General features: G+C 46.0%; 1 protein-coding gene and 1 long non-coding RNA gene across 4 annotated transcripts; one reads left to right on the top strand and one right to left on the bottom strand.

The window, feature by feature from the left end:
• The first annotated feature begins 294,783 nt into the window (after nucleotides 1–294,783).
• Nucleotides 294,784–1,004,723, top strand: LOC146820763 (MFS-type transporter SLC18B1-like). 2 transcript variants are annotated; one of them, XM_085611552.1, is made up of 14 exons: nucleotides 294,784–295,031; nucleotides 385,003–385,142; nucleotides 385,273–385,368; nucleotides 421,461–421,534; nucleotides 532,533–532,680; nucleotides 565,798–565,954; nucleotides 684,119–684,255; nucleotides 709,095–709,196; nucleotides 791,819–791,910; nucleotides 856,417–856,512; nucleotides 880,078–880,152; nucleotides 933,243–933,336; nucleotides 968,460–968,509; nucleotides 1,003,325–1,004,723. In XM_085611552.1, exons 1-14 carry the CDS (start codon nucleotides 294,986–294,988, stop codon nucleotides 1,003,368–1,003,370), a joined length of 1,353 nt encoding a protein of 450 aa, XP_085467678.1. In that variant the 5' UTR covers nucleotides 294,784–294,985; the 3' UTR covers nucleotides 1,003,371–1,004,723. The 2 variants fall into 2 exon arrangements, with proteins under 2 accessions (XP_085467678.1, XP_085467679.1); XM_085611553.1 differs by lacking the exons at nucleotides 294,784–295,031; nucleotides 385,003–385,142 and adding an exon at nucleotides 295,256–295,360.
• LOC146820762 (uncharacterized) lies at nucleotides 915,021–1,047,687 on the bottom strand. Of its 2 annotated transcripts, none has more exons than XR_014963049.1 (5): nucleotides 1,047,420–1,047,687; nucleotides 1,043,362–1,043,559; nucleotides 1,019,045–1,019,128; nucleotides 1,017,777–1,017,826; nucleotides 915,021–915,173 (listed from the first exon to the last, which is right to left on the bottom strand). It is a non-coding gene; the product is annotated as an uncharacterized LOC146820762 (long non-coding RNA). The 2 variants fall into 2 exon arrangements; XR_014963048.1 differs by lacking the exon at nucleotides 915,021–915,173 and adding an exon at nucleotides 952,525–952,640.
• Nucleotides 1,047,688–1,126,849: the final 79,162 nt, after the last annotated feature.

Genomic DNA, 1,126,849 nt, shown 5'->3' with positions numbered 1-1,126,849 from the left:
AGTGCAAACAGTGGCTTTTCAGGCCTCCAAATACAGTGCATGTGCGTCGGCCGGGCGCGCGCACCATTTGGAGGCCTGAAAGCACTCGTTTGCTTTCACTTTCGCGGGCCGCACGGCCGCTTTGATGTGACCCCTTCCTCTCAGCTACCAAACACCACCCCTCCACCCCCCCCACACACCCCCCCATCAGCAGCCAACAGACGCTCATTGGCCTGTTTATTATGCATGCAGAGAAAACTCACTTTTCTTCCCCCTTAAATCCGCCATTACAATTAACAAAACACAGAGCCCTGCTACCACATGTGGCGCCCTCGAACGTCTCATCAGGCCGCCCACACCCAATGCCTTAGAACTTCACGCCAGTTTTGTGTCCAGAACTCTCAAACGGGAACTTTGTCTACACTAAGAATCGAAAGCTCCTTGTTAAATTAAAGTTCTTAAATTGCGCTATCCTCAAAAGCGCTCCGCGCTGAAGGACGAGGAGTTCTCAATGCTCACCTGACAGACGACCCAGAGAACATTCTGCTGCTGTCTGTACTTCTATCGGCGACGTTAGCATGAGATGGAGGAGGTAAAAAAATGCTGCCTGTAACGCAGCACTCTCAGACACAGGGCATGCCTAATGAAGCATGAACAATGTGTGCCCGCTTTCAGCTACTTTTTGTGTATCCATCGCCACGCTGCAGCTGCGTTCAGTGTGACAGGAGCACCGCCACAGTCTGTGAACGTCTTCAGCACTCTTGCGGACTGCAAGCCTCAATGTTCTTCGCAAGTGCACAATATTTCTTTCAAATCTAGACTGCTTGCACTGTCTGTTAGGCTTGACCTAAACCGAGCCCTTTCTATAACCATCCGTCCTAGCTGCGCAGACTCACCCAGAGTCCAGGCACAGGCTGTACAATGCTAGGATTAATGTGGCCACTGTGCTAGAATAAAATGATCTTCGGAGTTAACACCTACAACTTGTTGGATGAAAAACATGGACTTGCCTCAGTGAATGTGCATATTTTTACTTCCTGATTGTGTCTCAACTCTGAGCTGAAAACCTCTGACTGGATTACATGGACAGTAAGCATAAGTGAGTAGATTACAATGATTACCAGTCCTATCCCTAGGATGCTCGCCATCTTTATTTACAACATTTCCCTGATCTCCTTTCTCCTTCAGTGCACTAAAACAGTACCCTTTCCATCTTTTCGGTGCCCTCCCGCTGTATTCTCCCACACTCTACATTTTCACGTCCACCCATTGCCCCCACTCTTGCTCTCCGGTGCTGAAGTGCATGGGAACGTACTCTGACTCCTTCTCCTTAGTGCCAATGTTTTTTAAGCAAATCACCGTCAGCTGAGATGTCTGCCTAAAGAGACCACCATATACAGGCACTAATTTAAAACTGTTGCTGCAGGAATAAGACAGCACAGCAGAAAAACATAGATTGCGTGGCAAATGTGCCTAACAGTTTACAACACTAATAATGTGTTTATTAATTGTACTTTTTACTGCAATAATACAATTTCTAGGCGCTTTAAAATTAGTTGTTCCTATTGCACAGTTTAAGGACAACAGAAAAATGGAAGGTTCAATTGACCCTGCTGGAAATCGACCGTGTGAACCCATATCTCAGCGGATGTTAATGGCAAGCTTTAAGCTCAATGAGCCACCCTGCTGGCAAGTACAATACGTTGCACAATTCCACTTCAGCAATTCTTACTAGCCTCTCTTGGCTAAAAGCGAACGCAGAGTGGCATTAGTTATCTAAAAAATGAATGTATCATAGGAATGGACTGCGTCGTGTGCAAATATTCATAATTATCAATGGTTCATCCTCAGGAGTGACTATATAGATGTATAAAATACTACATTCTGAACGTGTTTAATAGGATTTTCTATATTCTGTGGCAAACGTGCAAATGTTACATCTTCATTTAGTCCCGCGAGTGCAGGTTCACTAGAAGTTGCAAAATCCATCTAGTGCCGAGCTACTAGTCTGAATTGTAAACAGAACAAGGTTTGTGCAAAGCCTCAAGCTCTTACTGCAAAATTTCAGAATACAATTTTAAAGAAAGGACTAGGGATATATGTGGTATGGAAACACATTTTTAGGGCTTACATTTGCAGCAGTTGTGTCAATCTGTACACTGCTGAGAAGAGCTTGTGTGTTCTGGGCATTCACTTGAAACCACGTGTTACTGCATTTAAGATAAAGCACATAGCCCAAAGTTAGTCGTAAGATAAACGACTGCAGCACTGGTTCCCAGTATGCGCAAATCTGCTGAACCATAGAGCGGGAACGGAAAGGGAACTTCAAAACAACATTCTGGTCTCAGTTGGAAACTTCCCACCTTGTTGTTTCCATCAATATGTACAAGTTGATGAAAGCCGCATATACAGCTCCTACCAGTGATAACGATCTTAACCAGGAGGCGGCGTTTCTCTTTATTGTACCACTGCAGACTACACATCAAACACATCTACAAACTATTCAAACGTTTCACACCACTCCAGACTTCTTGGCGCATCATTCGGTCTTCTTCCGATACCAAGGTGTGAACGCTTTTCAAACACATCCAGCTGAAAGGCTGCCACGGCAACACTGATAACTATCTAAATTAGGAGGCTAACTTTCAGTTTATTGTAGGATTGCTGTTTCCTTTCACAGCAGATTCCTAAACAATTTAAAGCTGTTAGGCCACTCCAGACTTAGTGGCACACTGTTTTTTTTATCCTTTATTTTTTATAAAACAACGTCCAAAGTTAATTCAATGCCTTTGCTAGCTTTCTTTTTACATTTTGCTTACACAAACATTTACATGTAAAAATGCAAGTGCAGAATGCTTTACTCACTATTTTGCTCGCATAGTAAACATGAACTCACCATAAAAAGCAGGAACGGAACTGTCTGTTATATTTATTTAAAGTGCATGGGAGTTAGCCTTAATCACTCGAAATGTTATTACTTATTTTGGGAGGTTGCTGTATTGCACCATTAATAATATGCTGAGATTGTGACATGCTCTGATATAGGTACAAATTTAGGATGCTGCTGTATTTTACTATTAGCAATAGGTAGGGCCGGCTTTAGCACTGGTGGTGCCCGGTGCGACAATTATTTTTGGCGCCCCCACCAAACTCCTTCTCGGATTTACTCATTGACACCCGGCAAAAGTACCCCTCATCGCTTCAATCAGAAGTTATTGCTAAACACAGCACACACCCTCCACATGTCAGCGCCCAGTGCAGCAGCACCAGTCGCACTGCCCTAAAGCCGGCCCTGGCAATAGGCAGTGAAAATGTAGCTTAAGGGAAACATCTGCAGACTTTGTCCCTGGGAGCAAAGTTCGAGTCTTGGCTCGGAAATACTTCTTGTGGGTATAAGCACATTACTTAATCACTATCTGCCTAATAACAAAATATTTCTTTTATCCCTCTGTAACGTAACTCGTGCTCATATAAACAGCTGCATTGCGTTTGGGCCCAATCTTGCGCTTTAACCAAAAATCGTTAGCTTAAATTCACAATGGAATTTTTAAAAATTACATTAATGCATATATAGGGAAATCACAAGCAAAACAGCACTATCCATATAGCAAATTGACTTTTTGCTACTTGCACACACAGCATTCTAGTGAAACATGTACTAATGAGTGCAAGGAGCCCCTTAAGCATATCTTCCACGGGGCCCCCTCACGTTTTCTGATGCTCCCTACTGTTGTCACATTAGCAGCACCTGTCCTACAGTAATACACATGCTAGTCCCCGACGCTACCCTGCTAGGTCATTCAGGAGCATCAGACCACTGAAAGCTGTACTGTACTTCCTGGAATACATCATATGCTAGGGATGTAGGCAAACTTCCCATTTATTGAGGTGGAGTTAGCTGGCCTTAATATTAGGCATGCTACAGCAACCACAAAATATTTCTTTTATCCCTCTGTAACGTAACTCGTGCTCATATAAACATCTGCATTGCGTTTGGCCCAAATATTGCGCTTTAAAAAACCAAAAATCATTAGCTTAAATTCACACTTAAATTAAACGCACACTGATGCACGCCGCACACTGCTGCACACCGCACAATGCTGCACGCCACACACTGCTGCACGCCACACACTGCTGCATTACTCACTGCTGCATGCTGCACGACACTGCTGCACGCCGCACACTGCTGCACGCCGCACACTGCTGCACGCCGCACACTGCTGCACGCCGCTACACGCCACAGTGCTGCATGCCTCACACTGCTGCATGCCACACACTGCTGCACGCCGCACACTGCTGCACGCCGCACACTGCTGCACACTGCACACTGCTGCACGCCGCACACTGCTACACGAAACACTGCTGCACTGGTGCACGCCACACACTGGTGCATGCCGCACAATGCTACACGAAACACTGCTGCACGCCACACACTGCTGCACGCCACACACTGCTGCACGCTGCACACTGCTGCACGCCGCACACTGCTGCACGCCGCACACTGCTGCACGCCGCTACACGCCACAGTGCTGAATGCCTCACACTGCTGCATGCCACACACTGCTGCACGCCGCACACTGCTGCACGCCACACACTGCTGCACACTGCACACTGCTGCACGCCGCACACTGCTGCACGCACGCCGCACACTGCGGCACGCCACAAACTGCTGCACGCCACACACTGCTGCACGCCACACACTGCTGCACGCCACACACTGCTACACGAAACACAGCTGCACGCCGCACACTGCTGCACGTCGCACAATGCTGCACGCCACACACTGCTGCACGCCACACACTGCTGCATTACTCACTGCTGCATGCTGCACGACACTGCTGCACGCCGCACACTGCTGCACGCCGCACACTGCTGCACGCCGCACACTGCTGCACGCCGCTACACGCCACAGTGCTGCATGCCTCACACTGCTGCATGCCACACACTGCTGCATGCCGCACACTGCTGCACGCCGCACACTGCTGCACACTGCACACCGCTGCACGCCGCACACTGCTACACGAAACACTGCTGCACGCCACACACTGGTGCACGCCACACACTGGTGCATGCCGCACAATGCTACACGAAACACTGCTGCACGCCACACACTGCTGCACGCCACACACTGCTGCACGCTGCACACTGCTGCACGCCGCACACTGCTGCACGCCGCACACTGCTGCACGCCGCTACACGCCACAGTGCTGCATGCCTCACACTGCTGCATGCCACACACTGCTGCACGCCGCACACTGCTGCACGCCACACACTGCTGCACACTGCACACTGCTGCACGCCGCACACTGCTGCATGCACGCCGCACACTGCTGCATGCCACAAACTGCTGCACGCCACACACTGCTGCACGCCACACACTGCTGCACGCCACACACTGCTACACGAAACACAGCTGCACGCCGCACACTGCTGCACGCCGCACACTGCTGCACGCCGCACACTGCTGCATGCCGCTGCACGCCACACACTGCTGCACGCTGCACACTGCTGCAAGCCACACACTGCTGCACGCCGCACACTGCTGCACGCCGCACACTGCTGCACGCCGCACACTGCTGCACACTGTACACTGCTGCACGCCGCACACTGCTACACGAAACACTGCTGCACGCCACACACTGGTGCACGCCACACACTGGTGCACGCCGCACAATGCTACACGAAACACTGCTGCACGCCATACACTGCTGCACGCCACACACTGCTGCACGCCACACACTGCTGCACGAAACACTGCTGCACGCCACACACTGCTGCACGCCACACACTGCTGCATGCCGCACACTGCTGCATGCCGCACACTGCTGCATGCCGCACACTGCTGCATGCCACACACTGCTGCATTACTCACTGGTGCATGCTGCACGACACTACTGCACGCAGCACACTGCAGCACGCAGCACACTGCTGCACGCCGCACACTGCTGCACGCCGCTGCACGCCACACAGTGCTGCATGCCTCACACTGCTACACGAAACACTGCTGCACACCACACACTGCTGCACGCCACACACTGCTGCATGCCACACACTGCTGCACGCCTCACACTGCTGCACACTGCTGCACTCCACACACTGCTTTTATGCAAGTTTATGCTACTGACATTGTAAATGACAATGCCTTTTATTTGTTTTAAAACAAAAACATAAATAAAAGGCATTGTAATTTTACAATGCCAATAGCTCAAACTCTTATAAATGCGAGACCTATTGCATTGCAAATGCTTGTTTAGGTTGAGCCTGGGCAGCACATGCGCTACTCTGTGGCATGATGTATTGGAGTATGGAATAGAAGCCCTGCCCACTCTCTTCCCAAATTTTCCATTGGCTTGTGCCATTGTCCTTTGAAAATGCTGACTTCTGATTCGTAATAGGCTTGTTAGTCCCTCCTTAGTACCACCTTGTCTTCATTTGTAACCTCCCATGAGGACTGGGCCTTTTACTTCAGTTGTTACACAGTACGTAATTTTTAGTCTGTAAGCACTATTTTCTTTAATGAGTGTCTCCTACTGCAGGCACAACATGCTTTCCTGCAACATTCAGTGTGCCACGCATGCTTTCACTTTCAGAGCAGCCCGGGATAATGGCAGCCGCTTCTTTGAATAGGTCTCGTATTTACAAGAGTTTGAGCTATTGGCATTGTAAATGATGATGCCTTCTATTTATGTGTTAATTAGCAAAACAGATAAATAAGTCATTGGCATTTACAATGCCAATAGTTTAAACTCTTGCAGATGCGACACCTGTTGCATTGCAAATGCTTGTCATACATGGCTCCTGGTGCACCCTGGAGGCACACATTTTGATGTTCGTTTCTCACATTGCTGGCTTTTGTACGCAGATACTGGTGCACGCTCGTGTGTCAGGCTGCACAGCACACATTCTGGGACTAGTTCCCTTACTGCCTTTGTTCGTACACGGATCCTGGTGCATCCTAGTGGCTCACGGCATACATTCTGGTGCTGGTTTCCTACGTGGCAGGTTTTTGTACAGGAATTCTGGTCACTCACTGCACAGCACACTTTAATGCTGTTTTTCCACATAGCAGGGCAGGTTTTCCTACACAAATCCTGGTGAGCGCTTGTGTCATATGCTGCACAGCACATTCTAATGCTACTTTTCCACATGTCTGGTTGTCATGCACAGATTCTGGTGCACACTCATGTCTCATGCTGCACAGTACACTCTAATGCTTGTTTTCCACAGGGGTATTTTTCATGTACTTATCCTGGTGCATGCTCGTGTCTCACGTGGCACTGCACACATTTTGATGCTGGTTTCCATACACGGATCCTGGTGCATGCTTGTGTCTCACGCTTCACAGCACATTCTAATGCTGGTTTCCCATATGGCTGGTTTTCACACACGGATCCTAGTGCACGCTCATGCCTCATGCTGCACAGCAAACTCTAATGCTGGTTTCCCACATGGCTGGTTTTCGCGCACAGATCCTGGTGCTCGGTCATGCCTCATACTGCAAAGCACACACTAATTATAGTTTTCATACATGGACCCTGGTGCACGCTCGTGTCTCACGTAGCACAGCACACTCTAATGCTGGTTTTCCATAATGCTGTTTTAATGCACAAGTCCTTGTGCACACTTGTGTCTCATGCTGCACAGCACACTTTAATGCTGGTTTCCCACATGGCTGGTTTTCACGCACGGAACCTGGTGCACGCTTATGCCTCATGCTCGACAGCACAATCTAATGCTCATTTTCAAATGAGTTTCTCCTACTGTAGGCAGAACAGGCTTTCCTGCAACATTCAGCGTGCGAATGTTCGCTTTCACTTTCCAAGCAGCCCGGGACAATAGCGGTTGCTTCTTTGCAAGGAAATAGGTCTCGTGTTTACAAGAGTTTGAGCTATTAGCATTGTAAATGACAATGCCTTTTATTTATGTGTTGATTACAAAACAGATAAATAAAAGGCATTGTCATTTACAATGCCATTAGCTTAAACTCTCGCATATGCGAGACCTATTGCATTGCAAATGCTTGTTTTTTGTTTGCAGTGGAGTGATCAGTTAGAAAACGAGATTTATAGCTATTGGCGTTGTAAATGTAAATATTTATGTGTTATAGAGTAGAGTCGGTGTATGTGGTGTGTAGTGGCTACCATCCAGATAATGTGAGCATTTAAGAAGCAGAGGTGCAGTTAGGATGGATGGGTTGGTGGAATGATAGCTATTTGTATGAATGCTTGAATGGATGGATAGCTGTATGAGTACATGCATGGCTGTCTGGGTGATCAGTTGAATGAAAAGATGGTAGGTGATGCGTGGTTAGGAAAGTTACAGATGGTTGGTATTTATAACAAGCATTTGCAATGCAATAGGTCTCGCATTTACGCGAGTTTGAGCTATTGGCATTATAAATGACAATGCCTTTTATTTATGTTTTAAAAAACGAAAAAAAGGCATTGTCATTTACAATGTCAATAGCTAAAACTAGCGTAAATGCGAGACCTATTGCATTGCAAATGCTTGTTTGGCTTTGCCCTGCTTTTATCGCATGCTCTTGAGAGAAAATCTCTGGAAGACCCACAAAAGTCAAGAAAACTGTGAAACCCAGTCTCGCACTCTGACAACTTCGCTTTCAGTATAGGCCGTAGTAGGTCACTTCTGCAGACAACGCATTCAACTGTCTTCCCTCCTAAAACAACACAACAAAAAACACTAGTAGATATAGTGGCCTTTTTCGGATGAAGGGTGGGTAACGCCGGACGTTTCTAACAGTAAATTTGGAGCTCAGTAAATAATAATCTGAAAACAAGCCACTGATGTCTGTAAATGGCTTTGTGGCTTGGGACCTCTGTATTTCCATAGCATTAGGCCTCCTTTTAAGTCTACATGAATTAACAGAACAAAATACCTGAATGATAATGCCAGAGAATGTGGTTTTGATTTAACAAAATGCGACCTAATTTGGCTTCTGTTACCGCAGAATTAATTCAACGACTGAGTACAATTTGGTCCTCTATTGCCATATAACTGGGTCCTCCGTTGCCGTATAACTCCAGTGGCTTTTACAAACACATACACATTTGTTCGCACACTGGCACAAGCCGGTGATGTGATGGTTAAGTTTAAGTTTGATAGGCTAACGTAAAAAGCAGCTGTCTGGCACTTCTCTCAAGCATGATTGCAGCTGGTTTTATTTTCGGTGTTCTATTTCCTTTCAGTTTTAATACCATTTAAAACAAGCACTGTGGCATGTTTTTAGCGATTTATACAGAAGTAGCGATTATGATTTTGTTAGCCTTTCATGCAATCACAAGGTCCTCGGATTTTCCAATGACGATCCAAAGTCCCTCACTGCTTATGGTTATTGTACCTAATAAAGAAATAAAACTTTATTGCGCTGAAAAGCTGGCTTCTTCCTTTCAAGTCACCTTCAAAGGACATTCAATCACCATTAAGAAACAATCTCTCGGCATGCTGTGGCGGGTGCGGGGGAGCGCATTCCAGGAAGGAGAGCGGACCCTTTGAAGTATGATGCTGAGGCTGTGGCTACACGTGCACGCGCCAGTGGGCTGAAGCGCTTCCCCAAACGGATTGCATGGCGGCACGATGCACGTGATTGTGCGCGTGCTCGCCATGCAATCCACTTTTGGGAGCACTTTGAAATGCCCCTCTTACTAGAGTCTCGCCTAGCGATTCCGTAAACGCAATAGCTAGGCGAGACCTAACAAGGAAAGTTTTGTACTTTATTGGACCTTTGGTCAAGACTGGATGATATATCAGGCTACATGGTGGCCCAGATCTCAATAAATATAAAATCCCATTTACAATTCAGAAGTTGGTGGTGGTTTTGTGCCCTTACCCCGAAACTATGCTTCGTTGTCAGCTGCTTGGATGACTGCCTAATCTGCAGTCTTCCAACACAGTATTACACTTGGACGCTGGTTTAACCCATTGAATTCTTAAATGATGTGTTCCATCAAACCTTACAAGAGACAGTTACTAGTTATGACTGATTAAGGAAAAGTCTGATGACTGGCCCCATTTATAGCACTTGCATGTGGTGTTCTGCACGTTGCAAGGACACGTTGACAATGCCCTGTTGATGAACACAATTATGCCACTCTGTGGCATTGAGACTGCCAAATATAGGCCTATTTGTAAACTCTATGGTGCATGTCATGCACACAAAAGGCATGTTACATGTTTCCTGAGCCTTGCGACTTGTAATCGTGTGAAGGCAAGGAAGGGATTGCATGACTGGCCCAGCAGGGGCAGCATTACCGTCTTTTTGTTCTGAGGACTGCAACACTTCACAGCAGCAGCTTCCCAGTATCTCTGTTGCTTACTTGATTGGAAGACCAAACAAATGATATCATATTCTGGGGCCGTATTACAGATGACTGCGCCAGCGCTAATTGTCACTGTGCGCCAGATTATGCGCCCAACGGCATTACAGAGGATCAGTCTATAATGCGCTGTGATGTTGGTGAAATCTTTGAACTCTGTGTTTATAAGCGTTTGTGTCTGTGCGCATATTGCATTAGCGCACAGACGCAAATGCAAATAAGCACAGACATACTCTGGTGCACAGCGACAATTAGCGCTGGCACGCTCATCTGTAGTACGGCCCCAGAATGTTTAATGTGCTGCTTTAGTTGATGGGTAGGTGAAAGTCCTTATTCTCTCACCAAACACCTGTCCCATACACTCACTAAAGCACTACGAAGAATAAATATGGCTGCACTGTGTTCTGAAAAAACAATAGTCTAGGCTCACAAATTAGAAGTATAACTATACCCAAAGCACGCACCAGAAACATTTTGTATTCCTTGCAAAGATGCAGATAACAGGTTCAGGTGTTCAGCATGTATTGCATTAAAAAGCACTCCTGCCGAACTTGTGATGCTGTACTAGCCTGGACAGCCCACCACCCCTGCCCTACTTGAACAAATGGAGCTCCAAGGCCATGGGCGTTACCTATTCCTGCTTCGCCAGGCCCAGTTTCACCTGCTGCTGCTGCAGCAGCGTAGACCCCATGAGCTCGTTGCTGCCTTCCAGGGCCTCCAGCAGCTCAGCCAGCACCGGAGGCAGAAGGAAGGCAAAAACTGGATTATTTTGACCAGTGCAGCACCCGTACATTGTCACCCTAAGGGCGCCATATTAGTTAAGGTACTATCAACGCTGAAGGTTAGGATGCGCCATCTTGGTTAAGGGATCGCAAACTGCATAATCATGGTTGAGGGCTCGCGAACCTAATACAGTGGCAGAAACACAAAACAAGTACTAGCGAAAGAAGCGAGACAGCTCTTACCAGAGGCACTGTCACACGGAGGGCAGACTTCATGCATTTAAGTTCACAGCATCCAGGCGAGCCTCCACTATTTTATTCTCACCACTGACTGCTGAGAGAAATGGGGGTTGTGGGCTGGGAATGAGAGAAATGCAGGAGTGGGCAGCTGTACATACGAGCTGGGCTTTACATATGTTGCACAGTGATAAAGCATGGCGTGCCGCGCTGCAACAATAAGAAAAAATTGTTCTCCCCAACAACAGATGACGAATGCAAGGGAAATAAACTGTATTTAGGCGGTGCTCTTCTAAGGAAAACTGAAGTGAGGTATCGCTGCATGAACCACTTAGGAGGCAACAAAGAAGAGCGACACTGGATTGAACCAATGGTAAGCAGCAGGCATGAGCAAACTCCTTTATCAATATAATAGGTCATCCAGACAGCACATGTGCGTTCCCTAGGCTCAACCTAAAAAGCAATACAACTACACCTAAAACAAGAAGCACACAAAGCAGTCCTTTAAAAATATGCATTTCTTCTATTATTGCAAGAAATTGGATTCATATTTGGGGTGGACAACTATACATCTCAAGGAATAATCACAACTCGAGACAGCGTGGGCCTTCAAAGTCACTAATTAACCTAAGCTCCACCCGCTGATAGGGATGGTGTAGCTAAGACAGGCTTAATTTAGGGAAATGTGTGACGTACTTATCCGCTGTCAGAACAGTAATAAAGTAAAAAACACCAAGCAATAAAAATACCAAACCGAATTATAAAAATAGAGTAAAATTTAATAAGCAAAATGACACCAAAACAAGACTAATCCATTAAGGGATACAACAGATATGAATTTTAAAGATTAAAATGATAATAGCACTGAAAAGCATTACACACTATTGATAGTCAATGGCCACAGTAGAGTTTTTCCTTGGGACTCAGTCTCTGAAATTGAAGTCAAAATCCTTTATTAGGTCAAGCCACCAGGCTATATCCGACGGTGAGTTCCATGAGGCCGGGTACCTTATTGATCAGGGCCTACTGATTTGCTACAGCAGAGAAGGTCCAAGTGGGAGAAACCACTTTCTTCAAACCAGCGTGGCTATGCCTTGGGTGGATAGAATGGGTTTGTGTGTTCCGGTCCTCCTGAGAACTGGAAATCTAAAACCTTGTAGGTCCCAACTTTTCCGAGGTTGTATGACAAGTGCACTTAGACACAGCTCAGGTTTCCAGGACCTGGGAAACTACTGTTGGGAGTCAAGACTCACTCCAGAAGAGGCCATCAGCAGGTTCCAAGTCAGGTCCAGTTGTTATTGGTCAGCTGGGCACTTCATGGAAAAGAACTCTTGCAGTTTGTTGTGGCCCTATAGCTACACAGGTCAATAGGCGTCTACTTTTTTGTCTGGGTTACAAAGGGATGCAAGTCCAATCCTTCAAGACTCTGCTCTAGTTACAGAAATCAGGTCCGGTCCTCTTCTCTTCTTCCACAGGTCCATAAAGTGTGATTAAAAAGGGTGCCTGAGCTTCCATATTAATGCTTGGCACCAACTAGTGTATTGCTCCTAATGGCGCCCAAAGCGAATGGGTAAAAGTTCCTAGGGGTAACCCTGCCCACTTTTGAAACAGTTCCTGTTTGCCCTTCTGTAAACAATCCCACAGTGCCCCCTCTCTCTCAAAATGCAAGATGGAGAAATCCTTTTCTCTTTATGCAGAGCCTGTGTGCACTGCCCTCCCAGATGTATGACCAGTGAAATTAACACTCTCCTTCTCTGAGTTCACCCTACACCAGTTCTGGAGTTAGCATTTGGGGCCAGCCTAATAAGAAGGACATAAGCCCGGACATCTCCAAGTGTTACCAAACATTTGCCCGGTTAGCTTTTAGCCACTGACCAATACAAGTTACCTTTTATATGATAGTAGATTACACTAATTCTTTGCATTTTTCATTTGATTCCACAAGCTTTCACATCTGGTTTCTTTTGGGGATACCAAATATAACGCTTTGTTTGGGCTATAATATTTGGTATCCCTTATATTTCTTGGGTTAGAGCTTGCCAGGATTCAATTTGACAAGGCATTCTGTGGACAAAGTATTTTCCTGCCAAATAGCACCCTTCCCTGTGTTTTCCATAATATTTTACTGTGGGGATACCACATATTGCGGCTTCTGCAGTGTTGTAATATCTAGAATCCCCAACTTTTCAAGCGTTACCTTTTAGTCACATATCAACTTAAGTTGCCTTTTATTTGCTCGCAGACTTCTATATCTTTTCACATTTTTGATTTCATTGCGCATGCTTTCACATCTAGTTCCTTTGGAGGATACCAAATATAATGTCTCATAAGGGCTATAATATTTGGTATCCCCTATGTTTCTCGGGATAGACCGTACCAGGATTCAATTGTACATGACATTCTGTTGTCTGGGTGAACAAAGTATTTTCCTGCCAAATGGAATCCTTCCCTCCGTTTTCAATAATATTGTACTATGAGGATACCACATATTACAGCTTCTGCATTGCTATAATATCTGGTACCATATATTATGGACTCTACCACCTATAAAATTTGGTATCCCTTGTGTTTCTCGGGTAAGAATTTACAAAGATTCAATTTGACGTGGTCTAATGTTGGATAGCTTAGCACAGTATTCATTTGCCAATAAGGACCCTTCCTTTTCCTTTAAAACATCATATACTATGGGGATACCAAATATTTGGGCTCACGCATTGCTGTAATATCTCGTATCCCCTACGTTCCATGGGTCACCCTTTAGACATTGACAACTTGAAGATGCCTTTTTAATTGATAGCAGATTACAGTATCTTTTCACATTTTGTACCTCATTTCATAGGAATTTACATCCAGTATGCTTAGGGGATAACAAATATAATAGCCTATATGGCCTATAATATTTAGCATCCCCAGTGTTTCTCGGGTGATAACTTATCAGGATTCAATTTGACGTCGCCTTATGTTGGATGTGGGAGCAAGGTATTTCTACACCAAAGAGCACTCTTCCTTTTGCATTCCAACATCATTGACTGAGGGGACACCAAATATTATGGCTCACGCATTGCCATAATATCTCGTATCCCCTATGTCTCATGGGTTACCATTTAGCCATTGACCAATTGAATTTGCCTTTTATTTGATAGCAGACTACAGTATCTTTTCACATTTTGAACATCATTCCACAAGATTTTGCATCCGATACCCTTAGGGGATACCAATCACAATAGCATTTAAGGCCTAAAATATTTGGTATCCCCAGCGCTTCTCGGGTTAGAAGTTACCAAGATTGAATTTGACATCGCCTTATGTTGGATGGAGGAGCACAGTATTTCTATGCCAAATAGCACCCTTCCTTTTGCTTTCCAACATCATACAATATGGGGATACCAAATATTATGACTCACGCATTACTGTAATATCTTGTGTCCCCTATGTTTCATGGGTTATCCTTGAGACATTGAAAAGTTGAAATTGCCTTTTGTTTGATAGCAGACTACAGTATCTTTTCACAGTTTGTACGTCAGTCCACAAGATGTTGCATCCGTACCCTTAGGGGATATCAACTATAATAGCCTATAGGCCTATAATATTTGGTATCCCCAGTGTTTCTCGGGTTAGAAGTTAACAGTATTCAATTTGAATTTGCCTTATGTTGGATGCTGGAGCAAAGTATTTCTATAGCAAATAGCACCCTTCTTTTTGCTTTCCAACATCATTTACTAAGGGGATACCAAATATTATGGCTCACGCATTGCCGTAATATCTCGTATCCCCTATGTTTCAGGGTTACCCTTTAGCCATTGACCAATTGAATTAGCCTTTTATTTGATAGCACACTATAGTATCTTTTACATTTTGTACATCATTCCACAAGATTTTGCTTCCGGTACCCTTAGGGGATACCACTTTTAACAGCTTATAAGGCCTATAATATTTGGAATCACCAGCATTTCTTGGGTTAGAAGTTACCAGGATTCAATTTGACATCGCCTTATGTTGGATGGAGGAGCACAGTATTTCTATACCAAATAGCACACTTCCTTTTGCTTTCCAACATCATTTACTAGGGGGAAACCAAATATTATGGTTCACGCATTGCTGTAATATCTTGTATCCCTTATGTTTCATGGGTTACCCTTTAGCCATTGACCAATTGATTTTGCCTTTCATTTGATAGCAGACTACAGTATCTTTTCACATTTTGTACAGCATTCCATAAGATTTTGCATCCGTACCCTTAGGGGATACCAAATTTAACAGCCTATACGGCCTATAATATTTAGTATCCCCAGTGTTTCTCGGGTTAGAAGTTACCAGGATTCAATTTGACTTCGCCTTAGGTTGTATGGGGGAGAACAGTATTCCTATACCAAGGAGCACCCTTCCTTTTGCCTTCCAACATCATTTACTATGAGGATACCAAATGGTATGGCTCAATCATTGCTGTAATATCTCGTATCCCCTGTTTCATGGGTTTCCCTTGAGCCATTGAATAGTTGAAATTGCCTTTTGTTTGATAGCAGACTAAAGTATCTTTTCACATTTTTTACATCATTCCACAAAATTTTGCATCCTGTACCCTTGGGGGATACCAATTATAATAGCATATATGGCCTATAATATTTGGTATCCCCAACGTTTCTCGGGTTCGAAGTTACCAGGATTCAATTTGACTTCGCCTTATGTTAGATTGTGGAGAACAATATTCCTATACCAAACAGCACCCTTCCTTCTGCTTTCCAACATCATTAACTATGGGGATACCAAATCTTATGGCTCACGCATTGCTGTAATATCTCTTATCCCCTGTTTCATGGGTTTCCCTTGAGCCATTGAATAGTTGAAATTGCCTTTTGTTTAATAGCAGACTACAGTATCTTTTCACATTTTATACATCAGTCCACAAGATTTTGCATCCGTGCCCTTAGGGGATACCAACTATCCTAGCTTAAACAGCCTATAATAGTTGGTATCCCCAGCGTTTTCCGGGTTAGAAATTACCAGGATCCAATTTCCCCTCGCCTTATGTTGGATGGAGGAGCACAGTATTTCTATACCAAATAGCACTCTTCTTTTGCTTTCCAACATCATTTACTTAGGGGATACCAAATATTATGGCTCATGCATTGACATAATATCTCGTATCCCCTATGTTTCGTGGGTTACCCTTTAGCAATTGACTAATTGAATTTGCCTTTTATTTGATAGCAGACTACAGTATCTTTTCACATTTTGTACATCATTGCACAAAATTTGGATCCGGTGCCCTTAGGGGATACCAAATATAATAGACTATAGGGCCTATAATATTTGGTATCCCCAGCGTTTCTCGGGTTAGAAGTTACCAGGATTCAGTTTGACATTGACATATGTTGGATGGAGGAGCACAGTATTTCTAAACCAAATAGCACCCTTCCTTTTGCTTTCCAACATCATTTTCTATGGGGATACCAAATATTATGGCTCACGCATTGCTGTAATATCTTGTATCCCTTATGTTTCATGGGTTACCCTTTAGCCATTGACCAATTGATTTTGCCTTTCATTTGATAGCAGACTACAGTATCTTTTCACATTTTGTACAGCATTCCATAAGATTTTGCATCCGTACCCTTAGGGGATACCAAATTTAACAGCCTATACGGCCTATAATATTTAGTATCCCCAGTGTTTCTCGGGTTAGAAGTTACCAGGATTCAATTTGACTTCGCCTTAGGTTGGATGGGGAGAACAGTATTCCTATACCAAGGAGCACCCTTCCTTTTGCCTTCCAACATCATTTACTATGAGGATACCAAATGGTATGGCTCAATCATTGCTGTATGATCTCGTATCCCCTGTTTCATGGGTTTCCCTTGAGCCATTGAATAGTTGAAATTGCCTTTTGTTTGATAGCAGACTAAAGTATCTTTTCACATTTTTTACATCATTCCACAAAATTTTGCATCCTGTACCCTTGGGGGATACCAATTATAAAAGCATATATGGCCTATAATATTTGGTATCCCCAACGTTTCTCGGGTTCGAAGTTACCAGGATTCAATTTGACTTTGCCTTATGTTAGATTGTGGAGAACAATATTCCTATACCAAACAGCACCCTTCCTTTTGCTTTCCAACATCATTAACTATGGGGATACCAAATCTTATGGCTCACGCATTGCTGTAATATCTCTTATCCCCTGTTTCATGGGTTTCCCCTGAGCCATTGAATAGTTGAAATTGCCTTTTGTTTAATAGCAGACTACAGTATCTTTTCACATTTTATACATCAGTCCACAAGATTTTGCATCCGTACCCTTAGGGGATACCAACTAACCTAGCTTAAACAGCCTATAATAGTTGGTATCCCCAGCGTTTTCCGGGTTAGAAGTTACCAGGATCCAATTTCCCCTCGCCTTATGTTGGATGGAGGAGCACAGTATTTCTATACCAAATAGCACTCTTCTTTTGCTTTCCAACATCATTTACTTAGGGGATACCAAATATTATGGCTCATGCATTGACATAATATCTCATATCCCCTATGTTTCGTGGGTTACCCTTTAGCAATTGACTAATTGAATTTGCCTTTTATTTGATAGCAGACTACAGTATCTTTCCACATTTTGTACATCATTGCACAAAATTTGGATCCGGTGCCCTTAGGGGATACCAAATATAATAGACTATAGGGCCTATAATATTTGGTATCCCCAGCGTTTCTCGGGTTAGAAGTTACCAGGATTCAGTTTGACATTGACTTATGTTGGATGGAGGAGCACAGTATTTCTAAACCAAATAGCACCCTTCCTTTTGCTTTCCAACATCATTTCCCATGGGGATACCAAATATAGCTCATGCATTGTTGTAATATCTTGTATCCCCTATGTTTCATGGGTTACCTTTTGAGCCATTGAATAGTTAAAATTGCCTTTTGTTTGATTGCAGACTACAGTATCTTTTCACATTTTGTACATCATTCCACAAGATTTTGCATTCGTACCCTTAGGGGATACCAACTATAATAGCCTATATGGCCTATAATATTTGGTATCCTCAGTGTTTCTCGGGTTAGAAGTTACCTGGATTCAATTTGACTTTGCCTTATGTTGGATGCGGGATCACAGTATTTCTATGCTAAATAGCACCCTTCGTTTTGCTTTCAAACATCATTTACAATGGGGATACCAAATATTATGGCACATGCATTGCTGTAATATCTCGTATCCCCTATGTTTCAATTGTTATCCTTTACCTATTGACCAGTTGAAATTGCCTTTTGTTTGATAGCAGACTACAGTGTCGTTTCACATTTTGTACATCATTTCACAAGATTTTGCATCTGGTACCCTTAGTGGATACCAAATACAATAGCCTATATGGCCTATAATAGTTGGTATCCCCAGCGTTTTCCGGGTTAGAAGTTACCAGGATTCAATTTGATCTCGCCTTATGTTGGACAGAGGAGCACAGTATTTCTTTATCAAACAGTACCCTTCCTTTTGCTTTGCAACATCATTTACTAAAGGGATACGAAATATTATGGCTCATGCATTGACATAATATCTCGTATCCCCTATGTTTCGTGGGTTACCCTTTAGGCATTGACTAATTGAATTTGCCTTTTATTTGATATCATACTACAGTATCTTTTCACATTTTGTACATCATTGCACAAGATTTTACATCCGGTACCCTTAGGGGATACCAAATATAATAGACTATAGGGCCTATAATATTTGGTATCCCCAGGGTTTCTCGGGTTAGAAGTTACCAGGATTCAATTTCACATTGACTTATGTTGGATGGAGGAGCACAGTATTTCTAAACCAAATAGCACCATTCCTTTTGCTTTCCAACATCATTTACTATGGGGATACCAAATATTATGGCTCACGCATTGTTGTAATATCTTGTATCCCCTATGTTTCATGGGTTACCTTTTGAGCTATTGAATAGTTCAAATTGCCTTTTGTTTGATAGCAGACTACAGTATGTTTTCACATTTTGTACATCATTCCACAAGATTTTGCATTCGTACCCTTAGGGGATACCAACTATAATAGCCTATACGACCGATTATATTTGGTATCCTCAGTGTTTCTCGGGTTAGAAGTTACCAGGATTCAATTTTACTTCGCCTTATGTTGAATGCTGTGATCACAGTATTTCTATACCAAATAGCACCCTTCCTTTTGCTTTCAAACATCATTTACAATGGGGATACCAAATATTATGGCTCACGCATTGCTGTAATATCTGGTATCCCCTATGTTTCAATTGTTATCCTTTACCTCTTGACCAGTTGAAATTGCCTTTTGTTTGATAGCAGACTACAGTATCTTTTCACATTTTGTACATCATTCCACATGATTTTGCATCCGTACCCTTAGGGGATACCAACTATAATAGCCTATATGGCCTATAATATTTAGTATCCCCAGTGTTTCTCGGGTTAGAAGTTACCAGGATTCAATTTGACTTTGCCTTATGTTAGATGCTGTGGCACAGTATATCTATACAAAATAGCACCCTTCCTTTTGCTTTCCAACATCATTTACTATGGGGAAACCAAATATTATGGCTCAAGTATTGCTGTAATATCTCGTAACCCCTATGTTTCATTTGTTACCCTTTACCCACTGACCAGTTGAAATTGCCTTTCGTTTGATAGCAGACGACAGTATCTTTTCACATTTTGTACTTCATTCCACAAGATTTTGCATCCGTACTCTAAGGGGATATCAACTATAATAGCCTATACGGCCTATATTATTTGGTATCCCCAGTGTTTCTCGGGTTAGAAGTTACCAGGATTCGCCTTGTGTTGGATGGAGGAGCGCAGTATTTCTATAACAAAAAGCACCCTTCCTTTTGCTTTACAACATCATTTACTATGGGGATTCCAAATATTATGGCTCACGCATTACAGTAATATCTCGTATCCCCTATGTGTCATGGGTTACCCTTTAGCCAGTGAGTAGTTGAAATTGCCTTTTGTTTGATAGCAGACTTCAGTATCTTTTCACATTTTTGTACATTATTCCACAGGATTTTGCATCTGTACCCTTAGGGGATACCAACTATAATAGCCTATACGGCCTATAATATGTAGTATCCCAAGTGTTTCTCGGGAGAAGTTATCAGGATTCAATTTGACTGCGCCTTATGTTGGTTGGGTGAGCACAGTATTTCTATGCCAAATAGCACCATTTGCTTTCCAACATTGGTTACTATGGGGATACCAAATATTGTGGCTCACAAATTGCTGTAATATCTCCTATCCCCTACATTTCTTGGGCTACCATTCAGCCTATGACCAGTTGAGGTTGACATTCATTTGATAGCAGACTACAGTAGCTGTTCACATTTTATATATTATTCCACAACATTTTGCATACGTTTCCTTTAGGGGATACCATATATAATGGGCTATACCAGCTATAATATTTGGTATCCCCTGTGTTTCTTGGGTTAGAACTTACCAGGATTCATTTTGATATGATCTTATGAGGGACGGGTGAGCACAATATTTGTATGCCAAATAGCCCCCTTCCTTTTGCTTTCCAACATCGGTTACTATGGGGATACTGTAGGAGAGTAGGATCTGCTTACTATGGTTACCTCCCCTTTTTGCTGATGTTTCACTGTTTTTCGACTTTAGTCTGGCTGGGGCCCTGCTATCCTGGACCCGAACCTAGCTGCTTCCTCTCTAAATTGATTACATGTACTATAGGTACACTCCAGTTTGGTTACTGGGGTACCCTTGTGAGTCCCTAGTATATGGTACACTAGGTACTAAGGAATAGGTACACCAGAGGCCTACCAGGGGCTGCAGCATGTATTATGCCACCCCTGGGAAGCCTTGCAAAATGACACCACAGGACTGCTACTGCAGCCTGGGTAAGGTAGTGCATGCACCCCTTACTGAGATATAGGCTACCTATATCTACCTTAAATCACTACACATAGAGACCTATCAGTCACCCCTATGGCAGGACTTATCAATCCTGAGGCAGGGTGCTTGGTTTCGTGTGAGAGGGTGCCCATGCATGAGCATGGCCCCTCTGCAGCCTTCGGAACCTATTCTGTGATGCAGCCTGATCATATACTCTTAAGTGCATTATATTCTCGCGGTAAATGCTACCTTTGGGATGGCTGCATGGAAACATGTCGTGTTTGGTGTCAAACACTTTGGAATCCTACACCCCACCAGTACTGGCAGCGAGGGTAGAATTCCACACTTCTAGAGGGAGAGACATGTACACACCGGTCTACCCGGTAACAGTTTAAAAGAGCCCTGGCATTACAAAATTGATGCTGCAGCCACAGACACGAGTCTGTCCTCATGCTGCTGACCGAAACTCCGGCAGGGGAGGTCTGGACAATAGGCATCCTATAACAGGGAGGTGTAACCACCTCCCAGACAGGCTTAGGTGTATTGGGGCTGGGTGGATGCACTCTGAGAGTGCTTTGAAGTCTGCACTGGGTTCACATTTGGTGTCCCTGTGCATAGTCCAGTTCAAACCGGTTGCAGGGGCTACCAGCCCCTGCTCTGGCATGAAACTGGACAAAGGAAATGGGTGTATCCACCCCTCTTTCCAAACCCTCCCATAGGTGGATCCCCAGAGTAAGTCCAACCCCTTTCTTAGGTATAAGTAAGGAACCCTTGGCAACAGGACTTTAGATATCCCTGGACGAAACTCTGCAACTGAATCTTCGACGCTCTACTCAAGACTAGAGGACAAAAGAAATCTCCCTTGGGGTCAAGGAGTGACTCCCTTGCTTGGCAGGCACCAACGAAGCATTTGCCGGTCTGCATCTCCGAAGCTCCCGACGGACTCCGAAGTATCTGCAGCCCAGAAAGAGGATTTCCAGACTTCTCAGAGGCCAACCCGAGTCCCCAGCAAAGCTGAGACCCGCAGCCCTTGTGAGTGACGTGGAACTGGAACTCCTGGACACAGTGCACATTTGCAAGTGCATTGACTTCTCGACGTCTCTTGAAGGTGTGCTTTGGGTGACTTGTAGCCCAAGCCCCGAACACCATCTGCACCGAAGATTGTGGGCCTACACTCCACGAGTGTTCGGTTAGCCTGCTTCTTGCATTTCCGCTCGAGGCTCCTCCGCAATCCCTGGTCCGTCGACTGGTGGGTCCCTGTGAAGGCAACCCTCCCGATGTGCCCTGACTCCCCACCGCATGGTGATTCCCTCAGACCTTGCTGATTCGCACCAAAGCATCTTTCTCCTTTCTGCGTGGGTTGCTATTGCCAAGGCTTGTTGGGTCCAATCCGGGCACCGACACCACAGCACTCGACATCCTTCGTGGGACAGCTCAAATCCAGCTCCTGGTCATCGTCAACACCTCCTGGTCCTCATGGCTGAAGAGTTAAGCTTCACCTCTTTCACCTGAAACATCCGACACCGGTGGGCATTTGTCTATCGTGCCCCCTGGTCACTGGCTAGTGACCCAGACTCTGTCCCCTCTGGTTTCAGGTTCTTCCCATCTTCGATCTAGGCTTGGATCACCCCGAACACTTTCCACTTCGACGGCAGAAGCACTTTGAAGCAGATCGCCATTGAAAACGACGACAATTCCCGACACCAAAAGACACCTATGCACCCAGCTTCACTGGGTGAGGTAACTCGAGTACTCCAGTGCTCCCGTGGGTGTTGGCCCTAGAACCCCTTAAGTCTAAAGGGGTTTGCTAAAAGTCCTTCTACAAGTGTCCTTTATCTTTAAATTTCCAACCGCGACTTTCCCCATTGAAGTTAACAGCGATCCGCGGCTGGGTTCAGACACTGCACGCGTCCCCTGTGGGTCCCCTGTGTCACTACCTTGGGTGGTTCCTTGTGGCCCCAGCACTTCTACAGGCTCTTGGCCTTGTGTCTAGCAAAGTCGTGGTTCTTATACCACTTTATTGATATATGGTTTGGTACACCCCTAGGTCTCGACATATATTGTGCTAATTTACTGTGTGCTATTAAGTGTTATGTATGTACTTTTACCTCTAGCCTCATAAAGAGACTAGTATGGTGTGTTTAGAATAAATACATATATTTTATATATATTCCTGGTGTGGTTCTCCTTTCATTTGGTCATTCACAAGATTATAGACTGATAAAATAAGCTGCTTTACGTTCCTTCAAGACTTAGCCTGAAGGCTGCTCTCCATAGCTACCACTAAGATAGCTTTCAATGAAGGTTGTCTTTAACCTATCACCTCTAAGGGGCTGTTTGGACTGGTGCAAGGTGCCCACTACCACTAGTGGACAGCATATACCAGACCAACTTCTCACAGATACCAAATATTATTGCTCATGTATTGCTGTAATATCTTGTATCCCCTATGTTTCATTGGCTACCCCTGAGATATTCACCAGTTGAAGTTGCCTTTTATTTGTTAACAGACTACAGCATCTTTTCACATTTTATACATCGTTCCACAACATTTTACATACGGTTCCTTTAGGGGATACCTGATATAATGGGCTATACCATCTATAATATTTGGTATCCCCTGTGTTTCTCGGGTTAGAACTTATCAGTATTCAATTTGGCATGGTCTTATGTTAGACAGGTGAGCACAATATTTCTATGCCAAATAGCACCCTTCCTAATGCTTTCCTTTTTTTTTTATTTTTTTTTTTTTTTTTATTTGTGCTTGTGATTACAACAAAGAATAAAAACGAAAGAAAGAGCAAATGAAAAAGTACAAGATAATTGTAGGCATGTATAATCCTGACACAGACACTTAATAAGCAATAGAACAGAAAGAAAAGAACAGGTTAATAAGAATGCTTCCATCATTTATCATAACAATGTAATTCAACATTAGTGGGCGTTTATATTACATCTTACAATAGTACTAGGTGCCTGACTGCTTAGCCTAAGTAGGATAGGTATTAACCTATCCATGCCTCAAGTGGGGCCCAAATCTTTCTACCAAACTCACGCCTGGCTCTACCCCACCTAGCCCAGACACCGGACTCCAGGTTATATAGTGCTAGAATCCTCCTTCTCCAATCAAAGAAGGTAGGTGACCCAGGACTTATCCACTCTGAGGTGATACAAAGACGGACCATTGCCATAGCTATTAACAGGAAGGCTGACGAGTAACGGGGCCGTATATGCTCACTATTGCTTTGATACCCACAGATAACTAACTCGGGTGAGAGAACAGCTGGGATGCCTAGATTGACTTTGAGGAACTGCTCTACGTCCTTCAAAAAAGGCTTCAGCTTATGACATCCGAAGAACATATGGACATCGTCGGCCGCCATTAACCCACACCTTGGGCAACTATGCCCCACACAGCCCGCCCACTTAGATATCTTGGCTGGCGTATAATACAAGTCAAATAAAGCCATGTAGCACTGAGATCGTAGACTGCCAGAAATGAGGACCCTACCGGCCAATTCCAAAGAGGTGGCTATATCTATTCCTGTTACACCAAATTTGGCTTCTAATTTTAATGTGGACGCAGAAATATCGTCAGGAAGCTGTGTTAGTAAATGGCGATAGATTACCCCTATTTTAGATCGCCTGGCAATAAGCTCAATCAGCATTATCTTCGCGAATAGTCCTTCAGTCTCCAATTTGCTTTTTTCTATAAAACTACGGAGCTGTAAATATTTAAAGAAATCAGGTGTGTTGAGCTGATACCTCTCCTTAAGGTGTGCAAAAGAGGCCAGCCTCCCTTCATACCCTAAGTTGCCAAGCACAGTTAGTCCTAAAGCTGACCAATTAAGAGTGACTTGATCCTGAAAGACTGCTGGCAATAGCCGGGATGCAGAAAAGGGTGTATAGAAATTAATGTTGGGAACTGAAAATTTACGACGGACCTTACGCCATACCGAAAACATGGACCAAATGACCTTAAACCTAGTTCTTTTATAATAGCTTGGTTCTATCACCCGAACCAGAACTCGTTTAACATCTTCACCCAGCCCAATTTCAAAAATTGAGGGCCTACAGGCCAGAGAGGGGCCGGCGGCGTCTCCCAATAGTGGTAACCCAAAGTATTGAATCATTGAGGACCAGAAATAAACTAACAGACTAGGGACCCCCCAACCACCACGTGAACGAGACTGGAGCATCCATTTAGCTGCCCTTCTGGGCTGCTTGTACCCCCAAAGAAACCTGCTGCAAATCCTATCTGCCAAAGCTAAGCTGGAATGAGGCATCTCCAAGGGTATTGTTCTAAAAATATATAAAAATTTAGGCAAAATCAGCATCTTGAGGACGTTGCATCGGCCATAAAGGGAAAGATGGAGATTATCCAGCCTTGCCAATATTGTTTTTACCGAGTTAATTATAGGCAGAATGTTTAAATCTGGGATAGTGCCTACATGTGCTGTAATATATACGCCCAAATATTTTGCAGACTGCACTATTGGGGCATCTGAGGGACCCATAGCTGTAGATTGAATTACTTGGGTCTTAGCAGCATTGAGCTTGTAACCTGAGAAGGCTCCATACTGATCTGCTATGCTTTTGACAGCCGTAAAGGCAGACGAGACCTCTGAGGTCAGAACTACAATATCATCGGCATAGGCTAGTACCTTATAATCCGTTGAGTGAATCGTAACTGGTCGGATGTCCTGCGCTTTCAATATTTCTATGCCAAATAGCACCCTTCCTAATGCTTTCCAAACATCGTTTATTATGGGGATACCAAATATTATGGTTTATGTATTGCTGTAATATCTCGTATCCCCCAAATTTCATGGGCTACCCTTTAGACATTCACCAGTTGAAGTTGCCTTTTATTTGTTAGCAGACTACAGTATCTATTCACATTTTTTACTTCACTACACAAGATTTTACATCTGGTTCCCTAAGGGGATACCAAATATAATGACCTCTACCGTCTATAATATTTGGTGTCCTTTGTGTTACTCGGGTTATAACATACCAAGATTCAATTTGACATGGTCCTATGTTGGATAGGTGTGCACAGTGTTTCTATTGCAAATAGCACCCTTCCTTTTGCTTTCCAACATCATACACTATGGGGATACCAAATATTATGGCTCACGTATTTCTGTAATTTCTCGTATCCCCTATGTTTCATGGGTAACACTTTAGCCATTGACCACTAGAAGTTGTCTTTTATTTGATAGCAGACTACAGTATCTTTTCACATTTTGTACATTATTCTACAAGATTGTGCGTACCGTTCCCTTAGGTGATATCATATATTATGGCCTATACCGACTATTATATTTGGTATCCCCTATGTTTTTTAGGTTAGAACATACCAGTATTCACTTTGACATGGTCTTATGTTGGATGGGTGAGCACAGTATTTCAAGGCCAAATATCATCCTCCCTTTGGCTTCCCAACATCGTTTACTATGGGATACCAAATATTATGGCCTAAGCATTGCTGTAATATCTCGTATCCCCCACGTTTGACGGGTTACCCTTTAGTAATTGGCCACTTGAAGATGTCTTTTATTTGATGGCAGACTACAGCAGCTTTTCACATTTTTTACATCACTCCACAAGATTGTACGTCCGGTTCCCTTAGGGGATACCATATAAAATTGCGTATACCGCCTATAATATTTGGTATCCCCTGTGTCTCTTGGGTTAGAACCAGGATTCAATTTGACATTCTCTTATGTTGGATGATTTGAGCACAGTATTTATATGCTGATTATAACCCTTCCCTTTGTTTTCCAGCATCATTTACTATGGGGATACCAAATATTATGGCTCACACATTGCTGTAATATCTCTTATCCCCTATGTTTCATAGGTTACCTTTTAACCATTCACCAGTTGAAGTTACCTTTTATTATATAGCAGATTACAGTATCTTTTCCGATTTTGTACATGAATCCCAGAAGATTTTACATCCAGTACTCTTAAGGGATACCCCATATAATGGACTATACCGGATATAATATCTGGTATCCCCTGTGTTTCTGGGGTTAGAATTTACCAGTATTCAATTTCACATAGTCTTATGTTTGATGGCTTAGCACAGTATTCCCAAGGCAAATAGCACCTTTCCTTTTGCTTTCCAACATCGCTTACAATGGGGATACCAAGTATAGTGGCCTATACCGGCTATAATATGTGGTATCCCCCGTGTTTCTTGGTTTAGAACTTACCAGGATTAAATTAGACATGGTGTTAAATTGGATGGGTGAGCGCAGTATTCCTATGCCAAATAGCACCCTTCCTTTTGCTTTCCAACATCGTTTAGCATGGGGATACCAAATATTATGAATCATTGCTGTAATATCTCGTATCCCCTATGTTTCATGGGTTACACTTTAGCCATTGAGCACTTGAAATTGTCTATTATTTGATAGCAGACTACAGTATCTTTTCACATTTTGTACATCATTCCACAAGATTGTGCGTACGGTTCCCTTAGGTGATATTATATATTATGGCCTATACCGACTATTATATTTGGTATCCCCTATGTTTTTTAGGTTAGAACATACCAGTATTCAATTTGACATGGTCTTATGTTGGATGGGTGAGCACAGTATTTCTATGCCAAATATCACCCTCCCTTTTGCTTTCCAACATCGTTTACTATGGGGATACCAAATATTATAACTCATGCATTGCTGTAATATCTCGGATCCACATACGTTTCATGGGTTACGCTTTAGCCATTGACCACCTGAAGTTGTCTTTCATTTGATAGCAAGCTACAGTATCTTTTCAGATGTTTTACATCATTCCACAAGATTTTACATACGATTCCCTTAGGGGATACTAAATATTATGGCTCATGCATTGCTGTAATATCTTGTATCCCCTGCGTTTCATGGGTTACCCTTTAGCTATTGGCCACTTGAAGTTGCCTTTTACTTGATAGCAGACTAGATTAACTTTTCACAGTTTGTACATCATTCCACAAGATTGTACGTCCGTTCCCTTAGGGGATATCGTATATAATGGCCCAAACCGCCTATAATATTCGGTATCTCTTGTGTTTCTGGGATAGAACTTAGCAGGATTCAGTTTGACATAGTCTTTTGTTGGATGGGTGAGCACAGTACTTCCATGCCAAATAGCGGCGTTCCTTTTGCTTTCCAACATCGTTTACTATGGGGATACCAAATATTATGGCTCACGCATTGCTGTAATATCTCGCATCCCCTACATTTCATAGGTTACCCTTCAGCCATTGACCACTTGAAGTCGCATTTTACTTGATAACAGACTACAGTAACCTTTCGCATTTTTTCCATCATTCCACAAGATTGTACGTCCGGTTCCCTTAGGGGATACCATATATAATGGCCTATACTGGCTAAAATATTTGGTATTCCCTGTGTTTCTGGGGTTAGAACTTACCAGCATTCAATTTGACATGGTCTTATGTTGGATGGATGAGCACAGTATTTCTATGCTGATTATAACCCTTCCTTTTGCTTTCCATCATCGTTTATCATGGATATACCAAATATAATGGCTCACGCACTGCTGTAATATCTCTTATCCCCTACGTTTCATAGGTTACCCTTTAACCATTCACCAGTTGAAGTTACCTTTTATTATATAGTAGATTACAGTATCTTTTCCGATTTTGTACGTGAATCCCAGAAGATTTTACATCCGGAACCCTTAAGGGATACCCCATATAATGGCCTATACTGGCTATAATATCTGGTATCCCCTGTGTTTTTGGGGTTAGAACTTACCAGTATTTAATTTGACATGGTCTTATGTTGGATGGGGGAGCACAGTATTTCCATGCCAAATATCAGCCTCCATTTTGCTTTCCAACATCGTTTACTATGGGGATACCAAATATTATAGCTCATGCATTGCTGTAATATCTCGGATCCACATATGTTTCATGGGTTACGCTTTAGCCATTGACCACCTGAAGTTGTCTTTTATTTGATAGCAAGCTACAGTATCTTTTCAGATGTTTTACATCATTCCACAAGATTTTACATCCGGTTCCCTTAGGGAATACTAAATATTATGGCTCACGCATTGCTGTAATATCTTGTATCCCCCTCGTTTCATGGGTTACCCTTTAGCTATTGACCACTTGATGTCGCCTTTTACTTGATAACAGACTACAGTAACCTTTCGCATTTTTTCCATCATTCCACAAGATTGTACGTCCGGTTCCCTTAGGGGATACCATATATAATGGCCTATACTGGCTAAAATATTTGGTATTCCCTGTGTTTCTGGGGTTAGAACTTACCAGCATTCAATTTGACATGGTCTTATGTTGGATGGATGAGCACAGTATTTTTATGCTGATTATAACCCTTCCTTTTACTTTCCATCATCGTTTATCATGGGGATACCAAATATAATGGCTCACGCACTGCTGTAATATCTCGTATCCCCTATGTTTCATTGGTTACCCATTAGCCGTTCACCAGTTGAAGTTGCCTTTTATTGTATAGCAGATTACAGTATCTTCTCAGATTTCTTACATGAATCCCACAAGATTTTACATCCAGTTCCCTTAGGGGATACCATATATAATGGCCATTACCGGCTATAATATGTGGTATTCCCTGTGTTTTTGGCGTTAGAACTTACTAGTATTCAATTTCACATGGTCTTATGTTGGATGGATGAGCACAGTATTTCTATGCTGATTATAACCCTTCCTTTTGCTTTCCATCATCGTTTATCATGGATATACCAAATATAATGGCTCACGCACTGCTGCAATATCTCTTATCCCCTACGTTTCATAGGTTACCCTTTAACCATTCACCAGTTGAAGTTACCTTTTATTAAATAGTAGATTACAGTATCTTTTCCGATTTTGTACATGAATCCCAGAAGATTTTACATCCGGAACCCTTAAGGGATACCCCATATAATGGCCTATACCGGCTATAATATCTGGTATCCCCTGTGTTTTTGGGGTTAGAACATACCAGTATTTAATTTGACATGGTCTTATGTTGGATGGGTGAGCACAGTATTTCTATGCCAAATATCAGCCTCCATTTTGCTTTCCAACATCGTTTACTATGGGGATACCAAATATTATAGCTCATGCATTGCTGTAATATCTCGGATCCACATACGTTTCATGGGTTACGCTTTAGCCATTGACCACCTGAAGTTGTCTTTTATTTGATAGCAAGCTACAGTATCTTTTCAGATGTTTTACATCATTCCACAAGATTTTACATCCGGTTCCCTTAGGGAATACTAAATATTATGGCTCACGCATTGCTGTAATATCTTGTATCCCCTGCGTTTCATGGGTTACCCTTTAGCTATTGACCACTTGAAGTCGCGTTTTACTTGATAGCAGACTACATTAACTTTTCACACTTTTTACATCAGTCCACAAGATTATACATCCGGTTCCCTTAGGGGATACCGTATATGATGGCCTATACCGGCTATAAAATCCGGTATCCCCAGTGATTCTGGGGTTAGAACTTACCAGTATTCAAATTGACATGGTCTTATGTTGGATGTGTGAGCACAGTACCTCTATGCCAAATAGCTCCCTTCCCTTTGCTTTCCAACATCGTTTACTATGGGGATACCAAATATTATGGCTCACGCATTGCTGTAATATCTTGTATTCCCTCCGTTTCATGGGTTACCCTTTAGCCATCGGCCACTTGAAATTGTCTTTTATTTGATCGCAGACGACAGTATCTTTTCAAATGTTTTACATCATTCCACAAGATTGTACGTCCGGTTCCCTTAGGGGATACCATATAGAATGGCCCATACCTCCAATAATAATCGGTATCCCCTGTGTTTCTTGGGTTAGAACTTAGCAGGATTCAATTTGACATAGTCTTATGTTGGATGGGTGAGTACAATACTTCCATGCCAAATAGCGGCGTTCCTTTTGCTTTCCAACATCGTTTACAATGGGGATACCAAATATTATGGCTCATGCATTGCTGCAATATCTCGGATCCACATACATTTCATGGGTTACGCTTTAGCCATTGACCACCTGAAGTTGTCTTTTATTTGATAGCAAGCTACAGTATCTTTTCAGATGTTTTACATCATTCCACAAGATTTTAAATCCGGTTCCCTTAGGGTATACTAAATATTATTGCTCACTCATTGACACTGTAGTGCAGGGTTGTACAGTGGAGTAGCATACAGTGGAGTAATCTTTGGTAGAGTGGAGGGGCATAGAGTGTCAAAGTGGCTTACAGCAGCATAGACTAAACTACTGTGATATACACTGGTTTAGACTGGAGGACAGTGTTGTACAGTGGAGTAGCATAGAGTTGAGTTGAGTTTGTACATTGGTTGGCAGACTCACACCCTTTTTTTTCTACTTTTTATTGAGCATTTCAAATTAATATCAACAATGCATGCACATCACACTTGTCAAATAATATATGAAAAAATAAAGTTCGACCATCCTATTTGAACATGTAACATTCCATTTGGACATGTAACATTCCATTTACAAATATTTCACAGTATTAACTATGCTTCAGCCGGATGGCACTAGTCATTGGGATACTCTAGGCATCAGATAGCGCAGAGACATGTATAAAGTGACGTGAATGCTGAGCTGTATTTCATTCCGCTCTATAGATGACAGGTAGGCCTGGAAAGGGGCCCAGAAGTTTTTGGGATGTGAGATCAGGGGTTGCATCTGTGCATAATCCTCCCCTACTTTCTAGCAATGACACATACTCTCCAGCCATCCCGAAGCTGTGGGGGAACAAGCACTACCCCATCGCAGTGCTACCTCTCTTTTAGCCAGTAGCTGCGCCATGGACACCAACCTCTGGGCGCTGCATGGCACCTTGAGGGTATATCCCAATAATGCCATTAGTGGACAAGGTGCAAGCCCTGCACCCGTCATACCTGAGATCCGTTCGAACACTGTCACCCAGTAAGCCTGTACTTTAGAGCTGGTCCAGGCGAGGTGTGCAAAGTCAGCTCCCGCATCTTGGCACTTAGCACAGGCATCAGATCTGGTATAGTCAAACTTAGCAATATCGGATGGGGATATATAATATTGATGTAAAAATTTAAAGTGTAACAATTTGTGGTGTTGATAGATAGAAATGTTTTGCATCTGTGTGCAGCAGTATGCCCACATTTTGTCATTGATTTTAATCCGGAGTTCTTTCGCCCAAACTTTACGCACTCTATTGGTAGTGTTGGGTTTTAGTTCAAGACCGGATCCATATACTCCAATAATAATGCGTCCACTCTCGGTAGTCGAGATTGTCAGGAGGGAGTGGATAGGAAGGGTGGAGCAATCGTAACTTGTTGCGCAGTCTCCTGAAAATAAATTGGTCCATGTACGGAATATCCCTATCCCATGGTCCATCCAAAAGGGGAGTAACATGCCCATCAGGGAACAAGTCCCCCATAGTGTGAAGGTCATACCGATGAAGGGTGCCTTGGACTAGTTTCTCCCTAGCGAGAGGGAGCCATGGGTTGTCATGCAGAGGGATGGCGTTGGACTAGAGGGGGCCACCTCCCAATGTGCCGTGCATGCGGTGCCATGCCCAACAGGTAAAGGACACAGTTTGTATGTCCATATCGTCGAGTGGGATTCCCTTGGGTAGAATCTGGGTGTGCCTGATTCTTTGAAGAACCACTCTTTCAGGGCCTCAATAGGGTATTCGAGTGTCAGGATGGCACGAACGGTATGTGTAATGGCATTGAGCTGCTAGATAATATAAATGTAGGTCAGGGATACATAGACCCCTGCGCTCATAAGGGAGTGTAAGTGCTGTCCCAATGAATACGGGGACAGTTTCCTGCCCATATTAATCGCAAAAGGGTTCCTCCTAGTGTGTTGAAAAAGTACTGTGTTAAGGGAATAGGGATGTTCAATCAATCAATCAACATTTGTAGAGCGCACTACATACCCGTGAGAGTCTCAAGACGCTGGGGGGGGGGGGGCGCTAATGATCGAACAGCCAGGTCTTGAGTAGCCTCCTGAAGGTCAGCAGGTCTTGGGTCTGTCGTAGGCTCAGTGGGAGGGTGTTCCAGGTCTTGGCGGCGAGGTGGGAGAAGGATATCCCACCGGTGGTTGTTCTTCGGATGCACGGGACGGTGGCGAGTGCAAGGTTGGCGGAGCGGAGCTGGCGGTTGGGGATGTAGAGGGAAAGTCGTCTGTTGAGGTAGGCTGGGCCGGTCTTGTGAAGTGCCTTGTGTGTGCGGATGAGGAGCTTGAAGGATATCCTCTTGTTGACGGGCAGACAGTGCAGGTTTCTCAGGTGGGGGTGATGGGGCCGTGGCGTGGTACGTCGAGGATCAGTCATGCCGAGGCGTTTTGGATGCCTTGCAGTCGTTTGATGAGCTTGGTCGGGGCTCCCACGTAGAGGGCGTTTCCGTAGTCGAGTCTGCTGCTGACGAGGGCCTAGGTGACTGTTCTTCTTGTATCTGTCGGGATCCACCTGTAGATCTTGCGGAGCATGCGGAGGGTGTTGAAGCAGGAGGAGGAGACGGCATTGACTTGCTTGGTCGTGGAGAGCGTTGAGTCGAGGCTGATTCCCAGGTTGCGTGCGTGGTCGGTGGGTGTTGGGGCTGCCCCCAGTGCCGTCGGCCACCAGGAGTCGTCCCAGGCTGAAGGGTTGGAGCCGAGGATGAGGACCTCCGTTTTGTTCGTGTTCAGCTTCAGTCGGCTGATCTTCATCCAGTCGGCGACGGCCTTCATTCCTTCATGGAGGTTGGCTTTGGCGGTGATGGGGTCATTGGTGAGGGAGAGGATCAGTTGTGTGTCGTCGGCGTAGGAGATTATGTTGAGGTCGTGCTGTCGGGCGATGTGTGCGAGCGGGGCCATGTAAATGTTGAACAGTGTCGGGCTGAGGGAGGATCCCTGGGGTACGCCGCAGATGATCTCGGAGGCTTCGGATCGGAATGGGGAGAGGCAGACGCTCAGGGTTCTGCCAGAGAGGAAGGAGGTGGTCCATTCCAGGTCTTTGTCTTGGATCCCTACGGAGTGGAGGCGTGCGCGTAGTGTGCGGTGGCAGACGGTGTCAAAGGCAGCGGAGAGGTCCAGGAGGATGAGGACTGCGGTCTCACCGTTGCCCAGCAGGGTCTTGATGTCATCGGTGGCGGCGATGAGGGCGGTCTCGGTGCTGTGGTTGCTGTGGAACCCTGACTGGGAAGGGTCGAGGATTCTGTTTTCTTCGAGGTATCGGGCTAGCTGTCTGTTGAAGATCTTCTCGATGACCTTGGCCAGGAACGGGAGCAGAGAGATGGGCCGGAAGTTCTTGAGGTCTCTAGGGTCTGCCTTGGGTTTTTGAGTAGGGCGTTGATCTCGGTGTGTTTCCAGCTCTCTGGGAAGATCGCAGTCTCGAGAGAGAGATCGATGACGTTGCGCAGGTGGGGTGCGATGGAGCTGCTTGCTTTGTTGAAGATATGGTGCGGGAATGAGTCTGACGGGGAGCCGGAGTGGATTGTGCTCATGGTCTTGATGGTGTCATCGATGCTCATGCTGGTCCAGGCTAGCATGGTGTGCGGAGAGTCTGTTGTGTTGCTGTCTGTTGGGGCTGTCTGGGTGTTGAAGCTGTCGTGGATGACTGCTATCTTGCGGTGGAAAAAAGTGGCGAGGGAGTCCCACAGGGCTTGCGACGGCGGGATGTCGTTGGTGTTGGAGCTAGTGTTGAAGAGTTCCTTCATGATATTGAAGAGCTCCTTGCGATTGTGTGCGTTGTTGTCGAGCCGGTCTTTGAAGGAGGTCCTCTTGGCAGTCCTGATGAGGTGATGGAGGTTGCGGGTGGCGTCCTTGTGGGCTGCGTGGCTGTCCGGAGTCTGTTCGCTGTGCCATCTAGTTTCCGGCAGGCTCGCTTGGAGGCTAGGAGTTCTGGGGTGAACCAGCTGACCCTCTTGCTGGTGTCTCTGTGGGGGGGTTTCTTCAACGGGGCGAGGGTGTTGGCGCCGTCGTCGATCCAGCGTCTGAGGCTGTGTGCAGCGTCGTCGGTGTTGGAAGGTTCGGTGGTTGGGCTGAGAGCGAGGTTTGTGTGTAGTTGGTTTTCGGTGATTTTTCTCCAGCAGCAATGAGGGATCTGTTGGGTGCGGTGGTGTGTGGTGGGTTTCTGGAAGGAGAAGTGGATGCAGCGGTGGTCAGTCCAGAGGAGTTCAGTGGTGTGGCTGAAGGCAACGTGGGGGCTTGCGGAGAAGATGGGGTCAAGCGTGTGGCCGGCGGAGTGGGTAGGCGTTGTGACGAGTTGCCTCAGTCCAAGGTTGGTGAGGTTATCGATCAGGGTTGTCGAGTTGCTGCCGTTGTTCTCAAGGTGAAATTTCAGGTCTCCGAGGAGGATGTAGTTGGTGGAGGTCAGGGCGTGCGTGCCGATGAAGTCGGCGATGGAGTCACTGAACTGTGGTCGGGGTCCGAGTGGTCTGTAGATGAGGGTGCCTCTGAGGGTGGAGTTGGGGTCTGTGTGGATCTGGAAATGCATGTGTTCGGCGGTGCTGAGAGTGTCGTCGGTGCTGGTCGAGACCCTGATGCTGTTCTTGTGGACAATGGTGATTCCTCCTCCGACTCCGTTGGTGCGGTCTCTGCGGGTGATCTTGTAGCTGTCTGGGATGGCTATGGCGATGTCGGGTGCAGAGGAGTCGTTTATCCAGGTCTCTGTCAGGAAGGCGATGTCCGGGGATGATGTGTCGAGCAGGTCCCAGAGCTCGACGGCGTATCTGCGTGCAGAGCAGGTGTTCAGTAGGATGCATCGGAGGTGGTTGAGGTCTTTCTTGGCAGGTTGTTCAGCGGCTCTGAGGCTGGTGTAGCTGCAGTTCAGGCAGGTGAAGGGACCGTGTGTGCGTTTCAGGGCGGCCTTGAAGCAGGTGTGGGTCCGTCCGGGGTTGAGAGCGTGGAGTGTGCTGGCATCGTAGCGGTGGTGGTCGTCGTGGCGTGTGCAGTGACCAGGGCTTCTGTCGCTGAGAGCGGTCCGGGCTCGGACGGGCGCAGACAGGCTTGCCTTCGCCGCGCCTTTGGTGCACCGGTGGCGCGCCAGCTGCGCGTGGCTGCGCAGCGGCTGCCATATATGGGGATGTGGGAGGGAGGAGCAGCTGGGAGGAGGGAGGCGGGAGGCAGGGGCAGCGAATGGGCAGTGAGGGGGGCGGGGCCGCAGGGGACGCAGCGGCGGGCATGGGAGCGGCAAGGACACCGAAGGCAACCGGGCACAATCAGGGGCAGCGAGGGGGAACAGAAGGCAAGAGGGTGCAGAAATGAAGGGGCAACGAGGGGGACAGAAGGCAAGCAAAACGGGCACAAATCAGTGGCAGCGAGGGGGAACAGAAGGCAAAGCGGGCACAGATAAGAATGCAGGCACAGGAGGGAGACAGGCAACAGCGGTCACAGACACCAGAAGACAGTATGGGCAGTACAGGGAAGACAGACAGACAGCGACAGAGATACAAACCTAAGGCCTACCAATGGCCACCAGGGATGAGGCGCAGGTGGTAGCCTGCGTGTGGAGGAGGGCCTCAACTTCTCCAGCAGCGGCAGCTGGGGCAGTGTCAGGACACACAGGCGGAGCTGTGTGGTGGGGGAGCGACCTACCAACAAGGTCAAAGGTCGGATGTTAGTGAAGAGGTATAGAAAGCGAGGCAGGACAACCATTTTTATAATTGCAATTCGCCCAGCTATTGACAAAGGTAGTTTTATCCAACGCTCCACCTGTGCATTGAGATCTGACAGAGCTGGCCTGTAATTTTGTTGTAGTACCTGCTCCTGTTCTCTATGGATGTTGATGCCCGAGTATTTAGTTCCATCAGGTGCCCATTTAACGGGGAGCTCAGCCTGGGGAGGAGCTGTTGCGTCCGTTAACGGGAACAGCTCTGACTAGGCCCAATTTATACAAAGGCCTGAGAAGACACTGAATCTGACTATCTCCTGCTTAAGAAGGGGGAGATTGAGGTGGGGGTTGCAGATAAACAGTAAAATGTTGTCTGCATACAGTGATATTAGTAAAGGCCCATGGGTGAGTTGGAACCCGCGATGAAAGTGGCGCTCCTGCATGACCTGGACCAGAGCATCCATTGCCATTATAAATAAAAGAGGGTGTAATGAGCACCCTTGCCGAAAACAACGCAGAATCAGGAACGCATCTGATATAGCACCGTTCACTCTAATGTGGGCCGTCGGATTGGAATATAGTAGCATAATTAGCGATATGAACTGGGGGTAAAGCCCAGTTTGCCTAACACAGCCCAGAGAAAAGGCCACTCGAGGGAGTTGAAGGCCTTCTCTGCATCGAGAAATGCCACTACAGCGGTCATGGCGGGAGACATTTTATTAAGCATGGCAAATCCTCCATCCTCAAGCCATACCATGGCAGCATCCGCTAGGTATGCTGATAGTGTCTCAGGGTCATTAGTTAGTTACCTGAGAATAGTACAATTTTTGGTAGTAAGTACAGAGCGTGGCCATGATACGTTCTGTGCTTGTAATGACCCCTACATTCATCGCTCGGAGTTCTGTGGCATAATTAACCGATCTGTTGGGGCGTAGAATGCGAGCAAGGGTGCGACCAGGTCTCTTGCCCTCACAATAGCGACGAGCTTGGGAGTGTTTACTCTGATATGCCGTTTCCCCTTCTGCCAACTCGCGATATTCAGCCAGTAGTTCTGCCCATAAAGTCAGGCCAGGCGCTCGATCAGTCTCCTCGCTATGCTCCATCTCCTGCAGTTTTGTTTCAATCCAGCTTAATTATGTGCGTATATCTCTAAGAATACCCACCTGCTTGGATATACACATCCCTCTGCTGAAGGCCTTAAAAGCCTCCCACAAGGTCACCTGTGAGGGCACAGTACCTGCATTGTGCTAAAAATATTAAAGAATGGACCTATGAATCTCACTACAGAACACTTGGTCCCAGGGAGAATCGCTGTTGAAACACAAGCTGAACTCGAGGCCACTTCCATATGTAATCTGAAGTTTCAATAATACTGGATTGTGATCTGAGAGTGTTCTAGGGAGCACTGTTACCTCGGATATCCACTAGTGAGATGTGGCCGACAATAGCCAATAGCCTAATGGAGTCCAGACCGAATGGGGCGCTGAACAGAAGGTGTATTTGGATAGCATAGGGTGATGGGTACGCCATGCATCATGCAGCATATAAGTCTCGGGCCCTAGGTTTGTCAAATGGAAGCGTGCTAGCGGAATCGGTGTCCAAACAAAGTGGTAAATTAAGATCCCCACCAATAATAAAATGGTACACCACAATCTGTCCTGTTGGGAAATGAGGTTTAAAAAAAATCAGGGTCGTCAGTGTTAGGGGCATATATATATACTAATAATGTACTTTTGTCTCCCAGCGTTCAACGTACTAGCAGATATCGGCCTGCCATGCCAGAGTGGTTGGAGTGATAAAGAAAAGCTACAGTTTATGAAGTAAGACATAGGTACCACGCGAGTAGGAACTGTAACATAAGAAATATCGATGTGTTCCCCAGTTCCTAGCAAACACATGGTCAGCACATGGGGAGAAATAGGTCTCCTGAAGAAAACCAATGTTATCAGAATATCTATTAAGATATGTCGGTACCTGTTTCTCTTTGCGGGCATTGTTAATACCGCGTAGATTCCAGGTAACTACACCTAGGTCGATGGACGTGACCATGTTGTGGAGTTAGTATGAAGTGATCATACATCGGACCGTGGGCCTTGTGCCATACAACAGTGTAGGTGGTGAATGCTAAGATACGATGTGCAACATCAAAAAACATTTCAACTCTAGTAAAAGAGTACCACTCCCCACCCACACTAGATCCAACATTATCCTGTGAATCCCATTTAGTCCCTCAAGAAAGAAAGAAAAACATAAACCTCAACAATCTAAAATGGTGTTCACCATGGGGGCATGGGAGCAACTCAGTCTCCGGCGGTCCCTACAAAGTAAAGAGTCAAAGCTGGAATGCGGTGCTTGCCCCCATGAATTCGGATACCCAAGCGTGGAGATATTCAATATGAGTAATTTGCTGATGTTTATACAAGCAAGGAGGCAAGGGTATCAAACATCAGACCCAGCAGCCAACCACCTCCCCATTCTCATTTCGAGATGTGGTGGGCGGGCTCCTGTGTCCCAGTGTCCCATTAGCATCTGGGGGCGCATGGTCATTCATGGAGATCCAGCATGGATAGTTTTATAGTAGGCCTTCGCGTCTAAAGGGGTATTTCCGCCGAGCTTCCTGTACTATTGGGGTGAAATCAGGGAACATGGGGATATTCGAACCTTGGTATTGAAGAGGACCCTTTTCCTGGGCCAACCGCAGCGCTGTGTCTCTGTCCCTATAATTGAGCAAACATGCTATAAGAAATCGTGGTGGAGCACCTTCTGGAGGTCAGGGGCCAAATGAGCAGTGTGCAGGTTGGACTGCAGAAGTATTGGAGAAACTAGGGCGGTCAAAGAAGGCCAGTAGCAATTGTTCAACAAAGTTCTCAGGACGCCCCATGTCCTTATTTTCTACAATTCCCAAGATACGAATGTTATTTCTACGAGATCTGGCATCCAGGTCCTCGTTCTTGATTGCCATTTGTTTTAAAAGGCGCTCCATTTTATCTATGCACTTCTGCGTTGTTGGAAAGGCGTTCGCCGGAGGGGGGTTCGATACACGTCCTGCCCACCCCTTTGACCCACCTCTCCCAAGTAGGCCGAACCAGGCGCGCACACCCTGAGGTACACTACGAACAGAGAGACACCACACGTATTCTTCGTAGGACGATAGGTTCTTTTATCGATGATTTCAAGGGATCTTTATGATCCAAGATGCAAGCAGTACAGCCGTGGCACAACGTACCACAATCGGTCGTGGGGAATGGGGGTAGCGGGACAGTCTTTCAAGATAGTGTCTCTGCGAAATACCCTGCGGATAGCTCACAATCCTCGAGCTGGAGGGTGTCGTGTCTCTGGGCGATCTCTTACCGAGTCGTCCTCAAGGGGAGCGCCGCGAGTCTCTCAGCAGGCACAGGTGGTCGGAGTTCGGGAGCCGCGATTCCGTCAGCAGGGCTCAGATGGTTCAATAGCTGGGGGCCGCGAGTCACTCAGCAGGCCTAGGTGGTTCAGTGTTCGGGAGCCGCGACCTCGTCCGCAGGGCTCAGATGGTTCAATAGCTAGAGGCCGCGAGTCACTCAGTAGGCCCAGGTGACTTCAGCGTTCAGGAGCCGCGACAGCGTCAGTAGGCTCAGATGGTTCCAGGTCTTCTCTACCCTCGTTTCTCCGGCACCCCTTGTTATACTCCGCTGGCTCTTTGAAGTCCGGAGTCCTCGCAGAGGGGGGACTGGGGTGATGGAGGGGGTTCGGCGGGATTTCCTGCCGCTCACTTCTTTGGTCTTTTCAGGTGGGTCTGGGAGGGACCCCAGACGCTCGGCAGGGGAGGCGCCTGCTCCCCAGGGGCCTGGTGGCCGATCGAGTCCTCCCGGGGAAGGCGACCCGAGGTGTGACTGGGCTGGCGCCTCTGGGTCTGGCTCGAGGGTTCCCGCTCCCTCGGTTGGACATGCGTGGTAGGGTATCGAGTCTGTTAGGCCTCTGGCCGGCCCTCGGATCTGGGTGGCTGGGGCGGCCGGAGTCGGAGATGTCGTGTCTTGAGGGTGGTTGCAGGTTGGCTGGATGATGGAGAGGGCAACGCAGTGAGGCCGGTCTCACACGCGTCCCCCCCAGCTGACAGGCGCGGAGAACTACCCATCCACTGGGGGGTTCTCCTCGCTGAAGCGGAAGAACCGGGACAGGCCGTCGGCGTTGGCATGATCCGTCCCGGGGCGATGTTCGACAGTGAAATCCATCCCTTGGAGAGAGATGGACCATCGTAGTAGCTTGAGGTTCTCCCCCCTCATCTGCATTAGCCACCGCAAGGGCCGGTGGTCCGTCTGTACTCGGAAATGGGTTCCGAACAAGTAGGGCCGTAGTTTCTTGAGGGCCCAGACTACGGCAAAGGTCTCTCGTTCTATAGTACTCCAACGCTGCTCTCGCGGCAGCAGCCTTCGGCTGATGAAGGCTATGGGCTGATCAATGCCCGTGTCGTCGAACTGCGAGAGCACGGCCCCGATGCCGTGTTCGGATGCGTCGGTCTGGACCACAAACTCTTGGGAGTATTCGGGGGCCTTGAGTACGGGGGCGGTGCACATGGCGGTTTTCAAGGCGTCGAACGCCTGCTGGCACGGGGTGGTCCACTGCACCTTCTTCGGGAGTTTTTTGGAGGTCAACTCCGTGAGGGGCCCCGCGATGCTACCATAATTTTTAATGAACCTCCGGTAGTACCCCGTAAGGCCCAGGAAGGCCCGGACCTCCGTCTGTGTGGTGGGGGGTTCCCAGGACTTGATGGCGTCGATCTTCGGCTGGAGGGGGGCGACCTGGCCGCTGCCCACCTGATGCCCCAGGTAGACCACGGAGCCTTGCCCGAGCTGGCATTTGCTGGCTTTCACTGTTAGGCCGGCTTGGCGCAGGGCCATTAGTACTTGTCGGAGGTGCTGGAGATGCTCGTGCCATTGAGAGCTGAATACGGCGATGTCGTCCAGGTACGCTGCGCTGAACTCCTCGAGTCCGGCCAGGACCTTGTTCACCAACCGCTGGAACGTGGCTGGGGCGTTTTTCATCCCGAACGGCATGACCCTGAAGCGGTAGTGGCCATCTGGCGTGGAGAAGGCAGAGCGTTCCTTCGCTCCCTCCGTGAGAGCAATCTGCCAGTATCCGCAGGTCAGGTCGAAAGTGCTGAGGAACCTGGCGGCCCCCAGGCGGTCGATGAGCTCGTCGGCGCGGGGAATAGGGTGAGCGTCTGCGCGGGTGACCGCATTGAGCCCCCGGTAGTCCACACAGAATCTTAGTTCGGGGGCGACCCCTGGGGAAGCCGCCTTCGGGACCAGAACCACTGGGCTGGCCCAGGGGCTGTCTGAGGGTTCGATTACTCCCAGGGTGAGCATCTTCTGTACCTCGGTCTTGATGCAGGTGCGGACCCGGTCAGGCACCCGGTAGGCTCGGTATCTCACAGGCGGGCTGTCGCCGGTGTCCACGTCGTGGACACACCAGTCGGTGACCCTTGGAATGAGGGAGAAGAGGTCTGCGAATTGTCTGAGCCGCTGGCGGCAGTCGTCGGACTGTTGGGGAGTGAGGGTGGTTGAAAGTCTCACTCCCTCCACGGAACCATCCAGGTCTTTAGCGCATAGGGGGTCGGGCAGGGGCTCGGTGTCTTCTTCCGCCCCATCATCGGTGGCCAGTAGCAAACTTAATTCCGTCCTCACAAAGTGGGGCTTGAGACGGTTCACGTGGAGGACCCGGAGGGGGTTCTGTGGGGACTGTACGTCGACCAGGTACGTGACCTGGCTCTTTCGCTCGACCACCTTGAAGGGACCAGTCCATTTGTCTTGCAGGGCACAGGGCCTCACCGGGGCCATGACCCAAACCTGCTGGCCCGGCTGGAACTCGACCAGGGTTGCGTTCTGGTCGTACCAGCGCTTCATTTCTTCTTGGCTGGCCTCGAGGTTAGCCTCTGCGAGTTCTCTGAACTTCCTCGTCTGGTTGCGGAGCGCCAGGATGTAGCGGAACACATCAGGGGGTGTCCCCCGGGGGCTTGTCTCCCAGCCCTCTTTGACCAGGCTCAGGGGCCCTCGGACGGGATGTCCGTACAGCAGTTCGAAGGGGCTGAACCCCAGAGACTTTTGGGGGACTTCCCGGTATGCGAACAGGAGGCAAGGGAGGAGGACGTCTCATTTCCGGCGCAGGGGCTCTTCGAGGCCCAGGATCATTCCCTTCAGGGTTCGGTTGAAGCGTTCCACCAGGCCGTTGCCCTGGGGGTGGTAGAGGGTCGTGAACTTATACGTGACTCCGCACTGCTGCCACAGGGACTTCATGTAGCGGGATATAAAGTTAGTGCCGCGATCACTCACAACCTCGCGGGGAAATCCGACACGGGAGAAGATCCCCATGAGAGCCCGGCCCACCACGGGAGCCTTCACGGTGCGGAGGGGGATGGCCTCGGGGTAGCGGGTGGCATGGTCCACCAGGACAAGGATGAATCTGTGGCCCTGGGCGGTCTTCGGATCCAGGGGTCTCACGATGTCGATGCCGACCCGCTCGAACGGGGTACTCACAACGGGGAACGGTTGTAAGGGAGCTTTGCGTTTTCCGCCACTCTTCCCACTGCCCTGGCACGTGAGGCAGGATTTGCAGTGTACTTCTACATTCGCTCGCATCTTGGGCCAATAGAAGTGGGTAACCAATCGCTGATATGTCTTGTCTTGGCCTAAGTGTCCTGCCAAGGGTACATCGTGGGCCAGGCCCAGGAGGAGGCTCCGGAACCGCAGGGGTACCACCAGTACCCGGGCTGCGCCTAGCTCTGCGGACTTTTGCTCGATGTATAGGAGGCCATTGTCCCAATAGATCCAATGGGTCCCGGTTCGGTCCCCGGCGGCCTGGGCTTCAGCTTGTTGTCTAAGTCCCACGAGGGAGGGGCAGGTGGCTTGTTCCTGGCAGAACTCTTCACGGGAGGGCCCCCCCTCACAGCGCCACTGGGCCATCTCGGGCAGTTCTTCGAGCTCCGTCAGGGCCTCCGGGGCGGAAGGTTCCGGTCCTTCCCCCGGGTCAGTGTCTTCTTCTCCCTCTGAAGGAGGGCTGTCTGCTTCTGGTAGGATGTCCCGGCTCTCGGGGATAGTGTTCGGTAAGAGGGCTTCACCGCCCTCGGAGAGAGGCAGTCGCGCGGTCATGGAGCGCGTGGTGGCGCAGACCCATTCTGGTAGGCCCATCATTTCTAGGTGGGCTCTTCGTTCTACTTGCCCCCACGGGGAACTCTCCAGGTCTTTGCCCAGGAGGCAGTCTACGGGCTGCGATGTCCGGACCGCTACCTTCAGTTCTCCGGAGACCCCTCCCCACTCGAAGGGCACCAGCGCCATCTGGCAGAGGCTCTCAGAATTGTCGGAGGATACGACCGGACAGAGGGCCCCGGTTAGGATCTGGTCTTCTGAAATTAGGCTGCGGTGGACCGCGGTGACACTCGCCCCGGTGTCGCGGAGGCCCTCGACTCGGTGGCCGTTGATGGTCACCTGCTGTCGGTATTTTTCTGTGTTGGAGGGATAGGGTGTCCCGGGGACCATTTCTCGATCACCAAGGGAGACCAGGGCCATGGCCGCCGGTTCCCATTCTTCGGAGTCTTCCATCTCTTCCCCCAGAGCCACGGAGGCCATCTGCCGGGCCGTGGGGTTGGTCGTTGTGGTTCGCTGATACTGGGGACACTGGGGGTCATTGGCGTAGTGTCCGGGCCGTTGGCAGCGGAAGCAGGTGATCCTAGCTCGTGGAACTGGCCGTCCTGGGGCTCCGGTGCTTGCTGGGGACGGGGCTGAACCCGCCGCTGGTGGGCTGCCGGGGGGGCTGGTTGAGGACCCCCCGGGGAAGTCTCTTGGTCGGCCGTGGTTCCCTCCGCCCCTCTGGCGGGGGGGCCTTGACTGTGGCGGCCGTAGTCCCCCACGGGGCCCCGGGTGGTTCTGGTATTCACCCAACGATCAGCCTCAGCGGCCAGCTTCCGAGGGTCAGTGAGTTTATTGTCCAGGAGATGCTGGCGCAGTTCTATAAAGCAATTGGCCGCTAAATGTTCCCAGGCAATCAGATCGAATAGTTCTTCGAAGGTGGAGACCTTGCTGCCCTTGATCCACCCGTCCAAGGCTCGGCTGTAAAAGTTCACGTATTCTACCCACGTGGTGCCCGGTATCTTTTTGCAATCTCGGAACCGTTGTCGGTACATTTCGGGGGTGAGTCCGTACCGGCCCACGAGGGCTTCCTTCATGTGGCTGTAGGAGTTCATGACCGTGGAGGGCAGATCCAGCAGAGTGTCTCTTCCTTCGCTTAAGAACCGGCCCCATAGGCCAGCCCCCCAATCCTTCTGCGGGACTCGGTGAGAGGTCATGGCGACTTCGTAGGCCTTAAACCACTGCTGGATATCATCGTTCTTGTAATACTCCTTTACCATATCCTTGGGGATGTGAACTTTGGTTTCCCCGGTGGGGGCGGACGGTGGATTCCCAGGTGGCTGTGACCTCTCGTTTCTAGCCCGCCACTCAATCTCCTTTAGGCCGCGTTCATGTTCTAGCTGTAGTTTCTTTTCGTCGTGCTCTCTTTGGAGTCTCTTCTCTTCGAGTTCCCCTTGTAGCCGTAACTGCTCGACGGCCAACTTCTTCTCTGCCAGTTTTATTTCTCCCTCGATTTTTAGTTTTGCCAGTTCAAGTTCGTGGTTGCGGCTTCTCTCTCGGTCCGCTAGCTCCTCGGGGGACAGGTTCCCCTCTGGCCCGTTGTTTCTCGCCAGGATGCTTGGTGGTTCATGGGCAGAGTCTCCTTCCGTTTGGGTCGGGGGCGCCCCCGTCTCGACCCAGGTTTTCAGTACTTTCTGGAAGTCTTCCTTTGTGCTTAGTCCGGTGGTAGCGATGCCAAGGTCTTTGCAAAACTGTTTTAATTCTCTATGCGTGTAATAGTCCAATTGATCCTCTCGGAACGGTGAGCTTATTTCGGTACCTGCGGCACCCAGGGAGGTTTCTCCTTCCATCTCTGTTTGGTAGTGCGTCAGTCGTTCACTGCACGCTCTCTTTCGGTGTTGGCTCGGATCCCGTCGTCTGCCACCAAATGTTGGAAAGGCGTTCGCCGGAGGGGGGTTCGATACACGTCCTGCCCACCCCTTTGACCCACCTCTCCCAAGTAGGCCGAACCAGGCGCGCACACCCTGAGGTACACTACGAACAGAGAGACACCACACGTATTCTTCGTAGGACAATAGGTTCTTTTATCGATGATTTCAAGGGATCTTTATGATCCAAGATGCAAGCAGTACACCCGTGGCACAACGTACCACAATCGGTCGTGGGGAATGGGGGTAGCGGGACAGTCTTTCAAGATAGTGTCTCTGCGAAATACCCTGCGGATAGCTCACAATCCTCGAGCTGGAGGGTGTCGTGTCTCTGGGCGATCTCTTACCGAGTCGTCCTCAAGGGGAGCGCCGCGAGTCTCTCAGCAGGCACAGGTGGTCGGAGTTCGGGAGCCGCGATTCCGTCAGCAGGGCTCAGATGGTTCAATAGCTGGGGGCCGCGAGTCACTCAGCAGGCCTAGGTGGTTCAGTGTTTGGGAGCCGCGACCTTGTCCGCAGGGCTCAGATGGTTCAATAGCGAGAGGCCGCGAGTCACTCAGCAGGCCCAGGTGACTTCAGCGTTCAGGAGCCGCGACAGCGTCAGCAGGCTCAGATGGTTCCAGGTCTTCTCTACCCTCGTTTCTCCGGCACCCCTTGTTATACTCCGCTGGCTCTTTGAAGTCCGGAGTCCTCGCAGAGGGGGGACTGGGGTGACGGAGGGGGTTCGGCGGGATTTCCTGCCGCTCACTTCTTTGGTCTTTTCAGGTGGGTCTGGGAGGGACCCCAGACGCTCGGCAGGGGAGGCGCCTGCTCCCCAGGGGCCTGGTGGCCGATCGAGTCCTCCCGGGGAAGGCGACCCGAGGTGTGACTGGGCTGGCGCCTCTGGGTCTGGCTCGAGGGTTCCCGCTCCCTCGGTTGGACATGCGTGGTAGGGTATCGAGTCTGTTAGGCCTCTGGCCGGCCCTCGGATCTGGGTGGCTGGGGCGGCCGGAGTCGGAGATGTCGTGTCTTGAGGGTGGTTGCAGGTTGGCTGGATGATGGCGAGGGCAACGCCGTGAGGCCGGTCTCACATGCGTTGTCACAGAGTTAACCTCCAGGCTGGAGATCCTTTCTTCAGCGCCATCAATCCAGGCTCACTGTCTGTTCACGAAGCATGCATCCATGGCTCTGAAGCCCACCTTGAGTTTGACCATCACAGCCGAGATTTCACATGGGGGGGCTGCGGCACTACCTTGTCCAGAGGGCTCTTCTGAATCTGACTGGTAGCCGCGGTGACCAGTCAGAACGACTCATGTCATGTCTTCAGTAAGCGAATACCGCGGGTACAGGGTGAGGGTGCGCACTCAGCATCTTCAAATCTCCCCCCCCCAGCCCGGCCTGCCCCACAATTGTTGTACAGGCTTTAGTCAACATCGTGGAGTTTCTGGACGCGCGGGGAGCTACCACCCAGGGTGGGTACCCCTATTACGGGGGAATCTCCAAAATCTAGCAAGGGGGGTTGCATGAAGTGTCACATGTGGGGCCCCCAGCGTTGTGTCTATATGCGTAGAGATGTCCGTGGGTCACAACTTCTGTCACGCAGTGTGTCAGTAGGCAGGGATCCTATCCCCAGCTGGTGTAAGCAGGCAGTGCGGCAGAGCAGCTCCCAGAATCTGCTCACAAGAATCCAGAGGATCAATATGTAAACAGTGGGGAGTCCGGGCCAGTGGGGGGCAATGTACTCAACATTCCCTGTCTCTTCGTAGCCCCATACCGGCCGGAGTCCAGACGATGGTCTATATCTCAAGCACCCCCTGCTATGGAGCAGATTATTTAGGCTACTGACTCTGGGGAGGCTGCCAAGTAGACGGGTGAGCGCAGCACCTCCCTTTTGCACAGCTTCACATGTGCCAGGAGTTCGGCTTGGTTAAACAAGGTCAAAGCTCACAGACTGGACTCAACATTCTTCACCCGCAGCAGCCTTCCATGAGCGTTGTATAAGGGCATTTGCAGGGCTCCAGCCACGCACTGCAGGCAGTCGCCAGGGGGAGGCGCAGCCTGCGGCACTCAGACAGCCACTCAGGCCGCACTTTGCCCACACTCCAGACTCGCAGCAGCCCACTGCCTCACAGCTCTGGGATCAGGAGCAGGGCCGCGGGCCAAGTCTGAAGGAGCCAACCGCTCCGTAGCCCACACATGAAGGAGGAGGGAGGGGGCGTGTCGGCAACCGACAAGATCGAGCGATCTCGGTCTGTTGAAGCAGGGCCTCCGAGGCAATGTCGGCTGCACCGCAACCCTCCTGATTCCCCTCAGCTTTAGGTAACAGTGGTGCATGAGGGCATCGCCCCCGCGTCTCCTCGAGCCACAACACTCCCAGTATGCAGTGGGGACACCAGCGTTAATATAACGCAGTGGCGAGCAGCATATCCGAGACCGCCGGATCCTGAGCCTCACTAAGATGCAGCCATCTTGTTGGTGGTCTTTGCCACGCCCCCGGACTCACACCTCCATAAGGCCACTCAAATGAGCAGCATGATAACCCGGGTTGGTGAATATATGGCTTTAGCAGTTTCAGACTCCATGTACCACTACAGCAGCGATGATGGCTCTCATAGGATGTACCACAAATTCAGCAGCACCTGGACAAGCACCTCAGGCACGCTGCAAGAGTGCTGGATAGCACACTGTTGGCTGTCTTGCAGTTTCTTGATGTGATTTCACACATTAATCGCAGCGGGAAACAGTTGACATCACACAACTTCGGAAAGTACAGGCTTGGCTTCCAGTGTCATTCGGCCTCTTTTGGACACTCCACAGCTGGGAACATAGCAGGTCTTCTGCTCCTGGACAGCCGCTCCTCCAGTATGGCTAGGCCTAGGCTCTCTCCTTCCCTCCCTGAGCAGTCATACAGTCTTCTTGGTGCTAGGCAGAACCACAGCTTCTCCAGCTAGTTTTAAAGACTTTGGGTGATATACACTCACCTCTGCGAAACTGGCTGACAAGCAGATACCAGCCCTGCATCACAGTACCTCTGAGTACCCTGCAAAATATTCTCTTTCTTGGTCAAGAGGAACTGGAAACTGCATAAACGTTATGTGGACACAACCATTATACTAATTTTCCAGACAGGACGCGGATGTACTATCTAAAGTCCTGGCACTGGTTAGAGTTGTTCCTTTTTTGGTGTCTTCTTTGGCTGCAGTGCAGGCAAAAATGCAAATACCACATGGTCAAGCCTTTCTTAAAGGTAATAACTCTCACAACACATAGTTATGATCATCCATCATCCACTTTTATGACATAGTAATAAGGACATACAAAAAGGCAGGCCGTGCCTTGAAACATCCTCACCATTAACAATAGAATCTCCGGGCAGACTTCTTCCCTACTAACTATCAAATAGTAGTGTCCAGGAAGAACAACCCCTTAGTAAAAGGTTCTCATAAAATTTCCAAGGGTATCCTAGTCTCCATCCTCCCACATGCCATTGTGTGGGTCTGCACCCTACAGCCTCAGGAATGCAGGCAATACCCTGAAGGAAGGTACATTTTGCCCCAAACCGTTTCTGTGAACTCCCCTTCCGTTACTCTGTGCCCTATAACCTGGAAGTACAACTAACTAGTTGCCATGAATAAGTACCCAATTAGATACACGTTCTATACAGGTATTGAATACTGGTCTGCAGCTGAAAGATGAGTGCAGATTGAAGAGAGAAGACGGGATTATTGCCCCAGGTTTCTGGAAAAACATGGCCAACGTAACAGGTCAGGAAAACAATGCCTCACCAGCTTACTTCATATCCAAAACACCTGTTTAATTTCACCTTCCTCCATACATTCGCAACATAAAAGCCGTGTCATGCAATAATTTTTATGCTGTATTCTGAAAATATAATTTCCATTTATGTTATACATTTTGCATGTCATACACTACATTTTTCCTTTATCATTTATGGGCATTTTCTTGACAAGACTCTGATAAATCAAATGCAATACAATTTAAATTGAAATTCAGTGAAATATGCTTCCACCTTATGCGCCCACAGTTGCCACGTGTACCCATGTCATGGATTTTACTTCGAAAAACAAAGTATTCCAGGGGCCATATTATACAAAGTGCCCTGGGGGAGCAACGTGTGTTTGCGCCAGGGCACTTTTGTATTACAGAAGGGGCAGCAGACAAGTGTGCAGCCCCTTCTGTACTACAGATAGCGCTGGTGCACATTTAGCGCCAGCGCTAGCATCGGAGGGGAGGGGAGGGGAGGAAGGGTACAACCCAGTGCTATTTTGTGAAACATGGTTGGCACAAACAGGGGTGCCCATGATGAAACTATAAGCTCAATACCTTGTGGCAAATGCAAAAAGAACAATTGATGGACAGAATGCAGAACAATGTCATACATTCACCCTAGTACGCAGATCTGGGCCTAAATCCATCATTTTCTTGCTCCCCATGCCATTCCAGTTTGAACCTAGCCATATGCAAACCAGTCTTCACCCTGCGCCCAATGGGAACAGTCCAGCCAAACTTGCCAGGCCAGCTCCTCCCTGGACTGGAAACAAGCATCCTATGACCGGTTTCGGGCTTTCAGCCCTTATCAGCCAGGATATTTTGACTCCAGTGGCATGGAGAGTACAAGACACACATCTGGGCATACCCGTCCCACTCGGGGTGACAAATGCAAAAAAACCAATTGATGGACAGAGTGCAGAACAATGTCATACATTCACCCCAGTACAGAGATCTGGGCCTTGTGGAGCATCCCCATCGAGTGCCGGCGCCGCGACTGCCACCATGAGCTGCTCCCAGGCCAGTGGTGGCCTGTCTTAAGAACTACAGGGATAAAAAGGCCAGTCCAGTAGCAGTAGGACCACGGAGCCAATACTCTATGACAATGTGCGTATATTCCTATTCCCAGATTACACTCTGGCCATCTAGTGACGTAGGGCCTCCTTCCTGGGAGTAAAGAAATGCTTGAGGCAGGCAGGACTGACTTATTCGATACTCTCCCCAGTAAAATTGAAGGTTATGGTGAACAACACCAGCTATTTCTTCACTGAGACAGCCGATGCCTGGGACTGGGTGAGCAGATTCTTATATTCCTGACTATCACTAAACCGCAATGGGTCAGTGACCCACCTTGATGGCGAACTGATTTTGGGACTTACTGTATCTGGTGACGGTTTGCCAACCGCCCCCCAGACCCTCTCCTTAGGCGTAGTTTTGCATTAAAATTTGCCGCTGGGATAATCCCACCTATGGGTCGGTTTGTTGATTGTTTGGACAGTTGGAGTTTTCTTGACCTCCCTGGGTTGGGAGTTAGTGGTTCTAGTTTACTAGTTGACAAGGTCACATAATATGCATTTGCTCAGGCCTGTGTATTGCCTGTCTCACATGCTACCACCAACCAGAATTATGAGGGGCCCCTCCCTCCACTGGTGGGTGTCACCCCTCCTTTGCCTACACATTGTGCTATGGCCAGGCTGCATATCTTAACGTGGAATGTCCAAAGTATGGGGACAGCAAACAAGCTTCACACAGTACAAAAATATATTGGAAGGCATGAAGCCCAGATAGCCTTTCTCTAAGATACCCGTAATGCAGGAGAGGAAGACGCGCGTGTCCAGGAACGTTGGTGTGGTCAATGTTACAGCACTACTTATTCAGGCTTTATATGGGTTAGGCCTGCATTTCCCTTTCGATGCATGGCCATGGAAATAGACCCTGAAGGGCAAAATGTTCTGGTGGAGTGACAGTTAGATGGCAGGCCCCTTTTATTAGCCCATATGTATGCGCTGAATGGAGCACAGCAAGCCTTCTTGGCCCATCTCACTGTCATGTTTACCAGATTTGCGCATATGCCTTTGATTATTAAAGGGGATTTTAAATGTGTCTTAAACCCGCAATTAGATCCCTCCAAACAAAACAAAAGGGTAATTCTTTAGTTATAACTGCATACCAAATGTTGCGCTGGAAAATTGGAAGTTGTTGCACACCCACGGGGGCGGCATTCCGTAGCTCCTCGTAGCTTCTGAGACTCCTTTGCCTAGCGTGTTAAGTTTCATGCACTATGTACATGAGAGGTCCGAATGAGGTCCAGTTTTAAACACAATGGACATGAGGGATTAAAAGCTTTTGGGTACAAATAATGCCTTATGTGAATATCTAAATGGTTCACGCTATGGGCATTAGGTCTCATGAAATTATGAGCAAGTGCAGTAGGCAGACGCCACCGGACATGTCAGCATGAATTAGGAGTTGCCATTTCTTCATATCACAAGATTGATTAATGTTTAATTTGCATTTATAGTATTTATTGTGAGATGTCACTCAAAATGGTATTTATTTTCTAATCGAAACGCAATGGGCAGATTGCATTCTTTTCATTATGTTATGGCTTTGATCACTCTTATGTGGAAATGGTGCCCATGCTTGCAGACCCTCTATAATGTATTATGAGCACTGTGACATCTATCTCTGTGAATTCCAAATCAGTGAAAGGAATAAGTGACAAGCATAGTGTCGGCTTCCTGACCCATGTGCAAGGAGCCTGATGTCTCCGAAACATGTATGGATATTTGCGTATATCCTGATTAAACTATTGAACAGCAGAGGAGACCTGTGGATTATTGTTGAGTGATGCAGCACTAAGGACTGGTTTAATATATGTATAAACATATGTAAATATATATAAATTGTGGTGTAAATGTAGTGATTATACACATTTATTTTATTGAAGTTATATATTGAGTTATATTTTCCTGGGTTTAATTATATTTATTTTGTAATGTAATGTGAATATTCTATTGTTAAAATATGTGTATATGTTGTTTATTGTTTGGTTTAATGTTTTCTTTAATGTATAATGTCATTATTTTTATGATGAGTAATTAAAAATGTACTTATTTTAGCAATCTTGCTGTTGTCATTCTGTGATGCGATATTTTCGACAATTTATATGTTTGTTTAAAGGGAATGATATTTTTGTAACTAATATTTTTGTATTCAATATTAGTAAAAGACTATATTGTTTACAGCGATATTTTTGCTCTTTATAATTGTTGTTTTGTTAGATAAGTATAGAAAGGCCATATTTTTGTTCCCAAGATTTATTTTTGAATATTTTTGTGTATCGATATTTTGTGCCTCGATATTCCGTCATTGAACCCTCTAACCCTGTAGCAGTCTGTGTCTCATTCATTAAAAATTTCTTCACTGAATTTAGCACACACCTTACGGCTTCATGCAAAGAGGCCTTCAGACTGACTTGTGCTGCGCCCATAATGCTGCAGAGGAGAAGGACTTCCTACATCTTACTTGATCCTGCCCTCCCATAATGAATATTGGGAAAATGTTACTCCTGCTATTGTTAATATGACTGAGAAAAAAGTAGCAACTGGGTCCAAACCAGTGCTTAATTTGTGTCAGTGGCTTCCAGTGCTCAGCATCAGCACTTATTTCACAGGGCCATGTCTACTGAATTTTCCGTCCCTGGGCATTGGGTCCAGTAATTATTAAAAATGAATGTATCTGTTCTTCTTTTGATGTCTGCCTGGTATGGCTGACCCACCCAGACCCAGAAATGATGACTGCATCACAATATTAATGTCAGCAGTGCATACCTGCCTTTCAGCAAGGCACATCATCATTTTCTAATTCCATTGTTAAATTGTTATGGAGGGCAGCTGATGGCTGTGCTAAGAGGGAGCAGGCTGGCAAAGTTCTGTACAAACTTTAGAATGTCGTGGAGCAATTTAAAAGTGCATAGCATACTGTTTGTATCAGTTAGCACTGAACTGAAACCAGTTGAAGCGGTCTTTAATACTGCCTTTGCGTGCTTGTGGTCTGGGCCCACCAAAACCTGCAGTCACTGTCAGAACTCAGTGCGCATGTGCTGCTCTGCACTGACACTGTATAAAAACTGCTACCACTCTAATTGCTCAGCGGCGTGAGCATGGCAGTGGCAGCTTTGCAGAGAACAAGCACGGTAGGCCAAGTAGAACTGTAGGCACTGGCACCTGCCTGCCTGGCCTCCACTGATTAGAGCATGACGGTGACCTGCTGTGACCAGCCATCACCACATCATCGCTCCTCGCTGAGCCAGTACGTGGAGGTGGATAGGTCATTGGGGGGATGGTGTGTGTGTGTGTATGTGTAAATCACCGATTCTGTGGGGCGGGGCATGTATGTGTGTATCCTCACCCTAGCCTGACATTAGCAAAGTTCATTAACCCTTGGTAGTGTCTGCCAGGTACTTTTTTCTGTTATGTTTGTATTTATTATCTTTAAAACACCTTTTGTTATGCATTTTTGCAAAGTTACTACCCATTTATAACTTTATATCAAAGTTGGCCCATTTTTGTAGCTTATAGAGCCACAAAAAATAAAAAGACTATGTGAGTGCTTTGAAGCCTGCCAGGCATGTGCTAGAATACGTACTAAAGCAACTGGCTCTCGTCCAGCACGGGCACCGAAAAGAGCCTTTACAGCATGGCCATTAAAGCAACATCTTGTCAAGCAACTGAGAAGCCCAAGGCACTGCCAACCACTCTCAGTACATCTCGCCTGCAAAGGATGTGTCTTCAATCATGAGGAACTATAATAAGGTCATCGAGGTGTCCCCTTTCATGCTGCACAGTAATTCTCCCAACCAACCTCCCCCTCCTGGCCAAATCATGGACAAATGGATGCTGGCTCATTTAAAAAACCACTTTGAAAAATACCACCTGCACAACACCTTCCAATCAGGGTTTAGGAAAGGCTGCAGCACAGAGACTGCAATACTGAACATTGTAGATGACCTACACAGATCTCTGGACGAAGGCCAGGCCTGCCTAATAGTCCAAGTCCTCCTGGACCTCTCAGTGGCCTTTGACACTGTCAACCATGACATCCTCATTAACATCCTCGCACTACGTGCAGGTATCAATGACGCTGTCCTTCAGTGGTTTGCTTCCTTCCTGAATGAATGCTCATAGTTAATCAAATTAAACCACTCCATCTCAAAAGTAACACCAGAATTACAAGGAGGTCCGCAAGGGTCTCCTGCCGTATTCAACCACTATATGAAACCCCTTGCAATGATCCTGAAACAAGCCAGAATTGCCTATCACATGACACTCAAATCTACATAAAAGTTTCATCAGCTAAAAACATTTAAACAGCACTCCCTCCATGGTTCAATCCTGGCTGTCTAAAAACCATTGTAAGCTTAATCCTTGGAAAACCGAACTCCTATTCATCCAACCAAAAAAAAAAGTCCTTCCCTGTTGATATTTGGCTTGCCGGCCTCACTGCATTAAACTGCAAATTATCCATCTCTAACTCTGTAAAATCTCTGAGGATTACACTAGACAAAAACCTGACTATGAAAGAGTATATTAATGCCTCAGCTAAACTTGCCTTCTACACGTTATAAACATCTTAAAAAAATAAAAAACCTTTCATCCCCATCGAAGACCTAAGGACAGTGTTACAAGTCTTCGTCCTCTCCATACTGAACTATGGTAACGCAATGATCACGGGCGCCTCAAATACACACTTAGCCCCTTTGAAATCTACCCTCCTGCTGGGAAAGAGCCGCTTCGACCACATCACTCCCACTCTCAGTACCTCAACAGGCTACCAATCTGATCAAGATGTATATTAAAAAGTGCTTGAATAACACTTAAAGCGCTCTACATGAAAAAAACAGTTTACCTTGCAAACAATCTATCAAACGCCAGCCAAAAGAGACCTGTTTGAAGCTCCAAGAGTCTATTCCTGATTCCGCCATAATTCTAGAAAGAAAAATAGTACACCTGCTCCTTCGCTGGGAACGCTCTCAGAATCTGGAGCTCATTGCCTCAGGATTTACGTGACAAGAAGAAACTTAAACTTCTTCTTATTAATAAATACCTAAACCCTCCCCGCTAAATGACCAGATTGGCCTAATGCTCCTACCCCACAACCTCCATTGAAATGTCAGTACCATTGCCCTTGACAAAAACTGTTTCTCTATTCTCACAATCTTCGCAACACCCAACCGTAACTACCTCAGAACTATATAATTTGCATATCCTACTGTCTGGTATTTACTTCTTTTTTATACGTTACTATGTACTTCTACTTACTCTTTTTATGTACTTTGTGTAATTGTTGCTATATCATTCACATATCTTGCTGTCTATCGTATGCTACTTTTTATACGGTTACTATGTACTTTAATTTGCCCTTTATGTAACTTGTGTAATTGCTGCTGTGATAACTCTGTAAAGCATTCTGATGCCTTCAGGTCTAGTTCATGCTATACAAAACTCAATAGATAAATAATAAATTCTAAAGTTGGACTCGTAGTATTTTGCATCCATTTTAGCGCTATACCATCAAAGTCCCTGCTGTGAATGAAGTTCCATGAAGCCACCTGAGCAAGAATTGTTTAGAGCAGCTGGTTCTGGCCAGGGTAAAGGACGAGCTCTAGGGAGTTGGCAATTGAGTGAGGCTGTGCTGTGTGTTTGACAATAAATGAGTGTGTGCACAGTATCAAACTGTTAAGTAAAGTGAAAAGTCAAACACAGATCTAGCTCAGCCAGGGCATATAAATGTTGTTCCATTGGGATATTTTTTTTACAAACGTTTAGCCCCAAAACCCAGGAGACTCAATGAAATACAACCACACAGCCACTACCAACACAGTGCTCAGCTGCCACATGGGAATAGGTTTCAGGTTCTATTTAGCCTGGAAGATAACAATTGACAACTGATGGGGAAGTGTGACCTGCCTACAGTTCAGATTAGTGGGGGCTTCGTACGACAATCTTGGACTCCCCCTAGTTTCCCCCTTGTCTCAAGTCCCCCAGCAAGTATTAATAATATAGGGCTACCCCAAGAAGTGCTGAATCTTTCACCTACAGTCGACCTTTTCAGAGGCTCTCAAGCATCATGATACACTATTGGGCCCCTGCTCACCCATGTTTAGTTTGGATACTCAGTTTGATGGTTATTCACGCCCAGATACCATCTTTCCTTACTGGGTCAGCTTGAATACTCATGACTTATCTACCCACTCCCAAATTTACAATGTTGTCATACCTTGGTTATTGTGCACTGGTAATGATTCTCCAGTTCTTGAAGTCTCAAATAGCACACTAACTGAATCCAAAGGCAGTTTGTCCCCTCCCAAAGTGATCCATTAAAAATCATGATTTACCATTGATCTTTGTGGTTTCTAGTAATGTGGCTGGCCTCAAAGCCAGGATGATGCAGCCACCATGGGGTGAATTTGTCGACAAGCATGACATATGCCACTTCCCAGAAACTTGGTCAATAGAATCTCTACATAAAGTGGGGTACTGGTGAAGGAAGGTAGGATCCTTCTGCATGTGTAGCCCCACTTTTTGCCTGGTGCTAAGCTGTTTTTCGACGAGTCTGACTGGGATCCTGCTAATCAGGACCCCAGACTATCTGCTTTCTCCTTAAACTGTTATGTTATGTACTTCGGTACACTCCAGATTGGATACTGGTGTACCCTGGTCAGTCCCTAGTATATGGTACCCATGTGCCCAGGGCATAGGTACCCCAGAGGCCTCCCATTAAGCATGTATTATGCCACCCATAAGAGGCCATTCAAAATGGAACTACAGGTCTGCCACTGCAGCCTGTGTAAGTCGGTGCATGCACCACTTACTTCAGACATAGGTTTACTATATCTAATGGTCAGTGCACTTAAAATCTATCAGTCACCCCTATAGCAGGCCTTTACAATCCTGAAGGCAGGGTGCTTGGTTCTAAGTGAGAGGCTGCCACTGTATTAGCGGGATACCACTGCAGCCTACGGAGTCCATTCTACCGGGTTGTCAGTGAGGCAGCCATATACGATATATATAGGGGCATTACGCGACTGCGTGATGACCAACTCTAAAATGGCTAAAACTAACCCTATTTTGTTTAGTATCAAACATGTTGGAATCATACCCCCACCCTGGTAACCGGTGTGGGAGGTATGATTCCACCCCTTAGAAGCGAGCTTCGTGGGGTCCCTGGTGTTCCCGGTACCCGCCTTTTAGTCCTGGACAGCACAAAATGGTTGCTGCCGACCAGAGACACATTTCTGCCCTCCTGCTGCTGAGCCAAGCTCGAACAGAGGAAGGCAGAACAATAGGCATCCTGTCACAGGGAGGTGTGACTACCTCCCAGACACGATTTAGTGTATTAGGGCTGGGTGGGTGCGCTTGCCAGTGACCGAAAGTCTGCATGAGGGGCACATTTGGTGTTCCTGTGCATAGTCCAGTTCAAACCAGTCCTGTGTGCTGTGGGCTCCCGCTCTGGCACAAAACTGGACAAAGGACATGGAAGTAACCTCCCCACTGTCCAGACCATCCCCTGGGATGGTCCCCTGAATCTTGCCAACCCTCTTCCATGGGTACATAAGAGCTTACCTGGCTGTAGGACCTTTGATTCGACATGGACAAGATTCTGAACCAAAAGCCACTGAACTTTTACCGTCTGGACACTCTGGACTTCGCTGGACTTCGTTTGGGACGACTTTGTCTCCCACTCAGTCTGCTGCATAGTCTGTGCCTGTGCACCATACAGGATACATGCAGGACCTGTGGAGCATCAAGGACAACCAAAAACATCTACCTTGGAGTGAAGGAGTCACTCCCCTGCATTCACAGGCACCTCATCCCTGCTGACCAGTCAGCTGATCCCAAACTCCTACGTACTCTGAAGGGTCCAGCAACACAGGAGGTGGGTTTCTATGTCCCTCGAGGCCCAAGCTGCCCTCTCACCAATTTTGAGGCTAGTATCTCTCATGGGGGCTGCAATACCCGAACCCCTGTGCACTGTGTTCATTTGCAAGTGAATGTACTTGTTGACATTCCTTTAACAAGTACATTGGGCTCCGAGTAGTCCCAACCTCTGGCACTATTTCCTACCAAGAGCTTTGACCTCCTCACACCGAAAGCTCTGTGGGCTGTTGTTTGGTGAAACGCTCGAGATCCTCTTGCGACTCCTGTGCCGTCAGCCTGTGGGTCCACTTGAGGGTCAACTTTGCTTTTCTTGGGGTTCCCTGGTTGCTCCAGGCCTGCCAGGACTCCTCTTGCTGTGGTGAGTCTCCTGGATCTTGCTGGTCTGAGCTGTATCCATCCTTGACCTTCTGCGTGGGTTGCCGTTGCCAAGGCTTGTTGGTCCTCCTACCAGACACCGACCCCTCAGCACTCTACATCCTTCATGGGACAGCTCGTACCAAGCTCCCGGTTGTCCTTGATGTCTCCTGGTCCCCGTAGCTACAGAGTCAAGGTCTCCATCCACTCACCTGAAGCACCCAACATTGGTGAGCATTCGTCTACCAAGGCCCTGGTCACTCACAAGTGACCCAGACTCTATCCCCTCTGCTTTCACATACATCTCAACAAGAGTCCACCTTTGGATTCCAACTGACACTTTTCTTCCTTCCAGCAGCAGCTCTTCTTCCAAGTCCTCCATTGGGTTCGACTGCGGTTTCCGACACCACTTCAGACCTATGCACCCGGCTTCCCTGGGATAGGTAACTTGGTTATCTCGGTATCCACGGGTGGGGTGGCTCTCCAACCTTCTGTCTTCCACTGGGTTTCTTCGAAGTCCACTGGGAAGGATCCTCAAACTCTAAAACTTCAACCGCGACTTTCCCGTAGAATTGTGCAGAGCACGCGGTCGTGTTCCCACACTGCACCCGTCCTCAGTGGTGTCCCTATCTACTCACCTCGGGTGGTTCCTTGGGGTCCCAGAGATTCTACGTCCTCTCAACACTGTCTTGACTCGAGTTGTGGTTCTTATACCACTCACTTAGTATATGGTTTGGTCCCCCACTGGGGCCCACTGTGTATTAGTGCTATTTACTGTCATTTCTGTGCTTAAGTAGTGTGTGCTTTGTGATTATCTCCATATAGGAGATACTGTGTCATACTAAATAGTGTTATATTAATAAATACATATTTCTATAACTACTGTGTGGTTCTCCTTTCCTTTAACCAATACTATAAGATTGCATTCTGGTAAAATAAGCTGCTTAACATTCCTTCAAACTAAGACTGAAGGCTGCTCTCCACAGCTACTACTTGGAAAGCTTTCTAAGGTCATCTTTGGCCTCTTAAATCACCATAAAGGTTGTTTGGACTGGTGCAAGGTGCCCACTTTAATTAGTGGACAGCATATACCAGGCCAACTTCGCACAACTTGTCTTTTCAGCTAAGCCTAATACGTTTGTAAGACCTATGGGTGGTCTAACAATATGGGTAAATTCCTTCCCAAATTGTAAGATTAACAATTGACTGTACTGACATACTAGGCATTGAAGTAAGTAGGGCGAGGGACCATAGTGTGATGATCCTCAACATATATGCACATGTGGTTAAGAGTAGACACACTTCGGTGGCAATTCAAGCCCTGGAGGTTCATCTGGCTAAGTCTTGTTCAAGTTTATATATGATCATTGCAGGGGACTTAATTCTTCATTTGAGCCCTTAGTCATGGATGATATTGAAATCCCTGCTGAGGAGGAAAAATCTTGGGCTATCCCCCAGCTGGAGCCTCACTCAATCAAAACATGGACCAAAGCCATCCTTCAGTTGATAGCGCTCTCGATTGAATTGGGGGTCGGGCTACTTATGGTCGTACTAATTCTAATACCAAGGGAGCATACACTTTAACAACCATTTGTCCAAAATCCTAATTGATCATTGACTTAAGATTGTGGTCCAGAGTGGGTGACATGGTAGTACAGGTAGTAGGAAAGAGTGGAGAGAGACTATGACCCTCTATGTCTTAGGCTCCTAGCTTTGTTTGATAAGTATACAATTGACCCAGCTAGGCCATCTAGTACTCACAATGTTGTACATGTATCTGATAGATGTCTCCTCAAATGGCATCAGGTTATGGAAAGCCAGTAATCTTGTCAAACGTCAACAAATATGTTCAGGCAATTCGGAGTACCATTGCAAAAAGTATGGAAAAGGAAGGAGACCACCTAGACTTTAGTGTGTTGCAAAAAGACGTTTAGCAAGGATTGCAGCTTATTTTATGATTTAAGAAGAAGCCCCTCAAATAAAAGACAATGGATGGTCTAACAAGGGTGTGGGCACCTGAGGCGCTCTCTGGCTAGGGCGATCAAGTTGAAAAAGCCATCTGTGATTGCAGCCATCAGAAAGTATAACAAACTTAGCATATTGAATGCAAAGAAGAAGTGTGACAATAATGGATCGCAGGAGTTAGCGGAAGCATGTCCATCCTGAGGATGTTCGCACTTCACTTGGTTGCCAGTGGTACAAATCCCTTGGGGGAGGGAACCGCAAAACCATGTTCCACCCTCACAATAGGTTAATCATTTTGCTGCACTGTACTATGAGAAGGTAGTCCCTGTCACCAAAGTTACTCTGTTGTATAGTAGCCTCCAGAATGTTAACTCTTCCCCCATTCACTAGAGAGGAAGTTCTAGACTCACTGTCTACATTTGCGAGGAGAAGGGTCCAGGCCCAGTTGCCATTCCTTTTTATTTGTTTGCTCATAATGCTGATGACTGGGCTGGCTATATAGTAGCTCTAACAAATGTGATTGCTATGGGAAACATCTATTCCAGAATTTTGGCTCGGTGCCTTAAGTTATACCAGTACTTTGAAGGGCGAAGTTATACCAGGATATATATACATCTATTCCAGAATCTTGGCAGGGCGCCAAAGTTATACCAGTATATATGAATTATAGGTTCATTAGTCTTATTGTTGAGTTCAAAAAGTCTATTCTCATTTTGTTCTGGTATGAAATCAAACGTGGATATGTTATGCTATGTTAATTAATTTGTAAAGCGCAATGGTTACCCTGGGGTGTCCTGGCGCTAGTTACCTTCCTACTGGCCGTTATCAAGAAGAGTCAGACTATTTCCGTGGTTCCCAAACTGTGCGCCGCGGCACCCCGGTGCGCCTTTATGAGTTGCCAGGGGCGCCGCGGCACGATGTGGGAAATTGCAGCCGCAGCGCCGCTAGAAATGTAAAAATGCCACCTGCATAATCTTGGAAAATGGTTTGGCGCAAAAGCGCACTGCCGCCATACGTGCGTACGTACGCACGCGTCGTATGTGCTTTCAGAGGTGTAGTCTCCGTATTAATGGCATACATACGCCATACGCCGCTCCGACCATTGTTTGAGGAGCGTTATTGCATACTTGCCAACATTTCAGAAGAGCAAAGTGGGAGATTTAAAAAAAAAAAAAAAAGGGAGAATGGGGCCTTGAATCGGGTCACTGTCATGTATGGGCTTTGGAAGTGTGCTGCTGCAGGATCGAACATTTGAAACGCAAATGCACGTTTTTGTCTTACATTTGAGAAGCATGGAGCGCAATGGCAGGCAGAGAGAGGGTGATGCGGACTGGCCTGGCAGGTTGCTGGCAGTGCATACACACCCCCCCCCCCCCGTGTGTGGCATCCCGGGCTTAAACAGCTTCCCGGGCACATTCGCTTGTTAATGGGGCTTTGTTGGTTTTTCACCCCTTCTAGAACCCCTGCATCCCCACTCAGACTATTCCTGAGAGAATTAGCACGTTACACAATACCAAGCCCTGTCAGCTGAAACCCCCGAGGAATCTGGTTTGTGCCTGCAGGAATCGGGAGGCGGGAGAACAGCCTTGAAATTGGTAGTCTCCCGCCTGAATCAGGAGGGTTGGCATGTCTGTTATTGCTGCTGTACCTCGTGGGGCCCTCTTCGCAAGTAAATAGGTAAGTAACAAAGTGAAGTCCGTTTTAAGTAACACTAGGGCCGCTGGAGTGTTGGTACTGGGATGGGAGGGATTCCTGTGTGTGTGTGGGGGGGGGGTATTCCTGTGTGGTCAATAAAACAGTACGGGAGTAGAATGTTGGGAGCCCCGGCATAAAAGCAAGAAGGCCAAGATCGAAGCTCAGGCCACTTACTGAGCAGTGTTCAGCTCCTCGACCTCGGCGATGATGCATTCATACGACCGCTTTAGTCTGTGACTGTGTACTTGCTGAGTTGCAATCCGCCGCTTTAAATTAATAATATTGGGAGCACGTTATTCATTTTTGAATGTTCCAGATACATGGCGTTTTTATTTTATGAGTCTGAAATAATTATTAGTGCTGCTTTAAATTCAGCTGCTGCACAGTTCTTGATGGCGCTAAACAAGCTGAGGCAACTTTCATAGCTACAATGCTCGGACACAATTTTGAAGAATTTTGGTGAAAGTCATTCGGGGCCAGCCCACAACCACAAGCATTTGCGAGAGTTTAATGGGGTGTATTACATGAATTTCAGCGTGCGTGTTTGCCTGTTGGGTGCATTTTTCCTCCAGTATGCAATGATAACACCAAGTGGCTCCGTCTTAACTAGGTGGAATTTAACTCCAGTTTAACCGAGAGTTCTACTGGGTATGGTCTAGAATAGATCAGAAAAATGACGATGGCTGTCTGTAAACGCACATTTGAAGATGTTTTTTAAACAAAATACACTTTTTTTTAAATTTCATTGTAAATGCATATTCCATATATTCAATCTGGAATATGCATTTACAATTAAATTAAAAAAAAGCGTATTTTGATTAAACAACATCTTCAAATGTGCGTTTACAGACAGGGCCATCTTCATTTTTCTAATCTATTCTTGACCAAACCCAGTAGAACTCTCGGATGGTCCCTGAAAGGGGAATACATTCAAATATTACTGAAACATCAGTATGGTCACCGGCTTCAATACAGCCTTCCACACCTGAGTTCACGCCGCATTTACATTATCGATGAGAGAAAACGTATCAGCACATAAAACAAAAGTTTGTTTTTCCCCTTTTACAAAAAAGCTAGTACCGATTACAAATACATCTGTGTGCCCTTCAGCCACAAAATAAATCGGGGCTTCAGCATGCAAGGGGAGTGGGTGGTCAGAGCTCTGTGCCCCATATGGTTTGTTAGGAAACTAGTGCAAAACAGGAAAAGTGATGCAATTCACTCGCAAATATGATTAAATACCGTAATTGCATCCCAATTAATTTAAGGAACACAACAGGAAGTACTCCCGAGGTCAGGCTTACATCCCCCCCCACCCGCCCACCGGTAAAAAAAATGGTGGGGAGCCACGGCCAACTGCCAATTAGGTCAAGGGAGCCACGGGTCAAAAAAGTTTGGGAACCACTGGACTATTTAATGGCAGTGGAGAAATTCTAATGGATAAACAACCAAGTCTTGAGTGCCCTTCTAAAAGACAACAGATCAGGTGCATTTCTAAGCTGAACCGGAAGATCATTCCACGCCTTAGCCGCTCCGAATACAAATCTTCGGCCTCCCCAGGAGACCTTTTTTATCTTCGGGACAGTCACCAATTTAGCATCTGAGGAGCGTAAATTTCTTGTGGGTGTGTACCACTTAAATTGATTCTGTAGATATTCTGGACCAATCCCATGAAGGTCTTTAAAAACGGTGCTCAAAGTTTTAAAAAGTACCCTCTTTCTGACTGGGAGCCAGTGCAACTTCTGAATTTCCTTGGAGATAGCTGCAAACTTAGGGCCCCCGGTAAGTAATCTGGCGGCTGCATTTTGAAGCCTTTGTAATTTATTCAGGAAACGTTCCTGAATATTTAGGTAGAGGCTATTACAGTAGTCAAGCTTTGACAGCACCAGGGCAGTGACCACTGTTTTCTGACTCCCTGCTGGCAAGAAAGGCAGAATTTTTTCACCGTCCTGAAGACAAAAGCTGTAGAGGAAGACACCGAATTAATTTGGGCACCCAGATTCAACTTATCATCGATAATTACTCCCAAATGTTTTACTTTTTGAACCGGGGCAGGGAGTTTCCCCATAAAATCAGGCCACCAATTTTCATTCCAAAAATTGGGGACATTTCCGAAAATCATCACCTCTGTTTTATCAGAATTCAGCTTCAAGCAGTTTTCTGCCATCCAACGACTCACTGCCATCATGCATTCATGAAAGCAGTTATCCATGCCCCCCTCCAATCCTGGCCGCAGAGATACCACAATTTGGGTATCATCGGTATAAGATGTCAGATCAAAACCCAAGAACTTAATAATAGGGGCCAGAGATGAGACATAGACATTAAACAGGGTTGGGCTCAAAGAAGATCCCTGAGGAACCCCACAGGGCAACACAGATGGCCTTGAACAGTGCTCACCCATGGCGACCACTTGGGATCTGTCAGTAAGGAAGGATTTTATAAGATTCAAGGCCTTTCCCTGAAGTCCGCATGACCTGGTCCGGTCCAACAAAAGTTCATGGTGGACCGTGTCAAAGGCAGCGGACAGATCTAATAATATCAGGGCGGCCCCTCCACCCAGATCAACCACCTTCCTGATCTCATCCGTGGTCTTCAAAAGGGCTGACTCCGTGCTATGGCCACTTCTGAAGCCATATTGGGTTGCATCCAATGCCTGGGTTCTATGAAAAAAGCCCCCAATTGAGTATTTAATGCCTTTTCAATCATTTTAGCTGGTAGAGGGAGCCTGGATATTGGGCGAAAATGTGAGGGGTCAGCTGGGTCTAAATTGGGCTTTTTTAGAAGGGGTAAAATTGACCCCTTTTTCCAAAGCCCAGGAAAGCACCCAGTCCCAATCATGGAATTAAACACTGGAGTAAGTGCCATACTAAGTGGTTCTACTGCAAGTTTAGCAATGGCCACCGGACAGGGATCATAAGGTGATCCAGATCTAGCCATTTCCAGAAGACAGCGTACTTGTTCTAAAGGCAGGTACTCGAATTTCTCGAGGACTACGATAGAGGCATTTCTCCGCCCCAGATCATCCTTATCCCGGTCGCTTCCTAATGCCATAGGTCCATTTAAAGCCGAAAAGATCACTTCAACTTTATTCAGAAAAAATGTGGCGATCTTTTCACAAAGTTCCTGACTGGGCTGTAATGGAACCGGACGCGGGGAGGAGAGATCAAGAACAGTTTTAAATAATACTTTAGTTGAATCTTTTGCCAGCTCGATTTTATTCACAAAGAATTTTTTTAGTAGCAAACAACAGTTGTTTATAGTTTGCTAATCTCTTTCTATAGGCCAGCTTATCTGCTTCCTTGTATTCTCTCCTCCATAAACGTTCTAGACGTTTACACATGGGTTTTCCCTGTTTCAGTTCCTCTGAAAACCAGGTGGCAGACGGAGTCAATCTCTTGGGTACAATGCTCCTAACTGGGGCTAACTTATTACAAGCATTTTCTACCCATTTAGTGTACGTGATCGCCCCTTCCTCTGCTCCTAAACTTGAGTGAGTAGATGTAGAGGTAAGGAGTTCCTGAGAGCTCCATTGTCCATTTTATTCCAGGATCGGATCCCAATCCGTTTCTTGACCTTTGCCCCACCTGGGTGATGTCCCTTACTGGTTAGATCAAACAGGATGGCTGAATGATCTGTCCAGGCCATGGGAATAACTCCTATAACCTGGAGGCCTGGACGATTTGTAAAAATGCCATCCAGCGTATGTCCAGCCAAATGAGTTGGACCAGTGACCTGTTGTGTGAGGTCAACACTGTTCATGATATCTATAAGAGTGGCTGTATCTGGATTCAAAAGCGCCTCCAGGTGATAATTAAAATCTCTCAAAATAGTATAAAACTTTTGACAAATGCTGTCTTCCAGCAAATGTCCAATAGCGGTGATAAAAGCCTGTTTGTTATTGGGAAGTCTATATATTAAGATACCTTTAAAGGTATGATGAGTGGATGTATTAAAATTGAAGGCCAGCGCCTCGCAGCCTACATTAGATATAGGTTGGAATACTGCTTTAAATGAGCTAGGATATATCAGTGCAAGCCCTCCCCCTTTTTTCCGCTGCCCCTGTTCAAAGACTGGCGCACAAAGCCTGGAGGAGTTGCTTTTAGCAAATCGGGCCCGAGGAATCATCAGTCCACGACTCGGTGATAAAAGTCAATTGTATGTCATTTTCCTCAATTAGTTGTGCACATTCAGTGCTATGTTTGACCAAAGATCTAGCGTTTATCAGCAAGCATTTACAGGCCGAGACTTTGTGGCCTCCGGGCCTAGACTCCCTCAACTTGTAGGGTGCTAGGTATAACATTTCCGGTAATAAAGTTTTACAAAGAGAACATTTCGTCATCTGGGGAGGTTGCCCTTAATTAAAAGACAGACAGTCACAGTTAGCGTCTCTTTCCCTACCATTTAGTCCCAGTAATACTGATCTTGAATAAGCAATCCGGAAAGGTATACCTACAATTTGTGGTGCAGGGGTCGTGGCACTCGGCACGGGCCAGGCGCGGACGGGCGCAGACGGGCTTGCCTTTGGCGCGCCCGCTTCTCGCGCCTGCTGCGCACTCGTGCCATTCGCTCTAAATATAGCGTGGGGAAGCCAGTCACTAGACCGCTCCCCTCGCTACTACCAAGATGGCGGTCGCGCTAGGTTCGTGTCCCCAGTCAGGTAATCCTCCAAATTCCAGGGGTTTTAGTGACTTAAATGATTTAAAAAGACCGATACGTCTATCAGGTGAATAAAACTTTAAATACTTCCCTAAAATGTCACAAGATAATCAGTGCAAAAAACGAAGCCAATAACAGTGCAAATGAGCTATAAAATAGTTAAAAGTATACCGTATCACAAGGACCACTTCTATCTCCCGGCTCAAGCCTCAGGAGAGGTAACAGATTGGGATATTATAAGCCCACTTCAAGTGGGATTCAGAGCCAAAACCTCTACGAAAAAGCAGGAATTTAGGTTTATCCTAATTGTTTTGGAAGATTGATCTGATCAGCAAGGGCAACTTATTTTTTGCTTCTGTCAATCTAAAATCTGTCTTTGACCTGGTTCCATGCTTGAGGCTGTGGCAAGTTTTTGAAGGCGATGGGTATGCCTCACAATATTCCGTCAATACTGATTAAGCTACATGAGAATACCTTCGCCTGTGTCAGATGGGGGTAACAGGGTCAACTGATCGACAAGATCCCAGTGCTGAAAGGTATTCTGCAAGGGTGTGTACTAGTTCCCACTCTCTTCACTTTGTATCTAAATGGATTGGGCGACTATCTTTTTGACTGCCAAGTGGATGTCCCTGTTACATCTAACACCACGATCCCTATATTTATATTTGCAGATTACACTCTTTTAATATTGAAAACTGTGAGTGGCCAGAACATTCTTCTTAAAAAATGTGCTGCCTTTTGTCAAGTTTGTGGCTTAGAAATCAACGCAGCCAAAACAAAATTTATGTTGATTAGCAACCATAAAAAAAGTTAAGGAAAAACTGCTGCTAGGCGATAAGGCCCTAGAGAGGGTTGATTTGTTTAATTACCTAGGGATCAAATTGTCAGCCAATATGTCATGGTGTCCACATATCAATACTGCTTACTTGAAGCACAGACAGACCATTGGTGCAGTCCTGAAAGAACACCAGGCTTCTTTCACTAAGCCAATAGTGCCAGCTCCACAGGTGTATGAGCCCGAGGCCCTTGACTCAGCACTACATGGTGCTGAGCTGTGGGGCTTTGGTGACGTCTCGGTTTTGGAGCAATTGGGGAACATTTTTTAAGATCACTGACCTCCCTTCCACGAAGTACACCATTGCACCTTCTATTTTTGGAAATGGGAGATAAAAAGGTAGCCCTTAATGTCCCCATACGGTCCATGCTATTCTGACGAAGATGATGGGCTACCCCTGAGCTCGCTCAATATGCTGCTGCCTTACAAGTCATCATTAAGTTTGATAGAATTTAAAACATTCTCTGGTTGACCGCAACTAAAAAATTGACAGTTTTTTTAGCCTTTAGGGATGATTGGCACAACCCTACTGAACCCCAAATACCTTCCAAGGTAACACTATAAAAACAGAATTGGGCATTTATGCTGCAGAGGGGAGAGCAAAATGTTGCAGGCACTTCAATGACGGGAGAATTTAAGTTTAAATCGGTTTATGGCTTAGAGAAGTACTAGGACTTAATTATGGGGCCTTTAGACACAATCAATGTAAAGTAGGGACGCTCCATCTGAAATCATTCACTGCAAAATGGTTGGAATTTGTCTCTCGGATTTACCCTTTCAGTCTTGATCAAAAAGAGTCTTTGCCACATGTGCTGTTTGCATGCCCAGCTTATGTCCAGTCACACTCTGCACGGCTGTCTCCCATTTGCAGACAATTGGACACATCTAGCCACTGCATTGCTTTGAGGCTATTGAGATCGGACCCTTCCATACTGTATACCTGTGCAGTAGCAACAATTTAAGGGCGGATGTGGGCAAAGAGAAGAACTGTCATAAAATGATTGTCTTTTATATTGATTTTAGGATAGTGATGCACTGGTATTGGTGTTATCAATTTTTGAATGTTCTGTTATTTTTAACAGTTTGTGGGTTCCAATGCTGATTGAAACTTGGAATTGTGACAACTTCCTCATTAACAATGTAATAATGTGTTGCACTTTTCTTTTCCCTATATATTTATTGTATTTTATCAAACTTTTATGGCTTTGCTGAAATAGAATTATATTTGACGTGAAAATTCAGGATTAAAACTAAGGTGATCTCTCACAAAGAAGGTACAGTTAACCTTATTACTGACAGAAATTATGTCATACCGTGGATTATTTGAAATTTTGTAGTGAGTGTTGATCACTTTGTATTTCTTGTTTGATGAAAAAATCAGAGCAAAGGGAGAGGATCTGGCAATACATCATAGCGCTGACTTTGCAACTGAGAATCAGCTGTGAGTCTCGGCGTCAGGGCTCACCATCCTGAGATTCTCAGCAAATCTCTTAATCTCCCTGTGCGACCCCCCTCCTCCCCCCAAAATATATTGCGTAATACAGCTAGTGCTCATATGAAGGACTTGTATGCCTTTGGGTGGAGTTTACGCTACATAACTATACCAGAATAACAATTTAAAAAATACGGCGTTGGAAGCTGTTTACAACTGTGCTATATCAGAAATTGATGACTGGCTGTAACATAAGAGTAAATAAAATACATTGGAATACCCTTAGGTACCAGATGTTTTTCATGTCTGAGCATCATCTCAAGTCTCTTGTTTTATGTGTTTTGTCTTTGGCATTATGAAGTTTTCAGGATAATGATTTGCATAGAAACGTACATCATTTTTTCTACGGAGGTAGGTTTGTTTTTGCCCAAATATAAAGGTTCTAAACTACAATATGGGCAGTTTTAACAACAGTACTTCTTGGTTGATGGGAGATGGGCCATGCAGCACCTGGATATCTTTAGTGAGTCTATTGCTCGCAGAAGGTGACTAGTTATAATACTAAAGAAAGAACTACTCGAGGACATGGTGAATCTATTTTCTCAAATGCCTGATGACCACAAATGAAAGTTGCAATAATGTATATTGTAGGTGGTACCAATTGCACATTGCAACTCAGAAAAGAAAAGACAATTAAACATAGTGAAAGCTGTTTAATATTTAACAGTTTGAAGACTCTCTCTTTTGATATCTCAGGATGAGAAAGCGAAGGGCAGGGAAAGCACGGTGCATGCCCCTGTGTGAGAGTCAGGCCCTGACTGAGTTCCAGTCTGTCTTAAGCAATGCCTGCTTTTTCAGCCTTCCACTCTCTAGTTCCTCGCTCCCCAGCAGTGGTTGCTCTCACTCTTTATATTCCCTTCCAGCCTGGACATTCTTTCCTGAGCAGTCATTGCTCTCCCTCTTCCTGCAAAGATTCTCGCCTACAAATCTCCTGCTCTAATGCGTTTCCTCCTTTGGCCCCTTCTCCGCGCACCAGCGCATGCTCTCTCACTGTCCCTTCCCCTGCCTGCTCTGTTCTCAGTATTGCCTTCTCTTATTCCCTCCCTCTCCTTGGCCACTCTCCTCTCAGCAGTGCCTTCTTTCTATCCTGTCCCTTCTCCTGGGAACTACTCTCTCTGAAATTTTGCTCTGCTTTGAAAAAGAAGGTGCTCCACTTTTCCTGGTGAGACTGACCACATCCACATTCCAGATCTTTGTGTCACTTATGTACAAAATTAAAGTTATAAGGCTGTTGTGGGAAATTGGGTTGTTGGTTGAGGGGAAGGGAGGTGAGCCCTTCTGAAGCAACAGTCACAATACCTGTCAGAGAAAACCTTAAAAGTTACTAAATTAATCTGCTTTAACCTTCTGGTAGCTTGGCACAAAAGCAGTCAGACTTAACTTAGAGGCAATGTGTAAAGTATTTATGCAGCATATAAACAGTAATAAAGTGAAACACAAGACAAGAAAAATTCCAACCCAATGTAGAAAAATTAGATACATTTTAATAAATGTAATTACACCAAAACAAATCCAATCAGTACAACTGAAGTTATGATTTTTAAAAGTCTTCAGTAAAATCTAGAGCCTAAAAGATCAAAGTGACAACCACGGTTATTTGGTTGCGCAAGACCGGTATAAAGTCAAAATGTAGTGTTTACTGCAATGGAGCACAAGTCAGATACACAAGGTGGTTTGGACCTGGTCTTGGCTTACCTTTGGGCTTGCGAAGAAAGTTTGAAGAAAAGAAGAAGGAAAAGGTAGAGTTCAATGGGGCAAGGAAGCAGGCTGTGCCCAAAGAGGATTCGTCATCGCTGGGGAGTGCTGGATAAAGTCTTGGTGTAGCAAATGACAATGGCAGGAAATAGCTCTGAGCAGAAAAAGCTGAATTTCCAGGCTGAGGAGTTTGTCATTGTTGATGAAGAGGTGATCGACATTGAGCCCGGTGAAGACTATTTCCTTTCAGCTTAGACAACTTTTTGGGAGTTGAAAACCTCCAGCAGGACAAAGCTACAAGATGTAGCCAAAGAGAGCTCCACAAGACCAGATGCCATCACTGAGAAATCCCTGTGAACAGGATTTGCTGCTGTGGTGAAGAAATTAGCTGGAGCTACTGCAAAGTCAAACCGACTGGCAATGTACCTTGGGTGGCTCGACTGGCAGGCAGGTTTCAGTCTTCTGTTGGTTCTTCTGGCATTTTATGGTGAAAGGTTTTTGAAGTCAAAAGATTTAATGGTAGGTGGGAGCCGCACATCTAACACCACATCTAAAGGTGCAGGATGGGGGAGGGGGCAGCATTTAGAGGCTGTAAGGACTAACTCTAGCAGAGTGACCAGGAGAGGGTTCACGGTCTCTGGAGCTTGTTATGCCCCTGTAGCTCAAACAGGAGGCCCAATTAAACCATAGAGTCACATCTAGCTGTCCTGCTTTCAAGTAGATGGTGCAGTTCTCTTCTAGCAGAAAGGTTGGGCTCTAGAAGCAGGGAAATCTTCTGGGAAGCAAGGTGGGTCTCAACCAGCAGTGCAGTATTTTGGTAGCAGCATGGCAGTCCTCTGGGGACCACGGCAGGCCTCAAGCAGCAGGGCAGTAATCTGGCAGTCCATGAAATCCTTCTGAAGTCTTCCACAGGTTCAGAAACATACTGAAAAGATGATCAAAGGTTCCGATAGCTATACCTGGTGCCGGCCTTTGCAGTGTAGGCATTTTTTATGCTACCCCCACATCTGGTTCTAAGGCTCTAAGAATTCTGGGGTGAAAAAGACTAGTGCCAGGTTTGATTGGGTGTATATGCTAAAGGCAGCCCTTTTGAAGTGTAGGTGTGGCAGAGAACAGCTCCACCCCCATCTATCCCGGCAGCATGGCACAACCTGACATCACCTAATCCCCTTGTGTCTCACTTGGAGGAACATACAAAGCCAAACAGCTAAATTACTCACAGTCTTGTGACCCAGAACACTGGCAGAAGGCACCAAATGGCCAGGACACGAAAAAGTCATCTTTCTAAAAGTGGCAGTCTCTGAATTTTAACTTAAAATCAAACTGTACCATTAACCCCTTCGATGCTCATGACGGAGCGGTTACGTCATGAGCATCGGTTGGGCTGTGCTCATGACGGAACCGCTCCGTCATGAGGACAGCCCCTGGGGGAAGCGCTGGCGCTCCCCCCCTGGGGCATCGATCGTGCCCCCACAGACGGGGATGGCAGCGGAAGAGTTTCCGCTGCCACCCCCGAGCCCCCCCCACGCTTCCTGGTGACGTCAGCGCGCGCCGACGTCATCAGGAAGCGCTGGGACGCCTGGAAGCCATTTGTTTCCGGGCGTCCCAGCAGCAGCATCAGGTCAGTGGAGTTCTCCGGTGGGGACGCGGGGGCCACGGCGGTGATTTTGAAAGTATTGAGGCATCGGGGGAGAGGAAAGAGTATTTCCTCTCCCCTGATGTCTCAATACAGGGCTTTCCTGCAGCACGATCGCGCACAGCGTCGCGATCGTGCTGCAGGAATGCCACCACTAGGCACCAGGGATGCGTTTTAGCAATGAAGGAAGCGACCCCTTGGGCAAGGGTCGCTTCCTGGGCCCCCAATATTTTTGGAAGACTTTTCTACCCCCTCTGGGGGCAGATCGGTTGAATTTTCGTGCCGTTTCCGCTCCCAGGGGGGGGGCAGAAGAGCCCACTAGACACCAGGGATCATTGTGATGTTGTAGGAAGCGACCCCTTGGGAAAGGGTCGCTTCCTGGGCCCCCAATATTTTTGGAAGACTTTTCTGCCCCCTCTGGGGGCAGATCGGTTGAATTTTCGTGCCGTTTCCGCTCCCAGGGGGGGCAGAAGAGCCCACTAGACACCAGGGATCATTGTGATGTTGTAGGAAGCGACCCCTTGGGCAAGGGTCGCTTCCTGGGCCCCCAATATTTTTGGAAGACTTTTCTGCCACCTCTGGGGGCAGATCGGTTGAAATTTCGTGCCGTTTCCGCTCCCAGGGGGGGCAGAAGAGCCCACTAGACACCAGGGATCATTGTGATGTTGTAGGAAGCGACCCCTTGGGCAAGGGTCGCTTCCTGGGCCCCCAATATTTTTGGAAGACTTTTCTGCCCCCTCTGGGGGCAGATCGGTTGAATTTTCGTGCTGTTTCCGCTCCCAGGGGGGGGGGGCAGAAGAGACCACTAGACACCAGGGATCATTGTGATGTTGTAGGAAGCGACCCCTTGGGCAAGGGTCGCTTCCTGGGCCCCCAATATTTTCGGAAGACTTTTCTGCCCCCTCTGGGGGCAGATCGGTTTAATTTTTTTGACGTTTCTGCTCCCAGGGGGGGCAGAAGAGCCCACTAGACACCAGGGATCTGTTAGATAATTTAGGAAGCGACCCCTTGGGCAAGGGTTGCTTCCTGGGGGCTCAAATATTTTTCAAGACTTTTCTGCCCCCTCCTGGGGGCAGATCGGTCTTTTGTGTAGCCGTTTCTGGTCCCAGGGGGGGCAGAAAAGCCCACTAGACACCAGGGAATTAGTGTAAATAAAAATCGAATTGACCCCTTGCTTCCAGGGTGCAATTTTTTATAATATGTATTTGGCCCACCCGCCCCGGGACAGAGTAGCCTTTATTTATCTGCTGTTTTCTGCCCCACCTGGCACACAACCCGATTGACCATTTGGGTAGTGACTTAGCATGTTATAATGTTTATTGTTATATGTTTTGTGAATTGCAATTGTAATGGTTTTTTTTTTACTTTTTAGTTCTAGGTGAAGGCGTTTGCTCTTTTCATTGTGCCGTTTTGTTACTGGTGGTTCTGCTGTTTGTGTAGTTTGGTAAGAGACTTTTTTTTTGTACAATGTAAATGTGTTTGATTTCTCTGCATGAATTTTTTTTGCCAATGGTGTAATAATAGCAGTATGTTTGTTTTTTGAGTGTCAAAAACTTTTTGCATTGGTGCTCGATGTGTATTTTGTTGTCTTGTGAGTAATTTGGTTTTTTTCTTCTTTCTAGTTGGATATCGTTGGTTTTTGCTGTGTCACTGCAGAGTTGGTTTCTGGTGAGTGCAGCTGTCTCTTGTAATTGAATTGTATAGTTTTTGAGTACATTGATCTTTGTGATAAAGGTACACATTTCTTTACTTACTTGGTTTGCACATTGTTGGTTGTTGTTGACTTGTTTGTGCAGTCTTCTATCTTAGTAAGTATAATGGCTAGCCGCAGGATTACTGCTCAGCAGGTTGTTGGTTTGCTGTTTGAGTCTTCCTCTGACCATGGTTCAGAGACTGACTCTGCATCTGAGGGAGAGGAGGCAGGGGACGATTCTGGCAGTGAGTTGTCTCTCCGTATGGAGTCATCGCATGATGAAGATACTCTTAGTGCGGATGAAGTGCCTGTGTTAGAGGAGGAGACTGATGTGCCGATAGTGCGGCAAGAGGCATCTGGGCTGCAGCCTGGGACTGCAAGGCTTCCCGTTGGTGTAGTGCGGCAAGAGGCTTCTGGGCTGCAGCCTGCGGCTGCAAGGCTTCCCGTTGGTGTAGTGCGGCAAGAGGCATCTGGGCTGCAGGCTGGGGCTGCAAGGCTTCCCTTTGAAAGTGATGACCTCTGGGTTGCCCCTGGCATGGTGCAGCCGGCATTGCCAGAGTTTACTGGTGTTCCAGGGTCTAGAGTGAATACTGAAAACTTTTTGCCGGTAAATTTTTTTCAGTTGTTTATGGACGATGTGTTTTTGGCAGAGATTGTTGAGCAGACTAATTTGTATGCCGAACAGTTTTTGAGGGACAACAGTGCCAGTCTTAAGCCACACTCTAGAGCTACCCGGTGGACTCCCACAAATGTTGAAGAGATGAAGAAGTTCTTGGGTTTAACTTTTTTGATGGGCTTGCTAAGGAAGCCATCAATGTCTTCATATTGGTCTAGCAGTCCCTTGATGGCAACGTCTATTTTTCCGGCAGTCATGAGTCGTGACAGGTATTTGCTTCTGCTTCGGATGATGCATTTTGTTGATAATGGTTTAGCGTTGCCACGAGATCACCCTGACTGTGACCATCTTTTTAAGATTAGGCCTGTCCTTGATCACTTTGTTGATCGATTTTCTGAGATTTATGCCCCTGGGAAAGAAATTGCAGTGGATGAGTCTTTGGTGTTGTTCAAGGGCCGCTTGGTTTTTAGGCAATACATTCCTAGTAAGAGGGCACGCTATGGAATAAAGCTGTATATGCTGTGTGACAGTAGGACTGGATATGTCTCTAATTTCAGGGTGTACACCGGTAAGGAATCTAGGTTTAACCTCCCTGGTTGTCCGTCCACTTTTGGAGTGACTGAGAAAATTGTTTGGGAACTTGGAAGAGGATTTTTTAACAAAGGCCACCATTTATATGTAGATAACTTCTACACTGGTGTGCGGTTGTTCAGGGAATTGGCCAAAGTGGACACTCTTGCTTGTGGGACAATCCGCTCTAACCGTAAAGGTTTCCCGAAAGAACTTGTTTGTCAAAAGCTTGTGCGAGGACAGTGCAGTGCGTTGCGTTGCCAGGAGCTTCTTGCTGTGAAGTTTACAGACAGGAGAGATGTCTACATGCTGACTACCATCCATGATGAAAGCACTGCACCTGTGACTGTTTGGGGTCAGGTCGCTGAAGCGCGCAAACCTGTGTGCATTTTAGACTATAATAGGCACATGGGTGGTGTTGACAGAGTAGATCAGAGGTTGGAACCTTACACTGCTCTTCGTAAGGCTTACATTTGGTACAAGAAGTTGGCTATCCATCTTTTCCACTTGGCAATGTTTAATGCTTTTGTTGTGTTCCAGGATTCTTGCCCTGAGTCAAAGATGACTTTTGCTAAGTTTCAGGAGTCTGTAATAGGCAGCCTTGTTGTAGTGGAACAGGCAAGTGTTCCTAGAGTTGGAGTGGTGGAGGATGTTGCTAGATTGAAAGAACGCCACTTTCCAGATCACATTCCTCCCACACCCGCAAAAGATTTTCCCAGTAGGAGATGTAGAGTCTGTTGGCGAAGAGGTTCGCGGAAGGAGAGTCGTATGTACTGCCCCGACTGTCCCTCTCATCCTGCACTGTGTCTCCCTGCTTGTTTCAGAGCGTACCACACGCGAAATAATTTTTGGGAGCATTCATGAGTGGTAAAGTGAACTGCCTGGTCTGCATTCTTTGGAAAATTTGATTCTGTTTCAAGGTTGGTGTTAGTGCAATGTATTTAGTTACTGATTTTCTGTTAGAAGATTTGTATCTATTTGCAATTTGTTTGTGTTTTTATTTTTTTCTAAAAAAATCCTAAATGTGCTGGCGGTGTTTGTAGGCTTGCGCTTGGCTGTTGGTGTGTTTGGACTGGCACTTGGTTGGTGGTGTGCGTGGAATGGTGCTTGGCTGGCAGTGTGCGTGGACTGGCGGTGTGCATGGACTGGCGGTGTGCGTGGACTGGTGCGTGGCTCGTGGTGTGCGTGGACTGGAGCTTGGCTGGCGGTGTGCGTGGAATGGTGCTTGGCTGGCGGTGTGCGTGGACTGGTACTTGGCTGGCGGTGTGCGTGGACTGGTGGTGTGTGCGGACTGGTGTTTGGCTGGTGGTGTCCATGGACTGGAGCTTGGCTGGTGGTGTGCGTGGACTGGAGCTTGGCTGGCGGTGTGCCTGGAATGGTGCTTGGCTGGCGGTGTGCGTGGACTGGTACTTGGCTGGCGGTGTGCGTGGACTGGTGGTGTGTGCGGACTGGTGCTTGGCTGGTGGTGTCCGTGGACTGGAGCTTGGCTGGCGGTGTAGGTGGATTGGCGATTGGCTGCCGGTGTGCCTGGACTGGCGATTGGCTGGCGGTGTGCCTGGACTGGCGATTGGCTGGCGGTGTGCCTGGACTGGCGCTTGGCTAGCGGTGTGCGTGGACTGGCGCTTGGCTAGCGGTGTGTGTGGACTGGTGCTCGGCTGGCTGTGTGTGATTAGTGACTTTCTGCTGGTCACTACACACACTGCTAGCTGAGTGCCACTCCACGCAATCCATCAGCCTGTGTAGTTGCTGTGTCTGGATTGTGGGCGCGTGAAAGTGATGGGCCCTTGAATGGCGCTGTGTGCTGGTGTGAGTTTTGTTATGTGATGGGCCCGCGGCTGGCGGTGTGAATGGTTTTGTATGTCTCACACATATGAAAGGTGTATGAATGGCCTGTAAAGAGGTTGGTGCCTTGTCGTGGCTTTACAGCTCACGAGCTGTGAGTCAATGGTTCAGTTTCTCGCCCTTTCAATTATTGCCAGTGCATTTCATTTCTGTGAAATCACTTGCTAATACAATTGTATCTACTGAACCATCACTCACCCTCGTGCCAAACCCAACCAGTATGTGTGTGTGCTTGCGGATTAGATGGCTGTGCAGTAATATTTGTCTGTCTGAAGCAGGGTGTACCTTGTCCCTTTTTGGTGAATTATGAAATGTGTTGCTTTTGTGCCTGGTGGTGCGAATGGTCTTGTTTGTATCACGTATGAAAGGTGTGTGAATGGCCTGTAAAGTGGTTGGTGCCTTGACGTGGCTTTACAGCTCACGAGCTGCGAGTCATTGGTTTGGTTTTTTGTGAATTTAATTATTGACAGTGCATTTCATTTTTGTGAAATCTCTTGTTAATAAAATTTAATACACTGAACCATGACTCGCCCTCGTGCCAAATCCAACCAGTATGTGTGTGTGTTTGAGGAATAGATGGTTGTGCAGGAATCTTTGTCTTTAGTTTCTCTGCCAAGGTTCACTTTCCATGCAAGAATAACCCACCAACTGTAGATATTGTCGAAAACCCATGGGAGTTCATGGTGATGTCTCTCTTGTGAATTGAAAAAGATTTTTTATCCCCAATGTCCTGTAAACCTCAAAATGTCTGCCACATTTTCTTTGCAATATTATTCCAAAATTCTCACGCTGTAATAACAATAGTTAATCTGGTTTTGCAAGGGGGGTCACTTTGGTTTTTGACCCGGTGCTCGGCGGCCATCTAGGGAAAAGTACCAAACCCACGCATTTCTGAAAACTAGACACCCGGCGGCTTCCAGGGAGGTATGGCTTGCATGGATCCCCCAACGTTTCCTTACCCAGAATCCCCTGCAAACCTCAATTTTTATTGAAAAAAATCACTTTTTTCACACATTTTGGGGTGGGAAAGTTGTAGCATCACCGGGCTCACACAAATTTACCACCACCCAGCGTTCCCCCAGGTCTCCCGGTAAAAATGGTGCCTCACTTGTGTGGGAGGCCCAAGTACCCGCGGCAGGCAAGGGCCCAAAACGTAGTGAGGCGACATCAAAATGGCCTATCGCAAAACCACCTGGTTTTGCAAGGGGGGTCACTTTGGTTTTTGACCCGGTGCTCGGCGGCCATCTAGGGAAACCTACCAAACCCACGCATTTCTGAAAACTAGACACCCGGCGGCTTCCAGGGAGGTATGGCTTGCGTGGATCCCCCAACGTTTCCTTACCCAGAATCCCCTGCAAACCTCAATTTTTGCTGAAAAAATCACTTTTTTCACACATTTTGGGGTGGGAAAGTTGTGGCATCACCGGGCTCACACAAATTTACCACCACCCAGCGTTCCCCCAGGTCTCCCGGTAAAAATGGTGCCTTACTTGTGTGGGAGGCTCAAGTACCCGCGGCAGGCAAGGGCCCAAAACGTAGTGAGGCGACATCAAAATGGCCTATACCAAAACCACCTGGTTTTGCAAGGGGGGTCACTTTGGTTTTTGACCCGGTGGACGGCGGCCATCTAGGGAAACCTACCAAACCCACGCATTTCTGAAAACTAGACACCCGGTGGCTTCCAGGGAGGTATGGCTTGCGTGGATCCCCCAACGTTTCCTTACCCAGAATCCCCTGCAAACCTCAATTTTTGTTGAAAAAATCACTTTTTTCACACATTTTGGGGTGGGAAAGTTGTGGCATCACCGGGCTCACACAAATTTACCACCACCCAGCGTTCCCCCAGGTCTCCCGGTAAAAATGGTGCCTCACTTGTGTGGGAGGCCCAAGTACCCGCGGCAGGCAAGGGCCCAAAACGTAGTGAGGCGACATCAAAATGGCCTATCGCAAAACCACCTGGTTTTGCAAGGGGGGTCACTTTGGTTTTCGACCCGGTGCTCGGCGGCCATCTAGGGAAACCTACCAAACCCATGCATTTCTGAAAACTAGACACCCGGCGGCTTCCAGGGAGGTATGGCTTGTGTGGATCCCCCAAAGTTTCCTTACCCAGAATCCCCTGCAAACCTCAATTTTTGCTGAAAAAATCACTTTTTTCACACATTTTGGGGTGGGAAAGTTGTGGCATCACCGGGCTCACACAAATTTACCACCACCCAGCGTTCCCCCAGGTCTCCCGGTAAAAATGGTGCCTCACTTGTGTGGGAGGCCCAAGTACCCGCGGCAGGCAAGGGCCCAAAACGTAGTGAGGCGGCATCAAAATGGCCTACCGCAAAACCACCTGGTTTTGCAAGGAGGGTCACTTTGGTTTTTGACCCGGTGCTCGGCGGCCATCTAGGGAAACCTACCAAACCCATGCATTTCTGAAAACTAGACACCCGGCGGCTTCCAGGGAGGTATGGCTTGCGTGGATCCCCCAACGTTTCCTTACCCAGAATCCCCTGCAAACCTCAATTTTTGTTGAAAAAATCACTTTTTTCACACATTTTGGGGTGGGAAAGTTGTGGCATCACCGGGCTCACACAAATTTACCACCACCCAGCGTTCCCCCAGGTCTCCCGGTAAAAATGGTGCCTCACTTGTGTGGGAGGCCCAAGTACCCGCGGCAGGCAAGGGCCCAAAATATAGTGAGGCGACATCAAAATGGCCTATCGCAAAACCACCTGGTTTTGCAAGGGGGGTCACTTTGGTTTTTGACCCGGTGCTCGGCGGCCATCTAGGGAAACCTACCAAACCCATGCATTTCTGAAAACTAGACACCCGGCGGCTTCCAGGGAGGTATGGCTTGCGTGGATCTCCCAACGTTTCCTTACCCAGAATCCCCTGCAAACCTCAATTTTTGCTGAAAAAAATCACTTTTTTCACACATTTTGGGGTGGGAAAGTTGTGGCATCACCGGGCTCACACAAATTTACCACCACCCAGCGTTCCCCCAGGTCTCCCGGTAAAAATGGTGCCTCACTTGTGTGGGAGGCTCAAGTACCCGCGGCAGGCAAGGGCCCAAAACGTAGTGAGGCGACATCAAAATGGCCTATCGCAAAACCACCTGGTTTTGCAAGGGGGGTCACTTTGGTTTTTGACCCGGTGCTCGGCGGCCATCTAGGGAAACCTACCAAACCCACGCATTTCTGAAAACTAGACACCCAGCGGCTTCCAGGGAGGTATGGCTTGCGTGGATCCCCCAACGTTTCCTTAACCAGAATCCCCTGCAAACCTCAATTTTTGTTGAAAAAATCACTTTTTTCACAAATTTTGGGGTGGGAAAGTTGTGGCATCACCGGGCTCACACAAATTTACCACCACCCAGCGTTCCCCCAGGTCTCCCGGTAAAAATGGTGCCTCACTTGTGTGGGAGGCCCAAGTACCCGCGGCAGGCAAGGGCCCAATACGTAGTGAGGCGACATCAAAATGGCCTATCGCAAAACCACCTGGTTTTGCAAGGGGGGTCACTTTGGTTTTTGACCCGGTGCTCGGCGGCCATCTAGGGAAACCTACCAAACCCATGCATTTCTGAAAACTAGACACCCGGCGGCTTCCAGGGAGGTATGGCTTGCGTGGATCCCCCAACGTTTCCTTACCCAGAATCCCCTGCAAACCTCAATTTTTGCTGAAAAAATCACTTTTTTCACACATTTTGGGGTGGGAAAGTTGTGGCATCACCGGGCTCACACAAATTTACCACCACCCAGCGTTCCCCCAGGTCTCCCGGTAAAAATGGTGCCTCACTTGTGTGGGAGGCCCAAGTACCCGCGGCAGGCAAGGGCCCAAAACGTAGTGAGGCGACATCAAAATGGCCTATCGCAAAACCACCTGGTTTTGCAAGGGGGGTCACTTTGGTTTTTGACCCGGTGGTCGGCGGCCATCTAGGGAAACCTACCAAACCCACGCATTTCTGAAAACTAGACACCCGGCGGCTTCCAGGGAGGTATGGCTTGCGTGGATCTCCCAACGTTTCCTTACCCAGAATCCCCTGCAAACCTCAATTTTTGCTGAAAAAATAATTTTATTCACACATTTTGGGGTGGGAAAGTTGTGGCATCACCGGGCTCACACAAATTTACCACCACCCAGCGTTCCCCCAGGTCTCCCGGTAAAAATGGTGCCTCACTTGTGTGGGAGGCCCAAGTACCCGCGGCAGGCAAGGGCCCAAAACGTAGTGAGGCGACATCAAAATGGCCTATCGCAAAACCACCTGGTTTTGCAAAGGGGGTCACTTTGGTTTTTGACCCGGTGCTCGGCGGCCATCTAGGGAAACCCACCAAACCCATGCATTTCTGAAAACTAGACACCCGGCGGCTTCCAGGGAGGTATGGCTTGAGTGGATCCCCCAACGTTTCCTTACCCAGAATCCCCTGCAAACCTCAATTTTTGCTGAAAAAAATCACTTTTTTCACACATTTTGGGGTGGGAAAGTTGTGGCATCACCGGGCTCACACAAATTTACCACCACCCAGCGTTCCCCGAGGTCTCCCGGTAAAAATGGTGCCTCACTTGTGTGGGAGGCCCAAGTACCCGCGGCAGGCAAGGGCCCCAAACCTAGTGAGGCGACATTTGGGATAGGCAATGTTGATGTCGCCTCACTACGTTTTTGGCCCTTGCCTGCCGCGGGTACTTGGGCCTCCCACACAAGTGAGGCACCATTTTTAACGGGAGACCTGGGGGAACGCTGGGTGGTGGTAAATTTGTGTGAGCCCAGTGATGCCACAACTTTCCCACCCCAAAATGTGTGAAAAAAGTGATTTTTTCGGCAAAAATTGAGGTTTGCAGGGGATTCTGGGTAAGGAAACGTTGGGGGATCCACCCAAGCCATACCTCCCTGGAAGCCGCCGGGTGTCTAGTTTTCAGAAATGCATGGGTTTGGTAGGTTTCCCTTGATGACCGCCGAGCACCGGGTCAAAAACCAAAGTGACCCCCCTTGCAAAACCAGGTGGTTTTGCGATAGGCCATTTTGATGTCGCCTCACTACGTTTTGGGCCCTTGCCTGCCGCGGGTACTTGGGCCTCCCACACAAGTGAGGCACCATTTTTACCGGGAGACCTGGGGGAACGCTGGGTGGTGGTAAATTTGTGTGAGCCCGGTGATGCCACAACTTTCCCACCCCAAAGTGTGTGAAAAAAGTGATTTTTTCAGCAAAAATTGAGGTTTGTAGGGGATTCTGGGTAAGGAAACTTTGGGGGATCCACGCAAGCCATACCTCCCTGGAAGCCGCCGGGTGTCTAGTTTTCAGAAATGCGTGGGTTTGGTAGGTTTCCCTAGATGGCCGCCGAGCACCGGGTCAAAAACCAAAGTGACCCCCCTTGCAAAACCAGGTGGTTTTGCGATAGGCCATTTTGATGTCGCCTCACTACGTTTTGGGCCCTTGCCTGCCGCGGGTACTTGGGCCTCCCACACAAGTGAGGCACCATTTTTACCGGGAGACCTGGGGGAACGCTGGGTGGTGGTAAATTTGTGTGAGCCCGGTGATGCCACAACTTTCCCACCCCAAAATGTGTGAAAAAAGTGATTTTTTTCAGCAAAAATTGAGATTTGCAGGGGATTCTGGGTAAGGAAACGTTGGGGGATCCACGCAAGCCATACCTCCCTGGAAGCCGCCGGGTGTCTAGTTTTCAGAAATGCGTGGGTTTGGTAGGTTTCCCTAGATGGCCGCCGAGCACCGGGTCAAAAACCAAAGTGACCCCCCTTGCAAAACCAGGTGGTTTTGCGATAGGCCATTTTGATGTCGCCTCACTACGTTTTGGGCCCTTGCCTGCCGCGGGTACTTGGGCCTCCCACACAAGTGAGGCACCATTTGTACCAGGAGACCTGGGGGAACGCTGGGTGGTGGTAAATTTGTGTGAGCCCGGTGATGCCACAACTTTCCCACCCCCAAAATGTGTGAAAAAAGTGATTTTTTCAATAAAAATTGAGGTTTGCAGGGGATTCTGGGTAAGGAAACGTTGGGGGATCCACGCAAGCCATACCTCCCTGGAAGCCGCCGGGTGTCTAATTTTCAGAAATGTGTGGGTTTGGTAGGTTTCCCTAGGTGCCGGCATGGCTAGGGTTCAAAAACTACAGCTAGTCACTTTGCCAAAAAAGGATCATTTTTCACTGCAAAATTGAGGTGTGACCACGTTGCGTTTTGCGCCGTTTCCTGTCGCGGGCACTAGGCCGACCCGCACAAGTGAGGTACCATTTTTCTCGTAGGACTTTGGGGAACGCTGGGTGGGTGGAAATTTGTGGATCCACGCAGATTCCAGAACTTTCCATCCCAGAAATGTGGGGAAAATGTGGTTTTTTTGTCATTTTTTTACGTTTGCAAGGGATTCTGGGTAACAGACCATGGTGGGAGGCAGTCAAGTCACCCCATCCTGGATTCCCCTGGGTGTCTAGTTTTCAAAAATGTATAGGTTTGCTAGGTTTCCCTAGGTGCCGGCAGGGCTAGGGTTCAAAAACTACAGCTAGTCACTTTGCCAAAAAAGGGTCATTTTTCACCGCAAAATTGAGGTGTGACCACGTTGCGTTTTGCGCCGTTTCCTGTCGCGGGCACTAGGCCGACCCGCACAAGTGAGGTACCATTTTTCTCGTAGGACTTTGGGGAACGCGGGGTGGGTGGAAATTTGTGGATCCACGCAGATTCCAGAACTTTCCATCCCAGAAATGTCGGGAAAATGTGTTTTTTTTGTCATTTATTTACGTTTGCAAGGGATTCTGGGTAACAGACCATGGTGGGAGGCAGTCAACTCACCCCATCCTGGATTCCCCTGGGTGTCTAGTTTTCAGAAATGTATAGGTTTGCTAGGTTTCCCTAGGTGCCGGCAGGGCTAGGGTTCAAAAACTACAGCTAGTCACTTTGCCAAAAAAGGGTAATTTTTCACTGCAAAATTGAGGTGTGACCACGTTGCGTTTTGCGCCGTTTCCTGTCGCGGGCACTAGGCCGACCCGCACAAGTGTGGTACCATTTTTCTCGTAGGACTTTGGGGAACGCGGGGTGGGTGGAAATTTGTGGATCCACGCAGATTCCAGATCTTTCCATCCCAGAAATGTGGGGAAAATGTGGTTTTTTTTGTCATTTTTTTACGTTTGCAAGGGATTCTGGGTAACAGACCATGGTGGGAGGCAGTCAAGTCACCCCATCATGGATTCCCCTGGGTGTCTAGTTTTCAAAAATGTATAGGTTTGCTAGGTTTCCTGTTAGAAATGAGGGGGCTCTGGTTGACGCAGGTGTGAACCCACAACAAGCAGGGACCCTTTACTTCTTGTCAGGGCGAAGGATGACTCCCCAGAATAACCCCTGCTCACCCTCTAGGTGCGTGGCGCGAGCAGTCTAGGCTAAGTCTCAGGCGTACACGGTTAAGCAAATGCAATTACACATACAGTAAACCCCCTGCATGCACCACAAATGGACACCAATCCGGTAGTATATAAAAATAAGCTTTTATGTAGTTTCAGCAGAGTTAAATACAAGGCCCAGTAACGTTGAACTGATGGGGCCACAATTCTTAGGAATACGGTAAAGTTCTCTTTGTACGGAAAGTTCTTTAGGCGGGCACAAGGTGACTGTAGGCCTCAGCGCACTCCGTGCTGAAGCGGTGACCGGGAAGCACACGGCAGATGACAGGGAAATCAGAACGTTGCGGACCCTGGATCCGATGCGAGCTCGCGGTCGAGTTCGTAAGTACAGGACCTTGTTTCTTGACGCAAAGGTGGGTGCGGGATTTCAGCGGCTCTTCCACAGAAGAGCGAGGCGGCGTCCGGGGCTCCCACACTTCACGAGGGGTGTCTGATCTTCAGGCTCACGACCAGAGCGGGGTGTTGCAGGTGGCGGGTGAACAAAGCGGGGCAGCCGGGCACGCAGGTACGTCCGGGCCGTCCGAGGCTTGGAGATGCTCACCAACGCCGATTCCGGCGGGAGGGTGAAGGTGCACAGCGAGCCTCCAGCGAGCGAGGTGACAGGGGCAGCCCAGCACAGCGTAGGGGGAGCGGCTCTGATCGAGCGAGGCTCTTCCCAAGGCGGGGGCGGCTAAGCAGTCCTGGTCACGGCTCAGGGAGGGACTGCGGCACGAGGGTCCCAGCTCCGGCGAGGGAAAGGACACCACGGTCTAGCAGCAGGCGAGTGAAGGTCAGGTAGAGCCCAATGGTCCTGGGGCTCAGTTCAGGGGGCAAGCTCAGTTCCAAGCCCTTGGAGATCATTTTGGAAAAGCACAAGTCTTGAAAGTAAAAATAAAGCAAAGTCTTCAGCAACAGTTTCTCTTCTCCCCTTCGGCAGCAAGGTCACCACTGCAGGCCAATCCCCCAGGATAGGGACAGTCTTCCTCCTACAGCTTTCCCGGTGCCTCCTCCTCAGGCAGAGATTCTTCTTGGTCAAAAGCGGATCTAGTTTCTTAGGAGCAGGGCTCCTCCATTTATACCACAAATCTTTTGTTCTCCCAGGCCAGGGGGGCCCTTGCCTAGTTCAGTCCGGTTTCTGAGCACTTTGTTTTCGTGATGCAGGCTTCTTCTTTCAGAGTGCAGGGCAGAGTCATCAGACGCTCCACAGGGGGTGGAGCCGGCATCGAGGTAGTGGAGCACTGTCCTATTCAGAGCCTAGGAGCACTCCTCCCACCCATCTACCTGTCGATCGTCCTATTCATACCAGGCTACCTAGCCCTGCCCATCTGGGTTCCCCCAGCCCTGTCACTCACACCAGCCAGACATCAGATACACATCACGCAGAGGCGGCTGAAATGGTTAGGCAAGCAAAGGCCAACTTTCTAAAAGTGACATTTGCAAACCCGGAATATTAAAATAAACCTTGCGAAAAGATGTACCTTAACATTCCGAGTTCAGGCATACTAAACTCGATCTCCTACCATGTTCCCTGGGTCGGTTAGGATCATAGGGTGTAATAATCCAGGCCGCCCATACTGGCCTATGAGAACAGGGTAGCCTTACAGTAGTGAACAACAAAATGGCGGTCATTCACTACCAGGACATGCCACGCATCTAGGCTTGTCCTACCTCAGGCTCACAATGCACCCTGCCCGTGGGCCTACCAGAGGGGTGACTAACATGCAGCTAAGGGAAGGTTTCGGGGACCGGCAAGTGTGGGCACTTGTCGGTCGGCGCGTCAGTACCCGACTGCGCGCAGGTTCTGCGATGGCAGACCTTAGACATATTTTACCGGCCGCTTCTGTGGGTGGCACAACCCGTGCTGCAAGCCCACCAGCGGTGTTTGCATTTACATGCCCTGGCGCTCCTGGCGCACTTTACTGGGGTCTGATAGTAAATCAAACAATCCAATCATGGAATCCAACCAACATATACAATTTACAAAGGGAGCACTCGCACCGCGACACTGGTTGGCAGTGGCACAGCGCGCTGAGCGGCCAACACCATAAAATCACATGAGGCACAGCGACAAAAAGAGGGAGGGAGACTCACGCCAAGGTGCCAGGTCTAACACGTGTCCCCTCCAGCTGAAAAGTGGGGAGAACTACCCTACCCCAGGGAGTTCCTCATCACTAAGGCGGAAAAATCTGGACAGACCGTCAGCATTGGCGTGATCCGTACCAGGGCGATGTTCCACCGTGAAATCCATCCCCTGTAGGGAAATGGACCACCTCAACAGCTTTGGATTCTCACCCCTCATATGCATCAACCATCTGAGGGGCCTGTGGTCCGTCTGAACCCGGAAGTGAGACCCAAACAAGTAGGGTCTTAGCTTCTTCAGCGCCCAGACCACAGCAAATGCCTCACGCTCAATAGCACTCCACCTCTGTTCCCGTGGAAGTAACCTCCTGCTAAGAAAGGCTACGGGTTGATCTAGGCCCTCCTCATTAATCTGTGAAAGAACAGCCCCCACACCATGCTCTGAAGCGTCTGTCTGAACGATAAACTCTTTGGAGAAGTTGGGAGCCAAGAGCACGGGCGCCGTGCACATAGCAGTCTTCAAGGCCTCAAAAGCTCTCTGACAGGTGTCAGTCCAGATCACCTTCCTGGGCTGCTTCTTCGAAGTCAGCGCTGTCAAGGGGGCAACCATGTTGCCATACCCCTTGACAAACCTCCTGTAGTACCCGGTGAGACCTAGGAAGGCTCTCACCTCGGTCTGGGTTTTGGGCGCCTCCCAATTCAGGATGGTTTCTATCTTGGGCTGAAGGGGTGCCACCTGGCCACTCCCAACTTGGTGTCCCAAGTACACCACGGAACCCTGCCCGATCTGGCACTTACTCGCCTTGATCGTGAGGCCTGCCTTGCGCAGCGCCATCAACACTTCCCAGAGGTGACGCAAGTGTTCCTCCCACGTGGAGCTGAACACGGCGATGTCATCCAGGTAGGCTGCACTGAACGAATCCAGCCCAGCCAACACCTGGTTGACCAATCTCTGGAAGGTGGCAGGGGCATTCTTCATCCCAAATGGCATAACCCGGAACTGGTAGTGCCCATCTGGGGTGGAGAATGCTGACCTCTCTTTGGCCCCCTCGGTCAAGGCGATCTGCCAATACCCAGACGTTAGATCAAACGTGCTGAGGTAGTTGGCAGCCCCTAGCCGATCGATGAGCTCATCAGCTCTGGGGATGGGGTGTGCGTCAGTCCTAGTGACTGAATTGAGTCCTCTGTAGTCCACACAGAACCGGAGTTCGGGTGTGGCTCCCGGCGCGGCAGCCTTTGGGACCAAGACCACGGGGCTGGCCCAAGGACTGCTAGAAGACTCAATGACCCCGAGTGCAAACATCTTGGAGACCTCCTCCTTGATGCATGTCCTCACCCTGTCAGTCACCCTGTAGGCCTTGTGCCGTACAGGAGGGCTATCCCCAGTGTCCACATCATGGACGCACCAATCAGTGACACCAGGGACCAGGGAAAACAGGTCAGAAAATTGTCCCAGCAACTGGCGACAATCATTCTGTTGCTCAGGGGTCAGGGTGGAAGAGAGGATGACACCATCCACTGACCCATCTTGCTCCTTGGCTGACAGGAGGTCCGGGAGAGGTTCTGTCTCCTCTTCCATCCCCGCATCTGTTGCCAAGAGCATGCCCACTTGGGACCTCTCCAAGTGGGGCTTGAGGCGGTTGACATGTAGGACCCGTAAGGGGTTCCTGGGAGTCTTCAGGTCCACCACGTAGGTAACAGGACTCTTGCGCTCCACCACCTCAAAGGGACCGGTCCACTTATCCTGGAGCGCACATGGCTCCACGGGGGCCAAGACCCATACTTTCTGCCCAGGCTGAAGCTCTACCAGAGTGGCATTCTGGTCGTACCATCGCTTCATCTCCTCCTGGCTGGCTTCCAGATTTGCCTCAGCAAGTTGCCTGAAACGCCTAGTCTGATTCCTGAAGGCCAGCATGTAGCTATATACATTCTGGGGAGGTTTCCTGGGAGATTGCTCCCAGCCTTCCTTGACCAGACTTAGAGGTCCTCTGACGGGGTGACCATACAGCAGCTCAAAGGGACTGAACCCCAGAGACTTCTGTGGCACCTCACGGTAAGCGAAGAGAAGGCATGGTAAGAGGACGTCCCACTTGCGCCTCATGGGTCCTTCTAGGCCCATTATCATGCCTTTGAGGGTTCGGTTGAATCTCTCAACCAACCCGTTTCCTTGGGGGTGGTAAGGTGTGGTGAACTTGTAGGTTACACCACACTCTTGCCAAAGAGATTTCATGTACTTGGACATGAAATTGGTACCTCGGTCAGACACCACCTCTAGAGGGAATCCCACTCGGGAGAAAATCCCCATCAGTGCACGTCCCACCACGGGGGCCGTCACTGTCCTCAGAGGAATGGCTTCCGGGTACCGGGTGGCATGGTCCACCAGGACCAGGATGAACCTATTGCCCATCGCTGTCTTGGGGTCCAGTGGCCCTACAATGTCAATCCCCACTCGCTGGAATGGAGTACCGACCACAGGGAATGGCTGGAGTGGAGCCTTCTGCTTCCTCCCACTCTTTCCACTTGCCTGGCAAGTCTGGCATGTCCTGCAGTGAGTATCCGAACTCCTGCGCATTTGAGGCCAATAAAAGTGGGTGACAAGCCTTTCAAAGGTCTTGTCCTGCCCCAAATGCCCTGCCAATGGCACATCGTGAGCCAGCCCCAGTAGGAAGGCTCTGAAGTCCTGGGGTACCACCAGCGCACGGGCTGACCCAGGCTCAGCAACCTTAGGCTCTGTATATAGGAGGTCGTTCTCCCAGTAAATGAAATGTGATCCTGACTGATCACCTGCGGCCTGGTCTGCAGCCTGCTGCCGCATACCCACGAGAGAAGGGCACTCCCTCTGTGCCTTGCAAAAGTCCTCCCTGGTGGGACCCCCTTCCTGCTGCCAATGGGTCAGCTCCGGCAGGTCTCCCAGTTCAGCTATTTGTTCCCCTGTAGGCTCCAGGGCATCCCCCTCAAGGTCTGCTTCCTCCTGGGCCGTGGGAACTTCAGGGGCCGGCTTCCCGCGCCCCTTGCTCCTTCTCTCTGAGGCCGGTTCCTGGGCCTCCCTCTCAGGCTCCAGGACCTCTTGAGTACCTCTACTGGCTGCCATGGACCGTGTGGTGACACACGCCCAATCCGGCATACCCAACATCTCCAGGTGAGCACTCCGCTCCACCTGAGCCCAAGGTGAGCTCTCCAAATCGTTCCCTAACAAACAGTCTACAGGCATGGCGGGCCTCACAGCTACCTGAAGAGTACCAGAGACCCCCCCCCACTCGAAGGGAACCTGAGCCACCTTGCAGTGCCTCTCTGTGTTGTCAGCGGCAACAACTGGATAGAATGCATTGGGGACCACCTGCTCCTGAGACACCAGGTGACACTTGACAGCTGTCACACTGGCTCCTGTATCTCTAAGAGCTTCCACCCTATGGCCATTTATGGTCACCCACTGCCTGTACTTCTTAGTGTTCTCAGGCAGCTGGGTTGGAGGGACCACTTCACGGTCTCCTAGCGAGACCAGGGACATCTCTGCGGGACCCCACCCACCTTGGACATCCCTCTCCTCCCCCAAGGCTACACTAGTCACCTGCCGGGGTGGAGCACCAGTGGGTGCTGGTTTACCAAACATCGGACACTTCACATCAGAGGCAAAATGCCCCAAATTGTTACACCTGTAACATCTCACGGGCCCCTTCTGAACAGGAGGACCTGTCGGGGCCCCGGTCGGTTTCTGGGGTGGGGGAGGCTGAGAACCCTTCCCTAGGTTCCCTTGGGGATTATTTTGGGGCCCTTTTTGGAACTGCTTCTGCTTACCCCTGTCCCCCCCACTCTTCTGCTGGGGACCCTGCCCACCTTTGGCGGAATCTCCCACGGTACCCTTGTGGACCCTGGTACTGACCCAGCGGTCCGCCTCCTCAGCAAGCTTCCTCGGGTTAGTCAGCTTACTATCGATCAGGTGCTGGCGTAGCTCAGGAAAACAATTACTGGACAAGTGCTCCCATGCCATTAGATCAAGCAGCCCTTGATAATCATTCACCTTACTACCCTTTACCCAACCATCCAGCGCTCTGCAAAAGAAAGTCACATACTCCACATACGTACTATTGGGAATCTTAGTGCAACCCCTGAACCTCTGTCTATATAACTCAGGGGTCAACCCATACCTAGCCATCAATGCTTCCTTCATATGGGAATAAGAATTACGAACATCAACAGGCAAATCTAGCAGTGTGTCCCGCCCTTCACTCAGGAACCTTCCCCACAACCCCGCTCCCCAATCTTTCTCAGGGACCCGGTGGGAAGACATGGCTACCTCGTAGGCTCTGAACCACTGCCCGATGTCGTCATTCCTGAAGAACTCCTTCACTACATCCTTAGGAATATAAACTCTTGGTTCCGCCGATCCTGGCGGTGTGCTGCCACCAGAGGGATTAAGCTCCAAACTTTTGGCTTTCAGCTCCAGCTCCCTCAGCTTCATGTCATGCTCTAATTGTAGTTTCTTTTCTTCCATGGCTAATCTTTGTTTTTCCATATCCATCTGCCCATGAAGTTTTGCCATTTCCACCTCGTGTGCCCGGGTTGCTGCCCTGTCCGCCAACTCTTCTGGCGACAGGCATCTGCCAAACTCATGGACACTTTCTGGTGGAACCACTTCCACCTGATTCTCTGGTGCCTTTGACTCATACCAGGCCCTCAGCGCCTTTACGAGTTGCTCTTTCTTTTTCAATCCAGTTTGGGCGATCCTGAACTTGGAGCAAAGACCTTTCAAGTCTTCATTGGTACGATCATGAAGTGCGCCTTCCTCCCAATCTACGTCTTCAAATCCAGAGATTATGGAAGCCGCCCTTCCGGCGGAGTGGGAACCAGGCATGGCTCTAACAACGGAGATACTTGGCAAAACAAAAACAAATGCTAGCCTTGTGGCTGTGTTACTGGTCTGCTCTCACTACGTGGTGATCAGTGATTCACTATACGCAAACCACAAATGCAAATCCGTAAATCCCACCGCTGCCACCAATGTTAGAAATGAGGGGGCTCTGGTTGACGCAGGTGTGAACCCACAACAAGCAGGGACCCTTTACTTCTTGTCAGGGCGAAGGATGACTCCCCAGAATAACCCCTGCTCACCCTCTAGGTGCGTGGCGCGAGCAGTCTAGGCTAAGTCTCAGGCGTACACGGTTAAGCAAATGCAATTACACATACAGTAAACCCCCTGCATGCACCACAAATGGACACCAATCCGGTAGTATATAAAAATAAGCTTTTATGTAGTTTCAGCAGAGTTAAATACAAGGCCCAGTAACGTTGAACTGATGGGGCCACAATTCTTAGGAATACGGTAAAGTTCTCTTTGTACGGAAAGTTCTTTAGGCGGGCACAAGGTGACTGTAGGCCTCAGCGCACTCCGTGCTGAAGCGGTGACCGGGAAGCACACGGCAGATGACAGGGAAATCAGAACGTTGCGGACCCTGGATCCGATGCGAGCTCGCGGTCGAGTTCGTAAGTACAGTACCTTGTTTCTTGACGCAAAGGTGGGTGCGGGATTTCAGCGGCTCTTCCACAGAAGAGCGAGGCGGCGTCCGGGGCTCCCACACTTCACGAGGGGTGTCTGATCTTCAGGCTCACGACCAGAGCGGGGTGTTGCAGGTGGCGGGTGAACAAAGCGGGGCAGCCGGGCACGCAGGTACGTCCGGGCCGTCCGAGGCTTGGAGATGCTCACCAACGCCGATTCCGGCGGGAGGGTGAAGGTGCACAGCGAGCCTCCAGCGAGCGAGGTGACAGGGGCAGCCCTGCACAGCGTAGGGGGAGCGGCTCCGATCGAGCGAGGCTCTTCCCAAGGCGGGGGCGGCTAAGCAGTCCTGGTCACGGCTCAGGGAGGGACTGCGGCACGAGGGTCCCAGCTCCGGCGAGGGAAAGGACACCACGGTCTAGCAGCAGGCGAGTGAAGGTCAGGTAGAGCCCAATGGTCCTGGGGCTCAGTTCAGGGGGCAAGCTCAGTTCCAAGCCCTTGGAGATCGTTTTGGAAAAGCACAAGTCTTGAAAGTAAAAATAAAGCAAAGTCTTCAGCAACAGTTTCTCTTCTCCCCTTCGGCAGCAAGGTCACCACTGCAGGCCAATCCCCCAGGATAGGGACAGTCTTCCTCCTACAGCTTTCCCGGTGCCTCCTCCTCAGGCAGAGATTCTTCTTGGTCAAAAGCGGATCTAGTTTCTTAGGAGCAGGGCTCCTCCATTTATACCACAAATCTTTTGTTCTACCAGGCCAGGGGGGCCCTTGCCTAGTTCAGTCCGGTTTCTGAGCACTTTGTTTTCGTGATGCAGGCTTCTTCTTTCAGAGTGCAGGGCAGAGTCATCAGACGCTCCACAGGGGGTGGAGCCGGCATCGAGGTAGTGGAGCACTGTCCTATTCAGAGCCTAGGAGCACTCCTCCCACCCATCTACCTGTCGATCGTCCTATTCATACCAGGCTACCTAGCCCTGCCCATCTTGGTTCCCCCAGCCCTGTCACTCACACCAGCCAGACATCAGATACACATCACGCAGAGGCGGCTGAAATGGTTAGGCAAGCAAAGGCCAACTTTCTAAAAGTGACATTTGCAAACCCGGAATATTAAAATAAACCTTGCGAAAAGATGTACCTTAACATTCCGAGTTCAGGCATACTAAACTCGATCTCCTACCATGTTCCCTGGGTCGGTTAGGATCATAGGGTGTAATAATCCAGGCCGCCCATACTGGCCTATGAGAACAGGGTAGCCTTACAGTAGTGAACAACAAAATGGCGGTCATTCACTACCAGGACATGCCACGCATCTAGGCTTGTCCTACCTCAGGCTCACAATGCACCCTGCCCGTGGGCCTACCAGAGGGGTGACTAACATGCAGCTAAGGGAAGGTTTCGGGGACCGGCAAGTGTGGGCACTTGTCGGTCGGCGCGTCAGTACCCGACTGCGCGCAGGTTCTGCGATGGCAGACCTTAGACATATTTTACCGGCCGCTTCTGTGGGTGGCACAACCCGTGCTGCAAGCCCACCAGCGGTGTTTGCATTTACATGCCCTGGCGCTCCTGGCGCACTTTACTGGGGTCTGATAGTAAATCAAACAATCCAATCATGGAATCCAACCAACATATACAATTTACAAAGGGAGCACTCGCACCGCGACACTGGTTGGCAGTGGCACAGCGCGCTGAGCGGCCAACACCATAAAATCACATGAGGCACAGCGACAAAAAGAGGGAGGGAGACTCACGCCAAGGTGCCAGGTCTAACATTTCCCTAGGTGCCGGCAGGGCTAGGGTTCAAAAACTACAGCTAGTCACTTTGCCAAAAAAGGGTCATTTTTCACTGCAAAATTGAGGTGTGACCACGTTGCGTTTCGCGCCGTTTCCTGTCGCGGGCACTAGGCCGACCCGCACAAGTGAGGTACCATTTTTCTCGTAGGACTTTGGGGAACGCGGGCTGGGTGGAAATTTGTGGATCCACGCAGATTCCAGAACTTTCCATCCCAGAAATGTGGGGAAAATGTGGTTTTTTTTGTGATTTTTTTACGTTTGCAAGGGATTCTGGGTAACAGACCATGGTGGGAGGCAGTCAAGTCACCCCATCCTGGAATCCCCTGGGTGTCTAGTTTTCAAAAATGTATAGGTTTGCTAGGTTTCCCTAGGTGCCGGCAGGGCTAGGGTTCAAAAACTACAGCTAGTCACTTTGCCAAAAAAGGGTCATTTTTCACTGCAAAATTGAGGTGTGACCACGTTGCGTTTTGCGCCGTTTCCTGTTGCGGGCACTAGGCCGACCCGCACAAGTGAGGTACCATTTTTCTCGTAGGACTTTGGGGAACGCGGGGTGGGTGGAAATTTGTGGATCCACGCAGATTCCAGAACTTTCCATCCCAGAAATGTGGGGAAAATGTGTTTTTTTGTGATTTTTTTACGTTTGCAAGGGATTCTGGGTAACAGACCATGGTGGGAGGCAGTCAAGTCACCCCATCCTGGATTCCCCTGGGTGTCTAGTTTTCAAAAATGTATAGGTTTGCTAGGTTTCCCTAGGTGCCGGCAGGGCTAGGGTTCAAAAACTACAGCTAGTCACTTTGCCAAAAAAGGGTCATTTTGCACTGCAAAATTGAGGTGTGACCACGTTGCGTTTTGCGCCGTTTCCTGTCGCGGGCACTAGGCCGACCCGCACAAGTGAGGTACCATTTTTCTCGTAGGACTTTGGGGAACGCGGGGTGGGTGGAAATTTGTGGATCCACGCAGATTCCAGAACTTTCCATCCCAGAAATGTGGGGAAAATGTGTTTTTTTTGTCATTTTTTTACGTTTGCAAGGGATTCTGGGTAACAGACCATGGTGGGAGGCAGTCAAGTCACCCCATCCTGGATTCCCCTGGGTGTCTAGTTTTCAAAAATGTATAGGTTTGCTAGGTTTCCCTAGGTGCCGGCAGGGCTAGGGTTCAAAAACTACAGCTAGTCACTTTGCCAAAAAGGGGTCATTTTTCACTGCAAAATTGAGGTGTGACCACGTTGCGTTTTGCGCCGTTTGCAAGGGATTCTGGGTAACAGACCATGGTGGGAGGCAGTCAAGTCACCCCATCCTGGATTCCCCTGGGTGTCTAGTTTTCAAAAATGTATAGGTTTGCTAGGTTTCCCTAGGTGCCGGCAGGGCTAGGGTTCAAAAACTACAGCTAGACTCTTCGCAAAAAAAGTGTACATTTTCAGTGTGAAAAAGTGGTGCGTTCACCTTAGGTTTTGAGCCACTTCCTGTCGTGGGCACCATGCCTGCTGTTAGACCTGGCACCTTGGCGTGAGTCTCCCTTCCTCTTTTTGTCGCTGTGCCTCATGTGTTTTTATGGTGTTGGCCGCTCAGCGCGCTGTGCCTCTGCCAACCAGTGTCGCGGTGCGAGTGCTCCCTATGTAAATTGTATATGTTGGTTGGATTCCATGATTGGATTGTTTGATTTACTATCAGACCCCAGTAAAGTGCGCCAGGAGCGCCAGGGCATGTAAATGCAAACACCGCTGGTGGGCTTGCAGCACGGGTTGTGCCACCCACAGAAGCGGCCGGTAAAATACGTCTAAAGTCTGCCATCGCAGAACCTGCGTGCAGTCTGGTACTGACATGCTGACTGGCAAGTGCCCACACTTGCCGGTCCCTAAAACCTTCCCTTAACTTCATGTTAGTCACCCCTCTGGTAGGCCCACGGGCAGGATGCGTTGCAAGCATAAGGTAGGACAAGCCTGGATGCGTGGCATGTCCTGGTAGTGAATGACCGCCATTTTGTTGTTCACTACTGTAAGGCTACCCTGTTCTCATAGGCCAGTATGGGCGGCTTGGATTGTTACACCCTATGATCCTAACCGACCCAGGGAACATGGTAGAAGATCGAGTTTAGTATGCCTGAACTCGGAATAATAAGGTACATCTTGTCGCAAGGTTTATTTTAATATTCCGGCTTTGCAAATGCCGCTTTTAGAAAGTTGGCCTTTGCTTGCCTAAACATTTCAGCCCGCCTCTGCGTGATGTGTATCTGATGTCTGGCTGGTATGAGTGACAGGGCTGGGGGAACCCAGATGGGCGGGGCTAGGTAGCCTGGTGATGAATAGGACGATCGACAGGTAGATGGGTGGGAGGAGTGCTCCTAGGCTCTGAATAGGACAGTGCTCTGCCACCTCAATGCCGGCTCCGCCCCCTGTGGAGCGTCTGATGACTCTGCCCTGCACTCTGAAAGAAGAAGCCTGCATCGCGTAAACAAAGTGCTCAGAAACCGGACTGGACTATGCAAGGGCCTCCCTGGCCTGGGAGAACAAAAGATTTGCTGTATAAATATAGGAGCCCTGCTCCTGAGAAACTAGATCCGCTTTTGACCAAGAAGAATATCTGCCTGACGAGGAGGCACCGGGAAAGCTGTAGGAGGAAGACTGTCCCTGTCCTGGGGGATTGGCCTGCAGTGGTGACCTTGCTGCCAAAGGGGAGAAGAGAAACTGTTGCTGAAAACTTTGCTTTATTTCTACTTTCAAGACTTGTGCTTTTCCAAAACGATCTCCAAGGGCTTGGAACTGAGCTTGCCCCCTGAACGGAGCCCCAGGACCATTGGGCTCTACCTGATCTTCACTCGCCTGCCGCTGGACTGTGGTGTCCTTTCCCTCGCCGGAGCTGTGACCCTCGTGCCCCAGTCCCTCCCCGAGCCGTGACCAGGACTGCTTAGCCGCCCCCGCCTTGGGAAGAGTCTCGCTCGATCGGAACCGCTCCCCCTACGCTGTGCTGGGCTGCCCCTGTCACCTCGCTCGCCGGAGGCTCGCTGTGCACCTTCACCCTCCCGCCGGAATCGGCGTTGTGAGCATCGCCAAGCCTCGGACGGCCCGGACGTAACCTGCGTGCCCGGCTGCCCCGCTTTGTTCACCCGCCACCTGCAACACCCCGCTCTTGTCGTGATCCTGAAGATCAGACCCCCATCGTGAAGTGTGGGAGCCTCGGACGCCGCCTCGCCCTTCTGTCGAAGAGCCGCTGAAATCCCGCACCCGCCTTCGCGTCAAGAAACAAGGTACTGTACTTACGAACTCGACCGCGAGCTCGCATCGGATCCAGGGTCCGCAACGTTCTGATTTCCCTGTCATCTGCCGTGTGCTTCCCGGTCGCCGCCTCAGCACGAAGTGCGCTGAGGCCCACAGTTACCTTGGGCCGCCTAAGAACTTTCCGTAACAAAGAGAACTTTATCGTATTCCTAAAGAATTGTGGCCCCATCAGTTTAACGTTACTGGGCCTTGTATTTGAATCTGCTGAACCTACATAAAAGCTTATTTTTATATACTTCCGGATTGGTGTCCGTTTGTGGTGCATGCAAGGGGTTTACTGTATGTGTAATTGCATTTGCTTAACCGTGTACGCCTGAGACTTAGCCTAGACTGCTCGCGCCACGCACCTAGAGGGTGAGCAGGGGTTATTCTGGGGAGTCATCCTTCGCCCTGACAAGAAGTAAAGGGTCCCTGCTTGTTGTGGGTTCACACCTGCGTCAACCAGAGCCCCCTCATTTCTAACATTGGTGGCAGCGGTGGGATTTACGGATTTGCATTTGCGGTTTGCGTATAGTGAACCACTGATCACCACGTAGTGAGGGCAGACCAGTAACACAGCCACAAGACTAGCAATTGTTTTTGTTTTGCCAAGAATCTCCGTTGTTAGAGCCATGCCTGGTTCGCTTCCCGCCGGAAGGGCAGCTTCTATAATCTCTGGATTTGAGGACATAGATTGGGAGGAAAGCGCACTTCAGGATCGTACCAATGAAGAATTGAAAGGTTTTTGCTCCAAGTTCAGAATTGCCCAAACTGGATTGAGAAACAAGACCCAACTCGTGAAGGCGCTGAGGGCCTGGTATGAATCAAAGGCACCAGAGAATCAGGTGGAAGTGGTTCCACCAGAAAGTGTCCATGAGTTTGGCCTGTCGCCAGAAGAGTTGGCAGACAGGGCAGCAACCCGGGCACATGAAGTAGAGATGGCAAAACTGCATGGGCAGATGGATATGGAAAAACAAAGATTAGCCATGGAAGAAAAGAAACTACAATTAGAGCATGACATGAAGCTGAGGGAGCTGGAGCTGAAAGCAAAAAGTTTGGAGCTTAATCCCTCTGGTGGCAGCACACCGCCAGTACCGGCGGAACCAAGAGTTTATATTCCCAAGGATGTAGTGAAGGAGTTCTTCAAGAATGACGACATCGGGCAGTGGTTCAGAGCCTACGAGGTAGCCATGTCTTCCCACCGGGTCCCTGAGAGAGATTGGGGAGCGGGGTTGTGGGGACGGTTCCTGAGTGAAGGGCGGGACACACTGTTAGATTTACCTGCTGATGTTCATAATTCTTACGCCCATATGAAGGAAGCATTGATGACTAGGTATGGGTTGACCCCTGAGTTATATAGACAGAGGTTCAGGGGTTGCACTAAGATTCCCAATAGTACGTATGTGGAGTATGTGACTTTCTTTTGCAGAGCGCTGGATGGTTGGGTAAAGGGTAGTAAGGTAAATGATTATCAAGGGCTTCTTGACTTAATGGCATGGGAGCACTTGTCCAGTAATTGTTTTCCTGAGCTACGCCAGCACCTGATAGATAGTAGGCTGACTAACCCTAGGAAGCTTGCTGAAGAGGCGGACCGCTGGGTCAGTACCAGGGTCCACAAGGGTCCCGTGGGAGATTCCGCCAAAGATGGGCAGGGTCCCCAGCAGAAGAGGGGGGGGACAGGGGTAAACAGAAGCAGTTCCAAAAAGGGCCCCAAAATAGTCCCCAAGGGAACCAAGGGAAGGGTTCTCAGCCTCCCCCACCCCAGAAACCGACCGGGGCCCTGACAGGTCCTCCTGTTCAGAAGGGGCCCGTCAGATGCTACAGGTGTAACAATTTGGGGCATTTTGCCTCTGATGTAAAGTGTCCATTGTTTGGTAAACCAGCACCCACTGGTGCTCCACCCCGGCAGGTGACTAGTGTAGCCTTGGGGGAGGAGAGGGGTATCCAAGGTGGGTGGGGTCCCACAGAGATGTCCCTTGTCTCGCTAGGAGACCGTGAAGTGGTCCCCCCAACCCAGCTGCCTGAGAACACTAAGAAGTACAGGCAGTGGGTGACCATAAATGGCCATAGGGTGGAAGCTCTTAGAGATACAGGAGCCAGTGTGACAGCTGTCAGGTGTCACCTGGTGTCTCAAGAGCAGGTGGTCCCCAATGCATTCTATCCCGTTGTTGCCGCTGACAACACAGAGAGGCACTGCAAGGTGGCTCAGGTTCCCTTTGAGTGGGGGGGGGTCTCTGGTACTCTTCAGGTAGCTGTGAGGCCCGCCATGCCTGTAGACTGTTTGTTAGGGAACGATTTGGAGAGCTCACCTTGGGCTAAGGTGGAGCGGAGTGCTCACCTGGAGATGTTGGGTATGCCGGATTGGGCGTGTGTCACCACCCAGTCCATGGCAGCCAGTAGAGGTACTCAAGAGGTCCTGGAGCCTGAGAGGGAGGCCCAGGAACCGGCCTCAGAGAGAAGGAGCAAGGGGCGCGGGAAGCCGGCCCCTGAAGTTCCCACGGTCCAGGAGGAAGCAGACCTTGAGGGGGATGCCCTGGAGCCTACAGGGGGGCAGATAGCTGAACTGGGAGACCTGCCGGAGCTGACCCATTGGCAGCAGGAAGGGGGTCCCACCAAGGAGGACTTTTGCAAGGCACAGAAGGAGTGCCCTTCTCTCGTGGGTATGCGGCAGCAGGCTGCAGACCAGGCCGCAGGTGATCAGTCAGGATCACATTTCGTTTACTGGGAGAACGACCTCCTATATACAGAGCCTAAGGTTGCTGAGCCTGGGTCAGCCCGTGCGCTGGTGGTACCCCAGGACTTCAGAGCCTTCCTACTGGGGCTGGCTCACGATGTGCCATTGGCAGGGCATTTGGGGCAGGACAAGACCTTTGAAAGGCTTGTCACCCACTTTTATTGGCCTCAAATGCGCAGGAGTTCAGATACTCACTGCAGGACATGCCAGACTTGCCAGGCAAGTGGAAAGAGTGGAAGGAAGCAGAAGGCTCCACTCCAGCCATTCCCTGTGGTCGGTACCCCATTCCAGCGAGTGGGGATTGACATTGTAGGGCCACTGGACCCCAGGACAGCGATGGGCAATAGGTTCATCCTGGTCCTGGTGGACCATGCCACCCGGTACCCGGAAGCCATTCCTCTGAGGACAGTGACGGCCCCCGTGGTGGGACGTGCACTGATGGGAATTTTCTCCCGAGTGGGATTCCCTCTAGAGGTGGTGTCTGACCGAGGTACCAATTTCATGTCCAAGTACATGAAATCTCTTTGGCAAGAGTGTGGTGTAACCTACAAGTTCACCACACCTTACCACCCCCAAGGAAACGGGTTGGTTGAGAGATTCAACCGAACCCTCAAAGGCATGATAATGGGCCTAGAAGGACCCATGAGGCGTAAGTGGGACGTCCTCTTACCATGCCTTCTCTTCGCTTACCGTGAGGTGCCACAGAAGTCTCTGGGGTTCAGTCCCTTTGAGCTTCTGTATGGTCACCCAGTCAGAGGACCTCTAAGTCTGGTCAAGGAAGGCTGGGAGCAATCTCCCAGGAAACCTCCCCAGAATGTATATAGCTACATGCTGGCCTTCAGGAATCAGACTAGGCGATTCAGGCAACTTGCTGAGGCAAATCTGGAAGCCAGCCAGGGGGAGATGAAGCGGTGGTACGACCAGAATGCCACTCTGGTAGAGCTTCAGCCTGGACAAAAAGTATGGGTCTTGGCCCCCGTGGAGCCGTGTGCGCTCCAGGATAAGTGGACCGGTCCCTTCGAGGTGGTGGAGCGCAAGAGTCCTGTTACCTACGTGGTGGACCTGAAGTCTCCTAGGAACCCCTTAAGGGTCCTACATGTCAACCGCCTCAAGCCCCACTTGGAGAGGTCCCAAGTGGGCATGCTCTTGGCAACAGATGCTGGAATGGAAGAGGAGACAGAACCTCTTCCTGACCTCCTGTCAGCCAAGGAGCTAGATGGGTCAGTGGATGGTGTCATCCTCTCTTCCACCCTGACCCCTGAGCAACAGAATGATTGTCGCCAGTTGCTGGGACAATTTTCTGACCGGTTTTCCCTGGTCCCTGGTGTCACTGATTGGTGTGTCCATGATGTGGACACTGGGGATAGTCCACCTGTGCGGCACAAGGCCTACAGGGTGACTGACAGGGTGAGGACATGCATCAAGGAGGAGGTCTCCAAGATGTTTGCACTCGGGGTAATTGAGTCTTCTAGCAGTCCTTGGGCCAGCCCCGTGGTCTTGGTCCCAAAGGCTGCAGCGCCGGGAGCCACACCCGAACTCCGGTTCTGTGTGGACTACAGAGGACTCAATTCAGTCACTAGGACTGACGCACACCCCATCCCCAGAGCTGATGAGCTCATCGATCGGCTAGGGGCTGCCAACTACCTCAGCACGTTTGATTTAACGTCTGGGTATTGGCAGATCGCCTTGACCGAGGGGGCCAAAGAGAGGTCAGCATTTTCCACCCCAGATGGGCACTACCAGTTCCTGGTTATGCCATTTGGGATGAAGAATGCCCCTGCCACCTTCCAGAGATTGGTCAACCAGGTGTTGGCTGGGCTGGATTCGTTCAGTGCAGCCTACCTGGATGACATTGCGGTGTTCAGCTCCACTTGGGAAGAACACCTGCGACACCTCTGGGAAGTGTTGATGGCGCTGCGCAAGGCAGGCCTCACGATCAAGGCGAGTAAGTGCCAGATCGGGCAGGGTTCCGTGGTGTACTTGGGACACCAAGTTGGGAGTGGCCAGGTGGCACCCCTTCAGCCCAAGATAGAAACCATCCTGAATTGGGAGGCGCCCAAAACCCAGACAGAGGTGAGAGCCTTCCTAGGTCTCACTGGGTACTACAGGAGGTTTGTCAAGGGGTATGGCAACATGGTTGCCCCCTTGACAGCGCTGACTTCGAAGAAGCAGCCCAGGAAAGTGATTTGGACTGACACCTGTCAGAAAGCTTTTGAGGCCTTGAAAACTGTTATGTGCACGGCGCCCGTGCTCTTGGCTCCCAACTTCTCCAAAGAGTTTATCGTTCAGACAGACGCTTCAGAGCATGGTGTGGGGGCTGTTCTTTCACAGATTAATGAGGAGGGCCTAGATCAACCCGTAGCCTTTCTTAGCAGGAGGTTACTTCCACGGGAACAGAGGTGGAGTGCTATTGAGCGTGAGGCATTTGCTGTGGTCTGGGCGCTGAAGAAGCTAAGACCCTACCTGTTTGGGTCTCACTTCCGGGTTCAGACGGACCACAGGCCCCTCAGATGGTTGATGCATATGAGGGGTGAGAATCCAAAGCTGTTGAGGTGGTCCATTTCCCTACAGGGTATGGATTTCACGGTGGAACATCGCCCTGGTACAGATCACGCCAATGCTGACGGTCTGTCCAGATTTTTCCGCCTTAGTGATGAGGAACTCCCTGGGGTAGGGTAGTTCTCCCCACTTTTCAGCTGGAGGGGACACGTGTTAGACCTGGCACCTTGGCATGAGTCTCCCTTCCTCTTTTTGTCGCTGTGCCTCATGTGTTTTTATGGTGTTGGCCGCTCAGCGCGCTGTGCCACTGCCAACCAGTGTCGCGGTGCGAGTGCTCCCTATGTAAATTGTATATGTTGGTTGGATTCCATGATTGGATTGTTTGATTTACTATCAGACCCCAGTAAAGTGCGCCAGGAGCGCCAGGGCATGTAAATGCAAACACCGCTGGTGGGCTTGCAGCACGGGTTGTGCCACCCACAGAAGCGGCCGGTAAAATACGTCTAAGGTCTGCCATCGCAGAACCTGCGTGCAGTCTGGTACTGACATGCTGACTGGCAAGTGCCCACACTTGCCGGTCCCTAAAACCTTCCATTAACTTCATGTTAGTCACCCCTCTGGTAGGCCCACGGGCAGGGTGCTTTGCAAGCATAAGGTAGGACAAACCTGGATGCGTGGCATGTCCTGGTAGTGAATGACCGCCATTTTGTTGTTCACTACTGTAAGGCTACCCTGTTCTCATAGGCCAGTATGGGCGGCTTGGATTGTTACACCCTATGATCCTAACCGACTCAGGGAACATGGTAGAAGATCGAGTTTAGTATGCCTGAACTCGGAATAATAAGGTACATCTTGTCGCAAGGTTTATTTTAATATTCCGGCTTTGCAAATGCCGCTTTTAGAAAGTTGGCCTTTGCTTGCCTAAACATTTCAGCCCGCCTCTGCGTGATGTGTATCTGATGTCTGGCTGGTATGAGTGACAGGGCTGGGGGAACCCAGATGGGCGGGGCTAGGTAGCCTGGTGATGAATAGGATAATCGACAGGTAGATGGGTGGGAGGAGTGCTCCTAGGCTCTGAATAGGACAGTGCTCTGCCACCTCAATGCCGGCTCCGCCCCCTGTGGAGCGTCTGATGACTCTGCCCTGCACTCTGAAAGAAGAAGCCTGCATCGCGTAAACAAAGTGCTCAGAAACCGGACTGGACTAGGCAAGGGCCCCCCTGGCCTGGGAGAACAAAAGATTTGCTGTATAAATATAGGAGCCCTGCTCCTGAGAAACTAGATCCGCTTTTGACCAAGAAGAATCTCTGCCTGAGGAGGAGGCACCGGGAAAGCTGTAGGAGGAAGACTGTCCCTGTCCTGGGGGATTGGCCTGCAGTGGTGACCTTGCTGCCAAAGGGGAGAAGAGAAACTGTTGCTGAAAACTTTGCTTTATTTCTACTTTCAAGACTTGTGCTTTTCCAAAACGATCTCCAAGGGCTTGGAACTGAGCTTGCCCCCTGAACGGAGCCCCAGGACCATTGGGCTCTACCTGATCTTCACTCGCCTGCCGCTGGACTGTGGTGTCCTTTCCCTCGCCGGAGCTGTGACCCTCGTGCCCCAGTCCCTCCCTGAGCCGTGACCAGGACTGCTTAGCCGCCCCCGCCTTGGGAAGAGCCTCGCTCGATCGGAGCCGCTCCCCCTACGCTGTGCTGGGCTGCCCCTGTCACCTCGCTCGCCGGAGGCTCGCTGTGCACCTTCACCCTCCCGCCGGAATCGGCGTTGTGAGCATCTCCAAGCATCGGACGGCCCGGACGTAACCTGCGTGCCCGGCTGCCCCGCTTTGTTCACCCGCCACCTGCAACACCCCGCTCTTGTCGTGAGCCTGAAGATCAGACCCCCATCGTGAAGTGTGGGAGCCTCGGACGCTGCCTCGCCCTTCTGTCGAAGAGCCGCTGAAATCCCGCACCCGCCTTCGCGTCAAGAAACAAGGTACTGTACTTACGAACTCGACCGCGAGCTCGCATCGGATCCAGGGTCCGCAACGTTCTGATTTCCCTGTCATCTGCCGTGTGCTTTCCGGTCGCCGCCTCAGCACGAAGTGCGCTGAGGCCCACAGTTACCTTGGGCCGCCTAAGAACTTTCCGTAACAAAGAGAACTTTACCGTATTCCTAAAGAATTGTGGCCCCATCAGTTTAACGTTACTGGGCCTTGTATTTGAATCTGCTGAACCTACATAAAAGCTTATTTTTATATACTTCCGGATTGGTGTCCGTTTGTGCTGCATGCAAGGGGTTTACTGTATGTGTAATTGCATTTGCTTAACTGTGTACGCCTGAGACTTAGCCTAGACTGCTCGCGCCACGCACCTAGAGGGTGAGCAGGGGTTATTCTGGGGAGTCATCCTTCGCCCTGACAAGAAGTAAAGGGTCCCTGCTTGTTGTGGGTTCACACCTGCGTCAACCAGAGCCCCCTCATTTCTAACACCTACCCACACAAGTGAGGTACCATTTTTATCGGGAGACTTAGGGTAGTTCAGATTTGTAAAGCAACTGTTATTACCTATTGATTTTTGATGCATTTCTCCCTTCCAAATGAAAGACATTGTGTAAAAAAAAAGTCATTTTGAAAAATGACCAATAATTGTCATGCAAGTATGAGTATTCCCAATTTTGAAAATGTGCAAATATGCACTGTTTCTAAACTCTGTAATTTGTTCTCATTTCAGAAATACATAGGTGTCTTTCATACCGATTTTTCCATGTATACATTTTCCCACAATAATTGCTATATACCCGGAACAAAAAAAAAAAACATTACAAAATGCTGCTCAGTTTTTTACTCTGGGTTCGTTGGGCTCTTGGTGAACCTACAAGTCCTATATATCCCCACAAACAGGAAGGTCCACCGGATGTAACGGTACATTGCTTTCAAAGAGATGTCATAATTCGAAGAAGTTACAGGTGAAAACGTTGACTCAAAAGGCTGCTTTTTTCAACAAATTTTAATTTTTCCTATATTTACCTGTAAAATTCTATAAAGAAACCTTGATGGATCTACACAAATGACCCCTTGCTGAATTCAGAGTTTTGTCTACTTTTCAAAAATGTATAGCTTTCCAGGATCCATTATTGCTTTTCTACCCATTTCTACCATTATCTGGAAGGAGGTTCAAAGCACAAAAAATAGCAAAAATAGGGTATGTCCCAGAAAAATGTCAAAACTGTGTAAAAAATGTTGGATTTCTGACAAAAAACTGTCATTCCCTAAAAGCTGGAGAAATTGTGATTTCAGCCCCACAAACCCTTTTTTGATATCATTTGCAGAGAAAAACCCAGATGCTTTCATTTGCAGCCACTTTTCCCCATTTTTCACAAAAAAACCAAAGTTTTGCTGTATTTTGACTAATTTCTGGGAACCCTCTAGGAGAATCCACAAACCCTGGGTACCTTTAGAATCCCCATGATGTTGGAAGAAAAGGACGCAAATTTGGCGTGGATGCCTAATGTGGTCAAAAAGTTACAGGGGCCTAAGCGCGCACTACCCCAAATAGCCCAAAAAAGGCTTAGCACAGGAGGGGAAAAGGCCTAGCAGCGAAGGGGTTAAAGAGGATTTTAAGTTCCAATTCTTTTGAGTCCAAATTTGACATCCTTACCTGTTCCCCATCAAAAAGCACATTTTAAATGTACTAGTTTTTTCATTACCAGGACATGCAAACTTAAAAACACATGCCCTACTTTGTATTTACAATGCACCATGCCCTGTGATCTTTTTAGGGCCTACACAAGGAATGCCATATGTATTAAAAAGAAGGTTTAGGCCTGGCAAAAAGTTATCCAGGTCGGATTGGCAGTTTAAAACTGCGATGGCAGGTTTGATTTGTGTTTTAAAGTGACACTTTAGTGGGTTGCACAATCCATGCTGCAAGCCCACTAACAGCATCGCAGGTCAGATTTCGCACAATGTCACGCAACACAGTGGAGCAAGACACCTTGCAGTGCTGCGTGACAGGTAGACAGACTGAATGCACCATATTTACTATTACATTGCGCCTTCCTGTTCTTTGCTTGCGCTGGTGCACTTGTGGCTGCCTACCGCCAAATGCAGATACCCTTGCACAATTGGAGCAAATGGGCCTGCGAGGCAAGCAAGATTGTTTTTGTGCAGGAGGGGACATCTTCCTGCACGAATACAATATTGTGAGGCTTGTCCCTCTTTATATGTGTGCTGCATTCTGCAGCACACATTGATAGAGGAACAAACAAGTAGAAATATAGATATTTCGCCTTATTATGCCTCCCCTGGATTTTGACGCATTCCCAGGCCTACCACTCATGGTAAATCTGGGAAGGCACCCAAATTCATGGGTGGGTTCGCAGGAACATCCATGCTCCACCCATGGAATTCCTCCCGGGGACAGAGTAATGCAAGACAGCGACTTGCGCTGCGTTGCGTTACTGCAGATTTACCAAGTCACTCAGGGTAATGTAAGCTGACCTTGCTTGGCCTCGTAAATCTCAGTCTAGGTTTTGCATCCCTTTGTGTCCCCTTGCGTGGCTCTAGAATGACGCAAAACCTTTGCTAAATATGTACCTTAATTTACAGGTCATTGGTATATGTAGTACCATATACTCAGGGCCGGACTGGCCGTAGCGGGCACCAGGCTTTCCCCCAATAGACCGCCAGGGTGGGGGCCGGATTTGGACCCCGGGGGGGCGGTTTTTGTTACCGGGGCCGGTTTTGCAGCATAGCTGCAATATCAGTCCCCTGTAACAAAAGCGGCCAAAACTGACCCTGACAAACAGCTCCTCCGTCCCCCCCTCCCCCCTGGTATGCCAGCCAAGCTAGTTGCCAGGGCCGGTTTTGGTTCCCAGTCCGGCCGTGCATATACTAGGGACTTACAAAAATAAATTAAATGTACCAATCAGATGTATCATGTTTTAAGGAGAAATCACAAGCATTTAAACACTGGTTGGAAGTAGTAAAGTTGGTAGTCCTAACGCCAACAAAAACTAATTAAGAAACATAAGAGATAAAAGCAAAAAGGTTTAGGAGTGACCCTACAAAGAGGGCTAGGCCCAACAGGTACCTTGATTAAGAGAGGACTTTAGTGAAGTCATTAGGCGGCTAACCTGAATTGCTTTCTCAATGTGGAAGGGCAAAGGTCTAGCAGAGGACCAGATTTAATTCTCAAAGAACATTTGGTTAGAGTTTCAAAGCCAACTGGATGAAATTCTGATCTTAATGTAACATAGGACAGATCAAGCTTTGAATTCACTTTTAAAAACATCTTTATGGGGGGGCGTGGCCAAGATGGCACTCGCTAGGTCGTGTCTCTCTGTCTCTTCGCTCCTGCCCGACTCAGCCTCGACTTTTGACGGCGGAAGGGGAACCTTCGAAAATCGCTTCCCCCAGCAAAATGCTTCCTGAGTGCTGGGGAAGCAAGAGAGAGCCTTCCGGATCACTAAGCCCTGTAAGATCCAGGCGGGCACTTGGTGAGAGGTGGCCGCACAGGTGCCTGTGGCGGCAGCGGAGGCAGCCCGCCGTGGCGAGAAACAGATGGCGAGGACCCAGCATTAAAGATACTGTGTGGCCCCGAGAACCAGTCCACGAGGGGCCGGGGGAGCGGCAGCGTGACTGAGAGAGGCCCAGTATAATGCCGCACCAGCTATTAAGCAACACAGACCGCAGAAGGAAGAGCCGTGCTGAGTTCGGGGGCTGCGGCCTCCAGTGAGCCGGGTGCACAGGCAGCTGTGGAAGAGAAGCTGTGCCAGGAGAGTCAGTGCCGGGGTTTTGGAGGTGCCGGGTGTGAGAAGTTGGCCTGATATGTAGTGCTCACTATTCTAGTGATCACTGTGTATCATTCCAAACAACCCTTATTGATGATTGGTTGTAAGTCAACCTTTTAGACCAGCTATCCTAGTAGCGTGGATACGAGCAGTCTTAGGCTAAACTCTAGAGGGCGTGTTAAGCCAGCTGTTTACCATCACATATACCCCTTGAACACCAAGTGAAAGGACACCACACAAGTTGTTATGAAAATAAAAGGATATTTATTTATAACAGGACTACCCTGGCTCTTTATGAGTCAGGGAGCTAAGCACACTACAAAACTCTTAGGAAAATACTTCAGTTGCACAATTTACACAAATGCCCGAGGGGCACGAGAAACCACCTACACTAACAGTGAAATGCGAATGGTTAGAGTCTGGAGATACTGATCCCGGAGTGATCCGATCAGTGGGACTAAACGAAAAAGGAACTGGACACTTGTAGAGCGAACCTGCGATGGAGCACCGAGATGCTCGAGTTACCTAGCCCGGAGGCTGCGGCTGCGTGAAGTTCGTCAAGATGTCGGGAGTCCTCGTGTAGTCTCAGGAGCCTGAAAGAAGAAGTTGCTGGCAGGCGACCAGTGACGATGTTCAGAGCGATCCAAGCCTGGATCGGTGGTGAAGGAAAACCTGAAAGCAGAGGGGACTCGGTTCTCAACCGCTAGCCAGCGATCGTGTGGGTACCAGGAGGGTACCGGCGGAAGTCACCTCGACCAGGTGAGTGGGTGACGTCGGACTCGGCTGTTCCTCGGACCAGGAGGCGCGGCGGCGACCAGGATGGAGGGCGAGCTGTCCCACGAAGGTGTCTGCTGTCGATGATGCTGGGCCCAGGAAGGGGCAGCGGATCTTGGCAGTGGCCACCCAAGCGGGGGAGTCAAGATGGCGTCGGGAGTGGACCAGGAGGGTCCGGGGTACTCCTCTGTTGAAGGGGAGCAAGAGCCAGTCTGGAGCAACCAGACTAGTGATGAAACAAAACGTGGTGCGTCGTGAAGCGGGCCACAAGCCGGTCGGCAAGTGGTCGGACAACGCGGTGAACAGCAAGGAGCGGAAGGGCCCCCCACGCAGATCTCGTGGATGCTGGGGAGACAGACTTCGATGCTGGAGCTGCTCAGGGTTTAGGGTTTCTCAAACCCTAGGTGCACTCACTCGAGGGTCCCTCGGTGGGCGTGCTAGATAAGCGTCGTGCGGGTCCTGAAGATAGCCGGTCCCGCAGGTCTCGTCACACCTACGACTCTCAGCTGAGCTGATGAGGGAGGTAAAAGGTCAGAGATGGCAGGGAACTCGGGTCTCGTCGAGCTGGGCAGTCTTGATCCGTAGGAGAGACTTACAGCAAACCGCAAGCGCTTAGGTGGTGCCTGCTGGTGCAGGGTGGCTACTCCTTAGCCACAAGGGAGAGTCTTCAGAAATAGTCAAGAGTTCCTTTCGTGGAAAGTGGTTCGTGATTCGGAGGTATCCGATTATCTGATTATCCAATTTGGGAAGGGGGCTCGCTCCTACCTTTATTCTAAGAAAAGGGGCTGGCCCGTGACTAGGTTCTACCTATGGGTGGAGCCAGGAGGGGGGTGGTTACACCCCTATCCTTTGTCCGGCTTCGCGCCAGCTCAGGGGCCGGTGTGCCCCCGAAACTGGTTTGAGCCGGGCTATGCACAGTGAGCACCGGGGTGCCACTTGCAGTCACCTTCCTTTCAGCCCTGCCCACCTGGGATACACAAACCCTGTCTGGGACGGTGCTAACACCGCCCTCGACAGGAAACCCTTTGTCCAAGCTCCCTTTGCTGGAAGGTCCCCCAGCAGCGGGAGGTCAGACTTGTGTCTGGTGGCAGCATCCATTTTGTGATGCTGAGGCTTGAGTCAACTTTAACCGGGGTTCAAGGTTACTTCCATGTCGTGTCCCTCTAAAAGGGGGGGAATGCCAACCCCGTCACCCGGACTGGCGAGGGGTTCGTATTCCCATTCGTATGACACCTTACTCGACATGTGTAGGTGATGCGAGGCCAAAGTTAGCAAATAACCGCTAGGATTATAAGGCATTAAAAGTAGTTGGCCCGCGTCACCATGGAACGGCTATTAGGACTTGGTTCCACAAGCCGTCGACGGGCTCAGCTTGCGCCAGAGCACCGTCCCACATGATCCCCCGCACTCTGCCTTCAGGATTGATAAGGCCTGCCATAGGAGTGACTGATAGGAACCCATGTGTCCATGTTAGGGTTTAGGTGTAGGAATACTACACCTACAGCAACGGGTGATTACACCACGTGGCCCCAGCTGTCGTGCAGCCAGTTGTGTCAGATTTGGGCGGCCATTCCAGGGGTGGCATAATACATGCTTCAGCCCCTGGTAGGCCCTGGGTACACCGATGCCCTGGATACCTGTGGTATGCTGAGACAGGGACTGACAAGGCGGCCCAGTTCCAATTAGTGGATGCACCTAACGTACATGTGTGTTAATTTCGAGAGAGAACAGCTAGGCTGTGGGTCTGATTGGCAGGCCCACAGCCGGAGAAAGTCGTAAACCAATGAAGCAAAAGCAAAAAATCTGGGTGATCATAGGATTGCAGACCCTACTCTCCTACATGACCCCCCCCCAAACTTTGGGACAATAAGCTAACCTTGACCAGGTGAGTCTTCTTGCTCTAAGTGGAAATACCTGGAGAGCCCATCTGCATTGCCATGATCAGTGCCAGGTCTATGCTCCACTGTGAAGTCCATCCCCTGTAGGGAAATGGACCACCTAAGTAGTTTGGGGTTTTCACCCTTCATTTGATTTAGCCACAAGAGGGGCTTATGGTCGGTCTGAATCTTGAAGTGAGTGCCAAACAAGTATGGCCTCAACTTCTTCAGGGCCCAAACCACAGCAAAGGCCTCCCTCTCAATAGCTGACCAATTCTTCTCTCTGGGGGTCAGCCTCCTGCTAATAAAAGCTATGGGCTGGTCATGACCATCAAAATTCAGTTGCGATAGAACAGCTCCCACACCCAGCTCCGAAGCGTCTGTTTGGACAATGAATGGTTTGGAGTAGTCTGGACTCTTTAGGATAGGTGCTGTGCACATGGCCTGCTTTAGGTCATCGAATGCCTTCTGACAGCTTGCTGTCCACTGAACTTTTTTTGGCATCTTTTTACTTGTCAGGTCGTTTAGCGGGGTCACAATGGATCCATAATTTCTGACAAATTTCCGGTAATAACCAGTCAGGCCCAAGAAAGCTCGAACCTGAGTCTGGGTGGTTGGAGGAGCCCAGTCCTGGATGGCCTGTATTTTGCTCTCCAATGGTTGAACCTGGCCTCCACCTACAAGGTGGCCCAGGTATACAACCTGTGTCTGCCCTATCTGGCACTTGGTGGCCTTGATAGTGAGGCCTGCCTTCTGCATGGCCTCTAACACTTTCCTCAGGTGGACCAGGTGATCCTCCCAGGTGGAGCTAAAGACAGCGATATCGTCCAGATACGCCGCACAGAAGTCGTCCAACCCAGTGAGAACTCGATTCACCAGCCTTTGGAAGGTGGCAGGTGCATTTTTCAACCCAAAGGGCATTACCACGAACTGATAGTGGCCACCCGGGGTAGAAAATGCTGTTTTGGGCTTGGCCTCCTCAGCTAACCTGATTTGCCAATACCCAGCTGTCAGGTCAAACGTACTTAAGTAGCTGGCCGAGGCCAACCGGTCGATAAGTTCGTCTGCTCTTGGTATCGGGTGGGCGTCAGTCTTAGTGACTGCATTGAGACCTCTGTAGTCCACGCAGAACCTCATCTCTTTCTTACCGCCCTGGGTGTGAGGTTTCGGCACGAGCACTACGGGACTAGCCCAGGGGCTGTCCGAGGGTTCAATGACTCCCAGCTCCAACATTTTCTGCACCTCTGTCTTGATGCAGTCTCTGACATGATCAGGTTGCCGATAGATTTTACTCTTGACGGGCAGACTGTCCCCAGTGTCGACCTCATGGGTACACCACTTGGTCTGACTGGGTGTCAGAGAGAACATATGTCGAAAGGATTGAAGAACCTGTTTACAATCCTCTTGTTGATGTCCAGAGAGGCTGCCACAAAAGACAACACCATCTACTGATCCATCGTCAGGGTTCTGAGAGAGCAGGTCTGGGAGAGGGTCACTCTCCTCCTCCTGTCCCTCATCTGTGGCCATGAGCAAGCCCATGCCCTCCCTGTCGACATATGCCTTGAGCCTTGTTAGAAAAGGTAGACGGACCGGGAGGGCCGGCCGGGGTCAGGGGGAGAGGTCTCCGGGGAGAGCCGTCTCCAGCGATCGTACAGACAAGTAACTTCCCCCCCACAGACAGATATCACACACGGATAAGGTTCAGTGTTCTTTATAGGTACTTAGTTATGATACGGTAGAATGGTACAAGGAGGTCTGGACGCAGGGGTCCCCTCGATTAGAGTCTCGTAAGGTAGGGAAGGGGGTAGCGGGTCAGTCTATTTACCAATCAGGTAGTTCGGATGAGATGATGAGGAGCTCACAATCCTCGAGCTTGGTGGTTGGGTGGTACGGTCCGCGGCAGCGCCAGCAGGTCCCGGTAAGGATGGTTGATACAACGGGCCGCGGCAGCGCCAGCAGGTCCCCGGAAGATGTACGGTCCGCGGCAGCGCCAGCAGGTCCCGGTGAGGATGGTCGTTACAACGGGCCGCGGCAGCGCCAGCAGGTCCCAGGAAGATGACGGTCCGCGGCAGCGCCAGCAGGTCCCGGTGAGGATGGTCGTTACAACGGGCCGCGGCAGCGCCAGCAGGTCCCAGGAAGATGAAGGTTGCAGAAGGCCGCGGCAGCGCCAGCAGGCAGGACGATGGTTCACAAGAGCGGGCTACGGCAGCGCCAGTAGACCGTCAGGGTTGAGTTCACTCGGTGTCTCTCGACTCCAGGATACAACTGCCTTCCTGCTCCGGAGCTGCCTCAGTTATAGGGCTGGGGCCCTTTGATGTCCGGACCCTCGCACTTGGAGGTCGGAGGGTCCGGGATGAAGGTGTCCAGACACCCAGCAGGGGGTGGAGCCAGCGCCTGGGGGAACTGGAGGCGATCGGCACCTGGCGGGGGAAGAGCTCTTGACGCTTCGTTCTCCCATTGACCTGCCAAGTGGTCCGCTCACCTCCTGGGTGGATGGTGGTGCCGGGATGTCGGGGCCGGCCAGGCCCGGGGTTAGGGTCGAGGTGAGGCCACGCGGCCGCGTGGTGCAGGGCCCAAGATGGCGGCTCGACCCGGCCGGGGAAGCCGGTGGGGCTGGACCCCGTGATGAGTAGGGGTCCGAGGGCAGAGGGTCCGTCGGGAGACGGAGTACAGGGGCTTGTCACGGGGGTATGCCTGGTGGGCCGGAGCTCGGGCCCTGTCGTGCGGGGAGGGAGCAAGCCCTCTGTGTGGCCTGTCCAACATGCGTCCCCCCCAGCTGAAGGCGGGGAGAGTCACCCATCTCCTTGGGGACTCTCTTCGTCGAGGCGGAAAAAGCGGGACAGGCCATCCGCGTTGGCGTGGTCTTGGCCTGGCCGGTGCTCCACAGTGAAGTCCATTCCCTGCAGGGAAATGGACCAGCGCAAGAGTTTTGGGTTCTCCCCCCGCATCTGCATCAGCCATTGCAGGGGTCGATGGTCGGTTTGTACCCGGAAGTGGGTACCGAAGAGATAGGGTCGGAGCTTTTTGAGGGCCCACACTACTGCAAATGCCTCCCTCTCGATTGTGCTCCAACGCTGTTCTCGGGCCAGGAGACGTCGACTGATGAAGGCCACCGGCTGGTCATGACCTTCGGGGTTCAGCTGAGAGAGGACGGCCCCGATGCCGTGGTCGGAGGCGTCGGTCTGCACCACAAATTCCCGACTGTAATCGGGGGCCTGGAGCACCGGGGCGGTGCACAGGGCGGCCTTCAGCTCCTCGAAGGCCGCTTGACAATCAGGAGTCCAGTGGACCCGCTTCGGTTGATTCTTGGATGTGAGTCCCGTGAGGGGCCCCACGATGCTGCCGTAGTCCTTCACGAACCGCCGGTAGTAGCCGGTGAGCCCCAAGAAGGCTCGGACCTCGGTCTGGGTGACGGGGGGCTGCCAGGACTGGATGGCAGCAATCTTAAGTTGTAGTGGGGCCACCAGCCCGCTTCCCACTTGGTGCCCAAGGTAGGTCACCGACCCCTGGCCAATTTGGCACTTGCCGGCCTTAATGGTGAGGCCGGCCCGCTGGAGGGCTTGGAGGACCTCTTGGAGGTGACGGAGGTGGTCGGACCAGTGGCGGCTGTATACAGCGATATCGTCCAGGTAGGCAGCGCTGAATTCTTCGAGCCCTGCCAAGACCTGGTTCACAAGACGTTGGAATGTGGCGGGGGCATTCTTCATGCCAAAGGGCATGACCTTAAATTGATAGTGGCCATCGGGGGTGGAGAAGGCTGACCGTTCCTGAGCCCTGGGTGTGAGGCCGATCTGCCAGTAGCCCGCCGTTAGGTCGAAGATACTAAGGTAGCGGGCGGCCCCCAGCCGGTCGATCAGCTCGTCTGCTCGGGGGATGGGATGAGCGTCGGTCCGGGTGACAGCGTTCAAGCCCCGGTAGTCGACGCAGAATCTCAGTTCAGGGGCGGTGCCGGGGGCAGCGGCCTTGGGAACTAATACAACCGGACTGGCCCAGGGACTGTCCGAGGGCTCGATGACCCCGATCGTGAGCATCTTGGCCACTTCCTCCTGTATGCAGGCCCGTACCCGATCTGGTACGCGGTAGGCCCGGTGCCGGACAGGGGGACTGTCCCCGGTGTCTACGTCGTGCAAACACCAAGGGGTGACCCCGGGGGTGAGGGAGAACAGGGCAGCGAACTGCAGCAGGAGGTCCCGGCAGTCCTGGCGTTGCTCCGAAGTGAGGGCGTCAGAGAGCCGGACCCCATCCACGGAGCCGTCCTTCTCCTGAGTCTTTACGAGATCCGGGAGGGGCTCGGAGTCTTCTTCTGTACCACTGTCTGTCGCCATCAGGAGGCTTAGTTCGGAGCGCACAAAGTGTGGTTTGAGCCGGTTGGTGTGGAGGACCCGCAGGGGGTTCCGGGTGGACCCCATGTCGATGAGGTAAGTGACGGGGCTTTTACGCTCGACCACTTTGAAGGGCCCCGTCCACTTGTCTTGCAGGGCACAGGGTTCGGTGGGGGACATCACCCATACTTGCTGCCCAGGCTCGAATTCAACGGAGGAGGCATTGTGATCATACCACCTCTTCATGTCCTCCTGACTGGCCTCGAGGTTCGCCTTGGCCATCCCCCTGAAGCGCCGGGTCTGGTTTCGTAGGGCCAGGATGTATTTGAAGACGTCGGGAGGGGTCGTTAAGGGGGCCATCTCCCAACCTTCCTTGACTAGGCTGAGGGGCCCTCGCACAGGGTGCCCGTACAAGAGTTCGAAAGGGCTAAAGCCGAGGGACTTCTGGGGGACTTCTCGGTAGGCGAAGAGGAGGCACGGGAGCAGCACATCCCACTGGCGACGGAGAGGCTCTTCCAATCCCCCAATCATCCCCTTGAGAGTGCGGTTAAAACGCTCCACTAGTCCGTTCCCTTGGGGGTGATAGGGGGTCGTGAATCTGTAGGTGACCCCGCATTGTTGCCAGAGGGACTTCATGTATTTAGATATGAAATTCGTACCTCGGTCGCTGACGACTTCTCGGGGGAAGCCTACCCTGGAGAAGATCCCCATCAGGGCCCGGCCAACCACCGGAGCTGTCACTGTCCGTAGGGGCACCGCCTCGGGGTAGCGGGTGGCATGGTCCACCAGTACCAAGATGAACCTGTGTCCTTGTGCCGTGCGGGGGTCCAGAGGCCCCACAATGTCTATCCCCACCCTCTCGAACGGGGTGGTGACCACAGGGAAGGGTTGCAGAGGGGCCTTCAGCTTCCGACCACTCTTCCCGCTGGCTTGGCACGTGGGGCAAGATCGGCAGTGGTTCAGGACGTCATTCCTCATTTTTGGCCAGAAAAAGTGGGTCACCAGGCGACTGTATGTTTTGTCCTGGCCCAGGTGTCCAGCCAGGGGGACATCGTGGGCCAGGTTGAGCAGAAAGTCTCGGAAGCGGAGTGGTACCACCAGAACTCGACCGGCCCCCAGCTCGGCAATTCTTTGCTCGCTGTAGAGCAGGTCGTTGTCCCAGTAGACCCAGTGGGTTCCGGTGGTGTCCCCTGCGTTTTGGGTATCGGCTTGTTGGCGGAGTCCCTCGAGGGAGGGACAGGTCTTTTGTTCCTGGCGGAACTGTTCTTGGGTGGGCCCCCCCTCTTGACGCCACTGAGCCAGATCCGGAAGGTCCTGGTGTTGCGCGTCTGCTTCGATAGTCGGGCCCGGGAGGTCGGACTCGCCGTTGTCCTCGACGGGGGCAACCGGGGGCGGAGGTGCTGGCCATTCGGTTTCTTCTGATCGGGGGGTGGCACGGGCGGCCATGGATCGGGTGGTTATGCAGGCCCAGTCCGGGAGGCCCAGCATCCCCAGGTGCTCTCTTTTCTCGACGGTGGCCCACGGGGAACTCTCGAGGTCATTCCCCAGGAGGCAGTCCACGGGGGCATCGTCCCGGACCGTCACCTTCAGTAGGCCGGAGACCCCTCCCCATTCAAACGGGACGCAGGCCATCTTACACATACTCTCAGAGTTATCTGCCGAGCGGACGGGGCAGAGAATGTTCGGCAGGATCTGCTCGGGCTTCACCAGATGACAGCGGACGGCCGTCACGCTGGCGCCGGTGTCACGCAAGGCCTCGGCTCTCTGTCGATTAATGGTCACCCACTGACCGTATTTTCTGGTGTTGGCGGGTAGGGGAGCCCGCGGAACCATGTCTCTTCCCCCTAGGCATGCCAGGACCATGGCGGCCGGTTCCCACCCTTGCTGGGCCGGCTCGTACTCTTCGGGTCCCTCCGATGATTGCTCTTCCCCTAGGGCAGCGGCCGCTACCTGGCGGGGCTTGGGTGTTTGATTTAGCGGGCAGTTCGGGTCATTGGCGTAGTGGCCTAGTCGCTGGCACCGGTGGCACGTGACGTTGGCTCGGTACCCAGGCCGCAACGGGGGGTTGCCCCGGCCGGCCGGAGGCGGGGTGCTGGCCACGGGTGTTGTCGGTAAGGCGTCTCTCCCTCGCCCCTGGCCCCCTCCTCCTCCCCGAGGACGGTGCTGGCCTTGGTTGCCTCTGTTCTGGTCGTGGGGCCCTCTCCGGCCCACTCGGGTGCTTTCCCACCGGTCAGCTTCGGCGGCGAGCTGCCGGGGGTCGGTCAGCTTACTGTCGAGTAGGTGCTGCCTGAGCTCGACGAAACAGTTGTTTGACAGGTGCTCCCATACCATAAGGTTGAAGAGTTGTTCGTAAGTGGTGACCTGACTTCCCTTGATCCAACCTTCGAATGCCCGGCTGAAATAGTTCACGTATTCTACCCAAGTTGTACCTGGGATCCTGGTGCAATCTCTGAACCTCTGGCGGTACATCTCGGGCGTGAGGCCGTAGCGGGTGAGGAGGGCAGCCTTCATGTGGTCGTAGGACGACATTTGGTGATCGGGGAGCTGCAGCAGGCCATCGCGACCCTCGTTGATAAATCTCCCCCAAAGTCCGGCTCCCCAATCACTCCGGTCGATTCGGTGGGAGGTCATTGCGATCTCATAGGCTTTAAACCACTGTTGTATGTCGTCTTCTCGGACATATTCGCGGACAACATCCTTGGGGATGTGAACTTTTTTCTCACTTGGCCCCGGGGTGTGTGGTCGCTCAGGCACCCCCAATTCCTTATTCTGTTTGCGCAGTTCTATTTCCGCTAGTCGGCGCTCGTGCTCGAGCGTTATTTTTTTCTCTTCCAGCTCTCTCTGTCTCTGCTTTTCTTCTCGTTCCTCTCGAAGCCGCATATGCTCGAGGTTGAGTTTCTGTTCAGCTAACTTGAGTTCCCCATCCATCTTGAGTCGTGCCATCTCCAACTCGTGTAATCTGACTCTGTCTCTTTCTCGGATCTCCTCTTGCGGGAGGCCCGTTCCCCGCTCCTCGGGAGCCGTGGCGTTCCCCTCTGGTGTGATGCTGGTTTGGTCTGGTGTGACGCTGCTTTGGTCGGGGGGTCCTGTGACCCCCGTTTCTGTCCATGACTCCAGAGCGCGCTTTAGATCATCCTTGGTACTCAGGCCGGTGGTAGCAATGCCAAGTTCTATGCAAAATTGTCTCAGTTCGCGGTGGTTGTATTCTTCTAATTTCTCCATTTGGAATTTCTCGGTGGAGCTGCTATCTTTGGTCGACATCGTGTTTTTGTCGTGGGGTGAGCTACTCTCTGTACGATTACGCGTTGATTCGGATCGCGCCGCTGGCCACCAATGTTAGAAAAGGTAGACGGACCGGGAGGGCCGGCCGGGGTCAGGGGGAGAGGTCTCCGGGGAGAGCCGTCTCCAGCGATCGTACAGACAAGTAACTTCCCCCCCACAGACAGATATCACACACGGATAAGGTTCAGTGTTCTTTATAGGTACTTAGTTATGATACGGTAGAATGGTACAAGGAGGTCTGGACGCAGGGGTCCCCTCGATTAGAGTCTCGTAAGGTAGGGAAGGGGGTAGCGGGTCAGTCTATTTACCAATCAGGTAGTTCGGATGAGATGATGAGGAGCTCACAATCCTCGAGCTTGGTGGTTGGGTGGTACGGTCCGCGGCAGCGCCAGCAGGTCCCGGTAAGGATGGTTGATACAACGGGCCGCGGCAGCGCCAGCAGGTCCCCGGAAGATGTACGGTCCGCGGCAGCGGCAGCAGGTCCCGGTGAGGATGGTCGTTACAACGGGCCGCGGCAGCGCCAGCAGGTCCCAGGAAGATGACGGTCCGCGGCAGCGCCAGCAGGTCCCGGTGAGGATGGTCGTTACAACGGGCCGCGGCAGCGCCAGCAGGTCCCAGGAAGATGAAGGTTGCAGAAGGCCGCGGCAGCGCCAGCAGGCAGGACGATGGTTCACAAGAGCGGGCTACGGCAGCGCCAGTAGACCGTCAGGGTTGAGTTCACTCGGTGTCTCTCGACTCCAGGATACAACTGCCTTCCTGCTCCGGAGCTGCCTCAGTTATAGGGCTGGGGCCCTTTGATGTCCGGACCCTCGCACTTGGAGGTCGGAGGGTCCGGGATGAAGGTGTCCAGACACCCAGCAGGGGGTGGAGCCAGCGCCTGGGGGAACTGGAGGCGATCGGCACCTGGCGGGGGAAGAGCTCTTGACGCTTCGTTCTCCCATTGACCTGCCAAGTGGTCCGCTCACCTCCTGGGTGGATGGTGGTGCCGGGATGTCGGGGCCGGCCAGGCCCGGGGTTAGGGTCGAGGTGAGGCCACGCGGCCGCGTGGTGCAGGGCCCAAGATGGCGGCTCGACCCGGCCGGGGAAGCCGGTGGGGCTGGACCCCGTGATGAGTAGGGGTCCGAGGGCAGAGGGTCCGTCGGGAGACGGAGTACAGGGGCTTGTCACGGGGGTATGCCTGGTGGGCCGGAGCTCGGGCCCTGTCGTGCGGGGAGGGAGCAAGCCCTCTGTGTGGCCTGTCCAACATGCCTGTTTACATGGAGCACCCTGTGGGGGCTCCGAGGAGTTCCCAGGTCTACCAAGTAGGTGACCTCTCCCTTTTGCTCAATGATCGTGTGGGGCCCAGACCATTTGTCTTTGAGGGCTGCTGGGGCCACTGGCTCCAGCACCCACACCTTCTGTCCAGGCTGGTACACAGTCAGGACAGCCTTTTGGTCGTGCCAAGCTTTCTGTAATTCTTGGCTCGCCTCCAGGTTTTTAGACGCCTTTTCCATGTACTCCGCCATCCGCGAGCGGAGACCGAGCACATAGTCCACAATGTTTGATGCCGGCTTTCTGAGAGGTCTCTCCCATCCTTCCTTTACCAAACAAAGGGGTCCCCTTACAGGATGTCCGAACAGAAGCTCGAAAGGGCTGTAGCCAACCCCCTTCTGTGGGACCTCTCTGTAGGCGAACAAGAGGCAGGGTATCAGGACATCCCATCTCCGCCGAAGCTTTTCAGGTAGTCCGTGAATCATCCCTTTTAGGGTCCGGTTGAATCTCTCAACCAGCCCATTGCATTGTGGGTGATAGGCTGTGGTGAACTTGTAGTTGACACCACATTCCTTCCACATAGCAGTCAGATATCCCGACATGAAGTTTGCACCTCTGTCTGAGACGACCTCCTTAGGGAAGCCCACTCTGGAGAACACTCCAAGTAGGGCCCGTGCCACCACAGGTGCTGTAGTGGTCCTAAGGGGAATAGCTTCAGGATACCTGGTGGCGTGGTCCACCACCACCAGTATGAACTTGTGCCCTGATGCTGTCTGGGGTTCCATTGGTCCGACAATGTCGATCCCCACTCGTTCAAAGGGTACCCCCACCACTGGCAGTGGTATGAGGGGGGCCTTTGTCGTGCCACCTGACTTACCACTGGCTTGGCAAGTGACACAGGAGCGGCAAAACTCCTTCGTATCTTCGGACATGTGGGGCCAGTGAAAGTGTGGAACAATTCTGTCCCAAGTCTTATTCTGGCCTAAGTGACCTGCAAGGGGAATCTCGTGGGCCAAGGTGAGAAGGAAACCTCTCAGAGACAAGGGGATGACCAACCTCCTGGTCGCACCAGGTTTGGGGTCTCTTGCCTCGGAGTACAGGAGTCCATCGTCCCAGTACACTTTGTGGGTACCTGTGGCGTTCCCTGCAGCCTCAGCAGCGGCCTGCTGTCTGAGGGGTTCAAGGGAGGGGCAGTCTAACTGTACCTTCCCCAGGTCTTCCCTGGAGGGTCCCCCTGAGCCCAGAAACTCAACCTGACCAGGTTCAAGCTCTCGCGGCTCAGTTTCCCTCAGTTCTTTAAGGTCAGCCTCCTCGGAGACTTGATCCACGACCTGGGGCAAGGGGGAAGGCGAAGCCTTACCCTTACTGCTCCTTTTCTTGGAAGGTGCCTGGTCCGTTCTTCCAGGATCCAGCACCTGTTCAGTGGGGCATCTTTTGGCCTGTGACCTGGTCACAGCAAGGACATGTGCTGGCAAGCCTAACATCTCCATGTGAGTCCTCTGCTCCACCTCTGACCATTGTGACGTTTCCAAATCATTGCCCAACAGACATTCTACGGGGAGGTCTGAACTAACCACAACCTTTTTCGGGCCACTTACCCCTCCCCAGGAGAAATCAACAACTGCCATACTGTGATTGGTAGTGACGTTGCTGGCATTGGTCACTAGGTAACTGGTACCTAGCATGATCTGTCCAGGGTCCACGAAGTTAGGCGTCACCATGGTGACACTGGCACACGTGTCCCTGTAGGCCTGAGCCACTCTTCCATTTATCAAAGGTGTCTGTCTGTATTTGCCCAAAGTATTGGGACTGGCGTCAGGGGACATATCCATATCCCCTGTACAGACAAGGACGGCCTGAGTGAGCGTGCCGACTAAGTCGTCACTCCCCTCGGTTCCCAAGGTTAACCCAACTAATGCCTTGGGAGGCGCACTACCACTGCTGACTGTACTAGGGGGTGCAGGTGCCTTAGGGGCTGCAGTGGCAGGAGTTTGCCCTCCTTTCTTGGTGCACTCACTAAACCAGTGAGTCTTACTTTTACAGTATTGGCACCACCTTTTTGACTGGCCTTCTTGAGTCTTCTTCTTCTGCGAAGCCTGACCCCCACCCTCTTTGGTTTGTTGGGGACCTGTCGAAGACTTCTGGTCATTTTGTTCGTTCTTGTTACCCTTCTGGTCTGCTTTCTTCTGACCACCCTGGTTCTGATTCTGGTTCTGCTTGACCCTTGTTCTGACCCATCTGTCCGCCTTCTTTCCCAATTCTTGGGGAGAGGTCAGATCCGAGTCGACAAGGTGCTGATGCAACAATTGGTTCTGACAGTTGTTTAAAATCTGTTCTCGCATGATAAGATTGTACAATCCTGTGTAATCAGTAACCTTGCTACCCAGCAACCAGCCTTCCAAAGCCTTAGTGGCACAATCGACAAAGTCAGCCCAATCCTGAGACTGAATTTTCTGGGTGTCCCGGAACAGCACCCGGTACTGTTCCGTGGTTAAGCCGAACCCATCAATCAGTGTGTTCTTCAGGACCTGGTAGTTGTTAGCATCCTCAGCTCTTGTAGTGAGGAGCTTGTCCCTTCCTTTACCTTCAAAGGAAAGCCACAGTATAGCTGCCCACTGACTTGGGGGGACGCACTGGACAGTGCAGGCCCTCTCCAAGGCAGTTATCCACTTGTGGATGTCGTCCCCTTGTTTAAAGGGGGGCACGATTTTACTCAGGTGTCTAGTGTCTATACCCCTGTCTTTCTCTCTAAGGAGAATGCTGCCACCAGTGGGATCTAACCCACTTAATTTCTGTTCTCGGGCCAAGGCTAGTCTTTCTTTGGCGAGGGCAAGTTCTTCCCGCTCGATCCTCAGATTGACCTCCCGCATCTTCGCTTCATGCTCCCTCCTCTGAGGGGAAGTCATTCCTCTCTGAGAGGATGCCTGAGAGACATGTGTATGAACCGATCTGCCAGAGCCTCTGGAGAGAGACCTAGCTCGTCCGTTCCCAAGGTTAAGCCTGCTTGAGCGTGGGCCCGGGGCTCCCCCAGTTCCATTCTCATGCCTGCTTAAGTTGGTCCTTGTAAGCCTGCCGACTACCGCTGGACCTTTGTCTGCCTCGTCTCCCGATAACTCGTCCTCGTCCTCCTCCTCTGTGTGAGGGTCGAGGTCCGGGTCACCGAGGGTTCCCTCTAAGGGCGGCATGTTCCCATCTGCACTGGGGGGACCTGTGTTAGAGGACCTCCTAGCATCGTACGCCTCTAAGAGACCTATCAGTATTGCGATGGTAGGGTTAGAACCCTGGTTTAGCTTCCTGGAGGCACACAGTTGTCGCATCTCCTTGAAGCTAAGAGTTGCATATCGTGACACGACCTGTGGAGGGTCACTGACCACTAAGGGAGTCTGCGAAGACTCTCCGTGGATCGACATGCTTTTCTAGTGAGGTGTAAGTGTTGCACCTACCTACACTATGGGTTTACCTACTGATCCCTTGCTAGGAGTTGTAGTCAGGGTGTGCTAAGCCCTGTTACACTACAACAGCCGGTTCAGTAGAACTCGGAGTATTCTAAGTTAAGTTATATGTACCTGGGTACTTATGTGATCTTTCACTGCGATATTCTTAGGATACGTGTGTGGTAAAACAACAGCAAGCTCAAATCCCACCGCTGCCACCAATGTGAGAAGTTGGCCTGATATGTAGTGCTCACTATTCTAGTGATCACTGTGTATCATTCCAAACGACCCTTATTGATGATTGGTTGTAAGTCAACCTTTTAGACCAGCTATCCTAGTAGCGTGGATACGAGCAGTCTTAGGCTAAACTCTAGAGGGCGTGTTAAGCCAGCTGTTTACCATCACATATACCCCTTGAACACCAAGTGAAAGGACACCACACAAGTTGTTATGAAAATAAAAGGATATTTATTTATAACAGGACTACCCTGGCTCTTTATGAGTCAGGGAGCTAAGCACACTACAAAACTCTTAGGAAAATACTTCAGTTGCACAATTTACACAAATGCCCGAGGGGCACGAGAAACCACCTACACTAACAGTGAAATGCGAATGGTTAGAGTCTGGAGATACTGATCCCGGAGTGATCCGATCAGTGGGACTAAACGAAAAAGGAACTGGACACTTGTAGAGCGAACCTGCGATGGAGCACCGAGATGCTCGAGTTACCTAGCCCGGAGGCTGCGGCTGCGTGAAGTTCGTCAAGATGTCGGGAGTCCTCGTGTAGTCTCAGGAGCCTGAAAGAAGAAGTTGCTGGCAGGCGACCAGTGACGATGTTCAGAGCGATCCAAGCCTGGATCGGTGGTGAAGGAAAACCTGAAAGCAGAGGGGACTCGGTTCTCAACCGCTAGCCAGCGATCGTGTGGGTACCAGGAGGGTACCGGCGGAAGTCACCTCGACCAGGTGAGTGGGTGACGTCGGACTCGGCTGTTCCTCGGACCAGGAGGCGCGGCGGCGACCAGGATGGAGGGCGAGCTGTCCCACGAAGGTGTCTGCTGTCGATGATGCTGGGCCCAGGAAGGGGCAGCGGATCTTGGCAGTGGCCACCCAAGCGGGGGAGTCAAGATGGCGTCGGGAGTGGACCAGGAGGGTCCGGGGTACTCCTCTGTTGAAGGGGAGCAAGAGCCAGTCTGGAGCAACCAGACTAGTGATGAAACAAAACGTGGTGCGTCGTGAAGCGGGCCACAAGCCGGTCGGCAAGTGGTCGGACAACGCGGTGAACAGCAAGGAGCGGAAGGGCCCCCCACGCAGATCTCGTGGATGCTGGGGAGACAGACTTCGATGCTGGAGCTGCTCAGGGTTTAGGGTTTCTCAAACCCTAGGTGCACTCACTCGAGGGTCCCTCGGTGGGCGTGCTAGATAAGCGTCGTGCGGGTCCTGAAGATAGCCGGTCCCGCAGGTCTCGTCACACCTACGACTCTCAGCTGAGCTGATGAGGGAGGTAAAAGGTCAGAGATGGCAGGGAACTCGGGTCTCGTCGAGCTGGGCAGTCTTGATCCGTAGGAGAGACTTACAGCAAACCGCAAGCGCTTAGGTGGTGCCTGCTGGTGCAGGGTGGCTACTCCTTAGCCACAAGGGAGAGTCTTCAGAAATAGTCAAGAGTTCCTTTCGTGGAAAGTGGTTCGTGATTCGGAGGTATCCGATTATCTGATTATCCAATTTGGGAAGGGGGCTCGCTCCTACCTTTATTCTAAGAAAAGGGGCTGGCCCGTGACTAGGTTCTACCTATGGGTGGAGCCAGGAGGGGGGTGGTTACACCCCTATCCTTTGTCCGGCTTCGCGCCAGCTCAGGGGCCGGTGTGCCCCCGAAACTGGTTTGAGCCGGGCTATGCACAGTGAGCACCGGGGTGCCACTTGCAGTCACCTTCCTTTCAGCCCTGCCCACCTGGGATACACAAACCCTGTCTGGGACGGTGCTAACACCGCCCTCGACAGGAAACCCTTTGTCCAAGCTCCCTTTGCTGGAAGGTCCCCCAGCAGCGGGAGGTCAGACTTGTGTCTGGTGGCAGCATCCATTTTGTGATGCTGAGGCTTGAGTCAACTTTAACCGGGGTTCAAGGTTACTTCCATGTCGTGTCCCTCTAAAAGGGGGGGAATGCCAACCCCGTCACCCGGACTGGCGAGGGGTTCGTATTCCCATTCGTATGACACCTTACTCGACATGTGTAGGTGATGCGAGGCCAAAGTTAGCAAATAACCGCTAGGATTATAAGGCATTAAAAGTAGTTGGCCCGCGTCACCATGGAACGGCTATTAGGACTTGGTTCCACAAGCCGTCGACGGGCTCAGCTCGCGCCAGAGCACCGTCCCACATGATCCCCCGCACTCTGCCTTCAGGATTGATAAGGCCTGCCATAGGAGTGACTGATAGGAACCCATGTGTCCATGTTAGGGTTTAGGTGTAGGAATACTACACCTACAGCAACGGGTGATTACACCACGTGGCCCCAGCTGTCGTGCAGCCAGTTGTGTCAGATTTGGGCGGCCATTCCAGGGGTGGCATAATACATGCTTCAGCCCCTGGTAGGCCCTGGGTACACCGATGCCCTGGATACCTGTGGTATGCTGAGATAGGGACTGACAAGGCGGCCCAGTTCCAATTAGTGGATGCACCTAACGTACATGTGTGTTAATTTCGAGAGAGAACAGCTAGGCTGTGGGTCTGATTGGCAGGCCCACAGCCGGAGAAAGTCGTAAACCAATGAAGCAAAAGCAAAAAATCTGGGTGATCATAGGATTGCAGACCCTACTCTCCTACACCGGGTCGCTGAAACCTTGGGGCTGTCCGGCAATGAGGCCAGGGCCAATGAGCACCCACAACGGGCCATTTGCATCGATGAGGAGCACTACAAGCTGTGGGGCAGTGCCACCATTGCCTGGGGAGGAACTCTGGCCAGCATCCAGGCCAAGCTGGCGGCCAGAAAACCTTGAGCCACAGGACAGGGGTAAAACAAGGCCTGAAGAGGAACGCAGATGGTGCAGTGGACTTTGGCGGCTGAGGGAAGCGGCAGAATGGCTGAGGCCTCGTGCCGTGAATTCCGGGAGAAGCAGGCGACACAAGGCCAAGGAGGTGAGCGGCTGTGGGGGACTGAAATAAGGAGCAGAGAGATGGCAGCGGCCTGAAAAACCTTGCCCCGCCCCCCCCAACCCAACTCAAAGTGAAGTCCTTCCATGGACAAGTTCCTCTCAAGAGCACTTTGCAGGGCTGGGATCCCCCACCATAACTAGGGGGGCTGTAACACCTTCAGGTGTGCGCAACAAGTGGGGAGTGCCATAGGGGAGAGCGGAGGCAGCAGAAGGAGGACAGACCCATGCCTGGACCCCACTGCACGGTCTAGAGGACTGCCTTATCCCCCCTTAGGGCCCGCTTGATTACTGGCGATTCCGCACCAAGCTGAAGCCCTGGGAAGGACATTGCTGCTCCCCTAACTCAAGCTCCTCGACCCCCATGGCAATCTATTTAACATGCAGAGTGCTATAAACTACCAAGGAGCCTGTGGTTTGGCCAATCTTCTAACTACACGCATACCAAGAAGAGGTGGACTACAGCCTGCAAGACGGTGCGTGAACCTGGACATGGCCTCCGGTAGAGTCAAAAAAGGACCGATCAGTAAAGGACATGCTTCTCAAGACGCCCCAATCGCAATCTGTGAATCCCCCGCCCATGCAGTGCACAACAGAAGTGGAGGGAGCTGAGGACGCGGAGACCCGGTCAGCCGCCCCTTTCTGGAATCCCTTTTTGCTTCCCTTCAAGAAGACCTCACCTCTGTGAAGCGTGACTTACCAGGAGACCTCAGGGAGGTGCGCCGGGACTTAGATTCACTAGGGAAGAGAGTCAACTCCCTGTAAGATCATGAATCCAGCAAGGTTAAGGAGTTAGAGGGCCTGCAACAAGAGGTTCTTTGCCTGTGAGAACCAAACCTTGACCTCCAGGCGCATACAGAGGACCTCAAAAATAGGTCCCGGTGCAACAACCTACATAGCAGAGGTATTGCGTCCGGGACAGAGGATGCAAACATCGAGCCCATGGTGACAGACATTTCCACATTAAACTCGATCGTACACATAGAGTGGGTCCTCTGAGGCACGCCGACCCCCTCCCGGCCTATATCCTACTTATGTACACGATTTGCAGCATAAAGAGCAGATCTTACGTGCTGCCTGAGATGATACCACATTTAAATACAAGGGCCAGAAACCTGCTCTATACCAAGACCTGGCTGCCTCAACCCTGCTGAAACACAAAGCTTTCAGGCCCGTTACCATGCATCTCAGATCAGCTGGCATCTCTTACTACTGGGGCCATCCATTTAGATTAGACTCCTGCGTATCGAGGTCCAGTCGAAGGAAGAACCGCAACAAAGCAAGACAAACAGAAACCAATGTAGCAGCCATGGATGAGCTACAATTAAAGCCCCAGCAATCAAACTGTGCCCTGACCAAGACATCATGGCCAAGGAACGGAAGCAGTACTGGCAACACTCGCAGGGGACCCCTCTAGTGAATGAAGGCTGGCGTAAGCGGGAGGAAATAGTGGACATTCCGCAGATACCTTCTCCTGATCCTTTTTTTTATGGCTGTTGGGGCTGGGTTTGGGTGGGGGCAAGGTGAAATTGGTCACAAGTACCCGTTCATTGTTTCTTCTTTGGAGCACACTGCTCCAGACTGAGGTTCACTCCATGATGATGGACTTTTGCCTCATGGGTTCAATTGTTGATGTTCATTATGCTTCTTATTTTTACTTTGTTTGTCCCCTCTCCCGAGTCCCACGAATCTCTAGCATTACCTATAGGCACTGCTTCCCACAGAGTGAGACTCCTAGATCTCAAGGGAAGGCTCACGGGGGGGGGGGGCGCCTGGAGGACACTGGCTTCCCGCATGGCTTTCAATTGACATCATAGTTGCATGCTGGCGAACATTAAAATCCTCACGCTAAATGTAAAAGGGCTGAATAACCCGATAAAGCAGAAAACTATTCTAACTTACTTAGAACATTCAAGCCCACAAATATGCTCATTACAGGAAACTCACCTCCTGGCCGGGGTCACGCACAGACTTAGATCGAGGGCTTTCCCACAACAATATTTCTCTTCACACTCAGCTAAACCAGCCACAGTTGCTATCCTCATCTCATACATGTTTAGGGGCAAAATAGGCACGAAACAGGCTGAAATTAAGGGGAGGCTACTGGCCCTCTTGGTTACCATTAATGCGCATACTTATACCCTAGGCACTATTTACGCCCCTACAAGGGGCAGGAGGCATTCCTAAGACGGGCAGTGATGGAACTATCAGCTTCGCCAGACTGGCAACTTATACTAAGGTGAGATATTAGCTCCATTTTCGACAATCAGTTAGATTGTTCAGCACAACGACATGGGCAGGCCGGGGCTCTCTCACAGACGGGGGAGGAGTGGCTGCAGGATCTAGGACTAGTTGACATCTGGCACACTATACATCCCCAGGTGACAGATTACACATTCTACTCGCATGCACATAAAACCTATGCCAGAATTGATTATTTTATCTGGTCCAGTTTGCTACTTCAGCACACGCTGACCTCAGATATTGAACCTCGTTCCCACTCTGACCAAGCCGCGTTGACACTCACGCTTCGATTCCCTCCCCAGACAGACCATCATACACATGGCAGCTGCCCGTCACACTTTCACACGTCCAGGGGTGATCACACGCCTCAATTAGGCACTGAAGGAATTCCTGATTTTTAACGATATCCCCGGCACCTCCATCACTACGCCTTTGGAAACACTCAAAGTATTCGCTAGAGGGGAACTCATCGCTATATCCACAGCGGACAATCAAATTAGACGGGACAATAGAGAGGGCCTCAACAGGCAAGTGCAGGAGCTAGAATGCATTCATAAATGAACCGTGCCCCCCCGGGTATGGCGACAATTAGAGGCAGTGCGCCTGCAACTCACTCACCTAGATTTGGATAAGGCGGTGTTTCCAGTCCTTAGGCTGCGACATTCTTTCTAAATGGGGGAGATAAAGGCGGGCGCCTTTTGTCTAATAAGCTCCGCGCCCAACGCCAAGCAGCCTCCATGCATACAGTATGCAACGAGTCTGGCCATCAGTTCTCAGATGACACAGCCATAACGCGAGCATTCCATGATTTTAATCCAAAACTATACACAGGCAAACACCTTTCAGAACAAGATTCTCTCACCTACACACAGGGGGCAATTCTCCCCAGATTAACGCCGGATCAGCCAACCAGCATGGAGAGCCCTATTCGCATAGAGGAGGTGATAACAGCTATAGCCCCTTAAGTCCCCAGGCCCTGATGGGTACCCCATCATCTTCTACAAGACCTTTTGCACAACATTGGCGCCTATTTTCACCAAGCTGTTCAACGAGGTAGGCGATACCTCGGACATTCCTCCCACGATGCTAATGGCCTCGGTCGTAGTGATTCCAAAACCTGGCAAGGATGTTCAACTCTGTGCCTCTTACAGACCAATATCCCTTTTAAACACTGATTTAAAGCTCTTTATGGGGATATTGGTGGCCAGGCTAGATCCAATGATGCCGGGGTTGCTGGATCCCGAGCAGTCTGGCTTTGTGGCCACCCGACAGTGCAGTGACAACACACGGAGGCTACTTCACCTTCTTGACAAGGCTCAACACCAGAAAGAGGAATGTGTGGTGCTATCGGTCGATGCTGATAAAGCATTCGACCGAGTAGACTGGAAGTATCTGGAGACCACCCTCGCGAGGTTTGGGATGGGCGACCGTTTTCGTAAATGGTGGTTCAGCTGCTGTAGCCATCCCAATGCAACGGTGCGGGTGAATGGCCGCTCCACCGACTCTTTCCCGATCGCCCGCGGCACGAGGCAGGGGTGACCACTCTCTCCCCTGCTCTTCACTCTTTACATGGAGCCCGTGGCCTAGAGGGTGCAGGAGAACCCGCTGTTCTCTGAGGTTAGAATCAGGGGGGGGACCTTCACACTATCAGTCTTTAAGCAGACGACACAGAAGCTACACTGGAGAAACCCCAGACTTCCATGCCCGTGTTTTTTGCTTAACTCGAGAGCTTTGCAGAGGGCTCTGGGTTCCGGGTCAACGTTACGAAATCGCGGGTCCTAGGGATTTCCCTACGGCCTTCCACCCTGGAGACCCTTGCGCATTCTGTTCCACTTCAGTGGGAGATGGAATCGATTCCATATCTAGGGATCATGTTGATGGTGTCCATGTGTGCTACAGTTACCCTGAACTATAAGCATCTTCTCTCCCAGATTTGGAAAGATCTGCGCCTCTGGAAGCCATTCGGCCTGTCCTTGCTTAGCCGAGTGGCAGCACTCATGAGGAACATGTTACCCAAGATATTAAACATCTTTCAAATGCTCCCAATGGAGCCTCCCCCTGGTATTATTAAATCGCTTCAGCTGGAATTCTGTTCGTTCGTGTGGGCTGACAAAAAAGCCTAGAATGAGCAAGGAATTGAGCCATAGGGGAGTCCCAAATATAGCTCATTACTACCAAGCTACCCAATTGCGTGTTTTGCTGGAATGGTCCCGTAGTAAGTCGGAGAAACATTGGCTGTTATGGAAAGAGCGATCTCAGGTCAGGCGCTGTGGGGGATCCCTTTCCTTCACAAGACTCAATGCTCAGCTGATTTATATGGATCACCAATCACTCACATGACTTTGAGGGTATGGGACTACACTGCAACAAGATATGGCTTATCCTCCTTCCCATCACCCCTCACACCTATAGTCAAAAAGGAGGAATTCACCCCAGGTCTAGATCAGAGGGCTTTCCAATGCTGATATAGAGAAGGGTGTAGGTCAATAGGACACCTTTTTGACTTGGAACTCACTCTGCCATGGTCCGAGCTGTACCACTTCCATCAGGTACGACACTGGGAGATGCACCCCTCGATGCGACTAGGGGCTCAAAGACCACTAACCCCATATGAAAAATGGCTCCACACCAAAAAGACCAACTCACACCTTATCACTGAACTTTATCACTTTCTGCGCCCCCCAGAAATGGTGACCTCCTCAGCAGGGCAATGGTGTTGTGAAGTAGAATTGGGGCGAACACTTTTGCAGAATGAATGGGGCGACATTTACTATTGTATACGCCACACTGCGCTGAACATTTCCAGCATTGAAACAGCAACCAAGTAGTGACCTATTGGTACTTTACGCCCCCAGACTACACAGACACAATCCCAATCGCTCGTCGCAATACTGGAGGGAATGTGGAGCAGAGGGCACACTGACACACTTACTATGGGACTGCCCTGTCATTTCACCCAACTGGGACCACATTTTAGGTGACGTAGACAACCATTTCAACACACAGATACCGTGTTTCCTGGTGGATGTCGTCTTGGGCCTACCCAACGCACTTACGTTTCCCCTCAGGTTGCGCAAGGGTAGACAAATGGGAATGGCCCTTGGGGCAGCATTGCAAAACATAATATCCCACTGGGGCACAGATAGAATAACCACATACCAGGGGTGGTTGCACAAATGATGGCACGTTCTGGGCATGGAACGCATAACTCTTTCACTACAGGGAGATGGGGCCTCTTTTGCAGACCTTTGGCGCCCGTTCCTTTCCCTACTTGGCACTGGGCTGAGGGGACTCACCTGCCCTAAGTACTTGCGCCTTTTGCGGCTCTCGTAGCCCCCACAAGAATCCACTCCACTGGCACCACCAGGCACAACAGCCTAGTGAACTTGTATGGGTTACAGTGACATGACATTCAACTGGCCCTGATGGGGATGAGACAGGTGTAGGGGGTCGGGAACATGCAGGGAGGGACTTGGAGGGGTGGGGGGTTGGGAAGGGAGTTGGTTTTGTTTCTTTTTTATGTAGTCTGCCATCCCGCGACTCATTGCTCTCTATGACAATAAAAAAAATGGAACCTAAAAACATCTTTTTCAATCCCCCTTCTGATGCCATTGATTTTTCATCCAGTCATTTGCTAGGCACCCTAGAAAGAGCTTGTAAGAAATTGGGTTACTGATTGAGTGGTGGTGAAACCCTTCTTAAGCAGCAACCACAATTCTTCTCGGGGTAAAGTCACAAACAAACCCTAAATTATCCTGTGCTAAACCCTTGGATAGATTGCACAGAGCAGTCAGGCTTACCTCAGAGGCAATGTGTAAAGTATTTGTGCACCACTTCAAACAGTAATAGAGTGAAAACACTCCACAAAAGGATTCCACACCAGTTTAGAAAAATACAGTACATTTTTATAAATAAAATATAAAATCAACAAAAATCCAATCAATAGAACCAGAGATATGCAGGTTTTAAGATTTCAGCAAAAATAGCATCTAAGTGTCAACTATGGATACCTGTTTGCACCAGACCGAGACAAAGTAACAAGTTCAGGCCAACCAGGATGGAGCTTGGGCCAGCTACAGGGAACCAGTTAGGCCTGCTGAACAAGGTACCTTCAATCCTGGTTTGCACAGCATTGTGTGGTTCTGAGTCAAAGATGCATCGCCCAACTGAAGGGATGTGTCAGTTCTGAGGTGCAGCAAGGCTGCAGTGCAAGATCCTGTGGAGTTGTTGACATTACCATTGATGGGTGCTTGCATGCAAATTCCATCCTCAAGATAGCGTTGCACAGTCTGGGCAATGCATCGGTTTTGAGAAGCTAAGAGGCTGCGATGCTCCACTCGGTATCGTATTCGAGGCTGCCGTCGATGAGGGATGAGAAGCCCTACACCAAGAATGCATCGCACAATGGCAGTTCCAATGCGTCAATGGGCTGAGACGCAATACAGCTCTTTGTCCTTGTACTGATCCATGCAGCAGTGGCAAACATTGGTTCTGCTCAGCGTTGTGCTTGGAAGCAGTGGAGATGCATCCATTCCACTGGATTCACAAAACCTGGCAGAGCACCTTAGGCCCATTTACAAGGGTTCGGGACTGAGGTGGCACCACTTTAGAGGGTAATCTCACAAATGGCACAGTCCAGGCGCTGAGTTCAAGATGACTGGAGGCTACTGTCCCTGAGGCCCAAGTCAGGATGACCACCAACTAGCCCATTCAGGTCACTTTGTGGTCCTGGGTTCAACAGGTGCAGATCCAGTCCTTCTCACTCAGGCAAGATGACAGCAGGTCAGCACAGCAGGGCAGTGGTCCGTCTTCCTGGCAGAGTATCTACAGGTCCAGAAGTGTACTGAAGAGTTAGTGTCTGAGGTCCAGTATTTATATCAAGCTGTGCATTTGAAGTGGGGAGGAGCTTCTACACGTTTCCCTTTGAAGTCCTCAGTGATCCTGCCTTCCCTGCCTTAGCTCCAGACTAACTACAGGGGGTATGCAGCTCTTTGTGTGGAGTCAGGAAATAACCTATTCAAGTGTAACTAGGGCTGGGTCCAGCCCCACCCTCCCATCCTGCCAGTGATGGAAACTACTAGGCACACCGCAACTCTCTATTGTGTGTGCTTGTCTAGGAGGAACACACAAAGCCCATCTGTCAGCTACACCAAGTCATGTGACCAAGAGAAATTTTACAGGCACTAAATGGCTAAGGCAGAAAAATGCCATCTTTCCAAAAGTGGTATTTTCAAAATTGTAACCTAAAATCTGACTTCATCGTAAGTTAGGATTTTTCAATTCAATTCCAAAGCCATCATATATAAACTGGTTACCTGCTCCCATTTAGAAATTACAGCTTATTAAATGTAATAAAGTAACACCAATGCTATCCTGTGGAAGAGGTATGCCTTGCAGTAGAAACAAAATGAATTTAAGAGTTTTTGACTACCAGGACATGTAAACACTGCACCCTGCCCTCATGGCTGTCCAAGGTGTACCCTGGGGGTGTCTTATATGTATTAAACAGGAAGGTTTGGACCTACATAAAAGGTTTATTTTGCCAGGTTCAGATGGAAGTTTAAATGAGCTTACACATTCTGTAATGACAGGGCTTAGAAATGTTCAGAGGGCTACTTCAGTAGGTGTCACAATCAGTGCTGTAGTCCTATGAGTGTTACAACAAACAAATGATGGACGGAATGCTGACAATGCAGACATTCTCCCCCAGTCAAGAGATCTGGGTTAAATCCATCGTTCTTTTGCCCACTACGCCACCCCAGTTCAGACATGGCCATATACAAATCAGTCTTGACCCTGTGCCTCATGGGAACAGTCCAGCCCGAACTGCCAAGCCATGTCTTCCCTGGACCGGAATCAAGCATCCTAGGACCGGTTTCTGGCTATCAGCCGTCATCAGCCAGGATAGCTTGACTCCAGTGGCGTAGTGAGCACGGGTCCCACGTCTGGGAATACCCATCCCACTTAGGGCGAAAAGCGTTACAACAAACAAATGATGGACGGAATGCTGACAATGCAGACATTCTCCCCCAGTCAAGAGATCTGGGTTAAATCCATCGTTCTTTTGCCCACTACGCCACCCCAGTTCAGACATGGCCATATGCAAATCAGTCTTGACCCTGTGCCTCATGGGAACAGTCCAGCCCGAACTGCCAAGCCATGTCTTCCCTGGACCAGAATCAAGCATCCTAGGACCGGTTTCTGGCTATCAGCCGTCATCAGCCAGGATAGCTTGACTCCAGTGGCGTAGTGAGCACGGGTCCCACGTCTGGGAATACCCATCCCACTTAGGGCGAAAAGCGTTACAACAAACAAATGATGGACGGAATGCTGACAATGCAGACATTCTCCCCCAGTCAAGAGATCTGGGTTAAATCCATCGTTCTTTTGCCCACTACGCCACCCCAGTGCAGACATAGCCATATGCAAATCAGTCTTGACCCTGTGCCTCATGGGAACAGTCCAGCCCGAACTGCCAAGCCATGTCTTCCCTGGACCGGAATCAAGCATCCTAGGACCGGTTTCTGGCTATCAGCCGTCATCAGCCAGGATAGCTTGACTCCAGTGGCGTAGTGAGCACGGGTCCCACGTCTGGGAATACCCATCCCACTTAGGGCGAAAAGCGTTACAACAAACAAATGATGGACGGAATGCTGACAATGCAGACATTCTCCCCCAGTCAAGAGATCTGGGTTAAATCCATCGTTCTTTTGCCCACTACGCCACCCCAGTTCAGACATGGCCATATGCAAATCAGTCTTGACTCTGTGCCTCATGGGAACAGTCCAGCCCGAACTGCCAAGCCATGTCTTCCCTGGACCGGAATCAAGCATCCTAGGACCGGTTTCTGGCTATCAGCCGTCATCAGCCAGGATAGCTTGACTCCAGTGGCGTAGTGAGCACGGGTCCCACGTCTGGGAATACCCATCCCACTTAAGGCGAAAAGCGTTACAACAAACAAATGATGGACGGAATGCTGACAATGCAGACATTCTCCCCCAGTCAAGAGATCTGGGTTAAATCCATCGTTCTTTTGCCCACTACGCCACCCCAGTTCAGACATGGCCATATGCAAATCAGTCTTGACCCTGTGCCTCATGGGAACAGTCCAGCCCGAACTGCCAAGCCATGTCTTCCCTGGACCGGAATCAAGCATCCTAGGACCGGTTTCTGGCTATCAGCCGTCATCAGCCAGGATAGCTTGACTCCAGTGGCGTAGTGAGCCCGGGTCCCACGTCTGGGAATACCCATCCCACTTAGGGCGAAAAGCGTTACAACAAACAAATGATGGACGGAATGCTGACAATGCAGACATTCTCCCCCAGTCAAGAGATCTGGGTTAAATCCATCGTTCTTTTGCCCACTACGCCACCCCAGTTCAGACATGGCCATATGCAAATCAGTCTTGACCCTGTGCCTCATGGGAACAGTCCAGCCCGAACTGCCAAGCCATGTCTTCCCTGGCTGGGTTCAAACTGGAATGGCATGGTGAGCAAAAAAACGATGGATTTAGGCCCAGATCTCTGTACTGGGGTGAATGTATGACATTGTTCTGCATTCTGTCCATCAATTGTTGTTTTTGCATTTGTCACCCCGAGTGGGAAGGGTATGCTCAGACGTGAGTCCCTTGCTCTCCATGCCACTGGAATCAAGCTATCCTGGCTGACGAGGGCTGAAAGCCCGAAACCGGTCCTAGGATGCTTGTTTCCAGTCCAGGGAGGACCTGGCTTGGCAGTTCGGGCTGGACTGTTCCCATGGGGCACAGGGTCAAGACTGATTTGCATATGGCTGGGTTCAAACTGGAATGGCATGGTGAGCAAAAAAACGATGGATTTAGGCCCAGATCTCTGTACTGGGGTGAATGTATGACATTGTTCTGCATTCTGTCCATCAATTGTTGTTTTTGCATTTGTCACCCCGAGTGGGAAGGGTATGCTCAGACGTGAGTCCCTTGCTCTCCATGCCACTGGAATCAAGCTATCCTGGCTGACGAGGGCTGAAAGCCCGAAACCGGTCCTAGGATGCTTGTTTCCAGTCCAGGGAGGACCTGGCTTGGCAGTTCGGGCTGGACTGTTCCCATGGGGCACAGGGTCAAGACTGATTTGCATATGGCTGGGTTCAAACTGGAATGGCATGGTGAGCAAAAAAACGATGGATTTAGGCCCAGATCTCTGTACTGGGGTGAATGTATGACATTGTTCTGCATTCTGTCCATCAATTGTTGTTTTTGCATTTGTCACCCCGAGTGGGAAGGGTATGCTCAGACGTGAGTCCCTTGCTCTCCATGCCACTGGAATCAAGCTATCCTGGCTGACGAGGGCTGAAAGCCCGAAACCGGTCCTAGGATGCTTGTTTCCAGTCCAGGGAGGACCTGGCTTGGCAGTTCGGGCTGGACTGTTCCCATGGGGCACAGGGTCAAGACTGATTTGCATATGGCTGGGTTCAAACTGGAATGGCATGGTGAGCAAAAAAACGATGGATTTAGGCCCAGATCTCTGTACTGGGGTGAATGTATGACATTGTTCTGCATTCTGTCCATCAATTGTTGTTTTTGCATTAGTCCTATGAGTAGCATTTAATTTACAGACCCTGAGCAAAGGTAGTGCCACTTTACTAGGGACTTAAAGGTTATTAAAAATGCCAATTGGGGATAAGCCAATGTGACCATGTTTAAAGGATTGAGCACATGCACTTTAGCACTGGTTAGCAGAGGTAAAGTGTGCATAATCCATGGAGGAGGAAAGCCAAATCTTGGGGGGAATTCCACCCGATGGCTGGCAGATCTATCAGAGCTTGTCACTTCATAAGTACTCAAGAGGTAAACTAGGGTAGATGTTTCATGGTGGAGGGGTAAGATGTTTGACCCATCCATCATTTGGTGTGATGTTTGATATTTCTAAACTAAGACTTATGTAAGATTTATTAGAATGTCATAGGCATCTTTCTGAGTCATTATTAGGATGCACTTACTAATACAAGGATCACCACACAAAAAAGTAATAACCCACTGAGATGTCCACTTAAAACACAAAGCTATCACACAATAATACATACTTGAATGTTACACACTGTACTTTGCAACAGGCATATTAACCCTTAATGAGATTTAAAAAAAAAATCTTTTATTGTTTATTTAAAATGAAAAATACAATGAATACACAATAATGCATTTGGGTCACAATTCAGTATACAACGCAGTATACTTATCAAGGTGTAAACAGCTTGGGGGGGTCATGCCTTCTACTGGTAGTGTTGGAGCAAGATCTGGTGAGAAGTCTATGCTATTTTATGATAAATTAAACATGTAACTAGACTGTACACAGATCTGTTCGGCAAGCGCATTAACCTTCATAGATATCTCATCACTGTTATACCTAGGAATTTGCTTACACAGTGATCTCAACAGCAAGTGCCTTATTGAGAGGTAATATAAAATGTAGGTTATTTTTGACCGAAAAAGTACACATTTACTGTAATCTTTGGGATCTGATTATATATATATATATACATATATATATATATATATATATATCTCTAACAGGCCACTCCTCAAAGTAAACCACAAGGACACAGCGGGGAATACTTTGGAAGCTCTTTATTCACCGGTACAGCAGTGCACAATGCATTTCGGTTTTTCCGCCTTCCTCAGGTGTTGCTAATACCCCGCAATCACCTACTCCCGCCTTTTGAATTTACTCAGGCACTCCCATTGGCGAGAGATCAGCTGACCCAGCTGCACTGGGAACGCAGCAGTCTAATGGGAGACTACTACTCCCAGCATGCGTCACGAAGGTAAGTGTGGCAGCTGGATCGATGTAACTTTAATAAGCGCTGTGTTGTGCCAAGCAAAAGGAGGGGGCTGTATGCCAACTGGCGATTGCGTGCTGAATGGTGCTAGGAGCTCCCTCTGGTCCCCAACGCCCCAGCCCCAACTTGGAAACAAACCGGGCTGTGAGGCAAGCAGTAATCTCACCCGCCTCCCCGTGCAGTCACAGGCTGCCAAGGCAGCAGCCCCAGGCTTGGTTCCTTGTCGAGGCGGTCCTGGAAAATGCGATCCCTCAAAAAATACAGTCCATTGCCAACTATCTCCAGGACACTTTATATATATATTTATGTGTGTGTGTGTGTGTTGAATACTAACCCCTGCTCCTCTTATCTCTTCCACTTGTGACTCTAGCATTTCTGCCAAGTTTCCCTGATCAATGCATGATGTGCTGTTCTAGCCAGGTTTTTCTTTGAATTCTCAGATTTGGACTACAAGTCCCAGAATTTTAAAAACAAATCTGGACTGGGGACATGGGAAACTTGGCAGGGCTCGTCCAGTCCATTCATCTACGTCGTCAGCCCCAATTTATGGGATCCTTTAGCCATTTTTACCACACCCAGCACCGGTTAAAAGCAAAGTCTTCAAGTGCCACAATGCAGCTTGTAGCAGGTTGAATTAACAAGATAAAGAAGTACACTTCTTTGAATTTTGATCAGACTTTATCATATTTTACACAATGTTTGTTGGATGATTTTCGTTAGCTCTGAGTTTAATAGGGAGCCAGAGTCATATGAGATATCATCACAAGGCACGTCTACATGCAATAATGGAAGGCCTTTGCGGATCTGTCCCTGTAGCATCTTTAAAGATTTTAATACGTTTTATTATTAAAAACCAAAAGGTTTTCTTTCTCAATTTTTCTCTCGTGCTTTCTCTCTGTCTTTTTAGTGCTGTAAATATCTGTTGTTTCCTTCTTTCTCAATTTTTCTTTGCTTTTTTCTATTAATGTGATGGTTCCCCTCCCTTATTATCATCTTTTCCTCATGTTAATTTTGTTTCATTTCCTTTAACGAATCTTTTCGTTTAGCATTCGAGATCTACGTTTATTTTCTCCTTTGTTTTACATGTAGTGCATTTTAGTTCAAACAGTCAGAGGTCAAGGCAAGATAAACAAACAGTTAAGCACTTTAATAGGACCCTTTCTTAGTGTCCCCATAAACAGAGCGACTGGGGCAACAGCTTTGCTTGGAGCGCTGCTGCTTCTGCCTGCTAAAGCCGAGGTTCGCCTCACCTGAGGTGGACGGGGCTGCTGTGGGCCAGCCCGAGATTTCCAATAGGCAGGACCTCGTAGTCTCCCGAAGAGCAGGGGATACACGATCCCAAGAGGATACCAAATATTACATAGCACCTTTCTGCTCGTGCATCAGTATCTCTGAGTCAGAGACGTGTTTGCTGTCAGTACATTGAGGTTCCAGTGTCATGTAGCAGGGTGACTGTGATCCTGCAGCAGTTTAATCACCAAAAGATGCCTGGGCCATCGAACCCCTCCCCCGTTCCCAAAAGAGATTCAATTGAGTTGTTTCTGAATCACAGTAGCCAGTGTGCACGCCTCAAGCACAGATTGCGGCTGAGGTGATCACAGAGTCACCAGATACACTTGCACCACATGCAGTGTACTAGGAATCATCAGCGTACTTACAACTGCCAGACTATCTGCAGAAGAGGTGAAGGACCAAGTCAGCATGCGTTCCTTCCGAGCAGGATATAGTACGCATCAGAGTGCTGGCACGAGGGTCCTAATTAGCATCTTATCCTTCCGAGCTGGATATGGTACGCAAATGAGTGCTGGCATAGCAGGCCTAGTCAGCATCTTATCCTTTCAACCTTGATATAGTATGCATCGGAGTGCTGGCACGAGGGACCTAATCAGCATCTTATCCTTCCAAGCTCGATAGAGTGTGCATCAGAGTACTGGCACGAGGGGCCTAATTAACATCTTATCCTTCTGAGCTCGATATAGTATGCACCAGAGTGCTGGCACGAGTGGCCTAGTCAGCATCTTATCCTTTGGAGCTGGATGTAGTATGCATTAGAGTGCTGATACGACGGGCCTAGTCAGCCCTCTGTCTTTCCAAGGTCGATACAGTGTGCTTCTGATTGCTGGCACGAGGGGCCAAGTCAGCATCTTATCCTTCCCAGCTGGATATAGTGTGCATCAGAATGCTGGCACGAGGGGCCTAGTCAGAAACTCATCCTTCCAACCTTGATATAGTATGCCTGGCAGTGATGGCTCGAGGGACCAATTCAGCATCTTATCCTCCCGAGCGTAATAGAGTGTACATCAGAGTGCTGGAACGAGGGGCCTAATCAGCATCTTATCCTTCCGAGCTCGATGTAGTAAGCATCAGAGTGCTGGCGCGAGTGGCCTAGTCAGCATCTTATCCTTTGGAGCTGGATATAGTATACATCAGAGTGCTGGTACGACGGGCCTAGTCAGCCCTGTGTCTTTCCAAGGTTGATATAGTGTGCTTCAGATGGCTGGGACGATGGGGCCTAGTCAGCATATTATCCTTCTTAGCTGAATGTAGTATGCATCAGAGTGCTGGCACGAGAGGCATAGTCAGAATCTTATCATTCAGAGCTGGATATACTATGAATCAGAGTGCTGGCACAATGGCCTAATCAGCATCTTAACCTTCCGAGCTGGATATAGTACGTGTCAGAGTGCTGGCACGAGGGGCCTAATCAGCAAATTATCCCTCCGAGCTGGATCTAGTACGGATCAGAGTGCTGGCACGAGGGGCCTAATTGGCATCTTATACTTCCGAGCTGTTTATAGTATGTATCAGAGTGCTGGCACAAGGGCCTAATCAGCATCTTATCCTTCTGAGTTGGATATAGTACACATCAGAGTGCTGACACGAATGGCCTAGTCAGCACCCCGTCCTTCCAGTGCGCTTCAGAATGCTGAGACGAGGGTCATAGTCAGCATCTTATCCTTCAGAGCTGAATGTAGTACGCATCAGAGTGCTGGCACAAGGGGTCTAGTCAGCATCTTATCCTTCTGAGTTGAATGTAGTACACATCAGAGTGCTGGCACGAGGGGCCTAGTCAGCATCTTATCCTTCCCAGCTGGATATAGTATGCATCGAAGAGCTGACATGAGGGGAATTTTCAGCATCTTATCTTTCTGAGCTCAATAGAGTGTGCATCAGAGTGCTGGCATGAGGGGCCTAGTCAAAATCTTATCCTTCCGAGCTGTATTAGGTATGCATCAGAGTGCTGGCACGAAAGTGCCTAATCAACATCTTATCCTTCTGAGCTGGATATAGTACGCATCAGAGTTCTGGCTCGAGGTGCCTAATCAGCATCTTATCCTTCCGAGCTGAATATAGTACGCATCAGAGTGCTGGCATGAGGGGCCTAATTAGCATTTTATCCTTCTGAGCTGAATTTAGTATGCATCAGAGTGCTGGCACGAAGGGCCTAGTCAGCCCTCTGTCCTTCCAAAGTTGAAAGAGTGTGTTTCAGAGTACTGGCATGAGGAGCCTAGTCAGCATCTTATCCTTCTGAGCTGAATGTAGTATGCATCAGAGTGCTAGGATGAGGGGCCTAGTCAGCATCTTATCCTTCTGAGTTCGATAGAGTGTAGATCAGAGTGCTAGCAATGAGGGGCCTAGTCAGCATCTTACCCTTCTGAGCTGAATGTAGTATGCATCAGAGTGCTAGGATGAGGGGCCTAGTCAGCATCTTATCCTTCTGAGTTCGATAGAGTGTAGATCAGAGTGCTAGCAATGAGGGGCCTAGTCAGCATTGTATCCTTCTGAGCTCGATAGAGTGTGCATCAGAGTGCTGGTACGAGGGGCCTAGTAAGCATCTTATCCTTTAGAGCTCGATATAGTATGCATAAGAGTGCTGGCATGAGGGGCCTAGTCAGCATCTTATCCTTTGGAGCTGAATATAGTATACATCAGAGTGCTGGTACGACGGGCCTAGTTAGCGGTCTGTCCTTCCAAGGTCGATAGTGTGCTTCAGATTCCTGGGATGAGGGGCCTAGTCAGCATATTATCCTTCTGAGCTTAATGTAGTATGCATCAAAGTGCTGGCATGAGGGGTCTAGTCATCATCTTGTCATTCGGAGCTGGATATAGTAAACATCAGAGTGCTGGCACGAGGGGCCTAGTCAGCATCTTATCCTTCGGAGCTGGATATAGTATACAGCGGAGTGCTGGTACGATGGGCCTAGTAAGAAGTCCATCCTTCCAAGGTCGATACAATGTGCTTTAGATTGCTGGGACGAGGGGCCTAGTCAGCATTTTATCCTTCCAAGCTCAATAGAGTGTGCATCAGAGTGCTGACATGAGGGGCTTGATCAGCATCTTATCCTTCTGAGCTGGATACAGTATGCATCAGTGTGCTGGCACGAGGGGCCTAATCAGCATCTTATACTTTGGAGCTGGAAATAGCATGCATCAGAGTGCCCGCAATAGGGGCCTGATCAGCATCTTATCCTTCCAAGCTGGATATAGTATGCATCAGAGTGCTGGCACGAGGTGCCTAGTCAGCATCTTATCCTTCTGAGCTCAATAGAGTGTGCATCAGAGTGCTGGCACGAGGGGACTAGTCAGTATCTTATCCTTCCAAGCTGGATAGAATATGGATCACACTGCTGGCATGAGGGGCCTAATTAGCATCTTATCTTTTGGAGCTGGATATAGTATGCATCACAGTGCCCACAAGAGGGGCCTGATCAGCATCTTATCCTTCCAAGCTGGATATAGTATGCATCAGAGTGCTGGCACGAGGGGCCATGTTAGCATCTTATACTTCGGAGCTGGATATAGTACGCATCAGAGTGCTGGCACGATGGGCCTAGTCAGCCCTTCGTCCTTCCAAGATTGATACAGTTTGCATCAAAGTGCTGGCACAAGGGCTTAGTCAGCATCTTATCTTCCCAAGCTGGATATAGTATGCATCAGAGTGCTGGCACAATGGCCTAATCAGCATCTTAATCTTCCGAGCTGGATATAGTACGCGTCAGAGTGCTGGCACGAGGTGCCTAATCAGCAAATTATCCCTCCGAGCTGGATCTAGTACGGATCAGAGTGCTGGCACGAGGGGCCTAATTGGCATCTTATACTTCCGAGCTGTTTATAGTATGTATCAGAGTGCTGGCACAAGGGCCTAATCAGCATCTTATCCTTCTGAGCTGGATATAGTACACATCAGAGTGCTGACACGAATGGCCTAGTCAGCACCCCGTCCTTCCAGTGCGCTTCAGAGTGCTGAGACGAGGGTCATAGTCAGCATCTTATCGTTCAAAGCTGAATGTAGTACGCATCAGAGTGCTGGCACAAGGGGCCTAGTCAGCATCTTATCCTTCCCAGCTGGATATAGTATGCATCGAAGAGCTGACATGAGGGGAATTTTCAGCATCTTATCTTTCTGAGCTCAATAGAGTGTGCATCAGAGTGCTGGCATGAGGGGCCTAATCAGCATCTTATCCTTCTGAGCTGGATATAGTATGCATCAGAGTTGTGGCTCGAGGTGCCTAATCAGCATCTTATCCTTCCGAGCTGAATATAGTACGCATCAGAGTGCTGGCATGAGGGGCCTAATTAGCATTTTATCCTTCTGAGCTGAATTTAGTATGCATCAGAGTGCTGGCACGAAGGGCCTAGTCAGCCCTCTGTCCTTCCAAAGTTGAAAGAGTGTGTTTCAGAGTACTGGCATGAGGAGCCTAGTCAGCATCTTATCCTTCTGAGCTGAATGTAGTATGCATCAGAGTGCTAGGATGAGGGGCCTAGTCAGCATCTTATCCTTCTGAGTTCGATAGAGTGTAGATCAGAGTGCTAGCAATGAGGGGCCTAGTCAGCATCGTATCCTTCTGAGCTCGATAGAGTGTGCATCAGAGTGCTGGCATGAGGGGCCTAGTCAGCATCTTATCCTTTAGAGCTCGATATAGTATGCATCAGAGTGCTGGCATGAGGGGCCTAGTCAGCATCTTATCCTTTGGAGCTGAATATAGTATACATCAGAGTGCTGGTACGACCGGCCTAGTCAGCGGTCTGTCCTTCCAAGGTCGATAGTGTGCTTCAGATTGCTGGGATGAGGGGCCTAGTCAGCATATTATCCTTCTGAGCTTAATGTAGTATGCATCAGAGTGCTGGCATGAGGGGTCTAGTCATCATCTTGTCATTCTGAGCTGGATATAGTACACATCAGAGTGCTGGCACGAGGGGCCTAGTCAGCATCTTATCCTTCGGAGCTGGATATAATATAGAGCGGAGTGCTGGTATGATGGGCCTAGTAAGCCGTCCATCCTTCCAAGGTCGATACAATGTGCTTTAAATTGCTGGGACGAGGGGCCTAGTCAGCATTTTATCCTTCCAAGCTCAATAGAGTGTGCATCAGAGTGCTGAAGTGAGGGGCTTGATCAGCATCTTATCCTTCTGAGCTGGATACAGTATGCATCAGAGTGCTGGCACGAGGGGCCTAATCAGCATCTTATACTTTGGAGCTGGAAATAGCATGCATCAGAGTGCCCGCAAGAGGGGCCTGATCAGCATCTTATCCTTCCAAGCTGGATATAGTATGCATCAGAGTGCTGGCACGAGGTGCCTAGTCAGCATCTTATCCTTCCAAGCTGGATAGAATATGGATCAGACTGCTGGCACGAGGGGCCTATTCAGCATCTTATCTTTTGGTGCTGGATATAGTATGCATCACAGTGCCCACAAGAGGGGCCTAATCAGCAGCTTATCCTTCCAAGCTGGATATAGTATGCATCAGAGTGCTGGCACGGAGGGCCTTGTTAGCATCTTATCCTTCGGAGCTGGATATAGTACGCATCAGAGTGCTGGCACGATGGGCCTAGTCAGCCCTTCGTCCTTCCAAGGTTGATTCAGTTTGCATCAAAGTGCTGGCACAAGGGCTTAGTCAGCATCTTATCTTCCCAAGCTGGATATAGTACGCATCAGAGTGCTGGCACAAAGGGCCTAGTCAGCATTTTATCCTTCTGAGATGGTTATAGTATGCATCAGAGTGCTGGCATGAGGTGCCTGATCAGCATCTTATCCTTCCGTGCTGGATATAGTACGCATCAGAGTGCTGACACAAGGGGCCTAATCAGGATCTTATCCTTCCAAGCCAAATATAGCATGCATAAGAGTGCTGGTACGAAGTGCCTAATCAGCATCTTATCCTTCTGAGCTCAATAGACTGTGCATCAGAGTGCTGGCACGATGGGCCTAGTCAGCCCGTCGTCCTTCTAAAGTTGACACAGTTTGCATCAGAGTGCTGGCACGAGGGGCATAGTCAGCATCTTATACTTCTGAGCTCGATAGAGTGTGCTTCAGAGTGCTGGCACAAGGGGCCTAGTCAGCAACTTATCCTCCTGAGCTCGATAGAGTATGCACCAGGGTGCTGGCACGACAGGCCTAGTCAGCCCTTCGTCTTTTCAAGGTTGATAGAGTATGCATCAGAGTGTGCTGGCACAACGGGCCTAGTCAGCATCTTAACATTCCGAGCTCAATAGAGTGTGCATCAGTGTGCTGGCACAAGGGCTAGTCATTCCGAGGTACAGTGTGCATGGGTGTTCTGGAAATCTTCTGCATGCTTACAACAGCCAGATTGTCTGAAGAAGGGATGACAGGACTAGCTAGCCTCCCACCCTTCCGAGCTTGATACATTGTGCCTCAAAGTACCAGCACAATGGGCCTGGTGAGCCTCCCATCTTTCCGAGCTCAATACAGTGTTCCGTGCCCTGATGACTAGACAGACAGACAGACAGACAGACAGACAGACAGACAGACAGACAGATAGATAGATAGATAGATAGATAGATACTGCGCACCTTAGATACACCACCTCAGTTTTTTTAAATCTTCATAACTTTGCAAAGGAAAAATGGTTCTAAAGTACTGGCAGCATTTTGACTTGTTGTCTTCCAATAAACATCAGGGACTTGGTTCTTCATGGCTTTGGAATGTTATCTTCCTTGAGAATCCCTTACCGCATAGTCTACCTGCGTCTCATGAAAGTGCTCATCCTTAGGACTGCTTATTTTGTACATGCCAAGTGCGCAGCGCCCATAGGGCTGAAAGGGCTTCAGCCCCTCCCGTTGTGTGTCCCAGCCCGTGCTGCTGCAGCTCGAGCTGCTGTGGGCTAGGCTAGGCAGTGTCTGGAGTTTCCGGCATGCCAGAGTTTTTCACAGGTCTTTAAAGACCATTTGCATATTTACATACCTTTGTATACTGGTCACCGAGGCTTAGTTTTTTTCTGGGCCCCCTACACTTGTATTTTTCACATTTACTGTCGTAGTGTAAGAATGCATTTCATGAAAAGGAATGCAATGTAGGGTTGCCGAAAGAAAAATGCCAGCTATGTGTTGTTTAAAGAGCCTGCAAAGACCTTGTCTTGACCCTAAATAGGGTTATAAATAGAAAAGTATGTGTTCATTTGTAATGTGGTACAAAAGGGGGTGGTGATGGACGGAGCATCAGAACCAATCAAACACTCACACCCAGTCAACAGATCTGGGTTTGATCCATCACCGTTCTTTAGCCCACTCTGCCACCCCAGTTCAGACATGGCCATATGCAAATCAGTCTGACCCTGTGCCTCATGGGAACAGTCCAGCCCGAACTGCCAAGCCATGCCTTCCCAGGACCAGAAACAAGCTTCCTAGGACCAGTTTCTGGTATTCCAGCCGTCTTCAGCAAGGCTTGCTTGAATCCAGTGGCAAAGTGAGCAAGGGACTCACGTCTGAGCATACCCTGCCAACTTATGGCGAACAAAGCGGTAAAAAAGGGGGTGGTGATGGACGGAGCATCAGAACCAATCAAACACTCACAGCCAGTCAACAGATCTGGGTTTGATCCATCCCCGTTGTTTAGCCCACTCTGCCACCCCAGTTCAGACATGGCCATATGCAAATCAGTCTGACCCTGTGCCTCATGGGAACAGTCCAGCCCGAACTGCCAAGCCATGCCTTCCCTGGACCGGAAACAAGCTTCCTAGGACCAGTTTCTGGCATTTCAGCCATCTTCAGCCAGGCTTGCTTGAATCCAGTGGCAAAGTGAGCAAGGGACTCACGTCTGAGCATACCCTGCCAACTTATGGCGAACAAAGCGGTACAAAAGGGGGTGGTGATGGACGGAGCATCAGAACCAATCAAACACTCACACCCAGTCAACAGATCTGGGTTTGATCCATCACCGTTCTTTAGCCCACTCTGCCACCCCAGTGCAGAGATGGCCATATGCAAATCCGTCTGACCCTGTGCCTCATGGGAACAGTCCAGCCCGAACTGCCAAGCCATGCCTTCCCTGGACCGGAAAGAAGCTTCCTAGGACCAGTTTCTGGTATTTCAGCCGTCTTCAGCCAGGCTTGCTTGAATCCAGTGGCAAAGTGAGCAAGGGACTCACGTCTGAGCATACCCTGCCAACTTATGGCGAACAAAGCGGTACAAAAGGGGGTGGAGATGGACGGAGCATCAGAACCAATCAAACACTCAAACCCAGTCAACAGATCTGGGTTTGATCCATCACCCTTCTTTAGCCCATTCTACCACCCCAGTTCAGACATGGCCATATGCAAATCAGTCTGACCCTGTGCCTCATGGGAAAAGTCCAGCCCGAACTGCCAAGCCATGCCTTGCCTGTACCGGAAACAAGCTTCCTAGGACCAGTTTCTGACATTTCAGCCGTCTTCAGCCAGGCTTGCTTGAATCCAGTGGCAAAGTGAGCAAGGGACTCACGTCTGAGCATATCCTGCCAACTTATGGCGAACAAAGCGGTACAAAAGGGGGTGGTGATGGACGGAGCATCAGAACCAATCAAACACTCACACCCAGTCAACAGATCTGGGTTTGATCCATCACCGTTCTTTAGCCCACTCTGCCACCCCAGTTCAGACATGGCCATATGCAAATCAGTCTGACCCTGTGCCTCATGGGAACAGTCCAGCCCGAACTGCCAAGCCATGCCTTCCCTGGACCAGAAACAAGCTTCCTAGGACCAGTTTCTGGCATTTCAGCCGTCTTCAGCCAGGCTTGCTTGAATCCAGTGGCAAAGTGAGCAAGGGACTCACGTCTGAGCATACCCTGCCAACTTATGGCGAACAAAGCGGTACAAAAGGGGGTGGTGATGGACGGAGCATCAGAACCAATCAAACACTCACACCCAGTCAACAGATCTGGGTTTGATCCATCACCGTTCTTTAGCCCACTCTGCCACCCCAGTTCAGACATGGCCATATGCAAATCAGTCTGACCCTGTGCCTCATGGGAACAGTCCAGCCCGAACTGCCAAGCCATGCCTTCCCTGGACCGGAAACAAGCTTCCTAGGACCAGTTTCTGGCATTTCAGCCGTCTTCAGCCAGGCTTGCTTGAATCCAGTGGCAAAGTGAGCAAGGGACTCACGTCTGAGCATACCCTGCCAACTTATGGTGAACAAAGCGGTACAAAAGGGGATGGTGATGGACGGAGCATCAGAACCAATCAAACACTCACACCCAGTCACCAGATCTGGGTTTGATCCATCACCGTTCTTTAGCCCACTCTGCCACCCCAGTTCAGACATGGCCATATGCAAATCAGTCTGACCCTGTGCCTCATGGGAACAGTCCAGCCCGAACTGCCAAGCCATGCCTTCCCTGGACCGGAAACAAGCTTCCTAGGACCAGTTTCTGGCATTTCAGCCGTCTTCAGTCAGGCTTGCTTGAATCCAGTGGCAAAGTGAGCAAGGGACTCACGTCTGAGCATACCCTGCCAACTTATGGCGTACAAAGCGGTACAAAAGGGGGTGGTCATGGACGGAGCATCAGAACCAATCAAACACTCACACCCAGTCACCAGATCTGGGTTTGATCCATCACCATTCTTTAGCCCACTCTGCCACCCCAGTTCAGACATGGCCATATGCAAATCAGTCTGACCCTGTGCCTCATGGGAACAGTCCAGCCCGAACTGCCAAGCCATGCCTTCCCTGGATCGGAAACAAGCTTCCTAGGACCAGTTTCTGGCATTTCAGCCGTCTTCAGCCAGGCTTGCTTGAATCCAGTGGCAAAGTGAGCAAGGGACTCACGTCTGAGCATACCCTGCCAACTTATGGCGAACAAAGCGGTACAAAAGGGGGTGGTGATGGACGGAGCATCAGAACCAATCAAACACTCACACCCAGTCAACAGATCTGGGTTTGATCCATCACCGTTCTTTAGCCCACTCTGCCACCCCAGTTCAGACATGGCCATATGCAAATCAGTCTGACCCTGTGCCTCATGGGAACAGTCCAGCCCGAACTACCAAGCCATGCCTTCTCTGGACCAGAAACAAGCTTCCTAGGACCAGTTTCTGGCATTTCAGCCGTCTTCAGCCAGGCTTGCTTGAATCCAGTGGCAAAGTGAACAAGGGACTCACGTCTGAACATACCCTGCCAACTTATGGCGAACAAAGCGGTACAAAAGGGGGTGGTGATGGACGGAGCATCAGAACCAATCAAACACTCACACCCAGTCAACAGATCTGGGTTTGAAATGTGACTTCTCTGTCTTTGTTCCCTTTAATTATCAGTCATGGATCATTCAGGCAGCCCTAGAACACAATTAAAAGTGCTTTATATATATATTTGCTGTTTGAAGTATGCACAGATAAATGGTGAAAATACGGCTTTATGTGCCTGATCATTTTTGTACCATCTGGGACATCAAAATAATGAGCTGGCAACCCTAATCATAATACTGGAAGTTTGTTGCAGGATCAGCACATTATTTATTTCCTCCTCCCTTGATCCCTGATTAATGCCAGAATAGCAGGGCTTTCAGTGGGCCGGGTCCTGCCAGTGCTCAGCACGGCAGTTCTTAAAAGCAGGTGCTGAGACGGGTCCCTATCGGGCTCTACATTTTCACCTTCATACTCAGAATGGAAAAAAACCTTAACTCTGCAGCAGTTCACTGTTTTGATGTAACTTTTATTTTTTTGCTGTTCTGTATTGCCAAACTCAAAGTGCTTTACATCAACACCAACAAAGACGTCTTTATTTATTTTTTGGTAGGCACGGACGATTAAGTGATTTGCCCTTATAACACAGGATGTTGAGCCGAAGCTGAGACTGAAACCTGCTTATTCAGCACCAAAGTTGGCAGCTCTAGCCATTACGCCACACCCGCTTGCACAAGAACTAAAACATTTTCTATTATAATATACCACAAAGCCATAGATGTATGTATGCATGAAGTATATTTATCTTATGCAACTAACAACCTTTGACAAAGCCAATAGTCCTGGCTTGTTGTAGGTGCAATGTTACTTATCTGGAGGCAATAACAGAAGCAGCGAAATACCAGTCGGGCAGCACATTATGCTGAGCACAGATTTTTTGCATAAATGTTTTAATTATATCGGCCACGCCCCTTTGAGAGACCCCCCGTTTTTTTTATCCCACTCAAAGCCCTGCATATTAGCAATAGTTTAACTTATATTTGAAACCCTACAGCGCCGTCAATAACATGCTGAGTTACTCCAAGTGTCTGGTAATGCACCCTGCATTCAGACAACTCTCTCCTCATTCTTGCCCTTCACTTTCATGCTCACCCTGCACTCACAGCGATCACATTGCACTCACACTGATCACCATGCACTCACACCATTCACCCACTCAGCCTGCACTCACAGTGATCACTCTGCACTCACAATGCACTTACGCTGTTCACCCTGTCATTCACCCTGCAGCCACACGAACACACTACTCACCCTGCACTTATGTGACACTTCACTCACCTGTTGCCCTCAATCCTCACTCTGCAATCTCAGTCAAACAAGCCCATCACTAACCATGCATTCATTAGTCCCACTCTGCACTAACATGCACGCCCAAATTCATATGGTTACCTCACTCACCCTACTCTCACACGGTTGCATCGCTCACCGTGCACTCACATGGGCACTCCTGCCACCCACGCAGTGCAGAGGATTGATGTGCCTGCTACCAAGAAAGTGTACCATGCAGATCACAGAACTGAGTGTAAGCAAACTATGAGTAGTACTATAAAAAATTAAATGTTTGTCTGAAAGGTGCTACAGCAACATGAGGTGCATTGTTGGTGAGTGGTAGTGAGAGAATTCATGAAGGAGGCAATGGGGCAGGGGGCTCCCAAAAAGACTGTTACACTGTGTGCAACCAGTGCTAGGGCCAGCCCTGGCTGGGAGTGTTAGCCAACTCCCCCCCCCCCCTTCCGAAGTTCGGGTCTTGTGCCCCTGGTACATGTCCACACCCAAAGCGCACTGGGGCATGGATCTTGTGTCTAGTAGTGCTTTACCAAAGCCCTTATTATTAAAATAAACTAAAAAATGATCATTGTACATATGACAATAGCGCTGTTCTTACACAGATGTAAACCCCTCAATTAATTAAAAAACGAATGTCTGCCAGAGAGTTTCAAAATTGGAGCAAGTACTAATGTGGCATTTCCTCTGTTGCTTTTTAGATGAGTGAAAGGTGTCCTAAATACAAGTTAGAGGGAAAACAACTTGTATAACAAGGGCTCATAGTAAAATAATACGAACATGGAAGACATGCCACCAAGCCTTTCATGTCATGTGCACTGTTTTAATCATCCTGGTTACGGACTGCCACTTCCAATCATACGATTTCTCATCATTTGTAAACTGGTGATTTCCTTTAAAAATTGCCATGAGGGAATCAACATATGGCGTCTTAACCCTGTATGAATGAGATGGCTCCTCGGCTTTAACCCCTTGCATGCCCGCCCCTTTCCCCGCCCAGTGCCGCGCCTTTCATTAGCGGGCGGAGTTCATGACGAGCTGGACTCATCATGGGCACAGCGCCACCGCAGCCCATGACGAGTCCAGCTCGTCATGGGCACTGAAGGGGTTAAAGCAGAAAGGTGCAGTTCCAACGCAGCTTTGCTCGGAGTGCTGCTGCTTCTGCCTGCTAGAGCCGAGGCTCGCCTCTCCAGCGGTGGGCGGGGCTTCCCTGGGCTCGTCCGAGGTGTCCAATAGACAGGACCTCCGGATTCTGCCGAAGGCAAGGGGATACACAATCCCAGGGGGATACCAGATATTACACAACACCGGCCGCCATCTCAAATTGCACTCTGTGAGGAAATCAAATTTTACCGCGCATTGTACTCGGAGTTTTTGCATGCTGTGGCCCTGCCATGTCCCTCAGCTGACTGTCAAAGCTTATTACTGCTACAGTGGAGCACATGGTTTCACCTTTATTGGGTTTCTTCTGCATTGTATGCGCTTTGACTACCACAATGAGGCTGACTCCCTCATGCAGCTTGCTTTCTTTGATGCTCTGCAATATTTTTCACAGCCTTCAGGAACCTATTATTTGATCTTATTTACCCTGCTTACAAGTGTTCTGCTGCCATCTACTGACCAATCGCCTCAGTGCATCAGAAAATAATTCATTTAAGCTGAGAATATGGTTCTTTTTAACATGATCCCTTCCTGCAATGTTAATTTTTCAGCTATTTTTCACTTTGCTGTGAGCCACAGTTAACAATTGGTGATTGCCTGATGCTTGAATTGTTCGCAATCTCTCCTTTTTACGCCTGAATACAGCTAACATTGGGTCATATCAGTGGTGCTTCCACACACTTTGACTCTTCGGTCATATGAGGCTGCCTTGCATTGCTGGATTCTGTTTTCTTTTACGCCAACTGTGTATTGTTTGCTAACATATATTTGGTGAATCTCTCCCCACTGCATGCGACATTTTTCAGCGAGTGAAGGCTATATCAGCGTTATTTTTCAGTCTGCCTTTCTCCTCGTAATCTAGTTGGCCCTATGCAATTGTTGTCAACTTTATTTGGTTATCTTAATGGTATTTGGGTTCTTTGACTCTTATTTACTGTTTTTGCACCACTAGATGAACTATGTCATTGTAATCATTTTTTCTGGCTGTACCTCTCCTGCTTAGCTCTGTCTATTTATTCAATTATATCTAATTGAAGGGCCAAATATTCAGGCTTTGCACACGGACAATTCACTGTTACTGGTCTTCCAATTATCAGATTGTTTCTATTTATGGGACGATTAACTAGAAACTCCTTTCAGCCAAAGTCTTCAACGAGTACATTTTTAATTCGTACCAGCTCTCGTTATAGTTGTCTCTCCATGGAGGACTCTACCAACGGCTCACTTAAAGGTGTGTTGACATCTGCTACCACCTCATCCTCAGGCGCTACTAAAGCACCGAGTAAGAGGCTGAAGAAAGATCCTCCTAAACAATCTACTCCAGCCACAATGGACTTACTGCTCGAAGAAATCCAGGCCTTGCGTCCGTTTATAGAAGAAACTAATTCTAAGTTGCAGCTTCTTACTGATAGATGGTCAAACGTGGAAGAACGTGTTAATGCACTGGAACAAAATGTTGACTCTTTGAATTCTTCTGTTTCCAAAATGGATTCCTTGTGTTCTCAGGTGTCAGCGCTGCACAAGCACATTGAAAATTTGGAAAATAGAAATAGGAGAAACAACCTTCGCATTTATGGTTTGCCGGAGGGAACGGAAGGTACGGACCCAATTGTCTTCTTTAAATCCTTCATTCCAAAGCTCCTTAAGCTGCCGGAAGGTACTCTTCTCAACATTCAGAGAGCTCATCGGTTGGGCCCGATATCGCCTTTGACGTCTTCTTCTACAGTTAGAAAACCGAGGGGAGTGATCTTATACCTTCTGGAATACACTGACTTGTTAAAAATTCTATCTGCGGCTAGGGCAATGAATCGCATTACTTGGTCAGGGAACTCCTTATTTTTCTCTCAGGACTATGCCAAACCAACTGCAGACCGACGGAAGGAGTTCCTAGCAGTGAGACCGCAGCTTCGCTCAATAGGTACACGAGATGGCCTTTTTCATCCCTGTCTATTCAAAGTGACCATCAATAACAAGACCAGCACCTATGAGGATCCAGTAAAGTTGAAGAGTTTCCTCTACTCTTATCACGCTGACTCTATGGACACTTCTACATCACATGTCAAATAGTTGTCTTGACTCCTGAAATGCTTTTACTTATGTTACATGTTCTTTGGATCTGTTCACGGTTTGCTTGTGTGTTGATTAATAGCAAAATGCAGGGAGTTTTTTTTATTAGCATTTCTTCGATTATAAAAGTAATCTCCTTTTTCCTCTTCACAGATTATGTCTTCGTGTCACATCTCCCCTTGTGTTCCATCATTCGTCGGTTTGTTCTTTCCCCCGTTTTCCCGCATGGGCTTTGGACGCGTCATTGTTCCGTGTGGCCTCACACCCCTCCACCTTTCATATGTCCTGGATTATATGTAAGTCTTTCACTGTTTTAAGCTTCTTTTTCTTTCGTTTCGTACTCTTTTTCTTTGATCTTTTCTTCCCTTTGAGGGCTTTATCTCGATTCCTTTTCAGTGTAACATTACTCCCCTTTTCACCTTTCTCTTTCACATTTCAAATGTTATTTACTCGCCTTACTTTTCTTTCCTTTCTATTCTCTTCTCCTTTTTATTTGACTCATTTATATGTAGTTGGTTTGGTATTTGGTATTGTTTGAATGGTTCAGAGAATTGTTGCAATCGGTGCGTATTACTCATTTGCAGTTTTGTTCTATGTCTTTAAAACTTATGTCGTGGAATGTCAGAGGTTTGCACTCACCTATTAAAAGACAGAGGGTTTTGACCCATTTAGCTAAGTTGGGGGCAGATATCTCATGTTTACAGGAATCTCATTTGATGGCTGAAGAATCTGTAAAGTTAAAAAGAGTTTGGGTGGGGGGATGTCTTTTTTTCCCCGGGCGATGGCAAACGTAATGGAGTTCTCATTCTTTGTCGCAAATCTCTTCCTATCAAAATGTTATCGCAATGTACAGATAAGGATGGTAGGTGGCTATTTGTTAAATTAATGGTGGGAAATGTTCCGATCTCTTTGTTAAATATTTATGCGCCCACAGTTGGAGATACCTCTTTCTGGTCTACCCTAGACCAACTAATCACACAATGTTTTGATAATAATTTTATCCTTACAGGAGACTGTAATGAAATTCTTGACCCTTTTTTGGATCGCAATTCGTCTGTCCCCTTTGTCCCTCATAAATCTCATAAACTTTTCAGACAAACAATTGAACAACATAAGCTTATAGACGCTTGGAGGCTTTGTAACCCCACATTAAGAGAATACTCTTACTACTCCCCAACACACCACACGCAATCACGTTTAGACTATATTTTTGTGTCCCACAACATTTCTCAATCATTGGTGGCAGCAGATATTGGTTCTATCTTAATATCCGATCACGCCCCTGTCACTATCCAACTTGATGTTTTACAGAAACCCAATTTATCTCGAAAATGGCGTTTCAAAAATGCCCTACTTCTTGATTCAACATTTACATATTCCTTTGTTTCTTTTTTTAAGGAATATTTCCTCTTTAATCAATCAGCTACTTTGCCTTTTCATGTGGTTTGGGACGCTTTCAAAGCATCCACTAGAGATTTTATTATTGGATATATCTCGAAAATACGGAAGAAGGCACGAGAAACAACCAACGGCCTCTGGGCCAAAATAAAGAGATTGGAGCATTCTTACTACTCTTCCAAATCGAAATCTTGTTTGTCCGAACTTATAAATGCTAAATTTCAGTTTAACAAAGATACAACTAGTAATGCTTCTAACTTTTTGCTGAAGTCTAGTGCAAAATTTTATAGGGATCAGAATAAAGCTGGAAAATTGCTAGCTAATTATTTGAAAGTTAAACAAAACAAACTTAATATAGACTCTATTTATGATCATAACCATACATTGAAATTCAAAGATGAAGATATCCTAAAAGAATTTCTCCAGTATTACAAAAAATTGTACACGTCTGAAACTCTTTCCTCTGATCATTCTATTTCTCAATTTTTCTCTAAAATTCAACGCACTTCTGACACGTGCTTGGATCTTTCACTTTTAGAATCTGACCCCACACAAAAGGAGCTTCTTGCCGCCTTGCAAACTCTCAAAAAAGACAAAGCACCTGGACCAGATGGTTTCACTGTCGAATTTTTTACCCACTTCGCACATTTACTTATTCCCAAATTACATATACTCATAAATGCCTTTTTAGAATCAGGTGAATCTTCTGGCTCTATTTCAGATGCCCTAATTTGTCTTATACCTAAAGATGGTAAGGATCCACAACATTGTAAAAACTATCGACCCATTTCTTTGGTTAACATTGATTATAACATTTTTTCAAAGGCCTTAGCCTCGCGTTTAGAATCTCATTTGTCTGACCTATTAGGAACAGAACTATCTGGTTTCGTCAAAGGACGTCTCATTACAGATAATACTCGTTTATTTTTTGATGTTCTTTCTAAAGTTTCCAATCTTTCCCACTCTTTAAAGCAATAGCCCTGGATGCAGAGAAAGCATTTGATAGAGTTGAATGGCCCTACCTTTTCCATACACTTAAATGGTTTGGCTTTGGCCCAAAAATAATTGCTCTGATTTCTATTTTGTAATCTAACCCGGGAGCGGCTGTTTGTGCAAATGGGGGTATTACTTCCTATTTTCCACTTGGCAGAGGTGTTCGACAAGGTTGTCCACTTTCTCCGTTTCTTTGTAATCTTGCCTTAGAAATTTTTTTGTTGAAAATCCGCCAAAATGATAATATTCATGGTTTTACTTTTAAAGAGACCAACATCAAAATGGCAGCTTATGCTGACGATGTTCTTTTATTTCTCTCACAACCCCAACTCTCTCTTCCCGCCTTTTTGGGGGAGGTTGATTCCTTTGCATTTATATCTGGATATAAATTAAACAGAGATAAATGCGAAATTCTACCTTTAACAAAATACACTTTTAAGGCTGACTTTTCCACTTCAGGTTTCGCATGGAGCCCCCAATTCATTAAATATTTGGGTCTCCATTTTACCCCTCAGTTTCAGGAACAATAACACGATGTATGGAGAATTGTACACAGAGATTGTCTTTGTTAACAACAAAATGGCATCCTTTGTATTTATCTTGGTGGGGTCACCTGGATACTATAAAGATGATGCTATCTCCTATAATTTTATATACAATTTCTAATATTCCACTATCTATTCCCTTAAAGTATTTTAAGAAATTCAACTCCATTTTATCCTCCTTTCTATGGAATAATAAGAAATCACGTATGTCTCTATCAAAATTGATTTTTCCAAAATCAGAGGGTGGGGTGAATTTCCCTGATTTTCCCATTTACCATAAATCCTTTCTACTACATCAGGCTTCAAGATGGCTCTCTGAACCTTCTATAAACTGCCCTCTTTGGACCACGCTTGAACAGTCCTTCATTTCCCCATTCTCATTTCAAGAATATTTGTCTTTTACACGTAAGCCGCAATCTGTATCCACTCCTGTAAATGCCAGAAACCGGTCCTAGGAAGCTTGTTTCTGGTCCAGGGAAGGCATGGCTTGGCAGTTCGGGCTGGACTGTTCCCATGAGGCACAGGGTCAGACTGATTTGCATATGGCCATGTCTGAACTGGGGTGGCAGAGTGGGCTAAAGAACGGTGATGGATCAAACCCAGATCTGTTGACTGGGTGTGAGTGTTTGATTGGTTCTGATGCTCCGTCCATCACCACCCCCTTTTGTACCACTCCTGTAATTAAGCATACCTCTAAGATTCTACTATCTATTTCCACCTCGAACTCTAATGTCTGGACATCATTTCTCAACTCCCCCATATGGCACAATGTTTTTATTTTAATAAATAATAAACCTCTATTTTGGAAATCTTGGAGAAAGCGAGGTCTGGTCTGGGTACAGCAATTGTATGTTCAGGATGAGATTATGTCCTTTTCACAAGCTAGCGGATTTTTTGATTTGCCTGCATCTTTCCACTCGAAATACTCCCTTTTATCACAAGCCATCCAAAATGCCCATCTTCATTATAAAACTCCGTCTCTTTCTGCTTCGCGTGAACCTTCTTCCGCAGATAAGCTACACACTCTTCTAATTCACAACTCTAGGGCCTCTGTCATATATAAATTCTTACACAGTTCACTCACTCCAAGAGAAAAAACTAAAGTAGAGTTATCTTGGGAAAAGGATTTAAACGCTTCTTGGTCTGTGGAACTTTGGGATAAAATTTGGCTTCAACTTCGGAAGTCCTCTAGAGCTGCAAACACTACACAGACACTCTTTTTTATTTACAATAGGCTCCTCCTCTCCCCCTTCAATCTCAATGCAAGACATAATGCACTCTCAGATGTATGTTGGACTTGTTTCTCGCCCCTTGCGGATTTATATCATTTACTTTTTACATGTACACTCGTTCATAGTTTTTGGGATAAAGTGTGGTCTCAAATTAATTCGATCTTTGGCTCCCGTCATCCTTTCTCTGTTTCACATATCTTTTTGGGTAGTTTATCCCCTATTTGGACAAGTTTTGGTTCCAATGTAAAAATTATAGATTTGTTGTTAGCAGTTGCCTTCCAGCAAATAACTAAGAATTGGAAAGACTTTACTAAATTGTCGTATCAAGCATGGTGGTATGCTGTCTGCTACAATCACAGATTGGACACAACTTTTGTATACCCATTGCATATGGCGTCCAAACGTTTGGACCTATGGTCGCCTGTTACACTGTTTATTGATGCTAGTGCTCAACGCTCTCTGTCTCTCACTCGCCTCCAGCAAGAAGTGACTAAACCTCCATGACTCCCTTCATATTGCTATTCTATGGTTTAACTATGTTTTATCTCGTAGTGCGCATATTCACGTAGATTGTAATACTCATACGTTCACCGATTCTTTATGATATTGTTCTTTTTCTTACAGTTGGTATGTTTACTTGACTTACATTTTTTGATCTTTTATGCTTCTCAACACTGAATTGCTTATTATGTGTAATTTTTCTTTTATTATTATTATTATCCTTATACTTTTTGTGCTAGTATTTTCTTTTATCTCAAAAAACTTCCTTTTGAACTTAAAAAAAGATAACATTCAGTGTGTGTGTGTGTGTGTGTGTGTCCAGCTCTTTTGTGACAGAAAAACGAGTCACACACAATTCAGGAAATAATCTGTGTTTATTGCATCAAACAGTGTCAGCAGATTTAACGCACCCAAGCGTTTTGGTCCGTCAGGACCTTGATCATGGGTTGATGCCAGAGAGTCCTGCATCACTGTTTATAGCCTTGTGAACATTTCTTTCATTTCTACTTCCCACTCATTGGGATTTGTATTTTCGAGTGTTTGAAAATGCTGTATCGTGAAAGATTAAACATGTGCAATTTAAATTTAAATGAAAGTACAAAAACGTGCAAAGTTCTTTCTAGAGGCACGCTTGGTTCAATGCATTTTCTTATTTGAATGTGTTAATGTTAGTTCCAATCCTTAAATTCATATCGGTTTCGAACAAAACCAATATTATGTTTTTTGTTATATTTGTCCAATCTTTATTGTTTAATTATTTTTGAACCATACAAGATTTGCCGCTCGCAAGGGCATCAGATTTAGTTATTTCGGCCTTCGTATGTCATCCAGATGCATGCCAGTGATAGAGCCCGATTGTGCATTATAATTACGAATAGTTTGCACATATTCTTTTGTCATGTTAACATTTGGTTATTAGAATGTGAAATGTAATAACGTGTAAACTAATGTGATAGAGGGATTTCATGTAACATGGAGAAATTAACACTGTAATCGTGTTCTACATGGTGGAATCTTAATGTTCATTTCATAAATGACTAATGAGAAATTAATTTATTGACTGTGTAACACACTGATTTAAACGTGCATAGTAATAATGTTCATGTATATGTGTAATTAATGAATCTTCATATTGATTCTTATGTTAGCCGATTTTCTGTAGGCCTCATGTGTATTTTTCCCTGGCTATCGAAATTGAATTTTTCTTAATGTTCATGTCTTTGCAGAATCTTTTCTTTCTCATGTTTCTGTTGCAGGTGAAGAAACTCATCTGTGTTAGTTAGAATAATGCTTTTGTTTTAGGAGTTAGGCTTAGGGAGGAGAGGATACATTTGAACAAGTGGTGCTGATAATGTGGGACGGTGTTCTTTCTCACTTGAGAAGGCCTGGGAAGGAGTAGTTTCTTACCTGTAACTCCAGTTCTGTAGTAGGGGTATCTCTGTGATAGTCATAATCATGTGAATAGTCGCGCCCATGTGCGTGGACCCCGGAGCACTTCAATAGATATAGTCTCTTAAGTTGTCTTCTTCTGCAGTCCTGAATAGACATTTAAGAGATAAGAAAAGACAATAATGCAGCCTGAAAACACTAGGCTACTCTGGCCATTACTTCATCCTGAATAGAAAAGGATAGCCAGGTAACAGTTAATTTAACTATTTTACTAAGTTTCACACATAGAGAAACTCCCCTTCACAAAAATCCCTTTTTCATGATAGAGATGAAAGGTTGGACAGAAAAGCCCCATAGGCTGCCATTATATGTCTGTAAATGGATACCGTGCCTTTAAGAATCCTTCCAGAGACCCTCGGTATCCCATGATGCACAGCCAAAGGCCATTTACTTTCAGTTCTTTTTGAAGGCGTATAAAGTAAGGCCTGTTGCATTCAGGATATCACTGTTTCATCCACCGGGGAGGAGGGCAGGTTGCTTATGACTATCACAGAGATACTCCTACTACAGATCTGGAGTTACAGGTAAGAAACTACTCCTTCTGTAGTAGGGGATCTCTGTGTATAGTCATAATCATGTGAATAGAATAGCAAGCCCATCCCCCAAAAACAACCCCAGCGGTGGAAGAAACAACACACCCACTATTGTGCAAATAAATTGCTCAGCGAAGCCTGCCCAACCTGAGCATCCGCCCTAGCATCAGTGTCTAGGCTGTAGTGCTCAGTAAATGTATGGACTGACTTCCAAGTGGCAGCCTTACAGAATTCCGAAATAGGTACGTCACAAAGTAAAGCCACAGCAGCTGCTTTACCTCTGGTAAAGTGAGCTTTAGGCTTACTAATCCAAAGCTTGTTAGCATTCTGATAACACAGCTGAAAGCAGGAAAACAATCCACCCAGAAATAGATTGTTCGGAGATAGCTATACCTGTTGCGTCCTCATAACTACCGTAGAGGAACGAAATGCCATATAAGGTTCTTTACAACATAAATCTGAAGAATGCTGACCCTATGGGCAGAAGTTTTGGCCACAAGGAAAGCCATCTTCTAGGGCAGATGCTGAAGAAAAACCCTATGGAAGGGTTCAAATGGTTCCTTCATCAGTCGTGACAGGACTACATGCAACTCCAAGGGAGGCGAAGAACGCCGAATGGAAGGAAACACTTACGTCCATCCCTCAAGAAAATCTCCGATGACTGGGATTTTTAAAAGAAAACAAATTTGTAAAGGACATTCCCTACAAGCAGTCAAAGCTGCCAGATGAACATCGATGGAATGGTATCGAAGACCAGAGCGAGCCAAGAGCAGGAAGTAAGGAAGGAGGACATCTTCCGTACAGCAAGTAGGAACCAGGTCCTTAAAAACACACTAGAAGGAAAATCTCGGCTATTATGCGCATAGGACATGCGTGTAGATGGAAGTTTGACCTTTTTTTATTTTTATTTTTTATATATACCTCCAGAAGTCCTGAAGAAGATTCAAACATCTGCACGATACTATTTCAGGAGCCATGCCGCTAAATGCAACGACAAGAGGCTGGAGTGCACCATCTGTCTTCCGAACTTCTTCAGCACGAAAGACGGAGAAAGTGGCAGAAGAGACGGGTGGAGTGGGTCTGTGAACCACCACTGATGGGGCCACTCCGGAGCAACGAGGCTCACAGCACCGTCGGAATCAGGAAAAATTGGCAGAAAAGCGTAGAGAAAAAAATCGCCTGACCAACCAACCTGCAGAGCCTTCCCCAGAGTCCCTGGGTGGCAGAACCTGAAGGCAAGTCGAGGCCTCTGCTGTTTACTGCGATAGAGAACAGATAGACTTCCGTAGTACCCCATCTTTCGAATATGTCTTGCCCCATTCAGTCAGGCAAGACCCATGTGTGGTGCACGTGAATGAGTCTGCAGAGAGCATCTGCCTTAGCATTCTGAACCTGAGAAGGTGAGTTGCCATGCTGGTCAGGTTCCTGGCTAACAGCCAAAACCAGATTGTCTGGGATCCCAGAGACAACACTCGAGATCTGGATGCCCCAGCTTGTTGGGGCAGAACACTGTCGTTGTATGGACCATCTGGACAAGCATGAAACAGGTGTGAAATGACAGCTAGAAGGCTTTCAGCACCACATTGACTGCTCGAAGATCCTGGAAGACGATATAGTACCCAGACTCTTTCGGGAACCATGTGCCCTGTATCTGAAGATGGCCAGAATGCGCACCCCAGCCATGAAGAGAAGCAACCATCACTATGGTATGCGTGAGCATCTATGTGCTGGAAGGGAATCCCCCGGAGGAGATTTCGTGGAGAACACCACCAGCGGATGAGCCATAGAGCTTTTCGTGACAGCTGAATCCTGTCTTCTCAAACCCCCAGCGTCTGGTCCACTGATCCTCCAGACATTCCTGCAGGGGTCCCGTATGGAGGCGTGCATCTGGAGAGAGGAAGACGCATAAAGCCATAAAGCCCAGGAGAGACGATGCCGTCCCCACCGTGGGGGAGGGCATAATCCTGAGAGCTTGAGCCTTCCAAAGGATCGATGAGCATCTCTCCTCCGAAGGACACACATTTGCTGTGCGTGCGTCAAATAGTGGCACCAAGGTGCTGTAGACAGGGTACAGGAGCTGAGACAGACGTCGTGAGGTTGCTGTGGAGTCCCAAACAAAGTAAGAGATTGGAAGTCCGATTAAAATGCAGGTGCGCATCCCGAAAGTACCTTCCTTGATCAACCAGTCGTCCAGATACGGGTAGACGAACACTCTAATCCTTCTCAGATGCGCAGCCACTACGGTCTCGTGCTTGAAATATGTCCGAGGTGTTGACTTCAGGCCGAAAGGCAGCACGAAGTACTGATAATGGTTGTTGCCCACTGTGAAACGCAGGAACATGCGACATTGTCCCCACTACGGGTACGTGAAAATCAGTGTCCTGCAGATCTATTGCGCATAGCCAGTCTCCCTGATGAAGTCGAGGGTAAATCTGATGCAGGGACAACAACCAGAGTTTTTTTACTTTCGAACCCCAGTGTTGGCTTGTCGCAAGTCGAGAATGGGTCCAAACTCGTTCATGTCTGTCTTGCACACGAGAAGGATCAGTGAATACAGTGCTGTTCGATCCTTCCCCAGAGGAACCGGTTCTAACACCCTTTCCTGTAAGAGGGTGTTGGCCTCCCTCTACAACTCGCGTATGTAATGTAATCGAGTTGGAGGGATTGATGTAGGAGAACCTGTAAAACGTATCGAGTATCCACTGTGCACAATATTCAGCACCCAATGTCCTGAATTATTTTCTGCCACTCTGCCAAATGTTCTCAGACACAGCCCCCCCACCGGAGTGGATAACGGACAAGGGGAAGGAAACCCTTCAGGGCTTGGAACCAGCAGGGGCCTTGGTCCCTTGTCCAGGCTGCTGGTTGTATCCTCCTCTGTTCGTAATGGAGGCCCGAGAGCGCTGAAAAATCCGAGAGGTATAACGCCGCTGGAAAGGGCGGAAGGTCTTAAGCTGCTCTAGGTTTCTCCAAACCTACAGCCTTCAAAGTCTCCACTTCGGGCCTCATGCGGGCTACCTCGTCATCTGCATGGGAGCCAAAGAGTTGCGCCAGAGAACGGGAGAATGGAAATACACTGCTGTGCCGCAGGCGTCAGAGGTGTCAGACGAATCCAAGCATGCTGCCGCAGAGTAATACTATGAAGATACCCGGGGGCCGCCAGGAGCGAATTATCCGCTACCGCGCCGATGATTGGATTCGAGACCATCAGGCCCTCACTGACTATCTCCTGTAAGTCTTTCCTCCTGTCTCGGGGCAGGAGATCCACAAAATTGTTGAAGGAACTCCCACTTGCAAGTCTTCCTACCCGCCGAATCCCTCTTACGGCTCTCCTTATCCGGTGGCACCAGGGAAGTCCGAGCCGTAACATGCTGTTTTCGTGCCGCCACCCCTATGACAAAGTCAGGAGTGAGGTCCACCCGAAGGAAGGCATCCGACTCCGGGGGGCAATAGTACTCCCATAACCTGGAAGGTGTCCAAACCCGGCACCAACGGAAGCAGTGGACGACATTTTTGTCTCTTCCGTAGAGTTTCAAACATCACTGATGTCGACTGTACAGGGAGCTTTGAAGCCAGAACCTCCTGGTAGGTGGAAATACCGCCAACCAGTGAAAAACCCTCTATGGGGGAAATTCGTGAGAGTAGGAGAGAACCTCCCCGTACTCGCAGAAGATGTATCCCTGGCATGCCGGAACCGAGACCTTCCGTAACGGTGACGACGGGATCTTATGGAAGACAGCGGAGCCCATGCGACCGATGTCTCAAACGAGACCTTGTTCTTGGTCATCAAGGTTCTACGGGGGTTGTAGGCCGCAGAGCCACGGGCCCCTGAGGCTGAGGCGGTGGGTGGGAGAGGAGCCGGAGAGAATTCTGAGGTATCCCCGATAGTACCACCAGTGGAGGCGGAGCAGGAGGCGACCTAGATGATGAGTAGGTACGCAAATACTCCGAACTAGGTGAAGAAACCAACGTCCCTCGCTTACGAGCTGGCCAAGTAAAGTAGCCCCAGACTCCCCATCAGAAGTTCTCCTCGACGTCGATCCACTGCTCGACGTCGAGAGTCGACGTTGCCTGGAACACGAAGTCCCCGCCGACGATGATAGGTTCCCCACGGAGCGAGGCCCGGAAACGGGACCTAGACGTCAAGCGTCGGTATTGACCCCTCGACGTCTACCTTCTCATCGATGCGGACCTCGACGTCTACCATCCGTGACGTCGACCATCCATGACGTCGACCATCCATGACGTCGACCATCCATGACGTCGACCATCCACGACTCTCCATGATGTCGACGTCGACCATACATGACGTCGACCATCCATGACGTCGACATCGACCATCCATGACGGTGACTCTCCATGACGTCGACATTGACTCCATGATGTTTATGTCGACTTTCCATGACGTCGACACTCCATGACATCGATGGCGACTCTCCATGCTGTCGACTCTCCATGACGTCGACGTCGACTCTCCATGATGTCGACCATCCATGATGTCGACTCTCCATGCCATCGACTCTCCATGACGTCGACCACCCATGACGTCGACCATCCATGATGTCGACATCGACCATCCATGACATTGACTCTCCATGACGTCTACGTCGACTCTCCATGACGTCGACACTCCATGACATCGATGGCGACTCTCCATGCCGTTGACTCTCCATGACGTCAACGTCGACTCTCCATTACGTCGACCATCCATAACATCGACCATCCATGACGTCGACCATCCATGACGTCGACTCTCCATGACGTCGACCATCCATGACGTCGACCATCCATGACGTCGGCCATCCATGACGTCGACTCTCCATGACGTCGACTCTCCATGACGTCGACTCTCCATGACGTCAACACTCAATGACGTCGATGTCGACTCTCCATGACGTCGACTCTCCATGACGTCGACGTCGAAGCTCCATGACATCGACGTCGAAGCTCCATGACGTCGACTCTCCATGACGTCGACGCTCCATGACATCGACGTCGAAGTTCCATGACGTCGACTCTCCATGACGTCGGCTCTCCATGACGTCGACTCTCTCGACGTCGACCGGGACCGTTGACGTTTTTCAGTCGTTATCCTGCTGGGGAGCACCCCAGAGGTCGCAGCATGGGACTTGGTAGCGGATTTACCCTCTCCTTTCCCAGAGGCTGAAGAAGATGCCTACCGTCTTCCCAGCTCCAACCCAGGGAGCCAAATCTTCTCCCTGTCCGCAAGGTGCGCCTGGAAAAGATGTTACAGAGAAGACAGGTGTCAAATAATACATAAGACACAGGCAAACACAGAAAACAGACTCTGTGAGCTCCAGACTTGGCCTTTTTCCTACTGCAGTCAAGACACTTGCCAAATAGAGATAACATTTTGCCAAGAAAACTGCAGAAATTCTGCCAAAAAACCACAGTAGAATGTAGACAAGGGCCAAAGACGTGGAGTGAAACTACAAAAATTCAGACTTAATCACTAAAAGTGAATGAAAAACCAAAAAGGGAAGAGCTAGATGCTCCAGGGTCCTGCTAGCAGGAGCCGGAAAAAAGAACTGACAGTAACTGGCCTTTGGCTGTGCATCATGAGATACCGAGGGTCTCTGGAAGGATTCTTAAAGGCACGGTATCCATTTACAGACATATAATTGCAGCCTGTGGGGCTTGTCTGTCCAACCCTTCATCTCTATCATGAAAAAGGGATTTTTGTGAAGGGGAGTTTCTCTATGTGTGAAACTTAGTAAAATAGTTAAATTTAACTGTTACCTGGCTATCCTTTTCTATTCAGGATGAAGTAATGGCCAGAGTAGCCTAGTGTTTTCAGGCTGCATTATTGTCTTTTCTGATCTCTTAAGTGTCTATGCAGGACTGCAGAAGAAGACAACTTAAGAGACTATATCTATTGAAGTGCTCCGGGGTCCACGCACATGGACGCGACTATTCACATGATTATGACTATACACAGAGATCCCCTACTACAGAATCAAGGTCATCAAGCCTGAGGCTGGGAGTATCGAAACCGACTGGAAAGTTACCTACAAGTCGGTGTCTAGCTGGATGGGATGATCGCGTGATGGGAAGATGAGTGTGTCCTAGGATTTTGATGTTAGGATTAGGGACAGTGCCCTGGCTATTGAGTTTGGAGAGGAAATCAGATGGAGAGAGATGGAGCATCTTAGAAAGAGCTTTGTAGCTTTATGCTACTTAACCTATTCAACATGAGTGCACTTCTTAGGAAGTCTTCACGTGCTGACACCTTTTTCTGAACTTGCCTAGGGAATGCTAAGTAGGGATGTCACGTTAGTGGTAGTGTAGGGACAGACTAATGCTTTTTACTTACAATCCTCCAATGAAGAATAATCTTGATGTAGGCTTAGTCATTGCCTGCGCCCTGATCCTAGAATTAGTTACCCTTTGTATGCTTCATTGATCAAACTTTGCTTGTAGGTTTAGCTTTGTATTAGTTCCAGTGTATTTCTACACCCTCATCCTGAGTTGTTTGTCCATTTGTTCTTGGCTTTGTAATAAACGAACTAAACTTAGAACCTGGAGTCAGTGATTCTTCGGAGACATACTTGATTGGGATTGTGAAATCGAATTGATCAGGATATGTCTCCCCTCCACACTTTTCAGTAGGAACCAACGATCCATCGACCAGGGGTTCCAGAGTTAATCTAGAATGTGGAACCCGGCCCCATTACCGGTTATTGTAGTTGTTACTTTAATTGTTGAGCATGTTGCCCCTTATGGATTTCCTCAGTTTTTTTGTATGTGTGTTTGAGAAATACTTTTGTATATTTCATCCTTAGTTTCCATGCAATGCATTTCATTTCTTGTATTTGCTCTTCCCGTTTTGAGAGGAACTCAAGTTGTTTTGTTATTATAAAGGAACAGTGGTCCCATTCAATTCGAGTAAATTAAAGTGCCACAATTAGTTCAATGAAAAATTGGGTTTTATGTTTAAAGACAATGCAAAAATAACTAAAAAATTACTGTAAATAGTGAGAAAATTAATAAAACAGTGAGTGAGTTGGTGGCAGGGTAATAGGAAATCAGCCGATTTCCGGTACCCAGGCAAGTGATTTTAAAAGGTGACTTTTTGGTGCTCAAAGGTAATTGTTATCAAAAAGTCAATAAAACATTTCATACTCCGACATTTCAATTTTGTAATACACTGGAGTTTAGAAATGATTGTCGACGACGTTTCGATCCCTTAACACGTAGTGGGATCTCTTCAGGACAAGGAAATGATAAATAATTGCCTGGGAGAAAGCCTAGTGGGGAGGGGGAGAAAAAATAAAAGGTGATCAGCGTTATCACACAGTCCACAAGGAACATGAACATTGCATCTGTCCTCAACAAAGAGGAACTCAAATGGATAATTCGCTGTGATAGCCATCACTCTGGACTGAACCGACTTGAGGACTGGTCTAATCTACTCTAATCCATGAATATCTCCTTGTGTACACGTTACCATGCGTAAAATTACTGAAATGTGTTTTCTCTCTAAATCTATGTACCAAGTACCGAGCAATTCTTTGGCCTTTCCATGCCCTCTAACCCCTTTCCTTCCACTCCCTTGTTATAACTGAAGTATTTTAACATTATACTAACTTATCCCCCCTTCCTCCTTTCCCTACTGCTCCTCGCCCCTCATCCTGAGGCGCTACTTTCCTTACTACTAATTTCCTATCTGGGTTACCTTCGCAATCCTTGTTTCTATTGGCTTCCTTGACCATTCCATCATGGCCGCCCTCTTTTTCCACCACACCTTGGCCCTCTTCGCTTTCGGTTACTGGGCGTTTCCATTTCACCAGTGCACTTCCGTCCCACTGAGGCTCCATTCACACAGCCCGCACCCTGACGCTTAGCCTGATCCTCGCGAGCTCCCCAGGTAAGACACACTCGCTCGCTCACTTCTCACCTCCCCCACATTACTCGCCCTTTCTCACTCGATTCCCTCCCTCCCTTTCACAGGTCCTCGTGGGTTATGCGGCTTGCATCGTAACTATTTAACTAATTCCTTCGCTTATTTCCCGGACTACCGCCCCACGGTGAGTTTTATTCCTCTTGTCCCGTAACTACAATACCAACCCCCACCACCTCCGAGTTCACTATTCCTTCCTTCTCCCCGCAGAATGTAGGTTTTCGAACCCATCGACAAGCCCGACCGGGCTGCCTCGGAATTCCTATCGTGTACAACACAGACCTGACTCGCCCTTTTGGACCAATCCTCCCTATTCTTCGCCGCTCCCCTGGTAAGCCGTAACCCGCTTGTCTCCCCTTACTCACACATTCAGTCACTCCCTCACCCCCTCCTAACCCTCCTATTCTTCTCCAGGCTCACCTATCAGCCCACACGGAATTTTGACATCCGTCGAGCCCAGGCTGTGACGGTTTTTGACGGGGCGCTTCATCCTAATTGTTTCCCGCTTTTTATCGCTGGTAAGCCCTTGCACAACCTTCCTCCACCTGCACCCTACGTTCCCTCACTCCTCCCCCGCATTGACTCTCCCTCTTCCCCACAGGCTCTATTTCTTGCCTATACCTCATTCCGGACTACAACACTAGGATCGTCTAGTTTTGGCTGGCGCGGCTGCGCAACAGTTACTAATTGATTGGGTCATCCTCTCACTGTAAGTTCCGACCCCCCCTTTATTAATTTTTAATTCTTGTACCACCCCCTCAACATCCCTCCCTTCTCGCATATTACCCTCTAGCTATTCTCGCCCCTCTTTACTCTTCCTATGCTCTCTTCCTAACTTTGCATATTTTTATTTTTTCTCCCCCTCCCCACTAGGCTTTCTCCCAGGCAATTATTTATCATTTCCTTGTCCTGAAGAGATCCCACTACGTGTTAAGGGATCGAAACGTCGTCGACAATCATTTCTAAACTCCAGTGTATTACAAAATTGAAATGTCGGAGTATGAAATGTTTTATTGACTTTTTGATAACAATTACCTTTGAGCACCAAAAAGTCACCTTTTAAAATCACTTGCCTGGGTACCGGAAATCGGCTGATTTCCTATTACCCTGCCACCAAATCACTCACTGTTTTATTAATTTTCTCACTATTTACAGTAATTTTTTAGTTATTTTTGCATTGTCTTTAAACATAAAACCCAATTTTTCATTGAACTAATTGTGGCACTTTAATTTACTCGAATTGAATGGGACCACTGTTCCTTTATAATAATATTTACACCCTTGGTCCCTTCTGACTCCTAGGGTCTCCTTGTTCCTTATAAACGTCAAGTTGTTTTGTAGCAACCAACACATTACATTTTATTGCATGCTGGTAAATGTCATCCATTCTTTCACTGTTAGGCGGTTTGTAGGTTGGCATTTTCTTGATTTTTTTACAATGTACTTTCTGGATTTTATCCTGTTTGTCTATATGGTTATTGTTAACTTTATTGTGTTTGTTTTGTAAAAGTGGTCTACTTTTATTCACATCACTTGCCACCCGCCATAGGATATTGTTCTTCCTCTACCAGACTACCCACAGTTTTTGGAACAGTTCTAGTTGCTCAATTAAAATTTCATTTCAAACAAGTTGTCAATAGAATCATTAATTATTTCTGTAATTTGGCAGATGGCAATAACTATAATTGGTGAATTTCAGGTTTTTTTTGTTTAAAAGGTTATGTTGTCACTGAAATTTTCACGTAAGTATAACGCTACTTTAACCTTTGTTTTTTTCAGTGAATTTCTAAGATTTTTTTAACGTAAAGAAATATTTTATTACCATACGTAAAGCCAACCTCCAGCCATGCACGACCAAAGCAACCAGGCCCTGTGGCGAACCCCTCACAGGCAAGCAACCCCAAGCCAAGCACAGCCCACACCAGTAGGCAGCGTGGGGTGCAGCTGCGTCCAGGCCCTGCAACCAACCCCTTGTGAGCGGCCAATCCCATGTCAGGGATGCCCTTGTTGCATGCACAGCATGTAGTTGGTCTTGCAGGGCGTGGCCGCACTCAGGCAGACTTACTGACTTTGTCAAACAGTTGCAATTCCAAAATATAAAATGTGAGCATATTGGCTTTCTCAAGGGGTGGGCAAGTGGTTATATTTAAGACAAATCATCCTTCTTCAAAAATTTCCATTATTTTTATTATAATGTATATATCAGTAATTCACACAACCAAATATGTAATATTAGTAATTTAAAAAAAATATTTAACAAAGTATTAATAAAAACAGTATGTGTCTTTCTTTTCAACATATACGTTTAATATTGGATTTTGTGGGCTGAAAAATGGTAAAATATATAGTCAGAGGCCTATTGTTAAAATAATAGTGTGTTGGTGAATCTTTCTTTTAACATTTTGCGGCCTATAAAATGCAATAATAAAAACAATCATTGAGGGCCCTTCATCCCAGCTAAAGAGGATAGAGCTCCAGCTAGGAGCACTTAAAAATGATTAGTTCTCCTGGGATGTTGACCTAGGAGACTTAATCTTTGTTATTGTTTTGCTGGGGAGCTGCAGGACTCCCTGCAGCCCCCAACAACATAAAAAAGGCTTGGTTGTGCACCTCCATTTGCTAGGGGCACCACAAGCTCAAGCAAATATAAACAAAAAAGCCCTTGCAGGGCTTTGTGAGGTACTCCTTCAAGGAACAGTGAATGATAAATCAGTCGCTCCTGCTGCTCATTTATTATTCCTTTTGGTGTCCTAGTGCCGATTTGGGACACCCTGTTTTCACATTTATTAGGGACCCTATTCACTGGGACCATTATCTTCAATTAAGGTGAAGTGCGGCCCTACTCCCCAAACCTTTAGGGCCCCTGGGACCCATCCTTTGGGGTATTTTTTAAAGGGGAGGGGGTCACACAGCTCCCCTACCCGAGCCAATAGTGGCCCTGGCACCCAATCCTCTGGTGCCACAACATACATTTAAAGGGGAGGGTGCTGAGCGCCCCCCTCCCTAAGACATTTGGGCCCTAGGGACCCCATTCCCAGGACCTTATATGGGGGCCCCAGTGCCTTCCTAGGGCACTCACAAAACTTTGTGTTGGGTGTCCAAGGGGAGTTACAGGGCCCCGTGTCCCCACCATCTCACATGCACCCATACTGGGTGCATAAGAAGGCAGCATTGCTCCCTCCCAGAGTGACCAGGTGTTTTTGCATGCTCCAACTGGGCAGTAGCAATTCAAGCTTCCTTGGCTGAAAGTGCCTGGGCCTTGAAGCATGTCTGCTCCCACCTGACAGGAGCATTTGTAAAGCTCATGGTGGGTGGGAGCAGACATGCTTTCCTTGCCCATGCTCCTGCGGGCAGGGAAACTGTGTCCTGGGGTGGGCTCCCTGAGACACAGTCATTGACCTGGCCTGAGGGATGGGGTCCCAAAGACCTTAACACCTTGGGGAGGGGAGCTGTATGCACCCCTCCAATTCAATGATTTGGCTGGCCCCAGAGGAATGGGGTCCCCGAGGCAGAAAACAGCTCAGGGAGGAACAGCACGCAGCCTCCCCCCCCCCTTTTTGTAAATATTAGCCCATGAGAATGGAGTCCCAAGGGGCTTCACAGGCTTGGTAGGGGTGCAAGCACATCCACCCCATTCAATTAGTAATTGGCCTCAGGACTGGCTCAGGGAGGAGGGCCCTACTCTCGCCCCTCTCCCCAACATTTAAAAAAAGTAATTCTGGAAATTCCACAGGATCACAGCAAATATCCTATTATTTTTGTTTCATTTTCCATGGGATCCCTCTGAGACACCCTCATAAGGGCTAGGGGAGCAGTGTATCCGTGCCCCCTTTTCTCTTTTTGCTATTTTCAGGACCGGGACTAAGTACCCGGTGTCCTGTAATGACTGCTGTAAACCTTTTCCTTCATGTTTTTTTTTTTTACAGAGTTTTATATAGCGCAAACTTGACCTGAATCGGGTATCAGAGCGCCTTACATTGCACCAGTTGCATTACGTGAGGACACATTCATTTTTGTTAGGCACGGGGAGATTACGTGATTTGCCCAGAATCACAGCATGTTCAGCGTCATTGCCGAGACTCGAACCCAGTTCCCCAGATTCAAAGTCGACCGCCCTAGCCGTTAGGCCAACTCCTCTCCTCTCTGTTGCAGCCAGCCAATCAAGTGCTCTCCCTCAAACCCAATTGTCCAGATATGGAAATGTTTTTGAACCTAAATTCTCAAAAACGTCTGAATGGGTTTACACCAAATCACTAATAGCACGTTTTTTGGACCAAAATCTAGCTTCCTACCAAATTTGATTTAATTCCATTCAGCATTTTTGGCAATATTTTTTCCTAAAAATATTCTATTGCAAAATGCTTAGAGAAATCTGGTTTTAAGGTCCCTCATTTTTCTATGCCCCCATTTGGTAGATCACCCTGGAATTTCCAGGAAGAAGTTGATGTGGATACACATTTGTTTTAAAGTTTCTTGAAGATTCGTGAAACTGCCCCAATGGTATAAGCAAACCAAAAAACGCTCTTGCTTCGCCAGTAGGTAGTTATAGTTAGGACCTAGTTTCCATAGGAAAATAAATATTTGACTTGGCTATAACTTTGGCGTCGTTTGACCAATCTGTATAAAATTTCCCCCAAAAGGTATCACAGTGGGTACTATTAGTATGGAAAGTTTGGTGGTGATCCGTGCAGGGGGAATGATAATTTGGGGCACTAAATAAGGGTGCGTTTGTAATGTTAATTCCCATTGAACCTTTAGCCACACCTACAGCCCGAACCGCTGAATGGAGTTACACCAAATTTGGCAGGGAGGTGGATATTGGGCCAAGGAAGTACCTTTTCCTTACTTGGTGTAAATCCGTTCAGTAGTTGTTGGGAAATTTAAGTTTAAAATTTTAGTAAAATCTCTGGCAGCGGATATTTCACGGTGGTTATATGATTAATTGCGATTGCACGTGCCAAAGGGAATGCTCTGATTGGCTGGACCCGACCTGAACAGAAAGTTGGGACTGCCATTTTACTGCTCAGGAACGGTTCTCAGCGCTGAAAATATGTGTGAAAGGCCACATAAGGGGTCAGGGTGGAGATACTCTGACCCCATGGTTGAGAAATGTTGGTGTTAGTGACACAGGTTATGTGTCCAAAATAGTTTTTTTTTATTGCGCATGATATTCGCGATGACGCTGGGACTGCCAGCGCAACCCCTGAGTATCATTGCGGGGACATCACAATTTCCGACGTCGTCATGAAGATTGGTGGAAATATAAAAATATATATCAGTGAATCATTAATACACATTGTATTATATTGAGATTCTGATAAATGTTTTTATACATTTATTTATATAATGATGGTTAGAATTATGTATATAGTTATAATTTTTGTATGTAGTGGTGGCTATAGAATTCCTCCTTTTGCTTTCTGCTTTTGCGACGTGTCCGGGGGTATAGCGTTTACTGACATGATAGCACTCTCCGGCCTCACCGCGAAAACAGAAAATAGGTTTGAGAGATGGTTGTTCTAGAAATACACTAGAAAAACATGAGTTTGAAGTGTACAGTACTAAACCCCTAGGGCCTCATTTATACAAAGTGTTGTATCGCTGCATGAAAACGGCGATGGAACACTTTTTAGTGGGCCCTCCTTGCGACACCGTATATACTGTATGGCGTTCCATGTCGCAAGGATTTACTGATACGTCAGTATTCCTGATGTAACTGTAGGCGCAAAAGTGACGCATCGCTGGGGTGTGTCTGAAAACAGATGGAACTCCAGCAATGTGTCCTTTCACATGGGGCAAGCCCTATGTGAAAGGGCCTGCGTAAGTCTTATGCCTGCTGTGAGGCAGGCGTAATGATATGATGCAGTAGCATCCTAGAAGTGTTGCAGTGAAATATCATATCACTTCTTTTTGCCCACCCTGCATACATTATAGTGTGTAAAATACTATAATATGTGTGGATTTATGTGTTTTAGACTTTATGGAAAAGGTGCGTTCGTTGTGGTTAGCGATGTCATTGCGATGTCCCGAATAACTGCAAAAACAAAACTAGGTCTGAAAGATAGCTTTTAACGAAACTTAGTGCCAAAATATGAGTTTAAACATGCTTTGAAAGAAGTATGTATATAGTAATATGTGCAGTGTAATGTTCAGAATGGATTTTCTTACATATTATTTTGGTGTTGGAAGGCGTTCCCCGGGGAGGTTGCGGAATGCGTTCCCGACCACCCTGAGGCCCACCTTTCCCAGAATTAGGCCGAGCAAGAGCAGGGAGGCCCTTCCTGGAAGGGTCTCGCACCTAGGATCGCACGCGCTGCGCTTACTCTCTCTTCGGATAGAGGGACACCACACAGTAGGTCGTTATAAGGCAATAAGCTTTTATCGGTAGTTGTCAGGGATCTTTATGATCCGGCAGGCAGGTGCAAAATTAATGCCACAAGCGGCAGCGATCTCGTGATGGAGGGAAAAGGGGTAGCGGGACAGTCTTTCAATCAGTGTCTCTGCGAGGTATCCGGCGCACAGCTCTCAATCCTCGAGCTGAGGGGATGTTGCTTCTCTTGGCAATCTCTGCCGTTTCTCTTGGAGGAGCGGGCCGCGAGTCACTCAGCAGGCACCGGAGGTTCGTAGTTCGGGGAGCCGCGACGGCGTCAGCAGGGCTCAGATGGTTCAGAGTTCGGGGAGCCGCGACGGCGTCAGCAGGGCTCAGATGGTTCAGCGTTCGGGGAGCTGCGACGGCGTCAGCAGGGCTCAGATGGTTCAGCGTTCGGGGAGCCGCGACGGCGTCAGCAGGGCTCAGATGGTTCAGAGTTCGGGGAGCCGCGACAGCGTCAGCAGGGCTCGGGTGGTTCAGAGTTCGGGTAGCGTTCTTCTGTTCGGTGAGCGATCGAGCCGCGACCAGGTCAGCAGGCTCTCGTCAGTCCAGGTCTTCTCTGCCTCTCGTCCCTTCAGCACCCTTTGTTATACTCCCCCTCCTCTTTGAAGTCCGGAGTCCTCACGGAGAGGAGTCTGGTGCCTGGGGGGCGGTGTGTCGGGGTTTCCTGTCGCTCAGCCCCTTGATCTGTTCAGAGGTGTCCGGGAGGGACTCCAGACGCCCAGCAGGAGAGGCGCCCACTCACCGGGGGCCTGGTGGCCGATCGAAACCTCCCTCGGGGAAGAGACCAGAGGTGTGACAGAGTCGGCGCCTCTCGGTCTGGTTTGGGGGGGAGTTTCGTTCTCCCTCGGCCGGGCATGCGTGTTGGGGATCTGGTCGGCCCTCGGGATGTTGGTCCACGGAAGCCGGAAGGCCGTGCCCACGAGGTTCGGCGTGTTTGCAGTGTGACTTGCTGGTCGGGAGGGCCCACGCCACGAGGCCGGTCTCACACGTGCCCCCCCCAGCTGAAAGGCGGGGAGAACTACCCATCCACTTGGGAGTTCTCCTCGCTGAAGCGGAAGAATCGGGACAGGCCGTCCGCGTTGGCGTGGTCAGTCCCGGGGCGGTGTTCCACAGTGAAATCCATCCCCTGGAGAGAGATGGACCAGCGTAGCAGCTTGGGGTTTTCCCCTCGCATCTGCATCAACCACCGCAGGGGTCGATGATCTGTTTGCACTCGGAAGTGTGTTCCGAACAGGTAGGGCCGTAGCTTTTTGAGGGCCCAGACTACGGCGAACGTCTCTCGTTCAATTGTGCTCACCGCTGTTCCCGGGGCAGTAACCTTCGGCTGATGAAGGCTATGGGCTGATCTATGCCTTTGTCGTCGTATTGTGAGAGGACTGTCCCGATGCCGTGTTCCGAGGCGTCCGTCTGGACCACAATCTCCTGGGCGTAGTCGGGTGCTTTGAGTACTGGAGCCGCGCACATTGCGGCCTTTAGGGTGTCGAACGCCTTCTGGCAGGCGGGAGTCCAGTGTATTTTCTGGGGTGTTTTTTGGAGGTTAGTTCTGTGAGAGGGCCTGCGATGCTGCCATAGTTTTTAATAAACCTGCGGTAGTAGCCGGTGAGGCCCAGGAAGGCTCGGACTTCCGTTTGGGTTGCAGGGGGTTCCCAGGACAAGATGGCGTCGATCTTCGGCTGGAGGGGGGCGACCTGCCCACTCCCCACCTGGTGCCCCAGATAAGTTACGGAGCCGTGCCCAATTTGACATTTGCTAGCTTTGATGGTGAGGCCGGCCCGGCGTAGAGCCAGCAGGACTTGACGGAGGTGCTGGAGGTGCTCGGTCCATTGGGAGCTGAAGACTGCTATGTCGTCAAGGTATGCTGCGCTGAACCCCTCTAGTCCGGCCAGGACTCTGTTCACCAGCCGCTGGAAGGTGGCCGGGGCATTTTTCATTCCGAATGGCATCACCCTAAAGCGGTAGTGCCCATCCGGGGTGGAGAAGGCGGAGCGCTCCTTGGCTCCCTCGGTGAGGGCAATCTGCCAGTACCCACTGGTCAGGTCGAAGGTGCTGAGATAGCAGGCGGCCCCAAGGCGGTCAATGAGTTCGTCGGCACGGGGGATAGGGTGAGCGTCTGCTCGGGTGACCGCATTGAGGCCTCGGTAGTCCACGCAGAATCTCAGCTCGGGGGCAACACCCGGGGTAGTCGCTTTCGGAACCAGGACTACCGGGCTGGCCCAGGGGCTGTTGGAGGGTTCAATCACCCCAAGGTCTAACATCTTTGCCACTTCGGTCTGGATGCAGGTCCGGACCCGATCAGGGACCCGGTAGGCCCGATGTCTCACTGGCAGGCTGTCTCCGGTGTCCACGTCGTGGACACACCAGCTGGTGACCCCGGGGGTCAGGGAGAAGAGATCCGCGAACTGCCCTAGTAGCTGGCGGCAGTCGTCGGTCTGTTGGGCTGTGAGGGCGGTCGACAGTCTCACTCCCTCCACGGATCCATCGGTTTCCTTCGCCCCCAGGGGGTCAGGGAGGGGCTCGGTGTCTTCTTCGGCCCCATCGTCGGTGGCCAGGAGTAGACTTAATTCGGTCCGCACAAAGTGGGGCTTGAGGCGGTTCACGTGGAGAACCCGGAGGGGGTTCCGCGGGGACTGCACATCGATGAGATAGGTGACTTGGCTCTTCCGCTCGATCACCTTGAAGGGCCCAGTCCATTTATCTTGGAGAGCGCAGGGTCTCACCGGGGCCATGACCCAGACTTGTTGGCCTGGCTGAAACTCGACCAGCGTAGCATTCTGGTCATACCAGCGCTTCATCTCTTCTTGACTGGCCTCGAGGTTTGCTTCTGCGAGTTCCCTGAATTTTCGGGTCTGGTTGCGGAGCGCCAAGATATATCGGAACACGTCCGGAGGGGTCCCCCGGGGGGTGGCTTCCCACCCCTCCTTGACCAGGCTCAGGGGTCCTCGGATGGGGTGTCCATATAACAGTTCGAATGGGCTGAATCCCAGGAATTTTTGGGGAACCTCCCGGTAGGCGAACAGGAGACATGGGAGGAGGACGTCCCACCTCCGGCGTAGGGGTTCCTCGAGGCCCATGATCATCCCTTTCAGTGTCTTGTTAAAGCGCTCGACTAGGCCGTTTCCTTGGGGGTGGTACGGGGTGGTGAATTTGTACGATACTCCGCACTGCTGCCAGAGGGACTTCATATATCTGGAGATAAAGTTCGTACCCCGGTCACTCACGACTTCGCGGGCGAACCCCATGCGGGAGAAGATCCCCATCAAGGCCCGGCCCACCACGGGGGCCGTCACGGTGCGGAGAGGGATGGCTTCGGGGTAACGGGTGGCATGGTCCACCAGGGCGAGGATGAACCGGTGGCCCTGGGCGGTCTTAGGGTCCAGTGGTCCGACAATGTCGATTCCTACCCACTCAAAAGGGGTACTGACGACGGGGAAGGGTTGGAGCGGAGCCTTGCGTTTGCCCCCACTCTTTCCGCTGGCCTGGCACGTGGGGAAGGACTTGCAGTGGGCCTCCACATTTGCTCGCATCTTGGGCCAATAGAAGTGGGTGACGAGTCGCTGGTAGGTCTTATCCTGGCCTAAGTGTCCGGCCAGGGGTACATCATGGGCCAGGCCCAGGAGAAGACTTCGGAAGCGTAGGGGTACTACTAGTACTCGGGCCGATCCCAACTCGGCCAACTTCTGTTCACTGTACAGCAGTCCGTTCTCCCAGTATACCCAGTGGGTGCCAGTCCGGTCGCCTGCTGCTTGGGCCTCGGCCTGTTGTCAGGGTCCAATGAGGGACGGGCAGGTGGATTGTTCTTGGCAGAACTCTTCACGGGAGGGGCCCCCTTCACAGGGCCACGAGGCCAGTTCTGGCAAGTCCCCAAGTTTGGTCAGGTTTTCAGGGTCGGAAGGCCCGGATTCTTCGCCGGGAGCGGTTGGTTCGTCCAGAAGGGGGTCGTTGGCCTCTGGTGGTGTATCCTGGCTCTCGGGGATGGTGGCGGTGTTCAGGGGCATGGCCTCTCCCCCCTCGGAGGAAGGCGCCCGGAGAGTCATCGAGCGTGTGGTGGCGCATACCCACTCGGGTAGGCCCATCATCTCGAGGTGGGCCCTTCGTTCCACTTGTCCCCACGAGGAGTTCTCCAGGTCGTTGCCCAGGAGGCAGTCCACGGGCTGGGAGGTTCGGACCGCTACTTTTAACTTGCCGGTGACTCCCCCCCATTCGAAGGGGACTAGGGCCATTCGGCAGAGGCTCTCGGAATTGTCTGATGATATGACGGGGCAAAAGGCGCCAGGCAGGGTCTGATCCTCGGAAATCAGGTGACAATGGACCGCCGTGACACTCGCCCCCGTGTCCCGGAGCCCCTCGATGCGGTGACCGTTGACCGTTACCTGCTGTCGGTACTTCTTCGTGTTGGCGGGCAGGGGCGTTCCGGGGACCATCTCTCGGTCCCCTAGGGAGACCAAGGCCATGGCGGCTGGTTCCCATTCTTCGGAGTCTTCCATCTCTTCCCCCAGGGCTACAGAGGCCATCTGTCGAGCCGGCGGGGTGGTGGTGGCGGTCCGCTGGTACAGGGGACACTGGGGGTCGCTGGCATAGTGTCCGGTCTGTTGGCAGCGGAAGCAGGTGATCCTCACTCGGGACCCCGGCCTCCCTGGTGGCCCGGTGCTGGCTGGAGGCGGAGCTGGAAAGGGCGGAGATTGTCCTCTGGGAGGGCTGAGCGGGGATCCCCCCAGGAGCTCCCTTTGCCGGCCTTGGTTCCCTCCGCCCCTATGGCGGGGGGGTCCCTGACTGTGGCGACCGTAGTCTCCCACGGGGCCCCGGGAGGTCCGGGTGTTCACCCACCGGTCAGCCTCGACGGCTAGTTTCCGAGGGTCTGTGAGTTTGCTGTCCAGGAGGTGCTGGCGCAGCTCTACGAAGCAATTAGCGGCCAAGTGTTCCCATGCGATTAGGTCGAACAGCTCCTCAAAGGTGGAGACCTTGCTGCCCTTGATCCATCCGTCCAAGGCCCGGCTGTAAAAGTTCACGTACTCCACCCAGGTGGTACCGGGTATCTTTTTGCAGTCTCTAAACCATTGCCGGTACATTTCAGGGGTGAGCCCATATCTGGCTACCAGGGCCTCTTTCATGTGACTATAGGAGTTCACCACGGTGGAGGGCAGGTCCAGCAGGGTATCTCTCCCCTCACTCAGGAACCGGCCCCACAGCCCAGCCCCCAGTCTTTCTGAGGGACTCGGTGGGAGGTCATGGCGACTTCGTAGGCCTTGAACCATTGCTGAATGTCGTCGTTCTTATAGTACTCTTTCACCACATCTTTGGGGATGTGGACCTTCGGTTCCACGGTGGAGGAGATGGATTGGGTTTCTGAGGGTCGGGCCTCCGCCCTCTTGGCCTTGAGCTCGATTTCTTTTAGGCTACGTTCGTGCTCTAGTTGGAGTTTCTTTTCTTCGTGTTCTCTCTGTCGTTTCTTTTCCTCTAGTTCTCCTTGTAGGCGTAATTGTTCCACCGCCAGTTTTTTCTCAACCAGTTTTATCTCTCCTTCGATTTTTAATTTTGCTAGTTCCAGTTCGTGGTTGCGACCTCTTTCTCGGTCCGCTAGTTCCTCTGGGGATAGGCCCCCCTCGGGGGCGCCGTTCCTCCCCGGGCTGCTTCGTGGTTCGTTGGGGTGCTCCCCTTTTGTTTGTGTCCGGGGAGCTTCTGCCTCGACCCAGGTTTTTAATGCCCCCTGGAAGTCCTCTTTCGTGTTTAGTCCGGTGGTAGCGATTCCAAAGTCTTTGCAAAATTGTTTCAGTTCTCGGTGCGTATAAGATTCTAACTGGTCTTTTTGAAATGCCGTGCTTGGGTTGGTGCCTGCGGCACCTAGGGAAGTTTCTCCTTCCATTTCTTCTTGGTAGTGCGTAAGCCGTCTACTGCACGATCTCTAGGTGTTGGCTCGGATCCCGTCGCCTGCCACCAAATGTTGGAAGGCGTTCCCTGGGGAGGTTGAGGAATGCGTTCCCGACCACCCTGAGGCCCACCTTTCCCAGAATTAGGCCGAGCAAGAGCAGGGAGGCCCTTCCTGGAAGGGTCTCGCACCTAGGATCGCACGCGCTGCGCTTACTCTCTCTTCGGATAGAGGGACACCACACAGTAGGTCATTATAAGGCAATAAGCTTTTATCGGTAGTTGTCAGGGATCTTTATGATCCGGCAGGCAGGTGCAAAATTAATGCCACAAGCGGCAGCAATCTCGTGATGGAGGGAAAAGGGGTAGCGGGACAGTCTTTCAATCAGTGTCTCTGCGAGGTATCCGGCGCACAGCTCTCAATCCTCGAGCTGAGGGGATGTTGCTTCTCTTGGCAATCTCTGCCGTTTCTCTTGGAGGAGCGGGCCGCGAGTCACTCAGCAGGCACCGGAGGTTCGTAGTTCGGGGAGCCGCGACGGCGTCAGCAGGGCTCAGATGGTTCAGAGTTCGGGGAGCCGCGACGGCGTCAGCAGGGCACAGATGGTTCAGGGTTCAGGGAGCCGCGACGGCGTCAGTAGGGCTCAGATGGTTCAGCGTTCGGGGAGCCGCGACGGCGTCAGCAGGGCTCAGATGGTTCAGAGTTCGGGGAGCCGCGACAGCGTCAGCAGGGCTCGGGTGGTTCAGAGTTCGGGTAGCGTTCTTCTGTTCGGTGAGCGATCGAGCCGCGACCAGGTCAGCAGGCTCTCGTCAGTCCAGGTCTTCTCTGCCTCTCGTCCCTTCAGCACCCTTTGTTATACTCCCCCTCCTCTTTGAAGTCCGGAGTCCTCACGGAGAGGGGTCTGGTGCCTGGGGGGCGGTGTGTCGGGGTTTCCTGTCGCTCAGCCCCTTGATCTGTTCAGAGGTGTCCGGGAGGGACTCCAGACGCCCAGCAGGAGAGGCGCCCGCTCACCGGGGGCCTGGTGGCCGATCGAAACCTCCCTCGGGGAAGAGACCAGAGGTGTGACAGAGTCGGCGCCTCTCGGTCTGGTTTGGGGGGGGGTTTCGTTCTCCCTCGGCCGGGCATGCGTGTTGGGGATCTGGTCGGCCCTCGGGATGTTGGTCCACGGAAGCCGGAAGGCCGTGCCCACGAGGTTCGGCGTGTTTGCAGTGTGACTTGCTGGTCGGGAGGGCCCACGCCACGAGGCCGGTCTCACATTTGGGATGTGTTGGTGGCAATTGAATGTCTGCTTTTATTTTCCGTTCTTGCAATGTATTCGCCTAGTTCATTGCCACCACGGTGCACAATCATGAGGTGAGGAGCTTAGTAGCAGTTAAAATGGAGGTGTTTTAAAAAATATACATGTATATATTTAATTGGATGCTGTTAGCATGAAAGTGAGTAACATTAGGTAGTATTTTGGATGACTTAGCAGTAAGTCTTATTATTGGCTGTTGTTTAAGAAAAGAAATGGAAAACAGACATGGATATGCTTTCGAATCTGTGGAATAAAGCACACCTGCTGTATCTTATTTGGAAGTAGCATGTTCCTTCTAGAATGTGCTGTGAACTTGTGACCTACTGGTTCCATTGGGTTGCTAGGTATACTGAGCTAAGAGTGTATTCGGTGAAAGGGTGTTAAAGAGACAGAACATTTTTTTAAATGTTGAGGAGTGATGACACAATGTAAGTAATGGCAAGTTTTAATTTCCAGCTCAGGACTATGTAATAAACTGTTGTGAAGAATGAAAATTTCAGAAAAATGGGGTTAGATATAGGTTTGAACTCCATTTTTTTCACGATGATTCCACGTTGATCGTGAAAACACACCAACAGGAATCATGTTTTGAAAGAGAGGGAAAGGGTTAACAGATGCTAACCATTCACAACTGGAGATGCAGCAGTCTAAAATAAAAGACACTTCTAAAATAACCCCTGCTCACCCATGTGTAAGTGTGTAAAGCATTTGTGAACACATGCAGTAATACAGTGAAAACACTACAAAAGGACACCACACCAGTTTAGAAAAATAGGTAATCTTTATCTAAACCAAAACAAGAGCAAAACGACTGGGGAACATGGCAGCTAGCTAGAGAGCCGGCTGTGAGCTCCGCGCGTCGCCGGTTTGTTTACTTTTACTCACCGAAGGCATATGTGGCTTCGTGTATCACGACAATGATCGGGTGAAAACAGGCATTGTTGTCAGGTTGATTTGCGCTCCAGTGCTCCTGGGGAGGTCGGATAGAGAAGGGAAAAACCAGCAGAGACATCATGACCCTCAGGTGCCTAACGGCTCCCTCGAAGATCTGACGGGATCACCGAGTAGCAGCCCGAGTTTGTTTCCCCCTATCGGGCTTGGAACCTGCAAGGATAAGGAATGAGGTGAGGGGTTGGAACTCACCTCCAACACTTATGACACCAAAGAAAATTAAAGTACGTTCGGGGAGGAAACTGAAGGTTTTTTCCCAGAGGATTCCAGAAGTTGCCACAGGAGAGGTGGGGGCAACGATTAATAATCAGAAGACAACGGATAGTCCAGAGGAGGTACTGGGAGATTACGAAGTGCCTACGACCAGAGCAGGTAAAAATAGAAATAAGCTAAGAAATACTGATCTGGGATTAGGAGAAGTAGCCTCGTCACGTAACTGCAAGGGGAAAAGTCAAAAGAGCACAATAGTAGCTATGGCTTCCCCAACTGACATCAAACAGGGAGTGCACTATAACCAACCACCCTTACAGACAAGTACCAAAAAAATCCTCAAACGGGGGGCAAAAATCGCGCAGCAGCCGGAAAATAGCACAAATAGCAGAGTTAAAATCACCCCATCCCTGAGGTCCTACTTTAAATTTAAAAGACACCAAGAAACAGACTAGCTGTCTGGGCGGTACAGGTAGAACAGAGAAGAACTTAGCTCTAGTAGAGATGGAACAAGTAACTGCAACTGGGAGGTCCCAAGAGATACAGGTCTCAAACCAGTTCGCACCACTGGCCATTGTCGACCCTGTTAATAACCCCTCGGAGGAAAATACATCTAGAAATGTCGAGAGGGAGGGGAAAGACGGCCTGAACACTCATGAAGAATATGGAAGGAAAGTCGGGGAGAACAAAATCCAGGAGAGAGGGAGTCCTCTTTAGTAAATAAGACTCGAAGCACTGAAATTAGCCACATTCTAATTACTCTGTTAAATGAGATAAAGGAGAAATTTGCAGTATCTGAATGTAATCAAGCAAAAATTCAAGGTGCATGTGAGTGTTTAGAAGAGAGTCTAGCAGACATCATAGAAAGGTTGCTGGTTATGGAAGGCTCTCTTGGGACTCTGCAAGAAAACGTGAGGAGTAACCAAAAGGAGATCGTTGCCCAGAACGCAGCAGAAAAGGAACTAAGGAGTAAATTGGAAGTGCTAGAAAATAACTGGCAAAAAAAGGAAGCTCTGTATGCCGACGATGTAATCATTTTTACGAGCAATTTGTAGGTATCTTTACCAATAACGTTAGATACAATGGGAAGGTTTGGGAGAATCTCCGGATACCTGGTGAATAAAGATAAAACAGAGACGATGACATGGAACAGGTCAGTTCCAGTACACCTTAAACATTTAAATAAATCAGAAATTAGGTATTCAGGAATCAGAGTTACGAAGGAAGTGGAAAAAATGGCTCTGACAAATTTCAATGAGCTAATGCAGGAGACGAAGAAATTATTACAAAGATGGACCTCGCTTCCAATATCGATTTTAGGGAGGGCCTACTTAGTTAAGATGATGATCCTTCCAAAGTTTACCTTCTTGTTTAACTCTCTCCCTCTTTGTTTTAAGGAAACCTGGTTTAAAATATTGCAAGGACATCTCAGTAGTTTTATTTGGGAGTCCAAATCTGTGAGAACAGCATGGAGAAAACTCAGGACAAAGAGGACCGAGGGAGAAATTACGCTCCCTGATTTCCAGCTTTATTATTGGGCTTTCTTTTGAAAAAAATTCCAGATGCTTGTTGATGGACGTAAAAGATATGCCGTTAGGGTACAGAGCCTTGGTTTGGAATCTAGCAGGAGAGGCTAATCACTTTTTATTCAAGTTTGGCCACCCAAAGTTTTTTTTTAAAAGATAAAATGTAAGATGTTAGTAGCAGCATGCAAAATTTTGATACAAATCAGGAGAACTCTAGAGATCCCTTATTATAGTTATATGGCACCAATTCGGAGACCCCCAGGAACCCCGATATGTTTAAAGGATAGTTTTGTGATCCCTATGCTAAATGCTGATTTAGTAATATGGGGCCAACTCGCTGATCAAGGGGGCCTGATGTCCTGGTCTACGTTATCCCAGGTTGTTAACCACAAGTTATCCAGATTCAAATATTATCAGTTGGCAAGTTGGGCACGGTTACAGCCAAATTTGGGGCTTGGAATGGAGATCGAGAAGGAGCTAGAGAATAACCATAAATATACGAATGAAATATCTAAATAATACTGGGCATCAGTACAGGGGGTAAACGCTAATCTGATCCCAACGGAAGAGATCTGGAAGCTGGACATGCCAGGATGCGATGTGGCATATTTATGGCAAGTGTCTGCTACTACATTATGGGCATCAGTAAAATCGGCTGCACTTAGGAGGAACCATTTGTTCACACTATACAGGGTTTACTGGTCCCCAAAGAAGCTGGCGAAGTTGGGCGGAAACAAGAAAAGAAGCTGTCCAAAGAGCGACTTGGAGAATGCGGACGATGTACATCTTTTTTCACAGTGTCCAGCTATCCAGGCCTTCTAGCAAGAGGTGGGAGAAGTCTTGAAAAAAGTTCTGGGGGTCAATATAGAGGTAAGCCTATCTCTAATTATCTTTGGGGTATTAAATGAAACTACATCTGGTTTGGGAAAATCTAAAGCTTGTCTGCTTTTCATATTAATTGATTCCGCACACAGGAAATATGTAAAAATTGGATTTCGGAACATCCACTGACAAGTCATGGGTGGTTAAGCTTTGTCAAGCAGGTGGCAAAGTTGGATTGTCAATCCGGTTCGCCTAAAAGGGAGAAATCTGGGACAGTCCTTTAATGCTAGATTCCCAGAGCTAATGTGGGTGGTCAGAGGTGGATAGTCGAAACAAGCAAATATAAAGTCCCAGGATTAAGAAAAAATTCAACTGGATGAGGTGTTTGGTGGGAATACCACTAAGATCTGCCTCAGGCATAAGTTGAAAAGGGCGGTTTATGGAAGGCGGGAGTAAGGAGGTATGTGGCGCCCACAACAAGAGAACTAGGTTTCCTATCCCAAGCTGTGGCCAAGCCTTTGTCATATATGAGGACTAAAAACAAAAAAAAGGAAATAGCAAAACGACAAAAATCCAAAATACAGTAATAAAAATATGACTTTCAAATGGTAGAAAAAGTTCTGTTCTAAGAAAATTGCAGATGCAACACTTTTCACAAAAAGTGCCTTGAATGAATCGCACACACAAACAACAAGCATTTGCAATGCAATAGGTCTCGCATTTATAAGAGTTTGAGCTATTGGCATTGTAAAATTACAATGCCTTTTATTTATGTTTTGGTTTTAAAACAAATAAAAGGCATTGTCATTTACAATGTCAGTAGCATAAACTCGCATAAAAGCAGTGTGTAGAGTGCAGCAGCGTGCGGCGTGCAGCAGTGTGCGGCATGCAGCAGTGTGAGGCCTGCAGCAGTGTGAGGCGAGCAGCAGTGTGTGGCATGCAGCAGTGTGCGGCGTACAGCAGTGTTTCGTGTAGCAATGTGAGGCATGCAGCACTGAGTGGCATGCAGCGGCGTGCAGCGGCATGCAGCAGTGTGCGGTGTGCAGCAGTGTGTGGCGTGCAGCAGTGTGCGGCGTGCAGCAGTGTGTGCCGTGCAGCAGTGTGTGGCGTGCAGCAGTGTTTCGTGTAGCATTGTGCGGTGTGCAGCAGTGTGTGGCGTGCAGCAGTGTGTGGCACGCAGCATTGTGCGGCGTGCAGCTGTGTGTGGCATGTAGCAGTGTGTGGCGCGCAGCAGTGTGCAGCGTGCAGCAGTGTGCGGCGTGCAGCAGTGTGCTGCGTGCAGCAGTGTGCTGCGTGCAGCAGTGTGTGGTGTGCAGCAGTGTGTGGCGTGCAGCGGCATGCAGCAGTGTGCGGTGTGCAGCAGTGTGTGGTGTGCAGCAGTGTGCGGTGTGCAGCAGTGTGAGGCGTGCAGCAGTATGTGGCGTGCAGCAGTGTATGGCGTGCAGCAGTGTGTGGCGTGCAGCAGTGTGTGGCGTGCAGCAGTGTGAGCCGTGCAGCAGTGTTTCGTGTAGCAGTGTGAGGCGTGCAGCAGTATGCGGCGTGCAGCAGTGTGCGGTGTGCAGCAGTGTGTAATGCAGCAGTGTGTAATGCAGCAGTGTGTAATGCAGCAGTGTGCGCAGCAGTGTGTGGCGTGCAGTAGTGTGTGGCGTGCAGCAGTGTGCGGCGTGCAGCAGTGTGTGGCGTGCAGCAGTGTGTGGCGTGCAGCAGTGTGCGGCGTGCAGCAGTGTGTGGCGTGCAGCAGTGTTTCGTGTAGCAGTGTGAGGCATGCAGCAAAGTGGCGTGCAGCGGCGTGCAGCAGTGTGTGGCATGCAGCAGTGTGCGGTGTGCAGCAGTGTGCGGCGTGCAGCAGTGTCGTGCAGCATGCAGCAGTGAGTAACGCCGCACTGTGCAGCAGTGTGTGACATGCAGCAGTGTGCGGCGTGCAGCAGTGTGTGCCATGCAGCAGTGTGTGGCGTGCAGCAGTGTTTCGTGTAGCATTGTGCGGCGTGCAGTAGTGTGTGGCGTGCAGCATTGTGCGGCGTGCAGTAGTGTGTGGCGTGCAGCAGTGTGTGGCGTGCAGCAGTGTTTCGTGTAGCAGTGTGCGGCGTGCAGCAGTGTGTGGCGTGCAGCAGTGTGTGGCGTGCAGCAGTGTGCTGTGTGCAGCAGTGTGTGGCGTGCAGCAGTGTGCTGTGTGCAGCAGTGTGTGGTGTGCAGCAGTGTGTGGTGTGCAGCAGTGTGTGATGTGCAGCAGTGTGAGTTGTGCAGCAGTGTGAGGCGTGCAGCAGTGTTTCGTGTAGCAGTGTGAGGCGTGCAGCAGTGTGTGGCATGCAGCAGTGTGTGGCATGCAGCAGTGTGCGGCGTGCAGCAGTGTGCGGTGTGCAGCAGTGTGAGGCGTGCAGCAGTGTGCGGCGTGCAGCAGTGTGAGGCGTGCAGCAGTGTGAGGCTTGCAGCAGTGTGTGGTGTGCAGCAGTGTATGATGTGCAGCAGTGTGAGTTGTGCAGCAGTGTGAGGCGTGCAGCAGTGTTTCGTGTAGCAGTGTGAGGCGTGCAGCAGTGTGCGGCGTGCAGCAGTGTGTAATGCAGCAGTGTGCGCAGCAGTGTGTGGTGTGTGGTAGTGTGCGGCATGCAGCAGTGTGAGGCGTGCAGCAGTGTGAGGCGTGCAGCAGTGTGCGGCGTGCAGCAGTGTACGGCGTGCAGCAGTGTACGGCGTGCAGCAGTGTGTGGCGTGCAGCAGTGTGTGGCGTGCAGCAGATTCGTGTAGCAGTGTGAGGCATGCAGCACTGTGTGGCGTGCAGTGGCGTGCAGCAGTGTGCAGCGTGCAGCAGTGTTTGGTATGCAGCAGTGTGCGGCATGCAGCAGTGTGTGGCGTGCAGCATGCAGCAGTGAGTAATGCAGCAGTGTGTGGCGTGCAGCAGTGGCCGGCGTGCAGCAGTGTGTGCTGTGCAGAAGTGTGTGGCGTGCAGCAGTGTTTCGTGTAGCAGGGTGCGGCGTGCAGCAGTGTGCGGCGTGCAGCAGTATGTGGCGTGCAGCAGTGTGTGGCGTGCAGCGGCATGCAGCAGTGTGTGGCGTGCAGCAGTGTGTGGCATGCAGCAGTGTGTGGCGTGCAGCAGTGTGAGGCGTGCAGCAGTGTGAGGCATCCAGCAGTGTGCGGCGTGCAGCAGTGTGAGGCGTGCAGCAGTGTGAGGCATGCAGCAGTGTGTGGTGTGCAGCAGTGTGTGGCGTGCAGCAGTGTGAGGCTGTTAGAAAAGGTAGACGGACCGGGAGGGTCGGCCGGGGTCAGGAGGAGAGGTCTCCGGGGAGAGCCGTCTCCAGCGATCGTACAGACAAGTAACTTCCCCCCCACAGACAGATACCACACACGGATAAGGTTCAGTGTTCTTTATAAGCACTTATTAAGGTACGGTTGAATGGTACAAGGAGGTCTGGACTCAGGGGTCCCCTCGATTAGAGTCTCGCAAGGTAGGGAAGGGGGTAGCGGGACAGTCTGTTTACCAGTCAGGTAGTTCGGATGAGATGATGATGAGCTCACAATCCTCGAGCTTGGTGGTTAGGTGGTACGGGCCGCGGCAGCGCCAGCAGGTCCCAGAAAGATGGACGATGTACGGTCCGCGGCAGCGCCAGCAGGTCCCGGTGAGGATGGTCGGTACAACGGGCCGCGGCAGCGCCAGCAGGTCCCAGGAAGATGTGCGGTCCGCGGCAGCGCCAGCAGGTCCCGGTGAGGATGGTCGGTACAACGGGCCGCGGCAGCGCCAGCAGGTCCCAGGAAGATGTACGGTCCGCGGCAGCGCCAGCAGGTCCCGGTGAGGATGGTCGTTACAACGGGCCGCGGCAGCGCCAGCAGGTCCCAGGAAGATGGTCGATGTACGGTCCGCGGCAGCGCCAGCAGGTCCCGGTGAGGATGGAGGTTGCAGAAGGCCGCGGCAGCGCCAGCAGGCAGGACGATGGTTCACAAGAGCGGGCTACGGCAGCGCCAGTAGTCCGTCAGGGCTGAGTTCACTCGGTGTCTCTCGACTCCAGGATACAACTGCCTTCCTGCTCCGGAGCTGCCCCAGTTATAGGGCTGTTGCCCTTTGATGTCCGGACCCTCGCACTTGGAGGTCGGAGGGTCCGGGATGAAGGTGTCCAGACACCCAGCAGGGGGTGGAGCCAGTGCCTGGGGGAGCTGGGGGCGATCGGCACCTGGCGGGGGAGAGCCCTTGACACTTCGTTCTCCCATTGACCTGCCAAGTGGTCCGCTCACCTCCTGGGTGGATGGTGGTGCCGGGATGTCGGGGCCGGCCAGGCCCGGGGTTAGGGTCGGGGTGAGGCCACGCGGCCGCGTGGTGCAGGGCCCAAGATGGCGGCTTGACCCGGCCGGGGAAGCCGGTGGGGCTGGAACCCGTGATGAGTAGAGGTCCGAGGGCAGAAGATCCGTCGGGAAACGGGGTACAGGTGCTTGTCGCGGGGATATGCCTGGTGGGCCGGAGCTCGGGCCCTGTCGTGCGGGGAGGGAGCAAGCCATCTGTGTGGCCTGTCCAACATGCGTCCCCCCCAGCTGAAGGCGGGGAGAGTCACCCATCTCCTTGGGGACTCTCTTCGTCGAGGCGGAAAAAGCGGGACAGGCCATCCGCGTTGGCGTGGTCTTGGCCTGGGCGGTGCTCCACGGTGAAGTCCATTCCCTGCAGGGAAATGGACCAGCGCAAGAGTTTTGGGTTCTCCCCCCGCATCTGCATCAGCCATTGCAGGGGTCGATGGTCGGTTTGTACCCGGAAGTGGGTACCGAAGAGATAGGGTCGGAGCTTTTTGAGGGCCCATACTACTGCAAATGCCTCCCTCTCGATGGTGCTCCAACGCTGTTCTCGGGCCAGGAGACGTCGACTGATGAAGGCCACCGGCTGGTCATGACCTTCGTGGTTCAACTGAGAGAGGACGGCTCCGATGCCGTGGTCGGAGGCGTCGGTCTGCACCACAAATTCCCGACTGTAATCGGGGGCCTGGAGCACAGGGGCGGTGCACAGGGCGGCCTTCAGCTTCTCGAAGGCCGCTTGACAATCGGGGGTCCAGTTAATCCGCTTCGGTTGGTTCTTGGACGTGAGACCCGTGAGGGGCCCCACGATGCTGCCGTAGTCCTTCACGAACCGCCGGTAGTAGCCGGTGAGCCCCAAGAAGGCTCGGACCTCGGTCTGGGTGACGGAGGGCTGCCAGGACTGGATGGCAGCAATCTTAAGTTGTAGTGGGGCCACCAGCCCGCTTCCCACTTGGTGCCCAAGGTAGGTCACAGACCCTTGGCCAATTTGGCACTTGCCGGCCTTAATGGTGAGGCCGGCCCGCTGGAGGGCTTGTAGGACCTCTTGGAGGTGACGGAGGGGGTCGGACCAGTGGCGACTGTATACAGCGATATCGTCCAGGTAGGCAGCGCTGAACTCTTCGAGCCCCGCCAAGACCTGGTTCACAAGGCGTTGGAACGTGGCGGGGGCATTCTTCATGCCAAAGGGCATGACCTTGAATTGATAGTGGCCATCGGGGGTAGAGAAGGCTGACCGTTCCTGAGCCCTGGGTGTGAGGCCGATCTGCCAGTAGCCCGCCGTTAGGTCGAAGATACTAAGGTAGCGGGCGGCCCCCAGCCGGTCGATCAGCTCGTCTGCTCGGGGGATGGGATGAGCGTCGGTCCGGGTGACAGCGTTCAAGCCCCGGTAGTCGACGCAGAATCTCAGTTCAGGTGCGGTGCCGGGGGCAGCGGCCTTGGGAACTAATACAACCGGACTGGCCCAGGGACTGTCCGAGGGCTCGATGACCCCGATCGTGAGCATCTTGGCCACTTCCTCCTGTATGCAGGCCCGTACCCGATCTGGTACGCGGTAGGCCCGGTGCCGGACAGGGGGACTGTCCCCGGTGTCTACGTCGTGCAAACACCAAGGGGTGACCCCGGGGGTGAGGGAGAACAGGGCAGCGAACTGCAGCAGGAGGTTCCGGCAGTCCTGGCGTTGCTCCGAAGTGAGGGCGTCAGAGAGCCGGACCCCGTCCACGGAGCCGTCATTCTCCTGAGTCTTCAGGAGATCCGGGAGGGGCTCGGAGTCTTCTTCTGCACCACTGTCCGTAGCCATCAAGAGGCTAAGTTCTGAGTGCACAAAGTGTGGTTTGAGCCGGTTGGTGTGGAGGACCCGAAGGGGGTTCCGGGAGGACCCCATGTCGATGAGGTAAGTGACGGGGCTTTTGCGCTCGACCACTTTGAAGGGCCCCGTCCACTTATCTTGCAGGGCACATGGTTCGGTGGGGGACATCACCCATACTTGCTGCCCAGGCTCGAATTCAACGGAGGAGGCATTGTGATCATACCACCTCTTCATGTCCTCCTGGCTGGCCTCGAGGTTCGCCTTGGCCATCTCCCTGAAGCGCCGGGTCTGGTTTCGTAAGGCCAGGATGTATTTGAAGACGTCTGGAGGGGTCGTTAGGGGGGCCATCTCCCAACCTTCCTTGACTAGGCTGAGGGGCCCTCGCACAGGGTGCCCGTACAGGAGTTCGAAAGGGCTAAAACCGAGGGACTTCTGGGGAACTTCCCGGTAGGCGAAGAGGAGGCACGGGAGTAGTACATCCCACTGGCGACGGAGGGGCTCTTCCAATCCCCCAATCATCCCCTTGAGAGTGCGGTTAAAACGCTCCACTAGTCCGTTCCCTTGGGGGTGATAGGGGGTCGTGAATCTGTAGGTGACCCCGCATTGTTGCCAGAGGGACTTCATGTATTTGGATATGAAATTCGTGCCCCGGTCGCTGACGACTTCTCGGGGGAAGCCTACCCGGGAGAAGATCCCCATTAGGGCCCGGCCAACCACCGGAGCTGTCACTGTCCGTAGGGGCACCGCCTCGGGGTAGCGGGTGGCATGGTCCACTAGTACCAAGATGAACCTGTGTCCTTGTGCCGTGCGGGGGTCCAGAGGCCCCACAATGTCTATCCCCACCCTCTCGAACGGGGTGGTGACCACAGGGAAGGGTTGCAGAGGGGCTTTCAGCTTCCGACCACTCTTCCCGCTGGCTTGGCATGTGGGGCAAGATCGGCAGTGGTTCAGGACGTCATTCCTCATTTTTGGCCAGAAAAAGTGGGTCACTAGGCGACTGTACGTTTTGTCCTGGCCCAGGTGTCCAGCCAGGGGGACATCGTGGGCTAAGTTGAGCAGAAAGTCTCTGAAGCGGAGAGGTACCACCAGAGGTCGGCCTCGCCGTTGTCCTCTACGGGGGCAACCGGGGGCGGAGGTGCTGGCCATTCGGGTTCTTCTGATCGGGGGGCGGCACGGGCGGCCATGGACCGGGTGGTTATGCAGGCCCAGTCCGGGAGGCCCAGCATCCCCAGGTGCTCTCTTCTCTCGACGGTGGCCCACGGGGAACTCTCGAGGTCATTCCCCAGGAGGCAGTCCACGGGGGCATCGTCCCTGACCGTCACCTTCAGCAGGCCGGAGACCCCTCCCCATTCAAATGGGACGCAGGCCATCTTACACATACTCTCAGAGTTATCTGCCGAGCGGACGGGGCAGAGAATGTTCGGCAGGATCTGCTCGGGCTTCACCAGGTGACAGCGGACGGCCGTCACACTGGCGCCGGTGTCACGCAAGGCCTCGGCTCTCTGTCCATTAATGGTCACCCACTGACCGTATTTCCTGGTGTTGGCGGGTAGGGGAGCCCGCGGGACCATGTCTCTTCCCCCTAAGCACGCCAGGACCATGGCGGCCGGTTCCCACCCTTGCTGGGCCGGCTCATACTCTTCGGGTTCCTCCGATAATTGCTCTTCCCCTAGGGCAGCGGCAGCTACCTGGTGGGGCTTGGGTGTTTGGTTTAGCGGGCAGCTCGGGTCATTGGCGTAGTGGCCTAGTCGCTGGCACCGGTGGCACGTGACGTTGGCTCGGAACCCAGGCCGCAACGGGGGGTTGCCCCGGCCGGCCGGAGGCGGGGTGCTGGCCACGGGTGTTGCTGGCAAGGCGTCTCTCCCTCGACCCTGGCCCCCTCCTCCTCCCCAAGGACGGTGCTGGCCTTGGCTGCTTCTGTTCTGGTCGTGTGGCCCTTTCCGGCCCACTCGGGTGCTTTCCCATCGGTCAGCTTCGGCGGCGAGCTGCCGGGGGTCAGTCAGCTTACTGTCGAGGAGGTGCTGCCTGAGCTCGACGAAACAGTTGTTTGACAGGTGCTCCCATACCATAAGGTTGAAGAGTTGTTCGTAGGTGGTGACCTGACTTCCCTTGATCCAACCCTCGAAGGCACGGCTGAAATAGTTCACGTATTCTACCCAAGTTGTACCTGGGATCCGGGTGCAATCTCTGAACCTCTGGCGGTACATCTCGGGCGTGAGGCCGTAGCGGGTGAGGAGGGCAGCCTTCATGTGGTCGTAGGACGACATTTGGTGATCGGGGAGCTGCAGCAGGGCATCGCGACCCTCGTTGATAAATCTCCCCCAAAGTCCGGCTCCCCAATCACTCCGGTCGATCCGGTGGGAGGTCATGGCGATCTCATAGGCTTTAAACCACTGTTGTATGTCGTCTTCTCGGACATACTCGCGGACAACATCCTTGGGGATATGGACTTTTTTCTCAATTGGCCCCGGGGTGTGTGGTCGCTCAGGCACCCCCAGTTCCTTATTCTGTTTTCGCAGTTCTATTTCCGCTAGTCGGCGCTCGTGCTCGAGCGTTATTTTTTTCTCTTCCAGCTCTCTCTGTCTCTGCTTTTCTTCTCGTTCCTCTCGAAGCCGCATATGCTCGAGGTTGAGTTTCTGTTCAGCTAACTTGAGTTCCCCATCCATCTTGAGTCGTGCCATCTCCAACTCGTGTAATCTGATTCTGTCTCTTTCTCGGATCTCCTCCTGCGAGAGGCCCGTTCCCCGCTCCTCGGGAGCCGTGGCGTTCCCCTCTGGTGTGATGCTGTTTTGGTCTGGTGTGACGCTGCTTTGGTCGGAGGGTCCTGCGACCCCAGTTTCTGTCCATGACTCAAGAGCGCGCTTTAGATCATCCTTGGTACTCAGGCCGGTGGTAGCAATGCCAAGTTCTATGCAAAATTGTCTCAGTTCGCGGTGGTTGTATTCTTCTAATTTCTCCATTTGGAATTTCTCGGTGGGGCTGCTATCTTTGGTCGACATCGTGTTTTTGTCGTGGGGTGAGCTACTCTCTGTACGATTACGCGTTGATTCGGATCGCGCCGCTGGCCACCAATGTTAGAAAAGGTAGACGGACCGGGAGGGTCGGCCGGGGTCGGGAGGAGAGGTCTCCGGGGAGAGCCGTCTCCAGCGATCGTACAGACAAGTAACTTCCCCCCCACAGACAGATACCACACACGGATAAGGTTCAGTGTTCTTTATAAGCACTTATTAAGGTACGGCTGAATGGTACAAGGAGGTCTGGACTAAGGGGTCCCCTCGATTAGAGTCTCGCAAGGTAGGGAAGGGGGTAGCGGGACAGTCTGTTTACCAGTCAGGTGCACGCCTCCAACAGAGGCGTGCACCAGTGTTTCGTGTAGCAGTGTGAGGCGTGCAGCAGTGTGTAATTGTTGGAAAGGCGTTCGCCGGAGGGGGGTTCGATACACGTCGTGCCCACCCCATTGACCCACCTCTCCCAAGTAGGCCGAACCAGGCGCGCACACCCTGAGCTTACACTACGAACAGAGTGACACCACACGTATTCTTTGTAGGACGATAGGTTCTTTTATCGAAGGTTTCAAGGGATCTTTATGATCCAAGGTGTAAGTAGTACATCAGCGGCACAAGATACTACAAATCGGTGGTAGGGGAATGGGGGTAGCGGGACAGTCTTTGAAGGTAGTGTCTCTGCAAAGTACCCTGCGGATAGCTCACAATCCTCGAGCTGGAGGGTGTCGTTTCTCTGGGCGATCTCTTGCCAATTCGTCCTCGAGGGGAGCGCCACGAGTCACTCAGCAGGCACAGGTAGTCGGAGTTCGGGAGCCGCGATCTCGTCAGCAGGGCTCAGATGGTTCAATGGCTGGGGGCCGCGAGTCACTCAGCAGGCCCAGGTGGTTCGGAGTTCGGGAGCCGCGATCTCGTCAGCAGGGCTCAGATGGTTCAATGGCTGGGGGCCGCGAGTCACTCAGCAGGCCCAGGTGGTTCGGTATTCGGGAGCCGCGACAGCGTCAGCAGGCTTCGATGGTTCCAGGTCTTCTCTGCCATTCGTTCCTCCGGCACCCCCTATTATACTCCCCCTGCCCTTTGAAGTCCGGAGTCCTCGCAGAGGGGGGCCTTTGGTGACTGAGGGGGTTCGGCGGGATTTCCTGCCGCTCGTTTCTTTGGTCTTTTCAGGTGGGTCTGGGAGGGTCCCCAGACGCACGGCAGGCGAGGCGCCTGCTCCCCAGGGGCCTGGTGGCCGATCGAGTCCTCCCGGGGGAAGGCGATCCGAGGTGTGACTGGGCTGGCGCCTCTTGGTCTGGCTCGGGGGTTCCCGCTCCCTCGGTCGGACATGCGTGGTAGGTGTTGGACAGGCCACATGAAGGGCTTGCTCCCTCCCCGCATGACAGGGCCCGAGCCCCGGCCCTCCAGGTGTTACCCACAGAAGCAACACGCACCCCATCTCATACGGGACTCCTGCCCCCGGACATCTCTATATCATGGGGCCGAACCACTACCGGCTCCCTCGGCCGGCCCGGCCGCCATCTTGGACACTGCACCACGAGGCCGCGTGGCCTCAACTCGACCCTAACCCTGGGCCTGGCCAGGCCCCGACATCCCGGCACCACCATCCACCCAGGAGGTGAACGGACCACTTGGCAGGTCAATGGGAGAAAGAAGTGTCGGATGGCTCTCCCCCGCCAGGTGCTGATCGCCCCAGCTCCCCCGGGCGCTGGCTCCAACCCCCCGCTGGGTGTCTGGACTCCCCCATCCCGGACCTCCCGACCTCCAAGTGCGAGGGTCCGGACATCAAAGGGGGCCAGACCTATAACTGGGGCAGCCCCAGAGCAGGAAGGCAGTTGTATCCTGGAGTCGAGAGACACCGTGAAGAACTCATCCTTGACGGACTACTGGCGCTGCCGTAGCCCTGCCTTGTGAACTATCGTCCTGCCTGCTGGCGCTGCCGCAACCTTCTGCATCCTTCATCCTCGTCGGGACCTGCTGGCGCTGCCGCGGACCGTTGTAACTACCACCTTCACCGGGCCCTGCTGGCACCGCCGCGGACCGTCGCTACCACGATCAGCTCGGGACCTGCTGGCGCTGCCGCGGACCGTTGTAACTACCACCTTCGCCGGGACCTGCTGGCGCTGCCGCGGCCCGTCCATCTAGAACGCCGAGCTCGAGGATTGTGAGCTATCCAACATATCACCGCATCTACCCGATTGGTAACAAGACTGTCCCGCTACCCCCTTTCCCAACCAAGAGACTAGAAGCGAGGGGACCCCTGAGTCCAGACCTCCTTGTACCATACTATCGTACCCAAAGATTGCTTATAAAGAACGTTGAACCTTATTTTTGTGTGGTGGGGAAGTTACTCGTCTGTACGATCGCTGGAGACGGCTCTCCCCGGAGACATCTCCCCTTGTCCTCGGCCGACCCTCCCGGTCCATCTAACAGTAGGGTGTCGAGTCTGTCGGGGACTCTGGCCGGCCCTCGGGTCTGTGTGGCTGGGGCGGCCGGAGTCGGAGATGCCTTGTCTTGGGGGTGGTTGCAGGTTGGCTGGATGATCGGGAGGCCGGTCTCACACGCGTCCCCCCCAGCTGAAAGGCGTGGAGAACTACCCATCCACTGGGGGGTTCTCCTCGCCGAAGCGGAAGAACCGGGACAGGCCGTCGGCGTTGGCATGATCCGTCCCGGGGCGATGCTCGACAGTGAAGTCCATCCCTTGGAGGGAGATTGACCATCGTAATAGCTTGGGGTTGTCTCCCCTCATCTGCATCAGCCACCGCAAGGGCCGGTGGTCCGTCTGTACTCGGAATTGGGGTTCCGAACAAGTAGGGCCGTAGTTTCTTGAGGGCCCAGACTACGGCGAAGGTCTCTCGTTCTATGGTACTCCAACGCTGTTCTCGAGGCAGCAGCCTTCGGCTGATGAAGGCTATGGGCTGATCTATGCCCTTGTCGTTGAACTGCGAGAGGACGGCTCCGATGCCGTGTTTGGATGCGTCGGTCTGGACCACAAACTCTTGGGAGTAGTCGGGGGCCTTGAGTACTGGGGCGGTGCACATGGGGGTATTCAAGGCGTCGAACGCCTGTTGGCACGGAGGGGTCCACTGCACCTTCTTCGGGAGCTTTTTGGAGGTCAACTCCGTGAGAGGCCCTGCGAGGCTACCATAGTTTTTAATGAACCGCAGGTAGTATCCTGTGAGGCCCAGGAAGGCCCGGACTTCCGTCTGAGTGGTGGGGGGCTCCCAGGACTTGATGGCGTCGATCTTCGGTTGGAGGGGGGCGACCTGCCCGCTGCCCACCTGATGCCCCAGGTAGACCACGGAGCCTTGCCCGAGCTGGCATTTTCTGGCCTTCACTGTTAGTCCGGCTTGGCGCAGGGCCAGCAGTACTTGCCGGAGGTGCTGGAGATGCTCGTGCCATTGAGAGCTGAATACGGCTATGTCGTCAAGGTACGCTGCGCTGAACTCCTCGAGTCCGGCCAGGACCTTGTTTACCAACCGCTGGAAAGTGGCCGGGGCATTTTTCATCCCGAACGGCATGACCCTGAAGCGGTAGTGTCCATCGGGTGTGGAGAAGGCGGAGCGTTCTTTTGCTCCCTCTGTGAGCGCAATCTGCCAGTAACCGCAGGTCAGGTTGAAGGTGCTGAGGAAACGTGCGGCCCCAAGGCGGTCGATGAGCTCGTCGGCGCGGGGAATAGGGTGAGCGTCCGCTCGGGTGACCGCATTGAGCCCCCGGTAGTCCACACAGAATCTTAGCTCGGGGGCGACCCCAGGGGTGGCCGCTTTCGGGACCAGGACTACCGGGCTGGCCCAGGGGCTATCGGAGGGTTCGATCACTCCAAGGGTTAACATCTTCTGTACCTTGGTCTTGATGCAGGTGCGGACCCAGTCAGGCACCCGGTAGGCTCGGTGTCTCACAGGGGGGCTGTCGCCGGTGTCCACGTCGTGGACACACCAGTCGGTGACCCTTGGGATGAGGGAGAAGAGGTCCGCAAATTGTCTGAGCAGCTGGCGACAGTCGTCGGACTGTTGGGGAGTGAGGGTGGTTGACAGTTTCACTCCCTCCACGGAACCATCCAGGTCTTTAGCGCACAGGGGGTCGGGCAGGGGTTCAGTGTCTTCTTCCGCCCCATCATCGGTGGCCAGTAGCAAACTCAACTCCGTTCTCACAAAGTGGGGCTTGAGGCGGTTCACGTGGAGAACCCGGAGGGGGTTCCGTGGGGACTGTACATCGATCAGGTACGTGACCTGACTCTTCCGCTCGATCACCTTGAAGGGGCCAGTCCATTTGTCCTGTAGGGCGCAGGGTTTCACCGGGGCCATGACCCAAACCTGCTGGCCCGGCTGGAACTCGACCAGAGTTGCGTTCTGGTCATACCAGCGCTTCATTTCTTCTTGGCTGGCCTCGAGGTTAGCCTCTGCGAGTTCTCTGAACTTCCGTGTCTGGTTGCGGAGCGCCAGGATGTAGCGGAACACATCAGGGGTGTCCCCCGGGGGCTTGTCTCCCAGCCCTCTTTGACCAGGCTCAGGGGCCCCCGGACGGGGTGTCCGTATAGTAGTTCGAATGGGCTGAACCCCAGGGACTTTTGGGGAACTTCCCGGTACGCGAACAGGAGGCAAGGGAGGAGGACGTCCCATCTTCGGCGCAGGGGCTCCTCGAGGCCCAGGATCATCCCCTTCAGGGTTTGGTTGAAGCGTTCCACCAGGCCGTTGCCCTGGGGGTGGTAGGGGGTCGTGAACTTATATGTTACTCCGCACTGCTGCCACAGGGACTTCATATAGCGGGATATGAAGTTAGTGCCGCGGTCACTCACAACCTCGCGAGGGAATCCGACACGGGAGAAGATCCCCATGAGAGCCCGGCCCACCACGGGAGCCATCACGGTGCGGAGGGGAATGGCCTCGGGGTAGCGGGTGGCATGGTCCACGAGGACGAGGATGAATCTGTGGCCCTGGGCGGTCTTCGGATCCAGGGGTCCCATGATGTCGATGCCGACCCGCTCAAACGGGGTACTCACAACGGGAAAGGGTTGTAATGGAGCCTTGCGCTTTCCGCCACTTTTCCCACTGCCCTGGCACGTGAGGCAGGATTTACAGTGGACTTCTACATTTGCTCGCATCTTGGGCCAATAGAAGTGGGTAACTAATCGCTGATATGTTTTGTCTTGGCCTAAGTGTCCTGCCAAGGGTACATCGTGGGCCAGGCCCAGGAGGAGGCTTCTGAAGCGCAGGGGTACCACCAGTACTCGGGCTGCGCCTAGCTCGGCTGACTTTTGTTCGCTGTATAGGAGGCCATTGTCCCAGTGGGTTCCGGTCCGGTCACCGGCGGTCTGGGCTTCGGCTTGTTGTCGGAGTACCACGAGGGAAGGGCAGGTGGCCTGTTCCTGGCAGAACTCTTCACAGGAGGGCCCTCCCTCACAGCGCCACTGGGCCATCTCGGGCAGTTCTCCGAGCTCAGTCAGTGCCTCAGGGGCGGAAGGTTCCGGGTTAGTGTCTTCTTCTCCCTCCGAAGGAGGGTTGTCCGTTTCTGGTAGGGTGTCCCAGTTCTCGGGGACAGTGTTCGGTAAGAGGGCTTCACTGCCCTTGGAGAGAGGCAATCGTGCGGTCATGGAGCGCGTGGTGGCGCAGACCCATTCGGGTAGGCCCATCATCCCGAGATGGGCTCTTTGTTCCACTTGCCCCCACGGGGAACTCTCAAGGTCGTTGCCCAGGAGGCAGTCTACGGGCTGTGATGTTCGGACGGCTACCTTCAATTCTCCGGAGACTCCTCCCCACTCGAAAGGCACCAGAGCCATCTGGCAGAGGCTCTCGGAATTGTCGGAGGATATGACCGGACAGAGGGCACCGGGTAGGATCTGGTCTTCAGAGATTAGGTTGCGGTGGACCGCGGTGACACTTGCCCCGGTATCGCGGAGGCCCTCGACTCGGTGGCCGTTGATGGTCACCTGCTGTCGGTACTTCTTCGTGTTGGCGGGCAAGGGTGTCCCGGGGACCATTTCTCAATCACCAAGGGAGACCAGGGCCATGGCAGCTGGTTCCCACTCTTCGGAGTCCTCTATCTCTTCCCCTAGGGCCACGGAGGCCATCTGCCGGGCTGGGGGGTTGGTCGTTGCGGTTCGTTGATACTGGGGACACTGGGGGTCATTGGCGTAGTGTCCGGGCTGTTGGCAGCGGAAGCAGGTGATCCTGGTTCGAGGCCCTAGCCGCCCCGGGGCTCCGGTGCTGGCTGGGGACGGGGCTAGACCCGCCGCTGGTGGGCTGCTGGGAGGGCTGTGCGGGGGCCCCCCTGGGAAGTCTCTCGGTCGGCCGTGGTTTTCTCCGCCCCTCTGGCGGGGGGGTCCTTGACTGTGGTGACCGTAGTTTCCCACGGGGCCTCGGGTGGCCCGGGTGTTCACCCAACGGTCAGCCTCGGCGGCCAGCTTTCGAGGGTCGGTTAGTTTACTGTCCAGGAGATGTTGGCGCAGTTCTACAAAGCAATTGGCCGCTAAATGTTCCCAGGCGATCAGATCAAACAGCTCTTCGAAGGTGGAGACCTTGCTGCCCTTGATCCACCCGTCCAAGGCCCGGCTGTAAAAGTTCACGTATTCTACCCACGTGGTGCCCGGTATCTTTTTGCAATCTCGGAACCGTTGCCGGTACATCTCGTGGGGGAGCCCATACCGGCCCACGAGGGCTTCTTTCATGTGGCTGTAGGAGTTCATGACCGTGGAGGGCAGATCCAGCAGGGTATCTCTTCCTTCGCTTAAGAACCGGCCCCATAGGCCAGCCCCCCAATCCTTCTGCGGGACTCGGTGAGAGGTCATGGCGACTTCGTAGGCCTTAAACCACTGCTGGATATCGTCGTTTTTGTAATACTCCTTTACCACATCCTTGGGGATGTGGACTTTGGCTTCCACGGTGGGAGCGGATGGTAGATTCCCGGAAGGTTGTGACTTTTCGCTTTTAGCCCTCAACTCGATCTCTTTCAGGCTGCGTTCATGTTCCAGCTGGAGTTTCTTTTCGTCGTGCTCTCTTTGGCGTCTCTTTTCCTCGAGTTCCCCTTGTAGCCGTAACTGCTCGACGGCTAACTTTTTCTCGGCCAGTTTTATTTCTCCCTCGATTTTCAGCTTGGCCAGTTCAAGTTCGTGGTTGCGGCTTCTCTCTCGGTCTGCTAGTTCCTCGGGGGACAGGTTCCCCTCTGGCCCGTTGTTTCTCACCGGGATGCTTTGTGGTCCATGGGCGGAGTCTCCTTCCGTTTGGGTCGGGGGCGCCCCCGTCTCGACCCAGGTCTTCAATACTTTCTGGAAGTCTTCCTTTGTGCTTAATTCGGTGGTAGCGATTCCAAGGTCTTTGCAAAATTGTTTTAATTCTCTATGCGTATAATAGTCCAATTGATCCTCTCGGAACGGTGAGCTCATTTTGGTACCTGCGGCACCCAGGGAGGTTTCTCCTTCCATCTCTGTTTGGTAGTGCGTCAGTCGTTCACTGCACGCTCTCTTTCGGTGTCGGCTCGGATCCCGTCGTCTGCCACCAAATGTTGGAAAGGCGTTCGATGGAGGGGGGTTCGATACACGTCGTGCCCACCCCTTTGACCCACCTCTCCCAAGTAGGCCGAACCAGGCGCGCACACCCTGAGCTTACACTACGAACAGAGTGACACCACACGTATTCTTTGTAGGACGATAGGTTCTTTTATCGAAGGTTTCAAGGGATCTTTATGATCCAAGGTGTAAGTAGTACATCAGCGGCACAAGATACTACAAATCGGTGGTAGGGGAATGGGGGTAGCGGGACAGTCTTTGAAGGTAGTGTCTCTGCAAAGTACCCTGCGGATAGCTCACAATCCTCGAGCTGGAGGGTGTCGTTTCTCTGGGCGATCTCTTGCCAATTCGTCCTCGAGGGGAGCGCCGCGAGTCACTCAGCAGGCACAGGTAGTCGGAGTTCGGGAGCCGCGATCTCGTCAGCAGGGCTCAGATGGTTCAATGGCTGCGGGCCGCGAGTCACTCAGCAGGCCCAGGTGGTTCGGAGTTCGGGAGCCGCGATCTCGTCAGCAGGGCTCAGATGGTTCAATGGCTGGGGGCCGCGAGTCACTCAGCAGGCCCAGGTGGTTCGGTATTCGGGAGCCGCGACAGCGTCAGCAGGCTTCGATGGTTCCAGGTCTTCTCTGCCATTCGTTCCTCCGGCACCCCCTATTATACTCCCTCTGCCCTTTGAAGTCCGGAGTCCTCGCAGAGGGGGGCCTTTGGTGACTGAGGGGGTTCGGCGGGATTTCCTGCCGCTCGTCTCTTTGGTCTTTTCAGGTGGGTCTGGGAGGGTCCCCAGACGCTCGGCAGGCGAGGCGCCTGCTCCCCAGGGGCCTGGTGGCCGATCGAGTCCTCCCGGGGGAAGGCGATCCGAGGTGTGACTGGGCTGGCGCCTCTTGGTCTGTCTCGGGGGTTCCGGCTCCCTCGGTCGGACATGCGTGGTAGGGTGTCGAGTCTGTCGGGGACTCTGGCCGGCCCTCGGGTCTGTGTGGCTGGGGCGGCCGGAGTCGGAGATGCCGTGTCTTGGTGGTGGTTGCAGGTTGGCTGGATGATCGGGAGGGCATACGCCGTGAGGCCGGTCTCACAGTAATGCAGCAGTGTGTAATGCAGCAGTGTGCGCAGCAGTGTGTGGCGTGCGGTAGTGTGTGGCGTGCAGCAGTGTGCGGCGTGCAGCAGTGTGCGGTGTGCAGCAGTGTGTGGCATGCAGCAGTGTGCGGCATGCAGCAGTGTGTGGCATGCAGCAGTGTTTCATGTAGCAGTGTGAGGCATGCAGCACTGTGTGGCGTGCAGCGGCGTGCAGCATTGTGCGGCGTGCAGCAGTGTCGTGCAGCATGCAGCAGTGAGTAAAGCAGCAGTGTGCAGCAGTGTGTGGCATGCAGCAGTGTGCGGCGTGCAGCAGTGTGTGGCGTGCAGCAGTGTGTGGTGTGCAGCAGTGTGCAGCATGCAGCAGTGTGAGGCGTGCAGCAGTGTGCGGCGTGCAGCAGTGTGTAATGCAGCAGTGTGTAATGCAGCAGTGTGTGGCGTGCGGTAGTGTTCGGCGTGCAGCAGTGTGCGGCGTGCAGCAGTGTGTGGCGTGCAGCAGTGTGTGGCGTGCAGCAGTGTGTGGCGTGCAGCAGTGTTTCGTGTAGCAGTGTGAGGCATGCAGCACTGTGGCATGCAGCGGCGTGCAGCAGTGTGCGGCGTGCAGCAGTGTGCGGCATGCAGCAGTGTGTGGCGTGCAGCAGCAGTGTCATGCAGCATCCAGCAGTGAGTAATGCAGCAGTGTGCAGCAGTGTGTGGCGTGCAGCAGTGTGCGGCGTGCAGCAGTGTGTGCCGTGCAGCAGTGTTTCATGTAGCATTGTGCGGCGTGCAGCAGTGTGCGGCGTGCAGCAGTGTGTTGTGTGCAGCAGTGTTTCGTGTAGCATTGTGCGGCATGCAGCAGTGTTTCGTGTAGCATTGTGCGGCGTGCAGCAGTGTGCGATATGCAGCAGTGTGAGGCGTGCAGCTGTGTGAGGCGTGCAGCAGTGTTTCGTGTAGCAGTGTGAGGCGTGCAGCAGTGTGCGGTGTGCAGTGTATAATGCAGCAGTGTGCGCAGCAGTGTGTGGCGTGCGGTAGTGTGCGGCGTGCAGCAGTGTGTTGCGTGCAGCAGTGTGTGTGGCGTGCAGCAGTGTGTGGCGTGGTTTGTAAACAACAAGAAAAGCGAACATCAAAGGAAGCGTGGGAGGGAACGAGCATATGGGGTGTGAGTTATCACAAAAGTTCTGGTGAAAGCAGTCTGCTGCTTTCAAGTCTGATGCCAGATGCCAGCTTCGCGCGTGCAGCAGTGTGCTGTGTGCAGCAGTGTGTGGTGTGCAGCAGTGTGTGGTGTGCAGCAGTGTGTGATGTGCAGCAGTGTGAGTTGTGCAGCAGTGTGAGGCGTGCAGCAGTGTTTCGTGTAGCAGTGTGAGGCGTGCAGCAGTGTGTGGCATGCAGCAGTGTGTGGCATGCAGCAGTGTGCGGCATGCAGCAGTGTGCGGCGTGCAGCAGTGTGCGATGTGCAGCAGTGTGAGGCGTGCAGCAGTGTGCGGCGTGCAGCAGTGTGAGGCGTGCAGCAGTGTGAGGCGTGCAGCAGTGTGTGGTGTGCAGCAGTGTATGATGTGCAGCAGTGTGAGTTGTGCAGCAGTGTGAGGCGTGCAGCAGTGTGCGGCGTGCAGCAGTGTGCGGCGTGCAGCAGTGTGTAATGCAACAGTGTGCGCAGCAGTGTGTGGTGTGTGGTAGTGTGCGGCATGCAGCAGTGTGAGGCGTGCAGCAGTGTGAGGCATGCAGCAGTGTGAGGCGTGCAGCAGTGTACGGCGTGCAGCAGTGTACGGCGTGCAGCAGTGTGCGGCGTGCAGCAGTGTGTGGCGTGCAGCAGTTTCGTGTAGCAGTGTGAGGCATGCAGCACTGTGTGGCGTGCAGTGGCGTGCAGCAGTGTGCGGCGTGCAGCAGTGTTCGGTATGCAGCAGTGTGCGGCATGCAGCAGTGTGCGGCGTGCAGCATGCAGCAGTGAGTAATGCAGCAGTGTGCAGCAGTGTGTGGCGTGCAGCAGTGTGCGGCGTGCAGCAGTGTGTGCTGTGCAACAGTGTGTGGTGTGCAGCAGTGTTTCGTGTAGCAGGGTGCGGCGTGCAGCAGTGTGCGGCGTGCAGCAGTATGTGGCGTGCAGCAGTGTGTGGCGTGCAGCGGCATGCAGCAGTGTGTGGCGTGCAGCAGTGTGTGGCGTGCAGCAGTGTGTGGCGTGCAGCAGTGTGAGGTGTGCAGCAGTGTGAGGCGTCCAGCAGTGTGCGGCGTGCAGCAGTGTGAGGCGTGCAGCAGTGTGAGGCGTGCAGCAGTGTGTGGTGTGCAGCAGTGTGTGGCGTGCAGCAGTGTGAGGCGTGCACTAGTGTTTCGTGTAGCAGTGTGAGGCGTGCAGCAGTGTGTAATGCAGCAGTGTGTAATGCAGCAGTGTGCGCAGCAGTGTGTGGCGTGTGGTAGTGTGCGGCGTGCAGCAGTGTGCGGCGTGCAGCAGTGTGCGGTGTGCAGCAGTGTGTGGCGTTCAGCAGTGTGCGGCGTGCAGCAGTGTGTGGCGTGCAGCAGTGTTTCGTGTAGCAGTGTGAGGCATGCAGCACTGTGTGGCGTGCAGCGGCGTGCAGCATTGTGCGGCGTGCAGCAGTATGCTGCATGCAGCAGTGTGCTGCGTGCAGCAGTGTTGTGCAGCATGCAGCAGTGAGTAATGCAGCAGTGTGCAGCAGTGTGTGGCATGCAGCAGTGTGCGGCGTGCAGCAGTGTGTGGCGTGCAGCAGTGTGTGGCGTGCAGCAGTGTGTGGCGTGCAGCAGTGTGCGGCATGCATCAGTGTGCGGTGTGCAGCAGTGTGCGGCATGCAGCAGTGTGAGGCGTGCAGCAGTGTGCGGCGTGCAGCAGTGTGTAATGCAGCAGTGTGTAATGCAGCAGTGTGTGGCGTGCGGTAGTGTTCGGCGTGCAGCAGTGTGAGGCGTGCAGCAGTGTGCGGCGTGCAGCAGTGTGTGGTGTGCAGCAGTATGTGGCGTGCAGCAGTGTGTGGCGTGCAGCAGTGGAGGTGTGCAGCAGTGTGCGGCGTGCAGCAGTGTGTGGCGTGCAGCAGTGTGTGGCGTGCAGCAGTGTGTGGCGTGCAGCAGTGTGCGGCGTGCAGCAGTGTGTGGCGTGCAGCAGTGTTTCGTGTAGCAGTGTGAGGCATGCAGCACTGTGGCATGCAGCGGCGTGCAGCAGTGTGCGGCATGCAGCAGTGTGCGGCGTGCAGCAGCAGTGTCATGCAGCATCCAGCAGTGAGTAATGCAGCAGTGTGCAGCAGTGTGTGGCGTGCAGCAGTGTGCGGCGTGCAGCAGTGTGTGCCGTGCAGCAGTGTTTCATGTAGCATTGTGCGGCGTGCAGCAGTGTGTTGTGTGCAGCAGTGTTTCGTGTAGCATTGTGCGGCATGCAGCAGTGTTTCGTGTAGCATTGTGCGGCGTGCAGCAGTGTGTGGCGTGCAGCAGTGTGTGGCGTGCAGCAGTGTGCGGCGTGCAGCAGTGTGCGGCGTGCAGCAGTGTGAGGCGTGCAGCTGTGTGAGGCGTGCAGCAGTGTTTCGTGTAGCAGTGTGAGGCGTGCAGCAGTGTGCGGTGTGCAGTGTGTAATGCAGCAGTGTGCGCAGCAGTGTGTGGCGTGCGGTAGTGTGCGGCGTGCAGCAGTGTGTTGCGTGCAGCAGTGTGTGTGGCGTGCAGCAGTGTGTGGCGTGCAGCAGTGTGTGGCGTGGTTTGTAAACAACAAGAAAAGCGAACATCAAAGGAAGGGTGGGAGGGAACGAGCATATGGGGTGTGAGTTATAACAAAAGTTCTGGTGAAAGCAGTCTGCTGCTTTCAAGTCTGATGCCAGATGCCAGCTTCGCGCTTGAATCCTCACATGCACTGGCCATAGACCGCATTCCTAAGGTCTTTTGCCCCTTACTAAATCTCTCTGAATGCGTGAGGCGGCGCACGCGCAGGAAGTAGCTGGTGGCAAATGGAATGCGCGTGGTTGTGCGCGTAACCGCCACCCGATCCGCCTGGGGAGCCTTTGGGAGCATTTTCGGAAGCCCCTACATAAGTCTCGCTGTGCGATCGCTTACGCGATAGCCAGGCGAGACTTTAAAATCGTACTTTAAAATTTGGGACCGCGTAGGAGGCAGGGCCCTACCCCTGTCTATCACGGTATTAGCGAACCGCGAATGGTCAATGCGGTATGTACAAGTGCTTTGTGTAACGTTTTAGCTATGAATGCACTATGTATACGTTATTATACATTGACTCCGTGGGTTCCATCTTGGAGCGGTGGCCATCTTATAGTTGCCCTCACATAGGCTACACTTTACTTTGACTTCTCTGTGACCTGTGCAAACTGACTCCACTGCCCGAGGTCAGCCCTGTCCGGCCGGTTCCTTTTACTGCGGCCAAATGGGATTAGCATCAGGGCCCGAGGCATCATAAATTCCTTCTTCCCACACGAACCCTGACTAATCTCTTTCACACCTGACTCTTCCTGCTTTATGGCTTGTTTTACAAACAGGAGGTGCCCTTGTTTATTGGGGCCTGCTGATATCTGATGAGGGATCTGAGCCTTGCTGGGTAAATAATTGCGGGCTGGCTGAACTGAAATGTGGGATTGTAATCATGACTCTGCTTGTTCTTTGAAGTAAAATATGTCAATGACCAACTGCAAGAGAAGGGCGGTGTTGCCCAGAGCGTAATATTCTCCATAAAAGAGAAGACTGGTTTCTGTTCTGGAGGCTGCCTCATTCAGTTGCTAAGGCTTCTGTGTGACGTAGTCTCACTCATTTGAGTTTAATAAAGATGTCTTTTCATATTTCAGCTTCTGTTGCCAAGTTCTTTGTTATATTATCAAGATATGCAGAATTTTATAATACCACATCAGGAAGTACTCGAAGTCATAGGGTGCTACCCCTAGCACCTCTGGGGTCTAAAAAATTGGAGTACTTCAGTTGGCGCCCAATGTTGGGCCTCATCAGAGAAGTGACTTTCTGTGGGAGTGATCTTGTCAGGAGACTGAAATCTACTGAGGAGGACAGAACGGGATTCTACCAAGAAGGTACTCTGTGCACAGGGATTCTGGAGATTCTTTGATAATGTAGCCCGGTATATTTCTGCTCTTCCTGATTTTGATCCTCCACATGATGTCACTCAAAAGGTGAGAAAAAGAACCCTTTTGGCGTGAGTATTATAGAAGACATTTGGTCATGTAGAACTTGACAATTAGAATTTGGATAACCTTTTGATTATTAAGAATAAGAATTAAGTATAATTGGGTCGCTCCCAGTCCTTTGGTTCTTTGGGTCTTTAATTTGGTTATCGCAATTACCAAAGCCGAGGGATTGGTTTCTTGGTTTCTGATTTGGTCATTGCAATTACCAAAACCGAGGGTCTCGCATATTTGCGAGTGTATTGATAGAGATAACCCCTTGAAGTTTGAAGCTAGATTAGTGAGCTATAAGATGCCTGATCTTAGCAAATTTGGAAATGTAGCTTTTGGTTTGTATAGGTTTGGATATGCGAATTGCAATTTGTGTAGGCAGGTAATGAGGAGATATTTCTCCATTTGGTTTTGATTATAATACTTGCGTTTTCCGCAGTATTTTTGGCATGCCTGTTTGTAAGCTCACATGGAAAAATTTGTTGCTTTTTGTTTTGAAAGGTACCATAGTGTGGGAAATATCTAAATAGGTTAAATGTAAAAATATATTTCTTCCTTGGTGATTTTGTATCCCCAGGGAATTAAAATATGACATAATACAAAACAAGGATCCTTCGTTCTGCGCAGTTTCATGAATGAAGATATGCAGAACGATTTTGTGTGGTGTTCTGCTAGGCAAAGCTAGTGAATTGAGTGCATTCACTACTTCTTGGACATGCATCTGTCTGTGGGGCTGTTTATGCAGCCTTTTGGAACACTATTGAAAAGCGTTGCTTGTAAATATGACCTACAACTAGTATTTGCAAATGGTTTGTTTCAAGTATAGTTTGTGAGCTGTTCTTTCTTTCTGTCATGCTATTGATTTGTAAGTCAACTGTGTGTTTAAATGTCTGTGTTTTTTTTTCATTAGTGCAACTTCTGTAAGTAAATTGCGACGGCGCTATTTATGAAAAATGGCTAAAGCGCGCTGTATTGTCTGTTTAACCCCTTTCTGTTTATGTCTGAAATGAGCTCAATATGTGTTTGTGGGTCTTCTGATGTGTCCAGTCTGTTAAGTAAATTGTTGGTTAATTAATATCAAGTAGAAACTTCAAAAAGAAATCCAGAAACGAACCATGTGACGTGCTAAAATAGCTATATGGTGCTCTTTAATTTATAGAATGAGCAATTGTGCACATATACAAAACTGCTGTTAAATGCTTAAAGGATAAAATTAGAAACACATTCAATAGATATAAATCAGGCCCCAAAAACGAAATTATCTATTTTTGCAAAAGTAAATAAATTTACAGCATTTTCCTTAGATGCATTGTATTAGATGTTCACAGGCAAACTTTTCAGCTGCAGTATATTTGATAGAAATGTTCATTCAGCTAGCACCTTCCCAGTTGAACACGGGTGGAATTTTGCAGAACCGTCCTTTTAAATGAAAGTGGCGCAAAAATGTGACGCGTTTCAAGTTGGGCTTATGCGCTTAGGCGTGCGAGTTAATGTGTCCAAAATGATAGGCAAGAGATGCAGCTTGTTCTTTATACATGGAATTATCACAAAAACGAATAATTGGGATTTTTTTAAAAGAAAATTATTAATCATGGAAAAATTATTTAAAAGTGCTTTTCAAAATCGTTTTTTGATATTTATAAAGCTTAATACTCACACTATGACCTCCTAGCATTAAAATTTGATTTAAGTTGTGTTGCATCACTAAAATGACAAGCATTCGCGTGTACAATTTTCCCTTGGCGCAGGCGCAAACAAGCTCATTTTTATAAAGTATAAGTTATTATTTCCAATGCCTGACTCATGGGTTATGTAATAAACATTCTGGTAATGCATATTATGCAAAAAAATTGTAGGATATTCATTTTTTAATGCCAAAAAAATGAAAGTCGAATTTGGGTAGAAAACACATGTTTAAACTGCATTTTCTTCCATTCAGAGTACTTTTTAAAGTGTCTCAGACTTCAGTAAATGCATACGTTTAGGTTTGATATATATTTACAGGTTGTGCCTTCTTATGATTCAATGAGTCAATGTGCCAGTACAAAGGCTTGTTTTAATATCAGGGTTGAAGGTTCAAACTTTAGCTGTGTCTGTCACGATACTACTGAACACGCTATGAAAAACAGGACCTTTTTAAAACTTAGAGAAATTAAATAAAATATGGTGTCGCAACCCGCAACTATTTGATGTTAATAAAAAACGGCCTTAATGGAGTTAGCACCCACATAGAGAAAGAGAAATGGAGAATTCTTTTTTGATGAAGGAAAAAGAGGATGTTTGTGAGCAGGTACGTGATGAAGTCAGTAATGATAGAGGGGTGGAGAAATGTAGAATTGCGGTTATAGGAACTAGGTAATACGTAGGAAGGAGAAGAACAATTGGGAAAATAGAATGCCGTGGAGGGAAGAGAGATGATGAAGGGGAGTAATAAAGACATGAAGAGTAGCGTGAGGAAGGTTGTATTGACGAAGGGAATAAAGAGGAATGTGGTATCGGTTTGAGTAAGTGGGAGGGGAAAGATGAGATTGCAAGTTCTAGCAGTAGGGGTGAAAATATTGTAATTACCTAATGGGAGGCACTGAGTTTCATATGCTAATATGAAAGCGACGAACAGAGCTTGAATAAAGGCAAGTGACTAAATGATGAAGAAAATATCAAAACTCATTGCGAATGCAATTCGCAGTGCCAGTGGACTGGGGCAGAAAGCGGTCCCAATTGCTGGAGTTCAGTCTAACTTTAGCTGGGCCTACTGAGACGTTCATTCATTTAAGGTTGTTGAAATGTGTACCATTACATAGGATTGTAACAAGGATTTATTCTAAAAAAAAGGTATGTGTGTTATTAAGTTTCGTGAATTATTCACAGTAAATGTAGTTTAATAATCTGGGAATAGAGATTATTTTTTTTTTAGCGCCTAAAAAGGAGAAATTATTTTTCAAAATAGAGTGAATTATTGCAAGTTAGGAGGAATAGGGAAGGCCTTCTGGCTTTGACAAATTCAGAGTGGCAGAAGCGGGGGCTAAGGAGAGCTGCAGAGGCTGGCTCAAGTTACGCTGCTGAGATGCTATCTTTAGTTTTCCCGTAGGCTGCCACGTTGACATTTATGACCGTTTAAATTAGGGCCTTGCCTCTGTGGAATGCAGAATGACCTTGCTACACGGGCCTCTGAAGGTGGGGTTTCTGGTTTCTCCACAAGAACATCAATAAAACTAAAGAACTTAATTCCAAAGGGAAAATATAGAAAAAGGGGTTTCTTTAAAAGCCCAAACATCTTGTTAAATACTTTGCAGAACTGATACATTTGTGTCTTGCTCTAAAATAAATGAAAATAAAATAATGTCTGCTAGTTACTGTTATTTAACAGAAAACGAAGTGTTGCATTAAGTCTTAGACAGACAATAAAATGCAGCCCCTTTTCTAAACATTTTGAAAGCTACATGCCTCAGTTAGAGCGATTTTACTAATCAAGGATTATTTTTCACAGTGGAAATTGTAGGTGCCAAATTAATATGAAGTGTCAGTGTAAAGATTTTTACTTTTAGAAAGGTAAAACTTAAGTGGCTGGATGTTGTAAGGACTGACAAGGGGGTACAGTTAAGTAATGGCAATTTATTTTTGTGTATTTGGTCCTATCATGAATTGTTCTTGCTGGTCCTGTATGTTAGAAGAGAGACAGTAACCTTATATTTGACAGCAGATTTCCATTGCCTGGTGATCTACTGTCAAAAAGGAGGGTAAGGATTTTAAACCTGACAAATTAAACAGGCCCGTATATTGGGTTTTGGGCTGCAGGTTTACAGTGCATAAAAGTACATGACACGGTGTTGTGTGTCACCGCTTATTTACATATGCTATTGTTTTGTCTATGCTCTTTGTGCTGGATATACAGCAAGTATATCTGATGGCTTGACGTTTTGTGCGTTTTTATTATTTTTTGCATGTTTTCGTTGTTTTTGTTGCTGCTTTTGATACTATTACAAGTTTACCTGTGTTGTGAGGGGATGGTCATGACGATGCCCATCGCTACGCAACAGTTGGTTGAACTTGTTCTGGTTACTAAATTCCACAGCTAATGATATTTCATGCTGTGAACATGAGAGGCAGCACTTTACCAGTGCATGTCTAAATTGGCTATAATGGTATTACAGAAAACTAAAAGAGATCTACAGGATCAAAGTGTGTCACCTGCAGTTAGTGACTATCTGCCCCTTCCTTTAAAGGAACAGGCAGCCCTACGTTTATGTATCCTTGATTGGACCTAAGGATGAAATTATAGATCTGTGACTCAAGGTGGCCTAATTTCTATATTACATTAGTTAATGGTGTCCTGTCTCCTAAGTAGCATATGGCCTTTGCTTCTTAAAAGGAAACTAGGTTTTCATTTTTCCCTGCAGAAGGAACTGGAACATTAGCTAAGATTACCGTATATGGTGTAGTCGCCAGCGGTAGAGTTAAAATGTATGTAACTTTGGCCTTTTGTGTACCACCCGTACTCTTGGTGTAGTGTCACATGCCTGACTATCACCCAAGTAAATTCTTGTCCTTCCTATAGATTTTTATTTTTAATTGCTTTTGTTGTTTCTCCCCTGACCGATGTCGCATCATGCTTAGTTATTGGGGATTTTAGTTGTGTCCCAGTTCCAATTCCCTTTTCTGTATTCCTTTCACCAGTCAGCCCATTTATTATTGTAGGTGTATTGTTCAGGTACACACTTCCAGACTGCAGTGATGTACCAGGGACCCTCCATATTATGTATAATCCCCTCTTGTATGACCAGACTGGTTTTCAAGAATTGTCCCTAGGCCTGCTTCAATGTTTTCCAGCCTGACTGTCAAGTATATTATATTATAGTAAGACAAGTTTTCCATCCCGATAGGAGATAACTCACGTTTACCTCTTTTGAACATGACGAATTTTCAATGTCTATTTTTTAATGTGGTTTTTACCCTTTTGTTCCTGCTGCTTTAATTTTTGGTGGGATCAGATGTGTTCTAATCGGGGAACAACCTTTACAACGCAACTTTTACAACGAACTACAATTACAACGCATTTTTTACAACGCAACATCAACTACAACGCATTCCATTACATCGCATGACACTACAACGCATTTTTAAAAACTACCTTTACAACGCATTCCATTACATCGCATACTACCTTTACAACGCATACCATTACAACGCATAATATTACATTGCATTTAAGGTAAGTATGCACCCCCTGGAGTTAGAATAGTAATTTTTACCCCTATACTATCCAACACTTACCCTACTGTTGCACCCCCTGGAGTTAGAATAGTAATTTTTACCCCTACACTATCCAACACTTACCCTACTGTTGCACCCCCTGGAGTTAGTATAGTAATTTTTACCCCTATACTATCCAACACTTACCCTACTGTTGCACCCCCTGGAGTTAGAATAGTAATTTTTACCCCCACACTATCCAACACTTACCCTACTGTTGCACCCCCTGGAGTTAGAATAGTAATTTTTACCCCTATACTATCCAACACTTACCCTACTGTTGCACCACCTGGAGTTAGAATAGTAATTGTTACCCCTACACTATCCAACACTTACCCTACTGTTGCACCCCCTGGAGTTAGAATAGTAATTTTTACCCCTATACTATCCAACACTTACCCTACTGTTGCACCCCCTGGAGTGAGAATAGTAATTTTTACCCCTATACTATCCAAGACTTACCTTAAATGCAATGTAATATAATGCGTTGTAATGGTATGCGTTGTAAAGGTAGTATGCGATGTAATGGAATGCGTTGTAAAGGTAGTTTTCAAAAATGCGTTGTAGTGTCATGCGATGTAATGGAATGCGTTGTAGTGGATGTTGCGTTGTAAAAATTGCGTTGTAAGTGCATGCGTTGTAAAAGTATGCGTTGTAACGTCATACATCCGTTCTAATCATGCAAATATCAGGACCCTCTAGTTCTTGTCTTTTGTTTGCATATTTGACTATTAGCCTGTGTATTGCATATTGCGCCTGATGTGAAAGTTTTCTACATGCCCATGATAATTTGTACCATGTGATTTCTCTATTGAGATGTTCTGGATAAGGAATTTAGGAACACCTAGATGTAATCATTCAGAAAAAAAATGTGTTTGCCCCGTTAGACAATGCCACCATATGTGAAGACATCCATTTAGATAGAATTCTCGTGTAGTTATCTACCTTTAGATGATGGAGGCTCTCACACGGAAACCAAATTGAAAAGATTAGAGACACTGTTTTATTGCTTTTTGAGAATGACAGTATTTTCTAGACCAAAATTGTCCCATGGCGTGTGGCCACTCCTTTGAAACTCGCAGACCACCTGTTTGCAGTCCCCTTGTTATACAATGAACTGTTTAAAGCATCGCACTTGCTTCATCAGAAGGCGTTCAACATCAGAAAAGAAGGAAGAGCTGGTTTTGCCACAGAATCAGAATTTCAGTGCACAAGAGCGCCTGTCATGTGCTGGTAACCTCTGACAGTGTGCAGTCCCTTGAGCCCCTTGGCCTGAGATTTTGGCCACACACACCCCCTCTTTTCCTTTGCTCCAATGGAAGTGCAGTGCACCGGCGGATCCAAGATTGGCAAAAGGCACTACATTCTGGTGCCCATGAAAAAGCAGCCTGAGCGTCCTCTGACACTGAATGATGAGTGTTGGAGCCTGAGAATGGTCCCGGGTCTGCACGAGATGACATATGCCCTTGATCAATGGAGAGCACACTACCTGTAGTGCCTGCCGCAAAGGAAAGATACTGGCGCACTGCCTTGAGACATTGAGACTCTCGAGTGAGCTGTGGGTGTTTGCCAGGACGGCACTCCAACTAAGCAGTACTTTTCCCATGTAAGGCTTGAATGAAGAGGCCCATGCAAAAGAAAACAACAGAAGAAGATTTGATGGACAATAGAAGCCTGCCAGAGAGGCTTTTTGAACGGACTCTGGGCATAGGTGGTTTCACAAGAGGATTCCGTGTGATTGTATAGAGTAGGTGTTAAGGAGACTGATTGTTTTGCTGGCATTGTTTTAAAGTACTATTCTGTTTAGTAAAAGCAGAATAAAGTCAATTGTCTGTGGAAAGAGTATTTTCACCTCAGAGCATTGATGAGGGTCACCACTGTTTCACTTGAACATAAAAATTATTATTTCATTTGTAATAGTGGTCACTACTTTCTCCCGTTGTCTATATGTTTTTAATAACGAGTTTTCCAGTGTCTTTTTAAACATGACGTTGTCATTTATGGATGGGATTGTTTTTTTCTACCCAATTGACTTCTGCACCCGCTTCCCAACCTATGTCCTTTCCTACTACTGCTTCTTTGCATTCTTTTCACCCTTTTCCTGAACATGAGCAGGTTAAAAGACCAGAATTCGTAAGCAATTCTTTTGTACAGCTTCTGCATCAACACTAGTTAGTAATGACCATCACTAATTATTGGGTGTGTGATCTTATGCCGCCTACTACAGATAGAGGTATTCCTTATTTTGTCCTGCCATATGTGGCCTTTGTGCTACTACATGTGTAAGGAGACGTGTCCCGTGAGAGTCGCTAAGTAATAGGATGATGCTACAGCAACATCTCTGTGAGACCGGCCTCACGGCGTTGCCCTCTCTATCATCCAGCCACCTGCAACCATCCTCAAGACACGACATCTCCGACTCCGGCCGCCCCAGCCACCCCCGATCCGCGGGCCGGCCAGAGGCCTGACAGACTCAACACCCTACCACGCATGTCCAACCGAGGGAGCGGGAACCCTCGAGCCAGACCTAGAGGCGCCAGCCCAGTCACACCTCGGGTCGCCTTCCCCGGGAGGACTCAATCGGCCACCAGGCCCCTGAGGAGCAGGCGCCTCCCCTGCAGAGCGTCTGGGGTCCCTCCCAGACCCACCTGAAAAGACCAAAGAAGTGAGCGGCAGGAAATCCCACCGGACCCCCTCCGTCACCCCAGTCCCCCCTCTGCGAGCACTCCGGACTTCAAAGAACCAGCGGAGTATAACAAGGGGTGCCGGAGAAACGAGGGCAGAGAAGACCTGGAACCATCCGAGCCTGCAGACGCTGTCGCGGCTCCTGAATGCTGAAGTCACCTGGGCCTGCTGAGTGACTCGCGGCCTCCTGCTATTGAACCATCTGAGCCCTGCGGACGAGGTCGCGGCTCCCGAACACTGAACAACCTAGGCCTGCTGAGTGACTCGCGGCCCCCAGCTATTGAACCATCTGAGCCCTGCTGACGGAATCGCGGCTCCCGAACTCTGACCACCTGTGCCTGCTGAGAGACTCGCGGCGCTCCCCTTGAGGACAACTCGGTAAGAGGTCGCCCAGAGACACGACACCCTCCAGCACGAGTATTGTGAGCTTTCCGCAGGGTATTTCGCAGAGACACTATCTTGAAAGACTGTCCCGCTACCCCCATTCCCAACGACTGATTTGTGGTACGTTGTATCACTGCTGTACTACTTGCATCTTGGATCATAAAGATCCCTTGAAATTATCGATAAAAGAACCTATCGTCCTACATAGAATACGTGTGGAGTCACTCTGTTCGTAGTGTATCTCAGGGTGTGCGCGCCTGGTTCGGCCTACTTGGGAGAGGTGGGTCAAAGGGGTGGGCAAGACATGTATCGAACCCCCCTCCGGCGAACGCCTTTCCAACATTTGGTGGCAGACGACGGGATCCGAGCCGACACCGAAAGAGAGCGTGCAGTAAACGACTGACGCACTACCAAACAGAGATGGAAGGAGAAACCTCCCTGGGTGCCGCAGGTACCGAAATAAGCTCACCGTTCCGAGAGGATCAATTGAACTATTACACGCATAGAGAATTGAAACAGTTTTGCAAAGACCTTGGCATCGCTACCACCGGACTAAGCACAAAGGAAGACTTCCAGAAAGTACTGAAAGCCTGGGTCGAGACGGGGCGCCCCCGACCCAAACGGAAGGAGACTCTACCCATGAACCACCAAGCATCCCGGCGAGAAACAACGGGCCAGAGGGGAACCTGTCCCCCGAGGAACTAGCGGACCGAGAGAGAAGCCGCAACCACGAACTTGAACTGGCAAAACTAAAAATCGAGGGAGAAATAAAACTGGCAGAGAAGAAGTTGGCCGTCGAGCAGTTACTGCTACAAGGGGAACTCGAAGAGAAGAGACTCCAAAGGGAGCACGACGAAAAGAAACTCCAGCTAGAACATGAACGCGGCCTGAAAGAGATTGAGTGGCGGGCTAGAAACGAAAAGTCACAGCCACCCGGGAATCCACCGTCCGCTCCCACCGGGGAAACCAAAGTTCACATCCCCAAGGATGTGGTAAAGGAATATTACAAGAACGATGATATCCAGCAGTGGTTTAAGGCCTATGAAGTCGCCATGACCTCTTACCGAGTCCCGCAGAAGGATTGGGGGGCTGGCCTATGGGGCCGGTTCTTAAGCGAAGGAAGAGACACTCTGCTAGATCTGCCCTCCACGGTCATGAACTCCTACAGCCACATGAAGGAAGCCCTCGTGGGCCGGTACGGACTCACCCCCGAAATGTACCGACAACGGTTCCGAGATTGCAAGAAGATACCGGGCACCACGTGGGTAGAATACGTGAACTTTTACAGCCGAGCCTTGGATGGGTGGATCAAGGGCAGCAAGGTCTCCACCTTCGAAGAACTGTTCGATCTGATTGCCTGGGAACATTTAGCAGCCAATTACTTTATAGAACTGCGCCAGCATCTCCTGGACAGTAAACTCACCGACCCTCGGAAGCTGGCCGCGGAGGCTGATCGTTGGGTGAACACCCGGGCCACCCGGGGCCCCGTGGGGGACTACGGCCACCACAGTCAAGGCCCCCCCCGCCAGAGGGGCAGAGGGAACCACGGCCGACCAAGAGACTTCCCCGGGGGGTCCTCAACCAGCCCCCCCAGCAGCCCACCAGTGGCGGGTTTGGCACAGTCCCCAGCAAGCACCGGAGCCCCAGGACGACCAGGTCCACGAGCTAGGATCACCTGCTTCCGCTGCCAACAACCCGGACACTACGCCAATGACCCACAGTGTCCCCAGTATCAGCGACCCACAACGACCAGCCCCACGGCCCGGCAGATGGCCTCCGTGGCTCTGGGGGAAGAGATGGAAGACCCCGAGGAATGGGAACCGGCGGCCATGGCCCTGGTCTCCCTTGGTGATCGAGAAATGGTCCCCGGGACACCCTTGCCCGCCAACACAGAAAAATACCGACAGCAGGTGACCATCAACGGCCACCGAGTCGAGGGCCTTCGCGACACCGGGGCGAGTGTCACCGCGGTCCACCGCAGCCTAATTTCAGAAGACCAGATCCTAACCGGGGCCCTCTGCCCGGTCGTATCCTCCGACAATTCGGAGAGCCTCTGCCAGATGGCGTTGGTGCCCTTCGAGTGGGGAGGGGTCTCCGGAGAATTGAAGGTAGCGGTCCGGACCTCGCAGCCCGTAGACTGCCTCCTGGGCAACGACCTGGAGAGTTCCCCGTGGGGGCAAGTAGAACGAAGAGCCCACCTGGAGATGATGGGCCTACCAGAATGGGTCTGCGCCACCACGCGCTCCATGACCGCACGATTGCCTCTCTCCAAGGGCAGTGAAGCCCTCTTACCGAACACTATCCCCGAGAGCCGGGACCCCATACCCGAAGCAGACAACCCTCCTTCCGAGGGAGAAGAAGACACTAACCCGGGGGAAGGACCGGAACCTTCCGCCCCAGAGGCCCTGACGGAGCTCGAAGAACTGCCCGAGATGGCCCAGTGGCGCTGTGAAGGGGGGCCCTCCCGCGAAGAGTTCTGCCAGGAACAGGCCACCTGCCCCTCCCTCGAGGGACTTAGACAACAAGCCGAAGCCCAGGCCGCCGGTGACCGAACCGGAACCCATTGGATCTATTGGGACAATGGCCTCCTATACAGCGAGCAAAAGTCCGCCGAGCTAGGCGCAGCATGGGTACTGGTGGTACCCCTGCGGTTCCGGAGCCTCCTCCTGGGCCTGGCCCACGACGTACCCTTGGCAGGACACTTAGGCCAAGACAAGACATATCAGCGATTGGTTACCCACTTCTATTGGCCCAAGATGCGAGCGAATGTAGAAGTACACTGCAAATCCTGCCTCACGTGCCAGGGCAGTGGAAAGAGTGGTGGGAAGAGCCAGGTCACATATCTGGTCGACGTACAGTCCCCACGGAACCCCCTCCGGGTCCTCCACGTGAACCGTCTCAAGCCCCACTTTGTGAGGACAGAATTAAGTTTGCTGCTGGCCACCGATGATGGGGCGGAAGAAGACACCGAACCCCTGCCCGACCTCCTGTGCGCTAAGGAACTGGATGGTTCCGTGGAGGGAGTGAAACTGTCGACCACCCCCACTCCCCAGCAGGCCGACGACTGCCGCCAGCTGCTCAGACAATTCGCAGACCTCTTCTCCCTCATTCCAAGGGTTACCGACTGGTGTGTCCACGATGTGGACACCGGCGACAGGCCGCCTGTGAGACACCGAGCCTACCGGGTGCCTGACCGGGTCCACACCTGCATCAAGACTGAGGTACAAAAGATGCTCACCCTGGGGGTCATCGAACCCTCCGACAGCCCCTGGGCCAGCCCGGTGGTTCTGGTCCCGAAGGCGGCTTCCCCAGGGGTCGCCCCCGAACTACGATTCTGTGTGGACTATCGGGGGCTCAATGCGGTCACCCGTGCGGACGCTCACCCTATCCCCCGAGCCGACGAGATCATCGACCGCCTGGGGGCCGCCCGGTTCCTCAGTACTTTCGACCTGACCTGCGGATACTGGCAGATTGCTCTCACGGAGGGAGCGAAAGAGCGCTCTGCCTTCTCCACGCCCGATGGCCACTACCGCTTCAGGGTCATGCCGTTCGGGATGAAGAACGCCCCAGCCACGTTCCAGCGGTTGGTGAACAAGGTCCTGGCCGGACTCGAGGAGTTCAGCGCAGCGTACCTTGACGACATCGCCATATTCAGCTCTCCATGGCACGAGCATCTCCAGCACCTCCGACAAGTACTAATGGCCCTGCGCCAAGCAGGCCTAACAGTGAAAGCCAGCAAATGCCAGCTCGGGCAAGGCTCCGTGGTCTACCTGGGGCATCAGGTGGGCAGCGGCCAGGTCGCCCCTCTCCAACCGAAGATCGACGCCATCAAGTCCTGGGAGCCCCCCACCACGCAGACAGAGGTTCGGGCCTTCCTGGGCCTTACGGGGTACTACCGGAGGTTCATCAAAAATTATGGTAGTATCGCGGGGCCCCTCACAGAGTTAACCTCCAAAAAGCTCCCGAAGAAGGTGCAGTGGACCACCCCGTGCCAGCAGGCGTTCGACGCCTTGAAAACCGCCATGTGCACCGCCCCCGTACTCAAGGCCCCCGACTACTCCCAAGAGTTTGTGGTCCAGACCGACGCATCCGAACACGGCATCGGAGCTGTGCTCTCGCAGTTCGACGACACGGGCATCGATCAGCCCATCGCCTCCATCAGCCGAAGGCTGCTGCCGCGAGAGCAGCGTTGGAGTACGATAGAACGAGAGACCTTTGCCGTAGTCTGGGCCCTCAAGAAACGACGGCCCTACTTGTTCGGAACCCATTTTCGAGTACAGACGGACCACCGGCCCTTGCGGTGGCTAATGCAGATGAGGGGGGAGAACCCCAAGCTACTACGATGGTCCATCTCTCTCCAAGGGATGGATTTCACTGTCGAACATCGCCCCGGGACGGATCATGCCAACGCCGACGGCCTGTCCCGGTTCTTCCGCTTCGGCGAGGAGAACCCCCCAGTGGATGGGTAGTTCTCCACGCCTTTCAGCTGGGGGGACGCGTGTGAGACCGGCCTCACGGCGTTGCCCTCTCTATCATCCAGCCACCTGCAACCATCCTCAACACACGACATCTCCGACTCCGGCCGCCCCAGCCACCCCCGATCCGCGGGCCGGCCAGAGGCCTGACAGACTCAACACCCTACCACGCATGCCCAACCGAGGGAGCGGGAACCCTCGAGCCAGACCTAGAGGCGCCAGCCCAGTCACACCTCGGGTCGCCTTCCCCGGGAGGACTCAATCGGCCACCAGGCCCCTGAGGAGCAGGCGCCTCCCCTGCAGAGCGTCTGGGGTCCCTCCCAGACCCACCTGAAAAGACCAAAGAAGTGAGCGGCAGGAAATCCCACCGGACCCCCTCCGTCACCCCAGTCCCCCCTCTGCGAGCACTCCGGACTTCAAAGAACCAGCGGAGTATAACAAGGGGTGCCGGAGAAACGAGGGCAGGGAAGACCTGGAACCATCCGAGCCTGCAGACGCTGTCGCGGTTCCTGAATGCTGAAGTCACCTGGGCCTGCTGAGTGACTCGCGGCCTCCTGCTATTGAACCATCTGAGCCCTGCGGACGAGGTCGCGGCTCCCGAACACTGAACAACCTAGGCCTGCTGAGTGACTCGCGGCCCCCAGCTATTGAACCATCTGAGCCCTGCTGACGGAATCGCGGCTCCCGAACTCCGACCACCTGTGCCTGCTGAGAGACTCGCGGCGCTCCCCTTGAGGACGACTCGGTAAGAGGTCGCCCAGAGACACGACACCCTCCAGCTCGAGGATTGTGAGCTTTCCGCAGGGTATTTCGCAGAGACACTATCTTGAAAGACTGTCCCGCTACCCCCATTCCCAACGACTGATTTGTGGTACGTTGTATCACTGCTGTACTACTTGCATCTTGGATCATAAAGATCCCTTGAAATTATCGATAAAAGAACCTATCGTCCTACATAGAATACGTGTGGAGTCACTCTGTTCGTAGTGTATCTCAGGGTGTGCGCGCCTGGTTCGGCCTACTTGGGAGAGGTGGGTCAAAGGGGTGGGCAAGACGTGTATCGAACCCCCCTCCGGCGAACGCCTTTCCAACAATCTCCATGACTTCATGTCTGTAGACCTGGACTCGGATTGATGAAGAGTATAGTTATTGCCTATGTAAGGGCAAAAGGAGGGTCTGTCGTACTTTAAAATTTGGGACCGCGTATGAGGCAGGGCCCTACCCCTGTCTATCACGGTATTAGTGAACCGCGAATGGTCAATGCGGTATGTACAAGTGCTTTGTGTAACGTTTTAGCTATGAATGCACTATGTATACGTTTTTATACATTGACTCCGTGGGTTCCATCTTGGAGCGGTGGCCATCTTATAGTTGCCCTCACATAGGCTACACTTTACTTTGACTTCTCTGTGACCTGTGCAAACTGACTCCACTGCCCGAGGTCAGCCCTGTCCGGCCGGTTCCTTTTACTGCGGCCAAATGGGATTAGCATCAGGGCCCGAGGCATCATAAATTCCTTCTTCCCACACAAACCCTGACTAATCTCTTTCACACCTCACTCTTCCTGCTTTATGGCTTGTTTTACAAACAGGAGGTGCCCTTGTTTATTGGGGCCTGCTGATATCTGATGAGGGATCTGAGCCTTGCTGGGTAAATAATTGCGGGCTGGCTGAACTGAAATGTGGGATTGTAATCATGACTCTGCTTGTTCTTTGAAGTAAAATATGTGAATAACCAACTGCAAGAGAAGGGCGGTGTTGCCCAGAGCGTAATATTCTCCATAAAAGAGAAGACTGGTTTCTGTTCTGGAGGCTGCCTCATTCAGTTGCTAAGGCTTCTGTGCGACGTAGTCTCACTCATTTGAGTTTAATAAAGATGTCTTTTCATATTTCAGCTTCTGTTGCCAAGTTCTTTGTTATATTATCAAGATATGCAGAATTTTATAATACCACATCAGGAAGTACTCGAAGTCATAGGGTGCTACCCCTAGCACCTCTGGGGTCTCAAATATTGGAGTACTTCAAGACCTAAAACAAAAAGGGTCGCATGGAAGGTGATGTGTCAGTTCCTTACAGGCAGGGAACATGATGTGTTGGTTCCTTGCTTCGGGGAAGTGATGCGTCAGTTCCTTACAGCTGCGCAAGGGAAGTGATGCATTGGTTCCTTACCGGAGAGGAGGTAATGCGTCGGTTTCTTTCTGTGTGGGGAGGTGAAGTATTCAGTCAAGAAGGCTTTATTTCGATATAAATATATCTTAAAAAGCAGAAAAACAGTAAAATACATTAAAATAGTAAAAAGGAACCAGAGCATGGAGAGGTAAACAACATTTCATACTGCTACAGGTGCCAATAAATTAACTAAAAAGCCATATGTATTTTGTTAAAAAAAAGATTAAACAAGATACAGGAGCCTAGATGATACGATACGCCAGGCCCATCCTAAGAACTTGGCTAAACCACAAGCAAAGAGGGGACGTGGATCGTTTTTTAAGATTCGTAGAGCCTCAAGATAGTGTCTAGTTCCCAAGACTCTGCATAGTGGCTTAAGCCATCTACTCCGGGGGGCTGCATAGGCCGGACATTCGAACAGGAAATGGGCAACGGACTCAGAGCTTTCTACACAAAAAGGACAAGAGGAAATTGTCTGGGATGGAACCTTCCACTTGGAAGTCAATTCACCGACAGGAAGTAAGCCTATTCTAAATTGAAAGTAAAGTGCTCTATCCTTACGGTTTGAGATTATATGCAAGTAAGGTTCACAGAAGTGGACATCCTTAATCAGAAGAAAGTCCATGGCGGACCTACACAGATTGGCATTACTACTTCTGGTGTCGGCTACCCAGCTCCAATAGATCTTTTTCAACTCAGACTTGGGGGGTGCAGTTCTATTGTACCAGTCCTCACCACGTCCGAGGCTAAGAAGAAGACGCTTGACTTCCCTCAACCAAGGGATCTTGGCCCAGCCTGGTGACCCCAACACGTCGGTTAGGCCGTCCGCATAACTGGATAGTTCTGATTTTCTCCTGATTCTTGCCCATAAAAGAAGAGGGCAGAGCCTAGCCTGGTCACTAATTGACCGGGTTCCCGTGTCTAATAGCAAAGGAAGGGTTGGGGTACTGTACGGGAGCCCCATTAAATCTTTAAGGAATTTGCTTTCAGAGCGGGATAAATAGACCATCTTATGTGCCCCCCACAGTTCAGCCCCATATAGAGCAGCGCTAACACCCCTTGCCCTATAGATGTCTAAAACGGGAGCGATGGGTTTCAGGGATGAAGCACGATGTTCCTTAAGGAGGGCGCCCACCACCCTCTTGTAAATCAACAACAACTTTTGGTGGTGGCATTTCCAGGTCATGGAGTCACAGAGACGGATACCGAGGTAATCGAACTCTGAGACTCTCTCAAGGGCGACGGAATCCAGAGTCGGAGGTTTGGCCAACTTTTTTGGGGGATTAAGGACCAGGTACTTTGTCTTCGCTGTGTTGATGACTAACCCTCTTTTATCGCAAAAAGACTTAAAGTTAGCTAATAAACTCTGCAAGCCAGCCGGAGTTTTAGAAATCAGGAGGGTATCATCTGCAAATAGAAGGGAAGGTATTTTTCTGCCAGCCAGGGATGGTGCATCTGCAGGATGTTGTAGCAGGTGCTCCACCACTCCATTAACATACAATGAGAACAGAGTGGGAGCAAGAACACATCCCTGGCGGACCCCTCTATTTACAGGTATGCGTGCTGTTTTTTGTCCCTGATTACCCCACCTGATTTGTGCGAAGCTATCAGCATGGAGGTTTATCAACAAACCCAACAAATAGGGTGGAATACCCTGATCATCAAGCACACTCCATAGTTGGCTACGGGGAACTAGGTCAAAGGCAGTCCGCAAGTCTATAAAAGCGAGATACAGACTGCCCTTGCCCAGTAGAACTACTTTCCAGTATATCATCAAAAGTCGAAAGGATTGCTCTATTGTCCCCGTGCCCGATCTAAATCCTGCCTGGAAGTCTGAAAGAATACCCTTTTCCTCTACCCACTGCAATATCCTAGTCAAGATCACTTTCCCAGCCACCTTTTGTGAAGTATCTAAAAGGCTTATTGGACGGTAGTTGGCTGGGTCATTCCGACAGCCTTTCTTAAAAATTGGGACGACCTCAGCACCCTTCCATGAGGTCGGGAATATTGCCCCTTTAAGACAGGAGTTCAATAGGGCAGAGATAAGTTTTCCCCATTCTTCCGAGTTGAAGCGAAGCAAATCTCCAGGTATACCGTCCGGACCTGCTGCTTTGTTGGGCACCAGACTATTAATCGCCCCTACCACTTCCTTAGATGTAAACAGGAGCTCGTCCTTAGGCTGGGAGGAAACATGAGGGTGTCGTGCTCTCGAACTATCCCCCTCTTCCTGAACCATTAGATAAAGTTGGGAGAAGTGGTCAACCCACGCACTCTCTGGTACGTTACATGTAATCATTGAGTCCACTGGTTTTTCCCTAGATCTTAATAGGTTCCAAAAGCCCTTTGCATCTTTCCTAGAGCTTGCAGCCTTCAAGTCCCACCAAAACTGATCTTCCCAGTCAACCTTAGCCTTTAATAAGGCTCTCCTATAGTTGCCCCTTGCGGTACACACCAGGGCACTATTCTTGGATTTAACTGCCTTTAGTAGTTCCGATTTAGCTGCTCGACATGCAGCTGAGAACCACCCAGCAGGAGCATTCCTACAACCTCTCTCATTAGCCCCCTTTCCCATATTGTTGGCTATAAATAACTCGCCTATGGCCTGTGTAGTTTGTACAAAAACTGCAGGTACCTCCAGCGAACTGAAAGAGGGAGAATCCAGGCGAGGTATGAATTTAGCTAGTATGGATTGTACCTCCCGCATCTTACCCTCATTGCCGATGAAATTCTTCCATTTCAGGCGCCTGCCACAATTAGATGGGGACACTTCATGTGTTGATTTCCACACATGGAGAATTAAGAGAGGGGGGCTGCCCTTCCACAGAGGGGACAAAGATAGAGCTAAGGGGTTATGGTCACTATCAATGGATGGACGGACCTCCATATCCACCAGAAAAGACCACAAACGAAAGTTCAACATAATATAGTCAATCCTGGAGGAATGGCCTATTCTATTAAACGTGTGAGCCCCCAATTGGTCTGATTTGGATCTACCATTGGTTGCTCTAAGACCGTGCTCCAGACAGAGGGCATTGAGGTCAATTGCGTTTTGAGACCACCTTTTAATTGGGGCAATTGAGAGCGGCGGGATGCCTCTCCTTACATCATCGTCACTAATACCCAACATGTCGTCCACATCAAGAAGTTCAAATGTACAGTTAAAATCCCCAGCTAGTAAAACAAGAGAATCTGGGCCACAGTTCTTGAGTTCCTCGTCAATGCCCATTGAGGAAAGAGTAGGTAAACCACCCCTAGTGCCTCTGACATAGATATTAAATATTTCGAGCCCTCCTCCTCCACACGGGCCTCTAACTGAGAGTCTCTGGAGGTCTGGGGAAGAAGTGTCTATGCATTTGATAGAATACCGCAGGGAGATGCTTGCCCAAATTATTAGACCACCGGAGGGTCGCCCCTTACCTCTGTTCGGGCGAACAGCTGGTACAAAATAGGTGGTATAACCCAGCTTGTGCTGTGGTTCCAGGCACCAAGTTTCCTGGAACAAGCAAATCCCGAAGGATTCGATAAATGTATTCCAGTCTGGGGTATTTATTTTCCGAACTAGACCGGCGATGTTCCAGCTAACTACCTCCAGGGGCAACCCTCCATGCCATGAATCTAATGTTCTTAAAGTAGGGGTAATGACAAAGGTTGTGTGTCTATTTCGCCAACAGGTAGAGCCACGGCATGAGGGGTTTGAGAGTCTTCGACGGGCGACTCCCTACAACGCTGGGGCACCACCTGTATTTCTCCCCAAGGAATAGGTAAAGGGGAGAGAGTAACAATGGAAGGGCTCACCTGCCGCTCTTCGTTGGGTAAACAATCAATTTGTAACACCCTGGAAACTTCAGTATACAGTTCCCGTGTAGGGGAGATTACCTGTCAATAATTCTGCCAAAATCGGCCCTGCGCTTGGCTGAGGCTATTGTTAAATAGACTAAATTTAGAGGTACAGCCACGGGATTGTCTGCTCTCCCAGCCCTCCCACATATGGAGTCCAGTTTGCCTCACGGGCAAAGTTGGGGGATTAAAATAACTAAGGTCGCAAGTGCCGATTGTGCCCGTGCTCCCTACTATGCTGACTTCGTTCGTAGGTCCCCTGCAAATATAGTTAACAATCCTTGGGTCTTCAAAGTTCACTATGATACAATCCCCATTTATCAATTTTTTCCTAGTGCCAATCCATCCTACTCTATGTACATGGATGATCCGGCCCTCCCAGAAGTCGGGCAAGGGTCTATTCTCTTTGAGCCAGAATAAGGTCTTGTCAAATAATTCAGTGTAAGGCTCGCGCTTATCCGGGCTAAGCACCGGTACCCCGGTCAGCACAACTACGTAGGGCTGGCAGTCGGGGGGGATATTTATATTAAGATGCTTCCCACAAGAAGGGCCCTCACTTGGCTGCAGCACCTGACCCTTTACCATTTCGAGTGGATTAACAATTGGGGTCTCAAGAACATTGTGAACTACTGGAGAAGTAACTACAATAGCAGAATTTTCCTTGCCTGTGCAAACTAGGGCTGGAGGGCGTGCCGTCTTTTTGCCTGGAGTAATAGTTGTAACCCTAGAGGACTTGAGTTTCTCTGCAGACTTAGAGAGAGAATGACCAGGGTTACTGGAAGTATCTACCGTCAACACAGAGGGGCACAAAATACGATTAGTCGCTTCCAAAGCAACTGCTAAATTATCAACTATGGTGCCTGAGCTAGGTTGAACAGTGGACAGTACCTGGTTGTCAAGACCCCCCCCTAGGCCATCATCCCTTATTCTTAACTGCAGTTTTAAAAATGATTTTAGTGAAAAAAAGTTATCTAGGGTTGTCTGCTCCATTTTATCTATTCGCTCAGTTAGCCCTCTAATTTTATCAAATACTGGAAGGAGTTGGGATTTCATTATTTCCTCCATTTTTGTGATCAGGGGAGAATCTAGAGGGAAAGTCGCTATACTACCAGCAGTCTGGTTTTTGGGAGCAATAGTTGCAAGCCCCTCAAAAGTGCCCTCTTCGATCTCCTCTTGTAAAGGACTTGAGGCCCCCCTTACTACATTATTGGGAACACCCCTCCTGACGCTTGCTCGCCTCTGGTTCTTACTTGTTTTGGTCGGTCTGCTTTTTAGTGGGGAGTCAAATTTTCTCCTCTTAGTGGAGACTGGATGTATTTCTGACTGCACCCCAATAGCCGCCGGGGGAGGTGACATTGGAAGAGCGGTGGGGTCAGCCGGATGTGAAAAAGAAATGGCAGACTTAATTGCTGCTAAGGCAGGGGCCACATGGTCTTGGACATTAAGTACTGTGTCCGTCAGATTTTCGAGCCCTTCTATGTTGGCTCTCAAGGCCGCCACTCGAGGATGGTCCAAAGGAGGGGGGACAAAAAGGAGAGGGTCCACTGTTCGCTCTGGAGAAGGTATCCGAGCTATCGGGCCAATCGAAGATCGTCTATCACAAAACGGGCTTCGAGAAAGCCGCCGCTCGGCCATGGTGATTTCTTTGTCGATGACGTTGGCCACCCGGATGATAAACTGGTCCATGGTGCCCACCATGCCCCCCTCGCTCCCCCTCAAACTTTTACCTGAACGTGTTGACATTACTAGTATAAGAACAGTCCGTAAATGAGTTCAAAACAAAACCCTGTCAAAAGTTTAGACAGTTTAGACAGTAGATTGCAGTGGGGAATACATGAGGATAACAGTCAAGTATCAAAGCGAAGGGTCCCAGTCACTAACAAGCCAAGAATACGTGGGAGAGCTTCCTCAAATAATGTCCAGCAGACACCACCCCAATCCGAGTCCACAGCTTTAGGCAAATAACGACACAAAACTGTAACAGTACCTGGAGTGGAACAAGAGCGCTAAGTCCAGGATTAAGAAGGTGGGCCCGGCCCGGCCTCCAGCAGCCCCGGACGGCCACAGACGGCCCGCCCTTTGCCCGGGCTTCGCCCGGCGCGTCCCGCATGCGTCCCGCGAAGCGGGCCTCTGGGCGATTTGTAGGCGCCTCCTGGCGCTGGTGCCGCGTCAGATCGGCGCGCCGCCGCTGGGGCTGCCGGGAGTTGGAGTCCCGGAGCGGCGACGCGAGAGATGGTACATGCTGGCGCGGTAATGGCACCCCTGGACTCTTGGCGGTGGCGGTGGCGGTGGCGGTGGCGGTAGTGGCGTGGTTCAACGAGTCTCCACAGGTGAGTGTAGCAGTGTAGCAGCTTCCCCCCGCTCCGCCGGCCTCTGGGCGATTTGTAGGCGCCTCCTGGCGCTGGCGCCGCGTCAGATCGGCGCGCCGCCACTGGGGCTGCCGGGAGTTGGAGTCCCGGGGCGGCGACGCGAGAGATGGTACTTGCTGGCGCGGTAATGGCACCCCTGGACTCTTGGCGGTGGCGGTAGTGGCGTGGTTCAACGAGTCTCCACAGGTGAGTGTAGCAGTGTAGCAGCTTCCCCCCGCTCCGCCGGCCTCTGGGCGATTTGTAGGCGCCTCCTGGCGCTGGCGCCGCGTCAGATCGGCGCGCCGCCGCTGGGGCTGCCGGGAGTTGGAGTCCCGGAGCGGCGACGCGAGAGATGGTACATGCTGGCGCGGTAATGGCACCCCTGGACTCTTGGCGGTGGCGGTGGCGGTGGCGGTGGCGGTAGTGGCGTGGTTCAACGAGTCTCCACAGGTGAGTGTAGCAGTGTAGCAGCAAGTATTGATTTCTTACTGTGTCCCCCAACAATGCCACAGACCTGGTGCCTCGATGCGATGCAATAATCCAAGACGATGTGTGGATTCTTGCAGCTGAGCAGCAGGGCTTAAATCTGAATGACTGCTGTGATCTCGGACTTAGGAGATCGGTGCACCCGATGCAGCTTGCAGCGATTTCTTAAGCCGTGGGGAGGCACTGTGTTGGTTTCTTCGGTGATACGTCAGAAACAGGTAGGGATGCATTGAGTGTCTCGTTGTTGCATTGCTTTTGCAACTCCCACAGCAAGAACACCTCTAGAGGCCCAGAACAGCTACAGGCACCTCTTGGCAAGTCAGAACTCCCATCAAGGAAGTTCAGGGGAGCTGGGGGTGAAGTCTTTGTGTCCCTTAGACTTCAGAACAGGAGGCAAGCTCTTCTTCAAGCCCTTGGAGATCTTCCTCAAGCAGGGGACACAGCACACAGCAAAGTCCTTTTCCCTTTCCTTGGCAGAAAGTAGCCAGTGCAGCCCAACCCCAGACAGCAAACGGCACAGGGGCAGTATTCCTCCTCAGTTTTTCCAGCTCTTCTACTTGGCAAAGGTTCCTCTTGATTCCCAGAGGTGATCTAAAATCTGGGGTCTGGGCCCCTCTTTTTATAATACAAAATATTTTGTTCGCTGTGGTAGAGAAGCTCTTTGCCGAGCCAAAACCAGTTATGTCCTCTCTGGTACAGCATCCTGGCAGGAGGTGGAGACAAAATTGTCCTTGGCAGACCAGGCCCATTCAGGTGTGAAATAAATCTCCTCCCCCTACTCTGAATGCTGCCCAGATCTATTCAGCCCAGCCCTGACACACCCTGGAAAGGCAGGACACACCTGAAACCCTCCAAGTGGCTGTCTGGACAGCACATCCCAAGCCCCTGTCACTCCAAAGCCAGACAGTTAATACACAACCTAGCAGTTGCACCCTGGATAGTTAGGCGAGAAAATACCTACTTTCTAAAAGTGGTATTTTCAAATCCAGAATGTAAAAATCACCCTCACTAAAAGATGCATCTTAACATTGCAGGCATATCAAACTTTATGTTCCCATCTTGATACCATGGGCAGTAATGCTCTTAAGATGTTATGAGCAAACTGCCCATTCTATCCGATGGGAGCAGATACCCTTACAATGACGCAAAACGAAAATGGCAGTTTTTCACTATCAGGACATGCCACACATATCAGGGCATGTACTACCTTTCACATACACTGCACCCTGCCCACAGGGGTACCTTGGGCCTACCTTAGGGGTGACTAAAATGTAAGAAAAGCGAAGGGTTGGGCCTGGCTAGTGGGTGCACTAGCCAGGTCGACATGCAGTACCAGACTGCACACAGGCACTGCAATGGGAGGCCTGAGTTACATTTATTGGCTGCTTATGTGGGTGCCATAATCAATGCTGCAGGCCCACTAGCAGTATTTGATTTACAGGCACTGGGCATCCATGGTGCACTGTACTAGGGATTGACTAGTAAATCAAATATGCCAATCATGGAATCACCAATCCATAACAACAATTTACAGGGAGCACTTGCACTTTGGCACTGAACAGCAGTGGCAAAGTGCCCAAAGCATCTAGACCCACCAAAACAAAGTCCAACACACAGTACACAGCAAAACAACAGAAGGCAAAGGAAAAAAACACAGGGGAAACCCACGCCAATGATGCCAGGTCTAACAGTCCAAAAACAACCAAAAACAAAAAATCAACATGTATTTTTCTTTGCAGCATTGCGAAGGGCCATTATGGACTGCTCTCCAGCACTCACTACAACTCCACAATCCATGTAGGTCTAACACGCAGCAAAATAACAAGAGGCAAAGACAAGGGCGGTGTTCCACCGTGAAGTCCATCCCTGTAGGGAAATGGACCACCTCAACAACTTTGGGTTCTCACCCCTCATCTGCATCAACCATCTGAGGGGTCTGTGGTCGGTCTTAACCCAGGAGTGAGTCCCAAACAAGTAGGGCCTCTGCTTCTTCAGTGCCCAGACCACAGCAAAAGCCTCACACTCAATCGCACTCCTCCTCTGTTCCCATGGAAGTTACCTCCAACTAATGAAGGCTACAGGTTGGTCTAGGCCCTCCTCATTTAGCAGTGAGAGCTCAGCCCCCACACCACACTCTGAAGCATCTGTCTACACCATGAATTCCTGTGAGAAGTTCGGTGCCCTGGGCAAGGGCACCCTGGACATGGCAGATTTCAGGGCATCAAAAGCTTTTTGGCAGGTGTCAGCCAAGTTCACCTTCCTGGGCTACTTCCTGGAAGTCAGCTCTGTCAAAGTGGCAACAATGGTGCCATACTCCTTGACAAATCGCCTGTAACCTCCAGTGAGGCCAAAAAAGGCTCTCACCTCTGTCTGGGTCATGGGGGGTTCCCAAACCAGCATAATGTCGATCTTAGGCTGTAGGGGTGCCATCCTGCCGCCTTCTATCTGGTGTCCTAAGTACACCACTGAACCCTGCCCGATCTGGCACTTGCTTGCCTTGATCATGAGGCCTGCTCTCTGCAGAGCCTTCAACACTTCCCACAGGTGGTGCAGATGTTCCTGCCAAGTGGCACTGAACACCGCAATGTCATCCAGGTAGGCGGCACTGAAATCCTCCAGTCCAGCAAACTCCTGGCTGACCAAACTCTGAAAGGTGGCAGGAGCATTCTTCAACCCGGTATTGGTAGTGCCTGTCTGGGGTGGAAAATGCAGACCTCTCTTTGGCCCCATCGTTTAAGGCAATCTGCCAGTACCCAGGCGTTAAGTCAAACGTGCTGAGGAACTTGGCAGCTACCAACCGATCTATGAGCTCATCAGCTTTGGGGATGGGGTGTGCATCAGTCCTGGTTACTGAATTGAGCCCTCAGTAGTCCACACAGAGCTGGAATTCTGGTGTGGCACCGGGTGTGGCAGCCTTTAGGACCAAGACCACTGGGCAGGCCTGTGAGAAGGCGGCCTGATATATGCTGTCCACTAGTTCTAGTGGGCACCTTGTATCAGTCCAAACAACCCCTTATGGTGAATGGTTAAAGACAACCTTATATGAAAGCTATCCTAGTGGTATCTATGGAGAGCAGCCTTCAGGCTAAGTCATGAAGGAATGTAGAGCAGTTTGTTTCACCAGTCTATAATCTCTTGAATGATCAAATGAAAAGACAACCACCCCAGGTATATATTTAAAATATATGTATTTAGGTTAATAAACACCCCTCTAGTCTCTTTATGACAATGGAGTTCCAAGTACTTAAGTTACAAGTGATCAAGCATCAGTAACAGCACAAATACACATTTGGGCTGTAGGGGCGTACCAAACCATAAACCAAAAAAGTGGTATAAGAACCACGACCGGAACAGGCACTAGGCCTATTGCCTCTAGAATCACTAGGACCCCAATGAACCACCCAAGGTAGTGACACAGGGGACCCATGGGAGCTGCATACAGTGTGAAAACACAACCGCGGGTTACTATTATCTTCTATGGGCGATGTCGCAGTTGGAAATTTAAAGATTAGGGACACTTCTAACCGAGTCTGGACCAAACCCTTTTGGACTTAAGAAGTTCTAGGGCTAGCACCCACGAGATCACCGGAGTACTCGAGTTACCTCACCCAGGAAAGCCGGGTGCATAGGTGTCTTTTGGTGTCGGGTCGCGTCGTCAATTTCAATGGAAGCCTGCAAAGAACTGCTGCTGCCGTGAACAGGAGAAGTGTCCGAAGAGATCCAAGCCTGGATCTAGGATGTAAGTGACCTGAAAGCAGAGGGGACAGAGTCTGGGTCACTAGCCAGTGACCGAGGGCAGGATGGACCAATGCCCACAGATGTCGGGTGCTTCAGGTGAGTTGATGGGTCTCTTGACTCTTCAGCCACGAGGTCCAGGAGGCGTCAACGAAGTCCACGTGCCGGATTCAAGCTGTCCCACAAAGTCTGTCGAGTGCTGCGGTGTCGGCGACCATAAAGGACCCAACAAGCCTTGGCAATGGCAAGTCACTGGAAATCAGAGAAAGGACTGCGGTGCAGACCAGCAAGGTCTGAGGGACTCACCCAGCGAGGGTAAGTCAGGGAACGTCTGGAGCCACCAGGTAAGCCCAATCAGAAAAGGTTCCACGTCACCCACGATAGCCACGGGCCTCAGCTTTGCTGTGGACTCAGGGTAGCCTTGGGGAAGTCTGGAAATCCACCTCTGGGGATGCAGAGACTTCGGCGTCCGGCGGGAGCTTCAGAATTGCAGACCGGTCAGTTGCTTCTTTGGTGCCTGCCAAGCATGGGAGTCACTCCTTGACCCCAAGGGAGATTTCTTCAGTCTTCTTGTCAGGATAGAACGTCGAAGGTCCAGGATGTACATTGCAGAGTTTCGTCCAGGGTAATCTCAAGTCCTAGGGACTGAATTCCTATACTTATACTAAGTTTAGGGGATGGACTAACTCTAAGGCCCCACCTATGGGTGGGCCAGGAAAGAGGAGTGGTTACACCCATTTCCTTTGTGCAGTTTCGCACCAGAGCAGGGGCAGGTAGCCCCTGCAACCGTTTTGAACTTGAGTATGCAAAGGGACACCAAGTGTGCCCCCAGTGCAGGACTTCAAAGCACCAGAGAGTGCTCCCGCTCAGCCCCAATACACATCAGCCTGTCTGGGGAGGTGGGGAAACCTCCCCTCGACAGGAAACCTATTGTCCAGGCCTCCCCTGCTGGAGTTTCGGTCAGCAGCAGGAGGCCAGACCCGTGTCTGTGGCAGAGGCATCCATTTTGTGATGCTAGGGCTCAGGAAAGTCCTACCGGGTTTAGCCAGTGTGAACATGTTTCTCCCTCTAGACGGGTGGAATGCTACCCCCGCCACCAGAACTGGCAGGGGGGGGGGTAGTATTCCAAAGAGTTTGACACCAAACACAACATGTTTTGATGCAGCCATCCCAAAGTTAGCATTTACCACAAGGTTATAATGCACTTAAGAGTATATGGTATGGCTGTATCACAAAACAGCCATAAGGAAGTATTTGCGAAAGCTGCAGAGGGGCTCAGCTCATGCTTGGGCACCCTATCACATAAAACCAAGCACTCTGCCTTCAGGATTCTCAAGGCCTGCCATAGGAGTGGCTTATAGGTTTATATGTGTCTGTATAGGGTAGTGATATAGGTAGCCTATACCACATTAAGGGGTGCAAGCACGCCCTTACCCAGGTTGCAGTAGCAGACCTGTGGTGTCATTTTGGAGTGCTTCCCAGGGGTGGCATAATACATGCTGCAGCCTCTGGTAGGTCTCTGGGGAACCTATGCCCTAGGTACATAGTATACCATTTACTAGGGGCTCATACGGCACTCCAGAATCCAATTAGATATGTACCTAATATACATGGAAACCATTTTACAGAGAAAGCAGATAGACTGGGGCCCTGATAGCAGGATCCCAGTCCAAGTAAGTCATAAATCAGCAAAACACCAGGAAAAAAGTGGGGGCAACCATATAGTCAGACTTCACCTTCCTACATGGCCCATGGACTGTTTGAGGGCTCAATCACCCTTAGCGCTAACATCTTGGAGACCTCCTCCCTGATGCAAGCTTTGACCCTGTCAGTCACTCTGTAAATTTTTGCTTCACAGGAGGACTGTCTCAAGTGTCAACATCATGGACACACCACTGAGCGACCCAGGGGTCAGGAAGAACAGAGCAGCAAACTGTCCCACCAGTTGACAGCAGCCACTCTTCTGTTCAGGAGTCAGGGCGGGAGAGAGGGTTACACCGTCCACTGACCCATCATGTTCATTAGCAGACAGAAAGTCAGGAAAATGCTCGGTCTCCTCCTCCATTCCAGCATCTGTTACTAGGAGCATGCCCACTTCGGGGCTTAAGGAGGTTCACATGCAGGACCCGCAAAGGGTTCCTTGGAGACTGCAAGTCCACCAGATAGGTGACTTTACTCTTACGCTCCAGCACCTCAAATGACCCAATCCACTTATCCTGGAGCGCACAAGGCTCCACATGGGCCATGGCGCATAATTTCTGGCCAGGCTGAATCTCGATCAGAGTGGCATTCTGATCATACCACTGTTTCATCTCTTCCTGGCTGGCTTCCAGATTCACCTGAGCTAGTTGCCTAAAGCGCTTAGGGGCATATCAGCAACAACCGGCAATAATTACCGCTAAGTGCACTTAGCGCTAGGATAATTATCGCCGGCTAGCGTGGATTTTTATCGCTGAGATAGCGTGCTATTAGAAATGCTCATCTCGAAAGCGATAACAACTAGCGCTAACTGCCTAACGTGAGATTATCGCTGGAAACCCAGCGATAATCTCACGAAGTTTGGCGTTAGCTTGTTGATAGGGACTCACAAACTTAGCCATGATATCCACCTTCTATAGGATATCATGGCTAAGTCAGTCCTGAAGCAGGCGTAAGGAAAGTAGCGATAACAGGGGTTATCGCCACTTTTCCTGCCGCTATGTTTCATAGCCTGGGGCTTGATGATAGGAGGAATGTCGCTTAGCGACATTTCTCCTGTCATGTCAGGTCAGGAACGCCCAATTTGCATCTCATTAGAGATGCAAAGCTGGGTGTTAGGAGTCCGCACGCTAATGCAAGGTTTCATGCGTTAGCGTGGCCTTGCTAATTAGGCGATAAAATTATCGCCGAAAACGGCCGCAAAAGCGGCAATCATTTTTTATCTCTAGCTTGATAATATGCCCCTTAGTGTGGTTCCTGAAGGCCAGCATATAGCTATATACATCCTGGGGAGGTTTACTGGGACCTTTCTCCCAGTCTTCTTTGACCAGACTTGGAGGTCCTCTTACAGGAAGCCCATACAGGAGCTCAAAGGAACCGAACCCTAAGGACTTCTGTGGTACCTTTCTGTAAGCAAACAACAGGCGTGGTAAGAGGATGTCCTACTTATGCCAAATAGGTTCACCAAGACCCATAATCATGCCCTTCAGGAATAATATACACTATAGTTTTTGCATAGGACTAAGGTCAGTATGCTCCTATCGAGTACATTAAACTTAATTATTTGTATGTGCCAGCCAACTCAGAGGTCACTAGAAACTTCTCGAATGAACAAGAAGGGATTCGTTTCTGACAACCGCATAAACATGATAACTTTGTTTCCCTTAGAATCGGAACGTGTCTCAGAATCGTGGAAACAATAGATAACAGTTTCACTCAGTCAATCGTGCATGCTTAGTTTCCCCAGAATTACACAGAAATAGAAAGACGGGCGTTTCAATAAAAGGGTTTATTGAACAGTCTCTTTTCTCGTGTAAGAGATATGAGCTGTTAAATCATTATACAGTAAGCAAGATATAATACACACAGCGTAAGCAGTAAGAAGAAATAATACTGCAATAGCATTATCTTTTAGCTATGACATAAAATCATATATACATACATAAATAACACAGGCTAAAAAGTGAATACTCGTCTGATGCTTCTAAAATAGTCCTACCCCGGTGTACCTAACCTAAGTGTAGTGTGAGGTAAAAGTAGTTGCTGTTTTCTATAGTATGGTATATACTAAGTTTAGTATGCCAGGAGTCCCTCTAGGTTCTAGTCGGCTCCATACCTTTTGAATGAGCGAGGTGGGAATCTCTATCCGGGTCTCAAACTCAAACACCCCGCGAAGGGAGTCAGAACACTGGAAGCTGGATTTTCTGCAAGCAGGAATGACTGCGTCTGGTCAGTGCATCAGGCCGGGATATGGTCTCTTCCGAACTTGCCGTGGCGAACCGTGCAGTCAAGTCGTGCTGAGTCGTACCATGGTTTGCCATGGTAAGGGAAGGCATATTTATACCTGGAAGGTGCTAAGGAATAGTAGTTCATGCATAATAGATGAGTTCTTAGAAAGATGAATAATCCTAGCTAGGGAAAGTCCCATTCAGCTTAAGGGTCTGGTTTCTAAGAACTCGTTGTGACATGGGATGGACGGATGTAGGTAACCATGTCTGTAATTGGTTAGCATGGCTAATGCCTAAATAAGGACTGGAATTCTATGCCTAAATAAGGGCAATGCGAATTGTGCCTATATAAGGACATGATTCAGGGAAACCTATATACGGGTATCTAAATCGAAACACAACAGGATATGAAGTTGGTACCCCGGTCCGACACCACCTGACTGTGGAACCCCACATGGGAGAAGATCCCCATCAACGCTCCACCCACCATGTGGGCCATCACAGTCTGGAGAGGGATGGCCCTGGGGTACCGGGTGGCATGGTTCACCAAGACCAGGGTGAACCTGTTGCCCATGGTTGTCTTGTGATCCAGAGGCCCCATAATGTCAATACCCACCCTCTCAAAGGGGGTGCTGACTACAGGGAAAGGTTGGAGGGGAGCCTTGCACTTCCTCCCACTCTTATCAGTTGCCCGGCAAGTCTGGCAAGACCTACAATGTGTGTCAGAGTTCTTACGCATTTGAGGCCAGTAGAAGTGGGTGACAAGCCTTTCTAAGGTCTTGTCTTGCCCCAAATGCCCCGCCAAAGGCACATCATGGGCCAGACCCAGTAGGAAGGCTCTGAAGCGCTGGGGTACCACCAGCATATGGGCTGACCCAGGCTCAGCAACCTTAGGCTCACTATACAGGAGACCTTTCTCCCAGTAAACCCAATGTGATCCAGACTGATCGCTTGCTGCCTCAAACCAACAAGAGAAGGGCATTTCTGCTGATCGTGGCAGAATTCCTCCCTGGAGGGGCCACCTTCCTGCTGCCAATGGGTCAGCTCAGGCAGGTCCCCCAGTTCAGCCACTTGCTCCCCTGAAGGTTTTCTTCCTCCAGGACCATGGGAACTTCAATTTCAGGGGCCGGTTTCCTGTGACCCCCGCCTCTTCTCTTTCTGGCAGACACCTGGGCCACTGTTGAGGCCCCAGGTGCTCTTGAATGCCCTTAACGGCTGCCATAGACCGAGTGGTCAAATATGCTCACTCAGGCAGACCCAACATCTCCAAATGAGACTTAAGCTCCATCTTCTCCCAAGAGGAACTCTCCAAATCGTTGCCTAGCAGTCAACAGGCATGGCTGGCCTCACAACTACTTTTAAGGTACCTGAGACCCTCAACTCAAAGGGAACCTGTGCCACTTTGCAGAGGCACTCAGAGTTGTCAATTGCAACTACTGGGTAGAATGTGTTGGGGACCACCGCTCCTCAGACACTAGCCGACAACTGATAGCTGTCACAATGGCTCCAGTGTCTCTCAGAGCTTCCACACTATGGCCATTGATGGTCACCCACTGCCTGTACTTAGTGTTATCAGGCAGGTGACCTCTTGGGACCATTTCCCTGTCTTCTAAAGAGACTAGGGTCATTTCCAAGGACCCCCTCCCTCTTGGGCACCCGACTCCTCCCTCAAGGCTACACTAGTTATATCCTGGGGCGGTGCACCAGTGGGGGCAGTGGTAATCTTTTTGGGACACCTAGGGTCCCCCTGGAAGTGACCCACCTGACCACAACCATAACACGCCCTAGGGCCCTTCTGAAAAGGCTTACCTGTAGGGACCCATGGCTTCTTTTCAGTCGGAGCCTGGGAGCCTTTCCCTTAGTTCTCTCAGGGATTACTTTGGGGCCCTTTTTCGAACTCCTTCTGTTTACCCTTGTCCCCTCCACTCTTCTGCTGGGGACCCTGCCCACCTTTGGCAGAGTCTCCCACACAACCTTTTTGGACCCTGGTACCTACCCAGTGGTCTGCCTTTACATCAAGCATCCTGGGGTCAGTCAGCCTACTGTCAATCAAGTGCTCTCGTAGCTCTGGAAAACAATTATCTGACAAGTGCTCCCATGCAACCGAATCATAGAGCCTTTGAAAATCATTTACCTGGCTACCGTTCATCCATCCATCCAGTGCTCTGCAAAAATAGGAGACATACTCCACCCAGGTGCTTGACTCCAGCTTCTTACAAGCTCTCAACTTCTGCTAGTATAGCTCTGGGGTCAAACCATACCTCCTTATCAATTCTTCCTTAATGGGAACATAAGACATCTGATTCTCAGTGGGCAATGCTAGCAACGTTTCCTTCCCCTCAGTTAGGAAGCGGCTCCAAAACCCCGCTCCTAAGTCTCTCTCAGAAACTCTGTAGCACCTCATTGCTACTTCCTATGCTTTAAACCACTGACCAATGTCCTCCTGCTGCATAAAATCCTTAATAATCTCCTTGGGGATGTATATCTTCCCATCTCCAGGCACTGATGGTGTGCTACCACCATTGGGATTGGACTCTATACTTTTTGCTTTTAAATCCAGTTCCCTCAAACCTCATTCATGCTCCAAGAGGATCTATTTCTCTTCTAAGGCTAGTTTCTCCCTCTGTAATGCAAACTTCCTATCCTCTTTTCCCAGCTTGAGATTTGTGAGCTCCAATTCATGCACCCTGGTTTTCTCCCTGTCCTCCAGCTCTTCTGATGGAGACAGCCCCTGTGAAGAGACACTGCTGCCCCCCGGAAGGTAACCTCCCCCCAGGCAGACCCAATAGCCTATCCTGCTATCCATCTAAATTCTCCACCTCCTTCCTAGTCTGGTCGTCATGCTCACAGGCATCACTTGACTCCAAACAGGCCCTCAGCGCCTTTTGGAATTCCTCCTTTCTGGAGATGTCTCTTACAGAGATTTTAAACTTTTTGCAGATAACTTGCAATTGTAGTACAGTGTAGATTTCAACCCTATACTCTTCAAATTCATTATCCACAGCTGCAAGTAATGCTGGCTTTGACATGATGAAGACTGGCAGTTCTCAGTTACAAAGTAAAAATAGTCCCAAAAAAGCTCCATAAATTGTATGTTGTTCTGTGATGGCCTGCAGTCTACTAGTAGTGTACACCAATCACTGCATGTAAGACAGAAATGCAAGTCCAGATCATCACAGCTGACCATCAATGTTAGAAATGGTGGTCTCTAGTTGGAAATGGTTTGCACCTTTGTCCAAGTAGGGACCCTTCTTCCTAGTCAGGGTAAGGGGGACACACTTCTAAAATAACCCCTGCTCCCCTCCTTGGTAGCTTGGCACAAACAGACAGGCTTAGCTCATAGGCAGTGTGTAAACCAATTGTGAACACATACAGTAATACAGTGCAAACACTACAAATGGACACCACACCAGTTTAGAAAAATAGGTTATCTTTATCTGAGCCAAAACTACAAAAATCCACAATACAGCAATAAAAATATGACTTTTAAATGGTAGAAATAGTTCTGTCCAAAGCAAATTGCAGATGCGACACTTTTCACACAAAGTACCTTGGATGCGTCACGCACACAAACAAAAAAGGTAGCAGGGAAGGTGATGCGTTGGTTCCTTACATGCAGGGAAGGTGATGCGTTGGTTCCTTGCTTCGGGGAGGTGATGCATTGGTTCCTTACTGCTGCGCAGGGAAGTTGATGTGGTCAGTTCCTTACCGGAGAGGAGGTGATGCGTCAGTTTCTTACTGTGTGGGGAGGTGATGCGTCGGTTTCTTACTGCATCCCCCAACGACGCGACAGACCTGGCGCCTCAATGCGATGCGATGATCCTCGAAATGCGTGGATTCTTGCAGCCACACAGTAGGACTTGCATCAGAATCAGTGGGGTGATCTCGGACTTCGGAGATCGGTGCACTCGATACGGCGTGCAGTGATTTCTCGAGCTGCGGACAGGCGTTGCGTCGATTTCTTCAGTGATGAGTCGGTAGTTGCGTTGCTTTTCCAGCTCCCACAGCCAGAACAACCTCCAGAGGCCCCGAACAGCTACAGGCACCTCTTGGCAGGTCAGAACCCCTGCAAGGAAGTTCAGGGGAGCTGGGGGTAAAGTCTTTGTGTCCATGAGACTTCAGAACAGGAGGCAAGCTCTTCTTCAAGCCCTTGGTGATCTTCCTCAAGCAAGGGACACAGCACACAGCAAAGTCCTTTTCCCTTTCCATGGCAGAAAGCCACTGCAGGTCAACCCCAGACAGCAAACAACATAGGGTCAGTATTCCTCCTCAGGTTCTCCAGTCTTTTTCCTTGGCAGAGGCTCCTCTTGATTTCCAGAAGTGATTTAAAAGTCTGGGGTTTTGGCCCCTCTTCTTATAATACAAAATCCTTTGTTCTCTGTGGCAAAGAAGCTCTTTTCCCAGCCAAAACCAGTTACGTCCTCTCTGGTGCAGCTTCCTGGCAGGAGGTGGAGACAGCATTTTCCTTGGCAGACCAGGCCTATTCAGGTGTGAAAGAAATCCCATCCTCCTACTTTGAATGCAGCCCACGTCTATTCTGCCCAGCACTGACTCACCCTGGAAAGGCAGGACACACCTCAATCCCTCATGTGGCTGTCTGAACAGAATGCACATCCCCGGCCCCTTTCACTCCAAAGCCAGACAGTCAATACACAACCTAGCAGATGCACACTGGAGGATTAGGCAAGAAAATATCTACTTTCTATAAGTGTTTTTTTCAAACCCAGAATATAAAAATTACCCTCACTAAAAGATGCATCTCAACATTCTTTCAGGCATATCAAACGTTATTTTCCTATCTTGTTACCATGGGCAGTAATGCTCATAAGATGTTATGAGCAAAGTACCCATTCTATCCTATGGGGTCAGATAGCCTTACAATAGTGAAAACAAAATTGCCACTATTTCACTATCAGGACATGCCACACTCATCACAGCATTTCCTACATTTCACATACACTGCACCCTGCCCACATGGGTACCTTGGGCCTACCTTAGGAGTGACTAACATGTAAGAAAAGAAAAGGTTACGGCCTGGCAAGGGGGTGTACTGGCCAGGTCGACATGGCAGTACCAGACTGAACACAGGCACTGCAAAGGCAGGCTTGAGTTACATTTACAGGCTGCTTATGTGGGTGGCACAACCAGTGCTGCAGGCCCACTAGCAGCACTTGATTTACAGGCCCTTGGCACCCATGGTGCACTGTACTAGGGACTGACTAGTAAATCAAAAATGGCAATCATGGAATCACCAATCCATAACAACAATTTACAGGGAGCCCTTGTACTTTGACACTTAACAGCAGTGGCAAAGTGCCCAAAGCATCTAGACCAGCCAAAACAAAGTCCACCACACAGTACACAGCAAAACAACAGGAGGAAGGCAAAATCACAGGGGAAACCCACGCCAATGATGCATGGTCTAACAGTCAAAAAAAAAAAAATCAACATTGATTTTTCTTTGCAGCATTGCGAAGGGCCGATATGGACTGCTCTCAAGCACACACTACAACTCAACAATACATGCAGTATGATGCCCTCGGGGAAAACTGTGGAGCCAAATCTTAAAGTTGAGATTGTTTTTTTAATGGACTTCGGTGTTGTTGTGCTGCTGTTAAAGTCGAGGGTCCTTCAGCTTTGTGTTGTCTTCTTGCTGCTCACTATGAACTCCTCTAATGATATGTGCAAAAAATATAAAAGGGGGAAATAATTACATGTATGATTTTTGGCAGCTTTGAAAATAGATGTAACACCCTGCTCACCATAACAACACCACAGTCCATGTAAAATGGGGCCATTCTTGAAAACTCTGGAGCCATATCTGTTGTAGTAGTCTGTACCTCTGAAGGGACTTTCTGGCCAGGAATTATTACTGCTGCCACTGATGTAGATGGTACTCCAACTTCCTTCTGCTTCAGCAGCAGTTGGAGACGTTTTATATGATAAGTTTTAAGATGAAATAACATGAACATCATCCCACATGAGTTCAAAATAAGTCTCCAGCCAAAATCTACCACCTGCTCACAATAAACTTCTGGAAAAGAAGATTCAAGAAGGAGGAGTGGATGTATACTTCCGATTCATTTTAATGAACAGTATATTATCCAATGATATTCCTTATTTTCACGATCATGTGATGTTTTCAGATTGTGCATTGCACTAGATTAGCAACAGTTTTTAATTCCCCATGAGTTTGGGTAACAGTGGTTAGTTTGAGTAGGTGTTTGGTAGGTATGTTCTATTTGTGAGTTCAGATGTTGAGTTATATTTTGAAACTGTTCTTTTTTATAAATGTGCTGTTAATATAAAGTTAAACCAATAGGTTACTAAATAGCTAGACTCAAACTTTGTGTAAAATATGTCTATATATCTGTTTTTCACTTTGTAATTTAAATTTGTGACTACTGATGTCTTTGCAACCTCCGGTATTGCTGTGAAGAAGGAAAATACATTTTTGATTTAGATTGTTCAAAAAATGAATACAAAGGGGAAAGTTAAATTAGTATCTTTCTAAATCGCTACACTGAAACCTTATGTAAAATATGTCTATATATGAGTTTTATACTATGTTAGAAACACCCGGTATTCACAGTTTGTCCTTGGCATTGGCACTCATAGAATCATACAGGCACTACCTGTGCAATCATCAAGGATGCCCTTTCTCTACCACTCTGTAAACACGCCTCCTGGCATAGTAGTAGTTGGAGGCTCAAGTACCGTTGGCTATTGAGGATATTTGGGGACCAACTATCCCTCCTGAAACCTCCAGCAAGTCCCACACAGTCAGTTTGCTAAGTGGTCTTTGAAGGCCATGCCCCCTTTCTGCACCATTCTGCAAACACGCCTCCTGGCACACTACTAGTTGATGAATAAAGTTGCTAAAGGACTTTGGGGGCCAAGAAGCCCCCCTGGTACTTTCTATAGGTCCTACGCAGCAGGATTCCTGAGAGCTGGTCAGAGGCCCCACCCCCTTTCCACATCATTCTGAAAACACCATTGCTACTTAAAAAATCATGGAAATTCACAGAAAAAAACAAAGGTTACAGGGCTGTTATAGTTAGGAAACATAATTTAAAAACCTTAGATAGTCACTAAAAAACCAAAGTTACAGGGACGTTAGAGTTAGGCTCAGATTTCACATGCATAAAACCAGAGAAATTCAGCAGTTATATTTAGCTGAGCTAACTATAACTCATGCCCCCGCAATGCACTGCTTATGACCTCATATATTACATCACTCATGACATCACTGATGGCATCTCAAATGACATCACTGATTACATCACTGATCACATCATCCACAGAATCTCTGATGTAGCCACTCACACCCCATATAACCTTTCATACACCCACTGCAACTTCCACACTACCATTCTTGAAATCATTGACACACCCATACCAGTACTTACATACCCACTCACTGATTCATAGGTCTACACACACTTCCACTCAGTCACCCATACAGCTACTCATACACCAACTCACTCACTAATACAACCACTGATCTATCCACTCATACAGCCATACACCCAACCATAGAGCTACTCACACACCTACTCACTCACCTATAAAGTCAATCAGACAGTGATTTACTCACCTATAAAGGTATACACACACCCACTCACTTATTCATACATATACTAACATATAATCACTCACCGATACAGACCCTCACACACACACACACACACACACACACACACACACACACTCACTAACCTATACAGCCACTATCACAATCCCTCACTCACACATACAGTCACTGATATACTCCAACACTCACCTATACTGCCTTTCACATATCCACTTAGTTACCCATATACTACTGACACATCATTCACTCACCAACACAGCCATAGACACACTCAGTCATGTATACAACCCTTCTCTTACACTCACTAACCCATACACCCACTGACTCACATACTCACTCATCCATGCAGTCACACACCCTCTCACCCACCCTCATAGATACTCATACACCTATATAGGTACTCAGACAACCAAGCAATCACTCGTATACCCACACATGTACCCACTACCCAACCCATACAGCCACTTCAACACCAACTGACAGACTGATACAGACATTCAGGCAACTTAGTCAGTGGCCTATACATTCACTGAGACACCTAATCACTCACTTATACAGTCAGTCACACACCTACTGAATCATTGATACAGTCTTACAACGACTGATTCATCAATACACCTAGGTATATATACATATTTAATACTCATTGTAAAAACACTCAAACTCACTGGATGATGTCCTCAGTGATGTCATTTGAGATGCCATGAGTGATGTCATCAGTGATGTCACTGACCATGTCATGAGTGATGTAATATGTGAGGTCATTAGCAGTGCATTGCGGGGGCGCGAGTTATGGTTAGCTCAACTAACTATAACTGCTGCATTTCTCTGGTTTTGTGCATGTGAAATCTGAGCCTAACTATTATGTCCCTGTAACCTTTGTTTTTTTAGTGAATATATATAGATCAGTACAGCAGCTCTTTCCTCACACCTTGCAAGGGAGACCACTCGACAGGGATCACCACTGGATCTTGATCCCTCCAAAGCTCTCCTCTCCTCACAAGGCACACTGGTCTTGGCAAACAGATTGGCACCGGTGATCCAGGGCAGATGGTCTTGGATTCCCTTGGTGATATCCCCTCACCCAGCAGGGAGGCTAGCAGGCCTTGTCCCTCAGTTCTGGTCACAGGCAGATGTCTTTCATATCTTCCCCTCCTAACATATGAAATCAGGCTGCTTGGCAGATGAAATTTTTGAAGGACTCAAACTCCCTTTCTTATAATCCGTTTCCAGGCACCAAATGTGATTTAGCATGAGTCCTTATAGTTTTACATTGGGGTTCTGAATCTTTTGAAGTGTCCACTCCTATGCTCCCTCTCTCTCTTGAAAAGCAGTCTGTCACAGCAAGAGTGTCTCCAAAGGTGACAGTCCCACAACACAGGTCCTGGGAGTGAACAGAGTTAACACCTGGATGTAATCCACAGTGATATGTGCATCAAAACGTTAGCCCAGGTCCCCCTGCCCGATTCTTTATGATTCTCTTTTCAGCCTATTCTCCTTCCTGAGATATGCGCTGCCCCATTTCTTGTGAACTCTCAATAAATCAAATAATACCATTTGAATTGTATAGGGGAAATCTGCTTATTTCCTCCCTAGTGTGTGTCCCACCCAGCTTAGAGGAATGAAACAATACACAAATGTGTCTTGAGGAATCTATGCCTGTTCTCCATGTTTCACAATGCAGGCCTGGGTTTCTCAAAATAGAACCCAGGGTCCTCCATGTATTCTTCCACCAACACGAGTTAATACAATAGGGCATTTCTACAGTTCTGTATTCTCCATGTACTGTACCACTCATAAGAACACATACATCCAGCACCGACATTTAACATGCATACACTGCCAAAGAGACTATCTTTTCTGTACTGTACCACTCATAGGCACACATATATTCAGCATATGCATTTAACATGGATGTACTGCGCCCTTCATGTATTGTACCACTCACAATCACATATATACCTAGCACATGCCTTTATCCTGCACGCACCTCACAACAACACATCCTTCTAGAACTGTACCACTCTAGGCACACATACATCCAGAACATGCATTCACCATGCACACACTGATCAGTACTGCATCTTCCCTGAATTGTACTATTCCCAGGCACACAAAATCCAGTGTAGATATAGTACTCCTGAGCTATGCAGCACTTCACACTAAACCAATGCAGGCCACAGGTGAGTTAAGTACACAGCAAAGAAACTTTAAAAAGGTGAGTGAACCTTTAGGCCTCACTCCAGTGACACAGGTTAAAAAGCACATGTTCACTCCTACTGATCACTACACGGTATGCTGCCACCACCATGCTCATGCTGATTAACTCCTGGTGAAGGCAGCAGCCTTCCACCACTATGGAGGTAGTGCTTTGGGCACCCCTCCCAGTCCAACAAGACCGCAATCTGTGAGACAGGCCTATGTCATGTCGTATAATTATGATCTTATTTGCCTATCGCAACGAAAATCAGGAGTAAGGATCCAGCCATCAGTACAATAGGGCACTCAGGACTGGGGTGCATGTCTGTTACCATGCAGAACACTTTTCCGTATATATATTACCCATTGGCTGTCGCTGCTTGGGTAGGAATATGAGTTGTTACAACGCGTACAAATACAACGTGTTCCATTACAACGCGTGTATTAGTACTCATTGACAAAACAACGAGATACCATTACTACGCAAAACATTTACCACGACTATGCCTCTACCACGCATGCCATTACAAAGCAAAAACATGCGTGGTAAAGGTATAGTCGTAAAATTTTCTAAGGTAAGTGACAGTACTCACTACATTTACACTACCCAGCACGACCCCCCTACACTACCCTAAAACACTACCCTACACTACACTACCCTAAACCCTAAAACATGACCCCCTACCCTACGCAAACACCACAACCCTACCCTAAACCCCAAAACACTACCCCCAGCACGCACCCCTACACTACACACACACCACTACACTACCCTAAACCCTAAAACATTACCCCCAGCACAACCCCCCGACCCCCAGTCCTGTCCCTACAATCAAACACTACCCATCACGATCCCCCTACACTACCCTATACCCTAAAACACTACCCTACACTACACATGCACCACAATACTACCCTAAACCCTAAAACACTACCCCCAGCACGACCCCCTACACTACACAAACACCACAACACTACCCTAAACCCTAAAACACTACCCCAGGCACGACCCCCTACACTACACAAATACCACTACACTACCCAAAACCCTAAAACACTACCCAAGCATGACCCGACCCCCATTCCTGGCCCTACACTCAAACACTACCCAGCACGACCCCCCCTACACTAGCCTAAACCACAAAACACTACCCTACACTACACATACATCGCAACACTACCCTAAACCCTAAAACACTACACCAGCACAACCCCCTACACTACACAAACACCACTACACTACCCTAAACCCTAAAAGAAAGAAAGCCCCACCCACGCCCAATCCCCCACCCCACAACCCCCCACACTACCCTAAACCATTGAAAAATAAACCCCCACCCCAGACCCAATCCCCCTTAAATCTCTCTGCTCGTGGTTCCTCTCTCCTCCTTAGACCTTTTTCACGTCGTCTCCAAGGGGCGGTGCACGACGGTGTGAGAAAACAGCCTCAGTTTCCTCACAATGACATGGATCATTTTTTTTGTTTTTAGTTCACATGTGAATACCTTTACAATGAAATTTGTTGTATAAGTATACCATACATGCCTTTACAACGAATTTCTTTGTAAAGACATGCGTGGCATTTGCACATGTGAAGTAAAAATAAAGCGTAGTAATTACTTTGCATTGTACAAGGCATGCGTGGTAATGCATGCGTTGTAATGGTATGCAAAGTAATGACTACGAACTAATGGCTGTTTACCCTTGGGTAGTTCTAGTTAGGACCACATTTCTATAGGAAATGGATTCATTGGTTTGTTAATAACTTTGGTGCTGTTTGATGAACCTTAAAGGAAATTCCTCCCAAAAAAGTCTCATCCACCTTAGCTCCAACCTTGAAAGTTTAGAGGTGATCTCTCAAGTGGGGGCTAAGAAAAAAAGGGTCCCAAAAAGTGTTTTCCTCATAAAGTTTCCTGTACAAACAAAATGCCTGAAAGAATTATACCACATTTTGTCCGAAAGCTAGAGCTTTACACAGAAAGTGTACGTTTTTTGATTTGGAGTGAATCCGTTCAACATTTTTTGTGAAACTAATGTTCAAAATGTATGTATATATCACACCATGCAGGATCCACAGCACTGACAGATCAAAAGATAAGCTCTGATTTGCTGTCACAATATCAACAAAGATGTTGCGGCAGCCATTTTAGGATTCCCCCTTTCCTTGAAGGAAAGTAGTGATAACAAAGGTTAGCGCTACTTTTCTTATCGCTATGCTTGTTCGCGTGCCCATTGATAATTGGAGAAATGTCGGTTAGCGACATTTCTCCAGTTATTTTGAGCTGGAACGCCCACTTTGCATCCCATTAAAGATGCAAAGGTGGGCATTACGGGAAAGGGCGCTAAGGCAAGGATTCACGCAATGGCGTGACCTTGCCGATATAGCGATAAATTTATCGCCGCTTTTTGGCCGAAAACGGCAGTTTGGCCCTTTTTTTTAACCAATTTCTCCCCTGGGTGTGGGGGGGGGGGAGGCAGAAAACAGCCACAATCAATGAGTCCAGTGATTATTTTTTGTTTTTTGAATGGAAGCAACCCCTTGGGCAAGGGTCGCTTACAAGGGGGAGGGTAAACATTTTCTATGTATTTTCTGCCCCCCCCCCCCCGAGACAGATCAGCCTGTTTTTTTTGGCCTTTCTGTCAGTGGGGCAGAACGTCCCAGTAGAGGCAGGCATTTCTTTATATTGGGCATGGGGGCGATCCCTCTGGCAAGGATCGGCCTCCATTTTTTTGGGGCACTTGTGGCTATTTACTGCTCTTCCTGGGGCCAATTTGTCCCATTTCCTAGGCCTAAAATAGCCACAATCACTGAATCACGTTACTTTTGTTTTGGTTTTTGTAAATGGAAGCGACCCCTTGGTCAAGAGTCGCTTCCTAGGGGCATATTTTCTGTGTATGTTTTTTCTGCCCCCCCCAGGACAGATCAGCCCATTCTTCTGGCCTTTTTGTCCCCAGGGGGGGCAGAAAACCCCACTAAAGCCAGGGATTTGTTTTTATAGTGCATGGAGGCGATCCCTTAGTGAAGGATTGCCCCCTTCATTTTTTTTTATACTTGGGGCCAGTTTCTGGCCCTACAAACCCCACCGGGGGCGGGTCAGCCCTATTTGAAGACCCATCTTCCCGGGGGGGGTGAGAGAAGTAGAAAACCCACTTGCACCAGGGATGTGTATATATTTATGTTTCGGCATGGCCCCTTGGGTAAGAGTTGCCCCAATGGGATGGGGCATCAGTTATTATTTACTTTTGGCTGTTTTTCTGACCCCCTTGATGGCAGATTGGCCATTTGAGAAGTGACATAGCTTGTTATATTGGTAATTGTTTTATTTCTTGTGAATTGTGATTGTAATGTTTTACGTCTCCTTTTTATTCTCATTCGACGCTTTTGACTGATGTTCCAGGTTGCGGTCTCATCACCGGTGGTTCTGCAGTTTGTGTAGTTGCATGTGTTTGGTAAGAAAATGTTTTTTGTACTGTTTACTCTAAATGAGTTTCATTTTCCCTGCATGAATGTCTTTTTGCAAATGGCGTAATAATAATGTTTAGCTTCTGTTTTATTGAGTGTGAAAAACTTTTTGCATTTGTGTTTGATGTGTATTTTGTTTGTCTTGTGAGTAATTGTTTTTTTTTCTTCTTCCTAGTGGTAAATCTTTGGTTTTTGCTGTGTCTCTGTAGAGTAGGTGCTGGTGAGTGTAGCTGTCTCTCGTATAGTTTTGAGTGTATAGATCTTTGTGATAAAGCCACACTTTGTTTACTTACTTATTTTGCACAGTGTTGGTTGTTGTTGACTTGTTTGTGAAGTCTCCTTTCTTAGTAAGGATTATGGCTAGCCACAGGATTAATGATCAGCATATTGTTGGTATGCTTTTTGAGTCTTCCTCTGACCATGGTTCAGAGACTGACTTTGCATCCGAGGCAGAGGAGGGAGTGGAAGATTCAGGCAGTGAGCTTTTTGTCCACGTGGAATCATCGAATGATGAAGCTACTCTCAGTGCGCATAAAGCTACTCTTAGTGCGGTTGAAGTGCCTGTTTTAGAGGAGGACATTGATGTGCCGATAGTGCAGCAAGAGGCATCTGGGCTGCAGCCAGGGGCTGCAAGGCTTCCCGTTGGAAGTGCTGACCTCTGGGTTGCCCCAGGCAAGGTGCAGCCAGCGTTGGCAGACTTTACTGGTGTTCCAGGGTGTAGAGTGGATACTGAAAACGTTTTGCTGATAAATATTTTTCAGTTGTTTATGGATAATGTATTTTTGGCAGAGATTGTTGAGCAGATTCATTTGTATGCTGAACAGTATTTGAGAGATAACAGTACCAGCCTTAGTCTCCACTCTATAGCTACCCGGTGGACTCCCACAAATCTGGATGAGTTGAAGAAGTTCTTGGATTTAACTTTTTTGATGGGCTTGCTAAGGAAGCCATCAATGTCTTCATATTGGTATACTAGTCCCTTAATGGTAACGGCTATATTTCCGGCAGTTATGAGTCGTTATAGGTATTTGCTTCTGCTTCGGATGCTGCATTTTGTCTATAACGATTTAGCATTGCCACAAGATCACCCTGATTGTGACCGTCTTTTTAAAATTCGGCCTGTCATTGATCACTTTGTAGATCGAATTTCTGAGATCTATGCTTCAGGGAAATAAATAGCAGTGGATGAGTCTTTGGTCTTGTTCAAGGGCCGCTTGGTTTTTAGACAATACATTCCTAGTAAGAGGGCACACTATGGAATTAACATGTATATGCTGTGTGACAGTAGGACTGGGTATGTCTCTAATTTCAGGGTGTACCCCAGTAGGAATTTCAGGATTGACCCCCCTGGTTGTCCATCCACTTTTGAAGTGACTGAGAAAATTGTGTGGGATCTTGGTAGAGGACTTTTTAACAAAGGTCACCATTTATATGTAGATAACTTCTACACTGGTGTGCATTTGTTCAGGGAATCGGCCAAAGTGGACATTGTTGCTTGTGGCACAATCCGCTCTAACCATAAAGGTTTCCCAAAATAACTTGTTTGTCAAAAGCTTGTGCTGGGACAGTGCAGTGCTTTTCATAGCGAGGAACTTCTAGCTGTGAAGTTTTCAGACAGGAGAGATGTCTACTTGCTGACTACCATCCATGATGAAAGCACTCTACCTGTGACTGTTTGGGGTCAGGTCGCTGAAGCGGGCAAATCTGTGTGCATTTTAGACTATAATAGGCACATGGGTGGTGTTGATAGAGTATATCAGAGGCTGGAACCTTATACTGCTCTTCGTAAGGCTTACATTTGGTATAAGAAGTTGGCTATCTATCTTTTCCACTTGGCAAACTTTAATGCTTTTGTTGTATTTAAAGATTATTGTCCTGAGTCAAAATTGACTTTTGCTAAGTTCTAGGAGTCTGTAATAGACAGCCTTGTTGTAGTGGAACAGGCAAGTGTTCGTAGAGTTGGAGTGGTGCAGGATGTAGCTAGAGATCACATTCCTCTCATGCCCTCAAAAGACTTTCACAGTCAGAGATGTAGAGTCTGTTGGCGAAGAGGAACGCGGAAAGAGACTTGTATGTACTGCTCCGAGTGTCCTTCTAACCCTGCGCTGTGTTAGAATGTACCACATGCTTAGGAATTTATGGGAGCATCCATGAGTGGTAAAGTGAACTGCCTGGTCCGTATTGTTTCATATTTTTTGTTCAGTTTCGAGGTTGACATTTGTTCAATGTATTTAGTTTCATATTTTGTGTTAGTAGATTTGTATCTATTTACAATTTGTTTGTGTTTTCTTTTTGGTATAAAAAAACCTAAATGAGATGGCGGTGTGTGTAGGCTGCCGCTTGGCTGGTGGTGTGCATGGACTGGCGCTTGGCTGGCGGTGTGCGAGTGGTGACTTGCTGCTGGTCACTACACACACTGGTAGCCGAACACCAGTCCACTCAATCCGTCAGCTGGTGTGGCTGCTGTGTCAGGCATGTGGGCGTGTGAAAGTGATGGAACCTTGAGTGGCGCTGTCTGCTGACGTGAGTGTTGTAATGTGATGGTGTGAATGGTTTTGTATTTGTCACACATATGAAAGGTGTATGAATGGCCTGTAAAGAGGTTGGTGCCTTTTCTTGGCTTTACAACTCACGAGCTGTGAGTCAATGGTTCAGTTTCTTGTCCTTTCAATTATTAACAGTGCATTTCATTTTTGTGAAATCTCTTGTTAATACAATTGTATATACTGAACCATCATTCACCCTCGTGCCAATTCTAACCAGTATGTATGTGTGTTTCAGGAATAGATGGTTGTACAGTAATATTTGTCTTTTCTGTCTTTCTCAAGCAGGGTGTACCTTTTCCCTTTTTGTGAATGTTGTAATGTGTTGGTTCCGTGCCTGGTGGTGTGAATGGTCTTGTGTGTACCACGTACGAAAGGTGTGTGAATTTCATGTAAAGCGGTTGGGGCCTTGACGCGGCTTTACAGCTCACAAGCTGTAAGTCACAGGTTCCGTTTTTTGTCCTTTCAATTATTGACAGTGCATTTCATTTTTGTGAAATTTCTTGTTAATAAAATTTTATATACTGAACAATCACTCGCCCTCATGCCAAATCCAACCAGTATGTGTGTGTGCTTGAGGAATAGATGGTTGTGCAGTAACATTTGTCTTTTTTGTCTCTCTGCAAAGGTGTACATTCCATCTAAGAAAAACCTACCACCTGTAGATATTGTTGTGTACATGGTGATGTCTCTCTTGTGGATCCCAACAAGTTATCTTACCCACAATGTCCTGCAAACCTCAAAATGTGACTGTCACATTTTCCTTGCATTACTGTGCCAAAATGGTTAGGCTTCAGAAAGAAACAACAAATTTCCTACCACCCAGCATTTCCCCAAGTCTCCCAATAGAAATGGTACCTCACTTGTGTGGGTGGGCCAAGCACCCGCGGCAGGGAAGGGCCCAAAACGTATTGTGGATACATCAAAATTACCTATTTTGAAAGGACCTGGTTTTGCAAGGGGGGTCACCTGACTTTTTGGCCCCAGGCTCGGCGGCCATCTTGGGAAACCTACCAAACCCACACATTTCTGAAAACTTGAAACCCTGGGGAGTCCAATGAGATATGGCTTGTGTGTATCCCCCAACATTTCCCTACCCACAATTAGGGCCAAAGGCCAGTGACTGGAAAGAGCCCAAAACATAGGGATTAAGGGTATAGCACCAAGAAATCTAAGCGCTACATTTTTTAAAAAATAACATTTTTAGCTGATTCTGCATTGGACAACCACACAGGTGAGGTATAATTTTACTCGGGAGACCAAAGAGAACGCTAGGTGGTAGGACATTGGTGCCGGCACGGTGATCCCACGGAAAAATGTATGGAAAAAGTGATTTTTTTAGCTAAATTTGAGTTTGCAGGGGATTCTGGGTAGGGAAATGTTGGGGGATCCACTCAGGCCATACCTCGTTGGACTCCCCAGGGTGTCTAGATTACAGAAATGTGTGGGTTTGGTAGGTTTCTGTGAGGGATGGGCGGAAAATAAATCTGGGAGGCCGTATGTGTTTCTTAATCTTGGCGTTTTTATTTTGAGAAGTCAATGTAACAAGAGGAATTTGAGTAAAACACAAAGAAAAATATGTCTTGGTTCTGATAATTGTTCTTGGTTTGTCAGGAGTTCTTCATTCCTTAGTGAAACTCTTTTCTTCTTGCCCTTTTCTTAGGTCCCAGCTCCAGTCCCCAGTGATGTGTCGTCCCAGGGTACCAGCAAAGAACACAAGGAAGAAGGAAGTTGAGGTAAGTAAAATGGTCTGTCAATTAGGTTCAATGATGATAGAGACCACACCCAGGTGGACATACAAAAAAAAAACGCTTTTCTTGAGTTATTACCCCTTAAGACTTTATAGCATCTAACCCTCTAATAAAGGGGTGGGGAAAGATGGGAAGATATTGTGCACAAAGGAGAGAAAGAGAAAATAAACACATGCATATGACTAAATCTATTTTGCTTTATTCTCTTGTTTTTGCCAACTAATTACATAGACTTTTCTTTCAGTCTTCTTGAATCCTTTCTGACTTCCCTTAAGCTACTGCCTTAATCCTTTCTTCTTATACTCCTTGTATATATAATGGTCTTTTGCTTTTATTCCTTTAAGTATGCCTGTTTCTTTTAAGTTCAATCATTAACATTGGTATTGAATCAGGGACTCTCTTTTTGATCCCTACACACCACTCGTCATGAGTACAAACCCAAGGCAACTGTCATCCCCCTCCTTTTCACGTAGCAGATAAAGCCACAACTTTCCCCTGAGTTGCGGCAGGAGCTTCAGATTTCCCAGGGTGACCACCACTCTTCACTCCACCCTTCTGGAGCCTCGTGGTCCTCTTGTGCTGTTCTCCAGTTTTCGGCTGCTGAACCTGGACATCCGTCTTCTTCCTCTACCCCGGCGTCTTCGTCCTCCCCCCCTTTAAAACCTTGAGTCCATACTCCTCCTTCCTTTCTAGAGTCTTCCGAATTCTGCCTTCCTCCACCTTCTGCCCCAGGTCAGAGTGTCTGTCCCTCCAGGTCCGTGCTCATTGCTGATTTGTCTTCTATGTTCCTGGCTCTGCCTTCCTTCTTTGTCCACGCCTCTCCGTTGTATGCCTTGACCTTTTTTTTTTTATCATAGACACCGGGTCCCCGGGACATGTCGGTCTGGAGATGGAAAGGTAAGTCTGAATGGGTTACGGGTGTTGTGTTGGGATCCGGGTGATTCTTAAGAGGAGGGTGGTGGGTGGCTCATCCTTACAGTTTCCCAAGATGGCCCTCTGAGCCCGGGGCCAAAAACCCATGTAACCCCCCACCCCCTTGCAAAAGCAGATAGTTTTGTGATAAGGTCATTTTGAAGTCTCTGTTCCAGGGTCGGTCTGATTGAGAATCAACCCAGACCGTACCTCAACAGAGAGAAAGTAAAGAGAAGGATCTATATGATAGAGGTCTAGGGTGGGGTACTTAGGATGGGGGGAGACAGCATGAGTGTCTCGTGTTGCCCTCACACATCCCGAGGGATGTCATGCTTCATCATCGGGCGGTGCTCCTCGTCGGGCCGGCGGTGCAATGCCCTACGGGTCCCCCGAAGGGTCTCTTTAGCGGAGATCTTTTAAGAGCGCTGCCGTTTGGTGCATGCGGGTATGTGGAGGGGAAGTACCAAGGTCAGTGGTGCTAGTGGTGTGTGCAGGAATAAAAATACCTAAGGGTTACCAGGGAAGCTAGTTTAATAAGAAGGTACCCTTGGTACATTAAAATACGTGGCAAAAGTGTTACTAATTAAAACGTGATGTGTTTAGTAGTAACTAAAGGTACAGGTCAATTGGTCGACATGTTTCGCGCCTAGTGGTGGTCAAAATGATCCGGGGCGCTTCATCAGGACCAGTAGAGGTGAATAGTGTGGGGAGAGGTGCCCAGACTATGTGTAGTGGCGGGGGGTAAAATGTCGCCCTCCCACTCGGCAATAAAGGGGGGGGTTTAGTGTCTCCTAAACAGGTGGTGTCTGCAGGGAGAGGTAAGTTATGCCCCCTTTGAATTAGACCTAAAGTAGGAGCTGGAGTCGCTCCTTGAGTTTAAAAAGCGGCGTAGGAGGCCCACACCATCTAGGGGGGTTGCTCAGGTGACGGCACTGGAAACCTGCCCGGTCCTGACGCCTACTCGAAGTAGATGGTGTGGGCCTCCTACGCCGCTTTTTAAACTCAAGGAGCGACTCCAGCTCCTACTTTAGGTCTAATTCAAAGGGGGCATAACTTACCTCTCCCTGCAGACACCACCTGTTTAGGAGACACTAAACCCCCCCCTTTATTGCCGAGTGGGAGGGCGACATTTTACCCCCCGCCACTACACATAGTCTGGGCACCTCTCCCCACACTATTCACCTCTACTGGTCCTGATGAAGCGCCCCGGATCATTTTGACCACCACTAGGCGCGAAACATGTCGACCAATTGACCTGTACCTTTAGTTACTACTAAACACATCACGTTTTAATTAGTAACACTTTTGCCACGTATTTTAATGTACCAAGGGTACCTTCTTATTAAACTAGCTTCCCTGGTAACCCTTAGGTATTTTTATTCCTGCACACACCACTAGCACCACTGACCTTGGTACTTCCCCTCCACATACCCGCATGCACCAAACGGCAGCGCTCTTAAAAGATCTCCGCTAAAGAGACCCTTCGGGGGACCCGTAGGGCATTGCACCGCCGGCCCGACGAGGAGCACCGCCCGATGATGAAGCATGACATCCCTCGGGATGTGTGAGGGCAACACGAGACACTCATGCTGTCTCCCCCCATCCTAAGTACCCCACCCTAGACCTCTATCATATAGATCCTTCTCTTTACTTTCTCTCTGTTGAGGTACGGTCTGGGTTGATTCTCAATCAGACCGACCCTGGAACAGTGCCTTACAGTAATTACCCAATTGACTTTTCGGAGCACAGGCACTGGACCACTAACCTGCTCCTGGTCCCCCCCTCCCTCTTTTTCGGATACAACATTTTGAAGTCTCCACAGTACGATTCGGGCTATTTCCTGTTGTATCCACTATGCCTACCCACACAAGTGAGGTACCATTTTTATCGGGAGCCCTGGGGGAATGCTGGGTGGTAGGAAATTTGTGTCCGCCCAGTGATTCTACAACTTTCCCACACAGACATTTGAGAACATTTTTATTTTTTCAGCAAAAATTGAGGTTTACAGAGGATTCTAAGTAATGAAATGTTGGGGGATCCACGCCAGTCATACCTCCCTGTACTCCCTCAGGTGTCTAGCTTTCAGAAATGTGTGGGTTTGGTGGGTTTCCCAAGATGGTCACTGAGCCTGGGGTCAAAAACTCATGGGACCCCCTTGCAAAAGCAGATAGTTTTGTGATAGGTACCTCGGTGCTGCAGGGGGGACTTCAGCCCCCAGACTGTCCTCCTTCTCATCGCATCCGGAGGCGCCGTCATTCACCTTCGCACCAGGAGGCGCATAAAGGCACACGCAGCTCCCGCTTTGTGGGACACGCGCGCGTGGGCAAAGCCCGGGCCAAGGGCATGCCTGTCTGTGCCCGTCCATGGCTGGGAGAGGCTGGGCTAGGCCAGGTCCCTTGATCCCTGTGGCCCGCACTTTGTTACACCAGGATACGGCTCAGTGGATTAAAGCCTGCAAGGTACCTGCATGACCCTTACTTATTGTGGTGACTGTGCCCCATCTAGCCATAACTAGCTATAACTTTATTATCTAATTTGTAGCGCTTTGTAGCCCCCGGGTTCTCAGTCTAAGAAGTGCCTCTTGTCGTGTTTATTCTGAAGCAGGGGGTGTTCGGTCTTTGGTACTGTGGGCTATATCAGGTGTACACCAACTTAAAGCGCTCCCTGATTAGCTGGAAATTGGTAAAAGGAAATTATATGTTGGGGGACCCCCAGGGACAAATGCTGTAGGCCCAGTTGGAACGATAGACTCTTTCTTAACCAGGGCAGCTGATGCCATAACAAAGGAGATAGCCTTAATTGAGAAAAGACTCTCCCTGGAGACTGAGAAAATAGCACTGGGCAATGTTGGGTGCGGCTTATAGTGTCCCAACAGAAGAAATATGTTCTACCATACCCTCAATCACATTGATGGAAGGCCAAAGGGGTGATAAGGACTTACTGACTGGTATCCCTGTAGCCACTCTAACAGTAGGTGATGATTTTGATTGCCGCCCGACCAAGAGAAAACAAACTGGTGGAAGCAAAACTCTGAGAAAGTCTCCACGGACAAAAACAACTCCGCTACCAGCACCGGCTGAACTAAACCTGGAATTGCTGCTGGATAGCCTCTTCTCAAGACTAGAGACTATGACCAAAGCCTTGTTAGTACCTGTAATCTCCAAGCTAGAAGGCATCAAGTCAAAACTTGACCCTTTTGTTTCCATACATAAGAATTGTTATTCGGGGGATGATATAGTAGCCGGATGGAGGGGAGGGCTTGTCAAGTCCCCACTGGTCTGGAACACACACCCCAGGTCGGTAGCACCCAAGCACATCAGGCAACCTGTACTCAAGCCCAATTGGGTATGTCTCATCCTAGTAATACAATTACTGACTGTGCCCTAGGGGGGGTGGTCACTGAATCCCGGGTAGCCCGTCAGGAAGCCCGGGAAAGTGTTAACGAGGACCCGCTATCTACACACACTTTAGTTCATCAAAATGCTAATGTCTGCAAACAAATGCATACTTGATCTCCCACCCCAATCAGCGCCCTTGGTAGCTGTGCTTTTGGGGGTTCCTCCACTTGCATCTGGAATTAAGGAAACCTCATTAGATCTGATACACAAGACCATTCACTGGTGTAATAACAATGTGACAAATGGCTCAAATATAACTCCAGACATCATCATGGCCAGAAGGGTTGGTTGGATCGGCCATGGGACTAGGAAAAATATCGAGGGGGATTGTATAATTGTCAACTTTAAGCTTCCCATGCAAGGCAAAGCATTAGTAGATTGTCAACACAAAAATGGTATCAAATCTAAAATTAAAATAGTCCCATTGCAAACTTTTTATCCTCCCAAACATTCCTTAGTAAATTGTGACTGGCAGATGCCTGGTTGGCAGAGGCCATTTAAGCTGGTCACACGCCCCCAAGAAAGCAGCTTAAACACTATATTACCACTAACAAATCGGTTTTTACCACTAGCTAACCCGCAGGGACTCGATGCAAATGATTGACTGGCTATGGTAGCGGGGACAACCCAGGGCAAGAATTTACAACCGAAAGCTTACATTGAACCGTTAACAGTTGCCTCCACACCCCATCGTTTGTTGGATAATCCTCCTAACTCTACCTCTATCCCAGATATTTCCAATGATGCCTCGATGAAGGTATTGTCTTGGAATATAGCCGGGCTTAGGCCAAAGAAGGGTGATACTTCTTGGGTACACTTCCTTGCCAAACACCGCATTATTGCTCTACAAGAGACCTGGGAACCCAATGATTGTTTTTATCTTGATGGCTTCATCTCATTTTGCAAACACACAATCCCATCTAATATGGGTAGAGCCAAGGGTGGTCTCCTTTTAATGTTCAGTCTCAAACTTTGTTATAGGGCCAAACTGATTGATTCCCCATCACCCCACGTGTTAGCAGTGGAATTGTCAGGAAAGAACCTTACCACCCTGTTAGTGGTGATTTTTTATAATTCCTTTTCCAGGACTCATGAGACCAAACACCTCTTGGCCTTAGAAGATTTAGTAAAACATTATGGGGAAGGCAGCCAAGCTTATTATGACACGCTAATTCTGGGGGATTTTAACACTTGAAAATGTTGCTTTAACTGTCCCTCAATGTTGGAGGAGGAAGACGATTCATAGGGGTCAAATCACTTTGAGCATGCACCATCAGGAACTTCCTTAGAAGGCCTGCTTTCTGTGTTTAATCTGAATTGTTTACAACAATCTGATAAGTCTGCCCCGGTTCCCACCTATGCAGGTAACGGTAGGTCTAGTATAATTGATCATATTTTTTTATCTGCCTTATTACCTTTGCCTGTACAGACTTTTAACGTTGTCTGTAATTGTTTTAGTGACCATAACCCCTTAATCTTGGTTCTCCTCCTCTCTTCTGTCTTAAAAGGGGGGGCTGCAAACCATATTACTAATACAAATATCAGTACCAAAGACCAGGCGCGAAGGTTGAGGTGGGAAAAAATCACTCCAGAGAGCTTCCTGGCGAACTTGTATACCCTTGCTCACTTTGCCACTGGATTCAAGCAAGCCTGGCTGAAGACGGCTGAAATGCCAGAAACTAGTCCTAGGAAGCTTGTTTCCGGTCCAGGGAAGACATGGCTTGGCAGTTCGGGCTGGACTGATCCCATGAGGCACAGGGTCAGACTGATTTGCATATGGCCATGTCTGAACTGGGTTGGCAGAGTGGGCTAAAGAACGGTGATGGATTAAACCCAGATCAGTTGACTGGGGGTGAGTGCTTGCAGTGTTCAACACTCCGTCCATCATTTCCTTTGGTTTTTGCTTTGTTCGCCATAAGTTGGCAGGGTATGCTCAGACGTGAGTCCCTTGCTCACTTTGCCACTGGATTCAAGCAAGCCTGGCTGAAGACGGCTGAAATGCCAGAAACTAGTCCTAGGAAGCTTGTTTCCGGTCCAGGGAAGACATGGCTTGGCAGTTCGGGCTGGACTGATCCCATGAGGCACAGGGTCAGACTGATTTGCATATGGCCATGTCTGAACTGGGGTGGCAGAAGGGGCTAAAGAACGGTGATAGATTAAACCCAGATCAGTTGACTGGGGGTGAGTGCTTGCAGTGTTCAACACTCCGTCCATCATTTCCTTTGGTTTTTGCTTTGTTCGCCATAAGTTGGCAGGGTATGCTCAGACGTGAGTCCCTTGCTCACTTTGCCACTGGATTCAAGCAAGCCTGGCTGAAGACGGCTGAAATGCCAGAAACTAGTCCTAGGAAGCTTGTTTCCGGTCCAGGGAAGACAAGGCTTGGCAGTTCGGGCTGGACTGATCCCATGAGGCACAGGGTCAGACTGATTTGTATATGGCCATGTCTGAACTGGGGTGGCAGAGTGGGCTAAAGAAAGGTGATGGATTAAACCCAGATCAGTTGACTGGGGGTGAGTGCTTGCAGTGTTCAACACTCCGTCCATCATTTCCTTTGGTTTTTGCTTTGTTCGCCATAAGTTGGCAGGGTATGCTCAGACATGAGTCCCTTGCTCACTTTGCCACTGGATTCAAGCAAGCCTGGCTGAAGACGGCTGAAATGCCAGAAACTAGTCCTAGGAAGCTTGTTTCCGGTCCAGGGAAGACATGGCTTGGCAGTTCGGGCTGGACTGATCCCATGAGGCACAGGGTCAGACTGATTTGCATATGGCCATGTCTGAACTGGGGTGGCAGAGTGGGCTAAAGAACGGTGATGGATTAAACCCAGATCAGTTGACTGGGGGTGAGTGCTTGCAGTGTTCAACACTCCGTCCATCATTTCCTTTGGTTTTTGCTTTGTTCGCCATAAGTTGGCAGGGTATGCTCAGACGTGAGTCCCTTGCTCACTTTGCCACTGGATTCAAGCAAGCCTGGCTGAAGACGGCTGAAATGCCAGAAACTAGTCCTAGGAAACGTGTTTCCGGTCCAGGGAAGACATGGCTTGGAAGTTCGGGCTGGACTGATCCCATGAGGCACAGGGTCAGACTGATTTGCATATGGCCATGTCTGAACTGGGGTGGCAGAGTGGGCTAAAGAACGGTGATGGATTAAACCCAGATCAGTTGACTGGGGGTGAGTGCTTGCAGTGTTCAACACTCCGTCCATCATTTCCTTTGGTTTTTGCTTTGTTCGCCATAAGTTGGCAGGGTATGCTCAGACGTAAGTCCCTTGCTCACTTTGCCACTGGATTCAAGCAAGCCTGGCTGAAGACGGCTGAAATGCCAGAAACTAGTCCTAGGAAGCTTGTTTCCGGTCCAGGGAAGACATGGCTTGGCAGTTCGGGCTGGACTGATCCCATGAGGCACAGGGTCAGACTGATTTGCATATGGCCATGTCTGAACTGGGGTGGCAGAGTGGGCTAAAGAACGGTGATGGATTAAACCCAGATCAGTTGACTGGGGGTGAGTGCTTGCAGTGTTCAACACTCCGTCCATCATTTCCTTTGGTTTTTGCTTTATTCGCCATAAGTTGGCAGGGTATGCTCAGACGTGAGTCCCTTGCTCACTTTGCCACTGGATTCAAGCAAGCCTGGCTGAAGACGGCTGAAATGCCAGAAACTAGTCCTAGGAAGCTTGTTTCCAGTCCAGGGAAGACATGGCTTGGCAGTTCGGGCTGGACTGATCCCATGAGGCACAGGGTCAGACTGATATGCATATGGCCATGTGTGAACTGGGGTGGCAGAGTGGGCTAAAGAACGGTGATGGATTAAACCCAGATCAGTTGACTGGGGGTGAGTGCTTGCAGTGTTCAACACTCCGTCCATCATTTCCTTTGGTTTTTGCTTTGTTCGCCATAAGTTGGCAGGGTATGCTCAGACGTGAGTCCCTTGCTCACTTTGCCACTGGATTCAAGCAAGCCTGGCTGAAGACGGCTGAAATGCCAGAAACTAGTCCTAGGAAGCTTGTTTCGGTCCAGGGAAGACATGGCTTGGCAGTTCGGGCTGGACTGATCCCATGAGGCACAGGGTCAGACTGATTTGCATATGGCCATGTCTGAACTGGGGTGGCAGAGTGGGCTAAAGAACGGTGATGGATTAAACCCAGATCAGTTGACTGGGGGTGAGTGCTTGCAGTGTTCAACACTCCGTCCATCATTTCCTTTGGTTTTTGCTTTGTTCGCCATAAGTTGGCAGGGTATGCTCAGACGTGAGTCCCTTGCTCACTTTGCCACTGGATTCAAGCAAGCCTGGCTGAAGACGGCTGAAATGCCAGAAACTAGTCCTAGGAAGCTTGTTTCCGGTCCAGGGAAGACATGGCTTGGCAGTTCGGGCTGGACTGATCCCATGAGGCACAGGGTCAGACTGATTTGCATATGGCCATGTCTGAACTGGGGTGGCAGAGTGGGCTAAAGAACGGTGATGGATTAAACCCAGATCAGTTGACTGGGGGTGAGTGCTTGCAGTGTTCAACACTCCGTCCATCATTTCCTTTGGTTTTTGCTTTGTTCGCCATAAGTTGGCAGGGTATGCTCAGACGTGAGTCCCTTGCTCACTTTGCCACTGGATTCAAGCAAGCCTGGCTGAAGACGGCTGAAATGCCAGAAACTAGTCCTAGGAAACGTGTTTCCGGTCCAGGGAAGACATGGCTTGGCAGTTCGGGCTGGACTGATCCCATGAGGCACAGGGTCAGACTGATTTGCATATGGCCATGTCTGAACTGGGGTGGCAGAGTGGGCTAAAGAACGGTGATGGATTAAACCCAGATCAGTTGACTGGGGGTGAGTGCTTGCAGTGTTCAACACTCCGTCCATCATTTCCTTTGGTTTTTGCTTTGTTCGCCATAAGTTGGCAGGGTATGCTCAGACGTAAGTCCCTTGCTCACTTTGCCACTGGATTCAAGCAAGCCTGGCTGAAGACGGCTGAAATGCCAGAAACTAGTCCTAGGAAGCTTGTTTCCGGTCCAGGGAAGACATGGCTTGGCAGTTCGGGCTGGACTGATCCCATGAGGCACAGGGTCAGACTGATTTGCATATGGCCATGTCTGAACTGGGGTGGCAGAGTGGGCTAAAGAACGGTGATGGATTAAACCCAGATCAGTTGACTGGGGGTGAGTGCTTGCAGTGTTCAACACTCCGTCCATCATTTCCTTTGGTTTTTGCTTTATTCGCCATAAGTTGGCAGGGTATGCTCAGACGTGAGTCCCTTGCTCACTTTGCCACTGGATTCAAGCAAGCCTGGCTGAAGACGGCTGAAATGCCAGAAACTAGTCCTAGGAAGCTTGTTTCCAGTCCAGGGAAGACATGGCTTGGCAGTTCGGGCTGGACTGATCCCATGAGGCACAGGGTCAGACTGATATGCATATGGCCATGTGTGAACTGGGGTGGCAGAGTGGGCTAAAGAACGGTGATGGATTAAACCCAGATCAGTTGACTGGGGGTGAGTGCTTGCAGTGTTCAACACTCCGTCCATCATTTCCTTTGGTTTTTGCTTTGTTCGCCATAAGTTGGCAGGGTATGCTCAGACGTGAGTCCCTTGCTCACTTTGCCACTGGATTCAAGCAAGCCTGGCTGAAGACGGCTGAAATGCCAGAAACTAGTCCTAGGAAGCTTGTTTCCGGTCCAGGGAAGACATGGCTTGGCAGTTCGGGCTGGACTGATCCCATGAGGCACAGGGTCAGACTGATTTGCATATGGCCATGTCTGAACTGGGGTGACAGAGTGGGCTAAAGAACGGTGATGGATTAAACCCAGATCAGTTGACTGGGGGTGAGTGCTTGCAGTGTTCAACACTCCGTCCATCATTTCCTTTGGTTTTTGCTTTGTTCGCCATAAGTTGGCAGGGTATGCTCAGACGTGAGTCCCTTGCTCACTTTTCCACTGGATTCAAGCAAGCCTGGCTGAAGACGGCTGAAATGCCAGAAACTAGTCCTAGGAAGCTTGTTTCCGGTCCAGGGAAGACATGGCTTGGCAGTTCGGGCTGGACTGATCCCATGAGGCACAGGGTCAGACTGATTTGCATATGGCCATGTCTGAACTGGGGTGGCAGAGTGGGCTAAAGAACGGTGATGGATTAAACCCAGATCAGTTGACTGGGGGTGAGTGCTTGCAGTGTTCAACACTCCGTCCATGATTTCCTTTGGTTTTTGCTTTGTTCGCCATAAGTTGGCAGGGTATGCTCAGACGTGAGTCCCTTGCTCACTTTGCCACTGGATTCAAGCAAGCCTGGCTGAAGATGGCTGAAATGCCAGAAACTAGTCCTAGGAAGCTTGTTTCCGGTCCAGGGAAGACATGGCTTGGCAGTTCGGGCTGGACTGATCCCATGAGGCACAGGGTCAGACTGATTTGCATATGGCCATGTCTGAACTGGGGTGGCAGAGTGGGCTAAAGAACGGTGATGGATTAAACCCAGATCAGTTGACTGGGGGTGAGTGCTTGCAGTGTTCAACACTCCGTCCATCATTTCCTTTGGTTTTTGCTTTGTTCGCCATAAGTTGGCAGGGTATGCTCAGACGTGAGTCCCTTGCTCACTTTGCCACTGGATTCAAGCAAGCCTGGCTGAAGACGGCTGAAATGCCAGAAACTAGTCCTAGGAAGCTTGTTTCCGGTCCAGGGAAGACATGGCTTGGCAGTTCGGGCTGGACTGATCCCATGAGGCACAGGGTCAGACTGATTTGCATATGGCCATGTCTGAACTGGGGTGGCAGAGTGGGCTAAAGAACGGTGATGGATTAAACCCAGATCAGTTGACTGGGGGTGAGTGCTTGCAGTGTTCAACACTCCGTCCATCATTTCCTTTGGTTTTTGCTTTGGTCGCCATAAGTTGGCAGGGTATGCTCAGACGTGAGTCCCTTGCTCACTTTGCCACTGGATTCAAGCAAGCCTGGCTGAAGACGGCTGAAATGCCAGACACTAGTCCTAGGAAGCTTGTTTCCGGTCCAGGGAAGACATGGCTTGGCAGTTCGGGCTGGACTGTTCCCATGAGGCACAGGGTCAGACTGATTTGCATATGGCCATGTCTGAACTGGGGTGGCAGAGTGGGCTAAAGAACGGTGATGGATTAAACCCAGATCAGTTGACTGGGGGTGAGTGCTTGCAGTGTTCAACACTCCGTCCATCATTTCCTTTTGTTTTTGAACTTGTATACCACCTGTGCTTTGGAGCTCCAAGTATGTATGGACCCAGCACTACAGGATAGAGTTACCTTAGATGCCTTTTATATCATTATTAAACAGGCGGGCTCTAATTTAGTGACTAAAACTAAAGTGAAATCCCCAAAACTAAAAAAAGTTGTTTGATGGTACTTGCTCAGCCACCCATAAGGTGTTAATGAAGGCTCTCAAGCAAAAAACGAGGGACCCAATATTAACCAGGAGCTGCAGGAAGGCGTACAAATTAGCAGTTTATGAGAGGAAAAACAACTAAGAGAGCATGCCTGGGAGGAGCTTGGCCAAGCTAGCGTCCTGTCTGATAGCTCTAGATTTTGGTCTATAGTTAACAGTCCCCTTTTTTCAGATGTATCAAACTCCAGCAAGGATTGCATAATACCTGCAGAGAAATGGGTTCAGCACTTTGGCAATATTTATAGTAACACCAATCTAGTAGAAGCCGCGGGGCACACAGTTCCCGGACTAATTAGTTCCCCTCTCCATCTCAGAACAGATGAGGTCTATAAAGCCATCATTTCAACATCAGGGGAAAGGCCCCTGGCTCTGATGGGGTACCAGCTGACCTTTACAATGCAGACCCCAAAGCCTGGGCCAAGATTTTAACACATGTTTTTAATGCCATATGTGCTTACGGCTTCCCCCCGTCATGGGCAAAGGCAGCCATTGTCCCTATTTTTAGAAAGGGCCCCCGTGACGATCCAGCATGTTATAGGCCAATTTCCCTTTTAGATTCTGGGTCTAAAATTATGGGTAAGGTAGTTCTGGATCGCCTCACAGCCTGGCTTGATCACGCAAATGTTATTTCCGATCTCTAATATGGATTCAGGCAGGGGACAGGGACTCTATATCAATGCCTGAATCTCCATTTGGTGATCGGGAAGTACACTGTTGCCAAGGGAGGCGTTCTGCATCTGGCCTTCATGGATCTAACCTCAGCTTTTGACCTTGTTAATAAGTCTAAGCTGTGGTTGATCCTTCGTGATATAGGGCTAGATGCAGAACTGATCTCCTTCCTGCATACTGCACATGCTATGGTTTAATGAGGACGGCAGCCTGACAGATTCTTGGCCAGTAGGAAGGGGGGGTCCGGCAGGGGTGCATTCTGGCTCCCCTGCTATTTACCTTATACATTAATAAATTGGGGGACACCCTAAAATCATGCTGCAAGGACATACCTAGGGCCGGCACCAAAATGATCCCCGCATTGCTGTACGCCAACGACGCAGTCTAATTGTCTAGAACTGCAAGGGGCTTGCAACAACTTCTAAATTGTTTTATAGATTTTATGAATTCACTAGATTTATCACGAATTTTAAGAAATCCCATGCAATGTGCATAGGCCCTCAAAAAGCAGCCAAGGCCAAATTTTATTGTAATGGGGACGAATTAACTAAGGTACCCACGTTCCCATACTTATGGGTACTCTTTGATGACCAAGGTACATGGTGTGCGCAACAAACACTTAAAAAGAATGTTCTAGCTAGAGCGACTGGGGCCACTCTGGACTTTGCAAAAAGACTAGGGTCAAAACCCCTCCATGCACTTTTGAAAGTCTATAACGCAAAATGTATTCCTATGGCTACATATGGATGTGATATCTGGGGCTACAAGGACGTGAAGAGCATACAAGTGGCGTAAAATAATTTTATGCGCAAACTTATTGGGGTCCCTGTAGCTACTCCTGTTTACTGTTTGCATAAAGAATTGGAGATGGGGTATATTTCGGACCAGATCGCCGTTGCCCCATTGTTACGATGGCTCAGAATCTGGGCACAACCTTCCCCAAATTTAAACCAACTTATAATTTCGGATTGTACTGCGCTAGAGAGAACCCTACACATCCCTTGGCTGAAATGCATAAAGGAAAAGACAAAATGTCTTGGTTGTCCAGAATTGTTTTCGACCCCGAGGCCCCTGGGCAAGACTGCGATCATAGGCCTTAAACGGCAGTTTGTGGATAGGCAGAAATAGCTCAGGGAGGAGGCGGGGTTAGTTAAACCTTGGGTGAGAAGGTGCGTTACTTTAAGCCTAGGCCCGCAGCTACAACCATATTTATCTTATGTCAACAAACCATACCATCGCTTTGTTTTGACAAGATTCTACTTAAATATGGTTCCCTGGCTGCTGGCGTTCCCAAGAGGATATTTAAAACCTGAATCATTAAAACCTTGCCCTTGTGATTACTTCTCGGAACAGGATACCTTGCACCTAATGTTCTTCTGTGCTTATTATGATTCTCTGTGCAGGCAGCACATTCGTCCTTTACTTAGAGATTGTCAGTTTGCCCAAGAGAGGCCAGCCCTGCTCTGTCTACAAATGTTAGCCTCACCTATGGTTTGCTTTGGGGTCGCAAGCTTTTTAGTTGGGGCCATTAGATATAGGACCAGACTATTGCTGTAATAGCAATCCTGTGTTGCTTGCTGGTTCAAATATGTCTTCTTTTTTTAACCAATACCTTGCATTTTTAAATGTGATATTAACTATGGACTTGGTTTACTATTCTAGCACAGTGCACTTTATATGATATGGTTTTTTAAAGGTTTTTAATATGAATACTGTGATTGTAATGCGGCACGACTCGATTGTAATGTATTTTGATGGATTGTGTATTTTTTATAATATTGTACGCTTTTATGACTCTTGGCTGTCGAATAAAGTACTTTTGACTGACTGACTGACTGATAGGTAATTTTGAAGTCTCCACAATACTATTTGGGCCATTCCCTGTTGCAGCCACTATGCCTACCCACACAAGCAAGGTACCATTTGTATCAGGAGACCTGGGGGAACGCTGGGTGGTAGGAAATTTGTGTCAGCCCGGTGATACTACACCTTTCCCACACAGAAATATGAGAAAAATTGGATTTTTTCAGCAAAATTTGAGGTTTGAAGGGGATTCTGGGTAGGGAAGTTTTAGGGGATCCATGGAAGCTATACCTCCCTGGACTCCCCCGGGTGTCTAGTTGTCAGAAATGTATAGGTTTGGTAGGTTTCCAAAGATGGCCGCTGAGCCCAGGCCATAACCTCATGTGACCCCCCTTGCAAAACCAGGTTGTATTGTGATAGGTAATTTTGATGTCTCCTCAATACGTTTTTGGCCCTTGCCTGTCGTGGGTACTTGACCCACCCAAGCGAGTGAGGTACCAATTTTATTGGAAGACTTTGGGGAATGCGAGTTGGGTGGAATTTTGTGGATCCACGCAGATTCCAGAACTTTCCACCACAGAAATGTGAGGAAAATTCGTTTTTTTTTAACAAAGTTTGAGGTTTGCAGGGGATTCTGGGTAGGAAAACTTTGGAGTGTCCACGCAAACCATACCTCGCTGGATTTCCCCGGGTGTCTAGTTTTAGAAATGTGTGGGGTGGTAGGTTTCCCAAGATGGTCGCCGAGCCTGGGGCCAAAAACCCAGGTGACCCCCCTTGCAAAACCAGGTGGTAATTTTGATGTCTCTTCGACATGTTTTGGGCCCTTGCCTGTCGTGGGTACTTGACCCGCCCAGGCAAGTGAGGTACCATTTTTATCAGAAGACTCTGGGGAATGCAAGGTGGGTAGAATTTTGTGGATCCACGCAGATTCCAGAACTTTCAACCACAGAAATGTGAGGAAAATGTTTTTTTTAATAACGTTTGAGGTTTGCAAGGGATTCTAGGTAACAGAACCTGTTGAGAGCCAGAGAAGTCACCCCATCATGAATTCCCCTAGACGTCTAGTTTTCAAAAATTTATAGTTTTACTAGGTTTCCCTAGGTGCCGGCAGAGCTAGGGTTTAAAATCTACAGCTAGGCACTTTGCAAAAAAAGGGTCAGTTTTCACTGTAAAAATGTGGTGTGTCCACGTTGTGTTTTTGGCCGTTTCCTGTTGTGAGCACTGGGCCTATCTACAAAGTGAGGTGCCATTTTTGTTGGAAGACTGTGGGGAATGCAGGGTGGGTGGAATTTTGTGGATCCATGCATATTCAAGAACTTTCCACCACAGAAATGTGAGGAAAATGTGTTTTTGACATAGTTTGAGGTTTGCAAGGGATTCTGGGTAACAGAACATGGTGATAACCGGACAATTCACCCCATCCTGGATTTCCGTGGGTGTCTAGTTTTAAAAAATGTATAGGTTTGCTATGTTTCCCTAGGTGCCGGCCGAGGTAGGGTTCAAAATCTACAGCTAGGCACTTTGCAAAAAAATGGTCAGTTTTCACTGTGAAAATGTGGTGTGTCCACCTTGCGTTTTGGGCCGTTTCCTGGCGCGGATACTAGGCCTACCCACACAAGTGAGGTACCATGTTTCTCTGAAAACATTGGGGAATGTGGGGTGGGTGGAATTTGTGGATCCACGCAGATTCCGGATCTTTCCACCACAGAAATGTGAGGAAAATGTGGTTTTTTTGGACAAAGTTTGAGGTTTGCAAGGGATTCTGGCCAACAGAACCTGGTGAGAGCCAGACAAGTCACCCCATCCTGGATTTCCCTGGGTGTCTAGTTTTAAAACATGCATAGGTTTGCTATGTTTTCCTAGGTGCCGGCAGAGCTAGGGTTCAAAATCTACAGCTAGGCACTTTGCAAAAAAAGGGTCCGTTTTCACCGTGGAAATGTGGTGTGTCCACGTTGCGTTTTGGGCCATTTCCTGTCGCAGACACTAGGCCTACCCACACAAGTGAGGTACAATTTTTCTCGGAAGACTTTGGGGAATGCGGGGTTGCATGGAATTTTGTGGATCCACCCAGATTCCAGAACTTTACACCACAGAAATGTGAGGAAAAGGTGTTTTTTTTAACAAAGTTTAAGGTTTGTAAGGGATTCTGGGTAATAGAACCTGGTGAAAGCCAGACAAGTAACCCCATCCTGGATTACCCTTGGTGTCTAGTTTTAAAAAATGTATAGGTTTGCTACGTTTCCCTAAGTGCCGGCAGAGCTAGGATTCAAAATCTACAGCTAGGCACTTTGCAAAAAAAGGGTCCGTTTTCACTGTGAAAATGTGGTGTGTCCACATTGCGTTTTGGGCCGTTTCCAGTAGAAGGCACTAGGCCTACCCACACAAGTGAGGTACCATTTTTCTCTGAAGACATCGGAGAATGTGGGGTTTGTGGAATTTTGTGGATCCATGCAGATTTCGGAGCTTTCCACCACAGAAATGTGAGGAAAATGTGGGTTTTTTGGACAAAGTTTGAGGTCTGCAAGGGATTCTGGCTAACAGAACCCGGTGAGAGCCAGACAAGTCACCATATCCTGGATTTCCCTGGGTGTCTAGTTTTAAAAAATGTAAAAGTTTGGTAGGTTTCCCTAGGTGCCGGCAGAACTATGGTTAGAAATATACAGCTAGGCAATTTAAAAAAAAGGGTCAGTTTTCACTGTGAACATGTGGTGTGTCCACGTTGCATTTTTGGACATTTCCCGTTCGTGGGCACTGGGCCTACCCACACAAGTGAGGTGCCATTTTTCTCAGAAGACTTTGGGGAATGCGGGTGGGTGGAATTTTGTGGATCCACGAAGATTCCAGAACTTTTCACCACAATAATATGAGGAAAACGTGGTTGTTTTTACAAAGTTTGAGGCTTGCAAGGGATTCTGGGTAACAGAACCTGGTGAGAGCCAGACAAGTCACCCCATCCTGGATTTCCCTGGGTGTCTAATTTTCAACAATGTATAGGTTAGCTATGTTTCCTGTTAGATCTGGGGGTCTCTAGTTGGCAGAGTTAAGTACCTTTGTCCAATTAGGGACCATTGCTTCTAGTCAGGGTAAGGGGGATACACACTGTTGATAACCCCTGCTCACCCCCTTGGTAGCTTGGCACGAGCAGACAGGCTTATCCGCAAGGCAATGTGTAAAGTATTTGTACCACCACTCACAGTAATATAATGAAACACCACAAATGGACGCTACACCAGTTGTTTTATAAAAAATATAAATTACTTTATATAGATTGGGCAGATCAAAATGACATCAAAATCATATACACAATCAATCTTGTCTTAGCAAAAGTTCACTTTGGTAATGTTCTCTGTGGCAAAAGTTCACTTTATAAAACGTATGGGAAATAGTCAAAACACTGGTAGGCTCAGTATGGCTGTGAGCACCTCTTTCTGGTGTGTGGAAACTCACAACAGGCAAATAAGATGTTCCTCCTTAATGGCGCTCCTCAACAATAAAATTGTCCCCATTGTAGCACGGAATGTGCTGTGCTCGTGCGCTAGTCACCAAGAGGACACTGTCTTTTTAAAATGCCCCTGCTGCACTTAAAATCAAAAGGGGCGCCGTTCTCTTAAATGCCCCCGCTGCATCTTAAATCAAAGGGGTCGCCGTTCTCTTAAATGCCCCTGCTGCACTTGGGATCGCCGCAAGGACGCTGTCCTTCAATCTTGCCTTTGCCGCTTTTCAACCAGCGTTACACACCAGCTCACTCACAGCCCCCACCGGCTCTTCACCCCCTCCCGGCCTCGCACTAACAAAGCGCGGTTGGGTGCGTTTTACCTGGGGAGTTGCTTGTGGTGATGCTTCTTCCTTTGCGGGCTTCCGACGAGACCGGAGCCCTTCTCCTCCCGTATGGAGTCAGTGGAGACAGGGCCTCTTGCAGCACAGTGTCAGTGGAGCCGGGACTTCCTTCCTCCCCTCTGCGTTGCGATGAAGTGATGGTGACAGTCCCGGTTGCCAGGCAACCCTCCGGCTTCGCTCGGTTGCAGCGCGGCTCTTCTCAGATTACGGACCCAGCCTCGGGCAGGACACGGCGGTGGTTTTCCAGGTGCCACGCAATAAACTTGGAGGTCGGGCCGGTGGTGACGCAATACCGGCCCTCAGTACTGCATTTTTTACCACGGGTCGGCGGCGGTGATTTCGGCCCCCTTCAAGGATTCACACAGCACAGCTCCTCTTCAAGTAAGGGGGACACAGCACGCACCAGACAGTCCCTTGGTCCTCTTCCTCAGCAATCACAGCAACTGCAGGTCAGCTCCCAGACACTCAGCAATGGCAGCACTATTCCTCAGTCTTCCTGGCTGTTCTTCTTTGGCAGGGATTCCTTCTTGATCACGAAGTTTCCTAATCTAATTTTACAGGGGTCTCAGCTCTACTTTTATACCCCCAAAGTCTTTGTTCTTCCTGTGTGAGGGGTCCTGGATCCAGTCCAATCCAGTTTTGGGTGCACTCTGCCAGGGCACATCTTCCTTTGTGAGTGTGGGCAAGGGACATCAGACGCACTGCAGGAGGTGGAGCCAGCATTGTGGAAGCAAGGCACAGCCCTATTCAGACCCAGGTGCTACTCCTCCCCACCACTCTACATGCAGATGGATCTATTCAGCCTAGTGCTGACTCACCCTGTCTCCTGGAGCCACCGCAGCCCCTGTCACTCACAAACCAGACAGTCAATCCACAAACAGGCAGAGGCACACAGAAAGGCTGAACCAGAAAACAGCCACTTTCTAAAAGTGTTATTTCCAAACCTAGAATTTAAAAACCATCTTCACTAAGAGATGTGTTATAAAATTCTGTGTTCAGGGATGCCAGATTCCATATGTCTATCTTGTCGTTATGGGAAGATATGCAGGTAAACATGTTACACAGCATTCCCCATGTTATCCTATGGGCAAGATAGCCTTTCAAAAGTGAAAAACTAAATTGGCAGTATTTCACTATCAGGACATGTTACCCACACTAGTACATGTCCTACTTTTCACATAGACTGCACCCTGCCCAGGGGGGGTACCTTGGGCATACCAAAGGGGTGTCCAACGTGTAAGAAAAGGGAGGGGTCAGGCCTGGCAAGCGTGTACACTGGCCAGGACAACATGGCAGATCACAGTCTGCACACAGGCACTGCAGTGGCAGGCCTGAGACACCATTTTAGGGCTACTAATGTGGGTGGCACAATCAGTGCTGCAGGCCCACTAGTAGCATTTGAATCACCAGCCCTAGCACACTCAGTGCACTTTACTAGGGACCTACTGGTAAAACAAATATGCCAATCATGGATAACCAATTACTATAACAATTTACACAGAGAGCATATGCACTTTAGCACTGATCAGCAGTGGTAAAGTGTCCAGAGTCCTAAAGCTAACAACCACGAGTCAAGAAAAATAGGAGGAATAAGCAAAAAGTTTGGGGATAACCCTGCAAAAAGGGACGTTTCCAACATTTCCCTAGGTGCCGGCAGAGCTAGGGTTCAAAATCTACAGCTAGGCACTTTGCAAAAAAGGGTCAGTTTTCACTGTGAAAATGTGGTGTGTCCACGTTGCTTTTTGGGCCATTTCCTGTCGCGGGCACTAAGCCTATCTACACAAGTGAGTTACCATTTTTCTCAGAAAACTTTGGGGAATGTGAGGTGGGTGGAATGTTGTGGATCCACGCAGATTCTAGAACTTTCCACCACAGAAATGGGAGGAAAATGTGTTTTTTTGGGACAAAGTTTGAGGTTTGCAAGGGATTCTGGGTAACAGAACCTGGTGAGAGCCAGAAAAGTCACCCCATCCTAGATTCCCCTGGGTGTCTAGTTTTAAAAAATGTATACGTCTGCTAGGTTTTGCAAGGTGCCGGCAGAGCTATGGTTCAAAATCTACATCTAGGCATTTTGCAAAAAAATTGTCAGTTTTCACTGTGAAAATATGGTGTGTCCACGTTGAGTTTTGGGCCGTTACCTGTCACGGGCACTACACCTACCCACACAAGTGAGGTACCATTTTTATTGGGAGACTTAGGGGAACACAGAAGCGTAGAGCAAATGTTATTACTTATTGACTTCTAATGAATTTCTGGCTGCCAAATGTAAGACAATGTGTCACTTTGAAACATTTCCTATAATTCACATGCTGATATGGGTACCCGCAATTTTGGAGATGTGCAAATAGCTACTGTTTCTAAACTTTATATTTTGTTCCCATTTCAGAAATACATAGGTGACTTTCATACCGATTTTTCCCTGTTTATATTTTCCCAAACTAAATGCTGCATACCCGAGACACAATAAAAAATCATTGCAAGATGCTGCTTAGTTATTGGCTATGGGTTCCTTGGCTTTTTGGTGAACCTACAAGTCCTATATATCCCCACAACCAGAAGGGTCCAGCAAATGTAACAGTATATTGCTTTTAAACATTTGTCATACTTAGTAGGAGTTACAGGTGAAAACGTTGGCACAAATGGCTGGTTTTTTAACTCATTTTCAATATTTTCTATTTTCAACAGTTAGTTTCTATATGAAAACCTTGAAGGATCTACATAAATAACCCCTTGATTAATTTGAAATGTTGTCTACTTTTCAGAAATGTATAGCTTTCCAGGTCCCATCATTGCTTTCATACCCATTTATACCATTAACTGGAGGAAGGTTGGAAGCACAACAAATAGCAAAAATAGGCTATGTCCCACAAAAATACCAAAAATGTGTGCAAATTTGGGTTTTCTGACAAAAGTCTGCTTTTCCCTCAAAGCTAGAAAGATGGTGATTTCAGCACCACAACCCCTTTGTTGATTCCATTTGCAGGGAAAAAACAGATGCTTTCATCTGTAGCCCTTTTGCCATTTTCCCTATAAAAACAATTTAGCTGTTATTTGGCTAATTTCTGGGTCCCCTCCATTGGAATCAACAAACCCTGGGTACCTTTAAAATCCCCATGATGTTGGAAGAAAAGGACGCAATGGATACCTTATGTGGTCAAAACGTTACAGGGGCCTAAGCGGAAACTACCCCAAATAGCTAAAAAAGGCTTAGCATGGCGGGGGAGGCCTAGCAGCGAAGGGGTTAACACAATCAGAGGCCAAGTCTGTTATTTTTAAAAAGAGAACTAAAGCATCTAAAAGGGCAGGCACCCTCCCATTTTTCAATTAAGAAGATATGCCATTTTGAGTCAAGTGTGAAATGGTCACTGTAGGAGATGTTAATGGGGTAGCAAGGAAAATAGCACTGCTTCATGTTTGGACCAGGCAAGGTCAGCTGTAGCAGCAGTGATAGCTGAAGGTATTTGAAAGTTGTGCTGCAAATGCCAAAAAGTGAAAAAAGCAAAGAGCCTTCTAGTAGGGGGTTTCAGCTGAGTGCCTACGCTCCTACCCTGAGAATAAAATAGTGCATTTCAAGGCATTTGAATATACAATGTATACAAACACTTAGTCAAAAGTCATTAATGTGCCAAGCCAATCATGTGTCGTGCTTACCCTAATATAACTGGGGTCGCAGTCAGTAGATCTCCTTGATCACACAGGAAATATATTTTTGGGGGAGAAAAAAAGAACTGACAGGTGTCTCTCACTTCTCTATTGAGCTATGCTATCGTTGGTGGAGATTATTGGGAGTCAGATAAACCTGTCAGGTAATTTCTTATCTACAGGTGAAAAAAATCTAAATTCATGGGGAAAGGCTGCAGGAGATGTCTAAAGAGGGAGCGTCATTGTCGGATATCATTGGATCGAAGCTGCGGTGAAGTATTCTATGTTTGGATTAGTCTCTGAAATGGAAGTCAAAAATCCCCGGCGGGATGAGGTAGAGGGCTGTAGCTGAAGACACTTCCATGAGGCCCCTTTGATAAAGGACCACTGAAAAGAATTTGGAGAATTTGGAGAAGAACTTAGCGGACGAAGCCAGAAAGTTATTCTGACCGGCTATGCAAATGAGGCATATAGGTGAGCAGGTTTGCCTTATTCTTCTCTTGGTTTTCAGAGCAGTTTTTGGCCCAAAGTGCTCTAAGTCATCAGTTTTCAGATTTAACTGTCTGGGCACCTTTACCACCACAACCAAGGGTCCAGGACTGGTGGGACTTCTCTTTGGGGTTCAGGACACACTCAGGCTGGGTGCAGGGGTGGGTTCAAGAGGGTGAGAGCCTTTTGTGTCCCAGTGGCTCTTAAAAAGAGGCCAGCAAACTAGCTCTTGGAGTCACTCTGGTAGTCCTGGGTTCAGATAAAGATGCAGGGCTCAACAGCAGGGCTAACTTCTGAGGGTTCAAGGCAGGCTCCAGACAGTAAGGAAGTCCTTTCAGGGACAGCAGCAGTCTAGCACAGTGCACATCAGGTCACAGCAGCAGGCAATCCCCTGAGAGTTCTCCCGCAGGTCTAGTAGTGAGCTGAAGGGTGGGTCTGAAGGTCCTATATTTATACCCTGGTGCCCTTCCCCTGGAAGGTAGGAGAAGCTTCTGGAAATGTTGTTTGAAGTGCATGGAATTTCCTGCCTCCCTTGCACTTGCTACAAGCTGGTTTCAAAGACAATAGGGAGGTGTTAGGTCCTTTGTATGAAGGCAGAGCACACCCTTTTCAGTTGTAAGTGGGACAGGGGCGTAACAAACACCCCCGCAGCCCCCGCAGTGCGGGGGGGCCCCCAGGTGAAGGGGGCCCCCTCAGCTCTTCGGTAAAGAGCTGGGAGAGAAAGGCTTGCTGTAGAAAGCAGGTGCAGTCTGCAGCCGGCTCTGAGCTCCTCGCACTGACCCAGGGCAGGACTGAAGAGAAACAAAGTAACAAGTTACATTGTTTCTCTTCAGTCAGAGCTCCGCCGGAAAAGGGATGGGGGTGGGGGCCCCAGAGAGAGCATTCCCCACAAGGCACAGCCTCTGAGAAGGGTGTAGGCAGCACAGAGCTGACAGGGCCAGGAGAAGGACTGCAGCTCCAGGAACAGGACTCTGCTGGGAGCATTGGAAGGTAAGCAAGCACTGGAAATGCAATTGGCTTCGGAGTCTCCCTGGATGGCACGGAGTGTTTCCTCGTGGCCTGCAGTGTCCCCGATGCGGATAGTGAACATGGAAACGTTCCCAGATTTCCACAGAAGAGATTAAAAAAAACAATGGCTCAAGAATGTTTGAAAATGGATGTACGTGTACAAAATGACAGAGAGTACTTTTTTTAATAGTTCAATATAGCGCAAGCTCGTCCCCAAGGTATTGGAGCGCTTTACACGACCACCAGTTACATTACACAAGGCCACAGTTATTTTTAAGCACGGGGATTTTAAGTGATTTGCCCAGAATCACAGGATGTTGAACCAACGCTGAGACTCGAGCATGATCCCCCAGTTACAAAGCCAGCATCTCTGGCTGTTATGCCACATTCCATTTGTGTCAGTGGTCTTCCCAGTTGCAAAGGAAGGGAGAACATGTCTGTGGTTGTTGCACATTTTTGAGCGACATTTGAGACCAAGTGCAAAACTATCTGGAGCCTTCAGCAAAATTCTATTTTTTCTGTTTTTTGCTCCCTCCTTGGAATTATTTGGTAATATTTGATGCTTTTGGTGTCAATTTGGCACTGTCTGGTGCTGGCACCCTCGGCACCTGCCTAGTATTATTGACTCGCTTTATCATCAGCCCTTTTATGTACTTTTTAGACTCTGGCCATGGGCGTACGTACCAATGGTGCCGCATGTGCAGTGGCATCGAGCCTAGGAATGGGAGGGGCACACTGACTACAGCTGTCTTTCAGTACCCAACCAGGAGCCAGGGGGCACTTTCACCTCCTTAAATGAGGGCGCGTGAGGCTCGTGCTACGCAACTGACTCCAGCTTAACTGAAAAACTCACATTTTAGGGCCTCTGGAGTACTATAGAGTTGGGGAAAGTCATTCCCAGGTTCCACAGCACAGAACCTTCATTTTCTTTTTTTAAATACATTTTAGGTATTCAGTTTCCGCCCATGCTGTGCACTTTTTATTTTATGTTTGTTTTCCTATGATTTCTATTTCTTGCTATTCACATTGGTAATATTTTTTATTGAACAATCCAATAAAGAGCAGGTTATAAATTGATACTTAAAGTATAATGAAACATAGAACGAGCCCAGAACAGCAACGAAATGCTAAAACTAATAGAGATATATTCAGGTAAATAAATGGGACTGGAGTGTAGCAAACAATCACCAGTCATATGGGAGAGAGTAAGACACACATAAGAAGGGAAGGACATTATGGGTGGAAGGGGAGAATCCATGTAAAATGTCATATCTAATAAGTATTGGCAAAGCTAATAGGTCTGACGTTGGTTGCAGGACTATTGGCTGTACCAATGTATGTTTCTTTTGCTGTAGTTTATTATGACTTTATTGTTCCAAGATGGCTAATGGATGCTGAGAGAAGAAAGACATGAAGAAATCATTGAAATACGAAAGGGTGTAAATACAGTGGGTGGACAGTGGTGTATGAGAGACAATGAAATATAGGGTGTAAATACTGCAGGTGGACAGTGGTGTATGAGAGACAATGAAATACTAAAGGGTGTAAATACAGTGGGTGGACAGTGGTCTATGAGAGACAATGAAATACTAAAGGGTGTAAATACAGTGGGTGGACAGTGGTGAATGAGAGAATGAAATACTACAGGGTGTAAATACAGTGGGTGGACAGTTATGTATGAGAGACAATGAAATACTACAGGGTGTAAATACAGTAGGTGGACAGTGGTGTATGAGAGACAATGAAATACGAAAGGGTGTAAATACAGTGGGTGGACATTGGTGTATGAGAGACAATGAAATAATAAAGGGTGTAAACACAGTAGGTGGACAGTGGTGTATGAGAGACAATGAAATACGAAAGGGTGTAAATACAGTGGGTGGACCGTGGTGTATGAGAGACAATGAAATACAAAAGGGTGTAAATACAGTGGGTGGACAGCGATGTATGAGAGACAATGAAATACAGGGTGTAAATACAGTGGGTGGACAGCAGTGTATGAGAGACAATGAAATGCAGGGTGTAAATACAGTGGGTAGACAGTGGTGTATGAGAGATAATGAAATGTAAATACAGTGGGTGGACAGCGGAGTATGAGAGACAATGAAATACAGGGTGTAAGTACAGTGGGTGAACAGTGGTGTATGAGAGACAAATAAATACTACAGGGTGTAATTACGGCGGGTGGATAGTTGTGTATAAGAGACAATGAAATACTACAGGGTGTAAATACAGTGGGTGGACAGCGGTGTATGAGAGACAATGAAATACTACACAGTGTAAATACAGTGGGTGGATAGAGATGTATGAGCGACAATGAAATACAGGGTGTAAGTACTGTAGGTGGACAGTGGTGAATAAGAGACAATGAAATACTACAGGGCGTAAATACAGTAGGTGGACAGTGGTGTATGAGAGACAATGAAATGCGAAAGGATGTAAATACTGTAAGTGGACAGCGGTGTATGAGAGACAATGAAATACTACACAGTGTAAATACAGTGGGTGGATAGAGATGTATGAGCGACAATGAAATACAGGGTGTAAGTACTGTAGGTGGACAGTGGTGAATAAGAGACAATGAAATACAGGGTGTAAATTCAGTGGGTGGACAGCGGTGTATGAGAGACAATGAAATACAGGGTGTAAATACAGTGGGTGGACAGTGGTGTATGAGAGACAATGAAATATTACAGGGTGTAAATAAAATGGGTGGACAGCGGTGTATGAGAGACTATGAAATACAGGGTGTAAATACAGTGGGTGGACAGTGGTGAATGAGAACAAATTAAATACTAAAGGTTGTAAATACAGTGGGTGGACAGCAGTGTATGAATGACAATGAAATACAGGGTGTAAATACAGTGGGTGCGACTCGGAGTATGAGAGACAATGAATTACAGGGTGTAAATACAGTAGGTGAACAGTGGTGAATGAGAGACAATGAAATACTACAGGGTGTAAATACAGCGGGTGGACAGTTGTGTATGAGAGACAATGAAATACTACAGGGTGTAAATACAGTAGGTGGACAGTGGTGAATGAGAGACAATTAAATACTAAAGGGTGTAAATACAGTAGGTGGACAGTGGTGATTGAGAGACAATGAATTACTACAGGGTGTAAATACAGTAGCTGGACAGCGGTGAATAAGAGACAATGAAATACTGGGTGTAAATACAGAAGGTGGACAGTGGTGAATAGGACAATGAAATACGACAGGGCGTAAATACAGTAGGTGGACAGTGGTGAATGAGAGACAATGAAATACTACAGGGTGTAAATACAGCGGGTGGACAGTTGTGTATGAGAGACAATGAAATACTACAGGGTGTAAATACAGTAGGTGGACAGTGGTGAATGAGAGAAAATGAAATACTACAGGCTGTAAATACAGTAGGTGGACAGTGGTGAATAAGACAATGAAATACTACAGGGTGTAAATACAGTAGGTGGACAGTGGTGAATGAGAGACAATTAAATACTAAAGGGTGTAAGTACAGTAGGTGGACAGTGGTGAATGAGAGACAATGAAATACTACAGGGTGTAAATACAGTAGCTGGACAGCGGTGAATAAGAGACAATGAAATTCTGGGTGTAAATACAGAAGGTGGACAGTGGTGAATAGGACAATGAAATACTACAGGGCGTAAATACAGTAGGTGGACAGTGGTGAATGAGAGACAATGAAATACTACAGGGTGTAAACACAGCGGGTGGACAGTTGTGTATGAGAGACAATGGAATACTACAGGGTGTAAATACAGTAGGTGGACAGTGGTGAATGAGAGACAATGAAATACTACAGGGTGTAAATACAGTAGGTGGACAGTGGTGAATAAGACAATGAAATACTACAGGGTGTAAATAAGGTTGCACGACATAGACCATGAATGAAGACAGAGCAGGGAGTAAACACAGTGGGCTCTGAAGTCGTGACCCGCAGCTGTCCTGCAGAGAACTGTACGCCAGTGCCCCATAGCCAATTACAGACCCCGCATCACGCATAAAGGTCAAGCTATTTTTAGTCTCTAAAATTTCTCCCCATACTTTCCTAAATAAGTAACCATTCCAGGATGGTTGATATGCATTTGACCTGTGGAAGGGTACACGGGACAGATGGGTGTCCTTGTGTACTGTGGGAAAGGCTGTGACGAGAGTGGGTGGACTGTTAAAGAGACAAACAAGGAAGCCGTTAATATCTTGTTCTCTCTTTTCCATAGTTGCCTTTGTGTAGAAAAAACAATCACTAGGTAAAGAGGGGAGCTTGTCACGGCCACTAGTGAGATTCTACAGAGCTACCCCATTTCAACACCAGCAATGTTCCATGATTGTGTACTTAATAAATAAAATAACCTGACATAATGTTGGCCCTGCTATAATGGTGGCACATATCGGCCCAATGTGCTCACCCATGGTATAATGGAGCCCAAACCGCTTAAAATGCGGGCACTGGTATAATAGTGGTAATTACTGTCTGATTGCGTGGTGCACAGCCCTCATGCTTGCTTCGGCATAATGGCGGTAATTCTTGGCATAAGATTGGCGCATATGACATGCAACTATGACACATAGATATTCAAGGCGGAATCTATCATGTGTTTTAGTGGTTCATACAATAATTGAACGTTTTCACAAAAAAGATAACTTCTTTATTTAGGGAATTTTAATTATTTTTCAAGAAGGCAAAGCTGGTATTTAATAGCAAAACGTGTCTGCTTTCATAAACTGACAAGCTGATATTTTGGAGACAAATGACTGAATTTATTTAAAGCTGAAATTTGAGTGGTTAAAGGGCCCACTTGGGAAGGCCAACCCCGAACACACCTCTTTCACTTTGGTGTGCTTGCTGTACTCACTTGCTCCTTCAACTTGGTTCTCAGCTTTTCGTTACACCACTTTTAGGATCCACCAGCCGCCACTGGTGCATGGGCGGCTGGCCCCTGACCTGAGAGCTCCTGGCTGAATCCGTGAGCGTGGGGGGCCCCCTCCATATTCTTTGCAGGGGGGCCCCCTCAAGTTTCGTTACGCCACTAAAGTGGGACTGTGCTCAGTTGCCCCCCACATCCTGCTAGTAGATGGCTCACTGAGGCACACCTAATGCCTCTCTTATGTGACTGTTTGGGAGGAATTTATAAAGTCTGTCAGCTACACAAATTCCGCAAATATAAGGTGGAGGGCCAAGGCAAAATAATTGAGGATTACCCTGCAGTGAGGGCCAGCTCCAACGCCTATGTCATCCCAAGTAATGTATAGTTTCTTGCATCCCTTAGCCTGCCCTTGGACCTACAGTTGAACCTTGGTCATGCCGCACCTTCCCTCAGCAAACAGTCTGTGTGCCCTATCCCACTCCTTCACCTGTACCTTTTAATGGTTATTGCATATGAACAGTAATCATACTAACACACATTCAAACCGGTCTTGTAAATAAAATGCATAATATTACATGAAAAGTCTTTCCACACAAACAGAAGCCTGAAAGTCCACAGGGGTTGACCCCATTTTCTTCAAAATGTAAAATATGCAGTGGATGCCCCCATGTAAAGTAATAAATAACTCCATTGTGCCAGGGCTGTCATTTTTTCATAGATGCCCCCCTCACATATGCCATTGGTGGCCCATTGTGCTGAGAACCAATAGTGACCCATATATGAATAATCATCTCTAGTATGATAGAACCAGCATTTTGTCATTGTTGCTACCCCAATGCACCACAGCTGCCCTCCCTAACACCAAGAATTGCCATTGGTGTACCATATGTCAAAGCTTACCTCTAGTGTACCAGCACAAGCATCATGCCACACTATGGGTAAACCTTATGTCAAGAATTACCTCCACTATGTTAGGCCCAGACAGACTCACAAGAGCTACCCGCACATACACTCTCATTTACTCATGTTGTCTAACATTCACTCATTCTCGTGCTTTCTCTCACTCACTCACTCACTCACACTCACAGTCACAGTCCCTCACTCTCACACTTCCTCACACTCAATTCTTCTTGCTGTCTCTTTTACTCACTCATTTTCACTTACTCTCGATCCCTTTCTTATTCTCACTCAATCTCACGTAATCCTTCCGCCTCACTCATTTTCACTCAGTTACACTAACTCTCATTTACTTTCATTTATTCTCACTTACTCCCTCGTCACTCATTCTCACTCACTTACTCTCTTGCATACACAAACACACAATCTTTCTCTCACCTGTATTTATACATTTGACCAATTTCTTTTTCACTTACCTTCAGCTGCTGGTGCTTGATAGACCCTTGGGACGTGAACACACTCCCTGTAGCATAGAGCACTGAAGCAGGAAGCTGAAAGCTGGTCCCAGTGCAATAAAGCACAGGGACCTGCTTTCTGCCTCTTGTGTTTTTTACCTCAATTTATCACAGTGTGGGGAGGGATCAGTGAGTCCCCAGACACCACCCCACCCTGTGATGAGGTCGGTAAAGTGACAGAATGATTGATTGTTAGTCCTGGGCACTTCAGGGCTTAAGTGTAAAGTGTCTAGGGCTTCCTGTATGGGTTACAATGAACCATGCAACTAATGGGGTGGCACTGAGGCATATAATCTGTTAAGAGAATGTTTAGTCTCTATCCAATCTTAGTGGAATAAGTGATAGTTTGTTAAGTGATAATGATTGTGTTTCTTATGAATATGATTCAATCACCATCTCCATATCAACATTTTATCATTGGGATTCTTACAATTATTATTATTTTTTTCACCACAATGTGGATTCCTTTGGAAATCACACACTAGCACTGTCTTAGGTTTTTGGGCTGATTATATATGAAACACCATGTCAGAATTCCCTCACAGCTCTGGCATATGCTGGGGAGGCATGATTTGTTGTGAAAAAGCCTGCAATTTGTGGAATGGGTTGTAATTCAAGAGTCTGAGAGAATATGGAATGTGTGGGAGCAGTGCCACAGTAAAAAAGAACGTGTTATTTGTTTTTAATGCACGAAGAACACTTTTGAATTTGTGGCACTTAAAGGAAAATCAGCATGGTAATAAAAGAAAGACTAATGTACCATTTATATGCTAATAATATATTTAGCCGCATTACTTACAAAACAGTTTAGTTGGGGAAGTGGTAGATACTGTGAGTTAGATATCATTGTTGACTATGGTTCAAATCCCACCTGCAGATATTTGTTTTTTATACTTTTTTTTTTAAAAATAATTATTCTTATTTTACCCAACTGAGATAAGATGATTTGGAAATCAACTACTAGTAATGTCTGAGAGATTTGTGGCATAATTAGTCAAACTTCAGTATCAGCCCTGCCAAGTTTCCCAGGTATATGTGTGATATGCTACCCCAGTCCAGCTTTTTCTTTGAATTCTGCGACTTGTAGACTTGTTTATTCCATTATAAAACATGACTACAAGACCCAGAATTCAAAAGAAAATACCTGGCCTGGAGCAGCACATCATGCATGTTCATGTGAAACTTGACAGCCATGCAGCATGTCAGAAATCTGTGACATGCTGTAACATGTGGCAGGGTAACATGGTGTTCTGTGAAAGAAAACCCTTAATTTTGGAAATGATTTCTAAAGAAAGAGTCTAGAAGATAAGAAATGTGTGGGGCCAATGCCACAATGAAAAAGAGCAAGGGCTATTTATTTTTAAGGAATGGAAAACAATTATGAATATGTGGCATCTAACAGAGAATCCACATTATAACAGAAGAAGGACAACAGCAATATCAGAATGTTAACAATCATGTAGAGCAGGCTTCTCCAAAGAGTAGCTTGTGAGCTACTGGTAGCTCTCCAGCTACCTTTAAGTAGCTCTCCTGTGTGCAGCCCAGCCTACTAAATTAGAAGCTTTTGCTTGGGTGAATTAATATACATATACAAAAATTTTAAAGTATATATTTGAGATGAAATGTGCCTATTTTTAGAACTACTAAACTGAGGTTCGTAGAAAAAATGGTTGGATTTCAAAAGTTATGTAAAGCTATTATTTGAGTGATAAATCCTAGACTTATAGCTACTAGATTTACCTTAGTGCCAGGGGCATTGCAGTTATGACCTTTGTGTTTTTCTCATGTAAAGGCATTCCAAACTGACAAATCCTTTGTTATGTTACTGCTAGCAACCTTGCCTGATGCACAGAGGTGACCACTTGTGCTAATCTTGCATAAGGTGGGGTGGGCACTAAAGTAATCTGGTCTGTGGTGACTATCACAACAAGAAATACTAATGATATTTATTAGTAGTTTAGGATGATTTTCATTGAAACCAAGTTCTTAATAAAGAAAAGGTGGGAAATCATTGTTGTAGCTAAACTTACAAGTTGAAGAAAACCATGGTTTCTTAAAGCTTTTGGACAGGGTTATAGCTGCACTCACATCATTTTTAGGTCGAGACTATAGCGGCAGCGGCCATGCGCTGCTCACTTTGCGAGGCATGCAGTATTCGGGTATGGAGTGGAAGCTCAGTGGAAGCTCCGCCCACTCTCCACCCATGTTTTTAATTGGTTCGTGCCATTGTCTTTCGTAAATGCTGCCACCTGATTGAATGTGAGGCTTGTTAGTCCCTCCTTATTTTGGCCATGTCGTCATTAGTACCCTCCCATGGTTACTGGCCCCTTTACTTCAAGTGTTAAACAGTACTTAGCAACAACATGATTCAGAGAATGAAAGATGACTAATAAAACCAGGGGAGGAATAGAATGTTATACTGACCTTCATTAAGAGACAGATATAGCCATGGCTACTGGAATCCTGTGGCACAGTTCGAGTTTGCGCTGTATACAAAAAGGGGGCCTTCTACTATGTGTCATCACGTTTACAAGAGCCAAACATCACGGCAAGAAGGACGTTTGGCTCTTGGAGACTTGATGACAGTCTAATATCGGCTGTCGACATTTGATCTTGCACACACAGCTTGCATTTGAACTGACATAGTTTGGGTCTGCTGCATACGGTATTGGGGCTAATGATATGGTGCTTATGTGATTTAACCGGGTGATTACAAGCAGGCTTGCAAAATCTAAGTTCATATGTGTGCCTTTGCTTTGGGGTTCCATCTGTATTATTGATACTTTTCCCCTTTTATAAGGAATCTGCAAACTGATTGATACTTAAACTCAGTATCGACCAATCCAGGTGTAATCCCCTCTCGTTTTCGCATTACTCTGCGTAACCGACGGTGCCCCCTCATTGGACCCAACCGACATCCTTGCTTTCTGTATCTCTTTAATATCTATGATTTTGAGGAACGTTGCTTCTACGTTTGATATTGAGTATTTCAGATAACCGTGACTTAGATGGGATACGACATATAGGCAGTTGCTCTGGTTATTCATTTGACTCTTCCTCTTTGCTGTGATTGACCTTTTCAAGTTATCACTGCCCTGAAGAAGTCCTCTAGTAGGACGAAATGCGCCGACTGTATCATTGTGAAAACTGATGTTTATGACCACGTTTTAAAAGCAATAGAAAATTGGAATAAAAGGAAAATTTGGGGGGGCGTGGCCAAGATGGCGGCGAGATAGGACATGCTTCCCTATCCCTCCAGCGCCGCCTGCCATATGCCTTGTTATATCTCCCCTACTGATGCCCATCTGCGCTGGACATCACGCGTGGGGGTGCCTGCTGATATCCTAGCACTGGCGGTGTGCTTATCTGTGAGATCTGCAGCGGCTTTTGGAGTCTGCCTGGGTTGTCCGGCCCCGGCCTTGCTGCGGCCCGGCGTGCCTAGCGGAGCACGCTGCTGCTGTGGGCCTTCACGCTGCAGTGACCCCGGATGCATGGAGAGGTGGCCTGTAGCATACCCAGGGCAGCGATATGGCCAGATAAGTGGAGGCACGAAACGCAGCGAGTACAGGTGGGTGGTTGGAGTGAGACCCGCGCAGCGGCCGCCATTTTGCTGAGCTGGAGGAGGCGGCCTGTCTGCGGCACGCTGGATCCCTGACAACGGAGGGGCCCTGCGGTGAATGACCCAGGCCGACCTCTACTCAAGCATGGATGTGAGAGGACCCCCAGTGAGCTTCTGAATACACCCGCGCCGTCGCTGATCAGGGCCGAGGTGACTGGGGCCCAGGAGTGCTGAGGTGAAGAGCGGAGGGGTGACAGACCGGCGCCTGGCCTCTAGCTGCGTGAATCGGTCCATGTGTCAGTGAACAGCGTGGCATCGATAGCGGTGGCGAGTAGCCTCTGCTGACTGTGCAGGGTAGGCGATTTTGAACTCAGCGAACCCCTCGCCCCCCTTGCTGACTGTGGGGCCTAGTGCTGTGGAAGGCTCTTGTCCGACGCTGGAATCGTGGTGCCTGGCGGTGGGGCCTGGAAGCGGGGGAGAGGCTTGGGCCCTTGAACTGCTTGATGGGAGCTTGGCCCAGGTGTAGAGGAAGCGCTACGTGATCTCCCTGTAGTGGTATGGCCTGGGAGGCTGTAGCAGGCGTGAGTACCCCCCACTGGGCGACCATTTTCAGGGCCTTATTGTGGAGCTGGGGGCCTCATGGACTGAGCTGCTGGGAGTGGTAGGCCTGCCCTCGGCCCGCGGGTCAGCGGGTGGCGGCTCTTTGCCCCTGCCCTTAACATCGCCTGCGCGACCCGGCGTGGCCTCTAATACTGCGCAATTCTCCAAGAGGGGTTTGCAGCCCCGTTGGGGGCTTCACTGTGAACTTTGCAGGGAGGAGACCGGTGGCGGAGGACCGTCGCCTGGCTTCAAGTTGTGTGGCTCGGTCCGCTTGTCGGCGGACTGTGCGGCGGTGCAGCAGCGGCAGCGGTAGTGGGGGGGTTCTGCCTCATTCATCTGTGAGCCCCCCCCCCTTCTGCAGTCTGAGGGGTTGTATTCTCTGTGATGGACTCTGGCTGATGCGTGGGCTGCTTCATGTGGTGACTGAGGGGAGACCTTGGATCGGCAGAGCAGCGGACGACCTAGACTGGCTAGTGGAGGCCTGCCCCGGCTGTAGCCAGCACGCAAGGTGCTATTCTGGTGGTGAGGAGCGGGGGAGCGGAGACGAGCATGGGGATCCCCCCTCTTTCTATGTGCCCCCTTTTGAGCCATGGACTCCGGTCTTCCCTTGCTAGACAGATCATACATGAGGGGCTGCAGGCTTGCGGTTCGCTGCCTGGGTTCCACGACCTGGACCCACCACAGTTAGGCTTAAACTGTATTGCCTCATGTAGTTCGTCACTGTCCGCCCTCTCTTTTATGCGCCAGCCCGGATTGCCCTGTGGGGGTCGGTCTCCTAACCATCTCTGACATCTCTTACTGCTGCCCTGCTTTGGTTGCGCTAGGCCGTGCATAGACCCCTGCCTGTGGCGCCATGTCTTCCTCCAGGAGTAGAAAGGACAAACCCTTCAAAGATCTTCTGCAAAAATCGTCGAGCCACTCTGCTTCTCAGCCGGAATCCAAGTCGCCGCAACTCGATGACGATGATGCGCCAGCAACCAAAGCTTTTATGGTGAGCTGTTCACGCCCATAAAAGAGGACATTATGGAGCTCCACTCCCAGCTTTCTTCAGACCTAAGAGAAGTTCGGCGTGATGTGGACGCCATAGGGGAGCGGGTGGCGACCTTGGAAGAACACAACTTAGGAAGAGAAGATGATCTCCACCAGCTCCAGCAGGATGTGATTCACCTTAAGGAACAGAATCTTGATCTCCAGGCCCACGCTGAGGACTTGTAAAACCGTTCCAGGCATAATAACATCAGAATTCGGGCGGTTCCTTGGAAAGGAGAAGGCGATAACTTCCGTGCTTACGTCTGTGATCTCTTTCACCAGATCTTGGGTGCAGACGGGGATCAGGAAATACAGATGGATCGTGTTCATCGTGTAGGTCTGCCACGTGGTGCTAAAGCTCCCCTACCGGACATACTTGTCTGTGTCCACGATTTCCAACTTAAGGAGCGAATCCTTCGTAAAGCCCGAGATCTCAACCCAGTGCAGTTCCGGGGTCATCAGCCCACACTTTACCTAGACTTGGCGACCTCCATGCTGGTCAAACGTAGGGACTTTAAAGCCATTAATAATCATCTTCGGGAACAAGGTATCCCCTACTCTTGGGGCCCTCCGTTTCGCCTCATCTTCAAGCACCACGGCAAACTCCTGCAGATTCACACTTTGGAGGTCGCTTTTGACATATTGGGGTTGGAGCAGCCCCTGGGAACAACGGGTCTCCTTCACGGCGGCGCAGGCGTTCCTCTGAGTGGCAGCGTGCTGGGAGATCGCCCCCCCTCAAAGCCGGACATGTCCACTAGAATGCTGGAGAGAGAGGCAGCCCTTACATCAGTGGCACAGGTGACGGATAATGCAGTTGTCCCTTGATCTTCAAAAGTTTGGCATCCAGTTGGGCTTATCTATTGGCGCCGGAGGTGGGGTGCAGTCTGGTGAGGAGCAGTGTCATCACTCCCCTTTATACAGTGGGATTGTTCTGTACCCCGTACGTGACTCGATCTAGGATGGCGCCATGTCCCCCTAAACATCTGACTTACGAGCCAGACTGTTGTCACTACATTAGACTCTCAGGTTTCCTTCTTTCTTATGTTTTGCTGTATTACTTGTTACGGAAGTGGGTCTTGCAGGATTTTTTGCGTTGTTTTTGGGGCTCCGCATCAGTTCTCCGGCAGGCATGGCAGGTACCTGGTCCAAGGAATTTGACTCATACTGGTCCTAGTACTGTTGGATTTGGGCAGCTAGCTGTTTTTTTTTCCTCCATTAGATACTATGGGTAGGGATTTAAAAATTGTAAGCTTGAATGTCAGAGGGTTAAACAACCCGGTTAAACGCTCTGCAATACTTTCTCTCTTAGAAAACACTGAGGGTGATGTATGTCTGCTTCAGGAAACCCATCTGTTACCCAAAGATACAAAGCGGATGAAGTATAAACGCTTCCCGCTGCAACTGTGGTCCTCAGGTACGGCTAAGAAAAATGGGGTTGCAATCCTTTTTAGCATGCGCTCACACTGCAAAGTACTCTACTGTGGTAGATATCAAAGGCAGGTTCCTGGCTGTCTGCATACAATGGGGGGACACACAAATGACGGTAGGGTCTTTATATGCCCCGAACGAACATCAAGAACCCTTCCTGCAACTATGAATGTAGTGATGGACCCAGGGTTGGATAGATCAGAGCAGCGTTCACATCAGACAGGAGCACTGTCGCAGGGAGGGAAGCAATGGTTGATTGAGTGTGGATTGAGCGATGTGTGACGCACCCAGCGCCCTAACGAACGCGACTACACTTACTGCTCCATAGCGCACAAAACCTATGCCCGCTTAGATCACTTTTTGCCCACCCCCCTCTCCTCTCACACTTACACACAGCAGCTATCACTCCCCGTTCCCTGTTGGACCATGCCCTCATCTCAGAGCTGCTCACATCCCATGGCAGGCGTTCCCCACCGCAGGGCTGGCGCCTCCGTGATTCCCTTCGGCACTCGGAGGAAGTCACTACTCGAATTCGGAATACTATAGTACACTACCTCGCAGACAAAGATCAAGAGTGCACTCCTCTTGCGGCAGTATGGGAAGCTTTGAAACTAGTAGTTGGGTGAATTCATCGCGATTGCAGCATCCTTTGCACGGTTACACAAAGAAAAGCGTGCAGAGTTGGAGAGGTAGGTGGGAGCCCTCGAAGCAGTGCACAAGCGGACCGGAGCCCCGAGAGTTTGGAGGGAATTGGAAACAAGGCGACGCATGCTGAAACACTTAGACTTGGACAGGGCAGAACATGGCCTCCTGCGTCTACGACATAAGTTTTATCTCAGCGGGGACAAGGGAGGGAAGATGTTGGCACATAGGCTACGGGCACGAACACAAATGTCAGCTATCCAATCCATCCGGGATCTAAAAGCGGAGGAGCATAACACCGACACCCTTATTGTCGACACCTTTTGCCAGTTCTACTAATGCCTTTACACAGGGTGGAATACTCGCCCACAGGGAATGTAATGGTATGCGTTGTAAAAGTAGTATGCGATGTAATGGAATGCGTTGTAAAGGTAGTTTTTAAAAATGCGTTGTAGTATCCTGCGATGTAATGGCATGCGTTGTAATGGATGTTGCGTTGTAAAAAATGCGTTGTAAGTGTAGTGCGTTGTAAAAGTTGCGTTGTAAAGGTTGTTCCCCCTCACAACTTGCACACTGGGTGACCCAACCCTCCAAATTCGCTCTTATGTCCCGCCCCTTGACTACCTTTGAAAAGTGGCTGGTCTGCAAAAAGGACGACCGTATGCTCATATCTGAACTTTACGCGATGATTATTGCACGCCCCAAGAAGCAACATACAAAGGCGCAGGTCCGTTGGGAGACTGAATTAGGGCGGCCTTTCACGCAAAAAGAATGGGAACACATCTTTTCCCGGGCCCACCACACTGCTTCCAACTCTGCGGGCGCGGAATCTGCCTATAAGGTAATCACTTATTGGTACTATACCCCAGCGAGCATCAAATCATGGGATGAAACTAAGTCAGACCTCTGCTGGCGGGGGTGTGGTCTTACTGGCATCTTGGTACATTTACTGTGGCACTGTCCGAAACTAGTGTGGTATTGGACAACAGTTCTCGATGACCTTGATACTGCATTTCAGATTACATTCCCACGAGCACCTGAGCACACGTTACTGGGACTCCCCCATTCTAAGTCCTTCCCTTTACAGTCGCTGAGGGGTAAGCAGATAGCCCTAGCATTGCTTGCAGCGAGGCAGGTTCTACTGGCGCACTGGGGTTCCTCGACAACCCCAGACCCTCGAGATTGGATTCAGAGGCTCTGGCACCTCTTGGCAATGGAGCGCCTCTCGCTCAGCATTGATGGGAAGGGCTCGGAATATGCGAAACTATGGGCCCCATTCCTGCAACTCCTTACCAAAGACATGAGGGAAGTTACGTGCCTGAAATACCTGCAAATCCTACAACTCATTCCACTGGAACCTACAGGGGCTGCCAAAACTTAATCTGAAAGATACTAGCCTGGGACCGGCTGTTAGGGAAAGGTAGAAATGATGGTTAAGAACTGATGCGGAGAGGGGTGGGGGTGGGGGTGGGGGGTTTAGTTGTTTGTCTATTTCTCTGTTTCTTTTGTTCTATAAAAGTGGTATCTTAGCCAGGTGCCTTATCTTTACGCTGTGGTCTGAATTTTATCGCGGGGTCGGCTTCTGGGATGTAGACCTAAACGCTGTGTATTGACCATAAGATTACGCTCTGCCGGCGCCTTGATGTAGGCAGCTAAGCTGTGTATAATGATTCTCTACCACGCAATAAAACATGATTGATTCTAAAAGGAAAATTTTGAATAATATCTGCGTTGTACACAGATTATACATTTGTTCTCTTCGTTTTTGTATTGATGTGTGGTGCACCTGTGCTTATGTTTTAAATTGTTATGATCCCATGAGGATTTGCACTGTGATGGTGGGTGCGTTTCAGTGTGCACACAAACCCCAAGAAGTATAGAGGGGTCAGAATATTAGAGGGATAGCAGTTCAGGTGCTGTGGTTCTGAGGGTTCCACTGTCAGGCTTTTCGTGTATCCACAAAATACCACTCCACCACAAAAATGCCATTCCACATAATTACACTCTGACACAAAATCCCACTCCACAAAATTACATTGCACTCTATAGCACATAATTACTATCCACATACTTCCATTACATACTATGCCACATAATTCCACTACACAAATCCACGCCATACAATTCCATCACACACAATTCCACAGTCACATAAATCCACTCTACACCACATACATTTGCTCCAATCAAAAACACATGGGTAAAAGACATTCTCATTTACACCGCCAATACCTCTAACTCTCACCACTGCGAGACCAATTTGCATTGCAAATGCTTGTTAAATATATTCTTACTTTACTCAAGTAAATAAAAGGATCCTCTGTAGACTCCCACTGTCACTGCTTGGAGGGGTTCACATGCTCCAACGCACTCTGACCTGTCAAACCAGCCGTTCCTGTACATTTGCGCATAGTCCCAGTGCGACCCTCGAGGTATGCTGCGCAGCTGGAAGGGAGCGAAAAGGGGTTTTATGGTCACACGCACGGCTTTCTGAACACTCAGGGCCGTCAGTGAAAGCCTATTGCTATGGGTGGCGCGGAAGAAGATTCCAAAATGGGCATCGGTCTGACAGGTAAATGAAACCAGCAGATACCCTCTGCGAGCGACCCCCGCTTAGCTTAACTCTTCCCCCACTCTCAGAGATGGGTTTGCGCGCAGCCGCGATAGTGCTCTAAGGGCGAGTCGAGATCTGGGGAAATGTTAACACCTGTGTGTCATGGCGAATCGCGCTGCACCTGTGTATATGAAACATTGGCGCCAGGGGACATCGAAGAAAGTACTCGCATGATCGACAGACTACATGTCACGGGCTACCCTGTTCTTTCACTCTGGTGTGCGTTCCCGTACCATTTGCACGCTGCCTTGGACCGGAAAGTCGCTTAGAATATGAATATTTCAAAGGTAATCTAAATATTGTGTCATTTAAAAAAACGCTTTTTTGCTATAGCTGACTTTTTATTTGCCATAGCTTTTTACTGTTGAAACCCCTCGACAAAAGGTCTCTACTACAGACTATATTTTTTTGAAAATATAGGAGTTTATTAATTTGCAAGCCCCGTGCGGCGCCGTTATGTCACTTTTTTTCCCCAATATTAACATTGAAGCGCCGGCGACGCAAGGGGCTTGTAAATAAGCTCCATAATTGTTTACGTTTTTAAACAATTACATCACAGGAAATAGAAAAGTTCATTGTAATCTACTCATTATATTGTGTTCTTGCCAATATACTCCTTATTAAGCACAGTTCTGTACAGCAACTCACGTAAATGACTTCATGATATGTACAGCATTCTGACATAAACATGGACTAATACGAGATATTTAAAACTATAAGGGGGTCAATGGAATATGTGGCAACAGGGGTTCCAAATTATGTGGCAGGTTGTCAAGATTGTGTAACAAGACAAATAATGCTGCACTTTCTTTAATAGTATTCACTAGTATGGCATGTCAACATAGTATTGTCTGGGCAAAGAGTCCACCCCATTAGTAGCAGTTTCGCACCTGAATGAAGCAGTCCGCTTGACAAACTACCCTTTCCAAAGTGTCTGCTTCTGAGACGCATCATATGCTGCTACATTTAATCCGTTTTACCAATGAAAGCATTGTTCAGGATGGATTAATTAGCATTTGTGACAAATTCATAATTACGCCGAAAATCCAGCAGCAGCTAATTTGCATTAGTCCAGTGGCACTGACTATAAATAAGCATATCATTTGTATCGAATGGGCGCTGGTGCAAATGATTTGCCACACAATTGTTTGGTTTTAAGGAGAAATAAGTGATGTAATTGCAGTAAAATGTCGTTTTATCTGCAAATAATCACAAATATCTCAATGTCTCAGACATTTGCCATTGGATTTTTCACCTCCATATCAAATAAAAACTATGGGGTATATGTACAAGCCCCTATTGCCATGGGACCGTCACTTTTTGTGACGTTCCCGTGGCGATATGGGCCTTGCCTTATGCACAAGGCAGCGTCAAGCCACTTACTATGGCTTAACGCTGCCTTGTACATAAGGCACCCTTTCATACTATGGTTAGCGTGAAAGGGGCGTGCAGTGGTTGTTGTGGTGGGTGTTCCACCGCAACACCCATTGTATTTGACGCTGCCCCCTATGTACAAGGATGGCGTACATAGGAGGCAGTGCCAAAATTAACACCAGGACAATCCTGGTCTTAAGTTGGCAAAACGAGGAGAAATGCATTATTTCTCCTCGTTTTTGCTTTTTCCATGTGTGTGGCCTTGTGCAGCACACATGGAAAAAGTAAAATGCCAAGGTTTGTTTATGTACAGGAACGTGTCCCTTCCTGTACATAAACAAACCTTTAAAAAAAAATGCCATTTTGTAACTTCCATGTGTGCTGCATGAAGCAGCACACATGAAAGTTACAAAATGGCAGTTTAGTATTGTTTATGTGCAGGAAGGGACACCTTCCTACACATAACCAATCCTCCCCTGAACACAGACCACCCTTGCACTCTGGTGCAAGGGTGCCTGCGTTGGCCCTAAGTTGTTAAACTTAGGGCCATCGCAGGGGGAAACCCAATGCTGCACCACATTCTTGTAAATATGGAGCAGCCTTGTGTTTCAGAAGTGGCGGAGCATGTCGTTAAGCCAAGAAGGCTAACAACACTCTCCGCCACTTCCTTGTAAACATGCCCCTCAGTATAACCCCTTTAGAACAAGCATCCAGCAGGGGTTGACTTGTAGTTATTCCTAAAAGGATTTTGCCCGGATGGCAGTGCAGACAAAGGTTTAGGGTTGACTCCTGCTTGTGATAACAACCCTTTTTGTTAACATTACTAAAGATGCACGTCTCTGATGTATGGTAAAGCTGACCTTGTACCGGAAATTCCTGCTTGAGATTTTGATGATTCTGCACCTCTTCTCGAGACCATTTTGATATTCCTTCTTCGTATGGCTTTTAGGATATCTTATACGTGTAAACATGGGTATTCATCGTCTCTATAGTCCCCCTGCAAGGTGGAATTTTGTTGACTCTTTCCAAACTGTAACACAAAATCTGAGTGGCTGATATGAATGGCACTCAATGCCACAGCATTTGGATGGCAGCATGTTTTGTGGGTTAGACTATAAGGTCACCTTTGGAGTTCAGTTAAGCACTGTGCACAAGGAAGAGGGCAAACGTTTGGACATGGGGCAGTATTATATCTTTCCATATTGTTTACCATGCATTACAAATCCATAAAACATACAGTAAAATATGAAAGCTAGCTCATAGTGACAGTAATAGCAAAATACACATTCCAACATTTAAAAATAATCAAATGACTACAGTTATTAAACACAATCACACCATAAAATCAGCAATACAGCACATTTCTTATTATATTCAGGTTTTTTCAATTCCTTTTCTTGACAATTCTTTATCCAATATTTAAGATTCCAATTTAATAAAGTAATATCCAGCGGCTGGAAAAAAAATGAAGCAAAGCCCACAAATATGTGTAGTCCTCCTTCTTTAGACTCGAGCAGGGACATAGGTAATTCTCCTAGCCACTTATGGATAAGCCAAGTGACCTGTAAGAATTTGGCCATGCCAACCATGATCACTTCTCTAGTTTAAGTAAGTAGGTAAAACTTTATTGTTAGATTAATTAAAATAGTTACAATATAAAATACAGTGATAAATACATTTCATTAAAACAATAAAAACTTCTTGGTGTGTGGCATCGGAAGGGTCTAAATGCTCGGAAGTCAGTGTCCTGGCTGTAAAATTGAGTCCTATTTTGAGCAAGTAAGCAAGAGGTGGCATAAACATGTATGAGAAGTTTGGCACTTAGCTCTACCAAAGACAATTAGGATTCATGTTGTCTGGGTGGAAAAAGTGCTTTGTGCAAGGGAGAACCATGTGCAAATGGTGACTGGAGTATGAGTACTGTGAGCAAGCCGGGGATTCAAGTCCAGTGCAGTGTTTAGTGGGCATAGTGCTTTGGCCCTATCCATGGTGGAGACCAAAGAACACTGCTGAGTGCGCTGTGCAGACTGGTAAAGTGTTTTCTTCAAGGCCTGGTCAACTCCCTGTAGATATTTTACTGTTTGTGAGATTGCTCGAGGGTCCCCAGAGTTTAAACATGCTCTTATGGCTTGGCTGCAGGAGACGACCCCAGCCTGATTCCAGAAGGTCCTGAGACAGCAGTGATGCAGATTTAAACTAGACCTGAAGAGGCAGACAGTGTGAATTGCGTCTTGTTTTGGTTGGCCGGACAACCTACAGGGAGCTTCTCCTGCTGCCCTTAGCCTGCATGCGCATTGGTAGGGAGGACCCCAATGTGATGTTTTCAGAAGGTTCCCATGATCCTGCTGCTGAAGTTTTTGCACAAATATGGTTGTGGTTTGAGCACTGTGTAACTATTTAGCACCATCCATGCATGGTTGCAGTACTCGAGAGTAGCCTTGTCCTCTAGCGACAAGATTAGTTTTGATATTTTTCTAGTTGTCCTTTGAAACAACTCAATAGTGGGCATTGGGGACCAAAGCTGAGCTAATACAAGATGATCGATGGAATCTGTGAGGTATTTTATAGCTGCTGAGTAGGGTTTGTTGATTTCAAGTCAGATGTTGTGATTTATGGTATTCCTTTCAGTGGACTGGAACCTATAGCACATGTTCAGGAATGCTGAGCTTCTAGCTATTGTTTGTTTGGATAGACCAAGTTCCAGCCTGATATGTGCGGCCAAGATGTATCTGGGTAGGTGAAATGTTTCCCTGTAGATTTTAATGACAGTATTGTCCAGAGTGGTTAAGGCCCTCCCTAGAAAGGCTTCACTTCCATACGCCAGATTTGGGACTATCTTCGCCCCACCTATTCCCAAAATGGGGCTGTACGATATCCCATTCAGGTTCCTGAAAAGTACAGAGACCTGCTGCCAGGGCAAGCCCTTCCCTCTTTATTTCCTTCCTATACAGTTTGAAGTTTCCTTTATTGTCGAATGTTAGACCGAGATATTTGTATTCGGTGACTTCTTCAACCTTAGTGGAGTCGAGGAACCAGCTGATTTTACAGGCCATTTTTTTGCAGCAAATTATTATTTTTGTTTTCTTGGTGTTGCTAGTCAGGCCATTTCTTAACAAGTAGTCATGGGTGGCATTCAGAAGGGGCTGCATCCCCACCTTGGTCCTGCTGAACAAAACCAAGTCATTGGCTTACAGAAAGTTTGTAAGAAGGATAGTGCCAAACTTCAGAGCTTGAGAATTAACCAAAGCCAAGGATGAGGAGCGGTCTGCCAAGAATACATTAAAAAGCATTGGTGCCACGACACACCCCTGCTTAAGGCCCTAGGATGTTGGGATAGCCCTGGAAAGGTTAGCTCCGTTGGCCCGCTTTATTCTGACCCAAGTGTCAGTATATAGGTTTTCAGTTGCTCTTAAAAGCATTGGAGGGGCATCCCAGTTCTTTAACTTGCTTCAGAGCAGATCTCGTGAGACACCATCGAAGGCTGATTTCTAACAGGGCCGGACTGGCCATAGCCGGCACCGGTCAAGCCGGTTTTGGGCCCCTGGGGTCCGTTTTTGTTACAGGGCCATTTTTGCAGCATAGCTGCAAAATCGGCCCTATAACAAAATCGTCCGAAAACCGGCCCTGGCAAAGAGCTCGGCGGCACGGGGGGTGAGGGCGGCCGAGCACTTTGCCAGGGCCGGTTGTTGTTCCCAGTCCGGCCCTGCTTTCTAATCCATGTAACATAGATAAAGTGGTTCCCTAGTTATTTGTGAGGCTTTAGACAGCACGGTCAGTGACACGATTTTTGTCAGAGTCCCAGTTTTATTGATGAACTCTGTCTGATCGATTCGGATGATTGAAGTGACTTTAGCCCAGTTTAGGAGCTGTTCCAATAGAACGCCTGCAAAGTACTTTGCCACATTATCAATGAGAGCTATCATTCAGTCGTTTTTGGGTTTTGACTTGTTGCCCTTTTAGATTGGTGAGATGATAGACCCTTTCCAGGAGGCTGGATTGTGGCACCTGACAGAGCATTGATGAATGAAGGGGCCATATACCAGACCCATTTTGCTGGGTTGGTCTTATAGATGGCCTGGAGGATTCCGTTCATGCCAGCAGTGCCTGTAAGAATGCCTTTAGTTATCTGTTGTTTACCGTGTCCTCATCTAGGGTTCACTCCTCCTCTGCGACAATGGGCGGCGGTGGATCTGGGGTGTAGTGTCCTGAGAGATGGGGCACGAGGGCACTAGGACCTCGGAGGAGGTCAGAGTGCCGGACAGGTCACCGGACACCAGTTCCGGTCAGGGGGGAAACAGGACACACACACAGGAAGCAGGGGACGAGGCAGGACGTGCAGCATGCTGGCTGCACATCACACACAATAAAGAATCGACAACTTACTTGGTGTCGCTGTGATTACTGTGACCGACGCGACGCGACAACTGGCGACGAGGCGGGATCGAAATCCACGCGTCGCGGCGACTGTCGGAGCCCACCCGGTCGCGGAAAGAAGATCGGAGCCAGGAGCCCACCCTGGTCCGAAGTGCCCAGCAAGAAAAGAACATCGTTGCGGGAGTCCACCCCGGCGCTGCTAAGAGAAGTAAGAGCAGCGCGAGACTGAAACTGATCAAGCAACTGAAGGAAAGATTAAAATCCCTCTCGCGCGTGAGTTTCAACAAACTCTCGCGAGAGGTGGCAGCCATTTTGAAGTCAGGCGAATTGAGCCAATCAGCGTCCAAGATAGACGGCGGCCATTTTGAAAGGTCAGGCAAAGTCCCGAACAGCGCGAAATCGCGCGAGAGTGCGGCGGCCATTTTGAAGTCAGGCAATTTGGGCCAATAGCAGCACAGGAAGGCCGGGAGGCCATTTTAAGGTCAAGCAAAAAGGAAAATTGACAAAAAAAGGTCTAAATAAAAGAGAAACGACAAGAAAAAGGTGCCAAAGAAGGAAAATAGCACCAGAGGGACAAGAAGGAAGTAAAAAGGAACTAATAAATAAATTAGCAAAATAACAGAAAGGAAGGATATGGGTGACGAAGAGACAAGGAGCACACAAGCTGTGTTCCGCAGGCCACTGCCATTCAACATATCGGAACCGCAAGCAGGCATCAGATGGGAGAGATGGCTACGACAATTTGAACGATACATGCGCGCAACAGACGTCGTAGAGAGCAAACAACTAGATTTGCTGGTCAACCTTGCGGGAGACGAAATAGAAGACCTAATGATGACACTACCGAGTGAAAAAACGGCAGATTATAAAGGCGCGAAAGTGTGCCTCACGGAGAAATTCGACCCCCAACGCAACATTGATTTCGAAAGATACACGTTCCACACAGCATGCCAGCAACCAGAAGAGAGCATGGACGACTTCGCGACAAGGTTGCGGAAGTTGGTGACGTACTGCGAATTTGATAAGTTTGACAATGAAGAAGCAATACGAACGCGCCTCATCGTAGGGTGTTTGTCGGTAGAGTTCAGAGCACGCATCCTAAAGGAACCAACGACACTTGAAAAAATACTGACGATGGCCCGCACAGAAGCACGGGCCACGGACCATGCCAAACAGATACAAATTGGCAAAGAAAAAGGAACAGCGATGGCGCATCGGATGACGGAATATTTCAAAAGGAACGACAACAGGGAGCAACAACATCCCAGGAAACAAGCGGTCACATGTTACAGATGCGGCCTTGACTTCCCACACGTTGGCACCTGCCCAGCAATGGGCCAGAAATGCAGAAAATGCAACGGGAACAACCACTTCGCAAGCACCTGCATGAGCCGGCAATTTAGGAATGAGAGGGGACGAACAGCTAGACCAAGGACAACAGGCACCAGGCATGCCAGACACATGGAGACAGAAGAGAGAGGATCGTCGGATGAGTCGGACGGACAGACGACGGCTGGGAGAGAAGCACGGCTATACCTCATGTCCGACACACCAAAGGAAGGAAGACAGCAGGAACACATCCAGCTGGTGGAGAAAGAGCAAATAAAAAAGACGGCCACAGTAGACATCGACGTCGGGCGCCACAGAACAAAATTTGTGCTAGACAGTGGTGCCACATGCAACATAATGTGCATGTCAGAATACATGAAGATGAGAACAAAGCCAAAGTTATCGCCATCAAAAGTAGATGTGTTCACGTGGGGTTCAAAGACACCCGTAGAAAACATGGGCAAGTTCACTGAAACATTAACATATCAGGACATGACATATCAAGAAGAAATACACGTCCTGAAAGGGGACATCCCTGCACCCTGCCTGCTGAGCAACGTCACGGCACAAGTCATGGGACTATTGGCTATGACATATCACATGACAGAAAAAGAGAACATACTGCAAGAATACCCAGAAATACTGCAAGGACTGGGGAAGCTAAAAGACAAACAGGTTACCCTACACATCAACGAAGCAGTGAGACCAGTGGCACAGCATCACAGGAGAGTGCCAATTCACCTACAACCGCAAGTGGAAGAAGAAATAAACAACTTACTGCAGCAAGACATAATTGAGCCTGCAGACGGGCCGACACCGTGGGTATCACCGATTGTGGCAGTCCCGAAGAAAAATACGTCCAAAATACGGATCTGTGTGGACATGAGAATACCGAACACTGCAATATCGAGGGAACGTCATCCAGGACTTCATCTGAATGACATGATCAGCCGGTTGACAGGGGCGTGCCGATTCTCAAAGCTAGATCTGTGCAAAGGGTATCACCAACTAGAGCTGGACCAACAATCAAGGTACATAACGAGATTCTCCACCCACCTAGGACTATTCAGGTACAAACGGCTCAGTTTTGGTATCTCGTCAGCGGCCGAAATATTTCAGGAGACAATAAGACAGGTGATACGACCAGTACATAACAGTTTCAACTACAGCGACGACATCCTAGTGTTTGGGAAATCGGATGGAGAACATGATAGTGCCCTAAGGCAAGTGTGCAAACAACTAAAGCAGGCTGGATTAACACTGAATGGAGAAAAGTGCGAGCTAGGGAGGAGAGAGCTGATCTTCTTCGGACACATATTCTCGGAAAAAGGGATGAGGCCTGATCCCAGCAAAGTGGAGACGCTGAAGAATACAAAGCCACCGTCAGATGTGGCAGAAATAAGATCATTCCTAGGCCTGGCAAGCTACTGTGCCAGATACATACAAGACTTTGCCACGGTGAGCACGCCGCTGAGAGAACTAACGAAACAAGGCCAGAAATTTGTCTGGTCTCAACAATGCAATGAATCGTTCAAAGAGATCAGGAAGGCCGTGATGACTGTGGAGCACCTCGCATACTTCGACCCGCTGCTCTGCACCGAGCTGACGGTCGATGCCAGCCCAGTGGGTTTAGGTGCAATATTAGCACAACACCTGCCGGGAAAGGAGTCACCAAGGAAGATTGTCTCATACGCCAGCAAAAGCCTGACAGACATTGAGAAGGCGTACTCTCAGCCGGAAAAAGAAAGCTTGGCGGTGGTATGGGCATGCGAGCATTACCACATGTTTGTGTACGGGAAGCCGTTCACCATCATCACAGACCACCAAGCACTAGTAACAATTTACGGCAACCCAGCAGCAAAGATGCCGCCCCGCATCGAGCGCTGGGGCATCCGATTAATGGATTACGATTTCAAAATTGTCCACAAACCAGGGAAAGAACATAATCCAGCAGACTACATGTCGCGACATCCCCTGCCGCACGCTGAAAACAAGGCCTCAATGGCAGAGGAATACTTGAACTTCGTGTTAAAGCAAAGCACGCCGGCACCGGTAACTCTAACTGAAATAGAGAGAGAAACGGCAAAAGATGACACTCTTCGAGCGGCCAGAGAAACGATGAGACAGCAAAGGTGGAGGCACGTAAATAACAACTGCGCTTGGAAGGCAGGAGTAAAGAAGGAGGAGATGCTGGCTCTACAGAAAATAAGCGGGGAACTGTCGGAGACCAACAGTGGAATTGTAATGCGGGGCACCAGGATAGTCATTCCAAGCTCACTACGACGACAAGTGGTCAACATTGCACACGAGTCACACAGAGGCATAGTAGCGACGAAGAAGTTGCTGAGAGAAAAAGTGTGGTTCCCTGGATTAGATCGTCTAGTAGAAGATACTATTGCGGCCTGTCACCTCTGTCAAACGACAGGTCCACCTGCAAGACAAGAACCACTACAGATGTCGGAACTGCCAAGGGCTGTATGGACAACAATGGCGGCCGATTTCTATGGACCTCTAGACGCGGGAACGTACCTACTGGTCATCATAGACGAATACTCCAGATTCCCCATTGTGAGATCGGTCCCCTCAACGTCAGCAGCCGCAACATTACCGGTTCTGGACGACATATTTGCAGCATGGGGCTCGCCAGAGACACTGAAAACGGATAATGGTCCTCCGTTCTCAGGAGAGGAATTTCGAAGGTTCATGGCCTACCTTGGAATACAGCACAGAAAGATAACACCACTATGGCCGCAAGCAAATGGCATGGTCGAAAGGTTCATGGGAAATATCAAGAAGGCAGTTCAGAGGGCGAAGTTGTCACAGATTTCCCTGGGCCAAGCACTATGCCAAATACTGAGAGACTACAGAAACACGCCTCATGGGTCTACAGGGAAATGCCCGGCGGAGCTAGTACTAGGGAGAACAAGCAGAACGAGGCTGCACTGCTTGTCTTCCAATGCCACCCTGGGACGGCACAATGTATCTACTATATTTGTTGAGTTATTGAAGTGAGCGGTAAGGAAGGAGGCCCAAGCTTCTTCTGACAGATTTGATCCTGGGTGTGGCGGCGCTTTATCTTTTAGGGTGTTAACAGATCACCAGAAGGCATTTGCGTTGTGGTGCTTTGTTTCCTAGAAGAGCTTGGCCCAGAAGCTGTCTGCAATTTCCCTCTTTCGGGTCCAGACGGCCCTTTTTAGTTCCTTTTTCTTGAGCCTGAGATCAAATGTAAAAGTTTAATTTTGTGAGAGCTGTTGTACTGCTCTCAGGGCTCTGTTGACCTCCCTTTTAAGTGTTTTTATATCTCTGCTCATGCACTTGTTGCAACTTTGTGCTTGATGACCTGTTGATGCTTGAGCTGTGTTGGGGTTGCCTTTTAAGGCATGTTGTTGGAAGAAGTATGTTGTGAACATTCCCCAGTTGATTTTTGGAGAGTTCCTAACGCTGCGAGCCTGCTTGGAGTAGTTTTCAGCTTCCTGTTCCAGAGAGTCTATGTTGGTTTCTGACCATTTTACCCTCCTTAGGACGTGAAGGTAGGTTGATCCAGACGAGTCTGCACTAGTGTCAGATTTCAGGATCCTAAGAGCTATCTTTGGTGTCGCAAGGCCTAGTAGTTGGCACAGTGGGATTATCCATTTCATGCGTGGTGCTCGATAAGCAGCACAGAAGAATAAAAAATGCAAAATAGATTTGGAAGCGTTGTTGCATGCTTGACAAGATTCAATAGATCTTTTTATGTTTTCCCATCTAGAAGTAAACTGTGATAATGGGAGAGTCCCATACCTAAACTTCAGATAAAGCTGCCTTGGGAGAAAGTCTTGAATGGAATCCAGCGAGGCTCCATAAGATCGCATGATCTTATGATCAAGAAAGTGATTTGCGTGGGTTGCCTTGCGGGTGTGTGTTTATTTATGTTGTTGTGTTGTATAAAATGAAACCGTATTGTGGGCTCAGAGCCATATGGCCCGCGTTGTTGATACCTCCTGCCTTAGTGTCTATGCAAAGCCAAGTGCCTCATTGTATGTATGTCATTTGTTATCGTCACTTTAGCGGCCGGCCGGAAGGTTGTAGGCCCATACCTGTATATATTTGAGATTGCAATAAACGGTTTCAAAAAAAAAAAAAAAAAAGAAAGTGATTTGCCAAGCTACCTGACTTGCAATTTGTGATCTTTTCACCCCAAAGATAATCCCTACACCAGCCCTTAATCAATTGTTGTGGGAGCTTGGAGGCCTCTCCTGGGCTGTCCCAGGGAGTTTTGAGGGCTAAAGTGTAGAACAGTTTCTTTAAGTAGGACAACCAAGAGATTCCTAAATGGCCCGTTGCTTTGAAAAGCTCCTTCATTAGCTGCCTCTAAGCTTCTAGCTCAGGGGTTGACCAAAGTCTGTGCCAAAAAAATAGAGGGCTCAACTGAATTGTAAAAGAGATCGGATTCAAGCCCATGTCCTGAAGCATGGGAAGGGTAGAGGTGTTATGTGGGAGGTTAGTAAGACGCCTGAGAAATCTATTCTCAACCAGACTCAACTTGTTAGCACCTGAGTGCTAAAACTAAATTAGCAGAGATTAACACTGAAATTGCAGATAATAGGGAGTACCTAAGGAAGCAAAAAATCTCTAAACTCCAGAAAGATATACAGAAGTTCTCAACAGAAAAAGTATACCCTTACCTAAGAGCTGATTACACAACATCAGCAACAGGTTACTCATCGGATGAAAGTTCGGGCCTCTCTAGACGGGGGCCTCATCAAACAGTAACTCTAGCACAGGCAGTTGGAACAACAACAAAAACGAGACCTTACCAACCTCCAGTGTACCCACCTTACAACATGCCCTCGTACCAGGGACCACAGTTCTGGCAATACCCGATGTACCATCAAGGCCCCCCACCCTTCTTCCAACATGGTACTGAGCCACCTTTTTTAGACAGAGTTTGGAGCAGAGTAAGAGGGCGCAGGAGAGGGCAAAAAAGAGTACAATGGCAGGAACAGCCTGCACGATCAGTGGAAACCAGGAGTCAGACCAGGGGGAAGAGAGATTAATTATCAACCTCTCCCCCAGAGTCCTCACACCGGTCGAAGAGAGGGTACTCCAAAAAGGTTTGGGTTATGTTCCCACACCGAGGACAGATACATTTCGTGACATTTGTGAGGTCCAGAGCTTCTTCCGAAAGATCAGAGTGCAAGCATTTTTTCAGGCTCGTCTGCCACCACCTATGATGACTCTGGTTTACATAGACCATCCACTTTCACACCAAACAGCAGCGTGGTCCCCCATGAAGTACTGACATTTGAGCAGGCAGTATCAAAGAACTAAATAGAAAGACCACTCCTGCTCCTTATCATAATTTATCAGCTAGTGAGACTGCTGCCATCAGAGACTTGGCAAACGATGTGAACATCACCATCAAACAGGCTGATAATGGCGGCACAACTGTAATCATGTCCTTTACAAATTACGATACTGAATGCCGCAGACAGATGAGTGACAGGAGGTGCTATACACCCATCAAAGAAGATCCAACCCCCAGACTATGGTCTTTGCTGCAGAAGTAGAAGGTTGGATTACCAAGAAAGAAGCCACCTTCCTAGTAGCAAAAGAACCTAAAATTCCCTACTTCTACTGCCTACCCAAGATCCACAAGGGGATCAACCCGGTGTCCGGACGCCCCATAGTGTCAGGGATTGGGTCCATCTTGGAACCCCTGTCGCAATTTGTTGACCATTTTGTCCAACCTTTGGTTAAAACCATACCTTCCTTTGTGAAGGATACTACTGATATTCTCCGCCTGCTGGAGGGGGCCCAACATCCAGAAGAAGTGGACCTATTGGTCACCCTGGATGTTGAGGCCGTTTATACTAACATCCCACAGAGAGCAACTCTTGAAGTGATCGAGGATGCACTCAGTAACAGCGAGTGGACCTCACACTCTCCGGTACCCTTTATAGTTGAATGCGCGACTTTGGCTTTAACTGAAAACTTCTTTGAGTATGACACACAACTTTACCACCAAACGCAGGGAACTTCGATGGGCAGTACGTTCGCACCGAGTCTGGCATGCATGTACATGTCAGTTTTTGAGGCTAGAGAAATCAATAATCCGAACAATCCAGTGCTGCTCTGGAGGAGGTTCATCGACTATATTCTGATCCTGTGGAAAGGAGAACGCACGAGATGTGTTGAATTCTGCACATGGATCAACACTCTGAATCCATTTTTTAAATTTACCCACACGATCTCGGAGACAGAGGTCCCTTTCCTTGATCTCCTTATTCGCTTAGATGGAGACCGAATTACGACTACCCTATATCGGAAACCAACCGATAAAAATAGCCTCTTGCTATTCAGCAGTCATCATCCCAGGGCTTTGAGACAAAATCTGCCCTTTGGCCAATTCCTGCGCATCAGAAGAAACTGCAGCTCATTGGTAGACTATCAGAGAGAGTCTTCAACTCTTATGAATGACCTGATCAAACGTGAATACCCTAGACAAGTGGTCTCCCTTGCTCGTAAACGGGCTAGACACAATACCGTGACAGCTTGTTGGAGAACGTGATGAAAGAGCCAGACCACTCAATCAATCAACCACATTCACCCCTGACTCCAATCGAATCAGAAACATCATTCGAACAAATTGGGATATTCTTAGCACAGGGGATTTGAATTTACCAACACAGAGGTTTGCGTTCAAACAAACGAGCAACCTCAAGGATTTGCTTATACACATGAGACCCAAGAAACAACACCACAGCTCACAGAGAACGTTATGGGACCTTCCACCTGTGAGGGGCCATTACCCCTGTGGCTCATGCTCAGTGTGCCCCCAAACCAAGGTCAACAAAGAGTTGACATTCCCTAATGGGGTAGTCTGGAAAATTTTGACACACACCAATTGCAACTCATCCAATTGCATCTACATAATGAGTTGCCCTTGTTGACTCCTTTATATAGGAATGACCACAAGGCAGGTAAAGACACACATTTTGGAGCATAAAAGCAACTTCAGATGTAACAAAACGAACACCAAAATGACAACACACCACCACCAAGAACGACATGCCCCTGATTCATTTCAATGGGGTGTTCTGGAATCACACCCAGTCATGTCAAAAAAATCACTATTTCGCCTTGAACAACGGTGGGTTTTTCGGTTAGCCACTGACAAGAATGGGCTAATCGAGGATATACCTTGGAGTCTAATCACATGATCTTTACATAACTTCCTTTTTCCGCATTTGATGTGAACCCCCAACAAATGGGCTGTTAACTTACATAACCTTTTTTAGATCACAATCCAGTATGTGGTGTCCCTCTATCATTATTAACACACCCAATTAAATACTTAGGGGTAGTCAAGAAATAATACACAGGGTTGGCAGTTATACAGTACATCAGCACCCCTTTGAGAGTTTATTGCACTACACGATAGTCTCAGGGCTCGTCCTATTACACACAATGTTGCCACTATTTTAGGACGATACAATTTTTCTGAATACATCCTTTGACTAATTATTGGCACTGAGTAGATGACGTTACCCGGTTCCCAGAGTTGTGTTCATCATTGTGATTGCTAATCCCCCTGTGGCTAGCCCAACATGGTGTTCTCACAGCGAGGTTAGCGGTGCAGCCTCATCTGACATTGCTTGCCGGTAGTTCCGGAAGTCCCGCCTCCCGCACTCCTCCGGCCGGCTATAAACACACATACGCAAGTGCTTTCAGAAGCAGCCTGGTCCGGTAGAGTGAATGGGTAGGAATACAGGAGGTTCCACACATCGTAACTGTGAGTATATGAGGTAGCACTTTGCTCTTCTATGGCAGTCCATATTTGGGATGTGTTTGACGCGCATGTTTGATGCTCATGACAGTCACTCACCGTGGCTCCTTGCTCCCGAGTCCGTGGGGATTTCCGTATGGCGTGCACCTGAACCAAAGCAACGGGCACCTCATTCATTGTTTATTGGTTCTGGCATTCACCATTTTGGAATTCACCCTTGATATCTCGGAGTACTGCTCCACGCGATAGCTATAGATGTTTTTCTAGTTTATGCAGGGTGGATTGTGGGGATGTGGGACTGCCGCACGGTTTACTGGCCGACAACATCACTGATACTGACTCCGGTTAGTGTTACGTGTGTTTCCGGTAGGTGCGACTGGGGGGCATCCCTCATAATCTACACGTCCTCGCTCTCACTAGACTGGTTGGGAAACCTTCCCCATGACGCGCACACCTTACCCTTTTATGACACCACCGAGGCCCTTGACACGCTGGCCCCTGGGTTTGGCGCGATCAATCGAGTACTAACTGTGGGACCTGGTTCCCCAACTTTATCTTACTCTTATTTACCAGGACACTACACTTTAGTGCTTACCTCTACCGGTACTCAATGCCGCTAACCACTGACCCAACCTGGGTGAGTTCCACAGCTTTGCCACCAATTGTGTCAATTTTTACGTATGCTCTCTTGTTGTTTTATCTTCTGCTTTTTAATGTGTTTTACTGACCCAGTTCACAGTTGATGCATGTCACAGCTCACTTGTGTTCAGCACACGTGCAATACACCATGATTGTTTTATGGTGATTCCTGTACATCGCGTTGTCCTTGATATGATGTTATAATATTGTCACATTGTTTTATTTTGCTGGTCTTGGTGTAGATCAACTGGTACCACACATTTTTTAGGGTGCTGTACGTGTTGTCATTATTTATACTTCATTGAGATCTTGACCACCACCAAAAAAGTGTAGGTAGTATTTAGTCTGGTCCTGAGGAATTGCCATCAATAGATAACAGGCAAGAAACATGTTGACCGTCTTAGCACATACCCTCACAAGAGTGAGAATGTGTGTTTTGTTCTGGTTTTAATCAGGGTAGTGACCACAACTCATTAAAATTGTTCTGAGTGGATCACTAACCCCTGTTTTATCTTTCACATCCCCCTCACATCACCGTCACCTACACTAGCTACATATACATTAGGGCCCTCACCCACATTACATCTAACGGCATTGGGAATAAAGATCTCCGCCAAGAAGGCCCCATCCCGGGCGCCTGCCTTATTGGGTATTGCACCGCCGACCCAATAAGGAGCAAGACCCGATGATGAAGCAAGACACCCGCTTGTTGGGTGTGTGAGGGTCTCCTTTCCAAAAGGAGGATCCTTTTCTCCTGCCCACCCTTAATATCCATACCCTGTTACCACGTGTGTTCTTACCATTACCTGCATCACACTATAGAAACTGCATATCACTTCTAGTAGCACCTAAGTGACCCCAGAACTCCGCGCCCTAAAGAGCGGCACTTTTTGCCTTTTCTATGTAGCATTCTAGGGCTGGCATTCAATGATTATTTTTTCATTTTTTGTTCATCTTAAGAATTGTCCCTGTCTCTTGCTGCAGCTTCAACACACTTTTGGTCACCTCAGCCTTCCAGCTAAAGTTGTGAAACATTATCACCCCAGATAGACAAATTATTTTCATAATTCAAGGGAGGAATTGCAGGCCTGTAGACTAGTTTGGATAGACCTATGTGGATTGACACCATACATTTTGTATTGCTGCCATTCAGCTCAAGACCACAGTCTGCACAGAACATAAAACAATCTAAAATTGCTTTGAGGCCCCCCAGGTGTTTTCATGATGAGAAGCATATCGTCTGCAAATAGCATCTTGGGTATTTTCATACAACAGTTGTAGGGGCATCGTTGTTTCAGAAGTTTAAAACTTTAGACAGATCACTAATGAATAGAGAGAGGAGGGTTGGGGCTAAATTGCAGCCCTCTACATCCTAAATGAGTCAGACGGCTCCCTATTTTTCTGTATCTGACACTTGCGTGGTTGTTTTCATGGAGCCTAATAAGAATGTTTAACATGTGTGCTGGTGCTCCCATACTTCCCAAGACTTCCAACAGCTGGCCTTGAGGAACAATATCAAAGGCAGATTTTAAATCTACGAAGGCAAGGTAAAAGTGCAGTTTCCCAAGTACCACTTTCTTCCAATATATGATGCTAAACCTCAGAATTTGGCCCAAGGTGCTGGTGTTCAGTCTAAATCCAGCTTACAAATCTGAGAGTATAATATTAGCTTTATCCCAATCAGTCAATTTACCTAGAACTTGCCTGCAGAAGATCTTCTGTAGCTCATCTATTAAACGTATTGGTCTTTAATTCCCTGGATCGTCCCTTTGGCCTTTCTTGTAGATTGGGACGATCTTGGCTCCACGCCAGGATTCAGGTATAGGGCCTCCTTCTAAGATTGCCCTTAATCGAATGTTTAAATAAAGTGCCCAAATAGCAGGCTCTGAAGCATAAAGATTAGCTGGGATGCAATCTGGACCGTGAGCCACTTTGATCACTATTGAGAATGAAATAAGCTTTATTTCGATAAAACATATCTTAAAAAGCACATACAAATATGACATACAGAACAAGATTTGTGGGACCAAAGGACAAGCTATGTGAGTACAATGTCGTCATGCTTCCCAAAATAAGCAAGAAGTTAAAAGTACATGTAAACATTATAAATAAGACAATTTAAAAAGAGAATATATACAAACAATAAAAACAATCAGCCTACTTAATTAAGGGCTGCGAGGGCTTTAGTTCTTAAGAGCCAAGACCACCTCAGAAATTTTGATAAAGCACAGACGTGGAGAGATCGCGCATCTGATTTCAAGATGCGCAAAGCTATGTGATGGTCACGTGTACCCAATGTTCTACATAGGGGTTTAAGCCAATAAGATCTTGAGATTTTGTATTTGGGGCACGCAAATAGAACATGTGCAATTGACTCAACTTTGGTCCTACAGAAAGGGCAGAATGGTGATGTCTGGGAAGGTGGTTTCCAGCGTGCGGTCAGCTCGCGGACCGGAAGGGTACCAATCCTAAACTTGAAGTAGAGAGCTCGGTCATACGATTTTTGAATAATGTCAAGATAAGGCTCATAACACACTTCGTCTTTGAGCATAAGGAACTCAGTGGTTCTACTGCCACCATGGGAACTAGAGTTCCTTTTTGCAATCACCCAACTCCAGTATAATTTCTTTAACTCTGCTTTCGGGGGTGAAGTTCTATTTACCCATGCATCTTTAAGGCCGAGGTCGGAAAGCAAGGCCTTCACGTCTTTCAGCCATTTGATTTTGTGCCAAGAAGGCATAGACAGTATTTCGGTTAGGCCTTCCGCATATTTGGCTAGCTCAGGGGTCTGCCAGAGCCGGGCCCAAAGGAGTAAGGGGCGTACTTTTGCCAAGTCTTTCATTGCATGGCACCCTAGATCCATTAGTAAGGGCACTAAAGGAGTGCTCTGTGGAAGTGCCATCAATTCCTTATAGAAACTAGAGTCGGACTTGGCAAGCTCATCAATGTTATTTAAGCCCCATAATTCGGCACCGTAAAGTGCCGAACTCACACCTTTTGCTTTGTATATATCCAAAGCTGGAGCTATTGGCCTAGATGTAGAGGTACGATGTTCCCTAAGGAGGGCACCAGTAACCCTCTTGTGGGTTAGAAGCATCTTTTGTAAATGGGATGACCAGCGCATGGTGTCTGTAATACGAATGCCCAGATAATCTAATTCTTTTACCCGTTCAAGGGTAACCGCATTCAAGACTGGGGGCCTCCCTAATTTTCTAGGTGGATTCAGAATTAGGTATTTTGTTTTAGTAGTGTTTATAATAAGGCCTCTAGCACTACAGAAAGTTTGAAAACTATCAAGGAGGGTTTGTAGACCCATGGGTGATTTGGACAACAGAAGAGTGTCCTCAGCAAACAGGAGAGTTGGAATGCATTCGCCCGCCAGGGATGGTGCGTCAGAAGGAACTTTTTTCAGATGTTCCACTACGCCGTTCACATAAAGTGAAAAAAGGGTAGGGGCAAGAACACATCCCTGGCGGACGCCCCTGTTCACTGGGATTCTCTCTGTTTTCTGGCCCTGAGGGCCCCAGCGCACTTGAGCGTAATTTCCCTCATGGAGTTTTATTAATAGAGCCAGCAAATAAGAAGGAGTATTCATGTTGGCCAGGACGCACCACAAGGTATCACGGGGAACGAGGTCGAATGCTGTTTTAAGGTCTATAAAGGCAAGATAGAGGCTCCCCTTTCCAAGAAGGACAACCTTCCAATAGATGAGAAACAGTCTAAAGACCTGTTCTATGGTGCCTGTCCCTACCCTAAATCCTGCTTGATAGTCTGAGAGGATATTGTTGTCATTCGCCCAGGATAAGATCCTCTCCAAGATCACTTTCCCGGTCACCTTCTGGGATGAGTCAATCAGACTAATTGGGCGATAGTTAGCTGTGTCATCTCTAGCGCCCCTTTTAAAAATGGGAACGATCTCGGCCCCATTCCAAGATTCGGGAACCGGGGCACCGTTATTGATGGCAATAATTAGGGTAGAGAGGAGCTTCCCCCATCTGGATGGATCTAATTTGAGGACGTCACCAGGAATGCCATCCGGGCCAGCTGCCTTCAGGGGGACGATAGACTTGATGGCATAGAGCACTTCCCTATCAGGAAAGGGGTCAACGCTCAGTGCGTCCATAGAAGAGAGCATCCCTTCAGAAGGAGGCGTCCCCGCATCTTCGGGCCGAGAAGAGTAAAGTTTAAGAAAATGCTCGAACCAAGCCGTGCTCGTAATATTACATGTTAAAAATGCATGGGCTGGTCTGTTTTTAGATCTAATTGTGTCCCAGAAGGAGCCAGGGTCTCGATTAAGGGAAGCCTCTCTTAATGCCTGCCAGTACTGTTCTTCCCAAAACTTTTTGGCGTTGGTAACAGTGGTCTTATACTCCTTCCTGGCCATCTGAATCTTGGGTATAATCCTTGTTTTGAGAGCCGCAATTAGGGCAGATTTCTTCTTTCTGCAATCTTGCGTATACCAACTGCCCATAAGAGTACGTTTGGCCTCACCTCTCGGTGGGCCACCTTTGGTGTGTACTCGAAATAGGTTTCCCAGCTTATTTATAGTGTCTTGGAAGACAAATGAAACCTTATCACAAGTAATCTCATGGGTGTTTAGTGGGGTCAGCTCATCTTGTGCTACATGCAATATTGATCTTATCAAGTCGACTTTCTCGTCATCCAACCTCACTTTACGCCATTTGAGGCGCCTCTCACAATTGGCAGGACATACCTCATGAGTTTGCATAGGGCTAGGTGCTGGAGGGGTCAGGGTCCCATGTGCATCTTCCCATAGCGATTTAATACTGAGGGATAGCTGATTGTGGTCACTATCATATGAGGGGATTATTTCCATATCCACCTCATATGCCCAAAGATTAAGATCGAGGAGTATATAGTCGATCCGAGACGTATGGTTTATCCTGTTGTAGGTATGTGTGCCTTGGGGGTCAGAAGGTGTTCTACCGTTTTCCGCTCTTAATCCAAACTCTAGAGTCATAGTGTTCATAAAAACAACTGATTTGGTCCATCTCTTGATAGGAGGCAATGATAGTATTGGGATGCCTCTTTTGGTATCGTCCTCGAGAAGATCAGGGAGATCCAGTGAGGCAAGGGGCTCAAAGGAGCAATTAAAGTCACCTGCTACCAAAATATGGGATGCATGATGGCACTTGCGTAATTCACCCTCAAGGAGTGTAAGTGCAGGTGACAGAGCACCACCATTTAGGCCCCTGGCATAGACATTGAAGATCTCGAAAGACCTCCTTCCCTGGGTTCCCTGTAGGGTGAGCCTCAAGATGTCAGGGGAAACAATGTGGGCCTGCCTAATAGTACACCAAAGGGAAATACTAACCCAGATCAGGAGACCACCCGAGGGGCGACCTCTTCCTGTCAATGGTAAAATGGCCGGTATAAAGAACGTAGTATAACCGACCATATGATAGGGCACTATGCTCCATGTCTCCTGGAAAATACAGATGCTATAAGGCACTATTAAAGAGTTCCAATATGGGAGATCTAATTTGCTGGAGAGGCCGGCTACATTCCAACTTAGAACCCTAAAAGAAGAAGCTTCAATGGCTACATCTTGTGTTATGGAAGGAATAAGAAAATTAGGAATAGCCTGTGGCGAGCTATGTAAGGAGTGCGAGAAAGAATAATTACTATCCTGATGAATTGGGGTGGGCTGTAGGCTACACTGCTGGATATTATGGGGGGAATTCTCGACAAGATCGATAATCACATTAACATCTTCAGTATTTTGGACTCCTAGAAAAAGGTGGGTGCCGTCCCCAGGAAAAGTTCCATGTCAGTAGGGATCATAGCAATCATATGGTTCACAATATCTATTTGGGACAGATGAAAAGTAGGCATTTCCGCTAGGGAACCAGTCTCCCTTAAAATGTTCATCCTGAGACAAATGGGGAAGGGAATGCGAGTGATGGAAATACACAGAGTCTGAATAGAATTGGCTTAAATCTGCACATCCTATGCCATTGGTATTAAAGCCTGATTGACCATGGTTACAGATTAGCTTGGTTACACGGGGGTCCCTAAAGTTTACAATGACACAGTCGCCAGACATTTTCTTTGGTCTGTTACCCACCCAAGAAACCCTTCTAACATGGAGGACATGACCATCCAGATGTCTAGGGAGTGGCCTATTAATATTCAGCCAGTGTGTTGTTTTGTTTTTTAACTCAATGAAAGATTCTGGCTTGCAGCTTTAAGGTGTCGAACTCCTGTTAAGACGGCAACAAAGGGTAGGCACTCCGGTGGAAGATTGATATGGGGTAAATTGTGCTCAGGATAGGTGGCAATGTCTTTCAATTGGTCTTGCACTGGGTCTTTACTAGGTAATTTAGAAAAGTTCTGTGCGGGTTTTACCGCGCGTCCCGGTGCTTCAAGGGGTATGGGACTATGAGTCGAACCAGAGACCAATTTTTTCTTTATAGATAGGGTGCCCCGTTTGGATGTGGATGCTGGGGACTTGGTATCAGAGAAAGTCGCTCCATTCTTTAGTCCTGAACATGAGGCAGCATTTAGCTGCGATGGAGCGGCTTGGGAAGTAGGGTCAATGTTAATAATTTGGGGGGGATCGACAATAGGACGATTATCCTGGCCCATCTTTGAGTATAACTTGATCAAGGATTTAAGAGAAAAGAAATTGTCCAGAGAGGCCTGTTCAAATTTCTCAAGCTTCTCGGACAATGCTCTTACTCTTTCCATCAAGGGTAATATGAGGGATTTGATGAGTGGCTCAAGTTGACCAATAAGAGAAACTTGAGTATCTGGATCTTCTTGCGGTTCAGGGTGTGAGGAGGGCTGGTCTACAGGATTTTTGGGAACCAAATTAGTGGACTGTACAGAGGATGATCTAATCCTCTGTTGGTGAAGTTTGGGAGAGGCTATACGACCTACTTTCTTGTCAAGGTTATGACGCAATTTACTTTTACATTTCTTGGGTGCTTTTGTATGGTCCTCGTTATTACCACTACCCACTCTTTTTCTTTTACTTGGAGCGGATTTTGGGCCTGCTGTAGTAGATGGCTCGGGGGGACAGAAATTTCATGAGAAGGAGTTGTGTTACTAATAGATTCAGGAGCGGCTAGAGAAGTAACCAAAAGAGGGGAATAAGACAGGTCAAGCTGTGTTTGGGAGCCATAGTCTACAGATCTAGCAGGAGTTGCATCCGCACTAATCGGCATATATTGTGTGTTCCCCAATATAATTCCATCTAGTTGAATGTTATCTGGAACAGGGGAAACAGCTGATGCAAATTTGCCCATTGAGGAACGTTTATCTTTAAGCAGGTCGAGGGAAAGTCGGCGTTCTGTGATGGCAATTTCTTTTTCAAGTACGGAACAAGCACGTATTATGAAATGGTCTAGAGTGCCACTCACTGATGCCCCGCCTTTTTCACCTCCCTTACCCGAACAAGTAGACATTGCCACAGAGAGATTATATACATGCAAGTCACAACATGTGATGTAACAAACAGTATGTTACACGTATAGCACACCAAGTCAGTCAGAATGAAAAGCCAAGAGTCACTTTACCGGAAGGTGGCAGAGTCACGGAGCCAAGAGGGGCGGCCCGGCCCGGCCTCCCCTGGCCTCTGACGGCCACCGACGGTCCCGCCCTTGTCCCGGGCTTAACCCGGCGCAACCCGCGCGCGATCCCGCGACGCGGAGTATGTCCTCAAGATTTAAACGCCTCCTGGCGCGAAATCAGTGCTGGCGGTGGCGGCTTCCTGCCGCAAAGGCTCATGGGGCTTGTGGTCCCTCCCTCACTGCGGCCGCGCTGATGGAAAAGAATGCGGCGGCGGGGAGAGACCTTCGGCGACACCTGGAGCTCAGGGCAAAGGCAAGGTAGGGTCCAAAGAGTTTGTGGTTCCGCAAAACAGAAGCGCCCACTCGGCGAGAATGTCCTCAAGATTTAAACGCCTCCTGGCGCGAAATCAGTGCTGGCGGTGGCGGCTTCCTGCCGCAAAGGCTCATGGGGCTTGTGGTCCCTCCCTCACTGCGGCCGCGCTGATGGAAAAGAATGCGGCGGCGGGGAGAGACCTTCGGCGACACCCGGAGCTCAGGGCAAAGGCAAGGTAGGGTCCAAAGAGTTTGTGGTTCCGCAAAACAGAAGCGCCCACTCGGCCGATAATGTCCTCAAGATTTAAACGCCTCCTGGCGCGAAATCAGTGCTGGCGGTGGCGGCTTCCTGCCGCAAAGGCTCATGGGGCTTGTGGTCCCTCCCTCACTGCGGCCGCGCTGATGGAAAAGAATGCGGCGGCGGGCAGAGACCTTTGGCGACACCCGGAGCTCAGGGCAAAGGCAAGGTAGGGTCCAAAGAGTTTGTGGTTCCGCAAAACAGAAGCGCCCACTCGGCCGAGAATGTCCTCAAGATTTAAACGCCTCCTGGCGCGAAATCAGTGCTGGCGGTGGCGGCTTCCTGCAGCAAAGGCTCATGGGGCTTGTGGTCCCTCCCTCACTGCGGCCGCGCTGATGGAAAAGAATGCGGCGGCGGGGAGAGACCTTCGGCGACACCCGGAGGTCAGGGCAAAGGCAAGGTAGGGTCCAAAGAGTTTATAGTTCCGCAAAACAGAAGCGCTGATTTGAGTGCTCTAAGTGAATCTGAGGTAGATAATTCAAGACTGTCTGCTTGGTTTAGGGTACTAATGCAGCCAGGACCAATGAGCCCTCTGTTTCCTTCCTCAACACTGGGTAAAGAGTACAATTTCCCAAACGGGTCTACCCACCTCTGCGGCTATGCATGAAAAGCAACTGGGCTTGCTAAGGAATGACTACCATGTGCTACAATACTCCAAAATGCCTTGGAATCTCCTGATTAGGCTGCTTGCGTCAGATCTGCCAAACCCTCTTCTCTCAGCAAGCTTTGGCTTCTATGCAGATTATGTGGGCCGCAGAGATACCACTCTGGTCTTTGGATTTAAGAAAATCCAAGAGTAAGGATTTTGTTGACCTGCATTGTTCCTTATACCAGGGGTGTGGCTTATATCTACCCTTCATTTCTCTCCTTGGTTCTTTAGAGAGGCTATCCTTCACGTTTTCAAATAGGTCCTCATGGATGTTAATTATTTAGTTAGGGGCTGAGCCTTCATCCAATAGATGGCTCATTTCTTCCAGGGCAACACTTACATTTGAGTATACTTTACTTAAATGGCCTGGGTGTGCCTCCATATATACCCACTTTAGGGCCACTTTGTTGTTTGATAGAACTGCATTGCCCAGGAGGCTAGGTTTAATTATCTCCAGGCTAGGAGTAATCAGACCAGACATTGCTTAGTTCAAAGCATTGTGGTCACTATCCCCTCTTTCTATGAACCTCATGTCTTTCATAGATGACCACCAAATATGCAGGGATAGAAATATATAATCTATTCTGCTTGTGCAGTTAAAACGTATACAAGTGGGGACAGCATCTTGATCTGACATAGTTCTACTATTGCAGGCTCTTAAAACTGCCCTTAGGATGATACCCAATAATTTGAATGCAAAGGTCGAATTTCTAGTTGCCTGGGGGATACCAATTTTTCGATGAGCTTTTGTGCATCTTCCTCATCAGTTAAAGTTGAATCTCCATTAACCAATGGATTGAGCATCACATAGAAATCACTTACAACTACCGTTAATGCTTCAGGGAAAAGATCGCTTAACTCGTCATCTAGGAGCTTGAGAGGTGGTGATTCCGTGTATACACTCTGGGGCATATTGTAAACGTGATAGAGGTAGACACATCTATTATCTTTGCAAAGTGACAGCCACAAAAGTTCAGGAGAAAATCTGAGTAACCTCTTAATTTTACAATTTAACAGGGGGCAGTAATGTAGGCCTGAAGGACAAAGTCTGCTGTTGCTGTGTCCTGAGAAGGAAGTTGACTGTGTGGTTCCGTGAATTCTGAACCCGTTCAATGAAGGTTGTCGTATCGTGATGATTTTGGTGTCAGCGAACCGCGAATGACAAGTGCGGTATGCATGAGTGTTTTCGTCATGCTACACCGATGATTTGACTATGTATTTGACGATCTAGTCTGTACCCTTAGGTTTCATTTTGTGCATACCCGCCATTTTGTGGTTGCCCTCACATAGGCCAATGACTACAGGATGACTGGCCAAGCAAGCCTCTAGGGACGCATACACCTTAGCTTGAGTTCGTGTTGACTTCCATTTGACCTGAGTCAACTGACCCTGTTGCCCGAGGCTAAACTTGTTGAGCCAGGCCCTAGTTAAGCAGCTGGTCAGATAGAGATCAAAGAGCAGGACATTATTGACTCTATGGCACACGCACACACCCCTCTATCTTGCCTCTCATCTGTTTCTGCTCCTTCCTTTTATGGCCTTATGGTCTAATTATTGATTTGGGTTAAGGTCTTTTATGACGGGCCCGTCCGGCCTGTTCGAGCAAGAATGCTGGATTTTTGCCTTGTCATTGGCGATGGGCTGGTTAACTGAAAGTGGGTTTGTCGTTATATGATGCCTCTGTAAATGTCATCCTCTGATCTCTGTTACTGGCTGCAGCTAATAAATATGCTCTTTGATGTCACCAGAAGTATCCCGTGTCTCTGTACTCTAAGACAGGTGAACCCGAAGACTTCGGGCGTGTCCCCTGCACCGCTGGGTTTAAATCCCGGTTCTTCAGTTGGCGCCCAACGTGGGGCGACTTCAGCGGTACCGGTCCAAGCCTGAAGATCGTGAGGAGCTTCGTGTGAAAATTCTGGAGGGAGGCCTACCACTTCATTGACCCCTGTATGTCGTTGTGGTCCGAAAGTCTTTGCTGCGAAGTTCCCCGCATTCCGACGGCTACGAAGGACTGCTGCCCTGACTGTCGCCCTGTCTTGGAGCCCTTTGATGATTTATAAAGCGAGACGATAGACGGGTCTTCTGGCGACGTCATCGATATTTCAGTTAAGTATGAGTGGAGCGTCTCCCAGTCCTTAGTTTGTTTTGGTATCCTTCGGGATCGCTTTGATTTGGTACCTGCAGGCCCCAAAGCCGAGGGACTTGTGTATTCACGAGGCTATCGTTTTGATATTCCCTTGAAGTTTGAAGCTAGACTAGTGAGCGAAGATGCCTGGTCTTAGCAGACTTGGAAAGATATTTTGTTATGGTTGTAAAAAGGATTCCCGATTGGAGGACTTGTGTCCGGTGCCTCCGATCGGAACTCCGACCTATGAGCTCTATTTAAAACACGGCATGGGCCCCATCACGTATAATGATGTATGGATTAGGTACACTAGGAAGGATGGTGTCCTAAAGTGGCCCCAATATGGTAGTTATGACACGGAAATTTTAGATAATTTAGAAGTCAGACTCTTCAAAAAGAAAGCCCGGCCGGCAATGTTCGACTCCTTCCGCCTTTGGCGAAAAGAAGCCAAACAAAAGGAAATTAAGTTAGCGAAACGAAATAAGCGTGCACAAGGTATGTCGATGGTGCAGGCTGCGATACAGTTTAGGGATCATGAGGAAGAGCAGGAAAGCGAACAGATGCTTAGGCAACGTAAATTAGCGGTAGACAAATGTTATCCAGCTTTGCCACCTCAACAGCAAGAAGAAAAGAAAGATCTTGCGAAAGATCCTTTAATGTCGCATCTATTAAGTTCGCCACCCCCTTATGCTCAGAGTGCTACCGCACCTCCGCCACTTGTAGTTGCGCAACCTCCGGTTGTTTTACCTCCAGTGGTTCCTCAACAGTCAGCCCTCCCTCTGCTGGCTACTACTTTTTCGGCACAGCCTTCTCACGGGCCGCCGTCTTTGCTACCTCCTTCATCTGCTACTCCTATACCTGTGTTGTCTGTCCCTTCTGTTACTATTCCGACTTCGGTTCCTTCTGATTCCGCTTTGTCCCCTGTTCTTTTGTCACCTTCTCCTTCTGCCCGACGGAGAATGACTGACGCGGTTGCTAGTTTTTTCTCTCCTCTAATGTGGGTTCATTGGGTATGTCTCCTGTTGTAGAGCATAAGCAATTGCGTAGTCAATTGCCTGGTCCTGATGAACGGACAGTGCTAGATCACTTGGCGCGTAAATGAGTTACCTATCCTTCACACTATGATCTTGAGGGTGTTATGGATGTTTTCCATCAATGGGAAGCAACGACCCAGAGATATGTATTTGATATGATGTGTTCTTTCCTTCATGAACAGTGGGAAGATAGTGAGGTAGGGCAGGCTCCGCCTGAGTTGTTCCATGTGCAGTCCGAGTTTGCGAAAGGAACTATAGTGGGTCTCGATGTTAAAAGAGCAGTCGCAACATTGTTGTCATTTAGGAGTGAGTTTCCTTCTAAGTCATTATTTGAGCCTGATTCTTCAGTTAGGAGAAAGGCACGTCAATATCCGATGCGTGAGGTTCCTCCCGTTTGGAGACCTGGTGATGCGAATGCTAATCCACCTGTTCTGCCACATTTCCAGTGCGTTTGGGTTTATGTTCCATGGAAGCGTGCCGAAGTCCTAGCTCTAAAGCAGACTCTGCCTGATCCACGTAAAAATCCTGCGGGGTTTTATAAGGAGCTATCTCAAACTGCGGGTTCCTGTATTATGAATTTGGCTGATATAGATATGTTATTTGGGAATGTTGTTCCACAGCCTATATGGAGTAAGATTTGTCATACGGATCATGCGCAGGATTTGGGTGATACATGGAATAATCTTAGAACTGCAGATGAAAGACAAATAGGTGGTGCTAAACTCGAAAATGTGATTGCTGATCTCCCTGGTAGAATTATTGATTATATGAAGACTTTGATGCCTGCTATGCGTGTGAATTGGGACAAATTGTCTGCATGCAAGCAGAAGAGAGACGAAACTGTGTCCGACTTTTTCACTCAATTTGAAGAGACATTTGCAGACCACAGTGGTAAGACATGAGTACAGAAGGTGGTCAAAGGTTGTTCGTTGACAAGTTTGTGCATAATTTGCTTCCCGAGTTGTGCAATAGGTTGAAGGATTCTGAAAGTGCTTGGGCTGTTTCTTCGTCAGCGCAGATATTGGCTACTGCCCAGTACTATGAGAATAGAAATAAAGATGAGATAGAAAAAGCGGATATAAAGACTAAAGAATTGAAGACTAAGGTTCTTTTGCAACAAGCATACCCGCCCCGCAATACCCAGCGTGATTATCAGCAACAACAACAATATCAGAGAAACTCGCAAAGGTTCGAGTCTTCTCAACAGCGTTTCCCTGTAGGCCCCAATCAGTGTGCGTATTGCAAAGAAGAAGGTCACTTCAAGAATAGTTGCCCGATATTATTACAGCGCACGAATGGTGTTTCTGGTATGAGAGGTCGAGGTGTTCAACAAGCTCCGCGAGTTCGAGGACGTGGTATGTCTCAGATTGCGCGTTCCTTGCCTCCGCAGAATTCGATGAATTGTTTTGATCAACAGAATGGTGCGTCTGGTAGGACGGCTCAGTATTATGCTGACGATTATTACGTTGAAGGTGAGAATATGGAAGGTAATGATTGCTAGGACAGCCACAGACAAAGAGAGGGAGTTGTTTCAGTTCCAGTAGATCAGAGTGGACCTTATGTTGAAGTGATTGCATCAGGGGTGTCTGAACCTTTTCTGTTGGATACTGGTGCTGCGAAGAGTTCTATCATGCACACCAAACTCCCTGGCGCACCTTTGTCTGGCTTAACGAATGTTTCAGTAGGTTTTTCGGGCGCCCCGGTTAGTAATCCGATTTCTAGTCCTTTGTCTCTTTCTGTTGGACCTTGCGACTTCGAAGCACCCCTCATTCTGACGACAGGTTGTGGTGAGAACTTGTTGGGCTTGGACTTGTTGAAGAGATTGTATGCGACGCTTTATTGTTCTCCTTCAGGAGTACAGCTTACATTGGGAAAGAGAGTGATCTCTCCGATGTATTTGTCTAAAGACCGACTTCCAGCTGAATTGTCTTCTCTTCCTGATTCTCTTTGGGCTACTGGTCCTAATGACGTGGGTCTTTTGGAAATTCCGCCACATGTTGTGACATTGAAGGCGAATGCTAGATTGCCACGCATTCCACAGTATCGTATCTCAAGTGAAGGTGAAAGAGCACTTTTGGCGATCATCTCTGATCTGATTGAGAAAGGTGTGATTGAGGAAACGAGAGGTCATGTGTGCAATAGTCCGGTTTTGCCTGTTCTGAAAAGAACTGATTTTTCTCAGCCCTCTGTATATAGGTTTGTGATCGATCTTCGCGAGGTGAATAAGATCGTTGTTCCACAATTCCCTGTTGTGCCTGATATCACCGCTTTACTGACTTTGATTCCGGCTACAGCCACGGGGTTTTCGGTGATTGATTTGAAGAATGCTTTCTTCAGCATCCCGATTGCCGCAGAGAGTAGAGATATTTTTGGCTTCTCTTTAGGAGGCCGAAGTTTCCGGTTTAAACGCGCTCCTAAAGGCTATTTTGAGAGTCCATCGATCTATAGTCAAGCTTTAAAGACGCAACTTGATTTGTTGGTTTTACCCGATGGTGCTGCCCTTATTCAGTATGTTGACGATCTTTTAGTCACCGCTGACAATGAAGAGACTTGTAGAGAGGCTACTCTGTCGTTGTTACGTCACTTGTCTGATTTCCATCATAAAGTTTCTCTTTCGAAGTTGCAGTATTGCCGACAAGAAGTTACCTACTTAGGTCACCTCTTATCGAAGGAGGGAAGATGATTGACCCCAGAAACAATTCAAGCGATTGCGAAAAGGAGTGTGCCTACGACACAGAGAGAAGTGCGTGCATTTCTAGGTATTACATCGTACTGTAGACAGTGGATTGCTAATTTTTCGTTGCTTGCAAAACCTTTGATAGCTCTTACGGTTAAGGATACTCCGAATCCTATTCCTTGGACTGACGAATGTCAGAAGAGTTTTTCAGGATTGCGTGATGCCCTGTGTTCAGCTCCTGTGTTGGGTACCCCCGATTACAGTAAACATTTCACATTGTATGTCCACGAGAGAGAGGGGTGTGCATTGTCAGTTTTGACTCAACAGTTTGGCGATAAGCAACGTCCATGTGCTTATTTTTCGTCGACTTTAGATCCGGTAGCTAGAGCGTTGCCGAGTTGCTTGAGGGCTACAGCGGCAGCGGCTGTTTCAATCCGACAGTCTGCTGGTTTGGTGATGGACAATGCACTGACTGTGATGGTCCCACACGCAGTGGATACCTTGTTGAACCGTACCAAGACACAGCACTTAACTAGTGCTCGGTTGTCAGATTACGAATTGACCTTGTTAGCAAGTCATGTACATATAAAAAGATGCAACACGTTGAATCCAGCCACGTTGTTGCCGATCTCAACTGAGACAGATGATACCGAACAGCATGATTGTTTTCTTAGGACTGAGGAAGAAACGAAAGGGAGGATAGACCTTAGGGACACTCCTCTTGCAGAATGTGATGGTACTCTATGGGTTGATGATTCGTGCTTCAAGCTTCCGAACGGTGATACGACTGCGGCATGTGCGGTTACGACTTTGCATACGATTGTTGTAGCTGCTCGTATCCCACATAACTCAGCACAAGCGGCAGAGTTGATTGCATTGACAAGAGCGTGTGTGTTGTCGAAAGGGAAAAGAGTGACTGTGTACACTGACAGCCAGTATGCGTTCAGTGTTGCTTTTAGCTTTGGACGATTGTGGAGAGAACGTGGGTTTCTGACTTCGCATGGGACCAAGATCCAACATGGTCAATTGGTGAATGAACTTCTTGAATCTCTTACTTTGCCGTTGCAAGTTGCGATCGTGAAATGCAGTGCGCATAAGAAAGTCACGGATGATGTTGGTCGGGGTAACGCGTTTGCAGATGAAGTCGCGAAAGAGACTGCGAGAGATGCGATCAGTCGAATGTATGTTGCGGGTCCGGCGAGATGGGTTCTAGATAGGAGTATGTGTGAAGATACGATTGAGAGTGTGAAATCCATCCAAGCTGAAGCTACAGAAAAAGAGTTGAATGAATGGAGAGAAAGCAAGGGTAAATTGGACTCGAATGGTTGTTGGGTTGAGTTGTCAGAGCATCAGCGATGGTTGTTGCCTGATGCGTATGTACTTCCAGTGGTTACGATGGCACATGGAATGGCTCACATCAGTGTGAAAGGGATTTGTAAGTTGTTGGCCCCAGTACGGCAAAATGCTGGAATTCCTAAGTGTGCAGAGAATTTGGTCAAGAACTGTATGGTTTGTTTGATGTACAATCCTGGTAAGGGAACTCCAACTCCAGCTGGTCATTTTGCTCCTCCCACGTATCCGTTTGAGGCTTTGCAGCTAGATTTCATCCACATGGAGAGGTGCAACAACCTGAAGTATGTCTTAGTGGTTGTTTGCTCTTTTTCTAGATGGGTGGAAGCCTACCCTTTGAAGGACAACACTGCCTTGTCCACAGCTAAAGCCCTTATTAAGGAATTTTTCCCTAGGTATGGGTTGCCGAGAATGGTCTGGAGTGACAATGGGAGTGAATTTGTGGGTCAAGTGATGAAGAGAGTGTGTGATGGGTTGGGTATCCAGCAGAAGTTCCACACTGCCAATCATCCCCAGTTAGCTGGTCTAGTTGAGTGCTACAATGGCACGTTAAAATTGAAATTGGCCAAAATTCAAGCGAGCTCTGGTCTACAATGGCCTGATGCTTTGCCGTTAGCCCTTCTGTCCACAAGAATGACTGTGCATTCGCGAATGGGTCTGAGTTCTTATGAGGTTGTGTTTGGTCGCCCGGCAAATATTTGGGCAGTGCCGCGGCCGACAAAATTTAGTGAGATAGAACACCCTGTATTGCTTGACTACTTGTACGAATTGACGGCTAAATTGCGTGGTCTGCATCAACAGGTTCATGATACTTTGCCACAGGTTTCTGAAGATCCAGGGCACGTCATTGAACCTGGCGCGTGGGTGCTCGTGAAGAATTTTCAGCGAACCAAGAACGAGCAGCCCCGCTGGACAGGACCTTACCTGGTGTTGTTATCTACCCGTTCCGCGGTACGAGTGCACGGTAAAAAGAACTGGATTCACGGCGTACATGGTAAGAGGGTCCCTTTGCCTCTGCCGTACGACCGGTGGGTCCAAAAAGGACTTCCTGACTCTAAGACTGAGACCGTGCCTCGTTTTCTGCCTTTCAGCGATGCCCGTTTGATTGGAACAAACATTGAGCCAGAGAGCGACGAACTTCTTCAAGAAGTTGTACCCCCATCGAACCGTTTGAACACTTTTGAACCTGAGTTACTTTTCCGAGAAAAGACATTGCCTGGCAAAGAGCGTTAAAACTTGCGACCGAGAGTCGCGGGACAAATAACAAATTGAGTTCCTTCTTTGCTATTCTTTTAGGGTTGGCTCCCCTCCGAGAAACTATTTTTGATTTTTGTTTTTCGAACCACAATCCGGGTTCAGCTGTAGGGTCGCGGTGCCAAGTCCTTGGAGTGCAAGCCGAAGACGTTAGGTCGACGGTTCTGGTTGGTCTAAGGGCGTTCCCTGGACCGACAGGCACATTCCTTAGCACAGAACACCCATCCGCCGCGAGCAGCACGATTAGAGGATGGAGTTTTTCGGGATGGAGAGACCTACTAAAAGAATGAGCTTCAAGAGCGAAATGTGTATAGTAATGAGTAGAAAACGTTTTTTAATATTATGTCTGTTTATACTGTTTAGTTTAATAATGTTTTTAATTGGATATGTGACATTCTCTATTCAAGTGACATTCATGCCCACTACACAACCCATGCCTCCTCCTACTGTTTCTTCGCATTCTTTTCACCCTCTGCCCGAACATGAGTCCATTAGGAGAATGGAATTTGCTAATAATTCCTTTGTTCAGCTTCTGCACCAAAACCAGCTAGTAGTGAACACAACTAATTGTTGGGTGTGTGGCCTTATGCCCCATACTACCGATAAAGGTATTCCTTACCTGGTCCTGCCATTTAGCTACAATGGTTCTGTGTGGGCATACAGAACAATGTTCATTTATGCCCGTGAAGTTAACCCCCTACGTTCTCTGAAGGATAGTCCGACGAATAGCGCTCTGGTCAAGGGAATAGTCGACATGATTAGAGGAATAAGTTCTTATGAGGCTATCCCGAGAGATGAGACGCTAGCGTATATTGGATGGAACGTCACTGGATATGGAGTTAGTCTGAGTGGGAACCAGCGAGCGAAGAGATCCTCTCCGATTTGGATAGTACCCCATCAGGGTCACTACTGTCTGCAAGGTAATGGCAAGAATCCTAGGGCTCAGCTAGGGAAGAGTGTTTGCACTGAGACATATGTTTTTGCATCCCAGACTTCCCCATCGTTTCTAGCAGCTAAGGGTACCTACTTCATTTGCCATGACAGAGCGTATACATGGTTGCTCCCTGATTTCTCGGGCACACGTTTTGTCTTGTTCTTGTTGCCTCCTACATTTACAGCTGCGGCAGATTACCACAAGATGAGAGTCGTTAGAGGTGTCTTCAGTAAGGAAGATACCGCAGGACAAGAATTGGGAGATTACTTGAAGGGTTTTCTGGCGTTTTGGGGACCTATGGTTGACAGCAGGAACATACGGTAATTGACGAGAGTGGTTGAGTCCACCATAGGCGAAACTGCCGGCACCCTTAGTAACTTGACTGCTGAGCTCCAGTCGGATCGCCTTATGACCCTTCAGAACAGAGTTGCGTTAGATGTCATCCTTGCAGATAGAGGAGGGGTATGTAAATTGATCCAATCGAGCTGTTGTGTTTTTTTTCCAGACAACGCTCCGACAGTTTTCCAAGCCATTTCCAAGCTACATAAGATCTCAGAGTCCGTACATGTGGACGAAGGAGATTGGTCGTTAATGGGATGGTTCTGGGGATTGCTATCCACCTGGGGATGGAAGATTCTGATGGTCATTGGGATGATATTAGCTATCCTTTTCCTGTTCTGTCTTTGTGTACAGTGTGCTCCTGCTATATGTGGCCTTTGTGCTACTTCGTGTTCGAGGAGACCTGTCCAGAGAGAGTTACTAAGTACCAGGATGATGCTACAGCAACATCTTGATGATCTGATGAATATAGACCTGGATTCAGATTAACGTGAGTTTAGGTTATTGCCTATGTAAGGGCAAAAGGAGGGTCTGTGGTTCCGTGAATTCTGAACCCGTTCAATGAAGGTTGTCGTATCGTGATGATTTTGGTGTCAGCGAACCGCGAATGACAAGTGCGGTATGCATGAGTGTTTTCGTCATGCTACACCAATGATTTGACTGTGTATTGGACGATCTAGTCTGTACCCTTGGGTTTCATTTTGTGCATACCCGCCATTTTGTGGTTGCCCTCACATAGGCCAATGACTACAGGATGACTGGCCAAGCAAGCCTCTAGGGACGCATACACCTTAGCTTGAGTTCGTGTTGACTTCCATTTGACCTGAGTCAACTGACCCTGTTGCCCGAGGCTAAACTTGTTGAGCCAGGCCCTTGTTAAGCAGCTGGTCAGATAGAGATCAAAGAGCAGGACATTATTGACTCTATGGCACACGCACACACCCCTCTATCTTGCCTCTCATCTGTTTCTGCTCCTTCCTTTTATGGCCTTATGGTCTAATTATTGATTTGGGTTAAGGTCTTTTATGACGGGCCCGTCCGGCCTGTTCGAGCAAGAATGCTGGATTTTTGCCTTGTCATTGGCGATGGGCTGGTTAACTGAAAGTGGGTTTGTCGTTATATGATGCCTCTGTAAATGTCATCCTCTGATTGGTCAAATCTGTAAGTAATTGATGCTAGCCAGGAACGTGGTTTTTGGCATAAAAGACGATGCTCCACTCTTTTTGGTTGAGCAGTCTCCTGAGAACATACACCGTGTTGTACTTCTAGGATCTCTGTTACTGGCTGCAGCTAATAAATATGCTCTTTGATGTCACCAGAAGAATCCCGTGTCTCTGTACTCTAAGACAGGTGAACCCGAAGACTTCGGGCGTGTCCCCTGCGCCGCTGGGTTTAAATCCCGGTTCTTCAACTGGCATGTATCTTGAGTTCTTGCCATACCTCCTCTTCAGAACTGTTAAGAGATAGCGGCTTCACATATTAGATTATCAATCAAGTGCCTGATATAAAGTGCCTTCCGTAGACAAAAGTGCTGTTTTTGTTTTCAGCCTGCCCAAATCACTTTGCAGAAAATGCTTCTTCACAACTCTCTCAACGTTTTGGCCAGACAGTTGTGCAGCTGATTTCAAGGAGCCAGACATAACCTATGGGTAGGTTGGCAGAGGTGCTAGTTCTTGAACTGTGAAATGTTCCAACCTAGGTCTTTCTAAATAGGTGTTTATGGGTCTTGCTGCATTCTCCTACTAATGGCCGACATCACCCAGTCCTACTGTGAAAGCGTCAACACAACACAATGCATCAGCATGTTACCAATTTTCTGCTTATAGCCCATCAGGATTGTATCTACTGCTCACAATACTGCACCTGTGAGGCGAGGGATCTGCTTTGACCCAAGCCTCAGTATAATAGCGCATGGCTGGCCATAAAAATTGCCCACTCACTCTCATGATAAGTTCATGAGCACCTAAAATCGTCCAGCATGACCACAAAATCTCAAGTGAGCTGCAGGTACCCAGTAATGTCTGCTAGACCAGGTAAGACTGTATGGATGCGTTCACTAAACATTTCTGAAATGCTCGTGCCAGCTAAACATGCAGTTCCTAGGCTCTAAATGGGAAATACGAACAAGTAGGCATGGTTTTCAAAACACAAAGTTAAACATGAACTACAGAAGCCGAAGAGAAGCCATACATCCCCCTTTCTTGGTACAAATATATTACCTGAGAGGTATAAATCATCACTCAACCACTGAACCATTAATTAAATGATAGTTATTCTCTTTGTTTCTGTAAAGTAATAGCACTAATTGGACAGTATTTGTTGCTAGTGTGTTAAAAGTAACAGAGTTTCTAAACCTACATTACCCTTCAAGTGTATCGCTTTTTCCCCTGAGAGTCAAAGCCCAAATACAGTGGGCCCGATTCACGAAAGTAATCTGAGACAAAATCCTAACTTTACGACTTTCGGTATTCACAAAGTGCATTTAGGAACAGTAATGTTAGGATTCCTAACTTTACTACTTCTAAATGCACTTTGTGAATAACGAAAGTTGTAATGTTAGGATTCTGTCTCAGATTACTTTTGTGAATCGGCCCCATGTTCTTTGCATTTCAGTGAGCTGTAAATTTATCCCCTTGGGTGCCAGAGGTGATAGGCAACAATTGTCACAAAGATTGTCCAGCACCACAGCGTTCCCAAGGTCTTTGAGAACTTTCTCAACAGGAGGCGAATGTTAGAGAAGGTAGTGCTGGTGCATCAGTGTATGAGGGCTATTTAGATCTTCCATTGATCCCTTGGATTCAGTTCCTATAATATTATGAACCAAAGACCTCTGTTTAGAGGGATTCCCTCTGTTAGAAGGATTTGTGAAGTGAAGCTACAACTATAGTTTCTTCTTGAGGGACGTTTTTTCACACTATGACATACTACTCAACACAAAGTGATCAACCCGGACAATACATCTTTGTACCCACATAGATTCTTTATTAGGGAGTTCCTCCTTCATTCAGTAGATTAGGGAGGAATATTTACCTTTTAGTTGTGAATCTTACCGCCTATTTATCACAGATGGGCTATTACATAATGGTAGAAAAGTATGACAGTATATGGATCTAGATGACAGCTTCTTAGCAAGTTGCAGGTACTTGAATCTGTTCAGGTTAGCTCCACCTTGAGCATAACTAACTTTGGGGCTGGCTGTAGAGGGATAAATGTCTGGGACTTTTGCCAGACCACCGGATGGGCTTCATTGAAAATGTATTTTTATCATTACAAATTACATGTGGAAGCTTTCCCTGCCCCCCTTCAGGAATACTGTCCTCTGAGTGGTTACACTGAGTCTTGGTCATCCTTCCCAAAATGTATTTACTCTTTCACCTGCCCGGTGCAATGATGATAGGGTCTGCATTTTTAAGGCTAGGCCAAGTTCTGTTCAGGAATTTAAATGTATAGCCTGGTAGTTGGAAGACTAATGATACGTTATTTCATTAGACCATCTTTCATTAGTTACAAAAAGCATGTGGAAATCCAACAGATTTGAGCTTTGGAACCCATGTATGACATACTTAGCTACCTCAAGATTCAGATTTATATGGATATGAGTTTTACTGATGGATTGTGATCATATTTTACAAGTGTTTCCTTGTACAAAAAAGAGGCATAAAAAGACTCCAGGTACAGTCAAAAGAAGTTACAAAACAGCTTCTGCTGTCCTTATTACCCCTTGCAATAAAGTAGTGTATTTTGAGCTGGGCTTCATTCCTCATTTTGTTAGCTGGTGGTGAGGGACACTTTTCTGTTCTTGCAAAGAAGACTGCAATATGGGACTTCAGAATCCTATATTGGGAAAGTAACTAACACAAATGCTTGTGTGCTCTTACCAGAATTATGCTTCAATATTTTCTTAACAAACTGAAGGAAAGGTGGGGGTTTGACTTAAGTAAAATAGAGGAAGTGCTACAGTAGGGGGATGAACTGAAATGCGGAATTTTCTTGGGAAAGGCTTTTGTCCCATCAGCAGTCTGTAGCCAGTGACTATGATCAGAAAGTCTCCCAATCCCGAGACTTCAAAACACAACTGTACTTTGAGAATAACAGAAGAGGATGAACCCGTTATCGGCATCTAGCTGCTCTGGAAGGAACTGAGGACTAGAACTTTCTTTTAATTGTGTCCATGCTTTGGAAGTGCTTTGGAATCAACCTAGCTGGCCGTATTTATTTCCATGGACATAAAAGACAAGAAAGGGCATCCTAACAAACAAAAACAGTTAAACACTGGACTGGAATGAGGCCATGCCTTGCCCTGGGTGAAGAATACATTTGAGATTGCCTTCGTGGCTGCCTGTGCCCTAGTACCCACTGGTTATCCCTTGCGATTTGGGAGCTCTGCAGATTAACTAGAGGAAAGGACTTGAGCAAAGAGAGAAGTTGTGACCTCCAGAGTACCAGGACAAGGCGCTGATGTGAACTGAACAGGACACGACCTTTGTATGTAATATCTCTTGTCTCAGGAAGCCTTACCCACTGCAGCTCTCATAAGTATCAATGAAGAAAGCAAGGCAATAGGAGTACTTCTCCATCTCAAATTGTATCTTTTGCCACACCCTGAACTTTTGGCACCACAACCCAAGAATTAGGGGGGCCACCAAAAAATACATTTTTCATCTCTTCGAACTTAAGCCTGCTACGTCATCGTAGTTTGCCCTGGTTTTTGAGCTTCAGTAAATAATAAAAGATTCCAGTGGGCAAATATTGCAGGCTCATCCTGGCAGCCTCAGGTGTGTCTCATCTTTCTTTTGATCTTATGGAAATTTTCCATGTGAAATATTAATAACTCAGTAATAGAATGCAAAGAAATATTAAACAAAGCCCTACTATTAGCATTAATAGCGCTGTCAGCATACCTTTTACAGCTGTTGAGAAGAACATTTTCAACGGTGCTTCGTCCTTTCCGAAACGTTTTATTTAAACTTGGTGTTACCAATTCATGTAATTCGGGTTCTAAATCTGAAATGCTCTTGCGTAACTATCTATGTCCTTGCTAACGTCTGGTATGTATGCACAGCAGTGGGTTCATCAGCTTCAATCTTCAGATGATCTCAGTCCGAGATTTTGCATCAAAACCGAGGTCTGGCTGGATCTCAACTTCATCATGGTGGAGCCCTTGTTTGCTCCAGTGTTGTGCCTTTTCAACTGGAGCATTTTTACTTTCATGTTGAAGAGTGAGGGCCCTATTTGGTACTGGGATGGGTGCTGTAAACCGGCCATCCTCTAACCCCGCGAAAACTGTGGTCCTCTCCTCTATTAAGTCAGTGGAACCACTGTTACTGGCTCTACTAATGGCAACCTGTGACCCAGCAGTCTTTTCACCACAGGACCGGTGGGTCATAGTTGTGGTTGCCCTCCCCTGGTGAGAGCAGTGAGACCACCACTTATCTTCCAAGCAATGCATGAGGGACACAGGCCAGGGAAATGCAGAATAGCTGTCACTATACACATGGATCCAGGTGTTCTTGTTTTGATAAAACAAACTTCTACTGCAGGAGTTTGTTTTCTCTGAACAAACGTTGCCGAGCAGGCTCTTTAAGTATGGTGGCCACTCAGTAAATCTTCAGTGCTGTATGGGGGTCCTTATGGAGGTGGTTTGCTTTATAGGACAGTGATCCCCCACCAGGCTAGTAGGCATGGGTGGAGGAAGTGTGGGGGAGACGGGGATATATCCCCCCATATTTTTGAGTGGGGGGGCACGGGGTACAAGGGTGGGGGGAATGAGAGGACAAACATAATTTCGCTGTCACTTCCATGATTCGCAGGGCCATTAGCGCACAAAAGCGCTACTTATTATGAACCTGCACTTGACCTGCTGACCTGCCTCCAGTTATCAGTGACCAACCTGCTGGTCAAAGAAGGAAGGTGAGTCAGGAGGCCATCCCACCCAGAGCCCTTTTGTTTTAATGCTAATTGTGCTAATTCCTGCTGCCCACGTTCTGCATGTGGCAGGTCAAAGGAAGAGTGGAGTTGAAAGCAGTGTTTGCTTGATTGCTGTCTTTATCCTACCACCCTCGGCAATACCCCCACCTTCTGCTTTGAAGACTAGCCCCGCAGGGCAATGAGAAAGACATAAAGAGGGAAGAGTCCCATTCAGCCTGACACCTGCAGGCTAAAAATAAGGCTCCCTGGAATACAACATTGTCTAGGATCACACCTTCAGGTGAAATAGGGAAGCCAAGATTGGGGCCAGATGTTACATTTTCACTCCCACAATTCAGCTTCTAGAAGTGTATCTCTTTCTGCCATATACTCTTAATGTTTTTCATCTAATTAATGAAGGCTTTGATTACTGCGCAGGTGACAGGGAGAAGCCACGTTTAATTTTTTGTGTTGCTGTTATCATTATATATTTGAGTATATTGTGATCTTTTCTGTTTTTAATATTTTTGTTTGACTTGCATTATAATTTGTTTCATTAATTTTCAAATTTTAGGAATACAGACAGAAAAAGAAATCAACAAATAATAAGTTACATGATCAGGATACATTGTATTGTATTGTAATTGCATTCATATAACGCATACTACCCCATACGAGGTGTCAAATCCCTTTTTTTGGTGAGTAGCACGCTACTCTGGAACCCAAAAAAGATTAGTGGTGAATTAGTTAGTGAAATATGAGAATAATTTGAGCGGTCGCTATGTTAGTCTGTTATTTAGATTGAAAAGGATAGTGTAGAGATAGAAGAGGAAAAGGTTGGCATTTATACAGTGCTTGCTACCCCTAATGTGGTGCTAAAGCACTTTTCGGCAAGTAGCAACCTACTCCGGAACCAGAAAAGCATTAGTGGTGAATTAGTCTATGGAAATATGAAATTAATTTGAGTGGTGGGGATGTTAGTCTGTTATTTGCATTGAAAGGATAGTGGAAGGATGGAGGATAGAAGGTTTTTCATTTATTTAGCTCTTGTTCCCCTGATGAGGTGTTGTGGCGGTTTTTGGCACATAGCAGTCTACTCTGGAACCCAAAAAGCATTAGTGGTCAATTAGTGTGGGGAAATATGTGTGAGAAAGTGGCTCTGTATATACTGTTCCTTAATAGGTACAGGGTGTACAGAGTCCACAGTCCCCCAGGGTTGACAGAGGTTAAAGTTAGATATAACCTTACTCTCTAAAGTGGTAGCTTGGTCGAGCAGTAAGGCAACATCATAGGACAGTGTAAAGCATTTGTTGTACACACTCAGTCAGCAAATGGTCTCACACACTCAATAACTGAACTCTAGGACAATGGTTTATATATAAAAAATATATGCTTGTTTTATTTTAGAACCAACACTTGGATTTAAAATATACTTTCTCAGGATGAGATGTTTCATATAAATACTTTTGCAATATGCAATTGACTTTTGTAAACAGTTACAAGTGGTTGCTATAGGCAACTCTATTTTAAACACAAAAATACATTGAGTTCAATGGACAATTTAAGTTATTTGCAACAGATTACTTTTTAGATTACTCTTGGAATTCCAGGACTGGATCCTAGATTCAGTCCTGGGTCAGTACTCAGAAATCAAGTGATGAAAGTCGACTTAATTACTGTAACGATTTTTAAACAATATTTAACTATTTTAAAAGTTGACACTTAGAAAATATTTCAAAGAAAACAGACAATGATTCCCTATGGAAGAAAATTCAAGTTGCAGGTATAGTACGTTCTCGTTACTTTTGTAATCCAGTACTGGGTGCCTAGACTCAGTACTGGGACCTTTATCCAAAACAGGTAAGTAATTACGTTTTCAGATATTATATGATTTTTTAAGAATATTTAAAGATTGCAGAAATCGACACTTAGAAGAAATTTCACAGAAAAACAGACAATGGTTTCCTACGGAAGAAAATTGGGTTACGGGTAAGTACAGTTGTGAGTATTTTTCAGGGTCAGTGCTGGGCACCAAGATCCAGCACTGGGAGCTCACCTAAGAGCAGGTGAGTAATTTCGTTTTCGTTACTCGGCTGATTTTTGGTAAATATTTTAGGATTTGAAAAGTCCACACTTAGAAAATTTTTCAGGAAAAAGCCAGTCAATGTTACCCTATGAGGAAAATGAAGTTAGCGGTTTAAGGGTAAGTACTCGACTGGCAGAGTTGAAGTTCTGGGCATAGACTCAGGGGTCCCCCAGTGTCCGGTAGGTACAGTTGGTTCACCCTCAGCGGCTCTAGGGCGGCCGGGTGCAGAGAGAGTTAGGCCCAATGTTATCCTATGAGGGATAGGGGGGCCCTGGTTGGTGGCTGCTGACTGGCAAGCCACGCAGCTGTGGGAGCTGGGCTCCTTGTCACTTACTCAGGGCAAGTGGGGAAGTAGGTAGGAGTAGAGTTTTCACTGCCAGGGCCACTCGGGCGGCTGGGTGCAGGGTGCTTTTGAGCCTTCGGGCGCTCAATTGATTTCTATGGGAAATCTCCGGTTTTGAAAAAGACTGCAAGCTCGGGGACGAGGACTCTTCAGGTGCCACCACCACTTCAAGAGGTAAGTTGGGTAGTTGGAGGATAGGTGGGTACCCCGGGATTGGGCACAGGGGGCCGCAGGGCGCCGCGTGCAGGGGTGCCTTTTGGTGTCGGGAAATCTTACCCTCTGTTGATTGCGGTTGGGGGGGCACCTGGTTCTGAGGCTGCAGGCTTCTTCAGGAGTGTTGAGGGGGTCCTTGGGTGCCGGACTCGGGGTCACAGTCGCCGTGGGGTCGTCCTCGGGGTCTTTGTCCACTCCGGCAATGGCCAGGCTTGGCTGGTGCAGAGTGTGCTGAGTTCGCCGTTCCGGGCTGCTGCCAGGGTTTAGAGATAGGTTCTGAGTAGAGCCTCTACTCATGGGAGTCCCAGGGGCTTAGAGCCAAAAGGAAGCCAGGTCCTCCGGGGTTGGTGAGGTTGCTGGCCACAAGAGATGCCGGCTGGAGCAGGAGCAGGTTCGAGGGTCGACAGGCCGGTAGGGCTGGGGCCAAAGCAGTTGGTGTCTTCCTCTTTTTAGCAGCTGCAGGGCAGGTCTTTGTTCTTCTTGCTCTTCTTGTAGTTTCGAATCTGGAATCTGGGGAAGGAAGGTTCAGGGTGCCCCTAAATACTAGATTTAGGGGCGTTACAGGTAGGTGAAGGGCAGGGACCGATGGGTCCCTGTCCTGGGGTGGGTACACCCCCTATCCTGCCTCTCTCTTATGGGAGGGGGGCAGTAGCCTAGTCCTGATAGGGTAGGGCTCCCCATCTTCAAGATGGCGAGAGCCCGGAGATGTGCTTCACCTCGCCTCCCCCACCTGAGGGGTGGGGTTGGCAGGCTGGCACATCCCCTGTCCTTATTTGGGGTTTACGGCCAAAGCTTCCCGCCAGAGTGGGGGGTTGCAGTGGCCTGGGGAAGCTCACAGAGGTGGCATGCCTTTGAAGGTTCCCCCTGCCCATCCTGGGGGAGGAGATTTAGCACCTCGCCCAGGATGTGCATTGTTGCAGGCCCAGGAGAGCAGGGGCTCTCCTACCCAGGGGTCCAGCAACATGTCTGATGGGTGGCAGCCTAGGCAGCCTCAGAGCAGATGGGGATTGTAGGTTAGGTTTAAGGGGGCACCTCTAAGATGCCCTCTGGGGTGCTTGGTACATTTAATCCCACACTGGCATCAGTGTGGGTTTAATGTGCTGAGAAGTTTGATACCAAACTTCTCAGTCTTTAGTGTTGCCATTATGGTGCTGTGGAGCTCGTGTTTGACAAGCTCTCAGCACCATGTACTCTTAAATGGCAGCACTGCACTTACAGTGCTCAGGAATGGACCTGGGCACTGTAGGGGCACAGGGCTCTTGCTCCTGTGCCCACATCATTGGCATAAGGCACCCAGCTAGAGGGGTGGCTGATGTATGCCATGGCAGTGTAGGTGATGGGCATGGCACACGGGGATGTGTGTCATGTCGACTTTGTTTTTGTATTGCACCCAAACACTCAGCCTGCCAAGGCAGTGTGTGTGTGTAAGGGTACAGGGCCTCTAAGGGTGGCACAAGGAGTGCTGCAGCCCTTAGAGGCCTTCCTTGGTCACAAGGCCCTGGGTACCTAGGGTACCATTTACCAGGGGCTGACATGTGGCCAGGGTTTGCCAATTTGGGTTTGGTTTGTTTTAGGGAAGGAACATAGGCCCTGGGCACCTGATTGGCAGGAGTCCAGGGCACACTCAGTCAAAGTACATTCAGCAATCCAGCAAAAAGTGGGGCATACCATGCAAGAAAGATGGCACTTTCTCACAATATGAAATTAATTTGATTTGAGCGGTGGACATGTTTGTCTGTTATTTGGATTGAAAAATAAATAGTGGAGGGATAGAAGAAGGAAGGATCGAGAAATTATATCTTTATAAAACTTTTTTGGGAGTTCATAGCAGTAGGAGGCGGTTTGGGATGAGTAAAGGGGAGGTGGAGGGGGAAGAGTCAGAGGGAAGGGTTTAGAAAGGCTTGTTTGGGAGATCTGATTAGTAAAAGAGGTATGAACTGATTCTTCCGCTGACGAATGCTCTAGTAAATTAATCCTATAGGCATCCTAATTGAAATATAGGGTTTCGTTGATGTATATGTTCATTGGTTTCTTGGTCTTTAAAAGTGAATATTGTAAATATTCTAAATGTTTATGTATATATATCTGAAAGATTGATCTTTTTATATATTGATGCTGAAACACAAAATAAATATACTTAGACACAGATCTAAGGAAATATATATTTGTTGTTGGGTTGGAATTACCGTGTATGACCATAAAAAACAATGACAACATAGTTTACATTGAGGATAGAACAACTCAAGGGAGGAGATAATTTATCTATCTCGTCACCAGAACAAAGAAATATCATTAATCCCGAGGCGTTATTTTTTCTTTTACATTGTTTATGTACCCAGATGCCAGAGGGTTATTATGGGTTCCCCCCTTTTTTGGAAGAGGTTTGTGATTACACTTAGTTAAGTGTGAGGGTATATAATGAAATAAGAATACATCATTAATGAGTATTACTAAAAAATAAAGAAATTGTAAGTCATACCGGTTTTTTCCAATTTTGATAAATATTGTCATTTTGCACATAGGAGCATAAAGAGAATAATTGTAGACATTCATTGACATGACAGAACCTATACTAGTGAGTGACACCGAAGAAGAAATTAGTGCCTTATGCAAAATTCCGTCGCTATTAAGTGGAGATCAGTGTGTAACACAAGTTTTGAATATAGATAAAGTTGAAAGATTAAAACAACTGAAAAAGAAAAACATAAGAACTCAATTACATGCCCAAGTTCTATTGGAACACTTAAAAAATTACACCGTCCCAGTTGGCCTCCAAGTGAGAAATATTCCAGTAATTTTTATTACTGATAAAGCTTATTTAGGCAAATTTGGTGGAGTGGGTACAAAATGTTCAAGGGACTGGATGGCATTATCAATAGAAACTGCCCTCAGACTAAATGAAGAAGAACTGAAAGAAATCCAGTTATTGGAACAAGAAATCTTAGGGGATGCTACTATAAAAGACTCCAAATCCTTACTAGAATCAGTTGAAAAAACAATTGCGGATTTCAAAATACATACTACAAATCAAAAAACCACAAAAGTAGCTAGAGATATTAAAAACTTTAAATTGGAAGAAATATATCCTTATTTGAAGGAAGATTTCTATCAGAATAACAACCCAAGTTCAATAAATTTACAATATTGAGGTAGGTCACGAAATAAATTTATTACCTTTTCGGACACATCTTCAGACTCTGACCAAGGGTCATATAATAATTACCATACCTATTCCCAGTACCCCAGATCCCAACCTTTTTTTGGCAGAGGAAGGTATCGAGGCAGAGGAGGAGGAATGAGATGGAGAGGTTACAATACCCAAGTAGGCCAGTACCAACAACAGGGCCAATATCAGACCCCGGATCAGTATCAAAATCAAGATTCAGAGACTTTCAGAACCCGAAAGAAAACATACAGGCGCTAAATGTTAGTAATATCTCGAAACTAGACAGAGCAGAAACTATACCCATCTATAATCTGTCCAAATATACCCCCACTCAAACGGAACTTATGGTCTTAAGCAAAGGCCTATCATTTGTACCCACTACTTTGCAAAATCCAGTGGACACAAAAACTGAAATCCTACACTTTCTGAGAAAAGTTAGGCTGAAAGCCTTCTTCTTAGAAAGAGAAACAAATGAACAAATCAACATAAGTGGTTTACGAAATAAATCAAATTTTGTTCCAGAAAGTATATTTTTACCAACTGAAATCTTGATTTTTGAAGAGCAAATCTTACGAGAGCTAGATGCATTACAGAAAAAGAAATCTTTCTATAATGCGAACTGCACCAAATATGAATTTCAAGCCCTAAGAGACTTATCCAATAATCCGGCCATTATAATCAAGCCGGCTGATAAGGCGGGAGGAATTGTCCTTTGGGACACAGACAAATATGACCAAGAAATAATCCGCCAATTATCGAATCCCTTGCACTATAGAGCACTTGACAATAATCCCACACCTGAGTTAAAAACGAAAATTATGGAGATTACCAGGGAGGGTTTAGAAGGAGGGTGGCTGTGTAAAAATGAATTTGATTTCATGAATAGTGACAAAACTAAGATACCTAACATATATATTTTGCCTAAGGTTCATAAAACCTTGATAGATCCACCAGGCAGACCCATTGTGTATGCTTGTGGATCTATCTTAGAGCCATTAGCCAAATATATCGACACCTTTTTAATTCCTCTGGTGAAAGAGACTCCATCTTATGTAAGAGATACAATGGATTTGATATCAAAGGTGGAAGGGTTACCCTATGACAAAGAGAAACAGCTTTTGGTATCCTTTGATATCGAATCGTTATACACCAATATACCCCAAGAAGAGGCATTGGCAGTGATGGAATATCAACTTGACACAAGAGACCGTCCCCATCAGGTCCCCACAGAATTCATATTAGCATTAGCAACCTTGTGTTTAAAAAATAATTTCTTTAATTTTAAAGGAAACCTTTACCTCCAAATATCAGGAGTAGCTATGGGTTGTAGTTTCTCACCAGAAATAGCCAATTTGGTGATGGCAGAATTCGAAAAAAGATGGATATATGGCGACACCAACCCCTTTAAACATCACATTGGGTTTTGGTGTCGCTATATAGATGACATCTTTATGATTTGGGCTGGAAATGACTCACAATTAAATGAATTTCGCAACTGGTTGAACTTTAGAACAGCTGAATTTAAGTTCGCAATGAGTGCTGATCATACGAGGATTAATTTTCTGGATGTATTTATCCAACAAGAAAACGATAAGTTAGGAGTGTGTTTGTACACAAAGCCCACAGATCGTAATACTCTACTGCACTTTGCAAGTTGTCACCCGCGGACACTAAAGGAAAATCTGCCTTATGGGCAATTTCTCCGCGTAAGGAGAAACTGCACCAATAAATCAGACTACTTTATGAATGCGGAGATCCTCAAAGACAAACTTATAATACGAGGGTATCCTAAAAAACCTGTGAAAGGTGCGCTTAAAAGAGCGTGGTACACCCCAAGAGAGGTATTATTAATACCAAAAGTAAAAGATGTAAATACTCCTTTGACATGTGTCCTGACGTATGATTCTAAAGCAAACAAAATAAAAAAAATTATCCAAAAGAATTGGAAATTAATTGAAACCTTAGGAATTCCTAAACCTCTTTTTGCCTTTAAAAAAGGTAAAAACATTCGGCAACAACTGGTTAAAGCAACAAGACAAATTGAAATCCCTAACAAAGATCTCAGGAATCTTTTGAATTTACCACCTGTGGTGGGTCATTTCCGATGCCAGAACTGTTTGGCATGCAATCTAACTGAGGATTCCAAACAATTTAACATTAACAACCAAATACACTATCAAAAAGTTTTTTCAAATTGTAATTCAAAAAATGCAATTTATTGCATAAAATGCCCATGTAACAAATATTACATAGGACAGACTATACAACCGATGAAAAAACGTATACTGCAACACAAATCGAGGGTTAAGTGCAAAGTCCAAGGGGCCCTCTTAGTTCAACATTTTCAGACTTTAAACCATTCTGAAAACAATCTGAAATGGTCAGTACTTTGTTTAGTTGGCAAAAAACGCAACTCCAGACAAGATTAAACAGATTGGAAGCTAGGCTAATTGAAAAATACCACACTACAGTTTTGGGGCTTAATGACAAAGATGAAATATGGTCCTTACTGCAGTAAAACAAGTTTAATGACCATGAAATGTATCATGTGTGTGATTCGTTTGGTTGTAACTCTGCGAATACAGGTTTCTGAAAAGCTCTAATAACAATTCTTCTTGGCTGCGAAGATTGTAAGGAGTGGCGGGATTACACTGGGTTATAAGGTGTTGTCACCATTATCCCCCTTTTTATTTTATTTTTTTATTTATTATTTTTTCATATTTGGTAATTAGGCAATATTTGGTAATTAGGCAATATTAGTTACGGTTCTATGTAGAAGTAATCAATTAGTATGGTGACTAAAGGTCCCCCCGATGTAGTTATTAGTCTGTCTTCGGGTTCCATCTTTTGAGGAACATAGTCCGTTTTTGATCTTCACGACCTTCTATCCGGATATATACACGCTTCCGCATCACGTGATTCCTGATGCCAGAAGCGCGAGGTATCGAGACGAATTTCTGAGAACGAGTACAAACAGACTAAGGTAAGGGTTAGCAAATATTTTGCCCTGTAAGTTTATAAGGTGTTTCAAATCATAAGAGTGGGTTCCTAGCTGATTTCCCCGTCCCGCTATCTCCACAGAGGCGGCTTCTACGGTTAACCGTTTGAACTCCTGGTTCCGTGCTACAAATTGAGGCATTAAAATTCGAAAAATTAAAGATTTAACAAGGTAGGAAATATTAAGTATCCCCCACTATTTCTTAGTGTAGGTAAATATACTTGTTGACACAGTTGACGTTTAGCCATCGTTTGGTTTGTTTTTCAGTCGTAGAAAACATTGGAGAGAGATTTGGAGTAAAGGATTACGAATATATGACAGGATATTTTTACAGAACGACCTCTACTAGTAAGTCTAGGATATTTAATTAATGCGGTCATGTATGCTCTATTTGGCTTCCGTTCATCAGATATTTCTATGATTACAGCGTTCCCAGACCGAGGGATTGAAGAAATGGGACCCCTCTAAATAGCCTTGAGAAACAGTACGCTTTACCTAAAGTGCTTTGATAAGAGGTAATATATATCCTAAGGCTTTATACTATTCAGTTGATAGATAGGCCTTATATACATATATATTGTCAGTGGAATGTGTGTAATATACATACATCACCGTCAAGATTAGATAGAACCGGTACACAGTGGTGTTAGTTCACTATGAGGTTTTTATAGTTAATTTAATTTTGGTTTTGGCCCGCCACTTCAGTATTTCTAATGGAATGTAAAAAATTATTTTTGGTCATATGACCTGTTCCCATGCTCCTATGTGTATATAGTGTAAATAATGACATATGTTTGAATTATATTGTACGCACAAATTGGTAATACAGGAATATTTAATTTGTTCCTATAGGTGGAATTTGATGAAATTATATATACATGTGCCCTAGTCCTGATGAGGCCTTAAGATATTTTTGGCTGAAACGCGTCGACAACGATTTGGAAGACACTCATTTGGATTGTTTATTATTTTGAATTTATTTTAAAAGAGTACTTTAAGGAATGAGGAGATTATAATGAAAAAGATCTCAAAAGTTCTCGTTTAGGAGTGATCTTCATTAGAAAGGAATGCTCTAGTAAATTAATCCTATAGGCATCCTAATTGAAATATAGGGTTTCGTTGATGTATATGTTCATTGGTTTCTTGGTCTTTAAAAGTGAATATTGTAAATATTATAAATGTTTATGTATATATATCTGAAAGATTGATCTTTTTATATATTGATGCTGAAACACAAAATAAATATACTTAGACACAGATCTAAGGAAATATATATTTGTTGTTGGGTTGGAATTACCGTGTATGAGCATAAAAAACAATGACAACATAGTTTACATTGAGGATAGAACAACTCAAGGGAGGAGATAATTTATCTATCTCGTCACCAGAACAAAGAAATATCATTAATCCCGAGGCGTTATTTTTTCTTTTACGACGTTTTCACGTGAGACATGTAGAGCGAGGAGTAGGAGAAGCCGCGGGAGCCGCGGGAGCCGCAGGAGCCGCGGGAGCCACATGGTGCCTCGGGTTGTGAGTTACTGGTTGCGGGTGTCCCGTTTGGCCCCAGTTGAGTTAGGGGGCAGCCCAGTCACTCCAGTTGAGCTGCATCTCCACAACTCCGCAACAACCTGTAGCAATTGACCCTGCTGCAAATTTCCTCAGCATCCGTTTGACGGCGATCGTGAGTGCTGATTTGGAGTGGAGCAAAGCAGTGCCTAATTAACAACGTGCTTGGGCAGGAGCTCAAGGAGAGAAAGGTGGGTAATCAAGCGTACTCCTCGCGTACTCCTCCCACAGTGAGTGCGGCCACTTTAGACGGTGGCCACGGAGAGTGTGCCTCAGGCAGGGGCGGAGGCAGCCCGGGTAGCGCCGGCTGCATCTTACGTCTGCCTGTAGAGCCTTGCTCACCTGGGTGTAATGAAATACGGATTTTGGGCCCAATTCACAGAACTAACTTAAGACAAAATCCTAAACTTACTACCATTTTGGTATTCACAGAAGGCACTTACTCATTTTGGTATTCACAAAAGGCACTTACTCATTTCGGTATTCACAGAAGTTAGGAGTCCTAACTTTAGGACTCCTAAATGCCTTCTGTGAATACCGAAAGTCTTAAAGTTAGGATTTTTCTCAGTTTAGGAGTAGTAAAGTTATGACTCCTAACTTTAGGACTCCTAAATGCCTTCTGTGAATACCGAAAGTCTTAAAGTTAGGATTTTTCTCAGTTTAGGAGTAGTAAAGTTAGGACTCCTAAATTTAGGACTCCTAAATGTCTTCTGTGAATACCGAAAGTCTTAAATTTAGGATTTTTCTCAGTTTAGGAGTAGTAAAGTTAGAACTCCTAACTTTAGGACTCCTAAATGCCTAAAAGTTATGATTTCAAGTTAAGTAATACATGCAACATTGGTGTCAGACTTGGGGAAGCCTAAAAAATACAAGGACGATAGGCCTCCGCAAGAACCAGGTGTCTATCAAGAGGGTAGGAGACGAAGCTGCAGTGAAAGATCAACCTCCAATAGTACACAAGAAATGAACTGTAATAATAGAGGGACAAACGCCCAAACACCTGTCATGGCACAAAAGGTGAGCATTCCAATTATAATAACAACAACAACTTAAAATGAAAATTTAAGCCCCGGCATTCGGAAACATATAGTTGAACTTAATGATCAGACATGATGGACAACATTATGGCATCCTGATTTCACCTAACAAGGAAAGGGAGATATCGTGAACCGAGCCAACATAACAAAATTATTAGCCGCTCATCCAAAGCTCTGTCATTTGGAGTCCAAAGACATTGCATCTATTCAGGGCAATTGCAGGGAAGGGGTGGCAAAGACATTCAGGGAAAACTTGTGATGCCTGCGAAGGAAGCAGGAGGTCAAGGGATGGCAGAGACCTGGCACTGCCCCTGTTGCAGAAGGCATAGGGATGGCAGGTGGCACAAGCATTCCAAAGGCAGGTGTTAGAGGGGATATAAGAGGTAGAGAAAGGGGGTACACTAACAAAGAGGAGGAAAGCAGGAGTCAGGAGCGAGATGGAAGGAGAGAGGAGGCTGAGTGTCAGACTATATGTCTGCATAATAATTCCTATTATAAGATCCGTTTGGGTGTCTCTGCTTTACAGTTTCAAGACTGAGATGTGGCTGCTTGTTAGTTGTGTATTTGTCTGTCTACTTGGCAATCCCCAGTAGAGAGGTGTGTGTACACCTGTGAGTGAGCATGGGTCTCTGTGGAGCTGGGTGAAGGTACTGTTACGGGGATTCTGCTCATGCACAGAACTCTGCGCAGGAAACCAGGACCTCAGTTAATTGTGGTGTACCAAAAACCTCACCTCAGTACCCAGAACCCCTATCCGACTAGCATCAGTGTCTCATTCGTTCTCCGTACTACAGCAAAGCTACCAATGATTAGACAACCCAGAACAAGCAACTTGGGTTACTCTCAGGAATGGTGGGAATCAAGAACACACGTTTTTATTCACACGTTTTTATTCTCATACAAGTCCACAACGTGAGTAATCAGGGACATGAAAAAGTTTAAAATGTTTATTTTTAACTGTGTGCTCTAAGATGCAGTATTTTGGCTAACATTAGCAGGCAAATGATTAGCAATAAAACAATCAGCATTGTTACAATTCCATAAAACACAAAGGGAGAAATCATGTTATAATGATTGTGGAAACAGGTCTTATAGTGCCTTGTGTACCACCCTCCCCTGGCTAGGAGCTAGTTTCCTAATAATAGAAGGTCTCTAGGTTTGAGCGGGGAACCCCATACCTCCAAGATCAGCTTAGGTGAATTACATCACAGGATCAGCAACGCTCTCTGTAGATGGGAAGGTTTTCTCCAAGTGCCAGCAGCATGCATGCAATGCAATATTAAAGGCATCCGAGTTTCAGATATTTGCAGCTGTGTGCGTGTTGTGTCTAGAGGGTGGGCCAATCAACCTGAATCAACAGCATACATTGTTATTTGACCTTGAAGACTTCTGCACACAGTGTACAGACTGAGATCGCGGTGTGAGTCTAGGGATGTGAAAAACAGACCGTTCTCATGTAAAGAAAAGCAAGCAGGCAGTTTTACTTACAATAACAGTTACCTGTAGTGTCGTGTGCAAAAGTGGCAAAGTGACAAGATGACGTTTAAACTTCTAAAACGCTTATGCTAACATAGCGATGTGTGCAAGCAGAACCCTGTCTTCACTATACCCTCCCCTGATCGGACCACGAACAAAAAGGGAAGCAATTTAGGAATGCAGAGTTCAAGTTCGATTGAGACAGAACCAAGTTCATATTTTGACAAACCAGATAATTTGGAAGTGTTAAATTTGAAGTTGCGAGGTAAAAAAAATAAAATAAAAAACCACAAAGGGGCAGTATTTTTTTAAGAACTGTTACGTTCTGAAGATGGACAAGTGGCAATTTAATCCATCAACGTATAAGCACAGTATGTTGCAACAGCCTCCAAGCGGAAGTCATTGTTATTATCAGCAAAGGATTCAGACATCCAATTTATGAAAGTAAACAAACATACATGTTCTTCGATTGCCGGAGCCTCTAGCACCATCAGAGGACAACTTGCGTGTTCTTCGAGGAAACTTCGTGCCAGGAAGTCATGTGCCGCTGCACATATATCCCAGTTCCCTAGAACTCCATGCGCAGCCGCTCAGGCCATAATCCCGATACCAGAACAGTCCAACTCATGAGCCACTAAGGGACTCATCAGTTGATCATAATCCGGGGCAGGGGACGCCGTGTTGGAGAGGCACAAATCCAGGGCCCATTTAAATGAACAATCCAGGCAATGGAAAACAGGTTGCACACAAGTAAAGTATGAGAACCGGAAGGACAATCCATAGGCTACACTCAAGGTGGCCAGAGGTAGTGTTCCATAGTATTCAAGCATCGGTTGCAAAGCTGGAACAGCCGGGGCAGGCCGTACTGTGACACAGATTGTGCAGCCATTGCGGAGCAAACCAATCAACAGCAGCACACCGGCAGCAAAGTCGAGAATTAATGGTAACCCGCCGTAGATGCTGGAAAAAATAGAATTAAAAAATGCCAGTATCACACCAAATATTGTCTGGAACGAGATCTCAAGGCCGGAGCCCCAGTGCTTAATTTGTAAAATATGAAGTGCAGGTGCTCAAATCATTCAGCTCAAAACGTATGATTCTGGCAATCACATTGCACAAATGTCTCATACTTGTATGTTTCTCTCATCTTCATTGCTTGATTTTGCTTGCCAGAAAGTGTCATTCATATGATGTTCTAAAATAAACAAGAGGAGCAAGGAACAATAGGCAAACACCGGAATAGTGGAAACATTGGAATATTGTAGATCTATACCAGTCGTTACTGGTCATCAGCATTCAATTGTCCTAAAAGGAGCTCCCGGCATTCCAGGACGTGGAATTTCATTGTGTTAAGAGCAAGCTGGGTCAGGATTGGAAGAAAAACATTGTATCACCTATACAGAAAATTTAAAATGCCACAGTGTAAAAAAAGGGCTCTATGGAAATTTGAGGCAGCATAACCGCTGGGCTTGTGGGAGTTAGATATAGGCTTTACTAGCTTTACCTTATGCCCTCTTTCAACTTTCAGCTTCAAAGTACCTGAGCCAGACACACACCAACACACACAGGCAACACGCACAGACAACACGCACACAGCCACCTGTACACACCGCTGTGTGTGTGGGAGGGAAACCTACCCATATTTGTACACCTGCTCCGCCTCCACCTCTTTGCATCCCTGCACGGGAGCACCCCTGGGCCCTCTCCCTCATAGAGACTGAGTCAATCATTTTGGCTTCGGCAGCATATAACACAGGTATAGCTTTGACAACAAGAGTGCAAGCTTCCCTAACGCAAAGAACAGTTACACAACAAGACTCAGAGAAAGCAGTGACAGCAGCCCAAGATTCCCAAGTGTGAATCACAAGCTGTGGCCTGCACCCCACTGCCATGTGCTGCCATCACCTAGTTATGTGCATTACCTGCGCTTGCAAACTTTTAAAAGTTATAAATCAATAATGAACATTTCATACAAGTTTGTACATAAATACTGCTGCTTGCGCTGCACAGCACTAAACAACACTGTGCTGTGGAGGATCACAACGTTGTATACATAATTGGGGTGGTTTGTCACCCACAGATTCTTCAAGGAAAAGTGGGCAATAAATCTGGTCCTCAACTCTCAAGGCCCTCCCCAGTATTGTTTCTCTCTCTTACTTGCTTCTTTTTTTTCTCTCTAAATCTCTCACCCCACCCCAGGGCTTTAAGTGGGCCGGGTCTCATCGGTGCTAAGCACCTGCAGTTTTTCAAAGGGGGCCTTGAAACAGGTCTCTAGCGGGCTCTGTTTTGTGCCCTATCACAGTCGGTCGTTTTTTGCTGGACTGCAGTGACAGCAGGCACATCGATGTGTGCATGCTCACACTGCTCACTTCTCACTAGTGGAGAAGTTACGGCATGACATCATGCCAGGTGAGTGTTCTAGGGGAAGGGAAAACCTTTAAAAGAAAGTCATTTTCTCTCTGGATTTCCCTTCTCTTTTTGAAACTCAGGAGCAGCAACATTGTCGTGGTGTCACCAGGGCTGTAAGTGGAAGCTTTTTCAATATTATATACAAGCCATAGTCGCTGCTAACAACCATTGACAAAGCCAATAGTCCTGACTTGTTGTAGGTATGATGTTACTTGTTGTATCATATATTTGGATGCAATGACAAACAGCAAAATACAAGTTGGGCGTCACACTGTGCTAAGCACAGATTTTTAGCTTGCCTGTTTTTAAGCCATGCCCTTCATTACATTGGCCACACCCCTTAGAGAGACCCCCAGTTTTTTCATCCCACTTAAAGCCCTGCCCCACCCCAGTCTACCTTTACCTCTGATTGTCTTTTTCTACCTATCCCTCCCTCAACACCCCGTCTTTCTATTTATCTTCCCCATCTCTTGCTCTGTCATCTCGCGCTCGGTATCTGACCTCACCCCTCTTTACCTCTGTCTCTCTCTGCTTCCTACCCTTCCTCCCTACCCTCTTCCAACTTAAGTTATTCACTTCACCTCACCTCACCTCTGACCTCCCTCTTGCTACCATGCCTCTGCGGCTGGTACTCTTTCTTCACTTTTTATTATTTCTACCAGGCTGGTAATAATAATAAAGTGAAGAAAGTAGAGGCATAAATAAACGTAATTAAGCCCGAGGTTTTTCTGTAGTAGACAATTCAGCTCTGCCAGCCTCCGCCAAAAATAAAGAAACAAAGAAAGCCAGTGGCACGAAGAGGCCACTATCCACGGGGCGTCCTGTTTAATCAAATGCTATTATGCTCAGGTGGCGCACGGTATTCATTAGCCCCCCCCAGCATGCAACCCCCCCTCGCAAGGGCTGGAAGCCACTAGGTCATGCAATATAAATAATTCAATTAATGCAGGACATTGCAGGCTGATGGACCTACTCCAGTCAGTTGTTTTTGCACATTGTCTTCTTTAATACATATTAAGGTACGATTACAATACTTTACAAGCACAAATGGCACGATTATAGAGCTTTACCTACGTCTACTGTATGGGCTCATTTATTATGTGTGCCAGCCAGGGGTGTGCGCTACTTACTGGTAGAAAAGAAGGGAATCAACCAGTTTATTCAACATCTTTTCATTGCACATTTGATTTACTGGCCACTCTTAAGACGAACTGTTGGGGAAGGAATGGAGCCGGAGGATACTTCAAGCCTAGGGCAGGGCAGAACCTTTAACTTCTTAATTCCACAGAATCCTGGCTGCAACACTGTCAGTCATAGTTAATTGCCCATTGTGAATAATTTTCCAAAACTATGGATTGAGCAAAGCGGTAAATTAGGTCAGTGTGCTGCTGCCATTTTACGGTATACTTGCATCTACTTTTCGGCGCTAAATATTTTTGCAAGCAAAAGTTGGTCAGGACCGCAGCAAGTGTATCTGCAGTTCTGCACTGACGGAAAAGAGAGATGTAAATCTGACCCTAAAGAATATTCCAGAGCTTTGATAATTATAGTGTGACCATCCATAGGGGCACACTCATCACAGTCTTGTCTCCCAACAATGCAGTATACCCTTCTCCTTACGTGACTCCTCCAGCTCCAGTCTCAAGTGCCATCTAGGCCAGGGAGGGCAGGCGTCATCGAATCTTGTGGAGCCGGCACCGGAGCTACCACAGTGCCTAACAGTCACGCCACCACGCTCAAACAAAAAAAAGCAACGTTCCTTTGGCAATGGGCATGGAATAACCTGCTTAGTTAGTATAATATTACTTCTCGTGGTGGGCCGGGCGGCTTCGGCACTGCCTTATTTATTACACTAACTGACCGGATTATATAGTTAGTTAGGCCTGCCTGGTGTGCTGCTACTGCTGCCTGCCCTGCTCTCAACCTCAACGTTGTGGAGCCGATGATGGCTCGTGGGGTGCTGTAGGGTGTGCCAGCCGGGCGTGGCATTCAGAAATAAATCTGTGTGCGCCGCGCTGCCTGCCCTACACAACATTCTGCTATTCATGGCATTATTCAGTAAAAGCGGATCTACTTATAATTTAAGCACTGAGGGAGGATATCAATCATACGTTCAAACAAGGCAGGGGCCGGGTAGGGCCTTTAACTTTAAACCCTCAACCCGGCCGGCTGCCAGCCAGTCCTGGCCCGTTCTGATAAAAGTATACTATTAAACAGTACTTGCTATTAAGTGTACCGTTACCGTACTACCATGGGCCGGGGCAACAGCAGACCAGCCAGGCCCAGTGCGTCATCGAATCTTGATGATGGCGATGGAGCCGCAGCTACTGCGGTGTCGGTGCCCGACACGCCAACACGGCGCAAAAAAAAAAAAATGGATGCTTGAAATGATGACTGCTGCTTATGGCGTGCATACTACATACTAGTACTTACGGTTACGCTCGCGGTCGGCCGGGGCTGCGGGGCACTGCCACTGCCTTTATTAACTACTGGGCCCACCACCTGTTGCTACTGCTGCGCACTGCAGCCTACCCTCAACATGGTTGTGCCAAGCGCGGCAATTGGAACAAAATCTGCGCGTAACGTGCACAACCAAATCCAGCCCAGGCCCAGCCCAATCAGTGTCTGACTCTTGTCTGACTCCTGCCCACCACCGGCAGCAACACTGAACTAACGGCCGCCGTGACGCCATCACACATATATGACTGATGATGATGCACTGACTGTCTAAAATTATGTAGTACTCTTTGCTCAATACAGTCTCTGGCTCACAAGTCACAACGAAGCACTCACCGGGACTCATGAGAGACCGAGTAGTTACAACAGCACTCTGCGCCTAGTCAGTAAGCTAACACCATGTAAAATGTGTTGTCCAGTCATGCAGACTCGTGTAGACCGGCCCTGAAAAGTAAGTGCCGGTGCTAAGCACCGGCAAGCACTGGCGCAAATTAAGCACTGCGGAGCCCACAACTTTGAAAAAAAGCGCCAAGTCAGTTGTTGACGAGGCATTGAATATAGTGTGAATCAGAGCGCCAAAATGAAGTGGGAGATCAGTATTCAAGAGCGCATGCACCTCAGTGCAGGTGTTAGCTACGTGAAAGACAAATGTTTCACAAGAGGAAGTTAGGGCAACTTCTTTTTGGGACAATAGAGCTTTTATTCTGCTCATCTTGTTGAACTCTGCTTTCAAGGTTGGTATGGAAGGCCAGATTGATATGTCAAGGCTCCCATGTGGGGGCGGGAAAAGCACATTTTTACAGCAAACTACACGTTGAGAGACAGTTACAATGTACGGAATCCCTGCTAGCATCCGGCAACACGCTACAATATATAAAAGTAAATAACTACCGTTAGCTAGTAACGTGAAAGTGGGTGTTATAGCTCGCACTGGATTTCCCTTTAAAAAGCAAGCTAAATTCGGGGCTTGGGTATTACACGTGCCGTACAATTGTATATTTTTGCATACTAATGAGTGATCAGGTGTAGAAGTGCACTCCTCTTCCTTTAAATAAACTTCTTTACCCTCTCTCAGGTACCTGTATGTGAATGGGAGTGACCAAACTTCATGGAGAAAAGCGCTACCAAATTGTTCATATCTGCCTAAGGCGTAGTGTTTCATACATGAACGGAACTTAAACAAGTGAAAAGGTTGCGTGATTAACCCATGAATGAGACATACAGCCAAATTCGGCCTGAGAAAATGGTAAAGGTTCCAATTTTTCAATGTGCAATAGTGAATATGTTGCTTCATGGACATGAACTGTTGTTTTTCAGTTAGGTTAAACGGTAAAAACAGAGATGAGGTATTCATGTAGTCCCAATTAACTTTCCCAGATTTCAATGATTGTAAAGTCCGTGCAAACTGCATTATGGAACGTACTTGATTTTGACCATGATATAAAACAGACATTTCATCCTGTACAATATCCACAACAGATGAAACAATATTATCCAATGTGTAAATTCTGGAAGAAAGAGTATAAATGCTATTATCAACGACAGCAAGCACTTTTTCTAAATTAGCTTGATCAATAGCTCTCAGTCTAGAATCAGCTTCAAACTTGAGATAATTTCCAAACTTCGTTGTAAACAGCATATACCCATCTTTTGGACCTGCCTCCTACAGTGCCTCTGACAAAGTCATTCAAATCAACATCATCAGTCAATTGGGACAAATGAAGTTTAACTGACACTAAGGTGGAATGTTTAAGCCAGTTTTGACATAATTTGCCTACAAAATAGGTAGTAACAAAATGGGAGTTTTCAAAATGGGGGTCCACCCTAACCTGTGTATAGCCTGGGGCCAGACCCAGAAAACGATGTTGGCATGAATCTGAACTTATTTGCCATAATAACCATCCTTGGGGATCCAAGTTCGGAAATATTGAAGGAGGTATTAGTAATTAGGGACTGCAATTCATCAAGGGACATATCTGTGTGATTGTCCCAGGTAGGATAAGCACCCAGATCAGGAATGGTAGGGGCATTCATTTTTTTAGAAGAAGCCAATCCGAAGCAAGTGGTCTGAAAAATAGTAGACTTCAAAAATAACATGTGGTTCGGGATGAGGCATGCACGATGTAAAGCCTCGATGCCCTGCACCTGCCAGTTTTTAGAACCCTAAACAGATTTAAGATCAATTGTATCTTTCCACAGCTCATAGCCCCCTATAGCTAATTCATACAGACAGTAATTTAGTGTGTGTAGGCCTAATTTTGGAAGTCGATTTCGCAGACATTTTGAAATAAAAGGCTTCAGGATTGGATCGACTAAAATCCGTTAAATATGTACATTTTTTCAATTGAGTTTTCGAACTACCTTCAATGGGAGCTGGGCAGTGTTCCCATTGTGTATAATTAACCACATTTCTAAATGTATTTGCTTTATGCAGGAAATGATTGCCATAGTGCTGGTAACAAAATAACTCTGCATAATTCGCTGAGTCCAAGTACAAATCTTCAGCATCAAAAGCAGCATAATATTTCAAATCAGAAAAAAGACCCTCAATGGCTTGGACATCCCAATCATCAGAACGTATGTTTTGTTTCACAACATCCCCCATAGAAACACGAAGTACATTGGGGAGATTAATCACCTCTGTAGGGCCATGAATTTGAAATTTTACAGCATCCCATACAATCCTATCTAACACAGGCCAGGCAGTAATATTGACAAAAATCTGGTCCCTCTTCATGATGTGTAATGAGGAGTGGGGTGCCAAAGTGCCATCAATTAATCTAATTGCAGATCTTTCGGTAAGGTAATGTCCATTCACTAGACAAAAAAAGACAACCACAAATCCAATCGATATGAACAAAAAAATAGAGATTAGCACCAACCAAATGTAAGTCCAAGGGGGAAAATAAAAATATTCTTTTAAACCAAAAAGCTAAAATAGAAATTTTCGATGGGCACTCGATGTTGTAGAGTTAGTGTCAAATGAAAAACATGACTAGTCATCTGCACTTGTCTGTACACCAGGCAATGACACATCTGTGGGATAGGTATACTCTGTATCTTCATGGGGACCACCAGCCGGTGGAGTCAATAAAGGATTAGTAACTGTATGCATCTCGATGGCAATGTCAGGCCTGTTCGTATTTGCCGAGGCCAAAACAGAATTTCTCAGCATTGCTGGACAAGAGACTGCTGGAGTCATACTAAGAAGAATCGGCCACTCGTTGTATTTTGACATTGTCAATGGAGATGTACCTGTTATCCTTGCGACCACGAAGTAGAGGTAAAATGACTGTTCTTGTACCCTGCACACCAAGCACTGGAACAGGTGCACGATAAGAGGGGCCAAACTCCTTCCTGTTCTCCACCTTCTCACAGACCAGTTCACCAACTCGAGGTAGCCAGTCAACTACCGGAATCTGAAGTGCAGCATCAGTTGTGGAGGGCAAGTGTCTCTTTGAAAGACTGTCTCAAGCCTCTTGTAGGTTCTGTAACACAGCAGAATGATTATCTACGTCAAAGGGTGCGTCTGACACCGCCATGTCTAGACCATCAAGGTCCAGGACAAACATTTTTATGCCAAAGAGCATTTCGTATGGGGTCCGCCCACCCAGAGACCTTCTGGGGAGATTATTAAGTGCACGTTGTACGCTATACAAAGGGGCCAACCAGTTTCTGCCAGTACCTAAAACCCTAGCTGTCAAGGACTGCTTTAAGTCACGGTTCATTCGCTCCACAACAGAATTGCCCTCAAGCCGGTATGGAGACGAAAATTTGACTTGGGCCCCCAAAGATCTCATGGCTCCTTTGTACGCCTTAGAGGCGAACACTGGACCCTCGTCCGAATGGAGGGTGCCACATGCAAAAATTCCCACAAAGACATGCAAATCCCTGATGACAGTTCGAGCATCAGCACTCCTTTGTGGCCAAACCCATAGAAAGCGTGTGCACGAATCCACTGCAACTAAGATGAACTTATGCACAGTATCAGAGGAGAAAGGACCACAGTGATCTAAATAAACACACTAAGTGGTTTATTAGATATGTACAACTGTGTTTGTGGTGGACGCGCAGCAGTTGAAGGCTTATTCTGCTGGCAAATGTCACAAGTACAAACTTAATCACGAGTCTGTTTATACAATCCGCACTGCCAGTAACATTGATGCAAGATAGTGACAGTCGCAGATACGCCTGCATGAGCCGAGGCCATACCTTTGTGAGCGGCTGTTATCAAGGAAAGCCTGCGGTCCGCATTGGGAATCAATCTGTCACCAACGTCGTTAATTCTCACATAGGGAATTTTATCAGGACTTGAATGATAAGAATATTTAGAAGGGTAACCTCTAGGGTAATTATCTCCCTTCTCGTTTGCAGCAATAGCTGCCAAGATGTCATCATCAATTTTACTTTTGGATCTTGTAACTGCTGCTACCAAATATGTCGTCACTGCTGTTTTCGCTGCTTCGTCAGCTAAACTGTTACCAACAGCGTGTACTCCTATGCTCTGGTGACCAAGAGTATGAATTACATTCACGAGAGGCAGACATTCTTTAAGTTCTGCAACTCGAACCCAAAGCATTTTATGTTTGATTGTGCTACCTTTGGAATCACGATATCCATTTTGAGTCCAAAAGAATAAATTGTTGTTGAAAGACTGAACACAGTAGTAAGAGTCACTAACAATAAGTGTAGTCACACGGGGATCAGCAAACTCTAGTGCAAGCACCAGAGTACGTAGATCTGCCAACTGGGCAGTACAGTCCCCTAATGTCTGCATGTGCACGACTTCGGACTTGAATTCGGCATTCACCACAGTACCTACCACTATTGCGCAGGGCGCTGAATAAGCATGCTTAGATTCCTTCGCCGGTTGCGACGAACCGTCAGTGTATATGATACAATGGTAATCCTCAAGCGGGCGCATGGACTGAGGAGCCGGATGAAAAAAATTCATACTGTAAGTACTCCTGAGTTTGCAATGAGGAATCAAACATCCGGAGACGTCAAAGAAGAAGCCCACTATATCCAACGTGGATGCAAAGCTTTAGAATTTGGTACACTGGCTCTCGTCACTGCCTCAAGGGCAGGATACCGTGTGACAACCAACATGCGTTTCCCCTGCGACAGCGCTCTCTCTTTTAGAATCGCCATCTGCACAGCCGTCAATACTTTTTCGACAGAAGAAAAGCGCATTTCAGCCAAAGTGTACAGGTGTGACTTGAAAGCAATAGGGACTGTGTCTCCCTCATTAAACGTTAAATACCTGAAACCCGTGGTGCCCAGCACAATTCTTATTACCAGGTTTGTGTGGTTGTCACATGTCAGTAAGCATTTAGATTCAAGAAGATCAGACTGCAAGGATTTCAGTATAGCAGAATGTTCTGGAAGCCAGCAAGATTTTGTAAAAGTAGGTTGTATCAAGGCATATAGCGGCTTGATACGCTGGGCATAATCGGGAATGTAAGTATGCCCGAAGTTAAAAAAAAACAGCAAATATTGTAGTTTTTTCAGAGTTGTTGGAATGTGCAAACAAGTGCATTTCTCCAGGGAGTGAGGTGCTAAACCTCGTCCTTCGTTGTAGAGCTCATAGTCCAAAAACAACACTGTGTATTCTGCAATGTGTGATTTTGAAAAGTTAAATTTGTAACCGAAGTCCGCAAACATGACAATGATACGGTCAACGCGACACAGATGCGGCCATAATTCGTCGTCTGTGAGATAAATATCATCAACATACAAGTACGCATCAGGGTCAATGCTCTCTAACAGAGAGACAACACGTGCGGCAAAGACGCCTGGGCTGTTTTCATAGCCCATGGCTAATCTTTTTAACTGTTTTTGTTTGCCACCAGAAGTAAAGTCTGTCGATTGACTACTAATAGAAGACAGGTTATGACTATAAAAGCCATTTGAAATGTCAAGTGTGGTCTTAAACCTTTTTCTCACGAAACTATCAACTAGGGCAGAACTGTGGGTATTCTGTACCGCGCACGTCGGACAATGAGTTCAAATGCCGATAATCCAAAACTAGGATTATTCATGGGTGACATACATGTTTCAATTACACCTTGATATTCCAATTGTTCAAGGATTTTTGCAACGGGAGCTTTCACTTCTCAGTGCATGGGATATTGGCCTATTGGTGTTGTGGCTGTGGCATTGACCGCAATGCAATCTCATGGCAGGGCGACAGTTTATCCCATCCGACCTGAGTACGGTACAACGCCGGTGCAAGCACCTGAGCCCACTCTTCAGCAAAGTTCTGCGCCTGCTCCTTGGGCACAGTCTGTGCGAAAGAGGGGAGGATTACCTCCTCCCCTCTCGGCGCGGCCAAAACAAAAGGTGGGGGACAGTCCGCCTCCGCTAACAAAATGTCATATGTAGAGGTCAGATTCTCCCCAAAAATCCCTTTTATTGTACGTTGTATGTCACCTACAATTAAAAGGACTATTTCATATAGTCTGTCAGGGGGAGCCACTCTAGTGTCAGCAGTTTCTACGGTAATGAACGTGTCAGTTGCTGTCGCCTTCAGATACGGACGCAGTGCTTGCCGGACTATAACCTCCGCTGCGCTGTCTAGCAGCGTTAGCGCATGTCAAGTTCTGAAGCTGTATTCTCACTATCTGTGGTATACCTTACGGATAATGCAGCAACCTTCTTTTTCTGAAACAGGGCGTTGACATGGAAAGTCGTCCTGCTTGCTTTTACCATCCGTCGGATGGGGCTGCTCACGTCCTTGCGGGGCACCCCGACCTCTGCCACGTTCTCCTCCACCGGGTTGTGAGACCGATGTTTCCTGTGAAGAATGAGGAGAACGTTGATCAGGAACCTGAAATCTATCTGAAGACCTAATTCTCAAGACATCACGCAACTCACATGTGCGTTCAGTTGACACTGATATTGGTAATGCAGGACGTGACCCTTGTTTCTGTTGCTGCTTCCCCTGTTTTTTTACTTTTCCAATTTTGTTTAGGAAAAAAGGATGGTCATCTTTAGCAGACTTAACCGTCTGAGTTTGTGGTTGTTCTGCTATTTTAGCAATAGGCTTAACACCCAAACTATTGCGGCCAATGGTCTTATAAGCCTCTGCAATAATCTTCGGTAACTGCCGGGGTTTATTGGCATCGGCGACGAGGCACAACTCATTCGACACTTGAAAGTTAACCGCATCTCCCTTGACGTTAGCAAGTACGTCAAACACGCCGACAAGCCTCATTCCCAACTTGACCGCTGCCTCCGGACCATGCCCATCCTGAACACGCTTAATCATGGAGGGCAGTACAGTCATAGACGGTGTGCCGAAGCACTTCGCGTAGACTGCTGCAAATACTTTACACTAGTTCTCACAATCCGTCACCTCAGGTACTAAGTATTTCTGCAAACGAATTGTGAGAATCCTGTGTTTTTCCACAAGAGTCGTATTAGGAAATACTGCTTCCATCTGGTCAAATGTCTCAGCAAGCCAATAAGGCATATCGTCCTTATTCTGGGGGCGCTTGCCCATTACCGAATTAACCATGACGGGACTAATAGAAATCCCAGCCAGTCAAACTGGTTGCATCGCAACCCCAGGAGCACCCACCTGGAGGTTGCGTGAGACGTATTGCACTAAAGCCCTGTGTACCGCAATCAAGGCGGTATGTCGCTGACGTACGTCGTCCACTGGGGCTTGCAAATAACGTGGATGTGGTGTGAACCCGGCCAAGACTGGCCAAGTGGCCCCAGTGATTGACAAGGGGCCTAACCAAACCGGAGTTACAGCGTGGGGGAGGGCGCCTTTAAACCAAATATGATGCTGCCATGCCGAAATCGGAATCTCCTGTGTCCTATATGTTGTGTAATTTGCAGGTATCGCAGTGGGAGTGTAAGTATGGAATGTCTCATCATCTGCATCCACTGCAGGAAACGTAACCCAAGAGTAGAAAAGCTCATAGGGGAACGCTGCATCGGCACTCACCCCAAAAATTACTCACATACCATCATCGGGCACCCCAAAATGCGTCAGATGACCCCGGAGCGGTGCGTGACTATGCGGTGCTATATTAATATCGCCCATAAGGACACAGAGAAGAAAAACAATCTATATGAAAATGTAACACAAAAAGGGGCAGGAATTCAAAATAAAACCTTTTTAATTGTCAAGCTTGAATGAACCTATAATTTCTCCACATAGGTAGGTTAATCCATCACTTCTGTCAGCAGGAAACAGGTGTGAGGGTGCTGTGGACAAATATAAGCATTACTACTAAAGCGTCTCGAATACCAGACCAAACGTTAGGTGCGGCATGTTGCGGGGATTCTGCTCATGCACAGAACTATGTGCAGGAAACCAGGACCTCAGTAAATTGTGGTGTGCCAAAAAACTACTCTCAGTACCCAGAACCCCTATCCGACTAGCATCAGTGTCTCATTCGTTCTCCGTACTACAGCAAAGCTACCAATGATTAGACAACCCAGAACAAGCTACTTAGGTTACTCTCAGGAATGGTAGGAATCAAGAACACTCTTTCATTTTTATTCTCATACAAGTCCACAACGTGAGTAATCAGAGACACGGAAAAATGTAAAATGTTTATTTTTAACTACGTGCTCTAAGATGCAGTATTTTGGCTAACATAAGCAGGCAAATGATTAGAAATAAAACAATAAGCATTGTTACAATTCCATAAAACACGAAGGGAGAAATCAGGTTATAATGATAGTGGAAACAGGTCTTATAGCGCCTTGTGTACCACAATCCCCTGGCTAGGAGCTAGTTTTATAATAATAGAAGGTCTCTAGGTTTTAACGGGCAACACCATACCTCCAAGATCAGCTTAGGTGAATCACATCACAGGATCAGCAACGCTCTCTGTAGATGGAAAGGTTTTCTCCAAGTGCCAGCAGCGTGCATGCAATGCAATATTAAAGGCACCTGAGTTTCAGATTTTTGCAGCTGTGTGCGTGTTGTGTCTAGAGCCTGGGCCGATCAACCTGAATCAACAGCATACATTATTATTTGACCTTGAAGACTCCTGCTCACAGTGTACAGACTGAGATCGCGGTGTGAGTCTAGGAATGTGAAAAACAGACCCTTCTCATGTGAAGAAAAGCAAGCAAGCAGTTTTACTTACAATAACAGTTACCTGTAGTGTCGTGTGCAAAAGCGGCAAAGTGGCAAGATGGCGTTCAAACTTCTAAAATGCTTATGCTAACATAGCAATGTGTGCAAGCAGAACCCTGTCTTCACTACAGTACAAGAGCAAAGCTGTGTGAAGTGAGGGGAGGGGAGGTGCAGTGACCGATCTATGTTCATTAGGCCCAGCACTAATTGCTTTATAAACCTTCCTGCTTCCTCAAATTTGCTTGAAAGTACACCGTTTGTCCACTCTTTTTTTCAAAAATTCCTAGGCGGGAGAGCCCCCCTAAACCCCCTGTAGGTTATTCAGCTCGCTCGCTACGCTCGATCGCCGCAGTGCAGTAGGAAAATAATGTTACGCCGCACCACTTTCAAATGTCACCAGCCGCCACTGTTCATGCCATGTAGGCATGGAAATGTGTGACATTTTTGGATGATTGTAAATAGATTGAACAGTGAATCATCAATCAGTGCCACAAATGGGAATAATGTTACTGCTGAAAAATAGATAATGCATGTGACCTCGCTATATAAAGCTTCTCGCCTAAACACCATTGAGGCATCAGGCTTAACCGAACATAATTTGGCACAAACTAATTCATTATCGACTGCATCCAAATATCTACCATACGCGACAACCATTGATGAGGCAGAATTGCAATGTTAATCCGTAAAAGTGGAGGTGACGGAGCGCCAGGCCCGAATGGTATCCCGGCGTCAATTTATAAAAAGGACATTGATTTCTGCTCTGGGACATTGCAAAATGTATTTAAGAGATGTATAGTACAGCATATAGTGCCTTCATCCTGGCAAGGCTCGATTCTTCACCGCATATACAAACAAGCATTTGCAATGCAAATTGGTCTAGCATTTATGAGAGTTAGAGTTATTGGGATTACTAATGACAATGTTTTTTACCTAAGTGTTTTGAATTGGAGTGGATGTATGTGGTGTGTAGTGGAATTATGTGGATTGGAATTATTAGTTGTGAAATTGTATATGGTGGAATTGTTGTATGGAGGTGATTTGTGTAGTGGAAATATGTGGCATGGTGTGCAGTGGAATTATGTGAATAGTAATTATGTGGTATTGAGTGTAGTGAAATTATGTGGAGTGTGATTGTGTGTTATGTAGTGTACTTATGTGGAATTGTATTTTGTGTTGTGGAGTGATATGTAGTGGAGTTTAATTAAGTGGTTTGCTGTTGAATTTTGTGGCATGATATGGATTTTTGTAGTGTGGATTGGATGTATGGTGTGTGTTGAATAGTTGTGTGGCAGAGTTGAATTACGTGGCTTTGTCTTGAATTATGTGGTCTGGATTGTCAATGTGTGGAGTTTAATAGTGTGGTATGGAACTGTGTAGATAATGAATAATATGTTGTCAAAAGCAGCACACTATAGAAGCAACCACGTTAAAACATCAAGCCAGATGATCCATGCCAAACAGCAAGTATTGAAGAACACATGCAAACGAAAGTACGCATATATTGGATAGAACTCCTCTACTATAACCCTGGCACACTGATCCTCAATTTATTGGTGTGTGCATTCTAGAAGTATGCAGCAACCGTTAGTCCAGGTAGCACAGAGTACTGCTGCAAAACATATTGCAGACAGCTTAGAGCCATGTGGCGCACACATCTTAACAACTAAAAGAAGGAAATGAGCAGTAACATTACATAATCCAATATATTTCAATATATAACATGTTGCTGTTTCGAGAACTTGAATTGAAAATATAGAAGTGTAGTTATGCACTATTCAAAATACCTGTTTGTTCCTGAGAAGTGCAAGTAATCAATCCAGCATTTTTAGAGCTCGCTACTCACCCGTGAGGGTCTCAAGGAACTGGGGCGGGGGGAGGAAGCAGCTACTGATCGAATAGCCAGGTCTTGAGGAGTCTCCTGAAGGTCAGCAGGTCCTGGGTCTGTCGCAGGTGGGCGGGGAGGGAGTTCCATGTCTTGGCGGCGAGGTGGGAGAATGATCTGCCGCCGGTGGTCATTTGGCAGATGTGTGGGACGGTGGCGAGGGCGAGATCAGCGGAGCGAAGCTCTCGGTTCGGGGTGTAGAAGATGAGTCGTTCGTTGAGATATGCTGGTCCGGTGTTGTGGAGTGCTTTGTGTGCCTGGGTGAGGAGTTTGAAGGTGACCCTCTTGTTGACCGGGAGCCAGTGCAGATCTCTCAGGTGGACGGTGATGTGGCTGTGGTGAGGGATGCCGAGGCTGAGGCGTGCAGAGGCGTTTTGTATGCGTTGGAATCTTTCCTGGAGTTTGGCCGTGGTTCCCGCGTAGAGGGTGTTGCCATAGTCCAGCCAGCTGCTGACGAGGGCTTGGGTGACCGTCCTTCTGATTTCGGTGGGGATCCATCTGTAGATCTTGCGGAGCATGCGAAGGGTGTTGAAGCAGAGGGCGGAGACAGCGTTGACTTGCTGGGTCATGGAGAGGGTTGAGTCCAGGATGAACCCCAAGCTCCTATTAAACGTATTGTAGCAGTACTAAGAAGTGGTACTACACATGGCAGTATTGGACAAGGGGTGGTGTGAGTTTTTTGTGTGTGAGGTGGGCAGCTGGGAGAGGAGGGGCATTTGTTAATAAGGGAGAGGGTGCTGAGCAGTGCCTTTACCCACTTGTGCCAAGAAACCTGTGGGTTTCATGTAGCGCCACATGTGCTGAGCTCCCACACCAAGTGAATATTACAGAGCAGGTCACACGCTCCATGCATATCGATGGGACTGTGAAAGCATGCCAGGTACATTTAACTATAAGCTGTGCACTTAGTGCGAGGCAAACAAGAGCGGCACTACTCAAGATTGTAAATATGAGCACTGATAAGGGCTGGGCTTGTCTTTTTTTCACAAGAAATCCAGAGCTGTCCTAATAATCCTGCCGGCTGGCTGTGATGGAAGATGGTGAGTGGCAGCAGTGGTCCGTGTGGCATAGTCCTGCACTTTTATCCAAGAAATACTGCCAGTTTCATATGCACATACAATTTGCGGAATGTGGCAGACGTCGGCCCACCCAGCTATTAACACAAATGATGGCATGTTTTTGGGCACCTGTGACTAAAGGGACCGACACAAAAATGATTTTCTAAAATATTTTTTACATTGTCTTACGGAACAGACTAACCCACAATATATCTTATAATTGTATGATGCTTCTGCAAAAATGTTTCCTTACATTGCAACATTAAAGTTATCTTGTCTATGAATAATGAACATCCTTTTGCTAGAAAAACAAATTATATGCATCTTAACGGAAAAAAACTACTTGGAGCTTAAGAAAATGGCCGTACAACGTCCTCTTTACAAGTATATTAAGCTCTTTGGAACACTGAATGGGAACCTGGATGGTACTTTAAGAACTATGATGTACCAGCATGGAACTCACAAAAGTGGTTGTCTCAGGGTCCACCAGAACAGTGCTTTAAACAGGAAGAGACAGAATTGAATTTTGATTTGCTAGTTAGATCTTCTTTCGTGTCCCTATAACAGGCCGGCATGCACTAATGTGAAAGCTGGAATGAGCTACAGGCAGGCAGAAGGCCATCAAGCCGACTGTCCACTGAGACCAAGTAGACGCATATTGTGAAACGGATGTTTGTTTCAGTGATGTGGTGGGTCATCATATACTTTAGTATAAGGCTGATCCTGTAACCTAATGCTTTTGAGTTAAACACTGAACAGACATGAACTAGATGACAGATATAATATCCTGGTGAAAGGGTGTCCAGAACCGGTAGTGGTATGTGAAATGGAAAACTGCAATGTTTTTCAGCTATCTAGGTAGCAACGTTTTAGGACCTCGTAGGGGTGATGTGCACTGGCAAACCAGCCAGTGCTTTGGAAATGGCACCTGGAATGGCATGATGGAAGGGCCCTGCATAGCAGTGTGAGTGTGGAAAGATCTTGTACAAGAGCGTGCTAAGTTTTTCCCCTTGTGAACTTTTTTACAAACTCTGGAAAACTCACAAAGCTTGTGATGTATATATATTATGGGGAACATTTTGGCACTGTGGGTGTAATGCAACATTTCACTTTCAGTGGGACCTGCCCTTCAAAGAATAGCTTTGGAAAGAAAACTGTTCTGCAATAAATGTTTTCCGATAATTAATAAACTGTGCAACCCTCATGGAATGCAAAGTGGGTAAACTCCACTGGCAAAATGTATTTTGTTGACTTTCGGTCTTGTGTATTGGAAATGTGCAATCACTACCAGAATTTTCAAATATGTGTTTCCCATTTATACAGTGCTCAGTAGCACATTTTCCTGGAGTGATTCTAAAACAAGAAACAGGGTAAACGTTCTAAATGTGACTTTGGTCTAATTTTCACAAAACGAGCACAAGAGTGGATGAAACCTACCTTTATGTTTTTTAGCTACGATTTAACTTTTTCATTACAATAGTTTTGAAAGTGTAACTTGAAATATACCAAAGGATGTACTACCTGGTTTTACAGCACTTATTATATAATGACAGCACAGGCTATCTGCCTTTCTTTAGGTTTAAACACAACCAGTGCTATTACAAAGGTTGTGTAAACCAGCCCTTTTTAGCTCCAATTCTGATTGGCTTCAAAAACGCCTAACTATTTACCTGACGAGGAAAAATTATGGACTTCCCAAGTAGTACAAGGACATACAAATGGCATAATGTGTGCTATTCAAATGGTTTTGACTATGAAACTGAATGTTATTTAAATACACTGTATGAATACCTCTCTCTTGTGTCTATTTATGTTGACCCATACTGTAGCACTGTGTATGCATAGTTGAGATTAACCGTAATGTGTTGGAAACCTGTAGTGCCAACTGCAAAGTAAAGTGTTCCAAGGCAATGCTTCTTACTGAAGCCTTAGCACACGCGGCAAATATAAGTTTTTTAGGTGAATTTACACATGAAACATGAGTACATAAAACATATCTTCTTTTTTGAAAAAACAGAATACAATCTCTTTCTTGTCTTCTTTAATGAGACGATTCCAGATGAAGTGTCGAGATTACAGCCAACACGTGTTTCGTCGCATCGGGAATGTGAACCCGCGACTTCCTCAAGGCTGTACAAATAAACAGAAAAAATGCCACCTCATACCATGAAAATACATACATTAAATGCAATCCACAGTAATCAACATACAGTTTGGTATCGTGATTCCAAACATAGTGAGTAGTTGCGTGTTGTGGAAAGTTGTTTTTCCAAAAGATAGGAACCCATAAGGGGAATGATGAGCAAAAAGTCTTGGAAGCAACCAAATATATGGAGAGAGAGAAGGCCCGATCGTGAGACTACGTGGTTACTAAGTGAACTACTGTTTGTGCTCATTATCAGTAACCATATCGCCGTCGTGGGATGAAAGTGCCATGTCATCGTAAGGAATAACGAGACTAAATAAATAACACCCAAAATACCGAGGTGGGTTGATTACCTTTCTTGGTATTCGTGAAATCTCTGTTTAGACACGGGGATTAAAAGATAATAAAAGACATCAGATAAAGATCAAACCGTCGTACCGTTGTGCAAATTCCCGTGCTATATCTAGGTTGAACCTACTTTGATTGTGGTTGTAATTCCGGCCCACAAGGGGTTCTGTATTCAGTGCGTGGAAACGAGGAATATCACGGCAACAACAAGGAGGTGTTCGAGTACAAACGCTTCTCTATGGAAAATATAATAGAATAGAGTGTCACGGTCCAGGTTTGTAAAAGTCTGTCTGTGGCGATCCAAAGCTGCCACATTTACATCCATACAACTCCAAGTCTCTGTTGGACATCTCGTGTCGTCTATTCCTAACTTCTTTAAGTGCATTTATTGTGAAATAAACAAGGCTAAAATATAAGCCATGGTCTATATATTATTGGCACCATATTGCCCCTGGTATGTTCAGGTGCCGTTATACATAATATCTATATACCTTATATCTACTCGATTGTGGCTAAAAAACAAACACCCACAATGTCTCAAAAGCGGCAGTTTCCGCGTCTCAGTAAGCGTATTTGTCCTACCTGTCGTTATCTCATATAACGTGCCCCCGTTTCTTCACGGATCTCTTTAGTGCGAGAAGTAGGTCCGCCGAGTGTGGCACCCGTCTTCCTTGTATCAATGTCATGTGACAGGAAGCTAAACCAAGGATATATCCGGGTTTGCGTGTTTACGTGTTTAGCACGTTCGTCAGAATGACTGTCAAGGTGAAAAGACTACAAGTAGTACAAGTAGTACAACTGTTTGTTAAATAAAATTCCGATCCCAAATGTCTTAGAGATCATGCTCCTTCCATCAGAGCTTTGATATATCCGTAAATAGTACGTTTGCTTTTAAAATTAACGTGAATCCGAACCATAGTTATATCTTCAGGTCAATTACGAGCGTGATGTGTGCGCGAGTGGGCCGATTTTGTGCCTGTTTGCGATTTACCTTTAGTTGAGTGCCCTCCGATCTCTCCATAAATACGGCTAACAAATCATTCAGTATTGAGCAAATAAGGCTCTAAATAGTGCTAACAGAATCCAAATTTACATATATATGCAGTGTACGCTGTAGGTATTAACAGATACCTGTGTTGGGATAAGCACACACACAGTGAACATAAACATTAGGAGTCCTAGTTTAGTAACGATTGGTATAATCTGCGCGAAATAGGTCAATATCAACTTATCTATTGTTATAAACAGCACATCACTCAGTTCTACGTAATACACATATATAAATGGCTGTTCAACATTAGGGTAAAGAAAAGCGGTAACCTTATGTGCCATACTCATTTTGCTCTTTCAAAATTCCAGTATATGCAACAACATCAGTATTATGTTCATACATCATATTTAAGCTATTTTGTCTAAATCGGTAATCTTCTGTACCACATTTATTTTTCTCCCTCAGACTTTGGTGTACAAAGAACACTGATAGTACGTTCATGTATCATGTTTAAGCTATCCTGTTTGAGTTTTCAGTCCAGTCTATCTGCCCAGGAAGTAATGGAGCTCATGGTCAATGTTCATCCCATGCTCAGTACTTCTCAATTTCAGAATCCAGAGTGCCTCTTTGCGTCTTAGTGTTAGTTCCCGATTGCCCCCACGGGGGTGTCTCGGTATATGGTCAATGCCATAGTACTCAAAGCGTTTCATTGTCGTTTGCTTGGGGCAGATAGACATGTGGGCAGCTATGGGGTATCTCATGTCCCCATTTTTAACTGCTCTCATGTGTTCTCCAATTCTTTCGCGTAGTGGCCTGATGGTACTACCAATGTATTTCCGTTCACATTTACATACAATAACATACACGGTGAATTTGGTGAGGCAAGTGATGTTGGTCATGATTTTATAAGTTCTGCCACCAGGGCCTCTAAATTCAGTGATTCTATCGTGTGCCCATTTACAAGCTACGCATTTGCCACAACCGGAAAAACCACGTGAGTATGTGGTCAGCCAGTTGTCTGTGTTCCTAGGTGTGGGGTAGCTCGGGCTCAAGATGTTCCTAAGTGAGAACCCCCTTTTAAAAGTTATGTCTGGTTTGTCGCTGATATACTCATTAAGTACTCTGTCCGCCTTAAGTAAGTGCCAATGTTTTGACAGGCTTCGTCTCAGAATCCCAGACCAGTCATTGTAGTTGGTAATTAGTCTTATCTTGTCGTCTTTTTTGTTAGGTACTGTTTTGTCTTTCAGAGTGTCTACCCTAGTGATTGAGTCAATTCTCCGTTCGGCCCTTCTTAGAACCTCCTGAGTGTACCCCCGATTTTTAAATCTCTTAAGGGTACTTCTTTTGTGTGTTTCAAAATCTGTGTCGGTGCTGCAGTTGCGTCTTACTCTGACGAGTTCTCCATATGGTATTGACCTGATCTGGTGTGGTGGATGTGAGCTTGATGCATGGAGTACCGAATTACATGATGTTGTTTTCCTAAATAATCTGCTCTGCAAGCATCCGCCCTCCACATAAAATTCTACATCTAGGAATGAAATTCTGTTCATGCTCTGTTCAGAAGTGAAGTGAATATTTTGGTCATTGGCATTAAGATGTTCTATGAATTCGGTGAGCCGTGTTTGAGACCCCGTCCAAATCATGAAACAATCGTCAATATACCTACCCCAGTATAATATTGAGTCATTCCAGCTAGTGCACCATTTCCATAAGCATTTCAGTGTGTTCCCAAGTGGTAGCTGATCTGTTGTATAGCATTCTTCTTACCGCCATCATCCCTGCCTCTCTCCTGATGCTGGTGTATAGCGCAGTGACATCTAAAGTTACCATGATCATCCCATCTTCCCAGGTGAAATCAGCTAGAGTACTTAGAATATGTTTTGTATCCCTAATGTAAGAGGGGAGGTTGACCACCATGGGTTTGAGAACACACTGAAATGCTTATGGAAATGGTGACATTACTGTTAGACAACAATGTTTTCCTATTTCAGGGTGACTGGTACAGACAGAAGCAGGGTGTTGCTATGGGCTCCAGATTTTCACCTTCATATGCCAATCTCTTTATGGGATGGTTCGAAGCGATGATGATCTGGGGCCCACGGGGCACTAGCTGGAATGACTCAATATTATACTGGGGTAGGTATATTGACGATTGTTTCATGATTTGGACGGGGTCTCAAACACGGCTCACCGAATTCATAGAACAACGGCCACAGCATGACGGAACCACTCCGTCATGAGCACAGCGCAACCGTGGCTCATGACGGAGTGGTTCCGTCATGAGCGGGGAAGGGGTTAAAGCCCTATGTAGGATGTCCGGGCCTCTTCAGACAACAACCACCCTGCATTTCTTCTTTTCCAAAGAAAGGAACCATGGGAACAGCAAGGAGGCATTCTTTCTAGAATAGATATGCTTTAAATCCTGACAACTACTCATTAGTGAATGCTTTTGAAGGAGGAATAGTAGCAAGAAATTCTACAACTGTGGTTCGGAGACAGAAAAACATATTTCTTCTCTGGCACATGCAAAATTAAATGATCAGCAGAAACGCCCGAGTAGGTGTTTAGTGCCAGATATTCCTAAAACAGGCTGTGACTAATTCACAAACGCATTTTAATGTCTGAGAGATAGTTTAGATTCAACTGATGAACAATGTGGGAAACAACTGATCGATCTAAGGAAGGCATGAATAAGTATGCTTTCTTACAGCACAAATCAGACTGCCAGTAGTATGCTTTACAATGTACAAACCTCCAAATTCCTCTCTGAGAGCAAAGCTACGTAGAATTTCAAATAGAGTAAAATAAGTAATTTAAATCCACTGACCCAGTAAATTTGTGGCTGGGCAGGCGTATTAAAACTGAAAAAATGTTTTAGCAGTTGTGGGTTAAGGCAGATGATGTTTATTTAAATCATCTATACGTCTACTTACCTCTCATACCACTTTTTGTTTAAATACATCATATCACATAGACAATGACCTTGGTAATACAACACGAACGGCAAATGACTCGCCCATTAATACAATAATGACTGTGATATTTAATAGTCGGTAATCTACGGGCGGCTCGACGGTCAGCATCTTGCACACTCGGTGAAGCTGCTCAAGGCTTTGCTCGTGGCGACTTTCTGCTTAATTCATGCATTCTGAATGGCAGATTCCTGGGCGGTGTCGAGTTTCCCGCTGTCATGGCAACTAACGGAGAGGCATTTTCATTAATCATTAAGCGCACATGAAGACTCGGCAAGTCTGATTACGGGATATATGGAGTAACCTCTTAACGCCGATTGGGACTCCGTTGAGTTGAATTAAACAAGCTTTTGCAATGCAATAGGACTCGCATTTACGCCAGACTTATTGCATTAGAAACAGGAGTGAGGGCGTGCGAGAAGGCACGAACGGGAGTGCGGTTGGACTGCGGGGGGGGGCACAAGAAGAAAATAGTGTTTGAAGTAAAGGGGCCTTTAATCGTGGAAGGATACTAATGACGACATGGCCGTCTTGAGGCGGGACTAACAGGCCTAAAACCAATCAGAAGGCCGCATTTAGGACCTAAACCAATTAAAAAGGTGGGCGGAGAGTGAGCTGAGCTTCCACGCCATACTGAATACTGCATGCCTAGCAAAGCGAGCAGCGCACGCGCGCTGCCTCTAGAGGCTCGACCTAAAAAGGCCCTATCTCTACTCCAGATAGTTACAGATATATTGCATTAACGGACATTGACGCAAAATATTTTGCCTCACTATTATTCAAGGACTTACAAGACTGGGCAATGTCAAAGAACCTGCTCTGTCTCAACCAAACTGGGTTCACAATGCAAGCGGGCACCATAGACAATCTGGTGGCCATAAGGATGCTTGCCACCAACAAATTCAGAAAAAGGAACAGTTGTTTTGTTGCTTTGTTAATTACAGTAAAGCTTTTTACAGCGTCAACCGTCACCTACTGTGGACCAAACTTACTGCTTGGAAAATTCCAGAACTTTTTTTGCAATACATCATACTGCTTTATACCCACACATGGGTGAGAGTAAAACTAGGAGGTTGTATGGCAGTCTTAGATAAAATTAACACAGAGCAAAGTGTCAAACAGGGGTGTGTTTTAGCACCAACCCTTTTTAATCTGTACATGGGCGATTTGGTTCCTGCATTAAATTTAGTTAACAGTCATGCTCCCAAACTGGCAAATCAACATATCTCTTCTCTGCTGTATGCGCACAATGTTATCTTGCTGAGTCAGACGCCGGTGGGCCTTGAAAGATTGTTGGACGCCCTAGACACGCACTGTAAGGCAAAAAATATGCAGATCAACTATGAAAAAACATAGTTATTTTTTATTGGAAAAAGATTAAACAGCACCATTGGTACATTGACAACAATTGCCTAACCATTACAAATCAATATAAATATCTGGGTTGCTGGCTGGATAACAAAGGAGGTCATTTACTACACTTGAACTCACTAAAACCAAAATTAGCCGAGTTGCAAGGTGCTTTTCGGACAATATCCAATGGCACAAATAAGTTCTCTTTCGAGTCACTACTAAAAATTGTCTCTGCTAAACTCGTGCCAACATTGTCACATGGCTCAGAGGCTTATCCGGGTAAATTGGGGCCCTTTTTGAACAAGGCACAGAGCGCAGTGTTCAGGTCTTTATTTCAACTGCCAGGTAACACCTCGCCAGCACAAATTAGGATGGAATTCACACTACAGGATCAAATGCTTGTACAAATGGCTGGGATAGTAAAATACCTGAACTTTACAATATCTGCTGTGCACGGATCATTAAAACATCTCATCAGGCTAGAAGTTGCGGGCTTTGCACAAATTAGGATGGAATTCACACTACAGGATCAAATGCTTGTACAAATGGCTGGGATAGTAAAATACCTGAACTTTACAATATCTGCTGTGCACGGATCATTAAAACATCTCATCAGGCTAGAAGTTGCGGGCTTTGACAGCATAAAACATTCAAACATCTGGTCACAATCCCTAGATGTAGCCCTGGTTCAGACTCAATCAAGGGAACTATAGCACTTAAAATGAACTAATTTACAGTTCAAAACACTCCTGAAGAGAATTGGAAAATGATGCCATGGAAATCGGATCAAGGAGTATTTACTAAAAGAAAACACGCTTACCTGGTCCTTGGTAGCTATGACAGACAAGGCCCTCAAACATATATCACTGAACCTTTTTCCACTTATCATAAGAAGAAATTTCTGCAGATTTGTGTGGGAACCTTTTCATCTATAGATCTGTCTCCACCATGGGCGGACAAATCAGAATCAACAATATGTCGGCTGTGCAACCTATCTTAGGAGTCAATAACTCATTTGCTCTGTATATGTCCCATACTACTGGTTGAGCGCAGAAGATTTCTCAGGCTCCTATGGATCAAGGAGGGGACACGTACATTGTCATCTGCTGTTAATTATTTATTGTTCCACGAGCAGCCGCAAGTGATTACAAATCTGGTAAAATTTCTAGGATGCATGGAGAACCAATTAAAAATATACTCTGAATCTCAAAATGAGGAAGTGGAGGTTTTCTGAAAAATTGTACTTCTTAATCAAATTAACTTCTAATGCTTTGATAGTATTGCTTCGCTTTTCAATCAAAGGTATTTTTATTAAGCTATCCATTTTACACTGATACGTATTTTAACCATTTTTTACTAGTAAGTACTGATGATGAATTATGAATTATTTGTTAAATTATGGAGACCTTTGAAAAATTGTGATAATCATCATGTTAGGGGTATTTGTAATTTTAGACACTTTGATAGACTTTATTGTCTAAATAAAGTAATTTTTTAATTGAGTTGAATTGAGATGATGCAAGGAGGGGTAGAGGAGGGAAGAGTCTAGAAAGGGTTATTTTGGGGATCATAGTAGTGGTCTGGGGTTTGGATTGAATGGGAGAGTGGAGGAAGTCGATATATTGAGAGAGGCATTGGATGAGAAATAGGGTAGTGCATTGGAAAGAGTAGTGACATATACTGTTTAAACATAGACCATTTTAACTATAAGTAATATGTACATTTGTTAAGCAGAGCTAACAAATATATATATCTTTAAAAACATAATAGTTATACATGTTATATACAGAGGGATATGCTGTTATTTATGTTTGAGTATGGTGGTTATGTGGGGAGGAGACAATACCTGAGTAGGCTTCTAAAGATAAGGTGGTTATCCATGGATCTTATGTTTGGGCGTAAAGAGTTCATTAATTTAGCTGCTAGAATGGAGAAGGATGTGCCACCCATGTTTTTTTTCTGGTACGGTGGGGTTTTGAGGAAAGGTGCTACTCTAGAGTAGAGGTTCCTTTGTTGAATGTACTTTGTGATTTTTTTCCTGATGAAAAGCCGTCCTGTTCCATGTATCGCTTTGTGGGTGATACAAAGTAGCTTTAACGTGGATCTTCTGGCAACCAGTAACCAATGTAGGGCTTTCAAGGAAGGGGAGATATGGGCTTGCAGTTTTTTATGTAAAAATAGTCCAGCAGTGTTCTGAATCTATTGTAGTCTTTTCATAATTGTTAAAGGTGATCTGTGGTAGAGGCTATTGGCGTATTCGAGTTTAGACAGAACAAGAGAGATAGTAGTCTGGACCTTGTGTGGGAATCCCAGGTGGGGGAAGATGCATTTTAGAGTTTTTATAGTAACAAAGCTTGATCTTGCTAGTTTGTCCACTTGGGCATTCATTGATAGCTTTGAGTCCATGATCAGTCTGAGGTTTCTTACTTTCTTTGATACTTTAAGCGGTGTTTCCAGATCATCAGGCAATGTGGCGAGAGGGTCATAATTTTTCCAATCGCCACATGTGAGTATTTCCATTTTGGAAGCATTCAATTTGAGATGGCTCCATGCCATCCACTGATCCATGGCTCTGAATCAACTGAAAATTGGTAAGTTTCCAATGTATTTGGGGCATTCAGGTTGAAGGAGTATTTGTGTGTCATCTGCATAGTTATAGCATGTGAGGTGAAATTGATTGATTAGTGCCTGTAATGACTTTATGTAGATGTTGAAAATCATGGGTACAAGGATAGAGCCTTGAGGAACCACTTCTTTTGTGAACTATGGTTTGGAAGAGAAGGGATGACAGTAGTTCTGTTGTGAAGGTAGGATGTGATGCAGTTGAGAGCAGGCCCCTCTATGCCGGCTTCGTAGGGTCTTTGTACCATAGTGTCATGGCCAACCATGTCAAAGGCATCTGAGAGGTCCAAGAGCAGTAGTGCAGCAACCCCGTTCCAGTCAACTGTGTTCTTAGGGTCATCCCAGGTGCCAACAAGGGCAGATTCTGTGTGTCTTCCTGGATGGAATCTCGTTTGGAAGTCTGAAAGTATGGCTTTATCTTCAATGAATTGTGACATCTGGGCAAATGCTGCTCTTTCTATCAGTTTGCCCAAGAAAGGTCCATTTGTAATTGGTCTGGAGTTGTTGGGGTTCCGCGCGTCCAGGTTTGTTGTCTTCCGTCGTGTGCGTATGTATGACTTTTTTAGTTCTTCTGGAACTATAACAGTAGTTAAGGAATTGTTGATGATTCTTCTTAGTATTGTGGCAGCAGAGGTTGTTAGAAGAATTTTATGGAAGGTTTGTGGTGGACAGGGGTCAGAAAGGCTGCTGGCAGGACTGCTTGCTTTGACCAGGTCCATAAATTAATTGTGTGAAATGTGTTGTATAATCTGTTAAGTTTTTGTGAGTGAAGTTTGTCTTGGTTGGTGTTTGTTTTGAGCCAGGCACATTGCTGCTTTCTAATTTGCTATTTTAACTCTTTTAGCTATGTATTTCTCCAAGATGATGTTGTCTTTTGTTCTGTTGTGTTGCTTTTAGTGGTATTAGGATATCAAAAGCTTCCTGTAGCCACTTATATAGTTTTGAACAGAATTTACTGTGTCTAGATCTTTACTGGATGTTTGCTGTGTTTCTAAGTGTTCAAAATTGAATTGGTTCCGCTGTCAATAGGTGGATGCACGTAAGCTGGTTTCAGGTGTGTCGGTTAGTGTTGTTTTGTGTGAGAGATTTTGTTGTGCTGGTGTGTGTGTTATGTTTTGTTTTTGAGGAGTTGTGAAAGGAGGTGCTGATGTATCTGTTTTCTGAGAAGGTTTTGTATGTAAAGTACTGTTGATGAGTGGAATTTGTGAGGGAAAGTGGATGGTGATGTGTCTGTGAATAGAGTTTGTGGTGTGTAAGAGGGAATGAACTAGAGTTGAGTGTTTGATTTGATTGCTAAAAGGTAATAAGTGTGGTGCAGTGGAGTGTAAGTGTTGAGTGGCTTCGTTATTGTGATGGAAAGAAAAGGAGGGTGTTGGTAGATGAAAAGGCTGAGTATAGGTGTGCTGGTGACAAAGAAGGGTCTGTTAGGAGTAATGAGAGCAGGGAGTGCATGTCTGGATGGGATATAGTTACGCATGGTGTGGATTTGGCTTGTGTTTGTGATGAGTGGATTGGTTAGTGGTATAGGATAGAGTGGTGTATTGTTTGTAAGTGATGGTGCAAATGTGTGGTAGCTAGGGTAGAAGGTTTATAGGTGTGGTTTATGGGGTTATGTTGTGGGTGTTGAGACATTGAACTTTGTGTAGGGTTAGCTTGTAGTAAATAGGTGGAGTACATTTGTTGTGAGAGTGTTAATCTGGTTGTGACTGCAGTAGGGTGGGTGCATGTAAATTTGTTTTTTTTGTGAAAAATTGGAAAAACGGGCTGCAAATGAAAGCGTCTGTGTTTTTCTCTGCAAATGGTATCAAAAAAAGGTTTGTGGGGCTGAAATCACCATTTTCCCAGCTTTTAGGGAATGACAGACTTTTGTCAGAAAACCAACATTCTTTACACAGTTTGGGCATTTTTCTGGGACATAGCCTATTTTTGCTATTTTTTGTGCTTTCAACCTCCTTCCAGTTAATGGTAGAAATGGGTGTGAAAGCAATAATGGATCGTGGAAAGCTATACATTTGTGAAAAGTAGACAAAATTCTGAATTCAGCAAAGGGTCATTTGTGTAGATCCATCAAGGTTTCTTTATAGAAACTAACAGTTAAATATAGGAAAAATTAAAACTTAGTTGAAAAAAACAACCTTTTGTGTCAACGTTTTCACCTGTAACTTCTTCTAATCATCACAGCTCTTTAAAAGCAATATACTGTTACATCCGCTGAACCTTCCTGGTTGTGGGAATATATAGGACTTGTAGGTTCTGAAATGGAAACAGATTATAGAGTTTAGAAACAGTACATATTTGCACATTGTCGAAATTGGGAATACTCATACTAGCATGAGAATTATCGGTCATTTTTCAAAATGACTTTTTTTTAACACAATGTCTTTCATTTGGAAGGCAGAAATGCATCAAAAATCAATAGGTAATAACAGTTGCTTCACAAATCTGAATTACCCTAAGTCTCCCGATAAAAATGGCACCTCACTTGTGTGGGTAGGCATAGTGCCCACGACAGGAAATGGCTCAAAACCCAACGTGAACACACCACATTTTCACAATGAAAATGTACCCTTTTTTGCGAAGTGTCTAGCTGTAGTTTTTTAACACTAGCTCTGCCGGCACCTAGGGAAACCTAGCAAACCTATACATTTTTGAAAACTAGACACACAGGGGAATCCAGGATAGGGTGACTTAGCTGCCTCCCACCAGGTTCTGTTACCCAGAAAGTTCTGGAATCTGCGTGGATCCACAAATTTCCACCGACCCCGCCTTCCCCAAAGTCTTCCGAGAAAAATTGTACCTCACTTGTGTGGGTCGGCCTAGTGCTCGTGATAGGAAATGGCGAGGGAGGTATGGTGTCACGTTGGTTCAGTCCTCGGGATCGGATTGTTGCTATTATGGTCCACCTCTCGATCTACCCAAGCCTGGTAGCCGTAATGGCACAGGTCAGTGGGAGGATCAAGCGAGGGAAGGAAAGGAAGGGGACAGCAGTGAAGGAGATCTGAAAAACACAAGGAACAACATTATCGTTCTTCCGCCTATCCTAACCTCTTTACTCCACCCTCCTTGCTACAGTGAGAAGGAACACTGATTCTAGTGTTGTACCTGTAAAGAAAAAGAACGGCCCCCGTATAACCAGACCCTCTACCTCTGGCGAGAATATTTAGGCTTTTGTTGCGATGTGTTTGGCTGCAAGGGGGGAATACATACAATAAACAAGAAAGACTTCATAGGGTAATCTCACCTTGAGATGCAAGCCTGCACAGTATTCTCGCTAATACAGTTACCACCAGTAACACAAACTTTCTCCCCAGAACCTACCCTGAAATAGACTCCACTCTGCCTCACAGGGATAGAGCGTAGTCCGCTACCACTCGGATAACCCCTGTTAAAATAGAGTCACAAACACAATAACAGACAGCGATACAAAACACCAAGAATGTCAGAGTTCATCATAGTATGAGCCTTAAACTTTGTAAGATCCAGGCTCACACAAATTTCCCACCACCCAGCATTCCCCCAGGTCTCCCGGTAAAAATGGTGCCTCACTTGTGTGGGAGGCCTGAGTACCCGCGACAGGCAAGGGCCCAAAACATATTTTGATAGGCAATGTTGATGTCGCCTCACTACGTTTTAGTAGGTTTCCCTAGATGGCCGCCAAGCACGGGGCCAAAAACCCAGTTGACCCCCCCCCTTGCCAAAACAGGTGGTTTTGAGATAGGCAATTTTGGGCCCTTGCCTGTGGGAAATTTGTGTGAGCCCGGTGATGCCACAACTTTCCCACACAAAAATGTGTGAAAAAAGTGATTTTTTCAGCTAAAATTCAGGTTTGCAGGGGATTCTGGGTAAGGAAACGTTGGAGGATCCACGCAAGGCATACCTCACTGGAAGCCACCGGGTGTCTAGTTTTCAGAAATGTGTGGGTTTGGTAGGTTTCCCTAGATGGCCGCCGAGCACGGGGCCAAAAACCCAGGTGACCCCCGTGCAAAACCAGGTGGTTTTGAGATAGGAAATTTTGATGTTGCCTCACTACGTTTTGGGCCCTTGCCTGTCGCGGGTACCTGGGCCTCCCACACAAGTGAGGCACCATTTTTATCGGGAGACCTGTGGGAAAAGCTGGGTGGTGGGAAATTTGTGTGAGCCCGGTTATGCCACAACTTTCCCACACAAAAATGTGTGAAAAAAGTGATTTTTCAGCTAAAATTGAGGTTTGCAGGGGATTCTGGGTAAGGAAACGTTGGGGGATCCACGCAAGCCATACCTCCCTGGAAGCCCCCGGGTGTCTAGTTTTCAGAAATGTGTGGGTTTGGTAGGTTTCTCTATGAGCCGGCTGCGCTAGGGCCCAAAATCCACAGGTAGGCATATTGCTAAAAACAACTCCGTGCCTAGTTGGCTTTCTGCCACCCGGGGGGGAATATCGGGGGGAAGGGGGTTGCCCCAAAATGCCCCCAAGGGGGGCAGAAACACTGTGGCTATTTTTGTGTGGGGTCGGGGCATAGGTTTGCCCATTCTGGGCAGCTCCCACCCCCACACATAAATACAGCCAGCGTAATCGTTGGCGTCTCGTGGACTTTTTGCCCCCCCAGGGGGGCAGATTGAGGGCTACTGCCCCTATTCCCCCCCAGGGGGGCAGAAAGTCCACTAGACGCCAGGGAGTTTTTTGGGCAAATTTTAATTAGGGTAGGGGCTGTTCAAAATGGGCATGCCAATGCCCCCACCCTAATTAAAATTTGCCTAAAAAAATCCCTGGCGTCTAGTGTGCTTTTTGCCCCCGGAGGGGCAGATTGGGGGATACTGCCCCATCTGTCCCCCAGGGGGGGCAGGAAGGCTGTAATTTTTGCGGGGAGGGGGTGGGGGCATGGGCATGCCCGTTTTGGGCAACCCTCACCCTAATTCAAATATGCCCCCAAAAAATCCCTGGCGTCTAGTGGGTTTTTTGCCCCCCCAGCAGGGCAGATTGGGGGCTGATGCCCCCCAGGGGAGGTAGAAAGTCCACTAGACGCCAGGAAGTTTTTGGGGCAAGTTTTAATAAGGGTGGGGGCTGCCCAAAACGGGCATGCCAATGCCCCCACCCTAATTAAATTTTGCCCAAAAAAAACCCTGGAATCTAATGGGCTTTTTGCCCCCCGGGGTACAGATTGGGGGCTACTGCCCCATCTGTCCCCCACGGGGGGCAGGAAGGCTGTAACTTTTGCAGGGAGGGGGTGGGGGCATGGGCATGTCAGTTTTGGGCAACCCCCACCCTAATTACAATTTGCCCCAAAATAATGCCTGGAGTCTAGTGGGCTTTTTGCCCCGCCAGCAGGGCAGATTGGGGGGCTGATGCCCCCATCTGCCCCCCAGGGGAGGTAGAAAGTCCACTAGACGCCAGGGTGTTTTTGGGGCAAGTTTTAATAAGCGTGGGGGCTGCCCAAAACGGGCATGCCAATGCCCCCACCCTAATTCAAATTTTGCCCCAAAAAATCCCTGGAATCTAATAGGCTTTTTGCCCCCGGGGGGGCAGATTGGGGGCTACTGCCCCATCTGGCCCCCAGGGGGGGCAGGAAGGCTGTGATTTTTGCAGGGAGGGGGTGGGGGCATGGGCATGTCCGTTATGGGCAACCCCCACCCTAATTCAAATTTGCCCCTAAATAATCCCTGGCGTCTAGTGGGCTTTTTGCCCCCCGGCAGGGCAGATTGGGGGCTGATGCCCCCATCTGCCCCCCAGGGGAGGCAGAAAGTCCACTAGATGCCAGGGAGTTTTTGGGGCAAATTTTAATTAGGGTGGGGGCTGCCTAAAACGGGCATGCCAATGCCCCCACCCTAATTAAAATTTGCCCAACAAAATCCCTGGCGTCTAGTGGGTGTTTTGGCCCCCAGGGGGGCAGATTGGGGGCTACTGCCCCATCTGGCCCCCAGGGGGGACAGAAAGACTGTTATTTTTGCGGGCGGCGGGTGGGGGCATGGGCATGCCCGTTTTGGAAGCCGCCACCCTAATTCAAATATGCCCAAACAAAATCCCTGGCGTCTAGTGGGCTTTTTATCCCCCCGGCAGGGCAGATTGGGGGCAAATGCCCCCATCTGACCCCCAGGGGGGCAGAAAGTCCACTAGACGCCAAGGAGTTTTTGGGCAAATTTTAATTAGGGTAGCGGCTGCCCAAAATGGGCATGCCAATGCCCCCACCCTAATTAAAATTTGCCCAACAAAATCCCTGGCGTCTAGTGGGCGTTTTGCCCCCCAGGGGGGCAGATTGGGGGCCACTGCCCCATCTGCCCCCCAGGGGGCAGGAAGGCTGTAATTTTTGCGGGGGTGGGGGCATGGGCATGCCCGTTTTGGGGCCCCCCACCCTAATAAAAATGTGCCCACAAAAAATCCCTGGCATCTAGTGGGCTTTTTGCCCCTCCGGGGGGGCAGATTGGGGGCTACTGCCCCATCTGCCCCCCGAGGGGGGCAGGAAGGCTGGTATTTTTGCGGGTGGGGGGTGGGGGTAAGGACATGCCCATTTTGGAAGCCCCCACCCTAATTCAAATTTGCCCCCAAAAAATCCCTGGCATCTATTGGGCTTTTTGCCCCCCCTGCAGGGCAGATTGGGGCCTACTGCCCCATCTGCCCCCCCGGGGGGGCAGGAAGGCTGTTATTTTTGTGGGCGGGGGTGGTGGCATGGGCATGCCCATTTTGGGAGCCCCCACCCTAATTCAAATTTGCCCCCAAAATATCCCTGGTGTCTTGTGGGCTTTTTCCCCCCCCCCCGGCGAGGCAGATTGGGGGCTAATGCCCCCATCTGCTCACCAGGGGAGGCAGAACGTCCACAAGACACCAGGGAGTTTTTTGGGCAAATTTTAATTAGCGTGGGGGCTGCCCAAAACGGGCATGCCAATGCCCCCTCCCTAATTAAAATTTGCCTAAAAAATATCCGGCGTCTACTGGGCTTTTTGAGCCCCGGGGGGGCAGATTTCGGGCTAATGCCCCCATCTGCCCCCCAGGGGGGCCAGAAAGGCGGTCATTTTTGCGGAGGTCGATGGGTGCATTGGCATTCCCATATTGGGCAGCCCCCACCACAAATTATAAGAAAAAACAATCCCTGGCGTATAGTGGGCTTTCTGCCCCCCGGGGGGCAGATTAGGGGCTACTGCCCCCAACTACCCCCCGGGGGGGCAGAAAGGCTGTACATTTTGCGGGGTGGGGGCATGGACATGCCCTTTATGGGCAGCCCCCACCCTAATAAATTATGTGGGCGAAGTAAATATCCCTGGTGTCTAGTGGGCTTTTTGCCCCCCGGGGGGGCAAAAAGACTAAATAACATGTAAAATATTTGGGGGGAGCAAAAGCCCTTGCCCAAGGGGCCGGTCCCCCCTCCCTGGTGTCTAGTGGGTGGATCCCTGCTTGGGGTACGCCCTCCTGGGGCGATCCCCAAGCAGGGATCCACTGGGGTACCATTGGAAAGGGGAGGTTATCCCCTTTCCAATGATACCTCTCCCGTCTTTCTACGTGCCCGGGAGGCTGAGATAGCCCCATGAGCACATAGAAAGTGAAACTGAAATGAGCCTAAAGGCTCATTTCAGTTTCGGTTTCTGTGCAATGAAGACAGCGCGACGTGCGCGCTGATCTTCATTGCACAGAAACCAGGGAGGGGGCCTCGGGAGCTGGGGAAGCTCTTCCCCAGCTCCCAAGGTCAAAGGGATTAAATAGAAATCCCTCTGCTGTCTGCAGCAGAGGGATTTCGTGCCCCTGGCGTCATGACGGAATGGTTCCGTCATGAGCACAGGGGCACCGATGCTCATGACGGAACCATTCCGTCATGAGCATCGAAGGGGTTAAACAGACAACTGCTCTAGTCCTCTCCGCCCTTAGCTTTGATGCCCAGTCTGAGACACCCTGAACCCTATGATTAAATAGCCCTAGTAATCATGTGACCCCTTCGGCCAATGGGAACCCTAACCAGTCACAGCTACTAGCCCTAAACCATAGGACCAACAGTACACCTGCCTCTTACAGCCAATCACAACCCTAGTCCCATCAACCAATCAGGCATAAAATCCTAAATCCTACATCGAATAGAAACCCTAGTCTCAGCCCTAGCTGCAGCAGCCAATCAGGCATGAAACCCTAAGCCCTACATCCGATGGAAACTCTAGCCCAAGCCCTAGTTCCAGCAGCCAATCAGGCACAAAACCCTGTCTTTCCCACATTTAAACAACATACTCTCCTAGCCAAAAAAAGAGTGCTACTTGCACTTTCTAAACACAGTTTAAACTCGTTAGAGCAGATTATTGCAATCTCAGAGCAAGGCATCAGCAATGCAGAGTTCATATCAATGCATCTGCATAAATCTGCACATATTTCACAGTGTTACAAGGAAATACAGTGAGTGCAGTCCAAATCCATAAGAGCGAGTGCAAAAGGCCCTAAATAGCAAGACACAGTTTGACCATCACAGTGGTTAGATTGCATATTGTATTGTAGTCTGTAAAATGTTTGTACTGGCAGCACATATATCACATGGATAGAGGGCTTACTCTGATGTGTGGGTTTGGTTAGGGGAGGTTGATGGTCCAACATCATTGACTTAAGCAGCGTGGAATGAAAAGGTATATAGTGGGCTCCGGCCATCTTTGGGTCTTAAAGAAGGGGGTTGTAGCTCCACATATATTAAACTTCTTGTGTTCCTGACGGCAAAATCTCTTAGCCAATCTTTTGCCTTGTATCTTAACTGATTCATCATGAAAAGGAAGTCAATGAATATTCCATTCCACACTGCGCCCCTTAATGTGATATAGGAGTGGCAGACGTGCACAGGCCAGGGAATTGGGGTATGGAAGCTCAGTGTGCAGGTTCACCCAGCTTTGCACTGGGTTATAAACAGGGCTACTGGAATAATGCAGCAGGAAATGGCCACATAATGCGTTGGGGTGGAGTAAATTATTCAGCAACAAAAAGCAAATTATGCAGCATAATGCAGCACATTTTTTAATAGCATTTCTTCATTATTTTCTAATTTTTTAACAAGATAACAATATCTGGACATAAGTTGTACCAGTTTAATTCCTAAATATAACACTAAGCAACAGAAAGGTATCCAGCCAAGCTTTGCAAAGGGCCTTCCACTGCGCGGCAACATGTTTCACTGCATTTTTACTAATCTTTGAACTGCTTGAGCTAGAAACAAATTGTTTTTGGGTTAAAATCTGCAGATTATGCCGCAGATGGTGGATTATGTGGCAAATCTATAATTCTGCAAAGAATTTAGCGACCGCACAATCACACAATTCCAATGGCCCTGGTTATAAGGCTGTCCCCGTCCCCCCCAGGAAATGTATTGTCTCCTACGCCCTTGCTGGTAGGAATATCTAACTAATGCAAACAGTTCTCTGGGTAATGGAGGTCATGACGTCCGCACTAATGGCGGACTGGTGGGTCGTCCCCCTGGGTCTAAATGACCCCATAAGCTTAACAGTAAAACTTTTGACTTAGGCAACACGATAGGCTTACAGGGCCCACATTCCTTTGGTTGAGCCTGCAAATGCACTTGTGATCATTGACTGTCGTTGGTGCTTAGCTTGTGGACTTGTGTCCACAATGTATAACTCCTTGACAGTTTTGGTGGTTTTACTTATTACATACTTTTCACTTTAATATATTGTTGTGGGAATATTGTAGTTTGATTTCTTGACATAAGTTGTGTTTTGTTCTGCTTTAAATTCAAAAACATACACTTCTGCCCTACAAGGTCCTGAATTAATGATTTGGGTGGGGGCTCATACCCTGCTTTCCAAATTTATTGTAATGCAGGATCCCAAAATGTACAATTCATTATTTGTCTTTCAGAAAGTCAAACACCAGAAGCATCCAAAGAGGAATCTAGAAAGTTTTCAAGAGAACAGATTTTCACAGTGATCTCATGTGCTTCAATTAACTTGTGTTCAACAATCACCTTCTCCATATTAGCTCCCCTTTTCCCCCAAGAGGTAAGTGGTTCCTTTGCCAACAAGCAGTCCATATTTGCATGAATGTAGTGACCGCACTTTTGCCCATTGTAAAACCATCTTGTTCTGCTATTCATGCTGCTTTTTTGCTGTTTTTGTATCTCCCATGCAGGCTGCAAAGAAAGGAGTCAGCAAGTTTGTTGTTGGATTGATTTTTGGATGCTTCGCCTTATTCAATTTCATATCTTCGTTGGTCATGGGACGATATGTAAGTAGTTCCATAATTCTGGATACTATTTCATGGATGTCAATTCTTCAAATTGTTAGAGCTCACAGGAGTGATGTTGTGCACCCTTTTAACATCAATACCAGTAGAAGCTGGACACCCTTCTCCAAGCGTTTCTTCTCAAAATGTTGCCATGTGATGCTACGGAGGTAGGGGAAACGCAAGGACTTCACATTGCAGAAAGTAACTGCTTTCCTGGAACCATCTTTACATTTTTGTCAATCTGCTGTCTTCATGAGCTTTGAAACTACAGGCTGCAATGACAGTGCCAGCACAGCAAAGTACAAGCCAAGTACAAGCACTTGCTACCTCTTGGCTATTCTTGACTGACATTCATCTCCTCGGTCTGCAAGCCTCCGCATTTGAGGTAGCATTTATGGTTGCATTTTCAAGAATTTGGTCCTCATAAATGCCTTAATTTGCACATTGAAATATAACTTAAGTGCACAAATACTTTTGAGAATTTTGATATTTGTACTTAGAATAGGACTAATTGATCGAATTGCTAATTGGCTATTTAGTATGTTATATCAAATGGCAACTATTTTCACTGAATTTGGTTTAGGAAAATGATTTAAAAAATAATACAATAATCACTTGCAAATCATAGATGTCAAATAAACTGCCATCGATAGCGGAAGTGACATCACACATTGTGACTTGCTCCTTTTGACCTCACACCATCTGGCACATGCATCAACGTAGGCTTTTGCGATTCCTTCATTTGCGATATTTGCATGTGGGATGAAGCATCCCAAATGCAAAAATACCGGTCACAAAGGGGCAGATTCTGAGAATCTGCCCGTTTGCGACCGGTTTTTCCTTTGATGCATGTGCCTGTAAGTGATCTCCAGACCCTCAACACGAGTTAATTTTCCAGGAGGTGATAATATTGAACTTGTTAGGTCTACAATAAACACAAGTCAGCATAATAATAGAAAAGACACTAAAGTAGATAACAATATTTAAGTTTTTATCTATATTTAAAGCAGGATGCTGCATTTTATCCCCGAGGCAACAGTGATCACCAAAGGGGCATGCCATTATAGACGCAACCGTCTAATGCCCAAGTACAATCATCATTTTTCCACACTTAGCCTAAAATGCCCTGACCCAAAATCTAATGTCAAATCTCATCATATATGACCTTGCAAAACTTTCATATGCTGTCAGAAGCTCCTTTTTCCACAGAGACAACCTCTGTTTGACTAGGTATAGCCTGACATGGCCGGGTACAGCCTGATAAAAGCATATGTGCAGACTCTTCTTGCAGAGAGACAGCTGAAAGAAGATAGAAGAAAAGCAGGCGCAGTATAGCATAGGAGTTAAGGGAAGACAGAAAGGCGGAACGAACATGAGCAAGGAGTGAATAGGGAGGGAACGGGCGAAGTAGAGAAAAATGAGGAAGAAGAGAAGTAGATGAGACAAAGGATGCTCATGGTAGGGGCAGAAGACAGTCAAATAAGGGGAAACAAGCGATGGAAATAAATTGGGGAATGAGTGGAGAAAAGGCAGAAGAATAAGATTATGAAGAATAGGGGGGCATATCAGCAACAACCGGCGATAATTATCGCTAAGCGCACTTAGCGCTAGGATAATTATCGCCGGCTAGCGTGGATTTTTATCGCTGAGATAGCGTGCTATTAGCAACGCTTATCTCAAAAGCAATAAAAATCCTAGTGCTAACTGCCAAACGTGAGATTATCGCTGGAAACCCAGCGATAATCTCACGAAGTGTGGCGTTAGCTTGTTGATAGGACCTCACAAACTGAGCCATGATATCCACCTTCCATAGGATATCATGGCTAAGTCAGTCCTGAAGCAGGCGTAAGGAAAGTAGCGATAACAGGGGTTATCACTACTTTTCTTGCCGCTATGCTTCATAGCGTGGGGCTTGATGATAGGAGAAATGTCGCATAGCGACATTTCTCCAGTCATGTCAGGTCAGGAACGCCCACTTTGCATCTCATTAGAGATGCAAAGCTGGGCGTTAAGAATTTGTGCGCTAATGCAAGGTTTCACGCGTTAGCGTGACCTTGCTAATTAGGCGATAAAATTATCGCCGCTTTTTGGCCGAAAACGGCTGCAAAAGCAGCGATAATTTTCTATAGCAGCCTTGTAGATATGCCCCTTAGAGAGGGGTAGCAGAGGGACAGAGATAAGGACTTCTTCATCTAATTGGTGGAGTCAAGGGAGAGGCTGAAACAGCGAAAAGGTGTGAGCAGACTTGAGGGGCTTTGTAGCCTGCTGAGCAATGCAGGGTTGCTTGCATAAGGAGAGCTAGTGGTGTCAGGGTTAGTTAGAAAGATGAAGTAGTTTCCTGGTGAGGATGGTAGGCAGTCATTTTGGTGACTCGTTTTAGATAACGGTTGTTGAATTCATGATTTAAACGGGTAATGTGTTTGGTTGTGATGGAGCGCAAGACCGGGTAACAACGCACCAATATCCTCCCCAGCGTTGCAAACCCGACGTTACACTAATTCATTCGTACATGCAGTCGTTGGTGGGGCCCATAACACCAACTCTCACTCAATCACTTACACTAGTCTGCACACACTGGAGGATGAGTTGTTCATGCGCTCAACATGTGGGGGAACACCTTATAACCTATAGGGAGGAAAAGTTATTCACAAATATACATTAATGCCCTTCACCTTCAGATCCTTAACCCTAAACATCAAGGCACTCCTCCCACTTGGTCGATGGACCAATTAGTTGGATTGGTTGATGGTGATTTAGAACCAGCTAAACACATTTAAGATTTCAGATCTTATCATCTTCAAAGAAATCAAAGAGTCACTTTATTAGTTAATCAATATCTTATTTATCTAAAATTTTCCATTTAGTTCGTAAAGTTCAAAGAGATTATCAAATTTTCAATAATTCACGGAACATCATATTTACCTATTCTGTCTAATTGGAGTCCTCTAATTCATTGGCTCTGCTTAGTCAAATTTGCAGTCAATCGTCCGGAAGCAGGCCAAGCTTAACGCTTTATGCACAGCACGCTACAGTCCCAATGATCGGCAAAGGACCGAAGGCGTGCAAGCATCTATCATTGCCCGTAAATTCAGGAAGAGTTCGTAGTCATCAGATAATCGGGCAGCATGCAGATCCTCCAAGCGGCAAGGTTACGCAAAGCAACGTAGGCCCAAAGTGTCGTGGACGAACGACGGACAAATCTTCTACCCTTTCTATTCTACCATCATTTTTATAGTGAAAATGAAATAAAGATGTAACAATTTGTAAATTTAGGACAACCGTGATTGGTCGGTCAGGATCGTTCGATGGAAACTCTTGGGAATTTGGTACAGTTCAGGGATGATGTCACAGTTTGAAGTAAAGTCAGCCCGTTCTGGTTTTACTGTGATGGGCTATTGTCTTCTGTTTGTCTGTCTTCCCACAGTGTCCTTGTCCCCAGTATATTCGGGACACAGGTCATGTCGAGGTCCTGGAGCATTTCCGCTGCTGCGCGTTTCACTCCATGCCTCGTGGAACAGTGGCCACTTCGTCATGTCGTGCCAGCGGCCATTTTGGATTTTAGGCCCGAACGGTAACTTAATCAAAACAAACACAAAAGAGTAATTAATACATAGAAATAATGGATCTAATGTTTATCCCTTACTAATCCATCTATGTGCTTGTATTTATCTAGCATAAAGCAACATTTAAAGCAATTATATTCACCTTATGGTCCTCTTCTCGAGCAACATTACATGACATCAATAAAGCCACATATATCATGCTGTTTTCTATTTACTACATATACTACTATTAGTATGCGTACGATTTTTAGTCATAGAGGTTATTTAGCCATGCAAGATGCAAGTCCACGTATATTTTGTATATTAATAAGGTTGATTGATAAAAATGCAAACACATTCAGTAATATTATAATTAATAGATTATATAATGATTGTATCCATGCAGAATAGGAGGGGTATACAACATTTTGTACTACCCGTTCCATCAATCTCCCCTTTGGTGATTTTATCACCACACCTTTAAAATTTTGTATCAATTTGTTATGAGAGTGAAATGAATTCTTAATGTTAATTTTACAGTTCTGTTACCCCAACTTCTTCTCTCCTTGCCGTTTTATACATGCTATCCTTCATTTCTTCTATTTCTACTTCTTCAAACTCTCTTTCTTGTCTTTTATTCTGTCTTCTCTTTAATTTTTCTCTTTTTAACTCTTTCTGTATTTTCTTTCTTTTATAACATAAGCATCCTAATCTCAATATTAATACTAGGAAAATCACACATGTTAATAGAAATAGGATTCTACCTATAAATGTACTACTCAAGTTTAGCAAGAAATTCTTAATAGCAGCAACTTTCTTTCCAATTCTTTCCCAAACACCTTCAACCTCCAATTCTTTCCCAAACACCTTCAACCTCCAGTGGTGCAATTTCCTCATGCAAGTTAGTTATCGTTTTTAATGTAGATAAATCTTTACTTTCGTCTGGAACATAAGTACAACAGTGTTGGACTTTCAGCATCCCACAGACTCCACCCTCTTTTGCCAATAATATATCAAGGGCAAGTCGATTTTGCATTACCATAGCACGCATGGCAACCATTTCAGTATTTACCAATAAGAATCCTCCAGCGGTGCTTGTTGACAAGCGATCCACTACTGTTGACAATTTTCTAATTTTGTTTGCATTCAGAGATATTCCCACTGCTGGTATCAATGCTCCAAAAATATCTCCTACAACTTCTGACCAAGACTCTCTTTTTTCTCCGCGCTAGATAACTACCTAACTTATGTACACCATCTTCTCCTCTTCCCATGTGGAATATCTTTGGAAAAACCAGGCCTACATAACATGTGCCATACCAATGGTCTGGCAACTGATAATAAGCCTTGTTCCCACAGATAAAATATAACCCAGGAAAAACTGGATCATTTCCTCCTTTAAATCGCCCTCCACCCATGATTCGGTATGTATCATGGCACTCACTATTACCTACAAAGTAATTATCATAGGCAGTCTGATTTCTTCTAATACACAACTTCCCCTTCTGAGGCCACTCTAAAGCCATAGTTAAACTAGCTCCTCCTTTCAAATGCTTTTTCCATTTCAACGTCCCAAACAGTCTTTTCTTCCTTCCCTTCAGGTATTTTCCTTTGCATCTTTGCCCTCCTTTCTTCAACCATATCTAAGAACATCCTCTCCTCCTTCTTTAAACTGCAAGTCAGATTGTTTCTAAAAATAGATTCTAATGTTAGTTCTTTAGTCTCTAGGAAACATTCACCTAACACCCTTGCAGGCTTTACTTTATTCAATTTGTTAATTACAGGTACTTGTGAAAATATGTTGTCTACGTCTGAAAAATAATATTCTAATTTCCCTATTTTATAAAACAGACTAGCTATTACACTACATGTTATTCCATAAGTCATTGGGAGGTGATGGTAAGTCACTCCTTCCGATACAGATGCAGGTAATTGCATGCAAACGTAGCAGTCCCTTACATCCATTGTCTTTACATATTCATACAATAACTTTGAGAATACATTGTTAGAGAAATCATTTATACACCTATCCTTATGTAAATAATTTTTATCTATTTTAGTCGGATATACTTTCTGAATCTTTTCTATATTAGTTTTATTCTCACTATGTCCTTCTATTGTATCTATTGTAACTTTAAATGAGATCATTAGAGCCAAAACACTCCATAAAAACATCAGTAATCCTGTACAACAACAACACATTTTAATCCATCTTTTCAGGAACACACATTTAGTTTTTCTACCTTCCATGTTTGCCATTTCGTAAAATGATCAGTGTCTTTTGACTTAGCCTCTTCTACTTCACGACTAGTTTGTCTAACCCAAGGTTCTAAGCACCTACTTGGTTCTATTTAGTTATGTCTTTTCCGGTATTTTATTGTCTTTTCATCAGTATTTCTTTTTGTCTTGTTCAGTTTGGCATTTGATCATCTTTCACCCTTTTCTCGTAATCTTGATACAGGACTTCCTGAACATCCGTTTCTTCTCCAATATCGAACAAGATAACTCTCAGGATTTCCGATTCTTCTTCTTCCTCAACCACTTCTGGTACAGTCACCTCTGGGTTTCCTTGGCTATCCGCCTCTTCTTTTATTTCAGGCAGGGCCACGTACGTCCATTCTGGCGACCTATACCTCTGGTTAGGTTTTCTGGTTCTCTTGTTCTCTTCTGTTGCTGTAATTGTCTCTGTTTTCGAATTTTGTTGACTAGTTACTTCATTCACTTGTTCTGCTCTGGTCGAATTTACTCGTGTCAATCGATATCTCAGTCTCTTTATCTTATTTGGCCAGATTTCATCTCTTGCTGATCTTTTCAATTTACTTCCTTTAACATTCTTTTCAGTTCTCCATGCTCTTTTTCTCAGGACTAGACCTTCTGGTATTTCTTCGTCTCTATCTTCAGATTCGGTTTCAACTGTCTTTTTGCTTTCAGCTGTTTTTCTTTCCACCACTTCTTTTATTTGCCCTACTTCTGTCCCTCCTTGTGTTTCTTGCACACAATCTTCCTGCTGACTAATTGGCCCTTCCTCTAACTGGATGTTTGAGTTCCTTCCACCTCCTCGGGGGTCTTCCGCAAGAACCTTTCCCTCTCTTTCTGTATCTGGCACCCGTTCATCTACTTTTGATATTTCAGGTGGAATCTCTCTCAGCTTTTCATCTGGAACTTTCTTATCAGCAATTTCTTTGATTGTCTTTTCACTATCTTTTTCTCTTCCCGAATGCAAAGGTACTTGTTCAGTCTCTGAGTCTGAGCTGGTATCAGAAATCTGTAATCTTCTTCTTAAAGGAATACTTCCTTGGCCAACGATTAGATTTGGCTCCGTCTCCCCCCCTTTCAGGATTTTCTCTTGTTCTCGTTTCCTCAGCATCCGATTCAGAACTTGTTTCTGATTCATTGAATTATTCTCCTTCTTTGTTATCCACTGGATTTGGGATTCTCAATGTGTGACTGGCATGAATCCAGTTCTTGATCCCAGCACACTTCACAGCTGTTGTTGTTAAAATCACCTGTCGTGATTTTCCCCACCGTGGGACCAAACAGTTCCTTCTTCTGTGTACTTTAATCCTTACCCAGTCCCCTGGGCTTAGATCATTGAGCTTGCTTCTTTTCAAGGGTGGTGGCATCCGATCGACCTGATGAAACACAGAATGCACTGTGTCAGCCAGGCCCTTACAGTAATCCAACACCAAGTCATCAGTTATAGGCAATAGCTTGTTGACTGGTATGAACACATGACGCATTTCTCCTCCCATGATAATTTCATGAGGACTCAACCCTGTGGTTCTGTCTGGAATTGATCTAATAGTCATGAGTACCAGAGGCAAGACATCATGCCATTTCAAACCAGTGGCTAAACACATTTTCCCTATTCTGTTTTTGATGGTACCATTTACTTGTTCCACCACACCAGAAGCCTCTGGGCGATAGGCACAATGTCGTTTTTGTTGTACATTCAATGCTTCACAAATTAATTTCACGATCTCATTATGAAAATGCTTTCCTCTATCTGACTCAATTGTTACTGGGAACCCGAATCTGGGAATGAACTCTCTCAACAGTAATTTTGCTACTGTAATTCCATCACTTCTTCTTGTGGGGTATGCTTCTACCCACCTTGAAAACAAACAGACCATTACTAGAACATACCTCAACCTGTTACAGGGAGGCATCTCGATGAAATCACCCTGTATTCTGGTGAAAGGCCCACCTTCTCATCCTATTGTTCCTAGACTCACCACTGTCTTTCTTCCAGGATTGTACTGCTGACATATAAGGCATCTTTGACAAAGGCTTTCTGCTACAAGTCTGAATTTTGCATTGTACCAGGTCTGTTTAAAAGACCTTATCATGGCGTCTCTCCCTATGTGTCCCTGTCCATGATACATCCGTGCCATGGCAGACACCATGCTATCAGGCATGACTGGTCTTCCATCTCGGTAAACCCACACATGATCTGTTTCCCTTGGTACACATCCTGCTTTTACCCACTGTCTCTTTTCCTCATCTCCTGCTTCTTCCTGCAATTGCCTCACTTCTTCCCATGTACCCACAATGTTAGTAAACAAAACAGTGCAAGAATTCATCTCCCTCTCTTTCGCCCTATTTATAGAATTTTGATTGCGTGCGCAGTATTGAACCACATCATTGTCATACTTATTGCCAATTGCGACATAATCTCCAGTTTTTAAATGTGCCTCACACTTTACAACTGCCAATTGCTTAGGCAGCTGTATCGCCTCAAGCAATTTCCCAACCACTTCAGCATTCTTTATGGGAGTTCCACTCGAAGTCAAAAATCCTCTCTGTAGCCATATCTGGCCAAAATCATGCACAACACCGAAACCATACTGGCTGTCGGTTATCACAGTCACTCTCACATTCTTTCCTATCTTGCATGCTCTAGTCAAAGCCACAAGCTCAGCTACCTGGGCTGATTTTACTCCTTTCAGGTAAGATGCTTCCATTACTGCTGCAACTGTGCATACTGCATCTGTTGCACTCAAATTTCCTTCCTCCGTTCTCAAGCATGACCCATCTACAAACATCACAAAATCGCTTTCAGACAAAGGTACATCTTTTATATCCGGACGTGGTTTCGTACAGAAATCCAGTACATCCAAACAATCATGATCCACTTCGTCTCTGACTTCAACATTCTCAGCATCAGGCAACAGTGTTGATTGATTCACATTCGGAGATCTCACGAGACTCACATTCGTTGCACCCAAAATGACCTTCTCATATTTAGTCAGCCGACTATGTGTCATGTACTGCGTTCGGCTCCTTGTTAAAAGGATTGCCACATCATGAGGTACAAACACTCGTACAGGATTTCCCATCACAATTCCTTCACTTTGCTCCAGACTCCTACAGGTAGCAACCACTGCTTTCAGGCACCCAGGTAAAGCTACAGCTACTGGGTCTAGCATAGATGAAAAATATGCAATTGGTCTTCTCAATTTTCCATGTTTCTGTATTAATACAGAAAGTGCACATCCATTCCTCTCGCTGCAGTACAACTCAAACTCTTTGTCATAATCAGGCATACCTAATGCTGGCGCTTCACACAATCCATCTCTTAATCGCCTAAAGGCTGCCAACTCCTCTTTATTTAATTTAATGGGGTCTCTCACATCACTTCATGACAGGCGCACCAACGGTTTTGCAATCAGGGAGAAGCCACTTATCCACTGGCAGCAATACCCCACCATTCCAAGGAACATTCTCACTTCTCTTTGCGTCATTGGAGCTCTCATTCCTTTTAATATTCTGATTCTGTCAACTGTTATCTTCCTCAATCCCTTTTCAATGTTATGGCCTAAATAATGTACTTCCTTTTGACAAAATTGCAACTTTGATGGTGACACTTTAAGTCCTCCATCTGCCAAGTGATTTAACAATGCTATGGTGTCCACTACACAAGCTTCACGAGTTTTCGACGCCACTAGCAGGTCGTCGATATACTGGACTAACACTGAATTGTCGGGCATTTCTAGGTTTTCTAAGGACTTTTTCAATATCTGATTGAATATTGAGGGGTTTTCTGTATACCCCTGTGGGATTCGGCACCAAGCCAAAATACGCTCGCCGAAACGAAACGCAAAAATTTGCTGGCTGTCATGGTGCAATGGGATGGAAAAGAAAGCATAGCATAGGTTAATTACTGTATACCATTCTGCATCATGAGGAATCTGATACAAAATCACAGATGGATTCGGCACGATAGGACAACATGACACAACAATTTTGTTTACCTTTCTCAGATCTCGCACTATTCTAAATTTTCCATTAGGCTTCTTCAAACCCATAATTGGTGAATTACATGGGCTGCTCATTATTTCTCTCAAAATCCCTTGTTTGATCATTTTCTCAATTATAGGGGTAACTCCTTCAATTATTTAATGTGTCAATTTATATTGAGGAACATTTGGGTAACTTATTCCTTCTTTCACGGTCACTTTTACAGGATCCACATTTTTCATTAATCCTACATCTTCTCCGGTGAAATCCCAGACTTCTGCTTTTACTGAGTTTTTCAGTTCTTTTGGCAATTCATCAGGATTGAATACAGCATAGGCCTCAGTAATCTCAGATTCCATATTAGCCATGGTCATTTTATACAATACGTCTTCATCAGGGGTCTCAAATGCTATACCATCAGGGGTACAAAATATAGTGTAATTCATCTTGCACAACAGGTCTCTTCCCAACAAATTTACAGGACTGGAATCGCACACGACAAAGCGGTGCATTTCAGAAAATGTTCCTATACTTACTTTTACTGGTTCTGTGAGATACATTTTAATCTGTCTGTTGGATACCCCAACCATTTGGATTGTTTCGTCCGAGAGAGGAAGATTCTTAACATCAGCTGATCTAACAGTTGATCGAGTAGCACCAGTATCTACTAGGAAAGTAATATTTTCATTGTTTACCTTTCCATCTACAAAAGGTCCTGTCTGGTCTACTTCTAGAGTTGCGCCAAGTACGCACTCTTCTTCCTCCCTTCGGCACCATCAATAACCTTCTTCTGACTCACTTTCATCGCGTTGTAGCCAAGACTGCGAAACAGCGCCAGTGCGCGGCAGCTTATTTACCTGTTCTTCGTTGAAGAATCCTGTCTCTTTACTGTATTTCTGTGCATTTACGCTCTGTGGAAAAGGCGATTTTGGCGCCTGATTCTGTTGGGTAACAACCTGCTGCTGTTGACAATTGACCTCTGTCTGCACCTGTGGATTCAATGATGCATTATCATCATTAGTATTCGGGGGAAATTTACACTTGGTTTTCCAGTGCCCTATTCTTCCGCAATTATGACACGGCCATTGTTTTTTGGCTTCTTCTGTATTGAATTGTCATTTTCCTTTTCCGGCATTAAATTTTGGTTTTGTTCCTGTACCGTTTGCTTGTTCCATCAACTGTGCTTCCTGTCTCTCTGCTACCTTTACTTGTGCCTACATAGCCTTTTCTTTTAATTTACGCTGCTTGGCTTCAATTTCATCACTAAAATATTTTGCATGTCTCAGTACTTCATCTATTTTCTTATTTTGGCAATCTATGGTATGTTGTTTTATTATCTCGCTTATTTCAGGGCGTAAACCATAAACAAATCTATATACAAAATGACTTAAATCCTTCTCGCTCAAATTTTCGTCACCACTAAATTGCTTAAAAGCCAGAATTAACCTCTCGTAATATGCATGCACTGACTCTTTAGTTTCCTGATGTGTTCGGTCTATTTTTACCCAATCTGTCTTTTTAGGAGGTACTTTATTTTTCAGAAAGGTGATCACTTGTTCGTACTTTTTCATCACCTCAGGATCAGGGGCACCTGTCTTTGGATCTCTAGGGTATTCTTGTGTAGGACAATCTATCATAATTTTACACTCTGTCCACAAATCTGCTGGTACTATTATATCAAATAGGCTATTTAAATCAATCCACAAAACTTTAGATAATTTTACAAACCTATCCACTTGCCTATACCACTCGACTGGCTTTTCGCATAGTCGAGGGAAATCATTGGTAAATAACAAAATATCTTGCCTGGTCCAAGGGACATGTACATATCCTCCACCTGGAATTTCTCTCATAGGGCATTCTGTCACTACCTTTTCCTTTTCTCTCATTGGGAAAGCTGCAAACGTTTTCTCTGAAGCATCATCTCGTTTTCGGTACCACCTGCTCTTCCATTTATCCACATCTCCCCATTTTCTTAATAAAACGATTATATCTTTAATCTGGATTATTCGTCCTGTAGTGATCATATTTTCGATATCTTTCTCAGTAAAATCTACTCAATATGGTTTTTGTAAAGCTTTCACTTTCTCCATGTCTATACCCATTACATTAGCCACTTCTTCCAATCTTTCATGTAAATTCTTTGCTCTCCAAGTTATACTTTTGCCCAAAAATAGTAATTCCTCATCCTGATATGCTTTTAATTTTTCTGTAGGGATAGTCCCAACTATTAATTCTTCCAAAACCATACTTAGCTTGGCCACATCTATAGATTGGGATTCTTTATCTTTTCTTTGTAAGCTCCTCAACCATTCACTTAATTCTTCTGAAGTAGGACCTACTGGTTTCCCTTCATTACTTCGTTCTGTATCTTTTGGGGCTTCTAATACGGATTCCTTAGTCATTATTAGTCTGTCCACTAAACTCTGATTTTCTGTCAAATTTTTACACACACTTTGTTGCATTGTACTTACTGTTTGTCTCCATGGGTTTTCGTTCGTACTCATTTTTGGCTTTTCAGTCTGTTTATCACTGTTATAAGGGACCGTCAGACAATGCTCACTGTCCTTCTGTTTATCAAATATAGGCATTACGGGACCTATAGTTACGGGAACAGTCACTGCTTCTAGATTTTTTGTCAATTCCCTAATTTTCTCAGTTAGCTCTAAGGTGGTTTTTGCTAATTCTGCCGAATTTTCACTGCTCACTTTACCTTCCTGTTTTCTCTCCACTTCACTAAATGAATCATTTCTCCCTATCTCTTGGGGTACTGGTTCAATTTTAATGTTTCGCATAGTCTCTCTCATTGGGGCACTTGGTATCAATATGTCAGATTCTGGTCGATACGGGGGTGGACTTTTATAAAACATGTCATCAGGAACATCATCCTCCGATTCATGCACACCATACCCTCCTGACTCAATGTTATTCCTCTTTTCTGTACATTTTCTACCACTAACTTCTTCAGCATGTCTCACAGGAAATAACCCATCAGTCATATTCGCACTTCGCCATCTTCTCATTCTATCATGATGATTCTCTTGTCCATGTGATCTACCAAACATGTACCTAGATCTTCCGCCACTCCTCTGTCTTTCTCTGTCATGCATCTCATCTTCCCATTCTGTCAATGCTTCAAACTGTGTTGGCCTAGGTCTAGATTCATCATTTTCTCTGTCAAATTCCTCAAAACTGCTAAATTAAATGAACCATGTTCTGGAAATGCTAACACTCCATCGTCTTTTGTGTACTTTGCCCAATTGTCTAACCAAATACATGTATGATATCCATATTTCGCAACCATAAAGGATGCTGGCGTTTTCGGTGGGGGAAGTAATTGTCCTTCCCTAGTCACAATCGGTTTGACTTTCTTAAATAATCTCTTGATTTTTCCAAACCAGGATTTCTTCTCCTTCTCTGGCGGATCGTAATACATCATTTTGTCTAATCTGTGTATCGCTAAACTTCTCTTACGACTATTCTGTTGCTTTATCCAATCGTAGCGCGACTTCACACTAACGCACCAATCCGGAGCGTCTACGTCACTTCTGAAATTCTCCACTCCTAGCGCTGCCCACACCAATGCACCAATCAGCAGCGTCTACGTTGTTCGACAGCTGGCCAATCCCAGCACGACCTTTCTGACGTCAGCGCTTCTTGCTGTCGCTGCTCCTACTCCTGCTTCTACTGACCCCTCCTTTACAAAATTTCTGGGCAAGCTCTTTTCGTTCTTTCTGACTTACAAATCTGTTAGTAACGACATAAAAACGCCACCATTGTCTGTTCCGCTAACAAAGAATAGTTAACGACCTTCCTTACAAGAATTCCATCTTTCCCGAGAGCAGCGCTTACCTCTGCCCTACTACGGAATAGTTACTTCCGTTGATAAAGTAGCACATCCCTCTACCTTACCCTTCTTACAAGCATTAGCTAACTGTTTCTCCAGAATTTAAGACACATAGTTGGAGACCCAATGCTCCTGAGAAATAAACCTAGAGTTTCGCAATTAACCCGAATGCCTTTTCATTCACGCACTTTCATACGGAAAATGTAGTTCATTCACACAGAATTCTGTCTTTCCCGAGAACAGCGAATTATGACATATGTTAATAAAGTAGCACTTCCCTCTACTTTATCCTTCTATCAAGCTCAGAGAACACCTGCTACCTTTTCAGTGATAAGCGTTATCAGAGCACCTTTTGGCCTCCTGGTACCCAAGACCAAAATTTTACAGGTAACCTTCGCTATCATAAACACTTCTCTCATACAGAAAATGTCTCTAATGGCAACACACGACGATGTTACCGAATCAAACCCAGACAATGCGTCGCGCGACTCCAATTGTCACATGTTTTCCCTGCGACCTACAGGACAACCACAATTCCGTCTTTCCCGAGAGCAGCGAACAGTCTGCTCTACTACGGAACCGCTACCTTCTTCCTACACCCAGAAGCCGTTTAAACAACATAGAACTCGACACGACTGAACATAGAGTGTTAATACATGAATCAATACTAATCAATAATCAATAAGCAATTTACAAGCAATAATCACCAAACCAAAACAATAAAACCATCATCTTGCTACCAGAAAAACTGATGGAGCGCAAGATCGGGTAACACGCACCAATATCCTCCCCAGCGTTGCAAACCCGACGTTACACTAATTAATTTGTACATGCAGTCGTTGGTGGGGCCCATAACACCAACTCTCACTCAATCACTTACACTAGTCTGCACACACTGGAGGATGAATTGTTCATGCGCTCGACATGTGGGGAAACACCTTATAACCTATAGGGAGGAAAAGTTATTCACAAATATACATTAATGCCCTTCACCTTCAGATCCTTAACCCTAAACATCAAGGCACTCCTCCCACTTGGTCGATGGACCAATTAGTTGGATTGGTTGATGGTGATTTAGAACCAGCTAAAACACATTTAAGATTTCAGATCTTATCATCTTCAAAGAAATCACAGAGTCACTTTATTAGTTAATCAATATCTTATTCATCTAAAATTTTGCATTTAGTTCGTAAAGTTCAAAGAGATTATCAAATTTTCAATAATTCACGGAACATCATATTTACCTATTCTGTCTAATTGGAGTCCTCTAATTCATTGGCTCTGCTTAGTCAAATTTGCAGTCAATCGTCCGGAAGCAGGCCAAGCTTAATGCTTTATGCTCAGCACGCTACAGTCCCAATGATCGGCAAAGGACCGAATGCGTGCAAGCATCTTTCATTGCCCGTAAATTCAGGAAGAGTTCGTAGTCATCAGATAATCGGGCGGCATCCAGACCCTCCTCCAAGTGGCAAGGTTACGCAAAGCAACGTAGGCCCAAAGTGTCATGGACGAACAACAGACAAACCTTCTACCCTTTCTATTCTACCATCATTTTTATAGTGAATATGAAATAAAGATGTAACAATTTGTAAATTTAGGACAACCGTGATTGGTCGGTCAGGATCGTTCGACGGAAACTCTTGGGAATTTGGTACAGTTCAGGGATGATGTCACAGTTTGAAGTAAAGTCAGTCCGTTCTGGTTTTACTGTGATGGGCTATTGTCTTCTGTTTGGTTGTCTTCCCACAGTGTCCTTGTCCCCAGTATATTCGGGACACAGGTCATGTCGAGGTCCAGGAGCATTTCCGCTGCTGCGCGTTTCACTCCATGCCTCGTGGAACAGTGGCCACTTCGTCATGTCGTGTCAGCGGCCATTTTGGATTTTATGCCTGAACGGTAACTTAAGCAAAACAAACACATAAGAGTAATTAATACATCGAAATAATGGATCTAATGTTTACCCCTTATTAATCCCTCTATGTGCTTGTATTTATCTAGCGTAAAGCAACATTTAAAGCAATTATATTCACCTTATGGTCCTCTTCTCGAGCAACATTACATGACATCAATAAAGCAACATATATCATGCAGTTTTCTATTTACTACCTTGCCAGTGGATCGACTGACCTGCTCAGAGTGGTCAGAGCGCGCTGCGCTGTTTGTTGTCGTTTTGCCGTTTGTGAGGCGTTTTTTTTAACATTTCCCGTTTTGTATTTATTTTTATTTTTTGTTATTTTTTTGTCCTTGTTCTTCTATTGTGTCCACTCACCTGCACAATAATCGTGATTTCACCGCGCTTTTGCGGGTCCTTTCCCTGCTACTCGCGACTTTGGTGGCCATATTAGGGGAGTGTAGGACGGCTGGAGGCGACATCTGATTGGACGGTGGAGCGTCACAAGGATGCTTGTCCTCTCTTAAGGAGGGTAAACCTTAGGGTCAGTCTTGCCAGTGGATCGACTGACCTGCTCAGAGTGGTCAGAGCGCGCTGCGCTGTTTGTTGTTGTTTTGCCGTTTGTGAGGCGTTTTTTTAACATTTCCCGTTTTGTATTTATTTTTATTTTTTGTTATTTTTTTGTCCTTGTTCTTATATTGTGTCCACTCACCTGCACAATAATCGTGATTTCACTGCGCTTTTGCGGGTCCTTTCCCTGCTACTCGCGACTTTGGCGGCCATATTAGGGGAGTGTAGGATGGCTGGAGGCGACATCTGATTGGATGGTGGAGCGTCACAAGGACGCTTGTCCTCTCTTAAGGAGGTCATGCGGACGCGCAGCGGACACGCGCAGCGGTTACACCGGATCACCGCCGGAGTCACGCCAGAGTCCAGCCCGTCTGTGCCCGTCCGGGCCCAGACGGGCTTAGGGCCAGGGCCCTTGGCAAAGGTGCCTGAAATAAGGATTACATATTCCCGTGAGGACATCCTGTCATTACGCCCCCCGAAAGATACAATATGTAAGTATATTCATAAAGGTTTAAAACTGTTCTCGGGTTGTAGGATTTGTCAGTCGACTCAGTCAGCGAAGGGCAGGAATGCCCTGTCAATGGCTCTGTTGAATTGTAGATCCCTCCCTAGCCATTCCTTAGAAATCAATTTTCTTATACAAGATTTTGATCTAGATATTCTGTTTTTGACGGAAACCTGGATCACATCTTGTGCGGGGGTGGATATAGTTCGAGCCCTCCCCCCAGGCATTCTAATATACCATCTGGATAGACCTGTGGGACGAGGGGGCGGCATTGCCATTATAACGAGAGATATTTTCGTGTGTAGGGCTCAGCCTGGAGGGGTGCTAGCATGTGAAAGCTGTCAGTTCTCCCTACGGATCTCACCTACGCTGTCGGTGTCAGGCCTATTGGTCTACCGCCCCCCAGGTGGTGTGGGCAATTTTGTTAGTTCGCTGATGGAAGCAGTCATGCCTTTGGCTGCCTCCACGGCCAACTTTTTAGCGTTAGGAGACTTTAATCTCCATTTTAATGATCCGGCAGATCTAACAGCGGCAGACTTGCAGGGTGATCTTAAAGCTTATGAGTTGAGTTTAATTAACACGGGAGCCACGCACATTAAGGGTCATTTGTTGGACCCCATTTTTTCTAACATGCCCCATCTCAGATCTCTGCCCCCTTCTCCTCTCCCGTGGTCAGATCACTTCTTGGAGCCTTTTACTTGGCAAGTGGAGCGAATGGCGATCCCTCTCCCAAAGGTTCATACTCTGGAGAGAGACTGGTCTAGGCTTGCGGTGGACAGCTGGATTACTATTCTTGAAGGTATGTGTCCTTCTCCAGTTGCGGACCCGGTATGCGCAGACGCGATATCAACCAGTGGCTGACCAGCTCTCTTGATGTTATCATTCCTAAAAAGAGAGTGTTAAAAAGGGAGAAAAGGTTGGTTTCTGCCCCATGGTACACCCTTGATTTGAGATCTCTCAGGAAGGGATGCAAGAGGTTGGAGAGGGCATGGAGAAAGGAAGGGGTTGAGGCTAAGCGAGTGGAGTATCGCACGGCAATCAGGGTGTATAAATCTGCTCTTCGTCATGCTAAGGCCCAATTCTTTGAGGAGAGATTAAAAAGTTCAGCCAATTCCTCCAGAGAAACTTTTAGAGTGGTAAATGAACTTCTCAAAGTCCCCGAGCCCCTGGTAAACCACGACAGCCCAGGTGAGAAATGCAAGGAGCTGGCAAACTATTTTAATATGAAAATAGTTAATATTCTCAGCGCCTTACCACAGGATGTCCAAAGAATAGAGACGGGTAATCAGTCTCGAGGAGTTTTTGTTCATTTGGATACCTTTGGGCCAGTCTCAGTTGATTAAGTCCGTAAGGAACTGGGCTCCTTGAAAAGTGGTTCCCCTAGGGACCCTGTCCCTATAAGATTCTTGAAACAGGTAGCAACCACTATTGCGGCTCCGGTTACGGACCTCATTAATGCATCTTTTGTTCAGGGCTTGGTGCTACCGAGCTGGAAGAGAGCAGTGGTAAAGACTCTTCTGAAAAAAACAAATTCAGATCCTTCTGATCTGGCAAATTTCAGGCCTATCTCCCTGCTTCCTGGCTTCGGTAAGATCGCGGAAAGGCTGGTGAATCGGCAGCTGTCACACTTCCTGGAGTCCAATGGCTTGCTGCGAGGCTCTCAAACCCGGATTCCGGCCAGGTCAGGGCACTGATACCGCTCTTCTGGCAGTCGTTGAGGAAGCCAGAAGCATTTTGGATTCAGGAGGGTCAGTGGCAGTGATCCTCCTGGACCTTAGTGCGGCGTTCGACACGGTAAACCATCAAGTGTTGATCCAACGGCTGGCAGATATAGGGGTCGCAGGTGTGGCTTTGAAGTGGCTTAGGTCATTTCTCTGTGATCGGACGTATCAGGTTTGGGAAGGTAGTGAACGGTCGGTGTCTATCCCCCTCCAGTGTGGTGTGCCACAGGGCTCTTCTTTGAGCCCTACATTGTTTAATGTATATATGGCCCCCCTGGAGGACGTGGTGGCCCCATTTGGTATCAAAATCGTCAGCTATGCTGACGATACGCAGCTGGTGGTCACCTTATCCCAACTTGTGGATAACCCCGACTCGCTGCACTCCTGCATGTCCAAAGTCCACACCTGGATGTGTGAATCAGCGCTAAAGCTGAACGGTTCAAAGACCGAACTAATACTGATAGGACACAAAACTCCTTTTCTTCCTCTGACTAGCTGGCCCAGTTGTCTGGGAGCTCTGCCGAGCCCTAAAGAGGAGATCAGAAGCCTGGGGATCTGGCTGGAACAAGATCTTTCTTTCAGGACCCAGGCGAAAAAAACGGCAGGAGTATGTTTTGGTCTTCTTCGTTCAGCTCGTAAAGTTCTTCCCTTGCTGCCTTGGACATCTAGGAAGTTACTTATTCAGGGGCTTATTGCATCTAGATTAGATTACAGTAATACCATTTTCCTAGGTGCCCCTGAAGCTACGTTTAATAAACTTCAGCAAGTTCAAAATGCTGCTGCTAGGCTGCTTATGGATACACCAAGGATGCAGTCAGCCAGACCTGCACTGAAGGCCCTGCATTGGCTTCCGGTGCGGGAAAGGGTCAAATTCAAGGCTCTTTGCACCGCGCATAAAATTCTTCAGGGGAAGGGACCTCCTATCCTGCGGAATTTAGTTGTTCCCTATAAAGCTAATAGGGCCTTGCGATCTGACCAAAAACATCTTCTTCAAGTCCCCAGGGTTAAAAGGGCGCGGGCCGGTGGGCGAAGATATTCGGTCAACATAGCTATTCTGTGGAACAGACTTCCCCTGAGTTTGCGCTCAGAGACGTGCATCTTACGGTTCCGGAAATTTCTCAAAACTTACCTTTTCCCTGCCTGACGCTGCTGAATTATCTGCTTTGTATGGTTGTCACCCTGGACAAGCGCTGGGATGCCCGAGGGTAACTATGCGCTATATAAATCTCTTATTCATTCATTCATATACTACTATTAGTATGCGTACGATTTTTAGTCATAAAGGTTATTTAGCCATGCAAGATGCAAACCCACGTATATTTTGTATATTAATAAGGTTGATTAATAAACATGCAAACACATTCCGTAATATTATAATTAATAGATTATATAATTAGTGTATCCATGCAGAATAGGGGGGGATATACAAAATGTTGTACTACCCGCTCCATCAGTTGTGTGAGGAGAATGTAAGTCAGGAAATTGGTTAGGAGATGGACATACTAGGGTATCCATTAGAAAGGGTGTAGGTGTCTCACGGGACGAAGGGAAAATTGATGCAGGGTTGTTAGAGAACTGCTGCCGTATAGAGACTTACAAGAACCATCAACAATGTCAACAAGCAATGGCAAAGCCAATGGTTCTCGGCTCTAAAATACCGAACTAGTAGCTTTGCAAATTTTCTTTCCAGTCTCCTGAAACATGCATCAAGACGGATGTGCATGCATGGATGGCATTCTTGGAAAGGGTTTTCTTTTAAGGACACTCATTCCAAGAAGGCCGCCGATGTATCCAGATGTGTTTTAAAGCTTTCCTCCATGCATGCTTAAGGATGTGAATGAATCTTGTCACAGGCAGCAGTTTTTGTTTCACCAACCTGACATGGCGGACAGACCTTTTAGACTGGTAAATGAAAATGCAAAATGGTAACAAACAAGAATCGCCAAGTTCCAAAATGTTAATGAGTAGCCTGAAAGCACTGCGCAAATACCGGGTAACATAAAAAAAATATATACTAAAGCAGAATGGAGAGTGGAGGAGCCAGTGTAGAGAAGAAGCATAAATGAGTGTGCATCCCAGCTGCACTTTAAAAAACATTATTTTAGTGTTTTTAAAGTCCTAAAACGCGGAGAATTTGTTGGGAAATGAGACAAAGCAAAGATTATTGGGGAGCAAAGACAAAATGTATGGGGGAGGAAGAGCGAGAGAGCAAGGAAAAGTGCCCTCTCATGGAATGTTTGAACACAAATAAAGAAAAAGTCCCCTCAGGTATGCAGTGCAAGAGTTCAACTTATCAGAACACTGTGAGACCGAAATGATCCTTGTATTGAACACAATAGGTTGGCCTGTATACAGCTAAAACTGCTATATCCAAGGCAAAGAAGTGGTTGCATATTTTAACAGACCAATAAAGTTAATTGTGTTTTGCTGAATCTGCTGACATTTCGACGTAATATTAGTGAGAAATCAACTTTCTGGTGTTGCACCACATCTAATTACCCAGCTGGTGTTGACATATATAATGGGGGATATTCTCAAGAACGTGCGATAATCATCGCCAACCTAGGCTAAATCAATTTTACATAACGCCGTCTATCACGGGTAACTAACGCAGTGTTAACGGCGTATTCTCAACACGCCGGCAACAGGCGATAGTTCCCCGATAACACATCAAATGTCCGTGCTAAAATTACCGCAACGGCAATTAAAAAAAAACGGAACATGAAAAAAGTTGCGATGGGCTCAACAGCGATAAAAATATCAGCGATAATCTGCGCCAGGCTTGCTATTCCCACGTCAGACGGGAAAATTCACCATAAAAGCTGCCAAAAAATCCCAAAGAACTGAGAAGCACCATGGAGGAAGCTGGAGCAACTACAGAGGCCAACCAGAACCCCACAAACCCCCCCGAGACCCAGCCAGGGACATCGGGGAAGGAGAAGGGCAAGGAGAAGAAGAAGATAAACCCGCGATTCAGTCCGCAGGAAAACAAGATCCTGATTATGGAGGTGATAGAACACCGCCAACAACTTTCATCCCCTCCACTGTGTCACTGGCAACTAAAAATGCAATATGGCAGTCCATCTTGGGCAAGGTGAATGCTGTCGGAGTGAAGAGAAGGGTAGTGGACAACTGCAAGAAGCGCTGAAATGATGTGAAGTGCAAAACCAAGCTGAAACTCACTAACAACCAGAAAGTCGCAATGCAGACTGGAGGTCTGAGTCTGGTGCCACAGCAGGAGCTGGATGAGATGGAGGAAATGGTGTCCACAGTCATCAGTGGGGAGACGGTGGCAGGAGTTGGGGGACCGGACACTGCTCAACATGACCTGACCCAACAGCAACTGGGTGAGTAACGACCAGGGACTGGGGGGACGGGGGGAGATGGGCACAATGGCACACATGCACAATTAAGTATAGCACAGTACACACCCACAATGACTCTTGATCATGCTCCTGATCTCCTTGCATACTGCAGCACACATAGAAACATCAAGTAGGACCCGTCGACAATGTGACCAGAGGGGGCCCTCCCCACACATCACCAATCTCACAACAAACCCATGCACATGTGCTGAACCCAGCAGAGCTGCGGGCCCATGAGCCACACTGACAATGCAAGCAACACTGCATGACGATTAGCATAGCTGCAGTCCAATTATCATGACATGGTGCACGCCACGACACTGAGGTGGCTGAGTGTGGACCACATCCGTAAAGGAGCAGGTCACACCGTGACACATCCACGTGCACAAACAACCCCTGACATCAACAGACATCTGCGGACAAACCATGCCCAAGAGTCACAACTCCCAACAAGAGCCCAATTTACCCAAGTCTGCAACATCTCAGCACTGTATGAGCACAGAAGTGAAAGGCACACCGCCTGAAAGGGATAAGGGCCAGCAAAATCAGGGCTGCAGGGGCGATTCTCCCACAATGCAGCACACACACAGAAGAATCAGAACACATAAACATTGACAACAATGTGGCACAAACTGCAACACTTTCACAACAGAACAGAGGACACAACTGCTGCCGCTTTTGTGTAGAAACTGGCCAATCACAATTGGCATAGCAGGAAACTGTGAGATGATAATGAACAAGTACAACTTCACATTCCTGATGGTGTAGAAATGTCCACTGTCCCGCATCAAAATAGGCATCTCCTCCCAAACAGTCTCAATGTACATTGTCATGCAGTTTGTCTGTAAACTGTCCAATGCGTGAACATACATGGAACACACTGCTAAACTGCATCTCCCCTTTACATTGCAGACGGAGAATCAACACCTCCTGCAGAGCACACCGTACATCTCTTCACTTATGATGAAGAGGACCTCCACACCATCGACATTGACGCCCTCCAAAAGCTCATGGACACCCTCAGCACCCCACCCCCAGGAGCAGGTCAGCCCAGCTGCATCGAGAAGACCCCACTCCCTGCACAAACCACACAGCAGGAAGCACCCACCACCATGGCTGTCTCGCAGGACCCCCAAGACCAACACATGGCATTCCAACGCCGTCTGTTAGATGGCCAGAAGGAGATGGCTGATCAGGTGCGGGTGAGGTTCGACCTCATGGCAGCCAAACTAGATACCATATGTGGGTGCCTAAGTCGCTAACAGACTCCCACAGTCTGCTCCATGCTCTCCAACAATCCATGGCTGACATTGCTGGAGTCATGACTCTGAGACAAGAACAACTGTCTAGTCAGAGTGGCTCCAGCGATGTCACCCGGGAGTTGGGACACATGCGGAGGATCATGGAGAACATGGAGCGGATGCAGGTGGAAAGAATGGCTGCTATGGCTGCACACCAGCGAGATGTAGCTGGGATCTTCCATGCCCTGCAGATCCTCATCATGGCATTGCTGCCACAAGGCCTGGCGCAGATGAATGCTGCTGCTACTACTCCATCCACATTTCCGCCCCCTGATGTATCAGTGCCTCACAGTGCAGCAGAAATTCCACCTCCGGCCCCTGACATGGCACTGCCAGACAGTGCGGCAGACATTCCACCTCTGGCCCCTGATGTGACAAAGCACCACCACCCACATGTGAGGAACATCACACATCAGAGGACGATGATGTGGATGATTCTCCCATTCTGGTAAGAAGGAAGCGGTAGCATTCATCTCCACCACATGGCCTGTTTCAGCTTGGTTCTGCCCTCTAGATCATGCCCTAGAATAACACCTTCCATTGTCCCCGGATACACTCTGCGACACTCACCTTGGCCCTCGACATGGCCTGTCATATTTGGTTTGTTTACCAATGACACAGCAATCAGACTGTGGACTGAACTCTTCCTCTTCCGATGAACTTGTCAATCCCTAAAGGACTCTGGGTGGCCCTCCACGGGGCAACAATGTAAAGTGGGGTTTGCATGGCCATGTACTGGTCCAGCTTCAAAACTCCACCGAATGTGATTAAACATTCTAATTCACACAGATGTGTCATGTCTGTGATCAAGCAAGTATGCGATTGAGGCTAGGTCTTTGGCTTATCCTGCAGCAATGAAGATACACACACAACAGTTGGCATGTATGAGCCAAGACTCCGAGCAGTCTTGCACTCCTTTATTTTTCCATTCGGGCGAGCCCGCCATCTGGGTGCATGCTACATTGCAACATTGTCGATTAAGGTCCGGGTGGCACTGACACTACAACAGAGCCACACGCCATGGTTCTTTTTTTTGGCCAGCCCAGAACTGAACCACACCCTGAGCCCAGAACTGAACCACGTCCAGAGCTCCGGGCCATTTCTTCACACTCATCACACGCCTGCGTATGGGCCGCCGCGCTGGGATGTCGTGCGTTTCGGAGTACGTCTCCAGACGTTCCACCCAGGCTTTCCAGCAGCCTGCCTGGGACAGGGGTGGCCCTGTGACTGTGAAGGGCTCCAGTGGCGTTACCGAGGACATGCTGTTGGCTGCTGGAGGCAGACTTGTGGGGTTGCCCCATGGGACGATGACTTGCGGTGCACTGAGTTAGTCCAACCTGAAGAGCTGAGCGGGTGTGCAGCCTGCGATGATGCAGTGGCCTGGAAGATGGACTGTGACTTGTGGTGCACTGAGTTAGTCCAACCTGAAGAGCTGAGCGGGAGTGCAGCCTGCGATGATGCAGTAGGCCTGTTGGGCCGGACTGGAATGGATTTGACTGAGACCTGCTGGACCGCAGTGTAGGCCGAAGGGAGCAGTCAGCACGCACAGAACTCCGCGGTGCGGTGCCGCTGGGTGAGCTTGGGGCCTGTTGCGCGGAAGCCAGTGATCGGCTGAGGAGGCTGCCAGGCTCGCGGGCCTGATGCTTGAAGATTGCTCCGGCACTTGATGGGCCCTCTTGGAGACACGCCGGTAGCCAGGGCCGGACTCGCCATAGCGGGCACCAGGCAATCCACCGGTGCGCCGCACAGGTGGGGGCCGGTTTTGGGCCACTGGGGGCCGTTTTTGTTACAGAGCCGTTTTTGCAGCACAGCTGCAAAATCGGCCCTGAAACAAAATCGGCCGAAAACCAGCCCTGGCAAAGAGCTCAGTTAAATGTGTAATCAATACATACAGTCAATGTTTCAGTATTCATTTAGTAAGTAACACAAAAGCATACACATAGGCCAAAGCAAGAGATTCTGAAATTAAATTCGTTTTTACTCTGTCGTATGTATCAAAATATTCATCAACATATATACAGGACTAACCCACCGTAAGGCACATAGAACATAAAACAATTAGTGACTTGTTTTATGTTCTATGTGCCTTATGGTGGGTTAGTCCTGTATATATTTTGCTGAACATTTAACTAAGCTTTTGTGATTCCCAACAGAACCATTGTTATTTGCTTCGTTAAAACGCCCAGGTTCTGAGGGTTACTGGGTTACCCCATTATCTTTAATGGCCTGGCAAAGAGCTCGGCGGCATGCGGGGGGGGGTAAAGGGGGGGCAGACGAGCACTTTGCCTGGGCCGGTTTTGGATCCCAGTCCGGCCCTGCCGGTAGCGGTAGGTGATCAGTGAGGCCTGGGTGCGCAGGGGAGGGCAATAACCTCTGGGTGCCAGATGGGTCTGGGGACCAGTGGGCTGAGGTGAAGCAGGCACAAAGGATCGCGCAGGCACCACCGGTCACGGCTGCGACGTCATGGCAGGGTGAGGGTCACCACCCTGGCAGACACGCCCTTGCAGGCGATGATGAGATGTGCGCCTGGTGGCGTATGATGTAGCCACCTCGTTGCCAGTGTAAATTTGGCTGTTGGAAGTGGTCAGCCACGTGTGTAAGCCTATGGTCAGGATATGGCGGACACAGAGACACACGCAGAAGGTCCGCTGTCTTGTTCTGTGCTGTCTCGGTGGTAGTACGGGGGGGTGGTCCTGGGGTTGGGGGTGGTCCTGGGGGTGGTGGCGGTGGGTGTTGTGGCCCTCTTGGGTCTCCAAGCCGCATGATTAGTAGCTCCATGGCATCTGTTGGTCTTCAGATGTGGCTCTGGCCTGGACTCCCTTTCTACTGAAGGTTTTCGTCCTACTTAAGACCAGGAAAAAGCAGGTCTTAAGTCCCTGCTGCTAACGTGCCTTATCGCCTGTTTTTGGCCTGCATCGCCGATCTGGCTGGTCGTTGAGAATATCACGAAGTGGTGTTATCGTGAGTTTTTTTACGGGAACGCCTACTCTGCATATGATTAACGTTAGTTGTTGCTGTCAGCCTTAGCGATGTTTTAGCGGCAGCTATCGCAGGTAAACTGACGAAGTCGACTGTTAGCGCAGGCTTATGAATAGGGCGATAAATCTATCGCCACTTTTGTGGCGGAAAAGTGCCGCTAAATCGGCGATGTGTCCTTGAGAATATGCCCCACTGTGTTTTTTACAAGGAGGCATAGGATATAACTGTCCAAATTTTACCCACAACTTACAGAGGGAGACCTAGGAGTACCTGAATTCAAACTACACTGCATCGCAGCACAATTTTACTGGATGATTGGATGGCCTTGACACTCTGCCTCCTTTTGTAACTGGGTTCTTAGTGGCTGCCCTGGGAGGTTGAACTCTGGCAGAATATTTCCTGGGTGGGAGGTGTTATATGGGCTGAGGCCCTCTGCTGATGGCGGTTTGTGGGCACTATTGGCGCAGATTTCCGCAGCAGAAGACTGGCCTGCAGTTTTCATGCCGGACTTTGCTCGGGCTAATGTGGCAGCAAACCGCCGGACCTGGAGGGAGGCGACAATGTGTAACTGGGCCATCCCTTTGATACAGGCTTATTATTGCCATTCTCTGACCTCAGGGAGGGATATAAGTTACTAACTGGCATACAGCGCGTGACAAAATAATGAGTCTCCATCGGGGCTGATTGAACAACGCAAATATTATTGACTTGGGGAGGGGCAGACACAGATGGGGTTTGACCTAGCAGCTTTAAGACTATTGCTAGGAAGCAGAGTCGGACTGGCCGTGCCGGGCATCTGGCGTTTCCCCGAGAGGCTGGAGGAATGGGGGCCAGTTTTACAGGTGGGGGCCGGTTTTGTCACTGGGGGCTGGTTTTGCAGCGGTGCTGCAAAATCGGCCCCCAGTGACAAAAGCAGGGTGCTTCACACTTGCATTCGCCCCCTCCTTCTTTCCACTCCCGGAGCTAGTCCGACCAAATTGCCAGGACTGCTTTGGGTTCCCGGCCCCGCTAGGAAGACGTGGGCTTTGAATGTTCAGTGGGTAGACATATTCAGGCATACATTTAACGAATCCAAGAACTCCAGGCTGAAGTTTATTCTGTTTATTTACATTGATCTTACTTACCTCACACCAGCCAGATCGCATACAATATTCCTTGCTGTTACAGTAGATTGAGTGCGACGTGGGACCGGGTGAATTTTATGGTGTGAGGCTATTAGCCCCTTATTCCGTGTGGAGTGGGTGATTTAGATCAGAAAAGGGTGGGTAAGCGTTGACTAGGCACACCACAAGCTAATTTGTTTGGCCTCCTGCCCAGACAAAAGGGGGATAGGCTCTTAACTTGCTTTATAGACTTGGCCGTGTTATTCGAGCAGTGGGGTTCTGCTCTTTGCTGGAAATCTAATTGAGCTCTTCAGGTTTCAGGCTGGAGATCTCGTTTTCACAAGTCGGCCCATGATGAAGGAACTGCTCTTCGTTGCTCTGCTTATTAAGCAAGAAAGGAGGGTAATGTAATGGAAGGCGACAAAATCTAATGGAATGAGATGCAGTGCTGCTTAAACTGAGCTAACTTGGCATTATATACTGATCATTCTTACATATGGGGCCTTAACCTTACTCACTTTTTCCAGGGTTAAAAGTAATGTGAAAAGTTCCCAGTACTGTGGAAATGTGTTGTGCACCTTTTTAGGTCTCGCCTAGCTATTGCGTTTACGCAATCGCTATGCGAGACTCTAGTAAGAGGGGCATTTCAAAGTGCTCCCAAAAGTGGATTGCATGTCGAGCACGCGCACAATCACGTGCATCGTGCCGCCTTGCAATCCGTTCGGGGAAGCGCTTCAGCCCACTGGCGCGTGCACGTGTAGCCACAGCCTCGGCATCATACTTCAAAGGGTCCGCTCTCCCGCCTGGAATGCGCTCCCCCGCCCCCGCCACAGCATGCCGAGAGATTGTTTCCTCATGGCGCCTCTCACAACTGTCCCTCCCCCACCACAGGGCTAGTCTCACGGACGCATTGCCATCCATCGATTTCACTTTCATGCCCGTGTTCTCTTTGCCTTTCAGCACACAGCCCGCCCTCCCCCCTCCGTGTTTTCTTGCAGCTTTGCCCAGATCTGAGTCTGAAACAACCAAAATAATAAGTTTGCCCTGCACGCTTTCTGCGCTTACAAAGTTAACATATGCCGCGCTCTTTCCCTTTTCATCCTTCTAAGGTCGATAACATTAGCTCCATTAATTCTGCGTCTAAGGATTTAAATAACCATATGTTTTCTTGCAACTTTAGGCACTTCACACACACAGCCCCACTGCTCACACACACAGGCATCAAGGCAGCAACAGAATGCTCTGAGCCCCACCAGTGTTTGCCACACACACATGCCTCTCGCATCTCGTGTTTTCTTCCAGCTTTGGCCCGTGTTCTCTTTGCCTTTCAGCACTCAGCTTCCCCGTAACCACCATTTAACTAACATCCTGCCACACTCATTCCATTTTCATCCTCGCTTTCACTTTCATGCCCATGTTCTCTTTGCCTTTCAGCACACAGCTTCTCCGTAGCCACCATTTAATGACCATCCTGCCGTAAACACCATTTAACTACCATCCTTTTAGTTAAAATAAAAGAATTGCCTCTAAGGGTTTAAGGAACCATAGAAATACAAGGCAAGGCAACATACACTCCGAATGCCACTCAGAGCCACATAATTACATGCCACATAACTACAATGCACTCAATGCCACATGCACTCCAAATAACACTCAGTGCCAATTAATTACAATGCAAACAATGCAAGATACACTCAAAATAACACTCAATGCCACATAATTACACGCCACTAAAATCAACATACACTCCACACAAAACCACTCAGTGCCACATAATTATATTCTAAATAATTACACTCTATCTCTCTATCGCCCTCACTCACTCTCTATCTACCTATCTACCTATCTACCTATCTACCTATCTATCTATCTATCTATCTATCTATCTATCTATCTATCTATCTATCTATCTATCTATCTATCTATCTATTCTATCTAATCTATCTAATCTATCTATCTATCTATCTATCTATCTATCTATCTATTCTATCTAATCTATCTAATCTATCTATTCTATCTAATCTATCTAATCTATCTATTCTATCTATTCTATCTAATCTAATCTATCTAATCTATCTATCTTATCAATCTATCTATCGTACTATTGCACTCTATCTATCTATCTATCGCATCACCACAGCATCACTTAGCACCACCACAGCATCACTCAAGGGCACCACTACATCACTATGCGCTGCCACAGCATCAATTAACGCCACAGCATCACTCGACACCACCACAACATCACTCACCGCCACCACAGTATCAATCTGTACAACCATTCAACAACAACTGGCTCTAATATGTTCTCTCAATATTTAGGCTTTATTACAAATGGCACAAAAAAAAATATAATATTTAACTTCTGTTCTTGGATTTTAGGCGCAATTAAATACACTAAACATAATCTTCACAAGAGTTATTAACAAACGTTTAAACGATTGCCATTATAATTTACATTAACTTTTATTTAAGTATTAATTATTTGCAAAAATTAAAAGCCATTGTTATTTGTAATATCAATACATCTAAGTCACGTAAATACAACACATATTGCATTACAAATGCTATAGGTGTCACATTTGCAACAGTTAAGACTATTGACATTGTACATGAGAAAGCTAGTAATTTCAATATTTTCAATACCAACACATAAATAAAAAATTAGTCAATTTACAATACAAAAAGCTCAAACTTTCCTAATGCGAGACCTATTGCATTGCAAATGCTTGTTGGTATTGCTGCCTTTTGTGTCATTGCATTAATGATATGAACTGTGCCTGCTGACTAGTTTATTGTTTGACTTACTTTGAAGTTTTTGTTCTTGACAGTATAGGGGATAACTTTGCAACATAATTGTTTAGAATTATTGCTGTTTGTGTGTACTCACCACGGCCCTTATATCAGTATCACTTAAGTACAGATTCCAACTCTGTTGAAAATGAATGAAAACAGATTGTCAGGCCTTATCTCGAAATGAGTTTTGTACCTGGACTCAGCTTACATGTTTGCATGATGTGATTGTACCATTGCAGTAGTTGGAGGAGGGTTTTTGTGATTTGTACCAGAAAGTGTTGTTCACTGTGCATACTTTACTGTGTCTAGTAGTATGGTTAGTGGCTTGTTCAATTACAGTGTTTACAATGACATTCGGGTGAAGAATTTCAGGTAATTGGTGTAAAGAGAAATTCAGCTATGGTGTTTGTGGTGTAGATGGCTTTGCATGTCAAGTCATTCAAGTAAAGTTACCAAATCGTGAGTATTTGGAAAGTTAGATAGTGCTGAAATGAGCAGAAGTGTAGGTGGGGAGCATTCCAATGTTTTGCCGCTTGTTCTCCAAAGCAGATGTCCCTGTTTCATTTGTTTTCTCTGCATGTGGTTTGGTAGGCATAGTGGCAAATTGTCTTTGATGAATTAAGGTCAATTGCCACGATAGACTTTATATGCGATACAGAGAGCTTTGAACATCACATACAGGGAGTCTGCCAAAGTAGGGGTCTTAAGACGTGGTCCATGTTGTACCTTGGATAGATGTGTGATAATAGTTGGACTGGTCCAGTAGACATTTGAACAGTGAGGTGGCATTCTCCTGCTATGATAAGATTGGTATGAATACGGCATTTAACCTTTGAGAAGAAACAGGTTATAGGTAAGAGACTAGGTAAATAGAAAGTAGTATGTTGAGTGGAATAGAAGACACTTCTGAGGTGCTGTATTGACCTGGGGTTCTATCATAGATAATTTTCATGATTGTTGCTAGGTTTTGTACTGAGTTAGCTGGTAGAGTATCAAATATGGGAACGTCAGAAGTTGTCAGGATTAAGTTTTAATTAATTTTAATTACGGTAATGATCACTCTTAAAGTTAGGAATGCTGATGGAAGCACTCTTTTGACTGGTAAAGTATGATGGCATAGCTCAGGGGTCTCTAAACCTTTCTGTAAAAAGATCTACATATGTTCAAAGAAAATTGCCTTGAGCTACTAATATTATTAGTGTTGTTATAGTGGCCACATCTTGCAAGATTACAATAGTGGTCACTCCATGCACGATGACCAGCAATGATCAGCTCAGTGCAACAGGCAGGGTTGCGAGCAGTAACGTTGAAATACTTTTTTCAATTTGGAATGCCTCTGCGTGGGTAATACATTATAGCCATAGCTGCAATGCCCCTGGCACCAGGGTGATAATATTAGTAATATTTCATCATTTACCACTCAAATATCAGCTTCGAAGAAATTTTGGATATCAATTTTTTGCCAAACTTCATGTTACGATTTCTGGAAAATACACACATTTTCAGTGCAAACTCATGTTTTATATTTTTGGAGTACAAAAATAAATGTTACTAAACTAAAGCATCAAATTTATGGCTGGGCTGTACACAGCAGAGATACTTCAAGGAAGATTGAAAACTAACAGTAGCTGTCTAAATGCTTGTTGGAAAAGCCTAATATAGCTGTAGCATCTCAAACCATAGAAGCAAATCGTGCAATAAGCTGCATCATCTAGGTACTGAATAGTTCTGAGAACGGTTATGAAGAATTTGGCAGGATTGGTACTTGTGATAAGTTTGTGAGGAACAAAGTAACCCATTTATGTGTCGGCGTTAAGCCTTGAGAATAGGGTTCAGTGGTACGCAGTGAGGAATTCTACGATATGGAGAAGTGTATTAGTTGCTTTACTGTTGGTTATGGCCTTTAGGTCAATATATCTCGGCATAAGCACCAATTTATGTGCTGCTCACGCAGCAGCCACCTTGTGCACGATTTGATAGTGTATGTGTTTCTAGATGGATAGTCTATTGTTTTACTGAGTAAGGTATGCTGGGTACGGATTTCTAGATTGCCGTCTCGTTTGGGCATAGCAGAGTTTCATTCTGGCAGCTTTAAATCGATCTATTACTGTGTCTGTTTGCAGGGAGATGGTAAATAGGGAGCAGAAGATTCTGAAATGGAGGTATAGATGAGGATATTTTTGAAGAAGTCCGGACAGCATGGTCCAGATTGGACATTACCCTTCTTCTGTTCTTGATTGAATTGTTTAGCTGTAGCTTAGTGATGGCTTTGAGGTGAATGAGAATTGATATTGGCAGAACTCTTGGAATGGGGTTAGAGAAATTCCTTGGGAATGTGGTTGTTGAACATGGGTTAGCAACATGTTGGTGGATTGTTTAGCTTTTGGTGATGAAGTGCTCTGTAAGTTTGGTTCATTGCCCTTATGAAGAGAAGATGTTTGCGTACTGAAAAGTGGGCCTTTGTAGGGTCAACACAGATGTGGTTTTCAAGGAACAAAGTGATAACCTCTAGTCGGAAAACATGCAATAGGGAAAGATAGGGCTTGGTTAGGATGCCAGTCGGACCAGCTTCCATGGTCCTGTCAGAGGCAGTCCAACCACTGCAGTCTTGTCAGAAACGGTTGGTCTGACCACCGGATTACGATGCATGCCTCCTGTATTCCTACCAACCGCTGAAAGACCGTCAACTCCGACAGCCTTTCTCCGACCGCCAAGATGGCAGCCAGAGAAAAAAATATCCATAGGGCAGTACAGGGATCTCCTACCACTCTCTGGTTTACGATGTGTGTTTATGACGACCTGACCGTGGTGGTCTGACAGCCTGCCTCGAGTTATCGGAAACAATAAATTTGGGGTGCATACTCACCCAAATCAGCTTATCCCTGACAGTCTCCAGCATGGATCCCTTTCTCCAGCCCCCCTACACCGCGGAAGCTGAACCCTGAATGGATGCCGGCATGCAGGTAAATCCATAGGTGGCATGTTTCCCCATTGACTGGACTGAGTACAGATCACCACACTCCAGCAATGGGGCACATAGAGCACAAGGCATATCCCCACATATGTCATGCATGTGTGTCTATAGCTCATGATTCCTGTGATTTTACACCCACTTGCAGCACCATATTCGGGGGCATGTGCACCGCCGTAGATGAGACCGTCGCGTTAGCAGCGGTTGCATTGAAAGGGGGTGGGGGGAACTTTCTCAGCTGCAACTGTCGGAACCCGGCCGCGGCAGTCAGACTGTCGATCCGACCGGCATCGTAATCAGGCCCTATTGGTATGAATGCTAATAGTAAGTTAGGTTTAGGTACAGGAATTCAAAACTACTGAGAGAAAAGTACCTGTGGGAACAAGCAGGGAGTGATTTGAAAAGAACCTAGAAAAGTACTAAGTTCCTAGAAAGGCGGACTCATGTTTTTTTTTATGAGGCAAGCCAAAAAAGATTCTGGCCCCAGAAGCCCTCTGATAAAAGTACTCAATATTATAGTTCCTAATTAGCTCGGTCACTGTGAGGATGTCGGACTAAATTAGGAGCAATGGAGATTTAGTCAGGCTCAGATAATCATTGCTTGATGCAATAACCTTTATGCACAGCTCAGTTGTGATAAGTTGAAGAAAATGGTTAAGCAGGGTACCCCATCTAAGATTTAATAGAGAGAAGAGGAGTTTAGGTTTAGGGCTGATACATTTCTTAGTTACAATATAGTAATTTTGCAATGATATAGTGCAAAATTAAATTAATCTGGTACACCTTTATTAAACAAGTGATGTATTTTAGTGGTCTCTACAGATGAGGAAAGTACAGAAGAAGTGTACTGTCAGAGGTCTTAATTACAAGAGTTATTTGTGACAGGGAAACAAGAAAAATAGCAGGATCAATGGTTATTCTCTATGGCTATCCATACTCGAACAGGCCCTAACAGGGAAGTCACCAAATGGAGTCTAGCCTTACCTTGAAATCCCTAAGGTAAAGAAAACAAGGGCGATGGGCAGCCAGAATGATGTGGTTTTGTAACTGGTCCATTTTACTTGACATATTGACGCGGTCACATTTCACCAATCTGGGAATAGGCACAGGCTGGGTGCTTGAGGAGCAGAGTCAGAAGAAATTCAAGATGCTATGTGGGACTAGGACAGGGACCTTGCAAGTAGCTTGTACCGCCGGGGGCTGGAAAAATCTCACAGCATGAACACATCCACTATGGCTGGAAGCATTTTGCAAGGGGCAGTCACCACTGAGGGTTGCAAAACCCACATTTTTTGGGTGCCTAGGAGGATAGTGTAGGGAGGAGGTCAATGGGTGGGGGGGTCTCTCCTTAAGAGGAGCAACATGCAGGTACACCGGAGGATGGTTGAGCCATCAATGGGGTGCGAATCACCATAAGGGGACACATAATCTGGTACTTAAGGGGAGGGGGAAGCCGGCAAAAGAAAAGAACCACTCGGGGTGGTAAAACCTCCATATAGGGGGAAGAAAGAGGCTGGAGGGGAGTAAGCCCAAAAGGGGTTGGCATCATGAGTGGGAAAAAGGAAACTATCTGGGGTAGACATCAGTGGAAGTATTGTTACAGAGGAAAACAAAGAGATCACAGTCGAATCCATCTAAGACCACTGGTGGTCCTACAAAAGAAGATGTTATGCAAGACAGCTTGACGGGTGATGGAGTCTGCAAGTGGTATGCACCACAGGGGTCAAAACAGTCAAGCGATGGCACATGCACCAAAATTTGAATGTGTGGGGATGCTTACAATAGGGTGGCACCACTTGGGACTGCAAACCTCTCTTGGCAAGAAAAACAAATAAGGAGGGTACAATGTAGGGATCAGCCAGGGGGAAACACAGAGCAAGGAATATACAAGGGGATGCGCTCCTTGGTTTGTTTGGGGGGGTAAAGGGATTTGTATTAACTGTATATGAATATTTCCTGAAGATTCTGCCTCTAGATGCATTGTGGTCAATTCACAAAGCCATTTAAAAGAATGTGAAGTAGTACTACAGGAGTATTACTTTACATACTCCTAATACCTTAGTATGATTCCCCCACAAATATGCACATTCATTCAAAATGACATACACATTGTAATCCTATTAGAATTTCAAAATAGGTGGCAGTGGTTGGACGGAAAGGAGGCTGAAATTGTACCATAAGACATATAGGCAGTATTTGCTACCTTAAAGTCTTTAAGCCCCAGACCTGGCACAAGCAGCAGATGCGTTTTCCTATTTTATTAGGTGAAGATTCACAGAGTCCATTGTGCACTCTCCAGTCAATACAGATGCTGCACTCTTTTTGCCCAAGAACCATCAACAGGAGCCCTTTTGTGATTCACATATTTTCTCTACACACGTTAGCAGGGAGAAGACACCCAAGTCCTGTACATGACAAAATTACCAAAAAGCACTCAGTGTATGAAATCTCTCAACATGTGCACAGAAACAGAGCCCCTAACACTTTTGGCAAGACTGAACAGTGACTAAAGTACAGATGAAATGTGAGAAGGCATATTGTAATGATGCATTATTAAATCTATGAGTATCAGCTAAGGCATTAGTAAGTCAGGAATGATGACGCTGACCAGTTACAGCTCTCCTTCTAGGCACTATCAACATCTCTCCCTTCTTGCCATTATCATGTGCTTTGCATAGAGTGCTTGCTGTAAAGCTAAAGCTCTTTAACCAGATCTAAATATGGCTGCATCATTCTCAAAACGTTATAAATGTAATTGAGCCTGGATGTTGGCAGTACTCACTCAAATTGGCTGATTGTCCCTAGGCTATAGTGCATTGAGGTGAGTCAGGGTACCTAGGGCATAGTGTAGTGCACTGGGTTTGCATCCCTAAAAATGTAATGCAGCACACTAAGTTAGTGCGCTTAGATTTTACTGCATGTCATAGATTATTTCCCCTATGATGCAGTAGAGTGAGGTGGTCTCTCACAGGTGCCATGTTGTTTGTTAGAGTCTCTGTGAAGCAGTGCAGGGCAGTGCAGGGCAGTGATGTAAGTTAATGCTTCTAATCTGCAATGCAGTGGGCTAAAGTCTCATATGTGCAGTTCAGTAGGTTGGCAATTAGTAGCAATAGCAAAGAAAGCAGATTTAGTAAAAAACAAACTCAATATAAATGAATGGGTTGTAACTCCCTACCTCTGTGTGCATCTTCTTTTTTACTGATTTTATGTTGGTGGTGGACCTGTGTGTATTAACGTTTACTGTGCTGTGCTTTTTTTCAGCTTGTGCAAATTGGAGCAAAGTCAATGTTTTTAGCTGGAATGTTTGCATCTGGAATTGCCACTATTCTATTTGGGTGAGTTTTTGTCTTAAGTGTTGCAGAATATATACATAAACATATATATATATACATGTATATTCATTGAAAGAACCAAGGTTCAACTAATTTTATAGTTAGGTATATCAAACAAATCACTGAAATTCGCGAGTTGTAATTCAGTGAGCTAATTATAAGTAGCGCTCCCGCTATGCATTGTTTGTGTCCTCACATACAGCATAACTCATGACATGTTAAATGATATCATTGATTACATCACTGATGGCATCTCAAATTACATCTTTGATGACATCACTGATTATATCATCCACATATGTGGCAGTTTGTTAAACGCTTTTCATACTGGAAGGTATCAGAGAGCTACACCTAGACCCAATTTTCTACCACCTCTGTAGTGCTAGATGTTGTAGCCTTATGTAACATGCAGGGCATAAAGAATATATGTAAAAGAACCCACATTTAGTAGAGATTATTCTCTCTTTTTTAATGGTATTTTGGTTGCGTAAGAAACATAATGTCTCCCAGGACAACAATACAATCATCAATTGGTTAAATCTTAAATACCTTTCAAAAAAGTGTTGGGTCATTTTTTACCCTAATGAAATGTACTTGGTAAATACTTAATTTTACATGGATTTTTTAGTCAATGGCTCCACATCTATTCTTTAGTCACGTATAAGGCATGTCTGTAAAAATACCTTACACATATTCCTGAAATTAGCAGAACGGTGTGCAGCATTACGTTGCTCACAATTAATCTGTGACTTGAACCATTTTAAGTGAGTCACTATTATATTATATTTTCTTTGACAATGCGCAATGCCTCAGAATTTTCATTGAAATTCTGGATTAAAAAATCTGCAACTTTATAAATCTCCAGCTTAAAAATTGGTGATAGCACTACATGACATCTCTTCAAATTCAGCATATGCACAGAAATCTAAAGTTCAATAATGTATTGTAAACATTAGCTTCAATTTTTCTCACAGATTTTGGCTACAGTTCTTTGATTCAAGCCACAACCTATTTGCAATGTACCTCTGTAACTCTGACTAGTTGCGCTCAGTTCTACCTTGTTTAAATTAAGGACTGTTTGCACTTAATATTTTCCTAGTAGTTACACTGTGTATCATGTTTACTTTACCATACCAAATCAGACTTGTCTCCAGGACTACACTATTTATATTTCATAGATGCACATAGACTCAATGTATGCTGTATACAAATATGGGCCCTTTACTCCTTTTTTTTGTCCTCATTTGTGCAATAATCTACCAGGAAGCAAGCAAGGGGATTTTGCTCTTACTTCCGACCGGTAAAGTGGTAAAGCACTAATCCTCAATCTTCCTGTCCCTTGAAGTCCAAACGGGAGAGGACCTGTGAGAGCCAGTCCGGATCCATATACCCAGGAGTTATTGCAAAATTGCTTAATCATCGGACATTAGTATCAGCGTTTACGTATTTAATTAACTTAATACACCCTTGAAGATACACTAAACTGAAAAATTCTGATCCAAAATATCCCAAAAATCGAGCTTCTTAATTCCCTCCCTGCTCTCATCCAACGTTCACACCTTTCGTAAGGAGTCCAACCACTCCCTTCTCGAAGGGGGGTGCAGAGTTATCCCATTAATGCAGATCTCGCATCTGGCTAGCAATATCAACATGAACGACAGGTTCCTTTGCTTCCTATGCAGCCTGACCCTTGACTCCTCCTCCTCATTCATAACCCCAAAGATAATTAAACTTATGCTTACCTCCAGGTTTACACCCAATACTGTTGTGAGAACCACACTTACATCATGCCAAAACACCTGGAGGCTGGGACAGCGGAAAAACATGTGTAGGTAAATGTAAATTGATACTTGTATAGCGCACTACTCACCCGCAAGGGTCTCAAGGCGCTTGTATGAATACCGCTGTGGAACCCATCCTGGCTTCCCCTGTGAGGTGTCCACTCCTGGGCACCCCCAAGGTGGAGGCCAGGCATCCTTAGCATTGTGGGGGCCGTTGTGGAGATTAAGCAAGCTATTGCCCAGAGTTGCAGAGTGGGACTCCATGATTGGAATAGGCACTGAGGCGAGAATTATCAGGTCCGTGGAATTTTTGAGCCCAAAACCCGACGAGGTGGGGAATTGAACCCTGGTCCCGGGCTAGACCTCTGCATCAGGGTCTGCCGCTCTAATCATTGAGCCACACTTCTCCAGGTCAGCAGCTTCTTCCTCCCCAGACTTAGGGCAGCTCTTAACCACCTGCTTGTTCATCCTTGTCAGCTTTTTCGGTGACCAATATGCCCTATGTATCATAAACAGATGGTTTTATCCTGAGAGAGGCAGCACTAACAACATACCACATCATAGACATCAATACTTGCCAAAGATTTTGTATGTGCCCCAATGGTAGATCCTTCCTTCAGATTTCTGAGGGAAGGATTAACTCCCCCTCTCCGGCAAGCACAAACAGCCAGTACCATTCCGATACCTTTTTTTCTGTGATGGGCCTTTTAGAAATTTTCCCTCCAGATCACCATTTCCTATTTTGTCCTTCAATAGCGATTTTGCCCAGCTAGCTAGCTGGTAATACTTGAATCTGGACATGCTCCCATTTGACAATGATGACAATTGTTCCCAATCCGCTAAGGTCCCTCCAGTAAATAACTGGTTCCATCTCGTTATCCCTGCTTCTGCTAACGGGGCTGAGAGTTTGTCCTTCAAGCATTCAGGGATTCATAGAGAAGCCCATATTGGGGCATGACTGCTGTAATACAGGATTCAAACTGCCCTTCTAATTTAAAACCATAGCTTAAAGGCTGCATAAAGAATCTTTAGTTTTAATTTCTTAAAGTATTTCGGGTGCCCGAATTTATACATAAACCCATCCCCTTCTGACTTAGTCATGGCTTGTAAATACGGAGCATACTTTAGCTGCTCCTGGATTAAAATTCTCATTGCTTTAAACTGGAAAGCTATACAGTACTGAAACATATCCGGGATAGCAATTCCTCCCTGTTGTTTCCCCTGCAGAGTTTCTTCCACGCAATTCTGGAGGCCTTGGAGGCCAAGATAAAGCTAGTCAGGTCTCCCTCTAATTTGTCAAACCAAGCCTTCCGGAATTCTAGGGGTATTAAAGCAAACAAAAAAGTAAATTTTGGTAATATTGACATCTTCAAGATATTTGACCTACCAAAACAATAGAGTGGAAGCCCTGCACAGGATCTTAGTAGCCTCTTAGTTCCACTTGCTCCCTTCTCAAAGTTCAAACATGCCACATCTTCTCAGTTCTTATACACCTTGATTCCTAGATACCGTCCTTTACCAAAGAGTTATTACTCTGGGAGTTCCATTCATTCACTTTGTTTTTCTGCCAATTTATCTGGTAACCTGAAACCTCCCCAAACTTGCCCAAGAAGTCTGAGATTATTGGAAGTGAGAGTGACAAGTTTATTGTAAATACAATCATGTCATCGGGTATATAGTGCCACCCTCTTCTCCCATCCCTGAAATACAAATGGGAGGATTTATTGACTAACTCTAAGCTTGTTAGCAAGGGGCTCAATATAAATATCAAATAGAAGAGGGGAGAGAGGACAACCTTGTCTTGTACCTCTTTATATAAATATCTTCTGGGTAAGGTTCCGTTTCACCAATGTCCTAGCAGAAGGGTTCTTATAGATTGTTTTTAGAACCCTGCCAATCGCTAACCCCCAGGCCTCACTTCTCTGTAACTTTATGCAGGAAAGGCCAGCTAACCCTATCATAAGCCTTTGCTGCATCAAAGTTGATAGTCACCAAGGGGAGCCAATTCTGAGTTGCTATGTCGATTGCCTCAAGTAATTTGTGTGTTAACTCATGTATCTATCTGTCCTTAATGAAACCCTTCTGATCCGGGTGTATTAAATTATCCATGACCTCTCCTAATCTTGCTGCCAAAATCTGAGTGAAGATCTTATAATCACTGTTCAGCAGTGAGATAGGTCTGTAAGATTCGCAGTACTCTGGACCTTTCCCTGCTTTATGCAAGAGACAGATAGTAGCTTCCTCCCAGGATATCTGTATAGCCGACCCCCCAAGAAAAATCAACTTAAAAAGGCTTGCCAAAAAATGTGCGACATCCTCTTTAAGGGACAGATCGATCTTGTTCGGGAGGGCATCCGGACCGGCCGCCTTCCCCTTTTCAATTTTCCTATTGCACCCACTACTTCTTCAGTTGTTATTTCTTAATTTAACATCCCCCTTTGCTTCTCTGACAGGATTGGAATTTGCAAAACCTTAAAATACTTCTCGACTTGCTCCTCTGTAACTCCTTCCTCTTCTGTGTATAAGGTATCTCCCTGTCCTCACACCTAAGTGCACTTTGCCCTTCTACCCTAATGGCTTGAATTTTATTCTGGCTTTGCTCCGTTTTTAATTTCCAAACCAAAAGTTTGCCGCACCCCTCCCCATATTCAAGCTTGCTTGCCTCCCACTTCCTCCTAACTATTCCCTCCAACAAACAGGACACCTCTTCCTTCCTTTCTCTTATTTCCTCCTCAAGCAAACTAACACCTTGAGTACCTTGTCCTTGGTCCTGCTTCCTAGCCAATTCTTCCAGCTGTTCCAATCTAACCTCTAAGGACTTTAATTTACTCTTAGTAGTCTTGTTCTTAAATGCGGCAATACAATCAGCCTCCCCCTTATGACTGCCTTATGCGCATCCCAGGTTGTCTGTGGTGCAGTACTTGTGCCATTAAATGGAAGTATTCCCTTGTTATCTTCTTCAACTGTATCACCACGTGTTGGTCTAGTAGTAAAGTTCTAACCAACGTCCACCTTGGGGGAGGGCCCCCATCCCCCACTTTCAGCTCCAGATGAACCGCCTAGTGGTCTGACAGATAGGCTGGCAAGTGTTCCACCGTATTGACCATCCTACTCTCTCCTTTTTCCACCCAAAAATAATCAATCCTAAAAGCGAGACCATGTCTCCTTGTCTTAAAAGTATATTTTTGATCACCCACCCACTTCTCTCTCCACACAGCCGACAATCCAAAGTCCGGCATGCAACATCTAAGCACTAACCTCATTTGGGGTAGGTTCGGCTCTACAGATGACTTTATAATTGGCCACCTATCCTTCCTATGGTCCAATAAATACATTGAAATCCCCGGCCAAAATTATGGGGGCAGAAAACTCCAAAAGCTGGTTATACTGGTTCAGACCAAAATAGCCGGCAATGATATATGGTTTCCCCTGGATCTTGACTTTGACTGCCACCCATCTCCCTCTGGGGTGTGAGTAGCCTCCAATATTACTGCTTTCGCTGCTTTCTTAAATATAATAGCCACCCCCTTAACACAACAGCCCTGGTTCATTCAGATTGAAACATCCACCCATTTTAATTTCCTTATTGCCTCCTCCCATTCCACTTTTAACAAATGGGTCTCCTGCAAGATAATAATCTCACTTTCTGCCACTCACGGATATTCCAACATCTTCTTCTTCCTACTCCTTACCCTCAACCCGTTTACATTTCAGGATAGTTTTCTAACCAACATTAAATCTGGAATTGTTGATGGACCTCGGTCCCTGCACTCACCCCTCACCTAAGATCCCTTTAAACCACAAATTCTGACTTATTTTGTCTTTTTTTCCCCTATATGCTCCCATCACCCAGGTGAAAAAGAGTGTATCAAAAAATTGTAAACGACCCCCGCCTACCCCCCCCTGGAGAACCCTCCCTTCCTTCCTTTGGCAAAACATGTTCGCCCTTCGAGGCCCTGCCTGCTTTGGTCCCTACCTCACACCTTCTGATGCGATTTGATCTGATTTATTAATGACTCCACCTCTTGGGGATCTCTAAATTTATGCATCTGGTTTTGCCACATAATTCTTAGGGACGCAGGAAAATGCATTTGTGCCGTTGCCCCCAACAATTTCAGCTCCTGAATGTATTTGCCTAAATCCCACTGATGATCTTGGGTAACCCTGGAGATGTCAGAGCGGATCCGAAATGACCAATCTTCTTTTTTATATATGCCAACCTTAAGCTCCTCAACTAAGATCTTCTCCTTTAGAGAATAAGACTGAAAGTTAATTAGGATTTTCCGCTGGTTTTTCCTTGCCCCAGTTCTCTTGAATGGGTCTCTATGGGCCCTTTGTATATCTTTCTCTAATGCTGATGATTCCAGGCCAGGAATGAACTCACAGAGTAGGTCCACTATAAAGCTTTTAACATTTTCACCTTCCTTCCCCTTCGGGATATTTAACAACCTTAAGTTATTTCTTCAGGCATTATTCTCCAAAGATTCCATCTTATCATCTTATCCCTGAGATCCATCTCCCTCGATTTTAATGTCTTTATCTCATCCTGGTTCTGCTAGTCTTCCTTGCCTAGATCCTTCAATGAGGCCTCAACCACTGCCACTCGGTTCATCAGGGAGTTACTTTTTTCCTCCAGTGCCTCACAAAACTCCTGAATCTTGCCCTGATTCCTTTCGGAGATGGCAAACTTCTCTCTCATATCTAAGATCATAGACTCCATCAGCTTTTCCACCCCAGGATTTGATACAGATTCCTTGGGAATTTGTGGCTCGGCCCGCGTGCTGGTTAAAGTACTAGAGTTACTTTGATTTTGGTTTTGATACTGACTCTGGCTTTGAATCTGCGCTCCATCCTGCCCTCCTTGTAATTCGGGGACCATATTCGCTTCCTGAGTCACTTCCTGATCACTCATTGCTAGTACTTGAAACCTATTGCATAGCGCAATACCTGACCCTGCAAGTCCCCTACCACTCACTTCCAAGACAGGGACGTTTTCCAAGATAATTGATTCACTAATATCAGAATCGGGAGAGGGGGATGGTACTCTAGCTTGCACCTTAGGACCGCAAAGAGGGGGTATTTTAGGCTTGAGACACTTACCCTTTTCCCCAGATGGGGCTGATAATGGTGTGGCCAGGGGTTTGGCGTGTCTCCCCTTCTGTCTTTGGAAATTGTACACTGGCAACGGAGCCAAGCTTTTGTTTGGGGTGATGGTAGAGGGATGCCTAAGTTCCTTATTCACAAGCAGTAGCTTATGCCCTGCTTCAAACTCCCCTCCCTCTGTTGAGGAGTTGACAGTCTAATCACCTCCCCCCATTCCCCCTGTCCAAATTAAAAGCTTGTGCGCTTTTCCTACCTCTCTGGACACTTACCGAAGTCATGCGCGCTTCCCCTTCTGGCCCAAATTTCTTCTGGCATTACAGGACTAGTAATGTAGTGTATTTAGTGTCTTAAAATTGCAGAGTATCCAATAGACTTATGTTAGACAGCTTGAAGCATAGAAAGTATGAGTGTTGCACTGTCACATCTCATTGTCCTTTGTCACATCTCATTACCTCTCACATTCACCCTTTCATTATTCTGTCTGGTGTACAGGACTAATAATGGATTAAAAACATAAGATATATTCAAAGGTTTTAACAAAAAAACTCTTGGACACAGTTTTGAGATATTTAACTACACCCTACTGAACATTATGACATTGTGGAGATGGGCATCCCTGCTGACGAAATAGTATTGTGTGAAACCTTTACAGTTTTGAATTACACCAGATTAATTTTTAGCCCTGCATTCTAAGGTACCTGGAACCTGATGCTTTACCCATGCTTGCCATTGCTTTTAAGCACTCTTTACTGGCATACATTAAGGTGGTGCTGCTGTTGTGTGGACATTCATAGCTACCAAGTGTACCTATGGCAAATGTCACACTTTAAGTCCATTCTGACCTTTTAACAGACACCATATTGTATTCTGGGAGTTGATTTTTTTCTTTTGCTTTGGTCCCACGGTACTCTCTCAGGACTCTCACAAGTCTTGCACAGCCAATGGCAATCCCTGCAGGAACTCAGGGGGCATATTATCAAGGACGGCGTTAAAATTATCGCCGCTTTAGCGGGAGAAAACTGCCGCTAAAGTGACGATAATGGGCTTGATAATATGCCGCAGAGAATTCCCATAGAAGCCAATGTTCACACCGGAACATGGGCTTCTATTGGAATTCTCAAGGGCATATTATCAAGCCCATTATCACCGCTTTAGCTGCAGTTTTCTGCCGCTAAAGCAGTGATAATTTTAACGCCGTTTCTTGATAATATGCCCCTCAGTGAGGGTTTTGCTTCCTGTACCGGGAGATGGCCGGAAAAATGTAAAAGTTATTTTTACTAAGAAATAGTCATTATTATTTAATGTTGGGCTTAAAGGTTATCTAACTGAGTCATGTTATGAGGATGTTTTGAGTTTTTTGTATAAAAATCGCTCCGTTTTTGCATCTTGTGATTTCAGTGGGAGTACATGAAGATCAACGATGCATTTTTGGAAGACTTCTATTGGTTGAAATCATTGTCGTCCTTTATTTAATGGAAGTTTCCTCCTTTTGAAACTCATTTTTGAGAGTCACTTAACGGCTTTCACTTGCTTTTATAAACTCTGACTATGTTTTTGTCATTTAAAAAAATAAATATTGAATATGGCACCAGGAGAGGAGAGAGATTTCTAGGAGAAGGAGATTCCACCACCCAAAACGAAATCCCTGGTGTAGAATTTCTTCTCTTCAGGAGAATATACATTTATAGCCAAGGTTGTCCACTGCACTGCCACCAATAATCAATTTTCACGTGGGACTGGAAAAAAGTACTCACATGGCACAAAGGACATGTGGAAATACAAGTGATCCATTCATCCATGCCACGAGGCTAGGGAACAGAAGGAATATGATGAGGTACTTCCACCTACATTCTCTATACCAACCATTGCTTCTGGGAAGACTGTCCCTAAAGAGTTCTGCAGCAGGGACTGAAAGTAAATTCATAGTACAAGAAAGTGTTAATTTTCTGTGTAAGCTGCAAAACTATTGTGGTAGTTCATGAGCCATCTACCTCTGCCCAGACCTCTCTCGAAATGAAGCACAAATATATATCACACAGATTCTTTTTGAAAACCTCCAGCTTTGATGCCCCTTTTTCTAGTTTTAGTTCAATACTCATTTCCATACATGACAAAAAATACCCCAAAAATTTAAAGAAGTTAAAAAAGAAGAAAACAGTTCTTTGAAGAACTGCCTAGTCTTGTTTAAGAGTAGAAATATGTCACATTTGTCATGTATGTGGTTTAATGTAATGTTTCTACATGATAATAGTCTGCTACAACAGCCTATTTTCTTATAATAAAAGGTAACTCTATTATCTGTTGAAATAAAACTCAAGCATGGATAACAATAGATTTTATCTTCCAATTACAAATATTTTGTATCTGGTTTGTGTTACTTCTGTAGAGCATACCTGATATAAAAGTTCTATTTATAATTTAAAAGCCAAGACATTTTCTGTTAGTTTACAATCAGCAGTTAAACAGTGCAATGCAATGCACTGCCTTGTGTTTCTTTGCATCAAGGGGGGATTTTGTGGATCTTCTATTGGCATTCCAATGTATTCAGCCTTGCATTTTGATGCAAGTCCATACTACAATAACTTGTAGACAAGGATTAGTGCAAAAATGCTGCACCTCTCTGAGATTGGCATATCAAAGAGAAACGTTTGTATTTCTCTTTGTTTTTTTCCCCTTTGTATGTGTGCTACATTCTACAGTAAATGAACATAGAGGAAATCGCTTTAATTGATAGTTTTAATGCAGGAAGGGACTCCATCTTGTACAAAAACTATTCTAACCACGGCAGAGTAACCATTGTAGCTGTAGAAGAAAAGTGTGCAAGGTGAATACTGTGAACTGTGTATAGTAGCGGACTGGCCATCTCATGAGTATTGAGTGTGTAAAGGGAGCAGGCTCTCTGTGAACAGCAGAGTACAGCGGGAACATGTTAGCCACCTAAAGGAGCTTGGATGTCTGAAGAGTCCGGTCTCTCTCTGAAAAGCTGTAAAGGAAGTGAAGGCTGTGCGTACTGGTATCTGCTGCTTAGTGGAGCGTTAATGCCTTGAGGGAGTGGGCTTTCAATGACAAGATGTACACAGTGGAAGGCTGTATGTAGAGGAAGCATGGCTACCAAATGGGGATTGGGTGTCTGAGCAGACTGATCTCTTGATAAAGGACTGTGCACATGGCAAAGTCTTCATGTAGTAGATGCTTGGCCACCCAATGGGACTTGGGTTTCTGGAGAGACTGGTGTCTCTCTGAAGAGCTGTAGATGGAGTGAAGGTTGTGCATAGTGCAGGCTGTGCCACCTAATGAGGCTTTGATGTCTGGAGGGAGAGGATTTTCTGTGAAGACATTTGTTCACGATAACAGGTGTTTATAATATGGCCTTTGCCACCGAATGGGGCTCGTGAGGCTAGAGAGAGAGGGCTCTCCTTGAAGAGCTCTGTAGAGAGCTAACACTATATGTAGGGTCTTGGCCATCTAATGTTGCTTCTGTTTCTGGACAGACTACCTCTTCATGAAGATTTCTGCATAATGTAAAGGCTATGCCTCATAGTGACTTGGTCACATAATGAGGCATGAATGTCTGCAGGGAATGGCCTCTATGTGACTACCTGTGCACAGGGCAAAGGCTGTATGTATTATAAGTTGGCCACCTAATTGGGCTCAGGTTTGTAGAGGGAGTGCATTCTATGTGTAAAGCTGTGCACAGGAAGAAGGCTGTGTGTAATAGGGGCTTGGTTATCTAATGTGGCTTCAGGCTCTTGAGGAACTGACTCCTTCATAAACAGCTGCCCAGAATGTAAACGTTGTGACCAGTAGGGACATGGCTTCCTAATATGACTTGGTGTCTAGAGGGAGTAGGCTTTCCTTTAAGAACTCTGCATTGTGCAAAGGCTGTGTGCAGTAGGGGTTGGGCCTTCAAAAGATGCGTATATTTCCAAACTGACTGGAATGTTAATGAATAATTAAGCAGCAAATATCTGAATGCTATTACTCTAATATACATTATACCATTAATTAGTGTATTAAAAACAACAGTACCACATTATAATATAACCACTACTTGTTTGTGACTATATTCTTCTTCTTCTAAACTTGGCAATCTCTAAATATAATACAGAAATTTAACATTATCCAAAAACGGTCATTGTTCTCTTATAATAGGTAATTTCAATATATATAATTTCAACACAAACATATCTCTCTTCTGGAAATATATTAAAAAATCTGTGAGAAACAGGAATTAGAAAATGATTTTCAACACTTTGATATTATATATCAGCACTACAAAGACCAGTCCAATAATGTGAATGACAGTATATCATAAATTAATGCTTAATCCATTTAATGGCTCTGTAGTGTCTGGAGGTGAACTGTGTTTGCAGTTGGAGCTTAGTCACCTAAAGGGTCTTGGATGTCTGTAGGTAATGTGCAACTCCATGAAGACTTCTGTACAAGGTGTAAATTGTGAGTAGGAGGGCTTTGGTCAGGTAATGAGACATGTCTGTCTGGAGGGACTGTCTGTGAGAACGGTGTGCTTAATTTGGACACCTAAGGGGTCTTGAAAGTCTACAGGGAGTGGGTTTCTCCGTAAAGTCTTTTGTATAAGTTGACCTCACGGCTACTCAATGAGTGTCCCGGTGCTTAGTGGAACTGAGCACATGAGAATAAGAGGAAGCTAGCTACTGGGAAAAAAGCCAAATCTTGAGCTTTTTCCTAAAAAGTCCTTAATCATTTTTATGGTGCAATTACAAAAGCTGATTGTTCCAGTCCACCAGCTCAAAAAAGGAGAAGGACCATCCCCCAGCTTTGATAAGAAGAATCCTTGGGTTCATGGCTAAATGAGTATTGGCAGAACAGAGTTCTCAGAAGACTATAAAACGAGATCATGCAGGATAAGTAGACAGGACCGGAATTATGCAAAGCTCTATGCGTTAACAAAGAGGCCTTGAAAGAAATCTGCTTAGTTACGGAAAGCCAGTAGAAGTTGTGCAGATGCTGAGTGACACACTCTCTTCTAGGGAGACTAAGGGCAAGCCTGGAGGTAGCATTCAATCCCATCTGCAATTTCCTCAACAGGTATTGTGGCAGTCTGGCATATAGAGAATTGGCATTGTTTGACCTCGACAAGACCAAAGCCAGAATCATTGTAATCCTAATTCGCACTGAAAGGAAATGCATTTTTTTTAACATCCGTAAAAACTGAGCACACCCCAACCACTAGGCTAATTTGCTTGTGGAAAGACATATTTTTATCAATTGAAACCCCAAGTTTTACACATTATGCACATGTATATTGTGTGGGGGGACCCCTTCAGGTGCCGGAAGAGGAGAATTGGGCCTATTGTTACCAGGGATATCTAGGTCTGCACTTGTTTTCTTAAAAGGAGGAACAAGCTTATCCCACTTCCAGCAGGTGGGCACTCTAACAGTGATTAAAGACTCATTGAACTGAGAATTCAAAATAGGGTTGATGACATCAACCCCCAAAGCCAGAAGTGAAGGGGTCAGGGATCAGAGGGAGACCCTGACTTGAGTTTTGAGATAGCCTCTTTGGAATCTTCTGTAGAGAACTCAGAATACTTAAACCTTTCTTGATGCCGTTTGACTGAATAGATACTTATACCACATATAGGAACCCATACGTGCTCAGCACTTGTAACATTTCTAAGAAAAGTTTGTCATCCTTGAACTATTGGGAAAGAAATATGTGATTGAAAAAAAACCACATAATAAGTGTATGTGCCAGACATAAAAATACAAAGAGCAGATATTGTAGATCACTTTCAGTTTGGCATAATTTTCTCTATAGGTTTACTGAATGTTTAATTACCAAAAACAAGATAATTTCTCAAACACGTCTATACCTACTGTTGTAAAGTGTAGTTCAGATGTTGTTCAAAAGATATTGAAGATCTAAAGGTGTTGTCACCCTTGCAGGGCTCCATTAACACATATGTCCATCACTTTTACATTTGTAAAATAAGTGTTTATATACTAGCCTAAAGCAACATAAAATACTAATTGAACAATTCTTCTTAAAAATTGAAAACCGAAAGTGGTTGACACCCATGCTATCCTGCATGACAACATTGATCTACAACATTTAGAATTACTTTTAGTGTGAAACTAACTCTAAATTAGAACCCCCCTATATTTTCCAGAACTTTTGTTCCAGAAATAGTTTGATAAATCCTATGGTAATCTCTGTTTGAATGTAAAGCAAGTGTCTTTACATTCAGTTCATCGCGATCTATTCTTCAAATGTAATGTGTAGTGACTGATCTAATGCGCTGTCCCTCATGGAAAATGATGACAACAGTAGGATATGTTTTTCTATATATTGACATCTGACATGTTTTAAAGTTGGTGATATCAGTATTTTTGTGACACCTGTTTTATACCTTTGTAGAATCAAGATGGCAAATTTGCTGTTCTAACTAGCAAATACAGTTGATAGTACTTCTGCTCTACAGTCTAGACAAGAATTATTCTGCACATTTTTCTTCAGTAATTTATCGAAGAAAACTGATTTGCAATCTGGTGTAGTCAGATACACAAATCAGAATCAATGTCAGTTCTTGATGAATAGTGACAATTCACACATTCATATTCCCGGGAATAGCTAATCCCAAACAATTGATGGATTGGAATATGTTAATTTTCTAGAATACCTACCACTATTTGAGGAGACAGGGGAGGAAGAGGGAGGGTACTTACATGTCACCCCATCAGCTCTGCCTGCTTGGACGTTGCACGGTCTGCCTAACAACAAACAGAGAAAGAAAGCAGACAGAAAGGAAGTACTAACAGGGACACAGAAAAGAAACATAAAAACTGAAAAAGGACTTTCGTTTTTTTCCACAAGGGACAGGATGAGGAAGACACATGGAGTCTGAAGTCAGGCAAGGAGGGGGATATAGAAGAATGAAACAACAGAGGAGAGATGAGAGGAGAGACGAGACGAGAAGAAAGACAGATGGAGAAACGCAAGACAATGAGTGGGGGTCCCTGGCAGGAGATCCAGAGGCCAAGGTTGTCACAAGTGGAACGAAGACAGCTCAGGGCAGGAGGCAACACTTCTCCTAGGGAGCAGAATGATGGGAATACTCCCAGATCCAGCCACGATCACCGGGAAGGGTGGCTCACTCAAGTCAGTAGTCACATACCTGGAGAAGGAAACTGGAGAGGAAGAGGGAGGAGGCAGGCACATCATTGTGAGCTACTGTTATTTGAAACATATTGTGAGAGAATTTGGGCAGAAGTGAATGAACGTATTGTTGCATTTAGAAGTTTAACTCAAAGGTTTCTTTTTACTTTTTTTGTTTATTGAAAGTTTGAACTGTTACAGTGATTTGAATTAGAATAAGGCCAGAATGATATTGACAAGGGAGAATGAGGAAAACATAAGGAAAGAGAGTTGAGGAAAAATAGGAAAAAAAGGAAACCAAGAACACAAATATTTACCTGACACTTATCTCTTCTCTTTGAGCACCTCCGGTTTCACCAAACAGAACCCCTAAAAAGAAGAGAAAAAAATCTGATGACATAAACATCAGGAGTCAGAGTACCGCAATGATAACATTGATTGTTAATTACCAAATAATAAAGCTGAAAAATAACATAAAAGAGGAAAGTCTTTGGTGTTGGAATTCTTATATATCTGGTAACACCTGACCGGGACAAAGTCGTGAGTTCAAGCTCACAGATGGCAGAGTCCAGGTGCTGGGTTCAAGGTAGTTGGAGCCATCTGTCCCTGAGGCTCAACTCAGGAGGCCAGCCAACTAATGCTTGTAGTCACTCTGGGGTCCGGGGTTCAACAGATACAGGTATAGTCCTTCTCACCTAGACAAGAGGGCAGCAGGCTGTAGGTCAGCACATCAGGGCAGCAGTTCCTTCAGAGCAGTAGACCAGCAGAGTGACAGTCCTTTCAGCAGCACAGCAGACTTTCTTCCTGGCATAGTATCCATAGGTCCAGAAGTGTACTGAAGAGGTGGTGTCTGAGGTCCAATATTTATACCTGGTGCCCTTCCTCTAGAAGGTGAGAGAAGTTTCTAGAGGTTTCCCTTTAAAGTCTCCAGGCGTCCTACATTCCCTGTCCTGTCTCCAGACTAACTACAGGGGGTATGCAGCCATTTGTGTGGAGACAGGACACAGACCACTCAAGTGTAAGTAGGGCAGTGCTCTCTATTGTGTGCGGCTTTCTTCAAGGAATATAAAAAAGCCCAATCATCAGCTACACCCACACATGTGACCCAAGGACAGGTTTCAGGCACTAAGTGTGCAAAGTCAGTAAAATGAAAACTTTCTAAAAGTGGCGTTTTCAAAATTGGAATTTAAGATCCGATTTTACCGTGACAGAGGATTTTTCATTACAATTCCAAAGATACCAAACATGAACTGTTTACCTGCTCTAATTTGGAAATTGCAACTTATTAAATATAATATGTAAATATACTACGGTAACTCCAAAGTTATCCTGCGGGTGGGTTGGTCTTGCAGTAGTGCAAACGAATTTAAGAGTGTTTCCCTCCCAGTACATGTAAAACTCATAGTTACATGTTCTACATTTTTAATACACTCCACCTTGCCCTGTGGGCTATTTAGGGCCTACCTTAGGGGTGACATATAAGTTAAAAAGGAGAGTTTGGGACTGGCAAATGGTTTACTTTGCAAGGTCGAAATAGCAGTTTGCAACTTCACACACATGTACCACCACTTTGCTAGGGACTTTTAAGTAAACTAAATATGCCAATTGGGTAGAAGCCAACGTTACCATGTTTTAAGGAGTGAGCGCATGCCCTTCAGCACTGTTCAGCAGTGGAAAAGTGAACAGAGTCCTTAAGCCAGCTACAACGAGATCAACGAACATGAAGAAGTAAGGCTAAAAGTAGTCATGCTGGCTCTTGTGTCCCTCAGAGCCTTCACCTGTTGCCCATTGATGGCGACCCCACTGCCTATACCTGAAAGTATTTGCAGCCATATGTGCTTTTAGTGCTATCTCCTTTGCCCCCAGGGACATCAGAATCACTTCTGTCTCCTCCCTAAAGTAAACATGGACCACCTACTCCCCAAGGGCTACACTCGCGAGTCCAGGTGTCTGTTTATTGGTGGGGGGGGGTATTGGTGGGGGGGGGGGTCTGTGCCCTCTTGGGACATTTGGTGTCTCCATTGGAGTGCTCATATTTATTACACTCAGTACACTGGGGAAAAATCTCCCTGTCTTTTTATGATAGAATGTCTTCTTCTTTGGTTCAGATTGGGACTTGTTACTATTGTTCCCTTGGGAAATATTTTGCGGCGCTTTTTAAGAACTACAATCTTTTTGGAAGCCCCCCTATGCCATTTTGGACACTCTGGTGCTAACACAGAGGTCCATCTCTTCATCAATAGTCCTGGAGTCAGTAAGCTTGCTTTCCACTAGGTGCTGGCACAGCTCTGTAAAACAAATATTGAGCATATGCACCCTAAGAATTAAGGTGTACAGCACATTGTAATCATAAACTTTGCTGCCCCTCACCCAGTCATTCAGTGCCTTATTAGAGTAGTCCAGATAATCCAACCAAGACTGATTGAGGAGTTTGTGGCTGTCCCTGAACCTCTGGCAATATGTTTAAGGTAATACCAAATTTAGCTTGAAGGATTGCTTTCATAGAGGTGTACCTGGTTTGGTCATCCACTTCTGGGATTAGAAGAGTGCCCCTCTCCACTAAAGGCATATGTTTCCACAGAACCCCTCCCCAGTGCTCCTCTGGTGTACACATCATAAGCTGAAAACTATTTATTATTATCACCTCCCACCACATAATTGGGTAACAGACCATTGGGTATATGGACCATCTTGTCTCCTTCACACATTGAGGGCCTTATTACAAGTTCTGCAGTCCATAGGAATACCGTACTCAAGGTGACAGTCTGACCACTGCCACACTGTGGGCCCGCCCGCAGTATTTCAAGTGTGGCGTTTGACCTTCACAGGACTGCTGTAACTGCCAGGAATCCAGGGATCCAGGATCCCACGGCGGTTGATCAGCAGTTAGAGATCTGTAATATGCTGGCAGTGCTGCGGCGGCACCACTGACCATATTACAGTTGGCTTTCCACCACCTTTTTCAGGGCAGTAAACCCGCCATGAAAAGGGTGGCAGAGAGGCAACAAAGGGGACCCTAACAGGGTCCCCTGCCACTCCTGGGCCTACGGGTGCATGCGGGGAGCACATGTAGTGCCCCACCCTGGATTTGCACACCCAGTTCCTGCATGGTGTGGCATGTATGCCACACCATGCAGGAAGGTGCAGTTGGCACTCTGAAAGGGGTGGTCTGCATGTTAGGCTCTTCTATGAGCACAACAGACTGACGCCATCAGACCACCACCGTCAGACCACTGTAGCACCTCCTGCCAGACCAGGATTTAACTTCTAATCTGGTGGGCGGGAACACCACGGCTTTGGTGGTCCTACAGTGGACAGTGTGTTGGCGCCACCTCTGTAGGACCACCAAAGTCGTAATAAGACCCTGAGGGTATGCTGCCCCCAATGCTGGTGGAATCTGATTGCTTTTCTCTAAGTTCCAGCTCCTTAAGGCACATTTCATTGGCCATTTTCTTCTCCTTGGCCTGCATTTAGAAACGTACAACCTGTATCCTGACCTCCCTCTCTACCTTCTTGTTTACCAGCTCCTCTGGGGAAAGGCCATCAAGAATGAACCACGTCCTGCTCTGGCAGTGAATTCCAACTCAGGGGATGAGTCCTCCCCCTTTCCTGAAGGAGGCCCTTCAGGGCTGATGTCCAGGTCCTGATTCTGCTCATCCATGTCATCTGCATCATCCTGCTCCTCTGCGGTTGTTAGTGACTGGTGGACCTCCCACGCGGCCCTCAGAGCTTTCTGCAGCTCTAACGTTTTGGTACCCTTCTTGGTGGGGAGTTCCCTCTCCTTGCAGAACTGTTTAATCTCAGCCACAGCGCAATTTTCCAAGTTGGCCAGCTCAAAATCCATTGCTGCACGTATGATAACAGACAGTTAGGGAGTAGCAATAGGAGTAGATTGTGAATATTAAAAAATGGTCTCCGATTATTTATCTCAGATGGTAGTGTAACACAAGAATTACTGTATGGCACTATACAAACACAAGTCCAAATCCTCACAGCTGAACACCAGTGTAAGAAATTGTGTTACTGTTTGCCTGGGGTCTGAGCCTAGGTCAAGAAGAAACCACAATCCTTGTCAGGGTGAGGCACAAGGCAACTCTAAATTAACCTGTGCTCAACCTCCTGGTAGCAGTCAGGCTTAACTTAGAAGCAATGTGTAAATTATTTGTGCAACACTTCAAACAGTAATAAAGTGAAAATACCACACTAAAGGAATCCCACACCAGATTAGAAACATAGAGTATTTTTTAACAAATAACACCAACTTGATAAACATCCAATCAGTAGAAACGAAGATATGCAGGTTTAAAGATTTCAGTGAAAATAGCGCCAAAAAGCAAAAAGTTCCAACTGTGGATATCTGGTTGTGCCAACCTGGATAAAGTCACAAATTCAGGCTGACTGCAATGGAGTGCAGTCAAGCGTGAGGGCCCCAGTCAGGCCCGTTAAACAAGAGTACTTTAAATCCTGGAGTGTTGCCGTGTTCTGCTATGAGGATACATTATGACCTGGAGGCGATGCGTCGGTTCCGATGCAAGGTCCTGTGTCGACTTCGAGAAATTCGTCAATGAGGGTTTGCATGTGAATTCCAGTGTCAAAGATGCGTCACACAGTCAAGGCGATGAGTCAGTTCTGAGGAGCTGTGAGGCAGAGGTGCAAGAGCCCGAGTCGTCGTCGAGGCTCCAGTTGATTAATGATGTGAGGGCCTGTGTAAGGACGCTTCATTCTGGTTGCAGTTCCAATGCGGCTGCGGGGTCGATGCAGACTCCTTTGCGTCAGAACAACCCTCACACCAGAGGCAATGCGTCAGTTCCAAAGGCGATGTATCTAACAGCAAAGGTGATGATTCGGTTCAGCTGGAGATGTACCACACCACATTGGTGATTTCAGGGAAAATCTCCCTCTCCAAGATGATAGCCCTCCCCCACTTGTTATGTTATTATATGATTGTAACGGTATACCAGCCAAGGGCATTCTTCAGAGAATTGGATATTATGTTGAGAGCACAGCTATATGGGATGATAAGCGCCACTGAGTCGGCCCTCGCCAAACTCCAATTACCGGTGGGACAGGGTAGGATGGATGCCCCTTCATTTGAATCCTACTATCTAGTGGCACAGTTTCAGTGGGTGTCAAATTGGTTAGCTGGAGGCACCCTGTATGAAACTGCAACAGAAGACGGGCCCTTACCAAGCACTGCTTACCACCAGCTCCTACTCCCCTCTGTTAAATTACATAAATCCTGGTCACTGCTGACATGGGTAGCGTGCAAATACAAGGCACGGAGGTTACAATTGACATGTCATATCTTGCCCTATGAACCCAGGACTCCCTCGCTTTCCAGGAGCGGCACGGAGGTTACAATTAACATGTCATATCTTGCCCTATGAACCCAGGACTCCCTCGCTTTCCAGGAGCATTCACTCTAGAGGATCTGTCCCCTTGGCAAGATAGGTCAAACGACATACTAGGAGACCTGTTCTAGGACCATCACTTATTAACTTATCACCAAGTACACCAAGATAAAGGTATTCCCCCAGGCAAGTTCCTCCTGCATAGTCAGCTATTGGTGGTGTGCCACAGATTGTGGCATACTGTGGATGAGGATCCCCCCACACATGCAGTCGTCCAATCATTGCACACCATGGGTGCCGGGCGTCATCTGATCACTTGGCTATACAAGGTCATCAGGGAACATACCGGGATCTCCCTAGCATCCCTAAGACCAAAGTGGGAAGACTACATTGGGAGGCCACTACACGACCATAGGTGCTTGACTCACCATGTGCCATCTCCTGCACCGCGCAATTCACTTGTATCCAACATACGGTCTTGCACCAAGCCAATTTGTCCCCCACTAGACTCAACTGCATTTTCCCTACTGCTAGCTTTACATGCTTCAGATGCTACTCGGATGCCGTGAACCTCCAGAATATGCTGTGGGTGTGCCCTGCACTTGCCACATATTGGTAGGCGGTTCACAATGTACTGGCATCTGTTATAGAACGTATACATCTTATTACGTGAGACAACGGCCTTGGTGGTCTATAAGGGAGACCCATAACATATAGTACCTACCCAATTCACCAATATGGCTCTACTGCTTGCCAAGAGAGTTATATCCTGCACTGGAGGGTCCCCCAGCTACCACAACTGATTAAATGTCTATGCACCCTTCTCCGGTGGGGAGATGCAGAAAGAACAAATCTGCATTATGAGGAGGCCTACTGCCTCTGAAAATGGCCCATAACAGATGCATGGGATACTATGGGGGATATTCTCAAGAACGTGTGATAACCATTGCAAATTTAGCCTAACGCAACTCTTCACATCGCAGTCCATCGCGAGAAAATAACACCGTGGTAACATGGTATTCCCAAGCCAGCGGTACCATGCGATAGGCTCACGATAATGAGTCAAATGTCCGCGATAAAGTCAACCCGACGCCGCAAAAAGACTGCGATGAGGCCAAGCGCGATACAAAAATCAGTGAAAACCAGCGACAGGCCTGCAATTCCCACGCGTCATGTGGGAAAATGCACTATAAAAGCAAAAAAAATAAGATACAACAAAACAAAATCAAACTGCGTAGCACCATGGATGCACCCAGACCGAGTGCAGAGGACAACCTGAACGCCACAAGCCCCACGGAGGACCAGCTGGGAATCCAGTGCTCGGGGAAGACAAGTAGAAGAGGAAGAGAAAGACGGGGTTCAGTCTGCAGGAAGACCATATCATCGTCATGGAGGTGATAGAACACTACCAACAACTGTTCGTCACCTCCACTGCGTCATTGGCAACACAAACAGAAATATGGCAGTCCATCGTCACCAATGTGAATGCAGTCAGAGTATCGAGGAGGTCAATGGAGGAGGTCAAGAGGCGCTGGCATGAAGTGCACAGCCAAACCAAGGAGAAACTCGCTGCCAACAGGAAGGCAGCAAAGGCGACTGGAGGTGGGACTCCTGCGCCACAGGAGGAGCTGGATGAGCTGGATGAGCTGGAGGAAATGGTGGCCACACTCATCAGTGTGAAGACGGTGGCAGGAGTTGGGGGTCTGGATGCAGCTCAATATGACCTGACCCAACAGCAACAGGGTGAGTAACGACCAGGGCCTAGAGGGACGGAGGGAGATGGGCACAATGGCACACATACACAATCATGTGCAGCACACTGCACACCCACAATGAGTGTGGAACATGTCCCTGATACCCTTGGCACACTGCAGCACACACAGAAACCCCAAGTAGGCCCCCGTCCACAATGTGCACAAATGGGCCCCCCTCCATATCACCAATGCTACAACCCACCCATGCACATGTGCTGAATCCAGAAAAGCAGTGGCTCTATGAGCCACACGGACTGTGCAAGTGACACTGCATGATAGATAGGATGGCTGCAGTCACAATACATGACATGGTGCACAAGACAACTTTGAGGTGGCTGAGTGTGGACCATATCCGTAAAGGAGCAGGTCTCACTCTGACACATCCACGTGCACCTACAACCCATGACGTCAAAAACACATCTGCAGATAAACAATGCACAAGAGTACAAAATATGTCCAAGAGCACCAATGGCCCAAGTCGCAAACATCACAGCACCCGAAAAGCACACAACTCAAAGGACACCGACTAAAAGGGATAAGGGGCCGCCAAATCAGAGCTGCAGGGCCGACTAGTCAACAATGCAGCACACACACATAGCAATCACAGCACATCAACATTGATGACAATCTGGTAAAAGTGCAACACTTACACCACAGGACAGAGGACACAACTGGTGCCGCTCTTGAATAGAAACTGGCCAATCACATCTGGCATTGCATGACACTGTGAGATGATAATGTACGAGTAAAACCTGACATTCATCATGTAGTCAAAATGTCCACTGTCTCCCATCAAATAGCCAGCTCCTCCAAAACAGTCACAATGTACATTGTCACGCAGTCTGTATGTAAACATGTAAAATGCGTGAACATACATGGAACACACTGTTAACCTGCATTTCCCCGTTACATTGCAGAGGTATAATCAACACCTCCTGCAGAGCAGACCACAAATCTCTACCGTGATGATGAAAAGGACACCCTGCACATTTGCCCAGACACCCTCCATCGGTTCGTGGACAGCCTCCTCACCCCATCCCCAGGAGCAGGCCAGCCCAGCTGCATGGTGGTGACTCCACACCCTGCACAGACCACACAGCATGAAGCACACGCCACCACGGCTGGCTAACAGGAGCCCCACGATTAACACATGGAATTCCAATGCTGTGTGTTAGCGTGCCAGGAGGAGATGGCTGATCAGCTGCGGGTGGGGTTTAACCTCGGGCAGCCAAACTCGATGCCATACATGGGTGTCTGAGTCCCATCAGGGACCACTTACAGTCCCTAACGGACACCCACTGTCCGCACCATGCTCACCAACAATCCTTGGCTGACCTCGCTGGGGCCATTTCTCGGATTCAAGAACTGTCTATTCAGACAGGCTCCAACGATGACAGCACGAAGTTGGCACAGATGCGGAGGACAATGGAGACCAAGGAGCGGATGCAGGCTGGAAGTAGGGCTGCCACGGCTGAACACAAGCAAGATGTAGCTGGGATCTTCCAGGCCTTGCAGATCCTCATCTTGCCATTGCTGCCACAAAGCCTGTCCCAGATAACTGCTGCTGGAACTTTGACACACACATCTCCAGCCCCTGATGTGTCATTGGCACACAGTGATGCAGCCCTATCACCTTCGCACCCTGATGTATCAGTGCCCCACAGTGATGCAGCCATAACACCACCACACACACCTGACACACCGGACACAGAAGACACCGCAGAGGAGTAAGATGTGGAGGATAATGACTGTGTGAGGAAGGAGGCATTAGCATCCTTACCCGCCACATGGCCTGTCCTTGCCTGGTTCAGCCCTATGCATCATGCCCTGGAACAACAGCTCACACTTTGCCCCGGAACACTCTGCGACATTCACCTGGACCCCGACATGGCCTGCCATATCTGCTCTTGTACCAATGACACAGCAATCAGGCTGCGGACTGAACTCTTCCTCTTCAGATTAACTTTGCATTCCCCCAAGGACTCTGATTGTCCCACCACTGGGCAACCACGTAATGTGGGCTTGAACTGGCCATGTACCCCTCCAGCTCCGACACTCCCCAGAATGCGAATAAAACATTCCAAATCACACAGATGTGTCATGTTCACTCACATGTACAAGTATGAATGAATGTAGGGACATTGATTGCACAAAAAAGGTACACCCAGGTAAATGTCATCAATGTGCATGTTTGACCCTGACCCACACGGCCAATTAGATAAATTTGAAGGTGTGAACTAGCTGTGGTCCCATTTCACATGAACAACAATCTTGCATCCCCAACGTAGCCCCACGTCCATGTATTATATAGGGCTGTGTGTGTAAATGTCAGAATCGGTAGTCCGCCTGAAGTAGTGTCTCCCATTGCAAGTGGCTACAGAATATCTCTTCGCATGAACTACTCACACACATTAGTGTGGACACAGTCTGTTTTAATGGATCATATTGACCCACATGGCAAGAAGTTGGACACCATACTCACATTGCTGAAGACACTTAAAAGCACAGGTCTACCAGCAACTATCCCAAACACAATGTCTGGCTCAATGATGTGGAGCTGCCAATAGGGATTCACCACCTATGTACCAGAGGCAGTCTGTCCCTCCCTGTGTACGGACAATGCTCATTGAGGCACACAATTTGTTATACTAATCAACACTCATCACAGGTGTGCACTGGAGAAGTTGAGTAGACTTTATTAGCATGTGTGTGTCAGTACGGGCAAGTAATGGGCCACAACAGGCAGACAAATGCTTAAGACACTTACAGGCAGAATGGGAAAATGTCGAGGTGCAAGAAATGGAAAGGCAAAAATGAACACATATCCTTACGGTTGGCAACGGTCTCAGCCCACCTTGCCTTGCTGGTCGAGTCATGTGATGTTTGACGTCTGCTCATAGCCCCGTGTCAGGGGACACGACTCACAGCCCATGGGATTTGCATGGAGCTGAACCACCGGACTGCGCTGACTGTGTGCTATGCTGACAGTGAGCAGGTGAAAGGGACCAACAAGGTCACATGTCGTGCTACATTGCCATGTGTGTAGTCTCCCTCCAGCAGTATGTCGGATTTAGGAACTTTGCCAAATGACGCTGTGCAGCTCCGCCCATGGGCTGCCACACCTTGCACAGGTGTGTGACAACACGTGTAGGTACACGCACATGCATTCTGAGTCAGAGCGAATGCAGACATGTCCACTGTTGTTCTGGCTTATGGGACCATTCCTCCACTATGCAAAACCGCGTTGGGACCTGTGCTCTGGGTGTCAATCAGTTGTGGCTGCAGGCAGGTAGTTACTTGTCCATGAATGCGAGCGCTGCTTCATAGGCAATCAGTTCCAGAAGTACGTCGTTCTCGAATTCAAAGAACACGAGAGAGAGCCAATCCATTAACTGGTACAGACAGATGTGCTCCGACCACGCAGTTTCACCAATCCGCAACACAGCCCAATAGGGGAGCACCTCGATGTGGTCACTGCACAGGATGACTTGTGCAATCTCCCATCCACTACTGCCTGCACATACTCCACAGATCAGGGCATCCCATGCACGGCTATCCCGGTTGTACTCCTATTTGTGGGCCAACAGGGGGCGCACACATAAGTCATAATCCAGTTCGGCTACCGTAGTGTTGGATAGGCAGACCTCCATGGGCCACTCGAATGTGCATGATCGACAGTGGAACCAGGGCTGGACGCATGTGACGTACGCAAGCCGGAAACTTCGACAGTAACTGATCTGCAAAACTGCCATTGGCAGAGCTCCCAAAAGATGCAGCATTCGTGCACTGTACAGTTCCACGTGACAGGGGTTGTGCATGTGCCCGGGATTGCCTACCATTGCATTTGTTGGTCTCGTACCACCGGCACTCCTCAGACCGGCGGCAGTTCTTTGTACGATATGCCACAGCTCGGAGCAATAAGTCATATGTGTGTTCAACGTTTGGACGTATGTTTTTTTTTAGCAATGTGTTGGGGGCATGCCATGCAGGTGTACCTCGAGCAGGGACAAGTGTGTGTGGGGTGTGGACATGTTGCTCCTTCATTAGCGCAGTTCGTGGTGTGGGAGTCGTAGGAGTCTGTTATGGTATCTCACTCAGGGGGTACCCGGCGCAATGGAGACCAAGATTGGAGGTTTGGATGTCCTTCCGCCTTGTGTATTGAAACAAAGATCTTTCATGCCTAATTTTAGTCTGACTACTGCTTGCATTTCTGAAATGTGATGTGGCCTTCGCGCTGAAATTGTTGCCAGGCCTTAGATTTAGGGTGCACCGATTGCGAAACACACGCAACATTTGGCATGTATGAGGCTAGGGCCCGGTTGTCCTTGCGCTCCTTGTTTAGTCTCTCTCTCTTGTTCTCTCTCTCTCTGTCCTTTGATGAGTGCCTGACATGCCTTCTTATCTTAGATATTGCCTTATAGGCTGTCACTTACAGATTGTCCAGGGATGACCAGCCATAACTCTGCCAAATAGTTGTTTGGAGAGAAATTTGATTGTGATATTTTGTTTGGCATTTCAATGGTGAATGATTCATTCTGCTTTTTCTGTACTCACATGACTGTTAGTTGTTGTGATTCTGCGGCATCAGGCAAATGATTTTGTTCATGATTTGGTGACGTTGATATGCAGTCTCTTGTTCCGGGGGAAGTGGTTGGTGCCCGGGGTGGGGTCCAGAGGTGGGTGGCGGTGGGTGTTTTGGCCCTGTTGGGGTGCCGAGCTGCATGATCGTTGGCTCCATGGCATCTGTTGTTCTTCAGGTGTGGCTCTGGGCTGGGCTCCCTTTCCTGGTGCAGGTTGTCATCCGATTTTGCACCTGGTCAGAGCAGATGTTAATTTTCTGCTGATAACGCGCTTTATCGCATGTTTTGTGTTCTTATCGCAGATCGGGCTGGTCATTGAGAATGTTGAGGTGTGGTGTTGTTGCGGCCTTTTGCTCAGGAACGCCTACTCTGCATCTCATTAGCGATAGTTGCCGGGGTCATCGTGGCAATGTTTTTTGCAGCTGCTATCACAGGTAAACTGGTGGTATTGGCTGTTTGCACCAGCTTGTGAATGGGGCGATGAATTTATCGCGACTTTGAATGTGATAAAGTGCCGATAACTCAGCGATAGATCCTTGAGAATATGCCCCTATGTGTTATATCCTGGCCAATGATCTTGGGTGGAATCTGGGGCTAGAACCTCGGGGAGTCCAGATTCGAGCCAAGGACAGTTGGCCCAGGCTTTTCCCGAAGGGAGTTGTCCTCTTCATCTTTAATAAATACATCGTTATATACTTACCACGTGTAGCCATCTTCTGTGGAGAGGAACATTATACTGGCGACGACTGGGATTGAGCTGCAGGAAGGCCTGGGGCACTGCCGATGTATGGGAAGGACATCGCGGCAGATCAGAGAATTTTCGTGAAGTCACACGAAGATTCGTATGTGCGGAAAGGAAGTTTTGAAAGTCTTGGGAAGACTCAGTATTTGCCGTGAGTAACCACAATTTGGGCTTCTGTGGACAAGGCTGGGTACTGGCACATGCATTTCCTAGCACTACATTTCCTCGTGCTACTGACTGAAAGCGGTTGCCGCTTTTGACAAGGCTGATTGCCGGCACGCGCATTACCTTGCGCTACATTTCCTTGCGCTACTGGCTGAATGTAGTTGCGGCCTGTGTCCTCCAGCAGCAGTGTGGTGATTTTATCACTCACGTTGGATGCCAGCGTATTAGCCTGACTTGTCTTAGTAACGGCAAGGCATAAGACGAGGCCAAACGGTTGTTGCAACAAGCCAAATTGTTGATGGAGGCCATTTTGAATAACAATTGAAATTTAGCGCTGCGCTGATCCACACACCTGAATAATTTGCATACTATCTGGTACATCAATATTCAATATTGCTGCAGATTTATTTTATGAAGATTTGTGGAATTTGTATGACAGCCAGACTCCAGCTATACTATTGCATATTTTGACTAATTTATCTTAGTGAGGACATATATGACACGGTTTGTAAGTATTTTAGTGTGCTGACAGCATTGTGAACACCAGCAAAAGTGGGAACATAATACGGTGATTCACACACCTTGGATAAAATATCATAGTGTTTTTTCTTCATCTTTTCTATCCATTTTCTTCATTTTTGTTTCATTATCCTTCTTTATAGGTTGTATTTTATGTTAAAACATAAGTTGCATTAGTTTAGGTTAATATGGAAGGTATAGATGCACTGTTATCCTTTTTTCCCAATCAAGGAGATCCAATTTTAGAATGGAAACAATGGAAAGATGAATTTGAAGCCTATTTAGAAGCTATTGGAGGTGATCTGTATACTAATAAAAGGAAACTTGCTATTCTTAAACAATGTTTAGGTGCCGAAGGGAGACGTGTTTTAAGTCATTTACCACCCATTGTTGTTGATGAAGATGATGAAGATGATACTGATGTGTATGATACGGCCATTTCACAATTGGATTTACTTTATATAAAAAAATTAATGAGGTAGTTGCTAGACACACATTTTTGAGTAGAGCTCAATTACCTAATGAATCCATTGATTCTTTTGTTAATGGTTTAAGAGTCCTTGCAGCAAAGTGTAAATATGGTGAATTTCATGATCAAATGTTACGTGTTCAAATGGTACACAAAATTGGAGATGCAAAATTACAAGAGAAACTCTTAGCTGCAGAAGATCTTACTTTAGAAAAAGGCATTGATATTAGTCATAGATTTGAAGTAAAGAATTTAGGTATAAAACAATTGGCTGCAAAACTGACTTCTAAAGTACAGGTAGTAAAAAAGAATGCAAGTGATGACAAATCAACAAATGATAGTTGCAAGGATAGAACCAGAGTAAGACCCCAAGGTTTAGAAAAAAAAGACTATGTTTGTTTCAAATGTGGATTATCTGGTCACTTAGCAAATGACAGATCATGTCCAGCGGTATAACATGTGTCTAGATATTGTAGCAGCAAAGGTCACTATGCCAGAATGTGTAGGAATAAAAACAAGTACATTAATAAATCTGCTCATGTCAAGGAAGAACATCAAGAGTTAGATAGTTTAGAAGAAGAATGTTTCCTTTGTATACATGAAGTTAATGATAAAAGCAAAGATTCTCCTTTTTGTGTTATTAACATTGACGGTGAAGATATTAAAGTTATGGCTGACTCAGGTGCTCGACATACTTTATGGTGATCAATGTTTACAGAAATTTCCTAACATTCATTTGTTACCTTCTGACATAAAATTGGTTGGTTATGGCAATAAACCTATTGACGTTCTAGGTTATTTTGTTGCCAATATTAGCTTTAAAGGTAAGACTATATCTGCCAATGTGTACGTAGCCAAAGAGGGATCCTGTTTGTTAGGATGGCCACAACAAAGAGATTTGCTCATTACCCTGGATCCCAATCATCCTGAACAAGTTTTAGGATATAACGGTTTTATAGCTCAAGTCAATGAAGATAAAACAGCTGATTGGGAGAGATTATTTCCTAAAGTATTTTCATCTACGCTTGGACTGTTGAAAGATTTTGTGCATAAAATTATTTTAAAACAGAATGTGGTTCCTAAAGTACATAAAGTCAGGTATATTCCCTTATCTATGAGGCAAGCATTAAGGGAAGAATTAGATAGATTATGATGTCAAGACATAATTGGAGAGGAAGAGTCATCTGAGTGGTTGTCACCTGTGGTTGTAGTACACAAACCAAATGGTATAATGAGACTCTGTGTCAATCTGAGAGAGCTAAACAAATGTGTGTGAGGGTGGATCGCACCCGTTACCAAATAGAGGGGAAATGTTTTCAGCATTGAATGGGGCATCTGTGTTTTCAACATTGGATTTATCCAATGCGTATCATCAAATTGCTTTGCATGAGGATAACAAACCTTATACTTCATTCATAACTCCTGAATGGGCATTCAGGTACAAAAGGATGCCTTTCGGTCTAATATCAGCTTCTGCAGTATTTCAAAGGGTTATGCATAAGTTGTTTAAAGATGTGAAAAATACCCTGTATTTTCAAGACGATATACTGTTTTTAGGGAACAATAAGCAAGATCATGCAGAGACCCTATGTAAAGTTTTGTGCATTCTGCGGAGTTATGGAATGACATTGACCAAAGAAAAGTGTAAATTTGAAATGGATTCTGTGGACTATTTGGGCCACAATATCAGCAAGAATGGCATTTTACCAAAACAGAATTTAATAAAAGCAATTGAATAAGCTCCGAAACCTCAGACTAAAGATCAGCTTAGATCTTTCTTTGGATTGGCAGAATATGATGCTAAGTTCATTCCTTTGTTTGCTTATAAGACAAATCACATGAGAGGTCTAATGAAGAAAAACCAACAATATGTTTGGAGTAAGGAATGTGCTATGGAATTTCCAACCTAAAAAAAGATTTATCTTCCACATTTGCTTTGGCAACATTTGACACTCGTTGTAGTTCTGTTATAGTTAGTGATGCAAGTAATGTGGGAATTGGTGCTACTTTGATGCAAAATCAGGAAGGAAAACTGGTCACCATTGCATTTGGTTCAAGACCACTAAGGGATGCAGAGGTTAAGTATACACAAAAGGCTGTGGTAAAGCCACACCCAGAATCACCAGATGGCAATACAAATTGCAAGATTTCCATTTAAGGGTGAATATATTCCAGGTGGCAGGAATATATTAGCAGATTGTTTATCGATTACCAATTAAAGAGGATTGTGACCAGTGTGATATTGATGAGAATGTGGAGAGAGTTGTATCCATTTCTGAGATATCAAGCGGGTGAATTAAACAAGAGGAATGGAGGAATGTCTGTAATAACGATGAGGAAATTCAAGAAGTCATCAAGTATAACAAATCACAATGGCCAGAAAAGAAACCACTAGATAAAGAATTTTTATCGTATTTTTACATTGCTAATGAATTGTCCGTAATTGATGATATGTCATTTTGTGGGGTAGTACCTAAAGATTTGAGACACCAAGTGCTAGACATGGCTCAGGTAGGTCACCTTGGCATGTCTAGTATGAAAAATAAGTTGCCTTCTGAATTTTGGTGGCCGGCCATTGACCGATGTTTTGAAGCAAAAGTCAGATCATGCATTCAATGTGCTGTTGGTGACAAATCTCAAAAGTGTGTCAACTATGAGAAAGCTCCTGTATCTAGACCTGAAAAGGTATGGGAAAGGATTTCTCTTGATATTGCTGGGCCAATATGTTTATCCAACAGTCAGGTTTTCATTATAGTTCTCTTTGATTAATTATCTCAATGGCCAGAAATTAAATTGGTGCATCAAGTTGATTCACATACTGTAATTCAGTTCTTAAATGAAGTATTTGAAAAGGAAGGTTTTCCCAAGTGCATCGTTACAGACAATGGTGTTCAATTAAGGTAAACTGAGATGAGGGATTATCTCGATAAACATGGGATAAGTCCTTTACAAAGTTCAGTTTATTATCCACAAGGTAATGGTATTGTGGAGAGGTGGATAAGGGTTTTGAAATAAGGTATACAGTTGGCTTTAGTTAATGGTAAAAATTGTTCTCAAGTACTCAAAGATTTACTATGGAATTATAAAGCCACACTCAGAACATTGGGAGATATACCTCCGTTTGAGAAAATGAGGGGAAGGATGGCTGTGTGTAACTTAAACCGGTTGTGGATGATGGATGTGAAGAACAGGGTAGATAGTTCCAAAGTGACAAGTGGTACCAAAGTGGCAAAGTTTGATCATCGATTGTTATCAAATGATAAACATGAGCTTTCCTGGAGACACAAGGGTTTCATTCATCAATTTAGCATTGGTGAATGGGTTCGTGTGAAGAGGGGAAGATTAATTAAATCTGGAGAAACCAGGTTTTCCATTCCTATGAAAATAGTCAGAGTGGGACACCAGGTTGTAGAGTTGTCTGATGGAAATGTGTGGAGCATGAGCAAGGTTGTTAGAGTACCTAGATGGTTATGGCCTAAGGAACAAAATGTTGTTGATGGTTTTTCTGAACCAGGAGATGTTGCAGATAAACATCAAAGCAGAGACGTGTCAAATAAGTGTCTAGGAACAAGGTTGAAAATGATACCAGCCTGTTGCAAAGACTATGACATGTCATAATTTTACAAGCCATGGCCATGAGTTTGCACATTCACGTGTGAACATGGTGATTTCTAATTGCATTTGATTTATGTCACATTGTACATATATTTATTCTTTATGTATCACATTACACTTGGCAGTTTGTTTACTTTTGAAAAAGGTGTTTATGCTGTTATTGTAAATTCTACATGCAAATTTTGTTAATCTCAATTGCATCATTAATGTGTTAATGATAGGGGATGTGTTATATCCTGGCCAATGATCTTGGGTGGAATCTGGGGCTAGAAACTCGGATAGTCCAGATTCCAGGCAAGGACAGTCGGCACAGGCTTTTCCCGAGGAGAGTTGTTATATAAATTGTTATATACTAACCACGTGTAGCTATTGTCTGTGGAGAGGAACATTATACTATGCTTACGCAGCTGCAAGTGGAGATGCAGGGAGCAGATAATCCCCCCACACCCCCAAGTAGCAAGGACACAAACCCTCCCCATTTCCACCTCCTTTTACCCCCAGCCCCTTCCTTCCAGTAACCCCCTTGATTGACATATCGCACATATTCACTGTTCCCTGCACATGCCAAATAAGCCCCTCCCAGAGTCCCCCATGCAATGCCATTAAAACCATCTTCCATTTATCTTTAACTTGGGTCATACTACCTGCTATGACACCTCCTTGGAAGTCTTCCCATCTTTCTTACCTCCTCCGCTGACGCAATGTTCCCCTGACTCTTGCACTGTCACATTAATTCCCCCTACCACAGGTTCACTGTTTAAGAGGTGCCTATACATACAAATACCATGATGGAATAACACCCTCCTTCAAACACTTGTCCCAGACCGCACTGCCACTTCATGCACTTTCTCTTCTAGATGTGGTCTGTCTTTGGTTTACCCCCACTGCCACCCCCCAGCTCACACCCATTCTGTGTTCCACAACGGACTGATGTGTTTATATTATCTTATGCCAATCCTGATAAATATGTTATGATGATATCATACTGTCATATCATAGTGTACTGGTAAAATGCCTCAATAAAACAAATTTGTTAAATATTAAGGCAACTCCAATATTATTAAATGGGAGAGACCGGCCTTCTGGTGATGAAAAACAAATGTAAGAGTTTTTCAGTACCAGGACATGTAAAACGTAAAAGTACAAGTTCTACTTTTTTAATAGACTGCACCCTGCCCGCTGGGCTGTGCAGGGCATACCCTTCGGTTGACTTTTTAAAAAGGAAGGTTTAAACTGGCAAAATGTTTATGTTGCCAGGTCGAACTGGCAGTTTAAAACTGCACATGCAGGCTGCAATGGCAAGCCTGAGACATGTTTAAAGGGCTGCTTAAGTGGGTGGCACAATCAGTGCTGCTGGCCCACTAGTAGCATTTGATTTACAGACCCTGGGTGCATGTAGTACCACTTTACCAGGGACTTACAAGTAAATTAAATATGCCAATTTGGTGTAAGCCAATTCTACCACATTTAAAGTAGAGAGCATAATGAATTTTGGACTGGTTTGCAGTGGTAACGTGAGCAGAGTCCTGAAAGCAAACAAAAGCGGGTTCAGAAAAAAGGTGGGTGAAGGCAAAAAGTTTGGGAATGACCTTGCAGAAAGGGCCAAGTCCAACTGAGGAGGTAACTGAAAAAGAACATATTCAACTAAGTGACTGTAACAGTTTACTCCAGATACGTTTGAAAATGAAGAGCCTGACATACCCTCTACTTCAACTTTTAAGTTAAAAAGGTCCTGCTTCATCTTGCTGACTTTTGTGCCTTTCCTCTCTTCCAAGGTTTTTCCAAACCTAGAGCTTGAGTATTTTACATTGATTAGGTCTAGACCCAGATCAGGAGTGTACAGATTTCTCAACTGATTGTACTCTCTAACACATGAGCTGTCTACTTTTACTTTGCTCTCATTAAAATCTACCAGGTGCAACCCTGAAAGTCACCTAATGCAGGGCAGTGCTACAGAAGACATACCCTCTTTATAAAGGTTTTGGCCTTTATTTCTCATATCTTCATCCAGACTTAATCCTTGTGATATATGATTGGTGACAGCATAGGCCAAACACAGAGGAAAATGATCCCCAAGCGCGTGGAGATCTTTAATTAAAATGAATCTGGAACTGCACCTTAATATTTGATTTGGCTATTCTATATAGAGTCAAACCTGACCAAGACTGACTCAAACCCAGTTGTATTGGGATATGTGATGAAGTCTAGCACATTTTCCACAGCTCCATTGACTTGACCCTGCTCGATGATCAATTTATATCCTAAAATAATGCTGTAGTCCTTATAGAGGCTTAGAGTTTTTTCTAAACCAGCTGTATGGGAAACTGATTTCTCTAGTGCATTTTGTTTTTATGACGTTTTGACACAGTGGAAAGTTTAAACCTTGTTGCTTCAGCTTATCAATAGATGTAATGTAAACTATCTTCTGCTTTTCTACATGTAACATTTCTTTAAATTGTGCGACCTAAGCCGCAGAAACTCACCGAATCTGGCATTAGCCGAGACCGGAGAATCTTGGGTTAACAAACCCATTCCTTTCATAGATACCCCATTACGTGATTACCCGCCCTGAGGAAGCCCTAGGCCTGATGGCCGGTTAGGGGGCGTAACACGTGTTGGCTGTGCCATCTCTTTTCCTTTCCTACCTGACGAATAAAGCACGAATATATGATTAATATCATCGGATCTATCTGCATTGATTTGGATATTTCATCCTAATTAACTTAAAACTTAAACCTTGGCCCAGATACACCTACAAAATCCTACTTCATATTAGGGGGATAGGGGCCTCTCCCCCTGTTTTTGGGCCAGAACAAGTACAAGAAGAATACATGCTTATTACATGACTAGTAAGGGATGATGATCTTTTTCCCCTCACCCACAAGTAAGTTTAAACCTTGTGCACAATCAGCTAATGTAGGCACGAGGCACACAATCTGCTTGCAAGATTTTAGGCAATCCTCCATTAAGCTTGCAGCTGTCTTTTTGTTAAGGAATAAAGCATCTAACATATGACTCTCAAGACTCACCGTAGCTTCTTTAGTTACTTTACCTATACTGATATCTTTCAACATACTGCCATACTCCTCATCTGTAGCCTGTCTCATGTTCCTAGTTTATTATGCGTATTGGAAATGTAACCATATGTTGACATTTCCAATACTGCCTACAGAGTTCCTCATTTGATCATGGAGTAGATTGTTAAAAACTGTCTGACCTTTCACAGGGGTCAGCTGCAGATGGTCACCAAACACTATGATGTTTTCGTTTGAAAAATAAGTCATAGTCAGTTCTGAGAACCTCTTGCATTCTCGGAAGAATGAAGGTTAGCATTACGTTTGAAACCATGTTAACATTATCAATACTCACGACCTTCAATTATTTTTAGAACCCTTGACACTTCATGACAAGCATTACTGGATAACTTGAGGTACTCCGGTTTGTTGTCTTGGTCCACTGGCACCATGAGAAGGCTATGCAAAATAATACCTTTTATATTGTGTGCAATTTGACCAGTAGGTGCTGTTACAACACATGAACGGTTGCAATCCTTCTTCAAGGCACATATACAATAAGCACTTTTATACTAAAACGTTTCCCATTGCCTATCTGACCACTAACACAGGGAAGTGTAGGCCTAAATGTGGTGCACACACATTTAAATGTTCATGTATAAATCCATGATCAACTGATGCTGTTAATTGCTGGAAAATCTGTAGCTGTTATGCATTAAGTTGAGCAATCAAATCTTTTAAATCAACGGAGTTTGTCCTCACTTGTTCAGTGGTGTTTTCCACTTCATTCATTGCTATGGCTGCCTCATTTTCAAGAATAAGCTGGGCATGGCAGATCCTGACTAACTCTGCTTAAACGCTGGCTGCTTTGAGAACTGTTTTTGCAACCTCTTCTGCTACTGTTTCTTTCCTCATCATTTACATCCTTCAACATGTTCATATATGTAATCACTGGAAATTGCATTTGGTCTTTCACTGCACTTAAAGCATCTTCGTAGCAGTCATATTGACTTCACAGTTCTGCCTCAGTTCGCCAAGGTTTAAAGAGCTGCAAAAGATCCAAGCAGATGAACTCTTTTTATCTGCACTTTGGCAACCGAGCTTGCGATAGATGATGAGATTTGCTTTGCTGTGTCTCACCAAACAACCGTTACAGCAAATCTACTAGCTTCAATGTTTTCTTCAACATTGTTTCTGTATGTGTAGAACTGAACTACTTCATACAGACAAAGGTTCCCTAATTGAATATTACAATTTGAATAATAAGTGTCCATCATGTTAGTTTTGTGTCCACTGCAAACACTAAACTATTCTGTTTAAAATAGTTCTCCTAATTAAAGATAGTTTCTGTATTGACAGTATGTTTCCAGTCTCCCTCAAGCATGGTACAAAAGTTTGATTTATTAATATGCTATTTTTGGTAGCATTTATTTTCAAGTGAAGTCACTAACCTGTCTAAAATTCTTGTAAGAATAACAAAGAACAATTTCCTCTTTAGAAGAATATCGTCTCTACTCTCTTTCTGCCTATGTACAGCTAGTCTTTTTTTCACTTACTTCATAGACCTCATAATGTTTTTTACCATCCTTTTAAGAAAGTACTTCTGACAACGTTTTTAAAACTTCTTATATCTTACACAAGAATACCTGTCTCTTTTCCTCCTTTACAAATGTAGCTTTTGATGTTGGTAGTCCTTGAATCTTAGAAACACCTTTATCACTTTTTTTTTGTTTTCTCAACCATTTCTTTTTAGATGTACATATTAACTCTCATCAATACTTAATGCAGGAAAAGGAATAAGAAAATAAATCCAAACAAAGAGATACATCCATAAATTTACCTAGCAATTACATTGAATACTCAATTGTTTTCGGCTATTCCATTAGTTGTCCCCAAAAACCTTCTACTCTCTTGCCCACAGCTCCACCCTTGCATTGATAGAGGGCATTCTGTATATGAAAGACGACAAGAAATAAAGCTCTTCTTTTATAAAATGTGGGCCCCTTGTCATCAACCCATCTAGATGTTATGCATTATCCTTGCAATTTTAATAGCTATAAAGACAATTTCCTCATATAGGGGCAGATGTACGACTCACCAATTTGCGACTCGCAAATTGAATCGCATCTGCAGTTTGCAATTTGTGTCTCCCAAAGAGTGTGTCAGACACTCTTTGGGATTCCCAATAGGGTTGCAAATTGAATGCCTCAGGAATATTAATGAGGCAGGCGCAATTTGCGACCCCATTAGGAATGGCTAGCAGTCCCATGGATGGTGGCCTCCTGGGGTCAGCAGACCACCATGTCTGTGACTGCTTTTAAATAAAACAGTCTTTTTTTCTTTAAATGCAGCCCATCTTCCTTAAAGGAAAACGAGATGCATTTAAAACGAAAAATGAAACTTTTCAGTTACAATTTTTTTAACAGGGGCAGGCAGTGGTCCCTGAGACCACTGCCTGCTCTTAAAAATATTTTCTCACATACTCACAAAGGGAAAGGGGTCCCCTGGGGACCCCTTCCGGTTTGCAAGTGGTTTACCACCCATTTGAAGTAGGTGGTAAACTGGGAGTGTTTTGCAGCCGCAAAACAATTGTACATGGCATGGTGACTCGTTATTAGGAAGGGACATGCCATTACCCTTTTTTGCGGTCGCAAACGGGAGGATCTCCCATATGCGGCCGCAAAAATGGGTTGTGCATCTGGCCATAGCTCTTATATTACCTATATTATTAAAGCCAAAAATGATAATTCCTGTGCATCTTGGAATCTTTTTACTAATTATAATCCTTACAAAGTTGAAGATTTCACCCCAAAAACCAAGCAAAACCGAATATTCAGAGAACATATGTATTATTCCCAAATCAGTAAATGAACAATGTGAACAGGGATCTTTTTCCCCTATGTCCCCACTTAAATAATTTTGAGGGCTTATAGTATGGAACTTAAAATTACTATCTCTGTATTTTACATTACCTCTTACCCTCTTCGGTGCTTATGATGGAATGGTTCTGTCATGAGCACCAGTGCTCGTGTGCTTATGACGGAATCGTTCCGTCATGAACACATGCGCACTAAATCCCTCTGCTGTTAACAGCAGAGGTATTTCCTTTTTTTAAATTTTTGCCTCAGGAGGTTGAGGAAGAGCCTCCCCAACCTCCCGAGGTATTTTTTTTTGTTTCAATGCAATGACGATCACGCACATTGCGTGCTCACGTCAAAACATTGAAACTGAAAATGAAATGAAACTGTCACTGAAACTTAGTTTCAGTTTAAGTGCTTTCAGTGCTCATGGGGCTATCACAGCCCCAAGCACCAAATCACATGGGTTAGGTATCGTTGGAATGGGGAGATTCTCCCCTTTCCAGTGATATCCCTCCCTAGTGAATCCCTGCTTGGGGATCGCCCAAGGGGGGTCGAACTCCAACTAGGGATCCACCCTCTATGCACCAGAGAGGGGGGATGGGCCCCTTTGGCAAGGGCCTGTGCTCCACCCATTTTAAAATGGGCCTAGACAGTCTTTCTGTCCTCCCCGGGTGGAAGATTAGAGCCGTAGCCCCTGATCTCCCACCCCCGGGGGACTGAAAGTCTATTAGTAAGCCAGGGATTTGTTTTTCAATGTTCTTGGGTGGGGGCTGCCCAGACTGGGCATGCCAATGCCCCCACCCCCCAAAAAATGCCACAGTCCTTCTGCCCCCTCAGGAGGCAGATGGGGAAAAAACCCCTAATCTTCCCCCCCCGGGGGGCACAAAGCCCACTAGGGATGAGGGATTATTTTTTTTATACATAGGTGTGGGGGCTGTCCAGGATGGCCTTGCCAATGCCCACACCCCAATACAAAACTGCCACAGTCGTTCTGCCCCCCAGGAAGCAGATGGGGTCAATAGCCCATTATCTGTCTCACCGGGGGGCAGAAAGCCCACTAGGCACCAGGGATTATGTTTTCTAATTATACATAGGGGTGGTGGCTGCCCAGAATGGTCATGCAAATGCCGCCACCACCCTTCAAAAAACAGCCACAGTCTTTCAGCCCCCTCTTGGGTGCATACTGGGGCAAAAGCCCCTGATCTGCCGTGCCCCCTTTAGGGCGGCAGAAAGCCCATTGGGCACCGACCTTTTATGTGCAATGTGCCTAGCTGTAGATTTTGGGCCCTAGTGCAGCCGGCACCCAGGCAAACCTGTACACTTTGGAAAACTATACGCCCAGGGGAACAAAGGATGGGGTGACTTGTGTGACTCTCACCAGGTTCTGTCACCCAAAATCCCTTACAAACTTCAAACTTTGTAAAAAAAAAATATTTTCCTCACATTTCTGTGATGGACAGTTCTGGAATCTGTGGGAAGCCACAACCTTCCACCTACCCAGTATTCCCCCAAGTCTCCTGATAAAAGTGGTACCTCACTTGTGTGGGTAAGCCTAGTACCCGCAACACGAAACAGCCTAAAACGCAACGTGGACACATCACATTTTTCTAGTGAAAATTGACCCTTGACTTGCAATGTGCCTAGCTGTGGATTTTGGGCTTCAGCTCAACCAGCACCTATGGAAACCTTGCAATCCTATACATTTTTTAAAACTAGACATAAGTGGAATCCAGGATAGAGTGACTTGTCTGGCTCTCATCAGGTTCTGTTACCCAGAATCCCTTGCAAATCTCAAACTTTGTTAAAAAAACATCTTTCCCATATTTCTGTGATGGAAAGTTCTGGAATCTATGAAAATCCACAAACTTTCACTAACCCAGCATTCCCCAAAGTATCCCAATAAAATTGGTACCTCACTTGTGTGGGTAGGCCTAGGACCCGGGATAGGAAATGCATTGTGGACACATCACATATTTCCCGGAAAAACTGACCCTTTTTTCGCAATGTGCCAAGGTGTGGATTTTGGATCCTAGCTCTGCCGGCACCTAAGGAAGCCTAGCAAACCTATACCTTTTTGAAAACTAGACATCCAGGGGTATCCAGAAGGGGGTGACTTGTGTGGCTCTCATCAGGTTCTGTTACCCAGAATCCCTTGCAAATCTTGAAATTTAAAAAAAGCAAATTTTCCTCCTATTTCTGTGATGGAATGTTGTGGAATTTGCAGGGAGCCTCAAACTTCCACCTACTCAGCATTTCCTAAAGTCTCCTGATAAAAATGGTACCTCACTTGTGTGGGTAAGCCTAGTACCCGCAACACGAAACAGCCTAAAACGCAACGTGGACACATCACATTTTTCTAGTGAAAATTGACCCTTGACTTGCAATGTGCCTAGCTGTGGATTTTGGGCTTCAGCTCAACCAGCACCTATGGAAACCTTGCAATCCTATACATTTTTTAAAACTAGACATAAGTGGAATCCAGGACAGAGTGACTTGTCTGGCTCTCATCAGGTTTTGTTACCCAGAATCCCTTGCAAACCTCAAACTTTGTTAAAAAAACATTTTTCTATTAATTCTGTGATGGAAAGTTCTGGAATCTATGAAAATCCACAAACTTTCACTAATCCAGCATTCCCCAAAGTATCCCAATAAAATTGGTACCTCACTTGTGTGGGTAGGCCTAGGACCCGGGATAGGAAACGCATTGTGGACACATCACATAGTTCCCGGAAAAACTGACCCTTTTTTCGCAATGTGCCAAGGTGTGGATTTTGGATCCTAGCTCTGCCGGCACCTAAGGAAGCCTAGCAAACCTATACCTTTTTAAAGACTAGACATCCAGGGGAATCCAGAAGGGGGTGACTTGTGTGGCTCTCATCAGGTTCTGTTACCCAGAATCCCTTGCAAATCTTGAAACTTAAAAAAAGCAAATTTTCCTCCTATTTCTGTGATGGAATGTTCTGGAATTTGCAGGGAGCCACAAACTTCCACCTACCCAGCATTTCCTAAAGTCTCCCAATAAAAATGGCTCCTCAATTGTGTGGATAGGTCTAGTAACCGTGACAGGAAACAGCCCAAAACGCAACGTGGACAAAACATTTTTTCAGCGAAAACAAATCCTTTTTTTGCAATATGCCTAGATGTGGATTTTGGACATCCAGGGGAATCTAGGAGGGGGTGACTTGTGTGGCTCTCATCAGGTGCTGTTACCCAGAATCCCTTGCAAATCCCAAACATTGAAAAAAAAACATTTACCTTATATTTCTGTGATAGAAAGTTCTGTCACAAACTTCCACCCAACCAGCATTCCCTAAAGTGTCCCAATAAAAATGTTACTTTTATGGGTGGGCCTTGTGCCTACGACAGGAAATGGCCCAAAACGTACTGTGGAGACTTCAAAATCATTGGTTACAAAAAGGCCTGGTTTTGCGAGGGAGTCACTTGTGTTTTTGGTCCCGTGCTTGGCAGTTTTATTAGCAATTGACTTTCTTTACATTTCTGCCTTCCAAATGTAAGACAATGTGTAAAAGAGGTCATTTTGAAAAATGTCCTCTAATTCACATGTTTTATGGGTACCCACAATTTTAGAGATGTGCAAATAACCACTGCTTCTAAACTCTATATTTTGTTCCCATTTCCGAAATATACAGGTTTCCATGGTACCTATTCTTAATTCTTTATATTTTACCAAATTAATTGCTGTATACCGAGTACACAATGAAAAAACATTGCAAGACACAGCTCAGTTATTGGTTCTGGGTACCTTGGGTTCTTGGTGAACCTACAAGTCCTACATATCCCCGCAAAAGTAAGGATCCAGCAAATGTAACGGTATATTGCTTTAACAAAATCTGCCACACTTAGAAGAAGTGATAGGTAAAAACGTTGGCAAAAATTGCAGTTTGTTTAACTCAATTTCAATATTTTTTTATTTCAATTGTTAGTTTCTATTAAAATAAAAACCTTGCAGGATCTACACAAATGACGCCTTGCTGAAAGAAAAATATTGTCTACTTTTCAGAAATGTATTGTTTACCAGGATCCAGTATTACTTTTACACCCATTTTTAACACTAACTGGAAGGAGGGTGCAAGTGCAACAAATAGGAAAAATAGGCTATGTCCCAGTAAAATTCCAAAACTGTGTAGAAAATGTGGGTTTTCTGGCAAAAGTCTGCCTGTTCCTGAAAGCTGGGAAGATGGTGATTTTAGCACCACAAACCCTTTGTTGATATCTTTCGCAGAGAAAAAATCAGACGCTTTCTTTTGCAGCACTTTTTACCCCAAAACAATGTGCTGTATTTTGGCCAATTTATTGGTCCCCTCCAGGGTAATCCGCAAACCCTGGATACCTTTAGAATCCTCCAAATGTTGGAAGAAAAGGACACCTGGATACCTTATGAGGACAAAAAGTTACAGGGGCCTCAGCGCAAACTACACCAAATAGCCAAAAAAAGGCTTAGCACGGGGAGGGCTAGCAGCAAAGGGGTTAAAATGTATGTTTCATCAGGGCTGCAAAGAAATGTATATAAATATTATTTAAAATAAAGGACATTTAAAGCTCCAACATACAAAAAATGCAATTTCATACATGATTATAGCAAAAGACAAATATCATCAGATGAACTAAGATAATGCACATTAAAAAATGCTATTACCTTCTTTTATAGAAAAATTCATATGTAACAGTTTTCATTCACAAAACTCAGCACAAAAATGCCCCTCTCACACACAGGAAACTTCACCACCTGCTTTACTGGACCGGGTGACCAACGGCAACACAATCAAAGCTGGCTGACAGCCATAACCCTACAAATAGGGTCTCACAATAATTAGTAACTGCATATTCTGCATCACAGAATATAGAATCTGCTTCATGAGGAAACTAATTAAATGGAATTCTGGTCTCTGTTACCCTCGAGACCTTCTACTACTATTTAACTTCGGGACGGAAGTGCAACTGACAATAAGAACTGTAATCATAGGAATCTACCCCTGAAGAAGTTCGCTGTGTACTTCATGGTGGCGACGAAAAACGTGTTGGCTAGGCTAAGACTCTGTACCAAGAAATGCACAACAAGGACAAAAAATCCTGGAACCACACAGTCAGTAGATGAAAAGTGCTTCTTTCTTTCCTACACTCATTACTGTACTAACCTAAATCTATGTACCACTAGCGTGTGCAGGGGGCTTGGAGTTCTTTGTCTGTGGTTTACCACAATCTAGGGAGAGGGGTGGCTCTCCCTACCCTTTTACACCGCACTTAGGCCTAAGTTCACCCTACAATATTTGCGTACTGCCTTAGAGCACCATCACCCCACTAGAACAACCACCGGGCATGCAGTGTCTAGAACGGGGAGGCCTAGCATCGAAGGGGTTAGAATGTATGTTTCATCGGGCCGCAAAGAGATGTGCATAAATATTATTTAAAATAAAGTACATTTAAAGCTCTGACATAGAAAAAATGCAATTTCATACATCATTATAGTGAGAGACAAATATCATCAGATGAACTGAGAAAATGCACATTAAAAAATGCTTTTACCGTCTTTTATAGAAAAATTCATATTTAACAGTTTTCATTCACAAAACTCAGCACAAAAATGTTTTTTGTTTGCATGACAATAATAAAATATAGGAAAACCCATTGATTTATCTCATTGATGATAATGAATTCTGTCAGTGTTTTGATAGCAATTTCTTCCAACATCATGGGGATTCTAAAGGTACTCAGGGTTTGTGGATTCTCCCAGAGGGGTCACAGAAATTAGCCAAAATACAGCAAAATTTTGGGGGTTTTCGGAAAAATTGGAAAAACGGGCTGCAAATGAAAGCATCTGGGTTTTTCCCTGCAAATGTTATCAAAAAAGGGTTTGTGGGGTTGGAATCACCATTTTCCCAGCTTTTCAGGGATACCAGACTTTTGTCAGAAACCCAACATTTTTTACACAGTTTTGGCATTTTTCTGGGACATAGCCTAATTTTGCTATTTTTTGTGCTTTTGACCTCCTTCCAGTTAATGGCAGAAATGGGTACAAAAGCAATAATGGATCCTGGAAAGCTATACATTTTCGTGAAGAAGACAAAATTCTGAATTCAGCAAGGGGTCATTTGTGTAGATCCATCAAGGTTTTTTTATAGAAACTAACAGAAACTAACAGTTAAATATAGGATAAATTGAAAATTAGTTGAAAAAGAAAGCCTTTTGTGTCAACGTTTTCACCTGTAACTTCTTCTAATTATGACAGCTCTTTGAAAGCAATATACCATTACATCCGCTGGACATTACTGGTTGTGGGGATATATAGGACTTGTAGGTTCACCAAGAACCCGACGAACCCAGAGCCAAAAACTGAGCAGCAACTTGCAATGGTTTTTTATTATGTACCGGGTATATTGTAATTATAAAAATGTGTACATGGAAAAATCGGTATGAAAGACACCTATGTATTTCTGAAATGGGATCAAAATATAGAGTTTACAAACAGTAGATATTTGCACATTTCTGAAATTGGGGATACTCATACTAGCATTATCAGTCATTTTTTAGAATGACTTCTTTTTTACACAATATCTTTCATTTGGAAGGCAGAAATGCATCAAAAGTCAATAGATAATAACAGTTCATTTAAAAAACTGAATTACCCTAAGTCTCCCGATAAAAACGGTACCTCACTTGTGTGGGTCGGCCTAGTGCCCGCGACAGGAAACGGCGCAAAACGCAACGTGGTCACAACTCAATATCGCAGTGAAAATTTACCCTTTTTTGGCAAAGTGCCTAGCTCTAGTTTTTTAACCCTAGCTCTACGGGCACCTTGGGAAACCTAGCAAACCTATACATTTTTGAAAACTAGACACCCAGGGGAATCCAGGATGGGGTGACTTGATGGCCTCCCACCAGGGTCTGTTACCCAGAATCCCTTGCAAACCTAAAAAATTTACAAAAAAAACACATTTTCCCCACATTTCTGTGGTGGAAAGTTCTGGAATCTGCGTGGATCCACAAATTTCCACCCACCCCACGTTCCCCAAAGTCTTACGAGAAAAACGGTACCTCACTTGTGTGGGTCGGCCTAGTGCCCGCGACAGGAAACGGTGCAAAACGCAACATGGTCACACCTCAATTTCGCAGTGAAAAATTACACTTTTTTGGCAAAATGTCTAGCTGTAGTTTTTGAACCCTAGCTCTGCGGGCACCTTGGGAAACCTAGCAAACCTATACATTTTTTAAAACTAGACACCCGTGTGCTTCCAGGGAGGCATGGCTTGCGTGGATCCCCCAACGTTTCCTTACCCAGAATCCCCTGCAAACCTCAATTTTAGCTGAAAAAATCACATTTTTCACACATTTTTGTGTGGGAAAGTTGAGGCATCACCGGGCTGACACAAATTTCCTACCACCCAGCGTTCCCCCGGGTCTCCCAATAAAAACGGTGTATCACTCGTGTGGGAGGCCCAAGTACCTGCGACTGGCAAGGCCCCAAAACGTATTGAGGCGACAGGAAAATTGCCTACCTCAAAACGACCTGGTTTCGCAAGGGGGTCACCTGGGTTTTTGGCCCGGTGCTCGGCGGCCACCTAGGGGAACCTACCAAACCCATACATTTCTGAAAACTAGACACCCGGGGGATTCCAGGGAGGTATGGCTTGCGTGGATCCCCCAACGTTTCCTTACCCAGAATGCCCTGAAAACCTCAAATTTAGCTGAAAACATCACCTTTTTCACACATTTTTGTGTGGGAAAGTTGAGGTATCACCGAGCTGACACAAATGTCCTACCACCCAGCGTTCCCCCGGGTCTCCCCATAAAAACGGTGTATCACTCGTGTGGGAGGCCCAAGTACCCGCGACTGGCAAGGCCCCAAAACGTATTGAGGCGACAGGAAAATTGCCTACCTCAAAACGACCTGGTTTCGCAAGGGGGTCACCTGGGTTTTTGGCCCGGTGCTCGGCGGCCACCTAGGGGAACCTACCAAACCCATACATTTCTGAAAACTAGACACCCGGGGGATTCCAGGGAGGTATGGCTTGCGTGGATCCCCCAACGTTTCCTTTCTCAGAATGCCCTGCAAACCTCAAATTTAGCTGAAAAAATCACCTTTTTCACACATTTTTGTGTGGGAAAGTTGAGGCATCACCGGGCCGACACAAATTTCCTACCACCCAGTGTTCCCCCGGGTCTCCCGATAAAAACGGTGCCTCACTCGTGTGGGAGGCCCAAGTACCCGCGACAGGCAAGGCCCCAAAACGTATTGAGGCGACATGAAAATTGACTACCTCAAAACGACCTGGTTTTGCAAGGGGGGTCACCTGGATTTTTGGCCCGTGCTCGGCGGCCACCTAGGGGAACCTACCAAACCCACACATTTCTGAAAACTAGACACCTGGGGGATTCCAGGGAGGTATGGCTTGCGTGGATCCCCCAACGTTTCCTTACCCAGAATGCCCTGCAAACCTCAAATTTAGCTGAAAACATCACCTTTTTCACACATTTTTGTGTGGGAAAGTTGAGGTATCACCGAGCTGACACAAATTTCCTACCACCCAGCGTTCCCCCGGGTCTCCGGATAAAAACGGTGCCTCACTCCTGTGGGAGGCCCAAGTACCCGCGACAGGCAAGGCCCCAAAACGTATTGAGGCGACATGAAAATTGCCTACCTCAAAATGACCTGGTTTTGCAAGGGGGGTCACCTGGGTTTTTGGCCCGGTGCTCAGCGGCCACCTAGGGGAACCTACCAAACCCACACATTTCTGAAAACTAGACACCCGGGGAATTCCAGGGAGGTATGGCTTGCGTGGATCCCCCAACGTTTCCTTACCCAGAATGCCCTGCAAACCTCAAATATAGCTGAAAACATCACCTTTTTCACACATTTTTGTGTGGGAAAGTTGAGGCATCACCGGGCTGACACAAATTTCCTACCACCCAGCGTTCCCCCGGGTCTCCCGATAAAAACGGTGCCTCACTCCTGTGGGAGGCCCAAGTACCCGCGACAGGCAAGGGCCCAAAACGTATTGAGGCGACATGAAAATTGCCTACCTCAAAACGACCTGGTTTTGCAAGATGGGTCACCTGGGTTTTTGGCCCCGTGCTCGGCGGCCATCTAGGGGAACCTACTAAACCCACACATTTCTGAAAACTAGACACCCGGGGGATTCCAGGGAGGTATGGCTTGCGTGGATCCCCCAACGTTTCCTTACCCAGAATGCCCTGCAAACCTCAAATTTAGCTGAAAACATCACCTTCTTCACACATTTTTGTGTGGGAAAGTTGAGGTATCACCGAGCTGACACAAATTTCCTACCACCCAGCGTTCCCCCGGGTCTCCCGATAAAAACGGTGCCTCACTCCTGTGGGAGGCCCAAGTACCCGCGACAGGCAAGGCCCCAAAACGTATTGAGGCGACATGAAAATTGCCTACCTCAAAACGACCTGGTTTTGCAAGGGGGGTCACCTGGGTTTTTGGCCCGGTGCTCAGCGGCCACCTAGGGGAACCTACCAAACCCACACATTTCTGAAAACTAGACACCCAGGGGATTCCAGGGAGGTATGGCTTGCGTGGATCCCCCAACGTTTCCTTACCCAGAATGCCCTGCAAACCTCAAATATAGCTGAAAACATCACCTTTTTCACACATTTTTGTGTGGGAAAGTTGAGGCATCACCGGGCCGACACAAATTTCCTACCACCCAGCGTTCCCCCGGGTCTCCCGATAAAAACGGTGCCTCACTTGTGTGGGAGGCCCAAGTACCCGCCACAGGCAAGGGCCCAAAACGTATTGAGGCGACATGAAAATTGCCTACCTCAAAACGACCTGGTTTTGCAAAGGGGGTCACCTGGGTTTTTGGCCCTGTGCTCGGCGGCCACCTAGGGGAACCTACCAAACCCACACATTTCTGAAAACTACACACCCGGGGGATTCCAGGGAGGTATGGCTTGCGTGGATCCCCTAACGTTTCCTTACCCAGAATGCCCTGCAAACCTCAAATTTAGCTGAAAACATCACCTTTTTCACACATTTTTGTGTGGGAAAGTTGAGGCATCACCGGGCTGACACAAATTTCCTACCACCCAGTGTTCCCCCGGGTCTCCCGATAAAAACGGTGCCTCACTCGTGTGGGAGGCCCAAGTACCCACGACAGGCAAGGGCCCAAAATGTATTGAGGCGACATGAAAATTGCCTACCTCAAAACGACCTGGTTTTGCAAGGGGGGTCACCTGGGTTTTTGGCCCGGTGCTCAGCGGCCACCTAGGGGAACCTACCAAACCCACACATTTTTGAAAACTAGACACCCGGGGCATTCCAAGGAGGTATGGCTTGCGTGGATCCCCCAACGTTTCCTTACCCAGAATGCCCTGCAAACCTCAAATTTAGCTGAAAACATCACCTTTTTCACACATTTTTGTGTGGGAAAGTTGAGGCATCACCGGGCTGACACAAATTTCCTACCACCCAGTGTTCCCCCGGGTCTCCCGATAAAAACGGAGCCTCACTCGTGTGGGAGGCCCAAGTACCCACGACAGGCAAGGGCCCAAAACGTATTGAGGCGACATGAAAATTGCCTACCTCAAAACGACCTGGTTTTGCAAGGGGGGTCACCCGGGTTTTTGGCCCGGTGCTCAGCGGCCACCTAGGGGAACCTACCAAACCCACACATTTCTGAAAACTAGACACCCGGGGGATTCCAGGGAGGTATGGCTTGCGTGGATCCCCCAACGTTTCCTTACCCAGAATGCCCTGCCAACCTCAAATATAGCTGAAAACATCACCTTTTTCACACATTTTTGTGTGGGAAAGTTGAGGCATCACCGGGCTGACACAAATTTCCTACCACCCAGCGTTCCCCCGGGTCTCCCGATAAAAACGGTGCCTCACTCGTGTGGGAGGCCCAAGTACCCGCGACAGGCAAGGGCCCAAAACGTATTGAGGCGATATGAAAATTGCCTACCTCAAAACGACCTGGTTTTGCAAAGGGGGTCACCTGGGTTTTTGGCCCGGTGCTCAGCGGCCACCTAGGGGAACCTACCAAACCCACACATTTCTGAAAACTAGACACCCGGGGGATTCCAGGGAGGTATGGCTTGCGTGGATCCCCCAACGTTTCCTTACCCAGAATGCCCTGCAAACCTCAAATTTAGCTGAAAACATCACCTTTTTCACAAATTTTTGTGTGGGAAAGTTAAGGCATCACCGGGCTGACACAAATTTCCTACCTTCAGTGTTTCCCCGGGTCTCCCGATAAAAACGGTGCCTCACTCGTGTGGGAGGCCCAAGTACCCACGACAGGCAAGGGCCCAAAACGTATTGAGGCGACATGAAAATTGCCTACCTCAAAACGACCTGGTTTTGCAAGGGGGGTCACCTGGGTTTTTGGCCCGGTGCTCGGCGGCCACCTAGGGGAACCTACCAAACCCACACATTTCTGAAAACTACACACCCGGGGGATTCCAGGGAGGTATGGCTTGCGTGGATCCCCCAACGTTTCCTTACCCAGAATGCCCTGCAAACCTCAAATTTAGCTGACAAAATCACCTTTTTCACACATTTTTGTGTGGGAAAGTTTAGGCATCACCGGGCTGACACAAATTTTCTACCACCCAGCATTCCCCCGGGTCTCCCGATAAAAACGGTGCCTCACTCGTGTGAAAGGCCCAAGTATCCGCGACAGGCAAGGCCCCAAAACGTATTTAGGCGACATGAAAATTGCCTACCTCAAAACGACCTGGTTTTGCAAGGGGGGTCACCTGGGTTTTTGGCCCCATGCTCGGCGGCCACCTAGGGGAACCTACCAAACCCACACATTTCTGAAAACTAGACACCCGGGGGACTCCAGGGAGGTATGGCTTGCATGGATCCCCCAACGTTTCCTTACCCAGAATGCCCTGCAAACCTCAAATTTAGCTGAAAAAATCACCTTTTTCAAACATTTTTGTGTGGGAAAGTTGTGGCATCACCGGGCTGACACAAATTTGCTACCACCTAGTGTTCCCCCGGGTCTCCCGATAAAAACGGTGCCTCACTCGTGTGGGAGGCCCAAGTACCCGCGACAGGCAAGGGCCCAAAACGTAGTGAGGCGCACTACGTTTAGGACCCTTGCCTGTTGAGGCGCACTACGGTTTGGACCCTTGCCTGTCACGGGTACTTGGGCCTCCCACACAAGTGAGGCACAGTTTTTATTGGGAGACCCGGGGGAATGCTGGGTGGTAGGAAATTTGTGTCAGCCCCGTGATGCCTCAGCTTTTCCACACAAAAATGTGTGAAAAAGGTGTTTTATTCAGCTAAATTTGAGGTTTGCAGGGCATTCTGGGTAAGGAAACGTTGGGGGATCCACGCAAGCCATATCTCCCTGGAATCCCCCGGGTGTCTAGTTTTCAGAAATTTGTGGGTTTAGTAGGTTCCCCTAGGTGGCCGCCGAGCACGGGGCCAAAAACCCAGGTGACCCCCCTTGCAAAACCAGGTCGTTTTGAGGTAGGCAATTTTCATGTCGCCTCAATACGTTTTGGGGCCTTGCCTGTCGCGGGTACTTGGGCCTCCCACACGAGTGAGGCACCGTTTTTATCGGGAGACCCGGGGGAACGCTGGGTGGTAGGAAATTTGTGTCAGCCCGGTGGTGCCTCAACTTTCCAACACAAAAATGTGTGAAAAAGGTGTTTTTTTCAGCTAAATTTGAGGTTTGCAGGGCATTCTGGGTAAGGAAACGTTGGGGGATCCACGCAAGCCATACCTCCCTGGAATCCCCCGGGTGCCTCATTTTCAGAAATGTGTGGGTTTGGTAGGTTCCCCTAGGTGGCCGCCGAGCACGGGGTCAAAAACCCAGGTGACCCCCCTTGCAAAACCAGGTCATTTTGAGGTAGGCAATTTTCATGTCGCCTCAATACGTTTTGGGGCCTTGCCTGTCGCGGGTACTTGGGCCTCCCACAGGAGTGAGGCACCGTTTTTATCGGGAGACCCGGGGGAACGCTGGGTGGTAAGATATTTGTGTCAGCCCGGTGATGCCACAACTTTCCCACACAAAAATGTGTGAAAAAGGTGATTTTTTCAGCTAAATTTGAGGTTTGCAGGGAATTCTGGGTATGGAAACGTTGGGGGATCCACGCAAGCCATACCTCCCTGGAATCCCCCGGGTGTCTAGTTTTCAGAAATGTGTGGGTTTGGTAGGTTCCCCGAGGTGGCTGCCGAGCACAGGCCAAAAACCCAGGTGACCCCTCTTGCAAAACCAGGTCGTTTTGAGGTAGGCAATTTTCATGTCGCCTCAATACGTTTTGGGGCCTTGCCTGTCGCGGGTACTTGGGCCTCCCACACGAGTGAGGCACCGTTTTTATCGGGAGACCCGGGGGCACGGTGGGTGGTAGGAAATTTGTGTCAGCCCGGTGATGCCTCAACTTTCCCACACAAAAATGTGTGAAAAAGGTGATGTATTCAGCTAAATTTGAGGTTTGCAGGGCATTCTGGGTAAGGAAACGTTGGGGGATTCACGCAAGCCATACCTCCCTGGAATCCCCCGGGTGTCTAGTTTTCAGAAATGTGTGGGTTTGGTAGGTTCCCCTAGGTGGCCGCTGAGCACCGGGTCAAAAACCCAGGTGACCCCCCCTTGCAAAACCAGGTCGTTTTGAGGTAGGCAATTTTCATGTCGCCTCAATACGTTTTGGGGCCTTGCCTGTCGCGGGTACTTGGGCCTTCCACACGAGTGAGGCACCGTTTTTATCGGGAGACCCGGGAAACGCTGGGTGGTAGGAAATTTGTGTCAGCCCGGTGGTGCCTCAACTTTCCCACACAAAAAAGTGTGAAAAAGGTGTTTTTTTCAGCTAAATTTGAGGTTTGCAGGGCATTCTGGGTAAGGAAACGTTGGGGGATCCACGCAAGCCATACCTCCCTGGAATCCCCCGGGTGTCTAGTTTTCAGAAATGTGTGGGTTTGGTAGGTTCCCCTAGGTGGCCGCCGAGCACGGGACCAAAAACCCAGGTGACCCCCCTTGCAAAACCAGGTCGTTTTGAGGTGGGCAATTTTTGTCATGTCGCCTCAATACGTTTTGGGGCCTTGCCTGTCGCGGGTACTTGGGCCTCCCACACGAGTGAGGCACCGTTTTTATCGGGAGACCCGGGGGAATGCTGGGTGGTAGGAAATTTGTGTCAGCCCGGTGATGCCACAACTTTCCCACACAAAAATGTGTGAAAAAGGTGATTTTTTTAGCCGAATTTGAGGTTTGCAGGGCATTCTGGGTAAGGAAACGTTGGGGGATCCACGCAAACCATACCTCCCTGGAATCCCCCGGGTGTCTAGTTTTCAGAAATGTGTGGGTTTGGTAGGTTTCCCTAGGTGGCCGCCAAGCCCAGGGCCAAAAACTCATAGGACCCCCTTTGCAAAACCAGGTTGTTTTGTGATCGGTAATTTTGATGTCTCCTCAATAGGTTTTGGGCCCTTGCCTGACGCGGGCACTATGCCTACCCACGCAAGTGAGGTACCATTTTTCTCTTAAGACTTTGGGGAGCGCAGGGTGGGTGGAATTTTGTGGACCCACGCAGATTCCAGAACTTTTCGACAAAGAAATGTGAGGAAAAAGTGTTATTTTGAACACATTTTTAGGTTTGCAATGGATTCTGGGTAACAGAACCTGGTGAGAGCCAGTGAAGTCACCCCATCCAGGATTCCCCTCGGTGTCTAGTTTTAAAGAATGTACAGTTTTGCTAGGTTTGCCTACATGCCAACTGCGCTAGGGCCCAAAATCCACAGGTATGCACATTGCTAAAAAAAAAAATCAGAGCCCAGTGGGCTTTCTGCCGCCCTGGGGGGGAATCGGGGAAGGTGGTTTCATCCTGATATGCCCCTAAAGGGGCAGAAAGACTGTGGCTATTTTTTGTGGGGGTGGGGGCATTGGTATGACCATTTTGGGTAGCCCCCACCCCCACGCATAAAAAAAGCCTGCATACTCGCTGGCGCCTACTGGGCTTTCTGCCCCCCCAGGGGGCAGATCAGGGGCCACTGCCACCATCTGCCCTCCCGGGGGGGCAGAAAGACTGGAATTTCTCTGGTGGTGGGGTAGGGTATTGTCATGCCCATTTTGGGGAGCCCCTACCCCTACACTAATAAAACAAAAAAATCCATGGTTTCTAGTCGGCATTCTGCGCCCCCAGGGGGGGCCAGATTGGGGGCTACAGCTCCCATCTGCCTCCTGGGGGGCAGAAAGTCTGACATTTTTGTGGGGGTGAGAGTGGGGGCATTGGCGTGCCCGTTTCGGGCAGCCCACACCCTAAAAACAATTGCGCCAAAAAAATCCCTGGTGTTTAGTGGGCTTTCTGCCCCCCCGGAGGGGCAGATTAGGGGCCAATGCCCCATCTGCCCCCCGGGGGGGCAGAAAGAGTGTAGTAATTGGGGGGGTGGGGGCATGGGCCTGCCCGTTTTGGGCAGCCCCCACCCCTATTTATTTATTTATTTACGTAACTTCCCTGGTGTCTAGTGGGCTTTTTACCCCCCCCCCGGGGGGCAGATTGGGGGCTAATGCTCCCATCTGCCCCCCAGGGGGGCAAAAAGACTAAAATGACTAAAAATACACAGGGGGGAGCAAAGGCCCTTGCCCAAGGGGCCGCTCCCCCCTCCCAGGTGTCTAGTGGGTGGATCCCTGCTTGGGGATCGCCCTCCTGTGGCGATCCCCAAGCAGGGATCCACTGGGGAGGGGTACCATTGGAAAGGGGAGATTCTCCCCTTTCCAACCATACCTCTCCCGTCTTTGTACGTGTTCAGGGGGCTGAGATAGCCCCCTGAGCACGTACAAGTGAAACCTGAAATGAGCCTCTTGGCTCATTTCAGTTTCACTTTCACTGTAATGACGTCGGCGCGACGTGCGCGCCGATCGTCATTGCAGTGAAAGGGGGGGGCCTCAGGTGCTGGGGAAGCTCTTCCCCAGCTCCTGAGGCTATTTGTGCAGAAAGGGAATCCCTCTGGTGCCCGCACCAGAGGGATTCCCTAGGGTATGCCTCATGACGAGCTGGACTCGTCATGGGCACAGCGCGACTGTGCTCCATGACGAGTCCAGCTCGTCATGGGCATACAAGGGGTTAAACTTAGTTATCTACAGTATGTTCCAATTAAGACATCATCATGAAGTGTCCTACTCTCTCACAGTAATCTAAACTGGAATACAAAGGACTATCTCTCAATGGATGAGGAGTAATCTCCTTCAGTGCAACGTTGGAAAGACGGAGATCATGCTTTTTGGGGAGGCCCAATTATTATGGACCCCTAATTGGTGGCCAACTGACCTGGGTACCCCGCCCATTCCGAAAACCTGTGTCAAAAATCTTGGCATTCGCCTTGAACAGACCCTCACTATGAAGGAGCACGCTGCCCAGACTGCCGGCTCCTGTTTTTATGTGTTGGGTCTGTTGCGTCGCATCTTCCTCTGCTCCCTGATTCGGCCCAGAAGACACTGACCCAGGCACTTATTTTAAGCCGTCTGGATTATTGCAACAGTCTGTTGGCCTCCGCCAACGAGGCCGTCTTCGACAGACTGCAGGTTGTCCAGAATACGGCGGCACTCCTGAGCGTCAATGCCCGCCCTTTGCTTTACAAGCTCCACTGGCTCCCTATACGGGAGCGAGTGAAGTTCAAGGTCTGCTGTATCATATATAAGGCCCTCGCAAACTCTGGTCCTACTTACCTTGCGGACAAATTCATTCCTTACATTCCTCGGAGGTCTCTCCGCTCAGAATCCAAATCCCTACTTAAGGTACCTGGAATTAAAAGGGCCAGACTGGACGGCAAGTACCTATCTTATCTGGGCCCCTGCTATTGGAATAAGCTTCCTTTGCAACTGAGACAGTGCACGGACTATCTCCACTCCACAAACAGCTCAAGACTTTCCTCTTCTGTTTTTGATTTATAGCAGACAGTTCTCCACACGCTGCCCGTCCAAGCGCAGAGATACCCCTTTGGGGGCCGATTCTGGCGCTCTATAAATAAATAAATAAATAAATAAAGGCAAATGCAACATATTTCATTCCTTCATACAAACTTATATTGTCACTTCAAATAACTGTTGCAAGTCACTCTCACCATACCACAGACTATAACACGTTAACAACGGTGAAGCAAACAGCAACTGTTCAAATGGGTCAAGCTTAGTTACCTACAGCATTCTCCAGAAACAGAACATTTTCTGCAATGAAATATAATAAGTTGTTTATAATACAACCTTATTGTGACTACAGATTGTTAAAATGATACACAATTTCAATAGTTATCATGTGTAGTGTTAACCAATATTGGGTAAGGATTGGGGTGCCTGGATGTTTGAACCAGACCAATGAAACAATATCGTAGTAAACAATATCATAGACAAAAACATTATATCAAAAATATCCTTTACCACAATATTGTGTTTCTATAATGGAAATGACAAACATATTGAAAAAAATATTGTTGACAATAATGCTGTCAAAAACATACAAAATATTAATTTTCTGATTTATGTATGTATATATATATATGTATATATATGCAGCAAAACTCCACAAATCACCTTCAGGAGAGCTAAATCAATGAGACAGGAGATTGTCAAAAACGCGCCAAGCATGAATAGGGGTGGCACATGACTTAAAACTCCAAGGGATTTTAGAAATGTGCCAAATGCAAGGCGTGCTTGCATGGCGTGAACACTAGAGAGGTCCAAATGCCCTTCAGACAGTCCCCTTTTGTGATCAGAGGTAGTTACACTTGCAAATCCGATTTTGCAGTTTATGTCTTGAATTACACATGTGGCAAAGTGTATGTGGGTAGTACCATCAACCCAGTACACGTCTGTATTTTGCAACACCTCAAGGCCATCACTAACAATGACCCTACCTATCCAGTTGCTAGACACATCAACACATTTCATGGTGGTAAGGCGCAAAACCTATTCTTCTATGTGGTGGATACCGTCCCAAAAAACCCCAGGGGAGGTAACAGACAGCTCGCCCTTAGAAGGCTTGAATCTCGTTACATCATCCTCTACAATTCCAAGATTCCTCATGGAATGAATGCGGATGAAGCTCTAACTGTACACTTATAACTTGTCCTTAGCTGTCTATCCCGCTCCAGACCCAGTCTCTGTAACGTCAGGTCTCAATCACTTTTTATTTACGTTTAATTAATCTTTTTTTCACCCTTTTTCCTCTCACTATATAGTTCATTTCTTTTTGACATCAGATTTTTGCTTTATACTCAGCACCCGTACTCCCAACCTATATGGATTCATAATTAGAGGAGAAAGAAATCGCTTCACTAACTCAACCCACAGGGGCAGTACAGTTGGGTGTCTTGATTACCGCGCACAATTACTGCTGCCGCACTCTTTCTTAAGTTCTCAATCATGCCTGGCTAATGCACGCGCTATGAATATACATAGACGCGAACAGGGAGTAGCAGGCGGATAGCGATCTCAGCCCACAGGGGCTCCACAGTCAACATATAAGGCCATCGCACACACCTAGTCCCCTAATAGACGCATTTGCCAGGGCGACTAGGAACTGCGTTAGTGTGTTAATTATCTTTATTGATTATTATCGATAAACACACCCGCACACACACTCCCGCAGTCAACATATTAGTGACATCCCATTGATCAGGTTGTACACAGCGCTCGCTCAAGTGAAGCATTTCAACACACTCAGCCCACAAGGGCAACACAGTTGGGTTAACAGGCTGCCGTGCATTACTTAATGCTGCCACACATATCCTTTGTTTTTATACATGCCAGCCTTACACACGCGCAATGCACAAATTCAGACGATGGCAGCGTTATTATGAATTTACCATTACACGCACCTGTCAGCATACCCCCGCAGACTTTTTCCTTCTAAAATTGCATTAAGGACGGGTTGCGCAGACCTAGCTAACTCTTCCATGTCCACACATGAGGTGAGCTATGATGTCATGAGTGAGTTTTTTAATTCTTCAAATTCACTTATCGCCACTATGTCACTTTTTATTTTTTGCATTGTTGTGCTATTAATATGTGAATACATTAACAACAATTGTAACTATCTGCTTTGACAATTGTGCTTAAAACAGAAATATTATGCACTGTAATGTGTGAATGGTCATAGGAATTCTCTATGTCTATCCTCAGGTCGGTGGTTGCTGTGACAACCATTTGGAAATAGGTGCATATAACCATGTATTTTAGATTGTACCTGACGTAGTGACCAAGGCGGTACGCCGTCGAAACGCGTCTAGGTTGTTGTTTGGATTAAAATTTCTTTGCCATCATATCACGAAGTCAGTGCCTGTCTGTTCGCCGCCAACAGGATTGGATTACAATATTGAAAGATTCGCCAGGATCTTGCCACTGACACTCCTCGCTCTGGTGCTCTGCGCATCCGGAATCCTTTGGTATATTTCTCTGGAAGAGAAAGCGCAGAGCCCCCCGAAGCCGACATCCTGCGACTCGATCATCGGAACTATCCATTTCCCAGACGGGCACCCTGTTCCTTACGAGGGCCGGAGGGCAATCGGAGATTCAGGTAAGCCCACAAAGGGAGGAATGTGAGGTGAGTGACGAGCGCAACAAACTGGCTGATGGGAGAGGTAGCCCCTTAACTAAATAGCGGGCAGTGAATGACAAAGAAATGACCCTTATCCAACAATGGCTGCAGAGTGGGAGAAGGAGCGGGAAGAGGCAGTAAAGGACATTTTCTGTGACAGTAGCACCACAACAGCATCCACGGCAACGGGGTCTATTACAAAACAAACGACTAACGACATTATCAAAATCACACATGAACTTGAGAAACTACGAAAGGCAGAAATCGCCAAATGGTGGGAGTGCAAATCACTCCAGCGATATCTTGATGTGGGGAGAGTGCCAAGGGGCCTTAGAATCCTCGTAGCGGCCACATACGAAAACCCAAACCCAGAGATATAAAAAGAGTGGGCGGAGAACAGTGCAGAATCATCGATGAGAATACTGCGAATCTTAATCAAATATGCCACAAGTGACCGAGAAGACCTTTTGAAGAAAATAGAGGTGCTGTTTAATGAACTTGAAAAATCACCAAGTCAAGAGGAAATTGGCAAAACAATGTCTGACATGAAAACAAGGCTTGCCAAATATGGACAATCCATAAAAGACAGAAAAGCAGTCAAATTCCAGAGAGATCAGAATGATTACATGAGTGGCAAAATCTATACGTTTTCAAAGGAGTATGAAAATATACGCCGCCAGCAACTCTCGGCAACCTCGGAAACACTCATGAGATCAACGGAGCCCAGCGGGTCGAAGTTGAGCTCGGAAGTCGAGTCAGATGTGGAATCAGGTGGCACCGACAAACGAAAAACCCCCTCTGTGGTGCAAGAATTTGTTTTTTTACGACTGGAACGGCTCATGAGCCTGCGGCCGCGACCGCCGAGACCAGAAAACAACAATTCCTCAAGAAATCACAAAACAGGAGAAGAAAAGACAGACACTGGGGAAAAAGATACACGAAGCAAGAACACACGGCCATACAGAAAAAACAAACAATGATGAATACAAATATGGATTATAACAACACAGTCATCCACCTCACCAATATAGAGCTCACATCAGAAGAACAAATAATCCTCTCGCTAGGTCGCACTTTCTGTGGTAAAAACAATTTTGATTATGCGCAAACCAGAGTGGACCTTTTTCAATTTGTTAGAAAACTTAAATTGCAAAAACATTTTTTCCATACAGCCAAGAGCAATACAGACCCTGCTGCCACTGAGAATACTAACAACTCTCTTACAGTGGGGGACATGGCCCTACTGCAAGACCTAGTTAATATGGAGGAAACAGAAAATCAGGAAACAACCACGGAATTTGCCTTAAATACTGGTCTCGACATTTCTAGTACTATACGAACGCCTTTTAAACCTAGATCCGTATGTACGCCCATGATGCCCAAAGTTGGGCTGGACATCTTTGCAGAAAACGTCATAAAAGATCTGAAAGAGTTAGCACACAAAAGCAGCCATGAATTTTTGAGTACTAATCTCAATAGGATGACAAAATACAATGAACTCATCGATAAAATTAAGCAAAGACCGGACATAGTGGTCCGCTGGTCAGACAAGGGTGGTATCGTCGTCCTCTGGCCATTGGAACAATATAACAAAGAAGCGCATAGCCAACTGCAAAACAAAGAATGCTGCAGCCGAGTAAGTCCAATCAGCATTGTGGGAATAAAAGAAAAATTCCACAAAGCCTTATACGACTGGAAAAGTATGGGATTACTTTCAAAGCACGAATTTGAGTACCTCAAAACTGACTATCCAATAATACCACTGTTATACCTAATCCCCAAGATCCACAAGAACAGAGTGGAACCCCCAGGGAGACCTATAATTGCCGCAATAGGAGGACTGTTTGAGAATACGTCCAGGTTCATAGACCACTTCCTTCAGCCCATTGTTTGCAAATTACCAGCATACATTAAGGATACAGGGGATTTTTTAACGAAAATTTACAATGTGAACTGGAATAGTGATTACTTACTAATGATAATGGATGTGAACAGGCTCTATACCAGCATCAGACATAAGGATGGACTCAATGCCCTGAATTACTATCTTGGCAAAAGATCTATGCACCTTTTCCAACACTCTATGATGATTGTACAAATGGCGGAAATTTGTCTAGATAATAATGTGTTCACATTTGATAAACTAACCTACAAACAGCTGCAGGGTACTGCTATGGGTACTTGCTTCGCCCCCAGCTATGCTAATTTGCATATGGGCTGGTGGGAGGAGCAAGTACTCAAAACAACCCAACATAATGTATTCACAGAAAAAGTGGTATTATATGTCAGGTACATTGATGACATATTTATACTGTGGAAAGGCTCAGCAGAAAGTGCCAAAATTTTCTCAGAGGAAATTAACAACAACTCTCTTAATCTAACGTTCACATGTAACACCAGTGATAAGAGTATACACTTTCTTGACCTAGAGATCTATGTACTATGTAGAAAATAGTAAACTTTGATCCAAAACATTTAGGAAACCCACAGCGGGTAACGCTATACTACACGCACATAGCTTCCACCCCACCACTTTGAAAGAAAGCATACCCTAAGCGGAATGCTTACGCATGAAGCGTAATTGCAGCACCCCTAGTGGCTTAGAGCATTCCATCAGCGATCTCTGCAATAGGCTAGAACGCAGAGGCTACAGTTCTGCAACACTCACCAAAGCCAAAAACAAAACAGTTAATGTAACTAGAAGGGATCTTCTGTACAATGAGACAAAAATAACCCAAAAATAAAAAGAACCCAGCAAAATAGACATGCTCAGACTAATAACAGGCTTTAACGCATACCATGCCGATGTGCGCAGAATAATACATAGGCATAGGAATGCAGTACGAAATGACCCAGTCATAGGCAACTTCTGCAGCAAAACTCCACAAATCACCTTCAGGAGAGCTAAATCAATGAGACAGAAGATAGTCAAAAATGTGCCAAGCAGGAATAAGGGTGGCACATGGCTTAAAACTCCTACGGGATTTTATAAATGTGCCAAATGCAAGGCGTGCTTGCATGGCGTGAACACTAGAGAGGTCCAAATGCCCTTCAGACAGTCCCCTTTTGTGATCAGAGGTAGTTACACTTGCAAATCCAATTTTGCGGTTTATGTCTTGAATTGCACATGTGGCAAAGTGCACGTGAGTAGTACCATCCACCCAGTACACGTCCGTATTTTGCCACACGTCAGGGCCATCACTAACAATGACCATACCTATCCAGTTGCTAGACACATCAACACATTTCATGGTGGTAAGGCGCAAAACCTATCCTTCTATGTGGTGGATACCGTCCCAAAAAACCCCAGGGGAGGTAACAGACAGCTCGCCCTTAGAAGGCTTGAATCTCGTTACATCATCCTCTACAATTCCAAGATTCCTCATGGAATTAATGCGGATGAAGCTCTAACTGTACACTTATAACTTGTCCTTAGCTGTCTGTCCCGCTCCAGACCCAGTCTCTGTAACGTCAGGTCTCAATCACTTTTTATTTACGTTTAATTAATCTTTTTTCACCCTTTTTCCAATCACTATAGAGTTCACTTCTTTTTGACATCAGATTTTTGCTTTATACTCAGTGCCCGTACTCCCAACCTATATGGATTCATAATTAGAGGAGAAAGAAATCGCTTCACTAACTCAGCCCACAGGGTCAGTACAGTTAGGTGTCTTGATTACCGCGCACAATTACTGATGCCGCACTCTTTCTTAAGTTCTCAATCATGCCCGACTAATGCACGCGCTATGAATATACATAGACGCGAACAGGGAGTAGCAAGCGGATAGCAATCTCAGCCCAAAGTGCTCCACAGTCAACATATAAGGCATTCGCACACACCTAGTCCCCTAATAGAAGCATTTGCCGGGGCGACTAGGAACTGCGTTAGTACGTTAATTATCTTTATTGATTATTATCGATAAACACACCCGCACACACACTCCCGCAGTCAACATATTAGTGACATCCCACTTATCAGGTTGTACACAGTGCTCGCTCAAGTGAAGCATTTCAACACACTCAGCCCACAGGGGCAACACAGTTGGGTTACCAGGCTGCCGTGCATTATTTAATGCTGCCACACATATCCTTTGTTTTTATACATGCCAGCCTTACACACGCACAAACTCAGACGATGGCAGCGTTATTATGAATTTACCATTACACGCACCTGTCAGCATACCCCCGCAGACGTTTTCCCTCTAAAATTGCATTAAGGACGGGTTGCGCGGACCTACCTAACTCTTCCATGTCCACACATGAGGTGAGCTATGATGTCATGTGTGAGTTTTTTAATTCTTCAAATTCACTTATCGCCACTATATCACTTTTTATTTTTTGCATTGTTGTGCTATTAATATGTGAATACATTAACAACTATTGTAACTATCTGCTTTGACAATTGTGCTTAAAACAGAAATATTATGCACTGTCATGTGTGAATGGTCATAGGAATTCTCTATGTCTATCATCAGGTCGGTGGTTGCTGTGACAACCGTTTGGAAATAGGTGCATATAACCAAGTATTTTAGACTGTACCAAACGTAGTGACCAAGGCGGTACGCCGTCGAAACACGTCTAGGTTGTTGTTTGGATTAAAATTTCTTTGCCATCATATCATGGAGTCAGTGCCTGTCTGTTCACCGCCGACAGGATTGGATTACAATATATTATCTACTGGCGGTCGCCAGTAGATAGTTATAGTTACAACCTAGTTTCCATAGGAAATCTCAAAATTCTATTTTGAATAACTTTGGTGCCAGTTGACGAATTCTCGCGAAATTTTCAAAACAAATGGGGCGCTCCGTTCAGCTCCTACCCTGAAAGTCTCGGGGTGATTCGTCAAGCGGGGGCCGAGAAAAAGGGGGGGTCCCAAAACGCATTTTCCCCATGCATTTTTCCATAGGACCTTTAGTCGAAGGTACAGCCCGAACGGCTGAACAGAATTACGTGATATTTGGCAGAGAGGTAGCCATAAGGTCAAGGAAGTGCCTTTTGAAGGTCTCGTGTAAATCTGTTCAGTATTTCCTAAGAAAATAGCATTTAAAAGCATATAAATATCTATATGCGCGCACCGTGCGTGCACTGTGCGCGCACCCTGCCGTGCGCGAGCGCAATTCTGATTGGTTGTTAGATGTCGGTAAACATTCGAATCGGTCGAAACCAGGAAGTGTCGGCCGCCATTTTGTCTCTCGCAGTCTGAGGGGGTGAAAAACAAAGGTGGAGAACGTGAAAAGGGGGCAGGGTGGATAGTTCCTGACCCCCTAGCCTTTGTCAGGGGGTCCCAGAAGGACCCCCAAGGGCAAAAAAAAGATTCTTTTTTTTTTTCGAAAAATCGCGGAGTGAGCGCACTGTGCGCGCACGCTGAAAAGACACACGTAACATTTTTTTTAAAATTATTTTTAACGGAAAATTAAGCGAGGTTCGCGCACCGTGCGCGCACGCTAAAAATCCCATTAAAAAAATTAAAAATACATACATAAATTAGCATTTAAAAAACCTTTGAAATTCACTGAAAAAACCATAGGTTTCACACGTTATAGTTACGAATTAGCATTTAAAAAACCTTGCAAATTCACTTAAAAAACCATAGGTTTCACACATGTTATAGTTAGCTGGACATTTCACTCGTAAAAAACCAATGAAATTCCCCCGTTATAGTTAGTGCAGGCAACTATAACTCACGCGACCGCAATCCTCTGCTGATGACGTCAAATATTACATCACTGATGACATGTGTGTCTTTCTGAAAAATAAATATTTGTAATATATGTATAGCTAAAGATTAATGGAAGAAGACATGGGTAAATAAGTGTCTAAATACAGTGATGTAATATCTGACGTCATCAGCAGAGGATTGCGGTCGCGTGAGTTATAGTTGCCTGCACTAACTATAACGGGGGAATTTCATTGGTTTTTTTACGAGTGAAATGTGCAGCTAACTATAACATGTGTGAAACCTATGGTTTTTTAAGTGAATTTGCAAGGTTTTTTTAAATGCTAATTCGTAACTATAACGTGTGTGAAACCTATGGTTTTTTCAGTGAATATATATATATATATATTTATATTCACTGAAAAAACCATAGGTTTCAGGGGCGTTATAGTTAGCTGGACTTTTCCCTCGTACAAAACCCTCGAAATTCCCCCGTTATAGTTAGTTCAGCTAACTATAACTCGCGCCCCCGCAATGCACTGCTGATGGCGTCACATATTACATCACTCAAGACATGGTCAGTGACATCACTGATGACATCACTGATGACATCTGAAATGACATCACTGATGATGTCATCCATGTGATAAATTAGTGCATCTTCTCACACCCTTTGATACAGCAGAGCACTGCTGGTACGGCTGAGTTGCGGTTCACAGGACGCCTGGCTGTATGTTGTTGGAAAATTGCTCTGAATAATTTTTAAAGTTTTAAAGTTTTACTTCACTTACTTCGTTCACCTGTTGTCATCTGGAGCTGCCCTGCACCCCGGTCCGACGCGGCAAGTGCCGATCGAACGGAGGGTGGACCTTTGGGCTCGACTCCTCCCCCTCCCCCCACCACTTCCGGGGCACTGGGGCCAAATACGCTGGCTTGGCGAACATGCAGCGGATACAGCAGAGCACTGCTGGTACGGCTGAGTTGCGGTTCACAGGACGCCTGGCTGTATGTTGTTGGAAAATTGCTCTGAATAATTTTTAAAGTTTTAAAGTTTTACTTCACTTACTTCGTTCACCTGTTGTCATCTGGAGCTGCCCTGCACCCCGGTCCGTCGCGGCAAGTGCCGATCGAACGGAGGGTGGACCTTTGGGCTCGACTCCTCCCCCTCCCCCCACCACTTCCGGGGCACTGGGGCCAAATACGCTGGCTTGGCGAACGCGCAGCGGATACAGCAGAGCACTGCTGGTACGGCTGAGTTGCGGTTCACAGGACGCCTGGCTGTATGTTGTTGGAAAATTGCTCTGAATAATTTTTAATGTTTTAAAGTTTTACTTCACCTACTTCGTTCACCTGTTGTCATCTGGAGCTGCCCTGCACCCCGGTCCGTCGCGGCAAGTGCCGATCGAACGGAGGGTGGACCTTTGGGCTCGACTCCTCCCCCTCCCCCCACCACTTCCGGGGCACTGGGGCCAAATACGCTGGCTTGGCGAACGCGCAGCGGATACAGCAGAGCACTGCTGGTACGGCTGAGTTGCGGTTCACAGGACGCCTGGCTGTATGTTGTTGGAAAATTGCTCTGAATAATTTTTAAAGTTTTAAAGTTTTACTTCACCTACTTCGTTCACCTGTTGTCATCTGGAGCTGCCCTGCACCCCGGTCCGTCGCGGCAAGTGCCGATCGAACGGAGGGTGGACCTTTGGGCTCGACTCCTCCCCCTCCCCTCACCACTTCCGGAGCACTGGGGCCAAATACGCTGGCTTGGCGAACGCGCAGCGGATACAGCAGAGCACTGCTGGTACGGCTGAGTTGCGGTTCACAGGACGCCTGGCTGTATGTTGTTGGAAAATTGCTCTGAATAATTTTTAAAGTTTTAAAGTTTTACTTCACCTACTTCGTTCACCTGTTGTCATCTGGAGCTGCCCTGCACCCCGGTCCGTCGCGGCAAGTGCCGATCGAACGGAGGGTGGACCTTTGGGCTCGACTCCTCCCCCTCCCCCCACCACTTCCGGGGCACTGGGGCCAAATACGCTGGCTTGGCGAACGCGCAGCGGACGCGCCCAACCGGGCCCAGGGGCCACAATCCCTGGCCCCCACACATCCCAGGTCAGGACATACAGCGCATTAGACATCCATAACATTGGGGCTAGGGCGGCTGTTCACTGTGCACATATCTATGCACCAGCCGACCTTCCCCCCCACTGCCCTGGATGTAAACACTACTTTTATAAAACCACAGCACTATCCACGACGCAGGAATACCATATGTGCTTATTAAATTGTAGATCGCTCCCGAGACACAGTACACAAATCGCTCTACTACTTGAGGAGCGTAAGCCAGACGCCGTCTTTCTGACAGAAACCTGGCTCAACCCCCATTCAGAGCCACACATAATCTCCGCCTTACCCCCGGGTTTTCAAATCCATAGATTGGACCGGATAGAGGGCAGAGGAGGGGGTCTGGCTATCATTTTGAAAGAGCAGTACCAGTGCCGCATTACGACTGAAACCATCCCGGAATGCGAGAGCCTAGCTTTTAGCATCGAATTCACTGCTAACAGCTCCTTCTCTGGCACTCTAATATATCGCCCCCCTGAGCCGGCCAAACAGTTCCATAAATCTCTTCCCGACATTATAGCTAAACGAGCTATTACCCTAGCTAACTATACTATGTTGGGAGATCTTAATTTTCATTTTAATTCCTCCATAGATCATATTGCTATGGAACTAATCGACGACCTTGCAGCCTTACAGCTAACTCAGCGGGTCACTGCCCCCACCCATGAAAAAGGTAATTTACTTGACCCAATTTTTAGCAACTGCTCCCAGCTGATGGTGGATCATCCCATTCCCCTCCCCTGGTCCGACCACTTTTTAATCCCGTTGACCTGGGCCACCAGTAAACCCTCCATGCCTGCCCCCCAAGTAAAAGCTATGAGGAATTGGCCAAAACTTCCTGTGGAAGAGTGGTGCAGGAACTTAGAATCCACCCGCCCATCCCTTCACACAGACCCCAACCTGGCGAACAGGGATTATGAGGGCTGGGTTACAAATTCACTGGAGACTGTTCTTCCCTGTCGGAAAGTTATATCAAAAAGACTGCAGAAATCTGCACCCTGGTTTTCAGATACCCTCAGGGAACAAAAACGCCTATGCAGGAAACGAGAACGAGCATGGCGTCTAGACTCCCTACCCGAGAAAAAGTTGCACTATAGGGAAGCTATCAAGGCCTATAGAGACTGGGTAAGGAAGGCCCAGGCTGCCTACTTCGCAGATAAAATCATGGAAGCTAAGTCCAAACCTAGGGAAATTTTTCACCTGGTTAAAAAATGCACTATATTAAATACACCTGCACCTCTGCCAAAAACGCAAGATCAGTGCAACGAGCTAGCGGAATTTTTCCACAACAAAGTCTCCCGGATTTATTCTTCTTTCTCGACTTCAACCTCTAATTCTGGAGGGGCAGAGGAAGCACCCTCGACAAATTTTGCTCTCCGAGGCCAACCAACCTTAGAATATCTCCCATATCTAGACCTCGACACCCTGAGTAGGCTGGCTCGACAAGTCAAATCCGGCTCGCCACGCGATCCTGCTCCACCCGAGATTATGTTGCGGTCAAGCTCAACCACTTTTCCCGTAATCCTGGAACTTTTAAATTCCTCGATTTCATCTTGTACTGTGCCCGCCGATTGGAAAAGAGCCATGGTACGGGCATTATTAAAAAAACCAAATCTTGACCCAGAGGATCACGCTAATTACCGCCCCATCTCATTGCTCCCCTGGGCAAGTAAGATTCTGGAAAAACATATAAATACCCAGCTGATCCAGTTCCTAGAGGAGAATCAACTACTAGATATGACCCAGACAGGCTTCAGACCTAGGCATGGAACTGAGACTGCGCTGCTGGTGGTCACTGAGGAGTCACGGAGGATACTGGATCAAGGAGGATCAGTGGCAGTGATCCTCCTTGACCTAAGTGCTGCCTTTGATACGGTCAGGTATACCACCTTACTGAACCGTCTCCTTGACATCGGGGTAACAGGCAATGCACTGAGGTGGTTTGACTCCTTTCTGACCAACAGATCATTTCAGATCTTTGACGGGGACACAGTGTCAGCCAGCAAATCTTTGAGCTGTGGGGTCCCACAGGGTTCCTCCTTGAGCCCTGCGTTGTTCAACATATACATGAAACCGCTCGCTGGGATCGTCGAACCGCATGGTATTAAGATCATATCATATGCGGACGATACCCAGCTAGTGGTCTCATTGACGCAGGAGGGCATCAGGCAAAAGTCGTCAGGTCTGATGAAATGTCTGGAGGAGGTTAAAGGCTGGATGACAGCTTCCTCCTTAAAACTCAATGGAGATAAGACTGAGGTCATGCTTTTGGGCCCAGCTTCCCCAGTACCTTTCACCTCCTTATGGCCTTCATGTCTGGGCACGCCCCCCATTCCCAAGGAGAGCGTAAAAAGTCTGGGAATTTGGTTGGACAAAAATCTCACCTTCACTCACCAGGCCACCAAGTTATCTGCCACGTGTTTTGGCCTGCTCAGAACAATCAGAAAAGTCCTGCCCCTTTTACCAATGGAGGCCAAACAGTCCAGGTTGGATTTCAATAACGCCCTCTACGTGGGTGCCCCAGAACTGACTCTACGGAAGTTACAAGTTGTGCAGAACTGCGCAGCCCGTACCCTGCTTAACATTCCACGTACACAGTCAGCCAGACCAGGACTAAAAAGTCTACATTGGCTACCGGTGAAACAGCGAGTGGCTTTTAAGGCACTATGTATCTCACATCATGCCTTCTGGAAAACAGGTCCAGCAATAAATGACAATTTAGTCACCCGCTATCACCCAAGTAGGAATCTACGCTCCACTGAAGCCTTTTTGGCCGTGGTTCCAAAAGTTAAGAGAGCGAGAACTGGAGGCAGAATGTTCGCTCTGAATGCCTCAAAACTGTGGAACTCACTCCCGCTCCAACTTAGATGCAATCCCAACCTGCAATCTTTCCGCAAACAATTAAAGACTCTTCTGTTTGCTAGGTCTGCCCTGACCTAATCCCTGTCCTAACTCCCGCCGTACCTCCCCACTCTGGCTGCATCCTTAGCGCTTGGACGCCCGCTGGGCAGCAATCGCGCTCTACAAATCGATATACAATACAATACAATACAATACAATATACTCCATCAAAATTTCAGGCGTCCATTCTCAAAACCATAGATACTCCAATACCAATAACTACATACCCACTCATTGACTCTTAGATCTACACACACATCCACTCACTCACCTGTACAGTCACTCATACTTATGGTCACTCAGTACAGGACTATCCTATGCATTTATACACCTAAATAGACACTCACACACCACCAATCATCCATAGAGGTACTCTCACACCTAGTCAGTCATGCAAATAATTAATCACACTCCCATTTACTCACCTATGCAGTTATACACACACAAGTTCACTTACTCATAAAAATAGTACCACATTCTTACGCTCTTACACAATCACTGATACAAGCACACACTCATCCATACAGCCACTCTCACAATCACACACTCTAACATATACCTACTTATATACTCTTATATACTCTTACACACATATATACTGCCTTCCACATATGTAGTTACTCACACATGTACCACTGAGATATATATTCAATCACTAACACACCCATACATACACTCACCCAACCATACACTCCATCACAGATGCACTCTTAAAACCATGCACCCATAGAATCACCCACTTACACATGTATGCACAGAGTCACACACACCCCACCCACACAAACACTCAGGCACCCATACAGATACTCAGAAAACCAATCAATAACCCATAGAGACACTCATATAGCTATTCACAAAATCATGCAGCCGCTTATACACCAACAGACAGACAGATACAGACATTCACACAGTTTAGTCACTAGTCTGCAGTAAGATACATTTAATAACTCACTTATAGAGTCAGTCACGCACCTACTAAATCATCCATTCACACACTTATACATCCACTCATTCTTCCATGGGGTTTTCCCTATATATATATTAAACATATTTAAAATCTACAGAAACACACACTCACTGGATGACGTCATCAGTGATGTCATCAGTGATGTCATTTCAGATGTTATCAGTGATGTCATCAGTGATGTCACTGACCATGTCATGAGTGATGTAATATTTGATGTCATCAGCACTGCACTGCGTGGGCGCGAGTTATAGTTAGCTGAACTAACTATAACGGGGGAATTTCTAGGGTTTTGTACGAGTGAAAAGTCCAGCTAACTATAACGCCCCTGAAACCTATGGTTTTTTCAGTGAATTTCTAAGGTTTTTTAATGGCAATTCCTAACTATAACGCCCCTGAAACCTTTGGTTTTTTCAGTAAATTTCAAAGGTGTTGTAAATGCTAATTCCTATCTATAACTTATCTCTAAAGATATCATGTTTAATGATTTTCATTGGATTTCTATATTTCAGTGTGTCAATTTCATTAATTATTTCTTTTTGAAATACTATTTTATCACCATTCTTTTAACTTATTTTTTCAATTAATTCTTTTAAAAATTAAAAACATATTATTTGTTTTTATTGGGTTTTTCAATGATATTTTTTTAAAAATATTTCTTTAACTATATGTTCAAAACTTTATTTTATATATTTTTTTTCATGTTTTTGGATCCGCGCACCCTATGCGCACCGTTCTCGATCCCTACGCGTTAGCATCCACGCATGGTATGCGTTGGGTACGTGTTTAGTGCGCGATCGCAATGCGACAGGTACGCGACTCCCAGCCTATACGTGACACGTTCGATGTAAGTAACGCGACGTTTAGGTGCTTCCGCGATGCGTCATCTGCGTCTATGATGCGGTAGGTGCACGGATCCTGCAAAATATTTAACATTTAAAAAAACATATATATATGTATTTCATGTGAGTATTAATTGAAGACAAACTAAACTAGTCTTAAAACTAATATATTTTTACATTTAATCCTATAATTTTTTTAATTCAGTTTTGCGTATGCGCGCTGGGTGCGTACTGCGTATGCGCAGGGTGCGGGGATCCCATGTGACCTGCAAAAAAAGAGATTTGATTGGTTCATTACACTTCCTATTCTAACTATTGAAAGACCCCACCCATTTCAATCATTCTTCTTTGAGCTTCTTTGGAGCAACATCTCACACCTTAGAACTAGAAGAAACTTTTTGGGGAAGATTTCCACAGCTGCAATTTTTCTGAAGACAATGGCTTCTGCACAGCAGCCACCATCAGAATCAGACCATTCGTCTGATGAGGAATTTGTTGTGGATCCTCCACGCACAGAAAGATACACCTCTGTGGTGTGGAAATTTTTTAACTTTCCAGAAGGACAAAATAAAATGAATTCAACTAAAGTGACATGTAAAATATGTCAAAGAGTGCTTTCCAGGGGAGATCCATCAAAAAAGTACTCTTGTGGGACTGCGAGTATGTTAAAACACCTGAAGACTCTGCATCCCGTGAACCTGGCCAAGCAGGAATGCAGAAGACTCCGACAGCAGCCTCAGCCAGCAGTGGCAAGCACTTCTGCGGCATCACCATCGAGCACTCACACGGACATTCGTCCAGAATTTGGAAAACTAAAAATTAGTTGCATTAAATGCAACAAACTGCTATGTTACGGCGAGCAGTCAATTGAACTAATCTGCCGAGCGCAGCAAAACCACAAGTGCTAAACTTGTGTTTATTTTTTCTTCCTCCTGTTGTCTTTTTTTCCTTTTGAAAAAAACAAAAAAATAACAAAATTGTTCCAAAAAGTACAAAAACAAATTAAAAACAAAAAAGAAGAATAAACATTTCTTCTAAGAACTAACTTTCCTGGTTTAAAAAAAGAGCTATATTTGTTTGTTTGTCTGTGAAAGTTTAGATGAATGTATATGTAGTACGTAATTGACTGAATGAATGCATTAGAAGTGTATGGTGAATGTATGAGTGCAGAACTATGAGGAAGTGCTGCAGCATCACACAGTAACCTCTTTAACTACAGTGGGCTGTAGTACTTCTGAAGCACAGGGATGCAACATATGTACATAAATATGTTGCAAATCTATGCTTCTCTCTGCACGGCTGCTTAAACTGCAGCCATGTGGTGACACAGGCACCCTTGCACCATAGTGCAAGGATATCTGTGTCATGTGCTGTTTGTTTTTCTGCAGGAAGACACACCTTCCTGCACAAAAACAATGAGAAAAGGCATTTTTCTTCTTCAATGTATGCTGAGCATTTTAGCATGCATTAAAGATGTAAAAATGTGGAGAAATGAAAACAATTCACCTTGTTGTGCTTTCCTACACCAATTTTAGAATGGTGCAGCATTCACACACATATCGAGATTTATGATTTCTGATAAATCTAGACATGTGTCTTGTTCTATGAGTATTAAGTGCAATCATGCACAGCAACACTTAAAGAACACCCTTTCAACGCAAAGTGATGTGCATGATGAGGTTGTATTTACATGGAGTATAAAAAGTGCACAGAGTGCCTTTTCCTCTCTTTGTAAATATGAAAGAGTATCTTGCACAATAACTATGTTACAAAAAGTGACATATTTCCGTTTTTAAAATTCCTTGCAAATGATAGAAGGTAAACACAGAGTTTTGTCTGCAAAGATGTTCAAAGAAGAATGATTGAAATGATTGCGGTCCTTCAATAGGTTCAATGGGAAATATTATGAACCCCTCAAATCTCTTTTTTTGCAGGTCACATGATATCTGATTATGGTCAGATTTCAAAACTACATAGGTATAAACAGAGTGTTTTTAGAAACGTGTTTCAACTTTGTAGCTTCTTGCAGGCCTCCTCATTCTGCATAGTGAGACTTAGTTAAACTTACCTTCACAGTAATAGGAATAAAAAAAGGTATACATTTTTTTCAGATTTTCATTCCAATCTAAATTCATATAAATTTCTTATTTTAAAATTTAGATCTGTGAAAGAAAAGGAAAAATAAATTATAACATGTAATAATACATTTTTTACAACACAGCATAATTTCCACAAAGTAATTTGTTTGCCTTTTTTGCTGTTCTAAGAATATATTAAATTTCACTAAAAATAGTGATTTCAATCGTACTCATCACTTAACAGCGGGCAAAAAAAAACAATCACAAAGATTGTTAAAAAAAAAACAACATGCTATTCTCAACAAAATACCACAAGATACAAATCACAGATATATAAAATGCTTACAGCTAACAAAACTTTGTAAGTTTAACTTACAAAAACTGTAAATGTTGTCGCTTTAAAATATTCACCGAATCTAAGGATGAATTTTTGGAGGACGCACCACGCCCACAACATTTTCCTTCAGTGGTGTGGAAATTTTTTACTGTTCCAGAGGGGCAAACAAAGACCAATGCCACCTTGGTCAGGTGCAAGATTTGCAAAAGAGTTCTGTTGCAAGGGGATCCTAACAAGAAATACTCGTACGGCACGGCAAGTATGATGAAATACCGAAGGACCCTTCATCCACTCCTGTTCTGTATCTGTAAAAAAGAATCACAAATAAATGTATATTAATAACTTTCAAATTTATACTATTCCATTACTGTACAATCACATTTTATATAAAAACTGACTAAGAAACTATAGCCCTGAACCACAAGTGTGAGGATCTTTAAAACACTACATGCATTGTGCATACTACTTTGAAGCAGTTCATGCCCTAAAGCCTACCTCACAAAAAGACTACATGCTAACTGACTGAATGATTACAGTACTATAAGGAGACACACTGGGTGAGTGACTGGTTGTTTGCTAGAAGTGTATGAATACTGACTGGGGAATTGAAGGTGTGAAAGACAACTGTGTAGGTGGTTAGAGGCCTGTATGCATAGTGGATTGGCGTTTGAAGCAGTCTATGTCATAAGGCCTGGCTCACTGCATGAATACTTGGGTACTGATTGAATGATTAGAGTACAGCAAGGAGAGTGCCTGGGTGAATTTATAAGTGTTTGGGTTGTGGCGCAGTGAATGGATTAGTACATGGTGCTGAATGGGTCACTAGAGGAGTGTAAGTGGAGTGACAGGGTGTTTGCGGGAACTGTATGAATTCTGACTGGGGTATTGAAGGTGTGAAAGACAAGTCTGTAGGTGGATAAAAGACTGCATGCATACTACATAGACATTTGAAGCAATCTATGTGGTAATGTATGGTTCACAACATGAGTACTTGGAAACTGACTAAATCATCAGACTACTGCTCGGTTAGTGCCTGGGTAAAACTTTTAAATTTTCAGTTCTGGCACAGTGAAGAGAATAGTACATGGTACTGCACTTTAGTGTCAAACCCTGACTCATTTTATCAATGCATAAGCAAAGAATAGCTTCTAAAGCTACTAAAACTTGACTACATGACCGATTTTAAAACTGTTAGCTGTCAGCAAATACACTATGTTACCAAATGCTTCTCTCACAATCCTTACCCAAATGTACACAGACTCAGTGTGATTTTAGACAAGCAACACTATCCCTAGCAGTTTACCAAAACTCATTCACTAGTCTAGAAGAGGTAATGGTACTGCACACAATCTACATATTTAAGTACAGCACATTAGTGTCAAAGCATGGCTCATTTAATCAACACATAAGCAAAGACTTGCTTCTAATGCTACTAAAACTTGACAACATGACAGGTTTTAAAAGAGTTATCTGCCAAAAAATACACAATGTTACCAAATGCTTCTCTCACAGTGGTTCCCAAATGCACTCAGACTCACAGTGTGATTCTAGACAACAACCACGATACCTAGGAGTTTACCAAAAATCATTCACTACTGTGGAACTGATAAGGGAACTGCACACAATCTACATATTTCAGGAGTGCACTATTGTGTCAAAGCCTGACTCATTTAATCAAAGCATAAGCAAAAACTGTCTTCTAATTCTACTAAAACTTGACAACATGACAGGTTTTAAAACAATTATCTGTCAGCAAATACACGACGTTACCAAATGCTTCTCTCACAGTGGTTCCCAAATGCACACAGACTCACAGTGTGATTCTAGACAAGCACCACTATCCCTATGAGCTGACCAAAACTCATTCACTACTGTGGAAGGGGTAAGGGGACTGCACACAATCTACATATTTCAGTACTGCACTTGACTGTCAAAGCATGAATCATTTTATCAATGCATAACCAAAGACTGGCTTCTAATGCTACTAAAACTTGACAACATGACAGGTTTTAAAAGAGTTATCTGTCAGCAAATACACAATGTTACCAAATGCTTCTCTCACTGTGGTTCCCAAATGCACACATGCTCACTGTGTGATTCTAAACAAACAACACTATCCCTTGCACTATACCAAAACACATTTGTTCATCTAGAAGGAGTACTACATTTTAATATAGAAACATAACTAATTTCACAAATTCATAAACAATGACTGGTTTCTAATTCTACCAAAATATAAAAACAGCACAGTTATCTGTCTGCAAACACATGAAAAACAGAAATGTTTATCACAGAATGGTTTCTACATGCACACACACTGTCAATAAGATTGTAGAGAAAAAAAGTACTCCCTACACTTTAGTAAAAGAAATACATTAGTCTGATTAAAATCAAATTAGTCTACATACATCCCCTCCCAATTAAATAACTCACCTTTCAAGTTGTTTTGTAGATTAAGACGTATATCAGTCACACACCAGATTTTCACAATCCTTACCCAAATGTACAGACTCACAGTGTGATTTTAGACAAGCAACACTATCCCTAGCAGTTTACCAAAACTCATTCACTAGTCTAGAAGAGGTAATGGTACTGCACACAAACTACATATTTAAGTACAGCACATTAGTGTCAAAGCATGACTCATTTAATCAACGCATAAGCAAAGACTTGCTTCTAATGCTACTAAAACTTGACAGCATGACAGGTTTTAAAAGAGTTATCTGCCAAAAAATACACGATGTTACCAAATGCTTCTCTCACAGTGGTTCCCAAATGCACACAGACTCACAGTGTGATTCTAGACAACAGCCACTATACCTAGGAGTTTACCAAAAATCATTCACTACTGTGGAACTGATAAGGGACCTGCACACAATCTACATATTTCAGGACTGCACTATTGTGTCAAAGCCTGACTCATTTAATCAAAGCATAAGCAAAAACTGGCTTCTAATTCTACTAAAACTTGACAACATGACAGGTTTTAAAACAATTATCTGTCAGCAAATACACGACGTTATCAAATGCTTCTCTCACAATGGTTCCCAAATGCACACAGACTCACAGTGTGATTCTAGACAAGCAACACTATCCCTAGCACCTTACCAAAACTCATTCACTACTGTGGAAGGGGTAAGGGGACTGCACACAATCTACAAATTTCAGTACTGCACTTTACTGTCAAAGCATGAATCATTTTATCAATGCATAACCAAAGACTGGCTTCTAATGCTACTAAAACTTGACAACATGACAGGTTTTAAAAGAGTTATCTGTCAGCAAATACACAATGTTACCAAATGCTTCTCTCACAGTGGTTCCAGAATGCACACATACTCACTGTGTGATTCTAGACAAACAACATTATCCCTTGCACTATACCAAAACACATTTCTTCATCTAGAAGGAGTACTACATTGTAATATAGAAACATAACTCATTTCACAAATTCATAAACAATGACTGGTTTCTAATTCTACCAAAATATAAAAACAGCAGTTATCTGTCTGCAAACACATGAAAAACACAAATGCTTATCACAGAATGGTTTCTACATGCACACACACTGTCAATAAGATTGTAGAGAAAAAAGTACTCCCTACACTTTAGCAAAAGAAATACATTAGTCTGATTAAAATCAAATTAGTCTACATACATCCCCTCACAATTAAATAACTCACCTTTCAAGTTGTTTTGTAGATTAAGAAGTATATCAGTCACACACCAGATTTTCTTTTACAGAATCTCTGCACTGTGCACCTCTCACCAAAAACAAAGAATGGAAAAGTATCCCTTTCATTTTCCACACATATACATGTAAACATCAAATCACAATCCTTCACACATAAATTCAAAAGCAAACACACATTTCTATTGGTTAAACATTTCAACCCTTTCCAACTGAAATACATTTCAACCCTTCCCCCAATCTGCCTTCTGCCTGTTACCATAGAAACAGGTCATGGAACACTGCACTGAGCACACAGGTCACAAGTTCAGCACACAAAGTTGCTAAACAAGACAGCAAGTGTGCTTGACTTTTCAACATATCAGCTTATCATATATAATGTTCCTTGCAATCTGTTTTTGTTAACCAATAAGACTCATACCTTTAAAAAATAGAAATATACACCCTACCTTTCAGTGTATAAAGTAGTCATACAACCAATGATTTCTTGTCTTTTTTCATGTTTTTTTCCCGTGGATCCGTGCACCCAACGCGAGAGAATCCGTGCACCCAACGCGATAGGATGTGCGCACCGTGCGCGCATTCGCCGTTTCTTTTGTTTTTTTAAAAAGGGGGCCCCAGGGGGCCCTTCTGGGACCCCCTAAGCACCTCTAGAGGGTCAGAGTATTTCCACTCTGCCTACTTTATATGTTTTACACACTTATTCCCCTTGCTTCTTCAGCCTCGCTTCTACAGAGGCAGAAAATGGCCGCCAACAGTTCCTGGTTTCGAATGTAGACAGACACTCGACAGCCAATTAGCATTCAGCGCGCGATCGGCAGGGTGTGCGCTCGGTTCGGGGAGGGTGCGCTTACGGTGCAGATAGGGTCCGCGGATCCTCCCCGGCCATAGATATATATGTACTTTTAACTCTCATTTTCTCAGGAACTACTGAACACATTCACACCATTTATGCAAAAGGCACGAGTTTGAACTGAGGACTACCTCTTTGCCAAATTTGGTGTAATTCCGTTCAGCGGTTCGGGCTGTAGCTGCGACAACAGATCCTATGGGAAATTGCATGGGAAAAACGCATTTTAGGACCCCCCTTTTTTATCAGCCCCCGCTTGACGAATCACCACGAAACTTTCAGGGTAGGAGTGGAAAATTTCGCCAGACTTATTGGGAATAGAATGTTGCGGATTTCCTATGGAAAATAGGTCCGAACTATAACTAGCTACTAGCGACCGCCAGTAGGTAATATATATATATATATATATAGAAAACATTTAAACTTTAAAGAGACACACACTCACTGGATGATGTCATGAGTGATGTCATTTGAGATGTCATGAATGATGTCATGAGTGATGTCACTGGCCATGTCATGAGTGATGTAATATGTTACATCATCAGCGGTGCATTGCGGGGGAATGAGTTATAGTTATTTCTACTAACTATAACGCCAAATTTCTCTGGTTTTGTACGAGTGAAATGTCCAACTAACTATAACGTCCCTGAAACCTGTGTTCTTTCATTGAATATTACCTACTGGCGGTCGCCAGTAGGTAGTTATAGTTAGGACCTATTTTCCATAGGAAATCCTCAACATTCTATTCCCAATAAGTCTGGCGCCGGTTGACGAATCTTCGTGAAATTTTCCAAACTTTTGGCCAGCTCCGGTCCGCACCTATCCTGAAAGTTTCGGGGTGATTCGTTAAGCGGGGGCCGAGAAAAAATGGGGGGTCCCAAAACGCGTTTTCCCCATGCAATTTCCCATAGGACCTTTTGACGCAGCTACAGCCCAAACTGCTGAACGGAATTACACCAAATTTGGCAAAAAGGTAGTCCTCAGTTCAGACTCGTGCCTTTTGCTTAAAGGGTATAAATCCGTTCAATAGTTCCTGAGAAAATGACATTTAAAAGTACATATATATTTATGGCCTCGGAGGATCCGCACACCCTATGCGCACCCAGCGCGCACCCTGCCGTGCACGAGCTGTATTCTAATTGTCTGTCAACACTCCAAATCAGGAAGTGTTGGCAGCCATCTTGTGCCTTGGTAGAACCGAGGCACAAGAAACCTAAAAAACAAACGTGAAAAACACAAAAAGGGGGCAGGGTAGAAACACCCTGACCCCCTAGGCCTGCTCAGGGGGTCCCACAAGGACCCCCTGATTAAACAAATCAGCGAGATTCACGCACCCACCGCGAAATTCAGCTGAAAATCTTTAAAAAAGAAGCGTGGGCTCCCATGCTTCTTTGGTGGCCAAATCCCGGGGGCAATAGTTATGTAAAGGGGGACCCAGAGGGGCCCACCAGCCCCGGGGCCGCCACCCCCTGGGGCTTTTTTCAATTGTGTGGGGGGGCTCACAGGCCACCCCTGTGGCTTCTTAATATTCATTGGGGGGGCTCTCAGGCCCCCCCAGCCCCGGGGACCACCACCCCCTGGGGCTTCAATTTCTTTGTTGGGGGCTCTCAGGCCCCCCAGCCCCGGGGACCGCCACCCCCGTGGCTTAAAAAAATGAATGGGGTCTCACGGCCCCTCCGCGGCCCAGGGGACCGCCACCCCCCGGGGCTTTGTTTTAAAAAATATACCCTGTGTGGGGGGCTCTAGCCCCCCACACACCCCGGGGACCGCCACCTCTCGGGCCTCTAAATATGTAAATTGGGGGGTCCGTGACGGACACCCCAGCCCCGGGGACCACCACCCCCCTTTGAACAGGTGGGAGGGGGGGCGGCTCCTGCAGTGTCCCGGGGTGCCCACCGCGGCTCCCACCCTGTCATTGCAAACTGCTTTGCTATTTGGAAGAGAGAGCAGGAAACCTGCTTTCTCTTCCAAATAGCAAAGCAGATTGATTTTCCACATGGGGAGCAGCATGTTAGCTGCTCCCCATGTGGAAAATCAATGCCCGCTCCCGCAGGATGCGGGGAGCTGACTGGGACCGTGGGGGGATTGGGGACCCTCCCATGGTCCCCAACGGAGTGGGCCAGCCCCAGGGGATGGGGTCCCCAGGGCTATTAGTGGCCCCCCTCCCAAAAATGATTTTTTTTTTTAATAAAAAATAAAAAAGGGCCGTCCCCGGGGGATGGGGTCCCCGGGGCCATAAGTGGCCACAGGAGGGGGGCAAGGCAGCCCCCCTCCAAAATAAAAAAAAGGCCCATGCCCTGGGGGATGGGGTCCCTGGGGCAGATTATGGCCTCGGGAGGGGGGCCACGCGGCCCCCTTCCTGATTTTTTTGTTTTAAAAAATAAATTTGGGGGCAGGCCCTGGGGGATGGGGTCCCCAGGGCCAATGAATTAGAAAAAGAAGTGGGGCTACACAGCCCCCCTTCTTAAAAAAAGAAAAAAAGAAAAACAGGATCGGGCCGGAGGCCACGCCCCCTTCATGCACCACTCTGCAAACGCGCCCCCTGGCGGGTTAGCAGAGGGGGAACAAATTTCCCTTGAATACTGGGGGTCCCTGGGGGCCAACTAGCCCACCAGGTACCTCAGTATGCGCCAGGGAGCTGCGTTGCAGAGAGGTGTTCTGAGGCCACACCCCTTTTTACACCTCTCTGCAACACAGCTCTGTGGCGCTTACTGGAGGTAGCTGGTGGGCTAGTTGCACCCCAGGGACCCTCAGTATTCAAGGGGACTTACTCCCCCAACTTAAAACGCGCTACAGGGCGCGTTTGCACAGTGGTGAAGGGAGGGGGCGGGGCCTGAGTTCACATGTGTGCAAACACGCCCTGTGGCCTGGTTTAAGTTGGGGAATTAATTCGTTGTCAATACTGAGGGTCCCTGGGGGTTAACTAGCCCACCAGGTACCTGCAGTAAGCGCCACGTAGCTGCATTGCAGAGTGTTGTAAAAAGGGGCATGGCCTCTAAGCACCTCTCTGCAACGCAGCCTCCTGGCGCATACTGGAGGTACCTGGTGGGCTAGATGGCCCCCATGGACCCATAGGATTGAGGAGGAATTAATTCTCTAACTTAAAATGCGCCAGAAAACATATAAAGGGGGCAGAGTGGAAATACTCTGACCCTCTAGAGGTGCTTAGGGGGTCCTAGAAGGACCCCCTAGGGTCCCCTTTTTTTAAAAAAAACGGCGGAATGCCCACACGGTGCGCGCATCCTACCATTTTGGGTGCACAGATTTTCTCGCGTTGGGTGCGCGGATCCACAGATTTTTTTTTTTAAAAAAGACAAGAAATCATTGGATGTATGACTACTTTCTACACTGAAAGGTAGGGTGTATATTTCTGTTTTTTAAAGGTATGATTCTTATTGGTTGACAAAAACAGATTGTAAGGAACATTATATATGATAAGTTGATATGTTGAAAAGTCAAGCACACTTCCTGTCTTGTTTAGCAACATTGTGTGCTGAACTTGTGACCTGTGTGCTCAGTGCAGTGTTCCATGAGCTGTTTCTATGGTAACAGGTAGAAGGCAGATTGGGGGAAGTGTTGAAATGTATTTCAGTTGGAAAGGGTTGAAATGTTTAACCAATAGAAATGTGTGTTTGCTTTTGAGTTTATGTGTGAAGGAATTTGATTTGATGTTTACATGTATATGTGTGGAAAATGACAGGGAAACTTTTCCATTCTTTGTTTTTGCTGAGAGGTGCACAGTGCAGAGATTCTGTAAAAGAAAATATGGTGAGTGACTGATATACTTCTTAATCTACAAAACAACTTGAAAGGTGAGTTATTTAATTGTGAGGGGATGTATGTAGACTATTTTGATTTTAATCAGACTAATGTATTTCTCCTGCTAAAGTGTAGGGAGTACTTTTTTTCTCTACAATCTTATTGACAGTGTGTGTGTATGTAGAAACCATTCTGTGATAATCATTTGTGTTTTTCATGTGTTTGCAGACAGATAACTGTGCTGTTTTTATATTTTGGTAGAATTAGAAACCAGTCATTGTTTATGAATTTGTGAAATGAGTTATGTTATGTATCTATACTAAAATATAGCACTTCTTCTAGATGAAGACATGTGTTTTGGTATAGTGCAAGGGGTAGTGTTTTTTGTCTAGAATCACACAGTGAGTATGTGTGCATTTGGGAACCTCTGTGAGAGAAGCATTTGGTAACATTGTGTATTTGCTGACAGATAACTGTTTTAAAACCTGTCATGTTGTCAAGTTTTAGTAGCATTAGAAGCCAGTGTTTGCTTATGCATTGATAAAATAAGTCATGCTTTGAGATTAATGTGCTGTACTTTAATATGTAGATTCTGTGTAGTCTCCTTACCCCTTACACAGTAGTGAATGAGTTTTGGTAAGCTGCTAGGGATAGTGTTGCTTGTCTAGAATCACACTGTGAGTCTGTGTGCATTTGGGAACCACTGTGAGAGAAGTATGTGGTAATATTGTGTATTTGCTGACAGATAACTGTTTTAAAACCTGTCTTGTTGTCAAGTTTTAGTAGCATTAGAAGGCAGTTTTTGCTTATGCTTTGATTAAATGAGTCAGGCTTTGACACAAAAGTGCAGTCCTCAAATATGTAGATTGTGTGCAGTTCCCTTACCACTTGCACTGTAGTGAATGAGTTTTGGTAAACTCCTAGGGATAGTGGTGCTTGTCTAGAATCACACTGTGAGTTAGTGTGTATTTGGGAACCACTGTGAGAGAAGCATTTGGTAACATTGTGTATTTTTTAGCAGATAACTCTTTTAAAACCTGTCATGTTGTCAAGTTTTAGTAGCATTAGAAGCCAGTGTTAGCTTATGCATTGATGAAATAAGTCATGCTTTGAGACTAATGTGCTGTACTTTAATATGTAGATTCTGTGTAGTCTCCTTACCCCTTACACAGTAGTGAATGAGTTTTGGTAAGCTGCTAGGGATAGTGTTGCTTGTCTAGAATCACACTGTGAGTCTGTGTGCATTTGGGAACCACTGTGAGAGAAGTATGTGGTAATATCGTGTATTTGCTGACAGATAACTGTTTTAAAACCTGTCTTGTTGTCAAGTTTTAGTAGCATTAGAAGCCAGTCTTTGCTTATGCGTTGATTAAATGAGTCATGCTTTGACACAAATGTGCTGTACTTAAATATGTAGATTGTGTGCAGTACCATTACCTCTTCTAGACTAGTGAATGAGTTTTGGTAAACTGCTAGGGATAGTGTTGCTTGTCTAAAATCACACTGTGAGTCTGTGTACATTTGGGTAAGGATTGTGAGAGAAGCATTTGGTAACATAGTGTATTTGATGACAGATAACTGTTTTAAAATCGGTCATGTTGTCAAGTTTTAGTAGCTTTAGAAGCTATTCTTTGCCTATGCATTGATAAAATGAGTCAGGGTTTGACACTAAAGTGCAGTACCATGTACTATTTAAAAGTTTTACCCAGGCACTAAGCCAGCAGTAGTCTGATGATTTAGTCAGTTTCCAAGTACTCATGTTGTGAACCATACATTACAACATAGATTGTTTCAAATGTCTATGTAGTATGCATGCAGTCTTCTAACATACTATACACTTGTCTTTCACATTTTCAATTCGCTAGTCAGTATCCATACACTTCCAGGAAACACCCTGTAACTCCCTTTGCAGACCTCTAGTGACCCATTCAGCATCATGTACTAATCCATTCACTGTGCCAAAACCCAAACACTTATAAATTCAACAAGATACTATCTTTGGAGTACTCTAATCACAGAGTCAGTTCCTAAGTATTCATGCACTGAGCCAGGCCTTATCACATGGACTGCTTCAAACCCCTATCCACTATGTATGCAGTCTTCTAACCACCTAGACACTTATTTTTCACACTTTCAATTCCCTAGTCAGTATCCATACAGTCCAGCAAACATCCTGGGCCCGATTCACAGAACTAACTTAAGACAAAATCCTAAACTTACTACCATTTTGGTATTCACAGAATGCACTTACTGCTTTTGGTATTCACAGAATGCACTTACTACTTTTGGTATTCACAGAATGGATTTACGACTACTAACTTTACGTCCGCACTCGGGCCGGAAATTCTGGCCCGGAGGCGGAGCTTCCGGCCCGGAGGCGGAGCTTCTGGCCCAGAGGCGGAGCTTCTGGCCCAGAGGCGGAGCTTCCGGCCCAGAGGCGGGTCTTCCGGCCCAGAGGCGGAGCTTCCGGCCCAAAGGTGGAGATTTTGGCCATGGCTAAATCTCCGCCACTAGCCGGAATCCCCACCTCCAGGCCGGAGGCTCCGCCTCCGGGCCGGAAGCTCCACCTCCGGGCCGGAATTTCCGGCCCAAGTGCGGACGTAAACTTAGTAGTCGTAAATCCATTCTGTGAATAACAAAAGTAGTAAGTGCATTCTGTGAATACCAAAAGTAGTAAGTGCATTCTGTGAATACCAAAAGTAGTAAGTTTAGGATTTTGTCTTAAGTTAATTCTGTGAATCAGGCCCCCTGTCACTCCCTTTGCACTCCTCTAGTGACCCATTCAGTACCATGTACTAATCCATGCCCTGTGCGAAAAGCCTACCACTTATAAATTCACCTAGGCACTCTCCTTGCTGTACTCTAATCATTCAGTCAGTACCCAAGTAGTCATGCAGTGAGCCAGGCCTTAGCACATGGACTGCTTTAAATGCCTATGCAGTATGGATGCAGTCCTCTAATCACCTACACAGTTGTCTTTCACACCTTCAATTTCCTAGTTAGTATTCATACACTTCTAGCAAACACCCTGTCACTCACCCAGTGTGTCTCCTTATAGTACTGTAATCATTTAGTCAGTTAGCATGTAGTCTTTTAGTGAGGTAGGCTTTAGGGCATGAACTGCTTCAAAGTAGTATGCACTATGCATGAAGTGTTATAACCATCGTCACACTTGTGGTTCAGGGCTATAGTTTCTTAGTCAGTTTTTATATAAAATGTGTTTGTACAGTAATGGAATAGTATAAATTTGAAAGTTATTAATATACATTTATTTGTGATTCTTTTTTACAGCTACAGAACAGGAGTGTTTCTCATCTGTTTGCACTCTTCTCGTGCAAGATTGTTTGGATGAAGCTGTGCCGCATGAGTATTTTTTGTTAGGATCCCCTCGTAACAGAACTCTTTTGCAAATCTTGCGCGTGACGAAGGTGGCATTGGTCTTTGTTTGCCCCTCGAGAAAAGTAGAAAATTTCCACATCACTGAAGGAAAACGTTGTGGGCGTGGTGCATCCTCCAAAAATTCATCCTTAGATTCGGTGAATATTTTAAAGTGACAACATTTACAGTTTTTGTAAGTTAAACTTATAACCTTTTGTTAGCTGTATGCATTTTATATATATGTGATTTGTATCCTGTTTTGTTATTGAGAATAGCATGTTTTTTTTAACAATCTTTGAGATTGTTTTTTTTTTGCCCGCTGTTAAGTGATGAGTACGATTGAAATCACTATTTTTAGTGAAATTTAATATATTCTGGGAACAGCAAAAAAGGCAAAAAAATGACTCTGTGGAAATTATACTGTGTTGTAAAAAAATGTATTATTACATGTTATATATTTTTTTCCTTTTCTTTCACAGATCCAAATTTTAAAATAAGCAATTTTTATGAATTTAGATTGGAATGAAAATGTGAAAAAAATGTGTACCATTTTTTATTCCTATTACTGTGAAGGTAAGTTTAACTAAGTCTCAATATGCAGAATGAGGAGGTCTGCAAGAAGCTACAAAGTTGAAACATGTTTCTAAAAACACTCTGTTTATACCTTTGTAGTTTTGCAATCTGACCATAATCAGATATCATGTGACCTGCAAAAAAAGAGATTTGAGGGGTTCATAATATTTCCTATTTTAGCTATTGAAGGACCACAATTATTTCAATCATTCTTTTTTGAACATCTTTGCAGACAAAACTCTGTGCTTACCTTTTATCATTTGCAAGGAATTTTAAAAATGGAAATATGTCACTTTTTGTAACATAGTTATTGTGTAAGATACTCTTTCATATTTACAAAGAGAGGAAAAGGCACTCTGTGCACTTGTTATACTCCATGTAAATACAACCTCATCATGCAGACCACTTTGTGTTGAAAGGGTGTTCTGTAAGTGTTGCTGTGCATGATTGCACTTAATACTCATAGAACAAGACACATGTCTAGATTTATCAGAAATCATAAATCTCGATATGTGTGTGAATGGTGCACCATTCTAAAATTGGTGTAGGAAAGCACAACAAGGAGAATTGTTTTAATTTCTCCACATTTTGATATCTTCAATGCATGCTGAAATGTTCAGCATACATTGAAGGAGAAAAATGCATTTTCTCATTGTTTTTGTGCAGGAAGGTGTGTCTTCCTGTAGAAAAACAAACAGCACATGACACAGAGATCCTTGCACTATGGTGCAAGGGTGCCTTTGTCACCACATGGCTGCAGTTTAAGCAGCCGTGCAGACAGAAGCATTGATTTGCAACATATTTATGTACATATGTTGCATCCCTGTGCTTCGGAAGTACTACAGCACACTGCAGTTAAAGAGGTTACTGTGTGATATTGCAGCACTTCCTCATAGTTCTGCACTTATACATTCACCATATGCTACTAATGCAGTCATTCAGTCAATTACGTACTACACATACATTCCTCTAAACTAACACTAACAAAGAAATTTTGCTCTTTTTTTAAACCAGGAAAGTTAGTTCTTACAAGAACTTTTTTTTTTTCTTCTTTCATCTTTTATAATTTTTTTTTAGTTTTCTTAACAATTTTTAAATTTTGTTGGTTTTTTTGCAAAAAAACAAACAAAAAACAAAACAGGAGAAACCAAACAATGAACTTCAGGGAACAATAAAAAAAAAAGAGCAAATGTGACTTTCTTGCCGACGGCAGATCAGATCGATCGACTGCTCACCATAGCACAAAGTCGCATTGTACTTAGTGCAGAGCACTGTTAAAAATTGAAATTGAGGACGGATGTCCAAGGTTTGGGCTGATGGATGCACTCTTGAGGTGCTCGGCTGCGATGAGGTGGATGACGCAGGAGCAGGAGTGTTTCTCATCCATCGGCACTCATCTCGTGCAAGATTGTTTGGATGAAGGGTCCTCATGTGCTTCATCATACTTGCCGTGCCACATGAGTATTTCTTGTTAGGATCCCCTCGCGACAGGACTCTTTTGCAAATCTTGCACGTGACCAAGGTGGCATTGGTCTTATTCTTCCCCTCGGGAAAAGTAAAAAATGTCCACACCACTGAAGAATAACATTCTTTGGGTGGTGCCTCCGCCAAAAATTCATCCTCAGAATTATGAGGTGATGCAGTTGATGCCTGCTGCCCTGAAGCCATTTTTGGTTGAAAAAAGTTATAGCTAAGTGTAAACTTAGTCTAAAAAATCTTCTTCTCTCCAAAGAGATGGTGCTCTAAAGAAGGTCAAAGAAGAATGATTGAAATGGGTGGGATCTTTCAATAGTTAGAAGAGGAAGTGTAATGAACCAATCAAATCTCTTTTTTTGCAGGTCACATGGGATCTGCGCACCCTTCATGTACGCAGCACGCACCCAGCGCGCATCCGCGAAATTGAATTAAAATTTTTTTTAGGATTAGATGTGAAAATATATTAGTTTTAAGAATAGTTTAGAGTTTGTCTTCAATTAATATTCACATGAAATACATATATATATGTTTTTTTAAATGTTAAATATTTCGCACCTACCGCGTCATAGACGCAGATGACACATCGCGGAAGCGCGTAAATGTCGCGTTACGTACATCGAATGTGTCGTGTATAGGCTGGGAGTCGCGTACCGGTCGCATTGCAATCGCGCACTAAACACGTACCCAACGCTTACCATGCGCGGATGCTATCGCGTAGGGATCGAGAACGGTGCGCTTAGGGTGCGTGGATCCAAAAACATTGAAAAAATATATATAAAATAAAGTTTTGAACATATAGTTAAAAAAATATGTTTGAAAAACCCATTAAGTTCAAATAATATTTTTTAATTTTTCAAAGAATTAATTGAAAAAATAAGTTTAAAAATGGTGATAAAAAAGCATTTTAAAAAAAAGTAATTAATGAAATTGACACACTGAATTTGAAAAATATACAAATCCAATAAAAAGCATTAAACATGATATCTTCAGAGATAAGTTATAGATAGGAATTAGCATTTAAAAAACCTTTGAAATTCACTGAAAAAACCATAGGTTTCATGCACGTTATAGTTAGGAAATGGCATTTAAAAAACCTTTGAAATTCACTGAAAAAGCCAAAGGTTTCAGGGGCGTTATAGTTAGGAATTGCCATTTAAAAAACCTTAGAAATTCACTGAAAAAACCATAAGTTTCAGGGGTGTTATAGTTAGCTGGACATTTCCCTCGTACAAAACCCTAGAAATTCCCCTGTTATAGTTAGTTCAGCTAACTATAACTCGCGCCCCCGCAATGCACTGCTGATGACGTCACATATTACATCACTCATGAAATGGTCAGTGACATCACTGATGACATCACTAATGACATCTCAAATGACATCACTGATGACATCACTGATGACATCATCCATGTGATAAATTACTGCCTCTTCTCACACCCTAATTTAACCGTTGATACACCAACTCAAAATTTCAGACGTCCATTCTTAAAACCATAGATACTCCAATACCAATAACTACATACCCACTCATTAACTCTTAGGTCTACATACACCTCCACTCACTCACCTGTACAGTCACTCATACTTACAGTCACTCCGTACAAGACTATCATATGCATTTATACACCTACATAGACACTCACACACCACCAAACATCCATAGAGGTACTCTCACACCTAGTCAGTCATGCAAATAATTAATCACACTCCCATTTAATCACCTATGCAGTTATACACACTCAAGTTCACTTACTCATAAAAATAGTACCACATTCTTACGCTCTTATACAATCATTGATACAAGCACACACTCATCCATACAGCCACTCTCACAATCACACACTCTCACATATACCCACTTATATACTCTTACACGTATATATACTGCCTTTCACATATGAAGTTACTGACACATGTACAACTGAGATATACATTCAATCCCTAACACACCCATACATACACTCACTCAACCAAACAGTTCTTCACAGATGCACTCTTAAAACCATGCACCCATAGATTCACCCAGTCACACATCTATGCACAGAGTCACACACACCCTACCCACACAAACACTCAGGCACCCATACAGATACTCAGACAAACAATCAATAACCCATATAGACACTCATATAGCTATTCACAAAACTATGCAGCCACTTATACACCAACAGACAGACACATACAGACCTTCACACAGTTTAGTCACTAGTCTGCAGTAAGATACATTTAATGACTCACTTATAGAGTCAGTTACGCACCTAGAAAATCATCCATTCACACACTTGTACACCCACTCATTCTTCCACAGGCCTTTCACTATAAATATATAAAACATATTTAAACTTTTCAGAAAAACACACAGTCACTTGATGACGTCATCAGTGATGTCATTTGAGATGTCATCAGTAATGTCATCAGTGATGTCACTGACCATGTCATGAGTGATGTAATATGTTACGTCATCAGCAGTGCATTGCGGGGGCGTGAGTTATAGTTAGCTGAACTAACTATAACAGGGGAATTTCTAGGGTTTTGTACGAGGGAAATGTCCAGCTAACTATAACACCCCTGAAACCTATGGTTTTTTCAGTGAATTTCTAAGGTTTTTTAAATGCCAATTCCTAACTATAACGCCCCTAAAACCTTTGGTTTTTTCAGTGAATGTATATATATATATTACCTACTGGCAGTCGCCAGTAGGTAGTTATAGTTAGCACCTATTTTCCATAGGAAATCCGCAACATTCTATTTGGAATAACGTTGGCGCCGATTGACGAATCTTCGCGAAATTTTCCAAACGTTTGGCCAGCTCCATTCCGCACCTATCCTGAAAATTTCACGGTGATTTGTCAAGCGGGGGCCGAGAAAAAAGGGCGGTGCCAAAACGCATTTTCACCATGCATGAAGCCATCTTGATTGGAATAAAGTGGTAACTCTTAAAACATTTAATTTAAAAAGGACCAAAATGAGGGGGTTCATTTTGCCATAGAAAGTATGATTAGTGCTGCAGAAAGAAAAATTAGGGCACATTTTGAGTGACTTCTCAAATCCTCTTCTATTTCATTAAAAAAATTCTGGCATGCAGACTGAAACATGCACTTTCAATACCAGCAGCAGACTTCCCTGGTGAGCAGTAGCTTTACTACAGTGATCTAAGAAGCAACTAGAGTGCTAACATTCTGAATTTATGGCAAATGTGTGACACATCTGAATGCCTTCTTGATGGAATCAAAGTAAAAAACTGAAAGTATTTCCTACTGAGGAGACTGTAGTAAATGAGGAAATTAGGAAACTTCATAACAAATAAGTCTCCCAAAATGGCCACCAGAGACAAAAGAGCCCAAATGTAGCCCAAATATCACCCAGGTGTAGCCCAAGTATAGCCCAATGACAGAATGTCCCAGAGTGTTCTAACGAACAACTAGAGCGCTAACAGTCTTACTTATGACAAAAGTATGGCACACCTGAAGCCATCTTGATTGGAATAAAGTGGTACCACTTAAAACATTTAATTTATAAAGGAACAAAATGAGGGGGTTCATTTTTCCATAGAAATTATGATTAGTGCTGCAGAAAGAAAAAATAGGGCACATTTTGACTTCTCAAATCCTCTTCTATTTCATAAAAAAATTCTGACATGCAGACTGAAACATGCACTTTGAACACCAGCAGCAGACTTCCCTGGTGAGCAGTAGCTTTACTACAGTGATCTAATGAGCAACTAGAGTGCTAATATTCAGAATTAATGGCAAATGTGTGACACATCTGAATGCCTTCTTGATGGAATCAAAGTAAAAAAACTGAAAGTATTTCCTACTGAGGAGACTGCAGTAAATTAGGAAATTAGGAAACTTCTTAACAAATAAATCTCCCAAGATGGCCACCAGAGACAAAAGAGCCCAAATGTAGCCCAAATATCACCCAGATGTAGCCCAAGTATAGCCCAATGACAGAATGTCCCAGAGTGTTCTAACGAACAACTAGAGCGCTAACAGTCTTACTTATGACAAAAGTATGGAACACCTGAAGCCATCTTGATTGGAATAAAGTGGTAACACTTAAAACATTTAATTTACAAAGGAACAAAATGAGGGGGTTCATTTTGCCATAGAAATTATGATTAGTGCTGCAGAAAGAAAAATTAGGGCACATTTTGACTTCTCAAATCCTCTTCTATTTCATCAAAATATCTGACACGCAGACTGAAACATGCACTTTCAATACCAGCAGCAGACTTCCCTGGTGAGCAGTAGCTTTACTACAGTGATCTAATGAGCAACTAGAGTGCTAACATTCAGAATTTATGGCATATGTGTGACACATCTGAATACCTTCTTGATGGAACCAAAATAAAAAACTGAAAGTATTTCCTACTGAGGAGACTGCAGTAAATGAGGAAATTAGGAAACTTCATAACAAATCAGTGATGTCATGAGTGATGTCACTGACCATGTCATGAGTGATGTAATATGTGACGTCATCAGCAGTGCATTGCAGGCGCGCGAGTTATAGTTAGCTGAACTAACTATAACGGGGGGATTTCAATGGTTTTGTACGAGTGAAAAGTCCAGCTAACTATAACGCCCCTGAAACCTATGGTTTTTTCAGTGCATTTCTAAGGTTTTTAAAATGCTAATTCCTAACTATAACGTGCCTGAAACCTATGGTTTCTTCAGTGAATATATATATATATATATATACATTCGTACCGTTCGCTGGTTTCCCTGCCGCTTTTGCGGTGGCGGGCTCAAGCGAGGTAGCGATCCTCATTTATTTGTCCACAAAGCCTTTCCACGATGAAAAAAGCGTTCTTGAGCCCAGTTCCTTTAGCGTGATTATTTATTTAAGAAATAGCAAACAAACACCCGACGCGTTTCGGTGCCACTGCACCTTGGTCACGGGTCCGTGACCAAGGTGCAGTGGCACTGAAACGCGTCGGGTGTTTGTTTGCTATTTCTTAAATAAATAATCACGCTAAAGGAACTGGGCTCAAGAACGCTTTTTTCATCGTGGAAAGGCTTTGTGGACATATATATATACATATACATATATATATATATCACCAAAACTGCCCAGCAGATGAGGCCGCAGCACACAGCAAGTGAAGGAACAACCTTTATTTTTCACAACAGACAGCTTACGATTCCGTTATTAATTCCTCTTGGCCTGACGCGTTTCAAAGGGTGTCTCCCTTCTCCTCAGAGGCCCCTTGTGCAAATGGATTTCGTGCTGCCACAAGTTCCCTGCATGTTTTAACGTTTTTTTCGTTTTTTTCAATTAGCACCAGGTGTGCTTTCTTCGCTCCTTTCAACCAATGCATGCTGGTCCTTGTGGTAAAATAATGCAAATTTAACCCTCCAGTGGGTCCCAAGAGTCACAAGTCTTTTAAAGAGTCTGATTTAAGCCCCGATTGGGACCCCGAATCGTACGTTGACTGTCGAAATTAATGCTTGTTGCGCCTTTTGCCAAGGGGGAGGCTTTTCCCCTGGAAGCATCCCAGTGTCGGATGGCTCAATCCCTCCACGGCCTGGACTCGCCGTGTCAAATATATCACCAAAACTGCCCTGCAGATGAGGCCGCAGCACACAGCAAGTGAAGGAACAACCTTTATTTTTCACAACAGACAGCTTACGATTCCGTTATTAATTCCTCTTGGCCTGACGCGTTTCAAAGGGTGTCTCCCTTCTCCTCAGAGGCCCCTTGTGTAAATGGATTTCGTGCTGCCACAATTTCCCTGCATGTTTTAACGTTTTTTTTGTTTTTTTCAATTAGCACCAGGTGTGCTTTCTTCGCTACTTTCAACCAATGCATGCTGGTCCTTGTGGTAAAATAATGCAAATTTAACCCTCCAGTGGGTCCCAAGAGTCACAAGTCTTTTAAAGAGTCTGATTCAAGCCCCGATTGGGACCCCGAATCGTACGTTGACTGTCGAAATTAATGCTTGTTGTGCCTTTTGCCAAGGGGGAGGCTTCCCCCCCTGGAAGCATCCCAGTGTCGGATGGCGCGATCCCTCCACGGCCTGGACTCGCCGTGTCAAATATATCACCAAAACTGCCCAGCAGATGAGGCCGCAGCACACAGCAAGTGAAGGAACAACCTTTATTTTTCACAACAGACAGCTTACGATTCCGTTATTAATTCCTCTTGGCCTGACGCGTTTCAAAGGGTGTCTCCCTTCTCCTGAGAGGCCCCTTGTGCAAATGGATTTCGTGCTGCCACAAGTTCCCTGCATGTTTTAACGTTTTTTTCGTTTTTTTCAATTAGCACCAGGTGTGCTTTCTTCGCTCCTTTCAACCAATGCATGCTGGTCCTTGTGGTAAAATAATGCAAATTTAACCCTCCAGTGGGTCCCAAGAGTCACAAGTCTTTTAAAGAGTCTGATTCAAGCCCCGATTGGGACCCCGAATCGTACGTTGACTGTCAAAATTAATGCTTGTTGTGCCTTTTGCCAAGGGGGAGGCTTCCCCCCTGGAAGCATCCCAGTGTCGGATGGCGCGATCCCTCCACGGCCTGGACTCGCCGTGTCAAATATATCACCAAAACTGCCCAGCAGATGAGGCCGCAGCACACAGCAAGTGAAGGAACAACCTTTATTTTTCACAACAGACAGCTTACGATTCCGTTATTAATTCCTCTTGGCCTGACGCGTTTCAAAGGGTGTCCTCCTTGGCAAAAGGCACAACAAGCATTAATTTCGACAGTCAACGTACGATTCGGGGTCCCAATCGGGGCTTGAATCAGACTCTTTAAAAGACTTGTGACTCTTGGGACCCACTGGAGGGTTAAATTTGCATTATTTTACCACAAGGACCAGCATGCATTGGTTGAAAGGAGCGAAGAAAGCACACCTGGTGCTAATTGAAAAAAACGAAAAAAACGTTAAAACATGCAGGGAACTTGTGGCAGCACGAAATCCATTTGCACAAGGGGCCTCTGAGGAGAAGGGAGACACCCTTTGAAACGCGTCAGGCCAAGAGGAATTAATAACGGAATCGTAAGCTGTCTGTTGTGAAAAATAAAGGTTGTTCCTTCACTTGCTGTGTGCTGCGGCCTCATCTGCTGGGCAGTTTTGGTGATATATTTGACACGGCGAGTCCAGGCCGTGGAGGGATCGCGCCATCCGACACTGGGATGCTTCCAGGGGGGGAAGCCTCCCCCTTGGCAAAAGGCACAACAAGCATTAATTTCGACAGTCAACGTACGATTCGGGGTCCCAATCGGGGCTTGAATCAGACTCTTTAAAAGACTTGTGACTCTTGGGACCCACTGGAGGGTTAAATTTGCATTATTTTACCACAAGGACCAGCATGCATTGGTTGAAAGGAGCGAAGAAAGCACACCTGGTGTTAATTGAAAAAAACAAAAAAAACGTTAAAACATGCAGGGAACTTGTGGCAGCACGAAATCCATTTGCACAAGGGGCCTCTGAGGAGAAGGGAGACACCCTTTGAAACGCGTCAGGCCAAGAGGAATTAATAACGGAATCGTAAGCTGTCTGTTGTGAAAAATAAAGGTTGTTCCTTCACTTGCTGTGTGCTGCGGCCTCATCTGCTGGGCAGTTTTGGTGATATATTTGACACGGCGAGTCCAGGCCGTGGAGGGATCGCGCCATCCGACACTGGGATGCTTCCAGGGGGGGAAGCCTGCCCCTTGGCAAAAGGCACAACAAGCATTAATTTCGACAGTCAACGTACGATTCGGGGTCCCAATCGGGGCTTGAATCAGACTCTTTAAAAGACTTGTGACTCTTGGGACCCACTGGAGGGTTAAATTTGCATTATTTTACCACAAGGACCAGCATGCATTGGTTGAAAGGAGCGAAGAAAGCACACCTGGTGCTAATTGAAAAAAACGAAAAAAACTTTAAAACATGCAGGGAACTTGTGGCAGCACGAAATCCATTTGCACAAGGGGCCTCTGAGGAGAAGGGAGACACCCTTTGAAACGCGTCAGGCCAAGAGGAATTAATAACGGAATCGTAAGCTGTCCGTTGTGAAAAATAAAGGTTGTTCCTTCACTTGCTGTGTGCTGTGGCCTCATCTGCTGGGTAGTTTTGGTGATATATTTGACACGGCGAGTCCAGGCCGTGGAGGGATCGCGCCATCCGGCACTGGGATGCTTCCAGGGGGGAAGCCTCCCCCTTGGCAAAAGGCACAACAAGCATTAATTTCGACAGTCAACGTACGATTCGGGGTCCCAATCGGGGCTTGAATCAGACTCTTTAAAAGACTTGTGACTCTTGGGACCCACTGGAGGGTTAAATTTGCATTATTTTACCACAAGGACCAGCATGCATTGGTTGAAAGGAGCGAAGAAAGCACACCTGGTGCTAATTGAAAAAAACGAAAAAAACGTTAAAACATGCAGGGAACTTGTGGCAGCACGAAATCCATTTGCACAAGGGGCCTCTGAGGAGAAGGGAGACACCCTTTGAAATGCGTCAGGCCAAGAGGAATTAATAACGGAATCGTAAGCTGTCTGTTGTGAAAAATAAAGGTTGTTCCTTCACTTGCTGTGTGCTGCGGCCTCATCTGCTGGGCAGTTTTGGTGATATATTTGACACGGCGAGTCCAGGCCGTGGAGGGATCGCGCCATCCGACACTGGGATGCTTCCAGGGGGGGAAGCCTCCCCTTGGCAAAAGGCACAACAAGCATTAATTTCGACAGTCAACGTACGATTCGGGGTCCCAATCGGGGCTTGAATCAGACTCTTTAAAAGACTTGTGACTCTTGGGACCCACTGGAGGGTTAAATTTGCATTATTTTACCACAAGGACCAGCATGCATTGGTTGAAAGGAGCGAAGAAAGCACATCTGGTGCTAATTGAAAAAAACGAAAAAAACTTTAAAACATGCAGGGAACTTGTGGCAGCACGAAATCCATTTGCACAAGGGGCCTCTGAGGAGAAGGGAGACACCCTTTGAAACGCGTCAGGCCAAGAGGAATTAATAACGGAATCGTAAGCTGTCTGTTGTGAAAAATAAAGGTTGTTCCTTCACTTGCTGTGTGCTGCGGCCTCATCTGCTGGGCAGTTTTGGTGATATATATATATATATATATATATATATATATATATATATATATATATATATACATATATGTATATACCAAGGTGTATTGAAGAATGAGTGGGTGTATGAGTGTCTGATTGGATGATTTAGTAGGTGCATGACTGATTGTATTAGTGACTGATTAAGCATATCTTACTGAATGCATGGGTTAGTGAGTAAACTGTGTAAATGTCTGTATCAGTCTGTCAGTTGCTGTATAAGTGGCTGCATGGGTTGGTGAGTAGCTACATGACTGTCTATATGGGTTATTGATTGGTTGTCTGAATATCTGTATGGGTGCCTGAGTGTGTGAGTGGGTGGGGGTGGGTGACTCTGTGCATAGATGTGTGAGTGGGTGATTCACCGGGTGTATGGGTTCAAGAGTGCATCTGTGAAGGGCTGTTTGGGTGGGTGAGTGTGTGTATGGGTGTGTTGGTGAGTGAATGGATGTCTCAGTGGTAAATGTGTGAGTAACTACATATGTAAAAGGCAGTATATGTGAGTGTTGGAGTGTATAAATGACTATACGTGAGAGTGAGTATTTGTATTTGTAAGGAAATTTATATAGCGCATGTATACCGACAGGTCTCTTAGCGCTGACAGAAGGAGATTTGCAAAGTTAGCCCGATAAAGACAGTCCTGGTCATTGGGAACTTAGAAACTGTCTCTAAAAAGCAGCGTTTTCAGTATCTTTCGAAAGGGGAGTAAGCCTGGTTCTTTCCGTACGACGTCCGGCAGTTGATTCCAAAGGCGAGGCAAGATCACCGAGAAAGCTCGCCCGCCCTTGGAGGCCAAGTTGCTTCGGGGACAGACCAGATGGAAAGCGTCTGTAGAACGAAGTAGGCGTCCCGGAATATACCTGGCCAGACGATCCCTAATGTAGCTGGGAGCGTGACCATAGAGGGACTTGTGGGCGATACATAGGGCCTTAAATTTAGCGCGTTGTCTAACGGGCAGCCAGTGTAGCTTTAGAAGCAGAGGTGATGCATGAGACCTTCTAGGAAGGCTAAAGACTAACCTAGCATCATCATTCTGTGCCCCCTGGAGCCGGTTAGTGAGTTTCTGCGGGAGACCTAGGTACAGCGCATTTCCATAGTCAAGGCGAGATAGAATAGTAGCCGAGACTATGGTTTTCATGGTAGAGGTGGACAGAATGGGGGCCAGTTTCCTCAATTGTCTCATAATACCCGAGCAAGTGCCCACCACAGAGGAGACTTGATGGCTTAGTGAGAGTTCTGCATCAATCTTGATTCCCAAGCTTTTCACAACTGGGGATGGGCATGGAGGAGTCCCAAGTTCTTTGGGCCAGAACAGGCCACCCCAGGAGTTGTTAATAGTTGGGATGACGAGGACCTCCGTTTTATCCGGGTTAATTTTCAGAGAGTTAGCAGTCATCCAGCTAGTTGTGAATCTTAAAATGTTTTGAGCCGTCTCCTGGGCCTGGGCTGAGTTGTCAATCCTCAAAATGAGCTGTGTGTCGTCAGCATAATTAAAAACACGACAGTCAAGATTGGATAAAGCGGCCACTAAAGGTTGCAGATAGATGTTGAAGAGCAGCGGGGATAGCTCAGAGCCCTGTGGTACGCCGCAAGGAATGACACCTTTCTTAGAGGAACGGTCGCCAAGCTGCACCCTTTGCGAGCGACCCGAGAGGAAAGATTTTAACCAGTCAAGGGCCGAGCCCCTGAGTCCCAGGTCCAACAGACGGCTCAGCAGGATGGAATGACTGACCGTATCAAATGCTGCAGAGAGGTCCAAGAGCACAAGTGCGCTCGGCTCTCTCTTATCAGCATTCAATCTAAGGTCGTCGAGGACGGACAGCATGACTAACTCCGTACTATGGTATGCTCTAAAACCTGCCTGACGAGGATGTAGCAGCTTAAATGTGTCCAAAAAACCAGAAAGGTGTTTTACGACATGTTGCTCCATGACTTTAGCCAGAAAAGGGAGCTGTGAAATAGGCCTATAATTTTTCAAATCAGCCTTATCAGCTCCTGGCTTTTTCAATAGAGGGATAACTCGAGCCTCCTTCAGATTACTTGGCACCTGACCCGTGGCTAGGGAGAAGTTAAGGAGCGAGAGAATCTGGCATTCCAGGATTGGGCAAGCCAACTGGAAGATCCTCGGAGGGCAGGGATCGGCCGGTGAGCCGGATTTGATCTTGTTTATCAAGAAGGCCAGCGCTTCTGAGTCCAGCGGCGGGAATTGGGCAAGGAATTGGGCTGGTGAAGTTTGAGGCGACACCAGTCCTTGACTAGCATCAGTCGCAGGAAGGCTATTGATCTCAAGTAAAATATTCATCACTTTCTGCAGAAAGAAGGACTGCAGGGTGTCGACATCGAAGGGTATTTGAGACGAGGGCACATCAACCTTACTGCTGAGTTCTTTTAGGATCTTGAAGGTTTCCTTTTGCTTATTAGGTGCCTCCGTAATCCGAGCCTTGTGATTGTGTAAGCCGAGTGATTGTGAGAGTGGCTGTATGGATGAGTGTGTGCTTGCATCAGTGATTGTATAAGAGTAAGTATGTGTTAGTGTTTGTATAAATAAGTGAGGTGGTCTGTGTATAACTGTATAGGTGAGTAAATGTGTGTCATTGATTCTTTGCATGACTGAGTAGGTGTGTGAGTAAGTCTATAGATTAGTGGTGGTGTGTGAGTGTATGTATAGGTGTATGAGTGCATATGATAGTGCTGTATTGATGAGTGACTGCATGTATGAGTTACTTTTTGGGTGAATGAGTGGATGTGTGTGTGTGTAGACCTAGGAATCACTGAGCGGGTATGTACTAACTGCTATTGGTCTGTCTATGGTTTCGATATTAGTAGTCTGTATTTTAGAGTGGGTGTATACAAGGTTTTATTAGGGAGTGAGGAGGTGCATCAGATTATCACACTGGATGATGTCATTAGTGATGTCATTTGAGATGCCATGAGTGATGTCATGAGTGATGTCACTGACCATGTCATGAGTGATGTAATATGTGATGTCATCAGCATTGCATTGCGGGGGCACGAGTTATAGGTATTTCTACTAACTATAACGACCAAATTTCTCTGGTTTTGTACGAGTAAAATGTCCAACTAACTATAACGTCCCTGAAACCTGTGTTTTTTCAGTGAATTTGTAAGGTTTTTTAAATGCTAATTCCTAACTATAACATCCCTGAAACCTATGTTTTTTTCAGTAAATTTCTAAGGTTTTTTAAATGCTAAATTCTAACTATAACGTCCCTAAAACCTATGGTTTTTTTCAGTGAATTTCTAAGGTCTTTAAATACTAACTTCTAACTATAACATCCCTATTAAGTCCCCTCTAATCCTGAGGGTCCAGGGGGGCAACTAGCCCACCAGGTACCTCCAGTAAGGGACCCTTAGGATTGAAGGGGACTTAATCTCCCAATTTACAAAGCGTCAGGGGGCGGTTTGCACACTTGTTATATCAGGCCCTGCCCCCTCCCTGCACCACTGTGCAAATACGCCTCCTGGTGCATTGTAAGTTGGGGGATTAAGTCCCCTTGAATACTGAGGGTCCCTGGGGGCCAACTAGCCCACCAGGTACCTCCAGTAAGCCCCACAGAGCTGCATTGCAGAGAGGTGTCAAAAGGGGCGTGGCCTCAGACCACCTCTCTGCAACGCAGCTATGTGGCACTTACTGAAGGTACCTGGTGGGCTAGTTGGCTCCCAGGGACCCTCAGTATTCAATGGGACTTAATCCCCCGACTTAGAATGCGCCAGGGGGCGTGTTTGCAGAGTGCTGCAGGGAGGGGGTGGGGCCTCCGGCGAGTTGCCGGTTTCTTTTTTTTTCTTCTTATTTTATGGGAGGGGGCTGCTTGGCCCCCATTCCCTGGGCCACTTTTGGCCCCAAGGATCCCATGTCCCAGGGCCTGAGCATTTTCTTTTATTTTTAAACAAAAAACAAACAAGAAGGGGGCCTTGCGGCCCCCCTTCCCTGGGCCTTTATTGGCCCTGGGGACCCCATCCCCCAGGGCCCGGCCTGTTTTTTTGTGTGTATTTTTTATATATTTGTGGGGAGGGAGGCCGCGTGGCCCCCCTCCCCAGGGCCATTCCTAGCCTCGGGGACCCCATCCCCCGGGGCTGCCCTTTCTGTTGGGGACCGTGGGGGGACTCAATACCCCCACAGTCCAACCGGCTCCCTGCCTCCTGCAGGAGCCGGCATTGCTTTTGAGCAAGGGGAGCTGCATGTAAGCAATCTGCTTTGCTTCATTGAAGCGCAAGCAGGTTTTCCTGCTCTAGCTTCAATGAAGCAAACCAGGGTTTGCCATGGCAGGGCCGGAGCCATGCTCCAGCCCTGCCAAAGCAAACAGCGATGTCCCAGGGGTAGGCACCCCGGGACATTGCGGGAGCCGGCCCTGGGGGGTGGCGGTCACCAGGACCATCAAGGGCTCCAGGAGGGAGGCCGCGCGGCCCCCCTCCTTTCATTTCTAAGGCCCCGGGGAGATGGTGGTCCCTGGGGCCAGTGGCCCGTAACGGATCCCCAAATTGGAATATTTGGTGCCCCGGGGAGGTGGTGGTCCCTGTGAAACCACCTCAGCAGGCCTAGGGGGTCAGGGTGTTTCTACCGTTCCCCCTTTTCTTGTTATTTTTATGTTTTTTTCACTGTTTTCTTGTGACTCGGTTACCGAGTCACAAGATGGCTGCCAACACTTTCTGGTTTGGAGTGTTGGCAGCCAATCAGAAGTCAGCTTGTGCACGGGAGGCATCGCGACTCCTCCTCGGTGCTCAGATATCGATATTTTAATTTTTTTAATTTCTCAGCAACTACTGAATGGATTGACACCTTTAAAAAAAAGGTCGCTTTCTGGACCAAGACCTACCTTTTTGCAAAATGTGGTGTAATTCAGTTCAGCAGTTCGGGCTATAGCCTGTTCCAATTTTTCCTATTGAAATCAACATGAAGAAAATGCTTTAAGGGACCCCCCTTGTTTCTCGGCCCCAGCTTGACAAATCACCCCAAAACTTTCAAGACAGGAGCTGACCGGAGCGCCCCATTAGTTTTGAAAATTTAGCGAAGATTCGTCAACCAGCTCCAAAGATATTGGCAAAAGAAAAAATGCTTTTTGAATAGAAACGAGGTCCTAACTATAACTACCTACTGGCGACCGCCAGTAGGTAATATATATATTGACAAAGACCGTGAGGTTGAAACGCTGAAATGCATCAGTCATTAAAATCCTTTTGTTTTCCAATCATCCTGAGTGTGGTTTTTCCTTGTTTTTATGCAACATGAGGTTGATAATATATATATATATATATATATATATATATATATATATATATATATATATATATATATATATATATATATTCACTGAAAAAACCATAGGTTTCACACACGTTATAGTTACGAATTAGCATTTAAAAAACCTTGCAAATTCACTTAAAAAACCATAGGTTTCACACATGTTATAGTTAGCTGGACATTTCACTCGTAAAAAACCAATGAAATTCCCCCGTTATAGTTAGTGCAGGCAACTATAACTCACGCGACCGCAATCCTCTGCTGATGACGTCAGATATTACATCACTGTATTTAGACACTTATTTACCCATGTCTTCTTCCATTAATCTTTAGCTATACATATATTACAAATATTTATTTTTCATAAAGACACATATGTCATCAGTGATGTAATATCTGATGTCATCAGCAGAGGATTGCGGTCGCGTGAGTTATAGTTGCCTGCACTAACTATAACGGGGGAATTTCATTGGTTTTTACGAGTGAAATGTCCAGCTAACTATAACATGTGTGAAACCTATGGTTTTTTAAGTGAATTTGCAAAGTTTTTTAAATGCTAATTCGTAACTATAACGTGTGTGAAACCTATGTTTTTTTCAGTGAATTTGTACATTTTTTTAAATGCTAAGTTATTTATTTATTAATGTATTTATTTTTCAGGTTTTTCACCGAGCGCGCACCGTGAATATTATTATTATTTTTTAAATCGCGAGGTGCGCGCACCGTGCGCGCGCTGTGTGCGCTTCGCGCACCGTGCGCGCGCTGTGTGCGCTCGGTGCGCGTCGCGCTCCGAGCACCCACGGTTCTCAGTGCGTGCCGTGCGCGCACCTCGCGATTTTTTTTTAAAGAAAAAAAATTGTTTTTTTCTCCCTTGGGGGTCCTTCTGTGACCCCTGACCAAGGCTAGGGGGTCAGGAACTGTCCACTCTGCCCCCTTTTCACGTTCTCCACCTTTTTTTTTCACCCCCTCAGACTGCGAGAGACAAAATGGCGGCCGACACTTCCTGGTTTCGACCGATTTGAATGTTTACCGACATCTAACAACCAAACAGAATTTCACTCGCGCACGGCAGGGTGCGCGCACGGTGCGTGCGTATAGATATTGATATGCTTTTAAATGCTATTTTCTCAGGAAATACTGAACAGATTTACACCAGACCTGCAAAAGGCACTTCCTTGACCTTATGGCTACCTCTTTGCCAAATTTCACGTAATTCTGTTCAGCCGTTCTGGCTGTAGCTGCGACTAAAGGTCCTATGGATAAATGCATGGGGAAAACGCGTTTTGGGACCCCCCCTTTTTCTCGGCCCCCGCTTGACGAATCACCCCGAGACTTTCATGGTAGGAGCTGAGCGGAGCGCCCCATTAGTTTTGAAAATTTCGCGAGGATTCATCAACCGGCGCCAAAGTTATTCAAAATAGAATTTTGAGATTTCCTATGGAAACTAGGTTGTAACTATAACTATCTACTGGCGACCGCCAGTAGATAATTTATATATATATATATATATATATTATCAACTTCCCTAACTACCAAACAAATTGCAATTTTATTAACTCAATAAAGATTTATTTAATTTCAATTAATTCATGAAAAACAAATAACATTTAGGTTACAAAGATAATTGCACAAACCTAATAAATTAAACATTTTAAACAATATAATAAATATAAACAAAATGCACAATTACTTCCCAATTATTGAACTACATATCAATATCAATTATTATTAAACAAGTTATGCATTTTTTTCTTTCCAACCAACTCACCTAAAGAAATAACACAGCATTAAAAAATACATATGAAATAAGCATATATAACGTGAAATAAATATGAAAATAAATGCACAACCATTATTAAACTAAGTAATTTACATAGGGCCTAATTACGATGTCGGCAGTCAGACTGCTGACAGCCCGTCGGTGGCGGACCGACTGCCCTTCGGTTCGACTGCCATATAATCCCTATGGAATTTGCATGAGGAAAAAGCATTTTTTGTCCCTCATCCCTTTTTTCTCAAACCCCACCTGGCAGATCATCCCAAACTTTTCCAGAAATGAGGTGAATGAACTATTTTTGGGGAAAGTTTTGTGAAGTTTTGACGAACGACGAAAAAGTGATTAGGGAAACAAAAGACGTTCTTCCCATGGAAACTCTGACCTAACTACACAGTGGCAGCCTGGTGACAATAGCACCAGTATATTTATGGTTGAGTCAGTTTCCAAAGAGAAGGCATTCATGATAACTCTGGTGCTGTTACACGAATCTGCACAAAATTTTGACAAAATATAAATCCACTTTGTATTTTTAATGTCAAGTTTCATACATATCTGTTAAGTGGGGAGCCAAGAAAATAGGGGCAGCAGTCCCAAAAGTGCAATTTCCCATTTTAATTCCCCTAGGATTCTTTTCTCTTTAAAAAAAGAAAAGCAGCTTAACAGAATTACACTAAATTCTGCTTGCAGGTACAACTTACTGAATAAAGTGCCTTATCTGTGAACACCATGGAGTGACATTTCCTACATTTGCTCCATTTCCTCCTGTCCTGAATCACGAATCTGTGAATCTGATGTGTTCTCATTAGCTGGCAGACTCACCACTTTTGCAGTTGTTTTACCCAACACATTATTCTCTACAAAATGTGACTTACATTTTGTAGGGTTCCTTGTTAATGTCAGTTTGAACTATGCAAATTACCTGCAAATTACCTGCATTTAGGGAAATTTGGAAAAATGTTTGGTTTATTGCCACCCAATAGCCATCAAAAAGGTTTTGTGGGTACCTTCTGTATCAAAAATGGAGGCACACATAGCTAGCAAAATGGTTAAATAACTTTTGTTGCATACTTGTGGTTGCTGATGGCCACCTTCACATACATCAATCCCACATATTTACCACAAACTCAAAAGCCAGTGAGCCCTCTACTGCATATTTCAGGGCCAGATACTCATACAACTTTATACAGTAATGATGTAGGTCTTGGGCGATCCTTTAGCAAAAATGGCTTTACCTTTAGCTAGATTAAGATTTCTGTTGGATACTTCTCGCTGCAGATTCCTCACCTTAAGGATTATCTCTCTAGGCTGGTCTGCAAAATGTTTGGCCAAAATTGGATCGCCAGCACTGCCAGCTGGTGCCATGTGATCACAGCCACAACTAAGTTATGGACATGATGGCACCAGGGTGCATTAGGTGCCAACCAGCATACCCCAATGATAGTGCAATACCCAGTTGACACTAAAACTGAAGTCCTTCAATTCTTACGTAAAATTAGGCTTAAAGTCTTCTTTTCAGAGTACAGTAAATGTTCTGAAAGAAATATCAGTGGTCTAAAGAAAACATCCTCCTTCTGCCCTGAACGTGCAGCAATGCCTGATGAGGTCCTGGTCTTCGAAGATCAGATATTACGCGAAATAGATCAGCTTAATACTAAACAGATTTCATATAAATCTAACTTTTTCAAAACATAAAAAATGGCTTTAAAAGAACTAGCTAATAATCCACTTACGGTCATTAAACCGGCCGATAAGGGGGGTGGGATAGTCCTATGGGACAGCGAGAAATACGATGAGGAAATTATGCGCCAATTGAGCAATAGGGAACACTATCACCCTATTACAGACAACCCTAAAGCCTGATTAAAAGCCCAAATATTACATCTAACTACAGACGCCATGGAGTTGGGCTACTTGTGTAAAAAAGAACATGAATATTTGAACTTTACTGAACAGAGGATACCAAATATGTATGTAATTCCGAAGGTGCATAAAGATGCTTCCCAACCTCTGGGTAGGCCAATTATTGCAACCTGTGGGTCCATTTTGGAGCCTTTGGCCAAGTATATTGACGTATTTCTTAAGCCATTTATAGCCCAAACAAAATCATATGTTAGAGATACGATGGATCTCATCTCGAAAATAGAACTCTCAATGTTTGATGGGAACCAACAGTTGCTGGTTTCTTTCGACATCGAGAGTCTATATACAAACATTCCCCAAGATGAAGCATTGGTGGTCATGACCATGGTGCTTGATAAAAGACCGAGGCCTCATCAGGTACTGACAGAGTCGTTACTATCATTGGCTCGTATTTGTTTGAAAAATAACTTTTTTGCCTTCAAGAAGAATTTGTTTTTACAAATCAAAGGCGTAGGGATGGGCTGTTGCTTCGCCCCTGAAATAGCTAATTTATTGATGGACCATTTTGAAATGAGATACATCTTTCATGAAACGACCCCTTTCAAGGCACACATTTTGGAAAAGGTGCGTTTTATCAATAATGTGTTCATGATTTGAAAGGGGACACAGGAAGAATTGGAACAGTTCCATCTGTGGCTTAATGCCCGTACGATTGATCTTAAATTCACCAAAACATCAAGTAACACACAAATTAATTTCCTAGATGCGTGGATCATTGATAAAGATGGAAGGCTGGAGGTAGACTTGTATACTAAATCTACCGACCGGAATACCCTTTTAGAATATACTTCTGGACACCCACGAAACCTCAAGGACAACTTACCCCATGGGCAGTTTTTTAGAGTGCGCCGTAATTGTCCTGACGTAAATGATTATTTCAAAAATGCGGAGATTCTGCAAGAGAAATTAATCATAAGAGGATACCATAAAAAATTGGTACGGGGAGCTTTAAAAAGAGCGTGGTATACTCCACGAGAAAACCTCCTTATCCTAAAGTAAAACAAGAATCAGATCAATTGACATGTGTGCTCACGTTCAACCCCAAAGCGAATAAAGTGAAACAAATCATCTTAAGGAACTTGCGGCTAATAGAACACCTGAATATTCCTAAACTCTTGTTCGCTTTTCGACGTGTGAGGAATTTAAGACACCATCTGGTTAAAGCAACGCGCCAACAATCTACACCAAGAGACTTGAGAGGTCTACTGGGGTTGCATGCACTAATAGGGCAATAATTGTGCCGCATGCCCTCAGACAAGTGACTCGAAATCTGTCGAGATCAACCACAAGCAACATAAACAATTGAGCTTCTCAAACTGCAATACAAAAAATACGCTGTGACTTGCCATTGTGGCAAGACATATATTGGTCAGACAACGCAAGCTGTCAAGATGAGAATACTTCAGCACAAGTCACGAATACGTTGTAAGATACAGGGAGCCCTCTGGTCCAACATTATACGCAATATGGGCACAATGAGAAGGAATTGAGATGGTTGGTCTTGGTGGTTGTGAAAGCCCAGAATAAAATAGCACTACCAACTAACTTGAATCGCGTGGAGGCACGAATAATAGAAAAATATCACATGTCAACTGAAGGACTAAATGACCGTGATAAAATTTGGGCTCTAATTATAATACAATCTGATTTGCTCTATGTACCATAACCAGATACATATAGTTATACTATTATACCATGGTATGAGGAGAGAACTGACATTGATTTAATATCCAGGTATGTTAGTATATATGTTTCTTCTGTTATGTTCACTATGTTTTTAATCACCATTTATAAAGTATATCCAATATGTGTGTATATGTACATATAATATATGTTTATGTGGGGTATTTATAGATTGTTAACCCCTCTTTTGTGTGCAGTAAGCTGGCATGATGTATAATGTGATTTAGACCGCCCCGTGTTTTTCCCATTGAATTTCAATTGGATTTGTTTCTTTGAGAGTGTCCTTGAATTATATATGTGTAACAATTTTTTGGATTGAATGCTCTTTGTTCTTCCTTTTTTCTTTCTGAGTTCCCCCTTGGTCGAGGTATTGTAGTTTATTTTTCCGTCTTTTTAAAGGGGTGGGACACTTGTAGTTTTCTTGTGCCCTGTTTTCTCTAATTCCGTATGGTTATTGGTGGGGAATGGGACTTCCTGAGTCCTCCCTTGATGTTACTGGATGGTTATACGAAGTGACGGTTCTAGCCTAATAGTTCCATGGCTATGAGTCCTTCTTTTATGTTCCCCCTTACCGGAGTTCAATGGTTTGGAATGGGACTTCCTGAATCCAACCTGGATGTTAATGCATGGGTATAGGTAGTGTCGATTCCAGTCTAGTGGTTTTTTGGATACGGGTCTTTCCTTTATGTTGCTGGTCGGGTTGACGCGGTGACGCTCCCGACTTGGAGAGATTCTCCATTTATTATCTTGCGCAGCTAACTTTGAAGCTGACACACGCTGATGGCCGCGGTGAATTGAGGAGATAGCGTTTTATGCGAATTGAGGAGACAGCATTTCATGCAATACTGATAGGAAGACGAATACGTTTTTGGACTCCTCTTTTGTGGGGATGGTTCTTATGGGATTGTCTAAACCGTTTTCTTCCGAGCTGTTAGATGTTAACTGTAGGTTTGTGACTTGCCATTGTATTGTGGGGAGATTGGATCTTATAACGCCAGACTGGGCAAATCAAATACAGAGCGTGGATGGTTTTCCACTACACGGGAGAGGGAGGTAAGCGCCTGCTTCTTATTTGAGTTATGAGGTCCGTGTACAATTTGTCATTTTATTGAGAATGGATATATTTATACATATGTATATTTTATTACATTGGGCTTTATAGGTAGTTGTACCTCGAGTCTCGAGACGCTGTTGTGGTGCTTCAGGCCTAGGTCCAAGTTACATAGGATTGATGTAAGTGAACGACTTGACCCCTCAGCATGCCCTGGTGTTTATTTCTGCTTATTATTTATTGGGACACGGTACTTGAAATTTTTGTTCACGTTTGGATAGAAATGGGGACCACTGGCTTTCTATATAATGTTATTTTCTATTCCCCCCTTTTCTTCTATTCTTAAGTAGAACAGCACTTTTATTGTCGTCTATATAGTGCTTCTAAGGTTTTGGTAGCAGAGCTATTTTTGATCAGGCAGCCTTTCAAATCAGCCAGCTTGCTCCACACAAATTATAGGTTTGGATTAATGTTGTTTTTATATGTGTTTACTCTTATTTAGTAATGTCTCATTACCCTTGTCCTGAGGAGGCCAAAGAAGAAAAGGCTGAAACGTGTGCACGTCGACACTTCTAAGGCGGAGTCTTTGTAATTACAGTTATTTTTTTAATTGTGTAGTGACGCATTAGAGCTTAAGTCCCGAGGCCTAAGGTGTTTCACTTGGACTACCTCTTAGTGTATCACCGAGAATTAATGGGTGGACACTAGTGATAATAAATTCTAGGATTTTGGTAATGTATAATTGTGTTTATGTTGATGTATATGGTTTTTGGGTATGTCATTTTCTGTCTTCTTCATTGATTAGGTGCCATTGTTTATGTGTGTTGTAAATACATTGAGATATATACTTTATGGATAACAAAACTTTGGAGAGGGTAATTAAATGTACTCTACTCATAAATGTTCTTGTATCTTTTCCTTCATACCAATTTATTCTTGTATATGACCAAACAGCATACTGGCATCCATTCACTAACTTTTTCAGTATCTCCTTGAAGAAGGTTGGGAGTTCTCTCTTTGTCTCATTGACTGAATTACTCTGCATATCAACAACAACTAAGTCAAATGTCTCCTCCATAACTTTGAGGTATCAAGTTTTGCATCAAGTCTTGTCACAGATGCTGCAAGAAGATGTTCCTTTTGGATCCACTTGAGAACTGCATGTGTCAGAGTAGGTCGGAACTCAATACCGTAACCTGCAACTCGTCCCTCAATGGATCTGAAAATCTTCAATGAGCAGGAAGTCATATTGTTTCTGTCTAAGTCCCACAGAGAATGGTTTATCTTCTTATGCATGTAAGTCACATGTGCAGGAATGTTCTCACAAAAGATACTATAAAAAGACAGAAATTTCAATTGTTAGGAGCAGTCTTCTTCTGGGTGTCTCGGCGCTACGGATAACCTTGCCAATTACGATAGTGGTGTTGGCTTACATCTGGAAGTTCAAAATACGAGTGTCCTGGATACTTTGACAGAAGGGGGTATCCCTTACTAGAGCTAAGAAGGGCAAGGCAGTGAACAAATGCATCATTTAACAAAATAATAACTCTGATTGGAGAATTTTTCTAACTCAGGAACTATGGCGCTCTGCTATGTGAACGCATGAGTGACTAGTCATCAAATAGGTACAGTGCAACCAGGTAAGGGGAGACTCCCTTAACCCCTAAATGTGCGTAGGGACAGCCCTGCACCGTGTTATATATATCAAAAGTCCTGGGCACACATAAAGTAATTTTACAGTTAAATGTATCATTCACTTCTAGTAGATTCAAAGGAAAAGTCAATGTTCATCTCCAGTAAATAAGATCCTTGTCTTATTCGTTCATAAATTAAGCAAAAGAAACCAGCCAACATGTGTTTCGTCGCCAATGGAATTAATCCTGCAACTTCCTCAGGGCTGGGAAGGATACAAAGGGTAATATGAGCACAATATATTGTCTATAAAATTTATAGAGAAACGCTCTATATGTTACACTAGTGACATAACACCTTAAAGTGGAAACCCTAAATCTCTACTAACAATTTACTGTATGTGAAAGCATGAGATGCAAGTGAAATTGTGAGAACAATATGTGATACATGTCCAACAGTTAGTGAATGGTGACGTGCTCCAATTCATTTGTGTGAACATCATGTTTATAGTTCAAAATAATAATACCATGGTGATACAAAGTGCCAGCATTGAGAGGAGAAAGGGCTCAGAAATTGTGAGTGGGTAAAAACGGACAAAATCGTGTAACAAAAAAACATAGGTTAAATTCTCTAATTAGTAAGGTATAAATGCTACCTGAAAATGACAGTAGGACATCTAAGTAATCTGTGGATATAAATGATATAAAATACCAAGAGAAGGGTATAAGTAAAATGAAATTTTGTGTGTTAGACGCAGGAGATTGCGATTATTTAAAATGATGTTACAGCGCTCACCGCTCCCCCGGTGATAATTCCGACCCGGTCAAGACAACGTCTGTTTATTGGTGGACAGGAAAAAGTGCAAAAATCAAAGGATGTACCTATTTCGGAAGAATAGAGGCGGTCAAATGTAATGCTTATGGCAATGTATCAGAAACCATTGCAGCATGATTTAACAAAAGAGCCAATTCGACAGAATCTTACCACGATAATGGTGATCCCGCATATGAAAAAGTGCTGTGAGTGTTCAAAGGGCGGAGCATATTCCGTATTCCATATTCTGTGTGTAGATCTTAATGGTAGAAGTAAGAGTGATGACGGAAAGAATGAAAGATAATGGAGAAGATGAAACGTGCGAATATATAGAATGGTTTATTAACATTCTTGCTCTCTGAAATGTGCTTGAAAATGCACCATTTGTCCTTTCTTTTTTTTAAATTCTTCATAGGGTAGAGCTCGCTCGCTGCGCTCGCTCGCCACACTGCACTGCCCGGCACTTTTACGCCCTACCTCTTTCAAATGTCACCAGCCGCCACTGGATCTGAAATACAGATCTCACTTAAGTAACGGTAGGCACAGAGTCACTGGTTACAAATCCAAGCGTTTGTATACTAAAGTCTCCTAAGAAGAAAGAAAGTTATTACCTCCAGCATGTGCGCTATGGTATTCTCCCGGCGACTGACTGTCTAAGTATTTCTGTTCTGGGTGTGGACTGTTAGAAGAACTCAGAAGTGGAATTTATACTACTGAAGTCAGTGAAAGGCTAGAGCGACAACCGGTCGTCCGCATGTCAAAACGTAACTTTATTTGTACTGTATTTCAAGAGGACTGGGTGGAATGTGACAATAGTTAAAATGATCTCAGAAATTATATGCAACATACTCATAATATCTGCATTATGTACGGATGCGTCAGTTGCAGAAAAAATATTTGAAATTCATGTGTGAAAAAAGCGCAAAGTATCTAGATAATTTAAGAAAAAAAGTAGTGCAGAAAATCGAAACACTCACACTACTTGGAGTAGCAAGCATGTGTTTGTGTAATCTCTATGAGTGGCTGGAAAACTCATATAATATTTAGGAAAAACAACGTAAGAAAAGCAGCACGAGTGTGGTGTAAGAAAAAGGATTTTTGCATGATAGATTTGAAATTTAAGAAATACAACGTAAGGCAAGCAGCACGAGTGTGATGTAAAACAAAGATTTTTTGCATGATAGACTGTACATATGTTAAATGTATGATCCCTAATTAGGTAACAAACAATGGTAAATCATTGTAAATCGGTAATTCGGAAAGTATCATTTTATATACATTTGATGACTAAATAACTTCAAAGATATCAAGAAATACTGATAACAAGCAAATGGTGGAAAGTAGCCCGTTCGGTATTGCTCATAGAGTTCGAACACATGTTTGTAAGCAAAACATTAATATCCTTATATAGTAAATTAATCTCCCAGAAAATATTGCATCTCGTGGTCGCAGTTTAAACCGTGTTCAACAGTGCGGAGGCGCATTATCCAAGTTGCCTCTATGTGTCTGTTTCAGCTCTCTGTTGCTTTTGCTTACTTTATGAACGAATAGAGACAAGGATCTTATTTACTGGATATGAACATTGACTTTTCCTTTGAATCTACTAGAAGTGAATGATACCTTTAACTGTAAAATTACTTTACGTGTGCCCAGGACTTTTGATATCATTTCACAAAGTATCAAGATTTTCTGTGCCCTGACCAACCTAGACCCTCCAGAGGGCACTTAAGCCCACTCCACTAAAAATATGGCTGCCTCCATGGCTCTCTCCAGGGTGTCCCAATTGTAGAAATCTGCTGTGAGATACCTGGTCATCTTTGCATACTTATGGCAAGCACTTTGTCTCAGGCATGCAGTGAATGGGACTTTACCTCTGCTGCTCTGCAAGACTTCCTCTGTTAACCAGCACCACTACTTTTCACCGAACAGGAAAGTATTGATTTGGAATTCATAAGTAGAGGAAACTGCAGGAAGATTTATCTATCAGAAGAAGTCCCTTAACTTTGGTCTCGATTTTCAGGGGATATACATTTTTCCCTCTGATTCCTCACTTCCAGCCATTCTTCCCTGAGGAGTTGGTGCTGTGAGTAATGAGATCCCAAGGTATGGAAACGTGTTATGTGCTGTATTTGTTACTGTTGTTGCTTTCTGTTACTCTCCATAAACCTCTCTGGAGCGTGCAAAAAGTTTGGGAACTGATGCCAGCATATCAGTTGGCACTTAATATACTATAGTGTTTTCATGTTAGGAAGCGGAGTCATGACTGGCAGTGCTTGAGAGACACTGCAGGGTAAAAGTGTTTTTGGACCCATTTAAAGGCTGGAGTAAGGATTCATGAGGAGAGCTATCTGCAGGTAGATTATATATCCACCAGCAACTATTGTACCAAAGTAGGTAACTTTTTATTTTTTCCTTACTGTCATTGCACTATTTGCAGCCATTTATTCTTTCGTGGTGCAGCTTGTTTCCTGTATGCTTTCAAGTAGTGCTTTATCTCAAGATTTATGCTTTCATCTTTGCACAGTTCATTCATCTACATGCATTTTCTTTCACAAGGACTTACTAAACCATTTCTTCGCAGTATGTTGGACAAGGCAGCTGATGGCACCCTGTTCGCTATTTTGTGCTTTATAGTGAGAGCAGTGTATGGAGTTGGCTATGGAGCTGCCATGACAGCAACATTTTCGATTCTAGCAAAGGCATTTCCCAACAATATCGCCGCAGTGATGGTACGTTAATTTTTTTTTTTTATTGTCTGGAAACTTAAAACAACAACGTAATATTTTCAGTGGATGCACAGTTGTTCTCATCTGCTTCGAATGGTTCCAATCATTTTTTGCATAATGTATTTCACCGTAAAGTTCCTTAAGATAATATTAATGGTGGCATAGACGTAAATTAGCAGCAGCCAGGGGAAGAAGCTGCTACTCCTGAGTTTATCTTTGGTATCCTAAATATTGCCAATGTCTTGTGGCAAGGGTCATGAAGACTATAGAAGGAACAGAAAGAAAACAGTGGGCATGATTCACAAATGTAATATGTGACAAAATCCTATCTTTACGACTTTCGGTATTCACAAAGGGCATTTAGGAGTATTCAAAGTTAGGAATCCTAACTTTACTACTCCTAAATGCCCCTTGTGAATAACAAAATTCATAAGTTAGGATTTTGTCTCAGTGAAACTTAAGTTTAGGTGTTTTTAAACCAAACATGCAGCATACGGCCGATTTCAGGTAAGTTACGAAAAAATAAATAAAACAAATTTAGTTGTTCGCGCTGCATCGCATTTGGCGATGCAGCGCGCGCAACAAAATTCGGTTTTTTTTCCGGAACTTATCTGAAATCGGCCGATTGCTGCATTTTACAACCCCCCACCCTTCCCCTCCCCCGCCCCACGTCACCGCCCCGGTAGCACGCCCTATATGGCTGCTATCCAAAACAATCTGTTTAAAAGTTATTCAAGGTCAACAGGGCAAGACTCCCTGCAGGACAGAGCTGGCTCTATCAAAGGGTCCCCTGAAAGCTTGAGGCCCTTGGCCAGAGCCCACTTTGCCCATGCCTTAAAATGTCTCTGGGCGAGGGCTGTTGCAGCTCAGCCTTACACGGTCACTGTAGATATTTGACATGCTACACTAGGGTCACACTGTGCAGCACGTCAGATAATAGAGCTTCGGGGCTTGTCAATCATGTGCCCTTATACCCTCTCAGAAGTTGGAATAGAGAAAAGGAGTTTACCTCTAACCATATCCCAGGTTCTGATTGGGTAGAAGCTCTTGGACCTAGCTCTGATAAGCTGCTTACTGGAGTCACTCGATTTGAAAATCGTGGGCCCTGCTGAAAGAGCATGCCAGCTCATTCATGAAGAGCCCTGCCCCAGGTATGTTTAGGTCGAGCCTAGACAGTGCATGCGCTGTCGCAAGACCTGGTGTAAACACTATACTGATTGTAATCCCGCCTGCTGCTTGGGATTGGTTCACTCCTCTGCTAGTCTTCTTTCCTGGCTCCTTATTGGTTACCCGTCCCGATACATCATTTCTGGTTTTGCCAAGCAGCACTGACCAACTACAGCTTGCTTATGCTGTAGCTGGTTAATTCTTCCCTTAGGGACTACTTGGTTTATTTCCTGCTTGTTGTACGAGCTGTCAGTAAGCGCCTTGAACATTCGCTCCAAAACCTGAAGCTGGCAAGTCTAATCGATCATGCCCAGAAAGCAGCCCTTAAATTTATTTTGTGGATGATTGCAGCCAGGGGTGGGCTAGGTTCAAGCAGCCCGGCCAGGATGCGTCTGCAGCTCAATTAAAAAAATACTCACAACATCACGCACTCTTGCATGACGTGACCGTGAGATGTGCCTACGAGCTGCTAGCGTTTGTTAACATGGGAGATAGAGGTGCCGCAGCTGAGACAGCATAGTTTAGAAGTCCGCTGTAAGACACGTTCAGCTTTAGGTATGCTAATATTGAGAAATGCAATCATTTTCTGCGAGGTGGCCCTAAACCAGGATGGAGCAATCCCTTGCCCATTAACACAGCCGCCAGAACGGGCATCACACAGCGAAGTCCGTGCCCTGTTCTCAATATTGCTGTTGCCAATGCCGCCACACGTTATGTGACTTGATTGCAGTGTTTTGCTGTATTTTCGTTATTTGTGCCTCACTGGAAGATGGCAAGCAAGGGCAGTGAGTGTGGTATTTGTAGGGATTGCACCTCCGAAACCATGCTGGCGACCCAGCTTCAGTGCATGCTGTGTTGTTCAACTTTGCAGCTGTTAAGGCACTTAAAACCTAAAATTAGGTTCTGTCTGGTAGTTAATATTTTAAATTGCTGCATCAAAAAATACAGAAGTGTTGTCGCCGAAACAAGGATTGGTACATTCAGTTCATGTGAGTAGCAATATTTTCGCTTTGAAAACATTTACTCTCCGCTCTAAATGTGCAGGCTGGATACAAGAAATTCTGTATAGTTTATTTCAGTATGTTGGTTATTTCATTATTTACATTTTAATATTTTAAGAAATATTTAGAGTGCTCATCGTGTGCATTTACATTAAAACCGTACGTTTGTGCGTTTATAGAATTGTTGCTATTTGTTCTCTGTTGCCTACCATTGTCACAATTCACATTATGTATACGGGTAAGACAATGTTGCTGTGGGTTAAGATGTGTTTAAAAGAATTGACTTTGTTAAATATGACAGGTTGCCTGGAACAGTGCATACAGTGATCCAAGAGGAAAACGTATTAAGTGGTTCATTATGATGGCGGGCGGACATCAGTCCTACTGTAAAACAGTAAAACTACTACACTCTGGTGTATCCTCCCAACCTCTCCAAAACCGCTGCAAAATCTCGGAAGCACTCCACCCTGAAAACTCACCCTAAGACCTTGATCTCTGATCTACGCTACAGTGATGTCAAGGGCACAGTCATTGACAACCTCATTTTCTACTCCAGAAGAACATCCTCCTGGCGCAAAACCATTGTGCACCTCCTCAATGTACACGGAACCAGGAACATACTGTATGGAACCAAGCTCACAATAGCGCCTCCGCAACCTTGCACGGTGACCTCACAATAACCCTTTACAACAAGCATTTGCAATGCATTAGGTCTCGCATTTACGCGAGTTTGAGCTATTGGCATTGTAAATGACAATGCCAATAGGCATTGTTATTTGCAATGTCAATAGCTCAAACTCGCGTAAATGCGAGACCTAATGCATTGCAAATGCTTGTTCTTTTTTTTGGGGGGGGGGGAGACAACCTCGAAGTCAGCCATGGGAAGCATACGCATCTGTTTTTGCAAATTGTGTAAGGAAGTTACAGTATATGTGAGCCAGGGATGTGCAAAGTCAATCGTGCAGGGCCTCTAAGCGACTACAAAGCTTGTCCCACTGCAGAACACACAGTATAAATTAAAAAAAAAAAAAACAAAGCAAAAAGAAGTGTGCATGATTTAAGCAGCATCTCACCTCAGCAAAGTGCACAAATTAAAAGGGTGTCTTGGCACATGCGCGCGCGTTCAGCCCCAGAAGCCGTAGGATATGGCTGGGAGATTAAGTAAGGATCCTGAGTAGGCTCTGTGGGGGGTGGGGCTGCAACCATGCCATATAAGTTAGTGGAATGGCTCGAGAGCCGCACTTTGAAACGGTACCGTACAGCCTCACCAATTCTCAATGACGCAATCAGATTCAAGGCCAAACTCCCCTCATAAAGCACAGCACACTTCAACAAGTAATTTTTAGAAGAGGAGGTCACAAAATTCCACATGTGTAATGAGTTGTGGAAGTCTAAAATGTTGCCAGCAATTGTTCCCCTTGACAAAAAATAAAGAAAAAGAATGCTAAAATCCATCACCCACATTAAAGATAATCACGAGGCTGCATTGCTGGTAGTGATATTTTAAACACACTATGGCCAACCAGCGCCTTTGGGGTTCCTACTTATAGAAAGTAGATTTCTTTCAAGAAAACACTGACAAGCTGTGTTTATCGGAAGCATTGCTAAGTGGTGCTATTAATTTAGAGTATTTTCTAGCTGTGAACAGGCCCCAGACGGTGACGCGCTCAGTACTGTTGACTGGAAAAACAAGCTAGACCCTTGTTGTCTGCCTAACTGTTGGAAAATCTGAGCCCCCCCTCCTTACTGGCCCTGCTGTTTAAAGGTTTAGGTAGGGCAGGAAAGGGAGAGCACGGGAGGTGCAGAACGGTGGCCACGGATACAAGCACTGTGAAGGGGGAGGGAGCAAGTGTGAACTGGAGGAGGCACAAGCGATGGGGGTGGAGAGAGAGGGAAGGGTTTGCAATGGAGGAGAAGGGAAGTGGAAAACAGGATGTGAGGGAAAGTGTGGCTGAGTGACATCTGGGCACAGACCTAGCGCCTCGAAACCAGTGCTTGGTGATGGCTGCACTCCCACGAGTCGTCAGCTGATTTAGTGTGCTGTACGTATGCTGCCTCTAGGCACTATATCTAGCGAGTGTTGCGGCTTCCATTGCAAACCGTGGTAGTGAGGCTTCGTGCAGCGCCGAGAGAGCAGCTGTTATTACTGCAAGGCTCTGTCCATACCTCAGTGGAGTTTGTGAGAGGGCGCCACGAAGGCTGCCATCCATGCACTGCACGACTGTAACCGATGCCAGCACAGCGCGCTCTGCTACAGCCTTTGTGCCTGTGAACACGCATGACCTCCACTGACCCTCTTTTCAATGGTCGCCCGCTGTTCTTTAACTCCAAAGACAGCGTGGATACATTCTCACACACAGCAAGAGTTAGAAAGAGCGCACAGACTCGGTCCTCGCAGCGTTAGAGGCTGGCAGACTGATTCCGAGTTTGCTGGAGGTGGGTAATGCGCCAAGCAGCAGTGACTGGGCCTCTGGGTGCTATACATAGAGCAGACAGGACATCCGCTGCCGTTTGGCAGACGCCTAGGTCCCTGCTTTCTGCAGTCTGCGCCTAGAAGACAGACCGGCGCTTTCTGAAGTTTATACCAGAGAGGAAAGGGGAACAGCCCAAACCTCCGTGTTCTGTAGAATCCAGAGTACAGGTGGCTGATGGGAAGGCGCCTTGAGGACAGATGTGGATGTGTTCACAGCGCCTCCAAATACCACCACAGTCATTAATGTGCATGCCTCCCAGGAGGCTGCAGAGTCACGGCGAGGCCCAGCTGGGAACACACCCCCTTCCACAAACAAGCGACACAGCAGAATGTAATGAGGCGTGAATGAGGGCTGAGACAGCCGGACCATGGAGCTCTTCACAGAAGGGGAAGTGAATGTTTAACAAGCGATCGCGATCACATCAAAGCGGCCGGGGAAGTGAATGTTTAACAAGCGATCGCTATCACATCAAAGCGGCCGTGTGCCCGCGAAAGTGAAAGCAAACAAGTGCTTTCAGGCCTTCAAATGGTGCGCGCGCCCGGCCGACGCACATGCACTGTATTTGGAGGCCTGAAAAGCCACTGTTTGCACTTCCAAAACTCGCTTACTATAAGTCTCGCTAGAGCAGCGCTAAAGCGCTGTCTCAGACGAGACCTAAAAACGGCATTGTCTTGATCCAAGCTACAACCAAAAACCTCCTTAAATTTGCAGACATTTTTACCCTCCTCAAAAACCATGTGCACGGCACTGGCAGGGAAACTAACACCAACCCCGATGAATGCCCGTCTAGCGTGTCCAGCCACCCAAAAAACCACCCCCCTAAGAGCTTGCAAATCAGATCAACCTAACCCCTCTATCACGCCACCTGGGCTTACCAACAGAAGCGTTCCAAGACCTTTGGTCTCTTCCCCGCCAGCTCCTCTCCCTGACTTTGAGACCGAAACTCTCCCTTTGGCCTATGCCACAGATCAACCCAGCCCCGCTACCCTACCACCTACGCATGCCAATAGAACTGCTACCAAACCATTGTCCCCCTGCCTTCAAGCACCTCCCTTTTAGATGGATATTGAAACGCTGCACCACAGAGCAGCCAAACTAACGCAGAGCATCCACAACTCCATTCTGGACCTAAAGAACCTCCTTCACATCACCAAACTCTCCTTCTCTAAACTCAAGCCTCCAGGGAACCCCACCACCCTCCCTATCACAGAGGCCCCCAAACACCCACTGCCTCTATCCTGGAGACACCTTCGTCCTCGCAAATAACCATGCCACCTCTCGGAGGAGGAAATTCTAGCTCTCCACCTCTCCTACAACTCTACCCCTGTCACCCCTAGTCTTCTAGACCTCACTGATGAGGAAATTCTAGCTATCCTCCGGTCCTACAACTCTTACCCAGGAAACCCCAGTCCACTAGACAGGAATGTCGAACATGCCATCCGCACAATCGCAATCAACCCCTACAGATCAGCTACCATCCGCAACAGAACTGTGGTTGATAGTAACCTAGGGCCAGTACCCCTGTCCACACCTTCGCACAACACTCTCTCCGACCCCCCTTTGTCTGGCCTCCTAAGTAACTGCCATTCAGCAGTTAAGCATGCTGCCGACATTGCAGATCTCATACTGAGCCAAAACCTTGACTTAGCAATCCTGACCGAATCATGGCTCAACGAATCCTTTTCTCCATGCCTGGACCTCCTAGTCCCTCCAAATTAAAACATCGCAAGGCTGGATAGGAAATCTAGCAAAAAAGGCAGAGGCATTGCCTGCATTTACCGCTCTGACCTCCTGGTCACCGAACTCCTGGCAGATTTCACAGACTCCTGTGAATACCTCGTACTTTCCATATGCAGCAACACCACCCAAATGTGCAGTCTGCACATCTTTTACCACCTCCCAGGCACGAATGACGCCTTCACTGACCACCTCATAGAAATCATCACAGCCAAGGTTTCCCCCAACTCGAAAGACATTTTCCTTGGTGACTTCAACCTGCATTGGAACGACCCCAAGGATCCTCATGTCAATGCCATCAAAGATTTCCTGGCCGACCAAGCCCTAACCCAAGCCTGCTCACTCCCCACACACTCGAAAGGCGCCACTCTAGACAGGATCATCGCTAAGGAATCAACAGTCAAGCTTATCGCTATAGACCCTTGTGACTGGTCGGACGACCACGCCATCACTTTCCTTTTACCTGGCACCCACAAGACAAGGGCACCGCAACAGGTGATTCCTAAACGCTGGGTTAGAGACACCAATAACCTGGATCCCAGTGAACTGCCAGCTCGCTGCAAATCCGACCTACCCCCCTCCATATCACATCGGTCGGTGACCTCAATGACCATTACTCTGCGACTATAACTACCATTCTTGCTGACCTTGCCCCACGAAAACTAAAAAGAACCCAAATCAAAGACAGAAACCCCTGGTTCAATGGGTCCCTCAACAACAAGAAGCGATCCCTCCGGCAGTCAAAAAGAATCTGGAGACAGCACCCCTCAGCCGCACACCTAAAACTTCTCTGCCAGGCCAGAAATGCCTACAACAGGAAGATCCTAAAGTCAAAAATAGAATTCTTCAGATCAGAACTGGAGAATGCCAAGAACAGACCCCACAAGCTCTTCGAATTGGTCAAACACCAATCCAACTAACTGGCCAAAACATCAAAAGAAACCCCTAAGTCACAAATATATTCTGAGGAATTCTCCTTTTTCTCTGACAAAATCACAACCTTAGGAAACGAACCCAGATCCGTCACTTTCTCTCAACCCCTTACAAATCTGCCTCTTCCTTCCGCGCGGCCCCCACAGGCTTCACTCAAAAACCAAGCGCACTGGACTGATTTTAAAATTTATGACGAACACTCCATCTCGAAAATCCTATCCACCTTAAACGCCAACAACCACTTTAATGTCACACTCCCCTCTAACTGCCTAGCTGCCACCACCCAATCCATCATTCCTAGCTGGACTGCAATAATTAACGCCTCCCTTCTTCAGGGAGCAATACCCGACTCTCTGAAAGCCGGCCAAGTCCTCCCCATCTTTAAAAAAACATTGCTTGATCCTGCCTCCCCTAACAACTTTAGACCTATTTCTAACATCCCTCTCTTAGCCATAGTTCTAGAGAAGTGTGTGCAACAGCAGCTGAGCCATCACATCACCAACTTCCACCTACTAGATGACTTCCAATACGGCTTCAGGCCCTGGCCCAGCATGAAAACCACCATTCTCCACATTGTTTATGATGCCCTCCAAGCCCTTGACCAACGCAAAACCTGTCTCCTAATCCTCCTTGATCTTTCCTCTGCCTTCGACACGGTCAACCATGAAAAACTACTTGAACGCCTCAAACTCAGGATGGGAATGGACAGCTCTGTACTTGAATGGTTTAGGTCCTTTCTCCATAACCAATCACCGAGATTCCTAGTTAACGGCAACTTGTCTGCTCCCTCTCCGGTCATGGTTGGAGTCCCCCAAGGATCAACCCTGTCCCCAACCCTCTTCAACCTTTACTCGAACCGCTTGCCGAAGTATTACACCCCGCGAATATCTCCTACCACATGTACGCTGATGACACCCAGATCTACATCAAAATCTCCTCCGTTGAGGAGATTCTTTCCCTGAATGAAGCCTTGAAATCGACTGTCCTCTGGCTCTCCGCCAACCAACTAAACACAACACAAAGAATACAGAGTTCCTACTAATCTCACCTCCCAATACCAACCCTGAGACTCAGATATGGATTAAGGCCATCACAGCCTTAAACTGCCCTCCAACCATTGTGGACTCGGCTAAATCCTTCGGAATAACCCTTGCCTGCAACTTGAACATGCAGGACCACATCAACTCGATGGCCAAATTCGCCAGATTCCACCTTAGCTACCTAAGGAAACTGAAACCCTTCCTTGACACCCCGACCTAAAAATGGCAGTCCAGGCCTTAGTCATCTACAGACTAGAATATGGCTGCTCTACCCTCTCGGGTTTACCCAAGATCATCCCTAGCACCTTTAAAAGCCTGCCTCAATGCTGCCGCCAGACTACTAACAGGCTCAAAGAAATTCCATCACATTTCACCACATCTGAAAGCTCTGAATTGGCTTCCTCTAGAGGCAAGAATCCAACTCAAATTGGCAAATGATATCCGGAGGAACCAGAAACTCCCAGTCCACCAGAGACCTCTTACTCCAACCTGCACGTTTGCGGAAAAAGAAAACTTACAATCGGGCCTTCTCTGGGGCCGCACCAAGAATATGGAACTCACCCCTGTCTGCCATTAGAAGAATCCCTTCAATGTCTCGCTTCAAAAAAGATGTTAAAACCTTCCTAATGGGCAAATTCCTTGCCTAAATCTTGCCTTCTCACTTCAAAGAGACCTTGCACTGCTTCCGACTAGTGAATCCCCATGGAGTACCCAGTCACTATCCACCCGGCACCTCCGGGCATCCTACCATTGCGTTTCTCTTAAAATGTAAATTTAATTTGTACATACTTGTTCCTTTTATCCCTTATGTATCCAACCCCCCTCCAAATCTTTTTCATAATATTGTTGTTTACTCTAAAGCGCTCTGATTCCCCAATGGGTCAAGTTTGCGCTCTATAAAACTCAAAAATACAAATTAAATAATAATAAATAAATAACGGTGATGGAACCGCCCGCCCGCCAGACGTGTGGCGGTCCCACCAGCCCAATTAGGATGCGCCTGCCATAATGGCGGGCGCATCCTGGCCTTTTCCCATTGTGGACGGTGCTGCTGGCTGCAGCACCGTCCGCAATGGGAAAAGAGCATGCACAGCATTTCCCTGTACCACGTGGCAGGCACCATGCGGTGCCTGCTACTTGGTGCAGGGAACTGCAGGGGGTACCATGGGTACCCCCCAGTGCACCTCCCCAGGGGGCCCGCAACGGGCCCCCAAAGCCAATCCCCGCCAACCTTTCCATGGCGTCATCGCCGCCATGGAACGGCCTATACTCACCCACATCCTAATATGGCGGGCGGTGCCTGCTATGCTCCGCCACCATATTAGTGGCCCAGCTCCGCCCGGCAGGCAATCGTGATGATTGCCACCGGTGGACAAGTGGTGGATGGACCTTGCGTCCACCGTGATACCCACCGCCATCCTAATATGGCGGTGGGTATTTCTCACTACGATGGCGTAACGATCGCCACCGCCGGCCCAACGATCATTATGCCATCGTAATGAGCCCCTTAGTTCATACAACACAGTAATGTTTTGGCAACTCACCCATCCCCACCTACTCCAGACTTCATGCAAAAAAGTCAGGGACATACATTAGCGAAGTTCTGCTGATCATAATTGAAGCAGCATGAAATAATATTTAGCTAAGAGGAGCTGGGAATCGAAGTTAGTCCTTTTTGCAGATCTTAAATAAAGATGGTCCCCAGAAGAGTTTAAAATGTTGTTGTTTGCTGTGCATGTTCTATGTGTGATCAGACCATCAATCTTTAATGTTCTTGATCGCACGGAGTCTGACACTATCAAATAGCATAGTTTGACACTCAATGCCTTGTAACTTTGGCTTGGCTGTGTACTCGCCATATGCTCCATTGCAGATTAATAAAATAACATTCTTATATCCCAGCTAGTTTTTTGTGCCTGTATTTAACTATTGGAATGTATATGGCTGAAAACATGCAGATTTTTAAATATGCAGTGAGCTTATACTTTATCTTCATAGAAATATGTGATTGCAATTTCACGCCTATTAATAAATCCAAATATGCATGGATTTGTAATTGTAAGTGACTGAACAATGGACATTTTATTCTGTTGAAAAAATTAGCTGCTCTTCACGCTGTTCGTCAGGGAGTGGAAGAGTAAAAATGGAGACGATAAGAAACAGGCATTTGCAATGCAATAGGTCTCGCATTCACAGGAGTTTAGGCAATTGGTATTGTAAATGGCAATACCTTTTATTTATGTTTTAAAACCCAAAACATAAATAAAAGGCATTGTCATTTACAATGCCAATAGCTCAAACGCTGGGTTAGAGACACCAAGAACCTGGATCCCAGTGATCTGCAAATCTGACCTCCCCCCCGTCTATATCACATCGGTCAGTGCAAAAAAAAAAAAAAAACTTCATAAGTCCGGGAAGTGTTTATTATGTTGCCTCTTCCCTAGTTGTGCTTGTAGCTTGCGGGCCCTTGTGACTAATACAGTGGTTGGTGTTGGTGAGGGAGGTGGGGTTGTAGCAGTAATGGAACAGAAAGAAAGTCAGGCCTAATGGGCCTGAAAGGTTAATGAAAAGATTTAAAAAGGCGGAGGCAAAAATGGAAAGAATGACAAAGGATAGGTGCGGGCCTAGGCCAAGAGCAGTGCACAGGGGAAGCACAACATGTTGTTGTGTTTTGATTGCTTCAGTTTATTTATGTAAACTACTATCATCAAGCAGGGGTTTTGCACCAACGAGTATTTAATTCCAGTTTGGAAAGAGGCTTTTTTTCAAACAAAAATGTTTCTATTGCTCTTCTTTTGTTTGTACCCCTGAAAAAAGTAACCAAAGCTAGAGGATGGCAAATTCCGTCAGCCCCAAAATCATCCCCTGGGCTGTTCCCAAACGTGCACACAAAAGTGCGCAAAGTAAATTTTAAAAGTGTTCCATTTGCGTGTTCCAGTCTGTGCTCGTATTGTGATGTGAACAGCGGGGAGAGAAGTTGTGGATCCAGTGTCTTGTACAGGGGTGAGTCGATTTCATTTGTTGTAAAAGAAAGGATACACCCAGCCTCATTTGACCACATGCTAATTTGTATTGAGTAGAGAGGGGACGGCTCATCTGACAACCGCCCTCCCCCACAGACACACACCCCGCCTCCTACACCCCTTACCCGGCCTCACTGCTACAAATGGCTAGCCAGCTGTGCTAAAAATACAATGGGGTCACCGGGTCAGTTGTCCATAGGACCAAACCAACAGGGAGCCAATGTGTGGGCTTTTAATCAGTGCGCACAGTTCTTATAGCATATGCTCTGTATCTCTTTGCAGAATTCTATAGGGCGGCCTTATAAGAAATTGTGCCTGTCATAGCCTTTTTCCACAGGAAATCTATAACAAGCATTGAAAATGCAATAGGACTCGCCTTTGATTAAGTTAAAGTCATTTGCTTTGCTAATGGTATTGTATAGCAAAGCAAATGGCTTTAACTTAATGAAAGGCGAGACCTATTGCATTTTCAATGCGGGGGATAATGGAGCGTTGCAGGGACGAGAGAGCGGCAGCAGATGAAGGACAGGAATAGGGGAGGAGACAGATGCTGGAGTCCCAGAGAGGGAGACCCACCAGCAGGGTTTGCATGGAGTTGTTATTGAGAGAGGGAGATAGAGATTTGGGAACGCTGAGATCCCGAAAAGGGGGGGCAGGAGACCACGGAAGAGAGAGTCTAAGCGAGAGGGGAAGGTTAAGAAAGATGCGACGGCGCCGGCCAAGCAAGAGTAGAGAAAGGGTGAAGTGAGGAGACACGGACACGAAAGGGCAGAGAAAGAATGGAGACATTGACAGCTGTTGAAAGGGAGAGTGCTAGGAAGATTGGGAGGCAAAGGATATGAGAAATAGGCAGATAACGAGAACAGGGAGACATAGACGAGAAAGAAGAGACAGGAGAAGAGACAGAGCGAAGACAAGCATTGAAAATGTTGTTGACTAAGTCAGGTGCTGCTACCCTGAAGCTTGTCATGAGTCTACTAGAGGTCAGCACATCATAAGTTAAGCCAGCGTGAAGTAAATACCAACCACCAACTTATACGGCGCTTTTACAAATTCATACCCCGTGTTATAAACGTGCGGGCGGTGCCTTTGAAGAAACATTACATAATAGAATGTTACTTCTGTAATAAAGAAAAAAAAAGCTTACCTTTTGTTTCTATCAATGAGCAGCTAAGCCAATGTAGCACGAAAGTACGTAACTCTGGCAACAAGCTGCATTCCGCGTGTGTTAACAAATGTGAATAGAGAATAAACAAGCATTTGCAATGCAATAGGTCTCGCAGTTACGAGAGTTACAGCTATTGGCATTGTAAATAACAATGCCTTGTATTTATGTTTTTAAAACAAAAATAAAAGGCATTATTATTTGCAATGTCAATAGCTCAAACAAGCGTAAATGCGCGACCTATTGCATTGCAAATGCTTGTTGTTCAAAAGCCGTCCCTCCAGAGTCTGCATGGTAGTGGTATAGCCAGCAACCATTAATTCGATGTGCTGGTGATCGAATTGCATGCCCCAAAGTATGTGTCAGTGTGTGTCTGTTTAAGATTAGGGCTTGCCTTTTACGTGACATGGTGAGACCAGTGCTACTTCGGGTGTACAGTGGAGTGCATGCAGTCATGAAATCTTAGCTGGACCTGCAGAAATGTAAGAGTGGCACCTTCCTCCATATGTACAGGGTGGTGTAGATGTCACTGGATCTCAGAGAGGCCAGTCATTGTGAGTTGTGCAGGCATGTGTTGCAGCGAGTGCAGTGCTGTCATCCTATGGCTATGAGAACAGTGCCTCACGTGTGGTGTGCACGGCAGCCAGGCGGCACAGAACAGTGGTAAAAAACATCTATTGGAAACGTGCTGCTTGAAAAAATGAAAGGGAAAGGAGACACGCTGTGTTACGTTGTTATTATATCTCCTTTGAAAGCACCATGGGGGAATACTTGTGAAATCACGTATGGCTCATGTTAGAGGGCAAAAGTATAATGTGCTCATATGCACTGTCGGGATTAGCAACATGCCTTGAACAGCAAACAAGACTAATTGCGCACCGCATTTGAGCTGCAGCAAATAAACGTGACAGGCCTCGCATATTGACAACGCCCTAAATAAGCAATTTGGATCATATTGATACTACTAACAGTCTCCAGTTCTGCAGGCCGGAACTACATGTCCCATAGTGCCTTAGTGGTGTTGTGAAAATATTGGAGGAGAACGCCTGCGCAGCCACTGACGTTCGTGCTTTTCCTGATAAACACGGGCGCTGCGCTTGAAACCAAGGTTGGGCTGGGTAGAGGAAGGGAGAGCAGCGAAGCAGAACGCGCGAGGGCAGGGGGGGACAGGGAGTGAGGAAAGCATGGAGTACAGTGAGACCTCACAGAGGCAGCATACATTGCCAAAATCATATTTTTTTTTAAGCGGTTTTTTGGTGTCAGAAGTTAACTTTAAAGTAGTCGCTCAATTACAGATCTGCAAGTGGCCCCAAGACAAGCAGTGGAAAGAAAAAAAACAAGACAAGCAGGAAGTGGGATAAGGGAGGGGGTGGCAAATGGCGTGAACATTTCGCGGGCGCTTTGATGTTCGCAGTGGCCGCGCGGCTCACTGAGAACATCAAAGCGCCCGCGAAATGTACACGCAGGCTGCCAAATGGTGCGCGCGCACATGCACTGTGTGAAAGTGATCGCGATCGCGATCACATCAAAGCGGCCGTGCGGCCCGCGAAAATGAAAGCAAACGGTGTGCAGGCTGCCAAATGGTGCGCGCGCCTGGCGCACATGCACTGTATTTGGAGGCCTGAAAGCACTCGTTTGCACTTCCAGATCCCCCATTTACAAAAGCTTTCGCGAGAGCAGCGCTAAAGCGCTGTCTCAGCGAGACCTAAAAAAGTAGCACGGCTTGGTTTCCATGACAATACAGAGCTATTGCCACAAGCTTCCAAAGTCCTTATCGCCTACGTCTCCGTTTACAAAACAAGATGGCGTGAGCTTGTCCACATGGGCCGTCCTTAAAGTGGACAAGGCGGTAACCTGAAAGCCCGGTTTCCAATCACGTGTCAGCGTTTAACCTAAACGATGACGCGCGCCGATTGAAAACAAGGGCGTGGATTTATTTTTATTTTTTTAATTTTTTTATTTTATTCAGCAATTAGCAGATTTCATTATTATCACATTACAGACAAAACCTTCTACAATACAAATACAGAGCTAAGACAAAATCATTACAATATAATTATTTGACTATAACCTTTGATCACAGCCATCCTGTTATTGGGACCCATAATTGCTCACCAAATATCTTTCTCCTATGACCTTTCAATTTATAAAGAGCCATTTCGATATTATACAGAGCGAGAATCCTAGCCCTCCATACAGAGAAAAGAGGTGGATCCGGGCTCAGCCACAATGAGGTTATACAGAGACGTATCACAGCCATACATAAAAAAAAGAAAACCCTTCTGTGGTACTGCCCGTTTGCTAGTTGTTATACCAAATTCGGTGCCAAACAGAACAAGACCCACATTAAGGACTACCGGTATTTTTAGAGAGAAATTCAAAAAATGCTGTAGATCGCGCAGGAAGGCGGCTAAGGACGGGCATAGAAAAAACATATGTGCAGCATCGGCTGCTATCACCCCACACCGAGAACATTTATCCCCCTTCCAGTCTTCCATCTTGCAATCTTAGCAGGGGTGTAATATAAATCGAAAGTTGCCATATAACACTGACTCTTAAGGCTTTCAGTCAGCAGTATGGAGTTAGCCATTTCCAGAGACTACTGTAAATCTATATTTGAAATCCCTAGCCTGTTTTCCCATTTTTGTTCCTCTATTAAGAGGTCATCATGCTGCCCCCAAGTGGCTTCTCGGTACAATTGCGCCAACTTGCATCTACCCTTTATTATCTCGAGAATGCGTATTCCCTCAAATGAACAAGTACCCCTTATAATAGCTTTGTCTAAGAAGCTCCGCAACTGTAAATATTTAAAAAAATCACCCCTGTCAAGATCAAATTTCTCCCTCAATAGAGCATACAACATAATTTGACTGTGTTCACAAAGATCCCCAATAGTCCTAATACCGGCCGCACGCCACTTTCGCGCAACAGAATCCTGAAAGACTGTGGAGAGAGCCCCCATCAGGCCAATAGGGGTATATCGAGTGAAATCCCTTATCTTGAGCAACACACGTATCTTTTTCCAGACAAAATACACGGCCATCAGGATTTTAAATCTAGTTTTCTTATAGTAACTTGGCTCTATAATCCTAACAAATAAATGCCGAGCTTCTAGGCCCAAAATTAATTCATAGATAGAAGGAGAAGTAGCCGGATCCTGAACAGCTCTTTCTCCAAAAATTAGAACACCCATGTGCTAAAACAATGATATATAGTAATAAAGACGAAAATTAGGGATAGACCACCCCCCACGACTTCTAGGTAAGTAGAGCCACTTCAGGGCTCTTCTCGACCTTTTATAGCTCCATAGAAACCGAGAGCACATCCTTTCTGTTCTCAAAAATAAAGACTTGGGGAACCATAACGGTATAGCTCGAAACAAATATAAAAATTTCGGGAAGATTATCATTTTAATAACGTTGCTTCTTCCATAAAGGGACAGATGCAGATGATCTAATTTCTCAAAAGTCTTATTGGAGGCTATAACAATAGGGTCAGCATTTAGAGCAGGGATGTCTTGTACTTTCGCAGAAATTTTTATACCCAGATATACTGCCTCAGTGACTATTTTGGCATCAGACGGACAGCCCCTATCTGAATGTAAGATCTGAGTTTTAGCTAAGTTCAGTTTATAGCCTGAAATCCCAGCAAATTCTTTAGTCAAAATCTCTATTCTTCTTAGGGCACTGGTCACATCCCTTGTAAGAACTGCTAGGTCATCAGCATAAGCCAATACTTTGACGTCATGTGACTGGGGTTTTACTGGGATAATCAATGAGTCATGTTCCAATTTAAAGATTAGCGGCTCAATATAAAGAGCAAAAAGAAAAGGTGAGCAGGGGCAACCCTGTCGGGTACCCCTGAACACCCTAAGCTCCTCCGATTCCACACCCGAAACCCGGACAGTAGCAGCTGGTTTCCTGTATAGGGCCTAAACGGCCTTCAAGAAATAGGAGGGAATCCCTTCCAAATAAGTACTGACCATAAGTAATCCCAGGAGACCCTGTCGAATGCCTTGTCGGCATCCAACAGGGCCACCCCCATCTGGGAGTTGTCGCATGTGCCCAATCGAATAAAGATATGACACGTCTTATATGGTCAATAGTGCCTCTCCCAGCGATAAAACCATGCTGGCGTATTGAGACTATTGGGATAATGACTTTGGCGATTCTCCTAGCGAGTAGTTTTGAGTAAATCTTACTATCGCAATTAATTAAAGATATAGGTCGGTATGACCCAAGCTGCATCCCATCCTTCCCCTTCTTCTTAAAAACCACAATCGTCGTTTAAGACCACGAATCGGGGGGGTGCCGTCAAAAGCATGCCGGAATAGACAATAGCTCTGCCCCCAGCTCCTCCCTGAATGTAATATAGAACTCCAATGAAATTTTATCAGAGCCCATCGCCTTACCACGCGGAAGTGAGAGGAGAGCCGCCTCCACTTCTTCCCATGTGATCGTCTCCGATAAAATATCTTTCTGTGCTTCTGTTAAAGAAGAGGTCACAATCCCTGCTAAATAGCTATCCGCCTTATCCGTTTCCTCATTAGGGTACAGATCCTCATAAAAGGCCTTAAAGGCTTTCCGCACCCCTTGAGGAGACTCCTGAATTATTCCCTGAATATCTTTGATTTTAGTAATTTTACTTTGTATCTCTTTTTGGCCGAGTCGATTAGCAAGAACCCTGCCAGCCTGCTCACCATACTCATAACACTCCTTCTTATGGAGCTGAAATTTGGCGGCAGCCTCATCCGCAAACTGCTTATAAACTGAGGATCTTTTAATAGCAAGCTTTCTCAGTACCGGAGTCAGATCCGCTCCCTCTTTTATTTTTGTATCCAGCTCACATTCCACGGTACTAAGGTCCAAGATGCGCTTTTCCATGATCTTCTTCATAGTTTTGCGTTTTTGTGCTGCGAAGCTCAGGGTCTCCCCCCTGAGTCCTGCCTTAAACGCGTCCCAGACCATCCCTTCTGAGGCAGAATTCCTATTATTCTGGAAAAAGCCGGACAGCCAATCCCTGATATGGTTACAATACTCCAAATCTAGCAACAGTAGTTTCCTATCAAAGGTCCAGTTAAAAACACGTGGGGTAAGCATATCAAACTCAATCTCTAAAACTAAGGGATTGTGATCGGAAATAAACCTCGGCAAAGTAAATATGGACACCTTACCCAGCATAGAATAAGAAACGAGAAAATAATCCAATCTAACCAATTTTTTATGGGGAGCTGAGAAGAACGTATAGCCTGCCTGGCCAACATTAAACCTGCTCCAGACATCAGAGAGTCCTTGATCCAAAACCAGTCTATGAACACTTTTATAGACTCATGGCTTCCTGCCATGATAAGCCTGGTTAGAAGTTACATCAGAATCCCCATCCAAATGTATATTTAAATCCCCACAAATTATAAGAGGTTGAGGCCAAAGAGACAGTTCTAAATTAATCTTATCAAAAAGTTCTGGGTCATCCAAATTTGGACCATACAGAGTACACATAGTAAACAGCTTATTAATAAAAATGACTTCTGTAATGGCCCACTGTCCCCACTTATCCTCCTTAGATTTCCTGGAAGTTACTACTCACTTCTTGCAGAGAATAGCAACACCCCTAGAGTTGGCCGACTGCCGTGAGCATGCAAGCAGATCCATGCCCAGCGCTTTGAGCCAACCCCTATTTGACCCCGAAATATGTGTCTCTTGCAAACAGAAAAGATCCCAAGATAACGCCTGGATTACCTTGGCCAAGACCCGCCTCTTATTTAGATTATTCAACCCTCTTATGTTAAGAGTGCAGACTACCAATTTGTTCATTTATATAGATAAGTTTGTCATTTCGAGTAAACCACCACCGCTCCTCCAATGCTTTCCCCCACTTGCCCTTATCCTTCCTCGCAAAATTAGAATCAAATAAAAATAATAAGATACGGCAATTGAATTTCAAGTTCCCGCTGTGAACAAAAAAAACCCCGTACCAACACAAAGAGAAATCATACAATGCGGAATTTTTCACCCCCAGCACCCCCCTTTGCCTCCCCTCCCAGAGCAGCCAACCCCCACCCCGAACAACCCCCCCTCCCCCACCCGGACCCACCCTACCAACCCCATGAAGCAATGGGACCGTTGTCCCTTGTGATGTAGAGTCGGGTACCCAACCCCCCTCCCCTCGTCTCCAGATCAATGGTCAACCTGCTTATCATCTCATTAATACGTTTGCTAGTTACAGCACAAGCAAAAAAAAATAATAAATCAAGGCTCATATCCAGTCCATACACCGACAAACAAGACTTTAGAATCACAAAATCATAAAGTCTGCAAAAATTCTTTAGCTAACGACTCAGCGAAGAACATCTGAGTCCGCCCTTTTACAATAATCTTCAACTTAGCCGGATTCTGAAGAAAGACCTGAGCTCCTTTTGCCTGGAACTGGGGAATCAGCTGCCGTAATCTCCAACGAAGATCAACAGTGGATTGACAGAAATCAGGTCTAACAAAAAAATCACAGCCCTTCGCATGTCCTTTCTTAGTAGGACGTGCCAGATCATAAAGTGCCTCGCGGGCCAAGAAGTTATTTAGTGAAATAAGAATTGCCCGCGGAAGGGGAGCGGTCTGGCCCACATTCTTTCTCTGATTAACTGGAAAGCGATGAGCCCTCTGTACCTCTGTCTGCCAATCCCACTGTGAGAGCTCAGGAAAAGCCTCACCCAGCAATTCCACTACAAACTTGCGGGGGTCAGAGCCCTCTTTGCCTTCGGGAACCCCCAAAATTCTGAGGTTATTGCGTCTTGAGCGGTTCTCTAAATCAGATAGTTTCCACTGCAAGTCATCGCGATGAGCTTTCAGAGAGACTATGGTTTCCTTCTGTAAAATAAGATCATCCTCCAGAGCAGAAATCCGGGTCTCGGCCTCATTAATTCTATTAGAAATATCAGCACACGTCTTCACCGCTCTCCGTATCAAATTTTGCAGTATTTTAGATGCATTCTGTGTGCGTATGCTCTCAGCCTGAGTTTCTGCCCTATGTGCCACAATCAAATCGTAAATTGTCGCCAATGTTATCTCTCCTTTATCACTCCTGATAGCACCAGCAGATACGGATGGCAGAGATACTGAAGGGGGAGCCATTGTATTTGGCGAGCTCTGATAATCCCAGGAAAGTGATGTATCTGACCCCGGTGGGCTTACCCCTTCTACCAAATTCATGCCACAAGATGCATTCTCTAAAGCCCTGCCAGCTAATGCCATCGAGATCTTTGCCTCGTCATTCTCTTCATTTCCCTCATCGCCAGAACTCACTCCCACAAGCCAGTCTTTTACAAGGCTCTCGGCTGAAGAGTGGTCTGACAAGGAGAAGAAGTCGTCAGCATTGGATACTTTGTCAGGTAGCTCGCATAACTCTGGATAGTTCTGGTCGCCAACCACCGCAGATGCCATGACAGCGCCAGCTTTTTCATTTTCGGCCATAACTAGATGGGCGGAATCAGGTAAGGCATTACCATTGACGCCAGCACCGGCTGGAGTAACACTAACACTGGACTGCACACTTGTGGTTTCCAAAGGGACTTTAGCTCCCAGAGTGCCCCTGGGTGCAGACATAGTTGCTAGCTCGCCACGCTGCAGTGCTTCAGAGTGAAGAGGAATCAAAAATGTTGGTACCGGCTTCCATTACCCCCGTCATTTCACTCATCCTACTCACCCCACTCTCAGCAGGAGTCGTATTTTCAGCGCACCCCTGTATTATGTCCTCCATATGCGCAGAGAAGGGCGGCGCGCACTGTATGTCTGAAACATCGCCGCCATGGAGAGCCCGCATTTCAGCTCCCTCCTGGCGTTTCTTTTTGTTGGCTCTGAGCTTAAACATTGCCGGTACAGCCTGTACAGCCTGAGTCGCGGCTTTAAGTGCCCCAGGACCGGCAGCTTCTAACACCCGGTCCGAAGTCCCCGATACAAGAACTGAAGGAGATCGATTATGCCTCTGGGTATCTTCGCCACCTCCCGGTGTTTTATTTTGCAAGGCAGCAGTGGCAAGTCGAGTTTTGACTGGAGTCCCGGTCAGAGATGCAGCCGCTTTTGGTCTCGCTGAGCGAGCTGCCGCTTTAGACGCCATAGCCCAGCTCCGTACCTTCCGTACCCGAGCACCCGAAGACAGCTGCCGTTGGAAGCCGAGTGAAACAGCCAGGGAGGGGGATCAGACAGTGATAAAATCCGCCAAAGCATCAGAGTTTATATTCTCGTTTCAATCGCCTAAGCGAATCTAGGCTGGTCGCAGCATCCTTAGCAGAGACGAGGAGAGGAGCAACCCGCTCAGCCGGCCATCAGCGTGGCCGCCATCTTGCTTCCCAAGGGCATGGCTTTAAGTCAGTTTGGAATCTGTATCGATTACAAAAGGCATTCACATGGCGAGACCAGCGCATGCGCGCTACTAATGCCAGGCGAGACCTAAAAACAAGGAGTCGATAGTAATCACTGGGAAATGAACGTACATGATTCATATTTCAGAAATGTGCACGACCCTTTGTGCATTTTCGTCACGGTGCCGTTTATTAGTGTGTAGAATGTTACAAATGGATGGAGTCACACACTGAACTTCTTCTCTCTGCTGAGCCCAGGCTCCAAAATGCTACTAAACAAATAAAATATCCTTTGCTGTTATGTACCCAAACTGACAACTCGTGTTTTTTAAGTAGATCACTTGCTGTAGACAGCCTGATAATCGTCAGCTTTGTTGCACAAATGCACTCCAGCTTCTTCCGTAGTAAATTAATTGCCTCGAGTCTCGTTAGATCATGCCAGTAGCGCTACACAAAGGCTGGTGACATAATCCAATATAACATGAAGAAAAATGTATATCGTGATCACCACGCAATATACTTCAACACAATTTCTCAGCCTTGTCAGGATTAGAACTCGTGTCCTACAGGTCACACCGGACATCAGCGGCAGCGCTTAACTCAATGAGCCGTTAGTATGTCAGTGTCCTGCCTCACTTCTGATAATGTGAACGCCTACAAAACGGCGGCTAGGAAGTTGAAACAATGTATTAGGGTGAAACACGAGATTTTGAAACATGGCTCGAAACAAACAGAAGAGCACTGATATGACAAGCAGCAAACAACTATGCCGGTGCCTCCCGGGACAGGAAACAAAACAAAAAACGTAATTCTGGTGGACTTCTGCCAGAGTTCCAAGGCACACATCAAACTTTTCAAGTTGCTCCCACCACTGCGCCACGCAAAGAGTTAATGCATCACTTGTGCACGTCTATCAACCCCAAGACATCCCTGTTTCTAATAGTGTAATGTAGAACAACGTGCATTACACACCACCCAAACCCCCTGGCTTCTCCATTGTGCAATCTCGTTTCACCAATCTAAACACATGCACGAGAGGATATATTTTTCTAAAAGCATGTGACATTTCACAGGATGTTGAAATACAAATAGGTGCATGAACTATAAACATAAGCAGCAAAACACTTCCAGCATACGAAACGGAAAACCCTCCGAATGATCAGAACTCAGTTCTGCTGAAAAAAATGCTCGAAACCTGTAGTTGCGTGGATCAAAGCGGGAAAAGGATTTTTTGACAGAACAAGGCACAAGGAACAAGAAAAAGAGAAAGCCCCCTGTCTCCAGAGAGAGGAGAAGCACTCACCCAGCTTCAGCCACCCCCTGCAAGAGCCAGGCGAAATCGCACTCTTCCTCTGGCCCCTTTTCTCTTTTTTCCCCTCCACCACCAGCTAAAGGCAGAGAGCAGCTGTCCCGCGTCCCCTCTGAAACACAGCAAAACCTCGGTTCCTTCATCTCCGTTTTCCCCTTTTTTCCAGTGCCCTTAAAACCATGGCTGTTGTGTGAGGAAGAAAGGGCATGAAAAATCAAGCATTGGCAATGCAATAGGACTCGCATTTACGTGAGACCTATTGCGTTGAAAAGGCGAGTGCGGGCGGCCCGGAGAAGGCACGAGCAGGACCGGGAGTGCGGGGGAGGGGGGCAGGGCACCACAAGAAGTCAGAACCATGGGAGGGGGGTAGGGAGGGACGGAAAGAAAGTAGTCTGTTCAGTAAAGGGGCCAGAAGCCATGGAAGGATACAAATGACTGACATGGCTGTCATGGGGAGGGACTAAGAAGCTTAAAACCAATCGGGAGGCAGCATTTATAATCTAGGCCAATGAAGAAGATGGGCCGGAGAGTGGGCGGAGCTTCTACAAAGCTTCCACACTATAGTGTATACTGCATGCCTCGCAAAGCGATGGCAGCGCATTTGCGCTGCAACGCTAGCGAGACCTAAAAATTTGATTCAGAGGAGCTGATAGCACTTGAGATTACATTTGAGCTCTCTCCTTTTACATATGGGGTGTAGCTACGAATAGTGCAACAGGTGCAGTTGCACTGGTGCCCTGTAGTAAGAAGGGCCCTTTCCAACCCAGTTAATTGCTGTTTTCACAGCCAGTCGGGAGAGGGAGGCTCAATTTTCTTCGTTGCATTAAAGCCCAAAGTGGCCATCCTATGCCACTGTGCTGCTGTATTTGGTCAATTAAGGAAACATTATAGCCCTGTCTGCACAGAGCATGTGCTGGGTGCAGTGTGTACTATTCTCTGTGTTTCTCTTGGTGCACTGTCAAAGATCAGTCAGTCACTGCTGACGCATCACAGTCATATCAAAAGGCTGTAATACAGGCCTTGTCCTCTTCTGACAATTTAATTACCCCTGTTTCTCTCTTGGCAATCGTATTACCTCTGATAGTAGTATTTTCTGGTGGAGAAAGCCAGTGAAGAACATAGTTTCTGCTGGTGCAGAATCTGAGCTTTCAGTATATTTCAATGGTTTCTCCTCAGATCAACTAGTCAAACTTTTGGTGTGAAAAATAAATCAAGTTACTGCCATAAATGGAGGGGTTGGCATCTGTATTTCTTTGCTAAAATTTCTTGGGGAAGGGGAGAACCCTCATACTCACCCCAGGAGCTTTGGCCACTCTCACTATGGTCACTAGGGACCATCCAGTGTAGGCATTTACGACCTACTTATTTGAAAGTTCACCAGCCACCACTGCTGAAAAGAATAACGTATTTAGCATTGTGGGTGTCTTGGAGAAGATTACCCTGAAATGGGGTGCCACCACTGCAAATTTCCTGGTGCCTGGTAGTTGGTGTAGTTATTAGGCAGTGTGAGAAGTTGGCCTGGTATATGATATCCACTTATTAAAGTGGGCACCTTGCAACAGTCCAAACAATCCGTATGGTGATTTAAGAGGTCAAAGATAACTTAGAAAGCTATCCAAGTAGTAACTGTGGAGAGCAGCCTTCAGGCTTAGTCTTAAAGGAATGTTAAGCACCGTTCTTTACCAGAATGCAACCATAATGTATTGGTTAAATGAAAGGAGAACCACACAGTAGTTATAAAAATATGTATTTATTAATATAACACACCTTAAATACCTCACATTATCTGCTACACACAGATAAACACAAAGCACACAATACTGTAGCACAGAAACAAACGTAAGTAGCACTAATACACAGTGGGCTCCGGGGTGAGACCAAACCATATACTAAAATAGGGGTATAAGAACCACAACTCGAGTCAAGACAGTGTCTAGAGGTTGTAGAATTGTCAGGACCCCAAGGAACTACCCAAGGTGAGTAAGTAGGGACCCCACGGAGGACAGGCACAGTGTGAGAACACGACCCTGTGCTACGTACAATTCAATGGAAGAGTTGCGGTTGCAGTTTTAGTGTTTAAGGACTCTTCACAGTGGATTATGAAGAAATCCTTTAGAACATATAAGGTTGGAGAGCCATCCCACCCGTGGATAACGAATCACCAGAGTTGCCTATCCCACGGAAGCCGGGTGCATAGGGTCGAAGTGGCGTCGGAAAAGGCTGTCGTTCTCACTGGGAGCCTTCAAACAAATGCCACTGCTGGAAAGAAGAAAAGTGTCCGGTTGAACTCACAGGTGGATTCTTGAAGGAAGGAACCTGAAAGCAGAGGAGTCAGAGTCTGGGTCACTCAGGAGTGACCAGGGGCTCGGTAGAGGAATGCCCACTGATGTCGGGTGCTTCAGATGGGAAGATGGAGACCTTGACTCTGCAGCCACGGGGATCAGGAGACATCGAGGACAACCAGGAGCCAGATACGAGTTGTCCCACGAAGGATGTCGAGTGCTGAGAGGTCGGTGTCTGGTGGGAGCACCAACAAGCATTGGCAGTGTCAACCCTCGAAGAAGGTCGAGAAAGGTCACGGTCTGGCCTAGCAAGGACCAGGAGACTCACCACAGCAGGCCTGGAGCAAGCAGAGGAGCCCAAGAAAATCAGTGTTGTCCCTCAAATGGACCCACAGGCCAGAGGCACAGGAGTCGCGAGAAGACCTCTAGCAGTTTCACAAAGTAACAGCTTCCAGGACACAGAGTGTGAGGAGGCCAAAGTCCTTTGTACAATATGTGCACAGAGGTTGGGGCTATCCCATGCACTTAGTTGGGGAACGTGAACAAGCATATGCAACTGCAAATGTACGCGGTGCAAAGGGGTTCAGGTTATGTGGTCCCCACACAAGATACTGGCCTCAAACTCGGTGAGAGGGCAGCTTGATTCTCAAGGGACAAAGGAACCCACCTCCTGTGTTGCTGGAGCCTTTGGAGTCTGCAGGAGCTCAGGATCAGCAGACCGGTCAGTTGCGTTACGGTGCCTGCAATTGCAGGGGAGTGACTCCTTCACCCCAAGGGAGATACTTCAGTTGTCCTTGATGCTCCACAGGTCCTGCATGGAGCCTGTATGGTGCACGGGCACAGACGATGCTTTGGACGGAGAGGAAGACGAAATCGGGCCCAGTCGAAGTCCAGTGATGTCCAGCGAAGTCCAGAATGTCCAGACGGTTGAAGGTCAGTGGTTTCTTGATCAGTATCTTGTCCACGACAAATCTAGGGTCCTACAGCCAGGTAAGCCCTTTTGTACCCACGGGAGAGTGTTGGACAGATTCAGGAGACCCTCCCAGGGGAGGGTCAGTACAGTGGGGAGAATACTCCCATGTCCTTTGTCCGGTTTCGCATCAGAGCAGGAGCCAACAGCTCCCAGGACTGGTTTGAACTGGACTGTGCACAGGGACACCAAGTGTGCCCAAGATGCAGGCTTTCAGGCACTTTGGAAGTGCACCCACCCAGCCCCAATACACTAAATCCTGTCTGGGAGGTGGTCACACCTCCCTGTGACAGGATGCCTATTGTCCTGCCTTCCCCTGCTCAAGCTTGGCTCAGCAGCAGGAGGGCAGAAATGTGTCTCCGGTCGGCAGCAACCATTCTTTGCTGCCCGGGTCAAGAAGGCTAGCACTGGGAAGACCAGTGACCCCGCGAAGCTTGCTTCAGAAGGGTGGAATCATATCTCCCACACCGGTTACTCTTGTGGAGGTATGATTCCAAGGTGTTTGATACAAAACACAACATGTTTTGTTGCAGCCGTTTTCGAAATAGCATTTTACGCGAGCATATAATGTACCTCTACCTATATGTTTGGCTGCGTCACCGAAAACCCAGGAGAATGGTCTCCGAAGGATGCAGATGGGCTCTGCTCATGCAGGGGCACCCTCCCACGTAAAACCCTGCACCCTGCCTTCAGGATTGTCATGGCCTGCTAGAGGGGTGACTGATAGCTTTTAAGTGTAGTGACCTATAGATATAGTAAACCTATATCTAAAGTGAGTGGTGCATGCACCATCTTACACAGGCTGCAATTTTAGGCCTGTAGTTCCATTTTGCATGGCCTCTCATGGGTGGCATAATACATGCTTCAGCCCATGGGAGGCCTCTGGGGTACCTATGCCCTGGGAACATGTGTACCATATACTAGGGACATTCAAGGGGACCCCATTATCCAATTTGGAGTGTACCTAAGTACATAACATAACCAATTTAGGGAGAAAGCAGATAGACTGTGGTCCTGATTAGCAGGATCCCAGTCACACTATTCAAATACCAGCAAAACATCAGGCAAAACGTGGGGATAACCATGCAGTCAGATCCTACCTTCCTACAAGCAGTGTCTAGTGGAGTCAGTAGGGTGAGAATGGTTGGTTTTTTATCTTCTCCTGGAGACATTTAGGTACCTTAATGCACTTGCAGATCAGACAGAGAATCTTGAATTTGATTATTTTCTTTATGGGAAGTAGGTGGAGTTTTTTAATTGCGTATCCATTATTTTCTTTTAGCCCGAAGTTGTGGCAGCCACAGCATGTTCATCTTTTACAGTCTCTCTGCTATGCGGGGTGATCAGCAAATAAGACATTGCTGGAGTTGAGAACGGTGTTGACTGCATCGTCCTCCACAGCCCAGGAGCATGCAAATGAAATACGCCAGACATGGAGCTCTGCAACAGACATCTTCATTCTTCAGCATACGATCACACAACTTCATGCATTGTGTCATGTCTTTAATAGCCACACATAAACACATCCCAGCAGCTTGTGTAATTCCTGTTTAAGTCTGCCCAGAACCTTGAGGGCCCTAGTGCTCATAATCTTAAATAAACTGCATTAACTAGTGCTTCTAGAACTATACTACAAATTTTTGGGAGGACATATGCATTGTTTCTTTTGAGTGGAATAATTTGTAAAATGTTGCTTTTACTACTGCTCTAATCTGAGTGGGGAGGCTGAGGTCACTTTCTCAAAAGATCCCAAGGTTTCTTACTTTAGTTGTGATGGGAACCGTTTAGCTGAAGAAAGTGGGGGAGGGTCAACAGGAAGTTTATTTGCATAGGGGCGTTGTGTGACATGGACGAGAACTTAAATTGTTGTCCTGTTAAATTCCAGACTTTTGTTGCCCACCCAGGTTTCCATTGTCTGTAAACTATTTAACATGTTTATAAATTGGTCGAGCTCCCCAAAGAATTTGAGGTGAATGTGTGGAGGGGAACAATGCTGCAGTACAGAGGTACACCAATAGATTAATTTATGGAATTTGTTTAAATGGTTGTTAGAAGACATATACATTAAGGATTGTTTTGGATATGGCCCTTTTTGCAGGTTTATGCCCAAACCCTTTGCCCTTTGCCTCCTATTTTTCTGATCCTGTTGTCGTTGGCTATAGGGTTCTGGGCACTTTACCACTGATTATCAGTGCTAAAGGGCATATGCTCTCTATATAAATTGTCACAATGATTGGTTATTCGTGATAGGCATATTTGATTTACTGGTAAGTCCCTAATAAAGAGCACCATGTGTGCCAGGACCTGTATATCAAATGCTACTAGTGGGCTTTCAGCACTGGTTGTGCCACCCACATGATTAGCCCTGTAAATATGTCTCAGACCTACCACTGTAGTGTCTGCGTACGCAGTTGTAAACCTGTCATGTTGAACTGGCACCCACTTGCCAGACCCAAACCTTCCCCTTCCTCAAATGTAAGGCACCCCCAAGGTAGGGCCAAGATACCCCCATGGGCAGGGTGCAGTGTATGTGAAAGGTAGGACATGTACTGGTGTGTGACATGTCCTGATAGTGAAATACTGTTTATTTAGTTTTTTACTATTGAAAGGCTATCAGTCCCATAGGCTAACATGGGAGTTGCTTTGCAACATTTTACAAGTATAACTTTCCCTATGGACAAAATAGGGAAATAGAGTTTAAGCTCTGTGAACTTAAATGTACTAACACACCTTTAGGTGGAGGTGATTTTTTAATTCTGTGTTTAAAAATGCCACTTTTAGAGATCCCCAGTGCATAGTGGACCTGCTAGCGGACCAGTTTGAACAGGTCTATGCTTCCACGATCACACTCACGCAAACTGATGCGGAGGAGTTCCTCCGGGATATTAAGCTTCCTCAATTGGAAGAAGCAGAGGCTCAGACCTTAGAAATAGAACTCTCTGCGGACTAAATAGCGATGGCAATCGGCAAATTACAGTCCGGTAAAGCGTTGGGTCCCAACGATATTCCCATCGAGTGGTATAAGCGTAACACGACAACACTCACACATATATGGCGGCAATGTATAAAGACTGTTTAGAAAAAGGGGAATTGCCCCGTGATCAGTGAACAGCGACAATAGTGGCCATCCATAAACCCGGAAAACCATCAGACGACTGTTCCTCCTACAGACCAATATCGCCGATCAATGCCGAGGCCAAGATATTGGCAAAGGCCTTGGCTAACAGACTTACACCACAACTAGCAAAGTTAATTTATCCGGATCAATCAGGGTTTTTGGCCGGAAGAAACACAGCGTTAAATCTGCGGCACCTTCATAATGTGCTTGGCCGTAGTCATACTATCCAGGAAGAGGCCCTGGTGCAATCCCTGGATGCCCCCATGGCTTTCGACACAGTCGAGTGGCCATTCCTATTCGCTGTTCTCCAGAAACTAGGCTTCGGGCCGACATTTTTCTCCTGGGTCTGTTTACTGTACACTGATCCAGTGGCCCAGGTAGTAGCCAATGAGCGTAGATTGAGGGATATTTCATTACACCACGGTACAAGACTGGGCTGCCCTCTATCGCCCCTCCTCTTCGCCTCAGTTCTGGAACCTTTGGCAGCCTGGGTACGTCAAGACCCGGTTATCCGGGGACATTAATGGACTGAGGACCAGGAGGTCCGCATATCAGTATATGCGGACAATATCCTCTTATATATGGCCTCCCCGAGATGCTCACTATCCTGTCTTTTAGATATTTGTTGCTCCTACGGTCGATACTCAGGGTATACGATTAACTGGGCAAAGTCAGTGCTGTACATCCTGAAGGGACCTCCTCCACTTCTCCCGACTGGCTGCGCAGTAAGAGTAGTGGACAACACTTTTAAATACCTAGGGATCCACATTACCCAAGACCCGGAATTATTCATGAAATCTTCAAGCCCCTCTGAAACGATTACATAAAGATACCAAGCACTGGCAATCACTGCCACTATCGCTCCTAGGGAAAGCGGCCCTTTTTAAAATTATGGCACTCCCCCGGTTCCTCTACGCCCTCCAAAACACGCCCTTCCCAGTCCCACAAACATACTTTCGGGCCATGGAGGCAGAAGTGACTAAACTCTTGTGGGACCATAAACCAGCCCGCATAGCTATGGTTAAATTACATCGCTCCTGGTACGATGGAGGTATCGCACTCCCTAACATACAGTATTACTATTGGGCCTCCCAACTAATAGTGGTGAACCAATGGATTCATGTTCTCCACACAGACACTGCCTATGCCCTCGATAGGCTACAGCTAGGACCAACGGGACTTCATCGAGCACTCTACAATAAGACCCGTCCAATGCTAGGCCCGACGAACCATACACTTCAAACCTGGAAATCAGTGCACAAAATGTTGGGATGGCATGACACACTCACACAAGCGACACCCCTATGGATTACGGACAAGCTTGGGAGACTGGAAAAAAGTAAGGGCTTCCATAATTGGGACCTCATCGGAATATCGAAGGTGGGCGATCACTGGGTGAAGGGAAAAGAGATCACCAAACACGATGCAAATTGGCACCAACTGAACACTTTTGCTGCCAACAGATTAAACACGCCCTTGAAGCAGTAATCCCCCCAAAAGCCAGAAGCGTCCCCATTAGAGGACAGATTATTAACGGACTTCTTAGACAAACGAGTATTCTCCTTAACATATAAAAAAATCGTTAATAACATGTCAGACCCGATGAAGAAGCTTAAAGATAAGTGGCAGGGAGACGTGGGCAAACTGGATGACACAGATAGGCAGGAGGCGCTCGCATCCCCTAGAGAGGTAGTGATCACCTCTAAACTGCGTTTAATACAACTTAAAATTCTTCATAGAATTTACTACAGTAGAACTACCCTCTGCAAAATTGGTAAAATCGATAACCTGCTCTGTTTGAGAGGATGTGGGGAGGTCGGCACATTCTTCCATACTATCTGTGCATGCCCCGTGGTGATGGGATATTGGGAGGCAGTCACGTCCCCAATCACGAGGTTCCAAGTAACCGGTTGCACATGCTTCTCGCCTCGGAGAGCAAGAGAAGGGTTGAGTCTCACTGGGGGAGTTGCGGTAAAGGCAGCAGAGGAGCTCCGCCGTCCCCCGATGTCAGGGCTCTGGCCACCGCAAGAAGATCCCAGTGTGGTTGCTGAACTTCAAGGCTGTGCGTGTGTCTCCCCTCTGTGCTGTACACATACCTGGGGACTTGAGCTGCAGCTCACAGCCTGAACACGGGCAGCTGTCTGGATCCCTGGATTGGGAGGGTGGAAGGACTGCGCGAGGTCTCCCTCTCCTTTCTGTTCTTTCTCTGTGGTTGTGTATACACCATGGGGGCCTTGAGAGATTAGAAACGAGCTACAGGACGGGAGGGCAACCCTCGAAGGAGGACCCAATCCCGCACAATTTACTTTCAGAAACCTACTGTATACCCTGTGAAAACTGCGCAGGAGCGCTCTGGCTGCCCAGTGAGGGTACAAACTGGTCATTGAGGTGAGCATGCAACTACTGCATTTCGTGCCCTCAATGCTATGCGGCCCTTTAGTGCCATTTGGGCACTAACACACCCCTCACTAGTGGTTGGACTCCAGTTACGAGTCCTCTCGCGGTGACACGCTATGTGCGTCACTTCTGGGGTGCCATGGTAGGGGAGGGTATATATGCCTCTCCCGACCCTTCTAGCATCGTCTGTTGCGCCAGCCACACGTCTCATAAATTGACAAACATGGGGTGCATTTGTCACAGGCTAGCATGGAAACCTTCCACTGGACATGCAAGAGGCCCTAGAAAGCAGGTTGCAGGTGAGAAAATAGCTGTTTTGGTGGGGGGCTCCGGCGGTGACGGGGGCCACCCTCAGAGCTGTGGCGGAGTTACAGGGCGATCTGGAAGCAGACAGGTACAGTAAGGGTATCTCTGCGGCAGACGGGTGCAGTAAGGATACCTCTGCACGGCACAATAGGGGTGCCAGCGCCAAAGACCAGGAGCCTCAGGGCAGGTTCCTGGAAAACCACAACGGTGCCCCGTTAGTCCTTCGGGCGGTTGGGGGCCTGACCAACTAGGGGTTTGCCCTGCTACGCTCCACCTAGAAATAGGCATGAGTAATAAGAGACCAGCGTGTCACGTGATCCGGAGGAGGATCACCAAAAGGTGTAGCACTGACTGGGTGACCCACAGTGCTGGCTCATCAGGCGGGCGGGGGCAGCATAGGTTGGTACAACTGCCTGTGCTTGGATCGCCTGTAAGATAACCCAACATATTGCATACTTTTGTATGGAATAAACCTGCAGCAATATTTTCCCATAACAAAAGTTGTCTTGTGTATTTATTTATTCACGCATGCTCAGACTGTGGGTGGGGGAAGTTGCCAATAATGGCACTATGTGCAGGAGCTGCATGATAATTCCCAGTAAGGGTTGTTTTTATAGTGTTGGAATAAACTGTGCACTTTATAGGTTTGTGTTGAATCTCACTACTTCGTGTCTTTACTCTTGGGGTCCAGATATCAAGTTAGAAGGAATCCCCGCAGAATTAATAGGAAGTGCTAGGTACACTCCGCGCCATGATTCCCACTCTAAGACAGCACCAGGGTGGGTCGCTATGGGAGAAGCACTTCAGGTTAGCAGCAACTGAGTCTGTATGCAATGCGTCCGTCCTTTATGTTCAGTGCCTTGAAACAATGAAGCTTGTGCGAGTTTGCTTCACAGCCATTTGGTCTGCAAAAGACCATTGCTTTCTGCACGATGATGGTATTTACCGCTTGTTTCGCCTTTGGTATTCAACTTCTGTCATATACTCATTGTCCTTTTGAAGTGTTTTTTACTGTCCTGTCGCCTTCTGTGGATCGCTTCATGGAAATCTATGTACATGTGTTTATCTTCCCATGCTAGGGGTCCAGAAGCCTAAACAGTCTAGGAGTGTGGATGCCTTTCATTGAGGATGCACTAGGAGACAGTTTGAATGACTTGAACCTATAGTTGTATGTACTAATCCTGCAAAAAAGAAATGGGATGGCAACACAAAATGCCTGCCCAGGTAATTTAAAAGAGCATTTAAGAGGATAAATTATACATTTATTCTGGAGCTTATTTAAGGAAAAAAGGCTCTGATGACCAAAGTTCTCTTCAACACTAGACCATCAACCCTAGAGAATGGAGGGAATTCTATTTATTGACAGTGCACACACTCTGGTAAATGTTACTTTGAAAACACAACATACTGGATGACTGTAGTACAGTAGCTGGGCAGAATAAACATTAGAAAACATTAAAAGAGGTAAATATTTTATCACAAGGGTGAGATGGGGACCGTCATATAAGTCATGAAGCCCAGCACTTGACAGTTTCAATTCTAATAGTGCTTGTGGCAAGTGGATAGTTTACATGATGTTTATATGATTATTTATTTCTCATTTGCTTCCATTGCGCTCAGAAAAAACTCACGTTTTCCTGCTTGAAGTTTTGGTTAATGATGCTTGTAATGTATCACATAACTGGAACACAAAGTATCAATGTATTCAATAAAGTGACTCATCGTGCTCTTTTGAAATATGTATCAACCAAATGACTTCTGTTCATATGAATATCTGCCTTAGATGAGATACAAAGTTTTTTTTAAGCGTGTCAATAAAGCATAAACTTTATTTATATATCCATTTAGGGAACACTGGAAATTTTTGCTGGGCTGGGCTTTGTCTTCGGCCCTCCCATCGGGGGATTTTTATATCAGGCTTTTGGATATGAGGTTCCCTTCATTGCTGTTGGATCTGCTGAGCTATTCATGGTGCCATTGAACATGTACCTCTTACCCAGATATGGTAAGAAACAATATTTTATTGTTCCTGTTGGAAAGTGTAAGATGTTGGTGGATTTCACATAATAAACTTTTTACACAGTTGTTCATTGCCGCTTAAAATATGAGAGTGGACATTTTAATTAAACCTTTGATTTCTATGCATTGATGTTTGCGGTAACGTCCTGATTTCTTTAGATTCCATGGTGGTTGTGAATTGTTTTAAGTTACCCAAATAAGCTGATTATAGACATAAAAAGTATTCATATCCCATAGGTGTGGTCTCAATCACCCTGCACTAGTTCTGACATTGCGGTACGATTACCCCAGTTTATCCCTTTTTAGATCGAGCATTCGAGACCTCTTGTATATACTTTAGTATATACTTTAGCATATATACTTTAGTATATACTTATATGTGTATGTACTTTGTGGGCTCTGGAGATCAGCCCTAGGATTTGTCTGCTTCCGCTTCGGAACTATTTTTTCTGTTAAACTGCCTCCATTTAACTGTCTTGAAAGAAAACGACCAGCAGAGGTCAGTAAAATATCAGCATTACTTTCTGCTGAGGGACTTTCTTTTTTTAATTTTTCTGGCAACTGCTTCTGTTTGACTTTCTTGATAGAAAACGACCAGCAGAGGTCAGTAAAATACCAGAATCACTTTAGCATTCTCTAGATTCCAGTCCATAGAAATTGTCTTCCACGAGCACCATTAGACAATAACCTTCTTTTGCAAATCTTCTATTTTCAGTGATATGACCACCGAAGGCCCTGCTTTTATATTAAAAACAGAGCTTTGTCCTATACAATTTCACGCTGAAAGGCAATATTTCTCTCCATGTGTTCCCATACCTGGCGTGTCACGCAGTTTGGTGCTTACTTTCCCTCCATGTTAAAGAACAGTAGATGTTTCAGCACCCAGGCTAATGTGCTGCATAGCTAACTACATATAAGGTCCCAAAGGCGAGACCAATTGCATTGCAAATGCTTGTTTGATTACCAGTTAAAACCTGGTTCTAGATCTATACAACATTGGCTTTCAATGTATTCCTGTATAAGTAACCATACTTTCCTTTACCTTTCACCTAACATTTTGCCTTGTATTTGGTTTTACAAATCTTACCAATTAGATGTTAGTTTTGTAGATGCAATAGTAGGCATGATGGTGTGAAACTCCATATCCATTAGTATGCCACTATTTTTCACACAACAACCATTAAATGCAACATTTATTCAATCTACAAGTCCTACTACTTCTAGAAGCTTAGCAAAGTCTGTTAGAAACATTGTTTATAGGTTATGCTCCAGAGAGTTCTGAATAAAAGCCATGAGCTGAAGTGATTGTTAGCCTCTCTGTATAGAGCAGACCCAATACCTCAAAGGGATGGTCTCAAAACCTTATGGGGTAAATACCACTTCCCCAAGTATTCCATGATCAAAGAGAGACATTAGAAACTCCAATTTGGATCAAGAAATTAGCTTGGCTCTCTATGCATTACCCAAAGTAAAGAAACTACAAGAGAATCTATTGTACCAATATTGAAGCTAGGACGTGACCCTCTCTCCCAGCATCGTATTGGCTTTTTTCGAACCTCAACTCAGAATACAACATTCTGAGTAAAATCATGGTAGACAACCTTTACTGTACATGCCCTGATCTCATCCACAAAAACCATTTTGGATTAATCTCTAAACATAATAACTCCATCAATATCAGAAGATTTTACCATACTCTTGATGGGGCATTCCGTCTTTACCCTAATTGAACGTGCTTGGTCTTAGATATTGTGCCGGCATTTGACACCCTTGATTGGACCTACATGTCATACGCGCTGAGAAAATACAGCATTGATCCTCAATTTATATGAGTCAAGCTCCTCTATGTCATCCCTACATCTGTCAGACTAGACATTACATATTAAATGCATACCCAATAGCGTGAAAAACTAGGCAGAGGTGTCCAGGGATTCACCGGCAATGTACTTCACTGGTTTTCCTTCTATCTCTATGGAGCAGAAAGAAACAATTGGACTGCTGAAGATTGGGTAGGTGAAGGCTATTTTCACAGCCCTAATAGCCACACACATAGTGTAGTCACGTACAAAGGTGTGAGCACAAAAAAGCAGACCCAAGTAAGTCAGTGGGATTAAACATAGGTAATTGCTGACATTGTTACTAAGGTGAAGAGAGGATGTGAAAGTCAACATGAAGAGTACAATCAAGGGTGAAAAGGGTGAAAACACACATACTGGTAAAGAAAGAAAAAGGCAACAACAGTAGAACCTTTCTAAGATTTCTTTACAGTAAGTACTGCTACACTGCTACACAGCGCCAACGACACCCAGCTCATCCTCTCGCTCACGGCAAACCCCGAGAACACCAGACCCTGCTTCCAGGAAGGATTGAAGGATGTCACTGCCTGGATGAAGGACTGAAGCTCAACTCTGAGAAAACCGAGGTCCTCATCCTCGGACCGTCCACCTCTGCCTGGGACAACACCTGGTGGCCCTCCACCCTTGGGAGTCCTCCCACCCCTACTGACCACGCTCAAAACCTCAGCATCATCCTCGAATCCTCCCTCTCCATGGCCTGCCAGATCAACGCCGTCGCTTCCACTAGTTTCAACTGCCTGCGCATCCTCCGCAAGACCTTCAAATGGATCCCCACCGAATGCAGAAAGACCATCACCCACGCACTCATAGCCAGTAGACTCAACTACGGCAACACCCATTACGCCGGAATCAACAGAGCTATCCTACGCAAACTCCAAACCATCCAGAACTCCGCAGCCAGACTCGTCCTCGGGATTCCGCGGTATGAACACATGACCCAACACCTACGTGACCTCCATTGGCTCCCCGTCAAGAAGAGGATTACCTTCAAGCTCCTCACCCACGCCTACAAATTCCTCCACAACAAAGGACCCGAATACCTCAACGAGAGAGTCTCCTGCCACATGCCCAGGAGGAACCTCTGTCCCGCCGACCTCGCCCTGTCACACGCATCCACAGAAAAAGAGCAGGCAAGAGAGCCTTCTCCTACATCTCAGCCAAGACCTGGAACGAGCTCCCAGTGAACATCAGATGCTCCCCGACCCTGCACACCTTCAGGAAGGCCCTCAAGACCTGGCTCTTCGACTGATCCGGAGCTGCACAGCCCCCCCCCCGATCGCCTTGAGACCCTCACGGGTGAGTAGCACGCTTTATAAACCCCTGATTGATTGATTGATTGATTGATAAGTAGCAAGAGGGAAAAAGGATACAATAATTTGCGACCTGACACAAATGGGGGGGGGGGGACAGGTGTGGGTAGTTTGCACAAATACAATAATAGAGATTATTTTAAATTTGCACATGATCTAGAGTAGACTGAGGAGGCATGCAGCGGATGTAAAGCAATGCAAAGAGTCATTCAAACAAAAAAAGGAGAATAGATAGATTTTAAGTCGAGGTTACATTTTTCTTGCAGGTTCTTAGTTGTATAGATGGGTATTAAGTCAAGGTTAAATTTTTCATGCAGATTTTTAGTTGATTAGAATACACTTTTAAATGGCATGCGCTTTGAGGATGCAAAACTGTAGAAATAAATATCAGTATTTACATGTACGATAGTGCTATATTAGGCACGTTTCCTGCAGAATCATTTGAACAGTTAGTCCACTGCTAGGCTATTGCTTGACTGCTGATCAACTATGGGGTTTGTAGCGTAAAGTAATGGCTGGATTCATATATAGGGAAGAATCTAGAGTTTAGGTTGTCAAATTGATGCAGTAATGTCGTGATCAAAGTAATGTGGGAGAATATACAGGGTAAATAATGCACACCTGAAATGCAAAGACTGAAATGTTATTCGGCAACTAAGTCATACCTTCTGATGTTTATCCTTAAATGTCCTTCACAAATGTTTTGCCTAAGTACCAAAGTAGAGAATTTGGATGCCCTTGGTTTATCATGGCACTGGATGGAGTATAAATTCTCAGACAGTAGAAGTCTATTGCCTGCTTTCCTGCAGCTGGAGGGAGGAGACCTAGACACTAAAGTGAGGAGGGAGAGACCAGGCTACCTTAAAAATTCCAATGGCACCTTTCGCTTAACAAAGAGCTGCAGATTAATCTACCTGAGCACTGCCATTTAGTTGATGGCAGTGAGAAGAAGTGCAGCTGAAGTTTGTTTTTCAATGTGAGAACATTTCTATGTGTGATCTATCCTTTGTCATTCTTGGATTGCTGATTCAGGAAGGATGTCAAAAGCCAGGTGCTGAGATCTTACACTTCGTTATGCCCGTGTAGTGGGTGCTCCAGCTTGCCGAAGACCTGACTCCCTCTCACATGCTCTCTTTCATCTGAGCCATTCTGGACATAGCGAGGTTTTAGGCCTGTCCTCCAGAGCGGCGAGTCCAGGATATTCAGACTATGATATAGATGTTTCTTCCTCCAACTTGGATTTTGGTGAGACTGACTTTGAGGTTGCTGGGCCTCATGGCCTCCTGCATCTTGCTGGTAAATCATGCCTGCTGACATGTACAGACTCTGCAGTGGGATCTGTAGTTCCAGTTGGTGCAGCATCAGTGGAATATCTCCAACTTGGTCCAGGTGTCTGAGGGTAAGGCAAAAGGCATGCAGCGGTGTCTAATGAACTGAGATTGGGCCAGCTAAGATCGCTCTCCCTTCCCCACCCAGATCTCACAGCGGTGACAGATGCATCACTTCTGGGTGGGGGTGGCCATCTAGAAGAAGTGGAGATCAGGGGACTCTGGTCTCCAGCAGAGACCCAGCTCCCCAAAAATTTGTTGGAGCTGAGAACGATCTGTCTGGCAGTAAAAGGCTTCCTATCATCCATCAAAGGGGGGGCTGGTTCAGGTGTTCTTGGACAAAACCAGTAATATTACAACAAACAGGGCTGGGTGGGGTTGTGGACCCTCTGCCAAGAGAATCTGTGTCTCTGGACCTAGATGAAGTGCCAGGAGATTTTCCTATTGTTCAGCATCTGTCAGGCTCTTTGAACGCCAGGACAGATGAGCTCAGTCAGCGGTGTCAGAGTGACCACGAATGCCACCTGTTTCCTAAGGTGGCACAGACTCTTTTTCTAGAGTGGAGTGAGACTTGGCTCGATCTGTGCGCTACCGCAGAGAATGTGCAAAGTCAATGCATCTGAGTGTTGGGATTTCCAAGGCGGCTCTCACTCAAAGATACATCTCGTATCAAGTGGAGTTCAAGACTCCTGTACATTTTTCCACCTATACCATTACAGCCCTGAGTTCTCAAGGAAATTTGGACTGACTGGGCCTAAGTCTTCTTAGTGGCCCAGGGTTGGACTCAGAGGGTGTGGTATCCAGATCTCCTGAGCTTGAGCATTGCTCCTCTGATCAGGCTGTCACTTCGGTAGGACCTTCTGTCACAGCAGCAGAGCAGGGTGTTGCACCCGACCCTGCAAACTCTTCATCTTCATGTGTGGGGACTGAGTGGTAGCAGTTGAGAGTGATTTGTCTTCCTCCCAAAGCCTTTGATGTTATTTTGGCAGCCAGGCCCCCCTCTACCAAGCCCTCTACTCCTGCTGTTGTGAGATGTTTGTGGTGTGGTGTTCCACATGCCAGGTGGATCCCCTTTCTGTACCTCTGTCGAAAGATTTGCTCTTTGTTCTTTCCCTTGCCCAGCAAAGCCTTGCTTTGGACACGGTCAAGGGTTATTTGTCGACCATCTTGGCCTTCCTGCAGCTGCCAGATCAACCTTCCCTCTTTAAGTAATGGGTTGTGACTTGTTTCCCTAAATGCTTACAGCATCTTTTTCATCCCGCTCCAATGGGATCTGAACCTTGTTTTGATGTTTCTAATTTTTTCTAGCCACTTCATTCTTGTCCTTTATGGCTCCTTACAACAAAGATGACTTTTCTGGTGGCTATCACAATGGCCAGGGGGATCAGCAAGGTTCAAGCTCTTTCTTTGAACCCTCCTTACCCATGTTTTTTTCATTCAAACTGTTCCTCAGAATGCGTGCCTCTTTTCTTCCTAAAGTGGTACACCCCTTCCATGTTGGCCAGAGTTTCACTCTGCCAGCTTTGTACATTTTGCTTCACTTTTCCAAGGAAGAGACACTCCATCGCCTAGACCCTCAACAAGGTCTCTCCTTTTACATCGATATCACCAGACCCCATGGGATGGACGATAAACTCTTTATTGGGTTTGCCCATTTTGCCCATTTGGTCATCCAGTACTTTTTTTTTTTATCCCGTTAGCAGTCCCATCACCAGGGAAGTATTGCTAGCGTATCTATTCTGCGTTCCAGCTGTTTGCAGTGGTGATTGGGGAGTCATAGGTCATCTGTGTACAAGTTTGCTTACGGTCTAGTCTGTGAATGCACAATGGTTTTCAGCAGGGCCTTGGTATCTGCGTAGTAGGTGATCCAGGAGTTGAAGTTGGTGTTAGAGTGTGAGAGATTTAGAGTTCTGTGGTCCAGATTTCCTCAAGGGTCTTGCTACAATTGCTTCAGACAATTTTGATGGGTGCAGTTCTGTAATTGTGTCGCTAGGTGCAGGTTGAATCGAACAAGGGAATGGTGGTCCAGGTAGGAGGGGTAGGCTTGTCCACCGTGATGTTGGAGAAGTTGGTGAAAACTGGGGGGAGGTGATGCCTGGCTACATGGGGGGTTGCTTCACTTGTTGGGTGAGTAACAGTGTGTTCAGGTCTTCCAGGAGTTTGTTGGTGTTTTCTCAGTGTGGTCTTTCAGGTCAAAGTTGAGACCACTGAGGAGGATGAAGGAGCTAGAGCCAAGCACCAGTGGGGTGATCAAGTTCACAATGGTGTTTCTAAAGTTGGATCATGGTCCAGAAATTCTGTAGAGTAGGGCTCATCCCTGCATGGTGTTGCTTCAGATGTTGAGCTTGAAAGCCAGGTGTACATGGTGGTCACTGGAGTTTGCAGGTGTGATGGAGGAGTGGATGTTTTCTTTATAAATTACGGATAATCATCCTCCTGGTTTGTCAGTTCTGTCCTGATCTTTCATATTGATGGGTTTGGCTATTGTTATGTCCCAGCAGATGTTGGGTTGAGCCAAGTCTCGACGAGGAAGAGAATATCCGGGGAAAGGTCAGTCAGGAGGCCTGAGAGTTCAATGGCATGTTTGACAAGCAAGTGGGTGTTGAGGAGGAGGCATATCAAGGTAATGTGGGTGTAGTGTGTAGAGGTGGTATGTGGAGCTTGGACATGTGCAAAGGATGATGATGAGTGTAGCTGGCAGGGAGACATACAGGTAAAGCAGCAGGCGGTGCAGGAGAATGCACCTTCTGTGCTGGTAGATAAAGCCCAGTTGCAAATGCCTGAATGGGTGAATGGTGTTAGAGCATGGCTGTCAGTGGCCGCATAGCATCTAAGGCTGTGGTGGGTGGGAGATAGACCAAGGGTCCTTGCGCTGGGTGTAGGCAGGGTGAACACAGGCACATACCAGCTTGCCTTGGGTGTGGTTCACAAGTGATTTACTGCCAACCTCACTTCTTCGAGAAGGTAGGACATTGCAATGCAATGCTTAGACACAGAGAGTGCGGGTGTACTGCCTTCATATAGATATCGACCCAGAGGACGACTACACAAGGCACACATTAAACCAAAATCTACATCCGTCTTACAATGCACTGTGAAACTGATCATACATCCATAATAAATTGAGACTTCACATAGCTGGGCTGTCTCTCAGTCTATTCTTATGTCAGACTTCAGATACCTGTGCTATCACATATGTGACAATATTCTATCATTAAAAGACCCTAATTTCTGCTGAATTAATTCCAAAATTGCCACCAGCTCTGTCTTTAGAGCCTGAGGATGTCCATTAAATATTTTTTAAAACTATATATGCAAGATATGTGTTGAGGGGTTTACTTATAAAGTGCAACAAATGCCCTAAGGTATCTTGGTGCTGAACTATCAATATCAAAAAAGAAATAAAGATAATTAATAATAGATACATTTGAAGAGTATTTCAAAACATTGTCCTCTATTTTGTGGAGGTCAAATGGAGGATGCAGCAAAAGAGAAGGAACATGCCCCTACACACTCCCACCAATATTGTCTAAACTGGGAAGTGAGTGATAGCAGGAGGGAAGAGCCAAATGAACACATTGCTTAGACTTGGGAGCAAATACCTAAACAGCATGGTTCCTGCGTCATATTAGGCTCTGTAGGCAAAGCATAACACCTTATAAATGGACCCTCCTAGAAACTGGCAACTAGTGCCACTTGTGGCAAACCTCAGAGGACCTTTCAAATTCCCTGAAATTCATGACAGTTTATGCAGCCATATTTTGAAGGCCGTGAAACTTGTGAATAGCCACTTCAGGAAGGCAAACTTACAAAGCATTGTCATCGGTCAATCTAGAATTTATGATTGCATTAATAACAAGCTTTCGTGTGGGACAGAATGAAATCGTTTTTTATCAAGATCCTCATTTGCAGGTAACAGCAACGCACTGCAACAGCAGGATGAGCCTGGTGGGAATGCCATCATTGTAATCTTGTCTGTCTTCAATCAGTACAGGCACAGGGGCAGTCTTGATGATAAACCAGGCCTTAAACTTATCCAACTAGCATCAAGTAACTGGTGCTCTTACAGATGTTTAGAAAACAGATTTTATTGACTTTTTGAAAATGAAAAATGAAACTATAGCTAGCTTCTGCTCTGAGGTTCAAGTCTGACATCTTCAGGAGTTTGATTACCCCTTTATTCCACTCACTAGTGACTGTGCCACATGACAATAAATGTTAAGGATGAAGATGAGAGCAAGTGTAACAACCACAAGTAAATATTTTATCATCATGACAGGACATGTATCATGTGGGTAATTAGAGGCTATGAAGTTGCGGCAGGTAGAAAATGGGTAAGCAAGGTGAGCTTGACTAATACATTGTAAGCCATGTACATATCCAGATATCATTGCTATGAAAGCACAAAGGCATATATGGAGACTACGGCCATGGTTTCTATTTATCTAGAATTGAGGTGATAATTAGTGCATACTGTAATTGATCCTATCCTGATGTGGATTATTGAATGGGTAGCATAATTAACTTCTCCTGAGTTCCCCACCTCAAATTGAAGCCTAACGTGGGGAATTGGTGTTTACCACATTTATAACTGCATGTTTTGTATTTGTGTGTTAGCATTTTATCCTGGTAGAATTCTTCAGGTTTTTAGGTCAAGCCTGGGCAGCGCATGCGCTGCTCTGCGAGGCATGCTGTATTCGAATATGGACTTGAAGCTCTGCCCACTCTCCACCCATATTTTTCATTGGCTTGTATCATTGTCCTTTGTAAAGGCTGGCTTCTGGTTCATTAATAGGCTTGTTAGTCCCTCCTTAGTATCGCCTTGTCTTCATTTGTAACCTCTGATGAGGACTGGCCCTTTTACTTCTGTTGTTTCATGGTATGCCTTATTTAGTCTGTAAGCACTATTTTCTTTAATGAGTTTCTCCTCCTGCAGGCACAACATGCTTTCCTGAAACATTCAGCGCGCCATGCCCGCTGTCACTTTCCAAGCAGCCCGGGACAATGGCAGCTGTTTCTTTGAAATGAAATGTGTCTTGCATTTACAAGAGTTTGAGCTATTGCCATTGTAAATGACAATGCCTTTTATTTATATGTTAATTATCAAAACAGATATATAAAAGGCATTGTCATTTACAATGACAATAGCTTAAAATCTTGCAAATGCGAGACCTATTGCATTGCAAATGCTTGTTTTCTGGTGAAATCTGTTGATAGAAAATTGTAAAATGTAGTAATGAATCCACAACTGTGGATTCCGATATGTCTGCAAACTTCCATTTGCACATGAAACAGAATTTAAAACACATTTTTGGGTTTAAGAAAAGAGTATATATTTCAGAAGGCAGAGATAGGTTATGCCAATGGAGATTTATCTAGCTTAGTATTGCCATGATAAAGGCCTCACAGTGCTACAGGATAAAAATATGTGTATTGTATTGTGATTGTTTTTATACAGCAATTCATACTCTTAATGAGGCAGCAAAACACATTTGCTTTGGGGTTTAGCACAATACTCCATGCTTTGCTATAGATGGAAGTTAAGAATGGCTAAGTACCTCTGTTGCGTATTTATAGATGTGCAGGGATGGGATAATTAGGCCTTTCATCCCTGTTGATCTATCCTCAGACACTTTAGTCCATCATGGCCCCAATTACAAGTTGCATGGTACTGCCATAATGCAAACTCCATACAAGTAACCCACCAGGACTGTGCAAGTATGATTTAAACGCAGCAGAATGGAGAATTACTGTATGGCCTGTATTTATCAGGTGATGTTCTGCCCAATATTCCTTTTTCTGTTGGGTATATAAAACATATTTACCACCTGAAAAGTGTAGCGTGGCTAGGGTAAAACTGTACAGAGCACTATTGTAAGGCAGGACTAGAGCGAGAGGTTGAGGAGAGTGGAGAACGTTGGCTGTCAATGGGGAACACGTAATGCTCCTCCGGTGCCTTATCTGAGGTTCGAGCATGGGTCATAGAAGGGGTGCGGCTAAAATGCAGCTTTTTCCAACAGTGATTTTACCTGCTGGATTTTCTGGATGGAACATTTCCCAATCAAGGGCTTTGTAGGTGGGCTTATTAGGCAGAGAAAGACAGCACCATGAGGCACCAGAACCAATAAAAAACAAAGAAAGTCTCCTTTACATGTAAAAGGACTTTGGATGACGTCAGTGACTGAAGTGTGTGGGATCTATTGAGAATGACAGTCCCAATCATTTTAACATTTTACAATAACAGTGCCCATACTTTTTGCTAAAAAATAATGTCCCAGTATGGAAGACACCAATTTGTAGGTGCCTCTATCTGGAAGGGACGGGGGTCTCCTGTTCTTTGAAGCCAATGATGAGGCAGACTCCAAAAGAAAAAACAATCCTTTTCACCATGGTGTCCGCTATCAAAAAGAAATGCAAATGTGTACTATTTAATCAGTCAACATAAAAGCTGTTTGAGACACAGTATATAACTTTAATTGATGGAGGCATTTGAGGCTTCATGGTACTAAGATTTATTTTGTTTTAAGAGGAAATGAAAGGCTTTTATCAGCTTAGTTTTGAAGTGTGTTCCTGTAATTTATAGTTAGATCAGGTAACTACAACTGCTGAATTTCTATGGTTTTGAACGTGTGAAATCTGATCCTAACTATAACATCCCTGTAACCTTTGTTTTTTTCAGTGACTTTTAAAGGTTTTTTTATTCTATTTCATAACTATAACGTACCTATAACCTTTGTTTTTTCCAGTGAATTTCTATGGGTTTTTAATGTGGTATCCTAACTATAATGTCCATGTAACCTTTGGATTTTTATGTATATGTATATGATTCTCAAGTTCCGCAAGAGAACCCATAAACCCAGTTAACAATCTACTGTTAAAGCATGGCATGTATACTTTACTATATCAAAATTAGTAAATTATAACCCAAACACTCTCTAATGAGCAATATTTCTATGCCACTCTCTTTCTTAGCTTTACAATCTACTCCTTTTACTTCCCTCCCCTCAACACTTTTGGCTGCATTTCCATGGTAGTCATGTTTAGAACACTGACTGCTAGTGCAAGGTTTAAAGCTCATAACCCTTTCTCTGGCCACCATACTACCTTCAAATTGAAATGTAGCAGGTGTGGTTGACTGCTTAGAATTATAAGTGTATCCCAAACGGCCTAACTATTTTGATATTGTTACAGAACCAATCACAGAAGTAAATACTTTTTTCTCAAAATCACTACAAATTTTTAAATCATTGCATATTAATAGCAGCCAATTAAATATGTTCTTTTTTTAATTGGGTGCTGTCTTCCATTTGAAGTACCTTTCATTTTGAACACTGTCTTACTCAGCTCCAGCCTTCTCATGTGTGCTACTTCTCCTTGCCTTCAAAATAGTTTGAGTGTGGATTGTGGGTCATAGCTTTGTGTTTTAAGCCAGAGAGTGTGCTTGAAAGAGTGACATTGACAAAGACTTGGACACATAACTTGGGTTGGACAGAGAGGGTTAAAGTGGCATTGTTAGATTTGGGAGTCTCTAGTTGGCACAGGTAGGTACTTGTAACAAATAGGGACCCTTGCCTCTAGTCAGGGTAAGGGGTACACTCCTAAAATACCCCTGCTCACCCCCTTGGTAGCTTGGCATGAGCAGACAGGCTTATCTCAGAGGCAGTGTGTAAAGTATTTGTGAACACATACAGTAATCAAGTGACAACACTACAGATGGACACCACACAAGTTTTATATCAAAAATAAGTATTCTTTATATAGATTTAACACAAGACCATGAACGGCAAAAATCCACAATACTGTTACTCTAAAAATGGTAGAATTTAGCTTAGTTCTCTTTTAGATCTTAAATGCGACACTTTGAGTCAATGTACCTTTAGATGCGACACACAGGGCAACGAAAGTGTTGCAACGATGGTGATGCGATGAAAGTTCGGTGCAAAGAAATAAAGAAGTGAAGATCTTCCTGATGCGGCACGCTTCTCCGACGTGGCGAGAAGACTCAACTCGATGCGTCAGCTGCAGCGGCGACACCCTTGTCCAGTGATGTGACGACAGCGGCTTTGACGGCGACACTCTTCTCCGACAATGCGAGACGCTTCCGCTCGATGCGACAGCTGCAGCGGCGACACCCTTGTTCAGTGATGCGACAGAAGCAGCTCTGACGGTGGCACGCTTCTCTGTGGATGCGAGGTACTTTTCTTGATGCGGTGCAATGTGACAGCTACAGCGGCGACATCCACGATGCGATGGCAGTGGCTGCAACGGCGATACGCTTCTTCCTCGATGCGAGACTCTTCTCGTAATGCGGTGCAATGCGACAGCTACAGCGGCGACACCCTTGTTCAGTGATGCAACGGCAGCAGCTGCAATGGTGACACGCTTCTTCTCCATGAGTCGTGCTTCCAGCTCCTTGTAACACGCAGTCCCTCAGAAGCTCCAAAACAGCAGCAGGCACTTCCAAAGAACTCTGGGGAGCTGGGGGTTGAAGTCTGTTGTCCCTGAGACTTCAGCAGGAGGCAATCTCTTTTCCAAGCCTTGGAGATCCTTACACAAGTTGAATGAAAATGCACACAAAGTCCTTTCTCCTTTCTTTGGCAGTCAGGCAACCACTGCAGGCCAATCCCCCAAACAGCACTTCAGCTTAGGGATAGTCCCTTCCCAGTTTCTTCTGGTTCCACTCCTCAGCAAAGGTTTCTTCTTGTTTCCCAAAGTGATCTAACATCTTGGGGTCTGGGTCCCCCTTTTATACTCATATTCTCTTTGTTCTCTGAAGGCGGAGAAGCCTCTGCCTAGTCCAAACCAGTTCTGGTCAGTCTTGGAGCACTTTGTTTACATGACTCCTTCTTTCCTTTCACAGTGCAGGGCAGAGACATCAGACGCACCACAGCAGGTGGAGCCAGCATTGTGGAGGGAAAGCACAGCCCTATTCAGGTCCCAGGTGCAACTCCTCCCACCACTCTACATGTATATAGCCCTATTCAGCCCTGTGCTGACTCACCCTGCCTCCGGGAATTTCCCCAGCCCCTGTCACTCAAACTCCAGACAAGGAATACACAACCTGGCAGAGTGGTATTTTCAAACACAGAATGTTAAAACCAACTTCCCTAAAAGATGTATTTTATCATTCTGAGTTCAGGCATACTAAACTCGAATTTCAACCATGTTCCCTGAGTCAGTTAGGATTATAGGATGTAATAATCAAACTGCCCATTCTGGCCTATGGAGAACAGGTAGCCTTGCAATAGTGGGAAAATGAAAATGGCTGTAATTCACTATTAGAACATGCCACACACACCAGGGCATGTCCTACCTTATAATTACAATGCACCCTGCCCTTGGGCCTACCAAAGGGGTGTCTGATATGAAGAAAAGGGAAGGTTTAGGGACCGGCAAGTGGGTGCACTTGCCCAGTCAGCATGGCAGTACCAGACTGCACGCAGGCTCTGCAATGCCTTAGACTCACTTTTACAGGCTGCTTCTGTGGGTGGCACAACCAGTGCTGCAAGCCCACAAGCAGTATTTGGATTACCAGCCCTGGGCACTCCTGGTGCACTGTACTAGGGTCTGACAGGTAAATCAAATCAGCCAATCATGGAATCACTAATCCATACATCAATTTACCATAGAGAGCATATGCACTTTAGCACTGGTCAGCAGTGGTAAAGTGCCCAGAGTAATAAAACAGCCAACAACAGGTAGAAAAAATATAGGAGGAATGCAAAAAGTTCAGGGATGACACTGCAAAAAGGGCCAAGTCCAACAGGCATCAATTTGCTGCCGTTGTTCGAATGTATTGTGGACTGCCAACAGTTCAAGATTGTGTACGAGGGTGCCGCTGACCTAGGCACAATCGGGTAGGACTATAAATCCAAATGATGAATACCTTTGCTCAATTAATGACACTTTTCCCTCACACTGCCTTGGTGTTCTCTAATATTTGCACACAATAAGGAGCTACAGAGGGAAAAAGACCTAGGTCGCCCTCCTCTCAATCAATATTTATCTACACAGGCCTAGGTCTTAGAAGGTATATGGCCGTAAGCTGTGGTTCAAACCCTATCACTTTAGGTATCTTGTACTCCCCGTATTTCTAAATTTGAGGTAGTCACCAACAAGCTAGCCACCTTCACTTTTTGATTAATAAGGATTTTACTTCTGGCGGTTTTCCCCAATGAGCCTCACGGTGTAAGGGCTCATGTAAAATACACCGGGTATTTTTCAAATCCAGTTATGTAAAATTGTGTAAGAAAAAATGTGAGCGAGGCGAGATGGCACCTCACGTGCGCAACACCAATTGAGCCTGCTGATTGGTACTCATCAGCTCTGCCCACTCTTATCATCATCGGTTGCCATCACGCTCCAAAAAATAATAAACAAAGTGTCCACAAAGATAAACCCAAAAATGTGAAGGTAAGTGGTGAAGAAATCACATACCGAAGTACGACTGTACGAAGCGACTGTATTTGCCCTGGCGAAATCGCTACAAACACATTTGGCGATGAAACATGTTGGCACTACATAATGGTATGCATATTAAGCAACCTTTTTAAACTTTGAATTGGGTGCACATCTAAGGAAGAATAAAGTTTGAACCTATAGAGGGTGCATCTTCTTCATTTTTTACTTTCATTTTTTACTTTCACCATTCAGTCGTACTTTGGTATGTGATTTCTTCACCACTTACCTTCACATTTTTGGGTTTATCTTTGTGGACACTTTGTTTATTATTTTTTGGAGCGTGATGGCAACCGATGATGATAAGAGTGGGCAGAGCTGATGAGTACCAATCAGCAGGCTCAATTGGTGTTGCGCACGTGAGGTGCCATCTCGCCTCGCTCACATTTTTTCTTACACAATTTTTCATAACTGGATTTGAAAAATACCCGGTGTATTTTACATGAGCCCTTACACCGTGAGGCTCATTGGGGAAAACTGACAGAAGTAAAATCCTTATTAATCAAAAAGTGAAGGTGGCTAGCTTGTTGGTGACTACCTCAAATTTAGAAATACGGGGAGTACAAGATACCTAAAGTGATAGGGTTTGAACCACAGCTTACGGCCATATACCTTCTAAGACCTAGGCCTGTGTAGATAAATATTAAGTTCTCTAATATTTGCCAAAGGCAGAAATGGAAATATTCCAACAAATTATGTCCACAAATAGACAAATTCAAGAAACATGTCAATGAAACATTTTCTGCATTCTTCAGAGACAACAACATGGGCTCTATATATCGCAACAATTTACACTTTGATATGGCTGTTGTATATTGAAATGATGGAGTTCATTTTACAGATAAAGGCACCAGGGTGTTCCTTAACAATTGGAAAAACTGCACCTTGTTTTATGTGTAATTATCATCTACGCACAATGACATAATGGCTCTTCTAAGGTCCACCCTTTTTCCTAAAAACTAGTTCATTTTATTTTTAAAGCCCTTTTTTACATTTCTTATACAAATTTATGGATCCACCATGAGCTTACACAGGATGCCCACACTGAGCATTGCAGCAGATCTGTGGATTCACACATGTGTAAAAAAGTAGTTAATGGACATTTTCTAGGTGTGTGAGTGTCTGAGTGGGTCTGTGAATGGGTGTGGGAGTGTCAGTGGGGGTCTGTGAGTGGATATGTGAGTGTCTGAGTGGGTCTATGAGTGTTGTGTGAGTGTCTGTGTGGGTCCGTGACTGGATGTGTGAGTGTCTGTGGGTCTGTGTATGGGTGTGAGAGTATCTGAGTAGTTCTATGACTGGGTGTATGAGTGTTTGAGTAGGTCTGTGAGTATGAGAGAATCTCTCTGGGTCTGGCTGTGGGTGTCTGTGTAGGTCTTTCAGTGTCTGCGTGAGTATCTGAGTGGGTCTGTGAATAGGTGTGAGACTGTCTGAGTGGGTATGTCAGTGGGCATGTGAGTGTCTGAGTGGGTTTGTGAGTAGGTATGGGAGTGTCTGAGTGTGTCTTGTCAGTGGGCATGTGAGTGTCTGAGTGGGTCTGTGAGTAGGTATATGACTGTCTGAGTAGGTCTCTGAGTGGGTGAGAGAGTGTCTGAGTGGGTGTGTGAGTATGTGGGCCTGTGACTGGGTATGTGAGTATCTGTGTGGTTTTGTGACTTGGTGTGTGAGTGTCTCTGGGGGTCTGTGAGTGGGTGTGTATGTCTGAGTGAGCATGTGACTGGGTATATGAAAGTCTGAGTGGGCGTGTGAGTGTCTGAGTAGGTCTATGAGTCGATATGGGAGTATCTGTGTGGATCTGTAACTGGGTGTGTGAGTATGTGGTCCTGCCAGTGGGTATGTGTGTACCTGAGTGGGTTTGTTACTGGGTGTGTGAGTGTGTGAGTAATTATGGGTATATGAGTGGATGTGTGAGTATCTGTGTGGATCTGTGAATGAGCGTGTGAAAGTCAGAGTGACTCTGTGAGTGGGGGTATGTGTGGGTCTGTGAGTGAGTATGTAAGTATCTGTGTGGGTGTGTGAGTGTCTGAGGGTCTCTGAGTAGATGTGAGAATATCTGAGTCAGAGAGTGAATCAACATTTTTCAAACAAAGTGTGCAAGGATATATACAAGGGAAAAGTGCTTAAGAGCCAGAAACCAGTAGTACCTTGCGGCAAGGGCCAATGTGTTCTAACATGCTAATCCCCCCTAAAAATCCTTAAATAAAGCAACATGAACAATCAGGTACAGAATTCATTAAATACTACCAGGCCAGTGCCAGAGCATTTCATCTGATTCATACTAGCATATCAGCATTATTTGTGCAACATGTGCACGGTTATGTACAGAGAAAAAGTGCTTAAGTGCAAAAACTATAATACCATTCTGAATTTGTTTAATTCCCAAGGCCTTAAAATTGATTTGCGTATTGCCACTCATGGTCGCCTACTGATTTTTTAAGGCCAGTGACATATTTTGGATTTTGATTCATCCAGATAACTCTGATCCTTTGCTAATTAATTAAAATGGTGGTAAAAATAAAAAAGAACAAAATTAAGAAATTTTACACAATTCCTAATCCAAGTGCCAACCTTAAGTATATACCTTTCCTATATTACTTATAAGCCCAAGGAGAATTTGGTTTGGAGACTTAGGGCACGATTCACAGAACTAACTTAAGATAAAATCCTAAACTTACTACCATTTTGGTATTCACAAAAGGCACTTACTCATTTTGGTATTCACAGAAGGCACTTACTCATTTCGGTATTCACAGAAGTTAGGAGTCCTAACTTTAGGACTCCTAAATGCCTTCTGTGAATACCGAAAGTCTTAAAATTAGGATTTTTCTCAGTTTAGTAGTAGTATAGTTAGGACTCCTAACTTTAGGACTCCTAAATGCCTTCTGTGAATACCGAAAGTCTTAAAATTAGGATTTTTCTCAATTTAGTAGTAGTAAAGTAAGGACTCCTAACTTTAGGACTCCTAAATGCCTTCTGTGAATACCGAAAGCCTTAAAATTAGGATTTTTCTCAGTTTAGTAGTAGTATAGTTAGGACTCCTAACTTTAGGACTCCTAAATGCCTTCTGTGAATACCGAAAGTCTTAAAATTAGGATTTTTCTCAATTTAGTAGTAGTAAAGTTAGGACTCCTAACTTTAAAACTCCTAAATGCCTTCTGTGAATACCGAAAGCCTTACAATTAGGATTTTTCTCAGTTTAGTAGTAGTAAAATAAGGAGTCCTAACTTTAGGACTCCTAAACTGAGAAAAATCCTAATTTTAAGACTTTCGGTATTCACAGAAGGCATTTAGGAGTCCTAAAGTTAGGACTCCTAACTTCTGTGAATACCGAAGTGAGTAAGTGTCTTCTGTGAATACCAAAATGAGTAAGTGCCTTCTGTGAATACGAAAATGGTAGTAAGTTTAGGATTTTGTCTTAAGTTAGTTCTGTGAATCGGGCCCATTGTTCTTACTCTGTATTTTTGTCTTTACAAACAAGAATGCAATTCTTCATCGTAATTCAACCCATTGGGTGTTTCACTGTCTAGCATGATTATGTATCTTGTTTCCAGTTCATGTAATTTTCTTGTATTGTCACCCCCTCTCTTACTTAATGGTACTGCATCAATTACAAAATAACTGATTTGTGCTGGATTCTTTTGGTGGAATTTTTCGCAGTGCTGTGCCACTGGGTAGGAATAAACGCTATTGGTTATTGCCCTCATGTGCGGAAGGATTCATCTATGGACTTGCAATGTGGTTCTACCCACATATCTTAAATTGCAAGTGCAGGTTAGTATATAAACCACAAACTCTGTTTTGCAGTTATATGCCCCTTGATTTCCACCTTTTCACTTCTAAATGGTGTGTGGTATGCTGTAGTGTTTTAGCCTATGCTGCAAGCCCTGCAAGGAGTGCATTTCCTGAAACCACATGGTGGTCTTAACCAACTGTTCACAGACAATCTCAGGGCTGCTCCTTACTCTCTAAAGAATGGGGCTCTCCAATACCTTATGGGAGGGTATCTCAGTAGAGCTTTCCCTATTGCTGGATCTGATTTCACTATATGCCAATTTTTATTTAACAGACTTCTGTGTTCTTTATCCTCATGTTGTATGTGGTTAAAAATCTCAGTGGGGCCTTGCCTTTCTTCTCTCTAGGTTTTGTTTTAGAGAATAAAATTGCCTCTCTTTTTTCGTAGTTGGCTGCTTTACGGGCCTTCTCTATTACAGAAATAGTAGATCCCCTTTCTAGAAATCTGTTAGTCATTTCATCATGGCATCTTTTTAATTCATCCTCAGTGCTACAATTTCTCTTGGCATGTAGCATTTCGTCATAAGGAATGCTTAATTTGATGTGATTGGGATGGAAGCTGGTAGCATGAAGGGTTGTGTTCCCTGCTGTTTCCTTTCTATGAAGCCTTGTTTCCAGCTTACCTTCCTGAACATAAACTTCTACAACAAGAAAAGTTACTCTTGTCGTGCTTATGTCATGTGTGAATTTCAGATTCAATTAATTGTTATTCAAAAGCTTCACAAACTGTTCTGCTGAATTGACCGTACCCCTCCAAATCACAAAAAGGTAATCTATATAGGTAATCTATATATATGCTTGTCCCATATTTGCGCATGTTCCCTGCGGAGCACCTGCTTCTCCCACCAGCCTACATGCAATCATCCATAGCTGGGGGTAAAACAGGTGCCCATCGCAGTCCCACACTGTTGATGATACATTTACCTCCCACATAGGAAAAAGTTGCCTTCCAAACATCTTTTTGCTAGCATTATCAGCATTTGGGTATGATTTTAAAGGCCTACTAGTCTATCTTGTAGGGAATATTGCATGGCTCTCAAGCCGTCCTAGTGGGCAATACTGATATATAGAGTTGTTATGTCCAATCCCATTAACACATAATCAGGTTCAATGAGTGTATCGTAAATCATTTTTAAGAACTCATCACTGTCTCTTATGTAAGACGATAAGACTTTCACATATTTCTGCAGAAAGAAGTCTATGTACTTGGATGTGTTCTCCATCATGCCGCCAATCTTTGAAATGATCAGACGTCCAGGAGGACAACTGGAATTTTTATGCACTTTTGGACTCAAATAAAGAACTGTGGTTTTAGGAGTGTTAATTCTCAGGTATAGATACTCATTATGGGATAGCAGGCCATTGTTCATCCTTTGTTCTAATTATTGCTTATATTGAGAGGGAGCCTTGAATATCATCTGGTTGCATTTTCTATAACACTCTCTCTCTGTCCCAGTTGAACAAGGGGTTCATGTAAAACATGTAACTAAATCCAAATGGTCGCACACTGCTGACCTACCTGCGTGTTACCCCAAAGAACTATGGTCCCTGTAGTCAGCGTCGGCGGATACACCTATGCTCGTGTCAAGAGTGCAAGTGTGAATAGCGTTAGCCATCCCTGGACACGTGTTTCGAGGTAGTTGCCTCTCGTCAGCAGGGAGTAGGAAAGAGTGCAGGGTTGCTGTGTAGGCTCCTAAAATCATTATCAGGTAAAGTACCTCTCGTAGCAACGCAGGTGCGTAACCTGAGCCCGTCGACTCCCCGGCTCAAAGAGCCACTAGACTTAACTTCATGTAAAACATGTCCAATGGCCATGGCACAACATTGCCTCCTGTGTCGAGGTTTCTTACCACCACATTTTTATTTTTCCTCAATTTGGCCACTAACTTGTTGTATTTCCATTTCTTGGCTGTTCTTTTTGCTCGGCTTTTGGACATCAGCTCATGAAAAGTTCCAATTGTGTCCTTCGTTGTGCCTGGCAATGTTCTGTCAGAATTGTGTGTTTGCCTCTTCTCCCACTTCTATGCCATGTTCCTGTATAACATTCTGGCTTGTGAATTCTGTGTTAAGATCCTCACTTCTGGTTTCTAGTTTCCTCAGGGTTCGTAATAGTGAGAGGTCTGCAATAGTTGTGATCTCAATCGATGATTCCGGTGCACTAGATTCCACTCTGGCAGTACTAGTGGACTGTTTGCTAAGTGTATGCACTTTCAATAACTTAAGTTTCCTTAAATTTGAAGGTATCTATCCTTGAATGGGGATAATCCATCAGATATTTGGGACAATATGACAATCCTAATAATAAAATGTCCTCATCCGCTTTTGTTAAGAAAACACAGTGAGATTTACAATCGACCCCCACTATTAGTTTCTGTGGTCCTTATTTCTGCTTCCATGAACTTTTAGTGTTCTTGTTTTGTCTACCTAAGTTTCTTCCACTGTTGGTTCCTCCTGTATGTCCTTCTAATGGCTTTTGAAGCCTTGGTATTCATGGTCTTAGTGCCTGCCGCCAGTCTAAGAATAGAAAAAATCCAAATCGTCCAAGATAGTCATCGTTTTAACTGATGTGGCACCACTTGGACATTTACTTCTATTGGGCTCTTCGCTGTCAGTTTCAATTTCAGAGCTTAACTCGGTTTCAGTATCTCCTTCTTCTCCTGCTGTTTCCAGTTTCCTTCTCCCTGCCGCTGTCTCCTGAGGTGATCAAATCTTCTGGCAAATGTAAAAAAAATTGCCAATTCTCATAGTAGATTTTATCCCTTGTAAACTTGTGTATGATCCTTTGTTTGATTGTGTCCTCGTGCTCTTTTAAGCAAATTTCCATCTCTGTTCGAAACTTCGCGATTGCCTCTGTTTCTGGTCGGTGATTATGATCTGTCTCCAGCAATTCAATTAACTGCAGGAACCTTAATCTGTCTTTGTTGGCATATTTTATTAGGATCTGTACTAATCTGTCTGACACCTCTAAATTGCTGGCTGCCCATTCTTTGAGCATTTCCGAGTCCGGGTTCTCAAAACTTAGCGCAACAAGTATTCTCAGGCCTTGAGGCATCTGACCCACATCCAAGTATTTAGTCAGGGATTTCACCTCCCACCACTTGGTGATTTCTATATGACTCAATTTTTCTAACAACTTCAACATTTGCTGCACTTCTGTCTCCTGACCACATGCTCCATCACAAGGCTGATCTTTTTTTGCACTCGGTATGTTCTGTTCACTGACCATGTGCTCAGCCGCTTACTCCCTTTCACGTAGCATGCTGGCCGACATATCGGCTATTGCTGGAGCAACTACCGTCGGTTACACTACGTTTCACTGACAGTTCCTGCCACCCGTACACTTTTTCGCTCATCTGCAGTCTTCCAAGTGTGCCAGCGCACCCTCCGGTCCTACGCATACCGTTAGAATCCTTCAGTCCAGTCCTGGTTTGCAGTACCGGGCCCAAGGCTGCTTGCTCTTCGCAACGAAGGCACTGTGTCACAAAGCTGTGCTTTCAAAATGACTGTATGCATCTTGTCCAATATAGATAAATTCACTGAAAAAAACAAAGGTTATAGGAACAGTATAGTTAGGAAATAAAATGTAAAAAACCTTAGTAATTCACTGAAAAAAACAAAAACAAAGGTTACAGGGACATTATAGTTGAGATTTCACGTGTACAAAACCAGTGAAATTGAGCAGTTATAGTTACCTGTCCTACCACTTACACACCCATACACATAATATACATTAGAAGTAGTATCACTCAATAGTAGTGCACCTAGTATACCAATTTAACTTTTGTAGTAGGTTAGTATACATAATTTACATCCATAAACTCTAGAAAACACTTACACTGATGTGATGTCATTAGTGATGTCACTGACCATGTCATGAGTGATGCAATATGCAAGCTTATAAACATTGCTGAGATTTCCCTCGTACAAAACCAGTGAAATTGAGCAGTTATAGATACTTGAACTAACTATAACTTACGCCCCGCAATGCAATGTCCCCAGGCCAACTTTGTTTCATTTAGCCCTGGTGGTCCCCGGGTCTTTAACAGACTGCAACAGACCCCTCTATTATATAGTTTGAGCCCCTGAAAAGTGGCGGTCCCCGGGTCTGTGAGGAGGCCATTCAGGGCTCCCTCATTACTATGTTATTTGCCCCGGGGAGGTAGTGGTCTCTGGGGCTGTAGGGGCCTGCGTGGCCTCCCATTATTGAAAGTTAAACCCCCAGGGAGGTGGTTAGCCCCTACATTTATTTTGAATAAAGCGCCAGGGAGGGGACGGTCCCCAGGGCAGCAAGGGAGGCCATAGGGGCCTCCCTTTATCAGTTTGCTTGTTTGCCCCCGGGAGGTTGCAGTCCCGGGGATGCAGGGGTGCCACATAGGCCCCCCTACATTATTATAAAACATGCCCCAATGATTTGGCTCACAATGGCGCTTATTGAAAAAACGTGAGGGAGCCTGTCTTTTTTTTTTTTATTCCACAGATTCCCGGTTCCACCCGTGAGTTTGCAGCAACATTTAAAAAAAATGCATTTGAACCCCAGCAGAGTCCCTGTGGGACCCCCCTCCCCCCACATACACACACACACACTACCATATCAGGAGGTCAGGGTATTCCTATCCTCTCCCTTTTCTTTATATTTAACTTTTTTGTGGGACTTGGCTTCAAGCCCGGTTCCAAGATGGCTGCCAACAATTCTTGGTTGAAGTGTTGCCAGCCAATCAAATTTTAATAGAGTCCACTGCAAGGACTTTCATCCCGATATCTATATTTTTTAAAGTTAAATAACTCAATAACTACTGAACGAATTTACAGCAAATCACAAAAAGCACGCTTTCTGAACCAACATCTAGCTTTCTGCCAAATTTGGTGTCATTCCGTGCAGCAGTTTGGGCTGTTCTTGTGTTCAAAAAATGAAAATCCCCATAGACCTATCATTGGAAAAACGCAATTTGAGACCCCATTTTTACTCAGTCCCTGCTTGATGGACTACCCCAAAACACAGCACCTGAACCAACAAGCATTTGCAATGCAATCGGTCTCGACTTTGGGACCTTATATGTATTTAGCTATGCAGCACATTAGCCTTGGTGCTGAAACATCTACTGTTCTTTAACATGGAGGGAAAGCAAGCACCAAACTGCGTGACATGCCAGGTATGGAACACATGGAGAGAAATATTGCCTTTCAGCGGTAAATGGTATAGTCCAAGCTCTGTTTTTAATATAAAATCAGGGCCTTCGGTGGTCATATCAGTGAAGATTTAAAAAAATATTATTGTCTACGGGTGTTCGTGGAAGACAATATCTATGGACTGGAATCTAGAAAATGCTAAAGTGAATCTGGTATTTTACTGACCTCTGCTGGTCGTTTTCTATCAAGAAAGTTAAATAGAGACAGTTGAACAGAAAAAAGTCCCTAAGCGGAAACAGACAAGTCCTAGGGCTGATCTCCAGAGCCCACAAAGTACATACATCTTCGAACTATGCCACGCCCACTTGGGGCGGTTGTCACCGTTAATAAAAGAATGGTAACATGCAGTGGTGTGTAATTGTGTCCTCACGCTCACAGTCCATGAGGAAGGGGCGGAACAGCCTTGAAACGCGTCGGACTCAGCAATTATTGTATGGAACACTGCTGTGCGTGCATCAGCGAGGCGAACAGAACCGGATGGTTGGGAAGAGCGTGTGTGCCCTATTGAAGCTCGAGGGCTCATTTGTTGGATACCATATTACACGGCTACCCTTGGCCGTGAATAGGAGCACCATCCACGTCCAGTACCAGAGGAGGAGTGAGGACGAGGAGGCTCTAGAGGGGAAACCCTTCCCTTCTGTGGAGTACGCTCTTCTCAGGAGAAAACAGCGCGCACACCAGAATGATTCCAGCCTACTATAGGTCATAATATGTGCAAATTTATAACGTGGGGACTCAGCCTACTCAAGGTTAACGTTATACTCACCCTGCGAGGACCGCAACTACCAGCATGCAGCTGGGGGTTCTTCGAACTATGCCACGCCCACTTGGGGCGGTTGTCACCGTTAATAAAAGAATGGTAACATGCAGTGGTGTGTAATTGTGTCCTCACGCTCACAGTCCATGAGGAAGGGGCGGAACAGCCTTGAAACGCGTCGGACTCAGCAATTATTGTATGGAACACTGCTGTGCGTGCATCAGCGAGGCGAACAGAACCGGATGGTTGGGAAGAGCGTGTGTGCCCTATTGAAGCTCGAGGGCTCATTTGTTGGATACACATAAGTATATACTAAAGTATATACTAGAGTATATACAAGAGGTCTCGAATGCTCAACCTACTCAAACACTGCACCCAGTTTATGCTGTGCACCACTTCTGCCATGCTGTATATCATTCCTCTTCAACATGTCAACGTCATCGTGCCCAATAAATTATTTTGACAACAACCAGTGACCTCACACGCACTCCTGTGGAGCCGCCAGGTGTCAGTCTGACTGAGAGCCACCCTCAGTGCTGTGCTTCCTGTTGGGTTTGCTGCCTATTTCAATACAGACACCCGGGTGTGGCAGCTGCAGATGGCCCGTGTGCTCTTGTGCAACCTGATGTACCCTGGTCTGAGACTTACCTAGCTCTCATTCACAGCACACTGGTGTTGAGATACGCTCACCCTCCCCGAGAAAAAAGGTGTAGAGGGGTTGGAAGGATGGAGAAGAGGCAGAAACATATAGGTCTCTCAAAACTTTAGAGGCAGGATAACCAGGCCTCGTGTACGCACAACTTAACTCCTGATTACAGCGAGTGCAAATGACTAATAGTTAATAAATAATTGATCAGAGGGTGCAGACATTTGTTGTAGTGACTTATAATAATTAGTAGGTTTCGAAGCCATTCTAGAAGGTGCTCATAAAAGGAGCAATAAGGACCAAGTTAATGGCTTTTGCAAACATTGCACAAACCTCAAAAAGATGAAAGTCGGAGTGAAGCTGTGGGTATTGGGATCTGAGACCTACAGGGCACACACACCACTGTTACTGCACTGGAAACAAAACGTCACTGATTCTATAGGTGGACAGATGTCAGGACGACACAGGTTTGAGGATGTTCTATCTATTCATTGGATAGTGAACAGGTGAGTACCTCCCAATAGGAGGGGTGTTAGCTATGTCTTGTTAGCTTGAGGGAAATGTCTTGTGTTACTGCTTTTTCCATAAGATGAACAACGTGCCTGGGGTTGGGGCCGGTCTTTTATATATAAGGATTTAAATAGCGCAAACTTTACCCAAAGAGGGTATCAGAGAGCTTTCCGTTCTAGAACAGTGTGAAAACTGATGTGCATTGGGTTTGTCAAGGTCTGTAGAGGTACGGTGAACAAAAAAAGACAACAGAAAGTAAGTAATGTTATGCAGAGAAGTTCCCGACGGCTACGATTAATTCCACCGTCCGTCATTATTGGTTTTTCTCGGTAGTCGGGTGAGCCATGCTTAGCTGGGGAACACACTGACATATGGAAACGTGCTCAGTGCCCTCATGTCTGCTACGAGGCGTTTTTTCCCCCTCGAAGATAAGGCATCGGCGGTGGCGCGCCTAGGAGAGCGTCTTTAGCAGGGGCGCGTGACGCGTGCGATGCCCTTGTCGCGCAGCCATATGGCTGCTCCCCGCTGAGCCCAGCATTACCTTAGGGATGACTGTTGCAGGCCACCGTAACTTTCATGGGACAACAAAAGAGCATGAAAATGTGCAATTTATCGGATGCTGAAACAGACAAGAATAACGTGTTTCACATAGTGCCAGGCACCTCACTCAAGCCGGTTGGGTAGGCATTCACGGGGCTGGGTACGATCGCAAACAGGCGCACAGCACTGGCAGGCTCCAGGCTTCGGCGGTACTTCTCGCGGGATGTCCTCCTTTAAAGAGCTGTCACCCGTAGATGATGCCCTCTGAGATTCCTCTGGCATTCCGAGCGGCACGGTAGCAGAGTCCATGCCCTGCATGACAAGCGCAGGCCGGGGAACCTCTCGGTAATAGCAGGAAAAGAGAGGGGTCAGAGAAATAAATGAGGGACAACGGCGCGCACTCGAATCATCCAAATAAACAAACATTGGCAATGCAGGCCGGGGAACCTCTCAGTAATAGCAGCAAAAGAGAGGGGTCAGAGAAATAAATGAGGAACAACGGCGCGCACTCGAATCATCCAAATAAACAAGCATTGGCAATGCAGGCCGGGGAACCTCTCAGTAATGGCAGCAAAAGAGAGGGGTCAGAGAAATAAATGAGGAAAAACGGCGCGCACTCGAATCATCCAATTAAACAAGCATTGGTAATGCAGGCCGGGGAACCTTTCGGTAATAGCAGCAAAAGAGAGGGGTCAGAAAAATAAATGAGGGACAACGGCGCGCATTCGAATCATCCAAATAAACAAGCATTGGCAATGCAGGCCGGGGAACCTCTCAGTAATAGCAGCAAAAGAGAGGGGGTCAGAGAAATAAATGTGGAACAACGGCGCGCACTCGAATCATTCAATTAAACAAGCATTGGTAATGCAGGCAGGGGAACCTTTCGGTAATAGCAGCAAAAGAGAGGGGTCAGAGAAATAAATGAGGGACAACAGCGCGCATTCGAATCATCCAAATAAACAAGCATTGGCAATGCAATAACTCGCATTTACGGAGATCTATAGCAATGCGTGCGCGCGACGAGGCAGGAGGGGGGCAGCTGCGAGAAGGCATCGGACTGCAGGAGGGGGGCTCGGGAAGAAAGTAGTGGGAAGAAAGTAGTCTGTGATGTGAAGGGGCCAGTAGCCATGGAAGGACACAAATGACTGACATGGCTGTTATGGGGAGGGACTAACAAGCTTAAAACCAATCGGAAGGCAGCATTTAGAACCTAAGCCAATCAAGAAGATGGGCCGGAGAGTGAGTGGAGCTTCTACAAAGCTTCCACACAATAGTGTATACTGCATGCCTCGCAAAGCGATGGCAGCGCATTCGCGCTGCATCTCTAGGCGAGACCTTAAAAGGGGACTTTTTTTTAATTTCGTGAACAATCATCAAGCGATATTGTATATGGTGTAGTACCCCTATTTTATCTTCCACACAGATAAGGAAGATGAAATAGGGGGTACTATGCCACCCAACATTCAAACTTGACTCTATGAAGACCCTTGGCATTGGATAACACCATACACAACATGGGATATGCAATGCATTAATTGTCCAACCCTGATGAAGTTGTAGGGGACAAAATACTTTGACTGGGCTGATTTGCAATTTGTTTGATCAAATAAATTCAATAGAGTTGGAATTAAACACACATACGAGACTGCTGAGAAATTGAATTTACCTGAACTATCCTTATGGAAATACATGGACACTGCGATGCATGGAACTTTTCCTTAAGATCCAAATGGAATTATATTCTTGATACACTGCACGATCCTTTTCAGTTCTTTTTCCAAGTACAACCATGTACATTGCCCAGCAGGCTGAACTCAGTTATGTACCCGGTTCACACTCCATCGTGGTCAACTTGAACTGATAACTTTGTCCCAGTCTTTCATGACCAGATAATCACAATTGGCACTTTGTGCTGTTTGCAGCTACTTTTACTGAAGACTTTGAAATAGTATTTCTCTAATTCATCTGATTGGATTTTTAGCATTCTAGCATCATTTCATTTATTGAAATTTGCTCTATTTTTCTAGATTGGTTTGGGATTTTACTTCTGTTATATTTTCACTTTTACTGCTTGCATGCTGCATAAGTACTTTACACATTGCCTCTAAGATAAACCTGACTGCATTTGTGCCAGGCTACTGGACTGTTATGCACAGGTTAATTTATTGACTTTTGATGGTTAATGTTGACAAGGAGTGTGGCTGTTGCTTGAAAAGGTTCACACCTACCTCAACCAACAACCTTGTTTCTCACATGGTTATATACAGAGTAAATACTAAGAGCAGTATCGGCTTCCCGTTCGTGTCTTATAAATTGCCCACTTCTGTACAAAGTGAAGGGTGTACGTAGTAGGGGCTTGACCTCCTAATGATGCCTGGGTATTTGGAGGAAGTGACCTCTCCATGAATACTTCTGTGCAAGACTAAAGGTTGCGTTTAGTGGTGGCTAGACCAATTAATGGCGTTTGGGTGTGGAGGGAGTCTGCTTTCTGTGAAGACGTCAGTACAAGGCAGAGGCTGTGCATTGTAGGAGCGTGGCTACCCTAATCTCATTCACTGCTCACAAGGTTGCCTTCCTGCAAAGAGTCTGGTACAAGGCGAAGGGTGTGCATAGTAGGGGCTAGGCTACTAAAGGGGGATTGGCTGTCTAGAGGGAGTGGGCTCTCCCTGACAACTACTGTACAAGGTGTAAGCTGTGCATTATAGGGGCTTTTCTACTAGTATCTCATTGAGATTGCCTACTCACAAGGCCAAGGGTCTCTGTAGTAGGGTCCTGCCCACCGGATGGGGTGTTTAGGTGTGGAGAGAGGTGCTCTCAATTAAGACTTCTGTATATGGCATAGGTTGTGCATTGTAGGGGCTTGGCTATTATCATGTATTTGATTGCATGAGAGATACCACCTATCCGTAAATGGTCTGATGCAGGGCAAATGACCAGCATAGTTGGGACTTGCGCACTTAAAGGTGTGTGGATGGAGTGTGTGGATGGAGTGGGCTCTTCGTGGGGACCTCTGTACAAGGTGAGGCTGTGCACAGTAGGGGCTTGTCCACCTAGTGGTGCTTGGGTGACGGGCGGGCTAGGCTGTCCATGTAAACGTCTATACAATGCTAAGGATGTGCATAGTAGGGGCTTTGCCATCTAATAGGGCTTGTATTTTTTTATACTTTTTTCACTGTCCCATGGTACTCCCGTGTGAGTCAGTGTGTAACCTCTTTCAGGAATCCTGTGGGACCACAGGCTATCCGCACTGGCTCCCACTAGAGTACAGCAGAACCGGCTAGCTGAAAATGTTTTTTTTATTTTTTTTTATTTTTTACCCCTGGGGCTTTCCTCTAAGACCCCCTACTAGCTGTGGGGGTTATCAGTGTACCATTACCCTGGCTCCCTTATATGCTATCTTATTTACGTTTTTCAGGGCACAGGGGCCAAAACTTGGTAAGGCCACTGCAACATTTCTCTCAATTTTGCAGCGGATCAATCAGATTGCTTGATACCGCAGGACATCTCCAGTCCCCAAGTACAGAGAAGACCAACAGGAAAACAGCTATATTAGCCAATCAGAATGCTCTATTTCTTTATTTGAGATCCTGTGGGCAACAATCCGTCCAGATTTCTCTGTAAAGATCTAGCTTTCTGTAAAGAAGTTATCTGAAATATACAGCACATTAGACATTGTTGAAAATTATATAATGAGTGACTAATTCACTTACAAATACAAGTCACAGTTTGATTGAAACCATTATTTTAATATATGCCATTCTCATCATGTCCACACCATTCCCTGAAGACACCCTACCCTCTTTGGAGACCAAGCTCCTACTATGCACAGCCTTCCCCCCTGTACCTAACCCTTCATGGATAGCCTGCCTCTTGCAGGAACTAAACCTCACATGGGTGCACAAGTACGTCCTCCACAGAGTCTTCTCTCCTATGCATAACTTCTAATCGAGAGCCTGCTCCCTCCATCCACCCAAACCCACTTAGAATGCTAAACACATTATGCATATCTTTGCCATGCAGTGAACCTTTTGAGGTTAGCCAGTCTCTCATGGTCAATTACCTAACCAAGGGTCTCCAAGTCCCTACTGTGTACATTCTTTGCCCTCTGCACAGCTGCTCATGGAGAGTTCAATCCCATTACATATCCAAGACCCATTAGAAGGCCAAGTATTTTGCAAAAGCTTACACCCATTAGCAGTACAGAGGCTATAGAAAATTGAGCCTAGATGTACATTGCTAAACACTTTTCCGTTTCAGACATGAATAGCAAACTGTCACTTTAATTGGATGGCATAGTTGGTGATGCCATCAATTATGGCATTTGAGGTGTCATGAGTGATGTCATTAATTATATAATTGAACATGGCATGAGTAAAGTAATGTGTGATGTCATAAACAGTGCATGGCAAGGGCACAATGTAACTTAAAGCCTTTTTTCTATACCCAAGTATATCGTCACTTAAATCTTTGTTTTTTTCAGTGAATAGATATATTTTTCTACTTTTAGATTGCACACCGTTATAAACCCACCTAAACATACACATCCAATATTAGCCACTTGAATGCTTTTGCATTTACCTGTGAATTTGTTGGTAAATTTATATACTAAAGCCCCACACCTTCAACTTGGTGTAGGTCATTTGAAGCACTTGATTAGGAAACTGCAGCTTTGTGAATGAATTTTGAAGATTTTGCATGTGACTTGGGAGGGACTTGCCTAATAACTTAGGGCACCAGTGGGTACTTACACTTACATCAGATTAAATATAGAAAGATTTTTTTGTTTTAGTAATAACTTTGTCGTTATTCAACAAATCTTCACAAAACCTTCCAAAAAACATGTTCATCCACCTCTGATTCTTCACTTAAAGTTTCATAGTGATTCGTCAAGTCGGGCTGAGAAAAAGAGAAAAAAAGATGGTCTCAAAACATTTTTCCCAGGCTATTTCCCATTGGAAATTTTAGACAGCACTACAGCAAACACAGCTGACAAGAATTGCATCGAATTTGGCATAAACTAGACAGACCCCCCCAGGATATTGCAGTATAGATTTGCAAATTTTGCAGCACAAAAATTGAAATTTAGCGGCACAAATATTAAAATTTAGCGGCATTATTGCGGCACTTTATTTTACTCATAATAATTCCTTTTCAGTCTTAAATCAATGGAAACTGTTTTAGCAAAGTATTCCTCTCTCAAATAGGCATGTTTAAAGTTTCTGAGAGTATTTGTTTGTTATGCTAAGTCCCCGAGCCATGTAATGGCTGACAGCAACATTTTTCTCATGTTGCTGGCAGCCAATCAGAGAACTTACGGGAGTCCGACTTCCGCAGGAGCAAGATAACTTTTAAATTGGCATGCCCGAGAGTCTAAGACACTCTTGCATACCTAAATGCACCTCTGCTGGACCCCGAAACAAGAAGATAGGGGACTTGTTGGTGCCCAGCACTGCTCCCTGCTTCCTGTCTAATCTCGCCCCAGAACAGGGTGCAGGCACCCCTACCCTGACCAGTGGCATCAACCCTTCCACTCTCTCACCACTGACCCTGCTTACAAGCCAACTCCATGGTTTGATGTAATTCGATTCTCTCCCGGCTGCTCATGCAACTGAAACTGCACAGTAAACAACAAGTTGCACACGTGATTATACCGACTGACCCCCCCCCCCCACTCCTCACCGTCCACCTACCACCACCCCCCCTCTTCCAGGACACAAGTCCTAAAAAAAGAAGTGTGGGGACTAACCAAGTGACATCATGGTGAGTGCCACAATAGCACATGACGCCACGACGGGTGGCATTGCATGTGGGATCACAGGAAATTATCTTTCTGGAAGAAACATCAGATGTTAAGACCTCACACATATGTTTATCAGGTATATCATGAGTATATGTAAGTGCATAATGAGATTCAACAATTTAGATTTTGCTTTGGGCTTGTGCCAAAAGAAGTGATGTAATTCCAATGCAAAATCTGGGCCTCGACTAATAAAACATTTTTTCAAAGCCTTGCCACAAAGAAATTGGCAACAAGGAGTAGCATGGCCGTAAATCTCTTCTGCTTAATTGGTTGCAAAGTCTGCATTTTAAAATATTTTATGTGGTTAGGGCATCTGCTACCGAGGTGTCCAGTAAATCGCATGGAATAATAATAATGGTGAGATAACTCTGGAGGTTAAAGCATTTGTTGGAGAGATCTGAGTTATGTGTAGTCCCAAATTTACATCAAAGTAGTACAGAAGGTTAATGTGTCTCCTGCAAAGCACATCATGTAACATGCAGATGAGAGATTTTTATTTTTTGTAGCTGGGTAAGTAAGTTACTGCTTTGAACACAGGGATTCTTTTGTTAATTGCAGTTCATAAATAATAATCCTTCTAATATTGCACAGTGAGCTGTGAAGGACATGTGACTCCTACACCTTATAACCCTCATTGACTCATGTAACACATCCTGTACATTGATTTACACACTTACACAATTTATTATCAATGTCTAATGTGTCTGTTCTGTTAAGCCCTCTGACACCCTGCATTGGGATGAGTAGCTCTATAAAAGAAATAAAATAGTACTATTGAAATTGTTCGTTTTGAAAATACTTGAACATACCAACACATCTGACATTCTTACAGGTGGATGCACTTACTTACATAAAGGGACTGAACAAAGTCAAAAGCATGCATCTCTTAAGTACCTGTGAAGAGATAACAAGCTGTATTATTTTGTTTGCCCTCCATTGTATTTACATTTAAGTGAGGTTCCCGGCCAAGTCAGGTCAGGATTCTTGATCAAAAGGAGCCGCCTGATCAGTGCTTAATTTGAGCCAGTGGTGTCCGGTGCTCGGCACAGGCACTTAATTAGTTTTCCGGTACTCTGCACAGCACTTAATTTTTAACACCACACTTATGACAGTCTGCCACATGGTGGCGCTACTCATCTAATTTAGAGATGAGAAGAACTAAAGCTGTTTAGGAATACAATATACATTAGAAATTACTCATTCCTGCCTCCTCACCCATTTCTTTATCTTTGGGGACCTGGAATGATCTGAACTGTCGCACTTGTAGGCAAGAGAGATGGTTGTTTTGGCAGCGATGGCAGGGGAGATAGATGGTACAAGTTGCAGTGGCCTCCTGGTCCGGGCCCTGGCACTTATTATTTTACAAATTAAGCACTGCGTCGATGGCCCCATAACTTGGCCTTTATCTTTGACACAGCTGTAGGTGACAATAAAAAAAGCCCCCCTTGCAGCCTGCACATTGTTGCTGAGACACTGCACTGGAGGAGCTGAAGTGAGACCTAGTGAAGGCACACTGGATCACTGCACTGGAGGAGCTGGAGTGAGATCTAGTGAAGGCACACTGGATCACTGCACTGGAGGAGCTGGAGTGAGACCTAGTGAAGGTGCACGTGGCTGCACTGGAAGAGCTGAAGTCAGACCTAGTAAAGGCACACTGGATCACTGCATTGGAGACTACAGTTGAGCTGAAGAGAGCTGGCATACTGGATCAATGCACTGGAATCTACAGTTGAGCTGGAGTGAGCCCTAGTGATGGCACACTCGATCACTGAACTGGAGGGGCTGAAGTGAGACCCAGGGAAAGCATACAAGATTCTCCTGCTCAGTCTTAATGAAGAGAATTCTCGCAACTGGGAATCTCAAATTTCAGTTATGAAGAGATTCATGAGTGCTGTTGAGGGTCAGGGTTAACAAAGCAGAAAGAGGGGAAATGCTGCCAGTTTAGCTTCAGCTACCACTAAGAGAGGCGCACAACATTGGAGTCTGCAAGTCTGTACTGCCTCCAAGCACAGACAACAAAAACAATGAGGGCTGCTGGGCTGTTTCTTAGCGTAATGAAGCGCTCGTCTGACTTTGCTGTTTTTCAAATTGTGCACACAAGTTCCAGACGATAAAAATACAAATCAGCAATTGGTACAAGTGCGCAATTAAACAAAACCATCCCATATATAGCACATTATTCAGGGAAAAGGAAATAACAGGAGGGGGGATCAAACAAATGTTTTGAAATATTAAGGTATTAACCCTGGTTCTTTTCCTTATTTAGTATTCGGTATACTGTGCACATACTGTTTTCTGCTTCCCACGAATTCATATATATTCTTTTATTGTGTGTGGATAACAATATTCACCTGCTCGTGCTGTCCCCACATCCACGCCCTCAAACCTAATCTGATTTTCTAGCTTTTCATAAATCTGTGGTTTTTAAATTCAGAATCAGTGAAAGGGAAGTGTTTTTATTTTCTAACATTTTACATCAATTAAGAGGCTCTCTGCAGTGTCAAATGGGCCATCCATCCATTCACTAACTTTGATGTTTTTGGGGAGGCACCAGAAGACAAATGGAGGGACATAAACACTACTGGAGTTGAAAAACACGTTTTATGTAATATGTGTATTTTAACACCCTAATTTCTTTGCTGAATTCAGAGCTTCCTCCTCCTTTATCAAAAGCATCAGGGTTTTATTTACATGTAAGGAAGAGGCCAGGGTTCTATTTTTGAGCACCACATTCACATTCTGACACAGAATGGTTATTTTATGGCTGTACGGTGGCACAGCACAAAGTGACGTGTGCGCACAGCCAATAAGAAGGCACAATCCTTTGCTGTCTGCCGGCGAGACCTAATTTCGCGGCCAAGATAGTAAATATTGCCGCCATCGCGACAATCAGCTGATTCTTTACTGAAATCTTTACTCACAAAGAGTGGTTTTCATAATTTGGTGTAAGTCTGTTTAGGTGTTTTGAGCAATAAAGGTAAGAGATACTTTGACGATTGGTCTTGTGGGAGTACCGGGAGACATAGTGCCAATATCAGCAACACTCCCATCCCATTTTACAGCAATATTATTAGGAAATAACCCACACGACACCTTATTTGTGGAGAAAATTGCTGCAGGTTTATTTGCATACCAAATAAGCCAACATGGTGGGTTATTTTACAAGCGATCCAAGGGCAGGCAACCCCTCCGCTGCCTGCCCGCCTGATGAGCCAAATTACACAGTGGACATCGCAAATTGGTGCTTTCCAATTTTTGGGGAGGGGCTAACCCCTCCCACCGGTGGACCGCCAGTCCACCCCCTTACTCACGCCCTCGAAGGGGCGGAGCGTTCCAGGCAACCGCCGGTTGCTCAGGTCCACAACCGCCATAGTACTAACGGGCGCCGTCGCTCCTCCAGGGTCCAACGCGAGGACCTCCCTGGGGATATTTGGCCTTTGCACCCTTGTTGTGATTCTGCAGAGGGCACCTTACAGCCTCTGGATCGCCCTGTAACTCTGCCACAGCTCTGAGTGTGGCCACCGTCACAACTAGGGCCCCCCATCAAGGTAGGCATTCTTTACCTACATCCTGCTGATTCCATGGCCTCTCCCAGGTCCAGCCAAAACAAGTCCCTGCCCACTCGGGTGAACCCCATCTTCCTCAAAACACCCAGCGGACTTTGCATGCAGCCAACCATGTCTGATCAAGCCAAATCCCCTTTCCTCGGTGAATTTATGCATGGCACTGTTCACTCTCCTGCCAGAGGCTTCTACGGCCTCCCCTGACCGGGCCCCTCGCCATTCTAAACGTGGGGTTATCTCCGACCACCATAACTCACATGCTCCCAATTGGTTGCTAACTTACACATGGAGATTTCATTTTTAGCAGTACTGCCTTCCTAACCATGAAAGTCAAATCATTGCCTCCCAGGTGTATGACCAGAATGTAGTGAGAGGAGACAACCCTCCCTAGTCTGTGCCCCGGCTTCTTAAAGTAAAACAATGCAAGGTTGCTAAACACAATTGTAGAGCACTGCACACCCTTCAATACAACTAACCAAGCTAGCACATCAACCACCATAACACTGCACCCCACCAAACATTCGGTGCCACACCGGGGTGCCTTCGGAATATTCACAATTCGCCTCTACATAATATGCTTAACCTGTCTTCCGGCCACTCCCCTGGGTGGCTTCGGTCGGATGTACCTCTTAAAACCATGGGATTCCCATTGTCCCACCTGTAAGCTGCGATCCACTGACAAGTCAGCCCTGAACGCTGTGGTTGCTGTCCCTATCCTAACAGAGTGGCTGGACCAGCGCTTGCCTGGACCCGCATTGCCTTACATTTAAGCCTGCCTACATTACCTGTACAACCTGAAAATCGGAAAGGGACATGCCAAGTATTCCTAATACATAATAGCCTCTATGTGCTTTTACCCCTTGTTACCATAGTGCCGAGGTGGTAAGCAAATGCTGTGGATTTGAGGATGGAGTAACATAAGAGCAAATTTACAGGCCCCTTCTAAATATGACTGCACATGTGTTCTGGTAGTAGTCAGACTTGGTGCTCCAAACCCATATTCTCAACACTCTTGCAGCAACAGCACCTATCTTTGGCGTGACAATCTAAAGCAACCCCCCTGGCTGACATGGTGGATCTAACAAATGTAGCCCATAAGCCAGCATAAACTAGAGGTATGTAAGTGTGTCACACAGGGCCAGTGCTCTTGGCTAGTGGAGCCCTGGAGTAAATCATACACATAACTTGCCTGCCCTTTATTTTTCGATTGCCTGCAAGTCCATCACCGTCGGAAAGCGATCTATAGATGCTGAGTCACCCTGCTGCTGTCCCCACCCTAGCGTGAGTAGCTCCGTGCCAAACTTCTGGTAATGTAAACCAGGAAGCAGACAAGTGGATGGTGAGAACGGGAGGACAGTCTGCACAGAATCCAAACCCAGTCTGACTGCGGACTTTGACGGATGTTGTGTAGCCGCACTAGTGCGCCCACCTTGGTGTGGATTCCCAGCACCCAGATTGGAAGATTGCTGGGATGCAGGAGAGGAAGTGTAGGAGCTTTGATACACTTTATCAGTCAGAGTCCTCCAACAAGTGTACCCCACACCTTGAGGACCCTGCCCCCCTCTATGGGCAACAACTCCTACACCACCTGGCTGGGCCAGCTAAGGGGCAGGCAGTCTCATAACCATAAGTGAAGCGTCCTGAGGTAACCACTGATTATGTTGAGGGACATCCACGTTAACTGGGCACTAAGTTTGCACCTCCCCAAAATTATTGATACAACTGTCTTGAACCAATGTTGTGTTTCAGTCCAGTACCCTTGGGGAATTGTCTTTTGTGCCTCACCGAGTCAGTCAGTCCCCTGCTCGTTACCATATTAACATTCTTGCAGTAAATACATACTTTTGGATGATAGGTTGGTATTCCCAACAGGGTTTGATCCTGTGACCATGAGGTTGAGCCCTTGCTAACCTCCTTACAAACCCCTTCCTTCTGGTATCACCCTAGCAGCGCAAACCAACTACCCCAGCAAGCTCTGTTTGAGACCCAGTGAGGCCTTGTCCTGTCCCCTGGCTATCTGAATGTGCAGAGCTAACTCCTGATCCTTGTCTGACGGCAGCCTTACCTGAATGGTGTCCAGTTCTACCCTGGAGCCCTGTTCTGCTCGATTTTCCCGGCCTTCTTGTGAGGAAAAGATGATTAAATGTGACTTCAGTCTCTTACCATTCAAGTCTAAGGGTTAGAGTAGTGAATGGAGCCTATTTACTAGGCACTTCGACATGATTCTGTGCTCTTCCCCATAGATCAGGGCTCGCACACATAGCCTAGGGGATAGATTCGTTAGTATTAGGGATAACCTGTCCTGTAGTGAGGGTATTTCACGGAGCTGTGCTGAATTCAGGCCTGGTAGGCCTCAAACGGGAGAGACTCCATCTTTCTTTCTGCTCCGGCAGCTTGGGATGCTTCTAGGTCAAACGTAATGTTTTAGTTATGAGGTGTTATTCGCTTGGAGAGAACCGGTTCAGGCCGGCCCTTATCGAAGGATTGTATTTTTCTTCATGCCGAAGACACTACATCAGGCCGGCCGGCTGGGAACGTGTCCTTGGTACGGGGAGGTACAAGAATTTGTTGGGCGGCAGGTTACGGGCCAGAATTTTCCATGAGGAAACGCACCTCTATATTAGTGAAAGTCTGAGGCAGTTACATGTTCAGTCCGTAGGCGGCATCTAGCCGTTAGCAGTAAAGCTACTACTTATTCCAGGGAAGACAGACGCCATCTTGAAGGCGGAGAAGAACCGAGAGACAGATGCTTTCCTAGCAGAATAGCCAGAGAGGAGAGAGTAGCCGATAAGGAAGAGGTCCCAGTGACTCGGAGAAGGGTGATTCCAGGCGAGCCGAGGCCCAGACGAGAAGGGAACCTAGATGACTACTGAGTGCAGGCTACATACTACTAAGGTGATGTCGACCCTTTCTTATTAGAGCGTACAACTTAATCTTTCACTTTTCTTTGCAGGTTATGTGTTATATCGTAATGTTATGTGATTGTGTATGTAATGAGTAATAAAGTATCCAGTTTGTAGTGAACCAACATGTGCTGCGTGTTCTTGTATAAGAGGGTAGCCTATTCTTCTAGTCAGCTGCGGCTACATGAACAGATGTTAACCCTGATCAGGTAAGTGGTAACTGAATAAGGGAAAGAGGAGCCCCTCGAACCTGAGAACAGGCTATGCTCGAACTGGCAATCCTTGTGTGATCTGATGAATAGTGAGACTGATTCCCTTTTTGTATGTTATGGTAATCATAGGATGAACTGTCGTATGAGACTGCCGTCTGGGTAGAGAGGTCTGGGTTCGTATGGGACCGCGAGGCCGCCACTTGTGATACTGTCGTATGGGCAGAGAGGTCTGGATCCGGGTGAGATCGCGAGGCCGCCATTTGTGATACTGTCGTATGGGCAGAGAGGTCTGGATCCGTATGGGATCGCGAGGCCGCCGACTGTGCTGAGACTGCCGTCTGGGTAGAGAGGTCTGGGTTCGTATGGGACCGCGAGGCCGCCACTTGTGATACTGTCGTATGGGCAGAGAGGTCTGGATCCGTATGGGATCGCGAGGCCGCCGACTGTGCTGAGACTGCCGTCTGGGTAGAGAGGTCTGGGTTCGTATGGGACCGCGAGGCCGCCACTTGTGATACTGTCGTATGGGCAGAGAGGTCTGGATCCGTATGGGATCACGAGGCCGCCGATTGTGCTGAGACTGCCGTCTGGGTAGAGAGGTCTGGGTTCGTATGGGACCGCGAGGCCGCCACTTGTGATACTGTCGTATGGGCAGAGAGGTCTGGATCCGTATGGGATCGCGAGGCCGCCGATTGTAAGAGGTCTTGGTATGTATAGTAGGAATCCCCTGTCTTTAGGTGATAGATATATGTGGTTGCAGGATTGTAAATAGGTTCTAGGGAGGGGGTAACGTTCTGGCTGGGTTAGTGAGGCTCTGATGAGCAGGTTCTATCTGATCCGAAAACCCAAGCAGAACATTTGGCGTCACGAACCGTTTACGAAACCTGTGTGCGTTGTGGTTGTATCGTGTTTTCTTTCGGTGCGTGCGTGGTTTCGTTTGAATATCATTTGTATATAATTGTTTGCTATTTTTCTTTTCTCTTTCTTCTTTTTCTTTTTCTCTTTTTCTTTCCTTTCAAAGATGTTTTCTAGAAAGTCGAAATCTACTTTTAAGTTGCCCGTTGATATTCCCGGCTGGGATTCAACGCCTTATGAAGCCTTAGCCCGTGAGTGGGCTGATTCTACTGGTTTGAGTGAGAATTGGAATTCTTTTTTGGAGCTGGCGGAGCCGGCTAATGTGATTACTTGTTTACAGAAGGCGCCGGTATCTAAGGGTGATGAGCTTCCCGTTTTGGGACGCAGAGGTTGGATTGTTCTGTCTGCGTATAGAATTCTGCATGAGAGGTTGTTGAAGTTACAGAACTTGCATAAGGATTTGGAAGCGAACTTTGTTGAGATTCAGAATGCTCATACTTTGTTGCGGTGTCAGAATAAGTTGCTTGCTGACAAACTTGAGACGTACCAAACTATTGCCGAAAGGGCGGCTGTGCGAATTGCTCGTTATAAATACAAGAATCGGCGTGGTCGGGTTTCGACGCGAAAGGTGCGTCTGGTCGTGGCGAAAGCCGGACTGGATTGGAATCCTGATGAATGGGATGGTAATATCTGGAACTCGAGTGATTCTCCTTCCTCGGGTGAGGAGTCTGCCAAGCGCGAGTCCTCTCGCTCCGGCCGTGATTGTAGGTCTGCTTCTTGCGCCTCTGATGGTGCACCCCGTGATTGCGCTCGTCCTCCGAGGGGGGTCGATACTTCTTCCACTGATTGTTCCTCTACGTGTACTGGTCGAGCTCCTTGTGATGCTCGTCCCGCGGTCTCGGTGCATCCGGTTTTTCGGCGGAAGGTGCAACAGGCTCCCGGTGCTCCGAATGGTATTGCTTTAGACTCTTTGGAGGATTTTACTCAACAAGAAATTAGTGATATTTTGCAGCGATTTCGGCAGCGAGCTGATGAGACCTTACTCACATGGATGGTGCGCCTTTATGAACTGGGCGCTGCTGGCATTATGTTGGATGCTGGCGATTGTTTGAAGTTTTGTTCCTTGAGTTCGGATTCTACTGTACAGGATCATTTTCGTAACTTTAATGGTGGTGGTCAAATTTCTTTGCTTCAATTGGCGACTGAGGGTTGTAATCAAAAATATCCTACAGAGTCTGACTGGCCTGTGAATGACAAACCGTGGTATACTTTGCGCGATGCTGCGCAACGTCTCAAAGAGGAGGTGATGAAAACGGCAATTTTTCTAAATACTGCCGACAGGTTGCTTGATGGTTTCTTGACATCTTCTGTGCGGAATCGTATTATTCGTTCTTCCCCTGTTGCTTATAAGCAGGTCATGATGACTTTATTGATTAATCAGACTGGTAACATGTTATCTGTGGTGCTGGAATCGGTACGCCAACTCGGTGAGTTGGGTGAGTGGTTTAAACCTGAACGGCAGTCCCGGCCTGACACTCGTACTCCTGGTGACAATAAACTTACTAGACGTGATATGTTTCTTGGTCTTATGGCCGATGGTGTGCGGAAGGAGGACATTGATGGTGAGACTACTTCTCGTTTGTGGGAAATGTTTCGCAAACGTGGCTTGGATCGAAAGGAGGGTGCCCGGCGTGTTCGGACAACTGAGTGTGATCGTGGTTTTTCTGACGGTAGCGGTGATGACGACCGCCGTGGGCGCTCTGATCGTCGTGATGATCGACGTTATGTACGTGATTTGTCCCCCCGTCGTGAGAGAGACAGGGAGAGAGAGGGGGAAAAAGAGAGGGGGAGAAATGATTATGTTAACAGCAGACGTAGAGATGATAGGGATCAATCCCCTGAGTTGAGAAGGAGAGAGGATCGACACATATTGGCCGATCGAAACCCGCAGTACAATGCAGAGAACAGTAATCCATTTCGTAATGGAAATGGATATGAACAGGAGGTATCGATACCTGGGAAACTTGAGAGTCTTTATCCTGATTTATCCTGGTACACAGAACACAGTAAAAAGGACTAGGAAATAGGTCAAGCTCCAGTACACAGATGGGCTCACAGAGATAATAGACCCTATGTAGATATTGATATTTATTGGAAACATCGTAATATCCAAAGGGCCCGAGCATTGGTAGATACAGGAGCGGAGGCCACTCTTATTCATGGAAAATCAAAGAAGTTTAAAGGTCAGCCTTTTACAATTACCGGATTAGGTGGAAAGGAAACGCCCGCAGTTCAAACTTTACTTGAAATGAGAATAGGTAGAATTCCTAGAAAAGAATACTCTGTATTAGTGGTGCCACTCTTAGAATTCATAATTGGAATTGATATTTTGAAAGGAATGACTTTGCACTTAGATGATGGATGTTACCAATTTGGAACTAAACATTATATATCGTCCAGGCCTGTACGGGTTGGTCGTTTAAGAATGCCCCCCATAAAAGTTCCCCAGGCGACAAAAGTGGTTTGTCAGAAACAGTATCGTATTCCAGGTGGTCATGAAGAGATTAGTACCACTATTCAGGAGTTGGTGGATGCAGGAGTTATAACTCCAGTTACTTCTGCTTGGAATAATCCTGTTTGGCCTGTACGTAAGAGTGATAATTCTTGGCGCATGACTGTTGATTATCGAGAATTGAATAGACACACACCCCCTTTGACTGTTGCAGTACCGGATATTATTACCCTAATTGAAAGAATCCAAAAACATCCAGGTACATGGTATGCGTCCATTGATATTGCTAATGCTTTCTTTTCGATTCCGATTGCCCCTGAGTGTCAGGAACAATTCAGTTTTACGTGGAACGGGCGTCAGATGACGTTTAGAAGTCTTCCCCAGGGCTATGTGCATAGTCCTACGATATGTCACCGGCTGGTGGCAGAGCATTTGACTGAGGTACCGGTTCATCCGCAAATTCAGATATGTCACTATATTGATGATATTTTGATCCAAGGCGAAACACAAGAGGAAGTTCAGACTCAATTGGATAGAGTCATTGAGTGCTTGCGTGAGAAAGGTTGGGAAATCAACCCGGATAAATTACAAGGTCCGTCCCAGGCTGTGAAATTTTTGGGTATTAATTGGCATGAGGGGCACCGAGAAGTGATCCCTCAGGTTAAACAGAAAATTCTTGATTTTGCAGTTCCGAGAAATAGGAAAGAAGCCCAAAGCTTCATTGGTTTATTTGGCTTTTGGCTCCAGCATATTCCTCATTTGAGTCAAATATTGGCCCCTTTGTACCAGGTCACTCGTAAAAAGAATGCATTTGAATGGGGTACACCACAGCAAGATGCGTTCAGTCTGGCAAAAGAAGCAATTCAGCATGCTCTAGATTTATGGCCTGTAGGTGATGGTGAGGTGGATTTGAATGTGTCTGTACAAGGCCTTTATGCGAATTGGAGTTTGTGGCAGAAACAAGGCAAGAGTAGAGTACCGTTAGGTTTCTGGACTAAAAAGTTACCTGATGCTGGTGAGCGTTATACACCTTTTGAGAAACAGTTACTTGCATGCTATTGGGCTCTGGTGGATAACCAGCAATTGACTTTGGGACATGATATAGTTTTGCGACCTGAAATTCCTATCATGCAGTGGGTTATGAGTTCGCCGAAAACTCACCGAATTGGACACGCTCAAGAGGCGAGTGTGATTAAATGGAAATGGTATATACAAGACAGGGCACGTGTGGGACAAAAAGGAGTTGCATCTTTGCATGAGCAGGTGGCACGGGCGCCATCAACTGAGACTGAGAGTGAATGTTCCGTACCTTTAGTACAGGAGTCTCCTGTTAAGTGGGGTAAACCTTTTGATGATTTGTCCGCAGAGGACAGAAACCATGTCTGGTTTACGGATGGTTCAGCAAGGTTCATAGGGACGAAACGGCATTGGAAGGCAGTGTCCTATAATCCGATCACACAAAAATTGCTGAGTACAACTGGTGAGGGTAAGAGCAGTCAATTTGCTGAACTCTATGCTGTTTATCAAGTTCTGAAACAAGAGTTACCTGGCACATGTCATATTTTTACCGATTCTTGGTCTACTGCCAATGGACTGGCAGTTTGGTTACCGACTTGGCATTCCCATAGTTGGAAAATCCATTCAAAAGAACTGTGGGGAAAAGAATTATGGCAGGAGATTTGGGAAATGCTCCCACAGAGTACTGTTACAATCTTCCATGTGGATGCTCATACCCCGATAGACTCTCTTGACAAATTCTTTCATAATATTGCAGATGAGAAATCTAAAATTGCTGAGGCAGTGGTGGACACGCAAGATTCTGATATTGCGGGATTGGCGAAATGGGCCCACCAGAAAGCAGGACATTTTGGAGAGAAAGCCACTAGCAGGTGGGCTGCTGATCGAGGAATTTATATTCCCCTAGATTTAATCAAAAATGTTATTCTACATTGTCCCATTTGTCAGCATATCAGGCAGCACAAAGTGCTCCAAATTGTTAAAGGTCATTTACATCGCGGGAAATTGCCCGCTCAAATTTGGCAGATTGATTACATTGGTCCACTTCCTATGAGTAGGAATTGTCAATATGTTTGCACCATTGTTGATACATACAGTGGCCTGTTGGTGGCCCTTCCCTGTAAGCAAGCTACCCAATTGAATACTATTAAAACATTGGAATTGATTATGATGTATTATGGTGTGCCATTCCAAATTCAATCTGATAATGCATCCCATTTTCGTGGAAGATTGGTACAGGAATTCTGTGTGGAAAACAATATTGAATGGGTGTTTCATATACCATATTATCCACAGGCCTCGGGTCTTGTGGAGAGGTTGAATGGCCTGCTGAAAGACCAATTGCGCAAATTAACAGATGACAAGTATAAGAATTGGCGAGACTTTTTGCCTCAAGCGTTATTGATTTTAAATAACCGTCCTTTTCTAAATGCTGAATCCCCACTTATGCGTTTGTTTCCTCCGAATGTTGATGCTAAGCCCAATGAAATCAGAGAGACTGTGATGTACTGGGAGATTACTCCCGGAGCTTTGGCTCCATGTAGAGCGACCCCAGGGTCGGCAGGTTTAGACTTGCATGCCATGGATGACACCGTTATAAAAAGTAAGGATCGGGTCATCATTGAAACTGGTGTTGGTGTTCATATACCAACTGGAAATTTCGGATTAATCGCCCCTAGATCGGGGCTGGCTGTAAAAGGCATTCAGGTGCTTGGAGGAATCATTGATAGTGATTATCAGGGAGAGATTAAGGTGCTCCTGCTGAATAGCAGTGAGGTTGACTTACTGATACATCAAACTGACCGAGTGGCTCAATTGTTAATAATGCCTGTTTTCAGTGGTGAGATCACAAAAGGCACTGCCCCAACGTTGCTAACTGTACGAGGCCAGAAAGGTTTTGGCTCCACAGATAATCCTGGGGCCAGAGTTTGGGTGCAGTCGCCTAAGAATCCCCCTGAACAAGCAGAAGTCATTGCAACCGGTCAAGACAACACCATTTTAGTTATGAGACCAGGGAAAGATAGCTGGGAAGCAGTCCCGGCTGACAAATGTTACTTACGAGAATGAATAATGCCTGTATTTGATTCTCTTTCAGATCATTCTTTGGACTGTTGCTGCAGGATGTGTCGGCGTTGGACTCCTTTTGGGCTGGTACGACGAGAGAGGAGGGATCCCATCAACCCGGGCTGAGTTGAGAACCCGAGTGTCGCGTTCCTTCGCTGCGTGGGATTCGTCGTCGAACTTTTGGATTACATTAGCCAAGAAAGTAGCTAAAGCCCCTCATTTCTGCTTGACACCGATGAGATCGGTGACGGATATTCTAGCAACTTGTTTAGTTGCTGTCCCTGCTTCATTGGAGACTTTGACTCATATTTTTAATTTATCAAATGCTCGCCCCAATGTTCTTCTGGGCGATTTCGCTGCCCATGAGTATTGCCCCTTGTGTACTGTACTGTCAGACCCGATAACCCCCATCCAGTCCCAAATAGTTACCTATAATATCACACAAGGTGATTTGTGTTTTTTCCTTACTTGTGATCCTAGCGCGATTTCTGAATGTATGCGTTTAAAATTGAAAGGTGCCACTTCATTCACCGCTCATGAACGAACTTTGTGACTTCAAAGGACACCGAAAACATGTACTTCTGTTCAGAATAACATGACTTGCAAGAGTATGGTAGTTACCCCCAGTCACTATCGCACGATGTTACTACCTGCCGGATGGCTTTTCTCATGTGGTAATACTTCCTGGCCATATATCCCCGCAAATATTTCTGGAGGTCCTTGTGCCATTACTAGACTGAGTTTACTAATGTTTTCTCCACATCCGAATGCCAACTCTCGTGTGATTCGAGATACAGTGAGGTTACAGGAGGATTGTGACTCATCTTTGCATTTATATTCCAAGTCTGAATACCTTAGCCTGGCTATTTCAATTGTTGGTGTTCCTGCTTTGGCAGTTTATAATGCCAAATCTATTGGGAAAATGGCCTGCTGGATGGTAAAATCCATCAATCATACTTCTACAGTCCTGTCTGACATGCTATTAGACGCCCAGGGTGAACGTAAGGCTATCTTGCAAAATCGAGCGGCCATTGATTATCTTTTGCTTAAACATGGACACGATTGTTCTGATTTTGAGGGTCTTTGTTGTTTTAACTTGTCGGGTCATACAAAATCCATTCAAGCTCACATTGACAAATTACATGACTTGACAGAAGAAGTTAGAAAACACATTGACCAGGGCTGGTTTGACTGGCTCTTTAATTGGTTACCTGATTTACATATGTTACGTCAAATATTAGGAGGTATTCTGATTACTATCGGCATTTTGATTTCTATCTGTTGCTTTATTCAGTGTATTCCTTCACTACTTCAATTCTGCACACCTGGTACTAGACATAGATCAGTTAGTCTTGTTTCATATTATTCTTCCACAGATATTAGTTCCGTTTAATGAATGTATAATAGACTGAAGTCAAGGGTGAAATGTTCTGCTCGATTTTCCCGGCCTTCTTGTGAGGAAAAGATGATTAAATGTGACTTCAGTCTCTTACCATTCAAGTCTAAGGGTTAGAGTAGTGAATGGAGCCTATTTACTAGGCACTTCGACATGATTCTGTGCTCTTCCCCATAGATCAGGGCTCGCACACATAGCCTAGGGGATAGATTCGTTAGTATTAGGGATAACCTGTCCTGTAGTGAGGGTATTTCACGGAGCTGTGCTGAATTCAGGCCTGGTAGGCCTCAAACGGGAGAGACTCCATCTTTCTTTCTGCTCCGGCAGCTTGGGATGCTTCTAGGTCAAACGTAATGTTTTAGTTATGAGGTGATATTCGCTTGGAGAGAACCGGTTCAGGCCGGCCCTTATCGAAGGATTGTATTTTTCTTCATGCCGAAGACACTACATCAGGCCGGCCGGCTGGGAACGTGTCCTTGGTACGGGGAGGTACAAGAATTTGGTGGGCGGCAGGTTACGGGCCGGAATTTTCCATGAGGAAACGCACCTCTATATTAGTGAAAGTCTGAGGCAGTTACATGTTCAGTCCGTAGGCGGCATCTAGCCGTTAGCAGTAAAGCTACTACTTATTCCAGGGAAGACAGACGCCATCTTGAAGGCGGAGAAGAACCGAGAGACAGATGCTTTCCTAGCAGAATAGCCAGAGAGGAGAGAGTAGCCGATAAGGAAGAGGTCCCAGTGACTCGGAGAAGGGTGATTCCAGGCGAGCCGAGGCCCAGACGAGAAGGGAACCTAGATGACTACTGAGTGCAGGCTACATACTACTAAGGTGATGTCGACCCTTTCTTATTAGAGCGTACAACTTAATCTTTCACTTTTCTTTGCAGGTTATGTGTTATATCGTAATGTTATGTGATTGTGTATGTAATGAGTAATAAAGTATCCAGTTTGTAGTGAACCAACATGTGCTGCGTGTTCTTGTATAAGAGGGTAGCCTATTCTTCTAGTCAGCTGCGGCTACATGAACAGATGTTAACCCTGATCAGGTAAGTGGTAACTGAATAAGGGAAAGAGGAGCCCCTCGAACCTGAGAACAGGCTATGCTCGAACTGGCAATCCTTGTGTGAGCTGATGAATAGTGAGACTGATTCCCTTTTTGTATGTTATGGTAATCATAGGATGAACTGTCGTATGAGACTGCCGTCTGGGTAGAGAGGTCTGGGTTCGTATGGGACCGCAAGGCCACCACTTGTGATACTGTCGTATGGGCAGAGAGGTCTGGATCCGGGTGAGATCGCGAGGCCGCCATTTGTGATACTGTCGTATGGGCAGAGAGGTCTGGATCCGTATGGGATCGCGAGGCCGCCGACTGTGCTGAGACTGCCGTCTGGGTAGAGAGGTCTGGGTTCGTATGGGACCGCGAGGCCGCCACTTGTGATACTGTCGTATGGGCAGAGAGGTCTGGATCCGTATGGGATCGCGAGGCCGCCGACTGTGCTGAGACTGCCGTCTGGGTAGAGAGGTCTGGGTTCGTATGGGACCGCGAGGCCGCCACTTGTGATACTGTCGTATGGGCAGAGAGGTGTGGATCCGTATGGGATCGCGAGGCCGCCGATTGTGCTGAGACTGCCGTCTGGGTAGAGAGGTCTGGGTTCGTATGGGACCGCGAGGCCGCCACTTGTGATACTGTCGTATGGGCAGAGAGGTCTGGATCCGTATGGGATCGCGAGGCCGCCGATTGTAAGAGGTCTTGGTATGTATAGTAGGAATCCCCTGTCCTTAGGTGATAGATATATGTGGTTGCAGGATTGTAAATAGGTTCTAGGGAGGGGGTAACGTTCTGGCTGGGTTAGTGAGGCTCTGATGAGCAGGTTCTATCTGATCCGAAAACCCAAGCAGAACAAGCCCCCCGTGCTCCCTCCTTTTACTGGTTGGTCCCAAATATAGCCTGACACATATCCCACTCTATTGACGATCTATCAGATACATCTGACCTCCCTTCTGCCCTACCCCGTGCCTAAAGCAATTAATAGTAGTAGCATACCCCCAAAGGGGTGATAACCTCTCACCCAGCATCCAGAACACTTCCAAGTCAGATGGAATTCCTGTAAATACGCTGTTCCTGGAACTTGTTAATGGTAGCACTATCAAATTACTGGTCACTAGCGTACTGCCAGCGTTTGCTGGGTCACGGCAGGCGGTCAGCTACCATTGGGAATCCCAAACCCTCTACACAAACCCTTTGCTTAGCCTTGGGGTGAATACGCAGGAGAAACAGACTACCTAGGAGTCAAAAATGGCCTTGGTTGGTGAAATCCCTTTGCGCCTGACAGAAAGCTAAGAGCCAATGTACCTGCACCAAATAATAGCTTATGGTGCCATAACGAGGTAGACGGCCAATCATGGAAAATTACAGCTGGGGGGCCTAGAATGGGTACCCCCTGAGATCTATCATAGGCGTCGTCAACAACTGGGGAACTGTGCCCCCTTCCGCTATTTTGAGGGGGTGGGGCAGCTAGCCATGATTACAATGGTAGGTTCTGTGTCGCCTTCTGAACTGTGTCTACCCACTTGCTTCCAGATTTTCGGACCGCAGGAGAACACATTCCCCTGAGCAACCCCATGTCTGCAGCTTCCCTGCGATGGCAACTGCATGTACTAAGGATGCCAGATACAGCTGCCTAACAACTAACAGCTAAAAAGGCTGCCTAATGTAGGATTTCCGCATCCCTTAGTGGTAAACCTTAATGAAACCGAGTTCCCAACTAATGATTAGGTGCCACCCACTACTGGAGTCTTCTATCCATAGTCCCCCCTTAAGGATGCAAACCTGTCTGCATTGCTGTAGGCTTTACCTTGCGCTACATGGGCAGCCCATTGGTGCATCCCCTTGGAAATTCGCCCCTAAATATCATCGTGTTAAGCATTCCTGGACTCTACCTTCTTATTTTCTCCTGATCAACGTGTGCCTCTGGAGAAGATGGTATTTATTGTAATAGGTACAGAGGTTGAGCTATATTCTGCCGGTCTCGTGTAGTGTTCATGTTTTCACTAAACTTGCCTCTAATTCACATGCTGATTACAGCAGTGGGCCCTGCCAATGAATGTTTACCTATTTAGAAGGCAAAGGGACATGAGATAAGGCCCAGAGTATCTGTGACCTTCAAACTTGCTAGACGCTGACTATCAATGACAAACCAAATCATTCCAAAGGTGAGCTCACGTTTATAGCGATTGTCAGATTCCTCCAGCCCCTACTAGTCTGTCAGCGTTCAAATTGAAAAGAATGTTGTGCCCCTCTGCTCTCTATACTTCTAGAATCATGATGTGCTGACCAGTCAGGTCGAACCTATGACCCCAGAGATAAACCAGATACTGAGCACCAGTCATGCAGGCCACACGCCCCTGTGATTCTCACCCATAGAATGCTCGTAAGCACGGACCCCATGTACCTTTTATTTGTTTAAGTAAATAAAAGAACCATCACCGATCGAACGAGTAACAGTTGCTGTCTCCAAAAGAACTGCTGAGCATAAACCAGGGAGGATGATGTACCAACAGCATCATGGTGATTGAAATAGGTTCAAAAACGGAGGCAGGCATGCTTCGCCCCGTGCACTTCTTCGGAAATAACGATAGTAAAGGTGTATGGGTCTTTAAATGTGTATTAGCTGAACCCGCAATCACTCACAGCTCCACAGGCACAAAAGAAAACAGCAGATCTCGCAAGCAGCTGAGTTCGGCAGAGCCTCAGCAGGCAGCGGAGGAATGCCCTTTAAAACTGCGAGTAGGGCTTAGTTCCGTCCGTGCTCAGTCCCGAGCAGGCAGAAATCATAGGGAAATTCCGATCCCCTCTTTCTGAATCTAGCATTGTTCTGCACTCCGTTTCATTCGTCCGTACCAGGTCTCCCTATCTCTCTAATCCAAAGGAATACATACCTTAAAGAGCGCGCGTACACCCGTAGGTATCTCGGCGCTAAATAACAGGTGGTTCTTGTTACCCAACTCACTGGTACTCAATTTATCGACCTCAGGTGGATGGAAGGCTGAGTGTACCCACCGGGATTTGGACCTGTGACCGTGAGGTCGAACGCCGGTCGCTGCAGTGGAGTGTTTAGTCCACGGAGCCACCCAACCCAGTCATTTCCTACTCCCTTGAAAGGGAATAATGCAATTCAACCGCCCTCTGGCCTGTGACTGACCCCAGACTAATTTTAACCGCTACCAGGACTAAAGCAATAATTAAAAGTGACGAGGCTCTGTGTCTGAGCCACCTGGAAGTCCCGAATGAGAAAGTGGGTTGCCAAAAGTAAGGTTGGCAGGTAATACTGTCGAGCCTAGACATGGCGGGTGCCCAATGTTTCCTCACTTGTGACCCAGATGTGTAACCGAGGGACACATACCCCTACCTGTCACCCTAATCTTCAACTCATCCTTCTTAGTAATAACCAAATGCATTCGTGCTGTGTCCTGCAACATGTAAGCGTCATGTTCTGCCACCCAGGGCAGAGTTGTGAATCCCAGTTGGTGGCAGTCACACTGATTTTGTGTCATGACAAACGGATGCACATTCATCTTAAAATGCCTTGTTTCACAATTCACAGTGCCGTTTTAGATTACTCAGGTAAACCCGTAGTCCCTTTTCTGGCTATTGTTCGGTGGGATGTGGCGTACACCCATTGTACTAGAGACATGTCTTGTTTGGTGAAATGGCCATGTTGCCTCAGTCGGATAAAGGAATGAACTTATTGCAAACTAAAGCCATAAGAATGCACAACCAAGACTTTCATGGAGCCTGTGGCCCTGACTAAGCAAACACAAAATCTATGGTGCCCTAACAAAACTGATGCACCACAGAAAACACCTCGGCAGTGGTAAAATCAGAGCTGTCCTCTGACCTGGACAGCCAGTTCCCCCCTCTCCACTGCCCGATCATATTTTTTGCTGACTCAAAGTAGGCTCCTAGGGCATGATCCAACCACCAGCACGACAAACTTTACCTGGAAATAGCTGTCGCCACCCCATCTGGGTGATAGTCTGCAATGCAACTGTACAAATACTGAATCACATCAAATATATATTTACCGAATAGACTGAAAATAATCCACGGACCCAGATAGCTTTCCCTTTCCTTTGCGCGTCCCCTTCCGTGCAGCCCCCCCCTTCTGATGGCACAGCGTCAAGGTCGCGCTTTGGGGCCTCTTTCTGCCTCTTTGAAGGGGGGCTCGTTCATCTGTGTTCATTTAGTTAGTGTTTTTCAACAGCAAGACAGTAAGAGTTATATATGTGGAAAACTATTACCCATGTTTTCTTCAGGATGAACTGATGCCGTGGCAACCGCCGTGCGCTGTGCCTCGTCGTTTGCCGTGGACTTTTAACATAGAGGATGTCGTGTCCCTCCAGCACAGACTCACAGGAGACAGGTAAGGATCGCCAATACTTAATTTGGTTACAGGATGTTGTCTCAGTGCCCACACACGTCTGCCCATGTCGTCCCCTCACCCTGCAAATGCCCCTTTCCATACCCCTGACCAGATGTGGTGTCCGGTTCCCTCAGTGTCCACCTAGTATCTTGCCCTGCCCCCAGGTCACTACATCTCCCCCTTTTGTCACAAAGAAGTGACGAGAAAAGTGAAACACAGAGATGTGTAGATAGAGATAGATGCAAGTCTGCCCGGGCACAGGTCGGTGTGCCTCCCATCATTACATGTCTTCTATTAGTATTTTTGGACGTCTGCATGCTCTTCTCTGGCTGGCTTCCGTCTGTTGCTCTTCTGCTGGCCCCTCACCGCTGTTATGCTCCTGCTCTTCTTGTTCTGCTCTTTCCTTATCCTGGTCTTCCCTTTTTTCCTCTTTTAGTTCTTTGAAATGTGAACTGTTTCATGTTATCCGCTGATGTTCTGACTCTGCCGGGATCATTGGTCCCTTTACTTTCGTTACTGTTAGCGGGTCTTTGGAGAATGTGCTGTCGGATTTCCTTCATTGCCGCCGACGTACTACCATCGTGTCTCCTTCCTTTAGGTCTGACACGCTGGCGTGTCGCTTGGCGTCTGCATATCTTTTCATTTTTTTCTCCTCTTTGTCTTTTCAATGCTGCTGTGATCCGGTGCCATGGTTGCCTCTATTTGCGGTAGCCTTATTCTACTTGTTCGTCCCAGTACTAGCTCTGCTGGGCATCTGCTGGGCATCTTCCTGTGCAGTTATAGGGTGTGTTTCTGTAATCACGTAGAACCTGGCACACGCGTGTACGCTCACTATCACTAAAACTAAAATGGCCACCTTGCACTCTTCACTTACCAGTCTCCCCAATCCAATATGGTGGCACACTTTTTTTAATGCAATTTCCTGTTTTCAAAGTATTAAAGGGGCCAGTCCTGACTCCCTTATGTTGCAACGCTTCCTGGTGTTAGGTGTTTTTCCTTGCTCCCAATTCCTGTTCCGGAGTTTCACTGCCTTAAGGAGTTCTTGGTATTCTGCACTTTCAGTCATCTTCCTGAATAACCCAATACACACAGGCTGTAGGTATAGAGTCATAATATCAATGTTTGAATATCGATATGCAATAATATCGATGTTTAAATATCGATGTGACACAATATCAACCTGCAAGAATATAATCGACCAGAATATCGACATGCAGGTAATAAATATCATTTTTGTTAATATCGAAGTTAGTAATATCGTTAGTAAAAATATAATTGTTAATAATATCGAAATTTATTTTAGTGTTCTGTATTTTAGTATATGTGTTAAAAGTGTAGTTATTTTTCTAATGTATGTTTGAAATTTTTAGAAGTATTTAATTTTATATTAAGTCATTTTTGCGTATTTTAGTTCTGTAGCGGGTTGTGGATTTATAGGGGACTAGGGTGGGAAGTAATTTAATTATAATATATTTATTAATAATTTTGAGAAGGTATTCATTTTATAAAAATTAAATATTGTGTTTTAGTTCCGTAGTGGGTTGTGGGTTTCTAGAGGAATAGGGTGGAAAGTAATTTAATTATAATTATTTATTTAATTGTTTTAATTAATTAATATTTTTGTATTTAATAATTTATGTTGTCAATTGTGTTAATTAATTAGTTATTAATGAGTTATTAATTGGTTATTAATTATTAATTATTAATTGGTAAATATGTCAATTGTGTCATTTTCTTAGGAGCGGGTTGTGGTTTCATAGGGGAGTAGGGTGGGAAGTAATTTAGTTACAATTAAGTAATTAATAAATGTATTAATTAATATTTATGTATTTACTATTTTAATTTCTTAATTGTGTTAAATAATTTGTTATTAATTAGTTATTATTCAGATATTAATTATTAATTATTGATTGGTAAATATGTTAATTGTCTTATTTTTTGGGAGCGGGTTGTGGGTTTATTAGGGAGTAGGGTGGGAAGTACTTTAATTATAAATAATTCATTAATAATTACTATTTGTGTATTTAATATTTTATATTGTTAATTGTGTTAAATAATCTATTATTAATTAGTTATTATTTGGTTATTAATTATTAATAGTTGACTGGTAAATATGTAAATTGTGTCAATTTCTTAGGAGCGGGTTGTGGATTTATAGGGGAGTAGTGTGGAAAGTAATTGAAATGTAATATATTTTTATATAATATTTAGGTATTGCTATTTTATAGTCTTAATAGTGTGAATTAATTTATTACTGATTGTTTTTAAATTTACCTTTTCATTGTTATTAGATAATTAATTAATTGATAAGCACTTATGTTAATTGTATCATGTTTTACAATATTGGTGGTGTCATTTATAGGGGGATTTGGTGGGAGGTAAATTATTTTGTATTATCTAAGTATTTGTTAATGAATGTTTAATATTTTGCTGGAGTAGGAATAGTAAATTATTCTACTCCCATATCCAACACTTTCCCTACTATTGTAATTGTTGGAGTGGGAATAGTAAATTATTCCTCTCCGCTATCCAACACTTTCCCTACTGTTGCAATTGTTGGAGTGAGAATAGTAAATTATTCCCCTCCGCTATCCAACACTTTCCCTACTGTTGCACTCTGGAGTGGGAGTAGTAATTTTATCCCCTCTCTTTATCCAACACTTTCCCTATTGTTGCACTTGCTGGAGTGGGAATAGTAATTGTATCCCCTACTCTATCCAACACTTTCCCTACTGTTGCACTCCGTGGAGTGGGAATAGTAAATTATTACCCTCCGCTATCCAACACTTTTCCTACTGTTGCACTTGCTGGAGTGGGAATACTAAATTATTTCCCCCGCTATCCAACACTTTCCCTACTGTTGCACTTGTTGATGAGGGAATAGTAAATTATTCCCCTCCGTTATCCAACACTTTCCCTACTGTTGCACTCCCTGGAGTGGGAATAGTAAATTACTCCACTCCGCTATCCAACACTTTCCCTACTGTTGCACTCCTTGGAGTGGGAATAGTAATTTTATCCCGTCCGCTCTCCAACAATTTCCCTACTTTTGCATTCCGTGGAGTGGGAATAATAATGTTATCGTCTGCGCTAGCCAACATTTTCCCTACTGTTTTAGTTAATGTAGTGTAAAATGTTGTTTTAAAATTAAATAACTATTTTAATATTTTAATTTATTATATATATATATATATATATATATATATATATATATATATATATATATATATATATATATATATATATATATGATTTTTATCTTTATGGTACAGGTGTATGTATATATATATATGTATTTATAATTTGTATTATGTCTCTAACATTTTATAATTTAATAAAATAATTATTTATTACAATTATTAAATACATATATATAATCATTTTTATATATGTATGTTTAATTGTTTTTTATATTACATATATTATTTATCATTTAAAAAAAAAATGTTTAACTATGTTTTTATCAATTATATTTATTATTTTATTTATTTTATATTATTTTTAAGACATTTACAAAAAACAATATTTTGAACAACGATATTTTAAACAACGATATTTTGGTTTCGATATTTTTTTACTTACCTTTGTAGAGATAGGATGTCGATATTCCTGTCGTCCATATTCTGTCAGTGATCCCAAGCTGTAGGCTCGACTTTCTCGCTTGCTATGCCTATTGGTAAAAAGCCCATTGATCCAAAATTAGAGATATACAACCGCAAATGCCTGCCGATTTTAACATATGGAATGGGCATCTGGGGTTGCAGGGATGTTCATGCAAGGAGGAGAACAGATTCTGCCGCCGAGGATTAGGGGTTCCCCCCTCATCTCCGCATTTCTCCCTTCGTCTGGAGCTAGGCATAGACTATGTCTAAGACACAATTAATGCTGCCCCTTTAGCTCTTTGGTGTTCACTCTGGACCAACAAAGGGGCCGATTCCGATAGCCGGTCGGACAGCTGTCCTTAGCCTTACCGCGCGACCGACACGTACCCGTAGCCGGTCCGTCCTGTAGAGTACGAACGATGCGCATAACTGCCAAAAACACGACCTACACGTAGGCTGTGATTGAAGCTTCATTCCCCGTCCGAGCCGTAACTCCTAACGCTGAACCGAGTCGCCCGGAAGCAGTATCCATAGCAGTTTCCGGCATGACAAGTACAATGCGTACTTCCTACGCGCCAGACGGGTCGCCACGTACGGCACATCACAGCATCCGGAAAACAAGCATATCAGCTACGATTTGCGCCACAAATCAATACACCGCTACGGCACGGACCAGCTTGCAGCGGGTATGAGACGAAGCAACAAGCAGCGTATACGACACAAACACATCATGAATCCCATTGCGCAGGTAATACCAGTACTCTACATCTATGACCGGCTCAGGAACCGACGCCGACGGCGCAGGCGGTAAGTCAGACACCTACCACATAAACAAACAAAACGTACCCGCAAAATGGCACACACACACAGGGGATCCACATCCTGGACACTAACAACAGCCCACCATAGGGGTTGCATGGCCACCACCACTAACACCCCCAGCCATAGGGCTGATGTTGCCCATCACCCCTGCCACCCCCACTCACAGGGGACCTGTTGCCTATCACCCCTGCCACCCCCACTCACAGGGGACCTGTTGCCCATCACCCCTGCCACCCCCACCCATAGGGCTTATGTTGCCCATCACTACTGCCACCCCCACTCACAGGGGACCTGTTGCCCATCACCCCTGCCACCCCCAGCCATAGGGCTGATGTTGCCCATCACTACTGCCACCCACACTCACAGGGGACCTGTTGCCCATCACCCCTGCCACCCCCACTCACAGGGGACCTGTTGCCCATCACCCCTGCCACCCCCACTCACAGGGGACCTGTTGCCCATCACCCCTGCCACCCCCAGCCAAAGGGATTATGTTGCCCATCACCCCTGCCATCCCCACTCACAGGGGACCTGTTGCCCATCACCCCTGCCACCCCCAGCCATAGGGCTTATGTTTCCCATCACCCCTGCCACCCCCACTCACAGGGGACCTGTTGCCCATCACCCCTGCCACCCCCACTCACAGGGGACCTGTTGCCCATCACCCCTGCCACCCCCACCCATAGGGGACCTGTTGGCCATCACCCCTGCCACCCCAGCCATAGGGCTGATGTTGCCCATCACCCCTGCCACCCCCACTCACAGGGGACCTGTTGCCCATCACCCCTGCCACCCCCACTCACAGGGGACCTCTTGCCCATCACCCTTGCCACCCCCTGCCATAGGGCTTATGTTGCCCATCACCCCTTCCACCCCCACTCACCGGGGACCTGTTTCCCATCACCCCTGCCACCCCCACTCACAGGGGACCTGTTGCCCATCACCCCTGCCACTCCCAGCCATAGGGCTGATGTTGCCTATCGCCCCTGCCACCCCCTCTCACAGGGGACCTGTTGCCCATAACCCCTGCCACCCCCACTCACAGGGGACCTGTTGCCCATCACCCCTGCCACCCCCAGCCAAAGGGATTATGTTGCCCATCACCCCTGCCATCCCCACTCACAGGGGACCTGTTGCCCATCACCCCTGCCACCCCCAGCCATAGGGCTTATGTTTCCCATCACCCCTGCCACCCCCACTCACAGGGGACCTGTTGCCCATCACCCCTGCCACCCCCACTCACAGGGGACCTGTTGCCCATCACCCCTGCCACCCCCAGCCATAGGGCTTATGTTTCCTGTTAGACCTGGCACCTTGGCGTGAGTTTCCCTTCCACTTTTTGCTGATGTGCCTCATTGTGTTTTGTTGGTGTTAGCTGCTCAGGGCACTGTGCCACTGCTAATCAGTGCCACAGTGCAAGTGCTCCCTTTGTAAAGTGTATGCATTGATTGGTGTCCATGATTGGCTTATTTGGTTTACTGTCAGCCCCTAGTAGAGTGCACCAGGAGTGCCAGGGCTTGTAAATACAAATGCCGCTAGTGGGCTTGCAGCACTGGTTGTGCCACCCACAGAAGCGGCCTAGTAAAATGTGTCTAGGATCTGCCACTGCAGAACCTGCGCGCAGTCTGGTACTGTCGCGCTGACTGCACAAGTGCACCCACTTGCCAGTCCCTAAACCTTCCCTTAACTACATATTAGTCACCCCTCTGGTAGGCCCAAAGGGCAGGGTGCATTGTAGGCATAAGGTAGTACATGCCCTGATGTGTGTGGCATGTCTTAATAGTGAATTACAGCCATTTTCGTTTTTCACTATTGAAGGCTACCTGCTCTCCATAGGCCAGAATGGGCTGCTGGAATTACTACACGCTGTAATCCCAGTGGACTCATAGAGCATGGTAGAAAGTCATGTTTAGTATGCCTGAACTCAGAATAATAAAATACTTCTTTTAGTAAAGTTTATTTTAATATCCTGCGTTTGTAAATACTACTTTTAGAAAGTTAGTATTTACTGATCTGGCCATTCAGTCCGCCTCTGCGCTGTGTGTGTGTGTTCTGCCTAGCAACAGTAAGGAGCAGGGCTGGGGAATTCCAGGAGACAGGCTGGCTGCCAGGTGGTGGGTAGAGAGATTACACCAGAATGGGTGGGAGGAGTACACCCTGACTCTTGAATAGACCTGTGCCCTGCCAGCACAAAGCCGGCTCCGCCCCCTGTGGAGCGGCTGATGTCTCTGCCCTGCTGCTGAAAGGAAAGAGCAGAGTCACCATAACAAAGTGCTCCAGAACTGGACTGAGCCAGGCCCAGGCCCCCTGGCGACAAAGAACAAAGGATTTGTGCTTTAAAAGAGGGAGCCCTGCTCCTAAGAAATCAGATCCTGTTTACGCAACGACGAACCTCTGCCTGAAGGAGAAGGACCTGGAGAAACTGAAGGAGGAATACTGTCTCTCTGCCTGAGAGACTGGCCTGCAGTGGGTGCCTGTCTGCTGGAAGGAGAGGAAAAGACTACAGAAAAAGACTTTGATTCAACTTGCGCTCTTAAACAATCTCCAAGGGCTTGCTTGTGAACTTGCCCCCTGATCTGCGCCCCAGGAACATCGGGCGCAACCTATCTCCCAGAAGAGAAGTAGCTGGACGTAATTCCGTGACGCTGATCCCCAGAGAACCTGTGTGCCTCTCCCCCTTTCTCTACACCGCGACATCTGCCACCTGGGACTACCACGAGCACCGCCAGGACCTGCCTACCGGGTCCAAGCACCGCAAGTACCAGCCCCTCCGAGCCGTAGCTCGCAACGCGGAGAAAGGCACCTGAAGGCCTGCGCACCCAGCCCTGGCGACCGTGTCCCGTCAAGATCACCGCGAGGCCCTGTGCACACTTGTGATCCACTGAAACGCCGATCGCGCTGCAACGCGCTGTGAATTGCCCCGGAGCTGCTTCCCCCTCCTCTGCCCTGGTCGTGTGGTTGAGACCTTCTTCGGGTGCCCCACGAAGCACCGCCGCCCTCTGACTGCGAGGGACGACACCGCGACGTGGGACACCGCTCCGTCGAAACCCGAGGCCGCCGTGACCTTCCCCGTGCGGAACAAAAGGTATTGGTGGCTTCGCGCGCTAAAGTACGGCCCGTACTGACCTTCGTACGAGCCGTACCTGCCTTTGTAATATTTTGACTGATACGTACTTTGTTCGAGTCGTACTGGCATTGATAGTACTTTGTTCGAGTCGTACTGGCATTGAGCATTGATAGTACTTTGTTCGAGTCGTACTGGCATTGATAGTACTGTGTTCGAGTCGTACTGGCATTGATAGTACTTTGTTCGAGCCATACTTTGTTCGAGTCGTACTGGCATTGATAGTACTTTGTTCGAGTTGTACTGGCATTGATACGTACTCTGTTCGAGTCGTACTGCCTTTAGAAATCCCCGTGCCCGGGGCCGTAGTTCGAACCGTACTGATTCAGGTCTGAACCGTACCGCATTGAAAAGCATTGCCAGTGCTCACGCGGGAAGCGTGAGACTCAGCAAGCGTACTCGTGCTCACGCGAGAAGCGTGAGAACCGGCAAGGCCCTTTAAAAACCTTGCCCAAAGCATAACAAAGGCGCTACGAAGTGCGCAGAACACCCAAGAAGCTTATTTTAAACAGAACTGTGCCCTTTTTATTAACTGTGGACTGCCCTTAAGCATTTAGAGAGTAACTGGATTGATCTTTATCAAGAGAACTGTATTTTTGCAACCTGCCTGAAAGAAAACCTTTTATATAAAGACTTCTATTTTTGATAAATACAGCCTTGTGTCTTTTGTGTGGTGGGGTGGTGATTATTGTGTGGGACAACCTGAACGCTTAACCTTATGCCCTCTGGAAATTTAGCCTGACTGCTCGCGCCACGTTACCTAGAGGGTGAGCAGGGGTTATTTTTAAAGAGGTGATCCTTTGCCCTGACTTAGAGGAAAGGGTCCCTGCTTGTCGCAAGTGCATACCTGCGCCAACCAGAGACCCCGGATTCTAACATTGGTGGCAGCGGTGCGGATTTACGGATTTGCGTTCTTGGTGTCTGCGCAGTGATTACTAGCCATTGCACAGGGGACAGTCTAGTAGCTTGAGCCACAGAACTTTTTAATTTTAATTTCACTTGCCAAGAAGATCCCTTGTGTTTGAAACCATGCCGGGTTCAAACAGCATTGAGAAATCGCTCTCTGAAACCTCTGAAAGGCCAGAATTGGAATGGGATGAGTCCCAACTGGGAAAATACACAAGAGATCAACTCCAACATTTCTGCAAGAAATTCAAAGTTCCACGCAAAGGATGCACAAACAAGGTGCACTTCCAGACGGCACTGAGAGCCAGGGTGGAATCAAGGAAGGGAGCTGGGAATGTTGTACCTGAAGTTGACCTAGTGGAGCCAGCAGAGAGCATCCACAGTGCTGGCAGAGGTCTGTCACCAGAGGAGCTGGCAGACAGACAAGCCGCAAGAGATCATGAGGTTACTTTGACCAAGTTGAAATTGAATGGCCAATTGGAGCTAGAGAGCAAGAAGATGGCTCTTGAAGAAAGAAAGATCCAAATGGAGCACGACGCCAGAATGAGGGAACTGGCGATCAAAGAGAAAAGTTTGGAGAACACTCCCTCTGGTGGCAGCGCAACGCCGGTGCAGGTAGAGTCAAGGGTGTACATACCAAAAGATGTAGTTAAAGAGTTCTACAAGAATGATGACATAGGGCAATGATTCCGGGCCTATGAGATAGCCATGTCCTCCCACCGGGTCCCTGAGAAAGATTGGGGAGCGGGGTTGTGGGGACGGTTCCTCAGTGAGGGGCGGGACACACTTTTAGATTTGCCCTTTGACATGCAGACCTCTTACCCCCACATGAAAGAAGCTTTAATGACCAGGTATGGGCTAACTCCTGAATTGTATAGACAGAGGTTCAGGGAGTGCGCCAAGATTGCGGGGAGTACGTATGTGGAGTATGTCACCTTTTTCTGCAGAGCACTGGATGGCTGGGTGACGGGTAGTAAGGTGAATGATTACCAAGGTCTCTTTGATTTAATTGCGTGGGAGCACTTGTCCAGTAATTGTTTTCCTGAGCAACGCCAACACCTGATAGATAGCAAGCTGACTAACCCTAGGAAGCTTGCTGAGGAGGCGGACCGCTGGGTCAGCACCAGGGTCCACAAGGGTCACGTGGGAGACTCCGCCAAGGGTGGGCAGGGTCCCCAGCAGAAGAGTGAGGGGGACAAGGAGAAACAGAAAGGGTTCCAAAAAGGCCCCCAAAGTGATCCCCAGGGGAACCAGCAGAAAGGTTCTCAGCCTCCCCCAACCCCGAAGCCGACAGGGGCCCCGCCAGGTAATCCTGTTCCAAAGGGGCCACCTCAATGTTACAAATGTGGTGAACTTGGTCACTTTGCCAGTGATCCCAAGTGTCGCCAGTATGGAAAACCAGCACCCACTGGTGCCCTACCAAAGCAAGTGGCTACAGTAGCCTTTGGGGAGGAGGTAGAAGTCCCCGGTGGGTGGGACCCCGTCCAAATGACCTTAGTCTCGCTAGGAGACAGTGAGATGGTCCCCAACGCCGACTTGCCCTCTAACACTAAAAAATATGGGCAAGTGGTGACCGTCAATGGTAGAAAGATGGAGGCTCTTAGAGACACCGGAGCCAGCATGACTGCAGTGCGGCAGCACCTGGTATCTCAAGAGCAGGTCGTACCTCACGCCTATTGTCGGGTTGTCAATGCTGACAACACAGAGAGTCGTTGTCCAATGGCTCAAGTTCCCTTTGAGTGCGGGGGTCTCTGGTACTCTGCAAGTCGCTGTGAGAACTGCCATGCCTGTAGACTGTCTATTAGGTAATGACTTGGAGAGCTCCCCTTGGGAAAAGGTGGAGAAGACAGCTCACCTGCGGATGGTGGGCTTACCTGATTGGGCGTGCTTGACCACCCGGTCAATGGCAGCCAGTAGGGGTGTTGAAGGGACCCTGGAGCCTGAGGGAGAGGCCCAGGAACCGGCCGTAGAGAGGGAGGCACGGGAAACCGGCTCCTGAAGTTCCCACGGCCCAGGAGGAAGCAGACCTTGAGGGGGATGCCCTGGAGCCTACCGGGGAACAGATAGCCAAACTGGGGGACCTGCCTGAGCTGACCCATTGGCAGCAAGAAGGAGGCCCCTCCAGGGAGGAATTCTGCAGGGAGCAGAAAGAGTGCCCCTCTCTAGAGGGTATGCGGCAGCAGGCTGCAGCCCAGGCCAATGGTGATCAGTCCGGAACTCGCTTGATCTATTGGGAGAACGACCTCCTGTACTCAGAGCCTAAGGTTGCTGAACCTGGGTCAGCCCGTGCGCTGGTGGTACCCCAGAAGTTCAGAACCTTCCTACTGGGGCTGGCTCACGACGTGCCATTAGCGGGGCATTTGGGGCAGGACAAGACCTTTGAAAGGCTTGTCACCCACTTCCATTGGCCCCAAATGCGCAGGAGTTCTGATACTCACTGCAGGACATGCCAGACTTGCCAGGCAAGTGGCAAGAGTGGAAGGAAGCTGAAAGCTCCACTCCAACCTTTCCCTGTAGTCAGTACCCCATTCCAGCGAGTGGGGATTGACATTGTGGGGCCACTGGACCCCAAGACAGCCATGGGCAACAGGTTTATCCTGGTCTTGGTGGACCATGCCACCCGGCACCCTGAAGCCATCACTCTGAGGACAGTGACGGCCCCCGTGGTGGGACGGGCACTGATGGGAATTTTCTCACGAGTAGGATTCCCTCTAGAGGTGGTGTCCGATAGGGGGACCAATTTCATATCGAAATATATGAAATCCCTTTGGCAAGAATGTGGTGTGACCTACAAGTTCACCACCCCTTACCATCCACAAGGAAACGGGTTGGTTGAGCGATTCAACCGCACCCTAAAGGGCATGATCATGGGCCTTGAAGGACCAATGAGGCGTAAGTGGGACGTCCTCTTACCATGCCTCCTCTTTGCGTACCGTGAGGTGCCACAGAAGTCTCTGGGGTTCAGTCCCTTTGAGCTTTTGTATGGCCACCCTGTACGTGGACCTCTGAGTCTGGTCAAGGAAGGCTGGGAGCAATCTCCTAGGAAACCTCCCCAGAATGTATTTAGTTACATGCTGGCCTTCAGGAACCAGACTAGGCGTTTCAGGCAACTTGCTGAGGCAAATTTGGAAGCCAGCCAGGAGGAAATGAAGCTGTGGTACGACCAGAATGCCACTCTGGTTGAGCTTCAACCTGGTCAAAAGGTATGGGTCCTTGCCCCTGTGGAGCCTTGTGCACTCCAGGACAAGTGGACAGGACCCTTTGAGATTGTGGAGCGCAAGAGTTCTGTCACCTACTTGGTGAACTTGCAGTCTCCTAGGAACCCCTTGAGGGTCCTACATGTCAATCGCCTTAAGCCCCACTTGGAGAGGTCCGAAGTGGGCATGCTCTTGGCCACCGATGATGGGACGGAGGAGGAGTCAGAACCTCTTCCTGACCTCTTGGTAGCCTCAGAGCAGGACGGGTCAGTGGATGGAGTTAACCTCTCACCCACCCTGACCCCTGAGCAACAGGATGACTGCCGCCAGCTGCTGGGGCAGTTTCCTGACCTGTTCTCCCTGGTTCCTGGTATCACAGATTGGTGCGTCCATGATGTGGATACAGGAGACAGCTTACCTGTGAAGCACAAGGCTTACAGGGTAACTGACAGGGTCAGAGCCTGCATCAAAGAGGAGGTCTCAAAGATGCTTGCTCTCGGGGTGGTTGAGTCCTCCAGCAGTCCTTGGGCCAGCCCAGTGGTCTTGGTCCCGAAGGCTGCAGCGCCGGGTGCCACACCCGAACTCTGGTTCTGTGTGGACTACCGAGGACTCAATTCAGTCACGAAGACTGACGCGCACCCCATCCCCAGAGCTGATGAGCTCATCGATCGGTTAGGGGCTGCACGGTACCTCAGCACGTTTGATTTAACGTCTGGGTACTGGCAGATCGCCTTGACTGATGGGGCTAAAGAGAGGTCCGCATTCTCCACACCAGATGGGCATTTCCAGTTCCGGGTTATGCCATTTGGGATGAAGAATGCCCCTACCACCTTCCAGAGGTTGGTCAACCAGGTGTTGGCTGGACTGACCGAGTTCAGCGCAGCATACCTGGATGACATCGCAGTGTTCAGCGGCACATGGGAAGAACACCTGCAACATCTCTGGGAAGTGTTGATGGCACTGCGCAAGGCAGGCCTCACGATCAAGGCAAGCAAGTGTCAGATCGGGCAGGGGTCCGTGGTGTACTTGGGACACCAGGTGGGGAGCGGCCAGGTGGCGCCCCTACAACCCAAGATAGAAACCATCCTGGCTTGGGAGCCCCCAAAGACCCAGACGGAGGTGAGGGCCTTTTTAGGACTCACGGGGTACTACAGGAGGTTTGTCAAGGGGTATGGCAGCATCGTTGCCCCCTTGATCGAGCTGACTTCGAAGAAGCAGCCCAGAAAAGTGATATGGACTGACACCTGTCAGAAGGCCTTTGACACCCTGAAAACTGCCATGTGCACGGCGCCCGTGCTCTTGGCTCCTGACTTCTCCAAAGAATTCCAAGTGCAGACAGACGCATCAGAGCATGGTGTAGGGGCTGTTCTCTCACAGATGACTGAGGAGGGCTGGGACCAACCTGTAGCCTTTATTAGTAGAATGTTACTTCCACGGGAACAAAGGTGGAGTGCGATAGAGCGGGAAGCATTTGCTGTGGTCTGGGCGCTGAAGAAGCTAAGACCCTACTTGTTTGGGTCTCACTTCCGGGTTCAGACCGACCACAGGCCCCTCAGATTGTTGATGCAAATGAGGAGTGAAAACCCAAAACTGTTGAGGTGGTCCATCTCCCTACAGGGTATGGACTTTACGGTGGAGCATCGCCCTGGCACAGATCACGCCAATGCTGATGGTCTGTCCAGGTTTTTCCGCCTTAGTGAAGAGGAACTCCCTGGGGTAGGGTAGTTCCCCCCACATTTCAGCTGGAGGGGACACGTGTTAGACCTGGCACCTTGGCATGAGTTTCCCTTCCACTTTTTGCTGATGTGCCTCATTGTGTTTTGTTGGTGTTAGCTGCTCAGGGCACTGTGCCACTGCTAATCAGTGCCACAGTGCAAGTGCTCCCTTTGTAAAGTGTATGCATTGATTGGTGTCCATGATTGGCTTATTTGGTTTACTGTCAGCCCCTAGTAGAGTGCACCAGGAGGGCCAGGGCTTGTAAATACAAATGCCACTAGTGGGCTTGCAGCACTGGTTGTGCCACCCACAGAAGCGGCCTAGTAAAATGGGTCTAGGGTCTGCCACTGCAGAACCTGCGCGCAGTCTGGTACTGTCGCGCTGACTGCGCAAGTGCACCCACTTGCCAGTCCCTAAACCTTCCCTTAACTACATATTAGTCACCCCTCTGGTAGGCCCAAAGGGCAGGGTGCATTGTAGGCATAAGGTAGTACATGCCCTGATGTGTGTGGCATGTCTTAATAGTGAATTACAGCCATTTTCGTTTTTCACTATTGAAGGCTACCTGCTCTCCATAGGCCAGAATGGGCTGCTGGAATTACTACACGCTGTAATCCCAGTGGACTCATAGAGCATGGTAGAAAGTCATGTTTAGTATGCCTGAACTCAGAATAATAAAATACTTCTTTTAGTAAAGTTTATTTTAATATCCTGCGTTTGTAAATACTACTTTTAGAAAGTTAGTATTTACTGATCTGGCCATTCAGTCCGCCTCTGCGCTGTGTGTGTGTGTTCTGCCTAGCAACAGTAAGGAGCAGGGCTGGGGAATTCCAGGAGACAGGCTGGCTGCCAGGTGGTGGGTAGAGAGATTACACCAGGATGGGTGGGAGGAGTACACCCTGACTCTTGAATAGACCTGTGCCCTGCCAGCACAAAGCCGGCTCCGCCCCCTGTGGAGCGGCTGATGTCTCTGCCCTGCTGCTGAAAGGAAAGAGCAGAGTCACCATAACAAAGTGCTCCAGAACTGGACTGAGCCAGGCCCAGGCCCCCTGGTGACAAAGAACAAAGGATTTGTGCTTTAAAAGAGGGAGCCCTGCTCCTAAGAAATCAGATCCTGTTTACGCAACGACGAACCTCTGCCTGAAGGAGAAGGACCTGGAGCAGCTGAAGGAGGAATACTGTCTCTCTGCCTGAGAGACTGGCCTGCAGTGGGTGCCTGTCTGCTGGAAGGAGAGGAAAAGACTACAGAAAAAGACTTTGATTCAACTTGCGCTCTTAAACAATCTCCAAGGGCTTGCTTGTGAACTTGCCCCCTGATCTGCGCCCCAGGAACAGTGGGCGCAACCTATCCCCCAGAAGAGGAGAAGTAGCTGGACGTAATTCCGTGACGCTGATCCCCAGAGAACCTGTGTGCCTCTCCCCCTTTCTCTACACCGCGACATCTGCCACCTGGGACTACCACGAGCACCGCCAGGACCTGCCTACCGGGTCCAAGCACCGCAAGTACCAGCCCCTCCGAGCCGTAGCTCGCAACGCGGAGAAAGGCACCTGAAGGACTGCGCACCAAGCCCTGGCGACCCTGTGCCGTCAAGATCACCGCGAGGCCCTGTGCACACTTGTGATCCACTGAAACGCCGATCGCGCTGCAACGCGCTGTGAATTGCCCCGGAGCTGCTTCCCCCTCCTCTGCCCTGGTCGTGTGGTTGAGACCTTCTTCGGGTGCCCCACGAAGCACCGCCGCCCTCTGACTGCGAGGGATGACACCGCGACGTGGGACATCGCTCCGTCGAAACCCGAGGCCGCCGTGACCTTCCCCGTGCGGAACAAAAGGTATTGGTGGCTCCGCGCGCTAAAGTACGGCCCGTACTGACCTTCGTACGAGCCGTACCTGCCTTTGTAATATTTTGACTGATACGTACTTTGTTCGAGTCGTACTGGCATTGATAGTACTTTGTTCGAGTCGTACTGGAATTGAGCATTGATAGTACTTTGTTCGAGTCGTACTGGCATTGATAGTACTGTGTTCGAGTCGTACTGGCATTGATAGTACTTTGTTCGAGCCGTACTTTGTTCGAGTCGTACTGGCATTGATAGTACTTTGTTCGAGTCGTACTGGCATTGATACGTACTCTGTTCGAGTCGTACTGCCTTTAGAAATCACCGTGCCCGGGGCCGTAGTTCGAACCGTACTGATTCAGGTCTGAACCGTACCGCATTGAAAAGCATTGCCAGTGCTCATGCGGGAAGCGTGAGACTCGGCAAGCGTACTCGTGCTCACGCGAGAAGCGTGAGAAACGGCAAGGCCCTTTAAAAACCTTGCCCAAAGCATAACAAAGGCGCTACGAAGTGCGCAGAACACCCAAGAAGCTTATTTTAAACAGAACTGTGCCCTTTTTATTAACTGTGGACTGCCCTTAAGCATTTAGAGAGTAACTGGATTGATCTTTATCAAGAGAACTGTATTTTTGCAACCTGCCTGAAAGAAAACCTTTTATATAAAGACTTCTATTTTTGATAAATACAGCCTTGTGTCTTTTGTGTGGTGGGGTGGTGATTATTGTGTGGGACAACCTGAACGCTTAACCTTATGCCCTCTGGAAATTTAGCCTGACTGCTCGCGCCACGTTACCTAGAGGGTGAGCAGGGGTTATTTTTAAAGAGGTGATCCTTTGCCCTGACTTAGAGGAAAGGGTCCCTGCTTGTCGCAAGTGCATACCTGCGCCAACCAGAGACCCCGGATTCTAACATTTCCCATCACCCCTGCCACCCCCACCCATAGGGGACCTGTTGGCCATCACCCCTGCCACCCCAGCCATAGGGCTGATGTTGCCCATCACCCCTGCCACCCCCACTCACAGGGGACCTGTTGCCCATCACCCCTGCCACCCCCACTCACAGGGGACCTCTTGCCCATCACCCCTGCCACCCCCAGCCATAGGGCTTATGTTGCCCATCACCCCTTCCACCCCCACTCCCCGGGGACCTGTTGCCCATCACACCTGCCACCCCCACTCACAGGGGACCTGTTGCCCATCACCCCTGCCACCCCCACAAACAGGGGACCTGTTGCCCATCACCCCTGCCACCCCCAGCCATACGGCTGATGTTGCCCATAACCCCTGCCACCCCCACTCACAGGGGACTTGTTGCCCATCACCCCTGCCAGCCCCACCCATAGGGCTTATGTTGCCCATCACTACTGCCACCCCCACTCACCGGGGACCTGTTGCCCATCACCCCTGCCACCCCCACCCATAGGGCTGATGTTGCCCATCACTACTGCCACCCCCACTCACAGGGGACCTGTTGCCCATCACCCCTGCCACCCCCACAAACAGGGGACCTGTTGCCCATCACCCCTGCCACCCCCAGCCATAGGGCTGATGTTGCCCATCGCCCCTGCCACCCCCACTCACAGGGGACCTGTTGCCCATAACCCCTGCCACCCCCACTCACAGGGGACTTGTTGCCCATCACCCCTGCCAGCCCCACCCATAGGGCTTATGTTGCCCATCACTACTGCCACCCCCACTCACCGGGGACCTGTTGCCCATCACCCCTGCCACCCCCACCCATAGGGCTGATGTTGCCCATCACTACTGCCACCTCCACTCACAGGGGACCTGTTGCTCATCACCCCTGCCACCTCCACTCACAGGGGACCTGTTGCCCATCACCCTGCCACCCCCAGCCATAGGGCTTATGTTGCCCATCACCCCTGCCACCCCCACTCACAGGGGACCTTTTGCCCAATCTCCCCTGCCAACCCCACTCACATGGGACCTTTTGCCCATCACCCCTGCCACCCCCACCCATAGGGCTTATGTTGCCCATCACTACTGCCACCCCCACTCACAGGGGACCTGTTGCCCATCACCCCTGCCACCCCCACCCATAGGGCTTATGTTGCCCATCACTACTGCCACCCCCACTCACAGGGGACCTGTTGCCCATCACCCCTGCCACCCCCACTCACAGGGGACCTGTTGCCCATCACCCCTGCCACCCCCACTCACAGGGGACCTGTTGCCCATCACCCCTGCCACCCCCAGCCATAGGATGGGTGATGCGCAACACATCCAGCATACTCCAACATCAGGTATGCCTGCAAAATACATCCCCCTAACATCATGTCAACAGTGTGTAGTCTGTGACAAATGCCCACAACAGTGATTATGGCCACGAACATACAATGTAAGTAACAGCACATGTGTGACCAACACATGAGTGTGACATACACAAGGCAAGCATCACCATAGCACTGTGGCAATGTAAAAAGAACACCCCCTCACTGTGTAGAACAGAAGTTAAGTGTGGGCTTCCAAAATGCAGCAGATGTTGAGCATTGTGGTGATGGGGACTAAACCCCCCCTCATCACAGGGATCAAAAGGTAAGTGTCATCATGGTCAAAGCTGCAAATAACAAACAGCATGTATGATCCCTGCTCCCAACACATTAAACACTTCTGGGGCAAACTAGTGGTTGTGTCCTATACACACAGAGATGTGGTGAGGCTAACATGCTGTGAAAACATAACACACTCTCGGCCATGTGCAGACAAGCACCACACATGGGGGCTGACAATGCATAAAGTGAACAATGACACAAGAGCAGAAGTGACCATCACCAAGCATGCACACATCTCGAAAATAGACACACCAATCAAAAAAACGTGTAGACTGTAGGTGTCAGCTCACAAACTCACATTCCATGCCAGCAATGGCACCTAACAACCAGGATGAATGTGCACAATGATGTGATATGACTCACAGGGACAGCATGCAAAATCACAGAAACAGCATCCAGACAAAGGCCCACAACAGCAATACCAATGCACTGGTGCAGATGCACAAACACAAACAGGCACACTCACACTGCACATCTGACACAGCATGTGTGTGTGTGTCACAGTATCCCCAGGCAACTACACAACACATGAGGGGGGCAGAACCACAGTGACACAGATGTGGACACAGTGCCATACAAAAGTAAACCATCTTTGGGACACCCTCAGTGGGTAATCAGGCATTGAGAGATGAGAGGGAGCACAACAGACACATGTGACACAAGCTGGAATGAACACCAACTAACACAGCAAGAGACTGACACACAACAGCACTACCCCCAGGGACCAGACATTGGGGGGACACAAGTATGCATGACACCTCCACTGTGATGACAAAGGCAGATGTCGTACAAACTGGGAAACCCAGACATGTGTCCTGTTCCACAAACGTACATCACACATACACAAACAAAAATCACTCAGCATGGCCCCTCACCCATGGACAAACGGGAGCTAGGGGACCATCCATGCAAACATTCACATCAGTCCACCCTCAACACCACACACCCTGAACTGCAACAATGTGTATCTGTGAAGCCCACATGGATAGGTGACATTGCACATACACCCATGACAAACACAGGAATGTTGGGAGGAACCAAGGTGCACAGACACATCACACAAGGACAGTTTACAACCCTGGGGAATGACACACATACTGCACAGTATGCGGTACATGGCCATGACCTCAAAGCTCACGTAACCTCTAGAATCCCTGCCACAGTCCCAGGACAATGCAGAAGCCAAGGAGAACCACAAGGCACACATGCTGATACCTGCCAACATCGCAGCCATGAACCCGACAAGTGGGAGCAGTCACACACACATACAAATGTCTCAATCACTGAAAGGTACCACCAAGGGACAACTACATGATTTAGCAAATAAACAGGTGCCTTGAGGAACCCTGACTGTGTCCCATCTGTGTCTGACAACATCATCACCACTCAGAACTGACAAATCCCAATGATGATACACCAATTAACAGTAGTGTGTCATGCACCCACACATCTGGTAGCCGATTGGAAAAGTAGTGGGATGAACTCAGTACCACTCAGCAAGCATCAACAACAGGAACATATCAAGGGAACACTGTCTGTGTATGAACAGGGATGTGGACACACACATGCTCATACAACACACACCATGGGTCCAGGCCATGTCACTGGACAACACACTTACTTGAGGGGACCCAACTCCTGTGGAAGCCCAGCTGTGCCACACATATTTACCGCAAGTCTCACTCATGTCTGCAGAACACTTGGTCAGTCAGCCATCAGTTACCACACATTTAATGCTCTGGTCACAACAGCCTGGGTACGTGAGTCTCCCCTAAGTCATCTGCACATACCCAAAACATATGTTTAGCAAGTTGCACAGAGGACCCAGTTGCTCCTATTACAATGATGCCCACACCTGTAGGTCCAGTGATGAGGAGCACAAAGTATGTGGACGTGACAAATTGGACAATGGGAAGCACATCATATGTGCATGGGTGCAAGCCAGAGATGTGACCATGCAAATGAAATGCTCACAGAGAGAGGTCCACAAATAGTTGATCCTGACACACCCAGGTGGCTGCAAAGGATTACATGGATACCCACCAGAATAGGATACATATCTCATGGACCACAGGGAGTACCTCACAGCAACACATCAGTATTGAACATTGTAAACAAAGCATCACAGGTGCAAGGGCATGTTAAACATCATGAACATAATGTACAGCTAAATCTAGTTCACAGGGAGAAAGAAAAAAGCTTTATTCAGCATTTTAAAAGTTAAACGTCTGTGCAAACAAAAGGCCAATGGCCAGTCCATGTCCAAATGCCAAGGAGTGAAGTAGAGCGACAACTGTCACACCTTTCTTGCCTGCACTGCTAAGGACCGGGGTCATCCCTTGGGAGGGGCATACATGGGGGCAGGCCAGGCACCGCAGGGACAGGATCAGGGCGCAGCAGAAGGAGGCAGTGAAGAGGTGGTGGATGCAGGCGAGACACTTGCAACTGCAGTGGAGCTAACTGAAGTGGTGGATGCTGTCACAACTGTGGGGCACAAGTCAGATGGTGTGGGTGCCGGTACAACTCCAGTGGGAAGGTCAGATGGAGTGGATTGGCTCACCACTGCAGTGCCCAAGTCAGACGGGGTGGTGGTGGACTCCAAAGCAGTGCCTACATCCATGGGAGCGGAATGGGGGACAGATGAGGTTGGCAGGGCAGGGGGGGGGGGACACGGTTCCCACATCAGTGGCACTAACTGTCTGACCAGGTGTGGAGGAGCAAGTGCTAGGGGGGATGGCCTTAGTATTTTGGGGATGGTGTATCTGTGGGTGGGGGAACCCGGGGCAGGGAGTGGCGGGAGAACCTCTGGAGTGGTGGCCTGGGGGATGGAGGACGGAGACTTTGCCTTGGAGCTGCGTGGTGGCGGGGGGGTCTTGATCTTCTGGTGCCGGGGGGACTTGTGGGTGGGGGTCTCTGTCTGATTGCACCTGGGGGAGGGTGTCTGGGTGTGAGGGGCACTCCCCTCTGTGTGTGGGGACTTCCTCTTCCCCTTGTAATCAGGATCTGCAGGGGCGGTGGGGAAGAGGCCAAGGTCACAGAGAAAGAGCTTCTGGGGGGATGGGGTTGCAGGTGAGGCAAGGGAAGGGACTGGGAGGGAGAGGTCTCGGAGGACTGCGGAGTGGTTGTGGATGACTGTGTGTGTGTCTGCAAACCAGCCCCTGTGAGTGTGGAATCAGTCCCCTGCGCTTGCTTGTGTGCACGTCTAGACCTTGATTTGGGGGTTTCTGTGCGTGGGACAGGTAGGGTGCTAGGAATCATGGGTGGTGCAGGGGTAGGAGGGGTGCGGGTCTGTTGGAGGAGGGACACTGCTGCCGTCAGGGAGGAGGCCACGGACTGATTGGTCCTCTGTAGGGCAGACATGCCCGAGGAAATGCCCTCCATGAATGACACCAGTTGTGTCAACAGACCTGTGTGTGCATGGAGGACCTTCAGCATCGACGTCTGCCCTACATGGATCTGTCTAAGTAAGTCCACAGACCCCTCACTCAGGGCAGCAGGGGACGCAGGGGCAGGGGGTGCGGTGCCTGGCACAAAGGAGACATGCTCACGAACACGGGAGCCCACAGGGACCTTTGGGATGGGAGCCGATGGGAGGGTGGTGGTGGTGGTGGCGGGGACAGCCTCACGAGCTGGGGTTTGGTGGCTGCTGACACCCGCCTCCACAAGGGAGTCATCCTCAGAGCTGCTGTGGCCCTCAGCTGGGGATGATGGTGCTGAAGACTCCTCTGTGTGGCTCCACTCGCCCTCCGTGCCACTGAGTCCACCCGACTCCTCTCCTTCTGTCCCTGTCAGGCTCTGTGGCTCCTCCTGGTCCGTGGAGCTGTCCCCTCCTGTGGCCGTGGATGTATCTGGATAGGAATAGGAAGTAAGAGAACAACATCAGTCACCTGCACCAACTGCACACACCACAGTGAGTACATCACATCACAGGGCAAGCCCTGGCATCATCAGCTGAACACAGCTCAAAGTGCCAAAACTGTTTAGAATAAGACAATTGTCATTCTCAACATCAACCATGGCAAACGTATCCCTCCTTGACTTTCACACATATGTTCGTTGCATGTTGGATGCTAACACCCCAATGTGCCAACATGCACCACCCACACATTAGTTGTACATGCAAGTGAACATGTAGGAGTATGTCACTATACACACAGCACATCTCTTGCTACTGACTCAGTACAGGTGTCCGGATGAAGGGATGGGCAAAGACTCATTTCACATGCTTGTGATGCATGCCAGCAAGACACACTATGATGAACCCATGTCCTGATGGGCAATGCCACAATGGGGTGCATGGTGCACACTTGAACACAATGCAGGATCACTCATAGCAAGTTCAATGCCATGGCACTGGGATGCCCTGAAAGTCAGTCAACACTGTCTTCTGTCACAGGGGCAGGGCATCCAGACAACAACAATATGCACTGACTGACAATCCTAGCTCAGGGGTAAAGCTAGCTCTGCAGATGACCGGCGCACTTGCCCATCCCCCGCAAACAACATATCCAGGACCCAGAAGAACCCACATCATGCAAATCATACATATGAGTCTCTGCATACACAAATCCCTGTACACTAACACATCACAGTCTGCCATGCATGTAACCCAGCTGCATGAAGGACATATTTGCATACACCGATTTGTGCGCTGTCAGATGATCACACACCTATATGTCACACAGGTCTTGTCTCTTACAGTCCCATCTCAGATGTCATGCTGACACTCTGAATCATGGACACCCTAGTTGTACATAACAACAAACCACACCCTAATGACACAGAGGCAGACACCTGAGGGCAAATGTCACTAATCACAACCTGCAATTTCATACACAGGAGTGGGATTACAGAGTGTTTCTAAATGCCCTTGAGGAGCCATGACTGGCCAGGTCTACATGAAACAGTGTTTGGCCCTGGACAGTAGTCAGGTGGCTAAGCAAGTGTGACATACTTGATATACATACTCATGAGGCCCCAAAATTGGAGTCCCCTGCTGCATGGGTTTGTTTGAAATACCCCAGCCACATGTTGCGAGTCAGACCTGCAATTTGTACACATCTCAAGGGCACACACAGATCACATGTTAGATCTCAGGCATTGTGTAAACAATTGACCCACCCATGTAACACACAACAGAGTCACGAGACCAGATGCTGACCGGTAGCTGAAGCATAGCTGACTGCAGGGACACAGTGCCCTAGTGACACAAGCAACAGACTGTAGGGGCCACACCTGTGGAACAGATGAGGAGGGTGCATCACACAATTGAGGAACCTGAGTATTGGACTGCAAGACCTACGTAATGTGGAAGTGTGACCAGGCCAAAAGACTGCAATTAGCATGTCAGACATAGTACACAGATTAGGCATGGACTTACCCCCTTCCTGCTGCTGTCTGGCCTTCAGCTGCCTCTCCAGGTCCGGGAAGACCACCGCCAGTATCCGGAGCATGTGGGGAGTCAGGGTCCGGTGTCCGCCCCTCATGCGTGGAGGTGACAGCTTCAGCTGGACTCTATAGCTATCCTCCGGGTCCAGCCCCGAAGGTCCTGCCACACTCTTCTGGCAGTTGCGGATCCGGCGCTTGTAGACCCCCACAGAACGAACAGCCCGGGCGATGGTCAGCCAGATCTCCTGCTTCTGGTGGGCATCAACCTGTGAGGATGACAAAGTGAAAAGTACATTAACACACATGCCCCAGATTTGTGCAGCACACATTTGGATATACATGTCATCATCACAAAGGGAAATGAATTACACAGGTTGTGCAACCATGGGGAAGGAATAATCACCTGCATGTCTGACATGTTAACAATGCCTGGATAGTTTAAGCTTGCAATAATGCACTTTAGCAGCAGGGAACCTATTCATTACATGTACACACACACTTTGGGGGATGAAAGTAGTCATTGAGAATGCTTGCCACTGGTGTACACACTGCTAGCTAGTACTGCTAGTCAGCCAACATGCATAATTAGGAAGTCAGTGGACTGCACACTCACCTGCTCCCCTGGTTTCCCATAGAGCTTGCTGTACTGTGGAAGGAGCCCATCCAGCAGGGCCTGGTTCTCCTCCTCAGTGAAGGCTGGGGCCCTCTCCAGAGTACGTGCCATAGCAGGAGCCAGAGGATGCAGAGACAGCAGCAGTGGTAGCAGGGATGTGGTCCAGGAGCATGTAGTGCAGGAAAGTGAGCTCCCTGGGGGCCAGCCAGCCTTATATCTGTGCTGCAGAGGCAGAATCTGTGCCATGTGTCCCAAGTGATAGGTCCAACATGGTTGCATTCTATGATTCTGGCCAATCCATTTAAAAGTACGACTCGTACACGCCTTCCGCATCGTTCAAATCTTCACCTTCATGGAACACTTGAAATTGCAACATTGTTGTAGGCATCCAACTGAATTTCCAGTGCACAACTCGTACAAGTTTTGAATCCACATCCGTCTCCATGACAGTCCGGAGCCAATGGGTGCGCCCGGCTCGTTCAACTGACTGTACAACGCGTATTTTGAATATACACATGCACCTGTCTCCATACGATTCAATGGCCAAGGCGTACGCCTGTCTCGGACCATGCCTGTCCGACGCGTATGCATGATTGTCACCCGCGTCGGACCTCACTGCATTCAATGAGAAAGCGTACGCATGGCTCGGACATGACCAGTGCAATGCGTACGCATTGTCACCCACGTCGGACCTCATTGCATTCAATGACAAAGCATACGCATGGCTCGGACATGACACGTGCAATGCGTACGCATTGTCACCCGCGTCGGACCTCATTAGTGTGACTATTATACGGATGCAACACACATATACTGGCCAGGGACACCTGTGCACACCTACCACACTACAGCATTGGCCACACAGTGTCCCATGGCCTGTAAGACTTCATTGCCTGGGTATCTGGGGGGGCCACATCTGTTTTTTGGCTGGCACTTTGTGCAGCCACTACCAGGCTGTGCACGTGTACATGGGGGCAGAATCCTCTGTGTGTTGTGCACATTACAACTGTGATGTGCAATTGGACAGTAATGGGCATGAGTAACGGACACAGTGTCAGGTTGGATATGTTTAGGACAGGTCACATACACCCTGAGTCCTGGGGGTGATGGCATGTACGTCACAATGATACCTGTAGCCACAATACTGATGTGCACCCACAGTCTGTGTGCATGTTGTGTCTCAGAGGTGTCTGATCAAATGTTCCCAATGGGTGACAGTCTCCACATCCTTGTGGTATATGCATCAACCTTGATGGGGTGTGTGTCTAAGAGACGTACATGTCGTGCCGGCAGGTTCAACAGTGGCCACTACCTGTGGGACTTACACTTGCCTTGTGGTGTGTACGTGCTACGCCATGTCCATTGCTGTGTTGATGTGGCAATACAGGGAGCCTGGGTTTCTGCCTGGCAAAGATCTGTGATGCCTGGGAGACATGAGGCCTCAATTGTCACTGTGGTGTGTGTTTGGAACGTTGCAGCAGCACATAGGTTGGGTGACAGAGCCAGATGATTGGCCATTGCACTACATGGGACTCAAGTGGACATGTGGAATTGAGATGTGAGGTGGTGGTCTTGTAGGTGACATACGTGTCCATGACCAACAGCACACACCTCAGTACATTGTGTAATGTCATGAACTAGCATGTGATATTGATCGTGGTCATGGCCACATGGGTGGATGAACTAACAATCTTCCTTTGTGCATCTCTGTACTGCAGGGCACCAGCTGTCCATCGGCCATTCCCAGACCTTGCAACCATGCAGGAACGCGACTGCATCAGATGGTACCGCTTCACCAGGCCACTGATCGCGAAGTTGAGGGAGCAGTTGGCGCCACATCTGCTACCTGGCTGGACATACCCTACAGCACTGACCCCACTTCTTTGCTACTGGTACCTTCCAGTACACTGTGGCTACTGCTGGTGGGATGTCGCAAACGATGTTTAGTCGGGTGCTACGCGATGTCTTGAAGGGGATGTTGCAATTCCTTGAACTGTATATCAAGTTCCCGAACCCAGCTGAACTTCATGAAATAAAGGATGCCTTTTATACACTGGGGAGGATGCTGAACGTCATCGGATCTATTGATGGGAAACATGTTGCCCTGATACCACCACAGGCACATGAGCAGGCATACCGTAACAGGAAGCACTACCATTCGATCAATGCTCTGGTGGTCTGTCTTGCTGACATGTCAATCACACATGTGTGTGGACGGTTTCCTGGTTCTGCGCACGATGCCTACATTATGAGGAGTAGTCGCATTGCAATGCTGATGTCACAGATGCCAGCTCAGCATGCCTGGCTTGTCGGTGTGTACTGACTGTTTCTCATTGTGTGTGTTTGTCAATGTTGTATTCCGCACTCCTACAAAACTCAGGTACTTGTTCATTTTTGTGTGTGTAGGTGACTCCAGATACCCCAACATGCCGTGGTTGCTGACATCCCTCAGGAACCCTGTGACACCAGCCGAACTGCGCTACAATGAGGTACATGGTCGGAGCAGGAGGGTGATTGAGTGGACATTCGGCCTCCTGAAAAGCCGCTTTCGCTGCCTGGACAAGACCGGAGGGGCCCTCCCATATGAGCCTGCAAAGGTGTGCAAAATAATCCTTGTCTGCTGCATGCTACACAACATGGCGGTGTGGAAGGAGGTGCCTCTCATCCAGAATGACGATGACGATGACCAACGTCCGGCACCTGTGGAAGATCCCGGCCTGGGCCAATATGCCAGTGATGATGAAGATGATGGTGACGTCTGCTCACAGCTCATCAACAACTTCTTCACCTGAATGTGAGTTTCCATGGTTGTTATGTGAAGGTATGGAGGTAGCCTGGAATGTGTTGTGCCAGCTCTGTTGCTGTCTGAGTGTGTCTGTGTGCCACTTTTTTTTGGTTTTTTATGTTGCATCTTTTATATAGCGCGAACTTGACCGAAGGTATTGGAGCGCTGTACATGAGCACCGTATTTACATTACATATTCAGGCACGGGGAGATTAAGTGATTTGTCCAGAATCACAGGATGTGGACGCAACCTGGAGGCTCGAACCCTGGTTTCCTGCACCAATGTCGGCAGTTTAAGCCGACGGACCACATCCTCTCCCCTTGACTGGATGCATGCTGTGATGTGTCCATTCAGGTGGTGTGTACTCCACAATAGGGTAGTACTTCTAACTAGTGTTTGTGTAGGTGTCTTGCAACATGTTTTGTGCATGTGTATTGCATTTTGTCTCCTGTTCTTCTGTGCTTTTGACTGTATCTTGTCTCTCCTTCCCAGGGTACTTTGCCTGTTGTGTGGTCAACACTGACCCCCAACACCCAGAAGCCAACACCAGTGTGGAAGTTGACAATTCCCATCAACTGATGTACCACATATCCCTGGACTTCCATTCTCCAACACATTGGGAGCGTGTGTCCACTGTTACGTAGAATTACCGTGCAACTAGTGTGGAATAAACGTGTTCGTGGAGAAGTGTGGCTCAATGATTAGAGCGGCAGACCCTGATGCAGAGGTCTAGCCCGGGACCAGGGTTCAATTCCCCGCCTCGGCGGGTCTTGGGCTCAAAAGTTCCACGGACCTGATAATTCTCGCCTCGGTGCCTATTCCAATCATGGAGTCCCACTCTGCAACTCTGGGCAATAGCTTGCTTAATCTCCACAACGGCCCCCACATCGCTAAGGATGCCTGGCCTCCACCTTGGGGGTGCGCAGAAGTGGACGCCTCACAGGGAAAGCCAGGATGGGTTCCACAGTGGTATTCGTACAAGCGCCTTGAGACCCTTGCGGGTGAGTAGTGCGCTATACAAGTATCAAATTTATGTGTAATGAACCTGTGATATGCTTTGTTATGTGCGTTGTCTGTCTTCCCACATCTGAGTTATATCTGCTTAACTCACCTGTGGGTTGGTGTTGTGTCTGTGCATGCCAATGCGTTTCAGGTCAACATCATTGTGTGTGATGAGTAACATGGCCATGGTGAGTATGTTTTGTGTTGCCATATTGGTGTATCTCCCTCACATGTGTCACATCCCCATGACTCACCGTACGTTAGTCACATTGTTGCAGTATTTGGCATGCACTGTCTTGTGTAGCAGATCGACATCTCCCTGAACATGACAAGTTGGAATCACAACAGAGGAAAGTATGGTGTACTGGTGAGTTTATTTACAAACATGTGTGAGGGAAGTGCACAGGATGGTGGGTGCTGTACAGTGGCTTGGGAATCCAAAGTTCACATTGGTGTTGGAAGTGCTGGTAGATGAAATGTCCAGAGTAAAGTCCACAGTCATCTGATACATTGGCCCAACTTGAACCCTCCATGTCATGTGGGCGAGTTGTGTGTGATTGGACAAGGTGAACGGGTTGCGCACATGGAACATTGTCCAGAACAGGTTTAGAGGCCCTGGGGGATGTGCTGGGACATCTGCCTCTCACATGTCCTTCTTCGGACGACCCCTCTTCTTCCGGGGGGGGGATCCTCATGTGCAGGCCTCTGCGGTGCAGGGGACTCTCCGCCAGAGTCCTCCTCTCTCCCTGTGGCGCTGGCAGATGGTGTTTCGACAGATGTTGTGGGCACACAGGGGGGTGTGGACAGGTCGGTGTTGATCTGGCGGAGGCATTGTAGTATGTCACGATGCACCGCAGTAATGTCATCCCAATCGGCCTCCATGCGGGCATGGTGGGCGACCTGCTCGTGTTGCATGTCCTTGAGGATCCCCACTACCTGGCCAAATCCTCCGGTGCTATCCTGGTACGCATCTAAGATGCGTGCCAGGTGGGGGTCATCATGCAGTCCAGACCCCTCTGCAAGGCGCGCCCTGTGCCTCCCACCCCTCCCAGCACCCCTCTCCACACGGGCAGGACCAGCGGCGGTACGCACAGGTGACACTGGGACCCCTTGGGTGGTGTTGCTGGTGGTGTTTGCTGTAGCTTCCGGGGGGTCCGGTGTCCCTGTGCTGTGGATGTTGATTGGCCTTGGTCTGTCCGTGTTGGAGGGTGTGCCCTGTCGGTGTCTAGATGCTGGAGGCGTGGGTACGGGGGGCAGATGTTGATGCTGCTGGTGCTGCATGATGGCTCACACCGGAGGGGCCAGGTTGGTCGTCGTCATCCAAAGAGGACAGTGAGAGAGTCAGACCAGAGAGCTCAGTGTCCACCAGAGTCTGGGACTGGGTATCCTCAGCATTTGGTGCTGGGTGCCCAGCACCACCTGTGTTTGGAAGAGACACACAATGTGATTTATGTTTCTACATGCATCGTTGGTTCACAAACAGGACATTTTCTACTTTTCAAACAGATGCCTGCCTGTACACTGCTTTTTCCCAGCTTGTCACGGACAGAGTTTGATATTGTTGGTGGCCATTTCCCAGCATGGCCTTGTGCTCCCCACAACAGAGACCAGTGTCAGACATCTTGTCAGTCTCTTCCCACTCCCTGTGAGGCGAGTATGGTTCAGTTTGATCTTGCTGGGCCATGTGGGTGGGTGTAGGTTGTCTGTGACTGCGAGTTCCATCATACTCTTGGCTACACCCCCCTTCCCAGCATGCCCATACTTCCTCCCTCTTGACTCTGCTTCCCTGTGAGGGGTTGTGACAGCAATGGCAAGATGGCTGACTGTGAAGTCCTGATGTTTGTTGTTGGCCATTTCCCAGCATGGCCTTGTGCTCCCCACAACAGAGCCCAGTGTCAGACATCTTGTCAGTCCCTTCCCACTCCCTGTGAGGCGAGTATGGTTCATTTTGATCTTGCTGGGCCATGTGGGTGGGTGGGTGTAGGTTGTCTGTGACTGCGAGTCCCATCATAATCTTGGCTACACCCCCCTTCCCAGCATGCCCATACTTCCTCTTTCTTGACTCTGCTTCCCTGTGAGGGGGTGTGACACCAATGGCAAGATGGCTGACTGGGAAATCCTGGTGTTTGTTTGGCTACAAGTCCAAAGTGAGCCCCTGTGCTTCACACAGCAGCACCCAGTACGGGGTATCTTTTGCTGATATTTCAATGAGGTGTGTGTCAATGCATTGTACCCGGTGAGTTGTGTGGAGTTTGTGTTGGGGGGGTGTCTACCCATGCTGATAAGTATGGTCAGGGCTGTCAGTCCTCCTTCCCATCATGAAACGTGCTTCCATTGTAGGGCATGCAAGTTGTCTTTCAGGATGTCAGTCAGTGGTGTCCTGCTTCTGATATGCACACAAGCCCTAGCAGGGCCTTGTGCTCCCCACAGCAGGAGCCAGTGTCAGCCATCTTGTCAGTCATTTTTCACTCCCTCTGATGTGGGCATGTTTCCGAGAGGTCTTGATGGGCCAATCAAGAGGGGAAGAATTATCTGTGACTACAGGCCCCATCATGCTTTTGGCTACACTCACTTCACCTGCATCCCCACTATTCCTTCCTGACAGTCAGCTGCACTGTGAGGTGGTGTGTTTGTGGTGGCAAACTGTCTGGCAGGGTCTATTTGGCTTTGTGCCACTGGCTTGCTCTATTTGTTTGTAGGATGTCCCACACCTTCTCCTCCCAGGTCCTGAAGTAGACTGGTTTGGCAGGAGGGCCACCGCCGGTGCACTGACTCGCGTGATCTTTTTCGATGAGTTTCTTGACCCTCCTGCGCACGTCATACCACCTGTTTTGGATATCGTCCTTTGTGCGCCTTAATGGTGGTTGGGCGTTCACCTTGTCCACAATCCTCGCCCACATCTTGGTTTTCTGTGAGATGGGGGTCCTTTGGACCAATGTACCAAACAATGTGGCTCTACTCTGATGATCTCATCTAAAAGCACTTCTAACTCACTATCTGTGAACTTTGGATTCTTCTTTGGGGGCATGGTGATGGGTGGTGGTGGTGAGGAATGTGTGTGTGAGGGTGCAAGTGATGGTGGGTTGGTGTTGGTTTTGCTGGGTGTATGTGTGTGTGCTTTTGTATGAGGTGCTGATGGTGTGTGAGTTGTGAGTGTGTCTGTGGTTGCTGTTTACTGGTGTTTGCTGCTGGCTGTGTCTCCTGTTTGCAAGGGATGATGGTAGTGATTGTAGCCCTTTATATAGTTGGAGTGGTGGGTGTGTCTTTGTCCCATGTGTTTTTTGTGTGGTATTTATTGGCTTTGTCATTCCTTTTTTTGTCTTTTTTCCTTTGTGTTTTGTAGGCATGAGGAGACGTTCATGTGACGGAAACAGACGCTGTTGTTGTCTCGTGCGGGCTTCTCCGCCTCGTTCACGCTGCCTATCTTCTGTGTTTGGTTACGGTCTCTATTGCTTGTGTACCGGGTTGTCTGTGCGTGTCGGTCGTGCAGCTTGGTCTCCGTGCGAGTCGGTCTGATTTTACACGCATTGCATCGTACTGCGCAAATCGTACATCGCGGTACGGGTCGGGTCGGTCGGGTTCTTTCCAGGTTCGTGTCGGTCGCTGAAAATCGCGTCGGTTTTCCGGCCGGATCACTATTTTCCCTACGGCTCGGTCGTACGGCTTGTATTCCATAAGTGTCGGTTGTAATTCACACGCGTTGCATCGTACTGCACAGGTCGTACGGTGCTGGTCCGTGTCGGTCGGTATTCAGTCCGGGTCCGTGTCGGTCGGTTCGTTTTGCGGCCGGAATCGGAATCGGCCCCAAAGAAGCTGATTTTAACCAGGCTGTTTAAGTTGCGCTCGTGACCTGACCATCCCTTGGCTCCAATATATTAAAACTTGCTTTTCGGCACTTGGCTGTGCCTCACTGTTTGAACACCCAGAGTTAATTGAAAAAGGGGACAGAAAGTGGGTTCTGGATGGTTTTGTAAGCACAAACAAACCTCCGGGGAACTATCGGTTAGAGATTATTGCCTTATTCAAGCAACCCTAACAATTGCTCCATAATTATTACGTGACTAAAATCTATGAAAAAAACCTGCTGACAAGATTCAGGCTGGGCTCTTTTCATTGAATGATATGTTTCCCCCTAGGCCAGTATTTGCCAGACATTGTTGCCATTTGTCCATGTGATGAGCAATCGAGCCAAACTATTTTACATTTTGTAGTTTTTTGTCAATTTTATCTCCCATTTACTAGGAAGTTTTTATTACTGCTACTGCGCAGACATAAATTTACCAAGTGTAAAGCGCCCCTTTTTTACCTACAGCAACTGAATGATTGTAACATCTGCTTTGCAGCTGCGAGTTTTCTGAAGTGCACGTTAGCTAAGAGAAAGAGCATGTTGTTCTGATATATAAGCACCTTAGTGATTTTATTAATCATTGCATTTGAAATGTCTTTTTGAAAGTCCATTGCTGATGTCAATCTTTACTAATTATTGCCTCAAAAAGAATTTGAGGTTTTTAGATATCTCAGTTCTTGAAATGATTCTCTTATGCTCATCACTGACTCTTATTTATATGAATTTGTATTCATCTGCCTCCTTGATGCTATCTCTGGATCCAGTATTTTTGCACTGTCACTTAATCTACTGCTCAATAAGGGGCTCATTATGATGGCAGGCGGACATCAGTCTACCCGCCATCATAACGGTGATGGGACCACCCGCCAGATGTACGACGGTCCCACTTGCCCAGTTAGAATGCGCCCGCCACTCTGGCGGGCGCATCCTGGCCTTTTCACATTGCGGACAGTGCTGCTGGCTGCAGCACCGTCCGCAATGTGAAAATGCCACGTTGTGCATTTCCATGCACAACGTGGCAAGCACCATGCGGTGCATGCCACCTTGTGCATGGAAATGTAGGGGGTTACCATGGGTATAGCCCAGTGCACCACCCCCCACAGAGGGGGCCCGCAATGGGCCCCCAAAGCCAGTCTTCGCCTGTCTTTTTGCGGCGGGATATCCGGCGCAAAAAGACAGGCGGAAGGGCTCATCCTAATCACAACGGCGGTGCCGTGCAGGCACCACCGCAATGATGCCCTGGTTCTGGGTTCAGCAAGGCTGGTGGAAAAGGACCGCCTTGCGGGATCATGGCGGACAGAGTTTCCGTCTGCCGCGGAACCAATGTGATTCCCTCCGCCATCCTAATTTGGCTGCGAGTGAATCACATTGTGATGGCGGGAGGATTACCACCGCCGGCCCGGTGGTGGCGATCCTCCCGCCATCATAATGAGCACCTTAGTTCTTTTGCCATGTCACCTTATTCATTGCATATCAAGACATCTGTGTTTATATATATATTTTATTTTAAATGTGGCTGCTATTTGTTATCATGTATTGTCTAAATTGTAGTATGTATTTTTTATTGTGTGTATCTTTTATGGTTTGTCCTCGGAAGATCGAATAAAGACAACTTGAACTTGAAGTGTGACAACTGCATATGCTGACTTAACCAATGGAAAGCAGCTGGCATTTTCTCGTTGTGAGAGAATAAAGTTACCCCACACTGGTTCAACTATTCGCTACAACAAAGAGAGATGGAAAGAACATCTAAGAGCTTTTAGAAATCCCATTAACAAATATCCTATATCATTACATCGCAGGGATTCCACTTATGGCAATAAACTCAATAAAATACATTTGTTGCTATTGAAACTGTCAGAGGTCACAGAGGAGGTGGTTATCAGGTCTAGAAGTTATAAGAAAGTGAAAGATTTTTGTATCTTTAAAGTGGCTGCATTCACACATGATTTTTATGAAGAAGAGTTGCATTATTTATTGAACTAAGATAGAATTAGAAGTAATATGTACTTCGATGACTAGGCAGTTCTGATAACATGGCTTTTTAGTACTTGTCAATCTTAGGAGGAGGCAGATGACATGAAATTGTAGAAGGGTAACTTTAGGGATATTAAGGTAATAGTTGCTCACAGTTGACAGATATACTCTTGGATAACACAGACTGAATTTATACAGATCTTATAGTAGCACGCATATAATATTTTATAGGCCTCTTATTTCATGGATTTTGCTGTTGATTTTATTACCGAATAGATAAATCGGTAGGTCACTGAACCTGCTGATTCAGTGTTGGACTGGGACAACAATTAGGCCCGGCACCAAAATAAAACTGGCCCCCATTAGCTAACCAGATAGCTAGAAAAGTGGCCCACATTCACAAATCAGGGCCGTTTTTAACTTGTAGCGCCACACTGAATGAGTATTTTGCAAGGTAGGGCAGACTGCATGCATTTGTGTTTGCTGCAGGCAATGTTTGTGGTAATATCAGGGAAAAGCAACAGTAAAAACTGGTCTACCTGGCCATAAAACAGGCCCACAAACTGTTAAAAAATCTGATCACAGGCTGATCTGTGAAACCAGCCCATCGGACACTGCCTGATTGCCCTATAGACCAGTCCGACCCTGTCCACATTTCTCCTCCTGCCATGAACAAACTAGTCTCTGCCCCAAGTTCAAAACAAATGTGTGACATGTTTAAAGTATCTGATCACTACATCCAACTACACTAACATTTACTGGCTGGATACCTGCATCACGTTTCATCTGACTCAAGATCAAGAACACCTTAGCATTTATACTATTCTGGACATTTTCTGTTTTTGACATACAGCTACCTTGTTAATATGTCTTTTACTTCTCATTTAGTTATTTTATTTGCCCTGATGAAGTAACATCTAAGGAGCCTATTACGATGGCGGTCCGCCCGCCACTGCAACGGAGCACGGGACCGGCCGCTGCAGTTGCGGTGGTCCCGCTAGGCAAATTAGGATGCGCCCACCACACTGGCGGGCGCATCCTCGACTTCAACATTGCGGCGGGCGGTGCTGTTAGCAGCACCCAACGCAATGTTGAAGCCCATGCTGTGCATTGCCATGCACAACGTGACAGGCACCATGCGGTGCCTGCCACCTTGTGCATGTCAATGATGGGGAGTACCATGGGTACCCCCCAGTGCAGCTACCCACACCCCCCCACCTCCCAGGGGCTCGCAATGGGCCCCGTGGTGATTTCCCACATGCCTTTCTATGGCGTAGTCTCCGCCATGGAAAGGCATGCATCCTGATATTGATGCAGGCACCGCCACCCTTACCAATCCCTTTTCCGCCCGGTCAGCAATCTGACCGGTGGAAAAGCGCCAGACGGTCTTTCCGTCCGCCGCGGTGCCCCTCGCCATACTAATATGGCGGGGGTGAAGATAGGTCATTTGGCGGGTGGATCGCCACCGCCAGCCCAGCGGTGGCGATCGGCCCACGAACATAATGGGCCCCTAGGTCTTGAAATATGTGTTGTCCTTCTTTGTGCTGTATATAAACATTGAATTACAGCCATAAAATACTCCCGATTAATAATTTTGAGACTTCTGAGAAATTAAATGGGAACCCTGAGTGGTATTTAATACTGAAAGGAACTTTTAAACCCACAATATATAAAAATTATTGTCTCTGACTCCAGACCTCAGATATTTTCTGTTTATGTCACACAGCTTATAGCTCAGCGTAAAAACTTTTTTCCATATAAAAATGGCCAAATCATTTAGTTATTCAATTTGAAAGACACAATATTAAAGATTGGAATGCAGAAACCTGTGTCGAAACATGTACTGAAAAGGCAGTGGAAGAGTTTGAATAAAAAACAACTTATTTTGTAGTTGAGACTGTAACTTATAGCATAGGTGCGAACAAGGTTAGACTGTCAAATGGCCAGCCCTGCCAAACACCATGCATCAGGCGTAAGACTAATGCATTTCGGTGTGGTGGTCTGCATCGCCGTACTGACATGCCAAGTCACGCATAATTGATATAGTGCCTCCTAGGCTGTCAAGCCCCGTACTAGCACTGCTAATCATGCACCATTGCAATGGCAAACTAAAGCTGTAGTGTCAGCATGCCGTGGCGCTGCTCCCATCAGGCTTGCGGGCTGCTGCTACAACGTAACAACCGTTCTGTTCCCGACACTGCACAGCGGAATTGAACATGTTGCTGCCCGATGTGACGTGAGTGGGTGGCTGCAGTTCCTGAGAACTTAGGGCCACAATACGATGTCGGTCAGAAAACTTTCCGACTAACACCTTGTTGGAATCCTTTTTGACTGACTCAGGTTCAGGGAGCCCAACCGACCGATTACGATGGTTCTGAACACCATTCAGTTCGACTCCCATTGACTTCTATTGGAGCCTATGTTGAACGATTACACAGGCTCCCATTGAAGTAAGGGGTGGTTGAGGAAACTCTTGCACCCTGTGGCCAGCTCGCCATGGTACCTGAAACACTGTGCATGATTTCAAAGAGGACTCCCATGGGTACCCCCACGGCTCCAACCGGAGGCCTCTGGGTGAAGGGGAGTATCCTATTGGCCCACAAAGTCAGTATCACAGCCGTTCCGTATCGGTCAAACTGAGTTTAAAAGGCTGTACGAATCCGAAATCATAATACATTGGTCAGAAACGGTCCATAGACCTGTGTGATTCAGTTCTGACTGATTCGAAGTCTCTGAATGCCGGGCGGAACCGAGTTGGACAGACCAAACAGTTACCTACCATCGTAATCGGTCAGTCGGAAATGTTTTCGAGTCGGTCGGAAACATGGGTTCTGACTTGGATTGGGAACATTTGAATGCCGTTCGGAGCCTTTCCGACCAACATCGTAATGAGGCCCTAAGTGGTGGGAGGCTGCAGTGGCAATGAGCGCTGCTAGCAATGTAGGAATTATATTAAAAAATGTGATCCAGGGGCGTGGCCAACCATCATGACCGCAAAGACGTGACTTCGATTGGCTCCGTGACAGAGCCTGGTGAGAATGCAATTAGCTGTGTCCAGTCCCGCGCGGATGGCCAAAGGAGAGCGGGGACTGGACGTCTGAGCAGCAGAGATCTTCCCTGGACAGCCGATGCGGGTGAGCGGCAGCCCAAACTGACCTTTTTTGTGAGATTATCAGGTCCGCGGCCACCTAGCGAAAATGGCGGATGGACCCCGCAGCGCATGAAACTTCTCGCTTCGATTGGAAGGGGCACAGGTGACTGGGCAGCTTACCTGGGACGCCGGATGCCTGGCGGATGGAGTGGGGACCTCACTCTTAATGAAGCAGCCAGCACAAGAGATTGGACTGACCTTGCGAGCTCCTGAAATGGCTGCTGCGTCTGGCAGCAGAGCCCAGCTGCCATAGAAGGTTCCCGAGAGGCGCGGACCGCGTTGGTTCCTAGGAGGGGGTCGCGAGGTGAGCTGTCGCCCGAACAAGTGCTCCTGCTGATGAGACCCCCAGGCGGCAGGCGGGCCCTGGGTTCAAGATGGCTCAGAAAGGTGAGAGGGGTCTCCCCCGGGGCGTGAAGATCCACGGGGGCCCAGGCAATTAGCGCATTGAGGACAGCCAGGGAAGAGGGTGGTCTACCCGGGCAGGCTCCATTGCGCCGCGCTGCATGTCGAGGAAGGGGGGGTCCCCAAAAGAGATGCCTGGCCTCTTGCCTGACCCTAAGAAGGTGCCAGCTGTCCTCCAGGCTAGAACATGCGAAGCCCAGCGCAAAGAGTGATCGCAGAGCCCACGCCCCAAGCGGGAGGGAAGACGCCTTACTTCAGCAGGCACCAAAGAAACACACTGCCCACCTGGAGTGGGGGGGCGTCTTGAGCCTGGAGCCATCACAGATTTCTCTCGACAGAACCGCTTTCCACCCCCTGATCCTTGCAGCGGAGGGCCTCGAAGTGTGACGCAGAGCTGCCCCTATGCCACCCAAAATAGTTCAGCCCAATAAGGTCTCCAGCTACTTCGGGGCATCCAAAGCAGGAGAGGTACACCCAGGGGACAAGCAGAATGGCACTCACACGGGAGGACCTATTTACAACCTTGAGGGACTTCAAACAAGAACTTAGAGAAGACATAAAGGCGGACATCGGAGCCTCCTTTGAGTCCTTCAATTCCGAAATGTGCTCTAAAATCATTCTGCTCCAGGTAGACGTGGACTCGGTGGGGGTGTGCACCCTCGCCCTGGAAGCAAAATGTCAAGATTCGGAAGGCCGAATCCAACCGCTCGAGGAGGGGGTGGAATCCCTTACTACCCAGTTGAACTCAGCGCTCCTCAAGTGTGAGGACTTGGAGAAGCTGTCCCGAAGAGAAAACATAAGGGTGTGGGGCCTGGAGAAAGGGAAAGAAGGAACAGAAATAGAAGATTACATGGTGGGCCTATTCACCAGCATTCTAGGCGAGGGGGCGCATGAAGTGCTACTGGGCCGCATCCACAGGGTGGGCCCGGCTTTGCAGGGGAGAAATCAATGCCCGAGAGACATCCTAGCCAAATTCGCCTCCTCCAAGGTCAATGAACTGGGGCTCCGGAAGGCCCAAGACCGAGACTTGGTGAAATTCAAAGGTGCGACTTGTACACTATTCCAGGATGTCGCCCAGGCCACACTTCCGACTGATCACTTCTGCTCTGAAGGAGCGCCACATTAGATATAGGTGGACCTACCCCTTCGGTCTGGCTTTCTCCTTCGGTCTGGAGAGCCCCTCGTCATAAACAAAGACAACACTGAAAGAAGGCCCCGCGACAGGCCCACAGACCGGGAAGCTAAGGAGGCCTGACAGACACCTAGGAAAGCAAACAAGAAATGTTCGTAATTATATTTCATGGTCATCTCACTCTTTGCTCACTCCACAGTAGCGTCTGCCTGCCCAAGCAAGTGGAGGACAATATAGAACCCTCTCCGAGATGTTTGGATCCCCCCCAGTAAGGGGACAGGGCCGTTGAAAGGATCTTGTCCCCGTCTGATTCTCCGCCCCCTATGGTCGCACACTGGTTACATTAGCTGACAAGCGCCGCCTTGTTGGCCGGATCTGAGAAATGACAATACCAGGGGCAAGGGTCTTCCAGAGATCTCTCTCGGGGTTCTGGGTGCGGGAGTGGTCTTGCCTCAGTAGCTTTCCGAGGATACGGTCCCAAAGGACCTTGCAGACTCTTGAACAGTTTATGTTTTCTGTTTATGTAGTTTTGTTGCTACATGGTTTTCCCAGGGATCACAACCTAACCATAATGGGGAGACACGGGGGGGACAAGGGGTACCCCGCTACGATTTACATCAGGCCGAGGGGGCAGATCAGGTTACATTAATGTCAAGGAATGTTAGGGGCCTTAACTCCCCTAACAAGAAACAACGCTTGTGGATTTTCTGGGGGATTAGGCTCCACAGGTGGTGGCTGTGCAGGAGACTCATCTTAAGAGTGGAGAGGAAGCGCGGCTGAAGCATAGACACTATCTCTTGATATTTCGGTCAGCTAACCCAAAAAAACAAAATGTAGTTGCCCTGTTGTTCCATTCCTCAGCTCACTTTCACCTTGAAGCCTTGAAAAGCGACACAGAGGGGAGATTTGTTATGGTTAGGAACATGCTATTGGGAAGGCCCTGCACGATAGCCGCAGTGTACATGCCTAATTTAGGACAGTGAGAGTTTCTCTCGGCCTTTCTCCTGTTCCTAGCGGGTTTTGCATCGGGGGAAATTGTTCTCATGGGTGATTTTAATCTCATCTGGGACCCACAGATGGACACTACACATCCACAGAGAGCCGAGGGGGGGTGTTCAGCAAGGCTCTGAAAGCATCCATGCAACAATTGGGCCTTCTAGACATCTGGAGGGCCCTTAATCCCAATATGCGTGACTATTCCTTCTTCTCACACGCCCATAGGTCCTACTCGAGAATAGACCACATTTTTATCAGTCAATCTCTCGTTCATGCATGTATGACCTCCCTCTTCCTCCCCATAGCTATTTCCGACCATGCTCCCATTACCTGCCCATTAAATTGGCCAGCCCCACACTCTAAACTGACCAGATGGTATTTCCCAGAGGTGCTGTGCAGGGATAGATTACACAGAGATGACATTCGTAAAGCTATTAGGGACTTTTCACTAGTAGCGATCCCATGGATACATCCGCCGCAAACAGTTGGGATGCTTTTAAGGCGCATATACAGGGTCATTGCATCTCCCCAGCCACCTCCCACAGGAAACTCCAGACGAAGGAATGGTTGGAGTTAGAACAAGAATTGCTCAAGGTGGAAAACACCCATAAGGCTACACCCTCAACTCCAGTCCTTAGAAGGGTCACAGTCCTCAGAGGGAAATTGAACGCCATCTATACTATTAGAGTGGAAAAGACGATACTGAGGCTCCAGCCCAGAGGGTACGGAGGAGGGGATAGGTAAGCTCTCTTTTGGCGAGGCAGCTAAGGGCTAAGCAGGAGAAAGAGTATGTAAAGCAAATCACTGGCAAGAATGGGGTCACACACACTAGTGAGGAGGGGAAAGCCAGAGCGTTCCACAATTTTTATAGCACATTATACCAGGCAGAAACCCTACGAGTGTCGGACCAGACGCAATACCTAGGTGCTTTGGAACTCTTTCAGGTCCCAGCAGCAACCAATGAGGAGCTGGGCTGTGCCATATCCCAGGAGAATGTGCAGGCAGCCATTGATTCACTCAAGCGACATAAAGCCCCGGGCCAAATTTGTTTACTGCGTAGTTTTATCGAACCTTTGCCGCTAACTTAGCCCCTCAGCTCACTGTTGTATTCAATGATATTGCGGCAACCCAAGCGGTTTCACCCTCTATGGGGGAAGCCCTGATATCGCTAATCCCGAAGGCGAGAAAAGACCCTCAGCAATGTTCCTCCTATAGGCCTATCACTTTGTTAAATCTAGATGCAAAACTCCAAAATCGTGGCCACTAGACTAGAGAGAATTCTAACCTCTCTCTCTCGACCAATCAGGGTTTATCCAAGGGTGCCAGACCCACGACAATCTTTGCAGAGTATTTCACCTTATAGATAAGGCCCAGAAAAAACGGATCCCGGCGGCCCTTTTATCGCTTGTCGCAAAGAAGACCTTAGACCGGGTCGACTGGGCTTTTTTACAGCTTTCTCTGTGCCTGTTGGATTTGGCCCTTTTTGCAGGGTCATCCCTTCCTCCTGTATTTCTTCTGACCTGTTGTTGGCTGTTTTATGACTCTGGGCACTTTACCACTGCTGATCAGTGCTAAAGTGCATATGCTCTCCCTATTGTAAATTGATGTATGAATTGGTGATTCCATAATTGACTGATTTGGTTTACTTGTCAGACCCTAGTACAGTGCACTGAGTGTGCCCAGGGTGTGTATATCCAAATGCTGCTAGTGGGCTTGCAGCACTGGTTGTGCCACCCACAGAAGCAGCCTTGTAAAATGTGTCTAAGGTCTGCCATTGCAGAGCCTGTGTGCAGTCTGGTACTGTCATGCTGACTGGGCAAGTGCACCCACTTGCCAGTCCCCAAACCTTCCCTTTTCTTCATATCAGACACCCCTATGGTAGGCATTGTAAGTATAAGGTAGGACATCCTCTGGTGTGTGTGACATGTCCTAATAGTGAATTACAGCCATTCTTGTTTTTCACTATTGCAAGGCTAACTGTTCTCCATAGGCCAGAATGGGCTGTTAGATTATTACATGTTCATAATCTTAACTGACTCAGAGAACATGGTAGAAATTCGAGTTTAGTATGCCTGAACTCAGAATGGTCAAATACATCTTTTAGTGAAGTTGGTTTTAACAATCTGTGTTTGAAAATACCACTTTTAGAAGTAGGTATTTTCTTGTCTAACTTTCCAAGCCTGCCTCTGCTAGGTTGTGTATTCCTTGTCTGGAGTTTGAGTGACAGGGCTGGGGGATTCCAGGAGACAGGGTGAGTCCGCCCAGTGGTGAATAGAGAGATCTGCATCTAGATGGGAGGAAGGAGCTGCACCTGGGACCTGAATAGGACTGTGCCTGCCTCCCACAGTGCTAGCTCCACCCCCTGTGGTGCGTCTGATGTCTCTGCCCTGCACTGTGAAAGAAGAGAAGGAATCATGTCAACAAAGTGCTCCAGGGCTGTGCTTTCCCTCCACAATGCTGGCTCCACCTCCTGTGGGGCGTCTGATGTTTCTGCCCTGCACTGTGAAAGGAAAGAAGGAGCCATGTCAACAGAGTGCTCCAGAACTGGCTTGGACTGGGCAAAGGCCCCTCTGCCCTCAGAGGACAAAGGATTTTGGGGTATAAATATTGGGACCCTGATCCCAAGAAATTAGATCACTTTTGGAACAAGAAGAAACCTTTACTGAGGAGCGGAACCTGAAGAAACTGAGGAGAGACTATCCCTAAGCTGAAGTGCTGCTTGTGGGATTGGCCTGCAGTGGTTTGGCTGACTGCCAAAGGAAGGAGAAGAGACTTTGTGTGCTTATTTAAACTTGTAAGGATCTCCAAGGGCTTGGAACAGAGCTTGCCTCATGTTGAAGTCTCAGGGACAACAGATGTCAACCCCCAGCTCCCCAGAGATATTTGGAAGTGCCTGCTGCTGTTTTGGGCCTTCTGAGGGACTGCGTGTCGCAAGGAGCTGGAAGCGCGACTCAACAAAGCCGAAGCATGTCGCCGTCGCTGCTGCCTGCCGTCGCACTTCTGAACAAGGGTGCCGCCGCTGGAGTTCTCGCACTGCACCGCACCGCATCGAGAGAAGGGTCTCGCAACGAGGAAGAAGCGTGTCGCCGTCACTGTTGCTGCCGTCGCACTTCTGGGTGTCGCCGCTGGAACTGTCGCATTGCACCGCATCGAGGAAAGCGCCTCGCATCCCAAGAGAAGCGCGCCGCCGTCGGAGCTGCTGACATCGCATTTCTGAACAAGGATGTCGCCGAAGTAGTTGTCGCATTGTGCGGAAGCTTCACGCAAACTGGGAGAAGAGTGTCGCAGCTGAAGCTGTTGCCGTCGCACTTCTGAACAAGGGTGTCGCCGCTGCAGTCCACGCATCGAACCGAGAACTTCTCGCATCCCCGGAGACGTGTGCCGCATCTGGAAGATCTTAACGTCTTTATTTCTTTGCACCAGAACTTTGCCGCATTTCCATCGCTGCGACATTACTTGTCGTGGAAGCGCAACGCGTCGTAAGGTACATTGAAGCAAAGTGTCGCATCTTAAGAACTGAACTGAACTAAGCTAAAAACTACTATCTTAAAGTAATAGTATTGTGTATTTTTGTCGTTTATGGTCTTGTGCAAAATCTATATAAAGTATACTTATTTTTTATATAAAACCTGTGTGGTGTCCATTTGTAGTGTTGTCACTGGATTACTGTATGTGGTCACAAATGCTTTACACACTGCCTCTGAGATAAGCCTGTCTGCTCGTGCCAAGCTACCAAGGGGGTGAGCAGGGGTTATTGTAGGAGTGTACCCCCTTACCCTGACTAGAGGCAAGGGTCCCTATTTGTCACAAGTACCTACCTGTGCCAACTAGAGACCCCCAAGTCTAACAGTGCCGATTTGGGTTCTGGGAGTCTTTCTTGGGGATGGTAAGGGCTAACTTTAGTGCCCTGAGATCTAGGGTTTGGGTGAACGGAGTGGCCTCTGATTTTTTTAACATAGCTAGAAGTACCAGACAAGGCTGCCACCTCTCCCTGATGCTCTTCGCTCCCAGCATCGAACCTTTCGCAGCTAGGGTGAAAGCCAACATGCAGATTAGTGGAATTCGGTTTGGAACAGATGACCACAAGATTTCATTGTTTGCTGACGATGTACTACTTGCAATTAAGGCTGGGCGTAGTGGGCGTAGTGAGGCTACGCGGAGCATCACGGAGTGGGGGCAAATCTACGCCCACCCGCACACTCCGCGTAGCCCCACTACGCACCACCCGCCTCCCTCCCGCCCACTTTTAAAATACATTAAGAATAATGTTAAATTTTAAAAAACAAGGTTTAAGTAAATTAAATAACTTACCTGAGCTGCGGCGTCCCTGGGCTCCCTCTTCCTTCTCTCGCCGACGACTTCCTCACAAATGCACATGCGCGGCCTTCTTTTTTTAAAAGTTTAACATTATTTTTAATGTATTTTAAAAGCGGGCGGCAGGGAGGCGGGTGGCGGGCAACTCGCTCTGCCATGGGTGTGCGTAGCTTGCATGCTGTACGCCTACTTCGCGGATCACGAAGTAGGCAAAGCTACGCTCACTCCGCAGCCGGAGCGTAGCACTGCGCCCAGGGTTACTGCCAATAACTAACACGGTAGCCTCCCTAACCGAAATACACCAGGAGCTATTGCAGTTTGAAAGGGCTTCAGGCTTCAAGGTTAACCTCTCTAAATCCTTTTTACTAAACTTAACATTGCCCCCAGAAGTGTAAAGAACGGTTATGGGGATGTCTTCCTTTTGGTGGGCACGTAAGACAATTACATATCTCGGGGTACAAATCACCCCCAAATTGAGCGATTAATATAAAGCTAACTTCCCTCCAGCTTGAAAATGACTTCAAAAAATGGAGCGCAGCCTATATCTCTTGGATAGGCCGAATCAACACAGTAAAGATGAACATGCTTCCACGCCTTCACTATCTCTTTCATGGGCTCCCTATTTTGCCTGAAAATAGCGCGTCTTTCTCACCGCCTCTTGATGAGGCCCCGCCTCAAGGGGGGCCTTGCTCTCCCAGACTTTTTAATATATTACAGAGCGGCCCAGCTGCGGGTCCTGGGCAAATGGTCATTGAGGGAGTCGGATTGTGGCTTCACATAGACAGGCCGATGATGGATAGAACCATCGGGGACTTGCCTTGGCGACAGAGAACGGACAGATCAGCCAACGCTTATTTGAGCATACCCACAGCAACGACCCTACAGGTGTGGGACACGGTGACCAAAACCCTACCGGTAACCACATTTCCATCACCCTATACTCCCATTCACTTTAGTACTGCTTTCCACCCAGCACTACATAAAGGGCCCTTTGATCGTTGGAGGGAGGGAGGTTGGCTCGTGTTACCTCATGATTTCCAACCTCTTCACTGGAGGGAAGATATGCTCCTTCACAGACTGTGTACACCATTTTCAGCTCTCACAAAAAGAAGACTTCCATTATGCACAGTTAGTACACTGGGTTCAGTAGCCGCAGATACGACGGGCAGCCACTAGAGAGCTGCTCCCGTTGGAAAAATGTGTCCAATCTGTCAAAGCAGGGGGTGCATCTCCTTTCTCTATACACTAATTCTTACATTGGGTTCTCAACGATCATTACGCCACAAAGCATTTTGGGAGGGCATTCTGCCAACTGTGCCATCAGACAAGCAAATTAAATGTTTGTATAAAGATATAGCGAAATGCAATTGATCCATGTTCCTGAGAGAAGCCCACTATAAAACGTTATACGACTGGTACCTATACCAACAGAAACTGCACTCAATTTTTCCCAACACGACCAATCACTGTTGGCCAGATTGTGGCCTTCTGGGGGACATTAAACACATGGTGGATTTGCCCTGCCATACAGCCCTTTTGGAAAGAAATGCTCTCCCAGATTAAGCTAATACTGGGGTACCCGATTGGCGACTCCATGGAACATATACTCATGGGGGTTCGCAATCCAATTCTCAAATATCAGACTCAGGGGGACCGGTCCATCATGTGGCTATATCCTGGTGCGGCCAAGATGGCTTTGGCGGCAGCCTGAAAGAAGCCGGAAGCTCCTTCACTCACACAATGGCATGCCCACTTATGGCACGCACTGGCCATGGAACGATTGTCCGACATCATTGATGACTCTCGTAAGGGCTTCGACTATGTTTGGAGCCCACTAGTAAGCTACTTATTGGAGGGACTCCCTTGTTTTGCATGCAGTCCCAGGCTAAGGGCATTACATCTCTTTCTGATTTAATAAGGGATTTCCCTCCACCAAGGTTGGGGACCGGGGGTCTCCCCCCACATGTGAACCCTCCTGCGCTGGTCGCGGGGGGTTTTACTCCTCAATCCCTCTTCACATATAAGACTATAAGCCTATGTGTTTTACTGGGTTTGGTTGTTTTTTGTTCATTTCCTTCTTTTCACTTTTCCATTGGTGTTCCGTTTCTCAACAAATGAAGACGTTCAAAGAATATTGGGGCATATTATCAAGCCAGGCGGTACAATTATCGCCGCTTTAGCGGCAGAAAACTGCTGCTAAAACAGCGATAATGGGCTTGCTAATCTGCGTTATAGAATTCCAATAGAAGCCCATGTTAGATGTCCTTCACATTTAACATGGGCTTCAATTGGAATTCCATAGAGCATATTATCAAGCCCATTATCGCTGTTTTAGCTGCAGTTTTCTGCCGCTAAAGCGGCGATAATTTTATCGCCTGGCTTGATAATATGCCCCTTAGAGCTCAGCAATTGGGCCCTGTGCTCCACTGGTTCGGGGGGTTCATATGTTCCCATTCGGACTCAGCGCAGGGTTCTCCTCTCTGGTTTGTTTGCGGGAGCAATCTGGAACTTGATACGAAGCTGTGCCTGTATCATAGCTACCTACTGTATGGATTATGCTCCTGCACAAAAGGATTGAACCCACTATGATTTTTATAAAATGTTTGTAACCTTTGAATGAAATACAATAAACATATTTTGACCCAAAAAAATATGATCCCTGCAACCTGACTCACCCAACCCACACCCACAGATCGCAGAGGCCGATAGAGCCCAGAGCACAAAGCTGTGCAGCTTTGCTGCTGAGCCTGAATCATTCCTGGGCGGCATGATTTGCCCCAAGAGTTGTTGCTGCCACAAGTAGTCCAGGCCGGTACCGAATTGCCGCTCGCATCGAGTCAGTGCCTGGAGTGAGGTACTGGTATTTCACACTCTGCTTTTTAATCAAATCAAAATCTGCTGTTTTAAATGATAACACTACTTTCTAGCACGCAGTCATGACCTTCAGCAGCCTGCCCTGTTACAGCTGAAGTTGGTCTGTCTGGTAAGTCACTGTAGTTTTCACCCGAGTCACACGACATACAGCTGCACTAACCTTGTTTTGGGCCTCTCGGGGTCAATGAGCCACACTGTGACTGTCTGTGTGTGGTGCCGCTTCTTCTCTAATTACTTTCAGTGCCTGGGTTAAAGATTTTATTAGTTTTTCAGTCGAGTTCCTTTTTAGGTCTTGCCTAGCGTTGCAGCGCGAATGCGCTGCCATCGCTTTGCGAGGCATGCATTATATACTATAGTTTGGAAGCTTCGTGGAAGCTCCACCCACTCTCTGCCCATTTGCTTTTGTCTTTAATGTTGCCTTCTGAATGGTTTGAGGCTTGCTAGTCCCTCCTCATTCATCATTTGTATCCTTCCACGGCTATTGGCCCCTTTACTCCTAGCACTATTTTCTTTTAGGCCTCGTCTAGCGCAGCAGCGCGCATGCGCTGCCATCGCTTTGCAAAGCATGCAGTATATACTGTGGTGTGGAAGCTTCGTGGAAGCTCCTCCCACTCTCTGCCCATTGGCTTTTGTCTTAAATGCTGCCTTCCGATTGGTTTGAGGCTTGTTAGTCCCTCCTCATTCTTCATTTGTATCCTTCCATGGCTATTGGCCACTTTACTCCTAACACTATTTTCTTCCCTGTCTCCCCACCCCATCGCCCCCTCCCTCAGTCTGTGACTTTTCAACCTCCCCTGCCCCTCCCCCCCACTCTCGTTCGTGCTTTCTTGCCTGCCGGCACTTCCGTTTTCATCTTTAGTATTGCCACCTTGAAATATGCGCGTTCAAGATGCGTGCTGTACAAAAACTTCTCTTGTTTAATGAAATAGATTTTAATGTTCCTCTAAATATAATAAGACTCTAGGCAACATTCGGGGTATGCATGGCAACTGACGCCTCTTAGTTCACAAATGGCATTGTTGTCGGCAGGAGGAGCGGCAGTGTTTTAACTCATGCTTAAAACAAGCACTTTTAATAACTTCCTCTCAATTCAGTGCTATGATCTTGTGTACTGAGGTGACGCGCTAAAGAAATGCACTTTTGTGAATTCTGAAGAGACATTATCGCGCATTTACATCATGTTTACTGTATGCCGATCATTTTCACGTCTCGCCCTCTTGCTCGTATACGCTTGGCTCTTCTACGGCTGGCTCTACCTGCTAATTAATATATTGGCTTGCGCACCTCTAACAAAGAGAGATAAATGGATACATGACAGTGAGCCCGGTAGATGGTAGAAAAATAGACTGGTGCAGACAAACAGACAAAGTCACTCTCCATTGCCTCACGTCAGAATCATCACTTTCAATAACCTGGAAATCTGCCGGCAACTCCCACATGCCCCAACCTCATCCCCCTCACCTATTCTAAGCAGAAGCGTCAGATTCTGAGCTCTGCCCTGCTGGTGCAGAGGAGCACGGCAGAGTCTGTAGAAGCGCTAGGATCCCTAGCCTCTCTGGGCGGGCACCTAAGCCTTCCGTGTGCCTTCACACTCAGAATAAATGAATACATTTTGTTCTGTGCTTTAGTCGCCCCTCTGGGATCACAGTCTGGTAGATGAACCTCTGTGTTAATAAACACATTCAAAGAGGTGGTTGGGTACAAACAAACAACAGCCACAATACTGTACGTTTTGAACGTGTAGTTCAATAACTGCTCATCGAGTACCTCATTGACTGATCATTCCATGGCACTACCAAAACTACATTTGGACACATTTGCTCAACTGTAAAAGACTCCCTTCTATGGGTCATTTAACAACTCGGCTCTTTGGGGTTAGGTAACCTACTTTGGATGCTGTGTAAAAGAGTAAATACAAAAATGAATGCAATGAAACTAAGCAACCAGTACTGTCTAAAACACTGTGAAAACTGACACGCATTCTGGCATTTTGTTTGGTTAATGTCGATTTCCTCATAGATGCGAGTAAAGTACTCTTAATATCTTAATGAAATCTGCACTCTTTTTCTGTTATAGCTCACACAAATCAGTCTATCACTTGGATAAAAAGTCTCTTCATTTAACTTCATGGGCTTATTATATTTTAGTCTGCACCAATTTTACGCTGGTTTTCAAATCAAAAGTTGTCACCTTTTTTACCTTCATTTGATCTTCTCTACTTTCTAGTCTAATTGGTTATGCTGGCCCTCTTTCCTGCTTCATCTTGCCATCTTATTTAATCATGATTTTCTTGTCTTTTCCTTTAAACTAGCTGCTGTTATTTCTGTATTAAAAAAAACATGTCTTTACAAGCTTCACTTCTACTATTGTTGTATTTCTTTTATGGCATACCTGTTAAAATCCACAATTTGTAGTGCAGTGTTCTCTTTCACAATTTTTGACACAGACAATAGCTTGTTAACTATTAATTTGTATTTTGTCTTGTCACTATAAAGAAACTGCCCTCCTCGCTGCATACAACTTTGTTCTTCATTTCCACTATTACTAACCTTTGTCTGCATTGGTACTCCTGGAGCTTTCAGTAGCGTTGATCCCCTTTCTTTTCTCAGTTCTTTATTTTACTTTGGTGTTTCTGGCTCTGTTTTCTCTTGGATTTCCTATTACCTGTCAAGTCCTCCTTTTGCTAATTTTTAATTTACTCTCAGATGTTTTTTCCAGGGCTTTGGTTTGTTTCTTTATACATGCTTTACTGTTTCACTGTCCTCTATTATTTCTTCATTTGGGTTTACTGCTCACTTGTTAATGCAGAGGACACCCAATCCCACTTATGTTTTCCAACTTTCACTGATTCTCTCTATGCTGGCTTTTGTTTACCGCTCTGATTTTGAAGCATGCCTGACCTCTCACTTTCTCTGTTTAAATCCTCTGGAAATCTGATTCTTCTTGCTTCCTCCCTCAGTTCTTCTCTACCTTCTATTATTGCTAGTTTGTTTATTTTGCCCACAATCTAGGCATTACGTTTTACTCAAGAAATCTCTTTGAGGTTTTCGCACTTGGGAGAGGGACCAGGCAGGGATGCCCCCTCTCTCCCCTTCTCTTCGCCCTTTCCCTTGAATCGCTCGCAGCCTGGATAAGGCAAGACGTTTCTTTGAAAGGAATAGCTTGGGCGGACGGGTGGGAGGACAGAATATCCCTCTATGCCGATGACATCCTCTTGTACCTTTGTAGGCCACGCAGGTCGATAATTGTGGTACTCGACATACTTGCCAGTTTCGGTCGTAATTCTGGTTTCCGGGTCAACTGGAACAAATCATATCTCTATGTCCTGCATGGTGACCCTCCGAGGCTCCCGGACACGTGCCCCATCACTGTGGCAGTGGACGGGTTCAAGTACTTGGGAGTGTACATCACCACTAACAAGACCCTACTCTATGATCGAAACCTCAAACCACCGTTAAGTCGGCTCCAACGGGAGGCTAAATCTTGGCAGCACCTACCGCTGTCTCTATTGGGCCGGGCAGCCCTGTTTAAGATGCTAGCGCTACCACGATTTCTTTATGCGCTACAAAACTATCCAGACTTAGTCCCTAAAGCCTACTTCGTAGCGATTGAGACGGCCCTGCGCGACCTCCTTTGGGCCGGGTCGCCCCGAATCGCATTGACCAAGCTGACGTTGGGGTGGTACGATGGCGGTATTGCCCTCCCAGACATTCGCAAATATTATTGGGCAGCCCACCTCTCAGCGATCAATCAAGGGACGTATGGCGAGGGTAATGACCCCGCCTACGGTATGGACAGGTGGTTGCTCCCCGGGGGGAACTATGAGATAGCGCTCTACTCCACACGAGGTGCGAGTCGACTCACGGGGCCTACACTACACTCGGTACAGATATGGCACACTGCTCAGAAGAAGCTCGGATGGTCAGGAGTCCTCACAATGGCCACGCCACTGTGGGCCTCCGAAAAACTGGGTAATCTGGGACGCACGAAGGGCTTCCGTAACTGGGATTTGATCGGAATCTCCCAAATTAAGGATATCTGGGGCCCTGCAGGGATTCATACGTTCGCCCACCTACGGGACACATACGAGCTGGCACAAACCGAATACTTCCGATACTTACAGGTGCGACACTCCCTGCAGGCCAACATCCCACCTGAGACCAAGCTACCACAGACCTCCCCGCTTGAAGATAGATTACTGGATGGGCATATTGCAGAACACGCCATATCGCTAACGTACAAAAAACTAATTAATAACCCCCCCGACCTGCTCCTACCCCTTAGAGAGAAATGGGTTGCTGAGGGGCTGGAGATAGACGATGAAGAATGGCTGTATGCTTTGGCCTCCCCCCGTGAGGTCACGATATCAGCCCGACTGCGACTAATCCAACTTAAGATACTACATAGAATATATATATCTTGTACTCGGCTACACTTAATGGGGAGGGCTGACACGGTACTCTGCAGGAGGGGATGTGGTGGCACGGTACCTTCTTCCATATATTATTGGGCTGCCCGAAGATTCAACGATACTGGAGAAGGGTGGTGTTGTGTATGCAGGAGGTATGGGAGGTGGAGATTCGCCCGGAGGCCAAGAGATGTCTCCTTAATATATGGGAGCCGACGGACCTACCCCCGAAGGGGAGGCTCTGGGTTACACTCGGACAAATGGTAGCGAAAAGGAACATTGCCAGACTTTGGGGAAGCCCTCGACCACCAAAACTTATAGATTGGCACACCGACATGGACTGGTGTATGCTACAGGAAAAGACTGTGTATGTAGCGAGGGGGTGCCCCCGGAAGTGGGTGGAGGTGTGGTCCAGGTGGAACGATTTCAGGGGAGGCATTTGCGAGCCTCCGTCCGCTGAGCACGACAGCTTGGGAGATATGTAGGGGCCCTGGCGACCCTGTGGCCCCATGGGCTTGGGGAGGGGGTGCTCTAGTCGCATTACTGGTACATAGGCAAACTTACTGTGTTCACAATGTGGCCTGGATTAATGGGTGGGGGGGGGGAGGGGTTGTTTCAGTTGTGGGCTCACTGGCGATATCCTCGCACCGTGTTCTGGTTTATGGTTTTTAAAAAGAGAAACTGAGTCCTTCACTATCCTCCTTTCAACTGTGAGACACTTGCACTTTATAGCGCCGCCGTACCCCCGGGTTGACGGTACTGGGCTGTGTAAATACGTAGCAATGCTGGTGTTATATTTTGCGCGGCCGGCCCGAAGGGTTGTAGGCTGGAAGCTGTGTAATGTGGAACAGTAATAAAGGACTGTTTAACAAAAAAAAAAAAAAAAAAAAAAAAAGAAATCTCTTTGGGTTTTCGTACTTGTTGTTTCATAGCTGTACAAAAGCAAAACAGATAACATCCTTCCGTTGTCTCTGGCTTTACTCCTCATTCAAGGCCTCCTTTCCTACCCTTAGGAGCTCTAAATTTGCTCTAGGTGTATGCCATTTACAGCTATGTGGAAAATGTATTAAACTAAACAATAATTCTATCAATCAGTGGCCCGCTACAAAAGTAAACATGCTGCAGCTCTGTGTTCCCAGTGGCAATTACCCATTCGTAGTCCTCTAGGCAGTGCTGCAGCTGCGTCTCTGTTCCCAGTGGTGTCTCCTTAGTCTTAGTCCTCTAGACAGTGCTGCTAGCTGCTTCTGTGTTCTCAGTGCTAATTCCTCCTTCTTAGTCCCCTAGACAATGCTGCAGCTGCTTCTGTGGTCCAGTCGTTAACTCCACCATTCGTAGTCCTCTAAACACTGCTGCATCTCTGTTCAAACATCCACTACACTCCAAACCATAACATAGGTTAAAGGCATTATCATTTACAATGCCAATAGCTCTAACTCAAAAATGCGAGACCTATTACATTGCAAATGCTTACTAAATTAGAGCAACTAACTATAATGTCACCTTAACAATTAGCTTTTTGAGTGAATTTCTGAGGCTTTTTGATCATAGTTCTCCAACTCTCCTACTAAGCAGAGTTTAATGCAGTACATGGTAAGGGGTTGGCAACAGGGCCTCATATGCAGCAAAGCCCAGCACCTTTTTAAATTGGCACCACTACTGTAATTCACCAGTTATAGATACTTTAGAGCATGAGTTATAGTTACTTGAGATAACCATAACTAACGCCCTTACCATGCACTGCTAAATACCACACATATTACATCACTTATGACATGTGCTATGGCATCATGGACAACACCACTGCAACATCTTAAATGACATCATTGATAACACGTTCATGACGGGGGCACAAGTTACAGTTACTTTAGGGCATTAGAAGGGAAACGCAAATATAGTTGTAGTTACTTAAGTATAACTGGTGTTAACTGACATTTTCACCCAACAATAATATCACTTTAACCTTTGTTTTTTCCAGTGAATATACATACACTACCAGAGGTTGCATCCCAGCTAAAAGGTGCATGTATTATAAAATAATAATAAGCTAATCCCTAGCAAATTATTTATTACCTTAGCATATCGGTCACTGATAAGTACTTAATTCATTAATAATCTGTTCACTTGTACAGGACATAGGACACTGTCCTCATACACAGTGGCTTAGGAATGCAATACATTATTCTATTTAATTTCGCAGTGGCATAGGTGAAGAATAACTGCACAACCAGGATATTTTCATACTACACTAATAACAGATGAACTATAATATTTCATAATATTTCAAAGCTGCACTGGGAAATAACCTAAATTAGAATAATTCCACAAGCATGCATCTCATAGATGTTGTGGACGAAGAAGAAAAAGCCAAAGGAAGATTCTTAAATAAATATAAATTGTGTATTTCCAATAAGCTAGAGAAACAAAAAAGTGATATGTGCAATACTTGATTTACTGTAAGCCACCAGCAAATGCTGGACCAATTCCAGTCTATGTGTTTTTTGCCCACTATGTCACTCCGAGACCACTCAAATGCAAATCAGAATTCACCTTACACCCACAGAAACACAAACTTCTAGGCCAGGTCCCCTGTAGACAGGAACACTAGTAATTAAAGGCTGGGTTAGTACTTGCTGGGTGCTTAGTGATGTTCTAATTAAGAGTTATGTTATGTTAATTGAATTTTGTATAGCGCGTAATCAGGTCTCTTAGCGCTTTAGAGAGAGGGCCAAAGGTCGTTAGAAAGGTTACATAACATCACAGGGCAAGGGGGTTAAACTGTGTCCAAAGCCTCCCTAAACAGGACCGTTTTGAGCTGTTTCCTGAAGGGGAGGAGTGCGGGTTCCTTGCGAAGGTGGTCAGGCAATTGGTTCCATAGTTGTGTGAGTAGGACGGAGAACGCTCTGCTCCCTTTGGATGCGGTATTGCACCGTGGAAGGGCCAGGCAGCAGGCCTCGGATGACCGCATTATGCGACCCGGGACGTAGTTCTCATGGCGTTCTTTAATGTAGACTGGGGCTTGGCCTGTAGATAGCTTTATGGGCAATGCAGAGACCCTTACATTTTGCTCTTTGCTTAATGGGGAGCCAGTGCAACTTGCACAGCAGAGGGGGGGCGTGAGTGTGGCTAGGCAGCCTAAAAAAATCAATCTGGCTGCGTCATTCAGTACCACCTGCAATTTATTGATATGTTTCTGTGGGAGGCCGATATGTAAGGCGTTGCCTTGTTCTAATCTAGGGACAATTGTTGCTGACACAATCACCTGTAGTGAGGCAGTTGAAAGGAGGGGGACAAGTTTCCACAACTGTCTCAGGAGACCTATACATGTTCCGACCACTGTGGTGATTTGATTGGCCATGGAAAGCTCGGAGTCGATCTTTATGCCCAGACTTTTCATGACGTGTACTGGTGTGGAGGTGGTACCCAGCTCTTGGGGCCAGAAGCGGTCACTCCAGGGATTATGTTTCGTGGGGATGACAAGGACTTCTGTTTTGTCAGGGTTCATTTTTAGGGAATTGGCCATCATCCAGTTTACTGTGTATCTGCGGATGTTTTGCGCCAGATCTTGGGCATGGGCGGAATTATCAATCCGGAGGACGAGTGGAGTGTCGTCCGCTTAGTTGAAGACTCGGCAGTCCATAAGGGCTAGAGCCACCACCAGAGGCTGTAGGTATATGTCGAAGAGGAGCGGGGACAGTGCAGAGCCCTGGGGGACGCCGCAGGTGAGAGTGCCCTTGTCCGATACCTGCTCACCCAACTGGATCCTCTGGGTCCGACCTGACACGAAGGATTCTAGCCACTGGTGTGCCTGCCCGCGAATGCCCAAGTCAGTGATTCGGGCCAGCAGCTGTGTATGGCTGACCATATCGAACGTCGCTGATAGATCTAGCAAAATCAGGGCGCTCGTTAGGTCTCGCTGGCATAGGCTGCGCACATGCGCAGTCTCACTGGCGAGATTTAACGTTTTGGGGTATTTTCAGTAACGGGCTTTAAGCCCTGCCCCTCTTTTCCATTGGCCGGCATCACCGTTTATGTTAAACGGTGGCCAGCCATTGGAAAAGAGCTGGTAGTGACGTTTTCGTTCGGCTTTTTGAGCCGTCCCATTTGGACGGGCTCGTCTGCCTTCCGTGCGTTGCGAAAGGTTTATTATCTTTATGGGGCCAAACACATGGCCCCATAAAGATAAGAAACCTTTTAGCAGGCGAGGCCGTCCAAGTGGGACGGCAGAAAATGCCAATCGAAAACGTCATGGCGAGCGCTTGTTCTAGCTTCCCTCTCAGATTTATTTCCTTCATTCGCCGAAGCGCGGGAGGTTTTTTCTTGGAAAAAGTTAGAGATTTGTCCAGACGTCTGCCCTTCGGGGGATTCGCAGGAGCACTGTAGAAAATCACTGTGCGTGCAGCGCTGACCTCTGGAAGCTGAGGCGAGCAGCTGGAGTGACAGGGCACGGGAAAAGAGGTGGAGAGCGGGGGGCTTCCCTTCTGAAGACGGCGCGGGGCTGACTTGTGGAGGGCGCTCGGACAGGGATCTCTGGGAGCTGGACAGGGCCCGGCAGGAGAGGGTGACCAGAGACCTTCACTCCTGCAAATGGTGCAGCGCTCAGTGAGGGGCCTCTGGGAGCTGGCAGAGAGAGGTGAGATCGGGGACTTTCACTCCTGCAGACGGTGCAGTGCTCAGTGAGGGGCCTCTGGGAGCTGGCAGAGAGAGGCGAGACCGGGCACCCTCACTCCTGCAAAAGGTGCAGCACTGACCTCTAGGAGGGCGCTCAGTGAGGGGCCTGTAGGAGCTGCCAGAGAGAGGCGAGACTGGGCACCCTCACTCCTGCAAACGGTGCAGCACTGACCTTTGGGAGGGCACTCAGTGAGGGGCCTCTGGGAGCTGGCAGAGAGAGGCGAGACTGGGGACCCTCACTCCTGCAAACGGTGCAGCACTGACCTCTGGGAGCTGGCGGGGAGAGGTGAGACTGGGGACCTTCACTCCTGCAGACGGTGCAGCGCTGACCTCTAGGAGGGCGCCCAGGGAGGGGCCTCTGGTAGCTGGCGGGGAGAGGTGAGATTGGGGACTTTCCCTCCTGCAGATGGCGCAGCAGCTGCTCCGCTTTGACAGCGAGTGTTTGTATTTTTATTATTTATGCAGAGCACTGTGCACGCCTTGAATGAATTATCTAATGTTAGGACAAACAACTACCCCCAAAGGCTTCCGGGCGCTAGCCAGATCACTCACAGCATTATAAGATCAACGTTCACACTGTAGTGAACCAGCCAGGTCATTAGGAGCTTCCTGGAGTGATTCTCTGACTTAATGGGCGAGTGGCCAGAGGAAGATCATTCCATGCTTCAGCCACTCAGTAGGAGAATGACCCTCTCCCCGTTTTTCACTGGTGATCTTTGGGAATTTGACTAATAGCGCTCTGCCCTTCTGTAGCTCAAACATGTTTCTTATTCAGTAGTGCACTTGGCAACAGCTTCAGGGGACTATTGTAGTTTCTCAATATTGATGAATTTTTTATTGAGCAGTGTGTGGTATACAAATAGAAACTTCAATAAACACATTTCATCCCGGATGACATTTCTAGTCCATAGATCTGTAGAATTCCTTTAAATGCATCATCATGAAACAGCACCTACAATTCAGAGCACATATTAACCTTAAGTGCAATATCATTAATGAACGTTATAGTGCTCAGTCACAGCTAAAACACATTTTGCTGTGAAACAGGTGAATAAAGTGCTTTCACTTTCTTAAAGGGGAAAGATTTTTTTAATAGTGCATCATGCTAAAAAGTGACACATGATCATAGTATATTTTAAGCGAATTAAAAAAGGCAAACACAAAACACATACACTTGAACGGTATACTATTCTGAACTCAGGCCAGCCCAATATAAATTGTCATGTTAAGACTATGCGTCCTGAAAACCCTAATAGGAAGTATTAATAGTTCATCAGTCCCTATATAAAGTGCTATGGTATCATGAAGAAAATATAACCTTTAGTCTCAACAACAATCTCACGTCGAAATATCTATAAAAATACAACTTTAAGATTTCTGGACAGACTAGTTAACAAAGTGCATTGTGCTCAGAACAGTCAAAAGCCCCCAATATTGCAATTGGTGGAATATATGCATCTTTTTGTTTGTAAACATATTCTGAACTGAATTGCGTGTGACACGAGGTATTTTGCCATTATCATACCCGCAGAGAGCAGCGATCTGGTGGGTACACCTAAACCCACCCAAGACCTATCCATCGCGGGGCAAACCTCGCTATACCTAACTGCTTCCCTTGGGCTGGTGGCCTTTGGTCTCCAGTGACTTTACCTGTGAGATAAGCAGCAATGACCTGGACCACTTTAAGTCTCTTTGGATATGTGAGAGGTCAGCAGGGATTAAAGCAGATGTTATCCTATCCCTCCAATATCAGAGGGATTACTGGAACACTCACTCACACTGCACCGAAAGATAGAATGCAAGCTCCCATCACAACCCATACAGCGATATAACCAAACAAATCTACATCAGAAAGATTTTCTGTTACCAAAGGCAGAACTCTACGAAATAAAAAAAATTAACATAAATGGAAAAAAGAAATATTGCATCACATCAGACTAAAAATGTTCCATCCATCCTTCTGCATGATAGACACACATATTATTACATGTTTGTTAAATGAAAATAAATTAAGACCACTAGGGGTGTCGATGGCTACTTGAAAAGAACAGTTCATAATTAGCAGAAAAAAAATGTTTTTAATATTACGAGATCTCTATGTAACTACCATAACTCTTATTCAAGACGAGTTAATGACTTGACTAATGACTTTATAGCACTATTATGTATTCATTTTTACCAAACCATCCTGGAAGACCCGTATTTTTGACAGAATGATGACACTGAAGAAACCGAGAATCAGACCTACCAACTTGAAGAACAATCTCAGTGTGATGAGGGGGCGGGGCCTCGTGCCGAGAAGTACCTGTTAGACACTTTTGAATCCCACCCCACCCGTCCACAAGCCCTCTCCTCCCCCCCAAAAAAACAAGCATTTGCAATGCGATAGGTCTCGCATTTATGCGAGTTTAAGCTATTGGTATTGTAAATGACAATGTGTTTTATTTATGTTTTAAAAACCAAAACATAAATAAAAGGCATTGCCATTTACAATGCCAGTAGCTCAAACTAGGGTAAATGCGAGACCTATTGCATTGCAAATGCTTGTTGAAATAATATACAGTTTTGTTAACAAGATGCTGTACTCCTTTGTGTTAAGTCTTATTTGATCAGTCCTAAGCACGTTTCCCTCATCTTCATTGCTTGATTTTCCTCGTGACAAAGTGTCACTCATAGTTGTTAAAATGTCACTCATAATTAAACTTAAATTATGAAAATGTCACAAATAGCAATCTGAAACCTTGGCAGCTATGAATGACATTAGAAACTATCACAATCACAGAAAGAAAATTGATTACTAACGAAAATACTTAAAACATAGGAAAACTAAGGGGATGTGGCTTGGCGCCAGCCAAGATGGCAGCGAAAATCAGGCGCTCCGAACAGTGTTGCCAGATTGGGCTATTTCCCGCACAATTGGGCGACATTTTTCACAATTGTGCGGGAAAAACACATAGCTGGCGGGGGGCTACTTTTTGGGCTTATTTTCAACAGTTGTGCGCAATTTTTTCGCTGGGGCGGCGCCGACACTCAAGCAACTAAGCCAACCAGTGGTGAGCAGTGGCATTGTCAGCAGCCAATGAACGCAAAGCATGCTGCGTGGCTGAGACATCATTGGAGGAGGAGCATGCTACTTTCAATAGACGCTCTGCTGAAGGCAGCAGTGCGTGTGTGTCTGTGTGTGCAAGTGCAAGCGCACCTGCTGCTATTGCCAACTTGCCATTGGTTGCCAAACTTGTTGGACACAGTCTCTTTCGGTAAGCGTGCCGTCAATCTAGTAGCGCGCGAAAGTGCTACTAATGACGGCCCTGGAAACACTGGATGCCCGTCCCCCGCGCGCTTTATTTAAAAAAGTCACGCGCGAGCGCCCAGTGACGCGCGCTCGCCGCTCTCTTCATCGGAATCGGCGGTGCGTAGGGCCTGATTCCTCGCAGTTTACGGGCAGCTATGTGCAGAACGAAGAGACCGACCAGCTGTCCTGTTCTCCAGCCTCAGTGAGTACCTGTCAAGCTGGAGGTTAGGTGGGGTGAGGGACTTTCAGAGAATATTAGAACAGTTTAGGTGTGGTCAGGGACTTCCAGGGTTTGTTACACCGCGGTTCGCGGGACGGACAACCCTCCCCCTCCCATCTCTTCCCCAGACCGTGCTCTGCTCTCGGAGGGCGTGGGGTTTGAAGCAATCAGTAGCTTGTGGTTGAAACACTTTGTTTGGTTATATCAAACTGCTTGAAAGTTCAGATGGTTAGGTGTACAAGTAAGGCACATCACTTTCTACTCAAATTGGAGTGTAACGCATTTTGCAAAAGTAAAACAAAAAATACACAGAAGGTGACATATTGTAATTTAGCAGCCTATGCTGGGCAGTACGGAAATCAAGTTAAGGTCATGGTCCCAGACAACTGGCCGTGAGCCGGTAGGGAATTAGTGAGAGGGTTTCTTATGCCACCGCACAAATAGGCTCCGGGGAGTAGGCTTAGAAGCGTTAGGAGTCAGTAGGATCAGGTGATTTGCCCCAGTTTCATTTTCTTTTCATAGCTTGTCCTTGCTTAAATGAGTGTCATTTCTTCTGTTTATCTGTTTATATGAACTTAATTTCTAGATTTTGCTCACAAAAAAGTGTCACTCTTAGTGTCATACATTTAACAGTTGAATGTCATTCATAAGTACTCTGAAACCTTGAAAATGTCACACATACGCACTCTTAAAACGTGGCAACTACGCAGTCTGTTTTCATGTTGAATACTGCCCTTCCATTTCTGGTGCTTTGCAATAGCTTTAAGATCTTCGTAGAGTTTCTCGTTGCTGAAATGGCTGTAATTTGTTATATATGTTTCCCTCATCTTCGTTGCTTGATTTTTGCTTGCGAGAAAGTGTCACTCATAGTCGTTGAATGTCACTCATAATTACACTGAAATTATGAAAATATCACACATAAGCAATCTGAAACCTTGGCAGCTATGCACTGTGTCACTTTTCTCTCGGGTCTCAGAATGTCAGACCTGGCCTGGTGGTGCAGCCCTGTGCTGTTGTGGCCGTCGACTCGTGGGGCCTGGCCGCAGCATGTAGAAGCAAGCACAAATTGAAGTAAGTTAATTTATAGTAAGAGTAGGAATGAGTGCTATATGATAAGTAAAGCACTCTGAATCAGATGTTCTGTATAGACTTGTTATGTTTTATGTGAACATTTGCTGTTGTAAAGTGTTCTGATAACTTTGGATCTAGCTATTGCTATATAATAATCTCAAACAAATAAGTGAAGGTTGCTGTGCTACTGTCTATGTGTTACCTGTTGTGTGTGAGGGAAGCGCACACTGCTGCTGCCGCCACATCCTCTCCCATAGGTGGTACTATTATTCAATTTAGGCAGAAGACTGCACATTTAGGAATCTAAAAAGTGTACTATTTTACGTAATCACCTCTTAAAGTACCCCCCAAACAAAATACAAGTTAAAGGAGTAACATGGGTTTGTCTCTGAATCTCCGTCTTATTTGTTTCCAAATGTTGACAAATATGCTGTGGATGAAATAGAAGTGGAGGTTGTCAGACTCCATTTGGGAAGGAGGGAGGGGGCTTGAGGGCTATGGGGTAAACGGGGGCTACTAGCATTACCTTTGGGAGTTGCTTAAAATACAAATTAGAGGGAGCAGTAATTAGCACATAATACTATTTCTGGTTTTCTCAATCTCTGAGTTTTCTTCTATTGTAGCTTTAGCAGTGCCTGTTACACGTTGCAATGTCACAGTGGTGACGGGTCATGAAAATGAGTAGCATTAACACAGGTGCCCAGTTAACCCTCTTCCACTATCTGTATATTGAATAGAATTTAGATTCATCCTTTAAGTGGTTTCTGATGACTATTTCTGCATAATTTGAGAGTTGCGAGTTTGGGCTGGTTTTTGGGCTGAAACTGGTCTGGTTGGGCTTATTTTGGGCTTATATTTGAGCGGCTTTGGACTTGGGATGGGTCTAAAAATCAGGCAACACTGGCTCCGAAGCGGCTTCCTCCAGCATCCGAAATATCCAGCAAGCAAACGTACAGCATTGCAAAGGAGGAGTAACGAGTCCAGTGCTACTCGAGAACAGAAATCCTTGGGCAGATTAACGCCCCTGCCACGAGTAAGGAACGGAGGCCAAGGGCGTGGGCGGGAAATTGTGACAAGGCTGTGGCTCATGGGAAGAGTCGGTAGTGCAGAGGAGAAACCTGGTGAAGGGGCCCCCGCATCTAGATAGCGGGCCTAAAAGCAAGCTGACGTGGGGGGAAAGTAGATGGAAGACTGGCGGGAGTCAGGACCCCCTCGATGAACTGAACCCAAACCACCTAATCCAGGCTGGGCTGGGGAGGTGGTGGGGCCTCTCGCATTGGTGATAGTAGCAGGCCGCCCAAACACGGCAAGATATCCTGGGTGGGAGTGCTGCCTGCCACAAGGGAAGGGAGGGATAAAGAATCTGCAAACTGGACAGGACCCACACGCAGCAGAGGCAATGGACCCCCCTTATCAACACAGGAGGTGGCCAAGGCAGAAAGTGCATCAATTGCCACACATACGACATCGAAGACCAATCATGAGGCTAACCAGCAGTCGAAAATAGCTCACAACACAATTGTGAGTCCTGGGTCTTGGGGGAGCTTCCTGAGGAATAAAAGAGGCTGACCGAGGAGGGTCCCTATCTATCTCCTATCACAGGCTTCTAAGAAGTGCACAGAGACTGGGGCAATAGTGAAGGCACAATCATTGCACATTTCCCGGAGGAGAGCACAGAGGTCACAGTAAGAGTATACGAGGGACCATTGTCATTCGAATATGCGCCAACAGGCCGCACCGGCTTTGGTCTCAGGGGGTGCTAAAGGAAGGACTGAGGCGCCCCGTAATGGGTTGAGAGTGAACACGGAGGGGAAGCCACAGGGAGTAAGAGAGCTGCTATAGTGCACGACCTAGGAGGCCACGCAGCAAACCAAAAGGGGCTCCCCCAGTACAACACAACAAGCTGGATAAATACACGATCCTGTGACAGTCGGCACAGGAAGATAGAGCAAGTGGCGAAAAGGAGAGAGCAACGGAGCCATCACTTGGAGCGGTAATGGCAGCCATCCAAATACTAGGCATGACCCTAGAGACTAAGATAGACAAAGTCACTATAGAAATTAACCTGATACGAGCTGACATACATAAAATCTCTGAGAGAGTCACTACAGCTGAAACAAATATCACGGAACTCCTGTCCACCACACGTAAACTGACCCAACAACATAAACAAATTGCTGTGAAACTGGAATATCAGGGAAGGGTCCGCAGGAATATTGTAAGAGAGGTAGGGGTTCCAGAAGGGGCGGGGGTCCAAGTGTGGACCTCTTCTTAGAAGACATCATACGAAAACCATCTAAAACCCAAAAGATTATAGAAGTTCATCTTATTAATAGAAAGAGCGCACAGACCCCCGGTCCCCCCACCAAAACCTGGGGCGCCACCCAGAACAATCATAGCCGGGATCCAGAACTATAGGGATCGAGATGCTATCCTGCATGCTGCACAGGCGCAGGGATATCTCCCTTGTGAAAATACTGTCCTGAGATTGTTCCCGAACTTCACCCTAATGGTGCAGCAACAACGACGCACTTTGACGTAGTAAAAAAACCCTCAGAGAGGAGGGCCTTAAATACATGATATTCTTTCCCGCAAAGCTCTGAGTGATAGACAATTGCAGGTCATGATACTTCATGGTGCCCTCAGAGGTACAAGACGGGCAGGAGGGAGGGCGAGTCAAAAAACAAAACCAACACCCAGGAAGAGAGAGGCACGGAGATCGAAGCCAGAATCCGGGATCCCCCAGTGGGCAAAGAGACTAAGAGAACGGCGAGAAGTGGTCCAGAGGCTCACGATCTGTGAGTCCAACAGTAGGAATGAGGAAGACAGTAAAGTAGGGTGGACGCTAAGGACCCCGAAATGAAAACTGCAGATTGGCGACCGTCCAGGAAGGTAACTGGTGTACTGGGTACCGTGAACAGCAGTACAGACTCTTTGTACCCAACGAATATGTAAGTCATGCTGTCACACAGTGGCACAGAACTTGAGCACGCATTACATACAAAACTGGAGGACAAAGGGCAGGGATGGGTCGCTAAGGTGTCAAGGGAGAAAGCATCAACCGGCCCCATCACAAGTTGCTTGTTCACTGAGCAACAGGTGCTCTGCAAATTGGGGATGTGGGTAATTTTAGACCTACGGTGCAGGGTAGCAGGGAGGGGGGATTCAGGACGGGGTTTATGTTACACAGTTTTCTGGTTTACATGCTTCATAAATGATCCAATTATATCATGGGACGGTTTGCAGGGCCGCCATTAAGTAGGGGAGGTGGGAGAGAGAAGAGGCTGGGAGGCGGGAGCGGGGAAATTCCGGGGGGAATTCCCAGGGGGAATTCTGGGTGGGAGGGGCAGCAGCGGCGAAAGGAACAGCAGGCACGAGAAAATAAAAACTGTGGTGGAATTAGAGCGAGACACAGATAGGCACAATAACAGTGGCACAACAGGGAAAAATTGAGAAAAAAAAAAGGCTGAGAAAGGTTATGGTGGTTGCAGGCAGTCTGGTCCCAGTTGGAGCTGGCAGCAGGCGCAGGAGGGGGCAGCAGCCTCGAACCTCCCAAGGAGGAGGTCAGGGTCTGGAGGCAAGAGATGGCACATCAGAGCTGCGGGGAGAGAGTGGACCTAGGCCGATGTATTGGAAATGTATTAGAAATATTGTAAATATGGAAATATGTATTGGTAATACATCACTTGGAAATAGGTTTTATTTCCAACCAACTTTACTAATTGAAATTCAGACTCCATTGTTAGTGTACAAATTGGGTAAGCTGCACCTAATAACTTGACCAAAGGAAGATTACCATACCTATTCCAGTATTGTCATCTCTTTTTACATCTGAGGATAGCCAAGACCTTTTAGTCAGTCCTCTTTCTCCATTTCAGTGCCAGGAACTACTGAGACAATATGTACTTTCTGATTAAAAATATATATGTATAGGGATTTGCTCTAAAGTGTATGACTTCTTTCCTACTGGATAGTAGCTTTTAAGTTGCACAACATCCACACATGTCTAAAAGCATGCCACTCTCACAAGGGGTCCCACAGGGCTAACTTCTGAGCCCAACTCTTTTTAATCTCTACATTCAACCACTAACGGAGATTGTGAAAAAACACAATATTACCATTGGGTCCTATGCGGACGACACGAAGCTTGTTGTCACTCTATCCCACAACTTAGAGCATACCGCTACCCAGTTATCTTCCTGTCCGAAGGACCTTGCTTACTGGATGTCAAGCAATTGCCTGAAGTTGAACAGCAGCAAAACGGAGGTTATGCTTGTAGGGAAATTCTTCTCCATTTGGTGCTCGGCATGGTGGCCCCAAATATTGGGTCCCACACCTATCCCAAAAGAGGAAGTTAAAAATCTGGGAATCTGGCTTGACACCAAACTCTCCTTCGAGACCCATACTAGGAAGGTCACAGGGAAATGTTTTGGGATCCTTAAAATGTTTTTTTTTAAACTCTGAATATTCTTCCCATTTCAGCCAGGAAAACCCTGGTCCACCCTCTTGTTACAGCACAGCTGGACTATGGAAATGTCCTCTACCTTGGAGCAACAAAAAAAAGTCTCCACAGGCTGCAATGCATTCAGAATGTGGCAGCCCGCCTAGTTCTCAATCTAGCGAAGAGAGCTTCCTTGGCGATAGCCCTTGATGCCCTGCATTGGCTGCCTGTTAATAAAAGAATTCTCTTTAAAGCCTTGTGTCTTTTCCACAGGACTCTGCAGAGTAAGGGACCCTGTTACTTACATGATCTTCTTATCCACTATAACCCGACACGTCACCTGAGATCAACGAGGGCTCACCTGCTCAAAGTTCCTAAAATTCAAAGAGCAGGAATGGGTGTGCGCTCATTTGGCTACTTGGCAGCCAAAAACTGGAACATTTTACCCCCTCCACTTCGAGCTAAGCCATCAGAAAACGCTTTTAGGAAAGGATTGAAAACTTAGCTCTTCCAGTTGTGAGTTTCTAATGATCTTATCCGCCCCTGCTGCACGGCCTTTTCTTCAGCATCTTTCACCCTCCTTATGTAGTAGCTCCTAGTGCCGGGACACACCAGTTGGTGTAACCAGGCGCTTTATAAATGATTTTTATTATTATTATATATATTTTGGTGTTTAGCTAATACTTTTAATTAATGTATCTATATTTTTTACATTGGCAGTTCTCCTGATACTGCTAACCTCCACTTATGCTTTGCTGTATGTGCGCTTCGTGTGCATAGTTAATTTTTTTAAAACAAATCTAAAATAGCCGGTCTTGCATGCAGATGTGAACATGCTTGAACATCCATCTTTTAATGTTTTTTTACAAACCAACGTTTACATTAAACTGAACTGTGTTAAACTAAGCACACATGCATGGCAGCCAATAATATTTTTTTAAACAAAGTAAAAATTTTAATAAGTGGCTGCACAAAAAGTGCATGCATCTTCATATATAGGCGACCATCTTTGAAATTTTTTAGAAAACTTTATTGCAAAAACGATTTCGAGTGGCTATGCATGAAGCAATAACCATATATGGAATTGTTTTTGTAAAAAAGTTTTCAGAAACCATTAGAAAATAAAACAATCATTGTTTAAGACAAACGATTGTCAGCCAATGCCAGACCCATTGGCTAGCTTTTGGAAATGATTGTTTATCTACATGATGTAAAAAATTAGAACCTGTTAGAGACACTATGCTGGAGAAGCAAAGGTTAAAGTACCTCTTATACTAATTCCGAAGTGTCCATATTTTGCAGAGGATCACTTTCAACTCTTAAAAGCTCCACATTTTGGAACAAATCTGTATGCCATGATTCTGTGTGTGTAAAAAAGTAAAATATATTTGCATTAGTAGCTGGTTATTTAATAATCCTTCTGCTATATGATGATGATTACATTATTAGAATAAGCCTTGTATTAACAGCCCATTATGATTTTCACCCTGCAGTAAATTTATAGAAAACATACAAAATGGAAAATAATAGTTATAGGAAAGTAACTTTTTTCTAGGACAACAATGTTAGTGCTTAAGAGCAAGGTATATACACTAGTTGTATTTTGTTTGTTTTGTTTTCAGTTTGGAGGTAATTGCTTCCTTTGTTTTTTTTCACCTTGTATGATCTAGATGGCGTTCCAACCCGAGACTCGTTCTGGAGGCTGTTCACACTACCAAAGATGGCATTTATGAGCCTTATTTTGACCTCAATGACCTCATGCTTTGGCTTTCTAGATCCCACTTTGTCAATTTTTGTCATAGAAAAGGTAAGCCACAATCTGCCTGCAACCCCATTTGCCCTTTTCCCTTGCCCTTGTCCCTTGTCTCTTCTGTACTCCAGAGACCATCTTGCTGTTTCTGGGGTTCATCCACCAGCCCAGCCGCTAGACCTCCCCAGAAGTCATAAGAATGACAGCTGTCCACTGTGAATCCCTACCTCTTGTAGTAGATGAGGCTGACCACCAACACTGAGTGTATCTGTGCTGAGTATCTGCTTCCTGACTTTTAGGGATTCAGGATAATTTGGAATTGGTCTTTTATGTATAATTGTAATCTGCTCAAATTGCAATGCTAGAATACACTAAGTAAGCTTGTTCAGGGACTCCTATCAGCTCCTCATCACCATCTCTGAGCATTCTTCTTGTCTCTGCATCTAAAAGAGACCAGTTAAATAAAGGTTGTACATAGGTGTACTACCTGTTCAGGCTTGTTAATGCACATTAACCATCAGCCTAAGATGCTGCCCAACCTGTTTATCATACAGGGTTTTGAGGTAGCCAAAGGGGTGCTGTCTGGTCCTAGGTATGGGGAAGAACCGCCATATTACACTGCACAATTTGTGAGATTGCATGATGTACTTGGGTCAACATTTAGGGATGCAGCAAAGATTTTCAAAAGTCCTTTGAAGGAAAGGTTAATGAATCCATTACTGACTGGTAATCATCATTACTCTGAATGTTAGACCTCCTTGTCTCAGTCCTAGCCAAAATTAGGAGTCCCATCCCCCTTACAGGTCAGTTTATAAAGTATATACCCCAAAAGACTAAAAGTCTCATTACTATGTCTATTGACATGCTCTAAGAAGACATCACCCAGCCTCCCCTCGTCCTGTTTGCTACAAGTGTACAATTATTCCCCATAAGGAGCAAAACACGGGGGGGTGGGATGAGGAGGACTAAAATTGGGGGTAATGAAGATCACCAGTAAGTAATGGATTCATTGCCTATCATTTGCCCTACTAATCCCAAACCCTACTAAAATGAGGATTCCACAAAAGAATACATTTGGTCTGAGAGAGGGCATAGAAACAGAACCATATTGTATTAATTGATACAATAATTACTTCATTGTTGACTTGAGCACCACTAAACCAACATTTTCTGCTGACATATGGTTTAAGTCCAATTAATAATGATTGACAAATGTTTGTGGTGATGCCTATGTTGCAGTCCTACATAACATATTTATTAAGGAAATGCTCCACCTGTTTCTGCCCATGTGGCTGAAATGGGTCTTGTAGATCTGTCTTGTACATTTTTTGGGGGATCTACACCCACTGTCTTTTATAGGATTGAGACCTTCCTACCCTTGTTGGCCAAGCCAAAGGACGCAAAGAGTAAATTGAAAACCGTTTAGGGCTTAAGTCCATACTATTGAATTTATTTCCCTCAATCGTCTTGCTGAAGTTATGGCCACCCAAAAAAACCATTTTAGATGAAAGCCATGAAAATGCTTCTGACTTTAAAGGTTCTAAGGGGGCTTTTTGTAAAATTCAAAACAACAGACAGATCTCAAGTTGGCAGTGGGATCAGTGCTACCGCGCTTTGAAACCTGAAGCTTCTAAGGACTCTAATCACCACAGGGGATATAGTTCCCAAATCACTTTTAGGTGATCGAAAATACTTTATGGCTGCCCATTGAGCTGATTAAGTTGCTGGAGCTAGCCCCTTAAGAAAACCATCTCCTAAACAATTGAGAATCATAAATGTATCAGTGGGATCATGTGTAGAAAGAATAGTTAAATACCAACAGCGGAACGCTATCCAGTGCTTATTACAGGAAGCTAAGCTAGATGGTTTTCTTGAAGACTAAATCCCCAAAGCCACTTGCACTGAGCATCCCATATGCTCTAATCAGTTTCCAAGCATTGAAGGCAAGGTGCCTCAGAGACTACAATGACAGGTTGGGAGAAGGTACAGGTGATGGAGAGAGGGGAAGATGAAAAGGATCTGTGACTGACATTTGAAGAATTCAAGAAAACCAAGGGCTTCTCTGCCAAAATAAGGCTATGATAATCATCATCTGTCTCTCCTCCTGAATCTCTGCAGCACCCACCAAAGGGGGAAATTGGAGGAAACCAATAAAGTGTCAACCGAAGCCACAGTTCTGATCGCTGGAGTCCAGAAGCGGGCACAGATCTGTTTGAAATGTATGTGAGAAAAATGATAATTCACTGAGGGTGGAACGTTCAAACTCAAAGCATCTGCCTAATAATTCAGTACATTTGAATGTAAACTGCTTTGATAGCGACTAGATGCAGTTCTGCTCGTGAGAAGATCTCTGTCACTAACTGGTTGAGATGCTTGCTCTTTGTCCCGCCTTGCTTGTTTACGTAGCATCTAGCCACAAGGTTGTCAGTCTTCACCAGAAGATTCACTCCTTCAAACTGATATTGTAAAGCCTGTATTGCTTTCCAAATGGCTGTTAACTTCCTGCAGTTGGAAGAATGAGTCATCTCCTTGATTGACCATTGGCCCCCTCTGTCCCTGACGCTGAAACATTGCTCCCCAACCCATTAGGCTGGCATCCATTATCAGGAGTACTGACATAGGTAAGTGAACTGGAACCCCTTTCAATAGATTGTCCCCCCTGTAACCACCATTGAAGGATGTGAACATTATGATATGTGATCCGAACCAATGCTTTGAAATCCTGGGATGACTGATCTCAGTGTGTTAGGAGGTGATGTTCAAGAGGTTTTGAATAAAACCAGGCCCATGGATCCACTGTAGTGCAGGTTCCATAAGCCTAAGTATTTTAAGTGAAGTTCTTGCTGGAGCAGTCTGGGATGACAGAATTCTATGTAGTTTCATCTGTAAATTATAATCCCTTTGTCATGGAAGAAAAACCTGACCTAGCTGAGTGTCGAACATGGCTTCTACAAGGGTAACACGTTGGGTTCGAGACATATTGGACTTGGCTGTATTGATGATTCATCCCAGTTTCTGCAGTGAGCTGCACACTGTCTGCACATCCTGTTGAGCCTTAGAGAGGGAAAAAGCACACAAAAGCCAAATCAAGATGTGGAAGCACACATATTCTCCTAATTTGTATCTCTGCCACTACTTGTGAAAGTACCTTTGAGAATATTAGTGACCATGTGGCAAGACCGAAAGTGAGTGTTTGAAACTGATAATGATTGTTGCTCACAGTAAATCTCAAATATTTCCGACTGTTCACATGAATTGGGACATTTAAGTAGGCTTCCCTTAAGTCCAGATTTGCCTGGAAGTCATGTGAAGAGAGTAGAGGGATAATCATTTGAAGAGTCACCATTCTAAAGGTCTCTGTTTTGAGAAACTTGTTTAGACCTTTGAGATCGAGAACTGGTCTGATGTTGCCATCCTCCTTCAGAACTAAGAACAGGATTGAGTATAAGCTGAGGAAATTCTGACACTGAGAAGCTTCCATTATTGCCCCTTGTGACAAATGATCCTGAATACCCTAAAACATAGATTGTCTTCTTCATTCTTCTCCTGGTAACAGGGTACATCTGAACGGTGGGATTGGAGGAGTGTCTTTGAATTGGATCTGATAACCATCTTTGATTTTGATAATGGGAAGAACACATTTGTCCCTGATCAACTGCGAGCTTTGAGGAAAACATTTTTGGGGGGTCGACCTTTATATAGTCATTTGGACTGGTCTTGTGATTAGGAAGATTGTGGCTGAATTTTACTTGCAAACATGGCCCCCCAGCCACAAAAGGGATGCTTACTTTCCATTTGGCTCTGAAACATTTACTTATGCAAAAAATACTTTTTTGTTGAGCAAAAACTTAAAGGGTCTAATTATCTTTTGTTCAGCCCCTGCTTTTTTGCATCATCTTGGTAAGTTCTTCCCCAAATAGCTTTGCACCAGGAAAGGGCAATTTCTGTATTAGCATCATCTGGTGAAGCTCCAGTTTCCATGGTCTCATTCATAAATGCCTTCAACCCTGAATGGCTGCAACTGTCGATGTAGATGCTGCCCATGGGGAGCCGAATTAAACATCTGATAAAATTTGAGCACCAAGTTCCATATTTGCCAGAATAGGAATGTGGTCTTTTCCTCCCTGAAAACAGTCATAGAGCAATTTGTAAGTCCTTAACAAGAACATGTGTAGCATAGGTACCAGCTCACAAAGAAAACTTTGAAGCAGCATATGTTATTTTCAAGGATGCTTCTACTTTTTGTCAACCCCTTCCGACACCGTAGCATTCTCAGAGGATAAAGAGGATGTAGAGGTGATTGAAGAGAGAATTGTATTTACTTTTGGAATTGAAGGAAATTCCTGCTCAAACTTCTCAGTAGGATACCAATATGGGACCTCTTAATGTAAAGTGAGGAATAGACACCTTATTGATGTCTTTCCACACTTTTGTTATCAAGTCCTCAATGACATGTTGCAAGGGAAAAGAATCAAGAGGTGCTGCACTATACTGCACATAAAATCCATCCTCTTTTGGTGAGAGTTGTTCGAACCCTAAAACCTCTCTGATATGAACCAGATATTTCTGGAGATCTGATCCAAAGGCATATCTTCCCTTTGGCCATGAATCTGGCTCCTCTTCTGTTTCTGCTGTAACCCTTTATGCCTGGGGTTCACTGAGGGCAGTGTCCATGGCTTGATCAGTTAGGTCCTCGAGATCCGTTCAAGAGATCTGAAGGAGTTCCTACTCTTGCTGAGGTTCAAAATTCTGCTGCTGAGGAAGCGCCTTGAAAAGCTCCATTTTGTCTGCAAGCAGTGTACAGACGTGCTACTGCAGAAATGTGAACCGCTGAAATAGTAGGTGTCCTAGCGCAAGATTCTGACTACATACAAAGCCATCTGCTGTCCATGGCCTCGGGCTCTAGCAGGCATTGGTGGGAGCACACTGATAGTTAGCACTATATGTAGGAAATGCTCCCCACCCAATCTCTGCATGTGGGCTTTTGAGCATGCTATGGAGCGCAGCTGCAGGAAGCCCCCTGCTCTGCAGGAAAGCTCAACTAAAAAATACAGCACACAGTCTGCTCCCAGTGCTAGAAATACTTCCTGCAACAGCTCTGTTTGAGAATGGGGAGCAAGCTATGGAGCAGGGTTGGAACAAAGCCACCTGCACTGCGGGGCAGCTAAATAACAAAGGCAACATTCAGCCTCTGCCAGGCACAAAAAAAGCTTACTGAACCAGCTCTGTATTGGAACCCAGACCGCGCTATGGAGCCAAAACGTCACCAAACCACTTACACTGCAAAAACGGCACAATAAGGTGGACCAGCATGATTTGGTTCCACCCTTTTACGTTTTGACTATGCCATATATGTATATATATATATATATATATATATATATATCACCAGAAACTGCCCAGCAGATGAGGCCGCAGCACACAGCAAGTGAAGGAACATCCTTTATTTCGTGCAAACAAACAGCTTACGATTCAGTGTTTAATTCTTCTGGCCTGACGCGTTTCAAAGGGTGTCTCCCTTCTCTTCAGAGGCCGCTTTGTGCAAAAGGATTCCGTGCTGCCACAAGTTCCCTGCATGCTTTAACGTATTCTTGATTGGCACCAGGTGTGCCTCTTTCACTCCTTTCAAAACCATGCATGCTGGTCCTTGTGGTCAAATAGTGCAAGTTTAAACCCTCCAGTGCTGGGCAGTTTCTGGTGATATATATATATATATATATTCACTGAAAAAACCATAGGTTTCACACACGTTATAGTTAGGAATTAGCATTTAAAAAACCTTGCTAATTCACTGAAAAAACCATAGGTTTCACACATGTTATAGTTAGCTGGACATTTTACTGATAAAAAACCAATGAAATTCCCCCGTTATAGTTACTGTAGGCAACTATAACTCACGCGACCGCAATCCTCTGCTGATGCTAATACTGTATTTAGACACTTATTTGCCCATGTCTTCTTCCATTAAATTTTAGCTATACATATATTACAAATATTTTTTTTTCATAAAGACACATATGTCATCAGCAGAGGATTACGGTCGCGTGAGTTATAGTTGCCTACAGTAACTATAACGGGGGAATTTCATTGGTTTTTTATCAGTAAAATGTCCAGCTAACTATAACATGTGTGAAACCTATGGTTTTTTCAGTGAATTAGCAAGGTTTTTTAAATGCTAATTCCTAACTATAACGTGTGTGAAACCTATGGTTTTTTCAGTGAATTTGTACGGTTTTTTAAATGCTAATTTATTTATGTATTATTTTTTATATATTTATTTTACAATAAACTACGTATTAAAAATTATTATTATTTTTTTTTTTGGTTTTCACCCTGCGAATTATTTTTTTTTTTTTGCAAAAAAAAAAATTTTTTTTTTGTGTTTTTCAGGGTGCGCGCACTGTGCGCGCACCCCCGCGATTTTTAAAAAAAAAAAATTTTTTTTTTTGCCTTCGGGGTCCTTCAGGGACCCCCTGACAAAGGCTAGGGGGTCAGGAACTCTCTACCCTGCCCCCTTTTCACGTTCGCCACCTTCCTTTTTCACTCTCGCACTGAAAACAAACAAAATGGCGGCCGACACTTCCTGATTTCGACCGATTCGAACGTTGACTAACATGTAACCACCAATCAGAATTACGCTCGCGCACGTTAGGGTGCTCGCACGGTGCTCGCACGGTGCGCGCACCCTGCGCGCATATATATATATATATGCTTTTAAATGCTATTTTCTCCGGAAATACTGAACAGATTTACACCAGACCTACAAAAGGCACTTCCTTGACCTAGGGACTACCTCTCTGCCAAATTTTGAGTAATTCTGTTCAGCCGTTCGGGCTGTAGCTCGTTCTAAAGGTCCTATGGAAAAATGCATGGGAAAAACGCGTTTTGGGACCCCCCTTTTATCTCAGCCCCCGCTTGACGGATCCCCCCGAGACTTTCAGGGTAGGAGCGGAGCGGAGCGCCCCACCTATTTTGAGAAATTCGCGAGGATTCGTCGACCGGCGCCAAAGTTATTCAAAATAGAATGTTGAGGTTTTCCTATGGAAACGTGGTCCTAACTATAACTACCTACTGGCGACCGCCAGTAGGTAATATATATATATATATATATATATATACATATATATACATGTGGTATCATATAATTGTGTGCTTTCATATCACTAACGTATAGTGGTGCACTTGACCAAGACACTGAAGGTGTATAATCTCAACATTTACATGAGTGGAAATACTCATGATTTCATACCGTGTCACTAAATTGCTGTTCCTATATATATTTGCGTTTGTATGGTTTGAATATCATTGTTAATTCTTAGATAATCATGTATTCATTTGAATAGTGTCCTGAATTTATTTGATAACTTTATATGTATCCATAACCATACATTTAAATGTGTACTGAAATGTTTAACCAAGTTAACTTGACCAAAGGACTTAAGCATTTGGACTCTGTTTAGTCTTCAATGTGAAAGTTTGCTTGGGGTTGCAATGTTTCTTTTTCTTGCAGCTGCGTTCATATGATTTTTTAGTTAGTGAAAGGCATGTTGTGTATGAGAGATAGTGAGGCTTGAGAGGAGTTCTTATGGCAAGAAGAAGAGGTGCTAATCAGCAAAGGAAGGACGACTTTCATGTTGTATCTGGAGGCTTAAGAAATCCAAAACGTTCTGATGGTCGGACCGAGTAGGGTAGTTTCGAGTAGAGATGCCAAATTTTACCGTGAGGAGGTGGAAAAGTATTGAGACACATGATGTGGGATTCTCAAATGTTCTGTGGAGTTTTAATTGGTGGTCACACTATAGCCTTAGGCAGATTCCTTAAGACTTTGAGTGGTACAGACCTATTGGCTATAATTCCATTGTGTGGCTTCTTGCTATGCAATACTTCAGATTTTTGACAACTGCTACAGAAATCTCTACAATGCTGAGGACTTTCTGCTTTATTGGATCTAATTAGGGTTTCCCCAGTCCTACTACTTAGTTCAGGCTAGGAAGTTTCGACTTACTCATGCATAGGCAAGAAGATTGCATATCATATACTGATCATCAAATCTTATTTCTTATTTTCTGCATTGCCATTAATATGGGCCACATGTACGTAGCTTTTCTGAGCTCTCAAACGGCCCGATTCAGGGAATCAGGACATTTGCAACTGCAAAAAAGTATTTCTCTATGTACAAACCTTATTTTGCGATTTGGTAACCTATTACCGAATCACAAAATAGGTTTGTGATTTGGTATGAGGAAGGGGTGTGTTTAGGACATCCATTCCTAATAGCAATTCACAGTTGTATGTAAGATTGTTTTACAACCAAAATGATGTCACAAAACTTTCGCTTTTTACCACCAAATACAATTTGGTGGCAACCCATTCACAAACCGGTCCCCAGTGGATCCCTTCTCCTTTGTGAATGCATATGAAAAAGTATTTAAAGGGCAACTCAAACGTTTCATTATTCTTTTTGAAATGTATCTAATTTTTCTTAAGCAAATGGACTGCATAAAAAAAACATTTGCTTTATTTAAAAGCAAACACAGACATGGTGGACTGCTGTCCTCAACAGGCCACCATCCCTGTGTTTTTAGCGAATCCCAATGGGTCGCAAATTGCGACCTACGTCGTGAATATTAATGAGGTAGGTCTATTTGCGACCCACTAGAAATCACAATTTTAAACTTTCATAAATGTGGCCCTGAATTTCTTGTATGCTTAATGGTACTGAGAATTAACTTTGTTATACGATTCGGACTACCAGTAGTGATTCTGTATTTTTACAATGTATTCTTGAGATTAGTGTACATTAGCTTTGACTCGAATTTGTAATAACCATAAACTTAACCTCATTTACTCACTTTTGGGTCCTCACTGTGCAGTCAAATGGACTTTTCTGTAAATTGAGTTTTGGATGATGTTAACTCCTCTTTATTACTCAGGCACCCAAAAAGGTCTATTGCAGGGAAAGCTGGATACAAAGCTCAGTGATCTGGTAGAGGGTAGCAAGGGGAGGATGGTTTGGTTCTGAGACAGGTGAGTTGGAATAGTTAATATCAGAATAGATAAGACTCCAGTACCAGCCCTGAAGCCCATCTTTCAGTTTGGACTATCAGCAGAGTTCCAGCAGTTCAAAACAGAGTTGTAACAGCAGAGGAGTGAGTATTAATAGGGTTGCACATTCTAAAGGCTCACACTTAGCTTGTGGTGTTTGTGGAGATTGTGTAATGTTTGGAAGAGAGGTTTTGAATGTTGTGTGAATGTGGTACTTAACGTGGAGAAGCTGAAGTTGATATCTGGTCCAACATGGCCTAAGATCCTGGGACGATATTAAAAAGTGTAGAAGACACTGTATTAGAATCGTCTGCAAAAGGTTTGTGGCGCCTGTTGTTAGACCTCATCGACAGCACAATTGAGATAGGGACAATTATTTTTGCGTGTGAAAGTGATGTGTGGTTAGTGTGGTGGACCATTTGCACAGGGCGAAACTGTACAAGTCGGGGTGATACCCTGCAGATTGAGGTTTCATTTGAGTGTGTATCTGAGTAGGTCAGAAAGTGGTATTCAGAACCATTTCCTGTATGAGTGAAAAGTGGAGTAGACAAAGCTATTTGTTCATATTGCTTTGTATTTGGTTGCATGCGGATTGCTGAGGAGAGTTTGTGAAACTGTAAAGGAGTTTGTCACAGTGTGCTGCACTGAAATTGGTTGGTTGTAAAATATCCACAAAGTGGTGCAGGAGAGAGCCGGCAAGGGATCCATAGAAAGTATAATCAGGTCATGACATGGTTGAAATCTAATGTATCGCCACAAGATATTGATTGGGTCAAAATTGACAGAACAACCCAGGAACCCAAGGAGATGATTCATGCATATTATGAGAGACTGTTGCAGGCATTTAAACAGTACAGTGCAATGGAGATGGTGGAGCCCTAAGATATGGGACATTTTTGCTCTCATTAATGTGGGTTTGGCATAGGGCAGTGAAGCAAGTCAGCTTGCTGCGCTGCCCTACACCAAAGTGTAAGGGCAGGAATGCACAGTATTTATGCAATAGAATGCATGTCTGTCCTATCCCACTGCAAAGGCGCTGTTTTGTCAAACTAGCACCAATGCATGCACCCTTGCGCAGTGGTGCAAAGGTGCCTGTGTTGTCAGCATGATTGTTTTTGTGCAGGAAGGGGCACCCTCCTGCACAGAAACAATCCTGAGAGGGGTTTTCCTCTTCCTATGTGTGCTGCAGAATGCAGCACACATAGAAAGGGAAATAAACTAGGAGAAATAAAGTTATTTCTCCTTGTTACGCCCCACCTCGGAAGGCGCAAGGTTTTGGTGCTACCCCAGGTTTACATGCTCTCGTAAATCTGAAAAGGGTTCAAAATCCATAGGTGTTTTGTGGGAAAACCCATAGAACACCTCCTGAGTGTTGAGTAGGGCAACACAGCGATTTGCGCTGCCTTGCCTTTCTCCCTATCTATGCGGCCATTCAAAGCCACGCAGACTCCAGTGGTATGGTAAGCACAGGACTCACGTCTGGGCATACCCTTCTCACTTACAGCGACAAATACAAAAAGAACAACTGATTGATAGAATGCTGAACAATGTCAAACATTCACCCCCAGTGAAGAGGTCTGGGCCTAAGTTCATTGGTTTTTTTTGCACACCGTGCCATCCCAGTTTACACCCAGCCATATGCAAAATAGACTTCAACTAGAGAGTCCCACTAAAAATGATGACAGAGCATCTGCTTCTTAAGGGTTCTGGTTATATCACTTGTTAGTAAAGGAAATTCTCCAATAAATTGCCAACAGAGATTGGCAAATCCAAGGAAACGTGAAATTTCTTTGTTGTTAGAAGAATTCAGCCAATCTAAAATAGAGGAAACCTATTGATGATCCATTAAAATTTGCACTGCTTTTTGAACAGACACCTTGATACTCTACTTCAGGCTGGTGAAACTCGCATTTTTCCAATTAACAAAATAACTGATTTTGGCAAAGTCTGTTTAGTAACTAGCTGACTTGTTCATGATGAAGAGGACCCTTAGAAAAATCCCAGATGTCATACAGGCAGATAACAACAAATTGTTTAAGCATGTAAGCAAAGGCATGATCAATAAAGCATTAATATATTGCTAAGGCTTTACTCAATGCAACTCAAAGGGCATTATTTGATATTCAGAATGTCCAAAAGGGGTCCTAAAGGCCGTTTTCCATTCATCCCCCTCTTTCATTCACAAAAGATTACATACGAAGGTCTAACTTGGGGAACATCTTTGTACACAAGACTGATTCAAGTATATCTTTAATTAGCAGTGAAGGACCTGTTGTTGACGTAATCTTATTTAAACTTCAGAAGGCAATACAGGACCTTAATTCATTAGACTTCCTTTTGGCAAAAAACATTGAGGCCCCAGCAGGGGAGGTGGATTGACTTATGAGAACATTTAGTAAATTCTCTTACAGATTTTGTCTCAGTACTTCATTTTCAGATTTATAGTGAGTAAATTATTCCAAAAGGAACCCTTTGGTTCTAATTGAATAGCACAGTCAAATTCACAATAAGGAGGCAAAAATAATCTTTGGGTTGCATAAAAGATCAACATATTCTTGATTTTAAACTGGAGCTCCCTGAACGAAATTGATAGTACTAGAGTCTGTCACAGGGCTTTTAGGCACCTCCTTCAAGGTCTCATTGTATAACAAGACATATTGTAACCTGGGAAGACAGGGAAAGAGTTCTGGCTTCCCAATTTATGTATGGTTTGTGACAAACCAACCATGGCACACCTAAGATCGCAGTATGAATTGGAGAAGCAATAAGATTGAAAGAAGCAATCTCATGTCTTTCAAATGTCACCTTCAAAGGAGCCATGATCTCCTTAATCAGTCCAGAAACCAGAGGTGTTCCAGTATCTCTTTAAAAAGTTGGAGTATATTATTTTCCTGAGCCAAGCCTTCATTCACGTATATACCATTGGCCCCACTACCCAGGAGTGCCAGGATATTCTCTGTTTTGCCATTAGGAAGTCCCAACTGCATCAGCAAAAGATTAAAGAGACACTTGTAACTCTCCAAACACACCAAAAAAGGGTTGTGAGATATTCCTATCCTTTCCCCTTTTAAAAGGGGCAGGATCAAGTGCTTCTTAGATGAAAAGAGCAGACGTGAAACAGGTGCTCCGGTGATCCACAGTGCAAATATAGCCCACGCTTTCCTGGATGCTCTCTTTCACTATTTGAAAGAGATCCATGGGCTATACCAATCTGCACTGGCTCTCTGTAAGGTGAAGCAGACAGTTCCTTAGAAGCAGCTTCAGCCTTTCGGTTGGGTAATCAGGCATTTCACAAGGTAACAGAGGATAGGATCCAAAATCTCTCGCCACAAGCGCTCATGCAGGCAGTTTTCAAATATCAACATGTGATCCATAAACGTGGAACTCAGGCTGAGTGAACCAGTTCATCTTTAAGCTCTTCTCTGAGACCAGTATGGAACAAGGTAACAAGGGCCTGTTCTATCCACTTGTTTCTGCTGCCAACTGGCGCAAACGGATTAAGTAGGTCAAGATATCCTGACTGACTTGTTGGATTTACAAAGAGCTTCCTCTGCAGAGAACTCAAGGTTTTGTCCTTCAAAGATTTGTCTAAATGTTGTTAGAGTGGTTGAATAATGTGACAGAAAAGATCTTCTGTGGCTACTGACCATGTCTCCCAAACTAACGCTGAACCAGAAAAGGCCTTAATTAGGTCACCCACTTTAGCTCTAGCTTGAAAAAAGTGAACAGGACTAAAGGCAAAAAAAATTGTCATGGAATCCAAAGGTCTCCAGAATAGTGTGGAGTCACCAAGGAAACAATGGGAACATCAGATGTTCTAACAGCAAGAGTGTGACGTAAAGGCTTGGTTTTCATAGCAAAGTTGTTGTAACTCTTGGGTCTGTTTCTTGACAGTCTGGACCAAAGCTTGGGCCTGATCGAACTACGCTGCTTGAGCTAAGTTTTGAGCTAGAGTCTAAGTATTTGCATCAGGACAAAGGTTTAGGTGTCACAATCTGTCATGAGCTGAACTCTGAGTGACTGTCTTAGTCTTCCAAAGCTATGGGCGAACTTTTTCAGTAGCCACAATGCTGGTGCCTTATGAAAGTGCCTATAATATATTGACATGTTTGCCACAGTTTATATTGATGATATTCAGAATTCTTTTCAAGAACTTTACATGATCATCTTCAATATATACAACTATTATTCAAGAAGCTAAGAGAAATCAGATGTAGTCTGAGGCCGAAAAGGGTTTTTCGTATAACTGCAGTCAAATTCCTAGGAATTATTTTTTTCAGTATGTATTAAGGTTTATATTAAGAAGATTCAGGCGATTCAGGATTGGCCAACACCCTAGTCTGTAAAGGATGCCTAAAACTTATTGGGCTTTATTTTTGATTTATTGAGGATTTCTCCAAGATTGCTGCACTCATTGTTTAACTGCTAAAAAAGATATGCCATTTTCTTTGAATTCTAAAGCTGAGCAAGCATTTATGGAGTTAAAATAGTGATTCACTTTTGACCCTGACTTAAGACTTTCAGATACAACCTGTTCTATTTTTGTGGAAGATGATACTCTGTATTTACCTATTGGAAGAGTACTGCATCCATTACCCTATTTTTCTAAGAAAAATAATTTTACAAAGTGTAATTATACAATAATCAAAAACATCTACTAGCTACCAAGTCAGCAAATGGAGGCAATATGAATTAATTAATCGTTTGTATTTCAGTTCATTGAAACCTTAACAAGCACACAGCCAGTCTATGCTGTACGAGATAAAACAGTTAAAAATTATATTTCCAAATACATGGACAACAATTTACAAACATAATTAAAAAAGTTAAAAACATCAAGCTCTGCTGAATAAAGATGTTGGTTAAAATGCTGGAGAGAAGGAGCAAAATGCAGCGGAACACGATGCCTTAAATTGGCAGGCACAAGTGTAGTTATCTCGGACCAAGTCAGATGACATGGTTATCATCATAATGTCTTACTGCGCTTTAAGATCATCCACCCCCAAGCAGTAAATTAAGTGCTTGATAAGAGGAGCAAATGTAGAACAGCTGCAGAATAGCAGCAGCAGACAATTCCTAAGTTTGGGAAAAACAAGTGAGATTCCCTCAAACCAGATTAGGTGCTGCAGTTACTATCATTATATGTTAGTCCACTTTGAAATCGAGATTGAGACTGAGAACAGTAAATAAGGTGCCTGATAGAAGGTGTGAGGTGCAAGGTAGCAGCAAAATTACAAAAAGAATAGCATCAGGCGAGGTTGTTAAAATGCAATGCAAAAAGCGCAAGTGTAAAAAAATAGTGAACAGGGTAAGAAGAGCAATGCCACAAAATTGGACAGGCATAGTGGAGAAAGTTTGTTAACTGTAACAGGGAAGGGCAGGTACACAAAATGTGGACGATAGTTTCCTTGCTCTGATTACACTTTTCTTCTTATTTCTAACTAAAGATTCCAGATCTGTTTTTAACAATGACCGAAATGTCTGGATTCTTGGATCGGCCTAGATGGCCCTTACTTCTAAAAAGATGAGATGGTCTCTTTTTTCTGAATATAATTTTATTTGATTTCAGCCAGAGCAACTGAATAAGAAGGCTGATTCTTTGTCAAGAGTTCTAGACACCGGTGATTCAATAAAAAATAATAAAGAGAATCCCTTATTTTCTGCAACTAAGTTTATCATGTTATCAACTCACATTAGTAAGTAAATTAAGAAAAAAAAAAGCAGAAAAGACCTCTGGAATCTTGTTGGGTCACTGTAGTTCAATAGTAGGTTGGACTTTTGGAGTCACTTCTAGGGTCCTGAGTTCAATGCAAGCAGGTCCAGTGTTCGTTCTTCAGACAATAGGGCAGTCCTTTTTTGGAATCTCCCCAGGTCCAGGAAGTTTCTGATTTCAGATCCTGTGGATGCCACTTTTATGCCTTTGCCATCCTGGGGTACTTCCATTGCTATCGCAGAAAGCAAAGGTGAGGCAGTCCCAGGAATGAGCTGTGTCTGCCAGTGACATGGTAGGCGTCTTCTGAAGTCAGGAAGTGGCTGAGTACAGCCCTCAGTCCATCCTGCTTGGGAGAGAAACACCCTTCCCCATGCCCAGAGCCCTTTTTCTGCTGTCTTTGAGGAATACACATTACACCACAAGAGAGCCATTACCAGTTAGGTGACCATGGACACTGGCAGAAAGGCACGTTTGCATTAGGCAGGAAAATTCTAACTTCTCAAATGCAGCATTTTCAACATAATAATTTAAGGCCCGACCATGGCTCTAGCTATTTCCAAACTGAAGTTATGCATTATAAGGTGTTATAATGTAAACCAGTGTTTTTTCTGTCAGAGAGCCAGCCTTACACGTGTGGAAAACGACTTGAGCATACATGTCCTACTTTTTAAATATTGAGCACCTTGCCGATGGGCCTCTTTGGACTACCCTGGGGTGACTTAAACGTATTAAAAGGGAAGGGTTAGGCCTGGCACAAGGTCTATTGTGCTAGGTGGAAATGGCAATTTAAAATTGTGATATGTGCTGCAATGGCTGGCCTGAGAGCTACTTTAATGGATGGCGCAATAAGTTCTGTAACCCACATATAGCATTTCATTTACAGGCCCTAGGTGCATATAATATACCATGTACTAGGGACTTATAAGGAAATTAAATGTGGCGATTAGGTGGATGTCAATTTTACCATGTTGAAAAGGGATGGCAGAAGCACTTTACCACTGGTTAACAAGGGCAACTTCCTAATGCCAACAAAAATGTGTTGTGCTACTGAAGGCAAGAATCTGGGTAACACCATGCAAATGATGGTCATTTACCACAATATCCAAGCGCCACATTGTTTTGGGAATCTTTTGACCCTGAGCCTTTGGTGAACATATGGTGAAAACTTGAATCCTGTCTGCCCAGTAATGTTTGGAGGTGGGTAATTGTAAATTTCTGTGTTTTCTACAAATGGTATTTTACCACCAACTAGATGTTGTATCCTGATGACACCCCAGTTTAATAATTGATCTATTCCACAGGTCAATACGTCATGCCTTATTTATACGTGCTTGGACTAGTGATATACTAGTGATATATTTGCTATATGTAGTGAATTGGTCAAATACACAAGGTTATTATTACCCAATGAATAGCACTGTATTTTATGTAGCCAGACATTACTTTGGATAATTGTTCACTTTCACTGTCTTTACCTCTCACAAGCAGTGCAATGCTTCACTTTTATATGTATTACATCTATATATACACCAGTGTAAATTGATATGCTTTACTTAATGAAAAACCCCCCTACAAAGTTCATGAACTACGTGACTACGCCGGAGACCGCCATACCGCTGGTTCCAGGTACGTGGGATCTACCCATGTCAGGCGTCTTCCAATGCCCACGATCCCCCATTCATTGCAGTAGCGCCCGACCTCTAGTGTACTCTCCTCTCTGCCCAGCACCCCCTGTGAGGGCCCTGAATCTGTCTCCAACCGCTGCAAGGTCTAACAAGCCACCACATCTGATCCAAGGTGGGCACGAACAGGGCTTCACCATGGCCTACACAGGTTTCCACAGAGGCCTGGATACGACGTGCCTGACTTCATTCCCTCGGCAGCCTAAATGGCAACCTCAGCTCCGTCTCTGGATTACTCCCCCCCCCCTTTCCTTTTTACCGCTGCCCCCTAGTGGGGCCATGTTCTTCCGCCCTGATTATGTGTCTATTCTAAACTGCCTTTCCTGAGCCCTGAGACCTGAGCAACATGGCTGATGCCCGGTGGAGCTGCTAGACAGCTCTTGAGGAGATTGGCCTTGGTTCCCCCTCGACCGTCACCTACCCAGCCGGACATTGGGCACAGTTCTTCTTTGTCTCCCTGCTATGGCTCCTTCCTCCCCTCCCTCCTAAGAATTCTCACAACTCTGCTTTTGTTTATTGTACCTTACTATGCTCCTGTAACTGATGTAACTTGTTATGTAACAATCCTGTCTAGCCAGTGCTATATATAACTGTTCAAATCATATCAAAACCATTTTCCCTGATCGCTGAGACCTGAGCAACATGGCTGATGCCCGATGGAGCTGCTAGACAGCTGTAGAGGAGATTGGCTCTGGTTTCCCCCTCGACCTACCCAGCCGGACATTGGACTAAGTTCCTCCTCGTCTCCCTGCTAAGGATCCTTCCTCCCCTCCCTCCTACAAATCCCAGCAACATTGTTCTGTTTACTGTACCTTACTATGTTCTTGTAACTGATGTAACTTGTAACGCAACAATCTGAAGTGTAAAGCGCTCTGATACCCTCTGGGGTCTGGTTCACGCTATACAAAACTTAAAAAGAAAAAGAAAATAAATTAACATATTTTGTGTGAATGTTTTTGAGTAATTTAATCACAGCATGAGAATACCCTAACAGCAAGGCAATCAAGGGATCTTCAGAGTAGATCAGAGACAATTGTTGTGTATATGGTATGATAGACCCAGGATCTGAGAAGTACAGGGTTAACTCATCAATCAATACTGTTTCTGGATATATACAGCACTTATATTCGCTTGGTGCCTGGATCGCTCTAAAAATATTCGACTTTTCTAGCACCTGCTCTTTGGTACAGAAGGCCTGAAAGACACACTTATTGTTCGGGGTCGGTGAGGCTCTGATTTTTGGTTTCTCAAAAGAAATTCCAAGAGTGCTTTTCATAGATTCTGTGAGAGCATTGGCCTGCATAATCAGGCTATTCACTGAGTCTGTCTCCTTTCAGCTTGAACAAACGCATCTCCATTCTATCCCATTCACTCTTTTGCCTACTTCAAAAACAGTGTTCTCTTGTACATTATAGGACATCTGAACTTACAACTGTACATTATGTTCTAATTCAGTCAGGACGGGGAGATATGTGGTGGTTTGTAATCTATCGAGTTCCTGAATTCTGCTAACCACTTTTCTTCCTGCCTCTGCCCCATCTTTCCTGCCTTTGGTTGATTGAAAAGACCCAGGCTCAAAGTCTGACTCTGCACTGGAGTCTAGTTTGATATGAGAGCATACTACTACCTTGAACTTGTACCCTTTAGTATGTAATCCTGATTGATCTGAGGATTTAAATGGATTATGCATAGGATATCTACACAAATCCACTGAGCTCTGGTTCTTTGAATGCTAGCTTGAACCTTGGGTCATTTTTCACCTCTGCAACAATTACACTTGGACTTACTCCTTTCAGAGAGTCTACCTGTTCTTTCCTTACAACTCTCGGTAAAAGGTGGAGAAATTGTGGAAGCAGTAGTAGTGAAAGACTTCTGACTGGGGGAGGCTTGCTGGTGCATTCCACAGTTGACTTACTTATGGGCTCAGATATGCCCAGCCAGCTTTGGTCTTTTTGCAGAAGCAGCTGCAGGGAACCAACTTTCATAAATAAGGTGTAGAATAATATGCTGTACTTTTCTGTGTCTTAGTGACATTTATTATTTACACATGCTTAATGTCCTGTCGCAGTATTGGCACCCCTTGTGAAGCTCCCACCATACACTTAAATTTACGCTGGTCTGCCAGGTAACTTAGACCTTCAACTCTTTTAGGATCTTTCCAGGTGTGTGCTGGGGTTTATCCAGCCTCCCTACAATTTCCCTTTTTGATAGGTCACATACTGCTCAATCCTACCTTTCATTAATGAGTGTTTTATTCCATTTCCAATATTTCTTTCCTAATCCCATGCCCCTCTCTCAGTTTAAGTAGGGCTATGCTGGATCTAGATGTGCTTGTTAGTTATCATGTATAGCACTGCTGTCCCTTATCACCTATGTTCTGGGCTGATGATGTCATCTGGCGATTGCATCTTGTAGCAAAAGCTTGTGGTTGCTCTCGAAAAAGATCTGGTTGAGTTTAGGGTAACGGTGATGGGAACTGCACTGAATCATGCAATGTTGCTGCTGTCTTAAGGAGTTTATCCCCTTCAATCTCCCTCTCGTCTTCTCTGTCATGCAGTTCATCTGCTTGGGAGGCACCTAACTCTGAGGTTTCAGGACTTGCCCTTCAGCCCTCTGCCATTGGTATGCTACGAGTTGCACACCGCGACAGGTGTAGCCATCATTAGTGCAGCAGGATCAGTGGCACCTGGGCCCAGGGGTTTGAAGGGATCCCTGCTGTTATAGCTGTTTTTTTACCAGTGTTCAGTCAACCGGATTATCTGGTTGAGGGAACACCATGCCCATCCGATTTTACCGGATGGAAAATTCTCTTTGTTAAAATTTCAGGAGGATTGGAAAGGTGTTGCAGCAGACATGTAGCCTGACCCCTTAATATGGCTTGGGAGGAGCATGCATGGTTCCCCCTACCAGCCTCCCATACCACTGACATCCTACCTGCCCCCTCCCTGCCCCCACACCATCATTCACCACTTCCTCTTAATAGGTGGTAAATGCAAGCATTAATCCAGTTAGAATACGTAATTCCTTCCGAAATTTTCTTTGCTGAATTTGGAAATCCCAGGTCCTTTTAATTGTTTTCTATTTCATGAGAATTAACTCATAAGAGCATGGCAGTGGCAGGATGCTACCACACAGTACTTGTGTTCAGATGTACAGTGTTTGGATCCTTCCATTATCATGCAACTCATATTGTGAGACTCATAAGTGTGTTGCTTCACACGCTCTGCACCCGCCAACTCAAATAATTCATTTTAGATTGTGGTGCGCCTTCCATGACGTAGCTTTCATACAGTCCCCCCAAGTGGCATGGCTACTTTAAATGTGACAGCATAGGTTTTTGTATTTTTATTACATACCAGTGTGGCTGGCAACCATGATTCCATTTTTTAAAGAACAAACTACTACCCTTGACCTTGCCAGGTAGGTCGCTCCCTCACCACACAGCTCCGCCTGTGTTGACCTGCCCGCTGCTGCTGCTGGTAAGTTCACCCCTCTGCTTGTTGTCTCTTTGCCCTTGCCGGCTGTCCCCCTCGCTGCCCCCGGCTTTCTGTGCCTGTCTTCCTCTGCTTGTTGCCCTTTTTGCCTTCTGTTCCCCTCGTGTGCCCCCGATTTTGTGACCATTTTGCCTTCTGCTACCCTCGTGTGCCCCTGATTCTGTGACCATTTTGCCTTCTGTTCCCCTCGTGTGCCCCCGATTCTGTGACCATTTTGCCTTCTGTTCTCCTCGTGTGCCCCTAATTCTGTGACCATTTTGCCTTCTGTTCCCCTAGTGTGCACCCGATTCTCTGCCCGTTTTGCCTTCTGTGCCCCTGATTCTGTGCCCGGTTGCCCCCGGTTACCTCGCCGCTCCCGGTCCCCGATGCTGCGTCCCCTGCGGCCCTGCCCCCCTCACTGACCATTCGCTGCCTCTGCCTCCTGCCTCCCAGCTGCTCCTCCCTCCCACCTCCCCATATATGGCGGCTGCTGCGCTGTGAGGAGAGCGACCCCTGACCTTGCCAGGTAGGTCGCTCCACCACCACACAGCTCCGCCTGTGTTGTCCTGCCCGCTGCTGGTAAGTTCGCCCCTCTGCTTGTTGTCTTTGTGCCCTTGCCGGCTGTCCCCCTCGCTGCCCCCGGCTTTCTGTGCCCGTCTTCCTCTGCTTGTTGCCCTTTTTGCCTTCTGTTTCCCTCGTGTGCCCCCGATTCTGTGACCATTTTGCCTTCTGTTCCCCTCGTGTGCCCCCGATTCTGTGACCATTTTGCCTTCTGTTCCCCTCGTGTGCCCCCGATTCTGTGACCATTTTGCCTTCTGTTCCCCTCGTGTGCCCCCGATTCTGCGACCATTTTGCCTTCTGTTCCCCTCGTGTGCCCCCGATTCTGTGACCATTTTGCCTTCTGTTCTCCTCATGTGCCCCTGATTCTGTGACCATTTTGCCTTCTGTTCCCCTCGTGTGCCCCCGATGCTGCGCCCGTTTGGCCTTCTGTGCCCCTGATTCTGTGCCCGGTTGCCTCCGGTTACCTCGCCGCTCCCGGTTCCCGCCGCTGTGTCCCCTGTGGCCCCGCCCCACTCACTGACATTCGCTGCCCCTGCCTCCCGCCTCCCAGCTGCTCCTCCCTCCCACCTCCCCATATATGGCGGCCGAACTGCAGCTATAGCAGCCTCAGAGCCTCCGAAGCACCCGCCAAGAAGGACCTCAACCACCTCCAATGCATCCTACTGAACACCCGCTCCGCACACAAACACGCCGTCGAGCTCTGGGATCTACGCGACACATCATCACCGGACGTCGCCTTCCTGACAGAGACCTGGATGAACGACTCCTCCGCACCCGACATCGCCATAGCCATCCCAGGCGGCTATAAGATCGCCCGCAGAGACCGCACCAACGGAGTAGGAGGAGGAATCGTTATCGTCCACAAGAACACCATCAGGGTCTCAACCAACACCGACGACACTCTCTGCACCGCCGAACACATGCACTTCCAGATCCACACGGACCCCAACACCACCCTTAGAGGTACCCTCGTCTATAGACACCCCAGACCCCGACCCCAGTTCAGTGACTCCATCGCGGACTTCATCAGCATGCACGCCCTGACCTCCACAGACTACATCCTCCTCGGAGACCTGAACTTTCACCTGGAAAACAACAAGGACAGCAACTCCACCACCCTGATTGACAACCTCGGACTGAGACAGCTCATCACAACACCGACCCATTCCGCCGGCCACACGCTAGACCCCGTCTTCTCCTCAAGCTCCCACGTCTCCTTCAGCCACACCACCGAACTCCTCTGGACCGACCACCGCTGCATCCACTTCACCTTCCAGAAACCCACCGCACCCAACAGATCCCACTCCGCTGCTGGAATAAAGTCCTCGCTCTCAGACCACCCACCGACCCCTCCAACACCGACGACGCTGCCCACAACCTCAGACGATGGATAGACGACTGCGCCAAAACCCTCGCCCCGCTGAAGAAACCCACCTACAGAGACACCAGCAAGAGAGCCAGCTGGTTCACTCCGGAACTCCTAGCATCCAAGCGTACCTGCTGGAAACTAGAGAATAAATAGCACAGTGAAAAGACACCGGACAGCCACGCAGCCCACAAAGACGCCATCCGCAACCACCATCACCTCATCAGGTCCGCCAAGAGGATCTCCTTCAAAGACCGCCTCGACAACAACGCACACAACAGCAAGGAGCTCTTCAACATAGTGAAGGAACTCTCCAACCCCAGCTCCAACATCAACGACATCCCGCCGTCGCAAGCCCTGTGCGACTCCCTCACCACCTTCTTCCACCGCAAGATCGCCGACATCCACGACAGCTTCAACACCCAGACAGCCCCAACAGACACCGACACACCAGACTCGCCACACACCATCGACCACGACCCCTTGCCAGCATGGACCAACGTGAACATCGATGACACCATCAAGACCATGAGCAAAATCCACTCCGGCTCCCCGTCAGACTCTTTCCCGCACCACATCTTCAACAAAGCCAGCAGCTCCATCGCACCCCACCTGCACAACGTCATCAATCTCTCCTTCGAGACCGCGACCTTCCCAGAGAGCTGGAAACACGCTGAGATCCACGCCCTACTCAAAAAACCCAAGGCGGACCGAGAGACCTCAAGAACTTCCGGCCCATCTCCCTGCTTCCGTTTCCAGCCAAGGTCATCGAGAAGATCGTCAACTGACAGCTAACCCGATACCTCATACAAAACAGCATCCTGGACCCATCCCAGTCAGGGTTCTGCAGTAACCACAGCACCGAGACTGCCCTCATCGCCGCCACCAATGACATCAGGACCCTGCTGGACAACGGTGAGACCGCAGCCCTCATCCTGCTGGATCTCTCCGCCGCCTTCGACACTGTCTGCCACCGCACTCTACGCACATGCCTCCATGACACAGGGATCCGAGACAAGGCCCTGGAATGGACCACCTCCTTCCTCTCCGGCAGAACCCAGAGAGTCCGCCTCCCCCATTCCGATCCGAAGCATCCGAGATCACCTGCGGTGTACCCCAGGGATCATCCCTCAGCCCGACACTGTTCAACATCTACATGGCCCCGCTCGCATGCATCGCCCAACAGCACGACCTCAACATAATCTCCTACACCGATGACACTCAACTGATCCTCTCCCTCACCAAGGACCTCCTCACCGCCAAACCCAACCTCCATGAAGGAATGAAGGCTGCCGCCGACTGGATGAAGAGCAGCCGACTAAAGCTGCACATGGACAAGACGGAGGTCCTCATCCTCGGCTCCAACCCTTCAGCCTGGGACGACTCCTGGTGGCCAACGACACTGGGGGCAGCCCCGACACCCACCGACCACGCACACAACCTGGGCGTCATCCTCGACTCAATGCTCTCCATGACCAAGCAAGTCAACGCAGTCTCCTCCTCCTGCTTCAACACCCTCTGCATGCTCCGCAGGATCTACAGGTGGATCCCGACAGATACAAGAAGAACAGTCACCCAGGCCCTCGTCAGCAGCAGACTCGACTATGGAAACGCCCTCTATGCCGGGAGCCCCGGCCAAGCTCATCAAACGACTGCAATGCATTCAAAACGCCTCTGCACGCCTCATATTTGATGTGCCACGCCACAGCCACATCACCCCCCACCTGAGAAACCTGCACTGGCTCCCCGTCGACAGGAGAATCTCCTTCAAACTCCTCATCCACGCACACAAGGCACTCCACAAGTCCGGCCCAGCCTACCTCAACAGACGACTCTTTTTCTACGTCCCTAACCACCAGCTCCGCTCCTCTGACCTCTCCCTCGCCACCGTCCCGCGCATCCGAAGAACAACCACCGGCGGAAGATCCTTCTCCCACCTCGCCGCCAAGACCTGGAACACCCTTCCACTCAGCCTACGACAGACCCAAGACCTGTTGACCTTCAGGAGGCTACTCAAGACCTGGCTGTTCGACCAGTAGCGGCACCCCCTCCCCTTTTTTTCCCCAGCGCCTTGAGACTACAAATTCTGTGATTGATTGATTGATTGACTACAATTGCTTGTGTTGCTAGCTAGCAGGGTGGGCAGCAATAATGTCCCTCAACTTCTATTTGTCTTGAGTACATTTCTGTACAGTGCCCCAGCTGTAGATCAGGCCCTTCATTTTAGTTTCCAGAGTTCCCTTCCAGGTGCTTTGTTGGCAGATGTCGGATGTTACTTGAGCCAGTGTTCCTGTATTGTACATAGTCCTTAAGGTCCAGAATCGGATTCTGGCCTTGTTCTTGGCACTCAGAATTTCCATCATTCTGTCAGTAGGTGCCTTAAGGCATTGACTGCTGTCATTTATGCATATCTCCTGCAAAGTCTCTGGAAGCCCCTCCTGCCAAGAAGATTTAGTGGTTTTTGCTTCTCTTACCGTAACAAATGCTTTTTATTTGGAGCAAAGTTTTTCGCCTTGTTCCCAATCTAGAGGACCAGTGGATTGCGTTTCGTCTGGTCTCTACCCTTTGACCTGTCTGGCTTGGGTGACCCTTCCAGTAGACATAGCTCCCACCAGAATAGTTCTCCAGGTCACTTAAACACACAAACCCCTTGACCACTTCAAGTTGGCAGTTCTCCGAGGGGAGAAATTGGAACATAGCTTATGTTAAACTTGTGATAAAATTGATTCACATATATAAGTAAATAGACAGCGTAGGTTGAACTACTTATCAATGACCCACTGTTAAATGCAGATCCCATCTCCTAATAAATGAACTAGCTAATTTGACTGTTGGAGTTGTATGGTTGTATGCATTAATTCGATATTTATTTTACCAATTCCTTGTTACTTTTGATTTGTGATGGTAGTGAAAAGACATCATTAAATGTCAGCTTCCAAGCATATTTTTCGTTGTGTTAAATTACTCAATACAATGAAAACTAAATTGATTATTTTAGTAACTGGATTAACAGTATCCAAGTAGTTTTGACAAATGTAATAATTTTGTATTTGCAGTTCCATTTAACAGTTAGCCACGGGAGCTTGGTGTTCCTTGGCCTTGCATTACCCTATGTACCTTTGCCACCACTGATTGGATTCATCTGCGACAAAAAACCTGTAAGTATGACATATTCTTATTCTGCATGAAAACACTATCAAGCGTCTAAATGTTGAATTGACGAAACACATTGATTTTTGTCTGTCATTCATAGGTCACAAGGGATCACTATTGCAACAATGATCCCTTTTCCCCTTATAATGTTACTGAAATGGTCACTTTTCAGACGAGCTAGCACCCAGCAAAGTGGGGAGATAAGGACATATGTGCACCATCACTTGACAGGAGATAAGCAAGAACTAGTCGCCAAACACTTTTAGGGTTCCCTCGTAGATAGCAGTGGAGTAATTAAGGGTGTCACCGTGAGTTGCAGGTGTGACTCCTCTTGCGATCTCCTGCCTGCCTTTTCTCTTCTTCTATGGAATTATAAAGACCGTTAAACGAGTAGTTTGTTGTCAGTGGATTAGAAATAATACTTGAACATAAACCATAAAACAAGGTGAAAAGAATTAAAAACACTAAAATACAGAACACTGAATTAAATCCAGATAAAACCAGGGAAAAATAACACAGGGCCAAATGATGCCTGTACCTCTGATCAATCTATTGAGTATCCGACCCTCATTTGTTCATGTATCTTTCTGTAAAGATTATGCATTTCCTTATCTTGCCTATTAAAGATATATTTCAGTCATTGCAAATAAAATGTTAAAGTTTTAATGGAATATCATTGCTAAATGCCCTTCTGCACAGCTTGGAAATATTGACATGAATAGGTAAAGAGTTAAGGAGTGCTGACTACTGCAATCAGCATATCGACAAACGCCACGTTAAATACAATAAACAAAGGGGACATTTTAGGGTGCATCGGAAGAAACCAAGGAGGATTGTTAAGGGTCACCTAAACCCAGTCCCAAGATTTCTGTGTGTTAGACCTGACACCTTGGCGTGGGTCTCCCTTCCATTTTTGCTGTTGCTTCATGTGTTTTTGCTGGTGTTAGATGCTTTGGGCACTGTGCCACTGCTGTCCAGTGCCACAGTGCAAGTGCTCCCTATTGTAAATTGATGTATGAATTTGTGATTCCATGATTGGTTGGTTTGGTTTACCTGTCAGACGCTAGTACAGTGCACCAGGAGTGCTCAGGGCTGGTAATCCAAATGCTGCTGGTGGGCTTGCAGCACTGGTTGTGCCACATACAGAAGCAGCCTGTAAATGTTTGTCTAAGGGCTGCCATTGCAGAGCCTGCATGCAGTCTGGTACTGTCATGTTGACTGGGCAAGTGTACCCACTTGCCAGTCCCTAAACCTTCCCTTTTCTCTTCATATCAGACACCCCTATGATAGGCCCAAGGGCAGGGTGCATTGTAAGTATAAGGTAGGACATGCCCTGGTGTGTGTGGCATGTTCTAATAGTGAATTACAGCCATTTTCGTTTTTTTCACTATTGCAAGGCTACCTGTTCACCATAGGCCAGAATGGCCAGGTCGATTATTACATCTTATAATCCTAACTGACTCAGGGAACATGGTAGAAATTCGAGTTTAGTATGCCTGAACTCAGAATGATAAAATACATATTTTAGTGAAGTTGGTTTTAACATTCTGTGTTTGAAAATACCACTTTTAGAAAGTAGGTATTTTCCTGTCTAACCATTCAAAACTACCTCTGCTAGGCTGTGTATTCCTTGTCTGGAGTTTGAGTGACAGGGCTGGGGAATTCCAGGAGACAGGGGGAGGTAGCCCAGTGGTGAATAGAGAGATCTGCATCTAGATGGGAGGGAGGAGTTGCACATGGGACCTGACTGGGGCTGTGCCTTCCCTCCACAATGCTGGCTCCACCTCCTGTGGTGTGTCTGATTTCTCTGCTCTGCACTGTGAAAAGAAAGAAGGAGTCATGTAAACAAAGTGCTCCAGGACTGACCAGAACTGGTTTTGACTAGGCAAAGGCCTCTCTGCCTTCAGAGAACAAAGGAAAACTTAGTATAAATATTGGGACGCCAACCCAAGAACTTTAGATCACTTTGGGAAACAAGAAGAAACCTCTGCTGAGGAGAGGAACCAAGAAGAAACTGAGGAGATACTATCCCTGAACCTGGGGGATTGGCTTGCAGTGGTTGCCTACTACCAAAGAGAGGAGAAAGGAACTTTGTGTGTACTTTTGCTCAACTTGTAAGGATCTCCAAGGGCTTGGAAAAGAGCTTGCCTCCTGCTGAAGTCTCAGGGACAACAGACTTCAACCACCAGCTCCCCAGAGTTCTTTAGAAGTGCTTGCTGCTCTTTTTGGGCCTTCTGAGGGACTGCGTTTTGCAGGGAGCTGGAAGCGCGACTCAAGAAGAAGAAGCGCGACACATCGCAGCCGCTGCCGTCGCATCTCTGAACAAGGGTGACGCCGCTGTAGCTGAAGCATTGTTGCACCGCATCCCGAGAAGCGTCCCGCAACACCGAAGAAGTGTGTCGCCGTCGCAGCCATTGTAGCTGTTGCATCTTGGATGTCGCCGCTGTAGCTGTCGCATTGCACCACGTCAAGAAAAGCGTCTCGCATCCACGGAGAAGCGTGCCATCGTCGGAGTTGCTGCCGTCGCATCACTGAACAAGGGTGTCGCCGCTGTAACTGTCGCATCGAGCGGAAGCGTCTCGCATCGCTGGAGAAGAGTGGCACGCCAAAGCCGCTGTCGTCGCATCACTGGACAAGGGTGTCGCCGCTGAGCTGACGCATCGAGCCGAGATCTCTCGCAACATCGGAGAAGCGTGCCGCATCAGGAAGATCTTCACGTCTTTATTTCTTTGCACCAAACTTTCATTGCATCACCTTCGTTGCAACACTTTCGTTGCCGTGCGTGTCGCATCTGAAGGTACATTGAACTAAAAGTGTTGCATTTAAGAACTAAAGAGAACTAAGCTAAAGCTACCATTTTAAAGTAACAGTATTGTGGATTTTTGTTGTTTATGGTCTTGTGGTAAATCTATAAAAAGAATACTTATTTTTGATTTAAAACTTGTGTGGTATCCATCTGTAGTGTTGTCACTTGATTACTGTATGTGTTCACAAATGCTTCACACACTACCTCTGAGATAAGCCTGTCTGCTCGTGACAAGCTACCAAGGGGGTGAGCAGGGGTTATTTTAGGAGTGTACCCATTTACCCTGACTAGAGGAGAGGATCCTATTTGTCACAAGTGCATACCTGTGCCAACTAGAGACCCCCAAATCTAACACTGTGTAATGTGAATAACTCCTCCTTTGGATAAAACACAAATATAACTCAATTTGAAAAAGTGGCCCAAATCTGGTTTAAAGCTGGTGTGTACTACTGTGGTAAAGAGGAATAATCAGGAAAATGACTTAGGGTAGCAGTGGAGGGTAAATGTATAGGTTGAGGGAAGTAGCATGGGTCCAGATGCACAAACCTATTTTGAAGTCACAAATGGCCCGATTCACAGAGTCGAGAAGTTTGTGACCAGAATAAAGTATTTTACGACGTACAAAGCCCTAACTTGCGGCATGTTGAGGGTGTCCCTTCCTAATAGCCAACCGCAATGGTATGTGTAAATGTTTTGCAGCTGAAATGCGGTTGCACAGCATTCACATTTTACCACCTGCTTCAGGTTGGTGGTAACCCATTCGCAATTGGGAAGGGGGTCCCGAAGGCACCACTTCCCTTTTGTGAATGTTTATAAAAATATTTTTTTAAAGCAGGCTGTGGTCCCAGGGAGCACGGCCCACTCTACAAAAATGAAAGAAAACTTTTCATTTTTCTTTTTGAAACCCATTCTGTAGGAAGGTGGATATCTGACTATGGTTACCCCAAAATTTTTGCCTAGTGTCTAGCTGGTTTTTCGACTTAGTTGGCCTGAGATTCTGCCATTCAGGGTCTCAGGCTGTCTGCTCTCTCTTTAAAATGGACTCCATGTACCCTAGGTACATACCCAATTGGTAAGGGTCACCTTATTGGACCCTGTACAGTGTACCCTAGGTACCCAGGGCATAGGTGTACCCTAGGCCTCCCAGGGGCTGCAGCATGTATTATGCCACCCCTGGCCTGGCCCTCCAATCAGACACAACTGGCTCATCACTCAGCTGGGGCAAGGTCATGTAATCACCCCTTGCTTAGATATAGTATACCTATATCTACCCTTAAAATAGACACATGTGTACCTATCAGCCACTCCTATGGCAGGCCTTAACAATCCTGGAGGCAGAGTGCTTGGTAACATGTGAGATGGTGCTCTAGCATGAGCTGAGCCTGTCTGCAGCTTTCGGAACCATGTCCTTATAGCTGTTCTATGATATAGCCTACCATATACTCTTAAAGTGCCTTATAATCTTAAACGGTTATGGTAACTATGGTTTGGCTTTATCAAAACATGTCATGTAAGGTGTCTAACACTTAGGAATAATACCCCCATGCCATTTCTGGTGATGAGGATATTATTCCCCCATTCTAGAGGGAGAGACATGTTAAAATCCTACTTTGCTGTTTAACTCTGACCAAAGCCTCAGCATCACAAAATGGATGCTGCTGCCACAGACACAAGTCTGACCTCCTGCAGCTGGGAGCCCTCCCAGCCAGGGAGGCCTGGACAATAGGTTTCCTGCTTGGGGAGGTGCTAGCACCTCCCCAGACAGACTTTAGTGTATTGGGGCAGAGAGGGCTGAAAGGAATGAGACATGCCTGGGGCACACAAGGTGTCCCATGCATAGTCCAGTTCAAACCGGTGCTGGGGCACTCCAGCCCCAGCTCTGGCGCGAAACTGGACAAAGGAAAGGGGGTGTAGCCACTCCCCTTCCTGGTCCCACCCATAGGAGGGACCTTGCAGGTAGCCCAGCCCACTAGCTCAGTATATCAGTAGGTAGCTGAGCCCTGCTAAATTAGATTGAATCTGCAACTTGAACAGAAACTCTGGACCTTCGGCATTCGACCTCAGGAAGAAGACTGAAGAATCTCCCTTGTGGCCAAGGAGTGACCACCCTGGGCAACCAGGCACCATCCAGCGACCGCTGCTTTGCTTTGCAACTGATCCTACGAGGGACGACTGCAGAGACTGACCAGCGCCGAGACTTCCAGACACCTCTGACCCAGATCCACATCTCTAGCGAAGCTGAGACCCGTGGAGGCGACGAGGGACGTGGGACCGGCGCCCTGGGAAAAGTGGCTAGTACCTGACTAGCGCGACTTCCGAGGCTCCCTCGAGGCTGTGCTTGGGGAATTGAGAAGCCCCCATCTCGAGCACCATCTGCAAAGAAGATCCGCTCCCCACACTTCACGTGTCCTGCATGGGGCCCTTCTGCACCTGAGTTGCTCGACGTGTTGTCCGGTTGCTGGCCCGTTGGCTAGTGACCTCTGCGACGACGAACCTTTGTTTTCAACTTGCTGGTCCGGCTCCTCCAGACTGGCACCCGCTCCTCTGTGAAAGAGAAGCACCCCAGACCTTCCTGGTCTGCACCAGAAGCAAGTCCTCCATCCTGCGTGGGTTCCGCTTGCCAAGGCTTGTTGGGTCCTGACTCGACTTCGACGCCGCCGACAGCAAGAGCCTTCGTGGGACAGCTCACCTCCTGGTCATCCTCGACACCTCCTGGTACCCGTGACTACTGCGACAAGCTTCACCTCTTCACCTGCATCTTCACGACATCGCCTGGTTCCTTCCCGGCTCCTGGCTGGTAAACTAGACTCTGTCCCTTCTGCTTGCAGGTATCCTTCCTTCTTGATTCCATCCTTGGGATCCACCGGACACTCTTCACTGACTGCCTGTCAGCAACTTTCCTTCAGGCATCCATAGGAGTCAACGACGAAACCCGACGCAAGTTCACACCTATGCACCCGCAGCCCGTGGGCTAGGTAACTTGAGTACTTCGGTGCTCACAAGGGTATTGACTATCCTAGGGTCTAGTTTCCAAGTCTCGACTTCCTAGCTATACCAGAAATGTCCTAAAACTGCTAATTTCTAATACTTGCATTTCTATCGACTTTTACGCATTACGCGTGAGTGTTTCCACTCTGCACCTGAATCCCGTGGGCCTCCCACTTCCTAACCTTTGGTAGTATAGTGTAGCCCCAGCGATTCCCTAGGCCTAGGCCTATCCTGTGTTCGTGACAGTGGTTCTTATACCACTTACTTAGTATATGGTTTGCGTGGCCACTAGGGCCTAACTGTATTACTTACATGTGTGACTTAATGTATGCTTAAATAAGACTGTGTTGTACTTACTTCGAATCTCATAAAGAGTGCTGAGGGTTTGACTAGAATAAATACATTCTATTTTTATATATATCTATTGTGGTGTCCTTTCATTTGGTATTCAAGGGATTACATATGGTAAAACAGCTGGCTTCACATGCCATTCAGAGTTTAGCCTAAGACTGCTCTTGTCCATGCTACCACTAGAATAGCTGGTCTATAAGGTTGACTTTACAACCAATCACCATAAGGGTTGTTTGGACTGATACAAGGTGTACACTAGAACTAGTGACATCATATATCAGGCCAACTTCTCACACATTCCGTTTTACTTTAAGGAAAACATGCTGCATTTAAAAAAAATGGCTTTATGTAAAAACAATCACAGACATGGTGGTCCACTGATCCCAGCAGGCCACCATCCCTGTGGTTTTTGCGAGTCCCAATGGTCTCAAACCGAGACCTACCTCATAAATATTATTGAGGTAGGTCTTTTTGCGACCCATTAGAAATCGCAGACAGAGTAAAACACACTTTCGTACAATGGTGTCTGCAATTACGAAATAGTGATTGCAAAAATGTGTTATTTTGTAATCGCAAACTTTTCCCTATGTACATCTGGCCCTAGCGTTTAGATGTGACATTGGTATTGTCTAAAGGATCTTATCCATAGCTTTCTTGTGCTCTTAGTTTCAGCTATTTTAGTATGTTTGTAATCAAAGAGACTATAGCAACATCTGCTGTGACTTAAATGATTGTGATTTTTCTGTGATTAAACATTGAAAAAGCAGCAGTGTATTAATGGAAAGGTGGCTGAACTTCAGGTGAGAGTCCGAATTCCCCGTCAGCATCTGGCTAAAAACAAGATGTGTGATTCAGGTAAAATCAGGCTATTTCAATGTGCCTCAAACAATTTGCAGAATTGTTTCTTCCGATCCTGGTTTCTCCACTCCTAACTCCATATCTTATACTAATCTCAGTGCAGTACTTCATGCTCTAGAGGGTGCTGTTACATCAAAGGTGTTTCATGTAAAGTTCATTGATATCCTTTGAGAAGACCACAACCTGAACAAGAATCAGGGGTTACTTATGCGTCCGAAGAACAACGTTTCTCATAAGACACTGTATAAGGTGTAAGCAGCAAATGTGATTCAGTAAAAAAAGCAAACACAGTAACAAGAGCAGGAAGCTGGGTGAGATACTGGTGCTTGTTGACGTTGTGCATCGATCTTGTGGATTCTTCTTGCCAGATGGTACCAAACCTTCACTCCCTAGCATCCCGGAAATGATAGATTAATGATTCCATTCCTTCCACTGTCTGTTCAACCACATTGAGAAAAGGCACTCATAAACCCACTGATTCACCAATACACCTTGGTATATATTTAACACTCATAAACGTTATGAAAAAACACTCACAGTCACTGGATGATGTCATCAGTAGTGTCATTTGAGATGTTATCAGTGATGTCATCAGTGATGTCACTGACCCTGTCATGAGTGATGTAATATGTGGGATCATAAGCAGTGCATTGCGGGGGCGCGAGTTATAGTTAGCTCACTCGCCATAACGGCTGAATTTCACTGGTTTTGTCTGAGTGAAACCTGAACCTAACTATAACGTCCCTGTAACCTTTGGCTTTTTCAGGGAATTTGTAGTTTTGTAAGCACTAGTCACATTTGCAGAGTGGTGGAGAAAGGGAGCGTGGCCTCTGACCAGCTCTATGAATGTCTCAGGGCCATTTGGGGCTCCAGGAGCCAGGCCGAGTGGCCCCCTCTTTCAAATATATAGCCCGGGAAAATGGTGGTCCCAGGCCGGGGGTCAGCAATGGACCCGCTTAATTATTTAGTTTGTGCCCCTGGGAGGTGGCAGTCCCAGGGGAGTCATGTGGTTCTTTCCCAAATATGTTATTTCAGCCCCGGGGCAGCGAGGAAGCTGTGTGGCTCCCCTGCATATGATTACTGCCGTGGGAGGTGGTAGTCCGTGGGGCTGCAAGGGAAGCCATAGGGCCTCCCCTGCACATCTTTAAGGAAATATGTGTGCCCTGGGGAGGAGGCGGTCCCCAAGGCAGCAAGGGAGCAGTACGTATCCCCTGCAGGAAATTTACATTTACTGTCCTGTTGACCCCAGCATTTCAAATATTTAGTGCCTCCGGGAGGTGGCAGCCCATGGGGCTTTGCAAAAGCCTAGAAGAGGGCCCCATGATCCCCCCTCCTTTATTATATTAAGCCGCATTGCCCCCAGGATTTGCTCCACCTGGGAGCTTAATGAAAAAGATGCATCTTTTATAAATGTTGCTACAGATTTGCAGGTCCGCCCGCAAATTCATTGCAAAATTTAAATAAAATGCTTTCTAACCCAAGCGGGGTCCCTGTAGGACCCCCCCCCCCACCACATCCGAGGGATAAGGGTATTCCTACCCTGCTCTCTTTTCAATATTTTTTACTTTTTATGTGGCACTCAGCTTCAGGTCAAGTCCCAAGATGGCTGCCAACACTTCCTGGTTGAAGTGCTGGCAGCCAATCAAATTTTAATAGGATCCGGGAGTCCACTTCAAGGAATCGCGCCCCCAGATATCTATATTATTAAAACTTTAACGTCTCCTAAACTGCTGAGTGGATTTACACCAAATCAAAACAAGCATTTACAATGCAATAGGTCTCGCATTTACCCGAGTTTGAGCTATTCACATTGCAAATAACAATGCCTTTTATTTGTGTTTTTGTTTTTCAAACATAAATAAAAGGCATCGTCATTTACAATGCCAATAGCTTAAACTCGCGTAAATGCGAGACCTATTGCATTGCAAATGCTTGTTGTTCCTTTCACTGTAGCAATAACCTGGTTTGTTTTAAAAAAAATAAGACCTTTGGCGTCATGCTGTTTGTTCATTTGCATCTCACTGATGCTGGGAACAAAGAGATTGCAATCTTTACTGCCGATCTTAAAGCACTTCATTATCTTGTCCTGGTTTTGTATCTCAGCTGGCGCAAACAAGCTGACACTTCACACTGTACCAGACTTTCTGTCTTTCTCTTTTTCACATCCTATTCCCAATTGAAGGACAATGCGAAGTGGCTGCTTGCGTGTTGTATGGATGCGGGTTGAAAACACTAGTGTTATGGTGTACATAGGTGCAGCGCTTTATGCAGTTTTACAGTTGTTCCCTGTTTCTTTATAAATTTATAATGAATGGCACGCCATGTCCTGACTTTGTAACGATATCAGGGTGATTTAATGTCTGAATTAAGTCCTGTAAATATACAATCACACTTGATGTCATAAGCAAGCGTGAAACTTGCTTCAGTTTTATAATTGCATGTTCACTCACTATCAATGGTATGCTATGTATGGAGTGCGTAAGGATAGTAGGGTGAGTTCTTGTTAGTATTGAGTGTTGTAAATATACCATCCGGCTTGATGTCAGCAGCAAGAGTGAAACTTGCTTTAGTTTTATAATTGCACGTTCACTCATTATCAATGATATGCTATGTACGGAGTGCGTAAGGATAGTAGGGTGAGTTCTTGTTAGTATTGAGTCTTGTAAACGTACCGTCCCACTTGATGTCAGCAGCGAGCGTGAAACTCGCTTTAGTTTTATAATTGCACGTTCACTCACTCTGAATAGTATGTTATGTACCAAGTGCGTATGGATAGCAGGGTGAGTTAATGTTTGTATTGAGTCTTGTAAATATACCATCCCAATAGATGTCAGCAGCGAGCGTGAAACTTGCTTCAGTTTTATAATTGCACGTTCACTCACTATCAATGGTATGCTATGTACCGACTGTGTAAGCATAGCAGTGTGAGTTGATGTCTTTATTAAGTGCGCTAAATATACCTTAACATCTAATGTAAGCAGCGAGCGTGAAACTCGCTTCAGTTTTATAATTGCATGTTCACTCACTATCAATGGTATGCTATGTATCGAGTGCGTAAGGATAGCAGTGTGAGTTGATGTCTTTATTAAGTGCGCTAAATATACCTTAACATCTAATGTAAGCAGCGAGCGTGAAACTCGCTTCAGTTTTATAATTGCATGTTCACTCACTATCAATGGTATGCTATGTATCGAGTGTGTAAGGATAGCAGTGTGAGTTGATGTCTTTATTAAGTGCGCTAAATATACCTTAACATCTAATGTAAAGAGCGAGCGTGAAACTCGCTTCAGTTTTATAATTGCACGTTCACTCACTCTCAATGGTATGCTATGTACTGAGTGCGTAATGATAGCAGGGTGAGTGCTTGTTAGAATTGAGTCCTGTAAATATAACAACCTACTTGATGTGAGCAGTGAGCGTGAAACTCGCTTCAGTTTCAAATTGCACAGGCATATGCATAACACGAAACATTATTATTTTAAGCTATGCGTGTACTATACTAAATATGGGTTAGCCCTTTAAGCTGTTTTTTGCATCTGCACAAAACAAAGCATTATTTGTTAAAGCTTTGCTTATGTTATACTGAATATGGGCTCAGCGCTTTCAGTTGTAATCTAGTTTTGACCTCTGGTTTTAGGAATTCTTTAGAAATGCTCTGTCATGTACCGACTGCGTAGGGTTTGCAGAGCTAATGTTAGAAATATGTGCCGTAATATACCAGCGTACTTGATGTCAGCAGCGAGCGTGAAACTCGCTTTCGTTTTGTTATTGCACGTTCACTCATTATGAATGGTATGCTATGTATTGAGTGCGTAAGGATAGTAGGGTGAGTTCTTGTTAGTATTGAGTCTTGTAAATATACCATCCCACTTGATGTCAGCAGGGAGCGTGAAACTTGCTTTAGTTTTATAATTACAGGTTCACTCATTATCAATGGTATGCTATGTACGGAGTGCGTAAGGATAGTCGGGTGAGTTCTTGTTAGTATTGAGTCTTGTAAATGTACCATCCCACTTGATGTCAGCAGCGAGTGTAAAACTCGCTTTGGTTTTATAATTGCACGTTCACTCACTCTGAATGGTATGCTATATACCGAGTGCGTAAGGATAGTAGGGTGAGTTCTCGTTGGTATTGAGTCTTGTAAATATACCGTCCCACTTGATGTCAGCAGCGAGCGTGAAACTCGCTGTAGTTTTATAATTGCACGTTTACTCACTATCAATAGTATGCTATGTATTGAGTGTGTAAGGGCAGTAGGGTGAGTTCTTGTTAGTATTGAGTCTTGTAAATGTACCATCCCAGTTGATGTGAGCAGCAAGCGTGAACCTCGCTTTATTTTTATAATTGCACGTTCACTCATTATGAATGATATGCTATATACGGAGTGCGTAAGGATAATAGGGTGAGTTCTTATTAGTATTGAGTCTTGTAAATATGACATCCCACTTGATGTCAGCAGCGAGCGTGAAACTCGCTTTAGTTTTATAATTGCACGTTCACTCATTATAAATGATATGCTATGTATGGAGTGCGTAAGGATAATAGGGTGAGTTCTTGTTAGTATTGAGTCTTGTATATATACCATCCCACTTGATGTCAGCAGCGAGCGTGAAACTCGCTTTAGTTTTATAATTGCACGTTCACTCATTATCAATGGTATGCTATGTACGGAGTGCGTAAGGATAGTAGGGTGAGTTCTTGTTAGTATTGAGTCTTGTAAATATACCATCCCACTTGATGTCACTATCAATAGTATGCTATGTATTGAGGTCGTAAGGATAGTAGGGTGAGTTCTTGTTAGTATTGAGTGTTGTAAATATACCATCCCGCTTGATGTCAGCAGCAAGCGTGAAACTCGCTTTAGTTTTATAATTGCACGTTCACTCATTATCAATGATATGCTATGTACAGAGTGCGTAAGGATAGTAGGGTGAGTTCTTGTTAGTATTGAGTCTTGTAAACGTACCGTCCCACTTGATGTCAGCAGCGAGCGTGAAACTCGCTTCAGTTTTATAATTGCACGTTCACTCACTATCAATGGTATGCTATGTACCGACTGTGTAAGCATAGCAGTGTGAGTTGATGTCCTTATTAAGTGCGCTAAATATACCTTAACATCTAATGTAAGCAGCGAGCGTGAAACTCGCTTCAGTTTTATAATTGCATGTTCACTCACTATCAATAGTATGCTATGTATCGAGTGCGTAAGGATAGCAGTGTAAGTTGATGTCTTTATTAGGTATGCTAAATATACCTTAACATCTAATGTAAGCAGCGAGCGTGAAACTCGCTTCTGTTTTATAATTGCACGTTCACTCACTCTCAATGGTATGCTATGTACTGAGTGCGTAAGGATAGCAGGGTGAGTGCTTGTTAGAATTGAGTCCTGTAAATATACCATCCTACTTGATGTGAGCAGTGAGCGTGAAACTCGCTTCAGTTTCAAATTGCACAGGCATATGCATAACACGAAACATTATTATTTTAAGCTATGCGTGTACTATACTAAATATGGGTTAGCCCTTTAAGCTGTTTTTTGCATCTGCACAAAACAAAGCATTATTTTTTAAAGCTTTGCTCATGTTATACTGAATATGGGCTCAGCACTTTCAGTTGTAATCTAGTTTTGACCTCTGGTTTTAGGAATTCTTTATAAATGCTCTGTCATGTACCGACTGCGTAGGGTTTGCAGAGCTAATGTTAGAAATATGTGCCGTAATATACCATCGCACTTGATGTCAGCAGCGAGCGTGAAACTCGCTTTCGTTTTGTAATTGCACGTTCACTCATTACCAATGGTATGCTATGTATCGAGTGCGTAAGGATAGTAGGGTGAGTTCTTGTTAGTATTGAGTCTTGTAAATATACCATCCCACTTGATGTCAGCAGCGAGCGTGAAACTCGCTTTAGTTTTATAATTGCACGTTCACTCATTATCAATGATATGCTATGCTAGGAGTGCGTAAGGATAGTAGGGTGAGTTCTTGTTAGTATTGAGTCTTGTAAACGTACCATCCCACTTGATGTCAGCAGCGAGCGTGAAACTCGCTTTAGTTTTATAATTGCACGTTCACTCACTCTGAATGGTATGTTATGTACCGAGTGCGTATGGATAGCAGGGTGAGTTAATGTTTGTATTGAGTCTTGTAAATATACCGTCCCACTTGATGTCAGCAGCGAGCGTGAAACTTGCTTCAGTTTTATAATTGCAGGTTCACTCACTATCAATGGTATGCTATGTACCGACTGTGTAAGCATAGCAGTGTGAGTTGATGTGCTAATTAAGTGCGCTAAAGATACCTTAACATCTAATGTAAGCAGCGAGCGTGAAACTCGCTTCAGTTTTATAATTGCATGTTCACTCACTATCAATGGTATGCTATGTATCGAGTGTGTAAGGATAGCAGTGTGAGTTGATGTCTTTATTAAGTGCGCTAAATATACCTTAACATCTAATGTAAAGAGGGAGCGTGAAACTCGCTTCAGTTTTATAATTGCACGTTCACTCACTCTCAATGGTATGCTATGTACTGAGTGCGTAAGGATAATAGGGTGAGTTCTTGTTAGTATTGAGTCTTGTAAATATACCATCCCACTTGATATCAGCAGCGAGCGTGAAACTCGCTTTAGTTTTATAATTGCACGTTCACTCATTATCAATGGTATGCTATGTACGGAGTGCGTAAGGATAGTAGGGTGAGTTCTTGTTAGTATTGAGTCTTGTAAATATACCATCCCACTCGATGTCACTATCAATAGTATGCTATGTATTGAGGTCGTAAGGATAGTAGGGTGAGTTCTTGTTAGTATTGAGTGCTGTAAATATACCATCCCGCTTGATGTCAGCAGCAAGCGTGAAACTCGCTTTAGTTTTATAATTGCACGTTCACTCATTATCAATGATATGCTATGTACGGAGTGCGTAAGGTTAGTAGGGTGAGTTCTTGTTAGTATTGAGTCTTATAAACGTACCGTCCCACTTGATGTCAGCAGCGAGCGTGAAATTCGCTTTAGTTTTATAATTGCACGTTCACTCACTCTCAATGGTATGCTATGTACTGAGTGCGTAAGGATAATAGGGTGAGTTCTTGTTAGTATTGAGTCTTGTAAATATACCATCCCACTTGATATCAGCAGCGAGCGTGAAACTCGCTTTAGTTTTATAATTGCACGTTCACTCATTATCAATGGTATGCTATGTACGGAGTGCGTAAGGATAGTAGGGTGAGTTCTTGTTAGTATTGAGTCTTGTAAATATACCATCCCACTCGATGTCACTATCAATAGTATGCTATGTATTGAGGTCGTAAGGATAGTAGGGTGAGTTCTTGTTAGTATTGAGTGCTGTAAATATACCATCCCGCTTGATGTCAGCAGCAAGCGTGAAACTCGCTTTAGTTTTATAATTGCACGTTCACTCATTATCAATGATATGCTATGTACGGAGTGCGTAAGGTTAGTAGGGTGAGTTCTTGTTAGTATTGAGTCTTATAAACGTACCGTCCCACTTGATGTCAGCAGCGAGCGTGAAATTCGCTTTAGTTTTATAATTGCACGTTCACTCACTCTGAATGGTATGCTATGTACCGAGTGCGTATGGATAGCAGGGTGAGTTAACCCCTTCAGTGCCCATGACGAGATAGTCTCGTCATGGAGCGCGGTTGCGCTGTACCCATGACGAGACTATCTCGTCATGAACCCAGCCCGCTAATTCAACGCCCGGCACAGGGCGGGGAAAGGGCGGGGCACACAAGGGGTTAATGTTTGTATTGAGTCTTGTAAATATGCCATCCCAATAGATGTCAGCAGCGAGCGTGAAACTTGCTTCAGTTTTATAATTGCACGTTCACTCACTATCAATGGTATGCTATGTACTGACTGTGTAAGCATAGCAGTGTGAGTTGATGTCCTTATTAGGTGCGCTAAATATACCTTAACATCTACTGTAAGCAGCGAGCGTGAAACTCGCTTCAGTTTTATAATTGCATGTTCACTCACTATCAATGGTATGCTATCTATCGAGTGCGTAAGGATAGCAGTGTGAGTTGATGTCTTTATTAAGGTCGCTAAATATACCTTAACATCTAATGTAAGCAGCGAGCGTGAAACTCGCTTCAGTTTATAATTGCACGTTCACTCGCTCTCAATGGTATGCTATGTACTGAGTGCGTAAGGATAGCAGGGTGAGTGCTTGTTAGAATTGAGTCCTGTAAATATACCATCCTACTTGATGTGAGCAGTGAGCGTGGAACTCGCTTCAGTTTCAAATTGCACAGGTATATGCATAACACAAAACATTATTATTTTAAGCTATGAGTGTACTATACTAAATATGGGTTAGCCCTTTAAGCTGTTTTTTGCATCTGCACAAAACAAAGCATTATTTGTTAAAGCTTTGCTTATGTTATACTGAATATGGGCTCAGCGCTTTCAGTTGTAATCTAGTTTTGACCTCTGGTTTTAGGAATTCTTTAGAAATGCTCTGTCATGTACCGACTGCGTAGGGTTTGAAGAGCTAATGTTAGAAATATGTGCCGTAATATACCATCGCACTTGATGTCAGCAGCGAGCGTGAAACTCGCTTTCGTTTTATAATTGCACGTTCACTCATTATCAATGGTATGCTATGTATTGAGTGCGTAAGGATAGTAGGGTGAGTTCTTGTTAGTATTGAGTCTTGTAAATATACCATCCCACTTGATGTCAGCAGCGAGCGTGAAACTTGCTTTAGTTTTATAATTACAGGTTCACTCATTATCAATGGTATGCTATGTACGGAGTGCGTAAGGATAGTCGGGTGAGTTCTTGTTAGTATTGAGTCTTGTAAATGTACCATCCCACTTGATGTCAGCAGCGAGTGTGAAACTCGCTTTAGTTTTATAATTGCACGTTCACTCACTCTGAATGGTACGCTATGTATTGAGTGCGTAAGGATAGTAGGGTGAGTTCTTGTTAGTATTGAGTCTTGTAAATGTACCATCCAAGTTGATGTGAGCAGCAAGCGTGAACCTCGCTTTAGTTTTATAATTGCACGTTCACTCATTATGAATGATATGCTATGTACGGAGTGCGTAAGGATAATAGGGTGAGTTCTTGTTAGTATTGAGTCTTGTAAATGTACCATCCCAGTTGATGTCAGCAGCGAGCGTGAACCTAGCTTTAGGTTTATAATTGCACGTTCACTCATTATGAATGATATGCTATGTACGGAGTGCGTAAGGATAATATGGTGAGTTCTTGTTAGTATTGAGTCTTGTAAATATACCATCCCACTTGATGTCAGCTGCGAGTGTGAAACTCGCTTTAGTTTTATAATTGCACGTTCACTCATTATGAATGATATGCTATGTATGGAGTGAGTAAGGATAGTAGGGTGAGTTCTTGTTAGTATTGAGTCTTGTAAATGTACCATCCCACTTGATGTCAGCAGCGAGCGTGAAACTCGCTTCAGTTTCAAATTGCACAGGCATATGCATAACACAAAACATTCTTATTGTAAGCTATGCGTGTACTACACTAAATATGGGTTTTGCCCTTAAGGCTGCTTTTTGCATCTGTTGAAAGGGACATGGAGGCACCGAGGGAGGGAGAACTGAGGGCTGCAGGGACAGCGAGACTATGCGACTTCAACACGACGGACACAACTGTGTCAGAGAGCAAAGCAGGGAGGCACTGAGGAAACAGATCTGGACGGGTGGGGTGGGGGTAGAGAAACTGACGACAAAGGTCGCCAGACAGTGGGTGAAAGTATGGAGACATAGGATGGCGGACCTTTCAGACGGCACAAGAAAGGATAAGAATAAGAGGGGCAAGTATCCGAATGGCCCTGTTCTAGATTCCTTCACCAAATATTGTACAACAAATAGCTACGAATGTGACTGACGGGTTAGTTAAAACTAGAAACACGGAGTACAGGAAACTGAAAGAAAGGCAGGGGGTGCCACCTTCAGCAGGTACAGTCCAGAAAGCAAATCATACCAAGGCAAGCATACTTTACAGGGTGGGGTATCCAGTGCCACGAGCTAATGGAAAACGTGAAACTGCAATACCCAGGCCAGAGGTGATGTTGGGTAGAAAGAAATACAGCAATTGCCGAATCAAACACAAGCAGGCGATTTTGGTGGCAGGAAGGGGGAGGGTTAGACTCTGCAAATTACAAATAAAAGCACAGATACAAAAAAAGAAGTCACGGTCCGCTTTCACTTTCGTCCATTGTTAAAGCTTTGTTGTCTTTATGGGGCCATGTGTTTGAAACACATGGCCCCATAAAGATAAGAAAGCTTTCAGGCGGGGGAGTGGACCCTTTGAAGTAGTATGATGCCGAGGCTGTGGCCAGTGGGCTGAAGCGCTTCCCCAAACGGATTGCATGGCGGCACGATGCACGTGATTGTGCGTGTGCTCGCCATGCAATCCACTTTTGGGAGCACTTTGAAATGCCCCTCTTACAAGAGTCTCGCCTAGCTATTGCGTAAACGCAATAGCTAGGCGAGACCTAAAAAGCATGCTTTCTGGACCAACATCTAGCTTTCTGCCAAATTTGGTGGAATTCCGTTCAGCCGTTCGGGCTGTAGTCGTGTTCAGAAAATGAAAAATCCCCATACACATAACATGGGGAAAACACGTTTTGGGACCCCCCTTTTCCTTGGTCCATGCTTGATGGATCACCCCGGAACTTAGATATTGTAATCCCTGTCCTTCAGGTTCTATTTAATAAGGTATATTTGGGTGGAAAAAGGGTACCCCAATCCTGGTTAGAAGCCACAATCACTATGATCCAGAAGCCAAATAAAGATCCACGAAAGATAGATTCTTACAGGCCGATTTCACTATTAAACACAGATTATAAGATCTTTTCTGGGATCATCGCAGCTCGGCTGACTAGAGTAATACTGGAGGTTATCCACCCTAACAAAAGGGGCTTTATTCCTGGGAGGCAATTGAATGAACTTACCTTTCAGTTATTAGGAGCTATTGATTTGGCAGAGGCTCGGAAACTGCCTCAAACGATAGTGGCAGCGGACACAGCCAAGGCCTTCGACCAGGTACATTGGCACTACCTATGGAAGGCCCTGCAAAGTTTTGGTTTTCCAACAAATATGGTATCGGCAATTCAGACCTTATATCATTGCCCTAAAGCTAGGGTCCTAATAAATGGGAGGTTGTCAGAATGGTTTGAAATTTTTAGAGGTACAAGGCAGGGCTGCCCCCTTTCCCCGCTTCTCTTTAATATATATATCGAGCTGCTAGCAAACCTGATTAGGTCCGATATGGCTATTACTCCTTTCAAATCAGGCACTTTTGAAGTTAAGTTAGGGCTCTATGCTGATGACCTGTTGCTTTATACAAGTAATCCGCATGAGGCAATCCCAAATTTGATGAGGAAGGCGGAGGTCTTTGGCTATATTTCAGGGTATAAAGGGAATCCAGGGAAAACAGAGATTATGGACTGGAATCAGGGGGTGGTACGTTGTGGGGTAAAGAACCAAATAAGATACCTTGGAATACAAATAAATCAGAAGATGGAAGATATTATAAAAGTAAACTGGAAGAAGGTTAGCGACGATGTAATAGGTTTACTCTCTAAGTGGGCGAATTTACCTCTTAATATCTATGGTAGGGTTAACCTTATTAAAATGATCATTCTGCCAAGAGTGACATTCTTGTTTAATACTATCCCATTGAAGTTCCAAAAGAAAGACTTAGCAAAATTACAGGGGAGAATAGGGAGGTTCATTTGGGCATCTAAAGGCCCGAGGATTTCCTGGAAAAAATTACGTAGGAGATTAGACCACGGAGGGTTGGCATTACCAGACATTTTTGCATATTGCTATGCCTTCCAATTCAAGAATGTCCGTATGCTGGCCAACAAAATAGACAATTCATCAATAGGCACGCTTTTTGAGGCTTTATTGATTGATGTACCGGATGGGCAAATTGGTTTTCTTTTTAAGTACGGAGACCACATTTTTTTTTAAAAAGTGCGGCATAAGATTTTAAAATCCGCCTTGAAAACATGGATGTACGTCCGAAAACAATTGCGAATTCCTTATTTTTCAACATGGGCACCAATCTGGGGCTCTCCTGGTACACCCAAGTGTTTGAGGGATCACCTGAGTCAACCCCTTATAAAAAGTGGGTTTTTCCGCTGGGCAGACCTTAAGGTTGGTAATAACTTGATGAGCTGGGAAGCATTGAGTGATTGTACTAACGGCTCGCTGCCTAGGTTTAAATACTATCAACTCAGTGCCTGGTGGGCAAGGCAAGACTGGGCAAGACTTTTGGTCTAAGTTAGACTTGTGGTCCAAACTTGGACCAAAAGTCTAGCTTTCGTAGTAGTAATGTTAGACTTTTGGTCTAAGGTAGGCTTTTGGCCTAAACTTAGACCAAAAGTCTAACTTTACTAGTAGTAACGTTAGACTCTAGGTCTAAACTTAGACTTCACGTCTAAATTAGACTTTTGGACTAAGTTTACCTTTGTGAATCAGGCCTTTAGAGTGGGCATTGGTTCAACCTTTGGTCATGCTTGGGTGGCTTTGTTGTCTATTTTACTTGCTCCTGATTTTATGTCTTTCATCCCTGTTCTTGTGTCCCGTCCAGGAGCACTGAGGTCTCACAGTGTTCTGATTGAATGAGTTGCTGACTTTTACTTTGTGCTTGAAAGAACATTTTATTTTATTATGACCACTCCATAAGAGTGCATGGGTTTCCTTGTCACCTATCCCACTTCCTCTTCATCATGCCCATCCCTACCTGCTCCTGCCCAGTGTATTTTCTGGGGGGGGGGGGCATGTTTGTTTGATATTTTTTGTTTCATTGTTTATGACAGCCTGGCAGCTGAAAGTACTGCTGGGATGCTTGCTTCTTTGCCAGGCCAGTTGCTCAGATTTGCATGATTTGCTTTAGCTCTTAATTGCTTCTTATTTTTAATATCTCTCCTTTCTTTTTGTTCATTTTTATATACCATCCTGCCATGGATGTCCCCCTGGCTGGCTTGGTGAAATAAATATGCCCTCATGTATTATGGTGCATACATATGCATATGTCATGGCCAAAGCATTATGACGCACGTATGTGCATGTGTCTCTCTGCATGCGTGCACATTGGCAGCCATCTTGGAACGGATTCAAAGATTGAAAGTCATGACCTATTGCACGCATGCAATAGCTGAATCTATTGGCTAAGGGCCTTATTGTGACTTTGGCGGCGTGGGAGCGGGGACACCATGCTGCCGTCCTGCTCCCACACCACCAAAGCCAAAACAGACAGCATGCCAAATTGCGACTTTCTAAGTCGCTGGCAGGCAGTTCTTTGGCGTTCCCATGACAGTTCCTTTAAAATAGGCACCGCAGTGGGAACACCAAAGCATGTTCCTGCATGGACTGAAATGCAAAATGTTGTGCATTTCATTCCATGCAGGAACATGGGGGTGCATTCAGACGGGAGGCACACCATGTGCCCCCTGCATGCACCTCATGCACCCTTTGTTTCCTCACTGCCACACTTTTCATTGTAGAGTAGGTGGGAGATTCTGAGTAGAATAGGTAACTCAGAATGAGCACTCACAAGTGGTGGGTTGGCAATAAATGAATAAGGGGCACAGAGTGGGAAGAAGATAGAGGAGAGAAAGTGGGATAGGAAATGTAAAGTGATCATCTCTAGATCACAAACACCACGCTATGAATACGAAGAAAAGAGAGGAATACTTTCTAATATTAGAGAGTTGGAAAGAGGCTCATTTATGTCAGTTGTGATCTGCTTGTAGTTTATATTTATTGGGCAGGACTGATTTCTGGAGATGGACATAGAATTAAAGTGCATTAAAGTGAGATAGAGAGACTTGAAAGAATAGACTAAGCTAAAAATTAAGGTATGTAAGACAGTCTATTTTAAGGAAAACTCACTCTATGGTTTAACTTAGAATTTAGTCTCATCCTTTTTACCATGTAGCAATAAAAACATACACATTTGTGCATGGATTTTACAGGCCCATAAAAAGCATCAAAATTGTACCATGTTCTCTATACTCCAGAGAATGTTTGAGCAGCACGTTATATGGCACGTCCCTCAGTTGGTAGTAAAAAAAACTCAGTGGAAAGTTGTCATACTACTCGAAATTCATAACAAAGAAATAGCATACTTGAAAATTGCTGCATAGGTAGATCAGTAGAACTGAGAAAGTTACAATAGTCCATAGAAAGTTATATGAGCTTCCGTTTTTTAAAAGAAATAAAACAATTCAAAGATAGCTCACACTGTATAGAAGGTTCCAAAAAACCTTTGTAGAAGAGCCTGCTGTGGAGAGAAAGGAAGTGTTCAGAAACAAAAGGAGATGGAACTTCAGCGTCGGATTATTGAGTGTTAATTGGGGTGGATAAAGAAGACCATAATGGGAGTTAGGACATGAAACCAGGCGAGAACGTCCTGGTCAAGGGGGAGAGAGCAGCAGGTGGCTATATTCCATTGGAGAAAGCAAGGTGGATTGTAAAAATGCAATTTTAATTTTAGATTGTAGTTTATAAAATCTGTGGGATCAAACATATTCACATTAGATTGAGAATTGTAATGTGTTGACTTATCAACATAAAATATAGAATTATTCATGATTGTGTTTGGTAGCCAATATGTATTAGTTTTGTTACAGATTATATATTATACATGTGTGGTCATATATCTTAGGTTGTTTTCCTTTTATTTTAGTAAGGCTTGCAATTGGGTGTGATGTAATATAGCTAGTGTTGGTATTATCTTTGATACTAATCAAAGCGACTGACACTGCTTTGTTTCTGAAAAATGATACAATTTTTTTTAAATGTATGACTGAGGTGATGTGGGGTTTATTTGTATTGCTATTGTTTTCTTTAGTAGTATGCAATATGTGGATTCAGCTGTTATATTTTTAGTTAAGGTTATAGGTAATCAAACAACACATTGCCTATGGATTACCTGTCAAAGGCTGTCCTCAGCTGCTTTTGGGGGACCGAGTATTGGCGAAAGATTTGGTGGAAGATGTGACTGATCTTCATATGCTATATCATTGTGTTGTAGTACCACTGGGCCCTTTTTCTTAACAACTCCTTTATCTCCTAGCACTACACTTTGGGTTCATTTACTTGGTCCTCTGATGCATCTTGCTCCATGCCGAGAGGCGTCGGACATAGGGGAACCAACACAGTTATCCATTGAGGACCAGGAACTGTATAATTGACCGACAAACTCGTAATCAGATTCATATATAACTAAGCTATACAAATACAGTATTATTACAGCTAGACCAAATCTCCTGAAGAAATTCAGTCGAACTAAGATCATGCAGCTCAATCATTCAGTTAAAGCTAAGCAGAATAATAACATCCATAGCTGCTGTGCTGAGATCTCTCTATTAGAATCCCCATCCCTCATTAATATGCCAATTGGAATGCACAATCAATTATTGGAAACAAATCATGGAGAGACGGAACCAGGACTTAGTTAAAGTTAGATTTTATCAGAATTCTTAAAGGAGTAAATGCAGAAATCTCAGCCATTAGGATTTAAGAATGCAGGATAATTAAATCAATGTCTTTGATTGCAATTAATTACTAAAATGCTGGAAAAATCCAGGAAACGATATGAACCATAACGGCTCAAAGATACTCTCCCATGAGGGAAAAAAGTCAGCGAATAGCACACACAGCATAAGCATTAACAATAAGGAAATCCAATAGAGTACGCAAGGAAGTTCCAAAAGTAAGAAGAAGCTAATAATGTCTCTCAGTCCGTGACAATGAAGAAGATCATCCTTTCCGTCACATCAATGTATAATATAATCTTCAAGCTCTAGGGTGACACCTTCTGGGTCACCTTATCTAGTCAGACCACTCAGTCCGCTGTTCAGTTCATATTGTCATGCAGCATAGAGAAGACAAATATTATAGCAAAAAGGTGGTGATCATCATGATTCTATATATTTCTTTCAACTTTTCTGCACTCATGAAGCATCTTAGTTTCATTGTAATTAACAAATGTAACTGTGACATATTACTACATTTCCAAAGTATCAACGTGTAAAATTATCTCAAAACAAAAATTATGAATATTGTTTCTAGTAGTTCACATTAGTACATGTATGAAGATTATTCCCTAAAAGTTTTAGAGACTTTAGTTTTAGTATAGACTTGCAGCACCTTTCTCTCTTCTCTCACTTGGTGCACAATTTCCCATGTGCAAATATGGAGTTTAGAATGAGGCTCCTCAATGACACAGATAATATCCTCTAGATTACATAAATTTCATTAATGTTTAGACTATATGAATTTATCACTTAACATTATTTCTATTATGTTTTGAAACAATTCAACAATATTAGTTAATAGAGTACACCTATGTTATTCAAATGACGTATTCTCATCTAATTTACTCTTGTGTGCATGCTTTTACGATGCAGTAACTAAGTCCCAAGATTTTCCCATGTTTTCTGTACCGTATGGTTAGCACATTTGGTGCATGTTTATCATCTTCACTCTCAAATTTGTCATAATATGTGCCAGTTAAAAGGTTACTCAATTTGTCTGCTTCATCAATCACCCATTTGATGGCAAATGTAGCCATCACACTATTGCCTTATCTCATGTCACACATTACAACTCTGTAGTCTTTATTAATTTTAGCCTAGATGTTTCTAAAGCCATCATTTTGCCGTATTACCTACTTTGTCTATCTTCCAATTCTATTTCAGCTCTTTTCCTTTTTACTCCTCTAGTTTCTTTCCTAGTTTTCAAATGTCTATAGACTTTAAAGATGATAATCAAAGTCTATATACAGATAGCAATTGTCAAGATAGACTTTAAGATTTTTCCCAACAATCCACTCCCTAAATTTGCAAACCATTTACCTACACAGAAAAATCCTTTCCCAGTTGCTTGCCAAGCACCATCAACTTTTAAGTCATTCAAATATTTTCCAAGATGTGTGGTGTTCTTAATGTATGTTTTCAATTCTTTACTTTTATCAGGAATGTAAGTGCAACAGTGTTGCACCTTTAGCATTCGGCAGACTTCACCTTCTTTTGCGCACAGGACGTCTAAAGCAAGACAGTTTTTTTAAAAACAAATTTTATTAGGTTATTTTGCAGTATAAGGGGCACAAATCCTACAATGACCTGAAGCCATATACAACGCCAAATCTGTACTGACTGTCAGTGAAGATGGTAACTTGCATCGCATCAAAGTCACATTCTCAGATCAAAAGACTATCTGCTTATACCTCGTAAGGCTGCCGTTTGTGAGGTGTTGTTTGAGTACGAGTAAGCATGACCTCAGCTGAGTGTGGCACATAAACCCTAAGCAGATGTCCCATCAAAATGCTCTCACTCTGCTTCAAACTCACACACGTTGCAGCAACGGATTTCAAACATCCAGGCAATGCGGCAGCAACAGGGTCAAGAGTTGTCGAAAAATATGTTACAGGTCTGCGTGCAGTACCATGCATCTGAGCTAGTAGTTATAATGCTCAGCCCTTGCACTCACTGCAAAACAGAATAAAGCTCTTATTGTAACCAGGCATCCCTAAGGCTGGAGCTTGACAAAGACTCTCTTGCAGTTCAGTAAAAGAGTGCATGCAGTCATCGTCCCTGGGTACCAGGTCTGACCAGTCTGTGTGTGTGTCAGCCTCTGAAGAGGTTTGGTTGTCTGAAAATTATTGGGAATCAGTCAACCATTCCCAGAAACATGCAAACTTCCTTTTGATGTACTTGGTGGACTCATGTTCAGAATCGCAGTGATCCTGCCTTGAGACACTTTCCTTGTTCTTTTCTCAATATGGTGTCCTAGATACAGAACATTTCTCTTGCAAAATTGCAATTTGGATAGTGACACATTATGTCCATTCACAGCCAAATGATTCAGTAAAGCGATGGTAATGCATGTGCAAACTTCCTGTGTACTTGACGCTGCCAACAAATCATCAATGTACTGGATGAGAGCAGAATGATTAGGCATCTCTAAAGACTCCAAATATTTATTTAAAATCTTATTAAATATTGAGGGGCTTTCCATACACCCTTGTGGAACTGGCCACTATGACAAAACAAGACTGCCAAACCAGAAAGCAAAAGATATTGACCGTCCTTGTGCAACGGAATGGAAAAGAAGGCTTGACACATATCAGTGACAGAGAACCACTCAACTTCACATGGAATCTGGACCAAAATCACCGCTGGATTCGGTACCAAGGGACAGCATGGGACTACACGCTGATTAATTTTGCAGAAATCCCGAACAATGCGGTATTTACTGTTGGGTTTCTGGAAATCCATGATAGGACAGTTACATTGACTTCCCATCATTTCCTTCAGCATTCCTTGCTCAATCATTGAACCAATCAAAGGAGCAATCCTGGCAGTGGTTTCTGGACTCAAATTGTATTTCGGGATTCGTGGGAATTAAGCATTCGGCTTTAGAGTAATTTTTACTGGAGCTACACCTTTGATCAGACCAATATCCTTTTCTGTAAAGTCCCAAACTTCTGAAAATATGATGTCTCTCAATTCTAAAGGCAGATCATCTCTGGTTAGCAAGGGGTACAATCCTTCAATTTCTGAATTCTATTTAGCCAATTTAAAAACAACATCCGTATCATTTGTGTGAGATTCGATTCCCTTTGGAGTACAGTTAATTAAGCAATTGAGTTTGCACAACAAGTCCCATCCCATATCTTTTTCCGACACATTCTCCATCCCACTATACTGCCTGAATGCCTGCAATAACCTCTCATAGTAAGCATGAACTGTTTCCTTCAATTCTTGAGTCGTCCTGTCACTTTTTACCCAATTGATTTCTTTAAGAGAAATTTTCCCTTTCAAATAGGTAATGGCTTGGTTATATTTCTTCATCACCTCAGGAAATGGGTCACCTCTTCGAGCAATCCTTGCTGGTTCTGTTTTGGGCAAGTCAACAGGAATTTTATAATCTGCCCACAAATCACTTGGGACCACAATATCAAATAAGATCTGAATCTTTCACCAAATCCTTTGAAACCTTCTCAAACTTGGTGTTGAATGGTACTTGTTTGTACCATTTAACAGGATTTTTCTCCCAATTTTGGAAAATCATTTGTAAAGGGCAATATGTCTGGTCTAGTCTAAGGGACATGCACATATCCTCCTCCAGGTGCCTTTCTCGTTGAGAACATCCTCACTCCCTCACCCCCATCATCTTTGTTGACCGGGAACATTCGCATGGTAACCTTTTTAATTTATATCTTCTTGGCCCATCGACCTTCCCATTTTTCAGCTCTCCTCATTTCTTATGGATAGCCAGTAATTCTTTAATCTGTAACCTCATTCCTGAAGGTCTCATGTTTTTGATTTCCATGTCACTGAAGTTTATTCTATAGAGTTTTTGCAATGCTTTCGACTTTTGTACACCCTCTCCACATTTCTGTGCCAATTCAGATATATATTCATGTGTGTTTTGAGCACGTATGATAATGTCCTTGCTGACAAACAAAAAGGAATCATGCTGATAAGCAGCGATCCTAGCAGGGCTTATGGTTCCTATAATAATTTCTTCCAATTCCATTTCGATTCTTGCGACATCAAGGGAAGCCTCCTTTGTCATTCCCAGGGCCTTTGTTCCATGTATTCCAACACCTGTATCATTCACAGGAGTAACTGTATCTTTAAGGCAATCATCAAATTCTTGGAAGGTAGGACCTGTCTGTCCTTCTGTTGTATTCCCTAGTAAATGATCATGCTAACTTTCTGTTCTTACAATAGATGTAGAATGTAAAAGGGACACATCAGTGTCTGGCGGTCCCATCAGAAGAATGTTTCCTGTAGTATTCTGAGTTACCCATGGTGGAGTTACTATACCATTCTCAGGCACATAGAAAGATTGGCTCTGTCCTGCCCTTCCACTGGAAGAATTTAATCAAGTGAAATGTACACTCGAACTAGCGCTAGCTCTGCAGGGAATATCAGCTGGTGTTGGAATTAATGGCATCTTGGTAGGCTGTCTCAATCTTACATCTGCAGGGGTAGAAGTTGAACAATTTATCCTAATGGGGACAGACAACGTATGTACATGTTTTCCCAGGTTGATATAAAGGAAATACAGGACCTATAGTCACTGGGTCAGTCAAAGCATATAGCTGATTCAAAACAGTCTGAATGTTCACACCAAATAGCCCTATGCTTCCACCCACTGGCGTCAAAGGTGTATGTGGAACTGGGTCTACAGGCGCAGCAGGTGCATCAGAATCTTTCCTCAAATAGGACTCTCTGAGGTTGATCTTCATTATGACGTGGTGGACGGTTCAGCAATAATTTGGTTAAGAATTCATCATCAAATTTGAGATTACTATCTCCATCCGGAGCGAATGTTTTTGGCTCTTCAAAATGCTTTTTCTTTTCCTTACATTTCCCTCCATCCTCTTTCTCTGAAACTATTACAGGATACATTCTAGATCCTTCAGCTATATGTGTTCTCCAAACCTTCTGCTGAGCATCCTATCTAGCCTCAACACATCAGTTTAAAGTATTCTTGTACCTTCCCTGACATTTCTGTTTCTCTTTTTGATGAGCTATCTGTCCCCATTCATTAAGTTCCTCGAATTGCAAAAGCCTAGGAGGCAGTTTAATCTCATGTAGTTGTCTCCTTAAATTTTCAAGAATTCTGACATTAAATGTTCCATATTGTGAGAAAGCTAATGGTCCATCATTTTCAGCATATGTCATCCAATTTTCAAGCCATGTGCACATGTGATGTCCTCTCTCTTGGGACACATACAATGCTGGTTTACCCTCAGCCAGTATTGATATCCCTCTTTGAGTGGTTACGGGTACATCCCTACATTAAGTTTGTCACAATTTTTAAAAATTAAAACTTTTCCCGCAAATTTGAAATTTTGTCCTTTACAAATATCTCTCCTCAATCGATTTCTCTTTTACTTCCTTGTTTAGCTCTTTCACAAACAATACCAGCGCAGTGCACAGTGACACAGTCACCTTCTCACAGCGCGGCATTACACCAACCAATAGCAATTGACACTCTGTGACGTCAATCTCACTATTTGCAGTGGCAACCTGTCCTTCACAACCCATCATAGGCATTGTCTCTAAGCAAAAATCTTCATATAATGCAAGCTATTTTAAAAACTCTGTCTGCTCCACTAAAGAAATAATAGATCCTTTTACACAAGAAGTTTAACCAAATACAATGATTTGATGTACTTTACATGCACTTCCAGTGAGACCTTGACCAGCGCAATCTCACTCAGGCTGATGCAATATGTTCCCCGTGAACTGTAAACAATTTTAACAACGTATCCCCCAATATCACAAAGAAATGTTCCCTTCTCTTGGTGGCGCTGCTGAAGATGTACCATGAACAGCACCTTCGAAACACAGCACACAACTTATTCAGCGTATGCCCCCCTGAGACCACCCGTAGGTGTATATCCCGGGATTTTACGTCACGATGGACCCGATAACAGCTTCCACTTTTCTACACAAAGCGCATCACTCAAATATGGCCTCTATCCACGTTGCATAACTTCATACAGCCATTTCACATTAACGCAATCTAAGCGCAAGCATTTGCAATGCGCAACCCTATTGATAATCACACCACTACTTAAAACCATCTTCGTCGTACTCCTCCGTCAGTACCAGCACTTGGTCTCCTATAACCAGGCATGGACATTGAGCTTGAGCTGGGGTGGGCAATCTCTGGAAAGGGAATTTCAATAGGGATCTCAGGAGGGACGCCCGTATCCTAAATTCATCGGACAGATACACTATCCTCTGCTACCAGAATAACTTTTGCAACACCACTGGGTCCATTTTCTTTACAACCCCTTTATCTCCTAGCACTATAATTTGGGTTCATTTACCTGGTCATCCGATGGATCTTGCTGGTGCCATGAGGGGTCACACATAGGGGATCAAACACCGTTCTTGAGGATGAGGACCAGGAATTGGATAATTGACCTATAAACTCAAAATTAGATTCATATATAATGACTCTCAAAACTAAGCTATACAAATACAGTATTACTTCAGCTAGATCAAATCTCCTAAAGAAATTCAGTCGAATTAAGACCATGCAGAATAATAATTCAGTTAAAGCTATGCACAGTAAAAACATTAGTATCCGCTGTCCAGAGATCTCTCTATTAGAATTCCCATCCCTCATTATTACCCCAATTGGAATGCACAATCAATTATTGGAGACAAATCATAGAGAGATGGAACCAGGATTTTGTTAAAGTTAGATTTTATCAGAATACTTAAATGAGTAAATACATACAGCTCAGGCATTAAGATTTAAGAGTGCAGGATAATCATATCAATGTATTTGATTGCCATTAATTACCAAAGCTCTGGAAAAATTCAGGAAAGGACATGAACCATAAAATCTCAAAGATACTCTCCCATAAGGGAAAGAAGTCCGGGAATAGCGCACACAGCATATGCGTCAGTCAAAGAAATTTCTAAAAGTAAGAAGCTGCAAATAATGTTTCTCAGTCTGCGAGAAAGAGCAAGTCCATCCTTTCCATCACATCAATTTATAATATAAGCCTCAAGATCCGGGTTGACACCTCCTGGGTCACCACATCTGGTCAGACTCCTCAGTCCATTTGTCAGTTCGTATAGGGTGATTGTCATGCAGCAAAAAGAAGACACATATTATAGCAAAAAGATGGTCATCATCATGTAAGCTGTTAATTCATGAAGTATGTATAACTTCCAAACAATAGTCCTTTTGCAAAAGCACGAGTGGGTTCAAGAGGACAGTTCTCAATGAAAATGTTCCCAAACTACCATCATTGTTGCAAATAGTCCTCCTATGCAAATGGGAACTCTCCCATTGAGACATAGTTTCCCTTCACATTGTAAGTTTATGGAGCCTTTCCATGAGAACAGAATCAAGCAAGTAAGGAAAATGCAGGCCTAAAATGAATTTGACTCATAAGACACAGAATATATAAAGGAATTAAAAATATACATTTCATACAAAACGACAGGATTCTATATATTTCCTTCTACTTATCTACACTTATAAATCATTTTAATTTCATTGTAATTAGCATGCGTAACTAGGACATATTAGATTTCCAAAGTACCAACGTGTAAAATTATTTCAAAACATAAATTATTAATATTGTTTCTAGTAATTCACATTGGTACATGTATGAAGATTATTCCCTAAAAGTTTCAGAGAATATGGTTCTCGTATAGACATTTAGCACCTCCTCTCTTCTCATACTTTGTTCACAATTTCACATCTGCAAATATGGAGTTTAGAATGAGACTTCTCAATGACTCACAAAATATCCTTTAGATTACATTATTTTTATTAGTGCCGCATAAGTGTTTAGACCATATGAATTTATCACTTAGCATTATTTCTATTATGTTTTGAAAATATTCACCAATACTAGTTAATAGAGCACAACCTATATTATTCAAATGACTAATTCCCATCTAATTTACTCTCTGCATGATTTTATGATGCAGTAACTAAGCCTCCAAGATTTTCTTATGTTTACTGTAACATATAGTTAGCACTGTCATTTCAGGTATGTCATCTCTTCTCTCAAATGTGTCATAATCAGTTTTATATGCCAGTTATGAGGTTATGCAGTTTATCTTCTTCATCAATTACAAAACCAAAGAAATAACAGAAAAAACATATGTTAAAGCAGTTTATTAAGTTAGATGTTAAGCTCTATATCTTAGCAATATTCTAATGATAACAGAAAAAACCTTCTATTGAAGGGACTCAGTGGATGGTACACACTGGCTTTGCTGGCCTTCCCGGAAAAGCTATGCAAAAAGGTAGAGGGTTTTTGTGAGTAAAGTGTACCATATGGAAGTTTACTTGTCTCTTCAAGTCCAAAGACCCCACTTCTCTCCGTGACAGTAATAATATACAGAGCCTAATTACAATGTCGCTCAAAAAGCCTCCAACCTCTGGTGCGGTCGCATCGTAATGGGGTTGTCGGAACCACCGGCCTACAGTTCCCTTCCCTGAAATTATGTCAGTCGGAGGCAACTCCCCCTCCTACCACACGTCTCGAAAAGTGCTTTGTTCAAAGCACATAGTCTAGATGGGTTGCACTGGGACTGACGTGGGGGGTTCCATCGGCAAACTGCAACACCCTTGGCCCACAGACTTATGGCAATTGCTCTGATTGCTGTTAACAGTCTGCCCTCACTGTAGCAGAGATAGGACTGACAGTCTGAAAAGAGGGAGAAGACAGAGGAGATAAAGGACAGCTAGAAAGAGATGAAGGGAGGGAGAGGTTGAAGTAAGGAGGGAGGAAGGAGAGGACAGAGTTGAATGGAAAGAGTGAAAGAAAGGTAGAAAGGGAGAGGGATGGAGATAATTAGAAAGTGGAAAGGGGGAGATAGAAGTATAGGGAAATAAGAGCAAGCCAGTGGAGGACAGATAAGGAGATGCTGGCGCAAGAGAGAAAGGGGACATGAGGGTAAGATAAAACAAGCATTTACAATGCAATAGGTCTCGCATTTACACGAGTTTGAGCTATTCACATTGCAAATAACAATGCCTTTTATTTGTGTTTTCGTTTTTCAAACATAAATAAAAGGCATCGTCATTTACAATAGCTTAAACTCGCGTAAATGCGAGACCTATTGCATTGCAAATGCTTGTTGTTCCTTTCACTGTAGCAGTGACCTGCTTTGGTTTTAAAAAAATAAGACCTTTGGCGTCACGCTGTTTGTTCATTTGCATCTCACTGATGCTGGGAACAAAGAGATTGCAATCTTTACTGCCGATCATAAAGCACTTAATTATCTTGTCCTGGTTTCGTTTTTCAGCTGGCGCAAACAAGCTGACACTTCACACTGTACCAGACTTTCTGTCTCTCTTTTTCACATCCTATTCCCAATTAAAGGACAATGTGAAGTGGCTGCTTGGGTGTTGTATGGACGCGGGTAGAGAACACTAGTGTTATGGTGTACATAGGTGCAGCGCTTTATGCAGTTTTACAGTTCTTCCCTGTCTCTTTATCAATTTATAACAAATGGCACGCCATGTCCTGACTTTGTAACGATAGCAGGGTGATTTAATGTCGGAATTAAGTCCTGTAAATATACAATCACACTTGATGTCATAAGCAAGCGTGAAACTTGCTTCAGTTTTATAATTGCATGTTCACTCACTATCAATGGTATGCTATGTATTGAGTGCGTAAGGATAGTAGGGTGAGTTCTTGTTAGTATTGAGTGTTGTAAATATACCATCCCGCTCGATTTCAGCAGCGAGCGTGAAACTCGCTTTAGTTTTATAATTGCACGTTCACTCATTATCAATGATATGCTATGTACGGAGTGCGTAAGGATAGTAGGGTGAGTTCTTGTTAGTATTGAGTCCTGTAAATGTACCGTCCCACTTGATGTCAGCAGCGAGCGTGAAACTCGCTTTAGTTTTATAATTGCACGTTCACTCACTCTGAATGGTATGCTATGTACCGCGTGCGTATGGATAGCAGAGTGAGTTAATGTTTGTATTGAGTCTTGTAAATATACCATCCCACTTGATGTCAGCAGCGAGCGTGAAACTTGCTTCAGTTTTATAATTGCACGTTCACTCACTATCAATGGTATGCTATGTAACGACTGTGTAAGCATAGCAGTGTGAGTTGATGTCCTTATTAAGTGCGCTAAATATACCTTAACATCTAATGTAAGCAGCGAGCGTGAAACTCGCTTCAGTTTTATAATTGCACGTTCACTCACTCTCAATGGTATGCTATGTACTGAGTGCGTAAGGATAGCAGGGTGAGTGCTTGTTAGAATTGAGTCCTTTAAATATACCATCCTACTTGATGTGAGCAGTGAGCGTGAAACTCGCTTCAGTTTCAAATTGCACAGGCATATGCATAACACGAAACATTATTTTAAGCTATGCGTGTACTATACTAAATATGTGTCAGCCCTTTAAGCGTTTTTTGCATCTGCACAAAACAAAGCATTATTTGTTAAAGCTTTGCTTATGTTATACTGAATATGGGCTCAGCGCTTTCAGTTGTAATCTAGTTTTGACCTCTGGTTTTAGGAATTCTTTATAAATGCCCAGTCATGTACTGACTGCGTAGGGTTTGCAGAGCTAATGTTAGAAATATGTACCGTAATATACCGTCACACTTGATTGCAGCAGCGAGCGTGAAATTCGCTTTCGTTTTGTAATTGCACGTTCACTCATTACCAATGGTATGCTATGTATTGAGTGCATAAGGATAGTAGGGTGAGTTCTTGTTAGTATTGAGTCTTGTAAATATATCATCCCACTTGATGTCAGCAGCGAGCGTGAAACTCGCTTTAGTTTTATAATTACAGGTTCACTCATTATCAATGGTATGCTATGTACGGAGTGCGTAAGGATAGTCGGGTGAGTTCTTGTTAGTATTGAGTCTTGTAAATGTACCATCCCACTTGATGTCAGCAGCGAGTGTGAAACTCGCTTTAGTTTTATAATTGCACGTTCACTCACTCTGAATGGTATGCTATGTACCGAGTGCGTAAGGATAGTAGGGTGAGTTCTCGTTAGTATTGAGTCTTGTAAATATACCGTCCCACTTGATGTCAGCAGCGAGCGTGAAACTCGCTTTAGTTTTATAATCGCAATAAATGGCAGATACTCAAAACACTAAAACAAAAGTTACGCTACATGAGGCAGTGGTGGCCGTTGTGCATGTATCAAAAGCACACAAAATACTGTGTTGCTGAAATGAACTGTGTTGCTGAAATAAACCAGCGCCCGCCGCAAAAATGAAAGTAAATTTGTAACGCGGCGGAGTGGCGCACGCGCTTGGCGGGGGCGGGGGACAGCATTACAGGCGGGGGAGCAGACCCTTTGAAGTTTGATGCCGAGGGCGCCAGAGATGGTGGCAATTTTGAGGCAGGAGGGCCAGAAGGGGCATACCGAAGCCTACAGCACCCGCACGAAGTTCCATTTGGGAGAGGGGACAAGAAAAGAAAAATTGACTAGCAGGTGTCTGGTTAAGCAAATGATTTTGCAATATAAAAGCATTTCTTATGAGCTTTGTAGGTGGGTTAGGTATTGATGTGTCTCCCTGCTAATGGGGTGCTCCACTGGCTGTTTCGACCGCACGAGGTTTGTTTTTGTGGGGAAAAAAATAATCATGGCTAGCATCAATATCAGAATTTAACAGCGAGCACAGTGGAATTTCACACGATTGTAGTGGAAATAAGTGACTCAGGCAACCTTCACAGTGGCGCTGTTATTCTGCGTTCCATTGTACTTGAATAACCTGCTTTTGGTACAACCTGACAACCCAAGCTGCAAAGACCCTTTTCAGAAAGGGTCACCGAGGCAGCCACTGGGGATATTGCAAAAGATGTTCCTGAGTTTGCTCTCATAGTAGTCTGGCCCCCTACTGTCTTTCACAATTGGTTCCACATTCCTAAACGAGTATACTGTGCATCCAGCGGTGGGATGGAGATACGAGATAGGATAGGGAAGGGACGCCCGGCGGGAAACTGGCACGAGCTGTTTATTTATTTATTTATTTCATTAATGCGTTTTTATATAGCGCGGACTTTACCCGAAGGTGTCAGAGTGCTTCACAATAGGAGCAGCAATGATACATAAGGAGAAAAATTACAAGTGAGCATGTTACAAAATGAAACGGTACGTTACATGAGGCAATAGTGACAATTGTGCAAGTATCAAGAGCAAACAAAATACAAGAGGTAGCAAACGATACCTTACAAAAGGAAAAAGTGATGTGTGCAGGTTAAAAGAGCATATAGGGTACACATAGAGATAAAAAAAATTCAATAAATGGCAGATACTCAAAACACTAAAACAAAAGTTACGTTACATGAGGCAGTGGTGGCCGTTGTGCATGTATCAAAAGCACACAAAATTCTGTGTTGCTGAAATAAACTGTGTTGCTGAAATAAACGAGCGCCCGCCGCAAAAGTGAAAGTAAATTTGTGATGCGGCGGAGTGGCACGCGCGCTTGGTGGGGCGGGGGTGTGCATTACAGGCGGGGGAGCGGACCCTTTGAAGTTTGATGCCGAGGGCGCCAGTGGGCTGAAGCGCTTCCCAAAAGCGGATTGCATGGCGGCACGATGCGCGTGATTGTGCGCGTGCTCGCCATGCAATCCGCTTTTCGGAGCACTTTTGGGAGCCCCTTACTATAGTCTCGCTCTGCGATCGCTTACGCAATAGCAAGGCGAGACCTAAAAAGAGCCCTTCACAGTCTCGGCTCACAAATGTTTGTCTACCTGTACAAGTCTGAGTTTTCTGGGATTAAATAATTTGTACTGCTTGCTCTTCATTGGCTTTGGAGCCATTTTATGTGGAACACTCCTCCTCCAGCAGCCTGAACTCCCGGTTGGTTTCTCCTCTGGACAGTGGCTGCTTCAGACCTGATCCCAGCAACACACAAGAAAGACAGAGCGAGGCACAGGAAATATGTAACAACACATGGAAATGGTAGCCAGACTGACAACCATTAATAGAAGCCTAAAGCATAGAAATACTACGGATGAAAGCACTCAGTGACATAGAAGTAGAAACACAATGGCACATACAACCAGTAACATAGAAGAAAGACCTCAATGACAGATACAACCAGTGACACAAAAGAAGAGCTGCAATGACACATACAACAGAAGAATGACCACAATGACACATACAAGAGACCGAAAGTCAAAATAATCATCCTGAATGTAAGTAGGTCTCAACTTTTACTAAGAGGTATAGAGCTCTTGACTTTACCAATGCTCATTAGTATTGTTTAAAATACATTGTAAAAAACTACGTAAGCAGCCATGTGCAAACATGCGCAGCTATAAGTCAAGGAAATTGGTCTTACTTTAGAAAGTTCATAAATTGAGTATCTAAAATTCATTATTTTATTTTGCAAATAGAATAAGGCACCATGTAACAAAAACGGATCTATAAGAGAACGTACACAGCTACGGTGACATATTTCAGATACAATACAAGCATTACTCAAAAGAAAGTGCAAAAGTTAGAATCAGTGAAGCAAACTCCATAAAACGGCATCGCAAAACAAAATCTGTTACAAGGAAAAGTTGCTGTCTCCCTTATCTCCAAAGGCTAATTTAAGTGTAAAATTAGGTAGTATAGGTGTTTTGGTAGCAGACTGATTGTCACAATGTTATTCGGGCGCGGTGTGCATTTTTTCATCTATATCTTCCCAATCATTCTGTTTACTGTTGATAGAAAGTCTGGTTAAAGGTTTAAAATGTCAGTAGTCCTGCTTAAAAAACGGGCTTTGCATCAAATGTGTGCTTATAAAACAGCCGAGTGATAATAACAAGGACAGACCCTTTGAAAATTATAACTATAAATTACGAATTACTATAAAACAGAGAAACTGCATGTGTAAAATACCTAGTATTGGAACCTCGACTAAACAGCTCAGGTCAACAGTTAGTTAAGGCATTAGATTACCTGGGATTGAGAGTGGTAAATTGTAGATCAGTAGAAGACACCCCTCCAAAATACACTTTCAGGGGGCGCAGGCGTAATCCATACTTGATTTTTACCGCAGTCTCACAACCATTAATCTAATTTCTTTCGCAGTTTTCAATTGAATTGAATACACCACCTTGAGTGATCACTCATACCAACACATTAATTTAACCTCCAGGTGTTGAAGCATCAAACTACTACAATAATAGAGGATAACATCCACTAGAACAACCAAAAAAAACCTTTGAATGGACAAATGAAACCATACAGGAAATACAAAAAACAATAAAAGATTTACTGATAGCTACTGGAAAAGAGTGTTCCAATAAGATACAAGCTTGGTCTGACTTTTGATTAAACTTGACATGTTTAATGATAAAAAACAACAAGCATTGGCATAGCCAATAGGTCTCGTCTTTGGGACCTTATAAGTGTTTAGCCATGCAACAGTTGCATAACTAAATACTTATAAGGTCCCAAAAGCGAGACCTATTGGCTATGCAAAGCGGCCATGCGGCCGCAAAAGTGAAAGTAATGGCGGTAAAGCGCGGCGCGTGCGCCCGCGCACATGCACTGTGGCTCTAGGCTGGCCTGGTAGCACTTTTTGGAGCCCTCTCAATAAGTCTCGCCAGACCAGCGCATGCGCTGGGTCAGGCGAGACCTAAAAATGAGGTACCAAGAACCATAAACCTCAAAGCAGTTTCAAGTAAAGTTCAAACCTTGAAATGAGAGATAAAAAAAATCAATCAGGAAACTAAGATAGCCGCTCCTAGATCGAACAGCATGGGAGGCAGTTTGACAACTTAGAAAAGAATATTTAAAAAAACTTTGGGAAGATAAAAGAAATAGCAAGGAGACATTCTGGTTCAAATTACTTTTAAGAGTGAGGCAAACCAACTCAAGAATCTTCTGGCAAATGAGAAACAACTTGAATAGGCCAGTGAATGCCACAGCCTCTAACATACAAGAACACGACTGGGCCGAATTTCTAACAAATTCACGGACAACATAACACCTGCGCAACTTCCTGAAAAACACCTGGAGGGGCCCAATCGGCAAGATAGTGTGACGTCGACCGGAACACTAATAAAGCCTCACCGCAGCATTAAAAGCACAGTCATAATAAAGGCAAACAAAACATACCCGTCATACCACTCAGCAGACAGAAATAATTAACATACTAAAAAGCAAAAGAGATGGGGCTCCCGGGCCAAATGGTATTCTTCAAACCATGTTCAAACACGACCCATTTTATTTGGTGCAACCATCTTGTCGCACTTTTCAAAGAGGCAGAACTATTAAACCAAATACCATCTAGCTGACATGGTTCAATGATTACACCTATATTCAGACAGATACATTTCAACAAACGACAGGCTTATTGCGTTGCTAGATGTAGAAACAAAGTATTTGCCTCTTTGATCTTGACTGATCTGATTATCTGGACAAAAAAAATGTAACTTGATCCCAATAAATCAGACTGGTTTCAAAAAGGGTATTGGAACGATTATCAATACCAATATTCTATCACTCTCCCTAATAGCGGAGAAATATAAGCAAAAAAAACAAAACTCCCTCTCTGTTTCTTAGACTTTAAAGCTGCCTTTGACAGGGAGGATTGGAAGCTTTTGTGGAATATACTCAGACGATGGTATATCCCTGAAAAAATTTTAAGCGGCATAATGTTATTCTACTCTGAAACCTGGTTAAGAGTAAAGTTATGTGACGGCTCCAGAGTCTGGGGCATATCAACAAGGGCTTTATCTCTGCTTTTTTGGCTTTAAAAGCCAAAAAAGCAGAGATAAAACTAGCACCCTATCAACAACAGGGTGCTAACACGCAAATTTGCATATTAGCACCCTTTTACTCTACGCTTCCCCTTGCATCTCTAATGAGATGCAAAGGGGGCGTTCCAGAGTAAAATAATAGGAGAAATGTCGCTAAGCGACATTTCTCCTATTATCAAGAATATCGCTAACCCTGTTAGAGACAAAATAAGCAGCGCTAACCGCGGTTAACGCTGCTTTTTTACGTCTGGTATTTTTCTGACTTAGCCATGATATCCTATGGAAGGAGGATATCATGGCTAAGTTTGTCTGTCCCTAGCAACAAGCTAACGTGAGATTATCGCTGGGTTTCCAGCGATAATCTCACGTTAGCCACTTAGCGTGAGGATTTTTATCGCTATTGATATAAGCGTTGCTAATAGCACGCTATCTCAGCGATAAAAATCAACGCTAGCCGGCGATAATTATCCTAGCGCTAAGTGCGCTTAGCGATAATTATCGCCGGTTGTTGTTGATATGCCCCAAGAAAAGATAACACTAACAAAGGCCGAAACAAGGATGCGTACTGGCACCGCATCTTTTCAATCTGTTTATGTCTGACTTGTCCCAAAGGCTTAATGAGATCAATTCCCACCTACCGCAGCTGGTAGTGCTACCTCTATCCCGTCTTTCTTACGCAGATGATGTGGTTCTAATTAGTTTAACCAAGGTGGGCCTCCAAAGGCTACTTTCAGGAATGCTGGAATTTATATCAGTTAACAAATTATAAATCAGTGCATCTAAAATCAAAACAATGACCATCAGTAATCATCCGAGTCCCCAGCTGAACATCTGGGCAGATGGGAAACCCTTGGAGGAAGTAACCTGCAATAAATACCTCGGGTTTTACATCGATAACAGGCTGAATCACCAAGAACAAAAAAAGTACATGTCACAGCAAACCAGCATAGTAACCTTTGCTTTTATATCCCTGGAAAAGAAATTGGAGGGCCCATCTTACAAACAACTGCTCTCTGTAAAAGCGGCAAAAATGCTACCCACAATATCATATGCCAGCATCGCTTTACATGGCAAAGAGGCTAATCTATTGAACAAGCTGCTTGCGACTACATTCAAAAAAGTTTTTCAACTCTCACAGTCTGCTTCACTGGCGCAAGTCCGACTTGAATTTGGGCTGACAAATGAAATTATAGGAAGAATGTACTCCACAACAAAGGTTTGGTACGGACTTAAACAAAATCTAGTGTGCTCTGCATCAATAAAGCACTGTGGACTAAACTAAAAAAAAGATCAAAAATAAGTATTTAAGCAATACCTACATAAAGCCTTAGCAACTTCGTGCATGGTGGAGCTGTGGAATAAGAACTTGCCCTTCATACCGTTTAAACAAGCCATAAACAAAGCTGCTAAACTTCACTCTCGGCTACTAGACAAAAATATCTTTTGTTCACAGATCTCACTCTTTGATGGTAATCAGCAACTACAAAGCACTCATACCAGCAGCACACCTAAACCTACTTTCGCTGTACATTTTAAAAAACTATTAATGACATTCCGCTTCAGAAAGCTCCTGTCAATAGTGGACCAGCCAAGCTGGATATACAAAGGCCCCATACCATGCCCTCTCTGTGGAAGTAAAAAAGAAGATCTCATCCATCTAATATGTACTTGCCCAAAACTAGTCAGCACGAGCCACGCCATTAAGAAAAGCTCTCATTGACTTGTAGAGCTGCCATAATGAAAGGACCATCAGATCCTCAAATGAATGTAAGCTGCTTAAGTTTATCAGACTTCATGACTGGACATTGAAATTTGCAGCCTAATAGGTGTTTGCAGCTACTCTATGCTCTACAAGGTAATTTGACCGTGATATGTGCAAATTCAAGAGCACTCCGATGTAAATGAACCCCACTGATCACTCGGTCAAATGTACTCCGTACAAAAAAATGAAATTTTAGCTTTCAAAAAAATTATGGAAGCTTTTTTTAAATGTCATTTCATTCGACTTTTTAGTCAAATTTTTTTATGCTTTTAATTAACTAAACAATAAAAAAAATGACTTACTAGTATTGGAACCTGAGAGTAACCACGTGCAAAATATAAAAGGAGATAAAAGAAAACATTGAAACTTTCTGAATGGCTGCCCTCTCTGCTCTGGTGAGGCAAGTGATGAACAACATGGAAGAGGAAAGGATTTTTAGAGTGCATGTGACTTTACTTGAGCAGACAGAAGAGGAGGTTTATATTAAATACAGGTTAAGCAGGCAGGTCATTACAATCTTAACAAATGAAATTGAGCCAATCATCGGCCAATGTCATCTAAGCCAGAGCATAACTTCTCACATACAGGCGCCTCCCCTTCCCCTCACCTCTTACCTTCACGGTGGGCACTTAAAAATAGGACATTGCAACGTGCCCTTGCAAGGAATTTTCAATTTTTTAAAAACAATACAGTGCTCTCCAAAAGTCATTTGCACTGCTCTTTCTCGAACAGCAATGCAGAGCTTAAAAATGTCAGTTGTTAGTTTGCAATAGGTTAGATCGAAGTAATCACATCACGATTATCTTACATCGCAATGTAGTTATTTACATTTCAACTTGGATTGTAAGTATTTTTAACCCTGTGTATGTATATGTGTATATACATATACATACACCCACAAAGAAAGAACATTTCAAAGCCCAACTCAATGAAATGCTGGTGTTTATTGTGTCCAAACTGGCAACCTTACTTTCATTGACACGTATTGGCAATCGCCTTGTTCACAGGTGAAGACAATCATAGAGCCAATTGTAACGTGCCTCAAATCACAGAGGTCATGTGACCGGTCAAAATGCCTTCTAATACCATAATCCACTTGCAGTGTAAATGCAATATCTGGGACTGTAATCCTCATGTCATCATGCTCAATACATACACACATACATATATTACCTACTGGCATTAGCCAGAAGGTATTTATAGTTAGGACCAAAGTTTCCATAGGAAAAGTGTTTTTTGTCATAAAAAAGTAATCCAACCGGACCATTTTGTCATGAGGGGCCGAGTAATATGTGAAGCCGTCTTGATTCTTGTTATGGTGGAACCAAAGGTCAATCAGGCAATGCTCTTGAGTCAGGGCTTGAAGTGCACTAAAGACCCTGGGTTTCTTACCCCTATATCCCATATCACACAATATATTAAAATCCGCGGGCAGATTAATGTTCAAGTCCCCACACAGGCAAATCGGATGAGAGTATAATGCCAGCTCTACATTCAAATGATGGAGAACTTCAGGGTCATCTAAATTTGAGCCATACACCGTACACACTGTTAAGGATCTGCCATTGATAATCAGCTCTGTAATAGGTGCAACAAAGTCAACACCAAAATGACAACACATTTCTTTGACAAAAAACATTCCCCTGATTCTCTACAGTGGACGGTCCTCCAATCCTTCAAAAACATTAGCAAAGCTAAATTGTTCTCTATTGAACAAAGGTGGGTTATGAGATTATCGTCCCACCAGGGAGGATTAAATGAAGATATCCCGTGGTCCAGTCTGCTTAATACTGGATCCTGACGATGAACTTCTTACTGGCACTTATAGAACTTTAGACCGGGCATGATCACCCTGGACTCGCCTCACGTCACAGATTTTGTATTCAGATGATGTTGGCCCGAGACAGGGTAGTCATCAACGAGCATGTACACAGATATATATTGGCTTGTGTCTCTATCTCTCCGGTACCTTTAGTACCCGTTACTCCATCAGCATTTTCAGCCTTTGTAGAGGGCTCGCCCCTACCCTGCTGTTATGGTCCATGACAAGTACCCAGTTCACATGCAATATACTGTTATTAAGATACCCATGACTTGCATGAAAATTACTTGACTACATCTAGCGTTCACACCACCAACTTCCCTATGACACATACTATTCATAAATATTGTATAACGACCTGATAATGCTAACGTGTCACCTGTTGAGTGGTATCACAAGGACAACACCGGGGGCTCTTTTTAAATCCCTCTGTTCGTATAAATCACTGTCCTTGAGTTTTCAAACCAACCGTCCACAACGTCTTGTTCCCATGCCTAACTACGATTAGTTTGGCGTTATGACTATCGACAAATCAGCCATAGCACCTTGTTGCTTAGCGACTGTTGCCAAGATTTCAGGTCCAGTAACTTATCTCCCATTGGTCGATATACCGCGCCCCCGAGCGTCGATTGGTTGTCGACTACCATCTGACCGGACACGATAACCAATCAAAACGGGTCTACATCTTGCATACACTTCACCCTGGAAGTGTACCGATGAGCCCAGATTTTTGATTGGATCCGAGTGCCTATGTATGTTCCGCGCCAGTGATCAGTGTTGTCCACCGAGCTGGCGCGGACGGAGATTAGGATCTAGGCATTCGGAATCGCGGACTGACGTAAGTACCCTGGGGTGAGCTTGTGACTCTGCTGAGTTCCTCACTCACGAGTCTAGAGGGAAGACCAATACCCTTCCTTGATGATAATTTAAAGATAGTTAACATTTATGTCTCTTTCGTGATGTCACGATCTTGTTGGCACCATCCTGAGACACACGTCCCCCGCGGGGGATATTAAACTACTCTGCTATTTTGAAAAATCCTGAGAGCACTGTGACATGTAATGAGTGAGTTTCAGTTATACATACCTGATTGCATTATTTACGCTCCTTTCTCTGGGGGGTGTTTTATGTCAACAGAACACTGCACTATTCAGTGTTTTTCCAGCGCCTTCTCGCTGACACCAGAGGCCCGGTATACCAGGGTGAGTGGTATTTATGTCTTAGTCTTGACTAAGGTTCATCCTGTGTTTGTCCCAATATTGACATTTTTAACACACCATTTCTGCAGTAACAATTATCACACATGACTATTGCATTTCTTAAGCCATTGAGAATTTTGGCTATCACATTATAGCATGTTATGTACCAGCACATCACCAATACTGCATGACACCTCGTGGGTGCAGTTCATGAGGCGATTTTAACTCAAGATTGTTTACAGCAAATATGCTTGTTTGATTTGTATTTTTGTTCCCTTATTTTCCCCCTTTTTTTACAGGCGTAACAATTCTATATTTCAAAGTAACCACTTATTGGGTGCTGTAACAGTGGTAAGTATTAGTTGCTACCACTACCAATATGTGTGTGAACTTTCTGGTCCTGAAGAATTGCGGCCAACTTGACCGATGCAAGAAACATGTTGACCACTATTCACTAGAGCGTAATTCAGACACCCTCACTGGAAGATTACGCATGTTATTGTTTTTAATTAAGAGTGGGACCTTCCTCATTAAAATTTGTTATTTAGGATCTCCACTACTTATTTTTAACACACTTAGTCTCACACGCACATCACAATAGGGCCCCCACTTGCACTCACCAACCGGCAATGAATGGAATAAAGATCTCCACTAAAAGGCGCCTCTGAGGTCGCCGATCGGGGATTGCAGCGCCGCCCCGATTCGGAGCAGACCTGATGATGATACTTGACATCTGGGCCACCTGCTGACGATATATGACAGCTAGTCTGCCGGATGTGTGAGGGTCTCTTTCCTGAAGGAGGAACCTCCTCCTGACTTTTACTTTTCTACAATCTTTGACAGCCTCTATAGGAACAGCATACCTTTGTACGTTTAGATTCATGCCTGGGCTAAGTATGCTGGACCTGTCTTAAATAGCCCCCTGTTCCTCCTTGTTTTACATATTACTTAGCACGGGGTTTTTCCTCGTAGGAACTGATTAGGATACCAAGGACACTCAGACTCTTGAAGCCTTGGCCCATACACATCATCAGAGGACAGAAAGCTCTTCTTGTCCTTACTTTCACCTTTTCTCTTTTTCACCCCTTGCTTCAACTTGACCATGGACGATTGCCAGGGTTTAAGTTTTGGCGACGACGTAGCTGCAGAAATTTTACGTACACCATCTTTACTAGGGTTAGATACCAGCTCCACTTCTGGAGCCCAATCAGACGATCTTACGTCCCTGACTAGCTTGAAACGAGAGTGGTTAAAAATCACATTGCATGGGGCGATGATGACGGAGTACCTCAGGGCCAATATCGCTCCTAATGGATTAATTGTAAAGAACTTCCCCCGCCTTTTTCTTGAAGACATGATCTTCAAGAAGGAATGGTCCTTGGTGTCATGGAAGTGCACCAGGGACTGGTTGATACTTATCATCAACACAGCAAAGAGATTAGCGGATGCACTCCTAATCAAAATCCAGAACCTAGAGGGTATTGTTAAAGTCTCCCTTACCACCGTTGTCTTCAAAACCAAATTATCAGAAATTAACAATGAGATAGCAGAAAATAAAGAATTTCTGATGAAACAAAAAATAACTAAGTTACAAAAAGACATCAAAAAATTCGATAAAGAGAAGGTTTATCCATATCTCAAGGCAGACTACACATCAGTGTTAAACAGCTACTCCTCAGATGAGGAGTCTAATAGCTCTAGACGCAACTCAAACACCAGTAGTGATTCGAGCAGCGGAGGCTACTCGAACAATAGGAATAGACAAGGGCAACAGAACTACCCCACTTACCCGATGATCCCATTCCAGGGACAATATCAACCGACTCCACCGTTCTGGCATTTTCCTGGTTTCCAACAGGGTCCTCCTCCCCCCTTTTACCAAAAAGGCCCCCCTTTTTTAGGCAGAGGCTGGGGCAGAGGAAGAGGGCGGAGAAGAGGAGAAGAGAAAAGGGTACACTGGCAGGATCAACCCTCAACATCAATGGAAACCAGGAGCCAAGCAAAGAACAAGAGACGTTAATCGTTAACCTCTCACCTCGTATATTGAATGAGACAGAGAAAACGGTTCTCCAAAAAGGTTTGGGGTTTGTCCCGACACCTAGGATCGACTCGTTCAGAGATATGTGCGAAATACAGGCCTTTTTTCGTAAAATACGTTTGAAGGCTTATTTCTATGGGGAACCAGAGACTTCCATCGAAGACTCTGGGCTACATAAACCCTCCACTTTCACACCACACAGTGGGATGGTTCCTAATGAGGTCTTAACCTTTGAGCAGGCAGTCCTGAAGGACTGGAAACAAATCAAACCCATTAAGGCCTTTCACAACATCACTACTGGGGAAGAATCAGCATTACGATCACTGAGTGACGATCCTTCGATCACTATCAAACAAGCAGATAAGGGGGGAGCAACGGTAATCATGTCAACTGCAGATTACCGTACTGAGTGTGAACGCCAACTCAGTGATAGGAAATATTACTTACCAATCACAGAGGACCCAACTACTCGACTCAGAACAGTGATTAACACTATGGTGTTTCATGCCGAGACCCATGGGTGGATTACTACTAAGGAAGCTACCTTTTTGGTTACTGCTGAACCTAAAACCCCCTATTTCTACTGCCTTCCAAAAATACACAAGGGGATTATCCCGGTTCCTGGCAGACCCATTGTGTCCGGAATCGGATCCCTTCTCGAACCACTCTCACAGTTTGTTGATCACTTTCTTAAGCCTGTGGTCCAAAAAACTCCCTCTTTCCTTAGAGATACTATGGACATTCTCAGACTTCTAGAGGGTTCTCAACACCAGGGACAAGTTGATCTCCTCGTCACCCTGGATGTTGAGGCCCTCTACACTAACATTCCACAAAGGGCCACCCTTGAGGTGATAGAGGATGTCTTTAGTGAACTGGAGTGGTTATCAGCTACACCGCGTCCCTTTATTCTTGAATGTGCTTCTCTAGCTCTCACGGAAAATTTCTTCGAATACGAGGGCCAATTATTCCATCAAATACAGGGCACTTCGATGGGGAGCACATTCGCCCCGAGTGTGGCCTGTATCTATATGGCAGCATTTGAAGAGAGAGCCATTCACCACGAATCGAATCCCTACAGATCCAACATTTTACTGTGGAAGAGATTCATCGACGATATTCTGATTCTGTGGAAAGGTGACCGAGCCCGTTGTGACGAGTTTTGTGAATGGGTCAACACTTTAAACCCTTATCTGCGGTTTACCCATACTATTTCTGACAAACAAATCCCTTTTTTGGACCTCTTGATCCTACTTAAAGACCAGACGATGAGCACCACACTCCATCGTAAGTCCACCGACAGAAATAGTTTGTTACATTTTGGAAGCTACCACCCTGTAGCTCTCAAGCAAAATCTCCCATTTGGACAGTTCCTCCGTATTAGGAGGAACTGTAGTTCTCTATCTGACTTCATACAGGAATCTTCTGTTCTGACGAATAATCTCCTTCAACGGGGATATCAAAGTCATGCTGTAAAGAAATCATTTAAACGTGCCCGCAATAACAACAGGGAAGGTCTATTGGAACCAAGGGAACGCACCAGTGATGATTGCCTTACCTGTGTGTCCACTTACACGCCTAATTCGACTAAACTGAGAAATATCATCAAGAAACATTGGAATATCCTTAACACCGGGATACTTTCATTGACCACCCCACGGTTTGCTTTTAAACGCACCACCAATCTGAAGGACAGGCTTATACACACGAGACCCAAACCACTTAACAACACTAAACAGGCCACTCTATGGAACCTACCTCCCGTAACGGGCCATTATCCTTGTGGCACGTGTGTTGTATGCCCTTTCACCAAAGTTATGAAAAACATTGAATTCCCAAATGGGTTCACATGGCAATACAGAACCCATACAAATTGCAATACCACGAATTGTATTTACCTTATCTCATGCCCTTGCAATCTCCCCTATATAGGGATGACTACAAGACCGATCAAAACCAGAATTATCGAACACCGGAGTAATTTTAGGTGCAACAAAGTCAACACCAAAATGACAACACATTTCTTTGACAAAAAACATTCCCCTGATTCTCTACAGTGGACGGTCCTCCAATCCTTCAAAAACATTAGCAAAGCTAATTTGTTCTCTATTGAACAAAGGTGGGTTATGAGATTATCGTCCCACCAGGGAGGATTAAATGAAGATATCCCGTGGTCCAGTCTGCTTAATACTGGATCCTGACGATGAACTTCTTACTGGCTGTGGAAATATGGATTTTCATGATCAGATATGTCCCCTATCTTGGACCCCAACGGTTTCATGTATAAGTCACAAGTACATGTATGTTCCCTCCAGTTCCAGTTATGAAGACGCAAACACATGTGCGTCCACCGTCAACATGTCCTCTTTCAGATCCGCCATGAATGGGCCGGATATTCTATTCCTAAGTATGAAAGGCCACCGGCTTTATATGGTTCATTTATCCCATTTTACAGTCCAGGCGAGTAGGCCCTGATTCTGCCATTAAGCCTTTTCCTGCCTTCTGCCTCTGAAAGCTTCAGTCTGAGCTCGCATCTGTATCCATGAACTTTGTCCTACTCCCTGCGCGGCTAACGGTGCCTAACTCGGCCTGTCTGCCTGCCAAAAACTGTATTTCACCTTCAAGATTATCTGCTCTGCTCCGCTCCTCATCCAATGCATTCCTGTCTAGCAGTTTAAGTAAACATTCCTCCAGCTACCGTGCAAAGAGGCCAGGCCTCGCTGTCCTCATGCAAGTAATTCATAGCCCTGTTACCATGGAATATTCCTACCCCTTCGCATCTAGTGTAGACACTTAGACGCTTGTACACGCACTAACAGTCAGTATAGTCAGTATAGAATAAGATTCTATCCTAAAAGACCTCTCTTTTGGATAACACAGTTCTTTAAACATAGGATGTTAGATATGATTTGGGATTAGGTTGACTTGACCCCCCAGACTTCTGTCTCCACATGTAGAGCTAAATGTCAAGTCCCCTTCACCCCCTAGTTGCACGTCAATCACACGTCATGCTGCTGCGCGCGCATCTCTGCCAAGTATTTCTGCTGACATTGCGAAATTCTTTAATGGAACCACCCATTTGTGACATCATACCTAATGACGTTCTTTAGTTACGCCTAGTTACACCCATTTTAGTTACGCATGTATGTTTTTATCTCTGTTATCAACTGTTACGCCTCCTGCATCTGTTTCACTGTAATGCCTCTTCTATAAAAATGATTACCTGTCAATAAAGTATTGTCCTTCACTTCCTGAACCTTCGTGGTGATGGAATATGGAGTCCACAATTCGAATTGATTTTGGAATAAAGCCCGTTCCGAACCTCTAATACCACGGATTCTGCCTCTTATTTTACTGAGCTATTCTTATTAAGTTTCCGCATCAAATTAAGTTACGGTAATTAAATTATTTACCACATATATGGCGCCCGAATAGGGACACTTTCTCATCTCACACGCCGGAGGTGCGTTGCAGGCCCGGTCTCCTGTCACAGCTGGACGGACAACAACGCGTACCCACAGGATTTCCTGTATCTCCCTCCTGCCGAGCGGGGGTAACTGAGGCTGCGATCAACACCCAGACGAGGCGGTGAGAAGTGCGAAGTATCCCGACCAGAGCCTAGCTGAGAGAGCAAGATCCGAGGTATACAGAGGCCCACCAGGTTCCGAAGTTCCGAAGTTTCGAGTCGAGTCCAGTCCGGTCCAAGTCCAGTTCAGTTCAGTTCCGAGGCCTTCCGTTCCGAGCTACCCCGTGAGTACCATTGTCGGGGAGGCGTTCTGACGTGCACATAGGTTGTGCCGGTCAAGACGGGTTTGGGTACACAAATCCGGTCTGCACTGTTTCAGCAGTGTATCTGTACTGTTTAGCAGTATATCAAGTATGTCTAGTATATAATTCAGAATTACCTAGTTAGTGCCGAGTATTATGCTTAGTGACTAGTTCCCTAAATGGCCATCATTGTTGTTCATTAAATGTTAAATGTTAAAATGTTTTAAATACGTTCTGCATATTGTGGTGTGAATGACTGTTCATTATTGTGTTTTGTTGTATTAAACGTGTTCAAAATTAGGTATCAGATCAGTTCTCAATATGCCGCTCTTTTCGAGATTAAGACAGATCAAAACTAGAAAAGGGGTACTCGAAGAAGCTGTTCCCATTCCTCCTAGGGACACTCCAGGGTACTTCATGTATCATAAACATGGCCTAGACGCCATATTATTTCTTGATTTATGGGTAGACTACACCAAGGAATTACCCGAAAGTCAGAGGTGGCCCGCAGCTGGGACCTGGGATGCAGATTGCATCATGAAAGTAGAGGAAGAATTATGGAAAAAGAAAGCTAGACAGTCACAGAAAGATGCCATTGAATTATGGCGTAAAGAATCATATAGACGTACAGAAAAAGCACTCAGACAGGAAGAGAAAAGTAAGGAGAATTCAAATAAAGTCCGAGAAAATATATTAATTGAAGAAGGTACTCGAGTAAAATCAGAACAAGTAGACAGACAAAGAAATGCCCTTATGAATGGTATGTATCCTCTTCTGGCCGAAGGGTTACCTAAGGCTACTCCGGAGATACCAAAAGACTTACCACCCCCATTGTTTCCGATAAAAGCACATCCCAAAGGGCATCCCAGAACCGCAGAAGATGTTTTCCTTTCCTCTTATTTAGACGACGCAGCTCCCGAGTATGCTAATACTGCGCCACATAGACCGCCTGCCGAGGGGGTTCAACGCCAAGACCCTCCTCCGTCTGTACCTCCGCAGCAACAAACTCCGACGCAAGTTCCGGCAAGCACATCTGTTTCTACAGCTGTACCCACACCTATGGTTGCTATATCACGTTCAACGAATCCTTTCACATCCAGCACCCCAGGCGGTGCTACAGGGGGTACAGCAAACATTTTTTCCACGCCACCCAGAGTAAATAAACTTTCCTTTCAAGAATTAGCCCACCAACGTACGCCCAAACTAGTAACTCCCGACATGCTTAAGGAACTTCTAGTAGATTGTAGATATGACCCTGTGCCCGGCAAAGAGGACAAAATGCTGCTGGCATCATTACGTATCCGACGAGCTGCAATATATTTAGGGAGGCTACCAGGAATGACTACACATTTAGAAAATATATATCACTTTGTCCAGTCAGGACGAGATTCTGAAATACTGGATCCTGACGATGAACTTCTTACTGGCACTTATAGAACTTTAGACCGGGCATGATCACCCTGGACTCGCCTCACGTCACAGATTTTGTATTCAGATGATGTTGGCCCGAGACAGGGTAGTCATCAACGAGCATGTACACAGATATATATTGGCTTGTGTCTCTATCTCTCCGGTACCTTTAGTACCCGTTACTCCATCAGCATTTTCAGCCTTTGTAGAGGGCTCGCCCCTACCCTGCTGTTATGGTCCATGACAAGTACCCAGTTCACATGCAATATACTGTTATTAAGATACCCATGACTTGCATGAAAATTACTTGACTACATCTAGCGTTCACACCACCAACTTCCCTATGACACATACTATTCATAAATATTGTATAACGACCTGATAATGCTAACGTGTCACCTGTTGAGTGGTATCACAAGGACAACACCGGGGGCTCTTTTTAAATCCCTCTGTTCGTATAAATCACTGTCCTTGAGTTTTCAAACCAACCGTCCACAACGTCTTGTTCCCATGCCTAACTACGATTAGTTTGGTGTTATGACTATCGACATATCAGCCATAGCACCTTGTTGCTTAGCGACTGTTGCCAAGATTTCAGGTCCAGTAACTTATCTCCCATTGGTCGATATACCGCGCCCCCGAGCGTCGATTGGTTGTCGACTACCATCTGACCGGACACGATAACCAATCAAAACGGGTCTACATCTTGCATACACTTCACCCTGGAAGTGTACCGATGAGCCCAGATTTTTGATTGGATCCGAGTGCCTATGTATGTTCCGCGCCAGTGATCAGTGTTGTCCACCGAGCTGGCGCGGATGGAGATTAGGATCTAGGCATTCGGAATCGCGGACTGCCGTAAGTACCTACTACGGTCCTGGGGTGAGCTTGTGACTGCTGAGTTCCTCACTCACGAGTCTAGAGGGAAGACCAATACCCTTCCTTGATGATAATTTAAAGATAGTTAACATTTATGTCTCTTTCGTGATGTCACGATCTTGTTGGCACCATCCTGAGATACACGTCCCCCGCGGGGGATATTAAACTACTCTGCTATTTTGAAAAATCCTGAGAGCACTGTGACATGTAATGAGTGAGTTTCAGTTATACATACCTGATTGCATTATTTACACTCCTTTCTCTGGGGGGTGTTTTATGTCAACAGAACACTGCACTATTCAGTGTTTTTCCAGCGCCTTCTCGCTGACACCAGAGGCCCGGTATACCAGGGTGAGTGGTATTTATGTCTTAGTCTTGACTAAGGTTCATCCTGTGTTTGTCCCAATATTGACATTTTTAACACACCATTTCTGCAGTAAAAATTATCACACATGACTATGGCATTTCTTAAGCCATTGAGAATTTTGGCTATCACATTATAGCATGTTATGTACCAGCACATCACCAATACTGCATGACACCTCGTGGGTGCAGTTCATGAGGCGATTTTAACTCAAGATTTGAGGAAATATGAATTTTTATGGTCAATTGTGTCCCCTATCTAGACCCCAACGGCTCCATGTACATGTTACAAGTACATGTATGTTCCCTCCACTTCAAGCTATGAAGACGCAAATACAATTGTGTCCAACGTCAATATGTCCTCTTTCATATCTGCCATGAATGGGCCAGATATTCCGTTCCTAAGTATGCCTTGCCACCGTCTTTATATGGTATACTTTTCACGTTTTCCAGCTCTGGCAAGGTAGGCCCTGAATTCTGCCATCGAGCTTTTTCTTGCTTCTGCCTCTGAATGCTCCAGCCTGGACCTGCATCTGTATCCATGAACTTTGTCTTACTTCCTGCGCGGCTGACGGTGCCTAGCCCGGCCTATTGCCTGCCAAAACTGTAGTCAGCCTTCAAGTTATCTGTTCCGCTCCTCAAGAAATGCATTCCTGTCTAAGTAGCTTAGGTAAACATCCCTCCAGCTGCAGAGCAAAGGGCCCGGCCTTACTGCCTCCGTGCAAGTAATTCATGACTTTCGTTACCATGGTAGGCCCATGCCCCCTCGCATCTCATGTAGACACTTAGACGCTTGTACACGCACTAGCAGTCAGTATAGAATAGGATCTGTCCGAGAAGACCTTTCCTTCCAGATAATATAGTTCCTTAAACACAAGATATTAGATATGATTTAGGACTAGGTTGTCCTGACACCCCAGACTTCTGTCTCCTCATGTAGGGCTAAATGTCAAGTTCCCTTCACCCTCTAGTTACACGTCAATCACACGTCATGCGGCTGCGCGCGCATCTCTGCCATATATTTTTTTGCTGACTTTGCAGGATTCTCTTATGGATCCACCCACTTGTGTCATCATCATAATGACGTTTTTAGTATACGCCTCTATGCCCGCCTATTGTAACACCTTTTCTATTACGTATGTGTATTCTTATCAGCTGTTACGCCTCCTGCATCTGTCTCTACTGTAATACATTACTATATATGCTATAACCTGTCAATAATGTATTGCTGATCCCTTCCTGAACCTTCGTGGTGACGGAACTCGATTGCCTGGTTCGAACCATCATTCCTTTGTAAGGAATAAATTCCCTATTATACCCTCGAATACCACGGATTCTGCCTCTTATTTTTACTGAGTTATTCGTATTGTATTTTACCGCATAAATTAAGTCTAGGTAATTTAAATTTACCACAGATTGATTACAGCAAATATGCTTGTTTGATTTGTATTTTTGTTCCCTTATTTTCCCCCTTTTTTTACAGGCGTAACAATTCTATATTTCAAAGTAACCACTTATTAGGGTGCTGTAACAGTGGTAAGTATTAGTTGCTACCACTACCAATAAGTGTGTGAACTTTCTGGTCCTGAAGAATTGCGGCCAACTTGACCGATGCAAGAAACATGTTGACCACTATTCACTAGAGCGTAATTCAGACACCCTCACTGGAAGATTACGCATGTTATTGTTTTTAATTAAGAGTGGGACCTTCCTTATTAAAATGTGTTATTTAGGATCTCCACTACTTATTTTTAACACACTTAGTCTCACAAGCACATCACAATAGGGCCCCCACTTGCACTCACCAACCGGCAATGAATGGAATAAAGATCTCCACTAAAAGGCGCCTCTGAGGTCGCCGATCGGGGATTGCAGCGCCGCCCCGATTCGGAGCAGACCTGATGATGATACTTGACATCTGGGCCACCTGCTGACGATATATGACAGCTAGTCTGCCGGATGTGTGAGGGTCTCTTTCCTGAAGGAGGAACCTCCTCCTGACTTTTACTTTTCTACAATCTTTGACAGCCTCTATAGGAACAGCATACCTTTGTACGTTTAGATTCATGCCTGGGCTAAGTATGCTGGACCTGTCTTAAATAGCCCCCTGTTCCTCCTTGTTTTACATACAGCTCTGTAATAGCCCACCTCCCGGAATTATCTTGGCAGGTTTTCCTACAGACACCAATCCCAAGCAATTTTTTAGTTTTAGGACCACCCCCCTAACCCTTCACCCCGAAGCCCCCCCCCACAAACCACCCTCCCCGATCCTACCCAACGGGACTCCCCCCAAACCACCACCCCCTACATGAGGCACCAGGACCGAGGTCCTTGTGATGGAGGAGCTGAAAGAAACACAGAGTCCCCCGGCATCCACCCCAGACTGCTAATAATAATAAGGGGTACAATCCTGAGAAGAGAAGAGAAAAAAAGGCCAAAAAAACAGGGAAAAGAAAAAGCAACATTCATATTCCTCTCCACTCCACTCCGGAACAACACCCCCCCTGCACTTTACATATAAAAGATCCAGAGAGGAGGAAAAAAATGACTTAGCAATAAAGCGATAAAGCGACATTACCCCCCTGAAGTGAGTTCAAAAAGTCTTGAGCCTGGATTTCAGAAACAAAGAATCTGGTTTGGCCTTGATAGATCATTTTTAATTTAGATGGGAAGAGCAAGAAAGCCTGGGCTCCCTTAGACTGAAACGGTGATATTAGCTGGTGGAGCTGCCACCTCCGCTCAACCGGACATAGATCAGGTCTAATGAAAAACTCACACCCTTTGCCCCTCCGCTTCCTATCGGGCCGAGCCAGGTCGTAGATCTTTCTCCTGGCAAGAAAATTGTTTAAACTAATAAGGATGGCGGGAGGTTTGTCTTCTAACTGGCCAGTGCGCTTCTTTAGCTTAAATGGAAAGCGGTGAGCCCGCTGAATTTCAGTTTGCCAGTCCCATTGTTTGACCTCAGGGAATGCTTCACTAAAAAGATCTACAACAAACTGCCTAATGTCCGACCCTTCGATTCCTTCCTGAACTCCAAGAATTCTTAGATTATTCCGCCAAGCTCTGTTTTCAAGGTCCGTGAGCTTCCACACCATATCTTCTCTTTGGTTCTTTTTTTTTTTTTTTTTTTTTTTTTTTTTGAAAACCTTTATTGACAGTTCAGGAAGAACAAGTATGGGCCTACAACCCCCCGGGGCCGGCCGCTAAGCAATCAGAGCAGTAACAACAAGTATAAACACAGGCAGCACTTCGGGGAGCAAAATCGTACTGCTAATACTGTGAACAGCGTAAGTAGGGCACCAGGAGAAAGAGGTTTTCATTTTATGATGAAACGAGGCAGAAGGATCAGGTGACAAGCAATTTTAAAAAAAAACCAACGATCGCGGATATGCGGAGTAATGAACGTTAGCGATTTACAGCAATCTATTCTGTCAATGGCGCAAACACAAGAACATCAGGATGGGGAAACACATAGTATACAGTTGCGCCCGCAGTCACCCGCCAGAACTCCCCAAGAACACCCCGGAAGTTGTGAACACATGGAACGGCAACGAGGCATAGCAAAAGGAGGTGTATCACGCTGATCCCAGAAAAGAAAACAAAAAGAATCAGAGAAGAAAAAGGAGGCCATGGAAAAAAAGATGAAAGAATACAGAATCCCCTCCCCCAACCCCCCACCCTGCACCTCTGCAGATGAGTACGGCCCCCCCCCCCAGCAGTGTGCCTGTCGCCCTGGAACCAGACCCGAAATGTAGGAGAATAGGGAAAAAGAAGTAGGAAAGGACCCCCACCAGACGGGGGGGTAGAGAAAGTATTTATAAACTGGAGGAGGGCCTTCATAACAGACCCCCGGCTTCTCCCTCCCGCACGGTAAGGTTCCCCTGAAGTGAACAAGGAACAGTACAAAAACAATCTTCTCCAACCTCGATGGGGAGCATTATGCACCTATTGTGCCAGTAGCCTTGTCAGGAGAGCACACCACCCCATGCCCGACCGTCCACTGGGCGACCACCCCCGAGGGGCTAGCCTCATCCCTGACCACTCTTTGGAATTCTGCCCATGCCGACCCCTCGACCCAGCACCATACCCAATGTTCCTAGGCAGAGGAATGTCCAATAACAACAGAGAAGCGACGCACACAGGTGGGGTGGAAGTCTCTGAGCATCAACACAGTCCGCCGCTTGAGGGAACAGGCTTCCCAGGGCTGCCTTAGGATCCGCTCTGCACGCAAGGTTCAGGAAGGCAGAAGCAGCCAAAGCAGACATTAGGTGCTGGAGTTGTCTCTGGGTCGCAGGAGGGCATGCACGGGATGAGGCCACCAAATCCCACTCAGGTCCGACGACTCCGGGAAAGATCAGGCCCTCAGAAGGTCGAACACACTGTAGCATACTGGCCGGGGCGTCCAGTCGTACACTAACCTCAGGGGTGGCCGCCACAGTGTCCTCCTGCGCGCAGTGTGGGTAGACTCTGTGTTCGTGCGGACAGGCGGGCCGCCACTGCCCCAACTCCGACGCCACACCATCAAGCTTACTCCCCAAGATCACGAAACCATGAACCAAGGAGGAGTGAAGAGCACCAATAGCCTCGAGGAGGTCGCCGTACCCCAGCTCAGCTCTTTGTGATCTCGCCGCCACACTCTCAAAAATCGTACGCTCACAGGCCCGCTGCGGCCCAGCGGACAGGATGGTAGGCTTCATCGACCCAAGATGGCCGCCAAGTATGCCCGACCCTCACCGGGGCCGGGACCCCGGGACAAGCGTCGCGATGTCCACGTCGCGGGTGACCGGGTTCCGGGGGCAGGCAAAAAAACTATCTGTGGTCACGGGCAACAGTCGTCCCCACCACGGACCAGCTCCCGTAGAAATCCGGGGGCGGCCCGCAATGATCGGGGCAGGATACGGACGGCGGCCGGGCAGCTCACCATCAAGGCAGGGGCAGCCACCGGAGGATCCAAGATTTGCGCCCCCGGTTATGCACTCGGTCAGCTACACTGGGCAGTAGAAATGACCACGCCGAGGTGCAGGCCGAGTTTGGCACCGCTCCGGTGGGCCGACTCCACCCAGTCACCACCAGCCGCTGTTGTCGCACTGCCACCCGGCCACGGCGTCCACTCGATGTCCCGGCTCCAGGGTCACACAGGCCGCAAGGTTCAGATGCAGTTTTCTCCGGCGATAGCACTGCTAGAAACCTCGGAGTCACACAGTCGGGAGCCCCTCTCCTTCAGAAACAAGACCACGTAGCACAGGTTGAGGATCTCAGGCAGGATATTCGTGCGGGATGCGGAGGTTCACGGAGCCGGGAGACTACGCTGCCGTCCCGGTCGCCATCTTGGCTCCTCCCTTCTCTTTGGTTCTTTATGTGGTCTGTAGCTCCTCTCTGGGCAGCCATATCATCTTCAAGAGTAGAAATTCTTGCTTCCGCTTCACCAATTCTAGAGGCAATCTCTGAGCATGTCTTTGCTACTCTGCGGATAGAATTATGTACCCTGCGACATGCACCCTGAGTCCGAGCACTTTCTTGTCGAGTTTCTTCACGGTGGGCCATGATGGTCTGATAGATAACCGCCAGTGTCATCTCACTGGTGTGTACATGTGAAATATTGGCTCCACTCAAATTCCCTAGGTCAGTAGTATTCTTTTTCATAACAGGCTGCATGGAATAAGATTAATCCCAGGCTAATGAACCTGCGTCAGGACAACATGTTGGGGCCCCTTGATCTCTGGCTACTTTACGAACTGTACTGGGACCAGATAGTGAGTTCAATGCTTTGCCTGCTCGCCAATCCCCCAGCTCACTGTCATCATCCGTCCAGTCCTTGTCCTCCCCAAAATCATCCTCGGATGAGCCAGTATGATCCGAAAGAGAGTAGAATTTATCAGGGTCCCCATTTGAACCTGACGCTTGTTGAACTGATTGCGAACTCCCGTCTAACATAGTTTCATTTAGCTGTAGCAGTAATGACTGGCCCTCCCCTGGCTCAATGGATTTTGCTATAGTTCCAGTAGCCCGAGCTGAAACTACAGCTCCCATAGTTCCACAAGGTTGTAGCATATGAACTGTATTTTCGATAGTGGCTCCAGATTCAGCATTGATGTCTCCCCCTACTGCAATCAACATTGTAACATTATTTATTTTGGTTCCCCCCTTGCTACTGGGGGAAAAGCCAGCATCAATTTTATCTAAAGCTGGCGTTGCTGGAAGTTTTAAGGATACTGCTGCAGCAGAAGTTAAAGAAACAGACTGACCTTTATTAGACGTAAGAGATGGCTGTGGCGTCTTACTTTTAACTGCAGGTTTTTTAAACATGGTAGGAACTATATGCTTTGACTTTGAATTCGCTGTGACTGGAGCCACTTGCCGGGTATGCAGTGTTTCCTCAAGGGTAGTAGCTCCCAGAATCAACGACGTTGCAGCGCACACCTCCTCGGTGTTTACCTTCAAGGAGCTGCTCCCCCGAGTGAGCGAGGCACGCCCAGTGACGCCGGGAGCTGTAGCCGTAGCCGTGTTCTTCCCCTTTGGCGGCATATCCTCACAATGAAAGACGCCGCTACCCGAACGGCCAGAACAGCGCGTACAAAATCCTACCCGCCAGGTAAAAATCCGACAGGTAAGTCGACTCCTTGAGATGAGGGAGCGCCAAAGCATGCCGTTGCGATACGATCTTTTTTTTTTACCCCAAACGCGGAGGTAGTGTGGCAAAGTTCTAATGTCCTGCTATTCCAAAGCCTCCAGATCCGGTTACAAGAGCAGACTGGCGAGTCAGCCAAGAGAGAGTGTCCTTAGCCAGCTTGCCCGGCCGAAGGTCCAGCCGCCATCTTGCCTCTACCAACCAAAATGTTATTTTTTTATGACGGATCAGCTAGCTGATGATTCCTCTATTTCAGCCCCTCCAAGAACTTTATCAGACCACAATCCCCTGATCGTTGAATGCCTGTTTTCTCAAAGTCATGGCCCTTCAAGGATCTGGACATTTGAAAGGAAGCTTTTAATGGAACAGTCCTATTTAGATCATATGAGGATGTGGATATCTGAGCTTTTTAATATTAATCGGGGGACCGCTTCTGCCACCACTGTTTGGGACACATTTAAGGCCGCGGTTCGTGGTGAGACGGAGAGCTTTTCTGTTTTTCGACGTAAGATTATTTAAGAACAAATTTCTAGTCGAATCGAAGAGCTCAGATTAGCAGACGTCCAGTTAATAGATGCTATTAAAGAGGGACAGGATACAGCTGAAAATCAGGCATTGGTTGCCAGGACCAGGGCTAGTATGCTGGTGTTCTTTGGCCAGGACCTTGCTGCTAAATTTTTACAGTTTCATACTGAGATGTTTGAATTAGGTGAAAGATCTGGCAGGGTTCTGGCCAAACGACTCCAGCAGAGGAACTTAGCTAATCGTATTACCAAGATACAAGATCATTTAGGCCGGCATCAGGATACACCAGAGGGGGTTATGGGTGTTTTTCCTAATTTTTATCACACATTGTATACTGAGGACAACATCGGCATAGATATAGAGGCGGAAGCAGGGACCTTTTTTCGGGATATACATACCCATCATCTTACATCTCAACAAAATGAAGTTCTTTCTGCTCCTATAGAATGGGACGAGGCCGAGCTCGTGATGAACTCTTTAGCCAATGGAAGGGCTGCCGGTCCAGATGCAATTCCTCTGGAACTTTATAAGTTGTTCTGTGCAGAGGTCCGGCAGGATTTTTTGTTGGTTCTCAGAGACGCGCAGCACGGCTCCATCCCTGATTCCTGGCGCCAGACTAATATCATTCTCTTCAAGAAAAAAATAAGCTAGAGCTTGACCCTTCCTCATACCGTCCCATATCACTTATAAATACTGACAGCAAAATTTATGCTAAAGTCTTGTCCACTAGGCTAGCTTCAGTCATTACTCCTTTGGTATCACTGCGTCAGCACGGGTTTATCCGGGGCAGGGATATGGCCGATCATATTTGCCGCGCTATTGCATTACTGGACTGGGCACAGGTCACTGGCTCTCCCATCGGTCTGATCCTGTTGGACGCCGAGAAGGTGTTCGACAGGGTCGCTTGGGGATTCCTATGGGCGGTTCTTCGTTGGAAGGGCTTCAGCTCTGAATTTATTTGTGCGATTCAATCATTGTATATTGCTCCAGTAGCTACCCTATCTATCTCTGGGCTAATATCAAACTCATTTAACATCAGCAGGGGTACTCGGCAGGGGTGTCCCTGCTCGCCTCTGCTATTTGCCCTATATATTGACCCTTTTTTAAACAAAATTGAACATTCATTAGACATTGTGCCGGTTAGGGTAAACTCCACAGATTATAAAGCTCTGGCCTATGCGGACGACATAGTTGTATTGACCAACGATATGGCATCGGCCTTCCCTGCGTTACAGACCCTAGCAGTACAATATGGTCAGCTTTCGGGCTACAAACTTAACATTACTAAAACACAAGTCATCCAATCTTCTGCTATGAGCCCGTCTCAAGCCCCTGTGATCCAATCTGCAATATACCTAGGAGTTAAAATTACTGCCTCAGTAAGTGACATCCCAGATCTGAATATTGGACCAGTGATTGAGTCAGTTAATTCTATTTTGACAAGATTGAATAACTTACATCTTTCTTTATTTGGTAGGTGCAATGTATTAAAGATGCTAGTCCTACCAAAGTTCCTATACCTCTTTAGAACCATTCCTCTTGAGTTCTCTCAATCGAGTATGGCTAAGGCAGAGAGGACCTGTAATAGATTTCTCTGGGGATATCGTCGCCCTCGCAGGGCAGCAAGGTGGATGTGCCTTCCTAGAGAACGAGGTGGCTGGTCAGTACCTAATCTGCTGTTTTATTTCTGGCCTTCATTGCTTCAACAGCTTGGCATACCACTGTTTGGGGATAGAGCGGTGGTTCCGCTGTCTTGTAGACCCTCAATTTATGAAATAGGACTAGGAGAGGAAGCCAAGGGGATTTTGATGCAAATTCTTGAGCCCAGTTACTATAAGAAGACCAGGTTCAAGGTTATTGGGACAATGTTTTCTGTTTGGCGCAAGATTCAACGCAAATGGTCTATTCCTAATATTTATTTCTATACGCCTTTTACAGCTGCCAGACTTCTACCCCTAATCTTTCAGGATCAGGTTACCTTCAGATGGGCGTCCTCTGGCCTGGCAGTTCTAGGGGACCTAGTTACGGATGGGGCTATGGTCCCTTTTTCTCTTTTAAAGGACAAGTTTAATCTTAATACACATGATTTTTTCAAATATTTGCAGATTCGCAGCTTCGTTGATAGATTGAGGGTCCAAACAATCACTATATTTGATATGATTATCTTGTTTGAATTAATCTCAAAGAGGTCTAAAATTGGTGCTATCTATCAACAACTACTATCCGGCCTTCCGGACGATATCCTGCTGCAGAACACCAAACTGGAGGCTAAGCTAGGGGTGTCAGATGTGGATATCACCCAGGCACTTGAACTGTCCAATAAGGCTTTAATCTCTGGAAGTTTACGCTCTCAATGCTTCATTGCTTTATTTGACGTATATTACACTCCGGCGAAGATTTTTAAATGGGGGGTAGAGGCAGACATTTATGTCCGAGATGTGGATTCCCAGCCGCAAACGATATACATATTTTTTTTGATTGTCCTAAATTGGGGTCCTTTCTTTTGGAGGTAGAACAGTTCATCAACTCAAGGCTTATGATATCAGTTACTCTTTCACCTGAGATGGTGGTCTGTGGATTAGAAAACAACGGACCGCCTGGGAGATCTTGTTATGCATCAGCCCTTCTGTTTATTGCGATGTCCTTAGTCCGCCTTTGTATTACATCACAATGGATTAGTCCAGATGCGACGACTTTTATTAATTAATTAATTTGGAGTCAGCTCTCTGGTGTAGATGGGGAAGAAAGAGGCGGATGTGGGGTCAGAAGATTTGGGCTCCAGTGGTGGAGTGGCTCAGTGAATAGACCCCATTTGGGTTCTGATTATTTCTCTTTCTTTCATGGTTCCTTTCTGGATTTAATGCGTCCTTTAGCCATGTTTCTTTCTGCATATTGTTTTTTGACTTTATATAAGTACTCTTTCATATTTGTTTTTGGAATACCTTTTTTGTATCTTTTGCCATGATTACTATGTTGCTATTAAATGTTTTTTGTGTATCAAGCTTCAATAAAAAAAAAAAATAAAGGAAAAGTGTTTTTTGTTTTGGCAAAAACTTTGGCAGAGCTTGACGAATCTGCAAGAAATTTTCAAAAAACATCCCATTTTTTTTGTTTTTGCCACGGTGTTGAAAGTTTCTGGGTGATCCGTAAAGTGGTGGCCGAGAAAAACAGTGGGTTCCAAAATTACATTTCTTCAATGTTATATCTATGGGGATTTTTTATTTTTTTAATACGCCTACAGCCCGAACCGCTGAACGGAATTGCCCCAAATTTAGTAGAAAGCTAATTGTTGGCCCAGAAAGCATGCTTTATGTGATTTGGTTTAAATCCATTCAATAGTTTCAGAGCTATTCAAGTTAAAAACATTTAGATATCTGGGAGCCCAAAATCCTACGGAAATCCTACAGAAATTTGATTGGCTCCCAACACTTCAACCAGGAAGTGTTGGGAGCCATCTTGGGACTAGACCTGAAGCCGAATCCCTCCCAAAATGTTTTTTTTAAGAAAAGGGGGCAGGGTAGAAATAACCAGACTCTCTAGGCCTTTCGGGGGGTTCACCACAGGGAGCCTGTAGGGCCAAAAGAAGCAGTTTTTAAAAAAACAATTCAAAAATGTAAAAAAAAAAAAACGAATCGTGGTCTCCCATGCTTCGTTTCTAATCGTCTCCGAGTGGGCCACGTTCTGGGGTCATTGTAATAAAGGAGGGGCATACACCCACCTGAGTCTCATTGATGCCCCGGGGACCACCACCTCACTAGGGCTTTGTGAACAAAAAATGCAGGGGAGGCTGGTATGGTCTCCCCCGCTTCCCTGGGGTCCACTACCCCCCCGGGTCTTATTTATTTAACAATGGTGAAGCCTCTTGGATCTACCCATCCCAGGGTGGCACCACTTCCCCGGGGCTTTAAGTTTAAAGCATGTAGGGGGTCTTTCAGACCCCCCTTCAGCCCCGGGTACCACCACCTCCCCGGTGGGTCATTTTAAGTAATGCGGGGAGGCCCGAGGGGCTTCTCTAAAATGTAATGCAGGGGGCCCATGGCCCCCCGCATCCCCGGGGACCACCACCTTCCTGGGGCACCATCGAAGAAGGGAGGGGGTCCACGCAGCCACCCTCTTGAAGCCATAGATGGCTGTGGGGACTGCCTCCACCCAGGGCTGGTTTCTGCTATGCCCTGGGGTGCCCACCCCAGGACATAGCTGTTTGCTATGACTCGGCAGGAGCATTGCCGCTCAAGCCAATACATAGCAAACTATGCTTCGCTTTGAACGAGTGAGAGCATTTTTGCTCTTGTTTGATCAAAGCGGAGCACAAGTGCTTTGACACAGAGGGTGCTGCATGTTAGCAGCTCCTTTGTGTCAAAGCAATGTCGGCTCCCACAGGAGGCAGAGAGCCGGCAGGGACAGTGGGGGTCTTTAAGGTCCCTCCATGGTCCCACTGGAGAGTGGGTGCCCTGGAGGTACCCACTTTCATCGGCCAGGCCCCAGGGGATGGGGTCTTACAACATACTGGAGGCACTTTCTAAAGGTTGGGACCTCTGTTGAAGAAATATTATTTAAAAATGAATAAGGCTTCTGTTTAATGACTTGGTACACAAGAAAGTGTGGTCAGAAGGAACTAATCCTCAGCCTATGTTGTATACTGATGTTTGTAATTCAATAAACTATAAAATTATATTTGATAAAACAAAAAAACGAAAAAAAAACAAAAAAAGGAAAAAGGCCTTGGAAGATCATCTAAAGAAATAAAAGAAAGATGTGGAAAAAACAAAAGAAGTACCAAAACAAAATACTCTTCCCTGTAGGCCTTCAGTGTTTTGTGCGTACTGCTCTTTTGTTGCTTAGCGCCGGGACGCCTCTTAGCTGAGGCAGCTGTTGCGCTCTATAAAACCTTATAACATAACATAACTCTAGATAAAAATTATAAAAACTGTAAATGCAAAATTAAAACCAAAAAAATAAAACCAAAGTTCCACATGAGCAACACAAATAAAAAAAATTACTTTCCAGAGGTGAGTCTGCATCTAATCTTCTCTTCATACTGGTTGTGTGCAAAAGAGGTCAGTGTGGATGCTTGCACAAGATGGAGCAAAATGTCGGGCCAGGACTAGTATTCAGCCTTATACGGCCGTTCTCCAGGTGTAGTGGGGTTACCCACCTGATGAAGGAGCTATACATGCTACATTCAGAATTTGATGAACCCCCTAGAAATCCACTAAAAAAACAAAGGCTAAAGTGACATTATAGTTAGGTACGAAAATTGGACCTAAACGTATGTAAAAAAAAAATAGTTATTCATCTAAAAGCACTAAAGATTAAACTAATGCTTTTATGAGATGACAATGGGAGGCAACAACTAACGTTTAATAAACTAAAAACCACAGAGATGTGCAAGTTATAGTTTACTCAACTAACTATAAACTGTGCCCTCATGCACTACTTATGGCCTCACACATTTTTGTATTTAATTCCTTTTATTAATTTCAGGGCGTGACAGTTAGAAGAAAAAGGTTGCATACGCCGGCAATAGTGACATAGCAGAGAGCCAGGGTAGGTACAGAAACATAACAGGTACAAATCAAGCAATAGAGTAATCACAATGCCACAGTATTTGGACCCGTATGGTGGCAACGTCCCATGGCGGCGGGGCACACATATCTCTCCCCTGTACATGTTCCACTTCTCCCAGATCTGCATCCATTTGGTAGGGCACCACTGACTTTCATATACAGTTTTTTCTGTAACAATACACCAGTCCATGTTTTTGCCCCAGTCAGTTAATCATGGCGGGTCACGTGCCTTCCACAATCGTACAATATTCCGCTTCGCCACCATCGGACCCAAGGCTACCCAAGCACGCTCCTTAGAGTTTCGATCCGTAGTGCCCCAGGCGTTCAAGATAGCCAACTTAATATTACAGTCAATCTTTTGCATCAATACCTCTTCCATACGTCCCACCACAGCTGCCCAGTAACTTTGAATAGCTGTACACCCCCAGCGAACATGAATAAAGGTACCATCTTGCCCACAATGCCTGGGTCAACCGCCTTCTATACAATAGCCCATTCGAACCAGTAAAGGTCCTGACAAATAGGATCTTTAATTGCACTAATCGCAGCCTAGAGGAAATGGCCACTTCTCTAGGAGAGGCCGTCGCCGCAAGCCATTCTTTGTCCTCTAGCCCTGCTACATCATGAGGCCATTGCGCCCATAGTCGGACCAAAGGATCAGCCGTTTTCTGTTTTCAGTTTTCTGTAGATAATTGATATGGCCTTCTCCAGAAAGTCCCCATCCAGGACACGATTCTCGAGAGGGGAGGATTTAGGAATTGACTCTCCTCTGGGCAGCACAGCGAGCAAAGCGTGTCTAATTTTCAAATATCTAAAGTATTCCGTTTTCGCCAGCTCGTATTCTATCTGCAGCTGGGTGAATGGAACTATGTTGCCCGCCTTCCACAAGTCTCCCACTCCTGAAATACCTACAAGGTCCCAACAATCAAATACTTTCAAGCAACTCAGTTTGCTCAATTGCTCGCTGTGCCAGAGAGGTGTGGCCTGCTTGATCCTATCTTTCCACCCCAGACTTTTGGTGGCCCCCTTCCACACTTGTACTGCATGCCCGGTGGGTCCAGTCAAGATCGGCTTGACCGATTGTGAATATATCACCCCCTCAAAGCTTCCTCTGGGCAGAAGTCACCTCTCAATCTGGAAAGCCGGGTCTCCCTGTGGTCTGTAAGCGCACTGGTTAATTGTTGCAAGGTGGGACGCCCAATAGTCACCCCAGTGTGAGTTTATGAGTAGCAATCCGGGTTGGTTTTCCCGCCCAAAGCAGGTCTCGTAGGATACTATCAATTTCTTTGAAGTATGTCGACTTAACTTGATGCGGAGTGTTCTGTAATGCATACAAGAATCTCGGGAGGGACATCATTTTGAATATGGCTGCGCGCCCTAGGAGGGACAGGGGGAGCGATTTCCAGTGCCGGACGTCACTCATGAAGCGCAGCAGGGCAGTATTTGAAGCCGTCTATCGCTTCAGTGATCTGGAATCCCCAGGGAAGCAAGGGCAGCACTGCATGGAGGACATAGAGCACTGACTTGGTCCAACTAATTTTGTAGCCAGCGAACCTACCAAATACCAGAAATATGTTCAGTACCCTATTAAGGGAGGCCGCCGGGGATGCCAGGTAGAGCAGAATATCATTTGCTTATAGCAAGATACGATCTTCCCAGCTCGGCGTCCACTTGAGGCCCCTATCGATGGGATCATTACGGACCCACATCACCAGTGGCTCAAGAGTCAAGGCAAAAAGGAGCGGGGACAGACCCGCCTAGTACCTCTGCTGAGTGTAAAGGTGCTAGATTTTCTGTTGTTAACTACTATCTGGGCCAATGGTTGTTGATAAAGAAGTCAAACCTACCGGATATAGTCCTGGCCCAGACCGAGTTTCTGAAGCATGGCAAACATGTAAGGCCACTCAATAGTGTTGAATGCCGCGGCCGCATCCAGGGACACCACTACTGCATCTTCCCTAATTGTCGTGGCTCGGCCCAACACTCCATGGAGTCTACGCAGATTAAGGGACGTGTTCCTAGCAGGCATAAATCCAGATTGGTACGGGTGAACCAATTGTGTGATAACCCGCAGTAAGCGAGTGGCGAGGACTTCCGCCAATACCTTAGCTTCTCCATTTAGCAATGAGATTGGTCTGTAGGAGGAGCACCTATTATTCGGTTTACCCTCCTTATGGATAACCACAATAGTTGCCAGTCGCTGGTGAGAAGGCAATAGACCCACCGCCTTACTCTCTTGAAACATTTTTGTAAGGTAGGGAGCAATCCTCCTCGAAGTGATTTTAAACAATTCAATAGGCAAGCCATAGGCTTTGCCACTACGCAAGTCATTGATGGCTTTTTCTACCTCTGTACTAGTTATTTCTTGGTCAAGGTCAAGGCGTTCATCGTCAGTAAGTACTGGGAGCGAGATATCTTTCAGGAAAGAGGATGCTTCCTCTTCCGTGTGCGGAGATTGGCACATATAAGTGGCCTGGAAGTATTGGCCGAAGGAGTCGGCGATATCTTGTGGCGCTGTAAGTCGGGTCCAAGATTCTGACTCTATTTCAACTAAAACTCGGTGAGCTTATTCTCTACGATCTAGCCAGGCTAGCAATTTACCAGCCTTGTCCCCAACCTCGTAAAGTGTGGCTCTGTGCTGTGATTTGGTTGCATCGGAGGCCAAGTCAGTATATTCCTTGGTCTTAATATGTAACGCCTGCTGTATTTCATCCGAGCTTTGCGCCCAAAATTTCCCCTCTAACTGTAGTATCTCGCCTTCGAGGCGAGTCATTCTTGCGCATTTCTCTGTACGTAGGCCTGCGATTTGGGCCAAGGCCACCCCTCGAATTACAGCCTTGTATGCCTCCCACAATGTCACAGATGATTCTACGGATCCCTCATTCTCCTGAAAGTAAACAGCCGAGTCACTCTGGATCTTCTCACTGATTTGGGGAACTTTAAAATACCAGGGGTTAATCGGGGCCGTCCTGCCCACAGTGGGTTGGCCCACCTCCAGTCGGCACAGAATGGGCCAATGATCAGAAATTCCTCTGGCCAAGTGATGTATGTCCTTGATACTATCTATCTGGTGCTCTAACGTCAGGATGTAGTCGATTCGGGACATGCTACGGTGTGCCCCTGAAAAAAAGGTGTATTGTTGTTCAACAGTATGCAACATTCTCCATACGTCCACAAGGCCCAGTGCCTCTAAAACGCTATGAATTTTCATACAGCAGGGAGGCAATGTACTCTGGGGCCAGCGTTCAAGAGAATTAGAAACAGTAGAGTTTAAGTCGCCCCCGATCAGCAGCCTACCCTCCGGCACCTCCAAGAGGAGACTTCAGAGGTCCACAAAAGCTTGGGCCTGCAAACCTGGTGGCACATAAGCCGAAACTAGGTTAATTGTGCACCCCTCCCAGGACCCGGAAATAGATATAAATCTTCCCAAACTATCAGTCAGGACGTGGTCAATCGTCATGGGGAATGATTTTCGTAACATTATACCCACACCCCTAAAACCGGACCCAAATGCGGAATGTGCCACCAGTTTAAACCCTCATCGCTACATTGCATTGCAGGCATTACCAAGTAAGTGTGTTTTTTCTGTAGGAAAATTACGTCGGGGGAATGCCGCTTTAGAAAGTGGAGCACTATGCCTCTTCTAATCTTGTTCCCAAGTCCATTCACATTCCAGGACAACAGTTTGAGCCCTGGTTTAGGAGACTTATCCGTCATTGTCTGGGGTTTAGTCATGCGGTCGCGAGGGGGACCACCCCATGTCGCCATAATCCACTGTATCCACTATCCGACCTACCTCGTCAGACACTGACATCTCAATGTGGAGTATGCTAGTCACTACAACAGTAATTACACTTCATTTGTCATCCCTGTCTATGATTGAAAACTTAACAGAACTACCCTTCCCACCCGCCCTGGCACAAGAGTAAGATATTGGCATATCATCATCTTGGACATGTCCGGCAACGGAGAGACCAAGTGCACAGGATCCTTCCCCCTTAACTTGAATGACTTTACCCCCCTCCCTGCCTCACTGCATGGCGGTACCGGAACCTCTCGCCACCCCAAACCTGCAGAGTGCCTATCGCCCACCTATGAAACCTGAAGGTGCGTGTGTCCAACTTGACAGCCGTTCACTGCATTTGTGGCTACTGCTGAACCCATGACTAAGACTAACCATTAGTTACGACATTGTATAGTATTTGGCTATCCATACATTTGCTATTACCTTACCAGTTCGTACTCTGAGTCTATCTCTAACTTAGCTCTGAGAGAGTGGACCTATAGGGCGTACCCAAGTTCAACAGTGTATACCGACCAGGTCTCATTGGTCCCCAGCTGTTGTCTCACCCTCCACCGTTTGTGATCTCGCATCTCGATCTCCTTGCAATTATTCTGGTCCATGACGTTTGCCACGGTTGCCTCTCTTCCCAGCCTTCCTCCATCTATCAACAGTCCCAGGCCTCCTCAGGAGCGGCAAAGAACCAGACCTTTCCCTCCGACTACACTCGCCATTTAGCCGGGAAGAGCATCGCGTACTTGACGTTCTTGTCCCGAAGTGCCTTCTTGACTTCTAGAAAGCTGCATCACTGTGGTTGCACCTTGAGGGTGACATCCGGGAAGAAAGTCACTCTACTATTCTGGAATTCGATTGGTGGGGCAGTGCGAGACATTGGAGGGATAATGTCCCTGTACCTATAGTAGAAGATTTTTGCAACTATAGGTCTCAGGGGAGCTCCGGGTTTCGGTCTGCCTCTTGGTACTCTGTGTGCTCTCTCCACAGTAAACATTTTTGACAGTCTAGTAGGTTTAAGGTAGTTTGTGACCAGGTCTTCAGCGAACAAGTCCGTCGCTGAATCTTCAGCGCGCTCCGGGACCCTCAACATGCAGACATTATTGCACCGTGAGCGTCCCTCGTACTCATCCAATTGCACCTCCAACCTCCCGCTCAGGGTCTGGAGGTCGTCCACCCTGCGCTGCAAGGCCGTCGTGTCAGTAACAAGGCAGCCCGTGGTCAACTCGACTTCCTTAAGTCTGCTATTCATGGAGCGCATATCGGCTCTGATCAGGGAGACTTCAGAGGATGCAGAATCAATTCTAGTCTCCAACGACTTCTGCACTGTCATTATAGCTGTCAATATGTCCTGCAAGGTTGGCTCTTTCGCCCCGTCAGGTGCCTGTTGTTTCTCGGGGGGTCTTCCCCATGGCCTCACACAATTAATCACACACAACTTGTTAAATAAAGATGACATCTCAAATGATTTAATTGGAGACATTACTGAGGACATCATACAATGATTGTGATGGGGAGTTCTAGGCATTGTGAAGTGTAAATAATTCACCAATGTACACCTGTACCTAATTTTGTAAAGCCAATCAAGTGATAATGAACATAACATATGACAAAATTCAGAACACTTAATATAGCCATGAACTCACCCACTTTTGGTAGCTGTTACTATGTGTTTACTGGTATTACGACATTTGGTGCAGCAGGAGCCGGCAGTAAACCACCACCACACTCCTGCTGCACTAAAGCTGTGGTCGAGCTGCCCGCCAGATCAGGAGTTTCCTCCTGTCTGGCAGGCTGTTTTTTGGCGTTCCCACTGCAGTACCTCAGAAAATGGGTGCCACAATAGGAACGCAAAAAACAGTTCCTGGACGACATGGACTGTAACGTCCATGCCATGCAGGAACTGGGGTGCAAGCATACAGGGGGGCACATGTTGCGCTCCCTGCATGCATTTACATGTTGTGAGTCACCACGGGCCACATAGGGCCCCTTTGTTTCCTCTCCACCAAGTGTTTTCGTGGTGGTGGAACCGCCATGAAAACCGTGATAGAGAAGAAACTCATAATTTGCTTGGCTAGACAGCATCAGCATATTGCAGTCACGCCTCTTACAGGGAATGGCAGTTCCCTGGCAGTATTTGTGGTCCCCGGGCAGTCCAATTGCCCAACTCATAATGGGGCGGTCAGACCACAGAGCGGGGTTGTCTGTACAGCTACCACTGCACCACCATGATTCTGGCAATCCTCAGACACCCACTTTTTAAACCGTGTACACCCTACAAAATAGTGTTACTTTCAACTTCCATGTTCATGTAATCACACTGTTAAAGACCTCACTTGCAATGTGCAATTTGCAATTTTGAATGAAGAGATTGACATGTATGTATTTTCCCCTGATAAGGCACCTGCAGTCAGGCTGTATGAACAACTTCTCATAGTTTGTAAACTACATCAGACATTACAGAGAAGAACAGAAACACGTACAAGCTTAAAGCTACAAATACAACCATACTCTGAGTTACAACATTTCTAATTGGATCGAACTTACATTGTACATTAATTAACAAAGCGCAAAGCCTCAATATCCTCAGAAATATTTTTGAAATAATTGTTCTAAATCTCCAGTTTATAAATCTCCAGCTTAATTACAATAAATCTATATCAGTATATGACGTATTTAACAAAGACATATGGGCAGACATCCACGGGAGAATAATCATTACTGAACAGAAGCTCTCGCTTTTCTCTCAGATGTTTGGAAAAGGCCTTTGTGTTTAATCCACAAACATCTTTATAATGTGGCTGGCTGTTCAACCCACATTAAGTGTTTTCATCCTTTGCCTAGTTTAACATGAAGTAAGGAATGCACCCATAACTTTAGTGGCAGGTTAACAATGCAACAAATAACTTTTGCTAACCAGACATAGATGTGGCTCCGTGGTCTGTGCTATTTCCATTCTAGACACAAAGTATAAATGTGATGCATATCACTACATCCCTTTGCTACTATATATATTTTTTTTATTGAAAGGTTTAAGGAATAATGAGAATACCAATGATATGGATGGCATTATCAATGATGTCATCAATTATTCTGCTGAGTGATGTAAAATGTGAGGTCATAAATGGTGAATGGGGTGTCTAAAGTTATAGTTAGTTGAGTAAACTGTGACTGGCAAACATCTGTGGTTTTTCAGTTGTCTCATTTTGTCACCTAATTATATACATGTGCATACTGCAGGCTGCCATTTTGAAAAACGTTTTTAAGTGCACTCATGATATAAAAAACAGAAAAAATTGAAGTCATATTTTTTTCATTGTTACATCTTATGGTGCTAAAACAAACAACTGCAATTAATTACATTGAAGCAAAAAAATAATATTTAAAATGATACAGTGTAATTTATCATTGCACACAAATTTTGCAAGAAATTCTTATTCCATCATTAAATTGTCAAGCATTCACAGAACAACCACAATTAATTGTATTCTAGTGTGAAGAAACCACATCTAAATGGAGATAGTATAGCACTATTTTGGATATTGTCATTCATCCGTACACACTAATAATTTTTTCGTCCAAAATATTTTATTATTATACCTTTTCACACCTTGTTGGCATTCACAAGTGTAATCTAAACAATCCATTTGCATTCAAAAACCACAAATAAATACAAACGGTTATGCTCCTACTTGCTGCAGAAAACACTTGCTTTTGTCAGTTTTTCCGTATGTCTTTTCATGTGAGGCAAAATCATTCATCATGCTTATTCAGTATTCTCATGTTTTTGCTAAATGTGCGTGACCTTAGGTCTCTAGTGGGCTACTGACCTAATTAACATTATTGAATCACACTCATATTTGAGCATCTCAATTGTCTACATTTCACTTATTATCATTGGAACATAATTCTTTTTTGTCTGACAACAACAAAAACATTTTTTATATCATCCGCCCATTAAGATATGGACATATCCCTACAAAATGAAAGAGAATGGTGGACTCTAATAATTGTGTGTACAAATCTTCTTCGGTGTTCAGTCCACCCAGTGTTTTACTATCAAGCCCACTATGTATCTTGACTCCCTTCTATGTAGCTTCTTTTCTCTATTACCCCCACTATATGCTCTGGGGATGGAATCAATAACTAAATATTTGAGATCCCTATCATTGCTGTTATATGTTTCCTAGAAGTGTTCGACGACTGGATAACACTTATGTTTGTTTTTAATTGCCCTGACATGCTGCAATGTGTGTATATGTACTTGTAGGGTTGTCATGCCCATGCATTGCAGGTTACAAGGGCAGACTATCACATAGACAGCAAATGTGGTTTTACAATGAAATGTTCCCTTAATCTTTATGGATTTTTATTGAAATGGGGACAAAAATTCTGTTTTATATGTACCATACTGCCCCGGTTTCACACTTCTTGCACTTCATAAAGCCTCAACCCCTTTTTAGCCAATTACTCCGGCCTGATAGTTCTGGGCAACTCTGTACTAAATCACACCACATGGATCCTGCCCTTCTAAAAGTTATTCCTGGTCTGGTAGGGAGAACAATCTTCCCTAGGTGCGGTCATTTTTGATGAGATGGCAAGATCCTGTAGGAAGGAATCCACATACTTAGGGGTGTTGCAAAGGGTATTGTCTATGGCTGATATGACGGGGTGACCAGGAGGATTTATGGCATATGTATGTATTTTTGGTATCAAATAGAATACAGCCACTTTTGTGGGATCATTTCTCAGGAATAAATATTCCTCATTCATACCCCTTCATTACGTCATTGTATTAACTCCCTGTTGTAGTTAATCTTTACTTCACTCTGCACTTCCTTGGTACTTCTTGTATAGCATGTCTCATCATTCAATTGTTTGTTTCTTTCTTCCTTGTACATATTTAAAGACCACAACACAATGTTTCAACCTCTGCCTGAGTTACTTAACTCATCGGATCTTTCTTTCTATTTCCTCATTAAATCATGATATTCATTGTGTGAACTCCAGTATATATATATATATATTATCTACTGGCGGTCGCCAGTAGATAGTTATAGTTTGGACCTATTTTCCATAGGAAATCCGCAACATTCTATTGGGAATTTCTTTGGTGCCGATTGATGAATCTTCGCGAAATTCTCCACACTTTTGGCCAGCTCCGCTCCGCTCCTACCTTGAAAGTTTCGTGGGGATTCGTCAAGCGGGGGCTGAGAAAAAAGGGGGGTCCCAAAACGCGTTTTCCCCATGCAATTTCCCATAGGATCTGTTGTCGCAGCTACAGCCCGAACCGCTGAACGGAATGACACCAAATTTGGCAAAGAGGTAGTCCTCAGTTCGGACTCGTGCCTTTTGCATATTTGGTGTGAATCTGTTCAGTAGTTCCTGAGAAAATTAGGGTAAAAATGTTAGTGATATCTATGGCCCCGGAGGATCCGCGGACCCTACCCGCACAGTACGCGAACCCTCCCCGAACCGAGCGCGCACCCTCCCGATCGTGCGCTGAATGCTAATTGGCTGTCGAGCGTCTCTCTACATTCGAAACCAGGAACTGTTGGCGGTCATTTTCTGCCTCGGTAGAAGCGAGGCTGAAGAAGCAAGGGCAATAAGTGTGTAAAACATATAAAGGGGGCAGAGTGGGAATACTCTGACCCTCTAGAGGTGCTTAGGGGGTCCCAGAAGGACCCCCTGGGGCCCCCCTTTAAAAACAAAAGCGGTAAAATGCGCGCACGATGCGCGCATCCTATCGCGTTGGATGCACGGATTCTCTCGCGGTGGGTGCGCGGATCCACTGCAATGTTTTTTTTAAAAATGACAAGAAATTATTGGTTGTATAACAACTTTCTACACTGAAAGGTAGGGTGTATATTTTTGTTTTTTAAAGGTATGATTGTTACTGGTTAACAAAAAAAGATTGTAAGGAACATTATATATGATAAGCTGATATGTTGAAAAGTCAAGCACACTTCCTGTCTTGTGTAGGAACATTGTGTGCTGAACTTGTGACCTGTGAGCTCAGTGCAGTGTTCCATGACCTGTTTCTATGGTAACAGGCAGAAGGCAGATTGGGGGAAGGGTTGAAATGTATTTCAGTTGGAAAGGGTTGAAATGTTTAACCAATAGAAATGTGTGTTTGCTTTTGAGTTTATGTGCGAAGGATTGTGATTTGATGTTTACATGTATATGTGTGGAAAATGAAAGGGAAACTTTTCCATTCTTTGCTTTTGCTGAGAGGTGCACAGTGCAGAGATTATGTAAAAGAAATATGGTGAGTGATTGATATACTCCTTAATCTACAAAAGAACTTGAAAGATGATTTATTTAATTGTGAGGGGATGTATGTGGACTATTTTGATTTTAATCAGACTAATGTATTTTTCCTGCTAAAGTTTAGGGAGTACTATTTTTCTCTACAATGTGTGTGCATGAAGAACCCATTCTGTGATTGGCATTTGTGTTTTTCATGTGTTTGTAGAGAGATAACTGTGCAGTTTTTATATTTTGGTAGAATTAGAAACCAGTCATTGTTTATGAATTTGTGAAATGAGTTATGTTATGTTTCTATACTAAAATGTAGTACTACTTCTAGATGAAGAAATGTGTTTTCATATAGTGCAAGGGATAGTGTTGTTTGTCTAGAATCACACTGTGAGTCTTTGTGCATTTGGGAACCACTGTGAGAGAAGCATTTGGTAACATCGTGTATTTGCTGAGAGAAAACTGTTTTAAAACCTGTCATGTTGTCAAGTTTTAGTAGCATTAGAAGCCAGTCTTTGCTTATGTGTTGATTAAATGAGTCAGGCACTGATACTAAAGAGCAGTCGTGAAATATGTAGATTGTGTGCAGTTCCCTTATCACTTCCAGTGTTGTGAATGAGTTTTGGTAAACTCCTAGGGATACTGGTGCTTGTCTAGAATCACACTGTGAGTCTTTGTGCATTTGAGAACCACTGTGAAAGAAGCGTTTGGTAACATTGGGTATTTGCTGACAGAAAATTGTTTTAAAACTTGTCATGTTGTCAAGTTTTAGTAGCATTAGAAACCAGTCATTGCTTATGCGTTGATTATGTGTTGATTAAATGAGTCAGGCATTGACACTAAAGTGCAGTCGTGAAATATGTAGATTGTGTGTAGTTCCCTTATCACTTCCAGTGTAGTGAATGAGTTTTGGTAAACTCCTAGAAATACTGGTGCTTGTCTAGAATCACACTGTGAGTCTTTGTGCATTTGGGAACCACTGTGAGAGAAGCGTTTGGTAACATCGTGTATTTGCTGAGAGAAAACTGTTTTAAAACCTGTCATGTTGTCAAGTTTTAGTAGCATTAGAAGCCAGTCTTTGCTTATGCGTCGATTAAATGAGTCAGGCATTGACACTAAAGAGCAGTCATGAAATATGTAGATTGTGTGCAGTTCCCTTATCACTTCCAGTGTTGTGAATGAGTTTTGGTAAACTCCTAGGGATACTGGTGCTTGTCTAGAATCACACTGTGAGTCTTTGTGCATTTGGGAACCACTGTGAGAGAAGCGTTTGGTAACATTGTGTATTTGCTGAGAGAAAACTGTTTTAAAACCTGTCATGTTGTCAAGTTTTAGTAGCATTAGAAGCCAGTCATTGCTTATGTGTTGATTATGTGTTGATTAAATGAGTCAGGCATTGACACTAAAGTGCAGTCGTGAAATATGTAGATCGTGTGCAGTTCCCTTATCACTTCCAGTGTAGTGAATGAGTTTTGGTAAACTCCTAGGAATACTGGTGCTTGTCTAGAATCACACTGTGAGTCTTTGTGCATTTGGGAACCACTGTGAGAGAAGCGTTTGGTAACATTGTGTATTTGCTGAGAGAAAACTGTTTTAAAACCTGTCATGTTGTCAAGTTTTAGTAGCATTAGAAGCCAGTCTTTGCTTATGTGTTGATTAAATGAGTCAGGCATTGACACTAAAGAGCAGTCGTGAAATATGTAGATTGTGTGCAGTTCCCTTATCACTTCCAGTGTTGTGAATGAGATTTGGTAAACTCCTAGGGATACTGGTGCTTGTCTAGAATCACACTGTGAGTCTTTGTGCATTTGGGAACTACTGTGAAAGAAGCGTTTGGTAACATTGTGTATTTGGTGACAAAAAACTGTTTTAAAACTTGTCATGTTGTCAAGTTTTAGTAGCATTAGAAGCAGGGTCATTGCTTATGCGTTGATTAAATGAGTCAGGCATTGACACTAAAGTGCAGTCGTGAAATATGTAGATTGTGTGCAGTTCCCTTACCACTTCCACTGTAGTGAATGAGTTTTGGTAAGCTGCTAGGGATAGTGTTGTTTGTCTAGAATCACACTGTGAGTCTGTGTGTATTTGGGAACCACTGTAAGAGAAGTGTTTGGTAACATCGTGTATTTGCTGACAGATAAGTGTTGTAAAACATGTGATGTTGTCAAGTTTTAGTAGCATTAGAAGACAGTTATGGCTTATGCTTTCATTATATGAGTCAGGCATTGACAGTAAATTGTAGTTGTGAAATATGTAGATTGTGTGCAGTTCCCTTACCACTTGCACTGCAGTGAATGAGTTTTGGTAAGCTCATAGGGATAGTGGTGCTTGTCTAGAATCATACTGTGAGTTAGTGTGTATTTGGGATCACTGTGAGAGAATCATTTGGTAACATCATGTATTTGCTGACAGATAACTGTTTTAAAATCTGTCATGTTGAGAAGTTTTAGTAGCATTAGAATCCAGTCTTTGCTTATATGTTGATTAAATGAGTCATGCTTTGACACTGATGTGCTGTACTTAAATATGTAGATTGTGTGCAGTACCATTAACTCTTCCAGACTAGTGAATGAGTTTTGGTAAACTCCTAGGAAAGTGTTGCTTGTCTAAAATCACACTGTGAGTCTGTGTGCATTTGGGAAAAGGATTGTGAGAGAAGCATTTGGTAATATTGTGTATTTGCTGACAGATAAGTGTTTTACCAGTCAGGTTGTCAAGTTTTAGTAGAAGCCAGTCTTTGCTTATGTGTTGATTAAATGAGTCAGGCATTGACACAAAAGTGCAGTCATGAAATATGAAGATTGTGTGCAGTTCGCTTTCCATTTCCACAGTAGTGAATGATTTTTGTTAAACTCCTAGGTATAGTGGTTGTTGTCTAGAATTACACTGTGAGTCTGTGTGCATTTGAGAACCACTGTGAGAGAAGCATTTGGTAACATCGTGTATTTACTGACAGATAACTAATTTAAAACCTCTCATGTTGTCAAGTTTTAGTAGCATTAGAAGCTAGTCTTTGCTTATGCATTGATAAAATGAGTCAGGATTTGACACTAAGGGGCAGTACCAAGTACTATTCTGTTCACTGTGGCAGAACTGAAAATTTAAAAGTTTTACCTAAGCACTGTCCTAGAAGTAGTCTGATTATTTAGTCAGTTTCTAAGTACCAAATAGATTGCTTCAAATAAAAGTGTTCTGACATACTATACACTTGTCTTTTACACCTTCAATTCCCTAGTCAGTATCCATACATTTCCAGGAAATACCCTATGACTCTCTTTGCAGTCCTCTAGTGACCCATTCAGCACCATGTACTAATCCATTCACTGTGCTAAAACCCAAACACTTATAAATTCACCAAGATACTATCTTTGCAGTCTAATCATTCAGTCAGTGCCTAAGTATTCATACACTGAGCCAGGCCTTAGCACATGGACTGCTTCAAACCCCTATGCACTATGCATGCAGTCTTCTAACCACCTAGACACTTGTCTTTCACACTTTTAATTTCCTAGTCAGTATCCATACAGTCCAGCACTTGTCACTGCCTTTGCACTCCTCTAGTGACCTATTCAGTACCAAGTACTAATCTATTCTCTGTGCGAACAGCCTAGCACTTATAAATTCACCTAGGCACTCTCCTTGCTGTACGATAATCATTCAGTCAGTACCCAAGTAGTCATGCAGTGAGCCAGCCCTTAGCACATGGACTGCTTTAAATGCCTATGCAGTATGGATGCAGTCCTCTAATCACCTACACAGTTGTGTTTCACACCTTCTATTCCCTAGTTAGTATTCATACTCTTCTAGCAAACGCCCTGTGAGTCACCAAGTGTGTCTCCTTATACTACTGTAATCATTTAGTCAGTTAGCATGTAGTGTTTTAGTGAGGTAGGCTTTAGGGCATGAACTGCTTCAAAGTAGTATGCACTATGCATGTAGTGTTTTAATGATCGCCACACTTGTGGTTCAGGGCTATAGTTTCATAGTCAGTTTTTATATAAAATGTGTTTGTACAGTAATGTAATAGTATAAATTTGAAAGTTATTAATATACATTTATTTGTGATTCTTTTTTACAGATACAGAACAGGAGTGTTTCTCATCTGTTTGCACTCTTCTCGTGCAAGATTGTTTGGATGAAGGGCCCTTAGGTGTTTCATCATACTTGCTGTGCCGCACGAGTATTTTTTGTTAGGATCTCCTCGTAACAGAAGTCTTTGGCAAATCTTGCGAGTGACGAAGGTGGCATTGGTCTTTTGTTGCTTCCTCACCACTGAAGAAAAACGTTGTTTGTGTGGTGCCAACATTTTCTTCAGATTCAGTAAATATTTTAAAGCGGCAACATTTACAGTTTTTGGAAGTTAAACTTATAAAATGTTGTTAGCTGTATGCATTTTATATATCTGTGATTTGTTTCTTGTGGTATTTTGTTGAGAATACCATGTTGTTGTTTTTTTAACAATCTTTCTTATTTTCCAGGTCTGTCGTCGACATCCATTGTCCCCACAGTAGTGTTCCGCCTTGTTGTTTTTTATTATTGTTGTTACATTTTGTTTATTACTTTATTGTTCATATATATGTTAATAAAAAAATAAAGTTTGAAAATAGTTTTTCGTTTATATATTTATTATTATAAAAAATAAAGTTTGAAAAAACAATTAATAACGTTTTTGGTTGTTCTCTTAACTGCTGTGTGACTCTTTCTTGTTCTTATTACTGTTATTTGATGGAGTCCACCATGGTGTTAAATTTTGGGGGACTTATTGCTGGAATACTGGTGATATCTGCAGTTTGCACTAACTTCTGAATAGTGTGTTAGATTTATCTCAACTTTACTTCCGTTAAAGTTCTGATAATGAAATGGAGAGTAGCCGTTCCCGTGCAAAAAGACACGAGGTGCACCTTTCCGATTTATTCTAAATACTAAAATCCTGTCTTGAATTGCACTGAGGTATTGGCTGCAGTTACAGTGTACACACAAAATCTATTAAGAAATCTCATTGTATTTATATTGATCGGGAATAGTGCGTCAGGTGCTGGATCTTGATGAGATACACTGCTCAGTTTGTATATTGTTCTGCACACGAAAAAAATCCCATCACAACTTTCACACCAATTGCAATGCGAAACAAATTCCGGCGATAAGACACGTTAGCACCAGGGATTTTACACCTGCTTTCTGCTGGTGTTAGGCAGGACAACTACCTGCACCATGAAAGGAAACACAGTCAAGAGCCACACCAGAACACCCACAGGTACCACAGAGTCAATGAGCATGATACAGGGATACCCATGAGGGACAGAAGACTCATCTCAACAACTCCAGGACCGCCAATGCCCCCCAAACCCACATCTTAGTAAGTGTGTCCCTGTGGTCATTGTCTTAGCATGATAGGCACGAGCCCTGCAACATCACAGTGTGCTGTCACCTCAGTGTTGGCAGTGAGCCTGGATGTGTAGCTACGCACGCATCCTCCTGCATGCACAACTGGCGTGTGCTGGTCTGGGGTTCACAGGTCAGTGCAGGGGTGTGCCTATCTGGCAAGGGGAACGGGGTGTCTCGGACATGTCCGTGTACAGGAAGTGCGGTAAGTGTGTCTCTGTGTTCTGGTGTGGCCTGCTACAAGAGCCGCTTGATGTTGTAAACTGGCATGCACCACCTCCAAACGGCACTGTGATGTTGTAGTTGGAATGTAGCAGGACATGCGCAAATAGGCATTACAATGGTGTGCTGTACGAGTGCACGAGATACAACAGCGCACCGTACAAAAGTGTGGGGGCTCGTGGGAGGGAGGTGCAGCCGTTTGACAACATAACACACAGTGAACTCGACCATGTGCCACATGCTGGGCATCTCATTCATGATGACCACGGTCTCAGACATCCCACAACACCAACGACTGGCCTTTGTACACATCCTGTATGAATGCAGCGTGGTTTTTACTTCTATGCTCGTTCAGTGGTGTGATGTTGGCGGGTTGTGTGACTTGTGCTGCTTGTTGGTGTGTTTCATTTTGGCCATTGTTAGTCTATATGTGTGTTGTACTTAATTGTGCATGTGTGCCATTCTGCCCATCTCCCCCCCTCCCCGCTTCTTCCTCTTCCTACTGCTGTTGTGTCTATAATTTTGTTGCTGCACACATAAATACATGTAAAGAATAAAGTAGAATAGTTCCTTGATTCTTTTAGGCTTCAAAACTTCTCTATTGGTTTCGTTTTAATTTTCCATATGAACCGTTTTTTTAATATTGAACAACACATAGAAGTCAGAAGTGCAACGTATTCTATCAACACACTTTCTAGAACATTCTACAACACGTGCAGGTTAAAAGTTCATCAATTTTTTAAAACTTAACGATATTTTTTTGTAACATTTTCTTGAATATTTAACGACACGTGCAGGTTAAAAGTTGACGATTGTTTTAAGTTCGAACAGTGCCTTTCAAATGCAAGTAGCAGGTGTGGTTGATCTGAGCAAATTTTATCCTTTGATATGTACTCCACGTTGAAACTGCTTTTTCTTACCCAATCACAAAGATGCTTTTCCACAAAACTAATGTGCACCCTACTTTTAAAAAAGAATGCTTTTCATGATATCTTCAGAGATAAGTTATAGATAGGAATTAGCATTTAAAAACCTTTGAAATTCACCGAAAAAACCATAGGTTTCAGGGGCGTTATAGTTAGCTGGACATTTCCCTCGTACAAAACCCTAGAAATTCCCCTGTTATAGTTAGTTCAGCTAACTATAACTCGCGCCCCCGCAATGCACTGCTGATGACGTCACATATTACATCACTCATGACATGGTCAGTGACATCACTGATGACATCACTGATGACATCACTGATGACATCTCAAATGACATCACTCATGACATCACTGATCTGTTTTTGTTTAAAAATCCAATAAAAGAAACCCATTTTGTCTTGTACTGGTGTCAGCAGTCAATTTACTTGTTAATATATTGTTGCTTGATCTGCTGATATTATATTTTCCTTAAAATTGACCTTTTAAACATTTTCGGCAGAAGGGCAGTGCATAAGTCTGATTGCTTACTTACACTTTCGATTCCACCTACTTGCGTACCTTGCTTTTGCCATTTAACTATTTCTACTGTTTCAACACTGGATAGAATACTTGTCATATTGGTTTCTCTGCATCAGGGTGAATTTCAGGGTAAAACAAGACTTTCTGAACAGAGAATGAAACAACACTAAACTCCTGTGAAATAGCAAGAATTATTTTCACGAAGGTATATTGATGAAGTTGTTGTGATCTCCCAAACCCCCCACTCTCGACACCCACATTTTGCTTTTTTGTTACTGGCCAAGAAAGCTTGCATGCACAATTAGTTTAATCTGTATTTTAGTCTTGTTTGGGTTTCGTAACATTATGGGACCGATTACGATGCAGCCCGTAAAGGCTCCGACCGATGGTTGGAACCTTCAGGGCCGCATCGTAATGGGCCACTCAGTTTACTTTACGACCGCCTAATTATGATCTGGGCGGGAGGAAAGTAAAACAGCCGCTCATTCCGGCTGGCTTTCGACGGGTTCCAGGAGCCCTTCGGCCAGTTGGAAGCCGGCCAGTAAGCTCAAGGGCAGGCCTTTCCGTCCTTGAGATTACGATTTATGGTTTCCGGCATGGTTTCCATACCTCCCTGACCGACTGGGAAACCATTTTGTAAAGCAGGCTTGGGGGCCCCCAGCAGGGCCCCCTTGTGTTTGTGGCCTTCAGTTGGGGGCCAAGGGGGCATTTATGGTGCCCCCCTGTTGATCCCTGTACCCTGTGGCAGGCACCTTGCGGTGCCTGCCATGGGGTGCAGGGATGAACTGCACCGCTCATTTCCCTATGGGAGCATGTATTACAGCTGGTTTACAGCTGTAATGGGTGCGAACATTGGGAAATGCAGGAATGCGACTGAACAGTTCGGTTGCATCCTAATGAGGCAATTGGGACTACCGACCAGAAGTTGTCGGTCCAAGGACCGAGTCGGTGTCTCCACCCGACATCAAAATCAGCCCCTATATTATTTTCTTTTTTTAAAGAATATTTTAGGCACAAAAATATGTAACCTAGGAATGTTGTTTAATCTTAAAATTCAACCAATTAGTCACCAACCATATATGAATTGGCACATATAAATATTGTTACATATCTGTTCCACCAGAAATTGAATTTTAATGAAAACAAAAGTGGGTATTCTTTTTAAGTTAACAATACAGCGTGGCGGTTGGCAGCTGATGCCCTAGTTTAAATGCTCTAAAGTGTCAGCAAGAAAATATGGTAGGGAAAACAAACAAGAATTTATAAATATGCAATTAAGAAATGCTTTTTCCTTTTTAGGTGCTCCAGAAATGGTTTCTTGTCATTGGTTGCTTGGGGACAGCTGTATGTTTTGCCTTGTTAGGACCAGCCCCTTTCCTGCACATTAAAAGGTACCTTTCTCTTCATTTTTTGTTTTAATTGCACAACAAAGTGAACAACATTAAAGGGCCACGGGATTGTGCCATACAGCACTTTACTATTTGCTGAATATGAGGAAAAAAGGAGACATGCTGATTACACATTGAATCATTATTTTTAGATGCACATGCGAAAAATACAATGAAAAATATTTGTGATGGTTTTGTGATGTGCATAATATTCTAATTTTAAAAGGATTGTTAAATCAGGATATGTAAGTTGCTCTAAATGCTGGACATTTGCCCTGGAATCTATGCTGCATCTGTTTCTCTGCGGTCAGTGGTTAAACCCTGATTTGTCACTAAACGACAGCCTTGAGCTTTTTGTCCTTAGATACTGTACTATAGCCATAATAATTAATGACCTTCAGTGTGGCGCCTGAAAAGACAGAATTTTCATGTGACACCCGAGATTTCATACAGGATCACATTGCCAGTCAATGATTAGCTACAATAGATAGTTCCTAGAGTAAACATATAATGCGCAGGGCCGAATTCCAACTTCCACACGGGCGATGAAAAGACAGCACAAACTCCTCTTTTTGGTATGGCGAGATTATTTATTGCTCACATTGTAGTCATAACGCGTTTCGACTGACACAGCAGCCTTGATCACCTATATATACACATACACACACACACATACACATACACTGGGAAAAAAACAATTTAGTTAGGTGTGATAAAAAGATCTGTTTTTGTTTAAAAATCCACGGCCGGACTGGCGGGGTGCCGTTTTTCTGACCGGGCGGCAATATCGGCCCCCTGTAACAATGGGCCACCAGGGTGGGGGCCGGTTTTGGGCCCCTGGGGTGCCGTTTTTGTGACCGGGCGGCAATATCGGCCCCCTGTAACAAAATCGGTAGGAACCGGCCCTAGCAAACTACTCAGCCGCACCCTGTCCTCCCCACCAGGGGGCAGGCCAAGCAGTTTGCCAGGACCGGCTTCGGTTCCCAGTCCGGCCCTGATAATGCGGCTGAATGCATACACTCCATTTCTGCCCGACTTAATGTTTTCTATTTCTAGGGTTCTCCACAACCTCCTGCTCTTGAGATTGTAAAGACTGACAACCAGTGGTGGGCTTCCAGCAGTCTACCGTGTGTGGTTCCCCAGTCCTTATGGACTGGCTAATACAAACGTTTGACTTCTGCAAATATTGTTTACCATTAATAAACCTTTATTTTCAGAAACCTTCCTTTCAAGCTCTGATTCTGCTTCGACTCTTTCTGTGTATGTGATAGATCTGCCATGTTTTACATTCACTCTTGCAAGCCTAAAGATTTAATCTAGCCACAGCTTTTTAAAGGAGTGACAATATTCCTTCCTAACCCTGTATGTGTCAGTCTGATGCTCCTGGGTAGATTATTTGCAGTCTCAAAAAGTAACAGATTAGAGGTCCATGCGAAGGAGGTACATGAACGCAAAATAAGAAAGTTTAGACGAGACACAATAGACTACAAATTGGATGAAGTTTATTCATGGGCGGAAGCCTATGCCCAGAAGAGATTTGGTAGGAGAACAGGCAATACCTCTTCGGAGGAAAGTGTTGCAACCGATCAGGATCTGTCATTACAAAGACCAGCGGCACCTACTAATACAACACACACAGAAGCAAGCGCTACCACTTCAATGGACACACCATCTTTTTTAGCGGAGGGTCATTCCTCAAACTTACCACCGGACAAAACAGCACAACAAAAAGAAAACCTTGCAGGCGGGGACAAAACAAGAAAAACCATAACAGAAAGCGGCAGACCCCAGAGGCACCCCAAGAAACCAACTTAGTCATGAATATATCTAAAAGACATTTCAATACCGAAGAGATACAGGTACTCAACAAAGGCATTTCTTTTGTTCCCACATACTCATCCAATGGATTGGAAACAGAAATAGCACTCTTTCGTTTCATGCGGAAACTGAGGTTGAAATGGTTTTTCTTTACCATCAAAATGGATTCTGATCAACCTAAACCATCAGACATCTTTCGTCCAAAAAGCAAATTCATGGCTCAGTTTTCACTCAAAAGCTTAGACAACTTTGAAACGTTGGTGAAAAAAGATTTGGATAAGATCAAATACATTAAACCAAAACATATGAATTTAACCAAGAAGGAATGACGTATTCTTAACAGGTTGAAACAAGACAAGAACATCACATTTCAACCAGCGGATAAAGGGGGAGTGCTTGTTGTCATGGACACCGATTTCTATGAGAACAGCGTATCCGCCCATGTCAATGACGAACAGACATACATAAAACTAGAAGCGGATCCCACAAGAGAATTCATGAAGTTATTAGATTCCATTCTCACAAAAGCGGAAGACAGAGGGACAATCAATGAGAACACAATGAAATTCTTACAGATAGAGTGTCCTAAAATTCCGCATATGTACATGCTAACCTAAAGTACACAAGCATGCAACCAATCCTCCGTTCCGTCCCATAGTGGCCGGGTGTGGTTCAATACATGAACCTATTGGACGTTTTGTGGATTATCATCTACAACCACTAGTACAAAGTTGGGAAACCTACATAAAAGACACCACAGACTGCCTTTTGAAACTTGAAAAGTTGCGCCAACATTTTAACGATGAGACATTACTATGTACCATTGATGTCACCGCCTTGTATACTTCCATTGCCCATAATGAAGGTCTTGAGGCCGTAGAGTGGAGACTTCTAAACACCTCCATTGAAGAAGATTTAGGAATATTTCTTTTGGAGTTACTTCATTTTTCATTATACCACAGTTACTTTTCCTGGAAACAAAACTTCTATTTACAACAAACCGGAACATCCATGGGCTTTCCGGGTGCACCGCCATATGCGAACACCTTCATGGCTCATTTTGAGCACACACATATTCTAAGCAGTCAAACCTGGCAAGACAACATGATCGCATACATACGGTACATAGACGACATATTAGTTCTCTGGAAAGGAAGTAGGTCACTTTTAGAAAACTGCATAGATGAACTGAACCAGTGTAACCCCAGAGTACAGTTCACATACAATATACAGTCTCAAAGCATACAATTTTTGGACATAGAAATCCAAAACACTGAAACAGGATTATCAACGAAGGTTTATAGAAAACCCACAGATGTGAATAATGCGCTCCATTACTCCAGTGCACATCCTATTTCCTTAAAAAAACATCTACCTGTATCTCAATTAATTAGGATTAAGAGAATCACATCTGAACCAGGGGAAAGCACCTTTTTGATCAAGGAACAACTGCACAGACATAAACAGAGAGGATATCCTGAGAAGGTACTGTTAGAAGCAGAACTTGCAGTTACTCAAAAAAGACGGGAAGACTTACTAAAAAAATCTGACAAACCTAAGACACAACATGAAGTTTTTGTTTTGAAACAATCAGTACAGGCATCTAAAATCAAAAGAATAATCAGGAGTCGTTGGGAAATCATCGAACAAGAACCGGATTTCAGACCAGTATTCCAACACAAACCCCTATTTGCACATAACCGTTCAAAGAATCTACAAGAACTTTTAAAATCCCAACCTGTAGAAATGCACTCTAATTACAAAGGAATGAAAAAGTGCTGGAATTGTGAACAGTGCAGTAATATCATTCCGGGTAATACTTTTGCACATCCCCACACAGGTCAAAAGATACTGTTACGACATAATTCTGATTGCAATACTGAAGGTGTTATATACGCCATACAATGCCCTTGTGGGCTTGTGTATGTAGGAAGAACGTCAAGAAACATTACGTATTATAGAACACAAAAGCATGATTCGCAATCAAAATTCCAATTCGTGCTTAGCAGCACATTGGATTAATACCCCACATACCATCCCCCAATTAAGATTTACTATTTTGGAAAAAATTCAACAAATCCCAGGGCTAGATTTTAATACATCACTGGCACGTAGGGAAACATTTTGGATTAAACTCCTAGGGACCACCATACCAGGTGGCCTAAATGATCACTATGAATTACTGTGCTTTCTGTAATTAATAACAATGCAAAATGGTGTATTCCAGTTGTTAATATGTGACCCGTTTTCTCCATTTATGTAAAGGATTTGCACAAACTTTAAGCTTCTGCTCACATTTCGCCTTCACTTGGTTTTAACACAGACATTCAGGCACCAGCACAACCTATTTTTATCACGTAAGGAACCTATCAAATCCTGTTTCGTTCACACTCTTCAGCTTCTATTTGGGTTTCTTTATTTCATATCTTTATCGTCTATACACACGTTGTCGCCGTGAATACACAAATAAAGTTATGAGCCTGCTGATTGGACAACAGAATCAGCTTTCCCTTTAATGCGGTATGCATCTTTGTCACACGTCACGACGTTCCTTCTCTCGTTGAGTCGAAGGAGGCAGCAGTTTTAATGGCAGGAAGCATCTCTGAGGTGAGCTTTGAGCGCACTTAATTTGGTTTATCTAAATAGTTACGTTTTGTTGACTATTTTTACTCAGAGAAGCCTTCCTTGTTCGGTAAAATCCTATATTTTATCCTTTCTGCTACTATTCACACGTAGGACGCTTCTGGTAAGCATCACGTGTTTCTCTTTATCTACTTCATTTTCACGCTGCGGTTTTAAAAGTTGATTTTTCTTTTGACTCTTGTTTTTATTTTTCACTTAATCATAGTTACTTACGTGAGCGACCACTTTTTTGGTAAACCCAAGTGCTCATTTCGCTTGATATGGACAACGTACGTTGGTCTGCTTAATCACCAGATTGACGTCCAAATTTATTTTGTTCACGGAAGTTTCAGTTCGATAAGCTTTAGTGTTTCTGTTTGCCATAACACTTTTGTGGAAATTAGGAAGGACCACTTACAATAATGTTCTTCCTTCTCTCTCAGTAACGCGGTGTTTTCAGGTACGGTAAGGGCAAATCCTGTCCTATCTTGCACGGTTGCTCTAATCTTTCCCCACGTTTGCGATTACGGCACTGTTTGATGTTGATTTTGCATATAATTAAAATCATCGGTTTTTAACAGCGACTCACACTGTGCATCACTAAGTGTTTTCGTTTTAGAGGTGGTTGGAATTTCATTATGCAAAACACTTTACAAACAGCACCTAGACTTTTCAGTTTTTTCCTTTTTTACCTCCTTCATCCTTGTGCAAATTCTATGGTTGACAATGTATAATGTTCATCAATCACCATTTATTACATGTTTGGTCATCTCTTGTTTTGTTGTAGCTGCTCTTGGAGGATAATGAAAGCAAGATTCATTGTAATATCTCTCACATTGTACCCCTGAAGAAGGGTTTTTTAAAACCCGAAATGCATTGGGAATTCTTTTGAACTTGAAATGTGGATGTTACATGGACTCATTTCTGACGCTTACTAAGATGTTCATTAGTGAGCATAGTTGATCAGAACAACATTTATTTCAACATTCATTGATATAGTGGAACATGTTTAATTTTTGTTTGAATTAAGAAATGACGTAAAACAATACCTTGAAAAGAACCGACAATTGATCACATTGTGTTGAGTCTTTTTAATATTTGTATCAACAATTGATTAACTAATTTTGAAACCCACTGGGACTTCAGCTGTGCTGCTCACAGACCTGGGTAACTCCAGGCCTCGCAACATAGCTTACTCTCTAGGGGTTAGGGCTGTACCCCATTAGTGAGGTAGCACGCAGACATATTTTGACCTACATAATCAAGTGTTTTGTGTATATATGATAACCGTACACTTTTAACCAGGTGTGCTGTCCCACCCTTAGAAACAGTATGTGATAGATCTGCCATGTTTTACATTCACTCTTGCAAGCCTAAAGATTTAATATAGCCACAGCTTTTTAAAGGAGTGACAATATTTCTTCCTAACCCTGTATGTGTCAGTCTGATGCTCCTAGGTAGAGTATTTGCAGTCTCAAAAAGTATCAGACGAACTTCAACGAGAATCTTAGTGTCTACTGCTAATGGTGAACACAAAAGGAACAATATAATCTTATACTCCCTTTCGAGCTCTTATATATTTCCCCTCTCTTTTTCAATACAGGACACACTTTCAGTTTTACAAATAGCAAACTCGGCCCAAGGATATTGGAGTGCTTTACGTGAGCACTAGTTGCATTACACATCAGATCCATTTTTTAGGCACTGGGAGATTAAGTGATGTGCACAGAATCACAGGATGTTGAGCTGATGATTGTACTCAGACCTGGTTTCCCAGTTCCTAAGTCGGCAGTACTGGCAATAATGCCACATCCTCTCCCTTACTAATCTAGGATGCCATCAAATCCAAAGACTAGAATTCTTGCTACATAGTAACCCAATAGCTTACTTTACTAGGAGACTAGGTGGCAGGGTAATTTATAGGACTTTGGACCCAGAGTAGGGAAAGAAAAGGTGACTGAACAGAGTCATAGCGTAGCAGTGCCAACCGCAGCACCACCACTCCACTGAAGGTTGCTGCCACCCACCTGCCAGATTATTACTAATTTTGTGGTCTGGCTGGTGGGCAGGATGGCGGTCTCGCTGCAGTGCGTCTTTCAAATGCGGTGGTGCCTTTGAAAGCGGCACCGCAATGGGAACGCAACACAGGGTTCCTGCATGGCATGGACTCAAAAGTCCATGCCGTGTAGGAACCTGGATGCATGCACACAAGGGGGCACATGTTGCGCCCCCCTTTGTGCATGCCCAGGCTGAGGGAGGCACAGGGAGTACTGTAGGACCCCCTTTGTTTCAGCACTGTCAGCCTTTACATGGAAGAAAGACTTCAATGAAACCGCTGGCTGTCCTGAAACTTGTTATATGCATGGTAGTGCAACAACGCCACCACCTGCATATTACATAGGCCCTGACCACCATGCTGCTGCTCCCTAGCGGAGTCGGTGGTCACATTATGGGCCGATTGCCCATGTCGTAATAGGGCTGTCGAACCACCGGTGCCAAGCCACCATGGGTCTGTCGGACCTCTCACCGCCAGGCAGATAATTTGGTCCTAAGTTGTTAACTCACATCTTGGAAGATTCACACAGCTTGAGAGATCTACAGATGTTTTGCTGGATTCTAGCAATACTTCAGTTTATAAAAGCTCACTGAGTCTACCAGCTTCTCTATGGGTATCCTAAATTAATGCATCATTACTGTATTCAGTGGTCGAATTTGTTTTGTGTCCAATGTAATTTTATTATGGGTTTGTCTCTTAGCTTGTGAAGCTTACTTTGTTTAAGAAGCACTGTGACCAACCAGGTTCCACATTAGATCACAATTTTAACTACACCTTTTTGCCACTTACTCTTTACATCTCTCCTAAACTGGACTACAGTATGACTGCTAAGTGATACAGGTAACAAGGGGTAACATTTCTACATTGAGATATGGTTTTTCTGTCCTGATTTAGAAATGTATTAAAACATAACAATATTCATGTTAAAAGAGGCCATGGGCACACCTCTACTCGATTTTTAAGGGCGTGTTCAGAAGAAAAGTATTTAGGTTAATTTACCTGTGGATCAGCTCTGTTTCACTGGACATTTATAGACATTGTGGATGATAATATCAGCCAGGCCCTACATCCAACACCCCACAGGCAACCAACCAGAGGCAGCCAACCCCACGCCACGCATGGCCTTTCGTGCTTGGCATGCAGTTAGCCACGGGGGCTTTTTGCAACCAGGCCCTGCCTCCAACTGCTTACAGGCAGCCATCCACATGCTGCACATTGCCTTTGGTCATGCGCATCAGGTGGTTGGTCACATTTTAAAGAGGGAGCCATGTGCCTCCTCCCCAAACCTAAACAGGCACTGTGGACCCCATCTCACAGGGCCGTATCTAATTTAAAGGGTACGGGGATCTTGTGCCCTCCCTTCTCAAGCCTATATTCCCCCAGGGACCCTATTCCCTGGGGCTTATATTTTAAATAGGTGGATGCTCCGGTGTCCACCCACAGCACCCAGCATACTCATGTTGGGGGCCACGGGGAAGCCCCAAGGCCCACACAGCCCCAGGCGGCTCCCCAAGTGCTACAGGAGCCAGCATTACTCCCATCCGTAGGGAGTAGCTAGTTCTGTTGCTCTCTTCGGACAGGAGCAACCTGTTTACCTGATTCCCTGCCTGCATGAGTGCGAAAACAGATCACAAGTCTGCTCCCAGCCCACGGAAGCATTTTTAAAGCTCCCACTTGCTGGGAGCACACTTAGTGTGTACTCTCATTTGGTGGGAGATGGCTCAGGGAGGTGGGGTTGTGTAGCCTTTGAAAGCTGCGTCAAAGGGGGGCTTCCCAGGTCTCTAATGGCTAAGGGAGGGGGCCCCATGTCCCCTCCTCTTTAATTAAAGAAATTGTTCCCGGGGGTTGGGGTACCCGGGCCCCTTGAAGGCCCATGGCCCCTTCCCTTTTTGTGGACATTTAGTCCCCAAGGGTAGGCTCGCCAGGGTTTATAATGTGCTTGGGGAAGGGGTTGCGTACCCCCAGCCCTTATGGAAGGAAGCCCTAGGAGTGGGCTCCTGGGACTTATAATGACCCTCCTTGTAATTAAACAATGTGGCCCAGGGCTGCCCTTTTTTTTTTATAGTTCCTGCCGGAGCCCTATGGGTTGCGGCATAAAGTGTAATTTTTATTTTAGCGTCCGGAGGCTTCCTCTGGTTCTCTCCCATGAGGCTTAGGAGGCAGGGAATCCCTACCCTGCCCCCTTATTTCACTTTATGTTTTGTTAAGGACAGGGGACTGCATTCCGGAGTCCTGTAATAGCGGCCAGCAACATTTTTCTGATATTGTTGCCAGCCAATCAGAGCGCTTGCATCCAATGAGAGTGAACTGGCCCAAGAAACACCCCATTATTAAATTGGCACTCCCGCAAGACTTTTGTGATGCTCTGACGGATGCAACCGTCCAGATATCGAAATATTTTTAAACCTTTATTTCTCAAAACCTACTGAACAGATTTACACCAAAACACAACAAGCACATGTTACATCACTCATGAAATGGTCAGTGACATAACTGATGGCATCACTGATGACATCTCAAATGACATCATTCAATGAATGTAAATGTTTCATAAATGTTTCTGAGACTTAAAGATATATACTAAGCTACTGCATAAGTAAAATTGCTGTTCTTTTTGTACTAATAATGAGTGATAGTTGTTCCAACATATGTCACCTCAGTGACTGTGTGACTGTTAAAATCAGTGTGGGAGTTGGTATGGGAGTGGCAGTATGGATGAATAAGTTGATGTGTAAGTATCTGTGTGGATGTGTGAGTGGCTGCATCAGTGATTGAGTGGCTGTGGGACCGGCGTTATGGGTAGGGGAGTGAGTGTGTCAATGGCTATATGGGTGGTTGAGTGAGTGTGTGTTTGATTGATTGAATGGCTGTTTAATTGGGTGTTTGGTCGAGGATGCGCTGCACAGAGGCAGCTCCGCATAGACTGTGAGCTTCGATGAGATGTCCAGCATTGGGGAAGCATCATGCTGTTCCGATAAGGCTGTGAGGAGCGGAGTTGCACTGCGTCGGATCTGTTTCACAGGACCACAGCTGGGCTGGCAGAGCACCTTCAGGCCCACTTCCAAGGGCACAAGACTTGGGTGGCACCACTTGAGGGTAGGATTCAAAGCAGGCTGAGTCTAGGTGCTCGGTTAAAAGTGGTTAGAGCCTATTCTGTCCCTGTGTCTCTGATCAGGAGGCCAGCCTACTAGCCTTGGAGTCACTTTAGTGGTCTTGGGTTCAAGATGCAGGTCCAGTTCTTCACTCAGGCAGCATGGCAACAGAATATCGATCCTTATTTCAGAGCAGCACAGCAATCATTCTCGGTCTTCCATAGGTCCGGAGGTGTACAGAGGAGTTGGGTCTGAGGGTTTTAATTTTATACCTGGTGCCTTCTTTGAGGTAGGAGACATTTCTAGAGAATTTCCTTTGAAGTTCTTGAAGTTTCCTGCCTCTCCTGCCCTGGCTCCAAGCAGGCTGCATGAACAATGTAGTGGTGACAAGTTCTTTGTATGAAGGCAGGGCACAGCCTATTCAGTTTCAGGTGGGGCTGTGCAGGGCACAGCCTATTCAGTTTAAAGTGGGGCTGTGCCCTGCTCCGCCCCATCCTGTCAGTTGATGGCCCATCCAGGGACACCTAACACCTCTATTGTGTGGCTCTCTGGGAGGAATAAACAAAGTCCAACTGCCAAATAATCTCAGTTATGTCACCCAGAAACAGGCTGTAGGCAGGAAAATGCTGACTTTCTAAAAATTGTATTTTCAAAATTGTAACATGAAATCCGACTTTACTATAAAGAAGATTTTTAGTTACAATTTCTCAGACTCTAAACTCAGCTTTCCTACCTGCTCCCAATTGAAATTATCACTTCGTAAATGTAATAAGTTAATCCAATGTTATACCATCGGAGAAGCAGGCTTTTGCAATAATGAAAAACAATTTTAAGAGTTTTTCACTACCAGGGTATGTAAAACTTAGAAGTTCATGTCCAACATATTAAATATACTGCACCCTGTCATATGGCTGTCTAGGGCCTACCCTAGGGGTGACTTATATGTATTAAAAAGGAGGGTGTAGGCCTGGCAAAATATTTATTTTGCCAGGTCAAAATGGCAGTTTACAACTGCATACACAGGCTGCAATTGCATGCCTGAGTCATGTTTAAAATGACTACTTTAGGTGGGTGGCACAATCAGTGCAGCAGGCCCACTAGTAGCATTTAATTTACAGATCCTGGGTACAGGTTGTACAACTTTACTGGGGTCTTACAAGTATATTAAATGAGCCAATTGAGTGTAAGCCTATTATACCATGCTCAAACAGGAGAGCATAAGCACTTTAACCCTAAAAGCCAATAAAAACGGGTTCAGAATACAGGAGGATTAAGGCACAAAACATGGGGGATGACCCTGTAGAAAGGGCCAAGTCCAACAATGTAGTACCATATTACAAGTAAATTCAGTTTAGTTCAATAACTTTATTTCAGTTCAAGGAACCATAAAAGTACACAGTCAGTCACCAATAAATAAAAAACATTTTTTTTAAATGTGCGATCATCATAAAATACATCCCAGTAATATAGCGAAAAACACGACTAGAAAAACACATTATCCAATAAAAGACAGTGCCTCTCCACTATAAAACAGTTCTGGTAGAAGTTTATAAAATATTTTACAATAACTGCTATAGCCCACTTTAAAACTATAACCTCTAATGAAAATAAAACACTTTTTGAAAACAACTGCCTTAAGACAAATTTTAAGGCAAAAACCTGCAAGAGAACCTATAACTAATTGTATAGGCGTCCGCAATGTCCACCATATTGTCTAGGGAAGCATTTATTCAATAACACTCAAGCGTTATCATGTTACTTTGTCTAAATTGCACAGTGCTACAATAAAAATATTTTAAAATCACTAAAACCTTTGGAAAAATATTCTGTATGCAATTACTTCGATATGCCAATGTGGGCATGGTAGAGGGAAGGATAGTTATATATTTAATATGGACCATACATCCTCCTATAGTTATAAGAGCTGACTATCAAATGCCTAGCACTGGGGCCCAAATTCATTCCCATCAGAGTATACAAGACATCACAAAGACCTTTTCTGCACACACCAGATTGAAAAGAGATATTTAGAAACTGCAAAATCAATAGGCTAGTGGGTGTTTGTTTTTAAAATCCTCTTGGACACTGTCGAGCAGGCCTCTGCAGGATCATCCCACAGGCTTGCTTTGCCAATACATTGTAGAGTTTCCCTAATGTAGTGGATCCATGGTGTCCTGCCCATCACTGAATCCCTAGGATATCCTCCAGGGCCAGTCTATAAGAGATCAGCTGCGGAGTGGTCCATCTTCTTCTCCTAAATTAAAGTGGCCTAAGCCCAGCCCCCTCCGCAATTGATCTCACACCTAGATTAGTGGGGTGCTAGCAGGGAGGCACACTAGTTGCCTTAAAAATTTGTTCTCAACCTGCACAAATCTTTAACAGGTTTGTGCCCCCATTGCTCAGCTCCATACAGGGTGGCACATAGAGCGTACGTGTTGTAAATCACAATAGTGGGGCTGACAGGTTTATAAAAAGATCCCCTATTCACCCTTGTAAGTCCACCCATATGTCGTACCTATTTAAGCCTTTGTGTGGCAATATGAAATTACCAACCTAGGTGCTCGCTAAGAGAAAGTCTTAAGTAATCAAAGATAGCAACACTCTCAAGGAGAATGTCCTTCAGGCTGGGATTGTGATGGCATGAAAACCATGAAATTGGTTTCGGTAACATTGATTTCTATACTCCTAATCCTACAAAATTCATTGAAGCTAACTATTGTACTTTGAATACCCATTGGGGTTTCTGATAAAAGAAGGGTGTCGTTGGCAAACATCAATGCTGGTACTTTACAGGAACTAAGCCTGGGTGCATCATTGTTCTTAGTGGTATTCAAGCAATCTATAAGGCCATTAATATACAGACAAAATTGTGTCAGGGACAACACACAGCCTTGTCGTACACCTCTACCAATAACAAAGGGTTCAGAGAGTTCCCCAAGTTTTCTGCAACACACGTGTGCAAAGTTATACTCATACAACCTCTTTATCACATGGCACAGGTAGAGATGAAACCCCATATCAGCCAATACTGACCAAAGTGAATCCCTCTGGACTAGGTCAAATGCTGATTTTAGGTCTACAAATATCAGATAGAGACTTTCTCCTTCAAAAATGACAGTTTTCCAATATTAGAGTTGCAGCCTAGAAACTTGGTCTATAGTGGATGTAAATTGTCTGAAACCCGTCTGAAAGGGACTAAGGACCATTTCTTCCTCAACCCACTCATTCAGTCGGTCTAATATCAGTCAAGCAAATACATTTTGCATTGTGTCAATTAAACTAATCGGTCTATAGTTGGCAGGCAACAATGGGAAACCTTTCTTATAAATGGGTACAATCTCTACCCCAGACCAAGAACCTGGAATTGGCATTCATTTCATGATAGCATTAAAGATAGTTCACAAGTAGGGATCAGACTTCTGGTTCAGAGAGATAAAGGTTCCTGGGAATTTTATCAATGCTGGAGCCTTATGAGGGGCAAGCTTACCAATAGCCCTAAGGACCTCTGTTCAAGTTATCTCAGAATAGCCTTCCAGTCTTGAGCAGAGTAATTCACTATTTAGGAGGCCTCTAACATTAGACTCAGCTGTATGTACCTCCTGACCATCTGGTATTCCATGAAGGGATTGATAGTGCTCATTCCATAAATCAGCTGCAATGTTATGTTCTATATTGGTTCTGACTTCATGATTCTCAAAATTAACTATATTCTGGAATTCCCTGGAGTGCTTACGCTTAATAGTGTGGAGTATAGAATCCCATTTTGCTTCATCCCACTCTTTCATCGCAGAACTAAAAACGCTTTTATAGACCCCCCCCCCCTTGCAAATCTGTCATACAACTATCCTTGCTTTTTAATTCCTCTATTAAATTTAGGTTGGCGGCTCTGCACGCTTTTTTAAACAACAAGGGTGTGTTCTTCCTAGTGCCCCTGTGCCTTATTTCAGTATAAAATAAGTATTTTAATTCACCAACTAGTGAGGCTTGAATATCAGCTACTCTGTCAGGGTAGCCAACTTTACCATCAGGTGAAATAAATGTATATAGTGCTGCTAAGCATTTACCTACCACCTTGTACAGGGCATCAATTAAGTCTGGGGACTGCTGCATTGTGGACCAATACATTCTTCGTCTAGATGAGCTAAATCTCAGTCTGTCATCCAGCATATCTGTGCCAGTTACCGAGGTATTTCTAAGGGGTGGAGCTAAGTCAAGGGACAAAGTATTGTGATCACTGCTGTGTCTAGCCAATATTTCCAAATCTCAAACTAAGGGCCATAATCTTGCATCCACAAACACATAATCGATAAAGGATGAACACCCTATTCAGTTAAATGTGTGGGAGCCCATTCTATCTGATTTAGTTCACCCATTACATTCCCGTAGAGAACAGTTCAATACGAAAGTGTTGATTTAGAGGGCCAGGGGGACCATTTCTTAATAGGAGGTATAGACAGTGCTGGAATGACCCATAGCCTATCCTCATCACTAATAATATCATTGTGATTAACATAGAGGGGCTCAAACTGGCAATTGAAGTCGCCTCCTACTATCTTAGAAGCATTCTCTGGGAGTGAGGACAGTAATGCTGGCAACTGCTCCACATTAGGAGATTCTTGTCCGATGCCCACTGGTCTAGAATAAACAGTGATCAACTATACATCAGTTTTGGAAGGAGAATTTAATAGGACACACAGAATGTCATTGGAAAAAGTCTTCACCACTTTGACCCAACAGCCCAGATGAACCATTATCCAGGTGGTTAGCCCTCCCTAATGTCTACCCTTCCCCTCTGCATGGCCACCTTACTAAAGACCGCATAGCCTGGGCACACAATCTCTTTCGTCAACAAGGTTTCTTAAAACAAACAGATGTCATACTGGTCTATAAATGACTTCCAATCCCTGCAAACCAATTTGCCCTTCAGTCCTGCAACTATCCAAGATACCACCTTTGAGAATTTTGGGACTTTCTGGCTGCCTATTACCTGGCTTGATCCCCCTATTGCTTTAGAGTAACTTTCTCTAATAACAGTTTCTTACCAACAAATGTGGGAGTCTGTGGGAGCCAAAGGGACATCCTTCCTCATGTCCCTGCCACTTGATAAACCTAGATTTGCCTCGCTCTGGCAATCATTTACCAGAGTACGCCTCCTGGCTTTGGGAGTAGAAGTCTGAAAAGGATTAGTGAGGCTTCTGTGATCACATGTCCACCCTTTCACCCAACCACCCTTGCATGGCATACATCCTTTGCCATCCCTGCACACAGAATATTAATCCACCCTCTCCAGTGCATCATAACGGTTGGCTATTGGAACCATATAAGATAATGTGCTCTGTACCCGGTACTTAGAGCACCCCAATTTGTATGTTAGGTTAAGGGGAATCAAGCTCTTCTGGCAAGTCTGGCCTTGTAAGGGAGGTTTATAAAAATAACCAAGTGGTAGGAGCACTAGGTTAGAGCCCAGTTCCTTCCATGACAATTCACCTACTAAAAGATCATGGGCTAGCTTTGGGTTCCGGGAATTAACGATAACACAGTCACCAGACCTATCTGCAGGGCCTCTCCCAATCCAGCTCACTCTACAGGTCAAAAACATATTGTCAACCCTATTAGAGGGGAAGTTCATGTACTTTGTGAGCCAATGTTAACATTTATTTGTCAGGTCCTCCTGAGAGTCCCATTGGCCCAATTTTAACTCTGGAACCCCTGAAAGGATCACAACGTATGGGGATGAGGCAGGGGTAGATTGGTAGCTGGAAGTTTTATGATGGCACTGCCTGTCTTTTTCAATAAAGGGCCTCCCAGGCTGGTGTTGTTCAGCGCCACAATGCCCCGTAGTTTCTCACACAATTGCTCCTCCCTTTTTCATTCATATTATTAACCATCTGTGCAGCAGCTGTGGGGAATAAATCCGTCTGGATGTTTTTGTCCTGTGTACCCTTTGATCCCTTGGAATCCACACTAGGTGTACCACCCCTTGATTGTTCCAGCTTGTCCAAATGAGCTATTAATGGCACACACGTTCATCATGGAGAACAGTTTTGACCTGGTCCAAAATGTCTCTGATTAAACATGTTACCCAGGGGAGCTGTGGAGCTTTCCCACCTTCTCTCTCATCACAAGCAAGAGTGGTATCATCCACCATGGGGCATGTGGCTGCAAGATCCTTTCCAACATCTTTGGTGGACTTGGGGCTGCGTCACAAGACATATTTCTCTTTAACAGCCAAATAAGACCCTTTTCCCCTTTCATCCATCAATGAGTGATTGTTATCAGTGCCCCATCGAAGGCTGTTATCTCCAATCATGTCTGAGGCCGATAGATTATCATTAATAAGGTGCTCAGGGCTATGTATTGCATCAGACTGGGCCCCTATCGATGTGCACTGTGCAGTAGCTCAATCTCTGTTGCCACCACCCCTATAGCCCTTTGCAGCATCCTGTCAATTAAAGTAGGCATTAGAGGAGGTATTGGTGACACAGCCTTCCCTTAGCCTTTCTGTTTCCCCGTAGCCACAACCTTGATGGCTCAACACTATATATTACCTTTGTAAAAATCTGATAGGGGCCAAAAATCATAATGTATGGTGTAATAACCCCCAGTCACTACTCCCACAGAGCCCTTTCAAGACTCGACAGGATAACTAAAAGGGTCCAACAACTCACCCAGCACTCACAATGTCACATTTGGTCTCAAAGTTAAGGACAAAAGAGACGTGGCCCAGCCTTGTCTGGCCCCGACAGGCACAGACGGGCCCACTCTTGACCAGGTCTTCACCCAGGCTACACCGGGCTCGGCCCAAGCTGCGGGACGCCGCGCCCAAATTTTTGACCCTCCTGCGGATCAATTAGGCCCAAGGGAAGCTCGGGTGTATTTTTCCTCCACCAGCATTCGTGGCACCCACGCTGCGGGACGCTGCTCCCAAATTTATGGCGCTCCTGTGCCCGCGGATTAATTCAGCCCAAGGTAAGCAAGAGGTGTAGTTTTCCCCCCACAGCACCAACACCAGCGTTTGCGAAACGTGCGCTGCAGGATGCCACGGCCCAATTTACGGAGTTCCTGCGTCTGCAGATCAATTTGGCCCAAAGGAAGCTGGAAAGTGTAGTTTTCATCTCCCAGCACCAGCACCATCACCAACAACAGCGTAAGGTGCCACTCCCAAATGTATGGGGCTCCTGCCCTGCAGATACATTTTACCGAAGGGAAGCTAGGAGGTATAGTTTTCCTACTCCAGCACCAACAACAGCATTTGCCTGACTCACATTGCATGACGCCGCTCCCAAAATCCGCACCTGTGGAACAGTTCAGGCCAAGGAAAGCTGTGGGTGTAGTTTTCCTCCTCCAGCACCAGCACCAACAACAGCATTCGTGGGACCCGCACTGCAGGACGTTGCTCCCAAATCTATGGGGCTCCTGCGCCTGCAGAACAATTTGGCCAAAGGGAAGCCGGGGGTGTATTTTTTCTCCCCCAGGACCAAAACCAACACTCTTTTACTCTGAGCAAATTGCGCTGGTCCCTGTCCAAGATAGGCAATGACTTTAGTTTATAGTTGTTTACTCAAACATACTTGAATTGTTTTGAAAAACAATCTGCATCATTACAGCCAACAAACAATTTTTAATTCCCCCTACCTCAATTTCCACCACCACTTTCTGGTCAAGATGTGCAAAAGTATGTGCACACTAAACTGACATTTAGGTATAAACCCCTATTCAGAAGTCCACATTTGTCATCAGTGATGCACAAAACGTGAATTAGCATTTGTGAATATAATAATGTATACATATTCTGCTATTGTGACAATCGTCTGTGTAAGCACATGTATGCATCCTGCCCGGATGTGGACATGAACACCCACCCATTCACAGAAAAGTATGTTGTTCCTCACAAATATTCCCAACTTCGAATGCTTTTCTGACTGGCTCGCCGAAACTTCCTCATACCCTAAAAGCTCTTCTCATATCACAACAAACCAAGATAGCTATTAGTCCAAGGAATTTCAACAGGAAAGACAAACAAACACTTAGAGACTCCCATTTTATGAAAAATGCACTCTTGATAAATCATCAGTTGACACGCTCCCAAAGATTAGAAACACACTTCCTGTAAGTATCAGAATGTAACCCTCTCCCTGGGCATTTTAAAGAAACACTTAAACATATGTTAATCCAAAAACAATTTAAATCACCTATATGAGCCAGAATACCTCCTAAGTAATCGGTATCCTGCATTAATCACACATAGTTGCCTCACTTTAAGACACAGACAGGGACCTCTAAGATCTATACTAATAAAAATACAATAAATATAATAGACATAAAATAAAAATAATAAATAAAATAAAACTAGTAATTGCATTGAGTTGCTGTGACATACTTAAACTTTAAAGTTCTCATTCATACATGTTTGTATCCTTAGTATTATATTTTTAGGTGTTGTTCTAATTTCTCCACGAAGAATGCAGTTGAAAGTAATTTTAATGGGGGGCGGAGCTTGACTGAGCACAAGATGGCCTCGCCTTGAACGTGCTCTGCAAGCCATCATAAATATCCTTAAGGAATTCTGATCCCAGAGCACAAATCGACATGAAAAGCGACTTGCGCTGAGAAGCCCAGACGAGACGCCATCGATCGACACCCTGTACATCGTATACAGATGCCCTGGGGCGCACGGAGGCGGTATGGTAGTGACCGGCCTACTGGACCTGGGCACTGCGGCCTGCAGCGAGATCGGCGTAGCGGCTGGCGGTTCCAGCGGCGCCAGACGGACTTCCTGGCATTTGGAGGGAGAGGCGGCCTTCGTTTGACTGGCCGCCTTGCTTGGGCTGCCGCCTCCCACCTCCCCTGAGATGCTGTGGGTGCTGCGGTGTGCGGTCTAGCTGGCGTGCTGTTTGTGGCCCCCTGAGCTTGGGCTGCTTCCTGGAGCGTGTTAATCGGGCCCGGTCGACTGCCTGCAGGAGTGGAGGCTGTCCTTTACCTGCTCCGGCAGAGCCTTTCTGGGCTGCGAGGCATCATCACCGGCAATCCTGGGGGCGCCAAGCGGATCCCAATACAGCCAAGGTGAAAGGTGACTAGAGCTTGATTGACCTGCCTCCCCGACCTGCCGCCGCCCTGACCCCTCCTTGAGAACTGTGTCCGTCGTGGTGTGCAACCAGGAGGGCGTGCTGAACTCGCACCTCCGGTGCCAAAGAGGGCCCCGTGATGGATTGCAGCAACCTGGAGACGGAGGGTGTGCTGTCTGGGCCTGCCTCCCCGCTCATTGTAATTAAAGGGCTCACTTACCTGAATCGACTGGGCTCGGCCAGTCGCCACGCTGAGTGTGCTGCAGGCCTGGTCTTTCACCTACACCTACAGAGGCCCAGGTTTACCACTGTGCAGGCCGCATACTGCTTGGGCAGAATGTCTATAGCCCCTGGGGGCAGGTGAGGAGCGACTGGAGACAGGCTGCCACTTCTACTTACATGCAGTTTGAGCCAGCAGACCAGCGGAGGCTTACGGTGGTGGCTGTCTTGACCTGCAGCCTTTCAGAGACATAGAGCCTAGACCTACACCCATAACTGGCCGGCAGAGGAGTCATTAGCTTGCGCCTTGGACCTAGAGGCGCCTCGGGTGAATGGACTACTCCTAAACAATCACGGGCAGGTTGGCCATTCACCTGTGTCTTGCGGTGAGCAGGTGCACCGCTCCCTTTTGGTCGGGCTATATCAAGGAGATTGCCTTGTGGACAAGCGCCTGCCACTAGCTCTTCCTTTGCAAACTGGGGCCCTCTGTGGCACGACCCGGGGATTTACTGCTTGCACTCAGCAATACATCTAAAAACTGCCCCTGTGTCTCAGCTATTGTGCGGGCTGATTTCCCCGGCGCTGTTTGACTCTGTGGAACTGAGATATTTTGAAGAGGCGGACATTGAGGAATACCTCAGTTAGGCCTTGCACCTCCTGCAGAAATGGGCAAAGTTGATAAGTCACAATCTAAACTGCAGTTTGAGCAACGCAAGTCGAGGAATAAAGAGGTGGGTGAGGCTCATACCCCAGATAATCAGACTGATGGGACAGAGGAATTGTCTGAAGAAGTACGCCAAATCTTGTTCGCAATGCAGAAAAGTCTGTCCACCATAAATGGTAAAATTGATTAATTACCGTATGGACCGTTTGTCAGAGAGGATTGATAAGCATGCCGAACGTCTTGACATGGCGGAACATCGTGTGAGAGAGATTGAAGAGTCTCATACGGAGACAGACGAGGCTCAAAAAAGATGGGGAGGATTCTCGCTGCCCTGCAGCATAGGGCTGAAGACTTGGAAACCAGATCACGATGAAGCAATATTCGCATTATTGGTCTTCCAGAAACACGCCCACAGGTAACATGGAGTTGTTTGTGGAGAAACTACTGATAACACTACTAGGCCGTGATGTCTTCTCCCCCATGTTTGTAGTTGAGCACGCTCATTGCTCCCTGGGCCCTAGATCGCCGCCGGGGGCTACGCCTCGCCCAATCATTGCTAAACTATTGAATTATTGCGATAGGGGTGCTGCATTGAGGCAGGCCAGAGAGAAGTAGAGAGCTGCAGTACCAGGGCTCCATGATTTTGCTGTTTCCGGACTTCCCTTTGAGGGTACAGGAGGCCAGAGGTCAATTTGCCCCCCTGAAACACAAACTTCGTGACTAAAATCTTGAATAGGCAATGCTCTATCCCGCCAGCCTAAGGGTGAATTTAAATGGCAAATGTGAGAAGTTGGCCTGGCATATGCTGGTCACTAGTTATAGTGGCCACCTTGCACCAGTAGAATTCGACTCTTAAGGTGATAGGTTAAAGACAACCTTTAAAGAAAGCTATCCTAGTGGCAGCTGTGGAGAGCAGCCTTCAGGCTAAGTCTTGAAGGAGTGTTAAGCTTATTGTTTTACCATAGATAACCTCTTGAATGACCAAATGAAAGAGTAGTCCACACAGGTATATACATAAAATATACGTATTTATTCTAAACAGAATCACACAAGTCTCTTTATGAGGCTAGAGGTAAAGTTACAATTCAAACAAGCATTTATAGATACAATAAATAGCACTGGAATCACAGGGCTCCACGGGGGGAACAAACCATATATTAAAAAAGTGGTATAAGAACCACAACAATTCTACAGACAATGCCTAGGGCATTTAGGATCGCTTGCCCCTTAAGAATCCACCCCAGGTGATGAGGAAGGGGACCCACGGGAGGCGTGTGCAGTGGTAATAGCTGCTATCGGGATCTCTATTAAAGCCTATGGAGAATGTCGCGGTTTGATTTTAAAAGATTAAAGACACTTCTAGCAGGAGTTCAAAGTTAGGAGCTTAGAGTTAAGCTTTTGAGGGGCCCACTACCACGAGAGTACTGAGGTACCACTGTTACCTGCCCCAGGGAAGCCGGGTGCATAGGTCGTTTTCGATGTCGGGTCGCGGGCTGATTTTCAATGGGAAAATGTACAAAACTGCTGCTAGCCAAAAGCATTGATGATGTCGTGAAGAATGAAGTTGTAGATCTTGTAGAGGAGAACCTGCAAGCAGAGGGGACAGAGTCTGGGTCACGGCACAGTGACCAGGGAGCTCAAGGAAAAGAGCCCTTCAATGTCGGGTGCTTCAAGTTGAAAAGGTGTAGCTTGGATCTGCAGCCACGGGCTCCGGGAGGATTCAAGGAAGGCCAGCTTCTGGAGGGAGACTGTTCCACAAAGGATGAGGGTCGCTGTGGTGTTAGTGTCCAGATTGGATCCACTAAGCCTTGGCAACCGCAACCCACGCAAGATGGACAAATCAGCTACTGGTGCAGACCCACGAAGTTTGAGCAAGGTCTCCTTCAAGGAGACTGTAGAACAGGCCTTTAGCAACCAGAGGAGCTCTTAAAAGTAAAGATTGACCTCAGCTAGGGCCCACAAGTTGAGAGACAAGGGACCGCGGGAGTCAGCAATTTGGCGTGCGTAAAAGAGTGCCCACGGGCCACAGGAGTGGGCTAGGGCATGGATCTTTAGGACAGTTGCTGCGGAGAGGTAGGCTCAATATTGGGCCAAAGCACAACTTCCCCACTGGTCAGGGTCGTGTGCTATGCAAGAAGTGGCTGGTGTCCTGGGGTATTGGGGATCTCGGCACCCACGTGGTCCACGGTGCTCAGACTTGCTGGACACACTCACTGGCCTCTGGGATGCTAGGAAACCCACCTCAAGGTTGAGAGGAGTTGTCGATGTCCGAAAGAGCAGCGAAGTTCCAACCGGGTCACTTGCAGTGTTTCAGGTGCCTGCCAAGCAGGGGGGTAACTCCTTTACCCCAAGGGAGATTTCTTCAGTCAGCTGGGCAGCAGCTCGTTGAAGGTCAGGTCTGTGAAGTCCAAGATTAATCTGAGGCTCTGGGGACACAGTATTCACCTTTATCCAAGAGATTAGGGGAGGGTCCAGATCAGAGCCCACAAATGAGAGTCGAGGCGGGAAAGGGTGGCTACACCCTCTCCCCTTTGTGTGTTTCCCGCCTGGGCGAGGGGAAGGATGCCCCTGAACTGGTTCCAGGCGGTGTATGCAGAATGTAGGCGCTGTAGCAGCCTACGTGCAACTCTGAAAAGCATCCTATGGTGCACCCACCCAGTTCCAATCCACATAGCCTGTCTGGGAAGGTGCTGGCACCTCCCTGCAACAGGATCCCTATTGTGCAGCTGCCGAGGCTGGGGTTTTGCCCCGCAACAGGCAGCCAAAGTCATGTGGGTGGCGAGTAGCATCCATTTTGTGATACATGTGCACTTTTAAATTGGTGTCTAAATTCTGCCGCTTTTCCCATATCGCCCCTCTAGCAGGGGGGAATCATGCCCTCATGCCCATGGCTGGACTGGGGGTATGATTCCTACATGTTTGACACCAAACACGATATGGTTCTGTGTAGCCATTCTCAAGTTATCACGCTATCGCGATATACTTATAATGCGGTTAAGAGTATATGGTATGGCTACACTACAAACAATACAACAACGAGTAGCGAGATACACACCTATTTTGTGTCCTTGAAAATTAATCTGAAACGTAACAACTTTTTCATTGTAGCCGTGCATGCCAGGTAAGCGCTCCGTCCAACTGCGCCGCAATATGAACAAAACCTCTGGACCCTATTACAGCTCCAATACCGGCAGCACAGCCAATTAATTCCATGAGACCAATCAATTAAATCTTATTGTCCTTATTCTTCTTGTACTCTTCCATTTAATCCTTTACTTTTTACTGCCATTTATTTCATTTTCTTCAATTCATTTTACTCATTTTAATCCAATAGGAGATCGTTCATTCAAACACAGGAGTCCAGATGGTATCCAAATGTCACGTATTTTATTAAATTACCCAATGCATTTCGGCACAAATCCCTTCTTCAGGGGTATCGTGACACACATAGTAAATCCTTCAAAGTGAGAAAGCTGCATGACTTCGCTCGCTGCCAGCTTCAATTGACACAAACGTGTTCTATATCGTTAACCTTCTGAAAGTGCACAACCGCATGTCTCTCTCCTTGAAGTGACACCACACTCCTTCCACATTGCCTTGAGGTAGCTACTCATAAAGTTTGTACCTCTGTCAGACAATACCTCCTTAGGAAAACCCACCCTGGAAAAGATTCCCAGGAGGGCCCATGCCACCACAGGGGCTGTGATGGTCCTAAGGGGAATAGCTTTTGGGTATCTGGTGGCATGATCCACTACCACCAGAATAAACCTGTGCCCAGATTCTGTTGGTGGGTCCAGGGGACCAACTATATCAATCCCCACCCATTCAAAGGGCACCCCCACCACAGGCAATGGTATCAGGGGGGCCTTTGTGGACTTGCCTGCCTTGTCACTGGCTTGACAGGTAATGCAAGAGCTGCAAAAGCTCTTACAGTCCTCACTCATTTGTGGCCAATGAAAGTGAGGGACAATTCTGTCCCAAGTCTTGTTTTGGCCTAGGTGTCCTGCTAAGGGAATATCATGGGCCAGTGTGAGAAGGAAACCCCTAAACTTCTGAGGTATGACCAACCTCCTGGCTGCATCAGGCTTGGGGTCTCGACCCTCAGAGTAAAGGAGCCCATCATCCCAATATATCTTATGGGTTCCACTGGCATTCCCTGCAGCCCCAGCAGCAGCTTGCTGTCTGAGGGGTTCAAGAGTGGGGCAGCTCTGCTGCTCCAGGCTCAAGTCTACCCTAGAAGGTCCCCCTGCCCCCAAGAACTCAACCTGATCAGGTTCCAGTTCATCTGGGGCAGTTCCTTCTTCAGGAGCTAGATCCTCTTCTGCTAAAAGAGTCTCTACAGACTGTTCCTGGGGGGAAGGCTCTGCCTTACCCCTGCTACTCCTCCTCTTGGAAGGTCCTTGTTCCATTCTTCCAGGATCCAAGGCCTGTTCAGTTCCTGTCAGCTTTGCTTTTGACCTTGTCAGGGCAAATACTTCTGCTGGTATACCCAACATTGCTGCATGGGTAGTTAGCTCCACCTCAGCCCATGCTGAGGCCTCCAAATCATTCCCTAGCAAACATTCAACAGGTAGGTCTGCACTCACCACAACCTTCTTTAGGCCAGTTACCCCTCCCCAGGAGAAGTTCACAACTGCTAGAGCATGGTTAGTACTAACGTTGCTTGCATTGGTCACTTGGTAAGTTTCCCCAAGTATGATCTGGCTAGGGTCCACAAGGTCCTTAGTCACCATGGTGACACTGGCTCATGTGTCCCTATAAGCTAATGACTCCCTTCCATTTATTTTAGGCTGTTGCTTGTATTTGCCCAGACCACTGGGACTCACAAATAGGGACAAGTCCCCATCACAAACTAAGACAGCCTGAGTAGGAGTTCTGACTAGGCCAGATTCCTCTTCAGATCCCAGGGTCAACCCTACTATGCCCTTGTTCTGTGTACCATCACCTATAGCTGGACTAGGGGGAACAGGTGCCTTAGGGGCAGGTGTGGTACTTGTGGAGTCTTTGGCCTTATTACAATCTGAAGTCCAATGGGTTTTCTGTTTACATACTTTACACCATGGCTTCCTTGGCTGCTTAGCCTTGTTGGACTGGCTATTATCAGATGCTGCTTTTTGGGGGCCTGTTGAAGACTGCTGGTCTTTTCCCTTTTCCCCACCCTTCTCAGAGTTCTTGGCATCTTCCTTTTTAGTTGCACCCCCCAAGGGCTGGACCTTCTGCTTAATCCTGGTTCTGACCCATTTGTCTGCCTTCTTTCCCAATTCTTGGGGAGAGGTCAGATCTGAGTCCACCAGGTGCTGATGTAAGAGCTGATTCTGACAATTATTAAGGATCTGCTCCCTCATTATGAGATTATACAATCTTTGGTAATCATTTACTTTACTGCCAGTTAACCAACCTTCCAGTGCCTTGGTAGCACAATCTACAAAGTCTACCCAATCTTGATTCTGTGCTTTCTGGGTGTCTCTGAACTTTAGTCTATACTGATCAGTGGTTAAGCCAAACCCATCTATGAAAGCATCTCTCAAGATATAATAATCATCTGCATCCTCTTCTCTAACAGAGAGGAGCTTGTCTCTACCTTTGTCTGCAAAGAAGAGCCATAAGATTGCTGCCCACTGCTCTACTGGGACCCTCTGAACTTTACAGGCCCTCTCAAGTGCAGTGATCCATTTATGGATATCATCCCCTGACTGATAGGGGGGCAACATCTTATGTAGGTTCCTAATATCAGGAGCTTTCTCTCTAACTCTAGGGGTATTACTGCCACCAGGGGTCTCTAGACCCAATTTTCTTGAAGCTTTCTGAAGCTCCAGGGATTCCCTGTCCAATGCTAACTGTTCTCTCCTGAGCTGTAATTTAGCCTGTTCAAATTGGATCAGTCTGCATTTCCTCTCCTTGGAGGATTCTCTTCTCTGAGAAGAGGCAGGTCCCTTTGGATCTCTCAGAATGGTTGGACCCCACTGAGGGGGATCTGTTCCTTCTGTTTGGATCCACCATTCTCCCTTTAGGGATGGAGAGAGTGCCTCTTGGGCCATCATCTCCATGTTGTGAATGGTCTGGTTTATCCAGGTCAAGTTCATCTTCCTCTTCCTGGTCCTCATCAGAGTCCAACCCTGTGGTGTCCTCTTCTGGGGGATGCCCACCCAACCTGTCTACCCCATCAGACACTAAAGTCTGCTTAAAGTCTGCTATGAGCAGGATTTCCCTGAGACGTTGAGTATTGGCACCTTTGTTTGTCTTAAGTTGCCTAGTGGTGCGCATCTCCCTAAGCTCAGCAAAGGAGAGATTATCATATGTGTTGACTGGGACCCTATGGGGTCCTTCCAGAGCCTTATGGGCACCTGCACTTAAAGACATTTCTAGTGTGGTGGTACTGGTGTATCTACCTACACTAGATGTGGCCTACTGAACCCTTTCTTGAGATGTAGTCAAGGTGTGCTAAACCCTTTACACACAACTCCTAAGTTCAGTAGAACTTATTATATTCTAAGCTTGAATTTATATGTACCTTTAGTACCAAGTGGCTTTCACTTTAGAAATTCAATTTGTAATCTGGTAAAACAATGGCAAGCTTGAATCCAACCGCTGCACACCAATGTGAGAAGTTGGCCTGGCATATGCTGGTCACTAGTTATAGTGGCCACCTTGCACCAGTCCAATTCGACTCTTAAGGTGATAGGTTAAAGACAACCTTTAAAGAAAGCTATCCTAGTGGTAGCTGTGGAAAGCAGCCTTCAGGCTAAGTCTTGAAGGAGTGTTAAGCTTATTGTTTTACCATAGATAACCTCTTGAATGACCAAATGAAAGAGTAGTCCACACATGTATATATATAAAATATATGTATTTATTCTAAACAGAACCCCACAAGTCTCTTTATGAGGCTAGAGGTAAAGTTACAATTCAAACAAGCATTTATAGATACAATAAATAGCACTGGAATCACAGGGCCCCAGGGGGGGACCAAACCATATATTAAAAAAGTGGTATAAGAACCACAACAATTCTACAGACAATGCCTAGAACATTTAGGATCGCTGGCCCCTTAAGAATCCACCCCAGGTGATGAGGAAGGGGACCCACGGGAGGCGCGTGCAGTGGTAATAGCTGCTATCGTGATCTCTATTAAAGCCTATGGAGAATGTTGCGGTTTGACTTTAAAAGATTAAAGACACTTCTAGCAGGAGTTCAAAGTTAGGAGCTTAGAGTTAAGCTTTTGAGGAGCCCACTACCACAAGAGTACCGAGGTACCACTGTTACCTGCCCCAGGGAAGCCGGGTGCATAGGTCGTTTTCGATGTCGGGTCGCGGGCTGATTTTCAATGGGAAAATGTACAAAACTGCTGCTAGCCAAAAGCGTTGATGATGTCGTGAAGAATGAAGTTGTAGATCTTGTAGAGGAGAACCTGAAAGCAGAGGGGACAGAGTCTGGGTCACGGCACAGTGACCAGGGAGCTCAAGGAAAAGAGCCCTTCAATGTCGGGTGCTTCACGTGGAAAAGGAGTAGCTTGGATCTGCAGCCACGGGTTTCGGGAGGCTTCAAGGAAGGCCAGCTTCTGGAGGGCGACTGTCCCACAAAGGATGAGGGTTGCTGCGGAGTTAGTGTCCGGATTGGATCCACTAAGCCATGGCACCCGCAACCCACGCAAGATGAACAAATCAGCTACTGGTGCAGACCCACGAGGTCTGAGTGAGGTCTCCTTCAAGGAGTCTGTTGAGCAGGCCTGGAGCAACCAGGGGAACTCTTAAAAGTAAAGAGTGACCTCTGCTAGGGCCCACAAGTCGAGAGACAAGGGACCGCGGGAGGCAGCAATTTGGCATGCGTAAAAGGGTACCCACGGGCCACAGGAGTGGGCTAGGGCGCGGATCTTTGGCACAGTTGCTGCGGAGAGGTTGGCTCAATATTGGGCCAAAGCACAACTTCCCCACTGGTCAGGGTCGTGTGCTATGCAAGAGGTGCCTGGTGTCCTGGGGTATTAGGGATCTCAGCACCCACGCAGTCCACGGTGCTCAGACTTGCTGGACACACTCACTGGCCTCTGGGATGCTAGGACACCCACCTCAAGGTTGAGAGGAGTTGTCGATGTCCGAAGGAGCAGCGAAGTTCCAACCGGGTCACTTGCAGTGTTTCAGGTGCCTGCCAAGCAGGGGGGTAACTCCTTTTCCCCAAGGGAGATTTCTTCAGTCAGCTGGGCAGCAGCTCGTTGAAGGTCAGGTCTGTGAAGTCCAAGATTAATCTGAGGCTCTGGGGACACAGTATTCCCCTTTATCCAAGAGATTAGGGGCGGGTCCAGATCAGAGCCCACCAATGAGAGTTGAGGCGGGAAAGGGTGGCTACACCCTCTCCCCTTTGTGTGTTTCCCGCCTGGGCGAGGGGCAGGATGCCCCTGAACTGGTTCCAGGCGGTGTATGCAGAATGTAGGCGCTGTAGCAGCCTACGTGCAACTCTGAAAGGCATCCTATGGTGCACCCACCCAGTTCCAATCCACATAGCCTGTCTGGGAAGGTGCTGGCACCTCCCTGCAACAGGATCCCTATTGTACAGCTGCCGAGGCTGGGGTTTTGCCCGTAACAGGCAGCCAAAGTCGTGTGGGCGGCGAGTAGCATCCATTTTGTGATACGTGTGCACTTTTAAATTGGTGTCTAAATTCTGCCGCTTTTCCCATATCGCCCCTCTAGCAGGGGGGAATCATGCCCTCATGCCCATGGCTGGACTGGAGGTATGATTCCTACATGTTTGACACCAAACACGATATGGTTCTGTGTAGCCATTCTCAAGTTAGCACGCTATCGCTATATTCTTATAATGCGGTTAAGAGTATCTGGTATGGCTGCACTACAAACAATACAACAACGAGTAGCGAGATGCACACCTATTTTGTGTCCTTGAAAATTAATCTGAAACGTAACAATTTTTTCATTGTAGGCGTGCATGCCAGGTAAGCGCTCCGTCCAACTGCACCGCAATATGAACAAACCCTCTGGACCCTATTACAGCTCCAAAACCGGCAGCACAGCCAATTAATTCCATGAGACCAATCAATTAAATCTTAATGTCCTTATTCTTCTTGTACTCTTCCATTTAATCCTTTACTTTTTACTGCCATTTTTTTCATTTTCTTCAATTCATTTTACTCATTTTAATCCAATAGGAGATCGTTCATTCAAACACAGGAGGCCAGATGGTATCCAAATGTCACGTATTTTATTAAATTACCCAATGCATTTCGGGACAAATCCCTTCTTCAGGGGTATCGTGACATACATAGTAAATCCTTCAAAGTGAGAAAGCTGCATGACTTCGCTCGCTGCCAGCTTCAATTGACTCAAATGTGTTCTATATCGTTAACCTTCTGAAAGTGCACAACCGCATGTCTCTCTCCTTGTCACTTCAAGCTGTGCTGCCGGTATTGGAGCTGTAATAGGGTCCAGAGGTTTTGTACACTACAAACAACCCAGCAATGATTTTTACGAGGGTTGCAGAGGGGCCCTACTCAGGTAGGGGTCCCCCCTCACACATATCTCAGCACCCTGCCTTGTAGGATTAGCAAGGCCTGCTTGAGGGGTGACCAATGAGACTACATGTGTTGTACATAGGTGGGATACAGGGTACCTGTATCCGTGTAAGGGGGTGCAAGCACCGCCTTACCCAGACTACAGTAGTGGTCTGGTGGTGTCATTTGGCATGGCTGTCCCAGGGTGGCACAATAAGTGCTGCAGCCCTGGTAGGCCTCTGAGGGACCCTCGCCCTGGGTACCTAGGATACCATCTACAAGGGCTGACAGGGTATCCTCAGTATCCAATTGGGTTGTACCTAGGGTACTCACATCAGTTTAGAGAAGAAGCAGATAGGCTGGGGTCCTGGATAGCAGGGCCACATCCTGGCTAGAGTCATAAAACAGTCAAAACATCAGCAAAAAGTTGGGGGCAACTATGCAGTCGATGCCACTCTCCTCCATAACCCCCCCCCCCCCCCCGAACGCAGGGACATTAAACTAACCTTGATCAGTTGAGTCTTCATGTTCTAAGTGGAAATATCTGGAGAGGCCATCTGCATTGGCATGGTTGCTCCCAGGTCTATGTTCCACTGTGAAGTCCATCCCCTGTAGGGGAATGGAACACCTGAGTAGTTTGGGATCTTCACCCTTCATCTGTTTTAGCCATAGGAGGGGCTTATGGTCTGTTTGAACAAGGAAGTGAGTGGCAAACAAGTATGGCCTCAGCTTCTTCAAGGCCCAGACCACAGCAAAGGCCTCCCTCTCTGTAGCTGACCACCATTTCTCTCTGGGGGTCAACCTTCTGCTAATAAAAGCTACTGGTTGATCCTGGCCCTCTTCATTCAGTTGTGATAATACAGCACCTACCCCCACCTCAGAAGCATCAGTTTGAACTATAAATTCTTTGGAGTAGTTGGGGCTTTGGAGCACTGGAGCAGAGCACATAGCATGTTTTAGGTCATCAAAAGCTTTCTGACAGCTGACAGTCCACTGAACCTTTTTGGGCATCCTCTTAGAGGTTAGGTCATTCAAGGGGGTCACAATGGATCCATATCCCTTTACAAACCTTCTATAATAACCAGGCCCAAGAAAGCTCGGACCTGAGTCTGGGTGGTTGGAGCAACCCAGTCCATGATGGTCTGGATTTTGCTCTGAAGTGGTTGAACCTGGCCTCTACCTACAAGGTGACCCAGGTACACAACCTGACTCTGCCCTATCTGGCACTTAGTAGCCTTGATAGTGAGTCCTGCCTTTTGCAGGGCTTCCAAAACTTTCCTCAGGTGGATCAGGTGATCATCCCAGGTGGAGCTGAAGACAGCAATATCATCTAGATATGCTGCACTAAAGTCTTCCAGGCCTGAGAGGACTTGGTTCACCAACCTTTGAAAAGTGGCAGGTGCATTTTTCAAACCAAAGGGCATTACAATAAATTGATAGTGCCCACCAGGGGTAGAAAATGCAGTTTTGGCTTTTGCAGACTCAGCTAACCTTATCTGCCAGTAGCCAGCTGTCAGATCAAATGTGCTCAGATACTTGGCTGAGGCCAATCTATCTATGAGCTCATCTGCTCTGGGAATTGGGTGAGCATCAGTCTTAGTGACTGCATTGAGTCCCCTATAGTCGACACAGAACCTCATCTCTCTCTTACCATCCTGGGTGTGAGGTTTTGGTACAAGGACTACTGGGCTAGCCCAAGGGCTCTCTGAGGGCTCAATCACTCCTAATTCCAACATATTTTGGACTTCTGTCCTTATGCAGTCCCTGACATGGTCAGGTTGCCTGTAGATTTTATTCTTGACAGGCAGACTGTCCCCAGTGTCCACTTCATGAGCGCACCAGGGGGTCTGACTTGGAGTCAGAGAAAACATATCTCTGTAAGACTGAAGAACTTGTCTACAGTCTGCTTGCTGCCGGTCAGTAAGGCTGCCTGCCAAGGCTAATCCATCAACTGACCCATCATCAGGGTTGTGAGAGAGCAGGTCTGGGAGAGGGTCACTCTTCCTCCTGTCCCTCATCTGTTGCCATGAGCAAGCCCATGTCAGCCCTGTCCACATATGCTTTCAGTCTATTAACATGAAGTACCCTGTGGGGACTTCTGGGAGTGCCAAGGTCCACCAAATAGGTGACCTCTCCCTTCTTTTCCAAAATGGTATGGGGCCCACTCCATTTATCTTGGAGAGCTGCTGGGGCCACTGGCTCCAGCACCCATACCTTCTGCCCTGGCTGGTACACCACCAGTACAGCCTTTTGGTCATGCCAGGCTTTCTGTAATTCCTGACTTGCCTCCAGGTTTTTAGTTGCCTTCTTCATGTACTCAGCCATCCGGGAGCGGAGACCAAGTACATAGTCCACAATATCCTGTTTAGGGGGTTTGAGAGGTTGTTCCCATCCCTCCTTCACTAGACAGAGTGGCCCTCTAACAGGATGGCCAAACAAAAGTTAAAAGGGGATATAACCAACCCCCTTTTGTGGCACCTCCCTGTATGCAAAGAGAAGGCAGGGTAGAAGAACATCCCATTTTCGCCTAAGCTTTTCAGGGAGCCCTTTGATCATACCCTTTAAGGTCTTGTTGAATCTCTCAACAAGGCCATTGCATTGAGGATAGTAAGGGGTGGTGAACCTATAGTTGACACCACACTCCTTCCACATTGCCTTGAGGTAGCTACTCATAAAGTTTGTACCTCTGTCAGACAATACCTCCTTAGGAAAACCCACCCTGGAAAAGATTCCCAGGAGGGCCCTTGCCACCACAGGGGCTGTGATGGTCCTAAGGGGAATAGCTCTGGGTATCTGGTGGCATGATCCACTACCACCAGAATAAACCTATGCCCAGATGCTGTTGGTGGGTCCAGGGGACCAACTATATCAATCCCCACCCGTTCAAAGGGCACCCCCACCACAGGCAATGGTATCAGGGGTGCCTTTGTGGACTTGCCTGCCTTGCCACTGGCTTGACAGGTAATGCAAGAGCTGCAAAAGCTCTTACAGTCCTCACTCATTTGTGGCCAATGAAAGTGAGGGACAATTCTGTCCCAAGTCTTGTTTTGGTCTAGGTGTCCTGCTAAGGGAATATCATGGGCCAGTGTGAGAAGGAAACCCCTAAACTTCTGAGGTATGACCAACCTCCTGGCTGCACCAGGCTTGGGGTCTCGACCCTCAGAGTAAAGGAGCCCATCATCCCAATATATCTTATGGGTTCCACTGGCATTCCCTGCAGCCTCAGCAGCAGCTTGCTGTCTGAGGGGTTCAAGAGTGGGGCAGCTCTGCTGCTCCAGGCTCAAGTCTGCCCTAGAAGGTCCCCCTGCCCCCAAGAACTCAACCTGATCAGGTTCCAGTTCATCTGGGGCAGTTCCTTCTTCAGGAGCTAGATCCTCTTCTGCTAAAAGAGTCTCTACAGACTGTTCCTGGGGGGAAGGCTCTGCCTTACCCCTGCTACTCCTCCTCTTGGAAGGTCCTTGTTCCATTCTTCCAGGATCCAAGGCCTGTTCCGTTCCTGTCAGCTTTGCTTTTGACCTTGTCAGGGCAAATACTTCTTCTGGTATACCCAACATTGCTGCATGGGTAGTTAGCTCCACCTCAGCCCGTGCTGAGGCCTCCAAATCATTCCCTAGCAAACATTCAACAGGTAGGTCTGCACTCACCACAACCTTCTTTAGGCCAGTTACCCCTCCCCAGGAGAAGTTCACAACTGCTAGAGCATGGTTAGTACTAACGTTGCTTGCATTGGTCACTTGGTAAGTTTCCCCAAGTATGATCTGGCTAGGGTCCACAAGGTCCTTAGTCACCATGGTGACACTGGCTCCTGTGTCCCTATAAGCTAATGACTCCCTTCCATTTATTTTAGGCTGTTGCTTGTATTTGCCCAGACCACTGGGACTCACAAATAGGGACAAGTCCCCATCACAAACTAAGACAGCCTGAGTAGGAGTTCTGACTAGGCCAGATTCCTCTTCCGATCCCAGGGTCAACCCTACTATGCCCTTGTTCTGTGTACCATCACCTATAGCTGGACTAGGGGGAACAGGTGCCTTAGGGGCAGGTGTGGTACTTGTGGAGTCTTTGGCCTTATTACAATCTGAAGTCCAATGGGTTTTCTGTTTACATACTTTACACCATGGCTTCCTTGGCTGCTTAGCCTTGTTGGACTGGGTATTATCAGATGCTGCTTTTTGGGGGCCTGTTGAAGACTGCTGGTCTTTTCCCTTTTCCCCACCCTTCTCAGAGTTCTTGCCATCTTCCTTTTTAGTTGCACCCCCCAAGGGCTGGACCTTCTGCTTAATCCTGGTTCTGACCCATTTGTCTGCCTTCTTTCCCAATTCTTGGGGAGAGGTCAGATCTGAGTCCACCAGGTGCTGATGTAAGAGCTGATTCTGACAATTATTAAGGATCTGCTCCCTCATTATGAGATTATACAATCTTTGGTAATCACTTACTTTACTGCCAGTTAACCAACCTTCCAGTGCCCTGGTAGCACAATCTACAAAGTCTACCCAATCTTGATTCTGTGCTTTCTGGGTGTCTTTGAACTTTAGTCTATACTGATCGGTGGTTAAGCCAAACCCATCTATCAAAGCATCTCTCAAGATATAAGAATCATCTGCATCCTCTTCTCTAACAGAGGGGAGCTTGTCTCTACCTTTGTCTGCAAAGGAGAGCCATAAGAGTGCTGCCCACTGCTCTACTGGGACCCTCTGAACTTTACAGGCCCTCTCAAGTGCAGTGATCCATTAATGGATATCATCCTCTGACTGATAGGGGGGCAAAATCCTATGTAGGTTCCTATTGTCAGGAGCTTTCTCTCTAACTCTAGGGGTATTACTGCCACCAGGGGTCTCTAGACCCAATTTTCTTGAAGCTTTCTGAAGCCCCAGGGATTCCCTGTCCAATGCTAACTGTTCTCTCCTGAGCTGTAGTTTAGCCTGTTCAAACTGGATCAGTCTGCATTTCCTCTCCTTGGAGGATTTTCTTCTCTGAGAAGAGGCAGAGGTCCCTGTGGATCTCTCAGAATGGTTGGACCCCACTGAGGGGGATCTGTTCCTTCTGTTTGGATCCACCATTCTCCCTTTAGGGATGGAGAGAGTGCCTCTTGGGCCATCATCTCCATGTTGTGAATGGTCTGGTTCATCCAGGTCAAGTTCATCTTCCTCTTCCTGGTCCTCATCAGAGTCCAACCCTGGGGTGTCCTCTTCTGGGGGATGCCCACCCAGCCTGTCTACCCCATCAGACACTAAAGTCTGCTTAAAGTCTGCTATGAGCAGGATTGCCCTGAGACGTTGAGTATTGGCACCTTTGTTTGTTTTAAGTTGCCTAGTGGTGCGCATCTCCCTAAGCTCAGCAAAGGAGAGATTATCATATGTGTTGACTGGGACCCTATGGGGTCCTTCCAGAGCCTTATGGGCACCTGCACTTAAAGACATTTCTAGTGTGGTGGTACTGGTGTATCTACCTACACTAGATGTGGCCTACTGAACCCTTTCTTGAGATGTAGTCAAGGTGTGCTAAACCCTCTACACACAACTCCTAAGTTCAGTAGAACTTATTAAATTCTAAGCTTGAATTTATATGTACCTTTAGTCCCAAGTGGCTTTCACTTTAGAAATTCAATTTGTAATATGGTAAAACAATGGCAAGCTTGAATCCAACCGCTGCACACCAATGTGAGAAGTTGGCCTGGCATATGCTGGTCACTAGTTATAGTGGCCACCTTGCACCAGTCCAATTCGACTCTTAAGGTGATAGGTTAAAGACAACCTTTAAAGAAAGCTATCCTAGTGGTAGCTGTGGAGAGCAGCCTTCAGGCTAAGTCTTGAAGGAGTGTTAAGCTTATTGTTTTACCATAGATAACCTCTTGAATGACCAAATGAAAGAGTAGTCCACACAGGTATATATATAAAATATATGTATTTATTCTAAACAGAATCCCACAAGTCTCTTTATGAGGCTAGAGGTAAAGTTACAATTCAAACAAGCATTTATAGATACAATAAATAGCACTGGAATCACAGGACCCCGGGGGGGACCAAACCATATATTAAAAAAGTGGTATAAGAACCACGACAATTCTACAGACAATGCCTAGGGCATTTAGGATCGCTGGCCCCTTAAGAATCCACCCCAGGTGATGAGGAAGGGGACCCACGGGAGGCGCGTGCAGTGGTAATAGCTGCTATCGGGATCTCTATTAAAGCCTATGGAGAATGTTGCGGTTTGACTTTAAAAGATTAAAGACACTTCTAGCAGGAGTTCAAAGTTAGGAGCTTAGAGTTAAGCTTTTGAGGAGCCCACTACCACAAGAGTACCGAGGTACCACTGTTACCTGCCCCAGGGAAGCCGGGTGCATAGGTCGTTTTCGATGTCGGGTCGCGGGCTGATTTTCAATGGGAAAATGTACAAAACTGCTGCTAGCCAAAAGCGTTGATGATGTCGTGAAGAATGAAGTTGTAGATCTTGTAGAGGAGAACCTGAGAGCAGAGGGGACAGAGTCTGGGTCACGGCACAGTGACCAGGGAGCTCAAGGAAAAGAGCCCTTCAATGTCGGGTGCTTCAAGTGGAAAAGGTGTAGCTTGGATCTGCAGCCACGGGCTCCCGGGGGCTTCAAGGAAAGCCAGCTTCTGGAGGGCAACTGTCCCACAAAGAGTGAGGGTCGCTGCGGTGTTAGTGTCCGGATTGGATCCACTAAGCCTTGGCACCCGCAACCCACGCAAGCTGAACAAATCAGCTACTGGTGCAGACCCACGAGGTCTGAGCAAGGTCTCCTTCAAGGAGACTGTTGAGCAGGCCTGGAGCAACCAGGGGACTCTTAAAAGTAAAGATTGATTTCCGCTAGGGCCCACAAGTCGAGAGACAAGGGACCGCGGGAGTCAGCAATTTGGTGTGCGTAAAAGGGTACCCTCGGGCCACAGGAGTGGGCTATGGCGCGGATCTTTGGCACAGTTGCTGCGGAGAGGTTGGCTCAATATTGGGCCAAAGCACAACTTCCCCACTGGTCAGGGTCGTGTGCTATGCAAGAGGTGCCTGGTGTCCTGGGGTATTTGGCATCTGGGCACCCACGCGGTTCACGGTGCTCAGACTTGCTGGACACACTCACTGGCCTCTGGGATGCTAGGAAACCCACCTCAAGGTTGAGAGGAGTTGTCGATGTCCGAAGAAGCAGCGAAGTTCCAACCGGGTCACTTGCAGTGTTTCAGGTGCCTGCCAAGCAGGGGAGTAACACCTTTACCCCAAGGGAGATTTCTTCAGTCAGCTGGGCAGAAGCTCGTCGAAGGTCAGGTCTGTGAAGTGCAAGATTAATCTGAGGCTCTGGGGACACAGTATTATCCAAGAGATTAGGGGAGGGTCCAGATCAGAGCCCACCAATGAGAGTTGAGGCGGGAAAGGGTGGCTACACCCTCTCCCCTTTGTGTGTTTCCCACCTGGGCAAGGGGCAGGATGCCCCTGAACCGATTCCAGGCGGTGGAAGCAGAATGTAGGCGCTGTAGCAGCCTACGTACAACTCTGAAAGGCATCCTATGGTGCACCCACCCAGTTCCAATCCACATAGCCTGTCTGGGAAGGTGCTGGCACCTCCCTGCAACAGGATCCCTATTGTCCAGCTGCCGAGGCTGGGGTTTTGCCCAGCAACAGACAGCCAGAGTCATGTGGGTGGCGAGTAGCATCCATTTTGTGATACGTGTGCACTTTTAAATTGGTGTCTAAATTCTGTCGCTTATCTCATATCGCCCCTCTAGCAGGGGGGAATCTTGCTCTCATGCCCATGGCTGGACTGGGGGTATGATTCCTACATGTTTGACACCAAACAAGATATGGTTCTGTGTAGCCATTCTCAAGTTATCACGCTATCGCGATATACTTATAATGCGGTTAAGAGTATATGGTATGGCTACACTACAAACAACCCAGCAATGATTTTTACGAGGGTTGCAGAGGGGCCCTACTCAGGTAGGGGTCCCCCCTCACACATATCTCAGCACCCTGCCTTGTAGGATTAGCAAGGCCTGCTTGAGGGGTGACCAATGAGACTACATGTGTTGTACATAGGTGGGATACAGGGTACCTGTATCCCTGTAAGGGGGTGCAAGTACCACCTTACCCAGACTACAGTAGTGGTCTGGTGGTGTCATTTGGCATGGCTGTCCCAGGGTGGCACAATAAGTGCTGCAGCCCTGGTAGGCCTCTGAGGGACCCATGCCCTGGGTACCTAGGGTACCATCTACAAGGGCTGACAGGGTATCCTCAGTATCCAATTGGGTTGTACCTAGGGTACTCACATCAGTTTAGAGAAGAAGCAGATAGGCTGGGGTCCTGGATAGCAGGGCCACAGCCTGGCTAGAGTCATAAAACAGTCAAAACATCAGCAAAACGTTGGGGGCAACTATGCAGTCGATGCCACTCTCCTACATTAATCCCCCCCAAACGCAAGGACATTAAACTAACCTTGACCAGTTGAGTCTTCATGTTCTAAGTGGAAATATCTGGAGAGGCCCTCTGCATTGGCATGGTTGCTCCCAGGTCTATGTTCCACTGTAAAGTCCATCCCCTGTAGGGAAATGGACCACCTGAGTAGTTTGGGGTTTTCACCCTTCATCTGTTTTAGCCATAGGAGGGTCTTATGGTCTGTTTGAACAAGGAAGTGAGTGCCAAACAAGTATGGCCTCAGCTTCTTCAAGGCCCAGACCATAGCAAAGGCCTCCCTCTCTATAGCTGACCAACGTTTCTCTCTGGGGGTCAACCTTCTGCTAATAAAAGCTACTGGTTGATCCTGGCCCTCTTCATTCAGTTGTGATAATACAGCACCTACCCCCACCTCAGAAGCATCAGTTTGAACTATGAATTCTTTGGAGTAGTTCGGGCTTTGGAGCACTGGAGCAGAGCACATAGCCTGGTTTAGGTCATCAAAAGCTTTCTGACAGCTGACAGTCCACTGCACCTACCCCCACCTCAGAAGCATCAGTTTGAACTATGAATTCTTTGGAGTAGTTCGGGCTTTGGAGCACTGGAGCAGAGCACATAGCCTGTTTTAGGTCATCAAAAGCTTTCTGACAGCTGACAGTCCACTGAACCTTTTTGGGCATCCTCTTAGAGGTTAGGTCATTCAAGGGGGTCACAATGGATCCATATCCCTTTACAAACCTTCTATAATAACCAGTCAGGCCCAAGAAAGCTCGGACCTGAGTCTGGGTGGTTGGAGCAACCCAGTCCATGATGGTCTAGATTTTGCTCTGAAGTGGTTGAACCTGGCCTCCACCTACAATGTGATCCAGGTACACAACCTGACTCTGCCCTATCTGGCACTTAGTAGCCTTGATAGTGAGTCCTGCCCTTTGCAGGGCTTCCAAAACTTTCCTCAGGAGGATCCTCCCAGGTGGAGCTGAAGACAGCAATATCATCTAGATATGCTGCACTAAAGTCTTCCAGGCCTGAGAGGACTTGGTTCACCAACCTTTGAAAAGTGGCAGGTGCATTTTTCAAACCAAAGGGCATTACAATAAATTGATAGTGCCCACCAGGGGTAGAAAATGCAGTTTTGGCTTTTGCAGACTCATCTAACCTTATCTGCCAGTAGCCAGCTGTCAGATCAAATGTGCTCAGATACTTGGCTAAGGCCAATCTATCTATGAGCTCATCTGCTCTGGGAATTGGGTGAGCATCAGTCTTAGTGACTGCATTGAGTCCCCTGTAGTCGACACAGAACCTCATCTCTCTCTTACCATCCTGGGTGTGAGGTTTTGGTACAAGGACTACTGGGCTAGCCCAAGGGCTCTCTGAGGGCTCAATCACTCCTAATTCCAACATCTTTTGGACTTCTGTCCTTATGCAGTCCCTGACATGGTCAGGTTGCCTGTAGATTTTATTCTTGACAGGCAGACTGTCCCAGTGTCCACTTCATGAGTGCACCAGGGGGTCTGACTTGGAGTCAGAGAAAACATATGTCTGTAAGACTGAAGAACTTGTCTACAGTCTGCTTGCTGCTGGTCAGTGAGGCTGCCTGCCAAGGCTACTCCATCAACTGACCCATCGTCAGGGTTGTGAGAGAGCAGGTCTGGGAGAGGGTCACTCTCTTCTTCCTGTCCCTCATCTGTTGCCATGAGCAAGCCCATGTCATCCCTGTCCACATATGCTTTCAGTCTATTAACATGAAGTACCCTGTGGGGACTTCTGGGAGTGCCAAGGTCCACCAAATAGGTGACCTCTCCCTTCTTTTCCAAAATGGTATGGGGTCCACTCCATTTATCTTAGAGAGCTGCTGGGGCCACTGGCTCCAGCACCCATACCTTCTGTCCTGGCTGGTACACCACCAGTACAGCCTTTTGGTCATGCCAGGCTTTCTGTAATTCCTGACTTGCCTCCAGGTTTTTAGTGGCCTTCTTCATGTACTCAGCCATCCGGGAGCGGAGACCAAGTACATAGTCCACAATATCCTGTTTAGGGGGTTTGAGAGGTTGTTCCCATCCCTCCTTCACTAGACAGAGTGGCCCTCTAACAGGATGGCCAAACAAAAGTTCAAAGGGGCTATAACCAACCCCCTTTTGTGGCACCTCCCTGTATGCAAAGAGAAGGCAGGGTAGAAGAACATCCCATTTTCGCCTAAGCTTTTCTGGGAGCCCTTTGATCATACCCTTTAAGGTCTTGTTGAATCTCTCAACAAGGCCATTGCATTGAGGATGGTAAGGGGTGGTGAACCTATAGTTGACACCATACTCCTTCCACATTGCCTTGAGGTAGCTACTCATAAAGTTTGTACCTCTGTCAGACAATACCTCCTTAGGAAAACCCACCCTGGAAAAGATTCCCAGGAGGGCCCTTGCCACCACAGGGGCTGTGATGGTCCTAAGGGGAATAGCTTCTGGGTATCTGGTGGCATGATCCACCACCACCAGAATGAACCTGTGCCCAGATGCTGTTGGTGGGTCCACGGGACCAACTATATCAATCCCCACCCGTTCAAAGGGCACCCCCACCACAGGCAATGGTATCAGGGGGGCCTTTATGGACTTGCCTGCCTTCCCACTGGCTTGACAGGTAATGCAAGAGCTGCAAAAGCTCTTACAGTCCTCACTCATTTGTGGCCAATGAAAGTGAGGGACAATTCTGTCCCAAGTCTTGTTTTGGCCTAGGTGTCCTGCTAAGGGAATATCATGGGCCTCAGCAGCAGCTTGCTGTCTGAGGGGTTCAAGAGTGGGGCAGCTCTGCTGCTCCAGGCTCAAGTCTGCCCTAGAAGGTCCCCCTGCCCCCAAGAACTCAACCTGATCAGGTTCCAGTTCATCTGGGGCAGTTCCTTCTTCAGGAGCTAGATCCTCTTCTGCTAAAAGAGTCTCTACAGACTGTTCCTGGGGGGAAGGCTCTGCCTTACCCCTGCTACTCCTCCTCTTGGAAGGTCCTTGTTCCATTCTTCCAGGATCCAAGGCCTGTTCAGTTCCTGTCAGCTTTGCTTTTGACCTTGTCAGGGCAACTAATTCTGCTGGTATACCCAACATTGCTGCATGGGTAGTTAGCTCCACCTCAGCCCATGCTGAGACCTCCAAATCATTCCCTAGCAAACATTCAACAGGTAGGTCTGCACTCACCACAACCTTCTTTAGGCCAGTTACCCCTCCCCAGGAGAAGTTCACAACTGCTAGAGCATGGTTAGTACTAACGTTGCTTGCATTGGTCACTTGGTAAGTTTCCCCAAGTATGATCTGGCGAGGGTCCACAGGGTCCTTAGTCACCATGGTTACACTGGCTCCTGTGTCCCTATAAGCTAATGACTCCCTTCCATTTATTTTAGGCTGTTGCTTGTATTTGCCCAGACCACTGGGACTCACAAATAGGGACAAGTCCCCATCACAAACTAAGACAGCCTGTATAGGAGTTCTGACTAGGCCAGATTCCTCTCCAGATCCCAGGGTCAACCCTACTATGCCCTTGTTCTGTGTACCACCACCTATAGCTGGATTAGGGGGAACAGGTGCCTTAGGGGCAGGTGTGGTACTTGTGGAGTCTTTGGCCTTATTACAATCTGAAGTCCAATGGGTTTTCTGTTTACAGACTTTACACCATGGCTTCCTTGGCTGCTTAGCCTTGTTGGACTGGGTATTATCAGATGCTGCTTTTGGGCGCCTGTTGAAGACGGCTGGTCTTTTCCCTTTTCCCCACCCTTCTCAGAGTTCTTGGCATCTTCCTTTTTAGTTTCACCCCCCAAGGGCTGGACCTTCTGCTTAATCCTGGTTCTGACCCATTTGTCTGCCTTCTTTCCCAATTCTTGGGGAGAGGTCAGATCTGAGTCCACCAGGTGCTGATGTAAGAGCTGATTCTGACAATTATTAAGGATCTGCTCCCTCATTATGAGATTATACAATCCTTGGTAATCATTTACTTTACTGCCAGTTAACCAACCTTCCAGTGCCTTGGTTGCACAATCTACAAAGTCTACCCAATCTTGATTCTGTGCTTTCTGGTTGTCTCTGAACTTTAGTCTATACTGATCGGTGGTTAAGCCAAACCCATCTATCAAAGCATCTCTCAAGATATAATAATCATCTGCATCCTCTTCTCTAACAGAGAGGAGCTTGTATCTACCTTTGTCTGCAAAGGAGAGCCATAAGATTGCTGCCCACTGCTCTACTGGAACCCTCTGAAATTTAGAGGACCTCTCAAGTGCAGTGATCCATTTATGGATATCATCCCCTGACTGATAGGGGGGCACAATCTTATGTAGGTTCCTATTGTCAGGAGCTTTCTCTCTAACTCTAGGGGGTATTACTGCCACCAGGGGTCTCTAGACCCCATTTTCTTGAAGCTTTTTGAAGCTCCAGGGATTCCCTGTCCAATGCTAACTGTTCTCTCCTGAGCTGTAGTTTAGCCTGCTCAAACTGGATCCAGTCTGCATTTCCTCTCCTTGGAGGATTCTCTTCCCTGAGAAGAGATCAGAGGTCCCTTTGGATCTCTCAGAATGGTTGGACCCCACTGAGGGGGATCTGTTCCTTCTGTTTGGATCCACCATTCTCCCTTTAGGGATGGAGAGAGTGCCTCTTGGGCCATCAACTCCATGTTGTGAATGGTCTGGTTTATCCAGGTCAAGTTCATCTTCCTCTTCCTGGTCCTCATCAGAGTCCAACCCTGGGGTGTCCTCTTCTGGGGGATCCCCACCCAACCTGTCTACCCCATCAGACACTAAAGTCTGCTTAAAGTCTGCTATGAGCAGGATTTCCCTGAGACGTTGAGTATTGGCACCTTTGTTTGTCTTAAGTTGCCCAGTGGTGCACATCTCCCTAAGCTCAGCAAAGGAGAGATTATCATATTTGTCGACTGGGACCCTTTGGGGTCCTTCCAGAGCCTTATGGGCACCTGAACTTAAAGACATTTCTAGTGTGGTGGTACTGGTGTATCTACCTACACTAGATGTGGCCTACTGAACCCTTTCTTGAGTTGTAGTCAAGGTGTGCTAAACCCTCTACACACAACTCCTAAGTTCAGTAGAACTTATTATATTCTAAGCTTGAATTTATATGTACCTTTAGTACCAAGTGGCTTTCACTTTAGAAATTCAATTTGTTATCTGGTAAAACAATGGCAAGCTTGAATCCAACCGCTGCACACCAATGTGAGAAGTTGGCCTGGCATATGCTGGTCACTAGTTATAGTGGCCACCTTGCACCAGTCCAATTCGACTCTTAAGGTGATAGGTTAAAGACAACCTTTAAAGAAAGCTATCCTAGTGGTAGCTGTGGAGAGCAGCCTTTAGGCTAAGTCTTGAAGTGTGTTAAGCTTATTGTTTTACCATAGATAACCTCTTGAATGACCAAATGAAAGAGTAGTCCACACAGGTATATATATAAAATATATGTATTTATTCTAAACAGAATCCCACAAGTCTCTTTATGAGGCTAGAGGTAAAGTTACAATTCAAACAAGCATTTATAGATACAATAAATAGCACTGGAATCACAGGGCCCCGGGGGGGACCAAACCATATATTAAAAAAGTGGTATAAGAACCACGACAATTCTACAGACAATGCCTAGGGCATTTAGGATCGCTGGCCCCTTAAGAATCCACCCCAGGTGATGAGGAAGGGGACCCACGGGAGGCGCGTGCAGTGGTATTAGCTGCTATCGGGATCTCTATTAAAGCCTATGGAGAATGTTGCGGTTTGATTTTAAAAGATTAAAGACACTTCTAGCAGGAGTTCAAAGTTAGGAGCTTAGAGTTAAGCTTTAGAGGAGCCCACTACCACGAGAGTTCCGAGGTACCACTGTTACCTGCCCCAGGGAAGCCGGGTGCATAGGTCGTTTTCGATGTCGGGCCGTGGGCTGATTTTCAATGGGAAAATGTACAAAACTGCTGCTAGCCAAAAGCGTTGATGATGTCGTGAAGAATGAAGTTGTAGATCTTGTAGAGGAGAACCTGAAAGCAGAGGGGACAGAGTCTGGGTCACGACACAGTGACCAGGGAGCTCAAAGAAAAGAGCCCTTCAATGTCGGGTGCTTCAAGTGGAAAAGGTGTAGCTGGGATCTGCAGCCACGGGCTCCGGGAGGCTTCAAGGAAGGCCAGCTTCTGGAGGGCGACTGTCCCACAAAGGATGAGGGTCGCTGCTGTGTTAGTGTCTGGATTGGATCCACTAAGCCTTGGCAACCGCAACCCACGCAAGATGAACAAATCAGCTACTGGTGCAGACCCACGAGGTTTGAGCGAGGTCTCCTTCAAGGAGACTGTAGAGCAGGCCTGGAGCAACCAGGGGAACTCTAAAAAATAAAGATTGACCTCCGCTAGGGCCCACAAGTCGAGAGACAAGGGACCGTGGGAGGCAGCAATTTGGCGTGCGTAAAAGGGTACCCACGGGCCACAGGAGTGGGCTGGGGCACGGATCTTTCGCACAGTTGCTGCGGAGAGGTTGGCTCAATATTGGGCCAAAGCACAACTTCTCCACTGGTCAGGGTCGTGTGCTATGCAAGAGGTGGTCGGTGTCCTGGGCTATTGGGGATCTCGGCACCCACGTGGTCCACGGTGCTCAGACTTGCTGGACACACTCACTGGCCTCTGGGATGCTAGAAAACCCACCTCAAGGTTGAGAGGAGTTGTCGATGTCCGAAGGAGCAGCGAAGTTCCACCAGGTCACTTGCAGTGTTTCAGGTGCCTGCCAAGCAGGGGGGTAACACCTTTACCCCAAGGGAGATTTCTTCAATCAGCTGGGCAGCAGCTTGTCGAAGGTCAGGTCTGTGAACTCCAAGATTAATCTGAGGCTCTGGGGACACAGTATTCACCTTTATCCAAGAGATTAGGGGAGAGTCCAGATCGGAGCCCACCGATGAGAGTTGAGGCGGGAAAGGGTGGCTACACCCTCTCCCCTTTGTGTGTTTCCCACCTGGGCGAGGGGCAGGATGCCCCTGAACCGGTTCCAGGCGGTGTATGCAGAATGTAGGCGCTGTAGCAGCCTACGTGCAACTCTGAAAGGCATCCTATGGTGCACCCACCCAGTTCCAATCCACGTAGCCTGTCTGGGAAGGTTCTGGCACCTCCCTGCAACAGGATCCCTATTGTCCAGCTGCCGAGGCTGGGGTTTTGCCCAACAACAGGCAGCCAGCGTCGTGTGGGTGGCGAGTAGCATCCATTTTGTGATACGTGTGCACTTTTAAATTGGTGTCTGAATTCTGCTGCTTTTCCCATATCGCCCCTCTAGCAGGGGGAAATCATGCCCTCATGCCCATGGCTGGACTGGGGGTATGATTTCTACATGTTTGACACCAAACACAATATGGTTCTGTGTAGCCATTCTCAAGTTATCACGCTATCGCGATATACTTATAATGTGGTTAAGAGTATATGGTATGGCTACACTACAAACAACCCAGCAATGATTTTTACGAGGGTTGCAGAGGGGCCCTACTCAGGTAGGGTACCCCCCTCACACATATCTCAGCACCCTGCCTTGTAGGATTAGCAAGGCCTGCTTGAGGGGTGACCAATGAGACTACATGTGTTGTACATAGGTGGGATACAGGGTACCTGTATCCCTGTAAGGGGGTGCAAGCACCACCTTACCCAGACTACAGTAGTGGTCTGGTGGTGTCATTTGGCATGGCTTTCCCAGGGTGGCACAATAAGTGCTGCAGCCCTGGTAGGCCTCTGAGTGACCCATGCCCTGGGTACCTAGGGTACCATCTACAAAGGCTGACAGGGTATCCTCAGTATCCAATTGGGTTGTACCTAGGGTACTCACATCAGTTTAGAGAAGAAGCAGATAGGCTGGGGTCCTGGATAGCAGGGCCACAGCCTGGCTAGAGTCATAAAACAGTCAAAACATCAGCAAAAAGTTGGGGGCAACTATGCAGTCGATGCCACTCTCCTACAGCAAATCAAGGAATTTCTTGGGCCCCAAGTCCTTGCAGGAGGCCTCAAAAACTACGCTAAGACTGACAAGAGGTGCGACGAGACAGAGACGCTTTCTGAGGCCGCTGGAGGCAGCATGGAGGAGCAGGACTAATACAATGTTGCACATAATTCCTGGTGTGACACTCGAGGGGTAGATTATGTGTGTCCTTAACATTCGTGTTGCCACACTGAGGGGATCTGGTCTCCGGCCCCCGGGGTATCCTGTGGACATTGTAAATCGAACATAAAGAATTGCATACGATAGATGCCAGCAGATTCATCTAGACTTTGTAACATATGAGTTCTCTCACCATCCAGTTAAAGTCTTATGGGATCCACATGGGTGGGGACAGGGGTTCCTGACTCTAGTATTACAATTAGTGGTACCCCACATTCTTTGGAGGTATACTCTAAGTTCTGATGGCATTACTAGATCTCTACTATGTATAGATACTAGGCGGTGCTGTGGTAACAACCACCCCTGTGTGTCACTCACTTTATGGCACTATGCCAGACATGTTTTGAATTGGGGGGAAGGTTTTTTTCCGACCATGACAACTTGGGGATTGCATGGCATGGGGTGGGATTTAGGGTCTGGTATTTTGGACACAATGTGTACTGTATATGTATCTATCTCACCAAAAGCGTTTACCTACTGATATATCCACAGGGTATGAAAGCAGTCATAGAAAGGGTGTATACAGATATGTTATCCAACTGTAGTACTGAACCAAAGTAGTGAGGTGCGATTCCTAACATAGAAAGTTAGGGGACTCAATGACTTTAGAAAACTACATAAGGTGCTGGCGTACCTCACCAGGCATAGCATAGACGTCGCTCTCTTACAGGAGACTCACTTGCCCCTAGACATAAACTACTCACTCCCAGACGATCACATGGTCCCTTCCATGCTGCTGGCTTTTTCACACTTGCAGGAGGAGTTTTAACCTGGATTAACCCTAAATCGGGTATCAAATTAGAGGCCGTTGATAGTGATACGGGGAATAGATATACCATCTCTAGGTGTAAGGGCAGGGCACTGAATCTATTAATTGCTAATATCTAAGGCCCTAACTTTGATAATCCACAATTTTATAGAGATCTACTGGGGCGTATCCACGGGTGCTCCTCACTCCCGCAACTTTGGGGCGGAAATTTCAATCGTGTGCTGAACCCGATTTTGGATCGTTCTTGTGGTCCCTCTAAACGGCTGCCAAATCTATCATAAACTGTATTATTCAATTAGACATGGTTGATATATGGCGCACACGTTTGCCAAGTTTGGGGGCCTTCACTCACTATTCGGCTCCTTATAATCTACACACTAGAATAGCTTATTGGTTCTCCTTTAGAACCTTGTTTGCGCATGTTCGGGATTGTGTTGTTCACCCTCGGATCATTCAACTATACAGTTGGACATAGAGTGTCCGTAGGAAAGGCCAGCTCCATTCACCTGGCGATTTCCGCCATATTCACTACTAGATAATGTTTTTAAGTCTGAGATTTCGGAAGCCATAGAATCTTTCTTTGAAATCCATACAGGCTCGGTCAGTCGCTTTGCTACGGTCTGGAAAACCTTTAAAGTTTATGTCCAAGGGATTGCCATCTCAAAACACTCTGGGGTCCTCTGCTCTCTCAGAGATAGGCTGAAATTTCTTGAAGGTAGACTAGCTGAGCTCGAGCGAGAAGCTCAGGCAGGTGGTGACGACCAGACTACAGAGGAGCTTAGGAAGACACTCAAAGAATACTGTTAGAACTGGGGGTCTCTAGTTGGCTGAGGTAGGTACCTTAGTCCAAATAGGGACCCTTGCTTCTAGTCAGGGTAAAGGGGGACGGACTCTTAGATAACCCCTGCTCACCCCCATGTAGCTTGGCACGAGCAGCCAGGCTTATCTCCAGGGCAATGTGTAAAGTATTTGCAATCACACTCCCAGTAACACAGTGATAACACCACAAATGGACACCACACGGGTTTCATAAAAATATCGGTATCTTTATAAAAAAGAATACGATAAGACCAAGCGATAGGAATCCAACATATGTGTATCGTAATATTTCGCGTTGCCGGTTATTAGGCCGGCAATCACTTGTAGGTTCTTGCGGTATTAATGAGCAATTCAAGATCTCTATTGTAGTCCCAATACAATGGTATGCAGTTCGTAATGCAAGAATAATGTGGTTCGTAATGCAAGAATCAGGCAGTTCGTAATGCAAGAATAATGCGGTTCGTAATGCAAGAATCAGGCAGTTTGTAATGCAAGAATAATGCGGTTCGTAATGCAAGAATTAGGCAGTTCGGAATGCAAGAATAATGCGGTTCGTAATGCAAGAATTAGGCAGCTCGTAATTGCTAGAATAATGCGGTAAGCCAATCTGCGCGGTCAACTCGGGCCCCACTAGGCCCCAACTGCAGAGACAACGGTAGTAACCTTAAAGGGGCGGCCTGGTACTGCTGGGCAGGTACGGGCCACTCAGGGACTCAGCGCGTCTAACGCAGTGCAATGGGAGAGAGATCGGAGCACTCCTATACTCCTCCTGCACGCCTCCCCAGGCCACACACGCTTGCAGCTCCCGACTGGAGTCCAAGCCTTACCTGGCGGTGCGCTGCCTCGCTCTCTCTCTCCGCTCGTCAGACGTCCTTCTGGGTGATCTCGATCACGTTGCAGCTCTGTTGCTATGTGACGCTGAGCCGCATGGGTTACGGCACTGCTTTTTACATTCGTTGACGATCTTGGCCAGATTCCTTTCAACGAACAACGATCACGAGTCCTTTCACCTTGTAGCTTCCTTAGGTTCTAGAAATCCTTTAGCACGTTGCGGCTCGGGCCGGGTGGCGGCAATCTTTACTCACAGCCACAGGTACGATGACGGCTCGGGCCACAAACAGCAATGCAGCCGTGTGGACGATGTTTCACACTGCAGGAGCAATGCGGTCATGGGGCACCTCGTAAACAGAACCAATGACCACACGGCAGTCTCAGGCGTGCAAAAAGCACACACACACAGCGTCGCTGAGGCTCACTTGGAAACTTTTATGTTCCTGAGTTTCGACAACGGGGGACCAGCTCTCCTCGGTCCCTTGGAGACAAGTTACTTCAGGACACAGCACACAGCAAAGTCCTCTCAAGCAGGGGGACACAGCACACATCAAAGTCCCTTGTCCTCTCTTCAGTCAAATCAGCAAACTGCAGGCCAGCCCCACAACACACAGCAAGGGCAGTCCTTTTCTTCAGTCTCTTCAGCTGTTCTTCTTTAGCAGAGGTTCCTCTTGATCACGAAGTAGTTTCAATCCTTTTTTCAGTATGGATATCAGTCTTGAGTTCAGGGGTTTCAGCTTTTACATTTATACCACTAAATGCCTTTGAAGTCTTTGTGCTCAGGGGGCTCTGACCCTGGTCCAAACCAGACCTTGGTGTCTTCCTACCAGTACACACCCTCTTCCTTTGATAGTCAATGTCTGGGGCCTAGACGCTCAGCAGGAGGTGAAGCCCTATTCACATCCAGGGGGCTACTCCTCCCCCGCTTCAAACGCAGGCCTGCCTGTTGCTGTCCCACCTACTCCTCCCTGGGGTCAGGACACTTCCCAGACCCTTTCACATCCAAACCCAGACAGGCAATACACAACCAGGCAGAGGCACACAGGATGGTTTAAGACAAGAAACCAGCCACCTCTAAAAGCATGGTTTCTAAACACATAATTCAAAAACCATCTACACAAAAAGATTCTGAGTTCAGGCACACTAAACTCCATCCCTCCATCTTATACCTGTGGGAAGATATGCTGGAAACATGGGACACAGCATTCCCCATTCTGTCCTATGGGCAAGATGGCCTTGCAACAGTGAAAAACGAATTTGGCAGTTTTTCACTGTCAGGACATGGTACACACCTCAGTACATGTCCTGCCTTTCACATACACTGCACCCTGCCCAGGGGGGTACCTTGGGCTTACTATAGGGGTGTCTGATGTGCATAAAAAGGGAAGGGAAGGCCTGGCAAGTGGGTGCACTTTCCAGGACAACAAGACAGTGGCAGGCCTGAGATCTCTTCTTAGGGCAACTTGTGTGTGTGTGGCATAATTAGTGCAGCAGGCCCACTAGCAGCATTTACATTACCAGCCCTGGCACACGTAGTGCACTTTACTAGAGACTTTACTAGTAAGGCAAACATATCAATTATGGACAACTTTATACCAATTATGCACATTATACTTGCACTTTGACACTGATCAATATTGGCAAAGTGGCCAAAGCATCTAAGCCAGCAAAACGAAATCCATCACAGCATCAAAAATAGAGGTAGAGGCAAAATGTCAGGGGTAATCACGCCAAGAAAGGCCAGGTCTAACCGATACCATGTAACAGTCGACAAAAAACACATGGGGAAATATGCTGTTGCCAAAACATATGGTGAAGGTGAAGAAGGGAGGTGAATGCGGTTGCGGAGCTACATGCCGATTCTGGTGAGGTATTGAGAGATCCCACCTCCTTAGCAGATATATTTAGTCAGTATTATTCGGAACTGTACCTCTCCAGGACATCGGCAGATGCCGCAGCCATTCTAGTATATTGAGCATATTAAATTGCCATGGTTGGCGGATGAGCACAGGGAGTACCTAATGAGACCGCTTGATGGTTGGGAAGTTCTTGCTGCGTTGAAGAAGATGCGCTCTGGTAGCACACCAGGGCTAGATGGCCTAACCGTCACATTTTACAAAGAATTCAAGGAACTCCTGGTCCCACACCTGATCACTTTGTTTAAGGAAATGGGCGAGAGTGGCGAGATGCCTCCCTCTATGCGGGAGGCTTGGATTGCTACCCTGCTTAAACCAGGCAAACCGCCTAACGAATGCTCCTCATATAAACCGCTGTCCCTGCTCAATGTGAACACCAAGCTTTTTGCTAAAATACTGGTCAACCGCTTGGCCCCTCTGGTGCCTCAACTGGTTGGAACAGAACAAGCGGGATTCGTCCTGGGGCGTAATCTCACATACAACCTATGTAAGGTGTTTGGCGTGATTCAGCATACGAAGCCAGAGATCAAGGCCGCAGCAGTCTTCCTTGATGCAGAGAAGGCCTTCGACTCTGCCGAATGGCCCTTCAGGTCTACTGTATTAAGAAGAATGGGGGTTGGGGAAGTCTTCTTACAACTAGTAGGGTTGTTATATAATTCCCCATCTACCAGGGAGACTTGGTGACTGTGCCGATGAAGATTACCAGAGACACCCGCTTCTATGCGCAATAGTAGCAGAGCCGCTGGTGTGTGCTCTTAGGGAATACCATGGGCACAGAGGGATACACTTCCTGGGATATAACCTAATAGTTTCCATGTATGCAGACAACACACTCTTATACATCAGAGACCCTGAAACTAACCTATCCCCAGTGCTAAGAGAAGTAGTGAGATATGGGGAGTTTTCTGGCCTTAAGATAAATAGGAATAAGTCCACAATATTTCCACTGACGCCAGCTATGAAGCCTATTGAGTTAGACTTCCCCCTCTCATGGTCCACAGACTCAGTTTGTTATCTGGGCATTCAGGTTCATATGAACCCTGAGATAGTATTTAGATAGAATTATAGTAGGGCAATCACCAAGCTGGAGGAACAGGTAGAGCGCCGCTGGATTTGCTTGCCCCTGTCGTGATTAGGACATATCTCTCAGATGAAGATGGTGGTGTTACCTAGATACCTTTTCCTGATTCTCAATATTCCGATGGTCCTCCCCTCACATTTCTTCACGCAGCTTAGATCTGTATTGGTGAGGCTGGGAAGTAATTCTGAGCTCAGTGGAATATTATCACTCTACCTTATGCCATGGGGGGATTGGGCGCTCCTGATCTGGAGCTCTATTACTGAGTTGCGCAGTGCTCACAATATTACTATTGGGTTCACCAGAACACAGCTTTCCTGTACTTACAAATTGAAAAAGCGGCTGCTGCCCATGACCCCCTAGCGGTGTCATTGTTTTGCACCCCATCTAGAAGCGCTGAGATCTTGGACTCAATCAACGCAACGGTGCATGAGTGGCACAACCTACTGAAAAGGCAGGTGGGAGATATTTTGTATTCCCCCCTGACACCTCTGGAATGGTGTCAATGGTTGCCAAACTGCAGGGAAAAAGAGGTAGTAAGGGCAATGGGTACAATCAATCTCACCAAAATTGGGAATCTACTTACGGCAGGCCCAGCTTGCAGTTGGGCCAAAATTGAAGCTTAGGGTCATACTGCTTCCCTGCTGACGAGGTTTCACTTCTTCAGAGTGCTGCACGCTCTCTGCGGGCTGCTCGGTGAGGACACACTGGAGCCATATGCGTTTGCCCCATCACACATTCTACAAGCCGACTCTCCTAATAAGACACTATCTATCATTTATAGTTTAGTGCAGTATGAACGCAAAAGCACCTACACTAAGGCTAGGCTGGAGTGGCAAAATGACCTAGACACAATCCTTGATGATACCACATGGCGGTACTGCTGCGAGTCCATGAAACACATCTATCTCAATGGTAGGCACAGACTTATACAATTTAAATTCCTAAATAGAACTTACTACACCCCAGCTTGATTACATAGATATGGTCTTAGAGACACAGCTGAGTGTGAAAGATGCAATACTGACCCAGCGAGATTCATGCACCTAGCTTGGTAATGCCCAGTCATAGCTAACTTCTGGAGGTTAATTTTCCTAATGTTGAGCTACATCATAGGCACACCCCTCCCAATTGACCCATTACTGGTACTCCTGGGACACTCTAGACAGCTTCAGAAGGAATCAAGCAAGTTTGTGAATATGGGCTTACTCATAGTGAAGTGCAGAGTAGCAATGCGATGGGCTCGGGGCCTGGCACCCACGGTTGCTGAGTGGTCTAAGGACATGTCATACTGCAACACACAGTCAGAACTATATAGTGGACTGCTTCCCCCACAGAGCCGCCCCAAGAGTTTTTGGAGCCTATACCAGAGTTGCCTCACCGCAATAGAGCCGACTGCATCAGGGTGAAAGGGGCCAGAGGGAGACACTGGTTCTTGCCATAGATGCTCTAGTAAGACCCTGTTGGGGAAAAGTCTCTGGGTGATTCTTGTAAAACATAGCGTGGCATGTAAGAATCATACTACCGCCTATTGTTTACGAGCCTGTTTTGACCTTCGTTGGGTCACTCCTTGTTTGAGTTGCCTTTGGTACAGTGCTTGTAATGTGTGCTACCCTAAACTCTGTGAACGTGTATCTATTCATATGCCATAGTCACAACTGATGTCCGTTACGTTTTTTTTGTTTTTTGTTTTTTCTCTTGGTTCCGTTTTCTGTTGATGTAACTTGCTTGTTACTTATAACAAAATCTATAAATAAAGTAATTAAAAAAAAGTCATTTTAATGACACTGCCATTCTACTCATAGGGGCATATCAACAAGGGCTTTATCTCTGCTTTTTTGGCTTTAAAAGCCAAAAAAGCAGAGATAAAACTAGCACCCTATCAACAACAGGGTGCTAACACGCAAATTTGCATGTTAACACCCTTTTACTCTACGCTTCCCCTTGCATCTCTAATGAGATGCAAAGGGGGCGTTCCAGAGTAAAATAATAGGAGAAATGTCGCTAAGCGACATTTCTCCTATTATCAAGAATGTCGCTAACCCTGTTAGAGACAAAAAAAGCAGCGCTAACCGCGGTTAACGCTGCTTTTTTACGTCTGCTAATTTTCAGACTTAGCCATGATATCCTATGGAAGGAGGATATCATGGCTAAATTTGCCTGTCCCTATCAACAAGGTAACGTGTGTTATCGCTGGGTTTCCAGCGATAATCTCACGTTAGCCTGTTAGCGTGTAGATGTTTATCACTATTGAGATAAGCGTTGCTAATAGCACGCTATCTCAGCAATAAAAATTCACGCTAGCCGGCGATAATTATCCTCACGCTAAGAGCGCTGAGCGATAATTATCGCCGGTTGTTGTTGATATGCCCCATAGTATTTAGCTATATCTCCCATCATATATGTTCATGTCCTGACAATTGACATTACCCCTCTTAGAAACTATTATGTGCAGTATTCAGTTTTTCTCCAACCACTTTTGCTACATTCCATATAAGAGTTTTCTAATGTGCTGTTAAGCACACTACAGCCTTCGTTCTAGTTCGGAACTGAGGGTAGGCACAGCTGTCAGCCTTGGGGCACATTCCCTCCTCCGGCTGATTCGAGCGTTACAGGTTTGAGCACAGAGGGGCATATCAACAACAACCGGCGATAATTATCGCTCAGCGCTCTTAGCGTGAGGATAATTATCGCCGGCTAGCGTGAATTTTTATCGCTGAGATAGCGTGCTATTAGCAACGCTTATCTCAATAGCGATAAAAATCTACACGCTAACAGGCTAACGTGAGATTATCGCTGGAAACCCAGCGATAATCACACGTTACCTTGTTGATAGGGACAGGCAAATTTAGCCATGATATCCTCCTTCCATAGCATATCATGGCTAAGTCTGAAAATTAGCAGACGTAAAAAAGCAGCGTTAACCGCGGTTAGCGCTGCTTTTTTTGTCTCTAACAGGGTTAGCGACATTCTTGATAATAGGAGAAATGTCGCTTAGCGACATTTCTCCTATTATTTTACTCTGGAACGCCCCCTTTGCATCTCATTAGAGATGCAAGGGGAAGCGTAGAGTAAAAGGGTGCTAACATGCAAATTTGCGTGTTAGCACCCAGTTGTTGATAGGGTGCTAGTTTTATCTCTGCTTTTTTGGCTTTTAAAGCCAAAAAAGCAGAGATAAAGCCCTTGTTGATATGCCCCATAGATCGCAGAGTTTCGACTGGTGTTATTTTGTTTGCAGGTGGTGATGTTTGCACTCTGCGCTTCAAAAGCACCTGTATATGTACAGTGCATTATTCAACTATCTTCCATGGTATGAAAGCCAAACATGACTTGACGGTTTGTGCTCTGATTTATGTCATAACCATAAAGGTTTTCCAAGATTACTGTTGGATCAGTATATGACAATTTAGTTGCTAAGAAGCATTAGTCTGCGTGACCATAAAACATTAAAAACAATTAGAAAGAAGGGTTAGTACTAATAACTTCATCAATTACACTATTGGAATCATGTGTGAGATCAAATGCCCAACAGGTGAATGAGATTTTCCTAAATTTGTGCACACTTTTCAGTGGTGCACTGGTTGTTGGGTGTCCCCTGGTCAAGTATGATTGTTTACCTCTCCCCAGTTATCCAGGACTGATAGCTTCACAGTGGGTAGTGTAAACGTCATGAATACATCTTACCTGCCCTCTCAATGAATGGGGTGCCTGTCTCATAGTAGCTGAGGAAGGCGCAGAGAATAATAGAATGCTCTTACAGATGTCAAGGGAGCCTTCATCCTGACAATATTTTCAAAAGAAGCATGGATACCCCAGAATGTACCAGGTCTTCTGATTTCCTTGATGTCCAAAGATGCAAACCTCACTGAGGTGTGCCTTGGGAAAAAGTGCTTAACTCCTCCAACTCTACAAGAAGCTTGACTACTCAATCGTGCCAGGCCCGTGCCTCCTTCGGTTTCAGGGTTAACAATTCCAGGCAGACTTCACCCTCAACGCACTTGCAGCAGGCTTATCCTGAATGCAGACACCTCAGCGGATCCCTGAATGTATAGATGTGGCCACCGAGAAGTAGCCACACCAGCATCAAGGTTAATTGGCTATTGATTTTGCTGCAGATATTTTAGTGAATGACCATGACTCTAGGAAGTAAGCAGGGGGGAAACATTATCCCTGATAACGAAAGTGGGACATGACCCCCTACCTAGGATGTAGGCCCCGCACACAAGGAGCAAAATGAGCTTTGACCTCCTGCAAGAGGGATAGGAAAGGTGATGGTTTCTGCACCAAGGGTATATCAGTATTAGTGCATGTTTTTTCAACAAAAAGTGGAAACAATTTACCCAGTAGTGGTCTGGTGGTGTCAGTTTGTATGGCTGTCCCAGGGTGGCACAATAAGTGCTGCAGCCCTGGTAGGCCTACTGAGGGACCCATGCCCTGGGTACCTAGGGTACCATCTACAAGGGACGGTCAGGGCATCCTCAGCATCCAATTGGTTTGTACCTAGGATACTCATATCGTTTAAGAGAGGAAGCAGATAGGCTGGGGTCCTGGATAGCAGGATCCCAGCCAGACTAGTCAAAAATCACTCAAATACCAGGCAAAAAGTTGGGGGCAACCATTAGTCAGATTCCACCTTACTACAAGTACGAACAATAAATCCACTTTCAGCCAAATTCTTCTTTTTATAAGAAAAAGTAGTATTTTATTTCTAACTCTACGCATGCACAGAAATGTGACATTCAAATGCAACAACACAATCCCCCTTTAGGTCTGTGCTGTAGTAGTTGTCAGATAAATCCCTGTCCTACTCTCCTTCGTGTAACTTGTTCAGAGTTATTCCCCATTCACTGGTGGCTGCATCCAAGGAATGCACACTATTAGGCCATACTCAGGAGTTCCCTTTGATTGTTCAAGAATTTAGCCAAAAGTGTCTACGGTACTGCACCACCTTCAGCAGTGAATCCCCCAGTGCCCACGGACCCTCATTCAAGTCTTGCCGGCTTCTGCAGCATGGAAGCAGTCAGTGTTACAACGGGTGTCCTCAGCGTAGGCATTCGCAAGACCTGATCCTGCTCTGAGAAATTGGGCTGCTTGCAGCATACGCGTCAGCATCAGGTGGGTGCAGGCTCACTCTACAGAGTGGGCTGCCATCTCTCCCCAACAATTGGAGCAGGTTGCAGCATCGCAGAGGCTCGGTAAGTCAAGTTATCTCTGGCGGGAAGAATTCAATCCTTTGGCTCCCGACTGGATTCCTGCGAGGGTAAGTTGTCCTCCTTGGAGTCCTCCTGGTCCCCAGTGGGTCAGTCAGGGCAGATCTCTCAGTGTGGCCAGACCGTTTGGTTGCAGTTTCACTCCAGTCCTTGGCGACGGCCCGAAGTCTTGGATGATTCAGTCACGGAAGTCCTTCCTGACACACAGGGTTGCTGCAGTATCTTACAATGCAACATAAACTCCTCAGGTTCAATCACCCACACCACAGTGGCCCCGCCTGGCATATGAGGTCACTACAGTGTTCACAGGTCGTGGCTCGCAGGTCACACAACTATTTCAACGCTGGCCCCTCTGGCATAGGGGGCCATCACAACATGGCCATGTGGGCTCGGCGCCCTCTGCCCAATGCTCGATACTTGCTCAGTCTATAGCGGCTCTCTCCTGTCATACAGAGGTTGCCAAAAACAGTCCTGCTCATGGGCTATGCCCGATAGTTGCCTAGCCAAATCATCACACCTCATACAGGGACTCTTAATGGTAGGGCTCCCCACTGGACGTTGCTTCCTTCAACACTCTTCCTCAAAAGGCACACTGGTCTTGGCAAGCAGGCAGGCACTGGTGTTCCAGGCTTCAGGACAGGTGGTCTTAGTTGCCCTGAGTGATGTCCCCTTACCCAGCAGGGACACTAGCAGGCTTTGCCTCCCAGCCATGTTCCCAGGCAGAAGTCTTGCAATGCTTCCCCTTCTCACACAGCCCATCTAGCTGCTCGGAAGATAGCAAGTTTTTTGTGTGTCTTAACCTCCCCTTCTTATTGTCCATTTCCAGGCACCAAATGTGATTTCCGGTCTGAGTCTTTGAAGTTTTATGTTGGGGTTCTACTTCGTTTAAAGTGGACACTTCTCTCTTTCTTCTTTCCTCAGGAAAGATGTCTGTGAAAGCAGACAAGACTCCGAAGCTGATTCTCTCCCAACACCACTCATTTGAGTGACCAGATTCACACGTAGATATCAGCCACAGTGATATGTGCATCAAAAGGTTAATCCCAGACCCCCAGTGTTAGAAATGGGGGTCTGTATTTAGCAGAGGTAGGTACCTTTGTCCAAATAGGGATCCTTGCTTCGAATCAGGGTAAGGGGGATACACACTTTAGATACCCCCTGCTCACCCCTTGGTAGCTTGGCACAAGCAGACAGGCTTATACCAAAGGCAATGTGTAAAGTATTTGTACCAACACTCACAGTAACACAGTGAAAACACAACAAATGGACACCACACCAGTTAAAACGACAAAAATTCAACATACAGATACTCAGTAAAATGTCTTTAAAAAGAATGTTGCAAAGATAACCTTGTAGAAATCAAATAGCACCAACTGAGGCTATCACGACGTCAGGACAGCACAAAATCCAAAGTATGGCGCCGCCCGCGAGGATCTCAGCGTTGGGCACGGAGTCACACAGACCCCCAAACAACAGTACCTTGGAAAAATGAAGTCGGTGATGATGCACGGCGTCGAGGAGGACCGATGTCGGCTCCGGTGATGATGAGACGTCGGCAAGTTTCTCGAGTCACCCTCGGTGGTTATCGGTGCTGTGATAACAAGATGCAGGCGCTGGCGAAGACGGAGTCGATGCGAGCGCTGGCGTCGGTCACAGCCGAACACTGCGGGCGTCGGCGGGTGTCATAGGGCATCGGGGCTGCGGAGCAGGCCGGGCACTGCGTCGTTCACTTCACGAGCAGCTCCCTGGGCTTCGGTGCAGGTCGCGGCGTCACAGCGGCGGCGTTGACGGCGTTGGAAACTGGATTTCTTCCTTCTCTTTAGTTTCTTCCAGCTCCCAACAGTAGTAGCAACCTCCAGGGGCCCACACACAGTTACAGGCACCTCCTTGCAGGCCAGAACTCCCAGCAAGGAAGTTCAGGGGAGCTGGGGTGAAGTCCTTTTGTTCCTGGGACTTCAAAACAGGAGGCCAGCTCTTCTTCAGGCCCTTGGAGGCTTTCCTTAGGCAGGGGACACAGCACACAACAAAGTCCTTCTTCAAGCAGGGGACACAGCACACAGCAAAACCATTCTCCTTTCTTTGGCAGAAACAGCAACTGCAGGCCAACCCCAGACACACAGCAAGGGTAGTACTTCCCCTCAGTTTCTTCAGCTCTTCTCCTCAGCAAAGGTTCCTTTTGATTCCAGCAATAGTCTAAAATTCAGGGGTTTTAGGCCTAGTACTTATACTCTAAAATGTCTTTGATCCCTTTGTGCAAGGGGCTCTGAGCCCAGTCCAAACCAGTTCTGTGGGCACTCTGCCAGTGCACAACAAAATCCTTTGTCAGTATGATCCTTGGTTTCAGACGCACCACAGGGGGCGGAGCCAGCATTGTGGTAGGCAGGTACAGCCCAATTCAGGTACAGGTGCTACTCCTCCCACCACTCCAAATGCAGATCGGACCCATTCAGCCTAGTGCAGACTCACCCAGACTCCTGGAGCCACCCCAGCCTCTGTCACTCCAAAGCCAGACAGTCAATCCACAAACAGGCAGAGGCACACACAAAGGTTGAACAAGAAAATAGCCACTTTTTAAAAGTGCTATTTTCAAACATAGAATTTAAAAAACATCCTTACTAAAAGATATGTTATTAAATTCTGAGTTCAGGGATACCAGACTCCAATTTTCCATCTTACTCCTATGGGAAGATATGCTTGTAAAATGTTACATAGCATTCCCCATTCTGTCCTATGGGCCAGATAGCCTTTCAATAGTGAAAAACGAAATTGGCAGTATTTCACTATCAGGACATGTTACACACACCAGTACATGTCCTACCTTTCACATACACTGCACCCTGCTCAGGGGGGTACCTTGGGCCTACTATAGGGGTGTCCTATGTGCAAGGCAAGGGAAGGGTAGGGCCTGGCAAGTGGGTGCACTTTCCAGGTTGACATTGAAGTTAACGAACTGCGCGCAGGTACTGCGGTGGCAGGCCTGAGACATCTTTTCCGGGCTACTCATGTGGGTGGCACAATCAGCGCTACAAGCCCACTAGTAGCATTTGATTAACTAGCCCTGCTACACTCAGTGCACTTTACTAGGGATCTACTGGTAAAACAAATATGCCAATCAGGGAGAACCAATTACAATATCAATTTACGCAGGGAGCACTTGTACTTTGACACTGATCAGCAGTGGCAAAGTGCCCAAAGCATCTAAGCCAGCAAAAACAAAATCCAGCACAGCATCAAAAACACAGGAGGTAGAGGCAAAAAGTCAGGGAAAACCACTCCAAGGATGCCAGGTCTAACACCCAGCCTTATTCCTTATGATTTCCTTATCAGCCCCATTTCTCTTCCTAAGTTGTGTTCGGGCCAATTCTTTGTGATGCAACACTGAATCAGTCTTTTCAAATGTAAAAGAAGTTTCTTCCTTTTCCCTCCATTGTACTTCCCACCCATCTCACAGCAATTCAGCTCAGCAGTACACACATCTGTCTGGTTATTCCTCTCCACCTCATGCTTTCACCAGGTAGGCCTGGGCTTCCCAAAATGTATCCCATGGTCCTCCATTTAATATGCCATTGCAGGCACACTTACTTAGTGTACATTCACAGAACTCTTACTTTCCACCACTAGTACCTCCATGCATTGTACCATTATATGTGCACATACAATCAGTACACACTCAGTGTGCACACAATATTCAGCACTGAAGTTTTTCTATATTTAAACAGGGTGTGTTCTTTACAAGCACACACTCTTCAAGCACACACACTCACTATGGGTGCACTACATAACACATCACCCTTAATTTATCTATTGTAGTTCCTGCTAGCACACATACATCCTCCAAATGCCCTCATTGCGGACACACTGCACAGCACTACATTTTTCAAGTCATGTATTTCTCACAAGCACACATACACTAATCTCACATGTACTACACAGAACTGCTCTGTCACTGTACTGTATCCTTCACAGGCCCACATACAACCAGAGCAAAGTCACTACTCCAGTGCAACACCGCACTCCACATCTACCTGATAAAAGGCAAGAGTGAGTTAAGCACACAGCAGCGGTATTAGCGGAAAGGTGAGTGACTTGTAGGCCTCACTCCAGTCACAGAGGGTAAAAAGGTCCACTACACGATATGCTGCCACCACTACGCTTGTGCTGCTTAACTCCTGGTGAAAGCAGTAGTGTTGCAGGGTTTCTGCTCAGGAACAGAACTATGCCTGGGACCATAGACCATCAGCATGTAGAGACTGAGTGACCATAGCACCTCAGTATCTATGAGCCCAATTCCAACTGGCTGTAATGCCTTACTTGCCCTCCTAACCTTCCCAGAGAAACAAGTGAGTTGGCACCCCACAACACAACTCTCCTGACCCTCTCTGGGTTCGCTGTAAACAGTATATACCCTTTCGCTCACTCACTCTTACCTGTCCACAATAAGATAGATCAGAGACATGAAGGAAGTTTATAATGTTTATTTAAACTATTCAGCTCTAAGATGCAGTATTTGTTCCACAATTAGAAACCAAATGTATAAGATAAATATCAGTAGCATGGTTAACAAACCGTATACCATACAAAGCCCTGTCATATTATAAGACACATTTGCCTACCCTCTCCCTCTACTGAAGCTATGTGAATATATATTTTATATCTCTGGGTTTAGTGCAGAACCTGTACCTTAGCATACATAGGTGGGTGTTCTACATCTCAGCTGACATAGTGCTCTTGCCTCAGGACTCTTGCTCCGCGTGTATTGCTTTTTTGAACTCCTGTCCCCAGTTATAGGACAAGATGTGCACTCACAAACAGCAGCAGCATTCTTATGTTATGTCTAGGTGCTAGTGTCTAACCAGAAAGAATAACAAGGGGCATTGTTGTTTGACGTTGTCTATGGTGTTTAGACTAAATCCCAGAAAAAGAAAAGAACACGAAAAAATGTACAGGTTCTGTGTGAAAATACAACGTGGCTGATAGGCAAGCGTGATTATATAGTATAGTGTGCAAAAGAAATGTGTTCTAAAATGTGCAGAATTAGGTTAACATAGAGAAAACGACAATGAGCCATGCAAGAAACACATGACAGTAGCCCTCCACACCACAATCTGTAGCCCGCCACACCTTAATCTGTGAATCCGGCCTATGTCATGGCGCACATGCATTATCCATGTTCGCCTAAGACAAATAATAAGCATTAGGAATCCAGACAACAGTACCGTTGGGCACTCAGGGAAGGGGTAAGTGCCTTTACCATGGATGGGACTTTTCCGTACCAACATTGATTTTAATAAAGAGGTTTTTACAATCATTTTTTAATAGGCCGGAAGTTAGCACAATTAAGGAATAGCTATGGCAGTGTGTTTGCACAGGTTAGATCGGAGTACTCCCACTAAATCTTTATTGGACTACGAGGACACCCACTTCTGTTACTAGAAACTGGGGACCCCAGCATAAGCATTTTCAATGATTGAAATGCAAAAGAATACACAAAAAATAAAAAAGTATTTGTCAAACAAATAAATACATGATAAATTATTTTATTTAATTCATAAACAAATATAAAAAACAGAATTTTGATTTTAAGAGGTAAATTAGTGTGTTTCTAAATTCAATTTTGTCCACTTATTGGCCATACTATATTTTGTTTGATTCATTTGCACTCACTGTTAAAGCACGAGGATACTAACTTAACTTTTTGGCCTCCAATTTCAAATTCCTTAACTTTAACAGAACGTTTAAAAATGTGCAACTTTAAATTTAGCTTTTTTATTGATATACACTTTATTAATATTATTTCACATTCCAAGCTCTGAGTAGGCTTTGCAGATCCCCACTGGTCCCTGGACCACTGGTTAAGAACCACTGGGTTAAACCTTCATACTATCAGAAGATACATAAAATATCTGGAATTGGCAGTATTGGAGTTAAAGAAAGTGGAGAGAACTGTTCGCACCGCCTCCTGTTTACAAAATGGAAATCTTAACAGCAGCAGGAGGAGCTTGTGTAATCTGCTTTAAAACACCACCACATGTAGTGTTGTTGATCTGCAGATCAGATGGCAAGTATCTTTCACAAATGCAACTTTGCACAAAAGCAAGAAATTGGCAAAATAAAATCAAAGGCTTATCTGCACAATAGTGGGTAGAATTTGAATAAATGTCACGGGGCCAGTAAGCTCAATGTTGCTCATTAGACGTTCCTAGAATTATTTGAGCCAAGTGTTTAAGTGTTGATGATCTGATAAATCTTGCTGACCGGCTTCCGCTTTTATACTGGAATGGTGTTATGGGTATGGTAGTAAAAGATACTTACAATGGAGAAGGCGCTTTTCACAACTACTCATGCTGATAATTGCTAAAGGCAAAAACAACAGTTGATGGACAGAATGCAGAACAATGTCATACATTTACCCCAGTACAGAGATATGGGCCTAAATCCATCGTTTTTGTGCTCACCATGCCATTCCAGTTTGAACCCAGCCATATGTAAATCAGTCTTGACCCTGTGCCTCATGGGAACAGTCCAGCCCGAACTGCCAAGCCAGGTCCTCCCTGGACTGGAACCAAGCATCCTAGGATAGCTTGATTCCAGTGGCATGGAGAGCACGGGACTCACGTCTGAGCATACCCGTCCCACTCGGGGTGACAAATGCAAAAACAACAGTTGATGGACAGAATGCAGAACAATGTCATACATTCACCCCAGTACAGAGATCTGGGCCTAAATCCATCATTTTTTTGCTCACCATCATCCCCTTTGGTATCACTTTGTTCGCCCCAAGTTGGCAGGGTATGCCCAGACGTGGGTCCCTTGCTCACTTTGCCACTTGATTCAAGATAGCCTGGCTGATGAGGGTTATGAACCCGAAACCGGTCCCAGGGTGCTTGTTTCCGGTCCAGGGAAGACATGGCTTGGCAGTTCGGGCTGGACTGTTCCCATGAGGCACAGGGTCAGACTGATTTGCATATGGCCATGTCTGAACTAGGATGGTGGAGTGAGCTAAAGAATGATGTTGGATTAAACCCAGATCAGTTGACTGGGGGTGAGTGTTTGATTTGCTCAAACGCTCCGTCCATCATCGCCTTTGGTATCACGATGATTGCTCAAGGAGCTGGAGGGGACTGTCTTAAAACACTCCCACATTTAGACGAAGTTTGACAGATTGGTAGATGTATAGATTAGCTGAACACTATTGGTTTTAAATGCAATTTGCACAAAAACGAAACCTGGTACATGAAATGAATAAGGATATTTGCACAACAGTGAACAGTAATGAAGGGGATGTTAGTTGGTCGATAGGCACAATTTGTTTTACAGTCAGCAGTACACAGAATTGTTTGAGTAAATTGTTTTGTACTAAAGTATAAGTACTGATTACTTTAAAAATTTTGAGGATCTCAATTGAAGTTCCACAAAAGCAGAATCTGTTTAATGAAGAGTGAGAATATTTGCACAATAGTGAGCAGTAATTAAGGGGGTGTGAGTTGGTCGATGCGCACAAAAAATGTTTACTTCAGTACATAGAATTGTTTGAGTAAATAGTTTTGTAGGAACTTATAAGCACTGTTGGTTTTAATAATTCTATTGATCGCAACTGTATTTTATTGAAATGGTTTTATTAACTGAATAATAAAACTTTACCTACTCCAAAATCTATGGGAAGCAACAACATTTTCACTCTCAATGCAGTTGTTAGATGTTTTTGCAGTAGACTTTTTTTATTAGTGATTAAGAAGGATATTATATAGGTTATTTCTTATTTAAGGATAAAAACATAATCATGGGCATAACGTATTTTATTGTTTGAAGTTCAAAGCACTACGGTTTTAATAAACGCATGTTTAAATTTAATTTAATTGAAAAGGTGCTTCATGAAGATAGACCCTCTCTGGCTGTGGACCTGCTGGCCCAGTTCCCTCAGTGACTGGAACTTGCTCTCCATTTAGTTTAGTTTTCACAATACTCAAAGATCCTGCACAGAGTACTGTATTTTACATCAGGGAGTCAAAAATTGCAAATAAGAGAGGATGGAAATTCCCTCGAGAGACCAATTATACTTATTACATACGTGTTGATGAAGGCGGTTTCATTACAAGTGACATGGACGACAGAAGCTGTCATGAGTTATATACAATTCTTCAAATTTTGATTATCATTACCAAGTTTACATGATTTTTAAAACGTCGAAGTGAGACAAAATATGTTTATAGAGGAAGAAGCTTTGCTTGTTATTTTCTTCTGTGTTGGCAGCGTATACGAAATGACTTATTTTTTAAGAAAGAATTCAACGTTGTGATATGTGTTGTTTTGATATTTGTTTTCACAGTTCGTTTGGGCTGTTCATCACAATACTGGTCATCCTTGGCTTTTTTCTCGGGATGCAATTCGTCCCACTCTTACCTGAAATGCTTTCGTGTGCATAGTAAGTAATAAATAGTACCCTTTTTTCTGGATAAACTGTTATCTTTAGAACGTTTTTAAAGTGTTTCATTTGTTAACATGATTTCTCCATCCTTCTCAATCCTTTTTTGCAGTCGAAAGGCAACCAAAGGCCACTCTGACGTTGTGATAAACTACTCTAATTTGCCACAGATGTATTCTGATTGGTCCTCATTAGTTCCATCCCTCAACTTTAGTCCCATGCATTTTACAAAATGTCTCAAGGCACTGGTGCCATAAAAAATAAAGGGCATATCAACAAGGGCTTTATCTCTGCTTTTTTGGCTTTAAAAGCCAAAAGAGCAGAGATAAAACTAGGGGGCATATCAACAAGGGCTTTATCTCTGCTTTTTTGGCTTTAAAAGCCAAAAAAGGAGAGATAAAACTAGCGCCCTATCAACAACAGGGTGCTAACATGCAAATTTGCATGTTAGCACCCTTTTACTCTACGCTTCCCCTTGCATCTCTAATGAGATGCAAAGGGGGCGTTCCAGAGTAAAATAATAGGAGAAATGTCGCTAAGCGACATTTCTCCTATTGTCAAACATGTCGCTAACCCTGTTAGAGACAAAAAAAGCAGCGCTAACCGCGGTTAACGCTGCTTTTTTACGTCTGGTATTTTTCAGACTTAGCCATGATATCCTATGGAAGGAGGATATCATGGCTAAGTTTTTCTGTCCCTATCAACAAGGTAACGTGAGATTATCGCTGGGTTTCCAGCGATAATCTCACGTTAGCCTGTTAACGTGAGAATTTTTATCGCTATTGAGATAAGCGTTGCTAATAGCACGCTATCTCAGCGATAAAAATTCACGCTAGCCGGCGATAATTATCCTAGCGCTAAGTGCGCTTAGAGATAATTATCGCCGGTTGTTGTTGATATGCCCCCAACGCCCTATCAACAACAGGGTGCTAACATGCAAATTTGCATGTTAGCACCCTTTTACTCTACGCTTCCCCTTGCATCTCTAATGAGATGCAAAGGGAGCGTTCCAGAGTAAAATAATAGGAGAAATGTCGCTAAGCGACATTTCTCCTATTATCAAGAATATCGCTAACCCTGTTAGAGACAAAAAAAAGCAGCGCTAACCGCGGTTAACGCTGCTTTTTTACGTCTGGTATTTTTCTGACTTAGCCATGATATCCTATGGAAGGAGGATATCATGGCTAAGTTTGCCTGTCCCTATCAACAAGCTAACGTGAGATTATCGCTGGGTTTCCAGCGATAATCTCACGCTAGCCTGTTAGCGTGAGGATTTTTATCGCTATTGAGATAAGCGTTGCTAATAGCACGCTATCTCAGCGATAAAAATTCACACTAGCCGGCGATAATTATCCTAGCGCTAAGTGCGCTTAGAGATAATTATCGCCGGTTGTTGTTGATATGCCCCAAACTTCTTAATGGAAATACCTGTCGAAAAATGTGAGCTATTATCTTACCTCCAGTATATATGTTAGTGGTGAAACCAAGCAGTCAGGGTTTCTGAAGGAAGGCAGCTTCCACACCAAAGGATTTGACACAGTTAAATGCCTGAGGGCCACCACAGAGAACCACAGGCAACAAACCAGGATAATGGAGCATTATTCTTTTGTCAGATGGCTCAATCAAGCGGTGTAGAGAAAATTGTATTTTGGAAGTAGAATGGCATTCATCCAGCCACTGATGAGAAGGAAGATCAAGGATTTGTACTTGACGTGCTCACAGAGCTAATGTAGACTTCGGGGATGAGATGCAAAAGCTTTATTCTGCACTGAAGAATATGATGAACAGGCTTTAGCAGCCACTGCAACCGATGGAAATATATTGAAGCAATATTTCCATCGCAATTTAGCTCGCATGAGGTATTATATACAAGGACCTTCTCCGTGCAGACCAGTTCATGTCCACCACCAAAGGAGTAGTCTTGACAGTACAACAAGGCAAGATTTTTTTCCTGCAAGAAATAACAAGCAAGTGAAGTAGAGATTGGATCACATGGAACAGCAAGCAGTGTGTTTATAGGTTGATCTAGCCGATCCATTTAAGGAGAGGACATATGAGCTGTTGCTTCTAGACCACTGAATAACACAGGTCATGACTTCGTCCATATTTACAGCTCATCTTTGCCAACCAGAAGACCAAATTCATGTAAACCGTTCAACCACATCTCAGAGGTACAGACTGGTCCAAAGTCCTACACTTCATTCGCAATCAAAGAGACAAATACAACTCATTATTTGCTGTGGCCTAACCTTTAGATGGCTTTTTGAAATCAGTCTAGGAGCATTTATGCGACCTTGCTAGTGGGTCCCATTAGAATACGTTTATAACTTTGGCCATTGAACCGATTTAATTTCAGCAGTTTTCTCCCCATGCAATTAGATATTTGGATAGTCCAGAGAAAGAATTTCTATTACTGTTGACATGCTGCATCTCATAGATATAGAAATGGAGGATGTATGCTCTGGCGGGATCCACAATGGGCAGAAGGTAAATGTCACTGATCATTGAAGAGGAGACATTGCAAAGCAACTATTTGGAAGGTAATCGAGAGATGGTTCCTGTCCCATCCTGATGCAGTTCAGAAGGCTGATCTAATGAAAATATACACCATAGGGATGCCTTACATTTTGCAGGCCAGGCTATTGGCAGTACCACATTTTCAGTAGGCAGATGGGGGCATGAATATGTCCAGGTAGACGACAGGTAGTTGCATAAATACATTTCGCAACAACAGGTTCATGACATTCGAAGAGGCTATAACGGCTTTTCATGCTAGTTCAGGTCAGATTCTGCATTTTAGTAGTGTCTCAATGGCTGCAAGAGTCACCTTATGCACGTCCCCATTGGTACCACACATTCAATTTAATGAAAGCAATGATGGATCTACAGTTGTATAGGGGCCTTCACAACACTCCAGGGCGCCCAACGTTAAAGGTAAACAGCAAATTAACAGAGTTTGCAGGTTGGTGGTCATAGAAAAAGATTGGAATTAAGTCCTGTTATTTTTTAAGTAATTTCCCAGCAATCCCAGGCGTTGCTTAATACGATACAATGCACAGGATGTATGTAAAGGCAAAAAAAACCAAAGTGTGCCTAAAATATGGAATTTCTGAGCCAAAACATTTAAATATGGCCATGTCCCAAATGTTTGATGTATACTGGGAAAGAGTTATGAATATGTACGCCCATGACACCGGGCTGAGAAACATATTGGAACCTAATGCCTTTTGGAACAAAAGCTGTTCACTGGAAATGAGCTACAACTTTTAACTTGATGCTGACAAGGGTAGAATGGATGAGCACCGATTCACTCACAATAGAGTAATGGATTAATGACCGACAGGAGGAGGTACTCACAGGGAAATGCATATGCAGCAGATATGATCAGATCAGAGTAGAGGACGTTTTTTCAAAATGAAGAACTGTTATGAAGGACTTGCTATACCCACTTGACACAATACCGCCACAGACAGAATGACAGGGGAATTACTTGATACAGGCAAACAAGGCAATTTTGAAATTACTTACTGGTGAAAATATGTAAGCTAAGCATGGATGAAACAACAGAAGGAAAATAATCCTAATAACTGGAATTGCAATAGGAGGCAGTGAATTTCACAATCAATAACTTGTTGTGGGCCCTATTAGTCAATCATAGTAGCCGATCTAATCATTGAAGAAGTTGACGTGTGCGCTCTGTAACTACCCTTGAGTCGACAGATATCTGATATTGATGATTTCTTTTTTTTTAATTATGTAAATGAAGATGGATAGATGATTTGCTTATAAACCAAATGTTACATTACAGATCATTTTAACTAAAAACGTGGAAAGCATGGAGCACTAGGAAATACCACAGGTGATGGAGGTACACTGTCACTGTTAAAGTCATTCGTAAACTCCATTGATTAATAATGGGGCTGCATACATTTACATATATTTGGATCCTTCACAAGTGACTTTCCAGATGATCCCAAAACCAGTAATATTTGCAGAGATTTTTCATTGCATGAAAGGAGTGTTATCAAGGCTATCAAAGGAGGCATATTTGAATAGATTCGGCAGCACAATTGCAAACATAAAGTAAGCCATTTTTACTGCAAAAAAAAACTTTTATGCTAGAAAAGTTAAGACATCATAGGAGAAAAATCTATCGAAGTGATCAAAGAATTTGCCATTGTTTTTCTAAATCATGATTTTCAAAAGGCAGAACAAATGAGTGCATTGACAAAAGAAAGGTTGGAAGATAGCAGGAACGATTAGACACAATATGATGGAAACAATGGTACTTATTTTCCTTTGCGATCTGAGTGGAAAAAAGGAAATTTTATGCAAACAAAGGCCAGGAAAAAGCTGCACTGCTGAGCAAATATTTTTATTAAGTTATTTTAAAATAACACATTCCTATATGTCAATGTGAAACTACGCACATTTTTTATGAATATTTGATAGAAGCTAGCAAAAATAAAATTAGATAACGAATTGTGGCCAGGTGAACTACACCTTAAGATAATATGTAAAATTAGGGTCGTAGTACCCTGACATTATACTCTCAGGAGGGCCAAGAGGCCGCCATTTGTTTTGCCCAACTCAAATCGTCAAAGCTGCACTTCTCAGTGGTCAATCATTGCCCCAGTGAAGGCTGGATTATGCAAACTCGATTTACCCAACATCCCATACGAAGCTGGTCTCCTGCCGTCTGCTGATGCAGGGAGGACCTGGCTTGGCAATTCAGGCTGGACTGTACCCATGAGGCACAGGGTCAAAACTGATTTGCATATGGCCAGGTCTAAACTGGGGTGGCATGATGAGCAAAATAATTATGGATTTAACCCAGATCTCTTGACTGGGAGTGAATGTTTTGATTTGTTCTGCATTCCGTCCCTCAATTCTGTGTCTTTTGCTTTCTCGCCCTAAGTGCGCCAGGTATGCCCAGACGTGGGTCCTGGGCTCACTGTGCCACTGGAATCTAGCTATCCTGGCTGAAGAGGGGTGAAACCCCTAAACCTGTCCTAGGATGCTTGTTTACGGTCCAGGGAGGACCTGGCTTGGAAGTTCAGGCTGGACTGTTCCCATGAGGCACAGGGTCAAGACTGATTTGCATATGGGCAGGTCTAAAAATGTTGGGTGGCATGGTGAGCAAAAGAATTATGGATTTAACCCAGATCTCTTGACTGGGGGTGAATGTTTTGATTCCTTCCATCAATTGTGTGTCTTTTGCAGAATGCTGCTAATCAGCTAATTTCGGGGTTCCCCAGACATGAACACAACAGTGATAATTGTTCAGAAGGCAATATACCAGAGAATCCCGAAGTCTTCACTTTGATGTGTAAGGATTTTGCCCTTACCTCCTCTGCGCCATGGTTGGTCACAGGTTCCGCTGACTCCTCTGTGGCTTCCTTGTTCTGCTGTCTCCCGCTGCACAATGATGAGTTTAGGTTCGAGGATACGTTGGCATCCTGGTGGAGGATGATCATTGTCTTTCCCCACAGACATCGGCTTGAATTGGGCCCACCCAGGGGATTGTGGGTATTTTCTATTCCCACATGCAAGCCTCTCATAAAGCCTGCATGAAAGGGAGTTATAGTATCTACAATACTCCTTAACACCATCATTATATATTTGTGTTTATATTCATATCTACAAATGCATAAATAGTATCTGAGTAGCAATACTAATATTGATCATAAATGATTTATATTGTATGCTTTATTTTACTTCCCAACCCAAGATGGCTGAATGTCTTCGTGACTTTCTTATTTCCTGTTTGAAACTCCATGAAGTGGGCTACATTGAGCCTAATTGTGTCACATTTGTGCTTACTATATTGCTTGCTCACCGGGCTTTTGGGTGTTCTCTAGTTCCTGCCTCGCTTACTACTTTTCTTCTCGTTGCTATTTAGCCTGACACTTGGAGGAGTTGTTCTGGTCTCCAGTTTTTTCCTTCCTGCTGGATAATATTTTTCTGGGGCAACTCTAGACTTACAGTTTCATTCTGGTGTCTGGGCTTGTTTCTGGAGTTAGTAGACTGTTCCTAGTCACCAAGAAGTATCTACATTCCGAGCCAAAATAACCTGCTCTTGACAGGTTGCAACTCCATCAAAATCGCAAAATGGGTCAGGTCTAGGAATTATTAACTGCAGCAAATGATTTGACTCTCCAAGTACAAAACGTGACCACAGAAAATTCCACTTTATGCCAATCACTTCCTGTCTTACAACAAGGTACGTTGGAACCTCCTCTGACTGATTTAGCAGAATTTAAATTTGAAGGAACCTTTGTGGACACATATCAGGTTTATTTCACTTTTAACGCCCATATTTATGCCAGCCATAGATCCACGAATTTGATTTATTGTAAGCAATACAAATGGAAATTCCTCGGTCTGGGCTATGCTTTTAGGTTGTGATGCTAGTCCACTTCTGGACAATTTTGCAACCTTCTTTCCAAAATTCAAAAACATGTTTGACCATCAACATCCAACGTATGTTTACCACGAAAAGATTTTTGAACTCAACTGTGGTTCCATGGACTTGCATACTTTCATCTCCAAGTTGAAAGGCTTAGAAAGAGAAATTATTAGGCCTGACTTGGCTCTGTTCACTTTATTGTGAAAGGAATTCAAGGATGAGTTGAGGGACAAACTCGCTAGAGTTGCTAGACCAGCATCCCTCGAAGACCTTATTCAACTTACCCTCCAGATCGACAGACCCCTTCAAGGAAGGCAAATGGAATGTCAAAAACAATCATAGTCCCAATCCCGTCAAGATCTGTATTTAAGAAACCATCTAAGATTTCATATCCAGAAGATGAGCCCATTCAAGTGGGTTTTACTAGATGTCCTCTGACTAAGGAAGAAAGAACAACAACAAAGCGATGTAAGCAAAGGTTATGTTTATACAGTGTTCAGATAGGTCATTTTCTGAACTCTTTCCCTGTATGTCCTGGTTGTCATCCTAGGAAGTCAGGAAACTAGAAAGCCTGCCCTTAGTGCAGAGAGTAGAAGCAAGTATTTTCGAGACACCCCTGCCTTCTCCTCTGAAATCTTCTAGCTTTGTTCTGCTGCAAGCAGATTTACGATTTCAACTCCTCTTGTGGACTGTAGAGCCTCCAACGGTTTTATGCATATTCAGTGGGATTCAAACCATCAGAAGCTGTTGATGGGACATTAAAGGCTTCTAGTCTAGTCTCTGAGGAAACTCAGGCTTAATTTCCTCTCCTCCCTATCCAAATATTTTAGACATCAACTGGCTTGCTTGGCATAATCCTAATATAAATTGCTCTGCAAAAAGTTGTTCCTGGGCTCAGAGTTTTGTGTTTCTTATTGTACAGCTAATCGCCTATCTTCTACTAAGGGTTCTGAAATCCTTTCTAGTTGTGTCACTCAGTCGCTTGGACAAGTTTCTGAAATTCCTTAGATCTAGAATGACTACCTCAACATGTTCCAAAAGACAACTACCACGGAACTACCACCTCATTCACCTTTTGATTGTGCAATTGAAATCCTACCTAAGGCTGTAGTTCCCTATGGACACATCTTTTCATTGTCTGCCTTGGAACAATTGGCTCTTAAGAGACTATCTTGATGCAAATCTTGAGCATGGTCTGATTAATTCATCCAAATCCTCTATGAAGCCTCTTTATTTTTTGCACCAAAGAAGAGCTCTACAGAACTTCAGTCCAAAAGACCATCTATTTCAAGTTAAAAAAATCCTAAAGATTCTAAGGGAGAATAGATTGCTGGCCAGGCCAAAGAAGTGTTTTTGGAAAGGATTCCTTAGAGTAGATGGCCTGTGTTCGTTCATCTAAAAGAATAGCTATGGACTATTAGACAGTGCAAGCCATCCTAGATTGGCTCATTCCTTCTTCTGTAAAGGAAGTGCAAACCTTTTTAGGCCTGGCAACTTTTTACTGGAAATTTATCAAAAACATCTCCAGCTAGACTCCCTGATCACTGATCTACTTAAAAAGAACAGGACCTTTCAGTGGGATCTCCATGCTACCGTGACCTTCAAAAGCCTTAAGAAATAGTTTATTGGGGCTACTGTCTTACAACAACCCGATTCCTTCAAGTCCTGAATCACAGAATTCCGGGATCATAGAGAAAGTCATTGTTCCTCAAGCCAAAGTTTTCTTAGCCACCTCCATATTTCTTGATTCAAATTGTCAAGAAACCAAATGTATTAATATCTATGACCTAGAAACACATCTCCTTTAATTCTCATAAAGAATACAAAAGGTCTGATTTTTGTAAATAACAAACTCCTTCTTCCTTCAAAACATTCACAAAAATTGACAGTTCAACTGTGCCATAATTCTTAAATCTCCAGGCATAGAGAATGAAGAGTTACTGAAGATATAATTAGAAAGTTACGGTCGCCTTCTCTTCGCCACAATGTCACAAGATTTATCAACTCTTGCAAGGTCTGTACCCAAAATAAATCCAAAACACAAAGAAAAGTAGGATCATCATTGAACCCTGAAATTCCCTCATACCTTGGGGAAGCATTTCTACTAATTTTACAGTAGATTTGCCGCCATCTAAGAATTGGCACCACAACAATGGTTACAGTGGACTCATATACTCAAATGGCTCACTTTTCTGCTCTAGTCTTTCCAAATTGTCACCTGCTTCGGGACTGGCTGACATTTTCTATTCTGGCATATTCTGAATTCATGGATTCATCCAAACACTTATTCCTGACCCTTACTATGTGTCTCCCCGTGTCATGAACTTGCCATCCAAAGGGTACTGCTTTTGGATTTCACCCACAAGCTAATGGGCAAATTGATAGGTTAAATCAAACACTTGAAGAGTTTATAGAGTGCTACATTTCTGATGCTCAAGACAACAGGAAGATTCTCCGGTCTGCAGCAGAATCTGTTTACAGTAGCTCAAAACCTACTTCCAAAATGATTTTCCAGATTTTACACCCTAACTGGGTTCAGCCTTAAACCTTCCCAGGCTTAATAGATGCAGATGATCAAGTACCCGCAGTTCAGTATTAATTGGAAGAATTAAAGAAGGTCAGAGAAAATGTATTTCAAAATAAGCAAAACGCTAAGCCAAACAAAGATTACAGGCCAATCATTATAGGCGGTCAGCTCCTACTTACAAGATAGGAGACAAAGAGTGGATGGTCACTATCTATTTACCTCACTGAATTTGTAAATCTAAGTTTTCCAGTAATTATAGGGCTTTTGAAATTATAAGATCATTAATCTGGTCACTGTACAACTCAAGCTTTCCCTTTCCAGGACGGTTCATCTTTCATTTTTTCCCTGCAGAACCTTACCTTTGGGACTGTCTGTACTATTCAAGGGAAGCTTCAATATTTTATTGACTGGAAGGTGTATAATCCTTGTGATCATCATGGGAACAACAACAAGTAGAACAAGTTTATGATCCCCTTTTGGTTACACAATTTTATTCAAAATTTCCCCATAAACAAGGTTCTCCTGAGATAATGCAGAGAGTAAGTATTTTACTCTAACCTAAGCCACACAGCAGTTGGGTGAGGGGTTCCGCTGGCTCCTCTGTGGCTTCCTTGCACTGCCGCCTTCCATCGCACTCAATGATTTTATGTTTGAGGAGGAGGTAGCATCCTCACAGGGGGGCCATCTTTCTCCACCTGCATTGGCTAGAATTTAGCCAACTCAGGGGATTGTGGGTATTTCCTGTATGCAGGCATCTTAGAACTGCTGCATGGATGAGAGTTGTAGTATCTACAGTACTCCTTGATACCATAATTATATATGTGTGCTTATATCTGTACATACAAATGCATAAATAGAATTTGAGAATCAATATTCATACTGTTCATAAATTAGTTGCATTGTATACTTTATTTCACTTCTCACTCCAAGAAGGCTGAACTTCTTCCATATTGCTTCCTTTCCTGGTTGTCACTGCAAAAAGTAGGATTCAATTGAGTCTAGGTGCGTCACATATGTGCTTGCTAGATTGCTCACTCACCAGAATTCTTTGCTTCTGCAGTTCCTGCTCATGACTGACAGTTTAACGTTTATTGTGGTCTCCAGTTTTTTTCTTTCCTGCTGGACATTATTTTCTGGGGCTGCTTTAGACTTTCAATGTCATTCTTCGGTCTGGGTTTATTTCTTTAGGTAGTAGGCCGTTCCTACGTACCTGCTCTTGATATAATGTTCTGCAACTCAAACAGGTCTGGATGCTCCTGAAAACTATTTCTCTTAGTGCTTCCAAAAGCTAAAACTTTGATTTCTTGATACAAGTGTTTTTTTCTGGCTACTCCAAAATTATTGAACACCCTGCCTCTCCGCTTATGTTGTGAAACAAACCTAGCGATGTTTAAAAGATCACTGTAAACTTAGCATTTTAGCAAATTATTTGATTGTTTTCTTTATGTAGTTTGTGTTGTGTATGGATTAGTTTTATGGGGTGCAGGTGTTGTGTTGTATCACAGCACCAAGAATCCTCACAAACACACAGTTTCCAGATATAACACATGATAAGTCTGTTTATTTGCTGAGTCAAGGCATGCTAGGTGTTGGAGTACTTAAGAAGAGCAGAAGTTTTCTCATTTGAGAAAATAAAATGGGCAAAAGACTAGCAATTGTACTGCCTGCAGAGCTGTAAAGGAAATTAATGGACACTCTTCAAGGTGTCAGGAAAATCAATAGAAAGAATTATGCTAGAGTACTTTGTAGAATGTCTTAATAACTGGTGACTAATTTTACAAGATTGAACTAATGCAAGTAATATTTAACATATTTTGGAGTGTGTGATTGAGGATTAGACTCAAGAGAGAGAAATATTTGTAGTTTAGTAACATATCTAGCAGCTGGAGTTTTCCTTCAGTGGCAGCAAGAAGACTATCCCCATCAAGAGGTGATTTTGTCTCAATAGATACCAGGCTTCAGCAGCAAAACACTCCTTGGCCAACGTTTGGAGAGTCTGTAAGACACACTGGAAAGTTTGAGAAAAGACAAGCTGGATAGTGAAAACAAGCATATTATTTACTTGGTATAACATATCATTTGTATGTGATTGTATGGAGTTTTTCAGAAGTCAGAATCCTATCTGTGATTTCACAAATTCCCAAGTAGGTCTGGCATCTAGTAATTCACAGCAACTTTATAAACACTAAAAACACAAGCAATATCATTTTGTATCATTGTTCATGAAACATTAGCAGCTGTGAACAAAATGTTATTTTATAATAGTATTATGCCAACATAAACAATCCCTTCTGAACCAATGCTCAATAATCACATGTAGGAATGAAAGTCCTTTCAGGGTTATGACAGTTGTCCAGAACGACTCCTTGCTCTACTGTTGTGTTTTACATTGTACTTTTCCAAAACATAAGATGTTTGAGCACACTGTAGGGATTCCACATTGGTTTGTTGAATCCTCTAGCACAGCACAAAGCTACAGTGGACCGTAAGTATATCCTAATCTGTGGGTACTCGCAAACATTTCCTCGGAGGCTGTAAAGTACTGTCTGTGGCATGCCACAGGGCCACACCGATGCCAGCAATGCGAGTGTTAGGGTGATGAATGGTGGGCGTAGGGAGATCCAAAGCAGATGCATGGTGTGGACAACAACCTGAGCCTTCACGTGACTTCTGTCTGCCACCAACGCTCTAATCTCATGCACCAAAAATTTAAGTCAAAGCATTAACTTCTAATGTAAAATATGAGAGAGAAAGAGATACTCAATTGTTGGTTGAATTGCAAATTTTGAAACCCGAAAACCTGTTTTCAGTCATGGCTTCCTCCAATTGACGAAATTGTGTGATCCTTGGCAATTAGTTCATTTCACTTTGACTCCTATTTCTCCATTACTACATATGAGAACCCCTAAAAACATATGAGTTAAGGATTTGTGGTGTACAAAAACCATCTCTTGTGCTTTATTTAATAATCTATAATGTTGTTTCAATTATATAAAACCCAGGGCTACCCACAAGGTGCACTTGACAAATGACTTGCCTCTTGGTTCACCAATAGCATTGTTTTCAGAATGGGGTAACATTAATGTTTCTATGATAAGGTTTCAAAACTGCTAATAAATGCCTCTAAATGCAGTGACATAATCTGATCTACTAAGGTAAAACGCTCATGCGTGTTAATAACATACACATTTTTGAAGTTTACAGAGTTTATCATGTTTTTACATGTTTAGTGCAAGCTATCTGTAAAACTAACGGTGTTCCTCAAGATAAGTTGTCTAGGACATCTTCTTTACCCTTAGTTTAGTTAACGTGTAAGTAAAGACCTTTTTGCTTCACAACTTTCTGAATGTTTCTGCTCTGTCAAGTGAACAGAAGCCCAGTGCTGCTGTTTACCAGGGGGCCTCAACCTCATATGGGATACTTGGCCCATAACTTCCAAAAGAACACCTCTAATGTCATTGTTGATATTCTGGGGAATTATCTGGAAAAATGTTTTGTACTCTTTTTCTGTAAATATGAAGTAAGAAGGTAACTCATCCCCCATTGCGTCCTTCCTTTCCACAAGAGCCTCCTCTAATGGAAAACCTTGTAGTTACCTTCACTTCATCCTGAAACTCAACAGCATCTGCTGTGAACAGAACCACGTACTAGAATCAAGGCATCATGCTGCAATTAATGTGCTTGAAAGTTCCCATCCATCAGCACCTGGCTCTTTACAAATAAATGTATGTATAAAACAGAGTTAATCACTTGAGATATGATCAGCGACGACTCCTACAATGGCGGAGGAGCGCCATCCCACTGCCTGGCTCAGAGCCAGCAAATAAAAAAATAAAACCATGTTCTTGCACTGTTTTATTTTTTATTAGCCGGTTCTGAGCCAGCTTGTGCCGCGAGGGGCCGGGCATGAGAGGGGGGGGGAGGAGTGCTATGTGCACTCCCTAAGTGCGCATTTGTGTTTGGTCGGCCGTCTCAGGCCAACCAAACACACATGCGCACTTAGGTTTCTCCAGCCCGGCTGCATTGAGCAGCCAGATTGGAGAAAAAGCACCGACTCCCTGGTCTGAGTGGACCGTCTTTTCAGCCCACTCAGGCCAATCCCAGTGCTGCTCTCATCATATGAGAGCAGCACGGGGATTGGATAGGAGTCTGTCCCAAGGGCTGCTGGGACTAGGAAGAGGACAGGAGAAATGATGTGACGCTGGAGGCGGTCAGTGGCTTCAGGTAAGTTCTTTTTTAAAATATATATTATTACCAGCACCCCGTGTGTGATCCCTCATACTTCCCGTCCCGCATCACCCCCACCAGTCCACCACATGTTGATTGTGACAGCCACCACTGGATATGGTAGGAACATTTCAATACTCCACAGGTGAAAATACATTCTAAAAATAAAGTAAATTCATGTGAATATGTGGGTCTGGAACAAGCGATCCCAAAAATGTCAGTTTTAGGTTGAGCGTAAGCATACGACCTCTTGTACACTTTAGTATACATATATCTCTGTGGGCCAAATGCCATTCATTACTTCTCATTTGTTTGTTTCAATGTCCTTTAAAAATGCTTGCCTACTAGTGGTCAGTCCTGCCTCTTTGTCCCTCCTTTTTCCTCTAAGGAGCAGGGACTTAGTACGATATCATTACACTGTGTTCTGTTGATCTGCTCGTGGAGGGACTATTTTATCATGTTTTCAACCTCGGGTTACACTGTGGCTGCTCAGACCCATAGCTGCTTACAATTTATTGCAGCATTAACCCTCTCAGCCCCTTCCATGTGGCTGGCATTCTTTTGTATTCTTCCTGAAGACCGCTCCCAGGCTGGCTTGGATTGCAAGCAATTAATTAATTATTGTGGTTTTAAGTCTAAGACTGCCTCCTTTAATTTCCTTTAGAAACAGGCAGGCACAAACGTACTGCAACAGCATGCCATCTAGCTACTGCAGCTCTAAATCATGTAAAAAAAAGTTAAACCACTGCTTAAAACAGCCATTATTTCAGCTCCATTACATCAACGCTTAAAATGATACTTTAATATGCATGCTGCTTGTGTTCTTTCCTACCCTACAGGACCTGTGCTTGGCTGCTGGCTGAGGGGTTGGAAGTCTCTACTCTTGGTTTAGAACTGAGGCCAAAATATTTCTTTCTGGAAGAATGTTACCTGTAAATGTGCATTTGAATGTAGTACAATAAATAAATGCAGAACAAGAATGCAGGGCCTGCACATGGGCGGTGTGATCGCACTGGATACTGACTTCAGATTAGAGGGGCCGTGTTTCTGAGTTTCTTGCTTCTAAAAGCACTCACTGACACATTTTAGGCCTCACGCAATTCCAGACAATAACAATGTCAAGATAACTCCATCGATTAATGTTCTTGCTGGAGAGATGGAGATGTTTAGTGGAAGATGTTTTGACTCATTGCAAGGTAGCAGAGGGTTAATATTCCGGCTGCAAAGAAAGTGTACCATGCAGAACACAAAATGCATAAAATGTAAATAGGGCAGTGAGTTACTGCTTGTCAGTTACTTGCAGCTGATACGTTAAAATCCTAACCTGAATTTATAACTGTCATCATAGAACTGCATGCACCTCAAAGTATAGATTAGAGCAGATATTTATGTTGCAAAAAGGGTTCATCTGGGTAGAAATCGGTTCTTTTTATGTAAGAGAACCCCCAATTATGGTGTGCTGTTCTCAATTCTGAGTTTGTGCTTCTGGGGCCCAAGCACCCTTTAGCAATGCTACCTATCAATATGCATGACTTGTGACGCCTACACCCTGAAGTCCTCTGTCTTATGTAACATTTCCTTTATGCTAATGTATACACATATGATTGATTGCCTCTGTGTAATTTGTGTGTGATGCAAAGTGATTTGACACCCTACACTGGTATGAGTGGTGCGTTATAACTAATTAAATGCCTCTGAACATTAGTGGTTATGGAGCCTTAAGGAACACTATTAAAGGGTGGTAGTGATGAAGGAATCTGTAACACTTAGCCTTACCTCAACATCACCTCAGCACCACCTCAGCATCAGCGCAGCACAACCTCCTCATCAGTGCACCACCACCAGTGCAGCAACAACTCAGCATCAGCGCAGTACCAGCGAAGCACCCCCTTAACATCACTGCACCATCTTAGCTTAAGCACAGTACTATCTCAGCATAAGTGCAACACCACCAATGCAGCCACTCCTCAGCAGCAACTCAGTACCAATGCAGCACCACTTCAGCATCAGTGCACCACCACCTCTGCAAACTACCAACTCAACATTGCTCAGCACCACCTCAGAACCAGTGCACCACCGCAACCTCAGCGTCACTCAGCACCACCACAGCATCACTCATCACCACCTCTTCATCACTCAGCACAGCACCACCTCCTCATCAGTGAGTCACCACCAGTGCAGCACCAACTCTGCATCAGTGCAGCACCACCTCAGCATCAGTGCAGCACCATCTTCGCATTAGCACAGTACCACCTGAGCACCACCACCTCAGCATGAGCTCAGCCCCATCTCAGCATCAGCACAGCACTGCCTCTTCATCAGTGCAGCACCACCTGAGCACCAGTGCAGCAGCACCACCTCAGCATGACTCACGTCTACCTCAGCATGACTCTGCCTCACCTCAGTACCAAAGCAGCCCCACCTCACCAGCAACTCAGCACCAATACCGCACCACTTCAACATCCGTGCTGCATCCCCTCAGCAAAGCACCAACTCAACATCACCACCTGAGCACCAGTGCATCACTCAGCACCACCTCATTATCACCTCAGCATCACCTCCTCATCAGTTCACTACCAACTCAGCATCAGTGCAGCACCACCTCAGCACCAACGCAGCACAACAAACATCAGCACCATTTTTGCAGCAGTGCACCACCACCAACACAGCACCACCATAGCATCAGCAGAGCAACACCTCAACACAGCACTAACTCAGCACCACCTCAGCACTAGCACAGCACCACCACCTCAGCACTAGCGCAGCACCACATCATCACTCAGCACCACCGCCGCATCACTCAGCACCACCTCAGCATCACTCAGCACCACCTCAGTAACACTCAGTATAAACTCCACACCAGCACAACACTACCTCAGCATTACGCAGCACGGCCTGAGTATCATTCGGCATCACCTGAGCATCACATCTGCACAAGCACACCACCACCTCAGCCCCACTTCAGCGTTACTCATCACCACCTCAGTGTGTGCTCGAAATCTGGCATCTGTTGATTCTCGCCCGTCCACTGCTTGTGTTGTAATTCAGGTACTATTTCTCAATCTCCACCCTCCTATTGTTTATGTCCCTTCAGTCATAACACAAAAGCTATAACAAACAAGCATTACAACAGGCAGGAAGAGGTTGCCAGTATTGCAAGGACCAAAAAAACTAGAAGACATTTTTTGTTATTTTTTTTAATAGTCATTTTATTGTACATAATGTCTTTTTTAAACTCCACTACATAACACCCCACAACACAAAATACCATTCCACATACTTACACACAGTCCCACTCCCCATAATTCCAATACACTCAAAAACACATAATTACTATCCACATAATACAACTGCACATCATACCACTTAATTCAACTACACAAATCCAAACCACTCAGTTTCACACCACACAATACCATAACTAACAAGTCCAATCCAACCCACATAATTGGTACACACCACATACGTGCACTCCAATCCATAACACATAGGTAAGAGTCATTTACAATGCCAATGGCTCCAACTCTTTCCTTTTTTTTTTTTAAACACACAGATCTGATGCTTAGCTCCTACCGATTTGTTCTTCTCCGTCACCAAAAACGCAAAGCAATACACAGTTCCATGCCACACAATTAAGCTCCACACATTTCCAGTCCACACCACATAATTTAACACCAAATTACATAATACAACTCACAATTACACAACACACCACATACATCCAATCTACACTACACAATTCCACATTGTCCCGCAAAATTCAACAGCACAACACAATTAAAATGAACTACTTACCACTCTACAACAAACAATCCCACTCCACATAATGCCACTACACTGAATGCCACTTAATTGCTAGCCATATATTTCCACAGCACACCATGCCACATAATGCCACTACACAAATCCACTCCACACAATTCCACACCACATAATTACACAGCTAAGTAATCCAAACCAACCCATATAAGTTCCACTACACACCACATACATACATTTCATAACACATAAGAAAAAGACATTGCCATTTACAATGGCAACAACTCAAACAAATGTGGGACCGGTTGTATTTCCAATGCCTGTTATGAATACGGGGTCAAAGGTAATATAATGAAATTTATTTTCAGAGACATGCTAAATGTATAGAATTACTAAGCATTACAAGCAATGGAGTGTCACTGGTAGAATAATTTATGAATTACCTGGAACAGACATCAAAAAATATGGGAGTGTGAAACCAGAACTGGAGAATTAGCTGATTGGACTGTGTTGCACCACAATCTGACTAGTTGGAAATGGCCCTTTCTCTATCCATTGCTTTATCTTTGACTCTGTATCTTTATACAGTAAGTATGTCACGGTGAGCAGGAGGGGATTTTTTCTATAATCTAACGATTGACTACTCAAACTAACATCTGACTCGCATACGATTCTAAATGGAGGTTGAAATTAAAGTATCCATCATGGAAACATTAGTGTTATAAAAAATATCTTCCCCCACTGAGTGCAAGCTCGAAGGTCTTGGTGCTCTCTATTGTTATTGAGAAGACCTCTGACCCTGTTCAGTGGGACTTCCTTTACAGAGTCATTACCGGTATGGGTCTAGGTCCTAGGTTTCTGACGTGTACTAAATTAGTGTATTTCGCTCCTGAGGCCAGAATTAAAGCGGGAAACATATTAAAGCCGAATATGTGATGTTACAACGCATACAATTACAATGCATGCTTTTAAGACGCAGTCTTTACATCGCAACTACCATTACATTGCATGATTTTACAACGTATGCAATTACAACCCATTTTTTAAAACTATTATTACAACGCATACCATTACAACGCTACCATTACAACGCATAATACTTTTAGGGCAACAGTAGGGTAAGTGTTGGATAGTGTAGGGGTAAAAATTACTATTCCCACTCCAGTGAGTGCAACTGTAGGGTAAGTGTTGGATAGTGTAGGGGTAAAAATTACTAATCCCACTCCAGTGAGTGCAACAGTGGAGAGTGTAGGATAGTGTGGGGGTAAAAATTACTATTCCCATGTACTCCAAAACCCAAACCCACCCTAATACTAAAAAATCTCCATTACTTAACTTATAAGGCATTGTAATGCCATGCGTTGTAATGGTATGTGTTGTAATGGCATGCATTGTAGTGACATGTGTTGAAATGACATGCATTGTAATCGCATGCGATGTAAAGGCAGTTGCATTGTAATAGTTGCGTTGTAAAGGTAGGTCGTTGTAATGACAGCGTTGTAATGGATGTTTCCCATTAGAACCATGCATGGTCGGAAGGGAAACGAGACAGGCATGCCCTGTTTCTTCTGTATTATTTTCTCTAGCGAAAAAACCCTCTGATAGTAAGGCAGGGGCACAGCTATCAAAGGCTTCGGACAGATGGCCACTCACTGTACATCTCGTTGTTTGCGTATGATATGCTGTTATAACTACAAGTAGCGGAGATGTGCCAGATGATGTGTGGACGCTACAATCCCAGAGAAAGCACCCGGGTGTTGTCAGGGTGTTTAATATGTGTTGATATCACCCAACAGTGTTGTGCAGCCCAAAACTCAGTGGGTCTACACAGTGAAAAGAAAAATCTTGTGTGGTTTTCTAGGGGGGGGGGGCTTGCACACTTACACCAAGCACCCATTTGCATGCAATGTAGGAGTTTGGGGAATCAGAGCCCCCCATGCATCTCTGGTAGGCACTGCCACTCTAGCACTCCTCTCACAACCCCTGTTCTTTGCTGCACGACTCCCGCTGGTAAAGACTGCCACCAATGACGGGCACATCGTCAGCGGGTTGATGTCTCTTCCTACAGCAGTTGTAATCTCACCCCAGCACTTCCCAGAAGGACAGCTTTCTGCAACCCAGAGCTTAGCCCTCGCTGCCAGTCTGCAGCCATGGCCACCATCTTTACTTATTTTCAGCTGCGTGCCAGGCTCCATAACTCGCTACAGAGGCAGTAGAATCTCCTGGTTGGGTTCTTTCAGTGCCATATCACTCACTCTACGTTCCCCTAACTGCTCCATCTGTTTGCAGGTACTCTTGATATTGAGTCACAATTTGACGTTTTCTGACACCAGCGGTGACAATGATGGGAGGGTGAGGACACACACTCTATGTGAACCTGGGAGGTCGTTCTGGTGAAGGCGTGGCTTGTATGAAAAAGTATATATATGTATATATGTTGAACTCATTCACTTTTCTACCAGAAATGATCCAACATCAGTAAAATAATACAGTATGAGAGATTCCCTTGGATATCAATAATTAGGGTTATATGTGTTTACAGCCAATGGCGAATGAGGAAACATACTGAAAACAAATGGGTGAACTGATAAAGACATTGATAGAAAGAGAGTGACACTTGGAGACGCACAACATACTCTTTCTGGGATCATTCTAACACAGAGTTTTAGCCACCAGTCATGTTACCCTTAAATGATCAATTTTAAGAGATATCAGTCAATCATTTTGTAAGAGGTACTTTACGAAATCTTACATAGAGAAGCGCATTCAACCTTCAAGAGAATATGGGAAAATACTTGTTTTAAATCTTATTATATAAACACATAGGTATCCACAAGCGAGGCAAATGGCCTTGCTTCTTTTCTTGTGGATAGTGGATTGACATACACATGATGTTTCAAAGTATAAAACTGCCTCTCTTCTTCATTAAAATGTAAATAACGCAGCAAACCAATTTTCACTGAAATAGTTTTCAGTTTCAAAAAGTAATAATCGTGTTTTTTCCACCCTAATCAACCTAATCGCATTTAAACTTATATCTAAAATGCCTCATTCCTCCAGTTACACGCTTGAAGAAGCTAAGTCCACTATGTCACTCAGCAATGGCAGAAATTCCCAACTGCCTTAAATCCTGCAAGAGTGGGCCAAACATTATATTAACAACTGAGAAAACCTTACCTGGTGGTCTGAATCTATCCCTAACCAGCTCAGACGGTCTTATTAGACACTATGGGCCAGATGTATCAACGCTTTTTATGATCACAAACGGGCCGATTTGCAGAATCAGCCCGTTTGCGAGCGCAAAAATGCATTTTGCAATCTATCAAACATTTGTAATTCGCAATATGGGTAATTGCATTTATTTGTGATTACCTAAATTGTGAATGCAGTTAGAGATTCGCAATATGTGATTCCCTAAATGCAATTCTTGTAGCTATCGCAAATTGTGAATTGGCATTAACGAATCACAAATTACCACCAACTTCTAGTTGGTAGTAATTCGCTAATTAATATGAAAAATTCACCTTTTTTGGGGGTGCATCAGGGTGGCCTTTGGGTCCCCCTATCACCCTTCAAACTGCATTCGCAATTTGCGAGTACCTATTTGGTACTCGCAAATAGCTAATATCTTCCAATTAATTGAGGCCCATAGGAATGACTGTGAAGGCATTCCTTAAAAGCGAACCGCAATTTGCGATTCGCTATTAAGGAATATGTAGGATTCGCAAAATTTTAGCAAAACCCTACATACATTGCATTTTGCGAGTCTATAATAGCGAATTGGCAAAATTCGCTATTATAGAATTGCAAAATGTAATCTTGATACATCTGGCCCTAAACTCCCTCGCTATCCTGCTTACTTGTGAAGCATAGTGATGGAGTCTTGAAGCTGGTTACTTCACTTGGGGACAGATGTGTGATTGTTTTTTGCAGTCGCAAACGGGTAATTGGCCCGTTTGCAACCACAAAAAATGGTCCTGGCATGTACATACGTGTTTTTACGAGCCAGTGACTCGCAAAATAGCACTTGCTACTCTCGCTATTAAGAAGGGGTGTTCCTTCCCAATAGCGGGTCACAATGGAATGTACCATTGTTTTGCAACAGCATTTGCGTCCGCCAAACACTCGCAGTTTTTCACCTACTTCAAGTAGGTGGTAAGCCACTCACAAACAGGAAGGGGTCCCCAGGGGAACCATTCCCCTATGTAAAAGGACCACTTCCTGCCCTTAAAAAATGCATCCCGTTTTTAAATGCATCCCGATGTCCTGTAAGTAAAACAAGCTGAATTAAAAAAAAAAAAATAACTTTTTGATTTAAAAAGTAGTCATAGACATGTCCTGCTGACCCCAGCAGGCCACCAAGCCTGGGAGTGCTAGCCATTCCTAATGGGGTCGCAAATTGCACCTGCCTCATAAATATTAATGAGGCATGCAATTTGCGACCCCATTAGGAAAAGCAAACAGTGTCAGAGACACTGTTGCACATTCCAATTTGTGAGTCGCAAAACGACGCAATCTGCAATTCAGAGTTTGGTTGGGTCGTACATCTGGCCGAAAGGGTCCTGGTATGCCTCATCCTTGGATATTACCATTAACACAATCTGTGTGATTTCCTTCATATCACCACTGCCTAAAAATTCATCTTTGACTGTTTGATTGTATTTGGTCTGTTCACTAAATCGAGATTGAATAATGGAGAAGATACTTGCCTGGGAATTGGGAGACAAGAAATGCTGCACATCATGCCAACATTGTTATTAATGTTGTTTCAACAGTTTCTGACCTGACCAAGATGGTTTTCTGGTCGAACTTGACCGATTAAAAAGGCTCTATTAATTAGCAATGCTGTTTGCACTACGGTTAAATACGGTTTCTTTTTATGCCATTCATGGTTGAGCTGGCAAAAGTGTGTGTGGCTTTTGTTCTTTGATCTTACAAAATGTTAGATCGGAACAATCATGAAATCATGAAGCAGTACATTTCCTCTGATATAAAGCACAGAGCAAGGATATTTTTTTCGACATTTTCGAAGTAATGCTTTTTAATATGCTAATATTTTGATTTAGCTGTGTTCCCTGTTTGAAAAGATATAATGTATGTGATTGAAGCACCTAAATCCATTTTCTGTTCTATATTCAAGTATACATTATTTACTGTGATTATGTTTCTGGCTAGAAATATTTACATGTAAACTCTTGTTGTTGTCAGTTATAGGAGTAAGTCATCCTACTACCCAAAAAGATACAGTCACAACTGTTAAAAAAATTAAATAATGAAAAATTATGATATACTATAAAAGGAAGAAGACAGAGTAAGAGTATCTTCAAGCTACTCAGTGCTACTATTGTTGCAACTGGTGCTCCGTTTGTACCAGTTGTTGCCTGAATGATCACTGGTACTTTATGTATGGTTGTAAACATTTTTTTCACAAGTAAAGTTACTGCGAAGCAGGTACTTTGCTGTTACCTGAAGTACCTACCGACTGGCAGATAAATTCAGCTGAGCATGCTCAGTTGGTTGTAGACCATGCTTGTGAAACGTGCTTCTGTCTGGTCTGTGCCCACCTGAGCTTTGCTCTTGGTGCCACCACCAGCCAAAGAGCAATCCCTATGGCACTGGTAACACCATCCATATGCTCTGTTAATAGCCGCAAGGCACCTGTGTGTACGGGCCACTTAGGGGTTAATTACGAATCTGGAGGTCCATGGATCTCCAGACTCAAGGAGGCGAGAGGGTGACAGTCTCCCGACCGCCCTATTACAATAAGGGTGGTCAGACTATCATTGCCCACCGCAGCCGCCAGGGAACCGTCGGTCCCTGGGGGTGGTGCGGCAGTCAGGATGCAGTAATATGCTTGGTGGGACTGCATATTACAAGTTTCCTCTCTGCCACGTTTTTATGGTGTAGAGGAAACCCCTAGTGACTCATCCCCTGTGTGCATGCACCCCAGTTCCTGCAAGACATAGACTTTACAGTGCATGCTGTGCCGGAACTGCTTTTGACGTTCCCATTGCTGTGCTGCCCATTTTCAGGGCACCGCCGTGGGAACGTCAAAAACAAAGCCCACAAGATAAGAGGAAACTCCTAATCTGGTGGGCAGCCTGCCCAGGGTTTGGTGGTGCGACGGCGGGGCAGACCCGGGGTCACACCCCCAAAGTCATAGTCAGGCCCTAAGAGAGCACAGTGGTCTCAGCTCTAGCCATTCAAACCAAATTCAAACTTAGACACAAAAGGCTTGATTACGACTTTGGCGGTGTGAGGCACCTGGGGGCTTGTAGGGCCCCCTTTGTTTCCTGTGCACCATGGTTTTCATGGCAGTTCCACCGCCATGAAAACAATGGCAGAGAGGAAACTTGTAATATGGTTTGTGGGACTGTGGCGGTCCCGCCAAGCATATTGCTGCCTCCTGACTGCCGCAACACCGCGAGGGAATGGCGGTTCCATGGCAGCTGCAGAGGGCCAATGGTGGTCTTACTGCCCTTATTGTAATAGAGAGGTCGGGAGATCGCCGCCGCCTCGCCCCCATGAGTCTGAGGGTCTGTGGAGCGCCACACTCATTATAAGCCCCTAAATGGCTTTACCCCTATTCTACAATGTGTCTTTCAGGTTATAGGATTCACTTATTGCATTTTTCTCTTTACAGTGAAAATGGATTTCAGGAAGGATTAGGCACTCTTGGTCTAGTTTCTGGGCTCTTCACTTCAATGTGGTCGATTGGGTAGGTACAAAATTACTTTGCTTTTATAGTTGTTATTTATATGACTCATGTTATTTAGATGTTTCTACCACAACACGATCCCTACACAGTAGGTAACTTCAGTGTTATTTGCCCATGCTCAGGTAACAATTTTGAAAAACAAATCATTTACAGCAAATTGTGGAAGACTTATTTTTCATGTTCCTAGAGCAATTAATTGTCGGGGATTTGATAGTATTTATTTTCCATTTTAGTCTTGTCACTTTCTGTTTCGTAGTTGATGAATTTCCCATGCAAGTCTAGGGCCATATACCTTAATTGCTGTCTTAATTCTTGATTTAAATGCGCACAGCTGTGTCTAATAGTGTTGGAACCACACTGGTGCATAAATTGTATGGAATTAAAGTTTCTTCTGAGATATTCTTCAAGTGTGACCAGACAATCAGGCCATTCGTACTGAACAAGAGACATGAAAATATATCTGAAGAACAAAACTGTAGTCTATAGCCTCAGACGTTGGATAGCCACACGACCTACTGTAGAGAGTGGATTGGGCAGAATCATTTGACATTGAGAATACAACAACAAAAGGTTTAGAGGGCTACAAAAGTCAACTATTGGCAAGCTCATGATTTCACTTACAGGAGATGGATGGCACGTGTCACTGAGGTAAGTAGGAAATAGGTTTGGGTACCACGCACTCGACACTTTTATTCAAATGTAGTGAATCTGGTCAAATCACCATGATTCTTCAACTGTGGCCTCCAGGTAAAAAGGTTCCATGATTCATAAAACCTTACATATACCTTATTGTCATCAATCATGAGACACATCCCCCTGGCATTGAGGGTACATGATGGATCTTCCTGATTTCAACGCAAAAGAGCTTCAACAAAAAGTGGGTCTATGCTTCTTCTTAGGTAGCAATATTTTCTTAGGTAGCTATATTTTCTCTTTTTAATAAAAACACATGACTGGATTAAGAGCTGTCCACTTTGCTAATTGTTAGATTTTGCAGCTCCTTATCCAGTTGCACCATTACACTGATTGTTTAGACTCCTGTTTCTTCTTCCTCCTTTTATAAAGTGTATTTAAGAACAATAGGCACATTTATTAGACTGAACAAAGATACATACTTTGCAACATCAGTTTTATCTGTTCAGTCAGCACCCTCTGAAGTGTATTAGGCCTTAAATTTAAAGTGACCTGGATTTCTAAGAGGAATGTATGCTATTGAGAAAAAGTAAAAATCAAACAAAGTTTATAATACCTATGTATATTATCACCTTGGCTGTGATTCTAAAGCGTTTGTATGGTGTTGCAACATAGCCAGCTATATAATACTGGTAAAACCTCTGGACAATTGTGAGTTGAAGATTTTTCTGAGGAAGTAAAATATGAGCAGGGCGACTAGGGATCATGCCATGCACTTATTTTTGGTTTGTTCAGGGATAGATACAATGTGCATTTAGTGACTGACAATTGAAAATAATAATAAACTGTGCTCAAGCAACACCGCAACCTCCAGGATACAAGACCAAGACTCTCACGTTTGATACTTAGAAAAAGAATGTCACAACATGGGATGCCTGTTTACTCTTTCTCACTCGCTCACTGCCACATTCACGAAAGTATTTCCATTCTGGCTTTTTACCTGTTAAATTTTAGGCACAATATTTTGTCACGCCCATCACATGGCCAAAATGAGATGGTATGGTGGCGGGAGAGAGAAATTGTTACGTCTACTTTACCTGTTGTATTTTAGAACTTTGACAGTCCCAATGTAAACCTAAAAGCCCTTAAGTTAAGTTTTTTCCCATTAAATTCTTTAAATGTTTGTAAAGATACAGTACATCAGTGTAGATAAGCAATAAAGGTTAATTATTCAGGAGCATGGTTGGTTCTCGACCAAGATGACTCTCTGAAAGTGGCGCTCTCCCCCCATCTGCTAGCAATTAATCCCCATCCTGCCACATCTGACAAGTTTTTCTGCTGCCTTCTCCTCTGGCCATATTCAGAGCCTCACAGCTGGCAGGCATCTTGTGCATGTGTTGGGTTGCTGGCAGGAGTGGAGATATGTTGATGTGAGCTGTAGTCTGCGCAGCAGGTCCCTTGGCCACAGTAGAGCGGAGCTTGCTGATGATGGTCCTGTTTACAGAGATAGGAGGACTCCTGAACCTCTAACTTAATGCAGTCCTTTCAGATGAGGACTGAACTTAGCAAGATCTGGGCTGCCATGAACCTTATTGTTTCTCAGAGTACTAAGGTCTGGAATTCCCTTTGTGCCTCCAGCTCCATCGTGAGTTCCTCCCAGGTCCCTCCCACTCCATGCGGGAAGCAGGCATTGCAATGAGGCTTTCCTGGTGGGACTCGTTCTCTCTGATTAGAACTTTCTCATTGAAGGTGCTGTTCCCCTACTGTGGATAGAAGACACACGCCCTCTTTGGGGTGCTACTAGTGATTTGGGTTTTCCTCATTCTATATGGACTGCGATTTTCTGGAACACATGGTAAGGCCTTTGGGTCTTGACTGTACACAAAGGTGATTGAAGACCCACTTAGGCACAATAAAAGTGGACCTACATGATTAATCTGCACTGCCCATGTTTGCCAGGGCCGTGGGAGCTGAAATGTGATTCACTTTGGTGCTGTACCTAAAAGAGAACTGGACAAACCTAGTGCACCTCGGGACATCCCAGAGTTCCTTGTTGGTATTGGCATTGCATTCAGGCAGCTTATTTTAACTGGCTTTCAGTCTAACCTTGCCCATCAAATAGGAACTCCTGTGTTGCATCGTAATGGGGAAACAAGCAAGGCAAACTTGCATTTATTCCAAGAACAAACACCAGACTGGCCGCTGAACCTACTGAATAAACTGAGTCACCTCATCAGATATCAGAGACTGCAGCTATTAACTGTGATATGAAATCACCCCTATAGGAGATGAAAAATAGCCTGAAAGCTATTGATGTTAAAACAGAATCATTGTCAGGTTATCTATATTGGATGTATGATTACTCAAGAAACATGACAATTCACTAGAACAAGCCAAATGCTGATTTCTGACACTTGAAGATGGTACAATCAAATCCACTGACGACATGCTGCGTATAGTGAAAGTACTCACCATAATAAAAGACAAAAACGATGATCTTGAATTACAGTCCAGATACAACAGTTTATGGATTATGGCTATTCTGGAATCCCCTGAAAAGGACAAATCTGAACAATGCCTTGCGTACTTGTAAGTTGGCTCTTGGGATCCAGCCAGGTGATCCATATTGGCCTGTATGAGTGTGACTCCCAGAAATCAATGGGTGGACACATTTCAGGCAGTATTCACTAAATAGTAGGAAGAATAAAGGGGTTACAGCACAAAATCATTTTGAAAACAGGAACCACACCCCTTGCACATACAATGCATAGAATACCATTGTCCAAGGGAGATTGTTTGTGCAGAGAATTGGATAAACTGTTAGATGTAATGTAAACTATTGAAGGCACAGTAGGGCTCTCCTGTTGTTCTGGCAAACACGAGCAAAACGTATTTGTGTTTTCATGTGGAGTTGTTTGACTTTAATCAGAACATTAGCATTAATAAATAACCCTCCCTAACACACACAAGATGTTGAGTACTCTTGAGAGTGCTTCAGTGTTCATCAGAATGGCTATGTCGGCTGCTTATCACAGGGTCGTGTTGTGTGAAAATCTAGACACCTAACCTGATCCCATTTGTGAATCCCATAGGAGTTTTTCACTTCAAGACCATTCCATTTGTTTTGGCATCTGCTGCGTCAATTTACCAAAAGTCCACGAAATAAATGTTTAAAGACTGTGTTGGGATCCGGTATTTCCAGGATCACATACTCATGCTTGGAAATTAGCTGGAAGTACACCATGCAAGATTAAACACGGTTCTCCAGATTTTGCATCACAGGGGTCTAACAGTATGGTGTAATAAGTGTCAATTTGAGCAATCTCGAGTGAATTCCTTGGGACATCACATTTCCAACAAGCATTGAAATGCAATAGGCCTCGCATTTGTTTAAGTTAGAGCTCTTGACATCACATAAGGTGTGGAGTGGATTTGGGTAGTGGGATTATGTCGCATGGTGTGCTGTGGAATTATGTGGATAGTAAATATGTGGTATTGTGTGTAATGGAATAATGTGGCTTGGGATTGTGTGTGATGTAGTGTTATTATGTGGAATTGTATTTTGTGTTGTGGATAGGCATGTAGTGCAGTTTAGTTATGTGGAGTGCTGTTGAATTTTGTGATATTATGTGGTTATAAACAGTCTGTGGCAAGCCACACATTAGCAGCCTAAAGGGCAGGTCTGTTAGGAGGCATAGGCAATAATTCTCACCAACTGCGAGAACTATTGGGTATGCCAAAGGCAATATCTTTGAGCCATGTTATGGTAGGATCCTATGCCAGATAGGCAACTATAACTCAGTAGAGAAGCTAAGGACTTGATGTGCATGTGGTTTTTAAGATTGTCTGTCCTACTGACAGACACAGTGAGAAACTCATACTGCCTTCAGCACCAACTCATACCTGTTAACTGTGCGCCGCCATAAACTCCCACCTGCAACCTGAACCCAGGTAGCTGGAGGCAACTCAGTTCAAAGTATGAGCTATACAAGAGTCATATGATGCATGACGCATCAGAGATAGATTGAGAAATGAATGAGTGAAGCGTTGTATATTAGAAATGGCAATAAAGCCTGCTTTCTTTCTGCTTTGGGAGAATTGACGCCTTGGAGCTTAAGGGGTCAATAAAAAGCAATGCTGAAGTTCTTTTCTGCTAGAATACCTTTTGAACCAGAAAACAGAGAGGGCGGGTGGTGGTTTCCAGCATGTGGCAAATAGAGATCCTTGAAAAGTTGGTTAAATAAAATAAAGAATCAAACATATGCTGATTAGGAAATAACATAAACGGTCAGTTTCAAAAGCATAACCAACTCCAAATCTTCCGCATTAATTAATATGTGGCTGATTAGCACTTGTGCTGATGTCTACAGTACTTCAAACTCTGACTCCTGGGATGTCATAGGTTAATAATGTAAGTCTCTGCCTTGCTTCTGTTTGACTTTAGTCCTGCCCTGGAAGCAAAATATCTCTGCCAACATTCTTGATCAGACTGGAATTTAGACATGTTTCTGTAGATGTCCCTGCTAATGGGCTTGCCTCGTGTTTACAACACACTGCAATGGCAGCTTTCCTGCAGCACACTCTTGTTCATGTCTATAACTTACATTGGCAGCGGTTGAAATCTCAGCAGCTGTCGTACAAGGTCAGTGTCAAAAGAGTTCATTAGAACTGATTTCTGCATCAATCTTGTGCTCTACCCTGTGACCTCTCAGAAGTACCACTGGCCTTATACCTTAAAGCCCGTAGATTTCCGTATTGAGGCACCTGAACTTGAATAAGTCACCTGCCCAGGGTGAATTAAAAGTTATTTTCACGTGCCTGGGGCAGTGATTCCTAAATCACACATTTTTACTCTCTTTCAGTTGTGTGCCTCAATCTGTATTTGATGGCCGTGGAGACTGACATTATATGGTAATGTTGGAATTTCTGGCACTGAGCAGCATATGCTGCATTCTATATGTGTGGAAGATTTTAGTGGAGTGTGACAAACGTGGAGAGCAGGCTGTGATAAAATGATTCCTTCATAGTTAGCAAGCAGTCTTCCAAACAGGTTGCATGCTATTAGTCCATCTCGGTAATGTCTGTCTTTTGGCTGTATGAAAATTGTTTTATTTTTTTAGACAAATTTCGACCTTGTCAGTTTTTGCAAGCATGCTTATGATCCAAAATTGTATATACCGAAATGTCAGGCGTAATCAAATTGAAAGCTTGGCAGTTATGTTTGGTTTTAGTTTATAAGCACTCTGCTGCTCACAACTTTATGGTTTAAAATGCACTGCTCGGGTATCGCGAGATCATTTGAATCAAAACCGTTAAATGCAGGTGGAGGTGGGCCGTGGACATTTCTTCAACTAAGCTACTTTTTTTAAAATGTTATTTTATTTTTATTTATTTTTTGCCCTCATTTGCATAATTCACACTTTCTACCACCGTTTCCACCCTGGAGTGTCCCAGACCTCATTCGCTGAAGAAAAGGAGCAGGGAGGGGATTCACTCTTTTATTTACCTTTACTCGCCCTCGTATTGCGACATCACTCCTCCTTTGCTTCCAATACTCACACAAACACAACAAGCCCACCTGCTCAATGGAGGATGGTGCCAGCCGAGGTGACGAGAGGCTTAATCATTGGACCCCAGATCTAAATTCTTACTTTCTGCTCACACCAACGTAGAAGGGGTGTCCAAAATACATACCTCTTTTTCCCCTTATCTGAAATATCCAGCCTGGCCACATTCCTCGTGGAATTTAACCAGTCACCACAGCTCGGAGGGGCCTCTGATACCCATCGTTTGCAAATCTCTCTACGAGCCAGAAGTGTGGCATAAAAAAACAATTTTGCACTATTAATATTGACTGCAGTTTGCAGATGCAAACCTCCAAAAATGACCAGAAAAACGCATACCTTGATTTGTAAGTTCAAAACATTTGGTAGTACATTACTCATGGCCTCCCAGAATGGCTGGATATTAGAACAGTGGACAAACATATGCAGGTCATCTTCCCTCTTGCTGCCACACTTCGGACACGCCACATCACTACGAGGCCCAAATTTAGATAGCCTTTTGGGGGTCCAGTAGGCCCTATGGATGGTAAAAAGATGGTTACTCCTCAGGTATGCAGCTTTAACAATTTTGTACAGCTTAGACGTAGCTACTTGTCATTGATCTTCCAGCGTAGTCTCCAGCAAGCATCCTCCGCAAAGATCCTCCGGCAAGGTGAAAACCCCATCATCCATCTCTATCATTAGCCAGTACCACATCGCAATTTCTTTCTTTGGTATGACCCCCACAGCAATCTCTCCTCAAATTCATTGGGTTCTAAGAAAGCCTAGGACCCCGAATGGGCCAGTAGTGAGGCTGAAACCTGTTGGCACTAGGGTCATAGGACCATAAATATCCAAGTGATCCTTGTATTTGCTTTATTTTAATATCCCATACTGTTCGAAGAATAAAGGGATACCGGGAACAGTTTGAGGACTTTTAATGTTTAAGACCCCCTGGCCATATCTTCAAACAGCTCCCTGAAATATGGTCAAGCCCACCCGGTCTTTTAGGGGACTGGGTGACCAGATGATGAAGCATGACACCACTACGGTGTGTGAGGGTAACTAAAACAAAAGGAATTGTTTCCTTTCCCACGCCCCTCTGGGTAAAATCTAAGTCACTTCATCAAAACACTTTCCCAGGGTATTTAATGTTATCACTATATAAAGTGGAGTACTGATTGTGATTCTGAGTCTACCAAGGGAGGGTGTGCTCCCACCAGATATTTCCTCTCTGCCCTTGTAACACAGGAGGAGTGTCCCTCCTCTTTGTGCCCTAGGTTTACCGCCTTTCCTTTCTTACCACCCCCAATGGCCTCTTCCAATTCTCTACTGCTTATCCTGCCATTCAATAATTCCCTTTTCTCGGCCGGTAGGGGGTCAAAACGATGTTGACTTAACCAACTCAGTACCTCGTCCTCTGTCACGTTCAAATCTTCCTGGTACACTTTCCTAAAATGCCTAAAAAAAGCCAATCCAATACCCTAACTATCTCCAAGAAGGTCCCCCGATTGATCATATTTTAATTTCTTTAATCATATTCCGGACTTGGTCATTCTTGGCCTTCCAGGTGCCTTCCCTGTACTCAAAGTGGGACAGTCGACTGAACTCCCATTTCTTCCTAACCCTATCCTGGATAATTCTGGTCAGATTTATTTTTGTATTCGTTATTTCACCTAGTATCCTCTCCTGGTCTACCTGATTTCTTGAAATAATAAAGTCTTTTTCTAGAGTCCGAATTTGCTCCTCTAGTTCCAACCCCTCTTTATGATAAGCTCGCCTTTTTGCTGCCGCTAGAGCACCCAGTCTGCCTCTTAAAAAGGCCTATATGGGTCCCATACTACCCCAATCGCAGATGAACCCAGAATATTACGAAAAAACTCCTCTGTTTCTTCCTTTAAGGTATCTATAATCCCTTCTTCTAGAAATATTGTACGATCTAGTGTCCATCTTGACTGAACAACCCCCTCACCCATCTTCAAGTGTAATAGTATTGCTGAATGATCTGACAGATGTACCCCTACATGTTTCACATCTAGAACTTGATCCTTTAATTTATCACCTACTAAGAAATAATCTATGCGAGACTGATGTCTATATTTTTTGTTATAGAATGTGAAGCCTTTCTGGGTACCTGCCCTAAAACGCCAAATATCACAGAGCCCCAGTTGCCCCATAATTAGTCGTGTCAATTTGGACGTCTTGGGATTAACCATTGCTCTACTATTCAGGGACCTGTCTATTTTATGGTCCAACACTGCATTAAAATCTCCTGCCTTGATGATCGGGTATGGGAAATTTAAAAGCTCAGTGAATAATTCTTATAATGGGCCAGTATCATCCTGATTCGGGCCATAGTAACCTACTAGTGTATAATTCTGGCCAAAGATTTTTTATTTTACCACCAACCATCTACCTGCTATATTTGGGACGCTACTTTCCACAGAAATGTTCATCCCTTGTTTAACCAAAATAGCCACCCCTTTTGTAACTTCTGTCTGTCTTGTGCAGACAGCCTGTAAAATCCATCTTTTAGCTTTAAAGACCGCTCTGCATTCTTACTCCAGCGAGTGCGTCTCTTGTAGAATTACTATTTGTGCAGGACAGTCTCATAAATATTGCAGTAGCCTCTCCCGCCTTCCCTTCACCCGAAGCCCATTCACAATCCATGAAATAATTTTTATCTCCCCTGTTCCTTTCGCAGCCATCATCGCCAAAATCGAAATTCAAACATTGATATGGTGCCAACGAGACATCAGAGGATTTTTGTTTTATTTTCTCCCTCAAGCTCCCCACCCTGTGCACCCTACGCCCTCCTCCCCGTGGAAAACCCTACCCAAGTTTCCATGGCCAAAGCCCTATAGGTGCCCCCCTGGGTGCGCCCCAGAAAAAACACCCAAAACATAATTCTTATACTAACAGAAATCGGTTAACTTACACCTTAATCTTAAAACATCAGTAACCCATAATTCATATCATAATTGACATCATCTTACTAGCCCCGGGCGGAAGTGTTTCAATAAACCTATCCACCTCCTCAACAAAACAAAGTATATGCATTTTGTTATTATGCATCACTTTAAAAAATGCAGGGAACTTTAACTGAACTGATGCCCCTAACTTTTTTAACGGCTCAATTATTTTCCCTAACTCCTACTGTCTATTAGAGGTGACACTGAACAAATCAGATCTTATTTCAATCCTGACCCCATCCACTTCCATCGATTTTTTCCTCAGTGCTTAGGTCAAGATCTTCTCCTTTAGTGTACGAGTTAAAAAATTAAATAGAATTCTCCTTGACTTGGTCCGATTTGCATTGAGTCTATAGGGGTCCCTGTGAATCCTTTTAATGTCTCTCGCAATCTCTTCTTCGGTTTCCTCCAGCTGCAGTTCCCTTTTGATCAACTGGACTGTATAAGTTGTATTATCTTCTCCTTCCTTGTCCTCTGGAATTCTTAAGATCTTTAAGTTATTCTTTCTTTGGAAATTCTCTAACCTTTCAACCCTCTCCAGCTGTTTCTTCTCCCTACTTTTGAGACCCTCAATTTCAACCGTATTGGCCTTCCCTGTTTCTTTAAGGTCTTTTACCTCGCCTTCTAAAGTCGATGTTCTGTTACTCAAATCATCAATTTTCTTTTCCAGAATTTCACAAGTCGATCTAATCTCTTTCTGATTGGTCTCTGAGATTTCAAATCTGCTCTTTATTTCACGCGTGAGAGTAGTGAGAAGTGCACTGATAGAGGAGCCCCCACTTTCCACACTACTATGGCCCCCCTCTGCTTCTCCCCCAACAACCATCTCACCAGTATCCTTCTCATCAATATCCTTCTCAGTCTGTCTCTGATTATCCTTAAGACTTAGATTTGTTCCCTTCCACACTACAATGAGACTCATTTTGCACCTTTGGGCAAGTGTTTGAAAAGCCTCCACCACCCGAGGATGCTACTTACTACCTCTACCATATCTACCATATCATCTGCGCCAGGAGCCAGAACTTGATAACAGTTTGGGCTCAAATGCCTGGACCAGTCACCCATATTTGAAGGCTTCATATTCCCCCTTGCTCCTTCTAACTACTTACTCAGTTCTTCCTGACCCCCTTTAGTCTCCATCGGGATATTATTGCCTAAAATAAGGGTTTTTGGCAAGACCTTGAAATAGGACCTGCGCAAGGGAGTAAACTTTATCTTATGGTCGGAGATGGATTTTCTTACTACCTTTTTATAAGATATAACCTCTTTAACCTCTTTACCTGATACCTCTTTAAAGGGTCGAAACCTGCTTGCTTCTTTTACCTTGATCTCCTCTTTTCTCACTACTCCCCCCTCCTCAATTTCAAATATCGAATTTCTCAATTCAGAAGCGCCCCCACCACTACCACTCCCTGTACTCCTGAGAGTGTATCTTGAAACTCCCCTAGCGTCTGCTGTAACTGCACCCCCTTCCGGGCCAGGCCCGGTTCTAGCGGGTGGGCCAGGCCCACCCAAACAGAAGCCTTGGCCCTCGCAGTGAGGGCTTGAAGGCAGACGCGCAAAGTGTGAGAAGTTGGCCTGGCATATGCGGTCTCCTAGTTATAGGGGATACCTTGCACCAGTCCAATTCGACTCTTATTGATGATAGGTTAAAGACAACCTTTAAAGAAAGCTATCCTAGTGGTAGCTGTGGAGAGCAGCCTTCAGGCTAAGTCTTGAAGGAGTGTTAAGCTTATTGTTTTACCATAGATAACTTCTTGAATGACCAAATGAAAGAGTAGTCCACACAGGTATATATATAAAATATACGTATTTATTCTAGACAGAATCCCACAAGTCTCTTTATGAGGCTGAGGCAAAGTCACAATTCAAACAAGCATTGATAGATACAATAAATAGCACTGGAATCACAGGGCCCCGGGGAGGACCAAACCATATATTAAAAAAGTGGTATAAGAACCACGACAATTCTACAGACAATGCCTAGGGCATTTAGGATCGATGGCCCCTTAAGAATCCACCCCAGGTTATGAGGAAGGAGACCCACGGGAGGCACGTGCAGTGGAAATAGCTGCTATCGGGTTCTCTATTAAATCCTATGTAGAATGTCGCAGATTGACTTAAACAGATTAAAGACACTTCTAGCAAGAGTTCAAAGTTAAAAACTTAGAGTTAAGCTTTTGAGGAGCCCACTACCACGGGAGTACCGAGGTACTACTGTTACCTGCCCCAGGGAAGCCGGGTGCATAGGTCGTTTTCGATGTCGGGTCGTGGGCTGATTTTCAATGGGAAAATGTACAAAACTGCTGCTAGCCAAAAGCGTCGATGATGCTGTGAAGATTGAAGTTGTAGATCTTGTAGAGAAGAACCTGAAAGCAGTGGGGACAGAGTCTGGGTCACGGCACAGTGACCAGGGAGCTCAAAGGAAAGAGCCCTTCAATGTCGGGTGCTTCAAGTGGAAAGAGGTGTAGCTTGGATCTGCAGCCACAGGCTCCGGGAGGCTGTAAGGAAGGCCAGCTTCTGAAGGGCGACTGTCCCCTGTCAGATGAGGGTCGCTGCGGTGTTAGTGTCCGGATTGGATCCCCTAAGCCTTGGCAACCGCAACCCACGCAAGATAAACAAATCAGCTACTGGTGCAGACCCACGAGGTCTGTGAGAGGTCTCCTTTGGAGAGACTGTAGAGCAGGCCTGGAGCAACCAGGGGAACTCTTGGTAGTTGAGATTGTCCTCCGCTAGGGCCCACAAGTCGAGAGACCAGGGACCGCGGAAGGCAGCAAAATGGAGTGCGTAAAAGGGAGCCCACGGGCCACCGGAGGGGGCTAGGGCGCTGATCTTCGGCACAATTGCTGCTTGGTGGTTGGCTCAAAAATGGGCCAAAGCACAACTTCCCCACTGGTCAGGGTCGTGTGCTATGCAAGAAGTGGCCGGTGTCCTGGGGTATTGAGAATCTCGGCACCCACGTGGTCCACAGTGCTCAGACTTGCTGTGCACACTCACTGGCCTCTGGGATGCTTAGGAAACCCACCTCAAGGTTGCTGGGAGTCGATGAAGTCCGTAGGAGCAGCGAAGTTCCAACCGGGTCACTTGCAGTGTTTCAGGTGCCTGCCAAGCAGGGAGGGTAACTCCTTTACTCCAAGGGAGATTTCTTCAGTCAGCTGGGCAGTAGCTCGTCGAAGGTCAAGTCTGTGAAGTCCAAGATTAATCTGAGGCTCTGGGGACACAATATTCACCTTTATCCCCAAGATTAGGGGAGGGTCCAGATCAGAGTAAGAGTTGAGGCGGGAAAGGGTGGCTACACCCACTCCCCTTTGTGTGTTTCCCGCCTGAGCGATGGGCAGGATGCCCCTGAACCGGTTCCAGGCGGTGTATGCAGAATGTAGGCGCTGTAGCAGCCTACGTGAAACTCTGAAAGGCAACATATGGTGCACCCACCCTGTTCCAATCCACATACCCTGTCTGGGGAGATGCTAGCACCTCCCTGCCACAGGAGCCCTATTGTCCAGCTGGCGAGGCTGGGATTTTCCCCAGCAACAGCCAGCCAGAGTCGTGTGGGTGGCGGGTAGTAGCCATTTTGTACTACGTGTGCACTTTTAAATTGGTGTCTAAATTCTGCCGCTTTTCCCATATCGCCCCTCTAGCAGGGGGGAATCGTGCCATCATGCCCATGGCTGGACTGGGGGTAGGGTTCCTACATGTTTGACATCAAACACGGTATGGTTCTGTGTAGCCATTCTCAAGTTATCACGCTATCGCGATAGACATATAATGCGGTTAAGAGTATATGGTATGGCTACACTACAAACAACCCAGCAATAATTTTACGAAGGTTGCAGAGAGGCCCTACTCAGGTAGGGGTCCCCCCTCACACATATCTCAGCACCCTGCCTTGTAGGATTAGCAAGGCCTGCTATAGGGGTGACCTATGAGAGTATATGTGTTGTAATGGGGTGGGATATAGGGTACCTATATCCCTGTAAGGGGTGCTAGCACCACCTTACCCAGACTACAGTAGTGGTCTGGTGGTGTCAGTTTGTATGGCTGTCCCAGGGTGGCACAATAAGTTCTGCAGCCCTGGTAGGCCTACTAAGGGACCCATGCCCTGGGTACCTAGGGTACCATCTACAAGGGACTGCCAGGGTAGCCTCAGTATCCAATTGAGTTGTACCTAGGGTACTCACACCGTTTAAGAGAGGAAGCAGATAGGCTGGGGTCCTGGATATCAGGGCCACAGCCTGGCTAGTCATAAAACAGTCAAAACATCAGCAAAAAGTTGGGGGCAACTATGCAGTCGATGCCACTCTCCTACACAAAGCAAACGTCGTGTGTCAGCCCGGGCCGAGACAGCTTCCCGGGCGCGCACACACACACACAGACAGTTTTAGAGATTATCGCAGCCGCACCCGGGTACTTCACAGGTCTTTAAAAGACCATTTACATGTTAACGAGGCTTTGTTTATTTTATCAACCCTTCATCTCCACAAAGGCGACAATGTTCTGCTGCGTGGATATTTATTTTATTATGCAGCGCAGGAGAAAAGAAGTGTGTTTATTCCTATCACCTTTCCTGACCCCTGCAGCTGCTTATCACATCAGACTGTGACACAAAATTTTACTAATGGAGTAGGTAAGAGAATGTGGTACTAGTTGTTTTTCTTTTTAAAATCTGCAGAGGACCAGCAGGACACATACTTTGTGTGTGCTTCATTTAAACAGTTTTTATCATTATCATGGCCGATGCAGGACAACAATAAGACAATACAAAATGCCCAGATAACGCTGGTGATAAATGTTCCTGCTGGAGAGCAATCGTTTGTCTGTTAGTAGTTTTTAAATGCAGATGAACTGTATTTTATGTGGAAGCTCAGTGGGTTACTGACTTTGTCACAGAGATCCTTGTGCTACTTGCAGTTCAGAAGTTACAATCCTAACATAGGACAGTGACCAGTTAACTGTCATCAAAGAGCTGCATGCAAACCTGAATGGTATAGTTAGAACTTCGCTTTCTTTTTTTGTGATATAGTTAGAACTTCCCCAGTCTTTTATTATTCTAATGTTGCTACAATGAGTATGTTTGGGCAGATATACATTTTTATCAGTAAAGCGGACCCCCATGGAATACTCTTTAAATCCTAAAGTTGTGTTTCCCCACACTAAACCCTCTTAAAATATAGTGCCCACCAGTATGGATGACATGTGATTCATACACCTCATAATCCTCATTGCCTTACGTGATATTCCCTGTAGACGGATTTACATACTTGTATGACTCATTGTCTCTGTGTAATGTGTGCGTGGTGTAAAGTACTGACACACACTACACTGATATGAGTAGCCCTATACAACAAATGAAATGCACATGAGAGAGGGGCTACATAAAGATGGGGGCACTGTTGCAGGGTGGCAGTGAGGGAATTCGAGGAGGAGGTCAATAGGGGGAGGGGCTATGGAGGGATGAGGGGCACTGTTTGAGGGTGGCAGTGAGGGAATCCGAAGAAGAGGTCATGGGGTGGAGGGGGAAGCTAGGGAGAGATGAGGGGCACTGTTGGAGGGTGGTAGTGAGGAAGTCTGAGGAGGAAGTCATGGAGTGGAGAGTTAGGGAGAGATGAGGGGCACTTGTGGCGTGTGGCAGTGAAGGAGTCTGAGGAGGAGGTAATGAGGGGGGGCATGGAGGGATGAGGGGCACTGTTGGAAGGTGGTAGTAAAGGTTATTTACGGAGAAAGAGGTCATTGGTGCGGTGCCAAAAAAGACTTTCGCATCAGCGCTGAAGCCGGCACTGTCATGGCCTTTCTGTTTTTCTTTATTTAATTAGCAGTCGGGTCATAAGGGCTACTGTGGAACATACTTTAAAGTGTGTACTAATTATATTCACTGCTATATTCAATGTTTTAAGTTTGAAGGTGATTTTACTAATGTTTTTAATGGGAAAAATGAAAGTGGAGCCCAATGGTACCTGATATGGGGCTGGGGCCCAAGGTCAGCTGTGAGATAAGGTGCACTGGAGAGGAGTAGTGGATAATCAAGCCTGTAAGGGAATGCGTTGCAGAGTCCGGGGTCAGGTAGAGGTAGTAATGAACAGGGATTCTCCGTTAAGACTCGCACAGAGGGAGCTGAGTAGTGTCACTTGCCTGATACTCCCACCTCAGAAACATCCTCTTCCCATCAAAGGAACATTACATGGAAAAAACACTTTTTGAGAGTGATAATATTTAGAAAGAGATTTGGAATAGAGTGCGTTTTACTGGACCTTGTAGAAGACTAAGAAGAGCTAAAGGAGGGCCCTGAAGCAGGCCTGCCTAGACATATATGCGACAAATCGAGCCCACAGTGGCCCACCCAAATGCACCCTTGGCCCACCCAAATAAAAATTCCTGGAGCCGGGCCTGTTCCGGGCTCTTTTCTTACTTTTACTCGCCTACCCTCTCTTACTGTCTGTCTTGGGCCTTTTTCCTGGCACTCTTGCAGCTGCTGGGCCCAAACCTCCACGCTATCCCTGCACCACACTCCACCTGCTCACTGGTGCCGGCCTCACTGCGGCTTTCTTCGGTTCCAATTCCGACTCCCCTGTCCCTAATTCCTCCCCCTTTCCCCAAAAGAGAAACCTTGTGACAGCGCACCGGCCCCTACGTAGCTCTACCGCCGCCCTCGCCCACGGCTAGGGTGACCAACCGTCCGTAAATTTCACGGGCAGTCCGTAATTTCGGCCGTCTGTCCGTTGTCCGTGAAGGATTCTTTAACGGACGCCATTTGTCCGTAATTTTAACCGGGCACTGGTCGCACCACCCTAAAGACGGCACAGCTTCCACCCACCTCCCTGTTTGACTCCGATGCTGTTGAGGTCGGGTGTAACAGTCGCCGATGCAGTACCAAAGCTCAGATACCCAGCAGCATTGGAGAGGCACAGCGGGATGGCAACCCTCACACCTTCCGCCCTTGATGAGGTGTTAAGAGGTGTTTGAAGGTGACTGAGAGGGAGGGGCTGCAGCTTCAGGAGCAGGGGCATCGATTCAGATGCAAACAGCCCTGAAGGCGTCATGTCTCTTCAATTTAGAGGGGCCTCACACATTTCCTTCCTGCCCAGGGCCTCAAAAATCGTAGAACCGGCCCGGATTACCCCGAGGTAGCATGTGGTTCTCTTCACAGAGCTTAATTACTGTCACTAAATTGTAAGCAAACCTCGGTTCTTCAAACATGCAGTTATAATGTAATAAAATTAAGAAATGGCGCAATCGCACCCACACTGATTAACAAAGTATGGAGGACAATCAGTTAAATCAGTTCTCTTGGAGTATCTCCTTTAAGTACTGTACATCACAGTGGGGATGGCAAAACTAACATTTTGGAAAGAGAGCCTGTCTTCTCCTTGTCCAGGCCCTACCCCAACCTGGAAGAGACCAAGATGATACCTGAATACTGCATGCCCACCCCTGTGCCCACCCTGGTGGATCCTGTTCCCCCTCCTGTGATGGCTCCTGATCCCCCCCCCCCAGTGATGGCTCCTGCCCCCCATGTGGTGGCTCCTGTCCCCCCACCTGTGATGGCGCCTGCCCCCCCTGTGGTGGATCCTCTCTCCGCCCTGGGTGGCTTCTGCCCCAGTCCTGGAATGGCTCCTGCAGCGAGGGTGAAGTTCTTGATGACTTGGACAACTGCAACACCTGGCATTAGCCGAGACCAGAGAAATCTTCGGGTATTTAAACCCTCGTTATTAAATACCGAATTACCTGACCACCCGCCCTGAGGAAGCCCCAGGCCTGATGGCCGACTAGGGGGCGAAACACGTGTTGGCTGTGCCATCCTTTTTTCGTTTGCAGCTACCCAAAAAAGAATAAAAAATACACATTTCAACCGGATCTACTTGTATCAATTGGATTTTATCCCCAACAACGGAAATTCAAACTCTAGCCCAGACACACCATTACAAAACGAAGTTCTTGATGGGCCTCTTCTCAAAAAGGCTCAGCTCAAAATTTATGTGAAAAGGTGGGCGAGTGAGTAAGTGAAGGGATGGGTGGATGGCTGGATGAATTCGTGAAAGGGTGAATGGATGAATGAAAGATTGACTAGATGGATAATGAGAGAGGATGGATGGATTGATGAGTGAGTAGAAGGATGAATGAGAGAAAAGGTAAATAGCTGGATGTATGGGTGGAAGGGTTGCTGGATGGGTAAAAGGGTGGATGGATGAGTGAAAGGATGGATGGATTGATGAATTGATAAGTGCAAGGGGAATGGATGGACGGATGAGTGAAAGGGTGGATGTAAGGATGTATGAGTGAGTGAAAGGGAGGGTAGATGGACAAAAGGATGAACAGATGAGTGAAGGAGTGAAAGGATAAATGTATGAGAGAAAGGATGGATGAGTGATAGGGTCAATGGATGGATTCATGAGTGGATGAGTAGATGGATGGGTGGGTGGATGGAAGGAAGGATGGCTAAGTGAAAGGGTCGATGGAGAGAGAAATGGAGGGTGGATGGATGACTGAAAGGGTGGATGGGTGGAAGGATGAGTGACTGGGTGGATGGATCGATGAGTAAGTGAAAGGATGGCTGGATGGGTGAAAGGGTAAATGCTGGATGGATGTGTGAATGGATGGATGGGTAGAAAAGTGGATCGATGAGTGTACAGATGGATAGGGTGAAAGGGTGGATGGATGGATAATGGATAGATGAGTGAAAGGATGGATGAGTGAAATGATAGATGGAAGGATACATGATGGATAGGTTTGCAAATGGTTGAATATGTTTGGATATGGCTGAGCTTACTTATATACTATTGCACGACCTCCTCTGATGTGTCTGTAAAACTTACCTATTGTCCTGAAGTTTTGTCCTGAATTTTGACCTCCTGTCCTGAATTTGTGTCCTGAATTTTGACCCTTTGTCCAGAATTTTTACACTCACCGTCCTGAATTTGCACCAATGCCAGTTGGTCACCCTACCCACGGCTGTTCTGTCATGATGCCGAAATCCTACCACCAATGTTACCGATGGACCCGCGGGTTTGCCTTATTCAAAAGCCTTCGGATAGATTCTCTGGGTTACTGTATCTCAGGTAATTACAAATTTAATTTGTCACTCCTTGTTTTTCCGTTTTCTGCAGTTTTGTGCATTATAATCCGAAGCGCACCTCGGGCTCACCCGCAACCCGCCAACTAGCCGGCCGCCATGTTTTCCCCTGCTCCCTCCTGTGTGTTTTTGTGTGCTACTTTATTTATTTTGGTTTAAAATGCGTCAAACGAAAAATAATCTAGGACTGTATGCATAAATTGCAGCCGTGCAAATTTCATTAAGTACCCCAAGAAGTGGGATTGACGAAGGAAGCTTGCATTAATTAGCGTCTGCAAAACAGTCTGTCGGTGACTATAAGATCCACACAAAGGTTCTAATGGTTACCGGAAAGAGGAGTAATGTGGCTCAGTTTGCTGCATCAGATTCTCCATTCATATGCCCCGTCTCTTCAATACACTATTTTAAAAAAGCCATCATTTCACGCTTTCACATCCCAGTCCCTCTGCTTCAGCTGCACGGTGATGTGCTGCTTCCAGCAGGGCAGTGATTGCTGTCTGGTGAGCACTGGAATTCCGGAGTCCAGCCGAGGGCTGTCACGGCAGTGATTTACACAAGCCGTGCGAGCAGTGCCCTTAACATAGTAAACAGACTACGCAAACTTCACCCATAGACCCTGTGGCCATGCTTAAAATTGGCAAGTGTGAAGTGTTGGGTGTTGCATCGCATTACCTGTGACCCGTCCCCTGCAGCCTGACATCTCTGAAGTTCCTGGTTTCCTGCAACACTTACTGCCGGCCATAAATCCTTTTTTGTGTGCGCTCAGATTTCTGGATCATTTGCCAGATGACCAGCTAATCCGAGGACTAGCAAGATCGGCAGCACGGGCACAAAAATAAGTGTTTTAAAAAGTGCAGCGTGAACAGTAGCGATTGTGAAAAGCACAGGCTCTTAAAAAAATAACATTTCCCCCTATGTTGCAAGTGAAAGCGCGAAGCGTGGTGCGCATTGTCTATATCATGGGTACTCACAAACTTTCTCTCGGGGCCAAATTTACAGTGTGGTTTGTGGCCGAGGGCCGCACTGGTGGGGGCGGGGTCAGTGGGGGAGGGGGGCGGGACTAGAGCCACAAAAAACCTGTGACCATGAGGTTGAACACAGGTCTCTGCAGCGGACGCCTTCGTCCACTGAGCCTCCAGACCCGGCATACACACATATCTCTCTCTCTCTCTGTCTGTCTGTCCCTGTCTCTCTCTCTCTGCCTCTCTCTCTGTCTCTGTCTCTCTTCCTCTGTCTCCCTCTCTCTCTCTCTGTCTCCCTCCCTCTGTCTGTCTCCCTTCCTCTGTCTGTCTCCCTTCCTCTGTCTGTCTCTGTCTCCCTCCTTCTGTCTCCCTCTCTCTGTCTCCTGTCTCCCTCTGTCTGTCTCTCACCCTCGGTCTCCCTCTGTCTCCTTCTGTCTCCCTCTGTCTGTCTCCCTCCCCCTGTCTCCCTCCCCCTGTCTGCCTCCCTCTGTCTCCCTCTATCTGTCTCCGTCCCTCTGTCTCCCTCTGTCTCTCTCTCTCTCTGCCTCTCTCTCTGTCTCTCTTCCTCTGTCTCCCTCTCTCTCTGTCTCCCTCCCTCTGTCTGTCTCCCTCCCTCTGTCTGTCTCCCTCCCTCCTTCTGTCTCCCTCTGTCTGTCTCCCTCCCTCTGTCTCCTTCTGTCTCCCTCTGTCTCCTTCTGTCTCCCTCCCTCTGTCTCCTTCTGTCTCCCTCCCTCTGTCTCCTTCTATCTGTCTCCTTCTATCTGTCTCCCTCCCTCTGTCTCCCGCCCTCTGTCTCCCTCCCTCTGTCTCCCTCTCCCTCTCCCTTCCCCTGACTCCCTCTCTCTGTCTTCTTCTGTCTCCCTCCCTTTCCCTCCCTCTGTCACCCTCTCTCTCACTCCCTCTGTCTCCCTCCCTCCTTCGCCCTCTGTCTGTCACCTTCCCTCTCCCTCTGTCTGTCACCCTCCCTCTTCCTCTGTCTCCCTCCCTCTGTCTCCCTCTCCCTTCCTCCCTCTCCCCCTGACTCCCTCTCTCTCTGTCTTCTTCTGTCTCCCTCGCTCTGTCTCCCTCTCTCTCTCTGTCTCCCTCCCTTTCCCTCCCTCTGTCACCCTCTCTCACTCCCTCTGTCTCCCTCTCCCTCCCTCCCTCTCCCTCCCTCTGTCTCCCTCCCTCCCTCTGTCTCCCTCCCTCTATCTCCCTCTCCCTCTGTCTCTCTTCCTCCCTCTGGCTCCCTCTACCTCCCTCTGTCATCCTCTATCATCTCACCCTGCGTGTGTGTCAGCCGGCTGAGACAGCTTCCCGGGCACACCAACAGCCGCACCCCAGCACTTCACAGGTCTTTAAAAGACCATTTGCATGTTAATTGTTGTATTTCACCTCTTCTTAGGCCCCGCAGCTCCACTCTGACTATCCCTGGAACCGCCCGGCCCCCACAGAGCAGAGTCAGAGTCGCGCTGGTGCAACCGGCAGTGTTTAGGAACACTAATTTTTTTAATTTTTTTCAACACGGGTACGATGTCTGCAAGGTCCGCGGGCCGCCAAGGAAGGCTTGCCGGGCCGCAGGCGGCCCGCGGGCCGTACTATGAGTACCCGTGGTCTAGATAGTAACTTGACCCAACAAAAAAAGTAGTCCTCAGAGGAATACCTAAACAGTGATAGTGTAGGGAGCTAGTAGTTGGCAACGGTGCAAAGCGGAAACAGAAAGGAGGGAAAAGAGAAGCAATTGCCCAGTAGCAAGCAAGGATTTCCGAAGGACAGTGGCAAACACAAATTAAAAGAAAGGGAAACCAGTGGGTGAAATTTTCACTGCACAAACTATCAGCAAATGGTCGCTAAGTAACAGCGCAAGTGCTATTACTCCCGACCTAAAAATGGTGTTAGTGCCAAAATGAAATTATTGAGAGCCATCAAGAAGGCTCCTTCTCCTGCCAATAAAGATCAGTTATGGTCATTCTTAGGGTTGGTTGAGTTTTACTCCAAATTTGTTCCCCATTTTATGGATAAAATCAGTCCTTTGAGAAATGTACAAAAAAAAAAGACCATTGTATGAACTGAGAGTGGATGGTCAAAGTGCTTTTGAAGGGATACGTAAGGACATTGTGTCAGCTCAATCTTTGAAACTCTTTGAGAATAAGGATGTGTGTTATTGCGACTAATTCCAGCAATTTCAGTTTAGGTGCTGTTCCGATGTAAAGAAGATATGATTGTAGAGACAAGGTTTTGGTGTTTGCATCAGGAGCACTTCAGGGGGAAGAACACACCTACTCTACTATTGAGAAGGGGGCATTGGTGTTGTGGTAGGGAACACAGTACTTTCACACTTATGTGTGGCAAGTTAGAGCCAGGGCCACTCCCAGAATTACTAAGTTTCAGTATCTATTATAGGAATTTAACTACAAGATCAAGTATGTTCCTAGCAAAAAGAATGTGGTTGCAGATATTTTGTCCAGAATGCAGTTGGATGAGACAGATGATGTGTCATCGGAGAATGATGAGAAAGTCTGCATGACCAATCAGTTTGCTAGTGTGATGGGTGGATCCTTGGTGGAGTGTGAGGGGAGAGACGAATTGGACAAAGATGTTGTTCTATCCAAGGTCATGTCATGGGTTTTGCTTGGTAGGCCTGGTTCAAAATGTTGACCCAGGTTGTTGCACCATATTTTCAAGTGGCCTCAGAACGTACATATGACAAGGGTATTTTATGTAGGCTTTGACAATTGGTGGTACCTTGTGCCATGAGGAGGAAAGTGTTGAAGTTAGCATATGAAGGACAAATTGGCTTTTGAGCATTGAAATGTGGCGTGTGTAGGACATCTGGTGGCCAGGCATTGATAAACTCGTAGAATGCTTTGTCAGGGATTGTGGTCCTTGAATAATGAGTGATAAAACCCAGGGAACTTAAACTTCTTCGGTAGATTCGGTGAAGGCATCTTCTGTACATTGTCAAAGTTGGCTTTAGACATAGTTGGACCAATGAAACGTTTCGGCGAATGTTCCAAATTTGCCATTGTCTTAACTGATTACATGTTTAAGTGGCCCAAAATCAGTTTTATTAATAACATAGATACCTCTTCTGTAATTAACCTTTTGCCCAGAGTGTTTATGGGAGAGGGTTTCCCTAGTGAAATTGTAACTTAACGGTATGAATATGACAAGTGACCCAGGAAAACTGATTTGTGAGATTTTGATTGTTGGATCACAGTGAAGAAATCAGGGTTTGTTGTGATAGGTAAGTCCACAATTTCTGCTGTTGTGCAGGTTGTATGAGTAGTTCAGAATGTGGTGCATACCAAGGATGGCAGAGCTTGGAATATGAAGAGAGTTGCATTCATACCTCAGGGGAAAGTGAACCTTGTGCATGCCCATTTTGGTATGGAATTCTGCAAGGTAATGGGTGTAGGTCACATGAAACTCGTACACAAAGTGAAAGACAAGTTCCTATGTGGTACACGGATTATGTTTTGGTTTAATTATAATGAAAATAATAATCCAGTATTTGTAAAGTGAAAACAATTAATTACCCCCAAGGGTCTCAAGGCGCTGGGAGCCGTCGGGAAGATGAAGCGAATTATTGCCCAGAGTCATATCAATGAATCAGGGGTTTATAGAGTCCGCTACTCACCCGTGAGGGTCTCAAGGCACTATGGGGGGTGGGGGGGAATGCAGCTCTAGGTCAGCCAAAAAGCCAAGTCTTGAGACTCTTCCTGACTGTATGCAGGGTGGGGGAGCATCTGATGTAGACTGGAAGTTTGTTCCATGCTTTGGCTGCAATGTCGGAGAAGGCTCTTCCCCCCTCTCAGGACCTGCGTATAAGCAGGGTCGTTGCTAGTGCAAGGTCGGAGGAGTGGAGGTTTCTATTGGGTGCATGGAAAGAGAATCTTTCGTTGAGGTATTTGGGTCCGGTGTTGTGGAGGGATTTGTAGGTGTGGATGAGTAGCTTGAAGGTTGCTCTCATCTCGACGGGGAGCCAGTGGAGGTCTTGCAGGTGTTGGGTCATGTGCTCATGTCGTGGGGTGCCAAGGACGAGTCTACCTGCAGTGTTCTGGATGGTCTGGAGTTTCCATAGCAGGGATTTGTTGATTCCTGTGTAGAGAGTGTTTCTGTAGTCTAGTCTGCTGGTAATGAGTGCATGGGTGATGTTTTTTCTGGCTTCGGGTGGGACCACTTGAAAGTGATGCAGAGGATGCGGAGGGAGTTGAAACAGGTGGAGGCGACGGAGTTGGTCTGGCGGTTCATGGTGAGGGAGGAGTTGAGTATTATGCCGAGGTTCCGGGAGTGGTCTGTTTGGGTGGGTGGGTTTCCGAGGGTGGAGGGCCACCAGAAGCTGTCCCACGCGGTGGGGGAGGGTCCGAAGACAAGGACCTCTTTCTTCTCCGAGTTCAGTTTTAGGCAGCTGTTGCTCATCCAGGCTGCGACGTCTTTGATTCCTTCTTGGAAGCTGCGTCTGTGTCTTTGGGGTTCCTTGTGAGGGAGAGGATGAGCTGGGTGTCGTCAGCGTAGGATACTATACCGAGCCCATGATTTCTGATGATGGCGGCGAGGGGGGCCATGTAGATGTTCAAGAGCGTGGGGTTGAGCAATGATCTTTGGGGTACTCCGTAGTTGATCTCTGTGGGTTCGGAGAGGAAGGATGGGAGTCTGATCAGTTGGGTTCTGTTGAAGAGAGAGGAGCGGATCCAGTCGAGGGCGAGTCCTCGTATGCCTGCGTCATGGAGTCTGGTTGCAAGAGTGCGGTGCGAGATGGTGTCAAAGCAGCAGAGAGGTCTAGCAGGATGAGGGCTGTGGTGTGTCCCTGGTTGAGTAGCATGCGGATGTCGTCAGTCGGGGCGAGGAGGGCAGACTCGGTGCTGTGGTTGCTGCGGAATCTGGATTGGGGTGAGTCGAGTATGGCGTTCTCTTCGATGAAGGTGGTCAGTTGTGCATTGACGAGTTTCTCTGTGAAGGGAAGGAGAGAGATGGGCCGGTAGTTTTTCAGGTCTGTCGGGTCAGCCGAGGATGTCTTCTTGAGGAGGTGCTTGACCTCAGCCCGCTTCCAGTCATCGGGGAAGATGCCGTATTCGAAGGTGGCATTGATTGTGTAGCTTAGTTTGGGCGCAATGGCAGTGGTGGCTTTGTGGAAGATATGAGGAGGGCAGGGGTCCATGGGGGCTCCTGAGTGGGTGCCTTTCATGGTCGTGGTGGTGTCTTCAGTGCTGACCGGTGTCCAGGTGGTGATGGTGGGTTGGCTGTCATTCCTCGAGGAGAGGGTTATTTCTGGAGTCTGTTCATTGAAATTATCATAGAGGGCCTTGATCTTTAGATGGGACTAGGAACCGAGTTTGTTGCAGAGGTCCTGGGACTGTGTGATGTCTGGGGGGTTTATTAAACTGCTGTATGATGTCGAAGAGTTCCTTTGAGTTGCTGGCGTTGGTGTGGATTTTGTTCCTGGTGAAGGTTCTCTTGGTAGTTCTTTCGAGCTGGTGGTATTCTGTAATGGCGTGCTTGTAGGTGGACTGGTCTTTGATTGTTTTGCTGCTTCTACAACGTTTGTAGGGCCGTCTACAGGAGAGTCTAGCTTCTTGGAGGTCAGTGGTGAACCAAGTGGCCTTCAGAGGGCGTTGTCTGTCGGGGCGGAGGAGGAGGGTGTGATTGCCTGTGCAGCTGGAGATCCAGCCGTGTAGTTCCGTGGCTGCAGAGTTGGCGTTGGTCTCGGTGGAGGGGGGGTCGTGGGCAAGGGTAGAATTGAGGTCCTCATCTGTGACCTTGCTACAGTTCATTTGTGGCTGGCATGGATCGGGCTTGTGTGCAGTGGTGGTGCTGAAGGGGAAGTGTATGCAGTGGTGGTCTGTCCAGAGGGGCTGCGAGGTGCGGCTGAATGGATGTTGGTCCCTCCTGCGAAGATGGGGTTGAGGATGTGTCTGGGCTTGTGGTTGGGGGTGGTAATGAGCTGCTTCAGTCTGAGGTTGCGGGGTTGTCCAGGAAGGCGGTGGAGTCTGGGTCACTGTGTTTATGGAGGTGGAAGTTCAAGTCTCCGATGAGTATGTAGTCCATGGAGGTGATAGTGTGGGGTGCGTTGAGGTCGGCAATGGCGGTGGTGAAAGGAGCTCGGGCCGGCGGGGTCTGTAGGCGAGGTTGCTGAGGAGCGTGGTGCTGGGGCTGGTCTGAATCTGAAAGTGGAGGTGTTCGGTGTTGGGAGTGGGGGTCGCTTGTGCTTGTGTGTAATGACGAGTCCTCCTCCTGGGCGGTCTTTCCTCTGGATCTTGTAGCCGTTGGGTATGGCGGTGGCAATGTTGGGGACAGAGGCAGCGTTTGTCCAGGTTTCCCTGAAGAAGGCGACGTCTGTCGAGGAGGTACCAGATCTCTATGGCGTGTCTGTGCAGGGAGTGCACAATGAGGAGGATGCATTTCAGGGCTTCATTGGTGCGGGCGTCCGGCGTAGGTGCGGAGGTTGAAAGAGTGCTGTGGATGGTGAAGGAATTTTGGTGTGTCAGCAGGAGAATTGGCTGTGTGTGGTGTTCGGCGTGGACAGCTGGCAGTTGCTGTTTCTACCGGGGTTGAGTGCGAGGAGGGCAGCTGGGTTGTAGTGGTGGAGGGTCAGAGATCCAGGGTACCTGGCGCTGGTCATGGTTGGGTGACAGACGGGCGTAGACGGGCTTGCCTGTGGGGTGCCTTTGGCGCCCCAGCAGCGCGCCCACTGCTCGGCTGGCGCCATTTAGTAGGGAAGTTGGGAGGTAATCGCAGCTGGGAGCCGGGAGCCGGGAATCGGTGGGGGAGGGGCCAAGGGGGAAGCAGGGGCAGAAAGGGAAACTGGTGGGAAGTGCAACAGGCAAGGAACCTGAAAAAAAAAATACGACGGCAAAACAGAAAAACAGGCACAGTCCAATACAATACAGTTACAGTATAGTACAGAAAAATAAAGACAGAGACAAAAACCGAACAGAAAACAGCCACAATACAGGGCGTAGAACCCCTAGCAGTACACAGCACAGCACAGCACAGTGTTGTATTCTTGAAGTATAACACTGAAGACAGGATGGATGAAAGATGCAGGTTTATTCTTAGTAGAAGATCCCAACCATCAGGAATTGCTGCAGCATCAACTGACACCTAGCCTCAAGCATAACCAAGTTTTTACATGGGCACTTCTATGACATCTTAACATTCCAAATTGACATAGAGGAAGGATACATGAGAAGGAGGAAATGCTAACATAGTAACTAAACACAGAGTGGTGATACTACAGTATACCACACACCAAACTACAGTATACCACACACCTCCCTTCCTTTTCAAACTATATACAATACCATGTAAACAGGAAAAGCAAAGAAACAAATTAAACAATCATTGAAATAACCAGGACGTTTGACCATCCTGGAGGACCACCTAGCATTTTCCATCCTATTTATACTTTTATCAATTTTTGGCTTGGAATGGTCACGGGCAACAGTGTAATTTCAAAAGCTTTCACAAAACCTCCCATCAAAATTACCTCTTAAGAGAACCACCCTATTAACATTCAATATGCGATGCTCTTGTGTCTTAACAGCATTGTGAAAAACTTTGAAGACCAATAAGGGCTCCATGAACTTAGAAGAAGAACCGCCAAAGAGACCAGGAAGTTTAATCACGAGCCAATCTCCCACTTTTAACTCCACTTTATTCACAGCCTTCCTCTTATCAAATTAACTTTTCCTTTCAGCAGCTTTCAACTCTTCCTTCCGTTGCACATCACTTGCATCACACACCTTGCCCCTGGACAGTTCATACTTGTTGACCCAAGAAGGTTCAAGACAAGTGTTAGGTACTCTACCATGAAATAATACAAAAGGGGTTTTCCCAGTGGTATATGTATTAAGAGGGTAACTGTTCCTAAAGAAGGTCGTGTGTGCTCTCGAAGTGTAGACAGATCGGGTAGGGTGTGGGAAATTTCTCCTTTTGAATATAGTGCCCTCACACACCCTTTCGAGTGTTTTGCTTCATCATGGGGCGTTGCTCCTCGTGGGGGTGGCGCTGCAGTCCCCCACGGGCCTCGCAGGAGGGCTCTTTGTCAGAGATCTTTTGTTTGGAGACGCCGCAGTTGTGCATGGGGGTGTGTGGGCCTATCTAAAGGGTGGTGAGTGGTGCATTTAAAAATTACTGGATAAAGTATAAGACCTTTATTCGCAACTCTACCTAGTAAAAGTTTAAAATAGTGATCCTGGAGCTCCTCTTGGAAAAGAAATAAAAGAGGGCAGATGTGAGGATTACTGCTGCTCTCAGGACGGTGCGTGTGAGTCCTAATAATAAATGGTCAACATGTTTCGCGCTTCAAGGTGGGTCCTTAAGGGATCCCAATGCGCTTCTTCAGGACCAAACTATAAGTGGGTGAAACAATTGTAAAAGAAGGGGAACAGGTTTAAAAAAAGGTGCTGTGTTGTAAACCTGTGATACCTTAATAATAGGTAAATGCAGCGTCCACGCGCTGGTAGGTACTCCTTCTTGTTTGGATAACCTTTACCCAACCTGGTAGGGTAGAAATACACAAAGAGAGACACACAAATGGATAGGGGAGAGGGAAAACACTGAAAATAAAACATAGCATCTGGTAATCATTAAACAAGATCTGTTGTGATTGCAATGTTACCCAGCAAAAGGAGTAAAATTTAAACCATGCTTCAAATGATTACATGCAGGTACAAATGACTTGTGTTGGAAGAGTATTTAACATCGTGCTCAAGACCGCTATGGTGGGGTGCGAGTAATTTTAGATCTATTAACAATACTCGAGTGCCTTCAATGAGTATCTGACAACCTGTGTAAGAAGACTTGTAGCGGTCATTACGTGATAATGGAACACTATTATTTGTGAGAATCTTTTCCAAGCACGGAGCTACATGATAAAGCCTACCCTGAAAGTATAGGGAATGGGCTCCATCAGCAACGCGGAGTAGGCAGAAAGAGAAACTGGATAGAGGAAACAAAAAATATCATGGATGTCGATATTTTGGTAAGCTGTCATAAGACACAGAGCGCATGAGCTCACCTCATTGGTTTTAAGTGGATACTCACGGGTGCTCTTTCGCCAAGGGTGAAGTAACCTACCCCTCCTCCGGACAGCGCTGGAATGGACAAGGGAAGTTTTGAGAACGCGTTTATAAGTATGTTACTTCGTGATTGCTTAGTTCCGGGTAGGGGCGGTCCCGGGACACCGAAAAATGACGTCATGACGTAGCGTCGTGTGTAGTCAGGGTGATTCTGGGCGTCACCGGACCTTATTGGTCGTTGTGTTATTTGTTAGCCCTGGAAACCTTGGGAATTGTTCAGTGCTTGGAAATGACGTGGTGGGACTGAACATTCAGTTGTTATGGTGACCGGGGGTGTGTCTGACAAGGTGGAGTGCCAACGTATTCGAAGGGATACACGTTTGCATACGTCGTGGGACATCAATAAAGTTTACGGCATAAAGAAATGCCGAAAAGAATCAAAATGATGTCTTTTCAAGGGAAGTGTGCTATTAAGCTATGCGGACTACGTAAAAGAGTGGAGTGGATATGTCTCGTATGAACCATGTTTGTGACAATAGGGATCGTAATAGGTTTCTCATCTTTTTTCTTATTGAACACTGCATCGGAGTGTTCATACATTGTTTATGACATTGAGGATCGTAATTTTCTCATCATATTTGTTATTGATCAATATGTCAGAGTATTGGTCATTTAAAGATGCGTAGAATGGTATGAAAGGAAGGTGTCATGTTAGCTCAGCCCAGGGAATTTCATCATTCAAGCCCCTAGTGTCACATCCCAATCTATGGACCCATCGTTGCTCCTGTCTGAACAGAGTACGTTTTGTCCAGTTAGGGTTGGAAACAATGATGGTCCATCTTAAACTGTTCGCTATGTGTCCTTGTTCTACGAAATGTGTCAGTAATTTCGTGTTTGTTTTCCCTCGTCTTATGGTACTTTTGTGCTCCCCTATACGAATCTTAGCTGCTCTTGTGGTCATTCCCACATATCTCATGTTGCATGGGCAGACGATGGTATAGACACAGTTGGTCGTGTTGCAATTCGTGTGTCTAGTTTGGCGCCAAGGTGTCGCCAGGCCCAAGTCGATTTCTTTTGAAATCATGGTCTCAGCACATGTGGAACAGGAGCCACACGGGTAATGGCCTACTACTGGTGGTAAAGACCAAAGTGTCGATTGAGGTGTAGTTTGTGGTCTTGGCCTAGTGTGTACCAGGTGGTCTCTCAAATTCTGCGTTCGTCTGAATGCGAACAGAGGTGGTGGGCCAGGGTCAAATGATCCTGAATTCAGTATAGACCAATGTTTTTTGATGGCCTTTCGTACATTGTTGGAGCTTGGAGTGAAAGTAGTGACACAAGTCATAGTGTCCAATACAGGTTTTTCTTTTATTTCAAGAAGAGATTCCCTGGGGCTGTTTCTGGCTCTCTTATGAGCTTGACGGATGATGTTTTTTGGGTAATGTCGTTTAGCCAGATTGTTACTGAGAAGATCAGACTGTATCTCAAATTCCTTTTTAGTATCACAATTCCTCCGAAGGCGTAGGAATTGGCCAACTGGGAGGTTATTTCTGAGTGCTCTTGGGTGGTGGCTGTCATAGATCAGGAGATTGTTCCTGTCTGTCGGCTTCTTGTAGTTGGTTGTATGAAGGCAACCATTCTCCAATGAGATAAGGAGATCCAGAAAGGGAATTTTTTGGCGTGATCTTGTGCTTGTAAATTTCAAATAAGGGTTGAGAGTGTTGACCCAATTGCAGAATTCCATGCACTGTTCTTCATTCCCTTGCCAAAATAAAATGACATCGTCTATGTAACGACGCCATAAAAGAATGTGTTCCTTAAAGGGGTTGTTATCTCCTAGAATGTGTAGTTCCTCAAAATGAGCCATATAAAGGCATGCCAGGCTCGGCGCAAATGTGCTTCCCATGCTCGTGCCTTGTATCTGATGGAATAGTTGGGATTTAAAGGCAAAGAAATTTTCTTTCAGAGCAAGGGAAGCACAGTCGCAAATAAATGGAATAGGGGTGATGTAAGGCCAAGGGTTGATGTTTCTGAGGGTGTCCTCTAGTACTTCCAAAGTGGCATCCTGTGGTATGTTCGTATAGAGGGCTTCCACGTCCATTGTCACTAGGAAGTCTATTTTGTCTGCATCTGGAAAGAGATCAATGAGATTGAGGACCTCTGTGGTGTCCCTCAGGTAGGTGGGGGTCTGACTCACTAAGGGGCGTAGATAGAAATCGCAGAATTTGCTTAGTGGTTCCAGAACAGAGTCAATGCCAGAGACAATCGGACGGCCCGGTGGTGCCATGCGGAATCATTCTGTACTCTTCCACTTTATTAAGAACTTCTCCTTTCCAATCTAATGACAACGACTTTGACAAAGCAATTGTCTCTTTAAGTACTCTATTGAATCTCTTGACCATTCCGTTTGACTCAGGATGATAGAGAGAACACATTTAATGAACTATACCTCTTGAGGATAAAAAATCCTCCATCTCTTTTGAAACCATTTGAACACCATTATCGGTTAAGATCGATTCCGGGACACCTTCCCTGAAAAATAATTTGTTCAGAAATTTCATGACGTGCAGAATCAATCACTGAAGTAAAGAAACCTCTGGCCAACAGGAATACATGTCAACAATGAATAAAAGAAAATTCCGCAGACCACTGCTATGTACGAGTCCCACTATGTCCAACGCAATGTCTTGCAAAGGACGCCATCTTATAATCATAGGTTGCACCTGAGGACATTTTGATTTATCACTCAAAGTACAAGGAAGACAGTCTTGCACCACACGCTCCACCAACTTGTCCATACCAGGCCACGAGTAGGACATACGCAATCTTTCCTTGGTTTTTAGTAATGCCAGAATGGGTCACATGAGCTAAATCCACCAATTCTTTTCTGAGACTGCTAGGGGGTAATTAACTCAGTCCCACAAAACAACAACCCACTCTCAACACATAATTCATCACGCAGATGCCAAAAAGGTCTGGTAATATCAGAACCAGCCTTAACACCAGGCCAACCCTTTTGTATGAAAGACATAACCTCATTCAGTATAGAGTCAATATCTAACTCTTTGCACCACCTTTCTTCAGAGATGATGCCAGTGTCTAACACACACCTATCCATTATCCACATCCATGTCATCATCCGTGAGTGTTTCTTTAGAAATAAGGCGTAATAACACATCAGCAACCCCATTATCAACGCCAGGAATATACTTGAGTGAAAACTTATACTCTTGCAAGCCAATGACCCATTTAGTGATTCTGCTAGAGATTAAATCAAGACCTTTCTTGTTAGAAATCTCAACTAAAGGCTTGTGGTCCGTGCGGACCTCAAAATCCACACCCCACAGAACTTTTTCTAATTTCTTGACGGCCCAGAAGACCGCAAGAGACTCCCACTCCACAACAGAATACCGCGTTTCCGCATTTCTTAGGCTGCGGGATAAAAACATGACTGTTTGCATGCCTGTGGAACCATGTTGTTGTAGAACTGCACCCAAACCTCTTTCACTGGCATCTGTAGTAAGAATGAGTTTAATTCTGGGGTCAAAGCTCTGAAGGGAAAGGGAAGGTGAAGCACTCAAGCTTTCTTTGATGTTGGTGAATTCTTTCTCACATAACTCCGACCAAACAAAATTAACACCCTTCCGTAAAAAACACCTCATGGTAGTGGTCAAATCTGCTACGAACTTTGCATAATACTTCACCATACCCAGAAATGTAATCAATTCATCTGTGCTGGAGGGAGAACTCATGTTATGGATAGTTGAAACCAGATCACTCTTAGGGTTAACACCATCGCCCAGTTATGTTATGCCCAAGATAGTTAATTGAATTAGATCTAAATTTAGATTGTTCCATTTTTATGGTAAGATTGCAATCACACAATTCTCCAAGCACCAATTTCAATTGTGCATCGTGTTCATCCACATCATTGCCAAATATGAGAATGACGTCCTGATATATGAAAACGCCCATGAGATCTTTGAGAGCATTCTCCATGGCACGTTGAAAAAAAGACAAGGCTGAAACCAAGTCAAAAGGCTGTCTGATGAATCTAAATGTGCCAAAAGGTGTTATGAACGCCGTATAATCTCTGCATGATTCTTCCAATTTAATCTGATGGTATGCAGAGGTGAGATCGATGGTACTGAAAACCCTTGCTCCACCTAGCAAAAGCAACAGCTCAGTTATGTTTGGAAGAGGATATCTATCCACTATGATGCTCTTATTTAGTTGTCTCAGGTCAATACATAGATGCAAGTCCCCATTGTGCTTCCTGGCAGTGACTACTGGCGCCAACCATTCGGTGCCTTCCACCTCTTCAATGATGCCACCGCTCTTTAGCTTAGCGATCTCCTTCTGCATATCATCTCTTACTGATAGAGGTACATTCTCTGCACTGTACACACTCTATCCTTAATCTGAATGGGAAGATCAGCATTAGGATCAAGAAACACACCCAAATCACCCTGATGGGGCCAAATAATGATGCTCTCTCCCTTTTTAGATACATACATTTTTCCTGATACCAGCCTGTTCTTATATTCAATCAGGCTCTAGCACTTGCACAAAGATGTGAAGGCCACAGCAACATATGGTGTTGCACACACCTAAAAAACAAAAGGCTTACTATTTGTTTGAACACATTACTTCAATGAGGCATACATTTTGATGAAACATATCGTGATATGCCATACATGAGAATAGTGCAGCACTCGAAAAAAGTAGGTGTGCTTGTCACCCTAATGAACAATGTCAAAGAAACCTAAATCACATGCCTACTATGAGATGCAAATGTGCGTATCATTGAGTTGACACACATTGAAAGTAATGCCAGAAACATGCCGTGGATGCGTGCATCATTGATACACAATTCCCAATGCGGTAGGATGCAAATGTGCATATCATTGAGTTGACACGCATTGGAAGTAAAGCTAATGTACATATGATGGGATTGTGCGTATCATTGGGTCGACACTCATGGAGAGTATCGTCAGATGCAAAACTGCTATGCCGTAAATGTGCACATCATTGATATACTATTCCAAATGCAAAGTTAAATACCATAGTAAATGTGTGTATCGTTGACACGCAATCCCAGAGGCAAAGTTAAATGTGTAGGTCGAGCAACTCGGCTTCCATCTTCGTTAATTTGAGAGACTCCTCCTCTGCATGAAATGGCAGCCTATAGGATCGCACAGCAGTCCCAAGCACAGTTAAACAGGAACCGCTGGCAGAAAGGCGAACACACACGTGCAGCAGCACTTACCAGCGGAGCTGCAGGGGGAGAGAGGAGGTCCCTGACCAGGAGGTGCTGGGCTATTTTGCCGAAGACGATTGAACCCTGAGCCCCCATGTTCCGGAGTCAGCCGCTCTGGCCGCTGCGCCACACCTCTTATGTCCCTTTCCCTACTGCTTACTGTTGGTTTTCCAAGTTAATATTTTTTTAATTTCATATCTCGATATATAAATGTTTGTGCTTATTTCATAGTTAAATTTTTTGAGATTATTTTATTAGATTTCATGTTTTGTTTTATTAAGGGGGAAGATGTGGTCAGATCCTGCCAGATGGGTAGAATGTGGAAGGCTGGTGTCCTCGCGGTTCTAAGTGTCAGCTTGGGGCCGATGTGCTGATGGTCACTTGTTGGACCCATTTCTTCAAGAATAAACATGGCACTTACCTGCAAATATTCTGAGTTGTGTCTTCCTATACTTGCTAGGCAGAGCACAGTTCTCCGAACTTCTTTTCATAGAGTAGGCACACTACTCTTGGGACCTCAGACAACAGCTCAGTAATGGCTTTCAAGCCCATTATTACTTGTTTTCTCGACTATAGAGAGAGATCAGGAAGCTGAACTGCTCATGACTAGGGACATAGGTAGACTTGATTATTACAATACCACCCTGACTTTCCTCCCTGACTTCTTGGCACTAGGGCAAAGTATTAGGCAATCCTTCCTGGAGGAAAAACACCTGGTGAGTACCCTGACAATCAAATATGTAGTGTTAAGCCAGGCTTCTTAAAAAAGAGAGGGACCCTTTGGAACCCAAGGACTAGGATTCAAGCAGAAACTCAAAAAGGAACGTCCTTTGGGAGTAATTTAAATCTAACTTCACAACATTCCACAACAAATGCAGTCCTCTTTTGACCATTAAGCATTCAACTAGAGGGATCACTTTCAGAACCAATGGTCCATATATTGGCACAGAAACCTACAAGTTATACATTGATATAATCAATTTATTAACATTATAATATAAAATTTAAAAACATTTTATACAGGAAAAAAAGAGAATTCCTTTTTCTTCAAAGAGCAGCAATATAAATGACAATGTCACAAAAGAAAAATTTGTTTAAAAACACAACACGAGAGATAATGAAGACATAACACTTTGTCATTGCGTACCGTAACTAATACCAAAGGCTATACAAAATCACCTGAATGTATCGTAATTCATCAATATTTGGGGCAGATTAGGAGCGGTGAGTTTATGGTAGACAGGCGTTGACGCGTTTCGAAGGAATAATATGGTTGAATCTTCTTTTTCAAGACTATAGTGATCTGTACTCTCGCTGAAAACGCAGCAGAAAACATCTGCAGTTTGTGATACCAACACATTAATACTCTTGATCCCAACAGTGCCCGATTGCAGCCAAAACAATTATTCCACCAATTCCTCACAGGTATCTACATGCATTCATCACCATCCGGTACACACATGGTATCATTGCCGCTGTATAATACAGTGCTTACCTATGATGTGCTGTTCTTTAGAATCAAAACGCTATTTGGCCACTGTCACGTAGGTCCAAGTTTCTATATGTAGGAACCCAGAGCTGATTTCACCTAGTTTGGGACCACATTAAAAAGACAAACGAATATATCTATTAGGTCAGTGGTCAACAGAACCATCTTTTATTCATGTCTTTAAGTCTAAACCTGCTGTAGTTATATTGATAACGTTGAACTACTTGCTTCTATGCCCTTTTCTTAGATGGAAAATCTGCTACAAGTTTGAATGTAAGGGTTCTTGAACCAGTTACAATTTGCGCTGGACTGGGTACTATCTGTATAAATCAAATATTACACTTATAAAGTGATGGGCCCAACAGTGACTCATTAATTCTAGTTGTTATTGCTACTATTGCATTTTTCCTTACACCCACCATAGGTCAACTGGTTTAGTTTGCCACATGTCTGGTTTCCCTTCTTGCACGGGGGCGGAATTGCCGTAATGAAATCGAAATAATTTGGATAAAAACACAAAGGTATAGTCTAACAAACTATTGTTCTCAGTATCACCATCTCGTAGAAATAATCAGTAACTTACTTCAATATATGTCCGTCTTTTCTATGGGTCCTTATTGTACTATGGCCCTTTTGTTGGCTACAAATATAGAAACCAAAATATTATCTTTTTGGTTTTAAACATAAATCATAGCTTACTATTTTATCTCTACTATAAAGTGTAATATAGTTAGCTGTCTAGTAGCTGGGGAGGGCGGAGCCAGAGGGTCGACGGAAGAGGAGGAGTCCGGAGAGGATAAGGCAGTTAGGATAGGGACAGTGTCGGTGCTGGATGTAAGAATAAAGCTCCCATGATAGAGATATAAATATACTACGTGTCTGTGGTTCTTTTGTAGCGCGATGCTACAACTGGCGACGAAGGTGGGATGACCAAGCCCCACTGACCACAGAACCTGAGAGATCGTGCAGAGCCGATCGTGTTGAAGCGCGATTCACGCGAGAAGCGTGTGGCTTGGAGGACGCTGGTGGGTGCAGAAGTCGGGAGCCCACCCCGACCCTGTCTTGCGCCCAAGAGTGGAAAGAGGAGTGTCCCAGCACCGGAGACGCCATCCCCGAAGGTCTGCCAGCGAGCGTCGTTGAGCGCGCTGAAGTGGGAGCTGGGAAGCTCTTTGGATGCCGGCAAATCTCACGCTTGATGCGTGAGTTTCGGCACGCCGTCGCGAGGAGAACCGTGGAAAGCTGCAGAAGAAGGCGGGAGCCCACCCCGACCTCACCTGAGCAGTCGCTGTAAGGGAGAAGCAGAACGTGAGGTGTGCCACCTGTCAAAGCTGCCCGCTTGTGAGTCCAGAATGAAGAGGGCTGAATGAGCCACGAGAGAAAGCCTCGTGTGTATGCAGTGACGGCGGCCATCTTGGAGTCAGGCAGGCTTTCAAGACAGACCCCTTGATTTTCGGAGAGCGGCCATTTTGAAGTCAGGCATACAGTAACTGAAGCAAGCATTGGCAAGTGCAAACAAACAAGCATTGGTAAGAAGAAATAAACAAGCATTGGTGGAAAGGAAAATAAACAAGCATTGGCGAGAGCAAGTAAGCAAGCATTGGCAAGTGCAAACAAACAAGCATTGGTATGAAGAAATAAACAAGCATTGGCAAGAAGAAATAAACAAGCATTGGCACGTACAAGTAAACAAGCATTGATATGTGGGAATAAACAAGCATTGGCAAGAAGAAATAAACAAGCATTGACGAGAGCAAGTAAACAAGCATTGACGAGAACACATAAAGAAACAAGACCCATCGAGGGAGTGGAAAGAAGACAACGACGCAATGTCGACTTCACCACAACGGAAGCCCCTGGTTGCGGGAGGATCACACCTGCGAGCTCCGGAATGTCTGACCGTGACCACAGGAGGGAGCATGGGCCCCAAGTGGCAGGAATGGTTAGAAGACTTCGAAGACTATATTGAAGGATCCAAGGTGACGGAAGACAAAGAGAAGTTAATTGCCCTCCGCAACCTCGCAGGCCGAGAAATAAGCAAAATAATAAAGGATCTTCCGCCTGCTGAAACAGGGACGTATGACAAAGTGCGTGAGGCACTGAACAAAAAATTCCTTCACAAAAGAAACGTAGATTATGAGCGCCATACATTCCATCAAGCACGCCAAGGAAAGGAGGAAGCGATGGGTGCATTCTTCACCAGGCTGCGACGGCTGTCGAGATACTGCGAGTTCGAAACATTCTCGCCTGATGCTGCCATCAAATCGCAAATCATAACAGGTTGCCACTCAGAGACACTCCGGCGACGGCTACTAAGGAAACCCCATGAACTAGAAGAGATTGAAGAAATGACCCGCATATATGACCAAGCGGAGGAACACGCTGCCACCATTGAAACAGGTCACAGAGAGGAGGAGCCTAGCGCGCATCCAAGATGGCCGCGTAGGTGCGAGGCTCCCGAGGACCTCCGCGACCTCCTATGACTATCCTGAACATATCCTGTCCCAGATGAGGGGACAGTGTTGGTGAGCCCGAGCTGAGGTGGCGCCCGTTTTCCGCTTCCAAATCGGACCTCGGACACCGATTTTAGCACCGATTGAGGTTTGCGGCCTACTCCTAGCCGAACCCCGGATTTGCGTTGTGGGGCGATCCAGTGACGAAGTGAACAACAGCGGCGGATAGGGCTTGGTGGCTCGCGTAACCCACACTTTCACTTTCGTTTCGCACCCTCCTTGCTGTCTATGCGAGGTTGGGTCGCGGGGCTTTGTGTGTTGGTGTGGCCTCGCTGGGGGGCCCTGCCTGCCCGCCGGCTGTGATCCGCCCCGCAGATCTGGGGTGGCACCCCCCCGGAGCCAGTGGACCGGCTTGCCCGCCCTTCACGACGTGGCTGGTGCGATCGGGAGACTGGGACCATGGCCACGAAACAAGATGGCGATCGGGCAAAGGTAAAATCGACCCGGCGTGGCGCAGCCCATCAGTCCAACAGCATGGATCGCTATACCCTCCAGAAGGGATCTCCTGAGGTGCCACGCAGGTCCCCTGAGGGCCCTACTGATGCCCCCGATCTGCCCACGGATCTGACTCTGCGGGATGTCATGGGCGCCATCGCCGAGATGAAGGCCTCTGTGGGCCAGCGTTTTGACACACTGGCGCAGAAGATCGACTCGGTCCTCGTAGATGTTGGCCTGATAAGGGCCGATCTCTCCAAGACCAACGACCGAGTCGATTCTTTGGCCCACACCGCATCGGGCCTTACGACAGATGTGGCGGCCCTGCAAACGGAGGTGCGCCGGCTTGCTCGGGCGAGTGCGCTGATGGATCGTCGCCTGGAGGACTCCGAGAGTCGGGCCCGGAGGAACAACATCCATATCATCGGGGTGCCTGAGGGAAGTGAGGAAGCGGCGGCGGACCTTTTCGTGGAAGACCTGATTGTTACCCATCTCCAGCCACGGGGGCTGAGTAAATTCTTTGCTGTGGAGAGGGCCCACAGGGTTCCCGGGGGAAGGCCTAAGGTCGGAGCCGCGCCGAGACCTCTCATCGCCCGGATTTTTAATTTTCGGGACAGAGACGCTATCCTGCAATCCTCCAGACTACAGGGACCGATTAGACTTGACAATATGGACATTAATTTCTATCCTGATTTCACCCCTGCGGTCCAGAAGCAGAGACTGAGCTTCCTTGGTGTCAAGCGCCGTCTTCGGGACCTAAATCTCAAATACGCCATGCTTTTCCCAGCTAAGCTGCGAGTGGAGGTGGAAGGTCGCACACACTTTTTTGATCGTCCCGAAGCGGCCGGGGACTGGCTGGATACTCTGTCTGGAGATCGGGATCGGGGTGGAGGGGGGGGAGCGGCCGGGGGAGAGGGCTCGCCGGATCAAGACTGAGGGACTAATATTAGGCCTCGCTCGGGACAAAAATGATGCCACTTTTGACTATACGTCGGATTGCTTAAGTTCCCCTCCTATGGAGGTTGTGTGGGGTCTCTTGGGGGTTCTCCCTCCTCCTCTGGGGGTCTAGTTAGTTTAACTATCTATGGGGCGACAGGCACACTGCACGTTGGGGGGGCTGTCTGGGCTCATGCAGGGGTGCAGGGAGGGGGGAGTTTTGTTGGGGTGGGTGGGCAGGGATGGGGTGTTGTTCGTTATTATCACAAGGCAACCCTTTTTTTGTGTTGGTTCTACTGTGCTCTCGAGGGGACGAATGATGGTTTCTGTGTATGATGGGGGGGTAGGGAATTAACTTTGTTGTCTTGGAACGTCAATGGACTGGGGGACAGGATCAAACGAGGTGTGGTCCTACAGTATCTGAAGCGACTCTCGCCTGATGTGGTCTTCCTGCAGGAGACACACCTTATTGGCAATTCCTTCTGCGCCATGAATCGGCGTGGCTACCGCCTCGTGGCCCACTCGGGCTTCACGTCAGGCTCGAGGGGTGTGGGTATCATGGTAAAGAACTCGCTCCCGTTAGAAATTGATGAGGTGCTCCACGATGACAGGGGACGTTACACTGTCTTGGTGGGTAGAATGGAGAGCAAAGTGGTTGTCTTTGTGTCAGTGTACGTCCCACCGGGGTTGCAGTCGACCACCTTTGCAGATCTGGGACGCCTCCTCCTTGGCCTTCCGGGGGGGCTTCTGGTGGTGGGGGGGGATTTCAACGCGGTGGTTTCTGGGACTGTGGATCGTCACCCCCCTAGGGACCTCCCCCGGGCACAGGCGTGGCTATCCGGCCTCTTGGATACACTGGGATTGGTGGACTGCTGGCGCTTAAAACATCCCACGCAGCTGCAATACACTTTCCACTCGGGGGCCCATGGTAGTCTCTCACGGCTTGATTATGTCCTTGTCCCGGCGGCCCATGTCGGGAGGGTGGGGGAGGTGCGCCATTTGGCACGGGGTATCTCGGACCACTCCCCGCTATTGTTGCATTTTGATGTCTTTCCGAGGGCTGAGAGCAGGGTGGTCCCAATCAATTCCTGGTACCTGCGCGACCCCACCATTCGCGCTGACTTGATTAAATCCCTCCAGCGCTATTTTGAGGAGAATGTGGGGTCCGTGCCTTCAGCTATCCCCCTGTGGGAGGCCTTCAAAACAGTACTTAGAGGGGAGGCCCTATCCCTTATTTCCCACGCCCGGAGGCGCGAGCGGGAGGAGGTGACCCGGGTGGAGGCTGAAATAGCTGAGCTGGAGGGTAATCTAGAAGATGGGGTGACGGATGCTGCACTACATGTCCTCCAGCTCAAGCAGGCGGCTTATAGGGCCCTCGTTACGGAGGCGGCCAGGGGCCTTAGTAGAGAGCAACAGGGGCGACTGTATGATGTGGGTGATAAGGCTGGTAAACTGATAGCGTGGTTGGATAAAAAGGAGAGAGCGAATCGTGTGGTCCCGCTGATTGAGAAAACGAATGGTGTGTGTGTAACTGAGCCAGAAGAAATTGTCTCCTGTTTCGCGGAGTATTTCCGCGAGGTGTATTCCCCGGTCTCTTCTTGCTCGGAAGAGGATTCCCGTGCCCTGCTCAGGGATATCGCGCTGCCTTCCCTGTCCGGGGAGGACAGGGTGTCGCTGGATGCCGCTCCCACCTCCGACGAAATCGCCCTCGCCATACGCTCGGTCGCTTCTGGCAAGGCCATGGGCCCGAACGGTATCCCTATCGAGCTGTATAAGCTGCGACCGGATACATTGGCGCCTCACCTCTGCGCAATGTTCCTCGCGGCCAACTCGCTGGGCTCCCTCCCGCTTGACCAGCGTCTGGCTACAATCGTGGTGATCCGCAAGGAAGGGAGACCTCGGGATCGGGTTACTTCTTATCGGCCTATCTCATTACAGAATGCGGAGCCCAAAATTCTCGCTAAGGTACTCGCCAATCGGCTGGTCGGTGTGGTGGGAGATCTGGTTCACCAGGACCAGTCTGGCTTTATTCCCCATCGCAATACGGCCCTTAATCTGCGGCGTTTGCATGGGGTGCTTGCGCGCGTCCCATTTATACGGGAACCGGCCATTTTGGCGTCCTTAGACGCCACCATGGCGTTTGACACGCTTGAGTGGCCATACATCTGGGCGATGCTTGCGAAGTTCGGATTTGGCCCAGGATTCATCAGTTGGGTCAAACTGTTGTATGCGGGCCCATTGGCGCAGGTGGTCGTGAACGGAAGAGTATCGCCCCCGTTTGAGCTGGGCCGGGGCACGCGGCAGGGCTGTCCCTTGTCGCCGCTTCTTTTTGCGCTTGCCTTGGAGCCCCTGGCGGAGTGGCTGCGGTGGGAGCCTTCCATCCGTGGTCTCCGTTGGACCCCCGAGTATGAGGACCGCGTATCCCTATACGCTGATGACATCCTTCTGTACCTAGCCTCCCCACGTAAATCACTCATAGTGCTAGTTGATGTTTTACACTCGTTTGGTCGTAACTCCGGTCTCGTCATCAACTGGGCTAAATCGTGTGTGTATGTTCTCTCTGGGGAGGCTCCTATTCTCCCGCGGGGCTGTCCGATCCAGATCGCCCCGCAGGGATTTCGGTATCTGGGTGTCTTCATTACTCTGGACCCGGAGGCCCGGTATGAACGGAATCTGCTTCCCCCCCTCCAGCGTCTGCGGGTAGATGTCGCACGCTGGCGGCGCCTGCCGCTTTCGCCGCTCGGCCGGGCGGCATTGTTCAAGATGATGTCTCTGCCGCGTTTTCTGTACGCTTTGCAGAACACTATGGACTTGGTCCCGGCGCGCTACTTCCGTGAGGTGGAGAGTCTGCAACGCTGCCTGTTCTGGGACGGGAGGCCGCGCATTGCTCTGGCTAAGCTGACGCTCCCATGGTTTGACGGGGGGATTGCCCTCCCGGATATTAAACGGTACTATTGGGCCTCCCAGCTCGCTGCCATTAACCATGGCCTCTACGGGCCCGCCTTAAACCCGGCATTTGAAATGGACAAGATGCTCCTGCCAGGTGGCGACTACAATCGAGCGCTCTACTCTAGCGCGCCCGACGCTCGTCTGACGGGCCCCACGCGTGTTATGGTGCAAGTCTGGCACATGGCCAATGCAGCTATGGGGTGGAGGGACCGTTTGACCCGGGCATCACCTCTATACGCGTCTGAGCGGTTAGGTTCCCTGTGGACCTCTAAGGGCTTCGAGAAGTGGGACATAATAGGTATCAGTAAAGTGGGGGATCTTTGGATGAGGGGAGGATTTAAAACGTTCGATATGCTGCAGACGGAATTTCAGTTGCAGGGCAGTGAATACTTTCGGTATTTGCAGGTCCGTCATGCGCTGGGCTCCGTCTTCTCGGACGCTGCCTCCATCCCGGAATATTCCCCCCTGGAGGATAGAATGCTGGATGGGCACGTCCCGGACAGCACGATCTCACTTATATACAAAAAGCTCATAAACGACCGCTCGGGCCTGTTGACTGCCCTTCGTGCGGCTTGGGTTGCCGACGGGCTGGAGTTGGACGACGAGGACTGGACCTCCGCGGTGGCCTCCCCGAAGGAGGTGGCCATACCGGCTCGCCTTCGCTTCGTCCAGCTCAAGATACTCCACCGGGTCTACATGACGGGGCCAAAGCTTCTGCGTATGGGCTATGCTGGAGATGGGTTGTGTAAGCGTGGGTGTGGTGCTTTGGGGACCTTTATGCATATTTTGTGGGAGTGCCCGGAGGTAGAGGGGTTCTGGCGTGGTGTACATGAGGTGCTGCGACTGGTTACGCATGTGGCGCTGTTGCCTGAAGCGAGGAGATGCCTGTTGAATGTGTGGGAACCGACTGATTACTCGGCACCGCAGACGTGGTGGGTGACTCTGGGATATATGAAAGCCAAGCGGGATATTGCTCAACTGTGGGGATCCCAGAGGCCCCCGACGGTCTTGGCCTGGAAAGAACACATGGACTGGTGCATGTTTCGCGAAAAGGTGGTGTATGTGGCGAGGGGTAAGCCTGGGACATGGGTGAAAGTATGGGGCCCCTGGAACGCCTACCGAGGGGGTATCTGCGCACCACCGCTGCTGCCTGATGCCTCGCTAGCCCCATCCCCTTAGCCGACTCATTCCCCCGCTGCCGGGCATTGGGTTCCCCCAGTCCTCGCTCTGTTCTCTTCCCCCTCCTCACACTTCTGTGTATAGTGGGGATCTCCCCTCTTGGGGAGCACGTGCTGCTATTTTTGATTGTGGGTTGCCTTGTGGGTGTGGTTTTAATTTTTGTTGTTCTTAATTTAAAATGAAACCGCATAATGGGGACTGGATGATGTGGCTTTTGACATTGTTACCTACTGTGAAATGCTCCTCCTGTAACGCCACGTGTTCCATAAATGTATGTCGTATGTTCCTGTTATTGCTAGCGGCCGGCCGGAAGGTTGTGGGCCCATACTTGTATACTTTTAAGACTTGTAATAAACGGTTTCAAAAAAAAAAAAAAAAAAGAAACAGGTCACAACATCAGCCATGAGCAAGCGCACCGCGTTCAAGAACGCCCGAGTGGCAGAAGGAAATATTCGCCGGAGAACAACTGGAGGCATAGCACGTCATCTCACCAACGGCGTCCGGAGTATGGGAGAAGGGAGATCAGGCGAGGAGATCGGAAGACAGAAAGGGCTAAGCGATGTTACCGGTGTGGACGTGACTATCCCCATGTGGACACCTGTCTAGCCATGGGCCAACGGTGCAGGAAATGTGGGCGGTCCAATCACTTCGAAGCAATGTGTGGGGACTACCACCGGAACAAGCGGAGTGAACCGACGAGATCGTCCCGCTCAGACACTCGGAAACATCACATACGAGCCGTTCAAGGAGAGCTCTTGCGGTCCCCAGGCTCATCACATTCTAGCCGAGAATAACGCAGGTCATGTTGGGAACGCCGATCCCCATCTCGGGACTCGAGCTCATCATCCTCCCGAGATTCTACATACACAGTGGAATACTTGAACATGATTGCAGACCCTGATCAGCTAAAAAAATATCCGCGACTAGACATTAAAGTGGGGAATCACAACACTAAATTTGTCATGGATAGCGGTGCTTCGCTGAACTACATTCCAGTTACAGAGCATGACAAAATGGTCCCAAAACCTCCACTGACTTTTGCACCGGTCCGCGTCTTCACATGGATGTCCAACAAACCACTTCCCTGTCTGGGCAAATTCCACACTACGCTCACGCATGGTAACATCACCATACAGGCGGTCATACACGTCATCAAAGGGCCTGAAGCCGACTGCCTTCTCAGCCTCCCCACGGCGGAGCGGCTTCGCCTGGTGGAAATTCTATTCAAAATCAACAACACACAGGACTACGTCACCAAGTTTCCCGAACTCTTTCATGGTCTAGGCAAGCTGAGAGGTTGCCCAGTTCGGCTACACATCAATGAACAGGTCAAGCCCGTTGTGCAGCACCCACGACGGGTTCCCTATCATCTTCAAAATGCGGTTGAAGAGGAACTGCAGGAACTGCTTTCAGCGGACATCATCGAACGCACGGATGGCCCGACGCCATGGGTATCGCCGGTGGTCATCGTACCGAAAAAGGGGACTCCCAACAAAGTGAGATTGTGTGTCGACCTGCGTTTGCCTAATACCGCAATTGAAAGAGAGCGACACCCTGGACCACACCTGAGCGATATGATCGCTGCTCTGAATGGCGCAAGGGTGTTTTCAAAGTTGGACCTGAATAAAGGTTATCACCAGTTAGAACTAGACGTCAAGTCTCGCTACATCACCACGTTCGCTACACACCTAGGACTGTTCCGGTACAAACGGCTGAGCTTTGGTGTCTCGTCTGCTGCGGAGATTTTCCAGGAAGCTATCCACCAGATCATCCAACACATTCCGAACACGCTGAATTACAGCAACGACATCCTGGTCTATGGGTCTGATGTGAATGAACATGACATCGCTCTTGATCGCGTCTGCCATGCCCTGCTGGATGCAAATTTGACACTGAACAAGGAGAAATGTGAGTTCCACAAGGCCACTCTGAAGTTCTTCGGTCATATCTTCTCCGACGAGGGCATGAAGCCTGACCCGGATAAGATTGCGACGTTGAACAACACCAACAGCCCGCAGGACGTCAATGATTTGAGATCTTTCTTAGGGATGGCCAGTTATTGTGCCCGCTACATCCGGGACTACGCGACTATCAGTCACCCTCTTCGGATCCTGACCAAGCTTGGTCAACCGTTTGACTGGACACCTGAGTGTGAGAGGGCGTTCACGGAGATAAAGCGTGCGGTGGAGTCGGCCGACAGCCTCTCCTATTTCAATCCACGACGGAAGATGGAGATCACTGTTGATGCCAGCCCTGTTGGATTGGGGGCCATCCTGGCCCAATATGATAATGACTCTGACCAGAGGCGGATCGTTGCATATGCCAGCCGCAGCCTGTCGGATCCCGAGAAGAAGTACTCGCAGCCGGAGAAAGAAAGTCTTGCTGTAGTGTGGGCGTGCGAACATTTTCACGTGTTCATATATGGCAAGCACTTTACCTTGATCACGGATCACCAGGCGCTGCTCACCATCTACGGCAATCCCAAATCCAAGATGCCTCCGAGAATTGAGAGATGGGGTCTCCGACTTCAGGAATGCACGTTCACAATTGTTCATAAACCGGGGAAGGCGGAGAACCCGGCTGACTACATGTCCCGTCATCCTCAACCATCTTCAGAATCGAGCCCATCGATTGCCGAGAAATATATTCACTTCGTGGCTGCCCGAGCACTGCCACCGGCCATTCCCATGGATGTCATTCGGGAGGTCACCGCCCAGGACACCATCCTGCAAAGAGTGGCACACCGGATCCGAACGAATAAATGGAGACATACCACGCCAGAAGAAGAAACAGATTCGACAATCCGGAAAGAGATTCAGGCATTCCGGCACGTCTGTGATGAACTATCGATCACCACGGAGGGAGTCATCTTAAGAGGCCAACGACTCGTCATCCCCAGTCAACTACGGCAAGGAGTCATCGACCTGGCCCATGAAGGCCATAGAGGAGTGGTGTCCACAAAGCGAGCCCTACGGGAACGCGTCCGGTTCCCCTTCCTGGATCAGATGGTAGAGTCCACGCTAAGGGACTGTCACCTCTGTCAGCTGACCAGCCAAAGCAATCCACCGGCACCGCTACAGATGACCACCTTACCCAGTGGAGTATGGCAAGAAATTGCCATGGACTTTTATGGGCCACTGCAGTCTGGCAAATACGTGGTTGCCATAATCGATGAATATTCGCGATTTCCCATAGCTCAAATCATATCATCTACTAGCGCCTCTTGTACTCTCAAAGTACTAGATGAAGTATTTGCAACATGGGGTGTCCCCAGAGAAGTCAAAACGGACAATGGTCCCCCATTCAATGGACAGGAATTCAGTGCCTTCGCGAAGCACATGGACTTCAAACACCGAAAGGTCACGCCACTCTGGCCCCAAGCAAATGGCACCATTGAGAGATTTATGGCCACGATTAAAAAGACATTTCAGCAGGCGTCCGCTGAGAAGAAAGAACTACAGGCAGCTCTGACTGAAATCCTCAGAGCATACCGGACAACGCCACACTCAACTACTGGACAATGCCCTGCCACCCTCATGCTAGGGCAACCAATGAGAAATCGCATCCCAACATGGGAGGGCACCTTGCAAGCCGTATCACCAAGTCTCATCCATCAGGAAATGGTAGTGACGGATAAGTACCACAAGGACAAAATGAAATCGTATGCTGACGCAAAGAGAAGAGCGAGGTCTCCGTCCTTGCATGAAGGGGATCACGTCTTCATCAAACAAGAGCAGCGGAAAAAGACTGATTCCCGCTTCCGTGATGAGCCACTGGTAGTTACTCACCAGAAGGGCACTATGCTGACCGCGGAATCTGAGCAGCGCAGAATAACTAGAAATGTCTCACATTTCAAGAGGTGTCCGCGAGACCCGAACGGACCAGGGATAGACTTGACTCTCATACCTGCAAGTGAAGAACATGACCCTATCAACGCTGGGGACCGAGGCCAGCAAAGTGAGCCAGTGACGAGTGCGCCCACCGGGAACATGTCACTGCGGCCACGTCGTGAAATCCGGCCACCCAAGAGACTCATCGTGGAGATGGACTAGAGCACTGTTGCTCGGTTATTTTATGAAGAAAAGGGGAGATGTAATATAGTTAGCTGTCTAGTAGCTGGGGAGGGCGGAGCCAGAGGGTCGAAGGAAGAGGAGGAGTCCGGAGAGGATAAGGCTGTTAGGATAGGGACAGTGTCGGTGCTGGATGTAAGAATAAAGCTCCCATGATAGAGATATAAATATACTACGTGTCTGTGGTTCTTTTGTAGCGCGATGCTACATAAAGTTAAAAAAAGCTTATAATCAACCTCATTATATTCTAGTCATGTTATAAAACTGGCTGTGTTATGTATCGTTGTTTACCCGGCGCTTTCAATTATTTCGTTTCTGTCCTTCGTTTGATAAAACGCCATTCTGACATAGTCGGCGTCTTAAAAAAACCTCCTCATTTCTCTTACGTCACTTACGTGAGCGTAGGAGTCATGTGACCTACGTCTTAACCTCATGCAAACTAGTAACATTTGCAACTCTAGTTCAACAATGATAACTTTATTGAGAGCTGCATCAAACGCCCTCATTGCGCCCACCATTGTCTGCTTTTGAAGTCAGCATTATGCACGGCAAAGTATAACCATTTAATAATTTAAGCGTCCTGTCTAGGAAAAACCTAAACAGCGTAATATTACAGACAATTATTATTTAGAAAAATAGTATATTCGTTTTTAACACTGAGGTGCCCTTTATCTTTCAAATTGCTGTATCTCATTTTTAGCAGGGATATTATTCTAGTGGGAAACCTGAGCAACATAATGTTACAGGACGATCATGATTTGAAAAATAATACATTTGTTGTTACCGCAAAGGTGCCCTTTCCCATTAAATTGCAGTACCTTATTTTTAACAGGGATATCAATCCCCATACAGTAAACTAGGAGAACGATTTTAAGAGATAATGGACATCCATTCCTCTCTGGAGTTCAAGCCATTCTGGAAAGTGTTCAATTTGCAAATATACCACTGTTCTCTCAGTTTCCTTTTTTTATCTAAGTCACCTCCTCTCATATTACCTGAAATGTTTTCCAATATGAACCACCGCACATCATTGCAGCTGTGGTTCAGCTTAGACAAATGTTCTGTCAATGGTGCGTTCTCTTTGTTTGTTCTTAGGGCTGACTTATGTTCTAACACCCTCACTCGCAATTCACAGCTAGTTTCCCCTACATAACCTAGCCCGCAAGGGCATATTAGGAGATAAATCAAGTTTTTGCTACGGCAATTGTTCAGGCTATTGCAACCGATCTCTTGACCAGCGAAATTAAGCTTCTTTGCCACCATACAGTGTTCGCAAATAGAACACGTTCCGCATGTGTAATTACCGATGGCTTTAGTACCCTGCAGTGTATTTTGGAAATCCCTTTTGCAATCTCTGTAGGTATTAACCAAGGCGTTTCTGATGTTTTTATTTTTCCTGAACGTAAAAAATGGTTTGTCTAATTTCACTTCCTGCCCAAAAACACGTCAACGCCTGTCTACTATAATCTCACTGCTCTTAATCTACCCCAAATTCTGGTGAGAGGGGAATCCCAACAAGAGAGATCCACCTGCAGCAGCTCCATGACAGGCATGGGGCAGCATGGAGGTCGCAGATGGAGACTTGTCACCCAACGGCTTTGGGGCTGATTCACAAAACTAATCTGAGATAAAATCCTAAACTTTCTACTTTTGGTAGTAACAGAAGGCATTTAGTAGTAGCAAAGTTAGGACTCCTAACGTTACTACTACTAAACTGAGACAAAATCCTAATTTTATGACTTTCAGTATTCACAAAAAGCATTTATTAATAGTAAAGTTAGGAGTCCTAATTTTACTACTACTTAATGCCTTCTGTGAATACCAAAAGTAGTAAGTTTAGAATTTTTTCTCAGTTTAGTAGTAGTAAAGTTAGGAGTCCTAATTTTACTACTTCTAAATGCCTTCTGTGAATACCAAAAGTAATAAGTTTAGGATTGTATCTCACATTAGTGATGTGAATCGGCCCCTATCTGATGAAGGCACGTGAACCTGAGTCCTGACGGCCAGAGCACACAGACCCAGAGACACCACCCTTTACAACTGCAGCAACGACTTGGCTGTGGTTCTGTTGGCAGTTCCTCAGCAACACTTTTGTGTGGCCTACGAGAGGCAGGCACAGTCCACACAGTCTTGTAGCAGCCTGGTGGAAAGGGCCTCAAGGAGACTCCTGTGAGAGAGGAGTCCAGGCAGGAGAGGGAAGTCTGAAGCTGCTCTACCAGTGGGCACTGGTAAGCGCATCACCTTCAATGCACACCCTAATCGACCATGGCTATCCCCCATCTCTGCAGGTTTGCTGTGGCTGGAACCTGAGTGCCTTCAGGAACATCTCCAAAGTAGAATCCACCACCACGCCAGATCCCCCCCCCCCATTGAACTGTGTAAATAGTCTCCAACACCGTGAGAACAGGTCAGTCCAAACTACATAGCCGAGGTGGACTAAAACCTCCTGACCGTGCAGTCCAGAGATCCATTGCTGCCCAGCAGATCGGCTGATGAGACTCAATGGTGCTGTGTATTGTTGTGTGTGTTTTCCCATAGGTTGGACTTTTGTTGGTTCAGCCTTGCGCTGTAACCACACTTTACACCCACCCATCACAGGCGTCAAAGGTCAGGTGACCCTGCTAATAAAAGGGGCCGGTGCACGTGCCCTGGGCCAGATCCAGTACCACATACCATGTGTCCGTGTGGTCATTTACCCAGCATGTGGGCCTAGGGCCTAAAACCCCACACTAGTTATGAAGGACGTAAGTTCTATATTTAACGCCTTTTCTAATACCTTTGCCGGGAAGGGTAGTCTAGAAATTGGTGTGTAGCTCCTGGGTTCTGATGGATCTAAATTCAATTTTTTCAAGAGCGGAGGGATAGAGGCTATTTCCAAAGGCCTGGAAATATGCCTGATTTGATGATCCCCTTATTGACAACAACCAATTGTTCACTAATGATTTCTGCAGCAAGATGAGCTATTCTGGGGGGCATGGATCTGATGGGGCCCTGAACTTCACTGCCCTTACCAGCTGTAAGATCTGCTCTAAGTTCAGTGGAGAGAAAGATGCAAAACTATTAGAGGTGGAGGTTAATGAGACGTCTAACTGCTTTCTGTTTACTTTCAGGTTGCCATCAATAAATGTTTTGTAGACTGCCTCCACTTTTCTTTCAAAAACAATTAGCTAGGGAGTTACAGAATTCTTCACTACCATCGGCGTTACAGGGCTCTGGTAATTTGGCCAAACTTTACTGTCAGGAAGAGTTCTTTAAAAAAACTCTTAGCCTGTAGAAATCTAACTGAGAAATATTTACTTTTTTCCTCCATTATTAATTGTTTATAATTAGATAGGGACTGTGAGTAGCTTTCTTTTTCTGCTAAGTCATAATTTGCTCTCCACTCTCTCTCCTATCTGTGAACCAGGGCTCTGAAGGAGTTTTCCGCCAGGTAGACAGGATTTTTCCAGAGGCTAATGGGTAAATAGCTGCTTTGATCCAAGATGAATACATGCGGGCTGCAGTATCTACATCAAAAGCAGGACTGGGCTTGGAGCTGAGAAGTGATGTTTGAAATATAAGGGAATCAATATTATTCCAGTCACAACCTTTAGTTGCTGTGCGGGTGTTATGAGATCTCGGGAGAGGCTGCAAAGTGATGACTGTGAACAATATTGCCTTATGGTCTGACCAAAAGATAGGCAATACTCCTGTAACCTTCAGAGTTGGCTTTGAAGTAAAAATACCATCCAATGTGTGTCCCGCAACATAGGTGGGGTGCTCAACTAGCTGCCTCAAGGCAAAGCTAGCCATAGAATTCACCAGACAGGCGGTATCGCAGTCTTCCAATCTTTCAAGATAAAAATTAAAATCCCACAATACTGAAAAATCAGCTGAATCAATACTTGATTCAATAAAAGGACTTATAAGATTACCAAAAGCATTTCTTGGGTCTGGTGGCCTATATACCAAAAGGCCTTTAAAAGTGTTGTTTTTACCAACTAACCTGGGGGTGAAAATCTCTAAAGCTGTTCCCAAGCATGTGGTGTCAAATTTGGACCATTGTCTGGTGGGTTTCACTAATGCACTATTGGATTTGGGCTCTTCTGTTTCATCCATTGTCTGTCAAGAGTAACTCCTTCCTTACGTGGATACTCAGTTAATTTTCAATGGAAAAAGGGAGTTTCTTTCTCTGTTTTATTATGACCCTCACCCAATTAGTGGCATGCTTCATCATCTGGTCCACCCCGGCCTTTAAAAACCAGGATGAACTCAACCATATTTCAGGGACCTCTTTTAATATTATTGCTTCAAAGGAGACTACACAAATAAAAATACCTCAAACAGACCGGTTTGGGTCATAGTAATAAAAGAAAGTGTATGGACTCCTGTGTCAGCCTACAATGTTTCAATTTACACTGTGTTTCAGTTGTGTGCTGGGTGTCCCCAACCATGAGCAACTGGACTTTGTAGTTCCTTTCGTCCCATGAGGGTAAATAGTTGTTCCTTTCTTTGTGAGATTTGTGGTGTTGTTTTTAGCATCTCATTGCCAGGTATATGGCTTTTGCTACTGTACCTTGTGCTCAATGGGCCTCATAAAGTTGTGTGTTGTATCTGTGATACTTGACGTAGGTTAGGGAGTTAGGTCTGTGTTGTACTGTTGAGAAACATCTCTTAGCCAACTACATAGCTTTGCTGGTCTCTTGCTGATCTGTCCAATTTGTTCTTTTGTTTCTGTAAATGAGGTTTCTGTGAGGAATGGGTTGGTAGTGCTGGTGAACTATGTTTTGCCAATTAAATGGCCCTGGCACATGTTTAACATTCATCGACTAGCATTGCACATCTATGTTTAATATCCACAAACTAGCATCTTTCAAAGACATCTGAAAATCACACATTAACGGATTTCAGTTATGTTAGAAAATCATAAACTGGTAACTTTCCAGTATGTTTAAAAATCCCCAAAATGTTGTTACTTCAAGGGATAGGCAATAGTGGCCTCTTGGGTGCCTAACTGATATGAAGGGAAAGAGAGAAGTCAAATAAATTGAAAAATTGAGCAACAGGAATATTTAAAGAAATGTTGTAGAATTTAGGGGTTTGGTGACATAGGGAGAATTAAGAGGCTGATGGAGAGTAGTCCCAGGGATTATAGGGTGGGGCAGAGGGAACCATGGAGGGCTAGAGGCTGCTTTTTGCTCCATTCACCATGTCACAATCAGGCTTCTCATATAAACTTCTTCATAATAGAAACATTTAGCTAAAGATCCACCTTTGAAGAAACAGAAGAGGGAGTAGGAGAGGGCGAACTGCAGTTTTGATTATTTCTCTAGGTATTTAGGCTTTAACAAGGAAGGAGCAATCAGGGTTTGCGAAGGAACTCTACAAAGGGTGCTGGAGGCCTGGCCTAGGACTAAACTGGCCCACGTGTAGCACATGCTGGAATATCAGTGTAGGATGCTAGCGTGCTCATCAATGAGACCCATGTAGACTTAGCGCCACAAGAGCCAGAGTAAGCATTCTGGACAAGTCAAATGCAAAGTGGCCCCTGAATATTTTGTAATGGAATTTAAGGTTCAATGGCAAGAAGCCGGATGTGAAGGGCCTGAGCCTAAACAGGCTCCTGGCACAAAAGTGGGAAAACATACATCTGCAAAACTACACCACTCTGTGCAAAATATGTTATTGCCACATTATGCTGTACAAACCCTGACAATATAATGACATTGACTATAATGGTTGAAATGATGGCCTGGATATTGCCTTCCCAGGCTGTGTCCTAAAAATATATGATTTTTTCTCAGTAATGTGTCTCTTCCGGGCACCGGCAGAATCATGCTTTGCTGCCCTCCTGACAGATGAATATTGCATACCTTCCCGCCCTCACATACTCCCTAACAGCTTAGTGTAACCCGTTTCCCAGACCTGCTTCCTTCCAATAGCGCTTCAGTTACATCATTCAGGGGTTCCGCCTCACCTCTTCTTGCGTGACTTCTTGGTCATTCAGTATCCTGAAACTATCTAGTGCAGAAGGTGTCATAATTTATGCATATGATTTTTATTCTATATGTTGCTTGTGCACTAAACAATTTTCTTTTTGTTAATTTTAGAACATTTATTGGGCCGACACTTGGTGGATTCCTAAACGACAGATTACATTTTGAATGGGTTTCAGCTATACAAGGCGCTGTAGCTTTGGCAGTTGTGAGTACATCTTCATTTTCTTGGGAACTGCAACTGTAGGACTTTGCCTTGTTTGGTATTGGTTTAATCAAAATATAAACGATGAAAGTACAATTCCTGATAGCTTTCTGAAACCTATGACATACCAAGAATCCACTGCTTAAGTATATGGAATAACTCTCCAAAAATCTGAAGGTGAACAAAATTAGCCATCAAACAACAAAATTGAGCAAGTCCAAATGTTCTGTTGAATAGTAATCATCATATACACCACTAGCTTCCAGACTCTATAACAAAACCATGCCAGAATCCCTTTTGCATCTAGCGACCAAGATAAAAATATAGACACCAAATCAAATTAACACAAATTCAGTAAACCATGGTTAGGCTTTACATTGCTCCTTTCCCATGTTTGCCTTCTTAGTGTCAACAACCCCACAAGTCTGCTTGGTCTTCTTCCCGAACTTGATCTCCTCCGGAGCCGATTCAGAATTTTGTCCCGACCAACCCCACATTTCAGAGTCCATCGGTGACACTGAAGCAAATCCCAAAACTTTGTGAGGCCTTGGTGCCTCTCTTTGCCACACTACTGTCTCCCTCTGGCGAGCCTCTAGGCCCCAAAACATTTCAAGATCTTTCACCTGGAACCCTGCTGCAGGGTCTGCTCTCAGTACCAGCTGGAACCTTCAGAGACGGGTCAGGTCCCACACCAGCTTCAGTGCTGATTTCAATCATGGAAACACGATCTGTTTCAGACCATCAAGGTCTATGCTGAGGCCCTCAACTTTAACCAACACAGCACATCCAATAGTGCTTTCCGTGCCAACCTTGCTTTGACCTATGACAAGGCTGTGCCCCAATCTAACCGGGCTGCAGCTTTTCAACATCCCATATGGCTCTGACACATTGCCCTTGCCTCATGGAAGGGCTTAGGTCATCCACACCCTATTTAATAATGACCATTATGATGAGGGGATGAACTAGTCCACCAATACAACTGGTGTGAGGAGATACCAGTGGTCTGGGTACTTTGCCAGACACTGGCCTAGTCTCCACTCTTCCCATCCACTGAGGGCAGCACCTCTTTCGTGGTGGTGATGTGGAGGGTGGCTGAAGTACTGGAGCTCCAATTTTCCACCATGAGGGTAAAAACCAGTGTTCCCCCAGAAGTCCTATAACCAAGAATGATAAATACAAAGCCTCTTCTTCCTTTCCGTGAGGCTTTGATGGATACCCTACTTCGGAAGGGAAGAAGCCATTTTCTGGACCACCAGTGAAAAGACAGATAGCTCATCGGCATCACCCAGCTTCCAGTAACCCAGTCTTCAGGACGCAACATCCAACATCGGACAATTTAATACTTCAGGCATCCATCAGCAAAATCAGCCCTAATGCTTTCCCTGCTACCCCACCAGACCCTAAGTGCATTGAAACATTCAGCAAGCACATGATAGTTTACACTGCCTTGTGCTCGGCCAGTACCAGTTTTTTCCTTGGCTGTTACTCCTACACACTTTGGGACTACCTTGCCATGGTTTTACCTGCTACACCAGAGAACTTGCATCCTGTCCTTACACAGGCCATTCAGGATGTCTGTGATATGGTGAAATTCACCATCAGATGCAGGCTGGATGCCATAGACTGCATAGTCTGAGTGATTAGCACTGGTGTAGCGCTCAGGTTTCATGGCTGGATGATGTTTTTTGACATCCAATCTTCTTTGATGTACATGCCCTTGGTGCCTCTCCCCTTTTCATTGCAAAAGCAAATTTGGACCTTGAGCAATTTAAAGAGAGCCAGGACAGGGCTTGCTATTTGGTTATAACTACCCCAGTACAACAGTTTAATTCCCTTGTGGATATGGTATGGCCTTCCAATTCTGCCAGCACCAACCTATAGAGCCACTCCAGAAAATAACACATCCGTTTTGTGGCCGAGGCTGTGGATCCCAAAGACAACATGGACAGCAGGAGCAGCATGCAAACCAGTCTCCTGCCCTTTCAGATGCCGCAGCCGCAAAACCCCTTTAACGTCTCCTTTGAGGCACACTCCAATCCTGTTGGAGGCATGATTCATCGTTTTTTTCCAAAGTGGCATACAATCTCTTTGGACAAGTGGGTTCTGCAAATTGTTTAACTGGGATACGCTCTTACATACCTTTCCATACCAACACACCTTCCACAACCATCAGAACAGCTGATGAAGGACCACCTGTCCCTTTTACAGCATGAAGAGTTAAACCTTCTGGCCAAAGGGGCCATGGAGAGGGAGCCAGCAGCAGAATTAGGAACTGTTTGTCACTCCTGCTACTTTCTGAAGGACCTTTTTCCTCTAAAAGGTTTTCTTTGGAAAGACAAATTCAAGATGCTAACCCTGACCCACGTTTTACCTGCCGACAGCCTTGGAGACTAGATGGTAGCACTGGACTTGCAAGATGCTTATTTTCACATCCCTGCCCAGCAGGCCTACAGGCATTATCTGCGGTTCACAGTAAGGCAAGAGAACTTACAATTTCCAGTGCTTCTCTTTGGCCTTACCATTGCCCCTTTGGTGTTCATGAAAGGGATGGCGGCAGTTGCTGTACACCTTCAGAGGTTAGGGGGTGCCAGTTTTTCCATATCTCAATGACTAGTGGCTGAAGGCGAGCTCATTCCAGGCAACTGTAAAACGCCTCCAGACTACAGTGAATTTCCTAACATCTTTGGGGTTCACTATTAATGTGCTGAAGTCCCACCTGATTTGTTTCACAGACTGAGCTGTTCTGGACATGGTGCAGTTTAGCAGCTGTTCCTGTGGCCCCTCAATCTAAAGACAGTTTTCCTCATCCACGCAGCGGGTGAGTAAGTTACAAGTCCTCTCTGCCAACCTGCCATACACAATATTCTTTGCAGAAAAGCTGGTGTTAAGAATCCAAGCCCCAATTTTCTCTGAAAGTGGTAACTCCTTTTCAAGTTGGGCAAAACATTACCCTCCCGGCATACTTCCTTCCACCTCACCCCTCTAAGAAGAAGGAAAGTCTCCATTGGCTGGATCTCAAACGAGTTCTCAGCTTATACCTTGATCGTACCAGAGAACATTGTGTGAACAATGAGCTCTTTGTTTGAAACACTGGAGCGAGGAAGGGCAGAGCCGTGTAGAAAAGGATAATTTTTCACTGGATTGTTCTCTTCCTCAAAATCTGCTCTGAACTGACTAAGAAGCAGTGCCTAGAACACTTGGGGGCCCGTTCCATGAGAGCCAAGGCTACTACCACAGTAACTGGTTCACAGAGTGCCTGTTCTGGACATTTGCCAGACTGGTAGGCGGGCCTCATTTCATACATATATGAAGCACTACTGTCAGGACAGCCAGGTCTGATGAAAGGGACACTTTGCCACCTCTGTCCTGCAGGACATTTTGGTTTGAGCCAGTGCACCAACCTAGTAGGTACTGCGTTTGTATCTATCCAAAATCAAAAGGTGCAGAATTTTCTCTTAGAAATATCCATCAGAAGAACAAGTTACTTACCTTGAATAACGCGCAAGGATTCCATTCATCACTTTTTTGTGTACTTTATTGTGTCACCCTAAGTGAGAATGGTATGCCCAGATGTAGGAGCCATGCAGAATGTGTCACTGGAACCAAGCGTATACCTGGCTAATGAGCAGGGCCGGGCCTGCCTATAGAGCTATCAGGCAGTGCCCGAATGGCTGGTCTTACAGGCCAGTGTGTGAGACTATTGTGGGGACTAATATGGGTCTGATTTTTGTTTGTGCTGCTGGGCTGGGTTTTACTGTTGATTTTCCTTGTATTAAAATAAAGATTGCCTGGGGCAAACTCCATGCGGTCTTCCATACTTTGCAAAACACTTATACAGCTCAGCCAGCTTTGCAAACTTGGGCCACCTTTTGAGCTGTCTGATTCACTAAAAGGGGCCATTTTTATTTTGGTGCCTTGGCCTATTTTCTCTCCCAGTCCATCCCTGCTGATGAATCCTAATACAGTGAAACCAGTCCTAGGTTGCTTGTGTTCCAGTTCAGGGAGAATATAGCCAGCCATTTTGAGCTTAACTGTGTCCATTAGAGCAGGGTCATGACTGATTTATATATGACTGGGTCCAAACTGACGTGGCATGGTGTGCAAAATAATGTTGGACTGGGATGTGGCCCCATGTAATTACTAGTGGTCGAGATTAATGCAAGCATAGCATCCATCACTTTTTGGTAGACTTGGTGTGTTGCCCAAAGTGGTACAGGAATGTCCAGACGTGGAAACCATACACACTGTGCTACTAGAACCAAGCTATACCTGGCTGATGACCCCTAACTAGGGAAAAACCATTCTTAGTTTAGTTGTGTTCAGGTTCAAGGAAGATATGGTTTGGCAGTTTAGGCTGGACTGTTCCTATTGGAGCAAAGTTAAGACTGGTTTGCATATGGCTGTGTCCAAACTGAGGTGGCATGGTGTGCAAAATAACGATGGACTGGATTGAGGCCTTGAGTAAATATCAGTGGCTGAGATTAATTCAAGCATTCCATCCATCAATTATTTGTATACGCATCAGCTAAGAAGCAGCACCTAGATGACGTGCGGGCCCATTTCACCAGGGCCAAGGCTACTACCACAGTATTGGCACATGGAGTGCTTGTTCTCATTTGCCAGGCTGCTACATAGGGATCACTTCATACGTGTACAAAGCACTACTGGACAGCCTTCTCTGATGAGAGGGGCACTTGTCCCGCTCTGTCCTGCAGTTCCTTTTAGTCTGAGCCAGTACACCGACCCACCTCCTGGGAGGTACTGCTTTGGTATCTATTGGAAAGCAGAGGGTGCATAATATGATGTTAGAAGTATCCATCAAAAGAACAAGTTACTTACCTTGATTGATGTTTTTTTATTGTGGATACTCTGTCTAAGCACAGATTCCTCACCTACTCCTCCATCCTCTCCATTCTGTACACAGGGTTCATTTTCCATCTAATAAGGTTTCTAGTCTAGAGATCTGTACACTGCTTATAGCTAATCTGCTGTTGGACTCTGTCTCTGGTGGCACGGACAGCTTAGAAAACAACTGATGTCAGAGCGCATGGGATGCACTTATATGCAGCTCTGAATGCAACTGAGTAGAACGAAATCAGTGAAGAGCCGCACAATGCCATCTACCGGTGCGTAGGGGTACAGCTTGAAAATGTCATGCTCCAAATTGACACTTGGGGATATTCAAAAGTCGAGGAACCTGAGGATGGAGATTATCAACCAAAAAGAGTGTTACCATAGGTAAGTAACTTGTTCAACACATTTAATGGTGAATATTTGAAAGACTGTGGCAAATGGAGTCAACAAGATTATAGAAGATACGATAGAGTACATATTACCACATTTTGTTGAAATGACAAATCTCAGCTGAAGTTCAAACAACTTGTGGAAGCGAGTTTATGCCGTAAAAGCGTGAGCTATTCATAGCACTGACTGTATAGTATCCCTTCTATGTACATTCAGAAATTCAGTTAGATTACAAGCACACCTTTAGAGAATCAATATTGTTGCTTAAGTGACCAAGCATTGCCTGAAGTAGTTATGCACATAGCTTCAATCGTCCGAAGATGTTGACTTTCAAAAAGCTCACCCAGTATGACATCTGCAGTGGAGAAATTAATAGAATCATTTCTAAACGTGTGAATTTGAAATTCTTGTAGTTAGTGGGTCACATGACTCTTTAACTCCATGATGGTGACTAAACCCTGCTTCTAAAAACTTATAGGTCCTATTTGATATATAAATTGAGAATTACCTAACAGAGATGTCTTCCTTTGCTGTCCTGGAAAAAAAATCATAATTGAATCGTGAATAAAGGATTTCTCCATTAAATTATGGGGTTCGTACTTCCGTACCTGGAGGTCTGTGACTAAGGCACAAGTAGTATTTACATTTTTTCTTTTCTTAAAAGCTTACATTTTTATTCGTATGATACTCGTAAATTGGATAAACTCCTTCTCACCTTCCTCTTCACTTTCTCAACATGTTAGAATCCTTTCTGAGGTTTCAATTTCTAGGCTGAACTGTCATTAAGTGATTCATACTGTGACACGTGTGACTTTTTTGTGCCTCAATAAAACTTTATATTGTACAGTTCCCGAGCAGGGAGGGACTACCATACGCCCACGCTGCACAAGAGACAGGGAAGCATGGGAACCATAAAAAGTGTTTGAAGTATTCCAGCACCAGTGAAACTATCACAGGTGCAATAAAAGATTAACAAACCAATACAAATTGGTATTTGCATTGGCTTGTATGCAAAAGTCACACAAAGCAGTGCGAAATGCTGTTTTGCATTACTTTGCATCAAGGGGGTGTTACATGGGTGGTACATGGGCGTTCCCATGCAACCACCCATGGTTTTTGCCACTAAACCCTATCTACTGACATTGGTAGGCCGGGTTAAGCGCCAAAAATTAACGCAGCTGAAAAGAAGACATTAAAAAGAGAAATGCTTGCTTTCCCAACTTAAGATGTGTGCTGCACTGTACAGCACACATACAAAGTAGGAAAAGGTTTTAAACTTGTCTAGCCGCAGTATGTTGAACAGGAAGTGTAACCTTCCTGGAGAAAACCTGTGGTAGACTCAGGCATGCACCCTATCACTATGGTGTGGAGGTGTGTGACTGGTGCATGGGGGCTGGCAGGAAAGAGCCATATCTCTGTAGACATGGTGCTCCCTGCTCCCTCCCTACCACGCAACGCAGTGCAGCATTTTTGGCTGCTGCGCTGCGTTCCTCGATTCTTTTGAGAAACTGGGCCAGCGTCCTATTTTTTAGTTGCATTTTTTTGTCAGTCATACCCTAGATGAGGTGCTGCAATAAAGTTGTAGATGGGTAGCATACTATTCTGTAGGAATTAATTGTATAGAAGAACATGTGTCCTTTATGGGTAGTGTTTTGATTTAGTGTGTAAGGACCAAAGTTGAACTATTTTCTTATTTTTTTGCTTCCTCTATGCATGCACTGATTTAATAAAAATGAGTGTGAAATAGTATTAGATTCTAATGTAGGAATGCATGGCAGGGGTGTGAGTGCAGTGTGGCGTAGCTGGGAAGTATTTTGTTGTCCAGCATGTTTGGCAGAATCTGCCTGTGTCACAGTGAACATGGGACTTTGCATAAGCATGGGTGCTGCTCTCTGGTGGATCTGCAGACTTAAATCAGTTGTAGAGCATTCTTAGGAGAATCCTCCTTGGAGAGTCAGAGGTTAGTCCAAAGGAAAGGGTATCATAAAACCAGCCATATTATTACATACCCTGGGGAGTCTACCCATTAGTGCAGAATACCACCAATATTTGAATGCCAATCAGAACCCATTCCCGATAGTAAAGGACTAGTCCGGACTACTGGATCTCAACTGTGAGGGTTGAGGTAGTTTGCCTCTGATGTTCCAGGGTCCATCCTACTACGGCTCTGCAAACTGGGCCAAGTACAACCCTTTCCACACTTAATTCACAGGATAGCAAAGGCCAGCAGTTACAGGCTTCTAAGGGAGGTAGTGTGGGTGTGCTCGAGCTGAGAACTCCACAATCAATCGGCAAACCAATAAACTCAATGTTCAGCACAGGGCTTGTCTTTTTAAAAATGAAAGTACCTTGTTGTATAATGGTACTCAATACTCCATACTACTAGCAGTTGAAACAATGTATTGTCTGTGGGTGTATCTTGGCAGTTGTTGAGCCCAACCTGCTTCTTTGCTGTCCACACCATCCCCATGCTCCCTCCCCCGTTCCGAGGGGGTCCCTCTGACTGTAGGAGATAACAGGAACAGCATGATTCTGGCACAGGTGCAATTTAAATCTACCTTAAAACAGAATGTGCACTCAGTCTTGTTAGTCTCTTAGCTGATTATAGGTGGCATCAGTCCTTACAGGTCGATCTCTGCCACCTGCTCGGTAGCTTGGGGCACTCCCACACACTGTGATGATTGGTGGCACACCTGCAGGCAGTTATTGTGTGTCTCCCAGTTTGAGCCCTTGGCTGCTTTCGGTATGAGTATTCTGGTTGATGGGAGGAGGCCATCTTGATGTGGCCCAGTCCAGTCAGGACTTACAATAAGTGTCCTTGGCTTCTGGGTCTGGTGATGAGCCCATGCTAGGTCTGAAGGGTCTGCAATAAAGCCGCTGACAATGCCTGGTGAGACTTGACAAATGCAGCCTCCTTGTGGGCTGATCACAAATTGAGCTGATAATGCCCTACTTGGACCCATTATAGCTTCTGCAGTTCTAGCCTGCACAAGCCATGCGCTACACAGAGTGGTGGTTCTGAGGAAGCTGCAAAGCTGTGATGCAGAGTCCTACGTCACCTTTAAGGATGCCATCTAAGATGGGCGTGCGATGCAAAGTCCTGCTTCAAGGATGCATCAAGCAGTGGCGGTTCAGAGGAAGCTGCAGGCCTGCAATGCGAAGTCCTGCAGTAGTGTAAGGGATGTCATTGATAAGGCGCTTGCAATATGATGGCTTCCGTCGAGGATGCATCACACAGCAGCGGTTCCGTGGAAGTTGCGAGCTGGGATGCAGAAGCCTGCACCGAAGATGCATAGTGCTGCAGAAGTTTCAAACAGGAGCTTCGAGGGAATTTATTGTACTGCATCGGTTCTTCCCACAGGACCACAGCTGGGCTGGCAGAGCACCTCCAGGCTCACTTCCCCCCCAGGGTCCAGGAATAGTGTGGCACCACTTGGTGGGTAGAACTCACAGAAGACAGAGACCAGGCTCTGGGTTTAAGGTAATTGAAACCTTTTCTGTCCTTGAGGCTTTGGTTTGAAGGCACTCTGGTGGTCCTGGGTTCAACAAGCAGCTCCATTCTTTTTCACTCAGGCAGCAGGGCAGCAAAACAACAGAGTAGCCATCCTTCCTGCAGAGCAACACAGCAGTCCTTCTGAGTCTTCCACAGGTCCAGAAGTGTACGGAAGATTTGGGTCTATCGGCCCAATAATAATACCTGGCTTCCACGTTGAAGTAGGAGAATGTTCTGGAGGTTTCCACCACCAGAGGTGTCTGGAATTTCCTGCCTCCCTGCCCTGGCCCAAGCTTGTTTGAGGTCAGAAAAGACTAGTGTCAAACCGTTTGTGAGTGTGCTCAGGCAGAGCCATTGTAATGTGTAAATGTGGTAGGTGACTGCTCTTCAACCTCATCGAGACAGAAATGGTCCATCCTGCCAACATATATTTCCCCTTTGACCCACTGTTTGGGAGAAATACACAGAGACCAGCTACAGTTAGTCATGTGACCCAGGATACATGCTGCAGGAACAAAATGGCTAAGACAAGAAAATAAAAACTATCTGAAATTGGCACTTTTACAATTGTGACTTAAAATCCGACTTTAGCATTAAAGAGTGTTTTAACGTGCAAATCCTCAGACACCAAACTCGATATTCCTACATGCTCCTAATTGAAAGTTAACACTTATTAAATTTAATAAGTTAACTCAATGATATCCTATGGGAGAGGCAGACCTTGCAGTAGTAAAAAGTGAATTTACGAGTTTTTCACTGCCAGGACATTGGATCTCTGCATTGATTTTGTGAGCCTGACAGTGACTCTGGCGCATTAACAGGACAAGTCCTTGGACCAGGATATCCTGTCTTCAGAAGAGGACTTCACAGAAGCTAATCACGAGGTACTGTTCAAAAGGGAGGGGACACGTTTGTCCCAATTAGGGATGGCTAAATCTGAGGATAATTTCTGACTATCTTCGTTAGCCCGTTGAAGTTGAAGCTTCAAAAAAAGAAAAAATAATTTGTTGAAGATTGTGCTACCTTTCTCTGATACATGTATGCTGCATCTTTTTTAAATCTATTTTCCTACTACTGACCACTTTTTGAAGCAATGGTATTGTAGTGTGGTCCTGAAGAAGGTGGTTGGACGAAATTAGTTTCCACACCGAAACGTGCGTTGACTGTGTTTTGAGTGGACGCTGTTTGTGCTGCTGCCGCCATCGGGGGACTCCAAGCCCCAGAATCATTTGTTCTTTACACTCCCAAAAGAGAGGACTCTTCCTGCACATAAAAAGCGCCAATGATCACCGCAGCACAGGACGCATACGGGCTGCTCTGGGGAGAAGCCCGGGCCAAGGGCAGGCCTGTTCGCGCCCTTCAGCGACAGGAAGAGGCAGGGTAGGGCCACCCCCTTGGTTCTACTACATGACTGAGGGACTTGAAGTATTTTGTGTGCACCCAGCCTGCAACCAAGGTCTGTTCTTCTGCTTTGACGTTCCAGATCTGTCTACATAGACCCTGTTTCAATCGTTCCTCGATCCAGATACCTGGGGACTGGTAGTGAACTTGCTGCTAATTCTTGATTTATATTTTTAAGCAGATGCATTTATTATATTTTTAAGGACAATGTGTATACGATATATTATCTATTTGGTCTTTTGACTAACTTTGGACATGGTAGAAAGGAAACACCCGGAGGGGGGGGGGTCGCCCAAGCCATCGAGCAATACTCGGCCCTCCTCCTCCATTCTGAACTATATTACAGGCACAATGGGGGTATTGGAAATACAGATTACGAGTGTGAAGAAATCACTAACTAATTGCACTAATAACATCTCTGGTTTGATTCCAACTGAAGCAGTTGCAACCCCTATTCCAACTCCTGACAGTTTATTAGTAAATGGGCAGCAGGAAGACAAGAAGCCAGAGAATTGTAACCCAAAATCCCCCTCTATAACTCAACTGGTCACTCAAGCCCCAAGAAAACGTTTTAAAACTCCATCAATTGCTTTAAATCAGAACCCCTCAGTGTCTGTGGGAGCAGGCCGGAGAGGCAAACATCCCAGGAAAATTCCATCTCAAAAGCAACCGCTGAATAAAAAGTCTACTAAAACATTGGCTAAGTATCCACCCACAGATTATGCATCCCTGACCGTTCTGGTACAGTCTGTGAGAGGGTGGTTTGGTATATGCTGTCCTCTAAATAAAGTGGGTAGCTTGTACCAGGCCACACAACCCTTATGATGTCTGAGGTCAAAGGTAACCTTATTGAAAGCTATCCTAGTGGTAGCTATAGAGAGCAGCCTTCAGGCCTAATCTTGAAGGAATGTAAAGCAGCTTTTTTTTACCAGAAAATCACCTCCTAAATGATTAAATGAAAGGAGATCCACACAGTGTTTATATAAAAATATGTATTTATTAATATAACACTCGTTACTAGTCTCTACACGAGACTAGGGCACAAAGCACACAATAGTAAATCAATAGAAGATTCATAAATAGCAAAATACGCAGCGGGCTCCAGGGGGAGACCGAACCATATATAAAAAAAATGGTATAACAACAATGACTTAACTAGACACAGTGCCTAGAGCACGCAGAATCGCTGAGACCCCAAGGAACCACCCAGAGGAGTGACACAGGGAGCCCTCAGAGGATGGGTGCAGTGAGGAAACACAGACGCGTGCTCCGTACAACTCTATAGGAATGTCACGGTTGGAAATTTACAAGTTAAGGACACTTCTAAGAGGACTTCGAGCAAACCCTTTGCAACATAGGAGGTTCTAAGGCCAACCCACCAGTGTGTACCGAAGTACCCGTCTTACCCCCCCACCAATAGGGACTGTGGTGTTGCGGATTCTAACGATAATGACCAAACTCACTTCATTCATTCTGTCTGTTGCATCCATAGTCATGCCAGTGGCCCGGACCTTAGTACAACGGTCTGATCGTTCTGTCAAGCATATGATGTGTACTAGGAAAGGAGTCTTCCAGTACTAAAAATATCATTTAAGACATTTCTCACTGTCTGTGTGCTGTACAGTGCAACACACTTGCAAAGTCTAAAAAACCTGGAGACTTTTAAACGTTACTCCTATTATACCTGCCTTGAGGAGATGTAATTATTTGGCTCAAATACCTGTCTATAAATGTTATTAAATAGGGATTTGTATCAAATCCCATGGGTGGTTGCATGGGAACACTCATGTACCCTGTGTAGGGACTATTAGTAACCCACATGTATTGATGCCATTTCAACTATGTATTGCATGGTGTTCTGCAGGGCTACAAAAACCTGTCTTTCAAATTCAAGCGTGGTACACTCTTGCCACCTGTGGGTGGGAAAGCAAACCTTGTAGCGCTGACCTAGAAACACAGTTTATGCAACAGTACTCCCTGCCATCATCAATTTGTTAACTTTGATCACCCTATATCATGAGCATGTTTTGCTGTAATTGATTTATCAATAACGGGTTTGATTCCATGTAGTCTTTTGAGATTACACTAGTGGGTGAATGCAACAGCATCAGTCTATCAATCCATACACATTTGCATATTAAAGGTTACCAATGAGTTGTCAAGGGTGTCAAAAGCTGTAGAAAAACCCAGCAATATTTACCTAGCTGGGTTTCCATTCCATTCTCTTTAAGCATCTAGGATTGCACATCTAATATAGCTGTCACTGTGCTCCCATTTGGGTGAAAACTTAACCGCTTGTCACCTAGTTTATAATTTTATTCTACATCTACCTGTAGCTGTATTGTTGTAGCTTGTTCATTTATTTTAAAAAGACAGTACCTTTGGTATTAGTCTACAGATCTTCAAGGCTACTTAGTTCAGGTATGGCTCTCTTTAATTGGTAGAGCAATCCATAACTAGCTCAATTTTTGGGGGATGCTGCCTGAGTAAACAGATTTATTTACAAATTGTGATATTATTGGAACTACAGATCACAATCATGCTTGGGGAGTAGAAATCCCATAGACAGTTGGTGGCGTTCAAGCTTCCAGTCGCTTTCTTGTTTTTGTCTACTGTGACTTCTCACAAGGAGATGTCACCACCTCAGGATAGATGTATCTTCTTGTATATGGGAGTCAAGTTTCCTTTTTGGCATCACTATTTAGGATTGATTTTCTACCACTTGCGACTTTACACTGAAATGTATTTATGTAGTTTTTCTCCACGGGGTCTCCTTTAGCTAAAATTACACTGGCTCCCTGTGATAGAAAGGATAAACTTCAAGTAACCTTCCACCATATTCAAGGCACAGGAGGTGCACAGATTTAACATAAATGCAGGCTCCATTCCCTTCAAATATTCCATACCACAACTTAAGAATCAGCTAAGGCAACAAGATCACTCAATATGGATTTAATTTCAAGCACCTCCGAGGGAAATCCATGCGTGTGTTGGGAGCACCACTAGGGAACTTGTGGAAACTTCCATGTATAACACTGTTTAAGACAAAAATCTAAAACCCACCAATTCAAGAAGGCTTTCATTGAAGTGAATGGGGCTACCTACTCTTCTAGTTTTAGGGACGAAGGTCCATGAAAGGCAGAATGGCCATTGACACAAAACTATTCATGATTACTCTCCTGGAGCTCACTATGCCACAATCAATCGTCTGCCTTTCCTCTGAAGTGTATTTGCTTTTAGTCACATTCTCCTACAATAGCGCCATGAAGTGACTTCCTTCACAAGCCAGAACATAACAAAACAAACAAATACATTAATGAAAAACAAACTACCGACTACTGATGATGTAAAAGCACATTAGAGAAAAGACAAGTTAATTATAACAATTACCATTTGAAGACAGTTTTACAGTGAGAGACAGGAGTTCTTGGCTAACGCAAAGGCCTTCAACTCTGCTAGGTAGGTGAAGGGCACATCCTTAGTACTACCTGTGTGGTGCTAAGGATGTCACTTTCACATCCTACCAAAGGATTGGGGTTTAGAAACGGCTGGTGCTCACAGCATGGACTTTCTCACTGTTGCACTGATGCCATCTCCAGAAAGATGAATGATGCCATACTTGACTCAAAGGAAGTCCCCACCACCACATATATAATGCTTGAAAAGTCACACACAGCATAGATGCCAAATCCCTGACACCCAGCATAATTCACAAGCCTTTCTGTGCCTCTACCCAGGATTTGGTAAAGGGTACTAATAGATATCCTGGCTGAATGGGTACTGCCCATTCCTCTGGGTTACTCCTCTGACAACTCCCAGGTGAACTCTTAGAGCATATAGCATGTCTAAATAGCTACTGCCTAGCCCTATTAGTTTTCTCCTCCGCAACACCGGTTCCTCGCCCTACCCCCAAAGTATACTCTTCAGACCACTGCTGGGCTTGGTCCTTTCTGCAGGGTCATCTCCAAACTTTTTTTGCCTTCACCCTCCTGTTTTATGAACTTGTTTTTGTTGACTTCACTACTACTAAACAGTGCTAAAGTGCTTGTGGTCACTCCTTTAAACATGGTAACATTGGCTTACACCCAATTTTTCTAATTTACTTTACTTATAAGTCCCTAGCAATGTGCCCGCTATTTTTTTCCTCTATGAGTGGAAATTAAGGTGCTGTGTGCACTGAAGACAAGCAACAACCTAATATGCAAGCACATGTGGTGTGCAAGCTACCAAAGTCAGTGGCATAGTAAGAGTGCCATAGGCCCTAATGCAAACCAGAAAAAATGACCACCCCCTCACCTCTGGGTTGGTATTAGAAAGACACTCAATACTGGGGTGCAGTGGGCTCTTTGCACCTCTGGGGATGGGTGCCATTGCATCATGTGCCCTAATCATTCTACCTATAATATCTCTCTATTTGCTACCTCCTCCTCACACCTTTTATTACCCCTCTCCACTTCCACTCAATCTGTTCTTATTTCTTTCCTACCTCCTTTTATTTTTTTTCTTCGCACGTATGCTCATCAAACTCCTGCCTTTTATACCTCTATTTTTTCATTGCTCCACTTCTCCCTCATATTGTCTCCTCTATTCAATCTGTGCCCTGCCCTTCTCTTTCCCACAAAGTCCCTCTAACCTCTCTGTTCTCTCTCATTCTTCCCTTCCTCCATTAAATCTATACCTTGACTAGTCTTCTCTCTCTCACTCATCGTGTTCCTCTCCTTGTGTCCAACCTCCTTATTTGTCACGTCTTGGTCTACCTATCCCCTTTTGGTTGTTTTATCGTCCTTTTCTTCATTCTTTCTTTCCCTCCCTTTTATCATCTCCTATCTATTTTTCACTCCCCTTTCTCTTGTTTCCTCTCTTTTTCTGCCTTATCTACGTCTTTCTTTTTTCACCTCCATAGATCATACCTCTCCATACACTCAAATTTCCCATCACACTCCCAAATCTTCGTTCTTCTCCATCTTTCTATTAATTCTGTCCTTCCTGCTTTTCTCCTTCTCTATCTTTCTTTACAATCCTTGTTCTTATCTTTTCTCCTGTTCTGTACTCGCCCATCTTTTTTCCAATCTATCTTTCCTAGCTCCTTGTTCATTTTCTAATGATGTCCCTCCTCTTCCTTTATTCTCTCTACTTTATATCCCATTGCATGCCTCCATTCTTTCCCTCCATAATATCTTGCATCCATAGCTGTCCAATCTCATTGTACCCATCTTTATTTCAATCCACCCTTCTATTCTTCTTCAATCCTGCTGCCTTTTCCCCTCATTCATCACCTTCCACACTGTCTCCTTTTTCTCTTTTCCACCTCATGACATGTTTGGACTTTACTCCAGTATAGTCTCTGTTCTGAGGTTTACCTTTCTGGGACCCGTTTCACTCTCTATGGCAATGACTTTTCCTCAACCCCTCCTGTAGTGAGGGCTGCAATTTATATACGTATATTGCTAAGTTAGCATAACCGCGTTAGATGTTAGAAAGCCATCTTGCCACTTTTTGCTGCTTTTGCACACGACACTGCAGTTACATGTTATTATTTGAGAAATGCTTGCTCGCCTTTTCTTCACATGAGAACTGTCTGTTGTTCACAACCCTAGCCGTGAGCTGCGACCTTGGTCTGAACATTGTGTAAAGAAACAGTCTGGGTCGCTAGGCGGTGCATGTTTTTGGGTTCAGGTTGATCGGCCCACTATTTAGCCATAACACGCACACAGCTGCAAATACCTGAGAGTCGAGCGCTTTTAATATTGCAGGCTGCATGCTTAACACATTCATTCGGAAGAAGAGCTTTCCCAGGAGCAGAGTATACCTGATCCTGTGATGTGTTTCCACTAAGCTGATCTTTACGGTATGGGGTTCCCCATTCAAGCCTAGAGACCTTCTATTAGTCTAATAATAATAATATTAGTTTACTAGCGAAAGGAAGGTGGCTGTATTCCACTGTCATTATATTATGATTTCTCCTTTCATTTTCTATGGTATTGTAACTATGCTGATGGTTTTGATTTTAATCATTTGTCTGCTTATGTTAGCCAAAGTACTGCATCTTAGGACACGAGGTTTATAAAATAAACTCTTTAAACTTTACCGTGTCTCTGTTTACTCTTGTTGTGGACTGATATGAGAATAATAACAAACAGGTATTTCTGATTCCCACCATTCCTGAGAATACACTAAGTTGCTTGTTCTGGGTTGTCTATACATTGGGACCGCCGAGATAAATACGGATAACGAATGGGACACTGATGCTGGTCGGATAGGGGTTCTGGGCTCTGAGGTGAGTTTTTGGTACACCACAATTCACTGAGGTCCTGGTTTCCTGCGCATAGTTCTGTGCATGAGCAGAATCCCTGCAACATGGTGCACCTAACGTTTGGTCTATTGATTTGAAACGCCTTAGTTGTGCTTATATTAGTCCACGACTCCCTCACTCTTGTTTCCGGATAACGGGAGTGACGGATTTTGACCTACCTGTTACTCACCTGATAGGTTCTTTCAAGCTTGATCAATAAAAGGTTTCCTCTATTTTTCTGAACCCTTGTGCTACTGATTAAACTCGTTGTTGATCTTTTGTATGTCCTTATGGCGGTTGAAATTGCTGCACATAGCCGTACACCTCTGCGTCGTCATTTGACGACGTACGGGGTGCTGGACGATGGGATGGCCGTTATTTTTGTGGTGAGTGCTGATGGAACCCATCCTTATGAGTTGTCCTACTCTTGGGTGACACTGCCAGCAGTAAATGCGGATGATAAAACGTTTCACTCGTATACTCACACGTGGGTCCCAGCTAATTATACGCCATATCGGACTCTAGAGAGCCCCCTTTCAGCCTGACAGCATAGCATTTGGTTTAATGGCGCTCTTCCCCATGCGGTTGCACCGGCTAGAATGGGCCCTTTGTCAATTCCAGGGGCCACATGGCCGGTGCTTGCCGGATTTATGCCTCACCCCCGCTATTTGACTATTGCGGTGGATGAGCTGCGTACGCTCCATACAACCCTTATCCCTGCAACACTCCCAGAAGAAGAGACCACACAGAGATAAACCCTTGTAGAAAATTTAAAAATATTCTTAACAATATCAGGGTGAAACATGTCTTGAGTTACTTATGTGCTGGTTCACAGAGAACCTGACCTGGCAGTTCAGACTGTAGTATTCCTATTGGAGTGGGGTTAGGACTGATTTGCATATAGCTGTGCTCCAAACAGAGGTGGCATGGTGAGCAAAAAAACAATGGGTTGGAATGCTACCCAGAGTGATTCCCAGTGGTTATACGTATTGCAAGCGTTCATTCCATCACCTTTTGTGTCTCTGATGTTACATAAACTTCTGCCAGTGCAGAGAAGACTGGGCATCTCTTATGTTTAGATTGTAGTGCCTTTGCTGTAGTAAAAATAGCCACACCCACTCACAAAAATCGCTTTAACATCATAGGTGGCACTCGCTGTCTCCTCTACCCCATTTGTATAACCTCCCCTATAATCCTCGCAAGGTAATGGGGCAGGCAGCCATGGCCAGGCCAGGTCCTACCACCCTTGCCCCCACTAAGGTCCACATCCATACCTCAAAACTTATGATGGCTATAGAACAGGAACAATTAAGTGGTTGTTTGGTCCTCTTGTATTTATATAGTGCTTAATACACTGAACACAGCTGTGATGTATTCTGATTTGCCTTGTAAATCTGGGCACTCCTTTGAACTGCATGGTTGAGAAGGATGTTGGCTGAAGTGTGTCCCATATGGGTGAGGGGCATGAAGTTCACATACATGATTCAAACATGATTTATGAACATCGCTGCAGATAAATATGAGGTGCCGCAGAGAGAGTGAAAATTCGCCTACCATTTTGCTAAAACACTAATGTGCAGTTTAGTGAATTGGTGTACCTACAGTTTTAGTCACCCCTAAAAATTTAAGTGTTTGGAAATGTTATGATTTAGCGCTCTTCAAGAGCCATAACTAATTGACAGCTGTTGGAGCAAGTTTAGACCTTCTTTACAATCAGAAACATGTCTACGAAAATTTGACAAGCTCAATGCCAGGCGCAAGCAATTTTTCTCTCATGCTTCAGGGGCCCCTTCTCTTTGGCATCTTCATTGCCTTCAAATTTTGCACAGTACAGTAACATTTGCTCTGCACTGGTTATTTGGCAACCTTACATTAGCTTGCAGTAAGAACACAAATCGTCCTCCTAATATTGGCAATTATCGGTTTGGAGATTCTGATCCAGATTTATTAACACTTTGCGCTGAGTTTTCATCAGAAAAGTGAGACAAACACAGCACACAGTGGTGTGGTGGGATTTACTTTCCAAAGCAAATCGTGATTTGTGTGGGAATGTTGCCCACGGTAATGCATAGTAGCACTATGCCCTATATTGAGCTACTTTGCATTAAGTACACCATGGGGATCAGCAACAAACCTTTTATATTCTATTCAAATACACACACACATATAAGATGCGCTAAAGAAAAGACACTTTAACTAAAAAGCTTATTTAGTTCAATTTGTGCACCCTGTTGCTCAACACATCTAAAATAACCACACAGAATATGACTAAAACAGCACAAATGCATGTTGTGAAAAACAAAAATAAAATGAAAATTTCTAATATGGTTAAAAAAAAACTAACACCCTAAAACTTACTTCTATGTGCTACTTTAGGAGGTCTTGGAAAGTAGAATACTTGCAACTAAATTTTCTTAGGGATAACGGACACACTGTATTTCTTGTTTATAGCAGAATGCTATAATTATCAGGAGTCAGGGAGGCTGTGTATCCTTCGAAGGGAAAAAACACGCTCAGCATCAGCATCAACTCCTCCCAAGGTCGGACTCAGTATCAGCTTTTAGTAGAAAGGGCAATACGGCAGCAGCATCTTGCAGGCACAATGTCTTCTGGTATGGCTGTATAATCCCAATGCTAGTTTAAGAAGCCTTCCATTCCTTTATACAGATAAGGTGAAAGTACGACAATTCAGGCTAAACTATTTTGACTGTTATTCTTTGTTTGACCTTGAAATTGAGATAAGAAGGCACTTTTTCCAGACTGAAGTTGCATCAGGTGTTTTATTAATGTCTATATATAGATGACTTGACACGTTCACAGTTCTTGAAAAGATAAGGACAGACGACACCTACATCAAAGGCAGACATGTTGATAATTCTGCAGAAATACATAAAATGGAGTTAGGCTCTTAACCTCAGCACAAGAGTTGAAAACATGCAGAAAGGGCCATTATAAGATATCCCCTATGGAGACCATATATCACAAATTTTCAGATACTTGCACTGGCCACCTGTTCAAACAAGAGTTAATTTCAAGTTTCTCACTACTGCGCATAACATGTAATATGGGAAAGTCCAACGTTATCTGAAGGAAGTCATAACCCTCATAGAGACATGCATTCCAGAGGCAAGCAATTGAGAATACCACTTAAATTAAAGGCTAGCACCAGTTGGGACAATCTCAACAGACAACAAACAAATGAATAACCAACTACTCCCATTTATGAAAGCATTGGAGACTCTCCTGTTACTTTAACTCTAGAAAAATGTGAGCCATAACATATTTTTGTATTTATGTGCTGTTTATTTTAATTGTTTTTTGCACAAGTGGTAAGTTAACTAAATGTTTTTAATGCTGTACAAATAAATGGGGAAAGATGAATGCATGACTCCAGACTTGTATGGATTTCTTTGCTGCAATACGAAAAGGAAGCCCATTTTTCCTAGTGGCGCTTTTCTTGTTTTATGGACAAATTTGTTATATGCTGCCAAACACTTTTTTGTGATATATACCTTATACTGGTTTGGTTTTATTTTTATTTGATAGATTTTGTTTAGCATAGCACTTAACTATATTCTCTTTGGAGCCCTGGAAAAAAAATTATAAGCAAAACTGCAATTAAAGTGGTTAGAGTTCAGTCATGTGTGAGGACAAATCCACATTTAACCTTCTTCTTCTTCTTTGGACAATTGTTCCCCTGAAGACTGCATTGATTTGAGGAGTTAGGATTAACCAGAGTTTAAAATAACCTCCAGGTTTCTCACCTACTTGGGGGTTCAAGGGTGGCCCAGGTTAGTGCACCATTGAAATGGGGGTGATTCAAGGCCAGATCCTCTTGAGAGTAATAATTTGCTCTTTGCTACATTTAGATAGATACAACTCTTCCTCCTGTGGTTGATTAAATCTCGGAACTCCAGCATTTCCACATGTTGGGAACACATCTGGGCTGCCAATGAACCTCAGTCTAACCTGTTGACCTCACTCCAAAATTCTGCCTCTGCAGAAACCCCTTTACAAGAACGTGAGGTGACTTGGAGCAGGTTGTATGACAAAGGGAGATTCCTTGGTGGCATTTGTGGAAGGAGGGATTTGGGAAGCAGCCTGTTGACATCTCAGTATCCTAGTTTTTGTTTGAACCAATTAAACCACAAAGAAGGGACTTGAAATTATTTATTGTCGTATCAGAAGATTCTGGAAACTTGTCAGTTACAGGTCAATCTTTTTACATGATTTTCAGATCTGTAAAAGATGGTAGATTACATTTTCTATTTTAAGTTTTTTTAAACCATTAGGGAGTTTTTTTAGTTCCTGTTCCGGTATGTGATTTCTCTATACGAGATATAAAAGAACGTTCCACGGTGAAGCTCCTTGCAATGCAATGCAGTTGAAGTTTGTTGCTTTTCAGGCTTTCTACAATATTTTAGTACTGCACCCATTCCAGCCGATACAGCACCAGGGAGATTGTTAAAGAGAAGGGGGGTAACATTTACTATTTCCACTCCACCGAGTGCAACAGTAAAGAAAGTGTTGAATTGCAGAGGGAGAAAAATTACTATTACTATAATCTCAAATACATATTGCAAATACCTACAAATGTTTTTAATAAATAAAATAAAAAACATATTTTCACACACATACATATTTTTATTTAGAAATTATTTATTACCAAAAGCATTAATTATTACATAAATTTAGTTTATTTACTTCCTACCCTATATAACCACAAAACTCACAACCCACATCTAAAATCTTAAGAATTTGCACAATTAACATAATCATTTAATTATTAATTAAAAAACAAATTAAAATTCATTCAAAAGAATTCACTTCCTACCCTTTATCCCAATAATCCCCACAACCCGCACCTAAAATTAAACTAAAAAAAAATTGATTAAAAAAATTTAGTCATTTTCAATAAAATTTCTAATAGTATTTAACATCTAATTATAAAGTAAGTAAAATTAATTTAGTCCCTACCCTTTACCAGTATAAACCCAAATCTCACACCCAAAATAGGTAATTAAACAACTAATGTAATTAATTCTCAATTATTTAAGTAATATTAATATATAACTATTAATTATTTGAAAATAAACTGCTTTCCCAACATTATCACCTATATACCCAAAATTCACACCCAAAAAAAGTATCAAACAATTAACATAAGGAATTATTAATTAATTATTTCATATTGGTTATCAAAGAATTATTAATTAATTGAAAATAAATTAGTTCCGACCATTTACCCCTATAAAGCCCACAACCCACACCTAAAAAAAAATTGCACAATTACCATAATTAATTATCAATTAGGTAATTAACAACTAATTAATTAAAAATAAATTACTTTCCACATTTTACCCCTATAAACCCCACAATCCACACATAACATTTACCCCCAAAACATTAAAAGCACAATTAACACTATAAAATATTAATTAAATAAATATTAGTAAATAAAAAATAAACAGTTATTTATTATAATTAAATTACTTCCCAACCTGTTTCCCTATAAACCCACATCCCGCTATGTAACTAAAAACACAAAATGTAATTAAAATACATTTAATAACTACTAAAGATTTAACACATATATTAAAAAACATAAAAAGCATACAAAAAATACATCACATACATTTAAAATATATACTAAATACATAAACATCAATATTTTAAATAACTATATTTTTGCAAACGATATTAATGACTTCTATATTTTAGAAATCTATATTACTTACCTCAAAATCGATATTCTTGTCCACGATATTCTTACTGTTGATACTTCTGTCTCACGATATTTACAACTCGATAATTCTGTTAGTCGATATTGCTGACACAATATTTTGTCTGAATGCCCTTCAAATCTTTAGAAACTCTAGTAAGGTTAGTGATGAACTTATTAATAATTTTATGCTCTTGTTAGGCACTGCTGAATGTGTAAGATGTGACAGACTCTGCCCTCTTTTTTTGAGTAAGATATCTGAAGCGAGCCTGCTCTAGATATCCATTGCTCTAAGAGTCACTAATTCTGTATTTATAGCAGTCAGAGCACCAGGTGGATTGCTGGCAAGATGGTTGGTTAACATATAGCTTCCAAACCTTTAGGTTATTCAAAACTAATCCTACTGTAGGAATCATAATGCCAAAGATGTCACCTACTATTTGTGAAGCACTGCACTTCACTATCACATGAAGCACTAGTTCCTTATCAACTATCTCATTCACATAATACACCTTAGGAAACAATAAAGCTAAGAGGCAGCTACCTACCCAATATAACTGGAGCTGTAAAGTGTTTGCTACATGGGTTTCCGCATACTGCAAAGACTAAGGTCACCAGTAGGTTTATTGACTTGGGGCTGGTCCTGGCCAAGCGGGAGATTACTTCCCATTGGAAGGCGAGGCAGGGACCTAATTTCCTGCGGTGGGCTAGGGAAATGGAGAAATGGGCGGGAAGTGAGGGGACTTATAGATTGTGTCTGGCTAGACGTAGTGAAAATGAAAGATCGCACGAATGGGCCTGGGCATGGTTGGCACTCCTGGAGTTGTTCAAGCGCTCAGCTGTGGGAGATGGGGGAGATCCGGTGGAGGATGATGGGGCCCCGGTTCCGTGAGCACCCTGTAACAGGCTTCCCCCTATGCTCTTGAGGCACTCTCTGCTAGGATAGCTGGGAGGCGGATCCGACGAGTGGTAGGTGAGGCTTTGATGCACATGTAATTATGATAGATACTGGCGACATGCTTGGGTGGGTGGGTAGGGGGGGTTACGTTGGGGGGTTGCTGGGGAATGGGGTGGGGGCATATTGGTTTTATCGCACATTCATTGTGGATTACTCCTGTGGATGACCTACCTCGTAGCATAGACGCTGTTGGGGTGAATGTTGTACAGTTGTGATCAGTTTGGTGGACTTGTCACTGCACCACGTTCTGATTTGGCTGGAGGGCGGAGTACGGGGGAAGGGGATTGACTGCATTTTGTTTTGTGACCTAATAAAGTCTGTTTAAAAAAAAAAACTGGAGCTGTAAATAAGCATTTTGCACACACACAATAAACTCCGGAAATAACAGGATCCTTTACACCAAACACCTGCTCTCCAAAAACCCAGATCTCTGCACACATTAACAGCAATCCAGCATCTAAGGGTTTCTAGTCTTTTCCTTTCTTCTCATTAAACAAAGCTCTCCTTGTTGTTGCCAACCTAGACTCATCTTTGGGTATATCCCAGCAATCTTTAATTTCTCTTCTGCCTTTTCTCACTCAACCTTTTATAAAGTTTTTAAAAAAATTCATTTTAAATGCAAGGTGGTAGTCATTCAGCTCGTAAACAAATATTACAATGGGAAGAGTGATTCCCTCACACATACATTAGTGAATTGTACATGTTACATCAGCATTACCAGCAAAACTATTCCCATCGTTCTGTGGGAAATGCTGATGTTACCCACCATAAACCTACCCTGGGCAAGCCATGGTCCCCTATGTCCCTCACAAAACCCATTTGAAATAATTTGGATTTAGAACAATTAGTGCAAAGACCCAGTAATTCTACAAACTCCGCTAGTGTGTGTAGTAATATTAGCATTAAGAATTATGGGCGTCTGTACCATACAGCCTTAGGTTCTGTCTTTCCCTTGAAGTGGATTTCTAACCTCCTATCTTGCAATTCCTCAAAACATTATTGTCAATTCTAGTCATCTTACATGTCATCCCTTCTTTGTGAGTACAGGAGACATCAATCTTTGTGGGAGACCTAAATAAATGCCGTACAGTGCCCACATTTTGATCTTGACCTTTTTGGCAGGGTCATACCCAAACCATTTGCCTACACCTTCTTGTTTCCTGAACCTATTTTTGTTAGCTTTTAGGACTCTGCACTCTTTACCACGGATAACAAGTGCTATAGTGCTTGTGCACAGTCGTTTAAACATGGTAACATTGTCTTACACCCATTTGGCATATTTGATTTACGTTTAAGTCCCTGGTATAGTGGTACCACCTGTATCCAGGGACTGTTAATTAAATGCTACTAGTGGGTCTGTAGAACTTATTATACCAACTACTTACGTAGCCTTTTTAAACATGTCTAAGGCCTGCCATTGCAAAATGTATGAGCAGTTTAAAACTGCTATTTTGACCTGGCAGGATAAACCACTTGCCAGACCTAGACCTTCCTTTTCAATACGTATAAGTCACCCTTAGGGAAGACCCTAAACAGCCAAGAGGGCAGGGTGCAGTGTATTTAAAAAGTTGGACGTGTACTTTTCATTTTTACAGGTCCTGGTTGTGAAAAACTTTTACATTTGCTTTTTCACAACTGCAAGGCCTGCCTCTCCCATAGGATAACATTGGGTTAACATATTACATTTAATAAGTGATAATTTTAATTTGGGAGCAGGGGAAGAATGTCGAGTTTGATGTATGTCGCAATTCTGAAAATGGCAATTTTCGAAAGTTTGCATTTTTTTTGTGCAACCATTTGGTGTCTACAGTCTGTATCCTGGATCGCATGACTAGGTGTAGCTGGCAGTTGGTCTTTGTATATTGCTCACAACAGTGAGATGAAGTGAAGATAGGAAAAATGGGTCACCTCTGACTTGATGAAGGGGAGAAGCTGTCTCCTATCATACTTGCACATCATAAAGCCTCTGCCTGAGCACACTCACAAAGGTTTTGTGACAAGCTGGGATTAGGGCAGGGAGGCGGGAAATTCCAAACACCTGTGCTCGTGGAAACCTCCAGAACCTTTTCTTACTTCAAAGTGGACACCATGTAGAAATATTGGGCACTGAGAGACAACACTTCAGTACACCTCTGGACTTGTGTAAGACTGGAAAGGACTGCTTCACTGCTCTGCTAGAAGGACTATTAATGTGTCGCACTGCTACCTGAGCGAAGGACTGGACCTGCATCTTGAACCCAGGACCACCAGAGTGATTCCAAAGGCTAGTTGACCGGCCTTCTAATCAGAGCCTCAGGGACAGAAAAGGCACCAACTACCTTTAACCTAGCACCTGGATCATGTCTGCTGTGTGTCCTATTTCTCAAGTAGTGCCACCCAGTCCTGGAACCTTGGAAATGGGCCTGAAGGTGCTCTGCCAGCCCAGCTGTTGTCCTGTCAGCATCACCTCTGACTCTATTTTTTTTTATTAGTGTGGGATTTTTTTGTGTTTTCACTTTATTACTGTTTGAAGGGCTGCATAAATACTTTAAACATTGCCTCTAAGTTAAGCCTGACTGCTTGTGCAAGCTACCAGAGGGTTTAGCACAGGTTACTTTGTGATTTCACCCTGTCAGAAATTGTGGTTTCTGCTTGAGTAGAGCTCCACCACACCCTCAACCTGTAACCCAGTTTCCTACACCAAATATAAAACAATACAATGAGGGTTGACTTGCTCATACAGAATGCAATTATAGTACATTACAAGCCCATACTTTGTGAACACGAATAGAAAAAAAATAATAGCTATCGCAGCCCGAGCACTGAAACACACGAGATAGGTATCATTGGCAAGGGGAGAATCACACCATTCCAATGGTATCCCTCCTTAGTGGATCCCTTAGGCAAGGGTCTTTGTTTCTCCCATTTCTAATGGGCATATTCAGGTTTTCTGACCCCTCCCCCCCCTTGGGAGAAGATGTGGCAGTACCCCCAATCTGCCCCCTGGGGGGCAGAAAGCACCCTAGACACCAGGGATTTTTTTTTTAGTTCAGGGGTGAGGGCAGCCCAGAATGGGCATGCTAATGCCCCATCCCCCAAAATATATGACAGTCTTTCTGCCTCCCCCTGGAGGCCTATAGGGGCATTAGCCCCTAATCTGCCCCTCTGGGGAGGGACAGAGAGAGAGCCACTAGGCACCAGGGAGTATGTGGGGTTCTTTATATGTAGGGGTGGGGGCTGCCCAGAATGGGTATGCCATTGCCCCCACACCCCCAAGAAATGTCCAAAGTCTTTCTGCCTCCCCTTGGGGGCATTGTGGGGCAATCACAGATTCCAGAACTTTCCATCACAGATACATGAGGAAAATTTGTTTTATTTGACAAGGTTTGCGGTTTGCAAAGGATTCTGGGAAACAGAACCTAGTGAGAGTCACACAGATCACCCCATCCTTGATTTCCCTGGTTGTCTAGTTTAAAAAAATGTATAGGTTTGCTAGGTTTCCCTAGGTGCTGGCGGAGCTAGTCTCTAAAATCCAGAGCTAGGCACATTGCGAGAAAAGGGTCAGTTTTCGGTGGAAAAATGTGATGAGTCCATGTTGTGTTTTGGGCCCTTTCCTGTCGTGGGTATTTGGCCTGCCCACACAAGTGAGGTATCATTTTTATTGGCAGACTTCAAGGATTGCTGGTTGTGTGGATGTGTGTGGCTTCTCACTGATTCTAGAACTTTCCATCACAGAAATGTGAGAAAAATGTGGGTTTGTTTTTTTACAAAGTTTGATGTTTGCAAGGGATTCTGGGTAACAGAACCTAGCGAGAGCCACACAAGTCACCCCATCTTAGATTTCCCTAGGTGTCTAGTTTTTAAAAATGCATAGATTTGCTAGGTTTCCCTAGGTGCCAGCTAAGCTAAGTTTCAAAATCCACAGCTAGTCACATTGCAAAAAAGGGTCAGTTTTCACTGGAAAATGTTATGTGTCCACATTGCGTTTTGGGATGTTTCCTGTCACGGGCACTAGGCCTACCCACATAATTGAGGTACCATTTTTATCGGGAGACTTTATGGAATGCTGTGTGGGTGGAAGTTTGAGGATCCCCGTAGATACCAGAACTTTCCATCACAGAAATGTGTGAAAAATGTGTTTTTATTTTGTCAAAGTTTGAGGTTTGCAAGGGATTCTGGGTAACAGAACCTGGTGAGGTCCACACAAGTCAACCTATCCTGGAATCCCCTAGAAGTCTAGTTTTAAAAAATGCATAGGTTTGCTAGGTTTACTTGGGTGCCGGCAGAGCTAGGGTCCAAAATCCACAACTAGACATATTGCGAAAAAAGTGTCAGTTTTCACTGGAAAAATGTGATGTATCCATGTTGCTTTTTCGGCTGTTTCCTGTCACGGCAACTGGGCCTACCCACATAATTAAGGTACCATTTTTATCTGGATACTTTGGGGAATGCTGGTTGGCTGGAAGGTTGTGGCTCGCCTCATATTCCAGAAATTTCCATCACAGAAATGTGAGGATTTTTTTTTTCTTTTTACAAAGCTTGATGTTTGCAAGGGATTCAGGGTAACAGAACCTGGTGTGAGTCACACAAGTCCACCCATCCTGGATTCCCCTAGATGTCTAGTTTTTAAAAATGTATAGATCTGCTGGATTTCCTTAGGTGCTGGCAGAGCTACAGTCCAAAATCCACAGCTAGGCACAGTGCGATAAAAGGGTCAGTTTTCACTCGAAAAAATCTGATGTGTCAATATTGCATTTTGGGCCATTTCCTGTCACGGGCACCAGGCGTACCCACATAAATGAGGTACTATTTTTATGGGAAGACTTTAGGGAATGCTGGGTGGCTGGAGGTTTGTGGCTCTCTACAGATTCCGGAACTTTCCATCACAGAAATGTGAGGAAAACAGTTTGAGGTTTGCAAGGGATTCTGGGTAACAGAACCTAGAGAGAGTCACACAAGTCACCCTATCCTGGATTTCGCTGTGTCTCTAGTTTAAATTTTTTTATATGTTTTCTAGGTTTTCCTAGGTACCAGCTGAGCTAGGTTTATAAATTCACAGCTAGGCACATTGCTAAAAAAGGGTCAGTTTTCACTGGAAAAATTAGATGTGTCCACATTGTGGGTTGGGTCATTTCCTGTTGCAGGCACTAGTCCTACCCACACAAGTGTGGTACCATTTTTACTGGGAGAATTAGCAAAACACAGAATAGTAGAACAAGTGTTATTACCAATTGACTTTCTTTACATTTCTGCCTTCCAAATGTAAGACAATGTGTTAGAAAAGAAGTCATTTTGAAAAATGTCCTCTAATTCACATGCTTTATGGGTACCCACAATTTCGGAGATGTGCAAATAACCACTGCTTCTGAACTCTGTTTGTTCCCATCTTGGGAATATATAGGTTTCCTTGGTACCTATTTTTCATTCTTTATATTTTACCAAATGAATTGCTATACACCCAGCACACAATGAAAACCCATTGCAAGACGCAGCTTAGTTATTGACTCTGGGTGCCTCAAGCTCAGGGTTACCTTGCAAGGGTCAAACAAATGTAACAATATATTGCTTTCAAAACTCTGCTATACTTAGTAGAAGTTACAGGTAAAAATGTTGGCACAAATGTCTGTTTTAGCCAACTCAATTTCAATTGTTAGTTTCTATTGAGAAGCCTTGAAGGATTTACACAAGTGACACCTTGATGAATTCAGAGTTTTGACTACATTCCATAAACGTATAGCTCTCCAGGATCCATTATTGTTTTCACACCTATTTCTACAACTAACTGGAAGGAGGTTGAAAGCACAAAAAATAGGAAAAAATGGCTATGCCCCAGTAAAATGCCAAAACTGTGTAGAAGATTTTGTTTTTCTGACAAAAGTCTCCCTGTTCCTGAAATCTGGGTAGATGGTGATTTTAGCACCATAAACCTTTTGTTGATACTTTTTGCAGGGGAAAAAACAGATGCTTTCTTCTGCAGCACATTTTCCCTTTTCTTACTCCCCTTCAGAGGAATCCACAAACCCAATGTATCTTTAGAATCCTCAAGATGTTGGAAGAAAAGTATGCAAATTTGGTGTGGATACCTTATGTAGACAGAAAGTTACAGGGGCCTAAGCGGGAAGTACCCCAAATAGCCAACAACAGACTTACACGGGGGCCAGCAGTGAAGGGGTTAAAAAGACTTCAGATCTGTTTCCCTACCCACCGTAATGCAGGCTGGGAAACTGATCTGAATATTGCTCCCACCCACAGGGAGCAGCATTTTTAGCTGCTCCCTGTGGGCGAGCGGGAGCAATGTGGGCTCCCAGTGGATGCAGGGATCTGGCTGGGGCTGTGGGGCACTTAATGCTCCCCACACACCTCCAACAAAGATATGGTGGGTGCCTTGGGTGGGCACCAGGGCACCCACTCATTATTGGCTGGGTCTGGGAGATGGGATCCACGGGCCTGAAATTGGCCTGGGGAGGGGGGGGGAGTGCAGCACCCCTTGAGCAATAGGCCAGATGTTGACTGTGGGATCCCCAGTACCAAAATCAGTCTGGGGAGGGGTGGCGTATGACTCCCTCTCCCTTTCGTAATTGTCTAGGCCCTGGGGATTGGGTCCCCGTGGCCAATATTGGCCAGGGGAGGGGGGCTGGGTGCTCCCTCTCCATCTACAAAGGTGGAGGGTCCCTGGGGAGGGGATCTCCAGGACCAAATTAGCCTGAGGAGGTAAGCTGTTCCTCCCACTTTACAATATGGCTGGGCCGAAATCAGCCCGTGGAGGAATGTTGCATGCCCCTCCCCCTTTTACAATATGGCTGCGCCCAAGAGTTGGGGTTTCCAGGGCTGAAATAGGCCCAGGAAAGGGGACACATGCCCCCCCCCCCCACAAAATGTGCCGGACCCCAGGGGATGAGGTCCACAGGACCAAAATTGGCCAGAGTAGGAGGGCTGTGTACCCCCTTCCCAGATAGACTATCATTGGGGGGTTGGCCCCAGGGCCTGCCCGCAGGCCCCCACTGTGCAGGGCATGGGGTCGGTTGCCTAATGGGGTTGACTGAAAGACATTTAACCCCCCGCCGCGCATGGCCTTTGCCTAAAGGCCCAAGGCCATCTGCAGCATGGGGTTGGCTGCATGCGGGGGATTAACGTATTGTAATTAAATATTAATTTACATTTAAAAAAGTTAGGAAATAGCATTAAAAAACATAGAAATTCACTGAAACAAACAGATTACAGGGACATTATAGTTCGAAATAGAATAAAACAACATTAGAAATACACCAAAAAACCAAGGTTAGAGGGACTTTATAGTTAGGTTCAGATTTTGCACACACAAAGAGATTGAATATCAGCAGTTAGAGTTAGCTCAAGCAACTATAACTCATGCCCTAAGGTAACTATAATAACTCGCCATACACTGCTAATTACCCCACTTATTACATCACTCATGACATCTTCTATGATATCATTGATATCCCTGCAGCATTTGCTATATAGGTATTGATTAGTAATCTGTGCATGCAGAGGGCCCAAGTTATAGCTACCTTAGGGCATGAGTGTACTTTCTGAAAATGGCAGTTTACCAGATAGTTTACATCCCCATTTGTAATTGCCCTCAAATACTGAAGAATGCATGCGTGCACTGGCAGTATAGTGCTGCCAATATAGGCTTTCAGGCATGGGCAGAACAACACATATACTGCAAATTCAGTTTTTCAGTTCAAAACGTTCCTGAATTTGATTGTCTTTTTATAAGGTGTGTTGATCTCATTCATATTAATCCCATTTACTCATGCCTTAAATTACTGGCCCTTCTTAAAGCCTGGACTGGGTTTCAACTATAGCTCTTTCTTGGTAGTGACTTCACTCTTTACTAGAAAGTCCCTCATTGCAGGGGACTTCCTAAAAGTGATCTGCAGTCTTCTGGTCATACTCTCTCCTATTACTGGGTCATTCCTAATGAATTGCCAGTGTTTGGTCAGGGCTTTTCTCATATGCATGCGCTGTTGATGGTATGCAGTGATAAATCTAATCCCTTGTTCATCATTTTTACTACTATTCTTTTTAGCATTTCCCTAAAAGAGCTTCCTCCCTCCTACATTTGGATAGTCTAGATTTTGCTACATTCCCAGTATTTGCAGAATAGCCTCTAGCTTACAATCTTAGCATCAACTCTTGCTGTGTTACCTCAAAATTATACTGATTGCTGCAAATGCCTCTAGCAAGCATTAACTCACCATATGGGATGCTTTTCTTCAAAGCCACATGGTGAAAGCTCAAGGAATACAGTGTGCTGTTGCCAGCAATAGGTTTCCTATATAGTGTTATTGTTAACCTTGATTTCTGCACCACAATTCTCACAACAAAAATATCCAGTTCTGTACTACTCATCTGGCTAATAAATTTGAGGTTGAGGTCATTGGTATTAAACTTGTTCATGAAAAGGTTGACTGATACCTCATCATCCTTCCACAACTGGAACAGGTCGTCTATATATCTGAACCATAGCAAAATTCTTTCGGACCACTCACGCATTTCTAGTCCATTGGGTACCTGCTCCTCCCACAACCCATATGCAAATGAGCATAGTTGGGAGAGAAGCAGGTACCCATGCCAGTCCCTCTTTGCTGATGGAAAAGTTCCCCATTGAATAGGAAGATATTCCTTGAGAGGCACCAATCTATCATGTGTAAAAGCATCACTAATGTCATGTTATGTCTACAGAATTTAATCGGTCTCGCTCTGAGAAAGTGTTTAACTTCCCTCATACAATCTTCATGGTGTATACATGGGTAGTGCGAGGTTACATCAAGACTCAGCATCAACATGTCTTCCTCCCATACAACATTAAAAAATCTCTTCAGAAATTCCACTGTATCCTTACCGTATGAGATGAGATTAAAGAACAAGGATTTTAGAATATGATCTCTGTATATGGGCATATTCTGAAAGAGGCTATTAATGGCTTCTATGATAGGTCTTCCTGGAGGGAAGTATGTGGGTCCTCCCCCTGGCCACGCCTTGGCATCTCCAGGCACAGGTATCCCTGGGACTGCGATTCCCTTTACAACAGGAAGCAGGGTCCCGAGGAGCGGGAACTCGCAGCACTCATTATATATCGCTTGATGGGGGTATGCAGGCTCTTTCCCTTTACCTCACATTAGCGCCTCTAGGTGCTGGTCTCCCTGGGACTGTAAGTCCCTTACCAGCAGGGAGGAAGGTATCAGCACCCTGTGGAATGGTAGCCCGCAACGCGCTTTATAGATCTTGATGGGGTATGTAGGCTCCTCCACATACCCTCGTGTTGCCGCCTCCAGGCACGGGTCTCCCTGGGACTGAGAGTCCCTTAGTTGCAGGGCAGCAGCCTCGTTCTAGTTATTTTCTCTTTTTGTAGGAGGAAAATAAAAACTGAAGTTGTGAACAATTAAACTGCCATGTGAGAAATACATAGAGGAGAAAAAGAGGTTTTGTTCACTTTTGATAAACAGGGTGCTCTGTGGAAACTGAGGGAATAACTATTAATTGGAGAAGTATAATGTTTGTATTGCATACGAGGGGCATTTGTGAACTAGCACACGTTTATGCTGTGTAGGTCTACTTGCCTCTTAGGAAATAATTATCTGCTTAAATATGAAGCAAAAATTTGCTTTGTTAAGACAAGCAGGATTATTGTCTGGTTCAGCAGTGAGTACCTGAGCTGGAGCATTGTAGTGAGGTTGAAGAAATGGGGCAGCACATTAAGAGCTCTTTAGCACGAACTAACTCTGCCCAATCTAGCCTTTGTGAACTACTTTTAAAAAAACAAACACATGAGAAACTTTGCTGAGACTTTTTTGCTAGCTGGTCTTAAAACACGAAACGGCCACACCAAAGACTTTTTGTCAGGCTGAGGTGGTGCAGCTATACCTGGCTGCTTATAAAATGTGATAAAGACATTATAAATTAGTGAAGTTGTTTGTTTTGTTTGTTTTATAATTGTTGATATAGTTTGTTATAGTTGTTGTTGTAGTTTTCTAATATTATTAGATTGATTTTTTTGTAATAAAAAAGTTTCAAGGTACTACTGATTTGTTTGCTTAATAGTTGTTGTAGAGATGTAACGCATCAACAGGGGGAGACCAAGGGCAATGAAGGTCCAGCACACAAGCCCCAATATATGAACTATAAACTACGAGGTGTGCTGCTCCTAACAGTGGGATAGAAGTAGGGGGGAGTAGCTCCTATAAGGAGCAAGGGCCCTCACACACCCCAAAAAGTGTCATGCTTCATCATAAGGCATCCCCTCGTTGGGCTGATGCCGAAATGCTCAACGGGCCCTGCAGGGGGGCTCCTTGTCAGAGGTCTTTTTGTCTGTGGTCTTGGCCGTTGATGAAGAGGGTGTGTTCGGGATGTGTGGTGTAAATACAAGATGATTAGGGTGTGGGAAATGCGTGGATTAAAAATAACAATGGGAGCCCACTGAACCAACTTTAATTGGTGGGTTCCATGTCATGATTAAAAACAGTAGTACTTGAACGTAGAGATCCTACTAGTCTTGTCAAGTTTTTAAGTGAGGATAATGGTCGACATGTTTCATGCCATTGGATGTCAAAATGATTGTGGCATTTCTTCAGAACCTGATTTTTAATCCACGCATTCCCCACACCCTATTCACCTTGTATTTACACCACACATCCCACACACACACCCTTCAATGATGGCCAAGACCATGGACAAAAAGATCTTTAGCAAAGAGCCCCCCTGTGGGGCCCTTTGGGCATTGCAGCACCAGCCCAACGAGGAGCTGCCTTATGATGAAGCATGACACCTTTTGGGGTGTGTGAGGGCCCTTGCTCCTTACAGTCTTAATGTATCACAATTAAGAAAAAAAACAAATGTATTATCTAACACCGCATAGCTGCCTTCCCCTTCCCGGTACTTAACGGTCAGCTTTCAGTGTTCATTGTAATTTTGTAATTAGCTATCTCTGTTAAATATCATATTATTTAGTACTCTTTAATATTTTTCCTCACAGAACACTCCCATATTCAAATGAAAACATTAGATTGAACATATAGAATACATGCGGCATAGCCCAGATATTGAGGCCTGTCATGTAACCAATATACAGAAAACATCAAACAGAAAATAATATACAGAACACCTTACATACATCCAAGACAGGCCATACAAATGACACACACTGTGCTTTTACCAGCCCTTCACTTCATGATATGACATACACTACCAGCCATTAGAACATATTACTCAGATTTACTGACATGCGGCCAAGACAGCATAGATAAAAAAGTATCATGGCATGTAAAAGCACTTGCCACATCTCCGTTCATTAAGGAGTGTGACTATCTAATAAATTAGAAGTTGCACGCCTGCAAATTGAAAAGCACTCAGGTCTTTGCCTTTAAACATCATAATCCCAAACCACATACCTCGACCAATAAAACATATACTCCTTATCAAGAACAAGACCACATTATAATACAATAACCTATCATAATGCTGGGTCAGTAATAGAAACTCAGAATTGTGTTGAAGGTCACCTAACTGCCACAACAGATATGAGGCCATACAAGTTGCAGAATGTGCAATGTATAAATGTGAATGACATAACATATTGCAAGGACCTTTTATAGTAAATGGTGAAAAGCTGGATAACCCCGGAATAGCATTTATGCCTTGTGTAAGCAATCTGTTGCCTGACAATGTTTCATTCGTGTTTTTTTCGTCAAAAACAAGAGCACAAAAATTTAAAGGATGTGTTATTTTTAAATAAACTTGAGTGTCCAAATCATAAAAATCACATTTAATATATTAAATATCACATTTGCATAATTTGCCAGCACATTTTAATAGGCTATTTACCACAAAAGTCCATCAAATAGCGTTAAATGCTACACGTTGGTAATACCTGATTGTTAATGTATGACTGTATTTTCCATACACTTAAATGCAAACTGCTTAGCAGCTGTGTGTGCTTATGTGCGTTTCAGCCAACGTATATAAACCATATTTTTAGCATTTAGGTATAATAACTTGTGATGCTTTTTTAAAGGGTCTGTCAGCAGGAACATTCTACATCAGAGAAAGCCTGTTAAAGAAAAGGTGAGTCACTCGTTTTTAGGTTTTCATATATACATTACTGAATTTAGTTAAAAAAGGAGTGTTTTTCAAGTCTATAGCACAGTATAGTCAATAACTCCAGGTTGGTAGGAAATAGGTGTTTTTTCATGCCTTTTCAGAAATGCCTTTGCTTCCTTTCCTTATACAGATCATTTGTTTGTTATGTTGTGCATCTTTTTTGTGCTTAGTTTATAGATGATTTTTGCTCCTTGCATTCCTCTAACCTTGTCTCAGTTTGTGCTTGGTACGAACTCAACTCGATTATTTATTTATAAAAACACTTTTATAGCATGTATGTTTGCTCATTTAGATCCACATGTATCTTTCATAGTTAAAAATATATTGAAGTAATTTAATGCTCTCATGGAAGCCACCACAAGTTGATGATATTGTGCAACAGCATTAAAGAGTTGGGATTGGCTGACAACGTTTTGATATGAAGACATACACATAGACATTCCGATGGCTGTTAGCCACCCTTGAGTAAGAGTATTAATATGTGTTGTTTTTTTAAAAACATTTATAGTGCATGAGTGAAATGTCTGCTTATTTGTGTTGCTTATATGTTCCTTAATGGACAGGGGTTTGCCAGTGAAAGTCACAGATGCTGTCATTTGAGATGTCATCAGTGATGTCACTGACCATGTCATGAGTGATGTAATATGTGACGTCATCAGCAGTGCATTGCGGGGGCGCGAGTTATAGTTAGCTGAACTAACTATAACAGGGCAATTTCTAGGGTTTTGTACGAGGGAAATGTCCAACTAACTATAACGCCCCTGAAACCTTTGGTTTTTTCAGTGAATTTCTAAGGTTTTTTAAATGCCAATTCCTAACTATAACGCCCCTGAAACCTATGGTTTTTTCAGTGAATTTCAAAGGTTTTTTAAATGCTAATTCCTATCTATAACTTATCTCTGAAGATATCATGAAAAGCATTCTTTTTTAAAAGTAGGGTGCACATTAGTTTTGTGGAAAGCATCTTTGTGATTGGTTAAGAAAAAGCAGTTCCAACGTGGAGTACATATCAAAGGATAAAATTTGCTCAGATCAACCACACCTACTACTTGCATTTGAAAGGCACTGTTCGAACTTAAAACAATCGTCAACTTTTAACCTGCAGGTGTCGTTAAATATTCAAGAAAATGTTACAAAAAAATATCGATAAGTTTTAAAAAATTGATGAACTTTTAACCTGCACGTGTTGTAGAATGTTCTAGAAAGTGTGTTGATAGAATACGTTGCACTTCTGACTTCTATGTGCTGTTCAATATTAAAAAAACGGTTCATATGGAAAATTAAAAAGAAACCAATAGAGAAGATTTGAAACATAAAAGAATCAAGGAACTATTCTAATTTATTCTTTACATGTATTTATGTGTGCAGCAACAAAATTATAGACACAACAGCACTAGGAAGAGGAAGAAGCAGGGAGTGGGGGGAGGGGGGGAGATGGGCAGAATGGCACACATGCACAATTAAATACAACACACATATAGACTAACAATGGCAAAAATGAAACACACCAACAAGCAGCACAAGTCACACAACTCGCCAACATCACACCACTGAACGAGCATAGAAGTGAAAACCACGCTGCATTCATACAGGATGTGTACAAAGGCCAGTCGTTGGTATTGTGGGATGTCTGCGACCGTGGTCATCATGGATGAGATGCTCAGCATGTGGCACATGGTCGAGTTCACTGTGTGTTATGTTGCCAAACGGCTGCACCTCCCTCCCACGAGCCCCCTCACTTTTGTACGGTGCGCTGTTGTATCTTGTGCACTCGTACAGCACACCATTGTAATGCCTATTTGCGCATGTCCTGCTACATTCCAACTACAACATCACAGTGCCGTTTGGAGGGGGTGCATGCCAGTTTACAACATCAACTGCTGCGGCTCTTGTAGCAGGCCACACCAGAACACAGAGACACACTTACCGCACTTCCTGTACACGGACATGTCCGAGACACCTCGTTCCCCTTGCCGGATAGGCACACCCCTGCACTGACCTGTGAACCCCAGACCAGCACGCGCCAGTTGTGCATGCAGGAGGATGCGTGCGTAGCTACACATCCAGGCTCACTGCCAACGCTGAGGTGACAGCACACTGTGATGTTGCAGGGCTCGTGCCTATCATGCTAAGACAATGACCACAGGGACACACTTACTAAGATGTGGGTTTGGGGGGCATTGGCGTTCCTGGAGTTGTTGAGATGAGTCTTCTGGCCCTCATGGGTATCCCTGTATCATGCTCATTGACTCTATGGTACCTGTGGGTGTTCTGGTGTGGCTCTTGGCTGTGTTCCCTTTCATGGTGCAGGTAGTTGTCCTGCTTAAAACCAGCAGAAAGCAGGTGTAAAATCCCTGGTGCTAACGTGTCTTATCGCCGGAATTTGTTTCGCATTGCAATTGGTGTGAAAGTTGTGATGTGATTTTTTTCGTGTGCAGAACAATATACGAACTGAGCAGTGTATCTCATCAAGATCCAGCACCTGACGCACTATTCCCAATCAATATAAATACAATGAGATTTCTTAATAGATTTTGTGTGTACACTGTAACTGCAGCCAATACCTCAGTGCAATTCAATACAGGATTTTAGTATTTAGAATAAATCGGAAAGGTGCACCTCCTGTCTTTTTGCACGGGAACGGCTACTCTCCATTTCATTATCAGCACTTTAACGGAAGTAAAGTTGAGATAAATCTAACACACTATTCAGAAGTTGGTGCAAACTGCAGATATCACCAGTATTCCAGCGATAAGTCCCCCAAAATTTAACACCATGGTGGACTCCATCAAATAACAGTAATAAGAACAAGAAAGAGTCACACAGCTGTTAAGAGAACAACCAAAAACGTTATTAATTTTTCTTTCAAACTATATTTTTTATAATAATAAATATATAAACGAAAAACTATTTTCAAACTTTATTTTTTTATTAACATATATATGAACAATAAACTAATAAACAAAATGTAACAACAATAATAAAAAACAACAAGGCGGAACACTACTGTGGGGACAATGGATGTCGACGACAGACCTGGAAAATAGGAAAGATTGTTAAAAAAAAACAGCATGGTATTCTCAACAAAATACCACAAGAAACAAATCACAGATATATAAAATGCATACAGCTAACAAAATGTTATAAGTTTAACTTACAAAAACTGTAAATGTTGCCGCTTTAAAATATTTACCGAATCTGAAGAAAAGGTTTTGCAGAAGGCACCACACAAACAACGTTTTTCTTCAGTGGTGAGGACATTTTTTACTTTTTCCAAGGAGAAAACAAAGACCAATGCCACCTTCGTCACTCGCAAGATTTGCCAAAGAGTTCTGTTACGAGGAGATCCTAACAAAAAATACTCGTGCGGCACAGCAAGTATGATGAAACACCTAAGGACCCTTCATCCAAACAATCTTGCACGAGAAGAGTGCAAACAGATGAGAAACACTCCTGTTCTGTATCTGTAAAAAAGAATCACAAATAAATGTATATTAATAACTTTCAAATTTATACTATTCCATTACTGTACAAGCACATTTTATATAAAAACTGACTATGAAACTATAGCCCTGAACCACAAGTGTGACGATCATTAAAACACTACATGCATAGTGCACACTACTTTGAAGCAGTTCATGCCCTAAAGCCTACCTCACTAAAAGACTACATGCTAACTGACTAAATGATTACAGTACTATAAGGAGACACACTTGGTGACTCACAGGGTGTTTGCTAGAAGAGTATGAATACTAACTAGGGAATAGAAGGTGTGAAACACAACTGTGTAGGTGATTAGAGGACTGCATCCATACTGCATAGGCATTTAAAGCAGTCCATGTGCTAAGGCCTGGCTCACTGCATGACTACCTGGGTACTGACTGAATGATTATCGTACAGCAAGGAGAGTGCCTAGGTGAATTTATAAGTGCTAGGCTTTTCGCACAGGGAATAGATTAGTACTTGGTACTGAATGGGTCAATACAGGAGTGCAAAGGCAGTGACAAGTGCTGGACTGTATGGATACTGACTAGGAAATTGAAAGTGTGAAAGACAAGTGTCTAGGTGGTTAGAAGACTGCATGCATAGTGCATAGGGGTTTGAAGCAGTCCATGTGCTAAGGCCTGGCTCAGTGTATGAATACTTAGGCACTGACTGAATGATTAGAGTACTGCAAAGATAGTATCTTGGTGAATTTATAAGTGTTTGGGTTTTAGCACAGTGAATGGATTAGTACATGGTGCTGAATGGGTCACTAGAGGACTGCAAAGAGAGTCACAGGGTATTTCCTGGAACTGTATGGATACTGGCTAGGGAATTGAAGGTGTGAAAGACAATTGTGTAGGTGGTTAGAGGACTGCATACATAGAGGATAAGGGTTTGAAGCAGTCCATATACTGAGGCCTGGGTCACTGGATGAGTACTTGGGTACTGACTGAATGATTAGAGTACTGCAAGGAGAGTGCCTGGGTGAATTTATTAGGGTTTGGCGCTGTGAATGGATTAGTACATGATGCTGAATGGGTCACTAGAGGAGTGCAACGGCAGTGACAGGGTGTTTGCTGCAAGTGAACGGATACTGACTGGGGAATTGAAGGTGTGAAAGACAAGTGTGTAGGTGGTTAGAGGACTGCATGCATAGTGGATATGGGTTTGACGTAGTCCATGTGCTAAGACCTGGCTCAGTGCATGAATACTTAGGCAGTGACTGAATCATTAGAGTACTGGAAAGAGAGTGTCTAGGTGAATTTATAAGTGTTTGAGTTTTGGCACAGTCAATGGATTAGTACATGCTGTTGAATGGGTCTCTAGAGGACTGCAAAGGAAGTGACAGGATGTTTCCTGGAAGTGTATGGATACTGACTAGGGAATTGAAGGTGTAAAAGACAAGTGTATAGTATGTCAGAACACTTTTATTTGAAGCAATCTATTTGGTACTTAGAAACTGACTAAATAATCAGACTACTTCTAGGACAATGCTTAGGTAAAACTTTAAAATGTTCAGTTCTGCCACAGTGAACAGAAGTACATGGTACTGCACCTTAGTGTCAAACCCTGACTCATTTTATCAATGCATAAGCAAAGACTGTCTTCTAATGCTACTAAAACTTGACAACATGACAGGTTTTAAAACAGTTATCTGTCAGCAAATACACAATGTTACCAAATGCTTCTCTCACAATCCTTACCCAAATGCACACAAACTCACAGTGTGATTTTAGACAAGCAACACTATCCTAGGAGTTTACCAAAACTCATTCACTAGTCTGGAAGAGTTAATGGTACTGCACACAATCTACATATTTAAGTACAGCACATCAGTGTCTAAGCATGACTCATTTAATCAACATATAAGCAAAGACTGGATTCTAATGCTACTAAAACTTCTCAACATGACAGATTTTAAAACAGTTATCTGTCAGCAATTACATGATGTTACCAAATGATTCTCTCACAGTGATCCCAAATACACACTAACTAACAGTGTGATTCTAGACAAGCACCACTATCCCTATGAGCTTACCAAAACTCATTCACTACAGTGCAAGTGGTAAGGGAACTGCACACAATCTACATATTTCACAACTGCAATTTACTGTCAATGCCTGACTCATATAATGAAAGCATAAGCCATAACTGTCTTCTAATGCTACTAAAACTTGACAACATGACATGTTTTACAACACTTATCTGTCAGCAAATACACGATGTTACCAAACACTTCTCTCGCAGTGGTTACCAAATACACACAGACTCACAGTGTGATTCTAGACAAACAACACTATCCCTAGCAGCTTACCAAAACTCGTTCACTACAGTGGAAGTGGTAAGGGAACTGCACACAATCTACATATTTCATGACTGCACTTTAGTGTCAATGCCTGACTCATTTAATCAACGCATAAGCAATGACTGGCTTCTAATGCTACTAACACTTGACAACATGACAAGTTTTAAAACAGTTGTCTGTCAGCAAATACACAATGTTACCAAACGCTTCTTTCACAGTGGTTCCCAAATGCACAAAGACTTACAGTGTGATTCTAGACAAGCACCAGTATCCCTAGGAGTTTACCAAAACTCATTCACTACACTGGAAGTGATAAGGGAACTGCACACAATCTACATATTTCACGACTGCACTTTAGTGTCAATGCCTGACTCATTTAATCAACACATAAGCAAAGACTGGCTTCTAATGCTACTAAAACTTGACAACATGACAGGTTTTAAAACAGTTTTCTCTCAGCAAATACACGATGTTACCAAACGCTTCTCTCACACTGGTTCCCAAATGCACAAAGACTCACAGTGTGATTCTAGAGAAGCACCAGTATTCCTAGGAGTTTACCAAAACTCATTCACTACACTGGAAGTGAAAAGGGAACTGCACACAATCTACATATTTCACGACTGCACTTTAGTGTCAATGCCTGACTCATTTAATCAACACATAAGCAAAGACTGGCTTCTAATGCTACTAAAACTTGACAACATGACAGGTTTTAAAACAGTTATCTGTCAGCAAATACACGATGTTACCAAATGCTTCTCTCACAATCCTTACCCAAATGCACACAGACTCACTGTGTGATTTTAGACAAGCAACACTATCCTAGGAGTTTACCAAAACTCATTCACTAGTCTGGAAGAGTTAATGGTACTGCACACAATCTACATATTTAAGTACAGCACATCAGTGTCAAAGCATGACTCATTTAATCAACATATAAGCAAAGACTGGATTCTACTGCTACTAAAACTTGACAACATGACAGGTTTTAAAACAGTTATCTGTCAGCAAATACATGATGTTACCAAATGATTCTCTCACACTGATCCCAAATACACACTAACTCACAGTGTGATTCTAGACAAGCACCACTATCCCTATGAGCTTACCAAAACTCATTCACTACAGTGCAAGTGGTAAGGGAACTGCACACAATCTACATATTTCACGACTGCAATTTACTGTCAATGCCTCACTCATTTAATGAAAGCATAAGCCATAACTGTCTTCTAATGCTACTAAAACTTGACAACCTGACTGGTTTTAAAACACTTATCTGTCAGCAAATACATGATATTACGAAATGCTTCTCTCACAGTGATTCCCAAATGCACACAGACTCACTGTGTGATTCTAGACAAACAACACTATCCCTTGCACTATATCAAAACACATTTCTTCATCTAGAAGTAGTACTACATTTTAGTATAGAAACATAACATAACTCATTTCACGAATTCATAAACAATGACTGGTTTCTAATTCTACCAAAATATAAAAACTGCACAGTTATCTGTCTACAAACACATGAAAAACACAAATGCCAATCACAGAATGGTTTCTACATGCACACACATTGTAGAGTAAAAAAGTAATCCCTACACTTTAGCAGGAAAAATACATTAGTCTGATTAAAATCAAAATAGTCCACATACATCCCCTCACAATTAAATAACTCATCTTTCAAGTTCTTTTGTAGATTAAGGAGTATATCAATCACTCACCATATTTTCTTTTACAGAATCTCTGCACTGTGCACCTCTCAGTAAAAGCAAAGAATGGAAAAGTTTCCCTTTCATTTTCCACACATATACATGTAAACATTAAATCACAATCCTTCGCACATAAACTCAAAAGCAAACACACATTTCTATTGGTTAAAAATGTAAACCCTTTCCAACTGAAATACATTTCAACCCTTCCCCCAATCTGCCTTCTGCCTGTTACCATAGAAACAGGTCATGGAACACTGCACTGAGCTCACAGGTCACAAGTTCAGCACACAATGTTCCTACACAAGACAGGAAGTGTGCTTGACTTTTCAACATATCAGCTTATCATATATAATGTTCCTTACAATCTGTTTTTGTTAACCAATAACAATCATACCTTTAAAAAACAAAAATATACACCCTACCTTTCAGTGTAGAAAGTTGTTATACAACCAATGATTTCTTGTAGTTTTTCAAAAAACGTTGCCGTGGATCTGCGCACCCACCGCGAGAGAATCCGTGCATCTAACGCGATAGGATGCGCGCACCGTGCGCGCATTTCGCCGCTTCTGGGACCCCCTAAGCAGATCTAGAGGGTCAGAGTATTTCCACTCTGCCCCCTTTATATCTTTTACACACTTATTCCCCTTCCATCTTCAGCCTCGCTTCTACCGAGGCAGAAAATGGCCGCCATGAGTTACTGGTTTCGAATGTAGAGAGACGCTCGACAGCCAATTAGCATTCAGCGCGCGATCGGGAGGGTGCGCGCTCCGTTCGGGGAGGGTGCGCTTACGGTGCGGGTACGGTCCGCGGATCCTCCGCGGCCATAGATATCACTAACTTTTTTACCTTAATTTTCTCAGGAACTACTGAACAGATTCACACCAAATATGCAAAAGGCACGAGTCCGAACTGAGGACTACCTCTTTGCCAAATTTGGTGTCTTTCCGTTCAGCGGTTCGGGCTGTAGCTGCGACAACAGATCCTATGGGAAATTGCATGGGGAAAACGCATTTTGGGACCCCCCTTTTTTCTCGGCCCCCGCTTCACGGATCACCGCAAAACTTTCAGGGTCGGAGCGGAGCTGGCCAAAAGTTTGGAGAATTTCGCGAAGATTCGTCAATCGGCGCCAAAGATATTCCCAATAGAATGTTGCGGATTTCCTATGGAAAATAGGTCCTAACTCTAACTATCTACTGGCGACCGCCAGTAGATAATATATATATATATATATATATATATATATATATATATATATTACCTACTGGCGGTCGCCAGTAGGTAGTTATAGTTAGGACCACGTTTCCATAGGAAATCCGCAACATTCTATTTTGAATAACTTTGGCGCCGGTCGACGAATCCTTGCGAATTTTTCAAAATAGGTGGGGCGCTGCGCTCCGCTCCTACCCTGAAAGTCTCGGGGGGATTCGTCAAGCGGGGGCTGAGATAAAAGGGGGGTCCCAAAACGCGTTTTTCCCATGCATTTTTCCATAGGACCTTTAGACACAGCTACAGCCCGAACGGCTGAACAGAATTACTTGAAATTTGGCAGAGAGGTAGTCCTCAGGTCAAGGAAGTGCCTTTTGTAGGTTTGGTGTAAATCTGTTCAGTAGATTCTGAGAAAATAGCCTTTAAATCAATATATATATCTGAGCCAGCTTACGGTGCGCTTACGGTGCGCTTACCGTATGCGTACGGTGGCGTGCGCGAGCGCGATTCTGATTGGCTGTTAGATCTTAGTAAACATTCGAATCGGTCGAAACCAGGAAGCGGCGGCCGCCATTTCGTGTGTTTCACTCAGAAAAAAAAGGGTGATATCTTGAAAAGGGGGCAAGGGAGAGAGTTACAGACCCCCTAACATTTGTAAGGGGGTCAAAGAAGGACAGAAAAGTACAAAGAAAACATTTATTGATTTAAAAAAAAATCACGGGGTACGCGTACGGTAAGCTCAACGTACGCGTACGGTAGAAAAAAAATTAAAAAAAAGAAATGAAATGCAGATTTAAGAGTTTAGATATTAGGGGGCTCTAAAAAGAGCCGTTGTGTTTATGAAGTGATTTGATTTTTTAGTGGTACCTACAAGTAAGTACCGATGCAGAGTCTAAGGTTCAAGAGGAAGACTCTGTTCCCTTCATCATTGAAGTGCACACCATCTCCTCTATAAATGTCTTGCATGTCGTAACGCAAGTTGTTGTGGTAAATGGAACCCATACCATAGTCACGGAGGAAAGCAGAAACAGATTTGTTGACGTGCTTTCTTGCTTTGTCAATCTGCGGACAGAAATGATTGGACCAGTTCCATTTTTGCCTTTGGCATATGTTAGAAAACACAAAGGCAGTTTTAGGGAAAAGTGAAAACAGTTGTGCAAAGGTGTCCTTCATAAGCATTTCCAGACCTACCCCAGTCAAAGTGCCAAGGTCATTGCCACCACAGTGCACTATTATGAGGTCAGGGTGTTGGATTTGCATGAAGGATTTCACCAATGGCATCAATTGGTGCCACTTTAACCCTCTCTGACCAATCCATTTAATGTCTACATTTGGCAAAGCAAGGTCTCTCACCATATCTGTTTTCTCTGCATACTTTTCACTCCAGAAGACATAGCTGTGCCCTACAATCCACACTGTGAACATCTTCAAAGGAGAACTGGATGCACTCAGGAGGTGTAATTCAGTAGAATGGTAAAAAGAAATGAAAGACAGTTTGGAAATGGAGGCATACATATTTTTTTTATAAAAAAAAAATGATTGGCTGTTTCATACCATTCTAGAATAAAAACTAGGCTGTATGTGTAAATTAATAGAAGCATGTTTTGTATTGGTACAGAAAAATGTGTTACCAAAGAACAGTACTATGGATTTGCTGTTAGGTTTGAAAAGTCAAGCACTCTTGCTCTGTGGAATTGAAACATTGTTTGGTGAACTTCTGACCTAACTCCACACAGCAGTGTTCCATGAGCTGTTGCTATGGTAGCAGGCAGAAGTCAAGTTGGGGGAAGGGTACTAGGCAGAAGTCAAGTTGGGGGAAGGGTACTTTTGGAAAAGGGTTGGTTTTCAACCAATAGAAATGTGTGATTACATTTGAAAAAAAGGGGGAAGCACTGAGATTTGAAATTAACATGTATATGTGTGGAAAAAGAGAGGGAAAGTTTGCCATTATCTGGTTCTGCTGAGAGGAGAGAGGTGTAAAGAACAGAGATCCTGGCTCTGATAATCTGCTGTTTGAGTGCCACATTTCTTTCACAGCTAACTAATTTTAAAGGTGAGTTTAGAGTTTGAGAGGGGATGTATATGGTAAATTAAGAAATGAATAATAGAAATGGAATTCCTTTTGTTGAAGTTGTGTTTATCATTTTCTGTTTTGGGAGAAATTTAAATGTGAGGAACATGTAAAATAATATGGACTATGTTTTCACGATAAATTAAGGTGTACTGGTAAAAATAAGGAATACTTTAAGGGTTTGAGGTTGCACTCAGTAATGCAAATACATACAGCATCAGTAAGGCTGGTTGCCCTTGCTGGAGTGTAGGCAGTCACCCAGGTTACAAATGGTGCTGGTTTGAAAAAGCAGTTTGGACATGTGCTGTTTTCAGAATCTGAAAAGTGGATTCAAGATGTGTCAGTCTGTAAAAGTGTTTATCACTTGCCAAAAAAAAGAAAAGTAAGTGTGCTTTTAAATTGGCAAAGAAATTTCGTTTTGTGACTAATATGAAAACATGACTCTGTGTGCAAAGAGGAATTACAGGCAGAGATGTATTGCGTATTGCTCTGGTGATTTCACAGTTGCATTAGATGGAAAGGGTGAGCCATTTTTTTTGTGTAGAAGCAGACTCTTAGCACACACCCAGCTGCTTATTCTCTGGAATCATGCACAGTATTCACAACCGAGTGGGGTTTGAGGTTTCAGTCAGTAATGCAAATACATTCAGCATCAGTAAGGCTGGTTGCCCTTGCTGGAGTGTAGTCAGTCACCCAGGTTACACATGGTGCTGGTCTGAAAAAGCAGTTTGGACATGTGCTTTTTTAAGAATCTAAAAAGTGGATTCAAAATGTGTCAGTCTGTAAAAGTGTTTATCACTTGCCAAAAAAAAGAGTAGTAAGTGTGCTTTCAAATTGGCAAAGAAATTTCGTTTTGTGACTAATGTGAAAACATGACTCTTTGTGCAAAGAGGAATTACAGGCAGAGATTTATTGCGTATTGCTCTGGTGATTTTACAGTTGCACTAGTAGGAAAGGGGGAACTATTTTTTTTATGCAGAAGCAGACTCTTAGCACACAGCCAGCTGCTTATCCTGTGGAATCATGCACAGTATTCATAACTGAGTGGGGTTTGAGGTTTCAGTCAGTAATGCAAATACATACAGCATCAGTAAGGCTGGTTGCCCTTGCTGGAGTGTAGGCAGTCACCCAGGTTACAAATGGTGCTGGTTTGAAAAAGCAGTTTGGACATGTGCTGTTTTCAGAATCTGAAAAGTGGATTCAAGATGTGTCAGTCTGTAAAAGTGTTTATCACTTGCCAAAAAAAAGAAAAGTAAGTGTGCTTTTAAATTGGCAAAGAAATTTCGTTTTGTGACTAATATGAAAACATGACTCTGTGTGCAAAGAGGAATTACAGGCAGAGATTTATTGCGTATTGCTCTGGTGATTTCACAGTTGCATTAGATGGAAAGGGTGAGCCATTTCTTTTGTGTAGAAGCAGACTCTTAGCACACACCCAGCTGCTTATTCTCTGGAATCATGCACAGTATTCACAACCGAGTGGGGTTTGAGGTTTCAGTCAGTAATGCAAATACATTCAGCATCACTAAGGCTGGTTGCCCTTGCTGGAGTGTAGTGAGTCACCCAGGTTACACATGGTGCTGGTCTGAAAAAGCAGTTTGGACATGTGCTTTTTTAAAAATCTGAAAAGTGGATTCAAAATGTGTCAGTCTGTAAAAGTGTTTATCACTTGCCAAAAAAAAGAAAAGTAAGTGTGCTTTCAAATTGGCAAAGAAATTTCGTTTTGTGACTAATGTGAAAACATGACTCTGTGTGCAAAGAGGAATTACAGGCAGAGATTTATTGCGTATTGCTCTGGAGATTTCACATTTGCATTAGATGGAAAGGGTGAGCCATTTTTTTTGTGTAGAAGCAGACTTTTAGCACACACCCAGCTGCTTATCCTCTGGAATCATGCACAGTATTCACAACCGAGTGGGGTTTGAGGTTTCAGTCAGTAATGCAAATACATTCAGCATCACTAAGGCTGGTTGCCCTTGCTGGAGTGTAGTCAGTCACCCAGGTTACACATGGTGCTGGTCTGAAAAAGCAGTTTGGACATGTGCTTTTTTAAGAATCTAAAAAGTGGATTCAAAATGTGTCAGTCTGTAAAAGTGTTTATCACTTGCCAAAAAAAAGAGTAGTAAGTGTGCTTTCAAATTGGCAAAGAAATTTCGTTTTGTGACTAATATGAAAACATGACTCTGTTTGCAAAGAGGAATTACAGGCAGAGATTTATTGCGTATTGCTCTGGTGATTTCACAGTTGCATTAGATGGAAAGGGTGAGCCATTTTTTTTGTGTAGAAGCAGACTCTTAGCACACACCCAGCTGCTTATCCTCTGGAATCATGCACAGTATTCACAACCGAGTGGGGTTTGAGGTTTCAGTCAGTAATGCAAATACATTCAGCATCACTAAGGCTGGTTGCCCTTGCTGGAGTGTAGTCAGTCACCCAGGTTACACATGGTGCTGGTCTGAAAAAGCAGTTTGGACATGTGCTTTTTTAAGAATCTAAAAAGTGGATTCAAAATGTGTCAGTCTGTAAAAGTGTTTATCACTTGCCAAAAAAAAGAGTAGTAAGTGTGCTTTCAAATTGGCAAAGAAATTTCGTTTTGTGACTAATATGAAAACATGACTCTGTGTGCAAAGAGGAATTACAGGCAGAGATTTATTGCGTATTGCTCTGGTGATTTTACAGTTGCACTAGTAGGAAAGGGGGAACTATTTGTTTTATGCAGAAGCAGACTCTTAGCACACAGCCAGCTGCTTATCCTGTGGAATCATGCACAGTATTCATAACTGAGTGGGGTTTGAGGTTGCACTTAATAATGCAAATAAAAACATGTAAAATAATATGGACTATGTTTTCACCATAAATTAAAATGTAGTAATATATTTAAATATAAAAAATGATTTTTTTTTTAGTTTTTTTTAGGTATTGCTGAAGAGCAGTGAACACAATTTAAGATGCCTACAAAATCCAGAGTAACGAAAGACCACAAAAAAAAACTATATTTGAAGACAACTGGAGGACCTAAGTTAGTTGGAGATGCTCATGTTGGGAAAAAGAGTAAGTCTTCTGGTAAGCAGACAAAAGATTTTTTAAAGAACATATTCAAAAAAAGGAAAAATGTACAAAATGTCTGTACTGGAAAGAATGTTAACAAAAGAAAAGAACAGGAAAAAAATTGAGAATTTAGTTAATGCAAATATACCTTCTGCAATAACAAAGATTAACTTAAACAGAAAAACAGCGTTGAAAGAGATACGTAGAAAAATGTTTCAGAGAAGAGTTATGTCCAATTTGATAAAGGATGTGAAGAAATATAAGCAAAAGGCAAAATTTTACAAGAGAAAAAAAGAAATTGAAGCCATTGCAGCAAAGGCATTAGAATTAAAAAGGAAACTATTCATTTTAATTTTGAATAGGATGCGTACATTAGATAAAATGGTTAATGTACTGAAATCACAAAGCAAAAGGAAAAGAGTAGTGAACAGAACAAACTTTTGTAAAGTGTTTTTAGGAAAATGGATGCATAGTTCAAGTAGTGAACCTTTTTTTAATGAAGAGAGCTATTTTCAAAGTAATAGTTTGCTGCATGCAGTTGACACCAGAGGTCGTGCTTACGAAGTGAAAAATGGTTGCATAATGGAGAAGGAGATAATGGTTCCAAGAGATGAGGTACAAGTGATGGCGGATGAGGCTATGGGGAGACGTCCTAAAGCCCCAGTGTACACTTGGAATTGTAGTAGTATTTGCACTGTGCGTCAGGAATCTATTGATAAATTTCGTGAGTTTCTAAGAGAATATAGTAAAAAAAAGTGTAAAACAGAAGATTAAGGTGCTTCAAAGTCTAGATCCATGCAGAGTGAGAGAGAATACTGGTTTGCAGGGTCATTCTCTGGCTTGTCTATCTAGAAAAGTGTGTAATAGTGTTTTCCATCATTTTAGGATGCTGGCTGTTCATCATACTGAAATGAGAAAGTTTGTGAGACGGTTGTATTTTGCTAAAAGTCCAGCAATAAAGTTAGATGAATTGAATAGGGCTCTGTTCCGTGGATCGGTATCAGATGTAGAGAAGGTTGTTGATGAAATTCAGTTTTGTTACTTTGGTCCTGAACAAAACAGTGCAGAAAAGGACACAGTAAATGAGGAAGAAGTGGAAGAGAATGTAGAACCCTCTGTAAGTAAGACATTTAATGATCACATAACAAAATTTGCAATAATCTCTAATGAAAGACCAAATATTACTTGTATTTGTTGCCGCAGAACTCATTATAGAAAACAAACTAGGAATGTTGATCTCTACAGAAAGAGTGAAAATGAAGATAATTATAAGTGGAAGGATTTTGCCTCATATATATTTCTTGAAAATTGTTTTGAATTGGGTGAAGATCAGCGTATTTGTAAATACTGTTACAACAAGTTAGAGGAAAATAGAATGCCGACCAGAGCTGTACATAATAATTTAGAATTGGATGCTATTCCTGCTGAACTTTCTGAATTAAATACATATGAGTCTATACTCATTCAATGTGTTCATCCGTTCCAGACCATAGTACGTATGGAGCCCAAAACTGGTAAATTACCTCCTTCAGATTTACTGAGAGGTTTAAAAGGTAGAGTGGTGTATTTGCCCTTGGATTTGAAAAAAAATATGGAAACTATTGATGCGGATACTTTGGAAACTGAACCATTAATTATTCTGGTTAATGGTGTACCTACAAAGAATAAGAAGATTTGGCAGGAGCTGGTAGATGTACGGAAAGTACAAAGAGCAAATTTGTATTTGAAAAGGAATAACAAATGGTATGAATCAATTTATATAGAAGAAGAAGAAGAAGAAGATTTACAAGAAGACACAGAAACACCAACTGGACAAATTGAAAAAGTGGACAAGTCAAAGGAAGAAGAAATTTATGAACATTTTAGCATACATCCACTTCATTCAAAAGAAGTTATGGGAGACAATATTGATCTGTTTCAGATGAAGAAAGCAAAAGGAACTCCCGTGAGTGTATGGGAGGAGAGCTTGGAAGCTCGATGTTTTCCCCAGCTGTTTCCTAAAGGAAAAGGAGGACGATACGATGAACGTCCAGAACAGATTCCAGCTTCTGAGTATCGGACTACAAGACTATATGCTGAAGATCCCAGATTTCGGCAAAGTATTCCTTATTTGTTCCATCTTTTATTTGAAAGCGACTTGTCTGCACTGTCTTATGCAGTAAATCACATTTTAAAAAGTGGAGTACATTTACAAAATGTGTCTGCTAAGGATTTTATGGAGAAAGTGCAGCACCGAGATGATCATTTGGAAACACAACTGATCAATCTGATGGCTTGTCAGCGTGGGACAAATGAATATTGGTACCGACGCCATGGTGAATTAAAATGCATGTTACGGAATTTAGGAACACCAACATGGTTCCTTACCCTAAGCTGTGCTGAGTACGCTTGGGATGATCTTATGGATTTTCTACGAGAGGCAAATTCAAACATTAAAAACATCGAATACAAGACAGCAGGAGAACTGTGCTCATTGGATCCGGTTAATGTTTGCAGATATTTCAATCATAGATTTGAGGCTATGATGTCCTTCATCTGCAATAAAAAAAAATCCACCTCTAGGAGAAGTAGTGGATTTCTTTTGGAGAAAAGAGTACCAGGCAAGAGGTGCTCCTCATATTCATATGCTGTTGTGGATCAAGGATGCCCCAAAGTTTGGAACAGATGCAGATGAAGCAGTGTTATCTTACATTGAAGAATATGCAACATGTGCTATACCAAAAAGCACAGAAGAGAAAAAGTTAAAGGAGCAAGTTTTACGTTTCCAAAGTCATCGGTGTGGAAAATACTGTCGACGGAAATACAAGAGCAAAGATAAATACTACACTAAATGTCGATTTGGATTTCCTAGACCTGTTCTTTCAAATGAAAGAGTAAACAGTTTTATGTCATCTGTGAGACATACTATCACAAGAAAATCACCTAAGAATACCTACAACCTTAAAAGAAAAGAAGAATCAAAAAATATAAATGACTACAACCCAGTCATTTTATCCATGTGGAATGCTAACATGGATATACAGTATGTAGCTGACAATTCCATTGCTGTTGCTCGATATGTAACGTCTTACATTACTAAATCTGAAAAAACTGAATTGAAGGAAATGTGGGAAGAGATTTCTCACGAGAAGACTGTCAGTAAGAAGCTGTACAGTTTCAGTTTAAAGATGTTATCGCATCGAGAAATTGGATCCTACGAATGTTCAGATAGGTTATCTTCTGCAAGTCTCTACTCGAAATCAAGAAGAATAATTTGGGCAAGTTTAGGCCTTGCAGCAATGAGAAATCGGGTACTGAAATCTGTTGGAGAAATCGAATATTTGGCCGAGAATGACCCAGAAAGTACAGATATTTTGAAATCAAACATGTTGGACACATATTATCCCAAGAGAAGTCATCATCTGGAGAACATGTGTCTCTATGAAGTGCTGCAGAACTACATTTATTCACGGAAAGCCGCAGAAGACATCAACAATGGAAAATATAAAGTCATTGGTGAGGAAGGATGTTTGGTGAAGCAAACAAAAGGAAGTTTGATAAATCACAGGAAGCTGAGTTGCGACACTACTGACAAAAAGGAATTTTACTACTTGGCTCTTTTACAGCTGTTTAAACCATGGCGTACAGAGGATGAACTACTGGGAGAATTTCAAAGCTATGAAGATTCTTTTAATGCTTGCAAAGACAGCATACAATGCAGTACATTCTCAACTTATCTGCAAATGTTAAATGAAGAAATTGAACAGGAAACTACAATTGCAGCAGACGTAGCTAGAGACAGTTCTCAGGACAGCCAAAGTTCAGGAACACTCAGTCAAGATCCCCTAGGACAACCAATCGTTGAAAATGAAGCATCAATAGCCATGAATGAAGTGGAAACGGCTATGAATCAAGCTCAAGAAGAATTTATAGACTTACCAAATTTGGAAAGACAACTGAATGAAGAGCAGCAACAAATTTATGAAGAGATCAGAAACAAAATTGATCACGGATTACTACATGAAAAAAAAGAGTGCTCATGCACATCATTTCAACCAATCAGGATGTATGTAAGTGGACAAGCTGGAACTGGAAAAAGTTTCTTAATAAAAGTCATCAGAAGCTACCTACAGCAAAAAACGGATTCTACTTTGTCTTGTGTGGTTACTGCTCCAACTGGGTTAGCAGCCTATAACATAAAAGGAATCACCTTACATCGTTTGCTAATGTTACCAGTGGAGCATGAGAACAAAATACAATACAACAAGCTAACTGGAGAAGCATGCTTGGAAGTTTCAAGAGTATTGAAGAAGATGCAAGTTCTCATTATTGATGAGGTGAGCATGGTATCAAACTTAATGCTTGCCTTTGTGCATTTAAGAATGCAGCAAATTCTAAGGACAGACTATGACGTGTTATTTGGTGGAAAACATGTCATAGTTTTTGGGGATCTTCTACAGCTTACTCCAGTTAAAGGACAACCAGTGTTTAATACTGTGACACATGAAGACACAAAGAAATCATTGGGAAGCATCGGTAATGCAAATATTTGGTCCTTCTTTGAGTACAAGGAACTTACTACTAATATGAGGCAAGCAAACGATGAAGAATATGGAAGTATTCTGAAAGATATCAGAATTGGACTACTCACTGAAGCTGGCACAAAAGCATTACAGAGTCGGTTGCTACATAATTTATTTCCAAAGGAAGAAATAGTTGCAGAGAAGATATACAAGAACATTGCAGAAAAGAAAAGTGTCATCTGCTTAATGCCAACTCTACGTGAATGCTCAATATTGAATGAGGAGCTTTTGAAATTGGAAAAGGAAGATATCAGGAAATTGGAAGCAGTGGACAAAATTGAGGATGGAAGAATTACTATCACATTAACAGGCACACTGAAAAATAAATTGGATTCACTAGAGAAGAACATTTCCAAAACAGCTGGATTAGAAAAAAATCTATATGTTTGCATGAACTGTAGAGTATTTTTAAGGAGAAATTTGGATGTTGAAAAAGGTTTAGTTAATGGAGCTATGGGAAGAGTTGTGGGTTTTATTAATTATCAGAAAAAAGATGGAATTGAATGTTTAAAAATAAAATTTGATCAGATAGAAGAAGTTAAAGACATTTGTCGTTGTTCAGTTCGTTTCATGCTTGTGAAAGACTTATATGTACGTAGGAAGCAGTTTCCGTTTTCTCTAGCATATGCTGTAACTATTCACAAGTCTCAAGGATTGACTGTAGATTGTGCATTTGTGAACATTGGTTCAACTGTGTTCAAAGAAGGTATGGCATATGTTGCTTTGTCACGAGTGAAAACATTATCAGGTTTATTCATGATAGACTTTGATGACTCAAAAGTTAGTGCTGATACAAATTGTGTAAAGGAGTATAATAGATTAAGAAGAACCTATGCTCCTCATTTAGGTCAGTATCCTGTGTTGGAGAAACGTGTAGTTTCTCGTAAAAGGAGAAATGAGAATATCTGTAATGAAGATGTAGAGAGGAGGAAAAAAAAGAGGAGTGATGTAATTGCAAGCAAAAAGAAAAAGGAAAATGAAGAACAGGTTGTAGGATGTCATTTTGAAAATAGCTCTGGTGTCAACTGCTACGCTAATGTAGTGCTGAATGTTGCATTTTATCTGGAAAGTGTGCAAGAGCAGATAATAGTAAATCAGGGAAAAAGATTCTGTTCTGAGTTGAGTCTCCTTTTTCAAAAGCTGAGTAATGATAAAACTCAAATAGAAAGTGCTACTGAAATTAGAAAACTTTTAGATGTATGTTCAGGACGAACACAGTTTTCTCAAAATGTACAGCAAGACGCACAGGAATTCTTGATGTTTTTTCTTCAGGTACTGGAAGAAGAAGGGGTTCCCATTGAAAATTTATTTGGTCTCTCTTGTAAATGGGAACATAGTTGTGAAAACTGTCACAATAAATGTGGCTCTAATGTTGATTCTGAAAGGTTTATTTATTTAACATTGCCAGAAAGTAAAACAGTCACTTTTGCTAAATTAGTTAAAGATGCTAATCATAGCATGGAATGCAGTGAGTGTCAATCTGACATGTTTTCAACGTTAATTTTAAAGGAATACGGACAATATGTAATTTTAATGATGCAACGCTGTAAAGCTGATGGTTCAAAATTAGATACTTTAATAAAGAAGTTTACAGGACAGCAATTATCAATTTCAGGAAAAACTTTTGTAACAGTTGCAATAATTTTCCATGAAGGACCTACTGTTACTTCTGGACATTACACAGTTTATCTTAAATGTGAAAAAGGCTGGACACTGTGTAATGATTCCCAATTGATTTTCAAGCAACGTTTGCTTTTGATTTAGCAAATTCCTATCTAATCTTCCTGAAACCAAAATTTTAGAGAGAATTGGCAACATCTGTACAAAACAATTTTACCATTTTACTGGATTACCATTGGAATTTTCAAAAAAAATGATTTTACAAATTATCATTTGGCCTAATGGAAAGGTAACCAATTGTAATGTGGACTTTTTAAATTTTTTATGAAACTTTGGAAAACCAAAAATTTAGACAAAATCGGTAACATCTGCACAATTTAAATTTTGGAATGTTATTGGATTGCCATTGGAAATTTATTCAAAAAAGATTTTTAAAATTACTATTTGGCCATGAGGAAAGGTAAACAATTCTATTGTGGACTTATTTAATTATTAATTAATCTTTCGGAAACCAAAATGTTACAGAGAATCGGTGAGATCTGTACAATTTAAACTTTAGAATTTTATTGGATTACCATTGGAAATTTAATCAAAAAAGAATTTTAAAATTACTATTTGGCCTAAAGGAAATGGAACCAGATGTATTGTGGAGTTATTTGAGATATATTTTTGTGATTATACTTCTGAAACAAAAATGTCAGACGGTATTTTAAAGAAATAAGTATTGATATTAGTTGATATTTTTTTTAGAATATTATGCATTTCTATAATGTTATGTTTAAGTTAAAAGAGATACTGGGCTTTTTTTATACAATCTTTGAGATTGTTATTTTTTTTTTGCCCGCTGTTAAATGATGAATGCAATTGCTTTCACAATTTATAGTGAAATGCAATATATTCTGAAAACAGCAAAAAAAAGGCAAATTTTTTTTTGAAAAATATGTAAATATGTGTACTGTATTATAAAATGTTTTATTAAATATTAATACTTTTTTCTTTTTTTTCAGATTGAGATAGAAAATTTTCGAAAACTTGAACCATTTTTAAAGCAATTAAAATTAAATTTAAATTAATAAATAATTTTTTGAGTGGGTATGGTAACTCAAAAATTTCATGGTCCCTTTTTTCAACTTCTCCACAATCACATTTTCAGTTTTTCATTGTAGTCTCTCAAGGACCTTGTAATGTGATAATTGATTTTTAGTGTTTTTTTTAAAGTTAAAAGGTAAGGTTGGCTCTTAAAAGAGCCGTTGTGTTCATGCAGGGACAGAGGAAAAAAAGAATGGGAATATTAGTCGGAACGACAAATGTGCTGATCTATTTTATTGTTCACTAGGGAAACACTGGTCTCCCTATGACAAATTAGATCATGACAAGTGGCGCACCGTATTTCAACCCTCACAAACCGATGGTTGATTTCCAGAGGACGAGAAAAAGGAGATGCTCCCCCCACAGATGACGGGCTCACCTGACCTGCCGAAGATGGACTCGGCCCTGCAGATGATGGACCAGGCTGAGCTGCTGTGGATGTGCTTGGTTGACTTACTGAAGGGTTACCTTCAGTATGTCGAGCATGTGTCCTTCTGTGTACATCTTTAAGGTGTCTCAACATGGTGTGATTCCCGAAGGAATACTTCCTGTTGGGATTCCCTCTTGAAAGTACACGGCCACACAGCTTACAAGTCACTAAGGGTGCATTTACCTTTTTCTTGTCCTCTGGAAAAGTAAAATACTCCCATATGAAAGAGGTCTTTTGTTTCCTCCTTCTCTGCCTCAAGGTAGTGCTGCTAGCCTCACTCTCAGAAGGGCTCTGCTGTTCTGCCATCGTATCACAAAGACAACCCAGCTCCTTCTCCTAAGGGATCACAAGCAGAAATGAGGGGAATGGGTGTGGTGTAGGAGAGTTCTAGAACTGAAAGTAGTTTCAACCAATCAAAAGTTGTGTTTCATGATCACATGACCCACCGTGCGCGTACGTTACGCTTACGGTACGCTTACGGAGCGCTTACGGCAAAAGTACGCATGCGCGTAAAAAAGACACGCGCATGCGCAAAACAGGCACGCCCCTTCACTTCCGCGTAACGTGCGCGTGCAGCGTACGCGTTACGCGCTGTGCGCGCGTGACGTGCGTCTACGCAAATTGCGTAAATGAACGCAAACAGCGTAGAAATCTAACGTAATGAAAGCAAGACGTGCGCTTACCGTACGCCACGTTAAAAAAAAATGTAAAAAAAAAAAAAAGGACAAAAAAAAACAATATGTTATACTAATAAATCTTACCTGTTTATTTTCTAAAAATAGTAAAAAAAAACATATTGTAGAATTTTTAAAATTTAACCATAGTCTTTAAAAAAGGATAGAAAATTAAAATAAAAATATGTAAAAAAAATAAATAAAAAAAAAAATAAAATTAGCATTTAAAAAACCTTGCAAATTCACTGAAAAAACCATGGGTTTCACACACGTTATAGTTAGGAATTAGCATTTAAAAAACCTTGCAAATTCACTGAAAAAACCATGGGTTTCACACACGTTATAGTTAGGAATTAGCATTTAAAAAACCTTAGAAATTCAATGAAAAAACCAAAGGTTTCACACGTTATAGTTAGCTGGACATTTCACTCGTAAAAAACCAATGAAATTTCCCCGTTATAGTTAGTTCAGCTAACTATAACTCGCGCGCCCGCAATGCACTACTGATGACGTCACATATTACATCACTCATGACATGGTCACTGACATCACTCATGACATCACTGATGACATCTCATGCCCGTGACGAAGGAGTGTCCTACTCCGAAACGCGTCGGACGTTTGTGTCTGCAATAAACCTGCACTAAAAATAGAGGCCACGGCTCCTGTGTGATTCCTTCGTTATATCTGGAAAGGATTGCGCCGGATTGTACGTGTGAGAGTTTTGGGGGTGGCTACCCCAGCCGTGAGCCCGCCGGATCAGAGGCTTGGGAACAGCTACAAACTTTGTGTATATATATATATATATATATATATATATATATATATATATATATATATATATATATATATATATATATATATATATATATATATATATATATATATATATATATATATTATCTACTGGCGGTCGCCAGTAGATAGTTATAGTTAGGACCGTGTTTCCATAGGAAATCTCAAAATTCTATTTTGAATAACTTTGGCGCCGGTTGACGAATCTTCGTGAAATTTTCAAAACTAATGGGGCGCTCCGCTCAGCTCCTACCCTGAAAGTCTCGGGGGAAGCGTCAAGCGGGGGCCGAGAAAAAAGGGGGGTCCCAAAACGCGTTTTCCCCATGCATTTTCCCATAGGACCTTTAGTCGAAGGTACAGCCCGAACGGCTGAACAGAATTACTTGAAATTTGGCAGAGAGGTAGTCCTCAGGTCAGGTATGTGCCTTTTGCATATATGGAGTCAATCTGTTCAGTAGTTCCTGAAAAAATTGCAGTTAAAAGCACATACATATCTATAGCCGCGCACCGTGCGCGCACCCTAACGTGCGCAAGCGTAATTCTGATTGGTTGTTACATGTCAGTCAACGTTCGAATCGGTCGAAATCAGGAAGTGTCGGCCGCCATTTTGTTTGTTTTCAGTGCGAGAGTGGAAAAGGAAGTGGCGAACGTGAAAAGGGGGCAGGGTAGAGAGTTCCTGACCCCCTAGCCTTTGTCAGGGGGTCCCTGAAGGACCCCGAAGGCAGAAAAATACATTTAAATTTATTTTTTTTAAATCGCGGGGGTGCGCGCACCGTGCGCGCACGGTGAAAAACCATAAAAAAAAAAAATTTAATACGTAGTTTATTGTAAAATAAATATATAAAAAAATAATAATACATACATAACTTAGCATTTAAAAAAACGTACAAATTCACTGAAAAAACCATAGGTTTCACACACGTTATAGTTAGGAATTAGCATTTAGAAAACCTTGCAAATTCACTTAAAAAACCATAGGTTTCACACATGTTATAGTTAGGTGGATATTTCACTCGTAAAAAACCAATGAAATTCCACTGTTATAGTTAGTTCAGATAACTATAACTTGCGCGACCGCCACTCTATCACAAGGATGATGTCATCAGTGATGTCATGAGTGATGTCACTGACCATGTCATGAGTGATGTAATATCTGACGTCATCAGCAGAGGATTGCGGTCGCGTGAGTTATAGTTGCCTGCACTAACTATAACGGGGGAATTTCAATGGTTTTTCACGAGTGAAATGTCCAGCTAACTATAACATGTGTGAAACCTATGGTTTTTTAAGTGAATTTGCAAGGTTTTTTAAATGCTAATTCCTAACTATAACATGTGTGAAACCTATGGTTTTTTCAGTGAATATATATATATATATATATATATATATATATTACCTACTGGCGGTCGCCAGTAGGTAGTTATAGTTAGGACCTATTTTCTATAGGAAAAGCGTTTTTTGATTTGCCAATATCTTTAGCGCCCTTTGACTAATCTTCGTGAAATTTTCCAAAAAATAGGGCTGGACCGCTCAGTTTGTGTGTTTAAAGTTTCCGGGTGATTCGTCAAGTGGGGCTGAGAAAAAAGGGGGGTCCCAAAGCGCGTTTTATCCATGTTATTTTACATAGGAAACTTTATTACAGGCTACAGTCCGACCTGCTGAACGGAATTACACCAAATTTGGCTAAAAGGTAGGTCTTGGTTTAGAGTGCACCCTTTTTTAAATGATGTATATCTGTTCAGTAGTTGCTGAGCAATTAAAAAAATTAAAATATCGATATCCGAGCACCGTGGAGTCGCGACTGCTCCAGGGCACAAGCTTCACTCTGATTGGCTGCCAACATTGCCAACCAGGAAGGTTTGGCAGCCATCTTGTGACTCGGTAACGGATTCACAAAAAAAGAGTAAATAAAAAGGTGAAAAACAAGAAAAGGGGTCAGGGTACAAATACCCTGAACCTCTAGGTGTGTTCAGGGGGTCCCACAAGGATCCCCAGGGCCAAAAAAAGCATGTAAAAAAAAAAAAAAAAAACGGCCAAATTTGCGCTGGGGTCGCGAATCCATCCGATACAATAAAAAACAAACAACGCGTGGGCTACTGCGCTTTGTTGTATTTAAGCCCCCGGGTGGGCCAGGTCCCGGGGGCATGCCTAATTATGTTCTCTACCCCCATAATAGTGATGCAATTTTTGTGAGCGTGCCTTGTAGCCGGGCTGGCTTCACCCTGGCGTTGGCAGGTGATATGATCTGCCAGTGGGCGTGTAATGTCCACCAGGCTGCAAACCTTGTCCAGGTAGCATTGCTGCAGTCGCACTATAGCACCCCACAGGGAGACACAGAGGATCAGAGGGGCTGCTGAATGGGAATCAAAGGCCCGGACAGTGCACTACAAGGGTGTCTTTTCGCAGACAAAGAGCCCCCCCCGGCCAATTGTGTCTGAATTAGCACTACTGAGAAAGCGACCCTGACGGGGCACATTTACATAAACACGTTCGCCCTACAGAATCTGAAAGCAGGCCGCACTGGCGGCCTTTGAACTGCCCATGTCCGGGGCCGGAAGCGTGGGAAGGCAGGACTGGCTTCTTTGGAAAACATATTCCGTCACAGCAGCCCCTTCAGCAACAGTGTCCGATTCCACTGAGCGCTGGAGCTCCCAGTATCCGTGAACGACGCCTCCTTGTCAAAGCGCCCTAACCGGAAGTACAGCGAGTCTAACCTCCTGACTTCCAGGGCATTTCTCCATCTGCCCTGGCAGGGGCCATATTGAGTATAATTGGTCCATCTCGACAGGAAAGTTTGAGTCGAAGTTGGAACACTCCGTCCACACATATGCCCAGCCTTCCCTGCGACCCGGGCAGAAGGACCAGACTTCAGTGTTTTCTGTGAAGAGCGCCTTCCTTTTCTGGCTGGCGCAGAAGGTGGTGGTGTCAACAGGTGGATATCAAACTAAGTGGGGGACAGTGACAGATGAGGGGATGTCGGACAAGAGGGCCGCCAAGAGCACATTAACATCATAAATGGCCTGGCACCTGCTGCCCCCGCCACCTAGGAGCGGGGCAACCAAGTTACAGGGCCCGCTACCAACACTTCTGTTTTTGATTGTCAGATAACGTCATTATATTGTCACTAAACTCACAGTCTTTGTGCATTCATTGATCTTGTGCTGACAGAAAAACTGCCATGGTCGACGAATGCGCCACGTCCACCTTCTCCGACTTACAGTTACCGAGAGGTGCTCGGGCTAGTCTTTTGTTGTGTGGGCAGAAGCCTCTTTCCGCTCAGACTTTTCTATAAAGACAACATACTACCAAAAAAACACACTACGTCAAGCATGCCGCCTATCGCAGGCACCACAGCCCCACCGGCTCTTGTGTAGGTTTTTCAAAAACGTGCAATTTGTATTTAGCTGGGAATAAATAGCTCTGTGTGCTCCTGCACCTGCTGCCGGGAGGTCAAGTAGCAGGTCAAAGGTAGTAAGAAATCCCGAAGGGGCCCATTCAGAATGTCACCCTTCCAAGATCAATAAAACTCAGAACTTTTGATGTGGGTTAATACTTTGAACTCTGTTCCCTGAAGCTATCTTTCTTGCGCTATATTTAACCGTGTGCTTTGCCCTTTTCAATAAGCAACGAAGCTCGCAGCGCTTTACTGCTCCGCGAGGTGTGGAACTCGGAAAGTATTGGTGCTGTCAGAGCAAAGCAGGGACTGCTCCTCCTGCGCCCAACGGAAATGTGTTTCTAATGGAAAGTGAGCCGCTAGATACCAACAAAAAAAATCCCGCTCAAACGGCGCAGACGGCGCTGCCTCGAGCGTCCTCATTTACTGAGCAAGTCAAAAATGCTACGCGCCTGTGAAGTACACTGGGCACTCGCTAACCCATATACCAGACTGTAGCTACGCCCTCTATAAAACCTCATCATTCAATGAAAACGTATTTAGCTGGATAAAGTTGTTGAAAATATTATGTTGAACAGTACAGTAAAGTATTCGGTAGAATGTCGCCTGCAGCAAACTAAATGGAAACTAGTGACTTATCTCTGCACAGTATTTTGTGCCAAAGATTTTTGTCTTCAAATAGCCATTTTAAAAGTGCTCTAATCTGCAAGATTGGGATTTTGAAAAGCGGCTCAATGTAATGTTTATCGAATAGTCGACAGCTGCTGTTATTAGTTGACATTGGAATATCGCTATCATTGTGTAATTTCATGACATTTTCCAAGAAATAAATCAAGAATTTAAAGTGAAAGTAACCGGAAGTAAAACATTGCGCCTAGATTCCTGAATGTCTATAATCTATGAGCATCGAGGTCTCGGTTTGCACAAATTGGGCTATAGCCAAGTACGTTCATTCACTTGGCTTAAACTAGAATTAATATTCTTCTGCGGCGCATTCGGAAATGGTCTGATAGAGATGATGTTTGTTTTTTCACAGTAATGGATGTGCCACATTTGCCATATAATCCAACATCTGCTGCACGCTTTGCAGATTTTATCAAAAAAAGAATGTGTCACTCATGCGCTGTCCCCGTCTCCAGACCCAGGGTGGGACCAGTACCAGGCTCGCAGTGCCATTCCCCTTACCCTTAGGGTTGGCCCAGTGCCAGGGCTGGGTATTATTTCCTCCAGCCCCTTGAGCCCCAGAGAATACCCTTTGTATGAGTTGGGTGTCCCTCCTTCAGCCCAAAGGATATGCCCAATGCCAGTTTTTCCAAGGTCCCTCTCTTCAGCTGCTTTCGGGAACCACTTTCCAGTCTTTCATTTCCTTTCCCTGTGCACTGGATGGGCCCAGTGATGAACGTGTAGTGCCCATCCCTGCAGCCCAGAGAGCGGTTCACCAGCCATGCTTTTGTGCCCTCCCCTCCGCCAACTCACAGGGTAGGTGACCTGTGCTACTTGCACTGCCCCTCTTCACCCCCAGGCTGGGCCAAGTGCCAGACTTGCAGCGCCCCCAGCAGTCAGGGCCAGTCACTCCATCCCCCAACGAAGACAGTGTATAAGACCTATCGAGTCCTTCGCTCAGACCAAACCTTGCACCCTCTAACAGGCCTACAGCACTCCATACCCCCTCTAACTCAAGGGATGCTCCTGTGCCAGCCCTGCAGCCCCCCCTGCCAGAGTTGCAGTGGCCCTCACTACAGTCCCCACATCAGGTACGTCAGGATATCCCGGTGCCTTGGGTTATCTTTGCTTACCCGTGCATCCCCCTGCTACCGGCGCCGTGGGCTTTCTCATCCAGTCATAGGCTTGTTGCCCCTACCTGTGCACCTCTGGCGAGTCCTGCCGCTGCTGGAGGTGCCCGGGCAGCAACCCCGGACAGGGCGGCCCAGTGTGGTACTCTACTTTGGTGGAGCTGTAGCCCAGGCTGCCCCCGCAGGATGGGTTCAGGTAGGCCGGGTGACTCCATTCTTCCCTCGGAGGGGTGCTTTCTGCACTTTTCTTGCCTTTTCTGCAGGTCTCTTCCCTCTTTCTGCACGTCTGTTGCCTCTTTCTGCACCTCATTTGCTTCTTTCTGCACCCCTGTTGTCTCTTTCTGCACTCGTCTTCCCTTTTTCTGTACCTTTCCTGACTGTTTTTGCATCTCACTTGCCTCTTTCTGCACTTTTCCAGCTTCTTTCTACACCTCTGTTGCTTCTTCCAGCAACTCTCTTGCCTCTTTCTGCACTTCTCTTGCCTGTTTCTGCACCTCTGTTACATCTTTCTGTACCTCTTTTGCCTGTTTCCGCAACTCTTTTGTCTTCTTCTGCAATTCTGTTGCTTCTTTATGCATGTTTCTTTCTTTTTCTGCACTTCTCTTGACCTCATTCTACAAATCTCATATACTTTCTGCACCTCTTTCCGCACGTTTGTTGCCTATTTCTGTACCTCATTTGCTTCTTTCTGCACTCATCTTCCATCTTTCTGCACCTTTCCTGCCTGCTTTTGGATCTCACTTGCATCTTTCTGCACTTTTCTTGCTTCTTTCTACACCTCTTGCTTCTTTCAGCAAATCTATTGCCTCTTTGTGCACTTCTCTTGCCTGTTTCTGCACCTCTCTTGCTTCTTTTTGCACCTCTGTTGGCTCCTTCTGCACCTCACTTGCTCCTTTCTAAACTTCTCTTGCCTTTTTGTGCAACCCTATTGCTTCATTCTGTACTTTCCATGCTTCTTTCTGCACCTGTCTTGCTTCTTTCTGCACCCCTGTTCTCTTTATGTACCTCTTTTGCCTCTTTCTGCACTTTTCTTGCCTTTTTCTGCACCTCTCTTCCCTCTTTCTGCACGTCTGTTGCCTCTTTCTGCACCTTATTTGCTTCTTTCTGCACCCCTGTTGTCTCTTTCTGTTCTCGTCTTCCCTCTTTCTGTACCTTTCCTGCCTGTTTTTGCATCTCACTTGCCTCTTTCTGCACTTTTCCTGCTACCTTCTACACCTCTGTTGCTTCTTCCAGCAATTCACTTGCCTCTTTCTGCACTTCTCTTGCCTGTTTCTGCACCTCTGTTACATCTTTCTGTACCTCTTTTGCCTGTTTCCGCAACTCTTTTGTCTTCTTCTGCAATTCTGTTGCTTCTTTATGCATGTTTCTTTCTTTTTCTGCACTTCTCTTGACCTCATTCTGCAAATCTCATGTACTTTCTGCACCTCTTTCCGCACGTCTGTTGCCTATTTCTGTACCTCATTTGCTTCTTTCTGCACTCATCTTCCATCTTTCTGCACCTTTTCTGCCTGCTTTTGGATCTCACTTGCATCTTTCTGCACTTTTCTTGCTTCTTTCTACACCTCTGTTGCTTCTTTCAGCAAATCTATTGCCTCTTTGTGCACTTCTCTTGCCTGTTTCTGCACCTCTCTTGCTTCTTTTTGCACCTCTGTTGGCTCCTTCTGCACCTCACTTGCTCCTTTCGAAACTTCTCTTGCCTTTTTGTGCAACCCTATTGCTTCATTCTTTACTTTCCATGCTTCTTTCTGCACCTGTCTTGCTTCTTTCTGCACCCCTGTTCTCTTTATGTACCTCTTTTGCCTCTTTCTGCACTTTTCTTGCCTTTTTCTGCACCTCTTCTCCCTCTTTCTGCACGTCTGTTGCCTCTTTCTGCATCTTATTTGCTTCTTTCTGCACCCCTGTTGTCTCTTTCTGTTCTCGTCTTCCCTCTTTCTGTACCTTTCCTGCCTGTTTTTGCATCTCACTTGCCACTTTCTGCACTTTTCTTGTGCCTTTCTCCACCTCTGTTGCTTCTTTCAGCAATTCTCTTGCCTCTTTGTGCACTTCTCTTGCCTGTTTTTGCACCTCTCTCGCCTCTTTTTGCACCTCTGTTGGCTCTTTCTGCACCTCAATTGCTCCTTTCTACACTTCTCTTGCCTCTTCCTGCACCCCTGTTGCTTCACTCTGCACTTTCCATGCTTCTTTCTGCACCTGTCTTGCTTCTTTCTGCACCCTTGTTGTCTCTTTATGTACCTCTTTTGCCTCTTTCTGCACTTTTCTTGCCTTTATCTGCACCTCTCTTCCCTCTTTCTGCACGTCTTTTGCCTCTTTCTGCACCTCATTTGCTTCTTTCTGCACCCCTGTTGTCTCTTTCTGCACTCGTCTTCCCTCTTTCTGTACCTTTCCTGCCTGTTTTTGCATCTCACTTGCCTCTTTCTGCAACGTGGATGTCATCAGTGATGTCATTTGAGATGTCATCAGTGATGTCACTGACCATCTCATGAAGGATGTAATATGTGACGTCATCAGCAGTGCATTGCGGGGACGCGAGTTATAGTTAGCTGAACTAACTATAACGGACTAATTTCTCTGGTTTTGTACGAGTGAAATGTCCAACTTACTATAACGTCCCTGAAACCTGTGGTTTTTTCAGTGAATATATATATACATAGACATATATATCCAACAACAGTTAGCCCACAAAATGGAAGAGGCCACCAGCAGATCAATATTTTCGTAAATTTATTAGTGGCACCTTGCAGGCATTCAGCTTCGAGGAAACAAGCATCCACATAATCTGGCCAAACGCGTTTCAGGAAATTCATCCTTTCATCAGTGGCACATCACGCTGAATGGAAAAACAATGTTCAGCCGTACACCTGTATTTGAAGCAAGTTCCCACCCCTGTGGGCGTGGCCTTTTTCAAAGCCTTCTGGGTCTTGTAGTGGCGGCATGTATTTCTCCAGTGAGTCAGCTTTCCCTCAGCAAATATTCAACAAAAATAAAAAAACAAGTGGGATGATGCGAGGTCCAACAAGGTGATTGCCATGCTTTGTAGGTGTCACCACAAAAGCCAGCACCAATCGGGCGCGGACAACTGCCTCCCATGCTGCCAATGCCACTACAGCACCGGCACAGACCCACTCTCAGGCGGTGGGCCTCTTCCGAAGGCCAGACTTAGCCATAACATATCCAACAACAGTTAGCCCACAAAATGGAAGAGGCCACCATCAGATCAATATTTCGTAAATTTATTAGTGGCACCTTGCAAGCATTCAGCTTCGAGGAAACAAGCATCCATATAATCTGGCCAAACGTGTTTCAGGAAATTCATCCTTTCGTCAGTGGCACATCACGCTGAATGGAAAAACAGTGTTCAGCCGTACACCTGTATTTGAAGCATGTTCCCACCCCCGTGGGCATGGCTTTTTTCAAAGCCTTCTAGGTCTTGTAGTGGCAGCATGTATTTCTCCAGTGACTCGGCTTTCCCCCAGCAAATATTCAACAGAAATGAAAAACCAAGTGGGATGATGCGAGGTCCAACACGGTGATTGTCACACTTTTGTAGGTGTCACCTTGAAAGCCAGCATCACTCCGTCGCCGACAACTGCCTCCCATGCTGCCGATGCCACTAAAGCACCGGCACAGGCCCGCTCTCAGGCGGTGGGCCTCTTCTGACGGCCGGAATTATGAAAACGATATAATCATCTACGCAACATGGTTCAGAATAAAGCAACACAACAAAGAGTCTAGGTCAAAGCTGCTAAAGAGGGCTGTAAAAAACAGGAACCCAGCAACCAACAAAGCAAAAAAGGGAAGAGCGACAACAGTGAAAGTGACGTGTCGGTGATCTCTGAACAGGCAGGAGCAAAAAACAACATTTTAAAGCAATTTACCTTGATGTCACAAGAAAGAATCTCAGCCCAAAACAAACAGAGTGCCAAAAGCTACCGAGTTCGAGTTTGAGGAGGCAGAGGAGACGCAAAAGCAAATCCCAGATTACGAGAAGATTTGGAAATCCCAGTGGGAAGCAGAACAAGAGGGCAAAAGAAAACAAAGTAATGGATCCCAGAACAGTAATCAACCTATCAGGTCGAAACCTCAGCATAGATGAGACTGAAGTTCTTTCTTTGGGGTTATCTTTCTGACCCACCACTGACTTAGACTACACACAAGGCCGCATCAATCTTTTCCAATTCACATGAAAACTAAGACGGAAGAAATGGTTTGCCACCAGAGTTTCTGATACACCAGACAATACAAATGAGGTACCTAGTAATATCAATGTTGGGGATATTGAATTATTACATACTATGAATGAGCTTGAAGGGGACCCAGGGTTTATACAGGATCCCTATTTAAACCTGATTAATGAAAATATCATATTAGATCTTAGCCACGGTAGTGGTTTCAAACCGAAGTCAATTTTTTTGCCACAGTTAGCGAATAAGGAGATTGATGTGTTTGAAGAGGGCATGATTCAGGAGCTGAAAAATTGTGTAAAAAGAAAAAATATAGTGCAAATAACATCACAGGTGCACATATACAGGCTCTTAAGAATGATAAAAGCATAGTTGTCAAAAAATCAGATAAAGGAGGAAATGTTGTGGTGTTGTCAAAGGAAATGTATCAAAAGGAAGGTGACTGGCAGCTTAATCATAAAGACATATATGAAATAAGCACTAAAGTGAAATATGAAACTGCAAATAGGGTTATCAAGAGCAACTAGGGGAATGGAGAGAGAGAGAGGTCTCCTAGAGTGGGAGGAATATGAATTTTTGAAATGCAATCTCCCCAAATTACCTGCCTTGTATTTACTACCTAAATTGTGCAATGACAGCCAAACCACCCCAGGTAGACCTATAGTCTTGTCTAGAGGAAGCTGCTTGGAAAGTACATCACAGTATGTTGATTTTTATCTCCAACCATTGGGAGGAATTGGTTCAAGGCCTTCCGTCTTTTATCCAAGACAATGGTGATTTTTTGAGCTGTATCAATAACAGTGAGTGGAATGATGATTTTTACTCATGTGTCTTGACGTGAATAGTTTCTACACTTGCATTCCACATAAACTAGGAATTAAAGCATGTTGCCATTTTCTAAGAAACAGATCATTATCATACCTGTTTCATACAGAAATGTTGATCAACAAGATGAATACGTGCCTAACCCAGAACTTTTTCACCTTTAACAGACAAATATATAGACAAACACCAGGAACTGCTATGGGGACCTGCTTTGCCCCCGGCTTTGCAGGTCTTTACCTCAGCTGGTGGGAGGAGCAGGTAGTAAGCAGCATAGACCTGTTCACTGAGCATGTGACATTGTGGGTACGATTTATTGACGATATCTTCTGTATCTGGACGGGCAGTATTGATGAAGCAAAGACGTTTGTGGAGATTTTAAACAACAACACACTCAATCTCAAAATTTGCAGCCAACTTGACAAAGAGACCACTGAGTTTCTGTATTTGAGATTCAAAGTCAATGAAAAACACCTTGACAGCCATTTGTTTAGAAAGGAGACAGCAGGAACTAGCTTACTGCACGCTCAGAGTTGCCACCCAGAGAAATTGATTAGGAGTGTCCCTCTGCCTGAGCTATTAAGAGCAAAACGCAATTGTAGCACAAAGGATGGCTATGACAAAGAGAAATTCATAATGGATGAGAGGTTTCAAAGCAGAGGGTACACACAAACCATGATTACTAAAGCATGTGTAGAGGCAGAGAAGCGAGACAGGAATGAATTACTGATACAGAAAGAGACAGCTAGGAATGACTCTGAAAATAAAATCAGGTTTAGCACAACTTCCAACAGGCAATATAAACTAGTGAGGAAAGGTTTAGATACATTCTGGAATGTATTGAAAACAGACACAGATTTGATTTCATACATAGAGGATTATCCTCAGATTACATACAGAAAAGCCAAATTGCTTAAAGACATCATCTGTCGAACCCCCAATACTCCTGAAACAAAACGCACCAACACCCAAGGGTTTTATACATGTGGCAGGTGTAAAGCTTGTAAGTACAGCCACAATCGCAAGGAGATTAAACTATCACCTGAATGCCAACCCTTTAGAATAACTAAACATGTATCGTGTAATACTGATCATGTGGTGTATGCTCTCAGATGCCCACATGAGAAATATTACATAGGGAGCATAATACACAAGGCCAAAAAATGGCTTCTTGAACACTTAAGGGTGATTAAAAATGATGACAAACAATATCCCATTGCTAGGCACTTCAAAACTCAACACAACCAGAACAGTAATCTCCTATCCTTTTGTGTTCTGGACACCATCCCAATGAGAGAGAGAGGGGGTGGCCGTGTTCAGGAGCTTAGGCGCCTTGAATCAAGGATGATAATACAATATCATACTATGCACCCTATAGGACATATTGGCGATGAAGCACTGGCGGTACATGTGGGATGAATTATAACCAGATCCGCAACGTACAACAATAAGCTGCAAACTAAAAGATCCTCTAGATTTTAATGAATGTTTTTATTCTCACTACCGTTGGTTTATATTGATTTGGTGCACAAATTATGCTGTTTCACTTTAGATTTAACTTGTATTTTTTGCATATTTTTTGCAGATTTCCATATGATGATTGTGATGCAAGTGGAAGGCAAAATGAGTAAAAGATATCTTTAATTGGAAGCGGAAACTATCACAGATGATGGGATACACTCTTTGATCGATAGGAAGAACTGTCACATACACAATAATACAAGCCCACAAGGGGTTAAGTTCTAGTACACCACAAAAGACAGAATGAAGTTGGTTATGCCCACTTGGTCGACATGGAATGCAATGACTAAGTGAGAAAAACCTCCCGGGGTCCGTTGCTAGGACAAAAAGTGTGTATTAAGCAGGGGGCTTTATGATATCGTAAAATACTTAACAATTATATGCAAATCAGCTTTGGCCTGATGCAAAAGGGACATTTAATCTCAAACTAGTACATGCCATCTGAAAGGAAAAAAAACACAAATGCAGAGCAATTCCAGGCTAACTGGACCTCATTAATGGGGATCAGAATAAGGCCCATGGCACAATGAGCTACAGCATCCCCATCTTAATGCACCTATTGTGAAATATACTTAGGCAATCTCACTTGGAAAAACAAAAGATTGATGAATGGAGTGCTTGAATTAATGTAGGCCATCTGCAATTAATTTGAATTTCATTCAAGTTCAAAGTCTTTTGCTGACTGTGCCACTAAAGACAGTGACCAATCAAATGCTAATCTATGTTGGTCATCTTCGTGTGGGAGCAGCTAAGTCTTGTTTTTCTCATTGAAGCACCATATATGCACACTGACAGAGAGCTATATTATTTTTTACTATGGTTGAGGAAAGGGAGGGTCATCTTAATCCTGGCAAAGCTCCACCTCTTGTGAATCCTGGCCCCTCCCTCAAATTAATACTGGTGTTAAATAGCATATTAAATTCGTTACAATTGTATATACACTATTTTTTATAATGTCTGTGGAAATGGCATCTTAGTTGATAATTGTGGAATGCTTTGTCTACCTCAAGAAGCCTTTGTGACTCCATACTCACCTTCAACATTTCCTTGGTGTTCATGCATGGTGCATCCAGATAGGTCAGACAAAATATGCATTCAAATACTGTGGGACAAGCTTGGTTTCTGTGATCCGGGTGAATGCCCGAAACAAGGCCTCAAAGACTGCCAGAAAAATAAAAGTCTGTTCTGTCTAACTGTACATTTATGGTATTGACATACCTGAAAAGAAATCCATTCTACCAGAAAAGCCAAGGAGGAGTAGCCCTCTAATATTTTGTTAGGAAGAGCATGCCCCTGTCTTGTTCTGTGCTTCAGATGGCATAAACCTATTGTTTCCCCATCCATGAACTATGGATAACAGAGGGCTGATGTGTACTTAACCCTCTTTAATTTATGCAATTGGAACATCTACTCATAAATTGAGAAAACTCTGTAGGCCTTGCAAGGGTTACAGAAAGAACTATAAAAATACCACTACAGTACAACACAGACCGGGTAGGGACATAAAGTCTGTACCACCTGAAGTCAAAAAAGGGACAAGGACATACACCTTCTAGCATGTGTCTTTTTTTTACATTTTCCTCTGTGCAACAGGATGCTTCATTCCTGCATCACTCACTGATGCCACTGTTACATTACACATGCCAACCTTTCCCTTACACACAATGCATGCGCCAGGTTCATGAAGTTAAAGGAGAGGGTGGGCAAAAGCTTTGAATACCTTTTGACACATTCTAATACCGCACATTTAAAAAAATGTTATGCTGCTCAGAACAATGAGCACATCAATTTTACATAAAATGAGCAGAACTTTATCATGTCATAAAGAAAATACACAAATAATTTCTCAGAAGTGCATTCAACACCCCAAAGATTTCACAAAATTCTCAACCAGTCGCTTGCATCTGTTGATTAAAATGATGCATAGTGCATAATTGTGCTTGGTGTCCTCAGAAAAATGGGAATAATTCTTGTAATGGGTGCTCCCTTTCTCCACTCCTAGTTTCATAATAGAAATGGCCTGATGAAGGTTTAAACTTACCACAGCTGAAATACAAACAGTGAACGAAATTTCTTGCTTTCTTCATGATGTATAGAAAGTGTTCTAGGATGAAACCCTCAGAGTACTTCATTACAGCTACTGTGAGGTGACAACAAACGTACACAACTCTGCCTGTTTGCACAGCAGAGGTGGAAGCCCTGTGGTGCCTTTGAACTGACAACACACAGCAGTGGTGCTAGTCCTATAGTGTCCTTGAAAGTGAGAATCACAACAGACAGACCTGAGCCCTGGGAGGTTTTTTGAATTAAGATGGATGGCACAACAGAGCGACTGGAGCCCTAGAGTGACCTTCAAACTGGCACAGGGGGCACACTGAGATTTTAAGAGTATGTTTTTCAGTTCCTTTTTGAAGTCCAGGTGGTGTTCCTTGTGTGAGATTCTAGGAAATGGACAGCCAACAATGAGCCTCACAGTCTGAAGGGAGGTTATTTTTTCATTCAGTGATCTCACTGTAGTACATGGTTACTGAGGTACCAGTTACAAAAGGCCACACTTATTACAAGGATTACCCATTAGTTTCATAGGTCCTATGGCAGGGAGCATCAATCTTAAACTTTGAGGTTGTAATATGAGACTGACATGGAAGGGGGTTGTGGCTAAGAAATAACAATATATTACAGGAACAGTACCAAATGTAAGGTCAATTCTAGCAGAAATTATATGAAGCAGTGACACGATTGAAAATGTCTGAGCAAGGAGGGCAAAGAAAAGTACTAAGTGGGAAGACTGAAGCTGACAACCAGATTGAATTGTATATTCCTGAGAAGCAGGCAATGGTAAGGCTGATGGAGCCTGCAGTTTATTTGCTGTTAAACTGTAAGTGGCAGAACTAAACAGTTGAAATCTTATAGTTTAAAACACTTCTGTACTCTCCTAACCGGTGACCTACATATATGGGTGTCACTAACCGAATGTAACTAATATCTTGGATTCTGTGATCCTTGCCCTACCAGTGTCAAAACAGGCCTTAATCCATTCCCCATCTCTCACCGTCTTCCCTAATGGGAAGGCATCTCTCAAATACATGTAAACTTTTTGTGACCTCAAATGACGTGCTGTAGGCACAAAATCCCACCAGTATGTGGAATGGTCTCTATCTCAAAAAGTCCTATGAGGTTGCTGAACACCATGTTGAGAAGCCAGCAAGCTCTGCCATTACTTTGCAGCCAACAGTTTCCAGGTTTGTGAACTCTGACAGCTGAACAAGATGGTGAGAGATCAGTTATCAATAAAGAACAGGCTGCTTTCCAAACAACAATCCCTAATATCACATCTGCAGACCATAATCTTTAATTTAGTGAACTGTAACATCTATACCAGAGGATGGGTAATAGCTGTTTTAGAAGACAAACTGGTGGCAAAAATCCCTGCTCCTGATGTGTACTGATACAGTTGGTAGACCATAAGCTCAATACTTATCAGTAAACCTTGAATAATAGGTGTGTCAGAAGATAGGTGGCCTGTGCAGCCCAAGGTGCATAGCATGTATGTGTTTGATGCACGGAGTAACTGCAATGCAGCGAAGAACACTTAAATTATTTATTAACTTTTTATCACAAGTGCACACATGGTGTAAAGCCATCACAAAGCATTATGTCAATTTACTTACTTTTACTTACCTTACTTTCTGGCACAGCACAAAATTACACAGTACAAGTGCTCACACCACCTGAACTAAATGCGGACTGTCTGAGTGCTTAGGAAGTAATGCCAGAAGATCTAGGGAAATCACATAAATCATTTGAGTGAGGCATGTGTCTTTTTGCAAAATTGGAGGGGGGGGGAGTTCTGCTTTCAGAGGGGAATAATCCTGGAAACAAGTAGAGGTGGGCGATAAATACCGCTACATCAGTGGAGTTCGTGGAGTTTTGGCTACTCCGTGTTAAATTTTTAAAGCGGAGTTTCGACCAAACTTTGCTAACCACTGCATGGCGGAATTTGTTCTCCCTCATGGCTCACCAACAGTAAGTTAGCAAGCGTGAACGACAATTGGTGACCCCAGCGTGATTTTCAGGCGCTAGGAGGGCACCCAGCTAAATTTTCTCAATATGGGTGGTGTGGGCGCTTGCAACCATTCACGGTGAGAAAGCTGCCACTCGAGTAGAAGATCTACTTGAGCGGCAGCAAAAACCGCACCCTCTGGCACGCTGTGTGGTGCCGTTCACGCTGATTTTGCAGAGCGATACAAGCTATTGCCAAAAATCAATACAAGCAGTGCAGGATGCCCATTTCTGCCTGTTAACAAAACTGTGGCATCTCTCAGAGTTTTCATGTAACTCCACAAAATTCCATGGAGTGAAACTCCGCAAGACCCGCCCACCCCTAGAAACAAGACCAAGGCTGTGATCAGGGTCGCTACTTACTTTGGAGACCTTGAAAGTGGGATTCAGGTCAAAAGTGATCAATGAGCCTCATGTAGATTCTCGGGCGTGCAGGAGGGATCTTTTTGAGGGAATGTATTCTGTCTCCTGAAGGAAGGCAGATATGATTCCAGCAGTTGTTAGGTTTTTTGTTTGTTTCGGTGTTATAGTAGTCAGTTCACTGATCCTACACGGGGTAGCTTATTTTCTGCAATTTCCTAAATGTTTCGGGTTTAGGGGCTTTCATGACAGTTAACAGACAGTAATTTCCACTGTTGTGTCCAACATAAAACATTGATCCTAGCAAGCAACATGTTGGCTCACAGGTTAAAAAAAAGAACCCACCTTGAATCTCACACAAAATAGGTATCGCAATAACAGAGGCACAATTTGCAATCCTCCAGGGTGTGTAGTACCAAAGTACTTTTACAGCACTATCCCAATATACACAAATTCAAATTGTGGGCAAATTGCAAGTGTTTTCACACGCCCGCCCCCAGTTCTGCCAACAAAGAAAGTGCAGTGCATGCCTGACAACCTTTTTGTGGGTATAGACCTTTATTTGCACCCCATTATCAATGAGTTCTAGGGTCACAATGAGGCACAAGTGTAGATTACTAGTATGGTGGCCGTACATTTTCTCTTGCTAGTACATGCAACCTGAATGATTAACACTTTTAAAAAGTAACATCTATTGAAGGAAAATCAAGCCTGGAAGTACTAAGGAACCTCAAAAGGGCTGACCCGGATCTATATCTAGGCAAACATGCAATACTTCTGCTTGCCCAGAGCTATACCTTTTTAATTTGCTACACTTATTGACAACCAAAACATGGACAAGGAAAGTATACAGAGGTATTTATAGATTTGCTTAATTCCATGTATATATACATTGACAACATATGTATCTTTAAAATAAACAGAAGTGCCCCTCTTAGTGTCATCCGATACATGGGCGTGTGATCTTGCTAGCTTTTTTACTGAGAAGATTAAGGTCATCCAGGCCTCTTTTGCGGAGAAGACTGGCGAGGGGAGGTGTAGCACTGGGGTGGGTCCTGATCTATCGTCCATGCCAGATGTTATGCTGGAGGAGTTTTCTGCTATCTCCAATGAAGCTTCCCTATTGCTGCTGACCAATTTGAAATCTGGTTCGCCACTGGACCCCTGCCCGGCCAAATTTTTGGCCAGAATGGCATCAGTTGTGAATCCATTGGTCAACCCTCTCCTTAATGCCTCCTTGAGGGAGGGCAGGGTCCCATGCGCCTGGAAGAGGGCGATGGTGATCCCCCTCCTAAAGAAGCCTGGATTAGACACCGAGGTTTTGGCCAATTATAGGCCAATTTCCCTTCTCCCGGCCCTAGCAAAAAATCACGGAGAAGCATGTCCATGGCATTCTATCTGGTTTCTTAGAAACCAACCATCTCCTGCATCCATCACAATCTGGTTTCCGTCCCGGTTTAAGTACCGAGACGGCACTGCTGGAAGTCTCGGAGGTTATTCGGGAGACATTGGATGCAGGCGGCAAGGCCATGCTTGTCATGCTAGACTTGTCGGCGGCCTTTGACACCGTCCCCCATGAGGCGCTTCTCGCCAGGCTGTATGACATCGGGCTTAGGGGGACGGTGCTTAAATGGTTTACATCTTTCCTCGAGGGCCGCCGCCAAACAGTCTGGGTTTCCCAAAGCACCGCAGAAATGCCGCCATTGGGAGTCAGAGTTCCACAGGGATCTGTGTTGAGCCCGACCCTCTTTAATATCTTTATGGCCCCTCTGGCGGCACTAGTGGAGGCTTTTGGGGCCCAGATTATATCGTATGCGGATGACACTCAACTGCTCTTCACGTGCAAGAAAGATCAGGCATTTGATGGTGTGGGCATTCGGGGCTGTCTGGGGATGGTCTTTGACTGGTTCCAGCAGAACAGTCTCAAGGCCAACTCCAGTAAGTCAGAGGTCCTTTTCTTTGGTTGCACCTCTGACCCTGAATGGCAGGCTTGGTGGCCTATGGACATGTGTCCTCCGGCTCAGTCCTCTCTGGTCGCCAAAAACCTAGGAGTTAAGCTGGACAACAAGCTTACGCTAAAATCACATATCCTTGGTCTGGTTGGCACCTGTTTTGGCATTCTGAAGATGCTTCGCAAATTTTTACCACTGCTCTCTGAGGAGCATAGGCGGATCATTGTCCAGGCGCTAATAGGCTCGAGACTGGACTATGCCAACGCCCTTTTTTTGGGGCTTCCGGACTACTTGGTCCAGCGCTTGCAGGTGGCGCAGAATGCGGCGGCGCGTGCTATTTTTGGCCTCCGTAGGCGAGCGGGGGTCTCTGGGCTACTGCAAGCATTGCACTGGTTGCCTGTCCGGAAACGGATCATGTTTAAGACTTTGACTCTTATGCACAAAGCCCTGTTTGGTTCAGGGGCTAAGTACTTGCAGCGGAGGTTGACTTTTTATCGCCCCGCCCGCGCTCTACGTTCAGAGGCACTATACCTGGCTTTGGTGCCACGTGTCAAGAGAGCTCGTATTGGTGGGCGTTCTTTTAGCCTGAATGCCCGCCACCTCTGGAATTCGATGCCTCTGGCTCTACGCAGCACGTCCAATTTGTTTTTGTTCAGGAAGAGCCTTAAGACCTGGCTTTTTAATCTCTAGGTCTTCTACTTGTTCCTTTTATGTCTGTGCTGTTTCTATGTAGTTATGTTACTTTCGCTGAGCTGTATGCGCAAAAGCGCCAGGACACTCTTTCGGAGTAGCCAAGCGCTATATAAATGCTTTGTAACATAACATAACATAACATAACAATAGTAAATCTGTACTTACCAATTTACACTTCCCTCACAATATTTGGGTTATTTATATGTTCGCTAAAATAATCTTCTAGCACTATATTTCTGTAGTTGATATTGTGGCATGCAAATTATACAGCTAGCTAACATAAGATGCATTCTATTTTTGAATTAACAACAGGCTTTTGGTATACCCTTACACCAGCACACAACTCTCATAACTTGCCTCAGGAAACATACCAGCTGCTGCTGGAACTTTAAAGTGGTTGAAGAGATGCAGACAATATTTTCAGAGGCAATCGTCTCATGCTGTATTCTGTAACTGCTAGCCTTTGGTGCCGTACGAGCTGAGATAAGAAATATGGCTTTAAACACGACTTCCCACATCACGTGTAAGAAGCCTACTGCCTCAGTACCTGCCATTGCCTTCCCTCACCTTCTCACTCAATGGAGAAGGAAAACAGATCTTCATTCACATGGGCAGACTGACTTTCTTGGCCGTTTTATTGGGGAAGCAGGGAGCACCCGAATCTAGAATTCTGAGAAAGGAAGGTCTGTCAATCTTCCATCTTAGGAACTGTGCCAGAATCCAGGGAAAATGGATATATACTGGATTCACCAAATGAAAGAAGCTTCCATCCACTGAGATTGCAATATCAATTTTCCTCTCAATAAGAGTATTTTACTTCAAGACTCTCTAGATTTTTAACTTTAGAACATCCAGAAACAAGACACTCAATTTGCAATCTGGCTCAAGCTGTAAAACTCCAGCCATACGGTCAGGTAACTGGGAAAACATATATTACTCATAAGTTCCGACTTGATGATACTTTAACACAAACAGACTGGCTAAGGTGGACCATGCTGGAGAGGATATGGGTCTCCTGTATCTTGATAACCTTGTTTCTAGAATAGTCCGTCCTTTTATCTGTCTTATTTAAAGGCAAAGTAGGCTTCAGGGTGTGACTAGGCTCTAGAATGCTTACCTGGGGTTAGCCTCTATGGCAGGCCAGATATCCAGGGCCTGTGGAACATGTCGACAGTTGTTACCATTGTCTCATGAGCCACAAAACCCAGAACCTACTCCAAGCTTACTGAAATGCTAAATTCCTCATTTTTAGGCTCTGATTTTTAAAGACAAGGCTTGAAAGTCAAACAAGGTACACAGCTCAGTTTGCAAGTGGCAGACGAGGGGTATACTGGTTGGGCAAAGGAGGTGTCTGGCTCCAAAAATAAAAAGGAACTTTCAACTGAATTGTATGGCCAAGAAGACATACATGAGTGGGCACCAGGCACAGTCCTCAAACTCACAAGGCTTTTACACCTGGATAAGCCATCCTTACAGCCTTACAGGTCAGGGCGCAGGCTCATAAGCATCCATGTATAGTAGGGGCCATTAGCACCACTAACAGTGAAATATGCGCCACGCTTGTAACTAGTGGTTCTCCCCTGATGCATCTCCTCTCTCTACGCTTCCCAGTTCTCACTCATTGTCACAATCTTGATCAGGCTGGGTAGTGGCTGCATGCCTCCAGTCTCAGCACTCTTTGATGAACAAGATTTCTCACATTAGGGTAGCGGGCAGATGGATGTGGGCTTTGAGCTGAGGTAAGTCACATTCTCTACATTCCAGGCAGTCTTTCTCCTTCTCTTCTTCATGGTACAACAGAAGCAGAGGTCTAGGGTATATTCCCTACTCCTTTAGGGGAGACATTCAAGTTATCTTGCTTCTGGTGACACTAATAGTGCAACTCTGGTCACTGCTGTAAACAGCCCTGCTGGAACTAGTTTGGCCCAGAGAAGGTGAGCACAAAGGATCTTTCCTGCTCCACTCAAGTTTATGTGATTGGAACCCAGACCCGTGCACCTGGCTTCACAATGGCTTCTACTGTGAGAGTTGGTATGGACAGGGAAGGGAGAGACGCATAACAGGAGACAGCAAATCTGACTACCAGTAATCCCCGGTTATCATCCTGTAGACTTAAAGACTGCATACAGACAAGGAAGACCCCAATTGAGGTTCATCATCCCATATGTATCCAAGTACTACTCACACATGCCACATACAATCAGGGGAATTAGAGGGCTCAGACATGAAAGACTGGACAAATGTACATATGAAGAGCTTTTAGGTACTCCACCCACTGGAATGCCGCTAAAAAGGTGTGCACCCCATGACTATTTATCAGCTATCACCAACTAGTGTCACAGCTGAGTTGAGGCAACAGTAGTCACACATAGGAAAGGAAGTGCTACTTTGGCTGTTCCCCTCTCGCCTAACAGATTCTAGCACTCTGCTGTAAGCAACATCCAAAACCATATTGGACACTTCTTAGCAGGCTTCTGACACAAGTCTCCTGCATTGGAAATCATCTTGGGTCAGTCCAAATGAAAACATTTAATGAGACGGATGCCACATGGCTACTGCATCAGGGACTTTCAATCCCCCCATAGGAAATCCTATGAAACATCTCTAAAGAGGTTTCCTCTGCCTGTCACCTGACAGTAAGAATGGAACCTTTTGGACAGGTTAAGATTACAGGAGATTCCTTAATTACAGGGTAGTTGAATCACTTGACATATTTAATCGGTTTTGGTAAGTTTCCTATACCTCTGTGGCCAAGGAAAGATGTTCCTTAAAGTATGATGCCAATTTCTTTCTTTGTCTTTGAAGAATGAGCAGAGGGCCCATGTTGCCAACTGTAATTTTGTTAATTCAAACAATCAATCAATTTCATCTTTATTCGAATCTTTCAAATTCATAAAAGCAATCACATATATACAAGCCCAAAAAGTAATTATAATTCTAAATATATATTTAAACAACACACATTGCAGGGTTACATATTATTTGGCAACAAGATTATTTCAAGGGTTTTCCATTGTTTTACGTACATGGGTTACAACTCTCAAGAAAGTGCTAACACGAAAAATCAATTCATCAGTATGCAGGGTGAGCAACATCGCTTAAGACTGCTCCAGGGAAAGTGGTCTTTGTTTCTTAAAATATGGGAGTAAAAACCATTTAATATCTTTAAGATAAAATTTACAAAAAAAGAAAAAATGTAGATCATTTTGTAAACTCACTCCATCACATGGGCATAACATACTTTCAGATTTCGATGAAAAATAACCTAATGGAAAACATAATAAAAATCTAACAGTACCTGCCCTTAGACGGAGCAGTAGTGATCTTTCCCAATTTGTCATTGGTAGCGTGAGATACAAAGGAATTGGTTGTCTTTACAGGTCTTTGTTCACATAAGCCTGGACAGTTGATTTAGTTAATTCCGCTTCCAGTCTCATATTACTATAAAGTGCATACAGTGCAAACTTAGTTTCATTTTTATCTGTGGGCTCAATCTTAGTAGGATCAATAAATAAGTGGCCTTTACCCACACTGCATAATTTCTTAAAAACACCAGCAAGCCACGGGATTCTCATCCCTTTCTCGCAGTTTAGACAATCTCTTATAATTTCATGGGTTAAAGAGGCCGCTGTATTCCTCCAAATTGCCAGCCAGAACAGGGCCGGTCTTGTTGCTACAAAATCTGTTATGTAAAGCAAATTTAATTTGCAATGACAAATATACTCCGATGTAGCAATAGGGGCTCCAAGGAGTTTCCTACAAAAACGATTTTCCTCGGTTTGGATACTAGCCAAACCCCATATCTCAGCCCCAGATGTTGCTACCGGTACACACTGCAATTTAAAAAAAAAAAAATAGCTTTAGTAGCTCCTATTTTCTTAGGCCGTGGGAGACTGAGAATAGAATTAATGGCTTTTGAGAACTTGCTCGTGGCGTGGGCCAGATGTCCACTCCACGAGCCGTTCGCAGCAAAAACCATTCCTAAATAGGGAAAAGTATTTGTGGAATATAACTTATCAGTTCCCACCGAAATAGCACTAAGCTGTCTTTTCCCTGGCCCACAAGACATAATAAAAGATTTTTTAAAGTTTACTTTAAGATCTAAGTTATCCATATACTGTACAAAACTTTTAACCAGAATACGCAGGGCATTCGGGGTAAGACCCATAAGGACCGCATCATCTGCGTAAAGCAATGTTGGTAATGGCCCCCCCCTTATTTTTGGAACATCCGTAGTTGCCGATTTTAGGGAGTTACTTAACCCGTTAATGCAAATAATAAACAACAGGGGTGCTAGAACGCACCCCTGCCTAACTCCTCTTTCCACTCTTATGGCCCCAGAGGTTTCCCCCGCCATCCCAATCCTTAATTGGGCTTTTGTATCAGTATGCAAATAGGCCAAAAAAATGTACAAGGGGCGCATCTAGACCGTAATTTAAAAGAATAGACCACAGTTTAGACCTATTTACAAAATCAAATGCGGACGATAAGTCCATAAAAGCTAGATAAATTGGTGACGACCTGGCGATGTTATATTTGCCAATTACTAAATTGAAATTTAGGCACTGCTCTGTCGTCCCAACCCTACTTCGAAAACCCATTTGGCACGGGTCCAAAATACCCGATTCCTCTGCCCATGTATTTACTCTATTGTATAAGACTCGTCCCAGAATTTTCAGAGTATTATCTAAAAGTGAAATAGGTCTATCATTTACTGGATCTGTTCTCTCCCCTTTCTTATATATTGGCACTATTATACTTGTGGACCATGTGTCAGGCATAGGTACTAGAGGTAGGCTATTAAAAACATTCATTAAAATGGGTGCCCAAAATTCCGGTTTCCATTTAATTATATCTATTGGGAAACCATCTGGCCCAGGGGCCTTATTGCCAAGACTTTGTTTAATAGCCACAGTCACCTCACCTAAACTAATCTGTATAGAGCATAATTGACCAGATGTATACTCATCATTAACTTTTGGGGGTATGGCATATACTTTTGAAAAATGATCTTCCCACCGGTCACTCGGGATAATACAGCAAATTGTGGATAGTTGGTTTCCCATGTTACGCATCTTTTTCACTACAGGCCAGAAAGTAATTGCATTCTTTCCTGTTGCGGCATCAGATAGCTCCTCCCAATGCTCTTTCAGAATCGCTGCCTTACGTACCTCTATCATAGATTTATATTTCTTTCTTGCCGCCCTAACCTCCGATTGGGATCTCGGCTTTGCACTCAGTGCCTTACGTAAGGCCATGTTAGCAACTGAGCAATTTCTGTCAAACCACCTGGGATCCTTATCTATCCTTTGGTTAGGGACAGATAGGAGTGATTTGATGACTATACATAAGCTAGTAAAATCTTTAATTACCCTTTGATTGTTCCCATCTGAAAATGTGCATGAATCAATCAGATGTTGATGCTTTTTTATAACATGCTCAACTATCCTTCCACTATCAACCCCCCTCCATTTCAACCTCAGATTATTTGTAACGGGGATAATATCTCTAGCACCTAAAAAGCTTGCAAATACTGGAGAGGGACCCAATTTGATTTTTACCACTAGTGCATTGTGATCCCCAAAAGCGGTTTCTAAAACCCTAGCCATTAAAAGGCAATCAATTAACTCAGGTAACATAAAAATATAATCAATGGTTGAAGAGTGGTCTCTACCTCTAAATGTCGGAACATTATTAATTGTAGAGATATGGTTTATATCCATCACGTTAGTTAAAACATGCTCACGGATAAAGCAATCCAATTCTATGCCACGTTTTACCGCACGGTCGGTTTGCATATTTCCTTCATTTAGTTCAGATTTAGAAATCTTTGCATTAAAATCCCCTGCTAGGATGATCCTATTACCCCTTCTATTATCAGATGGTTCAATCATGTCAGATAAAAATTTAAAAAGTTCTATAAAATCTTTATTTGGAATTGAATAAAAATCATTATTGTAATAATTGATCACAAATGGGAGCCTTCCTTTTATATTCAATAACCTGAATATTGGGGTTGTTAGTTGGCATTATCTTTATGCTTCCACCTGCCGTTATCCTAATACCAATCAATAACCCGCCCATAGGGCGGCCAAAATCGGGCTTAGTTGCAATTACACTATTACAATGGAAGCCCTCTATCTGAAGGTCCGTAATAGCCCAAGTCTCCTGAAACATTATTATGTCTTTATCCAGTAGTATACTTAACTAATCTAGACTCCAGCCCTGCAACATTCCAGCTAAGGATACTAAGATCCGTTTTAGTCAACTTATTTAAACAAGGTTTTTGGCTTTTCCCATTTTCAATCTCCTTATTTAAGAACCTATGTCTGGGCTTTACAGTCCCTTTGCCGCCCCCAGGAATTTCCATTACAACAGTCTCCACATTATTCGTCCCTATTACTAATGGACACTGTGTAGTAAATGCTGCAACTACATCTGCACCTGTATCCCTATTCTCCAGAGTTGATTTTGTATGGCTATTAACCATCTGGTTGACTCTACCATTGTTCATTCTCGGCCCCTCCCACTCTCTAATTGGGGAACCAATAAAAGCTATGGGTCAATCTACAAACTCCAGGCAACTATACCTATTAGAAATCGGGATCCCTCTATAATTTTCCAAAGAGTCTCCATCACTGCGGTGGCACACTCCCCACTCTCCCTGATCTCCTCTCCAATCCCAATGGCCTATTCTGCTCCAATTTTCGTCGTGACCCGACCCAAAACAGCTCATAGAGGTGTAAAAAAAGGCAAGTCTTTTTGTTTCAATACGTTCATTACGCCCTTGATTTCTCCATGAGCATATGTAATCTACTGTGTTTGGGTCCTCAAAATTGAATATTACACAATCGCCATGGGTTTTTTTCTCCTCATGTCACACCCAAGGCACTCTACGCACCATTAAAATCCTACTTGACTGATGGGGAGGTAGCGGACGATTAGTGTTAAGCCAATGTTGGACTTTGTTCTTTAATGACCAACTGGATTCATCTATATGATCCACCATTTCTGGGACCCCTGTCATGACCACCACATAGGGACTGGCTTCTGGGGGCAGGTTAAATTTAAGTCTGCCCTCTTTCACTCCCATGTCCCGGTCCCGGTCCCTTTTGGGAAATGTGGTTTGTTAATTGTTAATTGCTCATCAGTTACTTTTAAACACATATACTTCATGTTGTTAGTCATATATGAGGGGGAGGGGAAGCTTATCAACCTGACCAGTTGTTTCCGTTAAGCTGATTAAAGGCCTCTACTGCTTGGGGAAAACTGCTTCAGCACCAGATACTGGAATTTACATTTTTGATTAAAAGTTTAATTTCTGATCAAATCAGTTGTATTAGTCATCAGCAATGGATCATGGGTTTACAGATCTGTTCATCTTAATCAAAACTCAATTAATTTTGCATAGGAACCCAATCCAAAGAAGTACCTAGGATGACCCCTTACCTCCATCCTGGACCCCTAAAGGAACCACATTGCCAGAAGCAGCATCATTTCTTCAAGTAAAGGGTGGGAGAGAAAGGTGGTTAGTTACATTTTCGTAAATAGAATCAATGTTTACTGATTGTTCATATCAATTAGCACTTGCATAGCTCAAAGCCAGCCATTAGTATGATATTGCAGCGCCTTTCACTGGCCTGAACTACCAAGAGTATAATTTTTCTGCACCTTATTTATTGCTTTCGGAAGGTATTATCCATCCCCTGCAAGCAGACTGCCTATTGGTTAGTCTTCAGGTGAAACTCAAGGCTCTCATAAGAACCTACACTGCGATGGATGGCCTGGCCATACCAAGCCTGACCAATCACAAATAATTTACCATGTAAAGCAGGCAGCAATGGCCAAGTTAGACTAAAAACCATTAACTGTCAGGACAAGCTACAGGGCCAGCCATGAAGCAAACCCTCAAATGTCAGAGAAGAAAAGGCCCTGCCAGACTCCAAATCATTAGTAACTGAACACAACCAAAATGCAGCTATCCAATACAAAAGCCATCAACCGTGCCCAGGAAGATAAACTATTCACTGCCAATGAGAAGCTATGAAGTCTGAAGACACATTCATGACTATCCAAGTAGGAAAGAAAACAGCTACCAAGTGGAACAAGAATGTGTTGCATTATCAGCAATTTGTTTTGAACAATGTACTTGGGAATCCTGAACTCAGCTGGTGATTGTTGTGTTTGGTGAACCCAGGCCAGTACCTAGTCAGGGTGATAAGCATTCTTGTGCATTCAAATAGCTTTAGTCACAAAACCACAGTCATCTGTTTGGCATATATAGAAAGTGAGTTGGCCTCTGTCTCAATAATGTGATTATGAGATACCAAGGCAAGCAGAACTACGTAGTGTCACTGCCACTGCTAATGGGAATGTGAGGTAAATATGCATGGTGCCATTGTGGAGGTGAAAGATATTCTGCATCAACTATAAAGCTCTTCTTTGGGATCCATATAAATCCCAATGGTACAAAAATGTAAAAGAGAGGCCATGTCAGACACAAAACCAGCAAGAAAAGACAGGCAGAGCTTCAATCCCATCTATCAAGCGGCAATTAAAAGGTTGGCCCCCCAACCAAGTCGAACATGAAGACCACTTAGGTCATCAAACAGAAGTGGGCTTTTAATACTAGAGAACCAGAGGAAAGCGCTGACCACCCTCCCCCTTCTTCCAACTCTAAAGCACCCTTGTACTCTGAACGACAAATTGACACTCACCTTAGGGATCTCAAAATAAGCAGAAAGGGATCCATCTGTAAATGCTGGGAGATGGCAGTTCGATACTTCGCTAAAAACAAAAAACTGAAAGCAAAAAAATGCAGCATGAAAGAAATACAGTAGTTGATAATACCTTTAGAAACACACTTAAGACTTGTGAGCTTCACAAGATGGCTAGGTGGTGAGTTCAATCGATATAAAAAGGAAACATGTAAGAAGTCTGGGCCTGGTGAGCGTTATCATATCTATTCCCTGGGGCCCCCCAAATGCACAGCCCAGCACCCCTAAGTAGTGAACGCCATTGCCTAAGATAGCATTAGCAAAAAATTAAAAGAAACCGCTCAAATATAATTACTATGTGTCCTTCTGTGAATGAAAGATGGAAAGGGAGATGCAGAGGGAAAGAGCTTTTTATCGCTCTGATCCTCTGATTCTATTGAAGGTGGGGCCTCGACTCAAATTGGGAAAAACTTTCAAAGTGGGTGCCTACTGTCCCCATGTGCAGGTAATGGCACAACTAACTGGTGCCATCTGATCACTAGTTATGGGCCTTCACTGACCCAGTCTGACTGAACTACACTCATTAGCAAATTGTCTTTTTCTGTGCCAAACACTCTGAAGTAAACAAATGGTGGCACATAGCTCTTTCCTTTAAATTCTGATTGAGGCAACCATGCAGACTCTGGGTTTGCCCTGCTCCAAGAAGCCCCTCTCCATTCTGAGAGGGGCATTATCTCATCTTATACTATATGCCTGTTAATTCCCTTCCTTCGAAAACATAGCACAGTCCTGAAATGGCAGCGGTTCGTGAAAAAATAGCATTAATAAAATAGAAATTAAAAAACATTTTTAGAATGTTATTTTTAACAATATACCCACCTGTAAATAAAAAGATGGTGGTGGTTGGACAGGCAGATGTGAGGGCTGACACAGCCATATCCTAGCTCTCTCTTCAGGCATCTCTCAGTGTGGTTTGAAACTGTTTGTGTGCTTTATTGGAGTGGTTGAACGTTATTCATTCACTCATCTTTCAAAATATGCTTTGACTCCAATTGCCCCCCTTTCCCGTCTCCCTCACTGAAAGTCTTCAATTGTGATTCCTTTCTCTTTTCCTACTCACTTGTCATTTATTTATGCTACATATATCGCCTGCAATTAGAACTTGAAAGTGTGCAAGGAATGCAACAATACATTTTAGAAAAGAAAAATATGCATTACTAAAATAAAATCAATCTAAATTAGTCTGCTCAACTACATTAAAAACAGTTAATAGGACACCATAGGCTTTCACATTATATTGAGATGTCCCTTTTTTCCCTATTTCTTGCTTTTCAGTCTTGCCTTCTTCCATTTAATGTAAACCCTTAAAAAATGAATGGTCATACGGTTGGTTTACTCTTCTCTATCTCGCCTCTGCTTCGTGTGTGTCAATTTTCCCATCCACTCTATCCCTCTCCTCTCTTCTTCCCACTTTCTCCTAAACATTCTCCTTACACTCCCATCAATCTATCACTCTAGCACTCTGTGTTGTGTTTTTATCATTATATTCTAAGAAGCAGAATACATTCCTTTCTTCAGAGGAAACAGCAAAAAGCTCTAAAGTCATTACATTATCCTTAACTGAAGAGTCTAAGGTTTAGCGAGGATGGAGCTCTCAATCAGAGAACCAGTCACTGTTGCATATACCCCTTTCATTTGAAAGCAGGATGGATATGACTATTCCTGTAAATATCCATGCAGTCCTTCCTCACCACCACCCCCAACCTAACCTCCCAACCCTGGTAGCATTAACTCAAATGGTATAATAAAGAAATTATCAAATTAGGAAACATAAGCATGTAACTTCACCACGGATACCTTAGTGTGAAAAGGTGGTAACGTTGTTTTCAGAATATAAACTAACCCACATTTTAAGCAAGTAGCCAAAATTCTAACATTAGAATGTATAATATTCTGACAATTTTTATCTGGATAAACTGTGAATAAAATCATTGTTTTGCATGCAATTGTGTGTTTGTCTGGCAACTTGATTATCTAAATAAATGTTTTCAAACAACAAATCTCAACTTACTGGTGTAAAAAAGTGATGTTCCACTTTCAGACCATCAAGTAAGAACCCCAAATTCAAAGCAAGTATCCAAAATTCCACGAAGATGCCCTTTCTCCAGTTAGTTAGGAATCACAGAAGAAAGTCTCCAAGAATACAATAGGCTCCGAAGACCAACGCTTCTGACCAAAAGGGCAGAGCAAGTGGAGAAACCTCCTAACTCATTCATCTCTGAGCAGAAATGGCCACACAGCTGGGTTTAGGTGCACTGAGGAGCAGGAGGGAACTCACTATGACATGGCTGATGAGGTTATTTGCATTATATTCTTGACTTTCACAGCAAGGTTTGTAAAATGCAGAATGACTCGGCCCGTTATCTGCTGTGCTGGGCTTCGCTGCTGGGGGACCCGTACCCAGGACAAGGGCTCCATGTCCCAACACCACTTGCGGTTTTTGACCGCCGACGCCGCCAGACTGCACCATGAGGCGCTTTAAAAACATCAAAGGGCTACCGCAGCGCAGGACGCCAGTCATCTGTTGTGCTGGGCTTTGCTGCTGGAGGACCTGTACCAGGGACAAGGACTCCATGTCCCAACACCACTTTAAAAACATCAAAGGGCTCCCGCAGCACGCACAGCCCAAGGGCGGGTCCGTCAGCACCAGGCAGAGGCTGGACTGGGCCAGGTCTCTTTCATCTACAATCCGTTATGGGTATGCGAAAATTACCCGCTAATTCTGATGGGGGGAAAGTAAAAGCTAAGATACCTAGGAACTGTGCTTCTATTATTTCGTATCTGACGACTGCTGTTGGGGTGTTAAATGAAGAAATCCATGTTGTGGAGGAGCAGTTGGGTCTGGGGGGGGATCTTGGTCTGGATAAAGACTTACAGACCAGTCTTTGGGCGCCATTGACTGAAAGAACACAACCTAATTTAAAAGGTGTTAACAGTGATCCAGATTCGGAGGAGGATGAGTTAGCCCTCACTGAAGCGTCACAAGTTATTTTTCCCAGTCCCCAGGATTCTGTGGCAGTCACCGGTGGAAGGTTGAGGGGAGTTGTATCTGTCTCCTCGACGGGGGCTATAGAGGAAACGCAGAAAGGGTTTGAAGTTGGGGGCAAATACTGTTGGGGGGGTCAGAGGACCTTTCGGCTCAGAACCCCGGACTAAAGCCCATTACATTACTGATGTGGAGAACTTCATTCAAACGCATCTTGTGACTTTCCTTGGGACACTCAAAGAGTACCAATCTAATTGTATTAAAAATGCATTAGAGGCAATGTTAACTAAACTGACTTTTATAGACTTGCACTTGAGTAAACTGAGGGAGCTTAAAGATGACAAAATTAAAAATAAGGCTAACGGTCCCCATAAAATGGTTCCGGACGACCAAGTTGCAACTGGTTATACATACACAGGACCGCACAATTGGGATCAAAACTTTGCCCTGTATCAAGGGATCCCCACATCTTATCTTAATTATTTAGCTCTCTATAGTGACAAATTAGGGTTGAGTGCCCAGTCTAGCTCCATAGGGCCCCAACCACAGCCGGAAGAGACACTAACCTCTGCCTGTAGAGTGCGGCAGAATCAGTCCTCAGGTGTACAGAAAATTAAATGTAGGCTCCATTTACGGAGGCCACACCCTTGTCAGTCAATCAATCAATCAAATCAGTTAATTTGTAAAGCGCACTACTTACCTGTAAGGGTTTCAAGGCGTGCGGGGGGTGTGCTGCTGCTACTGGTCGAAAAGCCAGGTCCTGAGTCATCTCCTGAAAGTCAGCAGGTCTTCGGTTTGTCGTAGGTTGAGGGGGAGGGTGTTCCAGGTCTTGGCGGCGTGGTGGGAGAAGGACCTACCTCCGGAAGTGGTTCTACGGATGCGCGGGACCGTGGCCAGGGCGTGGTCAGCGGAGCGGAGTTTCCGGTTGGGTACGTAGAAGGAGAGTCGACTGTTGAGATAGGCTGGGCCTGTTTTGTGGAGTGCCTTGTGTGCGTGGATCAGGAGCTTGAAGGAGATTCTTCTGTCGACGGGGAGCCAGTGCAGGTTCCTCAGATGGAGGGTGATGTGGCCGCAGCGCTGGACGTCGAGGATCAGGCGTGCAGAGGCGTTCTGGATTCTTTGCAGTCTGTTGATGAGCTTGGACGGGGCTTCGGCGTAGAGGGCGTATCCGTAGTCGAGTCTGCTGCTGACTAGGGCCTGGGTGACTGTTTGCCTCGTGTCTGTCGGGATCCATCTGTAGATCTTGCGGAGCGTACGGAGGGTGTTGAAGCAGGTAGAGAGGAGACTGCGTTGACTTGTTTGGTCATGGTGAGTTTCGAGTAGAGGATGACTCCCAGGTTGCCTGCGTGGTTGGTAGGAGCCAGGGGTGTCCCCAGTGATGCGGGCCACCAGGAGTCGTCCCATGCTGAGGGGTTGGGCCCGAGGATCTCCGTCTTGTCTGAGTTCAGCTTAAGTCAGCTTTCCTTCATCCAGTCGGCGACAGCCTTCATTCCCTGGTGGAGTTTGGATTTGGCGGTGAGGGGGTCCTTGATTGGGGAGAGGATCAGCTGCGTGTCGTCGGCGTAGGAGATTATGTTGAGGTCATGCTGTCGGGCGATGCGTGCGAGTGGTGCCATGTAGATGTTGAACAGCATCGGGCTGAGGGAGGATCCCTGTGGGACGCCGCAGATGATCACTGAGGCTTCAGACCGAAACGGGGGGAGGCGGACTCTCTGAGTTCTGCCGGAGAGGAAGGAGGTGGTCCAGTCCAAGGCCTTGTCTCAGATCCCTGCGTCGTGGAGGTGCGTGCGTAGTGTGCGGTGGCAGACGGTGTCAAAGGCCGCCGTCTCGCCGTTGTCTAGCAGGATCCTGATGTCGTCTGTGGCGGCGATGAGGGTGGTCTCAGTGCTGTGGTTGCTGCGGAATCCTGATTGGGAGGGGTCCAGAATGCTGTTGTCAGCAGTGTTAGTAGGGGTCCCTTCTTTGAAAGACATTTATGAGTCCTTCGATGAACTGATCTTAAAGTTATGTGTTGGTGTTTAAGGCTGCCGGACGGAGGGGTGAAAGCAGCATGACACATTATTATGGCCAGGCATGTGGGTTGGGTCAGACAGGGGGTGAAGACGGTTGATGGAGATTGTTTTGTTGTCAATTTCAATCAGGCTAAAGTAGCTTGCCTGCTGTTTAGGGAGTCTGGGAATCCTGGGTCGGGAGGGATTAGAGCATTACCTTTGGGGTTTTTCTATCGCCCACCTGTGAGAAACCTAGCTGGGAATTTTATGTCTCTGCGGGGTCATCCCACAGAAAGGACACACACAGGGCAAGACATTATGCGTTTGCCAAGACAAATTCACCTGCCCAATCAGACCCCAAACCCACAACCTACACGTTGGTTAACATCTGGGAGTGTCACAGGGCCTAGACCAGCTGGGAACACATTAGAACTGGCCAATAGATGCTCCCCTTTGTCCCAGTTGGACGCCAATGACTGACTATTTGGTCATACACCCATACTGGCACAGACCCATCCGAGTAAGACTATTCTTAGCCTGACCACCCCTATAAGGGTTGTAGAAAGAGGGCCTGAAATTTTGAAAATTTTAAGCTGGAACTTAGCCGGCCTAAAGAACAAATGTGACGACCCAGTGTGGCTGGATCTGGTGAGGGAGCATGATATACTGGGATTTCAAGAAACCTAGGAGTCTGAAAACATATTCTGGCTGGACAGGTACACAACTTACGCGTAGGCTGCGCCACCTTGGGTTGCTGGCCGCTCCGGGGAAGGCCTGCTAACACTAATTTCCTTAAAAATGAGGAGTAGTCATTGTAAATTAGATACAGGATCCCCTAATTGATTAGCGGTCGAAGTTAACCCCCCACAGGCTCAGAAAATACTTGTTCTTAATTTCTATAACTCATTTGATAAGGTATCTATAAATAAGCACTTATGCAGCCTAAATCACTTTTTAGTTTCATATAGGAAGAAGCAAGTTAGCCAGTTTTCGATTATCTTACTTGGTGATTTTAACATTCATTTGAGTAACAAAAAATGGCAGGTGCTCGATGAATTCGGGCCGGGAGAAAATTTTGAGACTTATTTTGAACATTCCCCTCAAGGTGAATATTAAGAGGATCTTCTAGCTGACTTTGGTTTGGTTCTTCCAACTACGGCAGAAGTTGGCATGGGTATCCCCTCGTTTAAGGGTAGGGGATTGTTTTCCACTATTGGTTATAAATTTGTTAACATGTTTTTAATTCCTCTTGTCTTGGCTTATGCTGCGAAATGGTCACAATATAGTGACCATAGCCCTATTCTCATTAGTTTAAGAGGGTGTTTAAAGTCCTCAGATGTGGAGGAGTCTAGGGCCTTAGCTCCTACATTAAAAACTATGGATCAAGGGAGCATATTGAAATGGGCTAAGGTGGTACCAGATCTTTTTCTAAACGATTTAATTACTGCAGGGAAGGAGATAGCCATCTGTCAAGATAGTCCACAGTGGGGAGTGGGGATAGTCGCAGCCTTTGAAAGGATTTGTAAGCAGGTAGCCAGCGCCCTCTCCCAACCTAATAAAGTAGGCACTCATAAAGAAGAGAGGTGGTTTGACCACAATTGCACAGTTGCCCATCAGAAATTATTATTTGCCCTGAAACAAAAACCCCAGGATAGAAATTCAATAGCGGCAGCAAGGCTAAAGTATAATCGCGTTCGGCATATATGCAAATCGGAAATTAAACAAGAAGCCTGGGGCGATTTGCTGTCTGACGACGTGATAAAGTACAGTGCAAAGGTATGGGACATTATAAATAGGCCTTTCTTTTCTGGTCTTGAGGGCAATTCTGTTGAGTGTAATATCCCTGAAGAGCTCTGGTTTAATCATTTCAAACATATCTATGGCGGCCAGTCTGCTCAGGTAATCACAGAGCCCACTTGTCCAACCGCCGTATATGGTTTGAACTTTTCTGAACAAGAAGTGGCCTTGGCTATAGCCCAAATGACCAGCAATAAAGCCCGGGGGCCCAGATGGGGTTCCTGTTGACCTTTTTAAAGCTGGACTGTTCCCATGAGGCACAGGGTCAGACTGATTTGCATATGGCCATGTCTGAACTGGGGTGGCAGAGTGGGCTTAAGAACGGTGATGGATCAAACCCAGATCTGTTGACTGGGTGTGAGTGTTTGATTGGTTCTGATGCTCCGTCCATCACCACCCCCTTTTGGACCTTTTTAAAGCAGACATCCCTCTATGGGCAAAGCTACTGGCCAATGTTTTAAAACATAGCATGCTAACAGGGAATGCCTAAGTCCTGGGCCACATCAATTATTGTCACGGTGTTTAAAAAAGGAGAGAAAGTGGACCAATCTCATTGATCGACTCCATGGTCAAGGAGCTGGGGAGAGTGGTTCTCAGCAAACTGACTTGATGGATCGATGAATGTGGTGTCCTGTCAAACCTTCAATACGGCTTTAGGAAGGGCAGAGGCACCTTGGATCAGTGCCTTAATCTCTATCTTTTAATAGGAAAATATACAATAGCCAAGAAAGGGACACTTCACCTTGCGTTTATGGATCTATCATCGGTGTTTGACCGAGTAAATAGATCCAAGCTCTGGTACCTGTTTTTAGCGATGGGTATGGATAAAAATATTGTGCATTTTGTAGCTGATCTGCACAGGGATCTCTCGGCAGCAGTAAGGTTCGACCAAAAGGGTTATCTAAGACAGAAGATAGATATTATAAGAGGGGTCAGACAGTGTTGTATCCTGGCCCCGTTGTTATTTTCTCTTTTTATTAATAATTTAGATTCGCTCTTGTGTGGAGCAGCCAAGGACATCCCCTGGGTGGGGAATCGATTGATCCCTGCTTTGCTGTATGCCGATGACGCTGCCCTACTGGTGCGCACAGCGGTGGGGCTCCAACACTTTGTCCTCCTTTGCTAATTTTATGGGCCTTTTGCACTTAAATGTACATTTTTCAAAATCACACACCATGAGTATGGGAGTAAAGCCAAGCAAAATCAAAACTTTTAGTTGTGAAGTGTTAGAATGGGGAACCTCTGGTAGGCACAGGTAGGTACTTGTGACAAGCAGTGGTCCCTTCTTCTATTCAGGGCGAGAGAATTACCCGTGCAGAACAACCCCTGCTCACCCTATAGGTAGTGTGGCGCGAGCAGTCAGGGCTAAACTTCAGGGCGCTGTCGGTTAAGCAGATATAATAACACACAGTAAATCACAACGATCCCCCACAAACGGACACCAGGCGTAAGTTGTATCAAAAATACGTATACTTTATATAAAGGATTCTTGGTTACGCAGGCATGTACAAGACCATAAATAACGGTTGCGAAATGGGAGCCACAAGATGATAATTAGGCACTGTTCTTTTCTTCAGTCACTTAGTCTATCACGAGCGCTTCGCAGTGCTCGGTTGGGTCGGTCCAGTCACGGTGATGCGCAGTGCACCCGGGGTACAGTGATACGGGGAAATCAGAACGTTGCGGACCCCGAGTCCGATAGAGAGTTCACTGTACCTGGGAACCTGAGATGTGTTTGGACGAGTCTTCGGGGGAGATGCAGGTTCTGCACCTCGCGGGTCTTCGGATCAAGAATTCAGCGGGCGGCTCTCGGTAGACAGGTGCGGCCCAGGACCTCCGACACGGACTGTGCAGGAGGTCACTGCGGAGGGCGGCACGGTCAGACTCAGGCTGGGAGGTGAAGTGGGGCGGCCGGATACGTTACGACGTACGGGCGGCCGTCCGAGGCTTGATTTCACTTCCCAAGTAGAAATCCGGCGGGAGGGCGAGAGGGGACCAGGCACGCTCCAGTGGCAGGCAGGTGACAGGGAAGCGGGGCGGCCAGCCTCGATGGGTCCAGAGCGACTCAGGCAGAGCGGGGCTCTCGGCGAGGGAAAGCGGCCAGGCTTCTGGGTGTCACGGCCCTAGGAGGGGTGGCAAGGTGCGCAGAGCACTCCGGCGGGAGAAAGCACACGGCTCGAGTTCTCAGACGAGCGGAGACACGGTGAACCCACTGGTCCTGGGGTTCAGTTCAGGGGGCAAGCTCTTCTTCCAAGCCCTTGGAGATAGTTGAAGAACAAAGTGCAAAAGTCTCTTTCAGTCTTTTTCCTCTCCTTCCTCAGCAAGGCACCTACTGCAGGCCAATCCCTCAGGTCAGGGAAAGTTACTCCTCCTTCAGCTTCTTCCAGGTCCTTCTAGTCGGGCAGAGTTCCTTCGAGGTTCAATCTGGATCTGATTTCTTAGGAGCCAGGCTCCTACTTTTATACAGTGATTCTTTTGTTCTTTAGCTCCAGGGGGCCTGGGCCTGGCTCAATCCAGTTCTGGAGTACTTTGTTTTGGTGACTCTGCTCTTTCCTTTCAGCAGCAGGGCAGAGACATCAGCCGCTCCACAGGGGGCGGAGCCGGCTTTGTGGTGGCAGAGCACAGGTCTATTCAAGAGTCAGGGTGTACTCCTCCCACCCATCCTGGGGCAATCTCTCTACCCACCACCTGGCAGCCAACCTGTCTCCTGGAACCCCCAGCCCTGCTCCTGTACCGTTGCTAGGCAGAACACACACCCACAGCAGAGGCGGACTGAGATGGTCAGGCACGCAAAGGCTAACTTTCTAAAAGTAGCATTTGCAAACCCAGGATATTAAAATAACCTTTACTAAAAGATGTATTTTATTATCCCGAGTTCAGGCATACTAAACATGACTTCCTACCATGCTCTCTGAGTCCACTGAGGTCACAGCGTGTAGCGATCCCAGCAGCCCATTCTGGCCTATGGAGAGCAGGTAGCCTTCAATAGTGAAAAACGAAAATGGCTGTAATTCACTATTAAGACATGCCACACACATCAGGGCATGTCCTACCTTATGCCTACAATACACCCTGCGCTTGGGCCAACCAGAGGGGTGACTAACATGTAGTTAAGGGAAGGTTTAGGGACTGGCAAGTGGGGACACTTGCTCAGTCAGCGCGACGGTACCGGACCGCGCGCAGGTTCTGCAGTGGCAGATCCTAGACACATTTTACCCCGCTGCTTCGGTGGGTGGCACAATCAGTGCTGCAAGCCCACTAGCAGCATTTGGATATACAAGCCCTGGGCACCCCTGGTGCACTCTACTAGGGACTGATAGTAAACCAAATATGCCAAACGTGGAAGTCAATTCACATAATACATTTTACCATAGGGAGCACTTGCACTGTGGCACTGGATGGCAGTGGCACAGTGCCCTGAGCAGCTAACACCAACACAAAAACACATTGAGGCACAGACGAAAATGGAAGGGTGACCCACGCCAATGGTGCCAGGTCTAACACGTGTCCCCTCCAGCTGAAAAGTGGGGAGAACTACCCTACCCCAGGGAGTTCTTCATCACTAAGGCGGAAAAATCTGGAAAGACCATCAGCATTGGCGTGGTCTGTACCGGGGCGATGTTCCACCGTGAAATCCATCCCCTGTAGGGAAATGGACCACCTCAACAACTTAGGATTCTCACCCCTCATCTGCATCAACCATCTGAGGGGCCGGTGGTCTGTTTGAACCCGGAAGTGAGACCCAAACAAGTAGGGTCTTAGCTTCTTCAATGCCCAGACCACCGCAAATGCTTCTCGCTCAATCGCACTCCACTTTTGTTCCCGGGGAAGTAACCTTCTACTAATAAAGGCTACGGGTTGGTCAAAGCCCTCCTCAGTGATCTGTGAGAGAACAGCCCCTACACCATGCTCTGATGCATCTGTCTGCACCAGGAACTCTTTGGAGAAGTCAGGGGCCAAGAGCACGGGCGCCGTGCACATGGCAGTTTTCAGGGTGTCAAAGGCCTTCTGACAGGTGTCAGTCCATATCACTTTTCTGGGCTGCTTTTTCGAAGTCAGCTCTGTCAAGGGGGCAACGATGCTGCCATACCCCTTGACAAACCTCGTGTAGTACCCGGTGAGTCCTAAAAAGGCCCTCACCTCCGTCTGGGTCTTTGGGGGCTCCCAAGCCAGGATGGTTTCTATCTTGAGCTGTAGGGGCGCCACCTGGCCGCTCCCTACTTGGTGTCCCAAGTACACCACGGACCCCTGCCTGATCTGACACTTGCTTGCCTTGATCGTGAGGCCTGCCTTGCGCAGCGCCATCAACACTTCCCAGAGATGTCGCAGGTGTTCTTCCCATGTGCCGCTGAACACTGCGATGTCATCCAGGTATGCTGCGCTGAACTCGGACAGCCCAGCCAACACCAGGTTTGCCAACCTCTGGAAGGTGGCAGGGGCATTCTTCATCCCAAAGGGCATCACTCGGAACTGAAAATGCCCATCTGGTGTAGAGAATGCTGACCTCTCTTTGGCCCCATCAGTCAAGGCGATCTGCCAGTACCCAGACGTTAGATCAAACGTGCTGAGGTACCGTGCAGCCCCTAACCGATCGATGAGCTCATCAGCTCTGGGGATGGGGTGTGCGTCAGTCTTCGTGACCGAATTGAGTCCTCTGTAGTCCACACAGAACCGGAGTTCGGGTGTGGCACCCGGCGAGGCAGCCTTTGGGACCAAGACCACTGGGCTGGCCCAAGGACTGCTGGAGGACTCAACCACCCCAAATGCAAGCATCTTTGAGACCTCCTCTTTGATGCAGGCTCTGACCCTGTCAGTTACCCTGTAAGCCTTGTGCTTCACAGGTAAGCTGTCTCCGGTATCCACGTCATGGACGCACCAATCTGTGATACCAGGAACCAGGGAGAACAGGTCAGGAAACTGCCCCAGCAGCTGGCGGCAGTCATCCTGTTGCTCAGGGGTCAGGGTGGGTGAGAGGTTAACTCCATCCACTGACCCGTCCCGCACTGAGGCTACCAAGAGGTCAGGAAGAGGCTCGGACTCCTCTTCCGTCCCATCATCGGTGGCCAAGAGCATACCCACTTCGGACCTCTCCAAGTGGGGCTTCAGTCGATTGACATGCAGGACCCTTAAGGGGTTCCTAGGAGACTGCAAGTTCACCAAGTAGGTGACAGAACTCTTGCGCTCCACAATCTCAAAGGGTCCGGTCCACTTGTCCTGGAGTGCACAAGGCTCCACAGGGGCCAGGACCCATACTTTCTGACCAGGCTGAAGCTCAACCAAAGTGGCATTCTGGTCGTACCACCGCTTCATTTCCTCCTGGCTGGCTTCCAGGTTTGCCTCAGCAAGTTGCCTGAAACGCCTAGTCTGGTTCCGGAAAGCCAGCATGTAACTGTATACATTCAGGGGAGGTTTCCTGGGAGATTGCTCCCAGCCTTCCTTGACCAGACTAAGAGGTCCTCGTACTGGGTGGCCGTACAAAAGCTCAAAGGGGCTGAACCCTAGAGACTTTTGGGGCACCTCGCGGTACGCAAAGAGGAGGCATGGTAAGAGGACGTCCCACTTACGCCTCATGGGCTCCTCGAGACCCATAATCATGCCTTTCAGGGTTCGGTTGAAGCGCTCAACCAACCCGTTTCCTTGGGGATGGTAAGGAGTGGTGAACTTGTAGGTCACACCACACTCTTGCCAAAGGGACTTCATATATTTCGATATGAAGTTGGTCTCCCTGTCAGACACCACCTCTAGAGGGAATCCCACTCGGGAGAAAATTCCCATCAGTGCCCGTCCCACCACGGGGGCCGTCACTGTCCTCAGAGGGATGGCTTCAGGGTACCGGGTGGCATGGTCCACCAAGACCAGGATAAACCTGTTGGCCATGGCTGTCTTGGGGTCCAGTGGCCCCACGATGTCAATCCCCACTCGCTGGAATGGGGTACTGACCACAGGGAAAGGTTGGAGTGGAGCTCTCAGCTTCCTTCCACTCTTGCCACTTGCCTGGCAAGTCTGGCAGGTCCTGCAGTGAGTGTCAGAACTCTTGCGCATTTGGGGCCAATAAAAGTGGGTGACAAGCCTTTCAAAGGTCTTGTCCTGCCCCAAATGTCCTGCTAACGGTACGTCGTGAGCCAGCCCCAGTAGGAAGGCTCTGAACTTCTGGGGTACCACCAGCGCACGGGCTGACCCAGGTTCAGCAACCTTAGGCTCCGAGTATAGGAGGTCGTTCTCCCAGTAGATCAAGTGAGTTCCGGACTGATCACCATTGGCCTGGGCTGCAGCCTGCTGCCGCATACCCTCTAGAGAGGGGCACTCTTTCTGCTCCCTGCAGAACTCCTCCCTGGTGGGGCCTCCTTCTTGCTGCCAATGGGTCAGCTCAGGCAGGTCCCCCAGTTCGGCTATCTGTTCCCCGGTAGGCTCCAGGGCATCCCCCTCAGGGTCTGCTTCCTCCTGGGCCGTAGGAACTTCAGGAGCCGGATTCCCGTGCCTCCTGTGCCCTCTCTCTAAGGCCGGTTCCTGGGCCTCTTCCTCAGGCTCCAGGGTTCCTTCAACACCCCTACTGGCTGCCATCGACCGGGTGGTCACGCACGCCCAATCAGGTAAACCCACCATCCGCAGGTGAGCTTTCTTCTCCACCTTTTCCCAAGGGGAGCTCTCCAAATCGTTACCTAGGAGACAATCAACAGGCATGGCCTCTCTCACAGCCACTTGCAGAGTACCAGAGACCCCCCCCACTCAAAGGGAACCTGAGCCATTGGACACTGACTCTCGGTGTTGTCGGCGTTGACAACACGGCAGAATGCGTGTGGGACAACCTGCTCTTGAGACACCAGGTGTTGCTTGACAGCAGTCACACTGGCTCCTGTATCTCTAAGAGCCCCCACCCTTCGGCCATTTATGGTCACCCACTGCCCGTACTTTTGAGTATTGGGGGGCAGCTGGGCCTCAGCGACCATCTCACTGTCTCCTAACGAGACTAGGGTCATCTGTACGGGATCCCCCGCCCCTTGGACATCTATCTCCCTCCCAAAGGCTACACTAGTCACCTGCTTGGGGGGTGGAGCACCAGAGGGTGCTGGTTTACCATACATGGGGCACTTGGGATCCACGGAAATGTGCCCCAGGTTGTTACACTTGTAACATCTGAGGGGCCCTCTTTGAATAGGGTTACCTGTCGGGGCCCCGGTCTGCTTCGGGGGTGGGGGAGGCTGAGAACCTTTCCCTTGGTTCCCCTGGGGATTACTTTGGGGCCCTTTGTAGAACTCTGTCTGTTTACCCTTGTCCCCCCCGTTCTTCTGCTGGGGACCCTGGACACCTTTGGCGGGGCCTCCCACGGGACCCTTGTGGACCCTGGTGCTGATCCAGCGGTCCGCCTCCTCAGCAAACTTCCTAGGGTTAGTCAGCTTGCTATCGATCAGGTGTTGGCGTAGCTCAGGAAAACAATTATCCGACAAGTGCTCCCATGCAATTAAGTCAAACAGCCCTTGGTAATCATTCACTTTGCTACCCTTCACCCAACCATCCAGCGCTCTGCAGAAAAAGGTCACATACTCTACATAAGTGGTACCAGGTTTCTTGGTGCAATTCCTAAATCTCTGTCTGTACAACTCAGGAGTTAACCCATACCTTGTCATGAGAGCTTCCTTCATGTGTGGATAGGATGTGTTGACATCAGAGGGGAGATCCAGCAGTGTGTCCCGCCCCTCACTCAGGAACCTTCCCCACAACCCCGCTCCCCAATCTTTCTCAGGGACCCGGTGGGAGGACATGGCTACCTCAAAGGCCCTGAACCACTGCCCAATATCATCCTGCTTATAATACTCTTTCACTACATCCTTAGGAATGTGCACCCTCGACTCTGTTAAATTGCTGCCACCAGAGGGCGAGTTGTCTAAACTCCTGGCCTTGAGATCCAACTCCCTCATTTTTACCTCATGCTCCATGGCCAGTCTTTGCCTTTCCATTTCCATTTGCAGTTTCGCCATCTCCACTTCATGTGCTCGTGCAGCACTCCTGTCGGCCATCTCCTCTGGCGACAGGCCTCTGCTAGGCTCAGAAACACCTTCTGGGGGTATCACCTCTCGTGCATTCTCTGGAAACTTTGATTCGTGCCAGGCTCTCAGCGCCTTTACGTACTGATCCTTAGTGGTTAGTCCGCTTTGCTTAATTCGGTACTTGGAGAGATATCCTTTCAAGATATCATTGTTGCACTTCCGCAGTGCGCCTTCCTCCCAATCGATGTCATCAACTCCAGAGAATACAGAGGACGCTCTGCTCCCACTGACTGAGCTAGGCATGCTTTCTTAAAGTGGAGATTCTTCCTTAGCAAAAACTGTCAATCAATCTGTGGCTGCGTTATAGGTCTGCTCCACGTGGTGATCAATAATTCACTGTATGTAAATCATAAATGCAAATCCGAAATCCCACCGCTGCCACCAATGTTAGAATGGGGAACCTCTGGTTGGCACAGGTAGGTACTTGTGACAAGCAGTGGTCCCTTCTTCTATTCAGGGCGAGAGAATTACCCGTGCAGAACAACCCCTGCTCACCCTATAGGTAGTGTGGCGCGAGCAGTCAGGGCTAAACTTCAGGGCGCTGTCGGTTAAGCAGATATAATAACACACAGTAAATCACAACGATCCCCCACAAACGGACACCAGGCGTAAGTTGTATCAAAAATACGTATACTTTATATAAAGGATTCTTGGTTACGCAGGCATGTACAAGACCATAAATAACGGTTGCGAAATGGGAGCCACAAGATGATAATTAGGCACTGTTCTTTTCTTCAGTCACTTAGTCTATCACGAGCGCTTCACAGTGCTCGGTTGGGTCGGTCCAGTCACGGTGATGCGCAGTGCACCCGGGGTACAGTGATACGGGGAAATCAGAACGTTGCGGACCCCGAGTCCGATAGAGAGTTCACTGTACCTGGGAACGTGCGATGTGTTTGGACGAGTCTTCGGGGGAGATGCAGGGTCTGCACCTCGCGGGTCTTCGGATCAAGAATTCAGCGGGCGGCTCTCGGTAGACAGGTGCGGCCCAGGGCCTCCGACACGGACTGTGCGGGAGGTCACTGCGGAGGGCGGCACGGTCAGACTCAGGCTGGGAGGTGAAGCGGGGCGGCCGGATACGTTACGACGTACGGGCGGCCGTCCGAGGCTTGATTTCACTTCCCAAGTAGAAATCCGGCGGAAGGGCGAGAGGGCACCAGGCACGCGCCAGTGGCAGGCAGGTGACAGGGAAGCGGGGCGGCCAGCCTCGATGGGTTCAGAGCGACTCAGGCAGAGCGGGGCTCTCGGCGAGGGGAAGCGGCCAGGCTTCTGGGTGTCACGGCCCTAGGAGGGGTGGCAAGGTGCGCAGAGCACTACGGCGGGAGAAAGCACACGGCTCGAGTTCTCAGACGAGCGGAGACACGGTGAACCCACTGGTCCTGGGGTTCAGTTCAGGGGGCAAGCTCTTCTTCCAAGCCCTTGGAGATAGTTGAAGAATAAAGTGCAAAAGTCTCTTTCAGTCTTTTTCCTCTCCTTCCTCAGCAAGGCACCTACTGCAGGCCAATCCCTCAGGTCAGGGAAAGTTACTCCTCCTTCAGCTTCTTCCAGGTCCTTCTAGTCGGGCAGAGTTCCTTCGTGGTTCAATCTGGATCTGATTTCTTAGGAGCCAGGCTCCTACTTTTATACAGTGATTCTTTTGTTCTTTAGCGCCAGGGGGCCTGGGCCTGGCTCAGTCCAGTTCTGGAGTACTTTGTTTTGGTGACTCTGCTCTTTCCTTTCAGCAGCAGGGCAGAGACATCAGCCGCTCCACAGGGGGCAGAGCCGGCTTTGTGGTGGCAGAGCACAGGTCTATTCAAGAGTCAGGGTGTACTCCTCCCACCCATCCTGGGGCAATCTCTCTACCCACCACCTGGCAGCCAACCTGTCTCCTGGAATCCCCCAGCCCTGCTCCTGTACCGTTGCTAGGCAGAACACACACCCACAGCAGAGGCGGACTGAGATGGTCAGGCACGCAAAGGCTAACTTTCTAAAAGTAGCATTTGCAAACCCAGGATATTAAAATAACCTTTACTAAAAGATGTATTTTATTATCCCGAGTTCAGGCATACTAAACATGACTTCCTACCATGCTCTCTGAGTCCACTGAGGTCACAGCGTGTAGCGATCCCAGCAGCCCATTCTGGCCTATGGAGAGCAGGTAGCCTTCAATAGTGAAAAACGAAAATGGCTGTAATTCACTATTAAGACATGCCACACACATCAGGGCATGTCCTACCTTATGCCTACAATACACCCTGCGCTTGGGCCTACCAGAGGGGTGACTGACATGTAGTTAAGGGAAGGTTTAGGGACTGGCAAGTGGGGACACTTGCTCAGTCAGCGCGACGGTACCGGACCGCGCGCAGGTTCTGCAGTGGCAGATCCTAGACACATTTTACCCCGCTGCTTCGGTGGGTGGCACAATCAGTGCTGCAAGCCCACTAGCAGCATTTGGATATACAAGCCCTGGGCACCCCTGGTGCACTCTACTAGGGACTGATAGTAAACCAAATATGCCAAACGTGGAAGTCAGTTCACATAATACATTTTACCATAGGGAGCACTTGCACTGTGGCACTGGATGGCAGTGGCACAGTGCCCTGAGCAGCTAACACCAACACAAAAACACATTGAGGCACAGACAAAAATGGAAGGGTGACCCACGCCAATGGTGCCAGGTCTAACATGAAGGTAATGAAATAACCAAAGTCACCTCTTTCCCAAATTTAGGTATTCTGTTTGATGATAGATGTTCATGGGCCCCGCAAAGGAGGGCGAAGAGAAACGCTATGGCACGATTCACTGGTGCGGTACTCGATTTCGCTTGAAGGTTGGGTGCCAAACCTGTGCAGGCAATGTTAAAAATATATAGATCTAAGTGTATCGTCATTGCGATCTACGGTTCCGAAATCTGGGGCTATAAAAACTGCACTGAGCTTCAAATTGTGGAAAATACAGTTCTAAGAAGTCTGCTCTCAGTCCCCCAATCTATATCTTCGTACATTATTCATGAAGAATTGGGTATTGGTTATGTGGCTGATTTAACTAAAATGATCCCTTTTTCTCAAATGGATTTCAATATAGTGCAATCCAAAGTTAGTGTTAAATCAAATAGATTATTCGAGACTGTATTGCACTAGATAGGGCTGGTAATATTCCATGGCTGAGATATGTGGAAAGTATAGCTAGGATGCTTGGCTGACCAGAGGTTTTTGATAACCCGGAAAGAATGGTGTGGGCCAAGACCTAATTTCTCCGCTTAGCATCCGTAGAAAGGGAGGCCACTGAATTATTGAAACCCACTGTCCGTGCTCACCAGATTTTAAAAACCTCTTGCTTTATGGAGCCCTATTTGGCTAGTCAACAAACCTCAACCCGCTTTCTTTTGACGATAATGAGGTTAACCTCTTGCATTGTTTATTAGCTGAACCTTTGGGCTGGAGTAAGATAGAGGATCTGGGACCATGCTCTTGCGATAATTTTTCGAGGCAAGATACTTTGCACTTTGTTATGTTCTGCGACCACTATCTGCAGATTCGCAAGCGCTTTATTTTTCCGATCTTAAAGGACAAAGGCTTCATGCAGGTCAGGCCGGCCCTAACCTACCTCTGCAGATGTTGAATAACCCCTGGGAAATTTTTAATATCGCTAGTTTTTTAGCTGCTGCAGTTAGAGCAAGGAAAAGAAGGAAATAATATGAGTGCGGGCTTATGGGTTTTGACTTTTTAATTATCTTAAAATTCGGTAATGAGTTTTTTTATACTATATGTATTTTCTAACATTAGTTAGTTCTGGCATTTCATTTTTAATGTATAATTGACTCCTCTTCGTAATATGTATTTATCTATGAGGGATTTGTGTAATATTTGGTTCTATGTGATGGGTATTTTAACTTGCTTTTATGGTTTTGAATAACCGAATAAAGTGATTTTGACTGACTGACTCGGGCCAATTGGCATCTCCCTGTTTTCTGACTTTACTCAATTTTCTAATTATGTTTATTCTTTAGTCTACTCTGTGTAAAGGACAGAGGGCCAGATGTATGGAAGGGTTTTACGCATTATGTACCTATGGGAGTATGCCTTAGTACATGTGGCAGAGAATATTGTTTTTAATAGAAAAATGTTTCTTTTCTTTATTTCAGAGAATTTTGTTTGGCCATATGCTTCTAAAACTGCAGACAGAATATCAGGCTCCAGTGATGGGCATTGTTCTTTTTTCCACTGGGATAAAACGAGAGGGAATTCCCTGGGACTAAACTCCAGGGTTTGTTTTTAAACAGGTTTTTTGTTGCATGAAAGATCCATATTGTTAACGGGGCAAAGTGAGGTACGTTACCCCCTCTGCCCTCAAGCAATGAAAGTAGCTAGATATCACAAAAGGTGTTAGATGTCATTAAGTTTGTTGCATTCCATGGCTTGGGTCATTCATTCTGTCCCTCTGTACCACCATCAGGCACAATCTCTTTGAACAACATATATACTATGATACCCATGATTACTTTTGGTTGAGAAAGGGGTGATCTTGCTGATTCAAAATGCCATATAAAAATAATAATAATAATGTTACTTGGTATAGCGCAAACAGCTACCTCAAACAGAGGCGCCCCGGAGCTTAGCAGCAGTCAGGAACAGACAAGAACATCAGCTGATCTAGCCAAAGAGCCATGTCTTCAGCTGCTTTCGGAACTCAACTTCAGAACCCAGAATGCGGAGATGCAGAGGCAGAGCATTCCATAGCAAAGCCGTTTTTACCGAAAAAGCCCTGCCACCCTTCCGGGCCTTGACAAACCGGGGAACACATAACAGAAGCTTAGAGTTAGATCTCAGAGTGCGAGTCGATTGGTAAGGGAGCAGTCTCTTTCTGAGGCAAATCAGTCCTATATTGTGGATTGCCCGTCAAGGCCTTAAATTCAATGCGTTTTGCAACCGGGAGCCAATGGAGTCGTCTGATGTGAGGGGAGGTGTGCTGACGGAAAGGCACTCTGTGAATAAGCCTCACAGCCGCATTCTGTATCATCTAAAGTCTGTATATCAGATAACTGGGCATTCCTATGAATAAGCCATTAGCGTAGTCCAGATGGGATGTTACCGCCGCATGAACCACCATCCTCCTGCTCTCCTCTGGCAGGAGGTGCACAATTCTTTTTAGCGTTTTTAATTTGCCAAAGCAGGTTGATGCTACATGACAAATGTGGGTTTCGAAGGACAGATCTGAGTCCTACTTTACGCCCACATTTTTACCGGACATTGTGGAATGCCCATCTCAGCAGGCCACCAGAGTCCTGCAGATGGGGGGCAGGGCTGGCCAAAAACATGATCTCTGTCTTGTCTGCATTCAATTTCAATTTATTGTTGTTCATCCAGATGGTGATGTCTTTCAAGCATCGCTTTAATCTGGCAAATGGGTCCTTTGACTGATCCTTAAAGGAGAATATCAGCTGGGTGTCATCAGCATACGACACGACCTTTAGCTGAAGAGTGGTACTAGGTAGATGTTAAAGAGCAAGGGACATATTGCCAAGCCCTGCGGGGCCCCGCAACTCAAAGGCTTAGATGATGATTGGTGTGGATGAAGAAATACACTTTGTGTGCGGTTGTAAAGAGAACACTGGATCCATGCTAGGGCAGTGCCCTGGACACCAAACTGTTCAAGTCTGTTTAGTAGTATGGGGTGAGCGATCGTGACGAAGGCCGCAGATAAGTCCAATAGGATCAGCATAGTTGATGCTCCCGCGTCCATTGACATTCTTATAGATTCAGCCACCTCCACCAAGGCGGTTTCAGTGCTGTATCCAGTTCGAAAGCCTGATTGATTATCGTGCAGGATGTCGGGAGAGTTGACGTGCTCATTTTTCCAGCATTTTTGCCAGCGCTGGTAACAAAGAAATAGGATGATAATTCCCAAGCTCCTTGGGGTCAGTATTGGATTTTTCCAAGAGCGGTAATAAGAGAGCCTGCTTCCAGATGTCAGAAAAAGATGCCTGTCGCCAAAGACACATTCCAGATGTAATTCAATACTGGATTGATCCAGCGAGCAAGTGATCTGAAAATCTTAGGGGGACAAGGGTCAGTGGGAAAGTACGATTTTTACCCCAAGATTTCAGCCAGAGATTCTTGCAAAGTTATATGGGCAAAGTCTGTATAGATGTCCTCCGCCTTGCATGTTATTAAAGCCTGAGGAGCCACTATTGACTCTTCAGATGTAAAAGAAGAGTATACGATCTAAATCCTCTTCTCAAAGAAGTTGGATAGGTTAGAACATAGAGCTAATGAGGGCGTGATTTTTCCTTCGGCCACAGAAGGATTAGTGAAGGATCTAACAATTCTAAAGATTTCTTTGCCCGAGTGCTCTGCATCCTCAGTCTGTTTAACAAAATATTATTTCCTGGCCATTCCCATCATTTTACGTCGTTTCTTTAAAGCTCCCCTATACTTCTGCTTCGCTTCTGAATTGTACTCTTTCCTCCATTGCCTTTCCAATCTCTTGCATCCACTTTTTTCACTCCTAAGATCATCCGAGAACCAGGGGGCTGAAGGGAATCTCTTTGAGATTTGGGTATTGTTAGTGGCACTACCTCATCAAGTGAGGCCGAGATCCTAGCATTAAACAGCGCAGCACCCACATTAGGATCACCCGAGCATAGCATGATTGGTCTCCCTGAAAAATCAATGGGCCCACATTATCAGTATTCACTTTCTTTCAATTCCTCCCTAGCCTCAATTATTTATGGCTCGCCCACTGCGGTTTGCCCATACTGAGTGAAAATGGGACTAGATGGTGATCTGACCATGTCATTCATTGAGGGTTTTCCTCTCTAATAGAGTGAATATTAGAGAAAATAAGGTTGAGCGTATGACCAGCTCTGTGCGTGGGTGCCGACACGTGTTGTGTGAAGTTCGCTCTGTTAAGGGATTGCACTAGTTGTGAGGCAAGGGGGCAAGAGGGGTCATCCACATGGAGATTGAAATCCCCAAGGGCCAAGAAGTTGGAATATTGTAAAGATTTCTGCGCAATCAAATCGCTCAAATCCCAAAGATGAAGATTCGAACACTCAGCGGTCTATATATTAATAGTCCTGCAAGGGAAAAAGTAGGGGAGAGCTTAATGCAGAAATTCATGCCCTCAATTCCAAGACCACTCAATTCGGAGAAAGTAACGTCCCAAGACTCTTTAAAAAGGATTGCCACACTGCCTCCTCGCTTCTCCCCAGCCCTATTGACACATACTATCCTGAGGCGAGGGTGGATTGCCAACGTTAGAGTCGGGAGGGTGTCAACTTTCAGCCAAGTTTTCGTAAGGAACACTATGTCCCAGCCCTTATCTGTTAGGAAGAGCCAAATGTTGTCAGTGTGCCTAGGCAGTGATCTACTGTTCATCAGACCTGCTCTTACCCTGCCTCCCGATGCCCTCTGTAGCTTGGGAGGTTTGCCCCTGCTACTAGATATTCCACCTGGAATTCCCTGCTTAAAGTTACAGATCTTGCAGTGATAGGAGGAATCAAAATTTTCCCATAGATCACCATGGGATCCCATGCATGATTTACTACCAAGGGCAAGGAGCAAATCAAGTGACCAGAAACGCCCCTCTTCACTATCCAAACGGGCAGCATGGCTGGCGCTGGTCGTGATCGGGGGCAGACTGGCTTGCCTTTGGCGCGCCCGCTGTCTGTGTCTGCTGTGCGATGGCGTAGCGGCGTGCATTATATAGGTATCCAGCAATGAGCACTCCAAGCTGGACTGCTGATGGCCCCAAGATGTCTACCCGAAAATGGCCCAACCGAGCGGAGTAAAGATGGCGCTCCGCTCGGTGATCCGGAGCAAAAGTGCAAGTGCAGAGTTAGCAGCAACGGGCAGCGCTTGTTAAGGTGAGAGCGTATATGTTTTAAAAACACAGAGTTTAAAAACACAGAACAACACTGTAAAATAATAGCCCCCACTTTCTAAGAAGGAGACTAGGCTCACCCTACCAGACGCAGCAGTGAGCCCCTCTGATAGCAACACAACAGTAATCAATCAAGTGAGGCTCAGAACTGACATAATCTGTGCCTGAGACCGCATATGGGAATAGTTCACTGACCTTGTCTGTTTGGACTCAAGATTCCTCTAATCAGTAAACTGTATTCTCCTCAGCCAAGCTCTCTTAAAGGCAACACGGAAAGCTATATGAAACTCAATAAATCTAACTTGTGTGCTCAACATTAGAGATTATCTCTTTAGATTTTGATTAAGGCAACCAATTGGATTCCTGATATTCCTTCTTCGAAAGAAGCGCCCAGTCTCAGTGGGGCAGTATTATCTTGCGTTATCATATGTGTATGTTAATTCCTGTTCACTGTCAAGACACTGTGCCCAAAATGTCTCATCGATGTGCGAAAATTTCCATTAATAAAATATGAATCAGAAAACAAACTAACAATATTCCTTATTATAAGATGCACTTCTGTAATGAAAATATATTGGGTGGAGGGTGAGGCAGAGAGGAGAAGTGAAGCATTCCAATCCTACTGCTTCTGACATCTCCCTGTGTGTTTTGAAACAGTTTATTTCCTTTTTGGATTGGTCAGAGGTTACTAATTCACTCATCGTCTCATCTACGTTTGGACTCTAATTGTCCTCCCCATTTTGATTCCCTTCTCCCTTACTCAAAGTCTTCTATTACAATACTTTTCCCTTTCCTTCCCGCTCAATGGAATTCATTATAATACACACATGCCCCGCAATTAGAGCTTCAAGGTGTACAGAAGAGACAACACATTTGATAACATAAAAAATAGCATTTCTATAAGAAAATAAAACTCTAATTCAGTTCCTTTAGGTAGATGAAGATCAGCTCACATGTAATCCTAAATATTCTTTCAAATTCAATACACAAATCCTATCTTTCTCCATCTCTCACTTTCTACCATCTCTCTTCTTCCATTCACAGTAATTATATCCAAATTTCTTTGTCATACCACTATATTACCTTTCTCTATCTCCATTATCTGCATCATCTGTGTCTATTTTACCACCCACACTCTTCACTTTCTCCTCTCTTCAGTGGAAATGGGAAAGTCACAATATTGCCCTGAACTGAAGAGTCAAGACACAACACAGGAGATGGAGGACCCTCAATTAGAGAACCAATCACTGGTGCATTACCCTTTTATTCAACAGCAGGAAGGATAGGTTGCTGCAAAATCTATGCTGCCCCTTATTCCCCTTCTCCATCTTTACCATGACCAACTCAGGAATATTAAAGAAATTATTAAATTAGGAAACTGGAAGAAAAATAGACTTCACCAAATTACTTGTACGAAAAGGTAGGAATGCACAGCTTTCAGAATATAAAGCAGGTTTCCAAAATCCGAAGCATGTCGCCCCAAACTGTTATTTTGCGTGCAACTGTATGCTCTGTGAGCATATGAATGTCTAAATAAACATATTTAAGTTTTAAAAGAAACACACATCAACTTACTTGAGAAGGTGTTACGGTACAGCTCCAATTCAAAGTATGCAAAATTCCACAAAGTGGACCTTTCTCAGCATATGCAAGGCAGCAGCAGCTCAGGCTAGGATGACCCTCTCAAGGGTAAGGTGTTCAAAAGAGGTTGACTGTCATCCCTGAAATGAGGTAGCTGTCTCTCAAAAGTGAATGGATTCTTTACACCAGATTCTGCAAAATAACAATATGGAACAGGATCACAGAAGTAGATCTACAAGAACAGACCCTGAATGTCAATGTTTCTGTCCTAAAGAGCAGAGCAAGCAGAGAAACCACCTAACTCACCTCACCCTGACCAGAAATGATCAAAACCTGAGTTTAGGCACACTGAGGGGCAGGGGTAACTCACTATGACATGGATGATGAGGTGATTATCATTGTTTAATTTACCTTACAGAGGCTTCTAAAATGGCAATGACTCTGAGGGCCAATTTGTCTTTCCTATTTTTCTATAGCCAAGGCGACTGGAATTGTGTGATTTTAAGGCCGCATCGTTCTCCTAAAATTGTTGGTTTGCCAATTCTGCCACATAATTTTTCATCTGCTGCGTAATCTGCATATTTCACCAGAACAAAATAGTTTTTAGCTGAGTCAGATGGATCAAGTTACTAGAAACGGAGTGTCAGATATTGTTGTGCAGTGAAAGACCATAGGCGGAGGTTTACTGGTCCCTTTTCTGTGGCTTATTGCTATAGTTGGGTTTTAAATTAAATACTAATGAGGTGAAACACATGCTGCGTTAAAATGACAAATGACCGTTACATGGGTGGTGTTCCTGATTTGGAGGCAGGCATTGCGACGAATGCGGTGGTGGAACACTCTGACTCGTGAAACCCCCCTCTGGGGCAATGGGCGCTTGCCTCAGCTGGCGGGTCTACAGGGATTCCGGGGATGGGACAATATAGGTATCTCAGTCCTAGGTGATGTTATGAGGGGCCGGATGCTCAAATCCTTTCAAGACCTACAGAAAGAATTCCTTATGCCTCAGTCCCAGTTTTATCGCTACCTTCAATTTCGGCATGCCCTGTCCCCTAGTTTAGAGGGTTTGGAGTCGCTACCGGAGTTTAGCCCACTGAGGCGAAGGTTTTTATGGGAGATCTAAATGACCGGAAGATTTCTCAGATTTATCAACCCCTAGTCACTCATTGCTTCCCCACACTCCAGAAGCTCCGGAGGGACTGGGAAAAGGATGTGGGCACACTGGGGGAGGAGGACTGGACTGAGGCCTTGGCAGCCCCGCGAGGGGCAGCCATAGCGACGCGACTCCGCCTGGCTCAGTTCAAGTATCTACACAGGGTCTACTTTACTCAAGTGCGCTTGTGGGGGGCAGGGCTGATCGCCTTCCCTGTATGCCTTCGCTGCAGCCGAGAGGAGGGTACATTCATCCACACAGTCTGGCGCTGTCCCTCTCTTGACCGCTTTTGGAGGGGGGTATATGCCTGTCTTTTAGAGGTTTTGGGGTGGGAGCTTCCCCGTATGCCGCAGCTGGCCTTACTTCATGTTATGGAGGGAATAGGAGGCAACATCTATAAGCGACACCTCATGCAATTGGGCTTTACGCTGGCGAAATGGGATATTGCCAAGGCATGGAAAGCGCCAAGGGCCCCATCGGTGGCCACATGGAAGAATGGGCTTGACTTTTGTATGCGGCTGGAACACTCTATCTTTGTTGCTAGGGGGTGCCCACATAAACACTACCAGATTTGGAAATGGTGGGCAGACTATCGGGGACTGTTGTTAGGCCCGCCATCAGTGACAGAGGTCCATCCGATGGGATAACTCATATGTGTATCTTTAGACTGTGGGGGTGCCATGCGGGGGGGGCGGAGGGGGTTACCCTTTCTGCTCTGTTTATATGTGGTGGACAGGACTATGCGGATCTTGTGCGATCGGGGGGGGGGGGTTCTTCAGTTGGGGTGTTCCGTTTTCTTTTTATTGATGTCGGTCTGTGCTTGGAAAAGTCATAACTGTATAGTTGGATTGTGAAGTTGCCTCTGGAGTGCAGAGCCCTGCAATATATGTGCAACTTGGCCAAAAAATATTGTTTAAATAAAAAAAATGACAAATGACCTACTACTATGACATCGGTTGCAATATGCTGCATCATTTGCCTAGTCTTTCAGCATAATTTAGTCAACCCTGCTGAATATTTTAGTCCTCCCCTGCAGCATAATTCCAGGGGCCCTGCCTATACCTTCGTTTTTACATCTTCTAATTGTGTTTTTGCTTCTTTTGCTTCTCTGCCAAGCACTGAACATTTGTCATAATAGCATAAGGTTTATTTTTGTCATCTCAATATGATCTGTTCGGCTATATGCTTCTAAAATTGCATATGGAATATCAGCCTCCTGTTTCGGGCATGTGCAGTGCAAATGCTAGAGGAGTTTTAAAATATATGTATATTATTTAAATAATGGGCAAGGTGAGGGCCATCAACCAATTGCCTGTCCTCTGTCAATGGAAGTGACTAAATCACCTAAAAATGTGTTAGATGCCCTTAACTGTGTTTTCTCATTCATGGCTTGGCTTTTTCAAATTCTATCCCTTTTTATCATCATCCTGCACCACCGGTTTGAGTAGGAGAAATGCTGTGATAACCATGGTTAGCTTTGGTGAGAAAGGGGTGATCTTACAGATTCAACATAATGGCCGATGGTAATGGTATAGCTGGACTCCAACCTCTTCTCATCAGAAAATGTTATTTTCCTGCTCCAAATGCTTTACCAGAAGGTGACACAGCACTTTATGTAACTCCTCAATTAAATAGTAGTTTCTGAGCTCAGTTAAATATCATTCCTTTGGACTCTGATTAAAGCAATCATGCTGACTCTGGATGTTCCCTACTCAAGGAAGCCCCTCTCCATTCTGAGTGGGAGAGGGACATTAGCCCACCTAATCTGCTGTGTCTGTTAATTCCCTTCTTCCAAAAACACACTACATTTCCTACAAAACAAAATCTTATGAGAAAACTGGCATTAAGTAAAGAATTGAAAAACATGTTTTCACAATATTCTTTTTATGATATGCCCACATGTAAATAAAAATGTGGTGTGGGGAGAGGAAGATAGGAGGAGAGCTGGAACAGCCATATCCTATCTATCTGTGCGTGCTTTGAATCTGTTCATTTGCTTTGTTGGATTGGTCAGAAGTTTTTAATTCACTCATCATCCAATATATTTTGACTCTCTTTATGCTCCCCATTTTCCATCCTGTCCCAATCAAAGTATTACACATTGTGATACCTTTCCTTTCCCTTCCTCACTTGTTATTTATTTATAATGCATACATATCCTGCAATTAAAGCTTCAACGTGCACATAAGAAACAATACATTTTATAAAAGGAAAAACACTTCTAGAATAAAATAACTCATTTAGTCCATTTAACTACATGAAAATCAGTTCATGTGACATCATAACTATTCTTTAAAATTAAATTGGTGTTCCTCCTGTCCCCATTTCTCTCACTCTTGCTTCCATTTACTGAAACCCTCTTCTAATGTTCACAGTATTATGCTTGCATTATCCCTTTCTATCTCTCCCCTACATCGTCTGTGTCAATTTTCCATCGGCTTTCTCACTCTCTTCTTCCCTCTCTAATTCCCTATGTTTTCTAAACTTACTGGCACCCTCTTCTTCCCTCCTTTTCTAAACTTACTGGCACCCTACACTCCTTCCATCTATTACTTTAGCATTCTGTACTGTTGTTTTTATCACTTCATTCCAAGAAGCAGAATGCATTTCGTTCTTCATCGTAAATGTGAAAAAGCAAAGATGGAGCCAATCATGATGCAGTTTCCCAATTCACTCGACATCAGAATTGATAGGTGTATTCAAGTACATATCCATACTAAGATCAAGATTGACTCCCTCGACTGAGTCTTAGCAGGAGGAACATGGCGGCGGGCTGACGCCGGCTGCAGGAGCTCCGTCCCTGACTGAGTGAAGCTCTGCCGAGATGCTTAATTATTACGAAGCGGTGAGAGTGCAGCGACTTTGACCCAAATAAAAAAGATAGATATACGAAATTTACCCTATATTTATTTTCTTCTCTCTCTGCAACCTTCGTGGTGTTTCCGACGGTCTTACCGGCGAGACCTGAGGAGGATCGAGGAGGAGTAGCCGATGGGTGTGGAGACATTGACGTCAGCTAAGGAGGACTGGCTTGGAGCGAGCTCAGGAGCCGGCGCCTGTAGCGGACGAGGTGCAAGGCTTTGGCGTAGAATCCGCGCGGCTGTCATAAGGTTCGACTTTCGACCCCGGTATGGCGCCGTAAGCCGACTTGGAACATTGATTACAGAGACGAGGTCGGTGCCGGGGGGTCGGGGGAAAGACGTATTTGGCTTGGGGGGTGTGGATATTCGAAGGGGTAATGTTTTTGTGATTAAGGGCCCCCAGGGACGGCTTGAGGCTTCTGTTGAGCTTGGATACAGGTGCGAGGGAAACGAGAGAGGTAGAGGGATGGACTCGGTGATAGACCAGCCCCCATTAACCTCCCCTAAAGAGCGCCTCGCGGAGCAAATACCCCACCAGGGAGGGAAAATAGACGAGGCCAGGGAAGGAGAAGTAGGTAGGATAGGTAGTACACAGGCACAGTTACCTCAAACCCGAACAGCTCCACTAGAGGCAAGAAACAGATACCTATTCCGCTCTCAGCCTGAGAAGGAGCAGCTCCTTCCCCACACCGGCAGGGTAGGGAGACCCATTCCCATTATTCCCCGACAGAAAAAGAGAGAGAAAAGTAAGATAGGCGAAGTGAAGAGATCTAAAACCTGCCCAAGTATAATCAAGCCCACTCCTTCACTAAAATCCTACTTTAGGATAATGGAAAAAATGACGGCCCAAAAGACTCCTATAAATACCAATCCTATCGCAGCTGTTTGTAGAAGTAAGGTGGCTAAGACGGGCAAGCAGATTCTCCCCCCCACAACCCCTCAGGCTTCAGTCACCCAGGTCACTCAGGTCAATAGATACTCCCCATTGCTTTCAGATCCTGAGACAGACCTTTGCGCTGTAGAATCAGAGTCCACGTCTGCGGTAGAGGAGGGTTCAAGACGGCGGATATCGCTGGAGCAAAGTACAATGCTAGAAGCCAGCTCTATTTCTGATATTTCACCATCATTTCCCCGGGAGATCCACGCCGCAGAAAAAGGAACTAGCCAATCCCAACTTGAGCTGCTCCTCCAGTCATTACGCGAAGATTTTCTTTCGAAATTATTGCCTAAATTTGAAATCTCGGAGGGCAACCAGAAGGAGATTAATGAGAAGTGTACCAGCTTGGAGAGTAAATTAGATGATATCTGCTCTCGAACAGAGGCTTTGGAAGGGGAAGTTGCCGCTCTTGCCCAAGTCTCCCAGGCTCAAATAAAAGACCTATCGGAGCTAAAAGCTCAGAATAGGTCACTTCAGATGGACATGGAAAGATTGGAGATTCATGCCAGGAGGAACAATTTAAAATTCTTAAAAATACCCGAGGGGGCCAAAAACGGTGATGTAAAGTCCCTGGTATGCAGATTATTGAGAGAGGGAGTGTTAAAAGATAAGCCCGACTTAGATATAGAGAGCGAAATACAGCGGGCCCACAGGGATCCGTTTAGACAGCACCCTGATAGGAAAGCGCCTAGAAGGATATTGGTGAACTTTCATACCTATGCCATAAAAGAGTTGATACTGAGTAGGGCCCTTGTAGACACGTCTCTGCAGATAGAGTCCACCAAATACCTCATACGTTCAGATGTAGGCAGAGTAACAGCACGGAGGCAGTGGGAGCTGGGGTCACGTATGGCTGATATAAGAAGCCTAGGGGGTCAGGTATTAATGAAATTCCCAGCATCACTGAGGGTGGTTTGGAGAAATAAAACATATAACTTTACCTTACCCCAGGAGGTGGACACGTTTCTGATTGGTATGAAGGAGTCCCAACGCTAGCTGTTCTTTATTCGCTTTATGTTGGGGCGCCATTCTTGGGTTATTTTGGATTTTTGCGTTATTTCTGCATTACCCTATTATCTTACTGCTATATTATCCTATAACACAACTTTTGACGTAATATAGACATAGGACTATATAGGACATAGGGTAGCTAGAGATTATGAAAGGCAAAGAGGGAAAACAAGAGGGAAACGGGGGGTAAGATATGGAGAAGAGAGGGGGAAGAAAAAAATAATAATAAATAATAGCTAAATAAAGTTTCAAAGAATTAAAATTTTAAAAAAATAAAAAATATGGGGGTTGTGGGTAGATGTAGGTGGTTCAATTATTATTTAGTTTCTTTATTCTCACTTTGAACTCAGAGGCAGATCTCACGTCAGGGACTAGGGCTCCCAAATGGCGACATGATCGCCAAGGCTTATAAGGGAGGGTTCCTCAAGGGTGGGGGGGCGGGGGCAGGGTGGGTGGTTGTAAAAAAAAACGTATTCCTCATGTAATCATAACGGCTGAGAGTAACCTGACGCAACTCCTTTGTAGAAAAAGGATTTGGGGCACCTTTGAGCTTCTCATTCTAGAATTCCCTCTTACGTGATAGATACAGCTAAAAAAATAATAAAAATAGTAAACTGGAATGTTAATGGATTAAGGGAAAGGAGGAAACTCCTTAGGATTTGTGAATTCCTAAATAAATCAAAGGCCGACATCTGTCTCCTTGAAGAAACCCACCTGGAGCGACAAGAATGTAGGACAGCGCTTAGGAGCCAAAGGTGGGTCCAGGATCTCCTCTGTTCCAACCAGAGTGGAAACACCAGTGGAGTGGCAATTATAGTTCGAGCTAACAGTAGGATTAGGGTAGAGAAGTTTGAGACCGATTGCTCAGGTAGATGGCTGACTGCATCCCTTGCGATAGATAGCTTACGATTCACTTGCGCAGTCTACTACGGACCCAATACTGACTCCCCAGGGGCTCTTTCTAGTTTAAAAATGAGTCTCCTAAATTATGAAACACCTATCATTTTAGGAGGGAATTTTAACCTGATCTTTAATGAAGATCTGGATCGAACTTCAAGAGTCAAATTTACCCCTCCACGTAAAACACAAACAGAGCTTAAAAATATCATGAAAGATTTTAATTTACTTGACATCTGGAGGGTCAGAAACGGCAGTAGTAGGGAGTATTCTTTCTATAGCCGTTGACATAGACACCAGATTTTTTCCTGTTAGACCAAATACTACTATCTGGGGTAGACACCGTATCCTATATCCCAGCCATACTCTCAGATCATTCTATGGTGGAATTAAGGTTTAGGCTTAAGCAAGAAGATCAAGTAAGGAGGTGGACTTTAGATAGATCAATACTCTTAAAAGAGGAAGTGAGAGTGGATTTGGAGGCTGAGGTTGTTGAGTTCTTTAAGATAAATAGTGGTACCACGACAGATCAATTGGTTTGAGAAACCTTTAAGGCATGGTTGAGAGGATATCTAACCTCCTTAATGATTAGGAGAAATAAAGCACGAAGAAGAGAGGAAGAAGATCGCCTCACTAAAATAAAACTGAAAGAACAACAGTTGCAGAAGGCCTCACTAGATCATCAGGCTAATTTAGCCACCATACAGAATGAACTGGATTCCCTGAGAGCTGAATATCAGGCTAACATTGACAAAATAGTCAAAGATAGATGGGATGCAAGTAAATTGCAAAACTTCTCGTACGGGGAAAAATGTGGACGACTACTTGCCTGGAAGGCCAGGTCTGATAGGGCCAGAAACCTGATTAAGGGTCTAACTATATGTGGCACTGGGGCCATCTCCCACGACAATGATCTAATTTCTGGGGAGGCAAAACGGTTCATGCAGGATCTTTATGCAGAAGAGAGTGGTCCCTTAACACATGACGCAGAAGAATGGTTAAATCAGCTCGATTTACCACAATTATCAGAGGCTGATAGAGGCTATCTGAGCTCGGAAATACAAGAGGGCGAAGTTTATAACCAGATTAAAAAATGGCAAAAGGGAAGGCAGCTGGTCCCGATGGACTTCCTGCAGAGATCTACCAAATAGGTTTAGATAAGGTTGCCCCGGCTCTCACGTCTTTGTTTAATAAGACACTGATATCAGGAGAGATAACCCCACAAACCTGGTCAGAAGCGACAGTCACTCTGATCCTGAAATCTGACCCTGCAAAAATTGAGTCGTATAGGCCAATCTCATTGCTGAACGTGGATTATAAGATCTTTGCGGGGGTTCTGGTGGTGAGATTGGCTAAAGTCATAAAATCTATAGTACATGGAGATCAGAGAGGCTTTATCCCAGGCAGGCAGCTAAATGAATTAACCTTTCAGGCTATCGCTGCCATAGACGTTGCTACTGATAAAAAACTCCCCTTGACTATTGTAGCCATCGATGCAGCTAAGGCCTTCGACCAAGTTAATTGGTCATATCTTTGGCTGGCTCTGTCTAGTTTTGGGATTCCAAAACATTTTATAACAGCAATTAGATCACTTTATTTCTCTCTGTTAGACCCGGCCTCATGGCATGGCCATCCCTGTCCACGCACCACACACCCTGACCCATGCACCTCATGCAGCCCCCGAGCACACGGCCTAGCCGATCCTTCCCACCAGGACACACACACCCGACCCGGACTTCCCCGTCCGTGGCCGTCCTCCATTCGGCCACGCCGGGCCCGCGTGCCCACTTCATGCACCATGATGGCCGCCCGGCCCAAGCGCGACCCTGGCCTAGAGGCGCCACTCCGGCTGGAGGACATCGCGCTCCCATTGGGATGAGAGAGGGAGGAGCAGTTTGCATCGCACCTCTGAGCTCCCCTGGGAAGGTGTGTTTCGATCGGCCCTCCGGCCTCCCCGAGGGCTGGCTCCACGCCTGCTGGGTGTCTGGGACTCCTCCCGACCCGGCCCTGAAAGGATCAAAAGACAATGGCAGGAAACCCCGACAAGCAACCCCCAAGTGACAAGACCCCTGCCTGCACAGGCTCCGGACATCAAAGAGGGGTCGACCTATAACAAGGGGTGCTCTGGGACGATCCGGCAGATTCGCCTTTGGAAACACCTGAGCCCTGCTGAGTGACTCGCGGCTCCCTGAAGATCGTAAGACCTCTGAACTTGTGCTTGAGCCCTGCTGAGTGACTCACGGCTCCCTAAAGATCGTAAGACCTCCGAACTTGTGCTTGAGCCCTGCTGAGTGACTCGCGGCTCCCTGAAGATCGTAAGACCTCCGAACTTGTGCTTGAGCCCTGCTGAGTGACTCGCGGCTCCCACAGACTCTCCTGGTCCCGCCGGACCCCGACGACGACAAGCGTATCCCCCAGCTCGAGGATTGTGAGCTGTGCGCCGGGTACGCCCCTGCATTTGATCCATAACCCCAAAGACTGTCCCGCTACCTCCTACCCCTCCCCGAGACTCTGTGAGCCCGTGCTCTACTTGTATATACTTGCCGTGCTGATCATAAAGATCCTACGACTCCAATTTGATAAAGATTTGTTCTTAAGAACTCACGGTGTGGCGTCTCTTTGTCGTGTGGTGCCGAGTGTGCGATCCTAGATACGAGATTCCTCCCTTGAGGAGTCTCTCGCCATTGCCCGGCTACGATACCTCGAGGGTTGGTCTCAGGATAGTCAGGGCCCCCCTCCGGGTTCCTCTGAGGTCGCCTTCTAACATTGGTGGCAAGCGACGGGATTCGGGCCCATAATCTAGAGATCGTACCGTGAACGACTGACGCACTACCGACAAAGATGGCAGAAGGAAACGCCATGAGTCTCACAGAAAACGATACCAGTACCGTGTTCCAGGCGGAACAACTGGAGGAATACACGCACAGAGAACTGAAGCAATACTGCAAAGAACTAAAAATCGCTACCACTGGTCTCAACACCAAAGAAGATATGCAGAAGGCACTGAAAGCTTGGGTGGATTCTGGAGCACCCCGCCCAGAAGGAGCGGTGGAACTTCACGACGAAGCTGGACACTCCCAAGGAGAACGCAGCAGCAACCAGGTGCGAAGCTTCGTACCAGACGGGGGCCTATCCCCGGAAGAACTCGCAGACAGAGAGAGAAGTCGCCATCACGAACTCGAATTGGCCAAACTTAAAATCGAGGGCGAGTTGAAATTAGCCGAGAAAAAGCTAGCAGTGGAACAGATGAGAGTAAAAGGAGAACTAGAAGAGAAGAAACTCCAACGGGAACACGAAGGAAGGAGACTCTAACTGGAGCACGAACGCAGCTTGAAGGAAATCGAGCTAAAAGCAAGAAGCGAAGAAGTGCGGCCCCCGGGGAACTGAGAGGCAGCCTCCCCGGCGGAGCAGAAGGTCCACATTCCCAAGGATGTGGTCAAAGAATATTACAAAAACTATGACATCCAACAGTGGTTCAGGGCATACGAGGTCGCCATGACCTCCCATCGGGTCCCGCAGAAGGATTGGGGGGCCGGGTTGTGGGGACGATTCCTGAGCGAGGGGAGAGACACCCTGCTCGACCTACCGACCTCCATGCAGACCTCCTACAACCACATGAAAGAGGCCCTCCTCACAAGGTACGGCCTCATCCCGGAGATGTACCGCCAGAGGTTCCGGGACTGCAGGAAGATCCCGGGCACCACCTGGGTGGAATATGTAAACTTCTTCAGCCGTGCATTCGATGGGTGGATCAAGGGCAGCAAGGTAACCACCCTAGAAGAACTAACCGACCTCATGTTGTGGGAGCACCTGGCTGCGAACTGCTTTGTGGAACTACGCCAGCATCTGCTCGACAGCAAGCTCACGGATCCGAGAAAGCTGGCTGTCGAGGCGGATCGCTGGACCAACACCCGGGTCTCCCGGGGCCCCGTAGGAGAGCACCCCCGAGCCAGTCAGGGACCACCCCGCCAGAGAGGGGGGGGGGAACCAGGGAGGGCAGAGAGAGTCCCAGTCCAGTCCCCCGAAAACCCAACCTCCGCCTTTCCCGGCGCCCCCACCAGCTGTATCCGGCCCACCCGTGAGACGGGGGCACCGGGTGACCATCACTTGTTTCCGTTGTCAGAAGCCCGGGCATTACGCCAACGACCCTGAATGCCCCATGGCCCCACACATCACCCCGACAGCACCCCCTGTTAGACAGATAGCCAATGTAGCACTGGGGGAGGAGGTTGAGGAGACCGTAGAGTGGGAACCCGCCGCCATGGCCTTAGTATCATTAGGAGATAGAGAAATGGTCCCTGGAAGCCTCCTGCCCTCCAACACGAAGAAATATGGGCAGCTCGTAACGATCAATGGCCACCAAGTAGAGGCCCTTCGTGACACCGGGGCCAGCATCACCGGTGTCCTCAGTCATTTAGTCAACGAAGACCAGGTCCTCCCCAACGTCTTTTGCCCAGTAATTTCCGCTGACAATACGGAAAGTTTGTGTAAGGTAGCCCTGGTGCCTTTTGAATGGGGAGGGGTGGTCGGGAAACTGAAAGTCGCAGTGAGAACCTCCCAGCCAGTCGACTGTCTCCTGGGGAACGACCTGGAAAGTTCCCCCTGGAAACAAGTCGAGTGCAAGACCCACCTAGGGATGATGGGTCTCCCTGAGTGGGTGTGCGCCACCACCCGATCTATGGCAGCCCGACTGACCCCTCTTGGGGAAGTCGAAGACGCCCCGACCACCGAAGACAGGATTGTCCCCGCCGAGGGTCCCCACATCCCCCCACAAGGAGGGCCGGACGCCAGCGACGAACCCCCACCTTCCGGCTCCGCACAGGTCACCGAGTTAGGCGATCTGCCCGAGTTGGCCCAGTGGCGCCACGAGGGGTGCCCCTCCCGAGAGGAGTTCTGCCAGGAGCAAGCTACCTGTCCTTCCCTGGTCGGGCCCCGGCACCAAGCAGAGGCCCAGGCCGCGGGCGACCAAACTGGAACACACCAGGTGTATTGGGAAAATGACCTTTTGTACAGCGAGCAGAAGTCGGTGGAGCTAGGATCCGCCCGGGTGCTGGTGGTACCCCTACGCTTCCGAGACCTCCTCCTGGGCTTGGCCCACGACGTCCCCCTCGCAGGCCACCTGGGCCAGGACAAAACCTACAGTCGCCTCGTGACTCTCTTCTACTGGCCCAGAATGAAAGCGGATGTAGAAGCCCACTGCAAGTCCTGTCCCACGTGCCAGTCTAGTGGGAAGAGCGGAGGAAAGCGCAAGGCTCCCCTCCAAACCTTCCCTGTCATCAGTACCCCTTTTGAACGGGTCGGGATCGACATCGACATCGTGGGGCCCCTGGACCCCCCAACCTCCCAAGGTCACCGCTTTATCCTCGTCCTGGTGGACCATGCCACCCGATACCCTGAGGCCATACCCCTGCGCACCGTCACAGCCCCCGTGGTGGGCCGGGCGTTGATGGGAATCTTTTCCCGTATGGGTTTTCCCCGCGAGGTCGTGAGCGATCGCGGCACGAACTTCATCTCTAAATACATGACGTCCCTGTGGCAACAATGTGGAGTGTCCTATAAGTTCACCACCCCGTACCACCCCCAAGGAAATGGCCTGGTAGAGCGGTTTAACCGGACTCTGAAGGGGATGATCGCGGGCCTGGAAGAGCCCCTCCGGCGTAAGTGGGACGTCCTGCTCCCCTGCCTCCTGTTCGCCTACCGGGAAGTTCCCCAGAAATCCTTGGGGTTCAGCCCATTTGAGTTACTCTATGGGCACCGCGTACAGGGGCCCCTCAGCCTGGTCAAGGAAGGGTGGGAGGCGGCGCCCCGAAACACCCCACGAGATGTGTTCCGATACGTCCTGACCCTCCGGAACCAGACTAGGAAGTTCCGAGAGCTGGCCGAGGCCAACCTGGAGGCGAGCCAGGAAGAGATGAAGCGCTGGTACGACCAGAACCCACTCTGGTCGAGTTCCAGCCGGGCCAGCAGGTATGGTTCATGGCCCCCGTGAAACCTTGCGCCCTCCAGGATAAATGGACCGGGCCCTTCAAAGTGATTGAGCGGAAGAGCCAGGTCACGTACTTGGTGGACGTCCAGTCACCACGGGACCCCCTCCGGGTCCTTCACGTGAACCGCCTCAAGCCTCACTTTGTGCGGACGGAACTGAGCCTCCTGCTGGCCACCGATGACGGAGCCGAAGAGGAGTCGGATCCCCTCCCTGATCTCCTGTGTACCAAAGAGAAGGACGGCTCCGTAGAGGGAGTGAACCTCTCCCCCTCCCTCACTTCCCAGCAACGTGAGGATTGCCGCCAGTTCCTCGGGCAGTTTTCCGACCTATTCTCTCTAGTCCCCCAAGTCACCGACTGGTGTGTCCATGACGTGGACACCGGAGACAGCCCACCGGTGAAACACCGAGCCTACCGCGTCCCTGATCGGGTCCGGTCCTGCATTCAAGCCGAAGTCTCGAAGATGTTGACCTTGGGAGTGATCGAACCCTCAGACAGTCCCTGGGCCAGCCCCGTGGTCCTGGTCCCGAAAGCAGCTGCCCCCGGTGTCGCCCCAGAACTCCGCTTCTGCGTGGACTACCGGGGACTCAATGAAGTCACCCGAGCCGATGCCCACCCCATTCCCCGAGCCGACGAGCTCATTGACCGACTTGGGGCTGCTCGGTTCCTCAGCACATTCGATCTCACCTGCGGCTATTGGCAAATTGCGCTCACAGAAGGCGCCAAGGAGCGGTCCGCCTTCTCCACCCCGGATGGGCACTATCGCTTTCGCGTGATGCCCTTCGGGATGAAAAATGCCCCGGCCACCTTCCAGCGACTGGTAAATAGAGTCCTGGCCGGGTTGGAAAAGTTCAGCGCTGCCTATCTAGACGATATCGCGGTTTTCAGTTCCGAATGGAGTGAGCACCTCCAGCACCTCCGGAGGGTGCTAACCGCCCTGCGCCAGGCAGGCCTCACCGTGAAAGCCAGCAAATGCCAGATCGGGCAAGGTTCGGTAGTCTACCTGGGGCACCAGGTCGGAAGCGGCCAGGTCGCCCCTCTACAGCCCAAGATCAATGCCATCCTAGCCTGGGAACCACCCACTACCCAAACGGAGGTCCGAGCCTTTCTGGGCCTCACGGGCTACTACCGGAGATTCATCCGAGGGTACGGCAGCCTGGTCGGTCCCCTCACGGAACTCACGTCCAAGAAACAACCCAAGAAAGTGCAGTGGACCTCTGCCTGCCAAGAGGCGTTCGATGCCCTGAAAGCGGCCATGTGCACTGCCCCCGTACTCGAGTCCCCCGACTACTCCAAGGAGTTTGTGGTACAAACGGACGCCTCCGAGCATGGCATTGGGGCCGTCGTGTCCCAGGTGAATGACCAAGGCCTAGACCAGCCCGTAGCCTTCCTCAGCCGAAGGCTGTTGCCCAGAGAACAGAGATGGAGCACCATCGAGCGCGAGGCCTTCGCCGTAGTCTGGGCCCTCAAGAAGTTACGCCCCTATCTGTTCGGCACCCATTTCAAAGTCCAAACCGATCATCGCCCCTTGCGTTGGCTCATGCAGATGCGAGGAGAAAACCCCAAACTACTGCGGTGGTCAATCTCCCTCCAGGGGTTGGATTTCACCGTGGAACATCGCCCTGGTACTGACCACGCCAACGCCGATGGCCGTTCCCGGTTCTTCCGCCTCAGCGAAGAGAACCCCCAAGAAGATGGGTAGTTCTCTCCGGCTTTCAGCTGGGGGGGACGCGTGTTATACCCGGCCTCGTGGCATGGCCATCCCTGTCCCCGCACCACACACCCTGACCCATGCACCTCATGCAGCCCCCGAGCACACGGCCTAGCTGATCCTTCCCACCAGGACACACACACCCAACCCGGACTTCCCCGTCCGTGGCCGTCCTCCATTCGGCCACGCCGGGCCCGCGTGCCCACTTCATGCACCATGATGGCCGCCCGGCCTCAGCGCGACCCTGGCCTAGAGGCGCCACTCCGGCTGGAGGACATCGCGCTCCCATTGGGATGAGAGAGGGAGGAGCAGTTTCCATCGCACCTCTGAGCTCCCCTGGGAAGGTGGGTTTCGAACGGCCCTCCGGCCTCCCCGAGGGCTGGTTCCACGCCTGCTGGGTGTCTGGGACTGCTCCCGACCCGGCCCTGAAAGGATCAAAAGACAATGGCAGGAAACCCCGACAAGCGACCCCCAGGTGACAAGACCCCTGCCTGCACAGGCTCCGGACATCAAAGAGGGGTCGACCTATAACAAGGGGTGCTCTGGGACGATCCGGCAGATTCGCCTTTGGAAACACCCGAGCCCTGCTGAGTGACTCGCGGCTCCCTGAAGATCGTAAGACCTCCGAACTTGTGCTTGAGCCCTGCTGAGTGACTCGCGGCTCCCTGAAGATCGTAAGACCTCCGAACTTTAGCTTGAGCCCTGCTGAGTGACTCGCGGCTCCCTAAAGATCGTAAGACCTCCGAACTTGTGCTTGAGCCCTGCTGAGTGACTCGCGGCTCCCTGAAGATCGTAAGACCTCCGAACTTGTGCTTGAGCCCTGCTGAGTGACTCGCAGCTCCCACAGCCTCTCCTGGTCCCGCCGGACCCCGACGACGACAAGCGTATCCCCCAGCTCGTGGATTGTGAGCTGTGCGCCGGGTACGCCCCTGCATTTGATCCATAACCCCAAAGACTGTCCCGCTACCTCCTACCCCTCCCCGAGACTCTGTGAGCCCGTGCTCTACTTGTATATACTTGCCGTGCTGATCATAAAGATCCTACGACTCCAATTTGATAAAGATTTGTTCTTAAGAACTCACGGTGTGGCGTCTCTTTGTCGTGTGGTGCCGAGTGTGCGATCCTAGATACGAGATTCCTCCCTTGAGGAGTCTCCCGCCAGTGCCCGGCTACGATACCTCGAGGGTTGGTCTCAGGATAGTCAGGGCCCCCCTCCGGGCTCCTCTGAGGTCGCCTTCTAACACTCTCCCAGGGCGAAAATCTTGATAAATGGTTTACTTACTGACTGGGTTCATATTTCGCGTGGAACAAGACAGGGGTGTTCTCTCTCCCCTCTATTGTTTAATCTTTATATTGAGCCCTTTGTCTGTCAGCTGAGAGCTGACCCGGTAATTAAACCCTTTAATATAGCGGATCTCACCTTAAAACTTGCCCTTTATGCTGACGATCTTTTATTGTTTACATCTAACCCGGAAGAAGCCATTCCCAGGCTATTTGATCAGGCAGAGTCCTTTGGGAAGATCTCAGGCTATAAGATCAATAAGGAAAAGACTGAGATCATGCAATGGAATCAGGAGGTGGCAGCCCCAGATGTAAAGCTACGTATGAGGTATCTCGGAATTCACTTAGCTCAGGACATCTCAGAGATACCAAAAGAAAATCTAAGTAGAGTCCATAAGGACGTGTGCAGCCTCCTGCAACGGTGGTCAGGCCTCCCGTTGAACATCTTTGGGAGAGTGAATCTAATTAAAATGATTATTCTACCTAAAATCACTTTCTTGTTTAATTCTATCCCATTAATGTTTAGCCCATTGGATATAGCCAAACTCCAGGGGAAAATAGGCTCTTTTATCTGGAACACAAAGACATCGAGAATCTCCTGGAAGAAAATGAGGAGAACCCTGAAAATGGGAGGGTTAGCCTTACCTGACCTACTTATATACTACCACTCCTTCCATTTTAAAAACTTCAGACTCCTGGCGGATAAGACAGATGCCTCCTCTTTAGGTCTATTGTTTCAGGCGCTCCTCCATGGTATCCCACAAGGGCAGGAATACTTTCTGTTTAAATATGGAGACCCCAAAGACTACAAAAGGGTGAGATTAAAATTTTTAGGTACGGCACTGAAAAACTGGATGTATATCAGGAAAAGATTGGGCATCCCTTATTGCGCCCGTAAGGCCCCTATATGGGATTCACCGGGGACACCAGACTGTCTCAAGGATAAGCTTTCATCTCCCCTCAAAACAGCAGGATTAATATACTGGAGTGATATACAGAGAGATTCAGAGCTCCTAGATTGGGAATCCCTTTTGAGTATGACCCGGGGAACACTTACTAGATTCAAATATTATCAGCTCAGGGGGTGATGGGCTACCATTTCATGGAATATTAACATCTCAAACCCGAAGTTTGATCTAGTAAATAAAAAGGGCAGATGGAAAAAAGAGTTATCTTACTGGTATTGGGCCTTGATTGAGGTGGAGGGTGTGACAAATCCGAACTTCAAAGGTTGTGGGGCAATGTCATAGATCCAGATGTCAACATCTTACGGGATTTATGGGTGGATTCCTTCACGTTGCTCCACACGGTGGTTAAGTCTGCCCCCCTAAAAAGAAATCACCTTTTTACAATGTAAAGAGTGTATATATCACCAAAAAAATTAGTTAAAATTACAAGCCTAGAATACTATTGCCCGAGATGTAAACTGTTGGCCCCAGATGATTTGCAAATGTTTGTAGAATGCCCAATGTTAAAGAACTATTGGCTTAAAATACAAGGATTCATGGCTGAGGTACTAGACATACAATTAGTAGTCACTACTGGGATGATTATGTTCGGATTAACACCGCATTTCGAATTGAATGATCTGGCTTCCAAATTTATTTTTTACGTTATCATCCTGGCACGAAGGGAAATCTGTGAAAATGCCCCCAATTTTGCAGAATGTCTGAAGTACCTCATATACATAAGTGAATCCGATATGGCCTGTGATAGCACTAGTCATGATAAGATCTGGGCGGCCCTTGTGGCATGGCGGAACAGATGAGAGTATTCCAATGATTTTCGCATGGGCACTGTTGGTTCTTTGTCTCCAAACCATCGAAGGGTCAAACAGATTGAATGGAACGGAGTGGAATAAGAAAACAGTTGCTACTAGAGGGGTGTCTCCTTCCCATCTCTCCTCAGACCTTAAATACTAGGATCTGAACAATCCGGGATGAGGAGAGAGGGCGGGTCTCTCCACCTAGAATGCCCGCTTTGGTATATGAGGAATAACAACAACAAAAAAGAAAAGAAAAAAAAAAGTACATATCCATTCTCTTCCGCTCCTTCTACTCTGCCTCCTCCTGCCCTGTCACCACATCTACAATTGTATGGTCAAGAAATATAAAATTAGGAAACAGAAGCTCAACTTGTGTGAAAAGTGTTAACGTTCAGTTTTCAAAATAGAACCCAAGTGGCCCAAATTCCAATATTTGAATGCATACTATTCTAGCAATGCTTTTTATCTGGATAAACTATGAATATAATTGTTGTTTAGCATGTAATTCTGTTTGTGTGGCCATTTGATTGTCTAAATATTTAATTTTCTAAAGAAACAAATTTCAACATACTTGTGTGAAAAAGTGAAGTTCCTGTTTCAGACCGCCAACTGTGTACCCCAAATTCAGAGCAAACATCCAAAATTCCACAAAATTGTCCTTCCTCCAGTTAGGACTCACAGAAGAAAGTCTCCAACAATACAACAGACTCTGAAGACCAATGTTCCTGACGTACAAAGCAGAGCAAGTAGATAAACCTCCTGAATGATCCCTCCCTGAGCAGAAATGGTCCCACAGCTGGTCTTTAGCAAATTCAGGAGCGAGGGCAACTCACTATGACATGGCTGGTGATGTCATTTGCATTTTATCCTTGACCTTTACAGTAAGGTTGGTAACATGCCAACAACTAAGGGTCAATTGGTATCTCCCTTTTTCTGAATTACTATGTCTTTTGATAATGTTTATTCTTTAGTTTACCCTGTGTAAAGCATGGAATGCTGTTTTTAATAAACAGCTTTCTTTTCCTTATTTCAAAAAATTATATTTTACAATATGCTTCTAAAATTATAGTGGGCATTTCTTTGGACTAAACACTAGGTTTTGTTTTTAACCATGAGGTGTTTTTGTAGCATAAAACATGCATATTGCTAGCGGTGCTAGGTTAGGTTCATTAACCTCTGCCGTCAAGCAATTAAAGTAGGTAAATGTCCACAAAATGTGTTAGATGCCATTAAGTGTGTTGTCTTCCATGGCTTGGGCCATTCATTTGGTCCCTCCATAACATCATCAAGCACCACCTGCTTGAGTGCCATATATACTTCGATACCCATGAATACTTTTGGTTGAGAAATGGTGATCTTGCAGATTCAATGCAATGCCAGATGGGAATGGTTCACTGATCTTGTCTGATTGGACTCCAAACTCTTCCCATCAGTAAATTGTATTCTTCTCAGCCAAGCACTCTGCAAGAACTGAAAGGCAACCATTTGGACTCCTGATATTCCTTCTTTGAAGCAGTATCCAACCTCAGAGGTGCAGTATCATCTCACTGTATCCTTTGTGTATGCTAATTTCCCTCCTCTTGAAAGACACTGTATACCCAAAATGTCCCACCCATGTGAGGAAATTTGCATTAATCAAATTGGAATTGAAAACCACTCTCTAACAATATTTCTTTTCATAAGATGCCCTTTTGTAAACGGAAATATATGGGTTGGAGGGAGAGGCAGTAAGTGAACCATCCCCATTACATTCTTTCTGACATCCCACAGTGTGTTTTGAAACTGCTTATTTGCTTTTTGGATTGGTCAGAGTTTACTAATTCTCTCATCTTCTCATCTATGCTCACGCTCTCATTGTCCTTCCCATTTCGCTTCCTCTCGTCCTTAATCAAAGTCTTCATTATACTTTTCACTTTTCTACTCCACTAAATGGCTTTTATTATTGTGCACACATGCCCTTCAATTGGAGCTTCAAGGTGCACATAAGGAACAAGACATTTAATAAAATATAAAATAACATTACTAAAAGAAAATCAAACCCTGATTTACTCCCTTTAAGTAGGTGAACATCAGCTCACATGATGCCCTAAATATTCTTTTGAATTAAATTGATGTATCCAATCTTTTGCTATCACTCCCTTTCTATCATCCCTATTTTTCCATCCACAGTAATTATATCAAAATGTGTTTGTCATACCATTATATTACCCTCCTTTATTTCCATTACCTGCATCATCGGTGTCTATTTTACCATCCATGTTCTTCTTCACTTTCTCCGCTATTCAGAGGAAAGGGGAAAAGCACTTAAGTCACTACATGAAACTGAACTAAAGAGTTTAGATACAACACAGGAGATGGAGAGCTCTCAATTAGAGAACCAATCACTGGTGTGTTGTGCTTTTATTCAGCAGCAGAAAGGATAGATTGCCGCAAACATCTATGCTGCCCCATTACCCCCTTCTCCAACTTTGCCACCATCAACTCGGGAACATTAAAGAAATTAAATTAGGAAACAGAAAAAAATTAACTTAACTGAATTACTTGTCAGGAAAGATGGGAATGTTCAGTTTTCGGAATATAACACTAGTTTACAAAATTCAAAGAATGTAGCCCAAACTCCAGTAATAGAATGTATTACGTTTATAAAATGATTTTAAGTTGGATAACCTACGATTACCAATGTTGTTCTGTATGCAACTGTATGCTGTGTGAGGATTTGACTGTCTAAATAAACATTTCAGTTTAAAAAACACTCACCAACTTACTTGAGGTGTGAAGGTTCAGCTGTAATTCAAAGCAAGTATCCAAAATTCCACAAAGTGGACCTTTCTCTGTGCAAGGCTGCAGGCTCTCAGGATAGGATGAGCCTCTCAAGGGTAAGGTGTTCAAAAGATATTGACTGTTATCCCTGAAACAAGGTTGCTGTCTCTCACAAGGGAATGGATTCTTTACACCAGATTCTGTAAAATAACAATATGGAACAGGATCACAGAAGTAGATCTACAAGGATAGACCCTGAGGGCCAACGTTTCAGTCCTAAAGGGCAGAACAAGCAGAGAAACCTCCTAACTCACCTCTCTCTGACCAGAAATGATCAAACCGCTGAGGAAGGCACACTGAGGGGCAGGGGTAACTCACTATGACATAGATGATGAGGTGATTTCCATTATTTGATTTACCTTACAGTGAGGATGTAAAATGTCAATGACTCCAAGGGCCAATTTCTCTTTCCCATTTTCCAGTGCCCTGGACCCCTGGAATTGTATGCTTCTATGGCTGCAGAGTTTTCTGCAAATTATTGTTTTGTCAATTCTGCCACATAATCCATCATCTGCTGCTTAATCTGCATATTTCATCAGAACAAAATTGTTTCTAGCTCAGTCAAATTGATCAAAAATTACTAAAAATGCGACAACACATTGCTGCGCAGTGGAAGGTCATTTGCAAAGGCTGATTGGTCCCTAAATACTAATGAGACACATGCCCTGTGTTAACGTGTTAAAATGACAAAAGACCTACTGCTATGACATGCCGCATCATGCTGCATAATTTGCCTCGTCTTGCAGCATAATTGTATATGGAATATCAGCCTCCTCTTTTGGGCAAGTGCATTGCAAATGCCAGAGGAGTTAAGAAAGATACGCATAGTATTTCAGTAATGGGCAAGGTGAGGGTCATTAACTAATTGCCTGTCCTCAGTCAATAAAGGTAGCTAAATCAGCACAAAATGTTTTAGAATCCCTTAACTGTGTTTTCTTCCATGGTTTGGCCCTTTCTAATTCTGTCCCTCTGTAACATCATCTGGCGCCATCTGTTTGAGTAGCATAAATGCTGTATATACCCTTGGTCAGTTTTAGTGAGAAAGGGGTGATCTTGCAGACTTAACATAGTGACCAATGGGAACGATCTGACGGGACTGCAAATTCCCTTCATCAGAAAAATTTATTTTCCTGCTCCAAATGCTCTGAAGTAACCAGAAGGTGACAAACAGTGCTTTATGTAACTCCTCAAAAAAGTGTAGTTTCTTAGCTCAATTAGATAACATTTCTTTAGACTCTGATTAAGGCAATTATGCTGACTCTGGGTGTCCTCTACTCAAAGAAGGGAGAGGGACTTCACCTCATCTTCTCTGCTGCGCCTGTTAATTCCCTTCCTCCAAAAACACACTGCATCTCATAAATGGCAAAGTCCTATAAGTACATTACCATTAAGAAAAGAAGAATTGAAAAACATGTTTTCATAATATTCTTTTTCACGCTATGCCCACATGTAAATGAAAAGCTGATGGAAGAGAGATGGTAAGAGAGCTGAAACAGCCCTATCCTTTCTTTCTCTGCATGTTTTGAAACTGTTTATTTGCTTTGTTGGATTGGTCAGAAGTTATTAATTCACTCATCTCCCTACATACTCTGATACTCTGACCCATGAGTGAAGAACATGAACAAAATTATGGAGGATCTGGATAATGCAATAATATTAAAAACAAGCATTGGCATAGCCAATAGGTCTCATCTTTGGGACCTTATAAGTGTTTGGTTATCCAGCACAATATCCTTGGTGCAACAACATCAACTGTTGCAAGGTTAAACACTTATAAGGTCCCAAAGGCGAGACCTATTGGCTATGCCAATGCTTGTTGTGCTCTTGCAGGAGGACCCTTCAGGGGTCAGCTCCTTTACCCGAAAAAGGGACTGTTTAGGAGTGTCCTTACCGATCAGAGTCAAGAATACTTGGCCCCTAGCTCCTTGATGGCCCCAGCACCTATCACCTAAACTGAACTAAATAAATAAAAGAATCATAAAATAAAATACAATTCCGATGAACTTGTATTACCATAAATCAGGCTTTCACCCTAGGACGTTATGTATTTCTGATTAAACAAAATTAAGTATCATGTACCACTTCGGCTCGAGTAAATTCAAACAACTATCAAGCACGATGTTAAATATAAGAGGAGATAGTAGTTCTACTGTCTTATCATTAATGATCCCGATTTGGTAAATATAAAGAAACAAAGCCATAACAATGTTTTGGGAATTTTGTGGTAAAATTAAACCTGTTTATGTAGGGTAGTGACTCCTTTTAGTTATACAGATGATGATAAGAAAGAAGTGCATTAATAAATCACCCATGTCAGGACAGTATACTGCACACAGTCACAGGGCCACTAGTATTACGCGAGTCTGTGGCAGCTACTTTTTGCGCATAAATAAGGATTTGTCACATCTTTCAGTTACTTATTTATGTATTTGGCTGTTAAACGGGTACTAATTAGGTAAAATCTTTGCCCGGGCAGTTTTAAAAATGATAAAATAATGAAGTAATACTATCAAAAAATGTGCCACGTTATGCCACATAATTTGCCTTTTCTTGCAGCATAATTTAGTCAGATCTGCTGCCTAATTAGGTTCTACCCTGCTGCATAATTCCAGTGGCTCTGACAAGACAGCAGGCATATTAGAGTCAATACGCCTCAACGCTATTTAAAACAGACATTTCTGAAAAGGTGAGCGAATGTCTATCGTTTAAAAAGCTTCTATCATGCTATTCCTAAAAATAATATATACACATTTGTACATTATTTCTATATGTTTTTTCAGTTTGGTGCACAGTGTGAGTAAAACCGTAATCCACATTGCTAATATAACTCAGAAAAATTGCTTTGTTTTAAAGATAACCTGTCTATTAGGGTACCTGACTTCTATCACGGATTACTTGGCTCTTATCCCTGCCGCCAAATGCTCAGACAACCCTCTGGTCTGGCATGTACTATATGAAACTGCAAGCAGATGTATACATTTAACCTTCACATGTCAAGTGTATATTTTGTAGCTTTATGGCTTTCACACCTTTGGACTTTAATAGCTACCAAGATTATTATAACCACAGCAATCATGATTTACATTTTTAAAGTTCTGTGCTGTTACCACCACCTAAACCAAAACCATGATCATACCAGTATGGGAACGTTTGTGAAGCTCCAAATTGTTCGGATGTTTGAAATTCTTCCCACATAAATCACAGGGATAGGTTCTTTGCAACTGTGTTGTGCGTGAATATTTTTCTAATGCAGAAATTCTCTGACACGTTTCCTTTTCAATAGGCTGCTTATCATTGTCGAAAGAGCACGGTTGATCAGCTATTTCTTGCTCCTTGCCCGACGTAGACGAATGGTCAGGTAGGGGCGCAGTGTGACCGGTCCCACCTTCCACAATCATGCTGCAATCATCTACTTCAGACTCAAAAGACACTTGATCTGTTGCTTTTAGGGATCTTAGGAATTTCAACTTTTTGAGGTGCACTGCCTTCTTCAAAGACATCGTTCTATTAGACTGTAAAGATATACTCCCAGAGTTGTTGTCGGAAGCATATAAATTCGAGCACTCACCAAAACAGGGGGATGGCAAGGCTTCAGTGGATTCTGAAACACTCTGAGAATAAAAAAAAAAAACTAATTGTGAATGACTGTGACCGAGATGAAAAGATGAAATAAATTACCTGGCTTGTACCAGCTAGTATAGTACCGGTCTACAAGTGACGACGCGTCGGTCGGCGGTAGCTCACGTTCTGAAAGCACGTCCATGGTGACTGCTGAGTGCTAATCGCCAGAGTGCGAGGGACCCTCCTGATTACCCAGATTTTCCGATTTTAAATAGTGTGCACATGAGTCTTTCTTCCAGGGTACTGACCAGACAAGATATTTTCAATAAAGTTTTTGTTTAAATAAAAAAGTCTGATGTTGTTAAGTCTTTCTTTTGTCTTTATGTGGAACTAAACGTCCGTACCCAATTAGAATTAATCAAATAATCGTTCTGAAAGCACGTCAATTATTGTGTTGTTTGTACGTTCTGCCAGTAGGTTACAGTAAATGTCCTAATAGATACCAGCCCAAGGTTTACTATACATTTCCTTAAAGGGTATCAGCCCCAAGATTTGACGAGAGAGCGTATTTCGGCGCTGCGTGCTAGATTTTTCCCTTTTTGATAGGTTTTTATTGTTAAACCTATAAATAAGTTCCTCGTGCTGCAGTTGCTGTATTTATTCGACAGGTTCTTAACGAGGAGAACCTGGCAACCCACATTTTTTTTTCCAGCCGGATGGCCCCGTCGTTGTGTTCAATTCGTTCCGAAGCGGGCGATTCATTTGAGGTAGTTGCCTATCCACCCTGTTTATTTGTTGGTGGGAGAGAAGGTTTCCCGAGCACAGGGCTAAAACCGAACAAGAACGGTAAGGGAAAGTGGTAATGGGGAAGCAGCATTGACAACTGAAGGAGGGCGAGAAAGGAACACACAGTGGGAAGAAGTGCATGAAAGAAAATGAAACAAGCATTCGGCCGCGCGGCCGAAAACGAAAGTAATAGCGATCGCGATCAAAGCGAAAGTGATCGCGATCGCTTGGGTGGTGCGCGCGCCGCAGTGATTGGCGGCTGCGCGCGTGCACGTTCACATGCACTGTAGCTTTAGGCCACGGCAGCACTTTGAAAAGCCCAGTTATAAAATGTCTCTTCGAGCCTTTGGCTCGCGAGACCTAATTAGAGGAAGCCCGGCACACCATAGAAAAAACGAAATCCTGTATAAGGAGACAGTATTTAAAAATGATATAGAGGATTGCAGAAAAAGACAGCTATTAGCTACATTGATGTTTACAAGTAAAGGGGCGATCTACAACTGTACTTACAGGTTATTAAATCCAGACATTTTAGAAGATGGATGCTGAAGCAAAGACTTGGCCACGTTCCCGCTTTTATAAACTGGAGGAAGGATAATAACTTAGGAATGGAGTGGTTCTTAGACGGCTAATTGTCCTTTCTGAAAGTCGAGCTAGCATGCTGACACTTTCCCACATGAATATTTTGCACATATTTCAGTCTCGAAAGAACAAAATTGTTACTCCCTGTTTATAGAGACAACAGATCCACCAATTACAAGAATTAATGATATTTAGGAAGAAATGTGAAAATACGAATATATATCCTAGCCTTGGTAAATTTACGTACCTTGTTATGAAAAGAACGGAACTGCTGCTTTAGACAGAACAGTAGTTGTAATCAATGCATGGTGCAGATAGCTGAGGGTTCTCCCCTCTTTACTAAGCATTTTAGTATTTCTTTTGGCTGGCAGTAGTTTTGTGCAGCATCATATTGGCATAGTGGTGCGTATCATGTGCTGAAGTTTAAGTGAGAATCTATAAGATTGTTATTTATGGCTTTAATTGATATTTTCAGGGGAAACGGTTTTAATGGGATAATGATTAAGAGAGTTAGGAGAAAGGTGCGACAGGGAGTGTGATGACCTATCTGTTTTAAACTGTTTTGATGTGATGTCGAATGTTTAGGTCTTTATTGTCATCTTCTACACTAGGAAGGTTAAAATAATACAAACTGCAAGATGAAAACTTTTATTGCTTCCTAAGGAGTTATTTGCTCTACTGGGGAACCTTTGGTTAAAGACAAATGGTAAAGAATATGTCTTTCTTTGTAGTATGTTAGATACATGAATTGTATAATGATAATGTTAATATTTGTAATGTCCTTTATAATGTTTGTGCTGCCTTATTGGCACAAGATCAAACATAACAATAAATAAATAATAATACTTCAACTATGATATCCCACTTGGCAGGCACACAGGACACCGTGTGCATCTCTTTCTAGATTCCATTAAAACTCAGTCTACCAAATACCTTTCCCTTAAATCCAGAAGAGACATCAGGCTATAATTTGCCAGATCTCTCTTCATACCTTTCTTATTTTTTATGTAAACAAATTTTTATTGATTTTCCATACATCCAAAAAGGGTGTTCCGGTTATATACCCCAGAAAGATAGTAAAGTCACAGTGCAAGTCAGGTCATTTATGGCACAATTGAAGCACCATATGATGTCCATGCCAACTTTTCAGGAACTGCATACAGTCATCACAATAAGTATTTGCAATCAATGAAAATTCCCATCCCAACTAACCCCCACCCTTCCCCCCCCACCCTCCCAGCCCTCCCAGGCGTGTCACTTAAGTGCAGGCTGCAAGAAGCCAACAGAACTGTTATCTCAGTGGGGCGACTAATTTGAATAGGAGACTGCTGCAGTGGCGTGTCACCTGGCTTGCTTGTCAAGCACCACTACTAAACGTGAGGCTACAGATCGAGGAGGTCTTAGAGCTGTGATGGAGCAGGTAGAGCAAAATTTTGTATACCTCCTCTATTTTGCATGAGAATACTAATTACATAATCTACTAATTATAATTTAATTACATAATCTACTAATTATAATTTATTAACTGAGTGCTGTGTAAAAACTAACCAACAAATTGCATACTCCAATTACACGTGAGAAACTGCTATTGGCATGGCAAAATAACTATAATAACTAAAATCTGTACGCATAAATAATAATAGTACATGTGGTAATAGAAATCGCATGATTTATGTTGCTTTTGTGACGTTTTGCATCTTCGTGGAGGACCGTAAAGGTGAATATTATTGCTTTAAATGTCCCTATATGCTAGGAAAATACGAATACATAAAGGGATTAGTGAGGGTTTAACATTAGAATCATCATTTGTTTGTATTAATTATTCTTTTGTGTTTGTTTCGCTTAAGTTGGCATTTGCGGCCTACCTAAAATGGCAACCCGTAATGGAGTTCAGAAGTGGCCACCGTCTCATGAGCGTGATCCCTACTGCGCAGACTCCGATGGCTCCTTGAACTTCCTGACGAACTCTGCTCAAACTGTCCTCGGTCAAGGATAGGAACTTGGTGGACTGCCAGTTTAAATGAACAATTGGAATATACAAGTGAACCTAAAGCATTGTAACATAAGGACTGACTATGTCACGGAAATGACTGAGCGAAATTCCTGGGAAATAGTGGAAATGAAATTGGACGATTCCCCACCAACCAATCAAAATCCTTTTTCACCTAAAAATGTTTCATGTTATCCCAAATTTAATTATAAAAAGAGTAGTAGAATAGGGAGGAAAAATCGCTGCTGCTGAGTTCGTTCGATTCGCTGTTCGTTCGATCGCTGCCCTGCTCGCTACTATCAGACCTCTGAACTGATCTGAGATGCTGATGCTGCTTTTTGCTCTATGACCACAAACCTATCGATGATAGATGCTTGCACGATTTTTGGTCCTTTTGAGATCGTTGGGACTGTAGCATGCTGAGCAAAGAACTTTTGGACCTATAGCTTTGGCCTGCTTTATTGGGACAATTGACGGCAAAAATTTGATTATGCAGAGCCAAATGAACTAGAGGAAAATCCAGATAGCCAGAATAGGTAAATATAAATGTCCAGCATTTTGTATTAATTGACTACATTTCTAAACTTTGATTAATTAAAAATGATGAGACTAAATGAAATAATATTTAGATAAACGCTTATTGATTAACAGAATATACGAGTTTGTGGTTTATTCAATGAAGAGAGTAAAGGATTCTGAGTCTTATATGTGTTTTAGCTGGTTCCAAATCACCATCAACCAATCCAACTAATTGGTCCGTCGACAAAGTGGTGGAGTGCCTTGATGTTTAGGATTAGGAATCTATAGGTGGTGAATGCTAATGTATATTCTGTAAAATAACTTTTTCTTCCCTATAGGATATAAGGTACCCCCCACATGTCCAGCGCTTGAATTATACATCCCTCCTGTGTGCAGACTCGTGAATGGTGACGTGTGAGAGTTGGTGTTATGGGCCCCACCAAAGAATGCATGTATGAATGAGTTAGTGTGACGACGGGTCTGCGACGCAGAGAGGATATCGGTTTATGTTATTCCCTTTTCCCAGTCTTGCGCTGGATCAGCTGCTTAGGCGTTAGTCCATGACTGCCACAGGGTCACGTACAGATGCGTCATCCCCCTCTGCTTCAGGAGATTTAAGTGCCACAACGAGCGCCTCCCAAGCTCTCACCCGTTCCAGGGCCTTTTCACTCTCGGTTTGCTTTGCTATTTGTAATCTAATCACTACCTCACACTCGGCCCACTTTAGGAATTCTGCTTTTCACTTTGCCATGCTAGGGCTCTGTTTCGCCTTCCAATGGGTGGTGATGTTCCAGACCCAGATCTATAAATTTGCCAGTAATTGTGTTCTTTGACGTGTGGGGAAACCAGTGCAAAATAAAATGAGCCATGGTTGGATCCAGCTCTCTATCAGTGAGGTCTGATACAAATTGTCGTTATCTCCTCCCAATAACTGTCTAGGAACGAGCAACACAATAACATGTGTTTAAAATCTGCACTTTCTGTGTTACATCTCGGGCAGGCCGCTGATTGGGCCGGGAAATGTGCGTGTAGTTTCGCTGGGGTAAGGTATGCACTATGTAAAATATGGAAATGCACTAATTGGAAGCTTGCATTCCTCGTGCTCTTCCAGGCTCTCTCCACTAGCTCTCCCCACGCCTTATCCGGAATCTCCCCTCCTATATCAGCTTCTTATTTGAGCTTCAGGACAGGCGGGGGGTGGTCAGGATTCCAGCGTCTTGGGTCTGTAGAGGCACATCACTGCTTTAAAAGTGCCTGCTGCCAACACTACATATTGGCAGCCCATGGAGGTTCTGTAAGTCCCCTACCCCAGTGTTTCCTGATAGCCACAGTGAGGGCCTTGTACTGTAGGAAATCACCCCCGGAAAAGTCAAAGCGGGTTTGCAGATCATTAACCAGGATCATGGAACCCTCCTCATATAGGTCCCCTATCGTAGTCGGCTCGTGTTCCGCCCAAGTCTCCAATCTCTGCCAATTGCCACCGTGTGGTAGGGCCCTGCACATTATCAATGGTATTTCCGGCACGTAGAGGTATTTAAGTGAGGCTCTTTTCAAATATCTGTTCCAGCATGTCCGTGCCGTGGTAAGTTCCAGGGTGAGGGTCGCGGTGGTGACCGGGAGCCGCAGAATAATGCGGGACAGCAACAATAGGGGCACCAAATCTTCCCCGCGCTCGTCATCTCTCCTAGTGGCCCTCGCCACCCACTGCGTAAGCCATTGAAATTGTGCTGCCAAGTAATAGGTCTCATAGTCTGGGACCGCCAGGCCGCCTTCCACTCTTAGTCGCATGAGTGTACTGAGCACCACCCTGTGTCTGTCCTTGCCCCAAAGGAAGATTGTGACCATTGAACGAAACTGATTGAAATACGTTGCCAGATCCAGATCGGTAAGGTCCCAAAGTAATATAAGAGCCTCAGGAGGGTTATCATTATAAGAAGGGCTGCATGGCCCGCTACTGACAGCAGCAAAGAACCCCAGAATTCAAAGTTGGCTTTTGCCCCTCTGATGGCCTTCCCAATATTACCCTCAAGAATGTCCTCTTGTTTGTTGCAAATATGTGTGCCCAGATAGGGAAGACATCTTCCCAATTCACACCCTCAGTGTGCTTCGGGCCTACCCTATTCCCACGTGCCGGGAACAAGCAAGATTTCGACCAGTTCACCTTCAATCATGCTACTCTGCTGAGAGCGTGGGGTATGTTTTTGCCCCCAAGAGTTCCGTTCCAGAGTCAGCAAGGAAAAGCAAAAGGTCGTCAGCATATAATGCAACATGATGAACCTGTCCATTTACGTCGAGCCCCCGATATGCCCGCCCAGCAAATAACAGTGAGTAGAGGGGACAACCCTGTCACGTGACCCTTCCCACCCTGAAAGTGTTGGAAATTAGCACCCCAGTTTTAATTCTGGCGGAGGAGTCAGTGTATGAAGTCGTCCAGTTCATGAAGCCAGGCCCGAGCCCCATTTTCCACATCACATGGAATAGAAAAGCCCACTCCAGACTGTTGAAGGCTTTTTCTATGTCCACTGCAATATTGTGGCAGCATCCACATGGTGTCCGCTTCCAGGATGTGCAAGAGCCTTCTGATATTGATCGCCGTGTTTCTAGTGGGGATGAACCCGAACTGGTCGTTATGTATAAGGGTGGTCATGTGAGGGAGCAAACAGAAGGCTAAAATTGTACTTCGTATTTTATAATCGAGATTGAGCATGGATAAGGGGCGGTACGCAGTTTTAACCCATGCCTGCTTTCCCGGCTTTAGCAAAGGGATGATCATCGCTTCTCTTGTGGAGACAGGGAGTTTGCCAAGTCTCTTGGCTTCATTATATAATTGTACGAGTTTGGGGGCTAAGAGGTCAATGTATGTCGGGTAAAATTCTATCGGGAGACCATCAGTGCCTGGGGTTTTATTGCGGGCCATACTCTTGATAGGTCCACGCACCTCTCTTACTTCGATCTCTCATCCTAGCAAGATTGCTGTATCCTCATCCAGTGCAGGTAGATCAACCCCTTGCGTGAACTCCTGCAGTTCCTCTTCCATTGGGGACAGCTGACTTCGATAGAGCTCAGTATAATATTCCAAAAATAAGTTATTGATCCCCTGTTGGTCACATCTGGCTACCCCTTTCTGGTCCCTAATCTCCAGTATGACTGACCCCCGTCTGGCCGGATTGGTCAACTAGGCCAGAAGGGCCCCCGATTTATCCCTCTCCGAGTGCGCCCGAGTTATGTAGTTTTTGTAATCAAAGCATCGCAGGCGCTCTACCTGTGTGGCTGCCGCCTCCCTAGACTCTAGTAGCTCCTGTTGTTTATCTGGGTTTTCGGGTCTGTCCTTTTCCAGGGCGCGCAAGCGCTTGTCATCTCTCTTCATATCTTGGAGGAGAAACTTCTGAACTCCAACCATCTCAGAAAGGCACCTCCCCCTAAGGACTGCTTTACAAGCGTCCCACTCCACAAGTGAGGATGTAGCTGTACCCCCGTTATCTTGAAAGTAGTTAGTGATAGCTGTTCCTATTGCAGTGCAGAAAGCTTGGTCGTCTAAAGCCTCTGGGCGCACGCTCCAGGTGGGGATTTTTGGGTGTTCCCGTGACCATTTTAACTGCACCAGAACAGGGTTGTGGTCAGAGAGTGTCCTGGTGAGGTAGTCGCTGCAGCCAACCCCCTCATGGACATCAGGTGAACACAGAATGTCATCCAGTCTGACATGCAATTCGTGGCGGGCCGAGAAAGAAGGAGTAATCTCGGTCATGGGGTGTTGCACCCTCCCGGTGTAAATTAAGCCCCATTTCTGTTGCCAATTACGCCGTGAGTCTGACAGTTTGTGTGCAGGTGCATTAGGGAGTGGAGGGTGAGAGTGGTGAAGAGTAACATCAGTGGTGCAATTAAAGTCGCTCCCCAGTAGCATTGACCCCGTGAGGACGGCCGCCAACTTTCCTGATAGTAGGGAGAAGAAGGCCGGTTGGTCCGAGTTGGGTGCATAAATACTACCTAGTGTAAGGTCCCTACCGTCTAGCCTCCCCGACACCACTACATACCTGCCCTCTTGGTCAATCAGTTGTGACGTGCATTGGAATGGAATACCTGCCCTTACCCATATCAATACACCTCTCGCAAAGGCGGAGTACATGGTGTAATAAGCCTGACCTCTCCAGCGGCGTTGCAACGCCTTCCCTTCCTTTGCTAGCATATGCGTTTCTTGGAAGAATGCGATCTGAATGCCTCTGCGGATCAAATGGGAGTGTATCTTATGCCGCCTGACCATAGAGTGCATATCCCGCACATTCCATGAGAGACAAGTCAAGCCTAATGGGGATCCCATTGTTGTAGCCTATGGTTACGATCCTTAAAAAAACTTTACCCCCGTGACACGCCTGGATCCCCTTAAAAAAAAAAACTATAGAAATGACCCCAACTTCCCCTCCCCAGAACAGGTATCCAAAAAAGAATTCCCGTCCAAACCATAATAGAATAAACCATCGTCCAGTGACAGTGGAAGAGGTGTTCACCTGACAAAAAACGTGTTAAGTACCCCATAGGGCCGTCCTCCCAGTAGCTGATCTAGACATCAATCCCCAGTCCTACTGGATGTTACTCATAAGTCAATGTATGCAAGGCATAAGTTCACTGACACTGCACCAGTGGCACAGAGATGGGAGGCCCCGGTAAATCTCCATGCTGGATTTCACACCATGGCCTTCACACGACATCATCAGCCGTTTGGGGTGTAACCCGTGGCATGTCCGTTCCTAGGCAATCATTGTCGCTGCGGTCTGGTGAGGTCTCCGATCTGCCAGTGTGACATCCACTCCCACTCAGAGGGGAACCAGGGCTTTTCTGACAGTGCGATATCACCGCCTGTAGCGCTTTGCAATGTTCAAGGCTAAGTTCCCTAGGCGAAGGAGTCTTGGTTCCAACTCTATGGCTGCGAGGACTCTGCTGCAGGGTCCCAGGTGCTGAAGCATGCTGCGCGACCGAGCTGCGAGTGTCAAGCCAGTCCCAAGCTTCTTGTGGCGTGTTGAAGAAACGAGCCCCCTTTAGGTCTGCCACCCGAAGCCGAGCGGGAAATAACACTGCACAGAGCAGGTTCAATTTGCGTAGTTATGCTTGACAGCTGCGAAGGACGCTCTGTTTCGTTGTACCTCCCTCGTAAAATCCGGGAAAATCATGACGTTGTTATTGTCAATGCGCAGTTCCTGGTTTTGGCAAAACGTGGTCCCTGTCCTGAAAGTGTAGAAGTCTGCCCACAATAGGTCAGGGAAGAGCCCCTGCTTTTGGTGGTTTAGCTGGAACTCTGTGAACCCGTTCCAGGGCGTAGAAGGGGGATAGCCGAGTTGGAGCCACTTCAGAACGGAGCCAGTCCTCCAAGTAACGGACCATATTTGTCCCTTCTGTTTTTTCTGGAATCCCGATGACTCGGATGTTGTTCTGCCGCGACCTCCCTTCACTGTCCTCATCGCGCATTTCCAGAGTTTTCACCTTAGTTACCAGGACAGCGAGGGATCGGTGCATCTCGTAGACAGATTCCGGTAGACCGCTCATCTCTTTTTCATTGCTGGACACTCTGTCCTTGAGCTTACGATGATCGTCCTTAAGTAGGTTGAGGTCTGTTCCAATAGCATCAATATTCCCTTCCAGTGCCTCTCTGGAGGCAGTTATGACCTGCATGATGTCAGCCAATGTAGGTTTCCGGGAGGTCGGGTCACCACTTGTTTCGGGCAATTCATCCTCCTCTTCTGAGTGGATTCCTGGGGAATCCACGCTAAGGACAGCGAACCCCCGTTTCTTTTGCATTCTCCTCATCTCAAAGAAGCTACGACCTGGTGTGGTGTTGGATCGAGCTCGGTGTCCACCGTGGTTAGTGCGTCAGAGAGCCACCAATTCTGCTGGATCGCCTCTAACACTTTGCGCTCTTCTGACGTGCAAGGTCCTGGTAGTGGCCCCTGACATTTGTTCACGCAGCTCGTCCCAGTCACTCTCTGCAGCCTCCTCTTGTTGACATAGGTGAAGGGCAGGCAATCCATCGCACTCTACACAATCACCCTCACAGGCACACCCCACTGCCATTCAGAGCGTGGGTGCCATCTTGCCGCCGCTCCGTGCTTGCCGCCAAACTCCGGTTTCTTCCTCTCATGCAGCAGTGATGCAGACAATCTGGTCTCATTGCCACACCTCAAGGATACCGGGAGTCCCCCGGTCTATGATTCCGCCTTCCCAGGGCTGTTCGGGGCTCAGGATATTTAATTACAGGGAAGCGGTGGTCGGAGTTCTTCAGCTCGCGTCCGCTCTCATCGGCTGCAGGCCACACCTTTTTCCCCTCTTCATACCTTTCTTATGAAAGGGAATTATTATGGTAGCCAACCATTACAATGGACTTTATTCCACAAAGTTATTCATTATTATAATGAAGACATGGACCCATATCTCAGTTTTTTACATGAAATAACCACCCTTCATTAGTTTTAGGCCATTTGCTTTTTTGTAAGATTACGGTATTTTTAAATGCCACTAAAGCAAAAGGGACAAACTCATGGCATGTCACTGTATTACTCGCTTCTTTGTGATGAACTACAAATGCTCTGTCCTCATCTTCATTATGCAATATAGTATAATGGTGATCCTATTCAGTGTTTTCAATGCGGGTTTCAAGCACTGGAGAGCATCATTATACTCTTTAGCTCCTATCGCCCATATTTGTTTGCTACTTTTAGTACTAGTTGCCATGCAATTCATACAACATATGTCTGCATTGCCTTTTCCTTAGTCGTAATCATAATTGTATCATTAAATGATGCTTCTAATTCTCCATTTTCACTCCCTAGGTAGTCACACCTGATAGAATTAATGACTAATGAGATCTGTATTCCGTAAACAGACTAGTGGCCTACATTAGAGAAATGTATACAAAAAAGTGATGGATGGAATGCTTGAATTAATCTCGGGATAACGGCTCGATCAATTACATGTGACTGAAATTAATCCAAGCATTCTGTCGATCACTATTATGTATACGTTAGTGTGTCGCCTTAAGCGTGACAAGTAGGCCCAGATGTGGGTCCTGTGCACACTATCACTGGAACCAGGCTATAGGTGGCTAATGAGCCCTAACACAGGTAAAACCAGGCCTGGGTCGCTTGTGTTCTTGATCAGGAAGAACATTGCTTGGCAGTTAAGGCTGGTCTTTTATCATTGGAGCGGGGTCAACATTGATTTTTATATGAGTCCAACCTGAGGCGACATGTTGGGCAAAAATAATAGATTGGGACGAGACCCCAAGTGAATGCAAGTTTCTGTGATTTGTTCAAGCATTCTGTCCATCACTTTGTTTTTGATGCCCTAAGTGTGACGGGTATGCTCAGAAGTGGGTCTTTAACACGCTGTGCCACTGGAACCAAGATATACTTTGCTGGTGAGCCCTAATAAGGGCAAAACCAGTATTTGGTTACTGTGTTCCAGTTCAGGGAGGACCTGGCCTGGCAGTTTGGGTTGGGCTGTTTCCAATGGGACAAGACTGAACTGTCTTTGGCTGCATCCAAACTGAGGTGGTAGGGTGTGCAAAAACGACGGATAGGGATGCGCTCCCAAGCAATCACCAGTGGTTGAGATTTATTCAAGCATTATATCCATCATTTTGTTTTTTGATGCCCTAAATTAGAGGAAGACAAGATGGAAAGGAACCCCAGAAATGTATCCCTTGACTCATAGATCCGTAGAAGCACACTATCTTTTCACCACTGAGCCTCTGAAGCCCAATCAGGCATCAGCTCAGTGCTCAGTCACAGGGTACGTTGCACATTTTGACACCTGAGAACATGTTTGAAGTACCTAAGACCTCTAGAGCATGCTTCTGAATTATTCTGTAATTTAAGAGAGCAACTGGTTATTATCAAGAGAAGCGCTATTATAGGTGGTGCGTATTCATAAGGCTACAGTAGTAGTATTTGAGTCAATAATGGAAAGTAGTGCATCACATGCTCATTTTGCAGAGATTGTTGTTAAAGAAATAAGCAGAATCTTTGCAAGCAATATTAATCATCTAAACAGAGCATGCCAGTCTTCAGTAACACTCTGAATAATTTTATTAATTTAGAATGGGTTTTTGAAATTTGTGCTGGAAATAATATCATAAAAATGTCTTTAGTTGATTACATAATTATAATAAGCATCCATATCTACCACAAAATACACCAAGTCAATGTATACCTACTAGCAATCTGTGGTTATGATTTTCTCCATGACACTGTTTGTTTTGCTGCATTGTTAATTGCATAGAACACCTGTGGGGCATTATTTCTACTAGGGACTCAGTATCTATGATGGCATTATGCATTCAGGCACAACATTACAAAAAATATTTTTAAACCGTAAAGGAATGCTGGATGGTGTTATATCACCTGCCATTGTATTTGTGACGAGCGCTACTTCAGCAGTGGCTCTATGCATTAGAACTACCAAGACTGGCTGCTACACAAATATGGGGGCATATCAGCAACACCCGGCGATAATTATCGCTAAGCGCACTTAGCGCTAGGATAATTATCGCCGGCTAGCGTGGATTTTTATCGCTGAGATAGCATGCTATTAGCAACACTTATCTCAAAAGCGATAAAAATCTTCGCGCTAACTGCCTAACATGAGATTATCACTGGAAACCGAGCGATAATCTCACGAAATGTGGCGTTAGCCTGTTGATAGGGACTCACAAACTTAGCCATGATATCCACCTTCCATAGGATATCATGGCTAAGTCAGTCCTGAAGCAGGCATAAGGAAAGTAGTGATAACAGGGATTATCGCTACATTTCCTGACGCTATGCTTCATAGCGTGGGGCTTGATGATAGGAGAAATGTCGCTTAGCGACATTTCTCCTGTCAGGTCAGGATCGCCCACTTTAAAGGTGGGCGTTAAGATTTCGTACGCTAAAGCAAGGTTTCACGCGTTAGCGTGACCTTGCTAATTAGGCGATAAAATTATCGCCGCTTCTCGGCCGAAAACGCCCGCAAAAGCGGCGATAATTTTCTATCACCTCGTTGTTGATATGCCCCATAGTTCTTAGTACATTCTTGAATCTAACTGGAAGAACACCAAGGGGCATATCAACAAGGGTTTTATCTCTGCTTTTTTGGCTTTAAAAGCCAAAAAAGGAGAGATAAAACTAGCGCCCTATCAACAACAGGGTGCTAACATGCAAATTTGCATGTTAGCACCCTTTTACTCTACGCTTCCCCTTGCATCTCTAATGAGATGCAAAGGGGGCGTTTCAGAGTACAATAATAGGAGAAATGTCGCAAAGCGACATTTCTCCTATTATCAAGAATGTCGCTAACCCTGTTAGAGACAAAAAAAGCAGCGCTAACCGCGGTTAACGCTGCTTTTTTACGTCTGGTATTTTTCTGACTTAGCCATGATATCCTATGGAAGGAGGATATCATGGCTAAGTTTGTCTGTCCCTATCAACAAGGTAACGTGAGATTATTGCTGGGTTTCCAGCGATAATCTCACGTTAGCCTGTTAGCTTGAGGATTTTTATCGCTATTGAGATAAGCGTTGCTAATAGCACGCTATCTCAGCGATAAAAATTCACGCTAGCCGGCGATAATTATCCTAGCGCTAAGTGCGCTTAGAGATAATTATCGCCGATTGTTGTTGATATGCCCCCTAGTGTTGATGGGCGGAGAAACGTGTTTTAGCTGCAGAAGGCTACTCCATCCCACTCTACCCTATTATGTTTCATTGTTCAAAAATCATTATTTCGACTTCCTTTATAAATATAACCCATCTATCTCTGATATTCTTCCATTGCCTCTCAGTGTACTTCTCCCACACATTTGTAATCCCCACTGTCAGTGTCATTCCACCTTTCTCTCATTCTCTCTGTCCCCCTCAGTGGTTGTCTGTTCCACCTTCATTCTCTCTCATTCTTTCTGTCAGTCCTTCTGTTCCTCTTTGCTTCCAACGATCCCCTTTATTCTTTCTTTCACCCTTTCTGTACTTGCATGCTCCTCTCGCTAACTTCCCCTCCCCCTACTTCGCTACTCTTGCTTGCCCTCACACCAGCAATTCTCACTCAAACACACTATTGTCTTTCCTCTCGTCTGTCTGTCTCTCTCTCTCTCATTTCACTATTACCCTTTCTTTCTCTTCCTAAACTCTTTCTTCCTCCTCTTTTCCAAAACTCATTGCCTCTTCACACTCGTTCAAGTTTTCTCCCTAGCCCTCTCTTATGAGGCAGTTTTTACCATGGACTACAAGGAGAGGAGTAGAGTTACCCACCCTCTGTCTTCTGTTAGTTTGCTCCCCACCCTCCGTCATCAGCTTTCTGCCCCAGCTCCTCCCGTCTGCCATCTGTTGTCAGTGGGGAGAGGGCAGAGATAGCCTTTAAAATGTAAATGGGATCGTCTCACTCCTAATAGCCTATAATTAACACACTGTATAAACACATAGGATGTGGTTAACCAGAGCAATGCAAGCAGCAATGTGCTACCACCCCTCTTTCAAAGTCCATCCATGGGCTAACGGGTGGTATACAATTACAGACAAAAGGCAGGGCACAAATCCTAAACAAGCATTTGCAATGCAATAGGTCTCGCATTTACGTGAGTTTGAGCTGTTGGCAATGTAAATGAGAATGCCTTTTATTTATGTTTTGGTTTTTTAAACATAAATAAAAGGCCTTGTCATTTACAATGCTAATCGCTTAAACTCTCACAAATAAGAGACCTATTGCATTGCAAATGCTTGTGTTATTCAAACCGGCTTTTATTTTTTAAACTCAGACAATGGCCTGATGGAGTGAAACCAAATGCTGCTCTCGGGCATAGTGTGGACCTGTAATGTGTATATTAATTGGATGGTTTGACTGGATAGAACGGAGTGAGCAATGCCTACAGGACAGCTGGGAGGCTCTTGGTGGCCGTCCAATAGGGAATACAGTTCTAAGGTTAAGCCATCCGCTCTTCCGAGGCCTCACTGGCTGGACTCTGGTGAGTAGTTGCCCAGATCCTGCTTCCACGCCCAGTGCACGATGTAGGTTTGACTCCTCACAATTCTGGCTAGACTGAAGGTGGTGATACAAGTGACTATCCGCCTCAAGTACACATCATGTGTTGTGCCTAAACCTCTACGGCTCACAGCTCCAGCCTTGCTGTGCGCTGGTAAACATAGCAAAGGGACAAATGAGTCGGCAGAAGAGACGAGCATCTGAAATCGCTTCTCAAACATGCCGACCATCTTTACAGACTTTCTTTTAATTTAAAGTCTCCTAGGAACAAACTATGAAAAATGTATATTTGGAAACATTACATACGTGCGCGATTTTACATGGCAATATACAAATAAAAAAAACCACGGAGGTAAATACCAGCTACCAAAAATTCCCTACGTTGCAGGAGATGCGCGTCTGCTGTGATTTAAAAAAAACACCCGTCCCGCGAGTGGTGCGTGCAGCCCCATTGTGAATAAGCGCTGCCACTATAGGTAAAGCGGACCGTGCTGTAATTAAAATAAATACGTTACTTAAAGCATGCGGCACGCTGCGATGTCATGGAACATCATTAAAAAAACAGCTGAAGCAGTGCACGTTGTGCCTCCAGTAAGGGAAACTACTTAAAGAAAATAGTGCTTACAGACTAAATAACACGTACCATGCAACAACCGAGGTAAAAGGGCCAATCGCCATGGGACGTTACAAATTAAGACAAGGCGATAATAAGGAGGGACTAACAAGCCTATTTATGAATCAGAAGCCAGCATTTACTAAGGGCAATGACACAAGTCAATGAAATATATGGACCGAGTGGGCGTGGCTTCAAATGCATACTACAATAAAGCATGCCTCGCAGAGCAGCGCATGCGTGCGGCCTCTAGGCTCAACATAAAAAAACAAAGCATTGCACCTTCCACAAAGAGCTTATAAACATTGACAGGCAAAGCAAGATCATGTCATCATAAGGTAATAATAATAGCCTAACAGCGTGTTACAGTCATGAACCCACGTGTGCACCTTCGTGGCTCAAGGATAAATGTACACACAGTGTCCTTATAGTCCAAATCTGCCATTTCAGGGAGCGGGCCGGCAAAAGTTTGAGAGCGCAAGCAGCATAAGTTTAACAGCTACATTGAGAGCTGGGGAGAAACACGCGAGGGACAGAACACCACAGAGCGGGTGGGGGAGCATACACGAGCGAGAAACACGGCGGAGGGGTTGGGGTAAATTAGTTCCCTAAAAGTGGTGCCAAATGGTAGTGTCGAAGCGTTTGGGCACTTTTAAGTGTGGGCCTTTTCAGGACATTGGAAGAACGGAAGTACCTCTTAAAGTAATATGTGCACACTGTAACCACATGTAAGGTACTAGAGATTTCTAAGGTGCACCCAAAAGATTAAAAAAAAAACCAGGTACCTGAAGCTTTAGAACATGTGGAGCCGAACATGCCATGAACAAAAAGATAAAATTGTGATGCAGTCCCATATAATTAGGTGGCATTGCTGTGAGTGGAGAGTTTAGCTATGTCTATGAGCTTTAACAAGAATGGTGGAGATGCAATGAACAGCTGGATCATGCATGTTAACCACTCACACAATGCATGTGGCACAAATGTGTTGTCCTAAGGGTCGATGTGGCTTGTGTAATCTTGCTCTATGGGACTGTGGATGAGTGTATAAGTAACCTTGCCAAAATACAAAGGTTTGTGCTGGCATAACATTGGGTGGGTCACATGCATGAGAAGGGGCACTTACTAGTAGCTGCTGCTGAGGGTACGGGAAGGAACGACTGCTGGTGCTGGCCTTGCTGAGCCCAGGCTAAGGGCAAGGCCGGCCCCAAGTACCTCAGGTGGATTGGCTCAGTCGTGCTCAGGGCACTATGTGGCGTATGCCCTTGCCGATTGGTGGATTTACTCCCTGCCAAGTGGAGATATGGGTGCACTGTTGGTTTTTAATCCAAGAAAGGCTGGGAGTCTTATTGGAGCGCGCAGTACAAGGAGCTGGGTAATCCAGAAGCGTTTCTTAACAAGAAAAGAAGAGTCGATGAGGATGGCACAAAGACGTCCTCAAGCGTGATGCATGCCTTAAATAGCGAAAAGCAGGAGAGACTAAACCTGCTAGGATGCAGATGGGGCGACTTCTCATAAGTTGCATCGGCGAGTACACTGGCTCAAGAGCAACTCTGCTGACTCACTAACTGTGCTGGTTAAATATAGCCAGAAGGACCTAACACCAGAGTATCTTGCCGGAGAACCTGGCGTGTACCTGCCAAACATATTTGAGAGTTCTAGCCGCGTCTGCTGGCTTATATGGGTTTGTATTCTGCTAGGAATGGCTGCGGCAAAGCGCTAAAAACGGGTGGCAGAGGAAAACTGAACTTACTTGATATGGGATGGGATGAGAAAACATCCCTATGAGTGCGATGTGTTAAGTACGGTGTACGCATCTTGCAGAGAAGACTAGTAAAGTTGCAGAAAACAAAAATGCTACACTATTGGAGGCAGAGAGAGTTAATGAGCACTGCTGGGTGTGCCAGTGCCTAACCACTTCTTAAGATTGTGCTCCGAGGTATGGGTGCTTGTTGCAGGTCAAGTCGGTGTGTGCTGATCAGTCAGGTCATGTTAGGAAAAGCAGAGGAGCAAGGGAACAGCCTGCTTTTAAAAGGGCATGTCTAGCGGGACACCAAATCGAGTGAAAAGCCCTGTTAGCCATTTTGTAATGTTAGACATGCGTAGGGATCATTGTTGTTTGTGCCTATGGATCGTTATTCTGTCCTATAGCAAGGTACAATAAGGCTGAGAAAAGCAATAAATCATTACATTCATGTACTTGCCAGCCGGCAACCTGAGGCTCGTGTTAAAACAAGCGAAGACCGCCGTGAGAAGTGATCTTTGCTTATGCTGATTGGTTAGTGAAAAAGTTGACACACCCCGGAAAAACGCACCACGCGGGGGTACTGGGTAGAACTACAGCAAAGCCGAGGACAAACTTCAATCCCGGGAGCATTATTGATTGTGAGCAATGCCTAAATAACCAGTTCCACAGGAAAACAAACTAACCACGCGTTTGCCATGCAATCGCGGCACTCGTGCTTTAACTGTAAACATCTTAAGCTAAAGCGCGGGTGCCCTGATTGCTTCAAAAGTAAAGAAATAGAAAACAACGTTTCTTTCTATTTCTTTACTTTTGAAGCAATCAGGGCACCCGCACTTTAGCTTGGGATGTTTACAGCCAAAGCGCGAGTGCCGCGATTGAAAGCAAAGTAAATAAAGTGAAAAAATAGCGGACACACTTTTTTTTCTCTCTTTATTTACTTTGGTTTTATTGCCGCACTCTGACTGTAAAGATCTTAAGCTAAAGCGGGTGCCGCAAATGGTTCAAAAGTAAAGAAATTGAAAAAAAACGTTTTTTTCTATCTCTTTACTTTTTGAGCAATCATGGCACCGTGCTTTTGCCTAAGAACTTTATAGTTAAAGCACGAGAGCCGCAATCGAAACCAAGATGAACAAGCATTGGCCGCTAAAGCACTTAATGAGCCATGACGGCTGGTAGATAAGAAAGGCAGATGGCGGCTGGAGCCAAAGCTATGGAGACGGGAGGGGGGAGTGGGAGCTGAGGAGCCATCGCGATCGAAACCAACATGAACAAGCATTGGCCGCTAAAGCACCTAATGAGCCATGACGGCTGGTAGATAAGAAAGGCAGATGGCGGCTGGAGCCAAAGCTATGGAGAAGGGAGGGGGGAGTGGGAGCTGAGGAGCCATTAGATGCCAGCTGAGCACGTGCATGTGATCGTGCACTCAAGCTTTAGGCCAGCCAAAAGACTGTGGGTAGCACTTTGAAAATCCCACTTACAAAATATCTCGCACAGAGCAGCGCAAGCACTAGCTCAGGCGAGACCTAAAAACAGAAGTGGAGGACTCACCAAGTTAGGTAGTATTCAAGTGACATCATGTGGTGTGACAACACAGGAAGTGACATCAGACCTTAAAACCTCACACATGTTCCGCAGTTCATACATGATTACACTTAAGCTCTTTCAAAGTCCATGCTCGGGCTAGCGGGTGGTCTAAATTTACAGACAAAAGGCAGGGCACAAGTCCTAAAAAAAAAAAAAAAGAAGTGGGGGGACTCGCCAAGGTAGGTAGTATTCAAGTGATATCATGGGCGTGTCATCATGATGTGCGACATCATAGTTCATGACGAAACAGGAAAGACATCGGATCTTAAAACCTCACATGTTCAGCACAGCTATCATGAATACACTTGAGCACATTACGAGATTTAACAAGTGAAAGCTAATCAGTACTTAAGCCTGTGGATAGTTCGCTGTTGGAAGGAATTTACAGGCCAAATGCAGATGAAGTTTGGTGTCTGACTAACAGTAAACAAGCCACTAACTGCTACATGCTAGGGAGACTAAACTTAGCACTAAGAACAAAACACAGTTCATGCATTGCAATAACAATGCTAGAAACTGCAATTGTGAATATCAAAACTGTTCAACTTTATTTACTAACCTAACATACCACCATTATATACACTGACAATTATAAATACTTTGACTATTTAAAATAAATGGAAGTTGCACACTGTATTTGGTATTCTGAGCATGGTGAACAATACTCTGCACATACATTAATACAGACATTATCATATGGCGCTGGATTCCAAAGTGACACAGGAGACCCCATGAGATTTATGAACATTAAAGAAGAAAGAGGTGTAATACTAAGGCAGTTTTGAATGGCGTGAGAAAAGGCTACTACAGAGACCAGCATCAAACAAAGCCTGCTAGCAAACTGTAAAATGCATCCCTGTTCTGAGCCCATTTATGATCAAGGTGCCCCACCAGACAGCTCGCCTAAAGGCCTGATTGTAAACGATCTCCATACCCTGATGGGTGGGGCTGCAGTCTCACACCTTAGCTTTTAAAAGACGTGTGCAACCTGGGCACCAGCACTGCGGTGTATCTTGAGGGATGGGAATTGAAGTCCAATAACCCTACCATCAACAAAGAGGCTTTAAAATGATATACGATGATTTTTGTAGGTAACTCTCTACTTGTTCTTCGAGCAGAAGGGAGTGGTGGAATCAAGGGAGTAGCCAGAAAATGAATATACCCCCTATTTAAAAGAAATTAGTTTAAATGATGACACCAAGCAAGCGAGCTTGATTCTCCCCAGACGAGCTCCCTTGGCTCTTCTATCCAAGCATCTATCAATTCAACCGTCCACCTTTCAATCCACCCGCTCATATCCTTTTCGCCTTTACATTGTGTCATTCATTCTTTCTTTCATCCATCATTCAATCTTTCCCCATTCTATCCATGCATTTGCCATTTCATAGTCCATTCACCCATCCATCCTCTATGCATCCATCCACTCATGCATCCATCATTTGACTTACCCTTCCATCAAAAAAAACTTTTATCCTTCAATTGATCCTCTTGTGCATCCATCTACCCCCCGACTTCCATTTACTCTGCTATCCTTTCCCTCACTCGTTCACTATTCTTTCACCCACCAATCCTTTCACCCACTCATCCATCTATCTTTGCCTTTTATATCAACCCATCAATCTTTCTTGCTTAACTTTGGTTATGAGCTTTTATCTGCCAAGACAGAAGAGACCATAATGAATCCCACACTCTGTGTAGCAGCTAAAGTGGGGGTTGATAACGCCTCTGGGTGGAACGAAGCTCACTCCAAGGCCTGGGTTGACATGATATTCATACTGCTTCTAGTGAAGAGGCATAAATATAGGGGGACAAGCCAGCAAATGTACAGGGGGGGGGAGCCATACCTGAACCAAGGGCCTGGCTTGGCTCTAAGAGGCCATGCACAAGCCGAGCCATGAAAATATTGTGTGTGTCAATCATGCAACGCACATGTCAAAATATGATGCTTCTTTAAAATGAAAAAAGTTTATTTCTATAACATACCTAATCGTTTCACGGTTGTACATCACATAATGTCACTGCATTGAGAGGTATTAAAGGTGCTAATTTTGAAATATGAACTTAGGAGCACTCCTGCTCCCCTGCCATGGTGACAATGCTACTACTGAACCAAGATGCAAGTAGATTGCCTTTTGGAAGATGCTCTTGTATGGGATAATATTAATAAAGGAAGCATCGTGAAAGAAAATATTTGGTTATGGGACAGCAGAGACTGATCCCAGGTTGGCTGGTTTCACATTGTGCAACCCAGCCATGAGATGGGAATCTCCCTCTCTCACTCCTTATAAATGAAAATCACTACTTTGATGTAATTTTTTGTGCATGGTTTGGCAGGGTGAAGCCACTTAGTAAGTAAGTAACATTTTATTGTATGATTAATTAAAATCTTACAATTAGAACACTCTTTAATACACACCCTTTAAATATAGCAAACAAATCTAAAATTCATAATCTATTCATGCAGTTTCTTCAAATACTAACAGAAAAATACATTATGAACATCAATTCAGACCAGCGATACTATTTTTACTAGCCTTTAAAACTTTGTTACTTATGTGCAAATGTATCTGCATAGTGCAAAGATTTTTATCCCTAGCTATTTAATATTTCCAAATTTTACTTAACTTAACTCACAGCATCAAGTTTCTTTTTTACAAGTATCACAAATTTGGTAAAATTAATGTTCATTATAATGTCCTTTGGCCTAAAACAAGCTTCCATTGCATGTCTACATGTGCGAACACCTCTGACAATTACACAATTTTTCAAATATCGCTTTCTTTCTGCCGCCATTACTGCAAACATGCAAACCAAATGAATAATGTTTTCCTCCCCTAAATTGCATAATCTACAGGGGGGTCGGCGTTGAGTATCTCAGCCAAGGCATTGCATGTTCTAAGCCTGGCAAGTTGCCGAATCTTGCTTTCATAAATATATTTTTAGTTTGTGCTGACCAGGGTAGTTCTAGATATGGTTGCACTTTTAGACTCGTATATTCGTTCACTGTCATCCATGCATGTGACCGCTTAATAAACAGTTCCTTGTCCTTCAAAAGCGATAGATGTTTTACTGATTTATTAATTATTTTCTTAAAAACTTCACGAGTAAGAGACTTTTCCCAGATCTCAAGAATTGATAATTCTTTCAAAGCCATCTGAAGATATTTGTAAAAGGATGACTTTTGATTCCTGTGCATTACTTGCCACAGTAAACACATTGGATTATTAATTTTAGTTTTAATTTGTTTCCAGGTCTTTACATAGCCACTTGAAAGCTCAGTTTCCTCTGTTGAAAGACAGAGGGTAACTGGAAGGGAAGGGAGGGCACCTTTGAGGTGGACAGGAAGTGAATGGAGGAAGAAGAGTGTTGAAAAGAGGGACTAGGCTAAGTGAAAGGGGAGAGGAGTAACTGAAAAGAGGGCACTTAAAGGAGGACAAAGACTGACTGACGAAGGAAGGTGACTGTATTGAGGGGTTATAGAGAGTGACGTAAACAGGGATGAGGGGATGAGAAATAGGGAGGAGATTAACTAAAAGAGAAAGGACGGCCAGGAGATGGAGTCAATGAGTTGCTAAGGGGGCTTTCATGGCACAGTAAGGACACAGGAAGCCTGAAAGAGGAAACACTGGAAGCTTATTCCTGACAGAAGGCTGCACTGTACACCAGGAAGCTGTGACACCATAACACAACGCTCAGAGGGCAGGACACCTCCTAAACCCAAAAGGCCACCACAGGGCACTCAGGACCGTACATCTCTCCCTCCCAGCACCCACATCACTTTTTTTTAAATTTATTTTTTAAGGAGTTGTATATAGTGCGAACTTGACACGGAGGTATCAGAGCACTTTACACGAGCACCAGTTGCCTTACAGACGGACACATTCGGTTTTGTTGTGCACAGGGAGATTAAGTGATTTGCACAGAATCACAGGATGTTAAGCATCCCTGCCAAGACTCGAACCCGGTTCCCCAGCTTCGAGGTTTGACCACTCTAGACGTAAGGCCACATCCTCTCCCTCTCCTCCCTACCATAATCCTCTACACCAAAAATGCACGCCTTTAATGAAAGTCCATAAGAAAATGTTAGCTAACTTTATTACCCGCACTTGGAAATCCTAAGAAAGTTAGTAACAAATGTAAATCAGAAAGGGTTTGTCAGTGGGAGACGTGCGCTATCTATCATTAGGTTGTTCAGCAATATTGCTGCCTTGGCCGAAAACAATGGCGAGGCTTGGTATGCTGTGGAGCTGGCCATGGAAAACTCCATCGATAGTCTTGGATGGTTGTTTCAAGAGCTAGCTTTGCATTATCTCCCGGAAAAACCTGAGAGAGACCAGCAGGATAACAACTGCTTGAGATCAGTATCAAGGTGCGGTAAGATCCTACAGGGCCCAAAACATTCCTATTCTTCCACTCTATACCCCATCCAGTAACCTGCACAGCTCTCTGCATAGAGCTGTTTAAGCAGCAATAGGGTGTGGAGGCACTTGTTATAGTGCCTCAATGCTGCTCCTATCCCCTTGTGTACAGAATGAAGAACAGATTGTACAATAAAATGTATGTCAGGTTTGAGTCTGCAGTATTTTCTTGATGTTTTCCCATCCTTTCTCATTTAGCTCATTCTCCTCCTCGGTCCTAAGAACTCAATCACCCAATCCATCTAGCCGATTTATTTCAAAGCACCCATCAATGCCACAATTGGAAAATATGTCTCAAACGATAAATTCGCCCACTTGGGCTTGATGGAGTGTGTTTTAGCTCTTTATTTATATTTAATTTGTATTCAATTGAATTCATTCATAAATTTCAAATTTACTTTCGGTATTGCAATATACAGAATTAAGTACAAAGTTCAACCTGCTGTTATGAATCGACAAAATTATGGCATGACAGGGGATAGAGTTAACCCACTTGGGTCTAATTGTGACATTGACCCGCCAATTACTTGTGCAGTAACTTAGCCATAACCGCGGATGGTGGTTATTTGGTAAAGCAACCAGTCAATACCTATGTCAGACATACTATTGGAGTTTGATTGGGGCACTGTACACTGTTTGACAAGGGCATGGCCAAACAATATGCAAAAATCACGAGCTGATCATTGATACATTGTAAAAACACATGTATATATTTTTGTGATAATATTTGTGAGTTATTGTTCATGCAAACCAAGCAATTCTCAGATGTTATTCAAGTTTGTTGTTACTTAGGCAAAGATTATTTCATGCATGCAGACAATACCACTGTTTATTGCTATTAGTTCTACATTTCGTTATATATTTTGCACATGAATTGTAACATTCAAAGATGGCCAACGTACACAGAAGCTATGTGTGCCCTTTAACCCTTTGTCTATGTTGTTGACCTTTGTTTCCACGTTATTTAATGGTGCCTGTAATGAGGAGAAATGACCTATGAACAAGGCATGGGTGTTGCCAACAAGAGGGAGCCGAGAAAAAGAGGGGGGGGTAAAAAAAAAAAAAAAATCATTTATCAGTTTATCTATTCTTTTATTCTGAATCAAAAATCTAAAACTCCAGTTATATGTATGCTAAACCGCTTGTTCTGGTATCTAAATTAAGATAAAATTACTATATTATTAGAAATTAGTGTCTAATTTCTCGAGTTGTGTTAATTACTTATCATCCATGTTAGTACTTTGAAATGCTTAATATATGTTCCTCTAGTAAAGCCTGACTCCTCTTTGCCACACTACCAGGACTGAACTAAGGATTCATTAGTGTGGGGGTGTGCTAGAGGGCTCCAGGCAAGATGGCCACACTTACGTGAGGCTTCTGCAGCTCAGGACACAATCCGTCTGCCATCCTCATTTCTTGCCCTGAACACCTGAAAAACCGAAGGAGGAGTAGCGCACACCATCTGCCATCGGCTGCTGTGGGAATATCACCGCAAACCGTGCTACAAACCGTGGGGACTGCCTCCGTCTCCCCTGGCCTTGCTGAATCAAAATGGCTGCCGCGGTGATCGCAGCCCCTTGAATTCACCGCTGCGGCCCTGCTCGCCAATACCCCTTGAAACCCCATCACCGCTGGTGGCAGGTGTGGACTCCGGAGCCTCCTTGGCCCGTGGAGCGGGGCCACCCTGCTTATCGGACGCCCTGGGAGGTCGCACTGACCTCTGTGACCGGCTGCACTGAAGCTTCCCCCCCAGTGCCCAGGGGGGGTCCTAGGCCACATCGACGGGCGGGAGCGTCTGTGACCCGCGCTCTGCCTCAGCACCTGCCCGCCCTGAAGATCCTGCACGGGAGGCTGCGGGGGCTGCGTAGGCGCCAGATTGCGGCTTGAGACGATCCCCATCGCCGCGGAGCCTGGAGGGGGAGCCCTGGCCTGGCTCGGTCCCCGCCGACCCTGCTGCGGAGCTGAGAGCCTGCGCTACCCAACTGCCGCACGAGAATGCTGGCTGGCCTGCCCGCGCTGAATGCAGTGGCACCCCACACCCGCCGGAATTGGTGAGTCTGCCTGCGGCATCAGCTGCCTTCCTTTGATGCCCTACACCCACAACGCGATGATCTGCATTGCCCACCTGCAGTGCGCTATCCTCTAGTCTCTCTCCCTTCAGCCGCACCCTTGGACCCCCAGAGTGCTGCTCCACGATCTTCGGTCACTTCTGGACCTACCCACGCTGACGCGGCTGTACTGTAGCGGCCCGGCCTGCTATGCCTCCTCCCTGAGACGGCCTCCACTCCCTGACGGGGAACCTGCGCCTCATTTTGACCTCTTGCCACTGCTGAGCCCAGCTCAGCCCCCTCACTCCCGCTAACAGGACTACTCTCTCGTTGTGGCCTGCACTGCTCCTGCTGACGGGGCGGACCACCTTGACGACCTCCACGCATGCCCTGCCGGTCAGCACCACCCCCCACTCCATCTCTTTACTGTTGACCCCGCTCGGCTGCAATTCCCATATTGACAACCTCTGGAGGCCCATTTGTTCATTGAGCACTCCAATCTCTTCCCATCACCTGCTTACCTGAGATGGTAGACTGACCGAGTAGACCCTGACAGCCCCTCAATCCAGCTACCGCTGACCACAACCCTCCCTTTCCCACCGCCACCAGTGGGTCCCAACGTCATCTTCACCAGCTGTAATGCCACCTCCGGACCCTGTGGCGAACCACCAGAAACTGTACAACGGCTGGCACTTGCGCCTCCCTGTGACAACCTGCGTGGCCCCGTCCACCGCTGCACTCCCCAGAGTTACACAAGATTAACCCAGGGGACATCTCATCGCCTGCACCTCCCTAACTGGCAGCATCCGCCATAGACAAAGCGGACGGCAAACAACATAAGATCACTTTTGAGGCCCGCAAGTCAACACAAACGCAGGCGGAGGTGGAGTGCGACCAACCCAGAGCCACCGCTCTGGACCCACCCACTTCCATGGAGGAGCTGAAAGAACTCCTCCTGATAATGCAATTCAGTCTGACATCCATAGAATCCAAAATGGATGCGATGAGTGCTCGCATGGACACCCTCGTACACAAGAGCGACCGTCATGAAGAACGGCTCAATGAAATGGAATGCCACATCTCTGACCTGGAAGACACCTCTACCACGTCGACAAAACACTCGACATGGAAAAAGTCCTAAGGGTCATAGCTGCGAAGAATAAAGACTTAGATTCCCGATCAAGACGAAATAACCTGCGGATCCTAGGAGTACCACAATCTCCCTAAAGAACGGTGATGGATCAAACCCAGATCTGTTGACTGGGTGTGAGTGTTTGATTGGTTCTGATGCTCCGTCCATCACCACCCCCTTTTGTACTGCTTTGTTCACCATAAGTTGGCAGTGTATGCTCAGATGTGAGTCCCTTGCTCACTTTGCCACTGGATTCAAGCAAGCCTGGCTGAAGACGGCTGAAGTGCCAGAAACCGGTCCTAGGAAGCTTGTCCCGGTCCAGGGAAGGCATGGCTTGGCAGTTCGGGCTGGACTGTTCCCATGAGGCAAAGGGTCAGACTGATTTGCATATGGCCATGTCTGAACTGAGGTGGCAGAGTGGGCTAAAGAACGGTGATGGATCAAACCCAGATCTGTTGACTGGGTGTGAGTGTTTGATTGGTTCTGATGCTCCGTCCATCACCACCCCCTTTTGTACCGCTTTGTTCGCCATAAGTTGGCAGGGTATGCTCAGACGTGAGTCCCTTGCTCACTTTGCCACTGGATTCAAGCAAGCCTGGCTGAAGACGGCTGAAATGCCAGAAACCGGTCCTAGGAAGCTTGTTTCCTGTCCAGGGAAGGCATGGCTTGGCAGTTCGGGCTGGACTGTTCCCATGAGGCACAGGGTCAGACTGATTTGCAGATGGCCATGTCTGAACTGGGGTGGCAGAGTGGGCTAAAGAACGGTGATGGATCAAACCCAGATCTGTTGACTGGGTGTGAGTGTTTGATTGGTTCTGATGCTCCGTCCATCACCACCCCCTTTTGTACCACTTTGTACCACAATCTGCCACCACGGGAAAAATGGAGGACTATGTGGAGCGCATGCTCATTGAGGCCTTTGGCAGGGAGGCATTCTCACCGGTCTTCATCGTCGAGAGAGCGCACAGATCCCTCGCCCCCCACCCTGTACCTGGCGCCCCTGCTCGCCCCATCAGCGTGAGGTTCCTAAACTACGGGGACCGTGACACCGCACTACGGCTCGCCAGGGAACACGGCAAGGTGCACTTCGATGGGGTGGAGGTGTCACTATACCCGGATTTCACCATGGCCGTTCAGGAGGCGCGTAGAAAATACCTACCGATGAAGAAGAAACTGCAGCAACTGAACATTGCCTATGCCATGCTCTTTCCAGCTAGCCTCAAAGCCACATACCAGGGGAAGCAACATTTCTTTACTAACCCCCAACATGTTCAGGACTTCATAAAAACTTTGCCTAAGACGGATACAGGTCATGCCTCCCCCTCTGTTCACTCCCCCGACACTGGTGGCACATCAGATGTTGAGTAGCAAGATGGCCCTCCTACAAGGATTATACTACGCACTTGGTTTGACATCTTCAACTGCCTTCAAGTCAACAAGCCCACCATTTACTATGTAGCACCCTTAGTTAAAGTCCAGATACCAAATACCTGTTGGACCTCCTTTGTGGGTGCGATAGCTGCTGCCCAACCCGAGAACTACACCGCAAAAATTCAGGACAAGATGGGACTTTTCATTATCCTCCCCCCGAGCACCCTCGCCACTGTGAGGTGTTTTTGGTTCGCCCTCTGGTAGCTACCCACTCAGGGAACAACTATTTCGCTCTGGTTATATAAGTTTATGGCCCTGCATCCACCCTCACCTGTTGGAAGCATTGAGCATGCGGCATTGGGGAAAAGAGGGAGGGTATCTTGTCACAGCAGAATTGGGCTGCTGATGTGGGTGGGGGAGTGGGGAAAATTTGTTTACTGCCACTTATCGATAATCTGACACGCAAAGCCATGACTGACGCAACTGACCGACTTGAGCACTGCCTCACACACACTAGACCACTCATGATCTGTTGCCATGGGGACCCGCCCTAGCCCTCCTCAATACAACTTCCTAACCTGGAATGTAAGAGGACTGGGGGACCCTCGCAAACGTTGTCACATACTTTTGTACTTGGACCGGCACAACATTCATTGCGCTCTGCTCCAGGAGACACACCTGAGCCTCACGACCCCATCCTCATGTGCTTCTCGATGGGGATCCTATCGATCCTTCTCCTCTTACTCCACCTACGCGTGCGGCACGGTTGTTTTAATGAAATGCACATTTCCCTTGGAGTTCTCGCTGACCCGCAAGGCAGATACAGCATTCTATGGGGCAGACTGGCAGCTCAATTTCTCACGCTCGTCTCCTGTTACGGCCCGAACACTGATGACCCTGAATTTTTCCGGGTCCATTGGGGAAAGATACTCGATTCTGGATCGACGCATGTGGCATGGGGAGGGGACTTTAATGTCACCCTAGATCCATCATTAGACCGGTCACATCCACAACCCCACCATTACTCCAATGCCCATAGTACCCTCAATCACATTGTAACAGACTATGGCCTTGTAGATGCCTGGCGTAGCCTTCACCCGCTGCACAAAGAAGGTACCCACTTCTCCACTGCCCATTCCTCCTGGTCCCGAATAAACAAGTGGCTCATTTCCAGAGGCCTCATCCCGTGGCTGCTCCGTGCCTCCCATTTGCTGCGCACCTACTCTGATCACGCTCCCGTTCTACTCAAGCTAGCACCCCCTTATGAAGAATCCCCATACCTATCTTGGCGCCTACCTGTGCAAGCCCTGCTAGTCCCTGTATTTAAGGCCGAGCTCGAACAAGAAATCGAGGATTTCTTCCCTCACAATGAGAACTCAGTTACACAATACTCCACGATATGGGAAGCCTTCAAAGTCACCGTGCGCGGAATTTGCATCGCCAAAAGTGGGGGGATTTTAAGAGCCATCCGATCCATACTCTGTAAAATAGAGGGTGAACTTAAACACACTGAGGACCAGATGCAGGCCACACCGACCCCCGAGCTACAAAAGCAGCTACGGGAACACCTCACTGACTACCAGGAGACAGCTGAACGGGAATGCAAATTCAGAGGTAAATATTTTCAAGCTCACCGTTATGGGGAGGGTGAGAGACCGGGCAAAGCTCTGGGGGCCCTGGTTCGTCCTCCTAGATTTTCCAAAACCATACTTGAAATTTCTGATGAGGAAGGGCACATGCACAGGGACACAGCTGACATTGCTGCCATTTTCAAACGATTTTACAGCACTCTGTACACCTCACATGGAACACATCCCGTCGACTTCAACCCTTTGTTTGATGACACCGCAATCGCTTGGCTTGGGGACAACCAGAGGGAGTTTCTCCTTGCGCATCACAAAGAATACGAGATTATTACCGCCATAATGCAGTTACCGTCTGGCAAATTCCCCGGCCCAGACGGCCTCCCCGCCGAATTTTACAAAACGTTTCGCCACACACTCATTCCCGTCCTACGACATGTCTATGAGGTGGCCAGGGAGACGGGTATATTCTGCCAATCTATGCGGGAGGCGCTCATAATCTCCTTACACAAACCGGGAAAACTGCCTGCGCAGTGCAACTCCTACAGGCCCCTCTCCCTCATCAATGTAGATGCTAAAATATTAGCAAAATTAATTGTGAATCGCATCAGCCCCCTCATTGCGGCCCTGGTCCTCCCCGACCAGTCGGGGTTCATACCCAGTAGAGGCACCTCCCATAACCTTCGGACCCTATTCGCTGTCCTCCAAAACATTCATCCTGACATGAACGCAGTGGCTGTCTTCCTTGACTCCACCAAGGCGTTTGATTCCTTCGAATGGGACTATTTGGCATTTGTCCTTCAGCGCTTGGGCTTTTCTGCCCCCATTCTGGCGTGGATTAATTTACTCTACACGGATGTACAGGCCAGTGTTCTGATCAACAGGACCAGGTCATCCCCCTTCGCCGTAGCCAGAGGTACCAGGCAGGGATGCCCACTGTCCCCTATCCTTTTCGCCCTAGCCATTGAGCCCCTGGCCGCTAAGGTCTGCCAACATTATCGTGAATACGCCCTCATTTACCCCGAACGACAGCTCCTAATCTCCCTGTATGCTGACGACCTCACTCTATATCTGCGTAATCCAGAAGACAGCCTTAACCCCATTCTACGGCTGCTCATCCTCTTTGGACACCTCTTAGGCTCCAACATCAACTGGGGAAATCCCAAATCTTTCCTCTAACTGACACAACTCCACTGTTCACCCCAGACCGCATATTTAAGTGCGCCTGCCATCCCGCGTCGACTCGCATTCTCCACTGTAGATTGCACTACCAGCGATTGGCACGACCTGGGCTGCCGCCTCCACATTACTATGTTATAGTCCCCCTTGCTGCATCTCTGAGGCCAGCTGGGCCTTCTAGTCATGCAGGAGGGCGGATGCTGCCATCTCCTCCGCAAGCTTGCGATTCAGACATGGGGTCAGCTGTATACAAAAAGCACATTTCGCACTAGTGAGGAATTCTTTGGCACTACCACGCCTCCCTCCCTGGAACGCTTTTACTACATCCGACTGAAACAGGATGTTTGGACCCTCACCCCGTGCTTTCCACAGGAACTTCCTACACTTGCTCCACTGCATAATCTCCTTCAGAAAGGCACCCCTGTGCGTGCCATTTCAATGCTCTACCGCACTACCCAAAAAGACTGCATGTATGACCCCCGTCAGGCTAGGACCCGCTGGGAGGAAGAACTAGACTCCATCGTCCACTATCGGTATCTACACCGTCTCTACTATACCCCGCTCGCCTGATGCACCTCCACCTTCGTAACACCAACCGCTGCGAGAGCTGTGGGAGGGAAGGGGCTGACTTCAGACATTTAGCTTGGGACTGTCCTCCCATTCGCAGTTATTGGACGGAGGTGTTGGGAGCGCTTGACCGAATGACAGGACTGCACATCCCGGAAGATCCGCTTGTTACACTGTTACACTATTAGGGTAAAACGAAGCATTGACCGCCTCACTGCAGAAATACATCTCTCTGGCACTCCTGCTCGCCAGGCGAAGGATAGCCTGCAGAAGGGGGCACATAAATTTAAAGTCTGGCTGAATAACCTAGTCTATTGTCAAGAACAGCTAACCACCTGAGCCGAACTCCTCCCGCCATCTTCCTGTCCTCGAGACATTTGGGCCCCCCTTCAGACATATCTCCTGGAGCAGGCCAATATCGCCGATTCAGCCACAGAACCTCAAACGGACAGTTGATGAGGTCCAAGGGTGACGAATGTGTTGTACCATAAACATCCTAATATGGTCCCGCAGATCGTAGTTAAGGTGGTCAAGCCTGTAAGTTTCGGGTTAACTAAGACACACTGCTCAGAACATTTTTGTACTGTATTGCTGGTCAACTTGCAATGCCAAAACATTAAGTGGAATTGGTTATTGTTGAATACTGTAACCTTAGCTAAAAATCAATAAAGAAATAATAAAATAAAAAAAGGATTCATTAGTGTGAATTCAAGGACCATCTTTTGGGTATCGTGATAGCATTAGATGGTGAGGTGTAAACCCCACACAACATAATATTCCACTTTCCTACACTGCCAGGCCAGGCCCTCACCAGACAGGAACAGAAGCAACCCCAGAGAAATTTCAACCTACTTGAGCCTTGTCACGGCAATGCAGCTGGAGTCCTGTGGCACAGTGAGCACAAGACCCACAGAGAAGCACACTCACTGCACTTAGGACGCCTACTGCAACAAACTTGCTGATAAAAGGACATTTGCACATGCACAAACATTTACAACTTATTTTACCATGCGTCTTACACCATTTGTTTTATTTTAAGTGAAGGACTAAGAACAAATACTGTTCTGTTTATAATGTCCTGTGCGTTGCATGCTGGAAGTAATATCTGTCATGATGTACAAGTTACTTACCTTAGGTAGTGCTAATTTGTGATAGAAACTAACCACAGATTCCTCACCTTTTGAATATTGCCCAAGCGTCTGACTGGATCCATAAATGTTTCTGAAGTATCTCTGCGCCCCAGTAGATAGATCTTACAGATCTGCATGGACACCGTCCTGCTTCAGAAAATGACATGGAGAGCCTATATAAGTGTCACTCATGAAGGATGACATCAGTTGCTTTGAGGCTGTCCGTGCCCCCAGAAGCAGAGCCCCAGTAGCAAATAACTTTAGTGAGACGGTTCCTAGACTTGGGATCTTGTTAATAGATATAGCCTAATTCACATAACGGGGAGGATGGAAGGGTCGGTGAGGAATCTGCAGTTAGAGCCTCTACCAGAAAGAATGCAACAGGAGGCAAGTAACTTGTTCTTCTGATAGAAACTTTTAACCTCAGATTCGTCACCTCTTGAATAGGTACTAAAGCAGCACCAAGTTGGAGATAGGTTTATGAATCCACTCAAACCAAAACGTTCTGTAGGACTGAGCAAGCGAAATGCAGCTCTTAGTGAACCTGGTTAGCCAGACAGTAGTGCTACATGAATGTATGGAGTGACACCCACATAGATGCCTGGCAGATGTCCATGACAGGAAATCCGCATGCCAATTCAATGGTAGCAGCTTTGGCTCTGGTGGAATGAGCACATAGCCCTTTTGGGGGATGCTTTTTGGCCAGTGCGTAACGGACCTTAATGCAGAGCACAATCCAGCAGGGTTTTGCCTTTTTTACTTTTTAAACTGCACTGAACCCCACGAAGAACTGATTGCCGAGCTGGTGTTCTCTGGAATGACCAATCTAAAAGCTAAGTGCTCTTTTGGGTCCTAGCGATGTAGTCTCTCATCTTTAGAGAGTGAGGCAGAGCAAAGAACATTGACAGGTGATATTTTAATCAACGTGGAACTGTCACAACTTTCTGCAAGAAGGATGATCATGTCCACTGAGTCAGCTAGTCCAGAAAGAAAGAGGTTCATGGTGGGTTGTCACAAAGCTTGAACCTCAATCATTCACTGCACCAATGCTATGGCAATGAGGAACACTGCCTTGAAGGTGAGATGGTGCAAGCGACAGCTGTGAAGCGACTCAATGAGAATGCACATCAAATATGTGAGGACCAAGTTAAAGTCCCACTGCGGCATGACAAAAGGAGAGGGCGGAAACAGATGTTGTAGGCCATTCAAAAAATTTATCACAACGGCTGAATTAAATGAGAGCTCGTATGGCAACTGTAAAAAATCCAAAAGAGCCAAAAGGTACCTTTTAACTGTACTCGGAGCAAAGCCTTACAGGGCAAGGGGCAAAAACAACAAAACGTCAGATACCTTTGCCTGAAGGGGGGTAAATCTGGAGTGTATCACACCAAGCGAAACATTTGTCTTAATGACAGCCGTGTACTGTTTTTGTTGAGGGACACCTGGCTGCCAAGATTACACCAACCACTTCCGGAGGAAGGTCGAAGGTGTTCAACTGTCACTGTTCACTCTACAAGCATGAAATTGGAGATTGTGAATTCCCAGGTGCAGAACTCTGCCCCATTGCTGCAACAGCAGCTCTTCCCAGAGAGGGCAGTCTGATTGGACGACGGATGCTCATACCCAGGAGATATGGAAACCATACTCTTGGTGCTGAATACGACGCCACTAGGATAATATGGGCCAGGTCGGGCCTGATCTTCAGAACTCTGGGCAGAAGATGTATACACAGGAAGGCATACAGAAGTCCCAAGTCCCAGTCTAGGGAGAAAATGTGCCCTAGCAAGAGACACCTTCGAAATTCCAAAGTGCAGGATTGTTCACTCCCTGTGGTGGCAAAGAGATCGAGCCAACGTTCTTCCCATTCAAGGAAGAAACCTTGCGCCACTTCCAGGTACAACTACTACTCATGATTCGCTAAGTGTTGGTGACTGAGTTTGTCCACACTGGCATTGAAAGATCCTGCCAGGGGGTTCAGCACCAGGAAAATTCTTTGATGGTCTCCTGGCACAAGATCCATGACCCCACCCTGCCATGTTTGTTGCAATACCACATTGTAGTGGTGTTTTCCGTGACCACTAGCACCATTCTACCTTTGATGGATGGAAGAAAGGCTGGCTTTCAATGCTTAGTGGATGGCTCTCAACTCCAGAAAGATAATCTGGAGCCTGGACTTTGCTGGAGACAAGAGGCCTCTGATCTCCACCTCTCCCAGGTGGCCGACCAAACCCTGAAGTGATGCACCAGTCACCACTGTAAGCTCTGAGTGAGCTAGAAAGAGAGGTGTGCTACTGACCCAATCGCTGCTCATTATCCACCATGGCATATTTTTTTGCAGTCCCCTCTGAAATATGGATATGGTCGGAGAAGGTCTCCTTGATGTTGGGCCCACAGAGACTTCAGATACAACTGCACAGCCCACATATGCCACCTGGCTTGTTTGACCAGCAAGATGCTGGAGGTCATCAGTCCCAGCAGCCTCACAGTTGACCTCATTGAAATCCAGGACCGAGGCTGAAAGATCGGAATCACAGCCTGAATGTAGGGACTCTTTTCGCGAGGTAAAGACACAAAACAGGACTATATTCAAAGCTCAGTTGAAGGGTAGCATCTGAGTTGAGTATGTCTTCAGCACCATGATATTGAACCCCAAAGATGATGCAAAAAGTGACCAAAGGCAAGTCCGTCTGCCTGGACTAGCCCCGCTCCTAATAATCCCCATCTCTACACCGGAATGACTCTCCGCTCACTCAACCCAGGCTGCCCTTCAATCTGCTGCTGCCCTTCCACACCCCACTCTACAGGTGGACCCTTAACATGCACCCATTGCTACTTCACCTGCAACAGCACACCCACACATGCCCCATGCATCAACACTTTATCCGCCCACTCAGGCAAACTCACAATGCACCAAACACCTCAACAACCACTCGCGTGCATGCTTCACAACAACCGCTCGCTCAGAAAACACGCAACCGAGATCTGGGATCTCCTCAGCAACAGCATGCCAGACCTGTTCTTCCTTATGGTAACATGGCTCAACCATGCGTCAGCACCAGACATCACTGTGGCCATCATAGACGGTTACAAGATCACACGCCAGGACCGCCTTCACAAGCCAGTAGGACACCACAAGGACCCCATCAAAGGCAGCACATCCACGGATATATACACCCTCTTCATGGAACACTTGCACTTCTGTCTACAAAAAAACAGCTTCACTCTGAAAGGCACCCTTGCATATCGACCACCTGGACCACAAACCAACTTCAGCGACTTCATTTCAGACTTTATTGCTCCCCTCACTATCAACTCCAAGGACTTCGTACTATTCGGCAACTTCGATTTCCACCTCTTGGACCCTATGGACCCCTGCTTCACAGCCCATTTTATAAGCCTGAAAAACATCAGACTCACCCAGCTCATCATAGACCCACTCACATCGCAGGACATACAATGGACCCAATCTTTGTCACCAACAAGAGGATCACCTACAACTCAGCCTTACCACTGACACGGACCAACCACTCCATCATACACTTCCAAATCCTCATACCTCAAGTCAGCACTCTCACCAGCATCAGCATACCCACCCGGAACTCAAACAAAATAGAAGATGACTGGCCCTCAAATCGGAACAACCCAACATCACCTTCAACCTCGACGAGGACATCACCAACTTCAACGAATGGAGACTCCATCCCACCCATCAAAAGCAACAAATAACGAAGAAAAAACAAACAAACCAGCTGGTATATAGATGACCTACGGGAATCTAAACCCCACTGCAAGCAACTAGAAAGGAAACGGAGATCCTTATTCAAACGCCAGAACCGCCTATAAGGCCGAACTCTGACGCTACCACCAACCCCCGCGAGACACCAAAAGAAGGGCACTAATCGAATGTGTAAACACGAGCTCCAACAGCTGCAAGGAGCTTGTCAAAGAATTCACCAGCCCTGAGGCCAGAGTCGACACCATCACAGGCAATCTGCAATAACTTATCCAACTTCCTCCACAGCAAAATATAAAAGACCCCAAAGACCGCAACCAGCCAAGGCAAACACCTGACTGAATGGAAAACACTCTCCGAAGACACTAGAGCGATCATGAAACCGGCACACTCGGGCCCCCACACAGCCATCTTCACCCATATCAACACCTCCATTAAATCCACCACCATCACAGTACACTGGAAACATGCAGCAGTCAACATCCTCCTCAAAAACCCACCGACCAACCCCAGTGAACTGAGCAACTTCCAACTCATCCCTGCTCCCATACCCAGCTACAGTGAGAGAGAAGGCTATCACAAAACAACTCACCAACCACCTTGAATGCCACAGCCTAATGGACCACACCCAATTATGCTTCCGGAGCAACCACAGCACAGAAACAGCATTGATTACAGCCATAGACAAAAAAAATCTACTCGCCCACTCAATGTCGAGTTAGATTTTATCAGGTCCATCTATTTTTAGAACCTACTAGTTCATTCTGGTGAGTGAACTCAAGCTGGAAGGGAAATGGTGTTCTGTTCATTCAGAAAGTGAATGAGCAATAAAGATGTCATTAAATCTTGTTTTTATCTTGACACATTTGCAGTCTGTTAAAAGAAAGAGGTCAAATGTCAGTTTGTCTTTTTACTAATTGCTGCTTGGAAAATGAAGTTTTTTTTTTACTTGCTCTTACTATAGTTAGGGGTTTTGTCAAGTGAGCTGTCTGAAAATGTCATTTTTTTTCTTAACACATAACATTTAAAGTAAGCCTGTAAGTGGCTAGTACACATATTTCAAAAAATATCAGGAATTATGAAAGCATATTTATTTGTAAATAAGAAGTGTGATGCAAACAAAGATTTAAATAGGAGCAAAACAATTCAGAACACTGTACTTGGTCATATATATAAGTATGCAGAAATTTGATTTCCAAAATTGTTTGTACATTATATAATTTGATCAGTAATACCACGTCAGTGGGAATTTTTGGGGCCCCTTCAATGTAAAATCTGCTGATTGCAAATAGTGTGCTACCACTTCATGCTTTAGTTATGCATTTAATAAAAAGTGATTGTTTTTAAACATGATTTGAGGAGCATTCCTGCCCCCGCCCTGATGACAATGCTGTTAAACAACTAAAAGGCAAGTCAGGGGTCATGTGTATCCTATATGTGGCTAGATTTGTACTGTATATGGAACAAACGTTTGGTCTATTAAATCAAACAAATGAGTTTATTTTACAGCAGATATGCTGAACTCCCATATTTGAAGGTGCTATCATATGTGATAATGAAGAAAATGGTGGCTCAGTGAATTAAAATATTTGCCCTGGATCACATTTTTTTAAACCAGTTTATGGGTAAAGAGCATTCCAACTAGGTCGAGTAGATTATTTAAGTCACTAGACCTGGAGGTCTAGTAACAATTTTATGATTTTTTGAGGCCTGATTTACACAATACTAGACTGTGGAGAAACCGCAGCTCTCATCCTACTCAGCTCTCCACTGCCTTTGATACAGTCTCCCACCAAACACTCATCTGAAGATTGCACAACAGAGGCATCCCAGGACCGACCCTCAACTGGATAAGCTCCTTAACAGGAAGGACACAGTGAGTTAGACTACCACTCTACACATTGGAACCCAAGAATCTGATCAGCAAGTCCCCCAGAGTTCACTGTTCAGCCAAACCCTGTTCAACATCTACATGACACCGACTGCTAACATCATGAGGTCAAAAGGCATCTCCATCATATCCTACGTAGATGACACCCAGTTCATCCTTTCTCAGACAGACAAGTCCACCACCACCAGAACAAACATCTACAACTGCATGATCAACGTAGCAGAATGGATGAGATCTAACTGCCTCAAACTCAACTCCGACAAGACAAAAGTGCTGATCTTTGGGAACAAGCACTCTCTTTGGAACTCCCCCTGGTTGCCATCTGAGTTCGGACACACCCATGCCAAACAACCATGGCAGAAACCTGGGAATCATTCTGAACAACATGCTCAACATGATGGCATATATCAAAGTGGTCAGCCCCTCCTTCTTCCAAATTCCCCACAAGATCTTCAAATGGCTATCTTGGAACACCACAAGCATTGCCGTATAAGCACTCATCACAACCAGATTAGACCACAGCAACGCACTATATGCCTGGCTCTACAGCCATCAACTCCACTGACTTCAGACCATCCAGTACACCGAAGCAACACTTATGCTTGACGTCCCATGATGCACCCACATCACACCACAACTCAGAGAGGTCCACTGGCTCCCCATACACAAACGCTGCCAATTCAAACTCCTCACGCATGCATTCAAGGCACTGCACAATATCGCCCCAACACATCTGAACAACCGCCTTCACTTCCACCAACCCACCAGGCAGCTATGCTCAGCCTCTCTCTCACTTACACTAATGCCCCGCATCCGTAAAAGCAGAATGGGAGGCCTAGCATTTTTCTACATCGCACCTTAGACCAAGAAAGACCACCCTTAACACATCAGGGCATACACTTCATGAATTCCGCAAGAAGCTGAAGACATGTCTCTTAGACTTACTTACCGGGGCTGACACCCACCACCATCAGTCTTACTTCTATATGCCTGCCCCAGCGCCTGGCTACTCTCACAGGTGATTAGTCACGCTAGGCAAATCCACATAACACAACACCGGCGGTTCGCCATAGTCTGGTGTTAGTTGAGGACCTTCTAGAGCGAGGCTGTCTTCAACAGCCAGTTGACAAATTAGGGGAAGACTGGGACACTTGAGCTTCTACAGTGTGCAGGTATCACTACCTTCACTTCCATGAACACCCTAGGGGCAGTAGCGAGACCAAAGTGGAACAGAACAAACTGAAAATGCTCCTGTCCCACCACGAACGCATGTAGCGTTTATGTGCCTGCAGGACGGGAATATGTAAATAGGTGTCCTGCAGATTCAATGCCACTATCTAGTCTCCAAGGTTGAGACAAGTCCTGGGCCAGGGTGAGCATCTTGAATTTGTCCTTCCATAGAAAGGAGTTGGGAAAGACCAGATCTAAAATAGGATGAAGGCCTATGTCTTCTTTTGGCACTAGAAAGAAGCAGGAATAACAATCACGACCCACTTTTGGTGCAGGCAACCTCTTGAGTCCCTTTGACCAAATGGTTTGCACTTCCTGCCGAAAGAATGACATATGATTCTCCAGCAGTCATTCTGGGGATGGACAGAAGGTGCAGCGGAGTGGCTATGCAGTACAAGAGTTATCCATTCCGGATAATTTGCAGGATCCACCTGTCTGGTTATTGCTTGCCAACTCGGTAAGAATGGTTGGATCATGTCTACAACCAGGTGGCTGTGCTCCACTAATGGTATGCTAAAGGGATTTCGCAGGTGAGGACGCGAGTGGTCAGAGGATGGGGGAGAAACCGTTGACTCACAGGCACGCTGTTCCTCGCCACAGTGTCACAGTTTGTCTTGGCCGCAAAAATGCTGGGCACCTTGCTGAGGTTGAAGTGGCTGTCAGTATGTGGTACCTCTGCCGAAACCGCGAAAGGAATGGTGGGGCTAATGTGGCTGACAAAGCACAGCAGATAAGCCCAGGGAGTGCGCTGTGGCCCTGCTCGCTAAAGCACTCCAGAGCAGAATCTACCTTGTCCCCAAAAACATGAGTCCCATAAAATGGCATGCCCATAATAGACAAAGGGACATCGCTCGAAAAACCTGTCAATCACAGCCAAGCTTTGCGACGAATGGGGACACTGTAACAAAATGGATTGGCCAGTGAACTTCATGGTGTTCAGGCCATAACCAATTGTGAAATTAGTGGGATCGCTGCTGTCCTGTATTTCTGGGGTTAGGACAGAGCAAAGGTTTTTCTGGAACACCTGGGAGGACTTGAGCAATGGAATCCCAGAGGGCATGGGAATAGCAAGTGACAGAGCAGAGCTACATAGAAGTGAATATCCTGTGCGTCGACATCAGTTTCTTGCTTTACTTTTTCTGCACCCTCTGATGCAGAGCACAAAGAATTGTCGGTACCAGTGCGCAGATACCCAATTTGGAACGTTTTAGTAGTAAAAATGGACCACTCCATAGAAAGGAAAGATGGAAGGGTAGAGAGGAATCTGCAGTTATATATACAATATCCAGCAGTAAGAGCAATACCAAAGGTAACTAACTTGTACTTCTGATGGTTACTTCTAACCGCACATTCCACACCTTTAGAATAGATACCAAAGCAGTACCTACTACTGTTAGAGGATCTATGGATTGGTCTCAGAGAAAAACTTCATGTAGGACTGAATGCATGAAAGGCCCTTCTCATCGAACATGGCTGTCGAGACAGTGCGTCATGAATGTGTGCATCGACACTCACATTGCAGCCTGTCAGATGTCATGCACAGACACTCTGTATGCCAATGGAGTGGTAGCAGCCTTGGCCCTGGTAGAGTAAGCCCTCAGTCCTCCCGGAGGCTGCTTCTTGGCCAGTGATGAGCAGACCTTAATACACAGGACTATCCACATTGACAAAAACCTTTTGTGCACCTCCTTACCTTTCTTTGCCCCCAGAGAGCCCCACAAAAAAGCTGATCATCCACCCAAGGTATTTGGTGAGATCGATGTAAAAGCTTAAAGCGCTTTTGGGGACCAGCGAAGAAGTCTCTCCTCTTCTTTCAAAGCATGAGCTGAAGAAAAAGTTTTGGGAGGGTGATGGAGTGCCCAATGTGAAAAGGAGTCACTACTTTTGGCAAAAAGGCTGCTCTGGTCCTCAACATTAGTTTATCTGGAACAAATGTGGTGTAGGGTGGCTGCACTGAGATCCTGGAGCTCATTCAAGGGAAGACCTGAAACGACTGCTATGAGGAAGGCAGTTTTAAGAGTCAGAAGGTGCAATGTGAATCTGTGCAATAGCTCTAAGTAGGTGTACACTAGAAAAGTCTGGACCAAAATTAAGATCCCACTGTGGCATCATAAATGGTTTGGGAACATGTGTACGAAACCTTGGTTTAAATCACCGGTTATGATTTTTTTTTTTTTTTTACAGACTGTTGGTCCACAAAACATAAAAATGCAAAAGGGCCAACAAATAACCTTTAATAGTACCCACTGCATACCTTGCTGGGCCAAAGCCAAAACAAACAATAAAACATCCAACAGTCACAAGGAAGGAGGTATCTTTGGGTTATTAAGGTATAATTCTATAAGTGTTTATTTGAATTGGGTGGTCACTCCATGAATGTACATGTAAATATGTTTTCTTTGTATTTTCACAGATATTCCCCTGATAAAGAGACGTTAGTACTGAAATGCATTGGGCTGTTTGAGTTTTGTTTATTTCAATGATATGAAAATTCAATTGTTAGTTGTTCAACAAGGCTGATATCTACAGAAATGAATGTAATAATTTGTAATAATGCAAGATTTTCTTGATTGAAAATATTCAGATTTGCATTAAAAATAATGTGAGAAATGCTAAAATATTTTATTGTGAATTTATGGTAAATATATGTATATACTTTATATAGTGTGCACCTCTGTGTAGGTAGCCAGTTGGCTGCTGGCCCCAGTTTTTCTTGTATTCAGAATATGGGCATAAAGCTCCACCCACTTTCTGCCCAACTTATTAATTGGCTCCTGTCCTTTGTAAATGGTGGCTTTTCATTGGTCAATAGGCTTAGTAGTCCCTCCTTAGTATCGCCTTGTTTCTTCTTGAATCCTCCCATGAGGACCTCCCCGTTACATGTGTTGTTACTCCCTAGGTTTTAATTACAGCCTCAAGGCACTTTTTTCTTAAAAGGCTTCAGGCAGGACACACACTTGGTCCTAAGCTAGGCTGGCAGTGGTTATTTCACTCACTAGAACATCTCACATTTATATAAGACCGTTTATAAATTTGCCTTTATCAGCTCCACACATAGTACAACCTAATCCGAAATTAATGTAATAATTCTTTTGTCACATTAAAAAGCTACTGATTGTATATATGGACATAGCTGTTTGAATTTACCCGTAGCACTGTCTTCCATGCAATGCATTATGGGTAGCGTGGATTTACCATATCTTCTGTAGGGTGCAGTACCATATATGACCAAAATAGGTACCCTTTTGGCCACATATGGTACTGCACCCTGCAACATGTGTAGGTAAAAAAACACTCCCATTTATAAAGACAATAACTCCAACTTTGTAGACATGCAGTGCTTGTGACTTGCTCACTAGTGACCTCTAGGTGCAGCTTGCGGTACTGCACCGAGACATGCAGTGCTGGTGCCTCACTCACTAGGGACCTCTAGGAGCAGCTTGCGGTACTGCACCGAGACATGCAGTGCTGGTGCTTTGTTCACTAGAGACCTCTAGGAGCAGCATGCGGTACTGCACCAAGACATGCTGTTCTGGTGCCTTCCTCACTAGGGACCTCTAGGAGCAGCTTGCGGTACTCCACCTAGACATGCAGTGCTGGTGCCTTGCTCACTAGGGACCTCTAGGAGCAGCTTGCGGTACTGCAACTAGACATGCAGTGATGGTGCCTTGCTCACTAGGGACCTCTAGGAGCAGTTTGCAGTACTGCACTTGGACATACAATGCTGGTTTCTGGCTCACTACGCAAGCATTTGCAATGCACTAGGTCTCGCATTACTGAAAGTTTGAGCTATTGGCGAGACCTATTGCATTGAAAATGCTTAAGATGTAGCCTTCTTTCTACAATGAAAACATTGGTAAATATATCCACTAAACAAGTGTATATTTGATTATTACAATTTCTGATGGGTAATTCTAACTGCAGATTCTTCACCTTTAGAATATTCCAATGGCCAGACTGGATCCAGAATTTTTTTTCAGCAGTGCTCCTGCATGCCACTAATTGGGACCGTGTGGCTATACGTTGGCTTCATTCTGCCCCGGACGTGATGGAGCCGAGCCACATATAAATGCAACCCCGGTGCCCTGATGTCCATTTCTTTCTATCCACACTTTTGAGCGTGGATCAGGAGCTGTGCTCCCTTTTTTTTTTTGAAACTGTTTTCAAAGACTTTTCAAAATTTTAATCCTGTATGCTGAGGAATGTTGTATTTACTGAAAACTACAAGGTTCAAACGATTCCATGACTTGTTTAAAACAGATGCCGGTTACAGTCCCACACTAGGTGTGCTTATGGTGTCTGGATTTGTGACACAGAACTCAAAGTCACTCAATGAGTGTGCATCCAAAGGCGATCCAGCGGGACTGTGGGGTGAAGTGGTATAGCACTGAACATCGTGAGAAATCACAAATCTCGTGTAAATACCACTCTAAGTTGAGGGTGCAGACCCGGTGCTGCTCTCAAGGCCGATTCGCTTCTCGGTCAAAATAATCGGGTAATTGAATCTTACGTCAAAGTGGAAACACAAGAAGGTGAAGTGAGCCTTCTATCCAATCCTTGTTCACAAAAGTAATGGTTGCCTCACATCTTTGAAGGTTGGTAGTGGTGGAGTACAGAGAACTCTAGTTTCCATCAGAAACCTGGCTCTACATACATTTCTTGGAGCTGTGGGCCATCCACTTGGCATTGAAAGCCTTCCTGCCATCCTTCGAGGGAAAGTTGGTGCTGATTCAAACAGACACCACCATCGCCATGTGGTACTGCAATAAGCAGGACAGAGTGGGAAATGGGTCCTGTGCCAAGAAGCACTGTGCCTCTGGAGGTGGCTGGGAGATCAGGGCATCTTCCTGTTCGTGAATCACATGGGGGGGGATCTTAAAATACCATTGTAGACGAGCTCAGCTGGTGACGTCTGGCAGATCCCAAGTTATTGCATCCTGAGTTGGCACCGGGCATCATCCAGCGGTGGGGAGAACCCTGGCTAGATCTTTTTGCCACTGTCAGGAACTCTCTCTAGGAAATGCATAGAACCTAGAGTGGCACATCGGACACCTGTACGCCTTTCTTCCTCTGTCTCTCCTGCATCAAGTTCTGAAGATCAAGTCATTCTAGTGGCTCCGGATTGGGCCAGGAGAGCCGGATACCCAGAACCTCTTGGCATGAGCATCTGTACTGTAATCAGATTATCGTTTCAGGAGGACCTTCTATCACAGTAGAATGGCCGGATTTTGCATCTAAACCTTCACAGTCTACACCTACTTGCATGGAGTTTGAGCGGCAGCTGTTGACTGCATTTGTTCTACCACGTGAGATAGTAGATGTCATCCTCGCTGCTATGAGTTCCATGAGATAAGAATCATTGAGGTGTGCATGGTCTACAACAAAATTCTATCCTGAATACAGCATGACTCGAAGAGACAGCGCAAGCGCTGCCTAGGCGAGACCTAAAATGGGTCGAACCTTAAAATCATCCATTTTTGTAAAGCTTCATGTGCCCAAGAAGATGGGAAGTGTTTACACAGGCAAAAGCAATTATCAAAAGAAGCCAAATAAAGGTTCTCCTCTTTTAACCCTTTCGATGCTCATGACGGAGCGGTTCCATCATGAGCAGCGGTTGGGCTGTGCTCATGACGGAACCGCTCCGTCATGAGCACAACCCCTGGGGCATCAATCTTGCCCCCACAGTGGGGGATGGCAGGGGTAGAGTGATGGCAGCGGAAGAGTTTCCGATGCCACCCCGACCCCCCCACGCTTCCCCATGACGTCAGCACGCACCGACGTCATCAGGAAGAGCTGGGACGCCTGGAAGCCATTTGCTTCCAGGCATCCCAGCAGGAGGAGGTAGGTTTTGGTGTCCGGTGGGGCTGGGGGGATTTCTTAAAGTATTGAGGCATCGGGGGAGAGGAAAGAGTAATTCCTCTCCCCCGGTGTCTCAATACAGGGCATTCCTGCAGCACGATCTCACACAGCGTCACAATCGTGCTGCAGGAATGACCCCACTAGGCACCAGGGATGCTTTTTTCTTTAAAAGGACGTGACCCCTTGGGCAAGGGTCACTTCTTTAAGGGGGCAAATGTTTTAAAGACTTTTCTGCCCCCCCTGGGGCCAGATCGCCCAGAGGAGACAGAAAAACCCACTAGAGCCAGGGATCTTTATTTTTAAAAACGGAAGCGACCCCTTGGGGAAGGGTCGCTTCCAGGCCTCATTTTTAAAAAAATGTGTACTCTGGACCCCCCCCCGGGGGCAGATCAGCTCGTGTATTTGGCATTTCTGCCCCCAGGGGGGTCAGAATATCCCACTAGACACCAGGGAGTCCTTGTTTTAGGTAAAGCTTCCTTAAGGGGCACATTTTTTTAAAGTCTTTTCTGCCCCCCCTGGGGACTGTTTGCCTTGGTTTTTTGGTGTTTCTGGCCCCGGGGGGGGGGGGGGCAGAAAAGCCCACTAGAGCCAGGGATCTTTTTTTTAAAAAAATGGAAGCGACCCCTTGCGGAAGGGTCGCTTCCAGGGCCCTCATTTTTTTTTTTTAATGTGTATTCTGCCTCCCCCACCCCCCCGGGGGCTGATCGGCCTGTGTATTTGGCTTCTGCCCCTGGGGGGGCAGAATACCCCACTAGACACCAGGGACATATTAAAATGGAAGCGACCCCTTGGGCAAGGGTCGCTCCCAGGGGGCAGATTTTTTTTAATAAGTTTGGTTATTGTTATTTCTGCCCCTCCTGTGGACAGATCTACCCCTTTTTTGTGGCCTTTTTGCCCTAGGCAGGAAAGGGGGCAGAAAACCCTACTAGGCACCAGGGATTTATTTCTTTTGCAAGGGGGCATATTTCTGTCTGCTGTTTTCTGCCCCGTCCTCAGACAAGCTCACCCGATCCCTTGGGCAAGTTCACCCCCATTTTTGCACAGCCCTATTAGAAGGCCCATCTGGCAGATTGACCAATTGGGTAGTGACAGTGTGTTATAATGTTAATTCTTTTATTTTTTGTGAATTTCAATTGTAATGCTTTTTTTCTCCCTTTTTGTTCTAGTTGAAAGCTTTTGCTCTTTAGACTGTTCCAGGTTGCGGCTTTGTTACTTTTGGTTCTGCTGTTTGTGTAATTGCTTGTGTTTGGTAAGAGACTTTTTTTGTACAATGAAATCTTTTTAATTTCTCTGCATTAATGTGTTTTTTGCAAATGATGTAAGAATTGCAGTATGTTTGGCTTCTGTTCTTTGAGTGTCAAAAACTTTTTGCATTTGTGCTCGATGTGCATTTTGTTGTTTTGTAATTGTTTTTTTTTTTTTCTAGTGGGATATCGTTTTTGCGGTCTCTCTGCGGAGTAGGTGCTGGTGAGTGTAGCAGTCTCTTGCAAGTGAATCGTATAGTTTTTGAGTATATTGATCTTTGTGATAAAGTCACACATTTGTTTTACTTACTTATTTTGCAGAGTGTTGGTTGTTGTTGACTTGTTTGTGCAGTTTCCTTTCTTAGTAAGGATAATGGCTAGCCGCAGGATTACTGCTCAGCAGGTTGTTGGTATGCTTTTTGAGTCTTCCTCTGACCATGGTCCAGAGACTAACTCTGATTCTGAGGCAGAAGTGGGAAGGGAAGATTCAGGCAGTGTGTTTTCTCTCCACATAGCATCATCGGATGATGAAGCTACTCTCAGTGCGGATGAAGCTACTCTTAGTGCGGATGAAGTGCCTGTGTTAGAGGAGGACAATGATGTGCCGATAGAGCGGCAAAAGGCATCTGGGCTACAGCCTGGGGGCTGCAAGGCTTCCCGTTGGTGTAGTGCAGCAAGAGGCATCTGGGCTGCAGCCTGGGGCTGCAAGGCTTCCCGTTGGTGTAGTGCGGCAACAGGCATCTGGGGCTGCAAGGCTTCCCGTTGGTGTAGTGCGGCAACAGGCATCTGGGGCTGCAAGGCTTCCCGTTGGTGTAGTGTGGCAAGAGGCATCTGAACTGCAGCCTGGGGCTGCAAGGCTTCCCGTTGAAAGTGCGGATGTCTGGGTTGCCCGAAGGATGGTGCAGCCGGCATTGCCAGACTTTACTGGTGTTCCAGGGTGTAGAGTAAATACTGAAAACTTTTTGCCAATACATTTTTTTCAGTTGTTTATGGATGATGTATTTTTGGCAGAGATTGTTGAGCAGACTAATTTGTATGCTGAACAGTTTTTGAGGAACAACAGTGCCAGCCTTAAGCCCCACTCTAGAGCTACCCGGTGGACTCCCACAAATCTGGATGAGATGAAGAAGTTCTTGGGTTTAACTTTTTTGATCGGCTTGCTAAGGAAGCCATCAATGTCTTCATATTGGTCTACTAGTCCCTTGATGGCAACTGCTATATTTCCGGCAGTCATGAGTCGTGATTGGTATTTGCTTCTGCTTCGGATGATGCATGTTGTCGATAATGGTTTAGCGTTGCCATGAGATCACCTTGATTGTCTTTTTAAGATAAGGCCTGTCCTTGCTCACTTTGTTGATCGATTTTCTGAGATCTATGCTCCAGGGAAAGAAATAGCAGTGGATGAGTCTTTGGTGTTGTTCAAGGGCCGCTTGGTTTTTAGGCAATACATTCCTAGTAAGAGGGCACGCTATGGAATTAAGCTGTAAATGCTGTGTGACAGTAGGACTGGATATGTCTCTAATTTCAGGGTGTAAACCGGTAAGGAATCCAGGATTAACCCCCCTGGTTGTCCGACCACTTTTGGAGTGACTGAGAAAATTGTGTGGGAACTTGGTAGAGGATTTTTCTAACAAAGGCCACCATTTATATGTAGATAACATCTACACTGGTGTGCGGTTGTTCAGGGAATTGGCCAAACTGGACACTGTTGCTTGTGGCACAATCCGCTCTAACCGTAAAGGTTTCCCAAAAGAACTTGTTTGTCAAAAGCTTGTGCAGGGACAGTGCAGTGCGTTGCGTTGCGAGGAGCTTCTAGCTGTGAAGTTTTCAGACAGGAGAGATGTCTACATGCTGACTGCCATCCATGATGAAAGCACTTCACCTGTGACTGTTTGGGGTCAGGTTGCTGAAGTGCGCAAACCTGTGTGCATTTTAGGCTATAATAGGCACATGGGTGGTGTTGACGGAGTAATCAGATGTTGAAACCTTACGCTGCTCTTTGTAAGGCTTACATTTGGTACAAGAAGTTGGCTATCCATCTTTTCCACTTGGCAACCTTTAATGCTTTTGTTGTGTTCCAGGATTCTTGTCCTGAGTCAAAGATGACTTTTGCTATGTTTCAGGAGTCTGTAATAAGCAGCCTTGTTTTAGTGGAACAGGCAAGTGTTCCTAGAGTTGGAGTGGTGGAGAATGTTGCTAGATTGAAAGATCGCCACTTTCCTGATCACATTCCTCCCACACCCTTAAAAGACTTTTCCAGTAGGAGATGTAGAGTCTGTTGGCGAAGAGTTATGCGGAAGGAGACTCGTATGTACTGCTGGGCTGTGTGTGCCTGCTTGTTTTAAAATGTACCACACGCAAAATAATTTATGGGAGCATCCATGACTGGTAAAGTGACCTGCCTGGCCTCTATTGTTTAAAAATTTTTGATCAGTTTCAAGGTTGGCATTTGTGTAGTGTATTTAGTTTCAGTTTTTGTGTTAGTAGATTTGTATCTATTTGCAATTTGTTTGCGTTTTCTTATTTATATAAAAAAAATCCTAAATGTGATGGCGGTGTGGGTGGACTGGCGCTTGGCTGGCAGTGTGGTGTGCGTGGACTGGCGCATGGCTGACGGTGTGATGTGCGTGCACTGGCACTTGGCTGGCAGTGTGCGTGGACTGGCACTTGGCTGGCGGTGTGCGTGGACTGGCACTTGGCTGGCAGTGTGGTGTGCGTGGACTGGCGCATGGCTGACAGTGTGGTGTGCGTGCACCGGCACTTGGCTGGCAGTGTGCGTGGACTGGCACTTGGCTGGCGGTGTGTGTGGACTGGCGCTTGGCTGGCAGTGTGGTGTGCGTGGACTGGCGCATGGCTGGCGGTGTGTTTTTGTACTGGCACTTGGCTGGCGGTGTGAGTGGACTGGCACTTGGCTGGCAGTGTGCGAGTAGTGACTAGCTGCTGGTCACTACACACACTGCTAGCCAAACGCCACTCAACGCAATCCGTGAGCTGGTGTGGTTGCTGTGTCAGGAATGTGGGCGTGTGAAAGTGATGGGCCCCTGAATGGCGCTGTCTGCTGGTGTGAGTTTTGTAATGTGCTGGGCCCGTGGCTGGCGTTGTGAATGGTTTTGTATGTGTCCCATGTAAGAAAGGTGTGCAAATGGCCTGTAAAGAGGTTGGTGCCTTGTCGTGGCTTTACAGCTCACGAGCTGTGAGTCAATGGTTCAGTTTCTCGTCCTTTCAATTAACAGTGCATTTCATTTTTGTGAAATCTCTGGTTAATACAACTGTATATACTTAACCATCACTCACCCTCGTGCCAAATCCAACTAGTATGTGTGTGTGCTTGAGGAATAGATGGCTGTGCAGTAATCTTTGTCTGTTTTGTCTCTCTGCCAAGCTGTACATTTCATTTAAGAATAACCTAACAACTGTAGTTTTTGTCGTAAACTAAACACCCATGGGAGTGCATGGTGATGTCTCTCTTGTGGATCCCAACAGGTTATCTTACCCACAATGTCCTGCAAACCTCAAAATGTGACTGTGACATTTTCCTTGCATTATTGTGCCCGAGTTTTCACACGGCCGAAAGTAACAAATTTCCAAACCCCCTGCATTTCTCCAAGTATCCCAATAGAAATGGTACCTCACTTGTATGGGTGGGCCAAGTACCCGCGGCAGGGAAGGGCCCAAAACCTATTGATGTGACATCAAAATTACTTATCACAAACCAACCTGGTTTTGCAAGGGGGGTCCCATGAGTTTTTGGTCACGGGCTCGGCGACCATCTAGGGAAACCTACCTAACCCACACATTTCTGAAAACTAGACACCCGGGGGCTTCCAGGGAGGTATGGCTTGCGTGGATCCCCCCACGTTCCCTTACCCAGAATCCCCTGCAAACCTCAATTTTAGCTGAAAAAAATCATTTTTTTCACACATTTTTGTGTGGGAGAGTTGTGGCATCACCGGGCTCACACAAATTTCCCACCACCCAGAGTTCCCCCAGGTCTCCCGATGAAAATGGTGCCTCACTTGTGTGGGAGGCCCTAGTACCCGCGACAGGGAAGGGCCCAAAACATTTTTTGATAGGCAATGTTGATGTTGCCTCCAAATGTTTTGAGTCCTTGCCACGGGTACTTGGGCCTCCCACACAAGTGAGGCACCATTTTTATCGGGAGACCTGGGGGAACGCTGGGTGGAGGGAAATTTGTGGGAGCCCGGTGATGCCACAACTTTCCCACACAAAAATGTGTGAAAAAAGTGATGTTTTCAGCTAAAATTGAGGTTTGCAGGGGATTCTGGGTAAGGAAACGTTGGGAGATCCACGCAAGCCATACCTCCCTGGAAGCCCCCGGGTGTCTAGTTTTCAGAGATGTGTGAGTTTGGTAGGTTTCCCTAGATGGCCGCCGAGCACGGGCCAAAAACTCAGGTGACCCCCCCCTTGCAAAACCAGGTGGTTTTGAGATAGGCAATTTTGATGTCACCTCACTAAGTTTTGGGCCCTTGCCTGTCGTGGGTACTTGGGCCTCCCACACAAGTGAGGCACCATTTTTATCGGGAGACCTGGGGGAACGCTGGATGGTGGGAAATTTGTGCGAGCCCGGTGATGCCACAACTTTTCCACACAAAAATGTGTGAAAAAAGTGTTTTTTTCAGCTAAAATTGAGGTTTGAAGGGAATTCTGGGTAAGGAAACTTTGGGGGATCCACGCAAGACATACCTCTCTGGAAGCCCCCGGGTGTCTAGTTTTAAAAAATGTATAGGTTTGCTAGGTTTCCATAGGTGCCGGCTGAGCTAGGGTTCAAAAACTACAGCTAGGCAATTTGCCAAAAAAGGGTCATTTTTCACTGCGAAATTGAGGTGTGACCACATTGCGTTTTGCGCCGTTTCCTGTCGCGGGAGCTAGACCGACCCACACAGTGGGGTACCATTTTTCTCGTAAGACTTTGGGGAACGCGGGGTGGGTGGAAATTTGTGGATCCACGCAGATTCCAGAACTTTCCACCACAGAAATGTGGGGACAATGTGGTTTTTTTGACAATTTTTTAGGATTGCAAGGGATTCTGGGTAACCGAACCTGTTGGGAAACAGTCAAGTCACCCCATCCTGGATTCCCCTGGGTGTCTAGTTTTCAAAATTGTATAGGTTTGCTAGGTTTCCCTAAGTGCCGGCAGAGCTACGGTTAAAAAACTACAGCTATGCACTTTGCCAAAAAAGGGTCATTTTTCACTGCAAAATTGAGGTGTGACAACATTGCATTTTGCGCCGTTTCCTGTCGCGGGCACTAGGCCGACCCACACAAGTGAGGTACCATTTTTCTTAGAAGACTTTGGGGAACGTGGGGTGGGTGGAAATTTGTCGATCCACGCAGATTCCAGAACTTTCCACCACAGAAATGTGGAGAAATGTGGGCTTTTCAAAATAAAATTTAGGTTTGCAAAGGATTCTGGGTAACAGACCCTGGTGGGAGGCAGTCAAGTCACCCCATCCTGGATTCCCCTGGGTGTCTAGTTTTAAAAAATGTAAAGGTTTGCTAGGTTTCTCTACGTGCCGGCAGAGCTAGGGTTCAAAAACTACAGCTAGGCACTTTGCCAAAAAAGGGTCATTTTTCACTGCAAAATTGAGGTGTGAAAACATTGCATTTTGCGCCGTTTCCTGTTGCGGGCACTAGGCTGACCCACACAAGTGAGGTACCATTTTTCTCAAAAGACTTTGGGGAACGTGGGTGGGTGGAAATTTGTGGATCCACGCAGATTCCAGAACTTTCCACCACAGAAATGTGGGGAAAATGTGTTTTTTGGGATAATTTTTTTAGGTTTGCAAGGGATTCTCGGTAACAGAACCTGGTGGGAGGCAGTCAAGTCACCCCATCCTGGATTCCCCTGGGTGTCTAGTGTTAAAATATTTATAGGTTTGCTAGGTTTCCCTAGGTGCCGGCAGAGCTAGGATTAAAAAACTACAGCTAGGCACTTTGCCAAAAAAGGGTCATTTTTCACTGCGATATTGAGGTGTGACCACGTTGTGTTTTGCCCAGTTTCCTGTCGCGGGCACTAGGCCGACCCACACAAGTGAGGTACCATTTTTATCGGGAGACTTAGGGTAATTCAGATTTGTAAAGCAATTGTTATTACCTATTGATTTGTGATGCATTTCTGCCTTCCAAATGAGAGACATTGTTTACAAAAAGAAGTAATTTTGAAAATTCTCATGCTAGTATGAGTATTCCCAATTTCGAAAATGTGCAAATATGTACTGTTTTCTAAACTCTATAATTTGTTCCCATTTCAGAAATACATAGGTGTCTTTCATACCGATTTTTCCATGTATACGTTTTCCCACAATAATTGCTATATACCCGGAACATAATAAAAAACCATTGCAAATTGCTGCTCAGTTTTTGACTCTGGGTTCGTCGGGTTCTTGGTGAACCTACAAGTCCTATATATCCCCACAACCAGGAAGGTCTAGCGGATGTATCGGTATATTGCTTTCAAAGAGCTGTCATAATTAGAAGAAGTTACAGGTGAAAACGTGGACACAAAAGGCTGTTTTTTTAAACTAATTTTCAATTTTTCCTATATTTAACTGTTAGTTTCTATAAAGAAACCTTGATGGATCTACACAAATGACCCCTTGCTGAATTCCAAATGTTGTCTACTTTTCTAAAATGTATAGCTTTCCAGGATCCATTATTACTTTCACACCCATTTCTACTATTATCTGGAAAGCACAAAAAATAGCAAAAATAGGCTATGTCCCAGAAAAATGCTAAACCTCTGTATAAAATGTTGGTTTTCTGACAAAAGTCTGTCATTCCCTAAAAGCTGGGGAAATGGTGATTTCAGCCCCACAAACCCTTTTTTGATAACATTTGCAGGGAAAAACCCAGACGCTTTCATTTGCAGCCCATTTTTCCCCCAAAAAATAAATTGCTTTAATTTGGTTAATTTCTGGGACCAATCCACAAACCCTGGGTACCTTTAGAATCCCCATGATTTTGGAAGAAAAGGACGCAAATTTGGCGTGGATACCTTATGTGGTCAAAAAGTTACAGGGGCCTAAGCGCGCACTACCCCAAATAGCCCAAAAAAGGCTTAGCACAGGGGGGGAAAAGGCCTAGCAGCGAAGGGGTTAATGCCTCGAGGGACTCAAATCTGGTTACACCACCCAAGTATGTATCACCTCTGGTAGGTGAACTATCCATTGTTACAGCCAGTCTGCCAACACCAAGGGCATGAACAGATTTCCTTTAGATATTCTTCAAGGGTGTTGAAAAGAAACCATGATTAAATCTGACTTTCTTAGACCTGAATGGTAAGCTAAGCAGCAGATTTGGGTCTGTAAAGAATACCTAATTCATTTAAGAGTGGTTACAATGGCTCTTCTGTTTTGAGGACATGAACATGGCGCAAATGCCACACATTAACCTTACGTAAAAGAATGGTTCTCGGGGGGCGTGGCCAAGATGGCGTCTCGGTAGGACGCAGTGCTGTCGTTCTCCACCGGGCCTTTCCCTGCACATTCAGCGGCAGGAGGGGCACTGGAGCCTGCCTGGACCTTCCGAGGGCTGTGCTACACTCTGGGGGACCATGGAGGGCCACATCATAGCTCCGGAGGCAGTTCCTGAGCCGACACAGAGCAGTACGGGGTGAGACGCCGACCGGCCGGGGGCCGCCTTGTGGACTTGGGGTGGGGAGCGCCCGGTCGGTACCTCCGCCAATCTCCGGGACTGACGGGGAGACCGCCACAGCACCGTGACTCGAGCAACGTCCCCGGCTGTACGCGGAATGGGTCCGCATCTTCTCTGGCAGCGGTAAGCCCGGGCCTCGAGCACTACGCCGGGCCTACTCTATAGGCCTGAGTAGGCCCCACCATCAGCGGCCGCTGGAAGCCGGAGCGGTCGCCTGCACCAGCTGCGCAGAGACTCGGAGCGGCCGCTTCATCGGCTGGGGGCCCTCCCCCCTGGTGCAACTGGCAGGAGGAAAACCCCAAGGTGGCGATTGGCGATCTCCAGAGGCCTGGGAGAGATGCACGCGCCATCCATAAGGTCGTGCCTGAGGTGAGGCCTCAAGTGCGGCTAAGAGATCCGAGCTGCACAGCGGCCCATTTGGGGGCACTGGAACATCTGGTGACGCAAGTGTCCCAGGCTGGAGAGGTTCGGATGAGCCTTTCTGCCCGCTAGCCCTAACACTGCCTCCTATCTCATTAAGGTGGCCCTGAGGAGTCTGGTGCCCCCGCACAAGTTCCACTAGGAGGTGAGAGCAGAGGCGGGGGCAGGACTGCACCACAACGGAGGGCCCTACGAAGAGGTGAGAGCAGCAGCGAGGCAGGGGCAAGACAGTACCATGACGGAGGGGCCCCAGCAGTTGACCTCGCCCCCCCCCCCCCCGGCATTCGAACCAGGGCATGAGAGAAGGGCCCAACGTGGCGAATGCGAGCCGTGAGGGAGGGCTCCCGCTGTGATAGTGACAGCTCCATCAATGCCTTATCCCTTTTTATGCAATGCCTCCCTGCTCCCCCAATGGACATCTTGACCTGTGTCGTCGACTTCCAGCTAAAGGAGCAGATCCTCCGCGAGGCCCGGCATCACACGGACTTTACCCACCAAGGTCAAAAGCCTACATTATACCAGGACTTCGCAGCCTCCACCTTATTCAAGCGCAAATCCTTCGGTCCGATTTCGTCACAGCTCTGAGAAACTGGCATCACGTACTCCTGGGGGGCACCCCTTTAGACTGATCTTCCACTTCAACGGGGAGCTGAGACAGATTTGCTCCCTCCGTCGCCTACAAACTCTTGGGCACTGAAGAACCCGCAACGGACCAGCCGCATCAGAACAACAGTTCTGGCAGAAGCGGAAGTGGCCATGGATGGACCACGATTAAGCCCCCTAGCATGTCAGCGTGCCCCGATTCGGACACTATGGCCAGGGAGTGGCAGACAGTTCTGGCATCCCTTACAGGAGCATCCTCGGAGTGAAGAAGGAATCGCCCAGGCTGAGAACTGATGGTTTGTTGCTAACACCCATGCCTGTCATTGGAAACGTTTTAGACATTTACATGGGCTTTGCCTGGGGGGAGCGGGTGCCGCAGGCCAAAGGTACCCTTTACTTTCTTTACAGGGGGATGCATGCTCCAGACATTGGCTGTTTCTTACACTTCACCACACTCATGTTCTTGTTATGTTGGGGTTTTGTTATTTTAATTCCCCCTCGCTGTGCCTCTTGTTTTCCCAGCATGTGTGCGACTTCTGCCTAACCAGGCCCCCTTGTCTAAGATTCTTTAGGGCCCATGTAGGGTGGGCACGATCTATCGCTTCGCACCTGCAGTGCATCCTGTCCACACCGCCTGCTTAGATGAGTGTTAAAATCCTGCCTCTAAATGTGAAAGGGCTTAACAACCCTATCAAGCGCAAAGCTATCCTGTTCTACTTGGAAAATTCCAATGCCCATATTTGTCTATTGCAGGAGACCCACCTAATGCGTGGCCACATGCATAGATTGCGATCTAAGGCCTTCGCACAGCAATACTTCTCTTCTCTCCCTACTAAGAGGGCCGGGGTCGTCATCCTCATATCTCGCACTTTTCCGAGGGTTGTGGGGGCGAAGGTATCAGATCAAGGGGAGGCTCCTGTCGATCTCCGTGACATTGGGGATGCTACGCTTATGCTGGCCACTATTTATGCCCCCAGCGAGGGCCAGGAGACATTCCTATGTAGCGCAGTGGCAGACTTAACATCCTCTCAAGACCAGCAAATACTTCTGGGGCGACATGAATATTGTGTGTGACAGCCAACTGGACCATTCGGCTCCGAGGCAGGGACAGACGGAAGCTCTATCGGACAATGGCCGACAGTGGTTGCATGACTTAGGGTTGGTTGACATATGGTGCCACTTCCACCCCCATACAACTGACTACACCTTCTCTCACGCCCGTGTGACTTATGCCCGGTAGACTACTTCTTGGGGTCCCAGTCTCTTCTCTCTTCCGCACAGGACTTGGTTATAGAGTCACAAACACTATCAGACCACTCGGCCTTGACCACAACTCTACTATTTCCCCCCCCGCCATCCTACTCCTGGAAGCTAAGGGATACATTCCTCCACCACCCCAAAGTCATTGCACGCCTCACTAAGACACTAGAGGAATTTTTAGCTGTAAATGATACTCCAAAAAACTCCATAGCATCCCTGTGGGAAACACTTAAACTAGTTACTAGGGGTGACTTTATAGCCACGTTGTCTGCAGACAACAAGCTACGCAGGGGGAAAAGGGAGGAGCTTTCCTAACAGGTCTTAGAATTAGAGGGGATCCACAAACAGACGGGGGCTCCCAGGGTATGGAGGCGCAAGCTCAGCTAGCTAGCCTGGATCTGGATAGAGCTGAACATGTTGCTCTCCGCTTGAAGCATATGTTTTATACGGGAGGGAATAGATGCGGCCGCCTGTTGGCTCACAAACTGCGTGCTCAGCGTCCGGTAGCAGTGGTCCCACTGATTTTGGATGCTTAGGGTGCTAAACTTACGCGGAAGGTGGATATAGCCCACGCATTTAGGGACTTCTATGCAGAACTCTACTCTGCACAACAAATACCAGAACAGAACAGAATCCCCCAGTGTATTATCAGGGCATATCGCATTCCCGCTTAACATTAGACCAGGCCTCTTCTTTGGATAGCCCAATTCGGGCCGAAGCGGTTATCTCGGCTATAGCCAGGCTCAAGCTCCTCAAAACCCCCGGTCCAGATGGGTTTACTGACATTTTTTATAAAACTTTTTGCTCTATTTTGGCCCTGATACTGACCTGGCTAACACAATTGGAGACTCTGTCTTACCACCCACGATGCTCCTGGTGTTAGTAGCAGTCCTGCCCAAGCCCGCAAAGGACAGCAGGAACTGTGCCTCATACAGACCTTTTTCCCTGCTAAATATAGATTTTAAGATCTTCACCGTAATATTGGCGGCCAGGCTGGGCCTGCTAATACCGGGATTGATAGAGCCGGATCAGGCAGGATTTGTCGCGACCAGGCAATGCAGCGACAACTCTAGGAGACTGCGATACCTCTTGGACAAGACACAACGCCAATCAGAGGAGCGAGTAGTGCTGTCCATCAATGCCGAAAAGGTATTCAACATGGTTCACTGGCCTTTCTTAGAGACCACTCTGGAGAAGTTCGGGGTGGGGAGACTATTTTGAAGGTGGGTGCTCAGTGGATATAGCCACCCTGCGGCAACTGTCCGGGTGAACGGCTTTATGTTGGAACCCTTCCCGATTGCTAGAGGCACGCAACAGGTTTGCCCGGTCTCCCCCCTGCTAGCACAGAGGTTTGGAAAGAATCTGCAGAGTAGAGGGGTTCTCTTTGGGGGGGAGCGGCACACCATCCGTTTGAATGCAGATGATGTCATCTCTACGTTGGAGAACCCTGAGATGTCTGTCCCAGCTTTCCTTGCTAAACTAGAGGAGTTTTCAGCTGCCTCTGGCTTTAGAGTTAATGTTGCCAAGTCGCAGGCCTTATGTTTTTCCTTGCAGCAGCCAACTATCGCTGCCCTTGCCCAGGTGTGTCCCATCCGTTGGGATCAGAAAACCACTCCGTACTTGGGCATAACACTATCAGTATCCACCACTGAGACAGTTTCCTTAAATTAAACTCAGTTCTTGGCACAGACACGGCGGGATTTGAGACGCTCGTGGCCATTTGGCCTTTCGTGGCAAGGCTGAGTGGCAGCCCTCAAGATGAGTATACTCCCTAAAATGGTATACGTTTTCGAGACTCTACCTGTGGAGCTGCCACCGGGCATCCAGAAACCGCTTCAGGCTGAATTTTTATCCTTTCTCTGGGTGGACAAGAAACCACGGATTAGCGGGGATATGAGCTTTAAAACCCTTGGGGAGGGGGGGCTTGGGAATTCCCCACCCCGACCGCTACAACAAGGCTACGCAGCTAAAATCCTTGCTAGGATGGGCTCAACCGGAATCTGAGAAGCGCTGGCTCTTCATGGAGCAAGCACTAGCTGGCCAGCCCCTGTGGAAGATGCCCTTCCTTTGCAGAGCCTCCAGATCCCCTAGACTTTATGGCTCACCAATAGTGCGGGCCACCTATAAGGCATGGGACGCCACGGCCACACGCAACGGATTGACCATATTCCCATTGCCCCTTACCCCTATCACTAACAATCCTGATTTAATCCCGGGCCTTGATCAGGCAGGCTTTGGTCACTGGGACAAGGAAGGCCGCAGATCCATAGGGCATTTTTAAGATGTGGAGGGCCCCGTCTTTCAAGGATTTCCGATCTGACTTTGCAATGCCCGAAACGGAGGGGTAGCACTATCAGCAGATACGACACTGGGAGAGACGGCTTACTCCGTATGAGCGGTGGCTGCTTTCTAAGCAATCCAATAAACGACCTTACACAGAACTGTACCACATACTACACACCCTGGAACCAGTGGTCAAATCTGCAGGCCAGAAACGGTGGGAAACTGGGCAAGGGCGGATATTGAACCCCAAAGAATGGGACAAAATTCATTACAGGGCCCGACACTCAGCACATAATATTTCTAGTGACGAATCTGCCACTAAGATAATGACGTACTGGCACCTCACCCCGCCCAGACTGCATCAAAGTGCCCCTGACCATTCCTCAAGCTATTGGAGGGGATGTGAGGCTGAGGGTACACTGCAAACACAAGGAGATGATGGACGGAGCGCTGAAACTTTTCAGACACTCACCCCCAGTAACAGATCTGGGTTGAATCCATTATCATTCATTTGCTTACTTCGCCACCTCAGTTTAGATCCATCTATATGCAAACCAGTCTGGACACTGTGCCTCATGGGAACAGTCAAGGCCGAACTGCCAAACCAGGTCTTCCCTGAACCGGAAACAAGCATCCTGGGACCGGTTTCTGGGTAACACCCTTTATCAGCCAAGCTAGCTTGAATCCAGTGGCAAAGTGAGCAAGGGACCCACGTCTGGGCATACCCTGCCAACTTAGGGCGAACAAAGCAAACACAAGGAGATGATGGACGGAGCGCTGAAACCTTTCAGACACTCACCCCCAGACACAGATCTGGGTTGAATCCATCATCATTCTTTAGCTCACTTCACCACCTCAGTTTAGACCCAACTATATGCAAATCAGTCTTGACCCTGTGTTTCATGGGAACAGTCAATGGCATGTCATGGTGAGCAAACAAAAGATGGATTTAGGCTCAGATCTCTGTACTGGGGTGAATGTATGACATTGTTCTGCATTCTGTCCATCAATTGTTATTTTCGCATTTGTCACCCAGAGTGGGACGGGTATGCCCAGACTTGGGT

The sequence above is a fragment of the Triturus cristatus genome, chromosome 6 (genome assembly GCF_964204655.1).
Source record: "Triturus cristatus chromosome 6, aTriCri1.1, whole genome shotgun sequence".
Classification (NCBI taxonomy): Eukaryota; Metazoa; Chordata; class Amphibia; order Caudata; family Salamandridae; genus Triturus; species Triturus cristatus.
The sequence above is the reverse complement of the archived record's forward strand: the minus strand, read 5'-3'. Positions and strand labels throughout refer to the sequence as shown.

Coding starts and splice junctions, on each gene's coding strand:
- LOC146820763 (XM_085611552.1), top strand. CDS start 294,986: ATGGGTGGCGCGGAAGAAGATTCCAAAATGGGCATCGGTCTGACAG. Junction 791,911..856,416: donor CCTTTCCTGCACATTAAAAG/GTACCTTTCTCT, acceptor TTGTTTTCACAG/TTCGTTTGGGCTGTTCATCA. Junction 856,513..880,077: donor GAAATGCTTTCGTGTGCATA/GTAAGTAATAAA, acceptor TTCTCTTTACAG/TGAAAATGGATTTCAGGAAG.